Source organism: Coloeus monedula (genome assembly GCF_965178545.1).
Source record: "Coloeus monedula genome assembly, chromosome: 14".
Lineage (NCBI taxonomy): Eukaryota > Metazoa > Chordata > Aves > Passeriformes > Corvidae > Coloeus > Coloeus monedula.
In genome coordinates, this window is record NC_138794.1 from 19,873,236 (window position 1) to 20,997,732 (window position 1,124,497).

At 51.3% G+C, this 1,124,497-nt stretch overlaps 38 protein-coding genes across 73 annotated transcripts in view; 20 read left to right on the forward strand and 18 right to left on the reverse strand.

Moving 5' to 3' along the window:
- Positions 1–105,526: 105,526 nt before the first annotated feature.
- Positions 105,527–115,285, forward strand: ADPGK (ADP dependent glucokinase; the record flags this gene model as incomplete). 2 transcript variants are annotated; one of them, XM_082290698.1, is made up of 7 exons in its annotated part: positions 105,527–105,741; positions 108,370–108,595; positions 109,904–109,966; positions 110,236–110,356; positions 110,632–110,828; positions 111,540–111,638; positions 112,117–115,285. In XM_082290698.1, the coding sequence occupies 7 exons, from the start codon at positions 105,527–105,529 to the stop codon at positions 112,666–112,668; spliced, it is 1,473 nt and encodes a 490-aa protein (XP_082146824.1). In that variant the 3' UTR covers positions 112,669–115,285. The 2 variants fall into 2 exon arrangements, with proteins under 2 accessions (XP_082146824.1, XP_082146825.1); XM_082290699.1 differs by having other exon boundaries at positions 112,120–115,285.
- A 3,644-nt stretch (positions 115,286–118,929) lies between these two features.
- Positions 118,930–152,883, reverse strand: BBS4 (Bardet-Biedl syndrome 4; the record flags this gene model as incomplete). Of its 3 annotated transcripts, XM_082290696.1 has the most annotated exons (16): positions 118,930–119,321; positions 120,819–121,026; positions 121,390–121,531; positions 124,325–124,394; positions 125,034–125,205; positions 125,314–125,466; positions 126,809–126,877; positions 128,347–128,401; positions 129,880–130,007; positions 131,381–131,434; positions 132,925–132,997; positions 133,547–133,658; positions 134,372–134,435; positions 137,077–137,156; positions 150,964–151,015; positions 152,860–152,883. In XM_082290696.1, the coding sequence occupies 16 exons, from the start codon at positions 152,881–152,883 to the stop codon at positions 119,164–119,166; spliced, it is 1,614 nt and encodes a 537-aa protein (XP_082146822.1). In that variant the 3' UTR covers positions 118,930–119,163. The 3 variants fall into 3 exon arrangements, with proteins under 3 accessions (XP_082146822.1, XP_082146821.1, XP_082146823.1); XM_082290695.1 differs by lacking the exon at positions 152,860–152,883 and having other exon boundaries at positions 150,964–151,123; XM_082290697.1 differs by lacking the exons at positions 131,381–131,434; positions 132,925–132,997; positions 133,547–133,658; ... (2 more) ...; positions 150,964–151,015; positions 152,860–152,883 and adding an exon at positions 131,255–131,376.
- A 1,878-nt stretch (positions 152,884–154,761) lies between these two features.
- On the reverse strand, positions 154,762–204,490 carry ARIH1 (ariadne RBR E3 ubiquitin protein ligase 1). Its single transcript, XM_082290918.1, has 14 exons — positions 203,969–204,490; positions 182,406–182,473; positions 176,513–176,657; positions 172,406–172,498; positions 171,994–172,049; positions 168,998–169,064; positions 168,196–168,302; positions 167,660–167,702; positions 166,513–166,584; positions 159,848–159,978; positions 159,692–159,749; positions 158,676–158,936; positions 158,118–158,230; positions 154,762–155,545 (listed from the first exon to the last, which is right to left on the reverse strand). Exons 1-14 carry the CDS (start codon positions 204,329–204,331, stop codon positions 155,461–155,463), a joined length of 1,662 nt encoding a protein of 553 aa, XP_082147044.1. The 5' UTR covers positions 204,332–204,490; the 3' UTR covers positions 154,762–155,460.
- Positions 204,491–213,250: 8,760 nt separating this feature from the next.
- HEXA (hexosaminidase subunit alpha) lies at positions 213,251–223,704 on the forward strand (the record flags this gene model as incomplete). Of its 3 annotated transcripts, none has more annotated exons than XR_014226822.1 (15): positions 213,251–213,518; positions 216,253–216,351; positions 216,650–216,715; positions 216,874–216,920; positions 217,246–217,356; positions 217,836–217,937; positions 218,033–218,165; positions 218,802–218,982; positions 219,292–219,378; positions 219,706–219,778; positions 220,215–220,395; positions 220,486–220,576; positions 220,974–221,078; positions 221,564–222,385; positions 222,639–223,704. XR_014226822.1 is itself a non-coding variant. In XM_082290865.1 (14 exons), 14 exons carry the CDS (start codon positions 213,251–213,253, stop codon positions 221,625–221,627), a joined length of 1,608 nt encoding a protein of 535 aa, XP_082146991.1. In that variant the 3' UTR covers positions 221,628–222,577. The 3 variants fall into 3 exon arrangements, 1 of the variants encoding a protein (XP_082146991.1); XR_014226823.1 differs by lacking the exon at positions 222,639–223,704 and having other exon boundaries at positions 221,564–221,884; positions 222,290–222,577; XM_082290865.1 differs by lacking the exon at positions 222,639–223,704 and having other exon boundaries at positions 221,564–222,577.
- A 2,306-nt stretch (positions 223,705–226,010) lies between these two features.
- On the forward strand, positions 226,011–243,934 carry CELF6 (CUGBP Elav-like family member 6; the record flags this gene model as incomplete). The annotated part of the gene is made up of 13 exons (XM_082290919.1): positions 226,011–226,254; positions 230,255–230,337; positions 238,022–238,070; positions 239,405–239,533; positions 239,618–239,697; positions 240,159–240,302; positions 240,647–240,791; positions 240,873–241,022; positions 241,283–241,345; positions 242,135–242,215; positions 242,321–242,464; positions 243,515–243,664; positions 243,843–243,934. 12 exons carry the CDS (start codon positions 226,011–226,013, stop codon positions 243,640–243,642), a joined length of 1,440 nt encoding a protein of 479 aa, XP_082147045.1. The 3' UTR covers positions 243,643–243,664; positions 243,843–243,934.
- Positions 243,935–246,555: 2,621 nt separating this feature from the next.
- PARP6 (poly(ADP-ribose) polymerase family member 6) lies at positions 246,556–254,192 on the reverse strand. 5 transcript variants are annotated; one of them, XM_082291075.1, is made up of 22 exons: positions 254,129–254,192; positions 253,189–253,266; positions 252,964–253,058; positions 252,139–252,199; positions 251,918–252,008; positions 251,760–251,826; positions 251,382–251,531; positions 251,000–251,153; positions 250,270–250,323; positions 249,871–249,966; positions 249,693–249,785; positions 249,494–249,619; positions 249,349–249,414; positions 249,131–249,198; positions 248,865–248,913; positions 248,318–248,427; positions 248,153–248,225; positions 247,913–247,982; positions 247,470–247,549; positions 247,307–247,370; positions 247,081–247,165; positions 246,556–247,003 (listed from the first exon to the last, which is right to left on the reverse strand). In XM_082291075.1, exons 1-22 carry the CDS (start codon positions 254,129–254,131, stop codon positions 246,901–246,903), a joined length of 1,836 nt encoding a protein of 611 aa, XP_082147201.1. In that variant the 5' UTR covers positions 254,132–254,192; the 3' UTR covers positions 246,556–246,900. The 5 variants fall into 5 exon arrangements, 4 of the variants coding, with proteins under 4 accessions (XP_082147201.1, XP_082147200.1, XP_082147199.1 ...); XM_082291074.1 differs by having other exon boundaries at positions 248,318–248,430; XM_082291073.1 differs by having other exon boundaries at positions 250,973–251,153.
- A 1,471-nt stretch (positions 254,193–255,663) lies between these two features.
- PKM (pyruvate kinase M1/2) lies at positions 255,664–275,556 on the forward strand. Its single transcript, XM_082290692.1, has 11 exons — positions 255,664–255,818; positions 261,226–261,395; positions 261,764–261,855; positions 264,783–264,914; positions 265,106–265,292; positions 266,078–266,348; positions 266,609–266,759; positions 268,040–268,192; positions 271,227–271,393; positions 274,032–274,213; positions 274,778–275,556. The coding sequence occupies exons 2-11, from the start codon at positions 261,245–261,247 to the stop codon at positions 274,882–274,884; spliced, it is 1,593 nt and encodes a 530-aa protein (XP_082146818.1). The 5' UTR covers positions 255,664–255,818; positions 261,226–261,244; the 3' UTR covers positions 274,885–275,556.
- An 809-nt stretch (positions 275,557–276,365) lies between these two features.
- GRAMD2A (GRAM domain containing 2A) lies at positions 276,366–288,106 on the forward strand (the record flags this gene model as incomplete). 5 transcript variants are annotated; one of them, XM_082290535.1, is made up of 12 exons in its annotated part: positions 276,366–276,433; positions 277,067–277,393; positions 279,771–279,884; positions 280,598–280,655; positions 282,001–282,073; positions 282,155–282,258; positions 282,829–282,927; positions 283,849–283,920; positions 284,766–284,828; positions 285,888–286,044; positions 286,317–286,416; positions 286,509–286,620. In XM_082290535.1, exons 3-12 carry the CDS (start codon positions 279,781–279,783, stop codon positions 286,618–286,620), a joined length of 942 nt encoding a protein of 313 aa, XP_082146661.1. In that variant the 5' UTR covers positions 276,366–276,433; positions 277,067–277,393; positions 279,771–279,780. The 5 variants fall into 5 exon arrangements, with proteins under 5 accessions (XP_082146661.1, XP_082146660.1, XP_082146662.1 ...); XM_082290536.1 differs by lacking the exon at positions 276,366–276,433 and adding an exon at positions 276,807–276,899; XM_082290533.1 differs by lacking the exons at positions 276,366–276,433; positions 277,067–277,393 and adding exons at positions 278,698–279,086; positions 287,091–288,106 and having other exon boundaries at positions 286,509–286,616.
- Positions 288,107–289,547: 1,441 nt separating this feature from the next.
- Positions 289,548–297,301, reverse strand: SENP8 (SUMO peptidase family member, NEDD8 specific). Of its 5 annotated transcripts, none has more exons than XM_082290765.1 (3): positions 297,056–297,301; positions 295,341–295,418; positions 289,548–291,807 (listed from the first exon to the last, which is right to left on the reverse strand). In XM_082290765.1, exon 3 carries the CDS (start codon positions 291,777–291,779, stop codon positions 291,141–291,143), a length of 639 nt encoding a protein of 212 aa, XP_082146891.1. In that variant the 5' UTR covers positions 291,780–291,807; positions 295,341–295,418; positions 297,056–297,301; the 3' UTR covers positions 289,548–291,140. The 5 variants fall into 5 exon arrangements, with proteins under 5 accessions (XP_082146891.1, XP_082146890.1, XP_082146892.1 ...); XM_082290764.1 differs by lacking the exon at positions 297,056–297,301 and adding an exon at positions 295,940–295,999; XM_082290766.1 differs by lacking the exon at positions 297,056–297,301 and adding an exon at positions 295,734–295,770.
- Positions 296,233–472,981, forward strand: MYO9A (myosin IXA). Of its 5 annotated transcripts, none has more exons than XM_082290759.1 (42): positions 296,233–296,469; positions 327,625–328,546; positions 358,127–358,221; positions 362,447–362,509; positions 364,161–364,260; positions 370,739–370,836; positions 372,844–372,970; positions 380,121–380,210; positions 402,374–402,490; positions 410,710–410,844; positions 423,661–423,782; positions 424,790–424,931; positions 425,639–425,834; positions 430,128–430,247; positions 434,693–434,768; positions 439,176–439,319; positions 439,972–440,011; positions 440,901–441,023; positions 444,232–444,312; positions 445,151–445,261; positions 446,245–446,367; positions 446,872–447,021; positions 447,252–447,562; positions 448,492–450,105; positions 451,703–451,781; positions 452,278–452,493; positions 457,016–457,128; positions 457,524–457,681; positions 458,066–458,289; positions 458,562–458,678; positions 459,157–459,345; positions 460,243–460,290; positions 460,954–461,065; positions 461,945–462,006; positions 463,786–463,978; positions 464,471–464,599; positions 464,928–465,033; positions 465,464–465,595; positions 466,748–466,871; positions 469,732–469,934; positions 470,109–470,251; positions 470,685–472,981. In XM_082290759.1, the coding sequence occupies exons 2-42, from the start codon at positions 327,704–327,706 to the stop codon at positions 471,170–471,172; spliced, it is 7,857 nt and encodes a 2,618-aa protein (XP_082146885.1). In that variant the 5' UTR covers positions 296,233–296,469; positions 327,625–327,703; the 3' UTR covers positions 471,173–472,981. The 5 variants fall into 5 exon arrangements, with proteins under 5 accessions (XP_082146885.1, XP_082146886.1, XP_082146887.1 ...); XM_082290760.1 differs by having other exon boundaries at positions 452,281–452,493; XM_082290761.1 differs by having other exon boundaries at positions 447,339–447,562.
- Positions 472,982–475,720: 2,739 nt separating this feature from the next.
- On the reverse strand, positions 475,721–479,252 carry NR2E3 (nuclear receptor subfamily 2 group E member 3; the record flags this gene model as incomplete). Its single annotated transcript, XM_082290570.1, has 8 exons — positions 475,721–475,853; positions 475,929–476,034; positions 476,110–476,341; positions 476,557–476,738; positions 476,823–477,077; positions 477,160–477,263; positions 477,979–478,129; positions 479,195–479,252. The coding sequence occupies 8 exons, from the start codon at positions 479,250–479,252 to the stop codon at positions 475,721–475,723; spliced, it is 1,221 nt and encodes a 406-aa protein (XP_082146696.1).
- A 3,492-nt stretch (positions 479,253–482,744) lies between these two features.
- On the forward strand, positions 482,745–485,130 carry LOC309578225 (uncharacterized protein; the record flags this gene model as incomplete). The annotated part of the gene is made up of 6 exons (XM_082290647.1): positions 482,745–482,762; positions 483,588–483,605; positions 483,836–483,910; positions 484,332–484,533; positions 484,636–484,844; positions 485,101–485,130. 6 exons carry the CDS (start codon positions 482,745–482,747, stop codon positions 485,128–485,130), a joined length of 552 nt encoding a protein of 183 aa, XP_082146773.1.
- Positions 485,131–487,208: 2,078 nt separating this feature from the next.
- On the forward strand, positions 487,209–498,571 carry AP3B2 (adaptor related protein complex 3 subunit beta 2; the record flags this gene model as incomplete). Of its 5 annotated transcripts, XM_082290410.1 has the most annotated exons (28): positions 487,209–487,321; positions 490,169–490,244; positions 490,356–490,430; positions 490,549–490,644; positions 490,732–490,892; positions 491,013–491,079; positions 491,514–491,696; positions 491,811–491,987; positions 492,221–492,318; positions 492,593–492,647; positions 492,796–492,867; positions 493,033–493,095; positions 493,316–493,448; positions 493,531–493,640; positions 493,714–493,890; positions 493,975–494,161; positions 494,263–494,381; positions 494,601–494,712; positions 495,014–495,209; positions 495,287–495,452; positions 495,538–495,592; positions 496,219–496,325; positions 496,455–496,686; positions 496,782–496,866; positions 497,303–497,400; positions 497,501–497,524; positions 498,065–498,203; positions 498,421–498,571. In XM_082290410.1, the coding sequence occupies 28 exons, from the start codon at positions 487,209–487,211 to the stop codon at positions 498,569–498,571; spliced, it is 3,327 nt and encodes a 1,108-aa protein (XP_082146536.1). The 5 variants fall into 5 exon arrangements, with proteins under 5 accessions (XP_082146536.1, XP_082146537.1, XP_082146538.1 ...); XM_082290411.1 differs by lacking the exon at positions 497,501–497,524 and having other exon boundaries at positions 491,808–491,987; positions 495,281–495,452; XM_082290412.1 differs by lacking the exon at positions 497,501–497,524 and having other exon boundaries at positions 495,281–495,452.
- Positions 498,572–499,437: 866 nt separating this feature from the next.
- CPEB1 (cytoplasmic polyadenylation element binding protein 1) lies at positions 499,438–539,862 on the forward strand (the record flags this gene model as incomplete). 3 transcript variants are annotated; one of them, XM_082290528.1, is made up of 12 exons in its annotated part: positions 499,438–499,497; positions 508,188–508,365; positions 517,789–517,977; positions 532,694–532,908; positions 534,239–534,488; positions 534,762–534,875; positions 534,972–535,076; positions 535,862–535,998; positions 536,972–537,170; positions 538,616–538,710; positions 538,937–539,017; positions 539,752–539,862. In XM_082290528.1, the coding sequence occupies 12 exons, from the start codon at positions 499,438–499,440 to the stop codon at positions 539,860–539,862; spliced, it is 1,734 nt and encodes a 577-aa protein (XP_082146654.1). The 3 variants fall into 3 exon arrangements, with proteins under 3 accessions (XP_082146654.1, XP_082146655.1, XP_082146656.1); XM_082290529.1 differs by lacking the exon at positions 499,438–499,497 and having other exon boundaries at positions 508,290–508,365; positions 534,972–535,061; XM_082290530.1 differs by lacking the exons at positions 499,438–499,497; positions 508,188–508,365 and having other exon boundaries at positions 517,824–517,977; positions 534,972–535,025.
- A 2,081-nt stretch (positions 539,863–541,943) lies between these two features.
- On the forward strand, positions 541,944–544,579 carry RPS17 (ribosomal protein S17). The gene is made up of 5 exons (XM_082290544.1): positions 541,944–542,006; positions 542,214–542,365; positions 542,887–542,992; positions 544,000–544,065; positions 544,453–544,579. The coding sequence occupies exons 1-5, from the start codon at positions 542,004–542,006 to the stop codon at positions 544,531–544,533; spliced, it is 408 nt and encodes a 135-aa protein (XP_082146670.1). The 5' UTR covers positions 541,944–542,003; the 3' UTR covers positions 544,534–544,579.
- A 661-nt stretch (positions 544,580–545,240) lies between these two features.
- Positions 545,241–550,853, reverse strand: TERB2 (telomere repeat binding bouquet formation protein 2; the record flags this gene model as incomplete). The annotated part of the gene is made up of 4 exons (XM_082290648.1): positions 545,241–545,383; positions 548,916–549,061; positions 550,281–550,362; positions 550,790–550,853. 4 exons carry the CDS (start codon positions 550,851–550,853, stop codon positions 545,241–545,243), a joined length of 435 nt encoding a protein of 144 aa, XP_082146774.1.
- Positions 550,854–552,844: 1,991 nt separating this feature from the next.
- Positions 552,845–555,605, reverse strand: B2M (beta-2-microglobulin). The gene is made up of 4 exons (XM_082290487.1): positions 555,510–555,605; positions 555,073–555,351; positions 554,439–554,492; positions 552,845–553,287 (listed from the first exon to the last, which is right to left on the reverse strand). The coding sequence occupies exons 1-3, from the start codon at positions 555,577–555,579 to the stop codon at positions 554,479–554,481; spliced, it is 363 nt and encodes a 120-aa protein (XP_082146613.1). The 5' UTR covers positions 555,580–555,605; the 3' UTR covers positions 552,845–553,287; positions 554,439–554,478.
- Positions 555,606–557,923: 2,318 nt separating this feature from the next.
- PATL2 (PAT1 homolog 2) lies at positions 557,924–563,306 on the forward strand (the record flags this gene model as incomplete). Its single annotated transcript, XM_082291106.1, has 19 exons — positions 557,924–557,947; positions 558,422–558,515; positions 558,641–558,942; positions 559,063–559,131; positions 559,241–559,306; positions 559,666–559,833; positions 559,951–560,037; positions 560,223–560,377; positions 560,495–560,572; positions 560,653–560,791; positions 560,906–561,020; positions 561,101–561,201; positions 561,503–561,547; positions 561,705–561,853; positions 562,099–562,258; positions 562,520–562,660; positions 562,739–562,836; positions 562,911–563,063; positions 563,267–563,306. The coding sequence occupies 19 exons, from the start codon at positions 557,924–557,926 to the stop codon at positions 563,304–563,306; spliced, it is 2,184 nt and encodes a 727-aa protein (XP_082147232.1).
- A 3,360-nt stretch (positions 563,307–566,666) lies between these two features.
- On the forward strand, positions 566,667–578,963 carry SNX1 (sorting nexin 1). Its single transcript, XM_082290360.1, has 15 exons — positions 566,667–566,822; positions 569,919–570,021; positions 570,889–571,022; positions 571,542–571,608; positions 572,648–572,691; positions 573,627–573,768; positions 574,242–574,320; positions 574,572–574,647; positions 575,338–575,451; positions 575,579–575,672; positions 576,600–576,805; positions 577,447–577,590; positions 577,970–578,050; positions 578,361–578,432; positions 578,556–578,963. The coding sequence occupies exons 1-15, from the start codon at positions 566,691–566,693 to the stop codon at positions 578,604–578,606; spliced, it is 1,539 nt and encodes a 512-aa protein (XP_082146486.1). The 5' UTR covers positions 566,667–566,690; the 3' UTR covers positions 578,607–578,963.
- A 451-nt stretch (positions 578,964–579,414) lies between these two features.
- On the forward strand, positions 579,415–583,267 carry SNX22 (sorting nexin 22). 2 transcript variants are annotated; one of them, XM_082291113.1, is made up of 6 exons: positions 579,415–579,571; positions 582,106–582,189; positions 582,279–582,383; positions 582,490–582,584; positions 582,725–582,801; positions 582,929–583,267. In XM_082291113.1, exons 1-6 carry the CDS (start codon positions 579,503–579,505, stop codon positions 583,066–583,068), a joined length of 570 nt encoding a protein of 189 aa, XP_082147239.1. In that variant the 5' UTR covers positions 579,415–579,502; the 3' UTR covers positions 583,069–583,267. The 2 variants fall into 2 exon arrangements, with proteins under 2 accessions (XP_082147239.1, XP_082147240.1); XM_082291114.1 differs by having other exon boundaries at positions 582,728–582,801.
- Positions 583,268–583,430: 163 nt separating this feature from the next.
- PPIB (peptidylprolyl isomerase B) lies at positions 583,431–585,534 on the reverse strand. The gene is made up of 5 exons (XM_082290446.1): positions 585,291–585,534; positions 584,691–584,804; positions 584,463–584,556; positions 583,876–584,060; positions 583,431–583,762 (listed from the first exon to the last, which is right to left on the reverse strand). Exons 1-5 carry the CDS (start codon positions 585,444–585,446, stop codon positions 583,640–583,642), a joined length of 672 nt encoding a protein of 223 aa, XP_082146572.1. The 5' UTR covers positions 585,447–585,534; the 3' UTR covers positions 583,431–583,639.
- Positions 585,535–587,862: 2,328 nt separating this feature from the next.
- Positions 587,863–692,538, reverse strand: CSNK1G1 (casein kinase 1 gamma 1). 4 transcript variants are annotated; one of them, XM_082290510.1, is made up of 15 exons: positions 692,425–692,538; positions 672,351–672,458; positions 648,820–649,236; positions 640,698–640,738; positions 636,316–636,385; positions 618,690–618,841; positions 612,777–613,011; positions 610,409–610,494; positions 608,330–608,414; positions 606,375–606,523; positions 604,684–604,788; positions 599,944–600,051; positions 595,357–595,463; positions 593,161–593,184; positions 587,863–590,319 (listed from the first exon to the last, which is right to left on the reverse strand). In XM_082290510.1, exons 3-15 carry the CDS (start codon positions 648,995–648,997, stop codon positions 590,265–590,267), a joined length of 1,395 nt encoding a protein of 464 aa, XP_082146636.1. In that variant the 5' UTR covers positions 648,998–649,236; positions 672,351–672,458; positions 692,425–692,538; the 3' UTR covers positions 587,863–590,264. The 4 variants fall into 4 exon arrangements, with proteins under 4 accessions (XP_082146636.1, XP_082146637.1, XP_082146638.1 ...); XM_082290511.1 differs by lacking the exon at positions 672,351–672,458 and adding an exon at positions 683,228–683,290 and having other exon boundaries at positions 692,425–692,513; XM_082290512.1 differs by lacking the exon at positions 593,161–593,184.
- Positions 692,539–699,133: 6,595 nt separating this feature from the next.
- PCLAF (PCNA clamp associated factor) lies at positions 699,134–701,384 on the reverse strand. The gene is made up of 4 exons (XM_082290573.1): positions 701,330–701,384; positions 701,084–701,161; positions 700,627–700,768; positions 699,134–699,540 (listed from the first exon to the last, which is right to left on the reverse strand). Exons 1-4 carry the CDS (start codon positions 701,373–701,375, stop codon positions 699,483–699,485), a joined length of 324 nt encoding a protein of 107 aa, XP_082146699.1. The 5' UTR covers positions 701,376–701,384; the 3' UTR covers positions 699,134–699,482.
- A 280-nt stretch (positions 701,385–701,664) lies between these two features.
- TRIP4 (thyroid hormone receptor interactor 4) lies at positions 701,665–729,289 on the forward strand. The gene is made up of 13 exons (XM_082290974.1): positions 701,665–701,921; positions 702,326–702,492; positions 702,695–702,822; positions 704,856–705,089; positions 705,861–705,939; positions 707,907–708,036; positions 708,337–708,552; positions 708,891–709,017; positions 709,709–709,896; positions 710,866–710,990; positions 711,294–711,385; positions 725,212–725,314; positions 729,058–729,289. The coding sequence occupies exons 1-13, from the start codon at positions 701,836–701,838 to the stop codon at positions 729,123–729,125; spliced, it is 1,743 nt and encodes a 580-aa protein (XP_082147100.1). The 5' UTR covers positions 701,665–701,835; the 3' UTR covers positions 729,126–729,289.
- A 3,322-nt stretch (positions 729,290–732,611) lies between these two features.
- ZNF609 (zinc finger protein 609) lies at positions 732,612–797,114 on the forward strand. Of its 3 annotated transcripts, none has more exons than XM_082290508.1 (10): positions 732,612–732,728; positions 746,383–747,249; positions 782,517–782,742; positions 790,385–790,472; positions 790,832–793,187; positions 793,611–793,977; positions 794,129–794,304; positions 794,801–795,017; positions 795,140–795,218; positions 795,369–797,114. In XM_082290508.1, the coding sequence occupies exons 2-9, from the start codon at positions 746,503–746,505 to the stop codon at positions 795,211–795,213; spliced, it is 4,251 nt and encodes a 1,416-aa protein (XP_082146634.1). In that variant the 5' UTR covers positions 732,612–732,728; positions 746,383–746,502; the 3' UTR covers positions 795,214–795,218; positions 795,369–797,114. The 3 variants fall into 3 exon arrangements, with proteins under 3 accessions (XP_082146634.1, XP_082146632.1, XP_082146633.1); XM_082290506.1 differs by having other exon boundaries at positions 795,140–795,209; XM_082290507.1 differs by having other exon boundaries at positions 732,618–732,728; positions 746,386–747,249; positions 795,140–795,209.
- Positions 797,115–799,087: 1,973 nt separating this feature from the next.
- Positions 799,088–811,760, reverse strand: OAZ2 (ornithine decarboxylase antizyme 2; the record flags this gene model as incomplete). The annotated part of the gene is given in 6 exon segments (XM_082290527.1): positions 799,088–799,839; positions 801,627–801,712; positions 803,542–803,717; positions 808,388–808,468; positions 808,470–808,542; positions 811,741–811,760. Coding segments are annotated over 6 exon segments (570 nt in total). The 3' UTR covers positions 799,088–799,705.
- Positions 811,761–838,018: 26,258 nt separating this feature from the next.
- Positions 838,019–862,264, forward strand: RBPMS2 (RNA binding protein, mRNA processing factor 2). Of its 2 annotated transcripts, XM_082290656.1 has the most exons (8): positions 838,019–838,084; positions 849,752–849,829; positions 850,461–850,499; positions 850,995–851,057; positions 851,866–852,016; positions 852,610–852,758; positions 861,356–861,425; positions 861,665–862,264. In XM_082290656.1, the coding sequence occupies exons 1-7, from the start codon at positions 838,025–838,027 to the stop codon at positions 861,416–861,418; spliced, it is 603 nt and encodes a 200-aa protein (XP_082146782.1). In that variant the 5' UTR covers positions 838,019–838,024; the 3' UTR covers positions 861,419–861,425; positions 861,665–862,264. The 2 variants fall into 2 exon arrangements, with proteins under 2 accessions (XP_082146782.1, XP_082146783.1); XM_082290657.1 differs by lacking the exons at positions 861,356–861,425; positions 861,665–862,264 and adding an exon at positions 855,463–855,679.
- Positions 862,265–875,440: 13,176 nt separating this feature from the next.
- On the forward strand, positions 875,441–894,577 carry SORD (sorbitol dehydrogenase). The gene is made up of 9 exons (XM_082291055.1): positions 875,441–875,524; positions 878,762–878,795; positions 879,523–879,687; positions 882,295–882,454; positions 884,988–885,106; positions 885,341–885,406; positions 891,725–891,900; positions 892,684–892,805; positions 893,570–894,577. The coding sequence occupies exons 1-9, from the start codon at positions 875,465–875,467 to the stop codon at positions 893,733–893,735; spliced, it is 1,068 nt and encodes a 355-aa protein (XP_082147181.1). The 5' UTR covers positions 875,441–875,464; the 3' UTR covers positions 893,736–894,577.
- A 1,494-nt stretch (positions 894,578–896,071) lies between these two features.
- DUOX2 (dual oxidase 2) lies at positions 896,072–913,734 on the reverse strand (the record flags this gene model as incomplete). Its single annotated transcript, XM_082290461.1, has 33 exons — positions 896,072–896,194; positions 896,635–896,763; positions 896,878–897,033; positions 897,245–897,403; positions 897,557–897,789; positions 897,914–898,067; positions 898,273–898,400; positions 898,531–898,580; positions 898,698–898,797; positions 899,013–899,243; positions 900,050–900,228; positions 900,952–901,047; positions 901,498–901,567; positions 901,816–901,991; positions 902,202–902,295; positions 902,897–903,122; positions 903,547–903,732; positions 903,927–904,129; positions 904,737–904,850; positions 905,067–905,204; positions 905,949–906,067; positions 906,227–906,393; positions 906,854–907,017; positions 907,318–907,420; positions 907,773–907,860; positions 908,060–908,156; positions 908,278–908,338; positions 908,423–908,589; positions 909,132–909,333; positions 910,353–910,540; positions 911,171–911,335; positions 912,848–912,931; positions 913,671–913,734. 33 exons carry the CDS (start codon positions 913,732–913,734, stop codon positions 896,072–896,074), a joined length of 4,614 nt encoding a protein of 1,537 aa, XP_082146587.1.
- Positions 913,735–920,020: 6,286 nt separating this feature from the next.
- DUOXA2 (dual oxidase maturation factor 2) lies at positions 920,021–924,950 on the forward strand (the record flags this gene model as incomplete). The annotated part of the gene is made up of 6 exons (XM_082290650.1): positions 920,021–920,167; positions 920,301–920,358; positions 922,546–922,680; positions 922,858–923,071; positions 924,134–924,348; positions 924,757–924,950. 6 exons carry the CDS (start codon positions 920,021–920,023, stop codon positions 924,948–924,950), a joined length of 963 nt encoding a protein of 320 aa, XP_082146776.1.
- A 3,698-nt stretch (positions 924,951–928,648) lies between these two features.
- Positions 928,649–934,399, reverse strand: DUOXA1 (dual oxidase maturation factor 1; the record flags this gene model as incomplete). The annotated part of the gene is made up of 6 exons (XM_082290462.1): positions 928,649–928,857; positions 929,488–929,702; positions 932,230–932,443; positions 932,621–932,755; positions 933,304–933,361; positions 934,253–934,399. The coding sequence occupies 6 exons, from the start codon at positions 934,397–934,399 to the stop codon at positions 928,649–928,651; spliced, it is 978 nt and encodes a 325-aa protein (XP_082146588.1).
- A 12,258-nt stretch (positions 934,400–946,657) lies between these two features.
- On the reverse strand, positions 946,658–950,538 carry NMB (neuromedin B; the record flags this gene model as incomplete). The annotated part of the gene is made up of 3 exons (XM_082290574.1): positions 946,658–946,873; positions 949,684–949,886; positions 950,406–950,538. 3 exons carry the CDS (start codon positions 950,536–950,538, stop codon positions 946,826–946,828), a joined length of 384 nt encoding a protein of 127 aa, XP_082146700.1. The 3' UTR covers positions 946,658–946,825.
- Positions 950,539–960,323: 9,785 nt separating this feature from the next.
- Positions 960,324–967,111, reverse strand: SEC11A (SEC11 homolog A, signal peptidase complex subunit). The gene is made up of 6 exons (XM_082290727.1): positions 967,026–967,111; positions 966,807–966,916; positions 965,056–965,205; positions 961,281–961,400; positions 960,755–960,812; positions 960,324–960,610 (listed from the first exon to the last, which is right to left on the reverse strand). The coding sequence occupies exons 1-6, from the start codon at positions 967,077–967,079 to the stop codon at positions 960,560–960,562; spliced, it is 543 nt and encodes a 180-aa protein (XP_082146853.1). The 5' UTR covers positions 967,080–967,111; the 3' UTR covers positions 960,324–960,559.
- Positions 967,112–967,933: 822 nt separating this feature from the next.
- Positions 967,934–1,003,965, reverse strand: ZNF592 (zinc finger protein 592). The gene is made up of 9 exons (XM_082291023.1): positions 1,003,892–1,003,965; positions 997,831–1,000,151; positions 983,963–984,141; positions 979,435–979,611; positions 978,508–978,667; positions 975,578–975,856; positions 974,409–974,521; positions 970,868–971,003; positions 967,934–969,665 (listed from the first exon to the last, which is right to left on the reverse strand). Exons 2-9 carry the CDS (start codon positions 1,000,141–1,000,143, stop codon positions 969,150–969,152), a joined length of 3,873 nt encoding a protein of 1,290 aa, XP_082147149.1. The 5' UTR covers positions 1,000,144–1,000,151; positions 1,003,892–1,003,965; the 3' UTR covers positions 967,934–969,149.
- A 15,361-nt stretch (positions 1,003,966–1,019,326) lies between these two features.
- Positions 1,019,327–1,044,936, reverse strand: LOC309578303 (mucosa-associated lymphoid tissue lymphoma translocation protein 1-like). The gene is made up of 14 exons (XM_082290833.1): positions 1,044,712–1,044,936; positions 1,044,253–1,044,371; positions 1,043,917–1,044,070; positions 1,042,635–1,042,813; positions 1,041,592–1,041,688; positions 1,039,942–1,039,968; positions 1,038,939–1,039,142; positions 1,034,480–1,034,657; positions 1,030,426–1,030,500; positions 1,029,696–1,029,823; positions 1,029,329–1,029,460; positions 1,029,031–1,029,203; positions 1,023,608–1,023,733; positions 1,019,327–1,021,545 (listed from the first exon to the last, which is right to left on the reverse strand). Exons 1-14 carry the CDS (start codon positions 1,044,719–1,044,721, stop codon positions 1,021,195–1,021,197), a joined length of 1,953 nt encoding a protein of 650 aa, XP_082146959.1. The 5' UTR covers positions 1,044,722–1,044,936; the 3' UTR covers positions 1,019,327–1,021,194.
- A 5,499-nt stretch (positions 1,044,937–1,050,435) lies between these two features.
- On the forward strand, positions 1,050,436–1,083,704 carry ALPK3 (alpha kinase 3). Its single transcript, XM_082290920.1, has 13 exons — positions 1,050,436–1,050,624; positions 1,064,036–1,064,157; positions 1,070,663–1,070,780; positions 1,071,996–1,073,019; positions 1,076,112–1,077,948; positions 1,078,824–1,078,971; positions 1,080,020–1,080,147; positions 1,080,409–1,080,444; positions 1,080,565–1,080,839; positions 1,081,172–1,081,260; positions 1,081,491–1,081,708; positions 1,081,905–1,081,953; positions 1,082,114–1,083,704. Exons 1-13 carry the CDS (start codon positions 1,050,482–1,050,484, stop codon positions 1,082,433–1,082,435), a joined length of 4,509 nt encoding a protein of 1,502 aa, XP_082147046.1. The 5' UTR covers positions 1,050,436–1,050,481; the 3' UTR covers positions 1,082,436–1,083,704.
- A 468-nt stretch (positions 1,083,705–1,084,172) lies between these two features.
- On the reverse strand, positions 1,084,173–1,092,424 carry LOC309578229 (sodium/nucleoside cotransporter 2-like; the record flags this gene model as incomplete). Its single annotated transcript, XM_082290651.1, has 17 exons — positions 1,084,173–1,084,296; positions 1,084,390–1,084,501; positions 1,084,954–1,085,052; positions 1,085,532–1,085,613; positions 1,086,078–1,086,275; positions 1,086,471–1,086,639; positions 1,086,848–1,086,978; positions 1,088,183–1,088,308; positions 1,088,448–1,088,528; positions 1,088,869–1,088,949; positions 1,089,282–1,089,359; positions 1,089,740–1,089,853; positions 1,090,625–1,090,766; positions 1,091,123–1,091,312; positions 1,091,724–1,091,815; positions 1,092,157–1,092,251; positions 1,092,356–1,092,424. 17 exons carry the CDS (start codon positions 1,092,422–1,092,424, stop codon positions 1,084,173–1,084,175), a joined length of 1,983 nt encoding a protein of 660 aa, XP_082146777.1.
- Positions 1,092,425–1,106,588: 14,164 nt separating this feature from the next.
- Positions 1,106,589–1,124,497, forward strand: part of LOC309578078 (SH2 domain-containing adapter protein F-like) — a gene marked incomplete at its 5' end in the record, with an annotated part of 19,163 nt that continues 1,254 nt past the window's right edge. The window contains 7 exons of one of the 2 annotated variants that reach the window (XM_082290442.1): positions 1,106,589–1,107,062; positions 1,114,000–1,114,129; positions 1,115,105–1,115,314; positions 1,116,832–1,116,969; positions 1,119,789–1,119,960; positions 1,120,264–1,120,383; positions 1,123,502–1,124,497. The exon at positions 1,123,502–1,124,497 is cut by the window's right edge and continues 1,254 nt beyond it. In XM_082290442.1, coding sequence (XP_082146568.1) covers positions 1,106,589–1,107,062; positions 1,114,000–1,114,129; positions 1,115,105–1,115,314; positions 1,116,832–1,116,969; positions 1,119,789–1,119,960; positions 1,120,264–1,120,383; positions 1,123,502–1,123,688 — 1,431 coding nt within the window. In that variant the 3' untranslated portion in view covers positions 1,123,689–1,124,497. The remainder of the gene's footprint in view (positions 1,107,063–1,113,999; positions 1,114,130–1,115,104; positions 1,115,315–1,116,831; positions 1,116,970–1,119,788; positions 1,119,961–1,120,263; positions 1,120,384–1,123,501) is intronic. The other variant, XM_082290443.1, reaches the window with a different exon arrangement.

The following is a 1,124,497-nucleotide window of genomic DNA, read 5'->3' on the forward strand; positions in this document are numbered from 1 at the left end:
ATAAATATACATTCCTCCTTCATTTTTCATATGGAGTGTACCCTGATATTTTTTCCATCTCAGCTTGTTACCCACTAAATTATATTTTTACAACGCACACGGTGTCCTTGCTCATTTTATTATTGACTAATTGAATTGTCTCTTTCAGGACGTAAATTACATGGCAGCGGGGCTAGAGGTATCCGGGAGACAACTGGACTCCCTGGGGCACTGCACAACGTGAAACACGGGTACATACCCCGCAAAACATGTAGCAAAATGTTTTAAAACTAATTTTAAATCATTTGTTCCAAAAAACCCAGGCTTTTACGCTGGTTGTGAGATTCTCATTGAGGAAAGTTTCCCTTGATAACCTCGGTGTGTGTGGCAAGGGTGTCCCTCTTGTTGCAGGCAGCTCTATATTCCCGTGAAATTCTCCCTGATCCAGCGGGATTTGCAGATTTGTTTATGGAGAGGGTTTTCTGCGAGGCAGACGCTGGCAGAGTGTGCAGTGCCCCAAACGCAGGTGTGGATTTTGCCGTACAGGGATGCAGGGATGCGCAAAGCGAATTAAACGCTGACGTGACTGCAAAGCACCAGCTAATACAGGTGTCTGAGGCGTCTCTCCTTGTGAAACTTGCTTCATTATTTTATGCTTCTGTCAGGAAACAGGGGGTTTGGCCACTAAAAATATCCCGGGGCATTTTCACAATGGAATAATTACCTCCTCAGAAGGATGTTTGGGTTTCTCCAGCTTGCCCTTGCCGAGTTACGCTGCTATCTGATATGTCACAAGGATTACCAGCAACCAGCTGCGATTTATCCTGAAAATGGAAGTGGTGATTAAAAGGCAGGACTGGTAGTGTAATTCCTATTAAAGCTGGTTAGCAATTCCCATCATAAAATCCTGCCCTCAGTCGTGTTTAATAGGGCCAGACTAACCACTGTGCTGAAATATAAGCATCTGAAGTTCATACCTCGGGTTAAATTATAAACGTTTGTCCTTCTCTTCCTTCTGTCAGGGCTTTTCTAGTCTGAAAATGAGAATGGTCACTTTGTCAGAGGTGTTCCCTCGAACCCCACCACGAAAACCCTCCTGAAAGTCCTGCTGGTGCTCAGCAAGGGCCTCCTGGTACTTCCGCTTCCCAGCAGCTCCGTCCTCATCACAACCCAGGGCCGTGAGATCAGAGCTGGACCTGCAGCTCCAGTTCCTGGCTGCTCTGGACCATGCCATGTCTGCAGGTAGGAAGGGCGAACAGGGAACCTGTCCTTCCAGTCCTCTTGGGAAACACGGAGCAGGAAGCTCCTTGAAAAACACACAGTGGGGATGGGAACTGGGTCCGGGACAGATAAGTTGGCAGACACAGAGGTTCTGGAGAGAGACAGGTTCTGCAGCATGGTGGAAAGGAATGGGGAGCCAGAAGGAAAAACAGGTCTGCCTGAAGGGAGGGATAAAGCAAAGCTGATAAGAAAGAATCTGGAAGCCAGGCTGCTGGGAGAAGACTTTAAACCAGAGTGGGAATGGGAGAAGTTTCTGGGAGGAGGATGTGCAGCCTGAGAGGACTGGGAGCTGTCCCTCTGGTCTGGTCAAGGGCTGAAGGAGAGCTTGCTGGGCAAAGGGGATCAGATGGAAGAGCTGGAGCGGGGCAAGGCAGGAGGACCCCGAGGCTGGGTACAGGATGCAGCAGAGCCTATGGGAAGAGGGAACTCACTAGAGACAGTGATGTAGGAGCAGGAATGACAGAAACTGGGGGAGGGAGGCAGAGCAGAAAGGTGAGGATTTAGGAAGGGGAATGAAGACCACCTGGAAAACAGTCAGCAGCAGGTACCTGAAATACACTGAGAATGTACCTCACCCCCTTGGAGTGCTGGAGCTTGTGCCAACCACGACATCCCTCACGGGGCAATTTCCACATTGCTGATGGCCTGCATCGGTGCCAACCCAGGATTACATTGCTGGCGTTATCTCTACATGGGAAAGAAGTACATATTCAATAAAACAACAGTACTCAGGCTGCACAGTAACACACTACCCAGTTACCAAACATCACCATAAAGGTGGCCAGTGCAGAAGGATAAGCCAGGCTCAGACACTAAACCAAGGTCAGGGAACCCAGGCAAGTGCCTCAACAACTTCCACCTCATTTACTGTAAAAATCAGATGTAGGTGTTTTATGCACCACGTGAGGAACTGAGGGGCGAGCAAGCACAGCACTGTGGGTGGGGCAGGTGACTGCTGCTCCCAGAAAGGATTTTTAGCCTCGGGAATCTGTGGGATGCAAAGCACAGTCCCTAAGCAGAGCCTGCCCTGCGCTGCACTAATTGTGTACTCAGTGCTGCCCAGGTGCCTAGCCTGACATTTTGAAGCCTGACTTGCAGAAGTGAAGAGCTCTTGCAGATAAATCTGCAATAACTGAGAATTTATACAACTTCTGACTCTGTTAGATGGTTGGCCATGTTCTATTTTCTGACAAAATCGGGGCATTTAGTATTTCTAATTGGATCTCTGAAATGAAAAGATATTTTTTACTATTTTGTCTGTATGGCCGAGTTCCTCGTCTGTAAAATAAGGACAACACCCGTTTTCGCTCCAGTGTTGAGAAAATGAATTCAAGTTTGTGAAGCACTTGGATACCATAGTGATGAGTCCCATGGAAAAGCTCAGGAGGAAATGAATAAATCTGTCTTCAGAACAATATTTGAATAGTCTGCTGTAAATAAAGCATGGGCCACACAGTGAACAGCGAGGAGAAAATAAAATGATTACTGAGTGAGCACAGTCTATTCTGTACAATGAGTGAGGCCAGGAACCTGTTGAAAGAACAGTGTGTGATCTAATTACAATTAAATACTTTATCATAATGCAGATGCATGGAAGGGACAAATTACAGTTGCACAGGCCACCTTAGTGTTGGTATTTCTAAACTTTTAGACTCTTGAATTTAAAAAAAACCACCACTGTTAGGTGCAAAGGTGTAATACACATGTATAAATGATTTCCTTGCCCTTTAATAGTGGGAGACAATATATTTACCTCCTCTACCTCAGCCACTTAAGTGGAAAAAATGTTTTTCTCGGAGATATCTCAGCCTTACAGCCAAGACTTAACGCTGTCATTCACACACTGACGTAGAGATTTAAATCCAAAATTTACCTTCTTTGGAAGTCTGTGCATGATCAGCAGAGACAGACTATTCTCCAGAGAGGGAGCCAGAGGAGGACCTTCATTTCGGTGATTAAAATTTTGTGTTTTGCTTGGAGTGCTTCCCATTCCAAGCCAGCCCCCTGGTTTTGATGCAGAGGCAAGGTTATGGAACAACAACTCCCCTGATCTTTATGACTCCTCAGTCCCGAGGCTACGCTGAGCTTTCCCGACTCCTGCTGAGACTTGGAGCCGCTTCAGAGCGGCTGTAAATTGCACTGGGTTATCTGTCGCCCACAAGAAGGGTGATGGAATTAGGATTGCACTGTTCAGTGCCACTCTGGTCGTGCCTATTTTTCTCACCGTGATTTCTCTATTGCTTAGTGGGATGTGAGGTGACACTGAATCGTTACACCAATTTATTGTTATCCAGAGAATTTTTCGTTACCGGGCATCCTCTGGCAGCTCGTTAAGGCAATTTGGGCTAAGAAGGGGCTGCAGCACAAATAAAGACGTGGCTCATTAAGTTTAAGACTTAGAGCTATGAGATACCTTCAGTTTCACCTTCTGTGCTGCCTCCCTCGTGTGAGGCATCAGCTCCATCCACGGACAACTTCTGGCAACATGACCTCTCCAGTTATTCCTGATCTCCATCCTGATTCCAGCACCAGTGCCCAGCAAGGTGTGCTGTCTTTCATCCTTCAATAGGGGATAGATTTATTTTTTTCATTTATTTTTCACATGTATTGATCACAGATGTGGTTTTGCAAACTGCTCTGAGGTTAAAAGTCATCCTCTGGACTTTGCCGAGCAAATTCTAGGTTAACAGGTCATGTGCCAGAAACCCTCCAACCCCAGCACGCACTTCTGTCATTCCTGATGTCAACAGCAGTTCCAGCTCCTCAGTGGAGTCAGGGAGGGTCATAAATGGAGGCAGACCTTCCAATCACTGAGGTGAGTTTCCCAGGACGTCTGAGAGGAAGGTGGAGCTCCTTGAGTCCTAGATTGACAGAGTCTGAAACACAAGCAGGACAGTTGGTGTAAAATGCTTTTAAAGGCTTCCATCGCTGAGCAAGGGAGCTGCTGAGTTCTAATCCAGTGTTTGTTTATTTAAGGTTTTCAGAGGTAGGTGGAGGAAACCTAGAATCCAAAATGCAGTGTTTACTGGAATCTGATCCACAGTTTAAAAGAAAAGGGTAATGCATTTGTTATCAGGAAGTGCATAATGATGTGGGATGTGGCTCTCTGGGCATCCAGAAGGACAGAAATGCAGGTAACCCCCAAGGGGAAAGCCTGATGTTATTGCAGTGAACGGGATTTTTGCCGTCCGTATCAGCAGAGTGAGATTTCATGTCTGGACGCCTGTCGTGGGATGACACCGTGCCACAGGTGCTCACAGCATTCTCAGTGACTGTGTTTTCCTGGTTTGGTGGCTGTCACTAGTTGTTGATCTCAGATGAGATCATTACTGGCAACACACTGACCACTGAGTCTCCATTCCTCTTTCCCACTGTCCATGGGAACACTTTCCCAGTGTCCCACTTCTCCCTGAGTTACTGCAACTCATCTTTGGACTGAAAGAGTCCCTGCACACCCAGTAAGAGAGGAGACAGATGGTCCATGCCCTCTCGTGCGAACAGGATCAGTCTCCTCTGCATCTTAAAAACCACATAAACCAGGCCAGGATTCCAGGTGGTGTTTATCCCAAAGCATTTCCAACAATCCCACAAGAATGTTAATTACTGACACCAACAATCTTGTTCTCATTCATATAATGGGAATGCCTAAAGGTCTTACCTGAGGTTGGGCAGACACTGTAGGATCACACAGGAAAAGCCCAGAGGGGTTTTAGTCCAGGTTATCCTGACAGGAAGTCAGAAAGCAGAACCACAGAGAGGTGTTGGAGGTAGAGCAGCAGGGCCACCTTTCACATCTCCTGAGTCCCAGTGCTTCTGCTCTGTAAACACCATCACGTTTTCTCCTGTGCCAGGGGAAGTGAGACTGCAGTGTTCTGAGAGAATTCAAAGCGAGAGGAAAACCATGGAGAGGAGAAAGGATAAGAACAAAAGGACAAGAATTGATGCTTAGCACATAGAAACAGTCATTTGCCTCTGGGCTTGGGAAATCAAAGAAACAACCTTAGACCGACAGCAGAGGATGCCTGAAAAACACACAGCCCGTCGCTCCCAGGGATCCCAGCACACCTTACAGACCTCCCCTCTGCCCGTGGCAGGAATCAACAGCAGCACAGCCCGGCCCTTTCTGTGTGTTACCTGAAAGGGTCAGCTGGGGTGTTCGGTCATATGGCTGGAATAGGATGTGTTGGGGAACTCCTGGAAATGGAAAGAAAAGGACACATTACTTGTGAGGGATACAAACAGATCAGCCAGAGTTAGATGAGCAAGTCCACACAAAACCTGAGACCAAAGAGACTTGACTGGTTTGTCAACACCAACAACTACCACAGGTGTCCTTCCTTTTGGTCTGTATCTCAGACTATGATTTTAGGTGTTTAAAACTGAATATACAGAAACAATTATTCCAGGAGTCATTGTTTGGATATAGTGGCTGAAGTGTCCCTCTGCTTTAAGTGGCAGGAACTGGAGGCACAGAGTGCTATTAAAACCTTGTGACAGAATAGTAAATATGAACAAATGACCTCAGTCCACTAATTCAACAGTTCAAAACCAGTCATTGCTATGACGTGGTGAAGACAGGGACAATGAGCCACAGAAACAGGAAGGAATAAAGACATTGGACAATAGGTTGGGACAGGGATAGAGTCCTGTTTGCTGTAATGATCTTGTTCATGTGCTCTCAGATAGCCCTTTACAGTCAGAGTTTTGGCTTTGCTTCCTCCAACTGGAATGCTCAGACAAACCTCATCACCCTTTCAGATGCTGTGAAGGAATTTCCTATAAATATAATGGATTTTTCATGGAGGAAATATTGGACTTCTTCATTTTAACCACGTTGTCTGACAAATGGACAAACTCAAACTGTTGTAAAATTAAACTGTTCAGAACAAGACCTGGTTTACAAAGGGCTTCTGTTCCCCAGGCTCGTAGTGTGCCACTGAAGGATGCCTGGAGTCCTGGGGGAATTCTTTTGCCATGGGGTCTGTGTACTGTGGTCGTGGTGCCTCCCAAAGCACCTTCCTGCCGGGAAAGGTTGTGCTGCAGACCCTGGGAATGCTGCAAAAGTCCGGACAAGGCCTTGGTGATGTAGTTCTCAGAGGAGAGCATGGAGGTCTCTTCCCAGAGAGCAATAGCAGGGGTACAGCCCTGATTTACTAAGGAGAGAAACAAGCTTCTGTTCCCAGCAGTTCCTGGTTTAAAAGCAGGGATATGTCTTGACTCGTTCTGCATAAATTTTATTTTTAAATCATTTCTAACCTCTTGCAATTTTTAAGCAACTCTAAAACCAGGGTAAATTAGCCAACATTCCTCCTAGTGTTACCAGTCCACCCTCTTACCCCCATCAGCACAGTCTGAGTCTTTCTCAGCTGCAGGACTGAGCAATGTGGGGACACAAGGACAGTTTAAAAAGCAAAGAACACGCTTTGTGCCAAGGAATGGTGCTGCACTGAGAGCTCTGGCAGGGAAAATGTGGGCAGCCTTCAGACAGGTGAAGAGTCTGACTCCTCAAGCTCCAACCTGACACTTCTCACAGACATTCATTTCACTTTTTTGTTGTTGTTTAAACGTCCCTTCAGGCCAACACTTCTGCAAAAACATCATCATTCTCCCACCTTTCTATGCTCGTCCCAGGGGATCGGTGATCAAAGCCAGGAGAGCAGACCAGGAGCTCCGAAGGGATGTGGAACGTGGGTGAAGGAGCCGTGAGCCTTCGGCTCTCCCTGACAGGTCTGGGCACTCGGCACGTCAGGATCGCTGGGTCTGCTGCCACACAGGGGTCTGCTGCCACTGCTGTTATTCCCTCAGCACCTAATGGCAGCTCTAAAATCAAATTACATGAGTGCTACAGGCTGCAGCCCCTGGCTGAGCCCTGAAGTCAGACGAATTGAAATAACAAATGTGCCCGGATAGCAGTTCCCTAAGAAATGTCATCCTTACGCTGCTCCGCTTTTCCTCCTAACGGAACCTGACGGGACTTATCGACTGCCCGGTATTCCTGCAACTGCATCGGAAGTTATTGATCCTGAGAAATATGAAATGTGTCTCAGAGGTCAGAATGTGACTCTGTCCAAGTGAGACACAAAGGTGTTCAGAGATGCTGAACGGAACAGGGGGAGCAGCAGAAAACCACAGGCTGGGAGTTGACTCCAGCAGGGATTGGTGGGGTTTGAACACCACTGCTCCAAGATGAGGTGAAGGTGCTGATCCCAGCTCCTTGTGACCAGGAACCACCACACAGTAAATGTTGCCCAGGCTGTTGCTCCACCTGCTTCCCTGCCCACTAATACACATTTTTTGAGGGATGCTCTTAGAAGGACCAGAAGTTGAAATGCATTTCTTCCTCCTCCCATAGTGGAAGGCACATGCTGGCAGGGGAATCTGGGAGGAAAATGCTCTTATGCTATACAGCCAGTGGACGTTTTGTGCACAAGCAAGATGCCTTCACATTCCCAAAGGAATTCAGCTAAGAAGCATCACTGCCAAAAACTGGAGAGAATTTAGATGCTTGGAACAAACTTACACTGCTGAAAGTGGGGAACTGGTAGAGAAAGATGTTCAGGCTATCAGAAGTTGTTATCAGAAGTGCCCTTCGTTTCTGAAAGCACAGAAGTGTAGGTTTTCAACAAAAATCAATTTCTCAAAAAGACTCTCCTTCTGTGACCAAAAACCTTTGGTGAGGGCTGAGAAGAAATTGAGGTTTATGTCTGTATCATGTGGACATTTAGATTCCACGAAGCAAAGCAATGGTATTTTTCAGCCGTGAGCCCTCTGAGGCAGGTAACAAATAACAGAGATTTGACAGAGGAAGAAAAGCTTTCTCACAAATCTCCTGTTTTCCCAGTCCCAGAGGGCTGCAATCTGCCTCTGACCCCTCTTTCAGGCTGGCGTTTGCTCTGTGATCTGTTGGGTTTGTGTTTTCAGACGGGAGTCCAGCGTTTTCCTGCCAACCTCCAGCAATCACTAGCACTCAGCTGCTCCTTCTGGGGTGTCATCGCGGTGTCCACCACTCCTGAGGCTGCCAGGATATTCTGGGAAGCACTGCCTTTGGAGAAGGCAGCACAGGGGACCACAAGGAATAGTATGGCTGACATTTTTTTTATGTTTACTGCTACTACTGCTGTTAACATGTGTTTTTACTAAAGAGCAGAGTTCATGAATTATGCTCAGCTTAAAAACAAAGCTGTAAAAAAGTACCAGTGAAAGACATCAGGAAGAAAATCCTCAAAACCACTCCTATTCTCTTACTCTCTCTCTTTTTTTTTTTAAGTTCTGCCTCCAATTTCAGGCAAATGCAGCAGTGCCTGGGGTGTGGTGCCTACAGAAGGCTCCTGAAGAAGCACCTGCTGTGCACAGGCTCCTGCTATGGGATGGGAGCAGTGGGAACTCAGACCCAAGAGCAGGTACCTCGCTGTGAGCAGTTTCCACACCAGGAAGAGGAAGAATTTGGTCTTGTTCCTGGCTACAGGTGGCTGAGACACGTGAGAGGTTTCACTAATTCTCAGTTGAGCCAAGTGAATGATGCCTGTCCCATTAGAAGTGACAAAGGTAAGGTATCTTGCACTTCACCTAAAATGGACACCAGAAGAGGGGTGGGTTTAGATGGGATATTGGGAAGAAATTCTTGGCTGTGTTTGGTGCTGAGGCCCTGGCACAGGTGCCCAGAGCAGCTGTGGCTGCCCCTGCATCCCTGGCAGTGTCCAAGGCCAGGTTGGATGGGGCTTGGAGCACCCTGGGCTAGTGGAAGGTGTCCCTGCCCATGGCAGGGGGTGGAACAAGATGGTTTTTAAGGTCCCTTCCAACCCAAACCATTCTGGGATTCTATGATCAAGAATGTGGGAATGCCAACACAGCCTGGAGCGTGGACAGAATCCCTGCTTGGAGTTCCTGGTCCCAGGGTGGGTAGGGTGACACTGCAGCAGGAGGGTCCAAACCACAAAGATAAGTGCACATTAAAGTTGTACACCAACTTATGAACTTCTAGGAACTTAATTAACCCCAACCAAAAGCCACAAGCAGACTTTGGGAATTGAGCAGTGACGCTGCTCTATGTCATCTCCCACAGCGGGGATTTTCCCTCTGACCAAAGGGATCCCTTTTTCAATGTATGGGGAAACACAGGCAGCAAAAGAGATGGTGTGAAAAATTAGCAGCATTTACAGTTGTGTTGGAAAGCCTTGTTCACATCAGAACACCTTCCCCAGGTACTTGAACAAGAGAATGGGGACTTTAAAAAACAGGGAAACCTGCACAGGGTGCTCAGTAAATCTGAGTGGAGCACACCCACCTTAAAGCTCAACTCCTATATGGAATTTTTACCTGGAGTCCAGCTGACACCAGAGGAAGGGGTGAAAAGGCTCCCAGCTCTGTGAGAGGTAAGAGGAAATGACAGAGCTGACAGCACTGGACACTGCTGGGTCACCAGAGAAAGGGGAAAAATGCAACCCTGTGTGATTACAGTCAAACACAAATAAATATGTTGGAAAAGAACATTTTCTATTTCCTGCAAGCAGTAAAGTTTGGGGGGAAATGGCCTATGACAAATATTTTTCTCTGCTGGAGGCAGCAGCAGGGCTCTGACAGGCACGTTGGAAAACAGACCATACGTTTGTGCATATTCAACAGCCCCACTGGGAGACATCATTTCTCAGGCTGCCGTTGGGGTTGTGTTTGGCACTTGAACTGTTTCGGGGGCTTTGATAGCCCAGGATCTGTGTAGAGGATGTTTTGTTCTGAGGGAAAAGAGCACGAGCACATGACCAGAAGCTCTGATCAGCTATTGAAAGACCCAGACCAGCAGAGCTCAACAACACAATTCCTTTGTAATGGAAATGCCATACCTAGGCATGAAATTAGGAAAGCAACGTGTACGAGCAGATTCCAAGAAGATCGAAGTCATCCCGGTATTCCTGCCCCAGTAGAGAAGGATGCAAAGTTAAGACACCTCTGAGTAGTGAAGTGTCGACCTGATTTAGCTGCCCAAGCAATCAATGACGGATCTTTATGAGTGTTCAGGAGCCCTAACACACAGATCTTCCCAGGGAAACTGAAAAGAGCTAATTAATAGCCCAGACAAACAGAATGAAATGCAAAGCTGGACATAGATCTTTACAGCCCGGTGCTGACTGCGCTGAATTCTTTCCTTGCACTCCCAGCTGACCCCAGTGAGGCATCAAGATTAATGCTTGTACAAAAAGCTTTTGCTTTCCACTTTTTGTAAAGCACTTTCAGGCTTTACACTCGAGTGTTTCGCCTGGCTGCAATCAGAGACAGTTTAGTCTAGATTTAGAGAGCTGGATTTTGCTGTCCCTTGTCCTGCTTCAGGCAACCTGAAGTGATACCTCTCTCTGTCCTTACTGCTCTGGCCACTGGGAAGTGAATGCCCTGATAACTGAGGCTGTTTAAGTGCAGGTTGCTCAGCTCCATTCGTGTCCCCTGTTTGCAGGGCAGTTTGGGACCTTCTAGTGCCCCGAACTCCAGCGAGGTGATGATGTCACTGAGAGTTAACACACAAACCCCTGGGCAGGGGTTTTAGAAAAGTCATGGAACTCCTCCTTGTTCCCAAGAGGTGCAGCATGAGGGCCCTCAAAGGAGCTTCAGGAGGAGTTCCAAGGGTGGCCTTGAACATGGACTACTTCCCGGGCAACATACTCAGGGTATTTGGCCTTTTCCAGATCAGGTAAGGAGACATGAGTCTGTGGGACACATGGCCAGCCCAGCAGAAGCAGCTCCTGCCCTCCTCCACCAGACCACGGCCATTTTGATCCAAGTATTTTAGGTAGAAATGCCGGTCAGTCTTGTCAGCAGGAAAGGTCTGTCTGGGAAGACATCCCCTCAAGTGCCTTGAGATGGCAGAGGAAGAAGTTAAACACCGAGGGTTAAGAGTCTGCCTTGCCCAGGCAGCTCCTGCAGCAGGGAAAGCCAAGAGCAGGTTTTCCAGGATCATGATTTTGGACTGAGGTGCCTAAATTTTGTGTAAATTTCACTTCAGACTCTGCTTGGATGCAGCCTTACATGTCCTTGTTTTCCCAGTGGAAAGAAGCAATACTTCCATGGTGTTTCCCAGTGTCACTGTTAAACTAGTGATCCCTCTTCAAGAGCCATGGTGCAAGGTACGGCACAAAAAAGCTTTATTTTTAAATTAAAATAAGGTGGAAGAGGACATCAAATAACAGGGTCCGCCTGAGGGCACTGAGAGGGTTCACAGAATCACAGAATGGTTTGGGTGGAAGGGACCTTAAATCCCATCCCATTCCACCCCCTGCCGTGGGCAGGGACACCTTCCACTATCCCAAGGTGCTCCAAGCCCCGTCCAGCCTGGCCTTGGACACTGCCAGGGATCCAGGGGCAGCCACAGAATTCCTGCACAACCTGTGCCAGGGCCTCCCCACCCTCAGAAGGAAGAATTCCTTCCCAACATCCCATCTAACTCTGGGATCCAGAGAGATGTAAGATGCTTGAGAAGGGTAAATCTTGGGCTCGAGGGCTGCAGCTGACCTTGATTTTGCTCCTTGGGTGAGAGCTCTCCTGGTTCCAGAAGGAGCCTTTCTGTATGGAAGCTAAAGATCATTAAAACCTTCCAGAGGACAACATGAGATCCAGACAACATTCCCCTTTCTCCCAGCTCCCACTTCCTCACACACTCCCTCGGCTGAGGAGGAGGAGCAGGTTCTGCTTGGCCTGATATGGAAGGGAGACACAAACCCCACTGGCCAGGATCTGGAGTGATCCAGCTGCACCTCAGTCTTTCCTGTCCCATCATTCCTGTGACCCAGAAGTCCTGGAAAATAAATAATATTTGGAATTGTTGGGTTATTCATCTACACAAATGTCTTGCTGTCAATGCTATGCATAAGGATATGCAGAGAAACCAGGAACATTCTTGGGATTGGAGACCAGTGGGCAGAACATTTTCTGCAGGCCCACACAGAACTGTTGGGTTGTCCCAAGCCAATGTCCCCGAAGGACATCAGAGTCAGCACTTTCACTGCTGAAATTACCCACAACCAAGATAAATACATGAAATATTAGTGGGAATATTGAGAAATAATGAACACTAGTGCAGAAACCACGGTGGAATGTGCTCGCAGGGACATGCACAGGCACAGCCTGTCCAACGGACTTGTGGTCAGCCACGATCCTGGCTCACAACATACATCCAGTCCCTGAAACCTTCCACCAGCCTGAATTCCTTCTGTACAAAGGGAGTCTCGTGGCCTGTTTTAAAGCTCTAACAGCGTCATTTTGGTTTGAGCTCAGCTTCTCTCCTGGAGTAACAGGTGTTTGGGAAGCTGTGAAGATCACACAGTCATTGTGGGAGAGAAAATTGTTCCCCCCTGACATCCACCTGTGCTCTGTGCCCACAAACCTGAGGGTCCATCACATAGCCTGGAGTCTGAGAGATGAGCAGGGCATGGAAGAGCCAGCTGGAACCTCTGGAAACCTGAATGCTCATGGGATTGAGGAAGGGGGAGAGCACGAGCACTGGCCCCTTCTCCAAAAGCTGCACACCGAGATCCCAAATCACTTCTTACTCCAGCACCCAGGAGCTGACTGGAGTCAGAACTTTGGGATTTAACTGCTGCTGGAAAAGGAGGAAACTCCTATTTGCATGCACAAAGATTGGGAGTGTTCTTCTTCCACTCCAGTGGAAGTTGCTGTGTGTCCAGTGGCCTGGTCACCACTGCCTCAGGTGAGCACAAATCCAGTGGACTGACGTGGGAAAGCAACCTGGGCTGGAGATGTGCTCACATAGCTTCATTTAGATCTTTCCTGATGGGAGAACCAAAGACGTTCCCACCAAACCTACTCATCCAATTACTGGAGCACTTTGAAAATGTGATACGGATCAGTGGAGCAGCCTGCGCTTTTCCCAGGACAGAGCAGGAGTGTGCAGACACTGCACTTTTGGGAAGCATGGAGAACCAGACACAGGAGCTTTGTGGCTTTTCTCCATTGGTTCTGACTTGCTCTGATTCCTTGCCTGCTCACCATTAGCACCCCGTGGTGCAGTTGTGTTTGACATCCCTGTAACAGCCCCTGATTTATATGGCCTTGCACAATCCCTCCTCCTCTCTGCGGCCTTGGGAACAGCAGAACAGACATCCTGAAACGGAACTCCTTTGAATAAGTCACTGCCAAAGGAGCAGACACCTTCAAAGACCATTATCTTCATGAATTAAACTTCACCCTTCCCAAATGATCTCTTTTTTTTCATGAAACAGAGCTTTTGGGGTTTGGCAGAAGCAGACAAATACTCCAGTTGGGAGACTTAAAAAAAAAAACGGGTGAAAGCATGACTGAGATTCACAGAGTCACAGAATAAAGGAGAGAAAGGATCCAGAGAGAAATCCAATGTGCTACATTCATCACTCACTCATTCAATTACAAGGATCTGAGCAACTGTCCAGTGAAGGGAATTCAAGCTCCCCATTTGATGGTGTATCTCTGATGCTTTTCCACATGGCACTGCAGGAGATGAGCCGTGCTCCTTTCTACACCCATTCCCCACAGAAAATCTGCAAACCATCACCACCGATGTTCCCTAAGTTAGGATCCATGTCCTAACATTCTCTGCCTCCAAAGCATGGCCACCACTTAATGCCCTGCTTGCTTTAGGAATGTGGTTTTCCTTCGGTCCGATGGGAACACCACGATTATGTGCTGCACGTGCCAGAGAGGCAGGGCTGGCTGGGGAAGGAGAAGGGAGGCTTCAGCTCAGAAATGATAGTACCTATTTTTGGCTCCCGGAGCCAGGCTGTGCTGCTCCCACTCTGTTTTGATGCTCCAACACGTTTTGCTGGAGATGTCACCAATCCCAGGCAGTCACGACAGTCTGGGGTGCTGGGATTCAGCCTCATGGGGGAGGGAAGACAAGCAGCAATTTTTCTGAAGTCTGAGGCAGGAACAAATGGATTTGTGGTGACTGTTATTTGAATATTAATATTTAGATGAGGCTATTTTTCGGTCTGAACATATCATTAGAATACAGGAGATCTGTACCTGGCTCTCCCTTCCACTTGGCTGCAGTGGGACATCCCCTCTTTCTAAATATCCGCCCTTGTGCAGCCATGGTGAGGTTTTCTGATCTGGTTAGACATCTTGCAGAACCAAATGTCCTCTTGCTCCTCACTGCCTGGGACACACAAAATACAAAATAGAGTCTCCTGGAGTAAATTCATGTCCCAAGTGTGTTTATGTAACTACAGTGCCTACTGGGGGTGCACAGGATTTTCCTAGCACTCCAAGTGCTACAGTTCCCACTTCCATTAAGTGACAACTTATTTACATCCCAGAGTCCTGAGGCAGCACAAGCCAAAGGCTCTGCTCACATCACCTGCAGGTACCTCCAGGAGGTTGTGAGAGCCTCCTCTCCATGGCTGTGCTGCAGGGCAGCCCTGCCAAGGAGGCAGCCCAGAAACTCTCTTGAAACCCAACCCTCGACCTGGGCACCTCAGTCCATGCTGAAGGGGCTCCCCACAGCCCTGTGCCTCCTGCCCCCAGCAGCCTGTTCCTGCCTGGCACTGGCCCCTCAGTCCTGCAGCACTGAGTGAGGAGGGGAGACAAAGTGGTGGCTGCCCCTGGATCCCTGGCAGTGTCCAAGGCCAGGTTGGACGGGGCTTGGAGCAGCCTGGGACAGTGGAAGGTGTCCCTGCCCAGGGCAGGGGGTGGAACAAGATGAGCTGGAAGGTCCCTTCCACCCAAACCATGCTGTGATTCCAAATCCAGCAGGATCCAAGGGAAGACAAGGCAGAGGGTGGGGAGCTTGGGCATCTCTGATGCCAGGCCAGCACTCTGGGAAAGCAGGGAACCAAAAGCCAACACTTGTGGGCCTGCTGCTCACCCACCACAGGATCAGCTTTCCTTTCTTCAGCTGCTTTTCTTCATTCTGTTCTCCGGCAGCACCCTGTGCTATGGAGTGATAGAAACATGTAACAGCTTCTCCAAACACAGTTATCTTTAGAAATGGAACAGCGGAAGAAAATGACACTGAGTAGACACTGCAAAAAGAAAGCCTTCACTACATTAAAAAAGAAAAGTTACATTCTTGATCAAGGAACAAACTGGTCTGAATAGTCCCAATCACATTTACAGCCATGTAACTCTTTTTATCTTTTTCTCTCCCAACATCTGAAGAAGATGAACATCTGATTCCTTTATGTGGGAATTGCTTAAACTAGCACTGGGAGAAAATATACAGTTGAACATTGATCGGAAAAGATGGAGGGAGTTCAGCCCTGAGTTAACAGCCCTGGATTTTGGACAGGAGCTGGCAGAGCTCAGCCCCTCTCAGGATCAGCCCCATCCTGGTTCCTGCCAGCCCTACAGCCCGAGGCTCCTGCAGCTCCATTCTTTTCAGCAAAGGTTGGCTGAAGGAGCAAAGCACTATTTTATTTAATCATGGTTGGAGTTCTGGTATCCACAGGAAAAAAATCCTGGGAGCAGAGCGTATTTTCATGATCGGTGCATACAGAGTGGTATAAAATGTCTGCACCGCTTCTTTCCACTCCAGCCTGTGCCTTTGAAGTCATGGTAACAGCTTTTGGATCCCAATCCTCTGGTGAGACTCCTTGATTTATTAGGTAAAACATCTGGAAAAAATGAGGACTTGCGGCAGTGCAAATCCTCCAGAAGGAGCGGAGAGAGGTTTCATCTGAGCAGCCCTCCTGTCAAAACGCAGGAAACCTGAGCCCCAGCCGCTGGCTTGAGGGTGCTCCGAGGCTGGAAAGCTCCAGCCGGGCCGTTCCCGTTTCACCCAGTGGCCAGAAAGCAGCTGGGAGCAGTGGAATGTCCAGCAGCCCGGGGAGCTGGGACCACGCCAGGCCCCTGGAATGGTTTGTGGACACTCGGGTGTCAGCAGCAGTGCTGCCCTTGACAGCACCAAGGAGCCGCTGGTGCAAATCCCGGCGCTCTGGGAGCTCTCGGGGATGTAAATACCTGTGAATACCTGCCTGTCACCCTCACAGGAACAGGCACCAGCCAAACCCACTGCCCGGGCCCCGTGAGAGCGGCCTTGGGGTGACTTTTCCATGCCACAGTTACAACAGGAATGCTGGAGAAGAAAATGGTTTGGAAGGAATGAAGTCCGTGCAAGTAACAAACAAGGCGACGGGCATTGTGTGAGCCAGATTCCTTCTTTTATTTGGAATCAGCCCTGAGGTAGGGGAAGAAAGAGAGGGGAGAGGAAGCAGCAGGAGCAGCTGGCTGTGCGCCGGAGCTCCGTGCAGTGTGTGTGGTGGGCAGACACGTGTGAGCCCGTGCTCGTGCGTGTGCATCCGGGCCGGGCGTTTGTTACACGGGGGCAAAGGTACAAATCACCCAGGTACTTGCCTCAGAATTATTTACTCTCTGCCTCCTCCACACAACAGCCCAGGTTCCAAATTTCAGTGCCGACGCTCTGGGGAAAATCCCCCGAGAACCATCCTCTGCCTGTTATTTTCCCATCTAAATCGCCCTCCCAGCAATTTGAATAACACAGTTCAAACACCAGCCCTGGTGCCAATGGTGCTTTTTGGAGGGGGCGTAGGACGGGCGGAGGAGGGGGAGTTTGGGGAGTATTTTTTTAATCAGATAAATTATTGCTGAGAAACCAGCCACTTCTCTCCATTCAATTTATACTCTATGGGGAATCCATCTAATACCCCTGCTCGGAGTGCAAGGCAGGACCAGCGAGATGCTGCATCAGACCAGGGAGGGAGGCAAAAGATGGGATGGAGCGCAGGAACGAACAAATAACGGGAAGAAAGGCCTCTGGAAAAGCCTGCGGAGAAGAGGGAAAGCCAAGGGATGTGTCTGCAGCTCCTCAGACAAGGGAGGAGGGGAGAAAATTGGAGCAGGCTGGAGCGTGGGCAGAGCGGGATGGGGTGGAATGGGATGGGATGAGATGGGATAGGATGGGATGGCTCAGAACCGCAAGGAGCTTTTCACCTGCGGGGAGGTGGCACAGCTCCAGGAAGGATGGAGGATCCGATCCGGCTCTGCCTGACTTTGCAAAGTGAGCTTAGTGATTTCCCCTGGGAAGGTGCCAGTTCACCTCACCGCTGTAACTGGAAGTGGTGAACGCTTTGCTGGCCGCCGGAGAGAGGCCAGAGCGAGGCCAGAGCCTGGGAACAGAGACAGCTCGCAGCACCCGGGCTCCAGCCGTGCTCGTAGGGCAGCGTGTCTGGGAGCCTTGCCGGGCTGTCTGGGCGTTCCTCTCATCCCTGGCTGTGTTGCCGGCTCACCTCAGGCTCCAGTGCAGCTCCACGTGTGGGGGACGGGCTGTGTCCCGAGGAGCTCCTCGTCCAAACGGGCACAGCTGGAGCTGGGCACTGCCAGCAGGGGCACAGGCAGGCAATGACTGCCCCGAGCCCACTGCCGCACGCGGGACTGGTTCTCTTTCATGTGTGAACACCAATTTAGTCCAGAGGCTTCCCACTCCAGCACTTCCCAGTCACTATAAATGCACACGGAGTTTTTAAAGAATTATAGGGTAATGGCACCTGAATGGGTGTCGAGGTGCACTTTGCTGGCCTTTTATTCTTCTTTATAACAAAGAATTCAAAGCTTTAGTGGGAGAGTTGGCAGTAAGCTCAGGAGATGGGGAGACTTCTGAGGATGATTTCCCAGATTCTGGGAGTGACTACAGTACAAATAATGTTGGAAAATAAAGGAATTGACTCAGCAGGAGGCAAAAGAGAACAAGTGGAAGAGTAACTCTGCTCTGGAAAGCTGCGAGGAGAATATGACACAAAGCAGAGAAGAGAAATAAGGCCCAAAAAAAGAAATCCATCGTGTATTTCAGAGGGATTCCTTCTGACAGCCTGACTGTCCAAAAGCTGCTGAGTGCCATTCTCAGGGAACTGGGCCTTACATGAAGTCCAGGGAATCCTGGCCCAAAACAGCAAAGGGATGCTTTTACTCAGAGCTCATTCCCATCCTCCCCAACAGTCCACGGGCTCTCTCCAGTCCCTCCGGTTGTGCCCCAGTCTAAGCAGTGTGGAAGTGTCACTCCTGACATGACACCCTCCTTTCCCAGGCAAAATTAATGCTTGAAGCAACACTGATCCAAACATGTAATTAAACCCCCTCTAGCCCACCTACCAAATAAACTCATTTCCCAATGCCAATTAACCTCCAAGGTTATTACTGGGGATTACAGATCTCCCTAGAATGGCTCGTGTCAGGATGCAGGGACCCCACTTGTTCTGCAAGTGTCAGGTCATGGGGATCACCTTAACCTTGCATTCTTGTCCAGCTACCACAGCCCTGGGAATAAAATTAATAACTTTCTGTCATTTTCTCCCTCTCTAAGAAATGGAGAAAGTGTTATCTCTTCCTCCTCATAATTTTTCCTTGTATTTTGCATCCCCAGACATCTGTACTTTGTTAAAGCACTGCCCGTTTCAGAGGCTTTTTCCAGGACTGGATGAACTCTGGTGATAGGTATCCAAGCTGCTTTGTACATTTAGTAGTCCCTAAATGTCTGGTTTGGAATCTGTTCCAGAATCTAATCATTTCACATTAAGACTCAGGGATTCAGTAACCTCTCCCCTCCCAATCCCCAAGAAAAACAGAAACAACAGCCTTCAGCCCTAGATCAAGCACAAACCTCTCCAAACTCCCAGCTCGGAACCATCTTTCATCAGTCTCTGTTCCCCATGACTCCCAGAGCCCACAGGATGTGCAGAGTCTCCCTGTCCAAGGAAAGAACACCCATGACATGACTCAGGACTTTCTCCTGACAGGAACAAGGTGGAGGGGCTGCTCTTGGCCAGCATGTTCACATTAAGGGGCTGTTTGGGCCTCTCCAACATTTCTGGAGCCTCACTGGGCTGTGGGAGTTTTGGGCTGCTCTGCTGTTCCACACTGGTTTTCATCCCTCATTTCTTTGACACCTGATGCCATGTGGTTTGTAGAAATCCCTCTGGGCTCAATAAACTATGGAACTGAGCCTCCTTATCCTGCTTTTTTCTTCCACCCATGAGGACTCTGCTCTGGTTTTCTTTTTCCTCTGTCCAGCTGCAAACTTTCAGGTAACTTGTGGGAATTTTGTATCAGTGAAGTTACTCCCAACTCTGCCCACTGACACTTTCAGAAGGAATTCAAGGGGAGGGAAGAATGGCAGGAAAACAGGAGGACACCTCTTTAGAAACCAAGACTAGTGCGAAAGGGCTGCTGGAAATCTTGTTTTCATCACCTGCAAATTCCCTGATGCTGGAAAACGTCCCCCACTTTCCCATCTTCTCCCATTTGCTGCAAGTTCTGACAGGAACAGCTTCTGCTGGGAAGAGCTGACTGTGCCAGAATGGGAGAGCTGCTGTTCCTACACCGCCCTCCCCTCCCCAGATCCCCACATTTCAGCCCAGAAAATGGAAATTGCTCCGTGTTTACCAACCCTCCTGCTCCTTCCCGCGCTGCCAGGACCTCTGTGCCCGAGCCAGGTCTCTGCTGTTTACAAGCCCATCTGCTGCTGTTGCTTTTCCTCACCTGAAGTTTGAATGCTCCGTTCAGGATTTCGCTCGCCGTTGTGTTGGGAACTGCAAAGAGCAGCCAAGGATTTCAGGTGGGAAGTGAGCAGCAGGGAGACAGGAATACAAATCTGTTCTCATCTAAAGAGCCCTCAAAATAATTAAAAAAAAAGAAGAAAGAACCAGATGAAAGAGGAAATTCCAAATGTTTTGAGCAGCACAGTCATTCCAAGGAGAGTGTGTCTCATATTTTTGTGAGAATTTGAACATTTAGAACCAGAAGAGAAAAAGCACACGTGTTCCAGTGGCTGCTTCCCTGAAATTACCCTGGTCCCTCTGGTCTCTGCAGTTTAGTGTCTATAGGAGCTTGAAAGTGAGTCGAGAGCTCTCCATGCAGTGTAACTCAAGGCCACATCTTTCCAGGAGTAAGGGGAGACCCTTGGGATTCAGAAAGAGGCTGGAAATGTCTGTGTCTGCCCTGAGGCCTTCAGTGGGGTGCCCAGAGACTCCCCTGAGCAGCAGAGCTGCTGCCTGCCTGCCCGAGCCTGCAGGAGGGGTTCTCTCTCTGGAGGCTGATGGATTCAAGCTCTCTCCTATCCTTCCCCTTGCCAGCAGGGAAGCACAGTGTGGAACAAGCCTGGGCAGGTGCTCAGACACCACCAGGCTCCTGCCAGGAGCAGGGAGGGGAAGCAGCCAGGCTGTGGATCAGCGCTGTGCTCCCGGACACGGCGTGGCTGCAGTGGGAACCAGTGACCCCCCAGCTCTGCTGGGTCTGGGTTCTGTCTGCTCCCACTTGCAGCCTCCCAGTCCCTGTTGGTGCCTGGCTTGGGAGGGAAAACAGAAATTGTTCTCCTGGACCCTTCCCAGCGTCAGTGAGAATCAGGAGAACCCAAAGAGCTGAACTGCCCCGGACAGAAAACATCGGTGGCTGAAGTGTCTTTGCTCCCACCCTTCCTATGCTTTACACCTGGAGCTGTGAACTCAGCCAAGAGCTGGCTGAAGGGAGCAGCGTTTGCAACGGGCTCTGCTGTGCCCTGAGCTTGGGGAGGCCCAGCCTAGCCAGACACACCTGCCATTCCATGTGGGACAGCAGACGGGCGGGTTACAGAGCAAACATCCATGGGAAGTTCCCACTCCGTGTGTGGACAGGGACTGAGAAGGAGCAGGAAGAACTGGAAGGTGGAGAGGATGGATTCTCAGGAAGGAAAAGCCCACCAGACATTCCCTCTGACTGTGCCTCTGTGCCACTGGACCACAGTGGATCAGCTGCACCAGTTCCCAGCCAGGAATCTGCCTGCTTTAGGGAGGAACATGCTGTCCCACCTGGCAGCTTCCTGGCCCTGCCCTACCAGCTCAGCACCATGCACAGATCCTGTCCCAAGGCTGGAGGCTGTTGGGAAAGGAGGCTCCCAGGAGGGCAGGAGCTGGCTGAGGCCTCCACTGTGGCCAGGGCAGCTGCTCTGCTCCGACCTGGAACCCGGGGTAACATTCTCTTCCCTCTGCAACGCCAGCGGCCCTTCCCCAAAGGATGTGTGTGTTTGGATTATCTCTCTTTGAGGACTTCACAGTGCAGAGCAATGTCTGAAGAGCCCAGAACTGCTCAGAGGTGCTGAGTGAGTGCTGGTTCAGCTTCCCCAGCCCCAGAGCACTCAAGGAAACTGCTGGATTTACAGACACACTCCCAGTGGAGCCAGCAAGGTGCTGGGATGCCCTGGAAATGCAGCGCTCAGCAGGTGAGGGCAGAAAGACTGAAATTAGACTTTGCAAAAAGTTCCTGCCTCGTTCACTCCCAGAAATGTCCTCCTTGAGCCCAACTGTTCCTGGGAATAGCTGTGTCTAACACCAGGCAGTGCTGCAGCTCCCGGGGCCCGGAGCAGGACCTCTGGAGCACACATGCTCGTCATGAATGCTAATCCAGGAGCGGGAGCGACCCGAGAGCAGAACCTCGGAGGGGATTAAGCACACACTGCCTCACGGAGCTGCGCTGCAGGGCGGGATCCAAGCTGAGCGTCCTCCGAAACACGCACTCAGATCTGGCTGCTCCGGTGTGGCCTGACTCCGGCAGGATGGAAAGAAAGAGCTCAGGGAGATGGTGAGAGAGCGGAGAAGGGAGAAAGGAAAACAGTCTGCTCCCTGTGCCCCCCAAAAACCAGCATTTCACTGCTGGGGCTCTCAGCGTGCACAACAAACTTGTCTCCCTTCCCTCGGCCCGCTTACATTGTTCACTTTCCTGCAAATTGTTTCCACATTCTGTATAAATAACCCCGGTGCCAGCGAGGGGGAGGGGAGCCGCGGGGAAGGGGTGGGAGGAAATCCAATGGCTTTGTTACTTTGGAAAAAGAAGGTGGAGGATGAAGAGGAGCGGTTGGAGCTGCAGCCCTGGCAGACGGAGCAGAGAGTTGCCATCAAGCTTGCGTTCAGACCTGGAGGAAGAAGAGTAAACAAGGAGATTATATATAATTACAGACAATCATGTTGCCGGGGATAAACAGGAATCAAAAGCACGGAGGCACTGGAGTCTGGCACATCCCCAAGCACAGAACAGAAGCCAGCCAGCGAGAGGCACTGCGGCTGGAACGCGCTTCCCTTTGGGCCTGCTTTCACTTAGCTCAGGGGCTGGGGGGTTTTGCCTCTCTTTTTGGCTAGAGGCATTCCCCCATAAAGAGAGGAGCCCATCCAATGGGGAGCAGAAGCCAAACTGAAGTCAGCAGAATTCTTGTCTGTGACATTCACAGATTACCCTGTGAGAAACGTCAGAAACATTTGGAAAAGATACAGCCCACTGAGGTCAGCAGGAACAACAACAGGAATTTCTGAACAAAAATGGCTTGAGAGACACTCCAGAAGCTGTGCCTGAGTGTCCTGTGGGCAGTTCCTCTTTGGCAGGTCGCAGAGGGGGAGCTGCAGCTCAGGGTGGCACTCGGGTCCTGCTCGTGGCTCCCAAGGATCCAGGGCTTGCTCAACAGGGAAATGATGAACAAAGCCATGGAGCAAACCTGAAACAACAGCAGATGGACCATAAGGGCTGTGCTGTGGGTTTTTAAATGAGGGCTTGGGGGAATTTAACAAAGAAAAAAGAAAAGGAGCCTCCTTTGTCCTTCTTTTTCCTTCCTTGAAGGCTCTGGAGAGTCAGAGGGAAGGTGACAAACAAAGGACAGCAGCCTCCGATGGTGACAGGAGGATATTGTTTAGCAAGGCAGTGTGAAGAACTCTCTCCCAGGCACTGTTTTCAATCCAAATAGCTCACAGCCTGCTGAATTCTTAAGCCATTTTCCTGATCTCTCAGCTGTTCTTCATTGAGAACACAGACAGATACTTCAAAGCAAAAAAGCAGAGAGGAAAAATATATATATATAGGAAACAACCAGACCCGTGTTTAGAATCTGCATAAGAGCAGAGGAGGCAGGAAATGCTCACAGGCTCCTTCACCTTCTCCCTTTCAGTACAGGTGCTCTAAGTGTCCTTTCTCCTAAGGAAAGAAAATGGATTTTTAAAGGGAAATGACGTTTACTCTCTGAGAACAGTGTCACAGTTGGTGGATGATATTACCTGCCTATCTGGGCGTAGGATTGTGTATTTTCTGTGAATTCATCATGATGGGCATTTTTGCTCTGCGATTTCTTCTGCTGACAAATCCTTCCCCAGAGGATATACCTGTGTGTGTGCACATGCAGGGACGAGTGAAAGATCTCTCTGCTGGCCATGTAGAAAGTGTTGGGGCATCACAGACAAGTGATAAAACAGGAGTCATGTTCCTCTCAAAACTGCTGTAAGAGCTCAGAAAGAGCAGAGGGAATGAGCTTGGAAAAGACAGTAAAGGGTTAAAAAAGGTATTTGGGGTCCAAGTCTTATCTACTCTAAATTTACATCGACTCTGTGAGGTAATATTTAAGCAATCTACTCCCATGCCAAGTTACAACAGCTCCTTCCAAATACCCCAGACAGTGAACAGAACCAAGAATAAAAACAAGATAAGACAACGATAGCAAAAATAGCCGAGCGCGTCCTTTCCCACGTGCCCCTGCGCAACGTGGGGCACAAAGAGAGCTCGAGCCATATGGTGAGAGGGTAGGTCTGGACAGGCTACAGCCTCTTGACTTTCTCTTTCATTTGTACCTGGCCAAGAAGGGAGAAGGACACAGAGCTCTTGTGCTGATGATCTGGCAAAACTGAAATAAGGTTACTGATCTCCTGCAAGCACAAATGAACATCAATCACCAAACACTCATCAAGGCGCAAAACACAGTCCCTCGGTGTTATTAGACAGCAAGAATTAAGAGTTTATCAAACTGGAAAGAGCAGATCCTCGAGGGAGAATGGATTTCATAAGCAAGCAGCAAATCCTTCTCCAGGCACCTCGGTGCGACTTCGGCAGCGAGAAAATCAAAAGAGCTCCCACCTAAAGAGAAACACACAGGCGTGTTCCCAGCAGGCGTCTTAGGAAAAGCCCTCGGCGGGAGAAAGTGTCAATCCTGCCTCGCCTCCTCCTGCTTTCCTGAAGCAAAGAGCGAAAGAAGACAGGGGGAAATAAAACAGAGTATGATATTTGCATTGCTGCTTATTTTTGCCCTGCAAAGCCAATCTGTGTGTGCTGGAGGAACGGCTTGCGGTGGCTTGTCACAAAATCTCTGCAGCTGGGTCAGGCAGGGGACACCCTGGCTTAGGACAGGCTGGAGGCAGCGGTACCAGCCAGACACATCCCACGGAGGGGCACCCCCAGAGCTCTCCAGGGCTGCAGTGGAAGCTGCAGGAGGTTGGCAGAGGTGAAACTCAGCTGCATCTCACCCTGGTAATCCCATTTTGGAGATAGGAACTTGGCCATGGGGAATGAAAATATGACTGAAGCATTTCTTTATTCCAAGTTTGCCTGGCTGCCTTGGAAACCCAACGATAAAGGGACAGAGTAATTAGGGTTTTCCCCATCTCCTTGCTGGTGGTGCTGGAAATCCTTGTATTCCCAGCCCTAGGACACTGTCATGTCCTAAAGTGTCCAAGTGCACAGCAACTGCACAGAGATGGGGGACTTCTCTGAGGTCAGGGACCACAGGCTGGGGGGACCAGGGGATGAGCTGCAGCATCACCCACCGCACCTTTCATCACCAGTGACCTCTCCACGGCCCCACTTCCCTACCCAGGTGCTCAGGAGGCAGATGTTTAAACCTGCCAGCCAGAATACTGCTTCCCTGTCACTGTTCACGTGCCGACATCCCTTACGAAGCCACTTTGGAAATGAATATTCCCATTTTTATGCAAACGGGCAGGGAGGAGCTCAGCCCTCCAGGCGAAAGCTGCTGGGCACAGGCACCTTCCAACACGTGCCTGTAACAGAGGCAGCAGGGGAACCCAACATTGTGTTTAATGAAAAAAAGCCCTGCTTCAAGCTTCTGAAGGGTTATTATAAGCTGTGGCGAGATGAAACTCAAGACATAAGTCTCTTTGTATTTAATAATACATGGGATCGATTTTTTTCCTGTGGAGAAACTTCAATGAACACCTTTTTTTTTGTTGTTTAAATCTTTTGTTGCAGGTATTGATTATTCATTGAAAATCTAAACCCCAAAGATGTGACCAAATGATTTCACAAAAAAGGTCTGATTTCTGCACCAAAGCAGGCATTTCCAAGCAGTGACAACCCTTTTGCTGTACAGACATTGCAGCGCTGATGGTGAGTTTATAATTAGCCTGTACAAATGTGTATGCAAACGTACATAACTGCATTTCAGGGGAAACTACTCACCCCCCAAAGCAAAAATGCAGCTACAATGGGAGCCAGAGAAATGCAGCAAGCGTTCTGATCTTAGCAGGTAACTAAAGCAGATTAATAAAAGTCAATTTATGACCAAACTGTCCCCAGAAAGGCTCCCACAAAGCCCGCTTGGAGAGCTGTGACATCCAAGCCACCCGTGTCTGCTGAAGAGGCACCACTCGCTGGCTTTACTATGAAATCACTTTCTCACAGAGAAGGTCCAGCAGCCAATGACACCTGTGTTTCTGTACCTGCTGCAACGCGAGGGTGCCATCCTTTTAAACACGTATTTATGCTTTCTTAACACCCCAGATCTCCTCCTGAACGCTGGCTGTACTGCGGGTCTGCTGGGATTTATTCTCCGAGCTGGAGGGGGGCTGGAGCAGCCGTCAGGAGATGGGGATTGAGACGCACGTGAGACAGGAGGAGGCAGGGGGAGAGAAAGAAAGGACGAAGATCAATTAGCGATCTGATCCCGGGGACAAAACAGCACAAATGTGGTCCCTAAAGTTCCCTCAAGTCGGTCGTGGACGTAAGGGCTGGGGAGGGACGCGGTGCTCTGTGACAGAGCCCAGTTACAGCGGCCGGGCACGAGTCCCCAGATCACAATAAGGCAGCTTGAAGGTGACAGATTTCATTGTTGAAGGTGATAAAATTCCGCGTGGCGCGCTGCAAAACAAGGGCTGGAGCTGCGCCCGGAGAGGGAGCAGCGCCGCAGGCAGCGCGACGGGAGGGAGCGCTCTCTGCTCCGCTGCTCCGCCGGCCTGCAAAGCCCTGGAGAAGTGCCCGGGGGGGGACGGGTTTGCTCTCGCCTGGCACAGGGCAGGGGAGCTGCTGGGAGGCATTGCCACCTGTGCCGTGGGAGCGCCGTCTGCCGTGGGTGGGCACCCGGGAATGGGAAGGGAAGGGAAGGGAAGGGAAGGGAAGGGAAGGGAAGGGAAGGGAAGGGAAGGGAAGGGAAGGGAAGGGAAGGGAAGGGAAGGGAAGGGAAGGGAAGGGAAGGGAAGGGAAGGGAAGGGAAGGGAAGGGAAGGGAAGGGAAGGGAAGGGAAGGGAAGATCCTGCAGGATGCACACCGGCCACTGCACCTGCTCCTGCCCGTGCTCCGTGCAGCTGCTCTCCCCCAAGTCCCTCCCATCTCCTGTGAGGGTTACACCCGCATAGGCTCGCCATGAACAAGGTGTCCCAAAAGCTTCAGGCTTTGCTTTCTAGAATAACCCCCGATGCTGTTACACAGGTAAAACACCCACCCAGCAAAAGCCTGACCTTTGCTGCCCTTAACACGTGCCCACTTTGCTGCAGTCTCTGTGGAAGGGCTGGGCAAGGACAGGTACTGACTCTCAGTCACACAGAGGTGCAGCTCAGGCTGGACACTGCCCCAGCCAAGCTGCTTGAAATGCAGGAAAGACTCAGTGGCAGAGATGTGAAAACAACAGGAAAATCAAAGCCTGAGACTAAAGGAGCAATTAGACCAGCCTCGGAATATATTTGAGTCAAATCAATCCATACAAGAATTGCAGTCACGGTGTGCCGGTGCCCACACTTCTCCCTCCCTCCCTCCCTTCCTTCCTCCCTCCCTCCCTCTTCATCTCCCTCCCTCCCTCTCTCCCTCCCTCCCTCCCTCCCCACCCCAGGCTGAGCTCCAGCCTCACTGTCTGCTTCATCAGAGTATGCACAAAGTGCAGTGACAACACGTCTCCTAAGATGCTTTATCAGTTTTGCAAAGTCCCAGTTCATCCTCCTCTTGTGGATCCATTTACATATTGATGCATTTATTCCCCTCTCTCCAGGCAGGGCCCATGAGATTAAACTATTTTATTTACAAAGACATTGAGGTTGCAGCTCCTAACAATTAAGTCAGCCAAGATGGAACTTTGCTGGTGCTCTCAGATTGATGTGTGAACAGAGGAATCGGCCTCGTCAGCGATTTGGGAGCAGCCGGGGGGACTGGCTCAACCCCATCTCTATAAACCACTCAATAGCTGCTGCAACTGGGAAAAATGAATTGGGGTGGTGGGAGGCACCAGTGAGCAGAAGGGAGAGATAATGAGGCAGCAGAAGGAGTGATGGATAAAACCAGGAGGAGAAACTTTCCCAGCAGGGCTCACCTTCAAAGGTTGGTGCTCCAGAGTGGGTTGTGCCTCCTGGGAACTCACAGGCTCCTGGGAGCTGCCCCTGCTCCGTCTCCCCCATCCAAGCCAGGCACACAAGGCTCCAGCACGTGTTCCCGTTGGATCCTGTGCCTCCCACCAGGTGAAATACGTCCATCAGAGCACCTCAGGCTCCTTAAACACCAAGCTGAAAAGTCACCTGCCTATTCAGGCCGGTATAAATCTGGCACACTATTGCCTCTCCCTGACAGCAACCTCATCCAGTGCCAGCGCTCTTCCCAGCATCTCTGACATTTCAGAATTATATTTAGAGGCCTGGATGGGAATTTAATTTTGAAGTTTTCCACGGCACCCTGTCATATAAATATTCTGCAGTGCCTGCCGTCGGGGGTGTTGGTGCAGAGCGAGCCCGTGCCGCTGCCTCTAATTAAACAGGCCCAAGGAAGGGCACTAAAGAGTGCTGGAACCATCTTAAAAGTCAGCACGTGTCTCCCTATTAATTCTCACCCTGATCTTTTGCATAGCGCTATCGCCAGGCTAATTAATCACCGGTGTGAGCTCGAGCATTAATTGGAACAATGAATCATTTTTTTTGTCTGTTCCTGGCCACTTCTAGCCTATAGGAATGCAACTACTGCCATTACTTTAATAATTATTATAAATATAAAGCCAGCAGCACGCACTACATTGGGTAGGCATTAAAAAAGACGTGGTATTTGGCCTGGAGCATTAACAATCTGGTGCATGTTCAGGGGAGTGATGGATGCAGCCCACTGACAGACTGGAAATGTGCTCCCTGAATCACTTTAACTCAGGACACTTTATGAAGGTGCTGGGGAAAGCACAGGTTTCAGGGATCCAGTGTCTGGAGCAACACGCTTCAGCAGGTCCCGGCCACTCGTGGCTTGTTGGGACTTCCAGGGCGCCCAGGCATGGAAACATCTCCATGAACTGCACGAGGGGAGGAGAAGCTGCTGACGGAGCTGTTCCGAGGGATCAGATCATAAATGCAGGGAATGACTCAGGTGCACCCTGCGTCCTGCCCGGGAGAAGCACCTGCATGCACAATGCCCAGCTGGGACGTGGCAGGGACAGCGCAGGCACTGGGGCCCGGACTCACCGCCGGTGCCAGGCTGGCAGAGGCACTCCGGGCTTCGGATGCTGGGAAACACAAAGCCACAGGATGAAAACAGAGCTTTTTAGGGAGGAAACAAAAGCTAAAATGTGAACAGCTATAAAGCCCCAGTTTGTCACCCAGAGGACAGCAAGTATTTCCTTTCCTTGCCAGCCTGGAGGCTGGGGAGAAGCAGAAGTGGGTGAAGGAGAGCTCAAGGTGAGGCCCATTATTTACTGCTGCTGATGAATAAGCAAACCCCCACATCATGTTTTCCTCCAGGACAAGAAAACTCTGGAGTGTTTAGCAGGCTGGGCAGTTGTTCTTTTCCCCCTCTTGGCGTGTGTTTTACATGCTCTTCCAGTGAGACACAGGCCCACTATTAATTGTTCACACAAAAAACACAGGGAATTCTCCTCCGCCCCCACTCAGACCCGGCAGACCGAGTGGGGGAGGGCTGGAAAAGTCACCTACTGAGACAGAGGTGGGGGGAATAATGTAAGAAAGATCTAAAAGGATTTGTGTTGGTTTTTAAAAAAATGTAATATACTTCTCTGCGCCAGTTTAAAAGCACAGGCTTGTTTGAACTTCCTAGGGAAGGCGGGAGCGTGGGGCAGGAATTGGCAGGCTCCAATCTGGCTGCTTTCCTCGTTATGAGAAAATCCACTCTGGTCTTGTGCGAGGGTATGAATTCTTCATCTCATATTGTGTTTGCACAGAAGCGTGAAATACATCCCGAGCACTGGTGCCCGTCCCCAGAGCACAATGCGAGAACAACGAGGGCACTGACAATGGGTGAGAACGGGGCTGCTGCTCCTCCAGGGCCCGGGCTCTGCACGGCAGTCCCCACATCCGTGGCGCTGAGAAGGAGAACCCGAGGCACGTATTTCCTCCCCAGTGCTCGGGGGCCCTGGGCTCTGAGCTGCCGTCCCTGTGGGAAGCTCCCGCCTTCCCTTCCGTAAACGTTCCCCCCGCTGCCGCTGAATCACCAAATAATCGGGAGACCCGTGGGAAGGGAATTAAAGGGTGGTTATCACGCTGCCGTGTTCTGCTCACTTTATTTGTTTTAAATGACCATGAAAGCAAAGGGGGGGAAAAGAAAACACACAAGTGGAAACTTAATTGAGCTGCTGAAATGTCTTTAAAGGAGCATTCTGGGCTGGATTGCGATGCCTCGGCTCCCACTGGTGGCATTTGCTCACATGAGTGGGCAGCTGATGAGGCAGCTCGGGACCTTTCTCTGAGTGATCTGTGTCTCCTGCTGCGTGTTTGGAGCAGAGGATGGGCACAGACATCCAGCTCTGGGGGCCTGGAGACACTGCACGTCCCAGAAAGGGGCAGGATGGGAGCGGGCTGCAGGTACCCAGCATTGCTTCGGGCTACACAGGTCAGAGTCCTTGTTTCACGGCAGGGTTTGCTACTCCGAGGGGAATATCCATGTTGAGGTACAGCTTTTCCCTCCTGGAGCCAAAGACCATCTGCCCTGGCTCCATTTCTGGGCAGGAGGAAAGGCGAACCCGTTCTCCTCACAGGCACCAAAGTGCAGGCACGAGGTGACAAAACCACCTGAAGCCACAAAGTGGCCTTGGTTAGATGCTGTCTCAGGGTGGAGGTTTGGGAAGGGCATCCAGAGGGGCTGCAGAGCCCATGGAGGATTTATGGGGCAGGAGAGTACATCAAGGAGCTGGGCAGCAGCTGGTCCAGGACAGGAGCCCGATCGGAGGGACAGGAACGGTGCCACAGGAACAGGAGGGAACTTCCCAGCAGAAAAGGACCAAAATATGGGGAGAAGACTCTGGCAGAGAAGAGGGAGGAACTGCCCTGACCAACTGGCTGGAGCTGGAATGTAGGAGAGGGGGCAAAGAAAAGCCAAGATGTGGAAAGGCAGGTCCCACAATCCAGCACAAACCAAGCCACCCACACCTGAGGGAGAAGACAGGGCGGGACCATGTGGGAAAAGGGGGCTCAGGGGATCCAGTGTGGGAGCCCAGGGACCTGACAGGGAACCTGCTGGACCTGCTGGAGCAGCCACACTCCGGCTAATCTCCGAGTGGAACAGAACTTGCCTCTGGCTTGTTACACCCCATTTTATTATGAGTCCAATATGCACCCAAGTAAATAAAAATGTGTTTCTCTCTATTCAATCTTCTGCTGGATCTTAAAATCCTTTAACGTGCAGGCAACTCTATCAAAGACCCTTGGGAAGGATCCCTGCATTTTCATGCCTGAGTTCCGAGTCCTGTGCAAATCCAAACAATGGGAGGAGGGAGAGCTGAGCTGCTCTGCCCTGCTGTGTGCATCCCTTACACTGACCCAGCACTGCTCAAAGGAATGGACCAGCTCCTTTCTGACCCAGTTGTCCAGTCTCCTCCCTATGCATGGGCCAACTCCAGCCCAGGAGCAGTTTTTGGGATGCCCTGTCTCCTGCTCAGTTCCTCCTCCCCATAACTCCATGGCCCAGGCGTTTTGCCAGGTGCCTTCCAACCCCAGGATCTCCCAGAAGCCTGGTGCTCTGAAATCCAGTGAGGTGGGGTACACATCCCACTTGGGCTGGGAAGATAATGAAAAGGGCAGCCAGGGATGGGAAGGGGGATGGAGACCTTCCTGCACACCTCCTGCTCCACTGGCTCTCACTAGGTCAGCACTTTCTGGGAATTGCTGTGTTGCCAGATGTTGATTGGGCATCTGACAGGAGATGAATAAAGCCAATAAAGCTCTTATTTCTGGCTATAAAAACAATAATGAAAAGCAGACGGGGTGGGGGATAGGCTGCCCAAGGCCTTCCCAGGCCACACTGAGCTGACTGTAGCAGGACCTACCTTCAGCTGCCTTCCCTTCCTGTTCCCTCCTGCCTGTGTGCCATGAGCAACAGCCCTGAGCTGGAGCACTTGGACGACGCTGTGTACAGTCAGAATTCCTCCATTCCTGTCCAAGGCACTCCCTTTGGTTTACTTTGCCCTGCCAAGCTCCCCAGCCCCAGCCCTCCTCCAGAGCCGTCAGTGCAGAGCCAACCCCACAGTGGGATCAGGGCTGTGCACGGCGGGGCAGCTCCGGCGTCCCCGCACGGGCCAGGTCACCTCCTTTACAGGACGGCTCCTCTGCCTCCCGCGCGGCACGGGAGAGCTCTGTTCCCGTGCCAAAGGCTGCCCAGGCCTCTCTCCCCGAGGCACAGCCCTGCCTGTGCTTCCAGCTGCTGCACAGCTAAAGACCAAGGTCTGAATATCAGGCACTTCCTTCGTGCTCTGCTGTACCAGCCTGGGGATATTTGGCCAGTTCTGAGGAGTTCTGAGATTCTATTTCTGCAGGGAGAGTTGCTACACAGCTGCCAGCAGAAGAGCTGCCTTTGTGCCTCCCTCCAACAGTGACACCTCTGCTCTTGGGAAATGCTGCAAAAGGGGCAGATCATAGAAAATCACAGGATCCCAGACTGGTTTGGGTTGGATGGGACCTTGAAGGTCATCTCATCCCACCCCCTGCCATGGGCAGGGACACCTTCCACTGTCCCAGGCTGCTCCAAGCCCCAATGTCCAGCCTGGCCTTGGACACTGCCAGGGATCCAGGGGCAGCCCCAGCTGCTCTGGGCACCCTGTGCCAGGGCCTCCCCACCTTCACAAGGAAGACTTTCTCCCTAATATCCCATCTAACCCTGCCCTCTGGAAGTGGGGAGCCAGATCCTACCACGCCCACACCTCCCAAAGCCAGGTGACAGCTGCAGATTTGGAGGGTGAAGGGGTATTTATAAACAACTCCCTGGGTTTATAACCTCATAACCAGGGATCTAAATGAGCTCCTGGGCTGCCCCATGAGAGGTCTCGAAGAACCCACAAACCTGAGGGTTGGTGGCAAAGGTCTCATCCTGCCACTCTGCCAACCTGGGAATGCTGGCACTGCCCCATGCACACCTGGCTCTGGATAAACCTGCAGCTCCAGCTCAGTCCATGGCAATCAGAGCAGCCCTGTTCCCTGCTGGGATCCAGGCTGGCAGCTGAAAGGAAACATTCAAACTGTGCATTAACACCATTTTAGGGGGTGGCCACCACCACAGGGACAATGTCCAGCACCACAGGGACAGCATCCAGCCTGGCTGACACACGGTGGCACAAAGCAGAGTTGTGTGACTGTGGTAAGCTGCAGCTCAGGCCTAGCTCTGACTCCTAAGGCCGGGAACAGGAGTTCTTCCCAAACAACAGCACCTTCAGCCCAGAAACTGCTGCAATCCATGTGGGAAAACTTCCTGCTGGACCTCGGAAGGCCAAGGAGTCAATTCCTGATGCACAGGCTGGTGAGCTGCCTCAACACCACAGGTGACAGCTGTGCAAACACCTGCACCAGCAGTGACACACACACCTATGCATTTAACATCTCTGTTTTCCCAGGCCTCCATTGCCAGCATAATGGATTGGGAATGCACATTTAAGGTGGAAAGCATTCCTGGAAACTGGCTGTTCTTCAAAGGCATATTTACTGGATGTTCCAATAGCCACGACTCCATAAACATGCAGTAATATTAGACTGGCTAAAACTATCTGGGATAAAAGAAGAGTGAAACTCCCATTGCCATTTTATTTAATATTTTTATCAATTATCTAAATGACTCTACATAAATCCTTGTCACGGGGAAGTTTGCAGATGCCAACGAGATTGGTGGGAGGGGAACAAGAACCAGGATCAGACTATCAATACGCTGGGATCTGACACGAGTGAGAGCTGGCCACATGCCAGTGAAACGTGATTTAAACAGTCAGGTGCAAGGTAAGAAATCTGAAACCAGAAACACAGGTTACACTCACACAATGCTGCCTTGGGAAGGAATAGTTTGGAAAAGGACTTGGAGGACACTGGAGATTTGCCGTAGCCCTAAAGCTGCCATAAAGGGGGACTGTGATCCCTCAGTGCTTAGAAGGGACAATGGATGATCCCAGCAGGAAGGGCTCCTCCAGGCACACATCTCCAGGAACCTGCTGGAAGGCCATGTTCAGGCTCTGTTCCTTCCTTAATGGAGAAAGGGAAAATACAGGAGCGGCTCTGCAAAGCCAAACAGCGACCCTGGGGCTGGGGAACGGGAGCTGCCCAGCGTTCTCCTGAAGGAGCCCAAGGGTCAGCTTGTCAAGGGTGTGACTGAGACAGGAGCTGGCCACTGCTCCAGGCACTGACTGGGATGGCAGTTGGTGGGGAGGGCTTTTGGGAACAATGATACCTCTTCTGAGACAGCTGCAAATTTAACCTTGAAGTAAAACCTAACAGAAACAGCCATGGACCATGTCCAGCACTGGAAGAGCTTCCCAGGGCACCAGGTGGAGTGATGAGGTCACGTGTTTTCCAGAAGGGGTTCTTTACCTCACCTCTGGGAGGAATTATACAGGGGGTTGGCTACACGACATGTGGCTGTGGGAATCCCTGGATTACTATACTGGAGCCTAGTCCTCGCACAAACTGTTTGGAGCAGGCATCTCTTTGTATGTGGAGGAATGGAGGAAGCCTGTGGAATGGCCCAGGCAGCCTGAAGGACTTTTCCTGGCTGCCTCAAACTCTACACAAGGGGATACTTCTGCTTAAGCTTTACATACTGTAAGTTATAGGGCTGTCTCTTCCCAAATTAAGCAAACAGAGACTCCCTCCTGCCGAGCTGAAAATCTCAGTATCAGTTTCTCCAGTCCTCACCAAATCCTCACCAGTCTGGCTCTGGAGAAAATGTATAAAGAACCCCCGTCTGCTCCGAGTTCCAGCTGGGGAGCTGCACGGATATCAGCGAGGTTTCAGGGTGTAACAGAGCAGAAACCAGCTCAGCATGCTCATCTTCTCAAGCTAAGTCTGTCCTTCTGTTTCCATAGATTAGCTCTTCCCTGCACTCCCCCTGCACAGGATGCCAGCCTGGCCACGGCAGCAGTGAGCCGTGAACAGCGGGAGGTCCCTCTTCATCCAGCACCAGCTCCCACATCCCCAACACTGGCGGCTTTTGTTCTCCTCGTTCCTGTCTGATCTCTCCAGCCCCGTCTTACATTCCTCCTTCAGGGCCCCCTCTAAAAGTTACTCCACAAAACAGGATCCTGCTTTTCTATTTCAAATCCAGGCCTGGCATCGGAGCAAAAATAAAAAGCAATCCATTGTAACATCGAGGCACAAGGGTCTTTCTCCATCCCTCCCTTGGTTTGCGCAAGCTCAACTGTCCCAAGTGAAAATTCAGCTGTTTGGATACACAGGGAATACATGGACTCGGGCAGTGGGATACAAGGAGTGTATTTCCTGGATAAAAAAGTGAATCCATTGAATAAACTGATCTTACCTGAACAGTTTCCTGCCAAAGCCAGCTGGGAGCTCGTGTCAGTCACTGGGTGAACTCCCCTTCCCACTGCTCCCATTCAGTGCTGCGTCCCACACAGCACAGCATCTCTTGGCTCCTAAATCCCACCTCAGCAGCAGCAACTTTTCCACCATAGACCAGATCCTTGGTGGAGTACCAGGCACAAGTGCTCTCGGCAGAGCCAGGTCTGCCCAGACAGTGCCATCCCTTCCCTTGGGAGCTGCAGCGATTCTAATCATGAAACAAGCAGCTTCCTGACTGCGAGCTATTGCTTCCCTGGAACAACAGCATTTCAGAGGGAATGTGTTATTGAGACAATAAACCAGGCTGTGCATGTCCAGATTAACTTTCATCTGCTGTTTCCGGGAAGGAGCAGCTGCTCTGACAGCTCCCTGCGCCTCCCGTGCCTGTGTTGGTGTTTGCTTTATCTGGAGCAGGGCAGCCCCTTTGAGGGGACTCTCCTGACCTTCCCAATTGCTACAGGCAGGTCCAGGCTGCAGAACTGGAGTCCTTTCAGCCGCGGGAGGAGCCCTAAAGACCCACAGAGCCCACGCTGCTATTGAATGTTCCAAGCCATGGGGCCAGACCAGAGCTATCCCAAGTAATTCCTCCCAAAACACAGAGTGGACCAGCACTGGACATCTCACTCCCCAGGTCTGTTTCTATTGCACCTTCCTGCTTCCTAGTGCAGGTGGGACCTCTAGGAAGCCTCTCTGCCCCTGCTTGTCTCCCTGCAGGACCTCATGGTGTTTCCCAGACAGCTTACACAGCCCAGTTAGCTAAATCCCCTCCCATTCCATTCTGTTCTGGTTCAGCTAAACAAGATTCCCACTAGCAGGAGAGGGAAGGTGGTATGATTGGAGCTCACAGGTTATCCACAGCTGTCAAGAGCAGCTGTGGCTGCCTCATCCCTGGAAGTGTTCCAGGCCAGGTTGGAACAACCTGGTCTAGTGTAAAGTGTCCCTGCCCATAGCAGTGGTTGGGACTGGACAGTCTTTAAGGTCCCTCCAAACCTCACCAGTCTGTAATTCCCTGATTATCCTCTCATCTGTGAGTGCAGCCCTCAGAGGTCCATGCCCTGGGAGCTTGGCTTGGACCAGCAAACCCTCAGACTTCTCCAACTCACTGTCAGGCTGTGGAGAAAAGAAAATCCAGAGCTGAGGTTCAGGAAGGGAACCATGTGGAGGCCCTGAAGGAAACGGAGGTGAATTCCCATAAAGAAATTACCAGGATCATTAAGGATTAATAATTATCTTTGCATCTGATAAGCTATTGGAGCATTAATTTCCTGCGAGTTTTCTGTGAGCAGTTGCGTGTACAACAAATTGTGTGTGAGCTCAGCCCGGCGTTCCGGGCTCTGAGGACAGCCGGGGTAAGATGTGCTCAGCCACCAGCTATTTTCCAATTAACGTGGAGCTGTGGTGTGATGAGTAATCGTGCACAGAGAGAGAGAATCTTAATTTGCCTGCCCTTAGAACATGTTACTGGGATTTCTAATGGGTGACAAACAATTGCAAATCCTCACCAACCAAAATAACAGGGCCCTGGCCAGTGTCAAGTCTAATTTCACCGAACACCAGGGTCATTACATTCTCCTGTGGTGGTTGCTGTGGAACTGGCACCAGGAATGAGTTATTCCCAGTCCACGGGGATTTCAGATTTCATCTTTGCTTCTAGCTTTGATTTACTGAACAGATTTACTTTCTGGGTCACATGTTAATATTTTTGCCCTTCTGCTAATGATAAGGTTTGCAGTTCAGTGTCTCATTGGTGAAGGAATCAGGAGTGTGGCATCTGAGTGTGCTGGAAATGCAGCTGGCCACCTTTAGACGCTTCCACTGGCTCTGAAACACTGGTGTTCTCCCGCTTTGCAGAAATCTCAGTTCCAAAGCATCACTCTTCTCCCAGAAATGAATTCTGCCTCAGGAGCTGATTTAAATCAGAGACCAAAATAGAGGAAAAACCACTCTCCTGTTATTTTCACTCTTCCCCTGCTCAGAATCTCATGCAACAAATCAGCTGCTACTTACGGAACATCTTCCCAAGACTGAGCATTTTTCCTGGAGAGGCTGGAAGAGGAGGGCACGTCCCACCGCCGCTGGAGCAGCACAGTCAGCACATCACCCTGCAAGCTGCTCCCAGCTACTTTCCATCAAACACTGCTGGGCAAATGTTTATGGTGAGAGGTTCTTAAGGCCCCAAAAAATTTTAAAAATGAAGGAAAACTCTCTCCGTGTCCTGCAGGTGACTTGTCTCCCCCCACACCCCCAGTAAAACCTCCCCATCTCCACCCTAAAAACCCCAGTTTGTACCTCCAGCTCTACAACTGCCACGGAGCACCCTCGTCCAGTCAGGGTCATGTTTCCAGCCTCCCTACAGAATTTATCAAGATTTTACTGCCAGAAAGTAATTTCTCTGCAAAGAAAGACCAGTAAGTCTTGCCTGATCCCTTTAGCTCTGTATAACTCCAAATTTAATGACCCTACACGCTGCCGTGTCCCGTAAATCTTTAATAAAAATATTAAAGAGCCCCAGCAGAGGATCTGCTGCTCAGCCCCCCTCATCACTGACACTCACCTTGAGCTCCAAGCCTTCTTCCCAGTATTTTGCCCTTTTCAATAATAGATTATTTTAACCTACATTTAGGGAGTTTGGGCCATAATCCATCAGGCAAAATTTTCTTAAAGCCTTGTGGACAATCAGATAGATTTATACTATCTAGCCTGATAGTTATTTCATTAGCATAAGTGATCATATTAGCCTGACATGATTTACCTGCAATACATCCATGCTGACTCACTCCTATTACAGTAAATTTATTCATCCTAAAAAAAAAAAAAAAAATGAGCTACAAACTAACTGTAAATGAACATTTTAGAAGAACAACATTCCTCTGGAATCTCTGCCTCCTGTCCTCATTTCTGTTGGGATGGAGCACAGGCATTTTGGGGTTGTTTTGGGAACGGGCCAGACTAAAAGCGAGCCAGAAGGCACAGGAACAAGTGGACACATGAAAGAATTATCACTGCAGAGAGGGCAGCCACAGTCGAGGACACTTGACTCCTTTCACAGAGAGACACAGCACCAGGAATTAAGCCTGGCACGAGACACTCAAAATGGGATTTATCTGATCTGATTTCCTACAGACCCTGAGGAAGGCCCTTGGGCAGGAGAGAGAGGAGCAGGTCCACCTCGGAGCTTCCAACCACAGACCCACCATTGCCTTCTACTCCTAATGGGACTACTAAAGCCCACCCCCCAAAGGTAAGAAAGCTGTGGGGTGGTGGCCCGACGATCTGCTTCTCACGGCTCCTTCCCCACCTGGCGGGCAATCATGTTCTTCCCTAAAGGAAGCTGAATGCAGCTGCCAGGCCCCGGGAGCAGCCCCAGCCTGCAGGGATTGCTGCGGGCACAGCTCACAGGCGCTCCCTGGGGCCTGGGGTGCAATTCCAGCTCTGCTCCTGTCCTCTTGTGCCACCTTTAGGCACAGCACCTTCCTCCCGGAGCTGGCTTCCCCTCCCACCTCGAGCCTGCCTTGGTTAAACCCTGAACTCTCCGGATATCTCCCAGAGTCCGCTGGGAAAAGATGTCTAAATCTGCTTCCAACTCTTTCAGTCAAAGCAGAGACTTTTCTTTCATTTTGCTGTTGGCTGAATGTTCAGTTGAGATTCCTCACACGGCATTTAAAGATGGGAGAGGAGGGAGAGACTTTTTATATGGGCAGGTAGTGACAGGGCAAGGGGCAAGTGGTTTTGAACTGCCAGAGGGCAGGGCTGGATGGGAAATTGGGAAGGAATTGTTCCCTGGCAGGGTGGGCAGGCCCTGGCACAGGGTGCCCAGAGCAGCTGTGGCTGCCCCTGGATCCCTGGCAGTGCCCAAGGCCAGGCTGGACATTGGGGCTTGGAGCAGCCTGGGACAGTGGAAGGTGTCCCTGCCCATGGCAGGGGGTGGAATGGGATGAGCTTTAAGGTCCCATCCAACCCAAACCATTTTGGGATTCCATGACTTGGGAACTTAACCACATAAATTAAAAGTTTTGTAATTTACATAAATTAAATTTTGTCTAGGGAAGCATTTTGATATGAAAGGATGCTCACGAAGGCCCCCTCCACAGGCAGCTCTTGGATAATCATGTTACCACCTGTATCATTAAAGTACATTTTAATTTCAACCCTGCTCTCCAAGTCAATGAAGCCACATTCAACACCATGCTGAGGGCAAAGTCAGTCAAGTAGTTATTAAATGGTCACAGTTGAGAGGTAGAACAAAGGTCCAGTCATTAAAGCATTGGAAAACTGGGCCTTTTCCACTGTATAATCCTCTGTCAAGCCTCCCCACTGGTTGGCACAGTAAAATAATATAGCCAGAGATGATATTTTTTCCCTCCTACATAAACTCTCATTTAGTTTCTCGGGGAAAAGAAAAACCTTTTCAAGCTCTTAAGAGTTTGAAGAGAAAAAAAGTTAAGTGTGACAGTCACTGAGGCGTTTCCAGGCTGCTGTGCTGGATCAAGGGATGAGTTGTGTCCTTGAGGAGGAACAGGCACCAGTGAGGATTCACCCCTGACCAACCAGCACAATTCAGTGGAACTGAGGCTGGTCCTTTAGCACCATTGACTTCAAAAGGTTTTAAGCACATGTTTAAAATTATGGGAGGCTTTGATAGCCTGGGATCTTGGTCAAATCCAAGGATCTCTCTAGGAAAGGAGGAGACACTGTCCCCAAGCACAGGACACACATGGCACTCCACATAACCCCTCAATCAGCACATCATCTGTGCCCTACCAGGGAATCTGAGTCTCTTCTCGATGAGCACCATCAGCGTCATGGCAGTGCTGCAGGAACCTTCTCCTGAATTACACGGGACCGCTGGAGCAAACACGCGCTGTGTAATTAGTCCCAAAATGAAGTATTTCAGTAACTTGCATTTACCAAGTGGTGCTGCCATCCTGATTGCCAGCCACCATAAAAAGATGTTCTTCTTACACAGGAAAACAGATTTTTCCTGCTTCTAGGATGCTGCAGATTGGAGAAATTTTCCAGGCTTTTCAAACATCGAGTCCTGTGTCCTTACAGATCTCAGGGTCAGCACTGACAAGGGAGCTTATCAGGCACAATGATCTCTGGAGCAGGTTCCCAGCTGGATTAAGCACTGCTGTGAAGGGAGGAAATCAACCCAAAAACTAACAGGGAAAATGACAGCCTTTCTGCCGTTTGACAGAGATCTTGCTTTTCCCTCTTTTTTCCCTCGTACACGTTCATAATTTTGTAGACAGGTAATTACATGTCTGATGTAAAGACCACCCCTCCTAGTTCAGGCTTCAAAGCTGGCAGAATTCAGCTGCAATTTCATCCCAGCAATCACAGATCCAGCAGAAATGCAGCTGGGATGGAGGTGGAAGAGCTCACTTCCAGTCGAGGTATTCAAGTGGGAGACATGGAATCAGCCACGGAGCTGCTGCTCCTGCCTTTACCTTCATCCTCCAAGCACAGGGGAGACCTGAAGGAATGCAGAGCTGAGCTCAGTTCTCCCACAAGATGGGTATCCAGGCCCCCCTGCCCCCACCTGAGCAGGACTGCACCCAACCTGCTCTCTCAGGAAGGGAATTAAGCGGGGTGAACCAAGATACCCCTAAACCCGAGCCTGTTTCCTACAGCCAGCTCAGCATCCCAGCCCTGCCGTTCCCATCTCTCCCACCCCGGCCGTGGCAGGGCCAGAGCCAGCTCAGTCTGCCCGGCCTCCCTGCCCAGGCGTGCCCTTCCTTCCCCACGGAGCCCCACAGCCACATTCCCTGGGACTGCGAAACTCCCGGCAGGCGATGGCTGGCAGCCACATGGGCCAGTGAGCACACGTTATGTGGGGAGGGCAGGAGCGAGGAACACCTCGGGATTTAGGGCATGGTAGCCCAATCTTCCAGCTTCCTCTGAAGCACGGAGTGGACTCTGCTCAGGAGAGGAGCTGGTGTAGAACTCAGAATCACAGAACATTCTGAGCTGGAAGGGACCCACAAGGATCATCGAGTCCCACTCTTAAGTGAATGGTCCATACAGGGGTCAAACCCACAAGCCTGGCATTATTAGCACCACGCTCTGACCAACTGAGCTAATCCCAGTGAAGAACTACAGGGAATTTTCACAAGGACACTGGCCCAGAGACTCTGCTCCTTTGTCAGGAGCTGGTCTGGGGGGGTGAGAGCGAGAGCTGCACTGCCAAGGCTGCCAAGATCAGGCATAAATGTACATATCAAACAACCAGAGAAAAAAGCAGGAGGGGAGTGAACAAACATTTGCTTTAACAGCAGCTTCCACTCACCTGGATCTTGTCAAAACACCTTTATCTCATCACCAGCATCAGCATCAGCGCAGTGCCATCCTTGTAGGGCAAGCAAACCTTCCCACAAGATGTGAAGATGAAGAGTGAAAACAGCTTCACTGGTTTTCTAGTGACAGGATGGCCAGTGGAGAAAACTGATATTCCCTGAAAAAAACCAAAGACTGGGTAGGAAATGAGCCCTGAAATTACCATCAGACATTTCCCTGTCTAACAGACGTTGTTCTGGAGGTCTTCAGTCATTGTTATCTCAGGGCTGTGCCTGGCATCACTTCTGTCTGACACATACACATGGAACAAGCCAGAAATGTATCCAAAGTGCTCCTGAGAAGCTCCAGCCCTGGGGACTGTCCCTCTCCAGCCCAGGAGATCTGCTCACACCATTACTATTCTTACCGCTTTCCCAGCACCTACATTGAATATCCCTTGTTGCTAAGTCCATTCTTGCCCTCCCAGCACTGACCCATCCCTCCCTCTTTGCCAGAGCATCATCCCCAGGTGCTCTCTTGCCCAAACACTCCCAGCTCCCTCTGTCTGCTCCCCAGGCAAACGTTCCCTGGATCTATGATCGCTCCAACTTGCTGCTCATCTCTGTCACTGTGTGCACCTCCTGTCTCCCCACTGAGGTAGGGACTGCTTTACACATCTTTCAGGTGCAATTTCTATTTTATGAATAAAAGAAAAGATCTGGTCAATCAGAGACGTGGGAAAAAAGACACAGGAGCCCTGCCTCTGCTCAAAGACGCCCGAAGAGCAAAAGCCTAAAATACGCTGCGGATGAGAAGATAAAATCGGGAGCATCACAACTAAATTGGGATGTCTGGTCACTTTAGCTCTGTCACAGCTGTACCCTGCCGGTGCTATTGAAGCCTCTCAGCTGCCCTTTAGCAGCACGTCCCTTTCTGAAGCTGCCAGGCCTTTGTTCCTCCCCAGAATAGTGTCCCACTCGTGCACACAGGGGCAGGGCAAGGTTGGACACTGTGCACTGCATTGTACTGTCAGCCTAAATAGAAGCTGATGGGATAATAATTAATTGCAGTCTCCCTGTAATAAAAGACAAGACAAAGCCAGAGATATAAATAAAATCATCAAAGGGACTCACAGAATAGGAGCTGTGTCTGCATTTTGTGGGCAATTTACAAGCCAAAGGAAGGTTGGGAACCCAAGGACTGAAAAGCAATAAAAATCTATGGAGCCCTCACAAAACCGTGACAGCTTCTCGCTGATCTGTCTTGTTACCAGGCAGAGGTATAAATTCCCTCAACACCTCTGTTGTTTAAGGAGCTGGAAAGGGAAGGGAAAACCACGGCTTGAAGTGAGAGTGACCCCCAGCTCACTCAGCCCCGCACAGCGGGGAGGTGCCCTCGGAAGAATAGAGGAGACAGAAGGCACCCAGCTCTGCTCCGGGGGCAGCCGGCTGCCAGCAAAGCACCAGCCTGGAAACGGGGCTGCAGAGCTCCGGCAGCCCCAGGGCTTTCATGGAGGCGTTTTTAACTCTCTTTGTGCCACGAGGGCTCCTTTCCTTATGGCCTGCACAAAAGCAAACCCCTGCCCTGACCTGCAACTTGCCAGGGCCAGCTGCGTGTCCCTGCTCCCCGGCTGTCGCCACCTTCCAGCTCAGGGGCGAGAAGTGGTGACGAGGCACAGCCAGGGCTCAGAGGGCCCCGACACTGCCCCGGCCTCGGGCAGCTGCAACCTGCAGGCACGGGAGGGAGGACAGAGGGGAATCCTCCCCCTGCTCCCTCCCCATGAGGCCGTGAGAGAGGAAAATGGACAGAAAAGAGGGTGGACATGAAGGGAGGGGAGGGCAAGATCCTCTGTCCCGTTTAATGCCTCATTCTCACTGAAGTCGGACAAACAGGTTCCTAAACACCCTCAAAGCTGGTGACGTGACACATCCCTCTGCTCAGCAGCCTGCCCTGATCCCCAGATCTTCCCACTCAGCCTCAAGGACAGAAGGACTGAAAGAAGATGACCAGGTGCTCTCATAAAAGGGGGATAGGTACAGCCCTCCCAGACATCTGGGCCAAACAGCTGCTGGTCCAGGCCCCTTCTCCTGGGAAACGGGCCATTGTACATTCAGCTCATCTCCATATGGCCGTGAGTCCCACCACAGAGACACACAGGCTTCCCTCATTCATCCCTGAAGTGGATGGAGAGGGCAGGAACAGTGGGAAAGCAAGGAGGAACGCCCTCAGCCTCTGTGGTAAAAGCTTTTCTTGCTAAGCGTGTGCATAGCAGGGACAAGCTGGAAGCACAGATCCCAAGCCCCAGCCCCACATCTGAGCTTTGTTTTGTGTTTCTATTTCCTTCCCCTGACTTTTTTTTTTTTTTTTTTTTTTTAATTCTCCTTTTAGAATCTTCTTCTCTGGCTAAACCAAGCCAAGGTAAAGAAACAACAACTGATTGAAAGGAACTGACATTGCACAATGTCCCGCTCCCCCCGAAGGCAAACACGATCCTCTTCCCAAAGAACAAATAAGTCCTCAACTAAACAGTGGCTTCCTTAATGGAGCCGGCAAAGTCTTTCTTCCACCCGACCCCTAAACAACAAACAAAGCAACCAGAGAGGAAAGTCACCTCCCTTTCCCCTCTCCTGCCTTGCCAGGACTTTTCATCCCCGCAGCAGCGATGCCAGTGGGAAAGGGGCTCTGCCTTGCTGGGGAGCTGCTGGGCGGTCCCCAGAGCAGGGACCATCACGGACCAGCCGCTGCCCCGTGCAGCCCGGCCTCCTCAGCAAGGAGAGGGGATATGGCCCCAGCCAGCCCCGGGGCAGCACAGCTCTGGCCAGCCCAGGAGCTCAGGCTACAACTTTTGCCTTTGCTTCCAAGCAGGACACAGAACCAGAGCTGGCTTGGTTGGATTTAGGGACCAAGTCTTGGATCTAAAAGGAGCAGCCTGTCTGAGCTGAGGGTCAGCCACACCTTACCAGTCTGAGCAGCTCTCTCTGTGAGCCCTTCTCTATGCACAGAAGTTGGATTGATTATTTTAAAGGTCTTTTCCAACCTGGTTGATTTTATGATTGTGTGACACTATCCAAGGACTTGGAGGGACGATGCCCAGAGCAAACTCAGCAGTGCAGCTTCCCCAGCCTGGCTGCAGGGAAGGGAACTCAAAACGGATCAATCAGAGAAGTCTCCTGTCACCTGGCAGGTATCCTGATAAAGCCCATCCTTGTCTGGGTGCAGAGCTGGAGCTGATGCGTGGTGTGGGGGAGAGAAAGGCAGACTGAGAGTTAATCTGTGTCCTTGAATCTAAGCAAGTTGAGAGCTGCTACAGAGAGTGGGAGAGATCTGGAAAGCACCCAAACGTTTGTGGGGCCTGCCACCAGATTCTCCCTCTAGTTTACAAGCAGTCCTGTGAGTAGGGAGGAGGGATGGAGGCTCCAAGTGCTGCCGAGGTAAGAGCACACTGTGGGCACACGAGCAGGAAAATCAGAGCCCAGCTGCAGCTTTGCCAGCTCTGTCACTGCCCACTCCTGGGGACCACCCTTGTGCCATCTGCCAGCTGGGGTGGCGTCTCACTGCTCCCTAATCTGGCTCAGCCAACACAAGCTGTCTTTTTCCATACCCTACACGTGCATGAGCACTCCCCTTCTGCCTCCTTGTCCCTCCGTGGGAGGGATGGATGGATTGGGAATGTACATGAGGAATTATCAGCACACTGCTGGTGTGCCACATTTCACATCCAAAGTTTCCTGAGGTTTTAAAAGACCACAGCCCAGCTTGCTCCTCAGGAGCCCTCCCAATGCAGACCCATGTCACACATCCCTTAGCCAAGGCCATTTTTGGAGGGATTCGCTTTGTGCTCTTTAGGGCAGCCTTGTACTGCCAGACACCACAATGGAGCCACGGGACACAGGGATTCTGGACCCATAAAGTCTCCACAGACTGCAGCTTGATAAGGAAGGCGGTGACAATCCCTATTCCCTCACCCCAAGAGCTCTCAAGGCTGAATTCAGTCACCATGAAGCTCAGAACTGGGGAACAGCATCTGGCCAAGGTCTTTGGTGGGTGAGAGCCATTAAAATGCTGTGTGCAGCCTGCCCTCTGTGCTAGGAGGACACAGGCCTGGTGAGATGAGCCCCACAGTCCCAACACCAAACATTTCTTAGAGCACTCAGCCAGGAAGAGCCTCCTTGCCCAGCTGGTTCAGAAGTTTCTTCTGCCAAGGGCACAGTCCTGGTTGTGCTCCTGACCTGAGAACCAACATTGTTCCTGAGTTTCAAATCCAGGGCTCACCCCCAACCCCCCCCAACCGCATCCTTTCCCGCAGCTCCAGTGGGCTGGATGGCCACCAGTGCCTGCTGGGGGGGAGTGTCCCGGGGCCGCTGCGGCGACCCAGGGCAGGCACTGCAGAGCCGGAGGTCAGATCCCGACAGCGCCGGACTCGGCACAAGAAGAGCGCTGTCAGCAGCCGTGTGTGACCCTGCCCTGCACAGAACACACACACGAACAGAGCCACTTCCCTGAGCTGCAGGAGCAGCCCTGGCACAGAGGGGCCGTAACCTTTTGCTGAAATACAGGAACTTCAAAACATCACGTTCTGGGGATGGAACAGACGCTCATCTATCACACCTTCAGCTGTAAGATATCCCCTTCCTACCAGCAGGCTTTTTTTAACCTGCATCCAGGCAACGGGAACTGCTCTCGCTGATGGAGTCGTTACTGCACGCACTGGCACAGCCAGCCCGAGGTAATTCCTGCTCACGGGCAGGGGAGGGACAGCTTGGGAACGGCTCCTGCTCAATCGTCCAGAAGGTGATTAAACACTGCGCTGCTCAGATCCACACTGGCAGCCAGGCAGGAACAGGTCAGAGGTGAGGAGGGAGGATCTCACCATGTGAATATCGAGTTTAAAGAGAAGCCTCTCCCTCTGATCCCATTTCCAGCCTCGTGTGCAGCGTGAGCGGGAGGAACAGGTTGGAGGAGAGGCTGCCTGTGCTGTGCTGTCACAGCAGCACCCAGAGAGGGGGGGACTTGGGCCCAAGCTTAGAAACTACTCCAAGCTGTGCACGGAAGGAGGGGAAGGGTGCAGGCACCTCCTCTGCCCACCCTCCGCACGGATCCTGGGTTATTGCTCCTTCAACCTCGGCAGGCTGATCGGCCTGTCCTGTTCCTGAGCCCTCCTGCCTGCTGTGCAATTTAGGAAGAGCGGCACGGGCTCTGCAGGGTGTGAGCACACCCACACGCTGAACCAAACGCAGTTCAAGTTTTTTCATCAGGAAATGATAACACCTGGACTTTGGGTATCTATTCAGACTAGTTTAGCAGTTAGTAGTTAATACTCTCGGTGATAGCATGTGTGAAATGCAAGCAGGAGCTCTTTTGATCTTCTGTCCTCGTGCTCCTGGATCCTGACTCCACGGCAGGAGGAAACACATCACTACAGCCGTGGGAGGGGGGTGCTCATGTCCCACAAAGAACATTGCAGTGTCCTCTCCTGCTCTGCACTCCAAGATCCGCTGTCCTGTTACAGCCTGCTGGGATTGTTGGAAGGAGGCAGCTGGGTGAGAAACCATGGATTTTAAATAAAAACAGAGGGATCCTGATGGATATGGCATATGTACACAGGGGCTCAGCTTTCGCCAGGGCTGGACAGGTTCTTGAGCCTTGTGAGAAGTCAAAGATGGTGATACCAGATGCTCATGGTGCTCCAAGGCACCATTCCCCTCTCCTCAGAAGCTGCCCAGGTGTCTGCACCTGCAGGCCCATCAGAGGAAGGCAGAGCAAGAGCAGAGCACACAGGATGGCCATGACCATCTAATCAAGGTGTGTTGCTAATGCCATGAGGAAAGAAACGCCATACCTGGCAGTTTATTTATTATTCTGTGTGCCCCAAGAGCAAAACCAGACACCAGCAGCTCTCCCTGCTGTAGGATTCTTGGAGAGAGCACTCCATCCAGCTGAGCTCCCACAGATGAGTGAGGGCTGGATCAGGACTAAGCAGGTGTGTTAAACTCTCCCTCTAACAGAATTTTTACAGCCCCTGAGGTGTTGCAGCCTGACATTAATGCTGCACTTGACTTTGCAGGCTCTGTCCTTCACTCGCAGCCTCATGACACCGAGGTGAATCCGACAGAGCCATTTTCCTGAGCTCACCCTCCCAGGCACATCAGAGTCACCTGCCACAGCTGTGAAGCAGCTCAGAGGCAGCAGCAGCATCCCGAGAGGCTGTTGAGGGCAGGAGGGCAAAGCTGCCAAGTCCTGAGGGGACCTGTCAGCCTTAACTTTATCTGCTGGAGACCTGCAGGCCTTGAGCTCACACTTGCGGAGCCCTGCGCTCACAGAAGAGCCCTGCAGTGCTACAGCAGTTCCTCTGTTCTTTACAAGAGTTTTCTTCCTCCACAAAAGTGTTGTTTTACAGGCATTTCCTTCTCATGCCGTGTCCCCCACAGCGTGTCTGGGTGGTGCAGAGCTGCTGGGGGGACATGATGTGACTTCCTGACCACAGTTCTGTGAACTGGGCAAGAACAGGCAGGCCCTGAACCCAAGGGACCTCCCACCCTGGGCTTATCATTCCAAGGCCTGGTTGCTCCATAGACCTGGTGCATGGTGGTGTGGCCATGGAGCCATGAGGATCAGAGCTGTGTGGGAGGCACTGGACTGCCATGGAGGGCTGTGGGAGCAGAGCTACTTGGGTCACTTGGCGAAGACTTAAACTACACTGACCATAGCGTACTCCAGGGTTTAGGACAAACCCCTTCTTAGGGGTGAGCACAGGGGTGACAGCCAGGGGCTGGCTGCTGGCTGCTGGCATGGCACAAGGCACAGCTCCAGCTCAGCGAGGCCGTTTGTTCTCTGACTTCATCTTCATCCCTGGGCTGTTCTGAAGGGAAGTTTGTGTGAGACAAATGTGTATGGCACACAATGCCAGCTTCAGAGCAAGCTGTGAGGAAGCAGATTGAGCTCTCTGTGCAAACCAACAGCGAAGCCATTCCTTGGTGGCTTCTCTTGTGGGACACTTCAAAGGCACCACGCAGCCACAACGCCGCTGCGGCCCTGGGGAAGGACTCGCTGAATACCCTCCGTGAATGAGAAGTAAAAATTAAGCAGTTCCATTTGGCACGTGCAGCCCAATAAAGATCCCTGAATGCTCAGCTTCTCATTGAACCCAAGGCAGGCTGTTAATTCGTTATTCACTTCCCAGCCTGGAAGGAAAAGCATGTTATACCCGAGGGCCAGAACTGATGAACGGAGCCATAAATCAAGCAGTTTACAAGACCAGCAATTAGGAAACAAGCCGACAGAAGGGAGAACTCTGTCAGTAATAAAGCAGACACACCACAGGATCTGCTGAGTGCTCAAAGCAACGGGGGACACACAGTCCTTTCCACACTCCATCTCTAATTCTTCCAATCATTTGCTGCTTTTTCCCTCTCTCTTCTACTTCCTTTTATTTCCTCCTGCCCTCCCTCCAATTTTTCCTCTGTTCTCTCCCCCCTCTCTTCCAAAAAGCCTATTCTCTCAGTGAATGCAAGAACACACCTGCTGAGCAAATGGATTTGGCAGCTGCTGCCCGGGAGCAGAGGCACGTGCTGGGCACCAGCAGGCACAGGAGAATGGATACGGGCAGTCCACAGGTGCAGGGTGCTATGGGGGGAGCTGGGTGCTGCTGTCCAGCCCAAGGACTTCACAGTGAGGAGCCCCTGGGCAGGGCACAGGTCCTGGGATGGTGGTGCTGGGGGAGCAAGTGGCAGTGGCAGAGTAAGAAAGGGATGGGGTGGCTCTAAACCACCTTGCTTGTCTCCTGCCCTACTCATATGCTGGATCCAGCACCAGTCAGATCCAGCTCCCTTGACTTTGACAGCAACTTCCAACACCCTCCCAATGTGTCCTGCTCTCTTCCTACTTCCTTGTCCTTTGACATTCCTCCAAATGATCTTCTGGAGTGGGGTTACTGGGTGGCCAAGGGGGTTTAGTGGGTTTAGACCCACTGCTGGTCCTGGTCCCACAGGCAGCTCTGCACCATGTTGCCCCCATAGAACCCCCCAGAGAAGGGAGGCAGTGCCTGGGGCTGGCTGGGCACTCCTTCCCAGATGCTGCATTCCTGTGGAGCAGCACTCAGGCAGAGTCAGCCCCAAGCAGCTGTTCCTGCACACAGCACAGGCACACACTCATGAAATCCCAGTGCAGGACATGGGCTTGAACCACCTCTCACATCCCCCCCTGCTCCGTGCACTGCCACAGCTCCTGGACATGGCAGATTTGGGAAATCACAGCCAGAGGTGAGAGATTTTGCCTGTACTAGCCTTTGGCACCAATCTCCCTGACACAGGAGGAATATGGCTATTTATGAGCCTCCTTTTATCAAGGAACAAGGGAGACCAGGCACTGCTCCAGTCATCCCAAGACCAAACGGATCAAATATGCCAAGAATTAAGTGTGTGATATTCCAGTGCAGCCTGGAGAGACCTTATGTTAAGAATAAGCATCACTCCAGTGCCCTCCCAGCAGCTGATCTTGAGTGGAAAGGCCAAAGATTTGTCTGGAAGAGTTGTCCATGAGAGGAGGAAACATGTCCTCTAACCTTGAGCAGAGAGAGGTTAATAATCCAGCTCCCCCAGCGCTGGGGCTGCGAGGCTTTGATGAGCTCTTTGGCAAGCGCTGTAGGAAGAGGCTGCAATGCAAAGTTAAATAATTAGGTCACTGCAGAGCACAAGGAAAGAAAGTAGCAATATTCTCTGATTCCAGAGAAGGAGCAAACAGCTGGATTTCTGGAGGCAGGCTGCATCAAGCTCCACGAGGAGTTGGGGAGGGGAATGGGTTTCAAGGTCTTGGGAAACGCAAATCCCAGACACGAGGCCATGACAACAAAGCACACTCAGCAGCTGGGACTCCTTGGGACAAGATGGGAAATCCTCTTCCAAGGAAGGTTTTTCCCACTCAGATCTTGGCAAGCCACAGTGAGCATTTACATTTCACTTATCCAAGGTCTCTCTCAGGCCAGCCAGCCATGGATTTCACTCCCAGAACAGCCGGACAGTTCTGAACTACCATGACTCACCCCAAATGTGTTTGTGTTGGTGTTTGATGACAGGGGAGATCCCAACAGATGTGGGTGGCATTTGCCTCAGGTATCCCAATCCACGTTCTTGCAGCCCCTGGGATTCCCAGAGCCATGCAGGGAGCACCCACGGAACTGTGCTGCTGTTCATCACCTCTGAGCACAGAACCCACAGGGAAGTCACAGGTGGTGATTCCTTCCTCCTGCACCAGCCCAAGTCTCTCAGCTGTCCATGGTGCACAGGAAGGAAGAACATGAGGGAATAGCAACTGCTGGCACTTGGGCCAAGGGTTTGTTTTCCCAGGAATGTCACAGAGGATTTCCACAGCATCAGGTAAGCTTTGAGTGGCACTTGAAGAGAATTCCAGCCGCTCGGCTCTGCCCCGCTCCGGGAAGGTCAGAGCTCCACAGTGAGCCATATGCTCAGCCTTGGCTTCCCCTCTCAGTGCCAGGACATGTCTGTGAGGAAGGAAGCCAGAGGGAATGTTGACGGATCGCCTCCGAGACGGAGCCTCTCCTTGGCTCCCACCCTAATTAACCATCGGAAGGGCCCTGCCTTGCCAATAAAGAGTGTGGGGTTGGTAATTAATTAGTGGCCTATTGGGATCCCGGCACCTCTTGCCCAAGCCCAGCTCCTGGATTGATACAGACAGGATTTAATGGAAACACAGTGGATTTCCCATTCTGGCCTTGAGCTCAATAGAACTGGTTTTTGAAGGAACCTCATTTACAGTCCTGTCCTGCAACTGATTCTTGGCTCCTCACCCTGCAGGTACAGGAGGGACTGCCTGTGGAATGCAGGAATGACGGCGAGAGAGCCCCTGAGCTGATTTGTGAGCTATTTATGTTCTCCATCCTCCCTGCATAGGAAACCAGCAAGAGCAGAAGGACACCACAATCCTTTCCCACAATGAGAAGCTGGAGGTGGAAGGTGTCCAGGAGCTGGAACAGGGACAGCAAACCAAGGCTCAGGCTGTTCTTTTCCTCTCCTGTGACCAGGGGTGACACTGAAGCACCAAGGTGGCACGCCCAGGGGAAAGGGCAAGGGCAGAAAGCGCATCAGGAAATCAATCAGGGCAGCCCAAAATATCTTTTAAAGTTGCTCAGAAGACGAGGAGCAGCTGCCAGAGGTCAAGGGATGATCTCTCTGGCCTGGGATGGAATAAGACTTTTCTAAGGGTACTGAGGGTCTGGCACCATGTATGATACCCACTCTGCCACATCCCACCCAGAGATCCAAACCAGAGCCAACTGCAGCATCCTGCAGATGCACAGAAGGTGCACAGCAGTGAGACAAAGCCACGCCGTTGGGTGTCAGGGCTGGGTTTGTGGGCCCAACCAGTGACAGAGCTCTCGAGGGCAAAGAGTACAGAAAAGGAGGTCACCCTGCTGAGAACAAGGTGCTCAGAGCCAGACATAGCCCAGTATCAGCAGTGGGATGGGCCAGAACAGCCCTGCACACCAGGAGAAAGGAGCCAGAGCAGGGGCAGACGGGATAAAGAGGAAACCACTCTGCCTTGTGAAGGGAAAAGATGCTCCTTACCCAGCCAAAAGGTGCCAGAACCACATCAACAGTTCCCCAGATGACAGTTTTATTCCCTTATCCTAAAAATGAGAACAGGCCACGTGCGGGTTCTCACCTCCTGGTCTTCCTGTAGCCACTGTTCCTGCAGACTCCTGCCCTCAGATTCAGCCACGTTTATCCTACACCCCAAATACACCGGCTTTAAGCCCATCCTTCTCACCCACCAAATGCTCGGTTTTCTTCCCTGCTCTCACCTTCCATCTTCCCTCTTGAACTGGGTGAGGAGGACCATCTGATCCACAAGCTTAACTTCACAGAATCATGGAATATCCTGAGTTGGAAGGGACCCACAGGTTGTCCAAATGCTTCTGGGGCTGTGGTGGCCTTGGGGCCCTGCCCACTCCCTGGGGAGCCTGGTCAGTGCCCCACCACCCTCTGGGGGAGGAACCTTTTCCTGATTTCCTACCTAACCCTCCCTGACACAGCTCCAGCCGTTCCCCCCGTGTGCAAGTGAACTGTGAGGGGTAGCCTGGGATGCTGCTGCTCTTGCTGGGCACCCCAGTTCACTGCAACCCCCGGATGTAACCCCCCCCAAATGCTGCTGGACATCCTCTGCCCAAACTTGCAGTTGTCCTCCCTTCCTAACAAGCTCTCTGGCTCATTAACCTTGTTTTGCTTTTCTTAATCTCCTTTATTGCAGCTGGAGCCTTTCCAGCTCCCTCTCCTGGCCTGATGTCCCTGTCCCTTGCAGCCCTGCTCCAGGGGTACGTGTGCCATGCTGCTCTTATCTATCTATCCCCAAGTCACAGCATCGTCCCAACACCAGCAGCTGCACACTGGCCTCTCCCAGGTGACATCCATGCTGGGAGCTATTGTAACCTCTCCTTTCAGAGTCCTCTGATAGCCCTTGTCCAAATAAACTCATCTTGAAAAGATCAGGATTTTTCTTTCCAACAGACACCGTTTTCATTCCTCTCAGCCCTCATTTTTCCACATAAAGCTGTCAGTTCCATGAAAATGTCAGCTCAAGGCTCAGCAACCATCGAGAAACAGATCAAGTGGAATGAATCATTTGGAAAGCAAAGAACAGAACAGACAAATCTATGATTCATCCACACCTTGGGTACTGTGGGCACTCGTGGTCCCTTCATCTCTAAAGGGGATATCAGAACTGAAACAGATTCTGAAAAGAGCACAACAGATGGTGGTAGACACACAGCATAATTAAAAGCACAATTACCGAGGCACAATGAAGTAGGCTCAGACTCGTTAGTGTGCAAGAGAAAAGGCTCGTGGGGAAAAAGTCAGGGTGTGAAGTCATTACTGCTGTGAAGAGGGCTTGGCTCCTCACCTCCTCCTCCAAGCCAAGGGCTCAGGGCTGTGGATTAAGCTTGGAGAAGCACCCCAGGAGGTGCAGCCCACCCCCCCAAGACCAGGGAATCCATCCTCTCCGTCTGCTCCTGAAGCTGGCACAGAGGCTTTGCTTCAAGTGTCTCAGGAACAGAGGGACAACCACATTCACCTCTACGATTCCCATTATCTCCTTACTCTCAGTCAAACATCCTCTCTTTTCTCTATCATGTTAGGAGAAAAGCCCATCCCAGTGTTCTCAGGAGTAAGTTAATTATACCAGTGCTGAAGGCCTTTCCTTGCCTCTCCCCATCTGTCCTCTTTCATTCATTATGAAGGAACGAGCCCCCACCTTCTATCAGCTCATAGCACCCAGCCACCCACCAGATTTCCAAGGAAGCACTGTCGTGCTTTTCTTTATTCATGCTTCTAGCAGGGAAAAACACCCACAGAGCTCCTCACTTGTCTTCAAAACCTCCTTCTGCTGTGACTCTACAGCAAGTTTGGCAGCACAGCACCAGGATCACAGTCAGGATCCCCTCACTGCTCCTCTGTTCACCTCCACCAGTCTCGCACTTCAGCAGGAGCTCTCCGGGACAAGCCTCCTCCTTTTCCCTGGTACAATTCCACACCACAAAGCTCGGTGTTGCAGCTCTCATGCTGAGGATCTACCACAGGAGCTCCCCCAGGTGCACCCATCACTGGTTCAGTATCTTCCTCTTCTGATCCATTTCTTCCTGAAGGACCATGGGCGGGACATTCGGGCCCCTCGCTGTACTGGTCCCACTCTCTTCCTAGACTGGTTGAGCTGGGACAGGGCATGCAGTGGTCTAGGCTGGCCCCAAGTCCTCTGAAATGGTCTGCAGGGAAGGAAAGGTCCTGGAACCAGATTTGTACATGGAATTAGCTGGAGTCCCACCAAAACTCTGCGACACTTCATCTCCTCAGCAAAACATCGGAGATGCTGCACATTTATTTACTGTGATGTTCCAAGTTATAAAGTGCCTTTCTAAACCACCCTGGATACACACTGGGATGGGAGCCGGCATCATCCCTTCTGCACTTGGAAAAGCCCACGAAGAGGCTGGAGGAGCTCTAGGAGCACAGGGGAAGCCTGGTGGGTGTTCAGCCAGTGATAAACCTGCTATGAAAGCAGAATCTCTGCTAGCATAGGAAAGGGCCAAGATTTTGGAAAAGATTTCACACTCAGTACTGAGCCCTGTGCTCCAGGAAAAACCAATTATCCGGGACAGCAGACCAGAGAGGCAGAACAATCCCTGTCCTTGAAGACACACAAAAGCTGACTGGATGATGTCCAGAACAACTGGACCTCACTTTGAAGCTGGCTCTGGAGACTCCCTGAGTGTCCTTTCACCCCATTATCCTCTGCCTGTGGAACTACACATCCCTGACACCACAGGCAAGTCTCAGTCGCACAGGGAACAGCAGGGCTCTGCCAGCCAGCCCCAGAGCACTCCCTGGAGCTCAGCTCTCCTCCTCGGCTCCCTGGCATGAGATACCCACAGCACAGACCCTTCTGGCCCACTCCCTGAGCTGGGTGCCTTTCACACACAGGAGAATGGCTCCTGTCTTGACAGCATTCCCACAGTCTTGCAGATAAACCAGAGGGTACCCCTGGAAAAACAATCTGCAGGAAAGCTGAAGTGTTGGAGTGAAAGGCCGGCTGGTTTGCATTTGAATTTCAGTAAGAATGCACTTAGATCAATGTTTGGCTCCAAAAAACCCTTCCAGATTTGAAAGCAGTTCCTAAGAGCCTTGCTAAAGCCGTTCTTGGCAGTAGGGTGGTGCCTGCAGGAGAAACACCAGTTCCCACTGACGGACACAGCATGGCAACTGCCCCTCCCTTACACCCAGAGACACCTCGGGACTGGCATCCTGGGAGGAGGGATTTTACACCTTCACCTGGGGATCATCATGGAAAACAAGGGCTTATAAATCCACTTTATAACTTGGAACATCCCAGTAAATAAATAAATGTGCAGCATCTCAGATGTTCTGCTGAAGAGATGAGGCGTCGTGGGCTTTTGATGGGATTCCAACTAATTCCACATACAAGCCTGGCTCCAAGGCCTTTCCTTCCAAGCAGACTGCTACTGAGCCCTTCCACCAAAAGGCTGAATGCAGTGACTGACTGCATTCCTCCTGGCCAGGACCTTCTCTGGCCTCTTCTCCCTTGCTGCAAAGCTTGGCCCTCCCTAACATTGTGGCACCTTGCTGCAGGACATGGGTTGAAGGGTGTTGGGTTTTGCTGCTTGCAGATGTTTTCAGGGACCTGTTATGAACTGAGATCACTTGGATTTGCTTGGACATTTGTAGCCCCACACCCCCAAGAGTCTGCAGTAGCACAAGGGAGGGTAGTTCTGCCACCAGGGAGCTCAGCCCCTAAGTCCTTGTTCAGGGCTATGTATTCCAGGACTGGCAGGAAAATAGGGAGGAGCAGAGGCAGCATCACAAGGGGAAACATGAGAGACTTCCCTTGGAATAACCCCTTCCACAGAGATGGGTTCAAGCAGCTGTAGGCTCTTCCAGGTTACACCTTCCAAATCCCTGGGATCAGTCAGAAAGAGGCTGAGTTGTTGTTTCCACAGCCTGAGTCTGGAAACTACACCCAGTAACATTTACAGAGATGGTTCAGCACTGGCCCTGCTCCTGTTCCCCAGACATGCAGTTAAAGGGTGTGCTGGCAGCTCAGAGAATCCCCCACGGCATGTTCAGTTGTGGCTGGTGTCCTTTAAAATAATCAGCGCATCCTCCAAAACACTGCCTGCATTCCCTGCTCTTGAAAACTGCCTGCTGGAAGTGCTAATGTGCTGTTAGACTCTGTGTGATGATTATAGATGATAAACATAATTATTTTGGGTCCTGATTGCCTCTGCTGTCTCCATTCTGTTGCTGATGTGTAAAGCAATCTCAGTGCTACCAGTTTTATGGGCAGAGCGTGGAGGTACAGATTTATTCCTGAAGCCAAACCTTCAGGGAACAACTCCCTCGAGGCACAGAGCTGTGCTGTGACAGATTCCTGCCTCTTGGAACGTGGAGTCTGTAAAGTGCACCTGAACATTGCCCAGCCCAGGACAGAGAGTGATGGGGATGGGTTTCCTCACCCAGCTGTAAATCCCGAGGGGAGGAAAGCACTGGTGATGGAGTGGGAGTGGTTTGACTGACCTCTGCCCAAAGCAGTGCTGTCAGGCAGGTACCACACAACTCAGGATTCCGTGGAGATGAAGAAAACAAAATCTCCTAAAGCAGCACAGTGGTACCATGCTGGGGGTACCGTGTGTGAAGCTGGGGTGGGGGAGCCCTTCAGATTAGGACCAGCAGATGCCTCAGGTTAGGATCCAGAGCACAAACCTCTGACTTTTGTTTCAAACTCCTGACTAATCCATCCTCCAAAAGAGTGTGCTTGCTTCCCGGCCATGGGAATAAAGACAACACTGCTAAGTCCTTGGGGGGAGGATACCACTGTCCCCTATAGAAGAGCGTGAGAGACCAGAGGCACGTGCTGTGACAGCTGCAGGGATCTGCACAGGAGAAATAACCAAAGGAAGGCCCACTCCTTGTGTTCCAGCATCTTCTCTTTACTGTCATATCGTCCTGTTTGTAGCCTTGGGCTCTGAACTCCCTCTTCTGCTATCCCTGCCACATCCTGAGAGAGATGGAAGTGGCAAGGTCTGGACAGCCTGCACAGCATCATAAACTTTCCTGCCAGTGCAGGAGGAAGGGGTTACTGGGAGAAGGCTGAGGGGCAGAAGGAATAGTGGGATTGGCAGATTTTAAGCTCCCCAAGCGGCCCTGCTTCCCTCCACACTAACCGCATCATGACCTGGCTCCACAGAGACAGCCACTGCCTGGAAAACAACCCCCTCTTTAAGTTTTATTATTAAATAAATAGATCCAGCCAGCTATCACGAGGCCCTGCAGCCAGAGCAGCCAAGGAAAGGATTGGAGAAGCCAGAAAAGCTCCAGTGAGAGCAGGTAACCGGAGACGTGTTGAGCACAGAGCAGAGACAAGGCTCCTCACACGAGCAGGCTGTGGCCCCACAGACATCCCCCCTGGCCTGGCCTGGCTGTGCAGGGTATTTACACGTACAGGCAGGGCGACGCCGAGCCCTGGCTGCTCAACAATCAACTTTTATTCTCTGCAGGCTGGCAAAGCCAAGATTTCAGTAAACACGCAACCCCAAAAATGCGCCTGCGGATTGGGTAGAGCAGAGCCTGTGCTCTGCCTGCCAAACTACAAAGCCCTGCTCCGGTGGGCGGTTTCACGGTGAGGTTTCTGTGGGGAGGAAGTGTTTCCAGTGGTCAGGGCAGGGAGCGGGGCTCCGGGAGACCTGGATCTCATCCCTGGCTCTAGGAATCTGGAAAGCTCTGATTGCAGGAAATCTCACACACGCTCAGGAGCCGCTCTCCCTCTGCCCATCCCTCCTTGCAGAGGCACAAAACGCTGCTCCGAGGGGGAGGCTGATAACGCTGCCTGACCTTGCAGGGGTCGTGCGGCGCTGGGTGATTGATGCCTGAAAGGCTGTCAGAGCTCTCTGGATTAAAATCTCTCTGGAAGGCACTGGGAGACGTGCACATACGGGTGCAGGCACGTGAGAGGGAGACATGCAACTCACACACACTCTGCTCTCCTCCCTGCCAGCAAATCCCCACCCAGACTTGCTGGGCCCGCTATTCCTGCATTTAAATATTTACAAGATGGGCCTGCAGAAAACCTGGGGTTTGGAGCAGAACAGCCAACACTCGCCTCAAAGCTGCCCTCACACACCCAGCTCAGGCTGCCCAGGCTCAGCCCCAGCTCTCTGCTTTTACTCACAAAACCAGGCCAGTGTGAGCCTGAGCCCACGGCAGACACAGCCCAGCCCTGCTCAGTTTGGCCAGGCTGGAACCTGGGACCTCCCCTGGCCCTTGGCATGGCTCCCTCTTCCTTTCACTCTCCACGTCATTCACATGCTGCTTACCCCATCTTTTGCCTCATTGATGAAGACACTAAAAAGGCTGGACCGAGCCCTGATCCCTGTGGCATGCCTTTGGAAAAGTACCTCCTTGAGCAGCTCCCATCACCTGCTCCATAGGAAGGACCTTGCCTGGAGGTGTGCAGAGCTCCTAGAGCAGTTCCTTTGCCCCCCACCAACTGCACCAATAGTTTCCATAACAAATAAAAAAGGAAGCAGGAAGGAACATCACACTCTCAGAGGATGGCTCTGTGTTGAGCAGCCGTGCTGGGCTTGGCTCTTTACAGTATTTTATCCATCTTTTGGGCTCCCTTCCTGTCCTAAATGGATCTGGACACTGTTAACTTTTCTAAATCTTCTCTTACCTTGTTGGCTGTGTTTCAGAAATAGGTGGCATGAGTCAATCACAGAGGACCAGTTTAAAACATTGTAAGCTACTTCCCTCAAGTGGAGGGAATAAAAATCACTCAGCTGTGTGTTACAGGCTCTGTACGTACCTCAGGTAGGAGGAAGATAATGGGAGATGGATACCTGCATGAGGTAGAAGCTACCAACCTGTCTGAGAGGTGTCAGGAGAATAGAAACATTGCCAGTGATAGTGCAGAATAAACTTGCCAACTGCACAGACCTCAGGGCACACTGGGGGCACCCTTTGTGTCAGACCCCAAAGGGGCAGGTGGTCTAAGAGCCCAGCAAGTTCCCACATGGACAGCTCATCTACATCCATGCCCAGGTTCTGGGAACATGCTGGAACAAGCTGAGGTGAGTGACAAGGGCTCCTACACAGCACTTCAGCACGAATGGAAGAGACTGCTTAGAAGCAGCTTGAGGGGTGAAAGACCCGAGTCCTGTGGAACAAAGCTTTCCTGCCTCCCAGAGCTGGGGCTGAGAGGCAGGATGGGATGGAAGGAACCAGGCCCAGCTGCAGGGAGCTGGCAGAACTGGGTGGTGGGACCTACACTCACCCCGAGGCTCTGTCTGATCTCGTGGTCGCTGTTTTCCCCAAAGAAGCCAATGAAACACAAAGAATCCCCATTTCACCACAGTTCTCCAGTTGTGGAAAAAGCAGCCCAGCTCCAGCCTCTTCTCTGTGCTCTGAGCAGGAGGACATTTCCTCTCCTGCAAATGGAAAGAGGTAAGAGGGGTTTAGCACGAGGCAGGATTTGTCTCTGATCAGTCCGACAAAGAGACACACAACCCGTTTATTACTGGAAATTAATTGTGCCATCAAGGCAGATGCCTGCAATTACTTCTGTTAAATATTATCTTTAATTAACTGTAAAATATATAATTAATAAACTTGCCCCCTCATTTTTGTTAAGTTTCACCGCAAAGACCTTATTACGGAAATAAATCTTCCTAGCAGCACACGTTGACAGAACAGAGGAAGGTGCACGCCTCTAGCACAGGATAATTTCCTCTTGGGTAAGTGGAATTAGGAGGGAGGAATAATCACCTCTCTTCATGGCTAGGACTGCAGAGACACCCCACTCTGCCACCAGTTGTTTCAGCTCGTGCTGCTTGGAAGCAAGCACGGAGAATCTGCTTTGGCTGGCAGGGATGGCTCGCTCTGAAAGCTGTCGGGCAGACGCACGCTCGTCTTTCAAGCCTGGAGAAACAAAAAATAAATTTCCTTTTTTGATTTACAGTCCATTAAAGAAGTTTTCTGACTATAAAGCAGAAAGACCTCGGTGGTTAGGCTGGTTCTTTTAGAAGCCCCATGTTGCTCCAGCTCTCAGTGCTGTGCTGGAGCTGCATGACTGATTTGCTTCCCACGTACATCAGAACTGTTTGGATTCAGGGAGGTTTGGGCATGGCTCTTAAACCATCCCAATTAGAAACGCTTCAAAAACATTGCTGAAATTTGACTCCAAGCATAAAATTCCCCTTAGACTTTGTCTCCACTTGTGATCTTTATCTCAGAGAAGTTCGTTGATTGCCAGATCAACCAGGGGTAATTAAAATATTTCCAAAGGCTGTTCTGGGCAACACTTTTTGCCTTGCTGCAGGTGACAAATGTTCATGGTTTGCCTGAGGCTGATGTTCCCTCCTGCCTGAGCTGAGCATGCCAAACCCAGAGGAATGCCTGCTCCATCACCATCCTCCCTGCCTGGGGAAGGTGGCACAGGGACCCGGGGATCACTGGCACAAGGGAGGAGTGTACAAGCACAGAGATCCAACTCCTGGGTATGGGGAGACACAAAGGGGCACACAGGAGGAGAAGGGCTGGGTGGCTTTTAGGGAAACCCTATGATTTCCCTGCTTTTGGAGGTGCCTGCATGGCCCCCAGCAGAGCCCACAGGTTGCAGAGCCATTTGCCCACAGCCTGGCAGTGTCAGTGCAGGTGAACTTCAGAAACAGAAGCACAGAACCACCGAGGCTGGGAGAGACCTCTGGGATCACCAGGTCCAACGCTCCACCCAGCACCACCACCCCAGTCACCACTAAGCCGTGTCCTCAAGTGCCACATGCACGTATTTTTGAACACTTCCGGGGATGGTGGCTCCACCACTTTCCTGGACAGCCTCTTCCAATGCCTGACCACCCTTTCTCCTAAAAATTATGAGAAATTTTTCCTAATACCTGGTCTAAACCTCCCCCGGCACAATTTTCCCTTCAAGGCCCTGGTTTGGTCCCATTTGGGGCTATTTCACAGAATCACTGAGGTTGGAAAAGCCCTCCAAGACAATCAAGTCCCAGCTGGGACTGATCCCCACCTTGTCGCCAGCCCAGAGCACTGAGTGCCACGTCCAGTCATTCCTTGGACACCTCCAGGGATGGGGACTCCACCACCTCCCTGGGCAGCCCATTCCAATGTCTGACCAACCTTTCCAAAAAGAAATTCCTCCTGGTGTCCAACCTGAAGCTCCCCTGGCACAGCCTGAAGCCTTTTCCTCTCATCCTTGGTAGAGAAGGAGAAGGGTTCTCACCTTAACCTCTGTACCAAGGTTTTGGCAACGAGATGAGCGTGGAGAGACAGAGGGTGTCAGCTCCTGGCCATCTACTACCACTTTGTCACCCCATTTTGCAGCTATGGGCAGACTAAAAAGGGCTCTGTGGTTGTGAGTGCTGGAAATGCACAACCCCTGACACAGAGCAGGTCCTGTCTCAAAAAACCATACCAGAGATCCTCACCCTGCTACGGCCCTGAGTCTGAAGAAAGGACTCCATTCTCCACTTCATTTAACTACCACTTAAAAATGGTGTTGGACAAATGTTAAAACAGCCAGCCAATTTGATTACACAAAAATTTTAGAGTCAGCAAATTATCTAGTGAAATGATGCATATAGAAATGTTAATTCAATAGCAACCGAAACCTTCCACATCCCTTAACATCTAGAGATGATAATTCTACACAAAGAAAAGAGAGGGCTGAGCATACTGTCCTTGCTGGGAAATTACAGGAATATTCTAGCTCTCACCTACACTGTACCCTATATGCAGTGACATAAATAGCAGGGGCTGAGGGAGAGTTTAGGAGTGGGTTTGGGCTGGAAGCTCTGAAATCATATTATTTGCCCTGGGTTTGCTGGGGGAGAGGCTCCTATATCAGCTCGTTCCCACCATGTGCCTCTCTGCAGAATCTTTCTGTGTCAAAGTCTAATTTTGCTGTTCTGTACAAAGCATGAGGGTACTTTCCTGTGACACACACACACTCCCACCCTCGGGAGTGAGGACCCTTCGTGCACATGCCCGGCTCTGCCCACTCCCAGGCATTTCGTTCCTCAGGATCCCCGCTGGGTCAGACCAGGAACACTGGAGAGGGAGAATGGAAGAGTTAAGCAACTTAACTCTCTGGCTCTCGGGCCGCAGAAGGGGAGGGAGCGGGGAGGCAAAGCATCTGGCTTCCCTGCTTCCCTAACAGCCTGGCGGGAAGGCTGCTGTCAATTCCGCCTTCTGCCTTGTTGGAAGAAAGTAGAAGTGACAAGAGGCCCTCCAGGCAGGCAGCCAGGAACCAGAAATTCAATTGAGCTACCTCCTGAAACTGGACCTTTTTTTGGAGACCCTTTCCCTGAAATTGTTTTGACTTAAAAAAAAAAGGACTGTCATCGCGGTTCAGGGCCAATTCATCAGCCCTGCTCTCCTGGCTCTCCTTGCCTCCATGCAAGCGGATTTGCACAAAAGGATTTCCATTTTCTGGGCTGCTCTACAACCAGCCTCACCCACAATAAATACACAGACACATAAATATGCACACACACACACAAACACTGTTATTTATAGGTACAGGCTCTGCCACAGACAGACGCACGCCCGGGTGTGCTCCTTCGCTGTGTAACACGAGGGCTGCAAGTGCTACGGCAGCTGAATTTACTCCACACTCACAGCTTAGGAAGCAGAGTGTGGGCCATACGGTCTGTCCCAGGGGCTTAGACCAACTGGTTATTGGCTGGTGCTGTTGTTCCTCTAACAAGCCCCTGGATATATGGCAGGGGCTGCAGAGAAATGCAGCTGGAGGAGCCTCTCCCTGTCAGCAGCAATCTGTCACTGCGCGCTCGCACCCGCCCCGTGCAGCACAAAAGCTGCACGGCAGTGTCAGCACAAAGGTCAGGCTGCAGGTAGGCTGGGGGGGTTCTTCATTTCTGGGAACGTGCAGCCAGCTTGAGGCACCGTCTGGATGCTGCAGCAGGAATTTCAGCCTCACAGATGCCTGGCTATAATTTAAAACGAGGCAGCATTTCCATTACAAACCCCATTTTTCCCTGTGGATTTATACCTCAGCTATTCAGCTCCACTTTGGGGTGGACCTTCTTCACATTTTTCCTGCACAACATTTAAATGCAGCTCAGCCTCTGTTGGTTGTGAGATGGAGAAGGAAATTACATATGCACACTAACACTCACGAGCACACACAAAAAGCTTACACAAACATATGCCCACAGAGAGATCTGTCACAAAAAACCAGACAAGCCAATGCAAATAAGCTCGATTTTAAGAGTGAATTAATTTTACTTGATTATTCTAAATTATTAACAAGTTCCAGCAACCTTAGAATGCAATAACCCCACTCGGGCTGTCATCTAGGTTAAATGGAAACAGATAACTTACACTGATAGAGATGATATCAGTATAAATCTGTGACAGCAAAGTTGGAGGCACAAACCCAACCCACTCGGAGCCCCTCTCCTTGCAGCAGTGTGTTAACAGCTCCTGGATGCTTCCCCTCCCCTGAAATATTCCAGGGCAATGAATCACCCCTGACAGAGCCAGAACCCCCCTGTTTCCTGGGCTGCCAGGTGAAACCTGACCTGCACAACACTCCTGTCTGTTTATGACTCGCTCTGCCTTAGAAAGCCCATTTTGTTAGGGGTTTTTTTAACTCTCTATCGATTCTACTTTGATGTAGTCCAATAAAGCACATTGACAGAAGCAATTTATGCTGGCTAGTGCCTCCAGTTCCAAGAAAGCCTCCCTGGCATATGAAGAGGGGTTAAGCACCTGGCAAGTACCATACAGGTTATCCAGTTATCCCAGATTACCAGGTTCATTCAATCCAAACCCAGGACTGAGATGAGGAATGGCCTCCTGTTTCTCCCACTCCCAAGCAGAAATAGGTATGATTTTCTCTATGATCACTTCCTCACACCACACAGAAACGTTAGGAAATGTAACAAGGATTTTCTCAGTCTTAAAAGGAAAAAGCTCAAAGTGGCCACTGGAAGGAGATGAGCATTTCCTCACCTCTGATGGCACAGAAACCAATCCTGGGGCACCAGAGCTGGCACTGGTACCACCAGGGCTGAAGCACCTGGAACTTTTAAGATGCTCCTATACACATTTCTGCACAGGTGTGCAAATGTAAGATGTTCCAGTGGCACAAAGATCTCGATTGGGCAGTTAGGAATACCATGGATTTATCCTGTCAGCTGGAGACGTTGCTGGTATCCATGTGACGTGCTGTATTCCCCCTTCCTTTCCTGGTTTCACACCCAGACCTTGCCCCTGATGCTGGGGAAGCACTGACCAAGAGCATCACTCAGGGAAGACATTTAGTAGATGTTTAGGTGGCTCCTAAGCACAACCTAATAGTTTCCTTGCCTCTTGCTAAGAGGGCAGAGGAGGAGAGCTGAGAGCTGCAGGGATTGGAAAACAGAGCTCAATTTAGCCACGGGGCAGTTTAAAGTGCCTGTTGCATTTTTCACCTAAGTACAGCAAATCCCCTCACTAAGCACCAGCCCCGGTGGCCATAACTCCTGGAATGCTAACTGGGGAGCAGCAGCAGGTATTGGACAGGCCGTGCAGCAGGCAGAGCAGGGAGCAGCTGGAGAGGAACACTGTCCTTCCAGGGAGGAGATGCCACCTGTCAGCAGCACCCGCCGCTCCGGAGGCATCCGGCCATGCTGGATTCTCATTCATCCGAAGCTTCCCTCGGTCACCCAGCATGGATAGGGTTTCACTCCTCACCAGCTGGAGCTCCAGGAAAGGGAAGCCTCTCCGCAGGGATGAAGATGGGGGGAACAGAGAGGCTGCACTCGTGCACAGCAGAGATGGCCATCGGGCACCTCCTGTGCCAATGGGAACCTTGGGTGCTGAAAATGCAGCTCAGCACTTACCAAAGGAAAAGAACACAAAGAAAACGTGGCCTTTAAACCCACCTGGACCTGCTGCCTCTGTGCCAGGCTCCCGAGGAGCCCCTGCTGCAAGAAGAGGGAGAGCAGGGGACAAGGCACATTAATTTGCCACGAGGCTATGAGCACCTAACTGAGGGCTCTTCATTTATCAGAGGAAGAGCTGCAAAGCCTCCTGTGTCCTCTCAGAGAGCCCTGCCCAGCACCAACAGGAGGTTTCCTCCCCCATCCAATCCATCTCCCTGAGCTCCATGGGCAGCTGGCAGTGCCCAGGGCTGAGGACGGATGGCTGAGTGTGGCAGCCAGGCTGGAGCACAGGCAGGCAGAACAGGGAGAGGAGCTGCAGCAGCCCCGGGTGAGCCGTGATGGACACGGGGGCTGCCCCGTGACCCCCAGCGTGCGGCTGCCCCGGGATCCCCCACAGCTCCCACATGGCAGCTCCCGAGTGCTCGGGACCGCTGGGGCTGGCAGGACAAACACGCGGCGCTCGCTGGCATCCCACCCAGGAGTTATGAAGCTGTCACTCGCTCAGGCTGTCCCCAGACAGTGCCAGCAGGCCTCAGAGCACCGCCTGCTCTCACCTGATTGGCATTTTTGGATGCTATTACTGAGAGGCAGTTTTAGAGCTTTGGGACCTGCCGAGGAGAATGAGGCCAAATTCCCAGCCTGTCTGCCTGCCCACTTCTGCCCTGCTTTCTCTTTTCTGGAAAGTTTTCCCGTGCTAAGTATAGTTCCTAACAGGTGCATGACCAGAGGGGACTGTCAGGGACGCAGCTGTCCCCACAGAGGCCTGGATCCATCTCCATCTGTCTCACTGGAGCTGTCCGTGCTGCCTAGCCGAGCCCTTCGGACACAGGATGGGGGAGCATCAGGGATGCAGGCAGGAAATCCACGTACACGCACACAGAGGGAGGAGGATGATTCCAGGGATCGCCACAAACAAAGCCTCTGACATCAAACTAATGCATCCTTTGAGGCTTTAAAGGCCCCTTGGCACACACAGGCAGGCTGCCAACTAACTCATCTCTCTTCCTTGCCATGCTACCAGCCTGATGCCAAGGTCAAGCTTTAAAGGAGAGCTGGCTGCTCTGTAATCCCCTGTGCCTCATTTGGGGATGCCACAAGACTCGTAAGGATCAGTGACAGAAAATATTTGACTGGGGCCAAGGCCAGTGTGATGTCTGAAGTGGTTCCCTTGCCCAGCCAGATGCCAGTCCTGGCTCCCATCCTGCCAGCCCCACACCAGCCCCTTCCAGCTGGGAGGCAGGGCTGGGGCTGCAGGTGATGCAAGGCAGTGACACAGGGAGCTGGGATCCCTGTAACACGCCCCAGAGTGGACAGTGGACATCAGGAGGCACCTCCACATGCACAGTGGTGACAAGGTGTCCCAAGTTTGTAGGGGACAGGTGCTGGGATGACCATCCTGGCTCATCACTGTGTAGGAGATATAAAAATATGAGCAACAGGGATAAGCAACAACCCTGCTCACAAACTAAAGGTGCTTCTTACCCCTAAGGTGCCCTGGAAGAATTCCAGGCTGATAGGACATGAGGAAATAAGCATTTGCAAGGGGTGCTGCAGCAGGAACAGCTGATCTGGTTCACAAATCTGGGTCCTGGGACATGTGCTGTGCTAACAGGCTGGCTTGGCTTAATGGGAGGGTGATGAAAACCATCTGCGGGGAATAGGATGGCACCATGACATCAGCACCACTGGAGGAACAAAGGAGGAGGTTTCTGCAGCCACACTGGGCCCCCACAGAACGTGCTCCACACCATGCTTCAGCCACAGAGTCCCACGCCTGGACTTGGGGAACCCAGAGCCCAACTCCCTGCTCAAGCTGCAGGAAACTGAGCCACACCAGCCCTCAAAACTCTGCCTGGGGCTCAGTGAAGTGGTGGGAGGGGCTGGGTGAGAGGGATGTGTATAAATCGTTGGCAGGAGGAAAAATCCATTCTCTTCTTTACTTCTCTGTTCAAATGAATGTTAAAGTGAAACCACACTGCTGGCAGCAATCCAGTCACACCCACCCAAAGGAAGAACCCTGTGTCCTGGGATCTGGGGTGACTTTCCTTCACCCTTTCACAACAACTCTTTTCAGGCAGATGTGCTGACTGAAGCTCTTTGGGTCTCCAAAGACCATTCCATCAGCCTGGTGCTGCTGGGGCTGCCAGGCTGAGTTATCACAGGTCCTGCCCTCCCCTGCCATTAATACCTGCTCACCAAGGGAGCCCTGGCCAGCCCAGGCAGAGAAGGGCAACCCCAAGCTGCAGCAGTCTCCCACAGTAAGGGAAGAGGCATCAAAGGGAAAAAAGAGGAAAATAAATATACCCCGGGCATCTCTGGATAGTCTTAATGGAGCTCAGACAGCCCCAGGAAAGGAATGAATTACTGGGAGTCACAAACTTTCCAGCTCGCGTTCCCCAAGGAGCTCCAGCCACACCTCATGCCCCTGACCTGGTATCCCACAGTCTGGGATCTTCTGTCCCAATCCAACCCTTTCCTGCCAGGCTGAGGGTCTCATTCCTATCCTGCTGTCATCTATGTGACTGTGCCAGGTAACACCTGTAAATCATCTTCCTACCAAAGGCCAGAGTAAACCAAGACAGAAGCAACACCCAGCACTTCAGCAGCACAGCTGGAACACCTGCAGTGTTATGCAATCTCCTGCCTGGCCAGACATCGGACTGAGAAAGGGTTTTCTGCTGAAAAACCCAAGAGATGGGTAAAATTCTCTTTGCTTTTGGCTTTAATCCCAGACCCCGAGGGCTTTAGCCCCAGGACTCAGGCCAGCACCCCAGCAATGAGCACAGTCAGCCCCTGAACACTCCAGAACTGAACAGGACCTGTAACCAACCATGGGAGCAGGGCTTTGTCCCTGGCCAGGGACACCCAGCACCACAAACTCAGCTCAGGGATCTGAGCAGCCTTGGTCAAACCTCCTGCCTGCACTTTACCATCCAAACAACAATCCGGGGGGGGGTCTGATGTGCTCCATGGATTAGAGCTGGTGAATTAAGAACTTATAAAGATATTATCCAGGATCAGCCCTGGGAGCCCCAAAGCACCCAGAGCCACAACTTTACTACAAAGCCTTCAGAAACAGGGTGTTCTTCAGTCCCCAGCTCCTGGGGCCCTGTGTCTGCATGCAAAATTCCACCTTTGTTACTGCAAAAATGGCATTCTGGGCTCCCACAGCTGAAGAGTCTGAGAATGCAGCTAAAGGATTAAACCCCTCCTTCCCAGACCTACAGTAAATAAAGAGAGTTAAAACAGTTCTGCAAACTAGAAGGATTTGCAGCCAATTTTGTGACTGTATCAGGCAGTTCTGGCATTCTTTGTACTCAGGAGAAGCAGGGCAGAATAAAGGGGGCTTGACCAGAGGGCTGGGACGGCTCCCCCTGATGTGGAGATTTCTGGAGGTGGAAGGGTTGGCAGAGAGTAGGCAGAGGCAGCAGGAGCAGATATTTGAGAGACATTCACAAATGGATTTCTGAGCCAAAATTTCCCCTCAGTCGTGCCTGCACATCTCTGCAAACATACCTGGCCTCTGCACTGTGGGGTGAGGACAATTTAACCTGCAGTCTGAACAATGGGATTAAGCACTGGATCAGCAGAAAAATGGTTGCAGATAGCTAGGATTGCTATTGGAGAGTGATTGTTTCCCTGAGCCACGCTGTGTAAGTGTCGGTGCCTTTGTGAGATTTAATGGTCCAATTATCCCAGGCGGTGTCACCTCCTCCCCGCTCTGCACGCCCAGACCTGCTCTCCTGCCTCCATTCCCCCTCCTGTTCTGCCAGCAGGCAAACACACCTTTGCTGCTCCTTCATGGGTAGTCCTCGACTTAACTTCTCCCATGCCCAGGGATGGGGGGCTGGGGATGTCAGACCAGCAGAAGAGGTGGTCTCTGGGATGGGTATCTCATCCTAAAGGTGGCTACTTGGGAGCTGGTCTTTTCCATGGGTGAAAATCTAAGTTTCTACTTAATTAGCAAAAATCGAATGAAGAAATTCTCATTAAAGTCATGTCAAGCTCTCCTCCCAAACATCACAGGGAGCCACCATCCTGGTCTCCAGCAGCTCCAGCCTCTGTCACACAGCGCCTGCTTCAGCATCCCAGCAGCTCCACCTGGCACTCACAGCAACAGGCTTGGTTGGGATGTCCAAGGAAAGGAGGATTGAGAGGGCCCTGCCAGACTACAAAGTGCTTCTATCACCCAAAGATTGAGGTTACATCCGGCCACAGATCAACCAGTCTCCTATTAGCCCCAGAATCCCTCTCTAAGGAATATCCAGGAAACACTCCATAGGCAAAGAAACCTACCTTTGGTACATGGCTGCTTATGGAGCAGCTCCTGAGCCAAAAGCCCACAGAGGTATGGCAATGGGCAAGCTGCTCCTCCCAGCATGGCAGGGTCAGGCCACAGGGAGAGTTCATCACAAATCCCACAATGGTTGGGTTGGAAGGGACCTTAGAGCTCATCCAGTCCCACCCCTGCCATGAGCAGGGACACCTTCCACTGTCCCAGGGTGCTCCAGGTCTCATCCAACCTGGCCTTGGACACTTTTAAACTAATTCCAGAGTTCAAGAAGGGGCAGGCACTGGCATGGGGAAGGGGCAAAGCTCCTCTTCTGCTCTCCTCAGAGCAGCCTGCAGCAGGTCATCCAGCACTATCAGCTCCTCACCAGGGTATCAGAAAAGCACTGTAACAACCAGAATTAGAGAGCTTCACCACAGGATTGGACATTTATGTGCACAAGAACAGCATCTGCAGGGACTCCAGCTCCAGACAACCAGAGCAGCTCCTGCCTCTCCTGCTCTGGGGTAGGAGCTGCTGCCAGCTGGGGTCAGAGGGGAATCTCCCTTCACAGGGTAGTATTGCACAATTATGGGCATTATGGGATTTTTATGCCTTCCTTTAAGGCATCCGGCTTGGCTTCTGGTGGAGACAGGACACAGGGCTGGAAGGACTATTGGTCTGTTCAGCTCAAACAGTTTTTATGTCCTAATACAAAATTAATGGTTCTCTCACTGAGACTCCATGAGGCAAAGCTGCCTGCTCCGGGCATTCCAACTGCCAGAGCAAAAGTGGGGCTGAAAACTCATTCCTTCCCAATGCTCCTGGGTGGAATCCATCCCTCAGCCCCCACCCAGGCTCCCTGACTCACCTACCCCAGTGCAGTGCCCCCAGACTCTCTGGAGCAACATGTTGATGCTGGACCCTGATGGGTGCAGTTTGGGGCTCCCACGCTCGAGGGACCCCACAGCCCCCTGTGCCAGGGATACCAGGGATACCAGGGATACCAGATCCACAGATCCCTGCAGCACCAGCTGCAATGCAGGTGGGTTGCAGGCACTTTAAACCTGACTGTGCCACCTCTTCAGCAGCCTCTCCTGCCGACTAAAGGGCTGCCTGTCAGGTTAGGCAGGAACAGCTGTCTCAAAAACTGTATTTCAGGATTCACACAGAGGTTCCTTCTGATTGTATGAAACAACACCTCATTCATCATTCAGAGAGCCAGACAGAGCCACTCATCTTCACTCGATGACACCTTTTATCTACAAACACCTAGACTGACTCGCAGCCAGCCTGTGAACCCGTCAGGATCTTTTTACCATGCCAGGGGCATGTTCTCCTGGCTCACATCCAGCACAGAGCTGGAGGCTGGAAGAACTGCTGGCTCCCATGTGGACTTTTTCAGGGTTTTTCTGAGCAGACACCGTACCCCCAGTGACTGGAGCAGGCTGGTTTTGTGGAGCTGATTATTCTGGTATCCAAGTGGAAGCCAAGCTCTGCAATTGCCATGTGTGTGGTGGCTTGTGGCTTGCCGTGAGGGAATCCATGGCACTGCTGGGAATTCTGACCCCAGAATCCTGACTCAGGCATTCTGCAAAACCACAGGGCCTGCTGCTTCCAGGCCCGTCTTTGTGCTCCTGTGTCTCTGCTGGGGCCAGCTCAGGGATGGAAAAGGCAGGATTTGAGCTGCTGGACCCTGTCAGAGCCTGAAAATAGCTCATGCCTCAAACATTGATATAAAGTTTTGCTCATTATAAAGAAGCTACAACCACAGAAGCCTCCCTGAAGAGTGGGACTTTGAACTGAAAGTCAAACTGTTGATTAGATAAAGGGAAACACATTGTTCAGTCATCTCAGGCTGAGGGAAAGGTGTGCAAAAGGCCAAAGCCACCAGCTGCAACTATCCCCAGCTGAGTTTGGGGTGGGGGGCAGAGCACAGCTCACAGAAGCCAGGTTTACACAGACTCTGCCCAGCCGAGGGGGGAGGAGGAGGAGGTTTTGGGTACGTGGTGCAGCCTCTGGTGAGAGGCAATAAACACCCATCCTCCAATTACACAAACTGGCCCAGCTGTGGAACCCCCAACCCCACAGGGCACATCCACAGGACTTTCCTGTGAGAGGCTTGGCCCCACAGGACTGCACGTGGCGCAACAGACCCAGAGCCTGCTGTGAGAGACTGACCCCCACCTCCAGGGGACATGCTTACCTAGCCTGAGCATATACACCCATGGGACTCTGTGCCTTCTGGGGGACCTTCACCACCAAGAGACCAGCTGCAGAGGATCAACAGACTGGTGATATTTTCCTTATTCTGTCCCTGTCACTCTTTCTGTCCCCCCCACCTATTTTCTACTTCTTTCTTTCTTTCTTACTCTCTCTCTTGCTCTCATATTTACCATCAAATAAAACTCTTACTATTGTCACTGGCATATGGTCTCATTTGCACCTTAATTCGGGCAGAGGCATTTCTAAGAACCTTAAAACTGGATCATAACAGACCCACAGCAAGGAGAGATGTGAGCAGCAGTCATCTCCCACAGTGCAGCTCCAGAAGCCTCTTCCCTTTGGCTTTGTGTCCAGCTGTAAAACTGCAACAACTTCCACCATCCTCATCTTCCTACTTCCACCTGATCCTCTCCAACACCTCTCCACCTCACTGAAGGCTGCCACGGAGCTCCTCTGCCTTCTCCAAGCCACTGCCATAAAGCAAGTAATTGTGCACTGGTACTTATGGGGGAGCTTTCACACACGCAGCTTAATTCACTGGGAAAGAGGACTAAAATATTAGGCCCTGACTCTGAAATAGGGAATTTCTCTTGGTGGCCCTTAGACCTCAGAGACAAACTGACCACACAGAACGATGAGGCAGCGGACCAGAGCCCCTGAGCCCATCCTGTGACACCAAACACTCCTCCTGTGCCCCGCTCTGATCACAGCACTGTGCTGAACCCTTCCTTCACCCCCAGCTCTGTCTGTCTAGGGAAACAATGTCCTTATTCCTAGAGGGATGTTGACCAAATCATAAAGATGTAATGACATTGTCTGGGCTGACACGCTGATCAATGCCTTTCATGCAAAATTATGCTTTCTGCAACTAATAAATATTGATCCTTTTTGTTCCTGTGCAGCACTGCAATCAAGAGTGACTTAAATGTCTGCCAGCACTGAGTTTCCTCCATCGTTTTCCGGCCCCCAGCTCCCTGGCAGCATCCCTCTGCATTTCCTACTGACACTGATGCCAGTGCCTGATCCCAAGGAGGGCACAGCACTTCCATGAACATCCACCCCCCTCTGTTTTTCTGTCCTTTGAATGGTACTTGTGTTACAGGGGTTCATGGGAAGCGGTGGAAAATAAATGGAATTGGAGGGAGCGCTGGAGAAGGGGAGCAGGGTCATGATCTGGGCACATTTGGGATAATAAACAGGAGGAGCCAGGCCAAGTGCAGAACAAATAGAAACATTTACAACTGCTTGGCACGGGAATACATAAGTGCTAATGCGCTTGGTTCAGACTCCTTAAATCAAAGCTCTGGGCTCTGCAGCCAGCGCCTGCTGACAAACTTTGCTGGACACAGGGGTCCATTCAGCCATCAGGAAAGGCTGGGCTCCATGTGGCAGCAGTCCTGCTCTACTTGCTCCTCTTCTGGAGAGGGGTCAAGCAGGACCCTGCCCTTCACACCCACTTGGCTCCCTCAGCTTCACACCACAGTGCCCAGCAGCTGCCGCCCCGGCCGCTCCTGCCCGCACACGGGATCCCAGAGTGATGTGATGGCACCCCTCGGGTTGGGTTCCAGGACCCTCTTTTCTCCAGGTCTCACTCCATTGCCTCTTGTCCTCCCAACTCCCCACCCCCAACGGGAAGAAGAGCCTTTCCCTGTGTCCCAGCAGCGCAGAAAAGGGAGCTGCAGTGGAGAGCACGAGGTGTGAACTCAGAGCCGGGGCTGCAAATGGATTGATGATGACAGGCAGAGGCCTGGCTTCAGTCACTACTGCCTGGCAGCCAGGCACTGACTGGATCTGTGCACTACACATATTTTGGGAGTACACTGCCTTCCTTTGCTGAAGGATTCAAACCCATCATGAGCAGAGTTCAGCTGCAACAGTGAACCACAAAGCAGGAAGGGCCAAAGGTCCACAGTGCCCTGTACAACCTCAGTGAAAGGTGTCCTGCTCTCTTTCCCTTCCCCACGCAGACAGCAGAGTGCTGAGAAGGCTTTTAAGGCAAAAAACCTACAGATAAATACATTGCCTCTGGATTATAGAGCTTAAAATATGATGGCATCTCCCCCAGATTGTGAATAGGTTCCCCAAAGAGCTCCCTCAGTCCTGAGACCCTCGCTTCCCCATTCCCCTCCTGGGAGAATTGGAGAGGCAAAGGGCTGCTGTTCCAGCAGATTTGCAGGAGTGGGAGTTGAAGAATCAATGAAGCTCTGAAAGCCAGTGGGGAAAGTCATTCTGCACCCTCCTGACACCAGGAATAAATGATTCAGCGGGAAAGGAAAAAAAATACAACAACCCTCAAATGAGGCTGGAATTACCCTCTGGAGAGATATTTCATCTTGAGGAATTGTGTTTGCTGCAGTGTTCATCTCACTGAGCCACAGCAAGGCTTTAATATCCAGCAAAAGGTCAAACCTAAACGGGAATTGCCAGAGCCTACCGGAGCTCCTGCCTGCACACACGCTCCCAACCCTCACACGGAGCAGCTACGCCCAAGCCGAGGCCTGAAACTGGGAATGGAGCTGAGCTGGACCACGTACAGATATCTCCCTTCCTGACAGGATCCCAGACACAGCTCAGCCCTGCACTCAATCCCTTTGGATGGGTACAAAAGGAACAGACCTGCCTGCCTGCCTGGGTGTCTTGAGCAGGGGGGATTTGGGGAGAATGCTTCCAGATGTTTCCGCCCAAGGGATCTAAGTGTCTGTAAAGGAAGGTGGGGTTTCAAGGCACCTGAGGGCTGCAGGGGCAGCTGTCAGCTGTTCCTCAGCAGGAACATCAATGCTTGAGACACTGCCAGGACCCTCCGAGTCCAGCGTGGTCTGCAGGGCTGTGGGAGCTCTCTCCTCATGCCCAGCAGCTCCCCATGGACAGACAGTTCTTCCCACTTTTCCCACTTCTGCTCTGGTACTGCTGCTGTCTCACTCCACCCACATATCTGCTCAGCCTCTCCTTGGTGATTTGTACTCTTCTTCCTTCCCTCCGACTCAGCCCTGCCCTCTGGGAGTCTGGTGTCGCTATCCCAGGCTGTAGCAGAGTTCCAGGGATGAATTAGGCAGACAAGAGGTGAAGGCAGAGGTTCCCAGGGAGCTTCCTGTCTCCTCTACACCCTGACAAAGGTGAGTATCCAAGAGAAGGAGGGAACTGAGCCCTTCCTGTAACATCCACCCTCCTCCCAAGAGGGCACAACACCCGTCAGTGAGCTGAGCTGAGCTGAACAGAGGGGGGCTTTACCTAAAGCAGGGCTGAAAAATCTGCTTGAGCTTTGAGATTTATAGCAGAACTGGTCCCATGCTACAGGCTAAATCCAGACCCTGCAAGGAAACTGAAAGATTTTGGGAACAATCCTGACAGCCCTGAGCCTTCCACCAGCCACCTCAGTCTTCCCACACGAGCTGGAGCTCTCCTGCTTTCCTGTTCAGGACCGTATCAACATCTACCAATGCATCTTCATCCTGCCCAGCAATTCCAGCTGTCCTTTCAGCCCTTCCTGACGAGCAAGGTGCCATCCATGCTGGGCAACGCGCTGGTTTCTGCGCCAGTCTGGGTGACCATCCACTGGGGATGAAACTACCACTCTCACTTCCACTTGTGACTCCAGCCAGATTTCACTATGTACAGAGAGATTAAATTTCCCTAAGGTTAACACAAGATAATTTTTTGTACAAATATTTACAGTTAGAGCTCACCAGAAAATCAACAGGATTCTGCTGGACAACACTCAACTATCCACATCTCCCAAAGGCAAACAGGGTTTTTATGTGGTATTTAAAGCATCCTGAGCCATCCAGAATGAAGCCCTCACAATTGTTCCTGGGCCAGGCTGGGTCTGTGCCATACATCCATGCCTCTGAGGGAAGCAGGAAAAACTTGCTGGCCTTTTCTTCCTAATAATATGCCCACATGGACACAGCCAGAGCAGGTCACCAGCCTCTCACATGGTCACACAAACAGAGGAGGTGGAGACCATTCCAAACTGCATCCAGCAGCCACATACTTGGGAAGCCCATGCTGTGGAAAATGGGGTCAGATTGCTTCTCCCCGTGTTTGGCTTCGTGGAGCTGTTTGTGTCTCCTGGATGCAAGACTTCCCTGGCAACAAACCGGAGCTGTCATTTGGAGATCTTGTCCTTTCTACCCAGGATGTTTAAATTCAAGCCTCAAACTTGTGGTTGGCAGGGAACGGGGGCAAACAAAGAGCCAAACAATCTGCTGTCAGCTCCTGCCTGCCCGGCCTGCAGCAGTTATCCCTCCTGTCCATGGGGAATGCCAGAGTACAGAGGCAGTGGCTCGAGGGCCTGTCACAGATTTAAGCTGCTCAGACTTACAAGACAAAATTTAAAAAACCCAGCAGACAGTAAGTGTACTGAAACATTTGGGCTTTGCTCCCTCATCTACAGGGTCTGTTGTTTCACAAGCAGAGGGAAGGTGGAACTCACCTAGGGCTGCACTAAACATCTGGGGCTACAGGAACATCCCCTGACTGCTTCTAAACCTTTTTTGCTGCTCTCCCAACCCCGACCCTCTTTTTAACATGTCAGCCTCTACTTGAGGCTCCCTCCTGAGACTGCTCCTGTCTGCTGTGTGCACACCTGAGGTTTAATGAGTTTCTGTTTGGGAAGTTTTCTGGGAGGGAAGTTTGACAGAGCTGCTGTGGCAGGTGCAGAAGCTCAGGTGGAAATTGCCCCCTCCCTCCTCTGCTCCTTTCCAAGGGCTAAGAGGGAAGCCAGGTACAGGCTGGATCTCTGCATGAAGAGCCCTGAAGGGAGCACAGGCATCCTCAGATGTTACTCCCACCAAGCTGATTTAACAGCCTCCTTTCCCTAGGTGGACAATCAGCTTTCCGAGGGAGCCAACGACTTTCTGAGGCTTTTCTAACAGGCAGTGCTTTTCTGGGATGAAGCTCCTGCCTTTGAAGATGTCTGATCTCTCCCAGTGCCCTGGGGCTTTCTGCTCACTCTGTTCTCCCACACAACCACGTCCTGCAAAGGGCATCCCATGCCAGCTTCCCTCTCTGCTGGATGCAGAAACATTTCCATGCAGCCACAATGTTTGTGTATGGTCCCCTCAACCCACCAGGCTCACAGGGAGCTCAGGAGTGCACACAACTCCTTCCTCTTGGTTGTCACCGCCGTCCCCTCTGGCCAGGCAAGCTCCAGCCCTACAGCTGGCAGGTCAGCCCTCCCTGTGCTGCTAAAAAAGAGAGCACAGAGGCGAGGGGAATGCAGACAATATCCTAAACAAATCTGCTGTTTACAAAGTCCCCTGTAAACTGTTTACATTGCTGGGCAGAAAGCATGGAGGAACAGCAGCTGGAGCGTGCTCTTCCCAGTGGGAAGAACTCCACTCCTGTTTGCTCCACTGCTGCGGGAGGGAGTGGAGCTGATGCACATCTGGAAAGGGTGCAAAGGCATGAGAGAAAAGAAGAGGCAGCAAAACCCCAGCACCAGCCACTCCTCCAGCCTGCCAGGAGCTCTGGCTACCTCAGCACTGCCTCCCAGAACACACTCTGAGGCAGGTGGCCTGTCCCTGGGGTGCAAGGGGACAGCGGACAGCCAACCTCAGGCTCCAAGCAGTGCCTGTGGTGGTGAGGCTGAGCTATTCCCTGCTGCCAGAGGAAGCATCCTGAAGGAGCCAGTCCTGAAGCTCCTCTGGAACCTCTTGGCTCTTGGGCTGCATGAAGAGCCTTGTGACTCTCATCCCTCAGAAATGTGGTGCGTAGTGCCTCCTGCTCTATTCTATCCATGGTTAAACATGGGGCCTCAGGAATACCAGCAAGAGCATTGCAAAGTGCTGGCATAAAACAAAAGCCTCAGTGTGCCTCTAATCTCCCTGTTTCCTGGCCATGGAAAGTTCTTTGAAGTGCCTGTGCAGTGCTGGAAGCCCCATGACCCAGCTGACCAGTACAACATGGGCCAGTGGCACAGCATGACTGAGCCCTGGCTCTGAGGGAAGACATGGAAGAGTTAAACCTCAAACACCCTGGATCAGTCCCCTTCACACTGGAAGGTTGGTTTTGTTACTTGAGCAGGATGTGAGAAAACACAGCCTGCACTCAAGGAAGGTGGTAAGTGCTGTGAGCCCAGAAACAGTCCCAGAGGGCAGCTGGAGCAGCAAGGATGGGGAAACATCCTCCCTACACATGATATGGCAAACCCTGACCTGCTGGTTGGAAAGGAATACAGGTACAATGATTAAACAAGCATAAAGAAAGTGGGCAAACTCAGGCTGCCCAGAGCAGCTGTGGCTGCCCCTGGATTCCTGCCAGTGTCCAAGGCCAGGCTGGACGGGGCTTGGAGCACCCTGGGCTAGTAGAAGGTGTCCCTGCCCGTGGCAAGGTCTGGAATGAGATGATCTTTAAGGTCCCTTCCAACCAAAACCAGCCTGTGATTCTACGAACACAGGTACAATGATTTTTAAAATAAAGGAAGTGGTCAAGCTCACCCATTTGGTGTGAAGGGCAGGCAGGGACACCACAGTGCTCCATCAGCAAGGGGTAAGGGATGTTCATCCACATTTACTCTCAAACACAGAACAACTCCACTCTCAGCACTTCACCCTCCACCCAGCTGGTCTTCCAGGGCCCAATTGTGTCCCTTTGCTGAGCAGGAAGAGGATGGAGGGGTCTCCCAGCAGAGCCGAACACCTCAGCCAGCAGCAATGTCAGTGGCACCTGCAGGACCTTTCAAGGACTGAGCTAAAAGAAAAACAACAGAGGAAAAAAATACCCAAACTTCGTCAGGCCAAGCCATCACCAAAGACCATCAAGTTCCTTTGCTGAAGTGAAAAAACTCAAATCCAAAAACATTTTTCGGAGCCGACCCCGAACAAATTTCACTTGGTTTTGGTTTCAGAAGCTTTTGAGCAGCTACAAAAATGTCAGCCAGCTGCACTTCTGAATGAAATGGCTCCTCAAGATGGAACCTTGAGCAATTTCTTTTTAAACTAAGGCAGAAAGGACTGGAGCTGTAATCCCACAGGAGTGCTGGGTGTGTTTCCTTGGCTCAAAATGACTTGCCGAGTTTGCCCTGAATTTTGCAGATATTTTTGCTTGACCCCACATGGCTCAGGCACAGTGACAAAGCACCTTCAGATTCCAGTCCTTGCAGAGGAGCAGTGACCTGCAGGGATATCCCAGCGCTCCCTAAGCCTTGAGAAACCCCCTGTGGAGGTGGGCAGGCACAGTTTGGAATAGGTGTTAGGGCCTTTTGGTGAGTGAGAAGCATTTCCCACTTCTATTTTAATGGCTGGTTCGGAGGGTCACTTCTCTTCATACAACCAGCACAGCCGGGGGAAGAGATTCCTGCACGCAGCACCTCCAGTGTGAGCACCTTGCCCAAAAATCCCACAGGCAAAGACAGAGGGACAGCACAGCAAATTCATCTGTCATACATTCCCTCGTGCCTGCTGTGACAGGCTGGCCAGCACCTGTGTCCTGCTAATGGCAAAGGCATCATCTCTTCCCTTCCTCTTCCCAGGGGTTTTATTAGTACAAACCTTCAAAACACGGCCAAATGGCCAGGAATTAACCCACACATTTTCTCAGCGTGAAGCCCCAGACCCACATGTCGGGCAGTGTCCCAAAATCATCTGCTGGAATGCTGTCCCAGACATCTACCTAGAGCAGCCCTACACTCTCAGCCTTCTCCTGTGCCTTCCAGGGGCATCCCCATCCCTCCCTGTCGATTTAGAGGACGGCTGGGATACAGTCTGTGCTCCTGGGAGCTGTGTGGGAAAGGGAAAAGCAGAGCTGGGAGGTTGCAGTGGTTTGGAGTGAGGATCCATGCTTCCCATGCTTGCCCAAGGTCAGGGAGGAGTGGGAGCTGCCCTCCCCCCCATCTCCTCACCCCTGTTTCTAGACAACCCTCCCCGCTGGGATGCCGAGGGCCCTTGCACGCACGGAAGTATTCAGGAATTCTTGCAATTAATTCCCTGCCATCCCCATGATAGCTCTGCTGTGTGGAGGAGTGCCACAGACCAGCAATTAGGGGGCAAAGACAGACTGCCAAGGGAGGCACTGAGGTCACACCTGTGCTGCTCCGGAGCTGCGCCGGGAGAAAGCCCTGACCAAGCTCCGGAGGGAATGGCAGCTCCTAAGTCAAACCCAAGTAATAAGCTGGTCTTGTAGGGGGAAAGATTAATCATTATTGGCAGCCAAGAATGTGCAAGTCTAACAAAAGCTAAAGGTTTTTTTATTACAGTCCAACTGCAGCTGGGAAGACAATGTTAGCTAAGAATCATTAAATCTATTGCAAGAATAAATCTTCTTTGATCCAAACCATAAAATGGGAGTGAAATCCTCTTAAGCCAGTGGCAGCTCCTAATGGAACACATATTATTATTTTTTTGCAAACCAAAAATTTAAAAAAAAAGAAAGGGTTAGATTATTAAGTGAATAGATTAGGCTCCCAAATGGTAAATATTTACTCAAGCAAAACCTGCCTAATTTAATACCTGCCTTAATTAATTTTTCAGTTTGGAATTATAAGTGAAGGGAATAATGACATTTTCTGACTGTACAAACAGGGATTCGTGAGCCCTGTTTGCCCAGAATTCAGGCAGGAGAAGAAGGACCTAGGAAAATTTCCCTCGCTAACCCCCAGGTAACATCAGTGCTGCTGCAGGTGCCAGTGATGAGCTGGCAGCTTCTGCAAGCCAGGAAGATGGAAGGTGAAGCCAAGGTCCCCTCTCACAGCTGGTCATTAAATTTCCTGAAACATCTGACCAGGACGTCACTCCTGATATTATCAAATACAAAAAATATTACAGAAAAATGGAAGTCATTTCTTACTGCAGTCTGATTTAGTCCCTGCTTTCAGGGCAAGCTGGGGGTACTCCTCCCTCAGTGCTTTTCCCTCTCTGCCAGACACAGGAGATGTGGGAAGGGAGTGGAACTCTGAGCTCCAACATTCACACGGGCTCTGTAGACCCAGGTGGGAAAATTCACCTGCCCGATCCTTTCTCTGGGGCAAGTGCTGCAAGGAGAGTGTGTCCTGTGCCCAGGGAGCCTTTTCCATTCCAGACACTCCTCCTCTATGCTCTGGACAATGTCTTCTTCAGCCTTCATGGGCTGTGCTCCCTTCCCGCCCTCCAGAGGGTATCCTTGGATGCTCAGACCTTTCAGGCCTCTCAAAAGTTACCTGATCTAGACACAGCCTCTGCACAGGGGAGCTTTGCACCAGCAAGTCAAGGGAGGGGATTCTGCCCCACTCAGGTGAGCCCCCACCTGCAGAGCTGCCCCAGCCCTGGGGCCAGCACAGGGAGGACGTGGAGCTGCTGGAGAGAGCCCAGAGGAGGCCCCGGAGCTGCTCCAGGGCTGGAGCCCCTCTGCTCTGGAGCCAGGCTGGGAGAGCTGGGGGTGCTCACCTGGAGAGGAGAAGGCTCCAGGGAGAGCTCAGAGCCCCTTGCAGGGCCTGAAGGGGCTCCAGGAGAGCTGGAGAGGGACTGGGGACAAGGGCTGGAGGGACAGGACACAGGGAATGGCTTCCCACTGCCAGAGGGCAGGGTTAGGCAGGATATTGGGATGGAATTCTCCCCTGTGAGGGTGGGGAGGCCCTGGCACAGGGTGCCCAGAGCAGCTGTGGCTGCCCCTGCATCCCTGGCAGTGTCCAAGGCCAGGTTGGATGGGGCTTGGAGCAGCCTGGGACAGTGGAAGGTGTCCCTACCTGTGGCAGGGGGTGGCAGTGGATGAGCTTTAAGGTCCCTTCCAGCCCAAACCAGGCTGGGATTCTCTGATTCTATGATTGTTACAGCTCATATCCACAGAACACGCTGCCGTGCTCAGTAACAGCCACCCACAAGCACTCGCTATCCCCATCCCTTGCACAACAGTTCTACAGATGAGGATTCCTGGAGCAGTTCCACACCCCACTAGCAAGGGGCTATCTCACCATTAGCTCTGCCCTGGAAAGAACCACACGGCCATTGGCTTGCAGCTGGCAACCAGCACTGATATCCTGCTCCTGGAAGCACACACTGCAGTAAGTGGGAAGAAGGGAACTATTTGAGTACAAACCTTCCTGCCTGCAAGCATTTCTGATCCTGGCTTGACCAGCTCAAACTCAGCTCCAGGAGTGTAAACTTCGGTGCATGTCTGAAGTCTTTTGGGGAGGAAGATGAGAAAGCACATGGGTTTATCTGATACAGACCTTGCTGGCATGTCAGAGCACTGTTGCTTTTCCAGACAGGAACCTTGCTGGCAAGTGCTGGTGAGTGCTGCAGGCTCGTGCAGGCTCTCCACACAAATTCCTGGTGCAGGTCTGGTTGTGTGTTGTACACAAGGGTCAGTGGGGACAAAAATGAGAGAGAGAGAGAGAAATGGATTGAATAATGAAATCTTGAAGTGAAAATGTGGATGGTCAGATGACAGAGAAGGTCAGGAGTACTTTAGACCCAAACAGCTCTTAAACCCAGGTAAGAAATGGGACATCTGTGGCAACAGCAGAATCATCAGAATAAATCAGTTAATCCCAAACTGGGAGCAAGTAAGTCCAGAGCTTGCCAGGGAACAACATGTCAACAGGATTATGGGCAAACCTTACAGGGCAGCTGTGATTCTGAAGGCCTGAGAAGCAAATTGTGATCAAAGAGCCATGCAGGCACAAGAGAAAACAGCATGGAACCCAGAATCCTTCTCCTAAAGGCAGATGGAGGTGAGTGACAGCCCAGCAGATCCTTTCCAAATCACCCCCCGGGTCCCAGGAGCAATGGATGGGGACTGCTCACGTGATGCTGACTGACACGCTGCGAGATTGTCTGTGGGAAAGGAATGAGAGGGGTAATTTTATTGTCATGTCCCGCAGGGGGGTGTAAGGAAAATCACAGCATGAGAAAATGACAGTGTATCTGTCTGAGGTCATTTGCATGCCCAGATAATCTGTGGGAGGAGAGCCAGAGTTGCTGTGTTTGACAGAGGCAACACCACGACAATGGGCCTGGGAATCGGGAGGTTTGCAAGCCCTGAAACCAGCCTGGTGTTTGCTGCTCTCAGAAACCAAAATGATCAGACTTCATCATTTAGGCTTCCAGTGATTCCACTTTCCTCCCTCATTATGGGCTGTACGATGGTCTCATCTTGCTGATGGCACAGAGGGACAGTCCCACATTCAGAAGTGTGCCCGCATCCCAAGGACACGCTTAGGAGACACAAAAAGACCATACACAGGCAAAGGAGCACAAACATGAAGGCAGACACTGGGTAGCAGGAGCTGTGGGCAGCCAGTGCAGCCCAGCAGATTTTAGCAGGGATCTAGAAGAAGGAAAAAAGGCTTTGTCGGTGTTTACAGGTTGCTCCTCTGCTGCAGAGGGAGTAACCTGGGAGAAACACGTGGTGGCAGATGGGAACTGGTATGGCTGGCAGGACAACTTGGTATCTCTGCAGTGGAAAATCCAGCTGATGGTTGGATGGAGCAGGGCCAGGAGGACAGGCTGCCTGCAGACAGCACAGGCACTTCACAGGGAGTGTGAGGGAGAAGGTGACAGGTTGGGTGAGACTCGCTCACACAACCCTTTAACACTGCACTGCCAGAGGCTCCCAGGAAAATCCCGATGATAAGGTGTGTGGGACTCTGCACAGCACTGATAAGTGTAGCAGATATCTGATTGCTTCGAAAACCTGGGCATTCCAAAGGGATTTCAGCTGGGTGCACAGGGAGGACGAGTTGGATTTTAGAGATAACCTTTGGGCAGAACCATCCAGCTTTCAGCAGTGCCCAGATATGGGTATTTAGAGAAAGGTCAAGTCAAAGAGGATGGAGGGGGTGAGTGGATGGTGAGAAAGAGACATCAAGAAAGGAGCAGGGAAAAGCAAGCATGAGGAGATTTAAAACCCCTGAGCTGAAGGCAGGAGGTAGGTGTCCAGGAAGGGCTGTCAGAAAGCAGACTGTGAATTAATTTAGACAGTGCAGGACGGTTTAGGAGGAAAGTGATCGCTCTGTGAGTCATCAGCAGGACATTAAATATGCAAAATTTGTAAATAAGGTCACCCCAAGAGGGAACGCAGAGGAGGAAGAGAGGAGGGCTGGGCGAGTGGCCAAGGATGGAGCAGGTGAAGTAGCTGACAGTACCTGAGAACTGTCAGGCAGGGCAGGCACAGCCTCCGATCCATCAAGGCAGGGGCAACCATGTCCTCCTCGGGCAGAGGGGAATAACAAACAAACCTCCCCCTCCACCAACACTTGTCACTACCAAACCCAAAGAAAAAGCAAACTGCGATGTCAGTGTGCTAGTGGTAGCCATAGATTGGAAAAGACAAGCCCACAGCTGCAGCTGGCAGGGAGTCATGTGGGAAGCTGAGCCTACCCAGAATTATTCAGCTGCTTTCCAGGTGCTGGAAGAGCCAGACTCGTGGCTGTGATTGCAGGGGCAGGAGCAGTGGGATCCTGAAAGGCACAATTGACCCCAGGTTACAGAGCCAGCTGGGCAGACGCCAGGGCTGAGCTCACCCACTCACCTGGAGCTGGCTGGGAAGCAGAAGGCAGCACGAAGGGAATGCCAGGTTACCTTGTCGCTGGCAATGGCCTCTCATTTGTCAGCGAGGGACGACGGCAATTTACACAGGGATGTGGGAGTGTTGCAGGTGTTAGGCAGTTACCCTGAGAGCTCAAGACAAAGCTCAAGACAAAACAAAGAGATCCCGAAAAAAAGCAGATCCATTTCTAGCCACAGAGAGGCTCTTAGCAAGTCCAGCAAGCCCCAGGCTGAGCAAGGGGAAGGGGGGCTGGGAACAGACCACTGGGACAATGGTCCAAGAACAAAAGGGCTGCATTAAAGGGCCTATTCTGACAATTAAGACGGGTTTAAGCAGTGTTGCTGCTGCCTAATCTGAGGCTAATGAGTCAGTCTTACAACCTGGAAATGCCTGGCCAAGTCAGTGGAGAAGAGAGGGTGAGGCACTTAAGTGGTCTAAACATTATGTTTCTGTCTGCATGTTCACGACAAAGACAAACCACTCAGGTTTGAAGTACACAATGCCTGATAGAAGCAAGATATTATACAGACCTGATGTGGTGCAGTGATGGGGTGAGGAGCCTTAACATCTCTGTCTGGTACAAACCCCAGAGGCAAAGCTCAGTCAGCTGGTGCCAGGATGAGTGGCAGAGGTTATCCAAAAGCCAGGCTCCATAAAATGCAGTTAGTCAGGACAAGGTGGCTTGGTCTCTGCAGGCTGCCTGCTTTCCTGTTTACCTGACCCAGCAGTCCAGAGTTTCTTTTACACAGCTTCATTTATAAAAGAATCCAGTCTGCAAAGCACAGCTTAGCCCAAATTCCCACTACCAGACTTCATCAGATCACTCCAGGCTCCGAGACCACTGTCTCCACACAGTAATAGACACTATCCCCAGGCTTTGTGTGTGTTTATGTTACCCTTCCATTTCCCCTTCAGATATGACATGCAATTCCTAGAAAATATGTTATAAACTCTTCTGCTCTGGAGTTCTGCCACCTCTGATTGCACTCATTTGAGCCAAGGATGTCGTTTCAAAGTAAATCAATAAACAAGGCTTAAAAGGGTCCTACAGACAGAGGCTTGGGGCAGCACCACAGCCCTAGCCCTCCCCAGTTATCGCTGCTGTGCTTCAACCTAACCAAGTAAATGGGTGAAATCCGAACAGGAAAACACTGCCCAAAGCTCCCAGTGCTGCTTTACAGTATGGGAGTAGGGGCCAGGGCCCGCCTTGCAGCTGGAATGGCACCTCCAGTGTTCCAAGTCCCAGGAGTCACCAAAAGAGCATGAGTGGGTGTCACAGCACAATCAGGGCTGGTGGGAGGGTCTCCCAGGGGCCATCGGCAGGGATACCCCTCACTGCCAGCCTGTGGTACCCACAGGGGCTGCACCCAGGGTCTCCCGGTTGCTGTAGGTGGTCCTGGAGGTACCCAAGGAAACATCTCAACCTCAGTGAGGGACTGGAATGGCAAAACTGGAAAGCCTGGATTCAGAAAGGAGCCAGGCACCTCCCTCTCTTACTGAAGACATTTAGGGCCCCTCAGGCTTGCTGTCACATGGAGAGTAACACATCCAAGTAGAGCACAGCTAGATTTATTTGGGAATCCCAGGGAAGCACTTGTTCACCCCTAATCCTCCTTTTACACTGCTTGTGGCTCTCCAGACTTCCCTGCACACCAACAGCCATACAGGCACAGGATCTGATCTTTGGGAGTCTCCCAAGAAGCTCCAACAAGGTTGTACCTCCTCGAGCAGCTCCTCCAAGGTGAATCATAATGGACCCCATGAGCACAGTATGGACTGCTGGCTAAGCACTTCCCTAGGGAAGAGCTGAGACGTGGGTTATTCATCACCAGGAGCTGTCCCGCTCTCCAGGATCAATCACACACGGGCAAGGGAGCTACCAGAGAAACCTCTGACACAAAGCCTGCTTGGATGCACTCACAGCAGGATTTACAGAGCAAATTAACTCCACTGGTTGAATTATTTGGATTTTTTTTTCTTTCAAAATCTCCAAAAGCTGCATAGACACAATGCTGACAACTCAGCCAGAGAGGAGGGCTGCTGTTGCCCACAATGAGAATGAAGACCCTCTCACTCTGCCACCACCGTTGGGTTTTTGCCTGGCTGCATCTGCAGTTGAGATCTCCATTACCCGTGTGCTGATGGTTGTATTGGTGTGTCTGCCTGGGCTGCCTCTGGCCGGCTCAGGACATCTGCTGTTCCCAGCTCTGCTGCTTTTGCTCACTGTAAAACAGAATGAATCACTCAGGTAGAAGTGATCTCTTGTTTTGGTTGTCTTCATGGGCTGGTCTCTGTTCAGTGCTCTGTGCTCTGTTTCCAAACCCAGCACTGTGTGTGCAGAATCTGATTAGGAGACTTTACACTACCAGAATATACATCCAGTGCAGCAGTTACACACGGCTCTGGAAGAGCCTCCCACACAACATTCTGGCACAGTGAAGCTCCTACTAGAGACACGTGGGATGAGCAGCCCACACGTCTCCTGCACAACCAGATTACTCAGCCCCGGAGTGCTCTCGAAGCAACATTTTCTTGGGATTCAGGGAGTGATCCCACAGAACTGCTGCTCTTTTTTGTGGGGTCTGTCCTCATTCACAGAACTATTACTCATTGCCTGTAAGGCTGGATGCCACCAAGGAGCTCTGAGCTATGCCAGCCTGCAAAGAAGGTTCCTGTGAGCTGCACTAGTGACACAACTGCTGGAGGCCATATCCATGACCATATCCATGACACTCCCGTGTGTCCGGATCCTCCCCTGCACAGCACCAGCCATCTGAACTGCACACACTGCTGTGGTGCCTCAGTTTCTCTCTGTGCCCCCAGCACAGGCTTCCCTGCCCAGACAAACCCCAAATTCAAAAGGCCAAATTCTTCCCTGTGTCCATGCAAAGCATGCACCATGTCTCCTCTGCAGGGCAAGGGGAACCCTCCCACCCTGCCCAGCACTGCAGAGTTCTGTTATGTGGCCCCAGTGCCACGCTTCCAACCACAGAGCCCCTTTTCCTGCTGGGAACCATCCTCTGCTCTGGGCACCTGCAGCACTGAGCAGCTTTAGGGGTGCTCAGTCACAGGGTAATGAATGAACACAAGTGATCACTTCTCTTATCTGCAACTTGAAGGCAACTCTTATCAAGGCAGAGCTGGAGCTGAGCTCACGCAGGGCACAGCCACATCTGGGGCTCAGGACCTTTGCTCGCTCACTCTCCCTGGCTGCTCAGGGAGTCAGGTGGTGCCGTTCCTAGAAGGTGAATAAATTATTACTGCAAATTACTCTGATGAAGTGGCTTTTATTAGAAAGCCAGACACAAAGGGAGCTTGCTGATTGGCTCCCAGTGATGTCATACCCAGCACGGCACTCAAACGCAGAGATACGAATTTTCTCGTCTATATTTTGCATATAATTTTCATTTTCTCCTGGCAATAAAGACACCAGCAGAGCCTTTCACTCGGGGAGGGTGGTGGGGGGTCTGGATTGCTCAAGTGGCTGATGAAAGAAAAGTGGCCTTTGTTCCTCTGTCTTGCAGGGAACCTCAGGCTAACAGTTTGCACCCACAAAGGCACTGTGGTTTATTGCTCTACTACAAACCCATCACTCCATTTTCTTAGGTGGATAGCAGAGAAATTGGCATTTTTTTGGCTTCATTGTACCTAAAATCATTCTGATCACAGAGATTTTGCTATTTACAAGCTGAAGCTTAAAGTGCAGATAAAGCAACAGCTTTCTGATCCTCATCAGAAGGTGGGAACCAGGGCTTTGGGAAAAGACAGGCAGCAAAATCCCAACTAATTATTTATTTTCCAAGTTTCACATGGTGGTTGTTCCTCCCTACAAAGCCACTGTGAGTTCTCAGTGAGGTCTGTCAGAGAGGCAGGCTCAGCTCCCAGCACACTGCGTGCTCTCATTCCTCTTCCCTAATTGAATGTCCTATCGAACTTACAGAATTTGCCTAGGAAACGTTCAGGCTTTAATCATTTCTGGATGCAACAGGCTTGTTGGTGCAGCTCAAACAGCAGAGCCCTGTGTGGAGAGCAGGCATGGAAATATCCCTTGCCTCACTGAACTGGAATGAACTCCCAAATTCAAGTGAAGGCTGTGGTTTGCTCGGCAGCTCCCTCACGCAAGGCTGCCGCAGTTCTGGGCCCCTGCTGTCCCTGCTGACCCTGGACATGGGCAGAGGGAAAGGTTTTCCATACCTTTCTGCCTCCATTATGTACCACCGAGGTGTAAATTTTGCTGGGACGGCCAAGTGTAACATTTCCAGCCCTGGAAACAGGCTCCTGCTTGTTCTGTGCAAACACTGGGCTCTCCTCCAACAGAGCCAGCACAAATCCCGAGCTGACCTACAGCGCCTGCCTATTCCCCTTTGATTATGGCTCCGAAGTCATTTGTCCTACAAGGGCAGAAAACAAAACACATCTGTCATTTGGAAGATGTCCTGGAAACCCCCAGACAGTTGCACTGATGAAACTGGACACTGAGGGCTACTGGAGAGCTCAAACATAGTTAGATTTGCTGTTCCCAGTCCTGGGGTCACGACTCCCTGCAACATCATCAACTCCACTTTATTCCAGGTGGCTCAAAGTTGGAAATCATTCTCTCTTATCGTCTGAAGATTTGCTGAGCTGCCTGCCCTTTGTGGATAACAGGAGCTGCCCCCAGGCTCCTGGATGTTGGATCTGAGGCTTTTGAAGTCCTAAGGGTGAAGGTGCAAGGAACAGGCATCAGGGAAGGAGAGCGCCTGACTCTGAATCAGAGTAAAAAGGAATGTGAAGGCTGCAGTCCTAGGAGAGGATGCTGGCTGAGACACATGGCCAGCATCAGCAAAAAGGGAATGGGCTCTCAGGTTTAAGACCTGGAATAGATTCAAATCACCGCTTTTAAGCCTGACCTCCTTGCCTATCTGAGGGAGACAGCAGATAGGGGAGGGAGCCATGAATCTTGGATCCAATCCCTCTGTGGCTTGGCCCTACATCCCTCTTTGCTTTTACCACTCTGTGTGTAGAACAGAGGGTTATTAAAAGCACCAGAAGAATCTCAAGAAAAACAATTTTACTGTTTTTAAGAGCTTTGTTATAGCATCTCTGGAGCTCTGGCTTAGACCACCACAGACCATTGTCGGGAAGCTCTAAACAGCCTTTGGATATTGAATTACTGTTCAAAAATGTATCAAATTCCAAAATCCCAACCACTGTCCGAAAAAAGACGCCTCTGTAGAACAGAACACACTCACACAGACAGCACGGACAGCAAAACCATCATGCTGGTCTAACTCAGCTTCCCTTCCCCACCCAGAGCAACAGCCTTGCCCCAGCCTCATTCCAGCAGCATTATACCCCTGGGAAGCAGCAGGGCTCTAGAGGAGAATACAGTCCCACCTACTCATCACTCACCTCACAACGAGAGCCCTTCTATCACTCGGCTTTTAATGAAATTGGGGGTTGATATCTCAGTCAGTCCCTCCCTTCCACTTGAGGACAGCATTAGCATCAGTCTGGATTATAATACCCAGTAAGCTGTTCTGGAGCGATATGAATCAAAGCCCTGGAAGTGGGATTGTGTTTAATTAATTGTGGCTGACAGATGAAGGTATTGATCGTAGATTGAGAGGTTCAGGATTGGCCCGGGGGATAATTATTGTAGGGCACACTGTGTTAGGGTGATATTTTTTTAATTTCTGGCGATGTAGGAGGGAAGCAGGGGGGAAATAAGTGAATAATTGCAGCTAATTAGAACTTGTGTGTGCATCCCAAATTAATTTGTTTGAATAATCAACCACCAACAGCAGTCTGATCCAAAAGGAAAAGGAAGCAAGTGCTCAGAAAGATCTCAATTCCTCCCATAAATTGCGCAGTCCCGTGTCTGGGATAAATGTTTTACGGAATTGAGGCCCTAAATACAGAAGGGGAATTGGACAAGATTATTGAGTGGAAACACTTGCTTTTGCTTAAGATCTACGATAAATCAAAGGGGCTGGGTGAGGCTGTGGGATGGCAGGGTGTGGACAGCAGATGATGCTCTGGCCGTCGCCTCCACCCTATCCCTATCCATGTGCAACAGGACCCCCGCCGGCCCCCACCCCCTTTCCGGGCGGGACACGGGAGGTGCGGGATGGCCACGGGGGGATCAGACACACAACTGCTGTCGCCGCGGGGACTATGAGAGGTGTCTCGGGCGAGGCGGGGGCAGATGGAGGCGAGGCTGCGGCAGCAATCTGTGTCCCGGTGCCCGGCCCCTCGCTCCGGTCCGCGGGATCCCCGTAATCCCCCCCGGCAGCCCTGCTGCTACAAACACTCTCATCACCATCGCAGCGGGGGCAGCTCAGCACAGACAGCGAATGATCTAGCGGGGGGTTAATAAAAGGACTGGCGCAGAACAAAAAGCCTGTCAGCCGCCACAAGATGTGCTCTCCACCCCTTGTGCCCCCCAGGAAATTAAAAACCGGAGCCTGTGGTGTGCAGTGCTCTCTGCGGGACTGGACGGGGCACTGGGATGCGGAAGGGCAGGGTGGGAAGGGGGAAGTAGGGAGTTAAATATTTGTCGCAGCTGTCGTTTCTGATGCGATCTCTCGAGTGCTGTTACTCTAAAGGACCAGACTACCTGGGCTTTCCAAACCTGAAGAGACCAAGGCACATTTCTGTGTGCTGCTGCCAGCAGGCCTTCCTGGAGAGAGTCCACTACATCCTGCCGGGATGCTCTGCCTGACATCACCGAAGTCCACGTTTCCATGGAAATGGGAAGAGAACGGATGCCTGTGACACGACATACCTTTTCTGATGTAGATTCGGACCACTTTTAACATCCCTTTCTAGTGACAGCCTTCAGGACTGGATATATTGCGGGCACAACCAAAACAGAACAAGAAGGGGGAAAAGATATCTGATGGTACGAATCAAACCCCACCATCCTTTCTGGTGAGCAGCAGCTGAACTCGAAAGTGCAATAATCCATTAAAACACCCTTCAAGGCAGAGACACCCCTGCACTAAATACAATATAATTCACACGCGGATAGTGAGGATCTGCCCCTCCCCTCCCCGGGCTGGGTTGGGTGAAGTTTCCAGCAGCATTTCCCTGCCGAGGGCTGCGATCGCAGCGCTCGGAGGTTCCCCGGCGCTTCCCCGTGCCCAGCCCGGGCTGCGCAGCGCGGGCCCGCAGCGCCCTCTCCCGCGGCACCGGGGCACCCCCGCCGCCGGCACCCGCAGCGCTCCGGGGCTGCCCTGTCCGGCCCTGTCCGGCCCTGCCCGGCGGGCCCGGCCCCCGGACAGGCACACGGGCGGTCAGGTATCGCCCAGCAAGGGCTAACCCCGGCACCACCCAAACCAGCAGCGACTTCTCTGCGCCTTGAGGGATTCTGGTGAGCAGAGAGAGGCAGAAGTCTTTGCCTACCGCTTTCCAGCAACGCTGGGCACTTCACATAAAGGTGAGGAGGTTCACAGAGGCTTTGCTGAGGGCCTGAGTTTGCCATCTGCCAGAGGAGTGTGGAATAAAGCCGTTATCCCTCTCTTGGACACGGTCTCTGCTCATCACGTGAGGTCTGGCTGCACCTTTTGGCGTCGAGCAGCTAAAAACTCCCTGGTTTGTTCCCTTACCACCATCCCAGAGGTTTTGTACAGCCTCTCACAGCAGCTGCTCCTGTCCCACGCTGCCCTGGGCACTGTGCTCCGGGCATCTCCATGCTCACACTGCAGACCTCACACCAGACCCATCAGCGCAGCACATTAGGAGGAGAAACACGAGATACTTGCAAAGCCAAAGGCAAAGCAATGACAAGTTTTGTCTCTGTAGGGAGTTTGCTTGGGACTATTATCATTTTAAAGGACAAGTTACTGCTCCTAGCACTGGGAGCCAAGGATCTGAATAAAGGAGCTTCATGAATGCAGATACATTGCACAGACAGAACAAATAAACCTGATCCACAGTTGCCATTTTCCTTTCCAAGTGGGTGAAAATGAGATGTCCCATCCCCAGGAGATCCAGAAAGGGCTTCAGCCCCTTCACTAGATACAGAGAAGAGATGATGCCAGGCCTGGCTGAGTGCTTCCACCCTGTCAGGAGAGCAATGTGCTGGAGAAGTCAACCTTCCCCCAGGGAACACCACTCCCAGGAAGCAAAGGCTTCCTGGCTGCCATGAAAATTGGAAACACTCCTGCCCTTCCTCAGTGCAAGGGACTGCAGGAGGCTCCAGTGTCAGAGCCAGACCCAGCTACACCCACAAGACATTCAGCACCACACTGCAGTTCCTGGAATAAAGTCAGCAGAAAAAATGACAAACGAAATAAAATGGGATTTCAATTGACCAGAACATTTCATTTGGCCCAAAAGCAAATGAGAAGCCCAGGGCTCCCTCTGAGCAAGAAGTAGCAGCACTGTGCTGTGTTCCAGACCTGCTCTCCCCAGTGTGGGCACTCGCAGCATCTGGCCAGATGTGTCCTCAGGCCCTACCCTGGCTCATGCACCAGCACCTGCTGCTGGGAAGTGGGTTTTTGCAAAATTCCTTCCTGCCACATCCATCTGAGACAGCAGAAATAAACGTCATGTCTCTCACATCGCATTACATGTCCTCACAGATCTGCCCAGCCAAGACATCCCTTGCAACACCAGCCTTCATTTGCCCTGACCTCAGTGGGTTTGGCACCAAAGGGATTTTCTCCAGGCTTGGGAAGGTTCTTCCTTCTTTTGGTGCCATTGTGAAAACTCCTGTGCGTGCTGTGTGGGAGGTCAGATGGGGTGAGTGCAAGCAGCCCTGTGGTGACAGGAGGGTGGCTCACATGGGGTTGTAACAGGGCTGGGACTCTGCTCCATGCTCCATGGCAGGCAGCAGGTCTGTGTTCCTCCTGCTGCTGCTGAGCACATCCCTGCACATATCCCTGTGCTCCAAGTCTCATTTGTCCCACACCTGCAGTGAGTGTGTGTATTTTTGGTGTCAGCAAAACATATGAGCAAGAATTTAACTGCTCAGTGGATTCTGCTGTCCACAAAGAGCAGTGTAACACTGGCAGGATCTCCTGGTGGTAGTTCCACATGCTCTTTTGTGTGCTGGTGATAGAGGATTTGGGTTCTCTTAGTGCTTCTCTGCTTTGTCTTGGGTCTTCCACCACTGCTGGCTGTGGTAACATCGAGAGCACCAGCTTCAGGGTGTGCAGACACCAATGTGAGGAAATGCCCCTTTTGGTGCTCTAGGTAAGGAACAGATCGAATCCAAAGCAGACATGGGCAAGGTCCCCATGCCCCTGACTCCATCACTGACCATATACACCCACCCTGGCATCAAACATTGTGCCAGGGTGCCACATCCAGCTCTGCGAGCCCCGAAGATTCCCCTCTGTTCACTCTGTCTCCACTTTATTTGTGATCACCCCAGCTGCTGGACTGGCACCACAGCATTAACCTCAGGGGGGTGACAGTGACACTGTCCTGACAGAGCTCTCCTGGTTGAAGCCCTGTCTGTGCTCACAGCTCCCCACTCACTTTGACCCTGGCAGGCTCCAACCCCACCGCACTGCCCACGGCTCCCTCCCGAGCTCACACCGCCTGTTACTCCAGCAAAGAAGTGAATCCCACGAATGTGAGGGCACTTGCAGAGCCCCAGCTTTGCAGGGACTGAAGTTTGTAGTTCATGCCTCCAGGGCAACCTTGCAGATGAAAATCAAAATGCCAGAACTGACAAAAGGAATCTTTAAAAAGCATTTTCTGCTTTTAGGCAGCTGAGGGACGAACAGATCTGGATTCACTGGGCTTAGGTCAGTCTTGTCTGAGATACACAGATCCTTCTCCTTGCTTTGTCCTTCCAACCTTCCCAGAAACACCTCATCTGAGTCTCCCACTGTGCAACTCCCAGGCCAGTCTTTCCAGGGGCTGCAGTAGCTTGTTTAAATCTCCGCAGGCACTGAGACTTCTCAGGAACCCTCAATCTTGACAGAGCAGCAAATATTCACAACTGTGTGTCTTGCACAATTTGTTCTCAGATTCCTGCTAACTGCACACAAAGTTTGGCTGATGCCCTCTTCTTCTGCATTTTCTTTTATGCAGAATAAAGATCTCGTTTTGCCATTAGCTTGTGGTATTTATGATGTGTGAGGTTGCCCAGGGTCCCAGCTCTGTACCCTTGTGTCCTTTCCTCATCACACAAACACAAGCTGCAGCGTGTCACTTCAGCAGAACGTGCTGAAGGCATTTGGGGGGCACTCACAGTGGCATTTTCCAACTGCTCCTTGGGGATTTGATCTCTTCCTTCCTAGAAGACCTTCTGTCCTTGAAATACAGCTTGAACTTTTCACATGAGACCACAATTGTTAAACATTCCTGTGCTATTTAGAGACATCTTTGCTCTGCTGATAGCAGCGACATGCACAGGAAAGCCACTGTTCTGCTGCCACTCCATTGACTGGCACCAGGTGACACGGTCACCTCTATCTCTGAGGGATAAGACCTGCTGTGGGTGTGTCAATGTCTCCCTAATGGTTGTCTCTTTGGTAGGGCTGGCTCAAGGCTTGCAAATATTTGGAAGGAATCTGGCATTTTTACATCCCAACAGCCCCTGAACAGGCAGCACACACCTTTCCTGGGCCAAGTCCCAGCCTCAGGAATCCAGCAGGTATCTGCTGTGTGCTGTTACAAACTAGGATTTCATTTGAGGTTTCATACTCCCCCAGCTCTTGTTAGCAGACTGGTGGCTTTGTGATTATGATTTCCTTCAGCTTCTGTCTTGAAGATGTCTCTGTGTCTGTCTGAGAATGTCACTGGGCACTGCACTGACTCCCACTCCTCCCTGCTTGCTGTGCTGCTGAGACACTGAATAACCCATGTGGAAAATCCTTCCCGTGGGGTGAAGGACAGTGTCATTCCCCCCCTTTCACACCAAGGTCAAGAGCAGAATCCCTGAAACCTGCTAGCCTAGGAAACAAACTAAAATCCCTGCTCAGAGGGATTCATGTTCAGCTCCTGCTCATGGCATCTGCCAAACAGGCCATGCAGCACCAACCAGCCCTGCGTGGAACAGGGCAGAACCTTGTCCTACCTCCCTTACCTGTTACCCATGAGCAGCACAGGGCTCACAACTGTTACTCTCTGCCCTGCCAAGCAAAAATTGTTATTTCAGTCAGAACGTTGGAGGCTGATGGAAATCTGACAGTCCATGGCTAAGCTGCCAGCTGGGAAGTGGGTGGAAATGAATCTTTTGTCAAATAGTTAAACTGCCTTTTCTCCAGATTAATTAATTCACAAAGAACATATCCCTTCCTGGGTTTCACAGCTGAAAACAAAGCCAGTCTCGCCTCCCCTGCACTATCTGTCAGTCGTACCACAAAGTGCGGAAGCACTCGCTCCATTGTTCCTCATGTGATCAAATCCTGGGGAAAAAAGAAAATCCCTGCACTGGCTTCCAATTCACCTGAGGTTCTGAGCTGCCCCACATCAATTTTTCCACAGTTACACCCAAGCAGCTGGTTCTGCCTTGAGCTGATCCACAGGGCCACGACCCCAGCCAGAAGCCCCAGCACAGACTTCAAAGCACTCAAGGCACTGCCCAGTTCTACTTTCAGCCCCAATTTCCCTCAGTTTGTATTAAATGCCAGGTGTCTGTTTGATAATCTCCACTGCAGTGGCAACCCTCAGATCAGATTTGGTTTCCCATGGACCAGATCCAAGGAGTGATGGATGGCTGGACGGGTGCCCAGCTGAAAGCTCAAGAGCCCAGCAGTGAGAAGCATCTCAGCACCTGTGTCTCAACAGAGACAGGAGCAGGCTGCAAATGCAGCTGTCCACGGGCTCCTGCTCCTCATCTGGTAGCACAGTTCCTTGGATAATCTCAAAGCCTGCTCATCAGGTGCTCAGGGCATAGCTGTGCCCTTTCCCAGCCCCATGTCCTGTGCAGCTGCCCAGACCTGTCTTTCTCACCTTCAACTGCCAGCTAAGTGCTAAATCCACAGCAGACTCCAAAGATTATCAGCTCTTTTCCTGTAAGGGAGCTTTGTTTGGGAAAGGCTTCCTCACACACCTCCATATTTGGCACCTCAGCACTCCACGTGAAGTGAAAGCCAAGCTCAGTAACACCTCTCCCTTCCAGAGCAGGACACAAGACAGTCACAGCATGTGCAGACTCCCACGGGCCACTATCCCACCTCTGGAACAGTGAGATACCTGGGAAAGGGAGAGCCATCCCTCCCTGCTCACCCTCTAGATGTGAAGGAATTCACAGCCCTCTACAGCAATGCTCTGGAGCTGAAGGGTTCCTTTTTAGTCAACTCTTCCTTGTACAGAGTCTGGTCCAGATCAACAGATTGTTCTTTCCTGGTTATTTTTTATACTGTATAGTTTTTGAGGTTAACGAGCAACTAAAACTGTCCTTGTAAGCCTGAGTTTGGCTAAGGACAATGTTCTGTCAGCGGCTGATTCCTCAGGAGGAATCACTGAAAGTCTGTTGTTCCCTTTGGAGATGAATGACCTCCTCCAGACAGCAGATGGAGCAGTCACTCGCTGCTGAGGTCTTCTGCAGTGGGATGTTTCAGCTAGAGGAAAAGGGGAAGGAATAAAGTGATGGTCTGTCTTGGCCTCTTCTGAGACGGAAAATGCCACAGCAGTCCTTTCTGAAATCCAGAGAGCAGCAGAAGTAGAGAAGCATTGGTTTGTTTCCTTCTGTACAAGATGATGGAGGAGGAGTCTTTCTCAGTATGTCCACCATGGAGAGGCTTCCAGTGCCTTCTCTCTTCTCTTTAGCCCCTTGTCTTCCAGAGCACAAGGCCGTGGTCCATCAGTGCCCACCAGCCATTTCTACAGGAGATGTGCTGTGCTCTGAGGCAGGGAGATCAACCACCTCCTCACCCCAAGTAGCCTGAGGACGCTGCAGAGAAGCAGCACTAGTAGCTGTGCAGCACTAACAAAGCACAGTCTGAGCTCAGGGAATGAAGACAGAGTAAATCACATGCACACTTGCAAAAGGCAGTCTCTGGAGCCTGAGCTGGTTGATCACCCAGCAATTTCCCTGGGAATCCACCTGGGTTTCCCTTTGATCTCTTTTGGTTAGTACTTGTCATGCGTGATGCCCAGCCTAGAGGCAAGACATCCTCACAAGATTTAGAAGTGCCACAGAACTACAAAGGAAAAAGGAATTTCATGCTCACAAAGCCTCAGCAATATCTATACATTCACATAAGAAAAAACAGACCTCAAATACTTATAAAAGGACCTATTGTCTTCTGGATTTCTGTGGTTTTCCATTGTCTTATAGCCTCATTTCAAGATCATAAGATACTTTCTTTGAGATGTATTCAAGCCCTTCCCCACACAACCGGTTTTAGCACCCCTTTACTTCTCTACCCCCTCTTTATTTTATAAAACATATTCTGGTTGTTCTGACTGTGCATCACTTTTCTCAACCACGTTTCTATATCTCTGCTTGTTGTCTCTTTATGGAAGAGGTTAGAGACTTCTTTTACCAACTTAGACAAATCTGGTTCCACGTGCAGCCACAACCACTAGCTCTGGTCTCATTTAACACCAAGCATTCCATGTCCTATGCTTCCTGCATTCACACAGAAAATACCAGGGACACCTTTTTCACAGCAAATTCCGTGGCCCAAACCTCTGTGGACAGATCTAGAGCTGACAGCTTTGCCAGGCAGTGCTATTTATGAGCTGTGTCTGTTAATGCACAACCCGGGGGGTGTGTGAGCAGTTTACAGTATGAGCTATGAAATACACAAATAGGTTTGGCAGTCTCAGCGGTGACATTCTCAAACAACTGCCTCTCAGAACACCAATACACACATTCACTGCAAAGCCTGATTCAGGGCTTCAGCTGGCATGTTAAAATACACCCAGCTTACAGTATTGCCTAAGGCACATCCTATCCAGATCAGCCGCCCCCGAGAGAGCAGGACTGTGCACCTGGCTGCACATTCTGCAGCTCCTGGAGCTGTGGCACAGCCTAGAAGGTGCTAAGGAAGAGACAGGGATCAGGAGGTGGAGCAGAGGTGGCCCTGCTGCTGCTCTGTGGGAAGTGACGTGATCTGTACGGCAGGATCCCCGAGGATGAGCAGCTGATGTCACCTCACGCTGTCCCCACCCTGAGCGATTCTCCCACACTGTTGTGGGTGAAGGAGAGGCAAAATGGCAGCTGAGCCAGTGGGAGAGAATCACTCCCCACAGACACACACCCCCGTGCCCACGACCCAGACTGGCTATTCCAGATGTTACAAACATATATTGTAATGTTGGCTTCTCGCAAACTATTAAGGTAGATATTATATAATGTTAGAAATGCTTTTTGCTGTGTGGATGTAGTTTTCTCTCGTTTTAGCAAGAATGTTAGCAAGTGTGAGCAAGTAAGAGAACCTCCAAGCGAGCAGAGGATGAGGCCCGAGGAGCTGCTGATCAACACTTTGTCCAGGGAACAAAAGGGCCCAAAGGCTGCTCCGCCCGGAGAACGGGCGGCCAGGAGAGCCCGGAGCCGCTATCACCGCTCTGCCCGGGGGGCAAAGAGGCCAAAGCTGCAATCAGCCCTGACTGTCTGGGGAATTGAGAGAGCCACCCTACCATCGACTCTTACCTAGCGGGCCCAACCCCAAGAATCAAAAGAAATAAAACCACAAGGCAGAAGAATACGCATGCTCTAAAAAGGCGGAACCAAGGAGTGGCCATGCAGAACAGCTCCGGGAAAAGTTTGAATATGAATAGAGAACAGACAGTAAAAATGGTATAAAAAGGACTCACCTCGAGCATCAGGTGTGCTCTTGGCACAGCGCCAAGGCACCCGGCCGTTATCCCTTTGCTTTATTTTATGTGTCTCTTATTGTCTTTCTATTAAACTCTTTAAATTCCAACAGGAGAGCGAACCTCGTTTTTCACACAGACATGCATGGGACACACACTAAGGGAGAACAGGAACAGGTTATGCTCACGCTGAGAGCTCCAGTGCATTTTTGCTGGTAAAACTGTGGGGCTCCTGTCAGCCATAAAGCCTTTTCCCTCTCCCCGCTCACGGAAATCTGACCTGAGGCTGTCCTGTCCCTTGCAAAGTCCCCTCAGAAGCTCCCACATACAGCTCTGCAAGCTGACAGACCCTACAGCACAGCAAACACTTGGCTTCTCTAGTCTCACCTCTCCGGGCCTGCCTAAATCCTTCTTCCATAGTCCTCTGCCACAGCAAGGGCTTCAACTCCAGCCTTAAAGGCTGCAAATCAGAGGTTTCTCCAGGATCCAGCTTTTGGGAGCTTTCTGCAACAGTAACAGTGATGCCTTGAGTGGCTACCTAAAAACCTTGTTATGTCTAACCAGCATGAGAGAACAGCTAACAGGCCACACGAACTTCAGTTACCCACTAGGCAGTACAGGATTTCAAAAATATAAAAGTTAAAACCTAAGGTATCAACAGAAATAAAGGTTGCCCTGTGGGCATGTAATTTTGCTGGTGGGGTTGTACTACACCAGTTTGTTAGTTTGAGGTAATGATGAGGTTTTAGCAATGCCTTTTGTATCACAGGAATTAGGTCAGGTTCAGTAGGCACCAAACATTTCAAGGCACATTCACTCCCAACAACGCTGGCACTGCCGTTAGTGCTGAAATGATGTGAATATAAATAATAGCAACTATAATATGGAATCCAAAGTATTTACAATGAGATACAACCCACAGAACACTCACCAATGGGTATGCAAATTGGATGGATGGAGGGGACTGCAGAATAATTTGAGTTTGGATTTCAGAGTTCCTTCCCAGAGATAAGATTGAGCATCTGTCATCCATCTTCTACCTTGCCAAGCTGAAAACACTTCGAGCATTGCTCTGCTCACATACACCCATCCTTTCTTCTGAACAGCAGGCAACACACCCCTAACATATCTAATCACTCTCATGTTTACAGGGCCACACCCTACAGATAAACAGGGAGCTGCAGCTCTCAGCACCTGACAGTGCTGCAGCTGGAGTCCCACAGGAGCCAGACTGGAAATGCAGTCAAAACACCTTCCTACCAAAGTTTCTCACTTCCTGAGGATAATTTCCTAACCTGTCTTCTTCCCACAAATTTTAGTTGTTCCATCTCTATTGATCTGGACCATTTTGCTCCAGAAACAAGCAGCTCAGCAGTCACTGCCACCACCTCTGATTGCTCGGGGTGTTCACCAGCACAGGTGGTGGCTCACGCCTGCTCCAGTTCCTGTGGATTTTCTGGAAGCCAGGCTGGGCACCACAGGGTGCTGAGCAACCAGCACTGCAAAATCCAGCAATTTGGCTCCAATTGAAAGAAATGCATAAATTTGGACATGGATGATGCCAGCTCAAGCCCTGGTGTCTCAGGCAAGATGGAAACAGTTCTACCTCCCACTGCTGAGCTCTCAAAAGCTGGGAGGTGGCAAGGTCTCCAAGAAAGGCAGATTCATAACCTGGGAGGGAGGGAGGGAGAGAGATTCTCTGTGCAGAAACACTTCTGCAACGGCAAATCTCTCCAACGTGGTTCAGATTCTGCAGAACATCCACACGACTGGCATCTGGCAGCTTCAGACTCTTCCCAACTCTCATTCTGGGAAGAGAGTTGCCAGAGAAGCTGATACTAATTATTTAAAACTGGGACTTGCATATTTCCCGTGTGATTCTACTTCTGAAGTACTGCACTACTGAGGAGAGGTTTGCAACTGCCAAGACATGAAAGAGTGTTTGTTATTAACACATCACTATATAATCAGGGGCTTAGCAGGAGGCTGGGCACGCACATGATTCTTCCTCTGTTGCTGACAGCGTAGATGGAAGTCCCCAGGTATCCCATTAGGTGACAAGTGAGAATGAGTTCTGCAGCCAAAACTAAGCAATTTGGCACAATTTAGTAGAGAGATGGCATTTTCTGCTCCAAAAGGGCCCAGAATTGGAACAGCATGAGATGTTTCAGATAGAGATTGAGCTGTGCTGGCCAAGCTGAGTGGGTGTCTCACGGAGCAGAGCAGCAGTGGGTGCTGAAGTCCAGGACTGAGATCTGCTGGCAGAACTCAGATGGGGAATGTTGCCCAGTTTCTGAGAACAACACAGGGTCTGTATTTTAATTAGAGCTCCTCTGCTCATCTGCATGGCTCAGCAGAAACTTTCTGAATTCTCCAGACCTTTATTAGGATCCATCCAAAAAGCCTACCTTCAGTTTTTTTCTTCTCCTGCCCCAGAGAAGCCACACCAGTAGCAACCACCCAGCCCACGTGCCCTGCCGTTGGCTCCCGTGGAATGTCAGGGGTAGGCACTGATTCCATGGGCATGGAGTGATGTGTGGTTCTGGAAAGAGTGCCCAGCTCGGATTACATGAGGCCTGTGAGGAAAGGCAGCCTGACAGCAAGGTATATGACACACAGATAGGTGAGCTGGACACACAAAACCCGAGTAACTGATCCAGGCTGCTCGGGGAGGCAGAGATAAGGGACAATACGTTGGGAGTGCTGGACAGGACAGGAGCTGAGAGGGCTGCAAGGACCTGCCATCCAAACCGTGCCCTGGGTCCTGCCCAGTGTTCATTAGCTCCAGCTACAGGGTCCATCCCAGGCACTGCAGACACACACAGGACCGATCCTCACAACAATAAAGGAATTCATACTTTGGGAAGGCTCCTCCCCTCCCTGCATTGTGCACTGGCCTAGAGTTTAACTGGCCAAAGTAGGTCAAAGGGAATGAGCTCATTTGAATATGGAAATTCAACTTAATAAGGAGTAAAGACAATTGCTTCAAGCTTGTGAGTTCAAAGTAAGAAAAACAGGTTTCCAGAGCTCCTTTGGGAACTAGAAGCTTTGGTTTTCACCCCTCCCTGCTGTTTCCTCCCCTTGCCCACCCTTGTTCCCTTCCCTCTTGCCTCCTGCCTAATGAGGGTCTGGCAAACCCTCATTTCTCCAAACCAAGCCCATGGTCTGAAAAGCAAATTCTGTGAGGTGAAAAGCTCACACATACAGGTCTGTCAGCTCCAAGTGGCCTGAGAACAGGGGCCACATGTGCAACTCTCCATAACTAATCTTCAAACAAGGAAAAAACACATCCTTTGTCTGCTTCCTGCAGAAAAAGGGGGGTTTTCCACCTTTTCTCTTTTTTTCTCACCTTTTCTCTTTCTTTTTTCCTAAAGGGAACAAGTTCCTTCCAACAACTGAACACTGATTAAAATCACTGTCCCTCTACCACCCCCCCAAGTCACAAGCAGCTTATACCAAAAAACTGTCAAGAAAAAGATTTCTTATACAAGGACTTCATAACACCAGGGAAAAGAAAAGAAGGAAAACTGTTAACATTGAATTTTAACTCTTTCCATTCTAAAAAAATCTCTTAACTCTTATCCTTTTCTTCCCATGCTTTTAATAAAAGTCTCCCAGTGAAAACTCATGGAGATCAGTTTCAGCTCTTTGAAATGACACACAGCAGCGACCCAGAAGCGATCAGCTTGCTAGTTCCATAATTAAACAGGTGTTTAATTAATACTTTTTATTCAGTCTGAGTTAGCTCCTGTGAATCCAACAGCCCTGGGTCCCTCTCTGTTACCTCTAACTGGAATTCATGGGGTGGCTCAAGGGCAGGCAATACGGAGCTGGACTTCAGTTTTCAGCTGACAGTTTCAGCTCTAATTTTGCTGTTTGAGACAAATCTAGATCTCCATTGGCTTAAAAAATAAATGTTGACCAAGAAATGGGTGTGTTTAGCTCTTTAACTGAACAGGTTCTCTGAGGGAACTTGTCTTTTTATAAACCTCTCATTTTTGTTGGCAGATTGCAAAACGAATCTTACGATTATCTTTGCAGCCTTGTTCGAGTGCACTGACAGAACTGTCCATGGGGGCTGAACACCAGCAGCTTACAAAGATCAAACCGAGATGGTTCCTCCTCAGCAGCTTCGGTTCCGTTGATGTGGAAGCTGCACCTGTTGTTAAAAAAAAAAAAAAAAACAATTTCAGTCTTCAGGGCAACAACTGCATCAGCATCAGGTGACAAACTAATCACCCGAAAGAGGAATTGTGCCTTAATTCCCCAAGGTGTTGCTGTGTCAGATTGCTGCTCACAGCCACACCCAGACACGGGACTAATACCAGGGTCCCCGAGCGGTGACAATGCTCTGGGTTGAGGCTGCCCCGTGGGCACATCTAATTATGATGTTCTCTGACAAGGCTATAAATACCCCGGTCCCACAGGTGAAGCCCTCATTGCAGCAGGGTTTTTGGGCAGGTATTTACTCTGTTCTCTCCGCCCGCCTGGGCTGGAGGGCTGTTTGTAACCATGAGAGCCTCGCAGGCGTGTCCCCCAGGGAGATTTCATAATCACAGACAGATCAAACATCAGCCAGAAAAGCACCGAAGGGGAAACGATTAAATTTGTTCAAATGAAAAAGCTACTGACAAAACCCAAAGACCACCTGAGCAAAGGAAAAGGGGGGTTACACATTAACAGAGCAACTCTGGTGGGCTGAACAGGGTCAGAGAGGAGAAGATGATCGTTCTCTCAGAAGTGAAGGGGCACTACAGCAGTGTGAAAAACGAGGTTCGCTCTCCTGTGAGAATTTAAAGGGTTTAATAGAAAGACAATAAGAGACACATAAAATAAAGCAAAGGGATAACGGCCGGGTGCCTTGGCGCTGTGCCAAAAGCACACCTGATGCTCGAGGTGAGTCCTTTTTATACCATTTTTACTGTCTGTTCTCTATTCATATTCAAACTTTTCCCGGAGCTGTTCTGCATGGCCACTCCTTGGTTCCGCCTTTTTAGAGCATGAGTATTCTTCGGCCTTGTGGTTTTATTTCTTTTGATTCTTGGGCTTGGGCCCGCTAGGTAAGAGTCGATGGTGGGGTGGATCTCTCAATTCCCCAGACAGTCAGGGCTGATTGCAGCTTTGGCCTCTTTGCCCCCCGGGCAGAGCGGTGATAGCGGCTCCGGGCTCTCCTGGCCGCCCGTTCTCCGGGCGGAGCAGCCTTTGGGCCCTTTTGTTCCCTGGACAAAGTGTTGATCAGCAGCTCCTCGGGCCTCATCCTCTGCTCGCTTGGAGGTTCTCTTACTTGCTCACACTTGCTAACATTCTTGCTAAAACGAGAGAAAACTACATCCACACAGCAAAAAGCATTTCTAACATTATATAATATCTACCTTAATAGTTTGCGAGAAGCCAATATTATATGTTTATAACAGCAGGAAGGTATTCGAGCATGAAGAACAGTTTGAAGGATCTGCTGAAGAACAGGGAAGGCAGAAAGGCCTCCAGTTTGTTTTCAGGATTCTGTCCTTAAAGATCATCACATTTTCATAACGCTTAGGCTCACAAACTCAGTCAGTGCCCCTGGTCACCATCAGCTGCCAGGTGAGGAAGGTTTTTTCTCACTCTCTCCTTCACCAGCAATTCCAGCCTCCATCATCCGCCTGTCCTGCCCACCTTTGTACCCTCAAAGCTCTGAGGAATAACTTCAGAGGGAGAGAATACATAAATAAATGAGGAAGTCCTTTATGGCAATGCCTAGTAAGAAAGGGAACCTGATGGGCAGCCAATGAGCCCTGAGGGCCAGTCATGAATTCATGACAATGGCTGCTGACTAAATACCATCCTAAAAAGAAAGAGAAATCAACAAAAAAGCCTTCCACTATTCTATCTCCTTTACTGCTTACTTTGTCAGAGTCTGAGGAGATGACAATCACTCAAAACACAGAACTGAGTAAGAAAATTATCGGCTGCCTCAGCCAACGCGCTGTGGCACATAGTTGTCAAACTCTTGCAAATTTTGTCAGAAGTCTCTGAGTGAACGTTGCTGTGATTTCTAAAGAAGCCCAGAAAAACTCCCTTTCATTAAAAAGGGAAATCTCCCTTGCTCACTACAGCCCCTCTGTGATGGATGCACCGGGCAGCAAAGGGGGTCCCAGCCCTGCTCCCAGCACGCGCAGCCTCAGGGCTGCGGGTGGGTCTGATGAGGACACCTCACTCTGGGAATGGCGTGGAACACGGCGAGACCAGGAACTTTTCCACCAAAAAGAAAGAATAACCAACCCTACTAGGGTTGGTTACTAGCTTCGGACAGTGACTGCATTGCTGGACGTGAGCCTTTAGAGAAACTTTGGTGTGAGGCAGGGCAGAGGAGCTGTGGGACCACAGGTACTGTCCTGTTGGGGCAGAGTGGAAACACAACGCAGACCCACACGGGTGTTGCGAAACAAAGAAACAACGGCACCGTGAGGAGGAACCCCGAGGAGGGCATGGAGCAGCAGTACCACGTACATGGACGGTGCAGACACGATGCCCAGCCGGACATCAGCTCAGCGCTACTGAAGGCCCCGGCACCAGGGCAGTGCTCACCGCGGGCTCCTCACCGCGGGCTCCTCGCCCCGGCTCCCCGCTGCCCGAGGGCCTGGCTGCCTCGGTCCGGCCCGTTCCCGGAGGCCTCGGCCCGGCGGTGCCGTGAGGGAACCGCTGCCCCGCCATCTCCCCTCACGACGCACCGCCCCGCGCCGCTACGGTATTCTCGTACCGAGTTACGCAAGTGGCGCAGCCGCACCGCCGGGCCGCACGCAGATTGCGCAGAAGGAGCGCCATTCTCGTACCGAGTTACGCAGGTGACGCAGCGGTGTGGCCGGGCCGCACGCAAGTTGGGCAGGGGGAGCGCTGTTCCCATACCGAGTTACGCAAGTGGCGCAACCGCACGGCCGGGCCGCACGCAGGTTGTGCAGGAAGCGCGGCGCGCCGCGATTCCCGAAGCGGTTTACGCCGTCCGGCAGCCAGCGGGGGCGGGGCGCTACGGAGGCGGCGTAAGGAGGCCCCCGCCGGCGGCGCCCCGCCTCAGCCGCGGCGGCGGGGGAGGAGGAGGAGGAGCGGAGCGCGTCCGGCGCGATGTGGCAGCGGTCTGTGTTCGTGGGCCTGCTGGCCCTGGCCCTAGGCTACCTGTGCGTGCTGGGCCCCGAGCTGCCCCCCGCGGCCCTGCGGCAGCTCTCGGCCTCGCTGCTGGGGACGCTGCGCCGCGCCCGCTCGCTGGAGGCGCGCACGGTGGCGGCCTGGCAGGCGGCCATTGTCCGCCCCGCGCGCGGCTGGGCGCGCGTCGCCGTCGGGTAGGTGCGGGAGCGCGCGGGGAGCGCCCCTGGCGGCGGGGCGGGGAGCGCGCCTGGGCCGGGATGCGCGTCCCGGTGTCCACGTGCGTGGGTGTGGAATGTGCGGGTACGGATGTGCTGCGGCCCGGCGTGCGTAGCCATGTACCTGGGATGTGTCCGCCCCGCCCGGGTGAGGCCCCACCTGCAGAGCTGCCTCCAGCCATGGGGTCCCGACATCAGAAGGACCTGGAGCTGCTGGAGAGAGTCCAGAGGAGACCACGGGGATACTCCAAGGGCTGGGAGAGCTGGGGGTGCTCACCTGGAGAGGAGAAGGCTCCAGGGAGAGCTCAGAGCCCCTTGCAGGGCCTGAAGGGGCTCCAGGAGAGCTGGAGAGGGACTTGGGCCAGGGAATGGAGGGACAGGGCAAGGGGGAATGGCTTCCCACTGCCAGAGGGCAAGATTAGGTGAGATATTGGGAAGGAATTGTTCCCTGTGAGGGTGGGGAGGCCCTGGCACAGGGTGCCCAGAGCAGCTGTGATTGCCCCTGGATCCCTGGCAGCACCCAAGGCCAGGTTGGATGGGGCTTGGAGCATCCTGGGATAGTGGAAGGTGTCCCTGCCTGGGATAGGGGATGGAGCCAGATGATCTTGGAGGTCCCTTCCAACCCAGACCATGCCGTGATTCCATGAAAAGAGCCAGACGTGAGTGCAGCACCTCCCTTAATGCTGCTTGGTCTGAGTTGGACATCGGCCAAGGCAATCAATGATCCAGAACACTCCTGTGGTGGGGATTTAAGCTGGGCTCAGGCCCTATTGACAGCCCTTCTCCAGAGACATTATTCCCAGCTTGCTTGTCTTTAAAACAAATTCATGTGCAGCATCTGAGGGTTGGGGTTGGGGTCGGTTGGAGCTGCTGGTCCATCCAGCACAGGCTGGCAATAAACAGGTACCAGAGACAAGTTTATAAAGTGGAGAAGGGAGCAAAGCCTTCACCTTTGGGAAGAGGTAACTGAGTCCAGGCAGAGCTGGAGAGAGGTGTGGAGGGAAGGGAGAGGGAAGGCAATGGCTGTTGAGCACAGGGAAATTCAACCCACTCTCTTTAAACTGGGAAGAGAACAAGGGGAAAGTTCAGGAATGTAACATTGATCTTAAATGCTGGGTTTAAGTCTGACCATTAATCCAGACGTTATATTTAGTGCTTGACTCACTTTCTTTTAAATATATGGACATGGCAGGATTACTTGCCTTTGACTGGAGGATTCAGCCTTTGGGTGTTGGAAGGAGTTACCCACTTCCATGGCTGTGTAGCTCTGTGTTAGCAGAGGAATGTGACTTAGTTTCATCCCCTTGGATCTGTAATGATTCATTAAAACATAAAATTGGGGCTAAAATGCTGCTTGAACTTGTGGTTTCTTTTCTCTGCCATGCGAGGAAATTTCTCTGTCCTCGGTGCAGGAGGTGATGCACATCCAGAGGATTTCTGGGCTGGTTACCTCGTGGAGTGGAAAGCCTCAGGGTTTTTCATGTCCTTCGTTTCGTTTGATGCAGCTTTGCCGTGTTGCAGCCCAAATCTGAGTCCTGAGAGGTCACTGCCAAGGGAGTGCTGAGTGCTGAGCACTCCACACTGACAGGGAGCAGGAACTGGCCCTTGGAGTGTCGTGGGGGGAGATGTGGAGAAAGTCAGGGATCCTGCACGAGTTTCATGGATGGTTTGGATCCCTGTCAGGGACATGTGGGGCAGAGGAGAAGAAATGGAACTTGACAGCAGCTTCAGAAGATGCTTAAATAATTGCTGGTGTAATCTCAGGAAGTATTTGCTGTATGTTGTTATCTGTCTGAAACCATGGAGTGAGACAAGGGCAAATGTTTATAAATTGTCTTCCCGGGGTCCTGGTTCCAGCTAGAAACTTTCCTGTCCTCTAGTCTGAATTAGACTGTGATTAAATCAATGAGAAATGGGCACTGGAAGTTAGACTTTCAGTAAAGCCTGGATCTGCTGAAATGGTTCTTCTCCTTCCCTTACTGTCACAGGATTTTTCTCCTGTTCCCACTGCATGCTGTTTCTTTAAGTTTGGGACAGTCCTTCAGAAACTGCCATTTTCAAATACTTCAGCTGACAGATTGCTCTCTTGTCTTCTCGTAAACAGAACCAGCCGGTGTGGGGAGTTATGTGTGGCTTTGGGTATTATTAGGAATAGTTGAAACTCCAGAGGTTGATCTAGCTGACTTAAACACTTTCAGTTTTGCTTTTAACAGTTTTGAATCACATGCACATTTGAAACCCAAAATTCATAAATTTTTAAAAGCTTCTAGGAATTTAAAATGCTACTGTTACTGTGCCTGGTCTTTTCGAGTGAGCCCAAGGCAGGAAATGAAGTAGGACCTGTATTGTGACATACTCAACCACCTTTGGATCACGCAGCTTTCCTTGTTTTCATTCAGCAGGAAGTTAGAAATCCCTCTCTGGGCATGATAAAAGCTAGTCAAATGGAGAAAGCTTTAGGAGAGAATTTCAGGAAATTCCTGTGCCCTTTTTCCCTTTGGTTGGTTGTTCTCCCCCTGCACAGTCAGGGGTGTGACCTCACTGCACTCCCAGGTGCCCTGAGGTCTGTCTGCTTTTCCCAGGAGGCCTTTTCCTTCTCTCTCCCAGCGTCAATGCCTGCGTGGATGTGGTTCTGTCCGGGGTGAAGCTGCTGGAGGCCCTGGGCCTGGAGCCCGGCGAAGGGAAGAACCACGCGGTCCTGAGCTCCAGGCAGGACCTGAGGGAGGCTTTTGCCCACTTCATGGAGAGAGGGGCGGCTGCCGAGCGCTTCTTCAGCGACGCCGAGGCGTTCCAGGCCATCGCGCGGACAGCCTCGGAGCACCCCGCGGCACAGGTGGGTCTGCACCCGCAGCGGAGCCCTGGCACTCCCTTACTCCCTGAGCACTGCTGGCTTCCACTCTCCCTCTAGAGACAAAACCATTTAGGAAGAAACTTGTGGTGTAGCTTGAGTTGCGTTCATGGTTTTCCGTGGGATTCTGCCCCTGCTGTAAATGGGAGGGGTTGCAATGGTCTCTCCCCTGCTGACATTCCCAAACTGAAATGTCAGAGATGCCTCTTGGGAGCCAGATGGGGCTGAGGCTGTGGAAGAGCTTCCAACACCCTGGGATGAGGCTGGGAGTGAGGAATCTCCTGATTTTCAGCTGTATGTATGTTTTCTGTGAGAGAAGCCAGGGGTGGTTTGGGTTGGAAGGGTCCTTAAAGCTCATCCAGTGCCACCCCCTGCCATGGGCAGGGACACCTTCCACTGTCCCAGGCTGCTCCAAGCCCCGTCCAGCCTGGCCTTGGACACTGCCAGGGATGCAGGGGCAGCCACAGCTGCTCTGGGCACCCTGTGCCAGGGCCTGCCCACCCTCACAGCCAGGAATTCCTTCCCAATCTCCCATCCAGCCCTGCCCTCTGGCAGTGGGAAGCCATTCCCTGTGTCCTGTCCCTCCATGCCTTGTCCCCAGTCCCTCTCCAGCTCTCCTGGAGCCCCTTTAGGCCCTGCAAGGGGCTCTGAGCTCTCCCTGGAGCCTTCTCCTCTCCAGGTGAGCACCCCCAGCTCTCTCAGCCTGGCTCCAGAGCAGCCCTTGGAGCATCTCTGTGGCCTCCTCTGAGCACCTTTGACCCTCAGGACAATCCATACTCACTGCTTTTCAAGCTCAAATCATAGTTTTACTGGAAAGTTTGACCTTTTTTACTGAAGCAACTTCCACAGTTCCTTTCACTTCAGGTGGGCACAGGCAGCAGGTTTCATCTCAACCTCAAACTGGTGGAAGAATTGCTGCAGTATTTAAATGACTCCTTGTCAGCCTTGCTGAAAACCCACAGGGCTTTAGCCACAGAGAGGTTGCTCAGGAGTAAGGGCTGTTTATGTGCTGATGAGTTGGTTTTTACAGCACTGTCACTGTTATGAATGAATTTACAGGGCCGCTACCTGAAGGTGAATATTTAGATTAAAAATAAAGAATGCTCAACTTGTTGAGACCTCACAGAGAATTGTAAAATCGTTTTGCCTTCAGCCCCAATAACCTTTAGTAACTTGGGTACTGCTGAACCCTGTTTTAAAAAGCCAAAATCTCCAGCCTGTACTGAGGACTAAAATGTGTTTAAAGGTCCCAAAGCCAGGGGATGCCCACACCCAGCTCTGTTTGTTTTACAGCTTTACGTGGGAGGAAATGCTGCTCTCATCGGGCAGAAGCTCGCGACAAATCCAGACCTGAAGGTACACACATGTTCCAAACATTTCATGCCATTTGCTTGTCTTCTTTGCTTTGCTTGTCTCATGTCACTTCTGTCTAGGTTTTGGGGATCTGGCAGTTATTTCTTAGGTTCTGCTGGTGGGACATATGGTTGGACTTCCAAGCTGATTTTTAAAAATTGAATTATTAACTTTTTAAAATCAGTTGTCTAATTCAAGCATCAGTTGTGATGCTTAAATTTTGGCAAGGGACATGGCAAGAGAAACCTTGTTCGTTTTTCCTTGTTTTCTAGATCCTCCTTTGTGGCCCAGTTGGTCCCAAACTCCACGAACTGCTCGATGACAATGTGGTTGTGCCGCCAGAATCCATGCAGGAAAGAGATGAATTCCATCTTATCTTGGAATATCAAGCAGGTACCTTGCCAAAGGCTGAGTGTTCAGTGGAGCCCCTGAACATCTCTAAGATTGGTGCACAGCCTGAGGGGTGTCATTCTGAAGCTCCATAAACACTAAAATGCTCCCTGAAAACACAGATTTAACCACGTGCTGATGAAACTCAGGGTAACCTTCATGTAATGGCTCAAACAACTCCAGGGCTTTTCTTGCCGCTGATGGAGCCCATTGAATTTGTGATCTTGCCCAGGAATAAACCACTTCACACACACTTGGTCCTGTTTGCTCCACCCCAGGTGAGCAGTGGGGCCGAGTGAGGGCACCCGCTGCCAACCGCTTCATCTTCTCCCACGACCTGTCCAACGGCGCCCTGAACATGCTGGAAGTGTTTGTGTCCAGCCTGGATGAATTCCAGCCAGACCTGGTGGTGCTTTCAGGACTCCACATGATGGAAGGGCAGAGCAAGGAGATGCGACAGAGACGACTCATGGAGGTGAGATACTGAATCTCCTTAATTTCCACTCCAAGTGTTTCGTGGCAAGGCCTTGTTTTCCCAGGTTTGAAGGAGCAGGAAGGCTGTGCCTTAGAGCTCCCACAGGTCTCAGTATTCAATGCCAAAAGCAGAGTGGGAGCTGCAGGCATGGCCGAAGTCTAATTCTGTAACACTGGTTTTTCTTAGATTCAGTGGCCTGTCCAGGGAAAAGAAGGGCTGGTTGCCTGGCTGGAGGGTGTTGATCTGGTTACTGGGCTTGTCTAGCAGCTAAACCACACTGTTTCTATCCTGGATACTGAGGTGATCCAGGTTGTAATCAACACCTGCATTCCTTAAGCAGCATCTGTCTTGTACCACCTGTTCTACAGCTGAGGGCTCGTCCTACCGTGAGGCACTGGCCTTTTTCCTGTTCTAGGATCAGCTCTTCTGCAGCTGCTTCAGGTTTGTGAGGTTTTTGGAATTAATCCATTAGAAGGTGCTGAGCTGGGAGGAGATTAAGGTTAGATACAGTTTTCCTGCCCTGGGATTCTGCAAACTAGAAGTTGCTTTATTTCCTCTCCTTAGTAGTACACACACAGGTCATCCCATTGAAATTGTTTATATCCACACACAGGAAGATTAAAGGATGTGTATCTTGAGTCCAAACCCTTTTTCTCCTTCTGTTCCTTAATAAATACATATTCTAGGGTTGTTTTTTCCATTTTCTTGTAGGCTGTGGCCTCCATCTCTGATATCCCAACAGACATTCCCATACACCTGGAGCTGGCCAGTATGACTGATCAGGATTTTATGAGCAACATTATGCATCAGGTAAGGAAAATGAAAGGATGTGCTCTTTTGATCGGGTTCAGTATCACGGTGTACACCCTAGTGCATGAATACAGAAACCAAAACTCAACATTTGGACCATACATTCAAAGATAAATTGAGGATTGAATTTGAGCTGAGTTTATAATTTTAAAAATCCCTCGGTTTCTTTGCAGAATTTCTTTCCTGGTGGTTCCTTGTTTAGCATGACGTGGCTCTGATCTCAGTGTTATGTTTTAGGTGGAGTTGATGTGTTGTTACTCTTTACTGTCAAAGTGTGTGTCCGGAAAATTAATTGCATCAAATGGAATATTTTCTTGGCTAAGTAATTCTTGCCAACTTGTGGAAGTGCAGCGACTGGGAAACTGGGTGCTGCTTCTGCTGAGCCAGCAGCAGGGTGCTGCAAAAACCACAGCCCGGGGGGAATCCCAGGTCTGACTCTGCCCCTGAGGGCAAACCCGCTGTTCCCTGTTTCTGTTAGCAGGTCTTTCCCCTGGTGAACTCCATCGGGCTGAACGAGCAGGAGCTGCTGTTCCTCACCCAGTCTGCCTCTGGTCCCCACGCCTCTCTGGCCTCCTGGAGCGGCATTCCCGACGTGGGGGTGGTCAGTGACATCCTCTTCTGGATCCTGAAGGAGCACGGCAAGACAGCGGAGCGCGCCTCGGACCTGACGCGGATCCACTTCCACACCCTGGCCTACCACATCCTGGTCACCGTGGACGGGCACTGGGGCAACCAGGCGGCGGCGGTGGCGGCCGGGGCCAGGGCTGCCGGCACCCAGGCCTGTGCCACCGACACCATCGACACCAGCAAGGTCTTCCTCAAAGCTCCTCTGGAGTTTGTCACCTCCCACACAGAGGAACCGTCCAAAATCTCCCTCAATCCAGACGAGCCCGTGGTGCACTGGCACAGGGAAGGCATCTCCTTCCACTTCACCCCCGTGCTGGTGTGCAAGGATCCCGTCCGGACCGTGGGACTCGGGGATGCCATTTCAGCCGAGGGACTGCTCTATTCCGAAGTGTACCCTCAGTAGGAAAGCAGGACCCTCCTTCTTCTCCAACACTGCACGGTGTCTGAGACCCGTGGATTGGGATTTGAAGCAGTGGTGGTATAGGAACAGAACCAGGGTGTGGTGTGTTTTCTGGGTATAACTGAAAAAGAGCCAAAGAATAATTCCAGGTATAAACTGTCGGCTACATTCCAGTCACTCGGCAGTGACTCGAGCGCTTCACGTGCAGGTGCAGATGTTTTAGTATTTAATGTGAAAACTGGCTTTGTCTTAAGGGGGAGGGACACAAAGACCAAAATCCCTGGCTGGCAAAGTTTGCTGTTCTTAGCTCAGAAAGGATCTTTTCTGGTGGTGCTGGGAAGTGCAGCAGCAGGAGAATTTCCTGCCCCTGGATCCCAGGGAGAGCATAGCAGTGCCTGGCCCTGCCTTGCCTCTGGTAAATTCAAAATAAAAGGCTTGTGGGTTATCTCCTCCCAGCACACTGCAAACCTTGCTTGGGGTGAGGATGGAATTACTGCCTGGTGCAATCACCTTTCCGTGTGCCCAGCCCCAGAGGGAGCCATGGTCCCAAAATGTGACACAGACTGAACCTACCCCAGGCTGCACAGGTGATTCTGGATATCTGTGACTAAAGGTGTTCAACTGAGCCCCAGCAGCCTGTGCTTAGTTTTTTGGGAACTAGGAGTGAAGATAATCAGGGTTTCTGTTTGGGGGACAGCTCTGTTTCCCTGCCAGGGAACCCCCAAACCATTCCCTGTGTTTGCTGTACGCTAAATACTCTGCTAACAGTTGGTGTGTTACAGAAAAGCTCTTGAGTGCTGGGACTCCTTTCTGGTTGGTTGAGAATGGTTGTGCCAAATTCTTCGGTCTCCCTGGCCTCTATTAGGAAAGGTTAATATATTAGGGAAGGCCCCTCTGGAAGCTCAAAAGCTGCAACAGTGTTTCCCAGGTAAGACTGAAGTGAGGAGGCCTTTCTAGGGTTTGCTGTTGGGGTTTTTCTGACTAGGTCACTGATAGTTTCTTTGCTCTGTCCTTTGGAATTAAAAAAGCAGAACCATGTGTCCTTGTTAAATACTTTGCTTCTCTTTTTTTTACCTCTTCATAGTTGCACACTAAGAATTGCAGAGCACCAGCATGGTTTTGTGTCTGGCCACTTCAGGAACCTGGAGTGTATGTGCACAGCTCTCAAGACACTTTTCAGTAGAAGTGGGTTAAGTGCAATCAGCATGTCTGGGCAAGCCTGTGCCTCACTAGAGCTTGGGGGAGGTTGTTCCAGGTCAGTCTTCGCACCTGAATGGAGGGAGGAGAGTCTGTGTCACTCAGGGTGGAGTGATCTGTTGCAATAACGCTGTCAGGCTGCTGTCAGTGGTGTTCTCTGGTGGGAAAAGCCATCCTGACTGCTCTGCAAGGATGAAAACTGGCAGCTGTTGTACGTGCACTGACTCAGCACACATTGCTGTCACGTACATTCAGCTTTCCCCCTGAGCAAAGTCTTCTGCATTGTACAGAGCAGAAGGACAGCAATGCTGTGTTTTCCTGCAGCTCATCCCACCCTGAGCTTCCCTTGAGTGTCAGCATTTTATCCAGGTGCAGGATCTTCTTAAGACTGGAAGCATTTCTACCCTATTATTTTTTTATGATGTTGATGATTGTTATTACTATTATCATTGATAAACTGTAGCACCGGACTTGGAGTTCTGGTTTAGTCTTCCTAAACTGAAAATAAATGAAAAGAACCTCTCCTTTTGGCTGTCTTAGAAGTCCAAGGCCATTAGCAAGGCTGTTTTGCAGCCTGGGATGGTGGCCTTTTGGCTCTGCACTCCTAGGGCCACCAAAGGCCGTGGATCTGCCAGCTGGAAAGTGATCCTTAGCTTACACTGGGTCCCACTTTCCTGATACTGGGCCAAGCTCTGTGGCTTCTTGAGCTGGAAATAAAACTGCACCCACTCAAGCTGTCACCAGCAATGCCCCTGCTGCTGTATTTCACTTCTTTCTTCCCAAAACACTTTCAGGGATGTGAGGCTGATGGGGCTGACATTCCTTATGGCCACCTAAAACCACATGTCTGCACCTACAGACCTTGTCCCAGGGTCAATTGTGCTTGCATTGAACAGGAACATGACAAGCCAAAATAACCTTTTTTTAATCAGAGTAAATAACTGCTGTAAACAATCATTTAAAAGGAGCTTGCTGCTTAGAAATCATCTGGGCCAAAAATCTAAACTGGTAATTACTGTTACCTCCTTCCTGCTGCTCCTCACGGGTAACATTTCTGCTGTGGCCCATTCTGGGTGTGCTGGGAACGCCTGGCACAGAAGTCCCAGCTCAAATCCCAGCACCTTGAGATGGCCAGGCTGCTGCTCTACCCAAATTGGCTTTAGCAGGTACCCAGAGCTCACTTGCCCCCCAAGTCACTTCCCAAGGAGAATCCGTAACCACCCTGAGCCGTTCATCAGCTGTGCCAGTGGGACCCTGATTAAGTTGAGGAACAATCTATATGGTAATAAATGTGAATTGAATGGAGGGGCCCAGCAGCCTTTGCTTTGTTTCACATGCTGTGAACATGATGTGCTTAACTTCCTCCTGCCTTCCCAAATTAATGACAGGGAGGCAGAGCTCCAGAAATCCTGAATTGCCCTGCACCTGTAGTCTCACACCTGCACAGCTCCAGTAGTGACAACAAAGAAAAGCTGCTTCAACAGCTGCAAAAATACCAAAGCTTCAAAACCAGGCTTGAGCTGACCCTGCTCCCCCTCATCCTCTGTCTCTACAAATCCTGTTTGTTCTCCTGTGTTACTTGTACCTTGAAATCCAGTGCTGGATGACTCAACCCTCAGCCAGCCTCACTCCCGAGGCAGGGTTTGCACTGGAAATGTTTATTCACACAGATCCTGCTGGAGATGCAGCAGCTGAGCTCAGCACTGTGACAGCTCTCCATGGTAAAACCTGTGCACATTGGTATTTTTACTTGTGTGTCCCTGCAGCCACCTTGGCTTGGGTTTGTCTTATCCATGATCCAAAATGAGCATTCTTCCCCTGTTTCCTGTGCATGGCATTTACTCAGGGTCAAGTGCTGGATGATTTGGGAGGTGTGAATCACAGGGGCCTGGCAGAGTCTCAAAGGACACGTTCCTTCTCCACTGTGCCCTTGGTGCCGTGGCATGGAAGAGCCAATCCCAAATCCAGCTCTTGCCAGTTTAAAGGCTCTTTACCTTTGTTCCTCTCCAGGGGAGTTTCACAGAATTACTAAAGAATTGCTTGATTTTATTGTGTTTCCTGGTTATCTCCTGCTGGGATGTGTGAGATCCAGTCAAGTTTGCCCTCCCCTCCCAAGTTCATTTTACAGAACTGGTGCTGAATGTTCTTCCTAAGCCTTTGGCAAAGACCTCATTAACTGCTTTGTGCTGGATGGTTTAGAGCTCAGCTCCACTCCTTAGCCACTGGAATCCAAAGCTTGGAAAGCAGCAGAGCACTAAATCCATTCCAAAACCCAATGGAAAACTGTCAGCAGTTGTGCTTGGCTTTTTGTTTTACTCTTTATTCTGTAATGATACACTGAATTATCAGGAGTTCTGTGCCACAGGGTGACCTTTCCAGCCATGTCCTGAGCAAAGAGTTGAATAATGGGACACTTCTGTGACGTGGTACAACAGAACTCAATTTCCAGTTATCCTAAAATGTTGGTTTGGGGGTTCTTTTGGAGCTTGCAGCTTAGGTGAAAGCTGAGGGTTGTGAGAGAGTGAACAGCTGAAGTGTCTGTGTGCAACCTGTTCCAGAGCAGCGCTGGCATGACTTGTGTCACACAATTGCTGCCTTGCTATTCCTGGCCTAAGGAACCTCAGAGTTTAGGGGACAACAGCAGAAAACCAGAGGAAAATACTGGATCTGAGTAACCTCTGCAGTAGAACTTGGATCTCAGAGCCCAGAATGCTGGTTCTGCCTGTTGGAGATGTTGGATGAAGCTCTCCTCTGTCACTCCAGAGCAGTTTCTCGTGTGGTATCTCAGGTGGCTCCAGGCTGAATTCCCAGGGAGTCACTGATCCAGACTCTGGTGGGAGGATGTTCCCTCAGCAAAGGAAAGGTGCAGGTTGGAAATGGCACAGGGCCAGGAGCTCTGTTCCCAACAGCCTGGGACCAGCCTGTGCTCAGCAGATCTCACAGCAGCTGAGGAACACAAATGCTGGCAGGAATTATCCCATCAAAATGCAATGGGGCGAGGGCAATGGAAAAAACACCCTGAAAACCTCCCCTGTGAACTTCTCAGGAAAGCTGCCCCTTGGTGCAGACTGGGTTCAGAACTCACCTGTGTCTTCCACGAAAAACATGGACTTCTTAGAGCAGTGTGGTTTGAGAGAGTGGTAAAGCTTTCCTTGTAGCAGAACTGGATTTTCTCTTACAGAAAAGTCTTGGCAGATGGAGCACTTGTTATAACATGGGCCCTTTTTGAATGCATTTATGTGTGGAGCTTATTATTTTAGTAAAGTTTTCCCCCATTCAGCACTGAGGCTTGTCTGTCTCTGCAGAAGAGGCTTTGCCAACTGAAACCCACTTCCCATCTAAATCTAAATTCTGAACAGCTTTAAGGCCCCCACATCCACCTTGCTCAGTCACAACTGAGCAAACAAGCACAGGAGCACAGCACGTACCCACTAATACTGCCTGTACCATAAATCAGCATCCAGTTGTCTCAGGGACCTCAACACTACATTTTTTGGGCTGAACACATGTTGCTGGATGGACAGATCATTACTCTTGGCTGGAACAAGGTCTCGCTGCCCAGGCATTGATGTTTGAATGTCTTTTAGTTTGTTTCCTGTGCAGAAGCCAAGATGCAAAGTACCTTGTGAGCTCTGTGATTTACCCTGGTTCATCGCAGACCTTTCCCTAAAAAGGGGAAGAAAAGTCCTAAAGCAGATGGTTTCTGCTTCCCTAGAAATTAGGCTCATGATTCTTTTCCGTTGAGGGGGGAAAAGAGGGGATTAGAATCATGGCTGATGCCAGAAACAGGTTTTGGAACATAAGGTGTGATTTCCAAAATCCCTAAATGCCTCAGTGCAGTCCTGCTGAAGAGTCCCTTGCTTAATTCCAGCTGAAAGAGCAGTCCAGCCTCATTACCATTAGCACAAAAATGCTCTCCAGAAAGATCCCAGGAATTTACTGCATGCAAATGCCACCATTGCCATGCCCAGGGGAGGAGAGGGGACAGGATGAGGAATTGCAGTTCTATTTATTATTCAACTGGAATTATGTATTTAAAAATGCTCCCTTAAACATGAAGCTCCCAGGAAGTAAGAAGGTGCTACTGCTTCATTTCATGGAAGAATTGGTTCCTTGTTGCATAAGCTTTTCACAAAGTATGTATTTAAAATAAATCCCTTCACAGTAACTCCAAGTGCAGTATGTGCTCCCTGTGTGACATTTATCCCATCAAAGCATCCTAGCACAAAAATCTGCCTTGAATTAAAGTTTTGGGGCTGAGGTGAAGAATTCCCAGCCCCTGCCCACCCCTGCTCTGCAATCCTCACCTCTCCTTCCCAGGCACTCTGTTAGGCTGCAGGAACTTTCAGTGTAAGAAGTTAAATGTGAATAAAAATCTCTGCACTGTACCTGACTGACACTGCTCTTTGTCTGGTTTGTTTCAATTTGCCAGTGCTCTACCAAACAATTCTGTTTTCTTTAACTCCTGGCAGGAGGGAATCCTTACAGGAGTGCTACCCCAGAGCTGACCTGACACAAAACCCAGCAGAAAGGGCAGCTGGGGGGAAAAAAAGCCACATTTAAGATAAGCAGTCAGTTTGGGTTATCAGAACCCAGGGGAAAGTGAGGGGTCCTACTCCTTCAGTGTTCTCCAGGGAGCAGGAGAGCACTTCAGCTCCTGGCTGGGCTCTGAAGATGCATTAATGTTGTTCTGGATAAGAGCAGCAAACCACAAAGCACAGCTGAAGGCTGGGATGTACCCAGAGCCCTGCTCATGCTGCCTGCACACTGAGAATGTTCCCATTACTAACCTTCCTCTCCTGGACTCTAACTATGGAGGGATTCAGTCCAACAGTGCAGAACTAAAAGCAGGAAATACATTTCAAACAGCTGGGGAGCTTCACCAGCAAACACAGAGCCCTGAAGCTTCAGTTTACCGGTTCTTTATGCAAAATCAGCTGCTCACCAGTTCAACCACTGGAAGGGTTTGATCCTCCTCAGGGTGCAGGATCCTAAATAACTACTGCTGGCTTTGCTAAATGTCCTTTTGGAGGACTCACACCCAACCTGTGGAGGGCTCGACGCTCCAGTTGTGTGGGGAGCTGTGGCCGCACTAAGAGCAGCTACACAGAAACCTCTGGTCACTGCCACGACTCCTTGGGACAAGGCAGAGCCCTCGAGCTAAAGTCACTGACGGAACACAGCTGCATCCAGACTGACCCTGGGGAGAAGCCAGCGCGGGGCAGGGCGGGGCAGGTGCCTTCTCCAGTCCCAGGCAGCCCTGGGGAGGCTCCTGCACAGCCTGTGCTGCCCAGAGCTGCCCTACTCCGCTGCCTCCTGGCTCTGGGGCTTCTCCTTCCTCTGCTCCTTGTCCCCTGGGGGAGCTGAGTTCTCCTCAGGGCTCGTCTCCGAGTCCTGCTCCTGTTCTGGTTCCAGAGGCAGGGAGGGAGGCTTTTTTGGCAGAGCTGGTGTTGCAGCACCTGCAGAGAGAGCACAGTTAGAGTTACTCTACGGCTACGTGTGTTTTGTCACAGCTTTTAATTACCCTCAGATGCCTTCTGCCTAACATTAGTTTATTGACACGGAGCTATCCAGACCTTACGGTGCCCAAAGCACTGCTGAAAGGAAGCTCAGGTACAGTCTCTCAGCTGTCAGAATTCAGTACAAATGGAGGAATTAACTCATGCTCTGGAAGGGAAAACATTTTCTAGAATCTCAGAATGGTTTGGGTTGGAGGAACCTTAAAGCTCACCTCATCCCACCCCACGCCATGGGCAGGGACACCTTCCACTAGCCCAGGTTGTTTCAAGCCCTGCCCAGCCTGGCCTTGGCCTTTTCCAGGGATCCAGGGGCAGCCACAGCTTCTCTGGGCACCCTGTGCCAGGGCCTCCCCCCCTCACAGGGACGTGCCACTTCCAGCTCCACTGAAGCTGGTTTGTGCTCAAGCTGGAGCCCCAACCAAAGTGTTGTTTTCAGTTCACAGCTTTAGCAAATGTGGGGAGGGCTTCCAGGCAGTTAAAGTAGCTACTTACAGAATTAAATCACAACAGGACACAAGTTGTCTCTACACTTAAATTTAGGGTGCCAGCTGATGCTATGAACCAGCTCCCTTCTCTGATCTGGATAATAAAGTCCTTCAGGTACACCCTAAACCCTTGGTGAGTTTTATTTTTCAGATCTTCTGGCTAAGTCCGCCCTGCATGGAAAGTTTACTCCATGTGTGAGAAATGGAACATGTCCTTAGGGATGCCAAAGAAAGAGGCCTGGATTACACAACCACTCTCCTGGTTCAGTCCACAGGCAACAAGACCAAGAGTGACAGAAAATCACCACGATGAGCAACATCTCCAGTGCATTCCTCCTCGGAAGCTGAGGGGTGAGAGGAGGTCATGCTTGGAATGGCTCAGGAGATGCTCCCACCCAGCCCCGGCACACAGAATCATGGGATGAGCCTCCAAAGGCTCACACCACATCCTGAGAACCCTCAGTCCCTCTAAACCCAGCAGCATCTGCAAGGCTGGGCAGCTTCAGAGTAATCCAGCTGTAGTTATTGCTGTCAGAGAAATGATGAAAGTGCTTTGGAAAATTGTCTGTCCTTTCCCTTCTCTGCAGCAGCCTGTCTGTGCACACCAGCTCCTGGGCCCTTCCAAAGAAAGGCAAGAGGTCTGGTTGCTGAAAATGCCTCCTTTCCACAGCAAGATCACAATCCCATGCTAATGGAATCTTTGTGGCTCAGACAGGAAGGGAAATTTTCCCAGCCTCCCACATCCCTGCAAAAGCAGGAGAGTGAAGTACACTACACAGAGCATCTTCCTGAACTCAGAAATCTGGGAAAGCTATCACCAAACATTGCTCTCACTGCTGTATGAGCAAGTCAGTCCCTTCCTGAAGATGTGCTGTAACTCTTCCCAAGGGAAGAGACATTTCTCTGCTTTCCTCCCACATCTCCACTTGAAAGAACAGCAGAGGAGACATACCTGGGGGGAGCTGCATGGCTTTCCCATATCCTGCAGCAGAGGACATGGCTTGACCCAGGGCCTGGTTGGAGCCCAAAGGCTGCTGAGAGCTGGATTTCCCCGACACAGCAGCTTTCTGCTTGGATTTGGACTCTTTGGAGGGCTTGGTCCAGACCAGGCTCTCCCCGACCTGCAGAGCAGCTCCCATCTTCTGGGCCATCTCCACCATCTTCTCGAGAAGTAAAAAGAGAAGAGCACTGTAAGCAGTGACACGTCAGACAACAATAAAGTCAACACCACCACCAAAAAAACCTACAATAAAAGAGCTGTGCAGAGCTGGCTGCAGCTTGGTGCTTGGGGGAAACATCTCTGCTAATTCAGTCCCTTAATTAAGAGGGAATCTTGTCTCGCTCTGTATTGATTGAAGAACTGAGCTTCAAAGAGCAGAAAGGAAGCGAGCAGCTCTCAGCAGGCGCCCGCTCCGCTCGGAAAATCTCATAAGCAGAATTTCTTCCTAATAACTGGACTCAAAGTCAAACCTCCTCCTCGTTTGCTGCCAGCCCTGGGGTGGCTCCTGAGCTCAGGCACAAACCTCAGGGTCGAAGTCGGGCGTGCTGCTCTCCCTGGCCACGGTGACCTTCCTCTCCATCTCCTGGTACTGGCTCAGGGCCCCCTGCTTGTCGCCCTGGTTGTAGAGCAGGACAGCGTAGTTCAGGTTGATGAGAGGGTTGCACCTGCAGCAGACACGTGGGAGGCATCACATTCCCTGTGGGAACACTTATCCTGGCTGGAATAATGCTAAGATGTGCCCAAGCAGCAAAGCTGGACACACCTCCCTGTCTGGCACTGACAGAGAGGCTACAGCCAAAGCCCTGTGGGAGCATGGCTGAGACCCTTGCCCTGATGACAGACCCAGTGCTGGGCTCTGCAAAGTCCCCCCGTGTCAGTGACAACGTAAATCCCTCCCCTGGCTGCCTCCCTCTCTGCAACAGCCAGTTCTGTGCACCTGGGGGCCATCCCGGGGCTCTCCTGGTATCCCAGCCCCTTCCTCCCAGGACAGGCAGAGCAGTGACAGGGGCTTTTGTCACACTGAGACAGATGATCTTTGATTTACCTTGACTCTCCCAGCATTCCCAGTCTGCAGGAGAGCAGCTCACCATGGGACAGGCAGTGGAACAGAGCCCTGCTCTTGGGTTTTGTTTTAAAACCTGACACACCACAGAATGTGCTGTTCATATTTCATTTCTTCACCTCTTCTCTCTCCTTCCCCCAGCAAAACCACACACAACTGCAGGTACTGCAACAGGTGAACACAGGCACCTGCACGCTCCTGCCTCCCCTCCTGAATGCAGTTTCACAAGGCAGAGCTGCTCCAACCACTCTCGTTTTCCAAACCATCCGCTTCCTTCACTGGGATACATTAACCCTCCCCATCTGGCCCGCCCAGGAGTGCCAGGGCAGGGGTGGAGGAGCTCTGCCTGCCCACAGCTCCCCGTGTGGGCCCCACAGCAGCATCCCTGCACACAGGCCAGGCAGGGACGCTCCAATGCTCCGTGGGTTCACAAGAAATGTGAGTGAGGAACTGGTGCCCTCTCCTGGAGCGTGGCTGGGATAACTGGAACCACCCACGGCCAAGGCAGAGGCAGCATCCTCTGGAGCAATGCAGAAGGGGAGGACCCTGCTGGCACTGGGCAATAAATGAAGTGTAACCTGCAGGCTCTGACTCGCCAGTCCTGGTGACTCTCCATCCCAGTGCAAGGAAGGCAACTCTTAGAAGAAATCTGACTGCATTTATAACCATGGCTTCTCCTTTAACTAGGAAACTGGAATGCTGAGCCCACCACAAAAGAAACATTTTGCCAAAACACTGAGGAGATCAGACAGTCCTGGGAACAGCCAGTTTTAAATTTAATTGAACCTGATGGAGCTGTTTCACTGCCTTCAAGAGCTGAGAAGCAATATGACAGCCAGAGAAAAATCAATAGCTGAATACCCACAGAAAGGACAGTCACAAGCCAGAACCAGGAGTGGAACACCTTTTTCTAAACAGTGTTCCAAGCTATTTCCATTCCAGCCCCCAGCGTGGCACCCAGGCCACTACACAAGCATTCCTGATGACAGACCCAGTGCTGGGCTCTGCAAAGACCCCCCATGTCAGTGACAATGTAAATCCCTCCCCTGGCTGCCTCCCTCTCTGCAAACCAACCACCTTCATCCCAAAGAGCTCCAAACACGCCGGCAAAGGAAACTTGTGGGGACACAGGTTCAGCCACACCACAACTGGCTAAAATCCACAGCGTGTCAGCTGAACCAGCCTCACAGTCTGCATGTTCCTCCCAGCAGGCCCTGGCAGTTGGAATTCATTTCTGCTTTGCTGAGGGTTTATTTTGCTGGTTGGACTGTAGAGCTGGAGCACTGCCCGAGTGCCAAATACTTGGGCAAAGTTGTAGAGCCAATTGACTGCTCCTCCTCTTTGAGCAGAGGACACAACCCCCGACTAAAGAGCCTGTGCTGCCTTTAAGGTCCTGTCCTGCCTTGCCAGGCATGGAAAGCTGATTAGAACAGAACCATAGAATGGTTTGGGTGGGAAAAGACCTTAAAGCCCATCCAGTGCCACCCCTGCCATGGGCAGGAACACCTCCCACTGTGCCAGGCTGCTCCAAGCCCCAATGTCCAGCCTGGCCTTGGACACTGCCAGGGATCCAGGGGCAGCCCCAGCTGCTCTGGGCACCCTGTGCCAGGGCCTGCCCACCCTCCCAGGGAAGGGTTTATCCCTTGTATCTCATCTATCACCACCTTGTGTGGCCCCTGCAGGTGGAAGTGCTTTTGGCACCGCTCTGTCACCTGCAGACAGACTCTGGGTTCAGGAGGGCTGGTAGGTCTAAGTGTGCAAATATTCACGGTAAACTGGGGACAGAAACAAAACTATTAATAAATCTGAGATAATTTTGATTTTGTGCCTGAAATAATGACTTACTCTGAGGTTCAGCTTAACATTTCTGAAACCAAGTGCTCTGATTTTAAGACTCGGACTGCAAGCATAGATGTTCTTAATGAAGGAGCTGCCCTTTTATTTGCTCTATACAAACTTCTTGCACATTCTCCCAGCTAAAATCTTCCCTCTGCCCAATTCAGAACAGACTCTACCCCAGGCATCTCGCTGCTCTACACTGTGCTCAAACTTCGGGTTAAAAAGTATGTTTTCTTCTATTCAATCTGCTCCACTGTGTATAAATATTCACCAAAAGGAGGGCTGGCATCCAAAGTCATCACCACTGACTCACTAACCAAACAGCAAAACAAAAAACAGCTTTGGGTTGCTCTGAAATAAAATCCTCTCTCAGTTTTCAGAGCTAACTTGAATTTAAAAAAAAATGGTTTTAACACTGTCACTTGCACAGCTACAAGAATGAAAGTGTCTCCCTACTGCAAACCATTTAGTGTCGAGGCACAGTGAGAGGCAAAGGAAATGAGGTGCAAGGAGGCAAAGCAAGACCAAACAAGTGACAGCTCTGACAAAGACTTACTTGTCCAAGGCCACAGCTTGTTCATAAGAACATTTGGCGTTCTCGATGTCTTCAAGGTTGGTCAGAGCAACTGCACCAAAGCAAAACATACACACACGAGGAGAAGTTTCACGAGCAGCTCATTTTTAGGACAATTCTGAATGCCATAAAACAGGTGCCAGCAGGGTTGTCTGGAGCACTGCCAGGATTAACCCCACTGAAAGGAATGGTCCGGGTTGGAGTGACCTTAAAGCCCAGCCAGTCCCAACCCTGCCATGGGCAGGGACACCTTCCACTAGCCCAGGTTGTTTCAAGCCCTGCTCAGCCTGGCCTTGGACACTTCCAGGGATCCAGGGGCAGCCACAGCTTCTCTGGGCACCCTGTACCAGGGCCTTGCCACCCTCACAAGGAAAGATTCCTCCTCAATATCCCATCTAACCCTGCCATGTCACTTCTGACATGTTTATCTAATTTCACCCCAAAAACATCCAGTGCTGGAAACCCACACCCACTCCTTAGGCAACCCAACCCCAGTCTCACATGTGTCAAGTCTTGTCCCACGTTTAATCTGGATCTGACTGCAAGTTTCCCTTCTATTCCCCCAGAGAGAAGAGATTGGGCAACAGCTCCTCAGTAATGCTGTGCTTCCTTTAATTCATCACACAGCTCCTGCCTGTGCCGTGGCATTCCCAGGTGGGATGCACAGGCAGCTGCACAGAGCATCCCCCACCTGCCAGGAGCATGTAGAGCTCTGCCATCTTGGGCTGGAAGTTGATGGCAGCGCTGAGGAAGTGGAAGGCTGAGGCGTACTGCTGCATCGTCAGGTGCACCAAGCCCAGGTTGTACAGGATCTTCCAGTCAAAGGGAGCCAGGTAGTTTGCCCTCTTCAGGCAGCTGATAGCCTTGAAAAAAGAGGGATAAATGTGCTAGAACAGCCTTCTCATGACAGGAATCTTGTGCTTGCATGGAATTTGATGCAGATGGGAGAAAAATGGAAACTGGGTTCTTACTGCCACGTATTTCTTCTTCCCAAAGAAGCACATGCCAATGTTGTTCCAGAGAGGGGGGCTCTCAGGAACACTGCTGGCCACCACCTTGTACTTGGAGAGGGCGACATCGAAATCCCCGTGGGCCTGCATCATGCTGCCAGCAGCCAGGGTGGCCTGGGGACGAGACAACAGTGAGCCACTCACAGCCCCGTTTGCTCAGACACAGCAAGAACTCCAGAGGACAAAATGATTAAACTGAAACCATCTCAGGAACAACCCTTTCACTTCTAAGGGCTGCCAAGACCAACAGTGGGAGCAGATGGGGACTCTGGAATCTCCCACCACAGAGCAGAACACAGGGTGAAGAACAAACCTGAGTCTGCTTCTTCCTGCACTATTTTGATCATAACTGTCTCAGAAATGAGTTTGCCCAGAGCAGCTGTGGCTGCCCCATCCTTGGCAGTGTCCAAGGCCATGCTGATGGGGCTTGGAGCAACCTGGGCTAGTGGAAGGTGTCCCTGCCCATGGCAGGGGGTGGAACAGGATGGGCTTTAAGGTCCCTTTCAACTCAAACCATTCTGTGAGTCTGTGATTCCATAAACATTGCAACATGACATTGCAAATGTTTAGGGTATTTTTTGGGGTGACAGAAGTACTTCTTAGAGTCTGAGGCTCTGAAAAGATCTCTGCACTAATAGATTGTTTTTACAACCAAGCACAGATAGAAATAGTTCTGGTGCAAGTTAAGTGGGGAGTAAAATGCACTCAAGCAAGACATATGCAGCAAAGCTCTCCTAGTTCACACTGACTGGCTGATACTGCAAATTAATGGGAATATGCATGGGGGAAAAAATGGAAGTGAGTACAACACACTATATTTAAACCACACTAGTTAAGTCCTTTAGAAGATTTCACAGTGACAAGTAAAATCCGTAAGTGTAAAGGTGTTTTCACAACAACTCATGTTTGTCAACCACACATTTCAATGCTCTGCATCGTTAACAGGGAAAAAAGGAGAGAAATGAAGTAACAGCCCTAAAAAGGGAAGCAGTTCCACAACGAGGAGTGAAACCTAGATACCAAGCTCAGCTTTCCAGGCCAGAGCCAAGGAAATACACACAGCAGCTGGAAGCACAGGGTATCAGCAGATGGGAGAATAATAAAATGCAGTATCACTTGGATCACAAGGGACCTGGCACCGCTCTTCTGGGATTTTTAAAACCCAGAAGACCTTCCTTCCAAAGTAAATTCCACCTGGCTTTGGTGCAACTTCAGATTAAAAACCAAAGGGATCAATTTAACATCCCACATTCTGCCTCCTCCCCTTTCCCTACCTCCACACACACCCAACTCCCTACCCAGGGAAACATCCCAGAAATGTATTTCACCAAAAGCTTTCTGGGCAGGGTCCTTTCCAGCCTCTCCAGGCCCCAGATGCAGATGGCAGAGCTCTGGGATTAGCTTTAGGAGGTGTCCCCTCAGGGTTCACTTAGTTCATTTCCACTCCTCACCGTACCTTGTAGTTGCCTGGGTCATAGGTAAGTGCATTTCCAAGGTGTTCAAAAGCCTTCTGGTAATCCCCAGTCTGGCAAAAGAAGTACATAAGCATCAGAAATTCAGGAGTAAGGGGAGTTAAGAAGGAGAATACAGGTTTTGTGGGCACCAGAATTTCTGGTTCAGTTATACAGTGAGAAGAGTGAGTTTTATGGTGCTCCCATCACACACGTGTTCCTGTTTGACAATCCACAGAACAGATTCTAAGAATTTATTTGACTTGGCTGGATTCACTGTTCTGACCCAACCAAAGGTTTCCAGACAGTTTGTACTCTGACTTTTTCACACACAAATGAGCTCTGGGTTCACAGGTCTCTGCTCCTTTATCCCAGAAAAGAGGCTACAAACTGCTACTCTGCACATCCCCAATTCCCTCACCACAAATTCCTCACTCCCCAGGGCTCTCCTGTTCAGGTGACAAACCCTTCCCTTGTCTTCTCATGGACTGCAGGTGTTAGTGGGCATCACTGTGGCCATATATGAGCATGTGAAAGCCTGGAATTGCTTAAATCCTATGGATCAGAACCAGAGGAGCTCCAAGGTCCCTTCCAAACCAAGCCATCCTGTGATTCTGTGGTTTCACCTGAATTCACCTAAAGCTCATCTCGTTCCACCCCCTGCCATGGGCAGGGACACCTCCCACTGTCCCAGGGTGCTCCAAGCCCCAATGTCCAGCCTGGCCTTGGGCACTGCCAGGGATGCAGGGGCAGCCCCAGCTGCTCTGGGCACCCTGTGCCAGGGCCTCCCCACCCTCACAGCCAGGAATTCCTTCCCAATATCCCATCCCTCCCTGCCCTCTGGCAGTGGGAAGCCATTCCCTGTGTCCTGTCCCTCCAGCCCTTGTCCCCAGTCCCTCTCCAGCTCTCCTGGAGCCCCTTTAGGCCCTGCAAGGGGCTCTGAGCTCTCCCTGGAGCCTTCTCCTCTCCAGGTGAGCACCCCCAGCTCTCCCAGCCTGGCTCCAGAGCAGAGGGGCTCCAGCCCTGGGAGCAGCTCCAGGGCCTCCTCCTCCTTTCAGGCACTACTGCCTATTCTTCTTTGCTTGTTCCCTCTTTGGGAAGATTACTTCTGGAATAATCCAGCCCTTCCCATCCATTTCACAGACACAAGGAATGCACACCTTTGTTATTTAAATTGATTCTGATTTTCCTGTATGGTGCATTAACACTCACAATTTCATGGCTGCTTTTTTAGGATAACTTGCAAAACTCCTGCTTCAGAAACAAGGTAATGCCTAGTCATGTTTTGTTATACTTGGAGGATTTATAACAGAGTTAGGGTGGTTGCCAGACAGAATTCCTGCTCTGGCTCTGGTCCAGGGAATCAGCTTGCTTTTAGCAGCAATGAGAAGATACAGAAAAGCAAGTTCTGCCCTGTTAAATTCAGTCCGTAGAGAAGCATGTGCAAGTCACGGGAAGGTGGACAGAAATTAACTCTGTAAAAAACCCAACATGTTTCTATTGAAAATAATTAAGTTTTTGTAACAGTAACAGCATTTAGTACCTGCAGGTACAGTAGGCCCAGGGCTGTGAGGAGGTCTGTGTTTTCTGGAGAGAGCCTGGAACACAAAAGCCAAAGGGCTGGGTTTGCTTTTCAGCCCTTCCAGAACAGGGTAAACACAGAACATGGAATTCTGATGCTACATTACTGTGGTATCACTTCAGGAAATTAAACTGTTATTATTAAAAACAAATATTAGAACAACTGCCATCACGGGGACTTCCTTTGAATAACATCACACCTCAGCTTCCCAAATATCTTCTGGGTATCAGTGGGAAGGCAGCAAGGCTCTGTGAAATAGATCTGGACACATAATAAGATAATGTGGTTTTGTTAAGCTTCAAAGTGAGTCTGAATCAGTGACCTGGAAATACAAAATGGGATTTTCCATCATCTCTCATAAACCACCCTGTAAATCCATCCCTCCTAAGCCTCTTGGGCCACGTAGGACAGGCAATCCTCAGCATTCCTGATGGATCCTACACACTCCTCATCAGAATTTTAATTCACCTTATAAAGAGATCCCAAATAAATAGGATGGAAACTACAACAAAAAAGGAGAAAGCAGAGAGAGACACTTTGTGGTCTCACTCACCTCAACAGGCGTCAGCTTTTAATTCCCTGCTACCAAGACTTAAAAAAATCTCATCTGCACACTTACACTGGCACCTCTACACCTCAACCAGAACAAAACCACCTGTGCCTGGTGGAACATAAACACGGAAGAACAGACTATCCTGGAGCTGGAAACAGCAAGAAAAATGTAATAGGCAGATGAGAACAAAAAAAAAACCCAGGAATAAACAGGAATGAAGAAGAAAGGAGGGCAGGGGAGCACCAGGATAAGAATATAAACCTGGTAAGATGCTTAGCAAGGATTATTTATGTAATAGACATTCTAGATTAGTCCAAATGTCTGCTCAACCCCACCCGCTGTCAGGCAGCAGCCGAGGGCAGACATGTGAGCAGACACTACATGGCTACTCCAGTGGCTCCCAACACGCTCCTGATTTTCTTTCCAGTGTTGGCCTCCATGGCAAAGCTACATTTGACAGCACTGGTAATGCTTGGGAATGCCCTAAAGCAAGGACAGGTGGGCACTGAGGAGCACTGAAGGGGTGGGAGAAATTCCCTGTGCACCAGCACATCTCCCTCAGCCACAAAGTGCTCTGAGGGAAAGCAGCAAGTGACAGCCAGCCAGTGACTGTGGAGGGACAGTCAGGGTTACATCGTTCTGGGAGATAAACCTTTGGGATGGAGGAAGTCAGTTTTGGATCACTTTGCTCCCAGGCATCTCCGTCCATTTGTTATTCCACTTTTTTTTCTGGCAGCCCTTCCAACAGCTCCCTTCTTCCCTGCCACACTGTCAGCAGGAGCAGAGACAGCTCAAGTGCTTGGAAGCGCCAGCTTTGCTCAGAGCCTCCGTAATTACCATTAGCTTTTTAATCATGGCCTCAATTCAGATCTGGGACACCAATCAATTTTCTCCTGGCATAGGATGGGAATGGGCAGATGGAAAAAAGGGATATTTCTTACTCTACAGCTTTCTTATATATTTCAATGGCTTTATCCATCTCCCCCTCCAAGAGGTGAATTTTGCCCAGCATCATGTAGGTCAGGTCGTGTCTGTTGAGCTCCAGGGCATTGTTGAGTTGGTCTCGTGCCTAAAAACACAACCACAGAGAGTAAAAAACCAATAAATGATTACAGAGCCCTCAGCAAAGCAACAGCCCACGAGTAATCCCCAACAGCCAGGGAAGGAGGACAGCCAACAAACACCCCCTGAGCCTGGGGAACACAACCTCCAGCCCAGGCTAATCCTTGGAACAAGCTCTGCACTGGCAGCCACCTGCTTTTAGGGGCAGCAAAAGGCAACACCTTCAAGGCAAGCAAGAGGCAATGGCCTCCCAAGGAGGAGATGAGCACAGGCCTGTTCCTGGATTTGAGTTTGTTTGGCTTGAGGGATGCTCTGGATTCGTTGGGTGAACTGATACTTTTTCTTCCTTCAAATGCTTATTCCAGCAGTGAGCAAGTGAAAATCTGAGTGGAGATGTCAGCAGGTCCCAGTTGGGAAGGTGTTAGTGCATCCAACAAACACCAAGTGTGAACCCACACTCCAGAGGTTGTTTTTTTACAGGGATGCCTCAAACAGGGAGCACAGCTGGGGTTTGCTGCAAGGGCCACAGCACCCCACCAGCAAGAGCAGCAGGGAGGAGCTGGGCCAAATTGGGAACAAAAAGGGTCTAAATGCTGTTTTTTCCCTTACAAAGTAGCTGGATTAGAGACAGCTCAGTGCTCACCAGCAGCACTCAGGGGATGGTTAAGTAAGGAACTGGGAATGGCGTGCTCAGACCTGGGAATAAAACTGCATTTGAACCTCCAGAACTCCTTTACTAACTCCAGATTTAGTTCAAAAGGAGCTTCAGACGCAGGAGCAAAACCTTCCCATGGAGGCAAAAAAGACCTGCTGCACCTCCAGCAAACAATCCCCTAACTCCTTCCCTCTGAATCCTGCCAGCCCCAAGGAGCTGAGGCTTCCTTCAGGAACTCTCTGCATGGGGTGCAGGAGTTTGTGCTGGGGAAATGGTTTGGGGTTTTACCACCATCCTTCTCTTGCTTCAAGAGGATGGACCTGGATTGCTGCTCCTACAAAGCCAGCAGTGTGCCTGGGTCTGACTTTAAACGGCTCAGAGACAGAAGCAGCTCTCGTTGGAGCACAGCCCATTTTCTGTCTAGTTTGACGTTTCTCAAGCATTCCCTTTAAAAACAGCAATGTTCTCTGAAAAATCTTAAATTTCAGAAAAAGCCTCTGGCCCTGCCACAAGCTGATCTCCCTTTATCCAACCTCACTGACTTGCAGCTGACTCAAAGTAATTCAGCACACAAATGGAAACAGAGACAGCTCACAAACCTTTGCTCCCAGAAACAAACACTGAAGCAAAAAACTTCCTTGATACCTCTTGCTGCAAATGATCCATTTCAAGCTACCAAAGACAGTGACATTTCTGGGATGCTTCCTGCTTCCCACTGGCATTACCTTGTTGAAGTGTTTCAGGTACATGTAGCACACACCCAGGTTGTGGCTGATCTCCTGCATGGGAAAAAAAAAACCAAACCAAAAAACCAAAACAGCACAAGGTAAGAAATATAAAATCTGACAACACTGACCCAGAGCAGGAGAGCCCTATGCCTGCCCACACCCTTCTTGCTTTGTAGAGCAAGTAAACCTATAAATTCCAGTTACTTCAGGCACCTACAGAGCTTAAGTGGAGTTGTACACAAAACATTACAGGCCACTGAGACAAAAACCACAGAAATGACAAATCGCTTTTAAGAGAGACCAGACATTTCTCTTCAGAGAACAAGGAGCACAGATCGGTTTCTTCACCATGGTGTCACTCTCTAAAATCAGGAAAGCTGCCCTCATGGGTGACTCAGTCTGGCTGTACATCAGTAGGATATGCACAGTGTCCAACCCAGCTGGACAAAACTGGAAGATGTGCCTCATTTTCCAAAACACAACTTGAGCACTGGAGTATCTGATATCCCTCTGGCATCCTACACAGTTTTGCACAGGGAGGAAGATCCCTTAGGGATCCTAAACACACTGGTGACACTGTAGGGATCGTCCGTGCCCCTAATTCCTCACCCACAGTTTAATACACAAGGCACCTTCCCCACCCCAGCACATCCCTGAAAGGCAAGGTCCTCCCATTCCTGATTTTATTCTGGTGAGCATTTCACTGATTCACCATCTTAGACAGCCTTGACCTTTCACAGGAAACTCTCTTATTTCCCCATTAACCTGTTTTCCTCCACGCAGCCTCTGCAGCTGTGCAGAACTGAATCAGAGACTCTGGGCTGCTGTGGATTGCAGAACGAGGGAAGAGCACAGCCTGGCTGTGCTTCCAGTGCTGAGCCAGGAACTGGGAATAACTAATCCAAATACCCACTGGCACCTGCCTGCCAGGCTGTAAACAGGGTTACAGGCATGCCAAGCACTGGGAATGCAGGTGGGGAAAAGACTCATGATACAAAAGGTTTCTGAGTTGTCTGGCACAGGGTAAGTCGAATTAACACCAAAGTTATCCTTGTATCCTGAATTTTAGATGTACTGAGAAACAAAGGAATGAGCTCACATATTGCAAACCTACTTTAGAAACACTTCTGCAGGCAAAACAGGCAGCTGCAGAAGGCTGCAAGGCATGGCCTCTCCCTCACCCACTGTCCCACCTTTCCCTTTGCAATGCTTTTGTCCTTTTATACATAAGAGTTAATTTAATCACTGCTCCTGTGTATGGTGTTTTGCATTATGAAAGCTTTCCCAATTACTCAAGCAAGTTTTAATAACCGACATTTCCAAATTCTCCCCATACTTCCCTTAAAGTACAGATGTGGTTATGTTAAAATGATCCTTTGCAAAGCTCAAACACGTTGCTCAATTCTCCGTGCCCCGAGCCAACACGTGGGATTTGGCTCCTGTGATCCAAACCGGGCTCAGACCACAGGCAGTGTGAGCTCACCTTGGCTTGGGACAAGTTTGCAGCTATTACAAGGACCTGCAACTCCCTGAACACTCACCCAGTCCTTTGCATCGAGTTTTGCTGCTTCATTGTACACTTCGATGGCTGCCTTGTGCTTCCCCAGGAGAAACCTGCAGAAGGATTGCAATGCTTATGTTTTTCCTGTGTTCAGACCCTGCTGTGCAGCCACTATCACCTTTACCAGTGAGAAATGATCCTATCTGCTGCTTCTCCAGACATCTGCAGGAGAAGTTTACAACCTCAGCACTGCTCCCCCTCAGGACCAAGGTCATCCATCCTGGCACTGGTGGGGATGTAAGGAATGAATGCCCAGGCTCTGCAGCCTGCTTTTGTCTCCAAGGAAAGAGACAGGTGCCCTAACACAACATCCAGAGACAGAAAAGGGTCTGAAGGGCAAGTCTGCCCAGCTCAGGTCAGCACCTGTAGCTCTGGACCTTGAAATCAGTATCACCTTTCTGCTTGAAGCCCAAAGGAAAACACAACAGCAGCCAGGCAGATAACAGAGATTCTGCTTAAAGAACAACCCACGCTTCTGGAAGCCAAGCCAAGTGTTGATAAGGAGGAAACATGTCTGGAATCAAGCAGCCTAAGAGAAAAACAAAGCATGGAAGGTCCTGGGTGGCACATCCAAGAGAAACAACAAATAAAACACCACTCACAGGGATCGTGCCACCTGCTTGAGGTTGTCAGCGCTTCGAGGGTTCAGAATGGAACATGTCTGGAAAAGTTCAAGAGATTCTTGAATTTTCCCCTCCAAGCGAAATATCAAAGCTGTAAGACAACATACAGCAGGCAAATGAATCCATTCTCAGCAGGAAAAACGTGCCTCTGAGAGCAGGGAAAGAAGGGGGAGTACAGACACCAATGCTCCTCTGGCGCTTCCCCCTCCTGCAGCACCCGCAGTTTGTGTCTGCAGGCAGGACTCTGTGTGCCCGGAGAAATTTGGGGGTCAGAACAAAACCTTTAAGCATTAAACCTTGGGCAGTTCCTTGTACAGATGCAGTCTGGATTTCTCCCCTCCCCAGCCTCTCCAGGCTGCAGTATGTCCCTGCCAGCAAATCTCCACTGTCTGCCACCATGGCACTTGGAACTGGAATGCCACATTTGGGGGGACATTTTTTAGGGGCCAGAGGGCAGGGCAGGAAGAGGAATACCATCCTTGGAGCAAGGAGTGAGACAACAACCACCCGGGGTGGGTAACGAACCAAAAACATGCATCTGTAACACAATCAAACACACACCAATGCACTGAAGGCCAGGAGCCCGTAATCCAAGGAGGAACTGGTGACAAATACAGAGAAAACAGGACATTTAATGTGCCCATTTCATGTGGAAATCCCAAACTTCAAAACTAAATGGGGCGAGCAGGGGAAAAAAATTTATTTTTTACATAATTCTGTTTCCCTCATCTATCCCCTGTATTGTTCTCTGTATCTCAAATCAAGGGTGACCTGCTTTAGCAAAAAGAAGATTTTCGGACATACCTTGAACGTAGACAGCGTATTCACAGAGCCCTTGGGACTCCTGGAGCTGCTCTTTGATGACAGCCTGGAAGGACAAAATTGTAAACTCACATCCTTTTAACACAGCTGATTCCAGAGATTTGGTTCCAGTCACAAAAACCACAACCCCACCTGTAACAAGGGCACTGGACCATGACTGGGCCAACCACACAGTGCACAGGACAGGGCTCTGTGCCAGGAACACTATGGCTCTTTAGTATTCCTCTGTTCATTCCTATTCCCCAAGATAATTAGATACTACCTGGGGAAAACGCCACGAGGCATCTCTGAAAGCATCCTCTGCTGATAAGGCTATCTACTCCAGGCCCTTTGTGAAGAAATAAATTGAACTGGAGCAACTGCAGCTGAGTCAATGAAAGCCAAAAGAACAAACGAGGAGTGCACGGGGGGAAAAACCTGATGAAAATGCAAATTCTTGCTGGCTGCATCCATGCAGCTCCCAGTTTGGGGTGGGATCGGTGCAGCTTGGATATATTCCATAGGCACAGCTGGTCCCACCTTTGGGAGGATGAACACCCTGAGTAAGAACCAAGAGCATTATCTGTGCTATGAGACTCCTCTTTTATGCAGAAGTGGAAGAGATACAGGGGGTAAGAATAATTTCTGGGTGAGCAGCGACCTGGTGTTCATCTGGCATTCCAGATGTGTATGGTCAGTACCAGCATCCCCTCCCTCCAAGAGGAACAGAAATGAAGGACCTGAAAACTGAACCTCAAATACAGCACATGGGAGGAAAACTATTATTGAGAAAGTGATTCTTGAGAAGGTATTAACTGAGAAGTTGTTATTGAGAAGAAGGAACGTTCTTATTGACACTCCTCACTTGTAAAGAGAGGAAGGAAAAGGAAGAACAGGACTTCTGCTGCTCTTCCCTCACCTGTACCTGCTAATTTATACAGATAACTCATTACAAAGTGCACTATTATAAACCATTGGACTCAGAAATACCCAACATCTCCTCAGTTCAGATAGTCTGGATTGTTCCATCTACATAAACCCAGATTCTCAGAGCAAGAGAGGGCAATAGAGAGCTATCTTTTAGAGAAATCTGATTCATTCTATAAACCCTAAGAAGTCCCACAGCAAAAGGCCCACAGCTGAGGAATATGATCTGTAATCCCAGATTTCCCCCCCCAAGTTTATTTAAGGTGCTGATGACAGAATTTAGACACAACTGGCAGGAGACCAGCCAGTCTCTCTGTCATCCCTGAGGATGCTGCAGCTGCAGACTCTCGGGGATGTCTGCCTGGCACCTTGCTGGAGTGGCACTGAAAGGGTCAAAATCACTTCAATGCCTTCACTTTGGGGAGTTGATGCCAATAAATAAATAGCTTTTTAACGGGCTTTTAGTTCATTGAAAACTATGGGAGATTTTAAAACCATTAGAGAGGGAGCATTTCAAAGCACTGAGTGGGAAAGACCAAAATGAATTAACACCACAGGTCCCTTGTTTCTTAGTGAGACTAAACTAATGGATTTTAACAATGCCCAAACTGTCCTGGAATCTTTGATTTTTACTGCAGAAACACTGCTTTGTGAGCTCTGAGGAAAAGCAAAGCTGGCCTGCCAAGCAGAGGAGTATTTATTAGCTGTCTTCTCTCGATTTTTCCCCGCTATTTCCTTGCTTCCATGACTGATGAAGACATGGAGACGTCAGTGTTGCCCTTATATCATCTTGTTATTTTCTCTGGTTTCCTAAGATGCACATATTTTTCTTTTCTGTACTCTGCGATTCCACATCCCACCACAGAAACAACTGACACATGGATGTACACCAAAGAACTCCAGTCAGACAACAAAAAAGGGAAACAATTTTCTGTTTTGAGGGCTAGTCCCACTTGTGTTTCTATCTGTGCAAACCAACACCTGAGAGGAAATCACTGCACTGATGATACAACGCCCTGGCTCTGCTAATTAGGAGCTAAATGAATTTCCTCCAGCCTGCTCGTTTCCTAAGCACTCTCAGGACCTCTCCAGCAGAGGCAAGTCCTGACCAACCTGGTGTTTCAGAAGCCAAAAAGTCTTTTCAGATCTTGGTTGCACATGCCAGAATCAGAAAGGCAACTCTTGTCCCCCGCTCCTGCCCCTGGGTGCACCCTCTTCTCGTGTTCATTTTATCAGGAAAACACACTGTTCAATAACTATTTGCCATTTCCTTAGTCCACTTACCATTATAATCCCAAACAAACAACCAGTTCCAAACTACTCACCAAGCCCAAGATGAATTAAAGCGTGTCATGGATCATGTGTAAATTGAAAGAATTTTGCTCAAGAGTAACCAGGATATTTTTTATTTATGCTTGGTAGTAATGCTTCCCTCAGCTGAAGTGTTTTCATAGCGTCTCTGAAGTACCACTGAGAAACCTGCACTGTGGAACTGTGTTATTATCAGTTTGGAAAACCCCATCCATCCCTTGGAACAACAGAGGTTTGCAGTTCTTTCCACTTTTCCCCTCCCAGTGACATCCTGAGCTCCAGAGAGCTGCACCCTCAGATCCTGAAGGTAGCCAAGGACTGGAGAACACTGAAGTAATTTTGCTTGGGTTTTCTCTTGGTCCCCTTATTTCAAAAGAAGTCAGGAAAGAGAGTGGTTTGGAAATTGTCAAGAAAACTGTTTTTTCATTACATCAGTAAAATAATTCCCAGGTTCTAGAGGCAGCTCTTACCTTACACTCCTCGTAGTCTCTGCGGACATAGAGCAGATAAATCAACCAGTTCTTCCTCTCTAGGACTGGCAGCTCCGGTGCTGTAGATGGAAAATATTCACAGAACACAGGGAATCAGACTGAGCAGCAGAGAACCTGGGAGAGATATTCCCAACCACCCCAACTGCCAGCACAAGGCAAGTAATTCAAGAACTGGAATTGCAATTAATGATTTGACTTGAAGGCTGGAGTGTGGACTTCTAACCAGGGTCTGATTTTATTCTACTTCTCAAACTGGTGGATAAAACACTGTGTTCAGGATAGACACTAAATAAAAGCTCTGAGCAGAAACCTTCCACCTGGTCTAGTGGAAGGTGTCCCTGCCCACAGCAGGAGGGCTGGAACAAGATGGGTTTTAAGGTCCCTTCCAACTCAAACTAGTCTGGGATTCTAAAGGACCTGAGGCATCGGCTCCTTCTGGAGCGGCTCCTGGAGTAAACAGCTCCACACACACATTTTAATTCAACACCAACACTGGCTGGAGGAATTTGATTTTTTCAAATGCACAAGAAGCAGCTTGGAGGAAATGAGTTGGATTCACATCTTGAAAGTAGGGCAGAAGAATCAAAGGTCTTTAAGATAAATTTCTGGGAGTGAATGAACAGGAAACGGGCGATACACACAAAAGGAGATTGGGGAGAAGAGGTCTGAAGGTGTGAATAATTCAAAGAGGTCCGCCGTAGTTCTTTGAAACTGTGAAGGGACTATGAAACATCACAGGTCTGAGAGACTGCGAAGCTACTGCAGAAAAACACTTGATGCAGTGGAGGAAGAGGAAGCCTTGTGCTCCAGCATTTCAGTGGTGCGGAGCTCGCAGCAGTAATTATGGCAAATCACGGATGGATGTTGCTTAGCGATATCCACGTCGGGTTTACAAGTTGAACACGCTGCTGTGCATTTCATTAAGGCTGGGAATGTACTGCCTGGGACTGGAGTCTCCATTCCGAGGGGTAACCATAGCAACTGGCCCAAAAGCTCCGTGTTTGCAAGTCAATATTGTGACACGAGTGCAGAGGCAAAGCCAGGCGAGGGCTGGGGCAGAGCTGGGGGACGCGGCACAAGGACACCTTCTGCAGCCCTTGGGGCACGGCACGGAGCCCAGCGCCCCACGGATGCTCGGGCTCAGGAGCTGACACTGGGAGCCCGTGCTCCCCTCTGCCAGCAGAGGTGAGCAAGAAGAAACCCTGCAGGGGGAAGGGCTGGATCACGTCGGGAGGCAGGTGCCAAGAGTAATTATCTTTTGGAATGGCTGAGCTTTAAGCACTTCTGGAGCACACCAGGCCCCCCCAACCCACATCACGTCCAGTTTCACTGAGAGCTCCTAAAACCAACATCCTTCAGCTGTTGAATTTGGAAAACATTTCACAAAGCCGTTCTCATTTTCTTGGTTTTTCTTTCTTGAATTCCAGAATATCCATCTAGATTTATATTAGAGCTGAGAATTAAGTGTGCGCACTAGCAATTTAAGGTCAAATACCTTCTAAAGAAGGTTCAACTACCCTAAAACAAATAGAAAGCTTGCAGTCCAAACAAAAAAGTAATCCAAACAAACAAAAGAGTAATCCAAACAAAGAAGTAATCCAAACAAAAGAGTAATGCAAACAGGCTAAGCTTACAGAAATGCACACATCAGGGATCCAGATGTTCCCAAATTCTGCTCTGCTGTGGAGTACCTAGATCTTTGTAAGTAAGGCATTTTAATAAGCGTGTTCCCAGATCAGATTAATTGATTTCTGATGGCTTTACGTTTTCCATTTGTCCTTAGAGTGAAAGGATGAAGAGAAGAGTCAAGAGGCTGCCTAAATAACCACAAATGGATTGAAACCCCACTATTTCACATCTGAACCCCATTCAGGGGCTACCTAATTCAGTGACACTCTGTAACTACTCCCCTGTGTAAAGTTATTACGGGTGCCAGGGTGTGACAGAAACACAGCACTTGGGGGTGCTGGCAATGCACTGCCCCTGTCTAAGGCCAGGTTGGACGGGGCTTGGAGCACCCTGGTCCAGTGGAAGGTGTCCCAGCCCATGGCAGGGGGTGGGATGAGATGGGCTTTAAGGTCCCTTCCCACCCAAACCAGTCTGGGATTCTATAAAAGCAGCTGGACTTGTGTGCCCTTCGTGCCTGGCATCTCCTGGTGCCACTATCTGATGTAAAACACCAAACCTGACACACCTGGGCACTTCTCACCTTCTTTTCTAAGTATGGATTTAAGGACAGACATTGCAAACTCTGTGTACCCATCAACATTCCACTGACAGTCTCAAATTAGAAAATCCTGCAGCTGTCTGAAATAGGGAATAATCAAAAGCTCTCCAGACACACCCCACCGGGTCTCCAACCATCTGTTCATGCCTTACTGGGAGGTTAAAAAGAAAAAGTACCATTTAAGGTTAAAATATACACCAATGTTGTGGGCTAAGATAAGAGGCCAGTAAACCAGAGAGGGGATAGAGGATTGGTTGTTTAATTCCTGAAGGAAAGAGCTTTTTCACACTTCTGAGACAAGAAGGATGTTATACTCCACTCCCACGCCATGGAAACGCCTACTGGGAACAGGGATGGGAAGGAAGAAATGCTGAACGTCAGAGTGAGGGCTGAGCAGAGCATCAGGCTGCAAAGGGAAAGGGGAAAACCCATGGAGTTGCCTAAAAGTGCTGGGATGGAGAGAAATGGAACAATCAAAAGCCACCGTGGGCCCCAGGAGTGAGCACTGCTCACATCTGCAGAGATAAAGCAGCTCTGCTTCCCCCAGTGATACACGGAGCTAAGGATAACTGTGTGGGACTGGGAAAACATAGGGAGATTTTATGCTCCTAAATCTCATTTGAAAATAGCAACAAGGCTGACTGAGGAGACACGACTCGCTTTTTTTCTTCTTTCTCCCTAAGACAAGCAAATTGAAAGCAGGCAAACAATTCTGATGTTTTCCAAAATCTATGTCTAAATTCATGATTAAATTTGACACAGGAACATATCTGATCCCCCCCCAAAGGATTATTACCAGGCTCCATGCTCTATTCAGATGCAGAAAGAATGAATGGAAATTATTTACACACCTATCCAGAGCCGCAACCATCTTAATCTGCATTTCTGCTTTCCCACAAAGCAGTGGATACCTGCTCCTGGTGCATTTATCTCCCTCAGGTTTGCTCCCCCAGCCTGCTGATAAGGGCTGTCGCAGTGCCACGGGTCACTGCATTCTCCTGAAGAAAATGGAAATACAAATCCCTGGCTATTTGGGTTTCTAGCTCCAGAGAAAGGGAATAAAACACTTTCTTCAACAGATGGACCTTCAGGAGTTTCTCCCATGTCACTGCTATATGAAGACACACTTTTCTTTGTCACCTCTAGCAATAATCCAGGCACAGGTTGGAAAAGCGTAGTTTAGATCCTTCTAGCAGTGAAGAAACAAAAAGCCATTATTTTCTGTAAATCAATCTGCCCAAGGGCCAGTCCAGGAAAACAGAGTTATCAAAAAACTTGGTATCTACAGCAAAAAGAGTTTATAACTTGTATAATTGTCTTTTGGCCTCACTTTTGTGGGACTACAAAAGTCCTGCACCAGGGAGTCAGGCACCAAATATATGATTAAATGCCTTAGAAGTGTGTTTTGATTGAATTCAAAAGGGAATCCATCTGATTCCCTACCTCCTTGCTGGCCAGTGATTGATTGCACGAGCCACTTCCAGCAATGTGATTTTTCTTTCTGACAATGCTCCTTTAAGGAAGCCACTGGAGCGGAAACCCTGACAGAATCAGAGTAAGATCATCAGGTTTGTATCTATGCTGCTCCATCATCACTCTTCCCTTTATTCATCCTCTTATAGATTTTCTCAAACGACTGAAAAAAATAATATGAGTTATTCCCTTTTGTGTAAATCTCCCTAGGAAATTATTTTGTGCTTGCATTTTCATATTGGGTAATTACAGCTTAGAGATGAACTATCAAACAGTAGGGTTTAGATTTAATAAAAGGGCTTTAAATTGCTGTAAAAAGAAGAGGGGGAAAAAAAAACCCAGAAGCTCTTAAGAGATTTCATAGGGGAAATGATTGCTAAAGCACCAGCAGTAAGAAGTGGCTCAAGAACACGTTTTAGTCATCTCAGAGGAAAAAAACAGTTCAGAGCCCAGCCCTCCTTCCAATCCAGATTATTGGAAAGGGTCCAAGCCCCAGTTCACCCCTTCCAACTCTGAACCCAACCTGCAGCAACCTGGGCAAGAGCAGCAAAAGGGCAAAAGACTCAAGAAGACACAAAGAAGAACTTGTTATTGCCCAAAATCCACAATAACCTAAAGCACACATAACATACAGCACAGAAGAACTTGTTATTGCCCAAAATCCACAATAACCTAAAGCACACATAACATACAGCACAAAGAGAGGGCAGAAAAGCTTTTGAAAGGCAATAAAATAGAAGTATTTTTAAATTTTTTATTCTGCAGTAGCTTCATGAGCCACAGTCTGGATCCATCACGGTAGGTACCACGTACGTGAAAGAGGTGTTCCAAAAGGACTCAGCTATCCCTTTCCAAATTCTAATTCAAAATTCCATGTTGCAAAACAGCATCATCCAAGCACAGAGATACTTTCAAAACTAACAAACACACAGGCAGCTCCTCAAGTCTCTATTTGTGACATTTTGATATTGAGGCAGCAGAAGCCCAAAAGAATTTCTTGAAGTGAATCTTAAAATCACAGGATGCTTTGGGTTGGAAGGACCTTAAAGATAATCGAGTCCCAGCCCCTGCCATGGGCAGTGACACCCTCCACTAGCCCAGGGTGCTCCAGGCCCTGTCCAACCTGGCCCTGGACACTGCCAGGGATCCAGGGGCAGCCACAGCTGCTCTGGGCACCCTGTGCCAGGGCCTCCCCACCCTCACAGCCAGGAATTTCTTCCCAATATCCCATCTAACCCTGCCCTCTGGCAGTTTAAAACCACTGCACCTTGCTCTGAAGAAATCAAAGCAAGAAGCTGGGCTAGGGCAAAGCCAGAAGGATGGAGGTTATCAGCTCCCACCATCAGGCAAGGCTTGTTGGACACACAGCAGCACTGGACTGGATTGCACTGGATTGGATCGGATTGGAGATTCAATCCCCACTTCCGAGTAGCTCTGGTCATTGCCTTAAGGGCAGACTCCCAATGGCATAAAGCCACTTCACCTGGCACTGCAGGAGAGCATCCCCATGTGAGGGGCAATGCAGGGAATTCTCTGCGGAGCGCCGCCCGCCCCATCCCGCGCTCCCAGCCCAGCCTCCTGCGGACGTGTGCTGACATTATTGCCAGGGTTACCATTATTTCCACTCCCAGAGCTTGGGGAAGGTTCAGGCATAGCTGCTGTTACAGCCCAAACGCAGCTCTGTGCTCTCATATCCATGTTAAATAAACATGGCTTGGGAGGATGAGCCCATCTGTGCCTGTCTCCTTTTTGCCTTGAGCTTCACAAGCTGCCAATGCCAGGAATTCCACTACCGTTTGTAAATCCAGTGTCAGGGAGGGAATGGGCATCTTCTGGGCAAAAATAACATTAAAATAATAGGGCACACACTCAAACAGCTTCTACAGAATAGAACAGCACAGCACTGCAGAGAACTGGATTTTCCAAAACAAGGTATGATAATGGATAGAAAGCATTTGTAAGCTCTAACATCAACCTTTTAATCAAGATTTAAAACTAACAGCCTGCCTTGGTGTGAGAGGAGCATCCTACAAATTTCTAGCAGAGCCAAATTTAACAAGAAATCCTCTTCCTTCCTCAGACTCTTTTACTGAGACTGTGGCAGTATAAATACATTAGAGCTTTGAAAGAAAACTAGCACAGGAACATTGCTCTTCCTACGCCCAGATCCATCCTTGGAGTTTGAAAATGGAGCCGTTAATGTATTCAAAACTCAGTAATAATGAAAAATAACCCCAAAACCCAGCACTCAGAAGAGCCTCTACGAGCTGTATTTCACTCACCATGTGTGAGTGAATATATGTGAGAATAGAGGTGTTTGTGTGCACAAATCCCTCTAAAATGGATATAAACAACAACAAAAAAGGAGCAGCTTTCTGTTGCAGCCATTCTCTGTTTAATCCCTTTTCCCTCTGTTTTCCCGTTTGCAAATTGTAGCTGGAACACCTTTAAATCAAGCCCTAAAGCCGTGTGGTTGCTCGTTATTTACAGTCAGCTGGGGTTAATAAAACTCATCACACAGAACCCGGCGCTGGCGAGGAGCCGTAACTCATCCCCAGAGCTGCCTCCCGTGGTTTAATGGCTCCACGAGGTGCAGGGAAAGCTGGAAGGAGGCTGGAAAACAGTGGTTTAAACAACAAAAAAAGCAACGTTTCTGACTCTCCACCTCCCCCTGCAGGAAAATTAGCCAAGGATAGATGAAAGAGTTCAAAATTGTATCTTAAATCTGATTTATACTCTAGGGCATGGGGAAATAAAGGCATTTTCTCTTGCTACTTTGCACTGCATAAATCTCACAGAGTTGCTTGCTCAGATTTGTGTTTTTTCTGATTTAAGACATTTACAGTTCTGAGTTACTCCAAAGAGAGATGGTTTCATTTATGAGACAAATACACTGATTATTCAATTCATTTGCCTTATAAATAGAATTAATTTATTCAATTATTTGTCTTCTACTGTGTGCTGCTCAAGTTCAACCTCAAGGTGAAGTGGGTTGATCTGTAAATAAACATACGCTTGTCATCCCCTGGACCTCCCAGTGCCAGTGAGGTTCCCAGGGGCAGAACCAGTTTGGTTACTGGGAAATCTCTGTTAGTGGTGAGATACCACTGTGCAGTCCTGAATCCATTGGGGGGGGATGAGATTTACACACGTTAACCCAAGTACATGATCCTGATCATTACTGCATAAAAAGTTTAATTCAGGCCTGATAATGCTCAATTCAAGGCTACAATTTGATTCAAACAAATAACACTGGAGAGAAATTTAGTAACAAATACCCTTAAAAAGAAACTTGAAAAAGTATGGTCTTTCTGAAAAATAAGAATTGAAAGTCTGTTTGCTCTGCACGAGCCAATTTTGACCATCGGCACTGACTACTGAGCAGAAATGTGCTCAGAACAGAGGAAAACCAAAAAATAGGGAAAAAACCCCAAAACCCAGGCTACTTTACATGTTAGTTCTTAAGTCCCTGAGAATACAGACACCACACTTGGAGATACCCAAGGATCCAAGCCCTGGCATGACGTCCCAGCTCTCGTCTTCTCTGTTTAAACCATGTCCTGCTTGATGCCTTGTGCTTTTGTAGGCAGGGTGGAGTCTGAGCTCTCTCCGGGTGTCTGTTTGCCAACGCTGTTCCCAGATTTGGGAAGCAGAGCACACCACTGCAAAGGCTTGGCAATAAAATGCCTTATGAACAGCAGAGGTGGTCTGAGATACTTACTGCTGGCTCCTCACTGTCTCCTCCCACAGCAACGCTGGGATGGGAGATATTTCCCTCACGAAGTGGCTGCAGGCATTCCCAAAATAACCAGCTTCTCATTAATTCCAGCATCAGGAGCACAGTAGTTTGGGGATTTCCACTCTAATCCTTCCTTTGGCTTTAATTCCTATGCTTAGTCTTTTTCTGTCTACAGCATGAGGTATTTTACATGGAAATTGAAACGAAAGTTGTTCTAAGGCATTTGTAAGAAAAGCTTTTCCTTTAGAAAGCAAAATAAAATTCCAACAGGGAGAGGACCACAATCCAGCCATGACAGTCTTTAAAACTTCCCACTCCATAAGGAACAGCACCTAGAACCTGTCCTCGCTTCATCCACTGCCAAAGAATGTTATACTGGAGGAACATTACAAGAATATATATATATACAAAAAAATAGAGAAGCTGGTCTTGCAAACATTTCAATACTCCATACCACAAGACCTTATAGTTTGAGTTCTTCCAGCCTCATTGCCTCAGGATGAAGTTTTCCAGGTGGGAAATCCGAGTCTATCCCAGAATGAACATCTGCCTGTGCACCTTCACTCTTCCCTACTGCACAAATGTGTTAGTGACACAGTCTTTAATTACACAGCCACAGAAGCACACCCCTGCCTCCTTCTAATTATGAGTATAAAAATGAATCACAGTGAGGCAGGGAACTAAATTGTTGAGAATTATGAATAAACCAGTGACTAAATCCCAGGACTTGCAGCGTGTGTAACGCAGCTGGAAGCATCAGCAGCAGAGGGGACAGGCCCTGGAAGGAGTGAATGGAGATGGTTTTTATTCAAAAAGCTCTCGGTGAGCTGCTCCATGCTCAGCAAGTCCCATCATTCCTGTGCCACAGATGCTGTTGGAGAGCTGGGCTAAATCCAACAGGTCATTATGTCACAAAGACTCAGATGCTCAAATTCCAGCTGCACAGACAACGGGAATTCTGACTCTTGAGTGAGCTGCATCTCCTTCAAGTGTCTGAAAATGAAGATATGAGTGACTTGCTTTGGGCTGTCTCCAAGGTAAAGGAGAGGAACAGGCATCCTTAGGAAGGGATTCATCCCAGCACAGGTGGCTAGGAAAGGTCAGGGAATGGCACAGATGCCCTTTCCACTGACTAAACATGGAGCACGGGTGATCTGCTGAGACTTGTTCTGCATCAGAGAGATCTCAATGCAGAAAGATGGATCCCACCCTTCCTAAATTTGTCACTTACTATTTTTACAGAATTATTTTTAAATTCCCATCAGGAGATGCCATTTTATCTGTATGCAGCACGCCAACAAACTGGAGCTGAAGGCTTTAAAATCAAAAGAAACTTGCCTGGCACCAAGGACTTTCAAAGAATCTTCAAAAAATGAATTTACCTGTTTTAAAAGCTGGCACTAAAATGTTCCCTGCTGTGCTGCCTGCAAAGGATTCCCTGCTCCCGTCAGCACAGATATTAATGTACACACACAAGAGGGCAGAGCTGTGCTAGCACATTCCAATTTAAATATTACCAGCTCTTTGCAGTGCAGGGATTACTGGGCTGTTATTTTGGGGAGAAGAGGATGAAGCGAAGGATATTACAGAATTTAATTACCCAGAAATGATAATCCATTTTTTTAATCTCACTACTCAAAACTAGCAGCTGCATCAGATCCTGAGCATCACACACAGCACTCACTGCTCCCCACTTATCGGCGAGATGGAAATACCCAAGTCTCTTACATAAAACAATGATGTAATTACCAACTAATCTAGCTTATTTAGGAACCAATTTCTTCCCACAAGGTTGGGGGTTTAAATGGACTAAAAGATCTTGTCTTGCATGTGGCCAAATAGAAGCGAATGGGTATGGACAGATAAGGGCTGGATTGGCTCCCCCTGACCACAACATTCCCACTAAGGCCTTTTCTTTCTGACACACTTAGAAGTATTAATTAATTTAACTCAAGGGGGTTGTTTTTATCTGGATTTCTCAGGCAGCTTCACTCTTACAAGTTCAAAGGCAGCTTTGAAGCCAGCTCAAAGAATGGATTTATATTGATTTAAGAAAATGTATCAGGAATTCAGAAATGATCGGCACTGCAAGTGCATGGAACCGACTCCTCGGGGTAGAGAGTTCCTGCTCTTCAGATTAAGTACTCACAGAATCCCTTAAAACATCTGCAGGAGCAGGAGGGATCCCCACTGGTTCATCTGGGCGAGCAGGAGCCACCCGCAGAGAGACAGGACAGCTCATCAAAAGCCACTTATCTATTTCTGCATAATCTGAGCATTATTTATTATCTAAGAGCCACATTTTGAGACTGTTTCTTGTCACTGGCACTTCCTAACCAGAGTCACCACCCAACAGGCCAAGCAGTGCATTGCAATATATCCATTTATACGAGACTTTTCATTTCATGTCTCCAAATGTTTTGTTAACCAAAAGCCTGCAGCATCCAAAACCTGTCACTGGGTATTAGGCCAAGCTTGTGGTTGATAAATGGAAAGCAACAAAAGCCAAAGAACTTTGCCAAAGGTGACAGTTAATTCCTTGCTTCAAACCCTAGAAAAAACATACCTACAAAGGATCCAAAAAATACCCCAGTGCCCAGCCCTGGAAGAACACTTGATCCCTGCTAATACTTTTACAGGGTTTTCATTTTGAAAATTATCTACCTGACCCTTCCTGTGGTAAGTGTAGAGGAGGTTGATGACAATTCAGAATTCTCATTCTTGACAGATTAATGGATTTTTAGGACAAGTTCTTCCCAGTGATTCAAATGAAATCCATTTTGCTTCAGTGAATTTATTATACCATGTACATATTTAGGACTCTACCTTATCATTAAAACACCATCAGTGCATCTCAGAAAGTCTGAGGTCTCATACTCATGTAGCAATCCAAATGCATTTAAAATTGTCCCATTAACCTCTGAACTGCTATTAGACAAGCAAGAGCTCAGAACTTACTTTCTAAACATTTTTTCCACAATAAAGGGAAATAAATTCAAGTTATGCTCCATAAAAATCAACAATACAAGCTGGCAAAAGCACTTCTCCACTCCAGTGCTATCTGATCCTATAAAATGACTTGATTTGCCCGTGTGGGAAAATGAAAGTGGGAAGATGGGAGACAGCCTATCTCAATTCCGAAGCAGTAAAGCATTTAGGAAAATATCTGATTAATTTAGAATGCAGGAGGGAGATTACAACCCCACCTCAGCAAGCTGACATTAACTCCTTATCGCTTCAAGGAACAGAGCTCCCTTTATTCCACCCTCAGTTGCTTGGGGATCAGCACAGGGAGGGTTATGGATCTTGATGGAGCAACAAAGGGAATTGATTTTCGGAGCAGCTCTCCCCGCAGGGGGTAAAGGACAATACAATGAATGGTTTTGCTACTCCTGGGTCAGCCGCTGAGGAACCATTGTCACCAAGAGGCCACAAGGTCCTCGGAGGGAGTCGCCTCCACCCATGCTGTTAATTCGGATCTCTGGATGCAGAGATTCGAACCCGATGCCACCAGCACCACCTGCTCCAGAACCTTCAGACCTCCTCCACCCTCGTGGAACGCCCATCCTCTTCCCTGAGGGCTGGCCTGCTGACAAGCCAGACTCGCCCAAATCCCGACTTTTGGTCTTTTGCAGCCCATCATGCATCCACATGATGGATCAGCCACGTCACGAGCAAATTCTGCCTCCCAACTCGGCGTTACCGCTTCAAGAGCCATAAAATCAGGCTGCTAAACACTGGTTGTAGGTTTCCACTTTTTCTTGGCTCACAGGCAGGATCATAGGAGGAAAGCAAGGAACAGTGAGGGGAAGCTACTCAATTCAGGTTCAAAATATCCAATGTATTCACACCTGCATCACCGAAAACGTGGTCTTCTGGTTAAAGCTACAAACCTCACATGTGGATTTTGTCATTCCGATGATTTTTGGCAAATTTGAGACTCCATTCTCAGAAACACACATTTAATACCTCGCTCCTGCCCAGTACAAACACAGACAAGCTGTTACAGGCTGAATGTGATGGTTAAAATAGGGCCTCAGCAATGACTTTGTCCCACTCTGCTACATCTGAGTGCAACCACATCATCCATTATTGCTCTATTTGGGCACGGATTTTGCCCACACCAAACTGTTCATATGGTCTCTGCATTTCACAGACCTCTTTGTGCTAATGTTGAGTTCAGGATCTCTCCTGCCTAACAAAACACTGCTACCGAAGCTTTATCCTGCTTGAAAATACAATGCAAATATAAAAAGGCAATTTGCTGCAACAGAAAGTGGCCATTCAGTGTTTAAAATGTCAGTTTAAAATAAGTTTAGCAGCAGTCTTCTGTTCGAACAGCACTGGCATAGCCCGGCTCCTAAAGTTCAGCGTAATTCTCCTCAGCCAAACTAAAACGGGATGCGATAATTAATTAAGATGTTCTACAAATATTCTATTAAAAAAACTCCAGCTGTCATGGGAAAAAAGATGCTGCTCTTTCCTGCCAAATTCCACAAAAACATATCCAACATCCCTTCGTTCTCCCTCCTCCTCTTTTCCATGCCCCTAGTCCCCCACCCACATGCAGAGGACACAGTTACATCATTCCAAGTACAAATCTTTTTGCTGCCCTCATTTCCCAGAGATTAACGATCAGACAGCTCAAATCAGCTTTCCCTGCTGCACTGAAGTCAAACATTAAATGGCAAAGCCCAAAGGCTTCCAAGGCATTTCAGTCAGAACAACCCGAGGTGTGCCAGGCACTGGAGATGCCTCAATTTACCTTAAGGGACAGAGCAGAGAATTACAAAAGTCACAGGCTAGAGGATTTTTTTTTAGCCATCATAGTTTACTTGGAGTCAAGGGTTGTGTCAGTATAAAAGGGAGATCCAGAGCCACAAATAAATGGGACTGCACAACGAGGCAGAGCAGGCTGGGGGTTATGGAGGATGAGGAGATGGGAGTCATAACCTTTATGGGAATAAAGGATGGAGATGAACCTCTCACCAGGGAGCCCATCAGTGCCTCCATGGAAGTCACACTAATTGCTTCAAAGTAACCAATTTAGAGTAATTTAGAGTAATTCTTGCTCCGAAAGAGTTGAGGATCAAGATAACAGTAAATGTGGGAGTTATTTTTACTTGCATGCAGGCCTGAAGCAGTAGCAATCTTCTCCTCAGCTCTGGGCAAGCTACCAAAGAGGCCTGGGCTTGTGCTGAGACCTCAAGCCCCATCTCCAGGACAGCCATACTCTGCTCAAGGGCTGGAATTCTACCAGGAATTGGGACTATGTGAGGTTGGCCCAAGCTCCCCAAAAGCAAAGTGGCTCTTCCAGCTTCCCAAGGCCAAGGCCTACATGCACGACAAAGAACATTCCCCAGTTAGTCAGAATGTCAGTGCAGTGCCCAATTACCAACCCTACTCCTTTTTAGTGCCAGCATTATCCCAAGGCAGTCTCTATCCCAAGGAATACTACTCTGACAGGCACATCAGGGCAGAAAACGGCCAGAGGGCTGTGTTCACCAGCTGAGCTTCCCTGAATGCAAAGGCAAGGGAAAAGGAGGACTGCTTCTGGCACTGGGAGGAAATACTCTCAATTATAATCTGAACTGATGGGGCCCTCTGCATACTTGAGAAAGGAGAGTCCATTAAAAACCATCCCAAAAGCTCAGCTCAGGTAAGCATAAAAGCTGGGCAGTGACCAGATCTGTGCCGGAAGGGGAGCAGTGCCACAGGGAGAGACACTCATCACACGTTTGAGACAAGTCCTGCCTCAAGAACAAGGGAAAGGGGCAAAGGAGAGGCAGAAGAATTTACCAGATCCCTCAAAAACCAGCAGGATTTGGTAAAACATTTTGAACCAACAACAGAAATCGTACCTGTTCCAGTTCAGATTCAACCAAGACTTCAAAACAACAATTTGCACTGAGTGAATTAACACATTTTCAGTATTAAAAAGAAACAACAAACAAAAGCAAAGAAACAATAATTAAATCAGTCACAACCTGACTGATTTGATACCACTTTTACTTCAAAAATTGGAACACATGACATAAAAAACACCCACAAGACATGATGTTTGCCTCTCGAGATTATTTCCGGAGCAAGCCATCATTCTGAAGAACCCAAAACAAACCTATTTATTATCTGAGAGGATAAATGAGGCTCAAACTCATTAACAGCCCCATAAGTAAGTACACAATAAAATAAACAGTCTCACAGATGATAAGCAAACATGATACAGGCTGTGGCTACGGTAAGTCAGCCAGGGACAGCACTGAGCTCACAGAGACCCTGGAAAAATACTGGTACTCAGCAAATTACGGTCTAGACAGTCTCCTCTTTTCCCAGAGGACATTTATTTCCTCCTAGACAGCTGCACACACTATAGAAGAAACCTTAAAACCAACCTGCCCAAGAAACACAATCTTATCTTCAAACAAACCTTTTTTAGGACGGGGTTTTGTTGGTTCTGTAGCCGCTGGCGATGAAGAAACCTGAAAAGACAGAAACCAGGAGTAGTAAATATACCAGGCAAGGTTTCTTGAAGCTCTGTTCCAGAAAATAATCAGAAAGGACAACTGGCAAATCCCAAAGGAGGGCATAAAAATAGCAGCATTGCTGCTGGACAAACTCTGGCCTGCCAAGCAAGGCAGAGATTTCTGTTCCACAGCTCGATTAAATAAACACCCTCATTGTACAGCACATCCCTGCTCGTGGGGTCACTCCTGATCAGCAGCATCCTGGGAAGTGATCTTTACCTTGCAAAAAACCAATACTGGAGCATTTAAGAAGCTCATTAGAGATCACACAGAAAATAAGTCAAAAACATTTATTATAAAGTATTTATGAAGTTAATTAGGGCAAAGCTGTTCCCAGGGAAGCATCTGAGTGGGCAGGATGTGAGCACAGGGATGTCCCACCACATGGAGGGCAGGGAACCTCCCCCTGCAAACACTCTCCAGAGCTCCCAGTCCGTGGAAAATAAATCAATTTTCTATGATTTTCTTACTTTGCATCAACCATCAAACCTTCACAGAAGAGAAACAGGTTTACACAGGGAAGTATTTTTATTTTTCACTTTGCTTTTTGAGAAGACACAACACAGGATTTTATACCTGTGTCACCTCCCCTCTCCTTAAAAAAATAATTTTTAAAATCAGAGATTCAGCCAAGCTTTGTTCATTGCAATGTTTTGGGGACATTTTCTAGTTGCATCTTTTTTTCTGGAGATGGGGTGGATCAGAGATGCTGTGACATGAAAAATAACCCAAGAAAGGCTCTTCCTTTTTTTTTCTTACTGTTTACTTTTTTGTTTCTTAACAGTTTCTAAAATTTTATTGACTTTTCTGATTCCTATTGTAAAAAACTGAGTTGCTATTTTCACAGAATTCCCAAACTCTGAGCACTCCATCCTCAGCAGGAATAAGCAGCACAAACACCTCATTTTTTAATATATTGCAATCTTTTATAATCTGCATATACATCATTACAACTCTGAGTCCTCTCACTCAGCTCCGTTAAGACTTTTCCTGGAGTTTCTCCTATTTCCTCCTCACCTGAGTAACTTTCTACTCATCCTTTTGTCCAGATCATTTCTAACTACACTGAACAACCCAGGCCTGGTACTGAGCCCTGCAGGGCTTCACAGCAACCACCCTCCAGCACAAAAAACGTATGGAATTATGGAGTCAGTTGGGTTGGAAGGAACCTTAAAGCTCATCCAGTGCCACCCCTGCCATGGACAGGGACACCTTCCACTGTCCCAGGCTGCTCCAAGCCCCAATGTCCAACCTGGCCTTGGGCACTGCCAGGGATCCAGGGGCAGCCACAGCTGCTCTGGGAGTTCCATCCCAGCCCCTCCCCACCCTCACAGCCAGGAATTCCTTCCCAATCTCCCATCCAGCCCTGCCCTCTGGCAGTGGGAAGCCATTCCCTGTGTCCTGTCCCTCCATGCCTTGTTCCCAGTCCCTCTCCAGCTCTCCTGGAGCCCCTTTAGGCCCTGGAGGGGCTCTGAGCTCTCCCTGAGCCTCCTTTTACTCCAGGCTGCACACCCCCAACTCCCCCAGCCACTCCTTGTGCTGCAGTCCCTTCTCCATCTCCATTACTCTTCCCCTATTCCAGCACCTAATAATCGCTTATTAATGTTAACTACTTTAGCAAAGGCTGAATTTCCCTCACGTTTTCTATACCAAGTGTGCAGATTAAAAACTCGCTCTTCAAAAGAACTTGCCGCCGCCTCCACCCTTCACTTCCTTTCCCCTCCGCTCATCTCCCCTCCCGTCCCTCGCCCCTCCGGTCCCTCTCGGTCCCCTCAGCCCGGGCGGCTCTCGCCCCTCACCGTAGCGTCCTGCAGCTCCGCCATGGCCGCGGCGGGCCGGGGTTGCCATGGCGACCGCCCGCCACTTCCGGCGCGGCCATGGCGCGCGGGGCACGGCGGGAAGGTGGCGGTGGTGACAGGAGGACCCCGGCCTCCCCCCCCCGGCCCCCGTTTAATGTGGAAAAACACCCGAATAACCACAGAAATAATAAAAGGTCCGGATTTTGGAAGGTTTTATTGGGGACTCCGCGGCGTAGAGGGAAATGAGGCCGCCAGTGAGGAGGGACGGCCCGGGAAGCGCTGAGCAGCCGTGGCCCCGCTCCCTCCCCGCCCCACAGCAGCAGCAGGGAGGGAGGCTGGGATGGCAGAGTTTGTTTATTTTCCTTTGTATTTCCACAGTGTCTGTGGGGACGGTGTCCAGCCAGCCAGGTAATTCACGTGCGAACGCCTGAAACGCGGAGGAGAGGAAGAGCAGCAGGTTCTCCCACAGCACAGGGCTGTAACACTGTCTTTAGGCTTGCCAGCAGCCAGCGGGACGGAGGACGCCACAGACCGCGGTTCCTTTGGGGTGGAGTGCCCACATCCTTGGCGTATTCCTCTGGGAAACACGGAGTGAAAACCGACCGCCTCTGTGCTTGCACCTCCCCAGCCCACCTTGCTGCGGCTTTCACGTGTTTCAACGCAAGGACGGAGAATTCCCAGCGGGAATGGCAGGGACGGACACGGGCAGGGCCGCTCCCACGCAGCCCTGCGCCATCCCACCCCTCCAGCAGCGCCAGGAAAAGCACCGGGAAAGCGGCTGCACTCCCTCACGTCTGATTTCCAGGGCAAATAAAGGGAAAAGCAGGCACAGAGGGACAAAAACACATCCCTGGAACGTCGGTAGGAGCGGTGAGGGAGCCGAAGTGACTCCACTGCCAGCTGGAAAGAGCATCCCGCGTTGCAGCCCTGCCTGGGATCTGCTTTTTTTTTTTTTCATTTGATCCCTTCACAGCTTCCATAGCCCCTGGAAGCTGGCAGAGGGGCAGGAGGCTCGGAGAACACTTGCCTGGCGAAAAATACCACAGAAGGAATTCCTATACAGGAGTAAATTTAATAAAACCACCACCAATTGTTTACTTTAACATAGCTCTTGTTACAGAAATCATAAAAATGGACTCAGTAGCTAAACTCATTAGTTCTTTCCCCTTTTAATTGAAAAATACTCCACTGATTTCAGCTTCTAGTGCACTAGATGGAGTGTTAAATAGTTGCCAGGACAGGACGCCCAGTGATTGAGCCCAAAGCAAACACAAAGACAATTCCATCAGCTTTCCTTTTCAATGTTACGACTCGTTATAATGAAGTGAAAATTAAAACAGCAAGAAAGGGTCCATTTGACAGATGAAAGGGGGAGGGAGAGAAGATCCACAGCCGAAATCTCGCCGGAAGTCTTTGGAGAAGTGGTGCAGAACACCCCTCCTTGTCCTGCCTCGGGATCCAACACAAACCTCTAAACACACACACAGACACACACACAGACACACACACGCCTCCTCTGGGATCAGAGCACGTGTCCTGCGTGCACGGCTGGGAACAGAGAGCTGCATTTGGGCAGGTAAAGATCTGGGGCCGAAAATAAACCGAGAAAAAGGCAAGGCATCCTGAACCAGAGCTCCAGGAGCTGCAAGGGGCCGCGTCCGGCGCCAGCAATGGATACACACACACACACAAACACACACCCACACACACCTGGGGGAGGCCCTGGACAGAAAGGAACTGCAGGAAGAGGAGAAACCCAACTGCTCTGGAAAAAGCTTTCCAAAAAGAAAAAAAAATAATAAAATATATATAGATATATTCAACTACACCAGCACACGCTTCCCCCTCCCCAGCCCAGGGAAAAAAACCAAAACCAAACAAAAGAATCGAACTGAAAGAAAATGCACAGCAAATAGACATAATCTTGAAGATTTTTAAAGAATAAATATTTTTTTGTAATTAAACATTATGCAAACACGTGCCACGCTTGCTCTTTGTCCATGCATATGCGCTATATACAACTTTGAAAAATACTGTGTTGTCCTCTTTTTGTTTTAAAAGTCATATACAAAGGTTGGGTTTTTTTTTTCCTTGCTGTGTACCCCCCTCCTTCCCTCCCCAAAAATCCTCTTTACAACGAACCAATCCACATTCATCCGTGTACTTGGGTGGCAGAGAGGAGGAGGGGGGCGGGAGAGCCACCCCCCTTACCAAAGTCCATCAAAATGGCTGGTTTGGACATGAAAAGCAGTGTCAAGAAACTGGTTTAAGTTTCATCTGTACTACACACAGGAAAAGAAAGAGAGAAAAGAAAAAGGAGTCGGCTTGGAGGATGAAGCTACGTTACAAGTTAAAGTTGGAGGGTTTTTTAGTGCGTCTGTCACACTCTTGGCCGCCTAGAATACTGTTGTACAATGGTTTATCTACCTTTTTTTTTTATTACAATATAATTTACTTAATTTTTCTGTTAACAAAACAGAATCCCGGTACTACAGACCAGCAGTGTAAGAGGCGGAGCAGCGCCCTGGGTGGGTTTTATTGGAATTGCATGAGCACTCTAGGATGGGAAAGGGTTCAGAGTTCATTGCTGCGGGGCCGGGCTCAGTCCTCGATGTACTCCCACAGGTCCTTCTCGTAGCCTTCATGCACGTGCTGCAACAAAACCCTCCGCCGGCTCTCGCAGTATCTGCAGGGGACAGGGACAGCATGGAAAAGGCACGTCAGGAATCACACAGCATCCCTGGCACCGAGTTATCCAAACCTACTGCACGCCTCACTTCCCAAAGAGGAGATCCCCCGAGATGGGAGTTTGTATTTACAGCCCGTTAACAGCACTAATTAAGACTTTGGTTGCTCCAGTCGTTCAGCTCTAGGTCCCTGGCTGGAAAACCAGTGTGCAAATTGGGAGTTCTTCAGGCAAAAGTATCCCCAGAGCCCCTACAGCTGAGAAACCTTCAGGAATAACTGGAAGAGAAGGAAGCAGCAGCTGTGGTTGGAAAAAGCCTGAGCACAGGTTGGTGGTGACACACGGAATGGGATGAGTTCTCCTCAAACGTGGCCTGGTGCCTGCTCTGAGCCCCATCAGGACAACAAAAATCCATGAGTTAGCTGGGAAAAACTAGCTGGAAGTGTTCAAGGCCAGGTGGGAGGGAGCCACCTGGTCTAGTGGAAAGTGTCCCTGCCCATGGCAGGAGGTGGAATAAGATTTACTTTAAGATCCCTTCCAACCCAAACCAGTCCCTGCTGAAAACCTCAGGAGTACTGAGAGTTCTGCTTCCCAGGGGAGATGGAAGCAGTCCAAAGGGTTACTGGCCTGGATGGAGAGCAGGTTTCACCTCACATCCCAACACGTGGCTCTCAGAGGGACACTACACCCTTGGAGTATTTCCACCTATGCTGACTGAAAACTGCTGCACATAAAACTGATCCCGGAGTCCAGGATCACTGATCCTGAGGAAAAGGGGTATCACAGAACACAGCAAAGGATGCCATGGTCATTTCAGGTGTGTCAGAAGACAAAAAGCACAGAAACATTTAAAGAATTCAGGTTCCAAGAGCAAAGTCTAAACAAGCATCTGAGAGGCTCTGGCTGCTGGGAAGCCAGCTTGCTCAGCAGTGGTCAGACATCCCTCAGGAGGAATCTCCCAGTAGGAAGCCATCCCTGACCACAACACACACTAACACCTGGCAGGAATTCCTCACCTACCGCTCAGGACCTGATCAGAGTGACTGATTTATCCACCAGAGCAGCTGTGGCTCCCCTCACTGCTGGCAGCTGGTGTGAGACAAACCCCCATACACAGAGTCCCATTGATTTTCAGGAGCATGTGATGGCAAACACGTGGTCTCTGCTCTCCCAACTTTAGTTATTTTTCTGCTGGGGGGAGGGTTAATCCTGTTTTCTAGAAATGTCTTTGCAAGCAAAGAGATCCAAACAGCTGAAACCAAACCAGCCTGGAGGGCAGTTCCTGCAGCTTCCCAGAGCTCTTTAAACCCACCTCAGTGACATCCTGCTCCCAGTCTTGCATCAAAGGGCACCGTGCAGGACATGATTGAGACATGACTGAACTGGTTAATTAGGGACCTGCACGGGCTTGACAGATGGAATTCTCTCTTCCCAGAAATGTGAAGGCAAGTTTGGGATACTGTTTCCAAGCAATTCAAGCTATATTAGCTTTTCATTTCATCCCTACAAAAGCATCGAGGTTCAGAGGACTGAAGTAAACAAGCAGCTTCATCTGAAATACCGAATTAATGGTGGCCTTAAAGGGTAAATTATAAAATGTCTTCAAAAAGAAGGTCAGGAAGTCATGTCCAGCCCCAGCTGTGCTGCCAAAGTTGGGCAGGATGAGCCACAGGCACACCAGAGCTTAACAGCTCCTGCCACGTCCATTGAGTCCTACAGCTCACCCTACTTCAGATATTTTCTTCCCCCTAAGCCAGGCATAACAAATTCAGTGATTTTGGCAAAATGCCTCAGAAATGCAAGCCCTAATCCTGTGACTCATCCGCATTTTCAGCTTTGTACTTTTCCACTGTGCAGAAATTATTCCCCTGGGACTGAACAAAGCACTGGCATCTGTGTCACCTGGACCCCAGTCCCCTGCTCCCCCTCCCAGCTGGGCAGGCTGCTCTCTCCCTCTTCCTTAGGGACAGCTTTTCTACACCCCCGTTTTGCACAAATGGACCCAGAAGACAATTAAAAGAGCCAATTGCTCTCTGCTGGCAGCTCATCCTAGGCCAGAGCTGGCAGCTTGGAACAACCAAGTCACTCCTTGTTCTTTGGCCCTCGCTCTGCAGATTCCATCCTGGTGCTGGCCATTCCCACATGCTCCTTCTGTGCAGGAACAGAAGTGTACTGAGAGCCACTGCTTCTGGACACAGGATTTCTCCCATTCAGGGGCTGGATCTTCCAGCTCCTGCTCTGCAAAGCAGATGGGAGGCAGAGCTGGGAGCCTCTGCCCGCAGGCTGTCACCTCCCCCGAGAGCTGGTCCCAGCAGGGACACAAAAACCCACTGCCAGCATCTGCGTGAGGGCTTCTCCAGGAGGATCCGGGGCTGGCACGGGACAGCGCTGCTGCTCTCGGATATCCAGGGACTGGCTGATCACAATGGGTGGCACAAAGCCAAGAGCAAACAGCTTCCCAGGGATGTGGCTCTGGAGAAACCGTATCTTGGCAAGTGCTCAGGTCACTACCTGACACAGGGAATGGCAACACTCAGGCAGCTTGGAGAGAAAGGAGTATTCCAACACAAACCTGTACTTATCCTGTACTTTCTGCTTTATGTCTTGCAGCGAATCTTGGGATATATCTCGCTCCAGGTACCCAGAAAGCACCTCTGTAGCATTCTCTAAGTCTGCTTGGTTATTCTGTAAAGACAAAAGAAAAAAAGTGTTTGAGATGGGGTAAAGGAAAGGGGATTTTTATTTCAGCATAACTGGAATCAGTACCAAAATACAAAAGGAGGATTAGACATCACAGAATCCCAGACTGATTTTGGGTGAGAAGGGACATAAAAACTCATCCAGTTCCACACCCTGCCACAGGCCACCTTCCACTAGACCAGGTTGCTCCAAGCCCCATCCAACATGGCCTTGAACACTTCCAGGGATCCAGGGGCAGCCACAGCTTTGTGATTCTGCGACTCCTCCAGCAGCCGATCCTACACAATGCCCAGGGAGCCTCTAACTTTTGCATGACGGAATATCAAACCAGACTAACTTGGGTAAAAGTGGGGACAAGAGGCCTCCAAGCATTAAATCTTATTTCCTCAGCTTTGCAATCTGAATTCCTGACAACCCCATTTTCTCCTACCTCAAAGATAATGGACTGATTATTCTTTTTGAGGTAGAAGGCAAAGACGTAAGTGTACATGAGTGTGGCACGACACTGGCAGAGGACGTCGACTGCTTTCTTCAGGAACTGCACCTCGATCCACGACATGTTGTGCTGCTGCATCTCCTCCATCTTCTGCTTCACCTGAGCGTAGAGCTTGTGCTCGAAGCGCAGGCTCTGCATGTGGTTCATGTAGCGGTTGCAGTAGAACAGGTACCTCTGCAGGGCTGCTCGGGATCGCTGTGTTAATTCCCATTAGGGAGAAAGAGAACAAATTATTAAAACAAAGTAACGGCTGCAAGAGAAGTAAACCCTTCACAAGGCTCTTCCTGACCCAGAGAATGAGCTTCCTTTCCAAAGGAGCCTCCTCTCCTGTCACGTTGGGCAGACGGCTCAGTGTGGCCCCGCTAACCCTGGGAAGTGCCCTGGGCACTTCCCAGCACAGCTCTGACATCCTCACTCCCAACCTTGGAAGCAATTACAATCACACTGCTCAAGCCTCATCACTTTTGTATTTCAGCTTCTCGACTCAAGGTACAGCATTCAAATGCTCCCAGTGTCATGACAAAAGTGAAAAGATGATGTTTTGGTGGTGGTGGTGGTTTTTTTTTTTTGCTAATGAGGAATTCTAGTTACTGTGCTCGTGCTAAGAGGGCAATCTCAGGTTGATTACAGAGCAGGGGAAAAGCACCATGTGCTAAATAGTGCAAGACAACCAAGATGACTCAATACACAGTCATTAATCTTACTTTCTTCACACTGACAGACCAGCTGTAAAAAAATAACACCACGGGCATGGTTCAACTCGTGTACTGTGGATGTACAAAGGTAGCACGTACCAGGCAAAGCCATCCCTATCTTAAAAGTCAAAAGACTTAACTGTCCCTTGGATTTGTGCCCAAATCCGTGAATTCCTTTAGGGCGGATGTGTAGGTTTACAGAAAGCACACCACAGGGCTGGTGATCTCCCTCATCACCAAAGGTTATGGACTCACCTCCTGTGCATCCCTTGCTGCCTTTGCATCATCCTCATTGTAGCGATTACAGTTGTACCTGTAACAGGGACACCGATTCCACAGATTTCAGTCCAAATCCGTGCCGTTTGCACCACGACCTCCTCGCCTTCCAGCAAGGCACGCTCCCGAACTCACCAGGCAGATCCGTGGGGCTCCCAGGGGCCCAGACACACCCAGCAGAACTCCGCCTTGCAGTTCTGGTTCCGACAGACCATGTGGTTGCAGCCCCCGTCCTTCTCGATGGTGACGTGGCATTTCGGGCATTCCTGTCCACAGGACAGAGAGCACCGTTAGCAGGGCAAGCACGGAACCCCAAAAGCCTGGGGAACTTGGAAGGGTTCCCACGGCAGTCAGACAGAGCACATCAAGTGAAATACATGATTTAATTCTTCCCTTTGGACATCAAGATCCTCTTCAGAGTCAGGCCTTAAAATACTTCCAAACCTGGAGCAGTTAGATAGAAAAAACTTAAGGAGTAACACATTTTATCTATGCTGCTCTCACAGAGGGACACTGGGTGAGTCACTTCATGACCTTCCCCAAAATCCCAGCAGAGGGGTGGTCTGTAAGAGCCTGGGAAGCATCTGGCTTTCCTCACCACCAAGTGTCTGGTCCACTCTGGGTCTGAGACTGAGCCGGAATCACGCTGTTACCAATCCGAGACACCTGCAGCTGTAACACGCCATCCAGAAAGGAGCTGAAAACATGCAGCAAGACTCTAGTGTGCTTCAAAGAAGCTGCTGTCAGCTAAAAAGACACTTCTCTTCCTGAGATGTTTCCACGTTTCCCATCAGGTCCCTTTTTTCCCTTCATGTGACACCTCACTGAAGACTTTTCCATAAAAGCTCACATGGGGTTTCCCTTTCAGGAGTAAGGCTTTTGACAAATGTGAGTATCTCAAAGGGCAGCTCTGCACAGGGAAATAACTGGGGAATATAACACCAATATCATGGTCTCCATGAACTTAGAAATCAACAAATCAACAAAGCAAGTACAGAGAAAAAAACTGCATAAATGAAACCAAAGCCATTTTTAGGCTGAATCAGCTCCTCATCCAACTCATCCCATAACCACACCAGCCTTCATGGAGTTTCTGCACAAACCAGTTTTTATATACAAGACAATTACAAACATATCCAAGCCAGTGATACACACACCTGTAAAATCAGCTGCAGCTTTTGGGTCAGAAGCACGCAAAATCCCCTCCCTAGTCTGGAGCATGTCTTTGCTAACCAAAGCGAGCAGTTCCTACCCTGGCATTCAGATAAACTCTCAGCAAAGGAAGAAACCAACATGCACAATCACTCCATAACTGCTACTTGTACACAGGACACATCCAACAGGTTCTTGTACACCCACTCTGAGTGTCCCAACTACTACTGCATTTTATATGAGTTTACCAGTTTGTATTGTCAGGGACAGGAGAATTTGCACATCAAACCAATGGGATCAAGCAGCAACCAAGCACAGAAGAGGAATTTTCCAGACCTGCCTTCTTCCCAGTCACCTGTGTTTGTCCTTCAAACTCAGTACCTGTACTACAAACAGAGTAAGTGAAGCACAATGGTTCCTGTGCTGGTCCCCTCAGGGGCACACCACCAAGATGTCCCCCAGGACTATCCACAGGATGGATACTCAGCCAGGGGAGCTTGTTCCCAGTTAGCCTGTGCAGTTCTGTGAACTTTGGAGTCAAAAATGGTCTCTCCTTCGAGCAGAGCACTCAGTGCACCATCTATTTCCCTCTTCCAGGCAGCCCTCCTCCCTCTTCCAAACCTGCACCAACAAGTCAAGACTCAAATTTAGCTTTATGCCAGCAATGTCCTTCCCAACTGTGCAGATCCCTGCTCAGTCTGCTCATCAGCCAGGGTGCCTGTAAGTACAGACAGTGGCCCTGTTCCTGTCACACCACGGTGACCACAGGGCACACAGCCAGAGTGGTTTTTCAGAGGAGGTTGTGGAGCTGTGCAGTTCTTCCAGACACATCTCCTGCCATCAGGTGCCAACAACACCCGTGGGAGATGCAGCCGATCCACGCAGCTGTGCTGATTCCTCCTGCTGAGCAAAATCCTACAGCTGCAAGAGAGGGAGAACAGTTCCCAGGTGACCTGCCAAGCTGGAGAGGTGCCACGGGCACATCCCACCACAGGGATGTGGGGCCATCTCACCCCCAGTGAGACTCCATCAGGAGGATGGAAATTCTGCCCTCCTGTCTTTGCGGTGGGACCAAGCTCTCCAGTGTGTCCACAGTGCTCAGGGCTTCAAGCTCTGGGATGCAAACTAGGACAAGAAGACCCTTCCAGTGCCTGAAGGGGCTCCAGGAGAGCTGAAGAGGAACTTGGGACAAGGGGGAATGGCTTCCCACTGCCAGAGGGCAGGGCTGGATGGGATGTTGGGAAGGAATTGTTCCCTGTGAGGGTGGGCAGGCCCTGGCACAGGGTGCCCAGAGCAGCTGGGGCTGCCCCTGGATCCCTGGCAGTGTCCAAGGCCAGGCTGGACATTGGGGCTTGGAGCAGCCTGGGACAGTGGGAGGTGTCCATGCCCATGGCAGGGCTGGAACTTGATTATCTTTAAGGTCCTTCCAACAAAACCATTCCATGATTCTACCATCTCATTGGAGCCCTTTTCTCACAGGAAATGCCATCCTTTCCAAGCCTTTATGCTCCTCTCTAGCAGAGCACAAGAAAGAGGTGACACAGTATCTGCGCAGATCCCTGAAGCTGTGCAAAAGTGTAAAGTTGAATATTTTAAAAAATTAAAGCCATGAAAAGTACATACTAAAGAAATGCTGGACACCAGCAGAAAAAGAAGCAGTAACTACTCAAGTCACCAACACAACAAGTGGGAGAGATTTATAGATTAAGGAGGATAGGGAAGGAAGATCTCCCTGAGAATTACAGCTATGCAACAACCCAACAGGCAGCAAATCAAGTTACTAAACCTGCAGATTATTGTGCACGTTATCAGTCACAGCACAACGCAGAAGTGACCTCATTAACATTGTTGCACTCCAAACAATTCCGTGCTGGGCTTGGAAACAAAAGCCTGGGCAAACCTGGCAAAGGAGAACAATCCTGATTTTGTTGTAAAAGTCCATGCATACATAAAGAACCATAAACCTCAGCTGCTCTTTTATGAACAGGAAGCTAAAGAGAAACACGTTTCTTATTTCAGGGCAGGCGAAAGAGATTAGCTCTTTCCAGAGTTCCCAGAGGAACTGGTGGACATCAGCCTCCCACAGCCACATTCACAGTAATGCCTTCACCTCTAACCCATCCTATAAGAAGGATCCTCAAAAACCACAGGGATTTCTTAATGAATTTCAACAAAACCCAAAAACTTAATTATGGCTAGCACAAAACAGTACACTGTTCCAACACCTAGAGTCACAGAGCAAAGCTTTTTAAAACATATTTTAAACACCAGTTCATCTGAAAGAAGGAGATGACACTTGGGACACCTTTGGAAAAACACTGACCACGGCTCTGGTGTGGTGGGAAATGAAGGAGCACAGTTTGGTGCAGGTGCCCAAGAGGATCCTGTGTCCTGCCAGAAATTCCACATGTTAGAACAAATGCAGGATCTCCAGAAAGTACAGAAGGAGCACTTGTTCAGCCATTAAAAAGTGACCTGAAAAGGGAGAGATGTGTGCTCATGCCATTTTATCTCGTGCAGGAGAGAAAAACAGCCAATGTTTTTTTTAGAGAAGAATATGTGCCTGGTTTATCCATCAGCCCTTCAAGCTCTGTCTGGTCTGGGAGGGAAGGATGGGGATGTGCCAGGAGCCAGAAGAAGCAAGGCTGGGGTGTTTTTAGTATCAGATGAACAACTTTCATTAACACCAATTTCAGTCCCACAGTAAAAAGCAGTGCCTTGAGTCAAGGCCGGCACCATTACTGCCTTTATTCCTCTCCCTTTGGTATTCCAGGAGACAGAGATTAACATCGCTGACACTCAGGTTCCAAACAGGTTTCCCCTCCTCCTTTTAGACCACTTCCAGATAGTCTTGGTACACCTTAAGAGCCCAAAATAAATGCACAAATCCAAGTTTTTCTCTTTTCTCGTTCCTTTGAATGTCCACATAACAAAAGCAATGGATCTCAGTGGTTTCTTTATTCCCAAATACCTGAAACCTGCCTAGTTTAACTCAAGAAAGGAACTACTGAAGCACCAAGTTCGTCAAGCAAACTGAAAAAGGAAGAAATATGCAAATCCTTGGACTATTCAACCCCGTTCCTCAAGAAGACTGAGGACTACAGGCTTGATAAAGAACTTGTATTGCCTTATCTCAACTTTAAATTAATCTAGTTAAGCAGAACTCATGTGAAAGTAGCTCATTTTAAGAAAAAAGCCATCTACTCCAGCACACTCTGCTGCAAGGGCTGTATCTTTTGTAGAAGGAATTTAGGTCGCCTAAGTGCAAGTAAATGAATGCAAAAGAATAAAAAAATCATATCAGAAACCACAGAACTCACTACTCAAATCTCCTCGTTTTTCATTCAGACCACTCTACATAATTCATCAAAAAATGCATCGCATCATTCCAGTTTGGGAACAGAACCCAATTCAGCTGGGTTTCACTTTTTTATTCTCTCACACAATTGCCTAATTTTCCTTTCCAATTCCATCTCCCAGGACAAGCCGGAACAAATGTATCTCACATTCTCCCATTGCAAAGGATTATCCAGATTTCAAGCCCACATTCCAGAGGATTGGTATTTTGCTCTTACACCTTCATCTTGGTATGACAGGAAGTCTCCTTCCCTGAGAGGAGCCCACATGGGACAGGACTCACGCCTGGATGGCTCCAGAAAGTGCTTTCCAAAAGCCAGAAACAGCAACAGAGCCCGCAGGCACAACTGAATTCCTTGGAGAGCTGTTCCCACTGAAAATGGGGATTTTTGCATCTCATGGTACCCGATTCCTTTCTAGGTTCTTCAAAATGAAATTCAACACAGAATTTAGGCTGTGAAGCCAACAGTGCAGGCACAAGTTGTGCCTCACCAAACACGGCTGCCCTGCTTTCCTGCTAGGAACCGTAGAGAGAGAAAGGAGGGATGGATACACACTCCAACTGCACAATTCCCATCCCAGTCCATTGCTACAGCCCCACATCCAGACAGCACTTGGGTTTCTCCACGCCTCTGGTCAGGGACCAGCAGGGAACTGGGGCACGAGGGAGGTGGCTGCAGCCCCACGATCCCAGGCTGACCAGGCTCTCCAGAGGCTGCGAAGCTCCCAGGGCACACACCCCAGCAGCCAAAGCTGGAGGTTCCCACCTTCCCCAAGGCAGAGATCAGCATGAGGGTGGGTTCCTCTCCCTCCCAACTTTCCCCTCAATTGAAGCCAGCGTCAGCTCTGAGAGAAGAATGCCATATTGTCCTTCAGCTAATTCAATGGATACGGATGCCACAAGACTCCAGGACAGTTGGATTGCTCAAATGTCTGGAGTGATTACCCTGGTGGCAATTATTCTCCCTGTTGCAGCCTGGGCTCCTAAGTATTTCCCTGTAGGAGTGTCTGGGACAGTATTAGAGGAAGTAGCTTAGACAGTGATGTCCAAGGACAGCTCTGCTGCTCCCACCAGACCACAGGTACCAACAGAGATGCAGGGCTGGTGGCAGATGCCACTCTCCAGATGGGTGCTCCCCACCCCCAAAAATCATCTTATTCCCAAGGCAGGGGGAGGTACAAGATGGGGAACCCCAAGATCAGCCTCCTGAGGGCTTTAACTGGAAAAACAGGGCTGTGGCTGTTCCAGTGTCCCAAATATGTGAGACCCAAGGCTAGCAGTGTTACACTCTGCCTTTTCCAAGCTATTGGGTGCTCTTCCTCAGGTTTAATAGGAGCAGTCCCTGAAGAGCCAGCAAACTCCAAACAAACCTGGTTCAGTCCCCGAGCCATGTTGGAACACACTGAGACAAAGCCAAAGCCCCTTTGGTGACACCGTGAGCTCCAAGCAGGGCCCCCACGGCCCCACTCCAGCCTGATCTGAGCTGCACAGTGGGTGTTTCTCTGCCACCATAACACAACATTCCAGCTCGATGAAAACCAGGCAGCCAGCCCCGGAAAGCAGCGAGGCTGCTGCAAACAATGCCATTAACCACTTACATAACAGAACCAAGAAAACAAAGCAGCCATTTCCTCACTCCCTCCCCACCTTCCTCCTTCAGCTGGGAGCCCCAGAGCTGCTCCTCACCCCCCACAGGATCTGCTGCTTTTGTGTCCTTGCCACCATGACAACCTTGGTTTTAATTTGTCCCAAAGTGATCAAATGCTAAAGTTTCAGGCGAAGGTGGGCTAAGTAGAAGGAATCATTAACATAATGAAATCCCAAACAGCTGTTCTGCCTGTCTCCACCTGGAATGCTGCCCAGCGGAAATGAAGGCTCCTCTGGAGGCCAGTCCCACGGATTTGAAGGCAGATGTAAATGATCCCAGCCAAACGGAGCCATTGGTGGTGGTAACATGTTCCACACATGGAATGGGGCATGGATTTGCTCAGGGAAGCCACCGGTGCCAGACAGAAGCCCAAAGACTTAAATCTTGAGCTTCCTTTGGGTCTCCAATTAACTGGTTTTTTCCAAGCACTTTCCTTCACTGAACTTGAAGAAACTCACCTTATTCCAGGCATTAACACCTGTTTGCTCTTCAAACAAGAGCACTTCAGTATACTGTGGATTTTAAGGCTTGCTCTTAACACGGAACAGAAAAAACAATCCTAATGCAAGGAAGTAGATTGATGTCCTTTTCACCTGACAAATCTATATAAAATCTCTATATAAAATATGAAAAACCTCTCACCTTTGTGTTGGCTGCAATCCAATTGGAGGTTTCACTGTCATCATCACACTTCTTAATCCATTTCTTTAACCACTGTCAGAAAAATGATTGAAGAAGAGCGTTAAATCTAACTGGAGGAACTACAAATGTTCCCAAGACACCTGCTCACATTAAGGAAAGGTACACCCAACCACATGGGAATAGTGGGGTGTTGGTGCTGGAAAACTGTGCAGCCACAATCTAGTGGCAGACAATTCCTGCAGCTCCATTCTCATCCATCAAGCACAAGCACCCAGCACAAACACTCCTGCAACGAGTTTGCAGCTCTTAAGCTCAATCAAGACAAACTTCATGTTGGACCCTTAAATAATAAGGACATTTTGGCTTTGGGGTGACTAACTGTGGCCTTCCAGCACCTGAAAGGAGCTTACAAGAAAGATGGAGAGAGACTGTTCACAAGGGCCTGGAGTGACAGGACATGGGGGAATGGCTTCCCACTACAAGAGGGCAGGGTTAGATGGGATATTGGGAAGGAAGTGTTTCCTGGGAGGGTGGTGAGGCCCTGGCACAGGGTGCCCAGAGAAGCTGTGCATGCCCCATCCCTGGAAGTGTTCAAGGATGGGGCTTGGAGCAACCTGGGCTAGTGGAAGGTATCCCTGCCCATGGCATGGTGTGGGACTAGATAATCTCTAGTGTCCCTTCAAACCCAAACCAGCAAAACCAAATTGGTTCCTTCAGTACAATGGATCACGCCGGACAAAGCACCAGACACCTACAGGGACACCTCATACAGGAATGCTCCTTGTCCAAAAAGCACCTTCACTCCTCTGCAGGAGGTCGCAGGTCTCACAACCTCCTCTTCCAGACAATTCCCACCTGGATGAGGCACTGTTCCCTCACAAGGTCCAACTGTGAGGCAGCCAGTAAAGGCACCCAGTAGGATTTCACTGCAGGTTCTCACGCTGTGATTTAAACAGATGAGCTACTCTGCTCCCTGGTGGGAACAACAGCTGGGCTCAGTGATCCCTGGGGGCCCCTTCCAGCTCAGGATAGTCTATGATTCTATGGACAGCCACAAAAACTTGGGCTTCAGTGCTAAGTCTTGCACATAAATTGATTTAAAACTTTTTCAAAACACAGATTTGGGAAAGAACCTTGATGTGCTCACCTTGCATTTAACAGGATCATGCCAGTTTTCACCGCAGTTAAAGCTGTAAGGGAAAGAAAAGGGGAAATAAGCAAACAGGGCAGATGATTGTACTAGTAATTAAAACAGGGGAGGTTTTCTTCTGGGCTGTTCAAAACCAGTCCTAAGGAAACTCAACACACCCCTCTTCAATCCTGAAATCCCTCAAGGGCCACTTCAAAACAGTGGCAGAACAAGGGGAAATGGCTTCCCACTGTCAGAGGGCAGGGTTAGATGGGATTATTAGGGAGAAATTCTTTACTGTGAGGGTTGTGAGACACTGAAACTGGTTTCTAGAGAAGTCACCCCTGGATCCCTGGCAGTGCCCAAGGCCAGGTTGGATGGGGCTTGGAGCAGCCTGGGATAGTGGAAGGTGTCCCTGCCATGGCAGAGGGTGGAACTCGATCGCCTCTAAGGTGCCTCCCAAGGCAGAGCAGTGTGGGACTCCATGAACACACACAACACTTCAGGGCAGTGCACACAAAGCAGTACCAGCAGCTTTCCCTGGTGGCTCTTACCAGAACTGACGGCCACATTTGCAGCGCACGGGTTTAGCATCCGGGTATTGGACTTTAACGACGTGGTGGCAGTCGGGGGCAGGACACCACTTTAACAGTCGATTACACTGCGAAACAAAGCACAAACCCCACATCACACAGGAAGGAGGTGCTCAAGGACAGCTCCTGCCCTGCATCCCTTTGCCGTGGCTGCCAACAGCTAAGGAATTAAAACCAAACCCACTGCACCCATCACTTCTGGCAAGGACTGAAAGCTTGATCCCGTAACAACTTCCTCCATGGGCTCTACAGGACAGCCGAACCCACACAACTGGGAAACTGAGACAGTGCAAACATCTTGCAAAGCACCTTTCTCCAAGTTTATTTTGAGGCTACAAAACTATCAGTATTTTGCTAAAGTATTTTTGCAGTTTTACTTCAACTCGCAGAATGTTTAATGAGTGGTGTTGTTCACAGCATTTCCTGCTTTCCAATCTGAAGTATCTCAGGTAACATTCAAGAGTTATTTATAACTATTATATAACTGTTATAACTGTGTAATTCTGCTTCTCAGAACCCAGATAATAAGCAACAGCTCTTGCATTCTCTTTAGGTCTTTTGTCCTGAAGTTTTTCTAATATTTTCCTACAACTGTCTCTGTAAGGCAAAGGACTATAAAACAACCCCTGCATTCACACTTGATTAGAGACTATGCAAAGAAACCCTGCTCTGCAGTTCTAAACAAGCCTCCAGTATCTGGCTGGGTACGTGTGTGAGACAAAAACAACCTACAAACAATTAAAAATTTCTAATAAAAACTCACCTCTACAAAACTATTGGTTATTAAATGCTGGTACTTTAATTTAACCTTGGAATCTGTGATCAGACGCCTGTGGGAAGGGAAGAAACAGAAAAATTGTAGCAGAAATCTCGTTTATCCCATACCCAGCCATAAGTTAGGACAAATAGGTTTGATTCGTCCTTCTGCACTTGCAGATACTTTTTGTACTCACCTGTTCGCTATTTATTTGTTAGACCATTTATTATTATGAAAACTACATTCATTGTATTCAATATTTAAATACACATATAAATATATTAGCTTCAGAAACAGAAAGCTCACACAGTTCAAGAGAACTGAACCTCTTGGTGTGAGGATTTTTATTTTAAAACACTTTCCTGAAGAGCCCAAGAAACAAAGCAAGTAATTTAATCAGTTCATTTACATAAAACACGCACATTGTGTGGCAAATCCCTTTAAAAAGCTCCAGAACAACCCTTGTGTGGTTAATAACTCTGGGAAGCCTAATGTTAGCTGGGTTCCAGTGGAATGCTACAGCTTCAGCTTAAAGGTGTTAGAATCTATTTACCATAAAAACAAAGTTGATTTGAATTCAACATCACTAGGGGTGTACACAACATGGACTTTAAATTAATTCCAGTCTGCTTGGAACTGGGAGAGCAGAGGAAAACTGACTGATGGGAACCCTTGACAAGCATGGTGACCACTCTTCTCCTGGGCACACCATCCCAGCTGGCATTTGCAGACTGTCCAGCCAAAATACATCCAAAGTAACTTAGTTATGGATTGCTGAGCACTTCCAAAAATGTCTTTTAGCTATAACTGAAGTTATATACACTGAAGTGTCTTCCCAATATATCTAAATATAAAGCTGGACTAACACACCCTGTGTAGCATTCCTGGTTTAAATCCTTCTGTGGAATGCAGCTTTATACAGGCCATATCATGGATAAATATTGGAATTAATGGATTTTCCTTTCCAGCTGCAGCCAAAACTAAGTGTACTCCTGCATGTTATCCTTACAACACTCCCTGAGGAGCGGCGTGTGCCCATGGGATGAGCACAAATCCCAGCCCTGGACAGCTGGGGAGCTCCTCACTCAAGCACATGCTGGTTATTACATAAATCACAGCACGTGGCAGCTCAATTCCCAGGGCTAAAATAAAACAAATCAGCTGACAAAGCATCTCTCCTGCAATTCTGGAGTCGAACTTACTGAAGTATGAGAAAACAATCTGAATTTAGTATGAATTATAAATTTCTTTTTTTTACCCCATACTTGGGCTTCAAGACATACTAATTATCAACTTTGGAAATGTACTGAATTATAACAATATATCAGGTACTGGAATTTAAATTAATAGTCATGCCATGACTAACCCGAGCACATAATCCACTGGTTTTTTGCTTATCAAAATGCTTTGATTGCCCCGATCAACATCACCAGGTCAAGACCTTCAAGAATTTAGCTTTGAATATTATTGTCTTTTGGCAAATCATAAATGAAACTAGACAAATTAAGAGATGAAACCCATGCTCAGAGCCCATAAATCATATTAATTTTGTGTTCATATCACTTGGAAACTGAGAGCTGGAGACTCTGTAAACAGGAAAAGACCTAAAAAGTAGTAATTAAGGACACAGAAGTGGGTGCAGGTTCCAGTTGAGATCATTTACATTTTTGTCATATATATTGACATATTCTAAGACTGCCACAGTTGTCCATTCTGGCTTTTAAAAGAAAGTTTTTCAAAAAATGCACCTTCCTCCCCACAGAAATGCAGGCAAGAACAGGGAAAGGTGGATTTTTACCTCTAGAAACAGTTTCTAGTTTTACTCAGACAAAGGGGACCTGTTTGCTTTAGCACCCAGCTGCCACTGCCCTATCCCAGGCCTCATCCCTGCCCTCTCCAGCCAACGGGAATCCCACAGCACTGCCCTCCTTTTCTTCCATCCTTTCCTTGCTGCTGCTGCCACTGCAGCCTCCAATGGTTTCAGCTACTCAATTTCACATGCACCGTTTGAACAGCTCATTCCAACTGTTGCAATCAAGAAAACACTCAAAAAAGTCCTGCTGAGAGCATTTGACTCCACAAATTGAAGTTCAACCTCTGGTAAACAAAAATCTCAATCAGGATACTCAAGATATGCCAACTTCAGCTCAGTTTCCACCCACTGGCCTCTACAAACCACCCCTCAACAGGGCAGGAAAGCACTTCAGCTACTTCCATCCAGCCTACACTCCATGAGTAACAGAGAGCCAAAATTGGGGAAATCACTACTCTGAAAGCAACTGATAATAAAAACCAGCAAATTAATATCAATGAGTGAGTCAGGCTTCAGGAAGGAAAGAATAAGGTAACAGAATAAGCCTCTATTGAGATGCTTTTTAGCAAGAAGAATTAAAATGAACTTGAACAAAGTTTAGGATTATGAAGGATATTGCTCATGCAACAGCTTCCCCCAGTACAACAGAGAAGGAAGCTCATGGAATTCACTGCTCCACCACGAACTAACAGTCATTCTACAGCTGGACAACTCAATAACTCCAAGGACACAGGCTGACACACCAGCTTAATCAAATCTTCTGTTTGAGGGTCAACTGCTTCCTATCAGAGGGCAAAAAACACACCCTGAATCAGCCCTTAGGACTCCTGTCCTCTGACTCACCTATTAACCACAGCTATAGGGCTTGGGGAACCAGTGGGTTGACCTGGGTAGAAGTCCTGAATTCTGACATAAATCGAAGGAAACAAAATGCACAAAGCACTAAAACAGGGTTTGGAAACCCTGGTGTCACACTGACCAAACTGGTCAGGGACTCTTTCCTCCCAGTGCTGTCACATGGGGTTGTCACACCTAAACAGGAAGTTAAGAGACATTGTGGGATCAAAACAAACAGTTCAGGACAGGCTTGTCTGCTGCCTACAAGCCTCTGTGCAGTTTGTTATAAGCATTTGAATAGCACACGAGTAACACAATGGAAAGAGAGAGCAAAGCCAAGAGCATTACTTACATAACTGTATTGTCGTCCACTAAGATATCACAGCCATGGGCAGGGCATGAAATGGTCTGAAAAACACAAAAAGGTCATAGGAGGAACAGTGCTTATCCTGGTTTTGCATCACAAAGAATTCCAAGGCAACAGACTTTATTACAATCCACAGCCAAAGGAGCGCCTTGCCTCTCCCACCACATCCCAGGTGTGCCACTGGTTCCTCCTTCCCCAGCCCAGATACCTGCACCAACTCCACAGAATTCCCTCCAGATTCACCTGTAGCAGAGGCTGCAGCCCCCAAACCTTTGGGGTTTGGGTTTTCTCTGTCATTCTTTTGGATGTCTTTAAACTTCAGCAGGGGACACTCTCCCCCATCTCTCCAATACACAGAATTTCCAGAAATAAGCCATGAGGTGAGTTGAGATTTTACCTGTCCCATGCCTTCCTCCATTATTTTGGTAGTTAAATATTCACTCCAGCACTGCATACAGAACTTGTGTCCACACTCTAGGCCAGTGAAGTACTGCAATGACAAAGAACACGAGACATTGCCTCATTTTATCACTGGATTCGCTCCATAATTTCGTCCTTCTTGGTGCTGTGCAGTTCATCCATCCCATCCCTCATTCCCCACACCACACTCGAGACACTGCTAATCGTTTTGCATCATCACCCTACAGAACATTGCCAAAGCAGCCTTAGTCACTCTTCCAAAGCGAGACTTTAATCCCCAACCCCAGCAGCAAGAAAAGGTGTGGCCTGTGTTTCCATCCTGGCCCATTTAAATTTATCCTTGTTTAAGGAGTGTATATGGAGCACAGCACGGCTCTCTCCCATGTAACTTTGAACATCAGTCAAATAAATACAACACCAAACAGGTCACAGTGATAAGGATACAGAGTCTTCATTCCTCCTATTTTTTCCCCTTGGCACATGTGGGTGCTGCCCAAAAGTCCTAGACCTCCTCGGGGAACTTCCCCCTGAAACCCAGATGCCCATCAGATGAGGACACTAAAGATCCTGATTGGCAGGTGTAAATTGCTAAATAAAATTCAATAATGATCAGCTGTCACAGACAGCAGCAGGGACAACTTCATCCTTGTCTGCATCATCTGCACAGAGCTGTCAAGATATCATCTGGAACTGAGCGGTTACACAAGGGGTGGAGAAGCAAACACTGCTGAGGAAAGACTGGAATTAAAGTACTTTTCTCTGGTCAACTTACAGCTATTTTATACCCAGAGTCAGCACCAAGGAAAACTGTACTTAGAACACTTCACTTGTACCACTATAGAGGTAGTATTTGCTGGCTCAGCTTTGCAAACCAACTTCTCAGCCAGTGAGATAAAACCAGAACTCCACCCTCAGATACCATCAAACTATGAAACTCCACAGAGGAAAGAACCCAGAATCCTCTGTGGAACAGCCCAAAACAACAGTAGGATGGTGGTAATTGAGGAAAGGAGAATCCACTTGAGGACAATGTTCTTCCCAAACCGCCTCCTCAGCCATCATCCCACAGAGGTGCAGCAGCTGTGCTGTGCTGTCTCTGGATGCTCTGGCACGGGATTGCCCAGGGAAGGTGCCTGTCAGCACCCTCTTCCCCCGGGCTGGCAGGCTGTGATTACACTGCTCTGACACTCCTGCCACCAGCACAGGCTGCACCCTGTGAGCACCAACACGGGTGACTCTGACCTGAGCATCTGACTCGGTTCCAGGTAAAAATAGAGACATCCACCCCAAAAAAACCAACGAAGAGATCAGAGAGGAGGCTGACACCTATGTGGTGCCAGGTACACCGGCTCCAAGAGTGAAAAAAGACACCTTCCAATTTCTGAACCCTTATTGAGCCAGATAACAAAGGTACCTGATGCTCCACAGAGGCTGCTGTGGCCAAGTGACGTCTCCTGGAGATGCAGAGTTAAGAGTAAAATCACTTTAACATCTGTAACTTTTGGGATGCCACAGTACGAAACCATCCCAAAGACAGCACTGACTTTTCCCTGAATTTTGGCTTCTCCACATGTGATGGGAAGCAAGCACAGACAAGGGAATCATCCCTTACCAAACCCAAATACTCCTGCAGCAGGCACACACAAGGAACCACCACAGAACACATCTTCATGCAAGACCTGTTTTGGTTATTTCAGGCAGGGAAAAGGTTTGCTAAATGCCCACAGAAAGGCAGCCACCACCACACTTCCTCCCAGGCTGCAAGGAATGCAGAGAATCTCTCAGCTCTTTTCTTTACTTTGAGGGAGTTCCCAATTATTTTTGGCTCAGCTGACAGTAGATGTCAAGGGAGCAAGTAAAAAGGCCAACATAAAACCACCAAGGACGGGGGGAGCAGTGACTCCTTAGGCAGCTTGTTAGCCCAGGGGAAAGTTCTGCTGTCACCACATCTGTGCTCAACATCTACAGTCTGGACAAAGCAGGATGTTCCCAAAAACACGCCAAGCCCACTCTCCAAGGAACCTGAGGGTGGGAGGCAAGAGAGAAGGAAGGCAAAGCCATGACCCTCCCAGTTCCTGTCTTACCAATAAAGGTGTCGCCCAAAATAACTGCTGGGACCTGACACTGCTTGACAGGGACACAGAGCAGGTAAAACATCTCCCTTAAGTCCTCAAACTTGCTGGGTGAGAGCTTCCAATGCCTCGTTTGGCAGGTGCTTCCCAAAACCTCAAACCACAGTTCTTTGGAGGTGACTGAAGAGCTACAGAGACTTTGTGGACAGAGGAGAGGGGATATTCAAGACTAACATTCCTGCAACAACTACACACTGGAAAACTTCTTAACACTCCCAAGCTCTCTAGCTTTCCACAGGCTGAAAGGGGCTCACAGGGCAAACCCCCCACCCCCCAGCTTTCAAGTGGAAAAAAAATTAGCTGATCATTGCAAGGGGATTTTCAAAGCTGAGATTTCAGGTTGGGCACTGAACATAAAAATAATCCTAGAATTTATCATTCACATCGACTAAAACAGCTTCAAAACAGATTTCAATCACCTTAGACACAGAAACTAAAGCCTTTTACAGAAGAAATAATAAATATTAGTTTTCCTATAGGCTCCAGCTTTTTTGTAGGGCAAAGAAACAGAGGTTCCCCTCTGATGTCTTTTAACTTAATGAACACCAACAACAGAGACAGCCCTGCTCACTTGCAACATCTCTCTGCTCCAGCTAAAAATCTGCTCTTCTAGCAACTGGGCCACTGCTATTTGAGCTACAAAATCAAGAAGTATTAGTGTGCTTTGTGCTGTTCTTTCCAGTTTCAAAACTCTGGACAATGCTGTGGTGTGATTTTGGGGGTTGTCCTGTGCAGGGCCTCGATGATCCTTGCAGGCCTGTTCCAGCTCACGGTATTCCATGACTCTATGATTCTGCTTCCCAGGCAGCACAGTACCCCCAGGCAGAGGACAGGCCTGGCACTTGTGAGTTTTACCCCCACCCAGCACAGCAACTACGTTAAAAAGGAGAGAACAGTGTATTAGGATATACTGCCTTTCTTTTTCAAAGCACCTCATCATACAAAGCAGGAATTTGCCTTTTCAGCTCCTCTCCAAGAAGGAAGTCAGGGCACACAAGACTGAAGAGGAGACACGTGAAGCCTTGTGGTTTCTGGCTCAAGAGGAACAGGGACCTTAATGCTGAGAATGGGAGGACTGAAGCCGACCTTTGCTCAGCTCTGCCCACTCCAGGGAGGGAAGATCCAGAGCAAGGAAGAGGCTGCAATCAGGGAACTTCACCCCAGGCTACTCCTGAAGCCCAAAGCTCATCATGTTTCCTCGCTGAAAACACACCCAGAGCCAAGAGCAAAGCCTTTTGTCAGGGTAGCTTTGCTTGCAAAGCCCCAGCACATGTTTTAGGGTGTTCTGGAGGGGCAGCTCCCCCAGGAAGAGCAGGTTCCAATAAAGGAAGAATTCCTTACTGTCAGCACTTTGCCTTTTGACGAACTCTCCTGTTTGAGCTTTTCCACTCATCTCCTTTTCTCCCAGACCTCCCACCAGTATGTCCTGCCCCTGGGAGCCCCAGCAGAGCCTGGACCTCTGAGCAGTGTGTGGGAATGCTTCAGTTTGGTCAACAGCCACAAAAAAGCAGCACTATCACCCAGGACATTGGTGCACAGCCCCAGCAAGTACTGCATAACACACTCTCATGTCTGACCAAGAAGGTATTGTCCAAACATGATAAAGATCCAAAGATATCCACATTTTGCTTCTACTCACTTTTATTCCAGATTTCCTAGTTTGACTACTTTGTAGCATTATTTACTGCTTTTAAAAGCCGTTTCCTGCCTTGCCTTTTTATTTCAGAAAATATGCCTTTGCCCATCATGCTTTTCACAGATTTTTAATTGCACATATCATTTATCTGTACATCTCAGTTGTAAACATCACGTGCTTGCTTCTTCCTGAACTTTGCTACACCGCTGTCCAGGCCCCAGCACTCTCAGAGGTGTTTTGCAGGAAAATGTGAAGTTTCAGGTAGGAAATCTGGGGAGTTGATGGTCAGGTAGCACCGAGGCCACCGGGTACTCACCGAGTTTGGGTAGTTCAGATAGCAGATCTGACAGGACATGTCCTGGGCTGATGACCTGGTGTTCATCTGGCGCGTTCGAGACTTTTTACTTGGATTAATTACGTGACACTCAGCAAAGAGCTTCTCCAAGTTGCCATCGAAGTACCTGCACAACACAGGAGAGAATGAAAATTTAACCAAAATAATTTTTCCATTCTACTTGGCAGCTAAGTGTACAAAGATGTTTTCAATATTTCAAAACTCACACACACACACACACACTACTTCCAACAAACTCTTCCCTAACACAACACAGAGGTGGATATTAGACAACTACATAATTTCAGAGACTCTCACTTGAATTACACACCTGAACTTCAGGTATCTTCAGTTCTTCAGCTGCATTTCAAGTAATTCATGATTCTCCCCAGTGATTGCTTTGCATTAGAATTCCAGGATAGGAAACTAGAGCATGAACACCTGAGTTCACAGTCCGGGCATTGGAACACCTTCCTAAAGCACAGGTTTGAGTCCTCCAAGCTCAATTCTTTTCAATTGAAGCCTTCCATTTTTCCTACTATTCTGATCAGTAGCCATTCAAGCAGCTTTTCTCTTCAGCCAACCTGAGGTAATTTAACAACCTCCTAAAAAATACAGTTCCAGGTTTACAATGCTTCCAAAGATTAGGTACCTATTGGAAAGGAGGATGCAAAATTGCTTGGGGGGAGAAAAAAGATCACTTCCTTTCTATTTCCTATTCCCTTAAGGAAAACAGGTATGGTTTGCTTTCAAGGCTTATAAAAAGCTCTTCCTTGGAGAGGAGGACCAAAGTGGAGAGAATCATTATCAGGAAGCTCAACCTCTTCCCAGAATCCTTCACACACCTCTCTCCAGCCTGCAGCAGCTGCAAAGAACTAATTAAACCAGACAATTAACCAGCCCCATCACCTGCACACATCCCCCAGCCAAACCCACTAAGTTGTTCCCCCACTCCCTTACAGCTCTACCTACCAACAGGGCTTGATTTATAATTTTAAAAATATCCATTTTCCTGCTGTTTCGTATGTTTCTCAGTGCAGTTCACATATTTTAGATCTTAATTTTCAAAACACTGAATCTGGAAGGAAGTGGTGAATTCTGGCATCACAGCATCCACAAGGCTTTGCCACTGTTCTTCAGTGTTAGCTCAGGATTTAACTCAACCAAGTTCTTTTGTTTGCTTAGAGGATTATATTTAGAAATTTTTATGCTATATTTAAATATATAAAATTATATCTTTAGATAATTTTAGCAAGTGAATTCAGTGCAGTCCCATTATAGGCAGTACTTGTTTATTAAGAATCACGGATAAATATTAAGTCCACAGAAGTTTTCCAGCCTTACAACTGCCCTTAGAGGCAGCAGGAGCAGCACAGGATGTGCTCTGAAGAGAGCAGACACACAGATGGGTTTGAAGCTTGCAAGGAAAATAGTTTTGTATACAAATGCTATGATGCAACTTGAACCCTGGTCCTCATGGACAGCTAAATGCTTATGGAAATACCAAAGGTTTTTGTAGTGGTGGGCTGGTTCTAAGGGTGAATATCCATGTCAAGAACTTGAATTTTTTCTCCTGGAATTACCTATCCCCTTTAAATACCTATGGATAGTATTCCTACTTCTCCATGCTGTTTTCTTCTCGTGCATTTTCTTTCTGAGTAAGTAATTTCCACATTTGTTTTCATTAATGTCTCTCAGACTCAAACTCATGCTGCCACTGAGCTGTAAGAACTCCAGAAAACGCAGAGGAAAATGTGGATCTCCTTGAAAACATGCAGTTCCAATGGATACTCCAAAGTCCAACAGCTCCACCACTCCTTATGCAAACATGCCAAGGGCTCCATCAGGAGACTCTTGCAGTTCCTTCAGTGGTTAGGAACAACTCCTAATTCCAGTGACCATCCCTTTTTCCCACTTGTTCCAGCATCACTACAGCCCATCCATGCAGGCAGATCTCCCTCTGCCCTTCCCATGTTCTTTGGTCAAAGGATTCCCAGGCAGCAGCTCTAACACCCTTCCCTCCCACAGCAGGTGAGCTCCATGTGACATTCACTGACTTCCCTGGCCAGCAAACCTTCTCCACCACCAATTCCCATTTCCATTCATCCTCCTTGAATCTAAGAAGCCAAAACACATGCAATCCCAGTCCAGATCTGACCCTGATCTCATACAATTTCACCAGAGTTCTCCTGCAAATCTCACCTAATGCATTGCAAAAGATAGCTACATTTCTCCAGAGCTCCTCCATGTCAGCATCCCTCCTCACTTCCTTCACAACTCCAAGAATTCTGATTTTTCCTCAAATACACTCTATTGAAGGGTTGGTTCTTGGTACCTCCATCCTTATTTTCATCCTAGGGAGGAGCACAGCACCTTACACAGCCCTTGAAATCCTCTGCCCTCCTTTCCCTTCACAATGCAGATATTGAGTAATTCTAGCACTTCTGGCACATGAGAATTTCTTCTATTAATTCTTCAAAGTTCCTTTGCTTCACCACAAAGTTGGGGGCTTTTCTGCTATTTTAAAATGAATGGACAAACCAGTGTTTGTCCATTGTTTTCAAGTGTTTCTACTTACCAAGACCAAACCTATTACAGTACCAAGTCTTTTTGGCAGAGGGATCAAGCTGTCAGCTCCTTTATCTCCTCAAAATTCCCTCCTGCTGTCTGTAACTGCTCAATCCCCATTTCCCAGACATAATCAAATCCTACCCATGGGAGTATCAAAGATAAAAAGCCTTTTTACTGAAAAAAATTGCTTCCAGTACACACTTTGGGATATTTACTTCCATGGAAGAGCATTTGTGAGTGTCAGTACAGCAATATACTCGCAGTAAAAGATATCTCCACATCAGAACTCCTGCCATGCACCATTTTTCACCTGTTCAACCTCTGCTAAGGAGTGTAAAGCATTATTTGTTCCAAGGAAAGCAGGCAGCCAGGTCCTGCAGAAGAGGCAATCTGGGCATCCCTGACATCCCTCCTTCGCTCAGAGGAACAGGGACATGTGGCCACCAAGATAAGCAGCTACAAGGGACTGCTGTACCTCTGGCTGCGCCTCCAGGGATTAAATCGGGCTTGGGGACGTGCTGAGACACATTTCTCTTAACAAAATGACCAGGGGAAGGCACATAAAGCAGGAGAGCTGCATTTTAACCTCTTTATCACACAGAGGTTCCTCCCCAAACTCCCCTCAGGAGAGGACACCATCAGCCATAGTACAATTGCAAGATTATCAAGATTAAGTTCAAGCTAAAGCACTTTCTTCACTTGTTTCTGAGGTGATGTGGTCATTCTGCACCTGCTGCTCTCCTGTCCCTTTGAATCAAGCTTACAAGACACAGGAAAATAACACCTGACATCTTTATTCTCCTAAACACATGCAGCATATATCAGAGGCTGAACTAGCACTTCCTCCACTCCCCACTTCCATCCTACAAACAAATCCACCCCAAACCCCCAATTTTGCTTTTGCACACAAACAATTAAGTGTTTCACCAGTGGGAGAGGGCAGTTTTTCAATTGTGGCTGTTATTACTTTACTGTAAGAGGAATAAATACCGCAGCACATCTGCCCTCTCAACGCCACTGTGCAATTACTCCATGACAAAGCTGGCACAGACAGTAACAAGCTGCTCATTAACAACAGGCATAGCAAGGCTAAAAGTGGGAAAACAGAGAAACTTTCATGTCACAAGCTTAGACCTCCCCACTTATCAAAAAAAGAGAAGCCCCTTGGTTAAAGTGCTTTCCTCCAGGCCAGGTCTGATAAGGCTGCTGGGAGGTCGTGCTGACTCACCATGAGCTAAGGGAAAACAGGCACTGATTAGGAACTGCAAACATACACCATGAAACAACAGGAACTTCCAAACAAAATGTATATTTTGGGGTTTTTCCCCCTTAATCCTCACCTATCACCACAGCAATGACCAAACCCTCTTGAACACAAAGAGCCTGCTCTCAGCCTCCTTCCCAGCTTCCTGCTCCTGCTTTAATACAGCTGAGCACTCCAAAGGATTTCATGGAAGTTATTTGGTGCAGAAGTGACAGAAGGCAGCACCAGGCACTTGAGAGACGATGTTCTGGTGTTTTTCTAATACACCAGGACATCAATAAGCACCAAAACTGGGACCAGTGTGCAACAGGCCTGCCTAAGCAAGTTACATATTCTATTACTCACAGGGGTAATCCTGCTGAGTTAAGTATTTTAATGAACATGTTTACCTGTGGATTTGTAAATATAACATGTACTTAAACTGCAAAAGCCTTAACAATAATACCTCACATTGACCTGGCTGGCACCTCCCTTGGGAAAAAAAAACAAAAACAGAACCACAGCCCAATTTTTATTTTTAAATTGATGGCAGCCCTAAAAAAAGCTTTTGACAACAAGGGACAAAACCTACTCTACAAAGGGGTGACTTTTCAGTGCACTTGTGTAGAGGTATCTCACAGGGAGACAGAGGCAGCCAAGGAGAGTGAACTTGACCCTGACCAAGAGAACCAGCCCAAGAAACTCAAATACCAAGTGAACAGACATGTTGCAGAGCAGGAATTAAATCAGAATGCTTAACAGCTGTAGTCAGTGTTAAATAGTGGCTATATTTGTAACACCAAGCTTTCACACTTCCAACATTAACTAAAAGAGGTCAATCTCAGGAAAATAAGGACTAAAGCTGTAAAAGAACACAATCACTTCAGAAAAAAAATCTAGGTTAAACAAAACATAAGAGATACCTGAGCACCATCACTAACCAAAAATATTACAAAAAGGGGACTGAAGATGTCTTAAATCCAGTAACCAAGGATAGCAGAAATATTTGTACTCCAAAATAATTACTAGCAGTGTGAAAACCTTGGATCCTCTTTCCTTGGGTGACAGAGTACCAAACTACAGGGGCTCACCCCCCCCCAGCTCAGGGAAGGGACATTTATCAATTCACAGGAGCACCAACAACTGCTCCTGGTTTACCAAGCACATCCCATCTTCCCATCTTTCCCTGATCATCCGGCAAAGGAAATGGTAATTAAGAGAAAGTCTAACTAATGATCCCACCAGGCCCTCCACACCCACCCACTGGTCACTTCACACTTTTAAGACCAGTAGAGACCCCAACAAACAGCAAGTCCCTGTACAGCCTTTACTGCTCCTTTTGGTCAAGATTAATTCTCCTCATTTTCTAAAGTAAATTAAATTCTCCAGCTCCCTCAACTCTCTTCAACACCAAATTTGGCATTGGAATGAACCAAATGCAGCTGGTTTTGGTCTCCACTGTACAACAACAAACTGAAAAGTACCTTTTCCAAGCAACATTCCAAGAGCTGGGAATCAAAGATGGGAAATAACCATAGAACACTCTGCTCTGAGGGGGAGGGAGAGGCAAAATTCAAGCCATTATTTACACACACTGAAGGAAACCTGGAGCTGTGGGCATGAAGACAAGGCAGGACCATTATCAGTCAGGAACAATTTAGCCTTGGCCAGACCAGCAAATAAACATGTCAGGAATACACATGCCAGCATGACAGGCAAGAGCAGCTAAACCCAAATCCAAAACAGTTGCTAGATAACAAGAACCTGTTCCTGCTTGCTTTTTTCCAAAGCCTGTCCAAATGCTGTGCCTGTACGTGTTCAAACTGGAAATCCCTCTTTCCAGTGGGCAACTTAACTTCCACAGCTTCTAACAGGCATCAATAATATTAAAACAAGGAGCCATGAGTCACCCTTAGCTGGGAAAGGGGGAACATTTAGAGCTTACACAAAAGATTCTTCTGCCACACACTGTGCATTCATCCATCCTCAATTAATCCAGGAACAAACATTTTTTTCCAGCTCTCGGGCACAAGGTGGTTGCATGCCAAGGTGGCTGCTTACCTCTCCATCAGCTTCTCCTTATCCCAGTTGAAATGGCTAAGCAGTATTCTAGTGATAGTCGCTGGATTCTGGAGAAAGAAGAGAAAAAACAATCAATAATTGAGTAACTAAGCCAGAGTGAGAACACCAAGCAGAGCTTTGAATAGGCAAAGGGAAAATCAGAGTTTCTGGTAACATCATCTGTTCAGACCGTACATGTTTACCGGCATGGACTGGGAAACAGTTGGACTTGACAGATAGACAAATTTAAAAGGAAAAAAAAAACCCACTCTCTAAATCCAAGCATCTATATAAAACGAGGATTTGGTTGAAGATTTAAGGACCAGACTAATTACAGCTACCACAGTGCCAACATCTCCATATCCAGCATGCCCACACAATGCAATTCCAGGATGTCTGTAAAATGCAGGAAGGGCTGATTTCCACCCATCATACCCATTTTTGCCACAACCTCCACACCACCTGCAGAGCAAGAATATTCCAGCCCTGACCATCAAAACACTTGGGCTGAAAACTCTCCCAGAATACAGCTGGCTGCCAGTGTAAGACGACAGAGTCCTTGGGAGACCCCAGATGTTCCTGAAGCACCATGGCATCCAGAAAACACTCATGGAGCCATACAGCTAAGTAAAGAAATACAGCCTGGAAAGGTCAATAAGAAGATGTAACATAGGAGCTGATCTTCACTCGTGTACACGTTTTTCTTCCAGTTAAATCTGTATCATCAGCCAAGAGTTTGATTATATGAGAAACACACCAGCCCATATGGCTTCTGTTACACCCCAGAAGCACATTTTAGCTCCCCAAATCCACTCTCTGGGCTCAGCTTTAGGATCATTTACATGCAAAGGAGACAAGAGCAGCGCCCCGAGAGCGAGAGCGCTGTGTGTACTTTGCCATTTGACACCAAAATGGAAGTTTGCCTCAGGGCCAATGTTCAATGGACGCTCTGAAGCTGTTGAAAAGTAGGACATAAACCAGCAATGTGATTTCCTGAGCCCTGGAGCTACAGCCACAACTTGATGCTGCCAAAAGCCAATGCTGTCACCCACAGCAGCGATCCCACCCCATCCCTGCATGTCCTGCCCTCACCAGTCCGTACCACTACAGCCATTTTATGCTGCAAATACTGCCTCAGAAACTGATCTTCTCTTTTCCTTTCGGTTGTTTTTTTCACTGAATCAGTTCTCCAATCTATTTGATTGCCTGACCACACAAACAGCTGCATTAGCACAAGGGGAAAGCAGGACAGCCTCTTTCACCACCACCACCAACAAAACAGTCACTGAAATAAAGCCCTCGGGTGACAGTGTAATAAGCACAAAGAACCAGTCTTGTGGTTTATGCTATAAAAAGTGACACTCCACTCCTTCTCCAGCGTGTTCTGACTCTTATTAATGCCAGCACAGATTGTTTAAGGCCAAACTAATATCTTTTTTTCCAGCTTACAAAGCCCATGCGAACAAAAGCAGCTTTAGAAAGGTTAGACCAGATCCCTGATCCAGTCCCCGTGGAGCCCCATAAACAGCTGGGACAGCAGATCTGGACAGCAGTATGGGGCAGAAGATACCAGAAATGGGTATTGCCTAACACTGCAAGGTGACAGTGTGGTTCTGGTCCATACCTCAACCAGTCTCCCAGTGACAGGGATCCAAGCTCTTCCCTGCAGCAACACAAGGTGCCTGGCTGACAACCACATGTCACCAGCCCTCCGACAGTGCCCCTCCCTCATCCAGCCCTGCAGAGGGGAGCCAACAGCTCAACTCTTTCAAGTCAGTCCTGCCAACAAGAAGCTCTATGGGAATTTAAGGGTCTCCTTCATCAAAAGGCTCCTCCAGCAGCCCCTTTCAGAGTCTAGTTTCTGATCTTTCCAGGTTATTTTGTATTTGGGTCTCCACAACATCCTTTTCTGTAACTCTATCTGTACTATGTAGCAGTACCTAAAGGAGTTCTTAAAAGCTCACTTAGACAATTCCTAGAGCAATTTAATCAAAGATGAAAATGTACCTCAGTAAATAAACCCATCTTATCTCTAGATTATCTTGGTTATGATACCAGCCCCTGTAATTCTCCAGTTATGAGTTTCAGACAGCAAAGCACACAGCTCTTCAACACAAGGAGTCTTCACTCAGCCCAGAGATCTGCCAGATGTACAGAAAAACAGTTTTCTTCATTTCTCAAGCAAAGGCATTGAGAGAGCTTTAATTAAAATCAGCCTGAAGTCTTGTCCTACCTTCTGCCACAGCAGCCCACTTGGCCACTTATTAAGACTTCTGGGAATACCTATTAATCGCTTAATAGGCTAAGAGGCAGTGGAGGTAGTGGTCTCTGGCTGACTTTTTAAAAAGCCAGCAGGTTTCCCCTGCACTGAAGGAGAAGTTACAGTACATGGATAAGAAACACGAACGGTCTGCAGTGATTATTAAGTAGAACAAGGCTGATCCAGCAAATACCACTCCCCAAAGGACATGTGGTTGGAAAGGACAAGAGGGTTTCATCTGTGGCTTCTCCATTTTCCCAACGCACAGGTACTGCAGTATTCCGAAAGTTTCCCTAGGTCAGAGCCCCCAGGTATCCCAGCACTGCGAGGTCAGGGCACAGAACTGGACGTTATTTAGGATTATACTGTTGACTCTGGGTGCTATCATCTTCTCCTGGCTTGCTGGGCTCCAGCTTCCTCCAGCACTGTTGGCTGAACATGTAAAAAAGAAAGGAAACGCCAGCAGCATGACAAGCTCCCACCAGAAATAGCTGGGCTGCCTGCTTTCGCTGCCTGCCACATCCCAGATGTAGCATTCAAACCTCCCCTGGCTGTTTCCCGGATACAGAAGGCAAGGATTAACACAGCCCTGCCCTAGCTCATCCCTGGACAGGGATACGATCAGAGCTGGCAGGGCACAAGGGAGCACAGGAGACTGGGAGGGAGGCAGCTAAGGGGCAAACCAGAGTTAAATACAAATGCTGGAAGTTCTGGCATGAAGGATTGATTGTTCCAACCTCAGACCAGGCACACCATCATGGAACAGCTGTTCCATGGGAATAGCTCACGTGCACAGGCTTCCCACACAATTATTCCGGAGTGGTGCTGGAGGAGTCAACCACAGCATCCACCCCAGCAAGAGCTGCGTCCTGTACCTTGGGCACACAGGGTTACACCACCACCAAAATAACGTGGTATTTCAACACCAGTTCTACTCCAGCCCTTACCAATCCTCAGCCATTGCTTTGGACACTCATGCTGCAAAAATTAATGCAATATCCAAATACTGGGTTGCACAGCACTGGGAAGTTACAGGCTCTGTTCTGCCTCCTCGTTTGGCACACAGGATTATTTCCTACGAGTGACACCACGCAGATCAGTTATGAACAGGCTCCGCTGCCGCTCAGACGGGATTACTCCCGCGGCTGCGAGAGCGCGCTCCTACGAAGGCTGTTCTCTGTTTACAAAGACGAATTTTCCTACGGAAAGCAGCCAGGGACGGGCGGCGAGCAAGGAAACGGCCAACACGTTCTCCTCCAAACGTGGTCTGATGAAAGCTGAAACAGCAGATCTCACTTACAGCAGCCTCCTATTAAATTTTACATGTCGGAGCTGAGGCGGATTGCCTGGAGCCGAGGGCAGTGAGCCTGTTGATATCCAGATAGGAACAAACCCGAGGAAAGCAGCCATTTTGTTGAAATTCTCCAGGCACTTCAAAAGATTCTCTAACAAAACATTCCAAATAAAGCTCTGCCCAGAGTGAAACACCCTCAGTCCTTCAGCAGGGATTTTTTTTTTTTTTTTTTTTTTGGGGGGGGGAGGTGGTGCTAACAAAGCAACTAAGTCCCACATATGCTTCAAACAAATTCCACTCCACCACAGCTTTTCACTAGAGGTATTTACATTTACTGCCCTTATCTGTTGCCATGCTCCAGCACACCAATGCAAGCAGGAGATACAGCAATAGGAAGCCCTACAAAGGTCTGGACTTCACCAAAGAAGCATTATTAATTCAAATAAAACTCCTTAATTTAATAGAATTTAATTCAACTGGAAGCTTCATCAGTGATAAGAGTTAGAATTCTTTCTGCTGTCAAAATAAGAAAGTATGAATCGGAAGGAAGAATCTGGATGCACTTAAATGCCTAAATGAATTATAAATTAAATATTATTAGAACATTAGCTTGAATCAGAATTTCCAAGCAGCACAATTTGCTGAATGACAGTTGGGAGCACTTGATCCATTCATGTTTCCATCCATCAAGACGAGCTGCATGGTTAATTCCTGATGTTATTACCGAGAAAAGCACATTTTACAGTTCACCTTCTCCTCACACGCTGGGAGTCAGCTCCTGGTTCAGTTTCAGCATTTACTGCAAATAAAAATCATTTAAGAACAACTTAAGCTCAGTTCTCCAGCAAAATCCTTTCCCACCTCCTGGAGACATGATATTGATAAATTCTTTGTTTCTTTCCATGCCATGGCTGGTTTTGTTTTCTACCCATGGCAGCTTCTGCATTCCAACAGTTTTCAGCCCAACTGCAGCATCTCCATCCCAATAACAGAGGCTTGGGTTTTCTACACAACTGCTTTGCACCTGTGAATCCAAGCAGATGCTCCAGAAACCCTGGCTTTGCCCAAGCCTCAGAACTCTGTACAGGGTTCAAACCTCAGCAATGTCCACTGCTGTATTCCATGGGGACACAAGACTGGGTTTACATTCCCCAGCAGAAGGAAACCAATGGTTTCACATCAGCCGACAAGACTGAGGGTTTGGCTTGGTGGAGGAGCAAAGAGCCATCACAAGCTAATGCTGGTCTGAAGCCAAGCAGCACAAACATCTGCTCCAGTGAAGTGGCACCTGGGGACAGCCGTCACACCACCACTATAAATATTTAACCAGCCAAACCCCCAGGCTTTGCAAGAGTAGAGCACGGAGTGGAAATGCCCACTGCCCAGCATCTCCAAGGCTTGTCACGCGCACACCGTGCCACGGGAGAAGCGCTGATAAATCACCCACAGGTCACATTTTACGGCAGCAGGGAGAGGAGGAGCAACCCCATCAGGAGGGACTGTGATCAACACCACACACCAGGCACCAAAGAGCTGCTTCATCACGTAATAACCAAGGGGCACCAGCCCAAAATTCTTCAATGACCTGGTATATGCTCCACCTGAACCCTCTGCTCTTTACCTGCATCTCTCCCAGCCCCACACAGATAATCTCAGATATAGTTAGTGTCTCAACTCAGCTTTTAACCTGCTAAAACACACCACAATACAACTGTCAGCAAAACGTTTGCACTGTTCTGCAAGTGCACTGAGTGACCTTCATTTGTGGAGATCCATTCACATTCATTCTTCCAGGAGACAATTACAGGAAATCTTACAAGCACAAAACCTCATTTCTAGCAGCTTAATAAAATTCCCAGGAAGCCAGCACAGAAGATGAGATCCAAGTGTTGAGTACTTCCAGGACATGATCTCAAACTTGCTAGTTTTTAACCACCACCAACTGAGCACTCCAAGAAGCTGCTGGAAAACTTCCGTGTAATCTAATATTCCCTGGCTTGATTACAGCCAGAACATGAGAGGGCTGCTGCGAGAAGAGGACAGCAGCTAAATGGATCAATCTGCCAACCCATCCATGCTCTCTCCCTCTGCCATTCCCTGGGGTCTGGGAGAGAATCACACCACGGGACGTTTCTGCCATTGCCATCTCAGGGTTCAGAGGGACAGCACAACACGCTGGTGGATCTGATACTGCTCATCTTCCCATTAGTGATAATAACACCATCAGTACTGCTCATTCTCTGTACCCTACTGAGGGGATGCTCTTTGCATCTCACATACTTCTGAAGCCATATTTGAAGATTGAGTTAGAACTCTAAACCACCTGCAAATGTACCAGTTTCCTGCCATTTCTGAACAACTCCACAAGAAGCCAGGCTGCTCCCTGTGACTACTGTCATCTGCTGTCCTCTATCTGGGATTTGCCACCTCATCATAACTCCCCATTAACACATACAGAGCCTTTGACTTCGACACCGATCATCTCCTCAGTTCCCTACATCTTTCTCCATCTCATTAACTTCCCTTCACACATCATCTCCTAATTCTGAAAATTAAGTTTTACAGAGCTACTGAATTAGGACCATTACGTGATGGCACCAAATGGCAGCTTGATCTGATGATCTGAGTTTGTAGTAACTTACCTGCACTCTACTGACTGTTTCCAGCTCTGATGAACATACATTCTTCTAGCAGGGGAAGATAATAAAAAGCAACTTCGGCGAAAACTCTATTACTTCAGTTAATTGGTTCAAGAGGCAGAAATGAAGCAGTCAGCTGCTTTACATTTTCTCAGAGCCTTTTGGAAAGCTTTCAGGTTAATGATTAGGAGCTGCAATGAAGAGCCATTGTCTAACAGAGCTTTTAAAATCAGAAAAAAACCACTAAAGCAACAATTCCAGGATGAATTAGCAGATTTGGAAATGCAAAAACTGAATTCACACTGTAATACTTTAAATAAAAGAAGATGGCACGGATTCACCCTGTTGCTCTCATAAGACTGCAGAAGCTCTACCACCAACCCAACATGAATTAAAAACGACCAGGGAAGGTCTCTTCCAGCATTTCAGCTATGCGAAAGGAGAGCTAGGGTTTGATGGCAGGACACAGAGAGATGTTAACCCTTATTTTATACATTTAAACTGAAGAACACTTTGGATTCTATTTCGTTTTTCTATAGTTCTGGAGTATAAACTCCATCCTTTAAAGACGAAGGACCCACAGGTCCTGAGCTGATGTTTCACTGCTCACAACAGCAGTTATCGCCCAAAGGATTTCTCTCTTACTGGTGTCTCCCAGCACAAGAAATCCCAACATATGAACAGAAGCTCAGCAAAGCTGGGTAGGCAACGTGAGCCCCAGCTCTGGTTTCCGGAGTCTCCGCTGAGCGACTGCAGCTGCCGTGCTGAGCACCGGAGTGGGAGCACATGGGTGCTGGAGTACGCTGCACAACGGCTTTATTCAACCTAGTGCCTCCCACTCAAGGATTTGCAAAGACTTGCCTTAAAAGAGTAGGAGAAGGTGATGGCATCATTTCCATATAATTCTTCCAGTTTACTATTTCAGCAGCTCCGTAATATCTCCCCTCCCGCTGTGGAGGAAGCAAACAGCCCCCAGCGCTGCAGCCAGGCTGGGCACGAGGTGAGAGCAAAAACCCTGCAAGTTTTGGCTACCATGGATGTAAAGGGCCTGTGGGTTCATCCAGGTAAACTCCAAGTCCCCGGTAATCACCAATTTCGCCCTCAAGTCAAACCTTCAGTCAACATTTAGCGCCACAGAGTTGCTCTGATAGGATGACAGTCCACAAAATACAAATGGATATTTAGGAAATCAGTACCTCTGTGTCCCCATCACAAATGACATACAGTCACCTTCCCTGCTTGTCAACAGAACACCACTCCCACAACCAGCATCCACAACACATATCTGAGCCCCCTTCCCTCTTGGTATCACTGCTCTTCCAGACCTCCAGGCTCCATTTTTCCTCTTCTATCCAACATGACCCCAATCCTATTGAAATTCTCACCCCACCACACTTCAGTTTGGACCCAACACACAGTTACTGCACTGATCTCATATATGGATCACAAATGTATCCAGCACCATCAGACAGAAAAGTTGGGTTTTCTCCAGATCACAAGCATTCCTAAGGCAGAAAGAACATCCTTAGATACCTTCAGTTCTACATAGTCTCTGGAAGACTACACACGGCGGCAGTTTCAATTCTTATCTCAGACAGATATAACAATGCCTGGCTTGAATAAAATACACAGTGTTGCTTCAAGAGGAAAGCAAAAGCACATTTTGCCACAGAAAGAAACGATACTGAATGAAGGAAGTGACTGACAAAAAGTACCAAAACACCATGGCTTGGCCCAAGAGCACAGGTCAGAAATTTCTCCCCCTGCACAAGATTCCAGAGAGGCCGAGGAAGGCTCTAGACACCCAGAACATCTTAGCTGTGCACCAGCTCTATTTTTGCCTATGAGATGAAGTGACAGCTACTTGGATTATGATTTTAATCTGAAATAGGGCAATAACTGGGCAAGACCAGACCAGCTCAGAAAGTATTTATTCAGCAGCAACACAAGTTCACACAAGCACTGGCTCCTAGACTTCCCACCGGCCCGTCAGTGATGGGAACACAAGTGACCAAACACAGGAACTGACTGGGTGAAGGGGGTCACTGGTTTATTTTAACACAGACAGGATCACTGTGTCACCAGACAGCTGAGCTGGCACAACCTGGACAACAGGGACTTGCTTCCAAGAAATCTGTTTGTCTCAGTCTGCCAAGAGCCACGTGTCAGGCATGTTAAAACTGGGTCTTCCCGTATCAACAGACCCCCAAATCTTTTTGTCCCAAAGACTGTAAAGTATATTGGGACATACTTTGATGCCAGGCACAGCCAGAGGTCCCACTTTTTTTCTCCATTATCCCACCAGCTGCAAAGGGCAGGCCCTCAACCTCTTCACCCGTGTCTGGGGGCTGTATTCACCTGGGCTACCAAATACCAGATTTTGATAGTAAACTGTGGGAATACTGCCAAGAACTACTACCAAGTGTCCTCCAAGTAACCACGTGAGCCTGACAGAAATGCACTTTTTTTTAAGGTCTTTCATTAGTCAATGTTGGAAAGACTGGAAGCAGCATATATCAGGTCAGCTACCCATCAAGCCGATAAAAGGAAACAACCCAAAGCACCACATTTGGGTTTCATGGGAATGTTGTCGTCAGTGACTCAACTCCTGAATGAACTGTGTATTTCTGGGAAAGTACAGGTCTGCTGATGTGAGCTCCAGAAACTGTCCTGTTTGCAGGCAGAAATGGATGCTAAAGGAATAAAGCTGAATGATGAACTGTACATCTGCTTTCTTCCTTTAAATCACTTTGTACCAGTCTTCTGGAGTCTCAAAAAAGCTCTCCCTGCTCTTTTCCCTCACTCCAGTATGTACTGGTACATTGACTTGGCTCTTTCACTGCGCTGTGCACTGCCAGGGTCTGGCCCAGAGCCAGAGGCACCCAAAGGGCTGTACCCACATCCTGGGATTTATAAATCCGTAGGAGACTGGCTCTGTTCCTCCACACCAGGGAGGAAAACTGCTGGCTCTGCTGGCTCCTGCTTCCAGCAGCTCATGCAGCATAAGGAACAGGCACCTCAGCTCTGGCCAGTGAATCATTTCCCAGTTAACAGTATCCAGCACCTCATGGATTTTGCACACCTTTAGGACAACAGAACTTTGCTTTTGCTGCTTTAAGCACATTCAAAGGCACCATCCAGTCCAGGGCAGTGTTAGGAGGCTGCTATGAGCAGATCAGTGGAAGAAGTATCAGAAGCAACTTGAAGAAATAATGGTGCCATGGCATACTTGAAATGTTTAGAAGAAATCAGACAAACTCTGGGAGGATGAAGGTATTTTTCTAATACTCAGCATCACAGTTATACTGGGAAAGGTAAATTCTTAATTTGTGCATTTTTTTTTCCAGAGACTGTTTCCACAGCAGGTCTGTCTGTAGGCTCAAACACGTGCCTTGAAAACAACTAACTGATTTTCTGGGTTAACTTCTGTAAATTCTCAGCACAGGGCTCTCCAACTGTCCTTCCAGATGATGATTTAAGGGTGTCCCCTCCTTAGACAGTGTGCAAGCAGAGGATCAGCCCCCAGGTATGTTCGACATGAAGGTGTCTCTCAAACACTGCTGGTTAAGTCTCAGGTTTCGGGTGATCTGCCTCCCGCCTGCTTTTGTTACTGGGCACTGCTGGAGAACACCTATCACAGGGTGCTTGGGCACAGAGACATGAGCTGTTTAATACAGAAGATATAATCCAGCCAAACTCTGTATCACCTCAAGATAAGCACTGTTGATTCCTAAAAATCTCAAGATAACCTGACCATGAACAGAGCTTTATCCCCAGAAATTAGAGCCCTCAGACTCACAGATACTTGGGGGAAATAACTCATTACATAAAAATCTCACGGTAACATGCCTGTGCAGCCTGTCCTGAATCTTGACTTCCAGTTCAGAACATTATAATTAACATTTTCCAACAAATATACAGACAGGAAGAAGAAAATGGCAAGGGATGATAACTGCTTCCATGAGCACAATGAAGTGGCACCCACAAACCCCTGCAAGTTAAAGATCTACCAGGGTAAGTAAACAAAAGCCATCCCGATGAATAACTTCTCTCCTGGCAACAGCCAGGTTACTTCAAAAACATTTGGATACATAGCCACTGGTGGCATGAAAGTGTTAACCCCTTCAGCGACAGCATGACTGATGAGAGACATGGGCTTGGCACAAGAATTTTTAGCCAGGGGCGATTTACATGAGCATTTTTGGAGAAAAAAAAAATCCTTAACATTCTTCTATCTTCTCTGTCTCCTCCAGGCCCCAGTGAGGTGAGCACTTGGTACTTTTCTTCAATTCTGTCCCTCATTGCTTCTGATTTTGTCCCTTCTTCAAAGGAACACTTCATGATCCATTCCCTCTTCACTTGGGCAAAGAGGAAGTTTTCCCATCGCAGTGAAGCATCACCACACTCCACAGTATTTTAGGAAAGAAAAAAACCACATTCCTTAGGGTGATTTCATCTCTCCATCACAGGCAAAATATGTTTTAAACACCCAATGTCATCCTGACAAACAGGCAGGAAATCCATTCTGGTGATGCCTATGCCTTAGTCTACAACTCTCAGTCAAGGAAAAAAATAATAATTTAGCCATCTTAAGAAACTCTCTAGGCCCAGGAAACCACTGCCAATGCAGCAGTGGCTTGGGGATGTAATCTTTGGCAACATCTTGACGCTGGCAGCAGCCCCAGCGCAGATGTGGTTGTGGCTTGTACCGCTTCCCTGCAAAAAGCAGCTTTACCTGCAAAAGCACTTTGTTCTGCTGGCACAACCTGCATCTGCACTTGGAAAACCTGCCAGCATCCTTTTCCCAACAAGCCTCCTCTAGCTCGGATCATTTTTTAATGATGACTTTGCAGTTTATTTACCACACTCTGCTCATTTATTCTTACTTAGTTTTACAGCCAACAAAACACAGCCCTGGCAACACGTTATTTTGTAAGCCGGGATTTCCGCTACAAGAAGCAATTTTGCCTGTTTACACCCCAAAACTTTTTCCTCTGAGGCCTCTGCAGAAGCCACCTTTGAAGAAAGGATATTCTGGAGGCATAAGGAGTTTAGCAATCGCTTGTTCACTCTTGCTCCCAACAAGATATACCTCAAAGTCTAACTGCAGTCTCTAATTGCTGCAGGTATTTTTAACCAGCTACCTGAGCTCCCCCGAGTTAAGAGAAAATAGTCTGGTGGGATCTGATACAGAAATAGCAGAACACAAGTCCTACAGCAGTGGGGGAGAACAGGAAACCTCCAGTGTTTTCACCATTTTCTCATTTAAGGGCTTTGAAGACTTGCCTCTACACAGACTTGCACTCATTTAATCAGAAGTGTTTCTACATCTGTTGAGTCAAACTAGGAAGTAAGTGCAGATTCCCCATCTCTATTCCATATTGGTAGAGAATGGGAAACAAACCTGGATGTGCAGTTTTGTATTTGATGGACTGTGCACTAGCTGACAAGGATATCCCTTGTTCCTCTCCCATTAAAATATTACCATCATCAAGACACTGGGCTTCTGCAAGAGGAAAAACCCACCTAATCAGCCCTGCCTTTGCAACTGCTGTGCAGGGCAACAAGAGGAATAATTACACTAATGACTGGTGAATAATTGAGTGCACTGAATAGGCTGGCACCCAGCCTCCTCCAAATCCCAGTGCTGCCTGCAGAGACACCCTGGCAAGGGACAGCAGGGAATTACATCACGGCACACTAGAGTGACAGAGATCCCAAACACCCTCCCTCCAGAGAGTTTCACTATCCATCACCCCTAAAGAGAACTCCAAGTCCTTGCACTGTTCCCCTCCTAGAAGCTGTCACCCCAGCCAGAAATAGTTTTGTGCACATTTTCAAGCATCAATTTCAGCTCTATTAACAATACAAATAAGGATATTTCAAGCATGTCATATTACCACATAAAATAAAGAGACTGGTTATTACAGAACAAGCTAACACATATCCAAAATGTGTATAAATCAGAGAGTATCACCTCAATTTGCTCAGATGGCCTTTCAGTCATTGCAGAAGTATTACAAACTATAAAAAAAAAGACATCTGACACATTATCTCATCAGATCTTCATAGTGCGCAGAAATTGTTAATTTTTTATTGAATTTTTATTTTGTGTTATAGTTATTTTCCTCTATGCATACTAGGTGAGATTTTACTCCAAGGACCTTCCACTTTACACTGCTGCTCCAACAAGAAAAATTATGCTGCTAACTAAGAGTCAAAATGTTGCTCTTCCTCCTTTTTTATTAAAAAGCTGCTGTTCAGCCCAGTTTTAATACACATTGGTCAATAAAGCTCTTTCACTTCCAAGCTCCTGCTCTGGAATCCAAACTCAAGACATGGCTCTCCCACACTCTTCTTTCCACACCATTCCTTTCACTCCCTATTTCTCAGATCCTAGATGACTAGGATGAAGATTACTAGGAGTTAACTTAGTTTTAAGTTTTTCTTAACCACACAGGAAAGCTCATTGCAAGGGAGACTGTTTATTCAGGTGAGTCCTCCTGGTTTCCTCTAATCCCTCTCCACATTTCTATCTGCCAGACAAAGGAATGCTGATTGCATTTGGGTTTGTTGCACAAGAACACACGAAGCCCAAAGTTACCAGCTGCAGAGGGGATCAAAATTTTGAAAAACTCCCCAGAGCTCTTTCCAAAGTTAAATATGCACCTCTAACTAGGTGTGCACACAAAACAGGCCACAGAAATGTTGAGGTGTGGATGCACATCCATTTGTTTGGCTGACAGAGCTAACAAGTCAAACACCACCACTTCTGGCAACTGGAGCAAAGTAGCTCCTCATGGGGTCAGAGGGCTGAGCAAAAAGAGCAGAGGAGACACTTTTAACTGGAGAGTTTCCTGATTCCCTACATTCTATGGCCCTGCAAACAGCTGTATCCAGGCAGTCAGGGAATGGGAACTGCCCAAGTGCAATATCCACACAACCTCTGTGGTGGGTGCACGTCTGTATATCCCAAAAAGCACTACTGGGGATGAGTGTCAGGCACTCAAACATCACAATGGTTTGAGTGTGTTGGTGTTTCAAGCCAACCAAGCCCACCCCAACTAAGAAAACCAAAGGCAAACCCCAAAGAAGTGACCCAGAGCAAAGCACTGCACTGTCACTACAGCACCAGGTCCACACACACATCAAAGCAGCACAGGAGAGTAAAAACAGCCATGTCCTGCTGGGATTTTTACACAAGGGTGTTTGTTGGTCAAATACCAGCTCCTTCATCTGTGGCTCCGGAAGAGTTTTGCTGAAAAAAACAGCAAAGAAACATCCTTTGCAGGGCAGCACCCAACACGCTCCTTCAGAGGCTGACCCAGCCACGGACACCAGACAGGAAGTGGGAACCTTCAGAACCACTTCAAATTTTCATTTCTTTACCTTGGAACAAAGTCTCTTCAGGCTTTCTCCTTAACAGGAACAGCAAATATTAGTTTAAAATCTTTGAACTAACACCCAAAGAAGTCAGTTATTTTGCCATTTGACTACTTTCAGGTGCAATTATATGGATTCTTCTGGTTCTACTAAGTTTTTACTGTGTGTTCTCCACTTTGAGAGGACTTTAACTGTGCCCATGTAGAATCCTTTAGAGCAGGAACTCCTACTCTATCCTGATTATCTGCTGGGAAACAGAGTTTAGAGTCTGCATCCCTCATCTGGTGAAATTACTGTAACAATCACAGACAATTTTTCTGAAGGGCTGCAAAAGAAATAAGCAAATATCCAACCTTTTAGTTTCAAACATTAGGATTATCTCCCTCCAGCTCCCAAATTTCTTAAATCACAAAGCAATGAAAGCTTCATCTGTTGTGAATTAAAATGCACCTAAAAAGGCCTATTTGTGGTGACACAGTACATGGAGAGTCCCTCCCCTCAGACCAGGAAGCCTTTCACACCTTCATGTTTCAGACACAAGTACTCTCCCACAAGACCTAATTTTGAAGCAGATGGCCAAGACATGATCCTTGCACTGCTTGTCCCTGGAAACAAGAGGTGCCACACGGTGCTCTAGGATGTAAGTTTTTAACCAGGAAGATACAAAACCAGGAATGTTTTAGAAAGATTGGGAAGAAGGGTCTTAATATGCCAACATCAGTAAGTGGGCACCAGTGGAAACCATCAGGAGAAGACCAAGAAGCCCAATTTCAGGTAGGTTGTACACTCAATTACAACCAGATTAGAGCCAAGAGTCACCTGCTCACAGGGCTCTCAGTTACTGCCCTGTCCCCAGCAGCTGTATTTGGCTCCTCTCCCAGACACATCTGCAGAGGACCACAACCTTTTGCCATCACACAGACATGCTGGAGCCTGGCAACAAGGACAGGCACCGTAACACGGCCATGGAGAAGCTGTGTGCTCCTCTCCAGATGTCTGCGCTCCATGCTTCTCCAGAGGGAGGACACCAAGGGGGAGACACGTGTCCCTACAAAGTCACTTCTTTGTTTCTCCCTTTTTACTAGGCAGTGGCAATGCCTACCAGCTTTGCGCTCCACCAGCTCCCAAAAGTTGCCCAAAACTCAAGGCAAGACAGCTGGCAATGCCAAAATGCACCACAACCATCCAAGACGGTTTCACAAGGGCTTACTCACTTCTTCCAAGCAACTTTGATGCTGTTGAAAGCTATCTACGTCAGGTTTTGGATCTGAAACAATTCCCAGCATGTGGAAAAAGTTCTCAGTCTCTAAAAACAAGGAAAAGACTCAATGCTGACGGTTCTGTTTGAGCGCTGTATATGTAGAGTGGCTCAAACCCTCACCATAGTGAGCTGCTCTGAGTACCAGAAATAATGACCTGGCATTGCTACACCGTGTAAACAAGGGATCGCTCCTGCAAGAGCCTCTGAGCTTACACAGGCATTCCAAACTCAGGAAAGGCACAGACTTGTGAAGTATAAACTCGGTTACACCTGAAGCAACTACTGAGGGAAGCCTTGGGTGGTAGTTTTCAAAGCATTTATTTAAACAGTGTTTCCATCACAGGTCAAGATCAAAAGCCAAGAGAGAGGTAAGGAATTCTATACAGGCCAAGTTCAGGATTTCCAACACTCCAAACACCTGGGATGGTGAAGATACTTAAATATTATCACCATTTCCATTATCAAATCACTAATGATTTTTCTCCCAGCTGACTGCCTCGTCCCCTCAGAGCCTCCTGCACCAATGTCCCACACAAAGCCAGCAGCCCTCTCCCAAACCTCAGGCATCTGTATTCCGGGCTGTGCTCAAATGCACCATTTGGCATTACTGAGCAACTACGAACCCTCCCAAGGTGTTTTACAACAAACGAGGCTGCAATTTCCTTGCAGTTGCTGCAGCTACTAAAAGACTTGATGAAATTCAGCAGCATTATGTGCTTGTATGCACCCAAAAGCCTCCAAACATCCTTTGTGGCTGTCAGGGATCCAGTGTAGCCAGCCACGAAGAGAAAACATCACTTACAATACTCAGATCCCAATAATTCCAGAAGTACCAGAAATCTGGAGGACCCTGAACAGGTGAGTTCAGGACTGAGCTATGTGGAGAGGACTTCCGGCCTTCACAGCTACTGACAAACTCCTGAAAATTTTCCCAGTTAACCAGCTTCCCTAAGTGGAGGAATGAGTTGCTACCTTCTCCAGGAAAAAAAAAGGCTCCTACAAAGAAATTCTGGATGAAACCCTTGACTCGCTGTTAAAACAAACACAGTGTGGAGATTTCAACCATCACTTCCTTCAACGATCACACTTGACACTAACAGCAGAACCACATTCTTGTTTGTCTCATTCATTGAGTAAAGGGGAAGAGAAATGAGTTTCAAAATAGAAAACTGAAAACTATTTAACAGGACTGCCCTACATTTCCAAAGGGCATTGGAGCTTTGGGGTTTATTTGCTGTTAGGGACTTGAACTCGTGCAAGGTTAAAACTAAAGGTCAGAGCTTGGGACAAGTATAAAAGGGGAACCTGTGTTTTCATTTTCAGTGATGCTTCAACACTCAGAAATAGCTCTTGTTTCGCATCAACTGCAGTCTCAACTCTGACTTCTCGGTGGCACAGCTTCCAATTTATAGCAGAAACAACCCTTCTACTTTGCATAGCAGGAATGGTCCTGCTCACTGAAATTAAACCCACAGGGAACAGCAACAACTGTATTTACTATTTAGTTTCAGCTTTCCGGAAAGAAACGTTTTAAAGTAGCTAAAAAACAATGAGTGTTTTCAGTTTCACTTTGAAAACATCCCAGTACACGCCTGTCCCCATGTGCACCCCAAGGCCGCTGAGAAAAAGGCTGCCTTGCTGTGATTTTGGGAAAATTATGTTGAGACAAAAGCAACCAGTATCAAATGTTTTCACACATGGCCAACCATGAGATTTGCATTTGGCCTAACAGAAACATAAAGCACAAAGCAAATGGGTCATATTTAAGTATGAAGTTGAAATTCCTCTGGAGACTTAACAAGACTTTTCTACCTGGTAATGCTGAAATTTAAAGTAATATTTAAAAAATTCTATTATACTCAGAATTACATGTCTTGACAGTCAGGAACAGACACCATGTCATTTCCAAAAGTTTTGGAGTGATTGCTTATACAAGATTCCAGGAATGCTTTGTCACAATGAAGTTTATTCCATTCCTTGGAAATATTAAATGCATTCCTGCTATAATGAAACACCTTATAAACACCACGTGACAGAAACATGGGGTTTTAACAAAGCATTTCCTCCCAGCATCATAACATTTAGGCCCAACATGAATTTTGTTATAAAGTAAGTAACCACACGAGGAGGTTTGCAAATGCACCTCTCGCTGCGAGCGGACCCGGATGGAAGCAGCACCAGCCTCGAGTGCTTCCACCCACAGACTCCCACCTAATGCTTGTCAGGCAGATCCAAGCACTTTGAATTTCCAAGATGTCATCTCTAACATTAAGCACAGTTTTAAGCACGACCCTGAGCAACAAGCAGCAATTCCTGTTGCTCACTGGCAAGTCATCCCTGCTCTGGACAATACCTTTGGAATGTACTGCCCACAGTACGCTGAATTACACCAGTACTGGGAAGATTTCCTAAGTTCCACCTGGAAATCGGGATGTTTTGTCCAAGCAAGTGAAGCTACTGTTTAACAAGACCCCTCCTGTAACAATGGGTTTGCACTTGCCGTGACAGAGCTCTACTTAAGCAGGGTTGTGGAACTCCAGGGGCCTTTGGGAAAAGCCATTCCTCAACAAACATGGGTTTTTAACTTTGGAGTGGCCTGGGGTTTGGGCTTCTTTTAATGGCAAAGCTTCTACCAGCAAGGACCTAACCTTGCTTCCAAAGAAGGAACCCAGCTCCATCACGTAAATAAGAAACCTGTACTTGCTGCAAATGCTCTGATGTTACACCTGACCTGGTCTGCTCTAAAAAATCTCATGTAAAGCCTTTAATCAAAAGAAAAGATATTTTTGAGCTAGACTAAGTTTTGCTGGATCCAGTAATGCCACGTCCTTCCAGAGAAAGCTGAGGTTTGAAGCTCAACATGCTCACAATCGCACAACAGGCCAGGCACAAAACCCAGCCACATCCAGGATCCTGATCCCCGCTGTGGGGTGGGGAAAGAAAACAAGAGGCTCAGCTCCTTTTTCTGCCACCTCAGAGCTTCGCCCCAGTATTTTCAACACCTCACCATTACAAAGTCCAGGAAGAATGAATACGGTCAGTGACATCACAACAACGTCATTGGAACGCTCCAGAAAAAGGCAGGCAAAAAGGGGGAATTAATTCAACCTGGAAGTACTGGAATTGCACAAGGTTGCAACAAGGCAAGGAGAACACTGGGCCAAGCCAGGCTACAGAGACACATCATGTGCTCTACTCAGAGCAGAAATAAATATGCCATTCTAAACATTTTTCAAGTTTATTTTCAGAAAAAATCTAGAGCAAAAATGGAAATAGCAATCTGATATTAAAAAAAGAAGTGGCAGTGGCTTATTTGGACAAAAGTCCAGAGAGGAAGAATATGGGGAAGACATTCAACTGTGGGAAAATGCCTTTGGGAGGAGGAAGCCTTTTGTTCCACAGCACCTCTGTGTCTAGGTTTTTACAGTCCTTTGCTAACTTATTCTGCCAGCGGGTGGAAAACCACCAGAAATCCGCCTGTTTACTTAGACAACTAAAATTCCAAACACCATGGCAAACTGCTTTCTGCTCCGCCTAATCACAGGGACAGGACAGGAGGAATACTCTGAGGTTTACAAATCTCAGCCAACCAACAGCACAAGGTTAAGGGGTTATTCATATCCCTATTTTTGCATTCACAGAGCAAGGGGAATTCTTGTCATGCGACACAGACAAATCAGATTATGAGCATAAGTGCCAAATACAGTGCAAAAACCACCATTAAACACCTGAAATCCTGCTTATGCTCAGACAAGAAAGAGCAAGTGTAAAATATTCAGAATATTTGAGACATTCTGAAACCTGCCTGGTTCACTGTAGGTTCAGTGGTCTTAGGGAGGCCAAGTGATAGCAGAGTTTGGCACTGAGCAGATGTCTCCAAAAGCCCATTCCACACAACCAGGTGAACCACAGTCTCTATGAGCAGCAACTTAGTCACAGGTTAGCTCCTACTTCTGCAAAGTCTCCATCAGATAAATCCCTGCCCAGAAAAGTTCATGTTTTTTCTTACACAGCTTCTATTTGGAAATGACCAAATGGATGGGAGAATAATTTAGTCACTTCAACTGTAGCCCTGTCAGCTAATAACTGCTTGAATTGAGTGTTTTAATATAGAGTTACACCTGCCATGGCTCAGATACCTCCTTGCAAATACTCTGTGGCTCCCTGTTCCATTTTCCTTAAGCTACAGCTACAAAACAAAATCCCATTTATACCTTGCACATGATTATTAAAAAAATCACTCATTAGAGAGCACAAGACCTACAGCTGAAGTTTTCAGGCTGTACATTACATCCTCCCTTGGACAAGTAAGTTCAAAGCACTCAAAAATGTAACCACAACCATCACTACTTGCTACCAAGAGCCCATGGCAGAGACACAGGGACCGAAGCTATCCAGTACTTGACTGGAACAAGTGAATCACAGCTCAGCAACCGAGGATCCGCAGCAGCATCCCGAGCCAATGTGACTCCAGAAAAGGTTTACTGAACCAGAAAAGCAGCAGCAGCAATCCTGGTTGGGCGCCAAACACAAGGAAATAAACAGAACAGAGCGCTGGAAGATTTCACCAGCAGCCACAGGAGTGGGAATGAGCAAATCCCGAAGCATCAGCCGAAGTCGGGCCACTTATCCCAGAACAGCCCAGAAATCTGATGGCAGGAAGCTGGCATTTAATAGCCATTCACGGCAACTGAGTGTTTTCCTACCCTCTTCTGATGCATTCCAGGGCCTAAGCTGGTTTTGGGTCCCAAGTTTACCCATGACATTCTGAACAGACTGGCTTTGTGCACCCTGCTCTGCGAAACCAGGAGGAATACTGCAAACCCCAGGCAGCAACTGGAGCACAAGAGCAGCCATGGGAGGGTCCGGGGGGTGGTTCTGCAGAGCCCAGCATAGTGTCAGGCCTCCTGCTGCCACCCCGGGGACAGGGGCAGAACAAGGGGCTCATCACCTAAATCCATTTCTCTGCACTAGTTCTGCAACTCACAAGTCGAGCACACAGTCAAACAGCTTCAAGGGCAGTGTAAGAGGGGGGCAAATCCGCTCAGACCACCAATCAGGACCTTCTCTAACAAATTAGTTCACGAAGGACATGCAGGTGAGTTCACCAGTCGGGTCTGGAAAATGCAGGAGCAGGAACACTCTCAATTCCTCACTGGCAGCAACTTTTCCACCACTTGTCTTATACAAAGATAAGGAATATGTCAGAATCAGTTCAATACAAACAGTTTGGGCCATGACTTCTGCAATCTTAATCATTAAACACAGACTCACGATCTTAATGGCTATTTTAAAGAGTAAAAACCTGAAGTTCCCAACTGTTTGCATGTCTGCCTCCCAATTGTTTCCCTCCCTGTATCAGGATCAATACCTGGGAGCAAAGAAACATCCCTGTTTAACTATGAGATCTTCTTTAACTGCAGGGTAATCAGCTAATCCGGGCAGACTCCTTTATTCAGCTTTACATGGGCAGTGCTATCATTAAAGTAATAAACTTTAATTTGACTCAAGGAATGCCATGTACTAATTTTGCACGCAAATACTTTTACAGCTGTTTGCATCAAGCTCCATATAAACTACAGGGGATTTATAGCACATAAAGCAACATTTTAAAGCTGCTGTCCCAGCCACTGCAGAGCACAGGACAGTTGGAGAAAAAAGATACACTGAAGCATCTCGTGTATAAAGCGATTTACGAACACACACAACCAGCAAAACAACTGCTTTCTGGGCACTGGATCCCTCAATATTTAGTATCCACAGATTTCTCACAGTATTCCGGTTGGCATACTGGAAAAAGGGTAGCACCTCCTATTTACTCTGAATAATGGTAAGTAAACGGGAACTAAAGAAAACCCATCACCTGAAGAAAAGTGAACTGTATCAGAAACTTGATGGTGAGCTGGAGCCAAACCCTGCCACGAATATTTAGAAAGGGATGCTGAATCATTTCAGCGGCTTGAATTTTTTCCCCAAAAGCTCAGGAGCCAAGAGATAAGACTTAGATTATTCGATCTAAAGAGGATAAATGTTATTTCAAACTCTATTTCAGTTTTAAAGAGACGCGCTTAAAAACTGAGGGTAAAAAAAGTTACGGTTGTGAAGGGATTGCTTGTACCCCTCCTGGTCTGTGCTGGAAATAAACACAAGGTTCAACCTCTGTGTGTGGCGGGGGGAAGGGGAGACGGCAACAAAACCAGAGCGGTGCCTCTCCTGGAATTCCAGGGCTTGCCACGGACTCCGCGGGGTTACCGAAGGAGCTGGAGGAGCTACACCCCGCCGAACACCATGAGGACGGAGAAGAATAAGGGAAAAAACATAGATTACGGCCCGCAGCTCGCAAACACACAAAGAAAGAAGAGCCCTTTCAGTGCCAAAGGCCTCGCTCCCGACGCTTCCACGGCAGGAAGCGAGATCCTGGCCAGGCCCGAGGAGCCTCCCGGGAGAATGGGGTGACGAGCAGTCCCCTTCACCCCCACGGTGTACCGAGAAGAGCCCCCCCCCCCCACCTCCAGCGGCGGGGGATACCGAGTTGAGTCCCCTCCAGCCCCGGGAGGTACCGAGGAGCCCCTTCCAGCCTCGGGGTGTGCCGACAGGTGTGTGTGAGGCCCTGGCCCGTGGACGGGCCGGCTCCGGTGCCCCTCAGGAGGCCGCTGACCCGTCCCGCCACCCCCCACGCCCCTTCCCCGGTGTGTCCCCCCCAGTCCCGGTGCCGGGGGGCCGCACCTGGATGACCTCGTTGACCTCGCGGATGCACTCCACCATGTGCTGCAGGATCTGCTCGGCCGTCAGCACCTCGTAGCGATAATCCTCCTCCTGCTCGGGGCCGCCGCCGGGGCCCGGCCCGCCGCCCAGGCCGCCGCCGCCGCCGCCACCGCCGGGGCCCAGCCCGCCCGTCTCGCTGCCCAACAGCCCGTCGCGCTCCCCGCCGACGCGCAGCCCGGGCTCCACCAGCTCCACTTCGCCCAGGTCCAGGTTATCGTCGGGCTCGTCTTCCTCCTCGTCCTCCTCGTCCTCCTCCGCGCCGCTGTCCTCGCTGCACTCCTCGTCCTCGTCGAACTCGTAGTTGTACCCCTCGTCCGAGTCCATGGCGAGGCGCTGAGGGAGCGGCGGCGGCTCCCGCGGCCTCCCCGCGTCCGGCCCCGCCGCCGCCGCCGTTGGCCCCGGCCCGGCCCGGCCCCGCCGCGCCTCAACCGCCGCCAACAAAGGGCCGCGGCCGCCGCGCTCCGTCACCGCGCGCCCCGCGCGTCACCGCCACCCGCCCGCGCCTGCGCGCCCGCCGCCATCTCACCCCGCCCGCCGCCGCCGCCATCTTGGGTGCGCGACACGCCCCCGCCCAGCCCCCGCCCGCCTCACGCTGATGCCGCCATGTTGAGTGTGGCGCGGCGCCAGGCTGGGTGCGGCGGGGAACCATCGCGGAATCACCCTACCACTGGGGTGGAAGAGAGCCCCGAGACCATCGAGGCCAACCTGAGACCCAACACCATCCTGTCAACCAGACCAGAGCACTGAGTGCCACGTCCAGTCCTTCCTTGGACGCCTCCACGGATGGGGACTCCACCATCTCCCCGAGCAGCCCCTTCCAATGCCTGACAATCCTTTCCATGAAGAAATTCCTCCTGATGTCCAACCTGAGCCTTCCCCTGGCACAGCCTGAGGACGTTTCCTCTTGTCCTGTTCTTTGTGCCCTGGGAGCAGAGCCCGACCCTCCCCAGCTGCCCCCTCCTGTCAGGGAGATGGGCAGAGCCAGAAGATCCCCCCTGAGCCTCCTTTTCTCCAGGCTGAGCCCCCTTCCCAGCTCCCTCAGCTGCTCCTGGTGCTACCCAATATTAACTGGTTGGAATGGACCTTAAAGCTCATCCCATTCCACCCCCTGCCATGGGCAGGGACACCTTCCACTAGCCGACATTGCTCCAAGCCCCATCCAACCTGGCCTTGGACACTTCCAGGGATCCAGGGGCAGCCACAGCTTCTCTGGGCAACCTGTGCCAGGGCCTCGTGACCCTCACAGGGAAGAATTTCTTCCCAATATATAACCTAAATTTTCCCTTTTTCAGTTTGTACCCGTTACTCTGTCCTATCCCTACAGTTCCTGAGGAAGCTGGGTGTGGGGGGCAGTGGAAGGTTTGGGGGGTTTACCAACTTCTCCTCCTTCCCACCCAGTGACGGGACATGAGGTGAAGCTGGGGCATGGAGCCCTCCTGAAGTGTTCTGTGGGGCCAAGTGTGGAGAAGACTCCCAGTGCCACCGTTTAATAGAGCAGTGTGGGGTCTGTTGCAAGCGACTTGTAAGGGCAATGTGATGCGAATGTAAGGGGAATGTGAGGGAAAGGTATAGGAAAATAGGTTGCTCTGCCTCAAAATCAGAATAAAATTGCAATGAGACCCTCCAGGCAGAAATTCCCAATCATTCCACGGGATAAATGTGAGCCCACCGTCTCTGGGGGAACCCTGACTGTGCCAGGTGGCATCTCCAAGCTCCAGCGTTACCTTCTGGTCCGTGAAGATGGTACTACCTGGGATTTCCTTGGTGCCAGGCTTGATTCCCTTTTTTCTCTGTTAATTTGGCATTTTGCAGGGGGAAGAACACACAAGTGGTTTCATCCCCAGACCAGGGATAGACTTTTTTACCTCCTGGTGTTGACAAGTGCCCTGGGCAGGTCAGGAATGCTGTGCCCAGGTGGTCTCATCCCTGCCAGAGCCTCTCACCTGGACACTGAGCTGCCAGCGAAGGGCAGGATGGACACTGAGGTGGTGCAGGGGCTGAGCACCCTTTGCCTCAGCTTTCCCTGCCTCCAGCATCAGCTGCACTCAGCCTGATACGGGGGAGGCTCGCTGGGCTCATTGTCTGCAGCCGTTCAGGGAGCTCACGGAACTCTGGTTGGCTTGGAAACAAGGCTGCAGTCTGGCCCAGAGGAGAACCAGCTGCTCCCCCCTCCACCACTGTTCACCGTGGATGTGAGAGCCCAGCACAGCCCCGGGAGGGCTCCAAGGCCACCATCTCCCAGTGGTGCTCACCTTCCACTTCCTCGTGCCCTGGGGAATCATTTCTTCCCGGGGTGAAGTGGGGCCGTGCGGATGTGGTGATGTTATTCACCCACTCTGCCCGGATGAAGATGAGACTCAGCAGGGCAGTATGTGGTGTAGGTGTGACAAGTTTCATCAGCTCTTTGGGACAGGAGTCATCCGGTGCAGCGGGATCCTGCTTCCTGCTTCTGTCTCATACAAATCCCTTGTGAAACAGGAAGAAAATTAGAAGCCACATTCAAAAGCCTGTTTATTTCCTGCTGGAACACAGAAAGCATAATGATGGCTGCAGCGACAGGGGTTTACACATGCAGGTGCCCTCAGGGATCCAGGGAGATTACGTGTCCAATGGCCTGGCAGGTGTCACTAGAACCCTCACTGGGTACCCAGCTGCATCTTCAGAAACACAGGCAGCTCCCTGCACTCTGCTCTGCCTGGGTCAGGAGCACACAGGGGGTGTGGTCTGGGCACGCACATTGCCTCATGCGATGCTACCTAGTCAATAAAGCCAGTTCTCTAATTACCCTACTTACGTGGAATTGCAAAGGCCGGAGCTTTAATCATCCTGCCCTACATTAATCTAAGTAGCCCTGACTTGGTTCAGCTCCAGATGCACCATCTGGACATCTGCCAGGCTGGTCCCACGTCACACGTCAAGCCACGGGGGCTCAGGTGGTTGCTCCAGGTCCTCACCCCACGTTTTATCCCCAAGGGGGACTGTGTGTCACCTCCTGGGATGCTGAGCTAGTTCTGCCCAGCTGGTGACATGCCCAGCTCCTGGCCAACAATAACAAGGCACAAGCCATTTTGGGGCTGCTCACCTGCCCACAGGATCCCAAGAAAGGCACTGACCAAACAGTGGGGTTTTGCTTCTTTGGATTTTGGCAGCTCTGGACACAAAAACCTTTGGCCGAGGTGACCTTCCCCTCAGGGACAGACTCAGGAGCGTGTTTGGGAAGCAGCTGTTCCTGGGAGCAGGGACTGGCCATCTCCAGGTGCTCCAAGAACCTCCCCATGTCCTGGCCCTGGCAAGGCTGCAGAGTTCAGCTCAGAGCCTTGCATGGAGCCCTGAGAGAGGAGGTTCTCTGGATCCAGGCTGGGAGAGCTGGGGGTGTTCACCTGGAGAAGAGGAGGCTCCAGGGAGACCTCAGAGCGCCTTGCAGGGCCTAAAGGGGCTCCAGGAGAGCTGGAGAGGGACTGGGGACAAGGCATGGAGGGACAGGACACAGGGAATGGCTTCCCACTGCCAGAGAACAGGGCTGGATGGGATCCTGGGGAGGAATTGTTCCCTGTGAGGGTGGGGAGGCCCTGGCACAGGGTGCCCAGAGCAGCTGTGGCTGCCCCTACATCCCTGGAAGTGTCCAAGGCCAGGCTGGACAGGGCTTGGAGCAGCCTGGGACAGTGGAAGGTGTCCCTGCCTGTGGCATGGGGTGGAACAAGATGATCTGTAAAGGTAGGGACCTACCTTACTACCCAAACCATGCCATGATTCTGTGATGTTTCTATGATTCCAGTAATAAATACTTATAAACACTGATGGGATCTTCCCAATGACATCCCACAGATACAGGAAACCAGTTCGCCTTCTGCAGTCCCAGCCTTATCTTTCCCAACTGCAAGACAGGGATCAGCACTTTGCAGCCGGTTACTCCAGCAACAGTTACACTAATACATCTCAAAAATACTCTTTGGAATGAAATTTTAGCCACGCCCTTTGCAAGAGGTCTTTCTTTATTTTGAAGTTCCCAACCAATAGTCATGTACGAAGCCCTGGTCACCCACCAGCTTCTTGTAGGTGGTTGGCAAAAGGTACCTGAGAAAAACAGGGCTGCTGTCTTCAGCTCATTCCGAGGGGATCTGTGCTGCCTCTGGGGATTTTAGGACTCCAGCTACTGAGGAAAGCCAAAAACTGTTCTTCTGCCCACTCTGAAAAATGATTTAGATCTCCATAGACACCTGGTGCCTTTTCACTTTATTCTTGCAAGAGCTTAATTACCCAAGTGATTTTGGTAACTGTTAACACTGAAGCTGACAAGAATAAAATATTGCCTTGCAATCACCTTGCTCCCCAAAGTTAAGCACATGCTTACAGGATTTATGGGAGCATCGCCTCTGGGCACAGGGAGTTTGTCACGGCACATCCACAGGCTCTAATTGATTCCAGCTCAGCCCCACAGCCGTGACTGGGAGCAGCCAGGGACAGCAGCCACATGTACTCAGCCTCCGCAAGAACTTGCAGCATCTCCTCGTGACAAGCCCTGATTCGTGATACCAAAATGCTGTGAAAGTGCTGGTGTCCCACACCACAATCCGCCTGCAGATTCGGGGTGAACCTCCCATCCCACCCAGCCTCCTTCCTGATCCCGCATTCCTTGAGGCAGGCAGGATCTCTGGAAAAAGCCTTTCTTCTCCATCACCGGAGACACACGGAGCTCCCACGCTGGGAGAAAGGAAATCCAGAAGATTTCTCAATGCCTAGGGTTTGATTTTGGGTGTCTGCACACTCCTTAACAACCTCAACCATAAGCATGGGCTGAGCAGCCCCTTGGATCACCACCCCAAAGCTGTGCGAGCTGGAGATAACCCAGAAGAAAAAAGTCTCTGTGATAACATCAACAGTGGAAACACCACCAGGCTGAGCTCGAGTCAGGACCCCAAATCCTACACTGATTAACACATCTCACTTCAAGCTTTTTGCTTTAAACTCCACTCTCAAGCTCGTAACTGTTGAAATACTTCTCCTCGCTGCTGCCTGCTCAATCCAAGCCTCCCAGGCCTCACTCCCCTCACGCGTGCTCTCCCAGCTGAAGAGGTCCCTTCTGTTAAACCCCATCTTTGCTGAAAAATTTGTTCACCACGTGCACCTGCTAAACCATTTGATGGCAGCATTGATAAGTGGTGGTCTAGGTGGGAAGGTAGGGATATGGAAATGAGTTATCCTGTGCTTTGAAAAGCATTTGGATGCATCCTTGTGGCTCCAAAAGCATCCTGCCATACACCAGCCTGCTTTGGCCCCCCAAAATATCAAGGTTCTTCATGGGCTGAGTTGTTGGAGCTGGTGAAAATACCCTGGATGTGGATTTAGGAGCATCTCATGTTTAGGATCTTCATTGTGCACATCCTAAAGCTCCACCAAATGTCTCTGGGCACTCCTGTTGGGTGTTTAAATGTGAGCATCCCCTGCTTGATGACAAGCAATATCATCCCTGAAATACAAAGACGTGCAACAGGAGGGTCCGTACCTGAAAAGACCTGGCATATGCTGATCACATTCCCTCCAGACCACCACCACAAGTAAGGACACTTCAACCCTGCAACCCTTGTGGTTGCAGTCCAAATCCCATCATTATTTTACCAAGAATTAAAGGGAAGGTAAATAAGCAAATGGAGATGGTAGTTTTGCCCAGAGATGCCAAAATTCAAGTTAGAGGTCTACAGGTATTTGCAGGAGATGATCTGTGTTTTCCAAAGCCCTCTTCCAGCCATACCACCAGCAGGTCCCTTGAGCTTCTTCAGCTCAAGTTGCTTCATTCAGGAGCAATTTTCCTAGATAGTGCTGGCTCGAAGAGCAAAGCAAATAGAAAACTCATGCCCTGTGAAGGCGTTCATGAATGACTTCCTCCGTTCCCACTTCACTGGCTCAGACGCTTCTCACCAGTGGAAGAATCTGTGTGCAAAGCACCCTTCTGGTTAAATGCAGAAACAGCCAACACTATAGGGAGTTAGGCAGCAGAATAAATTGATTTATATCTTTTAAAAATGCTGTGGTACAACTGCACAGCCCACAGGCCACCTTCATGCCCCAAAGGCAAACAAACCAGAAAGACTCAAGTGTGACACCAGCCAGGTTTTGTAACAATTCATATCAGAATAATTAATTTGGATTGCTACCAAATTCATTGTTGGTAGCAAGCAGGTAATCCAGCAGTGTCCTGGGGCAGCAGTTTTCTGCAGTCCTCCAGCAAGTCCAAACTTTTGCATCAGAGAGATGACAAGAGGGATTTGTAGGTACCCCCAACGTGGGTCTCAGCCTCTGCAAGAACTTGCAGCATCTCCTCGTCACAGGTACAGCCCTGCCTCAGGTTCACTCCCTGTGTGTTCCTTGCTGAACTGACTTGGAAAAGGCCTCCCAGGTGGATATATCACCCTGGAGATATGCTCCAAGCCCCCGAGCTGGTCTATTGAAGGGCTACTGAAGAGCATCAGCAGCTTCTGGCTGCTGGTGCTCTGTGCCCGCTGCAGGACAGAGTGTAATCCAGGTTTTTTCAGCCAAGCTCCACAGTTAAACACATGCTTAAGTAGTTTTCTTATGTAAAGAAACATTCACAAATCAGACTGTTAGTCTGGATTAATGCCGGCCAGCTACAGATGAACTTCAATGAGTCATCCCCCAGAGACATCAGGTCCCCTAAAATAGCATCAGCAACTGAATCTGTAGAAAGGCTGGAATATTTGGACTGAAAGCTCTGATCACAATGCTTTACATAAGCTGCCACCCTCCCCAGGATGAAATGAGAATTCGCCTCAAGCCAGGGCACTCCCACAGTTCTGTCTCATGCGCTGGGAAGTGCAGTCCTCACATTGCCTGATGCAAGACAGCAACAAACTGGCTTGCTTGGGGTGGTTTTCCTTCCACTGAAATTTTAATACAGTGAAACAACTTGAGGACAAGTCCAGAGATAGTGGAATCTATCAAATATAGTCAGAAAATGGTGGCAACAGCTGGTGCTCCAGAAGTTTGCACAGGGAAAAGCAACAAACCCAGCTCAAGACCACGGAGGTTTTATGTAGACTGGCAGCAGGAAACTTGAACATAAGGAATGACAGGGGTGACCTTCCCAGAGGTCTGACACAGGCTGTAATACAGGTGTTCTCACTTCCTGCTGTGTGATGAGGACAGAGATAGAGAAGGGCCACAAAAATCCTGGAAGAATAGTGAGGAAGCAGCCTGGCATGTGCCATTGCGTTGAATTTGGGTCCTGCCACTTCTGTAGGGAAAACAAGGGAGGATTTTCAGGAGCCTGAGGGAACTGACAGGCTTTAGTTGCCCCAGTCAGACTCTCCCGAGACCTCCACCCATGAACTCCATAAGCTCCATTCAATCTGACAGTCAGGCAACCAATTCTTCCTGATCTCTCCTGTGAGTGTACCTGCTCCTAGGTATTCCTAGATGAACGTTGGACTTCACTTGGTGCCTTTAACTCTCTGGGTGATACCTGGGCTGTTGGTCCACCCCTGTGCTCTGTTAGCCTGGCTGTGGAGGTACACCCACCTGGTAATGCTGTGCCTGTCCTTGGCTCCTGGCTCACCTTCCCATTACGTGGACTTTGCTGTTCTACAGGGCTGGAAAAGAAGGATGCAGTGCTGTGCAGGTGTTCAGCTCATGGCAACACCATCTGCCTCTCTTTGACCCCATTCCTGATGGAGCCCAGCTTCTCTGTCTCTAGCAGGCCCTTAGTCCCCTCCCTGCCTTCCCCCCACATGAGCCCCCTATTAATTTTCACTAACCTCATTAAATTCCCACAATCCCATTTAGACCCAAACCCAGCTGTGATCTTCTCCTGGTGCCCAGCCTTCCCACAACTTTTTCACCTCCAAAAGCTTCACTGGAACCTCACAGCCTCCTTCAGTGTTGGAGAGCACCTTCCTCCATCTCTCTCCAGCCCCACTGAAACCGTTCCATGTCCTCCCAGCTCTTTTACTTTCACCATCTGTCCCTAGCTTTGTGCTGGTGCTATTGTAACCTTTGACAAGTTTCTTGAGGTTTTTCCCTACAAAATGGTTTTTTCCTGTTGGTCCTGTTCTCTCTACACTGCTCCCGTGAGGGACAATCCCTTACATTCCCCACCAGACCTTTCACACAGGGTGGTTTTTCCTCTTGTGTGATGGGGCTATTTCCCTTGTCACACTTTCTCCTGTGCCATTTATTTAATTTCCTGCTTGCTCCCATGCCTCTGGCTTGTCTCCCAGCACTCCTTGGAGTTTTCTGGGACAATAGGTTTTTAACAATTTGATGGAGTGGATTCCCTTTGTAGGTTTGTGCTGGCAATTAGATGGGTAAGACCTGGGCTTAAGGCCCTTATTTGAGTTGGGGATTGCGAAGGAAAGCAGAGCTGGAGGGAGGAAGCAAAATTAAATAGAGTTCATCTGAGGTTAAGGCTTTACTTAGAAAAGCCAAGCACTGCATGGAAAGCATCCCTGCAACACTTCATTGTGAGGATCCACCATGGGATAAAGCCCCTTTATTTTTGTACAACCCAATCAATATTTCACTGGTCACATATAAAATATCCTTGGAAACCTGTGCAAGGGGTGATTTATATACAGTATTGCTCATAAAAATACACAGCACCAACAGAAGAAGCCCAGACTCAAGGTGGATCCAAAGCATGGGCAAGGCGTGCTGGTTTCAAACTGAGAGGTCTAGTTAGGTTAGATATAAGGAAGAATTTATTTACAATGAGGGTGGGGAGGCCCTGGCACAGGGTGCCCAGAGAAGCTGTGGCTGCCCCTGGATCCCTGGAAGTGTCCAAGGCCAGGTTGGACATGGGGCTTGGAGCAACCTGGTCTAGTGGAAAGTGACCCTGTTAATGGCAGAGGATGGAATTAAATGCTCTTTAAGATCCCTTCCAACCCAAAACACTACATGATTCCACGAAAGCAGCACGGGTGAAATAACGTGTTTTAAACCATTAATCTCCTCAAATCCCGAGGCAGGCTGCTGAGGCTCCCTTACGGCAGGAAGCATAGACGGGAGGGGCTGTAAAGCCTGAGGGCTGGGGCAGAAATGACCCTTGCTGGGGAGCCGGAAGGGTTTGGGGGCTTTATTTGAACAGAACGAGGCGACTGCAGACTACTGGGTAGGCTGTGGGGCGAGGGGGCAGCGCGGGGGAGGCCGTGAGGGCGGGCCCAAGCTGCCATTTCGCGGCCGCCCGGCCCCCCGCTGTCGGGCGGTGCCGCCTCCTTCAGGCTCGGGCGCGACATGGCGGCGGCGCGGGCGCTGCGGCTGTCGCTGCTCCCGCCGCTGCTGCTGCTCCCGCCGCTGCTGCTGGCGCTGCTGCCGGGCCCGGCGGGGGCCGTGTGGCCGCAGCCCCAGGCTCAGAGCTTCCCGCCCGGTGCCGGCCGCTGCCTGGTGCCGGCCCGCCGGTTCCGCTTCGCCGCGGCGGACGGCTCGGCCGTGGGGCCGGGCTGCGCCGTGCTGGACGCCGCCTTCCAGCGGTACTGGCCGCTGCTCTTCGGCCGTCCCACCGGTGAGGGCCGCGGCGGGCGCTGACCCTTCCCTCCGTGGCTTTGAGCTTAACACCCCCCCACACCTTCGCTAATTTTGGGGTCAAACCACGGGGTTTGGTGGCCGTCTGCCTCCCCTCAGTTCGGTGGGGTGGGAGGTGTGGGTGGAATGGAGTCTGGAGGCAAGGGCAGCTAAGCGTTGGGATTTGGAGGGCAATGCTTATGGCTTGTATAGAATAAATCTAACCGAGTTTGGCACAGCACTAGTCGTCTTCCTGCCAGGATTTAGGCTCTTGCTATCAAGGGTTTCCGCCATCTCATTTTGTACTTCCTCCGGATAGTGTTAAGCTCCCCATTGCTTCGTTTCGCTTCCTTCTCTTGTGGCTGCAGGGAGAGCCACTCTCGGTCTCACAACCGTTCCTGCTCCAGGGTTACTGCTAAGTCTTGGCTGTTCCCGTTCCTAGCAGCTCTCGGTGTCCTGTGTGAGGTCTCACCTTGAGGAAAGACTTGCTGCTTCCTGTGTGTTCTTCCAAGTACATACTTGTGCTGCGGGGCACCTCTGCCAAAGTGGAGCTGCTAGGAGTCCCAAAGCAGCATGGCTTTTCTGCCAGGGAGGGATTAGCTCCTGGATTCATCCTGAAATTGTAGGGTAAGATGAGGAAAGGCAAAGGCATTGAGAGTCTGGATTTGCTTTGGGACAGGTTCTAAAGGTTTCTTGAACCCAGACTTCTTCATGATAGCACCCATTGCTTGTCTGGGATGAGCTGCAGGAAATCTCTTGGCTGTGGAGCCGACGTGCAGAGATGCTCAGTGGCTGCGTGGGTCTGCTGCAGCCTGAAGTGCTATATCCAGGACATATGAAGCACTTCATTCATCAAAAAGAGCTAGTAACTCTGCTCCTGAGTATTTTAAATGTCAGTGTGAACTCTGTCGCCGCTGATCAAAGCGGAGAAGGGTGGCAGCGTTGGAAGCCACTTGGCTTTGTCTTGAGTACATCATACTTTGAAAAAAGCAGGTTTGAAACAGAGAACCCTTCGGCTTATTTTATTTCTTCAACTCTTGTGAGTAGCAGTAGAAATAAATTTCGATTTGGGAGCCAAGAAGACTCCTCTTGGTTCTCTTTCGCTGCTAGGAACTAAAAACAGCTGATCTAATTATTCACGCTCTCCTGTTCCACTCAGAGGGGAAATGTGACCATCAAATCACTTGGAGCAACGTTGTGATCACAAGATCCAGCTCACACTCATCATTTTCCATATGCCCTGCTTTATGGTGCTCAAACTACACAAATTATTTTAAGGCCTTTTTTCCCCTCTTTGCCTTCATTTTGTTTTGGTCTTTTTTTTCCACATGGGTGGTTAGTACGAGCAGGCAGTGGAAACCCTGGATGAAAGGAAATAATTTCTATTAATAGAGGAAATAAATGGCAGAAACCTTTTCTGGCTGTGCTGCCTTTTGGGTACCTGTCTGCACCTTGGCCTAGGAGGCCGTGTTTGGGCTGGGAAGCGTCTCCCTGGGCAGGTCCAAACACAGTATGTGATGGTGGGACCAATTCTGTCGAGACTCCTCAGCAGGATGAGTGTTCCCTGTGTCCCCAGGCCTGAGAGCGGCTGTTCCCGGTGAACTGCCGCCTTCCCGAGCGGAGGGAGCAGGTCTTGCTGTGCTGCTTGCACATCTGCGAGGTTGCCTTGGCTACCAGCTTGTCTGCAACTGAGAGGAAGGCTCAAAACAGGGCTGGCTTCAAGCTGTTTTCCTTCTTTCCGCAGAGGTTTCGTCATCCCTTCATGGAGAAATCGGGGGATTCTGGCTCCTGTGAGCGGTGGAGCAGGGGCTCTCTGCATTTCTCTGAAATGCTGGCAGTGCCACAGTCTCTCTGGAAACTTCTTGGTGCTCTTGGCTCATTCAAAGCCAAGTTCTTTATTTTCAGTGACCACATTGAGCATTGGCTGTTCTTGGGAATGCTGTGGGGGTGTAGGCATGGACTTGGGCTGGGATGAGCAGGGTCCCACCCCGCTACCCTATACTTCTCCTGGCAGCTGACTGCTGTGAGTAGTCCCTTCCGTTTCAGCAGAGGTTGAATATCCCTTTGGAGTGGGGGAGTGACTCAAGTGGGGATTCAGGCCTGTGCATCCTTGGGAGTGCTCTTCAGTTAGGGAAGTGTGCCCAGAGCTCCTACCTGAGGTCTAAATGTGACTGGGTTCAATTCTCTGGTTGCTACACCTGGGACCTGCTCTGCGGAAGGTGAAGTCGGTCGGGAGCTTTTCTGAGCTGGGTGAGACCTTTTGATCGCCTCAAACTCAGCCCAGTTTAGCAGATTCATTCTCCACCCCTTTTTACAGGTTTTCTTTGCCCTTTCCAAGAAGCGTGGGTAGGGCAGAGCTCTTAGGCTTGTACTTTCTTCCAGTGCTGGGGGAGCTTAGAAACAAGAAGCTCTTCACCCTCATGGAGAAGCTTTGACTAGTCATGGCTGTAGCTTAAGAGCCAGGGCTGGTGTCCAGGAAGCCTCGGGGGCTGCTGCTACTCCATATTCTGATGTCTCTCCTCTCTTGTGTGCTCCTTTTAAGCTTCCTCACAGGTTGGGATCAGCTCATGTTCTCCTGTTTGGCTGTGTTGAAATTAGCCCCTGCTGAACACCCTGGTGTCTGTTTCGGGGTGCAGGAAGGGGTGCCTGTTTCTGGCTGGGAGGATGGTGGTGGGCTTGGAAGCAGGGAAAAGAGCTGGGATGGGGTTGATGTGCGTGATCTGTGTCCTTTGCAGAGAATGAGCCATCCTGGGAAACACCCTGCTCTGAGCTTCTCGTCTATGTTTCCACTCCAGGCTGCGATGGGTTTCCCAGCCTAGACTCCAAGGAGAGCTGTAAGTGTTGGGGTTGGGAGCAGGAGGGAATGTGGCTGTTTCTGTGCCTGTCACTGGGAAGAAGCGCTGTGTGGTTACCCTTGGTTTTTGGGAGGGCACCAGTCCCCCATTACTGAGACACTGGGGCAGCACAGGAGGAGATGTACCTGAGGGTGCTGATGAAGCAGTGGGGAGAGGTTTAAAACAGCAAGAGCGGCCCAAAATTCAGTTCTTCGGGGTCTCAGGGTGCAGTTCAGTACCTGAGCCCTGCCAGTGCTGTCATGGCCATGTGGGACAGCCCCCTGATGCTGTGTTTCAGATAAACTGTCCATCTCCAAAGGCTCCATGCTGCTCTCTGCAGAGACCATCTGGGGAGCTCTCCGAGGTGAGCTGTGCTTTCCGCAGGGCATTCCTGCTCTGCCTGCCTCGGGCCTGTGGGGATGTCTCACAGTGCCTCTCTCTTTCCATATACTTCTTTGTTAATTGAGCTCTGCTCCTTTGGGGGTGTCTGTGCTGAGAAAGGGGCTGTGTGTTTTCCTGCAGGCCTGGAAACATTCAGCCAGCTCGTTGGGAGAGATGAGAATGGCACGGTGAGTTCTGGCCTCGTCTCCTGGGGGCATCAGCTCTCCATAATGCCCCTGCCTCCATGGGGACAGGCTGAGGGTTGCTGGGATGCTTGGGATGAGTGGGCACAGCCTTGCCAAGAGCCAAGTGGAGATTCGTGGATCCAGCCAGATCCCTGCCTTCTGAGCGGGTAAAGAAGTGCTGCAGCTCCTTCTGGCCAGTTTGCACTCTGGGCAGTGAGGGTACCCCTGTCCTGCCAGCCCTGGGGACAGTGGTGACCCTCAGTGTCTCTTGCTAATGGCCATTTTCCCAACATCCTGCTCATGTCTTCCTCATGTCTTCTGTGTGCAGTACTACATCAATGAGACAGAAATCGTGGACTTTCCCCGCTTCCCTCACCGGGGACTGTTGCTGGACACCTCTCGTCACTACCTGCCTCTGAGAGCCATCCTGGAAACTCTGGTAGGGCACCCGTGCTGTGAGATGAGGTTTAATTGGGTGCCCCTTCCCCTGTGACAACTGAGCTCCCTTGTTTGGGTGATTTCTCAGCTGCCTTTGTTAAAAAGAAATCCTTGAGGTATCTTGGATTCCTGCGGTCCAGGTTACTCTCCAAGGCTGAGTTGTTTCTAAGGCAAGGGAAGACACTGGTAAAGGTGGCTGGTGGTTCTGTGTTCATCCCAAGCAGAATTAAACTTGCAGGTTTCCACCAGTGGCTCAGTTACAGGGAGAGCAGGGATTTTACTGAGCAGAAGTATTCCTGGCCCTGTGCAGCTTTTTGTGTTTACAGGGAGGTGTCTGAATCCCTCTTGGATCTTGGGGAGCATTTAGAGACTCTGCCTTGTCCTTCTGGAGCAGGAGGGCCTTGTCCCCTATCTGTGGCAAGCTGGATGACTTTTCAGGAGGGATGAGGCACGTTCATCTTTGTCCCTGTTCCTTCCCAGGACGTCATGGCTTACAACAAGTTCAACGTGTTTCACTGGCACATTGTGGATGACCCATCTTTCCCCTATGAAAGCTCCACGTTCCCAGAGCTCAGCAAGCAGGTAATGCTCCTTGATCCCCACGTAGTGCCCAGCTCAGGTGAGCAGATCCTTGCCTCTGCTCCTGAGCAGGGCACTGAGCTTTCCCATGTTCCCAGGGAGCCTTCAATGCCATGACCCACGTGTACACAGCCAGCGACGTGCGCACTGTGATCGAGTACGCCCGCCTGCGCGGCATCAGAGTCATCGCTGAGTTCGATACCCCCGGCCACACCCTCTCCTGGGGGCCAGGTGAGGAGCAGACCCTGCCTGCTGCTGCTGCTCTGAGGAGAGTTGGAGTTGTCCCAGGGGCAGGAATGGGAGCTGCAGTCTGGACCCTAAAAGCTGGGTGTGGGCAGCAGTGTCCCACAGGCTGGCTTTGAGGAGGAGCAAGCCATTATTTGGGGGATGTGGGACCCAGTGGTCCAACTTCTAGAGCAAAATCCGAAGGGAAACATTTCCATCTTTTCTTGGGTCCAAGCTGGGTGATTTTTTTGTGGGAACATCTGCTCTTCCAAAACTATTATCATGGCTATTGCAAGGATCTTGTGTTTAACTCAGGGTACAGCTGGCCAAGCTTCCTTGCTCTACTCAGCTGTGTCCCAGTCCTGACACACTGCTCTCTGCTCCAAGAACTGCATCTCCTCTTCCATGTCTGGAAGTGCAAGAAGCTCCAGGAAAACATTCCATTGTCTTTTTCTTCCCTTCCCCTGCCTCCAAATGCCAAGGCCCGTGTTAGAATTCACCACGTGTGTGGTCACAATGGGAACTGTGGCTGTCCCTCCTTCCCTGTCCCCTGATGGCCCTGTGTTGTGCTGAGGGGCACTGTAGAGGATGACATGGTCACACTTCGCCCCTTCCTCACCATCCTGCATTTGTTCTCATCAGGTGCTCCAGGCCTCCTTACTCCCTGCTATATGGGCAAGGCTCCTTCTGGAGTCTATGGGCCCATCAACCCCATCGTTAACAGCACCTACCAGTTTGTGACCAGTTTGTTCCAGGAGGTCAGTGCTGTGTTCCCAGACTTCTTTCTCCACCTCGGTGGCGATGAGGTGGATTTCACGTGCTGGTGAGTCTGTGATCAGTCTGAATGGGGACTAGGGGAAAGTATTTGGGATTGGAGTCCCAGCCCATCGCTTCTTGGTCATCATCTTTGGTGCCCTGCTCTCCCAGGCCAGGGGTAGCACTGATGCTTGGGATTTTTGGTATTTCTGTGATCATGGTGATGCTGGATGTAGGGAGCTGCTGGTGCTGGTCCAGACACAGCTCTGGAATGCCTGGGCAAGCCTTGGACTGATGTGGGAGGGGCTTGACCATGCCTTGGCTTTATTCCAGAGGTCAGGTTGCAATGGTTTTGTTCCTTCTCTTTGGTGCACAGGAAATCCAATCCAGAAATCCGTGCTTTCATGAAGGAGATGGGCTTTGGTGAAGATTACAAAAAATTAGAGTCTTTCTACATCCAGAGGTAAGGACAGGGCATCCAGGGCCTGCAGCTGCACTGTGTGACTGGCACAAATGTCTTCTGTCTTGGGGACACCAGATCTCCTTTTCAGGAGCATCCCCATTGGTCTTGTCTCCCTGACCCCAAAAGGGAACATTTTAGTGGGAGATTGGCCACAAAAAAGCCTGGGGCTGATGAGAAAGGGGCTGTGCTCTCTCCCTTCTCCTTCAGAAGTACCTCCACATCCCACTGAGGATGTTGGGAATATCTGTGATGCTCCTTTGACTCTATGTAACCACCAAAGAGGGCATCAGTGGGATCACCCAAAACTCGGTGCTTTTCCCACTCCAGGCTTCTGCACATTGTCTCTTCCCTTGGAAAAGGTTATATTGTGTGGCAGGAGGTGTTTGACAACGACGTGAAGGTGAGAGCTGCATGTGCTGGGGTGAACGGTGCCCGCAGCCCAGCCTGGTGCACTGGTGTGCTCTGGGGGGGCCATGCTGGGGCTGGTGGGGGTTACTCTGTAATGGGACTGGGGTCGATCTCCAGATGGTGCTGCCAGTGAGCTGCCCTCATGGTGGCTTTGTCACACTGCTGCCAATGCTTCGTTCCCTCCAGGTTCTTGTATATTCGTCTGCAAGATGCAGGTTTTAACCCTGCCCGGGACACTCTGCAAACAGCCTTATCCCTCCTTCTGTTGCTCCTGCAAACTAGATGGGAAGTGGCTCAAAAATCGAGCCCAAGTCTGCCTCAGCTTCCTTTTGGGGGTGTGGAGGGGTCAGGGCACTCTACTCGGGGGAGCAGGTGATGCTTCTGTCACCGCAGCGATCCCCTGCACCGTGTTCACCTGTGCTCCTCAGCTGAGGCCCGACACCATCATCCACGTGTGGAAGGAGAACTCCATGCAGTACATGAACGAGATGGCCAACGTCACCAGGGCTGGCTACCGGGCTCTGCTCTCTGCACCCTGGTACCTCAACCGCATCTCCTACGGGCAGGACTGGATAGCAGCCTATAAGGTGGAGCCCTTGAGCTTTGCAGGTGTGTTCCTTGTGTCCCCTGACTGCATGGCAGCTGGCTTGGCGCTCAGACGTAGCGTCAGAACTGGCTGTCTTGCTGTCCCCTCCACAGGCAGCCCTGAGCAGAAGGCCCTGGTGATGGGTGGTGAGGCCTGCATGTGGGGTGAATATGTGGATGTCACCAACCTGACCCCCAGGCTCTGGTAAGAGAGGCCACTGGGAGGTCACTTGGGTCATGTGGGGCCAGGCTTGTGTCCCTTTTCTTTGCCACTGAGCATCATGTGCTGAACTTGTGGGTTTGGTCTGCACATGGTGCCTATCCCTATCCCCTCTATGCCGGTAACAGCTTCACTGAGGCTGAAATGAGGCTTTGCAAGGCTGTAACAACCTGCTGCTGCAACCAGGCTGTGTTTAACACCTGTCTGTCCTGTCACCCTGGTCTGCTGCTGGTGGGCATGTGTCCAGCAATGGATCTTGGGATACTCTGAAGCCTTTGTGTGTGGAAGGACTCTGGGCAGGAAAGCGTTTGGGAGCTCAGAGCTTCAATGTGAGAAGCTTTTGAGCTCCCCCTGTCCTGACTGCCTGTCCCTTGTCCTCAAGGCCAAGAGCTGGGGCCGTAGCTGAAAGACTCTGGAGCAATGAGACCGTCAGGGACGTGGAAGACGCGTACTCCCGGCTGGCGGAGTTCCGCTGCACCTTGCTTGGGTAACCATCCTGGGACAACTCCCCCTGGCACAACTGCTCTGGGCTCAGCCCTGGGAGGGCAGCGAGGGAGGGAGAAGGGCTTGCCCTGCTGCAAAATGACCCTTGTTCCTCTGGAAAGCCCTGGTTTCCCTGGTGCCTGTGCCGTGGGCAGAGCTTGCTTTGTGCAGTGCTGGAAGAGCTCTCCTGCTGCCGGCGTGGGCTGGTGGCTTTGGCGAGGAGAGGGCTTTGTGCTGAGGAAGGAGGGGACTTGTCAGCTCTTGCCACTCCTCCTGCAGCACCAGCTTCCCTGGGAAACCTGTCCTCACCCTGTGCTCCCACACATGAGCAAAACACTGAGTTTATAAGTACAGTATGAAAACCACTCCCTCCTTGTCACTCCTGGAACGGGGCACCCATGGCCACCCTGTGCCGCTGGAACCCATCAAACCCAGTGGTGGCTCTACCTGTGCCCTCTCCCTGATGCCATCCTTCTGTTCTCTTCCCAGGCGTGGTGTCCAAGCACAGCCTCTCTACATCGGATACTGTGACCGTGAATTCAGCGGGCTTTGAAGGGAGAGCCCTGCTGCCCTCAGTCTCTGTGCACGGAGGAGGAATGTCCCTCCCTCAGAAGGGCAGAGGGACCCCTTCCCACCCCATCTTCTGCTCTGGCTTCATTGCAAGGAACATTTTTTTGCCTCGGCATGCACTCTTTGCCTCTTTTTCTATTTTTATTTCTTCAGATCTGTAAATAAATGACCCCAAAGAGGAAAAAGGTGCCTATTCCTGCTCAGCTGGGGCTTGGGAGACCGTGCAAGGGTTAGCAGGAGGTGGGTAGGGCTTGCTCCAGAGATGCTGGTGAAGAAGCATCATCCTGGTGGCTCTGGAGCTTGCAGGGTGCCTGCTCAGCTGGATAAACTGGGCTTAGCCTCTGCTGCTGTTGCAGGGTTTGCTTCTGCAGTCATGTTGTGCTGTGGGGTCCTGTCCTTGTCCCTCCTCTCTCCTCTGATGGCCAGGCCTGCAAGCCACCATGTGTGCTGCCCTAAACCCTGGCTGCTGCCACCTCCTCTGGCTTCTCCTCAGCAGATGACACCCTGGAGCCGCTTTGAGGAGCCCTTGCAAATCTGCTGAGTGGTGCATGGATATTATGAAATCTTTGCTCAGCTCTTCAGGCTGTCACCTCTCCCTGGGATTTGGCCAACTGACCCATCCTCCTCCTGCTCTGTTACTCTCAGGATAATTCTCCAGGTCTCTTCCAGAGGAGTTGGTTTCAATGGTGTTTTCCTTGCAGAAGAAACCAGTGGTGCTGCTGTCCCACAGAACTGGAACAGGTGTGATTGTTGTCCCTCAATGGTTGGGGTTGCCGTGCTGGAAACGGCATTCACCTGAAAGCAGAGAATCTCTTGGGGAGAAATCCTAGCTGGATGGGACTGTTGTATGTGTATCTTGGTCTTAAGTGAGTGAGATGCCCTGTTATGGCTGGAAACCTTTTATGATTGAACTTTAAATTAAAAATAGTGAATTATCAGTTATTGCTGCCTCCTGGTTTTATAAGTTGGATTTTTTCCTTTTTTTTTTCCCCAGTGTGCTGTAAAGTGGTACCTTGGCCATGTGCTTTTGTCACTGCAGGGAGCTGCTGCCAGCAAGGCTGGGGTAAGAGGGACCCTGGCTCTGGGAAGGGTGCTCTGCTCCCAGGAACGATGCTCTGTTCCCAAAGATGATGCTCTGCAAGAGAGACTCTTCACCACGCTATCCCAGTTCCCTGCCCTCATTCCACCTGCCCTTCCACCTTGCTGGGCTCTCTCCCCCGTAGGCAGGTGTGAGACCCCCCCCTAGGGCTTGGGATGCCCATGGAGGACCCCCCCAACACAGCACCTTCCGCTGAAGCCTGGTATTGTGATCCAGGTTAAACATCACACCCATGATCCCATTTTCCAGGGTGTCTGCGCCAGCATCTTCCCAAAACCACCATCATGGAGGTGGCTCAGTGACGTTTCCACCCTTGCAAGGGCCGGGATCCCGGGAGCACCCCGCTTTCCCCGCCGCGGCTTTGCCGGGTGGCCCGTTCCTTCCAGAACATCTATTTTGGTCGTGTAAAACTTGCCGGGGAGCAGGGAACAGGGAACAGGCAGCGTGTGAATCACTCGGGGCCAACGGGTTTAAAAATAAACCCAAGCGGCGGCGAGGAGCAGCCGCCAAGCCCCCGGATTCCGGCAGGAGTGTGCTCCACACGTCCCAAACCCACCCGTGGGCACTGGCACCAGCCAGGGGAGTTTATTGGGACACGCTTGCAGTGGCGGGCACGTGTGTGCATTGCGTGTGTGCTTGTAAATACTTGTGTGTGTTATGGGTGTGCTTGTAAACACGTGTGTGCTTGTAAACGTGTGTGCATTGTGTGTGTGTGCTTGTAAACACGTGTGTTTGTAAACGTGTGCATTGTGTGTGTGTGTGCTTGTAAACGTGTGTGCATTGCGTGTGTGCTTGTAAATACTTGTGTGTGTTAAGGGTGTGCTTGTAAACGTGTGCATGGTGTGTGCTTGTAAACGTGTGTGCACTGTGTGTGCTTGTTAGCACGTGTGCATTGTGTGCATTGCGTGTGCGTGTAAACACGTGTGTGCTTGTGAACACGTGCACGCGCTCGCACACACGTGGCTGTGGGTCCTCACACGTACCCTCGTGCACACACGTGCACAGGGGTTGTTGAGCACACATGCATTTGGGTACACACTTGCACGCGTGCATTAAGGGCCCTTGCACGTGTGCACTTGCACACATGCACTTGCTCACACATGCGTGTGGGCCCTTGCACACGTGCGCTTATGCACAAACTTGCACACATGTGCATATAGGTCCTTGCAGACATACACTTGTGTACATGCCTGCACACATGTCCATATGGATCCTTGCACACATGTGCATGGGTGTCCGTGCACTCGTGCACATGCTTGCACGCACGTGTGCACACACACACTTGCACTCGTGCTAAGGAGTCCTAGCACTCGTGTGCATATAGGTCATTGCACACGTGTGCCTATGGGTCCTTGCAAGCCTGCACATTCCAGTAACACATTTGCACACACGTGCACACATGTGCAAATGCCCCCACGTGTCATTGCCCAGACTCACACGCTGGCCTGAAGCCACATGTGCTGTGCTTAGACACACGTGTGCACTCTTGCAGCACCTGTATGTGCTTGCACACGCTTGAACACACGTGCACCTGTTTGTGTAGCCTTGCACATGCTTGCACACGCACTCACACACACGGGCACACAGCTCCACACGCTCACACACTTCCCCACGCTCACACGCCCCTGCGCACATGAGGCAGCGCGCCGGGGAAGCCAGGCCTCCCCCCACCTGGCTGCTGCTTTGGGACTAATTAATTAATTAACGGCAACACCAGGTATTGAAGCTGCTCAGTCTAATTACAGATCTTTTGGGGTGACGTGGGGTGCAGGAGGGAGGTGCTCCCCTCCTCCCCCTTCTGGGGCAGCCCCAGGGGGGCAACAGGGGCAGCGTGGGGTCCTTGGAGGTGGAAAAACTCAACAAAGTGTCTAAACTGACCATTTTTGAGCCTCTTCTGTGGATTTAACCCCTGCTCTGAGGTGGGGAACAGAGAGGGGTGAAGTCTGGAGGCTCCTAAAGGGCTGTAAGGTGAAGGTGGGAGGTTGCTCAGCCCCTTGGCCAGCCTTGACTGGAGTTGGGGGGATGATGGGGGTCAAAAAGGGGATGGAGGGGGGTGAGGGAGGGAAGGTGGGATGGAGGTGGTGAGGGAGAATGGGGGTGATGGGGAGACAGGGGGAAAGGCAGTGACATAGGAGGTGATGGGGGGATGAGGGGAAAGGGGATACATGGGGAGTGATGGGGTGGATAGGAGGTGGCGGGGCATGACGGGGGGTGATGGAGGTGACAGGAAGTTATGGGAGGGATGTGGAGGGGGGGACCGGGGGTGATGGGGAGGACGGGGGTGATGGGGGGTGATGGGCATGATGGAGATGATGGGGGAGGGTGATGAAGGTGATGAGGGGTGAGGAAGATGATGGTCGTCATGGGGGTGATGGTGGTGATAGGGGTAATGGGGATGATAGGGGTGATGGGGATGCCGGGGGGTGATAGGGGGTGACAAGGATTCTGGTGGGGGGAGGATGATGGTAATGACGGGGGCTGATTGGGGATGGCAGGGGTGATGGGGATGGTGGGGGTGATGGGGGTGATGGGGGTGACGGGGGTGATGGGGGTGATGGGGATGACGGGGGCTGATGGGGATGACGGGGGCTGATGGGGGTGATGGGGATGGCGGGGGTGATGGGGGTGATGGGGATGATGGGGCTGATGGGGGTGATGGGGATGGCGGGGGTGATGGGGGTGACGGGGGTGATGGGGGTGACGGGGATGGCGGGGGTGATGGGGGTGATGGGGATGGCGGGGGTGATGGGGGTGATGGGGCTGATGGGGGTGATGGGGATGGCGGGGGTGATGGGGGTGATGGGGGTGACGGGGATGGCGGGGGTGATGGGGGTGATGGGGGTGATGGGGATGGCGGGGGTGATGGGGGTGATGGGGATGGCGGGGGTGATGGGGGTGACGGGGGCCGAAAGGGGAGACACGGGGGGCGCCGGGCGCGGGAGGGTGACGGCGCGGGGGGGTTCGGGGTCGGCCCGGCAGGGGGCAGCAGTGGGCGGAGCCGGGCCGCCCCCCGCCCCTCTTTCCGCCCCCCGCTTCTGATTGGCCACCGCCCCCTCATTATGCTAATACGGCACTCCTGGGCGGGGCCGTCCGGCTGACGTCACGGGCCCGCTGGCGGGCGCGGGCCGAGCCGAGCCGAGCCGAGAGGTGCCGAGCGGGGCGGTGCCGAGCGGTGCCGAGGCGAGCCGAGCGGTGCCGAGCGGTGCCGAGCGGTGCCGGGCGGTGCCGAGCGGTGCCGGTCGGGCGGGGCGGGGCGCGGAACGGGCCATGGCGGCGGCGGCGGCGGGCGAGGCGGCGGGGGCGGCGTTCAGCACCGCGAACAGCGGCCGGGTGAACGGGCTGAGCCGCCCGCCCGGCGCCATCGCCATGAAGGACCACGACGCCATCAAGCTGTTCGTGGGGCAGATTCCGCGCAACCTGGAGGAGAGCGACCTCAAGCCGCTCTTCGAGGAGTTCGGCCGCATCTACGAGCTCACCGTGCTCAAGGATCGCTTCACCGGCATGCACAAAGGTGCGGGGGCGGCGGGCCGAGGGACCCCCCCGGGTGGGGCGCCCTGACATGGGACACCCGGGTGTGGGGCTATCCTGAGGTGAGGTGGGACACCCTGGGGTGGGGCGACCCTCAATACACTCAGTGAGGTACTGCTCTGGTGGGATGCCCTGAGGTGGGGCAGGACCCTCAGTGAGGTACGGCTCTGGTGGGATGCCCTGAGGTGGGGCAGGACCCTCAGTGAGGTACGGCTCTGGTGGGATGCCCTGAGGTGGGGCAGGACCCTCAGTGAGGTACGGCTCTGGTGGGACAGCCTGAGGTGGGGCAGGACCCTCAGCGAGGTACGGCTCTGGTGGGATGCCCTGAGGTGGGGGGGACCCTCAGCGAGGTACGGCTCTGGTGGGACAGCCTGAGGTGGGGCAGGACCCTCAGTGAGGTACGGCTCTGGTGGGATGCCCTGAGGTGGGGCAGGACCCTCAGCGAGGTGCTGCTCTGGTGGGATGCTCTGAGGTGGGGCAGGACCCTTAGTGAGGTACGGCTCTGGTGGGATGCCCTGAGGTGGGGGGGACCCTCAGTGAGGTACGGCTCTGGTGGGATGCCCTGAGGTGGGGGGGACCCTCAGTGAGGTACGGCTCTGGTGGGATGCCCTGAGGTGGGGGGGACCCTCAGTGAGGTATGGCTCTGGTGGGATGCCCTGAGGTGGGGCAGGACCCTTAGTGAGGTACGGCTCTGGTGGGATGCTCTGAGGTGGGGCAGGACCCTTAGTGAGGTACGGCTCTGGTGGGATGCTCTGAGGTGGGGCAGGACCCTTAGTGAGGTACGGCTCTGGTGGGATGCCCTGAGGTGGGGGGGACCCTCAGTGAGGTACTGCTCTGGTGGGATGCCCTGAGGTGGGGGCCCCCCTCAGGTGGGACACCACCGAGATGTGGCACCTAAGTATGGGCCACCCGTGAGGCAGGACAACCTGAGGTGCGGGGAACCTCTCAGGTGAGGGGTCTTGTCCCTCAGGCAGGATACCTCTGAGGTGAGGTACCCCTCAGGTGGGACAGCCTAAGATGGAGCATCCTGATAAAGGAATACCCCTCAGGTGGGATGCCCTGAGGTGGGATGCCCTGAGAGCGGGGATCCCTCAGTTGTGGTACCCCAGTGGTGGGGTAAACTGAGATGGAGCACCCTGGTATATAGGGGGACCCCTGGGGTGAAGACACCCCTGAAGTGGGACACCCTGAGGCAAAGGTACCCAAGTGTGAGGCACCTCTGATACGGGACAGCCTGAGGTAGGATATCCCTGAGTTGAAGGCACCCCTGAAAGGAGGTTCCCCATCAGATGGGACAACCTGGTGTTTGGTATGTAAGTGTGGAGCACCACTGAGGTGGGATGCCGTGAGATGAGGGTACTCCTCGTGTGGGACATCCTGAGATGGAGCATCCCAAGACAGGGGTACCTCTAAGGTGGGACATCCCTTAGGTGGAGGCATCCCTGAGGTGGGATAACCTGAGGGGGAACACCCTGAGATACAAATGGGATGCTTTGAGAGGGGGCACCATGGTATGGAGGTACCCCTGAGGGGGCACACACTGGTATGGGGCACCTCTGAGATGGGGGTACCCGTGAGGTGATGTACCCCTGAAATGGAGGTACCCCTGAGGTGGGACACTCTGAGGTGTGGCACCCAAATATGGGGCACCCCTCTGTTGAGTTACACCTGAGGTGGAGGTACCCTTGATCTGCAGGCTACCCATAACGATGGGGTACCCCAAGGAGGGGAAACTGCTGGGGTGAAGGTATCCCTGAGTTGGAGGCAACCTTGAGGTAGAGCACCCTGAAATGGGAACATCCCAGTATGCAGCATTTGGATATATGGCCCCTCCTAAGACTGGGGTACCCCTGAGTAAGAGGGGGGCACCCACCTGGGGTCAGGATGCTGCTGTCTGGCTTGGGGGCACCTGTCTGGCTTCAGCACACCCACGTGAGTTGTGTGCACCCCTGGAATTGGAGCATGCCTGGGATACGACACCCAGTGTGGATGGGAACACCCCGTGTCTGCGCTGTGTCCCAAGTGCTGTGGCACTGTGACATGGCATGTGGAGCACTGGCACTCGGAGCAGTGACGCACCAAGGGGGTCACATAGGCATAGCCGGGGTCTCCACGGAACCCCCCACCCAAGAGCCGGGGTGTGCAGTGCCAGAGCAGGGTCAAGGCACCCCAGGTGTCACCCAAACAGGAGCCACAAGCTGTCACCGAGCCCCCATGCCACGGGCAGCACCTGCTTCACTGGCATGCCAAAACTTGGAGCTTTTGGATGCTGCCTCGTCGATGCCTTTCAGCCATGGGGCAGCCGCCTGGACTCTGTCATTCTTGGCACTGTGGCCTCCAACATTTCTCCAGGTGTCTCTGAAGCTGCTTGTGTGCCTGGATCAATGGGATTTGCACCCTTCCAGGCCCCCTCGGCGCTTCCTCCAGCGCAGGCTTCAACGTCTGCGGCCCAGCCGCGTGATTTAATTGCGGACGCTCCTCTAATTTGAACGGCATCCTCCCTCCCGGCGAGCCTCCGGAGCAGGACCACTCCTGCGCCAGCCCTCCGAACTTCTCCAGAATGCCCAGGCACCGTTTACATTGTCGCCTGCAGGAAAAACACGGAAAAAAAAAGAGAAGGAAGAGCAGAGAGCAGGAAGCCAACATGATTACAGATGGTAAACACTGGAAATGGCACCGGGACTGAGGCGAGCTGCTGTGCTGATCTCCCCTTCCCACCCGCAGCGGGAGAATATTGACCCAGGGGGATCTCTTCTTGGCACCGCGAGGGCAGATGTCCCCAGCTCCCCAAGGCGGGTGAGGGACCCCATCCCGCAGCATCCTCCGCCCTGCCGCCATGCTCCCTCTCCTCCCAGGCACGCTGATTGTACTTATTAAGAGTTATTAATACTTAATCAGCTGGCGGATTTAATTGTGCCAATATTAAAAATGCATCAATGTCAATTTTATTCATTAAATATTTACTTTGTTGAAGGGAAACTGTTTTGCTGCTGTTTTAATATCACTTTCAGATGCTTTTGGATGTGACCCCAGCAAATTGGGGGGGAGCCCTCAGGGAGGGAGCAGCGCAGTGGTGGCACAGGGACCAGGAATGCTCCAGGAGAGATGGAGGGAAGAGGACCGGACCCTGTCCCTAGGGCTCGCTCGTCGCTGCCAGCTCTGTGAAAGCAAGTGGCTCGGCAGTGAGTCAGCGTGGGAAAACCTCACCCCAGGCGTATTCCCGATTTCCAAAGCGCCATGATGTCGAAGGAGACGGAGCGCCTTCGCCACATGAATCTCATCCCAAGGAGGGTGCTCAGGGCTGGGAGAAGCCTGGTGGCAAGACAGGGTGCACAGCCTCAATGCCTGGAGATCTGCTTCCTGGAGGACTTGGGCTGTGACTTTCCCAGGGCTGGGGCCGGAGTGCTGCTGCCCGTGTGCTGCCTGCTCCTCCCTGGCTCCTTCCTTCATCCTGCTGCTCCATCTCCTACCCTGTTCTGGGGGTGAGCTCTGACACTGCGTGTGCCCATCTTGGTGTGGAGTACCAGGGTACCAGGATGCTGGATACTGGATGTCATGGTGCCAGGGTGTCAGTGTGATGGGATGGTGAGTGCCACGGTGCTGAGCTGCTGGATGCCACAGTGCCAGGGTGCTGGATGCCACCATGCCAGGGTGCCAGACCCCAGGTTGTAGACTGCCAGGGTGCCATAATGCTGAATGCCAGGATGTCAGGGTGCTGGGATGCTGGATGCTGTGGTGCTGAGGTGCTGAATGCCACCATGCCAGGTTGCTGGGGTGCTGGCTGCCACCGTGCCAAGGTGCCAGACTGCTGGGTTGCCAGATGCCACAGTACCAGGGGGCTGGGATGCTGGGTATCACTGTGCTGGATGCCAGGATGCTGAAACACCACAGTGCCATGTCAGCTGTGCCATCGGCTCCCTGCGTGCCCGGGGCTCTGTGGTGATACCAGGCCACACACTGACCCCGTCTCCCTGTCTCCACAGGCTGTGCCTTCCTCACCTACTGCGCCCGCGACTCCGCACTGAAGGCACAGAGTGCCCTGCACGAGCAGAAGACTCTGCCAGGGGTAAGTGACACCAGGGAGTCGGGGCGAGTTGGGACAGGGGCTGGTGGCACCTCCCTGAAGCACAGGAGAATTAAGTGATGCTGAGGTGGTCGAGGTGAGCTGGAACAGCGGCTGATGACGCCTCCCCAAGGCATGGGAGCCTTAAGTGACACCGGGGGATCGGGGTGAGCCAGGGTGGGGGCCGGTGACACCTCCCCGAGGCGCGGGAGCCGCTTCCAGCGGCCGCAAACCGAGGCATCGATTTTCCAGCCGCCCGCGTGCTGTTGCACTTTCTGTGGGCTCCGACCTCCCGAGCTTAACAAAGTGAAAATAAATATTTAATTATTCGCCTAAATAAAAATCAATAGGCCCGCGGGTTGGCTGGGGAAAGAGCCGGGGCCCGTGAATATCAATCCCTGCTGCGTGTGCGTGGAGCTGGCAGAGGGGGATGAGGTTTGCGGGGATGTGACTTCCTGAGCCGTGCTCTCACCGGCCAGGCCACATGTCAGTAGGTTCAAGAGTTAATGACCCACCTGGGCAGCCTAAAGGAGGGGGTTTCTTATCAGGCACACACGTGTGTGTAAGGCTGCTGCCAAGGCCGCTCGCTGGGGGTGTGGGTGTGTGTGTGTGAGCACATGTGTGCACGTGGGCGTGTGGGCACAGGCCCCACAGGGGCTCAGGGCTGTGTGTGCCCCATGGCACGGCGGTGCAGAGCACTGTGTGCTTGTGCTCACACTCCTGTGCCCATGCAGGTGCTCACACCTGTGTGTGCTCACACCTATCTGTGCCTGAGCACACCCTGTGAAGGTGCTCACACCCGCGTGTGCTCACACCTATCTGTGCCTGAGCACCCCTTCTGTGCTTGTGCACACCCATGTGTATGCACTTGTGTACGCTTGGGTACACACCTGTGTGTACCTGTGAACACACCTCTGTGGCTGTGCACACCTCTCTGTTCTGCACACAAGCACACCCATGTGTGCTTATGTACAACCCCTCTGCCTGTGCACACCCCTCTATACTTGTGCATCCCTCCTGTACCTGCTCACTCCCTGTACCTGTACTCACACACCTATACCTGTGCTCACACACCCTGTACCTGTACTCACACACCCTGTACCTGCTCGTACCCCTTGTACCTGTACTCACACACCTATACCTGTACTCACACACCCTGTACCTGCTCATACCACCTGTACCTGCTCGTACCACTTGTACCTGTACTCACACACCTATACCTGTACTCACACACCCTGTACCTGCTCATACCACCTGTACCTGCTCGTACCACTTGTACCTGTACTCACACACCTATACCTGTGCTCACACACTCTGTACCTGCTCATACCACCTGTACCTATGCTCACCCCCTGTATCTACGCACCCCCTGTACGTGTATTCACACACCTGTACCTGCTCACACACATATACCTGTGCTCACACATGTCCTTGCTCATACCCTGTACCTGCACGCCCCCTGTACCTGTGCTCACATCCTGTACCTGCTCACCCCTGTGCCTGTGCTCACACCCCTGTACCTGCTCACCCCTGTACCTGTGCTCACATCCTGTACCTGCTCACCCCTGTGCCTGTGCTCACACCCCTGTACCTGCTCACCCCTGTGCCTGTGCTCACACCCCTGTACCTGCTCACCCCTGTGCCTGTGCTCACACCCCTGTGCCTGTGCTCACACCCCTGTGCCTGTGCTCACACCCCTGTACCTGCTCACCCCTGTGCCTGTGCTCACACCCCTGTGCCTGTGCTCACACCCCTGTGCCTGCTCACCCCTGTGCCTGTGCTCACACCACTGTACCTGTGCTCACCCCCCTGTGCCTGTGCTCACCCCCTGTGCCTGTGCTCACACCCCTGTGCCTGCTCACCCCTGTGCCTGTGCTCACACCCCTGTGCCTGCTCACCCCTGTGCCTGTGCTCACACCCCCTGTGCCTGTGCTCACACCCCTGTACCTGCTCACCCCTGTGCCTGTGCTCACACCCCTGTACCTGCTCACCCCTGTGCCTGTGCTCACACCCCCTGTGCCTGTGCTCACACCCCTGTACCTGCTCACCCCCCTGTACCTGCTCACCCCTGTGCCTGTGCTCACACCCCCTGTGCCTGTGCTCACCCCCTGTGCCTGTGCTCACACCCCTGTGCCTGCTCACCCCTGTACCTGTGCTCACATCCTGTGCCTGCTCACCCCTGTACCTGTGCTCACATCCTGTACCTGCTCACCCCTGTGCCTGTGCTCACACCCCCTGTACCTGCTCACCCCTGTACCTGTGCTCACATCCTGTACCTGCTCACCCCTGTACCTGTGCTCACATCCTGTACCTGCTCACCCCTGTGCCTGTGCTCACACCCCCTGTACCTGCTCACCCCTGTGCCTGTGCTCACACCCCTGTGCCTGTGCTCACACCCCTGTGCCTGTGCTCACACCCCCTGTACCTGCTCACCCCTGTGCCTGTGCTCACACCCCCTGTACCTGCTCACCCCCTGTGCCTGTGCTCACACCCCTGTACCTGCTGACCCCCCGTGCCTGCGCACCCCCCGTGTTCCCACCCTCGCCCCCTCCCCGGCCCGGCCCCGCCCCCGGGGTGTCGGGGGTCCGGGGGCGTGTCCAGGCGGCGGTGGGCGTGTCCCCAGCGAGGCCCCGCCCCCTCCCGGCCCGGCCCGGCTCGGCTCGGCGGGGCTGCGGCCGCCCCGCCCTCTGCTCCGCCCCCCGCGCGCCGCTGCGCGAGCCCAGCCGAATCCAGCCGAGCCGAGCCGAACCCAGCCCAGCCGAGCCCGGCCTTGCCGAGCCGAGCCGAGCTAAGCCGAGCCCGGCCGAGCCGCCTCGGGTGGAGCCGAGCGCAGCCGAACCGCCTCGGTGAAGCCGGCGGTCCGGCCGGTCCGGCCATGCAGCTGCCGCAGGTGCCGGCGCCCGGGCCGCGGCCGCCCGTGCTGTGGGTGCCCGCCGGGTCCAAGATCCTCTGCATCGAGGTAGGGCCCCGCCTTTGTCTGCCGCCGCCTCCGCCCGGCCCGGCACGGCACGGCCCGGCACGGCCCGGCACCGCCCGGCAGCCTCCGCCCGCGCCGGGGTGGGGAGGGCTGCACCGGGGGGGAGCTGCAGGAGGGATGTGGGGTGATGGCGAAGGGGTGTATCTGCTCCCGGGGATGCTGTGTGGGAGTGGGGGTGATGGCGAGGGTGTGGATCCTTGCTCCCGGGGATGGGCATGGAGGGGTGTTGACGGGGGGGTGATGGTGAGCAGGGCGTATCTGCACACTGGGATGAGGATGGAGGGGTGTTGGTGAGGGGGTGCATCTGCTCCCAGGGATGGGCTGGGGATACAGCAGTGTTTGTGATCAGGGTGCATTTGCACACAGGGATGGTGGGTGTGAGTGTGGGTGTTGGTGATGGAGTGTATCTCAACCCAGGGATGGGGATGGGAATGAGGATGGAGCAGTGTTGGGAAGGGGATGTATCTGCTCCCAGGCATAGGATGGGGATGGAGCAGTGTTGGTGATCTGGGTGTATTTGCACACAGGGATGGGGATGGAGGGGTGTCATGAGCAGGGTGAATGTGCACACAGGGTTGGAGTGTGAGTGGGCATGTTGCAGGGTGTATCTGCACCCAGGGATGAGGATGGAGGAGTGTTGGTGACAGGGTGTATCTGCACAGAGAAATGGGGTAGGAGGGGTGTTGGTGAGGGGATGTATCTGCACCCACAGATGGGCTGTGTGGGTGTGAGTGTTGCTGAGCAGGGTGTATCTGCACCGAGGGATGGAGTGCATGTGTTGGCAGGGTGGTTGTTGGTGATGAGGGTGTATTTGCACTCAGGGAAGGGGGGGTGTGTGTGTGTGTGTGTGTTGCCGAGAGGGTGTATCCGCACCCAGGGAAGGGGAGGGTGTCGGCAGAGGGGTGTTGGTGGTGTACCTTGTATCACCCAGGGGGGCTTTGTGTGGTGTGGGTGGCGGTGAGGAGGGTGTTCTGGCACCCGGGAATGGGGTGTTTGCTGTGGGGGATGTGTTTGCAAGCAGGGATGGAGGATGATGGTGAGGTGGTGTATCTGCCCCCAGGGATGGGTTTGGTGTGTGTGTTGGCTGGAGGGTGTATTTTTCCACCGCAGGTTTGTGTGTGTGTGGTGCAGGTGTGCAAGGGGCAGCGCTTGGTGGGTGTTGCACCCGCAGGCAGTGCGGGAAGGGGTGCGTGCATAGGCAGGGGTACTGCTTTGCCCCCCGGGTGTGCGCAGGTGGGTGTTGGTGGGTGTGCAAGCGCGTGGGTGTTTGTGTGAGGAGAGGAGCTGAGGGTGTCTTTGCCCCCCAGTGATGGTGACAGGGTGTGGGTGCACATGGCTGGGGGAGTGGCAGCAGTGGGGGTGTGTAGGCACACTGCATGTGACAGGGAGTGCAGGTGTCCGCAGGTGTCTGCAGGTGTTGCGCTGGGCTCAGGTGTGCATGGTGGCCATGGGGATGGGATGTGGGTGCTGCTGGGGGTGCCATGAGCCCGCCCAAGGTGTCCGTGTGTCCACAGAGGGTTCCAGGGGGTCCCACTGTTGGTCTTCCTGCCACAAAGGGGAAACTGAGGCAAGGGGCATTGTGTTCTCAGCGTCAGCTGTGCATCCCAGGGTGCGTGCCCAGGGTTGTGTGGGATCCATGGCAGCAGGGAGGGTTCTGTGGGTGTTGCGTGGGCGTGCGGACCGGGGCTGTCCAGGTGCCTGCAGGGCTGGGTGCGGTGGTGCGTGGCCGCACGTGGATGCACAGCACTGCGTGGGCACAGGTGCGTGGCTGCGGAGGTGTACGGCTGTGCCGGGGGGATTGGGGATGGGTGTGCTTGGAGGCTGCTGGGGATCTGTGGTTGTGCTCAGAGGTGTGTGGGTGTGTGCAGGGTGTGCCAGGGTGGTCATACACATGCAGGGTTGTGTGGTGGTGTGGTTGTCCCCAGACCGGCTGTGTGCCCTCTCTGTGGGTCACCCCCAGGGCTCTGGCATGGTGTTCCCATAGCGAGTGGCTGCCAGTACCCCGGTTCCTGTCTCCCTGCACTGAGTACAGAGGGGCCTGGGGACCCTGGGGATGACATGGACACCAGGCTCCCACAGGCACCTGCTGCTCCACTGTCACCCACCACCTCCGTCTCATTTGGACGCATGATGGCCTGCTGGATCCTCTGGCTGTTGGCTGTGAGGACAAGGAGGAGGAGAGTGATGCCAAGGAAGGAACAAAGGCCAGAAGTGACCCTGTCCCACTGGGCACATCCCTCAGCAGTGATTCACTATGGGCTGGCTCTCCCTGGTACCCAGGCTCTTGGGGGTCTCTGAATTTGGGTGGGGGACAGTGCCTGAGCAGGTCAGGAGGTGGTTTAGCAGCTGCTGGTGACCCCCTGTGCTGTGGAACATCAATGGTTTGGCCATGGGGCAGCTGGTGGACTGCATGTGGACTGCTGGTGATGGTGGGTGCTGGAACATCCCAAGCAGGGTGTCACTATGTCCTTGAGCTGTGGGAGGTGACTGGGAGTTGGGGATGGATGGATGGATGGATGGATGAACGGACGGATGCTGTGGGGGTGGAAAGGTGGGTGGTGGCCAGATGGGAGATGGATGGGCGGGTAGTACAGGGATGTTGGGGATATGGATGGGTGCTGTGGGGATGGATGGGTGTTGGGGGGTGGATGGAGGGTGTTGGCAATATAAATAGATGCTATGGGAATGGATGGGTGTTTGGGGATTCATGTTGGGGACATGGATGGATGCTATGGGGATGGATGGGCATTCGGGGGTGGATGGATGGGTGTTGGCGATACAGATGGATGCTATGGGAACGAATGGGTGTTATGAGGATGGGTGTTGGGGATGGATGAGTGTTATGAGGATGGGTGTTGGGGATATGGATGGGTTCTATGGGGATGGATGGATGCTATGAGGATGGGTGTTGGGGATATGGATGGGTTCTATGGGGATGGATGGATGCTATGGGAATGGGTGTTGGAGTATGGCTGGATGAATCCTGGGGAAAGATGGGTGTGTGGGTGATTGTGTGGGTGATTGTGTGGGTGTCCAGGATGGATGAATGGATGGATGGGTGTTGCAGGGTGGGCAGGTGGGTGTCAGGAGCAGGGGGAAATGCCTGGGTGGCTGTTTAGTGTGGGAGGATGGATAGAGGGCTGTGGTTGGTGGCTGTGTGGACATGGTGCAGGGGTGCTGTGGGGACAACCAGGAGGTGTGGGTGCCACAGGGGTCACTGAGCACCCTGTGGTGGGCATGTGGTGATGCCAAGGGTGCCAAAACCCCCTTCTGGGGGTGTCTAGAGGCCAGGGCGATTTCTCCCCGGTGCAGTGTGGCAGCCCTGGGGTAGGTTAGCTGGTCCCTGAGGCCTGACATTTATAAACATCAGCTGCTCCCGGGGAATCAATACAGTTTAATAACCGCCGAGCGGAGACGGGAGACACATCAAAATGACACTCTGCGGCTCCGTAAATGTTATTCTAAATCATCCTCACTGGGTTTATTACATTAAGCATACAGCAGCGGGCATGGGAAATTTATTCCATCAAAGGCCATCGCGCTGGTAAATGGGGCTGGCGGGTCAGTGAGGGGGGCAGCCCCTCCCAAAATGGGGTTCCCTCCTCCCAGCCGTGGCAGGGATGTGAGGAACAGCAGGGTGCTGGGTTTAGAGTCTCGGTGCTGTCACAGCCTCCTGAGTTTGGGGTGAGCCAAATCCTGCCCCAGCAAAAGGTGGATATTTGGGGGACTGGTGACATGATGGGTGACACTGTGAGGTCTCCCTCGGTGCCACCCTGTGCCACCTCATGACTCCTGGGGACTCAATCCCTTCCCTGGACCATCCCCAGCTCTGCGCTGACATTTCTCTCCACGTTTCCCTGGAGACGAGGCGGTTGCTGTGGAAACCTCCCTCCTCTTCTCTCTTACCCATCCTCTTCCTCACCCTGATGTGGGGGGACCTGGCTCTGCCCCCGCCCAGCCCCAAAATTTAGGGACCCCCTCCAGGGGTGCAGCGGGGGGCACCTGGGATGGGGGTGCACACGCACATGGGGGTGACTGTCCCCGTGTGTGCTCAAGGCGTGCTCGTGTGCGCACCCCCGCGCCGTCATGTGTGACATCTCGCCGTTGCCGTGGCGACCCCATCGAGCACATGGCTCAGGCTCCGCAGCATCGCGGGGGAAGCATGCTTGTTGCCATGGAAACGGCCATAATTGTAGCATTTTTCGGCTAAAAGAGGGGAAAAAGGAGGGGGAGAGAGGAGGAGAAATGGCTCCATGGGGCAGCAGGCCAGGGGTGTGCCTGCCAGCCCGGCATGTCCTGCTGCACACGGGTGCCACGCTCGTGGGTGCACACGGCGCTAACAAGGAGGAGGCCAAATCTGGGTGAGGTTTGGGAAAAGGAGGGCAGTGGTGCCAGAGGGGCTGGGGCCGGCGGGGTGCTGCTGCTGCCTCTGCAGTCCTTTGCAGTCGAGGAAAGCGGGCAGACAGCCAAGCCTGGCACTGGCGGCCCCGCGGGCGCCTGCAGCACCGGGTGCCCATCGCCAGGGCTGGAGCATTGCCCTCTGCACATGGCACCCCCAGGTCGCTGTGGCCACGAGCCCCGGATCTGTTCTTGCAGGTCCCTCCCCTTTTCCCCGGCTCCCAGTGCCAGTTGTTGGCCAAATCCTGATGATCCCCATGGAAAGGATTCAGGGGGCACCACACTGACCACCCGCTCTCGCTTGTGTTGCAGATGAACCGCCCCATCCAGGTGAAGCCGGCCGACAGTGAGGGCCGAGGAGGTAGGTCCCCAATTCCCCAGCTGCCTGGCACGGGCAGGGGGACACAGGGTCACCCAGGGGGTGATGGGGGACGTGGCGGCATCGCGGGGGTTGCTGTGGGGGGGTTGGTTTGCAGAGAAATCTGGGAAAGGAGCTGCCTTTGCTGGTGGCATCCAAACCCGAGTGCAGAGCAAATGCCATGTTCTCTCTCCCTGTCTGGTCAGCTGGGGGGAACATCCTGGCGTTATCCTGGGAATGTCCTGACATTCCAGGGAGCATCCCAACATCCTGGGGGGCAGAGCACCAGCCAGCCCCTCTCAAACTACCACGCCCCCCCAAATTCTTTGTGAGCATCTGCTGCTCATGGGGCTGTGGCATTGCCAGGCTGAGGTGATCATTTGGGCACAGTCTCAGGAATTGGATCAAAATCCCACATCCGTTGTGTTACTGGGCAGGTAGGTGCTATCAGACATGCAGGATGCTCTCGTGGGGCTGCCTGCCCTTGGCAGGATGGCTGGGGTAGATCCCCCCCCCATCCAAACCCTGTTATTAAACACACCGGGAGCTGGTCCCAGCATGTCCCAGAGGGATCTGGCAAATAAATTACCCACTTACCGAGCGTAATTGGTGAAGGATTAAAAATCAATGGGTGAGCTGGGGCTCCCAGTCCAGCCCCCTCACCCAGGAGGCAACGCTGGGCTGCCCAGCCCACTCCCCCTGGGAGATGGTTTATGTTTAACTAGACAACACACCAGCCCTATTCCCTTAACTAATTTTCCTGGTACCTTAACGGACGAAGCATTCATCGTCTCCTGCCATTATTTATTTATTTCCCCGGCAACACTCTTGACAGGGCACCTTATTTTCTTTGTCAAATGCCATTAGCGTGCGGCGGGAGCGCACGGCCGCACAAGACAGATGCTGGTAATAATCATGAAATTCTCATTATTTACTATCCCTTCTCTTGTGTTTGGGTTATTGATGTCCCCTGGGCACGGCCGGAGGCTGCGGGTTGTTCTGCGAGTCGATCATACGAGGGTGATCACCACTGGTTTGTGGGTTCTCTTTGTTCCCACCACATCCCTCCCCAGTGCTGGGGTAGCCAGCCCCCCCATCCCTGGGAAAAGCCCCAGCTCCACTCCCTAAAGCAATGGCTCTTCCAGGATTCACTCCTCAGCAATTTCCCCACAGAAGAGGTTTTCCTGCCCTGAGTGTTCTGTAGGATGGAGATGATAAGCCCAGCACCTTCTCCGTGGGATCGGTGTCGCTCCCTCCCTCTGATGTCACCATTTGTGATGAGGGGTTGGGATGGTGAGTGACCTCCCACTCTCTGATGGGCTTGGTTTTGTTTTTAGAAGACAGGAAGCTCTTTGTGGGCATGCTGGGGAAGCAGCAGAGCGAGGACGACGTCCGCCGCCTCTTTGAGCCCTTTGGCCAGATTGAGGAGTGCACCATCCTCCGAGGGCCTGATGGAGCCAGCAAAGGTGGGCTTTGGGGCACCGGGTGGCCACCCTATGGACCTGCAATGGCCAAATCCAACCTGTCCCATGTTCTCTCTGTTCCTTTAGGTTGTGCCTTTGTGAAATACGGCAGCCACGCCGAGGCACAGGCTGCCATCAACAGCCTGCACGGCAGCCAAACCATGCCGGTAAGTGCCAGGCTTGCACCCTGCCCCAGCTGACCCCACGCTGCCTGCCTAATCCAATCACCCACTAATTTGATCCTGAGTCTAATTGGATCAAAATCCTACAGACTGGCAATTTGTTGGCCACATCACCCCAGGTTCCTCCTTGCCAGGGCACTGAGCCCCAGAGGTGGGAATGTGGGGCTAATTCTCTTCATGCCAGAGAAAGGGGCAGTTTAATTAACGCTGAAGGTCAGAATTGTGAACAAGGAAGGGGAAAGGAGGCAGAGGTCAGGGAGCTGCCACCAGGGAGAAAAACTGGCTATAATTAAACCTCACATCGATCGTTGGTTGCTGCTGCCAAGCTGGGCAGTGTCTCCAGGGCTGAGGATGCTGCGGATGCTGTGAGCCAGCACCCACAGCGGGTACACAGTTTGGGGGCTTTGCTGTGGTCCCACCATCAGCCCCATCTTCCCCCACCGCAGGGCGCCTCGTCCAGCCTGGTGGTGAAGTTTGCAGACACAGACAAGGAGAGGACCCTGCGGCGGATGCATCAGATGGCGGGGCAGCTGGGCATCTTCAACCCCATGACCATCCAGTTCGGTGCCTACGGGGCCTACACGCAAGCGGTAGGAGCTGGTGCAGACCGGGGGCTTTGGGGGAGCCCCGTGGGTGTGGGGGGTGGTTTGGCCCATAAAAGCTCCAGTGCCAGGGGGTGTGGACGCCTGGCAGGGCTGGTGTATCCCTGTTTAGGGCCACGCGCAGGGCTTCCTCCCCACAGCTGAGGGTGGCTGTAGGGTGCAGTGATCCCATATTTAGTGTCACCAAGACCTCCTCCTGTCCCCAGGTCTGGCAGCAGGTGGAATTTATCCCTCTGAATCCATCCAAAGCAGAGATGGTGATTTACCCTCCCCTCTCCCTCCTTCTCTCTGCCTCTCGCTCTCTGTCCCCTCTCCCCCTTTCTTTCCCAAAGATCATGCAGCAGCAGGCAGCCCTGATGGCGGCTGCGCAGGGCACCTGCCTCAACCCCATGGCTGCCATCGCCGCTGCCCAGATGCAACAAATGGCCGCCTTCAACGTCAGCGGGCTGGTGGCTGCCCCCCTCACCCCCTCTTCAGGTAGGACCCCCGCGTTTGCCACTTGGCACCCTCGGGGGGCACTCTCGGGGCGATGCCGGCGCTGACGCCGCGCTCCCGCAGGTACAAGCACCCCTCCGGGGATCAGCACGGCGCCGGTGCCCAGCATCGCCACGCCCATCGGGGTGAACGGCTTCAGCCCGCTGCCGCCCCAGACCAACGGGCAGCCCGCCTCCGAGACCATCTACACCAACGGCATCCACCCCTACCCAGGTACACCCCTCCCCGGGGCTGGGGCTGTGTGCTTGGCTCCGCCGGGGTGCTCCAGGCGTGCTCCCCACCCCTGGAACGTGGTGAGCCAGCCGCGTGCTCCCGTGGCATCACTGCAGGGAGGAGGGAATTCAGGCAGGGAGCAGCTCTGCCCCTCCACGGCGGCGCGTGGCCAGGAGCCCTTTCCTGCGGGAGCTGCGCATGCATCCCTGGCTTTTCTCTGGCTTACTCTATCTTCCTTCTCCTTTCTCTTCTCTTCCCAGCTCAAAGCCCCACGGTGGCAGACCCCCTCCAGCAGGCCTACGCCGGCATGCAGCACTATGCAGGTCTCAAACTTCGCTTCCCACTCCTTCCCTCTCTCCCCTCTTTGCTCCTCATCCTTATTTTTGGGAGGTGAACATCACCCTGGGGTTGAACATTGGATTGGGACAGCATATTTGGGCACGGATTGATGAGGGGGGCATCACGTGCTGTGCCCTGGCAGGACCTCCGGGGCGGCAATGTCAGTGAAAGCAGCATCCCCTCATCCCACTGGCTCCTGTCATGCCCCCCCCTGCAAATTTTGGGTGGTGCAAAGTGAATTTTAATACCATGGGGCTGAGAGAGCTCCATGGGGGAGCCCTGGCAGTGGTATCAAGGAGGCGAGATTTGGGAGGTGACAGAGGGCCAGCTCCACACCAAGACACCAGAAGTCTTTGGATGTTCATGACGTGACCAAATCTGATGGCCAAGGACATGGGCCACGGAGGGAAGGGAGTCAGAGCCTCCCGTGGAAGTACATCAAGCCCAGCAGCCATTTCATTAGGAGCATTGACAGCAACATCCAGATTTGCAACGAAAATCAAGCTTTGGACCCCAAATTTTTGGGGGTTTTCAGCCAAAAGTACCATCTTTCCTCAGCCTTGAGGCCATATTACTGCTATCACCAGGATCCCTCCTAGGAGAGCTGTTCCCACATCCCTGGTGTGCCGGGAGGAGTGGGAAAGGCAGAGCCAGCAGCCATGGGGCAGGAGAGGCCCTTCCATCGCAGGTGGCAGCAGGGGACATGCCTGTCCCAGCCCTTTCCGTGGCTGGGGCAGGTGCCGTGGCCTCAGCTTCTTGTTTCTCTCTTCCAGCAGCATATCCCACTGCCTACGCTCCCATCAGCCAAGCCTTCCCCCAGCAAGCACCCCTCATCCCGCAGCAGCAGCGAGAAGGTGAGGGGTGGGGGTCACCCCGCGTGGGGCCGGTGGCTCCTCAGTGTCCCCCCAGGGTGACCCCACCTCGTGGCTGACGTGTCCTGTCCTTTGTGTGTCACCCAGGTCCCGAGGGCTGTAACCTGTTTATTTATCACCTGCCCCAGGAGTTCGGGGATGCGGAGCTCACGCAGATGTTTCTGCCTTTCGGCAACGTCATCTCTGCCAAAGTCTTTGTGGACCGTGCCACCAACCAGAGTAAATGCTTTGGTAAGTCCTGGAGTGCGGCTCTCCCTGGTGTCCCAGCTCAGGGCTCCAGCTCCTCCCACTCCCCAGCTCAAGGTTCCAGTCATCCTTAACATCGCAGCTTGGAGCTCTGGCTCTTTCTCAACATCCCAGCTCAGGGGTCTGGCTCTCTTCAGCGTCTCAGTTTAAGGATCTGAATCTCCTCGACATCCCAGCTCTCACCAGTCTCCATCTCCAGAGTCCCATTCTCCTTGCTCTCCAGCCTGGGGATCCAGCTCTCCTACTATCCCCGCTCAGGGGGGTCTGTCTCTCCCCAAATCCCAGCTCAAGGGCTTGGCTCTCCCCAGTGTTCCCAGCTCAGGCGTGTGGCTCTTCCCAACAACCCAGCTCAGAGCATCTCCATCTCAGGGGTCCATCTCTCCCTGAGGTCCCTGCTTGGGAGTTTGTCTCTCCAACATCTCATCTTGGGGATCTGTCTTTCCCTGGTCTCCAGCTCGGATGTCCATGTCTCCCTGCTGTCCCCTGCTTGGGGGTCCTGTTCTTCCCAGTGTCCCCAGCTCAGGGACCTGTATCTCCCTCTCACAGACCTCAGTGTCCCCACAGACTCTTTGGTGTCCCCACAGACTCTTTCTTTGCAGTGTCTTTGGAGGCTCTATCACCTCAGGGTCTCTGCAGACCTGGCCTCCAGATGTTCCCCGAGCCCACACATCTCATCCTGGTGTCCCCACAGACCCCATCACCTCAGTGTCCCTGCAGCCCCTATCACTTTAACACACCCTGTCACCCCAGTGACCCCACGAATCCCATCCCGTAGTGTCCCTGCAGACCACTCCAGTGTCCTGCTGTCCTCACAGCTCTGTCACCTCAGTGTCCTCCAGAGCAGACCTCGGCGTCCCTGCAGGTGCCATCACCTGTCACCCAGTCCCCTGCCATCTGGGGCTCTGATGCTACCCCAGGACCCCTCTCCCAGCACTCCCAGACCAGGAGCATCCCACGGGATTTCAGTGCCTGGGTTGAGGCGAGGCAGCCGCCTGCGCTGTGTGTGGTGACAGCCCCGTGTCCCCTTGCCGCCAGGTTTCGTCAGTTTTGACAATCCGACGAGCGCTCAGGCGGCCATTCAGGCCATGAATGGCTTCCAGATCGGCATGAAGAGGCTAAAAGTGCAGCTAAAGCGGCCGAAAGACGCCAACAGACCCTACTGACCCCAGCTCAGCCTGCGGAGAGGTGAGGGGGCCTGGCCCTCGGGACGTGGCGGTCGTGGAGCATCCCCGTGCTACATCCCTGAGTGTGTGCAGGGATCTCTGCCTGGCACCACCCACCCCATGGACCTGGGTCCCTCCCTCCGTCCTTCCCTCCCTCCATCCCCCAGGAGCAGGCTGACGGCCCTTTCCTCCTGTTTCAGGTCGGACGTCCCGCGGTGTCTGACGACTTTCCCCTTCCCCAAGTGCAGTATCCAAACCCGTAACTCTCTTTCTTTGCAACACATCCCGGAGGAGGAGGAGGAGGAGGAGGAGGAAGTGAAGGAGGAAGTGAAGGAGAAAACGGCGAAGAAGAGAGTGTTTTGGTCGTAGCTTTTCCTTTTTGAATTTTTTCCCAAACTGGTCTTGTTTGTTGTTTAACGGGAACGAGAGGAAGACAAGGAAGGAGGGGAGCGATGCGGCGCCGGGGCTGCGATTCGCCGCCGGCCGCTCGCCGGGACTCACCGGATCCCTCGCCGGGAGCAAGGCCGATGGCTCCGGGCAGCCGGGCCACGATCTACCTTTGTTTTTTGGGGTTTTTTTTTAAAGCACTCATTTGCTGCTACCGATTTCCCAGGAGAAACGAGGAAAAGAGGCTCCAAATGGATTCTTAAACCAAAGCCGGTGGGACGGGACCAGCCTCGGGCGCTTCACCTGGAGGATGCTTGTTTGGAAAATAAAGAAAAACGGCAAGATTTTCCTTTTTCCCTGCATTGGGGGAAAAAAAGAAGGATCAAAGTATGTTGGACTTATAGAAGATATATATAAATAAGTATATATATATATATATCCCATGGAGCAGGGTGGCGGGACACGCGCTTCCCCTGCTTGTCACTGGCACAGGGACATAGGATTACTTGTTTCAGAGTCATATCATTCCTTAGAGTTTAGGGACCAAAGGACTATTGCTTTTTTTAAATATATCTATAAATAAATTAATTTAAAAAAAAAAAACAACAAAACACACAAAAAAACGTCGGGAAAGGAGGAGAAAATCCAACAAAAATTAAGAAGGTTGAGTAAAACCCTCGGGCATTCAGAGCCACGAGCGTTTCCTACAGGGCTCAGATTTGGGGGGTTCAAGGGCTCGGTTTCGGGGGCCAATTCGTGGCTGGGGACTGGGGGGATGCAGAGGGAATTTTGGGGGGGGGCTGCAGTGGCTCCCCCAGCTCCATGGCCCAGGGGGACTCGGAGCCCCTCGGTCGCCTCTGGCAGAGGGTGGAGTGATGTGGTTCTTTGCATTTTGGGTTGGTTTGGGGGGATTTTTGGGTTGGGTTTTTTTTTCAGCCAAAAAAACTTAAAAAAAAAAAGAAAAATGTGAGGTTTCGGCCGAAATGAAGCGAAGCGAAATAAACTTATTTTGTCAAAATCGTCACCTTGGTTGGTTCTTTGGAGCAATCGCTGCCGCGTCCACCACCCAAACACGACACCAGGGCCCCCTTTAGGGCCACCTCGGCTCCAGCTGGGCCGGAGCATCAGCCAGGAATTGGTGAAGCTGGGAGAGGACCATAGGCCTCTCTTTTTATTTGCTTTTTCCCAGGAATTGCTGTTTTTTGGAGGAACTCACCCTGGCTGCAGAGGGAATCAGGACACAGCCCTGTGGTTTCACTGACTTTCCCAGTGACAGACGAGGTTCAGGGGGATGTGGCCGTGTCCCACGGGATGTCCCTTCCTGCCTGTGGGTACAGCCGAGCGACTGCTGTGATCCCGGGAAAAACCCCAAACCCCACCAATTTAAGCAAAACCCCCCCAAGGGGTGGATGGCAGGGCCAGGGGATGAGGGAATGGCCACCAGCCCAGGTTTGGGTGGCCCTTGGGAACATGGAGCAGCCAGCATGGGATGAGTGGGGAGGGACAGACGTTGGGATCCATCCAGGGGGGTCAGAGGGCAGGGACATGACAGAAGCGACCCTGAGTGCACCCATTGGTGTAATGAGCCTGTCAGGACTCAGGTGGTGCCTGTACCAAAACCAGGATAATTCTTACACTGATTCTTAAATTCCATCATAAATCCTGGCTGACATCATGGCCTCGCGCTGCTGTGACCGACCCGCAGAGCCCCTGGCCTGTGGGCACCCGCAGTGCCCAGCCCCCTCTGCCCGCCCTGAGCCCTGGCAGCCTCTGGGCTGTCTCTGCTGGGTTTCCATCCAGGTTTGGGTGTAGCAGGATGCAGCTGTGCTGGCACTGCCTCCATGTCTGTGGAGATTGGCTTGGGCTGACATAAAATGCCGTCCCTGGGAGGTTCCTTCTCGTTTGAGCCTGCTGCAGCACCAGTGCCCTCTCTGTGGGGTCCCATGTCCCCATCCCTGAGGCACAATCCCTTCTCCGTTGCGTTCCGCCTCCACAGCACCATCCCTTTGCCATGGTGTGATGGGGGAGTGGTTCCCTCCCAAAGCTGCATCAATTCCCTATGACACTTCCCCACCATCCCATCCCTTCCCCTCAATCCTATCCCTCCCCATGAACCTATCCTTTCTGCATGACCTCCCTTCCTCTCAATCCCATCCCATCCCTTCCCCAAGATACCATCCCTTCTGTTTCCTGTCCCTTCTCCACAATCCTATCCCTTTCTCATGATCCCATCCCTTCCCTGTGCCCCCATCCCTTCCCCAGGTTCCAGTGCCTTCCCTGTGCCCCTATTCCTCCCCCACACTCCCACCTTCCCCTGAATCCCATTCCTTCCCTGTGACACCATCCCATCCCTTTCCTGTGATCCCATCCCACCCCTTTCCTGTGCTCCATCCTTTCCTCACAATCCCATTCCCTGTGCCCCCATCCCTTCCCCAGCATCCCCTTCCCATACCCCACACTTTAATCCCAGTTAAATCCACGAACACTGATTCCTTTTCTCTTTTTTTTTCCTGTTTTTGGGTTTGCTCTGGTTGGTTTTTTTTTTTTGCTTCGGTTTCTCATCATCGATAAAAACGCCGTCGCTGCCAATGCCAGGAGGGGCGGCCCCCGGCCACGCCGGATCCGCGGCTCCTTCTCCACGCTGCCACAGGGTCGGGGACAGTGGGAAGGGGACAGGGAGGGGATAAGGGACCGCTGAACCCGCCTGGTGCTCACAGGGTGCCCGACGCCTGTGTACAGGTGGAGCCGCCGGCGTTGCCCCAGCTCTGCCCTGCCCAGGGGGCTCAAAACCCGCTCGGCCCCTGCCCAGCCTTGCCCGGGGGCTCGCTCGGTGCCCGGGGGGTCCCGGGGTCCCACCGCCACCGCCGCCACTCAGTTTGTGTACACCTGAGTCCCGATCACACGCATGATCTCCTTCTGGATTTTGGGGTCCTGAGTATTGATATTGGCATCTCCCACTTGGCCGTCTTCGTACCTGGAAGGGGAGGAGGGGGTGAGGGGGGTCCCGTGGGGGCCCCGCAGGTGCTGCAGGGTGGGCGCAGCTGGACTCACACAAAGAAGAAGCGTGTGCAGACGTGGTCCGAGACAGGGCAGACCCAGATGTTGCCGTGTTTCTGCAGGTCCTTGGAGGTGATCACTGCAGGGAAAGGGGCTGTTGGACACGGAGAGGGGGACGGAGGGCCCATTTGGGGACAGCCCATTGCGGGGACCCTCCATCCCTCCACCCACCCAGTGACCCCATGGGTGCTGCCTATCCCTCCCCACTACATCCCCATACCTTCGCAAAGCGCGATGCAGTTCAGATTGCGGCTCTGGAGGAAGCGGGACTGGATGGAGCGGGTCTGTGGGAACAGCAGCCAGTGTTGTTACCATCCTGTCCTGGCACCCATGGGTGCCATGTCCCTGTTCCCATCCTACCCCGTTGTCCCCTGGCCCATCACCTGGGGGATGGTGTTCATCCGGTTGTACCGCTGCACCAGCTCATCCTTCGATGGCATCCGGTGCTGCCCTTTCCCCATTCCTGCGTAAGAAGCAAGGCAGTGGCTGTCACTCCCTCAGGGAACACCCTGGGGTGATGTGGGGACGCATGCCACAGACAGGGATGGCCACCCTCAGCGCTCCCACCCTGTCGCTGAGCCCTGAGAACCCCCCAAAAGTGTGCACAGCAGCTTTTGAAGCCTAGGAAATGTTAGGAGTTTGATTCTTTGGCGTGTGGGAAAGCCCCAACCTGGCTGGGAAGAGGCTGGTGTGGATGAGATGGATATGGGATGCTGCCACTCATGTGAGGCTTCTCCAGCCAGCATGATGCTGAACCTCCCTGGGCCCATGCAGGGAATGGGAACGGAAGCACAGGCAGGACCGGGCAGCGCAGGCAGCCTCTTACCTGAGTATCCAAAGGAAATACTGGAGATGGGGCTCAGATAGATGCCCTTGCCATAGGCTGCTCCATGCAGCTTGCGGGAAAATACCAGGGTGAGCGTGGTGGGATCACCCCAACAGCTCGGGCACGGTGGTAGTGGAGGAAGCCTGGCACTTCCCAATGTCTGCCCCCTCCCTACCTTCCTGCCCCCTCCCTGCCCGCCTGCTGCCCGGGGTGTGCTGGGCGCAGGCAGCGGAGCGGTACCTGCAGTTTGGTGTAGGAGGCGTTGACCAGCCCATTGCGGAGGATGGAATGCCAGTTCTCAATGTGAGAGCCACTGGAAAGAGCCAGCCCCACGTCAGCCCCCCGTCCATCACCCCCACGGCGCCCACCCAGGGGGCTCCCACCGTGCCCCCCTTGGCAACTCACTGGAAAGCGAAGGTGCTGCCATAGAGTTTCTTGGCTGTGCGGAACCGGGCTTCCTTGGCTGGGGGGCTGCTGAGCAGGAGGAACTGGTGGGAGGTGTGCATGAACTTCAGCTGCTACCAGGAGAACAGCAAGAGCAACGGCAGTGCCAGCAGGAGAGAGGACAGACAGACAGACAGACAGAGATCATGCACGGCCGCCCGGCCCCGGGTCCAGCCCAGCCCAGCTTTGGCCACTCCAAGTTTGACAAAAGGGTCCTTGGCATCCCCGTCTGGTCCCCACCCCACAGCCCATGACAAACATCCCCCTTCCTATATCCCATGTCCTGCCTCCCGCATCTCCCAGGCTCAAACCCCACCCAGAAGGATCCACCCTATATCCCAAACCCTTCCATCGCCCATCCCATATCCTTACATGCCTCATCCTGCATCCCACAGCCCATAGCCTACATCCCATCTGCTGCACCCTCCATCCCACCTCCTATATCCCACATCCCACATTCCACACCCTCCATCCTGCACCCCACCTGGAGCCTGGCCTGGTCCCTTACCCTGCTGAGAGGCAGCTTGACAATGTGGGATCTGTTGCTGGAGATTATCCTTGGGAAAAGGAGGAGGAAAAGGAGGAGGGTCAGAAAGGGTGGTCCCAGTTTGCCCTGAGACTGTTGGATGCTCGTGACCCCCCCGGACAAAGGAGATGAGAGGGCTGTTCCACGGATGCCTGGCTGCCCCCCACCCCATCCCATGTCCCGGGGAATGTGGGGCAGTGGGAGGGACAAGGGGCAGTGGGAGAGGGCCACAGCACCCTCAGCCTTACCACTGCAGGAGGGGATGCGCCAGGGGGTCCAGCTTGTCCATCTGCTTCTTGATCTCCAGGTAGGACCCCTGGCAGAGGCAAGAGGGGGTGCAGGTGGGTCCCCCAGCACCCACCCAGCCACGGGCAGATGGAGATCAGCACCAAAATGTCACTCCCGGCTTGGATCCCACACCGGGGAGGTCACACGTGGCCGGGGGGTGTGGGGCCATGCCACATACCTGGGTCATCTCCCGGATGGACATCACACTGTCCAGGGCCTTCTGCAGCCGCTCGTAGTTCTTCTTCTGCACATGGGGCAAGAGAGGGGTGGCCATCAGAGGAGTCCTTGGGGCTCCCAGTCACCCCCTGGTGTGACACACTTACCTTGGGGTTAAAGGCCAGAGTTTTGGGGTCGTTGGGGTCCACCACGGAGGGGTAAGGCTCGAAGATGATGCTCTTGCGAGGGGACTCGAGGGCAGCACGGCACATGGCCACCAGCAGGTCCACCACCTTGGGGCAGAGCAGGGACTGAAGGGGCAACGCCCCATGGGGCTGGTGGGGTCACCACTGTGCCCATCCCTACCTCAGCACCCGTGGCCACCTCCTCGGCCGCGCCGGACATGACGCCCAGGGTGTAGAAGGAGAAGACGCAGAGCTCCCGGGTGCACACAGCCGGCTGTGGAGGGGACAGGAGCGTGGTGAGGCTCAGGGATGGTGGCACGGGGGCACAGCCCGCACCCAACCCGGCCCTGCCACCCCACCTTGAGCATGGAGCCGTTCTGGAAGACGTGCTGCTCGTCACACACCACGCAGTACTCATTGAGCGTCGGGATCCGCTGCTCTGCGTACTTCATGATCTGAGGGGCAGGACAGAGGGAGTCAGTCCTGCCGTGGACATGGAGCTTGGGGGGATGCTCCAGGTGGCGGGACAGGGATCAGCGGGATGAGGAACAGAGAGAAGGATACTCTGGGTATCAGGATAAGGACGAGCAGGACATGGGGGAGCGGGGAGAATGCTCTGCATAGAAGGATGTGGATAAGTGGGAAGTGGGACAGGGGGGAGGATGCTCTGGGCAGCAGGATGCGGGTACATGGGATGTGGAGCAGTGGGGAGGACGCTCCACAGCAGGCTGAGGCTGGGTGGGATGCAGGACTCTCACCTGGACGAGGAAGCCGTACTCCAGCGTGGGGATGTTCTTGCAGTGGCCGCCGACCTGTGACAGAGCCGGAGCAGAGCCAGCTGCGTTATCCCCTTTCCCACACGCAGCCCCAGCTCTGCATGGCACAGGCAGCCCCCAGCTCCCCTCAGCACAGCAGGACCCCCGACATTCCAACCCCTCCTGGCACAGCAGGACCCCCAGCATGCCAAACCCCTTCAAACACAGCAGGACCCCCAACATCCCCAGCACAGTGGGACCCTTGAAATGCCAACACCCCCTGGCACAGTGAGACCCCCAACATCCCAACACCCCCTGGTATAGGGGAGCCCCAACATGCCAAACCCCTCCCAGCAGAGTGGGATTCACAAGATCCAACCTTCCCCTGGCACAGCGGAACCATGGATATCCCAACGCTCCCTGGCACAGCAGGACCCCCAGCATGCCAACATCCCCTGGCACAGCAGGACCCCCAACACGCCAGCATCCCCTGGCACAGCAGGGATGCAGCACCAAGAGTGGGGTAAAACCCCACAGCCAGGCCCCAGCTCCCTGAGAGCACCCAAGAGTGGGGACAAGAAACCCCACAGGGGCTCCCCCCATCCCATGGGAATCCCAGCACCTCCCAACAAATGATCTGACCCCAGAGGAGCCCCTGGGAAGGGGAAGAAGAGGAAAGCAAACCCCAAGGCGGGGTGGCACCCACCAGGATGTTGAAGGGGGCAACACCTGCCTGGGTGCTGGCGGGTGGGTAGCCAAAAACTTCCACCTTGGGATTCTTCACCATGCAGGACACGGAGCGGTTCATCAGGCGGTTCACACGAGGCTCGGGGATGCCCAGTTTGCCCTTCAGCACTGAATCCTGGATAACAGGGAAGCTGGGAGACCTGCGGGCACAGAATCCCCCTGAGCACCTGTTTGTCACCGTTCCCTGCTCCTCCATCACCCAGCGCCAGATTCACCCGCCGGCTACTTTTTGGGAGCAACCGCCACCTCCTTGGGATGTGGCAGGGAGCAGCAGCATCCAAGTGGGGAAACTGAGGCACAGTGCCAGGCCTCACCCAGGATGAGGGGACGGAGGGCTGGTCCCCTGGGGGACAGGGTCGGGACCTTACTTGGGGATGGGTGAGAAGATGCTGAGGCCAGCACGGAACTTCTTGATGGTGCCGCTCGTCTTGAACCAACTGTGCCGCTTCTCCTGCTGGGTCTTGAGGAAATCGTTGCTGAGGTGTTTCCATTGCTGGGATGTGAACATGCCCAGGATCCTGACAGACAGGGGGGACAGCACCCGTGGGTGCTGGGTGGTCCGTGACAACCCCAGCCCCTCCTCCTCCCCACACACAGATGGTGGTGAGTCCATCACGGGGTTGTGTGGTGCATAAAAGGTGGTGGCTCAGCGACATGTGGCACGTGGCCAGTTTCGGGGCAGAACAGTGACTCTGTGTGCCACCCCACCCACCACCCTCGGGTGCCCACCACGTTTGAGCTCTTACTTCTTCAGCTGCAGACCCAGCCCGAAGCCCTCCTTGTTGGACGGCTGGAAAACCTCGATGGACGGTTCTGCGGGGACACAGGAGGACGAGCCGTCGGTGCCACCCCTGCGCCTGTCCCGAGGGCACAGGGACACCACATCCTGCCCGGCCCCACTCACCGGGGCCATCGAGGTACTGGGAGAGGGAGAAACGCAGGCGGAGGACGATGGGCTCCGTCCGCAGCACCTTCCACGCCGTCGCCACCTCCTCCTGCCGAGGGAGAGCCGCGTTTCGGCACAGCCACGGCACCTCCACGCGGGCAGGGGAAACTGGGCACCCCCCGGGCGCATGTGCCCACCCTCCCCATGCCAGCGCTGCCGGGGGCACCCCGGGCACTCACATCGAGGAAGCTGATGTTCACGTGGAGGTCGATGTCCACGTCATCGATGGTCCCGTACTCCCTGTGAAAACACGTGGTGCCGTGGCACGGGGGGCTGGCACGGTGCTGGAAGAGTGGCCCGGTGCCCACCGTGCCAGGGTGGGCAGGCTCATGGGACAGTGACACTGGCACGTGTGGCTCCCCACGTATCAAGCGTGAGCACAGGGGGAGTGCCCAGAATGTGGATGTGAACCTGGGAATGGCACAGCCAGGCGCTCAGGGGATGGCATGGCCAGGTGTCCTGGGGTGCCACGGTGGAGTGCCCTGGCAATGGCACAGCTGGGTGCCTGGAGATGAGCCCGGTGCCTTGGCAATGCCATAGTCAGGTGCCACGAGGATGGCACAGCTGGTTATGCAGGGGTGCCACTACTGGGTGCTCCATGATGGCATGGTCAGGTGCCTGGGAATGGCATGCCCAGGTGTGCTGGGGATGGCACTGCTGGGTGTCTGAAGATGGCACAGATGAGTGCCTGGGGCTGCCACAGCTGGACACTCCAGGAATGCCACGTCTGGCTGCCCAAGGACAGCACAGCCAAGTGCCCAGGGGACACTGTGGCCAGTGTCCTGAGGAGGGTGTGTCTGAGGGATGGCTCAGCCAGGTGCCTGGGGACGCCATGGCCAGGTGTCCCAGAGATGGCATGGCTGGGTGCCTGGGCATGGCACAGTTGGGTACCCAGGGACAGCACAGCTGGATGCCTGGGGATAGCACAGCTGGGCTCCTGGCGTGGCCCAGCTGTGCTCCCGGGGCTGGCACTGCCCAGGGCAGGGGGCAGCAGACGGACCCACCTGACGGCCACGGCATTCTCGCTGTAGATCTCCTTCACCGCCTCGATGTCGGCATCCAGCTGTGGGTGCCGGTACAGGTCGGCGGCGCAGGTCCCCTGCGGCACAGCGCCCACGGCTCCGTCACACCCGGAGCCCCCAGCAGCCCCCAGCAGCCCCAGGCCTGGGATCAGGCTCAGGTTTGGGGTTCCCGAGCTCCCCATGGCACCCGTGGGACCCAGCACCCACCTGGACGCCATAGAGGAACTCCTCAGACTCATTGTCCCCATCGGAGTCATCGTCCGTCCAGTACTGGCCCTTGAGGTCCTGGGGGCAGAGGGTTGGGAGGCAGCAGGGATGGGGGAGAGGGTTGGGAAGTGGATTGGGGGAGCACATTAACAGGGAGGGAATTAGGGGGGAGCAAACTGGGGGAGGTGGTTCTGGGGAGAGGGTTGGGGGCGGTGGATTGAGGGAATGATTTGGGGAAGCAGTTTGGGGGGAGCAGTAGGACAGAGAGAATGAGGCGGGCTGGGGGCAGTGTTTGGGGGCAGCAGGACGGGGATGTGGGATGTGGGCAGAGGGATCGGGGGAGCAGGATGGGAGGAATAATTTGGGGGCCAGTGGGATGGAGGAGCAGGTTGGGAGAGGGAGCATGGGGGGAGCAGATTAGAGGGGAGCAGGGTGGGGACAGTGGGATGGAGATAGTGGGATGGGAGTGCAGGATTGGGGAACAGGATGGGACAGCGGGATGGGGGAGAGAGATGGGGGAGCAAGATGGAGACAGGAGGATGGACCAGCAGGATGAGGACACTGCCATGGGGGACCAGGATGAGAACAACAGGATGGGGGAGCAAGATGGGAACAGCGGGATGGAGAACCACCGTGGGGGAACAGGATGGGACGGCCGGACTGGGAAGCAGGATGCGAACAGCAGGATGGAGGACCAGGATGGAGGCCCAGGCCGGGGGCTACGCACGGAGCTGCCGGCGGGGGGCCCGGCCGATCGCCACGGGGGGGTCCCTGCAGCCCCATCCCCGCCCCGAGCCGGGGGACCCCGGGACACGGGGGCACCCCGGGGGCCGCTGCCCCTCCCCCGCCCCGCGGCTCCGCAGGCCCGTCCCGCCCCCTCGGCCGGGCGCGCTCCCCCCGCGGCCGTCCCCGCGTCCCCTCCCGCGTCCCGGCCCCTCACCATGTCAGCGCGGGCCGGGCGGCGCGGGCACGGCCGCCATGCTGCCGGGGGGCCGCGCCTGACGTCAGAGCCGCCGCACCGCGTCACCCAGCGGCGCCGCCGTGACGTCACCGCCGGGGACCCCCGGAAGCGCCGGGGGCGGGGCAGCGGCTCGGCGGGCGCGCAGCAATGGCGGGGACCCCGGTGACCGCAGAGTCCCCGGTGTAGGGTCCCCCCGTCGCAGCTTGGGGTCACTGCAGTCCCCAGCACAGGGCGCCCCATGGCGTGCCCGTGTCGGGTGTCCCCCACAATGTCCCCATGGCCCATCACGGGTCCCGTGTCCCCAGCACAGGGTGACCGGTTTGGGTCCCCGCCGTGTCTGTCACAGTGTCCCCACAGCCCAGCCCAGTGTTCCCAGTGCCCTCAGTACAGGGTGCACAGTGTTGCCAGCACGGCATCCCCAGTGTCCCCAGTATCCCCAGTACAGGGTGGCTATTTTGGGTCCCCTCCATGGCTGTCACGGTGTCCCCACAGCCCAGCACAGGGTTCCCAATATCCCCAGTACACAGTCCACGGTGTCCCCAGTACAGGGCCCCCAGCCCCCAGTATGGGATGACCATTTTTGGTCCCTTCCATGGACCACAGGGTCCCCAGTGTACCCAGTACAGCATCCCTCTGTGGTCCCAGCACACAGTGACCATTTTGGGTCCCCAGATGGCTGTCACAGAGTCCCTACAGTCCAGCACGGGGTCTGTGTGGCAGATCCCTGTGTCAGTGGCATGTCCCCAGTGTCAGCACAGTCCCAGTGTGGAGCCACTGTCATGGGTCACCAGCACAAGGTCCCCATGGTTCTGGCACCATGTCCCCAATATCTCCAGCATGAGGTCCCCACTATTCCCAGCCAAGGGCCTTCATGGATCTGGCATACGGTGTCCATGTTGGGTCCCCACACAGCTGGGACAGTGGTCCCAGTGGGCCCAGCACAGTGTCCCCTGTGTCCCCAGCACCTCCAGCCTGGTCTCTCCTTGACCCCAGCACAGTGTCCTCAGCGTCCCCATCACCATGTCCCCATCACCATGTCCCCATCACCATGTCCCCATCATCTCCAGCCTCGTGTCCCCAGTGTCCCCAGCACGGTGCCCTCGTGGCCCCACTACGGAGCACCCACATTCGTTCCCAGTGTCCCCACTGGAGGGTCTCGGGACCTTCCAAAGCACCCCAAAACACCCAGAGCCGCTGCCTCCAGAGTGAGGGACCCCTGAGGTGTGAGCTGGGGGCTTGATGTGAGTTGGGGCTGTCCGTGTGAGCCGGGGGGGCGCGGTGAGAGTTGGGTGGGGTCAGTATGAATTGGAGAGCTCGGTATGAGTTGGGGGCCGCGGCCCCTTTAAGAGCATCGCGCCGGGCTGCGGTCCCTTTAAGGCGGCGACCACTCACCGTCCGCGCGCGCGACGGCTACGCCGCCTCCTCATTGGCCGGCCGGGCGCGTGCTGTGACTCAGCGCCTCCCCCCTCCGCTTTGTGCGTCCGCCCGTGAAAGTAGCCCCGGCGCCCCGCCCCTTGTGGTCCTCGGCGGAGCGGGCGGCGGAGGGATCCGCGGGAGGCGGTGGTGCGGCCGGCCGGGATCACCTTGGCGGGGCGTGGGGGCGGTGCGCAGAGCGGCGGCGGCGCTCGGAGGGAGAGGACGTGCCAGGGGCGTGACTGAGCAGCGGCAGGTAACGGCGGCCTGAGGGGCGGCGAGCGGCGGGGCTGGCCGCGCTGGTACCGCCGCTTTCCCCGTGTTTCCGCCGCCGGGAGACGGTCCGCCCAGGCGGCGGCTGAGGGGAGGGGGCGCGCGCCCTACGGGACGGTTGAGGAGGGGGCGCGCGGGGGGCTCGCGGCGCCGAGCACGTGGCCGCCGGCGGCCCCAGCCCCGCGTCCCAGCCTCTGCCTCCCCGAGCATCCCCCCGGGACTCCGCACCGGGCACCGCCCGTTCTGAGCATCCCCCCCGTGACCCAGCGGTGGGGAACGCCCGCTCCGAGCATCCCTTCCGATCCCGCGCCGGGGAACGCCCGCTCCGGGCATCTCCCCACGGCCTATTCCGGGAAAGAGCCGCTCCGGGCACGGGGAGGCGGCGGGGGTCCGGTCTGTGGTGCGGGGGCCCGGGTGTAGGAAGGGGAACACGCAGGAGCGGGGAGCCCCGCGTGTGCGGCCGTGCCGTTTAACGGAGCGCAGGGCCCCGCTGCGGCTGCCGCCCGGTTCCTGCTGGCCGGGCAGTGCCGGAGCAGCTGCTGCGAGGCTGAGTCAGAGGCAGACGGAGTGAGGCGCTGGGCCGCCCCCCCGCCCTGTGCCTGCACTCGCCTAAGAGCCGGCAGTTCCCCGAAGGGCATCAGCTCAAATCAGCGTCCGGCTCACTGCACCCACCACTGATGCTGCAGCCTCTTCCCGGCCCCCCCAGCAACAGAAGGCCCCTTCTGAATTAATCTTCTCCCGTAATTGTGCCTACTTAAACACGTCCAATTGATTTGGACAGTCTCTCGAACTGTGAAAACCTTTGAAACGTGTTTAAACCCTCTTTACAGGGCTACCAGGGCATGAATAGCGCTTTTGTCGGTGGACAATGGCAACCTCCCGAGTGTCTCCTCAGACTACTAAAAGTAGACGGCAATCTCTAAAAACCTGCTTTGTTCTGATAAAGCAACTCGGTATCGGTGAGGCCCAGGTTAAGAAAAAAAAAAAAAATCAGTGTTCTATGGAGGTTTTTGTCATGTTAAAGTGTTAACTTTGCTGCTGCTCATCGTGACTTGCCTTGGCTCAAAGGTGCGATGAGAAAGAGGTTTTTGGTTACTCAGACACGTCCGGGGTCTTGTGCAATTAGGAGTGCTTAATTAAAAAAAAAAAAAAAAAAAAAAAAAAAAAAAAAACCCAACAAAACTCTGAGGAGTAGAATTTCATGCCCGACATTTCATTTATAGAGCAGAATTCTGGCTAATATAAAGGAGATCGATGGGTTAATGGGCCGGGCTGGTGCCAGCGGTTTCCAGCCCATCAGCGGATTAAGCAGAAGGTTTTTGTGCGAGGCAGGAAGCACTGCTGCGAGCCACGTGCTTGAACCGGGGACTTCTGCCTGTGAAACCCTTCCGAGAAACTTCGCTTTTACTAGATAAAAAGCTTGGGGAGTCTGCAGCAGCCTGCGTTTTTTTATGACCTACTCCTTTATCCATCTGAAGCTACTAAAACCTGTATTTATTGCTGTTAGCTGGAGCGATCTACCACCGGCCTTAATTCCCTTTCCACCCAACAAGTTGCTAATTTAATTTGATGGGAACAGGACGTTTCCCAGGCCGGCTGGAGCACGTGCTGGTCCTTTATCTCCTGCCTGGCCGTTGTTCTCCCGGGGGAAGATGGAGCCGCAGCGGGTGGTGATGGATGGCACGTAGGGAATGGGGCTGCAGTACCGGGGCGCTGCCACGTGCAGCCATCTCCGTCCTGGAGTGGGGATGCAGCACAGTGGTCTACACTTCTGCCTAGTTAAATGTAAAAAGAAAACCCCCAAGCTTTCTTTTATCGTGTAAAGCAGGCTTTTACAGCTTGCCTGAAGGCAGCCAGGTGCTTTTTGCCGGGCCAAAAGGCTCCTTGTCCTCTGCAAGGTTAAGCCTGTAGGTGTGTCCTACAAATTACCTCGAGATAAGTCTTTCTCGTCACCAAACATCCGATGCTTATCACCTCCTCTTTATTTTTTTAGTTAAGCCTTCCAGGGAGGGCAGCTCAGCTGAGCCAGCCTGACCTTCCTGTTCCCCATTGCCAAAAAGCTGGAGAGGCATCTCGGTTGTGGGTCTCCTCCCGTGGATCCTCAGCTCAATGCCGGGGAGAGCATCGTCCAGCCGGGAGCAGGTGGTGTCTCCTGGGTTCCATCCAGGCTTGCAGAAAAGGGGTGGAATTTTGGGGTGGCCATTTTGTCCTTGCGTAACGGCGAGACACCACCTCCGGCACCGTCTGCCTGGCAGGACTGTGCTGTCCTGCCTCCCTGGGAGAGGGGATGCCAGGCCAGGGTAAAATCCTGTTTTTCTGCAGAGCTGCATTTCTCTGTTGTTGAGTGCCTTTAGCTTCTGGAATGAGCAAAGCTGATGTTTTCCTAGGCTTTTTTTTGGGAATCTGAAGGCCTGCCTCGTTTCATAACCCTGCCCTGAGCACTAACTCAAACCATTTCTGCCTTTGGGCAGGGACACTGGGCATGAGCAGTCTTGTTCTGCAGTGTCCATGAGGTTGTGTAAGTGAGGCTGACCAGTAAATTCCGAATCATCACCCCCTGGGAGCCTCCTGGCTGGAATTCCTGCAGGCAGTGACACAGCTCTGCAGCCGTGGCCTGGGGACAGCCCCTGCTGCAGTTTCCACTTCCCTTTGTCACCGATAACAGCAAAGACTTGGCCCTGGGTGGGGATTGCCTGGGTGGGGATTGCTGCTCCCTCCCCTTTCTCCATCCCCAAGGGGCATATCCGGAGAAACCGTGATTTTAGGCTTTCTCTCATCTGACCCATGGGATGAGCTGGCTGGAATTAGTTGCCTGGCTGCAGTAAAACCAGTCCTGACCTTAGCTGGCTTTGTCTGAAATATTCAGGAGCTGGGGAGATACCAGACATCATTGGGACACCCTGCCTGAGGCATGGGCAGGCCAAGTAATAAATTTGGTGATTTAATCGTTATTCCTTGAGGAATGAATTCAGGTTTATTCAGTGCTGGAAACATTCAGGCACTGTAGGGTAGTGCTCACCCCCACTTCCTCACTCTGCCCAGACTGAGTGCTCCGTGTTTTCTGGTGTCCTTGAAGTCCTTACTCCTCTGTTTGATTTTAAAAAAAAGCGGAGTAGTGGGAAATGCCAGACATTCCTGTTATAAATACGAGACTGGTCATTCCAGTAGAATTCAATCGACACCTTGTAAATGCACAGCGATGGAAGGCAGGAGGGAGTATTAAAGAGTGACTCTTGGTGGTCGTGGGCACGGTGCTGTGGACAGATGGGTGTTTGGGATACTTTCTGGGTCCTGCGTTTCTGCTCTCGCCCCTGGACAAGGTCACTGTGTCTGCGGTTGATTTTTCTGAGCCCTCTGAACTGCTGGAAAATCTTGTGAAGGGGATTCTGGCTGGGAAGTGAACTTTTCCTTTCTCTATAAAGACTTCAAGGGTGTTAAAATTACATTTGCAAATGACTTGAGTGGGTGGGGGATTTCCATGAGGCAGGGAGAATTCACCTGACTATTTTTTATAAGCTTCCAAGTCATGCTCTGGCTGCAGTTTCCATGTCGGGATACGGTTGTTCCGTATTCCTCTTGTTCCTAGAAGCTGTGCAAACCTGATTCCCTGTGCGTGGAGGTGATTTCCCAGCAAAGGCTTGTTTTTTTTGGCATCTAAGGAAGCTGATGCTGCTCTGCAGGTGTCGGAGAGTGCAGCAGCAAGTGTTAGAGGGCTGAAACACAATGTTTTAGGACTGACCAGAGGGTTTTCCTGTAATAATAAGACTCTGTTGGGCTTTTTATGTGGGCAGACCTTCTTGTAGTGACTCCAGTGAATCAGCAGCTTCTGGCAGGGCTGAGGGAAAAGAGGCTTTGCCAGGTCAAATTATGGTTTTTGCTGGCCTGGCTGCTCTGTGGCGCATGGCAGTGCGGCGAGAGTGAGTCAGGGCTGCCTGCGCGAGGATCTGCACGTACGTGAGGAAGGGCTGCGGAGCAGGGGAGGAGCATCGGGCCAGGCAGCGGGGCCGCTGCGGCACCGGGACGGCACCGGGCAGGCTGGCAGGACATGGCCTGCCTGCCCTTCACTGGACTCAGTCGTGCCAGCTCTGGCAGAGTTTTTGGGTCTATTGGTGCCTCTGTGTCAAAGCTGGATGTGCTGAGCTGGCTGGTGTGTGCCCCTCACACCGTTCCGTGGTTTATTGGTGTGCTTTGTCTGCCTGGGGTGGGCAGAACAAAAGCCCAGCTCTATTCCTGCTCTGTCCCAGCTTTTAGCTGAGCCCCAGCTCACGTTTCTATAAGCACATCTTGGAGATGAAGGCAGCTCATGTGTGCTCTGAATATTGCCTTTGTGCCCAGGGCATGGAGTTCGAAGTCAAACCAATCTTGAAAGGCAAAATGAGTGCTCTGCCCATGCCAATAGCCACCACCTTGCATCACTCTTTTACCGGAGGCTTTTGTGATACTGGGATTCTAGCCTGGGCAGGCCCAAGAGACAAAAAGCTTTTAGCTGCCACTGCTACCTGAGAACAAAATTATTGCAATTAGAAATGCCTGGGGCACTGGTACTCTTGTGAAATGAATGTCCTCCCATCCCTGTGGACTGTTAAGCTTCAGCTTCCTCTTGGGATTACAGGCCGGTCCTGCTGTTGTGGGGACTCTCTAGTCTGGAGGAGACAAACAGCCTGAGTTCAGAGAGGTTTTTTAATCCAAAAAACAAAAAATACAACAGGCTTTAAACCTTGTGATAGATTTCTGCTGCTATGGGTGAAGGGGAGTGCAGGGGGCGGGGGAGACCCATAGCATCTTCAGTCAAAGAGGGACTTTGAGTGTATTAAATTTTCAATCTTCTATGTGTTCTCTGCCAAGGTGTTGTGTTTAATCAACTCAAGTCTGCTTTGTTGTCCGGGCTTAAAGGATGGGGTTTAGGCTTAGGTGGACTTTGCCGTGATTAGGTGCTCCTGGGCAGAAGGTTGCCCGTGTCTGGGTGTGCCGCAGTCACGCCAGTGCCGAGCTGCCCCGGTCCCAAGTGGGATGGGAAGTGCAGTTGAGGCCTGTAGGAGAAATGAGTGACGAGCTGGGAGGGAGGAGGCAGAACCTCTGCCTGCGCACTCAAGTGCTTGAATTTTGTTGCGTTGTGTAGCTCCAAGGGAAGACTGGCAATGAAGAGAAGCTATGAAGGGAACATCTGCATAGAAGGCAGGTGAGCTTTGGGCGGTCCACGTGGGGGATGACATGGAAATAGAAATGTCTTGCCTGTTAAGACTCTCAAGTAGGAACATAAAGATAGTTGGATCCAGTAGCAGCTTTCTTGTTACCTCCATATTCATCACGTGGGTGTGTTGGTGTCTCTGCTTGGTGGGCAAGTTGGGGTGGGTGATTCCCAAACCTGGCACCGCTTTCTTCCCTTCCAGACACAGGAATCGAGTGACCATGTCGAAGCACCACGATGCAGGGACTGCTTTCATCCAGACCCAGCAGCTGCACGCTGCCATGGCAGACACCTTCCTGGAGCACATGTGCCGCCTGGACATCGACTCGGAGCCAACCATTGCCAGAAACACCGGCATCATCTGCACCATTGGTAGGCCATTCCTAGATAGGAGAGAATTGCAGCTAGGAGCCCACACCTTGGTGAAACTTGTTAGGGAAATTGTGAGAGGAATCTGGCTTTCATCCCTTGCCAGGGCTAAACTTGTGTGGTGAAGGAACATGACTTTCCCATGTTTGCCTAACCTGTGTTACTGCTGGGAGTGAATGCAGTATCCAAGGAAATGGGAATTGCTTTGGTTCTGCTGCACTCAGTGGGCAAGTTAAAACAATATTTATTGCTGCAGCGCTGAGTAATGCTGTATCCATTTACCTTTTCTCTTCCACATGAAACAGCCTGGTCTGTGTGGGTTACCTCATTATTTTTCCAAAGTTAATGTTCAAACTGTTTCTTCCTCCTAGGCCCGGCCTCCCGCTCTGTGGAGAAGCTGAAGGAAATGATTAAATCTGGAATGAACGTTGCCCGACTCAACTTCTCTCACGGCACTCATGAGGTAAGGGTGGGGTCTGAGCTGCTATGGTCCCTGTGTGTCTGCTGATGCTGTCCTTCAGGGAAAAGGAAAATGCAGCTTCATCCAGACCATCCTTGGTTTGGGAAGGTCAAATAGCTGCCTTTGGGGAAAGCACGCTGGTTGTACATACCTAGCCTGCGTCATTGTTGATAACGTTGAAGTGTTTTCTGAGCCATTTTTGAAAGCAGTTCAGTTCCACACCCTGCCCTGGAGCGGGTAGCCAGGTAACTGGTATTTGACACTGTGTGCCACCTGCTTGCTGTGAAATCCTTCAGTTCTTCCTCACATCCTGCTGTTCCCAGAGCTGCTGCTTCCCAGTTAGCAGCAGAAGCCGAGAAGAACTGTCCCTGTTTTGCACCTCTGCAGGAGGTCACACTATCAGTTCATCTCACTCCTTGTTCCATTGCTGGGGGTTTTGCAGGCAGGCAATCAATGAATAACCCTGATCAAAAGGCATCTGTTATTAGTGATCTGATGTAATTACTTCCCAGTGGGAAGAATGGGCTCCTGGGTTTTCTGGCTAACTGGCTGCTATGGGTGCATTCCTGGCACTCTGAAAGGCCCTACCATGGAGCTTGGGACGTGGTGTGGTGAGCTTAGAAGAATAAGGTCAAAAGAAATCAACGCTGTGACAGTCAAGCCCTTATTGCTATAGATAGCTGAGATCCTCAGTGATACTGGAGGAGCTGAGGATCCCATTCTGTGTTGCCTGAAATGCCACCCTGAGCCTTTCTGCTGAGGTTTTGTTTATTGGGTTTTTTTTAACCCTGGCTGCTTTCCAGCTTTCAAAATGTCACCCAGTAGCAGCTGTAGGTGGCTTTACTTAGTGACCCATGAGCCTCGTGGTGTGTAACAGCTTGGCCTCTCACCCTCGTGGCCTTTAATGGGCACAGGGCAGTGTCAGGATCGAAAGGGCTGATACTTAACTGTGGGCAACCATCAGACCTTGACTAACCACCCTGGGATAGTGTGATAGCATGCCTTGCAGTTGGGAAATCAGCCTGGAGAAAGGGTAGTGTGGAGTAACTCCTGCCTCCCAGGAGTCAAGTCCTGCGGCCAGGTGGCTCTTGGGCTGGGTTACACATCAGGGAGTAGGTGGCCAGGCTGAAGCTGGGAATTCTCACACCGTTATTGCCCAGGTGCTGCGGTCTCTGAGCTCAGCTGAGGTTGAGGACGGGGAGTGTGGCCTTCTGCTTTGTGTGAGGTCTAGGTGCACATTTCACACCAACAAGGCTGACTGCAGGCTCTGGTCTGGCTGTGGCCTGCAGAGTGTGACCATCAACCAGAGCCAGTCCTAAGTTTTTGTCCTGTCCTGGCTCCTCCAAAACGCTCCAGTTTCCAGTGAAGCCCCAAAGAGTTTCCATCTGTCACAAGTGCTTCAGTTCTCATGTCCACCCCAAAGCATTACCAGGGCTTGAGCTTTAACAGAGGTGCTTTGGCACCTGCCTGGCTCCTTTTTATGGAATGAAAATGGCTTTTACCTCTGGCTCTGCCTGCATGCCCGTTCTGCATATGTAGCTTTTCAGGAAGTCAGGCTTCCTAGGAGCCAGTTAGTCCTTGGTAGGAAACTAAAATGGAAAAATCCCAGATGATTGGGTTCAAGTAAGTGTAGTAGCAGTGTTGGGGCATGTTCTCTGTGCTGCATCCACTCCAGCTGCAGTGCCTGGAAAGGTCGAGGCCATCTCAGTCCCAGCTTGCACACTCAGTCAATAAACTGACTCATGTTCTGCTCTAAAAAACTGACTCATGTTGTGCTCTAAAGAGTAATCAGCTCTTGGGTATCTCTGGCCAAGGGCACACATGTGAACTTCAGCATGGCTTTTTCCAGCCTCACCTTCCTGGTGCTGGCTTGTCATCCCCGAGATACCCAAGTCGGCGTGCAGGGCTCGTGCTGGGGTGGGTGAGTGGCATGGGGAACCAGGTGTGCCAGGTGAGTCAGGTCAAACTCCATCAGCCCATATGACACAGAGGGGAAAGGGTATGTCTTATCTACTAAAGTCTGTCAAGCGTTGCACAACTCTCACTAGTTGTAAGTAGGTAAGGTTATCTCTTAATGTTGTTTAAACAAGTAAAGTAAACTGATTTGCTGGCCATCTGTAGCATATTTGAGGGAGCTGGGATGGGTTTTCTCACAAAACTGTCTTGAAACTGGCAGCGTTTAGCAAAATGCTCTCACAAACAAGGTGTGGAAGGCAGGCGTGTGGTGCTGGAGTATTGAAGTCCTGTCTTTTTGGGTCCTGACTGCTTTGGGTCTGGAAATAAACTATATATTTACATGGATAACATTCTTTTAGCAAATCCTTTATCTCTGGGAATTTAAGCCGAAAAGCCTGTCCACCTGCAGGACTGATAGTGGGTCAGGCTGGAAGTGTGTGTGGGAGCTGGCAGTGTACAGAGGCATCTTCCCTTGCTCTGATGGGAGGAGGAGCACAGCTGTGTGTGGCACTGTGACATTTTTCTGCTGTTGGGTGTCCTTCAATGCATACAATTATCCAGCTGCTGGTGCTGTGAATACTCTGCTGTGTTGAATAGGCAGGTGTTCAGGAAAGCCTTTAGAAAAGTGACTCCTAAAGGCCTTCAATTGTGAGCTGCCTTCAATTGGCAGATGTGCGTCCTCATGGAAAAATCACTCCAGCCAGGCCTTGGGACTGTGTCCTTGAGTTGTCCTTCTGGAATTAGAGCTGAGGGCACAGCCAGATAACTTCCAGACTCCACCTTCATGGCAGGAAGGCCTTGTATCCTTGCACTCTGCTATACTGGAAGCTTTGTGTGGGTTAAATTTTGAAGGTAGAACTGAAGCTGAGAGCAGAGCTGTCAGCCTGGGCAGCCTCTGGGGTGCACGGGGATCTTTTCTGTAAGCAGCAGAGTAGAACCAGCTTTAACATTTCCATCTTTTTTCCTTTTGCCAGTATCACGAGGGCACAATCAAGAATGTGCGAGAAGCCACAGAGAGCTTTGCCTCTGATCCCATCACCTACAGACCAGTGGCTATTGCACTGGACACCAAGGGACCTGAGATCCGAACTGGACTCATTAAGGGAGTAAGTTGGGGTTTTTTTATCCCACTTATTTCACCACATAGATTCGATACCATGTTAAGCCTGTGGCCTTTTCCAAACAAATAATATCCTAGGAAATGAGGTAACAAACCACCTCCCAAAAGTTTGGACAAACTGCTGTTTGTCTGGGAGGTGGTGATGCGCTGGTTTTTACTGGTTTTGTTGTCACACAGAGTGGCACAGCAGAAGTGGAGCTGAAGAAGGGCTCACAGCTCAAAGTGACCCTGGACGATGCCTTCATGGAGAACTGCGATGAGAACACGCTCTGGGTGGACTACAAGAATCTCACCAAGGTTGTAGAAATTGGCAGCAAAATCTATGTGGATGATGGTCTGATTTCTTTGCTGGTTAAGGAGAAAGGTGAGTAACAGCCATTCCAGCTCTGCCTGTTTGGTTTTTCCTTAGGAGGTATTTGTGCTTTCCCTCTGGTAACTTTCTTAGCTCGCAGTTGTGTGTTAAAGAAAGGAGAACATGGTTCTTGATGTTACAGTGTGACTTTGAGCTAAATTTCTCTACCTCAAGTGTAGGAACTTTCCAAAAACTTAACTTCAGCTGGGTTTCACTGGGCAGACATTTAAACCCCATCTTGAAAGGGGAATGTTTGGTAGGGCCATACCAGTGCTCATGATCAGCCAGGCTAATTCATGCTCTTAACACAGGATTTAACTAGTTTTATAGCCCAGAGCCTGGGTTTTGTAGTTAGAGACAGAACTAGTTTTAACTGGTAATGTAGAGGCAAGGTTACTTCCATGATACTCCCTTTATAGTGCTGCCTAAACTGCTCTAGCCTCAAGCCTCTAATCAGTGAGCATGTAGGGAGTGGGAGGTGAGGCTTTGGAGTGCTCTGTTTGGTGTTGCAGAGCTTTGTGTGCAGAACTGCAACCCACTAGCTTTTCTTGGGGGAGGCAATCCCAACCTCCTGCAGGCAACAGCTGGTATCTTATTCAGGAACAGCCTAGAAGTTGTTTTAGACCAATCTATTGTGTTCCCAAGGGTAAACTGCAAGCTCGTGTGGTACTGAAATGCTCTGAGGAGATGGGATGTGCTTTTTATCGCGTGTGCCGCTGTTGGCAGTGCAGTTCCCAGGCAGGGAGGTGGTGTGGGAGCTGTGCCGTAAACACTGACCGTGGGAACGCGTGTTTCAGGGAAGGACTATGTCATGACGGAGGTCGAGAACGGCGGCATGCTCGGCAGCAAGAAGGGCGTGAACCTGCCCGGCGCCGCCGTTGACCTGCCCGCCGTCTCCGAAAAGGACATTCAGGACCTAAAATTCGGTGTGGAGCAGAACGTGGATATGGTGTTCGCTTCCTTCATCCGCAAGGCTTCCGATGTCCATGCTGTCAGGAAGGTGCTGGGGGAAAAGGGAAAGAACATCAAGATCATCAGCAAGATCGAGAACCATGAGGGTGTGCGCAGGTGAGCTTTGTGCAGGGGGCACTTTGGGTTTGTCACACCGAAATAAAGCATCTCGCACTCCCTCTTTATGGCTTCAGACAGTTCTGTGTAGCACTGGATATGTGCTGTGCCTTGCTCCTGGTTTTCTTCCTCCTTCCTTGGCACTGCAGGAACCCAAGCAGCCCATGGAAAGCCTGTGTGCTCCTTTCAGAGGAGGACAAACAGATGGGAAGGTGCTTTGCAGAGCAAATGGGCTAACACAGCTCTTTTCTCGCTTTCAGGTTTGATGAGATCATGGAGGCCAGCGATGGCATTATGGTGGCCCGTGGTGACCTGGGAATTGAGATCCCGGCTGAAAAAGTCTTCCTTGCCCAGAAGATGATGATTGGGCGTTGCAACAGGGCTGGCAAACCCATCATCTGTGCCACTCAGGTACTGGAAGTGCACCATTGGCTCCTCACTGCCAGAGTCTGGCCTGGAGGCAGTGTTGGGGGCAGCCATGGCTTGATGGCATTGGTGAAAGAGTGAGATGCAGAGAGGTTTTGCTCATAGCTGAAAAGCTCATATTTAGGCATTTCTGCGTTTGGGATCTTTTCCAGTTAGGTTATAGGACCTCTTGCCAAAGGTTATACACCTCCAAACATGATGTGGTAATGAGCCTTTGGGGCTGACTTTGCAAATTCATGGGGAAAAATGGCACGTGCTTTTCCTTGGCGCCTTGTGGCAGCGCGTCTGTGCCTGACAGGGAAGGTTTGCTGGGGTTCCCAGGTATCTTAGGAAATACCACCCACACTGCAGCTTCAGAAGGAACTAAGTAAAGGATCCATCTTCTTTTCCCAGGAGTTGTAGGGATCATGTGTGCAGTCCTTGGGCACTGGGAGGACTGGTTTTTCCTGGCTGTCCTTGCTCTGCACACAGGCTGTGGAAGTGAAAACTGTCTTTAGACAGCAGTCACTGAACAAGGTTCTGGATTTACAGTGGCATATGCTCCTTTTTCCTGTATTGCTACAGAAATGCAGCTGGAACACAGCCTCAGGCAATGTCTCATGGGTGAAGCAAGTGGTGAGCTCCAGCTGGGGGAACCTGAGCACCTGAGGAAGACAAGAGAGCTGGCCAGACTTGGGGGTGCAGAAAGGGATTAGGAAGTACTAAAGCTGTCCTGTTTTCCACTCTCTTAAGTGGGGATGCTTAGGAAGCTGGTGGAGTTAACTGTTCTGAGTTTACTACCTTGTACATATTGTCCAAAGCATTTGAAATCTTGTGTTGGATGAAGCTGACTTCATTGATGCAGGCCCTGCTCTTAATGATTTCTAGACGATAAAATCCCCGAATTTGAGAACGTATGACTGGCTGTGAGCTTTCCATAAATGTCTAAAGCCACACTCTGCTCTAAAGAGCTCTGAGTTCCTTAGGCTGAGCCTCGTGCTGAGAAGTTGAATTGGAAGGTTGGAGTATTGTGGCTGGGATGTTGTGTGGCTGGAAAAGGAGTACATGTGGAATGGGTATAAAATAAAATGGGTTGGTTTCCTCACTGGTGGAGGCTTTAAATCAAAGCTGGTTTAGGGACCAGACCCCCTCTCTGTTCCATACCTGTGGAGAACTCTTGGAGTCCTTAGGTTGCACCCCACTTTCTGCCAGAGCCATAAGGAGTATTGAAGTGCAGCTGCTTCCTCTGGCAGTGTGTTGATGCCCATGGGTTTGTTCTCTCCCAGATGCTGGAAAGCATGATCAAGAAGCCTCGCCCGACACGTGCCGAGGGCAGCGACGTCGCCAACGCCGTCCTGGATGGAGCAGACTGCATCATGCTGTCCGGGGAAACAGCCAAGGGAGACTATCCCCTGGAGGCTGTGCGCATGCAGCACGCTGTGAGTACTGCCCTGCCCTGCCCTGCCTGCTGGGGACAGGGACACCACCTTGCTGTCAGCCAGCCACCTGAGCTGGCCACTCAAAGGCCTCGACGGACCCGGCTGCCCAAAGTAGCCGTTTCTTTACTCGCACTCTGCTGTGGGTGATTTTTTTTTTTTTGAACAAGCATGGTCCTGAGGGCCTGGCATCTCACTTTGTGTGCTCCAAACTTGCCAAGCAGAGCTGAGAGCTGCTCTGCAATGCTGAGATACAAAACTTCCCATTTCTTTTTGCTGTTATCTCGACAGAGATTTAATCCAATGTCCCGTTGCAGTGGCTTTAAACTTCTGCAAGGTCAAGGAGCTGCTTAAGCAGTTTATCTATAGATAATGAAAGGTTTTGGCTGAGTCCTGCATGGGAGGGGGTGGGGAGGTTCCTGAGGGTGATTTACAGCACTGTTGCATTCAACACCTGCTGTGTGCTGGGGGTTGGGGGGGGGGTTGTTGCATGAGTACTGACAGCACCATATTTTTACATGCCTGAACTGCCAGAAACCTCTGCTCTGCTTCAAGTTCGTGTTTCATCTGATAAAAGCCTGATGTCAAGTACCTATGAGCGTTGCTGCTCCCCAGTTACTGGTGCTGTGAATCACAGCAGCGGTAACTCACACGTTCTAACTCTTACCAGTTTTATTTGCAATTCAGGTTCTATAGATTAATCAACTCAGCCAGTGTTGGTTTGCAGTGTGCTACCTAAACATATTTTACCTCAGTATGGAGTGGTGTTTTTTGCACGAGGCAAATGCAAAATATGACTTACGGTCACTGGGCAGTGGTGCTCCTTTACAGGCCAAATGATAACAGTGCACCTTAAAGCTTCTCCCTCCTTTTCCAACCCCTAAATCACAAGGATCGACTTCCTACCGAGACTTGGGAACTTGCTGCAGCAAAGTTGTGCCTGGGTTTCCATCCTGGCATTAATTCTTTGGCCTGGGCAGGTTGTGTTGTACCTGTAGCTTGATTTGAGGATCTGTTGCATGTGCTTCCGTGTTCTACAGACCTGGGCATGTGGTGGTGTTCATTCCACCAGGGCCCCTGGGGAAACACTGGAGGCTTTAACACTCTGCAGAAATTGAAATACAGATTGACTAAATGTAAGATGTTCCAGGCAGCAAGGTGCCAACTCTTACGGTAGGAGCACATGCCAGTACAGTGAGGCTCTTTCCTCTGAGTGAATTCACTTGTTGTTAGTTGAGCCCAGCAACAGTGCCCTGAGTAACCACGGTCTGGAGATCTGCAGCATGGCTGGAGCAGGTGGATGTTTCCATCTGAAGTGGGCAGTAGCAAACTTCCAGGTACTGGGCAGGCTGATTGCTGCAGGTGGGAGTGGGCTTTCTTCCCATTCCACTCCAGGATCCACACTTCAGAGCCCAGCCTGGCCATGCTATGCTGCCTGATGGGACCAAGGTTTAAACAGCCTCTCCATTTTCCTTTCTCCCACCTCCCCAGAATCTCCACCCATTCACCAACTGGAAACCCTCTATAGCCATTCCTGTCTGAGCAGATCAGCTGTGGGGTGAAGTTAAGGATTGCTGTGCCCCTCTGCAGCCACTGTCAAAGCAGACACCTGTATTCCCATGTTCCATTACACCTGGGCAGTGCAGACTTCCCTCTAAAATCAGGTTTGCTCTCTATGTTACATGGAGCTGCTGCCTTTGTACCAGGAGCTGAAAATAAACTGCCTGGCTTCCAGCTCCTGCATTTGCAGTAAGTGTTGTGATGCAAATACTCCCATTTTATCTAAATCCAGCAGTAACAAAATGCTTTAGGACAAGTTGGCACTGGCCTGCTGTTCCGGCCTGCCGCCTGTGTCCTGTTATTTTTAGACATAAGATACTTAACTACTTTGGCTTAAACTGATAACTGTGGAAGGGATAATTCCCAGCATCACATAAAATAATTCATTAACACTAGAGTAGCAAAGTTCTGACTTTGCTAACTCCAGAGCTTTCACAGTAATGGCACATCAGTCTCTAATTTAACATGAACTTGTCATGCTTTGTGTAGTAGCTGCTCACTTTGTGGAGTAACTGGGTGAAGTTGTCCTTGAGAAGATCATGAACCTTTGCATGCTTTTCTAGTCTCTGCAAGCCTTCTTTATCGGGTTGTCAGGCCTTCCGAGATGATTAAACGTGATGATTCCCAGGATTCTGGGATGAACAGGTGAACCTGTTGCCAATGCTCAGCCAGAACACAAAGCCCTTAGTTGTGCTTCTGTCCCTTTCATCTGTCCATATCTGGCACTGCACAAACAGCCCAACATATACACAGTGACAACCCTATAAGGAAGGCTTGTTCCTCTTTATTTCCCTATTACCAAAGGGAAGTTGGTATCCCACTTGGATGTGAAGCTTTATTGGCTCTCAGATGAAATCTTTATTGGCTCCTAAGGTAAGCCAAATCTTCCTTGACCCTGAACTTAAACTAAATCTTAACAGGGCTGAGAGAACAGTCTCCCACCTTCAGGGATGACATTCAAAATGTGTTGCTTGCATGTTGGCTCCATGAAAACTGTTCCAGCAGCACTCTGTGCTGTTGGGAGTCTGGGAAAGGAAGCCAGAGATTCCTTCTTACAGAATTGCAAGCAGGACCATGGGCAGGCAGGTAGGTGGCACAAGAGTCTCTCAAGGAGGTCATAAGCAGACATGATAAAGCACCATCTGGCTCTGAGCTGGCTTGTTCTGGCCCTCAAAAAGTAATTTGTGGGTGCCTGCTCTGCTGGAGCTCCCAAATAAAACAAAAATGCCATGTTTGGAATCCCTGCCCAGTGACTGGGGCCTGCCGGTTCCGTGGTATGGTGAATCTTAGACTGGGTTGCATTTAGCAAAGTCAAAACCTGAGAGCCAAAAAGCTTCACAGCTTCATCTTAATACCCTCTTGCATGCATTACTATGACAATTAAGCAAGTTAATGTGATCTCATGTTCCTCTGGTATCTTTCCTCTGTTTCCTTTTCTTTCTCCTGTTCTCCTCTTCCCTCCCACTCGGGCCTGCAGATCGCCCGCGAGGCTGAGGCCGCAATGTTTCATCGTCAGCTGTTCGAAGAAATTTTACGCCTCAATGTTAACACCAGGGACCCTGCCGATGCCATGGCGGCGGGCGCGGTGGAGGCCTCTTTTAAGTGCTTAGCTGCAGCCCTGCTAGTCCTGACTGAGTCCGGCAGGTAGGGCTCAGAGATGGGGCTTGGGCCAGCCCTTTCCGTGGCAAAAACACACTCCACCCTAACACTGCAGTCTTTGGCCAGCGGCTTGCTGCCCGTGCCAACCTTGCATAACCGCTGCCATGTGAGCTGACCCTGTGCCAGGGAGGGACCCCAGCAGGCAGGAGCAGAGCGAGAGTGCCTGGCAGTTGGCATGAGTGTCACCTGAGTGTGGGCTTGGCAGGGCGAGGTGCCACTATTCCAAAAAGAACTCTTGGGAATCGAGTGGTTCCTCTGCAGAGATGTGCCATTGGGGCGAGCTTAGTCTGGGCTCGCTGATTAATGCCAGTGTCAAAGGCTGGCAGTACCGATGTGGCACCCTGTGCTGGAGCACCTCGCCCTGCCCCGTGCCCGAGCGCCTGCCGTGAGTGTTGTCTCCGAACGCGTGTTGCTCTTGTAGATTGCCCGGGAGGCCGAAGCCGCCATCTTTCACAGGCAGTTGTTTGAGGAACTGCGTCGTCTGACCCCCCTCAACTGCGACCCCACCGAGGCTGCTGCAGTTGGCGCTGTGGAAGCGTCCTTCAAGTGCTGCAGCGGGGCCATTATTGTCCTCACCAAGTCTGGAAGGTAGGAGGGGACAGGTGCCCCCAGGTCAAGCCTGCTATGTGACAGGGTGGGGGAAGGAGAACCCCAAAAACACGGCTTTGAGAGACCGGTGGAGTCAGGTTCTGGCAGTGCTGGTTCCTTGGGAGATGGACACACATCCCTACGCTCCTGAGTCCTCGGCCTGCCTCTGCCTGCGTGGCACCAGCTCCGAGCCCGGCCTCCTCTCACTGCTGCAAGTGGCAGCGGCGCCAGCTGGAAGAGCCAAGGGAAAATAAGTGTTGCAGCTTCAATTCAAACTTCTTGGCAAGAAATCATCGATGTAACAGTGAGGCAGAAGTTCACTGGATGCAGAATCATGTTGGTTTTTTTTTTTTTTAATCATGGCTTTGGCCTTTTGTAGCAGCATCCAAATTATCGTTCCCTTGCTGGACTTTGCAGTCATCAGCCCTGCTCGCCTGAGCCCGAGGGGCAAAGAGGGACTGCGCAGCTTGGGATTGGTAGGCAGGGAAGTTGGAAATTTCCTCTTCCAGGATTTCTTGTGCCTGCAGGTAATCTCTCTGCACAGGCAGGCATCTGGCAGGCACCAGCTGAGCTCAGTGGCTGCAGGTGAGATGCGCTGGAACAATGTAGTTTGGAATTTCTGTCCAGCAACAGCTGCCAAGCAGAGACTTGTTCTTCCACTTGTGGAAAGGGCACTGGAGCCTCATGGATCAGCTCTTCCATCTAGAGGAACTGGGCTGCCTGCTCCCAAAGCACGTCCGACCATAAGTCTCAGACTGCTTTCTGGAAGGAAATCAGGATTTCTCACACTGGATTCACACTAGAACAGTAGTGCAGCAGCAGAGGTGTGGTTGTGTGTGCTGGGCATCACCTACCTGAAGATCTGGACCATTGGTGAAACCTTCACCAAAATGTACAGCTTAAAATGATTTTGAGCAGCCACTTTCTGCAGAGATGAGGAGGGAACTATAAGCACCGAGTTCTGGATACCCTCGTGCTTCTATGTTTGTCAAATGTTCTAACCTTACACTTGACCTTTTTAAAGAGATTTGAACTCTGATATTTGAATATTTTTAGCTGTGGATTTGGTTAACTCTTGTGAGTACCTGGATCTCTTGGGAGGTGGCTTGGACAGTATGGGAAGGATTGTCTGAGAGCTGGCACGTGTGGTTGGGTGCTTGGAGCAGGCTGCTGGCCCCTGCTTTAAGCAGCAGACTTTGCATCTGAGTGTTGCTGAGCTTGGCTCCACTAAACGAGGCTGCAAAAGCAAATGGAGACACCGGCATGTCCATTGGAAAGATGGAGCTGCAGATGCCACAGCCTTGCAGTTTGAATCTGTCTGTTTGCAGATGCTCTCCCTCAGCAGTCCCCGGAGAAAGGGAAGCTGTAGTCTAGCCCCCACTCAGGCTGTGCTGCTGCTATTTTAAAGCATTTTAAGGATTCTGTGCCCAACTTCCCAGTATAAATTCTGGCCTCTGTTTCATTTGCTTCCCGTTGGGTGCAGGAGCAGAGCTCTGTGTGGAGGAACTGGCCTGTTTGCTGGCTTCAGCAGGTGGCTGGGAGGCAGACGGCTTCCTCCTTGGCATGCTTTGGGCAGCGCTGCTGGCACCGGCTCTTTTGACCCTGTAAACCAGGAGCTCCTCTAAACAGGGAACTTTCAGGGACCCCTGTTGAGATGCCAAGGCCTGCTTGCAGAGGCCGGAATAAATGGCACCTCGCCACCCTAACATAGCAACAGAGACAAGTAAAGGCTTGTTCGGGGATCAAAACACCCTGATGGCACTTGCTAAACTGGGAGGTGAGGAGATTGTCACCACCAGTGGGGACAGCCAGTGGTGGTCTGCCCAGTTGCCTAACTGGGAATCCAGCAGAGCATCAAGCTGGTTGGTGAGTGACTCTTGTGGAGACCAGTCATGTCCCTCCAGGGGTTTTGGGGAGCCCTCGTGGCTGACACACAGACCTTGGCGCTGCTGTGCTCCCCCGGGCCGTTCCCAGGGGTCCTCTCCGGAGGCTGTGCCGGGTGTGTGGAGCCCCAGCGTGGCTGTTTTCCCCGCAGGTCGGCACACCTGGTGTCGCGGTACCGCCCGCGGGCCCCCATCATCGCCATCACCCGCAATGAGCAGACGGCGCGCCAGGCCCACCTGTACCGCGGCATCTTCCCCGTGCTCTGCAAAGACCCCGCGCAGGACGCCTGGGCTGAGGACGTGGACCTGCGCGTCAACCTGGGCATGAATGTCGGTGAGTGGCACCGCTCCCCCTGCCCCGGGATGTGGCTCTGGTGGGACGTGGTGGCCCTGAGCGCCTGGTGGTACTTTGGGGACGCTGATGGGGAGAGAGGAACTGGCTGCCTGTGTGGTAACCGGATCCGGACAGGAAACGGGTGGTGGTTGCATGAGCACAACCACATGCGATTGGGAAATGAGGTGGTGGGCTTGGCACAGCTGCCTTTAAAGAGGTTGCAACAGAAGACCAGGTTGGGTTTATGGTGATGAGCGATGGAACTGTGACACTCACCACTCCTGAGGGGCAAGGGAAACCTGGAGTGGGGTTGACTCTGTCCTGCAGCACCTCCAAATCCTGTGCTTTGGAATTCCAAGCTGTGCTGCAGAGAACCCCAAAGCAGAGGCCAAGGGTCTCAGATGGGTGGGCAGCAGGAAGGTGGGGTTTTGATAACTTCCTGGAGCCCTGACTGCCATGGCACAGGCAGCCTTGGTGGCTTAGGGAGCAGGCAACGAGCACTGTTGCCCCATGGCAAGGAGCCAGGATGGGAATGGGCTCTGACACCTCCCTCTTCTCTTGCAGGCAAGGCTCGTGGCTTCTTCAAGAGCGGCGACCTGGTGATCGTGCTGACAGGCTGGCGCCCCGGCTCCGGCTACACCAACACCATGCGTGTGGTGCCCGTACCCTGAGCGCCCGCTGGGCCTTCCTTCCCCCGCCCCACTCCCCTCCCACTGCCCCCTCTCCCCTTGCATTAGACCAGCCATCGCTTGCGCTGTTCTCCTTGTCCCTAGAGTGGATGTAGGTTGCTAAATACCACCCAGTGCAGCAGCAGCAGGGGCAAGAGACCTTAAATCACTAAAAAAAAATATACTTGAAGTGTTTAGTTTTTTAAAAAACCTCTCCTGTAGTTAAAGTCCTGCCTTGATACGTGTTGGAGTCGGTGTAGGAGGTTCCTGTGTGCTGCTGGGACTCCTCTTTCCTGGTGACTGTCCTCAGGGTGTGAAATGTTCCTTTCCATGGCCCTGGTGTGGGGTTTTGGGGAAGGGGAGAGGCAGTGTGTGGTTAATCCTGGGACCCCTCCTCGCTCGAGGCAAGCTGCTACTCCTCCCTCCTGTATGGCCACACGCCTCCCCAGACCCAATCCAAGGCAGATCCAGCCTTTCTCAGCTGGCTGTTTCTGGGATGGGGGCAGGAGAAGGGTGTTGGCTCCACGCGAAGAGGTTCCTGTGCTCCCCTTGCAGCGTTGTCTCCTGTGTTAGTCGTGTCCCCCCACCGCCCCAGAGCCTCCCCTTCACCCAGCACTCCGATGGGCCCTGGGGTGGGAGAGCACAACTGTCCATCAATAAAGAGAAGCTGAAGCACCTGCCGGCCTGAGCTGCTCCTTGGGGGTGGTGAGGGGGCTGCAGGGGTCGGGGGAGATCTGGTGGAGATGGGCTACAGGAGCTGGAGAGGTCTGCGAGGTTCGGGAAGTGCTTAAGGTTTGGGGTAGGGCGCTGGTGCAGGAGGCTGTAGGGCTTGGGAGGGCTGTTGTGGGATCTGCGGGCAGGGGGGTTTGCTGTGAGGGTCTGCAGGTGGTGGGGGGATGTGCTGCAGTTTGAGGGGGTGACAGTGGAGGAGTGTGCTAGGGTTAGGGGTGCTTGCGGGGGCTCTGGTGGAGGGGCTCTACAGGGGTTAGGGGGCCAAGGGAGCGCTCTGCAGGGTTGGAGGCCCTGTTGGAGTCGGCAGGGGACCAAAGGAGGAGGCTGCAGGGCTGGGGCCTCCGCAGGGATTGGTGGGGGGGTCTGTGGGCGTTGGGGTTTCCATGCCTGGGGGAGAGAGAGCCAGGAGGGGCCCTGGGGCCCGGCTGTTCCAGGCCGGGTTCCACCGGGAGCACAGGGCCTGAGGGGGGCCTGAGACCCGCCCGGCTGTGGGACTCGCCCCGAGCTGCGCCCGCCGCGCGGCCCCTTTAAGAGGCTGTTCCGCGGCCCCTTTAAGGGCCGGGACCCCGCCAGGCTCCGGCCCCTCACAGCGGTGGGCGGGGCCTGTGGGGGCGGGAGCTGGTACTTAGTGATGGGGGGCGGGGCTGCGAGGCGGGCGGCCAATGGGCGGGCGGGAGGGGGCGGTGCTCGGCTGTGCGCGGCCAATGGGCGGGGGAAGGGGGCGGGGCTCGGCGACGAACGGCCAATGGGCGGGCGCCGTGGCGGCGCGAGGAGGCTGGGGCGCGCGGGGTATGACGGCGACGCGCGGGGCCGCGCGCAGGTACCGGGGGGCCTCGGGGGGCTCCGGGACTGAGGGGGGACCCGGGACTGAGGGGCGGTTGGGACCGGGGAGGGCTTCGGGGCCAGAGGGTGCCGGGGGCGCGTCCCTCCCGCTGCCGCCGCGGAGCCGGTGCTGCCCCTCGGCCTGTCCCGGCCGGCGGCGCCCCGCTGAGGGGAGCGCGGAAACACCGACAGCTCCTCGCCCCTTCCCTGAAGAGACGGACCGGACCGGGCCGGGCCGGCCGGGGCCGGAGAGGAATCCCGCCGCTGCCCGCGAGGACCCGCCGGTTTTGCCTGAGGGTCTCCGAGCGCGGGCGGGGATGCGACCGGCGCCGGGGCTGCCCCGGGCGCGGCCCCGGCGGTGGCCGAGACCCCCCCGTCCCACCGTGCCCCGCACAGCCCCGCAGGCCCGGGGGCACCTCCCGCCGTGCTCCCTCCGTGCCGCGGGGCGCTCGGAGCGGCTCCCGGTGAGACCCCGCGCCGCGGGCGCTGTGGACATCCTGGGACCGGGGGCTCGGCTTTGTCCCGTCCGTGACCCCCCCGGTTCCCGGGGCGGGGAACACCGGAGACATCGCGGGAGGGACACGCGGGGCTCCCTCCGGCCTTGACGTCGCGCCTCATTCTCTCCTGCCAGCGCCGCTCGGCTCCGGCCGTTCCCCTCCAGCATCCCGGGGTGGCTCCGCTCCAGCTCCGACACGCGGGACTGAAATGACCTTGGACGCCGGGACCAAGGGCAGCTCGCCGCATCCCGCCCGGGCTCGTTCGGGCCGCGGCCGCCCGCCCGCCGGTGCCTCCCTCCGCCTCTGAGCCTCCTGGGGGTTTTTGGGAGGCGGGATCCCTGCCTGGCTCGCTCCGGCCTCCGCCGCGCTCTTCCCCGGCAGCGGGGAAGGGATCCAGTGAAAATCGCTCGCCGACGGAGGGGCTCGCGCCGGACCTTTTCCAGGCTGGATCCCAGCGCCGCGTAAGGGAAGGGAGACGGCGATCCCGTGGGAGGGAGAAGCACCGGCGTTCTCGTGGCAAAGCCTGGGGCTTCGGGGAGCCGGTGTGGGCGGGGAGGGGGTGTCAGGAGTGGGCAGAGGGGCACCAGGTCGCTGGGTTATTTTTGCTTTGCTGGGAACTTCTCCACCCACCCTCTCTGCCTCCCCTCAGGAGCTCTGAACTCCGACTGTTTTTGTTCCACTGTTTTGTTACGGGACACTTGGGATGGTGAGTTTATCTCAGGAGCAGCTTCCCACTGAACAAATTCCTTGAGGAGGGTGACACTATGAGCTGCTAGAAAGTGCTTTTCTCACTGTGCTGTCACTGGAAGCACTTCTTGGAAGGGAAACCTCCCTGTGCCTGGAGCCCCACCTTATCCTGTGCTCCCAAACCCTGGATGTGCATCCCTGATGCATGTGGGAGCCGGGATGGAGCAAGGTCTGGAGAGAGGAGACAAAGCAGCTCCTGTGATGTCCCTGCTGGGGCTGAGGATGCTCCTCACAGCCGCCAGACTCTCCCTGGAGCATCCCACTGCCAGCGCTGTGTCCAGGATCATCTTACCCAGGAGTTGTCCCTGGTGGTGGCCATGAGAGGGAGAGAAAACAAGGATGCAGTGCTTCCAAGTGCTCTCCAGCCTGTGTTTTTTCTCATTTTAGGGGATTTCTGTGTGTTTGATGACCTCGGGGGGGTTCTGATGCCTTTGCCTCTCCCCGATCCCTGTGTGGTGCCCCTCGGTGTCAGCCCCAGTTAGGGATAAATCGGCTCACCCGGATTAAGCAGTTCAAGCACTTGGGGATTTAAGGGATGACGTGAGGGAAGCCGAAGCGTGCTGAGCTCTGGGCAAGGAGGCTCCAGATCGGGTCAGAGCCCCTTTTCCAGGGAGAAGGGCAGATGAAGGCTTTGGTGCCTCCGTGGTGGGAGTTTCAGCTTCAGGGCAGCATGATATCCCCTGGCAGAGAGTGCTTGAGAAATCAGGCAGGGAAAACACCTTTTGGTGCCATGCCAAGGGATGTTATTTTGGTGCTTCTTGTCAGTAAGGTCTCCTTTCCCCTCCTGACACATCCTTTGACCTGAGCTCCTAAAAACCCACAACCTCGGCATGTCCATCCCATCCCTGCAGTGCTCGGACTCCAGGGCTGTGCAGGCAGGTCTTTGCCAACACTGGCTGTGGGGATCCAGGAGCTATTTTCCGGTCACACAGCACCAGTGACTTCTGTTTGGTTCTGCACCCCCTTGTATGTGTTGCCTGTTGTGGGAGCATTCCTTGTGTCTCCAGCCAGTATTCAGCCGGGCTCCATTGCCTCCAGACAGCGTTTTGGTCAGGGCCCTGAGGCTGTGGGAGCTCATGTGACTTCAGCCTTCAGCCCATTTGGGCACGGCTGTTGGGATCCAGCACCCCTATCCTGGCTCTCCCCGAGTCAGGGGGGATTATTTCCATAGGTTGTCCTTCAGATGAGCCCCCCGGAGCAGGAGCAGGATGTGTCTAGGGAAGTACAGGTGGCGAAGGAGCTGCTCTCGGAGCATAGGAAGTTTGGTACGGCTCCTCTGCTTGCCGCACTGCTGCGGCACCATCCTCGCGGGCACCGGGATGCGCTCCAGCTCCGCGCTCGTCCCGCCTGCTGGCGCTCATCCTGTCCTGCCGGCGCCCCACCTGCTCCGGCATCACCCCCTGCATGGTGAGCCGAGTGCTTTCCCTGGAATAATTTCCTCTCCGTGGGTCTGTGACTCTGTTTGCTGGCTCTGCCGTGCCGCCGGTCCCCTGGGATCGTGCTCTGCTTGGCTGCCGGTGCCGCAGCAATCTCCGGTGGTGGTTTGCCGAGGGTGGAAGTGTCACCTTTGTGGCCTGCCAGGTGATAACCTGCCCGCAGCTGCTGGGGCTGTGTTTACTTTGCCTGCCGTGGCTGATAAGCACCTCTGATAACATTCCCAATGGTAAATAACCGGCTCTAACGTGCCTGGCCGTGGCTCTGCCCCGGGAAGATGGTGTTTTGCTGACCAAGAGGAGCAGGCCCTGGCGAAATCCATCCCCCCAAGGAGTTTCGTAGACCTGTGGTTTTTGCCATCCCAACCTCCAGCCCTTAAGGAGGAGAGGCTCTGCTTTGGAGGGTGTTATCCCAGGGAGCCGCAGCAATTTGGCTGCTCTGTTGTGAGCGCTGGGGAGTCCCTGGCAGAAAAATGGCTTTTTTTTTTTTTTTTTTTCTTTTCTCTCCACGTGACTTGAGAAATAGCAGAAATATTCTTGCTGTCCTTGAGCGGCAGATTCTGACGTCTCTGTGCAGGCTGGGATTGAAGGGAACAGATTTACAGCTCCAGACCCCTGTTCCCCTTTCCGTAGGGGGCTGACAGGTGTCTCCTTGCAGTGCCACGCCGATGCACGAGAAGGCAGCTCCCCTGAAGAGCCCCGAGCCCAGGCACGGCCGTGAGAAGCTGGAGGTGTCCCACAAGCAGAAGAGTTTGGATTCCCTCGACAGCAGGTGAGGAGCAGCATCCCAGGATCTGCCTGTGGTTGAGTGTTCTCTCTTTTCCTTCCTGCTCTGGCATTCCTGCTGCCTTCAAGCCCTGAATACTGCCTGCCAACTGGCACAGGGCACAGGGAGGGCCCAGCTTTGTATTCTCCCTAAAATATTGTGGGTATAAAAGTAGGGAAGTGAGAGGGGTTTGGGGAAGTGGTCGGTATTCCCACTGCTGAGGTTGTTGGGAGGATATTGGTCTCTTCGTGGTTTGTCTCTTCATCTGTCTGTGGGATGGACGTGGATGGATGTCCCTGTGCACGGCCAAAGCTGAGTCCACCCTCCTGCTCAGGCACGTTCCCAAATTCCTGTGTCTGCTTTCCCTCAGGAATCCTTGCCCCAGCCAAAGCTGCACATTTGCAGCTCCTAACCTGTCCCAAGCTGCTGCCGGGTTAGCTCCGGGCTCCTAACCCAGGAGCTGGGGTATGTGTGGGGTACCTTGGCCCTGGTGCCTCCACGGGCTCCCATCAGAGATCAGCCCTCAACAGCCAGTAGTGAGCCTCAGCAATGCCCAATGTCACGATAAATCATGGAGACACCCAAAATGTGGCTTTCTGAGGTCTCTCTTTGGTCCTTTACATTTTTCCATGTCTCATATTGCAGCAGACGTGTTTTAGGGAGCGGGTGAGAGACCTGTGGCTCTTTGCCTACCTGGTGATTATCCTTTTCCCTTCCAGCCTCCGCCTGAACGAAGCCCTCAAGGATGAGGACATCAAGAAATGCCACCAGGAAGTGGTAAGCCTTTGGCTTTGGGAATGACCAGGCTGGCGTGTTGGAGCCTGTTGCCCCAGGAGGAGCCCACCTGGGGTCTCAGGTGTGGGCTGAGGGAGCCAGAGGTGGCTCCTGGTGTGGGGCAGAGCCTCCTGCATTTAATTTCGGAGGACCTGTGATGGTTTTGTGTGGCCCATGCTCTGCCTTGCAAACACTTCCAGGATTTTCCATCCAGAGCAAAGGAGACAGTGGAAATGTTGACTGAGAGCAGTTAAATTTCTGTCCGTTTGAACCTTTTTGGTTGGTCAGATCATGCCCAAATTAGATGGTTTTGGTCCATCTACAGACAAGAGATGCCCTGGAAGAGGAAGGAGTGACAGGAAGTGGCATTTTGCCTTTCCCCATGAAGGAAATGGAGGAGAAGAACATTTTTCCAGTTCCTCAGAGGCATCTGTGAGGGTGACAGGGGCAGCAGTGGATTTGTGCTGGGACCAGGGGGTGTTTCTTGGTGGAATTGCCCTTCGTGTTCTCCTGGAACACTCCCACTGGCACCCCTACTATCCCGGCATCCCTCCGGGAGGTGTCTGAGCCAACTCCAGGTGCTGCTGAGCCTTGATCCTCTTAGGGCCCAGCTCATCCGGTGACAAGGTGCGCAGAGCAAAGGTGACCTTGTCCCCGTGGGCAGGAGGGCTCTGCCTGTGCGGCTGCCACAAACCAGCCTTGCTGTGCCAGCCTTCTTTGCATCCTGGCAAAGCAGCTCCTCCTTGGAATTCGGGGGGCAGCTGTCACTGCTGCAGGACAGCCATATCCCTGGGGAGCATCCCGAGGGCAGGGGGCACGAAGCTGCCTTGCAGGACCAGTTGAGCGGATTTATGGAAGGCGTTGAAGTGCTTCGGAGCTTTGCCTTCGCCACAGGAGCATTTCAGGGCCGAGCCTCCCGCCGCGGCTGCCAGCAGGCTTTGAAGCGGCGCTGGGAATATAAATAGCTGGATGGCGCGGCGCGATGGGCGCAAAGCAAGTGTTGTCACCGTGTCCCGGATAAGGGAAGAGGAGGAGGAGGAGGAGAGAAACCGCTGGGCAAAACAAACTGCCTGCGGATGAGCCCGGCAGAAAACCGGCTCCTCGCCGAGGCTCAGCAGCCTCCGTAGATATTAAGGGAAATGTTCATCTGGGAGGATGGCACAGGCTTCGCCGGGTGCTGGATCATCCAACCTGCCTCTAATCCGTCGGGGCTTCCGTCCCCAGCCCGGTGGGACCCCCCTGCGCCGGTCCCGGGTGCGGGCAGAGGGAGGTTTTCTTGCAGCAGAGGGATTTTTGGGTCGCCTTCTCGGCAAGGTCACCGGATAACTTTGTTCTGCTTTGCTTTCAGGCCGCTAGCAAGTACAACTCCCAGTACCACAAACTGTTCAAGGACATCCCGACGGAGGAGAGCGTGCTGAAAGGTGGGTGGTAGGGTGAGGGATGGGCATGGAGGCGGCAGGATCCGGCACAGGGATTGCCATGGTGCTCTCTCTGCCTTGCAGTTTGCTCCTGTGCGCTCCAGAGAGACATCCTCATCCAGGGAAGGCTTTACATCTCCCCCAACTGGCTCTGCTTCTACGCAAACCTTTTTGGGAAGGACATTAAGGTAATGGGGGCACCGGCTCACCCTGGTCCCTCAGGGCTTGTAACCGCAGCTCATCCCCTCCTGCACCCAAATACCACTAAAACGCCCAACAGAAGCCTCCAGTGGGAAGGGGAGCACGGCCATGCCCTCCCTTCTGATGACCTGTGGCATTGGCCTGGGGAAACCAAATATTGGTTTGGTTTAAAATTCCCTGATGCAAAACCTCCTTCCAGCCACAACAGCACTTGAAGGAAGATCAAAGGTTTTAGGGGGGGTGAGATTTGAATCTCTCTTGGCTTTTTTTCTTGATTTACAATCTGATGTTTCCCCATTAGTCTTGTAGCTGACGGGGATCTTGGGGAGAGACGACTTCCTTTAAAACTGGGCTGAAGGACTGAATTATTTATATGTGATGCTTTAAACAAATACCTGAAGGAGGCTCGAGGTTTCAGCAAAAACCCTGCCAAAAATAACATCCTGCCTTATTTTTCACCCTCCCAAGGCTTGCAGGGGGGGCTGTCCTGGTGGATCTTAGGGAGGCTGGCTGGATGATGCATGTGCCGTGTCCATCCCCGTGTTCCTGCCCCACAGGTTGTGATCCCGGTGGTGTCCGTACAGCTGATAAAGAAGCACAAGACAGCTCGGCTGCTGCCCAACGGCCTGGCCATCACCACCACTGCCAGCAGAAAGGTAACACCAGCACCCAGCAGATGCCCAGGTCTGAGCTGGATGTGGTTTGAGAGCAGGGAACGAAGTGATTCCCATCCCTGGTTGGGAAGTGAGCACTGCTCTCTGTGCTGGCTGCCAGCCAGGGCAAACACCACAGCTTTCCTTTTGTTCCTGAATTTCACTTTGTTCCTGGACGAAGCAAAGCCCAAGTGAAACTCGGCTGAGCCTGACAAATCCCTGCCAGGCTCACGTAAAACCTTTAAACTCCTTAAACACAAGCAGGGAAAGGGTTTGGGCTGGCATTCAGCCAGAGCTGGCGGAAAACTTGGATATGGGGCTGCGTTTCCAGCTTTTAAATCCCGTTGGATGTTGTTGGCTGCAGTGAGCTGATGTAGTGTGTCCAAGTCCTCGCCTGCCTGGGTGCTGCTGCCAAGCACTCTGTGTTGCCTGTCCCTGCCAGGGAGGGGGTTGTTCCTGCAGGATTTTGGGAGGCAGTTATTCCTGCGGAATTTTGGGAGGTGGGCTTTAGCAGGGAGTGGCACAGGGCAGGATTTGGGCGTTCAAAGCTACATGTGGCTGCCCTGCACACCACCCAGGGGCTCTCTGTCAGGCACGGTGAGTGTGGCCCTGGGTCCCTTCCATCCCTGGGGATGTTTTCCATCGGTTCCAGCCCCATTTGCTGCCATGTCCCTCTGGGTTGAGCATGGAAAAGCCGTAGGAACAGCAACTGAGTGAGACTGGCCCCAAAAAAATCTGGTCCAGGTTTTAGCAAGCTGCAAAAATAACAGCAGGGAAACTCCGCAGGGAAATGCCTGCGGGGGAGACGTGGCTCCCGAAAATGGGGAGATTCAAGGGCAGGACGTCTCTGCCTGTTCCTCCCTGTGGAGAGCTGGACTCGGGATGGGGGAATCTCTCCCAACAGCACATCTCTTTCTCTTGCAGTACATCTTCGTGTCCCTCATCTCTCGTGACAGCGTCTATGATGTCCTGAGGAGAGTCTGCACGCACCTGCAGGTACCCCCACTCTGTGTCCCACCGTGTGTCCATGGCCCTAGGACTCTGCACCTGCCTTTGGGCTGAGCACAGCTCTTCATCACTGCCTCCAAGGCTTTGAACTGCTCCCAAAGCCCTCTCCAATTCCCAGCATCCTCACTCCGCAGCAAGGGATGGGAAGAGGGGCAGGAGCCATGCCTTGGGCACGTCCTGTCCCCGTGGGCTTTTCTGGGTCATGGATGAGGCAGAGCCCTGAGTTTCTGCTCTCTCTCAGGGCGTGGGTATGAATTATTTATAATCTGGTGGTAATACTAGTTCTCCCACTCTGCACATTTATGCCTTTTGCCCAGATCTAAAGTTTTAAGGGGAGGAAAAACGGTACAAAGTTAAAAAAGAATTTAAATTAAGTGGGGGAAGACATCCATCAGCCCTCAAGCTGGAGAGGAGGACTGTGGGGACCTCTTCTCCCTGCCTTTGAAGCACGTGGGAAGCCGTGCAGGAGCCCTGCCCTGCCCAGGAGGGTGTGTGCCAGCTGTGCCAGGGCAGCGACTTGGGTAATTCAGCGCCATTGCCAAACTGGGGGATTTATTCTTTGAAATGTGCTGGGCTCTGCCCAGATATTCCCTTCTTTTTTTTTACCCCCTGATGTTTTATCCTGCCCTTGGCTCAACCACGGCCCCACCAGGTTTTTGGTGAGGGGAATCAGTGACGCAGTGCCCTTTCCTCATCCCCCAAATCCCCGTGATTTTAAGTTCTAGCAGCTGCTCTTCACAGTCTCAGCAGAAAAGCCCAAATTCCATTTTGTGGCTGAGGCTGAAGCTGGGAGAGGTGGCACCATAATGCCCGATCCTTTCCATCCCTTCCAGGTTTCCAGTAAGAAGAGTTTGAGTCTGAAGGAGCTGTCGGAGGAGCCGGACTCCGTGTCACTGGTGAGGGTCAGGGCAGCTCTGGGAGAGGAGAGACCCCTGACCTCATGCTGTGGGTGGAGAGGGCCCGCCTGGCCCCCCCTGGTGGGTTTGACACTGTCTGGTGGCTGCTCAGAGAGTCGGGAGAGAGTCGGTTCTCCTGTCGGTGTGCAAAGGTTGTGCAAGGACGCGCCTGTCGCCATCATAGCTCATCCTCTGGGACCCTCATCCCCAGACTTGGCAGGAGCAGATGGGTCAAGAGGTCCCGGCTGAGCACAGCCAGTGACTCTGTCTGTTTACAGATGGAAAAACTTGAGTGATGTGGAAAATGCTGCCACTCTGCTCCCCAGTGGCTGATGCTCTTCACAGCTGGGAATGTGGATAACAGGCTGGGAATGGGGTTGAGTTATCCAAAAATCTGTGGGGATGAGTAGGATGGCTGGAGAGGGAAACACCTGCTGAACCGTGGTGTGATCCAGGGAGCACGGGGGGCCACGTCCTGCACCTTTGGAGAAGGGTGTCCTCTGTGGCTGGTGGTCCTGAGCCTTGGGCTGGGTGCAGGAGGTCAGTTGAGGTGCACCAGAGGGTGACAGGTGGGATGTCACCCATGGTCTGGTGATATCCCAGGGGTTAAAGGTTCATTTCAAGGGCTGAATCGGGTGTGATTCAGGCTGATCTGGCAGCATCTCCTGGTGCTTCAGTGGGATGCAGCCCTTTGGCAGCTCCAGCCCTGGGAACTCTCCGTTGGGGGAGCCCCTCTCTGTGCCAGCTGCCACCCTGCTTGATTTGCTGCCTTTTTGGGGCATGCTGGAGAATTCCAGGGGACCGCCCTGAGCTTCAAGGTGTGGAGGAGGCAGCAGTTGGTATTTGGGGCAGGTGTGGAGTATGTGGGCAGGTCCTTCTGTGGCAGTGGGAACCTGCATTCCCATGGAGCCATCATGGAAGACCAGCTCTCCCTCAGGATGATGTTTTGAATGTGGTGGTGCTCCATGGAGATGCTGTAAGGTTTGAGTTTGAATCTGGCCCCACCATATCCTTGGCACTGCTGGTTTCATTCACGGCTCACCGGGACTGTTCCCACAGGAGGTGATTGTCCCCGAGGGCAAGTGGAGGAAGGTGTCACCTACCTCACTGTCACTGTCACTGCCAGATGCCAACTACCAGTGCATCCACCGGACCTCTGTCAGCAGCCTGAGCGCCAAGGAGAGCTCCTTCACCTCTGAGGAGCCGCTGGTTTCGGGTGAGAGACACGGGTCTGTGCCCTGCTCCACATGGTACTGGGTGATAACATCCATAAAAGTGTGTTCATCCATCCTCTGCTCTCATGCAGGGGAGTTCTGCCTTGCAGATTAGGCTGGGAGTCAGCAATGAGAGTCCTGGGGATTGGCTGGGGTCACCTGGCTGCAGGGTCTGAGCCCATGAGGGAGGAATATTTGATGTTTCCCAGTTGCTGGAGGAGCAGGAGCATCAACGAAGTGTGGCTGTGCCGCTGACTCTGGGTTTGCTTTTCAGAAAGTGCAATAAACACCGAGGAGGAGCTGGAGGTGGAGCAGAACTGTGTGGCAGAACTGAGACCCTCCGACTACCAGCTCCTGAAGATCTTCATCGTGCTGTAAGTGTGCCGAGGGCGTGAGGAAGCTGGGGGGCACTGGGAATGTCGGTCTCAGTCTCAACTGAGCGTTTGGCTTGTTCCTCTGCTCCCAGCATCTGCCTCCTGGTCGTGTCCTCCTCGTACCTGGCGTTCCGCATCTTCCGTCTGGAGCAGCAGCTCTGCTCTCTGAACCGGGATTACCTCTCCCGCGGGCACAGGAGGTGAGGGACTCTCAAGGACATTTTAGGACACACAGGTCGTGCCATGAGTGGAGGGTTTGAGGGAATGTGGATGCAAAGAGGAATGGCTCCACTCTGTGATGTGCCTAAGGGAGGCTTTGTCCCTTCTCGTGGGCCTGCTGTTGGGCTGGCCAGTGACAGAACCCACAGTGCCATCTCCACACCGGAGGTGATCCCATCAACTGCTGGTTTGAGTGACTGGGAAGCTCTGCTGTCCCTGAGACTCTGGATCTTGGGAAGAGGTTTCCTCATTGGTTTGGAGCTGGTTCTCCACTTGCAGGAAGCACCAGGACATCTTGTTGGAGTGGGGCTGTGCCCAGGGGTTGAGGCCATGGGCATCAGCATGGGATGGACAGGAATGGGATCTCCTTGGGCTGAGGACATCAGAAGGCACCGGAATGGGATACGGAGCCTCTGCAGTCACTCATTCCATCTTACCCCACTCCCTGCTTGCAGGTGACCGTTCCCTGGTGCTGGCTGAAGATGGACACTGAGGTGGTGACACCCTGCCCATGGATCCCGGTGCCATGTCCTCCCAACCGTGGCTGTTACACATGGCCCAGCTTTCCCTCGGCTGGTAAAATGGGACCAAGTATTTTCTCTCTTCCTTCTGGCACTCGCTCCTGGTGGGACTTTCCAGCCAGGTTCTGGCCACCAGTGCCAACTCCCCATCCCACTGGAAACTTGTTTTCTCCCTGGGACACTGCCGTGCTGTAGCACCGGACGATGGCTCGGGGCTGCCGAGTGCTTGGACCTTCCCTTAGGACTTGCTGCTAAAATGGAGGCTGGTTTTTATTTCAGGCTTGGTTTTTTCTTGTTAAATGATGACCTTGGGCTCAACAGGAACCCCCAAAAATGTGGATGAGTCGCCGCTGCTGCTCTGGGAGAACCCACCTGTTTGTCCCTGTCTCAGTATCCCTGGGAATGTGCCTGGAGGAATGGCCCCAAACACAGGGATCTGTGGGGATGGGGAGAAAGGGCCCACTAGCCCTGTGGGGCATCATCTATCCCACACCCAAGGATGGGGGTACAATCCAGGGCCCCCCAGCCCTTCTCTCCTGGAGCACCGGGCTCAGAGGGGGGGTGTGTGTTTGTGTGTGTCCCTTGCAAAGCACTTTAGGGTCCCCCAGACCAGGTGTCCTCGCTGGGGTCCACACCTGGCCCCGGTGGACTTGGTTAGTCCCACTCGTGCTGTTAAGACGTTGGAAAGGAGCCCATGGCTGGCACTGGGGAATGTCCCGGAGTGCAGCGTCTGTGCCCTGGTTCGTGTTGACACCGCATGGAGCTGAGTGCTGCAGGATTTGTCCCGCTGGATTTGTCCCACAGCCCACCTGGGAGCGCACCGGGGTGCCAGGTGATACCTGTGTGATTCCTTTGGGTTTTCTTTCCTGTTTTTTTGGGAGCTATAAGTGCTGACGGGGCCAAATCCCTGTGCCCTGGGGAAGAGCTCGCTGCTCGCTCCAGGCTTGGAACGGCTTTTAAATGACATGAAAATAAACGCAGGATTTTCTAGCACATCGCTGTTTCTCACCAGCATCCTCCACAGCGGTGCCAGGCTGTGAGCCCCGACACCAGGCACCCCAAAATCTGTGCTGTCCCAGTTCCCCTTCAGGACGTGGGTGACATGGGGACAGCCCATCCTCTAGTGGGGACAAGGGGACAGGGATGCTCCCGACGGGGGGGCCAAGGAGGTTATTGCACTAGATGGCAGCAGAGACTGCGGGATGTGACGAGCCGGTGACAGGGCCACCCTGGGGACAGCGGTGCCGGGGCAGGGAGCTGAGTTGCAGCCCCACCATGCTGGGGTGGGCAGGGTGAGCCTTCCTCTTTCTTCTCCTCCTCCTCCCTGCACATCCACAACCCAATTCCACTCCTTCCCCCGGCCTGGCCTATGCAACAAAATGCATGAAAATGGCCCACCTTGAAAACCACAGTGGCACTGGCTAAATGGGGTTAGGGGTGGTGTCACCCATTTTGGGGGGGATTTAACACCCAGGGGTGCCCGGGGGGGGATGGTCTGGTTCCTTCAAAGCCCCGGTGTTACAGGGCTGTTGAAGCCTTTGATTCCGTGGGTGACCTGGAGGAAGGATGAAAGGCGCCGTGCCGTCCCTGCCAGGGACTCACCCAGCTCGTTTACCCGGTGGAAATGGGTTTGGCGTTGTTTTTCCAACAGACAGGTTGGTGTTCAGTGGGTCCAACCTCAACATGGGGCTCTTGGCCGCAAAAAAGAGGTTTTGAGGACTGGGGGTGGGGAGCTTGGTCTGATGTGCCCAGCCTGGTGTTTGCTGGGTGCTCCAACAGCAGGTGCGTGGGGTCCCTGTGCTGAGCCCGAGCCAGGAATGTGGTCTCCTCTCGGAACTCTGGTTAAAGCCAGTGGTGGGACAAGCCATGGGTGCAGTGATGTGGAGGAGGTTTGGAGGAGCACTGGGATGAGCCCCCAGCGTGCTTTGGGGGGGTCCCTGCTGCCAGGATGTGGTTCAAGGCTCTGGTTTTGTTTCCCAGTTGGTGTCTGCCCGCCCGTTCGGTGCATGTTGGCTCTCCCAGTAACGCCCTGCTTGAGCCTATTTGCTTTTCTTTGTGCAAAGAAATGCCATGTAAACGCCTCGGGTGCACGGAACGTCCCTGGATGCTCACCTTGCTGGCCTGGAAACAGGGATGAGGAGCACAGGGTGGTGCTGGATGAGCACAGCCCCTGCCCTCAAATCCCCCTGCTGTTTCCCGTGCCCCACCCACCGTCCTGTCTTCCTCTCTCCCCAGCCGAAGCCAACCTCTAAAAATAGGACTGGGAGATTAAATCAGCCAAGAAGGCACTGTCAAGACGCATGAGTCAGAGCCATCATGCTGTGACACTGTGGGGCAGCAGGAGCCACAGCATGAGCAGGGACACCAAGGACGGGATGACACCGGGAAGCGCACGGTTTGGTCTGAGTTTTATTCGGGATTTGGGAGTGGCAGTGACGTCGCTCTGGCAAAGCCCCTCGGAGTCCAAAGTGAATCAATCTCCTTCAGCGAGCAGCTCGATCCCATTCCAGCTCCAGCTGAGCGGGTTTTCCAGGGAGGGCTGGTGCTGGAGGCTGCTCTCCTGTCCAGGCAGTGTTAGGAAGGAGGGGAATGACCCCAACCCTTTTCAGGCCCCAGTGCTGCCATGAGGGTGTTTTGGGGCAGCCTGGGCTGGTTTCTTGCCTTTCACTGGGAGCAAGGGAAGGTGAGGCCCTCCATCCCCTCAGTGGTGTGCTGCTGCACACACCGGTGGTGAAGAGCTCCAGGTTAAAAACAATCCTTCCCCAAGGGTTGTATTTAACCCGGATTTCCCTGCTCGGGTTGGGGTGTGGTTGCTCTGCTAGACACCACCTGAGCAACCTGATCCTTGCTTCTCATCAGGTGAGAGATTATTCCTTATCCTGCAATGACATCTCAGTTTAATTTTTATTTTCCACACTGCTAAGCCTGTCTTTAAGGAGAGGATCCACTCTGGGATCCCAGCCATCATCCAGCACGGGAGGGGAAGTCTTTCAGTTTTCTGAAGTGCATTAAGGACTTCAAGGAGCCCACAGTTATCTTTGGCTTTTATACCTCAAACTCTGTCCTTTTGTTCTCCCTGGTGTGGTTTTTTTTCTCTCCAGTAACAGAACTGGTTTTGTGTTAGAGCAGCGACCGCTGTGTGCAGTGACGCTAACGAGGGTTGGGGAGCGCTGACGAACCCTCCCCACACAGAGACGACCTAAAATCCTAATGAAAAACCCCAAACTTCAAAGAGTGAGTGTCGCTTTTCATCTCAATTAAGTTTCCTTTCCTAGGATTGGCTTTCTCAGCTTTCTACTAATCTTCCAGCAGTTTAGAGTTGGGTTTTAATTTGCAGTAAGAACAAGCAGGGGCAGGGGACCAAAAAAAGCCATTGCTGTGTGGCCTAGGAGCACCTGGCTGATGAAAACTGACTGTTTTTCTTAAATTAATTGTAGCATTTCCTTTGGAGTCTCATATTTTTGCAGTGACACCTCAATGTCAGGTTTTCAGAAGTACAAAATCCTGGCTGCTAAATCCCAGATTGCTCCAATACCATTAGCAGGAGGCACAAACTAGAACTGTCCATGATAAAGCACTCGGGGGCTTGGGTTTAAAGGGCATTTGCTAAACCTGGCTTGGAAGGACAATGCCTGGAGCCAACTAAAGCCACCTAATGAGGGTGTGTTGCCTGCTGGGCACAGGTGGAGAAGTCTCTTTAGCAACCTGTTTTGCCACAGCCATTACTGTAAAAATGTACCATGGAGAGGGTTTCTTTGAAAGCAAAGTGACTCTTGTTATTAGAAGTTGAAAGGCCGGTGATTTCCAGAGGAGAATAAGGCTTTTCCTGGAGGGAATGGGGTGTTTGGGGGGTGTAGCCATGCTAGAGGGGTTACATTCTTTTTCTTTGGGACAATCCTGTGCATGGGCATCTCCCTCAGGCACTGGGGGTGCTGCCTCTTGGACCGGGAAGGCAGTTTTTGGGGGGCTGGAGGTGCATCCCCATCACTTCTGTGCCAGTTTTGTGATGAGAGCTTTCCACTCTGACCTCTTCTGTGTGATGTAGGAGGGGGTGAGGAGCTGCAGCAGAGGCTCCATCCGGCCCTGGAAGTACCCGTGGCACAGAGCCTCGGCGTTGCAGATCACGTACATCCCACAGTCGTAGCTGTTCTGCTGTGCCGGCGCCTTCTCCTCCACAAAGGTGGCTTTGCCCCCTCTTTTTCCCAGAAAGGCCTCCAGCTTCCCTGCCACTTGCTTGGCGTGGACAGAGTTGCATTTACTGTGGGAATCGTAATGGGCAAAGCACTTCTTGTCCCTGAAATAGACCAGTAAGCTCCAGTGGGTGCCCCCAGCGGCCTGGCTGGAGTTGTCATTGATAGGCAGGAACACCAGCTCCTTGCGGAGAAGGTCCAGTGGCTGGAGGAATATGGCTATTTCTTCCTGACTAAGGGCACACTTGATGAACTGAGCCACCTCGGGGCTGATGAAACAAACGCGGTGGCTGAACTCCTGGAACTGCTGGTTGGCGAAGTACTCGAAGGCGAAGCCGATGATGTGGTCATTGAGCCAGTTCGGGGGCTCCAGCAGGGCCACGTCCGACTGCCTCAGCAGGCTGTCCATGTAGCTGAGAACCACGGGATCCATCCTGCGCCGCTCCAGGGACCCGCCAGAGCTGCAACGGAGAAAAGGAACGCAGGTTAGGAATTGATCACGCCTGGGACATGATACAGCCCAACAAACACCTTGAGTTCCTTCTCAGCAGCAGTGAGCGAGAGCCCAGGATGCCCAGATGGATATTTGAAGGACCATGAGAGATGGAGAACATACGGTGTCAGGCTGAGCAGCAACCTACTGTAGCTCCAGTGAGATCAACCTTCCATCCTGAGGATCTGAACCTCACAGCAAAGGAGTTTCAGAGCAGTTCCTGCACAGAAACCAGGAGTGATCCAGGAGAAGTCAGGTGGTGTTTGGGTGTCTCAGTGTTTTACCTGTGCAGTGACAATCACCGGAGTTCTTCGCATCGTTGGTATTCCCTAAGTAAAATCCTTTTTGGGCTGTCTGACAGACATATGGTCCCTTTCTCTGAGCACAGAGTGCCCCAGCTCTGTGCCAGAGGCATGACCTGTTCCAGGAGAACCTGCTGGGCCGCCAGCACAGGAGGCACAGCCATGAGTAAGGAGTAACAAAGCAAGACGAGATCACAAAGAAACCAGTTCCTGACCGTGGGAATCCTTAGGACAACTCTCTACGTAGCCAGAGTAGGATTTAGGAGATTTTCCACAGGGAAATTTGATTTAAAGCCCCTATATCCACCCTGGTTTTCCTTTAGCTCTCACACCCCGCAGCCCTTCCAGGCTCCTCAGTGCTGTGATGCATCCTCAGCCTCCAGCTCCTTTCCTGGCCAGGACAGGGCTGGAAATGCCACAGCTTGTGACAGGGGTGACATGGAGCTGGTTTGGCCTCACCATTCCCTCCTCTGTCCCAAAGGCAGCACAAAAACATCTTCAGATTTCTGAAAGCCTCATGTGAAAGCTCAGAATGATAAGATCACTTTAATATGATTCACTATAAATCACTAATTTTCCATCATGATAAGGAGGAAGGAAGCAAATGGAGTGTTCTTTTAGGAAGACGTAGATTCACGCTCCTTACTGTGACATGAATCATGAAGAATAACCCTTCCTGGCCTGGGATGCATAAATTAAGGGATTTATCTCTCAAAAATCTTGGCAAGGTCCCCTGGCACGTGACAGGCAAGGAACAGAATGGATGAGCCATGGCCCATGTGGAACACGTGGGAAGGAAGGGCCGAGGTGAGTGTTTGGGGCATGAAACAGCCAGCGAGCGTTTGTGTGTGGCTGGTGCATCCCGGAGATGCCGAGCAGCAGGAGTCACCGGAGGAAGGGAGCAGCCCCTGTTTATGCTGAGCCAAACACAATGGTATTTGGACACGCTTCCGACCTTAACGAGCTCCAACTATTTCCAAGCTCGTGGTGCAAACCCTTGTAGTATAAAAATAAGAAATCCAAACGGAATCCCAGTAACTCCTCAGCCTGCCCGAATATAGCCTGGTTTAAAGATCTGGACGTCCTCCAAACATCCTGTTTGGGGGTTTAACATGGGCACTGCTGAAATACTTCTTATATGTCCCCATAAAATGCCCCAAATTTTCCTTTACATTGTGTTCTTTCTGCTTCATCTTCTCCTGGACATGGAAAAGTCCAGCCAATAGCCTTCCACTCCAGTCCAAATGGGATAGAAGGCAAGGGAAGCGTGCATCCCGTGCTCTGTTAATTTTCCACTCTGCAGAAACATCGCTGGGTTGTTTTTTTTTTTTTCTTCCTGTCAGGACATTTGGCAGGTTCCTCCAGTCAGGAAGGAGAATGGTTCTAGCAAGTGCTCAATTGCCACTAGCTACTAGTTTTAATTTTATTGCCATCTGGTATTTGTGAAACTGCCTGTGAGTTCTGTGGGATGACTCACCACATGCAGCTCCAAGGAAAACCCTCAGAGCCAGGTCAGGTAAGCAGCGAGGACCAAAACAAAGTGGTGGGGCTGTGAAAAGCCACTGGTGAGGTGGCTTTGTTTGGGAGAACCTCCCATTAGAGCTAAAGATGGATCTGCAGAGGAGCCAGGACGTGGATCCGAGCCTCTGAGGAGCGTTGAAATCCCGACGTGGACTGGGAGCAGCTCTGCTCAGCCACAGCCAGGACTCTCTTCCTGCAGGCTCAGGCACACTCTGTTCAGTTTTCATAAAAATAGGAATAAATACTGGCAGAAGCCTGGAACATTTGCTGGAGGTTGCCAACAAGTGTCTTGCTGGTTCGTTTTGTTTGCATATTAATAGTTGGAATTTGTGCAAACTCCCTGGAATCCTCAGCTCCCCCAAGGGGATTTCAGCTGCCCCATTTCCAGTGCTGAGATGAGGAAAGCGGGGAGAAAGGAAGGAGCATTTCAATACAAACACCATCCTTTCATTTACAGATTTGAAAACGGTGCTGTGTTGCATCAATAGGGCGAGAGGTCAAGTTTCCCTCACTGAAGTTATAGTAATTTAACAAATTAGCTGCTGACATGAGTGCGAGTTCAATCCATAAACGGATGGGGCTCCTTCGTGTCCAAACACAAAGCAAAGCCTCTGTTTTCCACCACTTGACCAAAAAACACCCCAAACCTGTCATTTTCACACCATTACACACAACAACTCTATGCAGGTAATTGTTGAAGGCACTTGAGAGCCAAGGAATGAGACTCCTCAGTACCTGGGTGTAAAAAGGCAGTGACAGAGCAAAGGAAGCGTGAACTAAGGATAGATCAAATTCCTGAAGTCTATTTTAATAAATTAAAGGTGCTAAGAATCTCCAGAGTGAATAGTTTAAGGTGACACATCACTAGAGTCCTGTTCCTAATTTAAAGAACACGGAGGTAAAAAGGAAAATTGTCACCTGGAAGGCAAAAAATCCAGATTTTACCAGGGAATAGGAGGAGGGACAGAGAAGGTTTTGTCTTTTAAAGATGAAGAGTAAAAGACCCTAGGGTTTAACCCCCAGACTATTCACTTTTCCTGGAAATATGGGATTTAGATACCATGTCTGGATAGTTGTTAATGGAGCAAGAGCAGACAAGGAACATTAATTTCTATTTACCAGCAGGAGCCGGGCTGGGTGACGCCTGAATCTCTGGACTTCTGTGTTTCCTGACAGAGCCAGAGGAGAAACTCAAGGAAAATTAAACAACTCAACCAGAACGGAAGCGCAGTTGTCTCCTTTTTTGTTAAATATAAATAATCTCTCTGTAGCTGTAGGTTATAATTCCTGTATGATACAAGAACATCCCACTTACGCAGGTTCAACAGGCCATGAGTGCTGAAATCAGAGGAAAATATTCCAATCTCTGTACTCACTATGTCCAGACTTCTCCGTTCTGGACAAATTCCCCAAACCAGAGACTCTGCAACCAAACTCAGAACCTTTCTTGGTGTCACAGCATCTCCCAGGGCACGAAACCAAGAGCCACAGGAACAACACCCAATGGTTTTTGCTCCCCAGGATGGAGCAAAACCTGGAGTTTAACAGGAAAAAACCCCTCAGCAACCAGAACGCCTGAGGATGAGCGATGGCACCGGGAATGTCCCAGAGGTACCGGTGGGGTCGGTACCGATGGGATCGCAGCTCAGATCCTTAACCCGAACGCCGATGGACTCACCTCTCACCTCCCGCAGAAAGGGTCTAATCCAGGGAGCAGCAGCAAGCACGGGGAGGGAATGTAACCTGCCTGAAAGACCTGGAGGTCACAGGAATTTGGTCAGGAGTGGGAATTCGGTCAGAGGAAGCGATTCGGGGTGTCCCACGCCCCACGGGAGGAGGAGCGACGTGCTGACCCCGAGGCTGACCCCGAGGCTGACCCCGAGCGTGTCCCGGCGCTCCGGTGCCGGGGTCAGAGCCCGTCAGCAGCCCCGGGAAGGGCTCCCTCGTCCCAGCGCTGCTTCTGCGGGAATAAACGGGAATTACGGGGCCAGAGGGGGTGCACCCGGGCCGGGCGCAGGGCCGGGGCCTGGCTGGGGTGGGAGCAGGGACCACCCACAGCACCGTAACACACCTCCACTCCTCCTTTACCCGTTTTCCCCTTTTTTCCCCTTAAAACGCGGGCTGAAGCTTCCGGGCCTGGGGCCGACCAGCACCGACCCCCGACGGCTGCGGCCCTGCGCGACCCCCGGGCATGGCGCCCAGCGGCGGGGCCTCACCGGCGCCGTGTCCCGCCGTGTCCCGCCGTGTCCCCTCCCGTTTCCCCGCCCCGGCTCTCACCCTCCGCCTCATCGCCGGCCGCCGCCGCCGCCGCCGCCCGGTTGCCGCGCGCTGCCGTAAAGCGGCCGCGGCCGCGTCGTAACGTCAGAGGGCGCGTCCAGGGGGCGTGGCCACGGCGGGGCGGGGCGGGGCGGGGCGGTGCGCGCGCCTCCCGCCGCCTCCCTCCCTCCCTCCGTCCGTCCGTCCGTCCGTCCCTGCCTCCGCCGGGCGGGCGCGTGAGGGCGGCGCGCGCGCGCGGGCAGTCGGGCAGCGCCCGGGCGGCGGCGGAGGCGGCGGGAGCGCCCGTCCGCACCTCCCCTCCCCTCCCTTCCCCGGGACCCTTCTGAGCACCGATCCCCGGGACCCCCGGACCTCCTTTAGCACCGATCCCCCTCAGCACCGAGCCTCGGGACAGTCCTCAGCACCGACCCTCCTCAGCACAGACCCCCGGGATCTCTTTTCAGAACCGACCTCCCTCAGCCAGCGACCCGCGGGATCCCCCTCAGCGGCTGCGGCTGCGGGCGAGGGATGCGCCGCGCCCCGACACCCAGGTGAGCGGTGGCGGCGGCAGCGGGGAGCGGAGCGGGGCGGGGGCCTCCGGTGCGCGCGTGAGGTGGGAGCGGCGGGGCGGGGGTCGTGGGGCAAACCCTGCCGGAGCATCGCGGGCCCGGCGGGAGCCTTTGTTCGGCGGAGGAGGGCGAGTCCCCCCGGCACCGTGGGGTCTCCCCGGTGTCGCGGAGTCCCCTCGGTGGTGTGGGATCCTCCCCGCATGAGCCGCCCCCGGTGGGTGCGCGGTTGCGGGGCAGCCCCGCGGCACCCCCCCCCCCCCCCCTCAAGCGCGGGGTTTCACCGCCCGGTGCCGCTCACCCCCATCGCGGGTGGGTTGGACACGCAGAACATGGAAAAACCAGCCTGGGGGGGAGGAGGTTTACCTCAGTGGCGTCCCCAGTGTCACCAGTGCGCCCGTGGGCTGTCTCCCTGAGTGTGGCAGTAGCCTGAGGCCACGGCGATGGGCATCGCGACGGGAGCAGGTCGCGATCGCCCGCGGTCTCCCCGCGGCTCCGGCAGCCCTGCGCGCCGCGCAGAACCATTCCCGGGTACCCATCAGCCATTCCCACCCGTCGGAATGAGGTATACCTGGATTTGCTTAGCGCAGTGTTGGACTTCACGGCAGTTCCCCTCTGGCACTCCGGACCCCTCTGGGAGCACTGCTCCTCCGAAGGTTAAAACAGTCGATATTTCTGTCTGGAATTTTCCCAAATGTAGCCAAAAGGGCCTTTGCTTTATCCCAAAAAAATAAACCCCCTCCGACGTGACCTGCGCTAGGACCTGCCGTGAGTTCGGAGCCGGGCGTTTTGCCGCCCTTCTGCTTCTCGATCGGCTTCCTCCTCCTCCATTTACGTTTTCCTATCCCCAAATCAAGCCGAGGTTGATAAAGTGGGGAGCGTGAGCTCAGCAGAAATCATGGCTTTCCTATCCCTCGCTGCAGCGCGGTCCCTGCCCATCGGCGGATCAAAAAAATAATCACGTAGCGGCAGAGAAAGATTTGCTGCTACGGGAGGAAAACCGGCGCGGTGTCTCGCTCAGTCGATAACCAAGCGCTGTAATAAATCGCTCTGTAAATAGATTGCTAGGTGGAGAATTGGGTTTCTGGCCGGCTCAAGTGCTTTCCTGACGCTTTTCCCATGGGACTGCTAGGAAATGACAGGGGAGCGTTGTGTTCCCGTGGAGAGGTCCGTGGATGCTGCGGTGATGGGCTGTGAATCCTTAAGCACGACCTTACAGATCTGAGCTTATCCATAAACTCCGGCTGGGTCAGAGCCTGCGTTATCCCTGAAGAGCATCATCTTTTCAGCCCCTCATCCTGCAGTCACACGATTTCCCCTATGTCCTTGAGTAAACTCACCCATTTCAATGGCTTTTCTCACTGTTACATTTTATTTAGTTAAAATGAGAGGGTTTTCTATGCCTTTTTTCCCTCATGAAGGCTCTCCCAGCTGTTGCCCTTCTTCTTGGCTGTGATTTTTGATCCCCAAGACCATTTTGCAAGCTGTCAGTCAGGCTGCTGATGGCAGGGAGGGTAATTCAGCAGCCCTGGAACACAACTAATAAGCTTTTGTTTCCTGGCCTATTGATGATGATGCAACTTCTTATTTACTTATTTATTTATTTATTGCAATTGATGCATGAATCAGGGTGGCTTTAGAGATTTTTCCTCTGTGTTGAAAGGCCTGGTGTCCATCAGCAGCACTTGGAAAAAGCTTTATTTGAGTTCATCATGTATTTAAAATGTAGATCTGTTTTGTGAAGTCATTTGTTCTGTGCATCTGTTGCTCCTGTTATGATTTATAAACTCCACATTTAGCCATTTTTTTCCTTCTTATTTTGGGTGGGGAAGCTGCATTTTAAGATTCGGTATCAAATGCCTGAGATGACGTCTGCTGTTACAGCATCTTTCACAAACACTGGTACTAAACCACTCAGACAGTCAAACCTTTGGGATCCTTTGCTAGGCAAATCTGAATGCTTTATGCCTAAATTATTTTTATCCAGGATGTTTATGATGAGTTTTGTGAGCATTGATCAGGTTTGCAGGAAAACCCCTGAGAATGTGAAGCACCCGAGGTTGGGCACTTGGGAAACATGAAAACCAAGTTATCTGTGCAAGCTTAATTTAGCTCAAGGTATGGCTGGACTTGAAATCCTCATCCCCTGCTTGGTTTCTGGGAGAACAGTATTCTGCTCCGGATGGAAGAACAGATCAGACCGCTCCTTCACATGCCCGCAAGTCAACAGGGGGAGTACTGGGAGCACAGGGACAGGGCTGGTCCCTCCACTGGTTTTGCAGCTTGGCACCACTGAGCTGACAAGGAAGACCAGGATTCACCATCACAGCCTTGGGACCACGTGTGTCCTGTAGTCCTGGAGCTTAAATACCTCGAGTCTAGGGAAACCGGGAGCAAACTTCCAGTGTCTGAAGGGAGTGTACAAGGAAGCTGGAGAGGGACTCTTCATCAGGAACTGTAGTGCCAGGACCAGGGGGAATGGCTTCCCACTGCCAGAGAGCAGGGTTAGATGGGATATTGGGAAGAAATGGTTGGCTGAGAGGGTGCTGAAGCCCTGGCACAGGGTGCCCAGAGCAGCTGTGGCTGCCTTATCCCTGGAAGTGTTCCAGGCCAGGTTGGATGGGGCTTGGAGCAACCTGGGATAGTGGAAGGTGTCCCTGCCCATGGCAGGATTGGAACAAGATCAGCTTTTAAGGTCCCGTCTAGCCCAAACCAGTCTGGGATTCTGTCATTCAAGCATGACCGGAGAGTTTCTAAAGTCATTCAGGGTGGTTGGTTTTGGTGAGCGTAGTGCGGCTGTTTTCTGCCCAATTCTAGTTCTCGCTCTAAACCGTGCAACTTTTGAACTCAATTCCTTTAAAAGTACATTTATGAGGGAGCAAACAAGGTCGTTGAACCACTGGAAGCATCTTAGCCGGTCAAACTTGATTTCAGAAATTCCTGCATCCTCTTGGTTTGTAAATAAAAGGGAATTTGTGTTCCTGCTTGCACGTGAAACAGCGGGGTTGAAGGCATGTTTGTTGTGTCGTTTGATGAAGCTCCCAGCCTGGTCCTGGACTCTGGCTCCCTGGGACAGGCTGGGTGCAGGTTTCAGCTTTGGAACGTGGTGATTTTTTTGTGTTGAGGTTTAAAAGAGCATCTGAATTTCTCAGGCTTTGTCCTGCATGCCAATGTTTGCTTCACTTCCTCTCGAGTGAACGGGATTTCTCCCCTCTCGACAAAGTAAACATGAGCATAAATATTTAAAGGATCACGGCTCAAGTTTGCAAATTGGAGACTTTCTCTAGGATTCCTTTGGACAGAAGCAGTAGCGTCGGAGGTTTGGGATGTGTCTGGGTGCTTCCCTGCTCTGGGGAGAAGCTTGGTAATTCTTTGGGCTTCATGCTGCAAAAATACTCTGCCATGTTTTCAGGTTAGATGGCTGGAATTATCACAAAGCTTGGGTTTCTTATGGAATTTTAAGGACAAAATGCTGCTGATGGGATGTCTATGGATCATTGGAATTGAGATTGGTTTCTCTGGAATTTTATTTTTCTTTTACACAGGCCCAATTTTTCCGTAAGTTTTGGGTATACGTGTGAGGGCACAGGTGTTCAGAGTTGAGACTATAGAAACCAAACATGTGATACTCTTGCCAGATAATGGATGAAAGCAGGAAATAGGAATAATCTTTGTTTTCTTTGAGTGACTCTTTAATATTAAATCTTGTGCTGTGTTTGACAGGTTGAACACCCTCGTGACATGTACGTCTCGCTCCTGTGATTGTGTCGATGTCTTAACCTCTGTGTCTTGGAATTAAACTTTTAAAAGTGGACCTCAACAAACCACTTGACCTCAGAAAATATGAAAATTCAGGAGGGAAGGCTATTGAACAGGGATTTTTAGAGTTGATCTAATTGTTGTGTCTGTTTTTAAACCATTATTAAGAGTTACAGTTTTGTTAGACCTTGTGTTAGAGTTGTTCTGTCTGTGAGGAGGAATCTGTGGATCGCTTTTTCACAGGTACCTGTGGAAAAATCTTATAGGTGAGGTGAGAGTTCCATGTCTTTGCCACAAATGCTTTTTATTCCTAACAAAAGCCCCATGATCTTAATGCTATCTCTGATGGAGGAATGTAGGCTCGCCTGGCTCAGAAGGGAACGCAAGAGGTCACTTGGTCCAAAATCCTGCTGCCAGCAGGATCGTCTGAGTTCCTCGTGGCTTTAGGTGTCTCATGTTGGTTGTCTTCTACCTGTGGGCTGCAGGAGGAAAAGCGAAAGGAAGTGGTTTGAGCTGCATTGGGTGGGAAGTGTCCGCAGAGAATGAGATTATCTGTGGTCTTCACCTTGCAGCCTGTTAAACTGCTGCCTTTCCATGAGTTTACTGTCCTACTGCCTTTCCATGAGTTCATTAAGCTGCTCACAGGCTCCAGTTGAAAGAGGATCTGGCCTGGCTGAAGTCAGTCTTGGGAGGGGAGCAGGGATAGTCCGGGTCCATTTGCTGATAATCAGCATGAAGCTGGCAAGCAGCTCCACAGCGCTTTGGTGGAAACTCCTCAGAGTTTTTCTAGGTAAAACAAAATAAATAAATACCTGTGATTTAAGGATTATTGTTACTCTTGTGATTACTTTCTGCTGCTAAGTCTTGCATTGCAGTTTCTCATTAGGCACGGATGGGCATCCCTTTGGAGAGGGATGAGACATGTCTTTATGCAGCGTTCTCATATGCCTTTGGCTGTTCACACTGTGCCAGACTGTGGTGAGACAAAGCCATGGGTCATAGTTTTGGGCTCCGTTGGTGTTTTTTTGTCAGCCCTTCTTTAGAGTTTTGCTAAGAGCCTCATGAAAAGACAGAGCGAGGTCTTCAGCCAGGCAGATTCTTTGCCAAGGGAGATGGGGCTCAGGAGTGGAAAGGCCATGGTGCACTGAGGATGCTCGGGGTAGGACGGCAGTGAGCCTGGGTCGATGCCATCATGGAAAACAAAGAAGATAGGAGCTACAGGGGCTGCTGAGGCAGCCAGTTATCCTGGGCAGACATACAGTGTGTCCAGGTTTGGGTATAGATACTTGTGCTGTCTCTGCATTAAGCACCCAGATTCAAGCTTGAAGTTTGCTTGGACCCTTTGAGATCCATCACTCCATCCTCCCAAGGAATATTGATATTCCTTAGTTGGATCCTCTCTCTGTTGATGTGAGATCATCACGGGGGGAGCTCAGCCAGCTGTGTCTCATCCAAGCTCTCGTCTCACACACCTACAGAGTTATGTTGCTTTTTTTGCAGCTACATGCCTGACTTAAAACAAGATGCAGGCATAGCTCTGCTGTGCTCTCTTGTCATCTCTCTGTTGGGTTCTAGTGTGCCTTTAAAGATCTCTTCCAGGTCATGGAGGAAGTTTGTGAAATCCCTGTTGGTGTTAAGGGCCCTAGGGATAGGCTGGTTCTATGTGTAGGTGATCCCCTTTGAGGGGAGGGCTGGACTGGACCCTTTCAACCCTGGTAGTTTTGGTGGTTCCAACTGTCTGCTCAGCTTCTCTTGGAAAAATCATCTTGGTTTCCATTCCTGTGACTCGTAGGAGTTACTGCAAATCCCTGTTAGGAGCAGTGGGGAGCGGAGCAGGGGACTGTCCTGCTTGGATGCTGCATGAAGTAGCAAAGGAAAAATATAGTTTAAAATAAACAAATGCCTTGGTTACCCCCTTTAAATGTAAAAATAGCCAAAATATGTAGTTTTCAATATAATTTTTGAGTCTTATTTGCTGGTCTCTTCACCTTGAATCACTTCTGGCATCCCCCAGATGACCCTGAGTCCTAGAGTTACTCTTCGGATGCCCGTTCCAGGTCTTGGCTTTTATCCATCATGCACAGATAATCTGACAGCCTCTGTGCTGTTATTTAATCAAAATTCTTTGGACTGTCTTCTATTTCTTGAAAAGCATGACCTTTAAAAAGGTTGAGGATCCTGGATATGCTGTATCATGGATGAGCATTGGTGGAAGAGGAGTGTTTAATCCAGATAGATCCATCTTTGGAAAACCTGAGCTTTAAAACCAGCCCAGACTACGAATGTTTTTGATAAACCGCCAAGAATTCTTTTATTGTATTCAGCATCTACGTGGTTGGTTTTGAGGGATGAACTTAAAACAAGTTAACTGAAAATATTTACTTTAGTAGACTTCCGTAACTCTACTGTCTTTTCATACTTCACGTAAATACGTAGACCAAAATAAAAATTCTCCTAAATGTTGCCATTTAAACTTTCATGGCACTTGTCTATGAACTGTTAGGTTGGTTTGTGCTTGTTGGGTGCACAGGACAGCTCCCCGGGGAGGAATTAGTAAATGATTTAATTGTTAAGGAATGTGGTCCCATTAGGCAAAAAAAAAAAAAAAGGACCGCAGTGGATCATTAGAAACGTTGTGCTTGATGAAAACAATGCTGAGCAATTTGTAACGACTTTTTTGAAATAAATGGGTTTTTTGGAAGAGCGAGGTTATGTGGGTAAATACCCCTTCTGGGGGTTTCTTCGAGTGCAGGAGAGCCGGTCTCTGCTCCTTAATCCACCAATTGCTTCGTAAACAGGGCATCGTTATGTGGAATTTGTTGCTGCTGGTGGTGGCAAGGATGGCTGAACCACTCCAGCTCAACAAAGGGATTTGGAGAGATGCTTAAAAGCAGAGCCACTGTTTCTTTTGCTTCTTTGCATCCGAAAATAAAGATCCAGCCCTGCTGCCAAGGGATGCGGCGGCCCAGGCGCCTCCCTTGGGATTCAGGCCCCGTGTTTGCGGAGCGCAGCGAAGCGTCTGGCTGAGCAAGGAGGGCACACTCTGGGTTTCCTGCTTCCCGGCCAGACCGTGGCACAAATAACCTGCACAGGCAGGCGCCGGCGCTCCCTGTCAGGAGAGCTGGGGCGGCCATCGGCGCAGATAATCTTATCCGGAGGCGCTTCACCGTGCCTGGCAGGTAGGCAAGGAGATAGGAGGACAATGCGGAGCAGAGGTCAGGTTTGAGGTGCCTGCAGCAGATAATGAGGAATCTTAAGAGTTTTCCTCAGCTATGAAGAGAATGAACTTTACCAAAAGCAACTGAGGAGTCTGCAGGGAGGATTGGATAAACCCACAAATCCTTTTGCTGCTCGCTGCTTAACCTTGCTCGACTCCAGGGGTTGCCAAGTGCACCTTGACTTGTCAGAGCACTTGTTTCAAAGCGTAGTTCCCTTCTCCAAATGCATCTCTGATCTCACTGCAATCCACAGGGATTTGATTAAGGAATTTATTAGCATTGATAAACATTAGCAGCAATATTTCTTCTTCTATCTTTAAGGAATAACTTGCCAAGAAAGATGACATGGCTGCTGTTGCCTGTTCCTTGCCCCACCAATTTTGTGGAAAAGACATGGACTCGTGTATTGTTCCAGGCTCCAGTCTCTTTGTAATTCCAGGTGGGAGCTGCTGCCTTCCAATGTTTTGTTTCTGAGTTCAGCTGTCCTGTGCTGTGTTTCTTAATTTATGTGATTGAAATACCCCTTCAGAGCCATTGACATTCATCTGGGGTGAACAATACAATAAATATGAGGAGAAAAAGATATTCAAAAAAAAGCGCTTTCAGCACATAGAGTAAGGAGAAAAAAATGAGCACAAAGGTCCATGTCTGAGGGACTGAGAATTCATTCTCCCACCTAAAAGTCTTTGCTGAAACAAGGGAAAAAAAATCCCTGCCTGAGTATTTTCCTGTTCCCACAGAGGGAAGGTGTGAATCTCACCCAGCGTTTGCTGGCTGGGTTTTAGCAACATCAGGAGTTTCCTCCTGTGTTTTTTCTCTGCAACTCAGCTGCTTGAAGGCTGCTTTCATTTTTGTTGTGTCGGGGAAGATGTGAAACCTGAGGAGCAAAAGCTAAATGAGATGTTTTATGCAGTTGTTGCAGTCTAAGGAGTGGCCCTGCATGAAACTTTTTCAATTGCACGTAAAACTCGTTTAAAAACTCAGTCTGAAAGTAGCTCGGTCTGATATTCGTGGTTCAGACTGTGTGGTGGGGACATTGTGATCTTCGGTCTTGTGTTGAGTCTATTTTTAATAAAAGTGGAATCCTCGAGAGAATATCTCAGAAAAATAATTGGAAATTAAAACCTATAGACATGGATTTACAATGGTTTGGGTACAGTTTTTTGTGTATTTTGAAGGTCTTTTCTATGAGCATGGACTACCCTCTGCACTGAGAAAGGTGTTGGGGTTTTTATCTCTTCTTGTAGGACTGGATCAACTTTCTTTTCTGTTTTGGGAGCATTAATCTACATACTTTCCTTTCAGGTATGCTCTTCAGGGGCTGCGAGGGGACAGGTATTCAAAAAACTTGAACAATTTTCCTTAGGTGAAGGATCATTACAGGTTCAGGTGCTGCCATTATTAGCGAGACTCCCGCCAGCTGCAGTTTAATTTTCTAAATGTCTAAACGTTGAAATTCCGGATTGTTACACAAGTATGTGTGTTGGTGTGCTTTGGGAGGCTGGAACTCTGGACTGCTGGGATAATTCAATTACCTAATGGCATTGATGGATTTGAAGAGAATGTCAGTCTGGGAAATTAATCACCAAGATCATAAATTCAACCTGTTTGGTTTCTAATGTAATGTGGCTCCATGTAATGTGGGGTGCAAAATGACTGTAAAAGCTGCGAAGTCAAGTGGAAGTTAGTGAGTTAGGAGACCTTGAGATGCTTCTCCTGGTGGGCATCTTCTTCAGGAGCAGCCCGCTGAGATGGGTGTCCTTGGAACCTTGGGGATGGGAGAAGCAACAGTGGATGGAAGAAGACAAAGCTCAAAACTCCGGTTTAGTTTTGGATTGTGCTAGCTGGAGTATCATCCTTTAGGGAAGACTGAGACAGAAGCTGCTGGGCTGGCACTGAGGACCTGGGTTAGGCCATGTTAGACCTGAGACCATCCCATGGTTTTTTGCTGGTATTGCTGGGATCTTCTGCTTCATCCTGCAATTCCTGGTGCTCAGCAGCTCTGAAATGTGGACCTGAACTGGGTTTTGGGGGGGTTGTTTTGGCTTTAGGGTTTTTTTTTGGTGCTGTTGTGGTGGGTTTTTTTGTTGCTTCCTTTTTCTCCCCTAAATGCCTAAAAATACCCCCAGCTCCAGTCACCTGGTAGGAATCACCACCTATTGTAGTGGCAAGTAGGGACGTAAAATCTCTGTGGTGGCATTTGCTCTTTGATAAGAAATTTTTTTAATGCATTTCCTTTCCTCATTCTCAACATGCCTTTTAATTCCTCAAGAAACAAGGTGTGGGGCCTTCTGGTGCCTTAGTGGAGATCGGAATCCTCTGTGTTTGGTGCATGTATTGAGATCCCCGGGGAAGTCTTGGGCGGGTGAATTTGGGGTGGGCAGCTGTGCAACTCCGCGTTATTTTGAGGAAAACAAGTATTTTGCTCATGTTACAAAGTACTGCTGAGGGATTCAGGTGAAATTTTGGGTTACCTGCTTCACTCACCGTAATTTGCTGAAAAATTATCAATACACATTTGATCTTGCCTTTTTTTTTTTTTTTTCCAATTTTTAAACCTTTTGTTGTCCTAAAGCTGTTGATTTCTGGGCAAAAACAATACAAGGCAGTTGCTGTGGTCTGCAGGGTGGGGCTCAGAAAGGTCTTGTTGCTGATTCCCTTCGCTGGGAAGGGCTAATTATAGAGACAAACTGGGGAAGGAAGAGAACGGGGTCAATTAGAGCATCCAGCACAGTTTCCTTTAAATTAGAGGTTGGGCTGGAGAGATAAAAAAAACCAAACCCCAACGTTAAAGAGGCACAGAGTGAGACTTGAAATACTCTGGTGCACAGTGAGCTCGGCAGCTACAGCAGATGTCCTGCAGTTTCAATTTTAAGTAAAGAACATGTTGAATTAGGAGTTTTATTGCCAGAATTGCCAAATCGAGCTGAAAAGACAGAGGAGATGTTGCTACTGCTTTTATTCTTTAATATGCTTTTGGCTTGCAGTAGGTTGAGATAGTGAATGAAACAAAGAAATACCTTGTCCCCATCGTTGAGTAAAATGGATTTTGTGGGAAAAAGGAATTAATTTTAAGTCTTTAATGTGCAGAATGTTATGTTTTCATAAAAAAACTACCTGTACCTGTACCGTTTGTACACGTAACATGGATCAGTTTTGTACGTGTTTTATCCCCTGTTGAAGAGGCCACTAGGGCTAAACTTCTTTTTCTTGGAGCTGTCTCATGGGTTTGAAAGTTTTTTCCCTGGATTTATGTATAAGATAACTCGGATTAGAGGATACAGTATTTGAAGATATGCTGCAGACACAGTACGAGCTCTGGGCTCAGAGCTCTGCAGGTGTGGAAAGCAATAAACCCCAATGCCAACTGGAATTTGTGGAAGTCAGTGAAAATCCAGAAGAGCTTTTATGGTGCTCTTCCCAAATGATCCTCTCAGTCCATTAACACCCTCCTGCCTCAGTTTTTAGGACAAGGCCATGGTTGGCAGACCCTCCCTGTGTCTGCCGGGTATTTTTGCTTCCCCTTTGCCAGACTGCCTGCCTGGCAGCGTGCAATTACTGGGAGTTGCTGTGCACAAAGGGAGATGGCAGAGCAGGGAGAAAAATCCCATAGTTTCATCTGAACGTTTCAATCCAGACTGGCAAGTTCCTTCTGCCGGTGGCGTGACTCATCCCGGGCTTCCTCACTGGAGGCCACTTCTGGCAGGCCATCAAAGGAGCAGCCCGTGCTTCCAGACCGGAGCTGAACCAGGACCTTCCTGGAGCAAGGGCTGTTTTTCTGGTCCTGGGATCTCTCGAAGTACAGAAGGTGGTGAGATGCTCCCAAATCTCAAGGGAATTGGTGATGAATTTGATGAACTCATCCTGAGGGTGAGAAGGATTTCTTCTTGCTGCTTTGAGCAAGGCACGTGCCTGTCCAGAGGGTCCTGCCCTACTGGGGATGGGCTGGGAAAGGCCCTTTGAGGTCAATGACACAATCAGCAGAACAGTTTGTTCACTTCTGGTTTCTCGGGTAGAGCTGATTTGCAGGGGTTTAGTGTGGCAGTTAGGAAATTCTTCAGCCAGGAAGGAAATTTTTAGTTTTATTTTTCCTGAGGGCATAGGTAGAGGTGCTCCTTGCTCAGGGCTATGGTGCAGCAGAGACTCCTGCCCTCCTCTCCTTCGTTCTCCTGGTAAAAGTGACAATATAAATGCTTCTCCCTTGGTTTTGGTTCAACCAACTTGGCTCTAAATCTTTGAAAGACCAATTTTGTTTTTCATTTGGAGCAAAGAGTTTGAGCTGCTCCACCAGGAATTTAGGATCGTGCCATTGGGACCCAGGAGAGCCTGCAGGATGTCACTGGTGATTTGATGTGATAATATCCTCATGAGCTCTACTCTTATTTTTAGGGATTTTTTTTCCAGTTGAAGTGCATTGTCGAATGTTTTGTAGGTTTCTAATATTATTTTATAAATTATTTACAGTGTTAAATAGTATTTTTAGGCTTTTCCTACCTTTTTATTGTATCGCCATGTGCCCAAATTACCGTCCCAGGTCTCTTGTGAAGTTGTGAACACTTTTATTGTTTGAGATGGATCTGTAGGGTCTATCAAGGAGAAATGTAGGTCTTGGCACACCTACAGCCTTGGCTGTGGGATATTCCTCACTGTAGGTGTCATGTAAGGGAGAGAAAAGCTGCAGAGAATATGAAAGGGAAGTATAAATATTTAGAGGCTGTTTCTTTCAAATATGTGGCAGGAGAGTCTTGGAATATCATGAAAAGTGGTGGTTTTCCTATTTTTTTCATTCCTGAATGGGTTGGAACTGGAGATCAGCATCCTGAGCTGGCAGAGGAGTCAACCTCTTGATAGTGATCTAGAGTTCCACATGAGGAAGAGCCTCAGAGTACAGATTAAAAATGCGGAGTTAATGCAGTGAGGATCTATTGGGACACAAGTGAAAAGCAACAAAGTCATGTAAAACAGTGACTTTTGCTGCAATGTCCTGGCAGGTTGGGGCAGGGCAAGATTGCCTTTCTCAGATCAGAGGGAAGCTGCTCTGCTGGCTGGGATAAGGGCTTGGAAAAGGGAGCTTTAACTCTTCTCTTTTTTAGGAGGGATTTATCCCCCTCAACTTTTAATTTATACAGTGACATTCTAAATACCAGATTGCTCTGATTCGTCTTTTGCTTCCGTTTCACGTACACATACCTGTCCTTGCGGTTGTTCCGTGTGTGTGACGGCGTCCGCAGCACACGGGTGGGGTTATGGTTTTCATATCACCTCCTTGTTCTGCATCTGTCTCCTGCAGTCCCTGGAGTTTTGGAGGGCTGGTACAATACTTACATTTCAGCAATTTTTCTCGTTTTTTCACCTGCTGTCTACGTGTTCACTCTGTGCTTTCCGGAACTCCTTTGCGTTGTGCAACATTTTGCCACAATTTAGGACATTTTAAAACCAAGCTCCCTGCTTTGTTTGGTATTGACATTTTTATTTCAGATTGTTTCCCGCAGAGCCCTGAGTTGATTTTTTGCCTGAGTCTGTTCAGTCAGCACAACTGTTGAGCACGTGAAGCTTCGCTGATTGCCAAGTTCTGTTTTGCTGCTCTGTTTTTGAGTTAGTCCTTTAGCTGAGAGCACTTAAATGCAAAGTATTGCAATTTGTGATGCGCTTGGTGGATCTCAGCGCTGAGTTGGGTTTATTTCCAATTAAGATTTTTAGATGGTCACCGGTAGGTGGTTTTGTGTGAAAGCTGCCTAGACTGGGTACGATGTGCTGAAGGAGGTAATTCTTTGTTAGGTCTGTGGTTTTTAAGAGTCTCATTAAATTTTGCATGGATTCAGGTGTCTGAACATGCTCAGTGCTGCTGCTGCTGTATTTTTTTCCCTCCTCAGCCGAGTCAAGATGTTAGACCCAGCTTTAATTTTCTCTGTTTCCTATGATTCTCAGTTAACCCTCTTTTCAGGAAATCAGTGGCTTCCTGCAGGCTATTTGTAGTTGCTGCTGGCCGACTGAAGCGAGGTGATGTCTGCGCACTGAAATATGATGAAACCCTTGGAAAGATTTGCTTGGAGCTACCAGGATGAGGATTTTTTTGTTTTTTAAGGCATTGTGGAGGTGAAAGCCCATGGCAGCAGCACTTCATTAATCTTATTTACTGGTGTTTGAAGAATATCTGATGTTATTGTCCGTTCCTCCATACGGGAAATCTAATCTCCACTTGAATTAGCCTATGTAATAAGGCTCCTGCTTGATAAGCGAGTAGACAAATATTGGGGCCTTGCCACCGAGGGCTTTATCCTTCCCTGAGATAAAGTGGTTGTGCTTGAACGTAGGTTATTTATGCACAGAAAACAGACTTATCAGCATTCCTGAATTGCCCCTGTTGCAGAGATGGGGCACTCCTGCCCCTAAACAAAGCCGCATTTAGCTCGATGGCTTCTTCCCTAGCCCAGGAATAAAATATTTTCCTGTTTTCCCACGTGACCAGTATTTCTGGCACTGCCTATGGTGTGCATGCAGAAAATGCGTAAAGAATCCGGTGTCTGTGGGCAGATCCCACGTCAGGCCAGGCCTTCCAGCCCCATGGCTGAAATAAGTGCAGCCTGTTCCCTTGGCGCCTACATGATCTGGCAGCCTGGCAAGGAGGAGCAGGGGGATGGCAAGGGTCAGAAGCAAATTGCTGCCCTTGCAAATAAAACCTCTCGTCCGTCCTGCAATCCTGGAGGGAATCCTGGAGGTCCAGCACTTTCTGCCTTGGAACAGAATGAGTGAGTCAGGCTGCCCCAAGCCTCAAAGCTTCAGTGACGTATGGGGTCGGTGTCAGAAGGTGGCTGGTGTTGGAAAGAGGGAGGATAAAAATTATTTTAAGTTGGGTACTTCTGAAGTGTCTTTATGAGTTTCCAGAGTGTTGGTCGTTATGATGTAGATTTTTTGGCTTTCTGGGTGAAAAAAGTGGAGGGAAAACTGCTTCTGGAGGTGGTCTTGCAGCTGATGGCAGGGAGCACTAGAATAGAGATGGCAGTAGAGTTAGTAGATGCAGGTGGTTTCTCCCTGTCCTTTTACAAAATTCCTGTTGAGGCATTGTGTTATGGGGGAATTCTTTGCAAAATAACACCAGGACACCCCTTGGAGATCTCCCCTTGGTTCACCTCTTGCAAAGCCAGCCCATGACATGGCCATGCTCAAGATGAATCTGAAAAAACCCTTTGAAGTTCATCATATTACTGGAGATGAAGTATCTATTCTCACTTCATCCTATTTCTATGTAAACTCATTAACTGACCTTCTCTGCTTTATATTTCTCATAATTCATATTTTCAATGCCCTAGTGGGCCATTTGGTGGCTGCGATGCTCATCTGATTGAATCATTCTTCGTGTTGGTTTATAACAGTGCTTCCGTTTGCTCTGGTTGTGGTGTGGAATGAAGGGAAGCCTCAGGGACATAATGGGGTGTCGAGAGACAGGGGAGGGGGATGGAGGAGGCTGTAGTTGGACAAAATCAGTCCTGATCAGCATTTGCAGTCATGTGGGACATACGAAGTAGTCATCAACTTGTGTAATTTTGGTGGAGACAATTCAAAATTCGATTTGAATGCATCGTAAAGTATCCGTATGTTAATTTTGAAAGCTTCTGTGTGTCTGGGTCTTGCTTGGTTTTTCCTCTCATTTGTGCTCCTGTGAATGTTTGCCAGCAGAACTCATGGGACTAAAACTTCCTAACACCTGGTTGGTCTTGGTCCAGTATTTATCTGCCTGGGTCGTTCACCTTAAACCTGAACTGGTGAGCAGAGTCCTTAGGCATGGAGAATATGAATGCTCTCCTTTGGAAATTTCCCCAAGCCTTGATGTCGAATGCTTTGTAGGTGTCTCAGCCTGACAGGATTTCTGGTGGTTGGTGTGATGGACCTCCACTTGACTCATTTGGACAAGTTAACAACTTTTCTACCAGCCTGATCCAAAGTCAGAGTCCCACCATGGTCACGTTCAGCCAGAGTTTTGGCCAGCTGCTCGTGCTCTTGGCACATGAAGTGTGAAAAATACTTGCCATCCCTAGAAAGGTTTTGAGTTGGCTGGTTGTCTCCATGGTAAGCCCACCTCACTTTTGGCTTTCCTCATTCCCAAACATAGAAAGCAGTGACCAGATGATCACAGGGAAGGAGTGTTGGAGGATGTGACCTCCTCTGCAGGAACGTGCTGTTCCTGTTACTTTTTTTGGCTCAATCCAGTGCTTCTCATTTTCTTCTGAAAAACCAGCTGGTTTAACTTCCCGTAGCAACACCACCCAAAAAAACCCTGAACCCGGCAGTAAAGGACAACCTGAAAGGAGATGTCATGGAGGGCTGTGGCAAGGACCTGCTGGGATGCAGTTAATTTATTTCTAAAATCAAATTAAAAGCACGTTTGCCACAGCTGCTCGTCAGAGGAGCTGTTTTGATTTATGTTCTTGCATCTTTTGCTTCCGAGATGAGACCCAGCGTTGGCTGAATGATGAGTTCAGGAGAATACGAGCCAAACAGATGCACTTCAGAAAATGAAACTTCAATCTTGGATTTACTTAGCTCATTTCCTGGTGTCATTACCTTATCTGGATGATGAATGTGCCTAGTTGTGGGATCCTACACTGAATACATTTTGAAACGTTTTTTTTTCACGCTCCCTTCTGTGGATCTCATCACGCAGCCGAGTTAATCCATTTCAGGCAGTTTCATTTCCATACCATATGTTGTTCAAGGCGTTCTGGAGGGATAATTATGTGGACATAATTTGCTTTCCTGTGTGATGCCAAGATGTGCTCTGCTTTTCAGGTACAGGCGGAGGCACACGTGTCCTCTGAGAGGCTCTGAGGTGACTTGGGAAGTCATTGAAGTCTTGATGACTTTCTGAAGGTTCCGTCTCCTGTTGTCTTTTAGAGGAGTCAGGAAGGACGAACGTGAGGACAAGGCAATCATGTACTCACTCTGGAATGTTTATTAGACTTACTTAACCCCCCACCCTGCTAGTGGGATGTTTTCCTTAAAGAGCAACCATCATTTCCATAACATTAATTATTGGGAAAGGTAGGAATGTAAATATTGTGGTGAATTTAACGGATTGAGGATCTTTCCTGCTCAAATCCCCCTAGCTAAGTGTTAATGTAAATTCTAAAACTGAATTATGTACTTGGAGAAAGCCCAATCCCTTTCTGGGTTTTTTCCTACGTAACTAATTTTTCCTATCTAACAAACTGTGAAGAACAAACTCAGATGCAATTGTGAATGGCTGCCAAGGCTTCACTAATTTACCTAAGTTACTGGAGCAATGCACTGAAGTTGGCAAATTTAGCAGCATCTGGATGGTACTAAAAAAGTTGAAACCTTCATTCTTTAAACAAATCTGTTTTACGACTGTCTTTGAGCAAAGTTCATTTCAATTGGTTTGTGTTAGAGGTGAACAGGTTGTCCTTGGACTAAAGACGTGACTGAAATTTGGAGGAAAAAATACTCAGTTGGATTATTTCGTAATTTAGGCTAGGAAATCTCTTCCTTGCACACACTTCCATAGTGTTTGGGTTTTTTTAAACTAAAACTTGGTTTTTTTACTGATGAATGGAGCCAGGATGAATGCAAACCAGAACGCCAGTGTATTTTTTAACTTGACAAAACAGTGCAGCAAGAACATCCATTTCCCACACAGGACTTATTTTTACTGCTTTTGTAGAAATTAATGTCCTTTAATATAAATTATGAATTCATGGTCTTAGTAGAGAAGAAATTTTTTGAAAATATGTCTGCTGATAATTGGCGTTGTAAAAGAGATTGGACAATTAAAAAGGGATGGTGTGTAATGGATGGTGCCCCTGCCCATGATGGGGTTGGAACAAGATGATCTCTAAGGTCCCTTCCAACCCAAAGAATTCTGGGATTCTCTAATCACTTGGAGCAGCTTTATTCCATCAAATCTATTGCTGTATTTCACACTGTTGATGCTGAAACCTCTACCTAGTTGATTTCAGGGCTGTAGCTGGGATCTAAGTGATACAGGGATAAAAGTGATAAGGGAGACTTGCAGGGAGGGATGTCAATGGTTGGATGATAAATCATCAAATCCCTTCAGTGGAAGCAGTTTGGAAGATGGAGATGCAGGATGTACTTTCCTCGTGGCAACATGAGAACCTGGGGTGACTTTTGATGGGGGGAATCCCAAACCAGCAGGCTATGGAATGTGAGGACAAGGAACTTGGTCTTGTTTTTTACTCTTCATTAAAATAAATAAGATTTTAAAAAAACCCCAAACTTCTATTTCAGAGAAACATGTTTTAATACAGGCAACAACCAAAAGCCCTCATCCATTAAAAAATTACCCTTCAAACCTGATCATCCTTTAAAGGTCAGGGTTAAGGATGTTTGTTTAAGTCAAATTGCTGATGAGTTTTACCACAGACTTCATTGGGAAGGCTCAAGGAAAGTGGAAAATCCCTGAGGCTCAGGTGTAAAGTCAGCAAGGACAAGCAGGAGAAGAATGATTAGGTTCCTCTGTGTCTGTCAGACCCCAAGCACTGACAGCACAAACACATTTATGCCTTTAAATCTCTGGGAAGATTTGGATTGCTTTCTGCCTGCAGCCAGGGTATAGACAAGGATAACAATCCTAGGCTGGTTTTCTGCAGAAAGGGACTTTTGACTGAGGATGAAAGGGTAGAAAACAAGTTTTCTGTCCTGAAAAGTCAGTTAAATCTCAGGTTTCTGGTCTGAACTGTGCTCACAATATAGGTGGACTTGGTGTATTGGGGACAGAATTTTATAGGGAGGTACATGAGGATGGGCCTGTTGTGAACAGAAGGAACTTTTCCTATCATTTTATGTCTCAAAAAACCCCCAAACGAATACAGACACTGTGAAAATATCAGAGATGGTAAAGAAATCAGGTCTGTTTTGGTCCTGTCTGAACAACGAGCAATAACCTGGCATTCATCCAAACCAAGACAAGTCCTCCAAACCCTTCTGCTGAGATCCCTGTGTCATAAATCCCTTTTTAGGGCACTTGGAATTTTTCCTTAGTGTATTTTGAAGTTTACAGGGGTGACACACCTGCACATTCTTCCCACCGTGCTCATGCTGGCAGCTAATCCCAGGAGCTCTGGGCACGTCGGGCCCACGCTGTGTCTTCCCGTGGCTGATGAGAGCTGAGAGGTGGCATCTGCTCCGGACACTGCGATGGCTGCGGGGCGAAGGGAGAGGGGATGGATTGTTGGATGTCATGGCCCCGGGCACCTGCCTGTTGTGGCAGCGCTGCTGTCCTAATGTTTCTAATTCTGCTGGTGAAATGGAGTGGAAGCAATTCCAAAACCCAATAGGTTGAATATTCTGGGGTTTTTTTATTATTTTATTGCTGAATCTCCTTTTCATCCCCCACCTGTCCCTGTTCCATAATGACCTTACTTTGCCTCCAGTGAGAAAATTGAACTAATTTTGTTGACTTGTCTTTTTAAATACTCGTTATTGGATTTGCCTGACCTCTTTTTCTGCTGTGGAGAGTTGTGCTGGCCCTGTGCCAGTTGAATAATTTGTCGTAATCTGAAAGCGTTTGGTTAAAAGGATTTACTGTCCCCCTCCCCAAACTTCTGCTCTACATGAAACAATTCCCGGGGAACTTTGAGGTGTGTTGGTAGTTGGGGAGATGAAAGTTTTGAAATAAATCCTTTGAGTATGAAAAAGATAAGACACATGCACAGGACTAGAAATATTTCACCTGGAGTATTTGCAATGTGGTGAATATGAATTAAAGATTTAATAGCTTGAGAAAAGTTAATTGTGTAATATTTTTAGGCGGGATTTTGGAAGGTGCTTGTGAACTTTAGGGAGAGGTTTGTGATATAACATCGTATTTTAGTGTGGCAGAAAAGCATGGGTTCTCTTTTATGATCGATGTTGGATTCTCCTAAACATATTAGAGAAATCCATATATTTTTCAAGTGAAGATGTGCTTGTGGAAAACCACCGAGATCTGAAGATCTGGAGGGTCTGTCATTCCCATCTCAATTGTCCTTCATGTAAATAAAAGGTGGAAATGAAGCCAGTAGTGTCACCTGAGCCTGTTCCACCAGGATCAGCATCGCGTTTCAGTTTCTCCAGATAACGCACAGCTGACCTTGGCTGTGCCCTGTCCCTTCCCAAGGGTGGTGATGCCAGGTTTAGGAATTGTTTCAAGCTTGTGGAAGCTAATTGCTCATAATAATTTTTAAAGAGCTTCAAGAAACTTAAGGATTATGTTTATAACCAATTCTTCACTGTGAGTTTGCTCAATGCAGAATTGTCTTTTTCTGTACTGATGGCACAAAAAGTATCTAAAATATACTTAATATTTTTTATTAAGGAAGAGGCTTAAAACCCAAGTGTACTGCAGTTTTTAGAGGGATCTCACCTCCTGTCAGGTGTAATCAGTGGTTTTCTCCGCTAAGATAGGGACCTCTCTGTGTGTTTTGTGGGAAGGAGGTGCCTCTGCTTTCGCTTGAACATGGAAGGGAAAAATTGGGATGGACAGGTTGGCTCATGGTGAAAAGTAAAAGGTGAGAGGGCCCGATGACTTTCTCTGGGAATAACCCAGCAGCCACAGCTTATACTCCTTCAATAATTATAGAATCACCTCAGACGTGTTCAAAGCCAAGGTATCCCACGGGAGGCTTTAGATTTAGAGCAGGTTTTGTGGGAAATGAGCACAGGAGTCGGAAAGGAGATGTTTCCACGCTGCACTGGGCACCCCGTTTCGGGATAAGGGCGATTATCCACCGCCTGCAATTAGGGCAAATCTGTCACCGGAGCCGCTTTGGGAGTGGCCGGCGGAAAATGCAGGAACAGATGTTGGAGAAGCACCCTGGCAGACCTGGCTTAGAGGAGCTTCTCTTTCTCCCCGAGATGGTTCAGCTTGGGATGGGGACTTATCTTGGAGCTGTTTAATACTGGGCTGCTGCAATCTGTCATCTAATTTCTTCAGCCGTCTGAGGATGCCTGACCTCTCTCCGTGCTCTATGCTCTGGGGCTGTTTGTTTTCCCTTTGTTTTAATCTTCCCTTTCTGAGGATGGATCCGGTCAGAATTTCTTTTTCATAGCAGTGCTCTATCCTAATGAAAAATCATGCCTGCCAATGGAAAAAAATTGAAAATCTCATCCCCCACATCATACTCTGGATGGAAAAGTAGTCCTAAAGACAAGAGAGGACACATGAGAAAAAGCAAATCCACTGTGCTAGTTTGAATATGTTCAGGTTTAACTTGTGCTCACTGAAGCACTGAAATCATTCCACTGCCAGTCCGGTGAATATTTCGATTTTTGCTGCTTGATCTCCCAAGAAGCCAGATCTTCAGCTTCCAGATGAGATGGGTTGGTTTTTTTTCTGGAGAATATAATGAGATACAGACTGTTATCTCAATCGACTTAATTGCTGCCTTATTGGATAAATGCGGTGATTTATAAAATAATTTTATTTTCCAAAATGCGCTTTTGAATTTTATTTTCTCCACAGACACATTTCTCTGCTCCCCAAGTTTGTGTTGAGCTGTAGTTTGTCTGGGAGAGGTAGAAGCTCTTACCCAAGTGCAGAATGAAATCCTGATCCCAGCTGTGATGTTGTTCCAGCTTTTGCCCCAAACTGGGAAGATTCAAATGAAATGCAAAGTCTCCATATGTCTTTGTTCCTCACTGTCATCTTAGTCCTTATTTGTAGGTTCTGTCTGTCCTTATTTGTGTTCGGTGGCTGTAGGGATGTACCTGCTTCCCAGGTTTGGAAATCAGGGATGCTTTCCTCCTAATCCTGTCAGTGATGTACAATTAGCACAAGGTGTGGGAACCCCCATAAACAGCTTTAAATAACCCAGAGGCACCATAAAATACATGTTTATTACAGCAAAATGCTGGGTCAGAGCATCTGCTGTAGATCCTCGATTATTTACTGCTTATTTAATTTTAAAAAGGTGAATGATGACATTCCTAATGGATGTATTGATTCCCTGATGCCGATCATCAAACATCTCTGAATTTCTGCAGCCTCCAGTCAGTGTATCTGATCCATCAGGAAAAGCAATAACCCGAGGACCTTAAGGAGGAACTGAATTTTGCTTGTCCAGGGCTTCAAGTTATGCTCAGGTGAGACCCCACCTGCAGAGCTGCCTCCAGCATCAGAAGGACGTGGAGCTGCTGGAGAGAATCCAGAGGAAGCCATGGAGATGCTGCCAGGGCTGGAGCCCCTCTGCTCTGGGGCCAGGCTGGGAGAGCTGGGGGTGCTCACCTGGAGAGGAGGAGGCTCCAGGGAGAGCTCAGAGCCCCTTGCAGGGCCTAAAGGGGCTCCAGGGGAGGGACTTGGGACAAGGGAAATATTTCAATTAAATACTTCATTAGCTCCTGCTTTTTTTGGTTTGTTTTTTTTGCTTCTCTGTTTGATACCAATGTTTTCAAAGAACTAGAAAGCCTAACTTTCAGGTAGCTGCCAAGAACTATTTTTAGTGGAGCTGTCAGCTCTAATTCAAGGGATTTTTCAGTACTTCTTGCATTGTGAGAAGGCTTTTGTTTTTTGGTTTCATGTCCTGATGCTTTCAGAACACTCCTTCCTCAAGTTTAAAAGCCATTCTTGTGTTGTGGCATTTGCCTGACAGTTTAATTTTCAGATAGAATATATTGGTTTGTGGTTGATTTAAATCTAAGATCCTATTCCTCCTGTTGCTTGTAAATTATCATGATCTGTGGGCTGAATATTTTTTATAAATATGGCCTTTAGAGGAAAAATACTATTTTTTTTTCTGTGAACTCGTTGCTGAAAGTCTTGTTTAAACTATGACTAATCCTGTTTGGTGTTTGTTTTGGTTTTGGGGTTTTTTTGTTTTTTTTTTTTTCCTTTGTAAGGTAACTAGGCAAGATCTGGCAGTACAGTTTTAATATTCTTTTCCCTTTGATCTTCCACAGCACAATTCCGAGTGCTCTAAGATCTATTCCTTGTGCTGTATGGGCTGTGCAGAGAATCTATAGGTTGCTACCAGCCTTAAATCAGTCTCTGGATAATAGAATCCTGCTCCTGCATGGACCAGGGGGCAGAAGGATGCTTTCATGTTGGTGCTACAGGATTTTCAGTAGTTCTGCATTGAAAAGAAACACTAATTTTGGAGTATTTTGAGCTGCTTGGTTTAAAGGAGTGGAAGGTACCTGTATGGACTGGCTACTGAGATCAAATCCCTAAAATATATCAATTATTTATAAGTTACTTATATTATTCTGCTAAAATCTGTAGGTTATTAAATATCACTAAGCTGTTTGAGACACTGAACGTGGAGAGGAGACAGATAACAAATGGCATCACCTCTTACTTAACATGAAACTAAATCCAGTCAGGAGCAGTCTCTTGATTTCCTGACGAGGCTGCAGCTCTTGCTGCTGAGGGCTGACCTCCATTGAGTGCAGAGAAGATGATTCTCTGTGGGGAAATGATTTCATCGCCCATGGAAAACGGGAAGGAGGTGCAAGGACGAGAGGCAGCCGAAGGGTGAAGTTAGTTGAAGGTTGCCTTCGTTTCAGGAGGGTTTAAAAGAATGAGGATGGGCTGGAGGGGAAGCTTCGGTTATTTTGTTTGGAAAATCAGACTTGTAGCAGGAGAAACCAGCAGCTGCAGGGGCACATGGCACTGTGAGATGAGGGACTCCCCAAAATAACTTTATTCCTATTCAGATGCTTGAGAAAAGCTGGATTGTAATCTTGCTTAAGAAGTAGGAGATGGAGCTGAAATACTGGAGAATCAGCCTTCTAAACTCTTGTTCGTTAGCAGGTGTGTTCTACCTAAAATGGGAAAAATTGGGATTTGGCTGCTGCCCAGCCAGAGTTAATTTTTATTGTTCATTTTGATCTTGAGTAGTGAATGTCCAATCAGGAGGAAAGTTGGAATCATCTTGGCAGAAGAGAAAGGTCATGGATTTGTGTTGGTGGGTCACAGGTAATAATTCTTGTGAAATGCAATAAAATTGTGCAGGGAACACTGGAAAATTTTCTTTGAAATGGACTGTTTGCCAAAATGAGTTTTCTGTGAGAAGGCTTTAAAACCATCCCTTCCTCGCTATCCGTCATGGTCCATAATCCTCCGTAAAATGAGGAAAGGGAGAACATCAGTAACTACATTATTACATCTTCTCCTGACGCTATTGCACTTAAATTTGACTTTGCTCCTAAGCTGAATTATCTTCTTCATAGTAACTTCAAGGCTCCTAAGACTACAGGAAAAAATCTGAAATTATTAATTATTATTTGACCCAGTATTCAGAAATAATGTAGTGACATTCAGTTATGTAAATTGTCCCTAATTTTCTATTTTTAGGGAAATACAGCACAGGTATTGTCACTTCCATTGTGATTTAATGTTTATTTTCCTGTGTCCGTGGGCTCCACAGTAAGCAAGGCTGAGAGGTGTCAGTGTTTGTCTTGGCTTGTGGTGGAAGTGGGCTGAGTTTCCCAAGGACAGAGAATGTTGAGGAAGGATCTATGTTGAGGATCTATGGGAGGATATGATTCTTTAACCCAACAAAATCCTTTGGCATGGATCTGTATATTGATATATGGAGTTGATATAGATGAATATATATTTATAGGGCAATATTCAAAATACCCTGCCATTCTTGGTGATAACATATATTTTTTTGTTTAATGAGCTGCCCTTTATTGCTGTTATCTTTGGAAACTTCCTATCTCTGCGATTCGGTGGCATTTAGGTGCCAGCACAATGTGTTTGTGCAATCCTTGGTGCTTCTGGAAACGCTTCTGCCTTTTGCTCAGCTGTTATTTCAAGTGTGGTGCTTGTTGGAGCTGGAAGTGGTCCTGGAGTGCCTCCACATCCTTCAGCGAGCTTCCTTTTCAGCACGACAGTCCTCAGGCTGCTCCCAGCACCTGCAGGACTGTGTTAGGAGGAGAGGGATCCCTTGATTTCCCCAGGTTTTGTTCTCTGAAGCTCTTGAGCTCCTCTAGGATAGAAGTACCTTGTCCTGAACGCTGGTGTAATTCCTGAGCTCTCAAAAGGTATTTTCTGCAGCTATTTTGGGGGTGGAAGACGCTCCTTGGTGTGAATTCCTTTAGTCCTTGGCAGTGTCGCTCTGCTCTTACACTTCATATCCTTCATTTTTAACGGCTTTCAAAAATGTTTTGATTGTAAGTGCTGCTGGTTTTCAGGCTCTATATGTGAATTTTTAGCTGCAAACTAAAATATAAATAGCTGGGCACATGCTTGTAGAGCTAAAAGGGAGATCCCGAGTCCATGTACAGTTTCTGCAGCTGTCTCCGTGCTCGCTGGCTCTGCTCTGCACCTGCATCAGTGTGGGATTTGACAGTGATCTGTGGTTTTGGGATATCAACTCCAGATTTATTTCCAGAGGCTGAACTGCTCTGTGTCCACCCGTGAGGAGCAAATCCAACCAGTCAGGTCGGAAAATCTGATATTTTGGCTGTTCATGTGAACAGAATTGCTGTGTTGGTGAGGGATGCTCTGTCTGATGATGATGCTGGAGCCTGGAGTTAATCCAGGAAAACCTGAAGGGGCTATAAATGTAATCCTATCATTTTTATAAATGACAGATTTGTCTTGGTGTTTGGAACAGGGTTATCCCACCTCTGGCCACTGACTACTTCATTAGCCATTAGAAGCAGCAAAACAACATGTAGCAAGGATTTGTTCCCCTGGAGGACTCAAAACACTTGGGATACACCAGACTCTTCCTTAATTTCTGCCTTTTTGTTAATCCCTGCCATTCACTGACAGTTCTCATTAGTCATATAGGGAATGTGGGAGCAGCACATGAAGTTAAACAGGTGCCACCATTGCAGTCAGAAAGAGGAACCAGCAATTCCTTTTGTTTCTTTAAATTTTAAGGTTTATATTACTATTTGGTTGGTTTCTGGCAGTGAAAGCCAAGGGAGCAGCTGGAGGATCCCATTCTCTGTGTAGGGGCATGCTTTGGGGGAACAGAAGTGCTTCCAGAAGTCAAGATTCAGTGGCTCAAATCTGAAGCTCAAGGAGGAGGAACGATCCGGGGCAGGATTTCTTTGCACCCTTTTTTTGGGTTTCCCAGCATCACACTGAGATGCTGTGACTGAAGCAAAGTCATTTCTCCTATGCAGCTGCCTCAGTTGAGACCTCATCAAGCCTTCTTGTAGTTCTTTATTTAATTTTCATTTCTTTGGCACCTGTCTGTGCCTTTGGTAGCATCTCCAGCCGGTGAGGCAGGAGTCATGCAGGCAGGAGCTTCGTTCACTGCATAGCCCAGATTAATTCCTTGGATGCTGATTCATTGCCTGCACAGAAAGTGCTTTGACCTCAAGGGAAAGCATAAGTGATCGTGTTGTTATTCACGTCCTAATTCAGTTCCTCCTTCATCAGAAACGTTAGTAGCATTTTAGGAGTAACTCATTTCACAACAGCTTTTCTTGTAATTTTTTTTTAGTTGTGCTTGGTTTTTTTTTATTTCCGTTTTCATTTTGTCTCAGCTAAAAGGTCTGGTAGAAGCTGAGAGATTTCCACAGGAGATGCGTCACCAGGAATGTGATGGATAGCAACATCCTCACCCACCTCCCAGTTTTCAGAAGAAGAGGAACCACTGAGTGGTTGTCATACCATAGGGGAATACCAAACCCTCAAGACAAGGTGATTCCAGGCTCTGGAAAGGATTATCGTCCACTGAGGTGCTTTATGTATCCATGAACTTCATAATACCAGTGTCTGATTAAAGAATGGGGCAACCAAGCCCATCTCTGAAAGAGAGGGAGAAACACCTCCAGTGCCCAGCAAGGAGCTCCCAGGTGCCAAAGCGAAGCTCGGGAGTCATCCTCCACTGTAGAAGTGAACAGACAAGGAGGTGACAGAGTTGCTTGAAATGCTGAATAAAGCGGAAAGACACAGGGGAAAACCAGCCCAGTACGACTTGTCTCAAATTTTTCAGGCCGTGGAAGAAGCTGTTGAGCTCAGGAACAACTTAGAGAACACTTGCAACCTATTTTAGTTCCAGTGTGGGCAACTGTAGGTCTTTGGGAATGATTTACATAGGGTGAGCTGTGTCACTGCTTCTTTTATGTTCTGGGAATCCCCCTCAGAGGCTGACTAGGCATCTCTGGCTGTACAGGCATCTTTACTTCCAGAAGTATTCCCTTCTGCTTGAGGCAGGATGGGTGACACTGACCAAGGGTTTACACTCCTTTTATTATGGCTCTTGATAATAACAGCCAAACCCCAGTTTATGAATCTGTCTTGGACTGGGGACATTGAGAAGGTTTAACTCAAAATCACTTGGGTTTGCAGGAAGTGAAAGGACACCAAATTTTTAGGTTCACCCACATTTGCCTTGAACTCTGAGCAAGACAAAGCAGGTTTAGCAAAGAAGAAGAATTTCTTTCAAAGCAATTGGGACCAAACGGAGAATTTTTAAGGGGAGAGGAAAGAAGCCCCTGAAGCAGTCAGATGTGTGGTTGGGATGTTGCTGCCGTCGCCTGCATGTCCTCGCTGTTGGTGCCTGCAGGCCTTGGTTTTGGCTCAGTGCCGGGTCCAGCAGGGTCCTGTGTTGCTGCAGAGCCTCTGGGAATGTGTCTCCACTTCTGCTTTCATTTTCTGTTCTAATTTAAGTTGTCTCACTGCTTTGGCATCTTACTTAGGTGCCTCAGTCCAAATAAACTGCTCTGAAATTCAGCCAAAAGACCTTTCTTCTGTATGTGGACAATCCTGGAGTGCTAATGGGTATTTGTTTCCCCCATCCAAGCTTATCATGCCTTAAGAAGTAAATTTGAGTTGTGATTATAAATCAAGTTGAAGACATCCCTGCTCATTGCAGGAGGGTTTGACTAGATGACCTTTACAGGTCTCTTCCAAAACAAACCATTCCAAGATCTCTGTAACACTTCCAAATCTCACTTTTCCTGTGATAGAACTTTCATTCTTTTGGATGAAAATAATTTTAGAGACATTTTGCACCTCACACCTTCCCCACACCAATACCTGGGTGCATAAATCTGTGTTTTGGGTACCACCACCTCCTGCACTTGCACACAAGGTTCTTGGAGAGGGGCCCACGTAGGTGATTAAGTGACAATAATAATGTTTCTCTCCCATCAGCAAACAGTGGGAAGAGAAAAACACGGTGAGCATGGAAAAGGAAGATGATAAAAGGAGAGGGTTAAGCATTATGCAGATTCTGAAAGGAACTGACGTGTGAAACGGTGCAGTGATAACCAAGATGTTGAGCTTCCACCTGGGTATTCCTCCTGTGTGTAGCTGTCACAGATGTGTCAGTCTGGTGTCAGTTTTGATGTCACCAAGGTGTTACTTCGGGTACCAGCAGCACGAGGCTGTTGGCTGCTGCAGGAGAAACATCCGGAGAGCTCTTGTGCCCATAGATTCAGATTAAGCAGTGAAGTGTTTTTAGATTGGCAGCTACTTTATCAGATTTTATAAGTTTATCTATACCAGGAACTACTGCCCTGCACAGTGTGTGTTGGGATGTGCTGGTGGATGGATAAATCCAGGCTGTCCTAAGAACTGAACCCTGAGGACTGGGAATGGGGAGAAAGTTTCCCCGTTTCTGTAGTCCCTTGCCAGCTTAGGGGATGTTATAATAAACCCAGTGAACTTTGCTTCCAGAATTGCCCCTTTCGCAGCCTCAACACTGACACTGATCCCTGTTTTTTCCAAATCATTCGGTATTTGGCAAACTCTGCCCATGATTTCAGGCTTTAGCTGTCACAGATTATTTATGCCGGCTTCGGATGCTTCCAGTGGACAGTTTGTTTTGGATTTTTGCCACATGTTGCTAACGCTGTCCCTGAAAATGAACACACTGAGGCTGATCTTTCTGAATGGGTATTAAACTGTGGTCAAATAGCAAATGATCACACAGAATGTAAAAATCAACCAGTATTTACGTGTTTAGTGTCTGTACAAAGCCTAATTTGCAATCAAAGTTTTAGTCTTTTTCTGTCAACCTGCCAATAATCAGATGATTATTGTCGGTGTTATCAGGACCTCTGAGCCTTCCCCTTGGAAATAGTAATTTATTTTGTTATGTCGGAGAGCCCAAGTAATAGAATTAATTTATAACCATGTTTGGAGGTTGTGCTTTTTTTATGTTGGAAATAAAACTATGTTAGTGTTGTAAAATTGAGCAAAATCAGAATTCAGGGTTAATTTGAGAAGAATCTTCATTAAAGCATAGAAAATGGAAAAGGATATAGAAAATATTAGGCTGAAAGTATATGGTCAGAGGGCTGGAGCCCCTCTGCTCTGGAGCCAGGCTGGGAGAGCTGGGGGTGCTCACCTGGAGAGGAGAAGGCTCCAGGGAGAGCTCAGAGCCCCCTGCAGGGCCTAAAGGGGCTCCAGGAGAGCTGGAGAGGGACTGGGGACAAGGCATGAAGGGACAGGACACAGGGAATGGCTTCCCACTGCCAGAGGGCAGGGCTGGATGGGATATTGAGAAGGAATTGTTCCCTGGGAGGGTGGGCAGGCCCTGGCACAGGGTGCCCAGAGCAGCTGTGGCTGCCCCTGGATCCCTGGCAGTGCCCAAGGCCAGGCTGGACATTGGGGCTTGGAGCAGCCTGGGACAGTGGAAGGTGTCCCTGCCCATGGCAGGGGCTGGAATGAGATGAGCTCTAAAACCTCTTCCAACTCACACTATTCCATGATTTTATATTGACTTAAAAGGCCATAAATGTTTCCTTTCATAGGTGTGCAGAGTCCATGAATTTTTGGCTAGAGTGTTCCCAGGAGTTTGCAGTAGGCAAAATGTATAAATGACTGAAGTGTAGCATCATTTTTTCACGTTCACCTGTAAATGTAAGCATGCAGAGACTCGAAAGGCCTTTAATTAAAACAGTGCACAGAGCAAATATTAATGGGTATCAAAATACAAACTTTGTGTCATTCTTTTCATGTTCCTGTTTAATTTTTTATGTCTAAACGCAAAAATATTACTAATTTTTCAAGTCATGTAATAGCTAATACAACAGCCTGCTGGAATGGTTGTTGTTAGGAGAGCCTTTCTCCCTGGCATATGCTAATTACCTCAGGATGGATATTTCATTGCATTATTTTCTCCAAAGTGCTTCGGAAAAGCCGGCTGCATGCACGAGGCGTGTTGGATGCCGAGTAGGACCAGGCTCATGAGCGTGGGAGACCACAACCAATTAACTTCATTAGCGTTGCTTTGACCTCCAGTAACACTCTGAGCCATGTTTGGGGTTGTTACCAGTAAACCCCGTGGCATCCCTGGGATTTACAAGGCTCGAATTAACACCCCTTTGCTTTCTGATCTCGGAAGCTTCTGGTCTTTGAGTGGTTTTGTGGGGGGGACTTGGCTCTTCTGCATCCCCAGAGCTGCTGAGGCTTTTAGCATCTCTGTGGGGTTCACGCTTGGCTCGCGATCCTGCTGGATTCAAGTTGTTTGGATACAGAAGGCACAGCTGTTTGTTGTTACACCAATTCCATGCAGAATGAACATCTCTAGAGATGTTTGGGTGGGTGGGGTGGAGTGGCCTGATGCTTTATAGCCTACTTACTGAGTGTGCAGGAGGGAGGAGGCAAGGTCAGTTTGCTCAAGGTAACCAACTTAAAGTCGTGTTTGCACTTCTCATGTGAGTCAGCAATCTTGAATACGCTCTGATAACATCAATAAAAATAGCCAGCCCTCTTGGCCTGAGCTTTGAAGTAAAATCTGGGTGAGGAATTATTGAGCTTAAGTATGGTGGGGGATTTGTTCCCCATTTCTTGATGAAAAGCTGATGCTGGGGTTGCAGAGCTACACAAAGCAAGCCCAACCCAGCACTTCCCTGACATCATCCGTGTTGCATCTGTGCCTGTAGTAAAGGCATAGGAAAGCAGCTGGAACACTTCCTGGTGTATAATGTATGTCCTGCTACCAAGCAATGCGCCGTGAATCCCTGCCAGATGTATTTCACTGGGACATATTAATTTCTGTGCTTTGAAGTGCGCGTGGCTGGGGATAATATCCTTAATGAAATATTGGAGCAAGAAACAATACAGCGTAAAATAGTGCTGTTCATTTGAGGGCCTCAGAAATGAAACAATTCTCCAAATCCCAGCCTTGGAGTGGATGTGGAAAATGAGGGTGGCTGTACTTGGACTGAAGGTTCTGGATCTGGGAACGTGGGGGAGACTGCAAGGACAGGGTGACCAGTGCTGACTACTCTTTCCAGCATCAAATATCTGAAGTTCCCTAAACCTCTTGTGGGTTTTGACTTCAGGTTTTTTGACCCTTCTTGAGCATTTTGTTGATGCCGTGAGGGACCTGTCATAGTTGTGAGGTCTTGCTCCAGTGGGGCAGTGCTCAACGGAGAGCTTAACATTACACACCACCTTAGGATGTGCATCCTGCAGACTTTAATCTGTATAAAGTGTCACTGCCACCTGATAGCCCAGGTCCTGGTTCTGAGGGTCCTGCTTTTCTCCCTAGTTCCCTTTTGTCTTTGTATTGGAGTAACTCCTGACATCTTCCAGGGCAGTTTGGAGTTTGTTAGAACTGGCAGAGAACCGATGCCCTTTAACTCTGCATTTGCTTTAATTTGGGGCTGCTGGTGGTGTGTTATCTTCTTGTAGTGGTGAAGTTCGAAAAATCAGCTGCATTTGATGTTTCAGTGCCAAAGATTTGTGTTTGGTTTTAAGCAGTACAAGAGAAATAAAAAGTGCGATGTATGAGGGAGTTGCTTGCAATAACTCATACCCAGTGTGAGATATGGACATCTCTGAAAAAGAGTGACTTGGTAGGGGCAAAAGTGCTGCTGATTAAATCTTCATGGGTTCAAAATCTCCTGGACAGGAAGGAAAGGAGTTTATCTACTCTTCACTGGCACAGGACCATAGAAAAATGTATCTGGGGCAAGAGCCAGGTGTGCAGGGAAAGGTGATGGTCATTTTGTTTAAGCAGCTAAAATTTGTGGGTGCTGAATACCACGCACCCATGAGATTGATTCGGGAGATTGTCTGGCGTATTGCTCACAAAATTTTCACTGAAAATTTGAGGGTCTTTCTGATACCTCAGATTGAGGGCAAAATTAGCAAAAGCTCGAGGTGCTGTGGGAGTTACATATGAGGAGGGGGAGCCTGTGTTGTGTGCACAGTATTATCTGCTACAGCTTTGGGGTATTTGGAGGATAACACCTAACCTGGTTTTATTTTGGTTTCTTTCAGCCTTGCTAACATGATGACCTGACAAGATACAGCACGGTCCTGACTATGCAGTGCAGGGACTGATGGGAAAGGATCCAATATGAGTGTGAATGATGTTGGAGGCAGACGACGCTTTGAGGATAGCGAGTACACGCTGCACATCTACCCTGGGAGCATCGCAGAGGGGACAATCTACTGCCCCATCACCGCCAGGAAAACGTCCACGGCCGCCGAGGTGATCGATTCGCTCATCAACAAACTCCAGCTCGAGAAAACAAAATGTTACGTGTTGGCCGAAGTGAAGGAGTTTGGAGGGGAGGAGTGGATCCTCAACCCCACGGACTGCCCGGTGCAGCGCATGATGCTGTGGCCGCGCATGGCGCTGGAGAACCGCACCAGCGGCGAGGATTATCGCTTCCTGCTGCGGGAGAAGAACCTGGATGGCTCCATCCACTACGGGAGCCTCCAGTCCTGGCTGCGGGTGACGGAGGAGCGGCGCAGGATGGTGGAGCGGGGCTTCCTCCCCCAGCCCCCGCAGAAGGACTACGATGACTTGTGCGGTCTGCCGGACCTGAACGAGAAAACACTCCTGGAAAATCTCAGAAACCGCTTCAAGCAGGAAAAAATCTACACCTACGTGGGCAGCATCCTCATTGTTATTAATCCCTTCAAGTTCCTACCTATTTATAACCCCAAGTATGTCAAGATGTACGATAACCATCAGCTGGGGAAGCTGGAGCCCCACATTTACGCTGTGGCAGACGTGGCTTACCACGCTATGCTCCAGAGGAAGAAGAACCAGTGCATCGTGATTTCAGGAGAGAGCGGCTCGGGAAAGACACAGAGCACCAACTTTCTGATTCATCACCTCACCGCCCTCAGCCAGAAGGGATTTGCCAGCGGAGTAGAACAGATTATTCTTGGAGCTGGCCCAGTGCTTGAGGTAAGATGGAAGCGATAGTAGTGTGGAAATGTTTTAACGCTGAAAAAAACCCAAACCCGAGTAGTTGGGATTTTATTATGACACTACTCTGGGGTAATCTGCTAAATACTGATAATAAAGTGACAACAGCATTAGCAATGAGAGAAAGTTGTGTTTCCACCTATAGAATCCTACCTGCTTCCATAAAAAAGGATAAAAATAAAAGTACAGCAAATGGCTTGTTGCCAAATTTGTTAATGCTTTGTTTTCACTCAAGTGTTTCTTAATGCTGGTTTATCTCGGTGGTTTCTCAGTGGGAAAATGGCAATGAGGATTATCAGTAGCCATTTTCTAGTACATTGAAAAGAGAATTCATTGCACACAGTGTATTGATAATGTTGTATTTATGGAGTTTCTGTGCACTCAGCTTCTTTGAGCTGGGGAAGAAATCAAAGGTAACTTTCTAGGTCAAAATTGGGTTTTCTAACCATGACTGCTTGATTTGGCCACATTTTACTTACTTTATGAGGACTCTTTATGTGTATTAGAGATTAGATGAACTGGGCCATCAATTTTCAGGTATGAAACTCTGAAGATACTCTGGGATACCAGCTTAGTTAATTAATTTGTCTTGAGTTTGCTCCATAGTCTTTGAGATGGTTTTTCTTGGAATTGCCAGCTTTGCTGGTTAGAAATTTTTTGGTTAAAGCCCATCTGCACATGGGTGATGTGTCAGCTTCAGCCATGCCATTGTCCTTGTGCTGAGGTGGTTTGGTGCCTCCTCCCCTCCCCTCCCCCCGTATTCTTGGTGATCTGTTTTCTATTTTGAAAGGGATGCTTTGGCAGCTGTAGACAAAGGTACCTACTCTCTGTGCCTCTATTCCATTAACGAGTCTGAGGACTTGGGTCAGCCTCAGCTACCAGCAGAAAACTGGGAATCAGAGGAAGGACTAGTGCTTGAACAAAGGATGAGCAAACAGCTTCATTTTGCAAAGCCAAAAGGTTTTTATTTGTGTTTCACATCAGGTGGAATGGGCTGAGCTAATTTAGTCTGGAGTTAGCCAATGATTATAGTACTTTGGGATGGGCTTTGCCCTGACAAGCAGCAAAGCTGTGGGACAAACTGAAGGTAAAGAAATTAAAAGGTCTTTTTATTTGGGACAGTGTGCAGGAAGCTGTTAATTTTCTTAAAGCACACGGGCAGGTGGACTCCCTGTCCTGACACTCACCACTGTTTCTCCTGTTGTTATCCAAGAGATTATGGACCTGTTTCTTGCTGAGGTTGAGAAAACATCAGACCAGGCTCCTGTAGTCTGCAATTAATGGTGGTTACTGCGGTGACCCATGTTGGTGACCACATTAATTTCAGAAAACCAGTATGAAAACTATTGCATTCCACCTCCGATCCTGTTATTCCACCTGCAGTCCTGTTACTTATTTGAAACACCTCCGTGCTGTTTAGTTTTTGGTATGTTGCTTAATGTGTCATGTTGGACCGAGGTCATTTTATAATTCTCTTTAGCAGTGTCAGAGGGAGCATCTCTGTCTAGGTTAGATTTGCAGAGGTGGAGAGAAAGATCTTCATGAAAGGGAAGGTAGAAGGAAGTTTGAGGAATTGTTTTTTTTCGATAGATTCTACTTTTCTCAGGAATAGGTTCTCTACTTGCTTGGCTCTTGAATGGAGAGAGGCAGCACAAATGGTTTACTGGGAATCCTGACCTGGTGGTGGCCACTCACTTCTTCTGGGGACCATTCACAGAATGGTTTGGGTTGGGAGGGACCATCCCATTCCACCCCTGCCATGGGCAGGGACACCTTCCTCTGTCCCAGGTTGCTCCAAGCCCCACTGTCCAGCCTGGCCTGGAACACTTCCGGGGATCCTGGGGCAGCCACAACTTCTCTGGGCACCTGTGCCAGGGCCTCACCACCCTCACAGGGAACAATTCCTTCCTAATTTTCAATCTTTTTTTCCTTTAAAAAGCACCTTTGTAGTTTCTCTCCTTGGTTCCCTTTCCACTAGATGAGGTTGCTCAAAGCCCCGGTGTCCTGGCAAGTTGTGTGTGTTGGGATGAGGTGAAGGGCAGAGATGCACTCCAGCCTTTTGTTTTCCTTTCGCAAGATCTGCAGCTGTTTTTGAGGGGAAAAAAATCCTGAATCATATCTGTTATATTTTTTTTGCTGTTGGAACAGAAGTTTGCATTCCTTCTCTCCAGCAGCTGGACGGCTGCTGTTGTGCTTTGTCTGCTTCCAGGCCTCTTGGAGAAAGTGGGGTAATCCAGAATTTCTTCTGCTCTGCCAGCACCGGTCCCAAATAGTCACAAATCAGGCTGAAAGATAAAGATAAAGATAAAGATAAAGATGAGTTTAATTTTTTAATGTAGTATATTTCTGCTTTTCCTTCTCTTCCTAGAATTTCCCAAGAAAGGGATCTTCAGAGCAGAGCTTTGGGTAGTGTTACCCTGCAAACTGTTTGCAGATTTGACCTTTTGGGTTGTGGTTGGAATAAACTGTATAAACTCTGGAAGTTTAGATGCCAAACTTTTGGGGTTTTTTTTTCTTCTTTTCCTTTGTTCTTCTTCTCTCCTCCGGACACCTTCTGCAATCCCTTTGCTTTCCCTTTGCATATTTAAGATCAGACTGTGTTCAGCTCAGGTTTGTCTTTCAGAGGCAGCGACACAGCTCTTTGTGCTGCGACTTCTGACTTAGGGAACGGAGCAACCAACAGTTCACTTGGACCCGTTGATCTCTTTCTCTGCTTGAAAAGTGTCTCTGGCAGGACAAGTGCATGGAACCTCCTGTTCCTGGGAATGCCTTTGCTGTCATGCTCACATGGCAGGAGAGGAAGCAGAGCAAAATTAAGATTTTTTTTTTTTCCTGCAGCTTCTCTGTTTTCCTAATTTACCTTTCTTGAACAGCTTCAGGCTATTGTTTGGGATTTTTTTTTGTGGCATGAGATTCCTGAGTCTTGTCCAAATTGGACTTTTGGGGACGGCTGTCAAGACAAGCTGTTACTGCCCTCTAAACACGGTGACATCATCCACTAGTTGCACATAGTTTGAGACGTGTACTGAGACCAGGCATGTCCTTTTAAAGTGTTTTTGATGTAAATCCTATGGATTTTCTTTTTTCTCCACTGGGATTTAATAGGAAAATTTTGCTGTAGTGGTGCTCCTTGGAATGGTTGCAATATGCTTCTTTTGGTGATAAATGATATTTTAAAATATTTGCATATTCATATATTATTTGTCATAAATTATATTCCTTAAATACCATACTGATTTTTCCAATAACAAGATTCCAATTGTTTTAAAACCAGGTGATTTTCTTTATATTTTTCCTCTATTTCCCCCCATTTTCTTATAAAGCACATTTTTCCCTGTAAGAACTTGCACTCTGGCTCTTTAATTTCAAGACTGAGCTTCTCAAAATCCATAATTTTGTGTAGTTAATTGAGGAAGAGTTCCACGTGCTGCAGTTCCATTCTGGTTCTGACTGACTCCATGCAATACCTGAGGTGAAAACTTCTGCTCAGCTTGGTGCTTCATCAGGAACCCAGAGTGCCACACCTCAACAAGATATTGAGGGGCTGGAGGGTGTCCAGGGAACGGTCTGGAGCAGCAGGAGTAGCTGAGGGAGCTGGGAAAGGGGCTCAGCCTGGAGCAAAGGAGGCTCAGGGGGGACCTTGTGGCTCTGCACAAGTCCCTGACAGGAGGGGGCAGCCGGGGGGGTCGGGCTCTGCTCGCAGGGAACAGGGACAGGAGGAGAGGGAACGGCCTCAGGCTGGGCCAGGGGAAGTTTAGGTTGGAAAAATTTCTTCACGCTGGAAAAGATGTGGGTGCCCTATCCCTGGAGGCATTCAAGGTAGCTTGGAGAGGTTGCACAACCAGGTCTAGTGGAAGGTGTTCCTGCCCAGGGCAGGGGCTTGGATTAGATGACCTTTGAAGTTCCCTTCCGATCCAAGTCATGCCGTGTTTCAATTCATGCTCTACCTGGAGAACTGTGCTTTATCCCTGCAGGGATATTTTATCCCTCATCTAGGGAACTTGTTGATGTGAACTTGGAACGGTGTTTTAAAACCCTCTTTTCTCTTTAATTAGATTAGCTAGAAACATCCAGATGAACTTTATGTTGGAATCCCAGCTCGTTTTCATAGGCTGTAACCCTTAGAGGTGGGATGCGGATGGGATCATCACCCTGTGCCGGTGCATGGTGCAGCCTGTGAGCATCCTTCTCCATCCTCCTGAACCATGCCTCAGCCTTCTGGGGAGCTCTGAATGCAAGTTAATTTATTACACCTTGCTAATTTCTTTTTCAGTTCTCCATAAAACTGCAAAAGTAGGAAATTCCTCCCTGGCTCAGGCATGCCCAAAGGTCCTCAGACAGGTACTGGATGAGCCTTGGTCTAAAGGAGTCTGCACCAGATGATTTTATCATCAGTCTCTTTCTCAGCATCTCGTTCGTCACAGGAATACAGCCATGGCAGCTACACACAGCAGATGTGGTGTCTGAGCAGCTGTTTATTTGCCTTTTCAAACATCCCAGTGGGGATCTCTCAGTTGCTTTAAAAAAAATAAAAGCCAAGAGCTGTGTTCCTGGGAGAGGCCTCGGAGTACAGGCGGTGGCCAAGGGGAGCTGCTGCTGCCCTTCACAGCTGATGTGCATCTGCAGCATCTCTGCCAGAAAAAAAAAAGGAATTGATTGCTTGAATTGCTTTGGAAAGAAATGCAGAGAGCTTTCTGTAGAGATGGCCCCGCTATTTGCATTCCCAGTGGTGGTGGTTTGCACAGGAACCTTAGGAACAGCAGCTGGAGTTGCTTTTTGGTTTCTGGAGCAATATTGCACAATGTGTGTGCTTTGCTTGTGTGGGGAAGTCAGAGTTGCCACCTGAAGGTCTGGGAAGCTGAAAGCCTTTATTTTTTCTTGTTTCTTTAATCCTGATGATGGGGTTGTTAGAGGAAAATGCAGGCAGCATCTAGAAGATATTGAAGGTTATTTTCCAGGACTATGTGCTAATGCCCAGCATCCTCCCAGCTGAATTCAGCCCTGGCAGCAGCAGCTGGAGCTGTGGCCCTGCGAGGTGTGAGCAGAACGACTCCACACTGCCAGAATTGCAGGGGATGCTGCTGAATGTTTCCAGAGCCAAACAAAGAGCCATTGAGTCGAGTTAAAAAAATCAATTAACTGGAATGATCAGGCATGTCCTGGACTTCCAGTAGGTTCGGGCAGCGTTGGACAACACGGAGGGGCCAAAGCTCCCTGTGCACACAGCCTCCACTGCTTCCCCTGCATGTGCCAGACCTGGAGTTATCCCAGGTAGGACCCAGCTCCTCTGGCAGATCCCACCCTCTTCACTCCTGTACTGTGGAGCCAGGATAAGGGGATACTCCGTTCCTATAGGAATTAGGGTGCCATTATTTGCCTGTGAGAAACGACATTTGCAAACAGGCCATATTCATATTTTTACCTGGAACAGTGCTAATGGGATGTAAACTTTGACAATATTCCCTTTTTTTCCCCTATTCCTGCTTGAAACAGTATTAATGGGGGATAAAATTTAAGTATATTTACATTTTTACCCCCTGCTTGGAACAGTATTATTGGGAGGCAACCAAATTCCATTAAAATAGACTTTACAAAAGAAATAGATTCTCTGATTACAATGTTCACAATGTTCAGTTTCCAGTACACTGATTTTTGAGTAATTGGGTTGTATTTTGTGGCTCTAGAAGTTTTATATTAAAAAAACCAGATTTATATGAAGGGGAGAGGGAAGATTTATTCTTCTGCTCATTACTCACTTTTGATTATTTTTAACCTATGATATGTGCAATTGCCGCTGCTCTGCCATCTCAATTTGGTGTAGGTGTGAACGCAGCAGCCAGGGTTTTTTCCCTTTGCATTCTTGCCTCCCTAGTGCCTGGAAAGGTTAGAGAGGGAGCAGCACACAGAGATTATCCAGCTGATGCCTAATGTGGGAAGAATTCGTGCAGGCCTGACACAAAGGACTCCCACAGCAAGGCTCAGGCACCAACTGCTTTTCACCAGCGCTTGCAAAATGCTGGGATTCTTCAGCTGGGGAGGTTTTACAGTTTCAGGCTCTGTATCAAATAGCGTCTTGTTCATCCCTTTTTCTGACGCTGAATTATTCAATATTTTCACTGTGGAGTCTTCCTGCCATATCCAGATGGGCTGTATCAGTGCCTGGGTCTAATATTGTTATTATTTTTCATTACTTGCTATCTTCAGCAAATATTTCATTACTCCAAAGTCCAGATTATTGCACTTGAATGACAAAAATTGATGTTTCTACCCTGAGAGGAGAGTGGGGAGATGGATTTGTTATTAAAGCAGGTTTACGTGAAGCTGCTTTTCCTCCCCCCTTAAGAATTACGAGCTATTTTGTTTCCAGGAGGGAAATGCCAAATAAACCCTGCCCTTGCTGGGTGGAGTGCTCACCTTGCAAGATAGCCTGACTTTATGGACCCCTAGATAGCCAGACTTTATGGACCCCTACATATCAGGATCTCTGGCTATCCAGATCCTATAAATATTTATGTGTCTATACAATATAACCCCGAGTCTGACCCTGGCAGGGACCACGTGTTCATGCAAACCCAGATGATGCTCAGCATTATATGGTATTAGAGAACAATTTACTTTCTTAATACCATTTTTAAAATACCTTTCTCTGTCTTATTCCACCAGTGTGTCTGTTATTTGGGTTTGTATTCAGCTTTTTTGGTAAAACTTGAATATCAAGGTGCACATTTAACAAAACGTGAAGGAAGGGCCCATTTTCTGACACCTTATTTTTCCCTTTTTCTCTCTATTTATCAAATGCTGTAACTATAATGTAGCACTTTGACAAACAATGTTTTCGATGGAAGATCGTGTTGCTACTGTTCAGTAAGGCTTCCATGAAGACTTAATAACCAAGACAAGGACTTTTTATCCCTAATGTGCATAGTTAATACAGCACCATGTTTTTCTAGTCATGGAGTGAGAAGTTAATGCCTTAGTAGGGATTTTGTTTCTTTCCCCCTTTCCCCCTTCTCCCAGTCAAAATACAGATTTTTTTGGTTTTCAGGAGCATTTACTGAGACCCTTTTGACTTTTCTCATGGCTGGGGAGCCTGTATTGGATTTGACACGCTGGGCTGGGTGCTGGGTGGGTGCCAGGTGGGTGCTGTGCTGCAGCCCTTGGTGGGGAACAGAAGAACCTGGGAACAAGGAGCCTTTGTAGGACAGGGACTACACCCAGCTCCGGAGGTAGCAGCTGGCAAATTCGGGCTTTTTAACAGTTTCTGCCATCCCTGTGGCTTTTCCAGGCCCGGAATGTGAGTGCTGTCCCCTGAACACCTTTGGAAAAGCATTTGGGTTTGCCACGCCGGGAGCAAATCCCTCTCCTGACTGCTCGGTGAGGAGGTGTCCTACAGAGCTCAGAAATTGTATCCCAAGGGAGCAGATACAATTTTCTGACTGTGTCCTCCGTGTCTTCAAGGGAGAGAGGTTCCCCCCTTCTTATTTATAGGGCAGGAATTGCTATTTGTAACAAGAAATTGTTATTGTCACTTATTTTCTAAAGTGGGGAGACAGAGAAAGTGTTGTTAGTTATGGGAGGGACCGCAGTGGTCACCTGGTCCTGCCTCCCTGCTCAGGCAGGGCCATCCCAGAGCACAAGGCACAGGATTGTGTCCAGGCAGCTCTGGAATATCTCCAGTGAGGGAGACTCCACACCCTCTCTGGACAATCTGTTCCAGTGCTCAATCACTGCACAGTGAAAAAGTTCTTCCTCATGTCCAGGTGGAACTTCCTGGGCTCAGGCCCTGCCCGTGGCTCTGGTGCCGCTGCTGGGCCCCAGAGCAGAGCCCGGGCCCTGCCCTGAGCCCTCCCTGCAGCCAGGGACATCCAGGGCTGGGGGCCCCTCTCAGCTGGGGCTCCTCTCGAGGCTGAGCAGCCCCGGCTCCCTCAGCCTGTGCTGGGCACGGGGATGCTCCAGGCCCTTCCTCGTCTCCACAGCCTCTGCTGGACCTGCTCCACTCTCCACAACTCCCTGACAGGAGGGTGGAGCTGGGTGGGTGTTGGGCTGTACTCCCAGGAAACAAGGGACAGGACAAGAGGACACTGCCTTAAGCTGCCTCAGGGGAGGTTCAGGTTGGACATCAGGAAGAATTTCTTCACAGAAGGGGTGATTAGGCACTGGAATGGGTTGCCCAGGAAGGGGGTGGAGTCCCCAACCCTGAAGGTGTTTAAGGAATGACGGGACATGGCACTCTGTGCTCTGCTCTGGTTGACAAGGTGGTGATCGGTCACAGGTTGGATTTGATGATCTCAGAGGTCTTTTCCAACCTCAGTGATTCCATGATTCTGTGATAGCTACAGCTCTGCAGTCATGCAATGTGTACATCTGCTTTCCCCATATGATTCCTGTGGGAATAGAGAAGTCAATGCATTCACTGAGGAGTGTGACGATGGTCATCGTTTAGGGTCGTGTCACTGAAAATGCCTCAACCCAGGAATTGCTGGGATGGGCGTTGTTGTCCACCGCTTCTACAACATGTGGATTGTGTTTCATTGTTTCAACATCTGATGGATATGAAGAAGTTTAGCCAAGTGCCTCCTGATTTGCCCCAGTGGCTTTGCCAAATCCAAGAGGAATCAGTTAAAAGAAGTAAGGCACTTCAGGGAGGCAGAGGCAGGGAGCTGCTCCGATGCGTTTGCTGTTTAAGGTTAAATATTACATAGAGGTTAAGTTAAAGCTCAGCGGAGGGTGGTGGAACGATCCTCTCCCAACCCCACGTTGCACAAGTCTCGTGGGGCTCATGGCAGCAATTCAGGGTAGGCAAATAAAATCATTGTTTGCCATGTTTGCAGAAGGGATCTGCCTTAACGGCAGCAGCAGATTGCAGCTCCCCTCTATTCCCTTAATTGAGATGGATGAGGGATAAACGTCGTGCCAGACAGTTGAGCCTTTTGCTTTGTCACCGTGATTGGGGATTTAGACTTCTCCAGGCAGAGGCTGCGATAGGGAAGATGAAAGGACAAGAAGAATCTGAAGAGTTTAAAACAGTGGAGACCTTTTGCAGATCATTTATTTTAACATATAAGGTATAAAATCCAAGTTATGTTGCATCAGCGAGTTAACAAAGCTTTCTCTCCCTGGGCGGTTGGTGTCCCACCAGAGCTCCCTGCTCCTGTGCAGCCTTGCACTGAAGGGGAGCCCCTCCTGTTTTGTAGTGAAGAGCCTTGGAGAGCGAGGTCTTCCTCCTGTCCCACAAGGATCTCTGCGCTGCAAGAGATGAAGGCTTCGCCTCAGCCCAGCCCTGCGAGGACACGAGGCAGGGCAGGATGAGACTTGCCTGCTAGACCCACCTCTTGCAGGCAGCTGTAGCTCAGGGATCTCCTAGACTGGCACAATCTTCATCTGATAAGTCTGACTGGGTGTTTTTGGGGTCATCTTGACTACCTACGGCCATAAGGAAAGCCTGAATAGAGGAAAAGATGTTGCAATATTGATTGAGTCAAAATAATTAAAAATTTAGCACAGCACAAGATGAATCAGGATTGTTGGCTGTTATGAAAAACATTATTTATAGTTATGGAACATATATATGTATATATATGTTAAAAAAAGGAAAAGTTGAGCAATTTCTGCCCATAATGTAATTTAAAAAGTCTAAGGTTTTTTTTTGCCAGTGTTGTCCAGATCCACACTATTCTCATTTGAAAGGAGGAAATAAGAGCAAAAGAACACAATTCTTGGGTCACTGTGCAGTGACTTTGGGGTAGAGACCAAAGATTTACTGATTGTCCCAAAACAGGCAGATTTACTTAAGGTTTTTTATTGGGAGAAAAATCTTGGCCAAGGATCCCTGTGAAGGATACCAAAGGAGAATGAAAGCCTCCGGGTAAAAATGCTCACATCCAACACAAGGATGAAATGTTTATACTTAATTTGGTTTATCATCGAAGAAATCAAAACATTTTTTTGAGAAACAACAGGTTGGGGAGCAAAGTTTTGGTGTGGTGGGATGGGTGGGAGCTGTCTCCTAAATATTTGTTGCTTGAGTGCTTTCCAAAGCAGAGCAGATCCAGATTTCAGCAAAACATCTGATATGCTTGGAGAAGAAATAGAAAAGAAATAAATGAAGAATCAAAAGAAAAAGAGACAAAGCAGATTTTATAACACAAAATCCTTTTTTGAAGAATTGGTGCTTTCTCAGGATTCCAAATATTCTCCATACAGGCTGATAGGTGTAAGGAGTAGTCCTGAGTCTCTCCTGTGGGAGATTGTGGGGTTCAGTTGAGAGTTTTCTTTTTATATCTACAAATTGAATTATCCTTCAGTCAAGGTGATTCGGAAAATAGTCCTGAAGAGCAGAACATACAATATTTTTTTGTTGTTCAGCAAATACAGGTAGAGTGGTTTCCAGCTGATGGAGATGGGGAAGATTTGGTGTTGTCTCCTTAAAACAACCTTCTCTACAAGGCTCATATCCACTTCTTCATCGAAAGGGAACTTTGCAAACTTTGGAAATACACTTTTCTGGTTTAGTTTAAGGCTCTGAAAAATGCGGAGTTGGAAGCATTGGAGTTTGTCTGTATCTCCAAGGCTACGGCCGCGGAGCTGGCGATGCTCGGAGGAATGTGTTTGAATTATTAGGCTGAACTCTGCATTTCTGGGCCAGAGTGTTCCTGGTATTTGGAGGCCTCTGGGATAGAGGTAACCTTGCCAGCAGGTCATAAATTTGAGCCAGGCTTTTTTACCTTAGTCAGGAAATTCATGCTGGAGCTTTCCTTAAGCCAGGATTCACAGTGATCTAATCCCAGCCTGCTGCCAAACCCGACCTGGGAGTTGTTTTCTGGCGTTTCGCTGCTGTCTCTTTGTTTTGTCCGTCGCGTTCCGGATCGCTCGATTTCCCCTGCTCCGCGCTTTTCCCCGGAGCCGATAATCGAGAGTGGATGAATGCACACAATCAGCCTGCAAAAGCCTCGCTGCTCGTCGGGGGCCATGGCCAGCACCAGCATGTGCTATCCAGGGAGAATTATCATGAGCAGCTCATTTAAGTTTCTCCAAGTAAGAGTGAGAGGAAAACGTGCCATGGGATTTTGGAAGTTTTGGGACACTTCATACACAAGCAGGTAGAAATCTGCATTGCAGGTGTCATATCAAAATCAAATCAATAGATAACTAACAACAACTCATATAATAATATACATTAATATCTCCTGTAGTAATAATAATGAAATATGCTAGTATCCCCTCTAATAATAATATATGTAATATAATATTAATTATATGAATACACACACAAATCTGCATTGCAAGTGTCACATACAAGTGCAAAATAATATATGTATATTATAATATCTGCCATAATATATATGTAATAGTAATGTAATTACATATATATACACACCCCAACCTGCACTGCAGGTGTCAGAGAAGTTCAAAATAACATCTATAATAATATTTGTTATATAAGTATATCTAATGTAATAATAGTATAATAATATATACACACAAAGGAAAACCTGCTTTGCAGGTGACACAAAGAAGTCCAGATTTGTATATATTTATATGTCCTGTAATAATCTATGTAATAGCAATATATCTATATGCATATATTCAAAAACAGATCTGCATTGCTGGTGTTATAGATGTTCATAATTACATATAATAATAAACTATTGTTGGGGTTTTTTGTTGTTTTGGGTTTTTTTGTTTGTTTGTTTTTTAATATATTTTTATTATTACATCTCAGGTGTCATACAGAATCCCCAGACAATTACTCAGGTAAAACCCTGCTGCCTTCTCTGGGTCATGGCTTAATGTGAATGTAAAAAGCTTTATTTTAACCTAATTCTCAAGCTATAACACAAACCCTTTATGCTATGGAAAAGCAGAGCTGTGATGGACAGTTAAAATATTTTGGAGAGTATTTAGCACTGGAAATTTGTCCGATATGTTAATTATTGCATCTGTTAATGAAAGGTGAGGTCTGTTGCATGTTGGGTACCAGTGGAGATCCTGCTCCAGTATGTGGCTACATCGCTGGGAAGTGAAACTCATACAAATTAAGCCAGTTTTAAAGGAATTTCAGTGAATTCCTTGGAAGAGCAGCTGCTCTACACTGGGATGCTGATGATGTGTAATTCCCAGCAGTGCTGTCAGTGTTGCTGAGCGGTGATTTTTGTGTAGCAAATCCAGCACAAGGCTCATTTTCCCCCTTCCTTCTTTTTTTTTTCCTGCAAATTGAAGCACGGAAAGACCTGCTCCTATGTCCTGTCCAGATTGCCACTGGATGTTTGCTTGAAGTCAGAATATTCTATTGCTAGACATGTTAACATTAACATTAAATGGTTAAAAAATGATACTGTGGAGAGAGAAAGCCCTTCAAAGTCATTTCTGGCTTGGGAAATATGTCTAAAAATTCAGCACAGTCACCTGCCGTTTCCATTGCCGGTGCATATAGCCGGTCAGTCTAAATTCACCCATAATTCACTAATGCTCCCCATTTTTGCATCATGTGGCTGCTTAAAATGACAAATAACCCAACTCCTGCTCCTCCACTTGTGCTGCAAATCAGGGGAATGGGGACGCACCTTCAATCTTGCACAGTGAAACTTCCTAAATTGCCTTGTGTCCATACACACAAACTCCTTGCCTTCTTGAATATTCTCAGTGTAACAAGTGGGCATCCAAGAGCTGTTAAGCCTGGATTAATCGTGGGCTTGGGCTGCTCCAGGAGGGATTACAAAGCACAGTATTGGCATTAAGGCTGGGAGATGGGAGCTAGGCTTTCCAAAATGCTTATGCAGCACAAAGAAGCTCTGCCGGCGCCTTTCAGCTCGCGTGCGGCCCTGGGCTGCGAGGGACGACCCGGGGCTTTCTAGAGTTACATCACAATTATAATATTTGTAATCACAGAGATGCAATAGAAATAACCTCCTGGCAGAAGGGAAATATGTGGGTAATGAATGGGTGCGACCTGCCTCTTGCCGTCCTGGCTTTTCATGCTGGCTCACGCAGCCCTTCCCGCTCTGCAACATCTGGTTTTCATCTGCTGCAGGAAAGCCAAATAATTTCAATGAAACTGGGAGAAAACATAGTGCTTAAAAAAAAGAGACAACGTATTGATGTTAGCCTGGTTTTCAGCTGGCGTTAATTAGATTTATCAGCAGGGTTTATCGACAGAGTGGACACTCGCTTGGATGCTTGAGTTAATGCATCATCCAACGGGCAGTGCGATTAACGAGGGCCAAGCACCACGTTTTTCCTTGGAAGAGCTTGAAATGATAAATAACATATGTTGAGATTACTCTGATTTTTGGTGCATCCCCCAGGTGACATGTCAGCAGAGCACTGGGGCACAGAGGGGATTTTACGGATGGGAACAGCCTTGGTTCAGTGGGACTGGCCATGGTTGCTCCAGGATTAACGATGTGGGAATACCTGCCTCATGTTAGCCTACAATAAAAACGCATTCCCTAAATTGTCAAGTATTAGATATATTGAAAGAAAATAAATATACCATAGGTATACAGGATACTTTAATAAAAATATAACATATGAGATATAAAAATATAAAATAGATATCATATATACATGAGATGTAGAAATATGAAATAAAAATGCATTATTTTCTTCCTATCTGTCCCTCTAGATCAGAATAAAGTTGTCATTTAGGTCCATTTCCAAGTTTAGACCAGCGTGGGTCAGCGTCTGCTTAATCCCCATCATGTTGAGCCCCCCTGGACTAAGCTTTTTGCCTGCACTTTATTGATTGCTGGGCTTTTAAAGACGTCCCTGAGCTCTCAGCAAATGGAGCATTTGTCCTGCTCCACGCAGATTGACCCCGTTGGGCGGGGGGTATTTGAGGAATAGGCAGGCTTTTTTTTCATGGAGGCTGCAAAACTCTTGTGGGTTGTTAGATCGTCTCCCCTCAGTGGGTTTTGGTGCTGGGAAAGCTTCATTAAGATAGAATTATGAGTAAGCAAAATATTTCTGGTTTTCCGTGTTAATCGTGTCTGTTCGGCAAGAGAAGTGGAGCTGGGAGAAGCTTTTTGAGTAAGTAGGATGTCTCACCTCCTGGCTTAAGGCATGAGGATCTGTGAGAGCAAATACTGAAGGAGCCATAAGTCTATATTTTGATTTAATGGTTGTAATTTTTAAATTGCTTTATGGTTATCGTGTCATAATATCTTAACCACTAATTTTTCCAAAGAGTTTAATTAAATTTCAAGCTTTCAACTGGAAATTAGAAATAGAAAATAGGTTTGAGCTTACTATTAAGTTTCTGGCTTTGAGAAAAGTCACTGCATTTAGTAGAACCATGGAATGGGCTGGGTTAAAAGGACTTTCATTTATTTGGCTTGATTTAAACCACAGTTAATTCAACTTCACCCCTGATCACCAGGTCCACACTTCAGTTTCTTAGGAGCCAAATTTCTCTGGACAAGGATGTAGCTGGAGCAGGGAACCTGCAATTGCTCAGAGTGTTTTCCGGAAAAATCAAGGCCTTTTATTTTTTTCTCCCAATACCTGTCTTTGCCATGGAATCTGCTCAGTTTAATTTTGTGCATCTTGCTGGGATTGGTGCCAGGGATGGGGTTAAGGTGATGCAGAAGGTGAACAGTTCAGTGAGTCAGGACGTTAATGTGTGGATAATTCAACACAGGTATTTCCCTCCCTCTTTCTACCTCTTACATGAGTTACCTTTGATGCATTTGTTTCCTAAAGTGGCAGTGGAAGGATTGCAAATGCAGTAGCAACCCCTAAGCCATATGTTTGTAGGCTGGATCAGGATCTTGATACGGTTGGGAATAGGGTCCCCCATATATTTGTGCCATATGTCCCAGGGAACAGCAGAGTACAGGTGGGAACCTCTGAAGGTGATGTTGATTCTCAGCATCACTTACCCTCAAACTTAGATTTTAGAGTTCCTTAGCACCAATTCCCTCCTTTCCCCCCCTTTTTTTTTGTCCGATCCCTGATACTGTGGGATTGTTTTTCCATGCCTTGTTTCAATTCCCACCTGGGTTTTAATTATTATAGTGACTTTAGCCTGGGCAGCTGGTGAGTTATCAGTAGCTCCCCTATCCTGGATGCCATCCGAAGGGGGAGACAGGGAAGAAAGAGCAGTAAAAAGGAGGGATGGCCAGGGAGAGGCCTCGCTATCGGATGCCGGAGGCTGGGTGAGCGAAGCCTTCCTGCTGAAATCCGGCCAGCACGAGGTAGGACAATCGTGCTGCTGTTCTCCTTGGGAGTTATAAACAAGAGGATGAGGCTCAGCAAGAGAAAGAAAGGTTTCTTTCTGTGGTTTTCCTTTCTGTCAGTGTTTTAGTTTCCTTTTCCACCCTCCTCCTGAACTGCAGGCAGATCTATTTAGAGAAGAAATGCTGTTTTCACATAAGTTTAATTTTTTAATGTCGTATTTTACTTGCTGATTAAGGTCAATAAAGAAATACATTTAATACTCTCTTGAAAGATGCAAACAAATCCCTCCTTAGTTAGCACTGATGGTGTTTTTGTTGGGGTTTATAAAGCTGCTTTGAGTGAACCAGCAGGAGCAGCATCCCCGTCTCCCCCAGTTGGGATAAACAGATGCCATCCAGTGATTCCTGCTACATCCTGCAAGCGTTTTTTAATGCAAAAAGGAAAGAATAATAAACAGGTTGAAATACTCATAAATTCACGTCATTCCAAATGCAGCCCGAGTGGTTGAGCTCCTTGCTTTAATCCCACTTTCAGGATGAGGTGTACGTTGTTATTTATGGGGGGATCTTTCCAAATCCCTCCAGGAGATATTTGTGGAGATATTTTGACCACTTGAGTGATCGTGTCCTTGTTGTTTTCATCATCTTGAGAAGTGGGTGGTGTATGAGGAGGTTGTTGCCTCTCATCAGTGACTTTATAGCTCTGTGTATGGAATAAAGGTTTTGGAAGTGGATAATAGGTGCTGGGAAAAGTGAGACCTGGATCTAAGACACCCTCCAGTCTGTTTTTCATGGGCAGGTCTGCTTCCTCTGCATACACTTGACTGAGCTTGACTAAAATCCTGTAAACCATCACCTCCGTTGTTCTGCTGTATGAAGGGACACCCAGGACGTCAAAACATTGGGTTTGGATGTGTTCTTATGTTTTTTATTGAGAACACAAAATTATGTCTTGGATCAGTCATCGTGATCCAAGACGTTCACCCTCTGGAGACACTCTATCATGTAAGGGGGATATTTGTCCTGGGTGGGAGCTGGGCTTGTGCCTCTGGGCATCGTTCTGCCCTTGGCCCTGCAGGGAGGGATGCTCCAGCATTCCAGCCTTGCTCCTGGAGCAAGTGCCAGAGTGCCAACAGCTCCTTGCCTTGCAAAGAAACACTGGTTCTCCGTTCATTTTTACAAACCAAGTGTAGTTAGAAACAGCCCACTCTTCATTCTGCTGTGCTGCTGCCTTTTAGGTCACCAATTGCTTCCAAATAATAGATGGAAATGTGGTTTTATTTGGGTTATAAATTATGTATTGCTGCTCAGCACAGGGAGTGCTTGTTTTTCCTCTGCCTTTTCACATCCCTGTGCTCCTCTGGTTAAGGATCCTTTTCTCCCATTAAGTTCAACCAATGAATCTCTTGCTAAATTAAGAAAAAATACTCTGAATTTGTACTTGAGCTTTGCATTTTGTCTCAGCCTGGCAGAAGACCTGTACTCAAACCCTGCTTGAGTTTTCCAGCTATTCCAGTCACGTTGGTTAAAGATACTCTTACATCTGTCTACAGAATTTCCCACCTCTTTCTGTGTCCTATCACAGCTACTTTGATACCAACATCAGGTTGTGATTTTAGTTTATTCACTGTATATTTAATTACAGAAGGTTTACTAAAAGGCTTAAACACACGAAGTGATCCTTCAAAGGTTGAACAAAGAAGTGCTGGTCTGAATGTTACTGTTGTAAAGGCTGCAAATTTCTATAAGGGGGGTTGTAAACCTTTTGTTTAATTACCCCATGATGGGGAGGGACTGAGTATCGTCAGAGTAGGGAACAGTCAGGGAGGGTTTGTCAGGCTGTGTGGTGGCAAGGAAGCAGAAAAGGTGTTAAAAGAAACGAGAAGTACAGTACCTGTGTACTAGAAACCAGCGCTTCAGGAAATCAGGAGAGGGAAGTTAATGAGCTCTAACGAAGCCTTGCATATTCACATGAAATTAATTGGATAACGAAGTCTGGTTTGCCGTTTGCTCCAGCAAGCAAAGCCCCTGTGGGTTTTCCAAGTGTATGTGCTGTGCTTCTCCTGCTGGCAGCTGTAGTGGAAAACAGTCATGCAGAGCTCCCAAGGCAGCAGGTCACCGGCACTTCATCCAGCACACCTTTCTTTGGAATAGTTGTACTTCCAATGCATTTTTGCATTTACACGTTTTCCTGTGTTCTTCTGGAGGGCAGGAAGGTTTGAAAAGCTGGTGTTCCCCAAAATATTATGCCCAAAGACTAAGGAGATGGCAAAATTAAATGCTGTTAAATGCCTTTGGAGACTTAATTTGTTCTAAGACGTTCTCAGTGACACGGCATCCTCCTCCCACTTCCCTTCCCTGCCCTCCTCACATCTGGAAAGATCTCAGCAGCTGGTAGGGGGAGATCCCAGAAGGAGCTTCAGTGGCACTTGGATGCTGCTGTAAAAATTGGGACTGCGTTCCTTCCTCTGGTTTGCTCCATTTTGGGTCAAATCAATGCAAAATGGGTGGTTTGGGCTGTCTCTTTGCTCCTGGAAGTCTTGCAGCGAGATTGGATGTGTGGCTGCTGTGAAAATGAATACTTGAAGTGATGTTAAAAATCCTGCCTCTCCATGGAATATACAACCTCAAACTACATTTCTTAATCCATATATGAAAACATAGAATTGAAGGAAGGTGCTTTTGAGTCCCCACTTCATGATCTCTCCTGCTTGGCCGAGGTGGATGATGAAGAGCTGCTGCTCATCTTGGTGCAGAGAGGAGGAGCAGCGAGGGCTCTGCATCCTTGGCATGCTGGCAGCTCATCTGCCCTGGCACACCAGGTCTGGGCTCGGTTTGACTCCTGCCCTTTTGAAAAAGGAAAAGGAAAACACGCTCCAACATCCATCCCAACCGCTTGGCATTTTGCAGAGCCAGGCCAGTAAGAGTTTGACAGCAGAAAAACATCCGTGTTGGTTTTGAAACGTTTTCTGTGATGTGGAAAGTTGGAATATAAAATCTCACCACATTTCCCTTAATTTCATTAATTCAGGGCTTTCTTTTTTTCGGTTGGATTTTCTTGTCCTTTAAACCCCAAAGCGCTGTTCTCAGAAATACCAGCCTTGGCAGTGTTGAGGAACATTGCACAAAGCTAAATAGGTGGTTTTGGCAGGATAACCTTGGAAGTGAAAACTCCTTTCCTGCCTGGAGACCTCTCCTGTGTCAAACGGAATTGCAGCACCGTGCCCATCTCGTGCCACGGGGCATCGGCTGCTCCACACTCGCCTCGCAGCTGTTGCTCCTCTGCAGGGAATGGATGGAGCAGTGTCAGATTTATCCCCAGCTCAGGAACCTGGTTCAGGTCATAGGAAACCTCTCCATGGTGGCCTCAAGGAAACCCCCAGTTAATTCCTCTGGGAAGGTGACAGGCGGTGCCTGTTGAATTGTCCTGTTTTGCTTTACCTAACAGCTGAAAATAGACACCCTCTCGTAACACAGATAGCTGATAGGAACACATTGATTTCTGAGGCTTCTCTTTTGCTCCCTAAAAACAACCAGTGCCAGCTGTTGTTTTTCCTGGTGCTTATCGAATATTCTGGTCCCTGATAAGACAATTATTTTTCAATGTTTCCCATCAATCCAATGAGATAATAATTTTTTCAGTGCTATGCCTCAGTCTGACTCCTGCAGGTGTTATGGTCCATCCCAACACATACTGATAAGTATTTTTAAGCTCTTATTTCACTGTTTGAGCTGTGGAAATAAGGGAAAAGGTGTTTTTATGGATCATCCAGACATCTGAAGCTGCCTATGGCTACTGAAACATTACAAAAGCTGGAAAACACGAGCCCGGCAGCGCTGCCGTGGTGGAAGCGACTCATCCAAGCTGCGTACGAGGCACGGAAATTTGATGCTGCTGCTCAATGGTGCTTGAAATTTGGAATTGCGTCAATAAGAGTTGTAGATTATTTATATAATCCCACAGAAAAGCAGAGAAGGGCTGGAGACGTGTGGATTCACATTTAACCTTCTCCTTGCTCAAGAGATTTTTTACGTGGCAGAAAACAAATGTAGTTGTTATTGTGTTGATTTAATGGCAGAGCTCTGATTTGGTTGGTGTTTGTTTGTTGGAGGGGAAGGTGTGGATGATTTTTTGTCAGTGAGAAGCAGAAAGTGGCTGAAGTCTGAGAGGAAGGACAGCAGGGGCGGGAGCCAGGCCGAGGCTCGGGTTACACTGGTATGTTTTGGTTGCTGCCTAACGTGTTTTTGTTTTTCTTCATTACACATATTTCTCTTGGGAAAAGCAGGAAAAACTGTGTGTGTCAAATATACATCAGGGCTCTGTGCCTCTGCTAAGAGCTTCCAGATGGGGAGCATTACAATAGGGACACTTTCTCCTGCCTTTCGCTTTGTGGCATTAATTTTGGTGACAAACTGCAGGAAAACTTACATCAAGCCCAGAGTGTGCAGTGAATGCTTCTTCATTTTTTTTCTTTTGAGCATTTTTTGGGCTATCCAAGTACGCAGTAGGAAGTTGGAACTTCATTTCATTTATGGCCTCATGTCAAATCATATTAAAAATATAGGGAAAAAACTAGAGTTTTGAAGGGACTTTGAGAGGCTGGAGAGTGTCCGGGGCTTGTCCACCAGACTGCATCCTTCTCCCTAAATTTGGGGCTGATGCCTGGGAAGGAGGGGTTGGAAGCTGGTGAAGATGCCTCTGCAGGGGATGAGTCTGTTGCCCACAGGCAATGTTTCCTTTCTGTGGTGGGCAGGGGCTGTGGCTCCAGCTGGATTGGCATTGTGTCTTCTTCAAGATGACCTCCCAGGACTCTGATGGATTGTTTGCAGACCTGCCCTCAGGCTGAGGGTCCACAGCTCCTCCACCTGAAGTGAGCAGTATGGCAGTGGGAGCCGCAGCTGGGCTCAGGTGATGCTGACCTGTCATCAGCAGCTCCTAAAATCAGTGAGCCACAGCTTCAGCAAGTGCCTCTGAGTGCTACGAGAGCTGTCAGCAGGTGACAACGGCGACAAGAGCTCGGGAAAACGTTGTCCTACAGCGTTCTTGGGATGGAGTTTCCCGTGTGGATGTTTTTGCATAATAAAATCGTGTCTTAAGAAGTAGCACTTGGCTTGTGTATTGTGTCACTTGAAACATCAATGTTTCCAAGACAACAGGCCAAAAAGAACCAGCCTTTGTTACTTTGGGAAGGTTGTGAAGCCACGGGTGAGGGGTGGCTTTCTACAGCTGGATGGAATGCTCCATGAGCTAAAAACTGGGAGATGCTTTGGAGACAGGAATTTACCCCTGTCTTCAGCAGAGCACTGAAATGTGTGGTGATTGACTGTCTGAAAATGGAAGAGTCATATTTGCTTCATCAGGGACTTCAGGGCACATGAGACACAAGTGATCAAGAGCTCTGGAGGCTCAAAAGCCTCCACCTTGAGCAGACAAACACAAACGTGGTGCTGAGAATGTTGTTACCCGTTCAGCTCAAAGGATGTAACATCACGGAATTACAGCATGGTTGGGGTTGGAAGGACCTTAAGACCCATCTTGTTCCAACCCCAGCTATCAGCAAGGACATTTCCACTGTCCCAGGCTGCTCCAAGCCCCAGTGTCCAACCTGGCCTGGAACACTTCCAGGGATCCAGGGGCAGCCCCAGCTGCTCTGGGCACCCTGTGCCAGGGCCTCCCCACCCTCACAGGGAACAATTCCTTCCCAATATCCCATCCAGCCCTGCCCTCTGGCCGTGGGAAGCCATTCCCTGTGTCCTGTCCCTCCATGCCTTGTCCCCAGTCCCTCTCCAGCTCTCCTGGAGCCCCTTTAGGCCCTGCAAGGGGCTCTGAGGTCTCCCTGGAGCCTTCTCCTCTCCAGGTGAGCACCCCCAGCTCTCCCAGCCTGGCTCCAGAGCAGAGGGGCTCCAGCCCTGGGAGCATCTCCATGGCCTCCTCTGGACTCTCTCCAGCAGTTCCAGGTCCTTCTGCTGTTGGACCCCAGGGCTGGGGCAGCTCTGCAGGTGGGGGCTCACCTGAGTGGGGCAGAGGGGCAGAATTCCCCCTTTTCCTGCTGCCCATGCTGTGGGTTCAGCCCAGGCCATGGGGGGTTTGGGGCTGCCGGGGCAGGTCTGTCTTCTCCTGCACCAACATCCCAAAGTTCTCCCCGGGGCTGCTCTCACTCCATTCTTTGCAGTATGACTTTATTTAAAATAAAGGGAGCCAGCAGTGCTCCTGGCACTGTGTGAGGCTGTTTCTAGCAATGGCAGACAAGTTTTATTGGCAGCAGCTGCAGTTTGTGCTGCATCACTGCACTGCATCCAGCTCTGCATAAGGCGATTATGACAGGTGAGGAGGAGATCATGATATGGCTTGATGTTGCAATACATAATATAACCTGTTCTATAGGTTATACCCTCCTCAGTCATCACTTGAAATATACACATTAATGGGGTTTTATCTGTCATCGTTCTATCGGTGCTGCTTTGTTCCCACTGCAGTGCTTGTTTACTGTTCTTGTATTGCTGACTGGGGGAGTGTAAAACCTTCTCCTTTAGGCGTGACTTGTTTCCAGCTGGTCACTTTATTGCTATTGCTGTTTTATTGTGATTATTTTATATCTTTATCCTATGAAAAAATAGTTTGAAGCCCCAGTTAAGGAGATTTTGCTCAGTCCTGGCACCTGTTGGACACTTGGCTGTCTGCATTTGACAGAGTAAAGTTTGTTCTTTGGCTGCAGAATATGAATACTGGGAGTTGGAGAGACACTGTAATAACACCAAGCTTCCCAACTTCATTTTGGGATGCTTCTGTAAATCCAAAGCTCAACCTGGGATGAAGATTTTTTCCACCCAAACGTTTGCTGACCAATGTGTGCGAGTTTGCTGGAAAACATGAGCCTTTGGCTGTTCTTCCCAGGGTTGTCCACCCTGCTCCCAAAAACACGAATGTCTGAGCAGAGGAGCAGGAATGTTGGCCAGACCGTAGGGATTTGGCAGCCTCTGCCTCCAGGATCCGTTGTACTGTTTGCTGGTGACTGCCAGCTCAGCCGGGGTTTTTTTCCCATTCCTGCACTTGCGTAGGAAAACTGTCCCTGTTCGGGAAGAGGACTTAAGTTGGAGGCTTTGGTGGGGTTTTGGGGTTTTGTTTTCTTGCATTGTGGTTTCGTGGCAATTGGTTTTTTTTTTTTCCAGAGCATCACTTGAAAGGAAGAAGCTGCAGTGGTCTGATCCTGTGCTTAAATATGGGAAAAGAAGGAATATTCTGCCAGCACTGAAGGGTTTGCCAGGAATGCAGACACTGAATCCTATTTCTTACGTAGCTGATAGAGCCCCTGCATCAGCAGAGTTTTGTATCTCCCAAACAAGGGTGTGTTGTAGTGACGCTTACAGGGTTTATCTCAGGTATTTTGCCCCATAGTGGTGCTCTGGATATTTCCATTACACTGGCACTTCAACTAAATTGTCTCCTAAACCTTCTCCAAGTCGCTGCTCTCCCATTCTCCTTCTCTTCCATATTTGTATTGCAGAGTGTGAACTTGATGTGCACAAAGACACGTGGTCATAACTGAGCCTGTATTTTAAGACAAGTTGTTGCCAAAAATTTGTTGTTTGATTTCTCCAGGCACTGAGCTCCTCTGTGATGACCAGGGACAGGACCTGAGGGAACGGCTGGAGCTGTGTCAGGGAGGGTTAGATTGGATCTCAGGGAAAGGCTCTTCCCCCAGAGGGTGCTGGGCACTGCCCAGGCTCCCCAGGGAATGGTCGCAGCCCCAAGGCTGCCAGAGCTGCAGGAGCGTTTGGACAATGCTCTCAAGGGACATGGGATTGTTGGGGTGTCGGTGCAGGGCCAGCAGTTGGACTTAATGGGTTCCAACTCAGGGTCCTCCATGATTCTATGATTCTCCATTCCAGGATGTTGGCATGATTCCCCAGAGAGGGAAGGCGCTGTCCTTGAATAACCTCAGTTTTCTCCCCGGGTAGGGTCAGTGTGAATGTCTTACCAAGACAAGACATTTTTAGTTGGCATAAACTCTCTGTAATGAGAAAAAAAATGATTGAAAAAGATGTTTTATAGTTTGTATCATGAGAGTCGTATTTTACACATCAGTTTAATTACAAGAGGGTTTGTCTGTCAATGGGTAGAACTCACTTGGCTGCTGTTCAGTAATTGTAATTATGGAACGAAGGATTTGCTGTGCTTTTTATTGGAAGAATCCTGCCGAGTTTAATTCCATTTAGTGGTGTCATTGACAGTAAAGTGTCAGTGAAGGGATGAAGAGCATTTAAAACTTGATAAACGCAACAAATGGTATGTTTGGTTGGTGTGGGGAGGCCCCTTAAATAAGCTCTTGGCCCTTTGGGCAGTCTTTGCAAGCCTGTCCATATGGACCTGTTTTCCATGTGCTCCAGAGGGCCAGGAGGGAGAGGAAGGGTCTCATCAGGACTTCCCAGGTGTCTTTATCCTCTGGACTTCCCCCATCTGAAGTATTTGTAGGTCATGTATTTGAAAGGTTCTTTTGTGGGTAGCAAAGAGCAGGGACAGGACAGGGGTGCACCTTTTGTTTGCTGCACCTGCTTAAAAATTGAGTATTGATGTTATGGGAAGAAACAGGAAACTCCATAGGTTTGAGAAGCTCATCAGCAAAACATCAGGCAGTGGGAGCTACCACAGGAATCAAACACCACCAAGGAGATGTTCTGCTGTGTTGGCTGTCAAAGACTGGTGTAGGATTAGAGCCTGTTCATGTCCACAGCCTGGAAAAGTTTTCTCTAAAATGTTGGAGACAAATATCACCAGTTTTTAAACAAAAAAAAGGTATTTTGTCATTAGAGACCTTGAATTTAAGTTGCTTTGTCATGTTGTGTTTCGAGGGCTCAGAGGAGGCCCCAGAGCTGCTCCAGGGCTGGAGCCCCTCTGCTCTGGAGCCAGGCTGGGAGAGCTGGGAGTGCTCACCTGGAGAGGAGAAGGCTCCAGGGAGAGCTCAGAGCCCCTTGCAGGGCCTAAAGGGGCTCCAGGAGAGCTGGAGAGGGACTGGGGACAAGGGATGGAGGGACTGGGGGGGGGAATGGTTTAAAACTAAAAAGGAGAGATTTAGATTGGATGTTAGGAAGAAGTTCTTTCCTGGGAGGGTGGGGAGGCCCTGGCACAGGGTGCCCAGAGCAGCTGTGGCTGCCCCTGGATCCCTGGAAGTGTTCCAGGCCAGGTTGGACACTGGGGCTTGGAGCAGCCTGGGTCAGAGGAAGGTGTCCCTGCCCGTGGCAGGGGCTGGCACTGGATGATGTTCCACGTCCTTTCCAACCCCAGGCACTCTGTGGTTCTGTGAAATGGAGAACCTGGGTTTGCTCTGCAAGGTGCTGCAATGGCCCCTTGAAGAAAAGAACAGCGAGATAGGAACGTTTGCAGGTCTTTAAAGGTCAGTGTGTGGCAGTTCAGGGCTGCAGGGCAGGCTCAGCCCTGCTCAGGCATTGCAGAATGAACACTATAAATAATCTGTGGTTTGTGCTTTTGACCACAAAAGCACCGCTGGCTTCATCCGGCAGCGTGGGACACGGAGCCACAACCAAGAGAGCCAAACCCTGAGGTGTCGGTGCTGCAAGTCGTATTTAGCTGCTATAAATTAGATTTTCAGTATTACTGTTGAACCACAGCTTGAGGGGTTCCCATAAAAGCTGTTTTTCTTCGCAGGAATTCAAGTTGCAGCTCATACCTTTCGACTTTGGTGCTTCCTTAGGGGTCGTGGTCTCTCTGCCTCGAGGTGGCTCCTCATGGAAACCAAAAGTGTGAGAGATCCATCAGAGTGGGGTTGTTTTAGCAGAGCAATTTGGGCTGGAAGGTTTTATCACGAGGTGGGAGCTGCAAGTTTAAAAGCTTTTCCCTGGGCAGGAGCAATAATGGGAAGGGATTTAGCACAGCTCTAACTTAAGTAGTGTACATGCATTTTATGTTCTGACCATAATTCAATGTATTTCTGTTAAAAAGCAGTATAACAGGGCAAGAAGAGTGCTGGGAGCTTGGTTGCAGGTGGAATGAAAACTAGGCAAAATGATATTTATCATCCTGCTGTTTATATTTCAGGAGGAGGAAAGAATTTGTGAATGCCCTGGACACATAAAAAAGACATTGAATTTCAAGAATTCCAATATGCTATTTTTCTTCCCTGTGTGTTTTTTTCATTTGGAGTGAAGGTCTTTATGGATTTTTTTTTTCACATGTGACATATAGAATATTGGGATAAACAGCCCTCAGATCTGGAAGTCAATCACAAGGGATGTTTGAAGCATCACTCTCTGTGGATGCACACACTGGCTTTCTCCCACAGAAGCTGTAGGTGAAGCGTGGGAATGCACAGCTGATGTGCATCATGGAATTATGGGGGGGTTAAAGTGGGAAAAGGCCTTTAAGATCTTCAGTACAGCCATCACCCAGCACCACCACCACGTTTGTCACCAAACCATGTCCTCAAGTGCCCCATCCAGTCTTTTTTTGAACACTTCCAGGGATGGGGACCCTACCACATCCCTGGGCAGCCTGTCCCAATGCTTGACAACCCTTTATGTGGAAATTTTTCCCTGATATCCAGCTTAAACTTCCCTCACAACTTGAGGCCGTTTCCTCTCCTCCTGTCCCTGTTCCCTGCGAGCAGAGCCCGACCCCCCCGGCTGCCCCCTCCTGTCAGGGACTTGTGCAGAGCCACAAGGTCCCCCTGAGCCTCCTTTGCTCCAGGCTGTGCCCCTTTCCCAGCTCTCTCAGCTGCTCCTGGTGCCCCAGCCCCTTCTGTATTTATGTTATTTGGTGGGAAATAGGTTCCAGCAAAGCTGTTCCCAATGTGCTCACACAGTTACAAGTCATTCATACTTTACGAAAACATTTGATTAATGAACTCCAAATTTCACAGTAAATCAGGGAATACGAATCTTCCAGCACTGCCTTCTCTGATATTAACCTATTTCGTCTCCCTGGCATTCATGAGCTTGATGGAATCTTGCTCCCAGTCCCTTCCGTGCCCCTCCATGGAATATAACTATTAATATAAGTATTCCACAATGGAGATTTAGCAGTTGTCTTGCTTTTCTCCTGGTATATTCATGGTATGGCTTTCTAAAAAATTCAATTTACATTTCATGTTAATGGGGAACCATTTACAAACTCTTGTCTATTAATATAGTTCTTACTCAATACAGCAAAGAGAAGATGATGTTTTTATTTTTCCCTCTACGAGCGAGTGCTAAAGGCTCCTCTGAGGGCTGGGGACCTAAAATATGCTGGCAAAGGCCACTATTTCCACTTGTTCTTTCACCACAGAAGCTGTTATTCCACAGGGGAATGCAGCTCTTATTCTGTAGGAGAATATTGCTGTTATTCTCTGGAGGAATAACATTCAGTTTGGATTATCTATAGAACAGCTTTTTATTGCCAGATAAGATTACCACAGTGTTTTCCCAGATGCAGAGGTTTGGAAAATAACCTTTTTTCAGGAAAGACATTAAAATAATCTTTATTCTGACTGTAATCTGGAATTAATCCAGATTGCATCAATATTGAGGCGAGAAGGAGGAGGCTGCAAGCCTCTGGGATCAGGAGGAACGTGGAGCATTTAGCCAGGAAACTGTTAATCCCTTTTTTCCCTCCCCATAGGCATCTCTTTGTGCAGGAGGGCTGGAGGAGGAGGAGTGGAGCTGCTCACTCCTGCCTTCTCCAAACTGCTGGATCACCCTCCGGCTCCGGAGGGACGCCCGGCTCCTACAGAGGAACGTATTGAATTTTGTTTCCTTCCAAATGTTGAGCCCTGGCCAGTAAAAGCTTTGGTCTCCCCAAGAATCCTCGGAATGCTGTTACGGAGTTCTGTGCGTTGAGCTGCTCAGCAGCCTCGAATCAATGAGTCAGTAAAGGGCAATCATATGAACAGAAGATAATTTGTTTTAGAGAAGTTGTAACTCCTTTTCTGAGGCTGAACTATTATATTCTGCCCCGCTTGCAGGGGACGGGGTGTCCCGGTCGGGTCTGTGTGGATTAGACACGTATAAATTGAATTAATAGCACTTTTTTACAGCCCAACAGTCCTGCTAAAGAAACCCTGTGAGTAAAGCAAACAAAAATGTATTAAGTTGTCTCAACTCAAACACCAGACGTTTCTCCAGCTACTTGTTGGCCCGTTCCCAGCGTGCTGGGCCTGGAGAGTCACCCGAAGTTTGCACAAGAAGGGATCCAAAGACCTTTCTCGTTTATATCAGCACGAAAGAAAAATGCATGAAAGAGGGACATTATGGGCTGTGATTTCTGGAGGCATTTGGGTTATAACATAACATGTGGTCTGGCACATTCATCCCCAAAAAAGCTCATAAAAAAAGACGAATCTCGCTGTTCCCCGCTCCTATATTTGAAATGTTTTCTCCTAAATTTCCTTGCTACAGAATAAGAAAGATTGATTCTTGAGCAAGGCTCTTCTGAAAGAAATCCTAATAAATATACCTTGTTTGTCTCTGAGCAATTATTTAGGGTATAAATACAGGGAATCAAACTAGAAAATCATCTTAATATTGTTCTTTGCTGACATTCTTTGTTAGATTTTATGAAAATTTATTGTATGAGATGATATAAAACTGTGCTGCTTCCTGTTTGGTCTGTTCAGGTTCATCGTGCTGCTTCTCTAACAAGCAATGTTAATTAGGTGTATAGAAAATGTATCTCATTGCCTTAAGATGTTTTCTTAGAACATGAGTGATCCTCTAGCAGAGAAATGCTCATAATCTAATTAATACAATTTAAAACTAATACCTAAATATAAGGTGATGCACTTGCATGTCTTGAATATTCTGCTTAAAAGCTTCTTGCTGTGTCTCTGCTCACTGAAATACCTGGAGGTAAATCCTTTGGAAATCTTAAACACCATCCTGTCTTTTAATACCAAAATTCCAGGTTAGGGGAGAGGATGCCTGGATTTTCATCTCCAGGAGAGGTTTGGGGCTTCAAGGGAGGCATGAGCACCTTCGATGTCCTCTGGAGGGTGGGTTGAGGGGAGATACTGGGTACAGGGAGGATTTTTGGGATGAATAAGCAAGAAAAAAGTGTGAACAGCCTGAAAAGACGTGAATCCTCTCCAGGGTTCCTGAGCTGCAGCTCCGGAATCATCCCTCCAGAATAACCTGTTTGCTCGGCGAGTTTCAGCTTTCCCAGAACCTGCTTTAGTCAACTAAAGCAGATTCATATGCAATAGTTTGAATTTAAACAAATCCCTGTATTCAAATAGGGGGGAAAATCCCATTGTTATTCAGTGGCAAACCTCCATGGGTTCTTAAATCATTAAATCTGAGCAGATTGGGAAATAAATCATCCTGGGAAGGGAACCGGATCATGCACGGACAGGACGTGTCCGATTGCCTTCCTCCAAGGCCTCATTTCACTTGGCCTTTATATTCTGCTTTTAGTTGGGAGGTTAAATCCACAAAGGTCATTTGAAAAGCTTCAGATTATAGATGGAAAGCCCTTTTAATCTTTTCTAATAAATGGCTGAGCAGGGAATAAATCTATTGGGAGCTGAGCTCTGATGTTAAGCCTCAGCACAAAATATCCATACATGAGCAACACTTGGAAATTATCTCAGAAATTATAATTACCTTAAATAAATTGGACTTAGAAGAAAAGGTGTGTGATTAAACCACGAGAAGTGGTTTAATAAATGAAGCATTAATTGGACATGGTTGCTTGGCAGATTCTGTCACCATGGTCTGGATGATTATTAAAGTGATTTAGGCACAACTGAGAACAGCAGTTTCAGTTCAGAGATTTCTTTTAAATGGCAATAAATTACTCTCTCCAGTCAGTGCTTTGGTAAGGCTGGGTTGGAATAAAAGCTTTGCATAATAAAGACTTAAAAGCATTTTGATTTTGGAAAAGCAAGAGCAGCAAATGGAAACGAGGGTGTCTGAAATGCTGAAAATACTCTGGGTTATGCCAGTGCTGTGTATGACATTGTCTAACGTCTGAGTAGCCTTCAAAGCATTTTTCTCCCCTAATTCCACATATAATTAAAAAGCAGCTTCCTCTAGCTCATTAAAATGCAGGGTCCTGTTGGAGCAGTGTACTTGTATATTTATTTAAATTAATAAAGCACAGCTTTAATGCAGACTGTAATAACTACAAACACTAAATCTCTTCTGTGCAGCTCACACTTTATTTTTAAGCAGTGTTCAGCTTCTCTTCATGAACACCAGCTTTCAAAGGAACACGGTCCCCAGCAGCTCGTTGGATTATTTTGTGAACCACTTAACAAACTTTCCTCATCCCCTTTTTTTTGAAGTGAAATGATAGGAAAATCCCCCAAGTTCAGTTGCGAGTGACGCCCATGGAAATCAGGCAGGGCGGTGGCTTTTCCAGCCTAACGACGGCATCTCCCTCTTTTCACAGGCGTTTGGAAACGCAAAAACAGCCCATAACAACAACTCCAGTCGCTTTGGGAAATTCATCCAAGTGAATTACCAGGAGACGGGCACCGTGCGAGGGTAAGTGGGAGCCGGGGGAGGGAGCTGGGTGTTCCCAAACCTGAACAGGCTGCAGCAGGGGGTTAATTGCTTTGGCCAGTGTCTTTCCCAAAATGGAGACAGGAAAAGAAAAATACATGGGTTTTAGCATTTTAAAATCTGCTGGTATGGAAATGTTGGTGCATCCAAGGTGGATGCACCAGAGCTGGCTTCAAGCCAGCTGAGCTCTCCTTAATCCTGATGTCAAATTTATAATGAACCTGAAAAGCAACTTCTCCTCCTGAGAAAGGAGTTAAGGCAGGAAAGGGGAATGTTTTAGCTGTGATGGAGTGGGGGCTGGAGCAGTAGATGTGGAGTGAAAGCTTTGGCTTAGGCTCAGGAAGAGAAAGCCAAGGGCAGGATTCCATCTCTGGCTGGGAATTCTGGAGGCCATTGAGCCACACTCTTCTTGCTCACTGCCTGATTCCCCCCAGGCTCTCCCTGCAAGTGTCTCCTTAACCTAGCCCTTGACCAGTGAAGGCTTCTTTCTCCTCCCAGGCCATTGCAAGGAGATCTTTGTCTCCACTATGGTTCTCCCGGGTTTATTTCAGCATTGGAAATTTGAGAGCAGCCCTGAGGAGAAGAATTTTGGGGTGGTGGTTGATGAGAAGCTCATGGACGTGTGCGCTGGGAACCCCGAAACCCCCCATGGCCTGGGCTGATCCCTCTGCATGGGCAGCAGGAAAAGGGGGAATTCTGCCACCTGCCCCACTCAGGTGAGGCCCCACATGCAGAGCTGCCCCAGCCATGGGACCAGCAGCAGAAGGACCTGGAGCTGCTGGAGAGAGCCCAGAGGAGGCCATGGAGATGCTCCCAGGGCTGGAGCCCCTCTGCTCTGGAGCCAGGCTGGGAGAGCTGGGGGTGCTCACCTGGAGAGGAGAAGGCTCCAGGGAGAGCTCAGAGCCCCTTGCAGGGCCTGAAGGGGCTCCAGGAGAGCTGGAGAGGGACTGGGGACAAGGCATGGAGGGACAGGACACAGGGAATGGCTTCCCAGTGCCAGAGGGCAGGGCTGGATGGGATATTGGGCTGGAGAGGCCCTGGCACAGGGTGCCCAGAGCAGCTGTGGCTGCCCCTGGATCCCTGGCAGTGCCCAAGGCCAGGTTGGACGGGGCTTGGAGCAGCCTGGGGCAGTGGAAGGTGTCCTGCCCATGGCAGGGGCTGGAGCTGTCTAAACCCAGCTTTCTCTCTGGCTTTAGATAATTTCCATGGCATCAGATCATCACCAAGGAGCTGTAAATGAGCAGGGCTTCGTTAACTCCCCTTTTTGTCCAGGTTAGCTGAGTCAGTTGGAAAAATGGGGAAGTAGAAGCAGCATTCCAGGGGCTGTATAACTTCTGCAGCTGGCTAAGAGACCTCTTGCTGGGACTCTTGTTATTTTAGAGAATTGCTTTTAAATTTTTTTTGCTTTCTTATTTTCCAGCAGAACAGTATCACACAAAGAGCTGCCATTAATTTTTTAGTGAGCTCGGGTACTCCGCGTCCCTTCCCGCTGCTTTTGCATCCTACGTAAAACCTGATGTTCTTTTTTTCCCCCCTTATTTAACAGTGGTGCACAGTTCTCTTAAAAGGATAAAACTATTTTTTTTAATACCTCCTGGGTAACAAGAATTCAACAAATGCCTTAACTATGTATTATCTTGGCATGATGTGTCAGTGCTGTGGTTGTGGCCCCTATTTTTACTTGGCAGAGATGTGAAAATAACATTATATTAATATATTTTAGCTCATAAAATAGGAGGAATTTTCTTTGCCTTTTAAAAAATGAGCTTTCTTGGTCTTTGGTTGCACAGTGTGCTGTGACTGTACTCTGCTATGAGCTTGCACTGCTCCCCCAGTGAAAATAAAAGATGTTTAAAGAAAAATATAGGCATTTTAAAACCAAAAAGCATATGTGGCATTCAAGACCACATTTTTTTTTTCCAGTGAAAAGATTTTTGTAAAAACTTAGCCTAGATTTTTTTAGCACAACCCAAATCAATTATCACCCTGTGTTCTGCATATCAGTAGCTTTGGTAATGGAACTATAATTTGCAGCCCCGAATCAGAGTTCTCCTCTCTTCAGAGTAGAAAATAGCAGTTGGCTATTTGCTTACAAGCCCTCTGAGTATCATCACCCAAAACTTGAAGAGATGGAACAGGCAGGAGGCTGAGCAGGACCCAAGCCCACCCCATGAGGTGAAGCCTTGGAAGGTCTCTCAGGCTGATGGAACAGGAGCAGTGCTGCCATTCAGGGCATTCCCAGGGGGCCTCCTGAATTTCGGATGTCCTGGTCCATGATAAGCCAGGCCTGGAGGAACCTGCTCAGTCCCCACGGGATGATCAAAAGCCTTGACACCTGACAGGCTCCATGGAAAGGCAGAGGAGCCAGATAGGAGAGGTTTTAGAGCCAGATAGGAGAGGTTTAAATCCAAGCCCTGTGAAATACAGGCTCTCTGTGCTTAAATCAGTGTTTTACACAAGATCATCCCCTCAGAGCTTCTTTTGCTCTTAAAGGTAGAACTGACATAGTTGACAATGGTAAAGAAAAATAAATTTGAAGACATCAACTTTTTAAGACCTGAGTTGGTTTTCCTGTTCACTGTCTTGTTACAAGAGGGGACAGATGTTGTTCTTGGGACAGGGATTCATTGTGACCTTTGCACTAAGCAGGGAGCATTTTACCAAAATAGCATTGTAGTTGCATCTATTAAAAAAAAATTAAAAACTAAATATAAAATAAATTTAAAAAGCAGAAACTTTCTAAAATAAAATTTTTAAAGTGAAACGAAAATTTAAAAATAAATAAATAAATAAAATTCCCCTGATTTTAATAGTGGCTGGGACCAGATGACCTCCACAAGACCTTTCCAATCTAAATTATTGCCTAAGAATGATTTTTGGGGTGGTTTATAATAAGAGCAGAAATGACTGGGGTGGGGATGAATGCCAAGGGTGGGGTGCAGGTCGTTGTACAGCCGTGTCTGAGCCATTATCCAGTGGGATCCCATCAGTGGGATCCCATCAGCGGGATCTGGGATGCTCTCATTCATGTGTTCCCCAACCCTGCAGTGAATTCATTGCTTGGGAAGGAAAAACTGGGTTCAGGTTAGAAAGGGAGCATAAAAACCCCATCAACCTGTCAGTGAGGAATATTCACTGACCATTTCCAGCTTTCTCCCAGGGAATAACAGGAATACAGCTTTGCTGTCCGTCTTCCTTTACTCCTCCTGTCCAGCAAGATCACCCCATGGGGAGTTGGATTTGCCACTTCCAGTAGCCTCTCCCAAGAGTTGCCATAAGAATTTTCACAAAACCTTTGCAGCGTGCCCAAGTGATTTGTATTTCATTTTTCATGGAAGGAAGGGAGAAAGTTGTGCTGGAGGTAATAATTAGATCTGGCTTTCCCATCTGTGGTGGAGGAGCGAGTGTGGAAGCACCTCCTTGTCCCACCATGCCCGAGGTTCGCTGGGTTTCCCGAGTCCTACGTAGCTCCGACTGTCGGTGCCACGTCACCGGGCATCTGTCACGGGAAAAGCACAGCTCCATCATCCAAACTGCCACTTAGAGCTCCGGCTTCTAAATCCCTGTCATTACTGGTTAGCTTTGTTTGGAAGAAAAAACCTGTGGAAGCTTTGTTTAACTCGACAGACTTGAAAAAAATATTTAATATGTAGATTGAGCGTGTTTGTTGTGGAGGCTCTTAGGAGAAAATGTAAACTGCGATGAGGAGCTTTCGCAATTATTTTTTTTGACTGGAGCCACAAGTGAATAACCCAAATTTTTGGTGAGAAGTGGCTCTTTGGGAGGAGGGAATGGGGATTTGGGGACCGATTCTGCAGCTGAATGGCATCTTGCACACTTCAGCATGCAGATGTATTTCCGTGTGCACGGCTCCTGGGCTGCAGGCAATGGGATTTTGCTGGCTTTGGATGAAATAGGGATCCGAGCTCCTTCCTTGCTCTCAACATTTCTCCTGCCCATAGGCTGACACATCTGAGATCATTCTTTTTGGATCCAAGTTAGCGTTGGCTTGGTATCAAACCAAAAAAACCGCAGAAGCCAAACATAATATTGGGCTTGTTCTGCCGAGGAGGAAATTTATATAACTAAGTGAAACAAGGCTGAAACTTCTTTGTGTGGGTACCAAGGCTGAAGCCCCCGGTAAAGCTGCCTTCGTTGGAGCTCAGTATCAGGTCAATGAATGATGCTTTGACTTTTTTCCTTGCAGAGCTTATGTTGAAAAATACCTCCTGGAGAAGTCCCGGCTGGTCTATCAGGAGCACAATGAGCGGTGGGTGCCTCTGTCTTGCCCAAGGCTTGGGTTTAACTCCTGTACATGGCACAGATAACTTAAATCCCTGGTGGAGCTGGCACGGGGGATCACGTTTTTCATGCACCTAACCCCATGCTGCAAAGATTAATGATGCATTTTATGTTTGAATATTTTGTTGTTTAGGGAGAAATGTGCTCGTGGAGGGAATAAACTCCATTATTTTATCGACAGTCTTTGACTTACCGTAGAATCATAGAATGGGTTGGGTTGGAAGGGACCCTTAAAGACCATCTCGTTCTAACCCCTGCCATGAGCAAGGGACCTTCCACTACAATATTGTCACGTTTCATTTAATTTTCATTGTCTTTATGGCATATGGATTATTATGTACCACTTCATTCTTGTGCAGCTTGGGAACTATTTAATGTGTCATTTTAGGAGAGACATGTGGTATTTTCATTCTTCTTTGCAGTTCACTGAAGCCTTCAGAAGGGCCTCTAGAAAGATCCAAAATTATATAGAGAAGGAACTTAAGTGAAGTGTTCTTTCCTAATTGCAGCATTTGCTGCATATTCCTCTCCTCTCTCAGTAATTATTATTCCACTTCTAAATAATTTTGCTGCCTTTAGTTGTCTTTCAACTCTTGGCACTTCTGGCTGTGTTTCCCTTTGGAGACAGATGTGTGAGTTTTCTGGAATGCTCCAGGGCTGTTCCTGGAGTTAAAAAACATCTACAGCCTTGACAAACGTCCTCTTGAGTGTTGCAAGATGATTAAACTGGGATCCTCTTGGAAAACATCCAACATAAAAGCAGAGTTTTAATATTAGAAAGAAATGGCGTTAATCTGTGTTAGAGTCGTCTGGAAGCAGAACAGATGAGTGTCCCTTGGGGTGGGTTTAGCATTAGTGATATTCAGGAATTTTGAATATTTGGGTTTTTAAATACCTGAAGATTTTTCAGTCGTGTCTCATGGAACTGCAACTGCAAAGTCATTGCTTTTTTAATGGTAATAAGGTATTAAAAATTATAATTTCTGCATTGCAAGGAAATATGTTGTGATTCTAATAAAGGAGGGGGCAGCCAGGGGGAGGGTTGGGCTCTGCTCCCAGGGAACAAGGGACAGGACAAGGGGAAACAGCCTCAAGCTGTGCCAGGGGAGGCTCAGGCTGGACATCAGGAGGAATTTCCCCATGGAAAGGGTGGTCAGAAATTGGAAGGGGCTGCCCAGGGATGTTTGGAGTCCCCATCCCTGGAGGTGTTCCAGGAATTCCTGTGTGTGGCACTCAGTGCTCTGGATTGGGGACAAGGTGGGGTTTGGGTGCCGGTTGGACTCGATGGTCTGGGAGGTCTTTTCCCACCTAAATGATTGTGGGATTCTGTGAAATATGTAGGCATTGCACATGCTTCTGAAGGAAAACCTGATCATCCCAGCCAGAAATTCCCCAAGTAGGTTCTAGGGCAGTGGCTGTCCTTGGAGAAGAGGGATCTCATTCTCCATGGCATAATTGAATCTGTTCCATCCCTGCACAGCAGGTATGGACCAGCTCTAAACGGTGTCAGGCCTGAGCCTGGGAGCTGGAAAATCAGGTTGGGAGGTTTCCATGTGCCTCTGCTCGGTGCTGCTGCTCATTTTCGAGTCTAACAGCTTTTGTTTCTCATTTGTCACCAGGAACTACCATGTATTTTATTACCTCCTGGCAGGAGCGAGCGAGGAGGAGAGATCAGCATTTCACCTGAAGCAGCCGGAGGAATATCATTACCTCAACCAGGTGGGAATTCTATACGGGAATACAATCCGTGCTCTTGCCTTTTCTTCTGCTGATATTTAATGCTAATAAAGACAAGGTGTGGAGTAGTAAAAGTGAGGCTTTTTAAAGGTGTGGAGTAATAAAAGTGGGGTTTAATAGTTTATAGGAAGTCTTCCGTCATTGGAATAATTCTGCATTAGCAATCTGAACACCTGGCAGTGTTTCAGGGAAAAATAATCAGTGTTTTCTGTACCTGGGATATGTTAAATGTATTGAGTTTTTGATTGCTGGAGGGAGACACAGTCAGAATTTCTCTGCTCTCTGTGTGAATGTCATTTACTCATTAACATCTGTCCCCTGAGAAAAGGGGAAAATGTGGCATCCTGGGATATAACATCTTGCATGAGGAAGTCCTAATTCTGTAGCTTCTGGCTGGCTTTTAACATGACCCTTTGAGTTTAACAGTAGAACAAGTCTAATATAACTAAAACCACAGCAACCATTGAAAACCTGGGAATTAATGATGGATGAGGTGTTACCAACAGCCAAATAGATTCAGTTTACATGATGATAATTCTATAATAAACTGATTTACTTCAGGTAGTTAAGCAGTTATCCAGTGACTCTCGAGAATAGGGACTTCAAAAAGACCAAAAATAGGAGGAATATGTGGAAGAGGAGTTAAATTACATGTTGATTTTAACTAATTGCAGTTTTCATGGTGCTGAAACGTGAGGAGCCATAAAGAGTGATTTAGCCCCTAAACTGGAAAGAAGCTTGGACCCATAGCCCAACCCAAATAGCCTTTATTCTTTTTAGAAATATAACTTCACTCAGGAATCACTCTCAATTACCAGGGACTTTTTAAGGATGTTTTTAAAGCTGGCAATCAACACCAAAATCCGATGTGTATTAATGGCTCCCACCCTCCCATCACAGGATTGGGAAATATTCCCAAGTGAGGAACACTCTGAGGGCTGGAGGCTCTTTGCTGGAGTCTCTGTGCCTCAGGCGTTGGTTGGGGAACGTGGTGTGATCTCCAGCACCATCTGTGCCTCAGTGTTGCAGCAGGAAGGTGCCAAGATGGAATGTTTTGTCAGATTCCCAGGTTTTGTTGGGCCATCCGGTCGCTTTCTGTTAGTTGAAAACATTACTTTTAATTACAGGTCTTTTTTTTACATAGCAGTTTAAGAGCATTTGTGTTGAAAGGAAAATTAGAAATCTAATGGCACCGAGTGTGGGGAACCAGTAGGAATGCTATAATGTAGGGTGAAATGTTTATTTTAATCTGAATTAGGGTGCTGTGAGGCAAGTAAGCTGGGGAAGGCTGCTGAGATCAGTCCAGTGGATCAGGGAAGCAGACTCTGGACTTCTCTGAACACAGTGTATGGACAGTAGTGACACTGAGTTTGTGGGAGGTTTTTGAATAATTTTTTAAAAATTAGGATTAGATTTAACACTGACAACTATGGGAAAACAGCACCCTTAGATGTGGTCAGGGCATGGTTTCACATGAAGACCATCTGACAGTGCAGAAGCAGCCTTTCCCCACCCTGTAGAAGAAAGGAAAAGGAAAACAAGGAGAAAAAGGAAGAAAGAGGTAGTGGAGAAATGGAAAAAGAAATTTGGGAGACGTTCAAGGGAAAAATTATAAAATTACTCTTGAACATTTGCAGTCTCTTCTTAAGTGTGTCCTGGGGAAGACCCTGCCTTTTTAAAAGGGAAAAGAGCCAGCTCAGAAATGAACTGAAGTGTTTTACTGAAAATTAAATATTCATATAGAGAAGCCATAAAATATTGAACCAGGCCCCTGAAGTGAAGGAGTGACTCAGTCCTGAGTCAGGCTTTACTTTCCTCCTCCCAGGTTCCTCGGCTCTTGTTCTGTTACACAAAATAAATGGGGAGTTTGCTTTGCAGATAAGAAATAATCTATTCAGATTGAAAATAAAGATTTCAATTTATTTTTAAATGCAAATTTACTCAAAGTGTCCCCTGAGTATGGGGGCTTTTCCATCTCTCCCCCAATGGCAGGTGCACCCACCCCTGCACACCCTGCAACTCACTGAATATTTTCTGTGCTGGTTGTTAACTTTCACCCATTTTGAAATCAGTCATTTTCAGGTTTAGATCCTTATTTTCAGCTCCCCAGGAGCTCCAGTGCCGTCTGTCTCCCTCTTGGGACTGGTCACTGATGCATGCTTTGACTTCTCTCAACTCCATCTCTGTCTGATTGGAAAAAGACAGAAATTCTTAAAAAGCTTTGGAGTGTTCCTTGGAAGAATCTCACTTTTGCTGCATTTGTATGTGTCTGGAGCAGAGGTTGAGAGTAGAAACAAACCAAATCTGCTCTTCAGTGGGATTTTGGCATCAGTGGCTCTTCAGGTGAACTAAGGGTTTCCCCAACTCTGGAGAAGAAGAAAAGGTTTTAGTATCCATTAGGATTATTGATGAGAGGGCCTCGCTGATACACTGTGAGCAGGAAGCAGCACCAAGAATGCAAAAGCATCATAAATCTTCCCTTAAAACCAATAAAACTAGGGAATGACTCTGCAGAATAACAGCAATCACTTTCCTGGTTAAGGGAGCAGGTCGTGGGGGTGATTTGGGGTGGGAACACCACTTAACCCGCTCTGCCTTGCTTTCAGATGACAAAGAAACCCCTCAGACAGAGCTGGGATGATTATTGCTATGACTCGGAGCCGGTCAGTACAAGAACCCTCCTCTTCCGTGTTGCTGGTGCAGGGCTGCTCTCACCTGAGTGTTTTAGGGACACCAAGAAAGCCAAATCCAACGAAGTTTAACCCATTAACCACCCTTTGCCCTGCCGTGGTGTTGCTTGTGACAGTACAGATGTTTTGTTCCCTTGCCCTTTTTTGGTTCCTTCCATCTGGAAAGCTTCTTCAGCAGTTGGAGATGGTCAGGTCTCTACAATCATCTCAGTTTTGGAAAACTAAGGGGGGTTTTCATTCCTTCCTGATGGAATACGTGATGGTTTATGGAAATTGTGATGTGGCAGTGATGCAAAAATTGAAATTCCATTCCAATAAAACAGCAAATCAGTGTCTTGAAGCCCCAAGAGATGCATCAGTTCATGCTGGTTGTAGTGATGTATCTGCTCTCCAGCTTCCAGGAAAAAACAGACAAATCCAAAAACATCCCCCTAGCCATCTGTGAGAAAATCAAATCCTGATATTGTTCAGAGTGCAGAAACAATTGCTTCTCCTAAAATACTTCTGCTGACATGATCATCCTTTCCAAATGGATCACCCCAAAAAAGGGAATGGTGAAGCTTCTCTCCGTTCCCTGGCTCCTCCTGCGCCACCGACGTGCTCTGGGTGTCTGTGTGTCCCGTGGTGCTCCCCGTGGGTGTGTCCTGCATGTGGAAGCATGTTTGGCATCCCCTGCATGTCCTTCCTGCTAGTTCTCCCATGTGCTTGATGGTTGCCAAAGTCTTGCTGATGCATCTGGAAGAGTAAGAGGTGATCTGGGAAGGAGCTGGGATTCACTCGGGCTAAACAAGTGTCTTAACAGCAACATTTCCCTGCAAATCCTTAGGAGGGGAGGAAGGAACTTCTCTCACAAGGTTAAAAATACTGAATATTGGGTCAGCATCCTTAATCCATCAGCATCCTCAGGGGTCCTGCAGGAGCAGGGAGTGATGAGTAGACGCTGTTCTAGACCTTAATACCCTTTATAAGTTGGAAAGTCTTTTGTTGCTTTAGGAATGGGCTGGGACAATTTGCTGAAGGAATTAAAATTAAAACAACCCCGAAATTTGGTACATTTTCCTGGTGTGACCAGGAGCACCCTGCCAGCCTGGGGGCTGCCATGTCTGTGTCCTTATTCTGCACAACAAAACCACATGTCATTACCGTTTGGCTGTTCATTTGCTGATTTATTTAGGATAATTTTGTTTGGGATCATTTTCTGTGATATTCCTGGTAAATCACATCTTGGCTTCTGTTGATGATTCATTCCTAAGCCTACCCTGGGCTTCTCCCCATACCCATGGACTCAACCTGCTGCAGACACCAAGTTTACAAAGAAACTCTGTTCTCTCCTCTTTAAATTTTCCATGGAAATCCATGGATCACTTCGATGTGACTGTAGGAAGCAGGGGACTCACTTTTGCTGGGAAACTAATTGCTCTGGCAGGACATTAGCGGCAAGTTAGGTCTGTGGGGATGGATTTAGTGATGCTTGTCTGCTCTAATATCAAGGACACTCCTCTATTTTATAATTATCCTCCATTTATCATCCATTAGGAAGCAGTCCCGTGCTGGAGCACTGCAGAGAGCATCCTCTTTTAAGCAGAGATTTTGCTAAAAGCCTTTCCATGCGGATTAATGAGTCGAGCAATTGTTATGTAAATCATTAATTAAATTGCCTTCAGCACAGATTGTGCTACTTCGGAGTTGTCCAGGGTATTTTGCTGTTGACTCGTGACTTAATTTTGGAGGAATGCTGCCAGAAAATGAAAATGTCTCCTGGAATGTGGAGTGCCACTAAAAGCACCACTTGGTGTCTTTAAAAAAAGCTTTAAATCAGCCTAATTTGCAGGATTTGTGGCTGTGTTGTTGTCCTGCCAAGTCCACGTCCTGCCGGAACAAGGGTGGGAGGTTCTGCTGAGTTCTCAGTGTAAGTGCAGTGGCTGAGGAAGCCAAGGTTGGAGTTTAGGAGGGACAAGGTCTTATCCCGAGGTTTTATTGTGTAAATAACCAGTGCTGGTGCCTGTGGTGTCCCTGCTCGTGGTGGAGATGTCGATGCTGGGTTCCTCTGGACAGCGCTGGAACAGGGTCGTTTCCAGTCACCTCCTAACGGAAGGTGAAAATGCCCTTTTCTAGTGGCTGTTTCCTGAAACAGGCTGGTATTTTCTCCTGGAAGTTCAATCCCCACCTTCATCGATGTTGTGTGTGGTTTTAAATGGTTTTACTGTTCAACAGCTCCAAATTCACTTTGTCCATGGAGCATTAACTTGTCCCTGAGGACAATTGATAAAAAAATTTCGATTTTCTTGTCCAATTGCACTTCTCTGGCTTTTAGTGCAGTTGTGTGGGAGTCTCCTATGTTGCAATAAAGATTTAAAATATGTAAACAATATAATAAATAACAATATTGACATTTAAATATATCAATAATATAAATAAATATCTTAAATAAGGATTTTCCACTCTAATAATAACTATGGCTGTAATGATGCTCTGGATCAAGATGATCTGGGACGAAGAACTTCATTGATATGGTTGGGAGGCTTTAAATGCTCTAAAACAGAAAGCTGATGCTATAAAATAACTTCATTCTCTGTATTCTGTATTTATGATCTATTTTCTGTACTATCAGTGACTACAAGTGGCTTTTCAATGATTTACATAACCCTGTTTAATCCAGACTTCCCTAGTTATTTGTGCAAAATTTTTTGCCCATTTGCTTGTGTGATAAATACAGGAAATTTACAGGAAATGATCAAAATAAACGATCTGCATTCAGCTGCTTAATTAATTCCAAATGCAGCTACAATTTTTATTTGTATTCTTTTAATAGACTTTTTGTAGAATTTTATAGAATTTTTATTTATATTGACTTACACTTGGACTAACTTGTTGAAAGTCTCTAATGACTTGTAGAAAGTCTTGATTTAAGTGTTAGTAAAATATTCTGAGGTTTAAAATAACACGATATTGTGTGATAAACGATAAACTAAATTTTGATTCATAGATGGGTAATTTTTATAGGCAGCAATGGGTAAAATATTAAATATAGGCTACGAAGGCAGAGAGAAGAATAAATAATCCGTGGCAGACCTATAGTGAGCCAAAGCAGAAGGAATTTGGCATTAATGGTCTATATATTCATTTAAAGAGCATTTCTGTTCCCTAAATATTGGTGCAGGACAGCTTTGGTTGGGTCTGGAATGTCACTGGATTTTTCTGAAAATGTCAGTGACTGATATCAAGGGAAAATGAAACAGTTGAGGCACGTGAACCTCCAAGAGGTATAAAATACCCTGGATTTCAAATTCTCCCAATTTTGAAATAACTTCTTGGTAGTTCAAATAAAGTTACTGGAAAAGATATTTAAAGCTTTGCCTTTCCCACACAGGATTTAATGCACTCATCATTTACATGAAGTTATCTGAATTCTATTCAAAAACTGAATTTTCCTCTTTAGTTAAGGGACTGAATGTGGAATAAACTGCCTGTAAATGTGGAACAGATTTCATCCCGTCGTTATTTCCCATCCTTTTTGTGTGTGAGTTGTCCCACACTGACCAGCTCTCACCATACTGTTGGAATGGGGTGACTCACCTCTTTCCTTAGAGATTAAACCTGGGAAACAAGGATGTATCTCCAGAAAATATTAGCCAACAATGTTATATTTCCAGTGCCAGGTTGGAAATGTTGCTGATAAAGGACCTGGAGATCACTCAGTGATATTTACGGAGCCCTGGCTTGGCCACCTGGCCCTGATCTGGTGTTAATTTGTGTGTTTGATCCAACAGGATTGTTTCTCCGTGGAAGGGGAGGACCTGAAGCACGACTTTGAGCGGCTGCAGCTCGCCATGGAGATGGTGGGGTTTCTGCCCAAGACACGCAGACAGTGAGTTTATTTTCCATATTAATGGCTTGGAGATTATCCTGGTGAACATCACCTCCGTTGGCAGGACATTGTCCAGAGAGGATGTGGCTGCCCCATCCCTGGAGATGTCCCAGGCCAGGCTGGATGGGGTTGGAGCAACCTGGGCTAGTGGAAGGTGTCCCTGCCCATGGCAGGATGGAGCCAGATGAGTTTAAGGTCCCTTCCAACCCAAACCATTCCGTGATTCCATGATCATTGCTGTGCTTAAGGATTCTCTTCATGCAAATGGAGCGTTGGCAGAAGCTGACATCTTGAAGTATTTCTCAAGTGTTCATGAATAATCACGCCTCACTCTGCATGTCATGAATCCAGAGCCTGGTTTAATCAGAAATCCTCTTTTTCCCTCATCAAACTTAACCCTTTGCATGCAATTCTGGGTCCGTAGGCTCATTTCCAGCTGGCCTTTTTCACTAATTCACTGGACGTGCTCGTTTGAAAACTGGACTTTAGCTGGGTTGCAACACCACTGACACCATGGAATTAGAGTGTTCATAAAGGGTCATCTCCAACCAAATCACAAAATAATCCCTTCTGAGTTGATTCTTGGCTTGAAAGGCTTGAGTAGGTTGGGAAGAACTTGATGTAAAAAATTGCTTCAAAGGCATTTTCACCCAACTGAGAATTTTCGGAAGCTCATCCTTTATCCCTCACTTGTAACAAATCAATTATGAAATTAAAACCACTTTTTCTCTATCTTTCCCACACACATGGACAAAGCCAAGGATCCAAACTTGTGTGAATGTGTTCTGTGTCAGACGCTGCTTTATCAGGTTTCAGGATGAGGTTTGTCTAAAGCCTGTTGAGGGGTTTAATTGCCGGAGCAAAGCAATCAGGAAGTGTCAGGACTGAGCAGAGTCGGGTGATGCAGTAGATTCACACTTCTAATTTACTGTGCAGTGATTTTTCTTGGCACACAAGTTGCTCCTGGTGAATTTTGCTTGTCAAAAATAAAGTGGAGTCTTCACTACACGAGCAGATTTATTTTGCTTGGCGTTGTACAAGTGCAGCACAAATAAAGAACCACCTTCAGCTGAGATACAGGAAGGATGTTTTAAATACTACTATACTTTTAACATTAATTTCTTTATAGCAAAACATGGAGTTTCACCTTTGTGGAAACAGAGAAGAGAAATTTTTGTAATTGCATCCTGAAATTCACAACAAGGAGTCAGTATCCCTGTTTTGGAGATAAGGGAGGACTTGGAGAGGTGAAGGTGTGTTGTCCAGACAAGCTGGTGGCATAGCTAGGAGTCACATTTGGGTTTATTCATTTTTAGCTCCCAAGGGAGTATAGAAATAAGGACCAACAGGGTTTATAGCTGAAGTCAACCATGGCTCAGGAGCTGGGCTGGATGAACCTTGTGGGTCCCTTCCAACTCAGGATATTCTCTGAGTGTCTGATCCTATTTTTTTTGGAGGCGAGAAAACTTAAAAATGACCAAATTCCCTCCAAAACAGAAAAATTGGTTGGATAAATTTACTTGAAGTGTAACATCTTTTCTTTGTCTCGGTTGCTTATATATTATCAAAGCATTTATGCTGTTTTGTACAGTCTTTTGTATGGTTCCTGGCTGGGACTGGATCCAAAATGGTGACAGAAACATGTGTGCCAGGGACTAAGAGGGATCACCTGCATGGCCGAGCCCACTCTCCCCCTTAATTTAGACAACTGCATGATAAATATTTCATCTGGATATCAAGATTACTGGATTTCTATTTTTCTTACAACATGGGCTGTCATTTTGTAACCGTGGGCTTGATGTGTTCAAGAATTTTCAAGGAAACCGTACGGATGCAAGTTTGGTGCTTGACTAAGTGAAAATCTTTTTGACATGAGGCAAAGTGGGTACTTTGGATTGAAAATTAGAGGGATGGGCCGAAGAGGGAGAAGGCCCTTGGGAGTGAAATTTGCTTCTTCGTTCACTTTATGGAAAACCAACCGAGTGAAAATGAATTCTCTCCATTTAGGATTTTCTCTCTGCTGTCAGCAATCCTGCACCTGGGGAACATCCGGTACAAAAAGAAGACCTACCGGGATGACTCCATCGATATCTGCAACCCTGAAATACTTCCTGTCGTGTCAGAGCTGCTGGAGGTAAGGCTCTGCTTTCCCCTGAAGCTTTCACACCAAACAAGCCACCTCTGGTTTAGGACACAAAACACACACAATTTATTTGCAGTTTCACCAAAGAGAAAGTTCTTGTGTGTTTCCATTCCTATGAGCTGTTCGTGTTTGCCAGGGAAAAGGTACAGGAACTTTTTTAATGAGGTTTTTCCTGTAGGTTTTTGACCCAACTCTTCAGCTGCAAGGTTTCATTGACTGAAAATCCTCTTTCTGGGATTAAATGTGAAAGGTTGCAAAGCAACCCTGCTGCCCAACAGGGCAGTGTCTTCAATTGCCAGCCTTCAGCTCCCTCGCCCTCACCTGGTGCTCCTCAAGTCTGTTCCAAAGTCTGTCTGAGGAGCTCAAGCAGTTGTAGAACCACAGCCCCATGTTGTGGTTCCACAGGAAGCTGTAGGAGGTGCTGAGCTCCCTCACCGTGTTTTTTGTCTCTTACTACCTGTCAGCATCCACAGGGGTTGGGTTTGAGATGCTGGAGGCCCATCTCATCCCTCTAGTCCCTGTTTATGGGCCTGTTGTGGATTTCTTTGGTGCATCTATTGGTTATCTGCTGTTTAGGACCTGACACCTTGTTCTCTGAGCCACCGCTGTGCTGGTGTCCCTTGGGAAGGGTTTGTAGGTGTCAGCCTGGCTGGCCCAGGCCATGTCCAGCTCTGTAAATCAGTGCAAAAGCAGTGAGTAAGTTCTTAGGAGATCTGCTCTGTCAGCCCAAGCAGGTTATGAAGATGTGGCACTACTTTTCTTGAGAAAACTCTTGAATGAGCCAACTTGTCCTGCTGGCCTTCAGCCTTCAAGAGCTGAGCTCAAACACCTCCCATGGATTGAGGTGGCCAGAAGCTCCCCTTGCTGTCTCACTTCACTTGAAATGCTCTAAACCTCTTGCAACTGAAATGTTTTTCTTGTAGCTGGTTATAGCAACAATTATCTTTACCTTTTGTGCTCCCTGGATGGTCTGGAAGGTGAATTTGTGCTGATTTTGCAGTAGAATCAGAAGGTGACTTGTCCTTTTGTGTACATGTGGTGCTCTTCCCATTCATTCCATTAAATAACAGTTGTGTTATCTCCCTACCTAAAGAACTTCGAAATTGGCTCTCAGGGACTTCCAGAGCACTTCATTAATGCTTTGAGTTTAGGGAGGGGAAAGCTTCTGTAAAATACAGTCTGAGCAGCTGGATGCTCTTTGCATCTTGGCCTTGGAGATTGCAGAAATAAACAGAAGGAAAATATGAGTTGGGAGGAGAATGTTGTTGATTTTACCCTGTTCAGTGTGGCCAAGTCAGTTAAGTAATTGTTTTTTAAAAAAGTTTTGAGTAAGAGAGCGACTTAGAGATCTGAAAAGGTTCCAGGCTTTGGGTCTTTGCCTTTGCAAACAAACCCTTCTGCAACATCTGCACGTGGGGAGGTCGCGGGGTGGTTTTTACACGTGATTATGTGAAATGAGGCATTGGCTGAGCTGTGTCAATCCAACAGTGCCTCAATGCTGTGGGCTGCAACAGCACCCCCAGGCAGTGTCAACATAGATGTAAAAATAAATATTTCTTTTTCACCATTTGGAAAAAAAAAAACCCAAAACACTGATCTGGTGTAGATCTGATGTAGCTGAGCAAAGTGATAGATTTCTGTTCATCTTGGTCATTCTTTTGCAAGTTAAATGGCCATCTAGAAATAAAATGCTTGCTAGTTAGATCAGGACAATGCATGCTGCACTGAGGTGGGATCTGATGAGGTACATCACTGGGTTTGGGTAAGTGGTGGTGTTTGTCCCTTCAGTTGCATTTCGGTGATAATTGATCCTGGAACTGGAAATGTTTGCTGCCTCCAGGTGTAAACCTTTCAACAGACCCACTGAAATCAGCTGAAAAAAGCCAATGATCTCATTTTCAGACTTGATTTCCCTTTCTGAAATGCCACATTTCTCTTTGCAGACCTCAACAGATGCTGCTGCTTATTCAGGTTTGACTCAAAGTGAGAACCAAAGGGTTCAAACATCATTACAAAGAGCAGCCACCACTCTTTATTCATTAGTTGGCTACTTACAACTCTCCACATTGAGTGTAATGAATTCTTCTCAGCCAGAGACCTAAAATACTCGTTAAAACATTTAACTTTTTTTTTTTTTGTGGTCACTGAACACTTTTGCTTTTCCCATTGTTTCTAAAGTTATGAATTGGCTTGAAAAAGTTGATAATCCCCTCTCCAGATCTTGGCATTGGACACTAATAGCTGAAAAATCATGTCAGAATAAAAGTAATATGAGGTGACAAGGAGTTGAACTTCCTTTCCTGTGGTCACCAACTGCTTGGTGGGACCATCCTGAGCACAGCAAATGGATGGAAGAAACTGTGTTGTTCTGATACTTCCTTATCTTGGGGGAACTTCTGGTTCCCCAAGAAATCAAGATTTGATTTTTATACTCAAATGACTCATTGGATTTGTTCAGTCAAGGATTTGACATGGAGAAGAGAAGGAAAAAATCCAGCTGGAGCTGGGTTGGCAATCTCTGAGAGCAGCCAAGAGGGGATGCAGAGGTGCTCCGGCATGGCTCCGGTGGGGATGTAGCCTCCGAGGGCAGGAGGGGAACCACCAGCCTGGCTGAAATTAAAAACTTAGGCAAAACTAAGGTCTTCTCCCACAGCAAAGGGAAATCTGGTCCAAGTTCTTGTGAGCTGGTTGGTTTGTGTTGGAAGCTCTAAGGACAACTGGGGGAATTTGCCTGCTGCACCAGTTATGCAACACCCTGCTCAACTATCCTCCCTCTGTGTAGTGAGATCTGTGTCCCTATCAAATGAAGCTAAACCAGGGATTTTTGAAGGAATCTGGGAGGAGATGATGATCTGTGATGGATTTGCTTTTTCTTAGATACCAGCAACCCCGTCCAATATGTTTTTGCTTTATTAAACCATCCAGAGCAGCATTTGTTGAAACAGCAAACTGCAATATAGAATTTTGGCCAGACTCTGCAGATCATTGTTTCATTTACAGTAAAACCCTGATTCCATTTTTTTTTTCAGGAATAGACATAGCGTGTGGATTATGTGATGCTTTTGGCAGGTTTTTCAGGGCCTTTGTTTAAACTCTGCTGAAATGCTGTGCCGGGGAGTGATGTCAAGGCTGCCTGATGGATCAAGCAGACGTGGAGTCCTGTGCAAGCGCTGCAAATATCCCAGGGCCTGGGCAGAAATCATAGAGGGTTGTGTAAAACTGAGTGAAACCTTTGTGTTTCTGGGGGAAAAGATTGGAAAAGCTCATTTGTGGTCTTATTAACGAAAATAATATATTAGAGATTATTTAGTTAACCTTAAAAGAGACTTTTTGTTTTCCATTGGAAGAGCAGGAACATTTTAATTGTGTGGGCTTACTAATATGGGAAATTATTTCCATGGATGGAGCATTGAGAAAGGAGATAAATTCTGGCTTTGCTCAGTGGAGCAGTTTTCTATTCAGTTTTTAGGTCTAGGTAACCAGCCTCAATGCAAATAAAGGTAAATACAAGTTATCAAGTGCCCTAAAGTAGTTTTGCCAGATCTCCCAGTGCACATTTGTGTTTGGAACTAAAGTTGGCCTCTGCAAGAGATTTATGTTCTCAAGTTCTTCTTCCACTAAAGAATGGCCTTCGGCTTCCCAGAGGGATCCCACAGGCACTGGGGCTCCTCCTGTGATAAATGTCTTGCAAATTAACTGGGGAGGGGGTGAGGATTATGAAGCAGACAGTGCTCGCTTCCAGCTTTTTCTTCTGGATCTGTTTTCCGGATGATGTTTGGTAGAATTACAGAATAATTGGGGTTGGAAGTGACCTCCGAAGTTCATCTGGTCCAACACTGTCCCCTGCAATGAGCAGGGACATCTTCATCGGATGCAAAGTTTTGAGCCAGAACTAGAGTCAGAAAACTTCAGAGAATGACAGAATATGCTGAGTTGGAAGGGATCCACAAGTACCATTGAGTGCAGCTCCAGGCCCTTCACAGACACAGGCCCTGCACAGACACCCCAACAATCCCACCCTGTCCCTGGCAGCGTTGTCCAAACGCTCCTGGAGCTCTGGCAGCCTCGGGGGCCGTGCCCATTCCCTGGGGAGCCTGGGCAGTGCCCAGCACCCTCTGGGGGAAGAACCTTTTCCCAATATCCAGCCTAAACCTCCCTGACACAGCTCCAGCCATTCCCTCACATCCTTTCTAACTCTCTGGTTATTTGAAGGAAAGTCTGAGGAAAAGGTTCAGCTCTTTTCCAAGAAGAGCTGATAGAAATCTGAACTTATTTTCTGTTACTCCACATGAGGCATCTTTAGAGCGAGCACTCAGCGCTGTAATCCCTTTCTCGAATATGGGAGGAGAGACAAAACCTGATGTTTTCTTGCTCTCCAGTTGGAAATGTTCATTTTCCTTCAGCTGCTCTAACATAATACCCAGCATTCCTGGAGGAGCAGTCTCTGCCTGCCTTGGCTCCAGCCCAGCCCTTGCCGGCTCCCTGCTCCCGCCATGCTCCGCTGACATTCCCAGCCGTGGCACTGCCGGTCACCCTTCACTGGCTCCTGGAGCCCTCTCTGGGCCCACTTGTGGCAATGAAGTCTTAAATCTGTGTTTTGTCCCTGTAATTAAGATCTAAACTCCTGCAGGCCATGTTTAGGAGGGAGAGCAGGCCATGCCCTTTAGCACCAGGAAGGAAAAATCCGTGAAATGTGACCTAAGAGTGAAACTCCCAGGGCACAAAGTAAAGGAGTTAGTGGTGTTCTCCTCTTTGCTACTCTGCACCAAGGGGTGTCCCTGTTTTAGTGTTTCACGCTTACTGGAGGAGGAAGTGTAGGATGTGGGGAAGCTGTAAGTATCTCCATGTCCTTAGTCATCGGCATGTGCTGAGTTTATCTTTAGAAAGCTCCAGTGGCTCCTCCCTGGCAGCAGGAGTCAGCTACCTCCACGCTGTGACCTTGAGTGAAAATTAGGATGATTTGGCTGCACCCGTGGAGTTCATCAGAGGCGATGAAGGAATCAAGATCAAGCTCCACTGGGTGGTAATTGCAGGCAGAGGCCTGGGGAGATGCAGGGATTGCATTCCCATCCTTGCCAAGAGTGTTTTTGTGCAAGAAGATGCTTTGATGGGATCTCCCTGGGTCAGGAAATGAAGGATGCACATCCACAGGTTCCCTCCATCCAGACGGCATGTGGAGAAGGAACCAGAGTGACCATGAGATGGGGATGGTGAGGGGTGGCATGGGTAGTTGTTTAAATTGCTTAAAATCCCTGTGTTTGCTGACAAATCTGGGACTTGGAAGCGTTTATGTTGTTGAGGAATATTTCTTTGGACTGTTTTGATTAGGAACCATCTGACAGCCCTCTGCCTTGTTGCCTTGGATAATTAAGAAAAGCCAGCGTGCCGGCTGCGGGTTTGCAGCACCCCTGAAGTGGGATAATGGATGGTGTGAAATTCACTCTTGTTCCAAGTGGTGCGAGGGAGAGCAGCCGATGGTCCCGCCGTCGAGAGCTGCTGGAAAATTACAAAAATCACATCCTTTGGTGAATGTAGAGGAATAGAAACCAAATGTGAAATCTTGCTGTGGATCTCTGCATGAACCAGGAGATTCTTTTTTTCCCTGCTTGATTTTGGAAGGTAAAATCAGATTGTAGGAACTGGGGGCTCCTGAGTGGTGCGGAGCACAAAAGAAATGAACCTTGAAGTGTCATTTCCAATGACAGAGACCTTGCTGACATCATATACAGGTGACTTGATGGGTTCTGATTTCCACAGCAACAAGTTCTTGTTGCAGGAAGAATCAGTTACATAAAAACGCCCTGGATTTTGTCAGGGAGACTCTCACGATAGTAGCTTTGGCAGAAGGAGATTTTTGTACAGAAGGGCATCATTATTGCAATGGTTTGTGAGATTTCTGACCTTCCACTGGCTTGTTTGCTTTCCTCTTCATACTAATTCCTGGATTAAACCATTAAGTCAAAGTGCATACAATCATAGAATTGTTTTGGTTGGAAAAGACCTCTAAGATCATTGAGTCCAATTGTAAGACCACCACGTTTCCCATTTTCCATATCAAATCATAAATGGTTTCCCTGTGATAAAAATATGGCCTGGGATGGCTTCAGGAATGTGGATTTCGGTCTCCATCAGAGATGTCCAGAGGAGGTCTGGTGTCTGCATGGAGTCCTTTGGGTGGGATAAGCAGTTTGTAGGGACTTCAGTGCAGCATCTCTCTATCAACCCACATCCATTAATTCTGGGCTCCACGATTTTCACCCAGACTCGTGGTGTCTTTTTTGAGTTGGAAATTTAGTGAAGATCAGTCAATGACTCAAAGTCTTTAGGTCTGTCTGACGTATTCTGGGAGAGAGGACACCTTCTGAATTCCTCCAGGGCACCTCAAAGCAAAAAGGTCTTGAAACTGATTGCAAAAGTGGCTTTTTCCCAACAGTTGCAGGTACCACTTAATTTGTCAGCACCGTTTTCCTCTTTGCTGAAGTGTCTGTGTTTGCACAACTGATTTTTGTTCTGCAAACCTGTGAGGGCTGATTGGAGACTGTCACCCTGCCAGGAACTGGGGCTTTAGGGAGTAAACATCAAATGCCAATAGCAAAGTAAATATCAGGTGCTTTTCCAAGGGTTTCTTCCTCCTTCTGACTCCTCCCCACCCTGAAAAGCACCAAAAAAACCTCCTTCACTTGGATAGCTCTGAAACTGATGACACTGCTTGGCTTATTCTGGAGTAATTTGTATGATTTCATCTTGACAACACTAGAAAGTTGACTTATTTTGCCAAGAAAAAGTGTGGGAGGGAGGAGCACCACCGGGAATAAGGAAACCAATGGGAAATTGCTGCAACTGGGAAACCTGAATGCAGAAAATCAGGTTCTTTTGAACACCCTGGTGTTGGGTTTCTGATGCTGGATTTATGTGCTGAGTTGGCTCCTCCCAATGGCGTGTTTTTACCCATTGAACTTAACTCTGCAAGGGCTGGCAAAAGTGGTTTAATTATTTCTTTTTAATTAAATTTTGAAATTTGAATGTGTTTACACCGAATTTTAGGGGTTTTTTAAGTTTAAATGTTAGCGTTTTTTTAAACTAGATTTAAAATTAAAAAAGATTCCTAGAATAATCATTAACATCAGTACTTTTGTTTTAGGTGAAAGAAGAGATGCTGTTTGAGGCCCTGGTGACCAGAAAGACAGTGACAGTGGGAGAGAAGCTGATCTTACCATACAAATTGGCAGAGGTCAGTACATGATGTTTATTATTAAAAGGCAGCTCTTGCAATGGTTTTCAATACTTTGAGATGCACACTCAGAGTTTCTTTCAGTTTTTATTTATTAAGTCAAAATAACATAGGAGAAGCTAATGGGTGTCCTAATCTAGGAAATGATTGACTTTTCTTCTATGCCATTCCTGGGAGGCAGGTTTGTGCTTTATTCTGATGGTTTGTAAGGGCTTTCATTACTTGTGGTTGTGTGAGAGCTGTCCAAAGCAGAGCTGTGCATTGCTCTGTGTGTGTGCTCCAGGTGTTTGTCTCCAGATGCCATTCCTTGAGCTGGAGCACCGATTCATCCACAGCAGAGTGCTGACCCAAGACTCCAGGAGGTTTTTACTGCCTTCTGGAGTGCCTGTGTTAGTGGTGGTTCTTGTGTGGCAGGAGCTGCAGATTCCAGAGGAGATTCCCACTAGCTTTTCCTCAGACCCCTCACAACCTGGGCCCTTGTGTGATGCTTTGGAGCACCCACAGCTCCATCAGCTGCCCTCAGACTCCAGTGTAGTTATATGGGGTCTAAATGTGATTTTCAGGAATTCTGAATTCTGTTCTGTGTCTGGTAAAGAGAAAAAATTTTTTTCCTCTTACATTATTCAAAATACTTAAGTTCTGTTCTGCTGAACTACTTGTTTTGGCTGTTTCTGCCTGTAATCTTCTTGTATCCCCCAGATTAGGAACACTGAGCATCCCACCGCGCTTGGTCCCTCCATTTCCTCTTGTTGTAGGGTTGTGTGAGAATTTACAGCACCTTGAGTAGCATCTCAAGAGCAGCCTGTTGTGTCACAAATAAGTAAACACATTGTGTTGTCACTGGGGTCAGCTGGAGATATTGTGACTCCTTTTTCCAAGAGGGAAAAAAAAGTATATTTTCTCCCACTCTGAGGGTATGTTTAAGCTCAGAAACTGTTACTGAGCTTTCATCTTTAGAAGTGAAGTGTTGTGTTTGTGCAAAAGAGGAATGTCCCCTAACAAAGGGCACACAAGGGCTCTCACTGGGTCTTTGTGATGGAGTGGTGTTTCTACTTTCTTCCTGTATTTTGGGCACAGACTTTAAAAAAATGGCTAGGAAAGTTCAGAACTGAGCTAAAAGCACCCTTCTGCTGGAGGGTCCTTAGAATCATGGTATCACAGAGTGGTCTGGTTTGGAAGGGACCCTAAAGATGATCTTTTTCCAGGCTCCTGCCATGGGCAGGGACACCTGCCAGTGGACCAGGCTGCTCCAAGCCCTGTCCAGCCTGGCCTGGAACACTGCGAGGGATGGGGCAGCCGCAGCTTCTCTGGGCACCCTGTGCCAGGGCCTGCCCACCCTCAGAGGGAACAATTTCTTCCCTATATCCCATCTAATCCTACTCTCTGTCAGTCTGAAGCCATTCCCTCTTGTCCAAAGTCCCTCCAGGCCCTTGTCCTCAGTCCCTCTCCAGCTCCCTTGGAGCCCCTTCAGGCCCTGGAGCCTTCTCCGGGCTGAACAATCCCAGTTCTCTCAGCCTTTCCTCACACAAGAGCTGCTCCATTCCTCTGGTCACCCTGGTGCCTCCTCTGGCCTCTCTCCAGCAGCTCCACGTCCTCCCTGTGCTGGCCCCAGGGCTGGGGCAGCTCTGCAGGTGGGATCTCACCTGAGCACAGGGGCACAGGAGCAGAATCCCCTCCCTTGACCTGCTGCCCAACACCTGTAGTGTACTGACACAGCTGGGGACAGTCTCACCTTGATGCTCTTTCTGTTGAGCTGGAAGAAACCTCTTTAAACCTAGAGTGGCTCAGCATGAGTTCCTCAAGTGCTTTCCAAAATGTTTTTGGTGATATGGCTGCTCCCAAATCTCAGGTGTCTCCTTAGAAAGGTTTGTGACCAATATCAGTAGAAGAAAGGATCAGGATGTGGTGGCAGTGGGGGAACACAAAGGAGCACAAGGCTCCTTTGGGAATGATTGATGCGATCTCTGTGACAAAATCGTTTTGGAAGAAGCTGTGAATTGTGTTAAGATGAGCACCTCCCAATGAGCTTTTTGTTCACCTCCTTACATCATCAGCATCCTGACCACCGAATTTTATCCAGCAGTGACCTCACTCTGGGAGCAGGTTCACTGCTCACAGAGCAGAATTTGAGATGCTCCAACTGGAACCTCCCCGTGGTAAGAGGCCTTCTCCTGGTCTTCCTCTGGCTCAGGGAGCAGGAGGAGTGACTTAAATTCAGATCTGTCTGAATCAGGAAGGAAGAATGGGATTCATTTGACATTTTGGGACTTCACAAAGGCTATTGATGTCTGATAATCCGCACTCATGACTCACTGGACTCCTGGGAACCCACAGGCTGGTTATTCCTGTGTATTTAACAAAGGAGCATTATAGTTGGCTCCAATGGATGGAGCCATTGAGGGTTTCAGGATTTGCAGACATGGCTCTCCCACCACGACCTCTGTAGCTCACAGGCAGCTGCCTTTCCTGATGGATACAGCAGCTACTTTATTCTTCAGATGCCTGAGGGGTTTTTCACAGGTTGGTACGCTGAAAGTTTCAGTGGAATTTGTGTGGAAAAGACTCTGCTCTAATGGCTCTCAAAAAAAGGATTGGATAATGTCATTTTGGCATGTCCTTGCTTCTTTACACCATTAAGAAGAGTAGGTCAGATCTACCAACCTTCAGGTTGCAAGAGAGGTGGTAGATGCCACCACTTGGAAATGTCCAAGGCCAGGGTGGATGGGGCTTGGAGCAGCCTGGTCTAGTGGAAGGTGCCCCTGCCCATGGCAGGGGGTGGATTGAGATGAGCTTTAAGGTCCCTTCCAGTCCAAACCAGTCTGGGATTCCACATAAAAAGCTTTGAGATCTTAAGTTCGGGGTGGGTTTTGAACTTTGATGAGGTTCCCTGGGGCATCTGCTCCATTCTGCAGTGTTCCATTTTCCATGCTCGGCACAGGGGCTGATGTTTGCCAATCCTTTTCATCAGTGCTGGAGGATGTGGAGATGACAACTCCACGCAGAAATGCTTTTCATGGAAAGCGAGTGTGATCATTCCGTGATCCCAGCCTGGCTCCCGAGAGATCTGTGCCCTCAGGGTCCTGCTGTGACAGCTGTCATCCCCCTTAACAGTCTCCAATGGGCAGAGTTGGCCCAAAGGGATCCTTGCCTTTGGTGTTCTGGAGGCGTAGGGGCTGAGGTTGGAGGCTGATTGTCCGAGCCAAGCCTTTTCTCCTCCCCTTCCCGAGCTGCAGTCCCGAAGCTCACGGAGAGGCCGCCCTTGCTGGATTTGCAGTGATGTCACATTCCTGGCTGTCTGTGCGCTCCTGCCTTCTTGTTGTGTGCTGATTGGAAACACAGTCCTGTGGTTTGGGGCTTTTTTTTTTAGAAACAGTGGTTTGAACGCTTGGCAGCTTGCTTGAAGCATTCTCCTTCAGTTGTGAATTGATACCAGGCTGACTCTTCCTGATTCTGTTCATCCTTGCAGTAATTTGGGTAAACTACATCTTTTATTCTGGCATGTTTTGGGTAAAAGGTGCTGCAAAGTGGGGACAACTCGTGGATGGACATCATGGAATCACAGACGGGTTTGAGTTAGGAGGGACCATAAAGCTCATCCCATTCCACCCCCTGCCATGGGCAGTGACACCCTCCACTAGCCCAGGGTGCTCCAAGCACTGTCCAACCTGGCCTTGGACACTGCCAGGGATCCAGGGGCAGCCACAGCTGCTCTGGGCACCCTGTGCCAGGGTCTCCCCACCCTCCCAGGGAACAATTCCTCCCCATTATCCCATCCATCCCTGCCCTCTGGCAGTGGGAAGCCATTCCCTGTGTCCTGTCCCTCCATGCCTTGTCCCCAGTCCCTCTCCAGTTCTCCTGGAGCCCCTTTAGGTCCTGCCAGGGGCTCTGAGCTCTCCCTGGATCCTCCTCTTCTCCCAGCAGCTCTCCCAGCCTGCAGTGTTGAAGGAGAAGCTGCAACTGGCAACCACCTCCTCTCTGTTTGTTCATATCGTACTTCCTCTCTTAGGACTTCTCTTGATGGCTTTGCCCCAGGAGCTGAGTTGAGTGTTTCCCTCAGGAATAATGTGCCTTTTTAAAGTTAGGCAGAAATACTGACTTCATCAACTCTGTGATTCTTTTAATAAAGTCAAGACTATTTGATTCTTGCCCACAAATAATTATTCTGCTGGATGATCTTGAAGGATCCAAGGACTGGATTCCAATGCCTAAAGGGGGCCTACAAGAAGGCTCCAGAGTGACTTTTTACAAGGGCCTGGAGTAACAGGACATGGGGAAATGGCTTCCCACGGCCAGAGGGCAGGGTTAGATGGGATCCTGGGGAGGAATTCCTCCCTGTGAGGATGGGGAGGCCCTGGCACAGGGTGCCCAGAGCAGCTGTGGCTGCCCCTGGATCCCTGGCAGTGTCCAAGGCCAGGTTGGACGGGGCTTGGAGCAGCTTGGGCTAGTGGAAGGTGTCCCTGCCCATGGCAGGGGGTTGCATGGGATGAGCTTTAAGATCCCTCCCAACTCAAGCCAGTCTGTGGGTCTTTGATCTAAATCAGGTTAAATGTAATGCTGAAGTCCAGAGAGGAGGTAGGATTCCAGCAGTTACAGTCGGTGCCTCCTGTGCGCCGGCAGTTGCTGGCACCATCGTCTTCAGCTGAGCAAATTCTTCCCAGAACAGAGGAGATTTCATTTTACTTTATTTTACCCAGGAGCGTTCAAGGTGTGTGGCAGCAGCACCTGCTCGAGCAGGGCCATAGGAGCAAATAAATAGTTGTGAACCAAACTCCAGGGTGGGATCCATTGATTCTTGGTGTGTAATCAGTGCCCATCCTTGGGATGTTACAGGGATTATGGGATGAGCATGTGGTTCTTCAGGAAGAACCTACAAAGCATAATGTGCCATCAGCTTTTCTCATCAAGCAGTACCTCATGGTTTATTGAGAAGAGCTTGTGTCTGACCATGCTATTAACATTCGAGTACATCCCTGTGTCACTGGAGCTGCAGCTCTTTCTGAAATTAAGGACAGGGCAGTCCAGGAGAGATCTGGTTTTGCAGGGAAAAATCAACACTGCTTTGTTCTGCCTCTCATGGCTGTGGCACTGATGGCAAACATGGGCTTGATCTGAGAGCCTGCAGGGGAGCTGCCATCCTCCCTGGCTGCACCTCCGACACCTCTGGAAATCAACCACACCACATCCATAAATAATGCTTATATTCATCTCTGGCAGCTGCCTCTTATCTCCTGAGCCACACTGGCTCATCTGCCACGGAGCTGCCTCCTGGAACCATCCATTTTTCCTTTTATAGCACTGGATGGTGTTTTAATGCAGTGTTTGAAATGACTGCGCAGTTCGGGCGAGCGCAAAGGTTTGGAAGCTTTAGGCCATAGATAAACTTAGGAAAAAAGCTGCACCGACATGAAAGGCTGCACTTGTGTGCTGAGGTCTTGGGCTGTTGTGCAAAACAGCTGCCAAAGACTTTATCAGGAGCGAGATGGTGCATTAATGGAGCCAGCAGCACTTCATGGGTTTCCAGAGAAATCACAGTGCAGTGTTTGGTAACAGCGAGCTGGAGAATTCCACTTCATTTAGCAATGGGAAGGACCCTTGGAAAAGGCTATGGGAGCAACAGAACCATCAGTGGTGGTAGGGGTGATTGGACTATTTTGATTCAGATCTGTCCTGAACATTGGGCATCTCTGTAGCCACAGCCATCTTCTCCTTGAGAAGGTAAAATACAGTAGGCACGTAGCTGAAACAGGGAAAAATGGGGTTTTAATGGCAGCAAAGTAGCATGCTGTGGGTTGCTGTTGTCTTCCCCAAAGTGCCCCTCAACTCCAGACTCTGGGGTATTTTTTCATATATTATTATGTGCATTTTTGCAGTTACACTGAGGTAGGAAAGTTTCACAAGCCACAGTTCAGGTATTTAAAAGAAAAAAACCAGATGAGCTAAATATCAAGTGACCTAACTGGTGCATGCGGGAGCAGAGCACTTCAGTCACATCTTTGGGGAGAGCTTGAGGGTTGTTAAAAATCTTTCTCTGTTTGTAATCTGAGTATCATCTTAATCCATGCGAGGAATTGCCCTCCTGGGCCACATCTGTCTTCCTGCTTCTATCTAAATAATCCAAGGAATTCAGGTTTTGTCCATCTCTGCTCACTGCAGGGCTCCAAGGCCATTAGAGTGTGCCTTGACTCATCCACTCATTTACCTCGCTCAAATCCATCTTGGTTGGTGGTTCCATCCCCTTTCCATCGTGCTGGAGATGAGCCTGTGGCCGAGCTCCCCAGCCATCCCTGCCCGGTCTCCATCCCATCTGTTCTGTTTGTCAGGCTGGTGTCCAGCACCTGCTTGTCTGTTTTTCACCAGCCTCTGCATTTTTTTCCCTGTTCTTTATCCAATGAGGAAAAACTCATTATCAAAGTAAATACGTCTGTTAGTGACCTTTTCCTTTACATTACTCCAGGAAAAAAAATGTCCATGCTGTTTTCAATTCATTTAACTCGGCTGGTATTTCTTAAGCAAGTGACTTTGCTAATAGACATCATTTTAACAGATCTTTGTAATTTTAAGCCATTTGTGATCAAGGACATTTTACCCTAAGGGTTAGAAAGTGAATTAATTCACACTTCCGGGAGAAATCTGATGTGAAACTGTGCAGCAGAAGGGAAATAAAAGATGTGATACAAGTTCTTGGGCAACAACTGACCTGATTCTTGCTTTTTTTTAGTTCTAGAGAGCTGTTGGGAGCTGGTTGTTTGATGTGATGAGTGTCACTATAAACATGCCCTGTATTTAACTGATTGTGTGTTCAGAATTGTAAGTGGGAAATGGGTGTCTGAAAACTCAGAGAACTGAAAGGGACTGAGTTGTCCCTCCAGCAAGGCAGTGCAAGCAGGCGTTGGGGGGCAGATGTTGGGCCAGCAGCCCCGAACTGCCCCCATAACCTGGGCAGCAGGGGGAGGGGGGAATTCTGCCCCTCTGCTTTGCTCTCGTGAGGCCCCACCTGCAGAGCTGTCCCAGCCCTGGGGTCCAACAGCAGAAGGACCTGGAGCTGCTGGAGAGAGCCCAGAGGAGGCCACAGAGATGCTTTGAGGGCTGGAGCCCCTCTGCTCTGGAGCCAGGCTGGGAGAGCTGGGGGTGCTCACCTGGAGAGGAGAAGGCTCCAGGGAGAGCTCAGAGCCCCTTGCAGGGCCTGAAGGGGCTCCAGGAGAGCTGGAGAGGGACTGGGGACAAGGCATGGAGGGACAGGACACAGGGAATGGCTTCCCACTGCCAGAGGGCAGGGGTAGATGGGATATTGAGAAGAAATTCCTGGCTGTGAGGGTGGGGAGGCCCTGGCACAGGGTGCCCAGAGCAGCTGTGGCTGTCCCTGGATCCCTGGCAGTGTCCAAGGCCAGGTTGGACAGTGCTTGGAGCAGCCTGGGCACAGTGGAAGGTGTCCCTGCCCACGGCATGGGGTGGCACTGAATGACCTTGAAGGTCCCTTCCAGCTCAAACCTGCCTGGCATTCCATGATCATGTCCTTGTTCAATGGCCAGATGCTCTTCAGCAGCCAGGTGCTCCGTGCTGTTGTTACGTGGCCATGGAAGGTCACCATGGAACTGTCCTAGGACTGTGTCCAGAGCACCCAAATTACAACTGAATCTGTGAAATGCTTTTTATTCTGCATAAACAGGTGCAGCTGTAAGTCCATGTGAAGTCGGCTCAGGATTAGTTAGAAAAGCAGTGATGCAATTCAGGTCAGATTTACAAACCAAAATATTCAGTCTCCTGAATCTGAGATGTGCAGGGTTAGGCAGGGGGTGACAATCATTGAACCTTGTGGTTTGGGTGACAACAAAGCAGGACAGGAAAGTCCAGGTCTTCTGGCAGCATTTGCTGAGGGCTCCACAGCTTTGCTTTCTTTGTCCTTTCATCCTCTCATGTTCATTGTCCCTGGGTCTGTGCTGGCTCAGCAGAGCCAGAGAGACTTCTTGGAGTGGGAGCAGAGTTGGATTTGTGTCCTTTGGGAGAAGGGGAGAGGAGAGAACCTTTGCCCAGGAGTGGTGGAGCAGGCACATCTTTCTCTTCTGGTGCCACAAAACCATTAGATGTTATTTTTCCATGTCACCAAGTGTCACTTTGCCTGGACCTTCTTTACCTGGGATGAATTTTTGCTGAGGAATACAAGACACTTGGAATGACCACCACAGGAGGGTTATTTGGGATGATAAACTCTGCTGTGTTAGGGACTTTAAATCAGGGAGAACATTTCATTTTCAGCACAAACACCTAATTTTCAGCCCAGTAACAGTTAATTGGCAGAGACACAAGGTAGAGAAGCCTTGTGGAGTGAACTGTAATGAGAGGAAAAAAGTATTTCATTACAGCAAGGAACCGAGTGATGGGTCATTCTCTATATCCTTGTAGTGGGACTGGCTGATGCCTTTTCCAGCCCATTATAAAGGAGAAGGAATGGAGTTCCAGGGCCAAATGGCAGAACATTACCTAAGATGTTAAAAAAAAAACAACAAAGGAAAGATCATAACTGCAATTAATCACGAGCTTGAAAATATTCAAGGAGAAAAAGTGGGACAGAGACAAAATAATTAATAGCATAAAGAAATGAAAATTTCCTGAGGTATGAGGACAGGGACACTTAATGGAATAGAAAGCAGCAGAACTGCTGGAAGCACCTACTTATCCCAAAGCCCATTAGCTGAGGAGACTCGTTGTCACCAGGGTTATTAACGTGAGGAGCTCAGCAGGAGCCCTTTGAAGAGCTGCTACGTTGATGAGTGAATTCAGAATCCACAGAAAAATATTAATGGAATAAAACTGGAACCCCACAAAGCTTTTAAGAGCCAAGCAAGTGTCTCTGCTTCAGGACATGAGGGCAACCTGGGAGAGTAGAACTTCAAAAGAAACCGATTTGTGGGATGAGGTTTCTCACGTTTCCCTTGGAATTGCGAGGAGCATCTGTGCCTGGTGACAGAGTAGGGGTTAGGTAAGCAGTGGTTTTATCAGATTGGTGAATTCCTTCATGGGCTGCAGCATCCTTCCTTTTCTGCAAAGACTGAGTTCATCAGCACTGGGGGTTTTTAACCTGTTTTCATGATGTTTCCGTGTTATGGTGTGATTCTGTCCCTCCCATCCTCACAGAGGGGTGGGGAGGGGATGGTCTGGGATCTGGCTGAACAGTTTGTGTCTGTAAGGATCTTCCCAACCTGCTGAACTTCGTAGAATCCCAGAACAGTTTGAGTTGGAAGGGACCTGAAAGATCATCTTTAAAGGCATGTTTTTGGGGGGTCCTGGGCAGGGCCAGGAGTTGGACCTTGATATCCTTGCGGGTCTCTTCCAGCTCAGGATATTCTGTAATTCTCCATTCTCATCCCACCCCATGGGCAGGGACACCTTCCACTATCCCAGGCTGCTCCAGGTCGCCTTCAACCTGGCCTTGGACACTGCCAGGGATGGGGCAGCCCCATCCTCATGTGCAAAAGCTGCTGCAGTCACTTTTCTGCTCTGTGCCACCATGGAAATTCCTGTCTGTTAAATGCGTTCCTTCTGTTTATTTGGCACTGATGTCTGGAAAAACAAGGAAGACATTGGGATCCCAAGATTCCTGAACAAAGTCTAAAATCAGGACTTCAGGAAGGGAAATGCTGACTTTCCATGGACTGCTCTGCCTATAGCCCACTGCAGCTGCCCTTTCTGTCATCAAAACCATTCTCAGCTCTTTAAAGGATTCTTTAAATTACATCTGGTTACTCAAAAGATGCTTTCATTTCACAGAGTCCTTTTAGTTACTTAAATTATGTGAAAAGTTTTCAAGGATTGCAAACAAACCATTCCTGGGCTAGTAAGTGAGCTTTTCCCACACAGGATGTCATTTTGGTACAGTTTCTTGGAATATGGGATTTCCATGTGTAAACCCAATCTGAATAAATTCAGGTTGATTTTTTTCCTCAGCCCAGGGCTGTTGGTCAGTGGCTGAAGGAGGAGGAGGTGTAGAAGCTCTGTGGCTGGACAAGGTCTGTTGCACAAACTTTGCATCTACAGCGGTAACAGCTGAGGTGTGATGAGAAATAACTTCTCTTTGGGGAACCGTGCCCAAAAAAATGGTAAAAATAACCTGGAATGTTGATGATGGTGCACTGGCAGAACGAGTTTGCTATACTTGCCCTTGGGAAGGACCAGTTGAAAGGCAGAATTTGGATTTTAAAGGCTTGAGGGCTGGTTTTGGTGATGGATCAGACTCCTTGATGAGGATCCTGGTATGTTGTGCCTGTAAATGCTGAGCAAATTTCCCTAAATGTGGCCTCCTCACATCAGGTCACACAACTTCTTCTCGTGCCACTAAGTAATTTGTTAATTGGTTTTTGCACTGGTTTCACCATGAAAACACAGGTGGAGTGGGAGTTCATGAAAGTGAGTGGAAAGCTCAGTTCATGCTGTTGGCAGAACAGACTCTGAATGCACCAAGGCAGAGGAAAACACATTTTGTCATCACTGGACCCTTCAACCTTTGCTGCCTGGTGGCTCTGTTCTCCTGTAGCTCCATAGTGGGCTCAGGATGGGTCTGTGAGCCCCTTTCCCTAAGGGATGTTCCACATGTCTCATTTCATCATCTCCTCCACAGAAGCGAGAACTGCAGCCTTGTTTTCTGGAAGGGTTTAATTTCAGGAAGAGAGAGAGGTTTTTTTTCCTTTCTTTTCAGTTTTGATTTGTTACAGATGACATTTTCTAACCACACCACCCAAATCCAAAGGCTCTGAGTGAAATCTTTTTAGGAAGATGATGCTCGCAACCGCCTGACTCTGCAGTCGGGACTCGGAGAAAATCTCTGACAAGATTTGCGTTGGTTTCCTTTGCTCCTGGCTGTACTTGGGGCTGTTTCTGAAAAGCGTAACCACAGCATGTTCCAGTCATCAGCTGCAAAGTGACAGCATCAGAGACAGGACTTGAAATCATCTCTAAAAATAAACAGCAGGCAGGCTCTGGCCTGGGATGGGGATGGGAATGGGAATGATGGGTCTCCCATCTTTCTTTTCCCAGACCTGCCCGCCTCCAGTGGGGACACAGCACTGTGTCTTCAGCACACCCACAAAAGATGTTCTTATTGTTCTTATTTGAAGTTTTCCACTTCGTTTTGCATGTTTGCATCCATCTAATGACAGCAAGGATGAGTAAGGAGAGGGCAGTTGCAGGAGCACTGGTACCTCCCACGTTACTTCTCAGGAACCACATTAGCACACAAATGACACCAACAGTGGGAATGTGTGTGAGATAGTGTGAGGATCACGGAATCACAGGGTGGTGTGGGTTGAAAGGGACCTTAAGGATCATCTCATTCCAACCCCTGCCGTGGGCAGGGACACCTTCCACTGTGCCAGGCTGCTCCAAGCCCTGTCCAACCTGGCCTTGGACGCTGCCAGGGATGCAGGGGCAGCCCCAGCTGCTCTGGGCACCCTGTGCCAGGGCCTCCCCACCCTCACAGGGAACAATTCCTTCCCAATATCCCATCCAGCCCTGCCCTCTGGCAGTGGGAAGCCATTCCCTGTGTCCTGTCCCTCCAGGCCTTGTCCCCAGTCCCTCTGCAGCTCTCCTGGAGCCCCTTTAGGCCCTGCAAGGGGCTCTGAGCTCTCCCTGGATCCTTCTCCTCTCCAGGTGAGCACCCCCAGCTCTCCCAGCCTGGCTCCAGAGCAGAGGGGCTCCAGCCCTCAAAGCATCTCCGTGGCCTCCTCTGGGCTCTCTCCAGCAGCTCCAGGTCCTTCTGCTGCTGGCCCCAGGGCTGGGACAGCTCTGCAGTTGGGGCTCACCTGAGCTGGGCAGAGGGGCAGAATCCCCCTCCCTGCTGCCCATGCTGTGGGATCAGCCCAGGGCAGGGGGCAGTTCGGGGCTCCCAGAGCACACGGACGGCTCACACTGAGCTTTTCATGACCCAGAACTGATCTACCACCACGTTCAGCCCATTGAGTGGGTCCCAAGTCACCCACGTGTGTGTGGGGAGTTGGGATCTCCCGCTGTTCCGCTCACTTCCCAGTTGTGCCCCAACGTCTCTGGTTTCCATCTGCATCCGTGTCCTGTGGCTGGGATGGATCGAGCAGCCTTTGGGGTTCCCCCTTGGCTCACGGGACATGGGCTGAGACAAGCAGGATTAGGAGTTTTTCTAAAACAGAGGCTTAACACCCAGAGGAAAGTACTCTTGCAGGATATCAGACTCAAGCTTAATCCCTGAGTTGGCATCCAGGAGTGTTATATCATGCTCAGGCTGGAGAAGTATGATGTCATTTTCCATACTCGTATTTTATCTGAACATCTTATTAAAATCCTGTCATTCTCCCGTGTGCTTTCCCTAAGAGAGCTCGGATTGTCAGTGCACCACGCTGGCTTCAGCTTGCAAGAAAGGTTTTTAAATGATTTTTATGTACAATTAAGGAGGAGGAAAAATATCTTTCAAGGCATCATTGAAAGAAAAGGAGTGAAAAATGCATTTTTTCATTTTTGATTACAACAAAAAAGAGGAAAGGTTGGCTTAAAAGTAGTATAAACATTCCTGTAAAGGCTTATTTTTTTGCTTTAATTCTATAAATGTACCTGCAAAGTAAATGCTTTAAAAAACAACAAAGCACTGAAGCCTTGCACTATCGCAGGCTCCCACCCTCCTGGCTGGCTGCCACATGCTGGCAGAAACCTTGATCTATCACCCTGGAGCTGGGAGGCAGCGGGGTGTCCTGCCAGTGGATTTTATCCGAGCGATGCAAGTGTCAATGACGTTCTCCAGAACTTATGGGTGGATTTTCCAATGAGAGAAAATAGCCTGGAGTGTCATTACCATACAATGCTGCGTCGTGCCCCAACGTAACGCTCAAACACAAAGGCACTTCAGGGTTTTGTCCCTAAATCAGGTGTAGAGTTCTCATGTTCAGAGGGGGGGTTTAGGTATTAGTTTCAAATTTTACATGACACCTTTTTTCTAATTCTTCTTGTGCTCTCACTCCTCTTGTTCCACTTTCCCAGTACCTTCCATGACCACCTTGGGCCAATTGGTACCTTCCCAACCACCTTCCTGGGACAAAGGTCCTTCTCCAGCCTGCCATCTGTATTAGTCAGAGGCATTTTAAGGGGATTTCCCAAACCCACTAACACCCTTCCCAAAAATCCCAATGGGACAAGTCAATTCGACAAGTTTATCCAGAGAGAGAGTTTTCCAGTGTCAGCATACCATCAGGTTGATAAGGAAGTCCTTCAAAGCTAATTGCTTACTTGCAATTCTAGGAAATGATAAACTACTAGTAATTCATTATTTTTTAAAAAATATATTTAGAAAAATAATTACAAATATTTTAATATCACAGTGTTTTCATCCTGGGTTAGTGTGTTCATCCTGGCCATGAATGAATAGGACACATGGCATGGGAAGGGATTCTGCCCCTCTACTCTGCCCTCATGAGACCCCACATGCAGAGCTGCCTTCAGCCATGGGATCCAACAGCAGAAGGACCTGGAGCTGCTGGAGAGAGCCCAGAGGAGGTCATGGAGATGCTCCCAGGGCTGGAGCCCCTCTGCTCTGGAGCCAGGCTGGGAGAGCTGGGGGTGCTCACCTGGAGAGGAGAAGGCTCCAGGGAGAGCTCAGAGCCCCTTGCAGGGCCTGAAGGGGCTCCAGGAGAGCTGGAGAGGGACTGGGGACAAGGGCTGGAGGGACAGGACACAGGGAATGGCTTCCCACTGCCAGAGGGCAGGGGTAGATGGGATATTGGGAAGGAATTCCTGGCTGTGAGGGTGGGGAGGCCCTGGCACAGGGTGCCCAGAGCAGCTGTGGCTGCCCCTGGATCCCTGGCAGTGTCCAAGGCCAGGCTGGACGGTGCTTGGAGCACCCTGGGCTAGTGGAGGGTGTCACTGCCCATGGCAGGGGTTGGAACTGGATGATCCTGAAGGTTTTTGCCAACCCAAACCATTCTGGGGTTCTATAAACAAGGCACTAAAACCTGCATTTGGACCAGAAGAGGAGTTTAGTCCTTGTCTGATTCCACCAACTGAGAGGTTTCTGTCTGTTTTCTTCAAACCCAGAAGTGTTCTCCCAGTTTCGGTGACGAGCCCTAGATGCTCCAGCAGGTTCTGTGTGTGCTGCTGCTCCCCTTCCTCACCATCCTCCTCACTTTCTGCTCTTTCCCTAATTTAGCTCTCACAGCTACGTCTCTCCCTTCCTTTGTCGCTGCTCTGTCTCAGAACAGGAATGTCAGACCCAACAAACCTCCCTCAGCAGTTCTCTCCCTACAACCACGAACCCAAGCTGCAGCCACTTTCCATGTGGGTTTTGTCAGCCCTCATGGAGCAGTAACAGTGTCAGAGATGAAAACTGGATTTTTGTAGTATTTTAGTACATGTGGTTGCTACTCCTGTGACACGAGCACTCTGAGTAGTATCTGGCACCCCTAAGCCCTATTCAAATAAAAGTGTATTTTTAGTTTGCTTTTTTTAATCACTTCATTAGTGATTGCTGCAGATCATCATCTCTGGGATGCCCACGTGGGCTGTTTTCAATTGTCTGCACATCCAAGGCTCACTGAGAATGGGGGGGTTGGCTTCTGTTCTGGTCATTAGATCCCTTTAGGTGATCCAAATCAAGTGCATTAGGAGAGCTTGAATTCCTCCTGCTTTTGCTTGTTCTAATCTTGGATAAATCCTATCCCTGTTCACAGTGGCCAAGCATTGTTAATACATGTGGGTTTTTTAAAAAGCAAGCATAATTTTTGAGTATTTTTTTTTGAGTAGAAACTGATTTCTTTAACCATTTACTCGCATGCAGCATGAGTTTGTTGAATAGGTACTTTGAAGCAAATAGGAAAACAAGTACACTGTTTTCCTGATTTTTCCCCTACTTGGAAATTAAACACATCATTTAAACACACAGAAGTGATTGAAGGAGGGAGATTTTCATGTGAAAATCTTAGGTGAATACCATGGGGCAAAATTCAGTAGGTGCTAACATATGTTTTTTTCCTCTGAGTCATATTGGAATGAGACATTTGTGTTACAGTAAGTACAAATGTAATTATGAAGCCAAATTTCACCTTCGAGAATAAATGGGGGGGAAATGGAAATGGCTGATAAGGATTTCCAATCAAACATCAAATGATAATGAAAATCAAATCCTGTGTATGATAATAGCTCACTGAATCATTTCTGTGGTAGGATATCAGCAGGTTCCTGGGATTTAGTGCCAAATCCCTGTGAGCAGAAACACCAATTGATTAATCAGAGAATGTGCTGAAAATTTATTCCACATATTAAAAGAAAAGCAAACAAACAAAGCTCCCAGAGAACCACCAAAAACACATATCCAGATTTGATTTTTGGAGGGATTTCCTGAAGAGGAAGAATTCTACTGCTGGTTTTTTTTTCCTGATCATTTCATTGGAAGCACCTTTCATCCTTGTATAGAAATTATAGGAAGCCCATCAAAGGCTCTAAGGGAAAAGGGGATATTTCCTCTCTTCCTGTGTTTGGATCTGATTTCCTGAAGAGAAGAGGAATTTCTGTTTCTTCTCTCCACCAGAAGAAAATGTATTTTGTGTTGCCCAACTTTCTTAAATAATTGAATTCCTGTTCTTTATGTTTTACACCAAATCCTGCAAACTTCACACCTGGAGAGAAACATTTCTTATCACCTTGGAATTACTGTAATTGTTCAGTGTTTGTTGGTAAGAGTCTGAAAGGGGAATGTGTTGCTTGTTTTCTTCCCGGAGGGCAGGAAACAGCCGCACACGTGTCCTCGTGTTCCGGAAGAGCTGGGGCGTCACCAGGAGAGCAAGAATCCATAGGTAGTTCCTATGGCTGTATCAACATCACTCCTATTTTAACAAATGAATTTTTGGAGGTTCTTGGGAAAATTACAAGGAGGGTTGCTTGGAAAGCCGGATTTTTGGGGATGAGTGGGAGTTCTGCATTTGTAGGGAATGCTGGCGCTGGCAACGGGTTTATCCAGTGTGAACAAAGAGCGTTGATAATATCCATCGTGGGATACACACACACAGTACCCCAGGAAAATGCTGGAAAAGTGGAGGAAAAAACCACCATGATCAACAACACAACAAGTCTTGTGGAGTGAACAGCAAAGCACCAAGTTGCCTTCAGGGCTAGCAAGTCAGGCTGCCTTCTAACAAGTCTTCTCTTCTAGATGCAAGGACTTTTCCAGAGTTGTGCTGGAAAAATGGCTTTTAAATACCACCTTTTCAAGTTCTCAGAGCCTGTAGAAAATCTGGAGTAGGTGCACTGACCTGGCCCCCACGTCTGTGATGTCCCCAATGAAAAACTGGGATTTAAAAGTGTTGTGTTGACCAGAATTGCTGCAATGATGTTGCGTTGACCAACTGAGTCTGTCAGTGCGTCTTTATGGATGCTCCCTAGATTTGAATAATGCTGAGAGATGGGATAAGGGTTGTCACAGTTAATAAACTCCACGGGTGTTTAATCCTCATTAGGGCTTTAAGTCGTTTTGGTGCTCGCACTCGCTTTCCAGTTGTGCTTAAATCCACTTCTCATTAACTGAGTCTGTGCTCAGGGATTGGGGTCTAAACCCCTGCTCTGAGCACTGCGCCCTTCCTAAGGTGCATTTGTCATAGTAATGACCCAAAATAGATTGTGTTGTCCAATGTGTGTGTGTGTAAAAAAGGACATCTTTTTCTATGAAAAACGGTTTTGGGGTTTTCTGTCTTGCTTTTCTAGAGAGCAGTGTGTGGTGCCAGCTGCACTCCGGAGGCTGCAGTGATGGAGTGAGGCTCAGAAACCCTCCTGGGCAGACTCAGATCTATAAATGGCTGTGCAAATGTAACATTAGCTTGGGTTTTGATGGTCATAATAGCTGCCCAAACCCAAGTATCCATCTCCTACCTTTCTCCTCTGTCCTTGGTCAGTCTATGCTGTTCTCCACATTAGTTATGAGGGAAGATGGACAAACCTCTCAATGAGCTGAGATGTTCAAAGCCTTTAGAGACCCACTTTGGAATGATTCTTACTTGGAATTGCTCAGTGCACCAATACCTTGCTCTTCCTAAGAGTTGCAAAAGTGATGAGCTTTGCTTTGTTTCGGTCTTCTGATTTTCTGAGTGTCCATGTCAAGTGATGCCCTGAACAGAAACAGTTCTTCATTTTAGACTGGCTCTTTTGAAACAGAATGTTAGGGGAAGTATTTATTGGCTACAAGAGCCTTCATACCATGGATTTGTTTGGGTCAAGAATGCTTAAAGCTGATCACCAGGGGCTAGTTGCTGTTCCAGATACGCTCTGTGGTTGGGTGGGTCTGATGGAGTCATCAAGGAGAGGGTCTGTCTCTCGTATTTCAGTCCCACTGTGGATCTCACTGTGGTTCCTGGGGTCCACACTCCAGAAAATTGTCCTCTTGGCTAAGGAAGGGTGTGACTGAAACCACGGAGCTTCCAGCAGCATCTTGATGGCTTTTTCCTCAGAGAATATCCTGAGCTGAAGGAGGCCCACAAGGATCATCAAGTCCAACTCAGCGGGATCTTTTTGCCTTCTGCTCCCTGGGACATCAGGTCACTGGAATATTGCTGCAATTTTTGCTCTTTGCCTTTCAAAGCCCTTCAGCTCTTGCTTCCACCCATCTTCTGTTCTCTGGGCTTTGTTTATTCTCCTTAGACTGAAAAATGTATAAATATTTGAGGGTTTGTTGTTTGAATTGAGCTATTGCTTCAATCTTGCATGGGGGGAACTTCCAGCAAAATCAGGTGAAAATGTCTGTAAAAGGTTAGCTCAACATCTTGGAATCATGGAATCAATTAGGTTGGAAAAGACCTCTAAGATCATCGAGTCCAACTGTTCCCCAGCACTGCCAAGGCCACCACTGACCCATGTCCCCAAGTGCCACATCCACACAGCTGTTAAATCTCTGCAGGGGTGGAGACTTCACCATTTCCCTGAGCATCCTGTGCCAGTGCCTGACCAACTTTTCCATGAGGAAATTTTTTCCCTAATATCCAACCTGAGCCTCCCCTGACACAGATTGAGGCCATTCCTTCTTGTCCTGTCCCCGTCCCCTGGGAGCAGAGCCCAACCCTGCCCCAGCTGCCCCCTCCTGTCAGGGACTTGTGCAGAGCCACAAGGTCCCCCCTGAGCCTCCTTTGCTCCAGGCTGAGCCCCTTTCCAGCTCCCTCAGCCGCTCCTGGGGCTCCAGACCCTTCCCAGCTCCCTTCCCTTCTCTGGCTCCAGCCCCTCAATGTCTCTCTTGTCGTTTTCAATGTATAAGCTTGCTGGGGATTTTAACCCACCTGCTTTCCCTAGATTTTCTGGGTACCAACAAATATTTTGAATAATTCCAGCTTGAAATTTCAGCCCTCTGCTGAGTGCAGAAGGGCAGGAGTGAGGGATCCTGCCTGGAGCAGGGGGTGCTGTGGGATGGCAGCAGGCAGAAGATTTGCTTAAATATATTTAGTGACTTTGTAATCTCAGTTCTTAAGAATCTCCTGTACATGTACAAATGTGTTTACAGAGGCTTTTAATTTGAGCAAATTTGGGTTCCTGAGATTACATCTTTTCCAGCCTCTAAAACACAGGCTGCTGCTGCTGGAACTGTAAGTCCTTGTTCCAAAGCACTTCAAAAGTAGATTTTAGTTCTTAAGTCTGTCTTCCCTTTGTTCCCTTTGACAGAAGATGTTTCCAGAAGTTTATCTATTTTTAAGGTGGCCTGAATCCGATGCTGATCATGACAACTTTCAGACCAATTAATTTGGCAATGAAATCTTACAAAAAACCTCAAATATGCTATATCAGGATCTTAAAAAAATTGGCCAACCCAACAAGTGGAGTTTCTGGCACATAATAAATAATACAGAGATCCTTTCTAGCTTGATAAGCAGGAAACTATTGATTAAAACCTTGTCTGTGGCTTATTTCCTGACTCGCTGAGCCAAAGCACGTTTGATCTGTCTCCGGTTGGAATCAGCAATATTTTTGTGTGGGTGCAACATGTCCTGCTCCCTTTGATCCCCTGAGATTTGTTTTGGCATTGCAGCAGCTATTTTTATTTTGCTTTGTGAGGGAAATAAAAATGGTTTGATGAGCATCACCATGTTTCAGATCTGCCTACATGTCACGTAAGGAGACTTGTGGAAGAGACCAGAAGCTGTAGGTGATGACCTGAAGACAAGTTGTATGTGATATGTGGGATGTAGTTCAGAGACTAAAATGAATTTAAAATATGTAGGATGATACAGGAATAAACAACTACTCAATAAATACAGCATAAAACCTCATTTTAAATGCTCTGCTTCAGCTCCTGAATTTGAAAAGAAATAATATTTCCTGATGGTCTTTAGATTGGGTAGTTTGGTATCTGTTTAGGATAGTGAGGGGCTTTATTTATAATGTGACCTCACCCAAGATCTATTCTAAATAGTAAATACTTCATCTAAATGAAAGAAAAAAATTCAAACAAAGAAAGAAGGAAAGCCCCCCACCCCCCCAGAACCCTGAGTCATTTAAAATAGGTTCATTTCAGTGCAGGTATTTTTTAAATGGATGAAGGCAAAGTGCTCCATCCACCCTATGTTCTCCGTATGCTTTTCCAGGAGTTTCCTGCCAGCTCTTAGGATTAAGCCATCGCTTCTAAGAGTAGCTATTGAACACTTTGGGATCTGGGCCACCAACTGTGGGACCCAAGCACAGCAAGGAAATCACCTCTCCATGGGCTTCCCAGCTTTCCGTGTAGCTGAGCCTACCTTGGGAAGAAGAGCAGTGGCTCATCCCCCACGCTGCACGTCCTGGAGGAAGCTGGGCAGTGCTGGTGTCAGGGAAACATCCCAGTCTGACCATTCACAAGACTCATGGCAGTCACACTCCCAGCATTCCTCAGCACTGGAGTGGTGCAGGCTTAATGAAATCTTCATTTGTTTTGAAAAAAAACCCCAGGAAATTCAGGGGTGAAGTCCTGCACATCCCTGTAGGCTCTAATAAAAGGGGGAACGAAAAGTATTGCAATATAAACCTACATGTGAAGCTGTAGAGGAAACGACGACGTTCTTTTTGGCTTTAAATAGGAATGGAGTTTGTTTTTAATTGCACGTTGGAGCAATTAATTGGGCTGGTTTATGCCAGGATGAAGCATTAGGACAATGAGAAGCATTCCTGGGTCTTGGCCTTCGTCTTTCCCCAGAGACTGATTTTTCTGGTGTGACAGTGACACTGATTGTCTTTCAGCTTAATCAAAGAAGTGTAGGTAGAGCGTAGGGATAGAAAATTGGCCTTGAATTTTCTATTAATCACTGAAACAGTCTCTCACATTTGAGGAAAATTTAAAAAAAAACTTAGACAGCAAAAAGCCCCCATGTTGCTTTTAATAAAAACAGCCAAAAACCCCTCCCCAAACCCTTTTCATCAGTAGAGGGAAGAAAATGCAGTTAGTGGGAACTAGAGCTCTTTGTGTTCGAAATGCCGGCTGCTTTCCAGCCCTTGCTGGAGAACTCGGGCATTTCAAGAGCTCACTCTTGAAAAGTGCTGCTTTGGTCTGAGCTACACCAGAATCCTCTTGGTCTTGTTGCTCACCTATTTTCATCACACTCTTGCTTTCGGTTGTTTTTTGGGTGAGGAATTCCTTGCTAATTCTGGCCAGATTTTGTAGTTACCTAGCGATGTCACTTTTTATTGCCTCCAAGTTATGCTTAGCAGCATACAGAGGCTGTGAGCATTCTCAGCCACAGAACCATGGAGTTGTTCAGGTTGGAAAAGCCCTCTGAGCCTGTAGACTCCAACCATCCCCCAGCAGTGCTAAGGCCACCCCTAACCCCTGTCCCCAAGTGTCACATCCACACGTCTGTTAAATCCTTCCAGGGATGGGGACTCCACCCCTGCCGTGGACAGCTGTTCCAATGCCTGACAACCCTTCCCATGAATAAATTTTTCCTAATATCCAACCTAAACCTCCCCTGCCATGGACTGTGTTACTCCCTTCTCCTATTCCAGCTGGACAGGGAGAGGAAGTGAGACCATGTACTTAATTGCATTTTAAGAGCAAAACATTGGCAGAACAGCTTGTGGTCACACTGAATGCTGCTATCTCCAAAAATCAAGGAAAAAAAGAGGTGGGAACAAGCTGATAGAAGATAAATGATGCTTCGTGAGCTTTATTCCTTCACTTGGGGTCAGTAACATGAAGCAGCTCAGATGATGTTCCTCAAAGGGAGGGCTGGTGAGAAGGATTTCAGGGCAATGTGTCACAAGCCACTGATTCGTTACAGTTCAGGGTTGAACTGAAATAATTATGTGGGGACCTTCTGGTTCCTTTTTTATTCCTCTGCAGTGGCTAAAATGAACCCAAATGTAGCAGTCGTGGCTGATACCATAAGTTTTTAGGTGATTAATATGTACCAAAGCTCTGCTTGAGGTGATAATTGAAACCAAGGAAGAATCCCAGGCAGCAAGAACAAAGATAACCTTTAAATAGGAATTCCTCCTTTCTGGGTCTCTATGTAGGTGCCTGTCCGAAAGCCCAGGGACCCTCCTTTGATCTCAGCTTTCATCCCATCAAGCAGAATCTCTTTGATCCTGGCTGTGGTGGGGATGGCCCTTCCTCAGCACTGTTGTTCCTCTCTCTGGGAGAGCTGCTGGAGCAGTGCTGAACCTGCCTGCTGTGATTTGTAGCTCCTGCTGGCAGTACCTGGAAAACTTCAAGTTTTCAGGAACCCTCAGATTTACTAGAGGGGTTTTAGGCTCCCCTTTTGTAGCCCTTCTGCTGGTGCCAGGCGCTGCCTGTCCTGGCCTGTGCTTTCCCATTGCTTGCTGTCACTCCTGTGCAATATCCACCCTCCTCTTTCCTTCACCCCCAGGAAACCTTTCAAGCATCTTGGTGAATTTATTATTTGTATATTTAATATGTGTATTTATTTTCTTTCCTTTTGCCACCAGTGGTGGGACTTTTGGTGTGATCTCATGTATCATCCGCTCGAACACACAAAGGAGACCAAGCCAAAGTCAGGGGCACATCCCAGAGCCCTGGGACTACACCCAGTTCCCAGGGCCATCGGGACCACTGGCGTACGTGGCATAAATTAAAACAGCAGACAAAAGCTTTGGCGAGGGAGAAATACGAACGTTGGATGTGGGAGCTTGAGAAGCAAAAGCCATTTTAGAGCAGAGCAGGAATCATTTCCAATCACCTTTTTTCTTCTCTCTTTCAGGCTGTGACCGTGCGGAATTCCATGGCCAAGTCGTTGTACAGTGCCCTGTTCGACTGGATCGTGTTCAGGATCAACCACGCGCTCCTCAACTCCAAGGACATGGAGGAAAGCACCAAGGTAACATCTCACCAGCTCTTTTGGCTCCTCTCTTGGGTTTTTAAAATAGGTAACTGCACAATGAAACATTACCCAGGTGTGCTGCTTAACATGAAGTTAATTTTTCCTCAGATCGTAACTGAGTACATCTTTATTCTAAGTGGTGCTTGCTGAGCTGAGAAGGGTGAAACACCTCAAGTATTATAAGCTCAAAGCAACCAGGGAAGAGATTTTGTTGTAGCCACAGAAGCCAGTTTCCCCAACCCCTCCAGGAGCAATGGAAATAATTTTCCTCCTTGTGTGTAAAACTAGAGGTCCCTGTATAACTGAGGGAAAAAAAGGGAATTCTTGCTACCTCGTGTTGGTGAAGTTGCTCCATGATGAAATGATGAACGAGCTGGGTGTCTGTAGGTACTGAGGTAGCACAGTAGAAAAATGGAATTAAAGAAAAAAAGCCATGGTGGGAAGAGTGGAGCTGGTGCGGTGCCCTACCACCTTCCCAAAGGATTGATGGAAGGAATGATGTGAAGTTTCCTGCCATAGCAGGGTCTGGGTGCTGTGAGCCAGGACATCCTCCCCAGCCCTCTCGTGTATTCACCCACACTCCTCATGGCTGGGGGATACTGACCCCAAAATCCATGTCCACGCACACACGCACTTCCAGCTCTCCAGCTGCCCTTGGCTTGGGAATCTGGGACATGGTCCAGCAGCATGTGGGGCTTTTTGGGGGATTGTGCATCCAAACTAAAGTCACAGCTGCCAAAAGGAGGATTTTTGCTAAGCACTGACATTTGGATTGTGTCGGAGGATTGAAGTTGCAGAGACTCTCGGCATGGTCACTCCTTTCTTTAATTCCAAAAATGGCTTGTGGAACGTAATTATGGACTGGAAATAAAAACATGCCTATGAAATCTGGTTCTATGCTTTTCTGACAAAGAAGGGTTGTCACAGTGATAACATCCAGCGAGCCTTCTGACTGCACATGCTGCCTCTCCCTCTGTTTAATATTTTACCAGAAATGTTGTATTCTTTCCTGATTTTTTTTCCAAGTCATCAGGAGTTTTGTCTGGGCTGTCAGGAAAAAACAAACCACACTGTTTACATATTTGGCAAAGCAGAAAAGGGGATTTGTTTTGACAAGGAAGTGCATCTCAAATGCTAATTATTTTTTTGTTAATGACCTAATGATTGTTTTAAATTATTATCTGTTCTGTAATATTTAAATACAAAACAGTCTAGGACACTCTTGTGCTTAGTCAGCGTGGCTATGAAAGTGAGGCACCACAGTAGGTGTTTATGGGCCATTAAACTTTGCTTCCCAGCCTCAAATCTCAGCAGGTAAGAGCCAGAACAGCCCAAATTCCTGCTTTTTTCCAGCATTGCTGCTGCACATTAACCCTCTGCTTCCGCCCCTCAAGACTCCCATGGAGTGTAACCACCTTCCCCCTTGCCCATCTCCCTGTGCCATCTCATGAATTCCCAATTCCCAGGTTTCTGACCCTTTTTTTTGCTCCAAATTGTAACAGTAATATCCAGGTCAGGCAGCAGGCGCCGGGAGCTGGGAGCAGAGTTGCCCCTGTGCCAGAGCAGATCCACCCACGCTGGCAAATGCCCAGGAGCTGCAGGAACGTGCTCATACCCAGATCCAGGGGGGCAATCCGGGGCTGTACTTGGCGAGAGTTTCTGAAGCAGAAAGGCAGTGCACAAAATACCGGGGAATATCTGCTGCTCTAGGCAGGAGTGTAGTTCAGTTTATCTTCAGAATCCTCTGTGAATTGGATTGATTCCCACAAATCTCCCAGAAATCAGGAAAATGCACAAACCCTCCCCATTTCAGGGGTGGAGAGTGTGGAGAAGAGATTTATGTGCATTTCAGAGCAGCTTTGTTAAACATTGACCAGCCAATTTTCCCTTGAGTGCTTCTACCATGTCACCTCCTCAGCCCTATTTTTAGCCCCCAACTTGGGTCATTCCAGCACAGAGGGAGGAGAAATGTCTCTGTGGACTGGGCAGGGCTGGGAATAGCTGCACCTTTGCCCTCGAGGAATAACGTTGCTGCCAACAAGTGTCGGAGGGATCCCGGGCTCTGCAGCTGCCCTTGAGGCACCAACCAAGAATCACCACCCTGAGAAACGGAGCCAATGCCCACTAATCTGGTTTTTCCTACCACTTCCCAATCCTCTTGAAATCCTTTTCAGTTCACGCTTGGAGAAACCCCAGATGAGGATGCAGGTTCTTCTTAGCCTCCCATATGTTGTTTTGAGGTTGGGCAACACCAATGAGTAACTGGGAGGTGGACTGGGAGCAGTGGCATCTCCAAACCTTGGGAATAGCTCCTTGCTGTGAGGCAAGACCTTGGCACTTGGATGACATCTCCTTGCTGGCATCTACCAGCCAAAAAAATCTCTTAAACACACCAAGTCTCTGATTTATGAGAGCAAAATACAGCCTTGCACCTCAGAAACTCCTGAGTGTGCAGTGGGTGAACGGTGTGTGACTCACCCTGCGGCAAATGGCCCGGATTGATCCCAGCCCACGCTTGCCGCTGCTATTCCTCTGACTTTTAAGATATATTTTGAAACAATCCTGCAGGTTGGGAAGGTTCAGAAAGTGTCAGATGATGGATTTGGGGCACAGAGCTTTCTTTTATGATAATCACATGGTGCAGAGGTAAAACAAGACTCAAAAGCATCTCAATTCAGAGTGTGTTTGGGAGAAGTTGATGAGAAAAATTAATACAGAAGTTTCTCTCTTCATGAGTGTAGATTTGATTGCAGTGGGGCAATGGGAACCGAGGTCATTTTCAGATCCCAGTATGTGTTTATTTGATGTCAGCAGTAAGGAGAAGATCAAAAGATGAAGCTGGGCAAAGAAAAATAAACAGTCGGCCGTTGTTCTTCCATATTGTCCAGCAAATATTTGGAAGATGTAAATCAGACCTTTGATATCCAAATTTAGTTAAATGTACAGTGAAATATTTTGGGAAAACATAGTGGGATTTGGCTTATCTTGCTTGGTGACAGGATTTGGAGCATATTATTTCTGACCCGAGTTGTGAATAAGTTATTTGATACCTCCTGGTTTATGGCAGTGGCAGAGCTGCCGTGGGTTGGATTTGCTCCGACTCCCTTTTCCTTCATCTTCTCTCAAGTGCTTTTAGTTCCTTTTATGTTCTCATGATTCCCTACAAACTGTCTGAAATTTGACCTTTATTAATGAGGTCAGAGACTTTTCCTTCTCTTGAGAATGAGATTACTAAACCTCCCAGAGCCTCTTATTGAATTCCCCTTCCATAAATCAGGTTGGGAATTGCTAGAAGTTCATCTCACTGCTTAAAACGATGATAGAGTGGAGATCGTGGTGGATCAAAAGGCATTTCCAAGGGTGCTTTTAATCTTTTCCCATTTGGTTCTTGTGAAGTGTCTTAATTTCTTTGTAAATCACCCTGCTGCCATTTTCGGATGACGTGCCGCATACGTGGGGATGATGGTGAACTCATGGCTGTGAAGAAAATTAAAATTAATGGCCATGAAGAAAAATTCGTGGTTGAACTCATGAAGAACTCAGGGCCATGAAGAAAATTCATTAAAATTAATGGCCATGAAGAAAAATTCGTGGTTGAATTCATGAAGGACTCATGGCCATGAAGAAAATTCATTTAAATTCAACCAACCAGTTAATTCTTGGCTTTTTGACCTGAAGCAGAGGAAGAATTGCTGAACATGCAGTGTGTTTAATGTGCATCAGTTCATTAATTTTAGGTCCCAACTTCCAAGTTTGTAGCAAATCACTGCCTCTCACTTTATATAATAGGTCATCGTGTATATTGGGGTGATGTAGTTTGGAGTGGTCCTTTTAGATGAAGTGGTGATGGATTTTTGGATTGTTTTGGGGAGGGATTTCTTGCAGTGTCAGCTTTGGAATATTGTAAAAGAAAAGAAATTACAACGATGAAGAGAGATAAAAAAATTAAAAATAGTAATAAACAAGATTTTTCCCCCAAATTTGAAGCCCACCTATTTGTGATTGCCAGAATGTACCTCCATGGTGGAATGACATCACCAGCGTGCATTTGGGGCATCATACATCAGCTCCAACAATCCCTATTTATTGGCACTTTGGGAATTGGAGAGCACGGAGCTTCAAGGCCATCATTTGCCAAAAGCCCTTAAAACTCTTGCTCTGTGTTTAAATGTCATGGCTGAGACATTTTAAGAAAAGCATGAGGTCATTTTTCATCATCTCAAGCAGAAAGTGCTCATTGACCCAGGGTTCACCCAAATTTTAAAAATCCTCATGGACATGCACTTTTGATCACAGGAATTTTGATATGTTAATTAATACAGTCACACTTTTAAATTTTAAATGTTAGTTTTGATAAAGAAACAGCATTAATCCACAAACTAGACTTGGCAAGTCAAGGTCTAAATTATCTTTGTGTGGTTTCCTCATGGCACCTGTTCAAAGGATGGATTTGAAACTGAAGACTCATAAGATTTGTAAATTTAAAGCTCCTTTGATTATTTTTTTTAAACTATTGGGCTGCAAATTAAGTCCTAAACCCACCCAGATTACACTCTTTTTACAGGCCGTTCACCAAAATTAATTCCTGTATATGTCAATGGAAATGGTGTTTTTTCACCTTGCTACAAGAATTGACTCCGTGTTAGTACATTTGTGCTGCTTTGTCAGGGACAGAGAGCAGAAAAAGAGCCATAAATTCCAAATTTCTCAGGATTTAAAGTTTTCCCAAGTGGCACCCGTTGGCCTCGTTCTTTCGGGAGCGTCGTAGCAGGGGACAAACGACTGTTTCACCACAGAGCTCTGCCCGGATTTCTCTGGCGTGAAACTCTGCAAAAAGCTACACTCCTTAAAATCTGTATTCTGGAGGAGTTTGGGAGTTGTGAACACAGGGATGTGAGAAAAATTGCTGTTTTATTCTGTATAACAACCATGGCAGAATTAACCATCCTCCTCCTGGATGTGTGGTTTGATACCTGCAGTGGTTTTGTGAAATACAGATTTCTTTGTAGGTCTATACGTGTTTCATTGTGGGTGTCAGCAAAAAAATTATAAAAATACAGCTTTAAAATATAATATTTTCATGAGATTCTTTTATAACTGACATGGCTATTTTTTCCTCTATATGACTCTTCTGGTTTGCTTTATAAGTGTATTTCCACACCCACATTTGGTAGCAGCTTCAACACAGTAAATGAACCAGATTTGGAAAAAAAGGCAGAGGGTTTTTGTGCTCAGTTATTTCATATTAAATTAAGTTTGTGAGAGCTTAAAGATCCTGTTCAGCTTAAAGTCTTCACTCATGACAGGGGCTTAACTATTTCCACAGAGCATCAATGCAGTGCTTTTGAAAGCTGGTGTCAGTAAATCCATAAATAGTCTGGAAATGTGAGTGTTTTATCTTCCAAGTCTTGTTTGTATGTGGTGGAAAAGAGACTTTTATGTAGGGGAATTTTAGGGAACTCTTGTGGATTGTAGAGATGAGCTTGAAGAGCAGTGGGGTGGTTGGGATTGGGATTTGCAAGGGTGATGTGAAAGGAGATGAAAAGAAGTCACTTTGTCCTATTTCCATCATCCATTTTTCCATGGATAATGTAGATAAAATAAGAACCATTAATCACACAGAGAGTTTAAGAAGAATTCCTCCTGAGATGTATTTAAAAAAGAGGTGAGGCAGATTTCAGCCTGGTTAATGAACATAGCTCTGAACAAAAGGGTTGCCACATCCGTTGGGACAAGCAGGAGAAGGTGCTGGACCTCGGGAAGCAGTGGGTGAGAGTGAATCCCTCTGCCAGGCTCAGTCCTTGGTCCAGCGGTTCCCAGTTTCCATCTTCTGGTCCAAGGGCTGTTTCTCATGGGTGTTTCGCCAAGTGATGCAAACTTCTGGGAAAATGGCCAAGGGCCTTCATCCTTGTCATGGCATCGGGGAGGTAGAGCCTGTCTGGCCCTGGAATAGGGAGAAAAGCCTGGACAAAAGGTGAAGTAGCCAATGAGCTCTTGGGAAAATGGGTAAGAGAGTTATCTTTGTGCTTAAATGCTTTTCTTGTTGTGTTTTTTTCTTGTCCCAGTGGCCAGAGTCCAGGTCAGACAAAGCTCCAACTCACAGCCGAGTGGCCACTCTGCCCACGGCAGCCGTGCCTGCTCCAGCCGTAGGTGGTTCCCTGGTCAGGAGTCGGGCACAGAAGGAATATTTTCCTCCCACGTTGTGTGATCCGTTGAAAATGGACAAAAGGCAGTGTGGAGAGCCTTGTGGACAGTCTGGTTTATATTCCTGGCAGTGGCGTTAAGCCGGTCTCAGCAAGGAAGTCTTAGAAAATCCAGAGTGCAGGTAGCACCAATAGAACTAAAACCAGGGCACCTGGCAGCTCTCAGGACCTTTGAGGTAGAGGAGAGGGGATGTTACTCCTCCCTACTCGAGGTTTGGCTCATTTGACCAATGCTAATGCTTTTATGGCTCTTATTAATTATTTAATTAATTGTAATGGGTAAGCGGAGTGTTTGTGTGAGGTGGCTTTGGTTGGACCCCAGGGCATGGTGCTCTAATGAGCTGCTGGTGGAGCTCTCCCTGCACGTGTCCTTCAGGCTCTTCACCCTTTTTCTGATGACAGCAGCCTTGCTGGGTGGGCACAGTCCGAGTTTTATTTATTACTCATTATTAATTAGGTTTTTGACACAACAGTCAGGTACAGGCTTGGAAGCTGCAGCAGAAATTGTATCTTGAGCTTGTTTTTCACCCCGGCTCCCTGTGCGGATGAGGTTTATCTGCTGACAAATCCCCCTGTCCCTCTTCCTCTGGGTTTCCCAGATCCGTCTGACAGGCAGAAGGCTCAAGTATTTTGAAAACCAGTGCCTACTCAAAGGAGAAAGTTGCACATTTCTACTCCCATCAAGGGTAGGAAGAGCAGTCTGAGCCAGGAGGTGGTGGGTTGCACTCACTCGTGGGCCAGCATGCACCTAGCCAGAGGTCTACTGCCTCTGGTTGCCTGGCTGGTGTGGAGGGAGTGGGATTGGTTGTGGAAAGAGGAGGGGGCCAGGAGGATGCAAAGCAAGCTGGGAATTCACTGCAGCATTGACCTCCCTTTGCCACCATAGGAAGCCTTGGGGCACCCACATCTTAATGAGCATCTCAAGAGGTCATTGTAGATTAGAGACCAAACAGGCATTGGCTCTTCAGTTTGGGGGAAAAGCCTGGCATGAGATACAGCTGAGGTTCACAAAATCATCTAAGTGATGGGGAAAAAAGGCGATTTAGAACTGTAACTCACCAAATCCTGCAATTTATATTATGGGTTATGGATTTAATAAAAGAAAAAACTTCCCTGTTGTGACCTTCTGGAAATTCATCAGAGAATGTAGGGCTCGTAGTCCCAATGGGTTCAAAAAAAATAGGGTGGTTCCCTCTTTACACTTCTCTTGCCCATGAGCTGAAGGAGCACAGAGGTGTCTCTCCATATCCCTCATCCCAAACTGGGGGGAGCTGGTGGGAAAAGGTGCCAGAGTGCAGAAGAGCCACATGGACACAGCCAGGGCTGGGCCAGCAGTTAGGGCTGAGTGTTAGTCAGGACTTTGGACTCCCTTTTCAGCAGCATTATTATTTTTGTGTTAATTCCCCCCTTTCGGTGAGGCAGGAGCGGCTCGGTGCTCCCAAACATCAGTCCACCATCTGATCCACCTGACAAACAAGGCACATGCTTTATTTGTGATACTATTTTAGTGCTCAGAGGAGAACTAAAGATTATTTCCATGGGAAGCCCTGATGTGAAGGAGCTTCTTCTTGAGGTTTGCAGCGGGAGCGGGTTTGCTTGGACACATCCCTCACCTTGGAGGTCCTTTCCTGTGGATTGTCTTCACAGTGCAAGCCTTTGCTTCCCAAGCCCATGCCCATTTTTCCTCTCTGAAGATCAATACTCTTAAATCCAATGGAATAACTTGGAATGGGGATCAGGTTTCTTCAGAGATGGCCATTTGTTTGTAAATGAGAAAAAATTCACCTCTCAAAGGGCTTTTCTCTTAGAACAAGCCCTTCTGTCCAGATATCTAAAGTTACATGTTGTCTCTCTGATTTGGAGTCTTCCAGATGGTGCAATATCAACAATTCCAGTAAAATTCCTGCTGTTAAGTATATTTAATTCTGCCTGTGGGCTTTTGATTATGCACTGTGTACAAATATTCCACTTTATGTGATTTTATTCTAACCCTCACTCTTACTTTTCTTGCAGACTTTATCCATTGGAGTGCTTGATATTTTTGGGTTTGAAGACTATGAAAACAATAGCTTTGAACAATTCTGCATTAACTTTGCCAACGAGCGCTTGCAGCACTACTTTAACCAACACATCTTTAAACTGGAACAGGTAAGTGTTGGCATGACTTTGTAGCCCTGATAATGTTCTTAAATTGTCCCTTTAATTCTGTTTTGTTAAGGAGTGTACACTGAATTATTCAAATTAACTTCTAACTGACTGTATGACAAACTTCCACCTGTAAAATAAAATCCAACCAGACATTTGCTGGTTTAAAAGAAATATTTTGGGTTCCATAAAATCATGAAGACCTTAGAGACTGCTCTGTTGTCCCCTTCATATGTGCTTGAGGGCTCATCCATGAGCAATTCCTTCCTTGCCTTTGCCTGGACTTGCTGCCATGTCATTTGATATCACATAAAAGGGTTTTTTGGTATCTAGTGAAAAAGCCACCCCTATCTTCCAGTGGTTTTTGCCTTCCAGTGTTGATTTGTGGGGAGGGAGGAGAAATGTCTCTCTCACGTGTTCTCCAAGGTCAGACTTGACAGCGTTATGACCTTCAGTAGCCCTGGCAGATTAGGAAAGGCTGAACTTTAGGCTTTGCTTTAGGTTTGTTAAGACAAGGTGTTGCTTTGCCGCCTCAAATTAATGCACTTGAGAGAGATAACAAAAACACAGGCTGCAATCCAGGTAACACACACAAGATGGCTTAGATGGGTGGGAGGAGGCTTCTCCATTTGTTACCCCACAACAAGCAGGACAAGAAAACTGAAAGTACGTGTTTCACAGATGGACAATTGTTATTGGGCTGTATAATACAGAAATATGTTAGAGACCTTCACAATACCTTTTTTTGACATGCCAGTCTGCATGTCCTCCCTCCAGGTGAAAGCTTTCTTGGGGATGCCAAGGGGACCCCTCCTTATCATCATTACAGCTCAGCCCTTCCCAAAAACCCCAGTAGTTTCATTTTGGGCCTCTTCAGTGTTCTCAGAGATTGGAAAATTCAGAAGAAAAAGTTGCTGTGAATATGAGGATGTTCAAAAAACAAGTGATCTATCCCTGTGTGGGTCACTTAAGGAGTGTTTGCTGATGAGTTTGATGGTTTCTGTTACATCTCTTTGCTTTTGATCAATAAGGTGGAGCAGAGCTGCTCAAACCCATTTAATCTCAGTTTTTTAAGTGGCCTTTGTATGCAGGTGCACCCTACTCAATAGACGCTCCAAGAATGGGAAAACCTGTCTATTCCTAGGAACAGGTTTCTTTTCCCATTGTCCACCATAAAAATGGAAGTTTTGATACTAGCACAAAGCCAAACCAGCTGGATTTTTCATAAATGCTACCATACACTTCCTAGAAGAGACTCAGGGAGGGAGCACTCTTCCTGAAAGCTGGAGACTGATGATTCCTCAGTGAGGTGGGGTTTCAGCAGCCTCCTCCAAGATGCTGTCATCCATGAGGGAATTCCTATTATTGGGCTGGGATTTCCTAGCAGGTCAGTGCTCCCCCCACGCCTGGGGGATGCACAGAGGTCCTGAGCGCAGCAATCCGTAATTCTTGGAGCAGCTTCAGGGCTAATTAGCTTTCTCCTGGACATCTGTCAAGCATGTGAAGTCAGTGGAGTCAGTGTTTGCTGTATGGATATGAGGAGCAGTTGTGGAGCCATCAAACTGCAAAGGGCCCATTCCAATTTTTAATGCCAGAGCACGTCATCCTCCTGGATCCTTGCTGGAGCGCTGCAAGCTCTGCTGCTGGAAAATTCAGGCATCTCGGCATAGCTTGGGTCTATAAATACAAATAATCTGTGCAGCTGCAGGAGTGCTGATTCTTGGGTGAATGAATTGGATGGTTTAACCATTTACTTTCCCTGGAATTCCAGCTGCATGTGAAGGATTGGATTTGATGGAAAGAAAACTCAAGGATGCATATTCAGGTCTTGGATCTTCAGCATGTCCTTCCTTCCTCACTGGCCCAAAGGTTTTTTAATGAAAGTCACGAGTCTACAAATGAAGACCAAGAAATTAATATTGTGTTTCTAGGGAGCAAAGTAGTTCTGTTTCTTCAAAATGTGAATTTATCTGAGGTATTTGTGGCTTTATAAGTGTTTCTGTGATGTCTTGGTAATGGGCACCTGAAATGGATAGATCCTTCTCTGAATCCTCAGCTCTCCAAAGCTTGGAGGAGGCTGAGGAGAGATTGCTGAGATACCCAGACACTTCTGCTAAAACATAAGTGACAAAATTAAACAGTCACTAAGGATTTTTCTTGAAATCCTAATAGAATTTGTCTGCCAGAATGGCATTTAGCCGTGGTGGAATTGTTGCCATGACATGCTGTTGATGTTACAGAAAGCAAAATACCCACCACAATCCTCTAGGAGAACCATGGGGTTATTTTAATCTTTATTCCCTTCTTTTTTTCCATGGTGAAATCTAATACAGTGTGTCTGGTGAATCTTTTTTTAAACCTTCTGTCTGAAGATGACGCTATTTCCAGTGGTTTGCAAACAACCACCGAGGCGTCCTCAGTCTTCAGCCTGGTGCCTCCCAAAAATACAGTGGCTCTTGTGCTGTGACTGAGGGGCTGCAAAGGTCTTTGCAGGAGCAACCTCCTCTCTTGCAGCCAACCACGGGGGAAGGGTAAAGGCTTTATAAATCCTGGCCTACTCTCGGATCCGGATCGGTGATGATCTATTTATTAATGTAGAAAGGTGGCTGTGGCAGGCGTTGTGACCTTGCCCCGTCACGGAGCAAAGGTGGTGTTCTCCTCCCCGGGTATCTCGCAGGTTCCTGGGAGGAGGTTGGCTGAGGGGCTGTAGCTGGTGGCTTCAGCTGCTGCCTCATGTGGGGAGCACGAGGCAGGGGGTCCTTCACCATCCCTCCCTCAGGCTGGTGGCTTCGGGTGACGCGTCCCTGTCGCTCCTGGACTCACTGGGTGCTGTCAGAGCATCACCTCAACAGTGATTGTCTGTTCCCTGGCCCTGCTCCATCTCTGTGCCCTCATCAAGTGGCCTCCTGTGCAGAGCAGGTAAGCCCAGAGCTGCCCTGCAAATCAGGGAACACCCAGGTGCTTCTGGGAGAGGAAAACAGCGTTTTTGCATTGCACCTTGCCTTTTGTTTGGGTTTCTTTAGGGCACTGCACTAAATAATTGCTGTGGATGAAGATGTAGTTTGGAGATCACCAGTACCATACCACCCATGATCTGAGTTTCCCCCCAGTTTCCAGGTCTTTGGCAGTTTAAGGGCCAGGAGTACAAGTTTTTATTTCTTTATGTATCCCATTCTCCAAACTTTGTCATCTTTGTCCTCACCAGTCTTCCCCCATCCCTGCTGGGGCTCATCTGGTTCTCTCCACCTCACCCACCTTTCCCCATTTCAGCTAATGCTTTGCAAAGGTTGAGGACTCATCCTGTAGCTTTCCATCCCACAGGTCTTGCTATTTAAGTTCTTTTCTGCCTATTTTTCCAGCTTTTGTTTACCCACCAAACCTCAGTTTCAAGGACATGCTTTTATTGTTTAAAAAAATTGATAAATAACCAAGGTTGAGGCTGAAAAAATTACATAATTTGGAGCACAATCAACTGGCAGGAGCTCAGGTGTTCAGTGAAGCCTGTTTTCTGGTGGGGTCCCTGGTGAGCTTGATGTCCCAGCCAGCAAATCTTAGGCTGCTCAGACTGAAAAACTGAATTTCATCAGGATAACGCATCCTCTGGAATGTTTGCTCAGCCATCCAAAGCTCCATAAATATTTAGGGAGGTTGTGTGGTTTACTGGTCCTGTGCAATAGGTGGAGAGCTCCAACAGTCTGGACTAAATCATGAGGGTGTTCGGTTGAAGGTGTGATTTGATGGTCCTGGAGGTCTGGTCACTCCCTCCAACCATCTCTGAGTTTTATCTCATGATTTTGAGGAGCAACAGCCCCCAGGGAACATGACACTAGAATGGGTTTAGGTATCTTACTTAAATATCCCATTTAGAAATGATATTTAGATACCATATTTAAATAAGTGTGAGTTTAATCATTAACGTTTTCCAGCCTTGATTCTATGGTTCTGTGAACGTTACAACAGGTTGTTCATCACGGTGGGAGTGAATTAATTTAAAAAGCATCAATCTAAAATACTTAAATTTAAAATAAATTACAAAAAAGGGTCTCTCTCCCGCTGCTCGGAACAGTCTTCCTTTCCTTCCTGCCAGGATTTTTTCTGTATCTCATCACTGGTTAGGCGTTAATGCCTCTTTATTGCCTCTGAAGACAAAAGCCAACCATCAGAAGTCAACCATTGAGGCCTGGGAGGCTCCGTTAAGTTTGTGTTTTCCTTGGAGATGGGAGAGCAGCTGCCCTCCGAGAACGCTGCCGTCAGCTGCGGGCCACATGACCCGTGGAGAAGGAATGAGCTGCACGAGCTATTGATTTATTATTTGGCAGAGTGCCATCGAATGCAACTCACATTTGGGGGAAGAGGAGGATGCTTAGAGCACATAAATCGTGCTAATAAAAATCAGGATGCTGAGAGCTGTTTAAATGGGATCTGCAGGGTAGGACGACTTCAAAGCACATGAGTGAAGTGAGGGACAGCTCTAGTCAGAGCTGTGCCAGGGCGGGTTCAGGTGGGACATCAGGAGGAATTTCTTCATGGAAAGGGTGCTGAGGCATTGGAACTTCCCAGGAGGTGGTGGAGCCCCTGGCCCTGGAGGTGTCCAAGGAGGGACTGGACGTGGCACTCACGTCCCCCAGCTCTGGGCTGGGGACGAGGTGGGAATCAGGCACAAGTTGGACTCTGTGGTCTGGGAGGTCTTTTCCAAGCTCGGTGATTTTGGGATCCATTGTCAGTCTCCCAGAGCTTTGTCTTGGGTCCTTCCAGCATCCTTAAGTCCATGGATGTTGCATCGCTGGGACTGGGGCTGGGGGGCTTCACTTGCCACCCCTTTGTTTCTGGGTTTCTCCAGATAATGAGTAATCATTACAGGCAAATATAACATATAATGTATAACGTGTAATAGGATATATCCTCATCTGTTATATTATTTATATATCCTCTGGTAGCATAGATTAGATTGAGTTGGAAGGGACCTGAAAGATCATCTGGTTCCAGCTCTCCCCATGTGGAATTTCCTGACCTTTAATTGAATCCCGGTGCTGCATTTGGCCAGCCTGTCCCTCATTCCATGCTCCTTGCTGTAACTCTCCAAGTCACAGGTGCTTGCTCCCAGTGCCCTTATCCCTCTCCCAAGTCACCATGATCTCTTGAGCTTTTTTCCTCTCCTCGGAGCTGGTTCCTTCCTTTCTCCAGGTAGATGATGTTTTCTGCTGATTGTGGTTCCTACTCAGATGTATTGGCAAAGACTGTTCCAGGGATACCAGTTTTTATTTATCAATGGTACAAAAAGGGTTTGGAGTGCCAGGACAAGGGGAAATGGCTTCCCACTGCCAGAGGGAAGGGACAGATGGGATACTGGGAAGGAATTGTTCCCTGGGAGGGTGGGCAGGCCCTGGCACAGGGTGCCCAGAGCAGCTGTGGCTGCCTCTGGATCCCTGGAAATGTTCTAGGTCAGATGGGGCTTGGAGCAGCCTGGGACAGTGGGAGAGTCCATAAGATCTTGGAACCAGAAGATCTTTAAGGTCTCTTCCAACACAAGCATTCTGTGTTTCTGTTGGTGGATTTTCATAGGGCAGAGTTGTGCAATGTGACCTCTCCTCTTAAGCAAGATGACAAGCAAGGAATCTCTAAAAGCCTGTAAAATACTTCAGCCAATGTAAAAATTGTCCTGCTGTGGCAGGACTGGAATCAGGAGTGTGTTAATGGACAGAAATGGGGAGTGGGACTGGAAGGGGGACGAGATTTTCAGCCTCAAAGACCCATCTGGTGCTCACCATGACCACGGTGGAGGTTTCTTCACGTCTCCTAACTCTGATCCATCTTTTAAGGTGTCAGTAGATGCAGATACTGATATTTCTTTTCCTCTTCAATTTTGATCAGAAGAAATTAAAGGAATCGATCCACCAGCAGATCACACAGAAGTGTTAAGCTCGTGCTTCTCGTGGCTGTGTAAGGGCAGCTTGGGAAGATGTTCCCGCAGAGGGAGCCTGTGGGATCGTGGCAATGTGTGCTCTGCCAGCTGAACCATGCAAACCCAATTCTGCCTATTTTGAGAGCAAAATATAATTTATGACTGAAACCCTGTTGCCACTGAAGCTCAGGGAGCTGATTTGAGCTCAGAGATGGATGGTGTGGAGCTGGCACATGGTTTTCTGGGCTGAACCTGCTGGTTTAAAACGCTTTCATGATGGAGAGTGCAAATTCCAATAAATTCAAATCTGCCTATGTACAGCAGGGGGGAGTCATCAGTGAGTGAAGCATCAGCCTCAGAATAAGTCCAAATTCACTTGGCATTTGCTGAGGAGCTGCTGAAATAGTCACCTGGAAGGAGACCATCTCTAGGAGGACCTTGGCTGCAAGGGAAGGCTCATCAGCTCCCCTGCACTGCGCCATGTTATCATGGACAGAGGGGGCCTTAAAAACCTGTTTATAGACCATATATTCATAGAGAACATGGCTAAGTATTTATATTTGTTGTGTCTGTGAGCACATGGTTAAAATATATACGTTATATCTTTATATTTATATTTATGTCTGTGTCTATAAATTCCTTTTCTACTGAAATTGAGAACAAACATAAAAATCCTCATTCCTAAATGAAACCTTCAGCCTCAGCATCTTTTCCTGGAGGGATGTCAGGAACTCAAGGCATCCACCCCGTCTGCAGCACAAGCAGACCAAGGACCAGACACTGGTCTCACTCATTTAGGAACTTTCCACATCCCATGGATTTATCATATCAAACTCATTTTAATCATCAATTTATGCCGGGAGGATTCTGCTGGGCCCATCTGCTGTACCAGCAATTAATCCTCCATGGGATGGGTTCATTCCTGGACAGATGAATCCTTAGGGGAAAGATTCCCCCATACCTTGCTGGCCATTTCCAGCTGTGCACAAATTTTCCCAAGCTCCCCAGGATGGATTTTAGGATGCAAATGTGTCCATATGTAGCCAGAAAAGAGCTTTTATGAGGTTTAGCTCCTCTAATTTTTCACATAACAACGACCGTTTTTAACATACGATACAAAAATATTTGGGGATTATTTTAAACTGGGGAGTTCAGCTGGGAATGGAGAGAGATGTGGAAGGGGATTAATTCCTAGTTTCTCACTTTGCAAAGAAGACTGAAGCTGAAGCAGATAGTGTTCAAGGCAAGAAGAGAGGAATTTCACACCCTTCTGTTTAGTCGGGAATTTTTATGCCAGATATATACATTTAGATATCCAAAAGTAGCTGCCTGTTGATCGTGTGGCTCTGGATTACACGAGCTTTTATGACAGGAGCACGATGGGAATTGTTCCCACGTGGAGTTATGCTGGAAAAAGGGATTTTTCAGTTGATTTCTCACTTTAATCTGGGAGTTTTCATCGTGTAAACAAGGTTTTCCTATGCCCCAGTAAGGAAAGGCTGGAGTAGATAAACTCCTGGATCTGGTCTGGCTCTGCCTGGGAGGAGGTGAATGAGCTGGTGGGGGGTTCTGCTGCTCTCGGGGTTTCTAAATGTTATTTTTGGGGCTGTTTCTCAGTTCTCACTGTGACTAATGGCAATATGCCTGTGGGATAAGACATCTGCCTCCAGGGCACTGAAACACTGAGGGATTTTCAGGGCTTTTGGCTTGCAGGATGTGTGGATGGATGCCCAAAGCCCTCTGGACCTCTTTAAATCATGAGAAAATTTGTATCTTTGATATCCCATGATAGGGCAATTTCATATATCATGGTAAAACCTTTATCTTTAGGTGGGACTTTTCACCACCTTTTGATTTGAATTTCCTAAACCCTGAGTTTTGTGCTTTTAGACAGATGGGGAATTTATGATGGTTTTTATTTTGAATTTTTATCATGTCTCCTGTGTCATTTCATCTCTGCATTTCCTCTTCTCTGAAGTTTTTCAAGCCCCTGGTCCCTCCCTCCCCACCTCTGAATTTTACCACATGATTTTGGGGAGCAGCAGCACCCAGGGACCATGATACTCCAAAGAGAGCATAGATATCTTATTTAGATACCATATTTATCACAGTTAGATATCATATCTAGGTAAGTGTGAGCTTAAAAATCATATTTAACTTTTTCTCCCCTAATTGTGCTTTTTAGCATTTGGTTTTATTTACTGAGGGCTGTGGCTGGATGCAGAGTAATTGATGATCATCTATGGAGGTGTAAAGACATTTTCCAGCATCTCCAAGATTTTGTTGAGCTTGTCGGTGTTTTCTTCCACTTAGGATAAAGAAGTCTTTAATTCCACCCTGGATTAGAGTGTTTTGGTTTGGTCTGGCACCAAAATAAAGTCCTGATAACAGAACTGCTCCAACGCTCCTGTAAAGATAACGGGACTTGGTTCTCAACAACTCCAACTATAAAATTACATGATTTTTCTGTTCCTAGCAGGAGGGTTTCCATCAGGCCTTGCAGCCCAGTTGGGAAGGTTTTCCTGATGCTCAGCATGTTTGTTTTAATTTTAAATTCATTATTCTATGCCATGGGCAGTGTCTGTGCTCTGGGACAGTGCAGGCAGGCAGAGTTTCTCCTTAACAGAGCTTTAGCAGCTCTCCCTTTCCTAGATTTCCTGTAATTTTCCTGCTTAAAAATGTTGGATATTCTCCCTATTCTCTTTGTTTGGTACCCCAATTTTTACAAGCTGCTTTGCCTCAGGTAACACTGTGTGAGAGTAAACATTTATTCTCATATTCCATGTGCATTCCAAGATCTGTGTCCCCATTTTATATCTTTTTTTAATGAATTTGAGCATCATAAACTGTGCTTTATTCAGATCCCTTCAGTGACCCCACACTGACAAACTCCACGCTCAGGGCAGCAAAGCTGTTTCTGAATTCCCACTTGAGAAGTGGGAATCTCCTTGTGGAGTCCATAGAGGTCACTTGGAGAACAATCTGTAGCATCTCACCCAATAATTAAATAAAAATATGGAGCTAGTGGACTCTAAAAAAACCCCAAATGTCTTTTTTCGTTCTTTGCTCCATTTCTTTTGCCAAGTCTGGGAGCTCAGTGCTCTTCTCTCCAGTGAACTTGCATTGCTCCACTTTCCATCAGACCAGGTTTCAGGTATCCAGGGATGGGAGGAGTAAATCCTCACGTTTTTACTGCGAGTAAGGATGCCAAAACTGAGGCTCTGTGGACTTCACTGCAGTAGAAACTTTTGCAGATCGTGGGAATGTCAACAATTCGGTTCTTAATGTAAAGATGATCTCCCAGGAACAGGACATTTGAATGTGCCCCTAAACATAACTTAGTTTTAAATCAAGGTATAAATTTAAGCTGATTTTTAATCAACCTCCAGCTTGAGGGGTTTTTGTTTGAATGGACTGAAAGTGCTTCATGTTGTTTTTGTCTTGTTAAACAAAAACCTCATATTGTTTAAATGGAATTCCCAAATATTCCAGTGCTCCAGGACCCTGCATCCATCCAAGGATGGCAGAGGCTTTGTTGTCATACTCAGAGATGAAGGAATATTTTGGAGGTAGCCTTTAAGGATATCTCCTGAATTCTGCAGGAAGATGGTCTTTAGAAGATGAATATAGGAATCATATGGAATATTAACAGCTGCAATTTAATTAAGTTTAGTGGACAGCAGTGATCTTATCCTAAATCTTCTGCCTTTCTGTGGACAATCTCCAGGGTGTTCTGCAGACCAGCAAACGCCCCAGAAATTGCATCAGCCCATCCCAAATCCATAGTTGTATCTCTTGAGCTGAGATCCTGAAGGCAACCAAACCAAGAACTGGAAAAATGCTAGGAAAAAAAGAGTAAGGGGAATTTATTTCCATTTAGGCTTTGTAGCAGTTGCTCTGGAATAGTTCCTGCTGCCTGTCTTGAAATGAGAGCAAATCTCTGAGTTATTGTGGAAAAGGTTGTTCTTTGAGGACCTGAATCTCTCTTCTCACTTGGCCAGAGTGGGAACAGGTTGTGCTGGGGGTGGAAGGGAGGGAAGGACCCAGAGCCTGGGAGTGAGTGTTTCTGACCCAGCCCAGAGGAAAAAGGAGCAGAGGAGGGAGAATTAGCCAAAATCCTGCAGCTGAAGGAAGCGAGGCCAGGAGGGACCTGATCACTGACCACCAGGTCTGTGGAACAGCTGAAAATGAGCCTAGAGAAGTGAACTCTGGTCTTTCATGGTCATTTACTGGACTATTTTAAAAACCTCCCTGTCTGGCATTGCTGATTGGTGCTTTTGTACTGATCTCAGGAGCAGTGCAAGTTTTTAGTGTGGCCAGAGGAGTCTCACAGCACATTTGCTGCTCAGCTGCCCAACGTCCCATGTGGAATTATGGATGTCTAGAGGCCTTCTAGAGCAGGGCAACAGTTTTTCACTTTAGGTGTGTGGAGACATAAAACTCTACATGATTTAGGGGGTTTGGAGGGGCAAAAAAATATAAAGCCCCTCAACAAGTACTTCAACAAAGAGTCATGATAATAAATATGTCGGTCCAGTAACACCCACCCATCACCACTGCAATGTTGCTGCTCTTGGCTCATCACACCCAGGTTTTATTGCTCTCCCCGTGCTCCTGACCAGTCTCGAGCTGGCAAAGCTGGCCCTAATGGACCCTGCACTCCATTAAGGGGCTGTTGGAAGTGGGCAGTTGATGGATGGTGCTGACTCTGAGAAATCCCTTGGGAGCAGCTCACGCCTGCTCCGAAATACGCAGCCTGCAATTGCTGGATAGAAGCTTTTTCCTGGCTTGCACTGAAAATGCCATGAGTTTTAATCAAATCTGTGATTTTTTTATTGCCTACCGTTCAGCAGGGACTTGGGAATGTTGTTGTGAGGTTCTGTTGTGTCCTGGTTGCTCGGCAAGAGCTGAAGGAAAAAGATTAAAAAACGAAAAGAGAAAACAAAATTCATAATGCAGAGTCATTCCTTACTTTCAGGATGTTTTTACCAAGGGGATGTTGTATATTTTGAATCCCAAAGGCTTTAGGGATGCTAAAAACTCCTTCTAAGGCAGCACACGTCTGTATCCATCTGCGTTGTTGTTGTAAGATTATACAACGTCTCCTATACTGAATTCAGAACCTTGTAGGGGTTGTTTTAGGAAGAATTTCCTTGTGAAATGTCTCAAAGCTCTTCATGCTCTTTAATTCTGAGAATGTCTGTAGAGTTCATGTTAATTTTGGATGAGGAGTCTTGGATGGACATACTTCTTTTAAAGTTGTTTGCTCATATTACAAATAAAGTCAGAGGCAGCAATAACAATGAATCTGATTGTTCGAAAGATGGATCCTCTTAGGATTTTGAAACCTGTTTCCTTTTCATCTTCAATTCTGCCATCAAAATGTCCCGTGATAGAGAAGTAAAAAGGCAGCTGGATCAGTAGGTCTTTGTCCAACACGTGGAGTAAGGTGCGCATTCCAGTATCTCTGTTTAGACAGTGAGTCACAAGTCTTAAAACATATGATAAAAATTATGATGTTTAAACTCCACTTTCATCCAGATGTGCTAAAATAATTTCTGCATAAGACTTCTTGAAGTAATTCAGTTGCAAGTATATCTCAGAGGACATAACCTTTATACGAGAGAAGGGGTTAGAACTATTTTGATGGAAAATGTTTTCATTTTGAGGCTTTTTTCTTTGAGGCTTTTTTGCCTCAGCTTGAATTTGGGGGCAGATCCTCGCTTTTACTGTAGAGGGTGGTGGTTCTGCTGCTCCTGGAGCAGTGGCTTTGTATGGCTGGAGGTCTCTTTGTTCACCCATGGAGCACTGGCCATTAATAGTGGAAGATGTGGAAGAGCAGAGCCCAGGGAAGCAGGGATGGGAAGTTTACTGCTTTTTCTGTGTAATTAATATGTTGTACCACAATTTCCTTCCAGCAACTGAATACTAAATATTCATTGATGCAAGTTGTGTGTCCCTTTGATGGGTGGGAAGCTCTGCATGCCCCAGCCACATGCGCTGGGAACCCCAAACCCCCCAGGTCCCAAAGCGTGGGAAGTGGGAGAATCTGCCCATCTGCCCCACTCAGGTGAGCCCCCACCTGCAGAGCTGCCCCAGCCCTGGGGCCAGCAGCAGAAGGACCTGGAGCTGCTGGAGAGAGCCCAGAGGAGGCCATGGAGATGCTCCCAGGGCTGGAGCCCCTCTGCTCTGGAGCCAGGCTGGGAGAGCTGGGGGTGCTCACCTGGAGAGGAGAAGGCTCCAGGGAGAGCTCAGAGCCCCTTGCAGGGCCTGAAGGGGCTCCAGGAGAGCTGGAGAGGGACTGGGGACAAGGCATGGAGGGACAGGACACAGGGAATGGCTTCCCACTGCCAGAGGGCAGGGCTGGATTGGATACTGGGAAGGAATTGTTCCCTGGGAGGGTGGGCAGGCCCTGGCACAGGGTGCCCAGAGCAGCTGGGGCTGCCCCTGGATCCCTGGCAGTGCCCAAGGCCAGGTTGGATGGGGCAGCCTGGCGTGGTGGAAGTTGTTGCTGCTCATGGCAGGGGGTGGAATGAGATGAGCTTTAAGGCTTCTTCCAGCCCAGACTGTGCTGTGGTTTAGAAGCAATCCAGGAAAAGGAAAGTGGCAGTCCACACGTGCTGGGTTGTCCTTGGACTCCCACACAGCCACCCTGTGTCCGAACAAACCTCTAGTGCATCTGAAATTGTGAAATGCTCTGTGGTTCCCTTTGTTTCAAGTTGTTCCAGAGGTTCTTTATCCTTTTCTTTAGAATCAAAGAAGGCATTGATGGAATATCAGGAGTAAGGATAGACAGAATAAGGAGAGATGTTTGTTTTGGTAAACAGTGTATCAGTTTCCACAAAACCTTTTGGATTTTGTCTTTTATTTTTGCTTGCACCAAATCATCATTATGTCATCTGTGGGGGTTTTTTCAGGAGGAATATAGAGCAGAAGGAATTAGCTGGCACAACATCGACTACATAGACAACTCCAGCTGCATCAACCTGATCAGCAAGAAGCCAACGGGGCTGCTCCATCTGCTGGACGAGGAAAGCAAGTGAGTAGGAAAATGCTGGCTTTGGAAATGAGATTTGTTTTTTCAGCTAAAACGTGTTTATCCTGCAGTTTTCTGGAAAAAGAAAAACAAAAACCAACTTCCCAGAAAGGTGCTAATAGCTCACTGGGCTCATTGGTGTTTCTAGTGTTGCTTTCGAGGTGGCAACACACAGAGTGGAGAATCAGCCAGCTGAGCAAAAAGCCTTAAAAAATAATTACTGAAATTCCTTTCCAGAATTTCTTCCATTAAAGGGAAGGGAAAAGGAAAAGGTTTCCCTTGCTTCTCTCTTCATTTCTTTCCCTGTCTCTTGGGGTGTGACCATGTGAAGGTGCTGAACCCAAGTGCATGAGCTAAAGCAGGATGTGTGGGTTCTGTTGTTGAGAAATAAGGTGGATTTATCAATTTACTGTTCAATTAAATTGAACCCGAATAAAGTGAGGGCACTTGTCCATAGGGGCTGCATTTCCACAGGGTGTCATGGGCATCAGGGACTTACCTCAGATTTGCATCCTTGGTTGCATCCATCCATCGTCCTGGGAGAAGTTCTTGGGTGAACATGCGGCTTCCGGGGCTGCTTTGGTGTGGAAACTTCAGAGCAGAACAGTTCTCCCATCAACTGCTTGTGCCAGTTCCCTCCATGTGAAAGGCAGGGAAAGGCCAGGTGGTTTTACTGAGGTCACCTCAGATCCACGTGGCCCAGGGCACGAGGTCTGCTCCCACCATTTGAGGTCTCTCCCCTACTTCTTGTCTCGTTGACAAGAAACCAGCAGTGATGGTCTCCCAGTGATACTGTAATTGGGTAAAGTTGTGAAATACACCTCCATGCTGCAGATTTCCATGGAGCTTGAGGATGGAGGGTTGGCTTTCTCTTACCCAGAGGCTCTGCTGAAACAGACACAGAAGTGGAAGCTCAGAAGGTCTCTGCTTTCCCTTTTGTGGCCAAGAAAGAAGTGGAAAAGTTTTCCCGCTGGGTTTACAGCTTCTTCCTTTCAATTCTCTCCACTCAGTTTTCCTCAAGCCACAAACCAGACACTGCTGGACAAATTCAAGCGTCAACACGAGGGGAACTCCTACATCGAATTCCCGGCGGTGATGGAGCCGGCTTTCATCATCAAACATTACGCGGGCAAAGTGAAGTACGGCGTCAAGGTCTGTCACCCAGCTGTTCCCCGGCAGCTGCTTTCATCTAAATCTGGGATAGGGAAGGAGAGCCCCAGAGGCTCCACAGAGATGTTTTGGAGAGGACTTGTCTCAAGAAGATGGGAGAGTCAGGAGAGAAGTGTTCGGGGAGATGAAAAGGTGGTAGGGGACTGGGTCATCCTGCTCTACTCCACGTGGGCATTTCAGGAAGAGTTTAGGGATGCGCACTGAGTTCAGTGCTATGCCCCAATGACGAGTTGAAATCGGGTGTCTGGTGGCCTCTCTGGCCTTTGTTTGTGTAGAAAACCCAGTGTTTTACTCATCATTAGCCACCTTTACTACAGGTCATGTGTGCTTAGGTCTCAGCATCCCACTGCCACAGGTACTTTCTGGAATCCCCTGTGAACGATTCCAAAGTTGGCCCTATTTCTATTCATGCCAGCTATTAGCAGAAGGAATTCTGGTGGGCAGATGAGACTCTGTGAGAAACAGCCTCAGGATTTGCGGCTGCAAATCTCTCATCATGTTTCTGATGCAATAAACGCACGTGATAAGCATCACAGATGATGGTCATGAAGAGGTATCTGATACGGGAGCCGGAGAGAAAGACAGAAACAGGATTCAATAGTTGTGCTGGCCCAGAGATAGCCTGGAAGATCCCACCTGGAGCATCTTGTGGGCATTGTTTATTTTCCTCTTTTCTCCTCCTTCCCTAGGATTTCCGAGAGAAGAACACGGATCACATGCGCCCGGACATCGTGGCTCTCCTGCGGAGCAGCAGGAACGCCTTTATCTGCGGCATGATCGGGATTGATCCCGTGGCTGTTTTCCGCTGGGCTGTCCTGAGGGCCTTTTTCAGGGCCATGGTCGCGTTTAGGGAGGCTGGAAAACGATATGTGGAGAAGAAAACTGGTACGTGTGCCCATCAGCTGGTCCTGGAGCTGTTTTCCAGTGGCAGTTCGGGTCTAGTATGTTATTACACTGTTTTAAGTAGCCTGACTTACTAGGAGTTTTTAATCTATTAGAAAACTCATTAAAATAACAGGTAGATTTTTTGCAGAAGTCACATTTCAAGGTACATTTGGATTTTAACATGTCATAAGGAAGTATTTTCGTTTTACTGCTGCTTTAATTTTTCCTTTTTGTAGGATGCATGGATAGAGAAACCCAAATCATTCAAACAGAGACATACAAATTATCCAGCAAAAAATGCAAATTATTTTTGTAATAGTTCTTGAGCCTTTATTTAGATCTGGAAACAAAAAAAGGCAATAAATCTTCCTATCATTTTCCAAGCTGTTCACCCTTTCAGCTGCAGGAGAGCATGTCTCTTGTCTAGCAAAATTCATGGCTTTGCAGTCATCCAGAACCACGGATCACAGGGGCATTAAATTAAAGGGAAGTGATGGTGCATCATCATGCTGTGGCAGGCAAGACCTGGCTGTGCTTTTAGACCATTTCTCTGCATAAAACAATTTCGGGAAGATGAGTACAAGCTATTACTATTCATTTCTGGGCACAAGAGGGCTTGAAATCCATGATGGAATTAGAGCCTCAGCAGGGAAAATGTCAGCTGGGTTAAAATGAAGTGCGGAGCCACACCATGAATTATTTTGCAATCAGTGAGGTTTGCATTGTGGAGAGCGAGGGAGCCTGGGACAAGGAGTGCAGGGATGGAAGCTCTTCAAGCAGAAAGAATCATTTTCTTGGGAGAGAATCCCAAGAAGAGCAGAATGCAAAAAATCCTCTTTCAGCTCTGGAAGTTCTTCCTCTGACACCTGTCAGATGCAGCATAAGAGAGGAGCTGATTCTCATGAGCCTGAGTCTGTCTGGCACATCAAGGCCGTGGTTTTGGACAGACTAACCAAAGAGGGAGATGGCAAAGATGTTTGGCATTGGAAGAAAGGCCACTTCAAAGAGGTGGCTTCCAAAATCCACCTTTGCATTTTCATCTTGCATAAACCCCAGGCTGAACTCAAATGAGCTGATCCAAGAGATAAGAGAAGTTCATTGAACTCAGGAAGTAAGAGCTGATTTCAAGCCCTGCTTCGCTTTCTGTGTCTCTGACAGCTGGTCCTGCTCACTGCCATGCTCATCTCCTCGCTCCTGCTTTTCAGTCCAGAGTTTGTAGCAGTATCTTGCTTATATCTCTCTCTCTATATATCTATATCAATACCTAGATATGATTATAGATATATAAATAACTGGGTGAGTCCAGGAGGTCTTGAGACAATTCTGAGACTCGATTCTTGTATCGCCTTCTCTTTCCATACCAGCATTAACTAATGCATGGTGATGGCTGAATTTCTGAACCTTTTCATGGTGCTGCTCTTGTATCTGTCCATGTCCTTCAGCCTGTATTCAAATGGCTTTGTGCTTTGTACCCTCTGGGTTTTGAGTCAAAGAAAAAACAAACAAACCCCTCAGAAAGCCAGGTAAGGTTTGTCTTAAACTTCCCAACAATCCTCCGATCATTTATACCCTGATCTTCTGTGTGCTCCAAACTGGGAAAAGGTCATGAGAAAGTCTCCATTATACAGGCAGCACTACTGGGAGGAGATGACCTAAATCTAAATTCCGTACTGAGGTACACCTCATCTGTGGGAAAACCTCAGCCTACAAGCAGTGGCAGAGCTGGGATCACTGTCCTTGCCCTCTTTGGAGAGCTACCCACCATGTCCAAGCATGACCATCCAGGCTGGACAGGCCTTGGAGCAGCTGGGTCTAGTGGAAGGTGGCAGGGGGTGGGACTGGATGATTTTTAAGGTCCCTTCTAACTCAAAACCATTCTGGGATTCTAACTTTGCCCAGGTCACACTTAGCAAGGTGAGATCAGTAACAGTGTTTCCATCATGTTTTTGCTGGTGTGACCTCACACTCATCTCCTGTTCCCTTGTCGTCCTCCAAAATCCTGTCACCAAAGCAGGTGGCTGTGGAAGAGGTGGGCGTGGACAGAAGGCTCAGCCAGTGTCAGGACAGTGCCATGGGCTGGTGTAGCATGATGCTACATGGTGCTGGAAGTCCCTTCTTCTCTCCAAAATAATGCAGAAAAGCCCCAAATTGATGCTTCACCTCCATGGCAGAAAACATTTGTGAGTTATCAAAGTATCACTAAAATTCTCCCATCTTGATAGATAGAAGCAGAGAACCAAAGACAGCACATATTTGAGGTTTATTTTGGTTTTTATAAAAAAAAAACCCCTTGATGGCTTTCATTAGCCTGATTTGGGCATCTACCTGCCCACTGATGTGAGCTTCTGATAAAATGATGGTAGAGTAAGAAAAGCCTCTCTCACACGTTCATCCACATGCACACACTTAATATTTGTACAGATATTTTTTCAAGACATGCTGCCCGTTCTTGGTTTTTGAGGTCCTTTCCCCATCCATCAGGCAGGTGAAGTGAGGGAGCAGGGAAATATCCAAAAGGTGCTTCTTTTAATTAAAGGCTCTTTGCACTCTTTGTCTGAATCCCAGCTGCATCTCTCGTGCTGGTACGCTTGCAATACCCAGTGGGGATTTTCTGGAAGAATCCCTGGCTTATGTCTAAGCAGCTCTGCAAATTTTTGCTCTGCCTCCTTTCCACATCATCCTTTTGGTTGTCTCCTTCATGCCAAGCAGATGCTTCTGGAAGGATAATCAGCATTTTTTCTTGCTGGCTTTGGGGACTCTTCTTTTTTTGTGCTCCTGATACCCTCCTAGTGCAGCTTTTGGTGATTGTGTGATTGTCCTCGTTAACTTGAAGGTGAAGAGCAGCAAAGTGAAATTTTGTTTGGTACTTTTGTGTTCTGCCCAAGTGATGCTTCTTACGGTGCTGCCAACGCTCCTCAAGTCAAAGATGCCAGGTTCGAGCGAGCTGCACTTAGCTGAAGGGTGTAACTCTTCAATAATTTGATTTTTAATTATTTTTATTACTGAGTTTATCAATGCGGATTTAAGTGGTTCAATAGAACTGCGTGTTAGACCTGGATTTGTTAGTGAACTTGGATTAAAGGAACACTATCAAGCTTTTTAGGAAAGAAAATTGGCTGATTGGCTTTTTTTGCCGTCATCAATACACATTTATTATGCAAAACCCTCTAATTCTCTGTTAGCAAAAATTTAATGGAAAAAATGGTGCTGTTCATACAAAGGCGAGGCTGTGGAGATTTGGTTTTGCTGGACCTAAATCCTTGCTCTGATGAAAGTTTTGTGGTCCTGAGGCTGTGCCTGCCCTCGATGGGCTCTGCAGTTGGATTTGGGCAACAAGGGTTGCTCCCTGGCTTCTGCAGATTTATTCCTGAAGCTGGTCACCAAAAAAACCACTGCCCCCAAAAATAATCAATAAAAAATGCAAGTAAAGGTGCCAGCAACCAAAAACTCGGTGTCTGAGGTCTCACTGGTGTTAAGGTGAGGAAGACAGCCCTTGACAGTGTTCCTGTGCAAGATTCAGGTCAGCCCTTTCCGATGGTTTGATGCGTTGCTGTGAAATGCTCCCATAGGTGCTGGCACAAGGCGACTTCGTGGTGACCTCCCCACGCCTTGCTGGGAGTGTGGCACATCCTGGACTTGGCCAACCATGACAGAGAGGCTCTGCCTGTTGGCACATTGTCACTGGTGTCACCTCTCCTCCACCCTGTGCTCACAGCTGGGCCATCAGAAGTCCCCTTGGCCACACATTGGTTGTTTCTTCCAACTCAAGCCTATCGTGCCAACCTCCAGACTCTGTGTTCTCTGCCCTCAGGGAATATGGGAACTGTGCTTAATGCAAATAATTTACATTTTTCCTTTTAATTGCCAAAATCTGAGCAAAATGTGGCACTAGGATGCAAGATGAGAATTCCAGGTGGTTGCATCACAGAACATCTGGACAGGGATTTGCAGGTAACACCAGGCAGAGGCACAGAAAAGATTTAAAAAATAAGTTAATAAAAATAAAGATTTATCTAATAATCCTCTTTTTGCCCAAATAATCTTGGAGTGATTATTAAGTGATTATGCTCTGTCTAATGAGGATTATAATTGGGACTGGGACGTGGTCCAGCCCATTGCTCCCGTGCCACGGTGCCGTGCGGAGGAAACCGCAGTTCAATTGTGTCGAGCACGAAAATCGTGTGACCCTCGAGCTCTTTCGGGCTTGTTCCTTCCCCTCTCCTGATTTCTGCTTATAAAATCTTTCTCTTCTCTCCATTTGTTTTTTTGTTTGTTTTTATTTTGCTTCCCAAGGGCATGATGATGCAGTGCCATGTGCGGTTTTGAAAAGTGTGGATAGTTTTAGCTTTCTCCACCACCCAGTGCATCAGAGGAGCTTAGAGATCCTGCAGAGGTGCAAGGAGGAGAAGTACAGTAAGGCTGCACCACCCGCCCTCCCCTCTGATATCACACTCACACGTCCAGAAATGGAAACCAGGTGCATTCCATGTAGAAAGGGTAAAAGAGTGCCTGAGGAGCCTTCCCTGCTCAAACCAGCTGCCTCAGAGCAGTGTTCAGCCTATTGGGAAATGATTAGGCAGGGTTGGAAGAGTCAAATTAAAAGCAAACCCACATCTCTTGAGATCCCGCAAAAATCATTTTGTTGGCAATTTCCCCATTTACTCACTGACAATAATAAAGAATATTCCTGATACAAGGCTGGTACAGCTGTAATTCAACTCAATTTGGATTTCACTGGACTTCCGAAATATCTTCATCTTGTGAAAATGTTGTTTCCCAGGGCTTCTACTTAAAACAGAGGCATTGTCAGTGTTATTTTACAGAATGATGCACTTGGTCTCCATTTCTTCATCTTCACTCCTCTGTCACGTAATAAACTCATCCTGCATGACAACATGGACACTCTTGCCTGCACTACTCTATTTTATTTTTATATTTAAATAGATATTTGGTGCTCTCATGTTTAGATATATTACTTTCCTACCATTATTCTCTTCCTTCATGTGGTGTGTGAAAGCTGAAAGAAATAGAGCTGCTCTGCATGGGCACAGCCTCAGCCCAGCTTGCTTAAACTTCATGAAATTTAGGTGTAAGTGCAAACGGCCTTTTTTTCTGCAGAGCTGAGCATGGTAAGTACAGTAGGTGCATGTTAAATCTTCACAAATCTGGTTTTCCTGTTAGAAACCTTCTGTCAGATGCCTGTGCTTCCTGCAGCATGTGAGGTTGGGGGACCAGAGGTGATTTAGGCCTTAATTTAGGCTTTCATTCTTAATTTAACTACGTTATTTTCCCCTACAAGTTCCCAACACTGCTATCAGAAAACAAAAAGGAGTGATACTAAATTTTACTTGATTTTAGATTTTTTTAAGTGGTGTTGTGCCAGGTGGCCTTACTGATACTACTAAGAAACTATTGGAAAGGAAGATGATTATCAGCAGAGTAATTTTACTTGCAATTAATGAGTCAATTTAACTTAAATTTTTAAGTTGGCTCAGCAGTATGGGAGATTTTGGGGGGTTTAGTTTGCAATTCCTTAGGTGGGAAAAAGGAAATTCATAAAACTCAAGAGATGCTTAGACTTTTAATTTAGTGGGAAGCAGGAAGTTGAGCTCATTGTTGACCTCAACACTTAAAAGCCTCACTTAGGTAGACTGGTCCACACAATTTGGGGTCTCTTAGGATAAATCCAACGAGTGGGTCTAAGAAGAACATTGCCGTAGTTTGTGAATTGGCATCTGCCCAGGCAAACGAGTAATTCTTGTTCTGCATTCAGAGATCATTCCCATCTTCCCACAGGGTGTGCTCCTGCTTCCCCAGGCTCCCAGCCTTGGCAAGCTGAAGTGGGCTTGGAGCATGTGTAACACTGGGGTTCAGAACCCAGCAGGTTTTGGGCCCCACAGGCGAGCTTGGGCTTGGGGACTCGGCTTTTCCCACAAGTCAGATGAGGTTATTCATCCATGTCATCCTTGAGAGAGGAGCCAAGGTCATCTCCTTGTCTTGAGTTGTGCAATTAGTTCTGAACAGAGGGAAAACAAATTGGTTTGATGAGTTTATTGAGATTCCCTGTAGGTGCCTTGGTATTCAGCTTCTGGAGCCAACTGGTCGCCCTTCCCTTACCATTGGCTGCTTCCCTGGAGTCCACCAGGTCCTCTGGAGCAAGGCACTGAGTTTAGACACCTCTGATTCAAGACTGGAGCTCTGCTGGTAGACATTCATCCATAGGGAGTAGATGGGGATTATCCAAAACTCTCCTTAACAAGAGCAAAGACCTGATAGGCAAATCAGTCCATCTTTCCAAAAAACTCCGGCTGAAGGAAAGGGAATATGTTTGAAAAATCAGAATAATTTTCTGCCTGAAGTGTAAACCAGATCAGGCTGTGTTTGAGCTGGATGAAGGGAGTGAGAGGTTGTTGCCACTCACACACTGTTCTTTCCTGCTGAGTATCAATTCCTACAATTTAATAGCCCATATTCACCGTACACAATCTCACGGCCACGTGCCACTCACCAGCTGAAACCTAAGACCCTTTTACCTTCTATTTGTAAGAATCCCCCTTATTTCCCAGAAAAGAGGCTACAGCAACGTGACAGCTTTTTTTGGCTGTATTCTTTCTTTAAAGAGCCAAGTGATGGCACAATGTAGAAAAGTCTTTGTATTTGGTGTATCTAAAGCAGTTCTCTTTAACCCAACTTGTGCACTGTGACCTTTATTAATCAACAAGTCACTTAAGGTGCCGAGCTGGCACAATGCAGTTTAAAGGCAGCTGTTACCTGGAAGCCTGAAATAGAAATTCCCTTTTCCTGAGCAATGCAAGGTGTGGATGCAGGGATAATTTGATACAACCTTGTCTTCATCACTTCAGCTCGACTTGCTGGGTTGGAAGGTGCTTTGGGCCTTTGGTTTCTTTGGTGGGGAGTGCAGGGAAGGGTAGGAAGACAGATTTTGCTCCAAAAAGAAGGGCATGGATTAAAAAACTCTTGGAAATACCAGTGAAATCTCATTTTTCATGGACTGCTTTAGGCTAGAAAAGCCTTTTGGGCCTTAATGGGGAAGTATCCAGGCATATTAAAAATATTAATTCAATCTATATTCAAAATAGATCCAGCTACACGTTAGGTGCTTTCTTAGTGTAAAACTAGCTACACACAGTACTAATGCAACATTTTAAGCAGATTCCTGATTATTCCCATTTTTTCCCTCTTTACAAAAGGGTTTCTTTGTGCTCTAAATCATCAGAACTTTGGGCACAGAAATGCCAGTCTTGAAAGAGACACAAGAACATTCCTAGGACAAGAAATGTAACCAAAAAAAGGCTTAAGTGGCAAAAAGAGAGTTTTGAGCTGTGGGTATTGTTAAGTGCTCAGATGCATTACCCACCTTGCTTTCCAAAAACCTCCAGTGCTGGAGATGCCAAACCTTCTCAGCAGGAGTGATTTGGTTGGTCCTGCTTTGGAGCACAGGAGGGTTCAAAGGTGATCTGGGGCAGCACACCCTCAAATTTTCTTTTGCTGATGTTTCCAGGATATTTGGGCACCTTTAGATGCAAAAACTTAACCAAGTGGACCATCAACCTTTTCAGGGATCTCCTGTGCAGTGTTCAGCTTCAAGATGAGCTGTTACAACATCTCAACAGGGCAAGGAGGGCAGTAAATGTCCTGTCAGAGGGACGTCACCGCTGACTTTGGTAGGGATTCATCTTCTCCTCAGGAACTGCAGGCTCAGAAGAGCAGGATGGGCTCAGGTCTCAGCGTATTTGCTTTGTGTTCATCTTTGGGAATAAAAAATCTTTTAGCTCAGCACCTGGGCTGCATGAGACAGTGGAATTATAAATATGGGGAAGATGCCATTGCTCCCTCCCATCCTGCTACAAACTATAGCTTAGACTTCTTTCTTTTTAGAAAGCTTTTTTCCCCCTTTTTTTTCCACTGTAGGTGTATCAGGGTAGAATAAAACACATTTTCCCCATGCTGAGGTGAGAGCTGTGATTTTTCCTGTCTCACAGCAGCGATTTTGAGACAGTTATAAAATTGCTCAGCTGTTTCCATGTCAAACTCCACATTATCAGATCTTCACATTTCTATGGTTTGGTGACTTGAAAAGTGTTTTGTTGTCTACAGAAATTGTCTCCTGTCTTCCTAAGTGCTTGGTTACAAAACATTTCCACTTTGGGGAAGATAACAGCTGCTACTGTAACCATGTGTGGCAGCTTCCTTGGCTGAATACAAAATAGATACTTTATTTAATATTTTCTTTTATTAGATATATTTTATTACAAATAAATTATTCTAGGTATCAAAGGATATAGGCTCAATAGGCAGTCAAGCCTTTATAAAACAGTATATAAGGTATTTCCTACTTGCTGCACATGTCCATCTGTGGAAGGAGGGAGAGAAGAAGTGCCTAAGGAATAAATGACCATTTTTCCAAGCATTCTAATTATGTCCAGGTGTTTTGCCCATGCCAGCTGGGTTGCCCCATGCACAGTGGAAAGCTTGGGAATCTCTTGGACATGGAGAACATGGGTGGCTGCTCCCCCCCATCAGCCCCTTCCCTCACCCCATTGACTGGCCAGGGCAGTATGTCCCTAAAATACCCCATGCGTGTGTGGGAGGGGAATTAGAGGCTGGAGCAAACAGTGTTACTCAGAGGGTGATGACTCTGGCAGGGAGGTGGGACTGGGGAGTGATGGCATCCCTGGCACCTGGCTGTGCCCGGCATGTGCCAGGACACGTCCGAGCTGCTCCGCGCCGGAGTCAGGGCTCAGCTATGGCTCTGCTGATTGTCTGTGGGGATGGCTCTGCTAATTGTCTGTTGGATATGAGCCAGCTGGAAACGTCTTCTTCATGTGCTGCTGCAGGTATCACTCGGAAGAGCCCGCGGACGCCGCTCTCAGACCTCCAGGGAGTCAACACCATCAACGAGAGGAGCCCACGGTAAGGCTGCCGCTGTTACCTTGGCATGGCCAGGGACCTGGGGTGGGAGAGCACTGTCTGTACCTAAAACCAGCTGTATTGACATTTCTGTATTGACAGTTAGATTCACTGTCTCGCCTGTCAACCTCATCTTCTCTTCGTTCTTTCTCTGCCGTGTGGTTGGATCTAAACACCTTTCCTGACTAAACAGCAGCCAGGGAAAGCAACTTCCCTGTGTCAAAGGCAGCAGCTGTCAGTGGGGGGTGTACGAGGGGGTAAGAAGCATAAGAAAATGAGTGAGTGTGCCAGTATCAAGGAAACAGTCATTTAAGGAGGACAGGTCTGGGTGCAGAACTGCATACCGCTTGTGCTGGCTCCAGGTGCCCTGGAATGTGGAAAACCTGGAAGTTACAGGGTTTGGGATTGGGATTGGAGTTTAAAAACCTACTTTGCCAAATGCTTGCTTGTTTTCAGGGGGAGAAAAGCACACTTGCTTCAAAGTTGATTGATTTTTGCAGATTTTTTGTATAGTTTTATTTTTAAGTCCTTGCTTGAAGTTTCCGACCATTTAAGCAGCTACTGAATGAGATTCAGGTCTACACCTGAGATATAGATCTGTTCCTCTCCTGAAAAGCCTTCTTCATCCCCATTTCGGAATTAAGTTACTTGTGAGGCCAAAGTCTTCATTTCCAAGGGATGTCTGGGCACTGATCCTTTTCCCAGCTATTCTTGTGCTACCCCTCAGCACATCCCAGGAAGTCTGATTTTCCCAGTGCCCCACCAAAGGGGTATGGTGCCTCTCTGCCTCCCTCTGAGCAGGTGTGTGCTGGGGAAGGTGATAGGAGCATCCTCAGCTCCTACAACTGCTGCTTGGAGCATCCAGGTGTGTCTTTATGGCTGCTCTGAGGTTAATGAGAAGCCCAGAACAAGCCAAGAGGAGTCTGAGTCTGTCTCCTGAAATGTGTCCATCAAATCAGTCCTTGCAGCTCAGTGGCTTCCCTTCCACACAAAATTAAATATCCTTCAAGGATATTATGAAGGCTCATTTTTAGTGGCTTTAATGCCAAGCGGCCGCAACAAAAATTGGATACATGTCGTTCCTTTTTTTGCTAGGGGAGGAAAAGTGGCTTCTTCTGCCTGGTTTTGTTCACCATGAAGGCTAGAATGTCCTTATTCTTCTGAATAATTCCTCCCCTTTGAGAAAGGCAGCAGCACCCTACTGAAGGAGAGTGGAATGTTCTCACATCATGACAAGTCCATTTCAGTGGTTAGAGAGGATGGGATTTCCTTAAAATGGTTGGATTGAATTCATAAATTTGTGCCACTTCTCAAGTTTGAGCAGAAATCCAGATGGTACAAGCAACACCACCCTATCCTGGGAAGGTGACACAGCCCTGGCTGTCCTCAGCTCAGTCTTTGCCACCTCCTTCCCTTTCTCATGATGCTGCAGCTGCTGGGGCTCTGGTGGGTTGGGTTGTGACGACAGTCGGTCCTTGGTAACACTTGAGGCAGGGAAGGTTGGTGTCTCCAGAGGTGACGTTCCCTGTTTCCAGCAGCTCTGATTGTGCAAGTTTCCCTCAAGATAACGTAATGTGAAACTTTGTCCCTTTGGAGATCTTCCCTTGTAGATAAGAGGATTCCTGCAGTTTCTCTATCCAGCCTTTGGCATGTGAGGAACATCCGTGAACTGGAACAGGGCTTTTCTTGACTGCCCAACTCCAGCTTTAGAGGCACTTTAGTGGGGGAGCTTGGACTGCCAACATTTTCATAGTCCAAAATATTTCAATTGTCTCAGCAAGGGGATGCTGTAAAGGCAGGGAAACTCCTCCTGACCCAGGCAAGGAGGGGGATGTGTTTATTTACTGTGGAGAGAAGTGTGTGGTCAGCTCTGGTTATGTGGCTTAACCCATGCCAGCGCAGCAGACAAGTCATCCTAAACAGCCAGAATTGAGGAACTGTGTGTTCCTTCCTCATCCTCAGCAGCTGTGACCTACCAGCAGCCTCAATCTGAGCCTTTATTTGCAGAAAAAGTGCTTTTGGAGCCATCCTAACTCCTGTGTTCCTCCTCCTGTGGTGCCTCGATAGCATGGTCCATGATCTTCACTTCCCTTGGGCATCATCAGTGATGGGTTTCCATATGTCACCTGTGCCCCTTCCTTCTGTAAGCACAAACAGGGTGTCTCATAAGAACTCCAAGGTCCAGCCTGTGCTTCCAGAGTAGGCAGGTGATTTTGATCCCTTTCATTGCAGCTGCTTTTGATCTGGAGAGTCGTGTGACACTTGATAAATGTTGGTATTCCAGGTAAATGGCACTCGTTGAGCAAGAGGAGGTGAGCACAGGGGTGCAGGTAACATGTCTGGAAGAGAGATTGGCTTTAGCAGCTTCCCAGCAGATTGACTGGCAAGCAATTTACAGCTCCAAATTAAACAGGAATTGCTTTCAAAGCCATCTCATGATCATGCGGTCGCTGATAAGTCTGGTTGTGCATCCAACCCACGGGATAGCCCGGGGCCTGTTTCTAAAAGCAGTTTTGAGGCATGACATCACTCAGGAAGTCACTGTGGAGGGTTTAGGGAGCCAAGTGCTCTCCTCTGATCTCAGAAGAAAGTGGACAGGTGGTTTGCACATGCTGGGAGGGAAACCAGTCTTCAGTGGAGTGCCTTCCCTGGCTGCTGAGAAATGAAAGCCAGGCCGTGCCTAACCCAAACCACTTGGGCTGGTTGGGATCCTGCTGGTTTGTGCTCACTGGTGACACTTTTAAGTGCAGGGATGTCTGAGCAGGTGTTGGTCTGGAAACAGCTGTCTGGGTTCAGTGAGATGCTTGACACCAAAGCACCAAAAGCCTGCATCTGTCACCATGTGAGCATATCCCTCCTAAAGTGTCCATAACAAACAGAGCTGTCACTTTATCTCTTGGGTTTTTCAAAGCTACGTGGGAATTTCTAGGGTTTTCCAGAGAGGTTGGGCAGGATTAATGATGTGTTGTACATCCCAGAAGTGGCTATTGAGTTTTGGTGGTTCCTGTCAGCTGGTGATTTTTTCCCCTACCTGCAAACAAGAGGGTTTTGGTGGATGGTACCTGAGATGTAGAGAAGAAAGGTGGACAGGAGGATATCGCCTGGATATTCAATCTTCTCACTAACAATCCTTGAATGGAATGCTTAAGAAAGCAGCTCCTGGAGCATTTAGCCAGGGGTTTTACTTTGCTGTGATTCATCCCTGCTTTTAACAGTGGTCTGTGTCAAAATGCTGATTTAATGGGGCCAGGAAGGAATTTGGGAAGTGCTCAGATGAGGCAGGGAGGTGAGGTTGCTCCGAGGATCCGGCTCCAGGCTTTGAGCTGACTGAACAAACAGCTTTACATCCTTTATTTTTTAATTTCCATGCAGCACTTGAGATTTGCCTTTCCTCCAAATCAAGGCTTTAAGGCAAAGGGCTGCCTTGTTGTCAGACCTCAGAAGTGGCTGGTGCCTGAGGCCACGTTTAAACCACCGTGTCCTTCAGCATCCTCATGACCTGGTGCAGCCTGGAGTCTCCTCCTGTTCTTTTCCTCCTGTCTGAGATAACTTGGGGGGGGGGGGGTTGCAGCCCCCACATCATTCCTTCTATTGCTTCTATTTCGTGTGATGATTTCTGCAAGGCTGATAAAAAATTTAGAATTTAAAAACCCCAACAAACCACCACCAACCCACCAAGCCAAAAATATCGTGGTTGGGTGCTGCCCATGAGAGGCTTCATGTCCCCCAGACACCACTGAAAGTCTCCTCAGCTCTGGAAATGACTTGCCCTGATGTGTAGTTTGGTCAAGTATCCATTTCTGTCCCTCCAAGAGGGGATTTTGGCTCCTCTCCTCATTCCCTTCAGCCCTTCTGAAGCCAGGTGAGAATTTCTGGAGACCACAGCAGTTCTGCTCCATGGCAGAAAGGACCCAGTCGGGTGACTGATTTGTGATCAGGTCCCAGAGAGTGATTCTGGGTCGACCCATCAGTCCAACTGGGGCTGACATCCATCTTTGTGGCAAATAATGAGTTTATCGTGAATTAGATTTGCTTTTTCTTTCCCTAATGGAATGATTGTGTAAATTCGAGGAGACAGAGTTGGCACCAGAGCTCATGGCCTCGTATCCTTCAGACCACCAAAGGTATCTAGTGGTATCTGTAGACTCAAGGTTTCTGTATGGAAGAGCTGGAAGCTGTTAGTGTCCTGCTGATAATTTGTTCTTTTTGTGAATATTTGATCTTTGAGAGGTGCTTTAGTGGCCCATGGCTTCATGTGCTGTCTGGCACCAGGGACTCATCCCATGGGAGCGAATGAACAGTGGAGAGAGAAAAGCAGCAGCTCTTTTTCCACCAAAGGGTTGTTTTAAGATGTATTTTTATCATAGAAGCGTGGTTTTGATCTCTTCCTAACGGTGTTTGGTGTTTCAGGGATGCCTACGCAGTTGGCTGGAATGGCCGCATGGGGATGAGGCACAACAGGCTCGCCAGCCCCGGCGCCTTCCTGGACAAAGATGGGATATTCGTCAACGCTACCAACAGCAAACTGCTGGAGAGGGCCCACGGCATCCTCATGTCAGTACCCAGGAGGGGATCTGGGCCTTACTCCTGGAGCACAATGAGCAGCATGGGGAGTTAGGGGAATGTGAACAGCCAGGGTATAAAACTCTCAGGGTGCCAAGTAGACTTGGAGGTGTTTCCCAGTTGGGTCAAAGAGATGTTTGACACGTCTGATTTAACTCTTCTCCTTCATTGAGAATGACAGACAAAGGGAAGAAAGAGAAGGGACAAACCTGCTGGTCACACCAGTCTGAAGATACAGCAGCAGTGTAATGCAGTCACACTTCTAGCATGATATCAAAGTTTCCATTCTACATTGTCTGGGCAGATGATGTTGATGATTCACACTGCAGCCTCCTCAGAAGGTTCAGGGAACACCCCAGGGTGACTGGAATGAACATGGGGTTTGGAAAGCAGGCAGCTGGTCAATCATTTTGTGACACGGCTTCTTTGCTCTTCCCAGGTTCCCTGCATCCCATCATTCCCAGTGCAACCATTGCCATTAACTGGATACATTCCTCTCAGTCTGCAATATGCAGGGGCAGCCCCATTTCAGTGCTGGCTGTGGGCAGCAGCTGCTCAGGGGGATTTGAGGGGCTGGTTTCATAAACTCCTTCGTTCCACAATTGCACTGTGCATTAACCTGAGCCGTTTATTATCTCCCCAGGCGAAATAAGAACTTCAAAGCCAAACCCAGTCTCCCAAAGGTGAGTGAGAAGCAGCATTTTCCCCCTGGTGGGGCTGTGGGTTAAGGCTGTAGCACAGTGATGCAATGCTGCTGGATATGAAGAAGACCATTGTGTCTACACCAAGACCTTGGTCAACTCAGCTTTGTTCAGGGCTCTTTAACTCCTATAAACCCAAAGGATTTCAGCCCTGATTTCTGCTGGAAGAGAGAGATATGAGCACTTGCATCCTCCTTGGAGCTGCTCTGGCTCCTTTTTCCCCTCTTTCTGGGAAGAGGTATTTACATGCTGGTGAAATTTAGTAATTAGATCTCTAAACTAAAATGAGCAGGTGAATGATGCAGGAGAGCTGGTACCTGATAGACAACGACCTTGTTACTGTCCCTCCATCTTGGCTGCATTTATTATATTTTAAGAGATGCCACGAGGTCTGTTGTTCCGAGAAGAATAATGCTTTTTGTGGTCCTCGCTGGTGCTGTGTCTGTGAACAGAGCACCAGGAGGAGCAAACATTGTTTTTACTACTCTCCATGTCCATCTTGCACCTGGAGAGGCACTGATGCAATTAATCAATGAACTGCTCATTAACAGTGAGGAGAATCATGGAATGGTTTGTGTTGAAAGGGTCATCCAGTTCTACCCCTACCACGGGCTGGAACAACTTCCTCTGTCCCAGGCTGCTCCAGGTCCCATCCAGCCTGGCCTTGGACACTGCCAGGGATCCAGGAGCAGCTGCAGCTTCTCTGGGCACCCTGTGCCAGGGCCTCCCCACCCTCACAGGGAAGCCATCCCTCAGTGTTCCCTCTTGAGATTACATCACCTAAGGAAGCCCTGTGAGGGTAAAGGAGGGATATAGCAGATGGTGTGATGATAACATCTGGATTTTCTCTGGATTCTCTCTTTTTCTGTAGCACTTGCTGGATGTGAAGTCCCTCAAGCACCTCACGAACCTGACGTTGCACGACCGCATCACCAAATCTCTCCTCCACCTCCATAAGAAGAAAAAACCACCCAGCATCAGTGCCCAGTTCCAGGTGAGCCCTTTCCTTTGATGGAGAGAGGGGAATCACCTGCTCCAGGCACAGTCCTGCCCCATCCCCAGCAGCATTTAGGCCGTGAATCCCACTGAGGGCTTGAGGGAGCTGGGAGATGCTGCAGGTATTAAAAGGGTGCAAGTGGAGAGAAATAAGAGTGAGGATGGCTGTCGTGGGGGATGACATGGCAGAGCAAGGTGGGACCTGAGGATGAGCTGCAGAGGGAGGTGTTGGTGCATCCCTGTCCTCTGGTACCTCACATTCCAAGCCATTGCATTGTGGTGCTTTCTCCCCCCAAATCCAGAAACCCCAAAATCCCCAAATCACGCTTTCTGCAGTCCTTTATCCAGCATAATCTCTGCTGAGCCAGAATGGAAATTTTAATAGGGACAGAAAGGTCAGAATCCTGCTGCATTTTCTCCAGGCAGGCAGAGGAATTCAGAGCAGGGATCGATCTTGTGTTGTCAGTGCTGTGTGCCAGTCTGCAGTCCCTGGGGTTTGCTGCAGGGAAAATAATCTTCCAAGGACTTGGCAGTGCTGGGCTCACAGTTGGACTCAATGATCTTTAAAGGTCTTTACCAACCTGAGTGAGTCTGTGATTGTTCTGTATGTGCATCACGGCTTGGAAACTGCTACAAGACATGTGCACGAGCAGGTGGTAATAATAGAAGGCAGCTTTTCACGTAAAATTTGGGTTCTAAGCAAGTCTGGGTTGGTTTTGACTTGTAATTTTGACTGCTTTGGAGTTTTTTGGAGATGTGGTTTATATTTAGAAATTCTCCATGTGTAGGTGTGGGTAAGATTAAAGAATTAAAAATATGCATGCGCACACACATATATATATATCTCTATAATTTGCAGAATGCACATCTGTATATTTATATATTTAGCCTTGTCTGATCTAATGGTATTCTGGTCAAAATTCAATCCTGCAGAGTTTAATTCATATCCGTGGAGGGGTTGAAACAGGGATATCTTGGAGTGAAAGGCCTTCTCAAAACCTATTTATGCTCCCAACAAAACTCTGGAAAGCCCCAGGGGGGCACAACTGATATTTTTTGGTATATTTTCACAGCACATTCAAATCAAAGAGCCCTCATTTCATGGAGCACTTGTTAAGGAGAAGCATTTTGAGGGACAAAGCAGCAGCATTGCTTTTATAATCAAGAGCAAACTAATAAAATTGTGGTGCATGGAACTGGGTCACGGGCAGGAAACACAAATGTTTCCTATCATGTTTTTTTTGAGGATAAATGCTGCTTTGTGGCTAATGCCTCAACACCGGGCTTGCAGCTGCTCCGTCTCCTATGGATTTCCACTATCCCTATACTTAGGGTAATCTGTAGGGGAAATAGCTGCCTCGGAGCGGGGGCCAGGAGCAGGGATGGCTTTCACGACGGAAAACTAAGCCACCCCTACCTAAAACTGTAGAGCTCCCCTTTAAGCCACATGCAGGTGGTGCCCTAGAGACAGGGATGGAACGGTTCCTGAAAGGCCAAGTACAGGTGGTGAAGGAGTGGGTGGCTGGAAAGTTTTGCTGGCAGAGGGACAAAGGAGACGGGTACGGGGTTAATCCGGCGACCTCGCGCGTCCTTTGTGGATTCCCGAGGGCCAGATGGCAGAGGGTGCCTGGCCCATCTGCCACACACAGGATGGCGCTGAGGGAGAGGAAATGTCCCCTCCTCCGGGTCCGGCACATCCCATTCCCATCATTTCCAGCACTGGGAGCACTCTGCTTGCTGGGCTTTCAGTGAAGGGGTTGTGTCCCTTGAGTACCCCCTTTGCCTCCCACCAGCCTGGTTGGGCACAGTGGGATGCTGCAGCATCGCTGATGATTGAAAGCTCCCAATAGGCTGCTTTTGTGAAAAAAAGAGTAGTTTCAGATTTGAAGAAAACCAGGAGCGTGCCAGCAGAGGTTTGCCACGTCATGGCATTCCTGCTGCTCCCTGGGACAGGAACAGGGATATTTGCATGAAGTTAATGTACATAACACAGCTGCATCACATGTGCCTGGGTTCCATCCCTTGCTCCTTCCAAAATCCTGAATGTGAATGAATTTTTCTAAACATGAAAGGCTTCCCAATAAAGATGTCTTTGAAATTATCAGAAGGAAAAAAAGGCTTCCTGTGAGCAGATCTGTGGGCAAAACGCTTCTTTGTAATACCACGCCAGTTTATTAACTCCTGTATTCCAAAATTTATAACTCTGCTTATAGTGAATGTGGCAGAATATCCTTTACACGACTGAGTTTTAAACTCTATTAAAATCAGGACTAATCAACTGTGGAGCATGTTACCAATGCCACGTTTGTGATGTGCTCAGCAATTCGAGATGCCCAAAGTATTTATAGGACACAACAAAAAAAACGTGGCTGAGGAGCCTGGCCAGCACCAATGGACTCGGCACACTCTGGTATTCAGCCTGGTTTTATTCCAAGAGCTTGTGATTCATCCCAAAAAGTCAAAGGTTTGCAAGGTGAAGGGATAACTCAGCATTGAGATCCCACTGGAGCAGCTGGCTGTAAAGTGATGCTAATGTAAATTCATTGTTATGGGAGAGACTTTTAATGGTGATGAATAAATAAGGAGAAATAGAAAAATGGAACCAGGAAATCCCTTGATTCTCAGTGAGCCTTCAGTCAGGAACATGCCAACATTGGAGCTCTTCTCTAGAAACAACCTCTGAAGTGTTCAGGGTTGCAGGCTTCAGAAATTATTGTGAATTCCCAATTTTCCTTTGGCAAAACTGTCATTTAAAAAAAATTATTTTTAGGTCAACAGTAACATTTTGACGATTAAAAATCAGGAGTAGATCCTGCCTGGAGTCACTTTTGGTAAAGGCAAATTTGATTTGTGTCTAAAAAACATTAGTGGTTGTTTGGTGCCAGGTGTAAATTCTTGTCTTGGAGCTCTCATTCATGGCTGGAAGAGGCTTGTGGTATGGAGTGGGATGGGAGTTTGGGCTCCAGGGGAGCCAGAGATCTGAAAATCCAGCCCAGCAATTATATTCATCTTTGGTTTCTTTGTTGGGGGCAAAGACAAGATCAGCCAAGTTGCTTGTGCTAAAACACTCATTTGGGGAAATAATTTCACATGTGCCTCATTTACTCATAATTAATTCCAATTTATACTGGTTTATGATCTAAGCATTTGGATTTTCATTATCCACTGTGGTCTCCTCTCCCTTCCCTTTGTCTCCTCTGTTGCAGGCATCCCTCAACAAGCTGATGGAGACCCTTGGCCAAGCAGAGCCGTATTTTGTCAAGTGCATCCGATCCAACGCCGAGAAGGTAAATCCCATCCTGTGAAAGTGGTCCTGCTGGAAATCAGCTTGGGACTCTTCTGTCCGTTTTTGCAGGCAGTTAGACAGGAAACAAAGCCTCAGATGGAGCTGGATGTAGAAGATTTGAGCAAGGGGAAGCATGGATTTATCACTTGGGTGCTGCCCTTGATAAACTGCACTGGCTCTTCTCATATTTGTAGAAACACATATATGCAAATATATTATTTTAATTTATATGAAAAATATATTGGCTTTAATAAATGAATTTGACTGCAAACTTTGAAGCTCCTGACCAGCCATAAGAGAGATTTATAGAACAGTGAATTCACTTGTGCTGGATCTGAGCCCTAAAGCTTCCTTAAAATAAAGTTTCCATAAGTAAAAGCAGATACTTTTAGAATAAGCTACATTGATCACACTGACTCATATTTCTTGAATTTGACTTTACATAATTATGTCGTGGACTGAGGACCCTCAGTTCAAAATGTAGGGATGCTTTGTGGATTAATCCTTCAGAGTTTTACCCAGGCATTTTTGCCTGGGAGATTATTTGGTTGCTCGCAATGTCACCCATTAACTGTACCCTTGGGAGGTCTTATTCAACTCAAATCCAAAAAAATCTTTTTTATGGCTTTATTTATCTAGTTAGCTGTTTGAAAGTCTCAGAAGCAAACAGGATTCAATCCCAGTGGGATTAGTGTGGTTCCTGGGGACCCACATTCCCTCCCTCCCGTGTGTGTCATGCAGATGTGCTACGTCTGCTGAACCCTTTACCCGTCCACGCACTTAAAAGCTTCAGTGAAAGGAAATTCTTGCTCATCCTTGGTCTGGTTTTCCCCTTCCAGCTGCCCCTGCGGTTCAGCGACAGCCTGGTGCTGCGGCAGCTGCGCTACACGGGGATGCTGGAGACCGTGCGCATTCGCCAGTCAGGATACAGCTGCAAATACTCCTTCCAGGTTGAGTACAGCGGGCTTTGTCTTCCATCACCTTTAGCATCCTTAGCACCGTTGTCTGAGTGCTGCTGGCTCGTTTTTTATCAGGGTAGTTAATTTCTAGCTCCTGGAAGGCAGTGGATGTAACAGGCTGTTCTCTGCCTATGAGCCACTCTAGACCTCGGGGAGGGCTGCGAGCCCCCTGCACCATGATTTTTGAACAAAAACCAGTATTTTTTTTTGCAACATGGACTCCCTTTTGGAAAAGAAGTGTCTGATCTGCACGTTCTCTTCTGCATCTGGAATTACTGGGAGTAGTGTTTGCCCTATCGTGTCGGTGTTAGCTGTGTCCCATCAGGAGGGTGGTCGGCATCCTCTGAACCGCTGGAGTTAGCCAGCTTTTCCTGTTTTCTTCTTTTCCATGTGTTTGCCAGGTTTTGTGCACATGTCAATCCTTTCATGCTTTGCTGGTGCCGATTGGCTTCCTGCTTGCGGCTGCTTTGGGGCAGACGTCGTGTCCTGCACAGCAGCTGTTTAGAAAAAGAAAAATGCTCAATGTTTTTTTTGCCAGGAGCAAGGATCCCAACCTTGCTTGGGAGGATCTCTCCTCTTGTACCTCCTTCACTCTTTGAATCCTCACAGCGGTAACGGCTGGAGCATCTCAGAGATGTTTTGCAGATGTTGGTATTCGCCTTCCGTAGTGGCCCTTGCTGGGGATTTGCAGCGTTTTTTTGCTTGGGGTGACTCTGTGGCTCCTGCAGAACCTCTCCTCCCATGCTGAAAAACATTTGAACCTTGCTGGCTCCCTGCTTTGATGTGTTTCCCATCAAACCACAAATGATGGATGAAACTTGGTGTTCCCCAGTGCATAAAATGTTATCTGTTCTTCTGCTCACTCCAGAGATCCTGTTTCATGTGGCCGGTGGAGCAAATCTGTTATTTATGGGAGAAAGAAGCAGCAGGACCCAACTAACCAAATCTTGGTGTTCCTTTTTTTTCCTTCTCAGGATTTTGTGAACCATTTCCATGTCCTTTTGCCACAAGGGATCAGCCCGTCTAAGCACAATATCCATGATTTCTTCCGGAAGATAAAACTTGATCCAGACAATTACCAAGTTGGAAGAACAATGGTAAATGTTCATCCTCAGCTCAGCCTTTAAGACACAAATATAACATTTGCCTGCATTTCTGTCTGGTAAATTAGTATGTATATATGGTTTTAATTAATGAAACTGTTTTTCCTCTGTTTGCCAAAAATCAGTGATTTAAATGAAACTTAAAATATTATTAACATAAAAGAGTAAGGAATAATATTGTTTTGTTACTGGTTGTAATGAGGCAGCCTGAAAAAACGCACGTCCTCCAAAAAAACTCCGTGTGTGTGTAGGCTTAGATCGATACAATGGTTCTCATTTTGCCTCCCCGATGGGAAAGCAGAGACTCTGTAATTCAGAGCTTAGACAGTCACAGGCTGTTGTGAAACTGCTGCAACCTGTTAGAAGTGCCTTCACAAAATTCAGCTCCTCAACTTTCCTGGGAGCATCCAGGACACAGCAACCAGGAGGATTAAATCATTTGACTCATGGTCTGGGAAGCTTTCCACGCTTTTGGTTTTTTTGGGTTGTTTTGGCCAGGTTTTCATGAAGGAACGGGAGCGGCAGCTTCTGCAGGACCTGCTGCACCAGGAGGTGCTGCGGAGGATCACACTGCTGCAGCGCTGGTTCCGCAGCCTGCTCTGCAGGAGGCAGTTCCTGAGCCTGCGGCATGCAGCCATCAGCATACAGGTGGGCGCTGCTGCTGGATTCCAGAGCAAATTACCGTCCCCAAATCCTACAGACAGAGCCCATGGAAAAAATCAGGTCTCCTTTCCAAGGAAGGAGCTTGCAGTCAGGATTTGACTCCTACTGCCATAACGGGTTGGGAATGGTGGGGAGCTGGAGAGGGTGCGTGAAGGCAGGTGCTATCCCATCTTCACACAACACCCGTTACAAAGAACCCCCTGCTGTGTTCGCAGAGATTTTGGCGTAGCTACCAGAGCAGAAAAAAAGGCAAACCATCCCCAGACCCTCTGGTCCTCAGCAAAGCCGCTGTCGTCCTGCAGACCCACTGGCGAGGCTTCGTGGAGCGGCGGAGGTTCCTGCAGATGCAGTTTGCAGCCCATCTCATCCAGAGCTGCTGGCGGGAGCACGCCAGGCGCCGGCACGCCGCGGCCACCAGCATCCAGGCGGCCTGGCGGGGACACCGCACCCGGCGGGCGTACGCAGCCCGCAGGAGCAGAGCCGTGTGCCTGCAGGCAGCGTGCCGGGGGTATTTGGCACGGCAAAGGTAATGCCGTTGGCCTCGGGTGAAGAGGAGCATGTTTTTTGGGGATGCTCACAGGGGAGGGAGGTGTGAATCAGGGCACTACAGTGACTTACGCCGGGCAGTGTTCCCTGGTGGCATCCATGACCCTCTCCCGACCTGCCCTGGTCCTTCGTTTGCCCACGCTTTCGAACAATTTAGCTGCATGTCCTGCTCTTGGAATAAGCAGAGCCTATTTCAGGTTGGAGCACGTAGGCAGTGCAAAGCCAAGGCCGTAAATACTCACAAGGGGTTTTTTTTCCTCTTGGCAGCAGCACCAGTTTAAGTAGCCTATTTTTAGCTCAGATTGCCTCATCAATCTGGTTGCTGCGCTGGCTCACAAGGACAAGGGATACTGGAGCCAGCCGCTGTGGAGGGCACAGACTTTCCAGCCATGCCTTTGCACGCTGGCCACGGAGCAAGTCACGATTCACTCTCCAGAGGTGCTGCCTGCAAGGTGTGGAGCATCTTAACGTAGCGTGGAACATTTGGGAGCTGCAAAGAGCTCTTGGTGCCGGGCACAAGTCCCTGCTGGTTGTTCCAGACGCAGCCTGGGCAGGATGGCGAAGATGGAGACGCCAAGGGGGTGTGATAGGTTAAGCTTTTCTGGCTCCGACAGCTTATGAAGGAGCTAGACCAGGGATGGAGGCTGGACCCACTGCCGTCGGCACGAGGGGAGCTTTCAGGTGCGTTGGGGCAGCCCTTGGGTGGTAGCAGAGATGGCAGAGGAGGAGGAGGTTTAAAACCAAATGTGCCTCGCCTTGCCTTGCACCAGATGTGCAAGGAGAGTTGCTTGAGATGCTGGTGGTGGTGAGATGATGGTGGTGGTGGTGATAAGACACCACTGGTGCAGTGCCTTAAAGGGTCCTGAGTGGGCACAGAGCTGAACATCCTGGTTTTCTGCTTTTTTCCAGGTTTAGAGCTTTGAAAGAGCAGCAATTAAAAGAGATGCAGCTGGAGAATGGCCTGGCAGGTAGAGAAGAGGATGGACTGGAAGCAGATGATGTTTTGGAAATTAAGGGCTCTGACCCATCCAAGTGGGAGGACGGCTCATTTGAAGAGCGAGTGAGAGCTGTAGAACAACATAAATCGCTGATGGAGAATAATCGGGTGAATCACATGGACCCACTGGATACTTCCCTGTACAAAAGGCATGAGAGAGCCAGCAGCCAGAGCGGGATGGACACCGAGGAGGAGGTCATCGTGAGAGAGAGGCCCAAGTCGCTGGAGGATCTCAACCAGAAAAAAGTGGTTCGTGCAAAGAGGGAAAGCCGGAGGATGCGGGAACTGGAACAGGCGAAATTCAGCTTGGAGCTGCTCAAGGTGCGCTCCACGGGCGGGCTGTCGCCTTCAGAAGAGCAGCGCTGGTCCACCGAGCTGGTGTCCGAGGCGTTGCATTCCCCTCAGGGAACCCCAGAGAGCGAGAGCTCTCAAGGGAGCTTTGAGTTGTTAAGCTGTGAAGATACCCCAAGTAGTAAACTCGTTTCCTTAGTCTTGGATGAGCACGACACTCAGTCGTTCTCCATGGACTCCCTGCCCAGCAGTCCCCAGGCCCAGCTGCAGGAGAAGGATGGGAGCAGCAATTTGCTGGGCTGCAGACAGACCCCAGCAGATGCGGAGCTGCCCAATAACCTCACCAGGAAGGAGCGTGGGGTCGGCGACCCCCAGAATGTTATAAAGGCTCACCCAAGAGAAACCCTCCTTTCCAGCAACCTCCCGACTTTCTACGTTCCACCGCAAGACAATGTGAAGGTGAAGCTGGTGGAGAATAACCTGAGGAATAAAGCAGTGGAAAGAGAGGAGAGGACAGTTACCTTCTCTGAGGTCAGGAAGGACTCTGAGCCAGACCAGAGCAAAGCCTTGGGAGAAGCAGAGGGAGAGGAGAAACCCTCTACCAAGAGAGAGGAATGTGGGACAGGGACAGCAGCACGGGCCCTTTCTCCAGATTCTGTCATCAAGAGACTGGAAAAGCTCAACGTGGAGAAGGAAGAACGCCAAAAGCAGCTTCAGCTGCAAAATGAGAGGGAGATGATGGAGCAGATCCGCCAGCAGAAGGAAATTCTGGAGAGGCAACGCAAAGCCTTCGAGCAGCAAGGGAGGGTAGAGGCTTTGCAGAGGACAGAGCAGAGCAGAGTGAAGGACCCTTCCCTCAAACCAGCCAAAAAAGCAGACAGCCGGCCTCAGTCAGTCCTCATCCTGCACCCCCAGAGCAGAGGGGAGCACAGCCCCACCCCAGGCATGGCTCCAACCTCAGCAGTGGACATCAAGGGTCTCACTGTTGGGACCAGGGGAAGCTCTCCAGCCCACAGCGCTCCCAAAGACCGACCTGTCAGCATGTTCGTGGAGCGAAGAGAAGGCCTGGAACCCCGCTGCCATTCCAAACCAGCTCTGGACCCCAAGGACCACCCGGGCAGCCATTTCTCAAGGACAGAGCGCCTCCGGCAACCTCGGATGCCCAACCAGGGCACTGAGGAGACAAGGGCAAGCTCCATGTTCTTCACGCCAAAAGACAATCCCTTCGGCCTCCAGTGAGTAAAGAGATGGTGGGCTTTCTCCTAGGCTTTCTCCATAGCCTGTCTCCATAGGCTGTCTCCACAGGCTTTCTCCATAGGCTGTCTCGTAGGCTTTCTCCATAGGCTTTCTCCATAGGCTTTCTCCATAGCCTGTCTCCCTAGGCTGTCTCTGTAGGCTTTCTCCATAGCCTGTCTCCATAGCCTGTCTCCATAGGCTGTCTCCATAGGCTTTCTCCCTAGGCTTTCTCCCTAGGCTTTCTCCATAGTCTGTCTCCATAGCCTGTCTCCATAGGCTTTCTCCATAGGCTTTCTCCACAGGCTTTCTCCATAGGCTTTCTCCATAGCCTGTCTCCATAGCCTGTCTCCATAGGCTTTCTCCATAGGCTTTCTCCACAGGCTTTCTCCATAGGCTGTCTCCATAGGCTCTTTCTTCTGCTAGGGACCTTTTTAGACCAAGGGTTCGGAACGTTGTTTCTGGAGTCTGCACAAACCCCATAGTTAAACAATACATTCTTGATCTTCTGGCAACAAGGAGGCCAGAGGGAAAGGAAAAAGACCTGGAATATGATTTCTCTGTCTCTTATAACATTATATAATCCAGGGGAGATAGTCACGGATATTAGCAGGTGAAGGGAGTCAATGAACAGGCTCAATACTGGTTTTATTTACCCTACATGAATGGTGCTAGGAGTTTATTTCTCAAGGTGAAAGATGATGAATAAGTTTCTTAGGATTTTTGGGTGGTTGGAATAGAAATTACTCGATGAGGAAAAAAATTCCAGGATTTTCCTTGTTTACCATATAATTAATACATCCAGCAAAGCCATGCGGACACTCTGGCCATTGCAGATGAAAAAACACCATCTCTCCAGAGAGAGTTTGGGAGTGAATGCGCTTTGGAGACCATATCACTCACATATGTAATTAACTACACCTGTAATGGGCTTAGCAGTTGCTCAGCTCCATCACGTTGCTTCACCTTGGGCTGCTCCAGGATCTGGAGATGGCAGCAAGGTTTTGAGACAACATTTGCTCCCACTCTGTTGTTTTTCTTAAAGTGCCTTGCCTAATTTGGGGGTGGTTTTGGCCATGTAGCTTAAAAAGGACATAAACCACCCCCGTCCTAACTCCTGCTATACCCTTTCCAAGGCAAAAGCTCCCAGTGAATGACTGTTGGTAACTCAGAGTACCTCCAAATGTTGCAGTCTTGTGGGTTTTGTGCCATTTGTGATGAGAGAAGGTTCCTGTTTAAAATTTCTTTTCCTGGTTCATGAGCAACACGAACAAGCAACAGGGAGGAAAAAACATTAAGAATTGCTGTATTTTAATTTCTGCTCTGCAGCAGAATAGTCACATTTGAGAATCCCAAAGTACAAAGGTACAATCCATAACCACCTTGCTGGATAAAGTTGACAGGCAGAATGTTTTCTCTTCTTGTCTTGTGGTATTAAGTCCAATCCTGAAGAATTCCAAGCAATTCCGAAACCCGACGACCTCAGACTTGCAATTTGGTCTTCACTGCTTGGACTGTGTGCTCCTGGGAGCTGGGCTGGCATGGTGGGAAGGCTTTTGGGAGAGGATGAAAGATCTCTGTTCTGTTGTGTTTCAGCAGAGAGGCAAATCATCAGTGCCTTTCCAAAGGTGAACTAGCACGGAAGCCGTTTAAGATGCCGGGGTCTGGCAGAGGCGAGGTGAGTTGTGACTTGTTTATTTTCTCTTTCCATTGAAAAGGCGGAAAATAACTTATTCTGCCAGTTTTCCCTCAAAAGCTTCAAAGAAGTGAACTCTGAAGTGCAAGGGCTGCTAGACATGGATAGGGAAGGGGGATATGATAGCATGGTAACCTCCACACCTTCTCTTAAAATAAAAAGCCCTGTAGGAATAATTTGTAGCAGCTCTGGATAAAAGGATCCTGTGATCCTGATGGCAAACACTGTCCAGCACCGTCTTGTCCTGGTTTGGTTTAACGTCCGTTTGAGTAACACCCATGATTGTCCATTTCCACCGTCCTGTCCTGGTTTTTGTTCTTCCTGGTCCTTTGCTGTTGTCACTAGACATAATACTGCATCCCCTCAGTGGGGTGCGGCATCACTCAGAGATGTCTTAAGGCTACGTGGCTAGAGTCTCCTTTTTACTTTAAAACCCTTCTTTTCGTTTTGTTTTGTTTTGTTTTATCCTTTGGTCAAGCAGGTGCCCAGACCGAGCCATAAAAAGAAAGCCCGCATGGCGCGGACGCGCTCCGATTTCTTGACTAGAGGTACTTTTGCTGATGGGGAGGGGGATACGGAGGAAGAGGATTACGATGGCAGTTTTGAGTTCCTTCTCTCCTCTGAGCACCCTCCTCACGCCGAGGCGGTGCCTGCAGCCCGCCTGGGGCAGGCCTGTTACAGTGACTCCGAAATGGTAATTGTGTCCAACGTGGCGGGGAAATGAAACTGAGGGAGCGAGCGGAGCTGCGGGAGCCTTTCTTTGCTAACCTTAGCTGCACTGATCCCTCCACCGCTTCTTTTCCCACTCCCAAGGATGCTGTAGATGGGTAAATTTGGCAAACACAGCATAAACAGAGGCAACACCATGGAATCACAGAATCACAGAATGGTTTGGATTGGAAGGGACTTCAAATCTCATCTAATTCCAAACCCCTACCATGGGCAGAGACACCTTCCACTAGACCAGGGTGTTCAGAGCTCCATCCAAACTCTGTTTCTTGCTCCTGGGTTGATAGATGTCCACCACAGTTCCCACAGTTTCCTGGAGCATTACAACTTGTATTGCACAACTACCTGTTTTAGGGGCTTTAACCTCAATCCTCCCTTTGGAACCTTTTGATCTAAAAATGGTCTACACACATCTGTAACAAAAACAAAAGTAAATATGTCCAAAAAGCAACAGGCCACAAATGATATAAATCGTGCACCTTCATTTACTTCTGATTTTTTATCCTTAGCCACGATATCCGATGATTATTCGGTCCTCAGTTATCAGAGTGATGCTGGCAGACAGCAGCTCAGAGAAAGCAAAAACCATGGAAATTGGGCACTGAAAACATAGTGAGGGTGAAATGGTGGGTTTAAAACAAAGACAACCAACCTGAGTGGTTTTTCCAAGCACAGTGACGAGTATCCCTTGGCAGGTCCGACATGAGCCAGCGCAGTGGAGCTTTTGCATCTCAGGCTTAATCTCCCAGCCACATAAGCTGCTTTTGGAAAATCACAAACCGAGAGGAAGAGGCCAACAGATTCCAACCCGCTCATGATTTTTTTCCTGAGGAGTGTGGAGATGTTCCTGTAGGAGTGTGGATAAACAAGAATCATCTCCTGCTGGGAGAGTTTGGGTGGAGCACTGGGTAGGGCTGCCATGTTCCTCTCCTCCAGCTGCGGTACAGGATGTGGAGCTGAGTATTAAACCAAAGAAAAGCATGAAACCCAAAGCCAGTGATTTATTTTGTGCCACAGCATTGCTGTGGGTCCAGCAAACATCCCATGCAATCCTGAAAGCTGCTTTTCCTAGAAAAGCAGGTGGTCAAGGAGGGCTTTTCATGACTTTTCTTTTAGCAGCTCTTATTATAAAGGATAATTTTTCCCAGGATAATTTCCTCACTGAAAGAGGGCAGAGATTTACAAATTCCATAAATTTTTAGGCCTGCTCTTGATAAATTTGCTGGGGGGTTGAGACAGGAATACTCAAAACCTAATTGAAAGACACATCTCTATGGACTGAGATAAGCTGGCTGCAGCTTCATGCAAATCCCCGCTTGTGGATTGGGAAAGGGAGAATTTTATGTAGTAAAATGGACTTTTTTTACATAGAATCATAGGAACATTTAGGTTAGAAAAGATCCCTAAGATTGTTGAGTCGAACCACAAACCCAGCACCGCCTTGCTCACCACCAAACCATGGCACCCTGTGCCATACCTGGAGTGCTTTGCTGTGCTCCTGGAGGCTGCCCACATGCAAAGGGGAATTGTAGCTGTAGAAATCATTCCCTCTGGGGTGTGAAAAGTGCTGTGCTGGTGCTTGGCAAGCTCCATCCTTGGGAGCATCCTGGGTCACTGCACTCCTTGGAAGTGCTCTTTGGGACTCTGCTCACCTGGTTTAACAGCTCTCAGTGCATGTGAGTAGCAGTAGGTACCACCTCTCTCCTGTCTCTGCTGTGTCCCTCTTCTCCTCTGCTCTCCAGCACTGGTTCTAACTGGTGCTCAGGACTTTCACCCCTCATGTGGTTAAGTTCTGCTTTCTAGGCCAATGCTACCCCTGACATCGTGTGCTGCGCGCTACCCTCCATCTGTGTGTCCTGACAATGTGTCCAGTGTTTCCATCTGTATTCTGTATTGCAGGTTTGGGATCAGCCCTTTGGCGTGGGGCTTTTTTGGGTCAGGATCATCACAAGTAGCAAGATTTTGGGACTGTTTATTCGTATTTATTAGCAGAGCCCAGTTGGGTGTTGCAGATGGTGGAGCAGCCTGTGATAAAGCTGGACTGGTGCCTGTGGGGGTGGTTTGGGTACAAACACAGGAGGTTGATGTCTGTGCAGACACATCGGTTGTGCCTTGTGATGGTCACATGAAGGCGAGTCCAGCAGCCGCCATGTGCGGGCTGGGTCCCGTGCCAGTGAATAGCTCCTTCATACAGCTCCTGCCTCCAGCTGCAACCTTCCAAAACAGCATCTTCCCATGTCCTGCTCAGCAGCCCAGGCTGCTGGATGGATGAGTGAGAGATCACGTGCGGCCCCATGGAGCTGAGCATGTGATGGGTCACCAGCTGCACCGCCTGGTTTGCCCGTTCTTTTCTTGGCCATCAAGTCACTGATTGTGTTCCCCACCTGGTGAGTAGAGGCCCACTGGAATCCAGTGCTCCCAACCCATGTCCAGGGTATCCCAGAGCATCGAACACCCAGAGCATCTGCAGCCCATGGGGCACCAGTACTTGAGGTAGCTGCTGCAGGTACAGTTGACTCCGAGGTTCTTTAAGGATTAAGGGCCTTCTGACAAGACCAAGATTCAAGTTTTTGGCTGGTGAATAGCCAAGAACTAACCTACCTTGCAGTGAGACACAAGTGGGAGGAGCAGCTCCTGGCTGTGGTCAGCACATGTTAACACCACTTTTGTTTGGCACCTACGCCTGGAGAGCTTTCCTGCAGCAGCTGCATAAGTGGAAAGCCATGGCTAGAGGAACCACTCCAGAAATACCCTCTGCAAACATCCTTAGGGAGAGGGACCTGCATAATGAACCAGTCGTTTTGCTCCACCCTCCACACTAAAGCCATGAATTGACAAAGATGAGTCCAAGTACTTGCCACTAGCTGATCCCAAGCACAGCTGAAGAGCCAGCAGTGAAAGAAGATCTCTTGTCCTACGCCATTCAGAGGGAGCTTGAGGAAGTTCTTCCATGCAGCATTCACTGAGCTTCAGGAAGTTTTTCCATGCAGCACACAGCACTGCTGCCTGCTGGGACGAGCCCCTTGGCCATAGTTACCTTATGGGTGGGTGAAACACAGGTTGCTCTGTCAGAGGAAAAATACTTGGTCCCTTCCTCATCCAGGAGACAACTTCAGAGCCCCAGTTATTGCCATTTGCCCTCTTGGTGCTTTGTTGTGTTCCCTAGGAGGGGATTTTCTGGTGCAGATGCTCATCTTGACATCTGAGAAGGTTTCCTGTCCTTTCCCTTCAGAGTTTCCTGGCAGAGAACCTCAGACAGAAGGATCTCATGCAAAAAATGCCTTTTAGTCTTTGTTTATTAAAGCTGGAAACTCAAAAAATTGAAATTACTCAAGAACAAAACCATGTTGTAGGGGCAAATATTTAACAGATCATTTTTAAAACAAGTAGTAGGTTTGGGCTGGATGGAGTCACTTTTACAGGTTTTGAATTGCTTTTTTCCTAGTGTCCACCCACAATTTCTGTGTGATCATCACCTAAATGTAAGAATGACAGGAACAAAATCTCTTTCATGGTTTAGGCAGTTCCTTACTTTCCCAGTGGTAATTTTGCCTTACATGCTGCCATCTCCTGGCTGGAAGAGAGGTTAGTCAGGGGGGAGAAATAAAACATGGAAAAGGAGTAAATATGGCAAATGTGCCCTCCCCCCCCCCCCCCCTATTTTTTATAGAATTTTATTTAAAATCTTTTTAATAGAAGTAAAATAAGTGCTTTAAAACATAGAGCATTCAGTTGAGACATTGAGGTGATAGGAAAGCTACAGGAGGTATTTGACCATCAGCTCCCAAATCATAGCTGCAATCAGAAAATAGAACAAAAATTTTTATATTTTTTAAATATGGCAATTCTGCTTCTGGGCTACTTCATGGGATCCTGTTAGGCTGAATTATTGTAAATTCATCCCACCCTTAAAAATTATCCAAGGGCACATTAAATGGTGGCAAAGATGGAGATATTTTCTATTGAAGCTGAAAAATTTCTTCATTAAAGGGTTCATTTTGGTTTGTCTTTGGCACAAAGACTTTGGTCTTTTTTTCTGTAAAGTGCTCAACAAGAGTTGGAGGAGGAACCTCTGCTGGGACAGATGCAGGTGGTTGAAGGTTCCCTTGGGGAATCACTTCTTTGTGGCTAACAGGACACTCTGGGTGGAGAGCTGGAGTGTCTGGGTGAAGATGGTGGAAGAGCTGTGCAGGCTGAGCAATAAGGACCCGTGGCTTGGTGCAAACTGATTCTCATCACTGACTGCTCAAGGAAAAAGAAAGTTGTACCTGGTTGGAGAGTTGGAGCAGGGGAAATGCCTCTCTTTATTAGGAGTCATTAAAATATTTCTCTAGGGGCTCACCAGGACTGTAGGTTTTCACTTGTAGGCAAGTAGAAATAAAGATGTAGGAGATGAAATAGCTGATTTTTGATAGGGAAAAAAAAAATCATCTGATATCCCAAGAGCTGTCTTGTTTTTAAATGCTCCGTGCTTGGAATCGTTACAGACCGTGCAGCGATTCACCTCTGGGGAAGGCCAGGCCAAACTGCACAAAACCATGTCCCAGGGGGAGATTGGGAATCTGGCAGCCACGCAGAAGAGTCTGACTCCAGATGGGAGGTAGGAATCATGGCTGGAGATGGCAGACAAGTCCCTCCCGTGTCCCTCTTGCTCTCCATCACCCTGTTGAGCCACCCAGGCTCCTTTGGAGCTGCGAAGGCCAGCACGAGTTACCCTTCCCACCTTTCCTACATGATTATTTAAATGAGATGTCTGGCTCACGGCACAATTAAGTTTTGGTGACATGGGCCACACGTCCTGTCCCAAACCACCCAATCCCATCCACGAAACTGAAGTTTCTCGCCTTTGCTGAGGACGAGTAGCCATGTTTCCCTGGTAGAAATTGCGTGGATTTATCTCCTCAAGCACCAGGAAGGTCCAGGAGATTGGGGTAGTTTTGGGTAGAAGGACATTTCCTAGTGAAGGCAGTTCCTCTTTCCATGATTTATTTCCAGGCCTCAAAGAGCCAAGATGAGGTTCTGGGTGAAGGGAAAGCAGGGGGAGAAGAAGACCCCCCGGGAGAAGCTCGCTACCCAGTCTGAGCTGCTGGAGCTGTACGCGGAGCAGGAAGCCCCTGGCAGGGAGGCCATTCCTGGCTTGCAGCTTGGCGAAGGTACGTGGTGGGGGGACACGGGACCAGTTGTAAGGAGAGAGAAACTGGGTTGGGAAACGGGGATGTGTCCATGCTGGTTCATGTCTCTTAATTCATGGATGGTGTCAACCCAGAGCGATGGCAAGCAGGTTAGAGGGTGGGATCCATAGTGGATCTCAAGGAATTCCATGTCACTAATCCTTCCAGCCACCATCTGGACATGGACAGATGTTTCCTCTCTTGAGGGAGGAAATAACCAAAGCAGAAATGACATTTAATCTTCCTGTGAGTTCTACACTGTGCTTTTCTCCTCCACAGCTTTATTCCGATGCCCATCTCCCTGTTTCAGTGTCGCAATTATTTTTCATCTGCTCATCAATCTCTTTTCTCATTTATCACCAGCAGAGTTGGGTCCTCATCACCTGACGCCCCCGCGGAGTCCTGAGCTGTCGGGCATCTACCGGCGGGAGTTCAAGGAGAACAAGGAACCCTCTCCCAAAGTGAAGCGCAAGCGCAGCGTCAAGATCAGCAACGTGGCTCTGGAGCCCGTGCAGTGGCAGAACGACTCCCTGCAGATCATAACCAGCGCCAGCGACCTGAAGAGCATGGATGAGTTTCTCCTGAAAAAGGTAACTGCTGCCTTCACTGCTCCATAAATCAGCACAGAGATCCAGGAGCAGATGGAGGCAGTGAAGTCAAAATGGTCCTGTGGGCAACTGTAGTCATGCTAATAATTCATCTAAGGGTGCCAGGGCAGGTCTGGGAGAAGTTTCTGGTTTTCGTGCAGTAGAAACCACCTGGTGATCATGGTGGAGCAGCTGCTTCTTAGTGCTGCTTCATCTCACGCCAGCTCTGCTGCAGCAAAAGGGCCGTGAGTTCCAAAACCCCCTTGTTTTCCCAGATGAATGAACTGGACAACGAGGATAGCAAGAAGGACACACTGGTGGATGTCGTGTTCAAGAAAGCACTGAAGGAATTCCGACAAAACATCTTCAGTTTTTACTCCTCGGCGTTGGCGGTAAGCAAACAGATGGAACTTCCATTTCCAGGAGAAAAGGGATATTCTGATTGTCCTGGTGGTACAGGTGTTGCCAAGCCCTCCATTGCTGGTCTGCTCATCCCAAAGGATGGATATGCTTCCTTTGCATTCAGTCCCATGATCTAAATTTGGACTAACTCTTCCTCATGAGCCAGCTCTCAGGATACATTGGGTGTAGATTCCTGATCCTCATTACAGCTTTGCTCCCAGCCAAAGTGGAGATGACAGAAAGTCAATAAACTCCAATTTGCCCCCCAAAGTGCCTGGAAACCTTTGTGTTACCTTTGCGAGTGATGGAGATGTCTGATCCTTTTTTCTTCTCTTTATCATACTTGGACTTTCCCCAAGCAGCTGGAAGCTGGTGAGGCTGAAATAATTGTCTGGAGAAGAAAAAGTCTCCAGAAAAAGCTGGGCTGTATAAAAATCACTTTTCTTTTTGCTTCTGTTTCCTTAAAAGATGGACGATGGGAAAAGCATCCGCTACAAGGACCTCTATGCCTTATTCGAGCAGATTCTGGAGAAGACCATGAGGCTTGAGCAGAGGGACTGGAGTGAGTCTCCGGTTAAAGTCTGGGTCAATACCTTCAAAGTCTTCCTGGATGAATATATGATAGAGTACAAACCCCTGGACTACACCGCAGGGAAGGTACTTGGCACTTTTCTTAAACTCCCTTGAAGGCTTGGGAACTGTCTTTCCATGGGGTTGTGCCTCTGTAGACACCTGGGACCCTCTGTTGTCTTCTCTGCTTTAAGCTGAGCTGGACAAGGCAAGGTGTGACTCACTGGTTGTGTGTCACTGGGCTCAGCCAAGCCCAGATCACATCTGGGCTGAGCGGAGCTTGGCCAACGCCAAGGATTAAATGTTATCTCCTGGTCAAAGCTGCAACCAGCTGTGGATGGTTGGAAAGGCAGCTCCTGGTTCTTCTTCTTTAGTTCTGGGGGGTTTGTTCAAACTTTGAGGGACAGTGAAAGAGATACACCCTCTCACATCTCCTGATCACTTCCCAAGTGACCACACACATCACCATGGGTTGGGTTGCAGGAGAAGGGGCAGTGGCTCAGGTCTAGGTACGGTTCTTAGAGCAGTAAGAGCCTGCACTGTGTCCCAGACCTGATCTCACTTCCTGCTCCATATTGTCTGCAAGGCTGACCACGGGATCTGAGGCTGGGCTTGGGAGATGGTGTCTATTGTGCAAATATCCCATCTCCTGGCTCTTCTGCTCCGAGTCCTGTCCAGCCTCCTCTCCAGGCAGGTTTTCCTCAGAGCAGGCTGAGCATCATGTTCCCCGTGGGTCGCTGCTGGTGGGGTCAGAGCTGGAGCAGCAGCTACTCCCAGCTCCAAGATGAAGATGGAAAGAGCTGTCCAGGGAAATTCCAAAAATGGAGTGATCCATAGGAGATTTATTTAGAGTGACTCTCCTGGGGCTTCAGGTGCATCGGAGAATGGTGCTGGAAGGCACTGGACAATGTTAGATATGAACCCTCTGTACTCTTTACCTGGCAAAATTGCCCGAAAATTGACTTAAATCTCTTTCCTCACCAGGTGCCAAAAACAGAACGAAAAAAGAGAAGGAAAAAGGAAACAGATGTGGTGAGTTAAGCCTGCACATTAAAAAATCAGTGTCCTTGGGGCCAGAATGACAATAGACCAGCTTGTGACAGGTCCTGGGCTGAGATCTGAATGTCAGCCCTGAAAGGACATGTTAGAAAGACATTCGAGATGGATCTGCTTTGCTTGATCAAGGATCACTTGGGTTGGCTCTGAAAACACATCCCTCATCAGCCAAAACATAAATGTAATGTCAAGGGTTGTTAGAGAAGGGCTGAAAGCAAAACAAAGTCTTGCTCCGGGTTTCTGCATAAATTTATAGTGTGTGTTTTACATCTCTGGGATCAGACATGTAGGACATTACATCTCCTGTTTTCCTAAGGGATATGATGGTACTAGGGAGGGTGTAGGTGCAGAGCCAAAAAAAGGGGCCACAGATGCATAGGAAACCTTCTTAACGTGAAGAAGTTGACCTGGCAAGCTCAGTCAAAGAGTTTCCAACCTGCTTCCATGATGGTTCGGTTCCCCTATAAGATGGATGTTGGTTTGGGTTGTCTGTGGGGTTGTTGGGCTGAAAAGGAAACAAAAATACCAAATAAAAGCAAGTAAGAGCTGAAGTTGGACAGCTGACTGTGTTCATCTTCCCATTTTGCAGCAGGCTGAGCACCAGCTCCCTTTTCTCACCACCCAACCTTTATCCTCCAGGTGGAAGAGCACAATGGTCACATTTTCAAGGCAACCCAATACAGCATCCCCACGTATTGTGAATATTGTTCCTCCTTGATCTGGATCATGGACAGGGCTTCTGTTTGTAAATGTAAGCACCCTTTCTTTGGTCCTTTTCTTGTGCTTCTATCACAGTGATGAGTTTGGGGATTTTGAAGTGTTTGCTGCTGTTTCCTCCAACCCCACGCTCAAGTAATTTTGATTTTTGTAACACCTGAAGAGCTTTAGGAACTTAGTTCTTAAGGTTTCTGAAGTCAACTAGTAAGTCCACGCCAGCAGTCCTTCCTGGCACAGGTGGAGCTTTGTGTTACACATGCTATCCCATCAGGTTATGTGGCCATCCCATAAGGTCAGACGCACTGAAGTATCACGGTAGGAAGGACAGTAAAGTCAGGTATGGAAATGTGCCCTGAGGATGCCTGTGGGGATCCTGACCTTGACAAACTCATTTGGCTTTGCCTTTTTGACTTTCAGGCATGTAAATTTTTGGGGAGATCAGGAAAATGGAAGAGGGATGGTGGAAAAGGTTGATCCGTCTCTTTTTGGAAAAGCCCAAGAGATGGATCAACCTTTTCCGTCATCCCTCCTCCATTTTTGTGATTAGGTTGGCAGCATCAGCCCTGGAGCATTTGAGGCCCAGTGCAGGAAGAATACAAATGAGGTGCCATTTCCAATCTCTGAGGGTATCTGTGTCTGATAGCTCGGAGTCACTCATGGATTATAGTCTGAGTTGATCTGTCGGAGGGGGAGGGTTTAATGTTTCATGGACTTAAATATGGCACCTTTAATTTTGAAGGCTTCATTATTTTTTTTTTGAGTGGATCTAATACAGACTTGGCCCCTGGAAACTGTAAATCCAGCATGCTTTTGACCTGGTAGTTCTGAGGAGAGCTGCTCAATTCATATGAATTCCTGTTTCTCCAGCAATGTGACCTTTGGGATAATTAAACACTCCTTTTCTCCATTGCAGTATGTAAATATGCTTGTCACAAGAAGTGCTGTCTTAAAACCACGACCAAGTGCTCCAAAAAGGTAAATGTCTCTCATTGCTTTGCTTTCATTAAATATCTTGAGACAGTGATCCCAAGTTTGTATAAAAATTGTTGGAGGTGCAAAACTTGATAGAATGCTGGCAATAACCCTCCTTTGAGCAGGAGCTTGGACCAGAGATCCCCAGAGGTCTCTCCAGCTGGAGTTTTGTAGGTATTTTGGGAATTACGCAGCGATGAGTCACTGTAGATCTGCCCAGTCATGCAGCAGATATTGCAGTGTCATTCCCTGACTTGTAACCACACAGAATAATAGGAATTTCCCTCACTTTGTAGCTTTTAAGGATTTGGAAATGTGGGGTTATTCTTGGAAATACAGGTTATTTCTCACGCCAACGGTTCCTGCTTGCTACGGCTGTGCGAAGAAGGGCAGGTGGAGGATGTTCACTGCCCTCTTTAGCGGGGAATTAAATATTGTTTACTGGATTTAAGGTTGTGGGGAACAGGGAATGAGTGCAGCAGGTCATCCTGGCTAACAATGACTCATCAAGCTTTGGTGGGGTTTTTTTAAAATAGCTTATTTTGTGCCCAAAAGAAGGAAATAGAGTCAGGATAATAATGAGTGGAAAGTTTTATCAGCTTCCTGGGAGGCTGTTCAGGGGAGAACTACCTCCATAATACACAGCCCCCAGAAAGCTGCATGAGTCCATTTGTATCTTGAATATATATAGGATTTTTGCTGCACTCTTTCCCCTTCTGGCACTATTTCTGCAAGAGCTGGGAACACCTTGTAAGAGTTTGTGCTCTAAAATCTGGGAGGTTCATTGAGATCTCTGATTAATTTTTTCAGACATTCTTGGAGCCAACTTCTTTGTTGTGATGTCTCTGCACAAGGAAGTTTTTGTGCTGCACCCAAGGAAGCAAGTTCACTGTGTCTTCATGGGTAGCTTTGCACTGGGCAGTTAGAAGTTCTCTAGGAAGGCTCCAGTTTCTCTGTGCTTGGTGAATTTGTGGTTTCAGGGTTGTTCTCAGTGACAGGGAGCTACAAACCATCAGTCATGAGAAAGAAACAACATGGGGACCTTCTGCACATCTGCTCCTAAAGTTTGCAGGATCAATGAAAGACGACATTGAGTGGGAAAAAGAAAAATGCAGGAAGAATTGTAAGGGGAGCCACTGCCTTGCTGAAGGTGGAGTTGCATCTCAGCTTCCTTTGGCTAGGGCTTAGAATTTATGTCAATATTTTATTGGATTCTTTGACTTTTTCCCATCTGGAATCTCCTGTGCAGGAGGACTTTCTCCACATTTCAATTTGCCAGATATCAACTCTCCAGTGAGTGCTTGCAGCTGGCAAAAGGTTCCTTCCTGACAGGTGTAGATGGGTCTTCTCGTGTTCTTTTTTTTGGCATCTTGTTTGTTCACTGGTTTTTTGTAACTGTCAATGCTTCAAATTGATCTAAACACCCAAGATTCAGATTTGCCTGTTCTGCTTTGTGCATCTTTGGGGGGTGAAATCATCCCTGGAGATGGTGCCAGAGAGGCAGGATGTAAAGGAGGACCATGCCCAGCTGCATTGGCTCTGCCAGGCTGGGAATATAACTACAGTGGGGTGGTTAAAGAAAGAAAATCCACACTTTTTTGCCTTCGGGTGCATGTCCGGAGACCAGGTTAGCACTGCAAGACCTGTGTCCTGTCCTGTCCTTCTTCATTAGACTCACACATCTCCTAGATCAGCTGAAGGACTCTGAATAATCGGATCCAAAGCTGCACCAGCATTGCTTCCCAGAGAGATTTTAATCCCTTTTTCCCTTTTCCTGTGCAGCACGACCCCGAGCTCTCACCGCGGCAGTTCGGCGTGGAGCTGTCGCGGCTGACCAGCGAGGAGCGGGCGGTGCCGCTGCTGGTGGAGAAGCTCATCAACTACATCGAAATGCACGGGCTGTACACGGAGGGCATCTACAGGAAATCAGGATCCACCAACAAGATCAAGGAGCTGCGGCAAGGCCTCGATACAGGTGAGGCGGGATAAAATCCTACATGGGCAGGAAAATCTCCGCAGCGGCAAAGTTGGATGGGAAGAGAGTGGGATGGTTCGGCATTCCTGACACTGGGATGTGCAGGGGATGATTTCACATCAGCGGCCGTAACTCAGGTCACCAACTCATGGGGTTTTTGGGAGCAATCCATGAAAAAAAGTCATTCTATTTGAGGGAAAATGCTGCCTTACTGACACCCTAGCAATCAGTGAGAAGAGAAATCCTGGTCCCACCTGAAGTTATTTACCCTGGAAAATGTATTGTTCTCTAATTTTACCATGTGGAGCTGAAATTGAGTGCTGGATTTGTTGCCATTAAAGGCACGTAAACATTTTTTATTTTAGAGTACTTTATCATAGAACAGTTTGGGTTGGAAGGGACCTTCAAAGGTCACCTTGTCCAGCCTTGGGCTTCATATTGATCATTGTCTCTTGTTCTTTCCCTTCTTGCTTCATCTGGTGCCAAACCCAGACATCGATAACGTGAATTTAGACGACTACAACATCCACGTCATTGCCAGTGTGTTCAAGCAGTGGCTCCGAGATCTGCCCAACCCCCTCATGACCTTTGAGCTCTACGAGGAGTTCCTGCGGGTGATGGGTGAGGAGCCTCCCTCACTATCCCATTCCCTTGGTGGAGGGAAATGGTGGCCACTTTTAGTGCCAAACTTTTGATTCACTCTTCGGGCCCAAACCAGCTGGTTTTGCCAAATTGTATTTACCTGGTTTCAAAGTCTGATTTTTTGGCTATAAAGGGGTTTTTATGCAAAACCTCAGGCAATTTGGTCTCAATTTGGTGGCTTTTGCATCACAGTTCAGCTAATTTCAGCCCCAGCATTGTATCTTTTAAGTAGGAAAATTGAGTGTTAAGAAGTAAAATAGGACGAAGAAGTAGAAGCTGCCCCTAAACACCGGTGGTTTCTCCACAGGCCTCCAGGAGAGGAAGGAGACGGTGCATGGGGTGTACTCAGTCATCGACCAGCTCTCCCGCACCCACCTCAGCACCCTGGAGCGCCTCATCTTCCACCTGGTCAGGTATGCTGGGCCTGCGCAGCTCTAGGCAAAAGCAGGATGGTCAGGCATCCTTCCCAGTGGAATAGCTGAGGCCAGAGGCAGGTGGCAGGGGACAGGGAAGAGCTTTTGAATGTGCTGTGTCTTCCAGGAGGTGGCTGTGGAGCTGTTCCTCCAAGGCATGTTGTGTTGATGAGTGACCTCTGCAGTGTTCTGGTCACTTGTGGTTCCTACAGCTCTGTGGTGCTGCCCACCACTGCAGGGACATGTTTTTGGGTGGAAAGGGATGGTTGTTGCCTGGGAATATCTGAGATGTCTTGAGGTTTGGCTTTCTCCCTCAAAGCAAGGTTGCACCATAGAAATATCATCTCCTCTCTTCATCCATGACCATGTGCAAGGGGTGCAGTGGAGGTGCCTCCACCTCTGACTTCTCGCTTAATCCCTGTTTTTTCAGGATTGCTCTCCAAGAGGAGACCAACCGCATGTCAGCCAACGCCTTGGCCATCGTGTTTGCTCCCTGCATCCTCCGCTGCCCCGACACAACAGACCCACTGCAGAGCGTTCAGGACATCAGCAAAACCACCACGTAAGAGCCTGGGGCTGGGTCAGCCAGCTCCACCACCGCACCACCTAGGATGGTCAGATGGCTCAAAAATTGAGAGCTTTGGCATGAAGTAATAAACACATAGCATCTAAATGCAAATAAATGCATCTGCATGAAGGTATTTCCAATTCTCTCAATCCCCGAGAAGTAGTTTAACAAGGATTTTTAAGTGATGGAGGATCCCCAAGAGTGGATAAGCTTCTGCTCCTGCCTGGCACATCTCAGCAGGAAAAGGTGGAGCTTGTGCTGACATGGTGTTATAGTTAATGTAGTTCATTCTTGGCAAGCAAATCTTGATTCTTACCTAATTTTGGCTTTTTTATTGAAGTGAGTTGCTTGGTCTGCAGCAATATTAATATATTTAGATTTATTTATGGTGTTTGCCATAATTGCAGAGGTTTTACAGTGAAAACGTGAAGCACTTGACCAGATTCAGTTTGGCTCATATGAAATAGATTTTAAAATAGATACTGGAGTCAATTACTATAATGAAAACCCTCCAGTGAAGGGCTGGGCTTCTGAAGGAGACGGTTTTACCTCCAGTAAGTATTACAATTGTTGAAGACCAGAACATGTTTGGAGACCCAGCTGGCAGGAACACCTGTCCTTTAACAGGATTTCATTGTAGCTTCTCCCCCACACTTCAGCTCCTGCACATCCTCTCGTTTGATTGCAAGGAAAGGACTATTTTTTTCCCCAAATACCTTCCTGACAGCATTACACAGTCGGCTCAGTTACACAAGCTGCTGCAGAGTTACTGCTTGCAAGTGAGTTGGAATCGGCCTGCCTTCTCCAGGTTTGTATTCCACTACTCCCTCTTCCAGGTTGGGTCCTTGGCGATCTTTAATACCTCTAGGCTGTTCCTCAATCCATCCATAGCCCATGATCACTCTTCCTAGGAGAATTCTCACCACCCTCTGGCTTCCAGCTGGAGCTTTTCTTCTCCATGCTCTTCCATCAGGGCAGATCTTCAAAATAATCCTTTCCTTGTAATAAAATGAGAGGATGTGCTGTAACTAAGGGAGAAGCTACCAGGAAATCCTGTTGAAGGACAAGCCAAGACAAGACAGAGCAGCTCAGATCAAATGTCTTCCTCCTCCTATTTTGCCTTCTTTTGGGTTTTTTCTCCCTTAGTTGTGTGGAATTAATTGTCATCGAGCAGATGAACAAGTACAAGGCTCGTCTCAAGGACATCAACAGCCTGGAGTTTGCAGAGAACAAAGCCAAGAGCCGCCTCTCCTTGATCCGCAGATCTATGGTGAGATGCCAAAGCCCTCTCTGTCCCCTCCTGTCCTCTCCTTGCCCCTGAAGCCACCCTACCTTATCTTCTCCTGCTTATCCCAGCCTCCCAAACCCCTCGCAAACTCACACACCATCTCCACCAGGACAGGGACCCTCAGCCCCATGGTGGCCCCTCACCTTCACAGGGAGTCATACCAAAGCACGAGGAGGTGGGAACTGTGCACGGAAATGTTGTCACTCCTGCTCAGACGTTCCTGATCAGCATTTCCACCTTCATTTGAGCTTGTTTGGTCCTGAGTTGAGTCAAGCCTTTCATTGACCAGCTCAACATCACCCCATGGGTGACCTGGACCATCATTTTTTGTGCTCAGTCACATTATCTAAACCCAAAGGCTCTCCCTGCTCCCGCACTGCCTTTTTGGGAGCCTCAAACCCATCTCATTGAGCTTCCACGCTTGCGGGGGGCCGGCAGGCTGCGGATGCACTTGTGCTTGGCTTGTTGGGCTGCGGGAGAGGGACGGACTCAGCGCGGCACCATCGGCACAGGCTTGGGCTGAGGAGCTGAGCAGGCCCTCTGCTTGGACCTGTCCCCAGTGATCCTCAGGGACACATTGCTTCTGCTTTTTGGGGATGAAATCCAAGCAGGGGCTGCCCAAGATTGTGGAGCTGGTGCTGCAGAGCTGCCCCACTCATCTCAGTGAACTGAAAAAACCTCAAACTGAGCAAAGCGGGTTTTTGGAGGGGCGGCGGCATGTGCACTCTAACCTTCTGCTTTCCTTTTCATCTCCTCTCTAATCCAGAAGCCCGTACTAATTGCAGTTAGATTTATGAGCATAACCCGCAGTTCAATCCCGGTATGTATCAGCGGCGGCTGCCGCGACCCTCGCTGTGTGTCACCGTCGCTCATTCCAGCTCTGTCCCACCGGCCATTGTCCGTGACCCGTCCGGTCCCGCCGCTCCTCGGAGCCGCCGTTCCTCCCGCAGGTCCCCCGGGCACAGGAGTTTGGGGCTGGCGCTCGGCCATCCCTGCACGCAGCTCCTCAGAAATCCGCTTCCCACCCCTTTTCCCTTCCTACTTACTTTATTTTCTATTTTATTTTCTTTTTCCATCCTGTGCTTCCCTCTTTCTTACTTTGCTTGATTCATCCCTTCCCTCCTCACCTCAATTTCTCCTCGTTTAGGATGCGTTTCAGCATCAAGTTCCTTTCACAGCACTGCTGTTTCTGAAGATGGTGGATAAAAACCTCAGTTTGGATGCCTTGGAGACCATGAGGCATCCAAAGGTCTCCTCCACCTTCTTGGAGGAGGAGTACTACCACCCTGAACACAAGGTCAGGACACCCAGGTTTGAATGAGGAGTAGTCCAGTAAGCCCTGTATTCCCCAACTCCATCCCAGCTTGAGTTTGAGTTCTGTGAGACTGTGACAGGCAAGAAAAGCACCTGCAGGATTTTGGGAATGCTCATAGGGCTGTTTCCTTTCCTTGTAGGCACAGCCCATGATGAAAGTTCCTTCAAGTTCCCCCCATTCTTCCACATCCATGAGTGTCAGGAGGTGGAGAAGAGTAAAATTCGAGCTCTGCTCCCCTGGTGCATTTCTCTGGGGCTTAAGTCCACAAGCCAGTGGGATCTTTGGGATCTTGGGGCTTTTGGCTAATAGGATTCAGGGAGCTGTGCTTCAGCTCAGGAGCCCACGTGAAAGGTGTCATCAGAAGAACACCAGGGCACAGGAACGGCTTTGCTGACAAAGATCTCTGAGATGTGGTGTTAAAAGATGAAAGGGCTAAAATGGAGGAAATCCAGCTTTTAAAGGGAAAAAGGGAGGATCCTTTATCCTGAAAACCTGCTCTGGGCACATGAGTTGTCAGGAAGACCTGGGGATGCAGGGCTTAAATACGGGGAGGAAAGTTGAGCTGCAACAAGCTCTTCCACCCCAGGGAGACACAGATTCTTCCTGGGTGATTGTTGTCAGGGGAGGGCAGCAAGTGATGGACCTCTCTTAGTCCTGGTCACATCAGTTCTGGAATGTAGAAGATGAGATGTCTGGTCATGATAATGTTAAGATAAAAGCTGTTTAATCTCTGCCATGTCCCTCATCTCCAAGAATCCTTCTGCTCTGTGGAGCAGATCTGTAGAGCTGGTCCTCAGAAGATCAAAACAGCTGCATATATGTCTCTCCATCTGTACCACTCTTGTTTGAGTCCTTTTTCGTTGCCAGTTTCAGTATTTAAAAAATGAGGTGGTTCTTCAGAGCTGCATTAAATCAGAGCCAGTTCAGCTGTGGGCACAAAGATCCACATTGGTTGTCTTGCAACGGACCACTGGAGGTGGTCCTGGTTTCTGGATCTCCTGTACGTGAGATCAGGGCATGGACAACATGATTAGATGGGAGTTCCTGTTTGCTGAAGGGGTCAGTGAGACCCTTGTGATGCTCAGGTAATACCAAAGGTGGATAGGGGAAGGATGTGAGACTTGATCCAAGGATAAAGCAGGAGCCAGGTGCCCTGAAATCAAAGCCTTTGTGATGCTCCCACCTAAAGCCACTGTCAAGCTTCCCATCACACAGGCTGTGGGCTTTGTGGGAACCCATCCTGCTGCTAGCTGGGCTTGCTTGGAGTCCAAGCTGCACTTGGTCCACCAGCATCATCCTCCCTGCTGCCTTCCTCACCACCTCCATCCCCGGCCCCTCCAATGTGTTGAGTCCTTCTCCCAGCCTGAAGAGAGGTTTTGGAGGGTCTGGGGTGCATCCGGCAGCAGCACACTGAGGACCAGTGTCTGGGCCCTTCTTCTTCACTCCTTGGGAGAGCAGTGTGGTTGGCACCTGAGTGTTTGCCACATCACCTCGGCTGGTGGTGGTGACACCATTGTCTCTCTTCAGGGCAAAGGACGCGTGCGGCGCGGCGCCTACCCCAGCCCCGCGTCCCCTGTCACCGGGCGCTTGCCCTCAGTGACGGACGTCCCCGAGGAGACCATGAGCAGCGAGGAGGCCATGGAGATGGAGGTGACAGAGCAGCAGCAGGTGGCCATGCAGCAGGAGGAGAAGGTGCTGACCGAGCAGATCGAGAGCCTGCAGAAGGAAAAGTGAGTCTGGCCAAGGGTTCGAGCCACGTCCCGAACCTGTGGATGTTGTTTGACATCATGTGGTTGATAACTGGAGGGCTCCATCCCTCCATGATCTCTTGGTGCATGTGCATCCCTTTCTCCTCTCCACCTTTTTGGTCCTGTTGGGTCAATGGGGCTGTGTTGGCTTTGCAGGGAGGAGCTGACATTCGAGATGCTGACACTGGAGCCCCGCGCCTCCGACGACGAAACCCTCGAGTCCGAAGCCTCCATCGGCACCGCTGACAGCTCAGAAAATTTGAACTTTGACTCCGAAGGAGCCATCTCCGATCGCTCGGGTAAACCCAGGTGTTCTTAGGTTTATGATGCAGTGGTTTGGGTTGGAAGGGACTTTCAAAGGTCCTGAAGTCCATCTCCCTGCCATGGGCAGTCCCCCCCAAACTTGAGGGCACCATGTCTTTCTGTCACTTTGGGAAGGATTATTATTATTTGGGATTTTCAAGTTTATTGAAAGTCAGTGGTTTAAATGGGTGCAGAGAGGGGGGTTAAGGGTTCAATCACATGGCCCTGGGGGGATGGATGGGAGCAGCCAGGGTTGGTGGGGAGGTGAACATTCTTCCAGTGCTGCTGCTTCATCTGGGGTGACGCTGCCCCCACCAAGATGCTGGGAACGTTGTCCTGGCTTCAATGGCACGTGTCCCCAGGGAGGGGGTGGTTGGGTACTGGGTGGTGTCCGGGTGTTGACCGTCCGTGGTCCTTCTGCCCCTGCAGAGAGAAGTGTAGCACTTACCTCCCTGCGCCCTGCCAAGGCCGAGGGGCCGAGCCGGCTGCGACGGCACCCCAGGATGCGGCTGGACCCGGCGGAGCCGACCGACACCCCCGTCTCCTCCTCTTCCTCCTCCTCCTCCCAGTCGTCCACCTCCTGCTTGCCCCACCTGCCCCGGAAGCGCTTCCAGATGTACTCCAAATCTCCTTTCTACCGAGCGGGGGGACACGGCGAGGCCCCCGAAACCCGGGCGAGCGCTGAGGGCCTGGCGGGGCCGCTCCGTTGTCCCGAGGACCGGCCGCAGTTCACCACACGCGGGACCTTCAACCCGGAGAAAGGCAAACAGAAACTGAAGAGTGTGAAAACTTCCCCCCCAAAAACCAAAGAGCCCCCGGATGGGGGGCCTGGAGGGGGACGCAAGAGGAACCCCGAGGCCGATTGCGCTGCCGCCCAACCCCTTGTCCTCCTGGGGAGCAACGAGTTCATGGTCTGAGATGCTCCACCCCAGGGCTGCATTCGTGCCGGGGCATCCTCCCCATCAGCAGTGCTCTGATGGTTTCCTCGTTAATGCCAGGGGGATGAATTCTTAATTAAAAAGGCCGGGAGGGGACGGTTTTAATGGTGGCCTTAATGGTTTGGGGGGGTTGAGACCTTCGGGTGGCCGGGGGGTGGACCGGGATGGGAGGCCCTGGCCGGCTCCTGGTCCTTCCCCTCGGAGCATCCCACGGAGCATCCGCCGCCAGATCCTTGTGCCGAATCGCCGTTGGTAGGAGCAAACCAAGCCTGGAACTCCCATGGGAGCACCCCGAGCTGGCTCCACTGCAGCCAAGCCCTCCGCGCTTTAACCGCCTCATCCACGCCAACGCTGAGCGCATGGAAAAGTGTTAAAACCTGCCAAAAATAACCTTTTCCCTTTGGTTTTTTATTTTTTAATGAGACCTAACCACCTTTCCTCTTTTTTTTTCTTTTTTTTTTTCTTTTTTGAGACCATCAGTATTAAAAAATAATAATAATTAATAATAATCGAGGACTACTTGAAGCGATATTTGTTTATATACCGGTTCCTGGAGTTACATGTAAATATATATATTTTTATTAATTTTTTTTAACGTTTTTCCCCAGACAGATTTTTTTTTTTTTTAATTATTATTATTATTTTTGGGCCAGAGAGGAGGGGAGCAATAGGCTGAGCCATCCTTGCTGTCACCACTGGTGTCACCGGCCATCACTCAATAAAACACGGAGTTTTATTTTCAGCAAGAAATCCCTGGAGGTGTGATTAGCCCATCATAGCCCATCATAGGACTAATTAACGATGCTAGTTAATGACTCAGCTCATAATCCCTCCCCAATCGTCTCATCATCATCCTCAGTGGCACCTGGAGAAGCTCCGGGTGCCGGAACACCTCTGGAAAGGCAAAATTAGGAGCCCTGGCTCACTAATTAGATTTATAAAGGCTGAATCTGTCCTTCCAACTGGGCTGGAGCTCATCCTTTCCTGAAGTGCCATCAAAAATGGGGAAAATAGCAAAAAATTGAGTTTTCCTGAGTATTTTGTCTTTTCCTGGCATGCCTGGGTTTGGCCGAGCTGCCCCTCGGTCCCCTCTCCCCCTGCCCATTCCAGGGATGGTTTATTTATTTGGGTTATTTTTTATTTGCTATTTGAAATTTGACACTTTTTTTCATGTTAATTTTTTTTCCTACGGGAGAAGCGACAGATGCCGCAGGGAGAGTGGGAACAGCATCGGCCTTGGCACTGCATCCCGGGAGTGGAGCCAGACCGAGTCAGTCACCCCCATCCGGGGGGGAAATGGGATTTTCCCAGCCCCAGAGGGACAAACAGGGCTTTGGGGACCGACCCGGATGCACAGGGAAGGCGGAGTGTGACCACAACAGTGGAAACTCCTGGGGAGCCACCCCAAATTCTCTGGGAACTGGGATTGTTGGGAGCATCCGAGTGCTTGGTGCCAAACCAGCATTTTGAGCCACTTGAACTAAAAACCCCAGAACTGCCCTTAAAATGGCTATGGGGGAGGAGATCCTGGGGACGAGTGAAGGGTCCAGCCTCATCCTCAGGTTCCTCATCCCAGCGGGATGAGAGCAGGGATGTCAGATCTGCCTCGGGCAAACATACTGATATAAATATATATATATATATATATATGTACCTAATTTCTTTTGGAATATATTTATTTTCCTTATATATGTTTAATTTCTATATAAGGAAAATATATTTGATATTTATATATATGAAGAACATATATAATAATATATATATTCTATATATAAAGAAAATATACACACAAACAAATAAATATTCTCCATACAATTAAAAAATACATAAAAGAATATAAAGGCTAAATACATTTATGTATTTTCTATTGCATATATAGTACATATTTATATATAAATATATAAGGTATTCTATATATAAAGAATGCATATTTCTTTATGTATATATGTTTATATATTTATATATAAAGAAGTATAGAAAGGAAATTAATTATATATTTCCTTATGTATATATTTTACATATTTCTATATATAAGGAAGTATATATATATAAAGGAAATATGTACTATATATAGAATATTTATTACTTTATATATATTTTAATGTATTTCTTTATGTAGAAACATATTTAATGTTATATGATTTAAGCATATATTTAATATATGTTTAATATGTTTATGTATGTTTCTTTACATATATTTATATATTTCTTTATATAAAGAGTATTTCTCTGTAAAGAAATATATAAAGGAAATATATAGTATATATAAAGAAATCTATTTTCTCTCTATTTCTTCATATGTATAAAAATGTATGGAATATAGGGAAAATATATAAAGAAAATAGACTTCTTGATATACATAAGTGTATGGAATATATATAGAATATATTGAAAATATATTTCTTTATATATATAATATACTTGTGGTTATATGTATAAAGAAAAACACATGTAAAAGAAATATATACATACATATACATATATATATATATATATATAAAATCCAGTTCTGGCAGGAGCTGAGCAGGACTGGAGGGATAATGGGCTGTTCCAGGGTCCCCTTCCTCCGGCATCTCCCTGCTCCTTCCCAGCCCTTCCCTGGCAGGATTTGGGGTCCCAGAGGGTTTTCCGGAGGGCTGAATGTACTGACTACTGGAGGGCTGCGAGGGGAATTGTTGTTATTTTTCATGGAAAGTTTTCTAAGTAATTTATAAAGTCGCTGCGTGTAAATTAAACAAAGTCTGTATGTAAGAGGATATATTATCCCGCGTCGCCCGCGCTCGGAATCGTGTACAAACCGACACAAACGGACAAATAAAAGTGTCAGTCTGCAAAGGCCAAGAATTCCCAGTGGGACACTGTTCCTGCTGCCCACGCCCCAGGGGTCTGGGGGTTGTTTGTTTCCCCCATTTGTTCCATGGGGTTATGGAGTTGTGGATTTTCCCCATCCCCGTGTGGATGGAGGAGCTGGGAGGGGGAGCCGGGGCTCGGGATCCCTTCCCTTCGGACTGTTCAGTGCTGGTTATTCACATTCTCATTATTTATGGTCAGAGAATTTCTGTTTCTCTTACTTGATATTCACATTCTTTTTATTTATGTATATGCCGATTATTTACATACAAATTATTTTAATCAGATAATTTCTATTTCATTCTATTTAGGTAATTTGTTTTCAATTTATTTCTATTCAGATTATTTCCGATTACTTTTAGGTAGACTGTTTACATTCAGACAATTTATTTTCAGTTTATTTCTATTCAGATTATTTCATTTTATTTCTCTCCACACAATTTAATTCAGATTATTTCCAATGAGATTCATTATGTTTCTCCTATTTATATGCAGTTTGTTTATTTTCAATTTATTTCTATTCAGATTATTTCAGATTATTTAGTTTTATTTTCTTTCTATTCAGATTATTTAGTGAAGGATATTTCAAAGCAGATATTTATGTTCCAATAATTTACGTGCATTTTATTTCTATTCAGATTATTTAATTTCATTTTATTTCTATTTGTGTTATTTAATTCCCATTTTATCCAGTCAGATTATTCATATTCATCTCACTTATATTAAGATAGTTTATTTTCAATTAATTTCTATTCAGACTATTTCAGTTTATTTAGTTGCATTATATTTCTATTCAAATTATTTCATTATTTCCAACGGATTATTTCCAGACATATTATTTATACTTATCTTTTTTATATTCAGATAATTTCCAGTTATTTTCATTTTATTTTTATTCATATTTTTCTGTTAATCTTACTTATATTGATTATTTAATTCAGATTATTTATACTAATTTTACTTCTATTTAGTTTATTTCCACTCAGATAATTTATTTTCAAGGTATTTATATTCAGGTTACTGATTTCTATTTATTCCTATTCAGGTTATTAACATTCAGCTGGTCCCCCCAGTCCCCCATCCAAGGGGACCCAAGTCATCAGCACAGGGACTCGGGCTGCAAAACCCTCTTTATTCCGAGTATGAAAGGGGGACACGAGTGGGAGACCCCAGGACGCGGGACAAGGGTCTGGCCCTGGGACAGCAGCACCCCCAGCCAGTGTCACCCCGGGCTGGGATCAAGCCGAGGATGTGCTGGGCTGGTGTCACCCCCAGGTGGCACCACCCTTGGCCGTTGTCATCCCTGGCTGATGTCACTCCCCAGGTTGGCGTCATCCCTGGGTAAGTGTCCCCCAGGCTGGTGGTCCCTGGGTGGCAGCGGGTCCTCATGGTGCCAAGGTGCCTTTGCCTGGGTTCCTCCAGCGTTTGGGACACCATCAAGACCGGCCCCAAGGAGGTGCTGCCACTGCACTGGGCACTCACTTGGGAACATCCCCCTTCCGCCCCCAGGGAAGCTGGTCCCACCTCCCAGCTGCCAGCAGCATTCCGCGGTCCTGGACATCGCCCCGGAGATGGGACCACAGGCACCTTCACACCCCAGGGTGAGGAGACCCAGGGTGGGGGTGACAGGGTGCCAGCGCAGGGTGACAAACACGCCGGTGACAGCAGGAAGGGGGTTCAGTTCTTGAACATGTCACACAGCAGCTTCTCCATGGGGGTGTTGCCGATGGTGCGGCGGAAGAAGAGCAGCTCCACGCGCTCCGAGGAGATGAAGCGCAGCGCCGGGAGGAGCAGCAGCAGCTTCCCGAACCTGGGGGACAGAGCCGTGGCCATGGGTGGGTGTCCCACCCTGGTGTCACCCATGAGGACGTGGGGACAGCGGTACCTGACGGGTTGCCCGGGGTAGTGGGATCGGTTGTGCTGGCCCAGCATCACCTGCGACTGGTCCTGCAGGTTCTCCACCTGCTCAGGGTCCTTCAGGCCACGGGTCTCTGCAGGGACAAGTGGGTGACAGGCTGGGGAGGGGCACAGGGATGGCCAGTGGTGGGTGCTGGGAGTGGCCTCACCTGGTTTGAAGAGCACCACGGCCTTCATGCAGGCAAATTCCGTGGGGTCGACAGCCAATGCCTTGAAGCGGCCAAGGGTCTCCTGCAGCGCCCGCACATCCAGGGCGGCCGGCAGCAGCTTCCCAGGGGCCGGCTCAGGGACAGCCAGCAGCGGGCAGCTCTCCAGGGGCATGGACCACTGGATGGCACAGAGCAGGAACAGCTCGCTCCATGCTTCCTCCAACAGGATCACCTGGGGAGAGCAGGGGGAACCCCAAAGTCCCTGTCAACCCCAAAGCCTCCAGGACCTGCAGCCACCACAGCTGGTTGGGCTGAGGAGCATCTGTGAGGGAACCCTAAGAATGTTGTGGAGATGCTCCAGCCATCCTGACTGGCTGCTACTCTTTTTGGGGTTCCTGTTGCCACATAGGCAGATCCCCAATTCCTCACGGAAATTCCCAGCCCCACCTGGTCGCGGAAGGGCAGGTTGGAGAAGACGGGCAGGTTCTTGGCCCACTTCACAGCCATGAAGAGGAGACGTGCTGAGGTCTCGTAGATGTTTTCGGGGCTGGCTGCCGGGTACGGCGCCACCTGGTACTCGCCGGTCGCCCGCTCTGGCTCACTGCCCGTCACATCCACTGTCTCATCAGCTGCAGGAAGAGGACACTGGTTGTCACCACACCACGGGGACATCGACCACCCGCCCACCCCTTGCTACACTGGCAGCCACCCACCGTCCTCGGGCTCCAGCTTGGCGCAGGTCTCGGCCGTCATCAGGCTGGCCATGAAGCGATGGTTGGTGGGTGGTGTGGGTGCTCGGGGACCCGGGGTGACAGCGACAGTGGCACTGGGACCACGAGGAGCCGGACAGGGTGATGGGGGGACCTCACGTGTGGTGGCCACGTGCTCAGGGGGCAGCTCAGCATCCAGCTCGATGCTGTCCAGCCGGACCTGGGCCGTGCTGCGGGGCTGGCGCTCGTTCTGCACAGCTGGGAGGACAAGGTGGCATCAGCAGCGGCCACCCCGCTGTCACCCCCTGCTTCTCGTCACTGTGTGTCCCCCCCATCTCACCATCCTTGTTCATGCCGGCCTGCAGGCACTTCTTGAGCCGGCAGGCCTGGCACTGGTTGCGGTGAGCCTTGTCCACTGGGCACAGCCCCGTCCCCGCCTGGCACCTATGGGGAGAGGTGGCACCTGGCTGCAGCCCCTGGGGTGGCCCCTGTCCCCGAGGAGGGTCCTGCCCCCATGGGTGCCATATCTCCCCGCCATGGGTTCCCTCCACCCAACAAGTGCCCCACCGCTGTGGGCACACTGTTCCCAGCAGGTGCCCTGTCCCCACTCTAAGGGTGCCCTGTCCCAGTGAATGCTCTGCCTTGATGGGTGTTTTGGCCCCATCAGGGAGCTCTGGACACCCTCTCCACAGGTGCCTCTCCGCCTGCGTGCCTGTCCCCTGCACGGCTTTAAGTCCCCCATTGCCCATGCCCTGAGGTGTCTGGCTTGCTGAGTGTCCATCCCGGGGGACCCCACCCCACTGGGTCCCTGTTGCCAAACTCCCTGTCCTGCTGGGTGTCCATCTCCAAGATCCCAATCCCACAGGGTGTCCATCCCTTCCCTGTTGGGTGCCCCATCCCATGAGGTCCCTGCTCTGCTGGGTGTCCCTACCTTGCTAGGTCCCTGTTCCCCCCACTCCCGCCCCACTGTGTCCATCCTCTGACTCCCTGGGTGGCCATTCCTAGGGTCCCTGCCCTGCGGGCTGTTCTTTCCTCCATGCTGTCTGTCCATGGGACCCTGGTTCTTACCCCCCTGGATGCCCATCTGCAGGGTCACTGCCCCTCTGGCTGCCCATCCCCCCATTCCCTGCCCTGTGGGGACCCCCACGCCTGTTCCCACCTGTAGATGAGCTTCCTGCGGACACTGCGCTTGAAGAAGCCGCTGCAGCCGTTGCAGGCGTAGATGCCGTAGTGCTTCCCGCTGCTCGTGTCCCCGCACACCTTGCACAGCAGCACCGGGCTCAGCGCCTTCCCGGGGGCCGGGCTCAGCCCTGCGGGAGTGGAGCCGTCGTATCTGGGGCTCCTCTGGGCATCCCGATGTCCCTCGTCCTTCCCACCAGTCCCTGCTGCCTCCCAGCATCCTGGAGATGGGGTGGCTCCTGCCTCTGCTGGTTCAGCCCGGGGACGTGAATGGGGACACCTCAGGGACTCCACACGGGGTTCACCTTTTTCCCACACCCCAGCACAGAGTGATGCAGGATGAACTCTCACAGGAATTTTGCAAAATAAAAAAGGATGAAACGGTGTTCTTAGGGATGGGGACACCAGGCGTCCCAGGAGGGGGACTGAGCATGCCAGAGAAGGGCTGCAATCAAGGATGGGCGGTGTCCTGGAGAAGGGACAGCTCTGGGGACATGGGGCACCCCAGACAAGGGTCACAGCAGGGAACTGTGGGAACCCTGGTGGAGGGCCAGGGACCAAGGGCATCCAGGAGAGGGTTATGACTAGGGACCCCAGGAATCCTGGAGAAGGGGCATAGCTGGGGACCTCATGGGTCCTGGAGAAGGAACAGAGATGAGAACCATGGACACCATGGAGAGGTTCGGGCACTGCAGGCATCCTGGCCTAGGGAAGGACCATGATGGGGACTCAGCATCTTGGAGGAGGATGACAGCTGAAGACCCCAGGCATCTCAGCGGACCATGATGGGGACCCTGGGCACGCAGGATAAGGACCATGAGGAGAAGCCCAGCCATTCTGGGGAAGGTTGGCAATGGAGAGCCCAAACAACCCAAACAATTATGATGGGGACACTGGGTGTCTTGGAGATGAACCATAATAGGGACACCCAGATATCTCAGAGAAGGCCCACGATGAGGACCAAAGGCATCCAGAAGAAGGCCATGATGATCTCAGGCATCTCAGAGAAAAACTGCCACGGGGGACCCCAAGTATCTCGGTGATTGACCATGAAGGGGGTTCCAAGTATCCCAGAGGAGAACCACGAAGACGACCCCCAGGCATCTTGGGGAATGACCACAGCGGGAGCCTGGCCATCCCAGAGAAAAACCCGTGTCCCGCCGTGTCGCACCCACTCCAGCAGAACCACCTCTTACCCGTGGGGCTCTCATCCAGCCCGGCGCTCACCACTGACCCCGCCGGGGACGCAGCCATCCCTCACCCGGCGTTCCCGACCTGTCCCTGTCCTGTCCCTCTGGATCCCCGCGGAGGGTCTGGCCAGGCGCTGGGTGCTCCGGCAGCTCTGCGGCCAGCGGGGCTCTTGCCTTGCTCTCTTCAAGGCGGCTTAGCGGCGGGCGCTGTGTAAGCAGCCGCCTCTTTGTCACCCTCTTAATCTTTAGTGTCTGCGCGGGGCGGGGGGGATCAATCAGCCACGCGATGAAGAATTAAAAAGGTGCTGAGCCCCAGCCCTGTAACCCTAAACCCCGCGACACCCAAGCCACCCCCCCGCGCGCCGCCGCGGGCCACCGTGGAGGTGTCACCCTGCCAGCACCCCCAGCCCCGCACTGCCAGGCCGAGATTCTGCAGAGGTGGCAGGTGGGGCTCGGGCTGGGGACCCCCCATATGTGTCGTCTTCCCCTTGGGACCCACCAGGTCCTGTAAGCGCATAAGCCCTTCACTAAGGCGGTTAGAGGGGAATAACGAAAAGTGGTAATTAAGGGGGGTAATTTCCCTGCCCCCAAGTAATTAATTACCGGCCCTGATGGCGAGGGGAGGGGGGGATGCTCGGTAGGGGCCCCACTGTGCCTCAGCATCCCCTCCTGGGGTCGGGGGCCCCCGTGGATGTTGGGGCTGCTGACACCGCAGAGGGTGGGGGCCAGGTGGCCCCCGGGTTACGCAACCACGGCTAAACCCTCGCGGTGACAGGGCAGCACAATTTGGGATTTGTGGGCTTTAGCCGCTAAACCCCCCCCCCGCCCCGCTCAGGGGGGTGGCGGGTGGCCACTGTCACGGGCCCGGGCTGTCCCCAGCGATGGGCCAGGCTGAGGACAGGGGTTCCCGGCCTGCTGTGCCCCTTCCAGACGGGGCTCGGGGATGTTGATGCCCTGAAGGTGTCCTGGGGACAGGCACTGGCAGCAAGTCCCTGCTGAGGGCTGGCAGCAGTGACTCCAGTGGATCCAGGGGCTGGGGGTCACCCTTCCGGCATCCCTGACTTCTGTGTGGCTCCATCCTCGCTGCCTGCAGCATTCCTGCATCCCTCCTGCCTGCAGCATTCCTGCATCCCCCTGCCTACAACCTCCTTCCATCCCTTTTGCCTGAAGCATTTCTCCCTCTTCACTGTCTGCACTGTGACTCCATCAGCCTTGCCTGCACCATGGCTCCATGTTCCCACGTGCAGCAACATTCCATCACCCTTCCTGACTCTACACGGCTCCACCATCTTTCTTGCCTTCACCATGACCCGTCCCTGCCTGCACCATGGCCCCATCCCTGCCTGCACCATGGCCCATCCCTGCCTGCACCATGGCCCATCCCTGCCTGCACCATGGCCCATCCCTGCCTTCACCATGGCCCCATCCCTGCCTTCACCATGGCCCCATCCCTGCCTTCACCATGGCCCCATCCCTGCCTTCACCATGGCCCCATCCCTGCCTGCACCACGGCCCATCCCTGCCTGCACCACGGCCCATCCCTGGCTGCACCATGGCCCATCCCTGCCTTCACCATGGCCCCATCCCTGCCTGCACCACGGCCCATCCCTGCCTGCACCACGGCCCATCCCTGGCTGCACCATGGCCCATCCCTGCCTGCACCATGGCCCCATCCCTTCCTTCACCACGGCCCCATCCCTGCCTGCACCACGGCCCCATCCCTGCCTGCACCATGGCCCATCCCTGGCTGCACCATGGCCCATCCCTTCCTTCACCATGGCCCCATCCCTGCCTGCACCATGGCCCATCCCTGCCTGCACCATGGCCCATCCCTTCCTTCACCATGGCCCCATCCCTTCCTTCACCATGACCCATCCCTGCCTGCACCATGACCCATCCCTGCCTGCACCATGGCTCCATGCCCCCTCCCACCCTGGGACCCCCTGCTTCCCCAGGGTGCCTGTCCCACCCACAGCCCCTGTCCTGACCCAGATCTCTGACCGCCGCCATCTGCGGCAGTGGCCGCCTCCTCCCGCAGCAGAATTATGACGCTGGGCTAATGCGGCGGGAGCAAGCTGTCACCTCCCTGCCCGGCCCTTGGGTGCCTCCACACCTCTCACCCAGGGGTGAAACACCCCCCAGTGCCCGATCCAGGGGTGCAGGGAACAGCTGCATCCCGGTGTGCCGGCCCACCCATGGGGACAGGGGCGGCCAGTGCCAGGGTCAGCGGGGAGCGGCCAGCGTGGCGATACAGCTGAGTCGGCTAATTTGCCCGTCCCCTCCTTGCCGTCGGGTAAAAGCCAGCTCCGGAGCAGGGATTTGGGAGTGGGATTAGCTGGGCCAACCATCTGCTGCCAGCCAATCATTAGCACCCCCAGGAAAGCCAATAATTACAAAAATATGGTTTCCCACCCTGTTTCTCCATTACACCCAGATGGGTGCCGTCCCCAGGGTGGGCTCCCCGTGGAGCAGCACCCTGTCCTCTTCCCGGGGATGAGGGCTCCATGAGCACCCAACTGGGCACTCTTGGGAGCCCAACCCAGCCCTTTTTGGGTGCAGCATGAGCAGGCCTGACGCCACGGCCGAGGGGCTGTGGGTGGTGGGTGGGGGTGAAGGAGCAAATGTTAAAGCCCGAGGCAGGGTCGTGACTCGGCTCGGTGACAGATGCTGGGGCAGATGCCACGGGATTACCCAGCCTAAAACCTTGGGATCTGCCCCCCTTCGCCCCAGCAGGCAGAGAGCGTTTAATTACTAATTTACTAATTACCCAAAGATGCTGGCGATGGGCTTGAGACCTGCGGTCAGGAGCAGCCCCAAGGCTCCAGCCACCCTAATCCCACTCGCTGTGGGGAGCTGGTGGATGCACCCTGGCCAGGGACAGCTTGGCTGGGGACATTGAGTGACCCAGGGAAGCACCACTGTCCTGGCAGTCCTGCTCCTGTTGGTGACGGCATGGAGTGGTGGGGAAAGGGACAGGACAGTGAGAACAAGGAGGAGACAATGGGGACATTGATGGGAATCAAGAGAAGATATTGGGAACCAAGGGGAGACAGTGAGGACCAGAAGGGGATGATGGAGACCAAGAGGAGCTGATGGGGGGGAGGGAAGATGATGGGGACCAAGAGGTGACAACAAGGATCAGGAGGGGGTGATGGGAACAAGGAGGAGGTGATGAGGACTGGGAGGCGATAATGAGGATCAGAGGGGACAATGGGAACCTGGATGTTTTGATGGTGACCCAGTGACAATGACAAATGTGGCGAGCAGGAGGTGACAGCAGTGATGGGGAAGGGATGATGGAGACCAGGACATGACAACAGGGACCATGTGAGGATGATGGGGACCAGGAAGCTGCGAAGGAGATCATGAGGGGGCAGTGGGATGCAATAGGGGTGGATGGAGATCACGGGGGATAGTAAGGGTTGAGATGGGATGATGGGGGCTGGGAGGGGAGCATGGGAATGAGAAGGGTGTGATGTGTACATGTGGACAAGACAACAGAGACCAGGAGAGGATGGTGGAGACCAGAAGGAGACAAGACCAACAAGAAGGCGACATGAAGTTCCTGGAGGTGGTGTGGGACTGGAGGTGGCTGGGAAGGGTTAATGTGGCCGCCTGCACTGAGCCAGGTCCAGGCCAGGCTCAGGTTTCACCTGTAATTAGCTCTTGTTTATTGGAGGCTCCTTGATAAATGATTCTTTGGAGGTTGCCCGATGACAGAGGGTGACAGTGACCCACCTGAGCCCTGCCAAAGCCTTCACTGACCCCCAGCAGCAGGATTAAAGTTTAATGTGACTCCAGAGCTGACCCCGGGCATGCACCACTCTGGGGCCACAGGGCTGGAGATAGGCTGGTGGCCACCTCTAGGACATGGGGCCGGGTACAGGCTGATGGGCCTCCCAGGGCCAGAGGGTTTTGGCACTGAGAAGTGATTTGTCACCAGCCTGGTGGTCACTGGTTACCAGGGCATTGTGGCCACAGGGCTGTTTCATGACTCCTTTGGGGTCACCCACGAGGTTTGTGGATGAAATGTCACACCAGGTTGGGTTTGTCCCCCTGGGACTGGCCCTACAGGATGGGCACAGTGCCACGGTGCAGCCGGTCCGGGCACATTCCCAGGCACCGGTGGGGCCACGTGCGAGTGCCAAGAGCCACCGCGGTGCTCCCGGGGCGGGCTGAGGTCCTGTCCTGCAGCCACTTTTGGAGCAGCGGCAGCTTGGGAAACACGGTGGAGTGAGAGGACCTTGGAGGTGACCCCAAGGTGAGGCAGCAGGGCACAGAACGAGCACCGAGGCCGCAGCTTGGGTTTCAGCAGGGTGACAACTGCGGGGACAGAGGAGTCCCTGAGGTACGGGGTACCTGTCCCCAGCTCTCAGGACATCGTGTTTTCTCCTTGCAGATGAATCTCCTCGCCCAGGTAAAGGAGGAGCTGGCAGAGAGGACACCTGCATCCGGGTGATCCCACCCCTCTGCCATAGCACCCAGTGCCCCTGGACCCCACAGCTGGGACCTGCCTGGTGCTGGGTCTGGGTTGGGGGGAGGGGATGTGTGGCCTGGGAGGCTGGGCTGAGCTGGGCTGGGTGCTGGCAGGGGAAGGGTGTCAGCAGGGAACAGGTCCCTGTCTTGCCCTGCACCCTCTCCCCACAGGTGAGCTCCCTCCTTCAGACCCTGCAAGCCCCAGACTGGCTGTTCCTCCAGTCCTGGCACTGGCTGGGCTCCTGGGTGAGGCAGGTTTGGGGGTGCTGGCATGGGAACCCCAGCCATGTGCTTGGGCAGGGGGTGGCAGCAGCCCAGGCCTGGGCTGAGCCATGACACTGGTGCCAGCGGGGCTGATGCAAGGTGTTTGTCCCTCCAGGTGAGCAGCTCCAGGCAGGTAAGTGCTGGCATTGCCCCTGTGCCCTGCACTGCCTGTCTCACCCCCGGCACAACTGGGTCGATTCCTGCACACCCTGCCTTCTCCTCGGCACCCATGGGTGCTTCAGCACTTAGAGGAGGCAGTCCCTTCCCAGGGGGTTTCCATCCATGGAGACCCAAGACCTAAGCTGTGCTTAAGCCACCAAGGATGTGGGATGAGCCAGCAGGACAGTGATGCAGCTGGTGTCCCCAGGGCACCGGTGGCCCTGAAACACGGCTGGGTCCCCAGGCAGTGACTGGGGCAGTGACCACGGCAGGGTTCTTCCTCTGCGAGGGGCTGCTGGGACAACACTTCGACATGGTCCCCAACGGGGTGGCCGAGCCCCAGCCCGGGGACCTCTTCCTCTTCCCGCTGGCCTCTGGGGGCCCTGGCTGGTGGGGCGCCCACGCTGGCATCTACTGCGGTGACGGGGAGATCATCCACCTGGAAGGTGAGCCCCAAGAGGTGTCACGGCATGGGGACATCCCCACGGAAGGGACATGGGGTACAGAGCCCACTTTGCCCGCAGGCAGCTCAGGGACATCGCCATCAGGCATCGTGGCCAAGCATGGCAAGAGCCACCTCCTGCGGACACGGGGCCCGGCCAAGGTGCTCCGGAGGAGGAGAGAGCTGGACGTGGCTGCCCTGCAGCGGCGGATCCGGGCGGCCATGGACCAGCCGGTGGAGTACGATACCATCACCTGCAACTGCATCCACTTTGCCCTCGCCCTCCTGGGGCTGGGCCACCTTGCTGGTGCCATGGTGGGTGCTACCACCAGATCAGATCAGGTGCCACCACGCTGGGACACCCTGGCACCTGCTCCAGCCAAGTGTCACCAAACCTTTTTTCCCAGGTGTCTCCAGCGCTGCAGTGATGGAGGTGACAGAGCTCCTGGGGAACGTGTGGGGCTGGAGCATCCTTCCCTGGGGATCAGAACTTCACCAATGTGGCAATAAACAGATGCATGGAAACCCTGTGCCAGCCCTGTTTGATTTGTTGTTTTCTCACTTTTCCCAGAAGCTGCTGTCAAGTGATGTCCCACCTTGACACACCTTGAGGGGAGAGGCTGCTCTTTGCTCTCCATGGCCTCCTGAGACAACATCTGCCTCTTTCATTGCTGGCATTTAATTTTGAGCATAAAAATGAATATTCTGTGGGCTTCTCGGCCGAAAGGCTGGATCAGGTCTGGCTGGAGGTTGGTCGTGAACCCCAGGGGTCAACTCTGTGTCCAGTCCTGGTCAACATCTTCATTTTTGGTCCTGTTGATGGGTAGAGTGTGGCTGCAGTGAGGGGGGAGTGTCACCAACCCATGGTGATCCTGGCATCCCTGGAGGGCTGGGTCCTGTGCTGGCCTCTCCAGTATGAGAGACAGGGACATACTGGAGAGACACCACAAAGGGCCACCAAGGGTCTGGAGCATTTCCCATAGGAAGGGAAGCTGAAAGAGCTGGGGCAGTTCAGCAGAGAGAAGGGAATGTCCAGTGGGATTTTATCAGTGTTTATGGGGGGGAAAGAAGGTGGAGTCTGGCTCTTCTCTGTGTCTCCTGAGGATTGGTGTCTCCAGGAGAGCAGCAGGGCCTTCAGGGAAGTTCTGAGACCCAAGCAGGGTTGAGGTCCCTGGGAGGGCTGGAGTGGGTGTGTCCCCTTTCTCTGTGCTGGAGATTAATTGCTGTCCATTAATTAGATGCTTTACTCAATTCTGCTACTTGAACCACGGCCATTTTCCCTTGCTGCCTCAGTGCTGTGGGATGGGGTGAGTGCCACCCTATCCACACCAGCTCCGGGGTTGGTCAGCTGCCTGGAGAAATAATAGCAGGAATATCTGCCAATAGTATAAAGCACCTGGGAAAAATCAAATAAATGCAAACAAAATCTCAACTATAATAATATCAATAATGATATCTGTAATAGCTATAATTTATAGTAATATGTTATATAAAAATATCTATGAAACACCATCATATGTATAGTCATATCTGTAGTAATATCTAATATATACATTTGTTTTTATTAACATCTGTAGTATAGTTAATATATGATAATATATCTAGTATATGGTAATACCTATCATGTTATTGATAATAATGTATAATATAAACTATGGTATCTATAAAAATATCTATAAGAACAGTATAAATTAATATGATAGCTAATATATAATACATAATAATTCAGATATCATACAGCACATATACTATTGTGTGGAATATAGATAATAAAAGATTGAATTTTATAATACAGTAGATAATATACAATACACAATATGTAATATATACTACATTATATACTAGATAATACAATTAATCTAATCTGCAATATAATATAACATAGTATAACATGTTGCATCTATAACATATAGCATATATAACATATTGCATATATTACATTGTATATAAACTTTAGAATATAGAATTATGGATTAACTATAATACAGTATGATTGAATATGGCAAATGTATAGTATTGCATAATTAATGCAATCTGTAATATATTATAATGTAATGTAGTAAATAACATGCAATATATGGTATACAGTATGCAGCATGCAATAGAATACATAAATTATATATGATATATAATATATTAAGTGTATATTATGTATACTGCACACAGTACTATGTATAAAACAATAACATATAAAATAATAATGTAACGTAATATAGTATGATAAAATAATACATATTATAACACCAGAACATATAGCATTATTCAGTATAATGTAATCTATTTTAAGTATGTCTGATTATAATCACACACAATAATTCCTATTAGTGTAATTGTAGATTTTCATGATTCTGGACTGGTGCGATGTGTGCGGCTGTGAGCTCAGTGACAGCCACTATATCACAGCCATGTCCCCACATTGCTCCTCCTAAAATCACCCGTGTCCCGCTCCCAAACGTGAGCAGGAGCGGGGCTGCGGGGCTGCGGGGCTGCGGGGCTGCGGGGCTGCGGGGCAGGGACCCTCTGGGGGTGCAGAGCCCCCCGCGCTCCCGCTCCCGATGTCGGCGGGGGTCGATCCCGGCGGGCGCTGCCCCCGGCCCGGGGCCGGGCCCGTCCCCGCCCGCGCTGACATCAGTTCCCGCGTCCCCCCCGCATCCCGCATCCCGCATCCCTCCCGCCGCCATGGCCGCCAGCCCGGCCTACGGCGAGGAGAAGGGCGGCTCCTCCAGCCTGGGCGAGCCCGAGTACGGCCACGACCCCGCCAGCGGCGGCATCTTCTCCTCCGACTACAAGAGGTGGGGACAATGCGGGCACAGGGGACAAGGACGAGCCTGCCCGTGTGGCCGCCACCGCAGGCCTTCGCCGCCGTTCTCGGCGGGGACGTGGTACCGGAGCAGCGGCTGGAGCGGCCCCCGGCGTGGGGACGGGGATGGGGATGGGGATGAGGATGAGGATGGTGATGGGGATGTGGATAGGGATAAGGATGGGGATGGGGTCAGGGATGGGGACAGGGGATGCGGTCACGTCGCCGCCACCGTCATTGCAGGTTGCAAAGGCCGGAGAGGGTTTTGTGGGAACACCGCGGGATTTTGGAGCTGGTGTGGTTGAGGGAGACCTGCGGGGACCCCCTTTGAACCTCCCGCCCTCACGCTGGGGCATCCCGGGCACGGTGTTCCCCCCAACGGGATCTGCTGGCTCCTGTGGCTCTCCTGAGCTGACACCCCCCCACCGCATCGAGGTTCCAAACGTGGGGGGGGGGGGGGTGTTGAGGAATGTCACCCCTGCGTGGGAGAGGCTGCTGGGGGGGCAGGGGTGAAGAGGGATAGGGGGGATGTGTGCTCCTGGAGCTGCAGGAATGTCTCATTGCCCTCCCTACCGTGTCAGTGTCCCCCAGTCTGGCAGTGTCCCCCCCTCTGATGCCCCAGCAGGAAATCACTGTCTGACAGTGTCACTCTCTCTCCCCCTGGCCATGTCCCCCCGTCCAGCAGTGTCCCCTCCATCCCTGGCCCTGTGGTATTATCCCCCGTTATGACAGTGTCCCTCCAGTCCTGATTCCCTGGCAGTGTCCCCCACTTTGAATGTGTACCCCATCTTGACCTCTTGTCAGTGTCCCCAGTCTGGGAGTGTCCCCTCTCCCTCTATTCCTCCCTAATGCTAAAGAGTGCCCCCCATTGTGGATGTGTCCCTGATTTGTGACGTGCTGGCAGTGTCCCCATATCACTGGGTCCCCCCTTCCCTGAACTCCTGGCAGTGTCCCCTTCTCTCTGATACCCTGGCAATGTCCCCCAGCACGACAGTGTCCACCCAGTCCTGAGCCCCTGGCACTGTCCCCCACTCTGGATGTGCCCTCCATCCATGACCTGCTAGCAGTATCTCCATCTCATAGTGTCCCCTCCTTTCCTGACCGATGGGCAGTGTCCTTTGCCCTGTCTGGCACTGTCACACTCCCTACCCCTGGCTGTGTCCCCCGGTATGACAGTTTCCCCCAACCCTGATCCACTGGCAGTGTCCTGTCTGGCAGTGCCCTCCATCCATGACCCACTGGCAGTGTCCTGATCTCAGAGTGTGTGCCCCTTCCATGAGCCCCTGGCAGTGTCCCCCAGTTTGGTCAAGTCTCCCCCTCTCTGACCCCTCCTTGGCAATGTCTTCTGGCCTGGAAGTGCTCCCCTGCTCCCCACATCTGCCAGTGTTCCCTGACTCCCACAGGCAGTGTCCCCCACTCTGGCAGCCTCCCCCAGCCCTGACACCCTGGCTGTGTCCCCCAGTCTGTCCAGGCTACCTCAGTGATCTGCCATCAGTGTCTCCCACTCCGGCAGTGTCACCACCCTCACGGCAGTGTCCTCTTACTCCTGACCTCCTGGCAGTGTCCCCCACACCCACAGGGTCCCTATAATCTGCATGCTGCCCTTCACCAGAGCCACACCAGGTCTGCCACCACTCCTGCGAGCCATCCATGGCATCCATGGCACATGGGACAAATGCACCAAGTGTGACCCCACCACCCAGGTGGGACACCCACAGGTGCCCCATCATGCCGCCCTACCACCTAGGTGGGTGTCCCACCATGATGTGCGTTCCCTGCCCAGGACTGAGCCACTCAGCACTGGGGAAGGAGCTCCCTGCAGTGTCCCCAAGTCCCAGCTGCAGGTCAGATGTCACTTCGGATGTGACATCGCAAGTTGGCCTCATCCACTGGGAAGGGCGTCCTGATCGAGGCTGCAACCCAACCCCAACCACAGCATCAGGTTTCAGCCGGCTGTGCTGGGCAGAGGAGCGGGGCCACAGCCCTGTCACCATCCCCAGGGCCACTACCCCCAGCCAAAGCCATGATGTCCTTGCTGCCAGTGCAGAAGCTGCTGCGGCAGCTACCAGTGGGGCCGGCTGGCTGGCCGAAAACACCAGAGGGTGGTGATGTGGCTGAGGAGGTGACAAGCCCGGTGCTGGCCACCGAGGCTGGACAACCCACCTGCTACAGCGCCCTGCGAGCCGATGAGCTGCGGCCACTCGCCGGCACCGAGCCCGCAGTGGACACTGGCACCGGGCCACCACCGCGGTAAGACTCCCCTGAGGAGCCCCCCTGGACCCTCTGGTGATGGTGGCTCTGGCCAAGCATCATCCCATGGGTGTCACCCTCAGCTGCTGCAGGTAGACACAGCCTTGCAGGTGCCCCCAGTTTGGGGGGGACCAGTGTCCCTGAGAAAAGAGGACAGTGGTGACAACTTTACAAAAGGCTGGTGGCATTTTCCCAGTCCTGGGAGGGGACAGGGAAAGGGCTTTTCGTCAGGGCATGCTGGCACATCCATGCCACTATGTCCATGAGGGGACAAGGGACACCCACCCAAGCCAGGATGAAGCTGGTGATGGGCACCTGTGATTTAGTGACAATGTAGGGTGACAACCACAGCCAGGATGGGACGGGGTTCTTGTCCCAGTGCCTGGGATGGGGATGGCGCTGGGTGCCAGCACCATGCCAGTCGCTCTGGTTCCTCTTTCATCTGGCTGTAACCCAACTCCTGTCCCCATAAATATTTCATGGCGAAGGGTAGGATTGCCGGCCTGATGGCAGGCTGGGAGCAAAAAAAAGGACTAAAACCAGGTAAAAATGTGAAAATGGGAATTTTTTTCCCCTTGGTGTGGTTCAGGCATGATGACCTCAAGGAGATGCTTGACAGCAACAAGGATTCACTCAAGCTGGAGGCCATGAAGAGGATTGTGGCGGTGGGTGTTGCTGTCACTGGTGGGGACCACTGCTGGTGCCGAGCTGTGTCACGTTGTACCAGCCCCTGCCATGCCAGCTGCCCAGTGTCACACCACTTCTTTTCCCCCTAGATGATTGCCCGGGGTAAAAACGCCTCTGATCTCTTCCCAGCTGTGGTGAAAAATGTTGCCTGCAAGAACATTGAGGTGAGGAAGATCTTGGGTGGCCCTGGCAGCATCCCAGGGTCTGGGACTTTCCCTGTAGGAGAGTTTTGGGGATTGCCTGGGTTTTGGGGGGCTCTGAGGTGGCACCTTCACCCTGCAGGTGAAAAAGCTGGTGTACGTGTACCTGGTGCGCTATGCAGAGGAGCAGCAGGATCTGGCCCTGCTCTCCATCTCCACCTTCCAGCGAGGACTCAAGGTGAGCTGGTTTGGGGACCCAGGGGAGGTCTGGGGGAGCACTGAGCCCTCCCCAGATGCACTGCAGCTCCCCATATGTCCCCCACAGGACCCCAACCAGCTGATCCGCGCCAGCGCCCTGCGGGTCCTGTCCAGCATCCGCGTACCCATCATCGTGCCCATCATGATGTTGGCCATCAAGGAGGCTGCCTCGGACATGTCTCCGTACGTGCGCAAGACGGCTGCCCACGCCATCCCCAAGCTGTACAGGTAATGGGGGGGGTCAGCTGCTAAATGTAGGGTATACCAATAAGGGTCTTGGCTGCTTGGTACAGGCAGGGATGGGGAGGAGTTTGGTCCAGCATCACCTGCCCTGCTCCTCCCTCACAGCCTCGACTCAGACCAGAAGGACCAGCTCATTGAAGTGATCGAGAAGCTGCTGGCGGACAAGACCACGGTGAGCAGGCTGCTGTGTCTCCCCCACCTCGAAATCTGGGAACATCACTGGCCTGGTGTCCTCATGGGGATGGAGATGTTCCCACCAAATTGGTGTCATCTTGGGGATCCCCAAAGGGCTGGCATCCTCATGGGGATGCCACTGTCCCCACTGATCCAGCATCCTCACAGGAACGCAGATGTTCCCACTAAATTAGTGACCTTGTGAGGATGAAGCCATCCCTGGAGAGCTGGCAGCCTTGTGGGAGTGCTGCTGTCCCTAACGGGCCAACATCCTCATGGGGAATCCACCAACTCCACTGAGCTGGCATGCCTACAAGGAAGGGTTTCCCACTAAACCAGCACCCTCACGGAGATGCCACCATCCCCACCAAACCAGCATCTTGTTGATGATGCCACCACTCCAGTGAGTCACCTCGGGCTTTCCCTCCACAGCTGGTGGCTGGCAGCGTGGTAATGGCATTCGAGGAGGTGTGCCCAGAGCGCATAGACCTCATCCACAAGAACTACCGCAAGCTCTGCAACCTGCTCATCGATGTGGAGGAGTGGGGGCAGGTGGTCATCATCAACATGCTGACCCGCTATGCCCGCACCCAGTTCCTCAGTCCCAACCAGAACGTGAGTTCAGAGTACAGGATGCCCTGAGAGCCTTGGGGTGTCCTGGGAGCCCCGAGGGAGGGGGGGTGAAGGGGGACTGCTCTTGGGGATGCAAAGAGTCCTACCTGCCAGCAGGAGTCCTTGCTGGAGGAGAACACTGAGAAGGCTTTCTATGGCTCAGAGGAGGAGGACACCAAGGACGCCAAGGCAGAGGCAGCCTCGTTGGCTAAGCGCAAGCCCTACGTCATGGACCCCGACCACCGCCTGCTCCTGCGCAACACCAAGCCCCTGCTGCAGAGCCGCAACGCCGCGGTGAGACCCTCACTCCCACCCTGTTTGTCCCCCAGGGCACCGGTGGTGTCAATCAGCCTGGGCTTCTGATGTTCCCACGGCCAAGGACTCACTGGGGTGCTTGAGGGACACCCAGGGATGGGTGTCCGCAGGGTCAGGCTACCTCCAGGTGCTGAGGGTGGGACTGGGGGACACGGCCATTCTTCAGGGTGTCCCCCATTCCCACCAGGTGACATTTAGGTTTGTGTCCATAGGTGGTGATGGCTGTGGCACAGCTCTACTTCCACCTGGCACCCAAGGCGGAGGTTGGAGTCATTGCCAAGGCGCTGGTACGGCTCCTGCGGAGTCACAGGTCTGTGACACTGGGGTTGTGGTGGTCTCCTACCCCTCCACCCTAGTTGTTGAAACACATGGGGAGCTCTAAGACCCTGTGAGAGACCCCCAAAAAGCCCATCCCTGGAGGGACATCAGGTTGGAGGCCTTTTTGGGCTGGCCCAGTCCAGACATGGGGTGACAACATCTTGGTAGTACCAGCCTGGTGGTGGGTCCTGACCCGTATTCACAGGGACTTGCTGAGGCTGTCTGGTCCTGCCCCACTGATGGTGGTCCCCTCTTTGTCCCCGCAGCGAGGTGCAGTATGTTGTGCTGCAGAATGTGGCCACCATGTCCATCAAGCGGCGGGTGAGTCTCAGACTTGGTGTGCGAGGAGTTGACCCTGTTGACTCTGGAGCGAGATGAGGATTAGACAGCAAGGTCACCAGAGCTTGGAGGTGGCTTTGGCAAGGTGGGGGGACAGAGATGGCACTAATGTCTCTGGCTGTGCATGCAGGGGATGTTTGAGCCCTATCTGAAGAGTTTCTACATCCGCTCCACGGACCCCACACAGATCAAGATCCTCAAGGTGAGCTGGAAACACCCAGCAGAACCTGTCAGGGGTGGCTTTGGGGCTTCATGAAGCCTTTTCCTTGGGTCAGGTGTCCTTATGCCCTGGGGGCAGGAGAACAGCCAGGCCCCTGTGCCCTGTCACCATGCCCCTATGCTGCCCATCTCGTCCTCTTTCCCACAGCTGGAGGTCCTCACCAACCTGGCCAATGAGACCAATATCTCCACCATCCTGCGGGAGTTCCAGGTATGCCACCGCCATACTGAGGCTGCCACCCTGGCATGGCTCTTGGTGCCAAACCACCACCATGGAGGGGGCAGAGGAGAGCCCCTCCAGGAGGAGTGGGCTGAGGCCATGCCAACCCCATCAGTGGTTCCAAAGGGCCCCAATGTGTGACAACCACCAGGGGGATGCCTGTCACTGGCACATGGGTGACATGTCATGTGTGCCCTTCATGCCTGTGCAGACCTACATCCGCAGCATGGACAAGGACTTTGTGGCGGCCACCATCCAAGCCATCGGGCGCTGTGCTACCAACATCGGGAAGGTGCGGGACACCTGCCTCAATGGCCTGGTCCAGCTCCTCTCCAACAGGGATGGTAAGTGCGCACAGCAGGGGTGAAACAGGAGCTCCGTTGCTCTCAGGGCAAGGCCTCGCTGAGGCCGGGTGTCTGCCCGCAGAGCTGGTGGTGGCTGAATCCGTGGTGGTCATCAAAAAGCTGCTGCAGATGCAGCCCGCCCAGCACAGTGAGATCATCAAGCACATGGCCAAGCTCACGGACAACATCCAGGTGGGTTGGGGTGTTGCTGACCCACAGGAGCAGGGGATGGCAGCAGTGCCACATGTCCGAGGGCATTTCACAGGTGCCAATGGCGCGGGCCAGCATCTTGTGGCTCATCGGTGAGTACTGCGAGCACGTGCCCAAGATCGCGCCTGATGTGCTGCGCAAGATGGCCAAGTCCTTCACCAACGAGGAGGACATTGTCAAGCTGCAGGTCATCAATCTGGCAGCTAAGCTCTACCTGACCAACTCCAAGCAGGTACCGGGGGTGTGATCCTATGGTGTGCCTCAGTTTCCCTGTCAGGGAGGGAGAGGCCAGCCCTGAGCATGTTCTCTGCCACAGAGCAAGCTGCTGACCCAGTACGTCCTCAACTTGGCCAAGTATGATCAGAATTACGACATCCGTGACCGGGCTCGCTTCATCCGCCAGCTCATCGTGCCCACCGAGAAGAGCGGGGCCCTCAATAAGTATGCCAAGAAGCTTTTCCTGGCCCAAAAACCAGCTCCCATCTTGGAGTCCTCCTTCAAAGGTACCCATCCCTGGTCACGGGGCATTGGGACACGGGGCCAGCTGTCACCACAATGCTGCATAGCTGTCCCTGAGCTGCTGCCTCCTCTCACCTTGTTGTAGATCGGGACCACTTCCAACTGGGCTCCCTGTCCCATCTGCTCAACGCTAAGGCTGTGGGCTACCAGGAGCTGCCCGACTGGCCAGACGAGGCCCCTGATCCCTCCGTGAGGAACGTGGAGGTGCGTGGAGCACCCTGGGTGCATGGGGGAGGAGGGGCCAAGGTGGGGACACTGTCTCAAGTTCTTGGAAGAGCCCCAGAAGGTGCCCAGGTACTGCTCACCTGCCCCTGTTCCCTCCCTAGTGCTCACACATCTGCTTGGGGATGGGGGGACAAGGGTGGCTGTTTGGATCCCCCAGTCATGGGTGATGGCTCTGCTCCATCAACCCTGTGCCAGCAGGTTCCTGAGTGGACCAAGTGCACCAGCCGGGAGAAGAGGAAGGAGAAGGTGGAGAAGCCTTTCTACTCTGACTCAGAGGGCGAGTCAGGGCCCACAGAGTCGGCAGACAGTGGTGAGGACCTGATGGCATGAGACATTGGGCAGTGGTCACTGTGGCCATCAGGCAGGTGCCACAATGGTGGGGCATTGGACAGGGGACACCCCATCAAGGGAGGGACATGGCAGGAGATGTGGAGGGATGCAGTGGTAGGCAGTGGGGATGCAGTGGAATGCAGTGGGACTATGCAGGGATGCAGTGGAGAGGCAGCAGCAGGTGTGGGGATGCAGTGGAGGATGGAGGATGTAGTGGGATGAAGTGGGAGATGGGGGAATGTGGGGGGGCACAGCAGCAGGGCTGAGCTGTGCCCCCACAGAGCCTGAGTCCAGCAGTGAAGAGAGTGGCAGCAGCAGCTCTGGCAGCTCCAGCTCTGGCAGCGAGGAGGAGGAGGAAGAAGAAGAGGAGGAAGATAGCGGGGAGCAGTCAGAGGACAAGGAGGAGGAAGAGGAGAAGAGGCCGAAGAGGAAGGACAAGGAAGGTTCCCATAAAGCAGTCTCAGGGAGCGCGGGCAGGTACCCCCTGGGAAGGCGGGGGGGTGCTCCCAGTGAAACCCCCAGCCCCCTGAGCTGGGCTCTCCCCGCAGCCCCAGCGAGGAAGAGGAGGAGGAGGAAGGGGCAAAGAAGGCCAAGAAGAAGAAGGCCTCTCAGGGGAGGAAGGGCCGTGCAGAAACCTCATCAGAGGAGGCCAGCACCTCTGAGAGCAGCTCCTCCGGCTCCAACTCGGGCTCCGAGGCAGAGGCCAAGCGGAGGAAGGCGGTGAGGGCTGGGATGGGCTGGGATGGGGGGCAGCACAGGGATACCTGGACCCCCTATTGAACCCCCCACCTCTGCCCTCCTGCAGCCCCCCAGCAGCAAGGCCGGCCCCAAGGAGATCTCCCTGCTTGACCTGGATGACTGTGAGTGGCTGCCCGGAACATGCAAATGGCCGTGGTGGTGCTGCTGGGGAAACTGAGGCATGAGCATGCACCCCAGTGTGATCAGGACTCCATGGGTCCTTTGGGAGCTGCAGAGTTGGGACAAGGACAGGTGTGGTGAGGGGTCCTTGTCCCCAGAGGATGGCTGTGGGACAGGCTGTGCCCATGGGATTGTCCCCATGTGGCTGTGCACAGGGACAGCCTACAGGGTTGTGTCTAGACCAATGGAACTCTGCCACTGGGCTGTCCTTGTGTGGCTCTCCCCATGGCACTATGCCACCAGGGCTGTCCCCACATGGCTGTCCCCATGAGGCTGTCCCCATGGAGTTGTGCCCATGGCGCTATGCCACCAGGGCTGTCCCCACAGGGCTGTCCCCATGTGGTTGTCCCCATGGGACAATGCCACCAGGGCTGTCCCCACATGGCTGTCCCCATGTGGTTGTTCCCATGGAGCTGTGCCACCAGGGCTGTCCCGATGCCATTGTCCCCATGGAGCTGAGCCATTAGAACTGTCCCTGTGGGTGTCCCCATGGGGCTATGCCACCAGGTCTGTCCCCATGGGACTGTGAGCTCTGTTAACCCTTTCCTCCCCCCTCCCCACCCTGCAGTCACACCCCCTCCTCCCCAGCCCATCCCCTCCAGCAGCATCGTCTCCACCAGCCTGGTGACCGACCTGGAGGGCCTCACTCTCACTGACACCTCCCTGACGCCCACCGTAAGTGTCCCTCATGCCCTCCCTGGGGGGGTCCCAGGCCCTCTGTCACCTGTGGGGGTCTCCTGGGCCCCCTGCCACCTACAGGGGTTGCAGGGAGCGCTTAGCAGCCCCTGCTGTCCCCTGGTGCAGCTGCTGAGCCCAGCGTTCAGTGCGGTGAAGACCTACGAGCTGCTGCACCGCATGGCAGGCGAGGGGCTCGCAGTTGAGTACTGCTTCAGCCGCCGGCCCTTCCCGGGAGACCCCCACATGGTGGCTGTCCAGATCCAGATCTCCAACAACACTGACACCGAGGTGAAGAACCTGCGAGTCAATGAACCCAAGCCCCTCTCCGGCATGCGGATACAGGAGTTCCCTGAGATCGGTATGGCATGGCACGGCATGGCCGTAACGCTGTGGGAGAATGGGGACAGGGGTTGGGTGGGAACGTGGGATATAATGGCAGCTCTGTGGTTCCAGAGCGCCTGGCACCAGGGGACACAGCCAGCGTGGTGATGGGCATCGACTTCTGTGACTCCACCCAGGCAGCAAACTTCCAGCTGTGGTGAGCATCTCGCACCGGGCAGGGCAGGATGGGTGTCCCCAGGGATCAGGGCGTCAGGTGCTCCAGAGATGGGGAAAGTGGGATAGGTACCAACATCCCTCCAAGTAGCAGGGGATAGGGGACAGCAGAAACAGGGCACGGGGTATCCCAGGGGATGGAGGACAGCAGGACAGGCACCAGGGTCCCTCCAGGGGAGAGGAGACACTTGGATGGATGTGGGGTGGTCGGGAGACAGCAAGAAATGCACAGGGATTCCTGCAGGGGACAAGGAGGCAGCAGCAGCTTCAGGTCCAGCCTGACAGGTTCCCCCCATTCCTGAGCCCTTTTGTGTCACAGTTTCCCCTGGCCACCCCTGCCCAGGGCAGAGATGGGAAGCAGGAGGTGGAGAGAGGACATATTCTGAGCACGTGCCCCTCTCACCCGCCTGTCTCCCCAGCACTCACACACGCCAGTTCTACGTCTCCATCCAGCCGCCTGTGGGGGAGCTCATGGCCCCTGTCTTCATGAGTGAGAACGAGTTCAAGAAGGAGCAGGGTGAGTGGGGTCAGGGATGGGGACAGGGCGCTGCACAGGCACCCACCACTGACACTCACCCCCAATTTTGTCCCCTCTGCTGCCCTCGCTGTGGCCCTAGAGCACCTGGCACGGCCGGGTGAGGGTAAGTGGCCGCTCAGCCAGCCCCTAGACTAGCTCTGCTCCCCTCACTCCCTCCTGCACCCCCAGCCTGAGGGCTGGGGTGAGCACCCTGGTGCCGGGGTGGCCTTGTTGGGTCCCCCCAAAGCGTGAAGGGCTCGTTCCACCCCTGGTGCTCCCAGAACTGTGTCCGGTGAGTGACGCCCTGTGTCCCTGTGCTCCTGGATCAGCACATCCCCACCCTGCCCACACAGATGGGGGCTGTGTTGGGGGGGGGTGCACGGTTCCCTGCAGCACCTGGCCCCATTGCTGTCACTGTCCAGAGGAGCCCATCCCCAGGGATGTAGCTGCTGCCACCAGGCAGAGATATGGGGATGAGCCCAGGAAGGGTCATGAAGGATTTTCCCAAATCCACTGACTCCTGAACCAAGAGCAAGCAGAGCAGCCAGCTCAGGATGTCATAGGGAACGCAGGGAGCTGGAGGGGCTTGCTTTGGGCATGTCAAAGCAGGGCCCAGTAGGGTGTGTGGCCAGAGACAGGCAGGTGCCTCTGTTATCTGCTCTAGGGAAGCTGATGGGCATGAGCGAGATCACAGAGAAGCTGACGCTGCCTGAGAAATGCCGGAGTGACCACACCATTGTCCAGCAAGTGACCTCAGCTGCCAATGTGGGCCGCGTGCCCTGTGGTGCCAGCAACGAGTACAGGTAGCTGGACCCCCACACCTGGATCAGTTCCCACCCAAATCACAGTGGGGACACTCACGGCTTCCTTTAGGACAAGGAGCCTGCATGAACCCAAACGTGACAGTGTGACAGTGGCCGTGGGTGGCAGGCACCTGCTTGTCCCCACCGGAGCATCCCATGGGACCAGAGGGTGACAGGGGACAGCTTACCTTGAAGCCCTGTGTTCACCACCCAACAGGTTTGCGGCCAAGACGGTGACAAGCGGGAGCCTGGTGCTCATCACCCTGGAGCGGCGGGAGGGCTCCACGGCCCAGCTGACCATCAACAGCGAGAAGATGGTCATCGGCACCATGCTGGTGAAGGACATCATCCAGGCCCTGGCACAGTGACAGCCGGGCCCTTCTGCACCCACGGCCCTGCCCTCCCACCCCTTCTGCCCCATGCCACTCCCCAAAACACTCCCTGCCCCCGTTTCTGCCAGGTTATTCCCTGACCCAATCCCAAAAGGGGCGGCAGGCAGCGACCCCCGGGCCGACTTTGCTGCTGGGCGGAAGGAGCAGAATGCGGCAGATGGGATGCAGGGAGATGTCCTACTCGGAAGGGCAGAAGCGGTTCCAGCCCCCACGGAGCACAGTGTGCCCCCAGTCCCTCACCATCATCTCCCAATGTAACCCTTATTTATTATGTCCAGGATCTCCCAATAAAGCTCTTCTCCAACCTGCTCCCTTTCCCTCCTCTGCTCTGTGTGCACATCAACCCCAGATTCCCCCCATGTCAGGCTCTGCCAGCCTCCCCAGAGAAGCCACGGGGGACATCAGGGGACCAGCCATCCCTTAGGTGACTGGAAACATGCAGAGTCTCCCAGGGGTGGGTGGCTGCTGGAGAAAACCAGGCACATGGCGTCAGGGTGAAGCCCTTGGGGCAGGAGGTGCTCAGTTGGACCAGAGATCTGAGGAGTCCTGGGAGGGTTCCAGCTATTTATTCAAGGCAGAATTGCTCATGCTTCAACCGCAGAAATACCTGCTACGTCAGGGCTGGGTCTGTTCTGCAGTGTCACTGGAGGGATTCCTGGGGCCAGCTCTGGGAGGCTTTTCATCTCCAAACCGGGATTACAGAAAAAAAGGAAGGAAATCTGACTCTTTATTAAGATCTCTCCTCCCAGCACCCTCCCAGGGTGGGATTTCAGAGAGCGCTGGCTCTCTCCATCCAAAGCTGCAGCCCAGCGCAGAGCCAGGCCTGGCACCAGAGGCAGAGGATGAGCAAAGGACGTGCAGGAAGGTCTGAACCCCGAACCGCCTCCGCTGCCACAAAAAGGGTGAGGGGCTTTCTGCTTTTTCTGGGTAAGAGATGGAAAAAACACCTTTATGTTTTCTGATGGGTGAGGAATCCCTGGCTGGAGCAGCAGCACCAACCACTGGGTGTCAAGATCCACAGGGAAAAGCCCATTCCCACAAGGACAGGGACTGGAGCCGCAGCTGCCTCGCACTTGAGGGGGGAGGATGCAGCTGGGAGCCACAGTGATGCCACCAAGCTATTTCCCTTAGGGAGGCTGATTTAACCCTTGGGGTCCCATCCCCTCATGGGCTCAGCGAGCATCACAGCCTGTGTGTGGAGAGATTCCAGCACACTGAGGCTGCCCTTGGGGACCCCACTTTAAGCCCCTGGGAGTCCCATTCCCTCATGGGGGCTCGGTGAGCACACAGCCTGTGTGTGGGAGCTGCCAGCACTGAGGTGTCCCTACGAGGGAGGCTGCAGCCAGGCATCCCAGTGCCACCACCCCATTCCCCTTAGGGGGACTGAATTAAGCCCTTGGGGGTCTCATTCCCCCCTGGGGAGCCCCGAGCGTGCTGAGCCTGTGTATGGAGAGCTGCTGGAGCCAAGGGAGCTCTGGAAGGGCTAAAGCCAGGCACCACAGCACTGCCACCACCCCATTTCCCTTGGAGAACCCATTCTAACCCCTTTGGGTCCCATTCCCCTCAGAGCGGGCTCACTGAGCGCCCAGCCTGTGTGTGGCAAGTGGCTGGCATTGAGGTGGCCCTGGGGGTGCTGAAGCTGAGAGCCACAGCACTGTCACCATTCCAGTACTTCAGAGGAGCTGATTTAAGTCCTTAGGGGTCACGATTTTAGCCCTTGGGAATCCCATTCCCCTCAGAGTGGGCTTAGCGAGCACCACCGTCTGTGTGTGGGAGCTGACAGCGCTGAGGTGTCCCTGTGAAGGCTCCAGATGGACACTGCAGTGCCACCACCACCCCATTCCCCTTACGGGGACTGATTTAACTCCTCCGAGGGTCCCATTCCCCCATGGGGTGCTCAGTGAGCGCCACAGCCAGTGAGTGGAGAGCTACTGGCCCTGAGGTGTCCCTCAGAGGGCTCCATGCAGGCACCACCATGCCATCACCCCATTCCCTTTAGAGGGGCTCGTTTAACCCCTTGGGGGTCCCATCCCTTCACAGGGGTTACAGTGAGTGCCACAGCCCATGTGTAGGAGCTGCCAGCACTGAGGATGCCCTTGGAGAACCCCATCTTTAGCCATGGGGTGTCCCATCCCCTCAGAGGGGGCTCAGCGAGTGCCACAACCTGTGTGTGGAGAGATGCTGGTGCTGAGGCACTGCCACCAACATATTGCCCTCATGGAGGGGTTCATTTAAGAGACCTTTGGGGGTCTCACCCCCTCAGAAGCAGCACAGTGAGCGCCACAGCCCATGCATAGAGAGCTGCTGGCACTAAGACGTCCTCAGAGGGGCTCCAGCCAGGCAGTGCCACCATTGCATTCCCATAAGGGGGACTGATTTAAGCCCTTGGAGATCCAATCCTCTCACAGGGGGCTCAGTGAGCATCACAGTGCTTGTGTGGGGGCTGCCAGCACTGAGGCTGCTCTTGGGGAACCCCATTCCCCTTGATAGGAAAGATGTCTGCTCATGTCTTTACAAACAATTCCATGGCTGAGGGTACGGGTGTTAAGGTCTTTGAAATGGCTCTTAATGTCTCTACCAACTTCAAGCCGCCGGTTTGTTACAGAACCCAGACAGTTTGACTCCTGAAACAGACAAAGGGTCTGCAGAAGCCTGAGTTTCTGAGATTTGAGGAGAAAATGACATGGCTAAGGCTGGGGGGGGGGAGGGGGGGAATATGCGGTAGGCAGCTCGGCAAGGCTGTACCTTCCTAGTACCTCAGCCGATGGGGAAAGCAAGAGGGCAACGTGCGGCCGGGAGTTTAGGCTAAGAGGAGGCGGCGCCCTGCGAGACCTGGAGAGAGAAAACCCCACGGGCGTGTGCCCCAGTGCACTCTCTCCCTTTATTCGAATAAAGTTGCAGGACTCCTCTGTCTCCTTTATGGACACTGGCTTTTCACGGCGTGATTTCCTGCACACCCTCACAGGGCACTCTGTCAGCACCCAGCCTATGTGCGGTGAGTGGCCCCGGAGGTGCTGAAGCCAAGAGTCAGCACTGCCACCATCCCAGACCCCTCAGAAGGGCTGATTTAAGTCCTTAAGTCCTAACGTTGGCCCTTGGAGTCCCATTCCCCTCAGAGGAATGCGGAGTACTGCCAGCGCTGAGATGTCCCCGAGGGGCTCCGCTGGGCAGTGCCACCACTATCAGCCCCTTAGAGAGGGGCTCCCTCAGGAGTCCCCATTCCCTCAAGGCGTGTTCAGTGAGCGCCACAGCCCATGAGTGGAGAGCTGCTGGTACTGAGGTGTGCCTGGGGGCCTACAGCCGGGCTCTACAGTGCCACCACCACCCCATTCCACTCAGAGGGGCTGATTTAACCCCTCGGGGGTCCCATCCCCTCTGAGGGGACTGAGTGAGTACCACAGCCCACGTGTGAAGAAATGACGACACTAAGCCTGCCCTTGGGGACCCCAATTTAACGCCAGGGGGATCCCATTCCCCTCACGGCGGGGGCACAGAGAATGCCACACCCTGAGCATGGGAGCAGCCAGCGCTGAGGTGTCCCTGGAAGGGCGGCTGAAGCCGGACAACGCAGTGCCGCCGTCGCCGCCCCATCCGCCAGGGGGACTGACTGAATCGCTCGGGTGACCCCACGTTAACCCGTGGGTGCCCCGTCCCCTCAGGGTGCCCGGGCCGAGGCGGCTCCGCGGGGCGGCGGCGGGAACCGCCCGATGGCGGCGGGCAGACACCACGCGGCCGGCGCGCGCCGCGCGCATGCGCCGCAGCCCCGCCCCTCAGCGGCGCCCCCTCCCCTCCCTCCGTGCCCCCGCGCCCCCGCCCACGGCCCGGCCCGGCCCATAAAAGCCGCGGGCCGGGCAAGAGCCCCCGCCGCTCCCGGTACCCTCGCTATCCTCGTCGCTCGCCTCTGCCGCCTCCCGGGACCGCCCGCCCACCCGCAGTGCTGCCCATGGCCTTCCCGCCGGTGAGTGCGAGCACGTGCCGCCTCTCGAGGCCGCCCCGCCACGTGGTTCCACGCGGTGGTGCTGGGGGGGTGTGGGGGGTGTTCCCGCCTGTTTTACCTGTGTGAAGAGGGGATGGGAACCGCCAGCTCTCAGGACAGCCGCGGATGGAGCTCCTCCGCTTCCTCTCGGAGCGCTGTTACGGGATCCCCGTTAACCCTTTGGACCGGCCTCGAGGGGGTCGTGCTGCGGAGGTACCCCCGGGGAATAGCGGGCTCTGACGGAGCTCAGGGAACCCATCGACTGACACGAGCTGCCTTCAGGGAAACGCTTGAGGAGACCGGGTCCTAGCCTAGCAACCTATTGTTCTGCTCTTCCCGGGTTTTTAGGGGGATGAATCTGGGCTGGCGGTGCTGAGCTCAGGTTTGGATGGTGGGGCATGTTTTGGCTGGAGTGGGCACTTGTACTCCTGCAAGTGGTATTTTTACGCACTTCTAAACTGCCTTTTTTAGTGTATAAGGTGACCAGTGTTGCTGTTTTATTCTTAAACCATGTTCTGAAAGCTCGATGTAGTGTCTGGCTGGGGGGGGAGGGGGGGTGACACAGGAGACGCAGTTCAGAGCTGAGTATGGACAAAGGTGACTCTTCTGAGCAGACACGTCTGCTGAAAAACAAGTTCTTTTTTTCCCTTCATTATTCCCCAGCTGAAACCAATTAATGCTCGTTACAGGTGCCTGAGTGATGGGCTAACAAGGTGTGCTGGCACCTGGAGCGCTGGTGAAGGGGTACAGCTGTGCACAGGGTGGGAGCTGGGCTCCGGGAAGAGCTCCAGGACCCCGTTGCTTTGCTGCAGTTTGTCTCAACTGGAACAGTCTCCCTAAACCAATTAAAACCTTACTCAGCTTTGACAATCTGCTGCAACAGGCAGCTGTGGGTATTGCTCGTGTACAAAACTGCTTGTGAGTGGTGGCTTCAAAATGTTTTGTTCCATAAAAAATACCAAATAATAGCTGCCTTGATGGGGAAATGCCTTTAAAAACAGGGATTTGTCAAAATTGATGTGGTTCTGAAGTCAGTGCTCCCCTGTGAATTAAGACCATCAAAGTCCCTTCTAGTCTTAATTCCAACCAGGTGTATTCAAGATGTCTCTAATTAATAAACCCCGGGACAGCTGCTTAAGCTTAGCCTTGCTGATGGTGGGAGAGCTGGTGCAGCCTTGCCTAACCCTTTTTTTGGGGTGAGCTGGGGGTGGGAGTGTCTTGCTTGGTGGAAACAGTTACACCAATGTTGTGTTTTGCGTGGGTGTAGCTGACTTCAACTTGGGAAGCAAAGTGTACTCACAGAAAAGGATTTTCTGAGTTGCCTTTCACTGAAGTATGGGGCCATCTTGACTTGGCTATGTTGACATAGGCATTATTTTAACAGCATCTTAAATTTTGTCTTGGGATTCAAGAACCTCTTGGCTGTAGCTACAGCTCCAAGAACCCCTCTGGGCATCAGCATGGTGCTGCCTGGGTGATACTTCTGTGGAAGGTGTAAAAAGCAAAGGCTGGATTGTAGTGGAGGTGGATGAGCCTTGCCTGCTCCACAGCATCCCCAGGAGTTAATGCACATCTTGGCCATACTGGCAGCCAAGCTGTGTTTAATGACTTCCCTAAGGATTAGGCTATCCTAATCCTGTGCTAGTGCTGTTGTGATGCTGCAGGTTCTGCCTAGCCCTGGGATTTCATTATCTCTAGGTTTCCTGCAGGTGTGTGTGCCTCGGGGCTGTGGAGGTTCCCCATTTCTTTACCTTGGACAGCTGCGGGGTGTTTTGCTGACAGTCAGTGTGTGTTGTGCCACTGACTGGTTGTGCCTGGAGTGGGCCCTCCTGCAGGTAAACTCTGCAGGCTGGGGGGGGGGGTCTGCTTGGGGCTGGTGGGATGGGAACTCCAGGGACCTGCCAGCTTCCTGATGCACAGCTGGTAAACAAGAGCTCTGTGCCATGCTGGTAAGGCTTGTTGGTGCTCTGTTACTCTGAGAGAGGGGCAACTCCTCTCTCTTTCTTGGCACTCCTTTTCTCAATTCTGTGTGTTTGTTTGGGGTGCGAGAGGGGTCTGGAGCCATACAGTACCCTCCTTGAAACCTCAGCGTTCAGGGAATGAATTTTCCTGCTTGGACGTAAGTTCTTAGTTGAGCCAGGATGCGGAGGACTGCCCTCCTGCCTGAGCTTCATCTTGTTGTGTCTGTGTATGATGCTGCTTGGGTCTATGTTTGTGACTTAACCTACAGTCTCAGAATAATTTGTGCTGTGGCACTGTGTGCCTGCTGCAGAGAACTGATCTTTAAGAGACTGGGTGTCTTACCAGGTGTTAGGAAGTGGTGTTTGACTCCTGCTGGCTTTAAAGAACCTGTCAGCTGGGTCAGCTTCTCCATTGACTTGTTCATCCCCTGATAAAACACTGTCTGCACCTCTGCATTGGGGTTGTGAGGTGTAGCGGGATGGAATGGCTGAGAATGGCTGTTGGGTCACTGGTTGGTGAGACCCAGGGTGTCTCTCACGGTCCCAGGAGGACCCACCGGTGCTGCTGAACTGGTGCCTCTGGAAGCAGAGGGGATCTGTAGTTTGTAGCTGCAGTGTGGAGGGCTTCCAGGGAAGCCTCGAGAGGCAGGACGTTGAATTTGCCAAATCCTTCCAGGTGGGGCAGGGAAAGCGAATCCTACCTGGGCTCTGGGGTGCTGCATTGCTCGTCTTGGGTGAGGAGGTGAGAGCGGCGCCGGCTCTGGGGATGCAGCCTCAGGCGTGGTGTTTCCCTGTGCTTTGGTATTGACTCCGAGACGGAAGGATTTGGGTGGATTCTTCAGTTTGCAAACTTTCCACCATCCTTTCCAGGCTGGTTGGGGGTGGTTTGGGCTCTGCGTGCTCTGGAGATCTGCAGAGCTCTTCTCAAAGGAGTATCTTTTTTTTTAGGATTGGGGGAGGAGGGTGAGCCACGACCCCCTTCCTACAAGGGGTTGCAGTGCTGCAAGGTCCCCCCTACCCTGTGTCCAGGATGATTCAGTATCCCAAGGATATCCTTCACAGTCTGGGGTTAAAGCTCTCTAGCAGAAGGGATTTTTGTGGAAAGGCTTGGCTGTGTTCTCGCTGGTTTCTGTTCCTGTTTGGAGCAGGACTGGTGCTGCCAGTTGTGGAGGCTAAATGAGAAGGAACGGGTGGGGCGTTCGGCTGGCTGCTCCGGGTTATTTTGTCTCGCTAGAGGAGACTCCTAGGGAAAAGCTTTGCCTCACGATTTAAGTGGTTCTTTTACAGGAACAGGAGTAGAATGCGGAGTTTCATGCTTGTGCCAAGGCAGCCTGATGCGGCACTCCTTTTTATTAAAGATGACTGGCAATACTTCTGTAATTTGAGCTTCTGTACTCCAGCTGCTCTTTATAAAGATGGCTTAAAGCTCGCTCTGCCTGTTCTCTCAGCCTGCAGCTCGCTTTTAGCCTTACCTGTTCCACGCTTGTAAATGTTCCAGAGTCCCGGCGGTGGGCTCTTATGGGAAAGATGCGTGCTCATGTCTTTACAAACAATTCCATGGCTGAGGGTACGGGTGTTAAGGTCTTTGAAATGGCTCTTAATGTCTCTACCAACTTCAAGCCGCCGGTTTGTTACAGAACCCAGACAGTTTGACTCCTGAAACGGATAAAGGGTCTGCAGAAGCCTGAGTTTCTGAGATTTGAGGAGAAAATGACATGGCTAAGGCTGGGGGGGGGGAGGGGGGGAATATGCGGTAGGCAGCTCGGCAAGGCTGTACCTTCCTAGTACCTCAGCCGATGGGGAAAGCAAGAGGGCAACGTGCGGCCGGGAGTTTAGGCTAAGAGGAGGCTGCGCCCTGCGAGACCTGGAGAGAGAAAACCCCACGGGCGTGTGCCCCAGTGCACTCTCTCCCTTTATTCGAATAAAGTTGCAGGACTCCTCTGTCTCCTTTATGGACACTGGCTTTTCACAGCGTGAAAAGCACAGGTCTGAGCATTTCAACAGCCCAAGATGCCAGCCCCCAGCGCTGAAGAGATGCTAATAGCCCTAAATGGGCTGGAGTTCGCCGGTAATTGCTCAGGTCCCGCCTGAAGGCACCGTGCGAGTTGACCGCTCGGTAGCTTATTCCTGCTGCTTCCCGGACTGAGTTTCCTTTGCTTTTTTAGCTAAGTGGTGGCGAGTTGGGGAAAACGATCAAGTCGTGCGTGTCTAATGACGAGGTGGGGGGGTGGAAGGTAAGTGCCAGACATGGGCTGGGCTAATATTCCCGTCTCCACGTGAAGTTCAGTTTAGACCAGTCTCCTTGATAGATCAGCGAGGGGTCATTTGAAAGTAAAACCAGCGCGGCGCTTCAGACCTGTTTGCAAGTGAAGCAGGACTGGAGGGTAGGTGCGGCCTGAAACTTGCAGAAGCACATCCAAGAGGTGCCTGTATTAAATGTCTTCTCGACAAGTACAAATAGCCCAACTTAGAGCTTCGGTGTGTGTTGGAAGCGCAGGGGCTCGTTTGCCAGACTTGATGCTATTCAGTTCTTTGGATTTGGATTTAACTTGATTTGCTTAATGGCCAGTATTCTGCTCCGGAGGCCAGGATTGGCGGGGTTGTGCCTCCCTGCTCCTCTCTTTAATGCGGGTTTTAATTGCCGGCGATACCGATTGCTCAGCATGCTCGGGAGCAGAATTTTGCAGTGGCTTTTGGGTTGCGGGCAGACCTGTCCTCGGCCCCAAAACGTTGGTCGAGATGAAGCTTAGCGGCTTCTAAACTGGCCGAGGCTTGAGTGTGGTGCAGCTGCTCCCGAACGAGCCTGCATGTCAGTGGCTTGTGAGCAGAGCTGGGAAAGCAGCTGTTCTTTCCCGGTTCTCTGGACCGGCACCAGGGTGCAGGAGGGGTTTGATCTTTCCCAGGCAGAAGCTTTTACAAGAGGTAATGCTTATTAAGGATGGTCCCAAAACTTTGATGCTGGTGGATCCGTGCCCGTGGAGGGTTGTGCTGAAGCAGAGCTGGTTTGGGGTAACCACCTTTGTGGTCAGGAGCTGCTGCCTGAAGGGAAGATGAGGATTTTATCTTCTGCCTTTCCTCAGGATTTGGGGCTGCTTGATTAGCTGGGAAGCAGTGTTGTTTGGGGTTTTTTCTGCGAGCCTGAAGTGATTGCTGCTGACTTGGATCATTCCAAGATACTGTTCAGAACCCCAGGATGGGTAGTGAGGTGAGCCTTGCACTCCTCTGCCGTGCATAAGAGGAGCTGCTGTGGTTCCTTGTGTCAGCCTGGACTGTGAACATCCCACTTATCCATTGGTGTCGGGAGACTGATTTTGGGGGAGAAGGTGTGTGCCCCGTTAATCAGATCTGTGCTAGTGTTGTGATGTGCTGGAGAAAAGCAGCAGGGAGCTGTGTTCATAACCCAGCTGGTTTGGTGTGGCTGTCAGTCTAAAGTCCATGGAACTGTGTGTGGTGGGCAGTCTGCTCTGGTGTGCTGTGCTGACAAATTGCTGACCCGTTTGCTTAACTGCTTCTTTAATGCCAAGAATTGGGCTTGAGTGTTGCTAAGACCTAGCTAATGTGAGTATTGGAGGCAGTCCAGGCGTTCCACAGCGTGTTGAAAGCTCAGTGCTGAGTACTTGCCTATTTGACACAAATACTGGTTCTTTTTCACCAGAAAGAAGATCCTGTGAGGAGCATAAAAGACTGCTGGGATAGCCCGAATGCCCCTGCACTTTCCAGCTGCAGCAATGCGGATATATTCCGCCGGATAAATGCCATGTTGGACAACTCTCTGGATTTCAGTGGGGTCTGCACCACGCCTGTCACAAAAAGCAAATGTGACACCCTGCCAGGTAATGGAGGGGGGGCTGCTGGAGTGGGGAGGCACTTGGTGGGGCCTGCTGAACAGGTGATGGTGGCAATCCTCAGTGGTGTGGGTGTCAGCATGTTTGGTACTGGGAGGGCTTTGCTTGTGTGCCTGAAGTGGATAATCCATGTATTCCCTGGCAGTGTGGAGATGCCTGGAAGGCTTGCTTGCCTCCCTCTGGTGCTGTGGGTCACTGTGGGCAGGGTGTGAGTGCTCCCTGCCTGATCTGCCAACTCCTGGTGTGAATACCTCCAGCAGACTCCTGTAGTCTGCCTCTCCTGGAGGCGGGGATTCATCTGCTCTCAGGGTTAGGGAGGCTGAGTTGCTGCATACATTGAAATTGCAACAGAATTTTGAAAAACCGTGTTTGCCACAGGTCACTTAACCTGCATGTAAGAGCACAGGTGGGTGCAGACTTCCCTGCAAAGCAAGCTTGGTGTGATGAAATCAGTGCTGTGAGCTTCTGTTTCCTCCAGGCTGAGGGGAGTGGGCATATTCTGCTGCCTCAAGACAGAAGTTCTGTGCCAAAGCAGAGAGTGTTTGGTCTGGTCTTATTTTTATCCAAGTCAAGGACATGCTTTTGTCCTTTTGCAGCAGCCCAGCTCTGCCACTAAATGTACCTGTGCCTGATACTCCTTTTGCCAGCACACCTCTGAGCAGCAGTGCTTGTGCCAAGGATTTGGGCACTTGAAAGGGATTGCGCTTGCCTCTCCAGCCCCCTGGATTATAGGGCCAATAAACACTTGGGCTATTATGGGAAACAAACTGGCCCCTCTGGATATATCGTAAAATGAAGTGGGAAGTATAGGGCTGAACCTCCCCAGCTGGTGACCTTGCAGGGTGCCCTGGGCAGAGCAGCTTTCTCTGAAGTCATGTGGAGACAGGGTTGCCTTAGCCCCATGGGTAACCAGTTTTAATCAAATGGGTGTGGAAAAAAAAAAAGCTCCAAATAAGTGTCTGGGCACCCTGTGGGTCTGTTTGATGCCTGCGCAGTGCAACTTTGTTCTGGGCTAGTGAAATGACTGCTACCAGATGACTTCCAGTGCAGCTTAATCTCCTGGGTATTTGAGGACTTAGCAGTGTGGACTGGGGCTGATCTGGCCATGTGATCCCGTGCTGGCGCTGCAGAAATAGCAGAGGAAGTGAATTGTTTGCTTCGAGGCCTGGATCCATGGCCAGCATTGCTTGAAACCTGCCTGGTAAAGTGGCATTGGCAGCTATGCTGGCTACTCCTGAGAAATGGTGTAGTGAATATTAACCAATTCAGGTTAGTGGTGCATTTTTAGACATTTGCTGTTGGACTGAGTTGGTTTGGCTGGTTTTTTTGTCCCCTGGCATAGTGGTAGCTAGGGCTGCATCTGATCTGGATGCACTGGAAGCATAAAGGAGAAATAAACAGAAATATTTTCCTTTATCTCCTTGCAGTGGGTTCATGAAAGAGTTGTTTCTGGCTTCCCTGTTGAAATCTTAGCTATAGCTGTTCCTGCTCCATTTGGAATGGGAATATTGCATAGAATCTTAAAACATGTTCATGGTATTTCCTAATTAAGTTTCAGCTTGCCAAAGTTAACCTGGTTTATAAAGGAGCTGTCTCTGCCTGTTAGAGCAGATTGATCCTGTGAAGTTGTGGGTTAATTCTGGTTTTAGGTCTGGGCTTAGCAGCTGGCACAGCAATTTTGACTTTCAGTGCTGTATTTGATTTTGAAAACTCTTCTCTGAGGGATGGGGGTGTTTGCCTGGCACTGAAATAGGACTTCTTACTGACTTCTTAGTGCTTGCAAATCTCTGCTTGTTCCATCATTTACTCTGGTTTTTCCTAGGGGCATCTGGACCAGAGGGTTTTACTGGAGATGCTTAGAGGTGATGTCTTGTCTGGAAAGTCCTGAGTTTTCCAGTGGTGTTAAACTGCTTGTTTCAGGTTCTCAGTAAGTCTTGTGAAAGACCTCTCACAGGGCAAGTACACTGGGACTTGGATGTCAGAAAGGGTGCCTTCTTCTAGCAAATGTTATTTTTGCTGCAGGGAAACCAAGGTTGTGCTTTGGGGACACCCTAACCTGCTTTCTTTCTGCTGTGGCAGCTGAGGCCAGCCTCACCAGTGAGGGGTGGGGGCCCTGCTCAGCAGTAGTTACCCAGACAGGAGGGCTTTAGCTTGTATCAAATCCCTTGTACTGTGACACAAATGCTTATGGTGGTGTGAAGAAAGAATTCCTCACTTCCCAAAAGATACTGAGCCAGGCTGGAAGAGGGTTGCCTTGGGTGCCCTCACTGTTTGGGCTAATGGAAATGTGAAGGTACTGATAAGAGAACAACCTGGGCCAGCAGTTTTCAGCTGTAAATTTGTGGATGAGTCAGCATCTGCCAGTGTGTCGGCAGCTCAGAGTTATTGGTCTCCTTGCACTCCCAGCCTCATTTCCTTAATGTGGGAGCTGGGACCTCTGGGTAGGTAAGGAGGGCCTGAATGCGGCAGCTCTGCAAGCTTTGTCCTGTCTTTGGAGCTGAAAAGTGCAGGAGCTGCTCATAATGTTTGATAGGTTGCTAATGAGAGTCTTCTCCATGAAAAACTTGGCACTGTCAGCAAGGATGTGGGTCCTGGGGTATCTGTGATTTATAAATGGGGGAGGTACTTTGGCACCTGGACCCTGGCCTGGGTTGTGCAGAAATTCACACCTGATGGCTGTAAGGCTGAGCAGCTGTTGGCTAAAATTCAGAATATAGTGCAGGTACCTGGGCAGGTGGTTAAGCCTGGAACAGGTTGTTGGAGCTGTTTGCCTTGCCCTTGAGTGAACTTCTGGGTAGGTGACCAATGGAGCAGAGACCCTTGAGCTCATGTGGTGTCTTGTCATTGCTCCAAGTCGCTTCTGAACAATTCCTGAGCCTGTGGTGCTTTTACTTTGTTCAGGAACAACTGGTGTACTGTAGTTAGACTGGATTATCATGGAACTCCTTGCTTGGGCAGGCTTACTGAACCTGGAGATCAACCATGAATGTGTAGTAGCTATAACAGGTGAAAGGACTGTCTTTTTACAACTTAAACTTCTTTAATGGCAGAGCTTGGGGAAGAGCCTTTTTTCTAGCAGTAAATGCTTGGATCTTAATCTAGTCATGGTCCCTCAAGCTTTTCAGTTGTCATCTTCAGGTCAAACTAGATTTATCCTGGCTTGCACTTGGGTTGAAGAAGCCCCTTTGAGCACTAAGAGGATTACACGTGGTGGAGAAGGGATGGCAGAAGTTCATGACCTTTCACTAATGCTATTGGGGAAGCACGTGTGGAGACACTTTACTGGGCTCAGAGTGAGGCCGTGCTGGGATCAGTCCAGCAGCAGCCTGAGCAATGTGAGAGGGACAGGCTGATTCAGCACTCCTGGATCCACGCAGTCAGAGTGTTATCCCCTTCTGGGCAGAGCTGGGACTGCTGCTGCAGGTTCAGCTTGTCACACCTAAAGTTGGATCTCTGTCGAGATCAGTTTGCAGCTGATGATAATCCTTGGTGAACTTGGTTGACTTGTCAAAGCCAGCTGTGTTGGGATGCCCAGGGTGACCACCTGAGGTTTGTGGGTAGCTGCTCCCCAAGCACCAGGCTCAGGATGTTCTCCCAAACTGTGGGGTACAGTGCAGCAGTGTGAGGAGAGCTGTCATTGTAGAACCTGTCTGGTTGCTTCTGGGACAGGGTGATGGTGCTTCACAACAGCTGCCTGTCAAGACTGCCTCAGTCCTCTCTGGAGAAAGGCAGAACCTCCTCAGTGCAGGCCTTAACCTTTAGTGGCTTTTACTGTGGTGCTGGAGATGAGGGAGACAGCATGGCCTTGACAGAGGCAAGAATCAACATCTCCTGCCAGTGCTGCTGAAGCAGCCCCCTGTCCTTGAGCAGCTGCTTTGCAAGGAATGTGCTTTTAAAGCTGTTCTGTATGTTCATCACCCCTCTGAGTAAGAACGTGAGCAAGGCCAGTTTTAACTGGCTGGTGGTTTGTTTACCAGGCTTTAAAGCTGGGCCTTGTTGGGTGGAAGGTGCTGTTACCTATAGCAGCTTTTGAAATTACCCTGTTCTTTCTGTAGGCACAACTTCCAGCTTAAGTGTAACTGGGAGTAAAGCTCCCACTGGAGCTCTTGCATGCCTGTTGCTGGTTTCAGCTGAAGGCAGTGTGTGCTTAAAAGAAACTTGAAAGACATGTAGGTACCCCAAATGTCCGAGCAACACTGATCTTTTCATTAGGCTCTGATCATTTAACTGCGACAAAGCAGCCATTACTTTGCTCCAACTTGACAGTCTGTTGTGTGAAGAAATGGGAGATGCTTAAATGACTTCCTTTGGATGGGAGATGCTTCAGGTGCCAAGTTCAGTGTAAAGGCTGTTAGTTGTGGCCCATCAGGCTTTAATGACTCTGTGGCTGCCTTATTTAAGGAAAACTGAAGGACAAATGCAAACCCAGACTAGCTGATGACTAAATCAGCTTCCTGTTTGCTCTTAACTGCAGTCAGTTAATGACCTATCACTTGTTTAGCTGTCCAAAAAGTGTCTTGATACTGTAATGTAAATTCCTCTGCTCTTCCCTGGCTTGCAGCCCCAAGGAAATATTCCAGACAGCGCTGGATGCAGCTGACCTGATGTGCTTGGTCTTGGATCAGGGAACAAAATGTTGTAGGATGCAGAGACCCAAAAGGTAACTCTGCTTACCTGGAGGTCCTGAGGCAGAGACCATCAGCAGGAGCTAGCCTGAAGCTGGCAGAACCATTCTGCCTGCCCTGAAGAAGTGCTGGATGCCAGGTACACATCCAGAATAGGGGAATTCCACACCTGTGCCCCAGAAGAGGAGCACACTTACTGCCCTTGCTCTTGGCCTTTGGATTTAAAGTGTCACATTACCAGGGCTTTCCCTACATAAGCATGATGCTTCTCTGTACTGGAAAGTGGCTCTAGTAATTGGGTTTTGTATCAGAAATGCAGGTCAGTGTTCTGCAGAACAGGGACTTGGCCTAGAGCTGTTGTACTCTGCAGTGGTCACAGACTGGTGTTCTGAATATGCAGCAGTTTTCTGATGTGTACTGAGCTCTGTCACTCAGGTTTTGGTGCTGTAATTCTGTGACAGTCTCTGTTACTCTTGGAAGAAGGAGGTAGAGCAGCAAGACTGTTGCAGTGCCTCTTCCTTGGTTTCTGAAGTAGCTGTTTGCCAGCTGCTCAAGTGTTTGTGGTTACGGAATAAGGCAGATTTTTTCATCTGGCTGTGAAACAGGTCATGCAGCAGTGTCTCCACTTCAGGAACGTCTCAGATTACAAGGGAGATGCTTAGTTGTGTTTCAGAAAAACCTCTTGTAACTAGTAGGTTTATGCCTAACAAGTGCTTTTCTAAGTCCCTGATGATCTCCACTGCACTTTGGGAATACAATTGGCTCATCTGAAAGCTTTCACTTTGGTATTTGTTTGTCTGGTGTGCAAAAGGCAATTGAGAGGCTTAATTTTCAGGGATGCAATTCCCAGCCTTTACAATTGGAGGTGTAGAGAGGTGTGAAAGGCAAGCAGTGCTGCTGCTGGCAGCTGCCTTCCTATTTGTGATCTGAAGGCTTTTCCCCCTGCCTCTGGCTTCTCCAGATTTAGTTTGGAAGTTCAGCATTGATGAGAGCTCTACTCCATGGGGTGAATCTGGTTTTGCCAGTGAATGGAACTTACAGCTGAGCTGGGATTTATCCTTCCCTTGCCCTCAAAACTTGGGGCCCTCATTCATGGAGGGGCTTCATCTGTATTCAGGCTCTGGTGGAAACCAGCATGTGGGAGCAAAGGGAGAGCTCTCCTGGCTGTGGAGGTGGTCAGAGTGGGATCTGACTTGGGTTCATGTTTGCTTAACCATTCTGAGAAAACCCGGAGGAAGAAAAACCCCATTTGCTGGATTGTTAGCTGGCCTTCCCAGATCTGGAAGGCTCAAGTGTCTGAACATCTTTGTGCTAGGTTGAGGCACCACCTTTACAGACTGATGGCACAGAGATGCTGCTGCTATGGGCTGGGAACTGAATCATGCTCCCTGCTCCTCCTGCTGCCTTAGCCCACAACCTGCCTGTGGATCGCAGCTCCTGTTGCCAGGCCTTGTGGATCCTTCCCACACAGGCTTAGGCTGTAATTTCCTTAATATTTTCTTGTTTGAAGTGCCTGGTTGGTGCACCCATGCTGCATACCAGATCAGGGGAGTGAGCCAGGCTTAAAACTAACTCCCTGTGGCTTGGTTTTAACCAGATGAGCTCCCCAGCCCAGCTTCCTGTGTGGAAACTCACCTGCCTAAAGTGGTGTGAGGGGGGAGGATGGGGACAGGGGCTGGGGCTGTGGGAGCTGTCCTTGCCTGCAGGTGAGAGCTGAGCTCTGGGGATCCTTACCTTTAAGAGTCTTTGGAATGCCTTAAATCCTGGGCTGTGACAGTTAAAGTCTGGAAAATGCAGCTTTCCATGCGGGCAGTGGTGTGGAAAGCTGTCTGGCCTGTGCTGCGGTGCAGCCTGGCTCCAGGGATCTCCTGGACAGGCAAGAGGGAGTCACCCAGGAGAGACACTTGCTTCAAGGCCAGCGAGGGAGTGTTTTATTAAGGACTTTGTTCTCATGATGCTGTTGAAATCAAACCCAACCGGCTTGGGAGGCAGGAGCTCAGTTTCTCCCAGACGCTCGGGCACGAGCGCAGCGCTGCTCCTCTGCCAGGATGGTTGGCTTCCAGTGGCAACTCCAGGGAAGAATCCAGGTTGGGAGGGCTTGTGCTGGTGATTGGTGCTTGGAAAAATCTGCAGTAAAGCATTTGAGTTGGGCTGTGTCAGGTTGCAAAGTTAAGTTATTTAGTATTTGGTAGACATTTAGTTATGAATAACTTGAGGTTGTGACTCTTTAGACTGAACTTTTGTTGGAGATTTAATTCTTCCTGCTCTAGTATCTGATTAGTTTTGTCTGCCTGCAGCAATTGATTGCTTTGTAACAAAGCTCCAGACTCTTTGACTTTTAAAAATAACTAGTCCAAAGATCTTTTTAAGTTGATGTTTTGCCTGGATGACCTGTATCTAGCTTTTAGCCCGGCTTGGAGTGTTAAAGGGGAAGCAGCTTGGGCTGGCTGTTGGCTTCTGATGGGAGAAGGTCTAATTAAAAACTGCTGGTTATCTGAGTGGATTCTGCTCTGTGCTTCTGCAGTTAGAGCTGTAACTGGATTGCAGGGAGTTTGTTTTTAAATGTGGATTGAAGTCATCAGAGGGAATCATGGATCTTTTACTTGAATCTGATTTTGTTCGATTAAACAAAACAGCTTATTTCCTGAAAAATGGGGATAGCGAGGGGAAATGTGGCTGGATGCTGCGGAGTGAGCGCTTCCTGCCGCAGATAAATTTGTTCCTTGTTTTCCTTATTTCTTCAGTCATAGGTTTCATCCAAGCTGTTGGGATTCAAGTTGTGCTGTGTGTCACTACTCTGTCCATGCTTCCCAGAAGATGAAGCTTGGTGGGAATTAATTCTTTTGAGACCTAGCAAGATCCCTGGTCCCCAGAGGGAAGGGAGTCTCCTGCTGCCAGGGATCTGTGCACAGCACTTGTGCCTTTTCATAAAGGCAGGAATGTTACATATTCATATGGACAAGTTATGGTTGCTGTGGGAACTGAGTTGGCTGAGCACTGTGCCTTGATCCTCTCCTCCCTATGTTAGAGATGTCCAAAACAAGCAATCAGAAAACTATCTGGTAAGAATTCATGTGGTGAAATACCGCGCTGGAGATGCAGCGTGATGCTGTCGGAGGAGTAGATGCTGTTACAGGTGTTTGGTAGTAATGTGACTAAATTGGCACTACAGCTTGTACTAGTACTACTAGGAGTAGGAAACACCCTGGTGGATGCTATCCTGGTGGAGTGCTGTGGAGGAGGCTGCAGCTGGGAGGGGGGAAGGTGATGTGTTGCCAGCAGGTTATGTTTTAGCTGCTCTGATCCTGCCTGTGGTGCCACAGTCCCCTCACTGGGGTCTGGGGATGCTGGTGCTCCCAAATTGCCGTGGGCTGAAGGCAAGGGTCCCTCCTCTGGTGGCAGCAGTGGCCTGTGTCACACATAGGTTACCCAGCTGCCACCAGCCTTTGCCTGGGCTTTGCTCACGGGCATCCGAGTGGCACGGGATGTGGATGTGGAAAAGGAGGCCAGGAACGCTGTCGGGCTGCCTGGGATGGCTGGGGCTGCACGTGAGGGATAACGTGACAGGCTGGAGCGACTGCAGTGCCCGTGGAAGAGCTGGGAGCAGTGTGTGGAGCAAGGTGTACATCTGATGGCACAGTGGGAGGCTGTGGGGGCAGGGGGAGGAGGAGGAGACAGCTGCTGCTTCTTGGGAGTTGGCTTATAAATGCCCTCTGACTCAGATTTCGGGTAGCACAGCTGAGCATCTTGTGGTTTCACCAGCCCCCAGATCCCTGCGTTAAACTGGAATTCTCAGACTATGAACCTGCTGTGTTTCCTTAGGCTGTTGGCACGGGCTTAAACCAAGGCGAGAATCCGGCGTCTCCAGTACCGTAGGCTTGTGAACACCCTGCAAGGGAGGGGGAGGGCTGGGAAAGGGGGGACCAGGCAGGCGGAAGGTAAACAGGCCATGAAAAATTCCTGATGTGAAATGGGTCTGCTCGGTTCTGTTCCTCCTGTACCAGTGGGATGTGCCCGCTCCAGCTGGACCAGAGATAATGGGTTGCTCTCTGGGTAGTGGGGGTTGAAGGTTATCCTTGTTACTCAGGGGTAAACAATGCCGAGTCAGTGAGAGGCACAGTGGCCAGGCTCAACCAAACAGATTATGCCAGCAGAATTGCGAAGCTTTGCATCGGCTCTGAATCGGAGCCAGCAGCTGGAGGCTGGCCAGGACTAAAGTGTTTTTGGGTTTTGTGGGTGGAGGGAGGCGGGGACAGGAGAGCTGGGTAGCACTAAAACTAACTGTGCTCTGTCGCTGCTGCTCTCGTCGTTGCTGGGGGGTTTGCTGCCTCCAGCCTGGTGTCTGCTGTGCTGACGAGCCCTGCTTTGTGCTGCCTGCCTCCCCTGATTTACTGGAACTGCTCCTCTTTCCTCCTGCTACCGTCTTGTCTGTCAGGGGAAATCTTACCCTTTCTTCTTACCTTTATTTTGTAAGAGCTGATGCAGTTCTCTTGCATGGCTGAGTGACGTCACTGTCAGCACAGTAAGCATCAGCAGCCTGGTCACATGCTGACCCAGTCAGTAATGCAGACGGGATAGGAAGGTGGAGGGGCCGAGGGGGGTGGGGGGCTGGATTCTGGACATATGGTAGCCCTCCCTTTTGGGGTGCAACTGCTGGTTGCAGGAGCTGTGGCTTCAGAGCGGCGCGAGACCTGGCTCGGGGCTTAAAGCTTTGGAAAACTCCCGCTTTAAAAAGAAAAAAGCAGCCCTGAACTCTCAAGCTTCTGTTTGTTCTCCATCTGAGCAGACATCCAGGACTCTGAAGAAGCAGTGGCAAGCAGGATGCTCTTCCCTACATCCACGCAAGAGTCTTCCCGTGGCCTCCCAGACACCAACGATCTGTGCCTTGGCCTGCAGTCCCTCAACCTGACAGGGTGGGACAGACCCTGGAGCACCCAGGACTCTGACGCTGCAGCACAAACCAGCACACAGTCCGGTGAGTCTGCTGACACACGCAGCAACAGTTGTTGGATTGTGTATGTTTTTGGCTGGTTTCAAGCTAACAGGGAGCGATGTGCTTGTGTAACAGGGTGCTGGTTGGGGCTAACAGGGGCTTCTCGACCTGTGGTGCTTGTGTAATGTGACAGCTGAGTTGGGGAGGCTGTGGCTGCCTCTGCCACAGCCCCCTCTGCTCTGCTGTCAGCTCACTGCAGATGAGAAGTGCCTGGGGTTGTTTTGCTCGGAGCTGTAATGCTGCTGGGGGAATAACCTCACCAGGAGAGGAGAAATCCTCTTGCTGTGTTTGGAGGGAGTGGGTGGGGGGTGTGGTGTCAGGAGGCTGAACACGCTGGGTAGGAGTGAGGCTGAACTTCGCTCTGGCAGCCTGAGGAAATCCCTGGTGGCAGGCAGCTCTGCAGGTGGGGGGGAGGGTGTGCTTGCAGAGGGCCCCCCCATGCCCGACTGCCAAAGTCCTGGCAGCCGTGCTCGCCCAACTCTGCTGTGGGGTGTGGTACAGCCAGCACCCGACAACTTCAGCCGGCAGCTCGCTGGCTGGGTGGGAGACTTGGAGGGATCCTTCTCCACTCCCACGCTCAACTAGAAATAGCGGGCTGTGCCTGGCAGTGGGCTGCAGGAGATGCAGTGGAATGGCTTCTTGTTTTAACTCTTCTGGTCCAGCACAAACCTACGTGATGGGCAGGGTGTGGGCTTGCAGCCATGCACTGCTGGCTGGTGTGCCCTTCCCCCTCGATCCTCTCCAGTCTGCTTTTGCAGCTGAGATTGGCTGGGGAATTCCTGGGGTGCTGGGTGCCTCCCCTGGAGTGATGTGGGGTCCAGTTAACTGTTTGAGACACCCAGCCTTCCCTGTAAAATCACAGGAGAGAGGGATGCTGTATGTACAAACTTAAAGCATCCTCTCAGCCTGGTGTTGGAGCAGAGGGGTAAAACAGGGGAGAGTTCACTTGCTAGCCTTTGAGGTGTGTAAAAACCACAAATGGTGGTGTGTTCGTTCAAGTATCAGTCCGTGGAAAGATCTAGTGCTTTGGCAGAGTTTGTACAAGTACAGCCTGGTTGCTACAGAAACTCATCCCTTTATAGCAGCATGCTGCTGCTTTGTTAAAAGGAGAGTGCATCGCTGTGCAGACTTGGGTGACACAGAGGCCCCAGGCATGGAGTTGGTGCTGACAGGAATATAGATAGCTTCTGGGGGGGGCTGGGCAGCAGGGTTTGCCCATGTAGATGTTTGGAGGGGCAAGGGGATGCTGTCCTGAGCATAGGAAGAGCTGTTGGGACACAGCCCTGAGTTGCTGTGTGAGTTGTAAAACAGCAGAAAAAAAAGCACTAGTGGGGTAGCAGAGTTTGAACAGCTTGATCTGCACAGCTCACTTGAGTTTCTGCACCTAATTTCCATGAGACTTGGTGTGTGGGCCCTGGCATGGGCACTTGGGGTCTGCCTGCAACCCGGCTGCGGTAGCTTTATTAAGCCTCGCTCTGCTCCAGTGAGCAAACCTCCACACGGTCCTGTGGGCTTCCCCTAATGAACCAGGGAATACCACACACTCCTGCCTGTACTTTCATTGCCAGCTGAGACTTTGAAAGAGGAAGGAGAAACAAGTTGCTAGTGTGCAGTGGGCTGGCCAGGTGCCTCAGAGCTCTGCTCTGAGCCCCTTCTGGCTGTTGGCAGACTGGGGCCCTGCTGGTCCCCGTGTCACAGGATCTTTAATGGATGAAGAGCACACTTGGAGCAGGTGACATCCCCTGGCGTGACCCTGCTGCTCGCAGCCCTGGCGCTGGGCTCGGCGCACAGCGCGCTGCGGAACGAGGCTGTCGCACATGGAGGCGGCCGCTCGGTGCGGATGTCCCAGCTCCACCTGCTCCTCTGTAGCCATCTCCAGAGCTCTCTTGGTCGGCTTCCTGCCAGCCTGCCTTGGCAGAGGCACGGATGTCTCTGCAGCGCTCCGGCAGGCAGGCGAGCAGTGCTGGCATGAGCCCGGGGCGGGCTCTGCGCCTCACAGGTTGGGTGGTGGGGCTGGCACGGCCAGGCTGGTGGTGGGAATCTACTGCCAAGGGGGTGGAAAGGCTGCTGGTTTCAGGAGGGAGGTTGAGTTGAAGAAGATTTGAAGGTGCTCTGGTGACCTCCCTGCTCACAGAGGGTGTATCTGGTGTCAGGTGCCCCCACTGACTGCAGTGCATCGTGCTGGAGCTCCTGCCTGCCACAGAGGCCTGGGAAGAGCTGTGGAAAAGGATCTTGCCTCAGGCACAGCCCTGGGCTCTGATGATCTGTGCCCACTAGGTGGTTGTGACAAGTGTGGTAACAGCTGGTGGAAGATGGCACCCAGTGCTGTCTGGAGAGGCCTGTTTCCTCACTTCTCACTCCTGGTATTCCCATTGGTATACAGAGAGAGGATGGCTGGGATGTGGGACCTGCCCAAGCGCAGCTGTACTGCTTGTACAGAGCAGTCTCTGGCTTTCAGTGGCTGTGTGGAGGGTCCAGTGCCCTGTGGCTGGGGGTGTTGTGATCCTGAGACAATATTCTCCCTCTCGCTCCCACACTCCCTTCCCAGGTGAGCAGCAGCTGGGCCAGGGGTGCTCCATGTTCTGGGCTGCTGTTACTCTCCTGCTCTGAGAGCTGTGAGGATGGTGTGTGCTGGCTGGGGAGGTGAAAGGCTGATCCTATGCACAGCTTTGTGTTGCTTCAGCCACCCACACCTCCCATGTCTGTGGTGCCTTAGCCCTTCCTCAGGGCCCCGGAGTGGCAGTGGAACTCCTTGGGAACAGAGAGCCTGTAGTTCAGGATCATCCTCTGCAAGGTTGTGGAACACTCTGGGTGGCAGAGAATTGTCCTGTGTCTGAAAGCTGTGTGTCTGAGGAGCTGACAGATTCTGGTCCTTCCAGGTGGCCTGTCTGTGCTGTGATGGAAAGAGGGAGGATATGGAGAGGATGCTGCTGAGGCCTAGGAGGCTGCAGCTGGCCCAGCCCACAGGGCTGGGGTCTCCATTGGGGTGTCCTGTGGGCAGGTGAGGCTGCAGCAGCGCTGGGCTGTGGCTGGGCATGGGGGAGGGCTGGCACTGCCAAGCGAAGCTGTTGTGCCGCTGGCACCCAAGCGTTTGGAAGGTTCCAGCAGTGACTCAGCTGTGCGGACCCACAGGGAGGTGGCTGGAAGGGTAGAAATGCAACAAAAAAAGCTAACAATCAGGCTAAAAATATTGCTGATGTGGTCCCCTGCAGTGCTGTGCTTGAGTACTGATGAGCTGGGACCTCCTCTCCTCTGCGTACTCCCTGCCAGCACGGAGCTTCCTCAGCCTGGGAAGGACCTTTGGCTGCAAAGCCTTCTGGTGTCACCTTGTGCTCCCAGGGCGTTGCCACCACGCAGCTTGGTGCAGTAGGAGCAGATGCCCGCTGGTTATAGGTTGGAGAGCAGTGGGGCTGGTTTGTGTGCCCCAATCCTGCCTACATCCCCTGTTCCTGAAGGGCCACTGAGCCCCTTGCACCCAGACAGGGTTATTTGTGAGGAGCTTTCCTTCTGCACCCGGCCTATAATGCACTGAGGGCATGTGCTGAGCCCTAGGCAGTGTGGCAGAGGTGCTGCTGGTGCCTGGAGAAGCTCTCTGGAGGCAGTGGCTGCTGCAGGCTCGAGCTGCTGGCACTTCCTGACTGTAGGATTGAACTGCTGTCTCACAGCAGGCAAAGCGTCTGAAACCCTCTGCTGCCACTAGATCTGTCAGGCTGGAAATACTTCAGCAAGTCCCAGCAACCTGCTCTGTGGCCTGGGGAGGGACTTCTGCAGGAAACTGGCCTTGAACACTTCCAGTCCTGCCATTCCTGGCTGTATACCTTGAGGCAGTGTTTCCCTGTCTTCAGTCTCAGAGTAGGTGACACATGTGTAGAGATCTCAGAGTTCAGAGGCAAGGAGGGGTTAAGAGCCAGTGAGGTGGGACTGTCCTTGATGGTATCCTTTACCTTCACTGCTCTGTTTCTCAAGGGGCGCAAGCAAATGGGGTCTTGATCCAATTTTTGCCTGGAGAACAGCAGTGCACAGCAGATCCGTGTGCAGATTTTGGGTCTCCCTGCCTGGCTCTCAGCCTGTGTGCCAGCTGCTTGGTCTGGCTGGTCTGTCCTGCCCTACATTGGGAGATGTCCCTATGTGGGACAGCAGACTTGCCCGCTGGGATATCATCCTAAAAGCAGTCTGTTATCATGAAGTCTGCAAGGCTAACCTGAGAGTGTTTTTAGCAGGATCAGGTCTTCTGGAGAGGATGTTGGCCTCTCTAGGTGAGCCCAGCAGGTGAGCTCTTCCTGATGGTGTCTGGTGGAGCACCTTGCTACATCTGTCTCTCTGCTTTGCTGTGTGACCCTAAAGCTGCTGGTGCAGCAACAGATTTGAGCTTTTCTTTGGATTTGCTCTTGAGACTGCAGCTCCAGCCTCATCTGTGCCCTCTGCGGGGTGGCTGCTGCTGCTGTCTCATTCTCCAGCCTGCAAGGTTGCAGCTCCTGTCACTCTGGTTCTGGGGAAATGGCCCGTGGTAGGAAAACACTGCTGAATCTTCCCAGCCCTTGGCTCTTCTGCTTCCCAGCGCACAGCAACTCATTTTTGTGATAAGCTTACTTATCTGTAGTTGCTTAAAATCTGCCAGGCTGGAGCTGCGGGCAGTCTGTTGTGCGTTGCCTGGCAGATAGCGGAGGCCTCGGAGCACGAATCTCTCTGAAGTCTTCAAGGCAAAACCCTGTCTGAAGGATGAAAGAAAAGACCTGTTGCACAGGAAGAACAGTTGTTGTCATGGATTCCTTGCCTTTCTTATTGATAACAGCAGGAGGGATTCATAAGTTACTCCCTGAGGTCAGGCTGTTTACAGAGTGTCCTCAAATGCTGTGTGTGGTGGAGGGCACCTGAGCCCCCGAGGGGAGAGTTGCTGCAGCCTGGGGTGGCTGTTAATAAATACAGCATGGCGCTCACTGGCTTTCCTTGAGCTGCTGGTCTGAGTGCTTGGATGCAGAGCTTGGGGCAGAGGATTTGGGTTCCCAGTTTTCCATCTGTTTAATTTGCTGCTTGGCTAACCCATACCAAGTTCCATAGAGCTCTCTCTTGTGCATGTCCAGGTCTTTCCCTCCTGCTTTTCCTGCTGTCTTTTGGACGAGTGGCTTCAGAAGACCTAGGTGTGCCCTCAGCTCCTGTGTATTCCTGCTTGGCTGTGTGTAAATCCTTTTCCTTACGTTAGAGGAAGATTTCAGAGGCTCATCCTGATGGAGAGCTCAATGTCTGGACAACACTAGGTTGGCATCAGAGTATCCAAGGATGGTTTTTCCTGCTCTGTAGTGAAAGGGAGGGATGTTTTGGGTGTGGGGGGGAGAGCACTTCACCTGAGTGAGGCTTGCTCCCATCTAAGCTCAAGTATGCCTAGAAAACTCAGTAAAAGGTTCCTTTGTGCTGCTGGTGGTGTGGCTGCTGGGATGAGGAGGGAAGGGCCGCTCCTGCTGACCTTGGACCTGTGCTTGGTTCAGGAAAATAAGTATATCCAGAGTTTTGGTGGTGGTCCTGAATTACATGTTCTTGGTGTCCTTTGTTCCCTAAAGGAGGACTTTCCCAGCAGCCTGGTTTCTTGGGAGCAGCTTGCTGATGTTCAGAGCATAGTAATGGAAGCACAGATGTGGTGGTGCTTCGTGTGTGAAGGTTGTGGGTGATAATGGTGTAAGGGCACAAAGCTGGGAGCTGGTTTGACTCTCCTGGTCTCTTGCTTGGTGCTGGTATTCCAGGAGTACGTGAGACAGCCTTACTAAAAGCTTGCCCCATGCTATCCTAGTGTTTGTAGGGCTTTTCTAAGGACTTACTTGATGTGGGTACTTAATGGGCACTTGTTCCTTCAATGTGTTTCCATAAGAGCTGCTCATGCTCTGTGGGCTGATTCCTCAGTGCTTGGCTCCAGCCAGCTGTGGTGGGGAGTGGGAAGCAGGGAAGCACTTAACAGCTGCACACTGCTCATGTGGCAGCGGTGTTTGATCCTTACCAGAATAAAATATGTATCAAATAAGTAAAAAAAGTATCAAACCTGAGCTGGCAATTGTTTTCTAATGGAAGTTGCTCTTAATACAACTCCTAAAGCTTCCATTTGAGCAGCTTCTCCTAAAGCAGATTTATTTTTATCTGCGCTGATGCTGTAAAACAGAAGATGCAAATAGAGGAGTAACTGGAACAGGAACCCAACCAGCATCTCTGCTTGTATCCAGCCAGAACTGAAGTGGGTCAGGGCAGCTCCAGTGCTGTGCTGGAGGCAGCTTGTGGGAGCAGGCATGTACCACCCAAAACCCTCCCCCTTGGCTTCTGTTAGGGAGGGTGTTTGATTGTGGCCTCTGGAGCAGCCCTGTGGCAGTGTCCAGGGGTGGTTTGGAGAACATTCCTCTTGGCTCATTCAGGAAGTGAGCCTCAACAGGCATGTTCCCTGCCAAGGGGAGAGCATTGGAGCTGCTGTTTGGTGGGTCTGAATTGCCCCAGGAAATTCGTGGCTTAGTCTTTCCTGTGATTGATATTGGAGGTAGCAGCAGGGAGGGTGGTTTAGTGTGTGCAAGCCCTGGCCTGGTGTAAGATTCATCCCCAAAATTGCACCAGTCAGATGAGAGATGAGGAGGTTTTCTTCCAGCCCTTGCACTGCTGTGTGTCTAAGCAGTGGATGTGATGATTCCTTGCTGGGCAGAGCTGACCCAAAAAGCTCTGCTGCTGCTCCATCAGGAGCACGGGACCTCTCTAGGAGAGGCCTGGAATGTGTCTTTGACTCAGTGCCTTCACTGCAAACTCCCCGGCACATGCAGGCCTGAGTGCTTGCACAGGGAGCTGGGTAGGGAACAGCTTTTTGGACCTGCTGTCCCAGTGTGCCTGTAGCAGAGGGGGTGCCCACTGCTCCCCTTCCCCAGCTCTGGTGGGACAGGCCCAGAATTCTTCATCTCCTGCTGCCTTGGGCCTGAGTTTGTCCCTGGTGCTGTGTGGTACCTGGGCACAGTGATAACCAGGCCATGCTATGTGACATGTGGGGTGACCTGTCACTCCACTGTCACCAGGGCCAGGCCAAGGAGCTAGTGGAGAGCATCTGGCCTGTTAGCACAGCTGAAGTCCCTCCAGCTGACTTTCATTGGGGACTGTGTGTGGAGCTGCTGTAAGAGGGCTTGTGAGCCCTCTGCAGTACTCTTGGCAGGCTGGGGTTTTTAGGGTGACTCCAGTTGGAAGGGACCTCTTGAGGGTATCCAGTCCTACCATCGCTCAGAACAGGAAAGCTTCTGGACGGTGGTGGAAATAATGTAGCCTGAGGGGGTTCCAGAAACTAATTCTGCCTTGGTGTTCCCACAAAAAACACCCCTTTAAGTGGGCACCTCCCCTGAGCTGGCTCGGAAATGATCTCCTTCCCAGGGATGCTGTGGTCCTTGAGCTGTCACTGCACAGAGGCTGAGTGGTGCTGCTGTAGGGCTGGGGCACTGGGCAGGGCATCTCCAGCCAGGGTTGCACCTTCGATCCACATCTCCAAGCTCACTCCCTCTGTGCCTGGTCCCTCAGGCGATGGCAAACCAGCTGAATCACAGGTGCTGTCTGTGCTGCTGCCAGTGCAGAGGCTGCTCTCGGGCAAGGCAGCTGCTGCCACGCATTTGAGATGGCCGTGGGGATGTGCTGGCTCCCTTCTTGCCCCTCTGCCTGGTTTTCTCCCTGAGAGTGTGGAGGGAAGGTGAGGCAAACTCCCAAGCTGTGATGCTAAGGGGTGCAGACCTCTGGAAGGTAGCTGGGAGTCTTGCAGGCATCACTGGTGGGGTTTGGGAGTGCTGGTCTAGCAGTGGCTCTATGCTGGTTGAAGGCCACAGTGAGGCTTGTGTGCCATTTCCCAAAGAAAATTGAGTTTGGGACTGAAGTCTCTTTTTTTTTTTCCGTTGTTCTTCCTTCACTGCAGCCTGCAGAGGGGTCTGGCTGACAGCTTGCCCCCCTCCAGAGAGCCCCCCTTCTAAAGGTGTTATCCTGGCCTTGGCACCCCCAAACTGTGATGCAGCTGAGGATGAGTCACTCACCCTTGTTATCACGTCAGGTAACACACACAGCAGAGTTTGCACCCTAGATGTTGCAGCAGATAATTGAGAGGAGTTTGGTACTTAAATATAGAAGTGTTTGTTCTTGAGGCTTGCAGAGCTGAAGCTTGTTGTGCAGAATTTGACCCGAATATGTTGGCTTTTAAATCTCCCTGGGACTGATACATGTTAAAACCTGCTGTACTTCAGTGTTCTGATCTTTTTAAAGACCACTGTGGTTGTGGCAGCCTGCTTAGCGATTGCAATTACCTGGGCACTTGTAATCCTGAATTGCATTTTAGCTGTCTTTTCTGATTTTTATACTTACCTTGGGCAGCTGTTTTCCCTTCCTAGAAATGCACAGGAGTAAATTCCCTGCCTCGGGAAGCTGTGAGCCTCATTGTCAGCCGGGTCCTGCTCTCAGTGCCGGCGGAGGACCAGTGCTCTCAGATGTTAATGCAATAATCTTCTGCGTGTTCCCAGTTATGCTGCTGTTTCCATTTTTCAGGGCAAGTGACTTACCATGTTGGTGCCAGAACCAAGAATAGACCTCAGGTGTCCTGACTCTAATTCTGTGGTTCAGCTGTGGGATCATGCTGCCTTTTTTTATTCCCCTGCCCCCTTCTTAGCAAACCAGAAATAGCTGCCCGAATATCCTCAGTTCTTCTTCGCCCCAAATGAAGAATCTGTGAGGGCAGAGGTGCCTCTTTTGTAGTTCAGAAAAAAAGTGGGCTGTGCTGTAGGTCCTATTTAGATGGTGTTTGCTGCTGGTTTGATTACATCTGCAGTTCTGGGAGCTGCTTTTCTCCAGAGCTGGTAGTTGGCTCAAGATGATTGGGGCTTCTGTGGTGATACAGCCTGGAGAGGATTGCATGCCTTGGACTTTGTGTGGCTCCTCTCATAACAGCAGTAACAGTTTTTTTCAGTGGACTAATGGGAATATAATGGAATTGGGAAGATTTGAGCTAGCTAGATCCTCTGGAGGTACCCAATGTGCTGCTCAGGTGAGCTCCATGGGTCTAAGGGCACAGTTCTTCTTCAGCTCTGGGCCTTGTCCCATGGCTGCTCCACCTAAAAGGAAGAAATTCCTGTGCCACTGCTCTTGTTGCAGCTTTTCCTTGGGTTTTTTTGGTGTCCCTGTAAGAGTTTGGTAAATAGGGAGAATCAGTGTCTGCCTTCCCTGTGCCAAGCAAAGCCTGTCCCTGCCCTGTGCCCCAGCCCCACATCTGCCAGTGCAGCTGCTGCTGGCCATGGTTCAGGCAGTGTCCCTGTGCTGTGCCTGTGTGGGCTCCTTGCAGGCAGCTCCAGGTCCCACAGCTGCAGGCGGGAAGTGCTAAAATTCAGAATTGGGCTGGAATGTTGGTCACCCCTTCCTGCCATGAGCTTTGAGCTGTGTGGTGCTTGTGTGTGAGGAGGGTAAGCTCACCCTGGCAGCCCTGTGTCACTGCTGAGCTACAGCTGTAGGAGGTGGTTGAGGTGCCCATTTGCTTTTCAGGCGTGCAGATGTTTCTCTTGCCACAGAGTTTCTCAGTGTCTGTAGGAGGTGCTGCTTTTTGGCTGACTAAAACATTCAGCTTGCTCCCACCCCACCAGAGCAGAGCTTGGCTGGGTGGTAAAAACTGCAGGCGAGCTGTTTTTCTGGAATTGCAGCAGGCTATTGTTTAGGACATTAGCTTTTTTTTTTAACTTTACAAGCTTATTTGATGCATGACAAAAGAAAGTGCACTGTATTCAGTCTCCAGGGCCTCAGTCACACTGCTTCTCTCCTCTGCTGCCCTGTCCCAAATGTGTAGATGGTGCTGCAGCCCCTGGGCATGGCAGGTGTCACTGAAACCTGGCTCTCCCACCTTATTTCTCCTGGTGAGAGCATTCCTGTTGATCTCTGCGGGGAGATCCAAGCAGAAGGGTGGACTTTAGCCTATGTAGTAGTTGGTGGATGCAGGGGAGGCCTTAACAGCTTGCCATCCTTCTTGTACTGAGTAATCTCCAAGCAGATAAACTTCTGGAGATGGCAGTGTCCCTCTGCCCATCCTTGCTGGGGTGCCAGCCTGCAGAAGTGACCCTCTGAAGGCCTTGCTCAGACAAGTCCTGAACTCCTCAAAGTATGCTTTTTCCAGCCCTGCAGTGAGTACATCTCTAGAGCATAACTTCCAAAGGTGTGTGTGCTCCCCTGGCCCTGGGGCTGCGGCCTGTGCGGTGTCGAGCTGCCTGGGCATGGACCTGTGGACATGGCTGGCAGCTCAAGGACCAGGCCTGGCATGCTGCTCCTGCAGCAGGGGTTCTTGGCCCCCTCTCCATGTGTCCCCAGGCTCTGAGGGGTGCAGCCCTGTGGCAAATGCTGTTCTCAGCCATGGGGAAGCTCCCACTGATGTTCTGAATGTGGAGAAGGAACTTGAGTGGAAGGACCTGGGCAGCTGCTGGATGAGAGCGATTTTTGTGTGGGACTCACTTTCTGGATAATTTAACTAAACTGATGCACCAGGGAGTGAAGAGCATCAGCACTGATCTCATGCTGTTGGCTGGGTGGTCTCCTGCTGAGCTGAAGCATTTTTTTCAAAGGGCAGTGTGGAGGTGGCTGAGGTTCTGGTCAGCTCTGTCCGTCAGGAGTAAACTCAGTGGATGTGCCATGTGAAATGTCTGGATGTGGCATTTGGTGCTCTGGTCTAGCTGGTAAGGTGGTGATTGGTCAAAGGTTGAACTCTATACTGGAGGTCTTTTCCAACCAAAATGATGCTGTTGCTCTTAAGGTGTTATCCAAGGCGATAAAGTGTCATTTGTCATCAGCATAGTGGTTATTTTCCCAGAGCCTGTCTTTCCCTGAGCTGCCAGCACCAGCAATCCTTGGGGTTCATCTTTACATTCATCTCTTACAGAATGGGTGTGAGCAAAGCTACCAGGAAGGTCTACACATCAAATGTCTGTAAGTTACAGTGTGTAGGGAAGAGCTGTGTGCTCCAAGGTCCTGGGCAGCTGCTGGAAGTCTTAAATTGCGTGTCTTGACTGGTGGATGGAATAGTAAGAGCTGTTCTCAGTGCTTGGTTTGGACATCTTGCTGTTGGGGCACTTTCCCAAAGTGTGCTATGAATTGCAGCTTGTGCTGGTGGAGGGATCTGCTTGAGACAGGGTAAACTCACAATAAATGTGGCAGTTCAGTGGTTGGTAACAGGATTTAAAGGATAATTTGGGGTCTGTAGGTAGAGTTGACCTCAAGAGTTGAAACCACCTCTGTGGGCTCAGTGTAGCTGCTTGTTTCTGTCAGGTGTCTGCCTCGGGTATGGTGAGTCTTGTGTGTGCTCCCTTGGGCATCTTTAGGGGCCCTGGGATGATGCAGGAATAAAGGTGTATCCAAACAGCCGTTACTAGGGAAAGCTCAGCTAATGAGGAGGAGTTGTTTGAAAAAAATGCTCCTGTTCCAGGGAGTGGCCTGCTTGGCCAGGACCTGGCAGTGCCGTGCGGTGTCACGGCTGTTCCACAGAGCTCAAACCTGCCAGTGCTGGGCTGCCGTGCCCGGAGATGGAGCGGAGCGCGCTGGCTCCGTGTCAGGCGTCGGAGCTGCAGCAGTGAGTCAAAAGTCAGTGCTGAGCTTCTATTAAAAGCTCCTGTTCTGCTGTCCCCTGCAGAGGAGCATTGCCGTGTGCTTCCCGTGCCGCACTGAGCGGAGGCAGGAGAAGTTCCAGAAGCTCTTGGTGTGCGAGTGGTGAACGGGAGTCGTGTTGACCCCTCAGTTAAAATTTTCCCTCTAGGTGTGAAATGTACTTCTTTGCACTTGTGCTCTTTTCTTACCCTGAGTAGTTCCATGATACTTGCTTTTTCATTTTGGGAATTTCGTGGATGCTCTTGACTTCAGGAGTTGCTGATGCATCTTGCATGTGCATTGGGAATGATTTTTCCCTTATGTGAGCTGTCTGCTTGGGAGGGGAGGCAAGGCCAGCTTCTCAGGAAGAACTGTGGCCCCAAGGCCTTGAAGGGCTTTTTTTAGGTGGGTAGCCTGTGTTGGGCTCTTGTGCCCCATTCCCCAGGAGGGGTTTGGTGGGTTGGAGCAGGGAGTTAGAGCAGGATGCCTTTGGGGTGGTGCTGAGAAATGAGATCTGGGTGTCTCATGCTGGTGTTTCCTAGGCTACCTGGCGTCAGGGCACACAGCCTGGTCGCTGAGCAAGGAAAAAAGAGGAAATGCGGAGTTTGTTTTGTGGCTTTTCCTCCCAATGTCCCTGCGAGCAGCTGTGGGTACCAGGTGATGCTGAGTCAGGCCCACTGGCATGATGTGGGGTCTCCCATAAGCTCAGTGTGTCCTGCAGAGTGTGTCCTGCTGCCTGTGCAGAGCTGTCAAAGCTGCTGGAGAGGAATCCATCTGTGTGAACAGCAGGATGTCAGTGCTTCCAGGGCATGAGGTTAGGACTGGGGCAGTTGGAGCCAGCAGGACTCTGTGTGGTGGTAAATGCCCAGACAGTGGATCTGTTTGAAGGCCGGTAATCCTGACACTTGAATGTGCTCCTACTGGCCTTACTGGTTTTGTAGCTGCTGTGAGAGCTGAGAAATCCTGGGAGAAATGTGTACATGGTGGCAGAGATGAGGGTGACATAAATGGGGCAGAGCACCTGTGGGCCCTGTAATGCCACTGGGAGCTCCTGATGAGCCCCAAACGCTTGCTGCTGCATCCCAAATGGAGTTCTGGTCCCGCATCTGCTAACCAGGAGATGGGGGGCAGGACAGCATTGTCTGGTAGCAGTCTGCCTGGCAGTAGCTGCTGCAGGTCTCTGGAATGCCGTGCAGCTGGGGTCAGCACAGGGCTGCCGGCGTTCCGAACCCACGGTCCTCACTGGCTGGGGAGGAGGAGGAGGGTGTCAGCGCGGGAGCATTTGTTGGCAGCAAGGCTTGGGCTGTGGGATCAGCTGCTTTGCTTTGCCTCTTGTGCTGTTTAGTGACTAATCAGATTTTGGAGGCTGTCGGACAGATTCAGCTGTCTCCCCGGAACAATATGCCGGCTGTATTTTTAAACACATCACGTGGCTTCAGAGAAGTCGGCAGAGCAGAGAGTGCAGCTTGCCGGGGCTGGGAGATGCTGTGCCCTGCTCGGAGCTGTGACTAGGAGGGAACATCTCCTCCCCAGCTGTGCCACATTCCCTCTGTCCTGGGGCTGCTGCTGCCTGGGCTCTGCCCAGGTAAGGACTGCTGGGCTGGCCAGTATTTTCCTGTGGCTGCAGGGCTGGGTGTGAGCACAGGTGCTGCTGTTGGGGAGAGCCAAGGGCAGGAGGTCCCTTTCTCAGTGCGGTCAGAGGTGAGTTCTTAGTCCTGTGATGTAGCCAAAATAGGGGAATCTCTGAGGGATAAGGCTCTGCAAGGGTGGGAGGATGTTGTGACTCTTGCTGAGGGCTCTGCCTTGAGTTGAGGGAGATGCTTCAAGTAAAGGACCCACCTGTACCTGTGTGAAGTCTCTGTTGGTGTGGTGAGGTTTTTCCCCAAGTGTGAGGCTGGAGATGCCAGCTTCATGGCAGCTGTGTCATTGGATGATGCAGCTTGGGATGGGTACATCCCAGCATCTTGCCTCAGTCGTGCTCAACAGCACCGTCCTGGTGTCTGACCACGGTGCTCTTGAGCACGATGGTGTTGTCGCTCTCCTGGTTTGGGTGGTGGTTTGGATTATTAATCCTCATTGGCACAGGAGCTGCTGAAAATCTGGGTTGAAATCTTGTGGTTCAGCTTGCTGTATCAGGTGGGGCTTGGAGGATCTCAAGTGGATCCCAAATTTGCTTTGCTGAAATCTGAAAGCTTCAGGGCAAGCTGCCTTGTTTTGCAGCCTCTGAATAATTAAAACCATTTCTGAATGCTTTGCTCTTTTCACTGGGTTTGGGTACACATTCAGCTTGCTGAGACTTGCTCCTTTTGAATAGACTGGCTTGTGTTGTGCCCCTGTGGGATCCCTGCCCTGCGTTCCTTCTCCTTCTGGGTGGCAGCTGCCCCCACATCACTGACCAGGATGTGACTTTTTGACCTTTGGGTAGCCTGGTCCTGTGCTCAGAAGTAGCTCTGTTTGTAGGGAGGAATTTTCCTGGATTCTCCTCAGTGGGAGGAAAACCTGCAGTGTGAGGGAAGCAGTCTGGCACATCCTTGTCTGCAGGCTCTGGGGCAGAGGCCTGACCAGGCAGGCTTGCTGTGAACACACACTGGGGACAGCGAAGCCTCTCTGTCAGCAGCCCAGGCTGGCACCTTCCTGTCTGCCCACAGCCAGCTCCTGGCAGGGCTGATGGGAGCAGTGTCCCTGAGCCTGAAAATTCCTGCTGGTGGACCAGGTGTGCCTGCCACGGGTGTGTGCCTCCATAGCTGAGGAGCTTGCTGAGCCCCAGCTTGCTCCAGCACAAGTGACAGGGAGTGGCATGGACTGGGCAGAGGGCCCTGTCCCAGTGCACCTCTGAGGCCGATAATCTGGGATGCAGGGTCTCTGAACTTCTCCCAGATGAAGTGGGTTCTCCTGGGCAGTCTGTCTCATAACCCTTCATATTTGTCAGCCACACCAGGCTGCTGCGGGTTCTTTGCAGCACCATGGCCCAACTGATGGCAAACACCAGAGGTGCCACCAGCCAGTCGTGCCATTTATGGGCTGACAGGAGCCTGGTGGCCTCCTGGGCCACAGGAGGAAGGAGCAGTGTTAATGCTGCAGCACTGACAGACTCTCTCTCTTGCAGTTCTCAGCATGCTGAGTAACCCTCTTGGGAACGTCCTGGGGAAGCCCCCGCTGGGTTTTCTGCCTTTAGACCCCATTGGTTCAGACCTGCCAGAAAAGTTTTCCACACCATCGCTGAGGAACTCCCGCTCCCTCCTGGACTCCCGCTCCAGCAGCCCCTCGGACTCGGACACCAGTGGGTTCAGCTCTGGTTCTGACCACCTCTCAGACTTGATTGTAAGTTTGCCTCTGGGGTCTCGCCGTGTTTTTGGGGGAGCACGGAATAGCTGAGTGGAGCTGCCAGCCAGAGCCCTGCCTGCTCAGGAATGGGAGGGAGTGCTGGGGGAGCTGTTGTGCCCACACTGGCACAGCCCCTGGGGTTTGGGAGAAAGGCTGCTTGTGCAGTCCTTCAGCACGAGCAAGCAGTATCCTCATATATTTTTCTTCTAAGCTAATATTTTGGCCTTCTGGGTCTGTGCTTGTAGCCCTACTGGGTTACAGTAGCTCCCAGAGGGATCTTGAGTGCTTGAGCTGGTGTGTGGCAGGGGAGTGTCTGTGCCCTGATCCCAGCAGGGTGGCTGATCCAGCCTGGACTTTACAGGAGCTGCTGTCCCTTCTCATTTGCTGACTGCACTTCTCCATCTCAGGGCGGTTTCTTCTAGAGCAAACTGGGTCTAGCCTGCTCCCGTTCCCTAAAGCACAGCTAAATTTGGAAGGCAGGGAGCAAGTGAGTGTCTGTCTGGCTGCACCAGTCTGCTCTGCCGGGGCTGTGGCGGGCGCAAGTGGCAGCTCTGGGTGCCAGCAGGACAGCCTGGCTCTGGCCAGTTCCAGGGTGGTGCTGCATGGCCTGACCTTGGCACAGGAGGATAAAGCCAGGAGCTGCTCCAGGCTCTGCTGTGGTGGCCTTGACCCCTGTGTTGGGCTGGGTGTGAAGGACAGAGCTGACTGGATGTGGGGTTGATTCTGCTGGGCTCTACCCTGGAGAACCAGGATGTGCTGAGTGGCTGCAGCAGCTGGGCAGTGATGGTGGCAGGCGGCACAGGGCTCTGTGCTGGCCTTGTTTGTGAAGGACAGGACTGGCAGCACGGCCCCGGCGTGGGCGGCTGGCACCGAGCTGTGCCGCGTCTCACCTCCCTGCTGTTCCATTAATCCAAGCTTTCCCTCCTCCTGCCCTGTGCTCCCTGGAGCTGGGCTGTGAGGATGAGATCCAGCTGGTGCCTGCAGAGCCCGTGGGCACTTCCAGGGAGCCCTGCTCACTGTGGGCACAGCACAGAGCCCACAGCCTGAGGCTCCTTCTGGGGTGGCTGGTGCTGCCCAGGGGTGACACTGCCCTTGAGGCTCCACAGCCAGGGGTAGCTGTTGGCTTGGTGGTCTGTGAAGTGCCTCCTGCTTAATGATCCCCGCTGCTGATCACGAGCATGGGCCAGGCCTCAGAGGGTCTCAAGAGATCCCTGAGAGCTCCCTCTCCTGCCAAGGGGCAAGGGCAGGGCCCCAGAGCGGTACCTCACTTCTGATATTACATACTCTTTACTCAGAGCTGGATTTCAGTGTAGTCTTTCTCTTGCAGTCAAGCCTTCGCATCTCCCCTCCTCTGCCCTTCTTGCCTCTCAGTGGGGTATCAAGAGACCCCCTGAAGATGGGAGTGGGATCCCAGCTGGATCAAGATCAAGCTGCCCTGGCTGCAGTAACTTCCTCCCCAGCCAGTGCATCGAAAAGATGGCCTGGAGCATCTGCGTGGCCTTCCTGGGATCTTCTGGACTCTCCAGAAGACCCCTTCAGTATTGAAAGAGAAGCCCGGCTTCATCGGCAGGCGGCAGGTGAGTCGGGAGCAGTGTCCAGGGAATGGTCCCACACCTGGGGGAGGGCAGGTTGCCTCTGTGCAGACACTGGCTGGGCATGGAGTTTGCAGCAGAGCTTGCTCCAGGCCCAAGCCTGGCTCTGGTTCTACCTGTTGAGAGAGGAGGTGGGTGTGGGCAGCTGCCTGTGGCTGTGCTGCTCTGCTCAGCCTGTAGTTGGGGAATGTGGGGAGACCTGTGGGAGAGGGGGAAGGAAATGATCCTGTACTGAGTAGTACTGGTGTCTTCTCCAAGCTGTGAACGAAGCAACCTGCACCTGGAGCGGGCAGCTGCCTCCCCGAAACTACAAGAACCCCGTCTACTCCTGCAAAGTGTTCCTGGGAGGAGTCCCGTGGGACATTACAGAAGGTGAGGCCCCATGCCAAGGCCTTGGGTGTTGACATTGGGAGGATGCAGGATGGAGCTTTTTGTGGGGGAGACTGACCTCTCTCCTTCTGTTTCTAGCTGGGCTGATCAACACTTTCCGTGTTTTTGGCTCCCTGAGTGTGGAGTGGCCCGGTAAGGATGGCAAACACCCACGCTGTCCTCCCAAAGGTAATATGCCTAAAGGTAATAGCGACACGGTAGGGTTACTTTTTTCCCATGCTATGTTACAGCACGGATGCTGGGATGGTACAGCTGCATGCTGGTGACTGGATGGTACAGAGCACCTGGGGTAATGTCCTGCCCTCACTTGGGTCTGCACCTGGGCTGCAGAGCACTGGCACCCCAAACCCAGCATCCCCACCCATCTGTAGCAGGGTTGGACAGAACTGTGGGCTGGGGGAACCCTCTCTGGGTGTGTCTGGAACCCCGTGTAGGGCTGTGGCTCCGCGGCCACTGCTGGTCCCACTGCCAGCATGTGCAGCTGGGCTGACATACTGTGTAAGCAGGAATTAGTTACAGGGTAGGAGATGGGTGGTTTGGAGGCCCTGTAGTGCCTGATGGCCTCATTCAGTCACTGGAGCAATGTGAGCTGGAATACTGGCATCCATGGAAGGGACTTTAAAACCCTGGATGTTATTTGAGCCAGGCCATCCTAAATATGAAGCAGGGTCTATTTTCCCGGCAGACCTCACTGCGGCCAGGCTGGTGGTGCTCACCTGGCATGTCCAGGTGTGGCTTGTGTAACACTGTGGTCCCAGACCTGGGCATCCTGCCCCTTGTGCTGTGCTTGGGTTTGGGCTCTGCCCAGTTTAGCTTAGGCATAAGAGTGTGCTGGGAACAGCAGGAGCTGCCACACAGATACTTCAGGTGGCACCCAAGAATGATTTTGAGGATGTCTGCAAACTGGGAGGTTCTGTTCCTCCTCCACCACAGCTCTAACAGCTGCTTCTTTCCCTTCCCCTCTGAAGGATACGTCTACCTGGTGTTTGAGTCAGAGAAGTCGGTGCGTGCCCTGCTCCAGGCGTGCTCCCAGGACCTGCTGAGCCCTGACGGGCTCAGTGAGTACTACTTCAAGATGTCCAGCCGCAGGATGCGCTGCAAAGAGGTGAGCAGAGCTGTGAGAGCAGCCTGACATGGCAGCAGGAGATGCAGAGGTGATCCCTGAAGGAAAGCAAAGCGGGGCTGGAAGAGCAGCCGAAAGCATGCTGGCTTTGACTGCTCTGTGCCTGTGACAGGGATGTGTCAGCTCAGTGTTTGTCCTTCATAACAGCTTGTGTCAACCCAACCTGGAGCTCCTGGGTTGGTGGCAGACCCTGCCTTCAGGCTTCAGTTAGCTGGGACAAAGCATGGAAACAGGGATTTGACTGCTCTGTATTGCTTCCATCACACCTTTGCTCACAGAGACAGGCTGGGATCCCTCAGGTGCTTTGTCAGGCCTCCTCTGCTTGCAGAGCAAGTGGCTTGCACACTCAGCAGGCCAATGTTCTGGATCCCAGGCTGCTCTCCAGCATGGCCTTGGCTGGCTGACCTGTACTCTGGGGGTGCTGGGGCTTACAGGAAAGGGGGACCTCAGATTAGGGACAACTGCCTGTGTTCAGGGAGTTACAGGAGGGAGATGCAGCTCTTAATCGAGACAGGCACAAACTAACTGTGCTCCAGACAGCTTTCCCGGTGTCTGGCAACTGGCAGTGCTTCTGTGCTCACTGATTTAGTTCTGCCAGAAGCTTCTCCTTTCCAGAGCCTGCCATCAGCTGCAGCGCAGATGGGAGCTCCTGATGGAGCTGGCAGTGGGTGGTTATTGCAGGGGTTGCCTCCAACATCAGGCTCCTGTGCTGGGAGGTACCTGCCTGGGCCTTAAATGCAGGTGGAGGGGTGGGGATTGTCCTCTGGCTGCCACCCCAAGGGACTGCTGGCTTGGGTTCCAGTTTGGCTGGAAGCAGAGTTGGTTTTATCCCCTTGTGGGCTCTCTGGAGGTGCCTGGAGCTCTAGATGGGTGTGGACCCTGAGCAGTAGTAGATAACAAATGACATTTGCGGCTCAGGGCAGAGTCTGAGGTCTGGGGGTGCTCCTGGTTGCAGGTGCAGGTGATCCCATGGGTGCTGGCTGACAGCAACTTCGTGCGCAGCCCCTCTCAGCGGCTGGACCCCAGCAAGACGGTGTTTGTGGGGGCCCTGCACGGGATGCTCAACGCAGAGGCCCTGGCAGCTGTCATGTATGACCTGTTTGGAGGGGTGGTCTATGCTGGCATCGACACTGACAAGCACAAGTATCCCATAGGTAAGTGATGATTCCACTGGGATTGGTGGTCACCCCACCACGCTCTGAGGAGGCTGCGGTGTGCCCTTGGCTTGTCCTTCTGTTGGAAGACTGCCCAGGTGCCAGGCCTGGGGGGCAGATGCTGTCCAACCTCTTCTGCAGTCTGTGCTTCTCATCTGCTGGCCCTGGGGAGGGCTGATAGAGCTGATGTGCCTGGGATTGGAAGGTCCAGGATCATTCCTGAGCAGCCTGAAATTTTGAATATCCCTGTAGGCATTGCTGAAGGTTTCTCTGTCCTTGTTCAATGCTGTTAGTGGTTGTTGGATGCTGCTGTAGCTGCTTTTCCGTTCCCAGAGCAGAGACAGCTGTGGGTCTTCTCACTCTTGGGCTCTTGTCACCAGAGCTGAAACATGGCGTGTCATGGTGTGTGTACCTCCCTGGAGGTACAGGCCAGGGGAGACAGCACTGAGGTGGCTGGTCTGTTGGAAAAACCCCACAGCCTGTGCCTGAGGAGCAGCTTTCCAGGCTCAGGCTGCAGCAAGTCACGAACTTGGAGAGACACTGAATCTCCTGGTGTTGCCAGGCAGTAACAGTGTCAGAGCTTGGTAGCGCAGAGCTGTCTCTGCTTGTCACTGTCCTTGGACAGCAGTCAGGCTTTTCTGGGCAAGGCTCAGGTTTAGGATATGCCTGTGGTGCTGCAGAGCCCCTGAAGTGCCTTTAGGGGGGACAGTCTCACAGGGGTGGGAATGGGAGTATGAGACTAAGCAAATTCTCAGTGTGACTGTGGATGAGGTGTCCCAGAACCTCCCTGTGCTGGCCCTGTGAGATCCCCAGCCCCCTGTGGCTCATGCAGAGCCCCAGCTTGCTCCAAGTAGGCAAGATCCATCTCCCAGCAGCTCAGTGGCACGTCCACCCTTGGAGCTGTCCTAAAGTTGCAGCAGTCAGAGCTCAGTTTTGGTAACTGAGCTGTGCCCTGCTTGGTTGTGCTGATGGAGGCATCTCCTGTAACCCCAGATTGGATCCAGGCCCTCCTGCCTGTGTCCTGTTCGATGCTTTTCAGGAGGAGAATGGATGGGGGTTTGTGTGGCACCTTGTGCTGTGGCTGAGCTGTAGGGATCTGCCAGTGTCAGTCCAGGAGCTTGGCTGGGAGCGAGTGGTGCAGGAATGCTGCTGACTGGCAGTGAGGCTGCAAAACACCAGGCTCTGGGGTGAGGGGGAGGCTGGGAATAAAAGCTGCTGAGCTGTCTCGGCACCGGTGTATTTCAGGTGCAGCATGAAGCACTCCTGCTGCTCCTAGGAATGTGGTGCCTGGAGAAGGAGGCAGGAAGAGCCCCCAGACCCTGGATACCATCTCCTGCCAAAGCTGCTTCCCTGGCTGAGCAGCACTGGGGAAGGGGTGGTGCTGGCAGCAGTTCCCTCTCCATCTCTGTGTTCCTCTCTAACAGTTGTGGTCTGGCTCATTCCAGGGTCGGGCCGTGTCACCTTCAACAACCAGCGCAGTTACCTGAAGGCCGTGACCGCTGCGTTCGTGGAGATCAAAACCACCAAGTTCACCAAGAAGGTGAGTGGGGCTGGTGGGGCAGCCCAGGGAGGGGTCTGCGTGAGGGGTGGTACTGCTGGGAGCACCAGTGCTCGTGGAGCCTGCCCCATGTTCCTGCTCCAGCAGAGGGACGTGTGGCTGCTGCTCTGCCAGCCCCAGGGGTGCTGCTGGGGATGGATTTGGGGTACCCAGGCAGAGGGCAGTCAGCCTGGTGCTGCTCCATGCCCACTGCCCGGTTCCCCTGCAGGTTCAGATTGACCCGTACCTGGAGGACTCCATGTGCCAAGTGTGCAATGCCCAGCCTGGCCCATTCTTCTGCAGAGACCAGGTACGGCGAGTTCTCCTGCAGCCTGTGTTCAGGGGTTTCCTCGAGGAGGAGCAGGCCCTGCTGCTGGGTTTTGGGGATATATTCACTGACTCTTCCCCAGTGGGCAAGGTGAGCCCTAGCTGGGAGGGTGGCCTTGTTTTGGAGAAGGTGTGGCCCTCCTGGGGAGGGCAGCTCAGGTACTTGCCAGGAGGCCCAGGCAGGCAATGTCCACCTGGCTTGAGCCAGGGGTGCTGCAGTTCACTGGTGCTGTGCCAGCTCCGGGGCCTTGTGTGGGATGGACTGGTGGCCCTGAGGGGAGGGGAGGTTGCTGCTCTGTGAGCCGTGATGAGCTGGGGTCGGGGTGCATTCCCCTGGGGCTGGACCTGGGGCTGGCTGAGGCACAAGGAACTCTGGCTGACCTCACCTCACTGCAGGCAAAGGAGCTTGGCTGGGCTCAGGCAACTTCCTGCAGAGTTGGGATGGGGTATGAGCAGGAGGCAGGAATGCCATGGGAGTGATGGGAGCACTGGCAGAGCCCAGCTGCTGCCCCAGTGCCCGGGCCCTGACTTTGAAACCTGTTCAAAAGACGCAAGCTGGGCCCAAGAGGCCCTGCACAGCATGGCTGGCATTCCCTCTCTCCAGCCCATGGGTGCACTGTGCTGGCGGGGGCTGCAGGCAGGGAGGGGAGCAGCGGCTCTGCCGGTGTCCCTTTGCTGCGGGAGCCGCCCCAGCGTTGCCCTGTGCTCTGCCCACAGATCTGCTTCAAGTACTTCTGCCGCTCGTGCTGGCACTGGCAGCACTCCATGGAGGTCCTGCGCCACCACCGCCCGCTGATGCGCAACCAGAAGAACCGGGACTCCAGCTAAGGGGCCGCGGGGCTGCCGCGGGCAGAGTCCTGGGAGAACCTGCCCCGAGGAGAGCGCAGCAGCGCCTGCCGGAGCCAGGCCCGGCTGGGAACGTTCTTCCTGAGGACTGACGGGGAAAAAACAAAAATCTTACATTCATGTTTGCACTTGCTGGTCTTTTTGTTTCTGCACTAATGCACAGTGAGTTTTGTTGGGGTTTGTTTGGGGGTGTTTTGAGGGGGGGAGTGCCCCTCAAGCCATTCTGCAGTTCCCAGACTTTGGTTCCTGGTTTGCTGACGAGAAGCAAAAATTGAAAATGAATAAACCCAACCAACCAAGGGCCACGTGTCGCGGAGGCGTCGCCGCAGGCGCCTCCGCCCTGGTTTTTTTATTTTTTAAAGGCGCTTTTTTACATTCCTTGCAATACTGGTGGAGAGAGCGCAGGTCTCATTGGTCATTGTTTTGCCGTTGCCATACAGTGCCTTTCCATTCATTTACCCCCACCTGGATGGTGTGACCTGGGTGTTCAGCTGGCGTTTTTTACTGTAACAACAAGGAGACTTTGCTCTTCATTTAAACCAAATCATATTTCATATTTTACGCTCGAGGGTTTTTACGAGTTCCTTTTTACACTCTTAAAAACAGTTTTTAAGTCGTTTGAAACGAGAGATTTTTTTCTTTCCTGGCAGCTTTTAACATTATTGCAATTTGTGTCTGGGGGCTGCTGGCAGGACGTTGTAAATCCAGGGGTTTGCAACGGGACAGGCCGGGCTTTGTTTTTGTTTTTGGATTTGAAACTGGACGGGATGAGGATCTCTGAGCTGCTGTATATAGTTTTAAATAGTTTGTTGCACTTTTTTAAGTTGCACTTATGGGGGGTTGATAGAGGTTTTTAATCACACAAAGTCACAGGACTTACCTTTTCTTTTGTAACAAGCTAAAAAAGGGCTGCGTTTTGGTGGACGATGAAGGTTCCTGGGAGCCCTTTCTCTTAGAGGGGACAAGTAATTTTCCTTTCCTTCCCGAGATGTTTGGAGTATCAGTGCAGTCGACCGAAATGCTGCTGCTGGGATTTGAGACCTTTAATTATGCCGATTACTATTCTTTTGTTACTTTCCCCTCTATCGGAAGCTGTGTGCCAAAGAACCAGTGTCATAATTTCTCCCTCTTTACTATGATTATTTTTTTTTTCTTTCCTGCTGAGCTGATGTTGCATTGTTGCATATCCCAGCTGCTCTTTGTGGGGTTTTGTGAAGCTGTGTGTGAAGTCTCTACCTCATTGTAGTATATGCAGGCAAGACTGCACTCTCCTACAGACGCGTGGAGTAAGCTGTGGTGTAGTTTTTGGCACATAATAAACACGTTGCAGCAAAAAAAACTTTCTTGGGCCTTGTGTGCTTCGTGGGGGATCTCTACAGCTCGGAGGGCTCTGGTGTCACTTCCTGGAGGATGTGGGGGGAAGGGATGGATGGAGCTATGAAGTGTGGATGCTGTAGGTGACTCGGTTGGGAGGGAGCTCTCTCTGCTGGGCAATGCCTTTTTAGATCCTGCTTACCCGAGGTGCCTGTGAGGCCCTAGGCTCCAGCTGGAGCTCCCCTAATTGCAACAAGAAGTTAATGAGGTTGAGTGAAGGGGCCTGTGTTGCTGTGCTTTCTCCCTCTGTGGCAGTGGGGGAGGGGGTGACACCCTGCAGGGCTGTGAGGGGAGAGGGATCCCAGGGCTCCTCTCTGTGACGCTGGGGAGAGCTCGGTTGGACTTAGGCTGCCACAGTGGACACCTATTGTGCCCCATGCTCCCGGAGCAGGGAAGGCTTTGGGCTGCTCCCACGTCCCACAGTGGTAACTCTGCAGCAGCCTTGTTGCGCTCACCCCTCCTCCTCTGGGGCTGGGTGCTGCGTCCATGGGTGGTGTGAGTTTGTGGGTGCTCAGTGTCGTCTCTCAGGGCCTGGGCCTCTCACTGGTCCCGCAGGCTCCCGTCCCGGGCTGCTCTCTGCACTGCGGAGCGCTCGGGATGCGGCCCCGGGAGCGCGCGAGCCCCGCCCCCGCTCGGCCCCGCCCACCGAGCGCCGCTGAACCCTCCGAGCCGCCAGGGGGCGCGGTGGGCGTCGCGGGCTTCCGCCGCCTCCCGCCACCTTCCGCTCTCTTTCCGCGGCCGCCGCCGACATGGTGGGTCCGGGTCCCGCCATCCGCCGCCATCCGCGGGCGGGCCCGCGCCCCCGCGGCGGGGAGCGGCGGTGGGGAGCGGGGGGGAGCGGGGCCGGGGGCTTGGGGGGGCGGTGGGGGCAGGGATGGCTGGGGAAAGGGGGGGACCGGGGCGTGGGGCCTGGGCTCGGCGGAGCCTGACCGGCGGCTCTCCCGCCCGCCCCCGCGTAGGGACGCGTCCGGACGAAGACGGTGAAGAAAGCGGCGCGGGTGATCATCGAGAAATACTATACGCGCCTGGGGAATGACTTCCACACCAACAAGCGCGTGTGCGAGGAGATCGCCATCATCCCCAGCAAGAAGCTGCGCAACAAGATCGCGGGGTGAGGGACTGAGGGCCCCGGGGGGTTCGGGCACGAGAGGAGTCCCGGCTGCGCTTTGGGCACTGGAGAGTCCTGGATGGGCTTTGGGCACCGGAGCGTCGCGGGGAGTTTGGGCACCGTGGGGGCCCGGGTGAGCTCTGGGCAGCTGGGGGTGTCCCGAGGTGTTTGGGCATTGGAAGGTCCTGGGGGGTTCAGGCGCGGCGTGGGGGTTCCTGCTGGGCCCTGCATTCGAAAGTGATCACGGTCCCGCCCGTGGCCGGGTCATTGATAGTGCAGGAAGAGGAGTGCGAGAGTTTTCCCGTGTTTGGAGGGGTCTGTGTCCCCCCCAGACCCTGTTGCTGTCGGACATTTTGTCTCTGATGTTCCCTGGAGGTGGTGGGATGATGCTGGTGTCAGTGGTGGGACATAGCCGGGGTAGGTGGTGGCAGCTGTCCTCATCGTGCTGCAGTTCCAGGATGTGGGGTGTGGGGAAGGGTGACGTGAGCCCTGGGAAAGCCCTGGACACCCCCGTGTCCCTGCAGGTACGTCACCCACTTGATGAAGCGAATCCAGAGGGGCCCCGTCCGCGGCATCTCCATCAAACTGCAGGAAGAGGAGAGGGAGAGGAGGGACAATTACGTCCCAGAGGTGAGGCTCCAACTTCCCCATCGCTCCGTCCTGCCTCACCGTATCTCCATAATTGATCCCAATTTTTTTAAAATAAACCCTCAGCCCCTCAGCCAGGAGGAGCTGAGGAGGGTTTGGATCAAGGGGGCTGAGGTGGATGCCTCCAAAACTGCTACCTGGGACAGGAAGGGCAGCTGGCTTCTCGTGGTTTGATTTTCCTAACTTAAAATGGGGGGAAAAAATAATTTGATGTGAGGCAGGAGGATATTTCAGAGTGGCTGAAAACCTGCCCTGCAGCCAGTGTCCCTAGAGGGAGGGTTTTGGTGAAACCCCATTGCCTTTGTTTGGATGGGATCAAGATCTCACCTGTCACCTGGGTGAGGTGCTCCAGGAGTGCTTCCCTCATTCCAGGAACATGATCCCGTTGCTTCTGAATCCTGTAGCTGTCAGGCACAGCACATACTGCCCCTTTCCCAGATCTTCCCCATTGGCTCCTGGCAGAGCTGCTGGTTTTGGTGCTGGTTCCGGGTGTGATTGCAGGGAAGGAGTGAGTGTGAGCACACAGACCTGTACTGTTAGTGGTTTCTTAGAAAAATCCTGATGTTAGGTAGCTCTTGGGGAAGGAAACCTGTGGAGGTTTGGGGTCTGGAGAGCGCTGGAGGAAGTTTCTCTGGGAGCAGGAAAGCACAGGTCCTGGAGGTGGGACAGCCTTTGCTGGTGGACTTGTGTCTCAAGGCAGCTATGAGTGTCACTGATGACTGCCAGGACTGGTGCAGTTGAGGGTTCCACGCCAGCCCCTCAGCAGCCTTGGCCTGGAGCAGGTTGGGCCTCAGTTTCCAAAGATTGCCATAAAATAGGCTCTTCCCTCTATTGCCAGTGGTCTCTCACAGTGTTCCATCAGGATGCTCCCGGCTCTGCTGCTGGAACTGTTCCCCACAGTGGTGGGATGAGACCGGAGTGGCTGTGGGGACACCCTGGCAGCTGTGGGGCTTTATCAGTCATATCTTTCCTCTCCCCTCCGTCCCCAGGTCTCTGCCCTCGACCAGGAGATCATTGAAGTGGACCCAGACACCAAGGAAATGCTGAAGCTCCTGGTGAGTGGCTGCAGCTGTTCCCTGCCAGCTGCTGGCGTATCCCCGGCACAGCTCCTGCTGCCCTGAGTGGCTGGATGGTGTGGAGGGGGTCCCTCCGCCCTGGGTGCTGTGGGGGGATTCATTTCCATATGGCTTTTGGGAGGGCAGAGGCACAGGGGCTTTGCCACTAGCACGGTGGCTGTGCTCCTTGCCCTCTATTCTGGTGATTCCCTCACCAAGGAGTCAACCTCCAGAGCAGGGTGGCCTCCCCTTCTTAGGAGAACTGTGTCCACCTTTTGTGCTGCCACAGCACCTTCCCATTTCCCACACCTTCCCAGAGGAACTTGCCCCCACTGTCAGTGGGCAGGGTTCTGTGACTGATCCCATTGTTCCCACGCTGTTTTCCAGGACTTTGGCAGCCTGTCCAACCTGCAGGTGACACAGCCCACAGTGGGAATGAACTTCAAGACGCCCCGAGGAGCGCTCTGAGTCTGTCCCTGTGTGTCGCTTTTCCAATAAACGTGAGGAAACCATCTCAGCCTGCCTGGTCTTTGGACACCCAAGGGGTGAGGGAGGGTGGGTTCTTGGGGTGCTGCATTGGAGCATGCAGAAGATTCAACACCTTCATGTGTACCAGCATCTCTTTGGGTTCTTTTGTGGCAGTTTGGGGTGTGAGGGCCAAAGCTGTTATTTTAGAGGCTCTCCTGCCTTTGAGGCAGTGGGAGAGGACAACCATGGTGGCTCCTTGGAGCTTGTGGGAGCCTGTCCTGGGTTTGCCTGTGCTTCCTCCAAGTGGACAGCATGGGGGTCAGGCTGTGCCACAATAAAAGTTGCTTTTTATAACCCTCTTGATCACTTTGAAGTGCTTAAATGAAAGGGAAAAGTCTTAAAATTCCTTGATTGAATGAAAATAAGGAGACCTACGTGTATCCCTCCAAGGAAAACTTGCTTAAACTATATAAACACAGCTTAAACTGTCCCCCTCAGACTAAAAAGAAAATACTGGGTTTTGGGGAGAAATGTCCATGTTTCTGTTTGTTGTGACATTGGGTTTAAGTAGTTACTTAAAGAAGCAAATACTGCAATAACTAGCCAGTAATGAAATAACACACTGAACACTGATCTGCAGTTGGATAATGTATAAACCATCTGGCAGCTCTTACACTGAAGTTGTTGCTGCTCCAGCCACCTGTTCCTTACAATTTCCTCTTCATTTTGGTCTTCTCGCAGTAAATGCTACATTTGCTTTGAACCCAGTACACTGCATAGCCCGAGGTGCCGGGGATGAAGTCGTGGAGTTCCCCCTCATATTTCTTCATGTCCCGTGCAGAGGGATAGCCTGCAGAGGGAGAATGGGCTCACTGAGTCCCTGCTCCACCTGCCCCATCCGCAGCCCTTTCCAGGGGTATTTACCTGTCACCATGTTATTTATTGGGTATTCCTGGAGGGCACGGCATGGAAATTCTCCCTGGGCAAGTGCTTCAGAGCCTGTTTCTTCACTGCTATATCAGGAGGGAAAAAAATCTGTGTTAGTTCCTGTGTGTTAGGATTGCTTGGAATCGGGGGTGCATCCAAATCCCACCACCCAAGGTAGGAAAATACCTCTCGTCCAGGTCTAGCACTTCCTCCTCTGGTTCTTCCTCACAGGCATTTCTTGCCGCTTCTGGTTCCTCTGTTGGATTTTCATTTGGCTGTGACTGTCAGCACAAGGATGTTACAGTTGTGCCCTGAGTCACTACAGAGCACCTGGGACACGCTCCGAGTGCACGGAATTTTTAGGGCTCGTGATTGTCAAGTGTAATTCAGAGTTAAATTTTTAATCTAAGGCCATTCCTGCTTCAGAAGTGCTGGGAAGTTGCTTTGAGAGGAGAGTGGGCAGTGACATGGAGAAGGAAAACACAGCAAAGGGCTGAGCTCAGCCTCTGGCAGTTGGAATCCCTGAACAGCACACTGCTGGGAGACTGGATACATCTGGGCAAGGGAGACAGTCCTTCCAGTGCTGTCCCCTTTGGGATGTCATGCTGGGAGGGACACCCAGCACAGCAATCCCAAGGAATCGGAATCATTTAGGTTGGAAAAGACCATCGAGTCCACCCAGTGACCAATCACCACCTTGTCAACCAGACCAGAGCACAGAGTGCCATGTCCCATCATTCCTTAAACACCTTCAGGGATGGGGACTCCACCCCATTCCTGGGCAGCCCATTCCAGTGCCTAATCTCCCCTTCTGTGAAGAAATTCCATCCTGCAACCTAAACCTCTCCTGGTGCAGTGTCCTCTCATCCTGTCCCTTATTCCCTGGAAGCAGTGCCTGACCCCCACTTAGCTCCATCCTCCTGTCAGGGAGTTGTGCAGAGCCACAAGGTCCCCTCTAAGCCTCCTTTTTTCCAGGCTGAGCCGTCCCAGCTCCCTCAGCTACTCCTGGTGCTCCACCCCTTCCCCAGCTGTGTTCCCTTCTCTGGACCTGCTCCAGCACCAAAATGTCCTTCCTGAATTGAATCGAGGGGTCCAGAACTGGACAAAGCACTTGAACTGGGGCCTCAGCAGTGCCCAGTACAGGGGAAAAATCACTTCCTGGTTCTGCTGGACACACTACTCCTGACACAGGCCAGGTGCCATCGGCACTCTTGGCCACCTGGGCTCATGTTCAGCTGCTGCTGATCAGCACTCCCAGGGCCTTTCTTGCTGTGCCACTTTCCAGCCACTCATCTCAGCTCTGCAGGGGTTATTGTGGCCAAGTGCAGGACCCAGCGCTTGGCCTTGTTGACCCTCATACAAGTGACCTTGGCCCATCGATCCAGCCTGTCTGGGTCCCTCAGCAGAGCCTTCCTAGCCTCCAGTAGATCCACACTCCCACTCAGCTTGGTGTCATCTGTGTATCTGATAATGGTGGACTCAATCCCCTCATTCAGATCATCAGTAAAGCCACTGAACAGGACTGGGTCCAACACTGATCCCTGGGGGATACCACTGGTGACCGGACACCAGCTGTCCAAGCTGTGGGCTGCAGTTTTCCAGGAGATGCTGTGGGAAATGGTGTCAAAGGCTTTGCTGACGTCCAGGTAGGCACATCCACAGCCTTGCCTTCATCCACCTGGCAGGTCCCCTCGTCATGAAAGGAGATCAGGTTGGTCAGGCAGGACCTGCCTCTCCTAAATTCATGCTGCCTGGGTCTGATCCCTTGGTTTTCCCATATGTGCCGTGTGATGGCATTCAGGGTGATCTGCTCCATAACCTTCCCTGGCAGACAGGTCACACTGACAGGCCTGTAGTTCCCCAGATCCTCCTTCCAGCCCTTCTTGTGGGTGGGTGTCACATCGATACCTCATCATCTGGGACCTCTCCAGTGAGCCAGGACTAAGGATAAATGATGGAGCGGGGCTTGGCAAGCTCTTCTTCCAGTTCCCTCATCACCCTGGGATGGTTCCCATCCAGGCCCATGGACTTGTGAGCATTTAAGTGGCACAGCAGGTCACTGACTGCCTCCTCCTGGATTTCTGGGGGTCCATTCTGCCTCCTCCTGGATTTCTGGGGGTCCATTCTGCTCCCCGTCCCTGTTTACCAGCTCAGGGGGCCGTTTGTCCTGATATAATCAGTGTTGAAGACTGAGGCAAAGAACGTGTTAAGTACCTCAGCCTTTTCCTTGTCTTTGGTGATGGACAATCCAATAAAGAATGGAGGTTTTCTTTGGCCCTCCTTTTGTTAATATTTATAAACACATTATCCTTTACAGAGGTGGCCAGATTAAATTCTGAGCTTTCACCTCTCTAATTTTCTTCTTTCTGCATCACCTAAGGACATCCTTAAACACTTCCTGAGTTGCTGGCCCCTTTTCCCAAAGGTGATATGTGCTCTTTTTTCCCTGAATTCCTGTGAAAGCTCCCTGCTCAGTGCAAGCTCGTCCTTCAGCACACACACGTGTAGTACAAATTTTTCATCTTACCTGTTCCTCAAGGGCATCTGCCTTCTCCCAAATAAACCGGCCAATTTTCCTTCTGATTTCTACCAAGAACAACAAAACCAGTGACTGTGAGAGCATCAAAGAACAGGACTGTGGCAGTCGCTGCCAGTGCAATGCCCTGCAGGTGCCTCCGGAGGCAAGCCCCAATGCAAGGTCCCGCCCCTGGGCCAGGGCAATCCCAAGCACAAATTCGGGGGGGCAAGAATGGATTGAAAGCAGCTCTGAGGAGAAGGACTTGGGGATGCTGGTGGATGAGAAACCCATGAATATGACCTGGCCACGTGTCCTGGGCTCATGCCACAGTGTGGGCAGCAGGGGAGGGGAGGATTCTGCCCCTCAGGCCTGCTCAGGAACAGCAGTGCTCCCCCAGCTCTGGGGTTCCCAATATCAGAAGGACAGGGATAGATGGAGAGAGTCCAGAGAAGGCCATGGAGATGCTCCGAAGACTGGAGCCCTTCTGCTCTGGAGCCAGGCTGGGAGAGCTGGGGAGGTTCAGTTGGAGAAGTGAAGGCTCCAGGGAGAGCTCAGAGCCCCTTGCAGTGCCTAAAGGGGCTCCAGGAGAGCTGGAGAGGGACTGGGGACAAGGCATGGAGGGACAGGACACAGGGAATGGCTTCAAACCGCCAGGGGACAGGGATGGATGGGATATTGGGAAGAGATTCTTCCCTGTGAGGGTGGGGAGGCCCTGGTGTAGGTTTCCCAGAGCAGCTGTGGCTGCCCCATCCCTGGGAATGTTCAAGGTGATATGTTCTGTGATAGTAGATAGATCATACTCCCACAAGAGCCACTCCCAGGCAGAAGGAAAAGTCCCTCCCTGCAGACAAGTAACTGCCGGTTCTGGTTTGCACCAAGCCTGCACTCCTGGGGGATTTCCCTGGGAAAAAATCCCCGGACGATTTTTTTGCCTGACCTTCTTGCAGGCAGGCAGGGGGCAGGACGAAGTGGCCCAGAACCACCGAGGGCTTCTCTCCCGCGCTGGTGCCCGCCCACAGCGAGAGGTAACGGGAGTGAAAGACCGTGGCTCTGCCCTCCAAGTAACTGAGGCTCTCGTGTATGCTGGAAGAGAGAAAGAGAGCTGGTTTCCAGAGAACCTGGAAGCAAACCATAACCAAAACGTTTAGAGGGGTGTTGTCATTAAACCTGCTCTGATATTTTTGCCAAAAGCACCTAATTTTCTGTGATTTTCTAACTGTGAGACTCTACCAGTCACACCCGGTCACAGTCCCTGCTGCCGGCACCTCCCAGGGGAAGCCTGGAGGAAGGACAAGGGTAAACGTACTTTTAGGGATTACACGGTCCCACTCTGCTCTTGAGGCGAAACTGCTTCTTCAGGGAGGGCGAAGCCAGGATTTTTTTTTTAATTACCCTTCACCACGCTGCTCCCTGCTCACACAGCTGAACAAGGAAGCGGAAGTGGAGGGTGCTCCAGCCCTCAGTGTTCTCCTTAGGGGGGAATTAAATATTGTTTGCTGGGTTTAAGGATGCATATAATGATTACATTTTTTCACAAGAAACTATCTAACTATATACATTGAATATATATTAAAAATTATCCAGAATTCCCCTGGGGGAACAGCCCAATCCGGCAGGATGTTGTTGTGAAAGGAAAGTTGTTATTGCATGTTTCCTGGAATTCCCCTCCCTTAGCTGGAGGTGGTGACTGAAAGATTCCAAAATTCTAAGCCAGTTTTAAGCACTGGTGTGTTAAAAAGAAACTGCTTAGTCCAGCCTAGCAAAGCCTAAAAGAAACATTGCAGCTTCCTTTCCCATAAATATACTTACATGACTAAATAATGAATAAATACAAATATTCACTGATATTGAGGAAGTGAGGAAGATCCTAAAGACTTTCTTATATTTGTACAAATGTTCTGTAGCCCTTTAATTTTTTATATTAAGCATTTCACCCCTTTTCCACCCATTTTTATCCCAGTGCTTCCTTTTAGCATTAATTCACACTGGATTTTTAGCACCAGGTTCTTTCCTTGTGGATTGTTTTAGATGCTGATTTTCCAGAAGGTAATTCACAGCCAGCAAGAAACCAGCACAATTAATTTAATTTGTATCACAGCAAATCCCTTCTCAACACATGGATAGTTTTTCTCTATTCTGTCTATCTACAGCTTAGTGTGGGTGTGAGTTTCCCTGACCCCACTGGGCAAGAAGATCCTGGCAGATCCATGCCATGACTTTAAAAACACCCCCTTGACTTTTACGGGATGTCAGTATCCATGAAATACTTTCCACTAAAGACATTAAAGCCTCCTTTACCCACCTGCGGGTGTCGGGGTGGGCAGCATCGCTGCTGAAGAGGTAGTCAGCGTCCAGCCAGTGGGTGATCGTCCCACCACCGTCCGCTGCAGGGGACATGGGGTGAGGTGAGGGTGGGCATCCAGGGGCTTCCCACCTCGGGGTGACCTGGGATGGGGACAGCTGGTGGTGAGGCCGCAGGGATGGGCCCTGAAGTGAAAGCTGTGATAGCTCCCCATGGCTGTGGGACTCCCACTGCTCCCCTGTGGGCTGTTCCGGGCTTTTCCTCAGTGTGGGGGCACCTTGGACTGGCCAAACCCATGCTCTGCCCTATTGTGTGGGTCTCAGACCCATGAAGGGGTGACAAGACTGTGCCCTCACTGCTGTGCCCTGCTGAGGAACGATGGGGCTGTGCTCCCCTCCTAATTCCCCCTGAGTGGCCACATGGCTGTGCCCCCCTCAATTCCCCGCGGATTCCTGACAGCTCGGTGCCCCGGGACTCCCCTGGACTTCGCCGTCGCCGGGCCCCCTCACCCCAGAGACCCCGCGGGCCCGGGCTGACGCTCTGCGAGAACCAAGCGCGGTGTCCGCGGAACATGGCGGCGGGAACGGCCGTGAGGGGCTGGGGAGAGGCGGGAACCGCCCTGAGGGGAGACGATGGCGGGAACGGCCGTGAGGGGCTGGGGGGAGGCGGGAACCGCCCTGAGGGGAGACGATGGCGGGAACGGCCGTGAGGGGCTGGGGGGAGGCGGGAACCGCCCTGAGGGGAGACGATGGCGGGAACGGCCGTGAGGGGCTGGGGAGAGGCGGGAACCGCCCTGAGGGGAAGCGGTGGTGGCAAACCCCGGCGAGAGCGAGAACGGCTGGAGCTGTGTCGAGGAGCTTTAGGCTGGATGTTAGGGAAAGGTTCTTCCCCCCCCCCCCCCCCCAGTGTGGCCGGGCACTGGAACATGCTCCCCAGGGCAGCCCCAAGCCTGAGAGAACTCAAAGGGCACTTGGACAACGCTCTGAGGCACAGAGTGGGGGTTTGGGGTGTCCTTTGCAGGGTTAGGAGTTGGACTCAATCCTTGTTCTCCTAGAAGTTTTTCTCAAAAAAACCCTTGCATTTGGCTGACTCAGGAAACTGCTTGCAGAAAAATTGCTTGTGTTTCATAAAGCACAAATGAGGCTTGTTCCATACTTCAAGCTTCCCAAGATATCCCTCAGGATACCCCATCCCCTGGGAACTGTCTCCAGCAGCAGCAGCGCAGCAACATCCCGGGTATCTCAGAACCCCAGGGATGCTGGATAAAACAGAGAAGGGATTTCTGGACATGGTCCTGAAATCCAGCTGTTAAAGAAAATCAGCCTCTGGTGTGGCCATGTGTTGTTCTCCCACAGACAGGGGATTTTTGAGTAAACTATCAAAATATTTAAGAACAGAAAAATCCCACAGATGCAATCAGAGCAGACTTCCCCAGTGTGGGAAGATGATGATGTGTCCTTTGGAGACAGGGTTGTTTCACATATCCTCCACAGAATCTTCAGTTTCTGCAGTCGACTCAACCCCTGACCTAATTAGGATGAAGCTCTCCTGGTGGAGTGGTGACCCAGCCATTACTCTGGTGCTCCTGAGGATAGGAAAGGTGGAGCTGAGGTGGTGGAGAGCACTTTGATGGCCCTTCGTAATCCACGGGAGGAGGCCAGGACATGGTCCACAGCTCCTTGGGCTCACACAGCAGTTGGTGCTGCTCCACTGGGGTCTCTGGGAGAGAAGCTGAAACCTTCTCCCCTCTCCCAGGCCACCTTCTCCCACACAGGGACCACTGCTGGGGCTGCCTGGTCCCCAGAGTGCATCTGGTGCTGCAGGCAGAGCTGTGTGGTGTGTCCTGCTGTTCCATGCTGAGTGATGGGCACTGTGCAACCACCCTGGCACCTGTCCTGCCTTGAACACCCCTCTGATGAACCCAAAGGGATCCCCATAATGGGGCCCTGCCCCTCAGCAACCTCCCACATGGGTGTTGGAACTGCAACAGCCTGGATTTTCCTAATCCCTAACAAAAAAAAAATTGGTTATAATGAAAATAGCTACGGAACAAGATAATATCCCTCAAAAATCTCAAGTGGGTGTTCTGTGGCACAATCACAGCAAATCTGAATATACCCTAGAAGAGACATGGGATCCCCTGAGTCACCAGGAACCCTTGATCCCATACATGTGATCCTGGTTAAATCCATTTTGATCCAGTATTCCTCAAGTGATCATTCTGATTTCTTCATAAAATAAGAGTGAGCTGATGGGAGTAGTACGGGTTTAGGTAGTGTCATCAATCCCCCACGGTACAACAGAGGACTGGCTCCAACTGTGCTTCTCCACGGGGTCAGGCACAGAGAGAAAACCAGAACTGATACTCACCAACACACACACCTGCTTCCCCCAGGCTCAGCTTTACACCACACACTCCAAGATGCATCAGCTGGAGCTCTCCCCCTTGGAGTGGGCACCATTCCCTGCCATCACTCCTTCTGTGCCCCCAAGGTTCTTGATCCCTTTTTTAAACCTTGTGCCTTCCCTTCAGAGCCACAGAGGAGCCTCCAGCCAGGCAGATACCACATCAGCAAAAACAGTCTTTAATTTTCTTTTTATTGATGGAAAAGCGCTCTTCCGTCTTCTCAGTGGGATAAAAAAGCACAACTGACCATCATGCCCCCAAGGCTATGTATCCACCCACAACCCATCAGAGCCTGTGAAATCAGCTTGGGCTGTCAAATTACTCTGAAGAAACATGTTAAGGACTAGCAGTTTATTAAAGTATAAACATCCTGCAAAATTTGGAGCAGTGAAGAGCTACCATTGTTTTTTAAGCAGTAATGTGGGCATTTATAGCTACATGCTCAAAAAGCCTGCAGAGCTCCCTTGACGCTGTGGCTAAGTGAGATTTAACAAGGCTTATTAGTGAATTTCTGAAAGGAAGTTGATCATTCTTGTGGATATGATGAAGAATGGACAGAAGCTTGAGAAGACTTTGACTTGCAAGCAGACTTTCTCAGACCTGCATGGAGAGAGTGGATTGACATCAGTCACTCTACTGACACCTTCAACTGCAATTATTTTAGGACTAAAAACCAGTTTCCTCAGAGCATTCTGACTGCAGCACCCCTGCAGAACCACCTTCCAGTGAGATTCAGGTAAAAATCCTGCAGAAACTGCTTTTTTGTCTCCTCCTTGGTGGAGTTCAGAGTTCAACAAGTCAAGAGGATCCTTGTTCTCCACCCCAGGGACCTTGTCCTGCTCTCAACTCTTTCCATGCCAGCTCAGTAAATCCTTGTTCCCAGACCACAGTGAAGTCACCCACATCCCACTTGCAGCCAGACTTGGCATCCCTCACCACAGGTGACGATGTCCCACCAACTGAAGCCATGGTGCTGCATGGGCACAGCACATTCCAAACCCTGCCTTGGAGCCAGGTTCACAACCCCACTGCCCAAAGGTGAGTGACAAACCAGATGAGTGACTGTGTACAACTTCTTAGAGCTGTGCAGGAACTGGGGCATTTCACATAAGGTCCTGTCAATGCTTGTCCCAGGCACAGTTAATCATTATCCTCTAACAGGGCATGTAACTAAGATGTTTCAACCAGGGTGACATCAGCTAGGCCACAGAGTTTCTTTTCCCTATCAAGTGTTAAACTAGAATTTCCCTGTTGCTACCTCCAGATCAGTTACATGCAGACAGTTTGAAGAACTTGGTGCCCTCAGACTCCTAGACACCACTGAATTAACCCCGAAGTGCTGGTTTGTGACTCATGGAGCGGCCCTGCCACAGGGTTAACCAGCCTGGCACCGAGCCTGAGGCACGGGGATCTCTGGTACAGCAACTTCCTCCTCCTCCCCTGACAGGAAACAGCACTGCAAGGCCTGAGGAGGCTTTAGGGGACCTGTGACAACTCTCTGCAGTATCTAGCTGACACAGAAACGACATGCACGGAAGGTTTTCTCCAAAGTTCTCCCTTTTTTGGAGCAAATGACTCTTGTAGGCAAGGGACAGCCAAAACCAGACCAAAACAGTGGGCAGAAAGTGTGTGGAGAGAGTTCTGTGGCCCAAATCAGCACTAATACGATCTGCTTTTTGGGTGTGGTTGCTTCTGTTACCCAGCTTTTCAAACCCTCCCCCCCTACAGAAATGGGTCGATGTTTCCCTTACCAGCATGGCACACAGCACCACGGATTATCCCAGACACGGCTCAGAAGTCTGGTTCTGCAGGAAAAAAGGGCAGAGCGTTAGACTTGGGGGCAGAGGGCACCCCCTCTCCCCTGTCCCCACAAGGTTCCCCCCCAGAAACAGCCCCAGTGAGGTAACCAGAGAGCTGCCCTCAGCGGTAGCTGAGGCTGGGTCACCACCATCAGCCCCGACTGCTGCATCCTTCTTTATATTCGCACAACATAAAGCCAAAATTCACTGCATGACCCATCACCTTCTAGGTAAGTTCACCAAGGCAGAGATTGCATGACATGGCATCACCAAATCCCTATGAATTAACACCAACGCGTGTCCTCCCTGAATCCTTCATAGGTACATATAACAGACTTTTCAGCTAAAACCAAATTAATTTTCCATCTCTAACACAAGACCTTCAAACCCCACTCTGTTACAACATCCTACTTCCCAGGAAAAGGAACAGAGACAGCATGGATATAAAGGAACAGAGAGAGCATGGATATAAAGGAACAGAGACAGCATGGATATAAAGGAACAGAGACAGCATGGATATAAAGGAACAGAGACAGCATGGATATAAAGGAACAGAGACAGCATGGAGGAGGAAGGCGCAGCGTACCCCATCGGTAAATCCGTGGCTCCGTCATAGTGGAATGCACCACCTTGCAAGCGAAGGTGTCACCCCTTGTGGGGGTGAAGGGCACATAGACCAGGCGCTGGAACTGCCACTTCTCGTTGAAAGACAAGTCCCCGTACATGACGCCGGAAATGGGCTCCCCGTTCTTCAGGAGCTCGATGTCAATCTTGGGTGGGTGAAAGCCGGTGACGAAGCAGTGCAGGGTGTTCTGCTTTCCCTCCTCGGCGCGGGAACGGGCGTAGACTTCGACCTTCGGCGCCTCTGGAGAGAGGGGAGAGGGCACGTGAGAAACGGGGCTGCGGTGGGCATCGCCTCGATGCCAACGCTCGCCCGCCTCCCCGGGCACAGTGACCCGGACCCGCCGGAAGCCCGCAGCCCTCAACCCCGTCAGAACCCTCCGCGCCACCCCAGGCACTCACCAGCGGCCGCCCCCAGGCCGAGCAGCGCCAGCAGCGCCAGCACGCCGAGCGCCAGCACCCCCCGCGCCATTATCGCTGCTCGCTCTGCCACTGTTTCCCGGAATGTCCCACCCCTGCCCGCGCTCCGCCTTTTATACCCCCCGGAGCCACCGCCAATCGCGGCGGGGAGCGTCAGCCGCATCATCAGTCTCAGGGCAGAACGGGAGCTCCGGGGTTGTGCGAGCCAGAGCGGCGCTTTCGCTTTCGGTTCCCCTCTGAGTGAGGGGAGAGACCCGAGTAGAGGCCGCGGCGCGTCGGGCAACAGCGGCTGGACGTCAGCCCAGGTGGCAACGGCACCTGGTTTGGACCAGCTCCCGTGTGGCCACAGGCCCAGGGCAGCGCCCGTCCCCTGTGCTGCTGCGCCCGCACCCTCCACCACAAGAAGGACACTGAGGGGCTGGAGCGTGTCCAGGGATGGGAACGGAGCTGGGGAAGGGGCTGGAGCGCCAGGAGCAGCTGAGGGAGCTGGGGGGCACTCGGTCTGGAGAAAAGGAGGCTCGGGGGAACCTTCTTTCTCTGTAACTCCCTGACAGGAGGGTGCAGCCAGGTGGAGTTGGGCTCTGCTCCCAGGGAACAAAGGACAGGACAAGAGGAAACAGCTTCAAGTAGCACCAAGGGAGGTTTAAGTTAGATCTTAGGGAAAATTTCTTCTCTGAAAGGGCTGTCCAGCCTTGCCACAGGCTGCCAGGGCAGTGGTGGAGTCCCCATCCCTAAAGGGATTTAAAAGCCGTGTGGATGTGGCACTTGGGGATATGGGTTAGTGGTGGCCTTGGCAGTGCCAGAGGAATGATTGGACTTGATGGTCACAAAGAGCTTTTCCAACCTAAATGGGGGTAAAAGCCACCTCTTGCTGAAGGTTTTGCATCCAGGGGCAGTATTACACTAACAGCCTACGGTGGAGCAAGCTGTCCACCTTCCTTTATGAACCTCTTTCAAAACCTGTGTGGAATGTCTCATTCCAGTAGCTGTGGGCTGAAAAATTGGCTGTTGTTCGAGCATAGCACAGACTCCCTGACATAAAACATGAGAATTCCAACACCAAAAAGCCAGGTTTTCTGGTGCCTCCTCCAGAAGAACTGTGAGCACCAAAACCCAGCTAGGCTGGGAATGCCACTGAGTGTCCCAGTAATGCTGCTTGGAAGGAAAATAAAGGGAAAAGAAAGGAAAGTCACTACTAGTGGGGAGAAAACAGCAGCACGGTATAAGTACAAAAACACTGAGTCCCTTTAGGACCTGCTTTCTTAATACAACTCGTAAAAACACAAATTAAATTAACAAAGCATGTATGGAGAACATCCCAAAGGCAGCAGGTAAATCAGGAGAGGCCAAACAAAGGAAAACCCTGAAAACACTGTTATCAGTTCCCACTGGCCCAGCTCCTGCTGGGTTTGCTGGCTGCCCAGAGAGTGGTGCCGGGCACGCAGCTGAAAACACGCAGTGTTTTTCCAGGGTGAGATAAACAGATGCAGCTGTGGCCAGAGCCTTATCAGGGATCGCAGGGCTCTGGCAGAAATAATCCCTGAGTGCTCCATCGGTGGCGGAGTTGCTACAGGGTCACCACATCGGGAGTCACCACCCCGGTCCAGCTGACCCACGAGAGAATCTGGCTCTGCCCAAGTGGACTCTGCCCTCGGCTTGGGGAGAGGATGGCAGGACATGGATCCTTTCCGTGCCCTTTGGGATGTGAATCCCTGGCAATGACTCTGCTGTAATCCACCACCTGTCAGAATTTCCCTGTAAAGAGAAGCACAACTCTTACAAAGGATGTTTTTAAAAAGCCACAATGAATTGGTTAGAGTAGCCAAATATTCCACTTTGGGGATATTTCTGCTTTTATTAACAGAATACTGGGAGAATTATTTGGGAGTAGGTGACATGACCAAGGTGCTCCTGGTATTCAAGGGGATAAGGGCAGCCCACTATGCTTTGTGAGATGTAGAAATTTACAGCGTTAGTGTTGTCACCTGTGCCCGATGTCATCTACGAGAATATTCCATCCCGACAGACCACATCCCACCACTTTTCCGTAACTCCTCAGAAGGATATCAGCTCCGAGAACACCATGGCAGTCAAGGAGCGACCCGAGCAGTGGGGAGAGCCGGGCTGGGGTGTTCTGTGCTCCGAGAGCCGCGGGCGGGGTCACTGACCCTCCTCATCCTCACTCCCTGGCTGCGGGGGGTCCGAGCGCGGGGGCACGGCGAGCCGAGTGCGCAGGCGCAGGGCGCCGCTGGGAGCCGCCATGCTGTACGGCAGGCGCATGCCGGGGCGGCGGGGGCGGCCCGTAAAAGGGGCGGCGGGGGCAGCGTGGCCCCGTAGAGGGACCCGGGACGGACGGAGGGTGGGTGAGCGGGAGGAGGCGGAGGCGGCACCGCGGGATGGCGGAGGGCGGCGAGCGCATAGTGAGTGCCTGTCCTGCTCCGCTACACCCTGCCCGCTGCCGCCTCCTGGCGTCCCGCTCCCTCCGCGGTGCTCGTTCTCCGGAGCTGGCGCTCCCCGGAACGGTCGGTCCCGGAGCAGACGCTGCCCTGGAGGTGCTGGTGGGATACTCTTCCCTGCCTTGTGCTCGCGTGCCGCTCGTGCCCTCGTAGCGGGTGTTCACTCCGAAGCCTCATGGTGTCTCAGCCCAGGCGCGCTGGTGCCGTTCCGTGCCGGCATTCGCCGGTGCCGGCAGCTTCCGCGGGCTGAGCCTGCGGGTCCTGCCCTCGCTGGCAGTGCCGCTGGCTCCCAATTTTACCTTTTCCATCTGTGAGCCCTATGGGCTGCCTGGCACCACCAGTAGAGTGCGGAAGAGGTTGGATGCCCCCCCCCCCCACTTTGGGAGCATGTTAGGGTTACCTCTCCCTTAGCGAGGACTCTGCTGCTTCCAAATCCAGATTCTCGAGGACTTCCTGCTGGTGGAAGATGCGATTCTGCTGGAAGAGGAGGATGAGGAGCTCGACCTATACAACGAGATGACTTTTGGGTTAGGTAAGACCTCAGGGGAGCCCTGGTGTTGGAGAGACCTGCCAGCACCCAGTGGGGGGAGCAGACACCCTGGTGGGCACTGCCCAAGCATTCACTCACCCTGCTGTACTCTCCTTCCCCCCTCCAAGACCGAGACTCCACAGAGGAGGATGTCCCAAAAGTCCTGGTGCCACCGGAGATAAGCCCTGAGGTGGCCAAAGCATTGGCAGAGGCGACTGGAAGAACAGCTGAGCAACTAGAGGAGCTGGGAGAGCCCCAGGAGGAAGGTGGGATAGAGCCAGAGGTGGAGCAGGTTAACTCTCAGTTGGAGGAAGAGGTAGAGGAGCTGGGGACTGAGGAACAGGAGGAAGAGCAGGAGTGCTTTGAGGAGCCCAACGAGCTGGGAGACCCAGCAGTGATGAGAGCTGTGCGGCGCAAACCCACGCTGGAGGTGATGTGTGAGCAGAGAGGGGGGTCCTACTGCTCCCCCTCCATCCCCACACCTGTGGGTCCTGCCCCACAGAGGGCACTGGGGGAGGGAGGTAGATCTTTAACTCCCCTTTCCTTGCAGAGCCAGGACTCGGCAGTGCTGGACAGCAGGATTGGTACTTGCTGGGGAGAGTTTAGCAAGGAGGACACGGTAAAAATGTCCCCTCCCATTTGGTGATAAGGCTGAGTGGCCCCTATGGTGTCCCCTGCCCTCTCCCCCTGCTCACTTGCCTCATGCCAACCATCTCCCTGTTTTCCAGCTGGTGATGGATCCCACAGCATGGGGCTCCTGCCCTGGCAGTATCCCACGTCACTTCATGCTGGAGGTGGGTACCCCCAGCCAGGCCTTCAGGGAGCGGCCAAGGGATTCCCACTGCTCTAGGACAAGGGTCACACAGGAATTTGGGACAACTGGGGCATCTCCAAATGGCTCTGAAGGTGTACAGATTTGTCATGGGTGCCCACCCAAAGCAGAGCCTGGGTTTGAAGGCAAAGTTGTTGAGTTTGGGGTGACTGGGTGTTGCTATGCATCCCAGCTGCTCCACACTACCAGAGTGGGAGCTCAGCTGGTGCATGGTCCTGGTTGAGCAATGACCAAAGGTTTTGGCGAGCTGCCTGTTACTGAGGGAACTAAACTGTTCCCAGCTGTGCCCCGTTCCCACCTGCTGCTGCCTCCTCCCTGTAGGATAAAGCCGTCCTCCAGGTCATGGAGAGACCCCCACCATCCACCAATATGGCCCTTGACTTCCTTGGCTCTCCTGTGCAGAGGGGCTATGGGGGCTCTCCCCGGCTTAAGCACCCTGACTTAAGACTGATGTCCCCCAAGCCTTTCCCCCGGTGCTTTCTCCAGCAGGTAATAGGTTGGGGGGGGGCTCTTGCATCCCTTCTTTCTCTGCCTCCCCTCCCTGGAGGTGCAGCCTTGAGGACAGGCTTGTCCCAGTGACACCTCCTGTCTCCTGTTCTGTAGCAGGCACCCCTGATGTCTCCTCGCTCCCCATGCTCTCCTCGGCCCTTCCTGCCAGCTTGCAGACCCCCTCCACTCTTCACTCCCAACCAGGTAATGTGGTGGGCTTTGAGCCACTGAGGTGGCCCTGGAGTGGCAGGGGATAGGGAGAGTGGCAGTGTCTGGGGGTAGCACTTTGCCTGAGGGATGGAAGCCAGAGGCCAGCACAGAGCTGGCTGACCCCTCTGGGATGCTCAGATGGGAAGGCTCAGACTCTTGATCTCCTCTCTCACTCTCAGACTGCAGGGTATGCACCTCCGACCCCTTTCCAGCCTGGGTCCCCCACCGTGGGCAGCCCACCGCGGCCCCTGGGCATGCACTTTGGGTCCGTGTCCTCCTCTTTGGACCCTGCTCTCTTCTTCAGCCCCTCAGCCATGGGCCAGCTGAACCTCAGGTAGCAGGAGTGGGGTGTTGGGGTGGGACTGGAGGGGCCCTACAAAGCAGCTGGGGGCCACCTCATTCTGGGGGTGTTCCAAAACCCTCCTTGACCCCTGTCTGGTGTCCCCTGCAGCCCACCCAGCCACATGACCCAACTGCACCCCCAGCACCAGCGCATCCTAATGCAGCAGCAGGGCAGGCAGGCACAGAGGTATGGGGGTCTGTGGGGTGCTGTGGGATGCAGGGGGGCTCTGGGTGGTCCCAGTGGGCTGAGGTCTTCTCCTGTGCCAGTGTCTCCCCCAAGAAGCTGTGGTCTCGTAAAGTGGACCCTTATGCTGGGCTGATGACTTCCAAGGAGAAGGACTGGGTCATCAAGGTGGAGATGATGCAGCTACAGAGTGAGAACATGGATGATGACTATTACTACCAGGTGGGCTCCTGCTGGCAGCACCTGCAGCTTGTTCTCCTCAGGGTGGGGCTTTGGGAGCCAGAGAAACTCTCCAGGACTGGTGGAGGGAACTCCTGGCTTTGCCTGTTGTTACAGACCTACTACCACCGGTTGGAGCGCAAACAGGCAGAGGAGGAGCTGCTAGGCAGGCGCAACAAGCCCCCCAAGCTGGTCACGCCGTTCATCCAAAAAGTGGAGACCTATGACTCTGGTGAGGGGCTGGGGCAGGTGGTGAGGGGCTGGGCAAGGAGTTCTGGCACGTGGTGTCACCATGTTCCCCCTCTCCTGCAGTTGTGCGCATCGCTGGCTCGCTGGGCCAGGTCACGGTGTCTACCTGCTACAGCCCTCGCCGGGCCATCGATGCTGTGCACCATGCCCTCATGGAGGAGGAGGTAGGTGAAGAGAAGCTGGGCTGGTTGTGGCCCTGAGTTGCCAGGAGTGCTGCTTTAGGAGCTGCCCTGAGCAGTGGGATGGGGCACACAGTTGGAGGAGGTGCCACCTCAGCAGCAGCAGCTTGTGCCCAGCCAAGGGGTGGGATCGGGCTCTTTGTAGCTGGCCGTGATTTCCCCATGGGACTGCTCTGTGTCCTGAAGCCACCTCCGATCCCCAGGTAGCAGCTGGCCCAGCACTGGGCTGGTGGCAGTGTCTGGGGATGGCTGTAACCCTTGTGCCTTCCCTTCTCCCCTCCGAAAGGCTGCAGGGACCTACCGGCTGCGGGCGCTGCACAGGATTGAGAAGGTGAGTGGGTGGTGATTTGGGGCTGGGCAGGATGGCCCAGGTGTTCTGTTTTCATCCAGGGATTTCTCTAAGGGGACATCTACCTAGGCAGGGTCCTGGATAGCCAGTGGGTAGAAGATGCTCCAAGCTTCCTCCTTACCCTGTACTGTTTCTCCAGCTCTTCCTGCAGCTGATGGAAGTGGAGGACGTGCAACAGAAAGTGTCCCTGGCCCTGGGGGAGCAACAGCCCCCCAGGCAGGAGCAGAAGAGCCAAAAAGTGGACAGTATCTACCAAGTCTTGAAAATCAGGGCTTGCAGCAGTGAAGAGTGAGTCTGTGCCATGGGGAGAGGGGAGCAGGCAGCATGTTCTGGTCCTCGTGGATCTGAGATGCTCATTGATTAGCAGGTCTGGCTCATGGGAGGGTTGGGTCCTTCCCTCCATGTGTCACTGCAGCCTATGCTGACCCTGCCTGTGAACCTTGTCCTCCAGTGGAGCTGATGCTGGTCCTTTTGGATGGACAGAGATGCTCCAGGTCCCTTGGGATCTGTGCCAATGGAGCCTTTGTTCTCAGGGAGGCAGAAGATGAATTCCTGCAACTGCTGTGTGTGCGGAAGGGCAAGAAGCTTGTGGCCCGGCTGCTGCCCCACCTGACCCAAGAGCAAAGGGAGAAGATCCTGCTGACCATCACCCACCACCTGCCCTTCCTCATGAAGAAGGACATGCTGGATGAGGCAAGCACCTCCAGCCAGGGCAGGGATGGCCCAGGCTGTCTCCCTCCTCCTCTGTTCTTGCTGGGGCAGGGGGCACCCTGGGCAATGAGGGGGATCCTGTCTTGTGGGGTTAGCGTGAGACAGGAGCCTCTTCCTATCCTTGGGGAGGAGAAGGTCTCTAGCAGTCCTGGTGGCACTGACCCTCCCCACCAAGTGCTGCGAGCTGTACCTGTGACAGGTCACAGCATCTCAGATTCCTGCTCTCCCCTCTGCCCTGCCCAGTCTCTCTCCCTGCTCTACAGCCCGTTAAATGAGGTGGTGGGTGGGATGACCTTCAGCAAACTCATCGAGCTCCTGCAGGAGCTGACCCGGCCTCTACCTGAGTTTTCAGAGCTTCCCCTCACCATGGCCTTGAAGAACCAGGTATGTGGCCCTGAGCCTCGCTGTGTCCCTGGGGGTGCCACTGCTGCTGGCTGTGACACTCCTGGTGCTTTCCTGCAGTTTGGCATCTCCTTGCTCTACTCCCTGCTGAGCCATGGAGAGAGGCTGCTGTCCTTACGTGCACCACTGAAGCCATGCAGAGGGGACTTCGAGGCATGGTGAGGGACTGTGTGAGCCTGGGGGGTTTGTCACCGCTCCATGGGGTGCTCACCCCCTGTGTTGGTGCCCTCAGGATGGACACGGTGTACCTGGTGTCTCGGGAGCTGTCGCGGCTGCCTACGGCCTCGCTGGCAGAGCCTCTCTTCTTGCCCAGCAACCTTGTCTTGCTCTTCTGTCGCTACCTGGACAAGCAGACTGTCCACCACCTGGCAGCCAAGATGGGGGAGTAAGTACTGCCTGGAATGGCTCCCTGCCTCTCCTGGGGATCCCTTGGGCGAGGAGCAGACAGCACTGGGGGCTCACTGCTTCCATCCCGCCTTGGAATTATCTCCAGACCTCTACTGGGCTGAGCTGCTCCTGGTGCCTTTGCTCCCAGTTCTTTGGGACAGGTCAGCAACTTGATGCTCCAACCTCATCCTTTCCCTGCAGGTGCTCCCCGCTGCCCACGGAGGCTGACGTGTTATGCTGAGCCCTGGGAGCTGGGGATGGGTTCCGGAGCCGGCGGTGCCGGGAACGGGCAGGGCCCGATGCCGTGGCTTTGGAAGTGAACGCTTACCCTGGTGCGGGGCACTCTGGGTGACACGGGCAGCGGCGGGGCTGGTGCCGCCCTGTCCCGGTGCCCGGGAGCACGGGGGTGGGTGGGTGTAACTTATTTTGGCCTCGCCTCCGGCAGTGGTGGGTGCTGGGTCACGGCGGGGGCGAGGCGGGGCACAGGGGCGCTGGGAGCACCTGGGTGGGGTGGGGGATTTTGTCTACAGCACATTCTGTACAGCATTTGAAGTAAAATAAAAAGCTGATTAATGAGCTACTCTCGCTCCTGGGGGGTAGCTTGTGGTTGGATGCACAGTGGTCACACGAGCGTGGAGACCCCTGGCCTGGGATGGGGATCTGGTAAAGAGCAAGGAGAAGAAGGGGAGGGATGCTCAGAGCATCGAGGAGGAAAGAAAGGAGTGCTTGGAGAGGGGATCAGAGCTCCCACACGCCTGAGCAGCCAGGGAGGGGAATGGGCTGGAAAAGAAGGGGTGTGGTGGGGAAGAAAAGTCAGAGCTTGTCCTGATAGGGCAGTAAAGATTTGTACAGGCATCTGGCAGCACATGGGAAGGATATGGTGGCAAGGTGGGGTGAGGGGGTCTTAAACATATGTGGGAGGGTAATAAAGCACCTCCTGTCTTTGATGAGCTCCCAAAGGCTATTCAGTCTGAAGTTTTCCAGCTATGCTCACAATGAAGTACCTTGAGCCATCTTTCTGAGCAATTCTGACTACCCCAAACTGATCCTCACTTTTCTATCTGAGGCTGAGTGGTTGCAATGTCTGCTCCCACTGTGGGAATCTTTGTAGCTCCTGCCTGGTTTTGTGGTGGGATTTCCCCTACTCCTGTGGGACAGCTGGGACCAGGCCACCTCCACCCAACCAGAGGTCTAAACCTGACACCCAAAGCCTGGTGTTCATTCAAAAAGGGTTTGCAGCAGAAAGGTGTCTCATCCTCAGACTGCCCAAGCTCCAAGCCTGAGTGGATGAAATCCCTTTAAAAGGGCATCCTTCAGGGGCCAAAGGGAGAATTTACAGAGAGTAAGGCTGTGATGAGGGCTGGGGTGGGATTTATCTCCACTGCCTATCAAGGCAGCTCAGTTTCCTCTGCTTCAGAGTGCAAAGTCCAGCTGGCAGGACCTCCTGCTCCTTCTGGCAGCTGTATCTCCTCCTGCTGCCTCTCCTGCTCATCTTAAAGGATGTGTGTGCTCCTCATGCTTTATCCTTAGGGAGTTTTCTGGGATAGTTGTGTTCATTGCTAGCCATCCTCTTCAAAAGAGTGACACTGGCAGCTTCTCCATGGGATGAACCCCTAGTTCCAAACCCACTGAGGTGATCTGGGAGGATTCCAGCGTGGGCTCTCACCTGCCAGTGAAAGAACAAACCTTGCTGTTACAAATCCCAGGGAGAATTTCAGGCAGGAGGGAAGTAGCAGCTGCTCATTGATAGCAGGAACTGGGGAGGACACCGGCAAGTCCTTCAGATAAGGATAAGCCGTGTTCTGTTTTCTGTTTGCTCCTTGCCTGGGAGCCAGAGTGGCTGAAGGATGAAAGCGTGACCTAGCTGCAGCCATGTACTAGACCAAGTTCTCTAGCATGGAAGGTGGAGATCTCTGCTGGATTTTGTGGCTTCATTACAGGAGACAGCTGAGGAAAAAGAAGGAAAACCCATCTCTTTGTTACTCTCCCACAGCCAAGGGGCCCGCAGCACCTGGTGCTTCCCAGCTGGAGACACAGACCCTCTCCACGGCCAGCAGCCAGGAATGAATCCAGCTGAGTGGTGTCTTGCAGGTCAGGGACCCCCCCCCAGATCATTCACCTGCAGCTGGATGTTCTCCCTTGATCCAGAGCTGATGGAAGTCCAGGGTGTCTCACCTGGCTCTACCTGTCCTGCTGCCCAGCCCAGCTCCTCCTGGTGCGCCCCTGAGAGGGTCATTGGCCCCACAGGATGGTGGTGACCCATGACCGTGGGTGGGGTGTCACTGTCATGGGGTGTGGGCTCATCCTGGGATGTTTTGGGGTGGATGGAGCTCATCCAGGGAATGTCTTGGGTGTTGTATGGGGTTCATCCTGGAACACCGTCAAGGTGTGTCTCATCCTGGGATATCGTGGAGGGTATAGAGCTTATCCTGGGATGTCTTGGGGGGTGTGTATGGGGCTCATCCTGGGATGGTTTGTGGTAGTATGGAGGAAATCTTGGGGTGTCTCAAGGGTATAGGGCTTATCCTGAGATGGTTAGGGGCATTATAGGGCTCATCCTGGGGCCTTTTCAGGTTATGAGGCTCCTTCTGGGGTGTCTTGGGGTTATAGGGCTCATCATGGGGGGTCTTGGTGGGTGTATGGGGTTCATCCTGGGCCATGAGGGTATGAGGCTTATTCTGGGATGTTTTAGGTGGTATAGGATTTATCCTGAGAAGTCTTGAGGGGTATGGCAGTCATCTTGGGGTGTATTGGAGATTGTATAGGGTTAATCCTGAGATATCTTCAAGGTCTGTGGCTTATCCTGAGATGTCTTGGGGGGAGTATGAGGCTCATCCTGAGATTTTCTGGGGGTTATAGGGCTCATCCTGGGATGTCTTGGAGGTTGTGTGGGGTTTATCCTGGGGCATCTTCAGGGTATAGGGCTCATCCTGGGATGTTCTGGGGGCTTATAGGGCTTATCCTGGTCCACCTCCAGGGTATGAGGCATATCCTGGGATGGTTTTGGTGGTATAGGACTTATCCTGAGATGTTTTGAGGGGTGTGGGTCTCATCCTGGGATGTCTTGGTGAATGTGTGGGGTTCATCCTGTGACATCGTCAGGGTCTGGGACTTATCCTGGAACATCTTAGTGGGGGGGATGTGGCTCATCCTGGGATGTCTGGAGTGGTATAGGGCTCACTCTGCGGTGCCTTGGAGCTTGTATGGGGTTCATTCTGGGACATCTACAGGTTATGTAGCTCATCCTGGGATGTTTTACTGGGGGAAGGGACCACTCCGCGGGGTATCGAGAGGACACGGGCTCAGCCCCCGGGCTGTCGAGGGAGCGCGGCCACCTCAGTCGGGGCGCTGAGGGGACACGGCGCCCTGGGCTCACCCACTTCTCCCGGGGGGAGGGGACACGCTCCCCTCTCCGCCGGCACAATGGTACAGCCGGTGCACCCCATTTCCATGGTGACAGCGCGACGCCTGGGAGCGGCGGCGCTCATTGGCTGTCGCTGCCGGCGGGGGCGGGGCGGGAAGAGGCATTGTCCAATCCGAAGCCCGCCCGCAGCCGAGGCCCCGCCCCGCGGGTTAAGGCGCGGCGGGCGCTTCCGGCGGGGCGGCGCGGGCGGAAGCGGCGGCGATGGCGTCGGGCGGCGGCCGCGGGTCCCGCTCACCCTCCCCGGCCGAGCGCCGCCCGCCGCCGTTCCCCGAGCCCTGCGGGCCGGGGGCCCCCGACAGCGACTCGGAGGGCGAGGACATCTTCACTGGCAGCGTGAGTGCGGCCGCGGGCGGCGCGCCGCCCCGGGGGCGCTGCGGGGCCGGGCCCGTGTGCTAGGGATTGCCCGGGGCGTCCTCCGGGCTTGGTGAAAATAGTGGGGAACACCCCCAAATCCCCCAGAATAAAGGGAGGGGCGATGCCTCTGGACTCCTGTCCCTTCAGGGGGAACCTCGTTGGGGGGCTGCGGAGAGGGAGCCGCGGGGCCGGGTGGGGGTCACAGAGCGGCTCCCGTGGCTGTGGGATTAAGAAAAGGCTTGTGCTCGGCTGCTCCCTCTTTCCCCGGGGTTGTAACCTCTCCATTCCTGCAGAACTACTGCCTAAGGCCACGTTGGATGGGGCTTGGAGCAGCCTGCTCTGGTGGAAGGTGTCCCTGCCCGTGGCAGGTGGCGGAACGAGGTGGGCTTCAGGGTCCCTCACGATCATCCTGCAGTGGCAGCCACAGCTCAGCCTCTTTGCTGTGCAGCTTGTGAGGGGGAGAAGCCCCATCTGCCTTCCCCCAGCATCATCAGCTCTGGTCCCCTCAACATCCAGAGGGTTCTGGCGTGACTGCCATGCCATGAAATCTCTTCAGTTTGAGACTGAGGATGGTGTGAGGCATGAGGTGACAGGAGGCATCCAGTGTCCCCTGCTCGCTAGTACTTTGTGCTGGGCTGCAGTGGGGTGGTACTTGTTCAGCAATCCAGGTGCTGCTGCACAAATCCATGCTGAAGGTGGAGGTGGGAAGGGTGTCAGTGTCTTTCCTGGTTTCCAACAGCCTCCTGTGCAGGAAGTCTAGGTTGCTGAAGGCTGTTGGCATTAACTTGTGCTGGCATTGTCCCAGGTTTGCTCCAGGCACTGACTAGCAGGCAGGAGGGGAGTTAAAACACCGACTGGTGCTTTCCTAAGCTGAATCCCTCCCTAGTCAGCCACTGGCCTCTGGTCCTTGGGATCAGTGTCTTCGTGGAGCGAGGATCTCAGCTAGAGGGGCTGCAGAAGCTCTTCCAGCAGCCTGGAGGCTGGAATGCTGTGGGGTTGATTCCCTGAGCTCTGGGAGCCTTTGCCCACCTCACCCAGACTTTTTCCAGCCTGCCTGATCCAGCTGGCAGCGCAGGAGGAGTTGGTGTCTGTGGCAGGAAGTTTTCCAGGAACATTCTGCAGTTTTCCAGCCTAGGGAGGCCTCGAGCAGGAGGTTGTGGCCATGACCAAATGAACCTGCTGGGAATGGCCTGGCCAAGCTTCTCCTGCCACTGACACAAAGCCGGAGCTGTCTCTGCCCTGCTTCTGGTGCAGCTCCTGCCTGGTGTCTGTGAGCTGTGCTTGTGTTTCCAGTGGCTTTGTAGCAGGGAAGAAGGTAGATTTGGGGGAATGTGGATAGATTGTGACATTGTGAGGGTGAAACTCTCCCACTGCTCTGGGCAAAGCAGCAGCTGGGTTGTATGTTTGGAAACCTGGGGAAGTTCAACCCTGGGCCGTGCAAGAGGAAGGTGCTGGTACCTATGGCAGGCACCAAGTCATGGAGATGGTCTGGAACTTCTCAGGACCTTTCTTTGGTGACAAACTGGAGGATGTCGTAGGTGGCTCGAGGGTTTGTGGCCCACCAAGTGCCGTGGGATTTCACAGGAATCACGCGTCCCTGTGCTGGAAGGGGAGGCTGGTGAGCCACAGCAGCTTATCAGGTGTTTGGTTTTGTTGTGGAAGCCACTGTCATAGCTGATACTTGGCTGTTCTTGTGACCTGGTGGCTTTGCTTGTCTCTGCCCTTGAACGTTAGGAAAACACTTTCTGGGAAGCAAGGGAGGCAGATCTGCCCGGCTGCCGGCCTTCAGGTGGCTCAGCCACACCTGGGCATCGCCAGCAAGGAAGCATTTGGGTCAGACCTGAACAGAACCGAGCTGGACCTCACCTGTCTGTTGACAGAGGTTGGGTTCCTGTGTGACCATGGCCCTTTCTAGGGATGGCCCCAAGGATCAGCTCTTCCCAAACAAGTTCTGCTTCCCCGTGGCGAGCGTCAGGCTGGCGTGGCGGGACCTCTTCCCGCACATGTGATGTTGGGGGGTGCTGCATCCGGCCCCAGGGACGGCTGCTGTCACGTCATGGGCTGATCTAACGAGGCCACGGCTCCTCTGTGGCAGCAGATGGAGAAGTAGGAACAGGGTGTGGTGCTTTCATGTCTGAGGAACTAAATCTAAGGGAAACTGGGAAGCAGTTGTGGTAGAAAACCACTTTGTCCATGCGTGATGGGGTTCTCTGTGAGCCTGAAGATTTCCTGGGGGAGCAGAGGAGCTGTGTGAGCCCTTTACTCATAGGTCACCACTGGTAGCAGTCCTCTTGTTGGCTTGGACACTAGTCTGAAGGACCCTGGGGGTCTGGGGGGATGTTTGGCATGGAGGGTCTCTGCTCCCTGCTCTCCATCACTGACAAGCAGAGCTCGTGCCTCTGACTGCTCTGATCCAAGCTGGGAGCAGTCCCTCCTCTAGGAAAACATCCTAAAATACAGGAGGTCTCGCCATCAAGTGAGTGTTTCGATGGCTGTTTTGTTTTTACCACCCAAAGACATGAGCCCACCTCCAAGAAGAGCTGCCTCAGCACAGCTTCACTCCTTCAGGAGCGACGGGATCCGATGGTGCTTCCTTGCTGGAGAGAGTGCCAAGGAGCTGTTGGTTCAGAGTCTCTAATAGAGCTCCATTTACTGCCCATCAAAGACCTGCTCTGTTCTCTGCTGGGACCTACAGAATAGCACTTGCTGTCCCCTTGTTCCTTGGAATATCTGTCTGCCTGCAAAATGAGGGATGATTTGGGATGCAGGCATCCATAACAGGAATGCCAAAGCAGCTCTGCCTTCTGGTGGGGAGGACTGGTTGGCATAAAAGCTCTCGGGTGGGCTGTCCCCTTGTCCCCAAGCCTGCTCCTAGCAGCCAGGATGGTCCTTTCTGGGTGGAAACTGGCTCTGGAGTTTGCTGTGACACTTGTTGTCCTTAAAAGTGGCAGAGAGCGTGATGCTGAAGGGTGGGTGGAAAGGCACAGGGTGGGGTGATGAGGAGGGTGACATGTTTGCTCCTCTATCTCTCAGTGTAAATGACCTTGTGTCTTTGTCCTTTTAATCCTCTCACAGAGCAATTCCCCAGCCCCCAAAGCAGAATCTCCTCTCCCTGTGAGCAGCTCCTCCAAAGAGAACGGGGTTCATGTGGAGCAGGACGATCAGGACCTATTTGCAGGTGAGTCTGTGTGTGCTGGGCCTCTCTCAGCTCCAGGCCTGGAGTGGTAGTCCTACAATATCCATAACCAAAAGCAGGTCATAAGTCCTTATCTCAAACTCATGTTCAAGTCTGCTTGCTCTGGTGTTGTATTTGGGAAGGTCGGAGCAGCCTCCTCCAGGTCTCTGGGATAATCCTGCCACAGGACTAACTGTTTGGGAGCTGAAGAGGATTAAAATGGGGGTTGCTTTTGTTGTCTTAAGCCCTGAGGTGGTGAGTGTCTCCTCAGAGGTAAAGGATTTTTCTTCTCCACCTTCTCCTGACTCTGTGCCAGTGAAGGAAGCATCTCTAGTAGAGACCTGGCTGTTCCCAAGGAACAGGAAACACAACCCCCCTCAGCAGGGGAAAATGAGGAGGGTCAGACATTCCCCAGCCCTGGCATGGTGGGCTGAGAGTCGATTCTGGATACATCTGCTAAGAGGTGGAAGTTTTTACATCCTCCAGGTGGAGAAGTGGCCCAGGAAGGAGCCTTCCTTCCAGGCTAGCCTGTGTGCCAGGTAAAATCCACCTTGGCTTTAGCTGCTGCAGGGTGCAACTCCTCTAGCACACAGCAAGGAGGTGATCAGCGAGAGGTGATGCCTGGCTCCTTCTGGCGTAAGAAGTTCATTGGATTAACATAATGTTCTCCAGCAGGATCAATCAAATGCTCTTACTGCGGTGCCGATGCTTTGTTGTGCTCTTCCCAGTGCTTACAGGTGTCCTCCCTATGGATTTCTTTGCTAATTAAGACTGCTGTTACTCCCCAGATCCCATGAACCAGAGAATATTGCAATTGCCTTTCCAGAAACCCCAAGAGAGAGGCTGACCCTTGCAAACTTCTCTTGACAGATGCCACTGTGGAGCTGTCCCTTGACAACACTCAGAACAACCAGAAAAAGGAGGTGGCCAAAGCATCCAATCCTTCACCCTCATTAGATGTAGCTGCAAGTTCTTCTAGAAACCTTTCAAAGAGCTATGAGGAGGTGAGCATTGCTCTTCCAAATTGTCCTGCAGGTTTCGAACTGTCTTTGGCAGGAATATGTCCATGAATCTTAAATGATGTCATTAATATGTAATCGCCTTATTGAATGCCCTGATTTGTATCTCGGGCCATCCATCTGAGACTGATACCACTGGAGTGGGGCTCAGGTCAGCTTGGTGGCCTTCCTGCTCGTGTGAGGGTCCAGATTGCTTCCAGAGCTGTAACAGTGGTGGATCTGGTCCTCAGGGTCCAAGCTGCGAATTGGAGCTCTGCAGTTTCATCTTGGGGCTGAGCAGTTTATGCATCAGTCTGGGCAGATAGTGGGGTAGGAGCAACAAACCAGTTTGGGATCCTTGCCTGGACACGATGAGAAGCTGGAAGGCTTTATAGAATGGCCCTGGCCAGACTGAGGTGCTAGAGGTGCCCTGGCAGGGGGACAAGCTCACTGTAATGGTTTGGGGGGGTTGAACCCTGGTTTCCTGGCTTTGACTTGCTGTCCCTGTGTGCTGTCTCCAAACAGCTGGAAGAAGAGGAGCGGGAAGACAAATTTGACCTGACTGTGGGAGTGAGTGACCCGGAGAAAGTTGGTGAGTTACTGTCCTGCACGGTGAACAGGGTTAGAGGAGCCAGACTTGGCCCTGCAGCTCTGGCCTATCTCTAAGCACAAACCTGATCCCAGAGCAGTGTCCAAGGCTTCCTCCAGCATCCTAAAGAAATGATGCTGCACAAAGCCCAGGGTGAGAAGAAGCAAGGCAGAGGCAGGTTCTGGAAAGCCCCAAGCTGGGTTTTTGGGATTCTTGGTGCCTGACACTGTGGTGATCAGCACTGCCCTGTGTGGAGCTGGCACAGGGTAGGCAAAATTCCCTTGACCTGAAACTAAGTGCATTATTCCATGCTCTGGCACATTCCCTGGAAGCTGTGCTTGCCAGAAGAGCTACTCTGGCTTCAAAATGAGAAGCAAGAGGGTTTCTGTCTACTGAAAGTGGGGTCCGAGTGTCATGACCAGCCACGTGGAAGTTCCTGGGGTGCAGAAAACCCAAGATGACATCTGATCCCAGCCAGCAGAGCAGCCTCACGAGTGGCAGCTTGTTCCCACTCCATGCCTCGTGATCTCTGGAGCTGGGAGATGTAAATCAGACGTATCTTAGGGGTAGCACCAGAGCTTGGAGGATGCCCTGCAGATGAACTGCCAGGTGAACAAGGGGATTTCTGTGTGAGCTGGAGCAAACTGCCTGTGGTGTTCCAGGATCCAGCCCCATCCAGCCTGACTTGCATCCCGTGAATAGACTGTTTCATGTGCCCCACAGCCTCCGAATTGTTGGGGTCTGAGCAGATGTGTGGAGCCAGCCCAGACGCTGCTGGCACAACAAGCGCCCGATTGTCAGCGCTGGCTCCCATAGGAAGCCTGGGGAGGGATAAGCAGGTTGGGAAGTGGCTGCTGGGCAGGAGTCCAGGGCCACGCAGCAGGATGCTGCCTCTGGTTCTGCAGGAGGATCCATGCTCCATCAGACCCAAAATCAGGATCACTGAGGTAGGAAAAGGTCAGGAGCCTTGTGCTTTGTGTTCAGGGAATAGTGGAAAGTGCTGATGTTGTGATCCCCAACACCTCGTTTCTGTTTTCCACAGGGGATGGCATGAATGCCTACGTAGCCTACAAAGTGTCAACACAGGTATGTCTTACCCCTCTGTGTCCAATTCTCCATTATTTTTCCATGCTTAAAGGCAGCTGGACTGTCTACCCTTAGCCAAGTCAGCAGTGACCTAAATAAACAGGAGGCCTGAATGCCTTGTTCTGTGGATTCAGGAGTTATAATCCACAAAGGATGAGCCTCACTGAAGAATAGGGTTGGGATCTCTTTGAAAGGAGACTGGCTTTATTTTCACAACCAGTTACCTCTTTGCAGTCCTGGCTGGTAGGGATGCTCAGCATTGGAGGGAGCAGCGGGAATGAGATCCATTGGGAGAGTCCCTGAGCCGGGGCTGCTGCTGAAGGTTCTGTGCCAGTGCCAGCATCAGATTGAGCTGACCTGAGCTCAGCACTCGCTGCAGAGCTGCTGCTGTGATTGCATTCATGTCAGGACCTGTTCCCCTCAGTTTCCATGAGAAATGCAGCTCCTGGAGTGCTTTGGAGTCCTGCTCTGGGCTCTGGAAAGTCGCTCCAGCTGCCTGTACTACGGCTGCTGGGCTACAGGCACCCTGTGCTCTGAAGAAGAGACTAGAGGACTTGTTATCCTTAATTCCTGCTCTGCAAACTCACTCCGAAGCACTGGTGGCCCCTGTAGTCCTTAGGTGATGTGAGGGGTGTGTCCCTGTTCCCATGTGGAGCAGGGATGATGGGATTAGGCAGCGGGCAGGCCTTACTAAGCAGCCCATGGCTGCAGGAGCAGCTGCTTGTTACTTAGTGCCATTAATGCTGCTGCTGGCTCCAAGGAGAACCCAGCTGGGAGGGAAACTCTGGAAAACCTGGGCCAAAACTTGCTCTGTTCACTGGTCACCTCTTGCAGAGCTGGTGCTGTCCCACTTCACCCCAGAGGTGCCAGCAGGCAGAGCTGGCAGGGCCAGGCTTTGCTGGGGGAGTGTGACCCAAGTGTCATCTCTCCCCCAGACCAGCATGCCGATGTTCAGGAGCAAGCAGTTCTCAGTCAAAAGGAGGTTCAGTGACTTCCTGGGGCTCTATGAGAAGCTGTCAGAGAAGCATGCCCAGAATGGGTTCATTGTCCCTCCACCGCCTGAGAAGAGCCTCATAGGTGAGTGAGGAGCTGCACAGCTCCAGTGCTGGTCCTTCACAGCTCTTGTGGGTCCTTCTGATGGTGAGCTCTGAGCCTGAGGACAGGCCTGCAGCAGTCTCAGAGCTGACAGGGAAGCTGCAGAGCACCCAGGGAAAATAATCTGGGTTTTGTGGCACAGACAAAGCTTTGGCTCCATACTTGGAGCTCTGGACTTAAATCCTTGATGGAGTTCACAGCCTCCACACCTGCTTGGTGAAGAGTAAAACCTCTGGGGTGTCACTGAATTGCTGTTCACTTGAGTCCAGCCCATTGTTTTGCCTCTTTCCTGCATGTCAGTTCCTTGGGTATAAGCAGATTTCAAATTTCCAAAGTCTAATTCCTGTTGTAAGATTCCTCTCCTCCACTGTCACCTTGATAGTCTGTAATAAACCACTTTATCTTGCATGTGGAGTTTAGAGCAGCTCATTAATCACATCTTCCTTCTGTGCTAGGCATGACCAAAGTGAAAGTTGGGAAAGAAGATTCCTCCTCTGCAGAGTTCCTAGAAAAACGTCGGGCTGCTCTAGAGAGGTACGACCCCACTGGCTGTCCCTGAACTGAGGGACCTCAGAGAGGTCTGGCAGGTCTGGTCTTCATGGTGGCATCACCAAATTGCCCAGGGAGGTAGGAAAACTGGTGGGTGAATTAGAACAGTGGTTGGCTTTGATTTCCAGCTTTCCAACTGCTGTTCTGGAGTAAATACCAAGCTGTGATGTGGCTGTGATGGCTCAGAGCCAGCTTTGCTACAGCCAAAGTAAATCCTGGAGTTGTTTCTCCCACAGGTACCTACGGAGAGTGGTCAGCCATCCAACCATGCTGCAGGACCCGGATGTCAGGGAGTTCTTGGAGAAGGAGGAGGTGAGTGGTGTGGAGTAAGGTGTCCTTGGAAGTGGTGAAGGAAGTGGTACTTGAGCAGTTAATGGGGCAGGCAGTGGGAAGTGGCAGAACCCTCTAAGAGTGGGAATGGGAGTGGGAACTGGTGTTGACTCCAGGTGCCCACCAAAGCTGCTAAAGCATCCCCTCCTCTGGATGGGAGGGAGAAAATAAGCAAAAGGCTCGTGGGTCGATGTAAGGGCAAGGAGAGATCACTCAGCAGTTGCCTCATGGGCAAAACAGAGTCATGGAATGGCTTGGGCTGGAAGGGACTTTAAGGCCTGTCTCATTCCACCCCCTGCCATGGACAGGAACACCTTCTGCTACACCAGGTTGCTCCAAACGTCATCCAGTTTGGCCTGGAACACTTCCAGGGATGGGGCAGCCACAGCTTCTCTGGGCAACCTGTTCCAGGGCCTCCCCACCCTCACAGGAAAGTAGTTCTTCCCAATATCCCATCTAATCCTGCCCTCTGGCAGTGGGAGGCCATTTCCCTTTGTCTGGTACTGCAGGCCCTTGTCCCCAGTCCCTCTCCAGCTCTGCTGGGGCCCCTTCAGGCCCTGGCAGGGGCTCTGAGCTCTCCCTGGAGCCTTCCCTTCTCCAGGTGAACACCTCCAGCTCTCCGAGCCTGGCTCCATCTCCTATGGCAAAGCAAACTTTTCCATTCCTTTCCAGCTCCCAAGAGCCGTAAGCACCCAGACCTTGAGTGGAGCAGGAATAATGAAGATGTTCAACAAGGCCACGGATGCTGTCAGTAAAATGACCATCAAGATGAACGAATCGGACATCGTAAGTGTCAGGGCACCTCTGGGCTGTCCCTGCCCTTGCTCCGGAGCCCTGTGCTCTCCCCTGCTCCGGCTTTGGGTGCAGAGAAAACCCCACGTGTGGGAATCAGCTCTGGCTTTCCCCGCTGCAGTGGTTCGAGGAGAAGCTGCAGGAGGTGGAGTGCGAGGACCAGCGGCTGCGGAAGCTGCACGCCGTGGTGGAGACGCTGGTGAACCACCGCAAAGGTGAGCGCGGGGACGGCCACACCTGCGCCGTGCCCGGTGGGACACCAGGGCCACGTGTCCCAGGGACACTTCCAAGGAGGTGGACAGTGCTATGAAGGACTTTCTGTCCCTTCCTCCTGAGAGACAGATGTAAAATGGTCACCCCAGTTCTGTCCAGCTCCACAAGCTTGGGGTGGTAGCGTGGAAGGGAACCTGTGTCCTGTGGGATCATAGAATCCCAGGATGGCTTGGGGCTAAAGGGACCTTAAAGTCCATCTTTTTCCAACCCCCGCTGCCATGGGCAGGGACACCTTCCACTGTCCCAGGTTGCTCCAAGCCCCATCCAACCTGGCCTTGGACACTTCCAGGGATCCAGGGGCAGCCACAGCTGCTCTGGGCACCCTGTGCCAGGGCCTGCCCACCCTCACAGGGAACAATTCCTTCCCAATATCCCATCCAGCCCTGCCCTCTGGCAGTGGGAAGCCATTCCCTGTGTCCTGTCCCTCCATCCCTTGTTCCCAGTCCCTCTCCTGCTCTCCTGGAGCCCCTTTAGGCACTGGAAGGGGCTCTGAGCTCTCCCTGGAGCCTTCTTTTCTCCAAGCTGATCAATCCCAATTCCCTCAGCCTTTCCTCATGAGAATGAAGGCTCTGTAGCAAACCTGAGCAGAGCTGACCTTATTTATTCCTTCTGAGACATCCTCTGGGAGTGGAAATGTTTTCCTTCCTCTGGATGTTTTGACTGACTTCTGCAAAGCCCTGCCTGTCCTCCCACTCGGCTGCTCCCCTTCTCCTCGTGGCTGGAAGCTGCTGGCTCGGACTGAGCCAGTGCTGGCTCTTCCAGCTGATATCTCCTGGAGCTGTGGAAAGGCAGCTGCCTGGGCTGATCTCTGTGCTGGGGAGCACCTGGTGCAGCCAGGCCCATCTCCTGACCCTCATCCCGTTCCCCAGAGCTGGCACTGAACACAGCCCAGTTTGCCAAGAGTCTGGCCATGCTGGGAAGCTCGGAGGACAACACGGCCCTATCCCGGGCGTTGTCCCAGCTGGCTGAGGTGGAGGAGAAGATCGAGCAGCTGCACCATGAACAGGCTAACAACGACTTCTTCCTCCTGGCTGAGCTCCTGGGGGACTACATCCGCCTGCTCTCGGTTGTAAGGGTAAGGAGTCCTTTGCTCTTTCTCCTTGTACCCATCTTAGGCTTAGGGATGCCAGGAGATCTTCCAGACTCAAGCACAGGACATGGCAGAGGGCACACAGGGCATGGCCTCTTCAGGCAGAGGGAAAACTTGCTGGTTGTCCAGGTGTGCACTGCTTAGGTTGGAAGATGGTTGTAGGCGAGGCCTGGCTGTGCTGCTGTTCTCCAGAGAGGATGAGGAGCAAGTTAATGACCCCAGCCCTTCAGAGGTGAAGGCTGAAGCTGTGAGCTGGTAACCTGTGATGCAGGTGGTGAAAACGGACCTGCCAAGTGCCTGCTGGGACAGAGCCTGAGTCCTGATGCTCCTGAACTTGGGCATCAAATCCACACAGCCCATCTGGTGCACTGGGAAGAAGCAATCCCATGGGAGCAGCGAGTCTGGCAGGCTGACCCCTTCCTGCCCCCAACACACCCTGCCTCAGAGGCCAGAGCACCATATCCTTGGTGCACTGGTCCTTATGGGATGCTCCAGAGCAGGACCCAATGTCTGTTCTGGCTCAGCTTTGGTCCAGGACCCCCAGTGTCCCCTTGTCAGGAGAGCCCCTTGGAGCCGCTTGGTGCAGCGGTAGCGCAGAGCTCGACTCTGCCCCTCCTGCCCTCCAGGGAGCCTTCGACCAGCGCATGAAGACCTGGCAGCGGTGGCAGGATGCCCAGACCATGCTCCAGAAGAAGAGGGAGATGGAAGCCAGGCTGCTGTGGGCCAACAAACCCGACAAGCTGCAGCAGGCCAAGGATGAGATCTCAGAGGTAGGGAATGGAGCGTGGGGTCTGTGCTCTGCTCCTGCCCTCCGTGCTCCAGTGGGGGACCTTCTGGGCTGGGGAAGGAACCTTCTGGGCTGGGGAAGGAACCTTCTGGGCCAGGGAGCACCTCCTGGGCGGGAGGGACGGGTGTCTTGTGGCCAAGTTGCACCAAGGGCTTAGGCAGCCTCGAGCAAAGCTGCAGGAGGGGCCGCTCGTGGTCCCACCTGCCGTGGCTTCCATGCCAAGGTGGTGACAAGGGCTGGAAGCACCAGGCTCTGCTCCAGTAACACCTCTCCCATGTACAGTCGTGGCTCCAAACCCCCGTGGAGAAGGGGGCAGGAGTTCCTTCCCCTGCCCCGAAACAGTGCACTTCCTGTCTCCGCAGTGGGAGTCCCGGGTGACACAGTACGAAAGGGACTTTGAGCGCATTTCTGCTGTCATCCGCAAGGAAGTGATACGGTTTGAGGTACGTTTAGGGCAGCCCTCGGCACCTTGGGGCTGACCAGGCCTCCTGCCCCTGCTCCTGGCACAGCAGCATCCCTAAATCCCGACCTGTGGGAGCTGGGGCATCAGTGAGGACTTTTGTCTGAGAGGGGGCTTCCCCTCAGGGGCTCCGTTAAAAGGAAGGTGGGTGGGCAGAGATCCTCTGTGTCCCTTGTGCTGGTCTCCTCATGGGACCCCAGGAGGAACAGGAAAATCCCGGTGGTTTCTCCTTCCCCCTCCCAAAATCTGGAGGGTTTTGGTGGTTGGTCCAGCCTCATGCCCATCTGTTGCAGAGAGAGAAATCTAAGGACTTCAGAAACCACGTCACGAAATACCTTGAGACGTTGTTGAACTCTCAGCAGCAGGTGAGTGGTCCCTGATGTGGTTTTACCTCCAAGTTCAGGCCGAGCTTGTGAACCTCTCAAGCACGACCCCCCACTGCAGCTCCATCCTGAAGGCTCCTGACTCTCTCCCTCTCCTCCCTGCAGCTGGTGAAGTACTGGGAAGCGTTCCTGCCCGAAGCCAAGGCCATTTCTTAATTGGACCGAGCAAACAAACCTGAATTTTGCCTTTTTTTGGTTGTTTTTTTTTTATATACACTATACCTCCTCCTCTTTTCCACGTGAATGACCCCTCGTTCCACATGCTGGAGCTGGTAGAGGTGTCACCCCCAGACGAGCAGCTTGCGAGCCAGTAACTCTTCTAACTGTATATTTTTCATTTAGCAACATATATTTTCTTACTGAAGAGAAACTAGTTTCCTGCTTCCAGACCAGACCCGCAGCCAGGGGGTTAATGAGATCTGGCAAATATCTATTTTTCAGGCTGGGTTTTAAGGCTCTAATGAATTATCTTACTCCTGCAGTGCCATTAAAATTCTGTAATAAAACTTCTATCAGGGCAAACAGGCTCTGGGTGTTCGGGGTGGGAGCAGGGAGGGGTAAGGGCACATCCCGTGGATGGTGAGGGAGGCAGTGGAGCCTCCCCCGTGTTGTGACGGGACAGAGGTGACCTTGGACACTGCTCTGGCCACCTGTCCCCGCTCTTGATTAGGCTTTGGCTCTCTGCCTTTCTCCCAGCGGGAGCCGTTTTTAGGATCTGAGCTCAGCGGGGTTCTGTAGCAATCCCACTTCGGCGTGTGGTGCTCCTACCCCCCTTACCCGCCGTGGGTTTGCGCCTTTTCCCCGTCCCCAGCCTGGCGTGGGGATTGTATCAAAACCGATACCCTTCCTGCCGTAAAAAAGAGAAAAGGCAGCTTGGGCTGACTTCCCACTTTCCTTTCCCCTTATCCCTGTAAGCCGGGTCCCTGCGGCGTCTCCGCTGCCCCCTCCCCCTGTGCTGGCCTGGGGCCGTCCCCGGGCTCTCCGGGGACCGTGTCCCTGCCGTGGGCGCCCGGGGCGGTCCCGCCCCGCCCGCGGCCCGCCCGCCCCGGGCCATGATCGCCGTCTCCATCCCCGCGGCGGAGCCCCCGGCGGCTGCGCGCAGCCCCGAGCGGGCGCACACGGTGAGCGCCGGGGCCGTGCGGGGCTCGGGGTCCCCCCGCCGCGGGGTGCGGGCTCGGCTGCCCCCAGGGACGGGTGGGTGGCGGTGTCTCCCTCTGCCCCGGGCGCTGGAGGTCTCCCCGCTGTCCCCAAGCGTCCCCCGGCTGGCCCGGGGGTGCGGGTCCCCGCCTTCCGCCGGGGGTCCCTGCCGGGGGAGGTGTCCCTGGTCTGGGGGTGCCCAGGTTCCCGCGGGGGAGTCAGGCCGTGCTCCCGGGGGGATTTGGTGTCCTGCGTGCTCTGGGAGCGGAGGTTGCTGCCTGTCCCCGCGGAGTGCTGCCGGCGGCGCACACTGACCCTCTGCTTTAAAGGAGGTCGTCCCTGCTCCGGGGGTCCCCTCTGGGCCCGGCTGTGCGGGATGATCCTGCCTGCCCCCACCCCCGTGGCTGCGGAGATGGGGGTGTGACGGTGGTTCCCCTTTTCCAGAGGGATTGGGGGGCTCTGCCTCCACCCTGACCCAGGGGGGTGGAGGTCTCTGCCTGTCCCGGGGTGTCCCGGCCGGTGGGAGCACAGACCCTCTACCTTTGGAAGGGGGAGAGGTGCCTGTAGCCCCCATGGTTGGGGGTTCCCTTCCTTCCCCGGGATGCCCCACCTGCCCTGGGACTGGAGGTCCCCTGGTTCCCCCAGGCGACCCTGAAATGTCCCAGCCTCAAGGGTTGGAGGTCCCCAAGTACCCCTGGAGGGTCCCCACTTGCACCAGGGGTCTCTGCCTGCCCTGGGTCCTTGCCGGGGGCACCCTCTGCCCTTGCAATCGGGAGTGTTCCTGTCCTGCGGGTCCCCTCTCAGCCCGGGGGTGCAGGGTCCCGCCTTGTCCCCGGGGGTCCCCACATCCCAGGAGTGCCTCCACCTGCCCCAGGGGTTAGAGGCTCCTCCTGCCTGCCCTGGGATCCTGTTCTGGGGTCCTGTCGCTCCCACGGGGTCCCCATCTGCCCGGGAGGGTATCTCCATGTGCGTCAGGGATTGGGGGTCCCCAAGTGTCGCTGGGGAGCCTCACTTGTCCCAGGGGTATCCCAGGGGCCACCCTCTGTCCCTGATACTGGGGATGTTCCTCTACCCTGGGAATCCCCTCTGACCCCAGAGGGATACGGGGTCCCTGCATATCCCTGGGTACCCCCATCTGCCCCAGGGTTGTGTGTCCCACATCTGCCCCGGGGGTGGCATGTCCCCAAGTGTCCCCAAATGCCCGGGAGTGGCTGTCCCTGCCTGCATCCAGGGGATCCTGGGGTGAGAGGGAGGGAAAGACAGTGACCCTCTACCCCTGGAAGGGGTAGGAAAGGGGAATAGCTGGCGAGGGTGTCCCCTCTGTTCCCGGGGGTCTTTGTCATACCCCTGTGCCCCCAGGATGGGGATGTGTCCTTCCCCCAGGAGTGCAGGATCCAAGTGCCCCTGAGGGGTCCCTGTCAGAGCACTCTTTACACCTGGAACCCTCTGGCCTCAGGGTGTTGGTGGGTCCCTGTCTGTCTCTGGGTGCCTCCTCTGCCCCAGGCATGACGGTGCCTGCTTGCCCTGGATGGTGGAGGGTGTGGGGCTCCTAACGTGACCACCGGGGTGTCCCCACATCGTCCAAGTGCTTTGGGGATTCCCAGCAGTCCTACCTGCTCCCAGGGGTCCCAGCTATCCAGGTGAGTGAGGAGGCAGGGGGAGAGAAGGGCAGATAGAACCATCTGCCCTGAGGAGGAGAGGTCCTTATGGATCCCTTTCTGGGGAGGGGGACACAAAGCCCTTGAAGGGGAGGGGATGGGGCTCCCTGGCCCAGGGGGTGATGGGCAGAGGTCCCCACAGGGTTCCTTTCTGGGGTGGCTCCTCTACCCTTCTACTTTGGGGGGTTCCCTGTGGCACTGTAGGCTGGAGATCCCTGTCTGTCCTCAGGGGTCCACCCTTGAAAGCAGGGGGTGTCCCTGCCCTGGGGGATCCCCACTGGCCCTGGGGAGTGGAGTGGGGGGACCTCTGGTCTGGGTGTTCCCTCTGGCCCTGTGGGGAAAGAAGGGGTTCTCCTGCCTTCCCCAGGAGGGATCTATCCCTAGGTAGGGGGCCTCACCTGCCTTGGGGAAAGATGAGTTGTCTCCCTCTGTCCCAGTGGTTTGAGGTCCCCATGTGCGCTTCCTGGTGTCCCTGCGTACCCCAAGGTGTTGGGGGTCCCTGCCAGCCCCGGGGTCCCAACTGTCTGGCGGGGTTTGGTGGGGGTTGGGATGTCACACCTTGCTGTGTTCCCCTCAGGAGGGGAGAAGGGTGTCCCATCTGCTTTTGGGGCTTGGCCTGGTCCCATAGTACCCCCATTGGCCATAGGGTGTTGGGGGGTCTGCCCTGGAGGTTGGGGGACTCTGCCTGTCCTGGACAAGTGGGGGTGGAGGGTCCCAAGTGTCCTCCCCAGGTGTGTGTTAGAGGCTCCTACCTCCCCTGGGAGACTGATGAGGATGGTGAGGGTGGAGAGGATGGTGAGAACAACGAGGATGGTGAGGCTGGGGCTGATGACAGGACGCAGTGTCTGTCCCTGTCGCAGGTGTTCCGGGTGGAGGTGCTGTGCAATGGCCGGCGGCACACGGTGACCAAGCGCTACAGCGAGTTCCAGGCGCTGCACAAGCGGGTGAGACCCCCCAGCTCCACAGGAAGGGGACATGGGAGGCCTGGCCTCGTCTTCTGTGGCCTGCCCTGATGCCCCACACTCTTCCCCAGATCAAGAAGACCTGCAAGGTCCCCGACTTCCCCCCACGCCATGTCCCCAACTGGATGCCCAAAGTGCTGGAGCAGCGCCGGCAGGGCCTGGAGCTCTACCTGCAGGTGAGGAGCATACGGCAGGTTTGGGGTGGTTTTTTTGGGGTGAGGAACGCATGCTGGTGGGTTTGGGATGGGTTTTTGGGGTGCTGACCCCCTTGGAGCACTGCAGGGCGTACTGTACCACAACAAGGAGCTGCCCCAGGATGTCCTGGACTTCCTGAAGGTGCGGCGATGCCAGCAGATCCCCAAGGCCAGCAGCCCCCCGTGAGTAGATGAGTCCTGCCGGCACCATGGTTATCCCTCATGGCACCGGGATTGTTCCCCTGGCCTGTGTTAGGCACCCCAAGTCCACGGGGCTGGGGACAGTGGGGACAGGCTGAGGGCTGATGTCCCCTCTTCCACAGCAGCACCAGACTCCGGCCCTCCCAGCGCCCCATCGTCGGCTTCTGCTCCGATCCCTACGTGCGGCCACACGGCACTGGTAAGGAGCAGGGCCGTGGAGCAGGTCTCCAAAACCTCCAGAAGTCTCTTCTGGGCCCCACAAAGGTGCTTCTCCTTTAATGGGGCCCAGGAGGGAACAAGTTGTTCCAGCTGTTCTTTCCTCACAGACCTGCTCCCCAACACCGTCCTCATTGGGGTCCTGCAGGGCCTCTACCTCGCCCCGAGCTGTCTCCCCGGCCAGGCAGCGCCCCGAGCCTCTGGAATGAGTTCCCAGACACCCACCCAGCACCCAGGGACGCAGTGGTGAGGAAAAGATCCTTGTGGTGAAAACTCACTGCTCTCCCACCACCATGCAAAGTGCCTTTGTTGGGAGAGCAGGAGCTCTGCCTTCCCCCCTGCTGTTTTGGGCTTGCAGTATGAGCCTTTGGATGCTGAACGGTGCTGGAAAACCTCTCTGTGTCCAGGCTTTGGTGCAATAAATCTCTTGGATTTGACTGACTGGCAAAGTGCTGTGCTGTGGAATTTTGCAAAGCAAACCCAGGGCCAACTGTGGCACTGCTCCCAGCTGGATGAGAGGTGGAAGAAGGACGGCTGGAAGGCTGAGGGGCACATCTAGGAGAGGGATGCAGAGTGATCTGCAGCCCTCTGAAGGCAGGAGAGAGGCAGCTCTTTAAAAAAACACATTGGTCACATTTATTGGTGCATGTGCTTCTTACAAAAGTGATGGAAGAGCAGCTTGTGCCCCGTCCCGCTGGCTGGGAGGCAGCAGGAAGAGAGGCCGGGCACTGGGACACAGCAGGACCCAGTGGCGCCGGGGCAGGGGGAGCACGGCAGCCCCCGTCCCACAGCCCCTCACAGCCTGGCAGGGCCTGGTCCCGTCACTCTTTGGCGATGGCGAACGGCTTCTCCACCTCGATGGTGCCACAGTCGACGATGGTGACGTCCTTGAGGGGCTTGTCCCGGCTGTCCGTCTTTGTGCTCTCCACCTTCCGCACCACGTCCTGGGTGGAGCAGAGTGTCAGAGTGGGACACAGGGGCAGAGCCAGCTCGGCCAATCCTCGCCCGGTCCCGCTCTCCCCGGAGCACCGACCCCTTTCCCTCTCCCATCCCTCACCATGCCCTCCAGCACTTTGCCGAACACCACGTGCTTCCCGTCCAGCCACGGCGTCTTCACAGTGGTGATGAAGAACTGGGAGCCGTTGGTGTCCTTGCCGGCATTGGCCATGCTCACCCAGCCCGGCCCGTAGTGCTTCAGCTTGAAGTTCTCATCAGGGAAGCGGTCTCCATAGATGCTTTTTCCTAAAGGTGGGGACAAAAAGGCCACAGTGGTCTCACGGAATATGTCGGGATAGGGGTGTGATGGTGGTGGTAGCTCCAAAACAAGTTGGCTGGCTCTGCAATTGCAGAGTAGGGAGTAGCACTGATGCCACAGGGACACATGAGACATGGGCTGCTGGAGGGAGCTGGAAGCACCCCAGGAGCTGGGCAGGGGCATCACACCCCTGAGGGGCTGGAGCGGGAGGCTCCCAGCACCACAGTTACTCCAGCCCTCAGCTCTGCTCCGAGGCCACGTCTCTGTGAGCTCCATGCCCACAAGTTCCCAAGCTCCAGCTCTATATTGGTCCCAGGGACAGCCCTGCAGTGGTTGGAATCGTGGCTGCTGTCTCACTCTGAGACAGTGGTTTGGATCCACAAAGTTACCTCCAGTGCCATCACCGCGGGTGAAGTCTCCTCCCTGGATCATGAAGTCCTTGATCACACGGTGGAACTTGCTGCCCTTGAAGCCAAATCCTTTCTGGATGTGTGGAGGGAGAACATGGAGTGAGGCAAAGGGACAGACCAGAGCTCCATGGCCCCAGCACTGCCCCAGGGCACCGAGCAGGAACCGAGCAGGGGCAGGTGAGGCCCAGGGTCCCACACACCCCTCACCTCTCCGGTGGCCAAGGCCATGAAGTTCTCCACTGTCTTGGGCACCGTCTTGCCAAAGAGCCCGATGACGACGCGGCCCACATCCTCCTCTCCGATCCGCAGGTCAAAGAACACCTTGTGGGGGGCAGAGGAAGGTTGGGGGGATCAGGGGAGCCGGACTCACCTTGCTGGGCCAATCCACCCCCTGGAGTCCAACTCACCAGCTCCAACCAGGCCCCAAACCTCACTGGGTGAGGTTGGTTGTGCCCCACCCCGCCGGCTGCATCCCCCCTACCAGCCTCACCGCTCACCCCAGCTGGGTCCGCCCCCAGCCCAGGCCCCCCCACCTCAGCTTCCCCAGAGTTGGGCCCAGCTGTTCCCAGGTCTCCTCCCCCCTTTCGGGTGCTACCCCCGACCCCCCCCGCGCTGAACCCTTCCTCCCTCACGGCCTTACCCCTCTCTCCCCGTCCGGGCCCCCTCAATCCCAGATCCCTCCAGCCCATCCAGGGCCCCTCACTCCACCCTCCCCCCTCCCCCGGGCTCCCCCGCCCCATGAGGGCTCCCCCCACCCGAAGTCTTTCCCAATCTCCCCCCGGCGGCCCCGCCTCGGCCCCCCCCGACCTTGGCGGTGACCTTGGGTCCCTTCTTGCGCTCGTCGGCGCGGGAGGCCGCGGGCAGCAGGAGCAGGAGGGCCGCGCCCAGCGCCGCCGCCGCCACCAGCACCTTCATCCTGCGCCGCTCGCAGCCCGGCCACAGCGCCCGCCGCGCCGCCGGCATCCGGCCACGCCCGCCGCACACCCCCGCCCGCGCCGCGTCGTGGTACCGCCCGAGCTGCGCGCCCGCCCGCTCCGCCCGCCCGGGCGCGACCAACCGCGGCCACAGGGGGGGAACGTGGCACCTTCCGGCCGGGCGGAGCGCGGGCGTCTGCCACGTTGCCCCTCGCTGGGCGGCCGCGGCGCTGTCAATCAGAAGCGGAACGCGAGATGATTGGTCGCTGAGGGGGAGGAGGCGGGAGAGGGGCGGGATCGAGGGTGGCGATGGCCAATGGCCGCGGCCGGAGGGCGGGAGCTGTCCCGGCGCGTCCCTGGTGTGTCCCGGTGTGTGCCTGGTGTGTCCCGGTGTGTGCTCCGGGCCGCTGTCCCGGCGTGTCCCTGGTGTGTCCCGGTGTGTGCCCCGGGCCGCTGTCCCCGGGCCCGGCGTGTCCCTGGTGTGTCCCGGTGTGTGCTCCGGGCCGCTGTCCCGGCGTGTCCCTGGTGTGTCCCGGTGTGTGCTCCGGGCCGCTGTCCCTGGGCCCGGCGTGTCCCTGGTGTGTCCCGGTGTGTGCCCCGGGCTGGTGTCCCCGGGCTGGTGTCCCCGGGCCCGGTGCGTCCCCGGTAGCAGCAGCGGCGGCCCACCGGGCAGAGGGACATGGAGCGGCCAAAGGCGGTGACCGCTCGGTGCCCGTGCCCGCGGCGGGAGGACGAGCCGAGCCCCCGGCGAGCCAAATGGCTGCGGGTCAGTCTGAGCAGTCGCGTTAAAGAGATGCCACCCGAGGGCCAAACCACCTTTGAGAGCAGCTGGCACTGCCCCACACAAAGACACCCGCACCGGAACCGAGGTGTTCCCATGCTTGGAACCTGCTCCACAGTGATCTCTCGTGTGTGACATTTTGTCCCTTAATTCCCAGCCTTAAATGTCCAATTTTTAGCATGAGCTTTCATTTCCCGTTCCCAAAAATTTGTCTTGGGACATGTGACAAGGAGATGAACCTCAATGTTCCCTCCCTGAACCTTGGAACCAGCATCTCCACCTTTGAGATTTATCTTTTTGGGGCTTGACACTGACCCAGACCTGATGAAAACCTAATTCCCACATGTTCAACTAACACCAGGATTTGCAATCTCAGACTGATTTGGGTTGGAAGAGATCTTCACAGGTCCAATCTCTGCCATGCGCAGTGACACATTCAGTGATGGTGCTAAGCTGAACGTGGGCACCTGCAACACCACAGACAATCCTGTGTACTTCCAGCCTGACCTCTCCTAGTATTTAAGAGGAATTTGGGCTTCTCTCACTCCTTCCTGCAGTTTTTATCCCACAGCCTTGCCAGGGGGGCAGGTCCCAGTACCCCTCTCCCTGTGGTGCCTCTCAAGGGCTGCCTCAGGACAAGGCATCCTGCATTCCAGGACACAGCTGAGGTGGGAATGTGCTGGCCCAGGGAGAAGGGAAATCAGTGCCACTGCACCTTGGCCGAGCTCCGTGGGGCTGAACTGCCCATGGCTGTAAAGCACAAAGTGTTGAGGTCCTCTACAAGGTCTCACCCATGCACTGCCCCCTCCAAGGGGAGCAGAGGGTGACACAAGTGCCCAGGAGAGCCAAAGGACAACAAAACACAAGTGCCGTGGTCAGGCTGAGGTAATAAATACATCTATTAATGGAGAACAATGCAGCAGTGCAATGTTTTATTGAAAAAAAATAATAATCATCTCACTTGATACCTCAGAAGACTGCATCGCAACGTTGGTAGGCCAAGAGCGGTGTCGGGGGCACCCGCGCAGGGAGCCCCCGAGAGCCCTCCCCTTGCCCGGGGTCTCCCGGCTGCTGACCACTCCCGGCAAGGAGAGGAGGGATTGCCCAGGTTAATGCCCTACGTTCTTCCACAGCATGGCTGGCTCTCCTCGTCACCTCCAAGCTCCCTGGGGACAGTGGTTCCCTCAAGCACAGGACCTGCTGTTAACCTGCTTTATTTTCTTTTTTTTTTGATTTTTTTTTTGTTAAAAAGCCACCCCACATCTTTGCCCTTTTTTGAAGAGTCCAACGTACGATTATAGTGCAAGAGGGCTTGGTACAAGTGAGCATTACCAGCATGCCGTGGGGGGACAGTCCTCCCCTACAAACACATCATTGTAGGATTAAAAGAACACCGTATCTCCGGAGAGAAGCTGTAGTGGGTCACCATGAAACAGCTTTCAAACCAACCCACTTAAAAACAAGGTCAGGAAAGTTTCTAAACAATCAAATACATTCACTTAAAAATTAACAAAAAAAACCAAAACAAAAAAATAAACCGAAACAAAAGAAACCAAAAAACATTTAAGAACAAAACCTGTTGAGATGGCCCCTTTCCCCCCCACCCTCCCTCACCCTGCAAACACTTACATATGCTGCAACTACAAGCTGCTCCTTGAGCGGAGGCAGCGAGGAATGACCAAACACGGCAGGAGATGCAGAAGGAATCGAGTTCTGGTGACAGGCACTTAGTGGGGCTTGGGAGGGCAGCAACAGAAGTGTCTCAGGGCCCGGCTCCGTCGGCAGCGGGCAGGGCAGCTCCCCGGGGAGCGCCTGTGCCCCTGGACCCCCCTCCCAAGATGCCAAACCATGGTTTCCTACAGCAGAGAGGGGAATGCCTGTGCCAGAGACACGGCTTCTGGGAGCCACTGGCAGCGGAGGAGTTTGGGAAGAGGAAGGTGGAATGTGACCATGGCCACGTCCTCCCTGTGGCAGGAGGGGACCGGGCCGCACGCCTGGCACATGCCTGCGGGAGGTGAGCGGTGCCCTTCCTGCCCCGTTCCCACCCCGGCCCACAGCCCGGCTGGAGGAAAAGTGCTTTGCTAAGGGGAAGGAGGTGCACGCGTGAGCCGAGGGCTCCGCGCCTCCATTGCGCTTGTTGGGATAAGGCATGGAGAGAACGCGGCAGAGAATGGAGAACAGATGCCCTGCGGGGATCCCAGCCAGGAGCGAGGCTTTTCCACCCTGGCACCACACCAGTGTCTGCCTGACTCAGGAATGCGTGAGGAGCAAGCCCAGAGCTTGCTGCCCAGGCTGATCTCCTGCCCTCTAAGCCTGCTCCAACCCAGCCAGGGAAACTGAACCTCCTGGCAATGCCACTCTGTGAACTCCAAGCTACATAGATTATCATTAAACTGAATAAATGATAATGAGATCTAGTCTCTCCACTTCCTCCCTTCATGCTCTCTAGGATTTTGGGGTAAGCCAGGCCCAACTTTATGACAAGTGAGCAGTTCCAGCCTGGTCTGGTGTCACACATGGAAAGACAAAGTCGAAGGAACCTATTCACAACCTCCCCAAAGCTGCCTGAGTTCTCTCACAGCCCTGCCACCTCTCCAGTAACCCCTGGCAGCCTCATCTCCTCCAATTTGGGCAACGCTGCAGTTGGATGCAAGACTTCACTGTTTTTCTGGGTGTGAAAAGCACCCCAAGCCCTTTCCTTGCTATTGGTTTGGCTCGAAGTGGTGCAGGAGAACCGTGGCTGCTCCCGGGGCGCAGAACTTGCGCCTGCCCCATGCTCACAGAGAGGATGTGAAGACGATTCCAGTCAAACCTATCTGACCATTGGGAGATGGCAACAGTGTTAAGGCATGAAGTATCCTCTCCCCTGCTGGGGAAACTTTGCTCCCACTAATGTGTTCTTGCAGAAGGTTCCCAATCACTCCAAGGAGGGATTTGGGAAGGCTGCCTGGCTGCCCACACCGAGAAACGCCCAGGCTTCAGGAAATGGCTGTTTCTCAGGAACCTCAATCCTGATCTACCTCTTAAACCAGCACAAATTCATCAGGATCAGCAAAGCCAGTGCTGTTCCCTCTGGCCCACGCTGGGTGACAGCCTAGCGTCTCCCGGCCCGCTGGGTCAGGCACGGTGTAGGAAACCATGGAAAGGACATTCACTGGCAGCTAGGAAGGGTGATTGGAAATTCAAGTATGCTTTCCTCAGCGCACGGCCCAGGGTGGGTGTTGAGAGCCCCAGACTGGCACGAGGGTCCTGGGCATCCCCACTCAGGGGCATTCCATGCACCCCACCGTCCTCCCCGCTGGATGTCTGCCTGCGCTGGCGCGGCCACGCAGAGATCCACAGATACAATGTGCATCTGTAAATGCTAAAAATAATAAAAAGTGCAACGACGTCAGCTTCTTTAAAACAATCCACACTGCTCTGTTACTGTCAGAGGAGGGAGGTGTCAAGGGAGCCGGAAAAAAAACCCTAACTGGAACAGTAGATTGCAAATTTCTCACAGCTTGCACATTACAGTGTAACTGTTCCCAAGGAGCCATAGAGGGAACCTGTCTCTTCCTGCTGCAGCAGTCAGGCCCTTCTCCCAGCAACTCTCCTGCCTGCCCCACATCCTCCTGCCCTCTCCACAGCCAATCGAGCCTATGGGATTTCTTCACTTAAATTAAGGAGGGAGGAGGACAGAGGAGCAGAGTGCAGGGGAGGGAGGGGAGGAAAGTGAGCAGGAACTAAGCACAGTCCTCAGGTTTGTGTGAACGATGCCTTCGCCGTAAACAACAGGAAGGAGGGTCAGCCAGCCAGCCCCCCTCCCAGGGCGACCAAGACCTGAGCCAGCCACAGTCCTGGTCCCAAAAGGAGCTTCAGGCTTGGAGTGAACGAGGGAGACCATTCAGCAGATCCACCCCAGAGTGGTTTGTTTTGGAACGTTTTCTTCTCTTTTTGGTTTAAAATGTCACTTTTTTTTTTTTTTTTCTCTCTTCCTCCTATGCCTCCTCCTCCTCATCCTCCCTCCTAAAGAGAAGCCCCTTGCAGTGAGACAGGGCAGGAGCTGCAGGCATGGTGGTTCCTGCAAGGCCCAGGAGGCACCGGTCACTTGTGACGCTGAGCCGTCTTCTTCCGTTTCCTCTTAAAGAAGCAGCAGCACCTGGGGCACAAAGGACAAGGAGAGTCAGCCCCGCGCCTGGCACCCTGCGATGTCCCCGCCATGTGCCCACCATCCCCCCGCCTGTCCTCATGCAACAGCACCTCTGCCCGCCCGGCCCAGGCCCCACCACGTTGCCGGTACGGGGGGCAGGTGCTGGTGGGTGGATGACACCACCAGCCCGGACTGGGAGACCAGCCACGGCCAGCTGGGGTGTCCCACTGCCAGGCCCCACAGTGCTGGCCGGGCTTCTCCCTCCCAGGCTCCACTGGAGCAGCAACACAAGGAGCCATCTGGGAAAGCAGTAAAACAGGGACCCAGGTGCTCCACTCCCCCTGTCACACCCCAGAGGAAGTGGACTGGGATGGCGAGCCCTGGCTGCTCTTCCCAGCCATGAGAAGTTTAGTTTTCACCACCGTTCACTAAAAAAACAAGTTCCAAAGAGACCTCGGCTCAGGGACCAGGTTTCTTTACTGAACCTTTCACGATAACCAGAGCTTCCACCTCGGATCAATCACTCAGTGCTGGGATGCAGAACCCCTGCTTCTTCCCCCATCCGATGCGAGGGAGGTGCACAGGATGTGGGGAAGCAAGAAGGATGGAGAGTGGAGGCTGAGGTGGGGAGAGGAACGCCCAACGCAGCTGAACCGTAAGGAGCGGTGGGTTCCCTGTGGGATACACTGGGAGCAGTTGGCCAGATCCTATACTCCTGCTGGCTTCCTACAAGATTCCTTGGTGTTCAACATATATCTACCTTTCTACCCTCAGCCCACGGTCAGGAATTCTCTGCACCTCTGTGAGAGTTCTCCATCTGCTGGGACAGCTGTCCCTGGAGAAGCCCGGGTGATCCTGGAAGACTGCTCTTCCAGGCTGCTGGAAAGGATGCCAGGATAAGCAACCAGAGTAGACCACTAAATCATAGAAGATCCTGAGTCAGAAGAGACCCACAAGGATCATCGAGTCCAACTCCTGGCTCTGTACAATACAGCCCCAAGAATCCAACCATGTGCCTGAGAGTGTTGTTCAAACATGAGGATGCAAAGACCTTTTTTTCCTACAACCATCTGTTGCAGGCTAAAAACATTCCAAACCACTCTAACATCTTCTCCATACTATTTTTCACTGGGTCCTTCATGGAATGTCAGCATTATATCCCTGTCCTCTCAGAGCTGGAGGAACTCTCATCCAGGTGCTTGTCCCTGGGTGCAGGAGCCTCACTCCAGGGTGCAAAAGCGATGGGTGAGCACCACCTGCTGTGAACTCCCCCTGCAACATGGAGAGCTCCCATAGCCCCCCAAGAGGAGGCACCCCTCCCACTGCATGGACTGATGTCCATGATTTGTCTCTAGGCTCCTGAACAGGCCCGGTTTGGATGTGGGATGAGGAGAAATGCAAAGCCCTTGACCTTGCAGGGCAAGTGATGCCTCCATTGCTGCCCACCCACCCTGAGGTGTTTGTGTGCCACCTCAGCACCCCCAGCCAAGGCTGGAACCCCACCCCAGGACGGCATTGCTCTGGCATTTTGTTGTCCTGGGCCATCTGCCCCCATCTCCTGCTTTAGCCTGTCACAGTATTTCTCTCCCACAGTAGCCACCACCTTCCTTCATGGCTTGGGCGATGGTGAGTAAGGGGGACGTCACAGGGAGAGGATGGAGGATGCATGAGTGATGGTTTTGCATGCAGCGGGTAAGGGAAGAAGGGGCTGAGCAGCACTTGACTCCTTGGGCACTGAACAAAGGGAGCTGACTGACTGCTGGCTGGTTTTCCTTGTGACTGTCTTTTTAGGCTCTTACTCAGAGGTCCAGGGAAGGGTTCAGGAAAGGAAGTCCTGGCAGTTCAGACAGGCAGAGGCAAAACACCAAAATAAAAGGATAAGGCAGGCTGACAATTACAGAACGTGATCTCTCTGCATGCAGACGATGCCCAAGAGAACAGCCCCAGACTATGACATACAGAGAAGCCAGAGATGCCAGAGGTATTGGAGGCGATGCCTATGGAGAGCAGGGCAGAGTCAGTCTCCCATCCAACAAGGACATTCCTCGCCACACACGGGCTTGGTCCCCTCACTCTGTGGCAATTCCCACCCATCAGTCCTCCCTGGCGCCTACAAACTCATCTGAGTATCTGCTTGGTCCTCCACTTACTGGGTACGTGGTTTCCCCAAGGGGCTCCTCCTGGTTCAACCTGAAACACTACAGCTGCAGCTTCAAAACCCCGATAAAGCCCCAAGCTGGGCTTGGACCAGTGCTAACCCCAACCTTTCCACCCCTTCTTTCCTGGAGAAGCCCATTCACCTGCACCTCAGCTGGGTGGAAAGGAGCCACCTCCCACCTACCCTCTCTGAGTAGGGGCTCTGTTACTAATGAGGACTCCCTGGCCTTGTCCTTCCATGCTCTCTGGCCTGTGCTTCTCCAAGAGGAGACTTTCCAAGGAAGTGGCTGGCTCCTCTCCTCGTTACCCAGTGCAGGGTTTTCCCTTTGTAACCGTCTGCGTGAGGAATTCCTGCAAGAGGCTCAGCCAGCTTAGGCCCGACTCTGCCCAACTCCATCAGGCATCATCTGCTCACGGACATAAACGTTTGGGGGAGATGGAAAGCCAAATAGGAAAGAATTAAAATCCGATTTTGCATCCATCCATTCAGAGATCAGCTGAATCCCTCAGCCTAGTGTGGCTGGTTGGACACAGCCCATGCCCTCCCCAATATTGCACGTGGTCCTAAAATCAAAACAGCTCTGGGTTGGCTTTGACTTTGTGCCTTTTTAGCGTTTGGTGGGTTTGGTTTTGCCAACCCCAGTCTAGTCTGGTCCGCTCCCCCTTGCATGTGGACTGGAGAGAGGGACTCACCACAAGTTGAGCATTTTCAGGCAGCTACAGAGAGTGTAGAGAAAAAACACAGAAAGGAAGAAAGAGCGATTAGTTCACAGAGGTGGGATGGAAGCGAGTCACCGCAGCCATGCAAACATGCAGTGCAGAGTGGCAGACACACACCAGGCCTGCCCGCCGCCCGCCCCAGCACTCACACCACTCTGTCCTCGCCACCTCTTCCGTGGGCGTGAGGCCTCTGACAAACACCCGTTCTCCACAGAGGCACCAGCCCCGTCAGGTTCTTATCTGGGGCTGGGATCAGAAAGGGACTCCGGGCCACCATCTGCTCTTGTCCCCTGCAGCTCCAGCAGCAGAAGGGCCTGATGATGGATCCACACCTGGGACCTGCCCTCCAGCGAAACCCACAAGCTGGAATCCAGAGCTTTTCTCCAGCACACTCCAAGCAGAAGCATTTGCATTTGCTCTGCCTGTGGAGTGCCAGGGAAAGCCCATCTCAAAACACAGAGCCCAGCCCCAGCTCCAGCTCCTGCCAGCTCTCTCTGGCACCCTGTTCTGCAGAGCAGAATCCCAAAATCCTTTGCTCTTCTTGTGTGCCTGAGGGGATTTGTGATGAGAGATGTGAGGAAAGACAAAGTCCTCCCTGTGGCAAGCAGAATGAAGTGATCTATGCTTGGGAATTACAAGAGACCCCAAACCTGTCAGTGCAAAGCAGCTTATGCTCTGCTTCCCAGCACCTCCAAAACCAATCTGGGAGCCCACAAACAAGGGTTGGAGAGAGACAGGACAGCTCCATGTGCTGTGGGACAGGGCCTGGGTGGCACAGCTCCTTCCCACTTGCCTTGACGTCTCCCCCGTACACAGAGAGTGAGCTGGACCTGGCCTCACTGTACGAACACGGGCTGGAGACGTTCCTGGTTCTTCCTTGCACTGGGCTGTTGGATCAGAACTGTTGAGGGTGACAGTCTGCCCCATCCTAGGAGCTGCATGTCTGGGGCGACCCCCTTCAGAGCCCATGACGCCAAACTGATGGTCTCTGCCAGCCACACAACCCATATCTAAGAGGAATGTTGACCACTCTGGAAGCTGCTCCTCAAGATCTCCCCCTCCCTGCCACCTTGATGAGGAGCCTGCACCAAATCCGAGGCTTCTTGGGCTGCGAGGAGAAGGTTTCTCTGTGGCTTCTACCAGTGAGCAAGATCCCACACAGGCACTTCCCAAGGGACTGGGGAATAGAGAGCGAAGACCTTCAGGACAACCAGCACAGATGACACATACCTAGGGACCTTTTCCATCCAATACACCCTTCCTCGCACCCGCCACTTTTCCTCTTCACCCAGAAGTGCCAGCAAAGGCTGAGGGAAACAGTGGGGGACAAGTGGCACCACTATCACCCAGTGAAATAATAACCAGGCAGCTGGGCCACGTCTCAGCACCAACCTGTTCAAAGTCAGCCCTGGGCCTATTGGCCCCTCGCTTGGAGAGCGCCAGAACTCTGTGCGGACCCTGCAGTGACAGGTCCTGGTTTAGTTCAGAGGCAGCGAGAAGGTGCAGAAGGTGACACGATGGTGCTGGATGCAGGACAGGAGCCAAAATGGTCAACGCAGCAGCTCTGACAGCAGCTCTCACTTCTGACCACAGGCTACAGGAGAGGTCAGCTTAGAGGGAGCACTTCCTCCTCCACAAGCTGCTTCTGGTTCCTTTCACTCAGGTTTTACAGGGCTGGACCAAGAGAACCCCAGGGAGAACTACCCATCTCTGCAGGAGTCACTTCCAGACTGGATACCTGGCACCCATCTCTCACAGCCAGAAATGAAGTGACAGCTCTCAGACCACTGATCTCTTTGCTGAGCTGTCTCGAGCTACTCCTACACTCACAGCAGGAGAGCACAGTGCGTTCTCCCTCTGCAATGGGGGACACTCACTGGGATTCCTGAGATCAGCTCCTGGTATTTTGGTATCTGTGCTCCTGAAATGTCTATCTGGCAATACATGCTCTGAGTAAAAGTTATGTTCTCCAGGCATGACAAGTGTCAAAGAGAAGCAGCAGCAGCAGCAGCAGCACTGAAGGCACCATGCACAAAAGCAGCAATATGCAAGGAAAAGGGCATGGGACACGAGCATTGAGGACTTTGCCACACAAAAACGTCCCCACTCGCTTCCCAGGAGAAGGATTAATGACCAACCAGTGGAAAGCCTGTTGTAAAGGAAACTTACTTAGCTTCCTCCACCACCTCCACCTCCGCCTGCGCTGTGATGGGCGCGTTGGAGTGTGCTCCTGTTGGGTCATCCACATTCAGCTCCCCGTTGGTTGAGCTCACCACCTGCAACACAAAGGAACACCCCATTCATGAGGCTCCCTGGCAAGAGCTGCTGTGGGAATGGGAAATCTGACGACTATCTGTTTGCTCCTGTCTCTTTGCACACTCTCAGGAGGCTCCTGGGCTTCATGGGTGCCTTGGAGTCTCCAGGCTGGAGCAGCCAAAGCAGAGCAGCAGGCAGGGGGCTATGTGTGGGTTCCCTAGCTCACATTCCTGTGCCCAGCACATGACTTGGCATCGAGAGGCCCCTCTGGGAGCGCAGGCACTGGTGTGAGCACTGACTGCCAGCCCTACCTACACACATGAGCTGTATGATGCTGATTGTTTTCTCCTGACATTTTTACAGGTGAGCAGCTCAGTCCCATTGCCTGACAGTACTGTGGGCAGAAGCCTCATTCCTCACACAGCCAATCTTGGGAATTATGTCCTCGCCCCAAAGCTACCGACACATTCCCTCATCTCTTTTTGCCTCACACCTTCGATGATGGCTCACTCCAGCTTTTCCATTACAGGGATAACCATCCAGCTCCCCAGCTCCCAGCAGCTCCACTGTTGAAGATTAGGATTACTGGTTTTTTTCTTTCTCTCAGGGAATTTTGTCCCATCTGTTGCCTAAGAGTGGCACAAGAAGTGGCCACAAAAGAAGTGGCCAAGGAGGGGGAAGGGTGCTGGCTACTCTCTTAGATGGGGGGTTTTCTCTTGGGAAGGGCAGAGATACCTCCAGATTTTGGCTGGGGGGTGAGGGGCTGGGCTCAACTCCTCGCTCACTCTCTCACTCTCGGATTGGAGGGGAATGGTCGAGTTGCTGCTACTGTGGGGGAAAATTCACTACCACTGCGGAGTCCAGCCTTGTACTGCTTTTTCCTTACTGTGGGTCAGCCTTTGCTCGTAAGAGCAGCTTTTGAACTGGGACCTCATCAACACCCTACCTAACTGGAAAGGACCCTCACCATTTGTTCAGGTGCCTCAAGGGAAAAACCCGGGACTCTGACCCCCTCTCGCCTTCCTGGAGGGTACCTGTGCAGCAGCTGCCGGTACCCAGCACCACTGCTTTCTCTGCTACTGCTTCGGGCTTTTTTGATACACATTAACCCAGCACCCTGCGCCAACCCTGACACCCCACAGCTGCTCCTACAGCTGCGGAGTTTGTGATACATTTCGTTCGCCACCCCAGGGTGTGTGTCGGTGTGACCCAGCCCACTGTGGGGCTGGGGCTGTGTAATGCCAATCAATCCCAGCCCATCCCCTGGATCGAGTTCCCCAAGAGGCAGACTCAGAGGGTGGGTCGATGGGCGGCTCAGAAGCCTAAGCCGCACCCCCTGGGCGGTGCCCGGGTCCAAGCCGCCTCCCCCGCTTCGGGAAAATTCCCGGTTACTCGGTTGTTCATTGGTTCTCTGTTATAACTCCCGCCTCTCGGTTTACCCCCAGTGGTTCTTGTTAAATTGTATCCTCCCCCTGGCTTGTAACTCATTGGTTGTTTTCCCTTTTGCCACGGTTTTCAAATTCCCTATAAAACTGAGGACAAGCCTCGGGGGGCGATCCCATCACATTCCATCCCTTCCGAGCTTGTTTGGGTTGTGAAACTTCTAACAATAAACCTGTTAGGAGTCAGACCCGAACAGCCTCTCTCTTCCTTTGTCTCCGAGCTAATGTGAGCCCATACCATCGGCTCCTGCCGTGTTTCCTCTGCAAAGAAGCCAGCTAGCGAGCTCAGCCAGCAGCTCTTTTCCTGATGCCAAAGTTGCTTCAGCGACGCACAGAAGAATGCAGCTGGACTCTCTCTGACCGGGGGCTTGCCAGAGCTCATGCCTCGAGTACAAGTACTGCGTTAGGTGTGCACATCCCTGCCATTCCAGCCTGCTGCTCCGAGGATCCTGCTGCAGTCCATTTCACCATCCAGAGGGGAACCAGGACCGGCTGCCCCTGGGGGTTTGTACAGGAAGCCTCTTCTCCATCTCTCCTGCCGGCTCTCCCGCCATCACCGCGTGAGGGAGAGAGGCGGCCGAGCTGGCGGCACAGCGCCCCCTGCAGGCGCGGGGAATCCCCGCAGCCGCCCTGCCCGGCCGGGAGCCACCAGCGCCCCTGGCGGCCGCGAGCGGAGCTGCAGCGAGGGGAAAGGGCTGCGGCCGGGAGAGGCCGGCCCTGGGCTCTGCTGCTGCTCCTTGGTGCTGCCGGTGTTGGTGCTTGTTTGTCTTGTTACCCACACACATACTAGTAAAGAACTGCTATTCCTTTTCCCTTAATTTCAAAGTTATATAATTCAGAGGGAAGGGGGTCATACTCTCCATTCCAAGGCAGGTTCCCACCTTCCTTGGCAGACACCTGTCTTTCGAACCAAGGCATCCACATAATTTTCTGGATAACTAATCACTGCTTCATTACCACAACAACCCCCAAAGCAACCTGCATGGGATGAAAGTTTGCCCGGCCCTTCCATGCTTCACCTGGATGTCAGCACAAGCTCCGGCACCTTGCTGTGAAAACCAGGAGCTGCTCTTGGCTCCAGAGCTGTAAGGATGCCCGGTTTCCATCCCCCGCTTCTCCTCTTCACCCTTCTATATGGTAAAAGGAGGCATCTCCCATGGGGTGGAGGTAGGGGTGGTACCCAGAACTCCTGGTGGCTCTGGATGATCTGACCACCAGGGATAAAGGGAAGGAAGCCCTTGGTGCAGACGTCCCCTAGTCAGCACGCTACCTTAATTTCGAACACTTCAGTCCTACCAGGAGCTGCTCTTTCTGCCAACCAGGCCCCTCGGGCTCTGCCAGGACAGGTCAGGACTTGGCTCACGGTGCTCAGAGCTCTCCTTGAGTGACAACTCCTTGGTCCTCACCCCTTCCCTGACTCATCACGCCTGGGCTGTCCCAGGTTCTCCAGACCCCCACGCCTCCCATGCAGCTCTGCAGAGCGCTGGCACTTAATCGCGCTGTTCCCAGGGCTCTTCCCACACTTTGTTCAGCTACTTGTTAAATTCCATTTTACAAAAGGCTTTGATTTTCCTCCTCACTTTTCATGTGCCGCCACTTCATTTTCATGTGGCAAATTCCACCTTAAAGGGAATGGCAGCTCGAAGCTGCTGACCTGCCAAGGTCCAGCACGAGCTGGGGCGTCTGCTGAGGAACAATTCCAGCCTCTGCAGTTTAGTAGCCACACACAGCTCATTTCCTGTTCTCAACTGCAGATAAGCAGGATTTTAGTGCTTACAGTGGCACAAGGAGCTCATAAACTGCTCAGGTTGGCAACTCTTCCCATCTGATTCCTAGGGCTGCTTCAGTCCTGCTGTCACAAGGAAACATTCCCCTCACATAAAAAAATACGAATAAAAACATCTACTCTGTTCTGAGTGCTGAAGTTGCACAATCACAGAATGGTTTGGGTCAGAAAGCACCTTTTACAGTTCATCTAATCCAACCCCCTGACATGGGCAGGGACACCTCCACTAGAACAGGTTGCTCTAAGCCCCATCTGGCCTGACCTGGGACACTTCTCTGGGTCACTCTCTGATCACATCTGAGAGCAGAGCTACACATTCATCAGGTCCACCTTATCTTTGTTTCTCTGCTACCCAGTAAAATATCTTTAAATTAAGAGGACCCTGGCTAATCAAGCCAAAAACGCATTGAACCCAACTCAGTATCAGGAATAAGTAAAAATGTCAACCTAATCTGCATTTTCCTCAGGGACATCCTGCACTACCTGTTTCCTTGACTCAGCTCTGTCCTGCCCCAGGCACTAATTTCCATTTCACCAGAGCCAGTGTTCAGGGTGTTGTGTCTGACAGCAGACCCAGCTCTCACAGCAAAGCTCTGCCAAAGAGGCAGCAGTATCAGAGTTCTGGTTTGCTTGGATGACTCCTGCACCTTCTCTCCACCTTGTCCAGCCAGCTCACTCTGGCTTTAGTGCCAGAAGGTCCCTCAGTGAGCCTGAGTGACAACCAGGACAGGTAGGGCTTCACGAACAGGAATTTTTCAGGAATTTTCCAGGAATTTAAAAAGACTGGTAGTGCTGGCTCCAACATTGTCTGTTGCACATCCTCAGCTCATCTCCTTCCAGTGGAACCCTCTGGAGATCCACCTTGTGCCCACCGTGCCCTCAGACTGGTGGTAGTCTTCCTTGGAACAGCTCAACTCTTTTCCCAACATTAATGGGGATAATGTCCAACAAATCCTACTTCAGCTTCCTGTACTGCCCTAGAGCACCTCCAACATAAGGTAGAGGGTGCTTTATAGACCAGACCTACTAATACCACTCCTTTCTGTCTTCAGTTTAACAAATTTGAATTCAAAACAGCTTAAAAAATTTTGTTAAAACAGTAAAAGCCACGGTGCTGGACATCACAGCTCGGGTCCCTCCCAAACCACAGCTTGAGCATGACATACGGGACAGGACCAGTGAAATCGCTCTCCTGACCGCAACATTGCCGCAATTTGAGGAGAATTCAGGGGGTTTAACACAAAGGCTGCACACAACAGGAGGAAGAGGTACCTGCACTGATCCTCCATGTCGATCTGCAGCCAAATGAGATGTCAAGTACGAGGTATTTGTCTGCCGGCTCGGCTGGATTTCCCACTCCCCTCGGCGATCGGATGATGCCTGCTCAGGAGTTCAGGAGCATGAGAGAAAGAGAAGAGAGGGCAAAAGGTGAATGAGAAGAAATAAAGGTGTGTTGGTTAGTGAGTTAGTTTCTTTGCAGAAAGCAAGGTATTTGCACTTTTAGCTGGTCTAAAATTCCCCTTTACCAAGTGCACTCATTATTTACCTCCATGGTGGCTGCAGTGATCCACTGTGTGAGTGGATTTCATCTCTTCTAGCTGCTGAATGAAGGGAAAGATCTATTCTGGAATTAATTTCTTTAGACAACTTCACTTCCATGGATTTCAGCACAGCCACAATCACACCGACAGTATTTAACTACGTCTGTCAGGCCACACACACCAGAGCACTTGGCATGGCAGCAAGATGAGATTCACAAGCTCAACCTCCCTCAAATACATCTTTTAAAACTAAAATTTGCAACATAAACCAAAGCCAAACATTTCATTTCACCCAAAGGCAGTTCCACACACTGATTCACCTGCGCAGTGCAGAAGGAAACATCCACCACACCTGCTTGACTGGAGAGAGGGTTGGGGGCTTTTTGGGTTTCTGCAGAAAAGTAGATAAGAAACTTTGGCTAACAAGTTTCCTCTTTGTTCCCAACAGATGTAAAGGTCAGGTGATTTAAATTACTAGAATTTCATCTGTTTTATTAGAAGAATCACTTTGCACTTGCACATGAAGCTCTGGTGGGTCACTACTGGAGGTTAGGATTTTTCCTTTTGTTTCTTTCTCTCTTGGAATTTTGTCCTATCTGTTGCTAAGAAACAACAACTACCCATACTTAAGAGAATAAAAGACGTGGCTGGGAGGAGGAGGGGGAAGGGTGCAGCTGGCTACTCTCTTACCTGAGGGATTTTCACTTGGGAAGGGCAGAGCTACCACGAGATTTTAGGCTGAGGAAAGGGGATGGGGCCAAGCTCCTAGCTCCCTTTCTCTGTCGACATCGGAGGAGGACGGTCAAGCTGTTGCTTATGCGGGGAGAATTCACTGCCACAGCCAGAGCCCAGCCCTGTATTGCTTCTTCCTTACTGTGGGTGAGCCTTTGCTCATAAAAGCAGGCGTTGGACTGGGACCTTGTTTTCACCCTACCTCACTGGAAAGGACCCTCACCATCTACTTGGGTGCCTCAGGGGAAAACCTGGGACCCTGAGCTCTGAGCCCCTCCGAGGGAGCCTCTCCTGGCCGGGTTCGGGATCCGGGCTGCCGCTGCCCAGCCCCACTGCTTCTCTGCTACTGCTCCGCTACTGCTACACTCTAGCCCCGCACCCCCTGCCCCCAGCTCCTGCTACAGGTGGGGAGTTTCATTTGCTACTCCGGAGTCTGCTCATCCCTGCTGTCCCGGCTGCCACGCCGAGGCTCCTGCTGCAGCCCATTTCGCCATTCAGCTCTCCCGCCATCACCGCGTGAGGGAGAGAGGCGGCCGAGCTGGCGCCACAGCGCCCCCTGCAGGCGCGGGGAATCCCCGCAGCCGCCCTGCCCGGCCGGGAGCCACCAGCGCCCCTGGCGGCCGCGAGCGGAGCTGCAGCGAGGGGAAAGGGCTGCGGCCGGGAGAGGCCGGCCCTGGGCTCTGCTGCTGCTCCTTGGTGCTGCCGGTGTTGGTGCTTGTTTGTCTTGTTACCCACACACATACTAGTAAAGAACTGCTATTCCTTTTCCCATAGCTTTGCCTGAAAGCCCCTTAATTTCAAAGTTATAATAATTCAGAGGGAAGAGGGTCATGTTCTCCATTCCAAGGGAGGTTCCTGCCTTCCTTGGCAGACACCTGTCTTTAAAACCAAGGCAGTCACCCAGCTTTGATGATAGCACATCCAGCACTCACCTAAGACCCAGGAGGATCTCAGCACACCTGAACCCAACTGACCACTGGGAAGAACGGTTCCCAAGACTGGGAAGTGTGGGACAAACAGATCTGTGCTGGCCTCAGGCCTCAGCTGAATGAGACACCACAGATCTGGCCAAGAAACAAGAGGATCCAGTGAATAAACCCAGGTTTTGAGCAGTGAAGGCTCCAGACACCTTAGAATAAACTTCAACAATCACTAGCAAGTTGTCATTCAATTAGAACAGGAACACATACAAAAAGTAGGAGAATTAAAAGAGAAGTCTTCATAAAACATCCATTGTTGCTCCCTTTGCTCTGACTGCCTCATGGAGTGACCCACGGGGCTGCTCTTCCAAACAGGCACCAAAACCAAGAGCTATTTCCCTAGAGGTGGTTTTGTCATAGGATCATAGAATGGTGTGGGTTGGAAGGGACCTTAAGGTCATCTCGTTTATCAAATCTTCTCACTACACGTTCCTCCTGTCAGCCTGAGATGCTGCTCACACCTTTTGTCCTTGGTGACATCCAAAGGAGAAGCATCTCCCTTGGAATATTTTTTTTTAATGGCTGTAATTCACAAGATTAGGAACAATTGGAGAATTTAAATGCAGGTTTTATGAGCTAGTGGAAAGCACATATTGAGTGCTATTCTTCCACAGCATCAGGTGGCTTGACTAGCCCAGGGAATGAAGCTACATCAGCACTGGGAGAAGCCTGGGAGCCTGGAAGCAATTTCCAGGAAAGGCTCCCAGTAGCCACAAGAGCCAGATTTGTCTGTTTTAGCTCTACATCCAAGTACGTGACAAACTGGGTTTGAAGTTAGCTTGAGCTGAGCCCAACACAACCTAAGGAGCGACACCAAGGAAGTGATGCCATTAAATTCAGAATAGAATAGAACAGAATAGAATAAAATATTCTGAGCTGGAAGGGACCCAGAAGGACCATCAGTCCGACTCCTGGCCCTGCACAGACACCCCAACAATCCTACCCTGTGCCTGAGAGTGTTGTCCAAACACTCCTGGAGCTCTGGCAGCCTTGGGCCATGACCATTGCCTGGGGAGCCTGCTCAGTGCCCCAGCACCCTCTGGGGGAAGAACCTTTTCCTAATACCCAACCAAAACATCCCCTGACACAGCATGGGAGCATCAAGTTCCCATTAACACTCATCACCCTCCTACCAGCTTCCATGGCAAGACTAAAGACTAAAGAGGAGGAAGAGCTCACTCACCTTTGATTAAAACCCTTCACTTTCCAGAGGAAAAGGCTACAAAGAGGAGATCCCACCTTAGCTCTTTACAGGGAGCCAAATATTGTAAGAGAGAATCTGCAGTTATTATACCCAAGAAGAAAAATTAGGCCATTAAATCTGGAGGCCCAAACCCACGCCTCCAATTCACTGCTCGAGATGTTTATATTATTTTGCCTTTTTCCTTTAGAGAAATGCTTTGCTCAAGACTTTAAAGGAAAATCCCTCGGAAGAGAGTTGTTTGTGTTTTGGTGAGAAGAACCTGATTTCCCCCATGTTATATTAAATAATTCATCATCCTAAGTAATGTTTAAGTGAAAATATGACAAAAGCTGCTGTGCAATCCAGCATCTGGACTACCCGTGCGGCTCAGGAGAACGAGGCCTGCAGGCTGCCTGCATATTTTGGGATTTCTTTGGGTCTTTGTGAACTAAAATGCCTGAAAACGAAGCCAGGTGTCACTGTGCTGTCAAGGCAACACGATGCCTCACACATACACAGCGTGAAGGTCTGTGGTCAAGGTGGACAATGGGAAACTGGCTGGAAAATCCTCCCCAAACCAAGGGGTTACTACATCCATCAGGGAATTTATTAAAGCAGATGACTGTATCAGGGCTCACACTCCAGCCCACACTGATCACACATGCTGCAAACAACCCGGCTTCCTACAGCAACACCCCAAGGAGGGGCCATCTCGAGTGTAGCTGATGGACTGGGATGTATCCTACCTTATGTGAGCTGTGTGACCCTTCAGAGCCCAGGAAGGCTGAGCCCAGGTTGGTTGTTACACCTCATGCTCGGTTCTGCACCCACAACCCCTAGCTCAAGAAACCAAGCAGAACATGGAGGTGGGAGGAGCAGAATAAGCCCAGAACCACTCCCTGGGAATAAGAGCAGCAACAGCTCCAGCTGGGAGCTGCAGTTGGAGACCTACTGAACGTCTGAGAATTCTGTTACCACAGAAAATCCAAACTCTCAACGCCAACAAAACAGTACAATGAGAAAGGAGAAAATGGGGAATTCAGCTTCTCTGTGGCAGCTCATCCAGACCATGATGCCTTCCTGAGGGTTCTGCCCTGCCTGTCCTTCGTGCTCTGCAACACTCACACTATGAACTGGACGCTCTGAGAAGGACATATGGATGTTCTTGGGACACACATCCCTATCGCAACCACACGCTCCGTGGGCAGAGGGCACCTGGGAACAGGCTGCCAACAGCACAACTCTCAGTCTGCTCCACTGTCCATGTGCTATGAGTAAAAGCACCCCAAAAAATGTGGTAGTCAGGGAGTCTGACCAGGCTGGATCATCAACTTTAACCTGTGTTAGCCCATTTCAAACTGGACTCTGGCTGGCTCACGATCCCGAGGAATTCCACTGGTTGATACCTTATTTCAACAACGTGTTGCTTTGACAAAATTCTCCTCAAATCATAATCTCTAAATTAAGCAGAAATTGTCCGTGCCATGACCAAGAATCAGCCCCAGCCATCTATAGTGCCATGTGGCTTCTGCTTCTCCAGTGCCAGAGGAGTTGGGAGAGGAGCCAAGCGATGCACCTGATTGCGAAGGGCCTGTTGCGATGGTCGGTCCCGGTGGATGTGGCTGTCTCTTGTCACTGCAGACGTCCCAGAATCTACATGGACAGATCCCACGGGAGTAGGCTGGAAAACAAGGTGTTGGTCAGGGTGAGGACTCTCACATGTGGAAACCCACCTTGTCAAGCTGGTAGGAAGCAGAAAAACATCAAAACACTGCCCAAAGGAACCAAGGAGAATTACAGCCAGGGCTATAAATTCTCTGTGATTTACAGACATGAGATTTGATGGTGGACACCAGCACCACGTGTCTCTTATAAAAATTAATTAAGAAGATACAGTTAGGTGCCTGTTTCAGTGTCAGATCACACCTAGTGCGTCTCACACAGAATTATTACGACTGAAAATATACAGACTTGTTTTCCTCATCCCATCGTCTCACCACTTGTAAAAATCACGCTTGCATAGAAACAGGACGTGTTAAAATTAAAGCTTCATCTGCTCTCTTCTCACCAAAGTCATAATCCCTGCTCCCAACATCGAGATCTCCATGGCAACCACCGCAGTTGTCAGCAATAGCACACTTGTCTTACAAGGTGCTCTTTATCAATTGCCTTTGTAATTAAAGAAAAATGAAGAGAAAATCTTGATTCACAAAGGGAATGATTTCTTAGGAACTCTGCTAAGCACGGTAAGCATTGGGAATGCTAAATATAGTTGTGACAGTAAAGCACTGGCAGTGGTACCAAGTTTAGCACTGATGGCATTTGATCTGGCACCAGTGACAATTCATTTACAGATGTCATTACTGGTTTTTGGGGTGGGTCGTGAGCAGAATGACCCAAAACAAAGAGCTTTAGATTCTTCTGCCATATTTCCCCATAACACATCCTTTGCCCAAGGTCTTTCTGAGTTTAACTGGCTTTTGATGATAAAGGTGATGCAACGAGATCAGGGTCATGGTCCACATGGAGTCATGGAACTGCTAAATGGAGGTTGGTTACTCCCACATTTCCTTGCCATGTGCTGTACAGAGCTGGTTTGGCCACTGAGTGTCCTCCAAGATATTCTGAGTTCAGGAGAAAAAGTTTAGATTAGATATTTGGGAGAAATTCCTTCCTGTGAGGGTGGCAAGGTTGCCCAGAGAAGCTGTGTCTGCCCTTGGATCCCTGTCAGTGTCCAAGGCCAGGTTGGACGGGGCTTGAAGCACCCTGGTCTAGTGGAAGGTGTCCCTGTCCGTGGCAGGGGGTTGGAACAAAGTGGGCTTTAAGATCCCTTCCAACCCAAACCATTCTGGGATTCTGCTATTCACTGAACATCCATCAGAGCCATGCCTGGAGCTCCCAGACCTTTCCAATGGGCACATGACCATTATAGGGGGTTTCTACAATTCTCCTGCTTTGAGATGGATTTTAGACTCTGGTCTCCAATCCTGTGCTAGACTAGAGGGAATTCAGTCTCATCGTGTTCATTGTCACAAGTGGGAAAATGAGGCTTGAATGTTCAGAGAGGTGGGATGGGGCCTCTGTCCCTCAGGAAAACTTCCAGGCACTGCAAGAACCCCCTGAACACAATGTCAGGACATCTCACTGTGTTGAGAGATGAAAGATTTGATCCTAAACTCACTGGCATTAATTGGGATTACTGGGAACAAAAAGGTGGGGAAGCAGCACCTGGAAGGCAAGGCATGGGATTTTGCAGGGACAACTCACAATTGGCCTGCCGACCCAGTCGTAGGCGTAGTCAAAGGTGTAGCCTTTCTTTTCAAACAGCTCTGTGAAGATGGTCCGTAGGTAATCGTAGTCTGGTCTCTCAAAGAAGTCTAATCGCCGGACATAGCGGAGGTACGTGGCCATCTCCTCTGCCAGAAAAGGGGAAAAAGCAGCAGCTTTTATCCAGAATCTTCCAAAGGAGTTGTTAGAAACCAATGTCTGGGCTGCCAGCGCTGCCTCTGGCTTTTCCCCTACAAGTCATGGTTTTTAGTAACGTTGAAAACAATTCAAACACTTCTCAAGCAAAGATGGAAGTCCCACCCCTGCTCAAATCTCACTTCCACACCTTGATTTATTCTGTACATTTGTATAAAAATAAACAGAGTGAGAAATAAACTCCCTGAACCTGATGACAGGCTGCTCACAGGCACTTAGAATGCTGCTGCCTGGAGGAGCTGGGGCTGCCCCATCCCTGAAAGTGTCCAAGGCCAGGTTGGATGGGGCTTGGAGCAATCTGGGACAGTGGAAGGTGTCCCTGTCCATGGCAGGGGGTGGGACTGGATGAGCTTTAAGGTCCCTTCCAACCCAAACAAGTCTGGGATTCTGTGATGCCATGTTTCTATAAAACAGCCACAGACATTCATCTGGGAAAGGAAAGCAGGAGATATTGGTGGGTTCCCGAGGCATCCCAGAGCTCCAGCAGCAACCAGGGTCTGTTTGCCCAGAGCAAGGCAGTGCCCAACCTCATGACACCTCTGAATATTCAAAATTAGACTAGAGGGGGAGGGTCCAAGGTTAATTTACCTGAAGAGGGTTAATTTACAGACCAGGGTTTGGTGTTAAGCTAATGAGTTGCTTTCCTGCAGCTGGGTCGCAGTTTGCATGCACAGAATATTGAGCCCTAGGAACTCATGTCCTGCCCCTTCCTGGCTCTCCCTTGGCTCATGGCCTTGCCTTCAGCTGACAAAAATAAGAACAGAACTTCTCATTGACACTTAACTCTGTCTGTGGCTTGCGACTTCCATGGAGGTAAAAGAGGGGAAAAAAAAGGAGAAGAAAGAATCCCCTCTTTTAAGTACCTCCAGAAGGTGGAGAACAACTGGTTTCAGGCAAGGAAGTAACAGAACTCAGTTCTCTCATCTCCCATCAGCCCAGACCTGAAAGAGCTGTGAGGAGGAGTACTGGGAAAAAGATGAGAACAGCCAACCTGAAGCCATTCTGCTTGGAATCAGGTGGATTTTGGAAGCACACATCTGGGGAATTACAGTGACTTGAGTGAACAACGAGCCCGTTCCAGGCTTGCTGCTGTTGTTGCACAACAGTTCTTACAGGAATGAGATTAATTGTGGGTGCTCTCCCTGGTGTCAGGACTTCAGAAACCTCCCCAAAACCTCCCAGGGCCACTCTGTGGCCAAGGGACCTTGGGGAAGGCTCTAACTCTGAACCCTGCTCTCCCAGCTCCAGGGTGTGTTTAACTGGAGATCAAGGTGTTGGGCTTGGCTAGAAGCACGTCCTTAGTAACACTCTCCTTAAAACTGCTCCCAGAAGGTGGAATTCATGGCCAGACACACCATCCCATCTTCCAAGCTGGCCACCTACGCCTGCAACACCTGTAAAACCTTCCATTTGGAAAAGAATTATCTCGGTTGTTACAACACTGTCATTTGGGAGAGGGAAAATAATGAGGAGCTCTTTTGGAAGGAAGCCAAGAAGCACAGCAGGCACACGAGGCCCTTGAGCACTGTCCAGTCTCCTTCATGAAAAGAGGTTTGTTCGTTTTAAGACCTCAGGCCCTGTTAATTTATAGCAGCAGCTCCAGTTGTTTGCCAGCTGGAGGAACGACATGATGGATACACGTCATCCAAATCCTTCCTGCCAGAGGAGTGCAGGCCCATCCTGTTTAACAAGGTATGGCCACCTCCAGCTGCACTCACACGCTCCCACCAGGGCTTTACCTGGAAAGTTCTCACAGAGAACTTCAACTGGAGTGTTTCTCTTTGTGTCCCCAATCTTCTGATACCTCTCTTTTAAGGTGTCAGCCTGCAGCGCACAAAGACAAAACAGTTGTGGAGAAAGAGTTCAACCATGTAAGAAAGGACATGCTGTATGGGAAGAAAAACAAGGTATTTACTGCCCATTCTGGTTGCCATCAGGAGATGTTACTTGTAACTGAACTGCATCCTGGCCTACACCAGTAGGAACATTTCACAGGCTATTGGCAGGGAACATCCAAGGATGTTCAAAACATCTTCATCAATGAAAGGCATGACCCTTATTAGTGTCTTACAAGGCTCATTTCTCACAGCCCAGTCCTGAGGACTGTGCAGGGAAGGTTTAATGGGAGAAGGAAATAAAGGTGCATGAACTGTGATGGCACATCAGGACCTCCCCAGGCTTAGGGCCGTCAAGCTGCCTTCACAAACAACTGCAAAACAAACCCATTACACAGCAGTTTGGGTCTTCCTCTGTGCAACAGGATGTCACCACATTGATACTGACTCTACATCTGTCACACTTCTCCCAAATCCCAGGCTGCTCCCACACAGCCTCTCCTTTCACCCCCAAACCATCATCACTCAGCACTGGTTTAATATCTGCTCAACAAGGAAATGAAACCATTTGCAGTTGGATTTCCCACCTAAATCACCCTGAGGCAGAGAACTCTGCTGCAGTTGGCACCCTAAAAGTGGGGTTTCTTGCCTCTATTTCAAAATATGCCAATTAGACCTGGCAGCAGCACAATTAGCACTGTAAGATATTCTCTGCAGACACAGCCCTGACAATACAGACCAGAAGTGTAAGCTGAGGAAACCTAGAAGAGCAAAGATGCCACATTCTAAATCCAGCTGGGGAGTCTGTGTTTGCCCTGGACTCAGAAAGGAGTCAACTAATTCTATAGGAGTCAACTAATTCTTATGAAGTTCAGCACTGAACTGAGGAACTTTAGTAGAGCCTTGTATAAACTTGGAATTATTTTAGAAAAATTTACAGGATTAATTTAAAGCAGATGAGTTCAACTAAGCCAGAAAGGAAACATGTACTAGAAAAACACACAGAGAGGCGTGGACATAAAATCAGAGAGTCAGATTTCTTTCACAATCCCTTTCATGCTTGAAAAGCCCTTCTTTGCTTTTATGAGCTGTTGCCAACATTTCTGGCATGTGCCTGATGAGGCTGAGCTGAGACTAACTCTGGATAGGTGGTGACAAACAGCTGAACAAGGTCTATGCCCCCAGCTGGGTCTATAACCCACTGACCATTGCAGAGCTCTGAACCCAAAGCCTCGACTCCTTTTTCCAACAGGAGCTCTTGTCTCCCCTGATAAACCTAACCTGATCACATTCAGTCCCTTCACTCCCTGCAATTCCAAAGCTGAACACAGTAGCTTAATCATCAGGGAGGTGATGGAGAAGTGAAGATGCAGCTTCCAACAGCTCTGGAGCCAGCAAATGACTTACTCCTGGTTAGCTCAGCTGATGGATGTTGGCGGCAGTTGCTAACTCAATTACTTGCAGCTCTCCACATTGTACACAGCATCTCATAAACTCCCCAGCACTGAGCGTCCAGTGCGTCTGGAGGGAAGCCAAGCCCAAGACTTGTGCCAGAAAACCAGTTTTTCAAGCTGAAGTCCATCTGTGCATCTAAACCCATCAAACTGCTCCCATTATAAACACAGATCACAGATGCAGCTGGGGGATTGTGTGCTGTAACTTGAATTTCATAAACAACCACTGTGTCCCAGTCATTCTCCAGCTTGGGGCAGCTTCCAATCACAGCTCTCTCATTGTTTCTGTCTCTCTGTTCAACCTTCTCTCCAAAATTCTACCAATTCCGCAACTTGAAGTGCCAGGTAATGTATTTCTATCTTAAAATCTTCCCTGTAGCTAAACTTAATGCCTTGGTGTTAGGCTTCAAGGACACAAAGGAGAGGACAGTGTTTCTGACTGGATTTTGCCAATGTTTCCCCAGCGGATTCTCCTTTGGGTAGAGACTAGCCAAAGTTTTAAAGGACAAAACCTAAAGCTCAAACCTACCTTCAATCCTTGCCAGGGCAGGCTGCCTCGGAGGAAATACATGAACATATGGCCAAGGGCTTCCAAGTCGTCTCGACGACTTTGCTCTAGAAGAGAAGAGATGACAAATTATTGCTGCAGAGGCAGAAATGGCTCTGAGATCTCAGCAGCAGCCACACCTGTATCTGAGATAAAGGTACCACAGGGACGTCCACTCGCTGTCTGCAGCTCAGATCTTGTGCAAAACCACCTAGAAGCTGTTTCAGAAAGTCAGAAAATGTGTAAAATCAGCCAGAAGCCATGAGATAACATGGGAGCTGCACGACACACAGCTCAACCTGAGGTAGAACGGACAACTCTTAACTGCAGAGGAATAAAGCAGTGCCCCAATTCTTCCCTGACCTGCCAGTGTCAATGGTGCCATCTGGTGCTGGATCGTTTCCTCTGGACTAAATGGGAACAGGGGGTACTCACGACCAGCTGCAGGGATCTCCCCTTGCACAGTGCCAACCCCTTCCCAATTGCCCCTGCTGCTCATCAGAGCAGATCAAAAATAGCTCCTTCCAGCGCTGCCGTGGGACACTTGCTGCTGTTGCCATGCAGATGTTATAATGATAAATGAAGGGGGGAAAAGGGGCATGGAGCCAAAGGAAAAAGTATCCTTAAAACAAGCTGCCAAAATGTATCCAAAACCCCAGAGGAGGATAGGAAAGAACAAAAGATGTGCCAGCATTGCTGGGCTGGGCTGAGCTGTATCCTTGGGTTCACTGAGCTCATGGACTCATGTGGTGCAACCTCCTCTCCTGTGAACCCCACCTGCTCCAAACAATGTCCTCCACGATCTGGAGCAGATCCAGCCCACGACACTGCGGCCACTTAACCTGCAGGAGATGCTGGGAGTGGGAACACTGGGGACATGGGAACTGAAACAACAGTTCCTGAAGTTATCCTGATAAAAAGGGGGAAAAAAGAGGATGCCCTGGGTCATTTAGAGCAGTGATGCAGATGGACTTCCAGGAAGATGGCTGAGTGCACTTGTCTCTCAGAAAAACTGCAGTCAGACCCCCGAGTCTGAAATGTGAAAGCTTGGGCTGGTCTCATCAGCTCCTCACAATCCCTCTGGGCAGAGACAGCCCCCTCAAATACACCCCCAGAACTGATTTGGACCCTTCCTCTGCATGAGCCATGGCAGGAGCTGACATCCTGTGGGAAACAGGTCCTCAGGAAGGCACACGGTGCACCTCAACCACAAACACATCTTCCCTCCGCATCGCCCGCACCAGCAGCTTCCCAGCCCCACTGCGCCCTCCTGTTCCTCCAGCCCTGCCTGACTCTTCACTTTCCAAAATTAGAAGCTAGGCTCATCCCTCCTGACTCCCCAAAGAGAGTGAGCTCTCCAAGTGGGAGCCAACATGCCGGGAGGCCTCCCAGAGAATATTCCATTATCTCACTGCTTGTACGGATTTAAGAGAATATAAACATTTAATACGGTTTTTTTTGCCTTTCAGCCACAGAAATGTAATCTTCTGTTAGGAAAGAAAGCAGCGAGGAGAGGAGATGAAAGCCAGGATTAAAGTTATTTAAATCATTCATTTTCTCCAACCAATTACTAGGTCAGGGAACATCCAACTCTAACACCTGGAACTGCAAGGCATTGGGACAGTACTGTGCTATAAAAATCTATTTGTCCATCATCCAGTGCAGCAATCACCGCCTGCCTGATTGTCTTTTATCAGTGCAGGGCTGCTCCCAGTTACTTAGTTCCTAATAAAAACTATAATTATGAGGCTTCTAACATTTCAGCTGGCTCGATTCCTCAAAAGAGGGGAGGAAAAAAAAGCCTCACAACTGTAAACAGCATTGGAAGGTTCACAAATAGCTCCAAGGGTGCGAGAGAGCTGTGAGCCAAGATGCTGTGGGAGGTCTGTAGGAATCAAACAGCAAGCTGGAACGTGTCCAGGGAAGGGAACGGAGCTGGGGAAGGGGCTGGAGCCCCAGGAGCAGCTGAAGGAACTGGGGAGGCTCAGACTGGAGAAAAGGAGGCTGAGGGGGCATCTTCTGGCTCTGCACAACTCCCTGACAGGAGGTGCAGCCAGGGAAGGTCGGGCTCTGCTCCCAGGGAATGGGGACAGGATGAGAGGAAACGGCCTCAAGTTGTGCCAGGGGAAGTTTAGGTTGGCTATCAGGGAAAATAATTCACTTGTCAAGGATTGAACAGGCTTCCCAGGGCAGTGGTGGAGCTGCCACGCCTGGAAGTGCTCGAAAGGTGTGTGAATGTGGCACGTGGGGACACGGTTTAGTGGTGAACATGGCAGTGCTCGTCAGTTGTTGGACTCAGTGACCTTGGAGAGCTTTTCCAGCCTAAAGGACTCCCCCCCTGCAGACAGACCTTTGCCAAGGTGTGTGTTGATGGACATGTATCTCGCCGTTCCAGTGAGGCTCTTGTGCTCCCTGTAGGGAATGTGTTTTTTGGTTTCCGGGTCAATGTACTCCTTGGCCAATCCAAAGTCTATGATGTGAATGACGTGCTCCTTCTTATTGCCCTGCCGGCCAATGAGGAAGTTCTCCGGCTTCACGTCGCGGTAGATGAGGTTCTTCGAGTGCACGTACTCCATCCGAGAGATCTGCAAAACGACCAGGGAAACGTTATTTGTGAGCAGGGCTCCGGCTCCCAGCAGAGCTGCAAGAGGGATTTGTCATCCCCTCCTTTCCAAGGCCATCGTGCCGTGCTCCCTGCTTTATTCCCACGGAAATGGCAAAGGCTGCTTCTGAGGCGTTACCGCTGGGATGCAGCTCTTGGCAGGATGCCACGGGGAGCTGCAGCAGCCTTTTTGTATTGATTTTAAACATACTAAACTGCTTACCAAGAGCTCTTCCCTTGCCCACCGCCTTCCCCTGTTGCTCTGTGTCTTACCACCTTCCTCCCTCGACCCATATGTTGTCTTAGACACGCCAGATTCTTCATGGAGGGGGATTTTTGGGCAGGCAGAATCTTTACGATCTTCAAAGCTGACTAAAATAACAATTAATCTCATTGCTGTCAACTAGGAATAGCTGGAATACTTCTCAGCTTTTGACTAATGTTTTTCTGGAAGTTTGACTGAAAGGGAAGGTGAAAGGGCGGGAATCCCACTCTGAGGTGATGGAGGGCCTCTAACAACACACCTTATTCAGAAGTTCATTGAAATTGCTTTTGAAACTGAACATCTGATACTGCAGATGATGTCTGAACAGGCTGTCAAGCGGTTCTCCTTTGGGTCCCAAACTTAAGAGATGATTCCAACTGGAAATAATTCTCAATTTCACTTCATTTATTACCTTTAATTGCCTTTTTAGGTTTCAAATGAACACACATGAAACCCCCATTTATGGCTGTCCTGGTCGCAGCTGCCCTACATGCCAGAGGGCACAGTGGCTTTGTTAAACAAGATGCTTCTTTGTAAAGGCCACTGGGATTGACCAGGGTATTTGTGGGCTGGCAATGCTACGAAACCTCTGCAAAGCTCCACCAACTCCTGGTTTTGCACTAACGAGCCTCAGTCCCCAGAGGTCACTGCCACACCGCTGCGAGGGACAGCGCAGTGCCAGAACACCTGGGGACATCCAGGGTGAGGGCCACCAGCTGGTCACCCCCGCTGGGTGAATCCTGGTGGGAAAGCTCTGCAGGCTGGAGTTCTGGGTCACTGAGCCAGCTCTCCCCCAGCCAAGCAGCAGGGACACCCTGTCAGCCCTTCCAACCCCCCTGCTCACTCTGTTGGGCTGACAGATCCTGACTGCTCCTTCATTTCTCACCGAACCCAGACACATTCCCAGCTGGCAAACTCAGAGCACTCTTTCTCTTTACAGATCTTGGACCCACACCTGGCTTTAGAAGTCCATATGCATGTGATCCTCCATCCCACTCCCTTACCATGCACCCGATTCTAAAGGAAAATCTGCAGCATTTCCACCTCTCAGAAAGAAGTAGCAGGCAGGAGGGGCAGCCCTCCTTATAAAATAAACAGCTGTTCAGGGAGGGCAGCAGACAGGAAAAAATTGGCTGCAGGTGAATCAGGCTTAAAAAATAGAGCTTGCTCAAAGACTCTTCAAAGAAGGGAACAGCACGTGCTGCCGCTCCCTCCCCTCGACGCAGTGATTGATTCCAATGTGCCGAGAAAATGGGTTTCACGGCTAACAGCCATTATTTCCAATCAATTACAGGCTGGTGCAGAGCAGAGCAGATGCTCTTCAGTCATTCTTCACACTTTGAATCACCTACAGGACACAGCAGCAGGTTGGGAGACAAAAAGCTACGTTGGGAGGCAATTCAAATGAAGATGCAACCCTTGAAAGTGGAACAAAGAGCTTCCTTGCCTCTCCACACATAACAAGCTTCCAAGCAGAGCCTGACTGGCTCATTTGATTTGTTCCTGCTACCAGAGCAGCTCAGTTGTTGAAATCCCAACAGCAATTAGAGAACCTGAAAAGAGCCCATTTTTTTCTTCTTTAAAAACTCTCGGCAAATTGCAGCAAGCAGGACAACAACCTGGACAGCTGAGGTGTCAGATGAGCCAATACAATATCCTCCAGCAGCACTCAAGGGTACTTGTTTTCCTGCCTTTTTTCCTCCCACCTGCTTTTTTTGCTTCCACCACACACAGCTGCTGTGGGGTCTTTCATATTCCTTCTTTATTTCCACCTGCCTGGACGCTTCATGCTGAAGAGCTTTGCTCAGCCATGGCAGCCGAAAGACGCTCCCCGAAAGATGTTTCCTGGAGTAGCTTTATTTACCCTGACAAGACACTCTCGCTGCTCGTGGTTGCTGTGATGTGGAGTGTCTGTGCTGCATCTCCCTTCCAGACTCTGCCTGAGCACACACAAGCAGCAGTGCTGCAGCACAACCTCGGCATCAAACCCCTCTTCATAGTGGTTGAAGGAGAGGGGAAGTGGAATTCCCACTCCAGAAATGTGCTGGATGCAGAGGTGCAGTGCCCACTCCTTTGGGTTTGAACTACAGGCTCAAACATTCTGAATTCATTCTTTTATGGGCAGAGAAACCACTCAAGGAACTGGGACTAACTTGGAATTGCTCTAACACTGGAAAAACAGCAAGCACAGGAGCACCAGGATAGATGGAAGGCTTTGAATTACAGAGGGATTTCCATGGCCACGGCCGGCTGAGTCCATCCTTGGAGCCATAAATCTCCATTTCAGATGTCAGAGAAACCCTTAGGAGGGGGGAGAATCCCTTGGCACACAGCAAGACCCCTGCGCTGCGGTGGAGAAATGAGAGGATATTGTGACATTTAGCAGGTGCCAAAGACACCCGTGCTTTCATTTGCCTTCCTCCTGCCAAGGCAGCAAGTGTAACAAACCCTCTTCTCCCAGAAAGGTAACTCTGAAGGGGCTGATCTTGGCAGCAGTTCCATCTCTAGACCTTCCTGACGAATTTGAGCCCTTTCACACATCACCTGTTTGAATATAGACCAGATCAGCAGAGAATGAAATTAATCTCATTCAAAGGCAATTTTGATGGTCACCAGTAGAAAAACCTCTCGCCACGATTTGGTCCAGATCACATCCAGAATATTTTTCCAGTGCCTGGTGGCACAATAGAGCTTGTTGTGAGCTGTCAGTGAGCGTCATAAAGGCTGGACCTGGCCAAGAGTGAGAAACAGAAGCCTGACTAAAAAAACATTCTCCCCCAATTTATGGGCTGTAGGGACTGACGTAGTGAGCGCGTTTTAATTGCCAAGCTTGGCTTTGTTCAGGAGCTTCACCCACTGGATCTGATCCACCGGATGTCTTCAGCTGCACGTGGAGTACGGAGGAAGCAGTTCCAGTCTGAACAATTGCCAAACAGGCTGGGTTTCTTGAAGACTCATTACCATCCAGTCTCTGTCTCCCTCAGCCAGGAGAGCCTTCCTGATGTAAAACCATGTTTGAATTCGCCCTTAATCCCACTTGGTACTTCTTAAAATGACACTGCCCTTGTTTTTCCTAGAGAAACTCCTCTTTCTTCTAACATCTGTAAAGGATCCACCCCAGTCCTGAGATGCCACAACCTGTCAAGCTCATTCACACCAGCCAACCAGAAATAAGTATTAAAAAATATCTTTCCAGGATGTCTCTGGTTAAAAACTGACCATGGAACACAAAGGGAAGGGACTGGATGCTCCTACAGACATGGGGATCACCCTAAGTATGAGGAGAAAGATCAGGGGACAAATGTCCAGGGTTAGAATCGCAGCAGCTTAAGCAGACCTGGCCAGTCAGAAGCAAGAACAAAACGTAATTCACGGGCGTGAACCCACGGAGTCTGAGAGTCCAGCTTTCCCTTCTGATGGGTCTCACACTGGAGCGTGACTCAGTGACTGTAATCATTCAGTGTGGGAGAAAGATAAAGACAACTATCCCTAAAGCCTTGTGGCTGGAGCAAAGGGCTTTCATTTCAGCTGAGCAGGAAGTGCCAGCCCCTTTGGAAAACACTTCTCCCAGGGCCAGGTGATGGGGCACACCTGAGGATGCAGAATCTGTCTCCTTAAATGTGCACACTCCAAGCTGGCAACTCATGTAACCTCCCTGAGGAGACTGAGAAGGTCCTACAACATCTCCCCATGGCCAAAGGAGCGCCTGACCCTGTGAGAGAACATCAGCTCCTCCATTTCTGACTGCTTTGGGTGTCCCCCTGCATCAGCCCCAGCACGTGTTTTCCAGCTGGCACCAGGGCCCCAGCGAGCTGCAGCCTGGCCACAAAATCAACAGGTGATGCCAGTGAAGAACATCCAAGCCCAGAGCTGAGCTGCAGCCCTGGGACTTGGCAAAAGGCAGCAGCCATGGCTGTGACAGTCTTGATTTCCCCAGCAGTCCCTTGGGAATGAATTTACATCTTTACATTTTCCCTCCAAAGGTCACACAAACGGTATCTGAGGTTTTGCCAGCTGTTGCCACTTGATTTAATCAAAACCAACACTATAAATTAGTTTTCCATTGACGAGGAAACACCCAAAACCAAGAGAACCCAACTGCTCTGCTGTGGGAGGCCTCAGTACCAGGCAGGTGCTGCTCAAACTTCTGCAGTTCTGACCTCAATTTTCCATTTGAGATTCTGCTGTGTCAAACTTCAGTTTATCTGAAGGATTGTGTTCCTCATGTTGCATCTCCTCTTCCCTACCATGCTTCTATCCACGGAGCTATTAATGTGAATATACAATCCCAACTCTGCTGTGGGGTATCCAGGTGACCCCAAGGTGCAGGTACCCAAGATCTGGATATCTGCAGGTGCCCAGACACTTGGCAATCTGCAAACCAGTCTGAAAACCAAAAAAGCCAAACTGACTGGCTGGCCCCACTGACTTGTGGAAGTTTCCTCACCACATTCAGTACGTTCAGCTTTCATGGTGTCCACTTTTAACACAAACCCAAATCCAAACTTGGATCCCTTCCAGCTTGATTTCCTTTCATTTTCAGGTACATTAAAGGCTCTGTGATGCTGCCCATAGAACTATTACTTTCCACGTGACAGTAATTTAAACCCATTGGCCAATTTGGATGAAATTTGACTAAGGCAGAGCCCTCAAATGCTGGTATTTTGGCTAAGGAAGGCTCAGCTCCCATTGCCCCACAGGGTTTCAGTCTACGGGCAGCCCAGTAGCACTAAACCAGTAGAACTGGTAGGAGTGTGGGAGGGTGCTGTGCTCCGTGTGTGCCGTGGAGTGGGTGAGAAATGAGATATTCCTGGGATGTCCAAACAGAGGGAGGGAGCTGGGGCAGGTACCGGGGCAGGGGCGTGTAGGGGACAGGGGATGCAGGTCCGTAGGAATCCAGCTTCACTGGTTCTGCTGCGCAGGGAGCCAGTTTCTCACAAGCACACTCTGACCTTCCCTTCATAGGCAGGAGTCCTTCTCACCCGAAAAGCTTTCTTTGTAAGAAAGATGGAGAGGGACTTTGCACAAGGGACCGGAGTGACAGGACAAGGGGCAATTGCTTCCTGCTGCCAGAACACAGGGTTAGATGGGACAGTGGGAAGAATGTGAGGGTGGGGAGGCCCTGGCACAGGGTGCCCAGAGCAGCTGGGGCTGCCCCTGGGTCCCTGGAAAGGTTCAAGGCCAGGATGGATTGGGCTTGGAGCAACCTGGGCTAGTGGAAGGTGTCCCTGCCCATGGCAGCGAGGGTGGGATTGAGATCTTTGAAGGTTCCTTCCACCCCAAACCACCCGGTGATTCTATGATGGAAGAAGATTCTCTCAGCCCTGAACTGTGCCGACCCTAGGATGTTTGGGCACCCAAGGAAACCCCAGGGCAGGGCCCTGCCTGGCACTCACCAGCTGGATGGCGATCATTAACACCGTCTTCAGAGTGAATGTCCTGTCACAGAGGTCAAACAGATCTTCCAAGCTCGGGCCAAGCAGCTCCAGTACCATGGCGTTGTACTTTCCACACGGTCCGAAGTAATACACCTGGGGGAGCCCTTCAGCTGGAAGAATAGGAAAAGAACTGGAATCAGTCAATGGGACAAGGCTAATTCCCCTCCTCCTGCGTGCATGCCTTTCATTAGGCAGAGCTTTATTGTCACTTCTTGAGTATTCTCTCTGATGCTGCCCAGCAAGGAAATAAGTTCCAGCACACACTGTGACTGAACTGAAGGCCAAACTAGTGCAGGCTCTGCTCAGCTACACCCTTGGACAGACAAATAGATTTCAGAGCAATAAAAAGACTGTCTGAAAGCATCGAGCTTTGACAGCTTAAAGGCTTGGATTTAGGGAACAAGACATGGAGTTCCCTGTGTTCCACTAAACATCAGGCAGAGAACAGCCCCAGATGGGGGCTGGCACTTGTTGGAGCAGTTAGGAAGATGATAGTCCTTGGAGAACATGAGGCATGGGCAAAAAAGGGCTGCTTTGTCACCAAAGATAACACCCAGCCCCTGTTTTTCAGCACAACCTTAAATGAAGTCTACACTCAGAAAAAAGGAAAAAATCCTTTTCCTTTAAAATAGGGAAAAGTTTTAAATTTCGACCAATCACCACATAGGAAGAGGTGATCACGGTCATTCGCATATGTGCACACACACAACTATCAACATCGAACTGGTAGGAGCCAGAGCCCATCTTCCCACCCAACAGATTGCTCTGTAGGAGTACAGTGTTGATATTCAGCTGGCAGGGGATTTTTGGGTGGATCAGCTTTCTGAAAGGCATCAGAAGGAAAGGGAAAAAAACAGCTTTGGTGTTGGAAGACTCACGGAGCTGCACAGCACTCCTGGAATTACCTTTGAGTCAAAAAGGAAACCAGAGCAGCCCATACAGGAGGAATTCAGGGCAGGCCCAACTGCTCATTTTGCTAATCAGCACCTGTAGCAGCACTCGGCATCCTGGCACCAACGTCAGGCTGGGTAACACATTTAAATATCCATCTACTTCCAGTCTACACCTCAGAAGCAGCTCCAAAACACAATGGGAGGGTTTTGTTTTGAAATACGGGGCTTTGTCTTATGTCACAACGTGGTATCTGCTTGAATGCCCAAAGATCTGGCATCCTGCTATTCAGCGTAAAGGCTGAGCACGGGCAGCACTGCCACGTGTGCAGCCTTTTTTCCCCCAGAGATCCATAAATTACAGAGCATGGGACCTGAAAGCACTGTGATTATTAATTTTATGGCATGTTTTAAGCAAGTGCAGGCACACACCTGGATTTGTATAAGTGATCAATATTAGATACAGCAAAATACTCGGCTAATTAAGTGCAGGGTTTGGTGTCGGCTCTGTGAGGTGCTCAGGCAGGGAAGCATTTCAGGCAGCAGCACAACAAGTGCATGTCCTACTCCAGATTTAGGGAAGCCCTGTTAATCCACCCGATGGCACTGGGAACTCTGCAACCTGCCAACAATGTAACAAATGCAGCACTGAGATTACTAGAGCTGAAATATCACAGAACTTGTACTCCCAAGTACTGCCCCAAAAGAACAAAATGCAGCTTGACAAAGATTAGCCGAGGAGGGCTTTAATCTCGTTAACTCACATGCTCAGGGAATCTGTCATCAGGATGCATTAATGGGATATTACAGAGTATTGCAGGAATTCCCTGTCTAACCAGAGTTTTGTGTCCCATCTAAACATTGACCCAACCAGGGTTTGGGAGGCTGCTGCTCCTAAAAGAGCTCCATGCTTCAGGAAGCAGCATCAGTCATTAAATCCTCTAGGAAGACAGGATGTTTTGATGCAGAAGCAATTCAGAAAGCCAAACAATGATGGGATACAATCCAGGCAGCTCTGAGATGCTTTCAAATACCCCCAAATTGACACAAATGGCAATTTAATGTCATCAGCTTAGTGTTGAAGGCAGGAACAATTGCAATAGCTCTTGAAGTGACTCATGGTGAGCCACTGGGCTTTCAGTAAGGTCTGATGAGGACTTACCTACATAATCACCTCTAACACCAAGATCAGCATCTCTACTTTTTAGAGAATAATAGAAGAATAATAGAGAATAAGAGAGTAACAGAGTATTTCATGCAAGTTTAAACCTGAGCCCATTATAGATTCTAGATACAGCTAGACAATGAGTACCTCTACCACAATTTCTACAAGTCTCAAACAGTGGAACTGAGGAAGGAATCAGGATTAGGACTCTGCTAATTAAGGTATGCAGGAGAATAAAATTGCACAAAGACTCTTAAGGAAGGTGAAGGATCCCATTCCCAGAGAAGGGGAAGATGAGAACATTTACAGCCTCCCTTGGTGAGCATTGCAATTAAAATGGAACTCCTACTGGGCATAAGAACCAGGTAGACAGACTGCAGCAAGACCCAAAAGGTGGGGATTTCATGTAGGGAAGGAAGCAACACTACCTAGTGCTCTCTGGGATCCCGATTCCTTCAGCTTTACCTACTCAGAGCTTATAGCCAAGACCTTGAGTATCCTCTAAAACCCTCAGGAAGGCTCTGCTTTCTGTGGGAGCTCTGACAAGGTGAGGCCTTAGTGAAGAACATAAAAAAAGCATCCTAAATGTCAGAATACAGGAGACATCATTGGCTTCAGGCGTATTTTTAGGGTTCGATTTTTCCCTGAGGGTTTTCAGCAGTGCTGCCAGCTCTGCAGTCAAGGACTTCCCTCTTGCCTTTGCCAGGATAAAGCTGCTGTAACATCTCTCTGATTTCCAGAGCCAGGCTGCACTGCCGTGTCCTGGATCCAAAGGAGCAGCTTTGCTGAGCCCTGTGGAACTCCCAGCCCAAGCCAAGGATCTTCAGCTCCACACTGGTTATGGAATAAAGTTGGGAAGGACTCAGGGTAACACGTCCTCAGCTCACTCAAACTCAACATTCACTGTCTTTTTGGGAAGGAGAAAAACTCGACAGATGAACTTGATGTACACATTGCAGTGTGTTGGCAGATAAGACTGGATGAAAACTTGAGATACAGGCAGCTCCAGAGCCATTCTGAGCAGTAAAAAAGGTCAGCCTAAGAAAATCTGCATAAAATTTGATGTTGTCACAGACCATCTGCATAATTTATGACGTAGCTTGGCTCTATTTCAGTGACAAGCATCGTGTCCTGGTGCCGAGTCCATTGTCACAGTGAACCACAGGAACTCCATAAATATCACCAGCAGATCCGTAAATACCTAAGAAGGATGTTGCCAACTAAAGAGACTGATGGAGGAAAAAGGACTTTTTTGCCTGGGCAGTTGGAATTGAGGTTTTTAATGGCAAGTCATTGCATTGGGAGAGGACTGGAAAGGTCACACAAAGCCACGGTGTCGTGCTGTAGGTGAGCAGCTCTGGATTCAGAGACTGTGGCATGAAAAGTCACCAGCAGAGCAGAGTCTCATATTGAGGATTCAAAGGTACAACTCAACGCTTGAAGTACAGACCATGATCTGTTTAATGCAGTTAATGCATGAAATCACATCAGAACTAGGAATTTCTCCATGGCATCAAACAAGAGAAATACACTAAAGGAAGAAAATACAGGCGCAGGTTCTCCTTTGGAGGAAAACCAGTTTATTACAGCAGAGACTGATGTGAGCAGAAATCATCTCAATTTGCTTAACGGCTTTGGTCTCGCTGCTGAGTGATTTGGCTCAGCTACATGGAAAAGGCCCCACTCCACCCTCACTCTCACAGGAAGTTTATCACCCCAATAAACACAGACTGATCGCTGCACTGGAATCCACAGGCAAATTCTGCTATTTCAGCAGAGCGATGTCTTGGAAGAAATTCAAGCTGAGCACAGCGAAAACCGAGCAAAGCATTTTGTAGATTAAAGCATCACCGCTGGAACGAGAGCAAATGCAGACATCAAAGCCAAAAACTCAAGACTTTGATTCCCCCACACTCCCGAGACTGGCCCTGGCTTTCTGGGGATGCTAAACTCTCGCTGCTTCTGGCCTGCCACCAAAAGGGACTTTCCCATCCTTCCTCATGCTCTGTGGCTGAGCAATACATTGGATCAACCCAAAAAACCCTTGGCTTGAGCTTGAACACAAGAACGGGAACAGTAACAAACAGCAGGATCACTGCTCTTCCAGAGAGCTTCATCTGAGCCAGACTAACACTTGGAACAACACCTTTCAGAAAGTTCCATCACACAATGAAGTGTCCTGGACGATTTGAGTAATGTTCTCTTGCTGCCATATGTTTTACAGCATGACTAATGGCCCCACAACTCCTCAGACATCCAACATACTCCAAAAAACCACATTAGTTCAGGCACACAGACATTCCAAAGCCATTTCCAGGACTGGTTTTGAAACAGCGATGGGCAGAGATGCCAATCGAAGGTTACGCCCGAGGGAAATCGGAGTTTGCAGCACCTGCCCCGCATGGAAGGCATGGGAGGCAGAACCCAGCTGCTCCAGAAGAGCACCTGGCTTGAGGCTTTGTGTGGGCATCACAAGAGGCTCTGAATAAACCTCATAAAGAGCAAGTAAAATACACCCAAGGATGGACGAGGGAGCAAGTGCAGGAAGCTGCGCGTGGCATCTACATCAATGGAAGGGCAAGCGCCACATCCCCAAACAGCAAATCACCAGGAAACATCCAGAGCCTGTGATCAGTATCTGTAGTTTCTGAACCACCCATGGTTTTTGCTCCCATGGGGAGTTGGTTTCCACGGCCCTTCGATGAGGTGTGGCCAAACAGAGAAGCTGATGTCTTCAATTTCAAGAATTAAAGAAGAATTCAGACCCTCTCTTCGTGCAGGTTTTGACACTGAGCTCTATTGCAGAGGGGAGACACTCCTGAACTCTTTCCCATGCTGAAAAAGATGCAGACACACACCAGCAGCCTCAGTGTACAGAAGGTTCTGTGTGGTTTTAAAGAGGCTCTGATGAATGGACCGTAGATTGTCACAGAATTCTCATTCAGAGCAGAAAGTTTATTTTTACAAATCACAGAACACAAAATTACACGATGAACAGCATAAATAGCAACTGTGAGAGGGCTGAATATCTATAGCTAAAATTAAACATGTTCCAAACAAATTAAACAAATTGCTTTAGAGTAGTCAACCCATTTAAGCTGATTACACTAATGAGGATCTACCCTTCTCTTAATTTTCAAATCGGAATAAAATCCTGGCTGAAAGAGAAGATTTGTGATCAACATGGACTGGGCCAAGATCTCAGCTTCTAACCTCTTCAAACATGCCCCATGTAAATCTACCTAAGCATGTTAGTTAACAGGTTATATCTGTGAGCTGGAAGTAAAAAGACTCATCCTGCCCTTCAGGGTTTGGAATAGTGTCTGCTTCAAAAACAGAAAGATGGGAGAAAAGTTGAGATTGGGCTTGTTACTGGGAATAAAGTTGGCCTAAGGGTCTTTCAGGTGTTTGACTGGATGCCTTTCAGAGATACCTTCCTTCAAAGTACGGCTGCAAAAGCTTTATGATACAGTCCTTCACCTTCAATCTTACCTGGAGGAGCTTAGAGAAGGACAGAGATTTTGGGTGATTGAGAGCATTTTCTCTTGTTTGAGAAACAGCAGTTGAGATGCGAAGGAAGACAAGCAGAAAATGCAATTTGTGACTCCAGCACCAGCTCACTTGCAGGTGGAAAAAGAGGTGGTGGAAAAGATCTGCCACAATCTCACCAGCCACTCCAAGGCTTCGCAAACCTTGAGCTGGCAAAAGATCAGGGAAAGAACCTAAAAACAGTGATCTGATCCAACAACCACAGACAGAAATATGCACGTGGAGAAGCAGGGTTGGAGGAGCCGGAGCACGGCCGGCACTGCGGCAGCTCCGATGGTGATCACAGAGACGACCACCATGCTGCGAGTGCTGCCAGCCTGAAACGCTCCTGAACAACTTCCTCGCTCTTGAGCTGTGATACCGTGGTTTGAGAGCCCACAATTTACCTTTAGTTCTTCTCACTCACCTGAAGAGGGTGAAGAGCAGCCAGACCTATCCAGAGCCCCTGGCACATCTCCTGCCCCCAAACATCCTCCAGCTCCGTTGGCTCCAGCTGCTGCCAGACACTTGGCTCTCTGCTGCCAGCTTTTCACAGTGTCTTTTCCCTGCTTTGACTGGGCAATAAATCATTTCTCCTAGAAAATACTGAACGCTCTGGCACCACTGCCTAGCAGGAATTTCTGCAGCAGGACTTTCCCCTTTAGCCCATGGGTGGGGGAGGAGGAAGAGAGGCAGAGCAAGGCCCTGTTCCCAGCCTTGGATGTGGAAAAGGTGCAGCTCAAACACTCTCTGAACTCAAGAAGAAATAACTCAAGGGAGAACATCAGAAGCTGGAAGGGACCTCAAAGCTGCCATGGGTGGGGACACCTTCCACTAGACCAGGTTGCTCCAAGACCCAACCAACCTGGCTTTGAACACCTCCAGGGATGGGGAAACCTCAGGAAGGTATTGGATCAACACCTTCTCCCCAGATGATGGCAGAGAAAGCTGAGCTTTTCATGGGAAGAGACGACACTGGGCCCATAACAGCGCAACAGTTGTGTATGAGCTGTGAGGAGACAGAGCTACTGTCATCTCCAAGGAGTTCCACGTGGGCTCCAAGACTCCAGCCTCACTCCAGCTTATCTCAGGAGATGCAGGATGTATTTTATCCCTGCTGTGTTTTGTTTCGTTTTGGTAGTATTTGAATCTACAGAAAGAAAAGAGACAGGAAAAGGAACAGAAGAAAAACAGACCTGGGAAGGACAGAAGGAAGAACATATTTGTTCTTGCTGCTGGTAAAAATCCAAATGATTTGATTTTTACTTCAGTTGCAGAAAAACACATCTCAGGATCGCTGTGTTAGTAGAACAGGGTGGCATTTCATCTTCCTTGAGTGGTACAAGCTGCTTTCCTGACATCATGGCTTCACTTTATTAAACAACTCTCCACATCCACAAAGCAAGAAGCACTTGCAGAAGGGGTACCAAGGAGACAACCACATTTATATTCATAAAGATAAAAAAAGATAGGGAGGAGAATCAGCCCTAGCTGGAAAGGTCGAATGCAGGAAAACTTTCAAAATCTGGGAAACTCACCTAGAAATACCCATTTACAGGCAGTTTTTTAGCTCTGAGAACTAAATTAGTCAAATGAAATTGTTTCAGTTCTTGACAAACACAAAAGAATAAAGCACAGCACAATAAATTGCTTTTTTGGCTAGTTTCAAAAGACTGAATTCACATTTCTAGGGCTCGGGGGAAACGACTGCACTCAAATCTCCATGTTACTGTTGGATTTTATATCCAACATGTCTTGTTACAGTGATGATAGCAGCTGGCACATAGAACACCACCTTAAGAGAAGGACAAAACCAGTGAAGAATTTTAGAAGAGTTATTTTAAACCACACAAAAAAGGTCTAGCTTAAGTTCTGTCTTAATTACCTTTTCCCACACACCTGCAATACAAGGACAAGGATGAAAGAAAACCATTGGAACAGCTGCCCAGGGCAGTGGTGGAGTCACTCAACAACATCCCTGGAGGGACTTAAAAGCCATGTGGATGTGGCACCTGGGGACACGGGTTCCTGGGTTCCTGGTGGCCTTGATGGTCTGAGGGGGGCTTCTTTTCCAACCTAAACGATTCCATGATTCTGCTCCACTGCAGGTCACACAGCCATGTGAGCTCTGCCAGGCACACCACATCTGTGTGGCCAACTGGGTTCTGCTGATCAAGAACACCCACAAAAACCCAACCAAAAAGAAAAAAAGAAAGAAACAAGTTCCACTCCACCTCCCCCCCCCCCCCCAAAAAAAAAAAAAAAAAAAAAAAAAAAAAAATCTAAGGAGCAATTATTCCTGATCAGTTTTCCTTTGCTGTGCAATTCCCTAGCCCTACCTGCTGAGAGGGAGTTAAGTGGCAGGTTTGGGCCACTTCATCTGAACCAGGTAACAGAGAAGTTGAGATGAAATCACAGGTCCTTGATAATTTTCTTTTCTTTTGAGAACAAGTTCACAGAATCATGGAGTATCCTGAGCTGGAAGGGACTTACAAGGACCAATGAGTCCAACTTCTGTCCCTGCACAGACACCCCAACAATCCCACCCTGTCCCTGGCAGTGCTGTCCAAACGCTCCTGGAGCTCTGGCAGCCTCGGGGGCTGTGCCCATTCCTTGGGGAGCCTGGGCAGTGCCCAGCACCCTCTGGGGGAAGAGCCTTTTCCCAATATCCAGCCTAAACCTCCCTGACACAGCTCCAGCCATTCCCTCAGGTGCTGTTCCTGGTCACAGGGGGCAGAGATCAGAGCTGCTCCTCAGGAGCACGTTATGCACATGAAGTGATGCGTGTTTATGACATTACAGGCATAATCTTAAGAAAAATCAACAACAGAAGTTCTTGGTTGCTCAGCAGCACCCAAATTGAACTCCAGAAGCAGTTCCAGGGAAGAGGCTACTTCTAGGCAGATGAAAAATGCCACGAAAGCAGCAAAAACAAATTGCTTGTGCTGAATTGCTCCTCTGCTGCCCAGAGAACCATTTCGGTTTGATCACACCAAGTCCCAGGTGGCCCCTGCCCTTCCACAGCTTGTCTCCATTGGAGACTGCTGGCTGGAGGCAGAGCTCTTCCCTGCTTCCTCCCAGCTGGTGGCACTGCCACGATGACAATGCAGGGAGGGTCTGACAGCCACAGCGCTGAGCCCTGGCCACAGTCACTCTCACCAGGATGGCGTGAGGCAAAACTGGCAAGCACCAGGCAGGATTCGTCCTGGATCCAACAGCATTTTTAACTGGGATGGCAGATTTGTGGGTCAGATCCAGGTGGACAAAGCAGACAGTGGTATCGGACACGCACCTTTGGGTGCTCGGGAGGAAGATGATGCTCGGCCTTGCTCAGGCAGCTGAAGGGCAGATTCCCACCAGACTGTGGGGGGACAATCCGGTGCCATTTCTGGCAGCACAGCCCTATGTGTGATCCCACAGCTGTGCTGGGATCTGCCTGCAAAGCTGTGGTGCAGCTCGGGCCCCCAGTACCCATACTGGTCCCACTGGGAGGGTGGATTTTTGCAGGTTTGCCCCTGCGGCGGCATCAAACTAGAAAGTGATGATGAGAATCAAAGGCACATAAACTCTCCACAAGAAGCCAAGAGACTGGCATCCATCCGTCCCATCACTACTGTAGGACTGGAGGGAAAAAGAGATTTTTCACATGAGTAGGAAAGTGTTACCCACACAGTTCTTCCAGCCTGAGGGAAAACCTCCCACTCCCTCTTATCGCAGGAGAACCTGCTGCCAAACAGAAGTTCAGAGGCGCTAAATCAGATCCTACCTCCAGATATCATCTCTATTTCACCTTAAGAGAGCCGAGTAGGAGCAGGTAGGAATGGAATTTTAAGGGGAAAACTGCCACATTCAGACAGAAAAATTATTACAAAATTTCAGAACTCCAGCCTGACCCATCACAGACTCAGGGGCAGAGCCTGTGGCTTATCTTTTAGCAATGGGAGGAGGTTTTTCAATAGCAGGCAGGGCACAGCTCCAAAACACAAATTCCAAACCCACTGGAGAGCCAGTCAGGGAGGTGGGCAGCCCTCCATCGCAGGACTTCACTGGTGTCAAACCTCCCTGGCACAGCTCAGTGTTTCACCTTAAAAACCTCCAGTGTGTGCAGGATGCCTCTGCTGTGTTGGAACGGATCCCACTAAATCAGGCACCCACCTTCCAAAAGGGAAAGAGCTTTGTTTGGATCAAGGCAGTGCTCAACACCTGACACAGCAGCCCCTCTGAAAACTGATTTTATAGCTTTAGACCTCAATTAGTTTCTAAGTGCAGCATTCCCATGGCTTGAAGAATGTTCATAGAAGGGGTAGGAAAAGGGGACAAGCAGAACAGCCAACCAACTCCTACATCCTTATTAATTATCCTGGCCCTCATAGACAAACTGGATTTATCATTCAATAATACAATATAAATATAAACTCCAGAATTTATCTTCAAACATCACGTGTCATATGAACTCCCCATTACTGGAAATATTCAAGTCCAGATTGGACAGGGCTTGGAGCAACCTGGGATAGTGGAAGGTGTCCCTGCCCACGGCAGGGGGTGGAATGAGATGAGCATTAAGGTGCCTCCCAACCCAAACCAATCTGTGGTTCTTGTGGTCTTCACCTCCCCACTCCGACAGCTGAGGCACTCCAGTTTCCAAGCACAGCCTGGGCGACAGCCAGCAGGAGATATTTTGACTCCAGGTTTGCTAGAAAGTACCAGAAGCAGCACAGAGATCTTCATGACTAAATATCTGTCCCTCTCCTTGAGCCCTGCTGGATCCTCAGAGCAGCAGTGCATCCCACAGCCCACAGCCGGCTCCCAGCGGACATCGCTGACTACAAGGAGAGCCCAGTGAGGCATCTGGGATGACTTGGATGACTCCAGATGCTACAGGTTTATGGCCATGACGTGCTCCAAGGAAAAGTGTCTGCAGGAAAGGCATTTTCCAGCTTCCCAGCATCCTGCTGTTCCCCTCCACGCGCTGCCTGGAGTCGCTGGCGTTTGATTTGTGATTACTGCCACGAATACCGGAAGAGTATGAGATGTATCAGGACTTTTCAGAATATAAAAAGGAAACTGCCTTACTCTCGTATTCAAATATTAATGGCCTTGCTTTAAAAGCATCTGATAGCTTCCAATTGACAAAACCTAAATTTAGCCCAAGGAAGTCAAAACTTCTGATGCTGAGATGCTGAAATGTGCACATTCAGGAAGCCCTTCCTAACAAGGGAACGGCCACATGAAGAAAAAGCCAAGTATTGTTAAACAGTAAAATGCAATTCTCTGGAGATCAACAGCAAGCCAGCTCTGAAAGCAGCAGGCTGTAACTGAGCACTTTACAGTAATCCACTACATTTCATTCTGCAATTCAAAAGCTTGGAAGTCTGGGATCCCTCAAGTTCAAGCTCTTGACTTTACAATGAAGCCACTGATCACAATTCCTTAAGATGCAGCTCAGTGTGAGGGTCTCCACTTTTCAGGAGAATTGCTGAGCATCTCCACCTAATGCCAAGGGCACATTTCTGTGCACGATTCGAGAATGAAGAAGTTTTTCCTCGCTGGTAGAAAATTAACCCAACATCTTAAAACCTTCGGGTCTATTGAAGGCATCTGAGGTAGAGAATGACTGACATGAGATGTGTCCCAAAGTTGTTTCCCTTGCAAATGGATGTCAGTTTTGTATCACCTTGCACAGATGAGTCAATTATTAAATACTCAGAGTCACTGAACACTGGCAATCTGAAACATTTCCAGTATTTCAAAGGAGGAGGCTGCAGTGCTTATCCGGAGCGTTGCAGTGTGACAGGTATGAACAAACCCTTCCACACAACATGCAAGACACAAAATACCTCAGGTGACAGCCACGTGTTGCTCCACACCACTCCAAACCCACCTTGGGGTGCAGAAGGGCAATTCCTGGAAGTGTTCAAGGCCAGGCTGGACAGAGCTCTGAGCAAGCCAGTCTAGTGGAAGGTGTCCCTGCCCATATGGCCACAAGATGGCCTTTAAGGTCCCTTCCAACCCAAACCACTCTATGATTTTATGATCATCCCCACCCAGCAGCTCCATCCCCCCGCCAAACCAGCCCCCTGCTGAGGGGTGACCTGGCTCAGCTCCCGGCCACAGCAATGTTTCCATCCAGGTGGCAAATACAAGTGGGAATTCTGCAGATTAAAGTCACTGTGGCCCCGGTTAATGGATATGTTCACACTTCTTAATTAAAGAAGGGTGGGGACCTCTTGCACTAACCCTCCTTCACATGGCCTCGAGGTGCTCCCGCTCCCTTGGGGAAGAGTGCTGTGCACAACGACCTCCCTGTGAAATCGTGGTGTTGGCAGCTCCACCAAGGCGACTTGTTTACATCCATCCTGTAACGAGCTTTACCAAAATGACCCATGATTGCCATGTGAAAGACAGCATTGTGCAACTGGCATGGAAAGAATTTCTTCACGAAGCACAGCCATACGTACAAAGTGTGTGTGGGTAAAGCAAGAGCAACACAGAAAAACGTGCTCAAGGCGGGCAATCCCGACAGGAGAACTCCATAGGCAGCACGGATAGCAGACAGCTCAGCCTCACTGAGGAATATATATGCAAATACTGACTAGACTATGCAAAGGCTCGGTTATTTATACCCCCTTCATTTCCCTCGGTCCTACCTCCTGACAAGTAAACAGACTGCTTCGCTCTGGCGAGTTGTGCAACACAGAGAGGTCCCAAAGTAAACACACAGACTCCATACTTCATTAGAGGTGAACTTGTTTACAGAGCAGGAATTAAAACAAACCCAGAGAATCCGTCAATATTCTATATGTACTGACACAGCCCTCCCTGACTCAGAACATTCTGCTCCTACACTGTGACTCATCCACTGCGTGGGCTTGGGACAGCAGAGATCTCGGTTTCCTGGGATTCTCCAGCGTATCAGACTCCTCTTCTGCTCCCCACTACGCCACTGTGGAGGCTCATGACGTCCAACATCCACCTGCCAGTGTCACCTGCCTGTGCTGGGGATGACCATTGGCTACAGAGGCACGGCACAGAACTGAACGCGCGGTGCCACATGTCCGAATGAATCACATGTGCCAAGGTGGGACTGCGAAGGGTGGGGGCAGGTGTGACTCATCTGCCAGCTGATATAAAAATAAACTACTACTGAATCAAAAATGCATGACTTCTGCACACGATGTGCACAGGCAGAAGCTGTCACTATGTGGAAACTTGAGCATCAGCTCCATGCAGCCAAAAGAAAGCCGGAAGCACGCAGTGCTCCATTTTACCTTCCAGAGGTGATGCTCACAGGGAAGGCACTACACATGGCCTCAGCAGGGAGAGATGCCAGAGGTGCTTTGAAATGTGGTAACAAATCCCAGAATGGTTTGGGTTGGAAGGGACCTTAAAGTCCACCTCATTTCATCCCCTGCCATGGGCAGTGACACCTTTCACTAGACCCATCCAACCTGGCCTTGGACACTTCTAGGAATGGGGCACCCTGTGCCAGGGCCTCACCACCCTCACAGCCAGGAATTCCTTCCCAATCTCATCCAGCCCTGCCCTCTGGCACTGGGAAGCCATTCCCTGTGTCCTGTCCCTCCACCCCTTGTCCCCAGTCCCTCTCCAGCTCTCCTGGAGCCCCTTCAGGCCCTGCAAGGGGCTCTGAGCTCTCCCTGGAGCCTTCTCCTCTCCAGGTGAGCACCCCCAGCTCTCCCAGCCTGGCTCCAGAGCAGAGGGGCTCCAGCCCTGGGAGCATCTCCATGACCTCCTCTGGACTTGTTCCTGAAGAGAAGATTAGATTTTTCTAACCTGGAATCAGCCTTAAAACAGAAAGACCATTCCTGTTATCCACAAGCAAACAGAGCCCACAGGACAGAGCCAATGGAATCATGGAGACCTTGGTGTGCCACCAGCAGGACCCAGCTGCTGCAGGACTCCTGCAAGCCGTGGGAAAAGCAGTTGCTTTTATTCATCCCAAACCAAGCAGGAGCGTCCTGGGATGCTGCTGGGTGAGCAGGGGGCAGTTCAAGCAAAGTCAAAGCTTTGTCCTTTGGTAACTGCCCAGGAAGTGGAACCATTCCAGGAGCCAGGAGCAGTCTGTTTGACCATGGACAAATAACTCAGTTTATTCCACAAACTTCAAGTACAGGGGACAAATGACACGTTCAAGTGACTTATCCAATACTGGAAACACATCGGAGACTTGAACTTCTTCTGGCAGCACTTGGAGATGCAAAAGCATTGGGTCAAGTCAGAGGGGGAGCTCCTCTTGTCCCCAAGGTATGGAAGCAGTGGATTCAAGCAGCTGTACAAAGCCTCAGAGCAAGGAGAAGCCCAGGAACTGAGGAACCAGCCTTGGGGAGGAGGGAATACCTGGAACAGCCAATCCTCAAGGAGGGTCACAGAGCAAGAGCGTAATTTTGGGGAACAACTACCACACTTGGATTGTGCTGCTCATGTTCATGCTCAGGTAGGTGCTGCCACCAGGACTGACTGTGCCACCACCAGTAAAGTGAGATCCTGGGCATAGCCCAGGACGACTCCAGTCAGGATGCTGGTGGCAAGCTCCTGTGGATTTTAGGACAAAGAACAACTATGAAACGGTTCAGTACAACACTGGCATTAGAGGACTGATGAGAGCAACGCAACTAGTTTGCACAGAGATTGTTAAAACTGCTTCAGGTACCTTGGGGAGCAAATGGATCATATCCCAGACTACCTAAAACCTGAAGGAATTACATTTCCTAAAGGAAAGATGTCCTTTCCTGAGACACCCTACGGACTGACCATCAGGTCTCTGACTCCGTGCCCACGCTTTGCTGTTTTGTTTTGCTGCTCACACGAAGGTAAAGCACTCAGACACTATTTTAGGTTATTAAATATTTAATTCCACAGCGAGAAAGAAAAAGCCAGCAGATGGTCAGTGTGCAGTAGGGCCTTGCTTGACTTCTGGGGGGAGAAAAGTTCAAGGAAGAATCACGAAAATCTGTTTCTGTGTGCAAACATTCCTCCAGTTAGAGGAAGAGGAAGGGAATTACAGGGCAGCTGTTAGTTTCCCTAAAACAGGGAGGCACTAAAACATCAGAGACAGCATCAAATATCCAAAGCAGCACATCAGAGATGTCTGTCAGTTGGTTACTCCTGACCCAGGACTTTCTCTGAATCCACTGGATCCATCCACCAGTATTGAGCTGTTCTGAGAAGGACCAAGAAGAGCCACATTCCTACAGTTTTGATCCCTTTGACAAACTTCTCCCTGCTCCACCACCTAATCTAGTGTGAAGCATCTTAGGATGTCTGAGACATATGAAATCCAGTCTGTTCCTTGGCTAATCCAAGGTGACTAGGGATCCTCATCGGAGCCACGTGGCAGGCAGAGAAACTGGTGCTGCTGGGAGGGAACAGATGCAACTTCAGTGCCCTGTCAGAAAGTCTTGGAACATCAAAGCTGATGGAGCACGTGGCACAGGGAGCCACAGAGTCACTGTGAAAGGAAGAGGCAGTTACTGCATCCTCTGTTCATGTGGAAACATCTCACATGGAAGCTCATCTCAGGATTCAGCTTCTGAATTACTACTATAGCTATTTGCTACTCTGTCCAACCGCACCAAAGGAAATGCAAAACTTGACTAAATAGCTTAGAAAAAGGAAAAAAATACTATTTTCACTAGTTTTTGATGATGACAAGTGAAGCAGGTATTGATACCTGCATACATCCTTCAGGCACTGGCCAAGTAGGTTGCTCCCTTCCAACCAAAGTTTTCCTCTGACTACTACCAAAGAGTAATACATTTAAAAATGTTTATTCTGAACATCCAAGAAGGAAATCACCATTAAAACTCTTCTTATTAGGAAAAAAAAAAACATTTCTCTCCCAAAGCTGCCGGTGATCACAACTTTGACGTCTCAGAGCTCACTGGGACCATCTGGCTGCACACGCAGCTGAGCGCGGCCGCCGCGCTGCCGCGGGGACGAGGCGGCTCCCGCAGCGTCACCGCCAGGCTCCCTCTGCTCTCCCTCCTTCAGCTAACGGTGGGAGCTTCAGCCAGCCACGTCATTTGGCAGGATTAATTGGCTAATTTATTGAGCAGAATGTCACATGCAACGCTACTGTTGTTCTCTCTGAGTCATGCACACCATGGGTTCGGACACCTCTAGTCTTGGTTCGGCAAGCGTACGACAATTCCAAGTAACCAGACATCTCTACTGGAAGTTCAAGCCTGGCTGTTCGAGCAGTTTCAGAGCAAGGACCATTAAGGGGAGCCTGGCACTAGCAACATCACTGAGAACAGACCCCTCTATTTCCCCAAAGCTGGCACTCAGTTCTGATCTGTTTTCCCAGCCAGACACTCTTCCCCTAATTGCTGGTGCAGGCACCAAGTCAAGCCTCCCTGCTCCTGGCAGGCTGACTCCACCAAAATTTGTTTTGTTCAGATTCCAGGTTTCATGGTGAGACCAGAACTGTAGTTCACATCCTCCACTCGAGTCTTGGCCGATTTCCAATTGTTCTAGCAAACTGCAGCACAAGAGCTTCTAATGGCATCCAACAGCTCCTCAGAGCTGGGTGTGCGGCACCCGTGGGACCACACAGAGAGAGAAACAGAGTCAGGTTGTTCAGGCAGCTTCTCAACAGTCCCTTGACAAATGCTCTGAGACAGTAAATTAGAGACTAGGAAGGAATTCCTCCCTGTGAGGGTGGGCAGGCCCTGGCACAGGGTGCCCAGAGCAGCTGTGGCTGCCCCTGGATCCCTGGCAGTGTCCAAGGCCAGGCTGGACGGGGCTTGGAGCACCCTGGTCTAGTGGAAGGTGTCCCTGTCCATGCAGAGGGTGAAATGAGATGGGCTTTAAGGTCCTTCCCACCCAAACCAGTCCATGATTCCATGAATGCTCTGAGTGGTTAAGTATTACAGGATGGAAAGCTTAAATTCTTTAGGAACAGGAGAAAACCTAAAAATATTTAATCTAACCAAAATAAAGCCATTCCTTCAAATTTTCATCAGTTTTATAATTCCTTAATAACATCTTTAAAGAGTGGAAGGAAGCCAAGTGGTGTAGAAAAAGCAGACTGGGATTCATTCATGTGTCACAAGACATGTGGGCTGGGGTATCCCAGAAATCACAAGCACCAACAGAGCTCCAGCAGGAAGTTCAACTTAGTGTTTTGGTAATATATTATTACCAAAGTATTTCTGGGTGTCCATCAGACATCCTCTGCAATTGGAAGCTGGGTCCATTCAGGGAAAACAGGAAAAATAAAATCAGAAGTGTAAAAAAACTACAGTCATGTAAGAAATTTGTCAAAACCCGAAGTCAATACATGATCAAGGCACAGAAGGAGCAGAGATGTTGTTGCTTCACAGAGACTTCCTTGAGCAGTGGAACACCCTGTACGAGGCTGTGGAAATCCTTGGCATGGGAAACTGCATGTGCTAAAAGGCTCTTCAGGTTTAAAAAACAACCATAAATTCAGGGAAGAAAAATCCAAACACTGTTAGACACAACTCCAGCTCTGTATCAGGGAAATCAGAGAGTGCCAGAAAAAAATGTATAAAAAATTCCACCTTTGGCTGATCCTGCTCTATTTTTCTCCTGTTTGCTGTAGACCATGGTTGCACAGAGGAGCCCAGGGGCTTTTGGATACTCTTATGATTTAACAAGTAAAAATGAGAACAATTTCCTAGGTTTAAAGACTTTAGATCACCTGCTTAAGCTGTGTTGTTCTATACACAAATAACGTTCCCCCCCCCCCGGATGATTCCTATGTTTTACAAACACACTTACAGGGGTATTTCCTTATCAGCAAATCCTCAAGAACTCGAGGGTCTAGGTCCACATAATTACCCAATATCATCATTACGATCTCATTCTCACCAAATCCCTTCCAAAACTTGTGTGAGGCTAAAAGGAATTGGCCCAGATGCCTAAGTTCAAGTCAGAGTTACAGAACGAATACTATGGTGTTGTTTGATTTAATAAAGAAATCCCAAACTTTTGACAAGTTTAAGGTGGGTTTACTCACCTGCACTTCCAAGTTGTTTATAAAATCTGTATTCTAAATGAAGCTGTGGTGCCCGGGATTTAATTGGTTCCTAGAACAGAAATAAATAAATTGGTTAAAATCAGTTTGACTGAAAGAAGTTCCATCCTATACTTGAAGATTTATGCATATTGAAAACACCCCAGACTGAAATTCTAACAACAGACTTCACTTTTAAAAAAGTCATTTAAAAAAGCAGTAAGATTTACTCTCTGGAGGAGAAATAACCTCCTCATTTAAATACAAAGCTCCCTCATTGCAGTAAAATTCAAGAATCATTCCACAAAGCTCCTGGTCCTTGAAGAATGACCCTGGACATTGGCAGAGGGAAGTCAAGGTTTTGAAAGCTCAAGCCCCAAGTTCACTCTGTGGGCACTGTGATTACCCACAGGGTTTTTGTTGGTCTCTGTATTTTTGAAAAATGTTGAGTCATACAAGTGTGTTTTAGATCAGACCACAGTCGCTCACAGCGAGCAACCAGAGTGAAGCCAGACAGCTGGGAAAAAGGAAGAAGTCTCTCCCTTCTTGTGGCAGGTGTCACTCAAACATCTTGAAGCACTCAAGAATATTCTATTTTATCCACAAAACACAAAAAAAAATAAAATGGGTACGTCTGTAATGCACCCCAACCATCCCATTTGTCAACTGTTCCTCAGGCGCACTTTACGCACAAGACTTAATGCCAACGATCCATCAAGGCATTAACGTGCAAGATTACAGAGCTTCTAAAAATACAAAGTTAATATGGAGAGGATTAAGAGACTGGAGTAATTACATCTGCAATGAAACTGTGCACTTGGGATGGGCATGGATGTGGCTTCACCGCCTGCCCAGGCAGCCTGGAGATAGAAGTTAATACTGGCCTCTGTTTTCGATGACCTCTAGTCTGCACTGTAAGACTGATGTCCACACTGGGTGTGAACTCCACAGTCAAGGCTCCTTTTTAACTGTGGAGAAGGAATTCTGTATGGGAATTCAGGCAATTTGACTTGCAGCTGAGCTGTTCCTCACCAGCTCAAGTCATCCCATCCATTTCCCAGCAAGGGGAACAAGTGCTCCTGGTTACTTCTCAACTTAATCACAGAATCATTGAGGTAGGAAAAGGCCTCCAAGATCACCAAATTCCCAATGTTTTAAAGCTCCAGAAGGCCAATATGACCAAATACTCAGCAAACAATGAGAAAAAATTTTCTGGAGGCCAAACTGAACCTGCACCGAAGGCAAACACAAAGCAACACACAAACAAGTTTGTTCTATAAGTCACATTTAAATTAAGGTAATTGTTGCTCATGGCTTGAGGGAGAGTCTACAGGTACCTGCAGAGCACAGGGACTCAGGGCAACAGGAACTCAGCCTGTTCAGGGAGCAGTTTATTTATCCAAACATTTAAAGGGGAAGGATTGATGTAGCAGGACATGATGGTGCTTGTGGGATCAGGGGAGGTAGCCCTGAGCCACTTCTGCATCAGGAGCTCCTGGAGCCGGAGCTCTGGACACCTGCCAGAGTCATGGCAGCTTCTGAGAAGATCATACCAGCACAGATGGTTGTCCTGTAGGCCAAGGGCTTAGGGATGATGGCAGATGTTGTGTTTGTAGCAAAAATAACTGAATTGCTACTGCCCAACAGAGCAAATCCACAGCTGGAGCCAACGGCATCATAACTGCTGCGAGGGGGTGGCCTGGTACCTGTGCTCTGACTGCAGCTGGGTGGCACCAGGCTGGCTTCTCCCAGGGAAGAAATTCTTCCTGTGGGCAATGGGGCTTTGAAAACCCCCAGAAGAATAAACCAGATGCCCCTGACCAAGTAAGGCAGCTGAAGAGCAGGACCAGGAGCTACATGGTGACGCCACACAAATCAACACAGGGACCAATCTCCACTGCCAGCAGTTTTCTATGGTGTAGCCTCAGTCCCAAAAAGAAACCATGAGGCATTAGCATGGAATTTCACAGCACTTTCTGGTGGGCTCTTGGTATCCATCACACAATTCCCTCATTTTCCAGCTCTAACGTTGTGATAGAAGGCAGGAACAGCTGAGACAGCAGGGCTGCAGTGGTGGGAGACGATCTCACAACTTCAAGGACTTGGAGCAGTGCTTTGACTCGGTCCAACAATGCAGATAGAAGAAAATGCTGCCTGTGAGTACATCAAAAGCAGCTACTCCACCACTAATCCACAAATTATTCGAGGGATAAAGAAAATAGCAGTTAAGTCCACATGTAAGAGAAGTGTATTTGCTGCTGAGGAGGCTGAGTAATTCTTATTCCTGTGGAATTCTGTCTAAGATTAGAAGACCAAGAAACCCCCATTTCTCCTACTGTTCCCTCCTTAAACTTCTCCAAAACGGAGCAGGTATATGGACACCTGGATGGCCCTCAGATGGCAATTCCAGCCCTTCACACGAGAAGGACCTGAGATTTTTAAGCCTGGATCACAACAGGAAATGAAACTGGAGTGGGTTGCAGAGTAACTGTTTTAACACTCAGTTATTCAGGAAAAAAAAAAAATAGCAGAAAAAAGGAAGAAAGAATGTGACCAGAAAAACAGGTCAGACTGAGGCAGCCATGAGGCAATGCCATTGAGTCCTGCCATATGGAAAAGCTTCAGGTTACTGAGAGGTGTCACTGCAGCCACTTGTTTGAGAGAAAAAAGCACCCTTTGGACTAGTACAGCTGTGTTTTACCTGGGTTATGACTTCCTTACGGTTTCCAATGCAACATCTTTGTGGGATTATCTTTGGAAGCAAATTAGAAGCATCACTGCCTCAATAAAACGCCTCCTCTGTGTACACAGCACATTTTCTAGGGCCTAAAATCAACAATTCTTCTTTCTGATGCAGATCCACATCAAGGGCATCTCCTATGGAACCAGGCTGGGAGAGCTGGGGGTGCTCACCTGGAGAAGAAAAGGCTCCAGGGAGACCTCAGAGCCCCTTGCAGGGCCTAAAGGGGCTCCAGGAGAGCTGGAGAGGGACTGGGGACAAGGGCTGGAGGGACAGGACACAGGGAATGGCTTCCCACTGCCAGAGGGCAGGGATGGATGGGAGATTGGGAAGGAATTGTTCCCTGGGAGGGTGGGGAGGCCCTGGCACAGGGTGCCCAGAGCAGCTGTGGCTGCCCCTGGATCCCTGGAAGTGCCCAAGGCCAGGCTGGACAGGGCTTGGAGCAGCCTGGGACAGTGGAAAGTGTCCTTGGTGTTCCACCATGGCAGGGGGTGAAATGAGATGAGCTTTAAGATCCCTTCCAGGAAACTCAAACCCATCTGGGATTCTGTGTTCCTGAATCCCTCTGCAGGCATTCATTTATTTACTTTAGGGAACATCGTCTGACATTTGCCAACAGGTGTGAAAACAAGTCCCTCCTGCAAAGCTGTAATTATTTTTCATCTACTACACATCATAAGGGGAATGCCAGAGTTATGGAATCTGGGGCACTCGAACATGATCACAGTTAATGCACCAAGTCCATCCTGATTTTCTGTCACCAGAGTGATCCCTGTCATTTTGCCAGACAGCATCGACTGGACAAACCGGAGGGTTTGCTGCAGTATCAAATTAGCACCACAACTTTAACTTCAGATTTTAGGGTTTGGATCATGTTAAAAGAGTGTTTGCATGAGAACTCAGCACATCAGCTGAAGACATCGAATCTGAAACCCCAAGGGACTTATGAAAGTCTGAGTTTACAGATAGGAAAAGTTAAGGCCTAAACACAAACTAGCAGGCTGTGAGTTTATAAATGAGGAAGAGCTGCAAGGTAGGGAGTTCCCCATCCCCCAGATTCCACAGATGATGAGACTGTATCTTCTCTGAAACCCAAGGCAGCCAGAGGGAAGACTGACCTTCCGCAAATTGCATCTTGTTTTGCCTGTTGCCTCTGCAGTCTCTCAGCATCGCACCAGACCAAGCTTTGCTCTGCTTGCCCAGGGAATTTCAACCATAGGAACACCCTCTTTTCTGCCTCTTGACTCCAAAAACATGGACCACCAGGCTGCACAGTGCCATGCTCTTAACCAAACACTCTGACAACTGGAAAGTTCATGGAGTTCTGAACAGAAAGGCTCGAGCCATGGAGCAGCAGGAGATGGCAAAGCCACTACCTGTGCCCTTCACTGGGACCTGGGCAGAGAACAAGGCTCTCACTGCTCTAAAACAGCTACAGACCCTCTAGGTACTAAAAACCTTCAGCAGGTGGAAGGATGGGTTCTTTCCCTGCTTTTAGTGCTTTTAAGAACTTATCTTAGTTTTAATAAGTCATTCCCAGCTGAGTGTGAGAGCAGCACTGAGCTCAAAGTGAAAAACCTGCTTTTGGTCTGAATTTTTAACAAGAAGTAAAAGTCATTTAAGGACACCTGAAGCTTTTACTTACCAGTTTGATCGCTACATATTCATTGGTGTAGAGATTTTTACCTGCAAAGGGAGAAGAAAAAAAATCTTTTAGTTCCACATTCAACACTTGCAGCTCGAGGCACAATGAGAAAGAGTGACACTGATGCTGAAGGGCTGTTTTCCCAATTCCCCCTGAAGTTCCTGCCTTTAACAAAGAATAAGCCTGAAAATAATCAGAATAATGAGCAGTTTGCAGCAGTTTAGCAGGGCACGCAAATAACACCTTCCACTCAGCACAAGGTAATTGTATTTTGTGGCAGCACTTTCACTCCACGTGTTACAGGAGGTATCCCAGACACACTAGGTTTCGTTACCCACATCATGCCAAAAATGTCTGGGGAACAAAAAATGAAGAGTGAGAGTGTCATTGCTTTTGGAAATGTCTTGGATCTGCTGGACACTGAACAACTTCATGCTGGGCTGTACAGGGAGTTTCACTAGGCTGATCATGCTCTGGGAAGCACGAAGGGCAGGAGTGTCAGATGAGCACTAGTCAAGCTCAAATCCAGCTCCTGGTGCACCGAGCCGGAGCTGGGACCCACGTGTGCTACAGCTGGAGGGGAATTTTTCTCCAGGAGCCTGTCTGGTGTTCGAAGCAAGCCCTGGGCCTCCTCAGTGATGCGAGGCAGTGATGCACAGCTCCGTGTCACGGAGCAGCTCTCCCTGTGTTCTGACACTGCCCGTTACCGAATCACTCAACGTCCTCTGCTTCCTCTGCCAGGGAATTGGAGCAATCACTCCCCCACCACCTCCACATGGCTCAGGCCTGACAGCAAACTCTCCTGGAAGAGATACCACTGCGAAGGATGCTTGGGCAGTCCCTGGGCCCTCTCTGTCCCACCATCCTGACACCCTCCTGACGTCCTCTAGTCCCGCCGTCCCCTTGGAGGAGGGAAGCCCCCACCACAAAAGCTCCCTATGGATTTATGCAGGGAAGCGTTGACCTCTGCTCATCAGTGTCACAGCACAAGTCATGCTTTTACTGAGCAACCCCAAAATTCAGGAGCAATCCAGGATGGAAGTCATCAGGGTTTATTTGTAGCACCAGCTTTTCCCAGCTCTCTTACTCATTTATTTTCCAATTCCTGTAACAGATATTGATGCTTGGACAGTCCAGCTCTTGAGAGAGCCCAGGACAGGGAGTGACATCATTCAGAGCAGGCAGGAGCTGGAGCAGCTCTTCCATATCCACATGGCAGCATTAAAAAACATGCCATGTCCTCCTCAGCACACGGATACAACAGCCCTGGGAGACTCAATAAAATTAGAGGTATTATGAACATGGGAGAAGACACACAGTCATCTTTAAATCCTGAAACATCAGGGGAAATTTAGTTTACTTTATAACAGCTCGTGTTTTCTGCATTTAACCTCTTTTGATGCTTTCCCCACTGTATCACTCAGGGTACTTCTGGCCTCTACATCTGTGATTGGGTGTTCCTAGGCCCAGTCTGCACCAAGCAGATTGTTTTTACATCCCTCAGGAATGGAATATGTCATAGCTCCAACCTGTTTTGGTACCTGCTGATGGTCTGTAACATAGGACAGGGATTTATATGTGAGGTTAAATATCCTCAGAGGGGGTGTTTTCTGCCAGCAGAGCTGAAAGCTGAGCCCCAGCATTAACCCCTGACACACAGGGGGGTTTCCATGTATTTCTTTCCATCTTTAGAAAAAGACATAGTATTATGCCCAGACTGGAAACTAAGGGTAGAAAGGAGGTTTCATCAGGAACCCTCTGACACCAGAAAGCACCGAAAGAGCTCACAGGCCAAATCCATGGTAAAGCAGGTGGCAGATAAACCCCTCCACCCTCTGAGACAGACTGGGATTCCAGCCAACAGCAGGGGGGAGAAGACCTGAAGACATTAAGGGAAGGAAACCTAAATGCACCTGGATTATCTGCTCTGTATTAGCTACCAGCAAATGAGCCCCATTGGCAGCTCCAGCTGTATCCTGTTCCCTGAAACTGCCTTTTCCCCTCCTCGGATAAGGACATGGCTCCTACCAAAATCCCAGAATGGCTTGGATTGGAAGGGACCTTAAAGCTCATCTCATTCCACCCTCTGCCATGGGCAGAGATACCTTCCACTGTCCCAGGGTGCTTCCAGCCCCATCCAACCTGGCCTTGGACACTGCCAGGGGCAGCCACAGCTGCTCTGTGCCAGGGCCTCAGCACCCTCACAGGGAACAATTCCTTCCCAATATTCCATTCTGGCAGTGGGAAGCCATTCCCCCTTGTCCTGTTCCCTCCATGCCTTGTCCCCAGTCCCTCTCCAGCTCTCCTGGAGCCCCTTTAGGCCCTGCAAGGGGCTCTGAGCTCTCCCTGGAGCCTCCTCCTCTCCAGGTGAGCACCCCCAGCTCTCCCAGCCTGGCTCCAGAGCAGAGGGGCTCCAGCTCTCAGAGCATCTCTGTGGCCTCCTCTGGACTCTCTCCAGCAGCTCCAGGTCCTTCTGATGTTGGATCCCATGGCTGGAGGTGGCTCTGCAGGTGGGGGCTCACGAGAGCAAGGCAGAGGGGCAGAATCCTCCCCTCCCCTGCTGCCCATGCTGGGGAATCAGCCCAGGACATGGTGGAGACACTCAGTTTGAGCACACTGGGGAAGGGAAGCTCCAGCCCAAATTCCTGAGGAAGTCAGATGCTTTGAAGAGCAAAATAAAACCCCAAGGAGGGAGGCATGAGAACTCCACTCCCTATGGATCCCGTGACCCCCATCACAGCCTTGGAAATCCACCTCCACCCAGGGAATGATGCCCCACAGATCTTCCATCAACACGTGTGCTCTCCCACCAAGGCAGGGTAACAGCACTCGGGAAGCAGTGCTCTTCCAAACTTGTTCCAAGGCAAGGAAGGACATGGCCAACACCCTCCACGTATGTGGAGCCATAATCCAGTCTATTATGGTCTGTTGCATGAGGCTGAGGACTAGACAGAAGATACTTTTGGTAATGAAATTGCTCAGTTAAATAACTGGGGTTAGCATCAGGCCAGCAGCCAAAGGTAAATGAACCAATTCATCCTCCAGTTCATCCCCTTTGGAGCACGTGCTATGGGGAGATCCTCAACATAAATGGGTCCAGCCTCTGAGCTTCAAACCTTTCCCAAAGCTGCAGCCCAAGATGCTTGCTTTGCCAGCTGCTCTAGGGAAGTAAATCCCAAAAATCTCTCTGCTGGCTTGCTCCAGACTGAGATCTCCCCCTTGATTTTGCCATCACACTGTCCAAGCTGCAGTGGTTTACTCTCCCTCCTCCTCCTCCTGGGCAGCACAGGGTGTGTGGAAGAGCAAAGGCTTACAGGACACAGTGACCTGCCCACTGAAACAAGCCCTGAGCAGCAGCTGCACCTTCATTTAGCACGACCAAAGATCCGCAGCACAGCGAGGGGATGTGACTGTGCTGGCAAAAGCCCTTCAAGCTGAGTCAGCACTTTTGATGGAGCAGTTAAGTCCAAGCCTCAGTTTTGGGTAGTTCCACTGACAATTATGAACTCCATATTCCAAAGGAGAAGAGATGCATTATGTCAGCAGCACTCACGTGGGAAACTTCCCCCTGTGGATTTCTCAAGGCCTTGGCAGTGAGATGTCCTGAACGTACGGATGGACTGGAGACAGCAGAGAAGCCCCAAAGGATCCAAAGTGATGCATCTGCACAGACACCAGATCATCGGGCACTTGGGACATGCCTGACTTGCTGTCCCCTCTAGAGCAGGTTTCCAACTAACAGCTCCTGGTGTAGGTGCTTCCCAGGATCTACTCCTACTCTGCCCTCCACATCTAACCTTATTCCAGTCACACCATGACTTGGTATTTTGGAGTTACAGCCCCAGGATCAGACGGTATTACCACCTTGAAGCATTTATTTTGCTGGTTTACTTGTTTTGAAGCAGAGCTCCTGGCTTCAAACTGCAGCGTGGGAGGCAGCTGAGTGGTTCTCACTTCTGGGAGTACCTTCCCAGTTCCAATCGAACTCCTCTGACCTGGCAACCTGCAGAGAAGCAGCTTTTCTGCTGGTTTGGGGCTTGCTGCTCTTCTAACATTTTTTACAGTTTCAGGCAGGGTGAAAAATGGTGTTCACTGCCATTTTTAACTGACACCTGAACACACTGTTTTGAAAATGCCAGATAATGTTTCAATTAGATCAAAAAGATTTTGGCTCCAGTCTACAGCCCTGGGGCCCCCAACAACCAGAAGGACCTGGAGCTGCTGGAACAAGCTCAGAGGAGGCCCCAGAGCTGCTCCAGGGCTGGAGCCCCTCTGCTCTGGGGCCAGGCTGGGAGAGCTGGGGGTGCTCACCTGGAGAGGAGAAGGCTCCAGGGAGAGCTCAGAGCCCCTTGCAGGGCCTAAAGGGGCTCCAGGAGAGCTGGAGAGGGACTGGGGACAAGGCATGGAGGGACAGGACACAGGGGGAATGGCTTCCCACTGCCAGAGAACAGGGCTGGATGGGATATTGGGAAGGAATTGTTCCCTGGGAGGGTGGGGAGGCCCTGGCACAGGGTGCCCAGAGCAGCTGGGGCTGCCCCTGGATCCCTGGCAGTGCCCAAGGCCAGGCTGGACATTGGGGCTTGGAGCAGCCTGGGACAGTGGAAGGTGTCCCTGCCCATGGCAGAGGGTGGACAAAGACGAGTTTGAAGCCAAACTCCTCTGTGATTCTCTGATTAAAAGAAATGCCCGCTGTAACAAGAACTTAACATTTATCTTAGAAATCCCTCCAACCTACCAAAAACACAATAATAATTTTACATTAGTACCTATTTAATTGCTTTACTTAAACAAGAATGCCAAACACTGGGAAAAAAAGAGACTTTTGAAGAGCCATATTAATCCCTACCATGGCTCATGGTTCAGGACTTTGGGAGAATACCAGGAACATCTCCTGGGTAAGCTCTTGAGCCAGTTTAAGGGGGCGGCTCACATGCCTGGCTGGAGAGGTCTCTGGTGGAGTTCACAGCCATGGCTGAGCACAGCACTCCATACAACAGGTTAAATCCCCATGAACCCCCAAATCCATGCAGGGTCTGGGGTGGGGACTGGCACTATATTCCTGCTAGTGGGTTGAGCCACTTTGGAAACCAAAGCTCTTGCAGACCCCCTACTCTGCAGCCTGTCTGAAGAAACAGCCACTGCCTAACCCCGTTTCAGCTCATTACTCTGGGCCAGATCACAGAATCATTAAGACCTCCAAGATCATCAAGGCCAACATTCGAACAAATCCCACCATTCCCACTAAACCACACTGTGCAGTGGCACGTCTTCTCCTTTTCTGAACACTTCCAGGGATGGTGACTCCACTGCTTCCCTGAGGAGCCTGTTCCAATGCTCAGCCACCCTCTCAGCCAGGAAATTTTTCCTAATATTCAGCCTGAATCTCCCCTGGTAGAACTTGTGGCCATCTCCCCTGTCCTATCCAATGCTAAATTTTGTGTTCATCTCCCCGTCTCAGCTCCTCAAGGGCTGGAATCCAACTGTGCTGCTCCCACATGCTACAAAAAAAGTCATATCCTTGGGTGATCTTCAGGAAGAAAGATCAACCCTGAGCAGTGAGCTGGATATTTACAGCAAACAGCTTCATTAGGTAAGTGCCATCTCCACCCCAAACAATCAGTCCTTGATACAAGACTGGCTTAAACTGAAAACACAACACCTCAAAAGAGAGAAATTCTTCAGGGAATTGGAAAAGCCTATTTTCCCTTTGCTTATCAGTGCGTGACTTTGTTCTGCCTGTGATACTGGTGCTTAACTGCTCTGAAACCATGTAAAAAACAGGCAAAAAGCAGAGGGCACATCATTCATCTTCGCAGGACAAAACGTTATCAGAGACTCGTGCACTCGGATTTGAGCCGCTGCTTCTCCTTCCCCCCAGCAATAATTACCATGGGCTGTGCAAGAGCAAGAGCTGCTGTTCGAGCAAACAGGAGCTCTTAAAGTGATGGTGACTGGCAAAAAGCAAGAGAAATGAAAAAAAAAAAGAGTCATACAGCATCTGTAAGAACCTTACAATGATGCGTTATCAATTTGTTACAACAAGTTGTTGTTATCAGTACGTGTGGCTCATTGCTTAAATTTTTAGTAAACCAGCATTAACAATAGATGCATTATTGGAAAAAGAGCCACGTAATTAGCAGGTGTTGCATATCCATACTTTAACTGAATTTCTCTCTAAATTAACTTCTTCAGAAGTGAAATCTCATCTGTAAAGTCCATGCCATGAAACTATACATGAATCACAAAACCAACACCTCTAAAATTTTGAGAAATGTGAAAAAGAATCATGGAAATGGGAGCTGCTTCCCCCCGTGTGGGCAGCAGGGGAGGAGAGGATTCTGCACCTCTGCCCCACTCAGGTGAGCCCCCACCTGCAGAGCTGCCCCAGCCCTGGGGTCCAACAGCAGAAGGACCTGGAGCTGCTGGAGAGAGTCCAGAGGAAGCCACAGAGATGCTCCCAGGGCTGGAGCCCCTCTGCTCTGGAGCCAGGCTGGGAGAGCTGGGGGTGCTCACCTGGAGAAGAAAAGGCTCCAGGGAGACCTCAGAGCCCCTTGCAGGGCCTAAAGGGGCTCCAGGAGAGCTGGAGAGGGACTGGAGACAAGGCATGGAGGGACAGGACACAGGGAATGGCTTCCCACTGCCAGAGGGCAGGGCTGGATGGGAGATTGGGAAGGAATTGTTCCCTGGGAGGGTGGTGAGGCCCTGGCACAGGGTGCCCAGAGCAGCTGGGGCTGTCCCTGGATCCCTGGCAGTGCCCAAGGCCAGGCTGGACAGGGCTTGGAGCAGTCTGGGATAGTGGAGGGTGTCACTGCCCATGGCAGGGGGTGGGATGGGATGAGCTTTAAGGTGCCTTTCAACCCAAATCCATCTGTGATTTTGTGGTTCTGTGATTTGGGCACCAGCTGAATAAACTCAAGAGCCTTATACCCAGAGGGATCCACTACAGCTGCTGAACCTCAGAGCAGAGCTTGGATTACAGAGCAATTCAACATCTCCCTGGGGATCCTGAGATCGTGAGGTTTGCTCTTGGGGGGGGCTTTGAGATGCAATAGAGCAATTCATGTTATGTCACTGTAAGGATCCAAATTTATCTTTAGCTGCCAATTATACTCATGTGCAGGAAGGTGGGAGTTTCCATCCTTGTCCTTGGTTTCTCTCCACCTTAGGAGTGTTATCTCTGCTCAGGTGAATCAGTAAAACTTCTCTGATGCAATGCTGAAACCAAAATACCCATTTACTGAGACACACCAGCAGTGAGCTGGTTGATCTTCACAGCATGGAGCAGCAGCACATGTATGGATGTGATAACCAAACCTCAGAGTGGGAGATTACACAGATTCACTTAAGATGAGTAGGAATCTACATAGGCACTATCAGTAGTGTTATGACCCTTGAGTTATGTGGGGGTGCTTCCCCCACCTCATTTAAAACACAATCATTGTTTTTTTAGGATGACTTAAGAACCCAGTGCCCTGCTGTGCACTGGTCTCCTCAGTAGTCCTAAACAAACAATGCATTAGTGGAACCATCTGTTTGGGCAACCAGCTGCAAGACGTGGTTAGGAGACCAACAGACCATGAACAAATGTCGGGCTGCTGGGTCGGCTGAGGGAGCCAGATGGCCACTTGGCACATCCTCTGCTCCCCAGCAAGTCCAACACAGGCACAGGGCAGGGAGAGGGTGATGGGGCTGAAATTAGTGAGGTTAGAGAAGGACGTGGAATCAAGTCTGAGTGCTGGGAAAGAGTCTCACCCATCCCTTTAAATGGGCGTTCTAGCTTATAAACAAAAAATTGAGAGCAAGATTTAGCAATTCACAGTTAAGAAGGTTTTTTTTCACCTCAGGCAAGACATTCAGCGCTGTGAACAGTCTTCATTTGTTGGGATTGTTCAAAATTTGCATCTTTGGCCTCTCCAGTGTATTCCCTTTGACTTTATGCAAATCAAAATCATGCTAAGAGTTACATCTTCTGAGTCAGAAGCTTCGGGTAAGGCAGCTCGACACTTGGGAAACAAGACAAGCGCATGTGTTTCTCGAGCCGGGGTAAATTTTTATGTATTTATATTCCAGTGGTGAAACGCTAATTTGCATAAGGCAGGCCACTAAAACGCTTACTTCTTACCTAGTCTGAGTTCTCCAAAGTTCCCACACCCAATCTTCTTGCCCACTCTGAAGTTGGGTCCCACCATGAGAACGCCGGAAGACGCCGATGAGCTCGGCCGAGAACCGTGCCCACTCCTTCCCGGCATTCCTTTCGTCGTCCGCTGCCTTTCATCCTTATCCCTATTAGGATGGTCCATGATCTTAGTGAAAAACCTCTGCCAGCAAGCTGGCAGAAAGGACTTGGAGTACACACTCTTCTCCTTAGAACAGAAATTTATATCCAAAAGTATCTGTGTTGGAGTTCAAGAGAGTCATGGAAACTCATGGAGTTCTTTTGGCACCAGATCCAGTTTCCTAATGCATCTTGATAAATGTCCCAAAGGGTCGACTCTGTTCTTGAGAATTCAGTAAAGGCAGGCTGCTTTTGGTTTCTTACCTGGGGAAAAGAGGAGATATATGAAATAAAGATCATTATTTTAAAATACCAGGTGAGAAAGGTACAACAGGGCCAATGCCCAGAACTTTCCTGGCCTCAAGGAATTTAACAGCTATATGAAAACTTTATCATTTTCTTAACAATTTTCTGATAAAAAGCCCTGATGTCATGAAGAAATGTTAAGTGCTGCCCATCCACTGTTGCTACTTGTCCCATTTTTGGAAGTGTCTCAGATCAGGCTGGACGGGGCTTGGAGCAACCTGGTCTAGTGGAAAGTGTCCCTGCCCATGGCAGTGGGTGGATCCAGCTGAGCTTTAAGGTCCCTTCCAACCCAAACCAGTCTGTAATGGTTCCACTGGAGCTATCAGGACTGACACCACATGCAGTAACCGAAGCCATTCCGACTACCCCAGCGTGTCAGGTGGACACTGCAAGGAAACCCCACCTTTTAGTCCCTGTGAAGTGTAGGTTTGGTTTCTCCTCACTTCACACATTAATAAAGCACTACACAAATGCCAGACAAAAAATACAAAGGGGCCAATGAAAGGTGCCAAGAGAAGAAAATTTCGTAGCACTTAAATAAAATTCTCCATTCTTTTACCTCTTTTCAAGTTGATCTACATTATCCCGAACAACCTAAGTTGGAAGGGACCCTCAAGGATCACTGAAGTCCAACTCCAAATCAACCTCAGATATATTTGCTAATTCAAACTGCTGTCCTACAGAGATGACCAAAATGAGGAGCCAAAACATGATTAATTATTTTTTAAAAGCTGATAACACAGTCAAAAAGGGACAAAACATAGATGCTTCTCAACCCCTTGCAGGCCAAGTGGTTCTTCCGTGCTCAAGAACAAGACCAAGGGCGACTCGCGGGAGCTGCAAGGACCCAGAAGGTCCTGCCCCACAAGCGCAGCCCAGAGGTACCATCATGGTGGTTGAGCTTCCCCTCACTTCCCAAGAAATCAGCATGATAAAGGGAAAGGTTGCAGGATGTCTTGTCTGCACAGGTGCTGCATCCGGAGATGGTATCAGGCACTCTCGGGGTGCAGCTCTCAGGCAAGAATTAGAATGAACACCCCTGGAACTACCCCCCACATCCCAGGATATAGAGGTACTGGATTGTAGCCCTACAGGAACACTGCTGCATTCAGATTTTCCAGATGTGAATGGAACAGTTCCTGAAAAATTTTACCAACAAGGTTTGTGTCCTCCAAAACAATCCCACAAGTGCTCAATGAGACCACCCAACCAAAAGTCCTGTGGAAGGACACCCAGAAACACAACCACGTAAATGAGAGCTCAGAAGTTACTCGGGCAACTGGCTCAGTTCTCCTGCAGCAATACCTCTGTAGAGGGCTTAGCAAGAGATCCTTGTGCTCATTTTGCCATGAAATCATTAAGGTTGGAAAAGGCCTCCAAGATGATCGAGTCCAACCATTAACCCGGCACTGGCCCAGTCAGTGATGATCCTCTGGTCCACCAGATGAAGCTATGCTACCTACTTCCAGTTATTCAAAAATAAAATACAAGGATTATTACCCATCCACACAGAACAGAAGCATAAGCCCTCCTGAAATCTGACTGCTTTCCCTGACCTCCAGCTGTGGAACACCCCTATTTCTGGAGACTTTTGGTTTGACCTAAGGCACCTGGATAGAAGGCAGAAGTCACCATGCTGGATCCAGAAAATGCAGGGAACTACCAGCTGGAAATTCCAGGTTTTGAGTATTTATAGAATCCCAGAATCGTTTGGTTGGAAGGCACCTTAAAGCCCATCTCATCTCATTCCTCCCCCTGCCATGGGCAGGGACACCTTCCACCAGCCCAGGCTGCTCCAAGCCCCATCCAACCTGGCCTTGGGCACTGCCAGGGATCCAGGGGCAGCCACAGCTTCTCTGGCAAATCTGTGCCAGGGCCTCACCACCCTCACAGAGAAGAATTTCTCCCTAATATTCAATCTAAACATACCCTTTCAGCTTAAAGCCCCCTTGACCTATCACTTCTTGCTCTTGCAACAAGTCCCTCTTCAGCCTTCCTGTAGGTCCCCTTTAGGTACTGGAATTCTCCTTGTCACTTGGGACTGTTGTGGATCCCTGCAGAGAATGTCACACAGCATGTCTGCAGCATATCCAGGAGGTCTGACAACCACTGGGTCACCTGAGAACCTCATGTGTTTCAGCCACACCACCGGTTTGACCATAAACCCAAGTGACAAGCTCCCAGCGTGCTCCCCAGCAATGTGTGAAACACCATTTGCCATTCAGCACCTCTGGCCTAGACAAAAGAGCTGGAGATGTTCATGTACAAGAAATTGTTTAGCATCACCAAGCTTTACTCATCCCTCAATTTAATTCCAGATTTAATACTCAGAACTGAATATGGATAAGCAGGAAGCATCCGTTACCGGTGAACCGGCTGAACTGGTTTCTCATCACAGACATCTCCACACACTCTCAGCTGCTGTGCTTGGCACAGACACAGCACAGTTGTGTTTGCCCTGTGAAACCAGTCTGCAGGAGCAGTGATGAGGCTCTATCAGATATCAGGAAATCACCTTGACTGGACCCCACCCCAGGCTGTCCCGGGAGGAGAGACTGGCTTCAAAACAAACAACATGAAAAAGAACCATCAGTGAAACTACAGAGTTTTACTGCTGAACTCAAACCAAAAGTGAGAATGACTTCTAGTAATTGGTGGATTTACTCACACTGGTATTTCTGATAAAATTCTGGAAAGATAAAACTGAAGCATGGGAAGTTTTGGTCTATCTGCCTATTTGGTCTATCTCTGCTATGGCGAGAGAAGTAGCCACAGAACATTCCAGCCAAGTGTTGTTTTATTTCTAGTTAAAGCCATCATCTTCCATGTAATAAAACATATGGGTCTGGCACTTGGGGACATGGCTTAGTGATGGGCTTGGCAGGGCTGGGAAAATGGTTGGACTCAGTGATCTCAGAGGGCTTTTCCCACCTAAATGATTCCGTGATGCTGGGGTGTTCCTAGGGTTGGATCACTAAGAAAGATGAGCAGGACACAGGAATTCTATGAGTAAAAAACCAGTAACACTTTGGAAAACACACTAGATCCCATCAAAGCCAGAGAAGAATTTTTTCCCCCTGGAGACCAAAGTCATTATTTTAATCAAGGCTGAATAATTTAAGACCAAGAACTACCTACAACCTCAGAAACTGAAACAGAAAGAAATCTCCAGCAAGAGCACAAACCCTGCCCAGTTTATACCTTGCTCAGCACTTCTCAGATGGGACAAGCAACTCCATTATCCTCAGGCAAATTAAGCACGAGTCCCACCACACATTTTCTGGCTCGCAAAATAAGATGTTAACGGTTCTGAGCTCCTACGCCTCCATCCTTCCCCCGCTCCCCATCTGGATCTGGAGAGACCTCTCCAGGGAGAAGGAGGGAAAGGTCACGCCTGACAGTCTGCAAACACTAAACATCCCCTCTCAGCTGAAAGCCTCCTGCAAACAGGAATTCGGAGCAGCGAAGGATGAGTGAAGGGTGCCTCTGGGAAGCTCTTTATCACGGCTAAGCCGAGGAGCAGAGCCCAGCTGCCAGCACACCAGCTCACACACAGATCTTACGCCGTCATTACCACCTATTAAAAACACGAGTCGTAAATACAGCATCAAATATGGCCTTTGAGGACCAGCACAGCACTCAGCTTTGGAGGGGAAGCGGCAGAGGAATGAAGACCAGACTGTCAGTCACATTAATACTTAAAGGCTGCTCAGAACACCAGGATGACTTCCTGCCATGATTCAAACTTTTTTATGATGATTCCTTCCTACCTTTCCACCCACTCAGCAAGACTGCTCCTCAAAGTTACTTCCATTCGAACAGAGCTGCATGAAGACATTTCCCTAATGGTGAATCAGCCCAATTCCAGGATTGATTTCACTACAATACAGTTGGAGACACAGGAACAGTTACTTAATGAAAGACACAGGCTTGAAAGGAAATTACTTGCAGCACAGTTAGCTATGTAAAAACCAGCAGCACTGTATCCTACATGCTTCTAAACACTTAGACCCAAATCTGTGTCACAACCTCTCCTCCATCAATAAACCTGCAGCACTACAGCTAGAAACCAGCTTCCAGATGGTGTTAAATCATGGAATGGTCTAGGCTGGAAGGGACCTTAAAGCTCATCTTGTCCCACCCCCTGCCATGGGCAGGGACACCTTCCACTATCCCAGGTTGCTCCAAGCCTGGTCCAACCTGGCCTTGGACACTTCCAGGCAGCCCTGGAAGGCAGCTGCTGTTTGTGTTGATATCCATAATCCAGTGTAAAGGAGTGTTTAATGCATGGCACAGAGACACTGCTCACAGCCACAGAGTTTTTCAGGGGAGCCCTTCAGACACAGGAAAGGACATTGCAAATGAGAGGTTGGTGTAAAGAAGCCAAAGCCATCCTTGTTCCCCCTTTTCAAAAGAAAAGCTCGCTTCCCTTGGACTCAAAACTTCTTTGACCTCCTTGAGTTACTCTGGAGACCCTTCCATGATAGGAACAAGTTTTGTCAAAGACTTGGTTTGTGGCACTATTTCAGAAATCTGTCCAAACTGAAATAGCCAATGAAGCGCCCTGCTTCAAATCGAAGCAAGCAGGCCTGGTCCAGGTCTGCGTGTGGTTTTGATCCCTGAAGGAGTCACTACATGCCAGAAATAAAACTGCAAATGCCCGGTGAATGAAGTAACACCCAAAAAAGCAGGAATTCAGCCCCATAATTCCTTTAAAATTATTTTAAGAAGAGACCCCCAAGAATACCCCATTTTGTGTTGGGATGGGTGAGCTCACCCCGCTCTCTACAGACACAGGACCACAATTCCTCAAAGCAGCTCCAAGATCATTCCTTTAGGACAAGGCACATGCCTTCCCACTGGGTTTTCCAACATCCACCCCACGTGCCTGTGTAATATGTCTGGTAAGTCTCCTGATCTGGAGAGCGCTTTCCAGACAAGATCTGCTACTTCCCACATGACTTCAAAGACTAGAAAATCCTCCAGGGCTCTCAACTGACATGTTATAAACACACAGATATGAGCTCACCAGCTTCCACCCTCACACTGTGTAAAATGTAGAGCCTTCAGCAGCAGAAAACTTCACTGGCTTTGCCACAGACTGGGACAAAGGGCTCACCCTCTGGAAAAGGGAGAGCAGCCAGGCTGTGGGTAAGGAGGAACAGTGTGAAACCAGGACATACATGATGTGTTTGCTCACGTTTTCAGCATCTGCCAACTCATTTCATGAGCTTACACCCCTAAATTTAGAGGATCAAGCTGGCTTTGTATGCTCTGCCTCACTGTGTGCATTAACAGCTTCCAAGGTGACAGGGCTCTGCCTTCATTAAAGCACAATTAGCAAAGCCTTCGTTTACAGCCCTGCTCTCCTCTGCATGGACACGCATCTCCACTGGCTTCATGTCCCTTCAAGCCTTCTCATCCCACTGCCTTTATCTCCCCACCTTCATGGCTCTGCATTTCTTATCCTGCTTCTGTCCTTCCAACTGGACACAACAAAATTTTCTTCTTCTGCAGCCATCTGGTTACTTACTCCTGGCAGAGTCACTGTTCTAATAACGAGGAAATAAGCAAGTTTTGAGATTTGCCCTGCTCCTGAGGAGACAAATGAACAGATTACCAAATATCCTATCTTAGAATCACAGAATCCTTAAGGTTGGAAAAGCTCTCTAAGGTTATCGAGTCCAGCCATTAACCATGTCCCCAAGTGCCACATCTACGCATCTTCTGAACACGTCCAGGGATAGTGACTCCACCATGGCACTGGGCAGCCTGTTCCAATCCTTGACAACCTTTTCTATGAAGAACTTTTCCCCAGTATCAAAACTAACCCTCTCCTGGCACAGCTTGAGGCCATTTCCTCTCATCCTGTCCTTTGTGCCCTCGGAGCAGAGCCCGACCCCCCCGGCTGCCCCCTCCTGTCAGGGACTTGTGCAGAGCCACAAGGTCCCCCCTGAGCCTCCTTTGCTCCAGGCTGAGCCCCTTTCCCAGCTCCCTCAGCCGCTCCTGGGGCTCCAGCCCCTTCCCCAGCTCGGTTCCCTTCCTTGGACACCTTCCAGCCCCTCAATGTTTTTCTTGCTTTGAGGGGTCCAAAACTGACCCTGGGATTCCAGGTGTGACCTCAGCAGCACCCAGTACAGGGGGACAATCCTTACCCTGGTCCTGCTGGTCCCACTATTGCTGACACAAGCCAGAACACTGCTGGTTTTTTGGCCACCTGGGCACACCTGGGCTCATGTTGACCAGCACCCCCAGGTCCTTTCTGACCAGGCAGCCTCCCAGACATTCAACTCCAAGCCTGGAGTGTTCCACAGGCTTGTTGTGACTCAAGTGCTGGACCCGGCCCTCAGCCCTATTGATCCCTCACACGGCTGGCCCTGTCCCATGGATCCAGCCTGTCCAGATCCCTCTGCAGAGCCTCCTGCCCTCCAGCAGATCCACACTCCTGGCATTACCTGGAAGAGGGCCCTGCTCTGGTGCTTGGCTATTACCCAAGCCAAGGAACGGAGGATGATGGAAGGTCAAATGCTTTCCCCACTCAGACATGACAAATACCCTTTTTGGGATTTTTTTTTGCCTTCTGTCTCCCACTCAAGAGCTTTTTGGTTACTTCAGGGATCTTCCACTGGATGTATTCCAACTCTCCCCCTGTACCCCAGCAGCACCTCCACACAGAGATCAGCATTTATCTGTGCTTCCCCAACCAGCACTACGGTGACCTGGTTTCAGTGTCCTCAATGTTGTGCAAAACAACAGAAAAACTGAAAAAGTAGGTCAAAATTCTCTGTTGCAATTTACAGCTGGGAACAGCAGTGACAAAGCTGGCTGCCAACTACAGCAAGCAGGTGCACGTCATGTCGGATGCCCCTCACTTGGGAGATTCTTCCCAACCTTGGAGGCTGCAGATGCCTTTTAAACATTGTGAATTGCTTCCCTTGAATCATTTGACCCAACCATTTAATCTTCAGCTTGTGCAGTTAGTTTTGTTCAGTGCTTCACAGGCGGAAAATAAGGAGGCACACAAACAGTATTTAAGTCTAAATTGCTGGGAAGGGAGAAGGATGGACAACTGTGGATCACTACACTCATTCATTACTCATGAATGCCCAGGATTGTCAAGTTTGCATCCTCCAATTAGAGTTTTTACAGACAGGGATGAACCCAAACGAACTCGTGGCTTTTTCCATCTGAGGGGAAGTGAACTTCCAAGAGCTCTTTTCCTTGAAGACCTTGTGAACATGCTAAAACACATTAATTGTATAATCCCCAACTAAATACATTGGCAAGTTACTTTTCCAAGTGATCGCCGTTGATCATTTCACTGGGAGTGATCCAAGCACCCATTCTCTAAGTTCATTCCTGAACTTTGCTCCCAATCCCCTTGATGGAAGCTCAGCACAGAAGCCAGGAATGTTAGGAAGGGAAAATCTAATTTAGTTGGTAATTTAGTTCTTCCACACAAGCAGAGTCAAAACAAAGCATAGAGCATTTTCCAGGGAAGTGGTTTGTGTGATGTGAGATCAATTCATCGACTTCTCTCCCTCAACTGAGTCCCAGCCAAACGTGTGCCAGCAGCCATGGATGCACATTCCTATAGATGTAAAAAGGACTAGAGACCATAATCTGTCAGTAAAGGAGGGTTAGTACAGTTTATGAAGAGGTGGATTATGCTGGAACAGCTAAAGGAACAGTTGAATGATGGAATAAAATTTTAAAAATCCCCTCATGAAACCCGAGCTCTACATATTTTTGGATTTTCTTTTTAGGCTGGGCAGAGAAAAAGCTGAAGCACAACTGCCAGCTCAGCTCCCCTGTATCTTCTGGGGCTTGAGCAGACGTCAGACTCACACCCTTCTGCAGAAATCCCATCCGAGTGCCAAAGCCTGGCTGTGAGCAGCACATCCCTGTGATCCGTGCAGGTGCTCAGCCCACACAGCCCACCAGCCCCAGGGCTGCATTCCCTGCATCCTGCAGGTCCTGCATCCTGCAGCCCCTGCCTGGAGGGGACCCTCCCACCGACAGCACTTCTGGGATCTACCTCCTGACAGTACAGCAACTGAGCCCAGCTTTACGATCCAGTGTTTAGAATCACTAGGGGCAGAAAAGACCTCCAAGATCATCAAGTCCAACCTTTGAAAAGCTTCCCAAAGAGCCTGGTGCTCGGGATAGCATCTCTGCTCCCAAAACAGGCTGTGTAAGGCCACGTAAGATCAAGTTCCAGCAGAAATATGCATTTATGGGGATGCTACAGAGGAAATGAGGAAAAACCTGCCAGCAGCAAGAGGTCTACAACAGACCCTGCAGAAGTTCTTTTCTCTGATATCCAGGCATCATAAACCTGTAGTTTTATTTTTCCTCTTAAAATGCTGGGTTGTTTAACAGCAAAAAGACAGGCAGATGTTCCTATACCATCCCCTTCCTTCCAGGCAATGGCTTTGAAGAAAAAACGGGCAAAGATGTCTTCTAGACAGCCATGTGCATCCACCATCAAAGAATAACCCACAGCACATGGATTCAGGTGCATCCATGGTGGCTGATGGATGTAGTTTGCAGTTAATGGTATCAAAGTCCTCGACAAGACCACCACGGGAGCTTAGGCTCTGGAGCAGCCTTGGATCACTGGCAGCAACATCACTTTTACAGATCTCCAGCCTAATTTAACCCACATGCGCCTCAATCATCTACAACTGTTTTATCTGCACTCAGTCTGGCAAGGAAAAGCAGCCCAGAGGATGAATTGCAGACAGGCTCAGACAGTTTGAAAAGACTGGTGAACTTGGCAGCCAAACACAACTTCCCCCTGCCCCCAAAAACCCTGGTAGTATCCAAACCATGAAGTGCTTTTTTCTGCTTCAGAAAGGAATGCAAGTAACAAGTTCAGAGCCAAGGCAGCGTTCACAGTGTGTGTGGGGTGGGGAGAAGCCTCTGACCAGAAGAAAAGTCCTTGTGAAGTTGAGGAGATGGGCCAAAGGAAACTGAAGACAGCCTGATGGCGAGGGTGGGTAGAGCTATGCTAGTGGAACCCAGCTCGAGATAACAGGGAGCCCTGAGGTGCTGAGAGGCTTTTGGCCCTGTCCCAAGGTGAATCCAGCACCCAACAGGGATGTGTTTCCCCTGTGGAAGGACATATTCCTATTGAGAGCCATCCAGTACCCACAAAAAGTGTCGTAACAGAAGAGCAGTGAGGTGGGATTCAGATGCAGGGTGTTTGTACCCCAATTTGAGAAAGCTGGGATACAAGACCGCAGGCTTGGCTTATGGTTACCTGATGGGAACAGGTTGTCCCCTCTCTGTCCCACCAGAGCACCTCCAAAAGCTGAGGACAAACAAGCAGAACTGTTTCTTTGTTGCCTCAGCTCAAAATGACACCAAACTTCTGCTTAGTCTCATATCAGCACCTAAAATGAGCTTCAGACAGTACTGGTCAGATTCAGGATCAGGCTCCTGGTGCTCAGTGTTTGTACCTGATGGCTCAGGAGACAGGAAAACATCTGGACTCTCACAGCATTGAGATCTAAACATGGGTGTAAGGGCTCTCCCAGTGTCCAAGTGTCCACCACAGAGCAGCAAACCCTTGGAGAAAATTCCACTTCCATGCAACAGGAATGAAGTTATGAAAGTACACCAGAAGCAGGTGCCTTCAGAAAGGGGTTTTCATGCAACTACCTAATTCAGTGAGAGGATTTAGCCACCGAGTGCCAAACGCACTGTGACCTGGGCATGGCTGAGCCTGGCTCAGGTGTGTCCTGCAGGGATGAACAGCAGCCACCAGCCAAAGCTCGTGTGGCTGGAGAGACCATGCATCCACGTCCTTCTGTGATTCCAAGTACGAGCCCACAGTAACTCAAGCAGCTGTTCTTCATCACCACACAGCCTCACATGCAGAGAGGATGAACAGATAAGAAGGGAACATGCCCAAGAACAGCGGAGGTGGGTAAAAGTCTCAAGTACACTCTGTGCAGCTGAACTTTAAGACCTGGCCTGGCAGATCAAGGCCAAATGCTCCACAGCAAATGGGCAAGAGGAGAACTCTGCCAAGTCTGCGCCACTCCATCCCACAGACTCTTGACTGTGCCCAACAGACTTCACTCGAGGCTGCTCATCACTAAAACCTCCATGTAAGAGCTGGGTAATAAACTGGAAACACAGTGATGTAAGAGATGGTGAGCTGGAACAGCAGCACTTCTTAAAAACACAGTTAGTAATGGTGATGCCAACAGGAGAGAGATGGAGTATGTTAAGGGAAAACACAAGAGAACCTGATAGTCCATGATTTAATGTACATGTTTTTTCCTTTTAATGCCTGAACTTCACCTTCTCCTTAAGTGAAGATACTGCCTTTTCCAGCAGTCATGGAGAGAGGATCAGACCACGCTGTCTCGTCATATAATGAGACATTTGGCAGGAATTCAACTGATATCACCTACATATTTTGTTTGCAACTAAAGCATGTCTCAAAGAGGAAACTATGTACCTGAGACCTACACAGGGAGAGAAATCTGCCCCAGCTTTTAATGGGCTGCTTTTCTGGAGGCAAATTGCTGTCAGACAGGGGTGACTGACCACTCACCTGCTTACAAGGGTTAGAGCACAAGGGAGCTGGAAAGGTAAGAACTACAACCCCTGAGTCCTGCTCATCTGGGCTTAAAAAAACCCAGTGCTTCAGCCTAAGCAACCCAACAATGTTGCCAGCATCCAGACTGCCTGCCAGCTCTGTTTTGGGAGAGGAAGGTTTTTATTGGGATAGATCACATACATTAAAAACTGCTAGAGTTTGATATTTAAGGCACTGTTGTGCTCAACGCCTGAAACCTTCTGCAGCTATTTGTCTCCCCTTCCCGGTATGGGGTTACAAAAACTCCATGCTGTCAACACTGCAGCCCCAAAACAAGCTGTCCCACCCCAAAACCCACCTAGCCCACAAGGCAGCATCCTCATGGCACATAAAGAGCCACCCTTTCCTTCCTCTCTGAGATGTAGGACTCCTTAAATCTCCCAGATCTCCCAACTGTGTGTCCTGACGAAGCAGTTCAGCTGTCAGAAGGACCTAGATTACTGAAAGGTGCCAGGAATTACATCCAGACCCAGCAAAATACCCTCTGGAGAAGCACAACCCCCTTGCAGGCGGGCCAGAGGATGTTTAGAGCCTGTCTCTTGCCTTTTAAATTTTCATTTACTGTATTTTATTTTTCTTTATTTATTTCTAAATGAAGCAAAGGTCACTCCATTTGCTGGCAGTTGAGCCGCCTCCTCCCCAGTGCAAGGTCCAGTCTTGGTTACTGGTCTAACTCTGTGCTGGTGGCTACACCCATACCATCAGCTCCATAAAAATCTGCACTTCCTCAGTAGGGCAATTAGGCACCATAATCCCAAGATACACAGTCAGACAGTTGCATTTGTTCACAGAAAGTAAATGTTTGTGCCGAGCTCCTTCCTCAATCTGGCAAGGAAGTGGCCCGTGGCACGCGCCCGCAGGGGGAAGCCAAGCAGGAGCCACCAACACTCCAAGAGCAGCCACATGGCTTTAAAAAATTGTAATACTTGAAGATCTGTGCTGTTGGTTGGTTTTATGGGTTTTTTCTTCCTCAATTTTGAAGTTGCCAGCTCCTCAAAAGTCTTCACACCCTGGATGGATATTTTAGCTTCCTCCAGCTGTATTAGGAAGCACCATCCACATCTGTCATTTTTCTACCTGTGCTTTCACAGGTGCAGCTTCTTTGTAAAATGAGCCCAAGATGAGGTCCATGTGCTCCATCCAGGAGCATCCAGCATCAGTCTCTGCACTGGCATTCCTGTAAAGCATCCTACACACCAGAACACGCCTGGGTGGCACATGCAGCACCAGAGATGGCAACAAACACTCTCTGGTTTCCCACAGCGACAGTCTGGAGAAGCTTCAGAGATGTCTTCTGCCAGTACCCTTCCAGCTTTCACATGGGCATCACCAAGGTCATCAAATTTCCCCCCTCAAGCTCACAGTAAAGGGACAAATGTAAATTTGTGAAGGATCAGCCTGGTGGAGACATCACCATCCTTTCCTGGCTTTTCTGAACATGGGTTGTCAAGCAGGCGTGGTCAGACATCACCTGCCTTTGCACCAGGTGATGGACAGTGTGCCCAAGAGGCTGTTAATGCCTACAGGGACACCTGCAATCCCCCAAATCCCTGCAGACCAAGAAAAACACCATGGGTGGGTTAAGTTGTATATTAGGAAAAAGTTCTTCTCTCAGAGGGTGGTCGGGCACTGCCCAGGCTCCCCAGGGAATGGTCACGGCCCCAAGGCTGCTACAGCTCCAGAAGTGTTTGGACAACTCTCAGGGACATGGGATTGTTGGGGTGTCTGTGCAGGGCCAGGAGCTGGACTCGATGATCCTTGTGAGTCCCTTCCAACTCAGGATATTCCACAAGATTTTTCAAGCCACAAGCAGTAATTCCAAAGCCATATCCAGCATCACGTTCATTTTCATTATTAAGCCAGATATTTGGAAATGCTGCTGTGTTAAGGTTGTGGCAGTGGATTTAATTAATGTCAGCCTCTGCCACCACCGCTGATAACCCTTTATGTCCATCTCAGCACTGCATCACCACCTGATGCTTACCTGACAGGTCAATCAAAGGCACTCCAACAGTGAATGAACACCTGAGCTCCCTTTCTGAGGTCACCTTGCTGTTTTGGTTCCTTCCATTACAATTTGTGCCAGAAGAGCATCACCATTGGAGCTACTCCATGGCCTAGAGGAGAGATACTGGATTCCCAACCCACGGCACATCCAGTGAGGGCAAGTGGCAGGAACAGGCAGCGCTGACACAAACACTCAAGCTCACGGTGCATCCAATGGAGCAATGTCAGCTTAAGGAAGCAGCCTGTAAAGCAGCAGGGAAATGAGCTGAAGAGATGGCTCAGTTTTGGAGAGCTAATTTTACGTGACAACTCTTCCTGCTTCTCTCCTTTCCCTCGTGTTAAGGACTTTGCACAGTTCACGGCCTGGCTCCGTTTGCTGTAAACTCCAGACGTGCCTATGTAAAGGGAATATTGTGCCAAAACAAACAAATCTGCCACCCACTTGTGGTGGCAATCCATTAGGAAGGAAAGGCAAGGCACCCACCACTAAAACTATAAATATCCCCTAGCATGGACAAGAGGGAAGGCTTGTGGTTACCAAAAAGAAGGATTTTGCTGCATTCCTCAAGGAATTAAGACTCATGTATTGACATTCCTGTTTCAGAAGTTTCTAACCCTTTCCTGTGTTTATAGACTGGTTTGGGTTGGAAGCTCATCTTGTTCCATCCCTGCCATGGGCAGGGACACCTGCCACTGTGCCAGGCTGCTCCAAGCCCCGTCCAACCTGGCCTTAGACACTGCCAGGGATGCAGGGGCAGCCACAGCTGCTCTGGGCACCCTGTGCCAGGGCCTGCCCACCCTCCCAGGGAACAATTCCTTCCCAATATCCCATCCAGCCCTGCCCTCTGGCACTGGGAAGCCATTCCCTGTGTCCTGTCCCTCCATGCCTTGTCCCCAGTCCCTCTCCAGCTCTCCTGGAGCCCCTTCAGGCCCTGCAAGGGGCTCTGAGCTCTCCCTGGAGCCTTCTCCTCTCCAGGTGAGCACCCCCAGCTCTCCCAGCGTGGCTCCAGAGCAGAGGGGCTCCAGCCCTGGGAGCATCTCCGTGGCCTCCTCTGGACTCTCTCCAGCAGTTCCAGGTCCTTCTGCTGTTGGACCCCATGGCTGGGGCAGCTCTGCAGGTGGGGGCTCACCTGAGTGGGGCAGAGGTGCAGAATCCCCCCCTGCCCTGCTGCCCAAGCTGGGGAATCAGCCCAGGGCACTGGGGCTTTGGGGCTGCCAGGGCTGTGCTCGATCCCTTCTCCACCCAGCCTGTGTTTGTGCTCGGCATGGCCCTGGCCCAGGGGCAGGACCTTGCATGTGGCCTTGTTGAGCTCCGTGAGTTTCCCACAGTCCCGCCTCTCCAGGTCCCTCTGCATGCCATCCCTTCCCACCAGCCTGCTGACCACAACACAAAGTTGGCATCAATCCCACTTAACAAAGAATTCAAAGGCCTTGAATTTATGATAAATTCATAGGAGACCGATCAACACATTACCTCAGTGAGGAAAATAATGAAGCACCAGCTCAGTTATGCAGCATAACACAAAGGAATCCACATGGGAGTGGAGTCACTCAGCCCTGTTCACAGAAGAAGCCTCAGAACTTGGGCCTTATTAGGTACTGGATTATCCAAACAGAAACCATGTTTCCTAAGACATCCTTGAATGCACTTACTCCAGCAGCAGAATCTACAGGAAGTGTGTGCAGCTCCATGAAACCGTATTTCCCATCCTAGAATGACTTACAAATTAGTGACACTGCAGAGAGAAGCCTAAAGGTTCCTCAAGAACCAAATCTGTGATATAGCAACAGTTTGGTGCAGAAAGGTTAGAAATCACCTTATGGACTCCCTGGATTAGCAGTGGGAGAAACTGAAGCCAATGCCCTGCAAGGAAACAATGAACAAGGAGTGGTGATCAGAGGAGGTCCCTGGAGCTGAAGGAGAAAGCTGTTTATTCTACCCCTCACACTCATCTGGACTTCTGAGTCAAGTTTCTTTCTTAAAACAAAGCAGAGATGCCACACAGGTGCTCACAGAGATCTGTAGCCAAGGGAAGCACATCCTGATGATAATATTCCTTTATCCTGCACTGCATGGCCCTGGACTAATCACAGCTGGCACATTTCTTCACGTTGAGCTTCAACATTTATTTCACAAGCAGTAACCTCACTGAGCAGAGACACAACACCTTTTTCCACCCTATTAGTTTTAATACCATCATCTAAAACAAGAAGTGGGGGTTTGTCCCATGCAAGATTTGCCTCCAAACCACAGGAGAAATCGGAGATGCCACCAAGCCTCTTTGTCCTCTGAGAGGCACCAACTTCCTGTCCAAATCCTCCCTCACCACCAAATCTTCACTTAAATACAGGCTGAGCTCTAAGAATCCTTTGCTGGAACCCTGCCTCCCTCAACCACAGATCCCCTTTAGGTGCTATCTTAAACTGTATTTCCAAGATTAATTACTCCATTACAGCACCTGTTCCCCAACCCATGCCAACAACACGACCTTGAGAAAGCTGGAAAAGCAAGCCCAATTCTTCTGCCTACAAGGCAGTTCTTCCACAAGGAAAGACAGCACCTCTTGATTGCATCTCTAGACAACAGCCCAGTACTTCAGGCACTTTTTCAAACATCATCCTTTGTGGTTTGAAACCCAGAAATGGCTCTGTACTCAGCCACAAAGTACGCTTTCGAATCACCGCATGCGGAAGAAAATTCAGGCTATTTCTAGCTGAGTCTTCTCAGACAGATCATGAAAACAGGCAGGTGGCACAAGGGCATTTCAGATTATTCAGAGAAATGCCACAACAGTGCAGGTGTGATGGACAAACACCAGCCAGCCAAGCCCCTGGGAGCACAGGAAGAGCACAGCAATGCTCCGTGTTGGAGCCAAGGACTTGCAGACCACCTCAGGACCTGTGATATCATCAATGCAACCGTGCTGGACTGGCTCTCCTCCCTGACTGAACTCGCCCTGCTCTGGGTGTATCTGTGCAGCCTCTTGTTCCCACAGCTCATGGAACAGTGCCCTGCAGCTTGGGCCACACGAGGTAGCTCATCCCTTCTTGAACCTGTGACCTTCGGAGCTCATTTGAGGGCAACCACCGTCCTTGTTCACAGGAGCAGCTGCATGCCCCCAAAGATGGCATCCCAGAAAATGAAAAGCTTGATACAATTTCACCATGGCCAATTTAGAAATCTGCATCAGAAAGGTCTTTTTAACCCATTTTCCATTTCCATTGATAAGTGAGAGACCAAGAATTGGAAGAATACCGTTTTGTCACAAGAACTGCCCAGATTTGATTCTCATTCACCTGGAGAAGAAAGTTTAGGTGAGAAGGAAACTGAGGGCCATCTGCCTCCTGATACAGGAAATGTTAAAAATTAGATCTCCCAGCAGCTGAGGGCAATATTAAAATGAAAATAAACTCTCAACCATGCTTGTCTGGCCATCATCCCTCACAGGCTGCGTCTGAAGCTGCACAAGGGACCTGGCTTCATTACCTGCACTCTCTGAAGTGATTTACAGCCCTGCAAACCTCTGCTGCTGCTTGAGGAAGAGAAGATGACAACAACCATGTATTTGCCTGTAGAAATCACATCACCTGCCAGCTGGCCAGGAAGGAGGTCAGATAGGCCCTGTCTGCAGCTGATCTCTCCCACAGGCCACATGTGCAAATGCTGCACAGCACAACCTGGGAGAGCTCACACCAAAGGACTTCTGACAGGAAACAGGAGATGCCACTTCCAGAGGCCAGCTCTTCTGGTGTCCCTTGAAACACTACCAGATACAGGTGATGATGCCCAAGTATCTCCTGACATTCCTTACACACTTGTATGCTGAGAAATGAAAGAATTATGATTTTATAGTCTTTTCCAGGGATTACTCCCTGGTTTACTGTGATAGGTGCACGTTAGCAGTGGGGTTTGTTTGTTCCAAGGAAAGGTCAGAGGTACTGTATGACAATTTTCCCAATTCATGTACAAACACAAAAAAGCAGCTCATACCTGATCTAGGCAGTGATCAGGTACAAAACTCAGCAATCAAGCTTTAGTTTTCCTGGTAGTGGGTTTTTTCCCAGGAAAGCAGTCAGTGAAACCAAGTCTTCAGCATGGCTCAAAACCAGCCCTCCTGGCTCTGTTTACAACAGCACAGCCACAGAGTCTGGGTGAGAGTCAAAGATCTGCATGTACAGCAATCCACACACTCGTGGAATCATGGAATGGTTTGGGTGGGAAGGGCCCTTAAAGCCCACCTTATTCCAATGCCCTGCCATGGGCAGGGATGCTGCTCACTAAGACAGGTCCCTTTCAGATTCGATCTTAGTCTCTCAGACACACAGGGAAGTGTTTCATACTCAATCATCTGCAACTGCTGAAGCTCAGAAATGGGGGGTTGAGGTGATGAGAAAAATCTCCCAATTCTTAGAATTGAAACAATTAAGTGTTTACCTCCAGATTCATGACCCAAAGGAAGCAAGCAGCAAGGAAACCTTCCCAGACAAAAATCAGTTTATCCCAGCAACATCTATCCGATCTACAAGCACTTCCCAGCAGCTGCCTGCAGGTGAACCCCCAAATGGCCCCACAGCACTCCATGGGCCTGAAACGTTGCTTCCACAGCACAGAGCAGCTCAGGCTCCTCCAGCCCATTCCAGGGATGTAACAGACCATGAGCAGAGCATTAGCAGTTCAGCAGCCAGGCTGAGACAGGCTAAAAGCTGAAATTAGGCAAAGACAAGGCAACTCCAGCACAGCAGAGCCTCCCAGCACTGGCAGCCATGGGTCAGGGTCACACCTCCCACGCTGCCGGGAGGGACAGAGCGGCTCCACGAGCAGTGAGAGCCCCACACTGGCACAGTTACAAGGAGGAAGGACAGAGTAGGAGGCAAAGCCAGGCTTTCTTTAGGTGTCTCGGGGCTGAGGGAGCGACAGGATGAGAGGACATGGCCCCAAGCTGTGCGAGGATAGGGTTCAGGTTGGACATCAGGAGGAATTTCTTCTCTGATGGAGTTGTGAAGCATCAGAATGGGCTGCTCAGGGAGGTGGTGGAGTCACCATCACTGGAGGTGTTCAAGAAACGACTGATGGTAGACTTAGTGCTCTGTTCTGGCTGAAAAGGTGGTGATTGGTCAAAAGTTGGACTTGATCTTAAAGGTCTTTTCCAACCTAAATGATTCTGTAATTCTGGGACAAGGTAATTCTGACTGAAGAGCTGAGCAGCCCCCAGGCTACCACACAGGCATGCCTGGTACACACACACCAGACGTGTACCCCAGTTAACATCCAGCTACTCCAAAAGGCACCTTCCTGCTCCTCCATCCATTAGACACCCTTTCCACCAGCTCTGGAACTTGTTTGACCTCTCAGTGAGTCAACTCCAGAACTGCAGGGCTGGCTGCCAGCCAAATCTCAGGCTGGATCGGGTTGGAAGGGACCTTAAAGCTCACCCAGTGCCATCCCCCTTCCACTATCCCAGGTTGCTCCAGGCCCCATCCAACCTGGCCTTGGACACTTCCACAGCTTCTCTGGGCAACCTGTGTCAGGGCCTCACCATCCTCCTGAGAGGTTAAAGAAGCCTCAGAACCAGCACAAGGAAAGGCATCGGTCGGTGCCCCCATCTCTCCCAGCAGGAACAGGTTGTCACACACTGTTGCTCCATTAACTGGACAGAGAAGGAACTTGGGAACAATTGGACATTCATGATTCCTCTAACACCCCACAATAAACACACGAACTCGAGGAGTTCTGCTTCCCCCATTCTGCAGTAACTTTCAGCAGCTCTGTGTAACAACGCCAGAACATAAAGGCTCTTGTTCGTGTTATGCTTAACACATTGGTTGTGCTAAGCAGCAACAGCTTTCCCTCAAACTGCAGCCACATTTTCCACCCTCACAGGTTTCTGGAACGCTGGGATGTAGCACAGCCCCCCTCCACCATCCCATCAGGAGAAAACAAGACAGAAAACGCTGAATTTCAAAACTGGAAGAAGCAGCACAAGGGAAAGAGTTCAGGATGCTACTTCAAGTACCAGTCACACATCTTACTACAAGAAAAGGACATTCAAGTTACCTCTGGCTTAAGTGGTGCCAAAATTTTGTGGCAGACACCTAGAACATCTGAAAAATCACCAAAAAAAAAGTCCAATACATACCAAAATCCCTAATTTTGAAGACTGGAGCAGAGCATCCACACTGTGTCCTGAAGCATTTCCAGCACTGGAAAAGGTGCAGAAGCACCTTTAGCCTAAACCAGCAGATACTTTAATCTCCAAAACCTTGAAAACATCTGCAGAGCTGAACTCCTCTACCCAATCATTACTTCTCAGGTACAGCGCTATCACCAGTACCTCCAGTTACAGACCAGTAAATTTCCTCTTGGAGATCACTGCACACCTCCATGTCCAAACTGCACAAGAAGCAGCACAATGGGAGCAAGATATCCTCATGGGGGAGAGAAATGGCACAGCTCTGCCTTGATTTATGTAGTCTCTGCAGACCTGGACAAGGAAACAACAGACCCAAAAATCCAGTTCATGGATCATTCACCCCCAGCAAAGAATCCCTGTGCAATCTTCTCCCACACAAAGTGGTCCTGGATGGACAGGACAAACCCCCAGAACAGGGATGTTTCAGAGACAAGAGCTGCTGGGAACTTCTTGCAGTGACCACCAGGACCACTTGCCCCATGTCCCCCAGTAAAACACCGGATCACCTCTTCCCCCAGCTGGAAAACTGAGGTAGGAGTTGGTTTCCCATGGAAATATGAAATAGAGAAATAGGAAATAGTCTAGCAAAGCACAAGGGTGATCACAGAAGACCTACAGACAGCAGGATTCCCACGGTGGCATATCCACCAAACAGAATTAATCCATACAGTGCTAATTGCCCAAGTAACACTAATTGTTGTGAGACAGCTCAATCCCATCCCCCTGCTCCCAGCACCGCACTTATGGAAGCACTAAAAACCACGGAAAAGGCCTCATAGTATACCACAAAAATCAGGATCCATCGCTGCTGGAATCAAACTGCAAGGCTTGCAGTGGGATTTCAGCAAGGAAATGGAAATCACGCTGACATACAATTGTTCCACCTCCCTGTTCGCCTTCACACATTTCTCACAGGTCAATTTTAAAGAATTAAGTCTTGTTCAGTGAAACATCTGGTGGCTGTTGCTAGAGGAAACCGACTATCTGCAACATTTGAGCAAAAATAATGAGTTACATAAAAGCCAGACTGCATAAGCAAGGACAAGTGTTTTGCCAGTCTGTGAATCTCAGAACCTTACATGAAAGCTCACGTTTAATTTCTGGGTTAGAATGCAATGAAGTCAACTCACACACATTACAAACCTCATCAAGATTTGAGTTTTCTCTAAGTTTATGGGGATATAATCGTGCTGTATTGGAATTAACTTTCTAGCTACCAACTGTCCTAAAGATTTTCTGCAAACAGCACAGACAGACAACTTACAGCTTAGAAACGGGCCAGCTCAGCTCTAGGCACTTTCAGACTTAATTCAAGCCAGGACAAGTTCAAGAGTTAGAGAAGAGGGTTTTGGTCTTTCACTATTTGAGTCAGGAGTTCTCCCATGCCTAATGGAAGAGTATTTTCCCTTAATGCTACAGATCATCTTTTCCTCAAGGTTTCTCAGTGTCTGCAGACCAACACCCACCAGCTGAGGCTGCACTGGGCTGAACAGGAGGAGTGATTTTGTGGGAGAAGTTGAGAGGAGCTCTAATGTATCACCATTCACATCCACAAGACCAACCAGAAGCCTTTATGATTTTGGATCTGTGGTAGAGGCTCTCCAGCTCCTGAAGGCCCACAACTGGAGGGGCAGCATTTCCAAGAACATCTCCAGCAGGCAGCTCTAATATACGGGAACTGCACTTCACATGATGTACCTTTCTACAAATAGATATTGCTGTTTTTTGAGGAGAGCTGAAGCACTTAAATAATCCAGAAGCCTGATGGATGACTAATACAACTAGAAAGCTCCATGTACGAGAAGAAATTTTGGCTTCCCCACATTACCAGGGCCGCTCTCAGGATGCAAGCAGGGTACAGAGGAGGCACCTGCAGCCCTCCCTGCTGTCTCCCTGGTTCTGGACATCAGCTTGAGGCTGCAGCTGCTCTTGCTCTTGCTCATTTATGCCATCCAGGGAAAAAAATTTGCACCTAAGGCCAAATTCCTCAAGCTGGACGCGGCTGACCAAGCACACCGAGGTCACCACAGCAGTGCCAAGAGCCAGCTCCTCACTCACATGGGCAACATCTGGCTCTGCAGCACAAATGTGGGAGGGAAGCATCTGGCACTGGTTTCACTGGAGCTGGGAAGAAGTCAGGCCAGCACACCTCGGGGATCCTGAGGCAGGGAACACACAGGTGAGGACACACACAGACAAGTAATGGCATGAGGCAGAGTGCTGGCTCACAGGAGCACCTGTGGAAGCCATGGAATGGGAAAAGCAGCACTTCTTTAAATATTAAATTAAAATATACGGAGAGATAAAAGGAGGCAGGAACAGGAAACCAGCTTCACCCAAGTGAAAAAGCATGCTACGAACCCAAACCTCAGGAAACAGGTTTATCTGAGTCAAAAAAACTTCCCAAGATCCCAGACATCTTACAGGCAGCATACAGAAAAACAAGCCAGTGACTTCAGTTCCAAAAGAAACCCTCCACAACATCACAACAGCAAAGCTTTAGACTGCAGGGGTTTCTCTTTGAGAAAAAAAAATAATGTGAAACAAGGCCCAGGCAGATGACACAGCCTCTGCTGGGCTCATAGAAGATATTAAAGCATAGAACCAGCCTGAATTGCTCAAACTGAACACTTTTCAACAATTAATGACACTCCTACTACTGTCACCAAAAATAGACAAATTGGTTTTAGGGAATGAAGCTGCAAAAATAATTTGAGATACAATATCAAGCAAAAGTGGAACCAGATTTCTCCTCCAGGCTGGAAGATGCTGAGAGGATGAAACTGTGGCCCATCCATCACACACCCCTCACCCCCAGCTGAAATTACCAAAAGGCAAGAAGCTCATGAAGCTTTCTACAGAGAAAATTCTAAATGGAAATGACAATTTTAAAAGAATTTATTTTGTCACATCACTTTGGCCAAAAATAGAAACAACATTCCCAAAGGATGCTGCACAATTATGGCCCTAAACAAAACACCCCAATGACTTAATCAGGATCACTCAGTCTGCACAGGAAAAAATAGTTTGTCACTACATAAATGCTTTTTCAGAAGTCCAGAAAGGGAATTCTAGTGCCAGTTTCAGCCTTTATGTACACCCCAAAAACCCCTTGTGCCAAGCAGGGACTGGCACTCCCTCAAGGTCACCATCCTCACCAAACCAGAACACTCGCTGGTTTATTTTCATGAAGTCCAGGGATCTATCCCCACTGGAATCAGTCCAACACTCTCACCTACAAATGCTATTTCCTTTTGATTTCTGGAGAGGAAAATTTTCCCAACAACTTCAGTTTCGAGTTTTGTGCTCATTCCATAGGTCAGCTGCTATAGAACAGGTAACCTGGCCCTTATTTTATTTGTCACTCAAACACTTGGATGCAGAACACAACAACTCAGCTCCCAGTTCACCACAAAAGACTCTGGACTCTCCCTGCCTTTAGTCCTGCCCAATTTCCTTGTTCGTCACTGACAAGCAGCACTGCAGCTACCTACTTCTCAGCTCTACATGTGTCGTTCTAAAAATAAAACCAGGGAAAGGAAATCAGGGATGTAAGTTCCCAGATAAGTTACTTCAGATGAAAAATGCTGACAAAACTGAGAGGGGGAAAAAAAAATAAAATGGAAATAAGGAATAAGAATTGAACAACTTGCATTTGGGTCTCTAAGCGTCCTTCCACAGGCTTGGCAGATACTTCATTGGTAATCCAGACACCATACTGGATTTTTAGTGTCTTGCCTTATTTGGAGAATCAAAGAATCACAGAATGGTTTGGGTCGGATGGGACCTGAAAGCTCAGCTTGTTGCACCCCCTGCCATGAGCAGGGACACCCTCCACTATCCCAGGTTGCTCCAAGCCATGTCCTGGCCTTGGACACTTACAGGGATCCAGGAGCAGCCCCAGCTGCTCTGGGCACCCTGTGCCAGGGCCTCCCCACCCTCACAGGGAGCAATTCCTTCCTTGTATTTAACCTAAACTTCCCTTATTTCAGTTTGAAGTCATTCTCCCCTGTCCTGCCACTACAGTTCTGGATGAATGGTCCCTCTCCGGCTTCCCTGCAGCCCCTTCAGATCCTGGAAGGTGCTCTGAGTTGTCCACACAACCTTCCCTTCTCCAGATGGAACAGCCTCAGTTCTCCCTGTTTCCATAGGGGAGGTGCCTCTTATCAAATACAGGCGAGTTTGGGTTTTTTAGGAAGGAATATTTGAATATCTCCAAGCTAAGACACTCCAGAATATCAAAGGCATGTGACACTCACCACACGAGGTGCAACTCACTTCTTAGGCTTGTTATCCAAAATCACAGGGCAGCGAGCGCTGGGGCGCGGGAGCAGCAGAGCAGCCAGGCACTCATATCTGTACTGAACCTGGCAAGGAAGAAAGCACATTTCAGGAAGTCTCCATGCGACAGTTCACACCAGTGACTTCCAATCTTACTGTATGCTGCTTAAAAACAAAAAAGGCATTGTTTGTTTTCAGCTGGATATGGCAGCTTCCAAGTACTGGGGATGAAATGGAGCCAAACCCCACTGCTCATAGGAAAATCATTCTCCTTACCCTCTATCAGGGCAAACTCATAGCTTTCCATGCAATAAATAATGTGAACTTTAGTTCAGAAGACAGAGTTTTCTTAAAAAATAGATGTTTCCGTCTCTTCAGTAATTGGAGGTTTGGTTTTTGGTAAGCTGTGTTTCCCCACCTTGGGAAACAGGTTCCCAAACCTGAACTCCTTTGATGCAGTATCCCTGGGCTGGCTCCATCTCCTGCTGTGCTCCAGGCACTTTGGTCAGAAGGAAGAGTAAGGGGATTTTTTTTTGTTTGTTTGTGACTTTTTTTCCTTAAAAAACACCCTCCAGAGCACAGGGCCCAAGTAGCAATTTCTGAGGGGGAGTGCACTGTAACAGGGGGTGTGGAAGTCAAACCAAAATGAAACTACTTCTGGGTAACTCTGCCCAAGGCAACCAGAGACAGCCTGTTCTGTACTCAAAACTTGGGCCTGTAACGTCCTTTGGACGAAAACACATGGATAGTTCTAACAAAAATGAAAATTTTAAAAAGCAAGTCTAAGTTCTGAGAAGCTCTGTCATCTAAAGAAGGTTCTTCTAAAACACCACAGGAGACTCCCTTACACAGGCTACAAGCAACCAGCTCCCCAATGGATACTCCAAGTTAAGTCAGCACTTTATCCTTCTTTTTCCAACTGCTACAGCAATGTAACAGTAAAGGTCCATATTAGCATCTTAAACCAGAGAGCATTTTTACTTTCTCCAACATGAAGTGCAAGACAGACCGAAGCCACTGTGGCTGTGCTGCTGAGTGACACCACTGTGACTGAAGCACACAGGAATTTGGTGTCCACCTCTGCCCTGTCCTTTCAGAAGCTTGTGGTCAGTCCAGTCCAGGTCACATCCATGCTCTTCTGATGTTGTTCACAGTTTCTGTCCTCAAGAAGCCTGGAGGATTGCTCACTGGGGCTGGAGCAGACTTCGAAAGCCCTCACGGCCCAACAGCTATCATTAATTAACCCTCCTCTACAATTATCCAGCACCAGCTCCAGAATGAAGCCAACCACCAGTGCAAGGAACATATGCCACCACTCCAGTGTGCAAGCAGTGGCGCTCATTCCTCTCAAATGAAAAGGCATTAGGGAGCTGAACGTAGCCCTCAATATTAAATTTGTTGTGAAGCATTTAAGGCCAACTTTTGTTCTACTTGGTACTAAAGTCATTCCAAGTTATTTGACCAGGTCAGAGGCTGCAGCAAGGAAGAACCAGCCAAACTTGTACCAAACCAAGACCTACAAGAAAGGAAAAACACAAGCACCCATTCACAGGAAAACAGGGATTGCAGCTTTATTTAGTCACTTGTCATCCACTCCTGGGCAAAGAACTGGAGCATCCCATTAACATGACAGTCCACATATTTAAATGCTGAACACCCTTTCAGCTCTTCTCTCTTGTCACTTGGAACACACCCTACTTAAACTTAGAAAGAAAACCAAAAGCTGTGCATAAAAATTCCAGATGGGGTTCATTGGCCAGAAACTTACTCAGTTTCCTTCCACCAATCCCAGCATTTGGTTATGACTCCAAACAAGGAAGCGAAACAGAAGCCTATTTATAACACACTCCATGGTACAATGATTCACTTTAGGAATAAAGGTAAGGAAGTCATCTCATGCCATTCTGAGGTTCAGGTTGGAACCAGGGGGTTAGGCATTATTCATGTTCTGCTCAAAGTACAAGACGACCAGCATGTTACAGAGGATCAAGTGTAACGTGGGAAAATCCCCACGCTGGTCAGACTCTGCCACTTCCTACTGGCAAGGCCAAGTGACAAAACCTATCCCCACCTCATTCAAGACCTTTTTTAACAGAGCTTTTGACCTGAAGCACAGCAAACATGACTCCCACATTCACACAGATGTGACTCCAGCATCTGGAGAGAACCCAAGGTTCAAAATGAGGAGCTTGGTCTCCATCCTTTCCCTGGCCATGCATCCAGGAATCCTGCCCATGTTAAACATGGCTGGGAAGGCAGGAACCTCGTTCAGCTGCAAGCATGGCATGGAGCAGAAAGGCACCTCTGGCAGCAGCAGAAAGCAGTGGCTAGCAAGTGAGAATATGTGGACAGCCCGGTCAGAGCACCAGTTTATCATGGTAATGAGCTCCAGCCTCTCCCTTTCCATCCAGCCTTGATGCCCAAAGCCTGACATTATGGGGAATCCAGGGACCAGGTCCCTGGGTGAAGGGAAGAATGACAGTGAAAGAGGAAGTGTGAAACTATGAATAGCAAGAGGGATCCTTTCTAGCTCTGGACAAATAATTAACTCTTTTTGCGCTTCATTAGCAGCTCCAGACACTGAGCCCATTTCCTGTGACATGTCCTAGCCTGGATGGTTCCAGCAAGGCCTCAGGCCTGGAGAGACACCTGGAGCTGAACAGGCCTTGACGTTGTACAACCATGCAGGGGTTGTGCAGGATCCTTCCACAAGGATGCTCTGCTTCGTACCAGGCACTTCAGCAAGAAGAGTTACTTATTTTCCAGAGTGCCAAAGGCAGGAGGACATGAAGCATTCAGGGGTGTGGAGCTGGGCACGGGTCCCACACACCTGTATTCAGGACAAGCCCCTCTGCACCAGTCAACAGAACCACAGCAAAGCCGTCTCTTCCCAGCACATGGCCAGCAAGCAGCATGTTGGTCAGCCCTCAAAGGCCACCTTAGGAAGAAGTTCTTTACTTCTTCCAGGTGAGGCACTGGAACAGAGAGATTGTGGACTCCCCATCCCTGGAAGTATTCAAGACCAGGCTGGACAGGGCTCTCGTCTAGTGAAAAGTGTCCGTGCCCATGGTAGGAGTCAGAATGAGATGAGCTTTGCGGTCCCTTCCAACCTAAACCATTATCTGGGTATCACAGAATCACAGAAACACCACTACACTGGCTGGAGAAGCCACAAAGACCCCCACAACCTCTTTGAGCTGTCAGTGTGAGAGAACAAGTCTTCACCAGAAGCTTGAAGCCTTGCAGGTTGTTTTCCCCATTAATTTTCAAAGGAAGGAGCACATGAGAAGTTTGTTTCAGTTTCAGAGTAAAAACTAACGTCCTTGGAGGCATCGTGTGAAAAGCAATATTTGCTACCTGGGGTACACAACCAGGTCTTTCATCTCCTCCAGGGGCTGGGGAAATATGTGCCAGCCTGACCCAGGAGCTGTGACTTCTGTGGCACAGTGCTTCCAAGGTGGGGGTAGAGCACAGCCCCTTTTTGGCTCCCCGAGGAAGACATGGCTTCTGCCACAGCAGGGAAGGTGACTCTACAAATCCACTTCTCCGTAGTTCTCTCAGGAAGCTGGTACACAGACAGTTCTTGGATCTTTTGTACTTCAGCTCATTATTATTTTATTACCAGTTAGCAGCACAAAACTCTGGGTAACACTTTAAAAAAGCTTCTCATCTTTAGGCTCGAGGTGTTTGTACTCTTCCCAAATTAAAGCACAAGAATAATATTCAAATTCCAACCTAATGGGCACTGCCCTACTCCAAAGTGTTCACACCATCAAGCACAGCAGAAAAGGTACAATGGCTCCCACCAGCATTAGATGCTGGAAAGCAGCCTCAAGAGCCAGCGTGATGCTCCAGCACTTGTGTTGAGCTCAGTGAGAACCTAGCTTAGCAGTGCCCAGGATTGTGTAATTCTCTGGGATGTGTAATTCTCCAAAAACAAGTGACTTATCTCAAAAGCAACCCATCGGTCCTTGATCAGTGGGGGGTTCACATGAGCAGACTCTCAAAAAAAGCATTCCACACCCATATGGAAAAATATCAGGTCTCTGCAGACCATTAAAGCACCTTCAGGACACCTCAACTCTGCCAGACAGCTTCAGCACAAACCTTTAAATATATGAAACTGAAGCTGTGCCAGGGCAGGGTTAGGTTGGATATTAGGAAAAGGTTCTTCCCCCAGAGGGGGAACTCAGTGAGGCACTGCCCAGGCTCCCCAGGCAATGGTCACGGCCCCAAGGCTGCCAGAGCTCCAGGAGCTTTTGGACAACCTCTCAGGCACAGGGTGGGATTGCAGGGGTGTCTGTGCAGCGCCAGGAGTTGGATTTGATGATCCAGTTCAGAGGTGAAACACCTCACGTCACGTCCTCCAAGAGGCACAGAGGTGAATCGAAGGATAGGGCACAGCTAGCTTAACCTCCAATTTGGAACAGCAGCTGTGCAGAGATGTTTGGGAAGGAAAGGAAGAGAGTAAGAATACTGAACTTCTCCGTGCATTTTTCCACCTCCAGTGGCTTGTATTTCTGGGCCTCCCCAAGTCAGTTTGGGCATCTGAGTGCTCTGGGTGTGATTGCTGGGGTTGTCCTGTGCAAGGTGAGGAGCCGGACTTCACTGATCCTTGTGGGTCCCTTCCAACTCAGGCCATTCTACAATTCTGTGAAGAACACCCAGGGCAGCCTCTTCACGAGCTTGTGTCCAGTTCTTCTCCAGACTCACCCAAAGTTTTTGTAGCCACTAGAGTCCCTGGCTACCTGAACAACATCTGAGCCCACCTCCTGTCAGCTCCATTTAACCCTCTCTGGACCTTAGGGCAGCAGGAGTGGACTGTCCTGCCACTAGCACCACTGATGGCTTTGTGACCTGACTTACCCCCTGCTGACCCTTCAACATCACACAGGTGTAAATAACCACTTCTTGGCAGGAGGGGAAGAGACACAAACTTTGACAGCACAGACTCAATAAACAGCATTTTGCTGTGAGTAAATCAGCAACGTTATCTGCCGATTATCAGTAGATATCAAAACCAGCAGGGCAGCAGTGAAGCAGAAAGGACCTCAGTGACACATTAAGGCTGTCTGCCCTTAAAACATGGAAAGTAGCAGGGTCAAAGGGGGAAAAGTCATACACTGTTGAGTAGATTTTGCTGTCTTTTTGCCAAAACCAAACACATTCAATGCCTGAGGAAGAGCCGGACAGAAAGATGAATGCCTTCATAACTGCACTTGAAGCAAAGCTCCTGCTTGGACTCAGTAATTTGCAAATTCCTCCCTGCATACACCTTAAAGCTGACATCTACATTCATTCTGCTCAGCTGAAGAAAGAGTCAGCCTTTATCCCACACTGTACTTGGGCACTGCTCAGAACAGCCTTCATCAGCTCACACCAAGGTAAAAAACCAGAATTATACAAACCTGTGGCTTACAAAACCCATTTGACATCTCTCTCCCAACTCCCTTAACTCATGAGTAGCCCACATACTTCCAACACAGCAAGGGAATGCTGTGAACAGGTGTAGATCTCAATTCTGTCTTTACAAAAGGAAAACAGCAAATATTTTTTGGAGTTACCTAATGCCATGCCCAATGCAATCCCAGCATATGAAGCTTCGATATTCCCAGTAAACTGCCTGTCCCTAACACACAACAGGAGCCTACACTTTATTAACAGCAAAATATTAAAGGCTTCAAAACTGATGCCAGCCGTCTTCGTGATGAAAGGGAACAGAACAGTGCCTCAAATAACACAAGAATACAAAATTTAGAGAAAACGTGAAGGCAAGTTCAGGTAGAGCCTACTTGCAACACAGGAGTATCATGGAATGAAATTCTTTAAATCTTTTGACTCATCAGGAATAGAGTCCTGCTTATTCTAAATTAAATTTCAGGAGATGTTTTCCCTGACTGTACCTGAGGTGTTCCCAGCATGGAGCTGCACTACGTGCTTTCAGCAGCAATCATTCCATATGATGTGGTTTGGTGACACCTCGGCCTGGAAGCACAGAGATGTGACAGCTCGGCTGAGGACGCTCACAAAGAGAACTCTATTTTATCCATTCAACGTGAGCCTCTGCTCCCAAACCCTGACCTGCCTGGTACAGCTTCCAGAGCTTGAAACTCAAACAGGGAAAGCCCACCCAAGGAGTACTTTACTTGTTCACTTTGAGATGATTTAACCTTTTCCCCTGCAGCAGCTGCAGATACTGTGCAATGAACAGTAGCCTGGAAGAAAGAGAGCGTGTGGCTCAGGGAAAAACAAGCACGTTATCTTAATATGAAACATCTGCTTTTTACTCTCTTTTTACTGGAAAGAAATAGTTTTCTCCCTTTTGGCTTCCCCTGCAGCAAGAGCAGAGTGCCCAGTAAGGGTCTGGGTGCCCTGAGTTCAGGGAGAAGGGCTGAAACAGAGCATCCACCTCGACTAAACACTGAGTTATGAAAATTATTTAGAAGTGGGATTTTGAACTCTCATTATTGTATGGAAAAAGGCTTTGAGGAAGACTCTGATCACAATCTGCCCCAAGTGCCTCTAGCCAGCACTCACTCACCTTATACTCCCCTCTGAAGCGCACAGTATGTGCCTCACATGCTCCCTATTACCATGATCACCGTGCACTTTGCTCATATTTTGTATTATTATTTTCTTCTTTTCCAAGGATCCCTTTACAGGTTACATGAATCACACAGTTAATATCTGTCTAGCATCTGCACAAGAAATGTTCCCACTCCCAGTGCCTCTGGGAGGAAGGATAAAGCCCTCCTAAGTTAAGTTTAAAGTCGTGCTAAATGGCATTTGCTGTCAGACATGGCCGAGTTCACACTCCAGATGTCAATCTCAACCCAGACCATCACGCAGTAATACTTAATAAAAAAAAAATTTAAAAATAATTTCCCATCTAGTCTAAGGAGTTTTCTTCCAAGATCCCTTTGATTCACATCTGAAGGTGAACTGCTTCAGTTCTTCACGTTCTTTTGAAGAAAGGATAACAGAGCTGTTGGAGCACTCGCTGCTCCTAACCTGAGCAGCAACAATGATTTGCTCCACATTTCCCCCTTACTACATGGGCTTACTCAATCATTAACAGACTCTTGATTTAATGCTCTTTCAAACAGCCAGCTCAGCTCATACCCCTCCTCAGACCTAAGCACAAGTCAGTAACCCAAATGCAGATATTTAAAATCCTTTTTCCCTACTCGAGAGATTCAGAAAGTTCATCACATGCTCAGGTGACACCACAGCTCTCTAAACAGAGGGAGCAACACTAAGTTAAGCTGAGTAGTCTCCGTTCCTCAGGGCCTCTGCTGCTCCTCAAGAGTTTTAGGAGACCTCAGGTTTTTTGCTGCTTCTGGTTCTCCTCTGCCATGTGTGAACCCCACAACAATCCACACGTGCCCCAAAGGTTGGGAAGATGTTGGCAGTCTAGAACTGACACCAGGATGAAACAGCATCTCTGAAGGAAAACTTAACATGTGCTCTTCATAACATGAAGCAACCAAAGAGCTGCAGGAACCCCCAGCAGGAATTCCTGGTAGTTTCTCCCCTTATCAGACCCACTGCTGAGCAAGGCTAACTAATTACAGCAACAGGAGAAAACCGACCCAACAATACCTGGAGAGCTCTGTGCCAGGTTAGAAACTCAGAGCAGCTCAGGAACAGGTTTGACGAGCAGTATATGGGAAAGGCAGGACAAAATCTCCCCTTTTGGGCACAGCAGGTACCTCTGCGGAGGTAACAAACAAGCCTTCAAGCTGTGAACATTCCACAACAGGATGTTTCAATCCCAGGGAAAGTATTGAAATACCAAGTTTCATGTTTAGGTATGAAACTACATTAATGGCTCCTCAGCCGTGCTTAAAATCACTGGTTTAATAGGTCAGTCTGATTAAAACTAGATTTTTAGCAGGCACAGAGCAGGAAGCTAAAAAAGCAACCCACAGTTAGTCAGCCATGACACGAACACAAGCAAAACAGCCCCAGGGACACATCAGGATCATCCCTACGTGTATATACACTGCATGTAATTAGTATGACACACAGTAGGACATCAACATGTGCTGCTTCACTCCTGGCTGTCCCTGCTCCATTCTGGGCTAGCAGCTGATTGCCAGCCCAGCTGCCTGCTGGATCCCACACTGGGAAAGCTGAAGAGAGGCATTATGACCACCTCCTCCCACTTTCTGCACAGAAAGGTGGAATTTCAAGAATTTTTCCCTTTTAAAGGGACCAAGAACTTTATGTTCAATTCCTTTCTTCATCCCTAATTTCTGATTTTATTTCCCTCCTTTCCGTTTCTACCTATCCCCCCTGGAATGTTTTTACTCATAAGCCACAGTACATTGTACAGCAAATCTCCTTTGAACAGCACAGCATGGGAGTCCTGTAGGTATGGACAGTATCCTGGAAACAGCTGGAGATTTCCCCTCCTGTAAGAATCCCTAAGGCATCCTCCAGAGCTCTTCAGAAATACCACCTCCTCATGCTGCCCCAGGATTCTGGAAAGGCAGGAGGTTCATAAAGGCGGGATTAATAGCAGCAGAACACTTGTGTCAGTTCTGTCCACGACAATTGAGGATGATCGAGGGAGCAGCAAATTCTGCTGGCTGCTCCAGGATCTGCCACCGCTGGATTACAGATGTTGGCATGGACTCAACTGCCCAGTCCTACCAACACTCATTTTATGGACATGCTGATCCTGGGTTTGTCCAAACACTTTTTTGTTTGTCCAACCTTCTAAACCAGCAGCTTCTACACAGCTCCAGAACAACATTCAGAAGTTTGCTGCCTGCTTTTTAAAGAGATCCTCCCAATCGTCTCAGGCATTTCAGACTCCCCAGGATAGGCAGCTGCTCATCTGCCTTCAACTCTATTTCCCTTCCCCATATGTTTTCCAACCCTGGTGAAGATGCAATGACCAGAAATGCACAACACAATAGGAGGAGTCACACACTCACCCACTGCAGTTCACTCAGTGTATCACTCAGCAACCCTAATTCTTAATCAGATTAGTATTTCAGCCTTCCGAAAAATAAAACCATGTGTTCTATCTGTAGCAAGCAAGAGACCAGCACGCCAACAACAACCAAGTCAACACCAGGGAGATGAGTCCCAGCAGCTCCAAGCCATGCCCATGCCAACCAAAAGGGTTTTGCCCAGTCACCTGCAAAAGAGTTTCTTTCACAAGGCAAAAAACCCACACCACTCTCTGTGCTCCTGAACAGCGCGGCAGACACCTGAAAATCCTGTTCAACTTCCCAGCAACTTCTCCCATTCAGCTGGCAGCATGTTGCCAACTTCAGAGGAGTCTGGCATTTTTTGAGGATGGCAGAAGAGCTCCAGAGGCTGAGTACACACTGAAGGCATCTTCTTCATTATGCTCGTAGGTTGAATTATGTATTTAATTAGAAGCAGCTTCAACGAGAAGTTGCCAAAGTTGAACATGGAGGATGTCTCACTTCACACAAGGAGGCAAACCCACGCAAGGAAGCAGATGCCAGAACTGGCCACCTCTGTGCACCATCTCACACACACTACAAACTTCTCCCAGAAGCTGAAGTAAAGTGCTATTTTGCACAGATAAGCTTCATGTTACCTCAAAGGCAAACATTACCTTTCCCACAGTTAGGAAATTGCATCTGTATGAAGTAGCTTTGATTCAACTTCTCCTTTCAAGCCCTAATCTTCAGCGTAGCTGTCAATTAGAAATGTTTGTTAGCAAGTAATCTGCTCTACACACCACATCATGTCTGTCTCCTTTGAAGCCCTAATACCCACCAGTGAGGATGGCTTTGTACCTGTAGATCACTTGTGGACCTTTCGCCCTGCACTCAGATCTGGAATTAATTCCTGCTAACAGCCACACTGGAAGCGCTGGCCAGTGACAAACACTAAAAGCTGCTTGGCATCGTCGAGCCTCAAAGCTCCGTCCACCGCACAAAAGCGGCGTTTACGTGTTGAGAGAGACACAAGCAGAAAAAGTCCTTGCAGCACAAGGTCACACCAAGCTCGCCGGAAGACTAAATTTAGCCACCTGTGCCTCAGGCAAGTCTGTTAGTTGTGGGAAGCTTGGATACTGGTGTGGAGCACTGGTCCCAGGGTAAATCCCATGGAAGATCGACTCCATTTAATTCTGAATGATCTAGAAGCTATTAACGGGGAGCCCAAACCCAATCCATCAAAGAGGAGATGTCTCTGAGAACCCCACAAACTCGGCACCAGGACACGGCAGTCCCGTTTGGGCTGCTTTGCTCCAATGTGTAAACTACTACATTCAGAGTCGGCAGGAGGAGCTCAAGAAGATTTAACAGATGGGGTTTCAGCACAAATGTATTTTAGAACACCTCCTTAGCAAGCACATTTCCTCCTCTACCACACCTCACACTACAGTTCTAACAGCTACACAAGAGTGGATCGACAGGAACTCGGGGATTATTCCAAGGTTTTGTAAATGTTAGCAGAGGCTGATTGAACAGTTTGTGAAGACGAGCCCCAGGTTACCAAAAGCCAACAGCTTTGTCTAACATTTAATAATTTTCCAAGCCAAAAAGGCAGGGGTGACTCAGCTGCTTCAACTGTGTTAGGTCTCAGGATCAGTATCAACCACGAGCCCATGGAAGGACCACAGCACGCAACTGAGGTTTGATGTCCAGGATCACTGCAAGAATCTACCCATAGGAAAAAACAAGTTAAAAAATCTAGTTTCAGGACACCACTGGGGAATTTCTGAACTATCTGCCTCAGCCCCACAGGCCTTCAGAGATGCTCAAGAACCTGTTTTGGTGCCAGAAACCCAAACAGAAGCATTAGCTCAAGAACACAAAGCCAGGATTACGAAGATGACCACACCAGGCACAAGGTTTCTCACATTAAATGTTGAGTGTCTACGGTCCAAAAGGCATCTGAAGTCACGCTCCATCCCCTGATGCCTCTGCAAACAGATGGTGACACAGAAGGCTCCCTGAACATCCAACAGTCACCCTGCACATCGCTGCTCTTACCAAACCTGCCCCTGCAGTGGCCCCAGCCAAGAGGACGCCATGACCCCCAGGTGCCCCAGCCAAAACCTGTAGCTATCACCACAGCAGCCAAGTTCCCCCCAAACCCCTGCCTTCAATCTCATTGTCTCCTTAAAGCTGAAGAACCAGGAAGAACAGAACAAGTGGTTCCAAAACATCCCACTCCCCGTTGTGGATCTTGACAAGGCAAAGGCATTTTGGCACGTGCAGTAACTCCTAACATTTAGAAAGGATAAAAAACACTAAGTACCAGTGCTGTACCCAGCAAATCCACACAAAAACAAAGGGTTGTGAATTGCTTTGGAGCCTAATATCAGTTTCGGATTTTAATCACAGAATACCAGGGATCTGAGCAGAGATATTCCCCCCAGAGACGCAAAGCACAGCCCAGCGATGATTTACCACACTGGTGTTGCATCTATCACAAGTCAAACTGAAGCCTCAGCGCTGCCAACACTGCACAGAGCTGCTTCAGAGCAGGAAACCTGTCAAAACCTTTCCAAACAGAGGACAGTTGGGAAGCAGTATCAGATGCCAAAGTGGCTACAGGCCTGATGTCAGCTGCAGGATGATAATTTTGAGAACCCGAGGGCCTCCGAAGCATCCAACCTGGCAGTGAAGGCAAGCCAGCTGGGGTAGGCCATGGCTAGAAAAATGTGAGAGCAACCAGGGAGTGAAAATTACTCAGGGTGGGGAAGAACTACAAAATCATAGACTGATTTGGATTGGAATGGCCATTAAAGATCACCTTGTTCCACCTCCTGCCATGGGCAGGGACACCTTCCACTAGGCCAGGTTGCTCCAAGCCCCATCCAACCTGGCCTTGAACACTTTCAAGAACCTCACTAGCTGGAAGAATGACACAGTAGGTATGCTGGAAGTGTTTCTTTCCGTCTAAGAAGTTACTTAAAGCACGTGTTGCCCCAGTCTCTCCCCCAGCACACACCAGAGTGCTGTGACCTGCCAAAAAGCGACAGCAAGAACGAGTCAGTGTGAAACTCCTGAAGGCGAGACCTTTGAAGTCTAACCCGGACTTGAAAAGAGACAACTACAAAGCCTGTGGCCTCTGCTTCATTAAAATAAGACGTTAAAGGTTCTTAAGTTTCATTTGCTCATTGAAACTTGTTCTTCTAAGATCTAGGAAATAAAAACAAGCTGCAGAAACTAAACTGGCCTTGTGCATTACAAAGGAAGACAGTTACAAGGTAACTAAGGACAGCCAAGATCAGGCGGGATGGGATTGCTGCACAATGAAGCAGCTTGTTCCAGTCTTGAGAAGAGTCAAACCCTTCCATTACACTTGGCAGAATTGCCACTGTCAATGAACAATATTAAAGTAGTATTTTAGAGAACTTCCTCTCATTTGCTGTAATAGACCCAAACAAACAGCAGTCAGATCTGGAAGGAATTTTGAGTGATGAGGAATGAAAGCTTGAAGATCCAGCAAGTCTGAGAGGCTTCAAATTGCTGCTCTTCCAAAACCCACCTAAAGGATTTTAGCTAAGAGACGTAACGTTAATGGTTGGGCTCAATGATCTTAAAGGCCATCCCAACCTGAACAAGTCAATGAGTCTATGGTCAATTTATACATCCCTCCTGGCTGAGAGCAAGACTAGCCAGATGCAGACAGATTTCCTGTGTTTGTTTTCCCTGTTGTGAGCCCTCCATTAACGTGAAGGATGACAACTGAAACGATCTGAATCTATCCTCTGACTTGTAACTCAGAAATGAATGTGCAAAACAAAGGAACACTGAGTTTGGCTTATTTCTACAAGAAAGATGATACCTGTGCCAGGGCCTCACCACCCTCACAGGGAACAATTCCTTCCCAGTATCAAATCTATCCCTGCCCTCCGGCAGTTTGAAGCCTTTCCCCCTTGTCCAAAGTGCCTCCAGCCCTTGTCCCCAGTCCCTCTCCAGCTCTCCTGGAGCCCCTTCAGGCCCTGCAAGGGGCTCTGAGCTCTCCCTGGAGCCTTCTCCTCTCCAGGTGAGCACCCCCAGCTCTCCCAGCCTGGCTCCAGAGCAGAGGGGCTCCAGCCCTGGAGCAGCCCCGGGGCCTCCTCTGGATTCTCTCCAGCAGCTCCATGTTCTTCTGATGTCAGGACCCAGTGTCTGGAGGCAGCTCTGCAGGTGGGGGTCTCACCTGAGTGGGGCAGAGGGGCAGAATCCCCCCTCCTCTGCTGCCCACACTGGGGGATCGGCCCAGGGCACAGCAGGGGTTAAATCCTGAACTGAGCTCTGCAGCAAATTGGTACCATGGAAGTGACTGTGTTTTCCAGCATAAAGTAAATAGCTCCAGGAAACACATCAGACAGGTTGGTTTCACACAGTTCAAATAGGTTTCTCCTACAACTTCATTTAACTACCTTTGGCACTGATGCACAGCGATTCCTTGTGGGCTGGGAAAAAGGAGCAGCTCTATAGGAAGCAGGTATTCCAGAGTTTTCTTAACCTCAACACAGACTGCATGAACTCCCCAGGCTTTATCCCGAGACATTAAAACACGTATATAGGACAGCAGCTACTCAGGATATTTAATAAATGATGTGGCTCCTCTAATGCACCCCACACAACGTGGCCAACTCATCTTAGAGAGCTACAGAGACACGATGGCTTCAGGAAAAAGATTTGGAACTGCAGAGAAACCTTCACATCTTTGTAAACAGCCACAATATTCCCAGCCTAAAGGAATGTCATAATATAATTATAAGAAGAAAAAAGAAAAAAAAAAAGGGAGCAGGAGAGCAGAGGCAGACAGGAAAACAGTTTTCCCATCTCCCCAGTGAATATCCCCAATTCCTGCATTAAATGCTCAGAGTAGCAAATCCAAGCTATTCAATTGTCTTCCACAACACAGAAACTGTCAGGCTGATCTTGAGGGTGGAATCACTGTCAACTCTTCAGGCTATTAAGCTGCTCTCCAGAAGAGATTTGCTCACAGATGAGCAAAGCAAACCAGAAGATTGAGACAGGTAAGAGACACCTATCCATTGCAGGAGATGGGCTGCTCCAAATGGATCCGACAATAAGGAAGAACATATGAAAAGCCAGGAGAAAATGGTGGTAATTTCACCCCGACTGAGTTTCATTGTTGCTTTTGCTAATTTCTAGAAAAAAAAAAAAGGGATTGTTTAAAAAGTAGGGAGTGTCTGATGAACCAGAAATCAAATGGGCCATTTAACAAGGAGTTCAAATACCGACTCCCTCAAGTAAAAATCAAAGGTCGGGGGGTGGAGGGTGTTAATGTGGAACACAGAGATGAAGTAGGTACAACAATTCTGAGATTTCACAGAATCCCAGAATGGGTTGGGTTGGAAGGATCTTAAGCCCATCCCATTCAACCCCTCTGCCATGGGCAGGGACACCTTCCACTAGCCCAGGTTGCTCCAAGCCCCATCCAACCTGGCCTTGGACACTTACAGGGATCCAGGGGCAGCCCCAGCTGCTCTGGGCACCCTGTGCCAGGGCCTCCCCACCCTCACAGGGAGGAACTTCTTCCCAGTAACTCATCTATCCCTGCCCTCTGGCAGTGGGAAGCCATTCCCCCTTGTCCTGTCCCTCCAGGCCCTTGGCTGCAAGGGTACAGCCAGCAAGGAATGGAGGGAAGCTGTCCGGAGGCAAAATTCAGGCTGAGAATAGGAAGGCAATGTGAAAGAGCTGTGTGACAGCACCTCAAAGAACGGCTCCCACACTCAGGCTTGGATTCATTAGGATCTGAGAAGGTTTTGGGACAACTGGAAGCCTGTACAAGAACAAGGACTGAATGGATCAAAACAGCACCACGACAGTGGTCCCTGCAATCACAATCAAAGGCTCCTCTCACCCTGCAGAAGAGGAGTAGAGAAAGCCAGTAGATCCAGAGAAGAGTATATTTGAGGAGGATGCAGTTGGGGGGGGTGGGGGGGGGAAAGGTGATTCATAAGAACCTCATCTCCTCAAGAACTCCTACAGATGGGACAAGAATTAGCCATGTGAAAATCCACAGCTAGAAAAAAATCAACACAGTACAAGTCAGATGGAAAGACAAAACCAAGGGTCAGGTGTGTTTGTTCACAAACGCTGGAAGTCTAAAAGTATGATGGAAAAACTCAAATGTCTGGTTTGCAAGTGGACATAGCAAAACCACTCAAATTCAAAACACAGTGAAAAGTAGAGGAGCCACTGGACATTAAAAAACCCACAAGGACTAAGCAAACATTTAGAGGACCTAAGCTGACACCACTATTTGAGCAATTCAAGTTTTTTGTGTCAGCAAGAAATCCTCTGTAAATCAGAATTCCAAGTTTAAGCCAGAAAACCAGAGCCTCAGACACCGGAGCAGCGACAGCAGCCGTCACACTGCCAGCAGCCGGCGGTAGCCAGGCTCCACGTGCCTCCGTGTCACCAGAGCAAATGCCAGGACAGTGTGACACTGGTTCTTAAACAGCAAAAAGTGATTCCTCTCCAGGGGTGGATGAGAGAAGCAGAAACTCATAGAACCATGGAATGTTTGGATGGGAAGGGACCTTAAAGCTCATCCAGTTCCACCCCCTGCCACGGGCAGGGACACCTTCCACTAGGCCAGGGTGCTCCAAGCCCCGTCCAACCTGGCCTGGGACACTGCCAGGGAATGGGGCAGCCACAGCTGCTCTGGGAAACCTGTGCCAGGGCCTCACCACCCTCACAGTAAAGAATTTCATCTTAACATCGAATCAAAACTAATTCCTGCCTTCACCTTGGATGGCAGTTGGAATATTGGTGTGAGCCCTATGGTGTGATCTGACCAAGTAATCAAAGCCAACCCATCTGTACAGCAAGGCTAAATGTCCAAGAACGAAACAAAATCTAAATTTACAAGCTTTTAGTAAGAAAAAACGGTTAGAAGCCACAGGATCTATTATTGTGTTAATGAATCATCAGACAATGTCTCCCAAAAATTAAAATTGTGTTTTACACGCACTGTGCTGAGCTTGGCCATCTCCTCCCTCCCCGCTTGACCCCAGAAATCAGGCTTTTGGTGGCAAAGGATGATGAGGTGACAGCAACAGCCTCACTTTACCCCAAAGTCACACAGGAGGAGATGGGGAAGTTATTGGTTAAAGCTGGTACCTGAAAGTCTCTTGGCCCAGCTTTCACAGAACGATGCAGCAGCATCTGGGCAACCCCAGCGATGCTGGGCAAACCAGAGCTGGCCCAAAGACCAGCCTAAATTGCTGCAGGGCTAATTATAATGTACAAAATGAAGCTGTGTCTCAGCAGTCAGGGGCTGCTGTCTTTTTTCACCCTTTTCCTTCTTCCTTTTGCAGTGGACAGAGCACATCAACAAGGGAAAAGCAGCTGATATACTCCATTGAAAAAAGCAATACTAGATGGCAGAATCCATCAAACTTCTCTAGAGAGAAAAGCCCTACAGGATAAAAGGAAAATGTACATGTACATAAATAACATGTACATAAATAACTGGTAAAGAAGGGTAAGGAAGGGGGAAGAACGTATCACTGGTCCCTTTTGCAGCAGAAGGGACTCACCAAAGGATTCTGCTCAACGACACCGAGCCGTGTTACTAAGATGACAACATTTGCTACTCTGAATAATTCAGGATGAGAAGTAAATAAGAGCCATGACTCCAAGGAATTGCAGTAAAATCTCGTGATCTGAGTGGGTGATACAATTCACAGTGCAGCACATCAGGAACAACCACCCTAACGTCAACTTCAAGAAACACCACAGACTGAACTCAGGCTAACCATAGGAAGCAGGACTACAGCAGAGTATTCCACAAAAACCATGGCTCCATGGGTTTAAGATCACTAATGAACAAGCACAACATCTGTAATTACAGAGACAATAATATAGGATAAAATACCTCTAAAATACCTCTGAAGAGGAACCCGCACCATAAATATCACCCAGCACCTCTGTCAACATCCCCTGTTGTCCTGTGCTCCACCCCTCGTGCCTTACCTGTCTCAAGGAGGCTGGAGCAGAGCTGTCAATGACACGAAAAACAAGAAGAGCCACAGAAAGTCTAAATATATGAGGACAATTCAGCCAAGAGACTACTAGGAATGGAAGAAGTATTTTCCTAAAATCACAAATATCATGAAGAGAAGTGTGAAGTCTCCTAAATTCAACACCTGGCTCAGGGAGGTCATGAACTGCCGGAGAGAGAAAAATAAAGTGCTATTTCCCTGGATTAGATCTGCCATGTTTGTGTTCTCCCCTCCCCAAGCATCTGCTCCTGGTTACCAGTGAGCAGGATACCAGGCCAGATGGATTCCTGGTCTCATCTGGTAGCACTTTTTAAGGCATTACACAGGATTTCATCTGTTAACCTGAAAATACACAGTGGCTGATTGCTTCCAAAGAGCTGGAAAAGGGGGCAGTGTCAGGGCAGGGAAAGCAGCAAGTGGCTGTGGACTAGGATGGACTCAGGATCCTGCCCAGCTCACAACTCCCCTCACAGTGGAGCTCTGAGCCTGCCTGAATATTTTCCACCGGTGACTCCGGCACAGCAAACCAGTACAGAGAACTGGAACAGCATGAAAAAAACTCCTATGGAAGAGCACGATAGATGGGCTGGAATGAGGCAAGGTCACACACTTCAGACTTCACAAGAAACACTTCTACGAACTGGAAAGCTCTTTAATCCAAGGAAAAAGAAAGAGACGGGATATTAGCTTGCTGCCATGACCCGTGAGCCACCAACCTGTCTCAGACATGAAGGGTACCAGCACAAAGGAATCCTCCATGGCACGGCACAGCATCCCAGAGAGCCCTCCCCTGCCCCGCTCCCCGCGGGGCTTAGCTTTGAGCAAACACGTGCAGCGAAGAGAGCGACACAGAACATGGAAAAGAGTGACTGTGTGGTTCTGAAAATAAGGAGCCAACATTCAGGCCAAGCTTTCCGAAAGCACCAAGGGAGAGAAGAGCTGATTTACAGGAAGGAACTCTGGCAAAAACACAGGCAGGTATGTACCAGCCACGGATAAATTTATTGTAAGAATCCAGTGCGAGTTTCCAGCCCTCATGGCCAGAAAACTGCGCTTACACAGAACACAGCAAGGAGCCCAAATTGGCCCAAACTTGCAAGGACTTTTGGCCAGCAGTTGAAAACACAGAGTTATAGACTTGCAGAGGAAAGCAGAGAGCTACGCCTCCTCTTCCTCACCACCCAACAGTTCTTAAAAAATAAAAAAGGCACCAGCCAAGTCCAGAAAAAGTGATTTCAGGGTAGGAACTGTTTAAAGAAACACTTGTATCTGAAAAAAGCTTAGGTGTGAGCATAAAGCCCTGATTTTATCAAGCCAATAGTCTAAAATTTCACTGGAGTCGGCAAGATTTTTGCCAGAAGGCTGGAGTATCAGCGGTGCCGGGGTGCCGCTACACCGGCGGCCAGAACTTCAACATGGAAGCTGAGATTTCCCTGGCAGCTCTCACCTCCATGCTCCACTCTTCCTAAGTACATCTGCGGGTTTTTTTGCTAAGAATGAATTTTTTTTTTTTTTATTCCACACCACAGTGTTCAAATTCTTTTCTTATCTGGTCACACCTTGCCAGCGGTCACCTTTCCCGCACAAGAGCTCCTGGTGATTTTTATCATTGGCAGCACCCCCAGCTCATCTCTGACTCCAAGAGCTCCAGTGTGAGCCCAGCTTCACGTGGAAATAACCAATGTGTGCATCCCTCTACAACAGCAATGTCATGAAACCCAAATTCTCTCATCAGTAACACTTCACCACCCAGGCGCTTCCAAAACTTGAGCCACTGGCAAGCAGTGAGGAATCCTTCACAGATTTTGCAGCCTGAATCTCCACAAACTCATAACTCAAAGGCACTCTTTGTGTTTTTTGGAATGTGTCTGTGGGAAAATGCTGCTAATATTTGATAAGAGCTTCTCAACAGAAACAAAGCTCGTGATTCCCAGTTCACCCATCATCCTCTCCCAGCAGACACTGAGTTACCAACAAAGCACCGAACCAGGGATGTAGAGATGGTTTATCTGGGTAAATCACAGCCGGCAGCTGGGGAGCTGAGGGAAGGAAAAGGCAAGTCCTGAAGAACTTGGGGAGTGGCTGCACAAGCTGACAGGCATTAGGTCACTGATAAAAAAAAAAAAAAATCAAGTCTGAGGTCACACCCATGACAGTGGGACTTTAGGCAGGTCAGGGTGAGCCCCCAGAAATGAGGAAGGTAGAAAATGTCACACGAACTCGGGGCAGGGGAGGCAGCTCAACAGAGCTTGGGCTCTGCTCAGAAGACTTCCCACAAACTGAGAAGTCACTGTCGAAAAAGCCTAAAGGGGACTGTTGGCAGCAGTGAAACCTTTGGAAGGGAAGATGTCACCCTCCTGAGGCAGTTGAGGCTGCCCCATCCTCGAAGTGTCCAAGGCCAACTTGGACGTGGTTTGGAGCAGCCTGGTCTAGTGAAAGGCGTCCCGGCCCATGGCAGGGGGTGGGATGAGATGAGCTTTAAGATCTTTCCAACCCCAACCATCCTGATTCTATTGGACAAGACAACAAACCCCAAACCTTAAGAGTTCCACACTGTACCAAACAACATATGGAAATACTTCCCAGACACAGAGGGGATATATAACTTCTTCACACATATAAGTTGCTGATACACCTCCAGTTACACAGAACACTTCTCCTCCTTAGACTGGGAACACCACCAGGCTCGGCAGTTCCCAAGGCACCTCCAGCTCCTTCCCCGGCAGGTCCCTTCCCCGCACTCCCGGGACAGCCCCTCAGCGAGGGCTGCCACGTTCCCCCGACCCAAATCCCGCCGTTCCGCCCCGCCGGGCGGCACCAGCCCAGCACCCCGAACCCGCCCCGGTTCCCCTCGCCCACGCCCCCGGGGGGAGCTGCGACCCCCGCCCGCCGCCGCCGCCGCCCTCCGCGGGGTCCCTCGGCCGCCCCACGGCGGCTGCTCCGCCCGGTCGGCCGGAGCCGCTCCCGCCGCACCGGGAGGGCTGGAGCGCCGAGCCCGGCGGAGCCTCCGCCGCGGGCGGGCCGCGAGAACCGCCCCCCGCCCGGGCCCCGCCGCCCGCGCCCCGCGGCCGTACCTGCTCCGCCGGCGCTGCGCTCCCCGGGCGGGCCGGGCCGGGCTGGGCCGGGCCGGAGCCGCCGCTGCTCTCCCCGCGCCCGCCGCGGCTCCTCCCTCACGGCGCTCGACGGGCACAGCCCGACCCGGCAGCGCTCGGCGCCGGCACCGCCCCGCACGGCTCCGCCCTATGGCCGCGCCGCGCCCGCGCCGCTTCCGGGGCACCGCGGGCCCTGGAAACCGCGTGGCGTTGCCAGGAGGAAGCGGCGGGCCGGGAGTGCGGCGGCACAGCGGGCACGGGGCTCCGCTCCCGGCGGGGCTCAGCATCCTCCGGGGCTCCGCTCCCGGCGGAGCTCAGCGTCAGCCGGGCTCAGCATCAGCCGGGGCTCAGCGTCAGCCGGGGCTCAGCATCAGCCGGGGCTCAGCACCAGCCGGGCTCAGCATCAACCAGGCTCAGCATCAACCGGGGCTCAGCATCAACCGGGGCTCAGCACCTGCTGGGGTTCAGCACCAGCCGGGGCTCAGCACCAGCCGGGCTCAGCATCAACCAGGCTCAGCATCAACCAGGCTCAGCATCAGCCGGGGCTCAGCACCTGCTGGGGTTCAGCATCAACCGGGGCTCAGCGTCAGCCGGGCTCAGCATCAACCAGGCTCAGCACCCACCGGTGCTCAGCAGCAGCCGGCCTCAGCACAAGCCTGGCTCAGCATCTGCCGGGGCTCAGCATCCTCTGGAGTTCAGCACCCACAGGGGCTTAACATCAGCCGTGCTCAGCACCCGCCGGGGCTTGGCATCTTCTGGGGCTGAGCACCCACCAGGGCTCAGCTTGGCATTCCATTGGGATTCAGCATCCTCCAGGGTTCATCACCCACCAGAGTTCAGCACAAACCTGGGCTCAGCACCTGACAGGGCTCTGCATCCTCTGGGGCTCAGCTCAGCACCCCGTTGGGGCTCAGCATCCTCTGAGGTTCAGCACCCACTGGGGTGGTCCCTTCCAACCCAAACCATTCCTTGATTCTATGGAAGAGGGGCAGAAACCCCCTGGGGTTGTCACCTGGACGTTCTCAGGCTGATTCTGGTGAAACTTGGCATTTTCCAGTTTTAAACAGATGTTTTAAACTGACATAGAATCATGGAATCACGGACTGCTTTGGGTTGGAAGGGACCTTAAAGACCAACTCATTCCCCCCCTGCCATGGGCAGGGACACCTTCCACCAGACCAGGTTGCTCATTCCTTGAAAATGGTTAAAAACACCATGAGGAAAACCTCCCTCCCTGGTGGGCAGGCCTCCAGCCTGGGGACAATCCCATTATCCAGCCACACACGTAACAGCTTGCCAGCATATGGGCCCCACCAAGGATGAACCACAGGTTTATTTGGAAATATCACTCGGAAAATGTGTTCAGATCCAGAATTTAGGCATTAAAATTATTTATTTCCCTTACTACCTCATAATCCTGAGGCTGAGCTTGGAAATTTTTCCCTGGTACCATAATTAACCTGAAAACAAAGCCCAGTTCTAATAAAAACGGATATTTCACTTTAGATTTTTTCCTTTCTCTTTTAAAACATATGTGCAGTTGGCCGACTCAGTATAGGTTTAATAAAGGCTTAATATTTCTTATCAAACCTTTTGTGTTGTCAATATCAAAAGTAGAATGTCTCAATCCACCCACCTGAAAAGCCTGTCCTGGCAGCATCCTGTCTGCTCCAGAATGAGTTTATTTTGCTTATTCTTTGTGCTATTATCTGTGGAAAATAATAATAATGTGGATATCACAATACTGACAATATCTTTGATCAAAGGGAGAGGCACTTTTGCAATTCGGCTCCCATTTTTTCTAGGCACTCCCAAGGAGCATCTTAATTCTGCAAAATTATTTATCATCAGTTTTAGTCCAAGTAGTTCTTTTGCTACATCCTGTTCAACGTGTGGATTCTCATTAGCCCTGTGATAATCCCCTAGGAGTTTATCCCAACGCCAGCCTGTGTGTTGGATGAAGGGGGGGGGGTCAAACCTGACCCAAAAACGTTTGGGGGGGATGAGGAGCACCCCAGCAGAGGTTCTACTTGCCTCCTCGTCCTCAGCCCAGGCAGGTGAGGTTCCAGCCCGATTCCCAAACGCCGTATTATGAACAGAAAGGAAACATCCTGCCTTTCTTCTTGCATCTCCGGTCGGGATGAAGCGGCTTGTGGCCGCAGGGCGGCTGGAGCTGGTGGGCAGGACAATTCCCCTTTGTCCGGAGCAGCGGGAAGGACAATGAAGCTCCTGTTGAGGATCAGGCACAGGGAGGCACCACCCCGACACAGCAGCGTGGGCAGGGGGGACCCTGCAGACACGGACCTCAGACCCTTCTGGGTAATGTGCAGAGGGGGAGAAAACAGAGCCAAAGTAAGAACAAAGCTTGAAAGTGCCTGTTTTGGCAGAGAGGTGAGGGCAGAGGAGCGACTGCTCAGAGCGAGAAGGTACCAGGGTCTCACCCTTCTCTCTTCCAATGGAAACAGCCCTGTAACCACTCAATCCAGAGCAGGAATATGCATTTTGGAATTTACCGAAATTAATAATGCTCTAGAAGGAGTCGAGTGTAACTCCCTTAACATAAGCAGGCAACACCTGAACTCCAAACCACAGTGTCTGCAGCAGGGAGGCTGCACCCCAAAGAGAGGGAAGTCAACAATCATGGCTGTAAATTGGACATGGTCTGGCAACAGATTATTTTTTAGGAAAAGCCTTGAAAATCAGAAAAAACGATGAAAACCCCTCATCTGGGGATGAGGTCCCTGAGATTTGTCGCTGGATTTCCCGTGGTGGGGTGAGAGGTCGGCAGCCTGACAGCTGATGGCCCTGTTCCCCTCCCCTCCGTCTGCATCTCCGTGGCCCGGACATCTGCTGTCCCCGCCGAGCAGCTGCCCCCCTGCACAGCCCCGGCTGTGGGACAGCAGCAGGAGATCCTTCCTTCCAGCTAAATCCAACAGAAATGTGCCGTCTGTCCTGTTCCGGACACGAGGGGAGAAGGGGTCTGCCGGGAAAAGCTCAGAAGTGCTCTGGAGCAGCAGCAATTTGTAATTATCCCTATGTGAAGAGGGAAAAGCCTGAGGCTATGGGGACGGGATAGGATGGCGTCTGTTCCATCACTCTCTCTTGCCCAAAGATCATTTTGCCCCGTAAGATTTAAAATTCAACATATTAGACCCTCAGGAAATCTTATTTCCTGAACACTTCCATCTCCTCTCCTAAAAACTTCATGTGCTCACTTTGCAGCTGCTTTTGGAGCATCCAAGAGCTCCTGTTGAAACACACGTCCAGTTGTACCAGCAGTGTATCCCGAGCTCTCATTTGTGGTGTGATCCAATGTCCCCTGGGGAAAAGTGTGGGTGCCCCAGCCTGGGTCAAAAGGAGCTTTTGAACCTTCAGGCATGAATGGGGGGCTCAGCTGAGAGCAGTTTATTGCTCATTTGTGCTCTCAGGGCTGTGATGTTCTCAAGGTCGGGGGTCAGAAAAATAATTTGGACTATTGGAAGAAAATTCCACGTGTTGGGATGGGAATAAAATCTGCTGGGGGGAGTGGGTTGCCATCACTGCCCATCCCTGTCCCTGCAGCACCGCTGGGTTTGAGGAAGCCACGGGGATTCAGCCGGTGGCACGGTGGGTGATTTTGTTGAAGCCATTTCCTTACCTGGCAAAATAACACAGACTCTCAGGAAATGAGCAGCTCCAGTCTCTCATTCATACATTTATATATTCTCTTCGCGTTTCCTAAATAAACTGGTCCAAGGCAGAAGGAGCCTTGCCCGGTCCCTGGCACAGCCCAGCGTTTGTAGCTGAAGATGCTGCTGACACCTACGGTCAGCACGGGGTACTGGTGTTTAACAGTGTTGGAAGCACAGGCTGGATTGGGTTGGAAAACATCTTGAAGTTCCTCTCAATCCACTCCCTGCCAAGGGCAGGAACACTTTCCACTGTCCCAGGGTGCTCCAAGCCCCATCCAGCCTGGCCTTGGGCACTGCCAGGGATCCAGGGGTAGCCACAGCTGCTCTGGGCACCCTGTGCCAAGGCCTCCCCACCCTCACAGCCGGGAATTCCTTCCCAATCTCCCATCCAGCCCTGCCCTCTGGCAGTGGGAAGCCATTCCCTGTGTCCTGTCCCTCCATGCCTTGTCCCCAGTCCCTCTCCAGCTCTCCTGGAGCCCCTTTAGGCCCTGCCAGGGGCTGTCTGTGAGCTGTGGTGTTCATATGGACTTAACCAAAATATCATCCATCATTATGGAATAATCTCTGAAAATTACAAGAAATTACCTCAGAAGTGAAAACTACTCTGAAGATATAAAAGTAATACTGACTGGATTTCCAGCTGATTGTTCCTCCTAGGAGGTTCTCTGGACCACACCTCTTGCCCTAAGGCTGCAGAAATCCCCTTTCACAGGGAAAGCCTCTGTTAGGTGCTGTAACATTACATCCAGTACAGTGATGCAGACAATTTATCCGTAAATTAATTTTCAACACTGTGCATGACCCCTCTTTGCCACGTTAAACTTCACTATTAATTATGTTGTTGAATTGAAGCACTTCTTGAGATTGATGGAAGTCCTTCAGCACAGGTGTCAGCACAGGTGCAGCTCCCTCAGCATTCTAAGACCCACACAGTGCCATTTTTAGGAGATTTTTATTGGAATAACAATAGCTGTGAAAAAAAAACCCCAAACAAACCAAAAAAAACAACCAGGCAAGCTTTTGAACATGGAAACCTCCTTCAAGTCTGGTCTTACCTATAAATTTTATTTTGGGTTGTCTGAAGCTCCTGAGCTTTAGCACTCTCTCCCTCTCTGATTTTCCCCCTCATTTTCAGGAGAGCTGGGTGCTGTTCCTGTTTCTCTGTAGACTCACAGATTAGCAGCAGGGGCACAGCTGGAGCTAAAGCAGCTCCAGCCCCAGCGAGCATGGCTTGAAGGTCACCCTCCCATATTCCCATGGGGGCAGGAAGGCAGCCCAGTAAACACCTTCTCCTGCATTTTGTTCCTGTTAAAATCTCAGCTGTAAGACTGCAGCTCCTGATGTAAACATTTGGATTTAATCTGTGCAGAGGGAGCACATTTATTTGTTTATTAGAGGCAAAAGCAGTTTAGTTGCTCCTGAATACCAAGTGCTGCTCTTTCCTGAGGCTGCCGGCAGGGTGGGTGTGTACCACAGAGGCACATACTTGATCCCAAGCTCCTTCTGTGCACCTCACATCCCTCCGCAGCCTCCTGTGTTCCTGCTCCATCCGATTTTATCTGTTTAACGATGTGTGAGAGCAATCCAGCACAGGAAGGACATGGAGCTGTTGGAGCGAGTCCAGAGGATGCACCAAGATGTTCAGAGGATGGAGCAGCTCTGCTGGCAGGAAAGGCTGGGAAAATTGGGACTGTTCAGCCTGGAGAAGAGAAGCTTCAGGGTGACCTGATTGTGGCCTTCCAGTGCCTGAAGGAGCCGGCAAGAAACATGGAGAGAGACTATTTACAAGGGCCTGGAGTGCCAGGACAAGGGGGAATGGCTTCCCACTGCCAGAGGGCAGGGATAGATGGGTTACTGGGAAGAAGTTCCTCCCTGTGAGGGTGGGGAGGCCCTGGCACAGGGTGCCCAGAGCAGCTGTGGCTGCCCCTGGATCCCTGGCAGTGTCCAAGGCCAGGTTGGATGGGGCTTGAAGCACTCTGGGCTAGTGGAAGGTGTCCCTGCCCATGGCAGAGGGGTGGAATGGGATGAGCTTTGAGGTCCCTTCCAACCCAAACCCTTCTGGGATCTGTGATCCAGGTCTCCATGAGCCATTGCTCTTTGATGAGCAGCCTGGATTTCACTGTCACGAGCAGCTCCTCATCCTCCCCCCTTCCCACCTGGCAGCTGCACAGCCCTCATGGAGCAGCTGAGCACGGATAACAGCTGAGGGGATGCAGGTGATGAGCAGATCAGATCAGAGCCCAGAGGTTTTTGCTGTCTCCCAGGCATTTTTAGAGGAGAAATGGAACTGAGGATATGCTGGTTTGGCAGGTCAAAGGGAGGGGAAAGAGCTGCCAGTAGTGCCACTGTGGGAGCTGTCACTGTGATGTTGTGTGGTGTCAGGGCAAGGAAGTTGGTGGCTTGTTCAGATTTTCCCCCTTAATTTACATAATCTTAAAAAAAATTCTGTTAAGGAGAAATCAATTGCTACTTCTCCTTCAAACTTGAACTGCTTTTCTGTAACAACTCTCCTTTTTAGCTGTAGACTTTTTGGGAGGAGGTTTTTACAGCACTCACCGCTTTCCCCACCAGGCTGCCTACAAGAGCTGGAGAGCTAAACTCTCCTCATGTGCTGAATTTAAATTTTAATCTCCTCCTAAATTCCCCTTTTCATCTGCTCAACAGCACTCTGATCTTTCAGGGAGCTCCTGAGCAGAAGCAGAACCTCTGATACTAAGACCCATCACAAGGCCCCACTTGCTTTTTTCCTTATGAATTACCCCAAAAGTTATGTGACAACATTGTAACAGCCACTATAACGAGTTTTATTTCATTTTAACCGTTTATTGCTCCCCCAGCTTTCAGGGTTCTGATTCTTTAGAAGAACCAGTTTGTTTTAATCAAGCTTCACCTCTAATCACAGGAAGTTGCCCACCCACCTCTCCAGTGTCTTTCCAAATCCAGTTTCCCGTCTTTGGACAAAGAAATCTTCATTTACAGCTTTTACTACCATAAAGACACAACACAGGTTTGTGGTCAGAAGGCCTCAGTTTATTAAAAAAAAAGAGGATCTGCTTCTGAGAAACAGAACAACTGCAATCATGCAAATCTTGGATGAGCACAAGGCAGTCAGAAGATGAAAGACAAAAGCTGCCCAACACGCAGAAAGAACTCAAGCAAACATTAAACCAGTGGTTTACACTGAACATTAAGTGCCAAATAGTAAAAAGTAATTAATTTCTCCAGTGTTCATGCTGTCTCTCAGACTTTTTGTCTTGTACAAAAGCTGAAAGAGAGCCATAAAAAAATTGTAAAAAAACTATAGAAATGTACAAAACCCAGCTCCAGTAGGAAAAGCATTTTAACATGAAAATTGAGGTCAGATCACATCTACTCTTCCTCCAAGCACTCTCCATCTTCAGCAGGATCCAGTGGCAGGGGCCTAGCTCTGTAAGGAGAATTATTTCAGAAGCATTAGCAGAACCCAGCTCTGGTTTGAAAGGCTAACCAAGACCTCTTCCCAAAGCCCATGTGACCCAAATGACTTTAATTAGCCTCATCCAGCACCTTGAGGCATCAGGACTGACAGGGGCTACTTTATCCCATGTGCTCGCAGCCCAGATGCAGCTGCAGAGACACTTCCTCCAAACAATCCCACAGCAAGACATCCCTGGATGGTCCCTGTGTGTCCTGGACCCCAAGGGCCACACACAGGTTCCACACCTTTCTTTGGAAGCTGTGTAACTCCATCTCACACCCGAGTTTCCACCCGACTAACTTATGGAACAAAAAGCTTGTGCAGTTCCTGCTGCTTCCAGAACACACTGGGAAGCTGCAAATTGTTTTGGATGGGGACACTCTGCATCCTCTTCTCACCACCTGGTTCTTACTCAGCCCAACGAACTCCAAATTAAAGGGATGAAGGTTTTCCTGTGCTACAGCAAACGTTTTCTGTTTCACCAACAGGTGGGATGCACTCAAAAGCCTTTGTCTGCTTGTCCTGCAGGACAGTTTGGGGCTGATTCTTATGGGCTCCCCCTGGCAGTTTAGGAATATCTATATTTGGTGGAGAAATGGAGGTTCAACCCAGAATTCTCTATGGAAAACAGAGTGTCTGTAAGACAATATTTTACATTGCTGCCTTTTTAGTCAGTAGCACAGCCCACAGGTCAAGCTCTGAGGTTTCAGCTTGGAAAAGCCGTCCAATTTCTGGCACAGGGAAGTTGTTAGTGGTCTCCTAAGCTTTTCCAGAACTTTGCTCTGCTGGCAAAGTTATGTCTGAGCACTGAGAACTTGCCTCAACTACCAGTTACTCCACCCATTTTCAGGAACCTCCACGAGGTCCCTGGGAACTTTGCCAGACTTTGCTGAGAAACATCATTTCCATGAGGATACACAGGTCAGGAGACACACTGCCAACTTTTCAGCAGTCGCTTGCTCCTTCAAAGACAAACTGGAGTTTCACAGAGCCACGGAGGAGAAATAATCACAACTTGCTTCCCCAACTTGTGCCTCCCCTTGCCCCAGTACCCACTCCAGGCCGCTGGTGCTGGGCGTGTCTCCGTCGGGTGCCCCGTTGTCCTTGGGTGGGAGCTTCAGGAAGTCGCTGATGCCCCTTTGCCAGGCGGGCACCGGCCTCACACAGACCCGGTTCAGCCCCACAGGGTGCCTGTCACCTGCGGGGGGTGAGATGTCAGTGCTGGGGAGGGAGGGGGGAAGGAAGGAGGTGAAGAAGAAGGGAGGGAGGGAGGAAAAGAGGGGGAAGAGAGAGGTGAAATGAGGGAGGGGAGAAGGAAGAAAGGAGGGAAGAAGGGAAGGAAGGAAGGAGAGAGGGGGAAGTAAAGAAGAAAGGAAGGATATAGTGAGGGAGGGAAGGAGGGAGGGAAGGAAGGGAGAAGGAAGGAAAGAGAGAGGGAAGTAAAGAAGAAAGAAAGGATATAGCGAGGGAGGGAAGGAAGGGAGGAGGAAGGGCCGAGCCCCGCCGCGCTCACCTCTCCTTCTGGGCAGCGGCGGCCCCGCGCTGATGCTGCTGGAGCCCAGCGCCTTCCGGGGAGCGCGGGCGACCAACACTGCGGACACAGGGGCACAGCGCGGGGTCAGCGCGGCACTCGGACCCGGCTCGGCCCTGCCCGCCGCCCCCCGCCCATCCCGTCCCTTTCCCCTTCCCCATCCCCATCCCCATCCCCATCCCCATCCCCATCCCCATCCCACTCCATCCCACCCCCGCGGCCCCGCACCCTTGCGAAAGACGCGGCCACCCTGCGCCGCCTTGGTCCGCGCCATCCCGGCCTGGCCCGGCCCAGCCCCGCCCCGGCAGTGCCATTGGCCTCAGCCCGCCAATGCAGCGCGGGCCCGCCCCCGTCCCGCTCCCGTTCCCGCTCCCGTTCCTGCTCCCCTTCCTGCTCCCCTGTGCCCAGGCGGGTTATTGGGAAGGAATTCCCTGGGAGGGTGGGGACGTCCTGGCATAGGGTGCCCAGAGCAGCTGTGGCTGCCCCTGGATGATCCCTAGAAGTGTTCCAGGCCAGGCTGGATGGGGCTTGGGTAACCTGGGCTGGTGGGAGGTGTCCCTGCCTGTGCCGGGGGTTGGAGTGGATGGGATTTACGGCCCCTTCCATCCCAAACTATTCCCGGACTCTGTGAGCCGCTTACGGAACGGTCCCTCCGCGGCCGCGTTCCCGGGGGGAAGGGAAGGGAAGCGGAGGGTGTCGGGCGGTGCGGCGCCGTTTCCCGTCCCCCGCGGAAGATGGCAGCGCCCAGCGCGCTGCTGGCCTGGTGCGTCCAACACCTGCGCGGCGACTTCGGGCTGGACGTGGGCGAGGAGGTGGTGAGGTGAGCGGGGTCGGGGCCGGGCGGGGCCCTTCTGCCCTCTGGCAGGGGCTCCTCGGTCCAGCACGGAGGAAACGGGGTGTGTCAGAGCAGCTGTCGGGAGTCTGTGCCCGGGGTTGTCGCTCGGGTGAAGATTTGGGGAGGGGAAGTGGCGGGGCGGGGATGTGGGGTCACAGAATCACAGATTGCTCTTAGTTGGGAGGGACCTTAAAGCTGACACCGTTCCACCCCGTGCCACGGTCTTACCACGGTCTCCACAGAAACCTGATCCGAAAACGAGAGATAAATGACATACTGTGGATAAATGACACACTGTGCATAAATGACACACCTGTGCGATGAGACCACTGGACTAGACCTCGGGACATCCGCCCCTCACTCCTTTTTATCCACCCGGCCCCCCGTAGGTACATCTTGTCGATCACAAACGAGGATGAGATCCGGGAGTACGTTGTTGACCTCGTTCAGGGCACTGAAGGGAAGAAGAGCTGGTTTGTGGAAGAGCTGCTGGCCAGGTGGAGGAAATCTGCCCAGCTGCCCTCCGAGCCTTTCCCCGTGTATCGGAAAAAGGACGGTGAGTGGTGCAGCGTGGAAAGCTCTCCGATCAACCTGCTTATTGTGGTTAAAACCATGCCGTGCATCCCTCTTTGGACACTGCTCCCATTCCTGATTGTCGGGACAGTTTAAAGCCCCTTTTCAGTCACCAAGTGGAGTCCAGGGACATCTTTCTCTTGCTGGCACTGAGCCATCCTCTCTGTGCTTGCTCACACTTCCAGAAGTGCTGCAGGCTGGGGACCAAGGGAAGAAGGGGAAGCGCAAAGGGCGGAACAAGCAGGAGATGCCGGCGTACACCGAGCCCAGTGTTCACGGGGAGGAGGTGAAAACCCCTCTGGACCTGGCCAAAGTGAGTGTGGGGGTGTACCACGGAGGCTGGGGGTCACTGGAAAGGCTTGGAACCTGGGGCCTGGGTAAAGGGGATGTCAGAGACTGGTAAAGATGTGACTGGAAAGTGGGAATGAGTGTCCAGGACATGTCAGACTGGGATGTGCTGGTGGGCACTGGTGAGGCCACACCTCAAATCCTGGGGTCAGTTTTGGGCCCCTCACAAGAAAGACAGTGATGTGCTGGGGCAGGTCCAGAGAAGGGAACAGGGCTGGGGAAGGGGCTGGAGCCCCAGGAGGGGCTGAGGGAGCTGGGAAAGGGGCTCAGCCTGGAGAACAGGAGGTACAGGGGGGACCTTGTGGCTCTGCACAAGTCCCTGACAGGAGGGGGCAGCTGGGGGGGGGGGGGGGGGTCGGGCTCTGCTCCCAGGGAACAGGGACAGGATGAGAGGAAATGGCCTCAAGTTGTGCCAGGGGATGTTTAGGTTGGATACTGGGGAAAAAAATTTTCCTGGAAATGGTGGTCAAATACTGTAATGGGCTGTCTAGGACAGTGGTGGAGTCACCATCCCTGGAAATGTTCAAAAAACCTGTGGATGGGGCACTTGGGGAGGGAGGAAGGGAGGAGGAAGGAAAGAAGGGAAGGAGGAAGAGGGAAAAGGAGGGAGGGAGAGAGAGAGGAAAAAGAGAGAGAGTTAATGATGGGCCTCTGTGATCTTGGAGGGCCTTTCCAACCTAGCCATTTCCATGTTTCTATGATATCCAGGCTGGGGAGAAAGGTTGTGTCTGTTGTGTCTATAACTGGGAGTAAAATAATCATCAGGTAGCAAATATGCCAGCATAGATTTTTCTTCCCCCAGAAAGCCTGAAGGGAGACAGCAGGTGAAGGAAGTCGAGGCTGTACTTAGAAATAAAAGGGATTTCTTTAAGTCAGATATGAGGGTGGGGAATTGAAGCCACCGAGTGGTTAGAGCATCCTTTCCTGCTGTATTTAAACATTCCCAGTCATGCTGATTAAAGCATCACTTGGCAAGTGAAATACTTCAGAAAGAAACTGTGGAATGAGAGCATAGAAACACTGAACCCCGAGAAATGCTGCTATTCCTGAGTAAGGAGTGGAACTTGAATCCATGTTTTTGAATGGAACTTTTTGGAGCAGGGAGGCTGCAGAGGCTGAAAGTGTTTGTAGAAGTGTTTATAGGATAAAATGCCACATTTTTGAACTGGAGGGTTAAAAATGGACAGTGATGTTCCATTTCCTTGTAGTTACCTTCTAACTTAATTAAAATTTAAAAAAACAAGTGAGAAAGATCTGCCAAAGTCCCTTTATCTCGTTTTGGGTTTCTTGCGTGGTGGCAGTGTTTGGATCTGGCAGTGGCACTAAGACTGGGGGGACTGGAAATGCTGCATCTGCTTGTCACTAAACCAGACTGAAACTCAGAGGTGGATCATGAAATCACTGAGGCCAGATCATAGAAGGAGGAGCAGAATTTATTTTACAGCTCAGTACTTGAACCTTCCTGCGTGGGAAACCTCTGCTGAGGTGGCTGTGCCAGGTGGGGAAGCTGCTGGGAGGTGACATGGCTGTGAATGCAGCAGCCCTGGTGCCACCACCAGCTGTGTCTGGGGACAGACACGCACAGGGTGCACAGCTACAAACAAGGAGTTTAAATAATCCTTGGAAATGAACCTTGGGAGTGGCTGAGCTGCTGTTTGGAGCTGTTAAGGAGGTGTGTGAGGCTCTCCTGCAGGTGTGGAGCGTGGACAGCAGCGCTGGCTGCCCAAATCCCAGCAGCTCCAGCTGGCACGGGTGGCAAACTTCGAGTGCATCCTGGTGTCCTTGCTTTGTTTGGATTCCTTGGGGCTTTTTTGGCAGCCCTGAGCTTGTCTTTCTGCTCGGTCTGGGGTCTGGTCCAAGTTTCATTCCAGTGAGGCAGCAGAACACTTGTCTGAGCCTCCCGGCCTGCCCAGGGGTCAGCACTCGCTCTCTGCTGCCAGTGCTGCACTGGGAGCACAGTTTGTTTGTTTGTTTGTTTGTTTGTTTTTCCCTTCCCAGGCCCAGGAGAGCAGCAGTGGAGTCGGCAGCAGTAGCATTTCCTCCAAGAAGAAGCCCAAGTTCGTCAGCCTGTACACGAGGGAGGGGCAGGACAGGCTGGCCGTGCTCATCCCGGGCCGCCACGCCTGCGAGTGCCTGGGCCAGAAGCACAGGCTCATCAACAACTGCCTGGAGTGCGGGCGCATCGTCTGCGAGCAGGAGGGCTCGGGGCCCTGCCTGTTCTGCGGGGCCCTGGTGAGTAACCAGGGACTCACTGCCCCCTTGGACCTGGAGAAGGTGGCTGAAGCAGCCCTTGAGGTGGAAGTTCCTCTTGCAGAGCTCCAAAGTAGGGGAGGAAAGAACCTCTTGGGAGGTTTCCCTCATAATTTACATGGCTTTGGAGCTTGTCTGGTTTCTGGCAGTCTGCTGTGGGTCACACCAGTGTCCAAAATCTCTGCAAGGCTTCAGCCCCATCCCGGGCACTTGCCCTGTCAGGAGCAGTGTCCTGCCTTTCCTTCAACTCTTGTGCAGTGTGGATCCTTTGGGATACCTGTTAACACCCAGATTCAGTTCAAAGGGCACCTTCTGGAGAAAGAGGGCAAGTTACTGATGGCAGGTGAGAGGAAATTCCTCTTCATGTGTGAGGAAAATACTGGTTGGGTAGAACAAAATGTTTTAGAGCAGGTTGGTTGCTATTTTGAATGATCAGTTTAACTGCCAGTGGCCAAGAAGGAGAGAAAACCTCCAAGTTAAGGATTGTGTTTCTGCCTGGGATGGTTCTGAGCTCATCTCTTGTCCTTTGAGCTCAGTCAGCAACGTGTCCACCCACAGAACAGGGAGAAACCAAACTCTGCACTTCTCTTTTAGTAAACAACGAGTTTCCAGGGTTCTCCCCGTGTCAGTGGGGAAGAAAAGGAGGTGTGGATTGTCACTGCCACTTTAAACAGCCTGAACTGTTGTCCAGGGCTCTGAAACTGGTCAAGCTGTGACATCCTTCCCAAGCCTTCATTTCCTTCTTTTCCTCAGGTGTGCACTAAAGAAGAGCAGGACATTCTTCAGCGGGACTCCAGCAAGAGCCAGAAGCTGCTGAAGAAGCTCATGGCAGGTCAGTAGCAATTCCATACCTGGAACAGAATGATTCTGAATGGTTTGTGTGCATTATTTCCTTCAGGCTTCACTGAGCCTCTTGCCTCATTGCTGCCCTGTGTCTGTGGTAGGCGTTGAAGGGATGGATTGAAGCTGCCTCCTTGGATTCTCCTGCAAGCCCTCGGCAGCATTCCCGGGCTTCAGCAGAGGTGGCAGTGGCGAGTGTCAAATGGCAGCGTGTGCTGTCCTTTCCCTGAGGCCCCAAGGCTGCTCGTTCAGCATTCCAGAATCAATCACATGAACCGGATCGTTGTAGCAGTCCTTGAAAATTAGGATAAGTCTCCTCTGGAATGTGTGCTGTGGAAGATGAAGTGCTGCTGTCTGATTTGCTGGGATTAGAGAGGTGGTGGTTAATATTTCCTAATGGCTCTTCTTGTCTCACACTTATCGTGGGAGCTAAAAATAGGAACAGAGCTAAGGAAAGCAAGAGGAAATACTACCCGGTGTCCCAGCGAAGACCTGTGCATTGTGGGGATGTTTGTCTGAGTTTAGCTGAACTACAGCCAAGGTCATGGTGTTCCTGGTTGGAAAATACACTCTGCTGAAGAACTGGGAGGTAGTTACTCCAGGTGTGGGGGAGAAATATTTACTGCAGGTCTGGGCTTTTCCTTAGAGCTGTGGCGATAGCATGAGGATGGAAGTCCTTGAGAGCACCAGCCAGGCTGTTCTGTCCTTCCCATACACATGCTGGTGTACTTCAGGATCCCTTTTCTTACTTGTTTTATCTCTCTTCCCTCCTGCCCCTGCCAGCTCTTGCTTTGTTATCTGTGTAAAAATGCTGGAATGTGGTTTGCTGTTTGTCTTGGGAATAACAATTACGGATCAGCGACCAAAGGGAAATACAGGCAATTGTTTCCCTGAAACAAAGGCATTTCCCAGTATGGTGAAATACACTGGTTTGTTCCATCATGGCTCTGGTTCAAACCTTTTGTGGGTTTTTTTGGTTGTTCCCTGTTGTTTGTTTGGTTGGGTTTGGGCCCCTTGCCAGGAGGGGTAAGAAGGAAGAGCATATGCTGGGAATAGATTTCTCCATCTCTGGAAACAGCTGGTTTGGGGAACCTGGTGTGGTGTGTCAGGATAGAATATTGTATGTGGGGGCCACAAACAGCAGCAGAAGGCTCTGGGTCTCTCTGGAATCTGTCCTGGGCAAGAGGCTCTTTCTGGGGGTAACAACATGTGGGGAGGGTTTGGCTTTTAGGAGGGGACTCCTAAAAAAGCAGGGGTTGTTGCTGAAGAAGAAAAGCCTCCAGACCTTAGAGTCCCTCCCAGTGCCTAGAGGGGCTTATGAAAAGGAGGGAGAGGGACTATTTAAATGGGCAGATAGTGATAGGACAAGAAGGAATGTTTTTAAACTAAAAGATGAGAAATTTAGTTAGATATTGGGAAGAAATCCCTCTTTGTGAGGGTGGTGAGGCCCGGGCACAGGGTGCCCAGAGCAGCTGTGGCTGCCCCATCCCTGGAAGTGTTCCAGGCCAGGTTGGACGGGGCTTGGAGCACTCTGGGCTAGTGGCAGGTGTCCCTGCCCATGGCAGGGGGTGGAACTGGATGAGCTTTAAGGTGCCTTTCAAACCATTCCATGATTCTGTGACCCGAGGCCTGTGGTTGGCGATGGGAGGAATTTTGACCGCCCGAATTGTTAGGGAAGGGTGAAAGAGAACCAAAGAGCAAGAGCTTCTCCCTAAACTCTACCCAGACTTTGTCACTGTGATATTCAAGTGATTCCTCCGCTTTGGAGGAAGGAGTCTGTGAAATGGGCTTGAGAGAAAATTGTGGCTTCAACCTCCCTGGAAAGATGCTGATCTTGCTACAAAGCTGTACTTTTAGTTCCTGGGATGGCATTTGGTTTAGGGGGCATTTCTGCAGCCTGGCCCACCCAAATGGCTTTAACCCACTGGCTGCTTAGCTGTGGTTTGTTTTGTGTCTTAGGTGCTGAAAATTCAGGGAATTTGGATGCCATAAGCAAAGGCTTGCTGCCTCGCCAGGAAGCGAGACTTAAATCAGGCCTGGAGATGGCTGTGAAGCACAAAGACAAGTTATTGGAATTTGACAGAACAAGGTAGGATACCAGGTGGGAGAGTGTCACGAATAGCATAAGTGACCTGGCAGGTGAGGTGCCTTTAGCCAAAACATTGGGAATTCCTTCTAAAGTCCAGACTGCAGCCACAGACACCTGAACTATGGCATTTGGTGGGACAAGAGTGAGTCTCTGGAATGGATCCTGTTTGGGTGTCCTTGCTTTTTGTCCCGACAGTCCGGCTCTCCAGAGAGATGGGAAAGGAGCAGATTGGAGGGTGGGTTTGGGGCTCTGCCATGCTCCCACTGTGCTCATCTTCTCCTGTGGGGGTTGTTCTCCCAGCGTGCGTCGCACCCAGGTCATTGATGACGAGTCGGATTACTTTGCCACAGACTCCAACCAGTGGCTCTCCAAGCAGGAAAGGGAAGCGCTCCAGAAGAGGGAGCAGGAGCTGCGGGAGCTGCGCCACGCCTCTCGGCTTGCCAAGAAAATCACCATCGACTTCGCTGGCAGGCAGATCCTGGAGGAGGACAACAACATGGCTGAGTACCACAGCAAGTGCGTGAGGGCTGGCAGCGTGCCCGAGAGCAAGGAGGTGCAAATCCTTCTGGAGAGTGGTCTGATATGCCTGTTAAAGCTGCCTGGGAAAGAGGCGTTGCAGTAGGCCTGTCTCAACAGAACCCATTCAGCTCAAATGCACACCAAGCTGAGTTTCTGCAGTAGAGAGCTCAAATGACTTGAGCAGTTGACTGCTCAAACTGGAAATCAGACCAAGCAAGGAAATAATTTAGCTGGGGGGAATGGGGCAAAAAATGCTTTGGGTCAGAGTGTGTGGGGAGAAGGGAGATGTTCCAGGGGAAGCAGGGAATGTTCACTCCTCTCATTTGTGCTTGCAGACTGGATGAGACCATCGAGGCCATGAGCTGTGGTGCACTGAGCGAGCCAGCCGGGAGCCCCATGGCAGAGATGACACCAAACTCTGGGGTTTTGGTGAATCCCCGTCTCCTCCAGCCTGCTCCTTTGGTCAGTGGGGCTTCAGGGGTTTATTCCAGAGTAGTGACTAGTTTTGGGAGAGTTGAGCTGAAGAATTGTCACTTCCAGCACGTCTGTAGTGCCCCAAAGGGTCACAGGATGGTTTGAGCTGAAAGGGACTTTAAAGACCATCTCATTCCATCCCCTACCATGGGCAGGGACCCCTTCAACTAGACCAGGTTCCTCCAAGCCCTGTCCAGCCTGGCCAAGAACACTTTCAGAGATGGGGTGATTTCCCTAGACAACCTGTTTCAGCATCTCACAACTCCCACAGTAAAGAATTTCTTCCTAATATCCAATCTAACCCTGCCCTCTGCCAGTGGGAAGCCATTCCCCCTGCTTCCCCTTGTTTTTCACCCCCTCTTTCCTCCCCTGTGTCCCTCACTGACCATCCCACTTTGGGATAGAGAAGGTTTGCCAATGCCCTGCTCCTGGTGGGCTGGTTTGTTGGAGTTTTAGCTTCCCACCTGCTTTTCAGGAAAGCAGAAGAGTTTTTGAGAGTCAGCCTAAGGCTGTGTCACCCTTTCAGCTCTATTTTATGAGGCCTTTTCTGCCAGATTCCCATTTTCGAAAGGGCATAAAGGTCATAAACGAAGGAAAACTTCAAATAGGATTTGCACTTGATACACATTATTCCTGGAGAGGTGCTAACCTTTTCCCTGTTTTCTTTTGAACACTCAAGTGGGTGGACCAAACTGGTTTGCTCCCACAAAGGAAAAGCATTCATTCCATGGAGGCTGGAAGTGAGTCTGGCTTGGAGCGGAGCAGGCTGCGGATTCAGGACCGAGAGCTGCAGGAGATCTCGGATGATGGTTGGTGCCTCAGCCTGCACCAGCCTTGGGCTTCCTTGCTTGTGAGAGGAATCAAAAGGTGAAGGTATCCCAGGCAGCTCCTGCTCCACAGGGAAGGTGGGAAGTTGTGTTCCTCAGAGGGTCTCTGTGGACCCACTGGCTCTGTGCAACAGCTGATACCTGTGATAGCTCCAGGTGTGCAAGCTTTGCTTCCTCTTCCAGTGTAATGATGGCTTGAGGAGCTGGAGAACCTCTTTTTTTTTTTTTTTTGGGATAGTACCTCACCTGTAAGGGACAAGTTTCTTCACAGTGAATGTAGAGAGAGGCTGAGATTTCACTGCTATAGTTGGGGCGTTCCTGTGTGGAATTTGAAAAGCAAATAAGGTAATCACTTGAAGTATGTTCTGGGTTTTTGTTCAGGATAAAGAAGGCAACAGTGGCACCAGGCTTTGTTTAAAAGAAACCCAACCCTTGCCACTACCTTCCCCCTCTGGGCTGGGAATTGGGTTACAAAAAGAAGCTCCTACTGTTAATAGTGAACAAAAAATCTTCTTCAGCCTTTTTTTCCCTTCACCACATTTCTTATTTTGGAGAGTGGAGCTTTTTCACTTCCAAAGCTAAAGATGCTGTAAATCTTAGTGTGCCCCAATCCTGCATCCAGGTGTTCTGGGGATGCTCCAGCCACTCTGGTACAGCTGCAGAATCCCAGGATCTCTGCTCCATGCAGAGACCTAGTGCCTTATTGCTCCTTTGATTGTGTGACTTTGGGAGCTTGTAAGGGACTTTTGTGAGACATTGTCCTGCATATGTGTTCTGCTGGCCCTGCTGGGGATTGATGTCCTCTAAAGCCCTGAGGACATGCTCTGCTTTATTTGTGACATTATTTTTTGCCTATCTCGGCTTTTCTTTGTGGTCCTGACACGTTGCTTGAGTTGGGATAATCAGGGCAAAGCTTAGCAGCAGGAATTGACTATGTTTGAGTGAAAAATCTGTCCAGGTAGGCGATTTCTGCTGGAATTTTAGTCCTAAATTTTCCTCTGTTCTTTAGGGTGGAGGGCAGGACCTGGTACACCTCTCATCGAGGGAGGTTATGGGTTGCAGCTACTGCTAAAAGACCTTCCCCTCAGGAAATCTGTGAACTGGAGGCCACCTACAGAATGCTGCTCCGGAAAGGTGAACTCCTCTCCCTGGTTCTTGGAATGCTTTGGTACACTGAGCTACGTAATGAGAGTGTCAGAAATCCCTCTCCGCTGAGCAGGGAAAGCTAGATATAAAATTAAATTTCCCAGCCTTAGTCCTTCATGGGGAAGATCCTGACCCGGAAAAGGCACACAAAAGTGTTGAAATTGCTGTATGTGTTCTTGTGCCTCAGAAAGTAGAGGTGCCTGGAGGAGAGGGAAGGGCACCTGGGGATTGGAAGATCCCAGCTGTGTGTGGGAATATGGGCTCCCTGAAGAGATGTTTCTTTTGCTGCAGATGTGGAATTTCCAAGTGATTATCCCTCAGGATGCCTCCTGGGCTGTGTGGACGTGACTGATTGTTTATCACAAGAGCAATTTCAGGAGCAGGTGAGTGCAGAAATGAACCTTTCCAGGCTTGCATTACCAGCGGGTTTTTAAAGTGGTGGAACTCACCTCTGGAGAAGACACTGAGTGGAAATTTTAGATGGTGTTGAGAAGACACAAGTTGTTGCAGGGATTTGTGTGGCAGAGGACACGAAGGGGCCTGGCAACTCAGGACAGCATGGAAAACTCTGCAGCAGTGGTGGTGCTGTGCCATGGGACCTTGTCCCTGCCCTGTGGTGCCGGCAGCACTGACTGCCCTGCTATAGGAGAGGGGGCTTGGCCCCTGCAGAGGGATCGTGGTCTGTAGCTGCTGGATCTGCCTGGTGCTTCTTCCAGGAGCTGGAGGTCACAGTGGCCTCACTGGTGGTGTCACACTGGCATAGCTGGTGAGTGTTGTGCCCTGGTTGGGGCACTGAGTGACCTGGAGGAGGAGCTGTGGGAGGAGGTAAACTCTTTCCCAGCAGGGAGGATGGACAGGAGAGCCACAGGACTAGCTGTAGAGAAGCAAGGCTAGAAGCAGGAGTCTTTTGAGAAATCTCAACCCATGCAAGTCCATGGGTGATGATGGTGTGTGTCCAGATGTGCTGAGAGCATTGGCAAGTGGCCTTGTGAGGTCACTCTTGCCTTGGGAAGGTTATGGAAACCAGGAGAGGACCCTTGGTAACTGTTGCACCTGTGGTTAGAAAGAGAAGGAAGGATGATCTGGACACTTCAGGCCAGTCAGCTTCACCTTGGTCTCTGGGAACCTCGTAGAGAGATTACTCTGGGAAGCCAGTTTTGGGCACGTGGAGGAGGAGGACATTAGGAATAGCCAGTGTGGATTTTCCTAAGGATAAACTTATGCTTGACTAACCTGATGACCTTCTTGGATCCAAAAGTTAGAGTGGAGAGTATCTGTTAACCTGCTGTCCTGGAGCAGGCACGAATCCCAGAGGAGTCGTAGCCAGTAGAAGTGATTATTCCTCTTTGCATTGGTTAAACCACATCTGCAATGCTTGGGTCACCATAAAATTGTTGATAAACTGGAGCGAATCCCATGGAGACTCCAGGGGTGGTTAGGGGCTGGAGCCCTGTCGGGAGAGGCAGGAGACAGAGAGATCTTCACTTCCTGCAGGAGATTATTGGGAGACAGAGCTGCGTGCTGACATACACGGTGGGAGGGTCATAAATTGATAGGGGAGGGTTCAGTGTGGCTTAAGAACACAAATTACCATGAGGATGGCCCAGTAGTGGGGCAGGCATTGCCCAAGGGGTTGGACAGTCTTCACCTGGGAAGATTTTCAAGACCCAAGAAGACAAAGTTGTGGGCAGCCTCACCTGAATTCAGTGTTGGCCCTGCTTTGGTTGGGAGACCTCCTGAGGCCTGAGTCTGATGCTGTGACTGACTCCATGCCCAAAATCTGGAGCAGGAGCTTTCCTCAGGGTGTGGTTCATGGACTTAAAAACCTGCACTTAGCAGCAAGCACAGCACAGCTGCTCCTGATCCCATTTCATCCTTGTTCACTCCACTGCCCCTTGTGTATGTCAGGTTTGGTCTGGTGGGAATCACCAAACCATGTAGGGCTTGATAGTGAACCATGACCATCTGGTGAGGTGGAATAGATGGATTCTTTGGGAAGGAATCCACCAGGGTGATCTTGCTGTGGTGAGCTGGAGAGGCAGCAGGAGTGCTCCTCTGGCTTTCCCAGACCCTGTGAGGTTTTTAGCAGGGAGAGATGCCTGGAAAGACAGAGACTGTATTTCTGGTGAGGTTGTGTCTGTTAGTCACAGGAGGAAGGCAGAGAGGTTGGAGTATGAGCAGCAGAGGGAGCTTTGGGACTGGAATACCATGAAACCTACAGGAGTATTTGGCATTGTATGGGAACAAGCCGTGGGAGAGAGAGAGGAAGGGACACCGAGGCCACTGTAGGGATTTTCTTTTGTAGCATCCACTGATTTGCAGTTTGGGCTTCAGTGGAGATTCCTGTCCATCTTCTGCTGTCTGTAACAGTGGTGGAAAAACAGATCCTGGTCTCTTACAAGCACTTTTCTGTCTGTCACAATCCCTCCTCTTCCTTTGTGGATGTGTTCTTCAGGCACTGGTAGAATGGCTGTGACAGCATCTCCGATCTGGGAATTGTGCTGTAGGTAGCTAGCTTTAATCTTCCCATGGAGGACCCTCACAATTAGCCACGTTCTCTGGAAATCCCTCCCAGTTTGCTGGCACTGCTTGGCTGCAGAAGCACTGGAGACAGAGCAGTGTATTCCAGGAGCACCATTATCCAACCTGTTAATGACAGATTTCCCTTTCTCCTCAATGCTCTGGCATTTCCTGGGTTGCATTTCTCTGGCTTTTTGCTGTTTCTGTATTGCAAACTACTTATAATTCCTAATTTCCTGCCTTTTTACAGTGGTTTTGTCCGTTTTTCCCAGGATTCCTTTAAGCAGCGTTAATTTCCCTTGCTTGTGAGCTTAAATCCAGAGATCTGAGCCTTTCTGAGGAAATGTCTGGTTTTGTGGGTTCTCAGGAGCAGCAAGTGCATCTGAAGGAAGCTGAGCTGAGTTTAATTGCAAATGTCAGCAAGATGACAAAGTGTGCAGCACCAGCTCAGAAATCTGAGTTGGGTCTCGCTGGGAATAAGAAATTCCTGTTGCTCACGTGGGTGTTTCAGCCCGGGTTCATCAGCAGCGTCAGCACTGTGATCCAGCCATTTCCCGGTGTGCAAAGATTCCCTGTAGCTCAGGGACAGAGGCAAGGAAACATGATGCTTTTTCACCACTTAGGGCGTGCAGAAACATTGGATATTTTCAAGGAATGTGTGAGCAGGCGAGGGGAGGTGATGCAGAGCAGAGACCTCTCGGGGACTGAGCCGCTGTGGAGCTTTTCCAGGCGCTGTGCTTTGACTCACACCTCTCCTCCTCACCACCTCCTGTTTGAGGCTCCTGCATGTTCCAGAAGAAATCATTTCACAAGTGCAGGGCGAGCCTTGCTTGCAGGTTATACCAACCTCCCGAGGATGAAATAGTTCCTGGCTTGCTCATGGTGTTTTGGTGGTGTTCCAGTGTTTTTTGGCAGCCACAGAAGCTTGGTTTGACTCTTGTGACTATTTGTTCCCATAGGCAAGGGAGACTCTTCCTGGTCTTGGACCTGTTTTTCTTCGTCCTGGGGGTGCTCACCTGGAGAAGAGAAGGCTCTGAGGAGGCCTCAGAGCCCCTTGCAGGGCCTAAAGGGGCTCCAGGAGAGCTGGAGAGGGACTGGGGACAAGGAGTGCCAGGACATGGGGGAATGGCTTCCCACTGCCAGAGGGCAGGGTTAGATGGGATATTGGGAAGGAATTCTTCTCTGTGAGGGCAGGCCCTGGCACAGGGTGCCCAGAGCAGCTGTGGCTGCCCCTGGATCCCTGGCAGTGTCCAAGTCCAGTCTGCTTGGAGCAGCCTGGGCTAGTGGAAGGTGTCCCTGCCCATGGCAGGGGGTGGAATGGGATGAGCTTTAAGGTTGTTGCAACCCAATCCAATCTGTGATTCCATGGTTTTGTGGTCTGTCCCCACTGTGACTCTTCCATTATCTCTCAGCCCTTTCACTGCTGTCACCCACTCCCTGTTTAGCACTGTCTGCAGATTTAATTTCCCTGCTGTTTGCATCCTCTCTCGGGTTGCTAATGAAGATGTTGCAGCACCCTGCTGGTATTTTTCTATCATTACCCTCATTTAATTTAATTTTTTTTTACACTTGTACTCAAAAAACCAAAATTAAGCAATGCTGCCCCAGCAGAGTCAGGCCCATTCCCTGCCAGAGCTCTTGCATTATGACCAGGGAGGGGTTTTTTATCCACATTTTTACTGCACATGTAAGCCTGGCCTTTCATCATCGCTCAGAGGGGGCAGCCCTACCTTCCTCTGACCTACCTGCGGCATTTGAGGCCCAAATGACGTTGTTGAGATGGTTTGCAGATCCTGAGGACATGTGGGAAGTGATGATGGAACAAGATCTGGAGTGCTGGAGGTGGCAGGGAGCAGAGGAAGAGTAGAGATGTCCTTGGGGTTAGGATCAGTGGCACGTCAGGTACCCTAATCCCAGCTGTGCTGCCTATTGCATGAACTAGTTAAATCTGCTCCTCTGGGCCTCTTTCCCACATGGAAAATAAAGCGGTTCTTCCAGTCAGAGGTTATTTACACCACATTTTACTGCTCAGAGCTGTGATCTTTGGCTTGAAGCTGCTCTGGCAGCAGAAGTTGTGTTCAGGTAGGAGGGTCCAGCCCAGGTGTCCAGTGTCACCTGCTTTGTTTGCAGGGAAGTGAAGCAGGAGCTGCTTCCTGAACTCAGCCCTGCTTGCCGGGTGCCTGGAGATCCCTCTGAAAATCTCAGGATTTCCAGTTGAGCTTTGCACATCTTGCCTCTCCTCAGAGTACATTCTGGGCTCATTTCCTTCTCTCCCTGGCAGCAGCCCAAAAAGCCCTGCTCAAGATCAGAATGATCCCTTTGTTACACTTTTCAGCTAGAGGTGACCTGGAAACTTTTTTTCCCCCTTGGAGATCCAAGCGTTCGCTACGGCTTTTCCCTGCTCCGGGGCTGACGTCACCGACACCTTGGGCAGAGCAAGGAGCTGCCCTTGTTTTCCTGCACGAGGTGTCAGTGACTTCAGCAGCGCCCACTTGGGATCTGTGGGATGGGGCAGGCAGGGCTTGGCACAGGACTAAAGCCAGCAGGGAAGTGTTTACACTGATGCCATTTCCATGTGCTCTGAAGTCCATGTTCATTTTGCTAATGACTTTGATCTGAGAGACTATTTAACTGAAAAAAGAGCGTTTCCTGCTGCTGTTTTGGTGGTTGATAGGTGTGTTTGGCTTATTTTGAGTGCAGACACACACTCATGCCAATATCTGGATGGAGCTATTATGCTGGGCTGAAATATTGGTTAATTATGTTTGATGGGAGTTAAGTGTTTATTTTTCATTTCTAGGTGATCACTTAGTGTCCTAAATCTGCACAGGGGAACACGTAGAAGTTATTTTTGTGCCATGAGATTGCAACTATTATTTAAATAGGCTCCAGCTTTCTCACTCAGGAAATTTGGGTTTAAACTCTTGGCCTCCTCTTCCCTCCCTAGTGAAAAGAACAACAAAAAAAATGAGACTCAGGTGCCCAGTGTACAGGACTCACTTTAGATTCTCAAACAGGAGTGAAGGGTAGAGGCTTTCTATATTTAGACTCCAGAAGGTGCCTGTTTAGATTATCTCCAAATAAAGGAACAATAGCCCTCTGGGAATATTCTCCTAAGGAGTTAATGAGAGGGAGAAACACAAACACAGACATTGATGTGTACTTCTAAGAACAGTATAAATGCATAGAGACTTTTTATGAGGACCCAGTCCCTGAAGGAAAGGTTTCCTAGCGCAGGCTCCGAGTGAGACAAATGCCTGTTTGTGTGGTGCTGTGGCTGTCCTGGCACCTTCCTCGCCTCCACCACCGGGATGTTTGCCTTCTCATTCCTGAGGCACGTCTCCCAGTGAAGGATTTTTAGCTAGGTCAGATATCCTTCCTTCTGCAGCAGTCTACGTGGCCGTTAATGATTGCAATCCATGAAAGGCCTTTGAACTTCACAGGTCCCTGCGTTCTCCTGAGCTGAATTTTTCTTTTCTGTGTAGCCAGATGCCAGATCCAGTGGTGTCAGGCATTAAGCTGGCTCACAGGGTGATGCATCTCTTTAATTCAGGTTCTCACCCCACAAAATCCCCTGATTCGTGGTTCTGGGAGCAGAGCAGGAATGCAGCTGGTTTGGATTAGAGACGGTAAGAGATGGGGGAGTTTTTCCATATGGGAAGTGCTTTGGTTTTCATCAGAGGCTCTTCTGAGGCTCCAGCTGCCTTGCATAAGCCAGCAGGTTTGCTCAGGCCACTGCTCAGGCTGTTAAGATGAAGGAGAGATTGTCACTTGATGATGATTAATTTAGGAATGCATTAGCATGCCAAAGAAATCGAATGATAGAGGCCTGCTTGCCCTCTCCTCTGGTTTCCTAGACCCAAGGGAGAAAGCGAAGCCAAGGCTGAAGCATATGACTTAATTAATGATGACTGTGGACTTCGCCTCTGCTACCATTTCAGCAAACTACTCACGAGCTGGCAGGGCCTTTTCCCTCTCTCAGATGTGGTCACTGATAGTTGCTGTCTTCTCAGTGTTTGGGTTTTATTTAGTCCTGAAACTGAGGGTTAGATTAAACTGACCTGGAGCCCCAGGTCAGGTGCCCCACTGCCTCCCAGTCCAGGTTGAGCCGTGACCACCCTTTCCATGGTGACCCCAAATGATGTGTCAGCTGCAAAATACAACCTCCACAGTACATGTAGAGTGCCCAAGGACTCTGCTTGCTTAAGCTTTTGTTGGTGTGTCATTGATTTCCTAACCCTGAACAGACCGGTTGCTCCGATGCGTTTCCTGGTCCTGTGAGAAATCCCATCCCGTTTGAGGGGTTGAATCAATCCTGGGAGCAGCTGCTGGCATCACACCTCCTTTGGGAGCAGCAGCAAGGGTCAGCATGAGGAGAGGCAGCTGCCCTCGGGAACCAGGGCAGGGACACAGGTGTGCAGGGCCTGTGCCCAAAGTTTGGGTTCTCCAGCTTGGTTGCGTGTCCTACCCCTGTGCTTCCCAGCTCTGGTTATGAAAGGACTTTGTGAAGCTGCTTGAAGTCTGACTGCCTCTCGCCAGGTGCAGATCCACGAGGTGCCCTGGTTCCCCTTGTCTCCTCCTCCCCATTGCTTTTCCCTTCTCTTTGCCGGCTCTGTCCGATGGTGCGGGCGGCGGGGCCGCGTTGGAGCTGAGCTTAGCCCTGCCCCTGCTGTCCCTTGGCACAGGGGGGATGAAAACAGCTCTTTCAGCTAGTACCTTCCCAAATATTTTTCCAAGTCCACCCAGTTTCTCCTGAACCGGTCGTCAGGCGCTCTATAAACATGTCCAGCCCTTCCAGGGTTTACCATGGGCGGGTGTTGTCCTGGGCTGGGATTTAGGAGGGTGTTGGTGGCTGTAGGTCCTGCGACGCCGGTTCAGGGAGAGCTGGGGGATGCAGCGGCTGTTGCTGGCACCGCTGGGCCCTCTGGGTCTCCTGGAGCCCTGGCAGACTGCTCCGAGTGCACCAGCGCAAGTTTAAATTTTAAATCTACATTTCAAAGTCCTGTTATTAGTTACTGTGTTTTAATTGCTTCCCCTGCCCTTCAAATCAAAGTACAGCCTGTGGTGTAGGAACACCACGATGAGAGCCGGGCTCCGGGCTGGGGGTGGAGAACACCCACCGGATGGATCCGCCCGGCCAGGGAAGGATCCCGCGGCGATCCCAGCCTGCTGTGCCTGGATCTGGTTGCGTACCAGCCAGGCGTGCGAGGGGCAGAGCAGCCGAGGGCTGCCAGGCATTGTGGTGGGAAGAAGGGGAAAGGAAGGCAGGCTCGCAAAATTCCTTGTGCATCCTGGTGCAGGGAGCATGTGCCAGCACACGAGCTGCCAGCAGCAGCTGTAAGCGCTCAGGAACAGCAGGGAGGATGTTGACTGCAACAATGCATCAAGGCTGCGGTTTGTAACCTCAATAGTCAGGCAGTTAACTTTTTTTCTCTTTTTTTTAACAAAGACATTTTGATTGCCAAATCCATAACCATTAGCAGCTGTGGTTTCGAGCTGTTCCTTCCTCACACGTTGCAGTCTAGACCTGACAGGCTTTCAAACAAAAGTTTGGCTGACGGCTTTTGTTTGGATTTCTTTGTGATCCTGCTTTTTTTCCTTCTTTTCGCGTTCTGTTGATCTGGATTGTGTATCCCTTTGCTAACGCAGCCTCTGTGTGGAGCAGCTCTGCTGCATCCCCGAGCTCTTCCATGGCCAAGGACAGCTTGTAGTGTTCCTTGGGTGCGTGTTCTGGATGTTTCTGCCTCAAGCTAGAAAATTTGGCATTTCTAGAAACTTGGATCTGCTTTCGGGTTTCTGTTTAGGAAAATGTTACATTTCTCATGGGCCAAAGGCTGGTTGGCCTATGACCTTAGAAGATCGTACTTGAGAACGTGCTTAGAGTTGGAAGTGTGATGCAAGACTGTGTCATGAGGGGGATCAAAGCTCGGAGCGAAGCTTTGAGGTGCTCTGCAGGTGCTTTCCAGGACTGGAGGGCTGAGTCAGGAGGTGACACAGCAGTGGTAAGCCTGGATCTGCTGTTTGCAGTTGGGCGTCACCTTCGGGTGAATGTGCCCTGGAGCACTCGGGGTGAAGGCTGTGTTGGGAAAATTGGCTGGATAATTCTCCAAAGGGAATGTCCTTGTAAAGAGATGATGGAGACTGCTGCTGTCAGAACAACAGACAGGGAACTGATGCTCCTAAACCCCTCTCCTTGGAAAAGTGACAAGCCAGACGTGGCTTGGGCACAGTGGCACCCACATCCAGTTAAGCATCGTCTCTCATTTTTGATGGCTTCTTTTCTCCTGGATCCATGTGTTCATGGTGCAGGAATTGCTGCAAGTGCCCCTGTTTGGCCGCAGCACCCCCGTCACTCCCAAAAAGCTGCCCGTTTTCTTTTTGCTCTTGCAAACCACTGAAGAAATATTTTCTAGCTGGATGGTGAGCAATTTCCCTCCGGAGAGAACGAGAAAATGGCTGTTTAGTAGTTAATTACCTGTTACGTTGCTCTGACAGCAGTGGAGCTTATGAGGCATGAAAGAAGAGCGGATCCGCCTGTCCCACAAATCACCAAGAAAACGGGGTGAAGGAAGTTGGGCTCCCAGGGGATCCCTTGCATCCCACTTCTCTTTTTGCACGTGGCCAAGGGGTGTCTCCAACACCCAGGAAGAACCCAGTGTGTGTTTCTGCCTGCTGGGAGGAGCCGATTTATTGCCACTGCTGGCTCCAGCAGCCCCGCTCTTTCAGAGGGGATGCTGCCTCCACCAGGATGATTTTTCCCCCTTTGAATGCATTTTATGGTGAACTCTGTTGCCAACACATGGGCTCTGCTTGCTTTTATTCTTTCCAGACAGCGTTGCTTTCCAGTGCTGCCTCTTTTATTCTGAAGCTCTTGGAAAGCAGCAGGGAAATGAAGGCTGGAGCGGGTGTCCTGGCCCGGCGCTGCCTGGCAGAGCGAGCCGTGTTTTCCCTGTTGTTCACTGAGGAGCCACGCCAGGAAAATGATTCACCCCTTTCCATTATGAACCTTGCAAGCATCTCCTCGCTGCTGGTGCCCCCGGCAGCTGTAAGATGGAGAGAGTGGCAGTGACCAGGGGAAGGACCACAGGTTCCAGCGTGCAATTCTCCACCACACTCCAGCTAACCGGGATGTGCGCTCCGTGGCAAGGAAAGCAGAGAGCTCAGGCTGCATTTCGGGGCTCTGTAGGCTGCTGTGTGTGAAACTGGGGCTATTCCCACCCCTTTGTGTCCCGAGGCCTTAATGAGAGCAAGAATGCTCCTGGAGGGTCGCTAAAGAAGCTGCCGGGAGCGCTCGGGCTTTGTGCTGTGCAGAGCCGCTGCTCCGTGCACGCGGTGCCTTTGTTCCTGCCTCAGATGCACCAGAGCAGAGCTCATCTCGTTAGTGACGGTTTGGCTTCCCCCCAGGACGTTTTCCTTCTGCTCTTTCCATTCCTCTGCCTTTGGGTCACGGCAGTTGGGTTCAAGCCAGCGCAGCTTATTGGGGAGGGGTGCAGCAGTCGAGGGGTTTGGGATGGCCCTTCTCCATGTTTTTTTCTCCTGTGGAGATGGAATCAGGATGAGCAAAGGGTCCCAAATGCTGCATTGGTACCAGCGATGCTGGGTGATCCTGCATGGCCCTGGCATCCTGCTGCAGGCTTTACCTAAATTGGGGAAAAAAAAATTTAACAGATTGGTGTGTGTGGGGGGGGAATATAGCAGGAATTTTTTTTCTCAGATGTCAGAGAAGGTGGGTTCGTGTCTCTGCTGGCTCTGAGCTGGCTCGTCCCCTCCTTTGCTCTTTTGCTGTGGGCTGTGGAGCGGGAGGCTGGCAGCCCTGCTGCTATTCCTGGTGGTGACAAGCTGGTGATGGGAGACGAGGGATGGCGAAAACAAAGTGTAGGGAACATTCATTAGCAATTATCCCTGCTTGCAGATTGAGCTGGGTGGCTATTGGGGACATCTGATAGCCACTTAATACACGTTCAAAGCGCTGGCTCTGGTGTGAGGGTGAGTCTGGTGGCCGGTTTTCAGAGGAGCCCAGTGCTCAGCTCCCTTTTCCTGCTTCATGTAACCTCGAGCTCTTCCTGCTGGTGTTAAGCTGCCTTGAGCTCTGCTTTTCTCTTCCCTCCCACCTAATCTCCTCACAGCCGGGATCTTCCAAACCTGTTAGCAGCAAGCTGAAGCCCAGCTGGAGAGGTGGGACGAGCAGGGGGGGCAGTGGTTGCGTGGAGGCCGTGTGTGGAGCGCGTCTGTGGGGTATTGGTGCGAAGCAGTGGGAGGAGCAGCTCTTGGTGAGCCATGTCGGCTGCTTGCAGCCCACAGAGCCCACTGGCCTCCCACCTGCCTTGTCACCAGCCGGCTACAAGATGGCAGAAGGTCTGAAAGGAGGCTGAATCATTTTTTTCACACTGTAGTTGCATTGCATAACCCCTCTCTTTCGAGCTTCCCTGCTCATCTGCAGGATTGGAGGAGGGTGGGTTTGCTCCTTCTTGAGGGATAATCTGGCCTCTGCACTGTGTCTGTTGTATCCACCTTCCCCTAAATGCCAAGTTGCTTCCAGGTAGAGGCAGTGTAAAGCCTGGAGTACCAGCACCTGTCTTAGGAACACTCCAAGATGAGAACGATGTGTGTTGTTGAATTCAAGAAGGGACATCCCCCATCGGACTCCTGGCTGGGTTTGATTCTTGGTCTCTGGAAGAGAGGGAGCATGGCTTCCCTCTGAATTCACCTCTTAATTGAAAAACTGCTCTTGAAGATTGTCTTTACTGGGGATCACAGAATCCCAGACTGGTTTGGGTTGGGAGCGACCTTTAAGTTCATCTCATTTCACCCCCTGCCATGGGGTGAAACACACCTGCCACTAGACCAGGTTGCTCCAAGCCCCATCCAACCTGACCAGTATGACAGGATATGCTCTGTCTTCTCACTCTGCCACACCAGCTGTGGGGTTTGGGCTTTTATTCCAAGCTCAGATTTGCTGAAGCGATGATGGGCTGCCTGTGGGGTGGAGTAGTTGGGAATAAATTTGTTCTCCGTCTCCTACACTTCCTGCGTTGCAGACACAGTAGAGTGACTTGACTGACCTTTCGCAGCAGAAACAGTGAGAAATGAAGTTTTGGTACATAAACTTGGGCAGCTTTGGAAAATGTGACGGAGGCAGACCTGTTTGGTGTCTTGGTGGCGTCGTCTCCGCTGAGAGTGGAGCTTCCTAAATTCTGTGGGATGAATGAATGGAATGTCCTCATGGAAGGGACTGGGGGAAGAAGGGAGCCTTAAATGTAGTGGCTGGACGAGGGGCTCCTCCCCTACCTCCTGGGAGTGAGATGCCAGAGGGAAGGACCAAAGCTTTTTAAAATGTGGGACATGAAGGGATTTGGCTCACGGACAGAAAGGCACCCTGGGAGCAAAGATGAAAGGCTGTGGTGTGGCAGCAGGAATCCAAGTCACAGCTGTGGCATCCACCTTGGCCTTGGGATCAGACTGAGCTGGAACTGTTGGAGCCGTAGGCTTGATCCTGGTTTTGGATGAAAGCTGTCTGTGGAGAAACCGACCTGGCTATTGCTTTCACTGCTGATGCCTGTTTGGGAGATGTTCCCTGGATGAGGGTGTGAGGGGGACATGGTGTCCAGGTCCACCTGGGAGGTGGTGGCTGAGGGGATTTGGGAAGCAGCTGTATTCCAGCAGCAGGACCTCTGCAACACACCCGTCCTGGCTGCCCCACCTGGCTGAAGAAGCCATGGGCTGAACCAGGTGTAGGGGAGCAGGGATGGATCACCTCTGCAGCCAGGTTTGGGTGGCCTTTGGAGGCCGTGCTTGTCCTTAGGTCCTCCAGCCATGGAGGTGCCACCAGTCACCCGTGTGATGCCGAGAGCGACAAAGCGGTGCCAGCATTTCACACTCTGCAGGTGTTGGCCGGGGATATTCACGTTGGCTCTTCCTAACCTTCCAAGATCCTCCTTCCCTGCAGATGGGAAATGAAAATCCTTGGCATGGGCATGCAGCAGTGGAAGCAAGTCAAGTGAGGTGACTCAGCCAAAAAAAAACGGAGAGGAAGAAGCCTGTCCAAGCCCAGGTCGGTGCAGCGGGGCATCGGCGCGCGATGCGGATCGGCGCGGCTCCTCCTCCCCGGCACGGAGCTGCGTGGAGCAGCTGAGTGCTTGTACATCTCTCTTACTCAGTGCACAGCTCTTACATGCTGTTGTGAAATGAGAGGGCTTGGAAATGCTGATTGATCCAATCCCATCATTGGGCTTCTGTAAGTCTCCCTGAACTGCTGGCAGTGCTGCCAAACCCTGCTGCAGTGTGGGGAGAGCGGGTTGCTCCCTGCTTCCCTCGCTGTGCCCAGCTGTTCCAGGGCAAATCCAAACTCATCTTGGCAGGTTGGTGAGAGCTTTTCAAACACTCGGCCTAGGAGTCATTTGTTAGTAACAAATGGAGGATTTGCCAGGACACGCAGCTCCATCTGGTCTGGCATCCTGTCCCCTCCAGCAGCCTTGATGGATCTGCTCGAGGAAGGCAGGGGAGCAGGAAAAAAAAGAAGGCAGTTTTCCCATGGAAGGAAAACCACTTCTGCAGTCTGTTTGAGCAGGGTTTCCTGGGCTGGAGCACTCTCGTGGCATGCGCTGGCCTCAGCGCCTGTCAGCACCAGCTCTGCAGCTCATGGACAATCTGAGGTGAGAGCTGAGATATACATTTTTTATGACTGTTTTGCATTTCACCTCTGAATGCCAGAGAGGCTGAGCTGCAGCCAGCCAGGATCTTGGTGTGCTTCCCACATGGAGTGGGTTTTTTCTCCTTTTTCCCCACATGGTTAATGAGAGAAAAAATTTTAGAGGTCTTTTTCCAACCTAAATGCTTCTGTGATTCTATAATCTGTTTATTCTCTTTCTATAAAATTCCCCCATGTCTTCAATGTGGTAAAATCCCTCCATTGACTGGCCCTGAGCTGGCCTCTCTGAGCCATTGCCTGGGTGTGTAGCAGGTGTGTTGCTCACCCTTTAGGTGCAAGTGAATGTCAAAGGATGTGTGTCCCGCAGCAGGACAGAGGACACGCTCTCCAAATCTCAAATCCTTGTGTTCGGGATTGAGCTTTGTGGGGAACATTTGGGGATGTGTCCGTAGCTGGGACAGCTGATGGTGGCCACCCTTCTGGTGGTCATTTCAGGCTGGGTTTGGCAGGTTGTTCTGGTTGAGGTGCTGGTGTGCTGTCCATGACTAGTTAGGGATTGGTGGGAAGACCCACATTTCTGGTCAGCTGAGTCTTGGATGCATCAGGCTGAAAATCTGTCCCTTGCTTGTCCCAGTGAACAGGTGGGCTGGTGATGGCAGGGCCCCGACCGCCTCCCTGTCAACACCCCAGGGTTCTGATCATCCTAAATCAAGTGTGAAACCACAGGGGTAACACAGGTCAGTGCTAAAGGGGGCTGAGGGGGTTTTGGGAACACCCAGGGTGAGCGGATCCAAAGAGGCAGCAAGCACCAGCAGAGGTGCGGTGGGAAGAGGCTGAGCAAGGGGCTTGCAGAGTAAGACCCAAACCTGAAGTTGTTTGGGTTTTTTCATTAAAAGTTCTTGAAGTGGTTTAGTCTGAGCTGGTATAGCCTCCATATAACCCATGTTTTGGCTAAGATCCCTCTCTTCTTGCCCACTGAGCTCTTTCTGCACCCACACAGCTGCTCTGACTCTGCTCTCTGTGTCTCTCCGTGTTTCACAGTATCCGGACCTGAGCCAGGAGTCTGGGTCTCCATTTGTCTTTATCTGCGCTAATCCCCAGGAGATGGTTCTGAAGTTTCCCATCAAAGGAAAACACAAAATCTGTAAGTAGTAAAGTTTCCCCAGATGCCCCCCTGGCCCTCGGAGCCGGCTCCCCTCGCCACCCCAGCTTGCCGTTGCCAGATGAGTTCCCAACCTTTGCCCTCTGCTCTTTGATCTGGAGGTGTTTGTTTAATGGCTCGAATACATCTGTAATATTTTTTTTGTCTTCGGTTCCCCTTTCCCCAGATGTTGCTTCCTTCCAAATGCGTGCCTCTTCCTGCCTCTGCAGACACTGGGGGAGTCAAAGAGCATTCGTGTCGGTGGCCGATCCGCTGCCGGCATCGGCCTGGGTCAGGATAGGAGTCGGTGCAGCGATGCCCAGGCAGATCCTGGCAACCTCCGTGTCCTGTAGTTCCAAATCACCCTCTTGCTCCTGAGGACAGTGAGGGTTTGAACAGCAAGAGCTGCAGGGCCAGATGGATGTTCCCCATCCGCAGGCCAGTGGGATGGGATGCCCTGGCAGAGCGCACGGGGAAGCGCCTCAGCATCTGTCCGCGCTCCACTTGCCAGCGTCGTTAGTCCCTTTTACGAGCCACCAGCCCCTCCGCAGGCTGCCAGTTATTCCTGCCCGCTGCTATAAAAAGGATGGAGGAGGGATGCGGCAGCTGGGGAGCCCGCAGTCAGCTCCGTCCTTATTAGCAGCCTCCCCACCACACAGCCCGGGGAAGGCACCGCACGCGCTTGCAGGGGATGTGAAAAATTAATTTGACGGGCTAAAAGCAGCAGAAGCAGGAAGAGTCTTGGCTGTTTATTCAGCAGAACTGACAACTGGGCGATCTCCCTCCTTTGCACATGGATCCTTGGGACTAGTACCTGGGGCTCAGAAGTGTTGGGATTTCTCAGGACTGGTTAATAAGGGCTTTGTGAAGCACAGCAGAGGGCTATTTTTGTTGGCTTTGAGGCTGCTCAAGAAGCACCTTTCTCCCACAGTTGGGTGTTAGGGTGTATCCTGCAAAACTGTTTGGTTTCTTCCTTGCCTTTTTGAGCAGCACCTGGGAGGTGCATTCAGCCAGTGGAGACCAGGGCTTGGAGAGCTGCAAGTGCTCAGATCTTGCTTGTGGCACAGTCCTCCCCATGGATGGGTTATTCCCAGTGCCAGTGAGCAGGCAGGAGTTACTGAGGATGCAAACGTCTTGGCTGTGGGAGAACAGCCTTGTGGCCATTGCGTGCTGGTGCAGCCACTGCATCTTTTTTTCCCCTTGTTTTAACCTCTCCTTTGCTCTTGCCAGGCTCACTCGTGCCCCTTCACTCCCGCCTCTGCCTCTGTCCAGCCGTGGGTGGGAGAGGGCGAAGCTGCTGTGCGGCTCCTGCGCGTCTGCCTCGTCGGGTGCAGGTGCTGCCGGTCCCCTCCCCATCTGTCACTTCATCTCCTTTGTGTTGTGACACTTTCCTGCTTGGAGAAGGATCAGTCTAACAGCCTGGAAGGAAGCCGGCTGTGCTGGCGGCTGCCTGTGCTCCCACTCCCGCTGCTGGCCCTGCCTTCCCTGCCCTCCATCCCGATAGGAGCTGTCACGGGAGCAGCGCGGGGGGGCTGTGGAGCTGCACGTTCACCTCCCGGAAGGGACATGGTCCGTCTGGGTGATATTTGTGACAGCCTAGGGAAGGAGCAGGGAAGCCTTTGACCTTTCATCGGCGCAAGGCGCTGTGTTAATAGAAGCTGGCATTGCATCTCAGGCAGTGAGAAGCTTAATTCTCCCAGCTGGAAGCAGAGCAGAGGGAAGGTGCCGGCTCACATCCCCACCTGGCCTTGCTGGCTGCCCTGGTCTCCTTGAAACCTGGCTCAAACCATGACAAAATGCCAGTTTGTCCTGTTGGGAAACCAAGCCAGAGCAGTTTTCCTTGCCAGATAGCAGCATGGACCTCGCCACAATGACATCCGGATGCTTCTCTGTTGCAAATTAGTTGTTTCTAGCAGCCTGGGGATGGGAAAAAAACCCTAACGTGGCTTGATTTTTGCTGCCAGGGTCATTGTTCATGTGGAAGGGATGGGCACAGTGTTGCATCTGGGAGCACAGCTCTCCCCAAACATGTCCCCACGTAGTTTTAGTGAGGACAAAGCTCAGTGGCCTTTCTCCTGGGAGATTTCCCTGAATCCAGGCAAAGCTTCCCTGAAGCATCACTTAAAACCCGGCCTCCAACAGCCAGCGGCTGGAAGAGTGCAGAGGAGCAGAGGACATGGTGTGAGATGAGAGGCCTTGAATCATTGATCAGAAAGAGCAAGGGACCCTGGGGCTTTGCCCTATTTTTATCCTTTTCTTAAAGGTTACCTGTGTGCTGTTTGCCAGCTGGAAGAGCAGAGGAGCCTTGCAGTGTTTTTGGGGTCCAGGAGAAGCAGGCAGGCATGTGAAATGTAACAGCCCTGGTGACAGTAGCAGTGGTGGGGGACCAGAGCATGGAGAGAGTGTGAACTTGCTCCCTTTCTCCTGCCAAAACCACCCCGGCATGGGGACAGGGTGGTCTCACATACTGCTTCTGGGTGGGCTGGCTCAGCCTCCTTGGGTGCCAATGACTGGAAATAGCCATTACAAGGAGGGGGCTTCTTCCCCATCCTTAGGCGGTGGGGAGAAGTCTTCTCTGAGGTGGCTGAGGGGATGGAGGATCTCCCAGATTGTCTTCCAAGCCGTGTTTCAGTTTGTGGATCTGTGGCATGGTGACCTGCAAACCCTCTTTGTTGAGCTAGCAGAGAAGGTGATGGTCACTGGCTGGTTAGGAGCCATTTTCTCTGGAGAAGCACTTGCTTCTTATGGCACACGGGCATTTACCAGCAGATTCCAGCGCAGTGGCCAAAGTAGAACTTTGGAACCTGGTGTATCTTGCCCTGTCTCTGTTCCCAGCTATGGAGACAGGACGATGCTGGCATTTAGAGGATGGGAAGATGCAGGGGAGCAGCAGGAAGGCAAGTCCTGGAGAGATGTGGCATAGAGGAGCTGGCTGCTGGCAGAGTCTCTCTGGGAGCTGGGAGAGCTGGAGCATCCTTGCGTTTTTACGGGCAGGAAGAAGAGGACAGGGACGCTCCTCTGAAGCAGCACATCACCATGCCTGGCTTCTGTCTTCTTCAGCAGGAGTTTCCCAAAATCCCATGTTTTGGTGTCCTGCTCCTGTCCCAGGTGGGAAAGCTGAGCTGGCAGTGAAGCCACCAAGGGCTGTGAAGGACAAGGGGAGGCAGTGTTTTCTCCAGGTCCCACTGGAGCTGCTGGCTGAGGTTTTCCCTGGTGGTAAAGGCAGCAGGTGGCCTTGGAGACCACCAACCTGGCACTTGGCCATGTGGAGCAGGTGTCCCCATCACACTGGGTGCCCATTGTACCATCATCCCAAGCTGAGGGTTTGTTGTCCCCAGTCCTGGCTTCTCCTCGCACCGTGGAGAAACGTGTCCCCGACACGTTGTTCCCTCGGAACGTGTCGACGTGCATCCCGCGGGCAGGCGCAGGGATCGGTTTCCCCCCTGGTAGTGGCAGGCGAGTGCTGGATGTTAATTTACTCTCCTCCTCGCTGAGTTTCCCCCTCTCCGGTGTCTCTTGGCCGCATCGGACACGCTTGCCCCTGGCTCCCCGGTGTCGCGCCTGCGGAGGGAGGCCGTGGCGGCTGGAAACGCCTGGCTCCTCAAGCAGGATAATTGGATGTGACAGGAACACACTAACTAGGAGACCTTGCTGCCTCCAGCTCATTTGCATTGCAAATAGCATTTAAAAATAAAGAGTGATGAGGGTTTGTTGTGGTTTTTTTTTCTTTAATCCCCTCTTTACAGGGAAGCTGGATGCGAAGATCCATCAGGGAGCAAAGAAGGGGTTAATGAAGCAGAAAGCTGTGGGGTGAGCGCCGGGGAGCAGCACTGGTTCCCATGAAGCACCCAACTGCCTCTGAAGGGTGCCAGGATGGTCCTCACTCTGGAAAGCTGGTGCAAGATGGATCCCTGATCTCAGATTGTTTTTAGGTATTGCTTTATCTCTTGTATTCCAAAAGTATTAAAAGAGACATGTTTCCACCAAGACTGGCCCCACAGCCCTGTGCTTCCGCACTGCAGACAAGGGTGGGTGGGAGATGGAGCTTGACAGGATGGGGTTCAACAATCACTGGTCCCCCCAGGAGCAGCGGGTCCCAGAATGAGCATGGGGAGCTCACCGGCAGCGGCCAGCCCAGCTCCGTCCTGGCTTTGGCAGGATCTCCCTTTCCAAAGAGTGCCTTGAGGCATTTTTGGCTGGATGGGGTCAGGCACACGGAGAAGAAGGGCAAGAAGCTGAGAGGATGAGGGGAATGGCTCCCAACAGCCAGAGATCCTGAGCCCTGCCAAGTGGGGATGGGAGGTTTGGGGTTAGAGGTGGGCTCTGTGCCTGCTCACAGGTGCTCTTCCAGCCCTTTGGGATCACTGCTGAGTGCCCAACCCTACATCCTTCTGCTGATGTGTACCAAGGTAGCAGCCACCCAAGACCTGGCCCCCAGCAGCTGTGTAGAACACCTTTGGAATAAGCTGAATTTTGCCTTTTTTTCTACTCCCTCACACTGAGCCTTTCCACATGTTGCCATGTCCGTGCTCATCATGCACTGGGCTGTGATCCCTTCGTGCTGCAGGGCTCCAGGCCTTGCCATGGTCTAAGAGTTCCTCCTCATTACCCTGAGCCCACCCTGCTCTGGGGGGGGATGGAGTGACCCCCCAGCACTCCCAGCATCCCTTCTCCTCCTCTTTCCCAGGAATGTGGTGGGAGCTGCCAGCTCGACTGCTTGCCACAGTCCCTGGGTGTCGGTTGTCCCAGCCCTCTGCCCCATGGGACAGGAGGAGGAGGGTGCGAAGCCTTCGTGCTGCAGCACTGGAAATCATCCCATGCCATTTGCCCTGGGAGTTGTCTTCTGGCTCCATTTGCTGCCTGTGGGATCTCTGAGGTGCTGAAAAGGGTGGGGCTGGATCCAAGCCCACCCACATTATTCCTCGGTGGGAAAATTCTCGCGGGTGTTTCAGCCCTGAGCTGCCCGCGATCAGCACAGAGTTTATGGTGGGGGAGCTGCTGTTCGGTGTGGCCAAGGGCAGTGGGATTCTCCTGCTTCCTTCCTCCTCTGGCTCCATCCCCCCATCCGCTCTGTCCCTTGTGTCCCACCACTATGGTCCAGTCAGCTGTGCTGGGATTCCTGGAGACTTCCCTGCACTCTTGTTACATGGAGATCCTACTGTCTTGGTGGATGTCCCTTGAGAGTGATGGGGAATATCTACAGTGCCAATAGGAGCAGAGCTGGAAAGGGATGGGGGGCTTGGGGAGTCATCCTGGGGTCCTGGTGCCTTGGGGAGAAGGAGGCAGGAGAGGCCTTCCTCGTGGGCTGTGTGGGAGAGGCAGGACACAGAGGGTTGCAAGTCTGAGCAGCCAGGGAGGAGGTGCCAGGCTGGTTCCAGGTGGTGCAGCCGCAGCTCCTGCTTCTGTCCCAGGAATGCAGCACCATCAGACAAGACCATGGCAAAGTGGGATCTTGTACCAGCTCTGTCATCCCATAAAATCCCACCTGCTCATCACACCTAGTGCTTGTTAACATCCCTATCCTGAGGTGCTGCTTCCCCAGATGGGTCACCCATCCCATGCCTGAGCCAGGCTTTAATATGAGCCCATGATTTGGCTCCATATTAAGCCAGATCCATCTCCTGCATCCACCTCCTAGAGTGGCAGCTGCCTTGTCACCTCCCTGTCCTTTGTCACTTACAGCTCATATCTACCTGGTGCCTGCAGGTTTCAATCCCTAAGGGTTTCACATCCACCGTTGTCTGTGGGATTCCGTGGGATCCCTGCTGGATCACAGGCCCTGCTCGTGTCACTGCAGCAAAGCCGAGATCATTCCCAATGGAACTGCCTTGCCTGGCAGGGGTTTTATTTTCCTCCTGTGTTAGTGGCATCACAATTTTGCCAGGAAAGATGCACTGACCCATCCCTGGTTTGTCCTGCGTTCCTGTCTGATGCTGGTTTTTCCACCCTTGGAAGCACCATTCCTGGTCTGAGATTTGCTGAACATCAACACCAAATGCCCAGAAAACCTTTTACCCAATCCTTGAAAATACTTCAGTAGAAACTGACCTGGTTTTATTAATACAAGTTGTCTTGGAGCCTGTCAGCACTGACTCTCTGGTGTGCGAGAACAGTTTTTCCTCTTCATCAGGATATGGAAGCATTTCTCCTCTTTCTCTCTTTTGGGCTGTAAGAATTCTCTTCTCATCCCTCTTCTCCTGTTGCTTTAAACATCTGCTGGCTCCCTCCCACCTGCCCCAGCCCCAAAAGCCAGAGAAACACCCAAACCTCTGGCCTTCTTGGCATCACCTCCTTTGCCAGGGATTTGGGTCTTGTGTTGTCCTTGTTTGGGACAAAAAGCATCAGAAAAAATCGGCATCTCCTTCGGTGCCCTCCTGAAACCACACTGGATGGTGGCACACTCAAGAAATGGTGGCACCTCTCTGGGCTGGAATACCCACAGCAGCCCCTGGGTGGGTGGATGGAGTTGGTGCTCCCCTCTCCATCTGCAGGACTCGGAGAATTCCTGCATGTTCCTGCTCCAGGCACTGACATATCCAGCTTGGATCCTGCATCCCATCTCCCATTGGCACAGCTCGCTGCACCAGTTCACCTTCCTGCTTTTGGGGTGTCCTGGAGCCAGGACTGGGGCATCCCCACTGAGGTGAACCGAAATTTCCTCACCGAACAGGGGGGCTGATGCTGAGGCTTTGGGAGGCTTTGGGGTGTCCAGGGGCCAGGGTTGAGATGAGCTGGAATTTTCTCCCTGATCAGCAGGGCCAGGGTTGAGATGAGCTGGAATTTTCTCCCTGGACAGCAGGGCCAGTGCTGAGACTTTGGGTGGGAAGCAGAGGGTTTAGGGGACATGTCACCTCCAGGGCATGAAAACGGCTGGGGACCCAGGTGCTCTTTCCAGGAGAGTGTTTGGAAGGGGAAAGTGGCAGCGTGGGGCACGATGTGGTGGGTTTGGGGTAGGTGTGGATGGCCCGGAGTGGTGATGACCCCTGCCCCCCGCCCTTCTGTGCTGGCTCAGGGAGCTAAAAGCATGGCCTTGGGGGGACTGTGCCGGGCTGAGGTCTCACAAGACACCGCTCAGAGCGTGAAACACCCCCAAAAGATCCCCCCCGCCATTTCCGAGGTGGCACCACGGGGGCTCCGCCTCCTAGAGCAGGGAATGTGCCGCTCCGGGCTTTGTCTCGCTCCGGCTCCCGATCCTCCGGGCGGCGAATCCGCTCCGTGTTTTCCCGCCGCCCGGGGACGCCGCTCCACGTTCCGCCCTCCGCGTTTTGCGCCGCGCCCGCCCCGCCCCGCCCGGCGGACCCGGCGCGGCCTGCGCGGCGCGGCCTCAGCGCGTGGCGGCCCCGGCCGGCCCGGCCCGGCCCCGGCCCCGGCCCCGGCCCGCATGGAGCGCACCTAGGGCGGACACCCCAGCGACCGGGTGAGTGCGCGCCGAGCCGGCCCCGCGCCACGCCGCCCCGCCTCGGGGGGGTGGGGGTGAGGGGGGCGGCAGTTGGGGCTCGCCTCGGGCACCCCCCCCCCCCCCCCCGCCCCTTCCGCACGGGCTGGGCCCGGGCCGCAGCCGTGAGCCGTGACCGCCGGGACGACGATATGTGCCCTCCCCCCTTCTTCCCTGTGACCCCCGGGAACGCGGCTGTGCCTCCCCCCCTCCCCCCTCCCCGTGACCCTTGGGACGGGCCTCTGGGTACCCGTTCTCTGGGACCATTGGGAACGGGGGTTTCAGTGCCCCTCCTCCGCCCCCCTCCCCCCCCCCGTGACCCCCGGGAATGGGGCTGTGCCCCCCCCCGGGACCCTTGGGGACGGGGGTCTGTGTGCCCCCCCCCCACCCCTGCGACCATTGGGGACGGGGATGTGTGCCTCCCCCTCCCTCACCTCTGGCCGTGGGGATGGAGCTCCGGGTGCCTCCCCCCGGGACCACGGGGGCGGTTGCGGGTCCCTCCCGTGGCCGTTGGGAAGGAGCCCCCGCGGGTGTCGTGGCCGTTGGGGGTCGGGTCCCCCCGAGAGATGCGGGGCCCGGCTTTGGCATCGCGAGGGTCGCGCTCAGGGTCCCGGGGTCCCCACGGCTGAAGGGAGGGGGTGTCCCCTGCGTGGGGTCACCGCCGTGCCAGCTTTTGCGGGGAGGATCGGGGTTGGGGGGGTGATGCAGGCGGGGAGGGGGGTCCCGAGGGGATAGCGGTGTTCCTGGGCGGAGGGGGGGGTCACCTCTCTTGACCCCCGTCTCTGTGCAGGGAGGGTTTGGGGGGTACAGGAGCAGAGGGACCGCGGGACCGGAGGTTCCCTGGACCCCAGCTCTTTTGTAGTGCCGGCAGGGGCTTCTCGGCACAAATCCCGGGAAGATTAAATGTTCCCCAATGGATTTAGCGAGTTCCTGTGAGTTTGTGGGGGGGTCAGACCTCGGGAGCGGAGCCCCTCCGGGCATCACCCCTGGGGCCGAGCCGTGTGCCGGCGGCCCGGTGCCGCAGGACGAGCCGCCCTCTTTCATGTCCTTCGAGCCCCCGTTGGCCAGCGGGGCCGATCCGGAGGTGACCCCGCCGGTGACAACGTGGCCGGGTGTCCCGCGAGGGCTGGGGCGGCCGGCGGGGCAAGCGCTCCTGCCGTGCGCTCTCCCGCCCGTTGTGTACACGGGGAAGGTCACAGGTTCAGGTCTGGTCTGCGAGATTTGGCTCCCCTCCATCTCCCAGCAGCCTTCCTTTTGCCTTTCCTTTTTCCCTCCTTTCTGGGAAGGCCCTTTCCCTTGGAGGAGGCGTTAGACACTCATTTTCCAAAGCGTGCACCGAAAAGCCCCGTGGGCTCTTTCCCCCTCCTTCAGAATATCCAAGGATGCTGGTGTCGGGGGTGGCTTTTGGGCTCTATCGTGCGCAGGCAGTTCCTCGCCTGGACATCCTCAGGAAAACCTATTTCCATGCTTTGTGCAGTGACTCCAGCATCGGATTATGCTGCACATTTCTAGCTCTTTGTTGGCAGTACGCGACCGCACATGCATGGCAGTCAGAAAATCCAGGCAGCTGATTTTATTGATTAACTCTTGACCAGAAATAATTTATAATTTATTATTTTGAAGCTGTTTCAGTCGCAAAACACAAATCCTTGCCCTTTTATGCCCTCATTCATCCAGTGAGGTTTTCTCCTCTCCTGTGAGGAGGAGAAGGGAGACGTGTGCAGCACCGGGAGCGCGGCGTCTCTGTGGTGGAAAAGGACAAGGATTTAATGTTTCACCTGGGCTGGCCTGGTGTGCAGGGCAAGGGCTGCCTCTCGTTAGAGCCACTGGAGGAAATTAATTATCAAGCAAGTTGTAATGACCTGTAATTGAGTATGGCCAGAGCACGGCGAGGGGGTTTTATTCCTTTCTCCAAGCCAGGCACTCGGTCTGTGTGTTTGGTGAGTCGCCATTAGGCTGCTTGTTAGCCTCAGGGGCCGGTGTGTGTGTGCATGGAGGTATCTCTTAACACACTTGTTATCTCTGTGCCTGCTGAAAGCGGCCTGAGTTTTTGGGGGGATCCATCTGTCCGTCTGTAGCCCTGTGCTGGGTGGTAGCCCCAAATAATCCCTCCCTTGCCTCAGTTGCAAAGTCCCCTCACGCTTCCTTGCACCCGGTTTGTCGGATGTCGGTGGTGACGGCATTGCTTCTGCTGCCTCAAAAGCTTTTTCCCTGTAAATTGAGCTGAAAAGGTGCATTTCTGGGAAGAAAGGGCTCGCAGAGGCGGTTGAGGTGTTCTCACATGGTATTGGAGCTACCCGACAGCTTGTGTGTCTTTATTTTGAATTAACAAGAAGGATGGACCAGAGTTCGCTCCGTCTGGTTTATTCTCTTGGAGAACAGGGCTGCCTTGAATCAAAAATTGCCTCCAGGTTATATTTACAGTGTATTCTTAATTGTGATTGCATACATTAAAAAAAAAACAGGACCTGCCTGTCTTTGTAGCACTTCCATGTGGGCTTCATTCCCCAGACAAAGTCGTTGTCTGTGTGTTGTGTCCAGGCCACGACAGGGTGGAGACCCACATCTGGGACCCCACTCCTGGGCTCAGCTGATGGTGGTTGAGGACCAAAGTCACGTGTCGTGCCTGATTTAATTGGCATTTCCATGGTGTAGGGATCTTTCTCTGCATTCTTGTGGTGGGAAGAGGAAAAGTCTTGAGCTCGACCTTGGCCGGGCTGGGAGTGGGGATGCACCTCGGCACTGTCCCGAGGCCACTGCACGGCACGGCTCCGACTGGGATTAGGGCCTGTGGGTGCTGATGCAATACTAGTCCCAGATGTAATGCAATAAGCCTCTTTGTCCCCTTTATCCAGAGCATTATGTAAATAAGATGGTATTTATGGTCCCAGGTATGTTGTTCCGGGGCTGTGTGACATCCTGCGTGCGCAGCGATGCCCTTTGAGTGTTGGCTCTGTTGCTGGTGTTCCTGGCCAGAGACAGGGACCCTCTGGGGGCAGATGCTCCTGGGGAGTGCGTCAGATGCTGGCTCCCTGCGGAGAGGAGGTGAGGCTGCAGATGACCTTGCCAGGAGCTGGTGACAGTTTAACCCTGCTTGGTTGCTTGTATACGGTGAAGGCAGCGAGTGGATCAGTGCTGGAGTCTGTGGGGTGGTTGCCCACTGAGGTCATGGAGAAGTCCATGGTTATCCTAGCAGGCTTCCTGCAGCATACAGACTGCTGGTTCCCCAGCCTTGGGTTTGGGAGAGTCACGTGTCTGTTCCCAAACCTGTATTCCATTGCAACTGATGGTGGTTTGTGGAGACATTTTTTGGGAAGTACCAAAGTCTCTGAAGCACCTGGAGATGGCCCAGGCTGTCTGCAGTTCTCCCGTGATGCCTCTTCTGGTGCTTCATGGGCTCTCTGGACATGGGGAGAGCTTGTCCTTTTCCCTTGGGTCTTGCTTGCTTACTTGGGAACATCCTAATTTGGGTGCTTGTGACAGTGGGTGGAGGAATGAGGATGCCATTGCATGGGGTTGCCTGACTTCATCAGGGTTTGGGGTTGGGGTGGGTGTGTGTTGAGGAGCCTGTGTGGGTGTGAAGGACCTTTGCTAAGATCAGGGGTAGGTAGATGAACTGGCTTAGAGCATGCAACTGTCCTGGGAGCTCATTGGTGGCCACATGCGGCTCCTGAACCAGAGCTTTGGCCACCCTGGCAGCAACTGGTCTGCTCTGTGTTCCCATGCTGGGTTGACTTGGATGAGGAAGGGTGTTGCTTTGTGTTGGGAAAGGGCAGGAAAAGAGATCCCGCTGGGATATGGCTTATTTTGCCATGCAGATGCACTTTCCTGCTACCGAGGGTCGGTGCCTTGAGGTATGACGTGATGTCAGAGGAAGGAGTGAGGCTGAGCTTGAACAATCTTACAGTAAGAAAATAGGGAATGGCTGCCTGACCAGGAAACTTGCTCTGGGACTCAAGTTGCTCTTGTGATTGATTTTTTTCTTCAAAGGAAACCAATTCCCATCTGCATTTGGGTGAAAAATCAGTTTTTGAGACGAGCCCAAGAGGTTGTTTTGTTTTCTCCGCAGCTGAGTGTCCTTCACATTCACAAAACCCACTGACGTAGCTGCTGAGCGTCAGCTCAGATGTGGTGTGAGGGGTATGAAAGGATGCAAGTGCAATTTTTTGTGGATGAATAAGGATAATTTCAGGACAACCTTGATATTTTGTATTGAAACATTAAATGCCCAACTTTTACAATTCATTGCCTTGTTCATGGCGTAAGAAAAGGAAGGATGACGTTGCTTTATGCTGCTCTTTCCCCAAGCACAGAAAGGTTTTGTGGCATTGGATTTCCCCTCTAAGCTGTTCTTGGGCCGCTCATTCTTCCAGTGGCTGGAATGATGAGATCTCTACAGTGCTCCATCATGTGCAATGGGGCTATGCTGATTTATTGATAACAAAATTGATTTTAATGAATTTGCTGAGCCCATTTGTGGTTTGGATTAAACAGAGTATTGTTGGTTCAAGTGGGTCCAAAGATTTGACTTGGAGTTTTCCTGGTGCTCCTCCAAGGGGATGAAGGGCGGATCAGGAGGAGTGTGCTGTGCAGCTTTAAAGGAGTGAAAATGAGGTGTGTAATGACTTCACTAACAGAAACCACCGTGAATCCAATAGGAGAGGACGAATCTTGCTCATCTCTGGGAGAATTACTTCTCCTTCCCCGAAGGCTTAGTAGCCTTGTTGAAATTTCTCCTTGTCCTGAGGATTTCTTGTTTATTTTTGAGGGGGTTTCACATCTAATCTGCACCTTCCCTCTGCATCCATTGCCACAAATAATTCCAAGTGCACTAGGACTCCCCAAATAAGCCCAGCCCGCTTTGATGCATGGTTTTCGTTGGGTTTTATTGTATTCCTGTGCGCTGGCTAATTCACAAAATTCAGCAATTTGCAATGGGTCATTAGCACGAATTAGCAACTTTCTGATAGATATCAGAGCTCCACAAATGCGCTGTATTAATCTAGGAGATACACCTATTTATTATCCCTCCCAGGGAAAAAAAAAAGGGATTTCTCGGCATGGTACTTGCTCTGCTTGCATTTGTCCCTGTCTGCATCTGCCTTCCCTCCTCCTTTACTTCACAGTCTGGTTGTTTTTTTCCCAAAGTGTTCCCAGGCTGATGATGTGACAGGAAGAGGGATTACAGCCGTGCGCACTGGCCTTGCTACAAACGGAGCCTCAGCTTTGGGAGCCAAGGTGCCCTAATTGGTTATCGAATGAAGGGAATTAAAGGCATTAATAGGTGAAGTGGCAGCTCCTTTGGTTTTGGAGTGGTGGAGAGATGTTCATCCTCTTCAGAAGGCTGGGAAACAGCCAAGGCTGGCTGCATGCTCTGCTCCTAAAAGGAAAGATAAAGGAAATAAAGCCCAGAAGCTCTCCCTTCCCTGGGAGCAAGCAAGCCAGCAGCTGTCGGTCCTCTCCAACCAGTGCTGCTGTGCCCCTCTCCTGTTAAGGGACACTGCTCAGCTGGGATCACTGCAGTGCTCGTCCTTTGGATGAAGAAGATGGAAAAGAGATGTTGACTTTGCTGCAGAGTGGCAGTGCAGCCAGTGGTTTGCTGTTCCTGCTGTACCTCTGTGAAGGGTGATCCTTGTTGGATACCTGCATCTCTTGTGACCATGAGAACCCAGTTTGGATTCATGATGGGGCTGGGGGCTAGCAGGGAGACCAGGAGCAAGGTGAGGAGCCAGGCTGCCTCCAGAGCCTTGTAGGGAAAGGGAGCTGGTGACTGGTTCAGTAGCGCCCACCCTGCTCCCACCAATACCCTGAGCTCGGGATGCTGCCGGCACCCGGCTGCCTTTCTGCATCCCTGCTGACACCATTGGGTGAGCAGGGGAAAAGGGCAAGCTCCCTTTTCTGGCACTTACTCCAGTGGTTATTTATGCCTGTTGGTTGTCTTTGGTCTTTGCCAGGTCTTCTTTCTTCCCATCTCCGTGACTAATGCTTTGAGGATCTTTCCTGGTCACATCCATCTTGCTGCTTCCTCTTGCTGCTGGCCATCTTCCAGCCTGCATGGAGTGCTGAAGTTTGGGAACCTCTTGGGTTATTTTTATGTGCCCTCTACGTGCTTCTAGGCTGCGTGAAAGGACAGGCCACCAGTTCAGATACCTTTAAGCCTCTCATAAATCAGTTCACTTCTGTGTTGGGGTTAGCAAGAATGTAACTGCACTGGTTTTAAATCCACACAGCTCTTCCGCTTTCCCAGTGGAAACCAGCTCTCTGTTCAAGGGACAGTCATTCCCCAGGTTTATCCCTATGGGAAGCATTGCAGTGCCAAGCAGATTGGCTCAGATATCTCGTTTTGAGTGTTTAATGTTATTTTTGGCACCAGCCAGCAGTGACACGGCTGGCTGGGCTCAACAAGAATGATTCGCCTTTGTGGTGTTAAAGGAACACCAGGGCCGTGTCAGGTGCTGCCGGAACGCACTGGCTTGTCTGGGTTAGACTCACCCAAAGGGCTTCCAGGTTAGTCCTGGCTGGTTGTTGCTCATGGTGTTGCTCTGCTTTTGCCACTGGGTAGCTGCCAATGGCCCGTGTGTCAGCCTTCGACAGCTGGACCCTGTGGCGCTGCCGCTCTACTCCTGTGGCACTGCCAGTGCCTGCTGGGCACCTGCTGGGTGCCAGTGAAGCTATGACACCAAAGGGCAGCACATGAGGATCACGGGGCGAGCAGGGGATGCAGATTTTGGGTGAAGATGGAGCTGTGTTTCTGGTTATTGATAAACCATTGTGTGCAGGTCTGGGCATGGCAGTTCCACATGGGTATCTTCCAGCATGCAGACCCAACAGTGAGGGGTAAATCCTTGTTGGGCAGCCTTGATGCAGGGTAGATCTGAGAGTTGAGCTTGCAGGAGGGAAGCTGCTCTGTCATTTTACCTATTGAATACTTTTTCTCCCACACATGTGGGTTTTTCAATTCCTCTTTCCCTATACAGCCGGAAGTTTAGATACTGGGCACCAGTTTGTGCTTGTGAATGTGTGTGCTGAGAAAGATCTCAGCCATATTCAGCTGCCTGAGATTTTAGAGTGTGCAAGGTCATGCTTGCTGGAAGATGTCTATCGTGGCATTTTTGATGAGCAGGCTGTGATCCAGAGCCTGAGCCTTGCTACTCCCTGCTCATCTCCATGGCAGAGGCTTGGGAAGGGAACACGGCTCACTCAGGACAGTGCTGTCAGAGCTGTAACAAAGCACTGGCATGACTCTTGCCCCTGCTCGTGCTGTGCTTGATGCCCCTCGAGTCTGTACCACTGTGTTATCCTAGCACTGCGGCCTTTCCTGCAAACCTGACTCCTGCCTGGCAGGAGGTCTGTCAGCTCTCTGCAGGGGTGCTGTGTGTGCAGAACATTGCTGGACTTAAGGGCAGCTACAAAGGTGAGCCATATGGAGAAGTCGAGGGGCAGCAGATAAAAATTGTACTGGGAGAGGTTTCATCTCAACATAAGAAAGAAATTTTTTACAGCCATTCCTGAAACAACTCCCTCTGGGACACAGTAAGAGTCCATGCCAGTGGAGGTTGTCAAGATGTGACTGGACAGAGTGGTGGATAATCTCACCTGATCTCCCTTTTCCACAAAAGGTTGGAGCAGGTGACTTTTCAAGGTCTCTTCCAACTGCTCTGCTCTACGGCTCTATGACCCAAGTCATGTAGACATGTACGTTTCAGGCTTGTGTGTAACGATGGTGCTTGCTCAGCTTCCCACCGGCGAAGTGACTCCAGCAGTGCAATTTGGCAGAGAGTGAGCAGATGTTCCAGAAAGGTGCTGTTTGCCAGCCGTCCTTCACAGGAATGGAATTGAGGGTTTGGTGCCTTCACGTGGGTCTGTAGGTATCAGTATGCCTCCTGCTTGACCTGAGGACCATGTGCTGAGGACCACATGATGGTTCTCTTGCTGGTAGTTTTCTTGAAATATGAAGCTCTTGGACTTTGTTATGAGTTGGTGGGGGAAATGTGAGCTGTGTTTTATTCAGTACAGAAGTAGTACCTTGAAAAGAATGCATAAGTTGAGAGACATCAAAAATCAAATAACTAAATCTGAAGAACTGCAGGCTCTCGAAGCACGAATAGACAAAAAGTTTGGACTGTGGTGATGACACTTGCAAGACTGATGGGAGGATTAAAGAGGTCCTTGTTTCAGTTTTCCCTGTTTCACGATACAAAGGAAAGCCTGAAACTCTTGGTCCTCTTTGTGTTCTCCTTTTCTGTGTGCCTTGTGTATCAGGGCTGCGTGTAGTCTGTTGGGAGTTGAGGAAAGTGAGGGGTTCTCACGATGGTGGCTTTGCTAGTCAGACATATTCAAGAACCCTGGGTTTTTCAGCCCTAGATCAAGTTGATCCTCGTGGTGTTTGGGTTATAGAAGTGTCAAGAAGAAGCAAACGCTAGGTTTTAGCTATTCTGGTATTTTCTTCAAACACACAGGCACCGTGTGCCTGTCTTTTGTATTGACAGCTTTGCTGGACATTGTCACGTGCTGCAGTTGTGTGGAGTGTTGCTATAAAAGTAATGTTTTAAAGTAATGAGTGAATGGGAGTGGGTGTGAGGTTGAATTTTGATCCCAGGAGCATCTTTTGCCTGATGATGAATGTGAAGTTGAGGTCTGAGTGTGTATTTGGGAGCAGATGGGTGTTGTGGCTAAGTCTCTGGAGCTTTGCTTCAGGTAGGGTGACTGCCTGGCTGCCCTGCACCAAAGTGGTCTCTGCTCACCTCTCCACTTTCCTCCATCTCCAGCCTCTTCCAGTGACCTTGTCTGTCCTGCTTTTGTCATGCCTGGACTGAAGTATTTCAAGCTTTTCTCAAGAATGCCAACAAATGACTCATCGCTCGAGTGCTGCCCTGTCTCAGGTTCATCTCCAGTGTCAAGGCTCAGCCTTCGGAAACTTGGGAGTCCTGGCCTAAGTTTGTCGGTGTCTCTCCGGGTGCTCTGGCTGCAGTGCATGCTGGAAGATGTAGTCTTGATGGGGTGCACCTCCATGTTAAAAAAAGAAGGGTGGCTCCATTTTATTCAAATTGGGTTCAGCCTTCCTCCCTCCTGGCAGCTTGCTGGTGCCGTCCCGCTCAGCCTTGAGAGCCACTGAAGTTCTCCCAGCACCTTGTGTGAGCGCAGAGGCGGGAGCACAGCTCCTCCATTCAAAATCTTGCTTAATTCCACATTGAACAGCTTGTTTTGAAGCCCTGCGCCTTGGTGTGTTTTGCAACAGCTCGGACTCCCGCGGGGTGCAGGCGGTGGAGGGATCCTGCCCCTGTTGGGTGGCAGTTCTGGAGGGTGTCATGGCAAATCTCCTTTGTCTGCTACGGCCTGACTGATGTCTGGGGGAGAGCGAACTCTCCTCCCCTGCGTGATTTCTTGAGCTGAAAGCAGCAAGTGAGTGAGGAAGCTCCTTTGTGCAGATTTCTCCGTCTCCTCTTGTTCGTGCCAGCTGGCTCGCGTTCAACATTTCTCTTTTTTTCTCTCTTTTTTTTCCTCTTCTCTTCTCTTCTCTCTCCCCCAGCTCTAGAGAGAGGGGGTGGGGAGAAAGGGAACATCTTAAAAAGAAATCTGCAGAAAAGACATGGGAGTTACTTAACAAAAATCCAACCCAAACAAGCCCAGCTGGGGGATTACAGGCACGGCGGTAGGAGCTGAGTGGGGAGTGAGCGCGGCAGCGCGGGTTAGGCAGTGTGTTCCCCCCCGCTGCCCTGAGTTTCTTTAGTCGTAAAAGGAAACAAAAAGGGATCTTGTGCAGAGGCAGCGGATGGGGAGAGCAGCCGGCTGGCTGCCAGCGGCTGGAGGAATGGCCTCGGCACTGCAGCCCCTAGTGCTGCTGCTGCCTCAGCTGGGGGCTTGTGGGGAGCCCTTTGGGGGTTTGGCAAGCTGGGAGGGCAGCATCCCTTCCACGCCGCTGCCTTTGGCTCTTTCGGGAGGGAGCGGAGGGCTCTGCTCTCCAGGGTTGCTGCTGGCTGGAGCAACCATCTCACCAAACCCTCGGCTCCCTGCCTTGTGCCCGCCGGAGGAAATGCTGCGTCCTGCAGATTTCCCCCCCGCCTTCCCTGTCCTCTTTGCCGCTCCTTCTTGCAGGCATTCCTGAGAGTTAATCAGGGTGAAAATTGCAGTCGGTCATGTCTGGAAGCCACCAGAGGCTGATCCTGGAGCGCTGCAGGCTGGAGCACATGGCTATGAGACAGTCTCCCTATGTGTGGGCTGGCTGCTGCCAGAAGAGCTTTCTCCTACGTCTCACCACCCTTGGACAGTCAATCCTTCCCAGCTTTGGTCTCCTGGCCTCTGGTAACTGGCAGAGAAGGCCGGAGTGGCACGGGCTTGGTGGGTTCTGAGCATTCTGTACCGGTTTTAGCACATAGAGCCAGGGGCTGGTGCGGTTTCCTTGCTACCTTTTGGAAGTGGAGCTGTTCTGGTGGAAGAACTGTCTCTAGGTGTGTGTGCAGCCCTGAAAGTGAACTTTCAGGTTTGTCTCCGAATACGGTTTGGCTCAGTCCCAGCCCGTAGATGTGGATTATAGAGGTCTCAGCACCTAATGGAGCTGAATTATTCATGTCTGGTGCTGTGTGTGTGCAGCATTCCCAAGCAGAAAGCTGTCTCCTTGTAGGATCTGCGCTCCAGGACTGCTCTTAAAACGCTTTGTTGGCAGGTCTCCAGGCCAACAAGTGAGCACATGCCTTTCATGTTGTGCGGGGATCAATCCTGCGATGGCAGGAGGTAAGGGGAAGGACACGTTTACAGCTGAATCAATCTCCTCGCTCTGTTTTCTGAGATGCTGTGATTTGTGGCAGCATTACTCCCCCGGCAGGAGAGTGGGGAGGATCTGGATACCACCCGGTGCTTCTCCAGCTTGGGCAAAGCAGGCGGTGGGAAAGGCACTTCTTTCTCTGGGCCGTGGGATGTGGTGGCCAGGGGTTCCTATGCACCCAAAATAACAATGGTGTGGCAGGTTGGGGTCCCTGGGGCTTTGACTTGGGAGAGGGACCCCAAATGCTCCTCTGGCTGCAGAGGCTGAGCCCGTGATAGTGGAGTAGAGAAATGGGGAACTGGGATGGGAGTTTTGGGGAGGGAAAAAGCTGTGGAAAATGCTTTGTAGCCACATGCAATGGAGAATGTTCAGGAGATCCCCCCCCGATCGCATTCCAGGGTCCCAGCCTTCAGCTCTGGTCTGGAAAGGGCTGATCCCTGCCCCAGTCCCTCTTCCTGTGGTGGCATGTCTGGAGTTCCCTGCCCCACTCTCGTTAGGACGTGCCTTTCCCCTGCTCTTGCCAATCCAGCATGTTCCTGTCCGTCCTGTTTGTGGTTCCCTTCCGTCTGCGTTAGCAGAGCCTGTGCTCCCTCGGCGCCTCCTCCGTAGGGTGAGGGTTTTTGCTCCTCTTGTTTTCTAACCCTTTGATTGTTCCTGTCTCTCTAATTGCCGGGGACCCAGTGGACTTCTGGGCTCCTTCTTCCTTTTGTTGTGGTAGGAGTTGGCAAAAGCTGCTGCTGTTTGCAGAGTTTCAGACCCAAGTCCCGCTCATCTGCTCTCCTTATTGCACATGTATAAATAATATTTACAGAGATGTGTGTGCCTGTGTATGTGCACGTTTGGAGCAGCAAGGTGAATTCCCTGGTGGGAGTGGAGAGCTGGCTAAGCTGGCGTCGTGCAGGTGTTGATGGAGCAGGTGATAATATGCGTGTTGCAGTACAACCCTGCAGATTGTCTGTCTTTTTCCTGCCACTGCAAGGTCAGATCCTTTTCTGTTTTTCCCTCTGACCCGAGCCTGCCATGGCTCTTTGCGTGCTCCGACTTTGGGTTGGCACCTCTTGGATTTGGAGATTGAACTTCATCTTCTGCTGTCAGCTCCTGTGGGTTGTTCCTGCGCATCAGTGGTCATCAGTGGTCCACCACCTCATTGGGATTGTTCCTGAATTCCATGCCTCAGCTTAGGGCTGGGAAGGGACTGGTACCAGCCAAAAATCTGGTTCATCCAGCTCGTTACCATCTTTGCCCACCTGCACAAAGGAATTGCTCTGGATCCGTGACACAAAGAGTATTGCGCAGGGGTGAGGTGCTCGCTGCCAATCGCTGGCCCCATCGGTGATTTGGAGAGAGGCTCTGGAGAGGCAGGTTGATGGGGTTGGTTTGGACACACCAGCTTGGAACTGGGGAGCAGGTGCTGGGGCAGGAGTAGGAAGGGGAGGAGGAGGCGGCCATAGAAACACGCAGGGCAGCTTTGGGAAGCCGTTAGCGACACCGGTGCACAAAGTGATCTCCTGATTCGGCATTTTCCCTGCTGCTGAAATGAGAGGTCAGTGCTTTTCATTTCTAGCTTGCATGCAAGCCCCCAGTTCCTGGGGTTAAAAATCTCCGTAATGACCTGTCAGAGAGCGGATTATTAGCTGTACAGAGCCGAGGATGCTGTGGGGAGCAGATGGAAAATGGTCTGGCTGCGGCAGCCTGGCTGATGAAAGAATCCCTGGCATTTTTACAGTGTTTGCATCTCTGGAAATGCACCATGAAGCTGCTTTCCAGGCTCCTGCCTGCTGGGGTTTGAAGAAATTTGTATGTGTGTGGTGTGTGTTGGTTTTTTTTTTTTTTTTTTTTTTTACCTCTCATTTCTCTTTAAGTCACCTGTTTTTGAAGTGTCACTTGTAAATAGTACCAGGAGCAGGCAGGCCTGCAGCTTGGCAGGGAAGGGGATGACAGTGCTGCTCGAGAGCAGCCTCATCCAAATGGGTGGTCAAGGATTTCTTAAGGATTCTGGAGAGCAGGCGGCCTGGCTGGGCGGTGCTGGGAAGAAGCTGTTACATGTGTTAATTATGTCTCGTCAGGGTAATTGCCAAGACTCGGGTGCTGTGTCAGGTTGTGCGTGGGTGTCTTTCTTGTTTCTCTCCCTGGGAGAGAGGCTGGGAAGCAGGGAGGAGGTATTTTGTGCTCTCTGGGGTCAGCTGTGGTGTGGGCAGGTAGGGCTGAACGCCTGCTTCCCAGTTAAGACTGGGTACTTGTACAATTGCGTCTCTGCTTCCCGCTGGAAGCTTATCATGGCCAGAGGCGATGGTGGTAAACACCCCAAATCAGGGTGCTGTGTTGCTCTGCCCAGAGGTGCAGATGGGATGGGAACTCTCATGCTTCCCGTTGCGATTTGGCCTTTGGTGACTGCTCTGACGCGTCCCAAGTGTCACAGGCACTCTGAAGCCTGGGATTTATTTCCCACCAAGGCACTTGACTTCCCTGGCGAGCAGCTCTTGTCCCTTGCAGCAAGGCTGGTGTGGAGAGGAGCCCTCCCTCCGGGTGGCATTGGCAGGAGAGGAATCAATCCTCCCTCCCAGGGGCAGCGCTCGATAATTCAGAGGGAAATGGCGAGCGGGGAAATGTGTGAGTAATGTCTTGTTGGAGCCGAGAGCCGTGACCTGCCAGGGCTGGTATTGATCGAGGACTGGTGCCAGATGGCCGCTGCTGCGGGGGCGGCTGTGGAGCAGCCCCAGCCCAGGGGGTGGCAGAAGGATGCTGCGAGGGAGATTTGGGAGGTTGGGGGTTTCACCCTGCCCAGATCTCTCCTGCCTGCAGGTGTGGCTGTCAGTGATCTGCCTGCCCATGGTTCTTTGTGTGTAACCCTGTTCTCTTTGCTCTCCCTTCCAGCAGCGATGCCGTCACCTGGGCAGACCCTGACCACTGGAAGCCCCCCAAGGACGTAGGTGACCCCCAGGGCATAGAGGCAGAGGGAAGAGCCTTGAACCGTGAGGGGCTGTTAACTCTAAGATGTCCTTGAGCAGCGGAGCTTCCGGAGGGAAAGGAATTGATGCGAACCCGGTTGAAACGTATGACAGCGGGGATGAGTGGGACATTGGTGTAGGGAATCTCATCATTGACCTGGACGCTGATTTGGAGAAGGATCAGCAGAAATTGGAAATGTCGGGCTCCAAGGAGGTGGGGCTCCCGGCACCCAACGCAGTGGCGACGCTACCGGATAACATCAAGTTTGTGAGCCCAGTGCCGGGCCCGCAGGGCAAGGAGGGCAAATCCAAGTCGAAAAGGAGCAAGACTGGCAAGGACAGTGGGAAGCCGACCTCAGGGTCGTCCCTGTTCACTCCCGGTGAGGGAGCTGGTGGCAAGAAGGAGGCTCAAGGACGCTCTGGGGATGGTGCGAACTCGGGTGGTTTGGTGCCCGCCGTCACCCCGAAGGGCTCGGAGAAGTCGGCCAAGGCGTCTCGCAGTGTGGCTGGCTCCAAGAAGGAGAAGGAGGGCAGCTCATCCAAAAGCAAGAAGGAAAGGATTGAGGGTGCGGGGGCTGCGGCAGAGAAGGAGCCCAGCGTGCTGCAGCCCCTGGCCCTGGCAGTGAGGGTGGGACAGTATGATGGGGGCCAGGGGACAGAGCCTGCTACTACTGAGCAGCTTGGGAGTATAGCTATTGACACGGGAGCTGCGCTCAATCCTTTGGGAGTAAAGTCGGAGCTGGAGGATGGAGAAAGTGAGTGCCGGCAGCTGAAAAAGGTGAAGTCAGAGAAGGTAAGAAAGGTGTTGGGGCATGGGTGCTGTTGCTGCTGCTCACATGGCGTTGCTGGGACATGGCGTTGTGGGTGACAAGGGAGCAGGACCGTGTGTCTTGTACTGCTGGGGCCAGCACTGATGTGTGGCCATTGCCTCCTGGTTTTGGCATGAAGGTGGTTTGGCCGTGTGATGTGCTGGTGTCTGGACATGGTGATGGAGTGACATCGGTCAAGCCTGGCTGCTGGGAACCATGTGTGAGCAAATCACCTGCAGACACTGTGCTCCAGGTACCATGCTGCTGTACCCTCTGAGATTTGATTTTTCTCGGCACTGTGGCTGTGCTGAGTGAGTCCTCTCTGGCCTCTGTCACTCTGAAGTCAGGGTGATGTCCTGGTGCTTTGCCTGCTCCATCTCCCAAGGGGACGCAGAGTCTGTGCTGTGCTCTGCATCCCACTGGCTTCACCTTGTGTGTCAAGGCTCCCTGCAGCTCCTGAAGGAATTTATTTCTCGCTGGTTGCATCATGTGCAGAGAAGGATCCCTTAACGTGTTAGTGGATGTGGGATCTGCATGGGCATGCAGGTGAGCACAAAGAGCAGGGCTGGCAGGAGTCAGCGCCTCATTCCTGGGTCTGCCGATGGTACATGGGCTCTGTCCCACTTGTGGTGGTGATCTAGGGCTGGTGGGTGGCTATGGGTGATGTTTGACGTGTCACTCCTCTACTAACACGTGGCAGTGATGCTGAGCTGGCCAAGCTGCTCTTCCAGGTCACCAGGGGCACGAAAAGCCCTGCCAGTGGCAGACGGCCAACAGGATGAGCGGCCTCCTGTCCATCTGGGCGCTGCTGGGCTCTGGGTGGCTTCATGGCTGTGTCTGCATGTGGCCGTTTTTCAGGACTCTCTGCTGGTTTCTAAACAATCACAGTGGCTGATGCAATTTCTGGTTCAGGTGGGGAAGACTTTGAGCACATGGAGGTCTATGCTTTCCTCTGTGCCAGCTGCACACGAGGTGTCACTGGCATGTGGGCACGTGCCTGTGAAGCCCTGTGTTTGTCACGCACAGGGTGAGCCTCACAAACACGTGCGTTCAGGTCGGCTTGGCCCTGTTGCCGTCGGCATGTGCTGGTGTGTCAGGAGAGTGGCTGGCGAGTATGAGAAGCAGTGTCACCATGTTTGCAGCCACAGGTTCCCTTGGGAGGATTTCTGCTTCGGTATGGGGATCACAATGGGGGCACTGGGGTGGGTGGGGAGGGCACAGTGGCATTGGGAGAGGTGCTGAGACCAGAGATTTGTTGGGGAGCATATACGGAGAAAAGGGTGGTGGGGATGGTCAGCCGTGGGATGGCTCTGGGACAAGGGCTGCTAAATAGATTGGTGTTTCCTCCACTTGAGAGGAAGACTCCTGGGGCAGATGATTGAAGCCTGTAAAATTCAGGTGTGGAGACATGTTCCTTTGTTCTGGCAGTGGAACCAAAGTGAATGAAACCAGGAAGAGCAGCAGATGCTCTTTTGCATGATGGACGGGAATGCTGCTTCTAAAAGCAGTGGATGCTGGAAGTCCACCTATGATTTGGGGCACCTGGGTGGGCTTCTGGAGGAGAAACTCATTGAGGGGGTGTACAGGGCAATGTGTTTTGGCTTGGGAAAAGCCTGAAGAGGACAGAAGCCTGGGAATTGGTTTGGGAAATACCTCAACATGCTTGGCTGTTATGTTCCCTTGTAGCCATCTGTGCTGGCTGCTGTGACAGCCAGCACTGGAGCCGCAGGACCTTGGGTCGTACCCTGCATGGCTTTGCTGTGTTGTTACTATTAAAGATTTATTTTTTTCATTGATACAGCTGCAGAAACTCTTTGCAGTTGGAGAGACCAACGTGAGGTGTGGTGTTGGTGGACGAGAAGCTCCACACACCCTGGTCATGTGTGTTGGCACCTGGAAATCCCTCCGTGTCCTGGGCTTGTCACCCAGCATGGGCAGCAGGGGAGGGGGGGATTCTGTGCCTCTGCCCCACTCAGGTGAGACCCCACCTGCAGAGCTGCCTCCAGCCACGGGGTCCTGACATCAGAAGAACATGGAGCTGCTGGAGAGAGTCCAGAGGAAGCCATGGAGATGCTCTGAGGACTGGAGCCCCTCTGCCCTGGAGCCAGGCTGGGAGAGCTGGGGGTGCTCACCTGGAGAGGAGAAGGCTCCAGGGAGAGCTCAGAGCCCCTTGCAGGGCCTAAAGGGGCTCCAGGAGAGCTGGAGAGGGACTGGGGATGAAGAGTGCCAGGACAAGGGGGAATGCCTTCCTACTTGTAGAAGAGAGGGTTAGATGGGATATTGAGAAGAAATTCTTCCCTGTGAGAGTGGGGAGGCCCTGGCACAGGTTTCCCAGGGAAGCTGTGGCTGCCCCTGGATCCCTGGAAGTGTTCCAGGCCAGGTTGGATGGGGCTTGAAGCAATCTGGTCTAGTGGAAGGAAGGTGTCCCTGCCCATGGCAGGAGGTGGAAAAACATGGACATTAAGGTCCCTTTCTAACGCAAATGATTCTATCTTCTTCGTGCCGACACCTGGTGAGGACAGTTCTGCCATTTTACTTGTCCACGTTGAGGCACAACCCCCTCGGTGAAGGCTCAGGCTGGAGGGCTGATCCCTGTCTTGAGAAGGGATTTGATGTCTGGATCTGCAGGAACATGTGTCACTTAGGAGGAAGCATTGTCTTGTGTTTCGTCAGCCTCCTGGGGGCAGCTGGATGGCTTCCTTTGGGTCGGGAAAGCCGTGGGCGAGAAGAAAGGTGTCTGCATGGTAAGGGGTGGGAAAGCAGTTCTGTGTCTCGAGGAAGAGCCTGAGGCTGGGCGGATGCCTGGGGCAGGGTGGAGGACCAGTGGGATGCAGTGGGGGATGTGGCGTTGGGCCCGTCCTGTCTCCTGAAAGCTGCAGCAATGGCCCAAAAACTGCATGTGGAGTTCAAAGGACAAGCCAAGCGCAGAGGTAAATGCTGGCTGTGGGAGGGAAGGCAACTCCTCCAGGCAGTGCATTGAGAGGATTAAGGCAGCAGGTTCACTCTGGCCTGGGGACAAACCCCGCCTGGGAAGAGAAACTTGCTCAGACTGAAACAGGAACGGCCACAACGTGACTCAGCCCAACCTTTGGTCTCCCTTAGCTTGTCCTTTGCTTAACCCTGTGCTGCTCCCGCTTCCGTTTCGGGCAGGGAAGCTGGTCTCCATCTGTGGATGAAGAAAGGGAGACTGTCTGTCCCTCCGCTGCCTTCAGCCTGGGGTAGGCAACCTCCCCGTAGGAGATGTGTGCTGAGCCGGCAGCCGCCAGCCAGGAGGCTCTGTTGTATCTCCATGGCTGGAATAACGAGCGCTTTAGCAGGGAGTATTTTTCCTTGATGAGGTGCTTCAATGCCGCAGCCAGCTCTTGCCCCAGCCAGCTCACCCCACTTGCCTCTACTTCTGCTTTTGTGTTCTTCCAATATCTTGCTGTAGGGTTTGGCAGCCGTCGAGTCCTTGTTGGGTGTAGGAAGGAGTTTTGCTTTGGGTTTTGCCAGACACTTTTCCGTGTCAGCCGGTGCTCCATGGCTCTGTGTCCATGGGCGAGTTCAACCTCTCTCCATGTCTGACACAGCAGTGATGGAGCCTGTGGACATGGCCCTTGGGCTCTATGGGACGTGTTTTGCCAGAGTGGCCCCATGGCTCTGGTTGCTGCTTTCTGGGGTGAAGCCTTCGGAACTGAATATCCCAAATATCCTTTTTTTTGGTGTGGATCTTGGCCGTGTCCTGGCTTGTTGTGCGCTCTCCTCGAACCCAATGCCATCAGTGTGTTGGGACACAGGCAATAACTTCTCCAGGGATGGGGCTGATCTGAAACCCACTGGTGATAACCCTGCTGAGACCTTCCAAGGTCTCTGGGATGGGCCGAGCACCTCAAGAAGGCTTGCCTTTGGCTATGGTCAGTGCCTGAGCGGCTCCCTGGAGCCCCAAAACATATGTGGAGGGGCAGAAGTGGGAGCTTAAAATACTTGCAGCAGGGAGAGAAAAGAGCTTGTGCTGGTGGACCCACGAGCATGGCGACCAGTGGCTGGGTCAGTCCCTGGGTCACTGGGGGTGGCTGGAGCCGAGTTGGCGTTTGGTTTGGTTTGGTTTGGGGGACACTGGTGCTGGGAGGGAATGGCAGCTCTCGGCAAGCAGCCGAGCTCAGCAAAATGGCCGTGCACAGAGGAGCAGCGCTGGTTTTGCCCCACCGGCCGCCGTCACGTGGCTGAGCTGGCCCTGGGGCTGGTGGTCGAGCTGGCCCCTTCCTCACCAGCCCTGCACCCACCACACTGCCCACACTGGGCCCCTGCACCCGCTCCTGGCACTCCGGGGCGTGCTGGCCTGGCCGGGGGATGTTGAGCATTAAACAAAAGAGCCTCCCAGCTCTTGGCTGCCGCTCCGGCTTTGTTTTGATTGAGAGGTTGTTCAGCAGGAGGAGGGAGGGGGTTTTTTTTTTTTCCTTCTCTTCTGACGAGCGTCCAGATGCGACGCTGCTGCAGACAAGGGAAAGGCAAACAGAAGCCGCTGGAGACTCGGCTCTTCTGAAAAGCCTCTCTGGGTCACGTGTGCTGCGGTTTTGGGCAGCCAGGAGGGTGGATTCATCCGTGTCCCTCTGCGGGAGAGGGGGTGGAAGCCGCCGGTGCAGTTTTTCTCCTGAACTTCTCCCAAGACACAGTGTGGTGATGCCCTGTGCGTGCTCAGAGCAGACATCCCTGCTGTGGGTGACCTGATAGAGAGGGGCTCTTGTAAGATGGGGGACACTGCAGTGTGTTCACACCAAAATTGGTGGTTCCGTGGGAGGACAGCGTGGCAGCAGAGGGGTGCTCGGCGTCAGGTGGCCATGGAAGCAGTGGGGTGGTGACCCCACACCAGTGGCAGCTGCCAAAAAAGAAATACACCCAAACAATGCTGTGCACTATCCCTGCTGCTGCTGGCTTACTCAGCAGTTTGCAGGGTGGCTTTGGTGTCAGCTTTGCGGACCTTCATGCCCTAATCCAGGGGTGCAGACCTGCGTGGTGTCTCCAGTGCTGGTCCTACAGCCTCAGTGGGATGTGGGATGGACCCCCAGGTGCCAGATGTCCTTGAGCATTAATCCTTTACCTGGAGTGAAAGCGTGGTTGCCTTTTTTTAGCCATTTTTCTATTTTTGGGGGGAGGGATGAAGCTTGGTTGTGGGTGCAGCAGCAAGGATTGGGGTGAGGGATTTCTGTGAGACTCCAGCTTGAAGAGGTGAGATCTCCCAGTCCCTCTGCTGGGTCCAAGCCCAACAGGAGATGGCCATAGACTGTCTTGGGAACATTTCTTGATGTGGGGGAGAACCAGGATGAGATGCGGGCTGGTCCCAGCCTTGTGCTTTGACGATGTGCTTGGGATTTTGACTGGTGTGGGGTTCCTTGTCTTGGGGCCAGAATTTGGGTGGAGCAACTCCCAGTAGAGCTGTTTTGGTGAAAACAATTGTTGCTTTACAGACCCTCCAAAGCTGGCTTTGGAGCTGGTGTTCACCCTGTGCTTCATTTTCCCCGGGGATCTTTAGGGCGTATGGGAAGCCCAGTGCTTGGGTAGGGACCTGCTCATGCCCGAAACCCTGGGGAGAAGTTGTTTCCCAGCCCTTGCTCTGCAGGGCTTGTCTCTTTCCGGGGAATTGGCAGCTCAGGGAGGTGGCAGGGGCGTGCAGGCAGCTACCGGCTCCTGCCTGATCTGCTCGCTGTGGTTCTTTTTCTCCAGCCATGCTGGAATCGGCCGCCTCCAGAGCTGCTGACAGGGCTGTGTTGGGAGTCCTTGGGAATGACACCACTCGTTTCCTTATCGTCCCCAGCCCCGCCGCCTGGAGCCTTCTGCTCTAGGAACAAGGCAAGAAGGGGGCATGCAGCCAACATGTGTCAAGAGCTACAAAGGAGGAAATTGGCCTCGTTCACTTCAAACCATGGGGTTAGTGCTGGAGTTTTGGCTCCTGCTGAGAGGTTATTTATATGTGGGCTTTTTTTTATAACCACTGGATGTAGCAGGCTGGGAGTTCCAGCTGATCCCACCTCTGAAGGCTTTACAAAGGGAAAATTGCATCTCTCCCTGGTTGCTTTCCCAGATGGCAGTATTAGGAAGGACTAAAGGGCTGAGTTAGCTTTGATGCCCGACCCATCAGCGTTGCCGTATCCCAGTGAGCTGCCTGTCATGCTGAAACATGGCCTGATCTCTGCCAGAACGGGCGGCAGGACATGTGGCTCCCTGTCAAGGACATGGTGGTAGGAAATGGAGCAGCGCTGGGAAAGAAGAGGAAAAACATCCCCACTCCTGAAGTGTGAGAGTGGAACGACACCGTGGTAACAAGGGGGCTGATAGAGGGGGGACAGAGGAGGAACAGCCCCTTCTCCGCTTCCTTGGTGCAAGCGACCTGCGAATCGGCTCCCCCAGTGCTTTGATGAGAGATTTTGATGGGAAGGCTGACAGGTGATTGATCCTGCTGATTCATGGGCCTGATTCCTCCCCTGAGAGCAACGGGAACTGCTGGAGATGGGTCAGATTTTGAGGCTAACGGGCTCTGGTAGACTCTGTGGTGTTTTTTGCTTTGCTTCCAGGCTGGCTGTAGCTGCTCATTAGCCTAATGACCCCAGTTACCCAGCACCATTTATCTGCCGAGGGAGATTTCTTTAAAGGAAGATTTTCGCCTCTGGAGTGCTGTGCGACCCTGAAAGCTTCAAAACTCTGCGAGCTGCTCCTGAAGCCCTGCCGGGGAGCTGATGCAGGGGGAGTGTGCCAGGAATAACCCGCTAATGAGCAAAGCTGCTCCTCCACCCGGCAGCCAGGGAGGCCACGGGAAAGGGCTGCAGAGCACAGGCTGCCTGCTTTTCCCCTCCTATGCTTTTAAAGGCTGCTTGGTTGGGGATTCACTGCCTTTTCCCTGTTTTCTGCAGGCACAGCATCCTCTGTGCCACTGCTTTCACAGTGCTGCATTGCTCTGCTGCTACTCTCGAGGCTGCTTTGGTCTGGAGCTGTGAAATCCATCTTCCCTGTGAATCCTCGTGTGCAGGCAACCCTGGAGATGTGTTGGGCAAGAGGGCACTTAAATCCCCAGAGCTGAAGGTGGGCAGGAGAAAAAGCAGTGGTGATTGCTGTGGACTTTCTGGGGTGGTTTTGTGATGTTCCTGCCTCGTGGTGATCAGTGCCTGGAGCTCAAGCACTCAGTGGGTGCAAGAGGAGCCACCCCAGGGCTCAGAGCTGTTGAGCTGCAGCTGGGAGAGCAGCCCAGGGCTGGGAAGCAACTGCCGGGCTCTGGAATGATTTAAAGCCACCAGCAGCCTGACGATATGTTGTATTTGGTGACAACATCTGCTCGAGATATTCCTGTCCCTGTTACTCATTCCTGCCCACGGACCAGATCAGGGAGCTGATCTGATGTAAATAAACGTGCTCAGGGTTTTCTGGGGTGAGCTCAGGCTGTGGGCTGGCATGGACGGGTGAGCTGGGATGGATGGGGCATGGACAGCCATGATGGCACTGGGGCTGGAGATGGGGGCATGGCAGTGATGGTGGCACCTGGGGTGGGGGCACAGCAGTTGTAGTAGCACCTGGGGCTGGAGATGGGGGCTTTGCTGGGCCCATGCTGTGGTATAAAGGTTTTAGGGTCTCACTGGCCTCTCACAGGGCTCACAGTGGTTTTGATGAGCTCTGCTCAATCCAGGAGAGCACATGGTGCCTGTGCTCCCATCCTTCCTCCTCCTGTGCTCCCAGCCTTGCTAGCTGAATGGTGCTGGCTCCATCCCAGTGTTCTGTGGGCAGGATAAATCCCTGTGCAGGAAGATGCTACCACAGAGCTTTTGTACGGTGTGGTGATGGCATGTACTCATATCTGCTGACTTTTCCTGTCCTTGACACTGAAGTGGCTTTAAAACTTGGTATCTAGATTTATTTTAAGATACTGTCTGGCCCTCATTCGCTTGGGGTGTCTTGGAATGTGTTGTGATGAATAGTGTGGAGAGCATGCCTGCTCTGCAGCCTGAGCTGGAATTCTGGTTGGGATGTGGAGGTCACCATGTTTTATGTCTTGTTGAGGGGATGAGGTGTGATAAAGCTCAAAAGTGGATTTTGTCTGGTGCTGAGGGAGTAAGAGCACCCCCTGGGCTGCCCTCCCTTAATGCAGATGCAGGAGCCTGCGTGTCTCAATTTCCCCTGTCCATTGCAGGGATTGGTTTCTCCTCTTAGGCTTGAGCATGGGGTTTGCTGGGGGGAGCACGAGGGTGCTCTGGGTAGAGAAGGCATCGTTGAAGCTACAGATCCTGTGGTTGTGGCGCTGTGTTCTTGGTTTTTTTCCCAAGCCAGAAAGTAGTTTCATTCCAGGAAGCTCGCTCACTCCCCCAATTAGCCATGGAAATGCAGCGTTGTGATATTTTCCCCAGGTACTATGCAAATGAACGCTGTTCCCAGACTTCCCCCTGCTTGCTCCCCCACCCCTCCCTGCACTCGTCGGGGTGCAGGTACGCTGCCTCCCGTGCTGGGAATGGCCCTCTCATCTGTTTAACAGATGGCTGTGCCATGTTCCAGAGTGAACTGCGTGCCGTGTGGCTGGTGGTCGCCATCCTAGGATCGGCCCTCAGAAAAGGGACCCTGGAGCTGGGTCTTGGTCCTGTGTTCGAGCTGGGCTGGAGGAGGGAGAGCTGCACCCTTCCAGTGGGTCCTATGTGGGTAGTGGCAAGTAGAGTCTTGGGGTGTATTGTCTGAAAGGGGAGGCCATCCCAAAAATCATCGGTACCACTGCAGCTGGGATGCTCCATCACTGCTGCGGCGCAGCAGAGAGGCTGCTGTGTCCGTGTGGTCCCACACCAGACATGGTGCACGCCGAGAGCCACGGCTACTGTGACTGCACCAGCTCCAAGCAAGTATTTCCAGCTGGTGCTGCCCTGCCAGCTTGGGATGCTGACCTGCCTTCCCCACAGGACACCAAGCCCCAGGTCTGCACTTCTGTGTCCCTCTGACCCACCGTGGTATAAAGAATGGATGCCCCTTTGCGAGGAGAAGGGAACAAAGAAAGGGTTCACTGAAAGGGTGGCAAGGAATTGGAACAGGCTGCCCAAGGAAGTGGTGGAATCACCATCCCTGGAAGTGTTTGAAAAGTGTGTGGATGTGGCACTTGGAGTATGGTGGTGACCATGGTGGTGCTGGGTTAATGGCTGGACTAGAGGTCCAGCCATTGGAGGTGTTCTTCAGCCTTTATGAGTCTATGAAAGCTGGAGCCGAGTTCCGGGAATCGAATGGCTAAGAGGGGCTTGAAAGAACAGCAGAGCGCTGGGTCTGGGCTCCATGTGCTCAGGGGCCAGGGGAAATTCCTTCCAAGGCTGAAAGGGGAGGATGGCTGGGCACCAGGCAGCTCTTTGAGGTGGTGACAAAGTCATCAAACAGAGCTGGCCCATGCTGGTGAAGCCTCTCCTGCCTGGGCACAGGTGGGAGCAGTGGATCTGTGGGGTACCTTGTACACAGAGCGAAGTTTCAGCATTTCCAGGACTGTTTGCTGTTCTGTGGCTTGGAGGGGAGGAAGGTGACTGTGTCTGTATATCACGGACCTGGTTTGCTGACAGGAAGGTTTCTTTCTTTGCTCAGCATTAACATTTCAAGGTGCAGGAACTCTCTGGGTATTAGTGTTTTATGGTCTCACAGGCTGGCTATTAATGCTCTGCTTTGTGGGTAGGGTGAGGGAGCTGGAGGAGCTGAGTGGTGAATGTCCCTTTGAAGGAAACCAGCCTTTTGGTCAAACCCCTACAGCCAGGAGCAGAGCTGCCCTGGCCTGGGGGAAGAGTCGAAGCCCCTTGGGAGTGGGGAGAGCAGGTGGTTCAGCTCTCGGGCTGGGTCTGGATCTTGATCTTGCATCCAAAAAGACAAAGTTGCATGTGAAGCCACGCCCAAATGTGACCAAATGTGCCGTGGCTTTGCCAGATCCCTGCCAGGCTTGTGGAGGAGCCACCTCCCAGGAAAAGGCCCTGCTTTATAGGGGCTTACAGCCTGTGCTCCTCCCTGTTGCTTCCTCCAGACCTAGAAAACAGGAGCTGTTGGTGTTCCCTGTGACAGATCCCTCAGTGGCAGCTTGGACCAGCGTGTGTCCTGTCCTCCTGGTCTCTCAGTAGGGTCGGTGTTTTCCTGTTCCCCCAGGGGCCATGAGGAGGTTCATGGCATTAAAAACTGGAAGTGTTGGGATTTCCAGGCTGTGTACTCATCAGTAAGGCCTTGGCTCTGGCAGGAGCAGCTCCCCGTGTAGGGCCCTGCAAAGGAGGAAGACGCAGCAGATAGGGCAGCAGCACATCTGGTTCTGGTTTTTCTTGTATGAACAGAGGCTGTTTTGGGGTTCCCTTGCATTACCCCTGTACAGTGCTCTTGGTGTGCTTGAGCCCCGGGACCAAATTCATGTGCCTTCCTGCAGGGAAGGGGCTCTCCTCAGCTATTCTTGGCTGGGAGGGCAGGAGCCATCTTGGTGGTGTCCCGATGGCCTCCAGCCTTCGGCCGCAGGAATGAGTGACTAGACTTGCAGGTGCCTGTTGTTTCTGGGCAAGAAACCAAAGGCCACCAAAGCAGCCAGAATTTTCTGGGCAAAGAGGGGATCCAGTTTGGTGCAGATCCCAAGCCGGTAGCACAAGGAGCCTGTGGTGAGAGGTTACCTTCTCTTTTGAAGCCACCATGATGAACCAGAGCATGTTGAGTGGGGGTGAGAGACTGGGGTTTTGGTAAATAGGATGTTTCTGGGCATGGAGACATGTTACAGTGCAGTGCTTTGCTCCTTCCCCACTGCTCCACTGTTGTGTGTTGTCCAAAAGCCTTTGGGAATGTTCCTCCCTGGTAGACGTGTTTCAAACATGACACTGAAGCAGGTGAGGTGCCTCGGCAGCTCCTGTCGGCTGAGCAATCCCAGCCTCCTGCCAGTGAACGTGGCCATTAAAACCCAGTCTCCGCTGGGAGCTGATGGTCTGATACGAGAGATGGGAAGAGCATTGCTTTCAATTTCCCACTGATCCGAATGAGCTGGTGTGGGAGACTCGGATGGCCTGGCTGAGTTGGGGGCTGTTAGCTCCAGCACTCAGAGCTGCTCTCAGGTCCGCATTGCTTCTCAGTTCTAGGAAATGGAATAAAGAGAAAACCACTTAGGAGGATTTTAATCAGAACTTGGCAGGAGAACTTAAGGAAACCCAAGAAATCTTCTGACAGCCGCATTCACGCAGGGATTGCCAATGAATGGAAAGGGCAAAGGCAGGGCCTTGGCTCGGGTGGGTTGGGTTTCTTCTGGCTTGTTTAAATGGGATGCCATTAGCATTCCTGCCCTCCCTGGCTGGGAGGGGAGGGGGGGAAATAAGCCTTCTTCGATATGCTGGAGACTTGTCATCTGGAAATGAGGCTGAGTCCCCTGGGAGTAGATGATGAAAATCATCCCAGACCTGCTGGAGATGGCCAGCATGGCTCAGGAGGAGGAGATTGCATAATTTTTACTAATAGTGGCATTAGAGTTTGGGACTGTCTTGTCGTATGGTTGGATTTCTTCAAGAGGTTGATCTTGGCAGGCTGGAGAGGTGGGTCTGTGGGAACCTCATGAAGTTCAGCAAGGTCCCTGTGCCGGGGCCATGCCTTGCACAAACACAGACTGGGTGGAGAACAGATTGAGCACAGCCCCAGGGGAAGGACCTGGGGATGCTGGTAGCTGACAAATCGGATGTGACCTGGCAGTGTCTGCTTGCAGCCCAGAAAGCCAACCTGGGCTGCATCCAGAGGAGTGGAGCTGGCAAGTGGAGGGAGGGGACTCTGCCCCACTCAGGTGCAGAGCTGCCTCTAGTCTGAGGGTCCAACATCAGAAGCTGCTGGAGAGAGTCCAGAGAATGTCATGGAGATGCTATGAGACTCGGAGTGCCTCTGCTCTGGAGCCAGGCTGGGAGAGCTGGAGGTGTGCACCTGGACTAGAGAAGGCTCCAGGGAGGCCTCAGAGCCCCTTCCAGTGCCTAAAGGGGCTCCAGGAGAGCTGGAGAGGGACTGGGGACAAGGGCCTGGAGTGCGAGGCCAGGGGGAAATGCCTTCCCACTGCCAGAGGGCAGGGATAGGTGGGATATTGGGAAGGAATTGTTTCCTGTGAGGATGGTGAGGCCCTGGCACAGGTTGCCCAGAGAAGCTGTGGCTGCATCGTCCCTGAAGTGTTCCAGGCCAGGTTGTATGGGGATTGGAGGAACCTGATGTAGTGGGAGGTGTTCCAGTCCATGGCAGGGGACTGGAATGAGATGAGTTTGAAGATCCCTTCCAACCCAAAGTGTTCACTGGTTCAGTGGTGCTGAGTTGTTGTTGGTGAGTACTGTTGGGAGTGAGAAATGCTGCTATGAGTTTCAAAGCCCTTGTAGATGATGTCTGGTTTCAAACTAAGACGTGTGAGGAGTGGACAAACCTGTTGCTGTGATGGGAGATTTCATCAGCTTTCCACATCCTCACTTAGAGCTGATGGCGAGTTTCTCATAACATCTTCTTAGCTCAAGTTTCTTGGCTCGGCTGTAACTCCTTTTGTAAATTGTTATTTTGGAAAATTTGATTAAAAATCCATGGAGTGGTATGAGGAGCTTGACCATTTAGGGGTAGGAGAGCTGCAAGAGCAGTTCTTGCGTGTGTGTCCTGCAGCTGGGTAACCCAAACCAGCTTTTGTTTTCCGATTCCTGGGGAGGGGAGCATGTAGTTCTGGTTTATGAGTGCAGGCCTGGCGTTGCTGAGCAGAAACCCCCCCAAGTTGTGTTTATTTGTAAAGGGCTCTTCAAGACTGCGTTGTACCACAGCTTTTTGTTTTATTGATATTCCAACATCTGGACGGTTTCCTAAACGTGCTTTCATCCAAGGAGAGATTAAGGGAGTGGGAACTGTTCTGATAAAGCTGCCAAAAATAATCTTTGCTTGAGACTAAGTGCCGCTCTCGGGACTTTGTCTTGTAAAACAATTTGTGGGTGAGCGTGAAGAACCATCCTAGGAAGCCCCAAATGCTCCAGATGGTCGTTCCTGCTGGGGGGTTGGAGGACTATAAATTCTCCACAAGAGTGTTTGAATTTGTCGCGTGCTGCCTGAGGTGATCTAATAGCAGTCAGGGAAGTTTCAGGAGTTTGTGGCTGAGGTGACTGAATCCCTGAGAGGAGGGATCTGCATGCAACATGGTTGGATTGACGGGTGCACTGCTGATGCACATCCATCTTCCTCACACCCCACAGTGGATTGCTCATGGATGGGTTGTCATCTCCTGTGACGAGCTGATGTAATGAGGGTGATAGCTGGTGTAGTGTTACAGTGCAGTAAAAAGCTGTAAGTATACTTCCTTAGTGTAGCTTTAGGTGTTGAGGATGTGATGGTGGCAGTGGGATACAGATGATCCGTGAGGTTTTGTATGAAGATCCATCTGAAAGTAGGTTGGTGCCGCATTGGAGTTGTTTGGCTGTCAGCACCTGGGAGGTGCCGAGCTCAGCGGAGCACAGCAGCCTTAATGCTGCCCCCTTTGTCATCCTCCTTCTGGCAGTGTTTTTGCTAAAAATCACGTCCGTATGCTGTGACTTTGTTTGACAACTTGTGCAGTGACAGGGAGCTGAACTTCTTCCTTGACGAGATGTGTAGGTATACACGACATGTGCTCTCCAAACTTGCATGGCCCTGAAGCAAAATATGGTTTGGATGCCATCTGCTTCCTGAGGGGCAGAATCAGAGCTGCTGGAGGAAGCTTAACACGCTTCTGTGGGATGTGTGTTGCCCCATGCCTCTCCCAAAGGACCTGGGATTGGCTGCTCTGGGTCAGTTCAGTTAATTCACAATTAACGAGGTGCTATTTAAAGCATGCATGCTCATAGGAGGACTTTCTCTGAGGCTCTTGGCTAGTGGCTCGTGTATCCCGCCTGGGAATCACACCATGGCCCGTGAGCAGAGGATTGAAATTAAAACCCATTGAGTATCCTGAGTCGGAAGGGACCCACAAGGATCATCAAGTCCAACTCCTGGTAGGTTTGACTCCATAAACAGTTATTATCATAACTTGGAGGAGGTTGTGTTGGTAGGACAGAGTCTTCCTACTCAGGGGTTTCTCTTGGCTCTAGAAACAGGAACTCTGGAAAGCACCATCAGAAAGCATTGCCAGAAACCACCTTGGTGGCTCTGCCTGCAGAGCTCCTCAAATTCCCAGGATGGCTGAACGCATCCGTGCTGGCTGGGAGCTGTTCTGGCTCCTGCCTGGGGTCATAGGGCAGCCTGGGGGGCCTGGCTCTGGAGACTCACTGGAGAACTCCAGCTGGCTTGTGACCCAACAAGGCTGAAAGCAGCCGCTCTTCCGTCTGGGCCAAGAATTAGTAGGGGTTTAATCATCCTGTCCTGGCATTAGGCTGGAATGTTCTTCCAGTGTCAGATTTACTGCTGTTGGCCCCCAGATGCCCAGTGCAGCTTCTTCAGCTGGTGTGTTCCCAGTGGGGCAAACCCTGCTTGGTTTTATGGGACCGAAGCTAACATCTCAGTGTAGTTGGACTTTTTTAGTATCATTTGAATGTCCAACAGGTGCAGGTCTTCAGCTTGTTTCTTGTGTTGAGGTGATTGTACTGTGAAGGTTTTGGTCTTCTCTCTTACTCAGATCCTCTCTGCAGAGGGGAAAGGAGTCTTTTCTCTGGGTGTATTTTTTGCGGCCAGGGCTCCACATTTCTTCGTGAGCCGTGTGTAGCCTGGTAGTGTTTTGGAGGGAAGAAACTAATGGCTGAAGCAGCTGCCTGGGCTTCAGAGGAGATGGTTTGGGGGGAGTGGGGATGAATGGGGGGGACTGCCTTGGGCTTGTGACTAGATCTGAAGTTTCATCCCTGAATCACTGCGGGGTGTGGGACATTGGCATGTGGATGTGGTACCTGGGGAAGATGGAAGGTGTCCCTGCCCATGGCAGGGGTTTGGAACTGGATAAGCTTTAAGGTCCCCAACAACCCAAACTTTTTTGTGGTTCTGTAAGCTAAGTTTGGCTCTGGAAGGTGATCGTTTCAGATCAGTGATGTCCTTCTCTGCAGGTCTTTGGCCCAAAATTGCCTGCCTTCTTGTTGCTGACAGCTTCAGTGCCTCTGCCATTCCCTTCTGTTATCCTGGTGGGAGAAGCAAGAAAGCTGGAGGAGCCAGGTTTGGTTCCATCTTTGTGTTTCATAGACTCAGAGGCTGGTTTGGGTTGGAAGGGACTTTGAAACTCACCTCATTCCACCCTGTGCCATGGGCTGGGACACCTTGTACTAGACCAGATTGCTCCAAGCCATGGCCAGCCTGACCTCAGATGGGGCAGACACAACTTCTCTGGGCAATCTTCACCTGGGCAAAATGTGTTTTCTTCCGTGTCCTTTGAGAGTCTGGCTCTCCTGGATGACAGGCTGGGATGTGAGGTCCTGCTGTCCAGGAGAAGATGATGGCCATGGTCTTCCTTATTACTGGCTCCTGCTTGGAGAAGGGAGCAGAATACATGTCGATGGGAGGCAGGACTCGGGAATTGTTCTACTGTGGGATCTCTCATCTTGCCATTGTCCTGAACCACTTTCAGCCCAGCCACGTTTCAGGACCAAGCTTTCTGGACACAGCTGATGTTTGGAGATGATCTCTTGGAAGATGGGAGATCTCAGAGGAGAGCTTCCTCAGGTTTGTGTTCAGCCTAAACGTGGGCACAGGAACCTTCCTGCCTCCTTGTGCAGTCATCGGAGCTTTGCTGCTCCCCAGGAGGTGTCCTGCCTGCTCCTGGCCACCCCTTCCCACATGGATGCTCAAGGGTTTGTGCAGCCATGTGGGGAATTGGGTCAGGGACATGATCCAATTAAAAGCTGTGCTGAGCGACATTGAAAGCAGGTTTTAACCAGGCAGTTTCCCGACAGTCCACAAATGCCTGTGTTGGGGAAAGAGGGCTTTGGGCTGCAGCAGGAATAAGCAGCCAAGGATGGATTGTGGTGGGATGGTTTCTTTGGGTGGTGATGCTGGTCCATGAAGGCTTGCTGTGTTGGTAGGCAACAGTAGGGACAATGAACCCGACTCCCACTTGGATTCTGGCTGGTGGGTCTTTGTTTTCTTCCCAGAGAGCCCAATCTCTCTCCCTTGCATCTGTTTCATGGCTGCCATTGCTCATGGAGGGCCTCTCATCAGGCGTTTCTCAGGCTCCTTCTCTCCAAGGGTGCAGCCAAGGGCTGTGGTCGCAGGGGAGGACTGGAATTGCACCGCACCCATGCCCATCCTCACTGCCTGGGCGAGGGGGGGTTGCCTTCAGTAATCCTGACTAATCCTTTAATCTGTATCAACACTGATAGGTATTAAAGCAGCAGATAAGGTTCAGACCATGGCTTGGAGCTCAGCGATATCCCCACCCTCTTCCAGCTAAATCTGGGCTGATTGTGCTTTCTCTTAAGGGGACCGTGCTTGTTTGCTGAGCAGCTGCATTGGGTTGAGAGGGTGGATTAGCTGTTCCCAGCTGGAACATGCCCTTGTTGCTGGGCTCCATCTTGCCAGACAAGTCCATTGATCTGTCTGTGTGTGTTCCTGGTGACCAGCATCCCGTGCTTGCAGGAGCAAACCCCTCCAGGTTAGCGTTCCTCTGCCAGTCTGCAGCAGATCTGTAGCCTCCTGCTTTTTATCTGTGTTATTCACCTGGATATAAGCCTGATTCAGCTGTAGACACTTCACAGAGTTCTTAGGCAACAACACGAAGCTTTTGGTGCGGCAACCAGTGCTGCGGATCTGCGGTTCCTTGCTGCCTGCGGCTCACAGCAGGATTTCCCTCCTGCCCCACCTCCAGAGCAGGACTCCCACCACCATGTCCTTTCACTCCAGGCCTTCCACACTCTTCTTTTTGGGTGCCTTTCCTCATGGCTAAGGTCTGCGATGTTCTCCCTTGTACGGCTTCAGGGCACCTCCGGTTACCCCAATGATCCAGCACTGTGAAAGGTGGGACTCCAGAGCTGGCTGTCCCATGTTTGGTGGGCAGCAAACCAAGGTTGTTAATGTTGTTAATGCTGGGAAGAGCTGCTCCTGGTCAAGTCACTGTGCAAAACAAACTGTCCCTGTTGTTTATGCTGTCATAGGCTCGTCCGCCCTTTCCCTGTCCTCTTCCAGCTTCTCCCCATGCTCATGGGATTGCTCCAAGTTTGCCACTGGTTCCTTCATCAGCAAAGCCATGGTTAATCCTTCCCATAAATCCTTTAAGCTGTCAGCAAACAACCCCCTTCTTAAAATTCTAGCACGCAAGTTCGGCTGGGATGGAGCCTGGCTCACAACCCCAAGGTTTCATTTTTGTTCCCAGATTATCACCTCCTGGTCCTTCCTGGTCCCAGTTCTGGATGGCGCTGCAGGCTCCCCGCCATGGCTGTGGAGCAGTGGATGGCTCACGCTCGCGTGTGGCCTTCTGTGATATATCTGAGGTGTAAAAACATTCAGGTTCTGGATTACCTAATGAGGGGTTCCAGGTGTGTCAGGTGGTTTGAAGTCACAGGTGAGAATTTGTTCCTTAGATTCCATGTGGATGAGGTCTCACCTCCCTGAAGAGCCACCTGTCCTGTGGGGACAGAGTGTGTTGGCCCTGTTTCTTGTCTACATGAGCTGGGCATGCAGCTGATGTGGCAAAAATGGGCTAAATAATGAGAGTAAAGCTTTTTTGTGGTCATGCTCGCCTGTCTGCACCTAAATTCTCACATCTTTGCTGTTTTGGTCTCAGCCATGACCGTTTGGCTCTTTCAGGCTTGCTTATTCCTGTAAGAGCACAAGGTTGGGTCACTGTTTTGGGCTGTATTTTCATTGGTGGTTAGGTTAGGAGCTTCAAGTGTTGTACATCATCTTTTGGAGGATCTCTGACTATCCCTTGCTTCGAAAGTTGACATCCTCCAAGGCATTTGGCAGAATCCAAGAGAACAAAAAATTGGTTTCTCAAAGTCTCAACCCACATCTTGAGTTTCTCTCCTGTGAAATTTGGTTTCTCCCTTAAAACTCCTGATGAAATACACTTTGGAATTTATGGGATTCTCATTACAGGACTGACATACAAGAACCACAAACCTTTTTCCACTGTTGATCCCAGAGGGAGGAAAGACTCTTAGACTCCCCAAGGAATATTGAATGGCATCTTGCTGCTGAGTGGCTGCATCTGGGGATTACTCACTAAAACAGAAGGAAGGGGAAAAAAAGGTTAATGCAGTGTTGGCAGCCGGCAGCTCCAGAAGCTCGTGTCCTTCAGGCTGCCGTGATTCAGCTCGGTGACTTGAGTGCAGGTGGTTCTCAGCTTATCCCTCAGGTCTGCCAGAGGAAAAGGGATTTGGAGGAAATACCATATTAAATCTAAATTTCTGAAAAATTGATTTCTTAAAATTGATTTTTTTGAAGAAAAGTGCATTTGTCAGCAGGGGCTAATCGTAAAAGGCACGTGGCTTGTGCTCGCGGCCCTGTGAGCACCCTTTTTGCACAGGCTGTTTTCCTGCTTTCCTAGCTCTGCACCAGCATCAGGATTCAAGGAGCAGCCAGCTCTATCCCGACGCCTGTAGCACCACGAAAACCCTAGGGCCAAATTTGGGGTGAGTCGAGGTGGGAGAACACCCACGGGCAGATGCCAGGCAGCTGCAGAGCTGCTCCCATGAGCGCTGCTCCTGCTGCCAGCTGCCATCGCACTTTCCAGGAGCTCCGGGGAGGATCAGCCTCCAGGCATTACATGCTTTCTTGCAGGCTGCTGTGCTTGCTCACCTACCACCGGCAAGCACAGGCTTGAACAAAAGCCGGTCGCCTGGATCTACAGGGTTTTATTTATTATTTTTTTTTGCAAACAAGCTGGGTGATCTGGGCTTGGCTGTTGGCACTGCATCCTGCAGCATATGACAGATAATCGGCCTGGCTGCTGGCCCGCGGAGGAGGCGAGGCTCCCATCGATGTGTGACCTGGGAAGTCACGTCAGCTCCATAAATCACTGCCTGCTGCTGCTGCCGGTGCCTCGCGCCGCTCTTCAGCTTCTTGGCAAATTCGATATCCGCAGCGAGGCTCCGGATGGCTCCTCGCCGCTGGGCGAGCGTGCCATCAGCGCCTGTGCGGGGCGAGGAGACAGGGCAGGCTTCTGTCCAGTCCCCTTGCCCCTTTTATTGTCATTCCTCAGCCAGAGAAAATAACTTGGATAAACTGCTGGCTTGCCCTTCTAGCCTTGTGCTGGGGAGCACAGCTCCTTATGGACATCAGGACTCCTGCCTAATCCTACTGATGATAGCCTGAGTCTTTAAAAGCCAAGGTTTGGTGATAAAGGGTGGATTTTCTGGGTGTTGAGTAGTTACCTGGCGCTCAGTCATGGCGTGCATCAGGATTCTATTTCATGATGGTTAAACTTACCCAAGTCTCCACTGTTCTGCTGTGCTCATTCCTGGACTGTCCTGGGAGCAGCCACGTGTGGGGAATAGAGTCTGCACTGCTGAGCCTTTTTCTAGAAGCAGTGAAATCACCCTTTGGGGGTGCCAAACGGGCCATTCCTGGAGGTATCCTCAGAGAGAAGTCACTGCTGCCAGCACCCTGCTCCAGCCGGCAGCTTTCTGGCATGGAGCGCCTCATGCCTCTCCTCTAAGCACACGTGAATTCACGAGTCCAGCTCCTTGGACTTCGGAGGTTTACTCCTGAGCAGGAGGAGGACTTGGGATCTGGCCAAGGGCTTTGTTGGATCCATGCTTGGGATTATCACTACTGAGTTTTGGGGTGCTTGAGATTGTAGGGAGCAGGGGGGATGAATCCCCTAATCTCAGCATAGACTTGTTAATGATCCAAAAGCTGTTTTCCATTGTGGTGAAGTGCCCAGGGTGTGCTCGGAGGGAGCACAGCCAGGCCCTGAGCCTTTTGAGCACTGGTCGTCCTGGCACTCGCTAAACAGAGCAAAAACTTCCTGTAGTGTGTTACTCCAACAGCGGGAGCAGAGGCGAGCAGAGCTGCCAGGGGAGGCTGCCCCTGCCAGGCTTTGCCATCCCAGAGCGGGCTGGGTTGCCAGCGGGACAAAGAGTAGGGTTAGGTGAGACTGCTGCAAGCCATTGGTGGACTATTCCCGTGCATGCTTTCCTCATTTGTCTGCCTTCCTTTCAGAGCCAAGTTTTCCAGCTGGGGATCAGGCCAGCATCTCCTTGATTTCCCCTTCCGGGAAGGTTTTTTATCCACCTTTTGGTGCTCCTGTGTTCAGGCTATTTCTTAAGCTCTGCTTCCCATGCCTAAAGATGTGGCAAAGGTGGTCATGGATCCTGGCGCTTGGTTTACTGCTTTTTGACAGCAATGCTTTCCTGGCATCCCAGCGCCTCCCCTTTCCAGGTTGTGTTTGGGGAGCTGCGATCTCCGGGATCAAGCGTGGAGGCTTTGCAGGGTGACAACTCCCAGGAATGAGTGTCTCTCTCCTGCTGCAGTTGTTGGGACAGGCAGGGGCAGTGATGGGGCCTGGGCTGTGCTTTGGGTGGGAGCGGCAGAGCTCCAGGGTGGTGGTGCAAGGCTCTGTCTCCAGTCCCTATTTGCCCTTGGCATGGGCGCTTGCCTGGCTTGTGGCTCTTGGGAAGCATGTGGAAGGGCTTGTGGGTCTGGAGGGATTGGAGATCTCTGTTTGGGGCTGAGCTGACTGGTTAAGGGACTTCAGGGCTTAAAGCACAAAACAAGGCATGGTAGTGATCTGGGTACAGCACAAGAGATGCTCCAGGAGTGGGATGCAGCCAGTGAGGCCGCTGCAGCTGTAAATGGTGCCCCTCTGCTTAGGGAAGGAGTAAATGGTTTCCTTTGCTTGCTGCACCCCTTTCTCTCTTCCAGTGCCCCGTTCCTCCTCCTCTTCCTCCCTGCCATTAATTGCTTAGGGTTTGCTGATGCAATTAAAACAAGATGTGTCTGCAGCCACGGCGCTTGCCTCTGTTCTCCAAGGTATTCCTCTGCCTGCGTGCGAGGAGGTGGGAGCTGCTGGCTCAGGAAAGGGCAGGTCTCCACGTTGGCTGGCTCATGCCCATAGCGGTGGTCCCCAGAGAGGGGAAGTGGCTGAGCCAGGGCTGTCACAGGGCTGTATCTCCCAGCCTGAGGAGGTGGCTGGCTGACTCCTGGCGCTCCCAAGGTTGTGAACAGGCTGGAGCAGGGACCGTCTGGCTTCCTGCAGCTGATGTGTAGCAGCAATAGCTGCCAGGCTGAGTTGGTGATGACTGATGGGCAGGACATCTTGCTGGGCTGGGGGTCATTTGCACAGCAACTAAAGCCAGCTGAGCGATGAATTATGGTCTCTGGACTTTCAAGGGAATAGAATGACAGTCATGGACCATGGGAGATGCTCAGCTACAGGAACAGGACCCTGGCTCAGCAATCTCCGAGGATGGCAGCTGGGGAGGCTGCCGGCGGAGAGGGCACTTGCTCCTCTCTGGGTGGGAAGGGAAGTTGCTGATGTGATTTCTCCCTCTGCCAAGCTGCCTCCCACGTCTCTCCCTGGCTGCATAGCACTGCCCAAGGCAGCGTCCCCGGCGTGACTCCAGCTGTGTGCCAGCTCTGTCTTTGGTCTTGTCACTTGCTCCTCTGGGTTGTCAGTACTCTACCATCACTGACCCTTGGCTTTGGTGTGTCCCCTTGGCTGTTCCCGTGCTTATTTGTTACTTATTTGCCTGGCTTGTGTTACTGTATCCAGGAATGTTCTTCAGGTGCCCTTCTTCATCCTGGCTGTTGATGTTCCTCCATGTGAAGGGAGTGATTTTCAGGCTTTTTGCCAAGTTTTAACTCTTTAATCCTGTTGAGCCCCTCCCAGCCCCAGGTCCTTTCCTAGTGCCCATGCAGCTTTTCTCAGGCTTTCATCCCTGCCGCCATCAACTTCCTTCTCTGAGGCACTGCCCTTCAAATGCCAGTCAGTGTTTGGTTCTTAGTCTCCATGGCCAAGAAGCATCTCTGGGATCTGCCATATCAGCTGTGCCTCTCTCCTTTCCCAGCAGCCTCTTGGAGGCCCTTGGGAAGCTCTTTGGTTGTCCCCACATGAGCTATGTATGTATATGAGATATGTATGTTTAGGGACATTGCCATGGTCTCTGCTGTAGAGAAGACCTGGGTGGTGTTCAGACAGGCACCAGTCACCTGCTTTGGCTTGGTAAAAATCGCCATCAGGTCAGATGTTGGCAGAAATCCCAAATTATGGGAACGGTGAGCAAGGAGGGCTTTTGCTTCCCACACCACTCTGAGCACAGGGGTTACACAAATATCCATCCATCCATCCATCCATCCATCCATCCATCCATCCATCCATCCATCCATCCATCCATCCAATCTTGTCTTCATATGCAGTTTCCTGCCTGCTCCTTGGTGTTGTAGAGCTCCACAAAGCCCTGGTGCTCCCTGGCCAGTGCCTGCTTTCCTAGCCCCAACCTGCAGACCTGCAGCTCATTAGCACGTCCTGGCCATCCTGGAGCTGCTGGTTGGCACGATGGGAACCTTCCCCTTCTGTCCAAACAATGTCTGGTGTGATTATTATCAATAAAAAGCTGTTGCTCCTTTCCCTCAGGTATGAGCAGGAGTAGATGATGTGTATGGACATGCTGCCTCTGTGTTTTCAGGAGAGATGGTGTGATTAAAGGTCAGATGGGTTTGTTACAGACAGAAGTGCATTTTGGCTGCTTCAGGCTGGAGCAGAGGTATCAAAAGCTGTTGGACAAGCATTGCCGGGGTCCTGGAACTTCCAGAGTAGGCTCTGGAAGACTGTCCCACTGATAATGAGGAATCGTCTCTTACAGGGTTCCATTAGATCATGACACTGATCTAGTGGCATTCCTGGGAGGGACTCTGGTATCCTGCTTGTCCTACTTGCCTTGACTAAGTATTTTTGTCGTTCTTTTTTTCTTCTAACTCTCCAGGATCCTAGACTATAAAAAAGAGATACATCACGAACTAAGAATTAAATGCTAAGAAACACTGAGGGACCGTCTTCCCAAAGAACCTGGAAATGTGGAGCTGTGGGGTGGTGGCTTCCCCTGTGCTGAGGACATCCTTTTTATGGATGTGACCCCAAACCCTCAGCATTTCTTGGTCAAAGTGACTCTTCTATTGTCCCTTGAAGCCAACTGTTGGGTATGGAAAGCCCGGGCGAGGAGATGTGGAGCTCTCTGATCACCAGGAGGTGAGGTGGAGGAGGTGGAAACATGCAGCCAGCTGTTGAGCCCAGTGCTGGCTCCTTGTTGACTTTTCTTGCCTTGGAAGAGCTCTCTGCAGCTGGGGCCCTCCGCATGCAGGCATGGGGGTGTTTAATGACAACCCTAGGCTAATCCATTGCTGAGCTCATGGCTGCTTTCCCAGGCCAGCTGGGATGCCCAGGATGCAGCATTGGCACTCCCCATTCCTGCCAAGGGCTCCCTTTATTTATGCCCCCCTTGCTGGGCATAAAAACCCTCCAGGCTCTGACTTACAACTGTGTTGTGTCTTTCCAAACAGGACTTGTGTTATCCTCCATGGGCTGCCTGTCTGAGCTGAGACCACCATGGTCCCTCTGGCCCCCAGAGGAAGAGTTGAATTGTAATGGTGTGTGGCCAGGTTCAGGTGTGCGGTGGCCAGCAAACCCCAATACTCGAGCATGGCATCCTTGGAGATAAAACTCCCTTATTTATTATTATTCCACTCTTCCTCATGCCATTAGGATTTCTCTGCCATAGCTGGCTGGTAATTTGAAGAATCAAAGACATTTCAGCAGGTCAAGAAATTAAATTTATGAACATCTGGGCTTGTTTATGATGGGTCTAACTCCAACAGTACCTTTGCCTTATTTTTGGGATGCCAGCTAAAAATCCAGTGTTGATTGAATATAAACTTGGCCCTGCTTCTCCCCTGATCTGTGTGCCCACCAGCCCCTGGCATCTCATTCTTACATGTCTGTGTGCTGTCTGAGGTGCTGCTGGGTGGAAGGAGGCATAGCAACTGCTGGCATCAGATGGTGTTTTTTCAGTGGTGACTGTTTTCTGTCTCATTTTGCTTTGTTTTGTGGCAAAGGGGAATGATTTCTCATTAGCTGGAATTCAGTGACCCGTGGGTATCCCTGCATGTAGCCTGAGAATCGCAAGGTTAGAGGCTAAAAACCTTCCTGGAGCTTAATTGGGCTAGCAGAAGGCTTCAGCTGTGGGTGGTGTCAGCATCCGTCCCTGTCTGGTGGGGGCTGATTTGGATTTCAGATCCAAGCTCTTCCCCTTGCTATGGTCCAGAGGAGCTGATGAAGCAGCTCCTTGAAGCTATTTTTCTATTTTTACACGGAGTGCTCTCAAGGAGGAGCATGGCTGCGGGCAGCACAGTCCTGTGATGCGAATAATGAAGCTCCCTCCGCTCCCGGAGGTGTGCTGAAAGCCCCAGTGTGGTTCCACCGCTCCCTGGCTGTAGGTGGCCTGCAGGTGATGAGTTATGGTCTGGCTTGGTTCTGGCTCAGCTCTCTTCTCCCTGGCTGCTCAGCTTCCCTGCAGGGTGCGATCGATCCTCCCCAGCCTTGCTGCTCGACCGCTGGCGGCTGCTGGTCGTCAGCACAAAACCTGCCAGGTGAGACCTTCAGGCATCACAGCCCTGCTGTGTCCAGCAGCCAGGCATTGGCTCCCACAGGAGCATCGGCTCTGCCTCCTCCTGGCAAATATCCCTGCCTGCAGTGGGGGCTTGGATCTAGATGAGCTTTAAGATCCCTTTCAACCCAAACCAGTCTGTGATTGTGTGATCAGAGCAGAGGCACCAAGAGGCATTTGAGCCAAAGACAGGAAAACTGCTTTTCAACCCCGAGGAATTAAAAGTCTGGAGTGAGGGTAGGTGATGGGAGCCTGTGGGTTCATGTGGAAAGCTTGTTCCTCCTTCTCTTGCAGCTCATCTAGAGATTTCACGGCAATATGAGCATGTGTTGTGCTGCTTTGGGGTTAGTGCCCGGGCACTGTTCTGCTCAGGGATAGTGAGGCAGCAGCAGCTTGATTTCAATAATTAATAAAACCTTGGGAATTTGCTTGAAAAACTTCCTATGGCAATTGCTGTGTGTCCTGCAGGCACTGATTCCTGCACGTTCCCAATGGGAGCTGATGGACACGGGTGCAAACTTGTTGCTTGAAGGATTGGGGTGAGCCCAGCGTTTATCAGCCAGAATGGGAATACCGGCTTGTGCCATTTTAAAAGTAGCATGATTGAAAGAATTTGCTGGAAAACTGGGGTTTGTGGAGTGAGGAGTGATGCAGTCATGGGACGCAGCACATTTGTCATTTCCGTGTTAGCATGAGGTTTCCATCTTGTGTGCTGGGACACAGAGGCACATTCCAGACACGAGTCCCCTCTCTGTGGCCACTGTTGTGAGACACATGTGGTGACACTGTCTTCCTCACCCACATCCTCATGCATCACGTGATTGGGCTCATTTCTTGCTCTCTCTTCTCCTGTAACCTCCCCATCAGGCTGTGGAACAGAGCTGGCTTTGTGTCTGGAAAGCACCAGGATCTCTCCTGGCAACTGGAGCAAAACCTACAAAGAAGAGGAGATGAGAGCCAAGTGGGCGGCTTCCTAAACGTGCAGCCTGTGGGGGCTGGGACGTGCACATCATACCAAAGCAGGTTTTTAATATTAAATAGATGGAAGGAAGATGTCTCCTTTTGCCTGAGGGATAAATAGATCTGAAACTCCTCCTAGACTTTGCTGCTTGTTGCATCCGAAATATGTATGTCTCGCCCTGGAATTGAGCCTCTCCAAGAGCTGCCAATACCTGGCTACAACCCATGTGTAAAAATGCTCCGGTGTTCGTCGTGTATGTGGGATGTGATGGAAAGTCTCTGGGAGAAGCATCCAATGAATGGATTTGCCTCTTTTTCCCCCAGTCCATAGCTACGTGCACCCCATGGTCTGGACGTGACGCTTCTCACAGTGCCACCAAGGCAAGTGTCACAGCTGTGGTCCTCTGGTGCCCTCCCAGTGCTAGACCTCCTCCAGGAGCTGTGTGGGTGCCTCAGGAGGTGCACCCTGCTTTTCAGGGACGGAGTGTTGCCTCCTTCCCTCCCACCCCTTCCCCAAACAAATTTTGCAGGTGTGAGCCCTGAGCACATGGCTTGGCTTCTTGTCCACAATCCACAAGACCTTCAGGATCAAATGCTGTTTGTAACTGTGGGCAGATGGCTTCTTGTGCAGGAGAACTGCTTAAAAAACTCTCCATCTTGCCACTGCCATTTGTTGGGAGATGGATGGGAGAAGAGAAGGATTTTTTTTTCTTATCTGCTTGGCCATGGATCTCATGGTCCAGCCATGGGAGGAGGACCACAGAGCTGAAGCTGCTCTCTCATCAGAGATGCTTCTTATCATGGCTGCAGTGTGGAAGAACATCAAGAAAAGATAACCCTGCCAAAATTTAAGTAAAACCCTGCCAAGACCTGGCAAATCTGATCTGAACTTGGGCAGCTCCAAACTGCTGGATGTTGGCTCTCTCAAAGGAGAAGGACTGCTGCCATGTGTTGGGAAAACCTTGATTGTGGCTTGTTGGCGATTCAGAGCCTGGCATGGGGTGGATCTGGGGTGTCAGCAGCACTTAGGGGGTGCTGTGGGGAGTGATGTATGTTGTATGGTATTAATGGAGTGTTGTAGGAAAAAAAGAGGAAAGGAGCAGAGCAATGGAAGGGTGAAGGATTTTCTCACTTGGAAAATACTGGTGTGCTTAGGAACAATTTCCCTGCCAGAAAGCTGTGGCCAATGTCTGTCTTAAACGTTCCTATCCTTGATTCATCCCATTTTCTCCTTGCTCCTCTGTATCATCCTCTGAGTAATTCCTCTCTCTCCTTTGATGTTTTCATCCCCCATGTGTTTGTAGATTATGGCTGTGTCCCCACATAGCTGTCACTGAACCAAGCTATCCATATTTAGCTCTTCTAATCTCCTCTTCCAAACCAATCCCCTCAGCCTTGTTATTTTTGTGCCTCTTCTCTGAACTTCCTTCAGTTTGTCTTTTGTGTCCTTTTCTGTCATGAATGGACTAGTGAAAGGTGTCTGTGCCCATGGCAGGGGGGTGGAATGAGATAAGCTTTAAGGTCCCTTCCAACCCAAACCATTCTGGGATGTTAAGATGGCAGCTTGGAGATGATCCCCTCTAGGTCACTGAAAGGATCACCTGGGGTGGTGCTTGTTTTATGTGTGTCTGTTAGTCCGTATTCTCCCAGGTTTCTTGCACAGTGACTCCGAATGTGAGCGACACTTGCTTTTGGCCCCATTTAAGGCCTTTCAGGCACAACCCAATGCCACAGCTTTGGCTGTTGTGGAAGGTCCAGCTGTCCCCACACCACATTCACAGCTTGGTTGATCAAAACACCCCCAAACGAAACCCATCTTTAACCCCCACTCTATCTCTTCCTTCTCAGTTCTGCTCTGAAAACACCAGGGCCTTTACCACATCATCTCTTGTGCTTTACGAGTGTAAAAGTTGGTTTCTTGGTGGTGTCATGAAACCACATCCATGCACGTGGCTGTGTTGTCCACTGTGGGTGCACAATGACAGAGTGGTTGTGGTGGCTTTGTCCATTCTCACCTGGAAGTGGGCACTGGATATTGGGATGGATGTGGACAAAGCTGGTCCCTGCACTGTGCACCGAGCAAGCAGAGGAACCTCATCCTAGATGAGACAGGTCTGAGCCTAGCTCATTTTTACTTCAAGGCTGGGATCCATCTTCTCCCTTCTACATTTACAAGAATCCAATTTTGTACTGAAATGGTTTGTAAATCCCAAGCTGTCTCCCCTCTGATTGACTCCTATGTACTGCAGCTTTCCAAAGGTAAGGACTTCATGCCTAGAAAAGCATTAATTAAAAGTGATTGAATTATTAATGCTCTGAGTTTCCATGTGGGGGGGGGGGGTGTGCGCGTGTGGCCGTGCCCTGGCATGAATTGCTGGAGGCCCAGCAGCTACAGTGTCCATGTTTTGAAGGTTTAGAGGTTTAGATTTGTGAGACTGAGGTAGAGGAAAAAAATGAAGGAAAAAAAAAGAAAAATTGAAGGAAAGGTTGAGGCAGGTGGAGCCGTGCCATTCCCTAACAGAGAGCTGAGCTGCTGTGCCAGCTTCTTGTGCTCAGCGCTGACCTACCAAGTGTCAGCTTTGGCTTGCAGTCCTTGCTTGGTGATCCTGGCCAAGGTTTGTTGGTAACTTTTGTGTTCTTGCTGTCTCCAGGAGCCTGTTTTTCCACCTCTTTCAGGCTGATCTCTTGATCTGTTGAAATGGAGATGCCAAGCTCTGCAATATGTTCTTCATCCCTCCTTGGGTGGTGGGGCCTGTGCTTGGTGCTCAGGATCCCGGCCAGGGTGCTGTGTAGCACAAGGCAGACCCTGTAGGCAGATTAAAGCCACTTGCCACAAAAATGCTGCTTTTTCCTGTGATTTCTCTTGTCTGCCTTGCAGATTCAGCTTTTAGGGATGTCTCTAGCTTGGCCGTTTTAACCTCAGAGTCGTTTGGCCAGGTTTGTGGAGCTGGTGGTTATCAGACAGCTTTTAACAGTGGCTGGAGCTGCCAGTGGCTTGTGAAAGGTCTCATGGATTTATGTCCTCCTTCTGGGAGATTGATGCGCTGAGGCGCTCGTGAAACCTTTTATGTTCTCCTTGAATGTGCTGGTCAGCGAGTGCTGGTGTTACTGGCAGCAGCTGAGCACTGCTCAGATCCTTGGGTGCAGCTTCCTGGTTGTTTTGGTGGAAAGAAAAGAAGTAAAAGCAAGACTTTCCCTCACAGTGGCTCTTCCACGTAGAAACGTGGCTTGCAGGACACGTGGCTGGTGTCAGCAGTGCAGGGGATGCTGGAGGATGGAGACGCAGGAAGCAGCAAAGTGAGATGCCAGCCACACATCTGCAATGGTGTTGGCACAAGGGTGGGTGCAGGTTGTGGGGCTTAATGGGAGACCTGGGTTCCCAGTGGGAAGTCACTTGCTGTCATCAGAGCTTTCTTGCTCAGGCAGCGCTGCCAGGGGTGAGGGTGACTGGTGGCTATGGCAGCAGTGGTGCTGAAGAAGGGGCCGGAGGCTGGGTTGGTCATTGTGAAGGATGCTTGTAGCCGTCCATGGTCAGGCTCTATGTTTCCAACCATCTCTGCTCTCCCATGACCCAGATGCATCTCCAGTGCTTTTCCACATGGGATCTTCCCCCTTTTCCCCACCAACTGAGCTGCTTTGCATTTTAATTCAATAAATGAGGAGACCCCCTGCCAATCTGTGGGATATCAGTGGTTGATGGTGGCTGAGCAGAGACCCAATGACGTGTCTTGGGACCGATTCACAGAGGTCCCAGCCTGGATTTCTTTCCCATGTCTCTCACTCATGTCACCTGTCCCCTTTCAACACTGCTCTTCACTACCTCTCTCCTGCTGGAGACACCTTTTTTTCCCTTCCAAGTGCAGATCTGATAGTCTTGTAAGTGGTTGGAGCAGGTGACTTGGTGCCAGCACGTCTGCCTTGGATACTATTCCTGGCTTTATTGAAGACACGGTAATATGCAAGGCTGCCTCTGTGGTGTCTGCCTCCTCTTGATCTCAAAACGCTGCAAGCACTGAGATAAGACCGGCTGTGTTCAAGCAGGGATTTTATTCCCCTCTCCTCTGCAGAGAGAAAGCAGCTCGTCGTAGGTCACGCTGGGTTGTATTTGCATTTCTCCAGCAGCATGGCTGAGGTTGATAGCATCCGGCTGTCTGCGTCACCTGGGTGTTTGGATCAGTCCCCCATCACTGGCACGGTGGGAGGTTGTACCTCCAGCATCACTGGGTGGGATGTCTCATCCCGGTATTCCCATTAACTGTGGCCAGGTCTGGTTTTGGTGGTGCTGGTGGTGGGGTTGTGAGCTTTATGCAGAAATCCTCTTCCAGGCTTTGATTCCTGTGGCCCACTCACCTGCGGCCAGAACAGACTTCCTCAGCCAGGTCCGCCGCAAGTGCCCAGATAAAGATGAATCTGAGTTGGGAATGTGCTGCCAACCCCAGCTTTGTGCCATTGCTGCATTGTGCCATCCTTTTGGCCACCATCTCCTCTGGCCATTCTGCAGGGACTTGCTGGCCAGGGAAGGTGTTTGCATGGATGGAGGCAAACCCCCTTCTGGATCTCAGAGCTGGAGCACAGGTGCTTGGCATGGGCAGGAGAGGTCACTGAGGCACCTTTTGTTGGTAGAGCATTCCCATTACACCTTGGCATCGACAACCCCGCAACCGGGAGATGCCGTGAATCCCAAATCTGAGGGGTGGGAGCAGAGGATGAGGAGCACTGGGAACAAGTTGTGAAGGAGAGTGGTGGGGAATTGGCCTCTCCTGGCTTGTTTTTAGGAGGATGCTAATAGCCCTGGAGCTGGGAATTTGGGACCTCTGCTCCTTAAGAATCCTTATGTCCCATCCCAATTGCCTGGCTCTTTGATGGTGGTGCTGGCCAGGAGGTCCCACGCTCGCTTGTCTTCTCTGTGGAGTGAACTCTGGGAGTGCGATGCCAAGCCCACTCCATTCTGCACATGTGGAAGCACATGGAAGCATTAATCCTTCCTTGTGGTGTTTACTGCTTCTTGGTAGGGGGGGCTGTCGCAAATGTCAATCCTTTTCTCTTGGAGCAGCTGCCCTGTTGCCCTGTGGGCTCAGATTTGCCAACTAAGGAACCCAATATATTCCCCAAGCGTTCCCGTGGTCTGTAGAAATAACTGGCTTTGTTTATTTGAGCTTGTGTTTATCCAGGGAAGGAAGACTTTCATCTAGAACAGAATCCTTTTTTCACGGCTTGATGTCAGCAACCTCAACCTCCTGCTATAGCAAGAGGGAAGAGCAATGGGCAACAGCAATGGGATCAGTGCCCCAGACCACACTCCTGGCTCCGTCCTTGGGCCTGACGCTTGTGCCACCATTATTTCCTGCATGTGGGTGTTTGTTGGAAACTCTTGTTGGCTGCTTTGTTGCTGGAGAAATCCAGCCAGCAAACAGTCAGTGTTGAGTGGCACCTGCACTGTTTGGGGAGGGGGTCTTCTGTAGCCTGCTGCACATGGCCTGAGGTTGAGTACCTCCAGTGTGTTGGGATGATGTTGCTGGGGGATGTGTCTGGGAGCTCTGCTTTCAGGTGGATTTATGATGGAATTGTAGGCATTGTGGGCACCAGAGCCATCAAAGGGATTTTTGTCTTCAGGCTCTGCATACCCGGCTTTGGGGGTCAGGTTGGAGAAGACTCTGAAATCCCTGCTGACGTCAGCGGAGGGGAAGAGACACTGTGGGTGCTGCGGTTTTGGGGTCTAGAGATGCCCACCAAGCGTGCTTGTCAGCTGGATGGAGCTACTCCCTGGGGATCTCTCTCCGAGGAGCTGCAAGCTAATGTTCCCAGCTCCTACTCTGAAAAAGCAAAGCTGTGGGGGATGTGGTGGCAGACCAGGACAGGAGTGAGAACATCAAAGCTCCCAAAGGTTGGGCTGAGCTGGTTGGTGACGTGGGATGTGTTCACTGCAGCCTTGAGCAATGCTCCTGTAATAGAGCAGTTTTGGTCCACTTTCTGTCTCCTGACACACACAGTCATGAGTTTGTGACCAGTAGCGAGGCTTCCTCTTGGATTTTCTTGTCTCTGTGTCTGCAGGAGTGGAAGGACCTTGTAGGTGAGAAAAGTGGCCGACGTGCTGCATAGCTTCTTCATACGGGGGTACACTGGAGCCTAGAACCATCTTGGATGCTTCGGTGGTCTCACCCTGAGCCCTGCAGACAGATGGGGTGCAGCTCCTGGGGGTGCCCTACACTTTCACACCTTCTCTGCCCTTGGAGATGCACCACAGACACCTCTGCTGGTTGCTCTTCTCAGGGGTTTTGGCATTGCTTTTGGCTTTTATCGCTCCAAAATGTGCTTTTCTTGCCTGACTTAGATTATTTGCGACAAACCAAAATTCTCATAAATACAGATGGGTGGTCTGAATGGTCCACAGCGTGGCATTAAAATCAGTGGGGTGTTTTTATTTCTGGTTTGCCCTCTTCTCATTCTCTCACTAATAGCTGCTGCTGTGATGTCCCCTTGAGGGCGGTTGATGCTAAGGAACCAGTGCTGCTAAGATGGCAGGAGCTCCTTTGTGTGCATCTCCCCACGGCAGCACCCACTGCCGCGCTTCCCTTCATGTGGGACCCTGTCCCACCTTCCAGGGGGGCTGCAAGGAGGGGGTAGGTTTTAATTAGCCCCTGGAGCCTGGCATCCCCCGGCGCCATTGGCATCACCCTGGACTCTCAGTGGATTTGCTTTTCCCCCATCGAGCAGAGCTTGTGCTGGCCGCTGCCGCCCAGGCTTGGCTCCGTTCCACTTCTGTCCTCGGCGGTGGTGAAAGCACGTTCCTCGTGATGGGAAAGCCTCCGCCAGAAACACAAAGGGCTTTCATTAGGGGAGGCAGCGGCGGGCGGACACGGACGGCCAGCGCCGGCACGGGGAAGCTTCACCCCATGTAACTCCCACAGGGGTGGCTGGAGACACACCAGGTTCCTCCAGCAGTGTAGCTGGTATTTAGTCTTAGAGCCTACCCAGCATGGAAAGAGAAATAAATTTTATTTCTGCAAAGGGGATTTAGGGCCCAGAAGTGGTATGGGGGGTGGCCAGAAGGTGCAGGGCTCGCTTTTGGAGCTGGGGATCTCAGCTAGCACAGCCCCGAAGGCTATGAGAAACCCACTGCTGAGGGGTGTGAGTGCTGCCCACCATCCCCAGGCCAGCATCGGCCTGGGCTCCCTTTCTCCCTCTGAGGGGAAGAGTGGCCAGCAGAGCTTCCCCATGGTATGTAGGGTTCTCCCAGCCATCCTGCATCTCCTGACCTTGCTCAGAAAGCAGGAGGGTGAGAAGATCATGGCACCGGGAGATAAGGCACACGTAGAGGGGGAGGTGAATTTCAGGGATTGATCCATATGTCTTTTCCTCCAGCATGGCTTTCAGCTTTTTTTGGTTTTGTCCCAGTGGGGAACCTCTGTTCCTGCCCTCTCCCCTGAAGAAGCATCCTGGGCCTTTTTATTTTGTTCTGGAGCTTTGGGCAAGGGAGCAGGAGAGCCGCCTTGTCTCCCCACGGCTGCTGAAAGAGGCTGTTTGTTCCAGAGCAGGGTGAGATATGAAATCCCATCAAGCCGCCTTGCTTATTAGAGAGATCTCAGCGAGCTGCTTATTATGCACTGTGGCATAATGCAGATTACGAATGTGACCGGGCGATAATTAGCAGAGCTGGAACTGTAATTAAACGCTCCTGTGCTGCGCTGTGGTTTGTGTTGCAGAGTGGAAGGAAGCTGAACGGTCTCAGAACCCGCAGGTCCCCAACGTGCACAGGCAGCCACCAGTCCCCAGGCAATGGGGGCGAGTGATCCCTGCCACCCCCTGAGCTGTTCTGCTGCCCACCCAAGCCAGGCAGCCCTGCCCTGCCTGGTTCCTCCCTGGCTCTTCCTTTGCTGGACACTGACTTGTGGTTTGCAGAATGTGGCGTTGAGGAGCCCCTTCAAAGGAGCCTCATGCTTCCTTGGAGCATCTTGCCTTGGATCTGCTGATGAGGTTGCTGTGTTCTGGGGGGGTGATTTTCCTGTGGGAGTCCTATGGAAGCTCCTCTGGCAGCCTTCTGGGGTGATTTTATGCCCAAACCACCCGTCTTGAAACCCGTGGGGTGCAGTTGGGCCACTGGCCATGGGGCAGCCTTGGAGGTGGGTGGTCTGGAGATGGGCTCCTGGGGGAGAGCTGGTCCCGTTGCTGGGAGATTGGAGGTAGTTATGGATCACAAGCTGTGCTGCTGGAGAGAGGACTGTGGGGTCCAGCCACTGCTGTTCAAGACCTCCAGGCCATCTTTAGTGCCGAGTGGTCTGCATGTTGCTCTGATGAGCTGTCTAGAGAGAGGATGGATGCAGGGCAAGGAGAGGACTGCAGACAGAAAGTGCTTTGTGTTCTGCCGGAAGAGCAAATCCACCTGCCCTATCAGAGCCAGGATGTGATACCCTCCTCTCTGCTCCTCTGCCTAGAGATTTGTGTCACCAGGGATGTGGAGAGGATCTGTGGGTCAGGAGGTGGTGGGGAGGTGGGGTTCTCCAGGCACTTGCTGTGGTTGTGGGCACCCTACTGGGTGGGGCCAGGGAGGTTGGACATGCAAGGTTCTGCTGGAGTTGTTTCCCTTGCTTTAAGGATGGAGATGTGTGAGCAAGAGAGGGAGCAGGTGAATTTGGCAGCTGGTCAGGACCAGGATGGGAGTCAGCAGCAAGGCTGGAAGTGATCATGGGCTGGTGCCCATGTCCACACTTGGTAACCACAAACTTGGGCTCTCCACATCTATCGTGTTTTCCCTCAGCAGAGATTTAGGGGGTCTGGGAGTAGCACTGGATGGATGCTCTAGAGGAATCTTCGCCTGCTTGAAACTGGAACCCAGGTCAGCACTTGCTGCTGATGTGATGAGTTTCCTCAGTCTGCTTCTCTTCTGAGGTAGCCCAGTGTCTAAAGATCCCAAAAGGTGAAGAGGGGAGGTCTGAGCTGAAGGAGGAGTGGCTTGCTCCAGAGCCGCTGCAGGTCCTCGCAAGCCAAGGCGCGGGGGTGGCTGGCTGTGGCTGGCTTGGCTGATGAACCCCGAAGGACGGGAAGGTCTCCACCCTGCCCTTGCCTTGGACAGCCGCAGAATCAGCCTGTCAGCCATCCTCCTCCTGACACTGCTGTAATCTGCTTGCGTGGCAGAGCGGCCAAAGACCTTGGCTTCTCAGCAGCAGGGTGGCTTGGCCGGGCTTCCACTTGGCAAATTGGCTTGTTGGCTTTCCAAGCCCGGCTCTGGCTGTGGGATCTGGTTTCCATGTGCAAAGAGAGCACAATGCCTGGATCAGGCTCTGAAGCAGATACTTGCATAGGGAAGAGGGATATGATCCAGGTGCCTGTGTCTTCGGGTGGTCATAGGGTAGATCTAGAAGGAGAAGGTTTTCATGGGTGCTGGAGGGAGTCTGCTACTCATTTGTCCTGTCCTGCCGGTTGAGCTGAAGCTCTTCTAGTGAGCCATCGGGTTCAAAGTCATTGACTGCATTAACATCTGAGCCATAGCCAAGAGGCATCCTCACCAGGGATGATTACAGAAGCCGGCAGGGAAGGCACTTGGCACAGGCTCTTTCAAGCAGGAGCACAGATATCTTCTGCACTAGGACTTCTGGGTGTGATCTCTGTGACTGCAGAGCTCCCTGGGGTTACATGGGCACGGGAATGCCAGCGTGGGGGAGCCCTGCAAGATCCTTGTCCTCTGCTGAGGTGTGGGATGTGAACTGAAGGTGGCAGCCCTGAGCTTGAGGTTCTCCAGGAACGTAAATGTCTGTTGATACTTGTTCTCCCTTCTGTGTTCCTGACAGTATCCCTGACCACATGTCTCTTCTTCCCCACAGATGGAATCTCCCGTCTCTACGCCTGCAGTGTTGCCCTTGCACCTCCTTGTCCCCGTCGTCAACAACGACATCTCGTCGCCGTGCGAGCAGATCATGGTACGCACCCGCTCCGTGGGGGTGAACACCTGCGACGTGGCCCTGGCCACCGAGCCCGAGTGCCTGGGCCCCTGCGAGCCTGGGACCAGCGTGAACCTGGAGGGCATCGTCTGGCAGGAGACAGAGGACGGTGAGTGTCACAGAGCTTCTCGCTCTCTGACAGCATCACAAGGGAGTTATGGCAGTCCCTTCCTTCCCATGTCCCTGCTGTGTCGTTCTTTGGCACATCGTGGGCTTTCCTGCCACCAGCTGGGTGGTCAGGACAGAGGAGCCGTGTGGGAGCAGCCCGTAATCCGTCCAGCAAAGGGAGTAACGGGCCAATACTTGCGTCAGCCCCATGTGTTGCGTTCCCCCTTTGCCCAGACAGCGGGCGAAAATCTAAGCTGCCATTTCTCTGCCCTTCGACAAGAGCTGACTTGTTCCGGAGGTGCCAGGGGAAAGGCCGTGCCAGCCGGCATGGGAATTCGACAGAGTTGACTTCATTTTTGCTTGGCAACCCGCAGGTCTGTCACAAAAACGCTCAAACCCTGGGAGGCAGCAGAAATCTCCTGCTGGATTAAAAAACCCCAGCAGAGCTCTCAAAATCGACTCGGCGGGAGATCAGCTTCTCGGCTCTCTTGCCAAGCCAATCCAATCTTTCTTTTCCGCTGGAGCTCATCTCATCCGTGCACAGCTTGGTTTGCTTTCCCAGGTCCTTTGATGGGTTTTCGTTGCTCTTGGGGCTCTGCCAAGGAACGCAGGGATGAATAGGTGGCTCAGCGGCCCATGGCGAGCGCTGGAACTTGGCCTTCCCTCTAGCCTCAGTAGGATGCTGGAGGTTTCTGCCTTGGGAGGCACGGGGTGAGCTCCTTGTATTTGTGTCTGGAAGCAGAAACAGTCCAGAAGCACAAAGGTGAGAGAGAGCAGCGGCAGTGGAGGCTGGCTGGTGGATCATCTCAGCTAGGTATCCACGTGCTCCTCTTGGACATCTGCTCCCACTCTTCTGTTGCTGTTCCCTGCGGAGAATGAAGCTGTTGGCCTTTATCCCAACCACTCCTCACTGAGACTCTTTATTATCTACGATGGAAGCTGAGCTGAAATCTCCATTCCCATCAGCTGCTTCCAGTGAGGTTCTCTTCTTGTCCCATGCTTTGGGAAGGTGGGGGTGGGCCCAGTTTGCCTTTTCTCTCTTCCTACTGGGAAACTGGTTTTGAAACCATGGTTGGCACAGGACCGACCAAGTGCTGCAGTGGCCCCCGATGTGAGCCCTGAAGTTGTTCCCCTTGGAAAGAGCATGTTGAGAAACAGCACCTGAGATGTTTGGGAAGAGAGCAGTGGATAGACCATGCTGGGGAAGACTGGGATGTCTAGCTTGGGATGGGACCTCCACACTCCTCTGCCCTCTGCTTTACTGTCCATTCCATATGGAAAAAATTCACCCTGATTGAGGCATCTGGGAGCTGTAAGTGTGTTTTCTCTGCTGCTCCAAGGCAGAAGGATGTCACACGTTGTAAAATCTGTGAGAAGGAAACACAAAGCAGGAGCTTTGCGTTCAGGAGCTCTGCTATGCGCATCCCAGGGCCAGGGGATCTGCAGGGTGGATCTGCTCCAAAGAAACCTGTGGAAGGTCTGCACTGATCTACCACCTCCCCAGCACTGCATGATTGGTGTCTCCAAGAGCCTGGTCACTTTATAGGATGTAACACCTTCAGCTGGGGAAACTGAGGCACAGCTGGACTGGGTTTTGGGACACATAGCAGTACAGAGGAGTACTGGCACCCTCCACTTGTGGGGCTGCCCCATCTCCCCAGCCCCATCAGCCTGCTCTCCTGGTGTGACTTCTCTCAACCCAAAAGCCCTGGAGCTGCAGAGTTCCCTGAAAATCCCCACAGGCAGTGGCAAAGCTGATGAGAGCTTGGACCTTGTATGCTGGTTTTGGGTGGAAATCAGGAGAGGGTCACGATGGCCATGCCAGGATGGATGAACTGATCATCCCTGAGGCAGGGAGCACAAAAACATCCCTCCCTGCCAGTTCCTGGTTGAGAGGCCTTGCCATGGGAGCGGTTGCTGTTCTCCCTTCCCTTTTCTCCTGCTCCTCACCCCACCGTGGGGCTCCGTGCCCGTCTGCCTGTCTGTCCGCATTACCCCTCGCTTCCGCAGCCACCATTTCGGAGTGTGCCTTGGAGGCGTCCTGTGACTTCCCACAGCCCGGATATTTTTAGTCTGTGGTAATTCAGTGAACTTGTGCAGAGATCCTTCTCTGCCAGCTGCTGATGGTTGCCACCGTTGGGAGCAAGGATTTCGCATCCAGCCCTGCACAAGGCGAGCCCTGATGTTGCCTTTGGTCACTTCTGGCCTGCTGCGTGCCTTGGCTCCAGTCACACGCCATCTCTCGTCCTTGAGTGAAAAGGCAGAGGGGAACCATCCCTGTTTTTTGCCTGGCATCTCTCCCCTGCCTTCCCATTGTCAAAGATGGAGTCAAGGGCAGTGCTGGATCTGGCTGTTGGAAGCTGGAGCTTGTGAAATGTTCAGGTATGCAGTGAGCATCACCCCTTGCCCAAAGGATGCAGAGGAGAAAGCTACACCAAGGGCATGTCTGCAAAGCCAGATGAGGTGCTTCCAGCATCTGGAGACATTCCTCAAGATCTCCAGAGGGATCTCAGCACCTCACCCAGAGTGATCCATCTCTCCCCTTGCTCCTTGGGATGTAGCAGCCTCATTGGACTGTTTGGAAGGACCCCAGGGCAGCAGAGCAGCTCTTGGCCTGCAAGTTTAGAATCACAGAACTGAGGAGTGGTTTGGTTTGGAAGGGACCTTAAATCCCAATTCATTTCACCCCCTGACATGGGTGGGGACACCTTCCACTAGGTCAGGTTGCTCCAAGTCTCATCCAACCTAGCCCTGAACACTTCTAGGGATGGGGCATCCAGAGCTTCTCTGGGAAACTTGTGCCAGGGCCTCATTACCCAGACAGGGAGGAATTTTTTTCCTAATATCCAATCTAAATCTCCCCTCTTTCAGCTTAAAGCCATTACCCTTTGGTTTGTCAATTCTTGGCCTTGCAAAAAGTCCCTCTTCAGCCTTCCTTTAGCTCTGCTTTAGGCACTGGAAAAGACTCTAAGGTCTCCGTGAAGCCAGCCTCCTCCACTCTGTGTGGGGCTGCAAAATCATGGAGAAAAGCTTCTAAAGCCAAAGCCTGGCAATGCTTGGAAGGATAAGTTGGACAAGGACAAGTCCATCTGAGATGGGGGCATGAAACTCCAAGGAACCTGATGATGTCCTTCCTGCCCTAAACACCAACTTTGTCCTCATCCCCCACTAGAAAACCTGCCATGAGTCCATGATCCCTGCCAAAGGCATCCCAGAGGGCTCCCACTACCAACCATCTGGCTCAGGGCTTTTGGTCCACTTTCTCCTCCACCATTTCAGGTCACTGTTGGCCCAAGGTCTGCTCTCGCCGGTGGTGGACGCTGTTCATGCTCTCCTGTGGCTGTGCTGGTGACACCGTCCCTTTGCTGAGCCTGGCTTGCACAGGGATGTGTTTTATCAGGACACTTCTGGTGGGGAGCAGCTGTCATGGCAGCTCCCCTAGTGTGGCTATCTGTGATTCTGGTCTACAGGAACTATTAACTGATCTGATCACACCAGGAAGCATCGCTCTCTTTGCTGCCTCATGAGCTGACAGGTCTCCTTCATCCCCCTTGGTGAAGCTGGTGTCACCTGGCTTGGACCATGTCACCTTCTCACCTCCCCATGATGCCACACCAGTGCTGATCGCAGCAAAAGAAACACAAACCCTCTGAGCAACGAGGATCATGGTGTGGCAGCACCTGGCAAACATCAGCACACTGCACATCCCTTCCTCCAGCTCCTTGCTGGGACGTTAGTGGCAGGTTACCCGTGGCTCAGATTTCTGTACTGCAGACATTTGGATTGTCCTTTTGCAAACTTCTCGTGAGGGTATGATGGAGCACGAGCATGCCCAGGGTTGGCAGATGCCAGCATGGACATGTCCTTGCTTAGAGCAGGAGGGAAATGGAATAGATGGGGACAGAATGGAGAAGATGGGAGGGTGAGAGCAAAGACTTCTCAAATAGAATGGATAGTGGCATAGAGACTTCCTCTGCCAGTTCCCGTGGGACCCGTGAATGCATCTCATCAGGTGTCATGGACTTATGCACCTTGAAGTTCTCCTACAGGTGGTTCTTCCTTCTCCCAGTCCCTGTCTTTGCCTCCTGCATCTCAGGTGGTGTGGCTGGAGCACTTGCTGATGAGGATCAAGGCAAACAAGTCATTGAGCCCCTCAGCTGTGGGCTACCCCGACTGCAGGCTTCCTTTGTGTGTTTGAGTTTCTCCAGGAGTTCGTTGTTAATCCATCAGGCTTCCTGGCATTTCTGCCTGACTTCTCTTTGTTGGCATGCATTGCTCCTGAATTCAGAGATGATCCTTGAACATCAGCCGGCTTCCTTGGGTCCCATTGCCCTCCAGGGCTCTATCCCATGGCACCCTGTCAAAACAGGTCTCTGAAGAGGCCAAAGTTTTCTCTCCTGGAGTCCAGGGCAGTGATCCCTCTGTGTGCTGCAGTCCCTGGGTAGCAGCTGGATGGCCAGGGACAGTCATGCACCATCTGAGCATGCATTCCTGCACGGGATGATGGGATGATCCTGTCTCCCTCTGGCCCTGCTGGGCAAACTGTGTTCATGTTGCCTGGCAGGGTTTGATAGAGGGGACTTCTCTGTGAGGAGACACCAGAAACTTCCCCCATGTTGGACCAGGTCAGCCAAGGCTGAGCCTATCAGCAATGAGGGCAGCACCTCTGGGATAATGTATTTAGGAAGGGGAGAAAAAGCAGCCCCCGTTCCCCATCCCCCTGTGCTGTTTGGGGGCAGAGATGAAGTTGAGTGAAGTTGAGCCTGGGAAGAAGCCAGAGGAAAGTATTTTAAGATTTGGTTTTATTTCTCATTACCCTTCTCTGATTTGATTTGCAGTAAATTAAATTAATTTTCCCAGGGTGAGTGATTTCTCCTCACTGGGTGAGGTGACAATTGTGCTGGCCATCCCCAGCCCCATGGTGTCCCCTGTCTCCTGGCAGGAGCATGGTGGCCATGAACAGCTTTGGGTGTTGTGTCCCAAAGCCTGGGCACTACAGGTCAGGCAGGATCTCTGCATGTGGGCAGGGTTTATGGAAAAGCTGGAGCATCCTGAAAGTGATGCAGCTGGAGGGGAAATGACAGAGGTCATCTCAAAGATGATGCAGTTGGGGAAGAAATTATTGGAAGAAGGGGCATCCCAAAGTCAGGGCGGCCTGGAAAGTGATGCAGGTGGAGGAGGAATTCATGGAGATGTTCTTGGTTGGGCTTGGGGGATTCATCTTTGAAAAGGGGGGACATGTGCCCCGATACAACGGCTCCTGGCGCCCACAGCAGTGTTGTCCTCCATCCCACATAGTCCCAGGATTTTCTCAAACATTGCCTTCCTGAGTGGCAACTTGGCACCATCACCAGTCCTTAATTTTTCCAGCCAGGCTATGACTCTGATGTGAGCACTTGGTGACCAGGATGCTGAGTGGTTTGCACCCAGGTTTGGGTGGTATTGATTCCTTAAGAGCTTCAAAGATGTCACCTTCCCATGAAACCAGGTGGGATGGGAGTTACCCAAGTGGGATTCCTTCTTTTCAAGAGCATCTCCGTTCTTGGAGATGCAAGGGCATTGCCTCCTCCCTGCCGCCCTTGTCATGCCTGTGCCTGCTCATCATCCTGCCGTGGGAGGGGGACGCAGCGGGTGAAAAAAGCTGCTTAGGATCTATCCCGGGGTTTAAATTGTCCTGGGTTATTGTTGGAGGATTAGGAGGGGATTTGGTATGATTGGTTGCAGCGGGTTAAATATAGGCTGGTGTGTGTTGGAGGGCTGACATTCCAACAGGGAAGGAGGGATGGTGCCGGCTCGCTTTTGCCCCTTCCTCTTTCATCTCTCTTGTGACTGTGGTGGTAGGGAGGAAAAATGCCAGCACCTCCTTTCTAATATCACACGCTGGCCCCAGGATGCACAAGAGACTCCAGTGGTTTGTCGTGCAATTAACTTCCAGCGGCACACGTGGTCTTCTTTGGCTTCAAAGGTGGGGAGAGCAGAGGGACCGGGAGGGGTGGGGGCTGGGTTAGTGCTGCTTGTCTCTCAGTGGCTCCCAGGTCCTTGGGCAGCTCCTGGGAGCATCCCACAGCAGCTCCCCAGAGGTGTCCTGGGAATGGTGGGGCTGGGTTGGGGTGCAGGATGCAGCCAGGAGCTTCCTTGGGTTTTAAGGAAAGGGGGACAGGCTCCTGCCTGCCAACAACTGCTGCATTAGGAAGAACAGAAGGCCACACTCCATGTGTCCTCTTTGGGATGCCTGGAACCAGCATCCCCCTGTTCCCATCGATCTTTCCATGTGTGAGGCTGTGGGCTCCCAGCAGTTGGTTTCTCCCTCAGGTTGTCTCTATCATCACATCCTGGCCACGTCTTTGTTAAGGCAGGTCCCCATCACCTTTCTCTGAAGGCAGAACCCAGCGTCTCTTGCTCACTGGGATGAGCTGGTTGTGGCTCTTGGCCGTGTGCTGGCACCATGTCTTCCCATGACCTGCTCCTGACATTTTTCAGGAGGAAAAGGAGAAAGAGAAGATCTGCATTTCATTTCTCTTTCTGAAGGAGCCCCACGTGTCGGGCCTTGGCTCCACGTATTATCCATGCTGAAGCCTGCAGCTGGCTGCTGGCACAGCACAACGGGGGATGGGGGCTGAGATTTATAAACATGCTTCAGGCACAGCTGCTCCAGGCTCCCTTGGCTCCATCCATCTCCCGGGGCCGTATATCTCACTGCGCTCATCAACCCCTGCAAACGCGTTTCTTATTTCCTGAGTTTTACCTTGCTGGGATAAATGTGCCTGGCACAGCAGACTCTGCTCCAGTTGTGTGGAAATTAGAGGCAGGGAGGAGACACCACAATGCTGTGGAAGACCCCTCTGCCTCCCAAAAGAGGTGCTGAGAGTCCTTGGCCTTGGCATGAGTATGAGCCAGGAAGTTCCTCTTTTGAGTTAGCGTGGAAAAGCTGAAACTCCAAGGTTTTCTGAATACCCAGTGGCTTTGCTCCATGATGGGAGGATGTGGCCCCATGGATGGTTCTCCAGATGGAAATACAGGACAGAGGGATGTCCCTGGAGGTGCTGGAGCAAAGTGGCACAGGGCAACGAGGGTTATTCCACCAGGATTGGGTTTTCCTGCCAGGGACAGTCGCCTGAACAGGAATGCTGGACTCAGCTTGCCATCTAGTGGCAATAGCAGCCTTCTCCAGAGGGTCATGAGGTTCATGGCCATGCTGGTTCATAGCCCTGCTGGGGGGTGTGCAGCTCTGCTTTGGGTTCCACAGCCTTGCTGGGGGCTTTCTGCATTTCCCCCAGGGGCTTCCCAGCTCTTCCTCCCTGGAGACCACCTTCCCTACCCTACCTAAGCACACATGGAGCCAATGTGGATCTTCAGGTCCCCCCCGCCCTTTGGGTGTCACTGGGTTTTAACATCCCATGAAAATAGGGAAGAGGAAGAGGGGGCAGGTGAGACATGCCAAGGAAAGGGATGAGCTGGGAGTTTCCAGCTCCCATCTTGGTGCCCCTCCAGCCCTGAGCCTCATGTCTCACCTCTTCTGAGAGCCCAAGACCCCTTGTCCACCTTCCTTCAGCCCTAGAGCTAAGCTCTTCCTCCTGCCTGTCTCGAGGGGCAGGTTCCTGGCACCGTGGGATCACACCTGGCCCTTTCCCCTTGCCTTGCAGGGATGCTGGTGGTCAACGTCACCTGGAGGAACAAGACGTACGTGGGGACGCTGCTGGACTGCACGCAGCATGACTGGGCACCTCCCCGGTAAGAGGGTGGGGGCCTCCAGTGGGCTCCCAGCACGAGGGCAAATCCAGCCCTGTACGGCCCCCACGGCACCCAGGACTCTCTGCCATGTGCCCACGGGGCTGCCACAGGGGTTGGAATCTCCTCCTTGCCCGACCCAACTGCTCCTGTGACTCTCTGCCCCTGCAGTCACACGTCCCTTGTCCTGGGGGCTGGAGATGGTTTAGCACATCCCGGGGACCGCTCTGGTTCCTCTTTATCGGTCAGCGGGGGGAGAAGTCTATGGGATCGGTAGTGAGGGGAGTAAGGGGATCCTCACTGTGCCTTGGGGACAGCACAGCCATCTCTCTGTTAAGACCTCTGTGTCCTCCTCCCTGCAGGTTCTGTGACTCTCCCACCAGTGACCTGGAGATGCGCAATGGCCGGGGCAGGGGCAAGCGCATGCGCCCCAACAGCAACACGCCGGTGAACGAGACGGCCGCTGCCTCGGACAGCAAGGGGACCAGCAACAGCAGCAAGACCCGGGCGGGAGCCAACAGCAAGGGGCGCCGGGGCAGCCAGAACTCCTCGGACCACCGCACCCCGCCTGGTGGCACCGCCGAGGACGTGAAGGCCAGTCCCTCCTCCGTCACCAAGCGGAAGAGCAAACCCCTCTCTGACATGGAGCTGAACTCCAGCTCAGAGGACTCCAAGGGCAGTAAACGCATCCGCACAAACTCAATGGGCTCGGCCACGGTGCCGCCTGCCGCGGTCAAGGTGGAGCCGACTGTCCTGGAGCGCAACTGCCCTTCTCCCATCCTCATCGACTGTCCCCACCCCAACTGTAACAAGAAGTACAAGCATATCAATGGGCTGAAGTACCACCAGGCCCACGCACACACGGATGATGACAGCAAGCTGGAGGCAGATGTGGACAGTGAGTATGGTGAGGAGCCCTCCCTGCATGCTGACGTCGGGAGCTGCAACGGTGCCGCTGGGACACAGAAGGGCTCCCTCTCACCCGCTCGCTCGGCCACCCCCAAGGTGCGTTTGATGGAGCCCCACAGCCCCTCCCCATCCAGCAAGTTCAGCGCCAAGGTCCCCTGCAAGAAGAAGGTAGGTGGGGAAGGGGACACAGACCCAGGTGCTCTGTCCAATGATGGCTCTGAGGATGGTCCCTCAGTGGCCGATGAGACGAGTAACGATGACTTTGATTCTCTGGAGAAGCGATGCATTGATAAGGACAAGTCAAAGAAGGCCTCTGGTGCTAAACAGGAGAAGATCCCTTCCAAAAGCTTGAAGTCCGCCAGACCCATTGCACCGGCCATTCCCCCGCAGCCAATTTACACCTTCCAGACTGCCACGCTCACCACAGCCAGCCCCGGCTCCTCCGCTGGCCTCACCACAACCGTGGTCCAGACCATGCCCAACAGCCCCCAGCTCAAACCCATCCAGCCTAAGCCAACGGTGATGGGAGAGCCCTTCGCCGTCAACCCTGCCCTCACCCCTTCCAAGGAGAAGAAGAAGAAAGACAAGAAGAAGAAAGAGCCCAAAGAGGTGGAAAACCCTTTGACTCCTGGCAAAGCCTGCAGAGCAGAGGAAGGTAAGAGCCCTTTCCGGGGGGAATCCAGCGAGCTGGGAATGAAAGGCGAGGGGCTGCTGAACGGTTCATCCGACCCCCACCAGAGCCGGCTCGCCAGCATCAAGGCCGAGGCGGATAAAATTTACAGCTTCACCGACAACGCACCCAGTCCCTCCATCGGCGGGGCCAGCAGGTTGGAGAGCACCAACCCAGCCCAGCCCCTGACCCCACTGCACGTTGTCACCCAGAACGGGGCAGAGGCCAGCTCAGTGAAAACCAACAGCCCGGCTTACTCGGACATCTCCGACGCTGGGGAGGATGGGGAGGGCAAGCTGGAGAGCGTGAAGGCAAAGGATCCGGAGCAGCTGGTCAAGGAAGGCGCCAAAAAAGCGCTTTTCCCACCACAACCGCAGAGCAAAGAGTCTCCCTACTACCAAGGCTTTGAAACCTACTATTCCCCTGGCTACCCCCAGGCCAGCCCAGGACCCCTGAACCCTGGCGGGCAGTCTGCAGCCGAGACACAGGCCTTGAAGCTGAAGAAGGACGAGGAGCAGGAGAACCCGGAGGTGAAGGTGAAGAGTGAAGGCTGTGAAGAGAAGAAGGCAGAGCTCGGCAGTGGCTCCAGCCAGCAGCCCTCAGTCATCCAGCAGCGCCCCAACATGTACATGCAGTCCCTCTACTACAACCAGTACGCCTACGTGCCGCCCTATGGCTACAACGAGCAGGGCTACCATGCTCACCTGCTGAGCACCAACCCTGCCTACCGCCAGCAGTACGAGGAACAGCAAAAGCAGCGGCAGAGCCTGGAGCAGCAGCAGCAGCGAGGGCTGGAGAAGAAGGTGGAGCTGGGCTTGAAAGAGAGGGAGGCGGCTCTCAAAGAGGAATGGAAGCAGAAGCCACCCATGCCCCCAACGCTGACCAAAGCCCCGAGCCTCACGGACCTCGTCAAGTCGGGGCTGAGCAAGCCCAAGGAGCAGGGAGGTCCTGATATGGCCAAATCCGTCATCATCCCCAAGCTGGAAGACTCGTCCAAGCTGTCCAGCAGCCAGGTTGCCGAGGGGCTCAAGGTGAAGCTGAGTGAGGCTGGTCACCTAGGGAAGGAGACAGCTGAGATGAAGCCTGGCTCCGAGTGTGGCCGGCAAGCGGAGGTGGACCCTGTTCTCTGGTACAGACAGGTAATGCCCTGCCCTGTCTGCCAGCCCAGCCACGGGTTTGCTCCTGCAGGAAGCTGCTCGCTGGGCTTTGCTGGGGCCATCACCTCGGAGAACACGTGTTGTCCTCTGCTTGTGGTGGCACTCCATGGGATTCCCTTGGGACCAGAAAAAGGGTGGGGCTGTGAGGCCATGGATAAGCTAGGGAGAGTCTGGGGAAGGGGGCTGGTGTTTGCTGGTCTCCTCCAAACACAGCTTGGGACGGATGGGGCTGTGGGGAGGCATCTGCTCTGGTGGTTGGCTGTTCTTGCAGGAAGTGGAGGCCACGGATGGGCCAAGGAGAGCCCTGGGGAGTGGGATTCACCAGTCTCCTCCAAACGCAGGCTGGTTTTGGGACAGGCAGGGCCAGGGCGAGGCAGCTGTTCTGATGGTTGGCTGTTCTTGCAGGAAGCTGAGCCGCGGATGTGGACCTACGTGTACCCGGCAAAGTACTCAGACATCAAGACGGAGGATGAGCGGTGGAAAGAGGAGAGGGACCGAAAGTTGAAGGAAGAAAGAAGTCGAAGCAAAGAAGCTTCGTCCAAGGAGGACGGGAAGGAGAGCACCAGCTCCGAGTGCAAGCTGACCCCCACTGAGGAGGCTCGCATGGTGGGGAAGGACCCCAGGCCCAGTGTCCACGTCCCCGTGTCCTCACCCCTCACGCAGCATCAGTCCTACATCCCCTACATGCACGGCTACTCCTACAGCCAGTCGTATGACCCCAACCACCCCAGCTACCGCGCCATGCCCACCGTCATGATGCAGAATTACCCAGGTAGGGAGCCAGGCCCTTCAAGGGGTGTCCGTTCCCGGCTGTCCCTGCTCCCAGGGTGGGGGATGGCTGTGGGACATCCTCTCACACACATACAGAGCCCCATGCTCCCACTGTGCTGCCCGAACTGCCCTGACTGCTCTTCTCCCCCCAGGGTCATACCTACCCTCCAGCTATTCCTTCTCTCCGTACGGGAGCAAGGCGTCCAGCAGCGATGACAGCGACAAGTCCCGAGCCAGCCCCAGTGTGAGCTGTAAATCCAGCTCGGAGTCCAAGGCCCTGGACATCCTGCAGCAGCACGCCAGCCACTACAAGAGCAAATCACCCACGGTGAGGATCAGAGGGTGCTGGCTTTGCCCAGCTCTGTGGGATAGTCCCTGGATCCTGTAATGAGGTGGGAGCAGCTCCGCTTGCCGTGTGGTTTTGCTTTTTCTGCTGCTGTGGGGGACCTGCAGCTGTGGAGTATCCCAACATTACAAAGCCTTTGGGATGGACCAGCCAAACCTGTGCCCCAGCACTGGGGCGTCTCCAGGCCCTGCAGCAACCAGGTGACACTTGTCCTCAGCCCTGGAGCTGGCAGGTGGGATGTGGGGGCTGTCTCCATCCCATGGCTCCTCCTGGGCTGACCTGGGAGACAGAGCTTGGACACAGTGAGGAAAGAGTTGTCCTCAAACAGGCCCTGTGTTCTCCACAGGCTCTTGGCTGTCCCACCACTTCCCATCAGTATCATGGGAGCCTTTTGGGCAAAGGCAGAGGGAATATCCTGGTGTGTGCCCCGGGGTAGCTGGTCATGTCCCTCAGCATGTGTCTGCTTTCCCCTCTCCAGATAAGCGAGAAGACGTCTCAGGAGCGGGACCGCGGCGGCTGTGGGGTGGTGGGGGGCAGCGGGAGCTGCAGCAGCGTCGGGGGAGCCGGCGCGGGGGAGAGGAGCGGTGACCGGCCCCGCACGTCGCCCTCCCAGCGCCTGCTCTCCACGCATCACCACCACCACCACCTCGGGTACTCGCTGCTGCCAGCACAGTACAACCTGCCCTATGCAACAGGTGAGAGCGGGGCTGGGCTGGGGGGGAGCTGCACCTGCCCTTGGGCTGTGGGACCCTCACACTGTCCCCAGCGAGGTGCCCGGCCCTGTCTGCCAGCTCCTGACACCTCTTCTCCCCCCCAGGTCTCTCCTCCACAGCCATCGTTGCCAGCCAGCAAGGCTCCACTCCCTCCCTATACCCACCTCCCCGGAGGTGAGAACGGTAAGGCTCTGCTCCCGCCGCACCTCCGCGTGGGCGGCTGGGCTGGGCCGCAGGTGGCTGGGCCGGGTGCTCACGGGTGCCCTCGAGGGTTTAGGGTTTGCCCGTGGCCTCGGGGCTCGCGGGAGCTGACTTGCCCTTGGGTCGTGGCAGGATGTGACACGCCAGGATTCCTGGGCTGTACAAGACGTGTGACTGGCTCACATGGGGAAGCGCTGGAGACTCCTTTAGACATCAGTTGAATGGTGTTAATTTGTACTGCTTGACGTTCCTGCCGTGATCCGAGGCAGACTCTGTCTTCTCCCCCATCGGACACACACTGACTCCCCACCACACCCCTCTCTGGTGAGTGGATGAGCTGGTACCTGCGGATATATTTATTCTACTGGGCACCAGCGCTCAGGTTGGAGGTGACTCACCTGCCTGGTGCATATGAAGAGGAAACAGAAGCACTGAGGTTTCTCGATGAATTTGGGACCCTGCCGTGTCTCTGCGAGCTGCTGCTTCACGACAGGACTGGGGGCAGGCGGGGACTTGGAACACGGGGCTGAGCCTGCCGTGTGGCCACAGTCTCAGGAAAGGAAGCAAGGACTGGCTCACGGAGCCTCGGCAGGTGTCGGGGGGCTGGTGCAAGCTGGGCGGGCGGGTGGCAGCCTGGCTGGAGGCAGCTGTGGGGCTCTCCCAGTCACTCATCTGGTCCTGCACCCCACAGCACCCACAACTCTGTGCCTGATCTGTCAACACATGGTCGATGGCCAGAGTGGGGGTGGGGAAGCTCTTGGCTCTGGCAAAGCAGCCTCTGCCCATAGGGCCTGGGGCTCTGTGGGGCTGGGGGCAGCAGGGCACAGGCTGCCAGGGCCCCCCAGGCCATGCATGGTCCAGACCTGCCCGTGGCTTTTGCTTTGGTTTCTGAGCTGCAACTCTGCAAATCCCAGCCTCTCCTCTGCCCCACTACCATGGCAAGTGCCCCCCAAACCCTGGGGCAACACATCCTGCTGTGGGGGGCTGTGGCTCCCCTTTTCATCCACCTTTTGCTTTTAGGGCGGCTTCCCCAGGTCGCAGGCAGGGCGCAGTGAGGAACAAGCACACTTAGGTTCTGCCAGAGGCATGTGGGGCCATGCTGGTCCCCACTCCAGCCTCGTGCCAGGGCTGGGGGCACCAGGTCCTGGAGGAAGATGGTCCCCACTCCTGGCTGCTCCCCAGCTCCGAGGACAGGGGCTTTCTGGTCCTCTGCCCCCGCCCCAGAGCGGCTCTCTCTCCCCAGGCCGACACTCTACCTCGGCCCCGCAGCGGCCGGGCCGCCCCTGCTGCCCCCGCCTCTCCCGCTGCCCAGCCGGGGGACATGGGGGCCATCGGTCTCGGTTGTGTGTGTCCGTGTCGCACCCGGCCCCGAGGGCCGCTGTACGGGGATGCTCTGCCCGCTGGGCTCTGTACATACTGTAAAAAGCAATTGTTTGAAAGCTGTTGTTTTGGGTTTTGTTTTCTTTCCCCGTTTCTTCCCCCATCCCACTGTACCCAGTTGGAAAGGAGGCACTGGCTGCTCTCGGCCCCAGTTCAGGTGCTGGCAGCATGGTGGCCCCGGCCTGCTCTTGTTGTTTGACTCATTTTTCTGCCACTCTTCGTTGTCTTTGGAAGGAGATGGGGCCGCGTGGCCCGGCACACTCCGCAGGGACAGGGTGGGTGACGGACCCACCCCGCACCCGTCACAGAGCCACGTGCAGCCACGGGGCTGGGGACTGGCGGGGCCAGAGTGCTTTGGACAGCCCCACATCCCACCCGTGGAGGAGCGTCCCACTGGCTGCTCCTACCTCCAGCCTCGGCCGGCCCGGCACAGCCTGGCTCCCAGCACGGCCGGGGCCCACAGCGGCTCCAGCGGCGCAGAGGAAGTGCCTGGGGGTGTTGGGGGGTGCCACAGGCTTTGCTGGCAGTCGGAGGGGGTCGGGGGGCTGCTCCCCACCTTCCCAGTTGGGTCCCAGTTGAGTCTCCCTTTAGGTGTTAAATGAAACAACAGTTGATGCAGAATAGGTTTGAGGTTTGACATTTCCTGGGTTCTCTGGGCCACTTGTTGCCCACGGGGCCACCCCCAGCCCCGGTGTCAGACCGTTGGTGTTTATAGCTCGTTTCCATTGGCGTTGCTGTGTTGGGTTTCATTTCAGTCTTCCTGACTCTGCCCTTCTGTAAAGTGTACATTATTACCAAGTTCCTTGTTTTTTTATATATATATATATAAATATATATATATACAAACTGTACTCTTCTTGCCTTTGTACATTTGGGCAAGGAGGGAGAATAAATCTTTTTAAGAGACAATCACAAACCTGTGAGGGTGGCTTTTTCTTCCTGTTCCCCCAAGTCTGGTCCTTTATCCCCAAAAACTGTGGCCAGTGACTTTTGGGGGTGGGAGGGGGGGTTCCCCCATCTTGGGCATCTGAGAAGGCTCCTGGTGCTCACTGATCCAAGGCCCTGCGCCCCTGGATCCAGCTCTGCCCCACCACTTAGGGCTCTGGCGGGGCCTGCAGCTGAACTCAGACCTGGCAAAACCCCCCAGGCTTGAACCCCTGGGCACCAAGGCCCTGCCCTACACCACGGCCCCAGGGCAGAGGAGGTACTGGGCGCACAGGGCGGTCACAGGGCAGGGCTTGGTTCCTCCAGCTTTGCCACGGAGGTGATCTGTGTGGGAGGCAGCACCCAGGGACGTAAGAGGCACCTTCCAGATTTTCCAGAGGGTGTTTTGGAATGCATTTGGTGATCTGAGAAATCCACATTTGCCCACCTTTACTTGAGGCAGGGCAGGAGAGGATTTGGGACTGTCAGAGAAGCAGATGCAGTGGCACAGTCCCGCATCTCCAGCACAATAAAGAGCTCAGATCAGCCTCACCCCAGCTCCTGTGACCAGAATCCTGCACTTTTCCAGTCAATTTTACCAGTGAGAAGGAGCAAAGTGGTTCCCATCCCCTCAGGTGCGATGTGCCAGCCTGGAGCACCATGGGGTGGCAGCAGGCTGCCGGCACATGCAGAGATGCCCAGGAGGCACCGGCCAGTCCTGGGCCAGAGCCGGGGCAGCTCCAGCTACAAGAAGGGATGAAACTGCACCCTTCTCAAGCCAGAAGCAGCACTCAGCAGTTTTAGCCAGGGAACACCCATTCCCGAGGGCTCCTCTTTCAGGGGACAGCCCAGTTGATTTTAAACTGATGTAGGGTCTAATACCCTGCTGGAGGGAGCAGAGCTCCTTTTGGCCCCTTGGTTTCATGGAGGGGAAGGAGGGCAAAAGAGACCCAAATTTTAAGATGATTTATTCACACACATTCATATCCCAGCCCCACCTCTCCCAAACCAAACACTGACCATGGTGGATATGGAATGACTCAGGTCCAGCTTCCAACAGAATCCTCGTCGGAGGGCGAGAGCACAACAGGAGCAATCCCACAACAAGGAGCCAGGCCAGGAAGAGCCGCGGGCACGGCCCTGGGGCACATCCCCCTTCCCTGGGGCCTGTCAGACAGAGCCAGCCAGGATACAGTGCCACAGCACAGGGACAGGGCACCTCCTTCTCTGGCATGGGACAGGGCTGGGCTGAGCCACGACTGACTGCTGGCACCATGGCCCCTTCCCAGAAAAGCTCCTGGATGGGGAGAGCATCCCAGCACCTGCCCCCACACAGCCCTTTGGATACAGCCACTGGTGGCATCTCGAGCCTCGAGCTCATCCCTGTGGGAAGGTGGACAAGAGCAGAGGTGAGGGCTTGGGGTTGCTCCGGCCCCATCCCGGCTCAGAGGGTAAAGGCAGGAGCTTTTCTTGGCTCTTTGGACCATTGCAACCATCACCCTGCAGCTCAGGAAACTGCTCCTCCCAAATAAGCAGCCCCAGGTGTGTGAAGTTCATCTGAATGCCCCTTTTATTGAATGCCGTGATAGTGCAGTGGGAACATGGAACAGGGTTAAGACTGCGTAAAACAAAAGCTGGAAGAGCAAGAAGTTTTCAAAAAAGGGAAAAATAAAGGTTAGACCAGTTAAACCAGCATTGGAGTGGAGACACATGGGGGGGTTTAATGTAGTGTTAAAGGATAAACTCGAGCGTCTCCTGCACGTGCCCCACACCAAGCCAGGCCGTTTTTAAGGTCTTGAGTGGGAAATGAACAGGTGTCCCAGCTGAGCCCACGCCGGGCGGGCAGGAGGCACCGACGCAGGTTGGGAGGAGTCCCGAAGGTGGTACCGACCCCAGGGCTCCCACACCACGCAGCTGCATGGGAAGAGCTCCTATGCCAGTTCATGAACATCTTCCTTTTCCTAGTGATGATTACATGTGTGATAGATAGTTCTCTAGGCAACACGCTTCGATGAGAGTCAACTCTGGGGATACACAGCCCAATCTAACAATGAGAAATGCGCTTGCAGTCCAACAGAAGCTTGGCTTCCCTTTCCTCAGGAAAGGAGGTGGTCCCCTCTCCCCTCCACAGCAAATTGGGGTCCTGCTGGAGTCCCCCTCTGCAGCTATTCTTCATCGGAGGAAGAGCTCTGATCCAGGGGGTACACCATGAACATCACGTCCGGCCGTGACGGGACAGCGGGATGGCCAGGCCGCACGATCTCAAAGCCCAAGAAGCTGAATGTCTTCAGGAGTGGAGCTACCAAAGAGAAGGAAATCTGTTACCACCAGGAATAATCCTCTTTACCTCTCCCTTGAGCCATGAATATCCATCCAAGTGCATGGGACACCCTCTATGAGTGCATCCAGAGCCTCCAATGCAGAGAAGCACAGCCCTCTCCAGCAAGGCTTTTTGTCTCCTCCTGTGCTCATCGCAGCTGCTCCTAAGTGTGAAGGGATTTCAGCTGTGCAGCTGAGCAGCTTTGTCCATATTTCTCCTGCAATGTTTCTTTTATCCCCCGTGAGAAACAGCAGTGGTTGGTGGTCTGCCTGCACCAGGTGCACATCCCCGCTTTCCCAGGACGCATGTGGCCATCCCACACGTTTTGTCCTGCCCCAGCATCCCCAGAGTGCTGAGAGAGGACAGAGAGCAGCAAAGAGGAATCTGCTTAGGGATGAGGCATTTGCTGTCTCCATAAAGAGGTCCTGGAGCTCAGTGGAAACTCCAGACAGCTCTGCACAGCCCGGGGTGGGACCTCAGGAAAGCCACTTTGGGTTACATGTGGGGATTCCGAGCGGGGCCAGCCCAGAAGCCCCCAGACCTCGGGGCTGTCAGATGTGGTTCTGTGATGCTGTGCCTGTGTCACTGGAGCAATGGCTTCCCGTGACCTGTGGCACTCACCCTGGTGCAGTGTCCCACTCCTGTGGCACCCTCGGGCGATCAGCTCCAGGACACTGAATGACCATGTAGAGGAGCTCCTGAAGGTATTTTCTGGCAGCACTGAATTTCAGCTGCATAGACAAGGACCCAGGATCTGGAGCCCTCCAGAATTCCTACAACAACCCCTGGCATTGGCTGTCCCCTGTCCCCAGCCTCTGCGAGGGCCACCTACGCAAACCAGTGCTGGTGGTGACATAACAGCCAGGACTTGATTTGGAAATTATTCCTGGCATGGTAATATGGGATGATGACATCTTCCTAGGCTCAGCTCAGCTTAGCTCTACTAAGGGCCTTCATTTCAGAGAAGCCGGGGCAGCTCATGAAGCTGCAGAGTAAAATTAGAACTGGGGTTGGAGTTACTCGCTAGGATACAGCCCGAGTCTGGTGGGATTTAGAGTGACATGTCCCCAGCCCCCCGGCTGTAATCCCTCACCCAACACGTCTATCTTTAGATCCTAATGCAGCCCCCAAAGCCATAAGCATCTCGAGCCAGGGCCAGGATTACCTGTAAGCCTGGAAAGGACAGAAGTGCCAGGAGATCTTTAAAAAGCTGATGAATTTCAGGGCAACAGGGTCTAAGTGCTTATTTTCCATCTAATAACTCCTCCCTGGTTTCACCTTCCAGGTCAGAGCAGCCTGGTGCCAAACAGAGACTTCACTGCTCACCAAAAGGGGAATATTAACTGACTTTGGATGAGAAAACCCCCCAAATCATTCAGGAGCAGCTTTTTGCACCAGAGTATTTAATGGCAGGGCACCAAACCAGGTCTTATCATGGAATCCCAGATTGGTTTGGGCTGGAAGGGACTTAAAGCTCATGGAGTTCCACCCCACTGCCATGGGCAGGGACAACTTCCACTAGACCAGGTGCTCCAAGCCCTACCCAGCAGACCTGCTGGAGAAACCACAACACGCCCTTCACCCTTACCCTCCAAAAAGGGCTTATTTCCTCCACAGGAAACTATTCCTCTAAGAATTAGGCACATAACAACCCCTGCACTAGGAGGGTCCTGTGGGTCTTGCCCTGGGATTACCAAGTTTCTTTACAGGTTCAGCAGCACCGTGTGGGATGTCAGGAGCAAACCCGAGCGCGGGCCAGCCCTCACCTCGATCTTCTCTGCTTTTTCTGAAGCAGATGAAGACATAGTTGACTTTCATTTTTTCTTCAGCAAACTCCAGCAGTGCTGACAACCTGCCAAGGAGGGGGAAGACAAACGGACATCAGCTCTGGGAAGTCCTGTCCTGAGGAAGCCTCTGAGCATTATCGAATTATCAACTGTTTGGATGTTTTCAGACACAAAGATTGTTTACAGCCCCCTTCCAGCGAACAATGGGTGCTGAAACAATGGGCTTCCTGCCCTGCACATTCAAGAGCTGTCCTTGCTCCGAGTCACGACAAGTCCCTGTCCTCACAGCCACAAACACCCTCCCCACCCGTGGTGCTTTGGGACTGAAGCCTTCGTAGGCAGGAAGCGGAATATCGCAGCTGCTCCCAGGCCAGGCTGCATTCCCTGACAATGCACAGGGGGGATCTGGGAGTTCTGTGCTTTTTGGGAAGGAAAACCGCCCAGAACCGAGCTCATGGCAGGCAGAAAAGGAGAGCCAACCATCCCCAGAGAATGTGTGCGCAGGCAAAGCCATTTCCTGAGCGCATCGGCTGCCTGGCACAGCTGCTGCCCCCTGAATCCTCGCTTCCTGCCTTTCCAGCTGGATTATTTCTGCCACCTCTTGATGGAAGCGGTGCTGCAGTAACCCCTCTGCGAGCCTCCGGGGTGGCACACGGAGCAACTGCTGTCACTTGTAACCACTGGCGCTGCCAGAGCAGTGACAAACAGGCCTTCACTCCACATCTCATTAACCAGCCGTCAGCACAGCAGCACAGGAGATTAAATTTGCAAGGGTTCTGTTAATATGTTAATGAACTACTTTAATTATGGCCTCTCCTCGGCTGTTTCACCCAGCTAAAAATAACCTGACAAAATTGTGCTTTAAGTCACAATGACACTGGCAAATAAATCCCCTCCCAGAAGGACCCATTCCCGGGAGAGCCCAGAGATTTACGGGCCAACCGCAGAAATTACACAAACATATATCTGCACTCAGAGTCAAACGAGACAAGTGCGAGACAGCAGCAACACTGCCACTTCCTGAAGGTGCACACCAGTGGGTTTTTCCTTAATTAGCTCGTGTCACCGAGGGCTGAAGCCTGCTTGGAGATTTAGGCGGAGCGGATTGCCCCACAGAGGAATCCAGCAAAGCCACATCTACGCTGCAGTGGAGACCTCTGGCACAGCACTTGGCAGGAGGAGCTGCTCTGGAAGCTGCGTTTACCCAAACTTCCCAGAGCAGAGCTGTCTGGACAGAACACGAGCAGATTCTGCCAAGAGAAAAATCAGAGCTGCTGGCAGAGCCCGGCGCCAGCGCGGCAGCGCTCCAAGAGCAGATCCACCTACTGACGAGGAGAGCATCAATAGGATGGAGGGGTTTTTTCTTCCCTGGAAAAGAGGAAAACCAGCCAAGATAGGCTTGCCAAGTGGCCAGCGGAAAAATAAAATGAAAAAATAATAAAATATCAGAGAGAATCTTGTTGGCTTTCTATAGCAGAGTATACAAAGATTCACTCTGCTCATTTATTGCTTGTTTTTCATTAGTGTTGGGACTCAAAAAATGGCAGCTCATCTGGAATTACCACTGGGGGGGAAAATGTTCCCATGGGGGGACTCTGCAGACAAGGGAGCAGAATGTGCACAAACCATGAACAGAGCTGCCATTGCACAGCCCATTCTCCCTGCACACAGCTTGGAATCCCAGGACGGTTTGGGTTGGAAGGGACCTTAAAACTCATCTCGTTCCAACCCCTGCTATGGGCAGGGACACCTTCCACTAGACCACACTGCTCCAAGCCCCATCCAGCCTGGCCTGGAACACTTCCAGGGATGGGGTGTCTGTCCACCATCACCCATGTAAGCCAAGTCCTGCCCCACAGGAGCCACAGCTGCACCTTTGGGATCCAGAACTTACCCTTCTTTGCTTCCATCAGCTAATAAACCATCAGGGATTTCCACAAAGAGGCTCTGGTTTGAGAGCACTGCATCCCAGGAGGAGGTCTTCACCTCTGTGACCTTGTACTGGAAGTGGACAATGTGAGGCTTCCCTTCGTGCACTGGGACATCTTGGCTAACAGTGATCTTCTCATCCTGGGAAAATAAAAAATGTAAAGTCCTGCACAGCCAGGGGACAACTGGAGACAGCAAATGCAAAGGAAGGATCTTAGGGTTTTACTGAGAAGAGGATTATGATTTTCCCTTCCCTTTTTGCTGGCTCAGGGACACACCACACAGTTCTCAGCCCTCAGAGTGATTTATAGCTGTGTTCTCCTATTAAGGGAATGTAGTGTTACATATTGACATAATATTAAATTTCAGAGTAGAAGACTCCACTCCCTCACTGCCTCCTCAGCCACATCTGGTGGTGCTTCATGAACTGCCCTTCCAGGAACACAACTGGACCCAACACACTGGCAGAGCTTCTGCTGCCACAGCCCAACCAGTTTTGGTGCCTCCCCATTCCCCACCACAGCCTTTCTGTTCCAGGAGTGACCACAAATTGCTTTCCCAGATTTTATAACCAATGGTTTGCCTCCTGGTGTAAGGGAGGGAAACACAGAGCGCAGGGAGATTCCAGAGCCGATGTGAAGCTTGTGAGGAGGTCTTCTCCAGAGACCACAAACACACACGTCCCTCCCCAGCCCTGCCCCATGAGAATACCAAGCATGCAGATCACTTGGGATCAGCTCAGCAGTTCCTAGAAAACAATTCCGTGGTTAAAGCTCCATTCCTTCAGACAATTCCTGCAGGCACTTGGCTTGCCCAGTAATGATTTCCATGTTCCAGTGCAAAGAGCCCCAGCAAAAGCAGCAGAGCCCTGAGTTAATGCTGTTAACTGCAGTGAAGCTGAACCGTCCCCTGTGCCTGGTGACAGCTCGTGTGTCCCTGTCCCTCACATTCACAGGCATCTGCACAGCTTTGAAGGGCAGAAGTAAAGCAGATACTCGAGGTCGTGAGAGCACCTGCAGGGCCCTGTGTCCCTCCCTCCTCAGCAGGTGGGTGGGCAGTGGTTCGCTCCACTGGGTCACTGGGTGAGCAACTGTCCAACCTCCAAGTATTTTATTTTAACAGGGTGATTAATTCAGCAGCTCCTTACAAGCCTTTCCAGGCTCCTCCAGCCACTGTCCCAGTGCTTTAATTCCTATTACCTCGTGTCTTAAAATAGATGCCCCTTGGTTTGACTATTGTATGACAGAGAAGCCGCCGAGGACATTCACACTGGTGACAAAGTAACACCATGTGCAAAGTGGGAGCTGCCTGGCCTCGGAAAGCAGAGCAGAGGAAGCTGCCATTCATTGAAAGCCCACAAAGCTGAGCTGAAAAACAAGTTTACACTTCATCAGAATAAATATCCTGTAGGAAATAAGTTTATTCACAGAGTTTGAAGGAAGTCTGAGTGGCTGAATGCACCAGAAATGCACTGAGAGCTGCTCTGGTGAGGTCAGGCTGTGGCTGTGATGAAGCCAGCAGAGAGAGGCAGGGCTGAGTACAGAGGTACTTAAAAAAACCCCAAATCCAAGGGACTTATGTACATATCCTTCAGCAGTGACTTCACAGGAGCCTTTATAGCTGTTGTTTTAGTGTAGAAGGTGTTTCTGTTCCAGAAAACATCCTTCTCTCCAGAAAAGCTCACAGATCGTGCTTTTCCCATGCTCACAAGACTGAAACCGGGTGAGGAAGGTAAGGAAAGCAGGCTGGGATTGACATGGGAGGTGTGCCTTTGGGTGGGAAGACTGGCACTGCCACAGGAAGGGAAAAGCATTCTGAGCCATTTGGTTCAGAAGCTCCTTGTCACCAGAAATTATGTCCAGTGCTCTAAACCCAGTGAGGTTGTTCCACTGAAACCCCCCTGTGACAGCCTAGGAGCCAAAGACAGCATGACCACAGGGATTAACAGAACCAGTTCCCCCGGTTCAGTGGGAATTACATTTACACAGCCTGGCTGGGGCAGCTGACACTTTATTTCTAGGCATCCTAACAAGAGATGCCGGGGAAGAGAAGGGCTCTGTGGGCTGCTCCTGTGAAGCAGCAGCAGCAGCCCAGAATTCTTTGGAAGCTGCTCAAAGCAAAATCCTGTTTACACATCAAGCACTCGGTTTTAGTTCACCCTGGAAAAATCCCCACACAGAATCCCCCTGCCATGTTCCTGTGGACAAAATCCCCTGCCACCAGACTGAATTTTACCCAGCTGCCCAAACCCTGGCTCCCCAGCCCTCCGGCTCCGTTTCAGCAACACAAAGTCGCGAGGACCAACTTCCACTTGCTTCCAATTCACTGAGCCCAAGATTCTCCAGCTCTGCTCCGCTCCTCAGATGTCCCAGGAAGGACAGGAGGAGGCCCTGGCGTGTTGGCAGGGTCAGAAGGAAGGATGTTATGATCCACCCTGGCCAAGTGAAAGGCGTGGAAGCACCGGCTGCTGGCATGTGCTACACCTGCAGCCTCCTGCCAAGTCTGCCAGCCAGGGCATGTCTCGGCTGCTCACTGGGCACTGTGGCATTCCCAGCTCCAGCAGAGCTCCCCGGATGGAGGGCTGAGCTTTAAGTCTCTTAACACAAAAATGCCAGCACTTACAGGGAGCCCCGATTTATAGCAGCGATGTACCCGAGTGCTGCGTGCGCCAGCAGAGGCAGGCGTGCTCGGAAAGGTCATCCCTGGGACTGGAACAGCTGATACAGCTGGAAAAAGGACTTAAGCTTCTGGATCCAGATGCCTTTCCAGGTCATGCTGGTGGCTGCTGGCTGGAAAGCTCAGGCTGCTGTAACTACAGCACTGCCAGACTGAGTGGGTGACCGAGGGGGCAGACAGAGCCCTGTAACCCCTCTGAGGTCTGACACACCTCAAATCCTGGGGTCAGTTCTGTGCCCCTCATTCCAAGACAGATGTTGAGGGGCTGGAGCATGTCCAGAGAAGGGAAGAGAGTTGGGGAAGGGTCTGGAGCACAGGTCTGATGAGGAGCAGCAGGGGGGGCTCAGCCTGGAGAAAAGAAGGTTCATGGGGGATGTTCTTGCTCTCTACAACTCCCTGACAGGAGGGTGCAGCCAGGTGGGAGCTGTGCTCTGTTCCCAGGGAACAAGGGATGGGATGAGAGGAAATGACCTCAACCATTTCCAGGCCAGGGGAGGTCGCATCTTAGGGAGAATGTTTTCTCCAAAAGAACTGTCCAGCCCTGGCACAGGCTGCCCAGAGAAATGCTGGAGTCACCATCCCTGGAGGGATTTAAAAGCCCTGTGGATTCGGCACCTGGGGACATGGGTTAGTGGTGAACATGGCAGTGCTGGTGGAACAGTTGGACTCAATGACCTTAGAGGGTTTTTCCAACCCAAACAATTCCATGATCCTTTGTTACAGCAGGGGCTGATTTTCTGATAGATTCTGCTAGTTTTGTCAAGCAATAAATCCAGGAAGAATTCCATCCGTATTTCTGAGATGCAGTTATCTGGAAGACATGCCCCTTGCCTACACACCACTGCCAAAATCTGTGCAAGTTCAAGGCTGTACTGGAATCAAAGACTCCAAAGTCACCAAACCATGATTCCTCCCACCCTCCTCCTCCATGCTGAGCCCATTTTCTGCCTCTGGGCCTTGCCTGGTGCTCACATGAGGCTTGGCAAAGCTGGCTGGCAGGAGTTCCCATTTCCCACCCAGAGGGGAATTAACTACTTGTCCTGAGCCCTCTTGAAGCTATTTTTGTACCTTCTTTCTGTGACAGGAAGCCCACTGTACTGCTTCTCTGGAGTCTGTACCCCTCTGTACCCCCCAAACATCTGTGACAGTTCACCTCAAGCATTAAACTGATGGGATCTTGTCACCGGAGGCTCAGAGGTTGACATTTTGAAAGGCAAGTGGGTGAGAAAAGTGCTGAAAATTCACCAAAGGTAACTCTGAAAGCAACCATGAGGTCTGTGATTCTCTCAGAAACTCCAAGAGGAGACTCTGGAGCTGTGGCCCAAAAGAGTCTGTATCTTTTCATCATGTAACATCTGTGTGCCACCCACGGGTTAATTAAAAATCAGGTCTAACGCCTGTGACAACACCCCTGGCTCAACAGCCAAATTTGCAAGATGAGCATAAATTCAGGCTGCCTCATCTAAATGGAAGAGCAGCCCTTGTCCCAGAAAGGAGACAGATGTGAGCCAAGTCACACAAGTGCCAATTACTCTACAGGAAGGAGCAGCCAGGTCTCCTCATTCGAAAGGAAAGGTCCCGTGGAATGAAGAGGAACACAAAATGAGAGAGCTGCAAGCCTGCAGACACAAAGCCTTCCTGATCTTGCCCTGCCTGTGCTCATGTTCTAGAGGCACCCCTGCCTGGGAGCTGCATGGCTGCCTCTCCCATCTGCACCTCGGTTCAGGCAGCTCCCAGGCCCCGGCAGCTTCACCTTCCGGACCAGGGCGCAGGAAGGCGCTTATCAGCCCTACCCTGCCCGCGTTTCACCTTTCTGCTTCCCGCTTCCTCTCTCTGCCAGACATTTCCGAAGCCCTTTCATGTTATGATAATGCGGGCTCTGTGTACAATAGCTGCAGCAGGGCCCAGGGGACAGGCTGGTGAATGATCTGCTGCACAATGGTCTCTCATTTCTTAATAAACAGGTGATATTTAAGCAGGAGAGAGCTGCTTGCAGCTCAGTCCCTGAAAAATTACCTATTCTCCCACTTATTATCTTGGAGTTCTTTGCATTTACTCCCATCAGACTCCGAAAGAAACTGAGCACAGTTGTAACACAGGTACAAGTCAATGTAGAGATGTTAAATCTTTCTCACCTTATATATCAGAGCTGAAAGAGAAGGATCCCTGCCACCCCCTCGCCCACCGGGGATCTTCGACAGTGGGTGAGGGGCATCAGGAGCACCACAGAGGCCCTGGAACGATGTGCCTGCAGCACTGCAGCTGGGGACAGTTACTCAAAGGTAAAATACTACTGCAAGAAAAAGAGAGAGCACCAGGTTACATTAGCAGGGATCACATTTCAGAGGCTCCAGCTTCTCAAACCCCCAAATCATTTGTATCCCTGCTCCTCCACAGCACCCAGACGGCAACATCGAAACCACCCCCTGCCCCAGTGGCACTAGAACCCAGCGTGTTTTGTTAGGAATGGAGGAGGGGCTGGAGCCAGGAACCCAGAGAGAGTGCTGAGCAACCTCATGCTAATAAGGGAGGCCTGGAAGGCTGCCAGGAGCAGATGGCTGGGAACACATGACCAGATGAGCACACATTTTCTAGAGACAAATATCTACAAATAGATCAACAGGGCCCAGGAGGAGAAGGTTTAAGTTTCACACTTTCAGACCCAGGAGGAGTGAAAGGATTGGTTCTTCAAACGCCTTCAACACGCTCCACAATGTCCACGGCGATGTTTTCACACACACACGAAATGTCATGCAAGCATCCTCCACCCCAACCCTAAAAACTACCAATTCACCCCACAGAGCTACTTTGAACAGCAAGAAAACACATTTCCCTTGCAGTTTCCAAGTTTGTTTGGAAGTCTTACCCACGGTCTTCCAGGATCGCTTTGGACACAGGCTTTAATACCTGCTCCAGCTTTTAGGAAGCTCATCAAAGCAAATTATTTTACTTCTGGAGCCTTGGTTCCTCTCTCAGCACCACAAAAGCTCTGTGCTGAGGCTCAGCAATGTTCCTCTAGCACAGCCTGCAAAAGCCATGCAGGGAAACCAGTCCTTCCCCAGTGCTCCCGTTATGAAACACGCCGGCACAAAGCTATGGAAGCACCACCAAAACAACGGGGTGAGGGAGGGTTTTCATGAGCACAGAGCGAGGAATGAGGCTAAAGTGGATAAATTCTGCAGCTGTACTGACAACTCACTGTCTGCCCTGAAACTTCTCACTCGAGCTGTTCTCAATGCAGTGTTTTTCCACTCTAATCCCTCTCCACGAGGCAGACAGGCTTAAGTATCCAAACACCAAGTAAAGATCTGCACTGTCAGAACCACCTGAGATGCCTAAAAACACGGAATCAGACTGGTTTGGGCTGAGAGGGACCTTAAAGCCCATCCAGTTCCACCCCCTGCCATGGGCAGGGACATCTTCCACTACACCAGGTTGCTCCAAGCCCCATCCACCGGCCTTGTAGCTTGCCTGTGCCAGCTGCAAACAAACTACTAAAATTTGGCATTTCTGAGTGCCAAAAACCTAACTCACGAACGCTCAAGGCAGAATTCGCCACGGATCTCTGCTCACCACCTACCACCAAAACCATCTTTCTACAGGAAACACTAATACTCTTCCTCCACATATTCCCTCCCCCAGGTTCGATAGACAAGGCTCTGGGGCAGCATTCCCATGTGCTAGAGCAGGGACCTCTTGAAGAAAAGGCAGTTTAAATACACCAGGAGACGTCTGGGGGCAAAGCCGGTGTTCTGTGCTGCCTGGTGTGCCTCGGGCTATCAATGGGCCAGTGTGTGTTCAGTAGTAGTGGATGTCGAGAGGATGACAAAGCACTTTGTGCCGTCCCCACCCCCAGAAAGCTGTTGGCAGCTTTGTTATTCCCTTCCCTCCTCCCTCTACCCTCCAGCCAACAATGTACTATTGATAGCTCTTTCCAACTTGCGGCCAAGGCATCGAGAAGCTGGATAATGAAGTGGAGTTGTGGGAAAAAAAAAAAAAAATTAAACAGAGAGGCAGTTTTCATGCAAAGCAGCCCAAGACACTTCCCAGTTTCACTTCCTCTGGCACATGCAGAAGTCAAAACACCAGCCCCCTTCAGCTGCTGCCTGCACGTCCTGGCCCAAATCCGCACACCTCCACTCTCCCCCTCCAAAATCAGGGTCCCTGCATGCCACCACTATCCCCCCCAGGATAAGGGCTCTGAGAGCAGCACCCTCAGGGGAGAGAGTGCGTGTGGGGCACAGATTAAAAGGGCTTTTGCTTTCTCCAGCTGTGCTTCAGCTCCCTGGGAAGAAATTCATGCAAACACCCGACAGCGTCTGATCCCTTCATGCATTCTTGTGCAAACGGCAACTCTCCCTGCGGCCTGCTTATTGCTTGCAAGTTAGGTTTGTGCTCCCTTCTGATGTCTCTCCTCCTCGGAGAAGCTGCTTTCCTGCAGCTTGGTTGAAATTAAGATGCATTTAGATCACCAAGGCCTTTCCCCGGAGAGACTCCTCAGTAAAAGCTGCTCGGCTGAGCCCTGCCCGAAAGGGGAGCTGGAGGCCGGTGTTACGCTCTCATCCCGCGGGTGTAATTTTAACTCCCTAAACTCCCAGCGATCCCAACCCCGTGCCCTGTCCCTGGGAAGTGCAAAGGGCAGCTCGGCAACTTCAAAACCCCATCACAGCTGTTCCTAGGCAGCCCCGGCACCCGGAGCCAGGCTGGGATTACCACCAGCACATCGGGGGTCAAAATCGGCACATTTCCTTGTGTTTTGGGGATTTTATTTGTTTTGAACACTTAGACCAGATGGAAGAATCGACAGGCCTCCCCTGACGTTGAAGAAATGACTGTTTTGTTTGTTTTCCTTTCTGCCCCTTCCCAAAACAGGCACTGGAGATGCAGCTGCATAACAATAATAATAATAATAATAATGCTAGACACATATCCAGGAGCCCGATTTGAGGAGTAAATTGTAAACAACCATCTGATGAACACAGCACAGCTCAAGCATCTCCCACACAGACAGCGGCCAAGAACCAAGGCTGCTTCATACGCATCCTCTGGGCTCTTATCGGCGACAGAGGCGCAGGAAATGACACTCTGGGGACTCTAAACAAGGAACAGACACACGACATAAATCGGTCAGCTGAGAAAAATACAGAGATCCCGCAAGTTCGTGCCTGCTGGCACCCAACCTGCCCGGAAAAGGCACCTTTCTGCAGGCAGAGAGAGATGCGGGGGGTGCGGGGAGGGAGCGCTCGGACCCCGCCGCGGCGAGGGCTGCTCAGAGAGAGGTGCTCAGGCCCCGGCGAGCCCAGACCCAGCCACGGGAGGTTCCTCAATGGGGAAGCGACGCCCCGATGAGGATTTTAAACGGAGAAAGCCGGAGCGGCCTCCCCACGTCCCGCGGCCTCCCCGTCGCCTCAGCGCCCGCCCGCGCCCCCGGGCCCGCCCGCCGCCGCCGCGCTGAGGAGCGAGGGAGAGCAGGGGGCGCGCCGCGCACCTGTCCTGGGTGTTTATCATCCTGGGCTCGCTCCGGTGCGGCTGCGGTCGCTGCTGGCGCTGGTGCCCGGCTGTGCCCCCACTCCGCTCCGCTCCGCTCGGCGCCGCGCTCCGACTGACCCCGCGGGCCCGCGCGCGGACACGCCCCCCACGCCGCGCGCGCCCGGCCCCGCCCTCGCCCCCGCCCCGCGGCGCGCGGGCAGCCCGGGCACGCGCCGCCCCAAACAAAAGCGCGCGCCCGGCCACGCCCCCGCCTCGCACCGCCCCCCGCGTGTGACGTCACCGAGCCGTGCGGGCGCGCGCCCCCTGCGGCCCTGGAGGGGGGTGAGGGGAGCGCGCCTGAGGCTCCCGGTGATCCCCGGGCTCCCGGTTACCCACAGGGTCCCGGTCATCCCCTCAGGCTCCCGGTGATCCCCGGGCTCCCGGTTATCTCCAGGGTCCCTCTTCTCCCCACGGGCTCCCGGCTCTCCTCGGGCTCCCGGTTATCTCCAGGGTCCCTCTTCTCCCCACGGGCTCCCGGCTCTCCTCGGGCTCCCGGTTATCTCCAGGGTCCCGGTTCTCCCCACGGGCTCCCGGTCCTCCCCTCAGGCTCTCAATTCTTCTCGGGTTCCCCATTTTCCCCCACACCCCTGTGGGGCAGGTCGCAGGTAGCCCCAGGCCGGTGGCCTGGGCTGTGGGAAGTGACAAGGCCCAGGCAGGAACACGGGAGGAGGTGGTGGGAGACGAGGTTTGGGAATAGGGCCGAGGAATGAGCAGCCGAGCACTGGTGGAGCCACACAGAAGAAGCCACTGGTGCAGAGGTAAGAGATTGGGAAGAGATTCCTCCCTGTGAGGCTGGGCAGACCCTGGCACAGGGTGCCCAGAGCAGCTGTGGCTTCCCCTGGATCCCTGGCAGTGTCCAAGGCCAGGTTGGACGGGGCTTGGAGCAGCCTGGGATAGCGGAAGGTGTCCCTGCCCATGGCAGAGGGGTTGCAGCTAGATGGGGTTTAAGGTCCCTTCCAACCCAAACCGTTCCCTGACACAATGATTCTGTATCCTGCTTGAAGTATGTTGCTGGTGCATAAAGTGTGGCTTGGGATGCAACAGGCTTATAACCCAGATAAGTAGGAGCCAGAGTATGGAATGAACACACGGATAACAGAATGTGGAGCTGCCCATGGCAGGGTTCTGCAGGGGCTTTTGGTGAGCGGTGTATCCATAAGAGAAAAACAGTCACACGGCCAAAGATGAGGCTCCTGGAGAACCAGGCAGACTGAAGAACTTGTGGGGTTCAGTCCTGCAGGGAGCTTGGTGGGTGCTGAGCCTTCACATGGGGTCAGGGACTGAGCAGCCCTCTGGAAGTGAAGCTCTGGAGTCCCTGTGGATGCCAGCCCCCAGGGTTGGAGCCCTGCATAATCTCACGCTGACCCACCTGGTCTCACACCTGGCATGGCAGAGGCAGCTTCTGAGTGACAGTGCAGGCTCCTGAGTGACACATGGGCAGCCTGAGGTATGATGCCCCCGTAGCCTCCGGGGCTCTGGGTTCTGACAAGCAGCCCTGGGCTGGGGCTTCCCAGTTCCCAGTGCAGCGGCACTGCCCCTTGCTCGGCAGGAAGGGACCAGCTGTTCTGCAGAAAGCTGGACATCAGCCAGGGCCCAAGTTCAAACAGAGCCCATTAAATGGCCTTTTCCCCCTTCCTCCACATTTCCAGCCCTGCTTGTAGCCCTGATTCTATTTATAATGCTTAGGAAAAGCGAACTGAGACTTTCCCACAGTGCCGGCTTCTCAAGCAATTGTTGTTTGGGAAGTTGGAATGTACATAGTATTATTTTTGCATCCCCCTGGGAAGGTTTTTTTTTTTTATTGCGTGTCCCCATCTGTGCTGAGGAGGAGAGTGTGTGAAGCACAAGGTGTCTGGTGCTGCTTACAGCTCTCCAATGCTTTGCCACTGCTGGTTTGGGGGTCTGTTCCCATGAGCCCCTTTCCGGAAGGGTGCTGGGTGCTCTTAGAGGTGTCCTGACAAGCCATGGGGATGGAGTCGAAAGAGGGGGTTGGCCTGGAGATGCAGCCCCTGTCTCAGTGCCAAACCCTAGGAGCACCCCTCATGTCACTTGCTCTGTGCCTCAGTGTCCCCTGAGAGCAGAGGAGGGGACACCAAGAACCCTGCTGGGAGCAATGGGCTCATCATTCCTGCTCTGCCTGGGGTTTGGCATTGAGACATGCCCTTGCGCCACAGTTTTGGGGTGGCAGAGCTGCCACGTGAGGCTGGGCCTGACAGCCAGGCCGTGGGGTCACTGTTTGTGTGGAGCCGGTGCCAGCAGAGCCCGGCGGGTTCTTTACTTGCCATTCTTGGCCATGTGAGGCTGTTCCCTGCATGGAGCTGCTGTGGGATATTCTGGGCACAGCTGGGCTGTGGCAGCTCTGTGCTGCCCCTGAGCTCCCAGGCAGGTATTTCACAGAGCAAAACCACCTTGCTTGGACTCAGGTCCTGCCTGTCCTCTCCCTTGTCACTGTCACCTGCCTGCACTGCCTGCAGTGCTCCTGGCTCTCTTTCCCTGCCCCACAAGGTCCTGCATCGCTCCATTCCCTCTGTGCCACCAGGCCTTCCTTCTGTCCCTGGGTTTTATCCCCCTGCCCAGGATTTCGGCAGTGAGAAATGCTGTTGCACCATATTTTTTGGCAGTTTCTTTTTGCCACAGCCAGTCTGATGAAGGATGGGCACCACCAAATAGCTTTACTCTGTCACACTGGGTTCTGGGGTTGGCTATCCCAAATTTTTGATGTAAAACAGATGCAATCTGCAACCTTTCTGTTTTAGAAGCTTGCAAACACTACTTGAGCATCTCCTTAATTATCGTGATTAAATATATGGACTGTGTAGCTCTTAAAAATACTTTCCATGAGGACAAACTATGGAAAGAAGTGATTAGTTTTTCCCCAGCTAGGGAATACAGACTCAGAGCCCCTCTGTGCCTGGAGCTGGTGACACTCGTGGGCTGGGGCTGGGCAGGTGGCTCCAGCCTCTCGGAACTGCCTGACGCCGGGACAGAAGCTCCTGGATGGGAGAGAGGCGAGATCGCTCGGTCGCAGCCGCCTTGTGCACAGGGCTGACAGCAGAGACACTGCCCAGATGTTCGGGGCCACGGAGATAAGTGGGGTTGCTGCAGGACAGGCTGTCCCTCCAACACTCGCTCTGGGCTCTTCCTTGGCCACAGTCCTGACTCTGCCTGTGTGTGAGAAAGCGCCAGGAGTGAGTTCACCGGCTCGGCGGCTCTGTGACCGCACAGTCACAGCGGCTCTTGCCGACCTCGCGGTGACGCGGCCACTCAGATAAGGGAAAGAGCCCTGCTGCAGAGGGGGTTGTACCAGGGGAGCAGTGGGGTGCAGCCTTTCCCTGTGTCTGTTCCCCCAGGGAGCACTGCACGTGTCCCTCCGCAGTGTCCTGCCCGTGCAGCGGAGTGCGGGCGGCGTTGGGGTGTGCGATGGGCATCACATCAGACAGTTCCTCAGTACCTGCAGGAGCGCTGCATAGCTGGCTGTGCTTAAAAGTGTTGCCTCATGGAAAAACACTTCCAAAGGTTTCCAGACAGAGGGAAAAAGGTTTGGTAGCTTTAAGTGTAATTAATACCCTGTAGTTATTTAAAAACATCGTTAGAAATGTGTCATTCAGAACTTTCTAGGGCTGGACATGTATCTGGGGATGTAATTAAGTTTTCAACAGTGCCTTTTCATCCCCCTTCTGCTTTTTTTTTTTTTTGTTCTTTACGTGAGGATCTTGTTTTCCTAACGAAAAAACAAAAGTGAACACTGCCAGGGAATTTTGTTTTCATACCTCAGTCCCAGCCCTTCTGCCAGCTCGGTCTCCCTGTGCTGACATGTCTGTGTCTGTTACAACCACAACAGCACCAGGAGCATTCCTGGGATTTTGACTCCCTGTGTTTTGAGGTGAGCTGTGCATAAATTCCCTGAAGCTGGCCCATCTGTATATCTGGAATTGTGTCTTGAGTGCCCATCTGCAAAGGTGGGTTTTAATAGTTTGAATGGTCATATTGGTTGGTGTCACTCACCTGTGTCTTCGATCTGCTTCACATCTGTAACAACAAATGAGGTTCCTTCCAAACCACACTGATAGTTTTCTGCTCTCCCTTTATATTTCCAGCAGGATGACTTGACTCCTTGGCAGACCTGCCTAGAGCTGAGGGTCAGATTTAAGGCACGTTGCTGACATCAGTGGCTTTCTTTTTTAATGAGCTTTGTCAGAATTCGTTCTTTAGCCATTAAGCGGTGCCAGCGCGGAGTTCATGCATGAGCTGAGCTGAAACCTGCTTGGTGTGAATTAGTGATGAGGGAAAAGGAGGTCAAGGAATGTCTTGTTTCAGAGAATGGCGATAACTGGTGTGTCCCAGGCCTGGAACCAGGGAACAGGCAGAAGATAACTTAGAAATCATGATGAGGGATGAATTCCCACCGCTGTGCTCTGAGGAGGCCTTGTCCCTCCTCATGCCAGTGGGATGTGCATCAGTACCAAGCAAAGGTGTTCCCGTGTAGCCTGAATTTGGGTGGTATTGGGGTGGGCTGAGGAGCTGGATGGTGTCAGGGGGATGAGCTGGTGATGTGACATGGTGGCCCACCATGAGAGGGGTCTGTCACAAACTTGTGTCATTGATGAGCCCTGTGCTCCAGGAGGATGCTGTGGGCCAGTGTCAGTGCCTTTGGAGAGGGCTCTGCTGGGATGATGAGATGGCTGTGCAGAAGACATGCCAGAGCAAGTCCCTGACTGTCCCTCCAAGCACTGAGTGTCGGGATGGGTTGCCCTGAAGAGGCAGAGGGGTTTTACTGGCAAACACTGGGAAGAAAAGGCAATTCCTCCACCTGTGGTGATCTGGCGCAACAGAAGCTGGGAATGGGGTGTGATGGAGAAAGTAATCCATGGAGTACAGAGCCTCCAGCAAGCCAGGAACATGTAGATGCGAGGTTCAGGCATGCAGCTCCCGGCTCTGGACTGCGTCAGCCGAGCTGGCAGTGAGGAGTATCTGTGGGAGCCGGGGTTCACTCCGGAGGTCACTTCTTCCTTGGCCAAAATAAATACTTCTGTGATTCCCTGGCCCTGTTTCCACAGCCTCTAGCTTCTCTGCATCATCCCTGCTGCTCTGTGCCTGAAGCTCTTTTCCTTGGCTGCTTGTGGAGTAGGACACACTCCAGGATACTCAGTGCAGGGTCTGGTGGGTGGCACAAAGAGACAAAAAAGGGATAAAATCAAGGACAAATTGATAAAAAGGAGCATACAGGAAAGCCCTTGGGTGATGGGGAGGTGCCTTGCTGCTGGCATTTGCACTTCTGAATCCAGCCAGGGCTTTGTATTGATTCCTTTAAAAGCTCTTTCAATTATTTTTACAATGAGCTCATCTTTCCTGGCACATCCTTGCTCCCTGTTCATTCCATACTGGCATGGCAGGCATTGTTCACCTCTCTGTAGTCATCCACATGTAAGCTGGGAACAGCAGCTCTGCTGCTTGTCCCTGGAGAAAAAGAGGCCTTGTCTTGGCTCCTTGTAGGCGCTGTGTGAAGGTGGGATGGATGGAGCTGGAGGTGTTTCTGATGGAGCTGCCTGAACTTAGCCAAAGCGGGGCCTGTGTGCTGCCCCTGTGCAGTGGGACTTGCACAAAAGCTGGTTTTCTGTGGTCAGTACTTGGGGAAACGTTCCCTAAGTTCCCGTGAACAGAGACGGAGTTGTGGAAAGGACTGAGTGGTGTGTTGGTACGTGGTGATGAGCCACTGCTATTCCAGCCAAAAATCCAAAAGGCCTCTTGGAGTTGCACTTTTAAGACCACCAGCTGACTGCACACTGCAAGGACAGTAAAAAAAATTAAAGCCTTGTGTCTGCCTATGGCATTCACAGTACCTGAGTGAGGCTTCTTAGAAATTTCACATGGCAAGAACTCAGAACTGTGTCTTGAGGGAGCTTGTTTTGTATCATTCATCTTAACCTATGGCTGTACCATAAAATAGGAAATCTTGGAAATCCCAAATCTGGAAATCTGGAGTCCCTGCAGATGTGGAATCCTTAAAGTGCTGCCCCAAAGCTCCCTGAGCAGAGGGTGCTCCCTGGTGAGGTGACAGCAGCAGCACCCTAAGCCTCGCTCTCCCCACGTGTTTGATTTAAGCTGACTGAGCTAAGGAGTGGATCCCATGGATCCAACACCAGGGTTGGTCCCATCCTCCAGAGGGACTTGTGTCAAGTCTTGGGGATGCTGCAAGGCAGCGCCAGTGGTTCAGGGCCGAGGATTCAGCCCTGGCTGTAGAGCTCCTGTCTGCTGACACCTCCTGTGCTGGCAGTGAAGCTGTTGGAAACAAAGAGCCAAGAAGCTTGAGGACCTGTCCAGGCAAAACACCTCCTTTTGCTTTAATAATTTTGTTTTCCTCAATTCTACACCCCCATAATAATGTGTCCAGGCCTGTTTCACTGCACTGGATCACTCAGAGGATTCATTCTGAGATCCAGATATTTCTAGAACATGATCATGACTCCGTCCCGTCCTCTGGAAAAAAGGTAGTGTTGTTTCTCTCTTTCCATGTCACACATGCAAACATGGATTTTGCCAGCTGGGTTTGGGGATGCACTCCCTGCAAAGCACCCAGATCTGTGTGGATTCTTCTCTTCCGTGGCTCTGTGTGTGTGAGATGTCTGCTGGGCACGTTTCTGTTCCGGTGCAGTCGGATTCATAAAGCTCCTGTTTTTGCCGCCCCACAGGAATTTGCAGGCTCAGTGAAATCGCTGGGGGCTCCCTGCAGAGGCTGGCTGGGTGTTAGCCCTCTGCATCATTTGCAAGCAGAGGCAAGGGGCTGATGGAAGAAAACTTTTCTGCAAAGCTGCCTGCCCTGCTCTGGCTTTCGGCTCCTGTCAGCAGCTGCAGTGTGTTAACCACGAGCCAGGGTGCTGCTGTTCCTCAGGTTGCTCATTTTCTGGAGATGAGCTCCTTTATAATATCCAAATACTGTTAAAATTATCTTCTGGGTAGTTTTATTATGAATGTCTGTGTATGTAGGTACTTGTCTCCTTGAATTTTGTGCTTTATGGTCTAATGGATATTTTTCCAAGTGATGCAGGCCACTAATTTGTTCACAATATGCTTAATTCCTTCATCTGATATAAACTTAGGATCTTTTCCTGTTTCAAACCCACCAAATATTCCTTTCCCTTGTGATTCAAAGTTACTGTGTTTTTGGGGTTTTTAAGATGCAATTAATTTACTCTTATAAAATTACATTCTTTATTTGAATCTCTCCAAGAAATCACTGCTCGGGCACACAGAGGGAGAGAAAAAGCTTGGGTTCTGGAGCAGCTGAAAGTTTAATTTGGGAAGGGCAGTTTGGGAGAAGAATGCGAAAAATGCCATGAGCTCTTTGTAAAAGATCTACACTACCATCATAGAAGACTCAAGAGCTCAAAACTCCCATCACCTGGAACTCTTGGGGCAGACTGATAAAAAGAAAGTAAAATCAGGGTTCCTCATGCAGTTTCCTGCTACAATAGATGATGAATGGTTCAGTTTTTACCTTGCAAAAATGACTGCAGACCTTTTGGGGGTTGTTGGCACATATCCACAGCAAGCTGAGTGGGTGTGTGTCTGCCTGGGAGCGGGGAACACACCTGGGAAGGTTTTGTGCCACCATGGGGTGGGAGAGGGTGAGTGTTTGTGGGTGCCTGCAGTGACATTCTGTGCTCCTCTGTCTGCTGGGCAGCCCTGGGGGCTCGTGGCAGGGGTGTGTTCTGAGTGTAGTTTTCCAGTATTATTATAACTGCAGTGGAAAACAGGGTGAGGGTTTGTCAGCTCTGAACATGGCCAGGTGCCAAACCTTTTCATCCCAATTACCTTGCAGTTCTCCTTGTTCCACGGAAGTGTTATTTGAACACAGCTTTGCTCAAAGAATGGAGAGGAAAGAAACAAGAGGGAGACAGGAAAAGGGCCTCCTGGGCTCTGCATGGCTTTGCCTGCGATTTGGGACAGGAACACCTTTGAGTTGCAGGTGACTCCAGCTGGATTCATCCTGGTGAGTTGACCATCAGGAGGAGTCCCTCAGAAACCAAATGCCTTTGTCTTCAGGAGCCCACAGCTTAAGAGATTTCCAGAGACCTCTCTCTGTTCAGGAGACCCAAACCAGGTGCAGGCTGGGCTGTGGTCGTTGTCACCGTGTGCAGGGACAGCCTGCTGTTCTGGAGCTCCAGTTCCAACCTCCAAGTGATCCTAAGCTCCAGAAAAGTCTAAGTGTTTTGCAAGAAGAAACTTGGGAACAGCCCATCAAACATGAGCTGCCATCTGTAGTGCTCTGGAACACTGATAAAAAGCTGCCCAAGACACATATGTGGAGGGCATTCCCAAATTCAGTTTTTGGATAGCTTTGCCCTGCCATGTGTGTGATGGGTAGGTGTGGAATGTACCTAAGATAGATGCCTCTGTGAGCTCTGGTGCCCAGCCTGAGCAGGGAAGCACTGCTGCTCCCTGCCTCCTCCTGCACATCTCTGGAAGAAGGGATGGGAACCACTGCAAGGCCAGGAGCACCGACACCTGTCTCCCGGAGTGCCCCCTTTCAGCCCGTCCGGAGCAAGGGGAAGTGATTTTGGGCTGGAGCCAACCCTGGGCATTTTCCAAACTCATGTAATGGCTCTGCTCAGGGTGCAGCCTTCTGCTGGACATGGAGCAGAAATCACTTGGGACCAAGTTTCCCAAGACCTGCTCTCCCAGGGCATCCACAGACCCGCTGGAGGCAGGCAGAGCGGTTCCTGGCCGCCAGCGGATCCCAGCCCGGGTGTCACGGCCGTGGGGAACACCACATGGAGGCTGTTCCCAGGCTGAGGCCAGCTCTCGGCCTCTCCTTCCCCCCGAACTGCAGCGCTTCCGCCACCACGTCCCAGAGCCCTCCAGCAGCCGCCAGCCACAGGAAGTGCAGCAGGTCGTGGGAACTGGCCCGAGGAGCGGAGGCTGAGCCGCCCCAGGAGCCAAGAGCAGCGCCCGGCACGCTGCCTCCGCTCTCCTGGGCGAGGAGGCGCGGAACGCCGCAGGGAGCTGGGCAGCACAGGGCACACACACCTCCAGCTCAGGCCCCTCGCCGCCATCGTGTTCCCACCATCGCACCCCACGTGCTCCTCACCAAAGGATGGGTGCCCAGCACCCCCTTCACCCTGATCCCTCCTCAGCCATCACTCCCCCGCTGTACACCTGTCTGAGTGGGCGCCGGGTGCTGCGTGAAGCTGGGCAGGTTGTTATGGGCCAGATGAAATACCTCGTGTGCCTTTTAGTGTTTTCCTTCTTTTTATTAAGTGAGGAGCCTCCTCTGAACACCAAAACCTCTGAGTGCTTGGGAATCATTAAAGTGTCACTTTTAGCCCTGACAGCATTTTTGTTAAAGCATTTAAAAAACTATTTCCCAAGTTTTCCTTTCAATTGATCAAAAAGGGCTGTTTTTTAGAGTTCCTTGTCCTCCAGATCTCTCCCAGGACTTGCTGGGGCCATTATCCTGCAGGAAGAGCCCCGGAAACATGAGTGCTGCAGTGCCCTGTCCTTGTCCCCGAGCACAGCCTTGCTAGGCCTGCTTGCCCTGTGGGGCTTTTATGGGATATTCACCTCAGCCACCATCTTCCAGCTGTTTTCTCCATGCATTTCCAGGGCACTCTCTTGCAACAGGGCTGGATGCATGTGAAGAAGGTGTTTTATTTGGGACAGGAATATGGGATTGCTTGGAAGTCAAAAGGGAGCAACAACAGAGTGGGGAAGCGATGGCAAGATGCAGACAGTTTTTCCTGTAGAAATTTCTATTTGTGTCGGTGAAAAAATTCCAGCCCAAAGCTGTGATTGCCCTTTTCATTGGTCCCTGGGACACGGGGCAATGATCACAGCCTCTGGGAGGTGTGGGATGGATTTCCAGGCAGTTGGTGGGTTATGTTCTGCAGTGTTCCCAGGCTGGTCCGTGTTTCCCTGGCTGGTGTCAGTTGTTGAGGGTGTCCTGGGATGTGATGGAGTGAATCCAGGTGTGAGAGTGATGCTGTGGGGGCTGTACCCCATCTGCCCTGCAGCTGGAGGGGAGCACTGTGGGGTGATGGGTCCTTGAGACCAAACCCAGGCTTCATCTTCACCCCACAGCCACCCTGTTCCTGCTGCACCACATCTCCAGGCAGCCCCTGCCAGTGTCACTTGTCACCTCATCCATTACCTGGTCTTTTTTCCCCTCCCTTGGTCCTCTGTCCCCTACATTCCCACTAGTGACTGTATTCTCCTCCGTTTTGGGGTTCATATCAACTCCTGTGGCTTGGTAGGGGCACAGGTGGCCAGTGTGGGCCAGGAGGGTTCCCGGTCCCAGGAAGCTGACACCAGGAACAGTGCTGTGTCTCAGTGCTGCTGGCAGTGAAAATGGAGAGCTCAGTGCATTTAAATCCCAGCTGAACTTTTGGGACTCAAATACATTTTCCAATGTTTTAATGACAAACCAGGTTCTCACCAGCCTGCTTTACTCCCCCGGCAGCAAACTTCTGCTGGAGAAGTCCCCTGCGAGAGCCTGTAACTTCTGTCCTTGTCTTGTGTCTCCCCGCAGTGGTTTCACGCTTTGCCCTGGAGATGTCGGCTCTCGCTGTCTGGCATCGCACGGCTGAGCGGCAGCAGAGGTTCCCAGCTGCGCTTTCCAGCAGAGGTTTCCTTCCACCGCGTCAGTTGGGGTCACTCTTTCACAGCGAGTGTTTTCCTCCTGAGCTGCAGTTGCGCTTTCCAATAGGACGAGCTCCGAGCATTGCATCCTGTGCTGGCTGGGATTTCAAGCTCCCGGGACTCTTCACTGGACAAACGCAGGGTCAGCAATATCTCTGATTTTCGTACTGCAGCCATGCAGGAATAAACTTTTTCTGTGGTCTTGGAAGCTTGATAAATTAGCGTTCAAGCTCCCTGGGCTTCTCTGGGTGTGGATCCAGCAAGGGAGCTGGGGTCTGCTCTTCCTCTGGCCATTCCCAGCTGTCACTCGTGGGGAGGGAGTGATGTGGCTTAAGCTCACAGTGTCATCCCCAGGTCTGGCATGTGAACACACGCCATGGCATTCGTTGCAGCTGCCTTAGCACCCCAAACCCTCCATGCTTCCATGATGGGGAGTGTGAGGTGATGTCAGGGCCCTGCTAGGCTTCCTGTGGGGAGGTCTTATCCCATGTTTGGTTTTCCCCTCTTCTTGGTGTGAGCAGGGCACCGACTCACCGAAGCCATGCCTGGTCTGCCAGCACACACCCTGCGGCAACCTGCCCAGCCAGGGAGAGGAGCTGATGCTGTGGTGGTGCATGGGGCTGGCTTGTGGGGGGCACAACAAGGTCCCCCCGGTGCTGGGCTGAAGCCTGCGGGCTCTTCCCTGGTGGTCAGGCTGGAGCATCCTCAGGGGGTCCAGCCCCACTGCTGTCCCGTGTGAACACGGCTGCTCCCAGCCCAGCCAGCTCATGCGCGACCACGTGGGAACGTCCTGTCCTGGGGGAGGAGGTGGGGCGGTCGGTGGGGAACTGCGGGGGTGGGAGCGAAGCATCACCCGGTGATGGGAACTGATTGTACCGGGGAGGGGGTCTTCAGGGATAAATTTACTGGTGGTGAAAGAGCCCAGCTGGCTCTGCCTGATGTGTGATGAGCCAAGTGTGCCAGGAGTGTCTGTGGTTCCTGCTGTCATTGGGTGGCAAAGCCCTGGACACCCGATGAGGACAGGAAGACAGGGTGGGAAGGGGGTAGCAGTGACCCAAAGCAGCAATCCCAGCCAGCCCCTTTGCCGATCCTCCCTGGTGGCTCTGTTGTCACTTAAGGAAGAGGAGCGTGGAGAAGACATGCCAGGGCTGACTCGGGAAGCAGGTCACCCAAGTGCAGGGTACTTTGCAATTCCAGGATAGTGGCTTTGTGGTGTCACGCCAGGGCCTGGCCATGCTGGTCCTTGAAGGATGTGCCCAGTGCTGGGAGCCAGCCCCAGCCTGGCACACCAAGGGGGGCTGAGGAGATCATTTGCTGTGTTAACAGCGAGGGTGGGGATCCCATCTGCTAAGCATGGGGACCAGCCAGGTCTGGTGACACCCTGCTGCCACCTCACAGGGGACATGGTGACAGCAATGTCCCAGGCCTCGATGAGTGGCCAATCTGTTGTGTGGCAGGGAGGTGTAAAGGGCCATATTTGCATGGGCAAATGTGTTTCCTTCTCTGGGCTTGATCCAAGGTCAGGCTGGATGGAGTTTGGAGCGACCTGGTCTAGTGTAAAGTGTCTCAGCCAATGGCACAGGGGTGGAATGAGATGATCTTGAAGGTCCCTTCCAAGCTAAACTGTGATTCTATGATTGTCACACAGGACCAGCCCTACATGGTGCTCCCTTGGGAAATGGTGCTGGCAGGGAGCCTTTCTAGCTCCTTTTATGTTTCCCTTTGCTCCCTCTTGTGTCAATCCTGGAAATCCCATTCCCTGGCTTTTCCTTTGGCACTTACCTCCCTGGCCCACATTAGGTGATGTCTCACATGCTGCTGCAGTGTTTATCCCATCTCTTTTCCCACCATCCTGTCCTTATGTCTCGCTTCCTGTGAAGATGTTCAAAAGGACACCCAAACATCTTCCAGAGAGGCAGCCAGGCTCAGATGTCAAGCCATGCCACCTTCTCACACCCATCCCGGGAAGTGTCCAAGGCCAGGCTGGACAGGGCTCTGAGCAACCTGGTCCAGTGGAAGGTGTCCCTGCCCATGGCAGGGGGTTGGAACGAGGTGGGCTTTAAGGTCCCTCCCAACCCAAACCAGTCTATGGTTCTCCTTGTACCCAGCATGTTGGATTGGCTGTGGCAAACCAGCCTTTTCCAACAGAGCTGGGCATCTCTCCTTCCCACTGCCTGGGGTTTTCACAGGTGACTTTCCACCAGCCCCTTTGTACCAGGCAGAATCATTTTGTGCTTCTTTGCTGCGTCAGGCAACAGTCGCCATGTTATTAATTAACCTGGTTACTCACATAACTGTAGTGCCGGACTCACTATTGTTTAAACTGGTGAACCTGAGCCTCAATTCACTCCCTTCTCTCTGGTCCGAGGTACTGCAGCTCCAAGGAGGGGGAAGTTTGCACTGTCAGCTGCCCTGGGGAGAGCTGAAATGCAGAAGGCAGCGAGGCATTTGCAGGAAGGGCAGGAACCCTTGCCTGGTGCGAGCTCTCCGGGGCTGCAGGGCTCTGGGTGCTCCTGAAGCCTGGGCTGGGTTTGGGTCTGAACGCAGTCGGCTGTGGGGCCGTGCCTCTGCTGCTGCACGTGCCAGCAACGCCGCTGTTCCTTCCGCCTCGCCGAACAGCAGCCAGCCCAAGCAGGGCCTGTTTAATTCAGCAAGTCATAAATTCATAATGCTTATTTACCACACAGTGCCATCAATATTTGATAGCGGCCACCGGCCCGCTGCAGCGTGGCCTGCAGAGGAAGGGGATGGGGCTGGCACGGGGCTGTGGGGGGCTGACAATGGGGTTGGCATGCAGTGGGGCTGCTCAGGTCAGTGTGGTGCTGCCGAGATGGGGCTGGAGAGATGTGGGCTCCTCCTCCACCCCCGCAAACCTGCCAGTGGTGGGCTGAAGCTGTGAGGGCTCTGCAGAGGGATGCGTGGGGGCCGGGCCGGCAGCTGGAGGCTGTCAGGTCGAGGGAGGAATGAAGCAGGGAGCTGGGTGCAGGGAGGGGACCTGGCAGTCGGTGGTGAGGAGGGGAATTTGCAGACCTCGGGGGGACACACACAAATTGGTTGTCCCCAGAGTGTCCCAGGACGACCATGGGGGCTGCCCTGTATGTGCCGCTTGGTGCTGGCTTTGCTCGGCAGCGCTTCGGAGATAAGTGCCGTGAACTCGGGAAGCCCCTTGACCCCCGACCCCAGCTCACTAATTGACTGTGGGGAGGAACCCTGCCCTTCGCGGAGGGGTGAGCAGGAAGGAACCTTCTCCCCGAGAGCTGCCGAGGCCTCAAGGAGAAGGCGCAAGCGGGGGAGTTTAGCTGTGCAAAGACAATATTTTGCAGTTCACTCCAAAAGAGCCTCTTCCTGCTTATGGATCTTGAGTGTTTTGCTCATCGTAAGCAATAGTTGCTGCAGCCGGTGGCTTCCCCGCCAGCTCCTGCTGGATATGCTCTGCACTGTGAGTGCTGAGGGTCTCATCTCTTACTCCTTTGGAGGGGGCTGCTCTCTCCTGCCTTCCCTTTGTCTGAGCTCCATCTCCCTTGCGTGCAGAGGGTGATGGAGGGAACCAAGCATGGCTGTACCCCTGGAAACCCTGGGCTCACCCAGGAGCCATCCTAACTTCCCACTGAACAGCTGCAGTGGCACGGGAACGGTGCGCGGATCAGGCGGCCAGCGGAGCTTGATGGGCTGCGATGGCTCCAGCCGCACATCAGGCTGCAGGCTACCATCACAGGGGGCGGAGCTGAGGCTGCTCAGAGGTGCCTGGTGAGCTGGTGCCCTCCCTGGCATCACTCAGCAATCCCTGGGCGCCCGGGCTGTGGCATGCAGCCGATAAGGTGGCCCTCGGGCCCTGGAGCTGCAGTGCACCCGCTCGCTGAGTGGTGCTCCACTCTCCCCGCTGTGCTGAGACAAGCCAGGCCAGCCTGAGTGACAGGTCTCCCCTTTTACGGTAGCTTTTATCTGTCTCTGGGGAATGCGGCCCCAGTGCTGGCTGAGTCTGTGGCGGCAGTGCCGACAGCCATGCTGCCTTCCCTCCTGCTATCCCAAAGTTTCCCATTAGCCAGCCATGTCCCTGCTCTGCTGGCTCCTGGACGTGCTGCTGCCATTCCCGGGGGATGTAGCAGGAGTTAAACCCCCTTCCCAGCACACTGGAGCCCTGTCCTGTGCTGACTCCACTGGGAGCAAAGAGGGCATGTGTCCGATGGTGGCTTGCAGCTCCGTGCCAGATAGGGGACAGCAGGGTGCCAGCACATCCTTTGGCAGTGCATCCTAAACCCCGCAGCCTTTACCCCAGAGGCTTTCCTGGCTCGGACCTGAACTTCTCACCCAGGATATGACTCCCCACACTCCCCTGATCATTGCAAAACCAGTGCCAGTGGGGCTGCTCTCAGGACTGTGGCTTAGGGAATTTGTGAGAGTGGCAGATATGGGCAGCTCTGCTTTAATTTACAGTGGCAAGTGTTTATGGGCCTTATGTAGAGCCCACATTTCAGTGTCCATGTAGTCAGATCCCTCCTCATACCACCTGGAAAGGACCAGATTGTGTGGACTGGGGTGAGGAGAGGGATTTCCCATGATGGAATGAATGTCCTCTGTACCCACTGCTGTCACCTTCCCCCTACAGTGAGCCCAGCATGTGGGGTGACAGTGTGGGAGCACAGTGACCACGCTGCTTGGAGGGGATGAGTGAGATGGGGGGAGCTGGAGGAACTGGGAAGATGGGGTCTGCCTTGGTGCTTGCCAGGAAGCCACTCTACAGTGACATGGGATACCTAATGGATGGCTGTCATGGATATGTGCATGGGAACAAGCCCTCACTGCTGGTGCATCCCTGGGGGCAGAGCAGAAGACATGGGACACCTCCAGAAGAGGTGTCCTCCCTGGCCAACAGGCTGCTTTGAGTCGATATCCAGCAGCATCCCTGCCAGACCACACCGTGGTCACTGTGGTGACTGGGTGGCTGTTTGCTGGGATGCTCAGCTGGCTCCCAGCCCTCCTTTGGATGCCCATTCCTCTGAAATATTCATCAGTGCTTCATGGGAGACACTGAATTGCTTTAAACCTCTCTGAATATCTCATCCCCCACCCTGCAAATGGTTCTGCTGGGGCTGGTGATGTCCTGGCCTCAGTTCCATCTGAGACAAGCTCCAAAAAAAGTCAGGTTAGTGTCCCACAAGCCTGCCTGTTAGCTGGGGCCATGACACCAGCGGGCCCCACCACATAGCTCCTTGTCCTCCTTGTCACCATCTTCATGGCACCTCCCAAACGCAATGTTTTTCACTCATGCTGATCCCACAAGCCACTGCTGGCATTCAAGGATCTGGCAGGTGGATCCAATGGGTACCCTGGGAGCAGACATCACAGCTCCTTGAGGTGCAGGGATCAGAGAGGTTCAGGGATGGGCAAGGTTGCCAGGGTTAGGGATTAGCAGATGCTGATGTGGGTGCTAACATTAGCATGTGCTAACAGTGGGTGCAGAACTTTGGGGTGCAGGATGGGCAGGAGGAACAGGAATTTTGTGGGATACAGGCATTTGCAGCGATGCAGGGAAAGGCCTAGCAAAGGGTGCCAGGCTTGGCTCAACAGTTCAGCCTTTCAGCAGTCAACCCTTGCTGCTGATCGTGTTGAGGCACCCAAGTTACTCATTATTCTGCTTAATTCATCAGCAGTTTTGACCAAATAAGTCAAGAAAGTGGAAAAATATCTGAAGAGCTTCTTACCCGTTGCCGTCCTGCCTGGGGTGGGGCTGGGAGCTCTCTCTGTGGTGCCAAGGCCAGTTGCTGGCCCCTCAGCTGGTTTTACTGGTCTTGGGGATGTTACTGAGGTTACCCACCCTGGGGACACAGTGAAACATGTCTGGCCTCATCCCACTGCCTCACCCCACTCCTTGGAGGGCTCTTTCTCCACGCCCCTGCTCTAGGAGTTAAAACCTTCCCTCCAGTGTGGCGTTGCTCATGGAAAGTTTATATATAGCATTTTGTTTTTGCCAGCGTCCCCCTTGAGTTTAAATAGCTCTTCCCCGTCCCTGGTGTTGACCCCGGATGTATTTATAGAGAGCAATCAGATCTGTGCTCAGCACCAAGCAGACCGAGCTCATGTCAGTCCCCCGAGGGAGGCCCTTCCAGCAGCATGGCCTCACACTGAGCCTGGCCCTGAGGAGGAGGCCTCGAAAGCTGGCAGGAGCTGCCCAGAGGGTTCGGAGCTGGGGCTGTGCCAGGCTGTGCATGGCTTCCTTTGGGATGACTGTGCCAATTCTGGCTGTGGAGCAGCTTTTTGGATTGCCATCGCTAGGGTTCAGAGTGTTGCGAGACCAGTGCCGTTTCTCCTCTGAGACTGTTTCACGTTGTGGAGGTGAACCATGTCCCTGGTGCCATAGGCCACTCAAAGTCAGGGCTGCGAGGATGCTTTAAGTGCCCAGGGTTAAACACGAGGCTTCTGCCACCTCTCCTGCAGCCAGCCAGCTCCCCCCGCGGGTGCCAGCTCCGCTCCCATCCCGGAGGTCCGTGCTGCTGGGCGGCCTCCCCTCCAACTTCAGCTCTTGACTATTTAAGGCAAATCTCCTCGCCGGACTTTTAAACAAAACCCGGGCTCCTCTCGCTCTCCTCGTTTTAAATAACTTGCCTGGCGTAAACAGAACGAGGCATAACACTATAAATCAGGCATTCCCGGGATCTGCCTGGCAGGCTGCATGCAGGGGCTCACCAGGCCCCTGAGCTTCCCCGGGAGCTCTTTTCGGGGCCTGGGGGGAGCGATAAGAGGGGCTCTGGTGGGGCAGGCGTTCCCAAGGAGACTAATGCGATTACAGGCTGCCAGCCTTTGGGGTAAAATAATTAAGGTTGCAAAATAGTTTCCATCACAGCCCCTTGCTTGTTGTTCCCCACCGAGGCTGGAATTTTCCAAGCTGTATTCCTTGCATGAAAATGGATTTTTCCAGGGAAGTTTGCACTGGTGATGGTCAGTGATGCAACAGGTGTTTCATAGGGATCTGGGGGGAAATGCCTAGACTGCAGGTGAGAGTCCAGCATGTTCCTTGGAGCAACATGGGCACTTTGCACCCCAGCTTGTCCCATCAGCCGAAGGGATCAGCTCTGGAAAATCGGCCCTTGTGCCATCAGTCCATGGTGTTTACGCACTGTGGTCAAAGCAGGACAGAAATAATTACAGCTCCTCTCAGGGACCAGTGCTTCCCATGATAAAACTCTCTGTTTTCCCTGGTTTTAGGGCTTTGCCAAATTTTCTTCATGAGCTGAATCTTTCAGGCTGGATGTCCAACATACACCAAGTCATCTAAATAACCCAGTTTAAACAAGTCTGGTCTTGCTGGGATTGAAAACTGGGAAGATGTACTGTGTTGGTTTGCTGCCAAGGCTGGAAACTCCAAGGGGTGAGACTTGGGGTGGCCTGAGGATGGAAGTGGGCCACTAACTGTGCCCATTGGGAACTCTGGGCTGTGCCCAAGCTGAGGAGTCTGTGAAAACCCCGCAGGTGGTGCAGGAGCGTTGGCTGTGGTGCATCCCCCATGTGGGAACAGCACTGGGAAGGGTGTTGCTGTGGCACATTGGCTTTCATTGTACCCCCAGCTCCAGGAGGGCAGGAGGGGCAGTGGAGCCGTGCTGGCATCCCTGGCCTGCCCCAGTGCTGCCCTCCACCTTCCCTTCTCTGCCCAAAGACGAGCAGGATGGATGGAGCAGCCTCTTGCAAGGCAATACTTTAGCTCTCATCATCCCCTGACTTGCTAATCCCTCTTGTTATTCACATGACTGAGGAGCAGCCTTCAGAGTTCTGGCAGCAGCTTTTACACAGCAGGTTGCACCCTTGGATGGGCGGTGTCATCTCCAGGAGGAGAGCATGGCTCCTGCTTGGCCAGAGGAGATGGGAGGCTGCAGTCAGCAGGAAGTCTCCTCTGTGCCACATCCATGCTGGGATCTCCCCCATGCTGGGCACTGTCACACAGGGTGTCTGACAATGGAGGTGTCCCAGGCTGTCCTCCGCAGTGCTCAGCACCTGGAGAACAGCAGGGAGGAGGAAGGAAGCTGCAAGGAGACTTCTTCCCTACCCCCGAGGGCACCCATGGGCACATACCCCGGGGTGGATGTGCAGAGGGCTGCCTGAGGGGAACCCATGAGAGCTGGGAATGTCCTGGGGAAGGACATGATAAATGAGCTGATAAAGGGCTTTTCCAAGCTTGCAGCTGCCACAGAGAAAGTGCCACATCCAGGCTGGAGCGATGCTCATCCCACATGCCCCCTCTTGCTCTCTGGCGTGCTCCAGGAGGCTTTGGGACTTGCAGCGGCGGCAGGGGAGCTGAGCCGTGCCGTATGTGGCAGGATCGCTTGCTTGGGTTTTTGACAATCTGTTTTCCAAGTCGGAAGGTCATGTGTATGTTGGTCGTGTTGCCAAGGATTCCTCCACAACAAGTCCTTTTGTTTTGTTTGACAAGGTCTCCAGTGTGCAGAGGGGCTGGACATTAATAACCGTGGTGAAAATGGGATGCCTTTCTCTCGGGGAGTTCGGGTTGGTGCGTTCTGCTGTGACCAGGGGTTGTATCCCATGGCACAGCTCAAAGCTGCCCACCTCCTCCCTTACAGAGGTGGCCCTCTTTGGCTGTCCAGATACTTAATGGCAGACTTTGGGAGCATTTCTCCCCTCCATATGATCCATAATGTCTGTTCATTAGGGATGAAGATGATGTAGCAGAGGATGAGGCCTGCAGAGCCCTGTTGATGGTCAGAGGTGGCTCTGGAGAGCAGGATGGGACATGGTCCTCTACTTGGTAGCACCTGGCTGAGGGATCTGCTGACACCCTGAGGGGCCTGGGCCAGATCCTGGGGGTAGGACCACACATGAGGGCTCAGGACACCAATAACACTGATTGTCTCTTGGTAGTCTGGGTCAAGCCACGTGCCATCCCTGCTGCTCCACATCCCTGTTGGCACTGAAGCCGATGCTCTCACTGAGCACCCGGTCAAAACCTCACTCAAATGACTGCAGAGTAGGGAAGGGGCAGGATCTTGGCAGGACTTGCCAGAGGTGCTGTGCCTCCTCCCTGCTGCTGGGACAGGTCTGGAGACCCACTGGTGCCACTTCGTTAATGCTGAGTGCCAGGTGCCGGAGCAGAGCTGTGCCTGCTGCTGGCGGTGGTGACAGCGGGGCTGGGGAGCCTTGAGCCTGTCCCTCTGCCAGCGGGGCAGCTCCTGACATGGCTCCAGTGAGGAGGGACAGATCCAACTGCAGAAATCCCTCCATTACAGCTGGCATGGGACTACGGCAAGCTGGGCAGCTCCCAGCTCCTCTGTGGATGAGGCAATGGAATGATCCTGTCGTTGGTGAGGTCCAGCTGCACTATGAGAGTTTTGGCCCACAAGAGCACCATGGTGGTGGCTTCAGCTGCTCTCATGGCTGAACAATGGTGGAAGGAGCTGCAGGGGATGGACACAGAGGGAGAGCCCTGATGCTCCAACATGTCCGCCAGGTCTGGGCACATCTTCTGGACCTGGAGCTGAGACAGCCTGCACCCCACACTTCAAAAAGTCCTCGTTAATGATCAGCCATGGAGGCACCTTGGGCAGCAGTTTAGTGCAGGCTAGAGCCAGGTGCAGGCTAGAGCCAGGTGTGTGGCCATCCCATGCCCAGGGCTGAGCTGGCTTTGGGGCCTTTAGTTAACACATTCTCTGCTAAGGATTCCCCCTGGTTCATCCCCTCATATTTGATATGCCTGGCAGTGCAAATGACACATTAATTATGAAACTAAAGAGATAACAGTGCACTGTTTCAGTGCTGCACAAGCAAGGAGGAGCATTGCCCTCTTTCTTCTCTGTATTTCTTCTTCTAGGCAAAAAAAGTATGAGTTTTGGGGCAGACTAAAGTCCTGTCTTCATTTCCTAGGTGACTAAGTGACAGATCCCGCCATGCAGCCATGCTTTTTCCACCAGATCACCGGCAATGCTGCATCTGCAACCCATCAGAGAAAGTGTTTGGGTTTATTGTTCCTGCTCCTGGCTCCAAGCAGGCTTTTCTGTTTGGCGCTATCTTTTTATTCAAATTGTGTAAACAGAAGCTCTCCTCACCCGTTTTTGGTCGGAAGCCCACTTGGTGGGTTCACGTCATGGGGCACCGCAGCGTCCGCGGAGCTCAGCTTGTGCGGCGCTGCCAGGAGCTGCTCCGAAATGCCCATAAAAGCAGCTTTGCAGCGATCCAACACGTCTGAGCAAACATTTGCGCACACCTCCGAGCCCTTGTCTCTCTCAGTTAGCTTCAGCTTGTCCTCCTGGGGGAAGGCGGAGCTGGAGGAGACAAGCGGTGACGTACGGAAAGGAATTAAAGTTTGAAAGTGCTTGCTGCCGTCCTCAAAGCAGCTACTCCAGGCATGTGATGCTGGATGAGCCCTGCAATTCCACTGCTGCTTGTCTCTGCCCTGCACCCACTGGGCCACTCCAAGTCCTGCACAGCTCCCAGGATGGGGCTAACTGCATCCTGTGATTCAGTACCCAAATATCAGGGGTCCCTGGTACGAATTTTCCTGCCACACCTTTTATCCTCTGCCCTTTGTGGTGCTTAGCGCCGTTGTAGTGACATTGTAGGCGTTTGGTGCAGTGGAAGGACCAAATCCATGGAAGGGGTTGGGAGCATCTCTTCAGCTTGGCCTTGAACAAGTGCCATCCCTGCTGTTTTGAGACAGATAGACCAAAGGAGGCTGCAGGGTGGGAGGAATGGCTGGGTAGGCTCTGTGTCAGGCAGAGATGCAGACTGGGAGAGGGGGAAGCACAGAAGGTGCTGGTGAGGGGTCAGCAAGGAACTGGGCTGGATTAGTCTGGCCAAAAGAGGTTGAACAGGGGTCTACCTGCAGCGTACACCTCCCTAGGGGGGTAGTTATGAAGATGGTGGAGTTACACTTTCCTTGATAGTGGCAGCAGATGATGTTACGTGGGGCAGCAGCCACACATGGTGGCTTGAGAGGGTCAGGATAGGTGTTAGGGAAGACTTCTTCCCTGCTGGATGGTGCAGCCTTGGGATGGACACCTGGAGAGGTGGGGTTGGTCCATCCTTAGGGGTTTTCAAGGCAGGACCAACCTGACCCAGTGCTAGTGACAGTCCTGCCGGATATTGGATGGGAGAGTTCTGAGGTCCCTTCCCACCTTTGCTATAACAAGTCTCCAGATGTTTGGATGCTGATCCTTACCAAAAGCAGCCCCAAAGCCTTCACCTGCCTGTGGCCAGAAAGTTCTCTGAGAACTCATCTGAGGCCCTGTAAAGAGCTTTTGGTGACACCAGCACTCGGCTTGGACGTGCCCGTCACTGGTCTGAGCAGTGACAGAGTGTTGTCTGGCCTCACTGCTTGTTTGAAATCAGGGTTCCTCCATGTCTCGTGGTTGGTGGCCCCTTTCCAGTCAGCATAGCAAAATGCCAGTCCAGAATAATTAACCAGAAAGACTAAGAGCATGAGTCAAGAGCTGGAATAGGCAGAGGATGGAGGAGAGCAGCAGAGCAGTCTGGGGAGATGTGGGACCTCCTAGACAAGGACAGGAGGAGGAGGAGAAATTGGTGCCAGTGGCAAGCAGAGGAAATCCTCCCTTCACCGTACCTCAGAAATGTTGGAAGTGGCATGGGAGCATCCTCTCTGCCCTGGGACAAGGGCCAAGGCTCAGTTGTTGTCCCAGATAAGCACTGAGAAACAGCAAAAACAATCCAGCACCTCAGACAGTGTGGCACTGCCTGTGATGGGCTTGGCAGGAACAGGGGCCTAAGGTACTCCCTATGACAACCACCATGATGCCCAAAATAACATTCATCGCCTCTCTACAGGTGGGTGAAGGAGGTCTGGGATCCCAGAATGAGTGGGCAGGATGCAGGAGCCCAGCTGGAGAGAGACATCCCTCGTCACCACCTTAACCAGTGTCCTAAGCTGGTCACCTGCTTGTTCAAGAGTGAGAATTGGATAATGCAAAGCTGGGTGAAAACACAAGATTGTCCACAGCTGGCTGTCATTCCAAGTCCCACCTTGATGTCTCAGCTGATTCCAATCTGTTTCTATCTCAAGTACTTTGTTAACCCCCTTTCTAGGACCTGCTTGTTGGCTGTGAACACCTCACAGCTTTTACTCCTTTTCCCTGGTGAGGCTCTGTAGTTCCTATCGTTTGCAGGGCAGCATGGTTGGAGCTGCTTGTGGGGGATATGGTCACAGGGTTCACTGTCAGCTTGTCCACCCTGATGAGGAATTGATGTGGGAGAGGTAAGAGGATGTTGGATGGCTCACAGCATCACCTCTGCTCTTCTAACCGTCACATCTTGGTGGACATGGTATGGCAAGGACAAGGCTCTGGTGCAGCCCTTGGCCAGACTGCAGAGCCAGATGCTGTTGAGTGGAAGATACTTTAGGAGGAAAAGTGTTGGTGTAAAAATACAGCACTGCAAGACATGGGTAAGCAAGGTCCAAACTGAAGTGTTGCCTGGTCCTGCACTGGTTCAGCTGGTGTGGCCTTGGATCGCACACTTAAAGCTGAGCATCTCCACGTGGAAGTGGAATCCTCAGCCAAAATCTCTGCAGAGCCATCACCGTTTTCTGGTGGACCGGCTCACCTGCACAAGCTGGTAGCAGTGATGGCTTCATTTGTCCCACCTTCTGTCCATCCCTTTAAGTTCCTGGGGGGAGAAAACATCCCCTCTGTGCACAGCTGGTTGGACCATCAAGGGCTCCACGTGTTGAAGCACATGCTGCAGTGCTTTGGGAGGGGAGAGGCTGCCTGGGTGTGATGTTTATGAAGATATCAAAGGCACTATGAGCCACAAGATACTGGGATGTAGGGATGCTGCCACCACATACAGCTCTGAGGGGTGGGTGTGCAAGGAGGATACTTATCACCAGCCTAATGCCATGGATTTGCCTACAAAATAAACCCCAGGTTGTGGCCATCAGTGTGGCAGTGATGTGGTAGACCCACTGATATTGCCCCAGAGTGATGGATACAGAAACTCTTCTGATTGTGGCCAGGGTTTTCCTGCTCTGGAAGAGGGAGAATGTCTCCTCTGCATGTGCGTGCAGCATGGCTTCCTTGGGGGTCTGATGAAAACCTGCTGCTGCTCCTGACTTCCACCCTTTCATGCCCTCCTCCACTTGCCTCAGGCTCCTCACTCCAAGTCTGTAGAAAGTGAAGCACCAAACCTAAGCACAGAGAAAGCGCTGTGAGCTTACGCTGGTTTTTGCTCCATTGGCACAGGAGGCAAATATTCCTGGTCTTTGTCACGATGGGCTTGCTTCGAGTCTTTGAGGAATGGCAGGCAACACTATTCCTGGGAGTTATGCCTGCACAGCCTTATGGGGCTGTCACCCAGCCTTGGGGACAAAGTTTTGGTGAAGGGCAGGGTCCCTGAAGACTGGAGAAAGTGCTTGCTCTGATCTGGATCTGTCCACGCCAAACTCCATGGGTGGATTGGGGAGACTCTTGCTGTGGTGCTCAGAGCTGGTGTGTGAAAAGTCTCTCCAAAACCATTCTGTAGGATAGCATTTTGAATGAATAAATTGGGTTTTTTAGTCAAAAAGTGGGAGTTTTCTCCCCTCATGCAGGACCTGGCAGGGATCAGGCTCTCTGGCTTAGCAGCTCATTACAAAGCCTTGGAAAAAGAAGTGGTCGCTTTGCTGCTGTCTGTGTGAGGACTCTGTCCACAGACCCCCTGTGCTGCATGCAAACAGCTGCTGCTGCTAAAAGCCAGAACCTAGAAAGCAGGGAAGCATAAGGCCCATGCTCCCAGGAGGATGCTTCATTCCCTCCAACACACCTCCTGTGAGGAATTACTTGGCCCCACATGCACTTACTTGGCTGGGGGCACCACCTTGGTGATGGTGTTTCCTGTATTGCCTCTCTGGTGCCAGACTCGGAGTGCCATGGGTTGTGTGGGACGATGCTTGTGCAGGGGGATGGCTGAATTTAGGGTTACGTTTTCACAGGGAGCCTCTGTGTATCCAGGTGGCAAATGGAGTTAGAGGCTGGGGCTTGAATAGGGCAGTGGACCCAGGTGTGGTGGGAAATCAGCTGTGGTTACCCCCAGCCAGGCTCATACCTCTTCACGACACGCACATGAGGCAAAACCTGAGCTCCTGCTGGAACGAAATGGTCACTCAGAGCAAGGTGTGGACTCAGTTTGCCTCTGAAGTGACATGCAGTGCCATGGGGACAGCACAGGTGTCTCCAGCCAGGGCCAGTGGAGGACAGGGAGCACACAGGGACCTCCAGGGCAGGGCAGGGCTGATGTTTCCCCTCTTTCACCTGGCCTCGGCGCTGGGGAAGAAGCACAGACTGGGCACAAGAAACGCTGGTTAAAATAACGGGGCTCAGATCCCTGGACATGTCCCACTTGTCAGGTTGACCCAAGCTCTTGGGGTTTTACACCTTTGCCTTGCAGAGGAACCAAGCTGTGGGATGCAGTGTGCAGGAATTGGCTATGTATTCCATTTTCTGCTTATGTTTTCCAACTGTGGGCTGTGCTTTAGGATGTGGCCAGTTGGGCACCCTATTGGGCAGGGAGAAAGGAAAGGAGATGGATAATGAGGGTGGTGAGGCCCTGGCTCAAGTTGCCCAGAAAAGTTGTGGCTGCCCCATCCCTGGAAATGTCCAAGGCCAGGTTGGATGGGGCTTGTAGCAACCTGGTCTAATGGAAGGTGTCCCTGCCCATGGCAGGGGGGTTGAACGAGATGAAATTTAAGGTCCCTTCCCACCCAAACCACTATGGGATTCCATGGTTCTGTGCCTCAACCCGGCTCCTCCTCCCGGGCCCAAGAACAGGGCTTTGCACGGGGCGCAGATCGGTGTCCGTGAGGATGGATGTGGGGCTGCCCTGGCAGGAGGAACCAGGCTGTTGTCCCCAGGCGACCGAGGGTGCTGTCGGGGCAGATTTGGGGCTGCTTTCCTGAGGCTCAGGGCCGCTGTCTCGGAGTTATAGGATCCTCGTCCTGAGCCCTCAGGGCTGCTGTTCTTGGGGCTTGGGGCTCTCATCGGGGGTCACAAAGGTGCCGTCCTGGGGCTCTCGGAACCCCGCGGGGCTGAGTCACGTCTCCCCGCCCCGGGGATGAGCGGAGGGAACGGCCCGGCGACACCGCGGGCTAAGAGCCTGGCGGGCCCTTTAAGAAAGTCGAAACCCGAAAGTTCATCAAAGTTGACAAAGTTTTTCGTGGAAAGGAGGGGAAAAAATAATTAAAATAACTCGAGCCCAACAACAAAAAAAACCTCCCCGCGGTCCCGGAGGGCCGTGCCGGGCCGGGATTGGCGGCGGCTGCGGCCGGGGGCGGCCCCGGGCGGGGCAGGCGGGCGGGTCCCGGCCCCGCTGCTCGGTGCGCGGCGGCGGCACCGGGAGCGGCGGCGGGGGCTGGGGCGCGTCGGCCCCGCAGCTGCGGCTCGTTGCGCTCCGCTCGGCCCCGCTCCGCCTGGCCCGGCCCGGCCCGGCCCGGCCCGGCCCTTGACAGCGGCGCCGTCCCGGGACGCCGCATGTGAGCCGAGAGGGCAGCGCCGCACCGCCCCGCACCGCCCCGCACCGCACCGCCCCCGCGCACCGGCACCACACCGGCCCCGGCACCCCGGCTCGGCCCCGCGGAGCTCCGGAGCAGCCGGCACCACCCCCCGCCCCGGCACCCCACCATGAGCAACCTCAACAAGGACACCGAGCACACCAACGGCGGCGGCACCGTCGAGGAGGAGGTGGGCGCCGGGGAACTGGGAGCGGCTCCGATGCTGGGACATCGGGGTGGCTGGGGCTGGGTCGCGACGGCGGCGGAGAACTGGGAGCGGCGGTGGGACCAGGGACGGGGCGACGGGAATGGAGCGCCGGGGTGTCGGGGGACGGCGGATGGAGCGCGGTGGCGTCGGGGAACCGCGGCTGGAGTACTGGGGATGGAGCAGAGCGGCACCGGGGACTGCGGAGGCGGCACCGGGGCGTCGGGGAAGCCGGGAAGGAGCAGAGGACCTGGCGTCAGGGCTGGACCCCCGGGTCGTCGGGGAACCGGAGCCCAGATGCCGGGGCTGCTGCGGGCTGGGAAGCTGGGGCCGGGCTGTGGGAGCCAGAGTACGGAGGTGTCGGGGAGCCGGCGCTGGAGTCCCTGGGCCGTCTCGAGGAGGGGCTGGGGCCGGGCAGGGCGAGTTCCCTGCTCAGCCCAGTGTCCCTGTAGCCCTGCGGGGCAGCGGGCTGGCATGTCCCTGCTCCGTCCAGCGCAGCCGGTGCCCGTGGGCATGATTTCCTGTTGCCAAGTCCCTGCAGCTGGAGGGCTCCTGGATCCAGTACCGTTCTGCTCGTGTGGGCTGCAAGGGACCCACTTGGACAATAGTGGAGGAGCCCCTGCCCTGCTCCCTGTGTGCTGGCAGCCTGGCTGGGGCTCGAGGACTGCGAGCTGACCTGCCGGCAGCCCCTTCCCCCAGATGCCACTGCAAGCCAGAGCCTGAATGCTGCTGGACTCGGGGCCCAGAAGGCTAGTAAGGGTCAGTTGTCTGTAGCCACATGCCAGAGCTGAGCTTGCAGCCCTCCACATTCGCGCTTTGGCTGTTGGTGCCGTTGGCTGATGTCATCACTGCACCCCTTGAGCAGGTACTGGCACAGTGGGTTACCAGCTGCTCTCCATCTTGGAGAGGGCTCTAGAAAATGCCCGGCCTTGGAAACGTTTTGCTGCAGTCCTCCGCGCCTGGCCCTCAGGACTGGGGAGGTGCTCAGTCCCCTCCCCTCGCTGTCCTCCGTGCGCTCGCGCCGCCGCAACATGGCGCCTGGCTTGCTCCACCACCCACCGGGCTGCTGCGCGGGCCCCGTGCACCAGCTGACTTGGGGCCATCGTGTCCCCCGGGCTTCAACCCCGGCAAGGGTGACCTGAGTAATGGGGTGGAATGGATTGGCAGGTGGTGGCTTTAGCGATTCCGTCCCCAGCCTGGAGCAGGGCGTAGGTGATGCGATGGTGCAATGGGATGTGGATGCTGCTGGTGAGATGTCCCAGCGTCACTGGGTGGCACTGGTGTGGGTGGGCTGAGAGCCAGAGCACCTGGGGCCCTGTGCCGCTCCCAGTGGAGGGAGGTTTGGTACCTGGGGGTTTCATGGGCTGTGCACGCGTGCGCAGAAGACTCAATGCGGCTCCTTGATCCAATTATTCACCGGCCTGCAAAGCTCCCCGAGGTCGATGTCACTTGGTGCATCCCATCCCCGTGGTGTTGTTCCAGCTGGGCTGGTGCCTCACAGGTGGTGGTCAGGTGAGCTCCTGGTGCTGGGGCAGATCCAGTCTTTTCCCCACTGCTGGGTGGTTGTTTGGCAAAGCGGGTGCTGGAGCATTTCAGGAGCCTGGAAATCCTCACCCTCTGGAGAGGCTGGTCCTCTCAGGAGTGGAGCTTGATGGCTGGAAAACTGAGTTAAAGATGGCATGCAGTGGGCAGGGGTTGGATGGAAGCAGCTCCTGCTCTCCACTGTGTAGCCTCCAGGAGCGTGTGGGGAGGGGGATGGTCTGTCCACCTTTTTGGATGGTCTGTGGCCTCGCTGGCTGTGTCTGTTACCCTACACCCAGGGCTGCAGCAAAGGACCCACCACCTTGGTTAGGCTAGGATTGGTGGGGGGTTAACGTCCCAATCCCCGGTGGGATTGCTGCTGGAAAGTCCTCTCTCCACCAGAATCTAGCGGAAATAATGCTGCGGGTGGTGAGCACAGTTTGGGCTCCATGGTGGCTACCCTGAGCATACTCTGAATGCTTGTTTTTCCAGTGCCTCTTCCTGGATGACCAGGAGCTGTTCCTCACTGCAGAAGCTAATGGAGGCATAAGGAGTGACCTTGTGCTCAAGATCCCAGCATGGTCTGGGGGTCCAAATTCTTGCCCAGAGCTCCGCTTGATAGAGAGTGATAAATACATTCAGTGCAAAGTGGAATCCTTCAGTCCCAACATATGCAGGAGGGTGTGCTGGAATATTTTCCCACACTGTACGGATAACACTGCCAGATCCTGGTGCTGCGGACACTCCTCCGTCCCCCCCGCCGTGCGCCTCTTTTGCTGCCTCCCCGAGCACTCGCAGAAGGGCGCCGTGTGCCCCAGATACAGCGGGGCGAAGCTCCCAAATTCAGCCTTTCCCTTTATCTTATCTGCGAGCCCCTGGATCTCGCAGCCGCTTCCTGGCCGGTGACATGCAGAGGACAGGAATGCCTCTCGCTCCTCTCGAGGTCGTTAACGGGAATGTTAAACAAACAGGGCCTAATGTCAGTCCCTGCTGTTCCTCACCAGACACCTCCCCAAACGCGATCTCTCCCCACTTGCTGCTATCTTCTGTTTAATTTTCCAGGCAGCCGCCAATCTGCGTGGCAGCATCTGTCCTGGCAGTCCTGAAGGGTAGTGTGGGATGGGCAGCTGCCTAGGTGCTGCACTCCCACCCCTGTGGCAGGCAGAGCTTTTTCCAGCAGCTGGAGGAGCTTTCATGCTTCCCATGGTCACTGTGTGTTGTGTCCACGGCTGTATTGCAATAAAACCCTCTGTGTTCACCCTGCTTTCTGGAGTGCCTGATGCGGACGTGTTGGTTCTACTCTAGAAATTTGTCCTTGTTCTCCCGGGAAGTTGTAGGTCTACTGGGAGCAGGAGAAATGTGGAGCTGGCTGTGTAGGTGCCTAAGCTGGCAGTTGAAGTCTGTGGTTATCCTGTGTGTCCTCTTGGCTGGCCTCAAGGGCCTGTTTGCAGCTCCATGGGCGGTGGCTGCTGCTCTTGAGGTAGAGCTTGGGCATCCTGGACTGCTGAAGGTGGAAAGCATTAAATGTGAGGTTGTGCTGGGAGAGCCCAGATGAGGACCTGGCTAAGCTCTGCCAGAGAGAATCATCTTAGGAAGAAATACTTCCATGTGATAGGGTGAAGCCCTGGCACAGGGTGCCCAGAGAAGCTGTGGCTGCCCTAATCCTGGAAGTGTCCAAGGCCAGGTTGAATGGGGCTTGCGGCAAGCTACTCTAGTGGAAGGTGTCCCTGCCCATGGCAGGGGGTTGAACGAGATGGATTTTTAAGGCCCCTTTTAACCCAGACCATTCTGTAATTCTGTGATCTTCCCTGTTGGTCCATGGAAGGCTGTGGGCCAGAAAACTCTTGTGTTGGGGAGGCAAGAAGGCTCTTGGCTTCCAGACAGCCTCCTGAGTAGCAAGTCCTTCATCCCTTTTTCCTTAGCTGCTGCACTCCAGGGCTGCTGGAACTGCCTGGGAATGCTGCTGGTGAGTGGGCTGTGTTATGTGCTGGATGTCTGTAGCACTTCATGGACTGGTGCCAGGCATCTCTTGACTTCTGTAATCTCTGCTTGAGTGGACCTAGATACCTCGTGCATGTGTGGATTCCAGCTCTGTGGCTGCAAACAAATAAGGTTAGTGTAAGTTCTGGAGTCAAATGTCTCCTCTGATGCTGCTCTTCGCTATGAAGAACAGTAGGCTGTAGTAGTTACAGTCACCACTCGCTAATCCTCTTGCACTTGGCCTGGCTGAAGCAGGATGGTGCCTCAGAGCTGTTTTCATGCATCCTAAAAGTCCCTTAAGTGTTAGATGCAGCTTTCTGTCAGTGACAGATTGTTGGCTGAGCAGATACCCTGGAGTCACCACGCACACAGAGGTTCTGGGAACTGGTGTGTTCCCAGACATCCTCTTGGTCTTGAGCTGAGCACTGAGTTGCTCTGACAGGAGGAGGGATGTGGCAATCTCCCCATTATCTCCTTGTGTCCTGGTGCCTGTGAATACCCTCGGAAAGAGTGTCCTCCTCCTTTCTCACTCTTTCAAGTCCAAATTTCTTAGACATGAGTCTGAGCGTCGACATCCCAACTCAACTAGTCCCCGTTATGGGGTAACTTCTTTCTCCTGCCACCTGGGCTACTAAATGAGACCCGGCTTCAGAAATGAGTCTTCCTCCTCTGCTAATCTGAGGAGCTGCTGAGCAGAGCTTTCCCTACTTAGCTTCAGAATTAAGGAGTTTTTGGTGGTGCCTGTGAAAGTTAGGAAGGGCCAAACTCAAAGGTTCCCTTGCTAGGTCTCTGCTTTCCCCTCACCAAAGTAGGAAGTGCCCTTTGAGATGTCTGGGAGGTAGCTAAGAGTAGTTCAGGCTTTGCTGTCCTTCCTCATAGCTCTGCTTGAAAATCTGGGAATTCGAGAGTGACTCTTGCTGGAACTGATGTGCGAGGTTGTGGAGTGAAAGATCCTTTGAGGTTGCTGGTCTTGGCCATGCCAAATCATGGAGACTTTGCTGCTTGGATCACAGAGCAATGAGCAGTGCTGCTGCCTGCTCTGGAGCTCTGCCTGAAATAAAGGCTTCAGCTTGAAGCTTCACTGCGGCATGAGTGTAGAAGTGAGGTGCTCAGACCTCACTACAATATTCAGCATCTTCCTGCACCATGTGGGATGGTGGAAACCATCCCAAGTTCCTCCTCTGTGCCCGGCCCGGTGAAGCTGGACCTGATGAGGGGCAGGGCAGTGGGGGGACAGCCCCGGCACTGGAGTTGCTGAACCTGGCCCATACTGAGGTGTGATCCTGAGCCAGCCCAGCACATCTGATGAGAAGGGAGTAGTGTCACCAGGTGACCATGCCCTTGGCATGGCAGAAGTGGGTGCTACAGGCTTGGCCAGGGTGCTCTGACCACTGCCCCATAGGGTCATGGTGTGCTGGGGTGGCTGGAAACCCGAGGGCCCAGTGGGTGGTTTTACCCTTGTGGAGGTTCTCCAGCCCTTCTGCACAGCCCAGGAGAAGCTGTGGAAATGTTTGACCTCCCAGTCTGGGATAGTGCCTTCCCTCCTGTGCTGCCTGTGGTGACAGGTCCTTGCACTGCTGTGGGGTCAGTCTTGGTATGTGTCCGTGGGTCAGAAGCTGTTGGCCTGGGGATGTGTGTCCTTCCCATCTACTTCCAAGGACAGGAGGCCCATGTCTCCCTCAAGGTGTAACTGCCCTGGCTCACCTGTAGCAATGGCTTGAAGTGCAGCATGAGCTATGGATTGGGAGAGAGCAGCCAGAGGGCCTGTTGTGGGTTAGGGTTGGCACTTTTGGTCCATGTTTTGGTAGCACAGCCCTTCCCTAGCGGCCCTGTCTTGATAAGAGCTGGACTGATGCAATGTTAGCTTAGTCCTGTGGGTGGTTGTCATCCTCCTGGTGTCCCCAAAGGTTTCCCTGTGTTGGGGTGACACTCCAATAACTGCTGTCCACAGTGAAGAGCTGCTGTGAGCTTTCAGCTCTCCATCACCTGGGTTCTATAGAATCCTTGCTTGTTGGGCTGTGGAAGTACCTGACGTGCTACATGGGGCTGGGGCGTGGCCATTGATGTGCTGCCCCAAATTGGGTTGATTTGAGGAGAGATTCCTCTGTCTCTGGATGTGTCTGCGGAGGCACAGGACTGAAACATGCCCAGGAATCATCGTGTGGTGGGGTGAAGCAGATACAGGTGTACTGAAAGATCTGAGGTGAGAATGTTTCTTGTGAGGGTCCTGCTTCCAGATGCATGTCTCCTGCCAGCCTCTACCCTGGGGAGGAACTCATTTCACCACTGTCTCCTGCCAGGAGAGCAGGTGCTTGTGTGTGGGCAGGAAGAGCTGCCCATAGCAGGTAAAGTCCATGGCTCCAGCCGGTGGTGACAGGTGTCTGCAGGTCCCCAGCACCAGAGAGTGGCAGGTGAGGGTCTCTGGAGCCCAGGGCTTAGTGTGGTGGCTAGGTAGGGCCAGTGTGGATGTGAGTGTCCTTCAGCACATTGGCTGTGGCACTTGTGCCTATCACCTCTGGCTTAGTGGACCTATTGGCAAGGTGAAAGGTGATGATGGCAACCTGAGGGTGCTCAGCCAGCACCTCTCTGTGCTGGGCAGCTGCCCCGTTGGACAGTAGTCTCTTGGGAATTGTGGGGCTGACCTTTCCAAATGTTTCATCAGCTTTGAGCCCCTGTTGTGGTCCAAGCCCATCTGGGTGCCGTCCTTCTCATGAGATGCTGCAGAGACACAGGTGATGGGTCTTGATAGCAGGAGGAAGCATCCATGGCAAAGCCACACCAGCAGTGCTTCCTCTGGCCAGGGCCAAGGTCTATTCTTGGGTGCTGTCCTGTTGTGCCTGGACTTATCAGCTCCCATGTGCTTCCTGCTCCCCCGGAGAGGGGCTGGTGCCTCTCCCTGCTTCCCCCTTGTTGGAGTGTCTTCCTGCCCTGACCACAGGCGTGGCTGAGCCCCGTTGACATCCCCTGCCTGATGTGGGGAAAGAGCAGTGCTGGGGACGGACTGCTCCAGCTGTGAGCAGTGTGGAACACTGCAGCTTTGGGGACAAAATGCTGGTGCACTTGGGCTGCCTCGTGGTCAGCCTTCTTCCCTCTGAGCCAGTGGGACATGGGTCCTCGTGTGCCTTTTGTGCAAAAGGCTGGTTTTGGAGGGAAATGCCTGAAGCCCATCTTGCTTCAAGCGCTGGGGGAGGTTCAAGGCCCTCTTTCTGCTCTGGGGATGGGTGAATAGCTTTCCAGAGGGTGGGAAGTTCTGTGCCTGCCTGGGGCTTCCTGGTTGGAGTGGCTCCTGGCCTGAAACTGCCTGAGGACACCGGAGCTCTGCTAGGGCTGAAATGGCAGCATGCCCCTGGCTCTTGCCACCTCTCTTATTAGTGGAGGGGAAACTGAGGCACGGAGCAGTGAAGTAGCCTGTTACAAGCCCCTTCTCTCAGGATTCTTGTCCCGTGGTGTGGAGGCTGCCCTGCTTGCCTGCCGAGCTGTCCCTCGCACAGACCACACATCTCTCTCTCTCCCAGTTTCCTCCTCCCTTGTGGTTCCTGGGACTTTGTGCTGAGGGCCAAAGCAGCCCCGGGCTGCAGTGGCAGGACTCTGCAGCCCTGCGGCCCGTGTGAGACACCGAGAGGAGGATGCTGCCCCATTTTTCAGCCCCGCCACTGCACTCTGTGCGTTCCCCTCCCCGCAGCCCTGTTGTGCAAGCTCGCCGCCCCATTCCCCTCCCGTGCCTTATAAGTCCCGGCTCCGGGAGCAGCCGCAGCCTCGACGCATTCCAGCGCTCTCGCGTCAAGTGGCCCAGGCTGTATCGCGGTGGCCGGGTCCGGGGCTCTGTGTCCCCCTCTGGCCTCGCTGGTGACCCCGGATGCCAGGGCGGCACCCCACTGAGATGCTCTCCCACGGGAAAAGCTGTAGTCCATGTCCCTGAGCCCCTGGCACCTCAGGGTGGCTGCCAGGAGTGGGGAGTGCCCTTGGGGTGCTGTGGCAGAGCTCGTCCCTGTCCTCAGCAGGATGGCGTGAGGCTGGTGGCATAGGAAGAAGGCTCAGTGGACATATTTCACATAGTGTGAACTAGTGGGCAATGGCTCATTTCTAGGAAAAACTGGCATGCAACTGGGGATTCCTGGAGAGGGGGAATGTGCAACGGCACAGTGTGGGGGAGGCATCAGAGCAGGCTCTTGCTGTACCTGTCCTCAGGTGTCTCTGGACCATAGCTGGTAAAGGCTTGTGTGCTCTGGGTGCTGGAATGGATCCAGGACCAGGCCAGTTTTGGGGGCTGGAGTAGCCCAAGCTGTGCTGTGGGTGATGTAGTTAAAGGGCTTATCCCTCCAAAGGGGAGGGAGGGTCAGCCTTGCTGGCTCTGAGAGGGGAATTCAGAGCAGTCTTCTAACAAAAAAACACCAATTTCTGCCGCCTCAGGGGGTGGGTACCTGTGCCCTTGCATCGGACACTTCTGATATAACTCTTCCCTTTTTGGGCTGCAGGGCAGCTCAGAACTCCCTTTTGAGAGCTCTTGTTCCAAAGCAGCTGTGGCCAGGAGCTGTGGATGCTGTGGGGGCTGTGCTGGTCTCCGGGTGGTGCTGGGGCTGTGGTAGCATAAGGCAGGCGCTGCTGCTTGGCTCCCTTGCAGCCTTGGTATGAAGCTCCTGGCTGTGCTGCCACAAGGTGGGTGTCTCTTTGGGGGGATGCAGCTGTGCAAAGACTGACACTGGGAACTTGAGGGCTAAGTGGTTTGTCCTTGTCCCTCCCTCCTCCTGCGTGGGAAGCTGTGTTGGGATCCTCCCTCTCTTAAGAGATGGCCTAGATGGTCTTGTCCCTCCTGGCATGAATCCTGTTTTCCATGGCTCTCCTCCATCTCTGTCAGGTGTTTGGACTAGGGACATCCCCAGAGGGGCAGGGATGGGGAAGGGAGAATGTTTTCTGCAGGGCCTGCAGCGGTGTGACCCTACTGGGCTGTCCTAGGTGAGAGCTGCCTTGCTTCCCCCCATGCCCGTGTGTCCAGTTCAGATCAGTCCTGGGTGGGATGAGGCTGCTCTCACCTGGCATCTCTTTTCGAGTGGCTGGCAGCAGCACCTAAGAACGAGCAGAAGAACATGGTATTCCTGGAGATCTGGACATGTAGTTTGGCCCAGGCAGTTCCTGATCCAGCCCTGGATGGATATTTTTGATGGTGTTTTTGTGTGTTTTGGTTTGGTGTTTTTTGTCCTGTGCCTTTTCTGGATGCACTGTTGGGAGGCTGGATTTGGTGTTTGGTGGCAGGGACTTGAAGTAGGGCAAATATATTTTATCAGAAGCTATCCTGTCGTGGCAGGTTGAGTATAAGGGCTGGATGCCTGGATTTGTCAGCCTTGGGTGGAACTACTGGGCTCTCAAAGCCTGCAGGACTTGTGTTTGGTTAGTCCACTGGAAGACGCTAGACCCTGTTGCCCTCATCCACAGTTTCCTCTTTTTGGGAGCAGGGGAAGAGGCTGGACCAGGTTGCCCACAGTGCACAGGATGCTCAGACTGGTGAGCTGCCTCCTGTTTTTCTCCTGTGGGATAACCCATATCTCCTTTGCTTTATGCCTGGTATTAGAAGTGAGCTCCCTCTGGCTTAGCTCACTCTGTCCCTTGAAAATACTGCTCAGGTCTCTCACCAGCCTCACCCTCCACTGCATAACTTGGTCTCCCTTTTTTTCTTACCCTTCCCTGTATCACTTATGGATGAGTTGAATTGCAGAGATCTTGTAAAACCAACCACTTGGTCTTGTCGCTTCCAACAAGCTCTTCTGCGCAGGGGCTTCCTTAGTTTGTCTTGAGACCCTCTTTTAAAAGGTTGGCTGGTGGCATTTGGAATTTCCCAGGCTTTGGAGCAATGGCAGCCCTTGCTGGGTGCTGTGGCTTGGCTTTCCAATGCTGTGGATGGTGACAAACAGCACTTGGCGGCCAGTGAGAGAAGGTTTCTTGCTCCTGTCCTTGGCAGCAGCTTATGGGGCTGGCACTGGGAGCACGTTACCCCTGACAAAGAGCTTTCCTGGGCACCTGCCTTGCTCTGTTCAGGCTGATGTGAGGGCTCCAGCTCTGACTCCCCCTTCCCTGAGCCACCACGCATCTTCCATCCTGTCATGCCTGTCGCAAGGACTTACCAAGTGACGCATCACGGGACCATTTAGAGACCCAGCAGGGATGCAGATTTCTATCTGCTCGGAAGAAACATCCATTCTGAGGGCTGAGCACACTCGGATCCTGAAATATTGAAAAGGAACAGTGCTTTCACATGGCTGAGGCACATGTGTGCCACCACACTCTGCAGTCCTCCCCTGCAAGAGATGGCCGTGGGTCTTCTGGGAATGCACTGCAGGCACTCTGTGGAGCTCATGCTGAAGTGCAAGCGCTGAGGTCTTTGAGGCAGCCAGCAAGCCAAGAAACAGTGGCATTGTCCCCTCTGTCCGGGCATGGGGTGGCCTTGGAGTGGTGCCTTAAAGCATCAGATGAGCTGCAGGGTGGTTGGGAAGCCTGTCAGACCAAGCCTGGGCTTGGAAAGTGTTCCTGGAGGGCTCCACATAGCATCCTGCTTCCCCAGGCAGGGCAAAGCAAGAGTGTATGGTAGAGCCATCCATGTTGAGGCGTCAGGGGAGGGGATGGGAAGGATGCTCTGGTTCTGCTCTTGAGATGTGCTGGGCCCAAGAAGGGCTCCTCACACTAGTCGGGGACAGTGGCAGCCCTTAGTCTCAGCATGAGCAAGGGAGCAGGAGCACCCCAAGCCTTTTGCAATCACTGTCCATCCTGGAGGGCTTTAGCCTGGGAAGGGCATTTGTCTGCATTGGCAGGACTGTCCTGGGCACAGGAGCTCAAGGAGGTGAGTTTTCATCCATAAATGAGAGAAACTTCCCTTTGTGAAGGAGTCTGTGTCTGGCTGCCCCCAAAGAATTACAGAGGCAGAGGCTCCTGTGTTTCCAGCCCAGGAGCAGGGCAAGTGTGTGCTGCTTAGTTTGGTGGTTAAAGAGGTTTTGGATACAGCCTACTCTGTCTGGGGAAGGGGAAATGGCTGAGCAAAACCAGAAATGTGGGAGCAGAGTCCTTCTGCCCTGCAAATGTAGTGGGGTCACTCCATGCTGGAAGAAGGCCAGGAGATGAGTTCTGGCTTGGGGCTGCTGCTCCTTGTTAATAATGACAAGTGTCTTCATGACCTCTGTTGTGCATAACTTCCCTTTCCAGCTCTGTGCTGATTTACAAGAGGTCTCTGCAGCTTCATCATGCTGCTTCCTATGGAAATAGTCTGCCAGCCAGTGTGCAGGGAGAAGGTGTTCATCGTGAGTCTGACTGTTGAGCAGAATTCTCCCAGGCCATGAGCCTTCAGCACTTTCTTCTTCCTGGTTATTCAAGTGAACTATTATCTATAATTTTAATGGATTATCTATTGAAATCCTCCCCTGGCACTGTATTTTTTGCTTTGACATGAGTGTTTGGACTTGGTCCATGACTTGAACAGCCTGGGAAGAGCAGACGCCTGCAGGGGTTTGGCCTAGCACAGCTACTCTTGGCTGGGAACAACAGAACAACTGCTCTGAAAGTGGATTTGGGAGCAGATTCTGAAGGGTCTGAGGTATGCTGGGGAAGGAGCTGGGATGGACCCAAAAATCTTCCTGCTGTGATGTTCTGGGGCTGTTGCAGAAGTCAACAGCTACGAGTGGGGCAGTGAGGTGTTTCTCAAAATTGAGGGATGTTTTTGAATCGGTGATGTAATTAAAGTCCCAGGGTAGGTTGAGGAGAGGAGATCTAGTATGTGGTCTGTAGAAAGAGCTGGAGGGAACTGGGATTTGTACTGGTCCCTTCTGGACCTTTGGGATGCGTCAAACTTAGTTCTTGTGGCAGTGTATGGTCTTTTCCAGTTTAGCCACCAAGGTCCTGTCAGGCTGTGGGGCTGGTGTTCATGCCTTGATCAACCCAGGCCATGATGCCAGGGACTGAATTTTTGTAAAGGCCTCAGTCCTTTGAGGCAGGGGCCAAAGGGCTGGGTGTGTTTTATCCTGGAAAACGCCCCTCTAATGCAGGGAAGGGTTAGTGGACCTTTGAGCCAAGGTGTCCTGTTCTTACTGCACCAATCTTCTGAGCTGTGCTCTGTGCTCCTGCTTGGGCACCAGAGCTCCTTTCAGTACAGCTGCTTGGCCTCTCCCCTAGGTACGGACGCTGTTTGTCAGTGGCCTTCCTGTGGATATCAAACCCAGAGAGCTCTACCTTCTCTTCCGACCATTCAAGGTAAGAAGGTCTTCAGATCTGGTTTTTGGTGGGAAAGATGCTGTTTTGTGGATGACCTGGCAGCAAAGGTCTGTCAGGGGAAGTAGGAATGACATGGGAACCTGAAGCCAGCACGGGATCCCAGGACTTGTGCTTAACTGGGAAACCTCCCCGGGAGCCTGCCATTGGAATCGTGCTGTCTCTAAGCTTGATGAAACTTGCTTGGTCAGCCCTGCTCCTCAGCTGGACCAGCCCTTCCTTGAGGATGTGTCCTCATCCCCTGAACTCCATCTTTGTCTAATAACCACTCAGGCTGTCTCTGGGGAAGCGGGGTTCCCTTGTCTGCACAGGGTGGGTGCTCTGCTTTCTCTAGGCACTAACCAGGGCAGGGTGCTCATCTTTGTAGCTGGATGAAGAGCTAGAAAATGGGATTCCTTCCCAAAGGGCCAGGATGGAACAGCTAAAATACCTGCTCTGCCCCCAGTCTTCTCCACTGGTGGAAAAGAGGTGTTATTGTCCCTGTTCCTGCTGCAGCCCCTGCCTTATGGAGGGCTTGGAGCTACAGGAGCTCCTGGAGCTGTCGTGTTGTGTCTTGGTTGTAGCGTGGCCTCTTCAGGAGCTTGACACTGACTTGCTTTCTTCCTTCCTGCAGGGTTATGAAGGGTCACTGATCAAGCTGACTTCAAAGCAGGTACCTCCTTCCAGCCTGTGCATTTTGGGCTTTTGCTAGAAAACTGGACACGCCAGGAGGGGAGAGGGGAAAAATCCCATTTCACTGTCTAAAGCACTGTCTGGGCCAGCACCAGCTACACAGCAGGGTTCTACTGACCCAGCATGTTCTGAATGTCTCCATGTCTTGTCTTGCTGCCCTGGGTGAGACCTGAGGCTTCAGCCTCAAACCTTGTGCTGCCATCAGCCTTCCCCACTCCCCTGCTGATCAAGGCAGGGGTGCCCATGCTGGAGGCTGACAGGGTGAGCGGTGTCCCCACTCACAGGAGTGCCAAAGCATTTGTGGTGGGAGCAGGTGCAGAGCAGGAACCTTGGGCCAGTGACCCAAGCTCTGCTTGAAGCCCCTGTACAGCTTAGGATGGTCTCCTCTGCTGGTTGTCTGGGGCAGAGAGGGTGGCAGGGCAGCCTGAGGAGCTGGAGGAAGCTTCCAAGCTGAAATTGGTGTTGTTTCTTTTAGCCAGTGGGTTTTGTGACCTTCGACAGCCGGGCTGGCGCTGAAGCAGCAAAGAATGCCTTGAATGTGAGTACCCAAAGTGCTGGGGGGCTGGGGGCCACATGCCTTGCTGGAGCCAGAGCTGAGGGCAGGGAAGGGGCAGGGTCTCCCAGCTGTGCCCTTGACTAGGGAAGTGAAATGGTCCTGAAGCATCCCACCAGGGAAGTGGGAGAGCTGTTCCAGGCTGACATCAGCCTGGGCAAATGGATGCAAGCTGTCTCAATGTAGTTTTTGACCACTGGAAGACAGCTCCAGGGCCTCTGTGGGTGTGGGGAACTACTGTGACTCAAGAAAGTATCTTGAGGATGGTCAACATGGAAGTGACACCCAAAATGATCCCCATCCTGAAGGAGTGTTGGTGGGATCTGGTCAGCAAGACATGGTCCTGCTGTGCTGTAGACCTTGCCTTGGGCTTTGCGGCACCTGCTAGTGCCTCTGTTCAGGCTGGCAGAAGTTGTAGTGGCACCACAGATGGGAGCTCCCGCACAGATGGGGGTTATTCCAGCTCCAGTGTAGACAGAGTTATCCCAGCTCCAGCAGACAGACCTTTCCTGACCCGCATTGGTAGCCATACCTGCTACAGTGGTTGGTGAACTTCACATAAGGAGCAGAACTGCGTCCCTCATGTTGGAAGCAGTGGTCCTGGGCCAGCTAAACGTAAAGATAAAACCACATGGGAGCTTGAGTGTTGCAGTGAGGTCACAAAAATCTGGGCATGTGACTGTAGTGGGGTGGCCTTGGTTCCTCAGTTGGGCTTTGGTCCATGAATAACCACAGCCTGTTCTTGGACTGGAGCTTCACCTCTGAGAAACTCCTGTGCTCTCTCCTGTGACAGGGCATCCGCTTTGACCCTGAGAACCCCCAGACCTTGCGGTTAGAATTCGCTAAAGCCAACACAAAGATGGCCAAGAGCAAGCTGATGGCCACACCAAACCCCACCAACATCCACCCTGCCTTGGGCGCACATTTCATTGCACGGGACCCCTGTGAGTATGCTGGGAGGGGCTTGGAGGTCATGGCTCCAACGTGAGAGATGCCCAACTCTGGGAATGCTGCCAGGGTGGAAGGGAACCCAGACCCACCTCTGCTCTGCCTGAAATCTGCCTGGGGCAGGGAGGCCAGCAGGATGTTGGAGCCACAGGCGAATAACAGGCATCTGGCCAACACAGAACTGTTGAGACGTGAAAGTTGGATTTGGGTAGCTCAAGGGATGCCATAAATTCTTTAAATCATCCCTAATTGTGAAGCATAAAGGATGAGTCCTGTACCATCACCCTCTGTGTAGCCTGGTGGGGTCTGAGGCTCATGGGTGACCTGTAACGTGGCTCTGAGCCCCCTGTCCCCCGTCCTGCATCCTGTGGCACCAGCCCTGTGCTGCCTGTGAGGACCAGTCTGTCCAAAGCCCGTGTGGGGCTATAATGCAGCACATTCCTGGAGCAGCTGTGCACACACGTTTTATACCTCACCACGAGGGCAGTGCCAAGCTTTAGCCTGGGGTGGGGAATCCGGAGCCTGTCCCAAAGCAGGCTGTTGGGGCCAGCTACTGAGATGCTGTCCCTTGTCTCCTCCTCCTGTCTAGATGACCTGACTGGAGCGGCTCTCATCCCAGCGTCCCCGGAAGCGTGGGCTCCCTACCCACTGTACACCACGGAGCTGACCCCTGCCATCCCCCACGCCGCCTTCACGTACCCGGCGGCCGCTGCTGCGGCCGCTGCTCTTCACGCTCAGGTGAGTCGAGCCCCGCCTCCCGTGCCAGGGCTGGGCCCTCCTCTCTCCCCGCCCCGCTGCTCTCATTGCCGCGGTCTCCGCTTGGCCGGTTTGACCCTGGCCTCTGCCCCTTGGCTCCCGGGCAGAGCCTGCTCCCGGCTGCAGGGCAGGGGCGCCCAGCCCCAAGGGGGGGCTCCGTGTGGCCGAGAGCAGGCAGAGCTGGGTGATGATTTCTGACCTTGCAGGTCCAGCCCCCTTTCCCACAAGGGGCAGGTGGGTGGGAGGAAGTCGGGGCTCGATTTCTGGCTGGCCCTGTTGCTCCCCATGGCCGGAGAACTACACTGAGGGACTGCTGGGAGGAAACACTCCCTGCCAGCAAGTAACATAGCTATGAAATGTCATCCCAAGTCACAGCAAAAGCAATGGGCTTAGCTCCATGCTGAATTGAGGGGCTCAGCTGGGACCCTGTGGGCCAAATGACTCAAACACTTCCAAAGCGGGAGGAGAGTGTCCTGCAGGAGATGAGTGACTAGAGCCTTGCCAGAGCGAGAAACTGTGATGGAACAGGGTGTTAGCCCCCCTGGGTACAGGCTAGTGAGAAGGGTCATTCCATGCATGAACCTCTGGAAGTGCAGGTGGTGGTGCAACCAGCCGCCTGGTGTCCCAGGGTTTGCTTGCTGACAGCTGGGGATGTAGCAATGCCTGTACTGGTCTGACACTGGGATGCTTTCGTGTACAGTGACCACGTAAAGTCCTTGAAACCATGAATATGCAAAGGGAAAGCCAAACAGAGTAGCAGTGTCCTAATTCCAAGTTAAGGTGCTTGGCTTGAAGCACTTGTCCAGGAGAAGCTGGAGCCCCTGTCCCTGCCCTGCTCAGTGTGACCAGCCAGCTGTGCTCTGCCTGCTTCCGTCTCTGCTCCTGTAGCGGTGCCATGGGCGACTGGGGCAGTGGGACTGAGCATTGGGGCTTAACCTCTGCTCTCTGCCCTGCCAAGCAGGGTGTTGACTCCTACTCTTCCCTGCTTAAATGGAGAGGAAGAGGAGCTGTGTCCTCTCACCTTGCTGTCCTGGCTGGCAGTGAGCTATGTTGGCCCTTGGGCATCCTGTTGCTTCCTGCAAGCTTTGTGGTGGTAACTGCCCAGCTTCAAGCCAAGCTTGCTTCCCAAATGCCACATGGAGTAGATGCCAACTCCCATCCTCTGTCCTGCCCCGCTCACACCTGTAGACCTCTCCTGCTTCTGCCCTTCTACAGGTGAGCTGGTGTTGGGCTGAAGCTCCTGTGGGGTAGGGAGAAGTACATTGGGGTTCAGGACAGGACCGGGTACTGGGATGTTCTTCCAAGGACCTCCAGAGCCAGGCTGATTCTTCACTGGGAAGGTTGTGCTTGCTGGTGTTTTCCAAAAGTTGGTGGTGGTGCCCACAACTACAGGGCTGTGCTGTGCTTCCCAGTGGCCCAGGAGAGAGGCATCTTCCTGCCCCTTGTGTGTGTAGGGTGATGGTCAAGGCTGAATTGTCCCTGGAAGGGAAGACCAAGAAAAAACAACCTCTCTGGCCTGTCTGAGGTGGCTGAGGGAGGTGAAACTTTTGCTGCAGTTTCTTCCAGGATGGTCACTGGTGTCTGTATAGGAACCCTGAGTGTGAGGGCTAGACATCAAAACTTTATGGTGCATGGTGGGGGAGAAAACTCTGCTCTCGTAGAGTGGAGAGTATTAAGGAGGCCTCCAGCTACATCTTTTCCCTCTGGGGTCTTAGTTCCTGCCCTCCAGCTGGTGAGCTCCTGGTTTCCAAAGAGGTTGTCTGGCCTCACCATAAAACCCTGAGCAGCTCCCCGTGTAGGTAGAGCTCCCTGCACAAGGGGGTCCATGGGTGGTGATGGCTCTCTAAGCCTTAGGGAGCCAGTGCAGCCCCTCCAGGCTGTGGCTGCACCCAGCTCTTTCCCAAAGAGGCCACTGGGCAGTCCCAGCCGTTCCTGGCTGTGCTGAGCTGGTGCTGACCCCGCAGGGGCACGTCCTGGCACAGGATATGTTACCAATAAAATTTAGCGGGGTTAAACATTACTCGTGCTGGCAGCTCTGGGCTGGAGCCCTGTCCTTTGCAGAGCTGAGGGTGGAGCACAACAGGGAGATGACTTTTGCTCACAAACTGGGCAAAAAGCTGTGCCCTTAGTCCCAGTGTGCTGAGCCTCTGCCCTCACTGGGAGGGGCTGGCTCACTGATGTGGTGGGCTCAGAACAGTCACAGTTCTTCCTCCTGGTGGACTGGTGTTGGCTGGAGGGCATCCGTGGGGATGGCCAGAGCTTTAGCAGCTCTGTAGTGATCAGCCTTGAGGCAGGCAAGAAGTTGGAGGCTGTAGCTAAACCAAGATCTTGTCACAAGAGATTTAAACCTGAAGGGCTCATGCAGTGCTGAGTTCAGCAAGGGGGAGAGGAGGTGGCCTGGCCAGGCCTCCTGAAGAGCTGCCCAGAGGGCTGGCAGGAGGGATGAGGGGCAAGAGGTGCTGAGAGGCTGGCTTGGCCTCGGGAACCCTTGGTAAGCCATTCCCAGCCAAGACTGATGGCTGCTGCTCCTGGCACGTCCCTGCCTCGGTGATATTCTGGGCAGGCACCAGGCTGCTGTGGCTGTGGCCTGACCCTGCCCCACTGGGGACTCTGCTGACTTTAAGATTGTCCCATCTGCCTTCCCTCCCTCCCACCCTCTCTCAAATCCCTCCTTTGATGTCCCTAGTGAACTCCAGCCATGATGCCAGCGCAGGCTAGCCCCGAAGCTCAGAGCTGTCCCTGGAGATGGGACGCCCTAGTGATGCCTTATTGCAGCTAGTGGAGTGGCTGTACTACAGCTCCATTCCTAGAAGTGTTAAGCATGATGGCAGCCACGTCTGGAAAGACTGGTAAGGTAACCATCTCTCCTCCAAGGTGCACCGTGGGATTTGCAAGCTTCTGCCCATCTCTGTAGCCCGTATCTCCTTGGCAACCCAGTGCATGGGCCTCACGCTACCCACCCACCAGAGCCTGGGGAATGAGATGCCAGGCCTTCTTTCTAACCCACATCTCCAACTTCGCAGCACATGACATGGCGCACACAGCATGGCACCATCTTACATCAGCTCCTCCCAGCTCAGCCAGGCTTGGCCAGGCCCCGCCGGTGGGAGGTTGAGCCGGGGCAGAGACCACCCTGCCACTCGGCCTGAAAGAAACCTGGTCTCTCCCCAACTTTGACCCTTCGAGGGCAACCAGAAATACACCTTGACCTCACTCCTGGCACACGGTGGGGGAGGTGAGTGACGTGGTAGTGATAGCACACAACTAAATTTTAGCGGGCACCTTAGACAACATCACTTGCCGGTCACTTTGTTCCAGAATCGCATACCGGGACAGACCCTGCCCTTAATCATGGGTCTAATCTCACCTCTTTCCTCTCCAGTAATGGAAACGGAGCCAGTTCCTACCTGGAGCTTGGCTTCTCTCTTGCAACCTGAAATCACAGGCAGGACACAGGTCGTGTGAGCCGTAATGGAGGGAATCGGCAGCCTGGGAGAGAGCGGAGCGGTGTAGGAGACTGGGAGCTTGGGAAGAGGGAAGGGCCTGTGACTGGTTGGCAGGGGGATGGTTGATGTTTGACTGAAGGAAACGAGCCCTGGTTCAGTTCTCCCTGCAGTGGTTCTGAGCAGACTTTTTTTCTTCTCTCTGTAGAAGTGATGATGGGAAAAGAAGCCACCAAAGATGAGGGCCCAGGCCTGCCTTTGCCTTTGGAAAGCTGTGAGGTGCAGAGATGTGCAGAGCTGGCCTCCTGGGAGGATGGGAAGAGCTTGACACAGGCTTAGAGACAGTGATACAGCTTGTCTTGTTCTGCTTAGTCCTGGTAGACAGGCCCATCCATTGCTGGTGGGATGGAGTTGGGCTGCATTATGTCTCTGAGGTGGAACCACTGTTTTTGGGGGGCCTCTAAGCCAGGCTCTGAGTGGGCAGCAGAGGATGCCAGGGCTATCCACGCTCCTTGAGCTCTTCTGCAAAGAGATGCTTCCAGCTGTGGCAGCACCCATGAGGACAGGGCTCTGCTCTGGGCAGGACTTGCCCTGGGAAGCAGGGGCTGGGTGCAGGATTGGCTCATAAGAACATGGCCACATGGTGCTGCTGGGGACACAGCTGATGTGTTGGGTACCTGGAGCCCTGGAGATCCTGGTAGGTGCTTCCAAGGCAGGCAGCCAGGGCAAGGCCTGAGAGCACAGAGATGCCAGTCTTTTTGGGAGTGGGCTGCCCAAGGTTCCCTCGAAGCATCCACTGGAGAGACCTTGAGGAGATAGCAGAGATGGGTCTCTGGTTCTTGGGCCTGTCCCAGTGAGTGGTGGGTGGAGGGAGCAGTCCTGGATCATGGCCATGTGGTTGTGCAAGAGCCTGGAAGGACCTTGGGGCTTCCTAGTGCTGGGTTGAGGCTGATCCCATTGATGAAAGCAGAGGTCAGTACTCCAAACCCCCTTTCCCTTGCAGGTAAGCTGACAGACCCTCCCTAGACTGGAGACAGTGATGAATTTTCTGTCTCTAATAACTTGTTGCCTGATTGTTGGTGCTGTTGTGTAGGGACTTGCCAGGATTATTTCTCTCTGGGCAAGCTCCGTGCTTCCCAGAGATGTGAAGCCTCTTCAAGATGTTCATGGTTGTGGTAACATCCTAAACTACAGTGACTTAGTGGTGGCATAGCTGGCCAAGCAGCCCCAAGCCAGCAGTTCCCTCCTAGCCAGGGAAAAGCAGGCAGGAGATGCTCTGAGCATCCTCCAAGCAGAGGATGCTGCTGAGCAGCTGTCCTCACTAAGTGGTGGGTGAACGGGACTGAGATGCCATCAGAAGAGACTTGTGGCCAACAGTGGCTCTCCGGGGCTGGCTCAATCCAAAAGAAAGCAGCACAACTTGCTGGGAAAGCGGAAGTGCTTGTTTGCTGCAGTCTGAGAGAGGGGGGTGTGTCTCCGTTGGATTGGTGGATGGATGAATGCCTGTTGGAACGTTCCTAAGCAAGAGGAGGGATCAGCGCCTGTCTTTCCCCACGTGCTCCTCGCCCTGGTGTGGGATGTTGTGCTGATCCTCCAGCTCTCCCTCACCAGAGCTGCCTGGGGAGATGCACACGCTCGATCCCACTGCATCTCCTTTTCCTGGTGGTGGGCCGGGCTGCTCTGGTCCCACACCTCATTGTCCCCCCTGAGGGGCCCTTGAGCAGGTGGCCTGGGTGCAGTGCCCGCTGCTGGGGCAGGCGTGTGTCCAGCCCACACGAGTGGGTGAGGTGGTGCCTGTGCTGCCTGTCCTGCCCTGTCCTGTCCTTGCCTGCCTGGGTCACATTCCCACGGGCTGCCTTTCCAGCTGGAGCAGAGCAGCTCTCGCCGGCTGCCAGCGGGGGCTGCCCAGGGCTCACACCCGGTGACCTCCAGTGCTGCCTGCGAGGTGCTCGTGGCTTGCCAGGCTGAGGATCTGAGGATCTCAGCAGCACCAGTGAAGATGCTGCTCTGCAATCCAGCAGCTTGGCAGCAAGATGTGGCTCTTGGACGTGTTAGTTGGATCCTACCAGCTTCTGGAGCACAAGGAGTGCTTTGTCCCTGCCTGCACTGAGAGCCTTTCTGATCCCTGGGGACCATTCCAGCCGTAGAGATAGATCAGAGCTCCAAGGGTTGCTGAGGCTGGCTGCAGACCTAGAGGTAACTAAGGAGGAAAGGCAGGTCCTCCAAGCCAAAGGTGGTCTGAGGAGGGACCTGCATACTTGGTCCTTGCTTCCCCTTTTTCCTTCTGAAGGGCTTGCTCTCCATGAGGGTGGTGGGCAATCGGATACTTAAATTCTGAGGGCAATTGGGAGAGGCAAAGGAGGCTTTGACAAAGGAGAGTGAACCTCTGATGGGGTGTTTCTCTGTCCCATTTATAATTCCGTTGTGATTTTTAGGTAGCTGCTGGTGTTGTGCTGCAGAAAGGGAAAGGTTCCTGGCCTCTGGGAGGTGGCAGGCAGAGGCACACATTTCTCCTCTCCAGCTGTTTCCTGGGACAGATGTTGAAGGCAGCAGCACGAGGCCGCTGCAGTTGGCCGGCAGTGGCTGCCTCGTCCCTGTGAGCAGGAGATGTTTTGGTGGTGGGACCAGATTCCTTTCCAACTGTGAGCTAATGCCTCTCCAGAAACAACTGTGTCTCTTCCAGTAAAAGCCTCTCTTGCTCTGCTTTCTTCACCCAGTGCTGGACATCTCCATTAGTTCTCAGCTTCCTCCCTGATGGATGTAGTATTTTGAGGTGTGTGAAGAGAAAACTGCCTTGGCACTTAGAGAGTGTCCTCTTGGCTATCTGCTGCCTCCAATCCACTGCTTCCAGTGCTTTCTGCTGGCTTCAGGAACATCCCTCCTACTGAGTTCGTGCCTCATCCCATCAAACCCTTAATCCTGTGGGCTGAAGACCTGGCAGGTCATTCCCTCACCCTGCCAGCATGTCAGAGCCTTGGATTGTACCCAGGATTGTCATGTCTGTAGAAGCTCCTGTTGGGCTCCAGGCTGAGCCCCTCTGAATGCAGGGCTGGGCTAGTGGTCTGTGGGGTCACGGTGGGTCAGGCTGGGTGGGTTTGGTGGCTGAGCACTGGAGACATGCAGGAGGAAGGCAAGGAGGGGTGGTCCATTGCAGTGATGGTTTATTAGCACCAGAGGTAGGAACAGGGCATGTTTTAAGAGAAAACTGGAATTTCTGTTGGAAGTGGAGGTGCTGAGGCTCGGCAGGTGAGCCACAAGGTGGCTCTGAGGACAGGGTGGAGGGGCCAGCAGGCTGGGCTGTACTGGCTCCTGTATGGCTTGGCCGAGCTCGCGTGGGATGGAGGCAGCTCTCAGGGTTAAGCACTCACAGCCTTGTGAACGAAGGGGGAGTTTCCTGTTGCTGCCGGGCAGGAGGAAACTGCTTCCAGCTGTCGAGGGGAGGGGTGTGGAGTGGGAGACACAGGCCAGGGAGGATGGCTGCAGACTAGATGTGGCTCTGCTGAGCAAACACCTCCTGGTGACAGGGCTTGGGGGGAGCAAGAAGCCCCTGTCCTTGCTCTGGCAGCTGCTGTGGTGGCCCTGTAAGTTGTCAGTGATGCTTCTGCCCATTCCAAGCCTTCCTGGGCAGTGTCTATGCACAGTGTGGTGGCCCTGGCTGGGCAGCAAAGGTCCCTCTCCCAGGCTAAAGGAGACATGAAAACACGCTGTGTGTGGCACTTGCTCCTGGCACTGGATGGGACCCCTCACTGGGGAAGGAGGGTGTTGGTAACATCCATCCCCTTGATTCCCACAGGTGGACTGGCTGGGATGCTGTGCCATGAAGTGAGGTATGGGGCCAGCTGGGAGCTGATTTAGTGGCACCCACTTGCCTTGTGAAGGTGTCTGGCAAGAGTCCAGCAGATTACGGAACCATGGAATGGTTGGAGTTGGAAGGGACCTTAAACCCTTAAAGGGTGTCTCATTCTACCCCCATGCCATGTGCACGGACATCTTCCACTAGTCCAGGTTGTTCCAAGTCTTGTCCAAACTGGCCTTGTTCTGAGCTGATGAGAGGCTCCTGTGAGGACAGAGCTTCTGCAGACTGGCAGGGCTCCTTCAGGAGCCACCTCCTGGAGAAGGACTCAAGGCCCACAGCTCGTGTGGCTGCAGTTCCTGGCATCGCAGCCCTCATGCCTGTGGGGGGAGGACTTGGCAACTGCAGGCAGCAGTGCTGAGGTTGTGGCAGTTCCCTGCACATCTCTGCACATCCTTGGGAGAGGAGCATCTAGCCAGGCTTGTTTGGGTGAGGGGTCAGCTGTGCCAGAATGAATGGGACACAGAGAGTGGCTCACATGGGGCTCCAGGGGGTTTTCTGCCACTTTTCTCCCCATCTGAGAGCCAAGTCCATCGTTGTGCTGGTTCCCAGAGCCCTGAACGTACTGAGGCTGTGCTTCTCTCCTGGCAGCTGGGGAGGGAGGAGCAGGGGGTGGCTGCTGTGCTCCAGCAGCAGGACCGAGCTCCAGTCGCTGCTCCAGCTGCTGGATCCATGCTCAGTCAAGTGGCACGGGCTCGTCTCCTGCTGCTCTCAGGCATGGAGCTGCTGATGCAGCCCAGCTGGACACACTGGAGGTCCGAGGCTGTGGGGCTGGACATTGCCAGCTCACTGTGTCTCCTACGGGGCTGGAAAGTGTCTGTTCAGTTACTGTCCCTTGTTAGGTCCCCATCCAGCCCCTTCCTTGGCATTGAGCAGCTCTGAGAAATAGATGTGGCAGCAAGCACCTGCCAGGGAAGCCTCCAAGTCTTGCTGGTTTGCAGTTCTACCGAGTTCTTCCCATGGTGTGGTTTGCCTGGAGCCATTCCTGGCAGCAGGGTTGGTGCTTGGAGAACTCCGTGGGCCTCTGCTGTAGTGGATGAGCCACTTCTTCACCCATACATGTCCTGTAGAGGTTGTCTAGTTTTAATGTGTGGTCTTGAGATGCCTCCTTTGGCTAGCTGAGCTACTCAAGTAGTATTTGGAGCTCACCCTGGAGCCTCCTTTCCCATGCTGGAGACATCTTTGCTCCATGGACCTTGCACATGGCTTGAAGGAGCTGAAGGTTTGTGCTCTGGTTGAGGTAATGCTGGGTCATGGACTTCTGCCGTGGCTTTCTTTTCCAGATGCGCTGGTATCCTCCCTCTGAAGCTACCCAGCAAGGATGGAAGTCTCGTCAGTTTTGTTAGTTCGTTAGTAAGTAATTAATTACTCTTGGAGTCAGGTCTTTGTCTTGCTCTTCCTTGGACTCTTGTGGGGAGGAGGGATGGGAGCTTGGGCTCAGCCCCACACACCCACCCAAGGATGGTTGGGTTTCCCAGGTGGGTGATGGGAGCTCGGGAGCCCCCCCCGAGCCCTGGGGTGGGGAGGGGGCCGTGGGACACACTCAGGACGCAGGTCCAGCTGGCCCTGCTGACCGTGCTCCTCTCCCACAGTGTCTTTCCTCGGCTTGTGTTCCTCCTCCCTGCCTCTCCGCAGAGGGACGTGCCAGGGACGATTGCTCCGACTCCTCTGGGTTTGGTTTGCAGCCGGCAGACAACGCGCCCGGCCCCGCCACGCTGCCCCTGGGGCTGCCAGCACCCCCTTCCCCGGACTGTGAAGCCGCCGCGGCCCCAGCCGTGGGCTGTGCGCTGCCTCTGTCCCTCTCTCCATCCATCCATCCATCCCTCCATCCCTCCCTCAAGCCAGCCCCAGGACCTCTCCCTGACCGAGCTTGGCCGTCCGGCTGCGCTGAAACCCAGCCGCGGGCTAGGTCCTGGGCTTCCCCGGGCTCGCCCTGCCCTGGGGGCAGCTCGGCTGAAGGAATCGAAAGGCAAAATGGGTTTTGCATGTTTTCTGGCATGAATTAAAACACTTAACTTGTGTCTGTGTGAGTGTAAGTTTGTTTGTTCTAGCGTTTGTGTAACCGTTAGCAACAGGTCTTGGCCCAACGGATTGATCCATCAAGGTTTTCCTCTTGCTTCGGTGAAGACTTGGCTTTGAGAAATACTAACTGTCCTTGTCTCACCCCTTCTCCCACCTCACCCTCCCCCCTCCCCAGGACGACCAGAAAAATTTGAAAAATGCTTTTTTTTTCCTTTTTTTTTTTTTTTCAAAGTACGATGCACTGGGTTTTTGTTCTCATCCATTCTGCTCTGGTTTTAAAGTCAGGGTTATTATGTTATTTTTTTCCTTCTTCAGACTTCTATATATAGAACAGCTGTAAAATATCTAATCTCTTTTTTTTTTTTTTCCCCCCCCACATCCTTCTGATTGGAGAGCATCCAGTCCTGCCAAAAAATCATCCATCCTTATGGGAATACCGAACAAAAAGAATAAAAAGTATGAGTATTTTTGTACCATGTGTAATAAGGAAATATTTATGCATCATAAAGAATTTCTTGTGTGTTTGTGTGCAATTAATTATTATTATTATTATTAAAGAGAAATTGTAATCCTGTAAGATAAGTTAATGTTTAGTTAAAAGCTTGAAAAAGAAGGGTTGTCTTCTGTACCAATGATTGAGTCAGGCATAGTAAACAAGAACTTGTGCAATTTTTGTTTTAGCATCTTATTGCTTGGTATTGAAGTGCTTTAAGTATTATCTGATCATGGCTGTCTCGCTTGTATTAAAAGATTTGAGAATAAGTTGCTCTATAATTGCTGATCCTATGAGAATGTGAAACTGGATAATATATGAAATGCAACAAAAAAAAAAAAAACCAAAAAAACCAACAAACCCAGAGGCTGCTGTGACTTCTTCTGTGGTCTTGGGTGTTTTCTTGTGGGAATGGTGTGGGATGCTTCAGGCCTAGCCTGGCCCCTGCCTTGTCCCGTTTCCCAGGCTGGGAGGATGCAGGCTGGTTTGGGATACAGCTGAGGCCAGGAGCTGGGCTCTTCCTCAGCCTGCTGGGAGAAGGGCAAGTCCTTGCCTCTGTGGGTACGTGGAGGGGGGTTGGTGGTGCTTGAGCTCTGCTGGAGGCCTCTGCGAGGGCAGCCCTGAGCTTTTTTGGGTGTTTCTGTTCCCCCTCCCAGTGTCTGTGGAGGCTGAGGGCCTCTCCTCCGTGCCAGCAGTGCAGAAGGAGATCTCCATAGAAGGCAAATGTTCTCTGTGGCTGGAGCATTGCCTCACGCCCGCCCAGCTCCTGCTCCGGTGCCTGGGCTGCCCAAACCTTTCTGTGCCCTTATCTGTACCTGCTCAAGCAGCTCTGGGAACGGCAGTCCTGGGGCAGGGGCTGATTGTCCCAGTGGGAATCTCCATGCGGGGCCAGGGGCTCTCCCTGCTTTGCCTCAGGAGTCCCCATGGCTCCCTCGCCCCTGCGCTGGGGCACTCCAGGGCCCTCCCACGCATCGTCCTGCCCCGGGGATCAGTGTTTTCCTCTCTCCCCAGGGCTTCGAGGGCAGCACTGAACGAAAGCAAGGAAAAAAATTAGAAAAATAAAAAGGCAGGTCTAAAAATAGCCCCGCTGGCCACCGTGCCTGGGAATGGACTCGAGCGAGCGCTGCTGCTTGGGGCCGTGACTCGCTGTGGGCTGCCCGCACCAGAGCAGGCCTGCCAGCCCCTTCCCATGGGATTCCCCCCCCCTGCTGCCCAGGCTCTTGCCTGCATCCCGGCTCCAGCCCCAGCTCCAGTGGGCCGGCTCTTCCCTGCTGGGTCTGTCCACATCTCGCAGCTCTGCTCACCTGAGCAGAAACACCCGGGAGAGCAGTGGGGCCTGGTGATGGGAGTGTGCAAGGCTTTAATTATAGAGCAGACTTTTTCCTGTTCTTCTTCTCTATTTTTTTTTTTTTTAAAGCCTTTAGCACATGCATTAACATGGCCAGGCCATGAATAATTGACGCCTGGCTCTATTAAGCTCTTACACTGGGACCCACTCGCCTCGGAGCTAAAGTAGGTCACGTCTGCTCCGAGGGTCCCCGGGCGTCCCTTGCCCGGCCGGAGCGAGGCCGGTGCCGGCGTGTGGACACATGTGTGTGCCCGGCCCGGCTGCGTGCGCGCTGCTCCGGCTGCTCCCGATGGGGTCCTGCTCAAAGGGACGCTCTGGGAGGTGATTTGGGGACAGCCAGTGCCCCCAGAATACCCCCAGCCCCAGACAGGATGAAGCTCTAGGTGCAGGGAAGCTCTGGGTGGGGCACGAGCTGTTGGCATCAGCAGGGAAAGGATGCAGTTCACGGCACCTTTGGTCCTTGTGCTGCCTGGGCGTGTCAGCCAATAGCCAAAGGACAAACCTACCAGGGAATAGAGAAGACAACAGTGAGGCTGGAAAAAATACAGGGGAAAGAGGCTGCTTTTGTCATGCTTTCATTTTACTCTTTACTGGAAACTCCCCCTATTTTCCTTGTTTTGAAGGTGGGACAAAGGATACATTTTGGAGCTTTGGACTCTTCTCTCCCGAACACGCTGTGCTCTGCCACGGCGTGTGGTCTGGGCGCTGAGGCAAGGTACACTTTGGGAATAGAAAATGCAGCTGTTGTGATGCAAAAGGGCCTCTCGACACGGCTGTGCCGGATAAGCTGCTCCTATTGGAGGTGATTAGACACAGTCACAGCCAGCCAGGGGGGCAGATCCAAAACTGTCCCTGCTGCAACCAGAGAGTTAGGAAGGGGTTCAGGTTATCTCACACCAGCGTTCATCCAGGGATGTACGGTCACAGGAGCTCCTGTCTCTGAGTCAGGAGCATCCCGCAGCGCTGATGCTCCCCTCACGTCCCACACACCTCTGCTGATGGTTAAGGGTCCCCAGATGCAGCTCAGTCACGTGGGTGACGATCAGTGCTTTCCTCCCATTTCTCTGGGAAATGCAGTGAAGAACAATTCAAAGGGCTTTTGTAAAGGATCAAAGCCCAGCGATTCCCATGGTCTGTGCCAGCACCGCTGCCACTGTCCCCTTTCCTGTCCTGTCTCAGGCCGAAGCCTGTCATGGCTAGAGAGCATTTTGGACATCACTGATGACCTGCCCGTTGTTTGGCCATCAGGCAGAGAACAATGGCCACAGCTGTGAGGAAATGTCTCAGAGAGCCCCAGCTCCTTTCTGCAGCAGGATTTAGCAGCTACTGCTCCCTGCTGATTTCCACAAATCATAGAATCACAGAATATTTTAGGTTGGAAAAGCCCTCTAAGACCATTGAGTTCATCCATTCCCCAGCACTGCCAGGTCCACCACTGAACCAACATTCCCAAGCACCACATCTTTGAACAGTTCCAGGGATGAGGACTCCACCACTGCCCTGGGCAGCCCCTTCCAATGCCTGACCACCCCTTCAGGGAACAAATTTTCCCCAACACTCAACCTAAACATCCCCTGGCACAGCTTGGGGTCTTTTGCTCTCATCCTGTCCCTGTTCCCTGGGAGCAGAGCCCGACCCTCCCTGGCTGCCCCCTCCTGTCAGGGACTTGTGCAGAGCCACAAGGTCCCCCCTGAGCCTCCTTTGCTCCAGGCTGAGCCATCCCAGCTCCCTCAGCTGCTCCTGGTGCTCCACCCCTTCCCCAGCCCCGTTCCCTTCTCTGGACCTGCTCCAGCACCAAAATGTCATGAAGGGCCCAAAGCAGAACACAGGATGTGAGCTGTGGCAAAAAGCTGCATCTCATGCAGTGTTGCTGGGATTCCCCTGGCAAATATTTGTAGTCCACCCCCACGAGGGTGAGGAGCAGGTCTCCTGTGGTCAGGGAGCATCACATGCCTGTGGGGCTCCAGTTCATGGCATGTGGCCAGATAAAATGACTGGCTGAGATGTATAATGATGGATGAACTCGGTAGCCCCTCTGGAAGAGGCAGGTTGGGCTGGCAGGTGTACAAGCAGGCTCAGCCAGGCCTGAAATACCACCAGGAGGGCAGGAAGAGGTAGAGAATGATGGACACCAAGCAGGAAGGAGACAACATTCTGGCTGCCTCATGATTCCTTATTACACAGGGCTCCCTCTCAGGAGTTTTGCTTGGATATAACCACACTCTCACAGCTCCAAAAATCCCTCTGCTCTTCCCCTGCCAAACACCTACTTGTTGAATTATTCCCTAACCCAGTAGCAAGTCTGTAGTGACTTGGAATTGGCATCCCAATCCCCCATGGAAAGACACAGGTGATAAACAACGGATGGCACAGGGATCACGTAACAAAATACATCCCAAAAATAACTTAGGGAGAGGTGAGGGGTGCCGGGTCCCACCCCCAAAGTGACAGATGATGTCCCAGAGGGGCCTTGGGAGTCAACGGGGCCTTGTGCTGCTGCGATGGGATCCTGAGGGTTATTAATTACAGGAGGTACCTCCAGCGCAATTCAGGAATACAGGGTATCGGGTCAGATCCGCAAAGAACAAAAGCTGCTCTGAGCCAGTCCGGCTTTAACGGCGCTGTTATCTGGGATAGTGCGATGAGAAATGTGCTCCCGGTCTGCGCTGCCACGACATGCACAGTTCAGCTGGAAAGCCAGGAGGTGGCATCCGAGACCTGAGCACGGGCAACAAGGTCACCGCCAGCAGGAGCTCACCAGCAGCTCGGGACAGTGAGGGAACACGCATGCATTTTGTCATGCACCTTCTTCTTGGGATGGGGAGAGTGGAGATATTTTGGGAAAAGAATCTCTGGATTAAGTTAATAGAGGAAAATGTTTTAATTTTTTCTGGTCAGCTACAGCGTTGTTATGAAAAATACACTGAATTTGAGCTGGGATGGGACGGGTGGGGGGAGTTGTTCACAGTCCACCCGGGCTGAGGTGGGACTATCACCACTTAGGCTGGTCCTGGCTTGTTCCAGCTGAGCCTGGGAATGCCCTGAGGCTGGAGCTGTCCCTCTTCTGGGTGCCTCTCCCATGCATAGCTCCTGGTATTACTCATTTAACTCAAAAAGAAGAAGCAATGTGCTGCCTTCTGTGATGACACAGCTGTGACGTATTAGGCTCTCTACCCGTGCGGGCAGCGGGAGCCACCCGGGGGCACTGGGCAACCTGTGCGGCTCCTTTGGCGAGGGAGCCTGAGAGGGGCAGGGGCATCACTGTCACCCGCGGTGTGTCGGGACAGACGGCAGATGGCACCGGGAGATTAGCCCGGGACAAGCTGGGATGCCCGCAGGGAGAAGAGGCCACTGCTGCACTTGCGGGTCTCCGCCCAGCGCAGGCAGGAGACCAAGAAGAACCAGCTGCAGCAGCCCCTGGAACACCGGAACACCAGAGCCTGATAAAAACATGGAAGGATCTCCAAATGCATCAGTATGTCCTGCTCTCCTGGTCTGGGGCGCTCAGATCAGGAGAAATCCCAGCTTTTCCTCTGGGATGCAGATGGGTTGGAGTCTCTAGAGTGTTTGTCCTGCTATGGGAACCCAGAGCTCTCCCGTTCCCTCTGGTTCCCATGCTCCCTAGGCATGGCAGAGCATGCCTCATCTCCTGGGCTTCTTCAGGTGGGATTCAGCCGGTGGGCTTCATCCATTGGGCATCATCCCTGGGCTTTGTCCACTGGGCTTCACCTGCTGGGCTTAATTACGGCTGACACATTCCTTTCGTGCTCCTCTGGGTGCCAGGAGTGAGTGAGACCTCCTGAATCTCTCCTGGGTCTCCATGCTGCTCACCCAGGAGAGGAGTTTCAGCAGGCAAAGGGAGACTGCCAGCTTGTGCCAGCGTGTTAAAGCTGATGGCTGCTGCAGCACTTGCTGACTGTCAGGGCAGGCTGACACTGATGTGTTTCCATCACTTCCTCCCGCTGTCCTTGGCATCATGCTGAGGGCTGAGTCGGTTGCTCAGCGGTCTGTGGGTGACAACACGGTCCCCCTCACGGGACAGCTACAAGTGCTCTTCCCTCTCTGGTGGCAAAGACAGCAAGACCTGCCCACCCCCAACTGGAGTCACTCAGAATGTGCTGGAGTCTCCTGGGGATCTGTCACCCTTAAGGATCATGAGCGAGGTTTTGGCAGACGAGCCTGATCCTTGCAAACGTCCGGGAAAGGCTGTCAGCTGCTCTGTGTCCCCAGTGCCTCCGGTGTCAGCCTGAGCTGGATCATTCTTCCCTCAGTAAGAAGCGTTATGGCTGCCCAGCTCCAAATATCTGCCGCCTCCTCCCTGCCAGGGGTTGGCTCATCTCTGCCAATGCCCCCAGGAGGTCTCTGCACCAGTGGGTGACCCCGTGTGGCGTTTCCGAAAGTGGATGCCGACTGACTGATCCCGGCACCTTTCCTCGGGAACAAGTTCTGCCAGAGCAGACAGTCTGAGCCTTCCGTGTCACTTCCTCGTGCTCAGCTCAGCAGGGCCCCTGATGGGCTGAGAAACGCCTGATAACACCCCGCACATCACAAAGCCACCCACAGCTTCTCCTGCCCTCCTGCCAGACCTGCAGCTGTACCTCTGCTTCCCAAATCCCACCTGGATGTAACGAGGAAATATGGGGAAGGGGCTGGAGCAGCTGAGGGAGCTGGGAAAGGGGCTCAGCCTGGAGCAAAGGAGGCTGAGGGGGGACCTTGTGGCTCTGCACAAGTCCCTGACAGGAGGGGGCAGCCGGGGGGGGTCGGGCTCTGCTCGCAGGGAACAGGGACAGGAGGAGAGGAAATGGCCTCAAGTCATACCAGGAGAGGCTTAGATTGGATATTAAGGAAAAATTTCTTCACTGAAAGGATGGTCAAGCCCAGGAACAGGATGCCCAGGGCAGTACTGGAGTCCCCATGCCTGGAACTGTTCAAAGTTCTGTGTGGTGGTGGCACCTGGGTTTAATGGTGAACACGGCAGTGCTGGGGGAATGCTTGGACTTGATCATCTCCGAGGCTTTTCCCAGCCTAAATGATTCCGTAATTCTGTGATCCTGTTCCAGCCTTGCCTTTGTGCCCTGAGCACATTAAAATGCTGATGGACCAAACAGGGTAAAATTTGATTGAAGTTTAATTAAATACCCCTATTTTAGGTTGCCCCTCTGGTGTAGCACTTTGATGTGGGCTGGGAATCAGCAAGGAAATATTGCTTTTCCATGGAATTTGACACTTGTAGGTAGTTGCCTCTTCAGGTGCAATTTTTGGGAATTGAAGAGAAATTTTTTCTCATGTGGATCAGCCTGGCTGTGCCAGTATCCTCCTGAAACCCAGTAAATGGCTTTGAACAGAGCATTTTGACATGGACCTACTTCCTTAATATTTACCAAGGAAAGGTTTACCTGGAAATCCAAGGGACCACCGTGCTTGTTGTCTTGGTTTCTTTTCAAAAAAAAAAAAAAGCCAATTCTGAAAAATTTGTCCTTGCCACAGACCCCCAAAGTTCCAAGGTATCTCTTGGGAAGATGTGCTGAGTTCCTGGGATGGATCTGGCTTTATTAAACTCACATGGAAAGCTTATATCCTATATATGTACAATAAAATGTGGTGGTGGAACCTTAAAAATGATGTTAGCATTTAATGAAGGCTAAAAATCCTCTCTTTGCATTTAACAGTTTGAAATTATTATTTTTCATTTCTGATGGAGAGGGCTTGTGGCTGGGGAGCAGCCTTGTTGGGAAATGGGAGGAATTCCAGTTGGATACAAGGGCAAAAATTTACATTGAGAGAGGGGGAGTGACTGGAGAGGATATGGAGCAGTGAAGAGGGGATGTCTTCATCCTTGGAGACCTCCAGAATTGCCTCCACCTCAAACTTTCCCTGTTTCTTGCCATTTAGGGGATGTTGCATGGGAGAGAGGTAACTCTGGCTAAGCTGGTCTCAGGCCACAGTCAGTAGTCATTTATCACTCAATAAATGAGGATTAACAGATATTTTTCCTTAAAAAAAAATGGTTTCTAGCTAGAATGAAAAATATCTATTGTTTTAGGGATTCAGTGTATGACACTGAATGCAGACAATGTTTTCCAGAACGTTTAAACCTTTCTGGAGTGTGTGAGCACTTCTTGGTGTTCTCTTCTCTTCATGCTTGCCCTTAAAAAAAGCATTATATAAAACAAAACAGGAAGACAACTTTTTTTTAATCTGTATTCTTAAAAGAGGTTATTACAAACAGACACACAAATCCCAAGCCATTAAGCAAACCCTGGGTTTCTAAAGCAAGTATGTTGTGGTGAAGAGAAAGGTGCTTTCCCAGCAGTGCATGTTTGTGTATGGGATCAGAGCAAAGCTGCCAGGCACAGAAGGTTCTTGAGCCAGAAACTGGAAGCAAATGCTGGTGACACTCACAGAAGCTGCTTTGGGGTGAACACTGGAAAAACAAGAGGTTTTCTCATGTTTTTCGCAGTGGAAATAATCAGAACAATGGGCTTTTCCTTTCTGGGCAAAGTTTTAGGCATGAATGTCAGACCTTGCAGCTCCAAGGACGGAGAGGGGCTGATCAAAGCCAATGTCAGGATGAGGAAGGGGAGAGCTGGGCTGAGCTGTTCAGGGTAAAAGCATCCCTGAGCCACCACATCGAGTGCTTTGTGCAGTGGACTGTGGAAAATAGTATTTTTATAACTACTTCCATTTAATTTCATGTCTCTTCCTCCCAGCATAGCCTTCCATGAACGAGGCAGGATGCAAGGCAGCATTTTGGGACAGTCCCAGAAGAAAAGCCAAATGGTGGAGCACTGCTAGGGGTAGTGAGGAACAGCATCTCCAGAGTCTGTGATGAGAGAGAGATGCAAGGAGAGGAGACATCTCCTCCCTGAGATAAAGGAGCAGGGATGGACACCTTTCCTTGGACAAGCTGTTCCACAAAACCATCCCAGAAAGAACAGAGGACTTGACTGGGGTGAACCAGCTCCATGTCAGCCCAGCAAACCATGTGGGGCCTGAGTTGTGCCCAGTAACTGATCTCAAGGATTGACACTCCTCAGAAATGCCACTGGTGTCAAGGAAGCATTCGACAGTCTTTGTTTTGTGCTTGGAGAGATGTGCCTTGAGGTGCCCTGGCTTGCCCAGGGAAATCCCACTGCTGCTCAAAGCAGAGCCTTTGGGCAAACCTAACCTGCTCAGTGGAAGTTCTGGGGCCAGAGGGACACACACGCTCATGCCCAGAGAGTGCTCCTGAGTACACCTTCCTTTTATCCCACGGATCCCAAAATCCTCCCAAAATCCTCCCATAGATTTTGGACTGATTTACATATATCCCTTCTCTCTGTCACTTGCATCCTGCTCTTTTATTCCTTTTCTAGGATCTTCTGCTACTCTGATATTTGTGGTCACTATTAAAACATGTGGGAGAAATGGGTCAGCTGGTTTGGATAATTTTGCAGATATTCTTCCAGGGAAGAGCAAATACAGACTTTACACCAGCTGTTTGTGGGCACACAGAGCAGGAGTTAGTCACAAAACAAAGCAGAGATTCTGTGGGTTATGACCGTGGCCCTGAACTCCACCAAATTCCTGGGTGACTCTTGTGTTCTGCACCCTGCCCTGGCATAGCCTGTCAGTCTCCAACGTGACTCACACACCTATGGGATTTTCCAGGAAAGCACACACAAAAAATTAGGTGGACACATTGCCCCAGTGCCAACACCAACCCCTGTCCCAGATCTGCCACTGCCATTCAGATAAAGCTCGTTTGCAGAGGAGTTTGATTGTGAGCTCTGTATTTCTGGGGACAAACACGCAGTGCAGAGGGACTGTCAGCCACTGTGCTCCTGTCCCACCTCGGGCTTGGGGACAGGGTGGTTGTCCTGCAGGGAACAGCCACCTCTCCCAGGAGGGGGGAACACACACACCTTCATGCTCTTCAAAATCTAGCACTTGGTCCCTAAACATTTGTCTCACAAGGACATTTCAAATGATTTCCTGAGTGGTGTTTTCCTTGGGACAGTTGTGTTAGTGTGTTACCATATTAATTGATGGGATGATATGAGGTGTCATGCCTTATCATCAGGCAGACGTGAGAGCAGGGGTGGACAAGGAAGTCAGGGCTGAGGATGGCTTCTGTGGAAATCACAAATCTGAGTAGGCAAATAACTCCACGTTTAGTAAATACCTGACTGATGGAGTCATGGCATTTGTAGAAGAGGTGGAGGGAGCAGCGGCACGTACATGAAGGGATGGATGAAAGTCTTGATCCAGAACAGAACAATAATGCAAGAACTGATAATCAGTGGCCACAAAGGCTCCCAGGGCCTTCTCCTGCCACTGGATCCTTTGATTATTATTTCAGAATCTAATCATTCCACTTGGAGCTATCCCATAGCATTACTGAGCTTCATTCTAGGCTGGGTGGCAGGTCACTGCCTTACACAGCCCTACCACTCAAGGTCTCTTTGGCTCAGAGGGGAGATAAGGCTGTCACAGGATGGTGGCTTTACAGCTGAGGTACAGTTGCCACAGTTAGTACTGTAATAGCTGACTTACATTTCCAACTCTGTTAAAGGTGATGGTAGATCTTAGACAGGCACCTTAGAATTTTCTGCATCGGGAGAAAACACTTTGACCTAGTAGGTCAGAAATAGAATTGTGGCGTTGGGATGTGTAAGAAGAAGCTCCAGAGCGACCCTGTTGAGAGTCACAACACCTCCTAGGCAAACACAAGAGTCCTTTACAAGGTAACTAAGGGGAGGGGAATAGGAGCATCTGCCTCCAATGTGAATGCTGCTTGAGCTCTGCGTGGAGATGGAGAGCTCATGCAGATGGAGAGATTTAGCCCAGGCTACAGAGAATTCAGCCCTTTGGGTGCATTTTGGACCAGGCAGAGCCTTACCCTGACATCTGAACTTACAGCAGCTATTTGGCCACTCCACACAGGGTCCCCAGGACAACATCATCCTGAGGCTGCCCCAGGTGTGGGACTGCTGAAGGGTCACTGCAGGGAGCCCATGGACCCAAGCATCGTCCTCCCCCTCCATGGGGGCTGGTGGGTGTGTGACCTGCAACACTGCTCTTTATTTTGGGGAGTTCATCCTCCAAGACATGGGGATGCATCTCCCTGAGGTCATGCCCCCCTTCCTCACTGAGTTAGTTCTGAGGTGTTTCATAACTTGCACACAGGGAAAATACACACTGAGTTTGACCGCTGCACGTGAACTGAGCTCTTTTCATGCCAACAAAGCACCCACCTCCTTACCTAGTGAGGCCACAACGATCCTGATCATTGACTAAACAGGTAAACATTTATTGTGGTTGAGTTAAAGCAAAGTGAAATGGTTCTGGTAATAAGGATTATTGTGCAAGGTCACACCATAGCTGTGACAATCCCACAGCACTGCTCTTTTGTGCCTGGAGGAACGTGGATGGCCTCCCTGCCAGTAAAAGGTGGACACCCACACATGTAGGTGAAAGATAAAGGAATTAGGACTATGTGATAAGTGTGGTTTGTCTTTGGTTGGCAGTCAAAAGGGGTTGTCAGGCAATGCTGAAGGCAAACAAAGAGAAATGGACCATGGCAAGGTCTTCAAAACGTCTTTTAAAGGAGGATCTTGGAGGGTTTGTAGTAGCTAAGGAAGTCCTCGTGGTCCTGAAGGAAGAGCAGGTCCAGCAGGCACAGGCAGCAAACTCTGGCAGAGAAAACATGGAAGTGTGAAGTGAATCTGGTTCAGAAAGGAAGCAGGAAAGAGAACGGGAGAAAACTGAAGGCAAAGTGCTGACAGTCATGGCAGGGAGGAGCAGAAGAGCTGAAGGAACCAGTTCCTGCGCTCCAACAAGAAGACACTTTTTGCCCAAAGGCTGGCAAGAAACCAACATGAGAGCCCAAAGGACTTGTATCATAGCAAGAGCCCTGAGCTCCCAGTGGAGCTCCCAGTCCATGCCTCCAGCATTTTTTCAGAGTCAGGGAACCCAGGCATCAGGCTGCACTGTACTGGTAGAGCTGTGGGATTTCATGGTGAATCCCATGCAGAGAATTTGAGCGGCAAGTCAAGTGTGGAGGCAAATACACCCTGAAAAGGAAAGGCACAAGCAGGTGCCTTGAGAAAACAAGCACATCCAGGAAGACATAGCTGTTCCCCACCTTTCCATAAAATGCAAATATTCCTGCTTCCATGCATGTGGTAAGAATTACACTGCTGTGTAAGCACTGAGTAAGGTGTTTTAAAAGAATGCATCAGTCTTCATGTGCATGGGAGGTGAAACATTTTTAGGGAAACTAAATTCATAAATACATCTATTCATGCAAGGAGGAGGACACAATAATATTAGAAACACAAGCTATTTTTAGCTGGTTCTGGCAATTTTACACAATAAATCCTGTATATTTTCTATTTTTCCAAGGAAGTCAACCTTGGAAAGCTTTCAGCTACAGAATGTTCTTAGAATGCTCTTCCCTCTGGTGACCAATGACAGGACCCAGGGAACAGCTGGAGCTGTGTCAGGGGAGGGTTAGGTTGGATATGAGGAAAAGGTTCTTCCCCCAGAGGATGGTCGGGCACTGAACAGGCTCGCCAGGGAATGGTCCCGGCCCCAAGGCTGCCAGAGCTCCAGGAGTGTCTGGACAACACTCTCAGGCACAGGCTGGGATTTTGGGGTGTTCCTGTGCAGGGACAGGACTTGGACTCGATGGTCCTTGTGGGTACCTTAAACCCAGGATATTCCATGATTCCATGATTCAGTGACACTGGAGGGGATAATCTATTTGAGATGTTTGTCAACTCCATTTGAGCAGAAAACCTCTTTTCCCCAAAACCCAGAATCCCTGAAATTTCCATTTTCCCCCCCACCAATAAGCTATTTCTGCAGCTGAGATAACCACATTCCAATGGTGCCATGTCCAGGCAAGCCTCTTACTGAATGTTAGTCGAAGTGCAGGCTGCAGTGTTGTCATCAGCATGGCCTGGAGCTGGGGCTGAGGCCCTGACTGGGCCTGGAAGCAGTGGCAAGGGCTGGAGCTGGGGCTGGAGCAGGGATGGGACTGGAACTAGAGCCGGGGCTGGAGCAGGGGCTGGAGCAGGGATGGGACTGGAACTAGAGCTGGGGCTGGGGCTGGGGCTGGAGCAGGGATGGGACTGGAACTAGAGCCGGGGCTGGGGCTGGGGCTGGAGCTGGGGCTGGACCCAGGGCGTGAAGCTGGGGCTGGGGGAGCGGTGGCTTCAGCTGGGGCTGGAACTGGAGCTGGGGCCGGGCCTGGAGCTGGAGCTGGGCCTGGCGCCGGGGTCGGGGCTGAGGCTGGAACTGGAGCAGGGGCTGAGGCCTGGAATGGGAACTGGAGATGGGGCCTGGAACTGGAGCTGGGGCCTTGGGCCCAGCAGAGAGCCTGGAGCTGGAGCTGGGCCTGGCGCTGGGATCGGGGCTGGAGCCGTGCCTGCCGCCGGCCGTACCCGCTCGGTGCCCGGGGGCGGTGCCGGGCCCGGCGGGCGGGCGGGGGCGGCCCCCCCGGCGGCGGCGGCCCTCGGACCCGGGTCCGCGCCGAGCTGAGCCATGGCGGCACCGGGGCAGAACGTGGCCGTGGTGGTTCACCGAGCCGGGGACCTGCGGCTGGTACGGCCGGGAGGAGCCGGGGCCGGGCGGGGGCCGCGCTCGGAAGGCGGCGGGGCGGGGGCGGCTCCCGGGGCCTGGGGCTGAGCCCGCGGCACTGGGGGCGTCCGGCAGCCCCGGTTCCTCCCGGCACCGGGTGACCGTGAACCGGCCCCCGGCTGGGAGCGGGGACGGGCCGCGGCTGCCCCATGGCAGGGGGGTGACCAAATTCGGGGGTGTCCCGTGGCTGGGGGGTGGCCTGGGGGGCGCGGGGGCCCGAATTCGGGGGTGTGCCGTGCATGGCTGGGCCCCCCCATCCCCTCTGTGGGGAAGCCTGTGACCGCTCCGGGCTCTTCACAACGTTACGGGGAATGACCCGGACAAGGAAAAAAAAAACGCACCAGCCCTCGTGTGCCTGGGAGGTGTAACATTTTTACAAGGAAACAAATTCATACATACGCTCATTCCCGCAAACGGAAAGGATGCAACAGTATCAGAAGCATGGTCTATTTTTAGCTGGTTCTGGCAACTTTGCATGTCCTGTCCTGTACATTTTTTGCTTTTCCAGTCTTGGAAAGGTTTCAGGTGCAGAATGCTCTTAGGGGACACAGGAGGGGATAATCTTAAGATCTTTGCCAGCTCCATTTGGGTGGAAAACCTTTAAACCCTGAAACCCTGAATCCCCCCCCCCATTTCCCCCCCACCCCTGCGATTAGTCATTCTCACACCTGAGATAGGCGCTCCCAGGGAGCAGGGGTGGAGGGTGGTTGTTGCTTCTCTGGGCTGTCAGAGCCCAGGTGAGCAGCAGGACAGAGGGTTTAGGGGGAGCAGGTGCTGGAGGACCCTCCTGGACGGAGGGAACTTTTATTTTCTACTTTTTTAGTACTTTAGGCTCATTCTGCTTCTCTGGCTGCTAATGCTTGGCTCTTCCTGGATGCTGAATCACCATGGCACTGCTGGAGAGCCGTGTCTTCCAGTTTGGCAAGTGCCAAAGGGAGGAAGGAAGATTTCCATGGGCAAACACTGGCAGGCACCAATGTTCTGTACACAGAGTCCTGGCAGGAGGGCTCTTAGGAACACAGACTTTGGATACATGCCTTGTTTGGGGGTGACTACCAGGGAAGCGGTTGATTTTTTACCATTCCCGCCCAGCTCAAGCGACACGTGCGACATCTGTGTTGCTGGGCTCTAAACTGGCTTAGACCCAGATGTGTGAGTTTTCCTTGGATATTTGTACTGCTGGAGACCTTCGAGCTGGTCGCCAGTGCCCTCCTGCATCACTGGCAGCACCCTGTGTGATCCTCCTGGGCTTCCCTGAAGTTCCTTTCCACAATGTGGATGGTGCTCGCTGTATTGACCCACTGGTCACAGTAATCTCAGCACTGGACTCTGAACTTGTTATCTGTTATTGATACCCAAGGTTGGGTGACACCATCTTCCCGTAATTCCCGCACCTTTCTTGATTCCTGGACATGTTTCTCATGGGCAGAGTCGCTGTGATCCCTGTGCCATGTGAAAATGTGTTTGCTTTGTTTTTGTTGACTCTCCTCTTGTCCTTAGGTAGTTGCACAGGTTCCTCTTTGCTGCCCATTGAGGGTTTATTTGTTTTATACTTGTACTATGGCCTCCCTTTCCATGTCTGCATTCACTGAAAATGCTTGCTGTGTTTACTTTACCACCATTTCTGAACTTCGCAGTGAACAACAGAGAACAAGCAGAACTTGTGTCTTTGGTGTTCTCCACTTTGGTCACTCCTATTTTCTCCAATTCAGGCTGGAGGATTCACTTCCCACCAAGATGTCTGGGTTTTTTGGGCACAGTTGTTATTGCCAGAAAAAAAAAAAAAAGTGTTTTTGGTTTTTTTTCACACACACACACTCTTTTCAGCTGGAAGTTGGCTTTGTCTCTCACCGTGGACTTTCTGTTTGGTCTGAGGTGGTCTGTACCTCTGGTGTGTCACCAGATCCTGTGATTATCACATTTTCTATAGAAAAGGTTACATCTAGATTGACCTCTTTTAGAAATAATGCTCTGGGCTGTGTCCTCAGTGGAACAAAACAAAGCCCCCACATAGAAAAATTGCAGATACAGGCCTGAACATGGAAAATTTCAGTTGGTTGAGTTGTATGAAAACATGTTTCCAGAGTTTGTCTTTCCTTGTTTAGAAGATTGACATACAAAATAGCAATTGTGGAATATGCTGGGATTTAAAATGCAGAACAGAACTCCTCAAAGACTGAGCAGCAAATGAATTTTTAAGAGTTTATTGTTGGTACTACTCTGGGGGGCTTTTCTTAGAGACATGATCCTCGGGGTGGGTATTGTATTGTCCTGATGTTGTAAAACCCAACAAAATTATTCCTTTGGCTTTTGAGGCAGCTGAGGGAGCTTGGTGAAGGCAAAAGCTCTGTGGACCTTTTGGGTGGAAGGGTAATATGGGCCACTTTTCTAACTCTGGTTTCCTCATTCATCCTGTAAAGAGGTGCCATGGCAATTACAAGAGAATGTGAGTGTTTACCTTATTAGGTATAAATCATTATGTATAAATTATTATGTAAAAATATTATGTATAAATTATGTATTACTGGTACAGGTTGGGGAGGCCCTGGCACAGGTTACCCAGAGAAGCTGTGGCTGCCCCATCCCTGGAAGTGTTCAAGGATGGGGCTTGGAGCAACCTGGCCTAGTGGAAGATACCCCTGCCCATGGCAGGGTACAGAATGAGATGAGCTTTAAGGTCCTTTCCTTCTATGATTCAGTTATTCTATGATTATGTAGTAAAAAAGTTTTGTATTATTTAAGATAATAATGAAAGCTTTACATAATAATAATAATAATAATAATAATAATTAAGGCTTTACAGAACAGGTGGTTCAGAATCTTCCCAGAAGATTACAGAAGGGGATTTTTTTTGTCAGCCAGTGTGATGGATGAAGGATTCACCTGAAACTTGGGGCTGCTCCAATGCAGGGAAATTCAGTATGTGCCTCTTGTCTGGGCAGGGAAAGGGAATTCACTGCAAAATAATTTGGCGAGTGGATTCACAAGCTGGCAGTGTGCCCGTGTTACTGCACTGGGCATGGAAAATGAGGGCAGCCTAGGAGCAGGCTCCATGTGGCACAGCCGTGTCTTATGGAGCAGACAGAACCAAAAACCCTGCCTGCTTATGGATTTACCTGAGCTAACCCGGGCTAAGTTTCCACAGATATTTCCAGAGATATGAACAAGCAGCTAAATGCTTTTTTTTCCTTTTGTCCATAGGAAAACCGTCCAATCCCAGAACCAGGTCCCAATGGTAGGTCTACAGATGACTGATTCTGTCTGCTTTCTTTACTTCTCTTTGTTTTCTCATTCTCTTTTGCTGCTCCTAGATAATATAAAGTATTTCTGAGAAAGAAAATTATCCAAAAAAAGATTGTGTGACTGAAACAGATAATGCTGCTTTTCCAGCTGAAAAGAAGAGCTGAAGCAGTCACAGATAAACCCCTTTATCTGGCTTTTTTGCTTCCTGTTCCATCAGTTTGGGTATGTCACAGTAAGTGGCTCTTGGGACATGTCAGATGATCTTATGCAGGACTCAATATTAATAGGATGGGCATATGGGCTGATAGAAATTTGATTCACTAACTCTCCAGGGCTGAAATCATAGCTTAGGGAGAAGGAAAAATTAAATGGACTTGTTCTTTTATTCCTGCTTCAGCAATAATAACGTCCCTCTTAAATTGTATTATTTTGTTGACCATATTTTTTATTGACATTAGCTTTTGTCTTACTCTATTTTAAGCCTTCTTGCTTTGTGAATCATTGCATGGTTTTGTAGTTCAGCAGGTGGCTCATGAATGTGCCACTCTTCTAACGTGTGCACACACAATTCTGGTGTGTTGATTGAGTGCCAGTAAATTTGAATGTGTCAATACTGGCTTGGCCTTTGCCCTGGGGTCCAGGGACAGCCCACGTGCTACTGTCCCAGTGCCTAAGATGGTCAGTTTTTCTACAAGGAACCTTCCCTCCTTTTCTGGCAGAGGTCCTGCTGCGCATGCATTCCGTTGGCATCTGTGGCTCTGACGTTCACTACTGGCAGCACGGTCGAATTGGGGATTTTGTTGTCAAGGATCCCATGGTGTTGGGCCATGAAGCTTCCGGGACTGTCGTAAAAGTGGGCTCAGGGGTGACTCATCTGAAACCAGGTATCTGGAACCAAAACCATCTGTTCCTCTTCCTCCTAATCAGTTCCCAAGGAAGTGTTGATAATAATTTTGTTCTGTTTCGTAAGTTTATCTGAGGTTCTGAACTCACAGCATGACCTTCTCCTTCAAAAAGTGTCACTGCACTGCTGTTAGTCACCCATCTTGGCCACTAGATTATGGTAGCCTTGTCCTGGGATATCTTGAGCTGGTCTGGCTGTATTTTAATGCAGAGCAGAGTGTATACTGGTACAAGGTGCCTTTTAAGGAAACTTGATAAAGCTTCAGAAACCACATCTGTAGCTCTTTCCAGTGACTTGCTGTGAGTGTTTCTTTTCTGTGTGTGTTCTTGAAGGAGCAAATGGCCTCCTACAGTGCAGAGGTCACTAGAGCAACTGCTCCAGGCCCTGTGGTGGGACCTCCACAACTAGCTGTGCTCATGCATGTCCTAGAAAATGGACTGAGCAGGGAATTTTGCAAACTTTGCTGATGAGAGCAATTTAGGCAAGGTGGAGAGGATGTGGGGGAGAGCCAGCAAGAGTTACAGAGAGACCCAAGGGGTGCCAATGAGATGCAGGTGAGATTCAACACAGACAAACACAAAGTGATGTTCACGGCAGAAGAAACAAAACCAGCTTCATATCTAAAATGCTCTGCTGACCATCCCTGCTGAAGGGTGATGGCTCTGGCACTGTGCATAGGAGCATTGGCTCAGCAGCAGTGGAAATGCAAATCACTGGTAGGAAGGTGACAGAGACTCAGAGGATGTCAGTGCACATCTGGAACTCTGCATGCAGTTCTGGTCTCCTCCTTTCCAAAAGGATGTAAGACAAGTGAGAAAGGTTCAGAGGAGGACAAGGAGATAACGAGATGTGGAACAGCATCTCTGACGAATGTCCAAGTCAGGAACTTCAGCTGGGAGCTAGAGAGACAACTCAAGGATGTGAGGACTCATGGAGGGCTGGGAGAACAGGTTGCCCATTCTCTGGTTGCTCTGATGACTTGTAAGGCCACCTAAAATCAGAGACTAGACAGGAGTAAGGGAATAAAGGTAGGTATTTATTTGAAAGGCCTTCAAAGGTACCCCCTGGGGAGTCCAGAGGCTACTGCTGAGATGGACCCCAAGATGGACAGCAGGTCACAAGTTCTTCACACTTTTATAGGTTTGGTTCATTTGCATATGAGGGTTAATTCTCCAATTAAAGTTTCAGTTAATGATGTAGTTTCCCCAAGCTTGCCCCCCCTTTTAGAGGCTTTGGTTTACATTTTGGGCCTAGGACGGTCTGAGTGTCCTTGGAGAGCAGGTCTGGAGAGGCTTTGTCTACCTAGCATGAGAGAGCAGAAGAGCTGCAAGAAACTTCAGAGTTACACACCAGGCAGTGCAGAATTTGAAAAATATGAAAGTTCAAACCTAAAGCATCAGCTCCAGCACCAGAGCAAGGCACAGTGAGGTGCAGCATTCACCTGAGATGTAGCAGACCATGTAGTTTACATGGTGGAAGGAGGAGAAGCTGTTGAGTGTTACTGAAGACAAAAAAACCACTTGCAACTTGGGAGGCCTCACAGCTGCGTATCATATGAGGCTGGGAGAGTATTCAGTATGTGCTTGTCTGCCTCTGTCCTGTCAGACACCTGTTGTTGGCCAGCTCAGAGGGGATGCAGTGGCCTAGATGGCTCTTCCATGCTGCTTATCCCCATGTCTGCCTGAAAGCCTGTTGGTGGAGAGCTTGGCTCAGAGGTTTGGCTCTGATTGGCTTCCTCTGCCAAATAAATGTGAGGCTTTGTGTCCCCTTGTGTACTTGCAAGTTGTACTGTGCTCACACTGTTTTCTCTAGTCCATCCTGCTTTGTGACTGCAATGAAATAATTGCTCTTTGTCCTGCAGTGTGTGTCCTTCCAGCACCCTGAGCTATTCTGTTGTAGCATCAAGCTGTCTCTGTTCCCAGATACATCAAGCCAGGCTCCTGGGTGTTCTGCACCTTAAGCTTCCTTCCCTGGGAGGGTGGGGAGGCCCTGGCACAGGGTGCCCAGAGAAGCTGTGGCTGCCCCATTCCTGGAAGTGTCCAAGGCCGGGTTGGACAAGGCTTAGAGCACCCTGGGATAGTGGAAGGTGTCCCTGCCCATGGCAAGGAGTGGAACAAGCTGAGCTTTAAGGTGCCTTCCAACACAAGTACTTCCATGACTCTATGATTCCCAAGGAACAGCTCTTTCCAGCTGGGAGCGTGGTGGCTAGCTGAGCTCACCTGCCCTATCCTCAGTATTTCCTCTTCTGATTACTACAGATTCAGCAAAATATCTGGCCACAGTGTGATTGCCTGGGGGCTGCCCTTTCATCTGCTGAGGTTGTCTGCAAGGCAGCTGGAGGGAGGTGTGTGTGTGGCTGAGCTTCCATCTGTGCCTCCGAAACACCTCCTCTTTCCAAGTACCTGGGAAGATCTGGATGATGAGGCTGCTGTGGAGGGAGCACTGGGAACCAGCCTGGTGTATGCAGCAAGACCTTCCTCATGTCCCTCCTGCCTCTATGGTGCCAGTGTTCCTGTGGTTTTTGATGCTCCTCCTACCTGTGTGCCACCCTGTCCCTGACCCACTCTGTTTGCTTTCACCCTGGCAGGTGACCGTGTGGCCATCGAGCCGGGTGTCCCAAGGGAAGTGGATGAGTTCTGCAAAACCGGGCGCTACAACCTGTCCCCGACCATCTTCTTCTGTGCCACACCGCCCGACGACGGGAACCTGTGCCACTACTACAAGCACAGTGCCAGCTACTGCTACAAGTCAGTCCATGTTCTCTCCACAGGGAAATATACACTCCCCGGGGGGAGATTAGCTGCAGCAATCACCTCTTGGCCCTTTGGAGACCTCTTTATGTGATCCCAACAGGTTTTATTGCTTTCTGGTCCATAAATAACATGCCTAAGCTTGAATGGCAGCCACTTTGCAAAGGGTTTGTCAGGCAGGCGTAGTTTATCCCCTCTGGTGCCAGACATAAACATTTCTTGCATGTCTCCTGGGATGTCACCAATGGTTTACCCTTTAATTATTTTCCTTTTCCCATTTGCTCCCTGTTCTTGGGTTTTTTCCTGTCTCTTTTTATATCCTTGCCTTCCTAGGCCAGTGCCTGAAGGTCTTTGTCTGGTTCTTTGAGCTGAGTTTTGCTGCTGCTTTTCAGGAAACACCAGGGTGACTGCTGACATCTCGCTCTGTCGTTTGAGACAAAGTCATCCCGCTTTGAGCAGAGCAGGAACAGAAAGCAGGGGCCCTGCTGAGCTGTTTTCTTGTGTGACTCTGAGTGTCCCCACTAAGCTACCAGCATTACACATCTGTTTTCATGTCCAGTTCAGCAAACTTGAGTATGTTACCAATTGTGGCAGCACTGACACATTTGCTTAGAAGCAAATCTGTGCTTAAACACTCTGGCAAATCATAGAATCCCAAAAGGGTTTGGTTTGGAAGGGACCTTAAAGATCATCCCATTCCACCCCCTGCCATGGGCGGGGACACCTTCCACTAAACCAGGTTGCTCCAAGTGTCATTCAGCCTGGCCATGGACACTTCCAGGGATGGGGCAGCTGCTCTGGGCACCCTGTGCCAGGGCCTCAAATACTCCAAGACTTGAAAACCCCTGTGCAACGTTATACCCACTTAAGTGCCTTTAACAAGGAGTTAAAAACAGCCCAAGTAGTGTCCCCCTGAGGCTGCTCTACCTGTAGAGCTTATTCTTTTTTAGTGTGTGCAGAGCTGGTACTTCCATGAGCAGGAACACCCTTGGGATTGATCTTTGGTGTCTGCAGGGAAAGCGTTCAGGATTGCATCAGTCAGAAGGAGGCACTCTCCTGAGAGTCCTCTGGCAGGAAGCTTTCAAAACAGATACCAAGCAGCTGCTGGTCTGGATGGGATTAACATCTCACTGGCCAGACCCACTGTCATCGATTTCCTGTGTATCAAAATAACATTTTCTGACAGCATCACACGTTTTCGCTTGACAGGAAGTGGTTGGTTTGTAGCTGGCTTCTTCCAGGCTTTTCCTTTTTCTCTCCAATTTGAGAAAATATTACTTTGGCTATTTCTTTTTATTTTTAAGCCTTGGGGTATAGAGCCTGGACATGATGCTCCCAGTTTCAGATCAGCAGTGCTGTGGCTGGCTCATGTAGAGCTGATTCCCTGGCATGCAGTCACTCTGCCAGCCCAGATTTGCTGAGAACAGATGATGACTGAGCTCAGTGAGCTTTCTCACATTTGGGCAGTCATTGTGTGTCCTGCTGGTGGACAGACTCTGTGTTGGGTGCTCTGAGTAACTTGGTCATGCTGTGAAGCTGCCCTCCCCACTGACAGGGCGGTGCCCAAACCCAGCAGTAGCAAACGTGATGCCAAACTCTTTGACAACTGAACTCTTGGAGTCAGACCTTTAAAGCCTCCTGGAAATAAGGGACATGCAGATATGGTACAGCAGTCCTCCCTTAACCATCATTTCCATTTTTTTGGCTGCCCATTGGCCTGAGTGAGATCTGACCTTGAGCTTCCCAGTGCTGTCACAGAGACCCTCCTGGCAGGCACAGCTCCCAGAGCTGTGTGAGAGCCCACACTGGTGGCTTGCTGGTGGGCAGCGTTGTGGAGCTGAGATTTATTTCTTCCAGCAGTTCAGAAGGGTTTCACGTCCTCTCCTTTTGTCTGTCACTTATGTTGGCTGCGTTACAGGGCTGTTTTTGTCCAAAAGGTGTTTGATACCCACTGCACACATTGTCTCTGACTGCTGGGAGGGCTCATGCTGGGACCAGGCCACTTGTTGAAACACTTGGTGCCTCAGGAGAGGAGGTCCTGGATGTTACAGGGAGACATGGATCTGGCTGCCTTTCCTGGTGGCATCACCTTTTGCAGCAGGATGTTTTCTAAAAGCTGATTCAACCCTGGTGAGGGGCCTGGGAACTTGCTGGTGGGTGAGGCATAGGGCAGCTTCAGGGTGGTACATATGTAACTGAGGGAATCCAAAGGGAATGAGTGGCAACCAAGTCCTTGTTGACTCACCAAGTACCAGAGAGTTGATGTGGGGAAGTTTGTGGGTCCCTGAGTGTGGTGCTTGGGGAAACCTCACTGATAAATGGTTCAGGTGTACTTGATGCTGCTTCAGAGGAGAGAGAGAAGCAATGGAACCTCTTGAAGCATGTTCCAGCCTGGTGTTTCTCTGATCACAGGTGGCAGTGTGTTTTGCCACTGTGATTTACACCCATGTTTGGTCTTCGAGTGTCATGGTTTTCCTCATCACCCTCACAAACTACATTGCTAAGTGTTCATTGTGTCCCATTCTTGCAGGCTTCCAGATAATGTCACCTTTGAGGAAGGAGCCCTTATCGAGCCCCTCTCAGTGGGAATCCATGCCTGCAAAAGAGCGGGAGTCACTCTGGGAAGCAAAGTCTTCGTGTCTGGCTCTGGTACAGTGATCGTAGTCAGTCCTTGGGTTCCCTGCCTGCTGGGAGGGGATGGACAGCCTCAGGCTCTGTTTCTGGGCTCTGCTGTAAGGGTGGGTCATGCTGGAGCCACAGGCATGGTGAGGGGCTGCCAAAGTCTCCTTGGGCCAGGAACACGCTGAGCTCTGGGCATGTTCCGAGGTGGGGCTGATGCTGCCTGGCAGTGGTCCATGTTGTCTTTCTCCCCTTTGTACCCAGGACCAATTGGGCTCGTGAATGTGATTGTTGCTAAGATGATGGGTGCAGCAGCCGTGGTAGTTACAGGTAAGTCCTTTTAGCCCTTTCAGAGTGTGCCTGTTTCCCACCAGACAGAATCATAGAATCATTAAGGTTGGAAAAAACCTCTTAGATCATCAAGCCCAACCATTAACCCAGCACTGCCCAGCCTAACCATGTCCGTAAGTGCCACATCCACATGTTTTTTTAACAGTTCCAAGGACGGTGATTCCACCACTTCCCTGGACAGCCTGTTCCAGTGCCTGACCACTCTTTCAGGGAGGTTTGATCTTAGCAGGTTATTTTCCCCTCTGGTAGTGCTGGGTGATGGCCTGGACAGTGTTTGCACACTGTTTTCTGCATGCAGCCACACTGTGCTTCTCCACTTGTCTTTCTCTGCCCTTCTGTCTGCTCCTGCTGGGGATTTCATTTTCCACTGGTTATCCACAGTGACTGAAGTGGCCTTTTCAGAGTCTCTGCATTTCAGAAATGGGCCTTCCTTGCGTAACTCTATCCTAGACATTTCTAGTCCAGCTGCTGCTTGCAGGAATGTCTTTTTCCAGCTGTGTCTGGGAAAGGCTCTGAGGAAGGAGATCCCATTTTTCTAGATACCTTCTCCAGGTTTGCATCTCTTAATGATGAAGCTTTTTCTGGGGTCCACTCACAAACTGTCATTTATGGAGATTTCCCCTTGATGCAAGAACTGAAATGAGTCTTCATCACCTTTGCAGCTGCCCTTCAGGTTATTGAGACAGCCATTGCCACCTTTTTTTGCTGTGCTAACCTAGCCCAGCTCCCCCTAGCTCTCCTCTAAGGTTCAGGCCCTCTCTCTCTGTAGCATGCCCAGAAGGATGGAGAACTGGAGTAACTGCAGGATGTTCTGTGGTTGAAATTTCCACCTGGGGGTTGAACAGGGCCTGGAAGTGGTGCTTCCAGCTCCCACCATGACTCTGGGATCTTTCTGAGTGCTGATGGCCAGGAGGAGCAGTTAGAGGTGCCACTGGACATTGAGCACAGACTGCTGCCATTTGTATGTCAAAGCCCTAAAAGGATCTGGACCTCTCAGGAGGCTGTTACTCACCTCCCATACTTTGAGCCAGGTGTATTTTTGACCCTTCTGTTACTGTGTTTCCATCTTTGGGTTGAGAGATAAAATTCAGGTCCCACCCTCTTGCCTTTACGGAAACATCCTTCTGTAGTAGCTCAGGTCAAAACACGAGGCACGTATTGCCTTCTCCCTTAATCCTTTTCCTGCGAAGTCCAGGGCATTTTTAGCTGTGCTGGCCTCACCCTGCAGGTGTGTGTGCTTGATGGACGTGATCAATCCACACCTCAGATTTTGTGAAGTGTTGTCATTTGAGGATGTTGTTTGCTGTAGGAAGAAAAACATCTCTGCCTCCTGAATCACACACGGGGAACCTTGTGCCCAGCTGGGCTGGTGCAGGGGCTGGGGGTGGCCTGCTCCCTGGGTGGGGAAGGCTTGGTGAGCTGGGGTTGGTGGGGCTGAGGCAGCTGGCTCAGCCTGCCCCCCATTCCCACTCCAGCCTGGGTGTATCTCCATAGCACCAGGAGCTGCTGCTGCTGGGGGCCTTTGGTAAGCTGAGCTGGCTATCATGTGCCACAGGAGGTTCCCGGTGCTTGGTTTGTAGAATCAGCAGGCTTGGATACATGGAATTACCCCTTCTTACCTTTATGTGCTGGCCTAGGTACTGATTCTGACTTACAGATGTCTCTTCCGCATGAGAGGGTTTTGGCTGAGGTGCTGAGACACCCTTGAAGGTGCTGTCCCAAGTCAAATATTTGTGTGTGACATGAGCTGAGGAATGGGTTTGGTTTGGCTCATTGCCGCTGGAGATTTTGCTGCCTGTCTCAAGGAATTGCTTTTTGTTTCGGCTTTAGGAGCCAACACCTGTGAGGCGCCTGCCTGCCCACAGAGGCCCTCTTGCACTTTGCTACCAGATTATTTGAATACACTGCCCTGAGTTTTTATCATTTGTTTGTCTGTGAGGAACTTTGTCTGTGCAGCACTTATGGCTTTAAATGTTTGTGTTTGTTTTGACAAGCTTCTCACAGGTATAGAAATATTTAGAAAGGCTTTTCTGCAAGAACTCACCTCCTACAGCTTCTGTCTTTGGCTGGCCTGGAGTGTTTGATGTATTTAGTGGACTCCAGTTGGGTGAGAAGATCAGTGTGTTTCATGGGTCCTCATCTACTCTTCCCAAAGGTCTGTGTCTTTCTCCACTCCACTCCTGAGTGGGTGTGATTGGTATTTATGGGCAGCCTTCTCCAGTCCTTCTGCCTTGCTGTTGCTCTAAAAAGCTGCTTTTCTCCTTAGATACATGTAAAAGATCAGCCTTCCTCACCAGTAAGTGAAGGGACAGTTTAGGTGTTTAGGGCTGTCTTGCTTTGCTCTGTTAGTCACTGAAGGTGCACTTAATAATTCCTACTTAAGGCAAATTATTCCCCTTGTTCTATCTGAATCTGAAATTCTGGGTGTCAGTGCCTCCAGAAACCCTGGCATTCGAGGTAAGGGGAGGTGAGTAACTGTACAGAGCTCAACTCCTTTGAGAAAGAAGATCAACATAGAAAATCTGAGAAAAATCAAGAGTATTTATTTGTCTGTTAAGCTGGCTCATAAACCATCATGAGAAGTTAAGGGTAATCTGATAACTTCTCTGGAAGCAATCAAAACTTTAATTAGCTCCAGGGCTGGGAAGTAAAAACAAATTTCTGACTAGAGGCAGGATACAAGCCTTTAATTTTACAATTGACCAGTTTCCCAAGAGCTGTGTGGCGTTCAGCCACAGTATGGTTTAAAGCCCAAACGATTTGATCCGTCCCAAGACTCTCAAGTGTCTGGAGCTCTGAACAATCCAGTGGCTTGCAGATCTGTCTGCTTCAGTAAGTGCTTCCTGGTGATTCAGGTGTACTGAGGTTATTGCAGCCCTGGCCAGGGCTGACAGTGTTGCTGCTGCATTCCATGTGCTGCTTGGAGCCAGGGCTTCCTTCCTGAGCAGGTCAGCAAAACAGAGGCCAGCTGCAGGAAAGGTGTTGGGTGTTTTCCTGCCTGAGAATGATTTTGTGGCCACTTTGAAATGCACTGGCTGCCCTGTTACTCTAGGGCACTGCCTGAGGATTATTTCTGCCAGAGAGACAGTATAAAATATATAAAAATATGTAAAATATAGAATAGAATTTCTATTATATTTTATATGTTTATATATACAATACATATTATATATATATATATTTATAATTTAAAATATATTAGTGACTGAGCAGATGTTAAAAATGGCAGAATCCAGCTGTGTCTGCCGTGAGCTGGTGTTGTGAGACCAAACTTCACAGGGAGTTGAGTCATTATTTGAGAGCACTGTTGAACCCCTGTGGTCTCCTTGCCATACACTGAGGTTTGGGAGATGCCAGCCATGCTGGGCAAAACTGTTTCATAGCACTTGAAGTGCCTCAAAAAGCCCCTGGCCATGCAATTGGTGCATGGAAGGTGTCTGAGTGCAGCTCAGCTGGGGTCAAGCATGACCCCCCACACAGCCTGGAGCCCAATGCCCAGAGCTTGGGAGGGACAGACGTGACTCCTGCAGCCACAGGAACGAGCCCATGTTGGGGCTTCCAGGGTGATGCTGCCTTTTCTTTTCAGCCTTGGCTTTTCCTCTTTCCTTCTGCATTTTATTATCCTTTGTTATCCCTTCTTGAAATGCCCTCCACAGCTCTCCTGGGTGCTCAGCTTGGTAGGTGTGCCCACACTTGGCATCCTGAGCCTTCCAGCTGCCCGTGGGGGCTTGTCTGTCATCTGCCCTGCCTGTGAGTGCCTGTCCATCCTCTGCCCTGCCTGTGAGTGCCTGTCCATCCCCTGCCCTGCCTGTGAGTGCCTGTCCATCCCCTGCCCTGCCTGTGAGTGCCTGTCCATCCTCTGCCCTGCCTGTGAGTGCCTGTCCATCCCCTGCCCTGCCTGTGAGTGCCATCATTTTCGCTGTGGGATGGGCAGGGTACAGCCTCTGCCTGGCTCACTCCCAGAACTGCAGCTGAGTCAGAGCAGCTCATGTTGGAGAACTGGCCTTATCCTCCTCCTCTTTCCCTTGATATTTTCACCCCACCCTACCTCTGACTTCTTTGAAGACTGTGCCCTGCCTCTTGCCCATGTGTGTCCCTAGCACAGACATCTTTTTCTGAGTCTTCAAGCCCAGGACCTCTGAGAGGAGCCCACCCCTCAATTTTGGGTCCAGGAAATCTTGGCTGTTACATCTTTTCCAGTGCCAGCATGCAGACCCCTGTAGACCACTGCTTTAGTGCAGGGAAAAGAGGTGATTCCTTCCTGGGAAATGCCACTCTTCTCCTCAGCTGTCCCTGTCCTTATCTCCAGAGGTGGCCTGGTTACCAGTGGTGCCTGGAGAGGAATAGGTGGCTTTCTTCCAGGGGATGTCCCAGCAGGACAGCTTGCTCCATGGTACAAACCCCCTCTGGATCTTCAGGTGATATTTACAGCCCTGTCAAGATCCCTCAGGACAGAGTACAGGAGTACAGCCATGCCCTCACAGATGTTTATCATCACCAGCTTTGTTGCTCTGTGTTAATGGGGTGTCTCAGGTCCTCCTTATTACCAGATCCACTCCCTTTTTTCTTCATGGGCTTGCCTGCTCATTCATGTGTGACAGAAACTGTCTGAGAGATGCTCAGCAGCCTCCAGAGCTGCTACAAGGAGGGTGAAGAGCGGGACAGGTCTGTGACAGTGTGAACACACTAAGTGCTTACAACTAATGCATTCTGCAGTTTGCTCAGCTGAAAGCACATGCTGGGGGCTCCTTGAGAAAGCCCTTGGAGACCTCATGGTCTGTTCTCATCATGAAGTGAAATGGCCACATTAATAATCCTCTGAGCCTGTTGTCTCCTGTTGGAAAGATTTCTTGGTGCTGTCCATAGCCAGGTGATTGATGCCATCAAGGAGCAGGGTCAGAGCAACTTTGCCCCTGGCTCTTGCTCTTTGAGAGGTGTCCTTGAGGGTGGGAGTAAATAATGTGGACAGCCAAGAAGGAAAAATACAAGAGTGGTGCGGTTTTGCCTCATTGTAGGCTCTTCCCCAGGCTAACTCGCTGAGTGTGTGCAATGGGGTTTCCTACAGTCCATTCTCACTAGAGGATGAAGGTCCTGTGGGAATTAATGAAGCTGCTTCATCAGAGTCATTGCCAGAGAGACACTGGGCAGAGCAGCTGCAGCCAGAGGCAGCTTTAGGTAGGACACAGCTGACTCTGGAGTAGGTGCCCTGTCAGCCCTGGCCTCCTGCTGCCTTTTGCCTTTGCCTGCACTGAGGTTCCTCTGCTCTGCTATGTCAGGACAGCGACCAGTACAACCACAACAGCTTGGCCATGGCTGTTCCTGATCTGGTTCCTTCTTGTGGTGTCCCTGAAGTGCCCTTTGGAGTTAAGCTTGGCCTTGGTTTGTCTTGACACACTCTCAGTGTTTCTGGCAGTGCCAAAGAGAAATTGGGCCATCTACAAACTGATGGTCTTAGAAGACACTTCTCCAGTCTAGTGGTGGTGGCTGTTCCTTCACTCAGACATGGTTCTGCATGGTGTGGGTTTCATCTGTGGGTTTGTGCTTCAGTCTCTTTGAAGCACACCCTCTTCTGCAGCTGGGGAGCCTTTGGCATCTCCTCTGTCATTAAGTTGTCCTTGTCACTCACCCTTCATCATCCTCATCATCTGGAGCCCCCAGCACATGAAAGATGTGGATCTGTTAGAGCAGGTCCAAAGGAGGGGCATGAAGAAAATAAAGGGGGAGAGCTGGAGCCCCTCTGCTCTGGAGCCAGGCTGGAAGAGCTGGGGGTGTCCAGCCTGGAGAAGAGAAGGCTCCAGGAAGAGCTCAGAGCCCCTTCCAGTGCCTAAAGGGGCTCCAGGAGAGCTGGAGAGGGACTTGGATCAAGGGCCTGGAGGGTCAGGACACAGGGAATGGCTTCCCATGCCAGAAGACAGGGATGGATGGGATATTGGGAAGGAGTTGTTACCTGTGAGGGTGGTGAGGGCCTGGCACAGGGTGCCCAGAGCAGCTGTGGCTGCCCCATCCCTGGAAGCATTCAAGGCTGGACAGGGGTTGGAGCAACCTGGTCTAGTGGAAGGTGTCCCTGCCCATGGCAGGGAGTGGAACTTTAAAGTGGAGTGGAGTCTTGAAGTCCCTTCCAACCCAAACTATTCCAATATTTTATGATCATTCTCTGCCTGCCAAGAAGGAATGAACTCTCACATCTTCTGGTTGTGCACTGTCCTGTACACACACGTAGTGAGCATTTGCCAGGTTCAGGTTCTTCCTCTTCTTTCACATAATACTCCAGTTTTTGACTTGATTTTCTTTCCACAGACTTATCTGCCACTCGCCTGCAAAAAGCCAAGGAGGTGGGGGCAGATTTCACCATTCAGGTGAAGAATGAGACCCCGAAGGAGGTGGCCTCCAAAGTGGAAAGTGTGCTTGGCTGCATGCCTGAGATAACTGTGGAGTGCACAGGAGTGCAAACCTGTATCCAGACTGGAATTTATGTGAGTACCACTTGTTCCCAAGGCAGACCAGTGATGGCATTGGTTTGTGTTTTCTGGGATGGTGCAATGAATGAGCTATTTCACTCCCACAGTGCTTAATTTAAGTGGGCTTGGTGTGGGGAGAGAAGGTGCTCATTAGACAGTAAACAAAGAGAGACAAAGTGTTAACATCAGCATGGGGATAATTGATAACTGATTTGATGCTTGGGTGCTTAACCACTTACCAAGGAGACCCCAGTAAAGACCCCGAAACCCAGGGAGAAGGACAGCACCTTCCACTGAAGTTATGTCCAAATAAGAAGAATAATCAAGAAAATTAATTCCAGAAGCAATGAAAGGAGCAATTAAGAAAGGGATGTTTTGCTGCCATGAGCATCCTAACAGGAGGATGGGGGAAGGTTAATGTGGAGTTTCACAGTGAAAGGACGGGAGGGGAATGGGACAAACTGCAAAAAGAGTAATGCCAGTAGAGCATCAAGCTCTTAGTTTTAGATCTCTCCCATTGAAATCCCAAAGTACTCTTTGTAGTCCTAAATGCCAGCCATTTTTCAGAATGGGATTTGGATACCAAAATCCTTCAGAGATTTTCAAAAGATTGCACTTTTAGCTTTGATTACCATGTGTTTCACTCTTACAGACTCCTGACAGCATCCTGCCTCTCCCCAGCTTCTCTGCTGTGCCCCAGTCAGTGCATTGCAGCCACAAAGGGGGGCTTTATTTTTTACAGACCCTGCACATGCTGTGTTCTCCAAAACGTAGCCTGTTTGTGTGTTTGCTCTCCAGGCCACTCGTTCTGGTGGGACCTTGGTGCTGGTGGGGCTGGGGCCTGAGATGGTGACGGTGCCCATTGTGAATGCTGCCGTGCGGGAAGTGGATATCCGTGGGATATTCCGCTACTGCAACACGTGAGTCTTGTGCAGGGGGTCCGACGTGTCTCCAAATTTAAATTCTTCAGAGTCGTACTTTCTTGCTAATGGAGCAAGTATCTTTGCTTGATCTGTAGCTCTCCAGGAAGGATTCATGGGATGTTGTCAAGCTCCTTCTTAAAATGAGAAGTATTATTAAGTAGGCAGTTTGAAAATTAGATGAGCTGCTGCATTCCTTTGTATCCCTATTGCTCTAACTTGGCCCGTTCATGGTTGTGCTTGATGGTCTTGGAGGCCTTTCTCCACTGCAATGTTTCTATGATTCTAAATGGAGTTGCAACGCAATCCATTCGAGAGACTCTGTGCCAGAGAAGAAGCTGGGGGCTGACTGAGGCTTTTCCTTTTTTCTCCCTGCACTGAGTCCGTGAGTTTGAGCTCTGCCATGGTCAGTGTGGGGGCAAGGAGGCCGGGCAAGGGGAGAGCAGAGCACAGCAGTTTTGGTTTTCATTCAGGGCTCCAAACTGGTACTTTCCTGTGATTTTCACTGTCTTCCTGTGATTTCACTTACGCTCCCAACTGTCTGTGTAGCAGTGCCTGTCTTCTCAAAGCTTGACAGCCCAGAGCAGTTGGCTTGTCCCATCTCCCATACCAGACACTTGAGGTTCCCTCCCCAGAAGATTCTTTGCAGGCAAAACTTCCCTGGGCTAAGGAAATAACTGTCATGATCCAGGCTGCTCCGTGCTCTTTCCTTGGACTCCAGACTAGTGGCTGCTCTCATCCCTTGCTCTCTGCTTCCCTTGCAGGTGGCCTGTGGCCATCGCTCTGCTCGCATCCAAGCGGATCAACATCAAGCCCTTGGTTACGCACCGTTTTCCCCTGGAGAGGGCTCTAGAGGCCTTCGAGACCACCAAGAGGGGTGAGGGGGTCAAAGTCATGCTGAAGTGTGACCCCACTGATCAGGGCCCCTGAGCTGTCCCAGTGCCCAGCTCTCATCCTTGCTGCTTGTAACTAGAAAATCACGTGTAATGAGGGTGAGTGGCCCTGGGATACAGAATTAGAGCATTAACAGGTAACTACAAATGAACATCCAATAGTTTGAATCAAAATGCTGAATTAGAGATGATGGTTTGGACAGTTGGTGGCTGTTCTCTGCAGACCACACATGCAGGAGAGCCTGGCCAGGTTCCTCTGTGCCCCGGAGGGTGTCACCAGCACGTGGCACAACCAGGATGGAGGTGCTGGCACTCCCGCTTCCCACCCCGCACTGCCCTCGCTGCAGCATTCCCTGCGTGGATGCAAGATAGCCCTATGTGAATATCCCCCCTTCCCGTGGCACCTTCCCTCGTGCATGCTCAGGGACTGTTCAGCCTGTGGAACAAAACCTGGCCATCCCCACTCCACGGGAAGCACTGGCACATTCAGGTCATTCCCTCCATGCTCTTCACAAAGCTCACAACCTGGGGTTTTTGTGGAAGCTGGAGGCCAGCTGGGGCCACATTTGCTCTGTCATTCCCCAGCAGCTCGTGGGACCATTGCAGGCAGGAAAACTGGAATTGCTGAGAGCCCTGTCCTTATGTGGCTCCCATAAATGAGCTGTTGGGGAGCACAGGTGAGACATGAGGGGACAGCATCACTCAAAGGTTTTGCCACTGTAAACAAATCATTATTATTTGGGAATATCAAGCCTTCCTGCTGTTTGTGAGCCACAAAAATGGTACTAATAAGGTAAAAAAAATCTAATCTTTAATTACTGTTTAATTAATGTTAATTTTAGTACTGAAAGATCAGTTCCTTCCTTGGGCTGATACTGAACTTTCCTCAATAAATTCTGGCTACCTGAGACCTTCCAGATGTGTCCATTAAAGTGTGGGGTGGTGGGTTGGAGGGGTTTGCAGGGGACTGTGCAGACCTAGGCCTTGCCAGCGTGCACGTTGAGCTCAGTGTTAGAAGGACTGTGAAAGCTCAAATGACCCAACTACTTGGAAATCAAATCTCATGGTTATTCCAGATGTGGCCAAGTTAATTCTGGCAGAGATGGAAGGCCCCAAGTCCATGCTGAATTTTACAGGGATGAGACATATCCCAGAGGAGTTTTCTGTAGCTGGAAGAAGTGGTCAGAATACGTGTGCTCAGCACATTCCCATGCTGGGAGGAACCCTGTTGGCACAGCTGGGGATTCACTGGCCACTGCAAGACTCTTCTTACTGGGAAATGGAAACTTACTCCCTGTAGTCTTAGGGGGCTGTTTAGCATCCTGAGGGCTGGAGTTATTCCCACAGCTCAGCCTGGTTGGGCTCCTTGTCTGATCTGCTCCCTCATCAGGTCTTGCTGGGGACATTGGCACTGTGGGAGCGTTGCTGGGGGCCACAGTCAGTGGGGCTGTGCCTGTAATCCCCGACCCCACCTACATCACCAGTGCAGGGGAAACTCACTCCAACATAGCCCATTTCCCAGGGGGCTGGAGTTAATGCTCTGTGCCAGGAGCAAGGCCAGCACTGTGCCACAAGTATTACAAGTCTGCAGGTGACCAAGACCCAACTACAGGAGGCAAAAAAGTGTTTTAAAACTCCAATCAGCTTTATTTAAGCTCAACCATCAGCCTGCAAAAGCAGCTGTGATGCAAAGCCAGGCGTTCCTTAAACAAGCACAACTGATCCCTGATTGAAGGATGGTGACACTGCTGGAAGAAGCCAATGCAAACAAAACTAAGGCCCTATGCAAACCCAGGGAAGGCTCGGAGAGTTAACAAGCAGGCACTGAAGAGTGTGCGAGGAAAGCTGTTTCAAGAGGAGGGATAGTGGGGAGCTCTCTGGCTCCTCACCCCATCTGTTCACCACACGGGTCTTGAAACAAAGTGCTGTGAATTCAGGTTGTGTGGGCACCAAGCTGTTTCCCAAAGCTGGTCAGAGACATTCCCTGAGTCCCCCAGCAGAGCACAAGCTCTGTCTTGTGGGAATAAGGTTGCAGAGCTGGGTTTAACTCAGAGAGTGAATTTTCTGGATTGGGGCACACCAGCCTGACCCTGGGCATAGGGCTGCAGGAATGTGTGGATGGTAGCAGGATGCCCTGGGCTCAGGAGTTCGCACTGGGGCCATGTGGGGCAATGCTGGGATGTCAAGGCTTTACTGGCACAGCGGTCTCAGCTCTGTGGGTCTCAGCATCCCTGCTCTCAGCTGTGGATGGCTTTCCCCTGGGGAGGGTGGTGGGTGGGAGCCTGGGCCCATGGCCACCTGAAGCATCGCTGCTAGGTGCTGGGGTGTAACAATGCAGGCTGCAGCCAGAGGGTGAAACAGTGTGGGGTAGGGTCAGAAATTCTCATAGTGATGTGCAAAGTAGGTCTGGTCTTTCTTGTTCATCTGCCGGCAAGCCTGTTCCACGCTCTTTGTCATCCCGGGCGGGCCACAACTGAACACCCCGATCTTCTGCACCTGGAAAAGGAGGGAGCCAAAGGGGTCAGACTGCAGCACCAGTTCTCCCCACAGTCCAGCCCCCCTTGATCCCTTGCTCTCTGACAGCTTGGGGCATGGATGCTGACTGAGCAGTCTGTCTCAGCCTCCAGAGGCTTTTGGAGAGGTTGTCACCTCCCCATGGATCTGCCAGGGCCGTGGAGGAAGGATGGGAGCCCTCCAGCTCTGGTCAGTGGTTGCAGCTGGGGTCCCGCAAAAGCAGGGGGTGTTTAGCTGGTACGGGGCACTGCTGACTCTTGCAGCTCAGCCTGGCACCAGAGGGAAAGCAGGATTAATTCCCCTTCTGCCCTGTTCTTGGTGCAGATGCCACTGAGGTCTCCAGGACCTTGGGGACAGGCTGGGACCAGTCCTCCACACTGGCCAGTGGGTGCACCTCCTCCTGTTCCCAGCTGGACACTGACCTCAGGGTGCACCTCCTGCAGCGAGCTGAAAAAGGGTACAAAGGGAGGGCGCCCAAAGTGGGTGATGGAGCGCAGCCCTGTGAACAGGCTCTTGTTTAGCACCTTCTGGAAATGTCGTTCACAGATGTACTGAAAGAGAGATTGGTGCACGTCAGATGGCCCAGCACAGCCCAACGTGGCCCTGCACAGCCTGGCATGGCGTGGCATGGCCTGGCATCCTTCCCATTGGATGTCCAGGCTCACCAGCATGGTGGTGCGCAGATCGAACTTCTCGGCCAGCTGTGTGATGTAGATGTGCACGGAGACCAAGCTGTTCTTGTCTAACTCTTCCACCTCCCGGATGATGTCCGTCAGCCACTCAAACTGCCGCTGAGTGCGTGTCACCCAGATGAAGTAGATCTGTGGCACATTGGGACGAGGCTCAGAGTGGGGCCAGCATCCTTGTGAATGTCCATGGACTCCACAGAGGATTTTACCCCCAAAGAGGCCAGCAGCAGCAGGAGGCATCTCAGAATCACGGAATCACAGAATCAGTTAGGTTGGAAAAGATCTCTGAGATCATCAAGTCCAACCTTTCAGGAGGGCTCATCTTTCAGATACTTTCTCTTACCTTCTTACACAGCAGCTTGGAGTTTATGGATGACTTGAAGACCAGGTCTTTGAGAATGGATGCGAAGGGTGTCACCCCGATGCCTCCTCCCACCAACACCGACACCTCAAACTTGTTCCACTCCTGGTGGCCCTCCCCGAAGGGCCCGTCCAGGTAGAGCTGGAAGGGAGTCAGCCGTTAGCAGAAGTCTCTGCTTGCCAAGGTCTTGGCTGCCCTCAGGACTGGAGAAGAGCCTCAGGCTTGGCACAACCCATTGCTGAGATGCTCTTGGGCTCAGATGTCCCCATGGGTGAGATCCTGTTCAGGGCTCACCTTGGGCAGTGTGCCGAGGAGGCCCAGGTTCTCAGGAGAGTAGAGCTCCCGCAGACGGGTGGTCCAGGGCCCCACGGCGCGGATGTGCAGGCTCAGCGTGTCGTCGTGCGGCGCCGAGGTCAGCGTGAAGGGGTGGTACTCGGTGGTGCCCAGGGCCACACAGGCAATGCGCACCCACTGCCCGGACTTGTAGTCAAAGTCCTGTGGCCGCTGGAACTGCAGGTGGGTGACACCTGTGGGGAGATGGGGAAGGTGGAGCTGTTGAGGAGGTGATGTTCCTGCATTGCTGCAGCCCCTGATGCTCTTGCAGGGAGCCTGGGCTGGGCTGCTGCTGTGTGGCCAGGGATGTTGTGGTACCTGAGGGCAGGAGCTCCGCTTTCACCACACTGATCTCCACCTTCTTCCTGCTCAGGCTGTACAGCTTGTCTGCACTGTAGATAAGAGCCGGGATGATGAAGTAGATATAGAAACGTGGCTGCTGGATCAGTGCGTAGCTGCCATGGATGATGACCTGGGCAGGGAGCAGAACCCTTTAGCAAGGTGATCGTCACCCCAGGGATAATTTGGTGTAAGCTCAACAGCATGGGGAGCCAGGACTGGGGCCACCATCTCCCTTGGGACCACCCCAGCTATTCCATCTCATCAGCTGCACTGACTTGACCTACAGGCTTGCAGTGTGTTGGCACCATCCCTCCCTTCCAGCCCAAATCCTTTACCAGGATGTAGAGCAGCACATAGAGGTGGTGAGTGATCCAAAAGCCCTGGAAGCTGACGCGTCGGAAGTGGTGGGTGGCAAACACGTACATCACAGCAAGGACCACGAGAAGCAGTACTCCTGTCATGCCTGTGAGAGGAAGAGTGGGGAGGCCCTGTGGGCGGGAACAGGGCAGCCCCACAGGGGCTCTACCTGGGCTGGGCAGAGGGCTGTCCATCCTGGGCACAGGTGTGCAGGTCTGTCTGTTAGGTGTTCTCACCTGGAATAGTCTGGAAGAACCACCAGTAATACTTCTGTGGGAGCTGTGACCTGGAGAAAGACAAGAGATTGCACTATGGAGTGACCAGAATCAAGTAATGGTTTCCATTTTCATTTCTGTCCATGCCCAGGACACCTGATCTGGACTCTGCTTTAAATTCCACCTACCCATCATTTGTAAAGACACTGGAGAAGAGGCAGGACAGCACACTGAGAGGTGTGACTGAGAAGATGTAGACATTCACTACGTGGCCTGCAGTGTGAAGCACTGTAAGAGAAAAAAACACAGAGAAAGCATCACTTGATGTGGATGGAGATATGTCAGACTGTGCTGATGTCCCCAGGGACCCAGAGATGCCTCCTCTTCTGTAGTGCAAGGCATCTGTGTCTCTGCAAAGTCTTTAGGCTTCTGCCTGGTCCTGCCATGGCGTGATGAGCTGCTCCTCTGCTTGTGGGTGGCACATCCCCCAGCAGCCCACCTACCTGAGAAAATCAGGGCTGCCATGGCAATCCAGCGGTGGAAGTCGACGGCGGCATCAAAGGGGATGTAGTGATTGAGGAAGGTCTCCCGCAGGACGGTGATGAGGTTGCGGCACATGGTAAGCAGGATGTAGGAGTACATGAAGGAGATGGAGGCAGCTGCTCCCCGGGAGATGATGATCCCCACGAAGGTGGTCTGTGCAATTCCAGTGCTGGGGGATGCAAAGGCGTAGTCTGGGGGGAGAGAGCGGAGGGCGTGTCACGTGCCTGGCGCTGAGGGCCATGAGCCTTCCGGCAACAAGGGGATGGCCACTCGTGTGGCTCCACCAAAAAGAGGACACCAGGGATGGTTTGTGTGGGGAAAGGGGCACAACGACCCAGAACTGCCGGGTGACAGGGTGACCTTGGAGATCCAGGGAGGAGAATATCCAACAGGGAATCTGCACCTTGGGACTGTGGCCTCAGTTGAGGAATCCAATATAAGAGGTGTCCATAAACTGGAACGAGTCCAGTGGAGGCCACTAGGATGGGTGGGAGCTGGATGACATCATGTAAGGGAAAGGCTGAGGGAAATGGGCTTGTTCAGGCTGGAGGAGATGGGTCAGGGAAGTTGGCTGTCTGCAGCCATTACATGGAGGCACAGAGCAAGTCTTTCTCAGGGATGCACAATGGAAGGATGTGAGGCAGGAGCACAAGTTTCACTGTAGAAAATTCAGGTTTGATGTAAAATAAAAAGTCTCCACAGGGAGGATGGTCAAAAACTAGCAGAGGCCCAGCAAAGTGGTGAAATCACCAGCCTTGGAACTCTTCACACCTTCTCTAGACAAGGCCTTCATCAGTCTTGTTCAGCTTTGGAAAAGGGTTTGCTCTGAGCAGGGCACTAGACCAGACCCTTCCAGAGATCCCTTCCAACCTCAGTGATCCCTTGGTCATCCCAGGGGAAGACTGACACTGTTGCCCAAAGCTGTGCTGGACAGCTCCCCATCGTGCCCCAGGCAGCCCCAGCTTTGAGCCCACGGTGGGGCTTGGGGGGCACTCACAGTAGGCTCTCTCTGCGAAGACGCCGGCGGTGATGGCGGAGAAGAGGACGACACAGACGATGTGGCGCCGGTAATTCTCAACGAAGCGCTTGAACTCCTGGATCTTTTGCTGAACTCTGTTCCTCTCGTACTTCTTCCGTTGTGCTTCTGTGTACGGATGCAGCTGGTACTGGTTTGCCCTGGCAAATACAGGAGTGCTGGTGTCACCGTGAGGTTTTCCCAGCAAGGAATGGCTCAGGGCCCAAGCTTGGGTTTCCTCCCAAAGCACCATGATCTCCCCTGCACTGCATCAGTGACAGGGATGACCTGCAGCGCACACCATGAGAGAGTGATCTCAGGTCAGCCTGCTCTACAGTGCCTTCAAAAGCTGATAACAAAGGTGGAGAGAGTGACTCACAAATGAAACTGTAGATAAGAACTGTAAAAGAAAATTTCATAGTAATATTCAACTGTCAAAAATTATGACGCAAAGGGGGAATTTCCTTAATTGGTGCAATTACGGCAAACCAAGATATCCTGGCCATCAATAACAACAGCTGAGCTACTTCCTTGAAGAAATACTTGCTTCTGCCCCAGCAGGCAGGACCAAATTCTCTCCTGCAGCTCTTGTAGGCAGCCCAGGAAACCAGCAGCATCCCAAGGGGCAGAGGAGCACAGGCAGGAACTGTCAGACAAGACCCCACTATCCCAACCTCTGGAGTTGGCCACTTCATTTGTTTGTTTTTTTTGTAGAGGTTCATCACCCAGGCCCAGATACGGCACTGTCCTGCCAAGATGGGACTGTTTCTGTAGTTCCTTGGCCAATGGAGTTCCTTGGAGTAGTGTCATTTGACATGGAGATGTGAGAAACAGCAAACAGGCTGAGCCCAAGCCCCAGAGACACAGCCAGTGAGGGGACTCACTTTCTTCCTGGTCTCTTCCTCAGTTCTTGGCCTTTTCGCTCCGTGTAGTGACTCACAGTGTCCGGATTTGAGTCTTTGTTCTCCTCTGAGATGGTTCTGTGGAAATAGAGCTATGTCTAGCCCAAAGCTCTATTTGCCAGAAGTGCTTGCCAAAATCTTCCCCTTTTCTCCACTTCTCGTCTCGGGCTCAGCTGGGAATGTGTCCAGCTTTTACCCACAAGCCTGCTTGCATTAACTTTAATTGCACATGGTCCGGATTCAGTCCAAGATAACCCCTCCCTCTGACAAGCAAGGCAGGACTCCCATCTCCACACAGAGGATGCAACAGGGCTCTACAGGAGGCAATTCCTCCCCTCTGGCTGTGCCCAGGGAGGAGGATGGCAGCTCCACTGCAGCGCCCAGCATGCACCTCCCACCCCTTCCCCAGCGCTGGGAGTTCCAACATCTGGTGGGAGCAAGTGTTGGAAGGCCTGGGCTGAAGGATAGATGTAAGCCAGGGCAGAAGGAGAAGGAATAGAAACAGTGACACTAAGGAAGGGAGCTTACCCTTTCGGCTCTTTCTTTTTTATGAAGGAGACACAGTTTTGCAGATTTTGCTTGAACACTTCAGGGACACCTTTGAGGAGACAAAAGGACAAATAGCCATTCAGAAGGTGCAAGACAAAGGTTAGGAATCTCCTGTGGGCAGGGAAAAGCTCGGAACTGGCCCAAACATGTCACACATGAAGCAACAGCTGATGCCCCATTACTGCGGTTGGGTTGGGGGAGATGGATGAACCAGGATTTGAGAGTTCCATATTGGGTGCTGCCCACTGCCTCCAGCCTTGCAGGGCCAGGAGTGTCCCAGTGCTCGTGCCCACTGACCTTTGACACAGAGCTGGGTGAGCCGAAGCTCGCTGTCGTGGTCCCGCAGCATGTAATGGAAATTCTCCCATGTCAGCTCATCCCTGTCCTGGAACCCCGAGGCCCGAAACATGGACTCGGTCACCTGCTCTGCCTGTTCTCTTGACAGGCAGTTGTTGGAGATCTCGATGAAGGACCTGGAGCAAGGAGGCAAGATGGGAACACCAGCTGAGTCCCTCAAATAACACAGGGCAGAGTCCCAGACCAGTTTCAGGGGAGAAATGGGCTCTTGGTTGCAAGTGTTGAGCCCATGGTCTTCATGGGGCCTGAAGCACAGAAACTGGGAGCTGCTTCTGAAGACATGCCTATAAACATTGTGAAACATTAGGAGAGAGGAGGAAGAGTACCTGAGCATCCTCAGAAACTCCTCCTTGGAGAGGAACCCATTCTCATCAATGTCATACATCCTGAACATCACCTTGGATTTCTCCTCTGGGGACCCTGGTGGGGAGGGGGAGAGGCAAAGTAAGAACAAGATCCTATTTTCATCAACAAAGATACTTTCATATGTTGTTTTTGAATGTCTGGACCTGCAGCAGTGAAGCCTCACCCTTCCACTTGACTTTCTCAAGTGCAAGGTGAAATATTGATCACATATTCTTTCTTGCACATTATTTTTCAAAGACAAGGTGTGCTTTTGCACAGCAATGATTTCTCTGGGAGTTGTTTTGATTGAATCTGGCATTCAACACCTCCACCTATGAATCCACCTTTCCAGTGGTCATTTAGGGAGAATCAGATTGCAGACACGGTTGCTATGATCTCTCAAGTACAGGATACACAGCCCTTTCAGGAGAAGGGCAGACATGTCTGTGGTGCTGGAAGACAGCTCCCCTTGTGAGCCATCTTCCAGAAAACACAATTACATTGTCATGCCCATAACTCAAGCTGAAGCTGTCCTGAGTGAAGGGAATTTAAATCTGTAGCAGGTTCAAATGCCTATAGGTTGATCTGCTGGGTGAATCTTGTCCTCCACTCTGACAGAGCCTAGAAATGGGACCCAGGGCTGCAGATGGAGGCATTAACCAGCTGCAGCTCCCACCTTTCATGAAGACCACCAAGATGTCCAGGAATTCCCGGAAGGAGATGTAGCCATTGCCATCTTTGTCAGCCAGGGAGAACATGGAGTCCACAAACATGGAGTGGTCTTTGAGCCCCAGGGCTTCAGCAAACTCAGCCCTGGTCAGCTCACACGTTAGAGCCTCCTTTGCCTTCTGTGAAGATTCAAGGCTGAGCTCCCCGGCATCGGATCTGTCAATTTCCAGCACCTGCAGGTTGTGTCCCACAAAAGAAATCCTGTGAGTGATGGCAGAGCACAAGGCTGCTGTTTCCTTTCTGACCTATTGCACAAAGACTGGTGGCTCCCTGGCACAAAACTCGTGGCAGATACCATGGGGAAAGTCCCGTGTCTTTCCTACATGGTGTGACTTTTCACACTCCACATGACTGACCACTCTGGAGACCTGATACACCACCCAAAAGTCTCTTTGCCACTTTAGGCACTTGTATCACTGCAGCAGATCTCCCTTTGTCTTCTGCAAAGGAAAATGTCCCTCGGTCCTGGAAGTATTGGCAGCTTCCTTGTGTGTGGCTTACCAGCTCTTAGAGAGAGCACCAGCCCCAACTTTCTTTGCTTAATCAATACAGAAATACCTTCCCCCACGCATCAGGGCTTGCTACACCTCTACACACCTGAGCAAACAGGTGCCTGAAGAAAGTCTCCAGAATTTGTTTTCTCTGCTCCTGGGTGACTGCCCGTTTCATCAGGCTCTGCTCCTTCATCTCAGACAGATGCAGGTCAAATCTGCTCTCCTTCAAGTAGTCTCCTAGCTTCCCGATGAAGATGCTCCTCTCAGCCTCCTCACTGAAGAGCAGCACCTGCAAAGGACCCACCAACTGGCCGTGATCATCAGAGGCTCAGCTCCATGGTATTTTCTGGACCTGGTGGTTCTCAGGAGGCCACAACCTCCCTTCAAGGACTTACACTGCTCCTAGTGTCCCCAGCTGAGTGGTGCAGAGGACTGTGGAGGGTCCAGGAGAAGGTGTCATACCCCACGCACCATGGTACTTACCAGGTCGTAGTCCTTGGGGCTCTTCAGGAGCAGAGCTTTGTTCCCTTTGTTGTTGGAGAGGATCACCTCCACTCTTTGGTGGGCTTTCAGGTTGATGCTGCGGAGCACAGACCCTCTGCTATCCAGCACTTTGAGCACTTTGTCAGCTTGGAGCTGAATGTAGACAGGAGAGCTGTCTGTCTTGGGCCCGTGCCACTCCAAGGCTGGTGGGAGAGAGCACAGGACTAAGCTGGAAAGGCTCCTACTAATCCCAGAACCTCCTTCACTGAGAGGCAGTTTGGGAGTGATTTCATAAGCAGGCACATCTTAAAGGAATAATGATGATCTCCTAAGTGCAGAGCTCAAGCACATGGACACAGGAGGAGTACAGACTGTGGAGCAGGGAGGCAGGATTTTTCCAGTGTGCAGAGCAAGCAGATACAGTCCCTCTCCTGGATCTACTGGTGAAATTGCTCTGCACAGGTTTCCTTCAGGCATGGTGTGATCTGGGGAGGATTGGAATCAGAGTGGCACAGGATGACTCAGGTTGGAAGGGACTCAGGCTGGAAGGGTATCTTGCCCAACCTCCTGCCCAAAGCAGGACCAGCCACAGGTCAGTCTGCTCAATGCTTTATCGGGTCAAGTCTTGGATAGGATGGGCTACCAAGCTCTCTGGGCTCCCTGTTCCACTGCTTGACTATGCTCCTGGAGAAACAGTTTCTCCTTACATCCCATCTGGGTATAAGCCCCAGGCCCAGCCCGGCCTCAGTGTGTGCCCTGACTGCAGCAGCATCACCAGGTGCCATCGCAGGGTTGAAAGTGCCCCCTCACCGTGTATGGCCTCGCTGGACACCTCCCTGCGCACGCTGGTGCCCTGCTTCCTCTGCAGCTTCTTGAAATCTCTCTTGCGGAAAGCGGCAACAACCCAGGCAACAAACAGAGTCACTGGGGACACACGGGAGAAGGAGGCATGAGAGATCACGCAGCTCCTTCCCAGTTTCGGCTCCCTCCTGGTGCCCAAGGACCCTGCCATCTCAAGGACCTCAGGAGTGACCGTGACTCCGCAGCTCCTGCTGGGAGGTGCTTTGTCCATGGGCACCCAGCCCCTTTCTCTGGTGGAGAGGTGAAAGAGGAGAAGGGTTAAGAAACAGAGTGACAAACCCAGGGGCAGACAGCAGAGGACGACGATGATGATCCCGAAGCCTGGGCCGCTGCCTGCAAAGTAGTCCAGCACCATCATGGGCGTGCAGTTGGCCAGGTGTTGAGCTGTCAGCTGCTGGGGCTGGGGGCATGGGTCCCCTGCAAGGGGGAAACAAGCTGTGAGTGTCATTGACCTTGTACCCAGCTCACCTGCATCGCCCCTAGGAACTTCTGCATTAAGATGTTGATGGGGTTTGTGGCTGAGTGACTCAGGGAGCACTGCAAAACTGGGGTGCTTGAGTCAAACTCCAGATCTTGGGGACAGCCTTTGGGTTTCAGTTCAACCTTTGCCTGCCACAGCAAACCAAGCACAGAACTGGACTCTAGTGCTCTGGAGCCCATCTCCTGATGGGATGGGCTGGCCAAGGGGCACCCTGAGCCACAGCAAACTGGGGCTCAGAGCCTCTGCTCATCTGGATGCTGCAAATCCAGGGAGACCTCCTGGTGTGATTACAGGGAATACACACCAAGGGAACAAGGGCTGGAATGTGACACAGATGAAGTGCTTACAGTAAATGGAAAGAGTGTGGCAAGATTCCAAGAGGAAAAGGCATATTGCCAAACACAGTAGTAGGGATTTTCCCCTTGGGATCATGCCTGCACTTCAGCTCTCTTTCAACACCTGCATCATGCATCAACGTCTTGCTCACAAGCAACCCTTGCATTTTGTGCCCATTTTGCTGGTTTAGGGTCATAGCAAGTGTGAGGCTTGAGAAACTCCAAACCTGATGTGTTTCCTGTGTCACTGAGTCGCTGGCTGTGTCACTGGGATGACTCTGCTTTTCTTGCTGCCTTGCTGCAGCCATTCCCTCCCTGCTCCCTCCCAGTGCACAGTGCACTCACCCTCTCTCCAGACGAACACGTGGGGCTGGAGGTCTGTGGATTTGGCATAGGTGACAGCAGTCAGGACACTGTGAAAGGTGGTGTTACGGATCTCCCTGACTTCCTCCTCCGTGAACAGCCTGAGGAAAAGGAGGTGGAGACAAGTGGTGGCCCCAGGTGTCACTGACCAGCAACAGGAGGGAACTGAGGAAGCTGGAGGATGCTTTTTCCTCCAGCCCCAGTTTCCATGTGTTACTGGGGTTTGGAGAGCAGCTACCAGATAGGGACAAGGCCATTACCCATTCTTGGTGTTTTCGAACCAAAACCTGTCGCTATCACGCAGGCGCACAAACTGGTCCAAGATGATGGTAGAGAAGAGGGAACCATTAGCCTCCAGCATGCCTCCAGGGAGCAGCTCCAGCGCAGCCGTGTTGTTGGCATACAGGGCAGCGACGTTCTGCAGGACCTGGTGAGAAACCCCCACCACACGTGAGGGAATTCTGCCAGGGCATCAGAAAGTCCGGGCAAGCCTTAGGAGGTGTGAGGAATGTGCATTTCCCAGGCATCACACACTTCTGTGGCCTGGGAGGATGCTGAGCCTCACAATGCCTCAAGCTCATGGCTTGAACTCGAGCGACTGAGCATCGCTCCCAGAGCATCTCAGCTTCAGGAGGAGCAGAGTGCCTGGGGGCACGGGAGTTTAGCACTGGGGCAGGATGGGTTATTCATGCCATGTAATTACACAGTTACCCCAATGCAAGAATGAAAATTACACAGCTACCCCCCTGCAGGCATGAAAATCAGCCAGGGCAGGACATGCACGGATCTCCCTCTTCCTATGATGCTGCAGAATTCAGTTCCTGCCTGGAATGTCCCATCAGCCTTTGGCCCACATACATTCCTTGCCCAGACCAATTCGCTGTTACCTGTGGCTCCAGGTGTGAGGCAAGGTTTGACCAGTTTTGGAGAGGTTTCAACCCAAATCGCTCCCGGACTTGGTTATAGGTTGGCAGGCCAAGGTCTCGCCCACGCTGAACCCAGCTGGCCACGTAGTCGGTGCGGGAGTACTTTAGGGGCCCATACCAGTAATCTGTGGGTGGATTTGAAGCCATGGTGATGGCAAGGCAGAGCCAGAGGAGCTGCCCCAACTGCCACAGCTGCTGGCCCGGCCTTGCCCTCTGCCAAGGGCTGTGCCAAACATGGAGATACCTCCATGCCCTTGCCAGAATGGTCCCACGGACAATGCACCTCCATTAACAAGGCTGAAGCTGAAGCTGAAGCATGTGGTTGGGTGCTGCTGGAGGAGGCAATGGGACCTGCCTCCCCACCTTGGCCCCGGCACAGCCTCAGGCGTAGGGGTCCCCCACTAAGGCACAGCTGCAGTACAGACCTCGGAGATCTTCCACCACAACATTGTCCTCCCGCTCTGCGATCTGTGAGCTCATCCCCAGCAGGAGGTTGTCCACATCTTCTGCCTGCTGCAGCCCAGGCCTCTGAGAGGTATGGGAAGAGCAAGTGATTCCTCTTGCATGAGGGAGGACAGACAGTAGCCCCACAACCCTGAACTGGTGTTGCCAGGGGTGCAGACCCATGGTGCAGGGGAATCAGGGACTTCTTCCAGGCTCATTTTCTCCACATCAGCTCAGCCTTGAGGTCTGAGCCTGACACAGCTGAAGGCTGGGGATACTGGATGGGGAGGATCTCTCACCCCTTGTCTGGCTGTCATACTCTGCACCTAATTTCCCTTTCAGACCCCTGTGAGATCCCCCACAACACAGAGCAAGACATGAAGCCCCCTGGCCAGCCTGCCACATCCTCAGGACCCCCGTGCTCCCTCCCCTGTACCTCTCTGCTCCAGTAGCTGTTGCAGAGCCGCACTGCTGGGAACGAGCCACTGGAGACAGACACGTTCTGGAACCGGCACTTGGTGTCTCTGGAACAACAGAGAAGAATTGGACCCTCCCAGGGCTGCCTGGAGCTGACAGGGCTTGGCTGTCTCAGCCGAGGGCAGGACATAGGGAAGGGACAAAGACCATCCCAACAAAGACCATTCCCAGCCACCAACCCAGCTCGGGTATTCCCTCCCCTGACACAGGCACTGCAGTCCCATAATCCTGCCGGGCTGCTCCTACCTCTTGTAAACACCTGGAGGCACCATGGTGGCCAGGAATTGCCCCGCAGCCGCCACGAACTCTGGAGAGAGGCTGGGGTCCAGGTGCTGCTGGTAACCTGTTGGGCAGCAGCCAAGCTGGAGGGAAAAGGGGCCAAACTCTCTCTCCTTCCCCACCCACCAGCTCCCCTGGTCCCCCTACCCCTGCTTCCAATACTCCTTTGTCTGCCTACCCCTCACCTTGGTACTCCGGGACCTTTGTGCCCAGCAGGGTCGGCAGCCACTCATACAGAACAATGCTCTAGGGAACAGGGAAGCTGGGTCAGGGCCAGAGCCATGCAGGATGTTGGGGGTCCCAGCAGAGCTGGGGGGTCCCATCCCTCACCTGGAAAGTGGCGATGACTCTCTTGCGAGTGTGCTGGAAGAGATCCTCATCGGACCAGGCAGGATGCTGCTGGGCCAGTGTTTTGGCCAGCTGGTTGTGGTACCGAAACCAGGCGATGCTCTCAGCCTGCAGGAAGGGGTTCTCGTTCCCCCAGGCACTCCCCAGGTCTGCAAGAGCCACCATGACCATCAGCAGGGGATGTCACCACTGGGTCTAGCTGTGCCCATGGCTGGAGGAGCACACCTAGCCCTGTGGATGCAGCCCAGTGTCCCCTTGCCCCCTTGCCCTTCCTTCCTCCCCAGGCAGACCAGCAACCTGAGCAAGTGAGAAGCAGCACGAGGCCCCCAGCATGGATGAAGGGTTCGGCAGGTGAGGAATTCAAAGCAAGCTGAGCGAGTTTGTATCAGCAGCAGCCCTTTCTCCCAGAGGAGTTCACCTGGGGTCAGAGCTGGTCTCTGACATTGCCTCCTGGGCATGTGGCCTCTGGAGTTTCTGGTGTGTCCTTGCTGGGATGTCTTCACGGGGGCTCAAATCTTCCTCCCCCTGGGGAAGCTGCTGCTCTCCCACAGCCTCCTGACCCATGTGTCCTGCCTCCCTGCATCTCCTGCCCTTTCCCTTTCCTGGGGACCCCTCTGGGCTCAGCTCCAGGGACCTCCTGCTCCCCCTGCTCCCAATCAGGCATGAAAAACTATTTAAATGCCACCATTACCGTAGATCCCTTGGGGACCACCCTGTCCCGTGGATGGATCCAGTGCCTTCCACATGGGAACCTTCCCGTCCGTCTGCCTCGGGAGGCCCCTGTTGGAACCCGATGCCAGCTGCCCCCCCGAGAAGCTCCTCAGGGCATCGCTCCAGGAGTGCAAGGAGCCGTAGATGGAGCTGCCGTCCAGCCAGCCTGTCACCTCGTTGGTCTAGGGCAGGCACAGGGAATAGACATTAAGAGGTGCCAGGATTACCCTGGAAAGGTGTAAAAAAGAGGTCTGGAAAGCCCTAGTCTGTCTCTGGTTTTGCAAAGCAGCCTGTTTTAACCCTGTTTTAACAAGAGCTCTCAGGAAGCAGACAAATACACAGACAATCTCTGTGCAAGCTTTGGGAATTAGTGCCAGGCAGAGGAAAAGACCAGGTCCAGGCTTTTCAAAAGTACATTTGGGGTTGTTTTTTCCCCAATTACTTTGACTATGCCCAGAAGCAGACATCTGTGAGTCCCTGTGTAGGCTGGAAGGAGACAAAACCCATCTCTTGGGAAGCTGGGAACACCAGAGCTGACCTCGCAGCAGGAAGTCCCACTGTCCTGGCAGCAGGTTGAGTATATCCCCTGCCAAATGTTTGCATGGAGACATCCTTTTCATTCTGAAAACATGCTGGAGCTTCCATTTTTTAAAGCTTTTAAATGCTGATAAAAACATGACTTGATAAACTGGTCTCTTCAGGATTTGTCACGTGAAAGGTTTGGGGGGATATTTCACTTTGGTGAGTTTGGCTGGGAAGATCTCCAGCATGAAAGGAATCTGGGGAACACAAGCAGAACAGCAAAATCCAGAGAAATTGGGGGGAAACCTGTGTTTCTTTTCCAAAATGACTGAAATTCAGGGAAGCATTACAACTTTATGGTAGTGCCAGCTCAGCTTTGTGGTACATTATTAAAGATAGAGCTTGGTGCCTAGAACAGTGTGCAATAATTAACTGACCTAATTACCTTTTCTTTGTCCAGGAAATGCTTTGACTTTGAGCAACCACCAGTGTTGCTCAGTGTGTAACTTGGAGGTTGACTGGGTTCGTTTCATTGGTTCAAACACTAGAGTTGCATCTTTTTAGGGAAATAGTGGTGGTCTCATTTTACTTTTGCAAATTATCTTGGCTGCTACAGACCCCGATGGTGGGTGAAGAAGAATTTAGACGAAAGGCAAAGAGCAGAGGAGACCACACCTACCTGCTCCCTGGGATTGTTGGGGCTCTGCCCTGTCTCTGCTGCCCAGCGCACGCGCTGGAAGGGCAGGACCACATGTCCAGTGCCAGCAGGGTCAAACACTGGGTCTCCAGATGGGATGTAGATGTTGAGGAACTCAGCAGGGCAGCCAGGTTTCTCCATCTCCAGGATGTCCAAGAGCACATGGAAACCTGGCAGAGACCAAAGCATGGTCAGCAGCTGCGAGGACTGTCCACCTGAAGCAGGACATCAGTGTGGGCAGCTGTAGGTGGGCTGAGGGGACCACCATGTGCAGCAAGGGTGATCAAAGCCAGGTTGAACAGCGCTTGGAGACACCTGGCCTAGTGGAAAAGGATGACCATTGAGGTCCCTTCCAACCCAAACATTCTGGGATTTTATGATCTCCCAGAGATAGACATCTCTGGGCCTGGAGACCTAAGACCCCACTGAGCTCCTGGGAGACAGAAGAAACTGCTCCAACTTAGAGCAGTTCAGCCCAGCATGGCTCTTATCGGTCCTGTCCGGTGTTTTTGCCATGGGGCAACTCCACTGCTAAAACAAATGAGGAAGTTCCCAACAGACAAATATCAGCACTTGGGTCAGCTGGCAAAGGTCACCGAAAATCCACACAAACTCTCCTGGCTGGACAGTGCTGTGGTACGGTGGTACCCAAGGCTTTGTGGGGCTGATCTCCACGTGTGGGTCTGCTATGGAGGGCTGGGTGAGGAGCGCTCTGATGCATGGCCTTGGGTGTGTGAGAAACCAACACTTTTCCACCCAAACCACCATTTTTCCAGCCAGTGTCAGGCCCCAGGTCTCACCAAAGAAGACAGCCAGGACAGTTGTGTTCCTGCGGGAGGGCAGCCCCGAGGGTCCCTGTGCCACCGCGTTGCTGAGCTGGCGAGCGTTGGGCACGTGGGGCTCCTGCAGGGCCTGGTAGACGCCGTCTGCGTAGTTGGCTGGCAGGACACGCAGCAGCCTGGCCCCTGCAGTGCCAAAAACATGGAATGGGTTCTGTGGTACCCGGTGGGAGGCACAGCCATAGTGGGATACACAGATACGTGTGCAGGTCCCAGAAGAGGGTCAGAGGATAGCATAGGTTCTCGGAGTGGCCAAGAACACGCAAGTTTTGGTGTCATCACCCAAAACTTGCAACACTGGGATCAGTCATCTTAAAACCAGGAGGGATCCTCCATCCTCCATCTTCCTCTCTTCCACTTGTCCTTCTCTTGTCTATGTGCGTCCCTGTTGCCTCCTGGAGGTCAGGGGTGGTGCTCCAGTGGGTAACTGGAGCGATGCTGATGTCCCATGTTGACTGTGCAATCCTACACACCTGTGGTGTTTGCCAGCATGGCAGGAAATAGGAGAGGGAACAGCCAGAGAGGCAGCAAGGCAAGTGCAAAGATGAGAGAGAAACACCCTGACCTTGCATGCACTGCTGGTGCCAAAACTGAAAAGCCCAGAGGCAGGAGGTCATTTCTCACTGGTTTGTCACCAGTGTGGTGGGCTCCGTTTGCTGGTGCTCCCCAGAGCTGGGGGGAATCCTGAATTCCTGCCTCAGTTTGTGGCTTAGTTTCTGTATGTTGGTTTCCAAAAGATAAGGTCTGACCTGTTTTCTCTAGAAGAGGAAGACCTGATCTGCCAGGGCTGGTTTTCCCTGGCAGGCTTTGGTGTTACCAAAGGGCTGGTGACACACGTCATGTGGGAGAGCCCTTTGGACTCGGAGGAAGCTGTGCAGCTGCTGTTCCACCTTGTGCCACTGTGTCACCAGAGCAGTGGCCGACCTGGGCTGCCAGGAATGAGGATTCAGAAACTTCAGTGTTCCAGATCCTGCCTGATCCGTCCTGGTCCCTGACTCAGGGATATCTGGAGCTGAGCCCATGGGCTGGCTGTAGGCATGAGGAAGCAGTTCACCTCTGGCAGAGGGAAATCCCAAATGCCTCTCCCAGTACCAACCAGTACATGGTATCCACTCTGTGCAGGGCAGAAAATCAATAGGTTCAGCATTCCCGGACCATGAACTCTTCCTTCCACCTTGTGTTGAATCCTGGTTGAACTGCATGCTGATTTTGGCTAAAGATGGTTTTTTGCAGCACTGGGATCCCTGACCATCGCAGAAACACCTGCTGGAAAGAGCTGGGTCCTCCCTGCCTTGGATATTCTGAGTGATCCCACAAAGGCACAGCTTTGCTCTGGGACAGATCCAACACCAGCATGACCTGCAGGTTGTGCCTGGGCAGCAGCTAAAGGTGGCAATGCCCGGACACGGGCTGCCTGGCCCCTCCACACTTCTCTATCAGGGCTCTCAGGTGCTTCTGGGGTCTAGAGGTCTAGCTTCAGTGGTCTGAGGGCCGTGGGAGGTGGCGTTGTCTGCTCACCTGCCTGGTTCAGGCTCAGGTCAGAAAGGTTTCTGTCTCAGCCACAAAGCAAGCCAGATGGGCAAGGGGCAGCTCGCCTCACCCCATCCCACCATTCCTGTCCCCAGGCCTGGCACTCACCCACAGAGCCATGGCTGTGGTGCAGCAGGTTGTTGTACCAGCCGTCGTAGCGCTGGACCTCCCAGGAGATGCTGTTCTGGGCTCCTGGAAGAGACAGGACCCACTTGATGAGCAGCAAGAAAAAAGCATGAAAAAAGCACCACCACTAGAGAATTATATTTATATTGTGATCTTTTCCCATAGTCTTTCTGCAACTTCCCAAATATGCATTTTCTTAGACAAGTTTTGCAGTCCATTTGAGGGACAATAGCTAAAATTAGAAATTTGTGTTTGTGATCCTGATGTCCCCAGATCGATTTGTGGCCACCACCAGTCTAATCCCAAAAGACATTCCTCTTCTCTTTCTCTCTCACTGGATCAGAAACCTCTCCTTACTTCTGACTCCTACAATGTCCACATGAGCCAAGGAAAGATCTTGGCTCTGGAGCTGCGCTCTTGTGTCAGCATCAGCCTTATTTCCTTCATGTTAATTTTGATTGCTTTTACTTTTACTTTTTACTTTGCTAATACTAGCAAAGACTTCCAGTTCCTGCTTACAAGCTGTGTACTCATCTCAGCTGCAGTAGTGCAGTCTCTCAACCTGCACTTGGCTCCAACTTTTTCTTATCTCCTCACAAACTGCATCACAGAATCATATAATCATAGAATTTGGGTTGGAAGGCACCATAAACACCTGGTTCCATTCACCCTGCCATGCCATTCACACCTTCCACTAGATCAAGTTGCTCTGATATGATGCCCTATGGGTCAGAGGAAATTCCCCAGAGGAGCATCAGCTACCCAGGATCTCCCCTTGGGTTCCCTTCCCCAAAATTGCACTTACTCCCCAAGGTCCACGTCCCCACCAGAACCACAACCAAACTCAACATCGTTGCTGCAGGTTGCATCAGCCACTGGGTCCTTGGAAGCAGCGACCTGCAAATGGAGAGGAGAGGGAGGGAGGTGGAGCTGGAGGTGGGCTGCTCCCCGAGCCAGGAAACATGCACAGACCAAAACCTCACCTCCTTTTTGTGGTTTCTGCTGCTGGGTAAAACCCCACTGCTGCCACCATCTGTCAGCAGTGTCTCCTGATTTGGGCTGTGGGAAGTTGGCGGGGCTCATGTGAGACCCTGTCACCCTGGGAAAGTTCTGTCAGGATGTGTCAGCTGAGCTGGGAACACCTTCCTGCTGCAGCAGGACCAGTGGCCCTGCCTCGGGGTATCCCAGGTACAGACTCACAGCTCATCATCCCGTTGTGCCTGCTGTTACACAGAGCCCTTCATTACAGAAACAGGCACATTTCAGCTGGAAATTTTTCTGGCATTGACCCATCCAGCTGTGAACATGATGGAAAAGCCTCAGCACATGGACAGACGTCCCAAAGTATGCGACTACTGCAGACAAGACAGCTTGATCCCTTCTGAGCTAACCTGATTGCCATCCCTCCTGACCAGCCTTTCTCATGATGCTTTACCACCTCCCTTTCCACAAAAGCCCTGGATCCAGAGCAGATTTCACCACTGGGAGCTGAACCTTTAAAATCCCAGGCAGCACCTGGCAGAAGAGAGGGATTCCCAGCCCTGAACTGTGAAGTGATTTAGAGCCACAAATGTGACAATGCTATGCATAGAAATGCCAGACCTGAATTTAACTCCAAGATGGGGTTTTCCACTAAATACGGCTCTTTGCCCCTTCTCAGTGTGAATCCAAAGATCAGCACTATTTCAGAAGAGCTGTGCTGCCAAAAGATGCAGCAATGCACAGGTTTCAGCTTTTCCTACACCACTCTGTCACATCCAAAGTGATCCTTTTAATTTTTTTTTCATTATTTTAATTAAAACTTGAAGAAAATCTGGGTTTGGAAAGGCTTTACACAATTACCAGCAACTCTGCAGGTTTTATTTTGGGTTTACTGAGAGTTGCAGTGGGGATGTTTCACCTGTATCTCCCAGTGGTGCAAACCACAAAACATGTGTTCATGTCTCACTGTCTGCTTGGAAACAAAGTGGTCTGAGACTTAAATATTATCATTTGCACTCACATTAATTATGTTCATCAATTTAAACACTCATCACCAGGCTGTGAGCAGAGCGTGTAAGCCTTGGTCACTCCTTCTGCCAGAGATCCCTGTACTTCTGGTTTTTTACATTAGAAAACTTATGTCTAAAGAAGTGGCATTTCCACGCTCCTTCACCATCACAACAGCTCTTCCACCCCACATCCTTTCCATCCCACAGCCCTGTGCTTAGCGTAGTCTGGTGGATGTGAGATTTGCACCGTGCAGCTGCTGGGATCTAGAGGCTCCGTGGACCCCATCCTGTACAAAGAACGTGAGTTTGGCTTCTGGTGACACATGGAGATGCCTGTGACCTCTGGCAGGAGTGGCAGAGCCCTGTCACCATCATCACATGGGACTCTCCTGCCTGAAAGCTCTCCCTGTTGAAACAGCCCCTTCCCTGAGCATCGGCAGCACTTGTGGTTGACTTGTGCACAGAGGTCCACGTGGCCTCCTGTGCTGTGGGAAGGGACACCCCAGAGGCACAGCTGGCTCAAAATGGACAGAGTTGCAACCCCCATCCAGAGGGAGGTCGGAAGGTGCCACAGAAGTGGCTCAGGAGACACAGAGCAAAGCCAAGGCTCAAAGCACATCACCACAGCCACGGCACAGATTGTGTCCCCCTTCCCCTGGGTCTTCTCATAGAGCTCCAGCAGAACAAGTGTTTTAAAATTCCTTCTGTCACTGAGCACACCTCTCTTTTCCTCAGGTATGGGAATTGCTCTTGTCCCAAGCCATGAGATGAGATGCCTTTATCTCTCCGTGCCCCAGAAACCAAAATTCACTTATTGCCTTATCAATCCAAGACTCTGAAGCTTTTCTAGTCTGAGTCATGGCCAGTGTGATACAGTAACAGTGGTGATCTTGCAGACTGACCTTGGAAGCCCATGGTGCAGCTTGCTGAGGGAAAGCTTACCAAATGTGGATTATTTCCACAGCCTTGTCAAGTTTTCCAGGAATATTGCAATGATGAGCCATCAAGACTCTTCCACAGATTCCCTGTGCCACCTTTGGAAACTCATTCCCTCCCTCTGCATATAGTGAAATTAAGCTTGTCATCCTTGTCTTCTCCCATCAGAGAGGATCCCTGTGCCCTGTCAAAGCCTGGAGTTTGGAGTTTCACCGCCCTCCAAAAACTGTATGTCAGATAGTGCAAACACACAGCTTCCCACAGAGCAAGGATCTCTTGTTCCACCTGATCCCAGCAGATTTGGCTCCCCTAAAGTTAGGGTTTCAGCCTCCAAAAGTCTCCTGGGCTCTCCCCAGGGCCACAGGTCAGCCGGGGTTGTGGAAAACACCATCATCCTGAGACAGCATCAGCCCCACGGCAGAACCTAAGTGTGGTCACACAGAGGACAGCAGATCCAAGGCATTCCAGAAGCCTGGAGCCTGATCCCTATGGTCCTTGTGAGTGCCAGCTAATTTCTATCTCTGGTGGGACACGCTTGGGGGCTGTCGCCTTACCCCACCCACCAGTCAGTCTTAGGATTTCAGAACAGGCTACATCTCCCCAGCCTTGGATCCCAGAGTATCCTGGACACGTGCACACCCCATGGACAATGTGCACACAGGGACGAGTGGTGTCTCCAGCTTCCCCCTAGGGCGGGGTGCCCCGGTGCCCCCGAGCACAGCAGAGACTCCGTCCCCTGGAGGAACACGAGGGGTCTCTCTCTGCCTGTGCCTGCGGCAGGGACACGCTCTGTCCCATGCCTGCTCCCTCACCGGCAGGGATGTGCGTGGCTCCACCGCACCCTGCAGGTGAGGACACGCACGGCCCCGTCTCACCGTCCTCACACATCACCCAGAGCCCTCCAGCCCTGAGGACGGGCAGTGACACGGGGACACGACCCGAGCCCTTCCATGCCCCGGGCACGGCCCCATCCCAACGTGTCCCCACAGCAGGAGAAAGCGGGAGCAGCACGGGCCCCTGTCCCCTCCCGAAGTGACAACAGACCCCCCGCCCCCGGTGACAGCGTGCACGGCCCTGGCCACCGCGTCCCCGGGCGGGGCAGGGGGGTCACGCGCGCTCGCGGTCCCGCAGCTCCCACGCAAGCGGGAACACGCGCGGCCCCGATCCCGAGGAGCCACCCCACCCACGCAGGCAGGGACACGCGTGGCCTCGGTCCCCCAGACATCTTTCCAAGCGTGGACACTCGTGGCCCTCAAACACACCCCCAACGGGGAACGCGAGTGTCCCTGATCCCTCAGTCCCCCCCGCGCAAGCAAGGACACGCGCATCCCCAGCCCTTCTGTCTCCCTTTTCTCCACGCAAGCGGGGACACGCGTGTCCCGATCCCCGTCCCAGGCAGTGACCCGCGTGTCCCCGGTCCCCCGTGGGCGCTGAGGTGGCGGTGGCCTCACCTGCGTGCGGCGCGGCCGGAGTGCGGCGGGCGGGCGGGCGGTGCCGCGGGTTACATACGGCCCGCGCCGCCGCCGCCGCCTATAAGAGCGCTGCGGGACGGAGCCGCCCGAGCCGCCGCCTGCAGCAGCGGCAGCAGCAGCAGCAGGTAGGTGGTGTGAGGTGTGAGGTGTGAGGTGTGAGGTGTGAGGTGTGAGGTGTGAGGTGTGAGGTGTGAGGTGTGAGGTGTGAGGGACGGGCCCCCCCCGCCGCCCGCCCCGGCCCCTCTCTTTGCGAGCGGCCCCCGGCGCTGCCCGCCGTGCTCCGGGGGTCCCGGCTCGCAGGGACCGCGAGGGGAGGGTGCTCCCCGTCTGGAGCTAACCCTCGGTTTCTTCTATTCCACCCTGCTACAGGGTCGGGAAAGTGCAGTGAGGTTGGCCCCTCGCCCCTCCTTCTCCACCTGCCAATTGCAGCTCTGATGATTCAGTTTCCAGGGGACAGGATTTCTCTTTTTCCTACGGAGAATACCGATCTGCAGCCCTGAGCAGCCCAGCTAGGATTGCTTCTGGCTCTGCCACCGGGAGTTTTTGGCTGAGCACTTAAAAAAAATCCTTTTGTCTCGATTCATTCTGGAGCAGGGAAATGGAGTTTCTGTAAGGAGAAACTTCTGGGGTTTGGGCAAACTTTCTGCCTCCTTTGTCTTTCTCTCCAAGTCCAGAATATTTTAAAACATAAGATAAATCGTCTATTTCTGCCGAATTGCTGACCCTTCCTTGAAGATGTTTCCAGTCTTCCCCCCCTCCATACACTGTGGCAGAGGGAACCACAGGGGCTCTGAGGTCACAGCAATGCTTCAGTGTGGAGGATGCTTTCCAAGGTGCAACAAGTTCAGTTTCTCCTGCCATGAACTGTAGGCAAAACTTTTCCACTTGAAAGCTGCAAAAATGCCAAAGAGCTGGTCTTCTGTGAAGGGCAATCAAGGGAGAAAGATGGGCAGGCAGCAAAAGAGTTGTTTCCCTGGAAATTCTCTATAAAACAAGTCCCAGAAATTGCAAAGTGTACAGAAATACAGATATCCCTTGGTGTTGGTTGAAAATTAAATTTAGATTTAACAAGGCAGCATTCTCCTTGTTATGTTCTGGTTTCTCATTTCTTAAGCTGTGAAGAGTTGCATTTTAGTGAATATGGACTTGGAAATCTTTCTTTACTCCATTGTATCTCGTAGGAAATTTGGGCAAAGATACCAGGAAACAAGTGGAATTCAAGTCAGTAAGATTTAGTCTGTCCTAGGTTAAACTGCTCATTTATTTCTTTTCTTGCAGCAGCTCTGACTGTTCTGTGGGCACTTTTGCTGGATTTCGGTAGCATTGGGAATCAGCTACAGCTCCTGCTTGCCAGGTAATCATAGCACCTTCTCCGGGTTTGGCTTTCCAAGGAAAAAACCCAAAGTTCTTGCAGCAAAATAGCCCCAAAGAAGATTCGTAAGACCACATGACAGCTCTGCTAGTCTGGAGCAGAGACAAGATAAATTCAGGTCCAGATCTGTTGTAAAATCCCAGTCTCCATTAAACTCTTGGCTGTTATTATCTGGGTTACTGGACAGAAAATTATTCTCAAATCAAATACCGCTTTATGTATTGAAAAGCAATGCCGCTGTCCAAGCAAACTGTTTTATGATAGCTGTCGTGATCCCCACTCCCTTCTAGGGATTTGGGACCATTTTTTTTGTGGCTGAATTGCTCTGGGTTGGATCTTACCTAAAAATATGAGTAATACTGTTCTCGGAAAATGAGAATAAAATCACCTCCTCCGTACAGGGAGAGAATAAAACGCTGTTTGGCCAGGAATCAAATCAGCTCTGGCATTGCTGAGGTGGTTACATGCAGAGAGGCTATTAAATCAGCAAAACAGGAGGACTAAGCATGTTATCAATTTTATTAGAAAAGATCCAACTCAGGCACAGGAAGAAGGTGTGTAATTGCTGGAACTGGAGTGTCAGAGGAAGTTCAAAGTCATCTGTGGGATTGACACACCTTTTCAACTCATGTAATTCAGCTTCCTTTAGCATTGAGATGTGCTCCCGAAGTTTGTATGTTCTTTGGACTCTCATCCTGGGACTAGGGGCTGCTTCTGGCCCCTCTGGACCAAGTGCAGGACCAATCCTCCCTCTTCCTCTTCCTCCTTCACCAGACCAGCAGCTCTTGGGGAAAAGCTTCTTGGAGGAAACGGGCAGGAGTGGGAGTAGTGGGCTTTGTTCCACTTGGCACTGCTGGCCCTTGGCTGGAAATAATTTTGCTATTGTAAAATCCATGTTTTCAGTGGTTCCTTGTAATTTTGAAGGAAAACACTTCTGCAGGGGTCACTGGCTTGGGCACTTCCCCTAAGGGTTCACCCGAAAGCGGAAAGCCCTGGCTGCACCTGCTGGAGGGAAAGACCCGGCGCTGTCTGGGCAAGAGCTGCTCAACAGGTTCCTGCTCTGGGGCTGCTCCTCACCCTGCAGCAGCTCAGGGGCTCGTGGTTCCTTGGGCTGCCACAGTCCCTCGGGCTGCTGGAGCCCTGCCCCAGGCACCTCCTCTTCTCCACGGAGGGCTTTTGGGTGGCATGCTCTCTGCTGGGGAGTATTCCACCCTCCTGCTTGCTTGCAGCGTCACATTTCCTTGTCCCTCTGGGACTCTTTAGGCGAACCTCCCTCAGCTGGTTACTCCAGAGCTGAGCCATCACGGGCTGGAGGCATCCGGGCAGGGCAGTGCAGGGTCCCTGCTGTGACCACTCCTCTCCCACAGGCTTCTGGAGGTGCACGATGACTCTCTTTGATGGCGTCTACCCCTTCTACCCGCAGCAGAGGAAGGCTGCTGTGTTCGACATCAGGACCATCATAGTCATCGTGGTCTTCGGGACGCTGGCTTGCAGCTTTCTGCTCATCATCCCGGGCATCCGCGGACGGGCGGTGCGTGGCCCCGGGCACGGGCAACTGCTCCCCTTGTTCTGGCTGCTGGGACCCTCCGGGGTGGTTCAGGGTGAGGCAGGAGGAGAGCCGGGGTTGTTCGTCCCTGCCTGATGTCCCACCTCTCTCCCTGCAGAGGCTGTACTGGACTCTCCGTGTTCTCCTCAGCCTCTTCGTGGGAGTGGTGATTGTTGGTAAGTGCTGCGCAGCCCTCGGGGATGGGTCTGGGGGCGGGATTAAACCCTGGGGCAGGGTCTGTGTCTGGGAAATGGGAGCTGGGGTTGTGGGGTCTACCTCACTCACCCCTGCTCTGCAAAGCAGTTGCGTATCTTCCCAAAATGGCTTTCCCTTCCCTGGTACGGGGGCTGAAGGCGCTCGGAGGTGCCCATGGTTACTTCTGGGAGCTTTGCTGGCTGTAACTCAACCCGCCCCAGCTCGATCAGGCTGCACAGCCCCACATTCCTCTGACAGCGTCTGTGACCTGACACAGACAGGGTGCAGAAACAACCACAAAAGCGAGGATGAAATGCAAAGAGCAGATTTATTTTCATTACCTCACCCTCGGGAGGATCCCCAAAGCAGCACTGGGCAGGGACAAGGAGGGGACCGGCACCACGGAGCTCAGTCCATGCCAGAGGATCACCGAACCTGCTGTTTTCACCTGTATTTCAGGGATTTGTGCAGGTATAGTTCACTGATGTACTTTGATCTTTCCTGTAGCAGGGTAGGATCTCAAGCCTGTTCAATAGGTGCTTCTGAGCTGCCTAAGAGATGCTCTGCTTCTCCAACACACAAGGCTAGACAGTGGTTACTGTGATCTATGGGTTTTTCTACACCCCAGCTGCACCTCGGTTGAGTGTGTTTACAATCCTCCTCACCAATTTTCCATTATTTCCCTCACTGTGTGAGCCCTCTTGTGCTGCCTGGGGCTGCAGCCAGGATGCTTGGAGGATGTGAGGAGCCTTGCAGGGATGTGGAGGGAGCAGGTTGGAATAAAACACAGGCAGGGCAGAGGTTGCAGCAGTGGGGTAAAGACCTCCCAAGGAGCAAGGTCAGAGGAGAGGAAGGAGAGGACTTAATTTAGTAAAACCCAGGAAATCTTCTGTAGTAACTGGTAGTGGAAACCAGGCAGTGGGATTTCCAACTTGGACAGGGCAACAGGATGGGCAAGAAAAGGTGCACTGAGGGGACAGAAGACAACAGGTGGCGAGAGAAACCAACCCTGACCCTAAATCAAAGAATCCCTCCTGCTGTGAAGGACAAGTTGGATTACAGGACTGCTCGGAGAGGGATGATGAAGGGAGAGGGATAATGATAACCTAAAAGATTCAGCCCTGATTTGGCCAGGCACTGGAAGCAGGTAGCCAGACTGGGACCAGCTGCAGGATTCATGGACCATCCCGGCACGCTGTTGCCATCCTGGGGATGTCCAGGTTCTGGGAGATGCCACCAGAGCTGCCTGGGAGCATGGTGCCAGGCTGGAGGTGGCAGAGGGGTGGAGGCCAGGGCTGACTCCACAGCCCCCTGTCCGGGTCAGCCCTGGAGAGCCATCCAGCCCCGCTCTGTGACACGGCTGCAGCCGGGCTCTGCTGGGGCACATGGGAGGAACGAATTGTTCTGAAGCCAGAGTCAGAGTTTCTGTCTGGCAGCAGCAGGGCACACTGCAGCCAAAAAGCATTCCTGTGGAGCTCCCACTGCATCAGTGCCCTCACAAGTTGACTCAACAACTGAACATTTTCTCAGGAAAGTTTTGTTCACCCTGACATCAAATCATCGGCTTTACTTTCCACACCCACTGCAAAGTGGAAGTGCTTCAGGAGAGGATACCTTGTGCCAAAAAAAATATACCAGAAACGCTTCAAATTTTTCTTTTTCTCCCAGCTGGAAGGACTGTCTGAGCTGTGATGACACTTCCCACCCCTCTCCACTGCCTCCATTTGACAGTGACCTTTACTATTCACTAACAGTGCAATTTAGGGAGCTGAATGTGTGAAATGAGACTCACCCCTGTTCCTGTGGCTGACAAACAGGCTCATCTCTGAGCCTGGTCCCTGGGTGCTGTGGTGCTTGCCATGGCGGGGAGCTTGCAGGGAAGTTCTGGAGAGGATGTCCAAGGAGAAATCAGGTCATGATGTTCATCCCTGGGGATCTGAGCTCTGCTGCTCCCGGATCCAGGGAGTGGATGCTTAGCAAGGGGAGGTCCTGAGCTCTGCAGGGTGTGGGAGCTGGTTGGGGCACATCCTGGTGGCTGAGTCAGCACTCCTAACACTCCCTTGCAGTGCCATGGTGGGAATGCTGCCACTCGCCTGTGATTCTCCCCTTGAGCACAGCAAGGCCTGAAACTGGCCCTGCTTTAACCCCGCTTTAATTCTTCCTGGCAGTTGTCCAGTTCACAGGAGACTGGGAGACAGGCTGGGTGCAGGCAAACACCTCCTACAAGTCCTTCAGCCGTGCCCAGGTGGACGTGGACATTGGGCTGCACATCGGCCTGGCGGGGGTGAACGTCACACTCAGGGGTGAGTCTGACGTCTCCATCTGGAGCTCTGGAGTGGCCATGGCCCCAGGAGGTCTCCAGCTGCTCTGGAGGGGCCCTTGGTCTGTCTGGAGGCTCCTGGGACCCTGCTGTGCCCATGCTCCTGGCTGGCAGTGCCCAGGTGCTGGCACAGCAGGAGCTCAGCTCACCCCTCCTGCAGGAAACCCAGTGCACCAGATCAACGAGACCATCAACTACAACGAGCACTTTCCCTGGAACTTCGGAGCGGATTACGACCGCAGCTACAGCGAGGGGCTGGAGAAGGGGCTGCCCAGCCCCATCCTCTACGTGGCAGAGAAGTTCAGCAGTCAGAGCCCGTGTGCCGTGCACAGGCAGTACCGCATCGCCGGCCACTACGCCTCAGCCATGCTCTGGTGAGCCCTGTCCCATCCTGCTGCAGGCACGGGAGGTGCAGGGATGTGAAGGGCTTGGCTGCCTTTCCCCCAGCCTTTGGGATGGGTGGGATTGCCTCCTTCCGAGAGGGACGCTGTGTGCATGGAGGGGTCCCTGCCAGGCACTGTAGACACTTTGGGATGAGCGTAGAGGAAGTCCTGGTTCTCTCTGCTGGATAAACCCAGCAGGACTGAGCACAGGAGAGAGGAACGTGGTGCAGGTCCTTGCTGTGATGTGGTGATGATGGCAGAAGTCCATCCCCATGGATGGAGTTGAAGCTGCTGTACTTAGTAGCCCAGAGAGGCCCATGGACACATGAAGAACTCCCCCAACCTCCCCTGTGAGTGTATTTTGTACCTAAGATTGGGATCAGGTGAGGAAAAGATGCTGCTGCTGTTTCTGTGGAGTTGATCTGGACTCCTTGGCAAGGTCAGAGATATGCCACTGCCCACCTGGGCTGGGTGAGAACTGATCCCCAGCTGGCAGGGGATGGTCCCTTCTCCCACATTGTTGGCCATCAAGAGCCATTGCAGTGCTGTTCTCCCTGCTTGATGTTTGACAGCAGGGACACAGAAACTAGGGAAGGATGCCATGGAACGAGACCTCCTGGTCTATAGCTGAGGGCTTCCTCTGTAGCCCAACTCCTCAGCAAGTGCAGAGCTTTGCCTGCTCCTGCATTTATCCCAGCCCTGGTGCTGCTCTCAGGGTCTGTGCTGCCCCGCATGTGGAAGGGCAGGGAACTGGCATGGTCCAGATACACCGAGTGGGCTGCCACAGCCTCCTTGAGGCTGGTCCTGTCTGTGGGCTGAGCAACAGGAAGAGGAAATCTGTGTTTCTGCCCTTTGGGTGCAGCAGTGTGAGCCTTGCATGTGTGCTTGCTCAGCGTGGGGATTAGGGATCGTTCCTGCCTGCCCACAGAGCTTCTCCACCTGTACAGTGCACTCTGGAGCCCAGATTCCTCCTCCCTCTTGGAAATCCTCACACACAGCATCCTAATCCGTGGCACTCGCACCATTCATCTGTTGGTCTTCTCTTGTCTCCAGGGTAGCCTTTTGCACATGGATCATCTCCAACATTCTTTTCTCCATGCCTGTCCTTGTTTATGGAGGATACATGCTCCTGGTCACAGGGGCCTTCACCATCTTCTCTCTGCTCTCGTTCTCCACCGTGAGGAACTCCCCGATGTGTCTGATCCAGATTGGGACCGGGACCCTGCACGTAGCTTACGGGGGATCTTTCTGGCTCATGCTAGCAATTGGTAAGAACATCAGGGTGCCCCAGGTCACATCACTGTGTCCCTCTGGATGTACAAGAGTCCCATTGCTTCCCTCCCAGGTGGGAAGTGCAGCTCCCCAGAGCCCCAGCCTGTGCCTTGGCAAAGCAGATCCTGGCAGAGATGTGGAGAGGGATAGGAAAAGGGGAAACACCATCTCAAGGGCGGTGGAGGCGTTTTTAGCTCCTGAGGTGCAAAGACATTGGAATCACTTGCCTGGGTTTTCAGACCTGTGCCTGGGCTTTAAGATGCTCAGAACAGCTCACACAATAGAAGGTGACCTTCCATAAGCAAAGGCATTGTCCTCTGGCAGGGGACCATCCGAGAAGAGCTGTTGGGTGGGGACAGTGCTGGAATGACAGGAACCCAATCAGAGAGCGTGTTTGTTTCCAGGCCTGCTCTGTTTTGTGGCTGGGATCACCATCGTGGCGATGCACCACCTCAATCTGGACCTGCTGAAAGCCTTCTTTGATCTCCGTGAGGACAAAGCAGAGGAGTACCAGGAAATGCCCGAGGTGTTCATCAACCCTCATTTTGTGGACAAGGGCCCGTCTCCTTCTCAACCCTCTGAAATCAACAGCATCTAGAAGAAAGTTCTCACTCCTTCCCTGAAGATGGACCCAAAAGGGCAGATCACAGACTCTTCTTGATGTCCCCAGAGACGCATTATCCCATCCAACTGCCTTTGAAGTCCACGTTGGGATAGGTCCTTGCTGGCAAGTGCCTTCACAGACTGTATCTCCCTGGCAGTGCCCTCTGGAAGGGGCAGGCGGTGCTGGCAGGCTCCCAGCAGAGCAGCTCACAGCTCCAGAAACTTGAGCTGCACAGCCACCTGGGGATCCCTGTCCCAGGAGGAATGCCCTTCCTGCTCCGTGCCCTGCTACAGCACAGTGCAGGGATTCTCCAATGGTCTGTTCCTGCTGAAAATGAGAAGCAGCTCATGGGTGACATTTCTCCCTGGGAGCACCTGCCACTCCAAAAGCCAGGGATTACACCTGCTCATTTCTTTCCCAAACATGAAATTTCGTGGTTTAGGTGCGTCCAGGAAAGCCAGGCATGGATCCAGCTTCTGCAGGCTGGATGCTACAGGAGCTGGAATAAAAAAAACTGCTCCAGAAACAAAGACTGAGTAAATGTGCCACAGAGTTTGTTGTGGGGGATGTGGTGATGTGATCCCTTTCACTTCCAAATTTGGCCTTTATTAGACAAAACTTGTAGCTTAGTGTAGGCCAAAAAGGTGCCATAGGAAAGGAAGGAGAGAGAAGAATGAAGTTATCCCTGTCCAGCTGGAGCAGCAGGGGAGGGAGGGGAACCTGTCCCTCTGCCCCACTCAGGTGAGACCCCACCTGCAGAGAAGGACCTGGAGCTGCTGGAGAGAGTCCAGAGGAGGCCACAGAGATGCTTTGAGGACTGGAGCCCCTCTGCTCTGGAGCCAGGCTGGGAGAGCTGGGGGTGCTCACCTGGAGAGGAGAAGGCTCCAGGGAGAGCTCAGAGCCCCTTGCAGGGCCTGAAGGGGCTCCAGGAGAGCTGGAGAGGGACTGGGGACAAGGCATGGAGGGACAGGACACAGGGAATGGCTTCCCACTGCCAGAGGGCAGGGCTGGATGGGATATTGGGAAGGAATTGTTCCCTGGCAGGGTGGGCAGGCCCTGGCACAGGGTGCCCAGAGCAGCTGGGGCTGCCCCTGGATTCCTGGCAGTGCCCAAGGCCAGGCTGGACACTGGGGCTTGGAGCAGCCTGGGACAGTGGTAGGTGTCCCTGCCCATGGCATGGGGTGGAATGAGATGAGCTTTTTCAAACTATTCTGGGATTCTATATCTGAATGCTGGAAGCCTGGGCACCTTCATTCCAATTAATTGTAAAGTACAAAATTTCCGTATTTTGAGTTTTCTTTCTGAGAAAAGACCCTTGCTGGTAAGTTACTTATTTCTGTCAGATGGTATTGTGTGTCACTAGCGTGGTTTGTTCTGCACAGGAATTATTTTCAATAAAACTTTACTAAAACCCCTGTCCTTTGAAACACTCTGGGCATTTGGGGGGCTGGTTTCTCAAGGAGGGGCCATGGGGCACAGCTGAAGCTCTTGCACTTCTGGCAAGCCTCCAGCAGCAGCATCCTTCCCATGGGGACAAAAGTCTCCCTGGCACATTTCAGGGTCAGCCACTAAGAAATCTTTGTCATGAGGAGCTGTGAAGCGATGGGAGAGCCTCCAAAGGACTTTAACGAGCTGAGGGCTGGGACCAGAGCTGTGAGATTAAACACGGGACGGCCGGGATTTCTGCAGCAGGTCTTGCACGGGGCCAGCAGAGCTGTGACAGCGACAGTGACGCGATGGGGGATGCAGAGACCCTTCACGCACTGCAGGGGCGGGTCAGGACGGACGGGGCTGGCTGTGCCAGGGGACTGGCCACCTGCAAGAACATGTGGAGGCGGGCGGCTTCTTCCCTTGGCTCCACACGGACGGGCACAGCCAGGGCCGCTGCTCGGGGGTGATTATTGTGCCTCACCAGGTCGCAGCAGCTTCTGCAGTTGCCCTGTAAGAGCCGTGGTTGAGCAGCCCCTGCTTTGTGCTGCTGCAGGTCCCACCTCCTCCCTCCACCACAGCTCCCAGCTCAGTTTCCTGGCTGGACTGAGGTGGTGTTGGACAACAAGAGGTAAAATGATCACCACTAAATCCCCGGCTCTTGGCCCATGTGGACTCTGGCCCCCCAGTGTCCAGGGAATCTGGCATCCAGCCAGAGTCAGTGCCAGCAATGGAAAAAGCACTGTGAGCATCTCAGGGAGCGCAGCCTGGGGCTCTGCGAGGACCGTGGCACCCTGGTGGCACTCACTGCAACCACCACGGCATCTGGCAGGTGGCCACTGCCCTGCTCCCCAGGCAGGAACACACCAGGGAAAGGTTTTTGAGGCCTGAATTTCGACTGACTAAATCAAAGGCATTTGTTGCACCTTGGATTTGGCCCATCTGCAGGCTGGAGCATCTCCTGATAGGTGTCCTTGGAAACATCCCAGCTGAGATCTCCCAAGCCGAAGGAGTTCAGCTCCAAACCCTGTTGGGTCCTCTAGGTTCTCATTGAAGGCTCTTCCCACTGGAATGGGATGGGAGAGGATGCCGTGGCTGAGCTCCTCCTCCCCAGAGGGCCTGGTCCATGGTGGTTCCTCTGCAAACCTCTCTGCAGGGCTGGATATCGCTCCCATCAAACCTCCCACACACTCAGGGGCATGCCAGGAACTAAAGTCCTCCCATATTCCCCCTGCTTGTTTGCTGGGGATATTCCAATACCCTCTTTAGGGTGCACTGACTTGGCTTCATTGCCCCACACTGGCTGGCCCTGGTTAGGTGCCCCATTCAGGACCACAAAAGGTCTCTGCCTTTTCTTTATCCCTTCCCTGTGGCTGCCACATCACAGCAACAGCCCTCAGAGGGACACCTCTATCAACAGGCAAGTGAAAGGCCAGGTCAAACACTTTATGGAGATAGAGGGGAAAATAAACCAGCACAAAACAGAAAAAAAGTAGTGAAACCCTGAGAGAGGCAAAGGGGGGCAAAGCTGAAGCGTGCACCCTCCCTGCCAGCGTGGCCAAGGGTCCTGCTGGCTGCCCAAAGCCCAGAGTGGCTTGGACAATTCTGCCTTGGAAGTGCAGAATTTCAGCGTCTCTTGCCCCTGACATGAGGATTTCCACAGCTGGGCAGGAGGAACCCAGACTGCAGGCACTGCTCCCCTCTCCCTAATTGGTTATAGCTGGTCTCCAAGGCACTGCTGCACCTCCCTTCCCACCTCCTCCTCTCCTTCCCTCCACCCAGCCTGGTACCTCCAGCATCCTACTAAATCATATTCCTCTTTGCCATCCTGCTCTTCACCCCATACCAAGAGATGTTGGGTACAGGGCACCCTGGGCAGCGCAGCTCCATCTGCACCTCCTGGCTGCTGATGGGAAGAGCATCCAAGGGCAGGGGGACTTTTCGAGGGTTTTCAGGGTGAGGGGGCTCTTGTGGGGGCTCTACTTCTCTTTGGTTCGTATCTATGAGTCTGCAGTTACTTACTTTCCTCCCAGTTTATTCTGGTTTAATCTCTGTGTCCTGGGGAAGACACAGGAATGGACAGAGGGGAAGGGCAGAAAAACAGAACAACAAAAAAAAAGGCAAACTGTTGTATTTGAGACATCTTTTCAGATCTGGATATTCTCATCACTTGGCTCTTGTCATGTCTCTTCCCACCTGGCCTCTTGATGGATTTGGTGAATTCAGGAGCAGCATCTCCAGGCCTTGCCCTGCCTCCCTGTGCCTCAGAGCTGGGTGGCTGTCACCTGGCAGAGCTCACCCAGGGGGACCATGAGCACATCCTGTGCAGAGCAGCTGGGCTCAGCTGGCAGGCAGGACTTGTCCCACACCTCCTCTTTGCTGCTCTTGTCCAGGCTAAAGATGAGCTTCAGCTTCTCTGGCTGCACGGAGTTGAGGATGATGATGGCCAGCCCCAGGAGCAGGCACAGCAGCCCTGCAATGCACGGTGACACACAGTGACACCACTGCAGGAGTCCTGCTGGCTCCCAGCTCCATCCAGACCCAGCTGGGCACCAGGGACATGTGCCATCACCTGGCATGTCAGGGGAAGGTGCTGATTTCTCTTTCCCCATCTTGATTTTAGCATCGCTTTGGGCTCCCCAGTACAAAAGAGAGGTCCATAAACTGGGGCAGAGAGTTGGGGATGGAGCCCACTGTGCACAGGGAAAGGCTGGAGGACCTGGGCTTGTTTAGCCTGAAAAAGAGGATTATCCAGGGGGAATTCATTACTCTCTGCTACTGGAAAAGGGCTGGTCTCCCTGGAGTTGGATGTTGTAGCATGGAAAATTCTGGTTTGATTAAAGGAAACAATTGCTGTCCGGATGTGGGGCAGGTCCTGAAAGGCAGAGGGAATCTCTATCCAGCAGGGAACTTCAGACATTCAAATCTCTTGACTGCTCTTCTCTTTTTCTCCCCAACCTTGATAATTCTAATCTAAAATCTTCTAACCCAAAATTATCGTTTTCTGTGACCAGCCATGGAGAAAGAAGGGATGAGGTGCTGTTGGGGCATCATCTCTGCAGGGAGGGACAAGAAAAGCCCCAGAAGCAAGCTGAGCACTCACCTGTCGCTAATGTGAGCCAAAAGGATTCGCCATAGTCTGTTCTCAAGGAAACTGGGCCGAACTGGATGGGGCACTTCGGGGTGTTTCTCATGGTGAAGAAGAAGAGCAGTGAGAAGAGGATCAGAGCAGCAGTCAGCAGAAGCATGTGGCCACCATAGAGCAGGATGGACATGGAGAAGAGCAGGATGGAAATGAGCCATGTGCAAAAGGCCAGCCTGCAAAAGGACCACAAAACCGAGCAGAAAACATCAGGCTTAGAATATCTACTCAGGATCTCCTCTCCATGTTCCAATGGAGGGATAAAGCCCTGGGCAACCTGGTCTAGCTGGCCTTGCTTCAGCAGATAGCTGGACAGCCTGATCTGAAGAGGTCCCTCACAACCCAAGCAGTTCTGTAATGACACGAGTGCTGGAGCTGTGGGACAGATCCCTCAGCGGTGCAGAGCCATCTCCACACCTGGGAACATTCAGTGTTGAACTCCCTGAAGCCCCCAAGCACCTTGGTATGGCTTTGGCATCAGCCCTGCTCTGAGTATGGGACTGGAGGAGAAATCTCTGGAGGTTCCTGTGAGGGACTGAAATGTTAATATTTAATAGCACAAACATTTGGCCATTTGCAGAGGCAGCAGATGCTTTGCTGGGCCTGGGTTTGCATCCCACGAGAGGGAAGGAGGGGTTTTGGGTGTGTGGTGGCATACCCTCCAATGGGTGTCAGACAGAGGACCCAGCCCAGAAGCTCTGGGTTTTGAGCCAGGTGAGGGAGAAGGCTGATAAAAAGCAGACCCTGGAGAGGCAGGGTGGTGTTTATTATCGTGCCAATGTCCCGTTACACAACTGGCTCAGCTGGAAAACTTGCCCTCCCTTCCGGGGAAGGTCCCGTTCACACGGGATGGGAAGTTGTTCCCGCTCACACCTCGGCCTGAGGGCTTGCATCCCTTCTGAAGGGGCAGAACCGGTTCAACGCTGGTGTGAGAGGCAGGGTCATGTCTTAGAAGGGATAATGAACCATTGAAGACCCCTGAAGCACCTCCAGGGTCTGAGCCCTTCCACCATAAAAATACACCTGATCCACAGCGTTGCAAAGGGTAGGAGTCACCCTGCAGGGAAGGAACCTGGGCGTTCCCACCTGAACCTGAACCTGCACTGAACTCTGAGTTTGGTGGGACCCCCACCACTGAGAAGACCAGAAGAAGAGGATCAATGGGACACCGTCTGGTTCCATGGGTGGTCATATTTTTCACTTAATCTGTCTCTCTCTCACTCTTTCTCCTCCCCCCTTTCCTTTTCTATTTCTTTCTGTCTTTGTCTACCTCATATTTACCGTGACATAAAATCCATACTGTCGATGTCAGCATATGGTCTCGTTTGCACCTTAATTTGGGCGAGGTGTCTCTCTAACAATCAGATCTTAACAGTCCCTCCAAAGTAACTTTTTTCTGATTCTTGTGATTGTCCACAACGGGCCACCCCCAGGCAGTTCCCACGTGTTCAGAGGAACAATGGCATCGAGGGACACCTTTGTTTGGAGAACTGCACCATGAGCCGTGCCCACACCTGATTCAGCACCTGGAGTGTACCCAGCTGCCAGCCCTACCCTGTAGGTTCAGCACCCTGGGGGGTGAGCCTAACAAATTTTTCTGATCCCAAGGAAAAAACCAAAAAATAAGGTTTTTGTGAACATTTCTGCTTTGAAGTACAGGAATGTTTGGGTGGGGATAATTATTTTTCCTGAAAATAAAAAAGGAGATGGGTAGAGGGACCTGGAACCTCCATTCACGGGGGAATTGCAAGGCTCGCTCTTCCCTGCGGTGCCTTTCCCACAACCTCTGAGACTTCACAATCACAACACACACAAAGGGCTCTCAGCTTCATACCAACAGATGAGCTCTGAGCACCCTCTTGATGGTCCCTCCTGCTCCCCTTGGGCAGGTCTGTGACCACTTGGATGTGCAAAAGAAGACCCTTCACAGCCTGTCTTAACTGGGACTCTCTATCTTGGTCCTTGGGAGAGATCTCGAACCATGAGCCCCACAGCTGCGTCTGTTTTCCCTTAAATGAAGAATAATTTTTCTCAGACTACAGTTCTGTACATCAAGGCAGGGAACACATAAGAGGAGTCTGGAGCCATCGACAAAAGATGCTCCAAGGGTGGAGCCCCTCTGCTCTGGAGCCAGGCTGGGAGAGCTGGGGGTGCTCACCTGGAGAGGAGAAGGATCCAGGGAGAGCTCAGAGCCCCTTGCAGGGCCTAAAGGGGCTCCAGGAGAGCTGGAGAGGGACTGGGGACAAGGCATGGAGGGACAGGGCAAGGGGGAAAGGCTTCAAACTGCCAGAGAACAGGGATGGATGGGATATTGGGAAAGAATTGTTCCCTGTGAGGGTGGTGAGGCCCTGGCACAGGGTGCCCAGAGCAGCTGTGGCTGCTCCATCCCTGGAATTGTCCAAGGCCAGGTTGGACAGGTCTTGGAGCAACCTGGAATAGTGGCAGGTGTCCCTGTCCATGGCAGGGGGTTGGAGCAACATAAGCTTTAAGATCCCTTCCGACCCAAATCACTCTGCGATTCACAATTCTATGGATCTGTGACAGGCCAGGAAGCACGAGAACCCCAGATTCTGCAGAAAGCCAAGGCTTTGGCACGGCCTTACAGCGATGAGGGTGGCTCAGTAAAACTCCCTGTGCTGTCCCTGGCTCTTTCCAGCTCCCCCTCCCTGCAGGGGACAGGGCTGACCCCTCGCCGTAACTCACCACAGTGCGAGGGCCGCGTAGTGGCCGGCGATGCGGTACTGCCTGTGCACGGCACACGGGCTCTGACTGCTGAACTTCTCTGCCACGTAGAGGATGGGGCTGGGCAGCCCCTTCTCCAGCCCCTCGCTGTAGCTGCGGTCGTAATCCGCTCCGAAGTTCCAGGGAAAGTGCTCGTTGTAGTTGATGGTCTCGTTGATCTGGTGCACTGGGTTTCCTGCAGGAGGGGTGAGCTGAGCTCCTGCTGTGCCAGCACCTGGGCACTGCCAGCCAGGAGCATGGGCACAGCAGGGTCCCAGGAGCCTCCAGACAGACCAAGGGCCCCTCCAGAGCAGCTGGAGACCTCCTGGGGCCATGGCCACTCCAGAGCTCCAGATGGAGACGTCAGACTCACCCCTGAGTGTGACGTTCACCCCCGCCAGGCCGATGTGCAGCCCGATGTCCACGTCTACCTGGGCACGGCTGAAGGACTTGTAGGAGGTGTTTGCCTGCACTGAGCCCGTCTCCCAGTCTCTGGTGAACTGGACAGCTGTGAAGACTCCAGGGGTTAGTTACAGCCTGGCAGCAAGATGTCTGGTGCTGGAAGCACCTGCCAGGACAGTCACCATTGTCTGAGCATCCCCTACCTCACCCCAAGGTCATGACTGGGCTGGGGCAAAGTCCTGTATGTCCTTCCTCAATATCAACCCTGGTCCATGACCCTGAAAGCCCCATTTGGGTTGGTTTCTCCCCAGCCCTGGTGCAGATCCTAACCCTGGGGCTGATGTGTGGGCACTGTCTGGGCACTGCTTCTCATCTAAGCCCCTGCCAATTTGCCTGAACCCCTGGAAGCTGGTGGTGGGCTTTTGGTGACTGCCCTGGACATGACCACCAGTCTTCAGCCTGGAGACAGATGGGTGCTTGCACCTTCCACCAGTTGCTGGAACCAGGCCCCAGACAAAAGACATGTGTCCATCTTCCCCATGAACTCACCCTACAGGCTGGTCTTAGGCCTTGGCTGGTCTCTTCACCCTCCCCCACCTTTGCCTTCCATGTCTTGGGCATCCACGAGCTTCCCCCCAGGACCCCAGTACTCACTGAGCACCACTGCTCCCATGAAGAGTCCCAACACCAAGCGCAGGAACCAGAAGAGTCGCTGTAAGGGGTGAGCAGAGTGCAGGGACCGGTATCAGTCAGATTTTGCCGTGGACACCTCAGGCACCAAGCGTGGAATTCACCAGATGGTGAGAAATAGACCTGTTCCTCCCCTGGGGAGTCACCCCATGTGCTTTGTGGGTGGGTGGCATGGGGGATACATGTGGCCAGGGCATCCCTGCCATGGTGGGGGGGAGGCAGCAGGGAGATCCAGATAGAGACAGAAGATCAAAAGGACCCACTGGAGAAAGCTGTGACGTCCCCTTTTTTGGGAAGGAGGGTGGAGACATTCCTCCTAACAGTCTTCAGCTGGAATTTCCACACTTATCCAAACCTCATGTGTTTGGGCCTGTTGACAGCTGGCCACAGCTTTAGACAAAAGGAGTGACTGAGCATTTGTAGAGTGTCCCCTGGGGGACAGAAGCCCCTCAGCCAGCCCTGCTGCAAAACTGGGCACACAACAAGCACCCAATGTGGCTCACAGCGGGGTCTGTTGGCCACGCAGAGCCCAGCGAGCAGTGCTGGGACATGCCTGGTACACACCTCCTGTTTTTACTGAGGTTTCTGGGAAGGTGGGGTGAGATCTTTGAGCCTCACCCTGCTGCTCCACTCTGGTGAAATCATTCAGGCTTGTTCACAGAGAAATCCAGACAAGATAGATCTGGCTTCCTCAGAAATCTGGGGTGGTGGTGTTTGGTGTCTCTGGGATGGGTGTGCCTGCTTGGACGGGCTAGAGCTCAGCCCCATGGCTCTCTAGAGATCCCAGAGCCCTGGCCCTGAACCTGTGGGCAGGTTTGCTTGCCAAGTCTGTTATCGAGGCTGGGAAGGAAGAGGAATGTGGGATGCAGAGGCAGGGACCAGAGGTCTGAACTGCCCCTGCCCCTCCACTTACCCCCCTGCCCCGGATCCCTGGCAGGATGATGATGAACATCAACAACATGGAGAGGAAGACGGTGACGATGACAGCCCGGGTGGTGTCAAAGGGGAAGCAGGCATTGGCTCCAGGGTAGAAGGGGTAGGAGCCATCCCACAGCGTCATCTTGCTGCCTGGAAGGACTGGAAATTGGCACCCAGATGAGAGAAAATCATCTCCACACTTCCACTCCACCCAGCCTTCTCCACGGAACCACCTCCTGCCCCCTTGCCAGCACTCTGCTGGTCCCGGACACGGCTGTGCGTGCACCTCAGTGCCCCTTGGACTCTGCAATCCCGCACCGGGCATGCACTCAAGCATCTCCTGCGGGAGCCCTCCATCTTCCCGGCGTACAGGGTTGGAGCCACCAGGGCATCAGGTTGTCCCCAAAGAGGGACAGCAAAACACGCAAACACCTCTGGGCTGCTCACTCCCCTCCTCTGCCTGTTCTCCATCCCCAAAATCTTCCCTGTGCTCCCACCCTCCCTAGTTCAGCTCTTTATCCAGCAGCCTGGCTCCCTCTGTGCCCGGAGCTCTGGGTGAATCGCTGCAGGATGAGCCCCGCCGGGCTGCTCCTCGCTGGCCCGGCAGTGTCAGCTCCTCATCGTCCGAGGAAGCGGCAGGAACCCGGAGGGGACAGAGAAACTGCCCGTCCCTGCTGCGCTGTGCCGCCCACCCGGGACCCGCCTGGGGGAACGCTGGGACGCTGCTTGGGGGCGAAATGTTGTTTTCACCGCAGCACTCGACCAGCTCACTTTCCCGCTGGGAAAGGGCTGCCATTCCTCCCCGGGAATGGAGGCTATCCCTGCAGCAGCAGCAGAAACACCCACATCCCCTTCCCCACCCCGAGCCTACCTCCGCTGCGGCCGGTCCCGGGCTGGGAGCTGGGGCGTGCGCCGGGAAGCACCGAGACGAGCCGGGAAGCGCCGGGAAGCTCCGGGATGAGCCGGGATGCTGCCTGCCCGCCTCCCAGCGCTTCCTGCCAGGGCTGCGGGCGAGGAGCCAGCCTAGCGTGGAGTCACGGCTGTGTTTCTCCCGGTGCTTTTCAGGGTGCCCTCCTCCAAAGGCTGTTAGATCATCCAGCCGCTCCGGCCCTCCTGCTGAGCCCCAGGGCACACAGGGAAGCTACGGGCTGGCACAGTCCTGAGAGCGGTTTGCCTTCTTCTCCTTTACTTTTCTTGCAGAACAGTGCAAAGTCCAGTTCCACACGGCAGGAAGACCCTGGAGCTGCCAAGCCCCTGTGGATCCTTGTCCGAGACAGCAGAGGTCTTCAAAGCCCTCCCCTGCACCGCCTGGCGAAGGTTCCCAGCTGAGATCATCGAGCACGGGCTGTGGCTGCGTGGCCTCCTTGATGACCCTGCTCCTGGCCCCATCCTTGAGGGAGTTTCCCTGGGAAGGTCCTGGTTGGGCTGTTGGTCACCGGGCAAGGTGACACAGTGACTGGCACAGGGGACCAGCACAAAGGAATGGGTCTAGAGGTGCTCCCAGCTCCATGATGCAGAAGATGCTCAGCTTTGTAACCTGGCCACGGCATGGAGACCATGGAAATTCAAGCTTTTGTGGTTTGCTCTTGTACTTTGGCATTTTGGTTGGCTGAAGAAGGTTGTATTGATACTGAGAGGGACCAGCGTGGCAGAAACACTCTCCTGACCCATGTTTGGGGTCTTCCCTCTGAAATTGGCACAGCCATCCCCTGGCTATTTCTTTTTGTATCCCAGTGAATGGGCTGGCTGGACGCCCACCCCCTTGGCAGAGGGAGGCCACAACAAGTTTCCACTCATGCCCGACAGGAAATAAAGGCATTTTTTGGGCAAGGATTTTGCCATTTCCCCTCAAGTCTCCAAATGGTCCTACCCAGTCTGAACACTGAATCCCTCCCCGAGAGTTGTTTGAAAAAATTACATAAAGGGTGGCAAGGGTGACGTGGCTGGGGAATGCATGTGCAGAGATGTGCTGTCTGGTGGGGATGTGGCACCAGCTCCAGCTCTGTCGGCCTCTGCAAAGAAGAGGGAGTTGTGAACTTCACAGCAAACAGAGCAAATCCTTAGGAGTGATCACATGGATGCCCGTGGGGCTTTGGACCTGTTGGAAAGGTGGAAACACATCTCCCTCCGTCTGTGGGAGAGGACAACTGAGGAGGTGGGTGGTAACTGGCAGGATGAAATTAATCAGGATGGGGAGGTGAAGTGACTCACGGGATGAGGGTCTAAACCATCCCTCGTTGCACTCCCTGGAGCTGGAAGAGGCAGCAGAGAGATGAGCCCTGCACTGGCTTGGATAGACCAAATGTGGAGTTTGCCTTTGGAAGGGATTGAGGCCCGGCAGGTTTGGGGCTGTTCAGGTGAGCATCACAAACCTGTCCTTTGGGGAGATACCCTATTGCCAGAAATGAAAACAAGGGGGAGGGAGTTCCCCTTCTTCTCAGCAACACAGGGTTTGTGTGCAAGGATGTCAGGGGGGAGCTCCCCGAGCTGCTCTGGTTCCCTCATCTGTCCCCAGCAGTGATGGAAATGGGGCGTGATGGTGACAGTGGGATTCTCCTCTTCCCTGGACTGCTGATGAGATCATATCCTGGGAAGTGTGAAAAAACTGCTTGATTTACCCCTCACCCAGCACTCTGCATATAGGAAGAGGCCATCATTAAACATGGTGTTTTTTCCACCTTTTCAAATGTTAAATTTCCTGGCTATTTCTGCAGGTAGTAAAGGAGTGTGTTTCATCACACAGTTTCGAGGGAATATTACGCGTTTTCCAGGGAGTTTCTTCTCCCGCTGTCAGCACCCTGCCCTTGCTGGGGCAGTCCTCTTCCTTGGGCAGCTTCTGCTTCACTCCCTCTGGAGAGATGGATCCCTGGATTAGGGATGAGTCATTTGATCCAGGTCACCGGAGGGAGGTGGGGGCGAGGGGAGCAGCACCCATCACCGCTTGTGCAAGCAGACGTTTAGTGCTGGATCAGCCGCCTCTCTCCGTGCTGGGAAGTGCAGTGAGGAAAGAGTGGGTACATGCCTGGGCAGGGAGATGATTTTGGGGATGGACCAGGAAGATTTCTGACCCACTGGAGCCAGAAAAACAGATGCCCAGGTGTCACTCTGCCCCATAGCTGTCCCCATCACCCCTCTGTCTTCTTCCCTGACAGGGACAAAGCTGCAGCTGGGGTCGAGCTGGGACTCTGTTGTGATGAAGCCCGTCCCGTGGGTCCTTGCCCAGGAATCTTTGTCACAGCTGAATGGCCCATGATTGAGCAGCTTGAAGGAAAGGACAGGAGGAAGGAAGGAGGGACTCCCTCTCATCAGTTCCACCTTGGTGAGCAGAGAGGCTGCCGTGGCCTTGGTTTGACTCTAGATATATTTGCAAGAAGGATCCATTTTCCAGCTCTATTTGGAAGTTACACATTTTGAGAGAGGGAGAAGGTGTTGCTACCCACTACACTGACCAGTGGGTTTCCTATCTTATGATGAAGACAGGTCAGGGTCACGTGAAAGGACTGCCAGGAGATGGAGGCAGAGCTCAGCAGGAGCCACACATCATCCTGGTGGGAACTGAAACAGGAGGGGTTTCAGCTGCACTTTGAGGAAATCCTCATCCAGAAATTTTGTTGAGTGTTCAGCCCTCTGCCCCTTCCAAGAGCCATCGTGCAGGAGAGGAACAAGTCTCTGGACACAGCCTGGACCTTCTGTGGCACATGACAGGAAGAGCATCTTGCTTTGGGTACTTGATCATCTCTACTTCCAGTCCCAAACAGCTGCTGTCAGCTCCTGCCAGTGTTACAGGTTTCCATGTGTTCTCAGAGATCCAGGGGACAGAAGCATAGCTGTCCCATTGCCCTCCCAAATATCTCCATCCCACCCACAGACTCCATGTTTGATCCCATGGGCACTACAACCCGTGCCTGGGTGGGGAACGGGCTGGGCCTGGTCCCGTTCCTTCCCTTGCCTTCCTGGGGCTACTCAGCTTGGATGAGGGGCTGCAGGTCCGGCCCTTCTCTGCTGTCCACGGACCCCAAGTGCCCCTTCCAGGCTGCCCTAATCCCAGCCTGCAACAGGGATATGGGGAGGGATCATGTGAGGATCTAAGCAGGTACCCTGATACCCTGGGGGGTGGGAGGAGAGGGGAAAGACGTCGCTTCCCATCTTGCATCTGTTACAGGTGTTTCTTCTCCATCAGAGTGCAAATGGATTTGCCTGTTCCCAAACTGCTCCTCCAGCCTCATCCCAGAGTGTCTCCCTCATCTGACAGAGCTCCTCTGCCCTGGGATGAGTCTCAGAGAAGTGCATAAGCTTTGGGATGCATCTCATCAGGGATTTTACTGTCCCGGTGTGGGGAACCTTGATAACAGATAACAGCCCTTCCCGCCAGCTCGATGTAACCATCAGGGAGTCAAACTTTTCCCAGCTTTGCTGGGGCTTGTTAATGATGCACTGTGTGGTAATTAGCACTTTCATCCCTGCCTGCAGCTTAGAGAGAAGCTTTCTCTTGTAATCCCTGGCATTAGAGGCCAATTTTAAGCAATAAACATTTTTCCATGGAAACTCCTCTGTCTTATATCTCCCTGCCAGCCTTGGAATCCCTTCACACCACCTCCTGAGGGGTGTGAGCTTCCAGATCTCGGATCAGCAGAGTGAACATTGTGGTGGAAGATATCCAAGGCAGATTTGGGGTTGGCCAGGTCTCCCATGCATGTTGTCTACCAGCTCTGGGTGTCACAAGAGCTTTGATGGACAATGTTCAGAGCTCTTCCCACCCAGTGCTCCTGTCCCACCAAACATCACCCTGGGATGGTGTCTTGCAGTTGGTGACAGTCCTGCTGTGAGTGAAGGGTTGAACCAGAGGCCCTCAGCAGTCACCCACCAGAATTTACACGAGACTGAAGGCCCTGTTCCTCCCACCATAGCCTCACAGACCTCCCAGCAGAGCTGGTTCCCTAAAACCTTTCAGGGTATGTGTCTCCCATCCTTCCAGGGAAAAGACACATGGCAGGGAGCTAGGAAGCTGGCCCTTCATGAAAGGACGTGGTCTTCTGAGGTCTAGGCCTGCCACCCAAATGTTCCCAGGCAAGAGGAACAGAGTCCCTTGTTGTCCCAAGTCCCAGGTAAGTATTCCCACAAGTCTCCTGCCCTGCCAGGAGCTCCCTTATCCCTTCCTGTGGCACTTGGATCCAGGTTCTGGAGCAGGTTGCTGCTTCCCACACCAGCAGCAGGGCCAGGCTGGAGCTGCTTCCTGAGGCCATGCTGGAGGCTGGTGGCTCCCTTATCAGTGCCACCACCCTGGACCAGTTTTTGCTGGTTTTGGCCTGAAAACACTTGGAACAGGCACAGATTCCCTCCTGAAGGCAAAGGTGTCCTTGGCACGTGAGGGGGTGGGGGATGTCAACAAGGCTGTGGGAACAGCGAGAGAAGGAAATGGAAAGAAAGGAGTGTCCTAAGTTTCTGTATCCCACCTGGACTAGGAAAGGGTCTTACTGTATTCACCTCTGCCTACTCCTTCAGGAAGCAGATTTGCCAGAATTACTGCTTGGCTTGTCTGCCACAATAGGAAAACACCTCAGTGTGGCAGTACTGACCTACACATATTTTATAAAATCCCTAAATTCCATGGAAATTCTTGCACCTCTACAATTCCTGGCATAGTCTCAACATTGTGCAAGGAGTTCAAAGGTTGGCTGGTGGCCATGGTAGGAGGTGGTTTATGGCACCTTCCTTTGCAGCACAGTGGGACCGTGAGTGCCACGAGCTGTAACTGGTGCAATTTCCCAGTGCTACCTCAGGTGCATCCTGCTCACTGTATTTTATGCTCCACGAGCCTGAAGAACCAATAAATATATGAACACCTTATTCCTATTGGAGTCCTTGGCTCCTTCTCAGCCCCATACAGAGGTTAAAATGAATAGAAATGAATAGAAAATGGCAGCAAGATTGTGTTGTGTTCTCTCACTGCACTCCAGCACCCTGATGATTTTGGGAGTCCTGTGGCAGGAGGGCTCTCATCCAACCCCATGGCTGGTTTTGTCCCTACTGCTCTGGAGCTGTTTTCATCCCATACAAAAGCCCATAAAAGAAGACTTTGTGGGTCTGTAGCTGGGATGGTCCCTGGCTCCAATCTGGTGCACACACACTGTAACAGCATCTCCTGAGCGGGGTCATATAGAGGGCTTTGGCTCAGACACAGCCCTGAGACCTCCCAGACTGGGCAGGCAGGGGACTGTGATTCTGCTGACACAGCCAAGCACCTGTGCCTCTTCCCTTGGGTTATTCACAGCAGGAGAACACTCAGGATTTCAAGGCTCCATGTTCTGTGATGTCCATGCTGTAGTTTCTGAAGCACAGCCCATCCTAGTCCAGAGCAAGGCATTTCCTTGGGGCCAGGGTGAACACATCCCTTGGGGGAAGATTTGGCTTGGAACCAGCAACACTGGAGTCATTTCATATCCCAGAAGGCTGGGATTTCTCCTGGGCTGAGAAAGAGGGTCAGGAGAAGAGTTTCCTCTAAAGACCAGAGCAGTGAGAACAGACTGGTGTGTCCAGGGAGTTTGGCCCCTTCTCATTTCCAAGTGAAACTGGAGAACTGTTGTTCCAATGTGAAATGGGTCCCAAACTGCTGGGGCTCCTACAGAAGTACCAGATCTCTGTCAGGCCTCTTGCTGTCTACCATCTTTAGTTGAATCTCTTCAAGAGCCAAGGACCTGATGTAACGAAAGGCTTCACCACAAGAAAAAGGAAGAAGATTCTGTGGATTGAGATAAGAACAGTTTGATAATTGAAAGATCACAAAAATGTAAAAATACTAATAATACTAGTGATACTCCATACTACTACTGCTAATGATAATAGCTGTAATTAAAAAAAAATGTTAAAAGAACACACAAGAAAAACAAGGGATGCACGATTCATGCTCACCATCTGCTGACCAATGCCCAGGCTGCCCCTGAGGGCAACTGGAGGCTCCTCCCAGTTTATATACTGAATATGATGTTCTGTATTATGGAATATCCCTCAGCTGTCCTGGCCATGATTCCCTCAACTTCCTGGGCAACTCCTCACTGGCAGAGCATGGGACACTGAAAAGTCCTTGACTTAGAGTAAGCTCAGCAACAGCCCAAACATCCCTGTGTTGTCAACATTATTCTGGTCCTGCATCCAAACCACACCTCTGGACCAGCTATTGAGACAAAAATTAACTCTATCCCAGTAAAACCAGGGCAGTAGCCACCCCTTACCCACACCACTGACGGTATGCCAGGTTCCACACTTCCCAGGACCCTGTGACCTTCCTTGTGTTCTGATGGATACACACAGAGATCATTCCCACAGTTGATGGACTGTGCCTGTAAAAGTCCACTGAGTTCATTTTGACCATGACCTTGGGTTCCAGCTGTCTTTCAGGGCAGCAAAAGTTTGTTCCATGCTAAAGCCAGTTCTTATTCCATCACCACTGCACTTGTCCAGTTTCATCAAAGTTCATCCCTTGTTAATGTGATGATCAGAGGGGAGTCAGGTTCAGATCCCCAAATCCAGACCGTGCTGTGAAGTGCCTGGTGGGATGAGGAGTGTGTAGAAGTGCCATAGAAGTGATAATGCACAGCATTATGTACCAACTGACTTCATACAATTGAATTTATCAGCTGTTCTCACCCGAGATCAAATTGCCTTGAGGCACAGTTGGTCTTTCCCATCCTCCAGCACCCACAAAGTGGACTCAAGTCCTTGAGCAAAAGGAATCCCATAGATTGGGTTTGCCTTTGCCTGAGGCAGGAATAACCCAGATTGTTTTCTCCAGCATATACTTTATGTGCACTGCAGGAACTTTATCCCATTCTGCTGTACCTAAAGGTTTGGATTGGGCAGGGCCAGCCCAACAGGCAGATCCCTTGATGTTGACTGAGTGGTTGTTGGCCTCTGTTAAACGCATATCTCAATGTTTGAAGGTCCTATCACCCTCTCAGTGTCATCTTCACCAGTCTGATTTTTCCAGAGGCTGGTGCATGATAGGAAAAAGTGAGCTGGTGGGTTATATCATAAGGAAAAGGCCTTTGTATCCCTTAGCACAGAATCACAGGATCTCTGAGGTTGGAAAAGACCTCCAAGACCACTGAGTCCAACCAGTGACCAATCCCCACGTTGCCAACCAGCCCAGAGCACTGAGTGCCCTGTCAAGTCATTCCTTAGACACCTCCAGGATGGGGACTCCCTCTCCCTGAGCAGCCCCTTTCAATACCTGACCACCATTTCTGTGAAAAAATTTCTCCTGATGTCCAAACTGAACATCCCCTGGCACAGCTTGAGGCTCTTTCCTCTCCTCCTGTCCCTGTTCTCTGGCAGCAGAGCCCGACCCTCCCTGCCTGCCCCCTCCTGTCAGGGACTTGTGTAGAGCCACAAGGTCCCCCCTGAGCCTCCTTTGCTCCAGCCTGAGCCCCTTTCCAGCTCCCTCAGCCGCTCCTGGGGCTCCAGCCCCTTCCCAGCTCGGTTCTCTTCTCTGGACCTGCTCCAGCCCCTCAATGTTCTTCTTGGAGTGAGGGGCCCAGAGCTCCCCCGCAGGACTGGAGGTGCTTCAGCAGTGCCCAGCACAGGCGATGGGCACTGCCCTGGGCTGTGGCCACACTAGTTTTGCTACAAGCCAGGTGCTGTTGGCCTTTTTGGCCACTTGGAATCTCTATAAGCTTTGAGATCGTACACTACATTTAACGTCCCCTCCTCTGCACTAGGATGCCCTGCTCCCTGGAAATCATTTGGATACAGTGCCAAGCTCTGGAAACCCACTTCCTCGGGCTGTCCTGGCCTCTGTCCTGGCCGGGTTTACCTTGGTCAGGTCAGGGTTTCACGCCCATATCAGGATATGAAGAGCTTTCCCTGGAGGAGCGTGGGGGGTGGCAATGGAATTTAGGAGACGGTTTTGCTCCCTGATGGCAGCCTGCTTCCCTTTCTGCCTCTTTCCCTCCCTTCCTCACTGTCTGGCTTGTTGGTCTCCTGTGGAAGAGGTCTCCAAGCACCTCAGAGGAGGGAGCACCCCACCCCGGGGCCTGATGTCTTTGCGAGAACACAGCAGGAGAGTGTCCTCTGTCAGTGAGCACGGCAGGGAGCACTTCACCAAGCCTGGGACAACAATGACACCAAGTGGTGGCAGTGGGCTTTCACTGGCACCCCCTGAGCCAGCTCCTGCTCTGAGCCACCCCACAACCAAAGACGCAAATGTCAATGGTGAAGGTGGCTTGCGTCCATTTATCTCACTTCACGTTCTTTGCCCATCCCTGGGGTCGTGCCATGGCAGGCTGGGGGGGAAGCCGAGGAGCAGCAATGCTCACAGCTGTCTGTCCAGGAGCCCTCAGGGCTTCCAAGGAAATGTGTCACAGGTCTGAGCAGCCCAGGAAAGTCATCCCAGTGACCCTGAGGGGTCTCCTTGCATCTCTGCTTGTGGTGTGCAGAAACAGCAAGTTCTGCTGTGAGCAAGGACTTGAACCCCAGCAGCAGTGTGGAGGGTCATCCTCAAACCAGAGGAGCAATGGGAACAAACCAGAGCCGGGAAAAACACTAGAGTGAAGAATTTACTAATTTTCTAAGCTAGGGCACAAAGCTTTGGTCCTGGAACTTTCCAAAGAACATGACCTGGTGAGTGATAGGACATTGTGCTAAGCCTGAGCGTGCTGTGGGCCAGCAGGTAAATGTCAGAAAGGTGGATGACAGGGCAGAGCTGGCAAACTGCCAAAAATGATGAGCTTCTTCAAAAGCTTTCTTGACCTTCTCAGTTTGTAATCTAAATTCAAGAGGGAATAGGGGTTTAGTTGTTTGCCTGTGAGGGAGAAATAGAAACACTGAAACAGCCGAGCAGCAGACCCAGTCTCCACACGTGGAGGTTTTCAAGCCCTGAGTAACCCAGTCTGAGCTCAGGGCTCACGCTGCTTTGGGCAGATGGCTGGACTAGAGATCTGCTGAGATTTTCTCCAGCCTGAGTCATCCTGTGCTTGTAGGATGGTGTCCAAGGGAGGTGCAGGACACTCAGGGCTCGGGGGACCAGCATTGCTCCAGTCTGTGCAGCAGTTCAGAGGAGGAGGATGAAGAGATGCTCCACGGTGGAAAATGCACTCCTTGAATGGACCACAGCCACGGAAGGCACTGCCTGTGGAAGGCTCATCCATGACAGAGCAGGTACATCCCTCCTGCCTGCAGCTGTTGCTCCCACAAGAGGACTGAGTGTCACCTGCAGTGACAACAGGGAGGAGGAGAGGTGCTGGAAGTGAGTCTGGCAAAGGGGAGGGGAGGCACCTTCCCCAGGTGTGAAAATGCTTGGGGGGTTTGTTTTTTTCCAAAACCTGAATCAAATACTTATATTAAATTAATTGACAATAAATTAACTTATATTCCCCAAGGTGAGCCTGTTCCAGCCATGGCAGCAGTCACCAAGTGACCTCCCCCTTCTTTATTTCAATCCAGAGGAGAGTGACGGGGGGCTGGGGACAGACAGACAGAGAGGCAGCTGGACAGGTTCTGGCTCAGTCAGTGGGAGAATGAGGATCTCACCTGGGTGTCTCATGGCCAGGAACCTGCTCCTCCTCCAGTGAGCTTGACAGGGTGGTCCCATGACACATCAAGTCAGGAACCCCATTAGGCTGTCAGTCCCTCACACTGCTGGCTGAGTGGCATCTGGTTTCCTCCAGTGTCAAACACAATCCACAGTGTCATTATTTTTCTTGCTAATAATTAGTTTTAAGCCAATTAGCTTAGTTCTAGCTAATGAAAAGGTGATCTGGGGGTCACCCACATCCCAGAACACAACAACCAGTCTGGGCAAAAAGTAGACAGAAGTCAGATTCCTGTGTGAACAACTGCAGGACAGTGAGAAACCTCTTGAGCAAAGCTGGTGGGTAGGAGACCATGAAGGGCTCACAAAAGGAATAACTACAGGTGGTGCTACAGGTGGGCTGTTCACCAGCAGGATGTAGAACCTGGGAGGCTCAAGGTGATGCTCTTCCCTGGGGCTGCAGCCAAGCAAATGCTCCAGTGAGGAAGAGGAGGCTTCACAGGATCTGAACTATCTTTGAAGGGATAGGGAGCATGGTGGGAAGGTCTCTTAGCATGGCTTTGACCCCTTTACTAGTTACCAGCATCTTCAGATGCTGGATCATCCTTGGCTTGGTGTGATGTGGCTCTGAGGTTCCTGTTCCTGGGAGAATGGCTCTCGTCCTGTGGGATCAGAGGATCAGGCTGAATGGGGAGCAGAGTGTGAAAGTTCATGGTTTCATTTATGGCATCATTCTGGGCTCTGCTGCCAGGTTTTGCCCTTCTGGGGGACAGCCCCAGGGCCATGGAGATATTCCAAGGAAAGGCTGACACAGTAGCAATTGCTCAGCTGGGAGGAGAGAAGGCTCAGGAGAGACCTCAGAGCTCCTACTAGTGCCTAAAGGGGCTCCAGGAGAGCTGGAGAGGGACTGGGGATGAGGGACTGGGGACAAGGGCCTGGAGTGCGAGGACAAGGACAAATACCTTCCCACTGCCAGAGGGCAGGGACAGACAGGATATTGGGAAAGAATTTCTCCCTCTGAGGGTGGGGAGGCCCTGGCACAGGGTACCCAGAGCAGCTGTGGCTGCCCCTGCATCCCTGGAAGTGCCCAGGGTCAGGCTGGACGGGGCTTGGAGCAACCTGGGATAGTGGAAGGTGTCCCTGCCCATGGAACATGGCTACAAGATGATCTTCAATGTCCCTTCTAACCCAACCCATTCTCTGATCCCATGACCCCAAGGAGGGGCTGGCAGCCCTGGGGTGCACCTGTGAGCAGCACTTTCAGAAGGTATAGAACCAGAGTCTGCTCATGGGACTGTTCCATCACTCATTCCAGCCAGGTCGCAGCTCCCTTCCCCAGCCATCCTGCACAACAAAGGGCCTCAGGGCTGTACCTCTGCCCCTGGGTGTGCTTAGCTACATGCACGAGGTGAGGGTGCACCAAGCCATCCTCACAAAGCAGCCTCATCATCACACTGTTTGATGCCAAGGCCAACGAGCCTGCAGTTAACCCTGGGGTGCCACAAGGCTGCGACTCTGACTGAGCCAGAAATCCCACCACTGCCAGGACAAGACTTTGCTGGTAATATTCCCAGCAAGGAGGGTCACAAATATGCTCCAGTGGTGAGTGGCGTGATCAGCTCACCCAAGTGTGCTGTTTTGTCACATCAGGATCTCCTTCAGTGAGCAGAGGCTGCAGGGACTGAATCCAACCCCTCTGAGCTGTTGAGAGCCAGGAACTCCCCTTCACCCTGCCCCAAGGTGCTCCCACTCCCCCTTCTCCCTGCACAGGCCCAGGGGGGTCTGCCCTCCTAGCTCCACAGAAGAGTCTGTTCAAAGAGCCAGTTTTATTCACAGGGGCACATCAGACGTCAAGAAAACACAAAACATACAGGAACTATACAGAGAGGCTCCGCTTTTCACACACACCATCACTATTAACAATATTACACAGAGAGAATAAATAAAAGTGATGTTGCTGTAGAAACCCCCAAGGACGATGCTGTCCTGAGTTCACCACACACAGCCGACCTTGCAGACCTCATCGTCCCCAGCTGCACCTCCTCAGTTTGAAAAGTACTTCTCCAGCACCTTTGTTAAAAGCCCTGTCTCCTACAAAACAAGACACAACAGTGAGACACGGGGTCATGAACACAACCACCACCATCACCACCCATGCTGGGTGCCACGGGGCAGATCAGACAAACATCCCATGCTGGAAGCATGACGGCACTTTCAGGGGTGGCTTGGGACAGCCCATGGGAAGGACACAGCCAGAAGCCTCCCATCTGTGCTCCAACAGCTGAACCATGGCTGTCAGATGTCAGAGGGAAACTTCATCCCAGTGAGGCAGCAGCTCCAGGGGAGAGCCTCATTCAGCAGAGAATGTGAGAAGGCAAAAAGAGAGAAAATACAGCAGGGAAGAGTCACAGAGGGGCTTGTGGGAGTGGCACTACCCACAGGTCCCAGAGCTATGCAAGGCAGCACCTGCCTTCAGGCAGAAGGGCTCTCCCCATACCCCTGGAGCTGTTCCATTCCACGCACACGGTCTCTGCATCCTGGGGAATTAATGCCACACACCCGAGGAGATGACAAAGGATGGGAAGGATCCTCCTCTGCCACCCCAATCCTTGTCACACACAGCAACGTGGCAGCACTGTGAAGCCCCAGCATGCTGAGAGCCAAGCCCTGTCTGCCACACATGGCTGGAAAGTTGAGATGGAAGCGACAGATCCTGAGCAGGGCATGGACAGGGAGTTGCACAGGGCAGAGCTATGAAAAAGCCTGTGAGGAAGGTCAGTTTAGGCTGGGTGCTGACACCCAGTGTCTAACAACAGTCACGCTGAGGGGGAAAGCTGTCAGGGCAGACAAGCTACCCAGACAGCTTTCCCCCTCAAGCCAAGCCAAGCTGGACTGGCACTGTGACAACCACAAGAGCAAGAAAAAGTACGGTCACACAGAACAGTACAACCTGGGCAGCACTCAGAGGCACTGGGGAGAAGCAATTCCGTAATATCCGCAACAGCAGAGAGGTGAGGATGCCCTGGGGATGGGTGGGAGAAAGGAGCAGGAGGGCAGGAGTTGGGGAAGTGAGGTGCTCAGAGGTGCCCAAGGAGCAAAACCAGAAACAGCACCCAGCAAGGTGACCAAGGGAACCAGGGCACTGGCCAAGGAGAGGCTTCAGGCTTTGGGAAGAGAAAGGGAGGGGCAGGAGCCAGCTGTACATCAAGCAGCTCAGCTGTGATGCCACACATGGGCAGGGCATCCCACCCAGAGAGGCACCAGGCACTGAGACAGGCACTGGCCAGCACCTGCATGGCCACAGACAAATTGCCCTCCAGCAGCAGAGCTTTGGCACCCAGTCCCACACCTGGCCAGTGCCCACCTCTGAGCACTGGGAAGGAGCACTGGCAGGGCTGGCAGGGCTCAGGCACTCATATGGAGCCTGTGGCACAGCACCAGTGCTCAGGGCAGCCTCTGCACAGGCACATCTGCAACATGAGCAGCGACCTACGCAGGGGAGAGCCCCAGGGAGCACCTTTACCAAATTCACACCACACACTCAGAAACAAGGCAGGTCAGCACATCTACCAGCTCTGCCATCCTCTCAACAAGTGCCCTCCTGCTCAAAGGTTCCTTGGAGGGGATGGGGAAGGGTCCAGAACCTCCACAGCCCTCATCTTCTTTCCTGCTGCATCTGAGAAGCAAAGACTGCAGCAGCCCAGCACAGCACACTGCACAGGGAGTGGGGTGGGCTGATGCCTTCAGCCATGCCCAGCTGGATCTTCACTGTGAAAAGCCCTCTACTCAATGGGAACGGCTCTTTAGGAAGCCTCAGTTTACCTTAATCTGCTGAAAGTGATTCAAAAAGGTGCTTGAACAATCAGTGGCACTCAGGCTCCCAAGTCTGCAACTCTGCTCCACCTGTGCCTTCCCAAAAAAAGCATAGAGGAGCAAGCCCTGCCTAACCCTGCATAGCAGAAATAGCTTTACCTGTGTGCAGTGCTACTGGACAGCTCCTCAGGCTTCTGGCCCAGTGGGACAGCACAGGTGGGACTGACCTAAGAGAATTTCATCCTTTTTAGACTCCCAGTTACTTCCTGCAGTGAGTGGAAAGGGTGAGGCACCAGGGAAGTGTGCAGGAGGCAACAAACAAGCAGAGCCACACAGACGAATTCCATCTATGGACACAGCAATTCCATCCCTGGACTGAGCAATTGGATCTCCACATCCTGCCTGAGGATCTGTGTCTGTGCACTGCTCCCAGGGGCAGGTTTTCCACGAGGAGCTGAGCGAGCTCCAAGGTAAAAGCCACAGTGAGGAGGCTGAGGATCTGCCGATACACAGTGGGACCAGTGGAGCTCCTGCCCTCTCCCTGCTCCCCAAAACCCACTCTGAAGCAGCAGGACCAGTGCACACCTCCCTTCTGCAAGGCTTTGTGCCCTCAGCACTGAGGAATCCCAACCATCGTGACACAGAGCCAAAGCTCTTTGCTTGACAGATACTTTCCCTTCACACACTCTGTCCCTCTTGGTGTCTCTCTTCAGAAATAAGAGGGAGAAGGGATTTCCCTGTCCTTGGAAAAGGGAACACCATCCTCTTCTGCATCTGGCTGAGGAAGACCCAGATGCTTATTAACAAGCCCTGGAGATCACCACTGTCACAGCTCCATCACAGTGTTACTTGCTCATCCTCACACCCTTCCCAAGCACCTGGGATTGTTACTGCCCAGCTAGACACATGCCTCAGGACACTTCTCCTCTGTCCCTTTATGGTTGGTCTTAAGAAATGGTTTAAGGAGGGTTAAAAGGAGGGTAAAGGGGGGAGTGCACCTCTAGCAGCTGTGCAGGTGCTCCCATCTCCAGCACAGCTCCTCCACCTTCCTGCTCAGAGCATCTCCCTCCATGTAAGTCAGTATTCACCTGGTCAGTGAGGTCGTATTTCCCTTGGTTCTCATCCAATAGTCTTTCTTGCAGGAGGATTTTCAGGAGCTCCCGGGTCAGCAGTTCCATCATGTCCTCCAGCAGGGCTCGTAGAGAGGGACCGAAGACCACTGGCACTGCAGGCTCCTCCGGAGTCTCCAGGTGTGGGGAGCCTGTGACGCTCTTCTTCCCCATGAAGTGACCTGCAACACCACACACGGTGTGTCTGGGGGGACACAGGGCTCCAGCTGGGCTGTCACCGGCCACCCTGCACCGGCACAAACCAGCAAGAAGCACCAAGTGACCTAATGCCCAAACCAGCTGAGTTAAGGGAAACCCAGAAATCCCAGGTCGTCACTCCGCATGGGATTTTTGGGAAACTTCCCACTCGGCTCCCGCTGACAGGCTCTCCGGGGTTACAGAGATGCCACCCGGGGAGGCTGAACCTGATACCCACGGATGCCGGACTGCTCAGTCTGCTGGGGATGTTGGACCTAACACCCGGGGATGCTGTACTCGTCAGTCGCCTGAGGACGCTGGACCTGCCGCCCGGGGATGCAGGTGGAGGTGGCTTCACGCCTGCCCTGGTCTCCCCCTGCCCACCGTGGTCCTGCCAGCATTCCCCTCCCCTCGTGGGAGCGGGGGGCTCCGCACAGGCAGCCACAGGACAGTGCAGGAGCTCGCCGTGCCCCGCACACCCCGCGTGTCCCCCCGCCCGGTACCTGTGGCCCAGAGGTTGCCGCGGGGGTTGACCTTGATCTTGGCGGCCTGGCTGCGGTGCTCGGCGAAGTCGAGGTGGACGGCAGGTCCCAGCGCGGCTCCGCAGAGCAGCAGCAGGAGGCAGCGCAGCGCCATCGCCGCCGCGGGACCCGCGCCCGCCGCCGCCGCCGCCGCCCTTATACCCGCGGGGGCGGGACCTCGCTGAGCCCGCCCCGCCCCGGGCGGGCACACCCCGAGCTCCGCTTGTGCCCCTCGGGTGCCAGCCTGGCGCTCGGGCGGCGCGGGACGCCTTTTTTACTCACTTTCAGCAGAGCCACCACTGGGGCTGAGCCAGTCCCAAAATCTCTCCGTCATGGCCTGTCCGTGCTTCCACCTTCTCCATGCTGCCTTTTTGCGCTGGAGCTCAGCCATGAGCTTCATTTCCAGCTCAGCTCAAAGCCATCTCCCAATACGTGTACTTGCGCACCTGATTATCGCGATGGATAATCCGAGGATCCTGTCCTTAAGGACCTGCCAGCTCTGCCCAGCTCCTTCACTTTCCAGAGGAGCCTCCCAGAGGATCCCACTTACAGCAGAGCGTGAGCACCAGTCCGTGTATCGCTTCTCACCTTTTCCACTCCCTTTGAGGTTTTGCAGACCGCTGTTTCCTCATTACTTATACCCAAACCTTCCATGGATTATTATGTTCCCCAAGAGCTCCTCCTTTTCCATTAAAGGCATGGAGCTGTGCCCAGCCATGCCAGGGATGCAGATAGTGGGGGCCTGGGACACAGACTGTGTGTGCCCAGGGCTCAAGTGAAGTGAATTCCAGGTAAAACTGGAAGCATTTGATCAGAGGGCTCCAAGACACAGGTTCTGCTCTGTTTCTTCTTATCCCTTGCCTGCAGCCAGCAAGGATTCCTCCAGGTTCCATATTTACACAGGGATACTCTCAGAGTCTGGACCTCAGCAGGCTGGGGTGAGGTCTGGTGGGGGTATCCAGGGTCCGACACAGTCCTGGCAGGTCCATAGTGATGAGGAGGGCCTGGGGCCAGGTCAAGCCAGTCACTCAGTCAGACACTGCTGAGCTCCCACAACACAGATCACTGACAGACTACAGGCCCAGGGCTGAGCTCAAAGTGGTTCCTGGGTCCATGTGGATAGAGGAAATTCCCAGGTGAGACATGAAAGTCAATTAGTGTCCTAAAGACCCTGACAGCTTCTGCTGGATTTACAGTTCCACAACTTCGCGAGGAGCTGCTGGTCAGTGGGGATGAGATGACCCAGTTCTGGGAAGTGGCAGAGGGAATTCATTAGCAATGCCCTCCTCAGCATGTGCTACTGTTCAGGAGAACAGGGCTGGAGGGGACACATTCCCTTCAGCAGCAGGGGGTCAGAGTTCAGACTGCAAACTCAGCTCTAAGTTTACGAGAAGAAAAAAAAATCCCAAAGTGTTCCTGTGTTACCAGGCATCCTCCCAGACTGTGTGAGTGTCCCCTCGGGTGGCCAGGTCAGCGTGGGCTCCCTTACTGTTCCAGAGATGTGGCACAGTGATGGACAGGGCCTTCTCCTCCCTCACCCATCAGGTGTGACACCTCTGCCAGCCGTGTGTCCAGCTGTGCTGGAGGTCCTGCACTCCAAAGGGGGATCTCACTCCGCTCTCTCACCACATTCCTTCCCTGTGTTCAGCAGGAGAATGGCTGAGCAGGCAGTGCTGGGCTTGCCACTAGAGGATGGGATCCTTTAGGGGGCCACGAGGTGCACGAATACAGTGCTCACCCCAGATACGGCATTTGCAGCACTGCAGCCCCAACTCTCACATTCACATCATGGCAGCCTCGTCTCCCCCATCGAGCCAGCAGAGACAGGAGACCTGAGGCCCCTGGTGCCAGTGGTGCTGCTGGCTGGGACCACCACTTGGGCTCTGGTGCCCCTGCCAGTGCCCACACGCCAGTGCTGCAGCTGGGCAGACAGAAACACCCCCGGTCCTTCTCTATTTCCTCTCTCAGGCTGTGTCCCCCGCCAGTCCTGCACTGCCATTGCACTGACAAAACACAGCTTGAAATGGATGGACATTATCCCAAGCCTTTTCTTTAAAACGGTTTTAAATTCACTCATGGTGGCCAAAGTGATGGAAATTTGGGGTGTCTGGAGAAGGTGTGGGATGTAGGAAGGGCAGGAGGAGGAGGAGGATGTGAGGTCCAGAGAAGGTTCTGGATGTGGATGAAGCTCCTGGTGCTGCCCAGCACTGGCACAGCTGAGTCTGGCTTCTCCTTACCCTGGGGAAGGAGTGTTTTTTGGGAAGCTGAGCAGCAATCCTCCACTGTGGGGAAGAGCAAGCTGAAGGGTTACCTGTAGGATTAGGGAGGATGAAGCCAGGGATAAAGTGATCCCAATTACAGAGGGCAGAGGAAAGAGCCCCAGGCAATTACGGCACCAGCTGAAGTGTGACGGGGTTTAGTCCCACTCCTTCAGTGCTCCTCACAGGCAGCCCCAGGGACAGGGGTTGAGCAGCGGGAAGCTGCAGGGTTTCAAACAGGATGAAGCCTTTTGCACTGCTCTAATTAAATGCACAACCAAATGGACCCAGATCGTCCTTCTTTTTCAGCTGGTGTTGCCTCAGCCAAGGTAGGAGCAGAGGCGCAGGATTTTCCATCCCAGTGGCACTGCTAAGCAAGCTTGGGAAAGGCTGGGAAAAGGAAATCAGAGAGTTCCTGCCCTTTTGCAGTGTCACCGTAAACCCTCAGAAACGGAGGGAGGTTTCAGATTAATTGCTGAGTATTGAGGCTTGACAACATGATGTCTGTGTGGGAGAGGTGGGCCCATAACCCTGATTTCAAGCCTGGAAAGAGCAATGCAACAGCTACTCAGAGACGTGTTGGAGGCTGGAAGTGGGAGCACAACCCAGGGCAGCCGGTGGGGCTTTATTGGAAAACAACTGGTGAAAGGACACCGAGCTCAGCACTCACTGGGCAGCAGCAGCACCAGTGCTGTGGATCCAGGCAGGGCTCCAGGAACAGCAATTCCTTCCTCCACAGCAGCCTCGGTAAATACCAGCCCCAGACACCAACAGAGAGACCAGATTTTCTCTGGATTTCCCAGTCTTCACAAAGAAGTTGTTCCTAATTTTCAGGAAAATAACTGGCACCCAGGACCTGCTTGGGAAGGGCACCAGGACCTGAGCTCCAGACCCTGGTCACCCACCTGGTGGGTTTGTGGGAGATTTTCTGCCTCTGCCTTTGTCCTGCTTTGGTGGGTCAGAGCACCACATCCAGCCTGGAGCCTGCTGGGACTTGCAGCATTCCAGGTAGGAATTGACACTGCAGTGCTTCACCACTTGCTCTCTCCAGCTCAGCAGAGATTCACCTTCCCAATAGCTACCAGCCTCCACGGGAATCTTCCCAGCTTACATATCAAAAAAAGCTGTGGAAATTCTACTTTATAACTCAATTTTGCTGGCAGAGGTCAGCACATTGACTTCCACAGGTGATGCAGGAGATGCAGAGGTGACTCCTTGGAAAATGGCAGGCTGCTGATGGTTATGTCCTTGAGGCAGAGGAGGGTCAGCACAGAGCTACCCCTCCCCTCCCCGTGGGATTTACCCTCCGGGGCTGGGTGAGAGCAGCCCTGCACAGCCCCACACCCTCCAGGAATGTCCCTTCCCTCCCAAAACACCTCGAAGGTGCAGGGATCCTCAGCTTCCCCGGAAGATCCCTGCAGATGCCTGCAGCCAGAGGGAGCAGGGGTTGTTTTGCTCGGTTTTCCCCCAGCAATCGACACACACCATTTCCTCTGGATGGCTGCTGACCACAGAACTGACATTTTCACAGCACAATTTGTAACAACGCCGACGTTTCAGATAGTAACACTTAACTTGGAACCCATTGTTTTACAAATAGAGTTAAAATTGGTTTTCCCCCCTGTGCACTGTTTTATATTTATGTACATTAAAATTTCATCTTTTTTATTACCCAGTCTCTTCCCTCTTCCCTTCTCCCTTTTGTTCTTTACATTTTAACAAACAATTTTTTCCCTGTAAGGATCTCACCCCCTGTTCCAGGGCTGCCTCCTTCCTTCAGGAGCCTTTGCTGAGGGACCTTGCCAAATACCTGTGGGAATCCAGGTGGATGATCCCTGTGGGTTCACCTTGCCCATAAGCCTCTGAATTCCTTCAACAAGTTCCAAGTCTACTCTTAGGGTGTCCTGTTCCTTATCAAATTCCTGTCCAAGTAGGGATAAGATGAGCAAAAACAGACCTGTGAAACAGGCACTAGTAGCAAATCCTCTAAATGCACCTAAAGATGAAGCAGGATTTCACCAGATAAAGAAAGGAAACCACAACTAAGCAAAATAAATGGATGCAAAAACTGCACAGCCAAGAGGGCCTTGCTAACAAATGTAACACATCAACCTGGAAACACCCTGGTTCAAGGGCTTTAAAGCAAGGTCCATTTAGTTTTTTCTCTGCTTTGCATCCAGGTCTGGAGTCCTCAGCACAAGAAAGACATGGACCAGCTGGAGCAAGTCCAGACATGGCCACAGAGATGCTTTGAGGACTGGAGCCCCTCTGCTCTGGAGCCAGGCTGGGAGAGCTGGGGGTGCTCACCTGGAGAGGAGAAGGATGAAGGATCCAGGGAGAGCTCAGAGCCCCTTGCAGGGCCTGAAGGGGCTCCAGGAGAGCTGGAGAGGGACTGGGGACAAGGGATGGAGGGACAGGACAAGGGGGAAAGGCTTCAAACCGCCAGAGGGCAGGGCTGGATGGGATATTGGGAAGGAATTCCTGGCTGTGAGAGTGGTGAGGCCCTGGCACAGGGTGCCCAGAGCAGCTGTGGCTGCTCCATCCCTGGAAGTGTTCCAGGCCAGGTTGGACATGGCTTGGAGCAATCTGGGCTAGTGGAAGGTGTCTCTGCCCACAGCAGGGAGTGGGACTGGTTGGGCTTTAAGGTTCCTTCCAGCCCGAATCATTCTAAGATTCCACAATTTAGCACCGCTGGCGTTGACTCTGCATCTCCCAGAAAGGTGGCCAGGCTGGCAAGGGAGAGACTCCATGCTGTGGAGTTCAGGCTTCCCAGGCCCTGCAAATATCCATCTGGGCTCAAAACTGATGGCTCTAATAAAAAACAAATACAAGGAGCAAAGGCCTCGAATGCCCCTATTTGTCTCCTTCACAGAGCTCCTGGTGCCAATAAAACTCTTAGTAGCAGTTAAGTTGCTTCAGCCTCTTCTTCATCACTTTTCCAAAGCCAGGTCCTGCCACATGCCTGAAGGGTCTATTCTGATGTACTTTTCTCTTGTTTACAAAGATTAAATCCCTCTGTTACATCCATCTGTCCACAGGCAATAGCTGTTGTTTATAAAAGATAAAAGTTGAAATCTCACACATCTTGTTTTCAACTCATTTTCAATTTTCATTTAAGCTGTAAGTGAGTTGTGGTTTTCCCGGAGGTTTTCCTTTCACTCCATGCCTGCTGGATGTATACAAATAACTGCTCTGCAAGAAGACTTAGAGAAGAAAATCGTGTTTTCTTGCAGGCAAATCCAGGCCCAGCTCAGAAGTGTCCCAGCCAGAATTATACAGCAGAAATCCAACATCCCAGTTTGAGAGAATCAAGGCCCAGAGAAGTTAATTTCCTTCATATTATTTTTCCTTCAGATCTGTTTCTATGGAGAAAGAGGAAGTTGGAAAACAAAGGTGATAACAAAATGTTCAGCAGAGAGAGATGCAGGAATTTTTGAATTATTAAACAGAAGGAGTAAAAATAGACAAAAGATAAGGAACTGGGCAGAAGGAGCAAGAGACTGAGAGCATCTGCTCCATCCTGGAAGACAGATGTTCTGAAAGGGTGATTCTGTGATCTGAATCACAGAGGCTGGATTTCTAGTCCATCCCTATTTAGACTGCTCTTCTCTGTGAAGATGTTTATTTCCCCCCAAGGTTCAGGGAACCCTGCTAGATCAGCCATTCACAGGACCTGCTAGAACTGAACAAGTGTATGAATTTCCCCATGAGCTGAAGCAGGTTTAACACACAATGTGCTCAACCAGCAGGCCAGCACACAGAGGCAGATCCTGCTCCATGGGGAAGCAGGACTGTGTCTGAGGGAGCTGGTGGGTTTTTACAGCAACTGAGGAGTAAGAAGGGATGAGCAAACTTGAAGAGGGGCTCTCACAGCCAGGCAGACTACGAACCTGCAGCAAAGCCACCCAATTAGGGCAAAATAGAGCAGGGTTCTCAGGAAAGCCCCTGTGCCCCATGTGAATCCAACATGCTTGGGCTGGTGGATCTACCCCTGCAGAGACCTGTGGCTCCTGGCAGGTGAGAATCTGGGTGCAGCTGACAAAGGGACAGAAGTGTTATGAGGCTGGGGAGAGGTAAAAGGGGCAGGAGGCTGTTCAACTGGCTCAAAGTGTGGGTGCTGTTTCTCTCCTCCTGGTGATGAGAGGGTCAGATCAGTCACCCACCACACATCAGCTCCCACCCTGAGCTGCTGACACGGTGGGAAGAGGGCAGGCTGGGCCCTTCTGGCATCACCCCAGTGCACCTTCCCGGAGGATGGAACCAGGACACTCCTCATCTGATTCAGCCACTGAGTCACTGGCACTGTGTGGGGCATACAAGCAGCTGCTTTGCACTGCCCCTGCTCTGGCACAGGAGCCATCCCCAAGGCACGTGCTCCAAGCACCTCTCCTCTCTTCCTTCTCTCCTCCTCTGTCTCCTCTCCTTCTCTTGGACAACTTTTGGGACGTCCTGGGAGCTGCATGCTGGGTCTGCGTTGTGCATTTCTCCAGCAGAGAGTGGTCTTCAAACCATGCACGGACCAGGTTTCATCTTGAAGATGCTCCTCGGAAAAAAATACAGTTGACTTGTTCTGATTTTAAGAGCACGAAAATCACCATGAAATCACCCAATCTCATTAAAGACAGTGGGGAACTGACCATCTGACAAACCTGAGCCCTGTGAACCCCTGCAAAGCAATAAGCAGCGACAGATCTGCATGAACCACCGTGATGCTCACTGCTGTTTAACCAACAACCGCGCGTTCAAGCGTCAGAAATACACAAAACCAGCCTCTGTCCCACGGAGCTCCAGCTCGCAGCACGTCACCCCCCACAGCTCACTTCCTGACCATCACACTCTTGCTTATGCATTTAGCTTTGATACAAAAAAAATCACCCACTAGAATTCCAGCAGCCATCAGACAGAGCCCAGCATGGCTTTGCTCCATGAAACAGCTCCTGCCCGTGAAGGAATCTGTGCCCTGAACTGCGGATGTGACTGAACAGTAATTAAGCACTGGAATTGCTACCAGAAAACCTGCCCTGTTTGGCTGTAACCACAACAGAGACAGGAGCAATCAGCCCTGGCAGATTTTTTCCTGCATTTTTTTTCTCCTTTATAAACCAGACCTTTCAACACCCACGTACTTTACAAACAAATCCCATTCCTGTGGTGACACAAAGATTTCTGTCCATTTCCAAAGCCTCCAGTGTCACCGGCTTTGCTGGAGCTGCCCAGACAGTTTCACCTTCAAAAAAAAAGTAGTGTAAAACTGAAATAAAACATGAACACATCAAGCTCTACCACCAACAACCCTGGTTCTGTGGGAGCTCAGCAGTGCTCCCAAACACCTCAGCATTAGCACCCAACCAGTCAGAGATCCTGCTCACTCTGTAGCTTTTCTGCTCAGCAAAGCAGAATAAATCTGGCGGGGATGGAGCCAGCAACAACTCTGTGTCATCCTGCCCCCACATCCCCAGTTTCCAGCCTGTGCAGGCTCATCCCCGGCACTCCCTCATCCCACTATGGCAGGAAAGGTGCTGCTGGAATGCAGGAGGCAATGTGGGAGGTGCCACAGGAGGTGGTGGGTGTTGGAGTTGTGAGGGGGTTGACTGCTCGTTTATTCTCGCCCTAATTAGTCAACTCCTCATTTCATGACTGCAGGTAACAGAACCACATCCTCAGCTGCACAGAGCTGAAAACATGCAGAACAGAGGCTGCAGAGATGAATTCCCAAATGCCATATGGCAGCCCCTGGTTTCGGGCAATTGCTCCTGTTCTTCAAGCACCTGTAGAGCCTGGAGAGGAGCCCCCGAAGCTGGGCTGCAGCGGGCTCCAGTCACCCCTCACTCCACATTTTTTAAGCACTTTCTGTTCAATTCCTTCACACAGCATCAGGCAAGGGCAGGGCACATCCTCTTGCAAGAGCTCATGTTGGCCATGTGTCCCCCAGCCCAGGGACTCCTGACACCAGCTGCCACCCTCTGGACACATCACCCTGCCAAAGAACTGCAGTCTCAGCAGTTTGAGAGCTAATCCTTGCTCTATAATCCTTTGTGTTTTAGCCTTTTTTTTGTTAAATTAACTCGGTCACAGGAACACAACTGCTTTCGCATGCTCAGAATTTTGGAGGTGTGAAAGGGAGAGGACTTGGAGAGCAGCAGCAGCAGCGCTCCCAGCGAGTGCTCATGGGGAGGTGTTGATTAGCAGCTTTCAGACGAGCTCAACTCAGCCCTTTGTGTGAGCCCAAGTCTAAAACCCACTTATGCACAGAAGCTGTTTAGGTTCAAGGCAAAGCAGGGACAGACTCAGGCTCCACACGAGCTGCAGAGGTGGAAATGCTGCTCCAACCCTCAGGAAGGTGCTCTACAGGGGTAGCAGCTCTCAAAGATTCTCTGTTTTCTCACTGCTGCCTGGGTTTGACTTCTGACAGAACATCCCATCCATATCTCAAGAATTACAGAGAAACTCTATCCACATTCTCCACTCAAGGGCTCTAACACTGGGAGCAAGAGATACAGATTTTATTACCATTTTTATTATGAAGTTATGATTACTCAGAGCCACAGGCCCGAGGCCCAGTGTTGGGGGCTGGACCTGTTCATAGACTCTTGCAGTGCCCTACAAGTGATGTTTGCTTATCCTACACAGAGAAAAAAGCACCTGGCAACATCAAAACCAGCAAAACAGCACAATTCACCTCCAGAGATAGGAGAGGCCTGACAAACCCAATGAGGGACATATTCAAGAAACTGCAAACAGCCATAAACACCCCTCTGGGGTTTGTCCTTGCTTTTCCTGACTGCTTTTGCTTTAGACAAGCTGTGTGCGTGGCTGCAGTGACCACCTGCAATGATTCCTGTTGCTCTGGAATCCTGGCGCAGTCATGGAGAAGAGCTGACAAAATGCAGCATCGCTGCCTTGCACCTCCTTCCCTGGGCTCTCTCTGACACCTCCACCAGCAGGATCACTAGCCTGAATGAGAAGCTCAGAAAAAACAGCTGCTGCATGTGCTGACAAGAGGGTTTTTTATTTCAGACCTCAGGGCAGCCTGTAGCTTTCAGGTGAGCTGTGAGATGTGGCCAGCTGGAGACCTGAAACCCTTTTCCAAAATCCAGCAATTTTTATTATTGCATCCTGCTAAATCATCCCTGCCAAACAGCTGTGGGTATTTCCTATCTCAAACCTTCTGTTACCTAGTGCACAAAGCAATTCTTTGCCATCTCCTGCCCCAAACACCTTGCAGTCTTTAAGCAGATCGTTTCAATGTGATTTACAGAAACACAGAAATATTAAACAATCTACAGCTCAGGACAGATTACTCTCCAAAAAGAGATGAGAGCAGCAGCTGCTACTGCTCTGTGAAGAGAGGACAAGTTAGATGGTGGCTCTAGGAGTGAGCGTGCAAGAGCAAAGCCCAGGTATCCCCCAGAACCTGGGCAAGGAGGCTGCTCTCATCAGGGCAATAACAAAGAACCTGGCAAGAGGCAAAATCTTTATTCCAGTTCTGAATTGGAAAAAAACCGTCACGGCCACAGCTCACCATGGGACAGTTCAGTCAGCACAGGGAGGGGGCACCTGGCCCAGCCAGGCACAGACTCAGGACACAGTCCCAGAGGCACTTGGAGAGGAAGCTCAGCTTCAAAGTACAAGCACTAAACAGTTTGGCTCAAACTTTTAATATAAAAATTCACTAAAAAGGCTAAAATATGACAAACCATTGGAAATACTGTGACAAACATTCGCCCTTACGCAGTAAAAACCAAAACAAACCCAAACTGGCAGAAGCTTTGAAATGCATGTTTTCTTCTTTCTCCTGGCACATCAGACCATCAGCTACTTAAAACGTTCGTCTAGAAAAATCCATGGCACCTTCACCTCGTAGCTCAGTGCAAGGGACTACTCTCGATGGACCAGCACAAATAAACCCAGCAAAAAGAGGACTGCATACTGCAAGAGAGAGAAGAGGAGACACAGGAGTGCACACTCACATCTACAGAAGCAAATGCACAGGGCACAGGGTTCTGCCCCTGTTCTCATGAAGGAATTTTAGCTGGGGTGGTAAAAGCAGGCAGGAAATGGAAGAGCTCTTACCTTAAATTTTGGATAATCGTTCATTAAGATAGTCACTATTCCAATATAGGGCACAAATCTACAAGAATAAAGGTTTTCTTAAAACAAACACTATTCCAGGGTGCAGAGGGAGAGTCACTCAAGCATCCCAAGGGTTGCAGTCAACGGGCTGGGGACTTGTTCCTCCTGAGCAGGGTGGCTGTGGCAGTGGGGCTGAGTGACAACCAGCCCCAGAGTGTGTTTCAGCCTCTGCCTGGTTCAGATTTCACCTGCCTGCAAATGCTGAGCCTCCCAGGGTAAATCTGATGACAATTCTGATCAAATCTGAGCCCATGCTACCCTTACATCCGTGTCCATCCAGCAGCAACATCTCAGGATGCAGCTCACAACTTGATGCCTTTGCTTAAGCCAAACTAAGAACTGAACTCTCCACACTCTCAGGCAGGTTAAAAAACCCAACAGGGACAGCTCGACACAAGGGGGATTTACCAGATGGCTTTGGGGGGACAGCAGTGGGAAAAGCCTCATCATTTTCAACTTCACTCACCCTCTCGCTCGTCCTACTACGTCCTTCTTCTCCAGCCAGTGCTGCCCCTGTTTGTAGAGCCCTCTGTCATCTACAGCATTGTTGTCTCCCTTTGTCAGAAATTTGATGTCTCCATTTTGCCTGGTAAAGACAGGACAGCCAGGTAAGGCAGGACAGAAACTTGTTCAAAGCTTCAAAGTTCTACAACAAGCATGGGGAGACCAACACAAGGGCACTAGAAGCAACCATATCCTACAATTCAAGCAGGATAAGAGGGGAATTCTGTCAAATGCAGCAGAAAGCAGATGGTTTGGAAAAACTGCCATGGGAAGAAGGAATTCTGGCCCCAGCCAAGCTTTCCAGCAGAGTTTCAGTACAGAACCAGCAAGACGAGCTGTTTCTAGTGCAGATGCAGCTATTGCCTCTTGGCTTTTGACCCATCTTGTGTTGATGCTTCTCTTGCTTCACACAAATGTTGGGTTCTGGTCTCCCTACTACCACACAAAAGGAGAGGCTGGGATTGAAGCACACAGCTCTACTCAGCAGTGGGCAGAAGCAAGCTGAAACTTAGAACTGATTAGGAAAGGGGGACAGAAAAAAAACAAATAGTACCATGATGACACTGCATGAACTCACGATGTGCCTACATCTGGAATGCTCTGGGCAGTGCTGAGCCCCCCAGATCCTTTTCTGCAATAGAGAGAAGAACTGGCAAAGGTTGAGAAATGATTAACAAGGTCTGGAACCACTTCTACACAAGAAACTAGAGACCAGGACTCTTTAGCCTGGAAAAGGCAGAACTGATGGAAGATATGACATAGTCCACCACAAATGACAGCAACAGTCAAATACCTTTTCATTGTCTCTTCTAATGCAAGAGCCAGAGGGTACCCAAAGGAGCTCAGAAGTAACGGGGTAAAACCAGGCAGAGAAGGTATGCAGAAATAGCCACAGTGCAAACTAAACCACGTCTCTCTGCAAAGGTAGTTTGGTTGGCAAAAAATTACATTGGCTCAAAAATTGACCAGACACTCCATGTAAAAGAGGACATTAGGCTATTCATAAGGAACTAGGACTTTGTGCTTGAAATTGCAACCTGCAGAAAACAGGGAAATTATCACTACATACTCTCTCTAGTCTTTAATTCATCCTGAGATGAATTAATTAGCTTGCCAGAAATGGGATCCTGGAGCAGATGAATCTTTGCTTTGACCAGGAAAAAGCTTTATAGATCCTTTCCCAGCCATTCCCATTCAGATGCTGGACAGCAGCTCATGCCACTACTCAGGGATTGGCCACTGTCACCTTCCTGTGGCACCTGCAGGCAGGTGCTGAGCAGGAGCGTCCTCAGTGCTTGAATCTCAGCTCTCACAGAAATGACAGATAGAATGCAGAACACAAAAGCACGCAGCTCTGTGGAGCTCAGGCTGTTGTCATCATGCCTGAACACCAACAGGTTCCTTGACAAGAGAAGCGTGGAAAGGAAGAAGGGAAAAAACCCACAGCTCTTTCTCCAAAGCACATCTGGCTTGTTGTGTGAGAACAACAAACACTCTGGGAGCTTAGAGACACTGTCTGGGAAAAGATAAAGATCCCCAAAGGTGCAGATAATGTAGTTTAGCTCTGAAGAGTGAAGGTGTAGGAGTGCAGCATCTTACTGAGCAGAGTCAAGGCTCTGTCACGACGTGGCACGAGAAGCCCACGGTGTGCTTCTCTACTGTGTGAGGTGACTGAAGTCTGGTCTGGCTGCCCTGCTCCAAAACCACTAAGTAGATTTGGATGGCAGACTCTGTGTTAGTAATGAAGAATGAATTCAATTTTGGGCTGAAACAAAAAGAAAAGGCCAGCGAGTAACAGACATTTTATCACTGACCCAATACTGATGTGAACTGGGGCCTGAGTTGCCCCAAAATCACAGAGAGCACTGTTTCTATTTTCCTGCATTTTGACACTCCTGTCAGCTTCTGCAGAGACTTTTCACTTCTGAATTGGCACTAGAAAATTATTCTTTAAGTAGTGAAAGAAGCAACTGATACCCAAATCCTGCTTTCAGCTCCCAGGTTCAGGTTGCAGTATGGGTTTTTCATTTTATCACTCCCAGTAAAAAGATCAGGTTTGTGTTTGGTTGCTTCAGTTAAATGAAACCTACAACACTGCAGAATGGTTTCACCTTTCCAGGATTGGCACTACAGCCCTGTTACATTTAAACAAGAAATAGTGCTGGATACCCTAATATCTAGAGATAGAGCCAGGCAAAAAAAGAAGGGTGGGCAACATCTGGAGAGAAAATGCTGCACAGAACAGGGGAGGAGGAAAACTGCATTTCACTTGAAAGAGTTCCCACAACATCACAGAAAGTGCTCGTGCAACATTAGGTATCAAATTCAGAGCATAAACTGACATTATTTTTAAATTAGTGGTATCAAAGAACAGCACTTTGAAAACCTACATTGTTCAAAGTTCTGGGTACAGAATAAATCTGAACAACAAAGAATGTGCTTTGCCTACTGGGAGAGGCACCGTTCCCTCAGAGCCAGGATTCCATCTGTGCATTTATGTGCCGGTCCCCCTTGAGCTGGACCAGACAACTGGCCTGGATGTTCCACAGGGAAAGGGACCCTCTCCATCCCATTGACCTCTCCACTCTGAATCCTCAGATGCCACCTGGTACAGCTCCAGCTCACTTCAGAAAACATTTACTCAGCAGAAACAGATGCTGGGACCCCACCCAGCTGTTGCCTCTCAGAGCTGCCATGAAGAATCAGCGATTCGGCTCAAGATTCAGTTTTCACTCAAACAGCTCACATGGTTGGCTCATATCTCCCCAGACTGGTCTGGAGAGGCCACAGTTCCATCCAGCAAAACAGGAAAGCTCATAACTGCAGTGGAAGCCTTGGTTGGAAAACTAAGCCCTGTTCAGCCATGAAACCAATGCCTGTCCCATTCCTTCACACACACAACCTGCCCAGTGCTGAGAGTGAACAGTATATGAAGACTCCAAGGATAACAACACAACTTTCTAGGGAGATGAAAGGCCCTGAGTCTGCATGACAGCAAAGACCAGGACCATAGAGACAAGCTCTAAAATAACACAAGCTACACACAAAACACCCTTCTGCCACAGCTATGCCCCACAAACAAGAGTCGCTTCACACACAAACGCAGCCACACTACAGCAGGCAGCACAGCAGCTCGGGACAGAGAGGATGGCACAGGAGACAGTAAGTGGTGTCAGCCTTCCAGTGCCTAAATGGGCTCCAAGAGAGCCGGAGAGGAACTTCAAACAAGGGCCCTGAAGTAACAGGACAAGGGGGAATGGCTTCCTACTGCCATGGATAGATGGGCTATTAGGATGAAATTGCTCCCTGTGAGGACAGCGAGGCCCTGGCACAGGGTGCCCAGAGCAGCTGTGGCTGCCCCTGGATCCCTGGAAGTGTCCAAGGCCTGGTTGGACAGGGCTTGGAGCAACCTGGGATGGTGGAAGGTGTCCCTGCCCATGGCAGGGGGTGGAATGAGACTGGCTTTAAGGTCCCTTCCAACCCTAACAATTCCGTGATTCTACAGTTTGGAGTGCCCAGGGCACTGGCACAGGCTCCCAGCTTGTGCCTTCTACTGGATGATCTTTACAAGTAAACCAAGGAGGACAGATTTTGTCTGTCTGAAACTTTGGTGTTACTTCCTACAGCACCTGGATATCTATGATTGACATCCCACCCACTTGTTTACCCAAGATGAGGAAGAATAATACCAGTTAGGGAAACATCAGCAGTAGAACCCCCCCAGATTCTTAACATACTTCTCATGGATTTTCAGGACGCGATGGACTATAGGAATTTCCCTTCCTTCTATCCTAAAGACGACTATTTCTCCCACTCTGATTGGATCTTCAATTCGGTTCGTGAGGAACAGGAGATCTCCTCTGTGGAAAGCAGGCTCCATACTCCCACTGAAAGAGAGGAGAGGAACAATTGAACAATATTTAAACACTCAGTACCAGGTTTCAGAGTTTATGGTCCCTTAAGAATAATCTCACAAGAACCTCAGTGAGAGAGAGAAGCTGTGGATACCCCATTCCTGGGAGTGTTCAAGACCAGGCTGAAACCCTGATGAAGAGCTTCTGATAAAACCACCTTGGAGACTATGCAACCGTGTAACCTCTACTGCAATCAGGTTTTCAATCACCGTGCTGCCAGCAGTTTGGATTTCCTGGGAGAAGAGCACTGGTGTTACAAGCACATCCAAAGGGAAAAGTTTTCTTAATAAGCAAAAAGCTGAAGACAAACACTACCTTTGGATTTCTGAGCTCACCACTGGCAGGGCAATGCTGGCAGCTCTGTAATGCTGGGAAGCTTTTTTAAATTTCATTTATTTTTTGCAGATAGATAGATTATCATCAGAAACAAAGCACTGAAAACATCAGGCTCTTGCATTCCCATCTGAAACAGACACAGGGACTTGCCAAAAATTTGTTACTGTGATTCATTGCTTTGCTTAATGATCTCATTTCAGACACCACGAGTCAAGTTATTTTTCTTCTGTCTTGTAAATGGCAATTGTTACCAACTACTTATCCTTCCTAATTCCACATAAATAATGCAAAACAGAACAATGAACTTTAAGTACTGCATGCATTTGTGTTTCACCTTCACAGAGCACAGCAGCTGCTGTTCAGAACCTCGATCATATCACCGAAGAGGGGATGTGACCTCACAGCCCCGTCTCACTCACTGAGAGAAACAGCAGGAAACATCTGCCCTGTGCTTCACATCAGGAGGGAGTTCTGTAAGTGGCACTTGGTCATGGCATTACAGCATTTTCTACATCATGAACACTGACACAGAAACACACAGGAAAGGCCAGCGTGGCCACAGAGCAGGTGCAATACCCGTGCCAGCATCCAGTGGCAGCCCAGGGAATTTGTCCCAGGCAGCAGCAGCAGCAGGGTGGGAGTAACACCGGTGGTACCACTGTAGGGCACTACTGTAAGGACAATGTGTGACACCCAAAACACCCAGTGACACAGTGACAACCCTTAAGCTCAGGACCACCTCTATAATGGATAGTCATTGAATCATCACAGATGGGTTGGAAGGGACCTTAAAGATCATCCCATTCTACCCCCTGCCATGGGCAGGGACATCTTCTACTAGACCAGGTTGCTCCAAGCCCTGTCCAGCCTGGCCTTGGACACTTCCAGGAATGGGGCAGCCACAGCTGTTCTGGGCACCCTGTGCCCGGGCCTCGCTGTCCTCACAGGGAAAGATTTCTTCACAGTGACCCATCTAACCCTGCCCTCCGGCAGCAGGAAGCCATTGTCCCGTCACACCTGCCCGGGTGTAAAGTCCCTCTCCCTCTTTTTTACCAGCCCTCTTAGCCCAACCCAGCCGGCCGACAGAGCAAGGTGAGATGCTGCTTCTTCCCGCTCCCTCTTCCCTCGCTCTTCCTGAGCCTGGATTCCTAAGGAGCTTCTCGCCTGCTGGGGCTGTGGCCGGAGCCTCCATCTGACCCATCCCTGTGGAGTTTGAGCCCCCGCACCCCGGGACTGACCTCAGCACCACCACGATAGGGCTCTCGCTGCCCGTCACCACCATGAGCCCCTTCCAGATCATGAGGGCGGAGGACACGATCATGCCGAAGTTCAACACCTGGTAGTACAGCTGGGGGGGAAGGGGGTCGGTCAGGCCCCGCCGCCAGCGCACGGCAGGGCGGACCGGCCCCGTCCGCCCGCTCGGTTTTCCCCCCCGGCCCCCCTGGCCCCTCCGGCACCTGCCGCTTGTTCATACGCCGCACATCATCCAGAAAGTCCAGCGACAGCATCATCGCCGCCGCCGCCGCCGCTCGCACGGCCCCGATTCCGCTTCCGCCCGCGCGGATACGTCACCGCCGCTTCCGCCCCGCGCGCGGAGCCCGAGGAGCTCCGGGGGAGGCTCGGGGGGCGGCTCCGGGCGGAGCTCGGGGGGGGCTCCGGGGGCGGGTCCGGGGGAAGGTCCCAGGGGGAGCTCGGGGGGAGGCCCTGGGGGGCGGATCCGGGGGCAGCTCGGGGGGAGCTCCGGGGGGGAGGCTCCGGGAGGAGGCCCCGGGGCGAGGCTCCAGGGTCACCCGGCCGTGGAGCCGCAGCGGGAACGGAGCCGCGGCTCACCCGCACCCGAGAGAGCGCCCCACGCACCCAACACCCGCATCCAGCTCCACACCCCCATCCAGCCGCCGCCCCACATCCAACAAAGCACCCCCTCCAACCAACACCCCACTATCGACAAATCACCCATCCAACTGAAACACCACATCCAAGCGATGCCCCACCCAACCAAAAGCTATCCAACTAATGTCCAATTCCATCGATGTCTCTTCCATCAGTGCCCCATCCAGTGAACACCCCATTTGGCCAACACCCATCGAACCAAACCCCTATCCAACCAACACCCGACACCCATCCACCTGACACCCCGTTCACCCAACATCTCATCTAATCTACACCCCCATCTGACACCCCCCCCACCCAATTCCCCATCCTACCAACACACCACATCCAACCAACACCTCACATCCGAACTCTACTCATCCAACAAACACACGATCCCACATCCAGACAGCCCAAACGGGCTGCATCCAAGCACCGCAAGACCAGATGGTGACAAGCCCAAGCAAGGAGATAAATAGTTCTTAAATTATTTAAACATTGTCAGAGTAAACAATAACGAGTGGAGTTCTGGCTCAACAGAATGAAAAAAATAATGGTATAGAAGGTAATTATATTACACAAAGCATGGGTGTGACAGGAAATGAGGGAGAAAAGAGAGTCAATGTGACTACATGGAAAGAAACATCTCCTAAAGGATGGGTAACGCTGAGCCGCAGCAGGAGAGGAGCTACGGAGCTACTGATGGAGCGCCAGCCCCCGCCGCGCCACAGGACGGTGCCTCCCACCGGTTTCAACGCCTCTGTGGGCTGTGCTCTGCTCCCCTCCCCTCAAAACGAGTTGTCAGGGAGCCCTGGCACTGACACATCAGGAGTTCCAGAATAATTTCACTCCAGTTGACCCCACTGATGGGATGGGGGATGTTATCCCTTTCTGGCGATGGTGCCAATCTGAGCTTCCCACTGGGATGAGCCACTGAGCGCCGGGCCTGGCAGCACCCACCCCGGAATGGCTTCCAGCAGCGCAGCTCCACAGACAGATGGCCAACACGTCCCGGAGGGAACCAGGCCCTCCTAAACACGGTACTCACCAGGAGGACTGGGGCTACAAAATCCTCTTTCGAGGATGATTCAGGTCCAAGACATTTCATTATACTGTGTTTTGGAAAAGAATGTTGTTATTTGGGCAACTAAAGAATAATCAGCACAACTTACAGCTCAAACCCATCCCGTGTAACGCAGATCCCGGATCAGCCAGCACAACCCTGTGCGTTTGGCCGAGCCAGTGTTATGAGTTAAAATGAGTAACACAAAGGCAGGATGGGGAGAGAAAAAAGAAGCCATAAATAGAAGGAGAAAGAAAGGGAGATTGGGAAGGCAAGGCTGGGGCTCTGGGCAGAGGCTGAGGCAGTGCACACTCGAAGGAGGAGAGCTCGTCTGAAGGAAACTACAGCTGCAAAGTGCTCCTGGATCCTCAGGATTTGGCCAAGCTCCACCAAGGATTCTGGCCCTGCTTTCCCTTTTCACCTCTCTGGGCTGGCAGAGAGTTAGTGCTTAGGATGCAATGGCAGGGTTGGTTTTGTTTTTTTGTGTTTTGAATTTCCCTTACAAATAGGAGTTAACGGAAAGCAATGTCCATCCCAAGAAATCAACAGAATATTTCAAAGATTTGCCCCATCCCCACCCTGTAGTTTGAGTAGAAACCCCCTAACAAAAAACTCCCAACCAACCAAAAGGGCTTTTTTTTTCTTGTTTTTAAGTCTTAAGAGACTTTGAGTGATTGTTCTGTGAGGTGCTGTTGGGGCCTTCTACGCCACATGTCTGACTGTGCTCACAAAGAGCTGAGTCACTTTTGCACTCTTTGTATTTGTTTTCCTCTTCCACCGAAGTGTTCAACTCGCCATTGTAGTCCTTGTGTCCATTCTCACCCATCTCCATTTGTAACTTCTGCCTTTCATCTTCCTCCTCCTCCTCCTCCTCCTCCTCTTCCTCCTCATCCTCCTCATCTTTGACTTTATGAACAATGAAGAGGTGTCTGTTCAGAGAGATGTGGGAGGTGTAGCACAGGCCGCAGAACAAGCACTGGAAGGTGGAGCTGTCGGTCTTGTGCCGAGGTATGTGTTCCTGGAACTCAGGCTGCATGTCCGTCGCAAAGCCGCACTTTGCGCATTTCCACGGCGCTTTCAGTTTTTTGGCTGGCGGTGCATCCAAACCTGCAGTGCTCTCTCCCTGACCCAGCTCATCCAGTGCCATCCTCTTTGGAGACTTTGCCTTAAAAAAATAAGATTAAAAAGTTACTTGGTCATTTGAACCCACAGAAGAGTAAGTGCTAAAATCCACATGCATGTCTGAAGATGCCTGAGGGTGAAGTCATGCCTAGGGATTCCTGGGGCATTCCCTTCCCTACCCATACCCAAACACCTCACCCGGTGCACAGGATTTCAACTGCTGTCCTGCAATGCTGGGAGATGCTGGCTGGGCAGAAACATGATGGGGAAATAGTTTAGAATCACGGCATCATGAAATGGTTTGGGTTGGAAAAGACTTTAAAGCCCTTCCAGTTCCACACCCTACCTTCTACTATCCCAGGTTGCTCCAAGCCCTGACCTGGTGCTGGACACTTCCAGGGATGGGGCAGCCACAACCTCTCTGGGTAAAAATTTGGTTTGGTGTGGGAACAAGTTAGACTTGGTGTGGGAAGGAGGGGCCCACAGAAGAGGGACGGCTGGGGGACACAGGGGTCGTCATCAGCCCAGACAACACTTCTCAGATTTAACTCTGAACAGCCTCCCCTCCACTCAGACTTTGTCTTAGTGGCATCCCCCAGTAACTCATCCCCTCTTAGAATCCTCCAGTTTCTTCTCCCATGAGGATGGTTTGCTTGAATATGTCCCTGTGGTAATATGCAAAATGTGTATTTTTAAAATAAATGCAGCAAAGAAGCCCAAACAGCCAACCCTCCACTCCAATCCAAAACAAAATCAGTAGAACAGTTACATACACTATACAAAATTATACATTCCTATTTAAGAAAAATGCAGTTCTCATAGGTTCTCATCTAGCAAGTATTTTAAAACAGAAAATAAATCTTTTATAACTAGCAGAAAAAATAAGGGAGAAAGAAGAAAAATGTGCCATGCTCATGAACGGGGTACCAGGGGAAAACAAGGGTAATAACAAACTTAAATTACAAAGTAGACTGAATAAACACCAGTAAAACACAGCAAGCAAATCTTGAGAAATGCAAGATATGTTGTCCTGGTGCAGCTCAGCTGCGTTCACACTGCTGACCCTGACTCTGCCAGAGGGAATCAGGCTGGATGGAACTGAGTGAGGGAAGGAAATCTGCCATATGGATGGGAGGGCTTGACTGGCACAAGGCCACAGCTTGATGTAACACCCCAAATGAACAGCTACTGGCCAGGTACATTTAATTGCACATTTAATTTTCCATGAAAATAGGTATCAGTTACTTCTGCTCTGTCTCTCTCTGGAGCTTTCGCTTTGGCCATCTGGGATAAGTCTGGGTTTTTGATGCCGTGCATGAGGCTGATGTGGTTCTCCAGCATGAATGGCTGAGGAAATGTCTGATTTTCATCTGTGCAGTACCTTGGAAATAAAAAAAAGAAGACAATTTATTAGAGGACCTGCTCGTTGTACTGTGCCAAACCAAGAGCTGTCATTGGAGACAGACTCTGGTGAGTAATATACCATTAGATTACCAAAATACACAGCAAAGCATCATTTTAATAATAAAACGTTACCCCCAAGAGAAATCTAGAACAGTTTGGAGCTTGTCACAGTGCTCATGAATGAGACTAGGGCATGTCTTCTTTACAGTGCTAAATACATGTAGCGACTAGTGGGGGTCAGGCCCCCTGTGACAAGTGCCAGAGGATAAATGATCAGGATGGAAAACATATGGGAGAAAATCACTCTGACATGAGAGACCTACACAGAGGGAGCTGCTGACTCCAGTGACACCGAGAAGGCCTGTGGCACAACGCAGTCCTGCACTCAGCACTCCCAAGTACCAGGGAGAACCAGCATCCTATCCACCAGACGGTACCAAAACACAGCAAAAATTCTTACTGAACTGCTGAAATTCCAACTTTTATACCAACAACCTAGGCAGAAGCACTCATGAACATGCCACTTATATGTAACTCTTCATGTTCCAACCTGGCAGGACTCCAGAGCTGCCACAGAGCTGGCTGACACCTCAAAAGGAGCTGTGAAGGGGATGCGCCGTCTGTACCTTTGCTCCTGGGTGACTGAGATCTACTGGAATAAGTGCCAGGCCTTGCAGACATCTAAACCAGCCCCCCTGAAGTGCACAGAGGGTTCTGTTAGCAACTGAGAAAGCCAAAACTGAGTATCTGTGCTGTTCTGGTGTCTGCCAGCACAGCATGGTGAAGGTCCATCAGCTACACGTGGACCTGAGCAAGGACAAGTGACACCAGAGTCCCCTGAAGTGCCCTAATTGCATCTGAGACAGAAGCAACACGGGATTAAGGGCAACAGAGAGGAGCTGAAGTGTCTCTGGGTAACAAAGACATCTTCTGAAAGCACAGAAGAAGATTCCTACTGATCTTCCAGTAACTAGAGGGAAATTAAGTAACAGTGAGCAATGATGTGAAAATGCAGACGTGCTCATTGAGTACTTCTGGGTTTTAACAGAAATTGCTCAGAGGATAAATCAATATTTAATGATGACGGAATTTTTCTCCCTTGTGGAGAAAAGCTGAGAGGTTATTAAGTGGTATTTATCAAAAATAAACATGTTGAAAATCAAGTGCTTCAGACAGTTTGTATTTAAGACTTGGAAAAGAAGAACAAGATCTTACAACAATAACCAAGTGAATTATGAAAGAAAATACAAAATACATCACAGTATTTTGCAATTTGCCCTTATTTAGAATTCTTTTCATGTGAGCAGGGAAAGATGCTTTTCTAACCTGAATTACTCCAGTGACAAGCATGGCAGGAGAGTGTTCAAGCAAGTCCTCTAGCACTGGTTTCTCCCTACAAATTTATCCAAAGCCAGAGACCTAAGCAGGGCAGGGGGAGAAAGGGGAAATCACAGCTGGGAATGTTAGAAGCCAGAGGGAGGTCACCTACAAGCAAGCATGCTGGAGTCACAAAAACAGTCAGTAATCAGATCCATGACAGATTTTATTCATATTCCACATGGAAACCCAGGAGAAGAGGGTGACATGAAGTTAAGACACCAAAAGCCCTGAAGAGAATAACAGGTGAGAGTGATACAAAACGCCAAACAGGAAGGAGGAAAAGAGACACCAGAAGCAGAAGAAACAAGGAGCAGCGGATGTGTGATGCCTTACAGAGTGCTGAAAAGAGTCAGGGAGGAATTCAGAGACCGGATGGTAAGATTTTTAGAACAGCACTCTGGACAAGCTAAGAGGGATCAAATGGAAGACAGGACAAGAGACATCAGATCCAAACAAAGAGCAGCTCTTGGAGATGCTGGCACAGTATTCCAAGGAAGAGGTTTCATCTACAGAGTGCTGTGATTTCAGTAAGTCTGCCACTACAATGATTGAGGAGAGCACAACCACTGTGCAATTAAGACTTCATCAACAGAGTTTGAGAAGGAGCAACTACAAGCTGGAGAATTAAATGCAACCACAATTCCCTTGCTTTTCTAGGTGTGTCTTCTCTGCTGGCATGATCATGGCCCCTTGGGTGAACCAGTGGATCCACAGTTGTGTGTTGTTCTGAAAAGTAACAAGATAATGCACAGCAGGCTGGCATATCCTAGGCTGTCAGGAATTCCCACACACAAATCCTCCTTCCCAGTAACATCTTATGCTCATTTTGATCCTGAAACATTTCACTTTAAAAACAACTGATCCAGAGAGAACAGATTTACACAGATCAGGTGAATGTACACCAAAGACTATCGCCCATGAACTTAAAAGCTGAATGAAACACAGTGGGAGCACCCATTTCATCTCCTCCAGATGTTCCAAGTCAGAGCAGTTATAAGAAATGGAAAGTTTAGAAGTCCTGGATGAAAAAATGTTTCAGGAATGTATTCCCAGTGGTAATGCCTATGCTGCATCCATTTACTAAAAGCTATTGTGGCTCACTAGATAGCCCAAAAAAATACAGTACTTGAGGAATGTACTTGTACTCTTCAGATGAGGTTTTAGCAACTTGAGTGCAGTGAAGTGACAACAAATGTCAGAAACTCTTGCATTAAACCAAAATTTTAGATAAATCTGAAATATCCCCCAACCTACATCACTGCAAACTTCTTTTTCTATCCAAATGTGCTTTAATCCCGTCTCAAAAGGATGTCTCGGAATGAGACAGGAAGGAATTTTGCGCGGTTGCTCAGCATACAACTTTCTCTGTAGCAGTTAGAGGCAGATTCATAAGCACTGGGCTTTGTCCTGAACTGAGATTGTATCCACAGTTAAAACATGTTCACCAGCAATGATTTTCATTCACCACTGATTTACATAACTGGTCTGAAGTCTTCAGATCCATTTTCCAACTTTGAGGCGTGACTTCCCAAGCACTTCCAGCAAGATTAATTCTCCATTGCCCTGCAGCCTGTGCAGTCAGTTCTGCCCTTGCAAAGCCACCGCAAGACCTGGTTCATTAGGATTTTACACACCTTTTGCACCCAAGGAGAAGGCACAAGACTGATGCATAACCACACCAACCACAAAGCAGTGAAAGACTGGCCCAGTATTTTATTGGCTGTTTCACAACGATGCACAAAGTAAATCTCATTTTGCACCTGCAGATCTCAAATCACACCTTCCCTTAAGTTTCCAAAGGACATTCACGGAGCAGTCAAAAGCAAGGTCTTATTTTAGCCACTAAGTCTCTCACGTTTAACACATTCCTCTCCTCACTTTCACTCAGTAACTTACAGATTGGAGTAGACAGGAGCAGCAGACACGAGTTATTAAAACTTCCAAACTTGAAGGATTAGACTGCTGCTGAAAAGCAGTTTGCAAAGTGGCCTTGGGTACGTACCAGCAAGTGTAGACTTTCTTTGCTGTGTCGTGGTTATTGCGGATGTGTCTGCGCAGGCTGTTGGAGGCATTGAACGAGCGCTCGCACTGGCGACAGGGGTATCTCTTCACGGACTGGCAGGAAAAGAGGAACAGCTTTGAACAGCAGGGACAGGGAAGGCACTGACTGGATTCTAATTCCCATGCTCTTCACCTGGACATTACTTCTCAGATGCAAAAAAATCCCTTCCATAATAAGTAATTCCACTGATAGAGATCACTGAGATTTTGAGATCCCACTTAGATTCAGCGCAACAGCTGGGTAATACCAGCACTGATCTTATAAAACCAGGACTACTTAAAGCACATGTTTGATTTTATTGATTTTTTTTTATTAGGAATTGCATAGATGCTTCTCCTGTGGGTTCATTTCACTGCAGGACCCCGTGCAGAGTTCACTCAGTGGAAGGTCCCTTTGGCCCCAGAAGGCAGCAGGACTCCAGGGAAGTAAAAATCCACTTACCCTTCTCACTCCTCATAATTCAGCACAAGAAAAGGCCCATCTGCTAAAAAGCATCACACGGGCCCTCCTGTTATCCATGTATGATATCTACATCCCCCTACAAAAGTCTGCCCAGCCTGTTACCAGCCTCCTCCAAAATTTTCCTACAGCCCTTCGTATAACCTGCATGCACATTCCAGTTAAAGTCTTAGACTTGTTTAATTATTATCTGTATGTATTAAACTGAAATATTTGCCCAATTTCCTACTTCTGTGGAATTCAAATGAGAAAAATCAGCATTCTCAGACTGCCCTCATCTTCTTCTGTTGAAGTGAGGACATGATCAAGTGGGACACCCCAGCCCACCCCAAATCAAGTTAGAAGGACTCAAGCACCATGATCCCAATTCCCATTTATGGCTGGGTGACTCAGGGTATCAAACAAGAAGCCCTGATGCCAAAGTACTGAGAAATCTGGCTGCACACAGCATCTTGGCCCATGTTCTGCCAGCGACAAGGATTAGCTTGACAGAAGTAGGTCAAGGCAATGCAAAGCTTGAGCTGGATGAAACCCACAAAAAATTGAGATTTGCAGTTCTCGTACCGACAGCCCTGCAAAGGGGCCTAGAATGCAGGAGCCTGGTGCTCTTCCCCAGTTCCCTAGCTCAAGTGTTTCATCCAAGTCCTTACCCTTCCATGATTTCTCTTCATGTGGGACACATAGGTTTCCCGATCAGGGATCCACTGTGAACATTCCTTGCAAGTCCAACCAGTTCTTCTCAGTCTGGACTTGGATTCAGGATTGTGTCCTTCCACCCTCATGTCTTTCCTCATCAGAGGAGAGTGAGAAGTCCCGTTGGCTACCAAAAGCTCCTTTGGTGAGGTATGAACCTGGTTCCTTGAAGCCTTCTCAGACTTGTGCTGGAAGTTTGAGAGCTCTTCAGGATTTTGGGGGACTCCATGAACACCCTGTATAACAGTAATAGTGGAAACGCACATAACATTTACATACAATTCCTATTTCACACCCTTATTTATTAAGGAACACTATTTACTATTTCAATACCTAATTTAAATCCCCACTGGCCAAACAATGCGTTGTTGTCTTGCTCCTGCATGTTTTCCCATTTCTCCTAGAAGCTGCTGCAGTGCTTTCCCTGACAAGAGATTTTCCCAAGAATCATGAAGCTTCTGTTTCTGTTTCCTACATGACAACAGCCACTCCTTGGTGCTGCCTGTTTAGCATTTTGGATAAGCCCTGGGAACTCTGGTTAAACAGGGAAGATGTAATGGAAGAGAAATTTTAATTGTCATTATTTCAAGAGCCTAAGCTCTAAAAACACAGAGCTTTGGTAAGCTCTGAATGAAATGTTTGCTGGTATCCTGGGGGCTCCAAAGCTGCTTAATCTTTGCTCAAGGGATTGGAAGAGAAAATGTTTAAGTTTCTCCAAGTCTATTTCCTTCAATTCCTCTCCATCTATTGATATTTACATTTTTCACTGTTCAAAACTTTGCTCCTGACATAGAAGACCAAGCATAAAGCCAGGAACCAGCCTTATAAGGAATATGGCTCCAGGCTCTTCGGTTATTCAACACGCCAAAATCCAAAGTCCACCAAAAAGTTATTTTAACAAAGAAAATTGAACAGAAGGAAAATAATCTAAAAATGAAGAGCTGTGGGAAAGCAAAAGCAAGTAAAACAGCAACATACCAAAGAAACCTCAAGAAACTCCCCTAGGAACATCGACAGTTCATCCACACAAAAGGCTAATTTAGAGGTTTAATTGTGCACAGTAATTAATAATGGGTAAAGTTTCAACACACAAAAGCCCCAGGCATTTGGAAGTCTTTCTGTGGGTTAGACACCAAACAAATCTCCAAACACAAGGTCTCAGCTGAGAAGTCTGTGTGCTTTGCACCTGGCCCAGCTGATGACCACAGAAGCCATAGCACTGCCACCTCCTCAGGAACACAGACACATCACCTTTCTCCCCACCTGGAAATCTCTGGAGTGTTTCAGTGCCCATTACTCCACTGTTACACCACCGGGGTAAAACAAATGAGGATTATGGAAAAATGAAGTGATTTCTCTGCAGAATCAATACCAGTGAGCAGAGCTAACTCCTGCTCTGCGACGCTTTAAAGCCAAGGAAGATGAGGAGGCACATGGATTCTTTATTTTGTTTGTAGGCACACACTAGACAGCCCTTCCTAAAAACTCTACTGCATGAAGGTGACTGCAGAGGAGATGGGGGGGGGGGGTTGCAATTACTACCCTGCCACAGCCAAAAAGCCTTCAATTACCTCAGAGGTTAAGAGACAAAGCTTTGTGCTGAAGATCTCGGGGCGCTGGTGGACAAACTGCTGCAGGCAGGTTCCTGGGGTGGGATCTGACAGTGAACCACAGGGTGTGTATCTCAGCTCCAGCTTTTTAGCACTGGGGATGAACACCTCTTTGAAGGTCCCAGCCTTAATCTCAACTCTATTTTCCTAGCTATAATGCACCAATATTAGCAATCATTGACTTCACAGGAGGGCTTCAAATTGTAATTCATTACTGCATGCAAAGCACTTCCAGATTTCCAAGTTAAAGACATGGGAGAGAGAGCAAAGACGGAGTTTTGAATGGGTTTTGCTTTCAGGAATGAGCTAACAAATCTTCTGGCTTTTGCAGTGTAAATATAAAAAAAATAAAGTCACTGATTAAAAAAAAAAAAAGAATCCTTTTTTTTTCCTAATCAAAGGGAAAAAAGACTGCAAGCTCTTTCTTCAGAATGCCACTGAGAAATCTTCCAACAGGATTTCCATGGAGTGCTGTTGAACACTGAACATAAAAATATCCTGAGCAAGATAACAGAAAAACGTGGCACTTTTACATGGATGGGGTAAGCAGACCTGTAAGGCTGGCACCTCCAGGGGAAGCACTTCTGCCTTTGTCAGTCCCCTCATGCAGTCTGGTGTGGTTCAGAGCAGCACGGAATCAGGCTGTTAAATGCCATGTGGCCTCCCTCTGGGGCAGCTGCAAAGGGGCCAAAGCTCTTCAGGTGAGCACCCAAAATGGTAGATGCAGCTTTCACTATATAAATTCAGTAACACTGTGGGCAGAGATTAATTGTTCCTGTCTCCCAACCAAAGATAAAGCTGCCACATGAATTTAATTACTTTCTTTGAGTTTAAGAGGCTGGGGACTCCCCATCCCTGGAAGTGTTCAAGGCCACATTGGACATGGCCTGGAGCAACCTGGGATAGAGGAAGGTGTCCCTGCAGGGGGTAGAATGAAATGGGCTTTAAGGTCCCTTCCAACCCAAACCAGTCTGTGTTTCTGTGGTTCTAGGAAAACAGAAGAGCTAAAAAATCAAACAGATTTACCTGTAAAAACAAGTTTTTGTCATACAGCTAAAATGCATCTAGATGAGAGGAACTGCCTGCATTAAGCCAACTAACACAAACCACTCCACTGACATTTCCAGATCCTGTAAATCACTGTAGTGTATATTTTCCACTAAGATATTCCTCAAGAATCTTCCACTTCTTCAACCACTTGCCTCACATGGTTGATGTAAATTCTCTGTGAACTCAAAACACAGGATCTTGCACCAGTAAGGGAGGGAGTTACCTACCTTAACGTGCTGCATTAGCTGCTGCTTCTGCATATACACCAGCTGACACTGTGGGCACTTAAACACTCCCACTAACGACTTGCTGGTGTTCTGCAGGAAGTGCTCTTGGAGCAGCTTCTTCTTGTTAAAGACCATCTCGCAAGAGCATTTGTAGATCACCCTGAAACAATTAAAGAAAGTAAATTCAGTCTCTCTGCCTCAAGACAATGGAAAAAGTTATCTCAGCAACTCCAGAAAGGGATGGACTTCTGAGGAGGGCTGTGCTCTCCATGTATTGTCAACACACACCCACGTGGGCAGTTGAACCACTAACTCAACTGGGAAGAACAACAAAATGCCTCAGGCACATACCACAGCTTGCTAAAAATAAGTTTACTTCTATGCATATGCATAACTCCAGTGTGTGTGAGCACAGATGGGAGCAAACACAAAGCATACCAGCCAGCTACACACTGCTTTCAATCCCACCTTTCCATAGTTCCTCCCTTAAAGCACAGATTTTTGGCACCAGCTCAAGCCTTGGAGGGAAAAGCTACAGAGTGGAAAAATCAGGAGGCTTCTCTAGTGATTTTTGGGGGCAACACTGCCTGGGATAACTCTCCTCTTCCCTTCGAGTGCCAGATGCAGCAGCTGCCCTGGAGCCATCTACCCAGAGGTGCCACTGTGGGCCTGCTGGACAAAGAGGTGACAATTAAGTTCCTTTTATGGATGTTTAGTTCTTCCCTGCCCAAAGTCCTCTCCTACCCAGGAGACTGTGTTTGTACCAAGGAGAGCATGCTCTGGTTTGGAGCAGACCCCTGCTGGCAGACAAAGCAGTGGATCATCTTATTCAAAGACAGAAGCCAAAACCAGAAAAAAACTGAGTGAAAGGGGGAATCCTGGAGCCACCCAGCGAAGGAGAAGAAGAGATAAAGCCAAAACACTTACTGAGTAGTCTTGTGAGGCTCTGTTGGGTGCTGGCTGGCCATGTGAGCCATGGTGCTGTCGGCAGACTTGAAGGCCTTCGGGCAAAAAGAACACTTGTGGAAGACTTCGCAGTGTTTCTCATGGATGTGCACTTTGAGCATGGCGAGGGTCATGAAGACAACTCCACAATGGATGCACCTGGGGAGGGATGACAAAGAGCTGAGTTACAGCCACAGCATCGCTTCCATCACACCCCTGGAACGGCACAGACGGAAGGACCAGGCTGCAGTGGGTCCTTGGTTCAATCAGTTCAATCTCTTCCATATCAATGTAGAAGAGTCAAGGAGGAATAAGATACAGGAATTTGGGGCAAAACTCACAGCTAAATGTTAGCAACAAGCAAACAAGACCTATAAAAGAAACCTTCAGAGACTAAAACAACCCAAAAAGAATAAAGATGTAGTTCAACAGAATGCCAGCCCTGTACCTGTGAAAGCCAATTCCAGCACAGGCACAAGTGAAGGACTAAAGTAAAAGTACCTGATGAGATCTCCCTGTGGCAGAAAGCAGCACAAACACCAGTTAGTCCCCAGTACAAAATAAAGAGCACGAATATGCAGTCAGAAATCTTCAGCAACTGCTACTCCACTGAGCTCCAGAAAATCACAACAGCAACAGCAAAGATACTGAAAACAGCAACAGAAACACCCGAGGAACTGATAAAGCTCATTAAAATCATTAAGATGCAGGTGCTGCCTGGAAAGTGCTTGTTTGGAAGGGCTGCCTGGGTGCTCAGGGAAGAGAGAGAGAAAGGAGAAAAGGATTCTTCTCGGCAGCTGAAAACAAGGCCAAGAGGAGAGCAGGGCCACCCCTCTGGTCCCAGCCCACCTCTCCTCCAGACACACACCTGATATTCCCACAAGATGGCAACAACCAGCAACCTTACTTCATTTGACTTTAACACTCCTCCCCAGATCTACCTGCTGTGCTCTGAGAGATGCCATGCTCCAACTTAGAAGGGCATGTGAGGATGCAGCCACCTGCCCTCACCTGCCTCGAGCAGAGCAGCTGCAGGGTTTGCCATCCCATAGGTGCACCTCTGCTGATCTGGGACCAGAACAGTCTCTCCCAAGGGTATTCCATCAAAATGACACCAGTGGAACTCTGCTTAAGCCAGCACTGCACGTACAGATGCTAGAGCAGGAGAGCCCAGCCTGGCAATGCAAGGGCCAACCTTGTGCTTGTGGGATGTGAGATGCACAAGGGACAAGCTCCTCACCTTATGAACAGGTTCTCCCTTCATTCTGAGGGAGAATGAACAGGTTCTCCCTTCATTCTGAGGGCCGTGTGCGCCCACGGCGCGTTCGGGGCCGCGCGCTCGGCGCTGCTGCTGCAGATGGACCCCAGCTATCGCGCACTGGAGCAGCTCCAAGCCCGTATCAAAAACAAACAAGCTGCTGGAATATCCTTCCCTCCGAACCAGCCTCCCAACAGCGTTTAGGAAACAAGCCCAGGCTTTGAAGTTACACTTCAAAAGATCATTAGGCAGAAGCCAGCCTAAAGGAGCCAAACCCTCTCCCCCAGACTTTTAAGAAAACACAGAACTGCTGTTTTCTTAAATTTCGAAAGCGAAGCAGTGACAGAAGCTGGTGTCACCTTTGGGGAAGCATGAAAACATTCTGCTGGGGTAGCTCTGCCTTCAAGCCTGATCCTCAAGCACATGAGACAGGGGGAGAGAGGCAATTCTAGTAGAGTAAGACCAGGAACCACGTTATTATGGAAGAATAAATTCCCCAAGTATAAATGGAAGAACAAATACTAACCCTGGCAGTAAGGAATGGCTGGTACATCCAGGAATATCCAATGGGCTTTCTCCACAAACACTCCCAGAACTAACAAGAGATGGTTCTGCCTGACACTTGATCTTGGGAAGTACTTCATTAAGAATGAGGATCGAAACAAGCACTAACTCGGGTCAAATGATCACAGGTTAATTTAATTTACAGTAAATGGAAGCCTAAACAACAGCCACTTTGTAATTAAGAATCCCAGTGCCAGAAGGACAAGGTCTGATAAACTAATTAGCTGAACAAAGTGGATGGAGATGTCAAGAGGCTTGCCATGTAATTCTTGCAAATTGCAAATTCCACTATCATCCCCAGCACTCTTGGATCCCTCAGGGCAAGGAGGGGTGGCTACAAGTCCTGGAAAGCATCCTGTGAGAGGAGATAACAACTACAAGATGTTGTCTTAACCCTCTGAATGCTTCCTATGCCATCACCTTCCAGCCCCTCAATTCTCCAAATGGCACCAAGCAGAAAAATGAGCCCCAAATTGGTGGGGACAGCTGGAAGGGGCTTGGAAAAAGTGGGCAAGGTGACACTTGGAGCCAAGAAGAAAGGAGCATTAAGGACAATCTTGCTGAGTTTCATTTCTAACTGTAGAAGACTATTCTCATTTTCAGTGCAATCACTAGCCATGACTCAACTCCAAATAAAACAACCATACCCCAAATTTAATTGAAAGCATTGGGGTATTAGCAGAAAAGGAGACAGAATAAGCACTTATCACAAGACCAAAACCAAATCTATGCTCCAGAAAATCAAGAAAAACAGGAACATAAAGAGAAGCAGCAAGAGTCATGCTCATCCTGGGGGGATTCAAAGAGTTCCTCAGCTTTTTGGCTCTGCAAGTAAGAAACGTGAAATAAAAGATTAAAGTCACTCTGTGACTACAGGGCAGGTGCCACAGATTATCTAGATATGGCTCTGCAACCAAAATTTATCTCTTCTGTTTTCAACAATGTCAGTGACATCAGCCCTGCAGCAGAGACAGGCAGGATAACAAGGATGGCACAGCCAGACATTCACCTGTCTAGTGGACTCAGCTTTCACAGATGAGCTTCAGCAGATGTGAATTAGAGGAGCAGTTAAAGAAATTCAGCTTTTAGAGAAGCTGGGTAAAGCTAAAAAACCCATAAGTATAATTTGTGAGCTTTGCCTTTGTTTAGATCTTCATTAATGTCCCTGGCACAGCAAGCAGGTATCTGCTAACGACATCTGTAGACAGACTGAAGTTCTCATTGCTGATTCCCAGGTGCCACTGAAGTCCCAAGAACTACACCAAACCCAAGTTAATTTTCTGACATCTACTCCATTCCCATTTTTCCATCTCAGGGAAAACATTTTTCCTCCAGTCTTCCTCCTTCCCAGATTAATTAATTTTCAAACAGCCCCAGTGTCACAGCCATTTAATATGTGATGGAACTAATTCTTTGTTGTGGGCTGGGTCTCCTCAAATCAGATCCCACATTAAAAAACATTATCTGTATATAATTAAACTCAGAATCAGTTTGTTATGTGCCTCTTGTCTTCACGGTTGAAAGAAAAAGCCCTTGAAAACCTCGGTGTGATTCAGACCAAACCACACAGCAGAGCTTCCTGAATCTGCAGACATTTTGAAAGAACAGCTCCAAGAGCAGAAATTGCCCTGTTTGTTTGAAATCTCAGAGTATTTAATGGCAACCAAGAGAAAAAACAGAACTTAAAGCAAACTCAAAAGATACCCAGTCTCATGTCCCAAGCAAATCATCATGTGTTTAGAGCTGTGCTGCAGCTTGGGTGATCCAAACATGCCATGGAGGGAAGGCTTGTAGGGAAAAGTAACATCTAATTAGAGCAAGCAGTTTTATTGGAGATATTGTACCACATCCAGAACCTTGGGAGCCTTCCTCCACCTGTCTCAGCTCATGAGAACTGTTCGGAGAGTTGCAGGGCCATAGAAGGAAATAATCTATGCTTCTTCTCACAGAGGCACACATCCTCAGCCCATTATAACTGACATAAATATAAATTCAAGCCTTAAGGAGATTTAGAGGATTAAGATCTGCAATCTTTTTGCTATAAGTATCAATCCTGAGACACGCAGTTGCAACATGAATTCAATACAAGAGCTTTTCAGCTCAAAGATGCCACAAAATAATGTCTGCTCTCAGAAACCTTCCTTAAATCCAGTTAGTAATTTCCCATTTCAAATGTGTTTTGTCATGCAGAAAACCACGCCAGGCTCCAGATACATCCACTTTCATTTCTGCTGTAAGTAAGACACATTTCACAGTCACATAATGTTTTGGGTTGAGAAGGACTTTAAAGCTCATTCCATCCACTCCCTGCCACGGGCAGGGACACCTTCCACTACACCAGGTTGCTCCAAGCCCCGTTCAACCTGGCCTTGAACACTTCCAGGGATGGGTGTCCCAGTTTCAGCTGGGATAGAGTTAATTTCTTCTCAGTAGCTGCTACAGTGTTGTGTTTTGGAATGAGAATAACATTGATAACACACTGATGTTTTGGTTTTTGCTAAGTCCTTATCCTAAGTCAAGGACTTCTTTGTGTGCGTGTGTTGTCTCCTGCTCTGCCAGTGAGAAGGCACACAAAACAAACTGGGAGGGAGCACAGCCAGGACAGGGACAGCCATAACCTCACAAGCACAACCAAATAGCAGAGGTGTAAATGCCAGCTTCCCAGAGAGCCTGTGGAGCTGCACACACCTGAAGCCAACTTTGCGGGAGTAGTGCAGGCAGTTCTCCTTGACGTGGGTCTGGAAGTAGGCGGAGCGGCACACGGCCCCGCACTCCGGGCAGCAGTACGGGGACTTGTGAGCGTGGATCCTCTGGTGGGCACAGTAACTGCACTGGTTGGGCAGCATCATCTGGCACACTTGGCACGTCTGATGGAAGAAAGGTTTCATTAGTCAGTTATTCTCTGTTGGGGTTTTTTTCCCCCCAAATTCACCCCAGAAAATTTCCAGGTTTAAAAAGCACAGGCATACTGCTCTAGCAGCAGCATCATCTCCACAAAGCTCTTTAACTAATCTCCTTATCATCTTTTCCCAACATTTTCACAATTAACCATTCCAAGTAAAAGCTCCATATTTAAACCACATCCTCTGGTTTATTTCCTTTTTACCCCCTAAAAAAGAAAAGCAAACTCTGTCACCTCTTAGCTCTGAGGATGTTCTGAATGCTCAGCACTTTCATTTCCTGATTTGAGGAGAGCACTTTTCTCAACGAGCCCCCACCCCACACCAAAACATCATAAAAAAGGAGGAAAATTACAGCCCAACTCCAAACCCCTGCTGCTGAAGGCAGTGCAGTCCTGATGTGCACCTTCCCCATCAAAACCACTGCTGTGTGTCTTGCAAAATTTCTTTGTATCAGATGAAATTTGAACTTTCCAAGACCACAAACTATGTGTGTTTCCCTTACAGAAACTTCTTGATGACTAGAAATAATGCAAAGCCTCTTTCTCTCCCTACTTCATCCTTAACGAAAACCATTTTCACACGCACGCTTTCTATCAAAACTGCCTTGCAGAAGCATCACTTACCTGACATGTAAAGTTTTTATGTGGATGTATCATCCCATTTTTAACAGCTGTCAAACCTCTGCTCCCTTTCACAGGTGTCTCAACTCTCTATATTCCTTCAAAGCCCAGGAGCAGCTATTCATCCTCTGTAGGATGCACATCACTGGATGCCTGAGCAGGAGTAGAGCTGGAACAGATCCCAGCCCACCCTGAGACCCTCAGGAGCAAAAACTCTTTTGACAATAATTCCAAGCAAAATCACTCCTCTAACTTAAGAATGAACAACAGCAGGCAGCTAATTATGGATTATCAGATCAGGTAATTTAATTAAATAATTTCTGTGGACTTCACTGCTGGCAGCCAGGGTAGAAACATGGGACAGACGCCCCTAAATCCAAGAAAAAATAGCATAAAATTAATGGCCAACTCCCTTTTCTATATCATTACTATTTCATGCGGCACCTCTCAGATGCTCCACTACATAACATCCATCAGGGAGCTGTCAAAACCCCTGCAGCTAAGAGAAAGCATCACTTATAATAAAATGCAAAGCTATGACAAACCTGAAAGGTTCATGGGGGGGAAGGGAATAAAAAATTAGGCATTCAAAAGTGAAAACCACAGAAATTGCCAAACACATGAAAAGCTTCAGGCACTTGACCCAAGACATGCCACAACTTAAGTTTAGAGGAGAAACGGTTTCTCCAGGAAGGAGAGAAATGAGTGGAAAACCCACGTGGTAGAGAGACCCTCTGTACACACCCATCTGCAATTAAAGGAAACTCAAAGAGCATTTCAAATGCTGCAGAAGTCCCCCAATTTCAGCAAAGAAAAACAGTGCTAATGAGGCACGGGAATGGGAAAATGGGAAATAGAAAAGCCCCCAGGATCTCTCTGCGAGTAGTTGAGCAGGACCCTTAACTATCCAAAGTGCACTCAAATCCCCAGGTAAGAGCTACAAGAAGTAAGTAATTAGCAATAAATTCGTAGTAAGTAAGAGTAGTAAGTAATAAGTAAGTCATAAGTAAAAGCAGTTTTATTGTGGTTAAGACGTTTTTTTCTAACTGGCTTGAGATTTGCAATGGAAAGTTTATCTCCCTGGCATTGTTAAAATAGGACTCTTCTTGCTGTGATCTCAACTAGTATTTAAGGCAGAGTCAGCACAACCACAAGCTGAAAGCACCTTTGCCCTTGTAACTCAGTGAGAAACCCTCCCTCCAGATCCTGCCTTGTCAAAGCCAATTTAGTTTGGATTTTAAATCAGTTTGAGGCTCACCTCTTCCTCCCACGCATGTCATACCCACTGCTCCCAAAATCAATCACCACACATTGAAAACCTGAATTTTCACCACTCTGTGTGTTCCTGTGCTGGATCTAAAATATGCCAAAACCCAGTATTTGATGAGCTACATGCCAGGGTGCTGCTGCCTGGGGATGTCAGAGGAGCAGCAAGCTCCTGTCACCTCCTGTGTTATGTGAAAGGCTCCACAGGGACCAAAACCATGCTAACCATAGGGCAGAAAAGTTTGGGGACTGTGAGCAAGAGGCATCAAAATTGTAGTTATCTACTTCAGGCCTGGCAGGAAGACTGCCAGAAAGTGTGGACACATGATACAGCAATAAAAAGAAGACTCAGTGAGGATGAGGCTAAATGAATTCATTGCTCCTGCAGACACCACGGAAGGAGCTGGAAGGATTCCCACACTGACACCACACACCACAGGGGGGACAAACACCAGCCCAAGGCTCCAAGTTCAGATTGTCTTGTGGGAGAGTCTAGACGTTGGGCAGTAAACAGACAAAGAAGAGTGATGAGACGCAAGGATAAATGAGCAAGAGTAAGGAAACTGTCATTGTTAAGCAGCATGACTTCTGAACTTGGGAGAAGTCAATGGAGCTTCTCCCTTCTAGCCACATGGAGCTATCTGGGCTCTCCAGAGGAGTCAACAACCACATGGGTAAGGAAGATCTGAGCTGCAATGGGTCAGGATACCTGGATTTCCCAAACAGCTTTGCAACATCCTTCACTACAGGATTTTGAGGAAACTAAGGTATCACCACATAAAGAGACGGACTTTGCTTGGATAAGTAAGTGGTTAGAAGAGAACAACCAGCAGTCCTCTGACAGAGCAAGGTCCCCAGGAAGTTCTGCTGGCATTTGGGCTCTTCAAACTGATGATCATAACCCAGTAGCTCAGCACGTTACAGATAAGGGCTGACCACGAGGGCTGGCTGCAAAAAGAACATGCAGGGCTGAGGGTAATAAAATGAACCAAGCAAGGAACATACTAGATCTGAGGAAGGTTCCAGGAAGAGAAAAAAAAACGTAACTGGTATCTTCATGCTCACACTCATCCTTTTCTCAATGCCTGCAGAAGACACGAGGCCAGACATCCTGCCCAGGGGGATTACAGGAGGTTCTGTTCATCCCTTTTGCACCAGGAGCTGCTGCACTTGTCAGGAGCCAATGTGTGGCCACTCTGGGCTCCCCACCAAACGCTAAGTCTTGGACACGGAGTGGTTTTTCCTTTTGCAACTATTCTGCTTCGTATGAGAAATTATAACTCGGTTCCAGATGTCACATTTTTATCTCTCTCCTAGTTTTCCATGACTTTTCAAAGAAGTCTGGCAGCAATTTGAGACATTCATTAGTCAGTTATTTCTAAAGCATGTTACCAGGACAGGATTTTGAGTTGTGTAATGTCTGTGTTTTTCCTATACTCCCATAGCCTATGCTTTAATCAAGAGTTATTTATTACAAGTTTTCTTTAATTCTGGTTTGCCTGACACATTTCATTTGGGCTTTTCTTCCACAAGTCACATTCACACACAGGCAAATGCTCAGAAGCTCAGCCGATTTTGGAATACTTGAGTTGATTCCCATTTTTACTTGTTAGCTTCTTCAAAAGGGAAAAAAAAATTAAATATTCACTGAGATACAGTGAAGATTGAACTACTACTACTCAAAAAAAGTTTGTCTGTTAAACCCAACCCTGTGGCCATAGAGGTGTTTGCAAATCAGGGCATTTACAGTAACACATAGTTTTGCCCCAGACAGTGCCTGTGGACAGGGCTTTAGCATGAGCAAAGAAACATTCCAGCAGTTTTAGTCTCTTTGCTGTTCCAGGGTTAAGTAATGGTGATGAACCTACTTCAGAGCTGCCCCCAAGGCAGACTACAAGGGTCCACCTTCACATGATCATCATGGAGCTTCAGTTAAAAACACTTAGGCACCAACCCTATGGCATGGGACCAGGGCAAGGAAAGAGGAAAAGATTCACAAACCAAATTATCTCTAAACAAAACCAAACAAAAAAAAAAAAAAAAAAAAAAGCAGACCCCAAAAAACAACAACAAAATTACTAAGGACTCAAAGTGAAACAGTCATAGGGGAACAGAAATTATATTTGCAGACTGCTAATGTTTTAAAGAATGCTTGCCCCCAATATATTCAAACCAAAAATCCCCTACCAGTGGTGCCCTAACAGCCCCAGTTCTTCCCAAATCCAGCCTTTTGCAAGCTATAATTTTTCTGCTTAAGGCAGAGCTGCAGGGGCAGCCAAGGGACCACAGACAGAAATTAGCAGGATCCTCTTGCTATTAAAAAAAAATAGTGACCAATTAGTACTTAAAGTTAAAGGTTAACTTCCCATTAGCTCTCCCTTACTGCCTGGCTGGGATCAATGCCAGCAACCCGCAACCCTCAGCAGGGGTGCTTTAACTGTAGTGCTGTGATGTGCTGGCTCTGGGAGCACAGCTGGTCCCAACACCTTCATCTCTGCCCCCTGTGCTCCCCCTCCCGCATCCCCCACTGTTTGTGGGCCACACTACAGTCAAGCTCCAGATGCTTGGAGGGCTATTTTTGACTTCTTTCCACCATCCAGGTTACAGCACTGCTACACAACATTTTACCAATGTGAGGAGAAGCGGTGAGCAGAGAACTGAATCTGCCGTTGCTGTGATAACTGAACTATACTCCTGCCCAGGTTCTCTCTAAATGAACAGGCATCATTGCATTAACATGTTCAATTAATGGATGAAAAAAAACCCTTCAACAGAAACTCAAGATTATTCATTTGAAAAAGAAAAATCTAGAACCAAACTAATATCCTAAAACCAGTGCGTTCAAGTTTCAGTGACAAAGCAGAGGTTAAGGTCAGTCCTAATGTAGAGATTTTATCCTAATTAACACTCCTCTGTTGCCATACCCAAGCAGAGCAGCTATTGTTATTTCCTTAGGTTATAGTTGCCTATTTGTCAGCCTAAGGAGCCAATGCCACTGAGGGAGCCTGCCTGACCTTCAGCCAAAGGACATGATCACAAGACACCCTTTAATCCCAAACTTCTCCCATCCATCCTCTCTTCTACCTTCAGCTCACTCCCCCCTCACATCTATTCATCCTCAGCCTCATTGTTGCATGCCACCTCCTCCCTTAGACCTTTTGTATTTGCATCTCTCAACCTCACTATCTCCCAAATCCAGTGTCCTCCTCAGACCTTCACCAAGACCAACTCCTATACACACATCTCAATCATCCCAACGCAACGATGCTTAAGCTTCAGTAAGGCACTCAAATAAAAATTTATCTTTGGAAACTAAGGCTGTTAAATAAACACAAAATCCATTTTTTTTTGTACCTGGAAAAATCCCTGGTTAAAGCATCAGTGTAAATCTAGAAACTTGACAGCTTAGAGAAGCAAAGTGGAATTGCAATGGAAAAATCCACTAGCATCACAGATCTTAGACAATATTGCATCAAACCAGCTTACTTCTGAATTTGCTAAATCTGTAGCTCTTCTCTCTTTATGATCTCAGCTTTAATTTCAAGAATTTCAGTTTCCACATCTTTTCTTTTGACCCACTGTACCGGGTTTACATGGCAAGGTTTTGATAGGGAGGTACTGCAGGGGTGGCCTCTGTGAGAAGACACCAGAAGCTTCCTCCATGTTGGACAGACTTCTGTGATGGATCTGTCACTGGCCAAGGCCAAACTCTTGAGCAGCACCTCTGGGATAAGGAAAAGGTAAAAGATGCTGTGCAGCAGCTGGGAGAGGGGAATGAGAAGATGTGAGAGAAACAGCCCAGATGCCAGAGCAGGCTCCCCTGCATACCATCATGAATCAATGGTGACACAGGTTGTCCCCCTCAGTGGATGTGCCCTGGAGGACACTGCAGCCCATGGAGAGAGCCCTCACTGGTGCAGGTTTTCTGGCAGGACCTGTGACCCCATGGGAGGCCCATGCTCTTCCAGCCTGTTCCTGAAGGACTGCACCCCACAGAAAGGATTCATCCCAGAGCAGATCCTGGAGAACTGCAGCCTGTGGAAAGGACTTATGCTGAAGCTGTTCGTGAAGGACTGTCTCCCATGGGAAGGACTCCATGATGGAGCAGGGGAAGAATGTGAGGAGTAAGGCTGAGTAGGCACCTGGTTCCAACTAGAAATCGGAACTCCCACTTGCTGAAATGATCACTTAGTGGATTAAATGAGTTTTCACACACACAATTTCAAGTCACCATGTGACCCCATGTGCTACGCGGCACACGTTCCCTCTCTTTTCTTACAATGGTGATGTTAAAGGCTTCTGCTCTTTCCTCCACCCTGCAGGGTTGATTCCTGCCCACCCGTGATGACCATCTCACAGCCTCCCAGCTCTGCCTTTTTCTTCTCACCTTGCACCCCAATTTCTTGTTTTCCTGGCCTGTCCTTCCCAGAAATCCTGTGTCCCTTCATCACAACACTGCAGTCATGCAATACATCCCATCTCTTTCCTGTGATGTCAACATGACCAGAGTCCTGCACATAGATCACAGGATCACAGAATGGTCTGGGTTGAATGGGACCTTGAAGCTCATCTCATTCCACCCCCTGCCATGGGCAGGGACACCTTCCACTAGACCAGGTTGCTCCAAGCCCCATCCAATCTGGCCTTGAACACTTCCAGGGATGCAGCAGCCACGGCTTCTCTGGATTGGAGACTGCGTTTATTGCCCGTGGTGTTTGCATCAGCATTAGACACTTCAGAGGGCACCTTCTCCTCACAGCAGGATTGAGCAGACCATCACTACTACCTGGGCTCTCATTCCCCTGCCTGTCACCCCCAGAGCTCTGCAGCCACTTCTGATATTCTCAGCTGGAAGAAAAATGCAGGAGCAAGACTCTTCCTTTTAGTCCCAGCGAACACCACTTCCATCCTACCCAGGACAGCCCTCCTGTCTCCCTCCAGCTGTCTCCTCCTCGTCACTCTCAGCCATGTCCTGGCCCCCAGTCCCCAGCCCTGCTCTTTATCCCCTTCCCTCCAGCTGCTCTCAGTCCCCCAGGGGCTGCAGGACCACCAGGGCCAGGCATGGGTGGTGAAGGAGAAGAGGGTGGATTGTTGCCTCATGGCAACAGATCACACACTGATTTAAGCAGACCACGGAGCCGCACCCTGGCTTTTCTTCCTCACCAGCCTCTCCTCCTCATCCTGATGCTCTGGTTTGGCCTTGGGTGCAGGCTCTGCTACCCTGCCACTCATCTCTTTGTCTTCACTCCCAGCAATCTCTGCCTGGAGCTCCATTACCCCAACATGCTTTCATCGTAACATCTTCCATATCCCTTTGCTTCTACAAAATCCACAGGGAAAATTTCCATATAAAACAAAATCCATCCTTGCTAGTACCTAAGGACTGCATTAATCACTCTTGGTTTGGGACAGGGAGAAAACAGTGCTTTATGGGGCCAAGGGAATTTTTTGCTGATTTTCAACCCTCTTGTTTTCTAAATTAAAACATGAACTTGGAGGGGGAAGGAAGAGACAAATAGGAAAAATACAGCTGCTGCCTTTCTTTTTTTGCCGCTGGGAAATTACCAGGGCGGCATGTGGTCCGACTAGCTCCTGGCAAGTTTTAGCCAATAAATTATAAAGCACTGATTTAAGAGGAGGAAGGAAGAAGAAAAAGCAGCAATAAAATTGCTTTTAAGTAACTCCAGTGTAGGTGGTATGTAAACAGGACACGTCACAACTCACCGAAAAATTCTTATTGGACAAAAAAAAAAGATAAAAGAACAAGAAAAAGAGTAAGGAGAACAAAAGCATAAAGGTTCAAGAAAATTCAGAGGTCCTGAGTTTATATTTTGTACTTCATTCGAGTTGTTAGCTACCTTGGTGGATTTTGGGTGGTCAAGTCAAAAAAGAAAGGAAAAGAAAAAAGGATTAAACATCTCTGGTTACCAGCAGATGGACAATTGTGCCCAAGAGGGTAAGGAAGTACTTTTAATTCTTGAACATGTTATTGTGCACTGGTCTGTCCCTGCCAAGAAAACAAATAAGCTCCGTCTCAAAACCAGTTTGTGTCTTTTGTTCCGTTACTTCTGCTGCAAAGCTCTTCCAGAAGTCATTCCTCTGATGATTACAGACCATCCTCTAATTTTCTATGTAAATCTATTTCAGTCTGTTCTTGCATCATTATTGTCCCTAAATTTAAAAGCTCCTTTCTACAAAGCTCGCACCAGATACAGGGTGAGAGTGAATACAGAGGACACTAATGAAAAGCACATCCTAAATGCAGGCACCAGGAGCTGCATGGGCTTTGTTCCTCTCCTGTAATTTGAGCCCTGAAAAGGCTACAAAAAACTGTCTGATGCTGATGAACTGCCCAGAGCAATTCCTGTGAGAACAGGAAATACTTCCTATAGGCAGATTTTGTTTCTGGTGGGTAAAAAAGTGCCACTATACCCACCTTTGTCTGCTTCAGTGCTGAAGTAGACCCACCCTCACTTACCAGGCCTTTGCCAAGCTAAACTCATAAAGGTGTTTTAATTTCTCCATAAGAGATCATATTTCCATTTCTGGTCATTCTTTCCTCACTTATTCCAGTCTACCCTGATAAACAAAACAATACACTTCTCTCCAGCTCGGTTATTTCTAGCAAGAGGGAGCATTACCACAGCCCTGACGGGTGCTGCAGATTGACGTAAGTCTCCTGCACAGTTGTGTCACCTCAGTCATTCAAGGACTTCTCAAGACCAAAAATCCTGCCTTTGGTTGCTTTTCATACTATTCCTACCCAGTCTTCAAGATCATCTAGATCCTCCTGTAAAATACTCCCCACTTTCCATGACTTCTTACTTTGTTAGTTCGGTTCAGCAAATTTTTTTACACAGTCATCCTCCAAGGTCTCCTTAACACAAATATTAACTCCAGAGGTACCCGAAACCATCCATCAGATCTCACAAAAACCTGAGCCCAGTTGCAGTTATTTCCTGGATTTTACCTGATTCAGCTCCAACCTCACAATCCAACTTCTCCAGTACATCCATTCTCCGTGCAGCACTGTAACAACCATCTCACTGAACATCAAGGAGATGAGGATACACTCATTTCTCTATTCCAGAAATAAAGATTAATTTGGCATAAACTACAGCTTTCCACCCCTCCAAAAACATCTTGCTCTAGAACACACCACTGTATCAGACCAAATGGACCTGAAGTTACACAAAACATCTGGTACCACCTCTTCAACATCTGGACAAGCATAATGCCTACAATAGAGGTTTGAACAAAATCCAACCTCCCAGCTATTCAAATTCCCATACTGCTTCCTTCTTGCAGTTCAGCAATGGAAATGCAGTACACAGGTGCATTGAGCAACTTAATTCACAAGCAGAAATTGCAGAATTGGCCTCACTAGTTGCCAAAAAAAGGCAAAGTCACTGTGATCCATTAAGGTGATCCACTCAAAACATACATCTAATAAATCCAGTTCTTTCTGTTTCTGAAATGGATTATTCAAGCCTGTATCTTTCCTGCAAGCCATGGAGATCCCATCCCACCATGGTATTCAGCTGGGAGGAACTGCCTACAAATATTCTGTACCAAAATAAACCAGGTAGGATTTCCCTGATGTACTCCGAGCAACTGCAATCATGTACATGTTTAAAATACAACATTAAGGTCAAGCTCTCAATCATTTTTCTAAAGGTCTTTCCTTTAGAAAACCATAGCGCCTTCTCAGCCACATCATCGTCCCCCTCTCTTCCTCCCACTTACTCCAAATCTCCTCCTTTCCCTGCTGTCCAGACCACATCCCTATCTTCCTTCCTTCCTGCAACAGAACTGTGACCCAGCCATGTCATTCTCATTTTGGCCACACCTGTGAAGGTCATTTACCCTTTATCCGTCCTATTAATGTGGGATTTACCCGCAGCCATGTAGGAATGTAACACCAGGTATTTCCCAAGCCACCATCTAGAAGAAAGAGAAAACCCAACAATCCCCTTTCAAGCAGCTCTGAGAAACCTGAAAATGTCAGAGTAATTCACAAAGTCATGGTAAGAAATTCCAATTAAAGTGAAAAGTCTTAAGTATCAACACAGGATGAGTTTTCTCATGGAGCAGAGCCAACTTAGGCTCTTCCCCCTCTCCAATCCAATCATTCCTGCCTCTTATCGCAGGGTGCTCGTCCTTCAGCTTCTGGGTAACCGAAAACATCGTACCGAAAAACAAGTCTCTTTCCTGCTATTTCTTTTCTCCAACAACCTGGATCAACCCTTCCTTCTTAGCAAGGCGCCACACCAAAGCCATGTCCAAAACAGCTTTTGGGTTAAAAGCACCATAACTGAGCACTGCAAAGCCTGTTTGGTTTCTCAAGTTATGGTCACACTGGATGTACATCCACATTTGGTGTCATTTAACAGAAAAGCTTCCAAGAACACTGATCAAAAATCACCTGGCTTATTTTCCACAGGTCTCCACCTTCTAGTACAAACCCAGGTGCTGCAGACAAATTGCTTTTACCTTCTCCCTTCAGCTGAAGTTGCTCTTTCTATTATATTCTATTATATTCATCTACCCTCTCCAAGAATTCTCATTTTTAGGGACAATCTGGTACCAAGCATCTGAATAGTCACAGATTAAAAGCTTTTGGCCATAATACAATGTGGACCTGCCCTGCTACTTCTTGAAGCTCCTTAGAAGGCATAAATTAAGCCATGTCTTCATGTGAAAAGCATCAGTACTTCCTAGTTTCTCAATGAGGCATGGCAAAGAGTTTGTGCCTGAATTCTGGGATTCAGTAAGAAATTTAAAAATACAAAAAATTTCCAAATTATCAGAGTGCAGTTTTTTGCTATCTTTAGGAAACTATGACAATTGCATCCCATACCACCACTTCCAAACCAACATTTCAATACAGTGAGAAAGACATCAGGTATGGAGGAAGAAATACACAGTTTTTGCTCAAATGCACAAAATTATGATCAAACTCTAGATAGTTAGTCTCTTGAGATCTAGGGATGTGGTTCACAGCCAAGCTTGCCCACAACAATTAATACTACTTCTGCATTCTGACAGATTGTCCCACCACTGCAGCACGCTGTGGATCAAGCATGACGACTGGTGTGGACTGTGGTTTTAGTTAGATGTACCAGTATGTAAATCAACACCTTCTGCCCTGTGGACACAGTGGTTTTGAACCACTACTAGGGGCACCTAAATATGTTCACTACAGGTGTTACATCAATGCCTTCTTCAGCAACGCAATTTCAGAGAATCGGAGAATCCCAGACTGGTTTGGGTTGGAAGGGAGCATGAAGATCATCTCGTTCCACCCCCTGCCAGGGGCAGGGACACCTTCCACTAAACCAGGATGCTCCAAGCCCCATCCAACCTGGCCTTGGACATTTATGGGGATGGGGCAGCCACAGCTTCTCTGCACACCCCATGCCAGGGCCTCATCCCATCACAGGGAAGAATTTCTCTACATCCAATTTTCACCACTGCCCCAAAACACAGCTGTCCTGGCACAAATCTGGAGATGAAACCATGTAAGAAAGTGTTTCTAAAATCAGACACTTGATCCTCTCCTGCTCATACCAACATTTCTCTTTTTTCTGACCAAAATAGAAAGAACAACCCAAGGAATTAACTTAATGCAGAGTCAGGGTATCATCTCAGAAAGGGCTGGCCATGTTCTCCTATTCCAGGAGTTTATGACACACATTCCAACAGCTTCACCTGCAACCTTCTCACACCATGATTAATAGTATTACATTCATTAATACCCTATATGCAAAACCTTCAGCTTCTCAGACCTTGATACTGCTGGGAGCTACACTGTGTTATCCCTGTGGGGCATGTGATGTGAAGGTCATCCCTACCTTTTCCTTTGGACTGCTCAGAGAACCAGGGACCCCTATGAGACCACTGAATTTCACACATCCTTTTACCTCTCAGCCCAGTGACACCAAACACCTGGGCTCTGGTAAAAGGCAGCGGGATGGTTTCCATCAGCTACTGCTAAATCCAGACATACAATTACAGGCATGGGGCACAAATGCTTATTTCCTTAGAAATGTAGCAACTTTATTGAAGCAGATGTTCTGGGAACAGCATGGAGCACCAGGCAGACTGGAGGACAGCAGATACAGTGGAAAAGGACTCCCAGAGCACTGCATGCATCCCATGGACTATAAGCATGGGAAGATCAAATGGAGGAACTGGTTTCAGAAGCTCAAAGGTAGCCTCTTTTTTCAATGCTTCTCTTCAGAAATACACTGCAAAAATAATCTCACATCTAGCAGAACTACCTGAAGTGAGAGGCTTAAACTCTATTCTTGGTTAAGTTGCAGAATAAATTATTTGATTAGAAGCTAAAAATACTTACTATCACACATTCTTTTCCTCTTTAAGGAGCTCTTGAATTGATAATCCCACAACAGAAATAGGAAGTACATTTTTAATGCCACTGATTAACATTTTAACTCACTTTGGAGCAGCCACTGTATCCCTTCTCCTGGAATTTTTAATGCCAGACTGCTGACATTTCCTAAAAATGCATTAGACTTGAAAAATAAGTCCAGGTGTTGACAGAGCACAGTGCTCACTGGCCTGCCTCGGGCAAGAAACCTGATTACATGGCCACACTGATTCCTTCTGGCCTCGCCATTTTTTATGACATCAAAACCATTCAGCCATAATCTATTTTTTTTTTTGTTTTGTGGCTGATGAATTTAAGATAACAAAGCATCTAAATGGGACCACAGCAACCTCAATACTCCTGCAAGCCATTCAAGCAGCACAGGGAGGCTCTGGAGAGTGCAGGTGCTCTGACAGCCATGGCAGAGATGTGGTCATCTTCCCAAATGATGGCATGGAGTCCTATTTTGTGAAGCCCTTGCACCGGGAGCCAGCTCTGCTGGCCACCATACCGACCTGGAAAGCTTTCACCTCATCCAAAGACATAAGGAGAAAGGAGTCCTCCTCCTCCTCAACTGCAGGTTGGTTAACACTTAAACAAGACAAACTGTGTCTTCCAAAATAAAAGCCATAAACAAAGTGTATGGTCCTGGTACACAACAATAATCATCTTCTTCTCTTCATCAGGAGAAACCTAATCTGGAGTTTAATTTAAGGGGATTCCAACCAGGTCCATAAAGGCAGTGGAGATCTGAGCAGGGCAGCACAGGAGGAAGGCAGGAAGCCACTAACAAGGATCTTGAACCCCCCTACACAATCATGGTACCCTCTCACCCTGTACCACCCAAAGGGAAAAAAAACCAGAACCACCCTCCCACCCCACATACCACAGCAGGCCTGTCCAATACACACATGACCACGCCAACAGCAACAATAGCACCTGACGTGTTACACGGAAGGTTCTGGCACCAGTTCCAACAAAGGCAACATTAAACTGTATCAGATCTCCTCCAGCCATGCTTACAGCACAAAAACCTGTTTCAGGAAACGCTCCATAGATCCACCCCTACGGCTTTCTTGCACGCCTCATCCAAGCGATCTTTCATCTCCAGCACCTTTCTTTGATGCTCGAGGATCTCCATAGTCTCCTTACTCTGCTCTTTTTACTGGCAAAGGGTAAAAAGAGGGCAAGCAAACACCACCAAACGTCTCTTCACGCACATGCGTCTGGGCTCATGTGCATTCCAAATCCTCCCCACAAGAACGTTTTTAGGCAGAGCAACTCATTTGCCACCACCATGCCTACTTTTCCCCTTGAGGACAATCTCTTTAAACTCAGAGAGATTTAACTAATAACATTAAAATGATGACTTACCAGTCTCTCATTATCTTCTGAGGTCCTCTGGTAATGAGCTGCTAAAGAAGCGTAATCCTGCTCCTGCTTGTTACACTCCAAACACTTAAGTCCATGACGGATTAGCCTCTGAGGGTCCGTGTAGAGAGGCAAGGCTGGCTGAGTGTTCGCAGAAATCCCTACCCCGCCTCCTGAAGCAGCAGTGGACTTAGGTGGAGGAGAGGACGAGAGCAAAGTCTGAGGAGATGGAGAGACTGAAGAGCTTGTAGGAGAAGGTGAAAACATTTGGTCTATGGAAATTGGTTTCATGAGCAGCTGAGAACACTGCATGATAAACCCTTTGCTCTTATGATCCCGTGCATGTTTAAGCAAGCTACACTTATTAAAAAAAAGGAGCATAGTTGAACACTGAGTGCACATGACTTCAATGTGAACGCTTCGCCTACTATAGTGTTGAGTCAGGCTTTTCTCTAAGGCAAATGAGTCCCCACATTCCAGGCAACAATACCCAGAAGCAGGTAAATTAATACTAGTGTCAGGCGGGGGGCTAAGGTTCGGAGTATATATCGGCACTGGATTGGCACTGTGTAGCACTTTATGGAATGCCTCCATGACAACAGGAGCAGCTTTCTTGACTTGGTGCACCAGTGGCACTGACATCTGTGTCACCTGAGGCTGGTTTCGCCTCTGTGCCGATGTCTTCGCTGTAACAGAAGCGGCAACACTGTGGGGGACCAAGTTGAGATTTGCCAAGTGCACAGCTTTGGGAAGAAGACTGGAGGTGGTTGTGTTGGATGGCTGCGTCACAGTACCCTGCTGCTGCCTCTTGACCCCCACTTTTATGGCACCGCTGCCACAGTTTGGCAGTGGAGATAAGGACACAGTACACGTGCTACTTGCAATATCCATTTTCATACTGTCTGAGTAAGGACTCGTTACATTTGACAGCTGGATAGCCACAGCAGCCCCGTTTTTGGTTGAATTCCTGCCAGCCTCACTTTCCATAACTGCACTAGTATCAGGGGATGGGAAAGACTTGATAAACTCTTCGGCAGAAGAGGTTTCTGCAGGTGACTCTTCTGAAGATTTGCCCAATTCATCGTTTTCTGGCAAAATTCTAGTTACAGTCCTTTTAATTTCACCGGAAGATGTCTTGATAGTCTTTATTCTAACTTTGGGAATAGCTGGTGGAGAGCCAGCTGCCATGGAAGGAGAGCCTTTCCCACTGCTGTCACTGCACACACTCCGAGGACTCTCAGGCTGCTTGCTGGCCTTCCTCACCGCCTCCAAGGGGCTTCGGGGACTCTTTGGTGACTTGGGCATTTTTGGACTTCCCTTCATCCCGTCTTTAAAAGGACCAGGTTCCTTGGTAAAATTTGGCTGATCTCCTTTTGGAATACATGCAACCTTTTTGGCCTGAAGAGCTACTAACGCTGCCACGCAGGACGACAACTTGGAATGAGTTGGCTTTAGCCTCTGCCGAGGTGGTATTGACGAAGACATGTTTAGCTCAGGCACAGACCCCTTGCAGTCTCCTAAATTATTGTGAGGGAGGTCTCCAAACACCAAGCCTTCTCCAAGAAAGCTGTTGGTATCTACCAAGTCCTTGCTTGACTCCGCAAACCTCTCCATTGCTTTGTCTTGCTCTCTCCTGCTCATTTCCAGCCTATTCTCCGGCTGGCAGTGGATTTCCATCTTCTGTTCCTTTTTACAGTACTGATCAAACATGCTTAATTCGGGCTCTGGCACCTTCCTAAGATGATCTAGGACTGAAGCCCCTGTTGGTATATATATTGAAGGCGGTGGAAAATAGGGAGTTTGGGCATGTTTGGGTTTATCCCCAATACTGTTCTCTTTGAATGCATCCTCTGGTTCAGGGCTGGAAATGGGGCTAAACTGACTAAATGTTGGCAAAGGCTCTGACTTGCACTGGTCCAGTTTATCAGAGTAACCTCTTGAGCTATCGCCATTAATAAAAGTTGACTCAAACTTGCCATAATTATGGACTAAAGCATGAGCCTCGGCTGGCAGATCGGAGCCACGAAACCCATTGTGTAACAGACCAGGTCCAAGGTGATTCCCCTCCTTTTCTGCCTCAAAAGACTCCTGGCGACTTGTGTTCTTCACTATCACACTCACAACAGGCGCATCAGAGGGAGGCAGAGAGTGGGATAAGGACACACTCTCATCGATGCACATTCCTGATGACTTCAGGTGATTCTCACTCTCCTCCCCAGCTGATGGAATGGTCTCCTTAGCATCCAGGCTAGTCGGATCAGGGATGTCAAAAGCAGCCAAGAGGTCATCAAAGTCGGGGGTTTTCATGTCCCCCATGATGAAAGCTAAAATTAAAAGCAGAAGAAATACTTTGTCAAGTACATTCCCCCCACGGACAATCTTTGTAAGATTCATGTGCATCAACATCTTCTGTTACAAAAATCGCAGCTGCCCAAAGCCCGGGATGTGGGCAGAGCTGCTCCTCGGAGGTGCTTCAAGCAGCATGGTGGGAGACAGCAAACATCCCCTTATCCAGGATCCCCGAGAACAGAGCTGGTACAAGCATGACCTTTGAAACGACACTGAGCTCATGCAGGGGACATCGTTTTGAACTGTCAGGTGCATTACTAATCCAAAGCCAGCCATCATCAACACAAGACTCTGAAGTACATTAGCAGAGGGGCTTTTTTGCTTGGCTGGGGTTTTTGTAGAGATAATAGGCAGCAATTGCTGCTTATTTCTCAACAGATTGTCACATCTGAAGAACTCAGTCCTTCCTCAAGGAAGAAAGGCAGGGGCAAACAGCTGGCCCAAGAGACACAGGCCTGAAAAGTGAGATGGCTCCCTACCCTGAGGAATTTAAATAATAGAAATCTTCAGTAAATATTTCAATACAACAGCTCCAAGAAGCGTTATTTGAAACAGGGGCAATCCTTAATTAGGTAAACACGTGAAGCAAAACCACCCAAAGATAGAATAAAAATCCATATCCAAATCGTAAGAAGAAATCATGTTCCCAGCCAGCTCTCTCTTTCTAAGATCTTCAGAAAGGAAGTGGGGACTTGGAACACTCAACACAGCAACCTACAGCAGGAATAATCAAGCTCTGATGAGATGCATGAAAAACTGACAGCTCAGAATTACTAGAACATTTGTGTTCGCTTCTGTCAGAGATACCGGATTTCCACTGTTAAACCAAAATATTTTCAAGTTGGTACAATATAGAGACTTCACAATTATTTAATGAGCCATTCTTTTAATATGTTTTATTCAAACCTCAAATTTATGTGAGCTGGTGCATGCTGTATGTAGGGGAGGGGGAAAAAAAACAAAGCATGTCAACAGAACTAGCAGGACACCAGTTCCTGCTTGGCAAGGAGCACCCACAGGCAAGGTAAGTCCTGCCACACTCAATTTGGGCTGCAGTAATGCTGCCAAAGCCAGCAGCAAGAGAGGGAGACTGAGAGGGTGGCAGGATTCCAGGACAATGGAGAAGAACTGGGAGCAGAGGTGCAGGCAGAGAGGAGGACAAGGCAGAGGGAGAGAGAGAAGCCATCTGATGCCTTCCCAAAAGGGCCCTGCTTTAAGGCTGCTGTCATTACTGACAGTTGGGTTTAGAAGTTTGTCAAGCATCACACTCAAACCAAACAAAACCCAACCCTTCTGGCCAGGCTGCTGGAATGGGGAACAACTCCTGGGCCAGGAGAAATCACTTCAGAGTGGAGCACAGGGACACAGTGGTCTTTGAGCTTCAGCTCAGCCATTCCTTCAGACAAGTCCCAGAGGTGCTGCTTTGGTTAATCTACTGCAAAACACTGCAGAGATTTACTTGGTCTAAGAGCGGCTTGCTGTGGCTGAGCTTACACTCGTTCTTAAATTAAACCCTAAATATGAAGATGCACAGAGGGCTATGCAATAATTTACAATCATGTCCCTCAAGGAAGTGCAGCTGGGCATGAAGTCCCTGGAAGCCCAAATTATCCATACACTCCACATCCCCAGCACTTGATAAGGACTTTGGAAACAACACAGATTACTGCAGTTGGCAAAGGCACGGACCTGAAACTTCCCATTCCTTTGGGTGGGAAACCTTGTGCCAGCTGGGAGAGAGCTAGGCACCAAAATTTCTGGCACACAAATCCTTCGGAAAGGAAAACACTTCATTCCATAACCTGGCATGCTTGAGTATTGTACAGAGAAAAATGAGCCTGCCAATCACTCTTGACCTTCCCCTTCCCACTCTGGAACACCTCTCTGCACCTGTGTTTTAAAATGCAAGACAAAATAAATCCCAGGTATCTGCAGCATCTCAAAAGATCCTTTTCTTGGGAGAAACCTTGCTTTTTCAGAAAGCATTGGTGTTCATCTTTGAATCTTATAAAATGCGAATTTACTGTCTTTGCAATCATGAGGGCACAAGTCTCTACCCAAGTATTTATCCACAAAATTGCATCTTAAGCTTGTCAAACCCAAAGCTACAGCTTCTCATAATAAAGCAAGTTTTGACCCAGATTCTAGAGAATAAGCACTTTATCGACAGAAGTGATTTTTAATTAACATAAATTTAAACTTTTGACTTAACACTGTTTATCTCTCATCACAGATAACAAACAGGAAAGAGATACTAAGGGAAATTATGTAAACTAGCTTGTGAGGAAAGCTGAAAATAAAGAACTTTGTCCTTACTCCATCATTCTTGTGCAAAGGACTGAGAACCCAAGCTTGGGATCCAACAAAAATGTGGAGGCTGAGATTTGCAAAGCAGTAGAAGAGGTGAATAAAATCAGCAAAGAAGAAGGATTTATGAAGTAAAGAGTATATTTCAGTGTGCAAACTCAGCCCCACTATAGCACATTTCTCCAGGGCTCCGGAAACCTAGAAGGCTCCAAGCCATCCAAAAAAACCCTGGGGAAGGATGTGAAATCCCAGAGCCTTGTGCTATGGATTAGCTTAAAAGTCAAGGAGAGGCACCACAGAACCCGCATCCTGCACCCACTCCACACAAACCTTTTGCTAGCAGTGCTATTCCCAGGGGCTTTTGGAGATCGGAAGTAGATGCTCTGCAGCTTTCAAACCAGGAAGGAGGTTTGAGATTGCCACTTAATAGTGAAGCATGAAAGCATAATTTCCCAGTTACACCAAGAAAATTAATCATAGAACGGCGTGGGGTGGAAGGGACCTTGATGACCATCTAGCTCCAATCCCCTGCTGTGAAGATTGATCACGTACATTGCCAATACTAAACATTGATAATTCTGCAAAACAACAGCGTACAAGGGAAAACATCTGCCAAGGGTTGCTCACACGGCGCTGGTGTCTCCGGGAGGGGATGAAGAGACTGCATGCCACGGGAATCCCTTGGGAAGGCAGGAATAGCAGGCGCCGGGAAGCGCGGGGAGAGCAAGGGATGGGGGAAGCAGCCGCGCAGGGGCTGTCAGGGCTGCGGGGAAGGCACGGGGCAGCCGCAGCTGGCGGAGGACTACACCAGAGGGCGGCTCAGTGGCAGGCGGGACCCGGGGCTGTAACACCCGTGAAAGTTTCATGAGCCCGGTGCGGTTCTCGGTGCGAACGGGGCCGCTGGGCTGGGGACTCGTCCGGCCCGTGGCACCCCTACACACAGAGACACCCACCCACACACACCACCCCCGGCCCACGCCGTCCCCACCCGAGACAAAGGCCGGACCCGCCGCCCCCCGCGCTGACAGCCGAGCCCAGCCCGGCCCGGCCCGGCCCCGCCACACGTGGGCCGCCCGCCGAACTTAGTTTGTCCCGGCACCGCCGGGCCGGGCCGGGCCGAGCCGGGCAGGGCTGGACCGGGCTGGGCCGGGCCGGGCCGCCGCGGGCACCGCAGCAGAGCCGGGGCCGGGAGCCGAGGAACGGGGAGAGGTGGCGGCCTGCGGGCCGGAAGAGCCGGTACGGGCGCGCAGGGCTCGGTGCGCCGGCGGCGGGGCCGCCCGCCCTGCCCGCGGGGCGGCAGCACCGCCCGGCCGCGGGGCCGGCGGGAAGGAGGGAGCGCGGGAGGGCGGAGGGCAGCGGGAGGGGCGGGCCCGGCGCGGCCGGACCCGGGCGGGCGGGCAGGACTCACCCACGCAGGCGGCTCCTCTGGGCCCGCCGGGCCCGCGCGGCCTCACCCCGCACCGGGCACCAACGACCGCAACATGGCGGCGGCGGCGGCGGGCGGGGCCGGGGGCGGGCCGGGGCGGGCCGGGCGCGGCGGAACCGCCCCCCCTTCCCTTCCCTTCCCTTCCCTTCCCTTCCCTTCCCTTCCCTTCCCTTCCCTTCCCTTCCCTTCCCTTCCCTTCCCTTCCCTTCCCTTCCCTTCCCTTCCCTTCCCTTCCCTTCCCTTCCCTTCCCTTCCCTTCCCCAGAGACTCGCCACCCCGGGGCCCCGCTGCCGCTCCCCCTCCGGGAGGCTCCTGACAGAGGCGCCCACGGGCCCGGCCTGGACCCGCCGCCCTCTCGTGCCGCCGTGGCCCCGCGCTCCCGCTGTTCTTGGGTTTCCTCACCAAAACCTCCCCCGAGAACAGCTCCCGCTGCAGTCCCCGCTCCGTGTCTTCAACTCCTTCCTCGCTGTGTCCCACACCCACCGTGATGCAGTTTGCTCACAATTACACTGATCGACCCACTGATCTCCCATAAAAGTGACAGCAAAGATGTGTGGAGCTCCAGGCTGGTGAGCCTCACACTGATCCCTGGGAAGGCAACGGAGCCAATAACCCCTGGAGTCGTTTCCAAACACACCGAGGACAAGGAGATGTCTGGGATCTGTCAGCACAAGTTACAAAGGGCTTCCATCCCTGATAACCTGATGCCTTCTGCATCGAAATTACTAGAATGGTAGATTTAGATTAGAGGTTAGGCAGACATTCTTCCCTGTGAGGGTAGTGAGGCCTTGGGACAGGTTGCCCAGAGAAGCTGTGGCTTCCCCATTCCTGGAAGTGTCCAAGGCCAGGTTGGACACAGGGCTTGGAACAACCTGAGACAGTGGAAAGTGTCCCTGCACATGGCAGGGCCTGGAACAGGATGAACTTTTAAGGCCCTTTCCAAGCCAAACCAATTCTATGGCAAGTTCAGAGGATGAGGAGAGGGCAGTGGATATTGTTTGTTCTCCACCCATGTCCAGTTCTGGGCTCCTCAGCACAAGAGAGACATGGACATTCTGGAGAGAGTCCAGCGAGCTGCCATGGAGATGATGAAGTGGTTGAAGCACCTCCCCTGTAAGGACAGGCTGAGAGGGCTGGGGCTGTCCATCCTATGGAAGAGCAAACTCAGGGAGGGCTCATCAATGTTTGCAAGTACCTGCAGGGAGGGTGCAAAGAGGACAGAGCCAGGTTCTTCCCAGTGGTGCCCAGTGCCAGGACTGGAGGCCATGGGCACGCACTGATACACATCAGGAAATACTTTTTCCCTGTGACGGTAACCACACGCTGGCACAGGTTGCCCAGGGAGGCTGTGGAGTCTCCATCCTTGGAGGGGTTCAAAAGTAGTCTGGATTTTCTGTGCAGCCAGCTTTAGCTGGCCCAGCTTGAGGCTGGACCAGATGACCTCAGGAGCTCTTTTCCACCCTCAGATACTCTGGGATACTGTGAGGCATTTTGTATCCAGGTGTGGGTATGCACACTCCTATCATGATAAATAAACAGTATTTCTTGAGGCTGTCTTCCCATGAACTGACATTTTAACCATCTACCCCCAATACCAGCTGTACAGCATTGCTCATACTGCATTTGTTTCTCATCTAGTTAAATATTAATTTTTTTCTTTGTCATCATGGGCAAAAAAAAATCTTTTTTTTCTAACTGACACATGTAGCTTCACATCCTCGATTTCTGAATCAGTGTCATCACTTTTCTCCTTTTGGAGGCGATAGCCAGTTTCCAAAAATGAGCAAAAGGACAAAGGGAGTCACAAAAAGAAAACATTTTCAAAATTGCAACTGTTACCTGTAATTGTAGCACATGTCTATGAAAACCTCTAAGTTGTATCTAGTAAGAGAGCTGACATTTGTTACACAATTTACTAAGAGCAGTCACAGTCCCAAACAAGCTGTAGCTTGCAGAAAAGCTGTGGTAATTTGCAGGATTGTGATAATTAAGAAATGTAATGCAAATGGGAATTTAGCTCCATCCTGCAGATGGCCAAGGAGGAGAGACAGCCCTGGAGTGGCTGGGTCCCTTCCTCAAGACAGCAGAGACACAAAACACTCTAAGAAGTGTCTATGTCTTCCAGCATGACCTAAAAATCACATTCCTTTTCTTATTTTTAGTCCAATGTGGTTATTTGACAAATCTGGAAGTAAAAAATCTTCCTCCTCTTTGTTTTCCTTTTAAAGTTTAAGTCTGTCTCTTTAGGCTTGTTTTGTAAAGGTTGTGGAATCCGCATCTCTGGAAGTGTCCAAGGCTGGACAGGTTTTGGAGCAACCGGGTCTAGTGGAAGGTGTCCCTGTCCATGGCAGGGGCATGGAACAGGATGAGCTTTAAGGTCCCTTCCAACCCAAACCAGTCTGGAATTCTGTGATTTAATGTGGAAAAGACAAAAGTTGTGGATCTAAGGAGATGATGTACAGAGCAGCCCTCTGCACGTGGGAGGCGCTGAGGCCTGAGCAGGGAACATTGGTGGGACCTGCTGGTGGCACCTCAGAGAGGGAAGCCCCTGGATGAAATACTCTTAAGCTATGTCCAGCTGCATGTGAGACCTTACCTTTAATTCTTAGCCTGCTTGGGGTTGTTGGTGCTTGCTTTTAGCTAGGGGAAATGGTTCTTCCCAGGTGCTAGTGTGTTGAAAAGTGTATGGAGTCAGGCGGGCTGGCAAGAACAGTGAGACACATTTTATTTATAATAACAAACATTACAAAGTCTTGAACATTCATGTCTAAGCAACTGTCAGTTTTCACATCAGCATTCATTTGTTTCTGCCAGAGGTTTGTGTTGTAGGGAATTACCTTGAGCTGGTTGCAAAACTTGCATGTTACAAAACTATAATTAATGTTTCAGAAACTCCAGGGAAGATTTGTTATTGGCAGGGTGAGTACAAATCCCCAGACACAAACATTCCTCTAAGATAACAGTGTAGCCTTTGGCATTATCTACACACACACAAAAAAAGTGGTGTAACTTAAATCAGGGTAATTAATTACACTGATGTCTTCTGTATACGTGTAAAACCATTTACACCTATCACTTTGGCTTTTTGGTCTTCCTCACTCCCTGGACCTGCCCTCTTCATTGCCCCAAAATGTTTTTTTTCTCTTTTTCCTTATTGACACAAATATGGATGAGCCAATGCATCTCTTCAATGAAGATCCCTCTGTACAACCACTGATCCACCATGAACACAACAAAACCCACCTCTACTCCACATCCATGCTCACTCAGCACGACTTGTAGTGGTTGTAATACTCTCTTGCAGTGATGGAGCCCTGACCTTAAATTCCTCAGTCAAATCTAAGAGAACAAAGCCATGTATCCCAGCAAGTTTGGGAACAGGAATAAGAACCATAATGTGGCAACATCCTAATAGAGGAGGACTGTTTCATACCATGACGTGCTTCTGAATCCCATTTGTTGGAATTTGGTAGATTTCCAGTTGGAGACATGATGAGTGTTGGGGTTTTAGGAGTTCTCCTGGTTTTTTTTTTTCTGTTAAAGGAATTTTCCCCATAAGTGTTGCTAAGGGGACAAATTGCTGGGTACTTCAGTAAAACAAAAGAGGTGGCTATGGGATGGGGCGCATCTGGCTACTCTTTCGTTTCACCTGGCTGTGCGGACAGTTGGTTCCCAGCGTATAAACGATTGGACGGAGGGGGAGGCTGCTTCGTCAAGCCCCGGGATCCCAAGCCCACATTCCCTGCCCCGCTGGGAGCCGGGCCATGGCCGCCCTGCCCCGCCGTTGCTTTGAGCCATCGCTACGGTGTAGCCGTGCTCTCCCTGCCTGCCCAGACCTCTGGGGGGGCTCCCCGCTTGGATACACCTCATCTGCCGCCCGGGATTTGTGCTCGTCCCTGCCGTTCCAGCCTGCAGTTCCCGAGGGTCCGGCCGGACACCGGGATCGGCTGCCCAGGGGTTTGTGAAGCCTTTGTCCCATCCCTTCCCGGGATCCCAGGGCACCAGTGCCGCGTGCTCCCCGAGCTCGCTCCGGAGCGCCCCCTGCAGCCGCGGGGGAACCATCGCAGCTGCCCTGCTCACCGGGAGCCGCCAGCGCCCCTGCCGGCTGCGAGCGGAACTGCACCCGAGGGGAAAGGGCCTGACAGCCGAGAAGGCTGGCACTGGGTTTGGGATTGCCAGAGTTATTGTTGTTTGTTTGACTGGTTATACACATACAGATATATAATAGTAAAGAACTGTTATTCCTATTTCCCACATCTTTGCCTAAAAGCCCTTGATTTCAGAATTATAATAACTCGGAGGGAAAGGGATTCACATCTGCCATTCCGAGGAAGGCTCCTGCCTTCCTTAGCAGACACCTGTCTTTCAAACCAAGAGAATGAGTTACATGGATTTCTTGCAGAGAGGTTGCAGCAAACCCTGCTGAAATGCCAAGGATGCACGTTGCCATTATCAGCTTTTTCTGGTGCAATACCAAACCAGTTCTACTACTCGACCAGAAGACTGGGAGAATAACTTCAGACAGCCAGTTTTCTTCACCCATGAGAACTGCAGGCTCCAGTGCAGTACAGACACGCTCCAGGGTCTGGGCAAGCAAAGACCCTTTTTGCAATTCTCCGTGCCAACAGCAGAGCCCTGGGCTCCGTGTTGCTCTGCCTGAATAGAGCTGACGTGACTGTTTGAGGGGTTCCTCATGACCACTGAACATGAGTGCGATTCACAGTGACCCCCTGCTTCTCCAGCTGCCTCCAAACGGAGTCACTCCCACGCTCCAGCCTATGGCAAGAGAACCTTCTCAAGATTCTCTTCTGCTGAAGCAATGTTTCCTGTGGCTGCAGTCTTGGGCCTGGCCCTGGGTCTGCAGTGGCTGGGGAACACCATGGTTTCCCCATACATTTCCCAGAGTGACAAGGCTGGCTTGAGCTGTTCTTGCCTTTGTGCCTCCAGTTGCCCCATGCGGTGTCAGTGGGACAGCTCTGTGAACCAAAGAGAACTGATCCTGGCTTGTAAACCTCTTCACAGAAGAAATTAAGCTTTGAATCATCCCTTGTCATAGAATCATAGACTCATTTAGGCTGGAAAAGCCCTCTAAGATCATTGAGTCCTACCATTAATGCAGCACTGCCGTGTTCACCACTAAATCATGTCCCCAGGTGCCACATCCATTTGTGTTTTAAATCCCTCCAGGAGTGGGGACTCCACTGCTGCCCTGGGCAGCTGTGCCAGTGCCTGAACGTCCTTTCAGTGAAGAAAATTTCCTTAATATCCAACCTAAACCTTCCCTAATGAAACTCAAAGCCATTTCTTCTTGTCATGCTGGCAGCAGAGCCCCATGCCCCCTGGCTGCACCCTCCTGTCAGGGAGTTGTGCAGAGCCACAAGGTCCCCCCTGAGCCTCCTTTGCTCCAGGCTGAGCCCCTTTCCCAGCTCCCTCAGCCACTCCTGGTGCTCCAGCCCCTTCCCCAGCTCCATTCCCTTCTCTGGACCTGCTCCAGCCCCTCAATGTCTTTGTTGTCAAGAGGGGCCCAGAACTGCCCCCAGGATTCAAGTTCAGCTTACACATAGTCCAGCAAGTGGTTGTGTGGGCAAAAATTAAGACCGAGGTACTTGGCTCCCAGGTGGGATCCAGTTGGAGGGAGAGCTGCTGGGGTAGAGGGACCAGCAGCATCAAGCCACATCCCACATTGCTCCTGGAAGCTCTTCTGAACATGGGTAAAAAGTTTAAACAAAGCTTGAGAAAATTGCAGGAAAAATAATTCCGTAAGTGTTCTCTGTCTTAAACTGCCAGTAGCACACTCCAAGCAATATCAGGGAAGTTGTATCTTGAAAAACCTCCCCAAGAAAACTCAAGAAATTGCTTTGCATGCTCACAAAAAGAGAGATGGATGCTGGCACGAGGCCAGCGTGGGTGTAGCTGAGGGGTGAGCAGGATGTTTTTCCCAACAGGAGGAATAGGCAGCCAAAGTGACCATGTTTAAGGTAAGGCAGGAAAAGAAGAGGTGAGTAGATTAAATTCTTCTGCTTCAAATTGTCACACAGAGCTAGGAGAGGCATTTAGGAGAACATAAGAATATGTTTCCAGGTGTCAAACAAGGATTAAGGGCATCATAATCCCAAAACAAGGGGCTCATGTACAGAAGCGAATTCCAGTACTTGAGTAAGGATAAAATAGCTCAGAAATGAGGGCTTCTGGTGGAGCACCCCCCCCCCCCCCAGCCGTGCCACTTCTGCCCCAGCCCTTTACATTCCTGAGCCCCTTTCTTTGTGCTTCTGGTTGTTGAAATGGCCTCTGGCACTTTCCCAGGTGCTCACAGGAGCCCTGCTGATCCTCCCCGGGGCATAATGAAAAGGTCACAGGGACTGTGAGGCATCTGAGCAATTTAATCCGCAGCTGGGCTCGAGTGGGGTGGGTCCAGCCCCAGGCAGGGTGGCACATGTTGAGGCTTTATCCCAAAGCCTGTGCTGAGGAGCTGGATTTTAAACCGTTCCAAATCTCGGGCAGAGGCTTTTCTTCATAACTAGGGACAAGAGGATAACTAGGAACCAGAGGATTTTTCTTCTTGCTCTCCAAACCTTCAAGTTCCTAGGAATCCCACAGGTGAGGTAATAAAATCCCCTGTGTTTGACCTCCATCCTGCTATACTAATGTCATATTAATGTCAGACTAATGGCATACGAATGCATTTGCATCAGGAGCTGGGATCCACCCATATGGTGCCCCAATGCGTGTTCCCTGAGCAAATCAGGGTGTGCTCCAGGGCACTCTGCTGCTCTCATTCCCTGGGTAATCCTTCCACCAAGCTCTCAGTCAAGGGAAAGACCAGCATCTTGGAAAAACTGCTGAATTTTCAATTTGGTCTGGATTTTGTTAACACAAACATCTCGCCTTCAACTTTTTGTCTTGCATTATTTCACACATGAGGGCAGAGCCCCCCATATCTACTGCAGGAGGATAAATGTAGACAAGTCAGTGCAGCTTCAGCCTCCTACATGTCCTGTGCCTCCTGCATCACCCCTGCCTCTACCTATTTCTCCTGCACCTCCTCTTCCTCCTGCATCTCCTGTGCCTCCTGCATCTTCTCTCCCTCCTGTGTTGCCTCTTGTTCCTGCCTTGCCTTTGGCCCTTGTATCACCTTTAGTTCTGCATCCTCTGCCCAATGGGGCAGCCCATACTGGTACCACACAGGACACAGCTCCATGCCCCTGTGAAAGACTTACTTGAGGAAAAGGCTGGAATTAATCAGCAGGAATTACTCCCCTGGAGAGGTCACAGCTGTCAGCCACACGTTGCAGGGCTGCAGCTCCTGAGAAGCAGTATAAGATGCAATATCAATTTCCTAAAAGTTAGAAACTCATAGAATCATGGAATGGTTTGGGTTGGAAGGACCTTAAAGCTCATTTTGCTCCACCCCCCGTCATGGGCAGGGACACCTTCCACTAGACCAGGTTGCTCCAAGCCCCATCAGGGCACAGGGTCTCATGAGAAGTGCAGGGTTCTGAATATTTTTTGTTCAAACCAAGCTTTGAGAGAAAGGAAAAAAGATAGGAAACTATAAGGGGGTGTGACAAATGGGCTTTTCAGGAAAAAAAAAAGACAACAGTTGTAAGATTTGTTAAGAAGAAAATTCTTTTTATGCCTTAAAAACACAAGGGATTGCACTGAGAAAGCACTGTAATAGCACATTCAAAAGTCATCTGAAAATGAAGTTTTCAATTGTGGGCCTCCTTTGACCCCATTAACTGCGGACATTAGAGCATTTTCATGTCCTTTTTTATCCTGTTAGACATCCATGGGGCCCTCAGTTAAGCTGGGCTGTCACTCAGGACACTGAGCTATGGGCTGTGGTGGCTCTGATGTGTCAGCGAAAGATGTTTAACTATAGGACAAACAAATGTCTCTGGCCTTCAAGAAACAATTTTCCAAAGGTTGAACTCGTATTGACTCATGCCAGCACAGCAGAGAAATGTGCTCAGCACTCTCATTGCAGCCTACCAGGAAACAGCAGTGTTTCCTGTGAGGGAAAATAGTGGAGAGGAGCCAGGAATGAATAAGCAGCCTTATTGCATTGTGGATCATAGAACCTCTTCCTATGAAAGGGCTAAGTGGGGCTTGTTAAAGCATTGATGAAGTCAAAGAATAAAATTACAATGAGGTAGACAGGATAAAATTATAACCCCCAGGTAGATAGGTAGGTTAAGGTAGAAAGGAAACAGGTAATAAAAGAATTGGCCCCTTTGGGAGGTAGCATGTGTCATCTTCTCCTGGAGCATCTTGCTATGTCATAAAATGTCCAGTGAAGAAACCTCTCCTAATATCCAACCTAAACCTCCCCTGGTGCAACTTGAGGCCGTTTCCTCTGGTCCTACTGCCCTATATCACATTCCTCAAGAAGGATGCGCATCACACAAGGACCTCAGGAAGAGCTTCTGCATTTCTGCCCGTGACACGGGGACCGTGTGTGTCTGGGACACTCCTTTTGTTCCAACCACTGAAGTGGCCTGAAGGAAGCCCCTGGAGTTTGCTGATGTGCTGGGGGTTTGCGATGTGTTTCTGAATGTCCTGCGGGAGGAGCTGAAATGGGCTGACTGGGCTGGTGCCAAATCATGGCAGTGGATGAGCGTTAAAATAGGGATTTACTTTGTCTCATGGAGTAAAAAGCATCCATGACCCAAGGAATTCCAGAGCCTGACAGACACAGGTGTGCAGACCACTTGGAAGTATTGATCTTATACTTTCAGTTAATCTCTTCTGCCCCAAATCCTTCAATTTTTCCTTCCAGATTGATTGTAATTTTCAGCATGTTTTTTGGTGCTCTCCATTGCATTCTTGGCAGGACTGTCCCAAACCAGTGCAAAGGCTGGACCCTCCCGGTGAGATCTCACTTTTGATGCAAAGTGATTAACTTTGACATTACCATTTCTCAAGCAGCAGATGCTTCATTCAAGAGCTATAGCACAAAAGAGCTGAAAAAGTGTGTGTATCCAAAATTAAGGCCCTGGCACAGGTTTCCCTGTCCCTGGCAGTGTCCAAGGCCAGGTTGGACAGGGCTTGGAGCAACCGGGGATAGTGGAAGGTGTCTCTGTCCATGGCAGGGAGTGGAACAAGATGAGCTTTCCAACCCAAACCATTCTGTGATTGTGATTCACTGAAATTCAAGCCCAGGCTGGGGCTTCTCCCTGCCCACAGTGGAGCTGGACCTTCATCCATGGTTACAGCTGTGGGTCATTCTGTTTCTTCTTGTGATTTTGGCCACCACAGTGGGGCCACAGGGACTCCACGGCTTGCAGGAGAGGGAGACTGAGGGCAGGCAGTGTCAGGGGGAGCCCAGCAGCGATGTCAATATGAGGGTGTGTGCAGGTGGGCACCCACGAGGCTGCAGCAGCTCTCAGCAGGCTCAGGAGGGACTCCAGGGGCTCCATTATGCCAGCAATGCACTGAGAAAAACTATCTCCAAACTGGAAATGGTGTCTTAGTGATTAAATTGCAGATTTTCCCTAATTTACACAGATGCCAGAGAGACGTTTTTAAAAGGATGTGAGAAACTTGGCAGCAGTGGAACTTTGGAAAACAGCACAGAGAGCAAAGGTATTGGTTTAGCAATGCCAGTGGTGTGAGGATGTGACTGGAAAGGGCTGCAGAGAGAGTGCTTAAATCTCATTTAAGAGAGTTCAGCTGAAACTGTTGTGGGAGGAAAGACAAGGTCCCCTGCTGAACCTCCACTGCTTCTCCCACACCACCTTTGACTGGGAGCTCTCCAGAAAAAAATACTCCTCAAATGGCACTTGTAGAGGAAAAGCAAATATCCTCTCAAATCTTTTCACTCTGTGCCCTTCACATGCTCCCAAAGTGACCATCCAAACCAACCTGGCAGGGAGCATGCCAAGCCCAGACCCCCCCCCCCCCCCCAAATCCTGTCTTGCAGACATTGCCAGGATCACTGCCCACCTCATCTGGGTATGACCAATACATGTTGTGTGCACCTCACACTGTGAAATCCCCCAGTCTGGGAGGATTCACATGGTCTCACTGAAACTGGGTGAGAAACCCAAATGTGCTTATGAATTTGCATAGCCAACGTGCATGAAAAAGTCCCATCAGCAAGAGAACACTGTCCTCCCAGAGGAGGTGCTCTGTGCTGTCTCTGACCTCTCAGGCATTGACCCTCCAGGGACACCTGCCAAATAACCTCAAAAAAGAGAATTACAACTTTCAGTAATGGGATATGTCATTTGTATCTCCACCAAACACGAGGAATGCACTACCTTCTCTGCCTCTGCTCTTGGCTAAATGCTTTTGTATTCCACAGGCAGTGACAACCACCTTCTCTTTCTGCAACAGCTGTGAAAGATGTGAACCTGCTGTCCCAGCTAACCTGCCCTCTGCTGTCCAGGAACAATTTCTTCTTCCTTTCTAGTTACTCGACCTATTAACACAATCAAACTATGCTTAGAAGGATTTTTCCTTGTGAGGATGGTGAGGCCCTGGCACAGGTTGCCCAGAGAAGCTGTGGCTGCCCCATCCCTGCAAGTGTTCAAGGCTTGGTTAGATGGGACGTGGGTGGAGTTCCCTGCTGAGAACCAATTCTTTGCTGCTGTTTCTGGTGTTAGAAATGATGACAGGCTGCCCTGGTGCTAAACTGGTGCTCTGCTTTGCTCTGGAAGGCGGGGAGGTTATCAGGCCATCACAAGCTCCCTGCACAACATTGGAGCTGCTTGGGACACAAAGTTTAGCAAAAATCAAAACTTGGGGAAAAGAGCAGTAACAACAAAAAAATTAGAGGAAATCACGGGTTTGGGAGGTCCTTCCCTGAGGACAGAGTGAGTGGAACATTATTTCTGCAGCTTTCTCTGGGTCACGAGCTGTGTTTCTTACGCAGCTTGCCACTCCTGCACGGTGCAGCAAAGGTCCCTCTGGACTGGAGGCTGTGAACGGACGGTGCCACGCACTGAGCTCCTCCCGTGCACAGCCTGGCACAGGCTCCCAGGCAGGGCCCCGAGGGAAGGACACGAGCAGTGTCCCAGGGCTGCACTGGTGCAGGCACTGCTGCACACACAGTGCAGGAACTTGTGGGACCCGGGGGTGCAGCTCCTGACTCTCACACTGCAAAATACACAAGGGCATCAAAACATGCACAGCAAACCCTTGCCAGAATTCCAGAGTGCTCCACCACCCCAGCTCTCCTCCAGACCTCTAAAATCACAGGCACATTTACATTCCCCAGGAAGTTTCCACAAAAAAGCAGTCCAAGGACCCCCCAGAGGATCACCTGAAAAGCTGCAGAGGCCTCAAATACCTGAAGGTAAAAGCAGTCATTAAAAAGGCATAAACAAAGGGCATCGTGATTGTTTTGCCACGTCTCCAGACTTGAAAGGAGGCTGAAATAACCTTTATATAATCCCATTAGCATTTTCCAGTGAAAACAAGGCATTTTAGGAGGCTGAACAATATCTTTTCTTATCATCCAGAAAGGTTAGAGGTATTTATCTGATCTAATATTTTATAATTGATATGAAGTGACACAGAAGCATAAGGCAGGCAGGCAGGAGGTGGCTGCAGTGACACAGCAGAAGCCACTCTCTGCTCTTCCAGCAATGCCCAATGGCCTGGACATGAGCCAGCTCTGGCAGCAACATCCCTTGACCATCAGCTCTACAGGAAAGAGGACTTCGTGTTGTGCCCTGCTGTGGTGAGGACCCCAGATGCCAAGGCCAGCTCCCCCACTCTTAAAACACTGTAAGACCACTTGACTCTTTTTCAGTGTCACATTTGCAGGAGCTGGTGCTCTACCATTGCATTCCCAGGGGATGAAACATCTTATAGAATCATAGGATCATGGAATTACTGAGGCTGGAGAAACCCTCTAAGATCATTGGTCCAGTTGCCAGGTCCACCACTAAACCATGTCCTCAAGTGCCACATCCACGTGGTTTTTTCGAACACTTCCAGGGATGGTGACTCCACCACTGCCCTGGGCAACCTGTGCCAGTCCCTGACCACTTTTTCTGTGAAGAACCTTTCCCCAATATCCAATCTAAACTTCCCCTGGTACAACTTGAGGCAGTTTCCTGTCATTCTGTCCCTTGTTCCCTGAGAGCACCACTCAGTCCCCACCTGGCTGCACCCTCCTGTCAGGGAGTTGTGGAGAGGCAGAAGGTCCCCCCTGAGCCTCCTTTTCTCCAGGCCAAGCTCCCTCAGCTCCCTCAGCTGCTCCTGGCGCTCCAGCCCCTTCCCCAGCTCTGCTCCTGGCTCTGGACACGCTCCAGCCCCTCAATGTCTGCCTTGGAGCGAGGATCTCTTGCAGTGACTGTATCTTCAGCCTGCCCGTCCTCTGTGCTTGTTCTTGGTTGGGAACACAGCCTTGGCCAAACTGCTGCATCCTCCACTGAGGGAAGGGGTGAGATGCCCCTTCTGTGGAAGAGGGAGGGAGAGAGAAGAGGGAGGATATAGGGGTTGGGTGTCAAAAATAGGTCCCAATTCCCAGGAGGACCCAAGGCAGTCAGAGCTCATGTGGTCAGGCGTCAATGCTCTCCACAACGGTGAGTAAGTATTGCCTATTTTTCATCTCTGGTAGGGAATGGAAATGAGGAGGTTATTCTTTGCTGAGACATTCTGGAAAGTCATAGCTGAAATCTCGCACTTGTCTCTTCCATCTGTTTATTTTTACCACTTAATAACACGTCTGTCTCGTCAACTACTCCTGACACTGTGGCAAGAAAATCCAACTCCATGAAGACAGATTTATCAAAGAGACATTAGCTCTTCCTTATTGTGTGACACCGTGTCAGTTCTTCTCCTGCGCACGAAGTCTGGTCTGTAATTTCAAAGTGTGTCTTCTATCTCTTTGTGATATGACAAATACATTTGAAATTGTTGCTTGTTACCCAAAAGGTTATCCAAACTGTGAAGATAAGAAGCAACTTCAAGTGTTTCAAGGAGCCTCCTTTTTTTGATGTGTTTTTCTCCACTGCCACATGATGTTAGAGACCTAATTTCAAGCAATTAGTAACAGTGGCAAAACAGTCATTGAAATAATCTGTGACAGAGGAGAGAACCCTGGGACAACATGAAAAGTCTGTGCTATCAATAATTTCTCACCATTAACAAGAAAATCCTGGTCTGCAAGGCTTCACATGACACCAGACCTGCTCCTGCCTCTGCTTTCCAAAGAGGGGCCCCAGTCTCTGCAGAGGTGCCCAAATGCAGGTCAGCAGTGTGAACCTCCTTGTGAGTCACCTTGGGTTTATCAGCTTGACAGTGGATGGCTTCACTCACCCCTTTTGTTTCAAACTGTGCTCCTGGTTTCACTCCTGAGCCCTCTGCCTGATGGGGGGGCCCTGAAGAACTGAGTCTGAACCATCTGACATTTTCAAATGAACTGATTTACCATTTTTTCCTTATTTTCTAGCCCTGCCATGAACTTTGTTTTTTAAGTTTTGAATCCAGCTAAGCTGAACCAATGTCCTTGTTTGCTTTTTGGACAGGGAGCAGGGATATTTCACTGAAAGAGTCTTAAAACTCCAGTTTGGTGTTCAGAATCACTCGGAACACATGCACTCTTCTGGGTGCATTCTGGTAGCACAACCACAGCGTTGGTTGGGAGGGACAATTCAACTATATTGTTGAATCTTGGAGTTTCCCTGCATGTCCCTCTATATGTTTTATTACACTGCAAGCATATTCTATCAACAGCACCATGTGCTCTGCCCTGTAATGTCGAGTAGGAAATTATCTGGCACGTTCTGTACATCATGGAAAACCTCTTAACAAGTGGAAAATAGGGAGAACCTACTAGTTTTACCAGTTTCTGAAAAGTAAATTCAGATTTACTCCTGTGAGGGAGGATTTGTTCCAAAAAGATGGAAAGAATTAAGTGAGCTGGTAAGTGAAATGACTTCAACATTGCCCCATACTGATTTTTTCCCCCCAGAAATGACTCCTGCAATGAAGGACCTGTCTTGTGTTTCTTTCTCTCGTTGGTTGAGGCTGGAGAGTGGCTGATGTGAGACAAATCCATCTTCTCCTTCCTTTGATCACAAAAACACCAACTGAGAACAAACCTTCAGGAATCTGCTGCCAACAGAAGGGTGCCAGGCTGGGGTGGATCTGCCATGTAACACACACATATAACATAAAATGTGCACATATAACACACCCCCTGACTGCACCTGGGACCACGATTTTCCAGTAACAGACTGAAATGGCATTTCCAAGATTCCCTGATTTCTCTGATTTTCACTGCCTTGTTTTATCAATCCTTTTGGGTACACTTGCCTTGTTGTGTCAGGAACTGCCAAACATCAGCAAATGAGCTGAGAACTGCATCCCAAATGAATTCTATAGCAGAAGAAGAACGTATCAGGCTGTTGTCCAAGGCCTTTCCCTTCAACACATATGCCCTAGCAGAGAAGAAAAGAAGGGCATCTACCTAAAAATAAAATTATTGAATATTTAGGTGCTGCTATTTTCATTATGTATTGTTTTAAAGCTTCAGTTCACTTGGTGCTTTTTAAAGAAAATACAGACTTGGGTGAAGGAAAGCAGCTGTATTACCTACAAAAATGGTTCTAAGCACTGTTTGCAGCCCCTGGGCACAGGCTGGCCCAGAAGCAGGGGAAGTGGAGGGCAGTGGCTGTGGAAGGGAAGGAGGCAGAGAGGGAATGGGAACTGGAGCTGACATCTCGGTCCCGCTTTGCCTGCTGCTGCCTGTGCACTCCCCCCTTCCCACCCTTCCAGGGGGTGTGGAGGCCAAGCTCTACAGAAAGGACATGGCTAAGAGACACACAGTCATCTTGGGATGCCTTGTCTGTCCTGGATGCTGGGAGATGGAAACACAGATTTCCAGAGAATTTACTGGCACTAAGCACCATGAGGGAGTTTGGATTTCATGTGTAAAGGTGGGGATGAAGGATCCACAGTTCCATCCCCTCCTACAATGACTCCAGCTGAGGCCCAAGACACAAAGTTCACCTTTGCAATTCAGCAAGTTCCCAGATGTGACAAACCATCATCTCAGGGAATGAACCACCATGGGAATGTGGTGATTCTCCCCTGGGCTTGGCTGCAGGGGCTCCTTGGAGGAGCAGGAGAACTGATGACAGGGACAAGTGCTGTGGTTGGCACCAGGACAGGAGACCACCTAAGCCATCAGAGCCACACTTAGAAAGCAGAGGGACAAATCACAATGAATGAGGACTTATTTTATCTACACATTTCACCCGACCTCATTTCATCCTATCTAGTAATTTGATCTGCCTTCTAAATCCAAACTTCAGTATTTTTAGTTACCTAAAAAAAGAAACAATGCTCACATAGAAGAGCCCAGAAGCTCAAGATGGAAGCATGAAATCCCAGTAGATCAATATTAAGTTACACCCTGGCAATCAGAGGGAAAATAAACACAGTTAACTCAGAGCCACGTGAAGCTTTGTGCATTAAAAACACCAATAGTGTTTTATTCAGAAAAAATAAACAGCCTCACTTTGAATGAGAAAACATTCACATTAGATGACACCTGGCATGATAATGGGAGTCAGGAACAAGCCTTGCCTCAACAGCACAGGAGGGTGGGAATAATCCTCACAGAGACCCCCCAGCTCCTCCCAAATGCCTGCTGAGCCATTCCCACTGTGCCCTCAGTGGCTGCTAGTATTGAGTTCATCTTTGGTTCTTCCTGAAATTAGTTTATTATTTTCTGGTTTAGTTTTTCTATCAGCCCATCTTATTTAAACTATATCCTCTGAATTTTTTTTTTTTTTTTTAAACTTTAGGTTTTTTCCTAGGAGACTTTCTAGCCTTCAGCCAGCTGGGGCCCCTCTTCTTTCCCTTGGCTCTACTCACTGTGAGAAGAATAAAAGCCTCCTCTGTTCTCTTTGGACAGGTTTCCAGCACTTGTAGAATGGTTTATCTGGAAGCAACTTTTCAGATTTTTCTATGCTGCAACTGACACCACAGACAGAAATGTATCTTCACTGAAGGAGAGCAAAACTGAGAAAATTCTGCCTCCAACCCTTTTAAAGCAAGACAGAGCTCAGGCATTCTCCCCACCCTGCTACCCTTGACCTCTCAAGAAGTTTTGCCCTCCAACCTCTTTCTTCCACAGGACCATAGCAGCCAGAAGGGATCACCAGTGGTCTCTGGTCCAGCCCTCAGCCAGCCTGGATCAGGTCATCAGCACCTTCTGTAGTCCAGAGAGAACTGTTCTCCAAGGATGGAGACTGCACACTTCACTGGGGTCACTGGCCCCTCTGGAACTATTGGATCACCCTCTCAGGCTGTTACTGAGTAATCACCTTTATCAAACATGTATTAGGGAAGCAATCAGGGAGGGGCCTGTGCCCACCCAGGCTGCCCTTTGGGCCCTGCTCACCTGTGGCTTTCCCCAAACAGCTGGTTCTCCATGTAGTGCTTGAGGTTGCCCACAGCACAGACAGGCACACAATCTGCAGAAAAAACAATCTGCACTAATAATAACTTTTTTGAGGTTATCTTTTCTCAATCCCGGTACATTCCATCTCTTCAGTAGGACATTCTGCACCTGAGAGGACCTCGGAACTGCAGAGGGCTGAACACCCTTTAATGCCCCTGTACCAGGCTGGAAGGGGCAGGTGTCAGTGCACCTGCCTGGAGGCTATTCCTGGTGGAACACCAGCCTCCAATGTAAACACACACTGCATAGAACACCTGACCTTCTTTTCCTGGCAAGCGACTGTCTCGCCCCAGTTATAAATACATTCTTCAGAAATACATAAATGCATAACTTAACACCTGCTTTGACACAGACATGGGAAGGAAACCATGCTGGGACCCCAGGGAAAGCCTACACTCTTTCACCTGGTCCTCCTGGTCCAGCCCTGTGTCCCTTGCACAGCTTGGTGAGACCCAGCAGCCATGGCTGGGATTTGAGCCAGAGGGGTCTGTAGTGTTTGTGGGCTTCTCATCACATTCCATGCAGCAACTTTTGTTTTCAGGCAGAAAACATCAACCAGTGCCCTTGTCTTGCAGTGGTGCTGTTTTTGCCTGGCAATGCTGTGACTGGAGGGTGGCCCTGTCCTCTGCCAGACACAATGACTCCCCGCTGGTCCCGATGCTGCCATGGGACAGGGAATATTCCCCGAGGGAATTGAGGCCCTGCACACCACACGGTGCAGATAGGAGAAACCTTTCCAAAAAAGCAGCCTTGGCCTCAGACAGGGCAATGCTGAGGCTGGGAAGCAGCTGGTGGATTCTGACAGATTTAGCACTCAAATTGAGGCCTCAGTTAAAAGAGCAGCTCCCAAGGTTGAGGCTCAGGGCCCGTCCTGCCCCGGGCCAGCCCGAAGCAGTGCCGAGCAGAGCTCGCCCAGCTCGCTCTCATCGTTCTCCTCGGGCTCGCTGCTGAAGTTGGAGGGGCTGCTGCTGGGCAAGCTGTGGCCAGAGCCTGTGCTCAGGGATCCCTGGCCCTTCGGGTCCGTGCTCAGCGCCAGCGCAGCTCGCAGGCACGCGCTGCCGGCGCGGGCAGGAGCTGGCTGGGAGTCATTCCTCTGGCTGAAAAACTGCCCCAGCAGGGATCTCTGGAGGGTCGTTTGGAGGCTTTCACAAGTCCTCTGGTTTGTGCTTGGCCGGGTGTAATGCAAATCCAACTGCAGGACCACGTCTGTCTGGAAGGGGAGAGCAAAGAACACAAAGTGAATGGGAGAATTCGATGGGAAGCAAAGCTCTCCTGCTGCTGCTGCTGCCAGAAAGGAGCCTTGGCTGGCTCTTGTGCAGGCTCACAGCCCCATGCTGTGGCATGATGGAGCAATGCTACTGCCAGAGAAAATGAGCTGTTCATATTCACACAGATCATGACGCTTACAGGCCTCAGCCATGGATTCTGTATTTCAGGACTTCTCCTGAAATCAGGACATGTGGGATCTCATCAGCTCCATCAGGGCACTGTCACTGCAAGCACCACTCTGGCGATGTGGGCACAGGGGAGCAGGAGGGGCTGCACCATGGCCAAGACCAACGCACATGGGAGAGGAAAGCATTAAACACTTTCAACCCTGGCAATGTTCCAGGCCAGGCTGGACGGGGCTTGGAGCACCCTGGTCCAGTGGAAGGTGTCCCTGCCCATGGCAGGGGGTGGAACAAGATGAGCTTTAAGGTCCCTTCCAGCCCAAACCATTCTGGGATTCTATGAACTAAAACACACCTGACACTCTAAAAACCAACAGCTTTAAGCAGCAGTGCTCCACAGGGATCTGCTCACAGCCTAGCACTATTTTAGAATTTTCTAAAAGATGAAGAAATAAGAGAATAACCACATTCATGGCAGTCAAACCCCTGAAAGCAGACCCCAGCACGGCGCGGTGCCTGAAACACCTGTAAAGAGCAGGGAGATGTATAATAGAACAAGAAGATTTTGGCAGGCGATGCCCAGTCCAGGTCTCTGTCTGCACTTAAAAGCAATGCAGAACAACTGGGAAAGGTTCAGAAAAGAGCTCCAGGAACAATCAAGAACTGAAAGCACTGCCATATGCTGAAGCACGTCACGTACTCAGCAAGCAGAAGTTGCTGTAGGCAGATCCAGGCAGCAGCTTGAGAGCAGCACTCAGTGTAAGATCCACTGGCTGTGTGTTAGGAGAGGAAAAAAAGTCCAAGTAGAGACAAAGTGCACACTGCTGTTTGAGGAGAGACAAGCCAGGAGACCAGCAATTCTGCCTCTCTCATGGTCTTTAAATAGTTTGAGGGTGTTTTCAAGTGTGCCAAAGAGGCACAGCTTGGATCAGGCTTGGCAGTGTTACTCTGATGACAGGAGATCCTGGCCAGCCCATGAGCTCATCTCTCAGGCAAGCACACAGCCTCGTGAGACATCCTCCACCTGAAGTAACTGGGCAGGTCTGACCTCCCTGTGGCTGATGGGGCAAAGAGCAGCTTCCCTGGCCAGGCAGCACAGAAAACCAGAACAATCCACGACCGGTGATGCCTGTCTCTGCTCCCAGCACAGGCTGGTGTGGGTCAGCTTTGATAGGAAGGTCAGGCAGGGGAGACAACACAACAGCAAAGAGCATCCACGCTTGGGCTCTGCAGCCTGATTGTAAATCAGAAAGATTATGCTGAAGTGGAAAAGGTGAGGTGAAAGGACAGTGCTCTCCTATGGAGCCAGGCTGGGAGAGCTGGGTGTGTCCAGCCTGGAGAAGAGAAGGATCCAAGATGATTTTAGAGCCCCTTCCAGTTCTTAAAAAGGGGCTCCAAGAGAGCTGGAGAGGGACTTCAAACAAGGGCCCTAAAATAACAGGATAAGGGGAATGGCTTCCCACTGCCAGAGGGCAGAGCTAGGTTGGATATTGGGAAGGAATTCTTCCCTGTGAGGGTGGCGAGGCCCTGGCACAGGTTGCCCAGAGAAGCTGTGGTTGTCCCATCCCTGGAAGTGTCCAAGGCCAGGTTGGATGGGGCTTGGAGCAACCTGGGATAATGGAAGGTGTCCCTGCCCATGGCAGAGGGCGGAACAAGATGAGGTTTAGGATCCCTCCTAACGCAAACCAATCTGTGAGTCTGTAAAAGAGGGCAGCTTTTGTGCCTTGAAGATCAACAAGCTCCTCTAACATCAGTCTGGATGTGACACTGACACAGACACGTGGTCAGAAAGGCATATCCAGCTCCAGCCATGGGGATGGGGACACCAGCTCCATGAGAATGCAGGAGAACTGTGGAAATTTGCACCTGGTTACTCTCTACCTGAATTTTCTGCAGTGCACAGAGCTGGAAGATGCAGTCCAGCTCCTCCCGCTTGTACACGGAGGCGAGCAGACTCTCCACATGGTCCAGATGGCTCTCCCTCTGGATGGCCACGTCATCCGTCTCCTGGGTCAGGAAAACAAGAGGAAATGCAAGGAAATTTTAGCATCAGCATGAAGCATTGAGGCACAACTGCCAATCAAACACGTGCTCAGGGCTTTGATTGACATGCTGCCTGGTGGAAATGCTGTGTATCCTAATATGGAAGTACTACAGAGAGCAAGCAACAGGAATGCAGAGATTTTACACACTTGCCTTGTGCATATCAATGAGAAGACCCCGAGTACATCTTACTATGAAAAATGGGGTATGGTGGGATTTTCAGCAGAGCCTGAAGCAGCACCAGCCAGTATTGTAACCACTGGTACTGCCAGCAGTTTGAAGGCAGCAAGTTTTCCAAGGGCACAGCTGGAAGCTCTGAGTTGTGCTGAGTGCTGAATTAGCCCCTCACCATCTACAGAACTACCAATTCTTGCTGAGTTCCTCAAATTTAGCCAAAAACAGCCCTGTGTCTATGAGATCCTCTTCAGTACTGACTGAATCTTGGAGCCGCTAATACCCCAGGAAGAGACAAGGGAATAAAGGCCTTACGAAATCATAGACCATGGAACATCCTGAGTTGGAAGGAACCCACAAGGGTCACTGAGTTCAACCCCTGGCCCTGCACAGACACCCCAACAATCCCACCCTGTGCCTGAGAGCAGTGTCCAAACGCTCCTGGAGCTCTGGCAGCCTTGGGGCTGTGACCATGTCCCTCTCACTTTGGATTTGAGCCCTCCAGAATGGACCATGGTCCACCAGTCCCTTCCAGAAGGCACTTGCCTCTGCTAGCTGACTCTGGCAACCGTCCCAGTGTGATCCTTAGCAGGAGAAGTTGTGCTGGGCATGCTGATGAAGGAGGCTGTTAGGATATTTGAGGAGGTAGAAGTTGGAGAAGCCCTGGGAGCTCTTCCTGGCCTTCCCTGAACTGCTGCCTGCAAACAGCCAAAGTGATTTGTTTCTGGCCGGGAGAGTATGAGGGAAAACATTGGATCCCAAATGCTGGCTGGGATCTGCAGGCATCAGGATCACCCCTGCATGCAAGGCTGGTGGAACAGGAGTAGCACCATCGCTGATCCAGTAGGTCACTGGAGGCTGAGGAAACACCATTTATCTCTGTGCAAGAGAAAGCCAAATCCATCTCCGCACTTGGCAGCTCATTACTGGAAAGATAAACTGGAGGGAGCTTGGGGAAGATCAGGCCAGTGAATGGAGACTAAACCTGGGGACCAAAGAGGCACAAAGCAGATCAGCCAGATGCTGCTGACACAGGGCTTTGGCAGCACGGCTGCAGAAGGGAGGATGTAGCCCTGCTGTGTCCAGCCAGCTCCATCCTCCAGCACATGCTCCGACCCACAGCGCTGCCTCCAGCCCAGGGGTCCAACAGCACAAGGACCTGGAGCTGCTGGAGCAAGTCCAGAGGAGGCCACAGAGATGCCCTGGGGGCTGAAGCCCCACTGCTCTGATGCCAGGCTGCGAGAGCTGGGTCCAGGGAGACCTCAGAGCCCCTTCCAGTGCCTAAAGGGGCTCCAAGAGCTGGAGAGGAACTTTGGACAAGAGCCTGGAGTGGCAGGACAAGAGGGGGACAGCTTCCTACTGCAGGGGTAGCGTTAGATTAGACGTTAGGGAGAATGCAATCTCCACGTTGGAACTTCCCCCCTGCAATTCAAACCATGACTTACTTCCATGTTGGAAACAACTTTTTATAGATTTGAAGGCCCCGTAAAATCAAAATTTTTGCTTTTCTTGCCTAAACTACGATTGTCTTGCTCTTTCCTTTCATTACTTCATCTGTGCTTTACTTGGCACACTTCTTTTCCATGAAGCATGGACCCAAAACTGGACCCAGTGTTCCAGCAACAGCCAGGAGAGCCAGACAGGATCTCACAAAAATCTCAGAGCTCTTGTTTCCAACCTTGCCATGGTTCTGTGCCCTGTTTTTGTCACCCCAGCTGTTTTGGGCTCTGACCAGAACTGGTTCCCATTCACTGCCCATCCCATGCTTATGCTACTTTTTATTCTTGCTCATGTGCAGGAACTTGCATCTGCTGAATAACAGCCTTGGCCTCGAATTGCACCTTCTGTTTATCCAAATCCTTCTAAAATCTAACCCTGCCTTGTAGCACCTTGCAGAGACACTTGCAGGTGTTACAGGATCTGTGTATTTAATAAGCACATCAGTGAAAATAAAAATCAATCCCACAGCCCTGATTTTCCAAAAAGCCCAAATATATTCAATCACCCTCAAAGGAGAGTTTTCTCTTAGTTTTAAATGGAATTTCCTGTGGATCAGTGTGTGCCCATGGGCTCCAGTCCTGGCACTGGGCACCACTGGGAAGAACCTGGCTCTGTCCTCTTTGCACGCTCCCTGCAGGTATTTGTAGACCTGAATGAGTTCTTTCTAAGCCTGTCCCTCCACAGGATGAACAGCCCCAGTTCTCCCAGCTTTTCCTCACAAGGGAGCTGCTTCAGCCACTTCATCATCTCCATGGCCCTCTGCCAGACTCTCTCCAGAATGTCCATGTCTCTCTTGTGCTGAGGAGCCCAGAACTGGACATGTGTGGAGGACAAACAATATCCACTGCCCTTGCCCTGTCCCCCGAGCTCATCATTTTGATGCATAAGGCATCAGGTTATCAGGCATGGAGGCCCTTTGCAATCTATTGTAACTGCTCCCAGTCACCTCCTTGTCCTTGCTGTGTTTGGGGGTGATTGGCTCTGTCACGTCCTCAGAGATCATGGTGAGGTTGACTCTCCTGGAGCTCCCCAAATCTTCATTCTTGCCCTCCAGGAAGGCAGGACTGACAGGGGCTTTTTTCCAGGCCTCAGGAAGACCATGAGGAGATGGAGAGTGTCCTTGCAGTCTTATCTCCAGCTCCCTCAGCACTTGTGGGTGCACCCATCAGGTCCTGGGGATTTGTGAATGTCCAGCCAGTTCAGTGCTCCCTGACCTGGTCCTGCTCCTCCTCCATGTGTCTCCCTTGCTTCAGACCTTCTCCTTCGTTTCAGGATTCTGGGAGTCCTGAGGTACTTGTAGAAGCCCTTCTTGTTGCCCCCAGATCCAGCTCCACATAGGCTTTGACTTTCTGAGCCCCATTCCTACATGCTTCAACCACATCTCTGTAGTTCTCCTACATTACCTGCCCCTGCTTCCACCTCTTGCACACCTTTTCATGTGTGAGCTCAGTTAGGAGCCCCCAGCAAATCCATGCAGGCCTCCTGATGCCTTTGCTTGACTCCCTGTTCCTCAGGATCCTTGAAAATCCACCAGCTGGGATCCAGGGCTGTATCCCATGGGAACACGGCTCTCCAGCCTAGTGACCTTCAAGACATTCACCTGGGCAAGAAGCAACCTGGTGTGTCTGCTTCAGCAGGAGGGTTCTGATCTGCAGAAATCCCCTCCAACCCCAAACACTCAATGACTCTGTGCTCTTAAGGGATGAATTAAAGCCCTGACACATGAGATTCAAAGCCTGTCAGCTGACAGCAACTCATTATCCACAAGTATCAGCAGTCTGCTAAATTCCCAGCCACCACAGCCTCCTGTTCCACAAACTAATTCCCTTCCACACTCTCCTTTATCATTTCTGGCTGTATAGGAGAAAATGGAGAAAAGCATTTTCTAAATTAATTTTTTTAGACAATTCATAGTTACTTATAAACCTTTCCCCATGGTGGGATGTGTTTTTTAATGAAGATGGTGCCCAGGAATTGGCAAGGCCAGGTTTTAGCTGGCCCTCAAATAGGGATATTCTAAATAAATTGGGGGAAGGTTGACTGGCAAGGCCATTATGTCAAACAGCTCCAGATCAAGTGTCTGGTAAACAAGGAGATCCAACATAAAGGTTTTTAAAAAGTAAGGATTTAAGCAGTATAGAGAAAAAAAAATAGGAATGCCTTGGTTCATGTGCGAGACCAGCCTCTCCCTCTAAAGACAGTGCTTGTCAGGTAGAAATGCAAGTCAGGCAACCCACAGGATGGGAGGGAATATGGGACAACTAAAGAAAATGAATCAATGCCAGAAAATTCCATCATAATTATTCCTGGCAAACCCACAACAAGCCTATTTAAGTCCCTTTGATAACCAGAATGTGGCAAATGGTGGGAACACTCCCATTTCCTACATTCCCCATTTTCACAACAAAACAGCTCTCTGGGATCATTCTAAGGGCTTACAACCTCACATTCAGCCTGGTGTTGTTGGCCTTCAGCCTCTGGCTCCTGCAGCTCAGCCACGCACGTGGGACTTAGGGGGACCCCAGCTGCCCTGAGCATCCCTCAGGTGCTCTGGAAAGATTCTGGAGGGAGCCCGGTGGGCATCTCAGGGACCCCACAGGGGCGTGGTCGTGGCTGTGGTGTCTGAGGTGGGGCAGGTGACAGTCATGGGAGGACACGCTGCTGCCTCTTCAGACGGCACTGGAGCTCAGCATGAGCCAGCTCCGCCGTGCAGTGGGACAGAAGCAGGGATCTGGCTGTACTGGGGTACCTTTTTGACTCTCTGATCCCTCTTGAGACAGCTCCAGAGGCAGGAGCAGGCAGCTGGGTTCCCCTTCCCCCCCAGTCACTGATGTTGGGGGAAGCCCACAAATACATGCTCACACACATAGACACAATTTTCATGCATGATGCTCACAAGAGGAAATGGTGGTGCAGCTTAGGAATGGGCAGGATCAGGCTCCAAACCTCCTGGATACACCACGCTGCATCAGTGACCCCAATGTGCTGAGGAGCAGCGTCCCTCCACGAGCAACAAGGGCCAAAAAATCCACCACAAACGAGCTACGCTTTGGAAGAAGGGCTACAGAAAACAAGGGAGATGGTTACAGAAAGGAGCAGCAAATTAAATCCATAGGGGTGGCCCATGGAGACCACCAGGAAAGCCCACACTGGGCACATGGTCTGTGAGGAAAGGTGTGAGAAAGGGTGCAAGGAAGCTGGTACAGCTCAACTGGGAAGGAATATACTGTTGCATTAAGATATATTAGCATGGCAGACTAAGAAGGCATGAGTCAAAAAGCCAGACCTGCTTTCTAACACAGAAAACAGAATAGCTCTTGGCCTCAATCAGATTAAATGCAATAATTTAATCAGGCAGGACAGAAATCAATCTGAGGGACAACTGATTAAAGGCATCAAACTGCTGCCAAATCTTTTTTGTGATGCATGACGAGCAAGGCAGGGAATCCACAGAGGTGTGGAAGGAACCTCAAAGAGGTGTACGCAGAGGAGGGGATCCATTTTCACCTGGGATCAGCCTTTCCCAGCCCTCAGGACTCAGCCCAACCACCCTCCGACCTCTGAAATGGGGGAAGCAGCCCAGGAACAGAACTGGCCAGAAGACTCACGGCAGGCCAGCGGAGCAGGAGCTGGGGGTCAGTGATGTGGGCCAGGGGTGGCTGTGGCTTGGCACACACGAACATCAGGTTGGAGAAGAGCCGGAGGAAGTGGAGCTCCACCCGTGCCCCGCATGGGAAGGTCACCGTTCTGCTCAGCGGCTCTGGAAGGGAAATTCAAGCAGGATCAACTCCTCAGAGGGTCCTGTCAACACCTCCCTGCAGTGCCGTGTCCCTGAGGGGCACGGGGACCCCCAGATCCCTCCTCCCCACACCCCCCATGGCTCACCTTGGCTGTGTCCCCAGTGCTCAGTGGCTGCTCCCGAGGGACAGATGGGATCCGTCAGGGACCGGGCTTCCTTTAGCGTGTGCTTGATCTCCATCACCTGCTTCCCAGTGACCAGGGGATCATGGCCAATGTCTGCAGGAAAGAGTCGGAGGCACAAGGATCACTCCAGGTTCCTTATTGATCTCCCTGCCTTTCGGGCCCTACACAAATGTCCCCATGCTGCTCCCAGGCTACTGAAAGATCCCATGGGGCACGGCCTGTGATTTGGATTTTAGGGAGGAACGGTTGGCTGGCTGGGATGGGATGGTCTCTGCTCTCTCTTCTCACCCCCTGCACTGAAGCAAGTGGTTTCTAACTCGTCTCTCACCTTCTAACACATCCTCCAGCATATGTGTAACCTTCTTCTCTTGCAGAATGTGTTTCTTCAGGTATTTCATGAAGATCCCAGAGCTGAACTCCCCATCCTGCAATTCATAGGCTTCTGCATCTTCACTCCTGCAAGAATAAGGATACTTCTTCAGAGTCCTCACAGTTCTGCATTGGGCATGAGGTCCAGGGTGAGTCTGGGGTGGCCAACTCCATCCAGACTGTAGTGGCTGGGTCCAAGTGAGCTTCTCAAGGAATAACACAAAGTGCTTGGGTTGTGTCCTGGAGAGGGTGGGCAGGCCACAGGATGGGAAAAAGCAGTGGAACGGAATGGGATAGGACAGCACAGTCTCCTCTGCCAGCCCAGGCAAGTGATGAAGGTGAAAAGCCAGTGGAACTGGCACTGGACCGGGAAATAATACCCAGCATCTCAGAAGGCTTTGGATGGGCTGCTCATGGGACATACACCTGGAGAATCAGGCTGAAGAACAGGTGACAGGAGCTGATGTCACCTTCACACACAACTTGTAACTGAAGCACAGGCTGACAGCAGCAGGAAGGACAGAAGTGCCTGAACAGCAAACCCAGCAGATGGAGGGTGAGAGCCAGAGGGAGCACAAGAGAAGCCCTCTCCAGCCTCCAGAGCCACCATGCATGCAAGGATGAGAGGAGACAGGGCTGTGCCAGAGTGTGGTCCCACGGGAGGGTGTGGGGGTGGTGAAGTCACTTACGTGGAATAGCCATAGACAGTGTTTCCCCACGGCTCCAGGGGCTGCACCTGGGACAAGGCACACCCTGGGTTGTACCTGGAGAGGAGGCAAAGGCACAAGTCAGTGTCGAGGACATCTGCAGCTGGCACGAACAAAGCCCACACACTCCTTGTGTCCATCTCTTAGGGATGGCAGTAGGATCAACCCTCACCTCAGATATAACCAGAGAGACTAAAGCTGGGAGTCCCACCAAGAACCCAAACCACAGGAGAAGGAGTAGGTATGTCCAGCTGTGGCTTAACTGCACTGGTAAGCTGCTCCCTGCCCTGAGCCTGAAGCTGTGGTACAACCTGGAGCTGTGGGTACAACCTGGAGCCATGGGTGCACATTGCCACCTCCCTCCAGAGGCTGGATTTTAACATCTCCAGGCAGAACCACGGTGCAGAGAACACACAGCTTCACCATGGCCCAATGGACAACCGTCCCTCAAGAAGTCAGAGGTGCACAGCACCATGGTTACAGCTCAATTGCCTTTGCTGGAGGTCTGGGACACCCCACAGGGCCCTTCCAGACCACACACACACACTTTTGCCTCAGGGAACCAAAGCAGGCTATGGATGATACACCCCCAGATCTCCCTCAGAGACAGGACCAGGACACACACACAAGTCTCAAAGCTCAAAACTGGTCCTGACACCTCAGTCTAGATGCAGCTGAATGAGCATAGCCCCTGTTATTCCCAAAATCAGGTAGATCCATGGTGACAGGATCTGATTTCCAACAAAAAAAAATATCTTGATTGCATTGAATGGTCAAGCCTTGCCCATCTGACTGAAGCCAGACTGACAGCACACGGACAGGCTGCCTCCAGGTCACACCAGTGACTCGGAGCTGTTTCCAGTCACACAGTGCAAGAGCCAGGCACAGAGGCAGCATTAGTCCATGCAATTCAATCCCAGCACAGTTTCCTGGGGCTGGAGCTGGGACGCTAAGGAGAGCAGAAGGGACAGGGGTATTGCCAGCAGCCAGCACGTCACCTACTGCTGGTGGCACAGTCTGGAGATGTTTAATGGCAGAATTCAACTGACTTGTGTAAGTTGTCTTAAAGACGATCAGAAGAGAAAATGTGAGAACGAAGACATGTTTCTAAATCTGAATATTGAGATTTATCTGCTCCTCAATTGCTCCTAATTTAATGCAGAAATCTTTGGTTCCAGGTCCAAGGATAAATCAGGGAATTCCTGGAAAAGGCAGTCGCATCCACCCAAAATCAGCATATAAATGTATGAGGCTACACACAGGCTCTGTGCTCTGGTTCCTCGCCTGCTAAGGCTGAGCATCTGCTCCCACTTGGCAAAGGATGTGTTTCTCACCACCCTGGCATTTCTGATGCCAACATACGGGGTGAGGAGAAACTCTGGGTGAGCTCCCTCTTAGCGCAGACACAGCTTCATGCATGAGCTGCTGACAGACCTGCAGCATCAGTCTGACCAGGAGGGTGTCAGGAAGGGAGGCCCTGGGAGCCTTGTTTTATACAGAGGTGTAAACACACACAGCTATGAAATCCAGGTGCTTCCTTGAGCTGAAATGGTGATTTCTCGAGAAAAAATGAGCTCAGGAGAGAGCTCCTGCCCCCAAAAGGTCTGGGATAACACCCACTGCATGAAGTACCATGCTTGCTGAGGAAAAGGGGAGGTGTGAACTTTGCAGAAGGAGGGAGAAAACCAGCTGCACAACTTTGCCTAAATATCACAGCAGATCTCACACTGCATCCTCTTCCCAGAGCACCACTGAGACTTCATTGAGCAAAGGAACCGCTGGAAATGCCAAGGAAGGAGACAGCAGCTCAAAGGGAGACAGACAGCAGCTCAAAAGCTGGTTTACAGATTGTTAACATTGGCACTGAGGTCCCTGTGCAGCCCCCACACTGCCTCCCCATCACACACTGCCCTCACATGGAACACCAGCAGCCCAGAGCTGCACTAGTCTGGCTCCAGCAGAGTATCCATGAGAGCCAGGTGTTCCTGCTTGGCTGCAGGCCATTCCCTGCCCGTTATCAAAGTGGGGAGGACAGCCAGGTGCTGCAAGGTGTGCCAGGGAAGCAACACACTCTGCTTTCAGCTGCCAGCAAGGAGGGAGAAAGGGGATGCTCCATTCTGGGGAGTTCAGGGCAGCATCAAGGGACATCAAGCCCCTGCTCCAGAGCTGCAGGACAAGTCCCAGCACAGCCAGCTTTAAGCTACTCAAAGCAAGCAGCCCCACCACGACAGCTAAAAGGCACGAAAAATTTATCATCTCTCCAGGGGCTGGCAGATCTCTCAGGGTATCAAAAGCTCTGTTGTCTTTCCAGTTCTTAGCACAGGAACCACAGCACGAAGAGAGAGACATTCCTACGTTTGCTCTCCAGGTCTTTTCTGACCCGTAAATCTGCCTCAGGAGCCTGAAATAAATGAACTAATGACAGCTTCTACTGCAGCAGTCCACCCACCTCTGCTGAAACTGGACAAGTAGTAATTTTCTGCAGCAGGATAGAAGTCTGCAGGCCAAGTGAGGATGATGGGTTTTCCACAGAAAGAGGAAAAATGCTTATCTCTGACCTCAGCAGCAGCTGCTTCACAACACAACCACTTCAGGAGGATTTAAGGCCAGGAAAAACAGGTAGCAGGGCTTAAAATATTTTCCCTGTCAAGCTGCACTCTTCTCACTGAGATGTTAACAAGATTGCAGCCAGGAGAAGAGAGGTGAACTGAACGCTCCCAGCCTGAGCACGTGGGAAACATGGAGCAGGAAAGCACACAGTCAGCAAGATCAGCTCAGGTGGGTCAGGCTTGAAACACAAGACAAACCCTGTGCTGAGTTTCAGCCAACAATTTATGCCAGGCAGAGCTATCCCTCCACAGGCTTGAGGCAACCTGCCTGTATTTGCCAGGCTTCTTCACCTCAAAAAACCAAGGGAGGGTCTCCAGCCCCTTCTCTCCAGCAGATCTCAGACAAGGTCTGATGCTCTCTGCACTAATACGTGACTGACCTGTGGAGGCCGGTGAGCCTATGGAACAAGGGACAAAGAGAGTCTGCTGGTGGGACAGTCCCTAAGATCAGAGATCCTCCCCAGGTTAGGGTGACAAAAGAGGCTTCCCCAGGATGCATTGCTCTGTTATGTTAATGTACCCCAGTTCTGTTTCCCTGGTTGGCCCATTGGCCTCCCTGCCCCCTGGTACTTTATATGTCCCTGCCCTAGAAGGTTCTCCACTCTCCATTCCCCCATTGGCCCTTGCCCCACTGCCACCCCCTCAGAGCTCCCCACTGTCTCCCTTACCCTAGTCCCGCCTGTGTACCACCCCCGTGCCCTCAGATCACTGGTCCCTGATGCTCCCTCTGCTCCTGTATAACCCTGGACCCTCCTATGTTCTTTGTCTTCGTCCCTGGAACCCTTAACGAGCGTGGCTGCATTAAACTCCTCCCGTGGAACCCCATAGGAGGTTTGTCGTCGATCCATTCCTGGAGCTATCTGTGGTGTGTGGGTGTACATCCATTCCTGGAGCTATCTGTGGTGTGTGGGTGTACATCCATTCCTGCAGCTATCTGTGGTGTGTGGGTGTACATCCATTCCTGCAGCTATCTGTGGTGTGTGGGTGTACATCCATTCCTGCAGCTATCTGTGGTGTGTGGGTGTACATCCATTCCTGCAGCTATCTGTGGTGTGTGGGTGTACATCCATTCCTGCAGCTATCTGTGGTGTGTGGGTGTACATCCATTCCTGCAGCTATCTGTGGTGTGTGGGTGTACGTGTGTGTGTGAGTGTGTGCCGGTCCTGCCGAGCGCCTTCGCCCTGGAGACGCTTTTAGGAAGTTGTGGCCGGACACTGTGACACTGACCCATCCCCAAGGACACCCTGCAGGACCTGACAGTGTGGTTGATTTTATGGCACAGATCAGTAACATCTGACAGAGGCTCAGCAGCACTATGGGGGATGTAGCAATCGCAGGGGCTGCCAAAACCCACAGGTGAGGATGGCCACCCTCCTCCAGCCCTTGGAACGCCCAGCCCAGGTGGGGAAGGGGGAAGAGGACCCTACCACTTCCTGCAGGTGTCCAGCAGGATGATGTTCAGGGCCGTCTTCTGCTGCTGCATTTTCTGGAGGATCCTCTGCACACTGATGCAGTTCTCAGGGGCATAGGGTTGTGGAGCATCAACAGGGACCATGTAGTTCCTCCCCAGATGTTCGTACCCGTGCCCAGCATAGTAGAATAGAGCTGTGAAGAGAGAGAGGAGAGGATGACTCAGGATGCCAACCTGCAGGTCTGTAACCAGCTCCCCATGGCCATGTCCCACCTCATGTCCTGAAGGAATACTGGTGCAGGGCAGACCTAGACCAGTAGCATCTATGGAACTGGAGCTACACTGACCTCACAGTTTCAACTTTTTCCCAACTATTCCCTTAATTAGAGTTGGAAGCAGCCCCAAGAGGCTCTCCCGTACTTGTGGGTTCCTGCACTGTTTGTCTCCTGAAGTCCCTGGGTTTACACGCTTCCAAAACCTCTGTGCTACAACACCCAGGCTCAGCACCTGCCAGGCTGAATTTCACCTTTGTACAATGTCTTGTACAAGAGCTCCTCAGCTCTTTGAAGGAATAAGGCAACAGAAAAGGATTTTACCAGGATGGAAAATACATTAACAGCCATTTAAATGAGAAGCTCCTCAGTTTCCTAGTTTGGGAGAAGAGACTAACAACTCTTCTTAGGTGATCAGCACCAACTTAGGTGATGGGAAACATTCTTGACTTCAAGGGTCTGCCTGTTTTCACACACCTGTAAGCTGGTGAAAAATTAGACACAGAGAGAAGTGAGTTCTTCAGATGTCCAGAACACAAGGATCATGTGCTGCAACAACCTCAAACCAGGCACCAGCCCTGTCAGGCAGGGGAGGAGTCAGACTCATGCAGATGCTGGTGGGAAGTCCAAGACCCAACAAGAATTTTGGGTTTTACACTTAAGCACATGACACTTACTAATGGTTTCTGCCTTCCCAAGAGATGGCAACACAGGACCATCCAGGTGGGAAGCCAGCACTGGGGAGCTTGGGATGGCCTAAGCTGGGGCTCCTCTCCAAGCCCTGTGTTCAGTGCCGGGCTGGCACAGGGATCCCCAAGAAGGCTGGAGCTTCCCAAAAGGAAGCTGCACAGCGGCTGGCTGCCCCTCCCCAGCACCAATGACACTGCTTGGGGGATGCTGGCTGGTGAAAGCCAACTTGGAGAATTGAAATGGGTTAAAAATAGCTCTGCGAGGTGACACAGAGAGTTGTGTTACTGCAACTGAAGGACAGTGAAGAGTGAGAGGTCAGGAATCGGAAAAAGCAGCTAAGAAGCAACAACAGGAGAAATTCTTCACTCAGATTCGCTGCCAAAGCCCACAGTTCAGTGAGTAACCTTTCCTCTATTTTCCCTCCACTGTTCCTGCCCCTGGACTTGGGAGGGCACTCACTTTGGTCTGATTTTGCAAGGATGCAGTAACAGGGGTAGGAGCTGAAGGGCTGAAAGCATGATCTCATCGTGTGGAGGATGGAAAACATGATCTCATAGTCAAAAAGGCCTTGAGTCACCTTTGGTTTCTATTCTCAGGGCACAATGGAAAGTTTCTCAAATGGCCATTTTCACAGGTGCCCGTGAGATTTGTGTTCCTCTTCTTGTGGATTGCCAGCCAGAGACAGTAGGATCTGATTTGCAGAAGCTTTAAACTTTCATAACTTGCAAATCAAACCCACAAAACCCTCCCCTGAGATTAGAAAAGAGAATAAAAAAGGAAGCCTTCTAGAAAAATTAGATGTACGTTGGGCCCCTTGAGCCTTTGAGCACTGGTGGCTTTCATCCCTCTGCCTGTACACACAAGAGAAGTGATGACATCTGTTACCAGGCAGCATCACTGAGGTTTGGAAAAAAATGAAATGTAACAGGAAAGCCCACAAAGAATGATTCAATCCTTAAATCTTCTAACTTTTGAGGTCTTGTTGAGCACCTGAATGTACCATCAAGTGCTCCCCATGCTATATAAACCACAGAGACTCATGTTCAAATCAAAAAGGGTGGGTTTCACATCACCTGAGCAACTTCTCCAGCCTCTTCTGGACTAAATCTCTCCTCCTGAACAGGAAAGTCAACAATTTGCCCAGAGAAGGAAAGGGCTGTTTAATTCTGAGTTCTTTCCACATCGTATGAGTCAGAACTGCCCATCACAGACAAACTTCCGAGTCCCAAATTAAAAAGGGGAAGCTCCAGGCACTGCTTACAATGCAGCATGTGGCTTTACAAAGGCATGACTCCATTTTCCTCGTATTCCACTCACAACTTTCTGCTCTCGTTGCATTTCCAATGTAATTTTTTTGATTTGGGACTTTTTAGGATGCTCGAAATAACATCCACGGGGATTCCCTATTTGCCTGAGGGATGTTTGGGGCCTTCAAAAATCCTCTGCAGCTTTTCTAAGATGAGATCAGGAGGAAAAGCAGCCTGATAACCCACCACCTCCACACAGTGAATTGGAGAAACCTTTGGATCATAGAATCATTAGGGTTGGAAAAGACCTCCAAGATCATCAAGTCCAACCTTGGACTGAACCTCACCATATCATGCAGTGCCACATCCACTTGTTTTTTGAACACTTCAGGATCCAGGCCTGGGAGGAGAGGGAGAAGGAGCTGTGCTGGGGTGGTTGGGAGATGTGGAAGTGGAAGAAAATCTCACAAAAGCCCACAGTTCCTGGAGGGACAGTTACAGAGACCACAAAGCCCAACCGCCCTGTTTGGCACAGACCATACAACAAGGGGCAATGAGCACCAACCCATGGAGGTTCATGTTCACCAGTCAGCCCTCTCCTCCCTCTGTATGTCTACACAAAGCTCTCCTGACTTCAGCTCTGGTGGTTGCTACACAGGAGGTGGCACCTCCAGGTTCCTCAAGAACACCGGGATGCTGCAGGAGCGTGTCCAACACACACATGGATGTACAGGACTGGCTGTCACAGGCACCTCTGGAGTCTTTAACAGGCTGCCTGGGTTGTTCCTGGAGCTGCTGTCTCACCACAACTGGGGCACTCAGCAGGCAGCCTGACCCAATGTCCTACCATTATATTAGGATTCCAGCCAATGTGGCAAGAATCCTGAACTCAATCACTGCTGGACCCAGCTCACACTGGGGTTCACTGCCTCCAAAGAATAGCACACCACTGAGCCTGGAGAGCTGTTAAGAAAACCTCAACCTAAGCAGGCGCTGCCTCACAAACACTCAACACTCAACTCAGCTGTTAGTGTTTTTCCTGACAGCGCACAAAATCAGTTTTGCCAGGAAGGATCAGAGGCCACGAAGGCAGAAAAGCTCTAAAAGTTCAAATAAGGAATGACACTGTGAACGGTTTGCTGTTTCCAAGCATTTTTTCTCTCCAGTGCTTAGGAAGGGCCATGGATAAAATGCCATTTGGTCCTCACATGCCACGGATAGAGGGTAAGACTGGCAGCTGGGATGACTCTGACCTGGGAGAGGAGGTAAAGCTTGGGATACAAGGGGATTTCAGAGAGCAACAACAAAAGGAAGCTGCAAGTGAAGTCATGGGAATACGCTGTCATAGGTGACGTGCTCAGCTGGAGCACCAGGACTGCGCACAGCCCTTCCCACCAGCTCAGCCTCCCCCTCCAGTCAGTGCTTCCCAGAACAAGGTGGCTGTACAGCATTTCCCTCGTGGCCAGGTCCCCATCCATTCCACAACCTCCAAACCTCACACTGAGTGCCAGCCTGGAATCAGCCCATGATGACTTTCACTGTCTGGGTGCCACACAGCTGGCAGGTAAGCCTCACACTGAGGTTCGGAAGCAAAAAAAAACACCTGCAAGGTGTTTTCAGGGTATCTGTCATGCTGGGAGAATCTCAGGGACCCCAAAGATGCTACCTGCACCACCAAATCTGAACATCTGCTTTAAGACCCACAAATCTGCCGGTTGGGTTCATGGCTGAGGAACGCTTCCCACTGAGCAGTGTGCAATAAGCTCAAAGCCCAACCTCAAAGCCACCTGCAGATGGAAATGCTCCTCTGCAAAAGGGTTGTCAAGGGCCCAAATTAGACCTTCAGGAAAGAGAACTAAGAAAATCATGACCAGATTCAGCAGTCAGGGCTCAAAAGGAGCTCCCCTCCTCACACATTACGGGGGAGGACAATCAGTCAGTCTCCCCAATTCTTTCAGCCAAGGAAAAATCAAAGCCCCCTTTCCCATTCACTATCAGAAGCACTGGCTCCCCAAAAACTCAGTTTGAGCCCACACTGTTGGGGTTGGAGGTGAGCCATGTGTTGGAGAAACATCCACTTTGCCTGACTATAACCTGGCCAAAACTGAACTACACTTATCCAGGGGCTCCTGCCAAGCCTGGTACTGATGCAGGTCTCCCTTGAGATAGCAAAGCTCAATTTCTTCTCTTTTAATTCAATAACTGTTCAGAAAATTGCCCAATCTCTACTCAGCATGGGCAGGTGGCTGAGCTGGCTTTGCCTTACCATAGACTCCCTTCCCCAGGAGCTGCAGGAACCGACTGACCGCTGCCACCATCTCAGCCTTGTTCAGATCCAGCAGGGAGACAACCTGGAAGCCCAGATGCTCCAGGAGACGACTCAGCTCAAACACATCCCTCACAGGAGCCATGAGGTTGGGGTGATGCCGGTAGCGGTTGTTGCCCACTAAAAGTGCTATTTTGCCTGTAGCTAAAACAAACACCAAGTGAAAAAGCCAGAAATGCTCAGCAGGAGGCAAGATCACCTCACCTCCTCCTGTTGGAGTGAGGATATGGGCAATCTAAGGAAAAGTTAGGCAGCAAGGATAGACCCTAGGCTGCTGCAAGCCTGGAGCACCCTCCAGAAAGCCCTTGGCTTTCTGAATACTTCAACAAAATACACAATCATTTTGACAGAAAGGCTTGAAAAGTTTTCACTTGACAACCAAAATCCCAGGAATGCAGAGGTTCTGCTCTACCTGCCCTACCATGACCACAGGCCTGGCGTGTCAGTGGTGCATGGGAGAGGGATTTGCTGAGCCAGGCTGAGGGGTCCTCTCCCTCACAGGGCTGAAGGAGAGAAACCCATGGCTCCTGCTTTGATTTTATCCCCACCTCCCACTGTAAAAAAATGGGATTTATGTTGCTCAGTAGTGGTGGGAGTGAGGAACTTTGCCTTGCTCTGAGGAGGTATTTCAAGTAGGGATAAGTTGTCATGTGAACAACACTTTTAAAATCATTTGGCAGGCACAGAGTTTAGGACTCAGTTACTCATTACGAATAATCTTACTCCATTTGCTGAGAAAGATCAGGGCTTGGCAGGGGACGGGACTCATTTTATGCTGTGCAGCTCTAATCCAAGAGCGCAGAGCCTGTGGCAATATGGGCATAAAGGTTTGAAGCGGTCTCTGCAGAAAAAGCACTCCCATTCCTTGTCCTCCCATCCACCCTGGAGCCTGGCTTTTAATTAAAGGAAAAATTGCTCAGGAAGAAAAGATGAAAGTACTCACCAAAAAACTTTCCAGAGCCACATGTACCTGGAAAAGAAAGAGGGAAATGATAAGCCTGGGCCCAGCACCCAGTGCCAGGTCTGAATCCTGCTCCAATATCCCCAACAATGCACAGCTGGATCAAACACACAGAGGATCTGCACAAGCAACGCTCCTCAGGCAACTCCTTCATAGCCTGACTGCTAACTTTAAAGACACTGGTCTGATGTTAGGAGGATTTATGAAATCCAGTTTGATTTATGACACCCTGAGCAGCTGGGATGCAAAGCCTGGAGAAGTGGCAGACCAGGATAGGAGGGTCAACATGGAGAAGCTCGTACCTGATGTGACTCACCTGCTACCCTGCTGCAGCAAAAGCAAAGGGAACACAATGACTCAATAAAAGCTCCAAAACTGAGTGTTTCTCCCCAGAAATGTCCAGAACAGAGAAAGTTTGCCTGTTTGCTTTTGATTGCAATAATATTCCCAGAGTTTTTCATCTCCCTGCTCTGCCTTTCCCTCTTGTTTTAGCACTTCTGGCTCAGAAAAGCTGCCCCAAATGTTACTCACTTTGGTCCACAAGCTCTCCTACCTGAGCACTTCCAGCCTCTTAAAATCATCATTACCCTAACAGCTCCAGCTTTTCCTATTTAAATTAGAAATAAATTTAAAAATTCAGCCCAGGAGAAAATTCCAGAACCCTACATGCTCTAAAAGAAAAAATTAGGGATAAATTGCATAAATCTCATGGGTCTTTGACCCCTGAACCAGTGTTGCTGATGCACCAGAGATGCCTGAAAAGCTTCAGAACAAAAGCACTCATCCTTTTCTGCCTCTGACAGAGGCACCTGTTGCAAGTTAAAGCTCCCCAACAGTAACACATTGAACCCAACCCAATCTGGTGTCCAAATCTCACTATCCTCCTAGGACGTGTTTTGCCAGCTATGAGGAGGCAGGCAGAGTGCTCTCTGGCTACACAAGATCAATTTGTACTTTGGAGAAATTTTAAAGCCAGCCTAAAAGGCAGGATAAGAAGCTTATGGCACAGAAAAATCTCTAGATGGAGTAAAGAGCCAGCAAAGCCAGCCCATGCTATTCCTGCCTCACATAGGGTAAAGGCAGAGGGTCAAAGCAGCCAGAGGTGGAACGTGCCTGGGGGTCTGGGGACACGTCCTCTCCCTGGGATCCATCACTCACACAGCATCAGCCCTGAGCTGCCAGCCCGAGGGGCCCGAACCTTCCCAAATAAACACCATCCTCTCCAGCTCCATGTCTGAGCACATCCCTTAATCTCAGTGAGACTGGAAATGGGTCTGGCCACAGGAGCCTGCCGCGATTTGGCCTGGAGCTGTGAAAGCAGCACATTGGCATGGCAAGAAAATGGCAGGGAGCAGCTGAGAGCACTGAGCCTGCCCTTACACAGCAGGTGTCTGACACACTACAGGGCCCAGCAGCATCCCACCTGTCGGACAGCACATTGCTGCAATTAGGGGGTTTTCCAGCCACTGCTCCTTTTACTCCCTCAGAGCCCCAGTATCAAGGAATCCTATTTATCACAGTCCTTGTTCACCAGCTCAGCACCTCCAGAGAGCACCAAATTCCTCTGTCCCCTGTAATTATGTCTCACATCAGGTGATGTGCAGCAAAGCAACGTGGGCTGGTTCTGCTCACCGATGTGAACGTCCACGGCGTTGGTCCAGTGCTCTCCGTGACTGTTAGAGGCACAGCAGAGGTACGTGCCGGAGTCACTGACCTTGGTATGGGTGATCTAGGCAGATCAAAAGTTAAATCACATTATTTATGGTGAAAGTCTGAAGCTCCCTGCCAGGATCTGCTGAAGGCACTCACGGTCATGGAATAAGAAGTATTTTTCCTGCTGTTCGCAGAGACTTTGCCTCACAAAGAATCAGGATGGGGACAAGACCCAGAGCAGTACTAGCTGGCGAGGACTCTGGTTCTCCAGCCCAGGATCCTGCTCAGAGAGGGACTAAAGCCACCACTGAGTCAGGGCGGCCATAGCTCTGTCTATGCAAGCCCTGAACACCTCCAAGGACAGAGACCTTGCTGCCTTTCTGGCTCCAGCACAGCACCATCCACTTCTGAAAACAACCTCTTCTTAGTGCCCAGACTGAGCTTTCCAATCAGAAGTGCAATCTAAGGCCACCACGTAATACCATCTAAGGCCATCTGTAATACCATTGACCACTACTGAGAAGAGACTGGATGTCTTGTCCTCGTGCCCTTCACGTAATGCCCTGGAAGGAAATCTCCTTTCTTGATTCAAGAAGACAGCACTGATTTACACTCAGCCAGCGACACAAAACAAAGCGAGCCCTTCTGCTGCCTCCCTGACTCTTTCCTGTCAGGGCAAACCACATTTCCTTCTAGATCTCCAGCAGGCACACAGCATTCCCGCAGCTCCATCAATCCCCTGCATGCACAGACAATAACTGTTCTCACGTCTCTGCTGTAAACGGGCACAAGAGATGTGCTGAGAGCCCTTGACGCATCTGTGGATTGGTTTCCTCCTAGAGGAATACCCACAACTTTCAAAGAAGTCCATAAAACATATTCCCCCTTCACACAGAGCCATCCAGCTGGCTATCAAAGCAGTGGGGTGATATGTGGAGGGTTTTCTCACAACTCTGCAATCAGCTTCTCCCATTACCCACCTCAGCAGCAAAAGCTTCTGAACTATCCCCAGAAAACCTTACCCAGAGTTTTTTTCTCTTCTGCCGCTCCAGCAGGTTCCCATTGTGGTACCACTGGTAGCTGGGGGCTGGGACCCCCATGGCAGCGCACTGCAGCTGCAGCGGCTGCCCCACCTCCACCCGCTGCTCGCTGGGGTTGAGGACAATGACTGGTTCTCCTCGCCACAGCCGAGGGGGCAGACCTGCAAGGCAGCAACACAGAATTGGTCCTCCCTCCACAAGGACAGCAAACAACGGCCATTTTCGACTATCACCTTTCTCCTTGGGGAGCAGGGAACCCTTGAGAGCAACGCCTGTGATAGTAAATGCCACACCAAAGCCCTGCCTCTGGCTTCCCAAACCTGATCCTCGCCCTTTCCTTCCAAGGGTGCAGTCAACATTCTAAGGTCAACCACGCCCCAAGTTATTTTGGGTCAGCTTTGAAGTAGGCAGATGGGTTCTTCCAGTCCCAATACCCAGAATAACTCTGGGAAACCCATGGCAAGCATGAGGTGCAGGTGGACGGGGCTTGGAGCAACCTGCTCTAGTGAAAGTGTCTTGGGGTGATTTTATGATACTACTGTATTTCCCTATCGTCTGCTTTATGCCCAGAAATGGGTCCCATAGCTTTAAGCTGGGTCCAGAAGGGGAGGGAGAGAAGCCAGGTGAATTCCTCAGCATGGTTTGTGTTCAAGGACTCACACACACCCCGCATTCTCACCGCTGCAGAGCCGAGGGAGCACCTTTCTGCTTTTAGCCAGCCTCTTAGCTGAGGCAAGAAATTTTCCCATATTGGCATACTGAATTCCTCTGGTAACTTCTTCTTCTTCCTCTTCTTCTGGAACTCTTCTGCCTAGCTGTGATCTGAGAACCAGATCATCGGACCCCGTGGACCAGCAGGGAGGCTGTGGGGATGCCACATCTCAGCCTTGGACATCGGGAGGGGCCGAGCCAGCTACAGAAAAGAACTCTGAATCCGCCAGCTTTCTCCGCATCGAGGAGGTTTATTATCTAACACTACTCATTTGTTTCCTGTGCCTTGTTGGTACTCTGCTTGTTAAATAAATAGGTTTTCTTCACTTTCATCCAAGAAATTCCTTTCATATTGGTGGGGGGGAGTGCTGAAACCTGTCTTCTGGGGAGGAGACGTTCCTTCCAGAGTGTTTCCCCCTAAACTTGTCTCAAACCGAGACAGAAAGGTGTCCCTGCCCATGGCAAGGGGTGGTACAAGATGAGCTTGAAGGTCCCTTCCAACCCGAACCATTCTGTAATTCCATAATACATCAAGAAGGTAAAAGGCTTGTACCTCTGGCAACACACTGATGGACCTCCACCTTCACCCAGTCAGAGAAGACGGCATTTCTGTGGAGGTCATTGACCCTGCAGGTGTAGAGCTGGGTCTGCTCTGCAATGATGGGCAAGTCTTGGTTGGTCGCTCCAGGAATCGGACGGCAGTCAGACTAAAGGGAAAACACAGGCAGTGGGCAGCAATTCCTTCCCCACTGCTGGCAGTAGAAGGCACTAGGAAGCCCCTTGTAAGAGCAGCAAAAATGGAAATCCCTGGTTTCCTCCCCTTCTTCAGCTCCCCCACTGTGTGCAAGGACCCAGCCTGGCGCCATACCCAGGGCCACCCCATCCTTACCTGGTACTGACAAAACCACTGGTACTGCAGTGAGGTGCATCCCTGGGCTCGGCACCGCAGCATGAAGGAGTATCCCACCGGGACAGAGACAGAGACCGGCTGCTCAGTTATGGCAATGGCTGTGGAGAAACAGCATGTGGAGCTGGGAACAACACTGCAGTCACAGCCCAGCATCTCACGCTCACCCAGTGGCCAGGCATGGTGGGCTTCAAGAGGGATACTCATCCCAGCAGGCAGGAAAGACTGGAAGAACAGGGATGCTCCTGTGCCCAGAGACTGGAGAGAAGGATGGATGGATGGATGGATGGATGGATGGATGGATGGATGGATGGATGGGTGTGTACGTGGATGGACAAGAGGATGGGTGGGTGGATGGATGACATGGGGCTCCTCTGGGTACTCTCGCAAGTGCCCGGGGGGTGGCACAGTCACTCTACCCACTGCCCCGTGACCACTCACCTTCCTGCATCGCTTCTCCGGCGGCTCCTCGCCGGCCTGGGCGGCCGCCGGCCGGGCCCGCGGCAGCTCCTCTCCCCGGGACGCGGCGGCGGCACCTGCGGCGACGGACGGCGGCGCTGGGGCGGGTCGGGCTCGGCCGAGGGTCCGCTCACCCGACGCGGCGGCCCATGGCGGGCTGGGGGCTGCGGCGCCGGGCCGGGGCCCGCACTCGGCTGCCGCCGGCCCCGCGGCCCCGGCACTTCCGCGCTCCCGGCCCGCCCCGCGCCCGCCGGCACCGGGGGCGGCGCCGCCACGCGCCGGGGCTGCGGCGGCCCTGCACGGCCCGGCCCCGAACGGACCGGCACGGCACGGACTGGACCGGCTCCGCACGGCCCGGCCCCGAACGGACCGGCTCCGCATGTCTGGCCCGCTCCGACGGGGACGCTGCAGGACGTGTCCCTAGCCCGGGTGCCACTGCCGCCCGCACCTCCCTTCCCACGAGTGACCTTTCCCTCTCCCCAGGGGTGTCCTCACGCCCACCGCCACTGCTGACCTCACCCTCATTCACACGGGTGTCCTTTCCTCCTCCCTACAGTGCCCCCCTTACCTCCCCCCCTCCGTTACAGCTCGACTTGTCCATATCCCACAAGTGTCCTCACCCCCTCCCCACGGGTGTTTTCACCCCCAGCCCCACTGGTGACCTCAACCAATTCCCACAACAGTCCTTGCCCCTTTGCCACAGGTGTCCATGTCCCCATTCTGGTGGCCTCAGCCACTTACCGTGAGTGTCCTCTCCTCCTCCCCACACACCTGCTTATGGGTGTACTTGCCCAAATCCCCACTGGTGTCCTCACCTCCCTCCCCACCAATGTCCTCCGCCCCATCCCCACAGCCGTCTTCACCCATATCCCCACTGGTGTCCTCACCCTGTTCCCACAGGTGTTCTTGCCTCATCCCCACGGGCATCCTTGCCCATGTCCCCATGACCACCCTTGCTTTCATCCCCACAGCCACTCTTGCCCCCTGCCTACATCCCCTGTGCCCACCGCTCTCACCCCCCAGGCTCCACGGCCACGCTCACCTCTCTCCTGGGGACCACAGCCCAAAAGGTTCATGGTGGAGCCAGCACTCCCACGGGTGGGCACATAGAACCCGCTTCCTCCAAGAAGTCCCCGCCAGCTGGGCCGGGCATCACGAGGGCCCCAGGGGAAGTTGTGCCAGGCCAGCCCTCCGGAGGTTGCACAAGCCCTTCTGAGAAAGGAAGGACAGACTGACGACTCCACAGTGCTGTGCCGTAGCTTGCACTTACAAGGTCAGACTCATTAACCCAAAACTCATCACCCTTCCAGAGGCAGCAGGACTACAAGGAAATTACCTGGAAATGGTGAATGTAGAGGAGAGAGTGTGGCCAGGGAGTGACTGAGTGTCACTCCCAAAGAACTTTGAAGTGACTGGGAAGGGAGCGTGACACAAAGCCCATAGGAATTAAGCCGGTCTGGGCTCAGGATGTGGGGTGACAAGGTTCCCATTCCCAGGGCACAGAAATTCGCATCTGGCTGGCTTCTCCCCATGTTCATAATCCTAGGAAGCAGGTTCCCATGGTGCCAGGAGTGACGGGGACCAAGACTTCAGCATGAGGGGGATGATGGACCAGAGAGGAGGCTGTGAGACTCTCACTCTGCTGCTGAAATTTCTCTATGCTGTAGCAGTGGCTATGGGCCGACCAAGGAAAAGCAAGGCCATCAGGGATGTCTCTCCCAGGTGGCAGCATGGAAGGGCACAAATAGGGGCATCAGGATGGCAGAGAGAAGCAGTTGTGGCCGAGTGCTCATGGATCCACGCTCTATGGAACCCAGGGCAGGGCTGAGCTGTGCCATAGGGTTGGAGGGACTAAGCAAGGCTGAGGGCTGCACCTCTACCTGCTGCTTTTCTTTTATAACCACTGGGGAAGAAGGTGGTAGGAAAAAGCCAAACCAAACACACCTGGTGGATCAAGGAAGGATTTTCTCCCTCCACATCCTTTCCTTTGTGCAGAATGGGACAGAATCTAACACTGCAAAGGCAGGAAAACCTGCTACACCTTGTCCATCCAATGTGACCCAGAGCAACCCCTGCTCCAAAAAGGACTGATCCTCTCCTTCCATGGATACAAGAAAAGTGATGCTTAGCATGGGACCTTTCTTTGTGCTCATCTCCCCAGCTATCTGAAATGACACAGACTGTCCTTTTTCCTATTTTCTCAAGGGTCCAGCCAGGCATTTGGAAATACACCCTTGCAGGTTGAAAATCTATGAATGATTGTAAATGAGTATGTGCCAGCAGCTCCATGTCACGCGTATGCTACACAATTATTGTCTATGCAGCACAGGTAGCTAATAAAAATTATCATTAAATAAAGCCCAGAACTTTCCTATGGCTAAAGATAACACTTCTGGTTGATGCAGAATCTCTTCAAATAGCTGGAGGTTGCTGCGTTCCCTGTAGACTGTTTCTCCAGGTTTGGAGAGAGAATCCTCCTCCAAAGACCTCCTCAAAAAGTCCATTGTGCTCGTCCTCTGTCAGAGCCCTTCCCTGGCACCATCTGTGAATATTTGGGGAAGAACCAGAGGTGAGAGCTTGTTGTCAGAGCGCATGAAGAAGCCTGTCATTTTAGAAAGGGAGGAACTTAAGGGTGCAGAATGGGAAAGGGAAGGATAAATTGTGCGAGAGGAGTGAGAAAACATCTGCGATTCTGTGAGTCAGTGCTGGATTTGCAGGCAGAGGAAGAAAGCTTTGCTAATGAGGACTGAAGCCTCGTGCCCAGCTTGCTCAGGCTCCAGCAGCTGAACACGTTTCCCCCAGAGCTGGGAGCAGAGGGCACTGTCACTCTCTGAGCAGACTGACGGGAGAGCAGATGCTGTGAGAGGAAGCTGTCTCAGCAAGTGACGGGCACAACAACCATTCGGAGCTTGCAAGGGCAGAGAAAGAATATAACATAACCCCTGTGCATCTGGGAGGGACGATCAAACACCATAGCAGGCTCTTTCTCATCACATTGGAGCTAAACCTGTGCTCACTATCCAGGCTTCTCTCCACTGACAGGGTGAAACACCAAATCATGGTATGAGCAGGGTGGGAAGGGAGCTCTGGGGGTCTCTGGTCCAGCCCCCCACTCTGAGCAGGACATCAATCAGCTGCTCAGCACCATGTCCCATCCACAGCCAACTGTCTCACAGAGTGGAGATTGCCCACCTCTTGGGTCCCTGTGGTACTGCTTGATTCGCTTCACAGGGCAAGTAATTTTCCTAGTATCTAATCAGAACTTTCCTCCTTGCCATTTGCATTTTCTCCTCTCATTCCATCAGTCTGCACCTCTGAGTCTGTGCCCTCCTGTGAGGTAGTGAAGAAAACAAGGTCTTTCCCTGAAGCCTAAAACCCAGTTTCTCTCATCCTCTTCTCCTATGTCAGGTGTTTGAGCTCCTTCAATCTTTTTGATGGCCTCACTGGACTTGATCCACCATATTAGTATCTTTCCTGTATTGGGGAATCTGAACAGACACAGTTCCAGGCTCAAAGCAGAAACCTACCTGTTCTGGACACGCTTCTTAGATAGTCTGGGCTCTGCTCCATCAGATCAATATGCCAGGAGACTGGGCTCATGGTAAAATAATGTGTAATTCATAGGCTGGGACTTGAATTCAGGTTTCCTGAAGGTGTGGGACCTGAAAGTCCTCTTTCTCCTTCCCGAGAAAGGGACAGGAGCAGGAGAATGTCAGCTTGGGTCCTCCCAGCCCAGCATCCTGCCTCCCACATTTGGGCAGCAGCCAGAGCAGAGCAAAGGGTGTGAGATCACGGCACGCACACACTGAATATTCTTATGCAGCTCAAACATTTCTTGAACTGAAGGTACTATCTTCATCCTGCATAAACCTCAGGAGATTTTCTTTCCACAGATTTGTCCTGTGGATTTTATTAATCCCTGTTGACAGTGAACAGCCACAGCCATGAGTGGGAGTAGCCTAAAGCTAAGGGGAGGGAGGAAGCATCTCCCTTTCACTTATTTTACCTGCTAATTTGACTTTTCTCCTTGTCCTTCTCAGCTGTGTATACCTCAGTCATGGGCACCTCAGTAGTTTCTTCCAGGCTGAAGAGTCCCAGTCGTCATAGGTACCCTTCATGCAGCAGCCAGTCTGGACCTTGGCTCATCCTTGCTGCCCTTCTCTGAGTTCTGCATTTGGGTATTTTGGGGGTCTGCTGTATTCTGGTTGAGATGAATTATTTCTAAGTGACATTAGCTCACACAGAGCGCACTGCTGCCTATTGAAAATAAGTATTGTGGTTTCCCCCGTGGATCATGTTACATTTGTTTTATGCAATTTCATCTCCTATTTCACTGCCTGGTGAAGGTGAAGTCTTCAGTCAGCCCTCTGGGACCACCATTCTCCATATTTCCTAGGACCACATCCAAATGTCTTATGAGGTCCATCTCCTTTGCATTTGCCAAGATCAAGTATCCTCTCTGCTATCACAAATCCTGCACCTGACATGCCTGATAATCTGCCACTGTTGTGTCACCTGTATAGGTGATGAACACACTCTGTGTGTCCGTGCATACCCTGGTGCCAATCCCTATCCAAAGTCACCTTCCAAATCACAGTGTTTGCTGGGGAAAAGGAATCAGGAGTGTCCTGCACCAACTGATCCATCACCTGCCCTGCTGCTTGCCGCCACATCTGCTGCCTCTCCTGCCCAGGGAGGATCAGCTCAAATCATGTTGTATTTCCTGGAAAGGAGCAATTTGCCATCATTTCCCTGCTCCTGCCGCAATCGCTGCTGTGCAGCCATGGGCAGGCAGCTAATCCACTCAGATGAATCTGCTCCATCCATCATTCCAGTGCTGGAGGGATGTGGTGCCACCAGTGACATGTCTGCAGCTCATGATGCAACAGCTTGACAGGCAAGAGAAAGGTAGAACAAGAAAATAATCCAATTTTATTACTCATTATATTTTCATTTGGTATTAAATCACTGCTAGTAATTGTTTGTGACATGTATCCACCTTTTACATCCCTCTTTTTTGCTGTCTTTTTTAATGGAGACTGAATAAATACCATCACAGACTTTCTCTTTGGCATTCTGGGATAAAAAACAGGCTGCCAAGTCATGAGACCCCAATGTGAGGATGTGACTGCCATGACCACACTGAGTGGTGCAGCCAGCCAGGGTGGGAGCCTTGTGCCTGCAAGGAATCGGGGGATGTTGTAGCTGATCCTGAGAGATCACAGAATCATGGAATATCCTGAGCTGGAAGGTACCCACAAGGACCAATGAGTCCAACTTCTGGTTCTGCACAGGACAGCCCAACAATCCAACCCTGTGCCTGAGAGCATTGTCCAAACTCACCTGGAGCTCTGGCAGCCTTGGTGCCATGACCATTCCCTGGGGAGCCTGGGCAGTGCCCGACCATTCTCTGGGGGAAGAGCCTTTTCTTCATATCCAACGTAAACCTGACACAACTTCATGCTGCACCGTCGGGTCCTGGCAGTGGTCACCAGAGACATCTTTGAGGTGTGAGAAATCCCCCGCGGTTGGGAGGTTAGTATAAGAAAAAGTTCACTTCTTCCTCAAAGGCTGGACTCGAGCTGGCAGCGACGGCGGCAGGAGGAGGAGGCCGGGCAGCGGGCCCGGGGAGGCCGGGCAGTGGCCGCTGCGTCACGATTGACAGCGGCATGTGCGGGGCGCCTATAAAGGGCGGTGCTGAGTGACAGGGCGGGCAGCGACGGCCGCGGGGCAGGGCAGCCGCACTCCGGCCATGGGCTCGACCCGCCGGGCCCTCGAGGGCCTCTACGGGCGGGGAACGAGCCACATCGACGGGGCGGAGGAGGCCGAGAGCGCGGCCTGGGCCTCGCGGCCGGACCGGCGGAGTTACCTGCTGGGCATCCGACCCCAGAACAGGTGAGCGCCGGCCCGTGGGAAGGCGCTGCTGTGGGTGTGTCCCCGGGCTGGCCGCTGCCGTGGGTGCGGTGACAGCGGGCGCGGGGCTTGCGGGGGACAGGCGGGGGAGGCGGGCCGGGCCGGGCCGGGCCGGCCGCGGGTGCAGCGGGGAGGGCGGGCTGGCCCTCACCCAAGCCGTGAGGCTACCCCGGCCTCGGAGGGAGCGCGGGGCCGGCCGCCTGGAAGTGGTGTAGCCAATGGGCCTGGCCATCCCCGGGGAGCTGCTCCAGGGGAGAAAACCAAGCGATGGCTCGGGGTCTCCAGAGGAGCTGGTGTGCTGTAGACCAGTCCCTCGCCTCCCCAAAGAGAGCTTGGGGGTGTCACAGCTATTGCAGGGCAGGGCCTGTCAGCATCGCACATTGTGTTTGGCTGGGTGGGTGTGTGAAGTGGTGGCATCATAGAATAGAATCATGGAATATCCTCTCCACAAGGATCATCGAGACCAGCTCCTGGCCCTGCACAGGACACCCCAACAATCCCACGCTGTGCCTGAGCTGGTTGTCCAAACACTCCTGGAGCTCTGGCAGCCTTGGGGCCGGGACTACTGCCCTGTGGAGCCTGTTCTGGTGACCCACCACCTTCTGAGTGAAGAACCCTTTCTTAATATCCAATAATCTATCTTAACCCCCCTTGTACAGCTTAATGCTGGTCCCTCGGGTCTTGTCCCTGGTCACCAGAGACCAGAGATTGATCCGTGCTGCCTCTCCTCTTCCCCTCATGAGAAAGCTGCAGACCCCAGTGACGCCTCAGTCCAAGCTGTAATTGTGAAATCCTGACAAACACGAGTGTCTCCAGTTAAACTCAGGGAACAGCACTGACCTTCCTGCCTTCATTGTAGTAAAGCTGTTCACCAGACAGAGCAAGGGGCCCGCTGGGTTCTGTGCTCGGGTGCCTTATCTTATTGCCAAAAAGGCATTTCTACAATGTAGATAGGGGCTGAGCAGCAATGAGATCAGCATTCCTGGGTCAGGAATGGCCTCCAGCAGAGGATCTGGGGTAGGAATAAGGCTTTGTTCGCAGGGAAAAGGTATGATAAACATGCTGTCAGCTGAGCCTGACTGAGGTTAGGAAACACAAAATTACCGGATGACATGCCAGCAGCACCCAAGGTATCAGTGATTGTGTGAGGCATTCAAAAAAGCCTCGAAATTTCTTTGAATTCACTGGGAATGTTCTTCAGTCTATGAGCTCTCCAAATGAGTGTGCCTCTTCCCTGCTGATGGTTTATAAATAATCCATTTCCAGCATGTCAAGCATTGATGCCTCAGGGAGTCAGACATTCATAAAAATAAACGCAGGACCAAAAGAGATAAAAAAGTGCTGCTTGGAAGTCAGGTGTTAAAACTGGGGTAATGCCAAAGTGAAGTTGCCTAAATTCAGTTTCTTTGTGCTGGTATCATGTCATGCTGGGGTGTGAGCTAATTGCAAACTGGCTGCACACCATGACATCTTCAGCACCATCAAATGCCCATACAGCTTCCACAGCCCGCAGCCTCAGATCATACCATGAACAGGAAATCTCTTAACTGAGCCCAGTGACTCCATTCTGCGGATTACAAGCTGAGAGAGGCTTTAATAAAGATGTTGAGATGTTTGGGTTGCCTGCAGCTTAACTTTTCTTTCCCTTGACTATGCTCAAATTGCAGCTTTAATCAGTTTAACAGTAAAGGAGGGTTCGTCCATCCTGCAAGGAATATCTTCAGCGTTCCCAGCCGGATTCCCAAAGTTAGGTCTGCTGAGGAAGGCATGGAGCAATGTAGAGCCCATGCAGGCAGTGCACCTGGTGTCTTTTGGCTGCACCACCACTTGAGGCTGTGGCTCAGGCGCGGTAAATCTGGCCCATGGCTGCAGAGCTCTGAGCCCTGAACATCTCGAACTTGTCAGTCTAATGCTGCCATGGCTGCACCCCAGTTTCCATCTGTGGGAGCCCAGTGCTGGCAAAGGGACTCTGTGCTGCCCCACTTAAATCAGCAGCACATTCAATTTCCACAAATTCTCCGGTCATTTTTCCAACCGCTTATATACATGATTGTCAAAGCCTGGGGAAGGGCAATTTCATTTTGCCTCGTAACTCTGCTGTCTGCCCCTTCTGTTGTAAGAAGCAGTGACTAAATAATTGCTAAATGGCAAAATTGACCTTTCCTTGAATTCATGGCAACTTCCAGGTTCCCTAATGAGTTAGGGAGGAGGCGTATAAAAGTCTGGTTCCCTGCAGAGCCCTACAAGTGCTGAAGGCTTGAGCCAGGATTTTTGGAAACTGTTGTCTAAGATGCAAGGCAAGGGCTTGAATGAAGTGGGGCTTTTTATGTTGTAATTAAATAATGTATCATAACAGTTCTGGAAGGCAAGTGAGTGGAATAGCAAGGAGACTTTCAGAAAACAATTAGGAGTGTAATTAAATCCAGGAACATCTGGAGAGCTTGCCTAGGAGAACTTGAAAAGCATGATGAGCAACATGCAGAACAGCAGATAACACTGTGCAGCTCTCTTTAACACAGAATGGATTTGGATTTGCTGGGTTTGAAGCTAACAAAGGCAATGGGACAAGTGATGCAGAACAGGATTGCTGTGGGAGGCTGCTCTGGTGGTTAGAAAACAAAAATGGATATTCCAATCCGAAGAAAATGTGGTGGTTTTCTCAGGTTTCTCTCTTTCTGTCTTTATATGTTTATATAGAATATGTTTAACCAAAATATTTGCCTGTTCTCTTCACCACTTCTTAAAGCAATAGAAAGTGTAGTAACATGGTAGAGATACATGAAGACATGGAAAAATCTTCAAGAAAAGAAACTGAGGTTGGAAATCCCTGCTTCTGGGGTGACTTATGAACACATTCTGCTCTGGGATTCCAGCACAGCAATGGAGCTGTTGGAACAAGTCCAGAGGAGGCACCAAGATTGTCAGAGGGATGGAGCACCTCTGCTGTTAGGAAAGGCTGGAACTGTTCATCCTGGAGAAGCTTTTGGGTAACCTAATTGTGGCCTTCCAGTACCTGAAGGCAGCCTAAAAGAAGGATGGAGAGAGACTCTTTACAAGGGCCTGGAGTGACAGGACAAGAGGGAGTGGCTTCAAACTGCCAGAGGGCAGGGTTAGTTGGGCTATTAGGATGAAATTCTTCCCTGTGAGGGCCTGGCACAGGTTGTCCAGAGAAGCTGTGGTTGCCCCATGCCTGGAAGAGTTCCAGGCCAGGTTGGATGGGGTTTGGAGCAACCTGGGCTAGTGGAAGGTGTCTCTGCCCATGGCAGAGGGATGGAACGAGATGAGCTTTAAGGTCCCTTCCAACCCAAACCATTCTGTGATTCTATGTTAAGGGCAGTTTGGATGGTCTTACTTGGTCTCCCTAATCCTGTCAGAGGAAAGGGTTGTCATGTAAATTGAAGGATATGAATTGGGTAACGAGAACATGATTTTTTTGGGTTTTAACTTGTAGAATTTTCCAGAGGTGGTGCTAAGGGGGCCAAAAGAATAGAGATGTTGAAAATGGCCATAGAGAGAACATCATCCTTTTATTAAACAGAGCATGCAGGGTATTTACTCTTTGTGCCCTCAGGAACTAGTCTTTTGGAAGGATTTTCCCTATGAGCAAACAGCTCAGTGTCTTTGCTGGTCTTTTAGCCTATCTGATACTGGACAGTGTGAGGAACAGCTTTTGGCCACAGTGACTTGCCTTCTGCTCTGGCTGCTGACTGGATTTTTTTTTATTTTGGAGTAGCTGTTTTGTTGTGGTTTTTTTTTTTTTTTAAACAAACCTCTTATGTCTCAAAGCACTTGCCTATAATTATTTCACAAAGTGAGAGGAAGAGCTCTCAGTCCTGTCCAGGGTCTGCCTTAGCTGCATTCATGGGCCACAGCTCTCAAGACATCTTTTTAGGTGTCCTTTTTGTAAGAACTAGTGAGTCTGGAGAGTCTATTGTGCAGAGAGATGCAATTTTATATAAAATCTTCATCTGAGTGCTAGGCAAACCTCTCTGCTGGAAGTGATCAGCACCTCTTACCTCATGCAGGTGTCTGCTCCTCAGTCTTGTTAGAGCATTGCTTCCTTGCTCAAATATCTTTCTACTGTCACGGCTGCATCATATGCAGATATTTATAGAGTGTAGTGACATTGCCTCTGATCTTTTCTTGGATGACTGCTCGGGGTGGCAGTTGAGCTCAGGAGAGGGCCTTGCCACTTGTCTCTTCTGGCTGGAAGCCATTCCCGATGTTGTCCCTCTTGCTTTGCACATAATATCAAATGAAGGAGAAAGATCTGTTGCTATAATCAAGTGTGCTGGAAACTCAGGAGCACCTGGTTCCTGAAAAGCAGGTTTAGTTCAGACGAGTTCCCTGTTTAGCAGCTGGGCATCTGTAATGTCTGACAGTGATGCCTGAGATGGCCACCTAAAAACAGAGACTAGACAAGAGTAAGGGAACAAAGGTAGGTATTTATTTGAAGGGCCTTCAAGGTACACCCCGGGGAGTCAAGAGGCAACTCCCAAGATGGACCCCAGGTCACGAGTTCTTCACACTTTTATAAGTTTGGTCCATTTGCATATCAGGATCAATTCTTCAGTTACAACCCCAGTTAATGATGTAACTACCCCAAGTTTGCCCTCCTCTTCAGAGGCCTTAGTTTACATATTTTGGAGCCTGGGACAATCTAGGTGTCCTTGGAGAGCAAACCTAGAGTGTCTTGTTATGTCTGCCTGGCATAAGAGAACAGTAGCTAACAGGCCACAAGAAACTTCAGAGTTACATGCTAGGCAGTACAGGATTTGAAAAATATAAAAGTTAAAACCTAAGGCATCAATGGGACTTTGCTTTTGGCGAGGAGTGGTGTAACCCCCTGGTCAGATGCCAGCTGAGGCACCTGAGAGCACTCAGTCAGTTTGATTTGTGGGATGGAAGTGTCCCAAACTCTGGAAGGAGGGACAGCCAGTACCCACTGGAAAGGCAAAGTTAAAGGCGTCAATGACTCATCTCCACACCCTGTGACCTGTAGGACAGAGGTGTCTGTTTCCCATTGCTATAACTACCTGCACAATGTGGTGTCTGGTTTGAGTGGGGTTTCTTGGCAGTTGTGCACTCTGAATAACAATCCCCAACAATTCCAAAGGGAGATTTTTCAGTTCCCTTTCCATAGCCTCCTGTCCATATGTCCATTTCCCCTAGAAGGCCAAGCAGAGCTGAGTGTGTAGGCTGATGAGCCAATGCCCTTCAGGGCCACTGTTAAAATACAGAGTATATCACATGTGAGAACTGTGCTTCTCTCTGGAAACCTCATAAAAAGAGATGTTTCCCAGGCCAGAGATACCATTGCACGGAGGGGAGAGTGTGGTCATCTCCAAACAAGGCACCTCTCATGCCACAGCAGAGGCAGTTTCCAGGAGATGGAATTAAAGCCTGCTCTACCCTTGCTCTCTTCCGATGAGGGGAAGAAGGTCTTGAGTGAATGAAGTTGTTATCTCTCACTGACTCAGTCTCACCCTTCACAGCATTGCCTGGTCCCAAGAAGAGGAAGATGGAAGGGCTGTTACAGGCAGTTTTATTTTCTTTTTTTTTGGTTTTCTATGTGTAGTGAGCTGCCAGGAGGATGTCACCTTTCTTGGGCATCTCATTGTCCAATATTTACTTTGCTTTTTTTTGCCATTTCTCACTCCTTGATGTCTTTCTAAGTTTAACTCGGGCCATAGAGGCAGCAATAATTCCAAGTTAAAATACACAAATCTGAGCCATCTTCAGAGCATTACAGAGGCTGATACAGGAATGTGTAACTTAATTGATTGTTTTCCACCTTCTCTGTTAATGAAATCTAGCCCTGAATTGTTATACCCAAATCCATGTTTTTCTCAGCAAATAGTAAATTACCTGCAGAAAAAATTGCAATATTTCTGCATCTCTGACACCGATTCGGTCTGTGACCTTGACAAGCAAAGACTCAATACATCTGTTTTCCAGTCAGTGAAATAATAATGTGTCTTGTACAGCAACACAACACTCGGAGCTGCTTTATCACGGGCCTGCTGATAGCTCCTGCCATGGTGTATGAACACCAGCACACTCGTTCTGTGTGTGCAGGGAGTGCTTGATAAGGAGCGGGACATGTGGCAGGAAAGCAGCCGTGAGCACAACCATGCGTACATGAAAGCCTCAGTATTGGCTTTTAAATGTTGAAAAGGGTTCACTGCTGACAGCTGAGGCGGGTTTCGGAGTGCCTTGTATTTGTCTCAAGCAGTATTAACCTTGGAGGCAGACAAGTTCATAGGAAACCTTATACTTGGAAGTCTGCTGGTCCAAAACATGCCCAATAATGTGACGGATCAGAGAGCCAGTGAGGAGGAGTGTCTGTAGGGAATTGCCAGTCCCTCTGTCCAGCTCCTGGGATGGACAGGCTGCCCGGCTCTCCGTGGGCTTCCTGAGTAGCTTTTGTGCAATGCTGGTTCCCTCAAAACATAACTTGGAATTGTCAGGTTTGCTGTCATAGACATATTTTGCTGTTTTTATCCTTCACTGGACAGCTTGTGTAGGTCAATTTTCATGCTGTGGAAGAGCACTGAGGAATATTGATCATTGCTGCAGCTCAAGCAGCTCGAGTCCAGGTGCTTGTCTATATGAGGATGGAGCCACTGTTAAGCCTATTTTAGGGTCTCCTGAGCTCTTGTTCACTTCCATGTGAGGAATGAACTGGAATGAGAAAGATTTCTTTATCTCAGGGTAAAGAAATACCAAAAGAGAGTAATTTCATGGAGTGATTGCAGGAGAGGATTGGAAAAGGTGCCAGACTGAAATCTATGTTTTTCAAGCAGTTAACTTTTCAGTGCCAGTGGGGTGATGTACCAGCCCAGACCATCAACTTGAGTGGTTAAATAAAGTGAGTGGTGTTGACAGTTCTGCATCCTGCCCTTGCAAGACTGAAATTCAGCAAGTGCATGAAAAACGGGGATGGCTGTCTTCACTTCCAAAGAAAATTATGAGTAGTTGAAGGGCTAAAACCTTTAAGAGGATGATAAACAGCCAAAGGAGTTTGAAAGCATATGATAAAATGAAATTTAATGAAGAACTGAGACTGGTAGAGGGGATGTGGTAGAAATGTATAATGCTATGGTCCAGCACTTAAGAACAGCTCTGTATTTTCAGAGATAGCTTATAAAATGCTGAGCTCCTCTTCATGAATGGGAAGGAGGCTTCATCCCATGGGTGCTGGACATGCCTGGAGCAGACCTTTTTGAAGTCCACTTTTCCAATAGAAGGAAAAGTTATACTTGAGCCCTTGATTCACTACTTTAGATGTGTTCCTCAGGATAACACGAGCATTTGCCTTTATCCAGTAACTGTAATGGCCCTGAGCTTGCTCGAGGGAGACACATTCATTGCTGATGCTGCATTTCATTAGCAGAGCCCTGTGCTGTGTGTGCTAGTAAGTCCCTGAGGAACCTGGGGCACAGACAGCCCGGTCCCAGGAGAATCAGACCAGGCACGCTGGAGCATCTGGTGCCCTGCTCAGGAATCCCCTGTTTCCAGCAGGGTAGATTGGGTTCTGATGTAGCTGTGCTGTCGCAGCTCTACATGGATATGCTGGAACGTAATTGAAGTGAAGCGCCAGCTGCCTGCAGGCGGGGTTGTGCTGGCTGTAGCCTCCACAATTTGATCGTGCTCTCTGGGGCTTAAATCTCTAGTCTGAAAAGCAAATTTAGCATATTGAGGTTAAACTTCAGTTAATACATGATGGTCTTTTTCTTCTGATAATATCAAGGCTCCTCAAGAGACCCTCAGTTCAGTGTTCAGCACTGTCTCAGGATGTGCAGTGAATAAAGCCCGTGTTGTCTTAATACTGGGGATTAAAAAAAAAGCGTTGTCAGTGCTTACTGTTTGATCACATCCATGAGCACAAGGGGTTCATGGCACAGGCAACCTTTGTTCTGCCTCTTGCTATTTTCTTTACATCCAAGCCAAGACACATCCCTATTTGTCTTATGCAAGAAATCATGATTAAAACCACACTACTGCCTACACTAGCATTCTAGCCAGCAAGGATTTTGGGAACTTCCCTCAAGAAGGTCTTTAGTATTCCTGGAGGGTAAAAAGATGCTTTTCCCTTTCAGTGATAAGAAAAATGTTTTGAGACAAGTTAAACCTGTGAGTTGTGCTTCCAGACAGAGAGCTGCCTGGGGGAAGCCCAGAGCACAGGGATACAGCTGCCCCTGGGATCAGCCCAAGGGATAGAACCACCCCAGGGATACAGCTGCCACTTAGGGTGGTTGTGCTTGGGAGGAGTGTGGGGAGGAGGAACCTGGATCCCCAGGAGGCCAGGACAGGGTGAGAGCAGCACGAGGTGCAGTGTGAGCTCTGGAAGCTCTGAGGGTGTCTGACAGTGTTGAGGACAAGGTGAGGTGCTGGTCAGTAAGGCAGATAATGCAAAGCTGTGCCTGGCAGTGCCAGAAAGGGCATGGAGCTCACAGGGATGTTGCAGGAGGACACAGCTCGAAGGACACAGCTTCTCTGTCTGGCTTCTCCCATGGACCAGCACAGCATATGAAAGATGGATCAGGTGAGTGAGTGATCCTCAGCCTTTTACTGTGAGCATTTGATTTTCCCAGCTGGATCCCACCCAGCCTGCATATCCTTTGGCTGCATGACCAGCAGTTGGCGCTGGGAACGGACCAGGATCGTGTGGCGGGGGGTGAAGAGGGTGAAGCTGCTGCCAAAAGGCCAGGTGCCACCCATGTTCGTTGGGTTAAAGCTGCTCCTGAGCAACAGTCCTAAACTTCTGCTGTCTTTGCTTTCCTGAAGGAGAAGAGTCAGTGAGCCCTTCAGGTTTTTCTTCTTGATGGAAATTTTTTGTGGAAAGTGTCAGGACTTCAGGCTGAAGTACTTTTTTCGTTATTATTCACATGGAGGTTCTGCCTCCACAGGTGGAATGTACAGTTGGCAGGACCAGTTTTCAGAATCTCTCTGTGGTCATTTTTAGAGCAAGAGTTGGAGTCTTGCTGGCTTCCACATCACTGGGACTCACATGTTTGGGGTAGGAGACCTGAAGAGGTGCACCTTCAGGTGGACTTCCATGTGGTTCTTTCTGCTGTCTTCTGTAGCACCATTCTAGAGCACTGAAGTTTGGTGGTTCACTGGTCTTCAGAACAGAGGCTGAGAAGGTTTGATCTGTCAGCATCTCTGGATGTGGTAGTCTGGCTTGGTGCATCCCAGAGGGGGTGCCTACGCTGCAGTCACTTCCAAGGCTATATGGTGAGGTTGTTGCATAGGCATAACATGCACCTCAGTGCGCTTAAACCACTGAGCTTACATGCTGCTGACTAGCTTGTTCCTGTTAGCTGTAGACTTTTGATTGCCACGTGGGTGAGCTCAAGGCTTGAGGAACTGTTCCTGACTGCAGGTCAATGCACAGAGGTTGTTTCCTACAGCCTGCAAGGGGCTGCTGCCACAGTCCAGCAGTGTGGCCCTTTGGCTAGGGCATGATTCCCTGAAGACACTCCTTTGGGAGAGCTGGTGACCACTGGTAAGTAGCTCATCCAGATGTCTTGTGCAGGACTTGTGTGTTTGATTTCATTCCCTGAATTGGTTAATGCTACTACATGTTCCTGCAAAGAAAGCAAAACCTGTAGATTCTTGTAAAGTCTACTTCTGTTATTTTATTTTGATGTTTTGCCAGACCTTAGTGATTTGGTTGGAAGGCAATGTGTAGTGATCAGAGAGTTTTCAGCTTCTCCCAGGGGCTGTCCTTGGAAACACAGAGGGCACCCAGCTCAGGCCACCTGCTTGCCAGCAGAGAATTGGGATGGTCTCGTCCATACTCCCGCCTGCGTTTAACCAGACGTCTCCCGTGGTGGAGTTGCCTGCTTTGAGCACAATGCTGCAGATGGTGCATGGAAGGCTCAAGGTGCTGCTTCTTGGAAACCTACTTGTATAAATGTCCTGACACTGATTCTGGGCGGTTAACGACCATTTCAGTTTTACAGCCTTCGATTTCAATTCACAGTGTGGCTTGCTCGTCCTGGCAGGCAGCCTAAGGCAGCTGTACCTTCTTTTAATAGGAACTCTGACCTCTGCAAAACGACTCATCATTAATATGTCTCTGTAACGGTTTGTTTATTTCAGCTCCTTTCCATGCTTTTCTCTCTAATGGTTTTTATGCTGTTTTTTGCTTAGCTTATCAAGCAGCAGATTCTCTCCCTCCAGTTTAGGAAGGTAAAACTACATTGCATTAAACTGCTCTGACCAAACACTTTCCTGAATCTGTCTGCACACAATTAACCTGTAATGCTTTGGTACTAATTAATTAATCAGTCGAGAGCCCTGAAGTGATCTAACAGCCTCATTTTGCATGATTTGATCTGTAATACTTGCTTGAACTGCAGAAAGAAAAGTGAATGTTCATCATAATTCCTGTATTAAGGTGCAAGAATTACTCCTCTTTCTTGGCCAAAGGATGGGTGTTCAGCTACTTCTTTATATTAAAGCGAGACTTCCATACAGAGACATTAAAAATTGGATGTGACTGCCCTGAGACATCCAGAGAAAAAATTTTCTTCCCTCCTACCATGGTTGTGAGGATCCTCTTTCACTTGGACTCTGCCCCAAAATGACTTGTACAGCTGTACTTTGCCTTTGGCAAAAGAACACATTTGGAAATCAGTTGGCATTTCTGGTTTGCTGGAGTGGCAGGTGGAAGGATGACTGTGGAGGGAAAGGCCTCTCTGGAACACCTCTATAGCTCTGGGATTTCTAACCAAAAAGTCAGAAAAATAAAATCATGACAAGAAGAATATACTTCTCAAATCTCCTTTTCCAGCAGGCTTTTGTATGGAAATCCCTCTTTAATTGAAAAGGCTACTGAATTGCTGGGGGTCTCTTCTAGGCTCCAGGGCTTTTTCTGCCCCAAAGGTGCAGCTCCAGGAAGGCCCAGAGAAAAAGTGGGTAGTGCTTTGTGTCCAGTTCCTTGAATACTCTGAATTACTGGTTTAGAAAGCAATTTGAATTGGACAAGCCTCCTTGCAGCTGGAGTGAGTCAGCTGAGAGCCCCACAGTGCCAGAGCCTTCAAATCCTGCTGTGACCAACACAATAGTTTCTTTGAAAGACTCAGTAGACCTTCCAGGCTTCCTGCCAAGTGTCATTAGGCAAGTCTCTGATTCATCTGCCAAACCTGTGGAACCCCCAGCTTCTGACCACAGCTGCTTTCCAAAGCCATTCAGTAGCCTTTGGTACATGTATTTCACCTGGTTGTGGGATTTGCACTGAGTGGACCAGACTTATTCCTGGTGCTGCCTGCTGGTGCTGGTGGCGTGGTGCTGGGATTAAACTGGGTCCCGAGTGTCACTATGTGTGCGTGCATCACTTGATTATAGGATGCTGATCCGGTTTCCCTCCTGCTGGGATATGAAATGTTGGTTGATGCTTGGGAAATTCCTTTATGTGGATCTGAAAGGCATTTACTGGTATGAGGTGGGGGATCTGTATTGAAGGGAGCATCTAAACCCTACCGGTAACCGCCTTGTACTGGATTGTCTGCCTTGCTCCATGGAAATGGGCATTTTTTTCCTGGGATTGGAGTTTGGAAAGGTTGCTCTGATTTGAAACAGCTTTTGACTCCCACAGCCCTTTCCTGGCCCCACAGTTGAGTGAAGAGTTGCTTGCCAGGGCCAGTGTCCTAGTAACCATTGATTTCCACAGAAAAGAGTCTGAGCTGTGGAATCTGGTTTTTTTACCCCATCCCACACATGTGTTTGAATACAGACCATGTTTTTAACCCTCATCCAGTAGATGAATCGGGTTTGCAACATCCTGAGCTTCCCCTGTCCTGACCCTCATCCAGCACAGGGTGCCTGGGAGCTGGGTGAGGTTCCTGCTGCATCCCAGGGGGTTGTTACTCAGGGATTCATCTCCCTGCATCTCTTACAAACCCATTCTAGCAAGAAGCCAGAGGGAAAATAATGACACTGCCGCCTCCAGGTAAGTTTTCAGGGTGGATGGAACAGGCAGTCACTGTGGCTGGAGCTCTCCTGACACCTTCAGCCATGCATGCTTAGTCCCTGTCAGTGCACCTACCCTTGCTGGGTCATGCTAAATGTGGGGTTTTTTGGTTTGCCCTGAACCAGTTTGCTTCCTTAGCAGGTAGAGCATTAGTGGCAGCAGCACCAGCATCCTGCCTGCAAGCTGGGGCTGCTTGTGAGGCTGGGGTCCTCCTTATGGAACCCCCACCATTAACTCTGAGCCCTTCTGCTCATGGTGGAGCTTTGTCAGGAGTGGTTTGGGCATTTGTTCCATCCCTTGCATGTTTCTGGAAGCTGATCACTTGTTTAAGGAATGTCTTTCACTGCTGAAAATTATATAAATGAGCTGTCAGCTACCAGTTCTCTTGCAATATTTGCTGTTTCTCCCAATGTCCTTGCACTTGAGACCTTGGGGTCCCCTCTCCTATTGTAAATGTGTAGTGTTTTAATTGCAGAGGGGAAAATGAAATAAGAAGCTCTTCCCTTCCAAGAGCCTCAGCATTATCTGAAGGAAAACCCAATTTGGGATTAAATTTTTTCCCTTTATTTAAGAAAGCCCAGATTTTCTGGGACCTCTCTCAGTGGTGCTGCAGCAGGGTTGGCAGTGCTGGTGGTGATTTATTGCACTCATTGGACAGTGCTGAAATACCTGGAGAATCCATGGTCCACTTTTGAGCATTATAGATTGCACTGTTAGGACAGTGCTGGCTTTTTGGGTGTCCCAGCATGAACTTTGAGGTCAGAGCCTGAACTCCTGGAGTAGGGAGTGTGAGTGCCTACCTGCATCAGTGAGGAGTTAAACAGGGAATTCCCAGCTAGCTCCTGAGCTCAGAAAGCTGCTAGCCAGACTCAGGTCTCCCTCAGTGAGCTGTCCCATGGCTGGCAGCTTTTCTTCATTCTAAGAGGGCTGCTGCATTCAGGAGACATGTTCGATTCCCACTTGACCTGAAATGACACAAATTCTTCACAAACAAAGAAAAATCCCAGTGAGCAGAAGAACTCTTGAAACATTTATGTTTCAGAACTGGGAATTGACTTTGTTAGATGGGGCTCTAAGTTTGCTGGCTGGCCAAAGAGATGTTTTGGTATAATCCAGAGCTAAAATGGGTCTTCATTAATCCAGTGGGTCAACATTCATTGCCCTGATAGCCATAGGGGCTAAGACAAAGGGAATGGCTCCCGAATGACACTTTAAATTGACAGTCGTCTTGGGAGGGAGAAATCAGTCAAATGCCCTGTCACTGGACTGGTCTTGTGAGCAAGTGTAGGGATGATGGGAGGGAAGAGGGCATGGACAACAACAACACAGGCTGCTGAGATGAGACACGAGGTGGACCCTTTGGTTTTTCTGGTGCTTTTATCTCTAAGAAATGCTTCTTGAATCTTCCAGGAGCACCTTCTGCGCAATCATTTCTCAGCTGACGGAGGAAACACAGCCACTATTTGAAACCACTATCAAATCCCGTGCTGTGTCCGAGGACTCTGATGCTAAATTCACGTGCATAGTGACAGGTAACAGTGTCTTCAGTGAATAACGTGGTCCTGCCTCACCTGCTGGACTTATGCCAGTTAAACTGTGCAGCAAGTGATAACAAGGATAACAAGCCCACTGTTGTCAGAATGCCAAGTAGAGGTTCAACAATTGCATGATGATTTTAGCTTTAATTTAAGGGAGGGGGGAAACACCTGAGAATGTAAGGACATAAAGGCATAAGCTAACATCTCAAACAAGGCAAATGAAAGACCAGGAAGTGGGATATGCTGGTTGCTGCTTGGACCAGCTACGTTTTATTGTCCTAATCTCTGCTTCTCTAATCCTGCACTCCATAACTCAGGAATGTGCAGTCTTGAAGATGTCATGCTGGAACCATCTCTGTCTTTGCTGGCTGTAGATGGTTAGAGCACAGCTACATTTGTATCGGTGATAAACTTCTGTGTCTGTCAACATCTGAAATAAAAGCTGGTCACTGCCCAATGAGCTAAAATCTCCCCTTGGGAAGGACGGTGTTAGGTCAAGAAGAAGAGGAGGAGGAAGAGGCCAAAAGAGAGGGCTGGTGCTAAGGCATTGTGGTGATGTGGCATGGCAGCACATTGGTATAGAGGCAAGTAGCTCCTTTGCTGATGAGATTTTGTTCTTTAGATATGGAGACTAAAATCTCTTCTCTCAGTGTACTTGTTAACAACTCCATGATCCTTCCTGACCTCACTAGTATTAATTACTTCCAACAGGTTACTCAGTGAGAGACATGAAACAAGTTTGTAAGTTTTGGAAGGAGGAGAGTATATCCAGTGAGCCTCTTAGGCACAAGGGCCAAAGCTTTCCTAAGGAAATCTTTGGTTTGCTATTAGAAACAGGCTGGAAACAAAGAAGCACAGCCTCAGTCCTTCCGAGAGCTGCCAGCTATGAATTCTTGGATTTTCTCTTCTGGATTCCCTTGTTCTGAAGGCTGAACTTGCAGGGGTACAATTGATGTATTGATTTTATTGAGGCGTAACTTCAGCACACCCCTTCTTGCTGCTTCTAGGGCCAAAGGGGGCTGCTGGGAGGTGCCTCCAAACCACTCTATTTGGGGAGTCATTAGAAGGGCTCTTCCCAGTTTAAGTTTTTTGAAAGCAAAAGCTTGACATGTTGTGCAGTACCATGGAGCGCACCATTCTGCAAGTGTCAGAGGTGAGAAAATGTTTAGGTATTTTGGGAAATCCAGAGCAACAGTCCTGGCTTCTCTCACTGGTTTAAGTCTTCACCAGTTGCAGAAGGTTGATGGTTCCTTCTAACAAATTCCGTCTCTTGCTGGTGTGCTGCACCAGGCAGAAAACTTGACCTGATACTGGCCTCATTTTCTGTGAAGGAAATTGTCAATGAGTCTCTTTCAGCATGTGTCACAGTATTTTTGTGCTTGGTAAACTAGGTTGGGGGACGTCTCTATGCACTTAGAAACGTCCATGGAATTGTTTTTAAAATCAGCCTTGGACTACCTTTGCCAGATGGGCATCTCCCACATGTGGTCCTATGGACTGCTTTAGGAGCTCGGGATCTCTTTGGGAGAGAGGGGCAGGAGGTGGAAAGCATACTCTGACTGCAGAGTCTGGGTGGTAGTTCAGTTATCTCACCCTGCCCTGATGTTTGTGTTCAACTGGGAGGCATTGCTGGGAGCAAGGAAACGGCAGTGACATCCCTGGCCAGTGACCAGAGTGGAACCAGTTCAGTCCCAGCACTGTGGCTGGAGTCCAGGGACACTTGGGTGGAGGCAAAGGGCAGACAGTCACCTGCTCCTGTTTTGACGGTCAAGCCACAAATATGGATACATGACCTACAATAGCATCTTACTTTTTTTTTTTGGCTACTTTTTGACCAGTAATGACAGTTACAGGCTAGTCCCACATCTGGGAATACTTGGACTAGGGCTTGCTGGGCCTGTCCTAGGAACACAGAAAGATGCAAGCGTTTGAAGAACCAATCTCCAGAATGTGCTGAGTGGTGCAGGCAGGGAAAAAGCAGGTCAGGCAGAGGCAGATTCCTGTGTGTGGAGGCACAAACCTTCCTTTCCTCCTGATGCCTAGTTCAGCCTGCTACTGGTGTCCCTTCTATGTCTGATTTGACTTTTTTGGGTCAAATCCTGCATCAGTTATTAGATGTTTTCTTTTTTCAGACAAAATTAGTTTCATCCTTTGTTCTCTAAGAGATGTGAAAAAGGGAACAAGAACATCTCCATTTACTGTGCAGCTTCATCCCACATCTCTGCACCAAGTGCTTTCCTTCGTGGGCCTGTCTGGACTTCAGGATCTCAAGGGTCATCACAGCTCATTCCCAGTGAGTGGATATTGGGCTTCTCTCTTCAGAGTGGCCCTTCGTGGAGGTGCTGCCACAAGGATTTTCCAGCTTTTTAGTCACTTCTGTATAGCATTGGCTGGGAAGGAGAGATGTCAGCTGATGAAATGGGGGGAGTTGGATGAAGGGGCCTAGGTCTCTGGCTGCTTGTTAGGGAATGAGTCCAGCCAGGACAGGTGATGGCTGCATCTAGCCAAGACCACTGTATGTCAGCACCAGCCCACTGTTGTACAGCTGCCTCTTCAGTGCTGTTTCAGCCCTCCTTGGCCACGTTCAACCCCTCTGATCTGGCTTCCCAAATCATCAGCTCAGGAGCTTGATCCCATCCCTGCCTCCATGGTTTTATTGCAGAGTACAGTGTGCAAAGGGGAAGGAGTTGGTGGGGTAGGGTGAGTAGACAGTCACATGCTTAGTGGATGCAGTTTTTAATAAGGTTAAAGGAGTTTAACTTGCTGCATTGGTGGTGACCCTCTGAGCGAAGTGTTTGAAGGATGAGACTGAGGTGCTTGGATGAAGAATGTCTGGAGACATGCAAGGGCTGTGAGAGGGGTTTGGGGATGGGGTAGTGACTACAAGAGCAGAGAGTAGGCTGCTGGGAGATGAGGAGGTTTGGCTTTGGGGCCAAGGACAAAGGAAGGATGGTGGATGAGCGCTGCTCACAGTGGCATGGGGAGCTACTGCTCTTAGTATCTGTCCCTCCTGTCAGTATTGCTAGAAGCTTCCTTGTTCTTGCCTGCTGGAGGGGTTTAAATCCATGAAGCCAGGAAGGGTAAGATCTTGCCATGAATTGTATTCCCAAGACTCTTGAAGCCCCTACTCCATGTAGCTTGTGTAGAGCAGAAACTGTGGAGATTGTTTAATGGTTCTAAATTCTTACCACCTTCCCAAGTTTCAGAAGACTAACTCCCTCTCCTTCCCTGCCCCCAAAAAAATAAAAAAAGAAGAAAGTGACTTGAAATAGTTTCTCTGGGTGATTTTGGATAGGTATATTGAGAACTATTTTAGATGCAGTCACCAAGCTTTGAAGACTTCTCAGATTTTAACATTTTTCAGAAAAAATGTTTGATCTAAACCTGGCAATCTCCATGAAAAAAAAAATCCTTGCTCTGAAAAGTCTTCAGGATCCTGTGGTGGCTGGCCATCACACTGGAGAAATGCTGCTGGAAGACACACTTCCCAAAAAGCTTTTGCTGGGCCCGAAGATAAGGAGCGGATGCCTTCCCTCCTCCCAGGAGCGCCCGGCACCACTCTGTCTGCAGCTGCGGCACTCTGGCTGGGGGCTGCAGGGGCCCAGCTGCCAGCAAATCCCTCTTGGCACCAGCTGCACGGGGGGGCTGCAGCAGTGGAAGGTTTGGAAGGACGTGTGGCTGCTCAGGGTGTCTCCTGCTACGGGTGGCCATCCGGTGCCTGCAGCAATGCCCTCGGTTCCACTTCATCCCACTGGACAAGCTGCGGATGCTGTGCCTGCAGGGGATGTGCTGGGAGTGATGCCTGACCCCTCTTTCCCCCCCTCAGCAGCCCAAAGATGGATGTCAGCAGCATCAGCACCAGCTCCCCTCCCCATGCCGGGGAGACTTGTCCCTGCACAGGCGTCTTTCCATCCCCTGCTTGGCTCTAATTACAGTCCCTGGGGAGGGGTGGATGGTGTTTGGACAGGCAGCTGGGGCCACTGTCCCTGTGTGGGAGGTGGGAAGTCTTTCAGCATCCACCTGCCTGCAGACTTCCAGCCAGCACTTTCCTGCAGCTCCCTTTGGCTGCAGGCTGGAGCGTGCAGTGGGAGCTGGTCGTGGCTTGCGTGGCGGTAGCTGCTCAGAGGGAGCAGGCAGCCTCAAGGACAGAAGTGCTACAGGTCAAAGGGAGTTTAAGCATAGCAGGAAGGCACTGCACAGCTATGGAAATTGCAGCTCTTTCCGGCAGATGTCAGCTGGGAATGGAAGTCAGCTGTGGAGGCCACGGGGGGACATCACAAGGTTTCTCCGAAACTGTCCGCTGACAGTTCCCTGAATGAAGGGCTGTGATTGCTGTTTCTTAGGGTGTCAGGAAAATCCACCTGCCAGCTCCCTGCAGGATGGACCATGGGGGCCTCCTGAAGGTCTTGCTTGCAGAACAGCCCTTGGGAAGGGTTGGATTGCTCTGGGCACAGTGTGAGCTGTGTATGGAAATTGTTGTGTTCGTCATCCCTGGAGCAGAAAGAATTCACCACAGGCTCATTCAGCCCAGGGTCCTGCTTCCAAGTACAGGCAATAGTTAATATTTTATGAAAAATATAAGCAGCAGCATCAATCCCTGATGATCCCGTCACTGGGATGCTCTCAGGGCGTTCTCCAGTTCCCAGTTTAGGGCTTATTTTGTTCAGCCACAAGTACCTGAGGGCTTTGCATGTCTCTAGGAACCTGTTTGGGAGGTCAGAACAACAGCAAGGAACAGGCTGTGACAAGAGTGGGGCAGAGGGGGAGGACAGAAAGCCTTGCAGGAAGGGTGTTGGGAGAAAGTCATGGCTTGGCTTCCTACAGAAGAGGAGAAACGAGACACTACCCAACAGAAAGCCAAAGCTGCTGATGGCAGCAGTGGGAGGGGATTGAAGCAGCAAAGCATGTGGGAGATGTACAGAGAGCGAGGGTGGAGAGGGGGGATGCTGGGACAGTGTAGAGCAAGAGACCTTAGAGGGGGAGGAAGAACAGAGTAAAATCCAGTCTGTGAGGTGTCTGCTGTGGGGATGGATGCTGCTCATAGAGGAGAACAGGAAAGAAAAGCTTCTGAGACTTACTTTCCCAGGTCTGTCTGGTCTCAGTGGACTAAATCCCTTGAGGAGCCAGAGGACACTGAGGAGCCACCACAAGCAAGGGGTGAGCAGGGGAGCCAAAGCAGTACAGGAGATTTGGCATATGCTGCTTTTCTGGGCAAAGGCATGTTGGATTGGCCAAAACCTGGGTGAATTCATGCTGATGAGTCTGCTTCTGGACTCTCAGTCCTGCTCTAGGACCTTCATGAGAGCAGGAGTAAGCTGGGCTCAGGCATTGCTATGGGCTGACAACACCTTTGGCTGGTGCAAGGAGGACATTTGAGGTCCTGGTTAGCCTTGAAACCTGTAGCTTGGTAGCTGGGGTCCAGAGTGCACCTTTTCCCTGCCTTCTCATTACTCCAGAGCCATTGGGTTGGGACATTTTGGATATTCCTGGAAAGCCCTCATCAGCCCCATGTCTGGGATGTCCATGGGAGCTGACCCTTGCTACATTCTGGGGTGCTGTGGGTGATCCTTGGGGTCAGGTAGAGTTGAGGAGCATGCCAGACTGCTTTCTTTGGCCACACAGAAAGCCTGCAGGGACATTTGCAGCAGATAAGCTTCAGGTGTCTGCACTGGGGCTTCAAACAGCTGCTGAGCATATCGACTACAGCCAAGGCATGATGTGATCATTGAAATTTTCATCCCATGCCCTGGGGGTCAGCTTGGCTGGGCAGTGAGCCCTGAGTGAAGTGCAGGAACCCCTGCTGGCTGCATGAAAATTGCTCTTAATCCGAGCTAGAGCTGCTGTCAGTGGGCAGTGTAGGCTGTGGCTAGTGCTGGTCCATGGGGGACCTACATGCTGATCCAACACCTCTGCCAGTGGTGGGGTACATGGCTGCATGCCCAGCTTCCCAGCCAGCCAGTCACACACTTCATGATGTCATTCTACTGAAAAGGCAGGTGACATCTGTTGTCAAGTGACATTTGTAGGACACTGAACTGACTGTGATGCAATCAAGGTTGTTTCTGTTCAATGGAAAGTTTCAGATCAGCTTACAGGCTGTGACACTGTGTGAAATGCTGAGAGCTCCATGGAGGGGTGAGTGCCTGTTCTCCAACCATAGCCTTGGCCTCATCAAAACATCTCTCTTCACATAAAAGTGACGGCATGCTCACCTTCTCCCAGCCAGTGTTACAGGAGACGAGCGTGTGATCCACTCCTCTGTGTTCAGGAATGAAGTGCTGGGATTTTTTTCTCAAAAATAGCGCTATTCCTAGGAGTGATAAAAGTCTGAGATAAGCCCATTAAGTTTCCACTGTTTCTGTTGTGCAATTTAGGAATGTGGTGAGCCCAGAATAGCATCTATCCTGGTGTACCAGATGGTTTTGCTGCTGATACCATGCTGGCTGTGCTCCTGTGTGGAATGTTTCACTCTCTGATATACCCTCCGTGTCCTCCCCAGGGTATCCACAGCCAGAGGTGACGTGGTACAAGGATGATGAGGAGATGGATCGCTATTGTGGCTTACCTAAGTACGAGATATTCCGCCACGGAAACCGCCACACCCTGCAGCTCTACAAGTGAGTAAAGGAGCTGGAGAGTGGCTGGCTTTGGTGATGGGAGCTCTGAGTGTGTTCTCAGTGGCTGGATAAGCTGTCAACAGTGATGTGGTGACAGTACTTGGCTGGCCCTGTCTGCTCCCCACTGTGAGTTCACAGCTGGCTCTTCCCCTCCAGTTGTGGCTCCCCAGTCACACCAGTATGAGGTCCATTACTGCATCCAGCGATAGCTGCCATGCTGGAAGCAAGAGGAAGGGAAGGAGAAATCCCTCCCTCTGGAGCCTTCCAGTGCTGAGCATTAGGGCTGACAAAGGTGAGCAAGGAGAAAGCACTATCTGCCTCCAAGATGATGGGCCAGGGAATCAGGTAGAAACAGTAGGATTGTCCTAAGCAAGGAAGGGGCTGCAGCCGTGGCCCAGGTGGGCCTTTCCTAACTGTCATCATGGAAAGGGCTGCTTTGGCCCTGACTAATGAATCTAAGGGCCTCCTTCATCCAGCCCTGACTACCAACTTCTTTTAACTTTGAGCAAGGACTGTGTTTCTGGAGAGCCAGGCACACCTTGTCCCCAGCAGGCAGAGACCTGTCGCACCTTGAGTCCTGGATTTGGGATGTCACACAGGTGTGGCACTGACTGAAAATGCAGAATATCAGTGTTGCTGATAGTCCTGCCATCCTTGTTCTTCTAGCCTGAGCTTTTCTGCTCCCTCAGCTGTGCTCCAGGTGTCCATCAGAGGCTGGCTCACCTCTTGCAGGAGGGATCTCCGTGGGTCAGGTGTCCTCAAGGGGTGACAGCACGGTTACAGGCAGGTGCTTGTGCTGGTGCCTGTGACATGGGGTGGGAAGACTTTGGTGGTGTGGTAGGGTAGAGGAAGAGCAAGAATGCCATGTGGGCTGTGTAGAGCTGAGAGAAAAAGATCCTGCAGAGGGCTGTGACCAAGAACAGCTGGGAAGCCTGGTGCTGCCTGTTGCTCCTCCATCACAGCCCTCATACCAGAGTTACAGCCCTGGCTGGAGCCAGAAAAAATTTAACATCAAACTTGCTTGTCTGTTAGTGCGGAGAGCAGGCAGAGCCAGGGACGGAGGCCAGCCCAAGGCCTCCAGATGTTCTGTGGCACCTTAGGGGCCACATCTTCTGGACTCTCCGGAGCAAGAAGTGGGAGAGCATGCATGCTTGTGTGTCCAGTGGACATCCTGGGGAGGATGGGTAGGTCTCACACACAGCTTTTGATTTCCAGGTGCCGAGAAGAGGATGCAGGCATTTACCAGGCCTCAGCTAGAAATAACAAAGGCATTGTGTCCTGCTCTGGTGTGCTGGAAGTGGGAACCATGACGGAGTTCAAAATCCATCAGAAGTGGTTTGACAAAATCAAGAGAAAAGCTGAAGAAAAGCTGCAAGAGATAGAACAGGGCAAGAAACGAGGAAAAGAAAATGTGGAAGTGGAGAAGTTGCAAGGAATGAGCCCTGAACGGCTCCAGAGGAAGCGGAGGCTGGCTAGAGATCAGAATCTCCGGTCAGGAGACTCTTCATGGGAGAAGGAAGATGCAGCAAAAGTGCACGTCGCTGATTCACAGTCCAGGTTACACAAGGATATTGCAAAGGAGACAAAGGAGCAGCCACTCAATGCGGTGCCAGGCTTCCCAAACAAACTGGTGGCACCTCTGAAAGCAGAGGTGACCACCAATGGAGATGCCACTTTGGAAAGTGGGGAGGAGAATGGGAACAACTTTCTCACATACATCTACGAGACCGTGGAGGACCTGGCAACTAAGCCAGGGGTGAAAGACTCTGCAGCTAAAAAGAAAAAGAAGGTGGAGGCTCCTTCAGCAGCAAAGCAGGAAGTTTCTAAGCGAGAAGAAAGTGGGAGAGACAGGGCCAATCCGTCTTCAAATCCCAGGTTTGCTCCTCCTGTCCCCTTACGCAGGAATGCACGTTTGAGGGCAGCAAGTGATCAAGAAGTGGAAACCAGTCCAAAGCTCAAAGAGCCTGGGAAAGCTGTGAAACAGGACACTAAAACCAATGATGATGTGTACTTCTCTTTAAAAGACATGTATTTTGATAAGCAAGTGAAGCCAGCAGCAGGGAAGGAGGAGGTGGGAGCCAAAGACAAGGCCGGGAGTGAGGCTGCCCTGTGGCCTGTGGAAGTCAGCAGACAGACAGAGGATGCTCCATTGTCCTCTGAGGTGTTGGAAGCAAAACCTGTGCTGTCCGAGGGCCAGAGAGGCCAGCAGCAAGAACAGAAGTTGGAGGGAGACAAAGAGGTAACTAGGAGAGACAACAGCCAACACAGGGGTGGCAACAAGAAAATATCTGTTCTGCGCATTTGTATTGTGGCACTGGGCCTGGTAGGCTGCCTGTACCCACGGGATCTGCTGCCGAGGCTCTGCAGGTCTCCACTGGTGAAAGCACCCCGGAGAAGGGCTTTCTGGATTTGGTGAGCCCAGACAGCAGAGCTTCCACCCCATCTCCAAACAAATGTCAGCTGAGGTGGTGAGAGATGTAAGTTGGGGCCATTCGAGCAGCTGGTCTCAGTGGCCTGGGGCTCTCCAGTTTAATCGGCAGGCTGACCTCATTCGAAATGTTTTCAGATCAGGTCGGCAGGGAGCACTGAATGGGTATTTATAGCTGGGCTGGGTGCCTTGTGATGGCATCTGTTCAGTTTAGCAAGGGAACTTCAGTTAATGAACCCCCTGGGCAGATGAGTTTGGGGTGCTAGGTCCCATGTGACCCTCAGGGCCTCGAGTTTTGTTTACAGTGCAACATGTATACAGTAGGTCTGGACTATTTTTTTGGCTCATCCCTGTCGGAAAAACTCTGTTGGGAGACTCATTGTGGTGGTGATGAAGTGCCAGGGTACAGCACCTGCTCCTGACCCTCAGAGCATCTTTTAGTCAACCACTATTTTTGTCGCCTAACCTGAAGTATTTGCCATAAAAAATATTAGCCTGGAAGCTACCAGACTATTTTTCCCCCATTTTTCTTTAATGACCCTTTCTGTCATAAAAGGTTCTCTGAATCCAGTTTGCAGGTGCTGTCAGGATTTGGAGTTTGGGCTGTGGTAGGTGCTCACTTCCAGCACAGACAAGGCTCCAGGTGCAGCACCTCTTGCTTGGTAGGTAGTGCACATATTTCAGAATGTGGAAAAATCCACAATGCATAAGGGACTGACGGGTGCTCCAGTGGAAAAAAACAAAAAACAAACCTTTCTTCCTCTTTTAAATTTCTTTAGCCATAGGTGAGTGCAGCTTGCTGGTGAGAACCTGCTGTGTTGGGCAGTGCACACCTGGGTTCTGGCCTTGCTGCTGCACAGTGCCATGAACTTGTCTTCAACCTGACCCACCAGCATCACTTACTGCTGCAGAAATTATTGCTGTTCAGGCCAGCCCATGGCAAAGCCATTTGCTTCTCCCCTGTCTGCTTATTTTAACACCCCTCGCTCTCAAAAACGATGGAAAAATGCTGGTGGGCAGCAGCCAGGCTTGGGCTGTCATCCCTGAGCCTTTGACAGTACATCAAGGTTTTTTTCTCTTTAAAAACCCCACTCACAGAGGGAAACCTGTGACTTGTCAGCTGGTGTGCCTTTGAGGAGACAAAAGGGAATGCTTCTGATTTGAATTTGAATGCTTCAGCTTGTTGGTGCTGCTGGGGAAAGTCCTCAAGCTTTTGTGAGAGCAAATAAGCTGGTTTAAAGCATTTAAAGCTGATTCCAGGCATGTTTCAGGGTATTTTCAACTCCCAGGACAGGCGTTACTTGTCCTTTTCTTTTTTATTCTTTCTCTTTTAAACAATACAGGTCATAGCGTGAGTGTTTTCCTAGCCTTGGGACATCGCTGGGCCTTAATGCTCAGGACTTCTCTTCTGAGCTGGATTTATCTGTAGCAAAAGGCCAGACTGTAGCCAGGCTCTGAACATCCTCCTCTACAAGAGCAGAGAAGAAACTAGATTGGCATGGTGATCACTCTTGCCTCAATTTTAAACTGATGATTTTATTATACTTCTTGAATTTTGTGGGTAGGAATGGCCTCTAATGGTGCTTCCCCCACCCCAGCCCTTCAATACTCATGTTGCCTTAACAATTGGAAAGGGAGTTTGGACAAGGACCTGGAGTAACAGGACAAGGGGGAATAGCTTTCCACTGTCAGACAGCAGGGTTAGATGAGATATTGGGAAGAAATTCTTGGCTGTGAGGGTGGTGAGGCCCTGGCACAGGTTGCCCAGAGAAGCTGTGGCTGCCCCATCCCAGGAAGTGTTCCACGCCAGGTTGGACAGGTCGTGGAGCAGCCTGGTCTAGTGAAAGTTGTCCCTGCCCATGGCAGGGATTGGAATGAGATGGGCTTTAAGGTTCCTTCCAACCCAAACCATTCTATGTTTCCTTTATTTGCTTGGAGAAGGGCTGAGAGACTGGTCTTACCTTTCCTCTTTTCCCCAAGCTACCAAATGAAGCAAAAGCAGCACAAAAAAGAGCCACAGCCCTCCTTTCCCATGCCCTTCATTCTGGTGGGCTTAAAACTCAAGTCAGGGACCTCAGGAGAAAATCCTTAGCAGAGGATCCTCCAGGGTGGAAGGGGGACCCATTGTGTGCATGCCCTGTCCCCGTGCCATTGTCCTGGTGATACTTGCAGAGCATCAGCTGGGCAGAGTGTGTACCACGGTATCGCTGCCTCCCCTACAGAAACAGACCATGCCCCTTGGCTGGAGGATCTCGGCAGCTCTCCTCAGGATGAAGCTTGGCCGTCGCAGCAGGCAGCTTGCTGACACGTCTGCTGGGTGCAGCTGCAGTCGGAAACATTTGAGCTTCCCGAACGTCAGAGCAGCAGAATGGCTGAATAGTGCTGATAACGTCAGGGTGTACAGTTTCACTATAAATCATTTGGGCAGCCTCATCCTGATAGTGTGTGACATGCTGATTGCCCCGTCTCGCAGTGGAGATAGGGGAGCACTGAGTCTTTAAAAACATCAGAGAAATTATACAAGGTCTCAGCAATGGCTGGTGAAAATGGGAAAGTTTTGCTCCTTGGGAAGATGCTGAGTCAGAGGATATTGGATTAAAAGCTGAATTATTTAGAAAGGTAGATCTCTTGCCTCTGTACACCGCAAGGGTGTTGAAATGCAGAAGGGTTGGAGCTGATTAAAAGAAGAAAGATTTTGTGCAGCCTGACAGGTGGGACCCACTCCTGTGGGATGATGGTGAAGCCAGAAGACCCTGGATGACAGAGTAGCACTGGTATCAGGGTAATTCTCATGATTCAAGAAGAAGTTGGGCAGTGCCATATGGTACAGGTGGACCACAAGTATGACTGCACAGACCTGGGCAGTAACATGATGCTAATTTTCTTTTTTTTTTTTTAACTAGGTTGCAGCAAGAGTGGGACAGTTTCCTGGTGACCTAAAGCATCCAGTGTCCAGTCCAACCAAAGAGACCAGTCAGCAAGCCAGTAAGGTAGAGGAGGTCAGGAAAGAAGTGCCTGTTTGCCAGGAGACCAGGGGGGCTGTGGAAAGGACAAATCCTCGGTTTAGGCCTCAGGAGCCACCAAAGCCACCAGCACCTTCTCCAGACCATGTACAGTCTGGCAAGGAGCACCCACCCCCCAGGAAACAGGCAGAAAGACATTCCCATGTTCTTGAGGACAGAGAGACTCAGCAAGGACTGTTAAATCAAGAGGACAAAAGCCAAGGTGGGGAAGAGTCATTGCTAACAAATTTGAGTCCTCCAGAACCTGGAGAAAACACTCCTCTTGAACAAATCCCGTGTCAGACAGTCAAGGATGGGAAGAGCAAAGAGGCAGGAGCAGAGTTGTCTGGGAGCCATCCTGGTGTGAGGACAGCAGGAAGTGATGGAGCAGAGCCGTATCCTGGGACTGTGCCCAGGGAGGCAGGAGGGATACCTTTGGGCCATCAGAACACTGAAATGGCAGCTCCTGCTTCAGTTCCTCTTGCCAAGGAAGAGCTGCCTCCTGCTCCTCCAGTGAGGCCATCAGTGGGTCGAGAGGCACTGCAGGTAGCTCATGGCACCCCAGGGATGGAGGCCACTGCAGGAGAGGTTCTGTCTGGAGCCCAGCTGCTGCCTCCTGCGAGTGGAGAAACAGAAATCACAAAAACAAATGGATCTGCCCCGCGGGAGATGTTTTCAGCCATCATGTTAGAGGAGAAGAATGCCAAACCAGTGCCTGTGGGACCTCAGGGGAAGGAGGGAGGACTCCTGACAGCCACAGCTCCATGCCAGGAACCAGCAGCATCTTCAGGGACTTGGGAAGGAGTCTCTGAGGTTCAGCCACAGGTACCACTGGTCCTGCCTGGCTCTGAGAGATCTCAGGAGATGTCTTTTGAGGAGAAAATGCAGCACAAAAACCTGGTTTCCTCCTTAAAGAACTACCTGCTACTACTTCTAAAAATGTCAGATAGCAGTAAGGATGCCACAAAAGGAGACATTGACTCGGGGGACAAGGAGCAGCCAAATGCAGGTGAAGGCATAATCCCAGAGATAGGCATTGCTGGCCTTAGCCCTCGCACCTCAAGGAAAGTTTTGGAAAAAGTACAAAACAACCAGCTCTTTCAGACAGCAGAGAACTTGCCTCTGACCCCCAGGACATCCAGACGGATCACAGGCATGATTAACGAGGAATTTGTTACCAGCAAGGAGATGCTGGCTGGCAGGCCTGTGCCACCGAAGAGACGCGCCTGGGGGGCTCCTGAGGCCGAGGGGCTGCCTCCACTCTCAGTGCCCTCCATTGTGGTGGGCAGCATGCCCACAGCAGGAGTGGCTCCTCATCTTTCTGATTCGCCTCCAGTGAGCTCTGAAGAGAGCCCTGCTGACCCTCTGGCAGTACTACCTTGTGCCACACCAGAAGAGCTCGCTTTGGGGGCCCGGCGCAAAATATACCTGCCAAAACCCAAACAGGTGGGGGTGGAAGAGGAGGCAACCCCGGAGAGCCTGGAGCACACAAGAAGTCCGACTGTTTCACCACGGCAATCCAGGAAGAATGCATCCCTTTTGCATTCTCCTGCCCTGGCTCCATCCTCTCCCTCAGAGCAGTGCTCTCCAACCCTCATGAGGAAGATGGCCACGCTGGAGGTTCCTAAGCTGTACGAGGAGCCTGCAGGTGACACCAGTGGTGACCAGGAGGTCCCTGGAGATGATAAGCCAGAAGCACAGCCAGCAGAGTCTCAGAAAACAAATAACCCATTTAAAGGTGAGGGAAGAGAGAATCCCCACGAAGCACATTCCCTTGTTGCCTACAAAGGGAGTCAGCTGGGGCCACATGAGTTTTGTGCATTTGCAGGGTTTTCAGCATCAGCCTTTGGCTGTGTGAAAGCCAAAAGTCTCTCCCAAGACTTCTGCCCCAGTGCAGGGAGGGATGAGGAATGAAAGAGGCAGCAGCTCTGACACTGGCTATCTCCACAGCCTGGGCTTCCCCAGCCCAAGGGATCACAGAATCCTCTTGATTATGGTCTCTGTGTTCTGGTCCTCATCAAGCCTGATGCTGGTAGGGGATCCTGAGCTACCTGCTCAAGTGGAAAGTGTCCCTTCTCATGGCAAGAGGGTTGGAACGAGATGGTCTTTAAAGTTCCTTCAAACCCAAACCATGATTCCATGATTCAGTGGGCATCACAGGGTACACACTCCTCTTCCACGTCTGTGGTCAATGCTAATTTGATTCCTTGTGGCATCAACTGTAAAAAGGGAGAATCCTGGGGTTGAAGGAGCTAGGTGATACGGGAATCAGGTCTCTTGCAAAGTAAGGGTAACCTCGATAAATCCCTACTTCAGTAGATGAATGTTTCCTCCAATAGTCCAGTGTTTTTCTGCATTTCCTCTGGCCAGGCCTCACTGGGTATTGCAGTGCTGCACTGTTGAAGGAATTTGTTGTACTGCTTGTATCCCACCCTGTTTGTCCCAATGGAGCTCTGAGACCTTCCCTGGGAAGGCAGTGTTACACCAGGCTGTGCTGACATACACGTGATACCCAAAGCCCTGAGCAGCAGCGTGGGCGTAGGCTGGCCTGTCCCCAGAGCTGTGGCCAGCACTCTGTGTCTCACCACCCATCTCTTTGCACCCTGTCCTTAGCTCCACAGGTGGTCCGTAAGATCAGGGCAGAACAATTTTCCGATGCATCAGGAAACCTGAAACTTTGGTGCCAGTTCTTCAATATATTGAGCGACTCTAAGCTGACGTGGTACAAGGACGAGATCCCTGTAGCTGAAGCCCAAAGGAGGTAACCTGTCGGCTCCACGGCAGCACAGTCCATGTTGTCACCTGTCACATCCCACTCCTTGCCTTGACCAGGGTGAAGGTGCCCCTCTTGCTAAGGCAGCGTGGGAAGCTCAGTGCATGGCACAGTACATTGTGAATTTCATCATCTCAGTGCCCCACAAAGGGAAGGATCGCCCAGATGGGGAATTGCTGCCAAATTGATCCTATTGATGCTCCATCTGGAGTGTCTGCTTGGAGTACCCAAACCGTGGGGAGGGCAGAGAAGGTGTTACGCCCATCACAGAAATCAAGAGCTGGATGTGAGCTGCAAAACTGGGACCCCAAAGAATCCATGTGAGGGTGGCAGCCGTGCTGGGAGGGTCTTCTATGCAACCAGTGCTGGGAGAAAGCAGCTCTGGTTATGCCCTCCCTATCCCTTGGCACTGCCCTTGCGCAGGGAGAGCATGTTCAGATAGCTGGGGGGCTGGTTTTATCCTTTGGGTCTACTATGGAGAGCAACTTGTTCTCAAGCCCAGAGGATTTGTGTAGGAACATCATCCACATCATTTCGGGTTTGCCTGATGCCTTTGGTGTCCCCCAAGTTCCCTTTACAGTGAGTAGATGGAAAGAGGTGATTCTCGGGCAGAATTTGTCTCCTGGGGCAGATATTTGAGCTGGGGCGGATGGGCAGGAGTGGCCATTACCTTCCAGCAGACCAGAACAGAGCCTTCTCAGCCAATGGGTTTCAGGATGAGGGTCCCACCTCTTCCCTCTGTGAAGCCCTCACTCAGGGGCAAGTACCTTTATCAGTCTGTAGCCTAATCCCGGTCAGATTTTGCAGGGTTTGCCTGGAGGATGAGCATGTCTGTTAGTACAAACCACAGGGCAGGACTCCTGGTGCCATGACATGCTGGGGGAGCAGCTGAGCTGCCCTTGGGATGGCTTCCTTTGTAGCTTTCTTCCATTCTGCCAAGGGCAGTACGGTGCCCACCCAGAGTGCCTGTCACAGGGCTCCCATGTGCCCCCCCCCCACCACATGGGGATGTGGCCATGCTCCATTTTTTTTCCAGTGCTGGCGATGAGGGCCAGGCAGCTTTGGCTGTTGTGCAGGCGTCCCAGAAGGATTGCGGGGTCTATCGGTGCGTGATCAGCAACGAGTATGGCACCGACTCCACAGATTTCCTGCTCAGCCCAGAAGGTGAGGAGCCCTCAGCAGCCTCTCACAGCTGCCTGGGTGTGCCATGGGTGGTATAGCCAACTGCGGAGAGGGCTTGGTGCCAGGCTGCAGCGGGGGAGCCTTGGCACGTTCCTTAACACCACCTCTGAGGTGCTTCTGCCTCCGTGTGCCAATTTATGAGTGATTCCCACCATCCTGCCTGCCATCCCTAACTGCAAGTGCATGGGGCAAGGTGGGATCCTGGCAGGACCTTGACACCTCTTCGCTTTCTGTCTCCTCTAGTGTTGTCAGGATTTATCCTGCGGGAAGAGGTTGAAGGTAAGGGCCACATGTGATGAGCTGCGACTCTGCCCCTTGCTGAGTGGGGCAGGCAGCTCTGGGGCAGACGCAGGACGTGCCCATGTTGTCCCCACCTCACCAGCTCTTCCCCCCCACCAGTTGGAGAGGAGATCGAGATGACGCCCATGGTGTTTGCCAAGGGTTTGGCTGACGCAGGCTATTGGGGGGATAAGCTCTTCGGGCGCGTGGTGAGTGAGGACATGGAAGTGGGTGCTGGTTTCCTGCGCAAAGCCTGCCGTGCCAGAGCCATCTACGGCCTGGAGCCTGTCTTTGAGTCCGGCCACACCTGTGTCATCAAAGTGCACAATTTCATCGTCTTTGGGACCAAGAATGAGAACAGCCTTATTGAGAAGAACTATGATATCACCATCCAGGTGGGCATCCTTGTGGGCCACCATCTACCTTTCTCCCTCCCACCTTCCCCATCTGCGTGTGAGTTGGTCCCCAGAGAGTCCCCAGTTCTGTGCCCACTTTTGCTATTTCCTTCCACTTTTGGAATGCTCTGGAGAGGTCTAGCCATGTTCCAGGGGGCTGGACATGTCCTTGCCATTTCTTGGCTTCAGCTCTTCCCTCTGATTAACATGGAACTGCTCAGGACTTTCCCATCACCCTTTGACCACCAGGACAGGGAAAAAACTGGCAGTGGTCCCACGGAGGCATTGGTGCAAGATGGGACAGGTTCTTGACTCTTCGTTTGCTCCTCCAGGAATGTAAAGTCCAAAACTCCAGCCGTGAGTACTGCAAGATCTTTGCTGCTGAGGCACGAGCCATCCCTGATTTTGGAGCAGTGCCTGAGTAAGTGATGTGCTGCAGCTCCACTGGCTTGATGCCCTGGCAGGGGATGGTGGGAAGATTTCCTGTGGGTGATGGGACATCCCAAAGGGCAGTGCACTCTACTCCCACACACAAATGGAAGGGATATTGGGAGGAAGGCAAAAGCCAGGGTTGCAGACGGTGGTGTGAATCTCCACTTGCAGAGGAGGGAGAGGTCACCATGCTGACATTGTCTGTGAATTCCCACACAGGATAATTCCTCTGTACCTGATTTATCGACCGGCCAACAACATCCCTTATGCCACAATGGAGGAGGACCTCGGCAGGCCCTGTGAGCAGTACTGTGTCACCGAGAGAGATGGCAGCTTGGTGGCACGAGGCTCCTCGGAGATTGTGCTCAAATGCTGCACCTTCCAGCATTGGGTCTACCAGTGGACAAATGGAAACATCCTCGTGACTGACATGGAAGGTAAAGGGATCTCCTGTGTGAGTCCCATGGCCTGTCACCACCCTCCAGCCTGGGAAAGGAGGAAAAGCCCCGGGCTTGCCCTCCTGCCTTTCTCTTCCCCCATGCCATGGAGCCCTCTATCCAGGGCAATGACCTGCCCTTGGTGCTGGTGCCTGTCCTTCTCTGGACAGAGACTGGTTGTCCTCTTAAATTACAGGAGTGGGCTGGAAGTTGACCAATGTGCGGATCGCTACCAACCTGAAAGGGTGAGTGACCTCCAGCTGCTGGAGCAGGGTGGCCCTGGCTGTCCCCAGCTCTGCCGCTCACCTGGCGAGGGCCATGGTGGTCAGGCTCCATCCTTGCCTCCCTGCTCTGCTGGGACATCTCCTGGTGCAAAGCAGGAGCTGAGGATGGCTGTGTTGGCAGGTACCAGGGGCTGAAGGAGAGCTGCTTCCCCTCTCTGCTGGAGCAATTCCCGGCCACTCACAGGTGCAATCATTACTGCAGCATCCTGGGCCTGAAGATGCTGGAGCCAGCCAAGCCCAAGGGCTCCAAGAGTCCCTGCCTGGGCAGGAAATCTGCCCAGTCCAGCCCCCAGCTCCAGAAGAAGGTGTTGACAAGTCCTCAGGGCACCCGCAAGGCTGCTGTGAGCCCCAAGAGCTCCCGGAGAGCTGCAGAAACAGGGGAGGCCCCAACAGCCTCCAAACCCAGGTCAGGAGAGAGCAACAGAGCTGGCTGCCCGCAGTAGTCAGAGCTGCTGCAGCTGGGACCCCCACACGACTATTGTGGGAAGGGGAAGACCCTGGCAGTGGCCTTCTCTGTGGGGCTCCTGCCCAGCCTGCAGCGCTTGCATTGTGTGGTGTGTGCTAATTTGTGAGCAGCTGGGCCAGGGCTGCAGGAGCTGTGAGCCATGGGCCACCTCCCCAGTACCTCTACTGCTGCTGCTGTGGGGAGCCTATGGGGCCGTGTGCCTCTCCACGCTCGGACTCGCTTTCCTCTCTCAATTTTCCGTAGGCCTTCCTTAAGGCAGGGGCAGAGCTGCTTGCTCGGGCTTGGCAGGCACCATGTCCCTGCCTGGCTCCCCAGCAAACTGGGAGTCCTGGACACCCTCCTGGCTCCCAGCACCTCATGTCCCTCTCTGTGTCCCCATAAAGCGACCGGGCCAAGCCTTGCCAGCACTGTCAAGGATGAGAATCCCACCAGTGCCCAGGCTGTCCGCTGTGCCCTGGCACCCCCTTTTTCCTGCAGAGGGCTCCAGCAGTCACTGCAGGGCTCCTCTGCTATGGTGCGGGGCTCTGGAGTGTTGGCTGGTCCCAGGGCGGGGTGCTTGCAGTGGTACCAGCTGCTGCATAGGGATGGGGTTTTGCACTCCTGCCCTCCCCTGCATCCCAGGGAAGTCTCCCACCCTGTTGCTGGGTGGCTGCTGAGGGCAGCCGTGCTGCTCTGGATGGTGGCCAGTGCTATGGTAAGGATGCTCTACCTCACATGGGATACCTGGGAGCAGGACAAAGGAGCGACTTCCCCTCCATACCAGGATCTGCCGTGGCACATGGGGGTGTGTAGCCCACAGGACACGCTCCTCCTTGCCTCCGTGCCATACATAGATCCTGTATGCCCCAGCCCCACAGCACAATCTGGTGCTTAGCATCACCCCTCCTTGGCACAGGCTGGACTCCAGTGACAGCTGGCGGTACCCACTCCAAATCCTGCTACCCCTGGCTCAAGGCAGTGATGGACAGGCACAGGAACTGTCTGCTCCATCACTGTGCAGAGCATCCCCTTCCTTGGGGCATTGCAGGAGGGTGCTGGGTGCCAGTGACACTACCCTGCAGGGTGGGGTCCCAAGTGGTGGCTCGGTGCAGCCTGATGGAGGGAAGGGGCCGGGCTGGGAGCGTGGTGTGCTCTGGACTCCTGGTCCTTCATCGTTGGGTGACTGTAAAATACCAGTGTACATAATGTGGCTGCCTTGGCGCCTGGGTGCTCTCGAGTGCAATAAAGCGAGAAGGACTGGCCTGTTCCCTGGCGCTGTGGTCCCTCTGGGAAAGGTGCACCCAAGTACAGTGGGATGGGTTGGCTTTGTGTTTGGGGGAAGAAAACATCTTCAAGCACTGGCTTTACCCCATCCATGCCCCGTGGGGGAAAAGATAGTGGCTGGGTCCAGAGCCTAAGGCTGGCAGCAGACAGGGGCTCAGCTTGCGAGGTCTGCAGCGGGCACGGGATGCAGCCACAGCAAAGGACCTTGTGCTGTGTGGGACAGCCACAGTCAGGGGCCAGAAGGGGTCTGAGGGCAAGCACACAAGGGTTGCCATAATTTATTTGGGAGCTGCTCCCTTGTGTCCACGGGGCCAGCAGCTAAGGGTGCAGGCTGCAAGGTGCACACAGCTGTCTGCCAGCACTGGAGTGGAGAAGACCAAATGCTCAGGTTTCTTTGGGGTTTCTTCTACCTTTGGGGATAGGCCTTGCAGGTCCTGGTGTTCCCCCACCTCTAGGTTGTCCATGCACAGGACGTGTGGTTGTAGTGCCTGCAGCACTCTGTGAGCCAAAGAATGCTCTCTGCCTGCTCAGTCCAGGATCCAGTGAAGGAGAGTGTCCCGTTCTGGAGCACCGAGCTGGAAGGAGAGACACAGGGTCAGGACAAGCTGCTGCCTCACCACCTGGGTCCTTGAGCAGGACCAGATGGCTCTGGGGCCCTTCACACCCACCTGGCAGAGAGCTGCTTACAGCAGGTGTACATGGTGTAGCTGGTCGAGCTGAAGTTGGTGGTGCTGAAGAACATTGCGCAGTCACCCACCTCTGTTGGCACGTGGAGGAGACCTGGGGGGCAAGGTCTTCTACTGGGACTTAAGTGTGACCATGGATCCAAATCCCACACCCCAAGCAAGCTGTGAGTCCTGTACCCCATGCCTGCTCACAAATCCCACACCCTGACTATACCTGCTTGCAAATCCTGTACCTGGGGCTGTGCAGGTCCCATGAGCCATCCCACATCACCCCCCAAGACTTCAGGGAGCTCCTTGAAATACTCCAGAAGTTGCCCTTGAAATGTTCCAGCCCAGAGGAGGATGAGGGGCCCCAGAAGAGCTGTTGGGCTTGGGCAGCCCTTGGCAGAGCCACGAGGGGAGAGCAGGGTTTGGAGGCTCTGGCAGAGCCTTGGGGGGACAGGCCATCCACCTCCATCCCTGAACCCTGCACTTACGGGGTCTTCAGCCCTGTGCCTGTCCCTCCCTGGATCTCTCTGGCCCCACTGGCAGTGGGCAGAGACCTACCTGCCAGGCAGGCATTGAGCATGGAGACGCAGATGCCAGTGAGCAGGGCCCGCAGCACCACGGAGGCAAGGTCACTCTTGCGCTGGGGCACCATGGAGGCTGTGGGGGCAAAACAGACAGTGGGGTGAGTCAGACCCTTGCTCTGGCTTTACACTGGGCTGGGGACAGATGGGGACATGTCCTCAGTCCCAAGCTGGCTCTGCCACATAGTGCCCTGTCCAGCCCAATTCCTGCTGTCTAGAGGATGTGGTGATCCCAGCTAGCACCCAGTGCATTATCTGCCCGTCCTGGCAGAGCACTGTGCCCACGCTGCACCTGTGGGTGATCCACCAGAGCCCTGAGCACTCCCAGCACTGGAGTCTTTCTGCTCTTTGCCCTGTGGCTGGGTGACACCCAGGCTTGGGGTAACATGCATGTGCTCTTGCACATGGGTGCAGAGCAAAATCATCCCGGTTACCTCATGCAAATCCTGTTTCTTATCTGGCAGACACCAAACATGGAGGCTTGAGGGCAACAAATTCCTGGCCCAGGATCCCCCTCACTTGTGCCCAGGCACCCAGGACACGGGTCACACTCACCCAGGCCTCCCAGAGTGATGCCAATCGAGCTGAAGTTGGCGAATCCACAGAGGGCAAAGGTGGTGATGCTCTCGGCTCGCTCCTGGAAGGCACAGCAGCAGGGGATGGTCACCTCTGCCCAAGAGCAACCCCAGAGTTGAGCACCATATTGGAGCTTCCAGACAGACGTGATAGAGGAGAAGTCCCCCACCCCAACCCCTTCTCCTTCAGCTATTTTTGGGAGCAGGGGTGAACAGCTGGGGGGACAAGGGGCCCTGTAGCACCATGATCCATCCCATCAAGGAGCAGGATAAATGGGAAAGGGCTTCACTGACTCCTTTCTCCCACAGCCAGCCATTAGCAAACATCCAAGTCTAGCTGGCCATAGGTGCCCCTCCACTCCCAGCACCATCAGCCTGATTCAATGATCTTAGAGGACTTTTCCAAACTAAATGGTTCTATGGTCCTCTGCCTGCCCACCCCCCATCTGCCTAGCCAGGTCCCATGCCCCATTCCAGCTGGCTCCATCCCTGCCCTGTGTCTGGCAGGGTGGGAGGTGTCCCTCACAGATATCCACTGCTTCCGGTTCCCATCCCACTCCTCCAGGCCCATCAGACGGTTCTTCTTGTATGTGGCCAGCTGCTGGTATGCCACAAACTCATTCAGGAAGATCTTGATCCCCAGGAGCTCAGCCACCAGCGGTGAGTCTGCCCAGTCTGCCCCCATGAGAAAGGCCACAGGCATGAGGATGTAGGAGCAGATCACCTGGGAAAAGCATCCCAGAAGGGAATGACTCAGAGCTGACCTTCTGCACAGCCCCCGGATTGGACATCCGCTGCCAGCACTTGCCAAAAACCCAGCAAGGGTCTCAGCAGCCCACTGAGGCAGCAGGCAAAGGTGGGGATGGGTGGGGGATGCAGGATCTGGCAGCCCAGACCATGGGTCTGCTCCTAGGAATACCTGGAAGGTAAGACCTTCAATGTCTACCATCTCCCCTAACCAGCGGAGGGTAGCGTTGATAAACTCCAGCACGGCCAAGAAGGCAATGAGGTTGGCCGCAATGTTGGCCACGAGACCCACGGAGGCGGCAGCCCCATTGCTAGCAGCTTCCAGGATGTTCTGCTCTTCCCTGCATGGAAAAAGACCCCAATGTACTCATCTGGCTGGGCATCCCCCATGCCAGGTCAGCGCTCACTCCATGGATGTGTGCACACAACAGGCTCTCCCAGCCTTGGGCCACCTGCAGTGTCCACTTGTGCCCCAAAGTGCCCCCGTGGCTTCCCTGCACTGGAAGGACACATGCAGCCCCACTCCACTGCCCCTCTCCTCACACTCACCCACTGGAGAGGCGGATGCTTGCTTTGCCCTTGAACTTGGACTCCTCCACTTCAGGGTAGACAAGTTTGGCCATGGCGAGGGCGCAGGGCGCAGCCATCACAGAAGCTGCGATCAGGGACGCTGCATCGATCTGCAACGTGCAGACCAGGGGCATAGGCACCTCTGCACAAGGCTGCACCCCGTGACCTGCCACCCCAGGGCATCCCAGTATGTGGCTGAGGGCATCCCAGCACGTGCCTGGTGTCAGCCAGTGACACTCAGAGCAGTTCAGGGCTCTCCACTTGCTCAGGGTGGGAAAATTGGCTGGTTTTCCCATCTAAGCAGCCATGCACATGGGGCAGCTCGCCTGCATGGAAGCATTGCTGGAGCTGCAGTGATCGTACCCTTGGTGATGTTAATCTCTCCTGCTATTTGATTTAATCATAATGGCTCTTGCCCCTTCCTTGTCCCTTTTTACTGGTATCAGAGCAATAGGTTGTGTAACACTGCGAACTTCTACCTGCTGACAAAGGGCCAAGCTCCTAGCCTCACCCCTACCCTGGCAATGTCTCATTTCTCTGACCTTCCACCCTTGGTTCCCCATTTAAGGAGACTAATTAATGTTTAAATAGCAGGAGCTCAGGCAGCAGGTTAAGGGGAAGGTTTATTTAGAGCACTGATGAACTGGAGAGGCATCAGTGCTCTGGACCCTGGGGGGTTGGGGCCAGAAGTGCCCAGGGGATGCTGGAGGAGCAGGGATTGTTCAGTTGGGCAAAAAGAGGGAGGGGGGTGGGTATTGCTGGTTCTGTTTAAAAAGGGGTTGGAGGGAAGACACTGCTCAGTGATACTTAGTGAAAAGGTGAGAATCACAGGCACAGTTTGAGTTGGATATAAGGAAAATTTGCTTCTTGTGACTGAGGCACCTGTGGGGGAAACCAGAGAGGCTGGGAGAGATCTCCATCCATGGGATGCTCACCACCAACCTGGACAAGGCCCCAGGCATCCCCTCAGTTGCCATGATCTCAGTTGGCAGGAGGCCGGACCAGAGACCTTCCCAGAGGGTCTTTCCAGGCTATATTATCCCATGATTCTGTGCAGGGACACACGGTAGGGGTCCCATAGCACTGCCTTCTACCTGGCAGGGCTCTGGGGTTCTGGCCAGGACAGCAAAGGTGAGGCTGGATGGGGTGTCTTTGGGACAAGGTGAGTCTAGACATCCTGCTCTCATCCTGCTTATGGAAGGGGACCATGGAGCACCTGCTGGGGGTCTTCTCTCATCCTCAAGTCCAGGGCAGTTCTTGCATGTCAGGACCCTGTAGCAGTGAGCATGTGGATCCAACTGCTCGTGCACTCACCCCAAAGGATATGTAGGCACCCATCACGCTGCCCGCGATGGTGGAAAAGCCTCCGGTCATCACAGCATGGATTTCGGACAGGGTCATGTCTGCGAGGTATGGGCGGATGAGCAGCGGGGCTTCGGTCTGTGGAAGAGAAAACCCTGCTGTCCTTGGGATGGGGCCACACAGGGACACAGATCTCATAGGGAGGGAGAAGACCCTTTCTCCAGGGTAGGCTCAGCTGCAAGCACTGAGGAGCTGGATCTGCTGCCCAGGACCTTACCTGTCCCACGAAAATGTTCCCTGCCACACTGAGAGTCTCGGTGGGAGTGGTGCCCATTGAGACTTGAAGCAGCCAGGAGATCTGGGGAAAGACACGGGCACTGTGTTGACAGAGGCTCCTGGCACCCTGCCACCATACCCATGAAGCCAGGCACTGTTTGGCCCCTGCACGGAGGTGATCCTGGGAAGCACCCCCAGACTTGGTAGAAACGTCAGCTCTAGGGTTCTGGTTTTTCGGCTTTCTGAGAAGGACACGCTAGAAAGAGGGGGTTTGTGCCTATTCTTTTAAGCAGGACAAATCACCCCAAATTAGTACCATGACAAATTTCCTGGGACATCTCTCAGCTGACCGTAGTAGACAGAGAACCCAACAGGTTCCTCTCCTTTCCACTCCCATCTCAGATCTAGGAGTGAGGCCCTACCTTGAGAATAAGCCACTGCATGACACCGAGGTAGTAGAGGATGGACATCACACAACTGAAGAAAACAATGATGGGCAGGGTCTGCAGGCAAGGCAAAGGGTTAAAGGAGAGCTGAGCCACACATCCCGGCACCCATGGGCACCAGGCTGGGCAGGATGTGGTACTGCACAGCCAGCCAACACTACTGGGTGCCACAATGCCCAGCTGGGCTGGTAGGAGGGACAGGGACCAGTGAAAATCCTCCATGGCACTGAGGAAGTCCACAGGTGGATAACACAGCTGAGGAAGATCCGTCTCTGAGATGGTTGAGCTCTACTGCAGCAGATCTGGCTGCATTTAGCTCTCCGCTCTCCAGGACCCAGCAAAGAGCCAGACCAGAAGAAAACCTCCCCACGCCCCATTCCCTGGCTGACCTGGAAGGCAAAGACTTCTTCAATCAGTGTGTTCCCAAAGACAAAGCTGGAGCCAGCTGTGGTGTAGCCCAGGAAGTACTGCAAGGGAAGAAGTTACACAGTAGGACAGAGATCTACATCAGGTCCTTCCCTGGTATCTCATTCTGCCTAGTGAGGGGCCGTGCCCCCAGTCCCACACCTCCCTTCACTGCACACTGGAGAATGACTCTCTGAGACCTCAGATGGGGATACTGTTGGGCTTTCCCAAAGCCACAGGGCTCTGCTATAGCCTGCAAGTGAGAGCACACCGAGGGCTCTGGGCTGCTGCAGAAAACCAGGGAAGAGTTGGCTTCCCTCCAGTCCCGAACAAAAGTGTCTGTGAGCGTGCAATCCCTGCCATGTCCCCTCCTGATACCACACTCAGCTTTTCCTGTTAATCGCAGGGTGCAAGCACAGGATGGGATGAGTAGATGCAGTACCTGGATCTGGTCTCCCAGCCATTGGAAAGCTTGAGTGCCGGGAGTCGTTCGGAGGATGAATAGTCCAAGTAAGAACTCTAAACCAAGACCCCAGAAAACGGCTCTCCAGGACACCTGGGGACAAAAAGCAGAACAGGAGCTGAAATGTTGTCAAGGCCTACAGGCTTCCCTCTCTGGTTTCCAGCTGCTGCAACAGCAGCACATGGCAAACACCACACAGTGCCCTGGGTGAAGGTCATGGGGAGACTGATAAAGTATCACAAAAACTGGCAAACATGGGTTGGTGACAGAGCCAGAAATGAGTTGGTGGGACTCTGGAACTGGCTGGAACATAACCTTCTAGGCTGACCCAGGAGACAAGCACAAAGACTTTATGATGACTGGTAGCACAGACCTGCTAGACTGAAACTGGCTGTTCAATAACCCTTTGGAGGAGCAGGATGAAGGGACTGCCAAAGCATTGCAGCAGTTTGGGCTGGAAACCACTGGGACTTCAATCATTTCTGACCATTTCAGGCCCCCAAGGCACCTGAAACTCAGGCCCACCCTCCACCCACAGCACCTGAAGCTCAGGCGTGGGTCTGGTGCTGGGTTTCTAGGTCTGACCCACCATGAGGGACATGGCAGAAAACAGGGCAGAGGCAACGTAGGGGAGCCCTGGGTTGGGAAGGAGAGCAATGCAAAGAAGAGCAGTGAGGTGGCTTTGGGGTCCACCCACCCAACCAGTTCAGCTCCCCAGGCTGTGCCCAGCTCGGCTCAGCTCTGCTGGGCTTCTGCTTCCTCCAGAGAAGGGGATGCCAGGGGGAATGAAGTGCTTGTTCTCCAGTGCTGGGTGGCCACCTCCTGCAAGGGGACCAATGGCCAAGTCACACCTGAAACACGTACCGCACTGTGGTGCTTGGAGCAGGCGAACAGGAACAGCACCAAAAAGCAGAAGCCACCTAATGAGATGAGCTGCTCTGGGTTTCTGCCAGGGTCCAAAGCCAGCCACACAATCAGGCCTGCCAGGAGGGCCACCCACAGGAGCCTGCAGAGGAAACCCCAGACTGTCAGCAAGACTGTGTCCCCATGGGGAGAGCAGCTCACAAAGGGCAGGAGCCGATTGTGATGGAATTGCCACTGTAAGGTCCATGTATCTGAAGAAACCTGGGGCTCAGGCACAAGCGAGGGGTGTGAACAGCCATCACACTACTGAGGCAGAGCAGCAAGACATCTCTGCCATGGCTTTTAAGTGGTTCCCAGACTGGGCCATACTCGCCACTTGTGAGGTGCCAGCATGGCACTAGAGCACATGCCTGATCCCATCAGCTGTGGTTGTGCTGGCAAGGGCCATGGGAGGGGACCCAGCTGCTGGGAGGGATCTGGCCCTGCCTTCTGACTCACCATTTCAGCCACTGCCAGGACTTTTGGAAACACTTCCCAATGGGGCGGAGGAGCAGCAGAACCTTTGCCCCACAGTGCTTCTTGAAGATGTCCCAGCAGATGAAGACGACGACCACAGCAGTCATGACCACCAAGGCAAGGGCTCGCTGGAAGTTGAGGTAACAGGCCGCAATGAAGTAGCACAGGTAGGCTGGAGAAGGCACATTGGGGGTCAGAAACATCAGGGCTGTAGGATCCTGGGTTCATAACTAACTGTAGGATCCTGGGTTCATAACTAACCAACCACGAGGTTTATTTCCTCCAAATGTCCTTCCCTGACCACCCTTGAGGATCCCATCTTTGCATGAGGAGACCTTAAGAGCACCACCCCAGCAGGGAGCAGAAGGGGCACAGTAAACCCTTTGGGCAGGTAGAGAAAGGCCAGGGGGACAGTGAGGAGAAGATAGAACTGGACAGGAGTGATGGGGTTAAGAGGGGGCAGTGAGGCTGCTGGGAGTGGATACAACCTGCACACACATGACCACATTCAGTACATGGAGTCTGGAGGTGCAGCCAGCCAAAGGGGTGGGGATGTGGAGTCTCAGTGCTGGGAAGTCCTCACCTACTCCAAGGAGCCCCAGGACAACTCTTCTCAACACCTTGGCATGAGCCTTGCAGAAATGTTTTGCCGTGGATGCTGGCTGCAGGGCCTTCCTGGGGAGAATCACATACCAGAGACATGAGAGACACAGAAGATGGATGTGGAAGATCAGCCCAAGCCAAGCCAAACCACCCCAACTGCAGCTGGCAGTTGACCATGGCTCCCACCAGGCACTTCCAGCAGCAGGAGGTGGTACAGGTGGGCCATAGTGACAAACCCCAGCACCCCCATCATCACCTGCTACAGGGACAGAGACCCGCCACTGGCACCCTACAAGACCACATGGAGCCATCAGACATTGTCCCGTCCCCCCATGTGCTCAATATCACCCTACTCTACTCCCAAATCAGGTTTGTCTCTGGCAGAGCTCACAAATCTGTGCAGATTATCCCACCTGCAGTAGGAGGAGAACTTCCCTTTCCCTTCTCTTCTCTCCTCCTGGCTCTCACTACATGGACCACCACAATCCTCATAGTGTTTCTTCTCTCCCTGGAAAACATCATTAACTGGAGCACCCTGTGCAGGGAAGGGAAGGGAAGGGAAGGGAAGGGAAGGGAAGGGAAGGGAAGGGAAGGGAAGGGAAGAGAACTTACTTCTAAGGTGAAAGCTGGGTTATCTGTCCCCTTCTCAAGGCTGGCCAGGGTTATCTGATTTCCTTCCATCTCCAGAAGTTCCTTTGCTTCAGTGCATTAGGGAAACAGCACTGGGAGGGCCCAGTGCTGGCTAGGGAGAGAAAGATGGGATCACCTCGGGGAAGCTCAAACGTCCCACTCTGCTTTTGAGTTTTGGGTGTCTGAGAGGAGAATGCCCCTTGCAGTCAGTATTCAGAGCAGGTCCTGCCCCAGCGCATCAAGGGACCATCCTATGGGGTCCTCAGGTGATGGTGCTGGTGTGCTGAATTCCTTGTAACTTTGGAGAGGTCTTTTATGTGCTTCTAAGGAATTATAGGAGAAGACTGAATGCAGCAGGGAGTGCTGGTACTCCTCATCCAAGTTGGTGACAGTGTCCACCAGCCTCTGTGAGCCTCTTCGCAAGATGGATTTTTCAAAAAGTATCCTTCCTCATCGAAAGGTCTTGGTGCAACCAAGTAAGAGGAAGAAGGTCCTTTCATGCTGATAATTAACACAGTGAAGGAATGAGGGGTAGGAATGAATGGTAATTTGCATAGGGACTGGTCCTAAAGAAGAATCATATGGGGAGAACTGGTCCAGCAAACCCAGAAGGACCAGTGTTGTGCCAGGGCAGGAACCCTTGGAGCATCATCCCATTTGGACACCCTCCCGGTTCCTCTACCTGGAGAAGGATGAAGGAAGAGCAGAGACTTGCAGGCAAGGCAGTGATCAACTGCAGAAGCACTTCTGTGTGGGGACAGGGGCAGTAAGAGGTTGTCTTTGCTCTGAGGAGAGTTGTGGAGGTCTGTGTGGAGGAGATTACAGGGTCATCGCCAGTTTCTCGCAGTGTCCACTGAAGGGAAAGACTCAGCCCCAAATGAAACAGGTGAAAGTGGGGGAGTTTTGGAGAACATCCCCCTTGTCATGGGACCTCATGGCAGCTGAAGGTGGTGTGGCCAGGGCTCCACAGGCTGACAGAGCCGCCATGGGGAACCACTGGGGCGTGCTGGCCCCCATGCGTCCCTGGGTTCATGGCTCCTCGGCAGCAGGGCAGGACCCAGGCCCATGGTGGGAACCCAGGACCTCACACCCCCCTCAGAGGCCTGCAACATCGCTGGTGCTCCTGGTGCTCAGGGATGTCTCCCCAGGACTCTGGCAGAGATCAGGAGGGCCCCCCTCCCGAAGTCCACCACCACTTCAAGGACACTCCCCAGGATCCATCTGTTCTCAGTGACCCCTCCAGGACCTCACGGAGTTCCAGGACCACCCCGGGTTCCTGGCTGTGACCCGGTCCCAGGCTCGGTGCCTCCCAGCACTCCTGGGCTGCTGCCACCTCCTCGTCCCCGCGCCAGCCCCAAAACCTCTTGTTTTGGTGCAGGTTCATTGGCTGCCGTCCCCTCAGGGGCGGGACCACATGGACAGGCAGATAATGAGGGAGGGAGGGAGCGGAGGGCTGCCCCCACTGCCCCCTGTGTCCCGGCGCCCCGCGCACTCCTGTCCCGTGTCCCCCGCAGCCCCTGGAGCACCGTGGCCACGGGACCCTCTGCCCTGTGTCCCTGCACCCCACGCCCTCACACTCACGGTGGCCTCATCCCCCGCGTCCTCACATCCCCGGTAGCCTCGTGCCTTCCCTGTCCCCACGGCTCCCCCGCCCTGGCACCCGCCGTCCCCCCGCACTCACCCGCCAGTCCCGCCAGCCCCGCAGCTCCCGGTCCAATGCCTCGGTTACCCATTAACAGCTCGGTCCAAAGAGCTGGGCTGGGCACTGCGGCGCCGGGGCCGCCCCGGCTCCTCCCGGGGCTCACACCGGGGCGCTCTGGAGGGCGTGCGGGGGAGCCCAGCGCCTTGGCCGCGCAGGGCACCGTGCCACCCAAAGAAAGGTCAGCCGGGAGACTTTCCCCCCAGGCAAAATGAGCCTTGAGGAGAGATACTGAAGGTAGAAACCAAACTTTTACCCCACCCTAGGAAATGTTTCCCAAAGAAATCCGGGGTGCGGCACACGTGGCCTCCAAAGCTTCAGTGGCGTGAAGTCACGTCACCTGGTTCCTGAGAAGGACGGGGTGGAAGCCAAGAAAAAATGTCCCCCCTTGCACCGTGCGCTCGAAACCACCTTTTCACGCGGGATGGTGGGAATCGCATCCCCAGGTTTGTGCACCCCACTGGTACCTCCCGCTCTCTGTTTGCACAGGGAGCGGTGAAGGGCTGGGGCTGGCAGGGCTCAGTTCAGACATAGGTGATTAATGACACCACCGGGCACTCAGGGCACTCAGTGCCACGCGCTGCCCGTAAACAAACGCTCTCCGAGCCACTTCCGCGCCTTCTCCCTGTGGATTTCCACCAATCCCGCCGCTAAAGCTGCCCAGGGTTGGGGAGGGGCGAGGGCGCGATGGCACAGATCAGTATGTGGGTGACAAAGGGGGAAACCCCAACAGGTTCGGCCCCGCCGCGCGTCAGCGGCGCAGCACCAAGAGCCGCCGCGCCGCCACGCCCGCCCAGAGCCCCGGTAGCGCGCCGTGATCGTATAGTGGTTAGTACTCTGCGTTGTGGCCGCAGCAACCTCGGTTCGAATCCGAGTCACGGCATCGCCCGGCGGTACCACGGCACACGGGCTCTGCTTTTGCCGGGGCTGTTTCTGCTTTGGTTTATTTCATAATTTAATATCGTTGTTCTCTGTTAGGATTTTGAACTTGTTTTAATTATTTTTCATTTATTTTAATTTTTTTATTTAGTTACTTTATGTTCATTTATTTATTTTTTTCTGTTTAATATAACTTAAAATTTTCATTTTAGTTTTTTGGTTTTACTTTATGTTTTATTCTTATCCTTAATAGTATTTTCTTTAATTTATTCTATTTTTAAATTTTATTCATTTATTTACCTTTATGTCATCGAATGTTACTTACAGTTTAGTTTTTTCTATTATATTTTATTTTTATATTTAATTTTATTTTAATAGTTCATTTTATATAATTTTTCAATTTAATTATTTATTTTATTTACTTTTATTTTACCTAGTCTAATTTTATATTTTCTATTATATTTTATATTTATTTATTTTTTTGGCTTAATTTTTAACTCTATTTTATTCCAATTTTACTCTTAGTTTGTACCTCATTCTCTCCTCTCATCTCCTCTCCTCTTATTTTAAAAATACTACTTTAAAATTTAATTTTATGATTTTGTTTACTATTTCTACTTTTATGTTATTTTCTTCATCTTACGTTGTTTTATTGTTCTCTGTCCCTCCACTCCTTCTCTCTCGGCGCCCGCGGACCCCCCGCGCTGGGCGAGCCCGGCCCGGCCCGGCCCCCAAGCCCCGCCGGCAATCGGCAAAAAAAAAAGAAAGAAAAATGAAGAAAAATGAAGAAAAATGAAATATCGGCGCGACGTGACCAAAATCCGGCAGGCGCGGTGGGCGAGCGAAAAACGGCAAAAGCAGAGCCCGTGTGCCGTGGTACCGCCGGGCGATGCCGTGACTCGGATTCGAACCGAGGTTGCTGCGGCCACAACGCAGAGTACTAACCACTATACGATCACGGCGCGCTACCGGGGCTCTGGGCGGGCGTGGCGGCGCGGCGGCTCTTGGTGCTGCGCCGCTGACGCGCGGCGGGGCCGGCCCCGCTCCGCGCCCCTCGCTCCGCCCCCGCGGGCGTTCCCCCGCGGCAGCTTTAGCGGCTGCGTCCCGTGTTCCCCGCGCGCGGCCGGGCGCTGGTGGGGGGCCCCGGGCCGGGACACTCTCTCTGCCGTGGTCCCGGTGCTCTCACGGCCCTCACCCGCTCCCTGGCCCCAGCCCCGAGTCTCGCCCCGTGTCTGACCCCAGCTGCGGCGTTCACCCCTTCACCCTCTGCCCTGGGCCCAGCTCCCTGCTCTGACCCTGATCCTGACCCCTCCCCTCAACCCAGCCCTGTGTATCCCAGGGCAACCCCGTTCCCCCAGCTGTAACCTCACCTCTCGGTCCCCTTCGTGTTTCTCAGAGAGTAAAATTTTTCCCAGCCACAGGACTAATGAACGACTGGGCACAGAGGTATGGGAGAGGAAGAGAGGGACTAAGGATTTTATGCCCCTGAAACAGTACCAGGGATCAGTCTGTGCCAGACTCCTTGTTTCTCCTGCTGAAGCACATATCAATAGCTAATGACTGCTCTCACCACTGCTGCTGCTTTCCTGCTCCCAGTACTAAAGGTCCTTTCATTTTCACAGATATGCAAAGAATTCCAAACACCTGGGATCAAAAAGATTTTTTGACATAAAATATTTTAGAGTCGTCACAGTATGACTCATTCTCTCAGAAGAGCTGGTCGCAAAAACATCATCTCTTTCGCATGGGATGAGCTCATCGCTTGTCATACATACACACTTCCCATGGGAGGGGGTGCAGGGAGAGGCAGGGGTCCCCTACAACCGTGCTGGGCATGTCCCTGCACCCCATCCATCCTGGTGTATCTGCTGCAGCTGGCAAGTCCTAAATCTAAATCAGTCTTCCTGAGGCTTGGGGGAAACCAGAGAAATGCCCTGTGCACCTTGATTACTCTGTGAAGTAATTGCTCCAGCCACCTTGAGCTCATCTTGCTCATAACCAGCCCAAAAGAGCGAGCTCAGAGTGGTGGAGGAAGACAGAATGGGTTTTTGTGTCCTCCATTTGGCTATGCCCACCTCGTCCTGTCCTCAGCAGTTTGCTGCTGTGCACCGGTGGTCCTTCAGCAATGGTGGGAGCCTTTGCAGTGGGAGATGCTCTCCCACATCAAACTGGCTGACCAGCAGACAGTGAAGGGGGTCTCTTTGGTGGTATTTGAATGACCTGGGTGTCCGTGTGCTACTGTCCTGCCAGTGTCACCTTTCTCCCTCTCTTGTCCACGCACCAAGATCCCAGTCCATGCCTCTTATGGGGCTGCAGGGATACTGCTTTTGTTCATCTGTGTCCAACCCTGTCACCATCTGTGTCCTTATGCTGGAAAAAAATGGATACAGCGACACTGGAAGGAGATACGTGGTTCTCCTCCCATGCCCAAGGAGTTTGACACCATCATCATCCTCTTGACTGCACCAAGGAGACAAATCCAGCCACCAGACACCTGCAGGACAGGTGTAGCTGAGTCGTAGAGGTGGGATCACTGCAAGCTCTGAATCCCAGGGCATGAGTTTGTGAAGGGAAAAGGTCCTTGTGCTGCCCTGTGCCTAGTCTCTTGTGCCTCCCTCCCCGCTGGTACAATGCCATGAGTTGGACCATGTCACTGGTCAAGGGATAAGCCCAGCTCCATGTTGGCCTGGACAGGTGCTGTGTTGAGTCAGGACGGTGTGGTGGGACCCATGGGAGATGGTGGGGCATGCTCTGGCAGGACATGCTGTCCGGGACTGGTGGGGACAGAGAACCTACAGTGACACACAGGATGACCAGGGGATTCCTCCTCGGGGACTTGCATGGGCAGGCAGCGTGGGACCCCTGAGGCTGGTATCACCACGGCCTTTATCCCAAACTCCTGGCCTGGCAGGATGCAGAGCTCATGTTTGGGCGGGTGGGAGGATGCTGGGCACTGGGCACAGTGGGCTCCTTGATGGCATGGAGGAGGTAGCAGGGCTCGTGCTTTGGATGCTTGGCAGATGTTTCTAGAATGTGGAAGTTGGCAGAATTACAATGACCTCAACTGCTGGAACAGGCATGGCTGAGATAACACTGCAGCAATACAGGGGAGTCGGCCAAACATGGAAGTAAGCAGGGAGGTGTGAGAGGACACAGATAAGTTACCGGCTGTGGATGAGAAGAAGGGAGCAAGAAGCTGCTGCCACCCATCGCTGGTGGTGGCCTGTCCCAGCTCAACTTTCTGCCATAGGCTGCCCTCCCAACAGAACTGGGATCCTAAGGAAACCGTGCCAGGTTGTCAGGGCCCCAACCGCCCTTTGCCATGTGCTTTTTTGTCCGGGTGGTTTGGACCTGCCAGGATGTGCTTGCACAGCATGGAGGAAAAGAGACGAGCTTGTGGGAACATTGAGGGACCCATCTGTCTACTGGGTAACCTGATCCCTTCAGGCTGCTCAGTGCCCGGGCAGGATGGCTGCTCCAGGCAGGCTCCTCTGCTCTTCCCACCCTGCTCTGTCCCTCAATGTTTTTTCTCTGAGCCCTCTGATGCCTGTGGGTTGCATTCAGAGGGATTTGAAAGGTGCCTGGAATGTCAAAACACTGGTGCAGCCAGGCAGAGAGTGCTGCTGCACCCAGACGTTGCCACTCTGTGGCACAAATATAAATCTTGCAGCTGGCACAGGGACAAGAGCAATTCATCACTGCATGGCTGCCTCGGCTGCTCTGCCCCTTGAGTGGCCTCTCCAGCTGTTCCCTCATGGAGGCAGCCCCTGGCCTCCTTTCCCAGTCTCAGGAAGGCAGATGGGAGGTAGAGGGATCCCCACCACCTCCTCTTTTTCTCGTGGATTGCTAAAGCAGCCCTGGTGCTGGGGAGGCAGGATGGATGCCAGTGCTGTGAGGAGGCGCTCTGTGTTTTACTGGTGATGAAAAAGCAGCAGTGCAGGTCAATGCTGTCCTCTCTGGCTGTTCAGAGGCCAATAAATCCAACTCAGAAATTGCTCTACTGCTGAAATCCCACCTTCCTTCCTAAGGAAATCAGAGCAACTCTACCATCGAGCCCAACATCCCATATTCCCATACCCATAGGCACTGCTGGGGCAGAGCTGGATGCTGGAGCAAGAGCAGGGAAAGGTTCTGGGGCTGTGATGATTTGAAGGTGAAGGTCTGGGTGGGTTTTAGGAGTGAAGGACAAAACACCTGAACTGGGAAACAATTGCAATCAACCTGACCTCATACTGTCCCCACCATCCTCTTCTAGGGCCACAGATGCTCCAAGGGCTGGAGCCCTTCTGCTCTGGAGCCAGGCTGGGAGAAGTAGGGACCTCAACCTGGAGAAGAGAAGGCTCCAGTGAGACCTCAGAGCCCCTTCCAGTGCCTAAAGGGGCACCAAGAGAGCTGGAGAGGGACTTTGGACAAGGGCCTGGAGTAACAGGACAAGGGGGAACGGCTGCAACCTGACAGAGGACAAGGTTAGATGGGATATTGGAAAAAAATTCCTGGCCATGAGGGAGGTGAGACCCTGGCACAGGTTGCCCAGAGAAGCTGTGGCTGCCCCATCCCAGGAAGTGTTCCAGGCCAGGCTGGACAGGTCTTGGAGCAACCTGGGACAGTGGAAGGTGTCCCTGCCCATGGCAGGGAGTGGATCGAGATAAGCTTTAAGGTTCCTTCCAACCCAAACCATTCCATGGTTGTACCTCATGAGACATGCACCAAGGACTGAAAGAGAAGGACTTGAGCATTTCTTGACATGAGTGTTCAGCTGTGATGCTCTCCAGAGGCTTTATGAGCCCACAACAGCACATGAGGTGGGTCCTGGTTCTTCCAAAGCCTGAACTTCAAAGGACATTTTACAGTCTGCTAGTGAGAAAATGGGAAGGGAAGACAAACAGGATATAACAGACTGATTTTCTGCGTGGTTATATTTTGGGATCCCCTTGCCTGGCTCCAATGCTCAGAAATCAAAGAAAATGGTACCCAAAATGTGTGGAGCAAGGATTTACCAAAGCTGTCCTGTCCAAAACCCAGGGAGCACAGCGCACAGCAGCCTCTGGAGCCCTTTCCTTGTGTGTCCAGCATCCTGCTGAAGATGGAACAGAGGAAAGTGCCCCAGGGGAGAACCATCCTGCAGCCCTAAATAAATGCTGCCACATGCTGCCCTGACTGATTCCAGCTTCCAGCTCCAGCTCTCACTCTGCCTTTGTCTGTGCACAGCAGGAGCCTCCTCCTGCTGCAGGGATTTATGGCCTGCACATAGCCACCTCTTAACCCGGCTTTGTGCTGCTGAATGGGCAGAAAACAGGCCACCATGAGCTGCCAGGCAGCCTGCCAGCCCTCACCTCTCCACCTCTTGCACTTGTCTCTGAATTCACCTTCATTTTCTGCCTCTCAGCCCCTTCAGAGAAACTGGACTGGTGGCAACTGCAATTGATCCCCTCTCTGTGGGAGGAATGGCCACTGTTTTACCCTTGTCCACTGAGCCCATCTTCCTGATGGCTGATGACAGCCCAATTAAGAGATATAAGGGGATATCAGGAGTGGTTCACACCCCACAGGCAATGTAAAGCTAGTGTGAGTCTGCCTGGAGAAGGACGCAGCTGTGTGATCGTGGCTGTTGCAGCTGGATTAATCAAACCCACCATTAACCCCTTCCTGGGGCACTCAGGTCCCCTGCCAGCCCCACAGCACAGGCCCCCACCCGTATGTTGCTCTGATTGAGCTGCAAATGCTCCAGCTCCTTAGTTTGCTCAGCCTCAGATCGATGAGTGCAGGCGGCTCCAATCAATTCCACTTTACCACTTGCTATTGAGTTCAGATGCATGCTCTCCCAGCTGGTCCCGCTTCCTTTGTTCACTCAGAAGAGGGATTCAGGCATTTTATCCCAGCTGGACACTGCTTTGCCCTTGCAGGGTCAAACCCTTTGGTAGAAGCAAATAAAACCCCATGGAGGGCCAGCAATGAAGGGACAGAATTTGTGCTACAGTTGAAGCCCTAAGAGCATCCACCTGGCCGGCAGTGTGGAAGCAGGTGGCTGGGTGAGGCGATGCAATTTGCATGATATAATAGAGCTGTTGCCACCAAGCCAGCATCTGTCATGAGGTTCCCCTGCCATGATCCTTGTTTTGCTGCAGGAAAGCTCCTGTGTCTCAGTTTCCCTGTCCCCATGGGAGCTGAGTGGGGAGAATTCAGCTCACTGGGACTTGAGCCCACACAAATGATCTTGCAGGAAAAAAAGAATAACATCAAAGAGTTTACATAACGGCTGCTTGGAAATTTCCCTCAGACCTGGCATTTGTCAGTGAAAGAAGTGTTTCTTACCCTCTGGGTGTCAGACCTACAGTCATTTTTCCCTCATCTCTTGTCACCCAGCTTTCTTACTGGCCTGTCTCCAGGGTGCTGCACCTGAACCTGTGGAAATTAAGTTCCCCACGGCTCTCTACACCTCATCAAAGTGTTAATGACATAACGGATCACACCACAGAGCAGTTGTGACACTTGGGGTTGTGATGTGCAGAGGGCTGTCAGCACCAAGAGCAGAGGCAGGGACCAGGATTGGCATGGCTGAGGGGATGACCGATGGATCTGGCTCCAAGCTGGCAGATGTCTTTCAGCAAGTTGTCATCTCTTCTTTTGGTCAATTAGCATTGCTTCAATTATACTATCAACTGCATAGTGACTTTTTTTTTACAGAAAGGTTGGGGAGCTGCAAAAAGTGCCTGCAGAAATTCACTCCATTTGGTAAAGACACATGCTTTGGGCATATCCTGCCCAGGCTTTGATGGTTTCCTGGTGCAAATGTGTAGCAACACTTCCCCTGGACATGATCCCTGCCTCTAAAGACTCACAAGGCTCCTTGAGCCAGTCCTTGTATTTAATATGTATTCATGGATTTTTTTCTGTGGATTTGTCTGGTCTTGTTCCTAAACTATGTAGCATCTGCAGCAGCTCCTGGCAGGGAGGGCTGCTGTGTGCTGAGTCTCCTCCTTGTGTTATCCTTGTTATTGCAGCCTCTCCCACCTCCCCCAGCTGTGCAGATCTCTGCTCTGTGACCCTGGCTGTCTCTTTGCTGTGCCAAAAAGCCCTGGTCCTTCATGGACCCCATGTGCAGAGACCTTGGATCATCCTATTGCCCTTCTCTGCACATTTTCCAGCTCTGCTGCATCCTTGGAATATGGGGACCAGGAATGCATGTAGACTGGGACTGGCTAGGGAATAGTGGCACCTCTGATTTCATCTCTCCTTTTTCCTGACCCTTCCTATCAGCTTGACAGAGAGTCTTTGAGGTTTTGACCTCTACTGAGTGCTAAGGGGACGGTTTCACAGACTGTCAGAGCTCCCAGTCTCAGAGCCCATCACTTTAGACAAGAGCCTGGGCTTGGTTTCCCCATGTGTGTCGCTTCCCTAACACTGGCTTTTGTCTTATTTCATTGCCAAGTTCCTCAGCCTCTCAAAGTCCTCCTGCAATTCCTAGCACGCATCCGCAATTTCCAGAATAATTCCGTATTCTTGCAGATTTTGCCGTTGACTTCATCTTGTCAAAAGATCTGTGTGTGGAAACGCAGGGACCTCTGCTGGATCATCCTCAGGGGCCTGCTGGCTTTTTCCAAGAAAGTCACTAGCTTTGGAAAAGAGAAATTCACTGCAAGAGAGATGTGTTGACTCTTCCCCAATATGTCATATTTACCCATCTGTCCCCTAACGATGCCAGTTTCCTCCTCCGTATGCCAATTTTTGTTCATTTGCAGAGAACAGATGTGTCATTTATCAGTCTGGGACTCCCTGGCTGCCTCCCAGGAAGCATTTTTGGTGTCACAGTTGCCACCTTCCAGTCCTCATGTCTCCTGCTCTACCCAGACCCCGGGGGAGGTCTGGGTGTCACCCAGCAGATGTGACATCCTCCTGGTCCCTGCTGTGCTGCACAATGGGGTGTGTGTGGGTTGCTCCTGGGGAGGAAAGGAGCAGGAATCACCACAGCTCCTGCGAATGGCTTTTATTTGAAGCTGTGGAAGAAGTACCTGAAGATTCAAGGAGCTGCAGGCTTCCCTGCAAGCCGGGGGAGATGCTGGCGTCAGGGGAAAGAGCCGACCCAGCACCTGATTAAGGTGACACATTGGCAAGAGTCAGATTCAGCCCCCACATTAACGGGGGGGTGAGTCACCAGGGAGTGTGCAAGGGCAGAGACCTTCTCCTCTGAGTCACCGGAAGCTGCTGCTTGGGGGACGCTGGGCTGTGTCCGCACCACCCAAGGTTAAACTGGAGGGGAAGGTTTACCAGGAAGATGTGCCACAATCCCTCCTCAGCCCAAGGAAGGTCCTGTGTCCTGTTCTTGGCCCGGCTGCCATACAGGGCTCTTGTCTCCCGCTGGGGGTGAGCACCAGGAGCACTTAGGGCGGCTGAAACAGCTCCTCAGGCCCCGGAGGATGGATGAGGGCTGAGGATGCACAAAGCTCTCTGCTGGGCTGGCAGGAGCCCAGAAGACATTGCCTGGCTTTTTTTTCCTGGTGCGTGCTCTGACCTGTCTAGATATACCCAGACAAGCAGCTCCTTTGGTGAGAGGAAGGGTGATGCTGTGAGCACCAGCCTGGAGATCTCAGCAAAGAGCTCCTGGACCCTTCAGAAGTGGAGAAGAGGGTGGGAGCAGAGATTCCAGTGCAGAGGACCAGCTCGGCATCCTTGCACACAACTGCAGAAAGCCCTTCTGCCTTCCCTATTCCTGTGGTCCCTCAGAGTGAACCACAAATCACTTCTGCACAGCCATGGGTTGTTCTCTTCCTATTGAAGGACAGTGTGTGAAAGGCTTCGTCACCATCTTTCCCTCCCTCCTGGGGGCTCCATGGGCTGCAGGTACTGCCAGGCAGCCTCCAGCACTGCACATCCTACCTGGGGATGCTTCCCGCTGCGGCTGTGTGAGAGAGAAGCTAAAATGTGGAGTCTGACACACAAGTGGTGCGGCGTGTGCTCCCTGATCCTCCCCTCCCGCGTCCCCTGCCAGTCCCTACACCCGTGGCACTCCATGACAGCCATCTGTCATGGTGAGCTGTGGTGACTCGCAGGCAGAGTGGCATCACAGCCACCGTTGTGGTATCGGGGTCAGTCTCCACAATGCAGGCATCAAACCTGGGTCACAACGTGCATCAGATATGGAGCATGTAAACAGTTGGGATTGGAGCAGCGCCAGGTGCAGCTTGAGCTGCAGACAGAGCCTGCCACTGCTCCTCCAAACCTGAATTGAACCACTGTGAGCAGAGGGATGTCACCAGCATCTTGTCATGGCTACAGAAAAAAAATATGAGCAGCCTGTGCCTGTGCCAAGCCATGCAGGTGGTAAGGAGGTCATTTGGTCTCCTTCTGGAAGGCCATTAAAGCCCCCCAAGAAAAAGGAGTCTCCCAAGAGGGCTCTCACCTCAGATGTGTTCTCTTCACCTGCTGCTTGTGTTGCTGCCTGGGTGGTTTGGCCAGGGGGAAGCCAATAACCAGGGGAAGCTCAAATCTGAGGGCTCAGGTGCATCCAGGGATTTTGATGCCCCTCCAAGCTCTGCTGAAGCCTGAGGTGAGAAGGTGATGCCTCAGGAGCACAGATCAGAGAACGGGGCTACATCGGGCCACTCTGGACGAGAAACAGGCCTGACAAATGGTGAGGAGGTGCTGGGGTCCTACATGGGCGTGGACCACAGACCTTTGTCAAATCCCAGCATAGCCCCAGCATAGCTGCCTCTCCAAGGAGGGAGCGATGTGAGGGATGTGCTAGGACTGGATGGGAAGGAAGAACCTCTGCAATTCCTCTAGTACAGTAGTATTAAAAAAAACCAAACACCACTACAAGCTAGATGCCTCCTCCGTCCCCTCTCTGGAGACGCTGAGCGTGTGTTTTCCAGACCTGAGGATTTAACAAGATCCATCTCCAACAGCTGTTGCTGAACATCCTCCTTGGTTACTGACAGAGGGTGGAACTGCTTTCACTCTCAAGTGCCATTAGCCCTGCTTCCTTCCAAATGCTGGACAGGCAGATTTATTGAGAATCTCTGTCTTTTCTGCATTTCAATGAGTCTCATCATCTCCATCTGCCAGGAGCAAGGTCTGCTGCTAGACCTCAAACACTGCCTGGTGATCACTTTGTTCCTCGCAGATGCTTTTTCTCCTGATGCCTTTTGCATTTTGGAATCCCTATGCTTTGAAATTTCCAGTGTTGTTTTCTGGGTTCCATGTTTTCTTCTTCCTGTGGAGGAAGCTCCCTTGGTGTCTGGTTGGACCTGGGGAATCTGGATGGGTCTCTCAAGCAGGAGTGTGCTCAATGAATCAGCAAATCTGGGACTCAGTGGGCTCCCTGGGCACATGTTGGGTGTGTACAGCGCCAGGATGGCACAAGAGGCTCCATTCCTTGGCAGCCCCATCCTTACTCTCCTCCTGCACAGGGCTGGTAGGAAGGAGGTCACCACAAGAAACTTCTCTCCCCAGCTAGGCACCCTGACAGAGATAGCCCAGCACCTGTCCCCACACTGTGCAGGACCATGGCTCATGGTGTGAGGACATGCAGGAACCCATTGTGGCATCTGTCCCTGCTCACTGGATGCCTCTGCACAGCTTCAGCTCTGTGGGGGTCCTGCTCTTGGAGCATCCTGTCTCTGGCCCTTTTCTTTCTTCATGGCCTTCAGGGGATTCAGCCTGTGAGCCTGGAAGCAGATTTGGGTGAAGGTGTGGTATTTCGGAAGGGATGTGAAGGATTTGGGGGCATAGCTCTGGAGACAGGGCTGCTGGGGCATTGGAGAGCCCAGGGAAGCAGTCTCCATGGTGGGTGAGCTGAGGGGGGTGGTCAGGCTGGTGATGGCTGTGTGTCCGGGGGGAGCAGTCAGAACGTGTGTTAGCATGTTCTTTGCTGCTGCAGCGGCCTCGGGCTCTGCTGCCATGCTCCAACACACTGCTCCCAGTGCCACATTCCCACTGCATCCCAGGGGATGTCCTCCAGCCCGTGTGCTGGGGATCAGCCCTGCACACTCGCCCCAATGTCTCTGCACATCCAGCTTGAATTCAGCCTTCTTCCCGAGCACTTCTCTGCCTTGTCCCTGCTCACCCCTTCCTGCAGTGTTTCTTGTGGGGGTCCACAGCACCAGCCTTGTGTTTCAGTCTCTGTCTGGAGTGAACTGCTCCCACCAAATACCTCCCAGGCAGGGGGTTTGCACCGAGGTGTTGGACTCGATGGCCCTCGTGGGCTCCTTCCAGCTCAGGACATTCTGTGACCCCACGAGGGACCTTTATCGCCCCTGCCTCGCCGGCTGCCTCCCCGTTGGCCCTTGCCCCGGTGCCGGAGGACGCTCCGGCGTGGCTGGGAGCAGCACCGGGGCCGGATCGGGCCCAAGGCCGCCGAGAGCGAGCCGAGAGCCCGCAGCCGCCCGAGCGCGAGAGGCGGCCCGGAGTGCCGGGGAGGGCCGCGCCGGGCGCAGCGGAAGGCGGCGGGGAGCGGGGCGGGCCCCGGGAGAGGCGGGCCGGGGAGGCCGTGCCGGGGGGAGCGGGCGCGGGGCCGCGGCGCGGGCGGGGCGGGGGAGGCCCCGCACCCGGCGCTCCGGCAGGTGGCACTGGCTGCCTCCCCCGGCCGCCTCCCCCGCGCCCCCCCCCGGCCCCGCCGCCGCGCTCAGTCCGCCGGCGCCGATGCTGCTGAGCGGAGCGGCCGGCTCGGAGCGCGGCGGCGGCGGCGGCGGGGCGGGGGCCGGCGGAGCCCCGCAGTGCGTGGGCACCATGGCCCGCTGGCTCCGCGAGCACCTGGGCTTCCGCAGCGCCCGGCCCGCACCACCCGCGCCGCCCAAGCCCGACTACCGCGCCGGGCCGCCGCCGCAGCCGCCCCTACCGCCCGGGGGCGCGGCCGAGCCGCTGGCCGCCGCCCAGCCCGACATCGTGGCGGCCTACCGGCTGCAGAAGGAGCGCGACTTCGAGGACCCCTACAGCGGCCCGCCGCCCGCCGCCGCCCCCGACGGGCCCCGCTATGTCTCGCCTAAGCACCGGCTCATCAAGGTGGAGGCGGTGGAAAAGGTGCCCGCCAGCCCCCCGCCGCCGCCGCCGCTGGTGCCCGCCCCCCCCAGCTCGCCCCCGGCCGGCCCCGAGCCGCCCGACGAGCCGCCGCAGGAGGTGAGTGACCGGGCACGGGGCTCCGCTGCTCTCCCCGCGGTATCCCGGCACTTGGGATGCCCCGAGTGACCACGCCGGACCCTCGGCCCCTGCCGTGACGAGCAGGGCCAGGACCCCAGGGGCAGGTGGAGCCTGAGCGCCTCGGTCACGGAGATGCCCTCGGTAGTTCCGCCAGACCGTTGGCATCCACAGTAAGGAGCAGGGCTAGGATCCTCGAGCACCGAGAGGGGGCCACGGCCAGGCTTCACGGGGCTCTCGTGTCGCGTCCCCCCCTGTGCCCTGGTAGCACCGACATGCCGGGCACACGTCAGCGGGAACGGGGGCGGCCCCGGCTTCCCCTCCGGCTCCCGCGGGAGGCAGGTATGATCCCCAGCGGGAAGCGCGCTCGCAGAGGAGTACAGGATCGTCTGCGGTGCCCTCCGACGCTGGGGCCGGTGACCCTGGGCCTCCCACCGCTCCATGCCCGGCGGATCTCTCTCTGCCCGCTTGCCCGGGCTGCCCGTGCCAGCGGCGGCGGCCGGACCCCCGGAGATGCCGTGCTGCTTTGTCAGGGAGCCTCAGCGCCTCTTTGTCTGCCGCCCCCCCGCCGGCTTCTCCAGGGTGAGAGCAGAGCTTGGCGCTCCCGGTGCTGGCAAGGAGGCGAGAAACATCCCCGGTGAGAGGTAGGAGCTGGGCAGAAGCTCCCCATGGGGAGACGGGCTCTGAGTGGCACAAAGGCCTGGTGGAGGATAAACCCAACCGGGGCTGCGGGCCTCCCTCTTGGCGGAGAGTCTGATGCGGGGACTGCGCAAATAAAGGCAGGAGGGGGTAATTAGTGCCCGCTAGCGCTGCCGCCTGCAAGACGGAGCTTGTCAGGCGAACTCGACGGGATTGCAGATCTGGCTGGCGGAGGGAGTCGTGGATCCAGTCAGTGATCACATCCGTGGTCCTGGGACTGCCAGGTGGCACCATGAAATAAGCACCGGGAAAAATCTGCTAGAGAATGTTTTAAGCAGATAGAAAAACTTGTTGCGGTGGATCTTGGGAAGTTGCTTGTACTGACTAATTGCTTTTTGGAGATTTCCAGAGTGGCCCAGAGCTCCCCTTTTGAGCTGGGTAAACTGGCTGCTGCAGGCAGCAGAGGAGGATGAGGAGGATGGCACTGGTAGCAGGGACCAGAGGTGCCACCACGGTGCTGTGGTTTGCTGAGGCAGTCTGGATGGTTTTTTCCTCTGGAGCATGCGTTGCGGGATCAGAGCAGGAGCAGGAGCGTGTGGACTCAGGCTGTGATGTGCAAAGGGCTGAGCCAGAGTTGTGGGAAGCAGGGACTGCTGACAGATACAGCCAGGCTGCTTGGGGGTCCAAAGGCTGGGGAGAATCTGGGAAGTTTAGAGAAAAGTCAGAAGCTGGAATACGTTTGGGGAAACTGTGCTAACAGCGCTAGGCTGAAGAAGACCCTTCATTTATCCAAGATAGGCGGTGATTAGATTACTGCTAGTCTCCTGCGTACTACTGTAGGGAGGAGGCTTCTAATTCTTTAGGGCTCTGGTACATGATGGACACAGACAGAGCTCCAGAGCCTGGGTGAAACTGGAATAAAAGTGGAAATATTGGATAGTGCTTGCAGCTGTCCATTAATACAGTTTTCCTAGAGGAGCCAGGGAGCATCCACCATGTGGAGCAACTCTGTTGGGCTGAAATGCCCTTTGCAGCTCTCATCTGCTAGCCTTGGCACTGGGCTGAGCAGTGGGTTCCCCAGCTGCTCCAACATCATGGTGGCACTTCCTGGAGGTGGTACAGGAGGATGGAAGTGCCTGGTGGGGGTTTCCTGCTGCTTGTGACCCTTGCTCTTGGTGATGTCAAGCTGTCCTGGAACAGGGAAGGGATGCTGGAGCTGGGCTGGAGCCTCTGCTGAGATTATGGTTGTGCAGGGGACTCAGTGCTCACACACTTAGGAAGAGGCTCTGGGCACTGTTCCCTACCTGCTGCAGGGACTGGGACTGCAGACCCCTTGGATTGTGTTGATGCTGGAGATAAAGGAGAAATACAATTCTGTGTACAGACAAAGCTGCTGGAGCAGAGAGGGTTTTTGTTAATGACTGATGGGGAAAATCACTCTTAATAAAATGTGCAGTCCTTCCAAGTGGGGACAATGAGGATGGAGAGAAGTGGAAAAAGCAGTCACTGGTTCCTGATTGTGTGGTTTGGCTGAGACCGTGTCATTTGTTGTGGTTGGGGGCTGACTATGTTCCCTGGGAGCCCTCTGCCTGCTGTAGCTGTCCTGCGAGTTCTGGAGAATGGAATGGGCAGGAACATCTTGGCACAGGAATCCTTCCTGCCTGGGCTGCACGATGCCTTGCTGCTGTAGCATGAGCCATCTCATCTTTGTGCCTTCTGTGGGATCTGCAGCATCTTGTGGGGTTGCATTAGAGTGAGCTCTGCAGTGACTCGTGCTGCTTTCCAAACTCTGCTGGAAATGGTGCGGACAGCACAGGCCCTTCTCGATCTGCTTGGTCTGACAGGCCTTTCCCTACAGCAGTGGACAATGGACTGGCCCTGTGTGGTTCACCTGAGCCAGGTGGATACCCTGGAGATGTCTTCCCTGCCGTGTTTGGATTAGGCACAAGGAGCAACGCCACTGGGATGCAGCGGGGAGAGATGCGATGAGGGACCTTCTGCTGCCTGCACCCCAGGTGTGCTTGAGGATGGGCTTGGGGATCTGCCTGAGGACATCTTTGTCCTGTGCCCACCGGGACCAGTCTCTGCTGTTCTTGCTGGGAGTGCAGGGTCAGTGCTGCAGGGTGTGGGAACAGCCTGTCAGGAAGCTCTTGGGTGTGTGTCTTTCCTGTGAGAGCCTCCTCGAACTGAGTCATCTTATGCGATGCTGATGCTGTGCTGTCCGTCCCCCTCCTCCTGTGCCACGGGTGCAGCCCTAGGCTCCCTGCCTGGGCATGCCGTGCCCCATGTGGCTGTGGACCAGACCCTTCTGGGAAGGTCAGTGTTGTATTTGGTTTTGGGTTTGGCTTCAGTGTCTGCCAAAAGCCAAGCTGCCAGATGTGTAAAACTGGAGGAATTTTGCACCTGACAGAATGAAATGAGTTTGCTCAGTTTAACCAATCTGCTGAGGAGACCCCAAATGCACTTTATCTCCAGGGTGAGAAACTTGTTTTTAAGGCGGAGGATCTCCCCAGGAATGCTCTGCAAACCTCTGTGTAGAGTGGAACATCTTGTTGTGACATAAGGTGGTGGCAGGTAGAATGTTTCTGGGCAAGATGGGACAAAGAACCCAGCTCTGCCCTGGGACTTTGGTGTCGGAACTGTGAATGCTCTTGAAGAGCTGTGATCTGTCACCTTCACTAGTGGGCAGCATAAAAGCTGTTTGATTGCGAGAACCCAGTGATGGTCTGGTTCTTTGCATTAATTTTGTTTTGACTTTCTTTTTTTTCCCTTACAGTTGGCATGTATAATAGAGTGAGACAAGCTTTGGTGCTGCAGCAGGGATTTGGGATTTGCATTGCCATGGCAGATAAATACATGAAAAACAGTCATGCTCAAGCAGGATATGTGTCCAGGTGCCAGTGGTGCTTGGCTGCTCCCTGAAGGAATGGTCTGCACCAAGAGCTGCCCTGGGATGGTGGCTTTGCATGTCAGGCTTTGCTTTGCACCCAAATTATTTCAAGTCTAGCAAAGCTTGTGCTGTGTATGAGCAGGAGATGCCTCCATAGCCATGTGGTGGGATCAGCAGGTGGTGAGCAGCTCCCTCAGCAACATGGAACATGAGCAAAGCATGGAAATGCCTGGCCTTTGACCAGAGTGTGGGGGCTTAGGCAACCCCTGGGAGCTGCCCTGCCAGCGGCTGTGGCCCTCTCCTGCTCTGGGGAGCAGCCGTTTGCCCTGTGGCTGCTGCTGAGAGCCCTGCATGGCTCATCAAGTCCAGTACTCAGATTAGGAAATGTCAGAGATGCAGTTTCCTGAGCAACTGTAATATGGCCTCATGTTCGAGGGCATTAGGATGTGCCCGGTAATTGCATGATCTCTGCTGTTTGCCCCATTCCAGGCACTGGCTGGAGCCTCCAGTCCCTCAGTCAAGCACATTTTTGTGTGCTTGCTTGTGCACCCTGAGGTTGTGATGCTCCTGGAGGCTGTAATTACCTCCCCACCTTTTCCGCGGCTCTCTGCTGTAATATCTAACCATTTAAAAAACAAATGGGTTTGTGTTCTCATCACCCTACAGTTGGGAGATTGAGGCAGAGGAGAAGCAAACTAGTGTGGCAAATTCCCCCCAAACTCAAGGAGCTTGCCTCTAATCCAAGGCCTTTTCTCTGCATCCAAGCTGAGCCCAGCAAACCACATTCTCTGTCAACAATCTCTGCTGAGTGCCACTGCACCCTTCTGCAGGCAAAATACCCAGTTTTATGGGTCTTGACAGTGACCTGTTAGGATTCTCCACTATCTTCTGCTTTCTAGACCTGGAGGCTTCTGAGTGGAGGCCACTCTGTGAGCCTGCTGGAGCTTGTGTGTTCCCCCCTGGGATGCCAGACCTAAACACGAGGAAATACAGTTGGAAATAAGGTTGGGCTTGATGATCTTGGAGGTCTTTTCCAGCCTTAATTATTCTATGACAGTGACCACTGCATGCAGGGAAGCCTCTCGGCCCTGTCTGAAGCTGCTATGTGTGTATGGGGCAGAGGGAGGGTCCAGGACTGGGTCTGCGCTTGTCTAGGAAATGTGGTTTGTGGCAGGTCTAAATGTGGTCAGGTTGGGCTTGGGGCCAGAGGAACAGACAGCTAACCCCAGGAGGGTCAGCAGACTGCATTTCACAGCTCCCCAGCATGCTTGGAGCCATGAGAGCTCTGCACAGGGTGAGCATTGGACATGGCACTGCCCGTCCACCCACCCTGCCTGTCAAGCCAGTGCATTTGTGTGTGTGGGGACACTGCCAGCATGCCCATGCCTCTATTGTCACGAGCACGTGTGTGAAGATGCTGCTGCTGTCACAGGACTGTCACAGATGTGGAGGTGCAGCAGGAGCTCTGTGCAGCTTTCGAGGCATGGGAGAGGCCGTGGGATCTCCCGGCTGTTTGGAGCGGCTTCACTGAGATCTCGCAGACAGCAAGTGGGAAGCAGGTCCTGGTTGACCAAGCAGCTGTAAAGGTCACCAGCGACTTGCATTTGCCCTGGGGAATTTTGCCCTGGTGGTGGCAAGCAAAGGGCTGCAGACCCCTGGGCTCAGCCCTGCCTCTTCATGTCCCCAGTGCCTGACAGGGCCTGAGCAATGCCATGTCACCCCTTGGATGATGGAGGTAAGAGCAGATTGCAAAGCCAGGGGCTGGCTGCTCCTGCTGCCCTGTCCTGGCTCTCTGCCCCATGCCTGGGGTGGAGACAGTACTCTGACACTGTCTGTCCTCTGCTGCCTTGCCAAGGAGTGAGAGCATCTGCAGCTCCCATGTTTGAACCCTATTTTACTCTGGGGCGGTTGGGATTTGGTCTGAGGATGATCAGCTACTCGCTCATGCCCTGGCATGGAGGGACCAGGCTTGGAGGGCTGACCCAGTTCCCCATGCATTGGCTGCCCATGGAAGTGGGACATTTAGGGAGGAGGTGGTGAGCCAGGTGCAGAGAGCAATGTGCCTCCTGTAGCTCATAGGGATGCCAAGTCTTGGGACTGCACGGAGGTGTTTACAGTTCCAGTTCCTGTTCCCTTTTCCTGCTGGGTTTTGCTGTTACAGGCCATTGTTGGGCGTTTTGCACAGGAAGGAGGGAGAAGTGTTTTTGTTTTAAGCCGGTTATTGGAGCTGCAGAGGAATGTGTGAGCAGCCGTGGTCTCTGTGGCTGGCCAGGAGCAGGGGCAGTGTGTAGTGGTGATGATGGAGCCTGACACTGGGTGGGATTAGACAGCTGCCACACCATGCTTGGGACATTTGGTCCTTGCTGTGGGACATCTCCATAGCCCATGTTGTGGTAGCAAACCCCCCCAAGCCAGGGGTTTGCATCCTGGTAGGTGAGCAGACCCTGGTAAGGTGCTTGGGTACACTTAATTGCTGCTGGAAATATTGCCTGGCCCTACTTTGGGAGCAGGCTGTGTGGCTGGAGGGTGGGATGTACAGCTCCAGGCTTCCTGGGGACTGCAGTGTTGTGTGATGGAGTGCTCTGGCTGGGAAGCTGCTGAGGTGCTAGAGCAGGCATGTGGTTCCAGTGCTGGAGGGGATTGAGCTCTGGGACATGCCCCATATCCTACTGCAGGATCCTCTCCTTCTCACTAGTAAGTGCAAATCTCAGGAATTTAGTGCTGACCCTGTGACATGGCACTTGAGAAGCTCCTGGTTCTGCTTCCTGGAGGAAGGCTCTATCTTGTCTTACTTAACTTAGGATGTGTCTGGGGATGCTGTGGAGGCCTGGGAAGGAGTGGAGAGGAAGCCATAGGCTGTTCTTAGCCCTTTTGTTAGAAAATATCTTCAAATGAGTGCACAGGAGCCCTGGAAAATAACCAGCAAGTTCCTAGTCATGCCAGTGCCAGCTGACACCCCTCTTTTGGGATCTGTGCCCCTTCTCCACCTTGGGAAAGGAAATGTGGCTGTGTGCAGGAGAGCATCTGTGTGCCATGGAGGGTATGGCACTGCTGGCAGCCCTGCGCCGCAGTGGGGACCCGGCCAGGACATGTGTGTGGGTGCTGACAGTGCTGAGCCTGATGGTGAGGGAGGGGCAGGTCTGCCTTCTGCTCTGCTTGGCTCCATCCCAGCTTTTGGGACAAAGGCTGGAGCGTTTCCATGGCTGAGTGCCGGTGCCTGGAAAGCTGTCAGCTGCCAGCACCTGCTCTGCAGGGCTGCCATGATGCAGGTTTGGGCTGTCAGTGGCCGCTCTGGCTGCTGCTGGAAGAGCTCGTGGGGAGCTCTGCCTTCCACCTCCCAGTAAAGGCAGAGAATGCCCTAACCCTTTTCCTAATCTTCCCCTCTTCCAGCTGGCTGTCCTGGAGGACTACGCAGATCCCTTTGATGCGGCACAGGTGGCAGGAAGCCAGGCAGGGCTGGAGAAGGTGATGGAGAATGACGGATATATGGAGCCGTATGAAGCCCAGAAGATGATGGCTGGTAAGGTGGAAGGCTTCATGCAAAGGCCACTCTTTACACCTCTGGTCCCCAAGTTTGGTGGCCGCTGTACTCTGTTCCTTGCAGCCTGTGACAGCATTGGCTCCCCCAGAAAAGGCAAACCATGGCAATGGCTGTGGTGGGGACAGCCATTTTACAGGCAAATTTTCCCAGCTTCAGCCTTGTGCTCTGGGTTTGCCAGAGCACTCAAAGACTGTCTGAGCACTACAGGCACATCTCTCCCTGCGATGCTGTCCCCCAGGACTCCCAGTTGCCAGGCTGAGCCAGGAGGGACCTGACATTGCATGCATCTGGCTTAAAAGTAAGATGGATGTGGGACCTATTTAATTCAATTAGGACTGGGCCAGAACATGCTGTGTCTGCTGCAGCAGCAGGGTCCCCTGTGGGCCTGTCTGGGGCTGGAAAACTGGCAAGCTGGGAGCATGTGCTCCTGAAGGCAGTGCTCAGAGTCACCATGGTGGCTTGTGTGCTCCAGGCTCTGGCTCTGCTTTGTGGTTTTCATGGAGCGAGTGGTTTCTGGAAAGCTCATGTGGCTTTTTGAAGTAGACCATTATATTTCTTGGAAAAACCAGCAAACAGTGGAGACGCTGCTTGTGCCTGTGGGAGAGACTGTGTTTTTGCTTGAGGGAAGGGCGTTTTATTAAACTGGCCACTCTGGGTCTCCAGGGGAGAAACCCAGCCTCACTGCTTGCAGGAAATCAGGCTTGGGGGGTACTCTGTCCCCACTGACCCCGTTTTGCCGGGCTGCCCAGGAGGGGGGGTGTGGTACTGTGGGGATCTTGGTGCTGCCGAGCAGCTCTCCCACTTCTGGCAGCTGCTTGCTGTCTCCTCCTCTGCTGATGCTCCCTATCCCATTTTACCCATGGGTGACATTGAGCCCTGTCATCTACCACGGTTTTGGGGACCATGGCTGTGTTGGGCAGCAGGCTCATGGTCTTTTCCCTCTTCTCCTGCTAGAGATCCGCCAGAAGGGCTTACGGGAGGCTCCCGCCCGGCCGCTGCACCTCTACGACACTCCTTATGAGCCTGTGCTGGACATGGACAGTGACTGCCCAGCTTGCCCCCGGCCCAGGGAGTCCCGGCTGCCCGAGGATGATGAGCGGCCGCCAGAGGAATATGACCAGCCCTGGGAGTGGAAGAAGGAGCGGATCTCCAAAGCCTTTGCAGGTAAGTGATGGGAGCAGCCATAAAGCAAACAACACTTTTTGTGAAACTGGATCCTTGGGGTCAGTAATGTTGGCCTCTGCATTTCCATGGCTCAGGGAGCGCTTGTGTTCTTGCAAAAGCTGTTTGTCTGAGCAGGGAGCCAGGCTGGACAGAGTGATGGATAGAGCTGCCTTGGTCATCTGTCCAACACCTGTCTCCTGTTGCCTCTTCCCTGCTCTGACCAATCACAGCCTCTGGTGCAAATTAGCACCCCCAACCTTGGGTTACTGGGGTCGGTTCAACCCTGGGCTCAAGCAGATACCTCCATCCTCAGGGCAGGAGGATGCCCAAGGAGCCTTCGTCCAGGCTTCGTCCAGCCCCCTGACCTATTTATCTGTGCTGCGAGATCGATTGTGTTTGTGTTTGGTAATGAGGAAATCCATGCTGTGCATTAGCGCTGGCTCCTTGCCAGTGCTGGCTAATTGCCACGCTCTTATCTAGGATGCATTTTAATTGCAGCATTGTGTGTCTGTGCTGCAGTTGGCACTGAGGGTGCTCAGGCTGGTGGCACTGTGTGGAGATGATGGCAGAGAGAGATGTGAAAATTTGAGGTTGGAGAGTGGTTCACCTTTTGGGTTTGGGCACTGCGAGCTGGAGATGGGTGTGCTGGGCTCAGCGCCACAGTGCCTACTTGTGCTTGGGGCCACCAGGTCCCCCAGCACCCTGTTCTGAGGATTCGGCATGTCGGGCTCCATCTTGGAACAGTGTGTACTGCTGGGCTGGGTTTGTGTTTCAGTGTCCGTGCTCTGGATGAGCCACCTTGCTTGATATCCCTGGGTGGAGGTGGTGTGTTCACAGGTCTGGCTCACATGTGGATGCATGTGAGCACTGCCCAGTGTGCTTCAGGCCTGTTCCAAGTCCCAAGGGAGTCAGGCTGCTGTTCCCTGGGCCACGCTGGGACCTGCTGCCTGTTTTTTTCTGAAGCCAGAGCAGGTCCTGCTGTGTCTCGTGGGGTGTTTTTTCTCTCCAGTGATGCCAAAATATCTCTGCTGTCCCATTCCCCCTTTGGGGGTCCATGGGACCCCTGCTGATGGGCAGCTGGTACTGGCACAAGGCTGCAGCCCACTGCTGCGTGGCAGGGGAATGTGGACGCTGTGGGTGGCTGGGAGACACCTAGGGCAAGACAGGCAGGACAGATGGCAATGGAATGTTCGGCCAAGGCCCCCAGACAAGTATGTGGAATAGGGTGATTGCAGGCTCCCCCATACTCTAGAGAGGGTTGGCTGGAAAACCTGATGGAGGAGCAGGGTCTCTCCATTGGGAATGTGCCCCACCTCAGGCCTGTCCTTGCTTGGTGCTATGGAGGGGATGAGATGGCCAAGCTGGTGTAGGGCTCCTGGGAATTTAGTCCTCAGGTCTTTCCCCCCACAACTGCTCTCCTTCTCCATGGACCTCTGGTGTTGCTGATGGTTTTTTCTAAGCCCTTTCTTTCTGTCTCTTTCTCTCTCTTTCCCACACCCTCCCCACCCCCCATCCAGTTGAAATCAAGGTCATTAAAGACCTGCCATGGCCCCCACCGGTGGGACAGCTCGACAGCGGTGAAAGCCCCCCGGATGGGGAGGCTGGTGCCCCCATCCCTCTGCAGCACGGCCAGCACAGCTACGAAGACGCCAATGGTGGGTCTCGCGTGACAGCGGTGTGTCCAGGGGGGCTGTGGCCAGTGCTTGCTGTGACCCTGGCCCACTGCGATGCCTCGGAGCTTGCCCAGTGCACTGCCAGACACGACCCTCCTCCTCTGCCCTCCTGCAGCTCCTCCTGGCCCCCTCAGTTGTCATGTGCTGGACACCAGGTGTTTGTCCTGCTGCACCTTCCTGCTACGAACAGGCACCAGCTCTTTGCAGCAGTGGAGCTGCTGCGGGGGATTATTCTGTGGCGGAGTCATTACTGTCCCTTTTGTTCTCTCCTCTTTGCCTCCAAATTCCCAACATTTGATGGCTGCTTTTAAGGTCTTCTTGACAATTGCACTGAGTATTTAGCTGATGTTTTCTTGCGACTTTTAATACCCAGGTCCCTTACAGGTGTGCTAGCAGCTAATTCAGATCCCAGTGCTGAAGATGGGGCTGATTTTTTCCCCTCTTCATCATTTAGCACTGCTCCATTTCCTCTGCTGTTTTATTACCTTGCTGTTAGTGTCAGGAGGTCCCTGTGGATTCTCCACTCTTGCTTTTGCTATCCTGAGCAGCCAAATCTCCCAGGTACACTTTGTCATCTCAGGTTTGCCTTGTTGTGAAGCCTTTTTTGTGTGTGCTGAGCACAGAGCCCCTGGGTAAATCCCCTTTGGATGTTGCTGGCAGTCTCACTTATGAAAGCCAAATATTGCTGCTTCTCTTTTAACCCTTTATTGATATTTTAAGGACCTTGCTCTTATGCTGTGGTGAATTAGGATTTTGCCAAGAGCAGTAGGTGGGGGGATTTTGTGGAGAGCCATGACTGAGTTGTTAGCAGTGGGGAACTGGGATGCAAGCTGTGCCCTTTCTTGTGCAGTGGCATGCCGTGCCTTCCCCACTAACACTGCCCAGGTGGGCACTGCAACATGCCAGGTACAGATACCTGATTTCCTTATCTGCAGTTACCCAGATCCCTGCAGAGCTTCATAAGATAAAGCCAGAGTGGCCTTTGCTGCTTCCCGGGTGGGTTTGAGCACAGGCTGCAGGTGATGGCTTGTTTTGGTGCTGATGGTGGGGGCACTTGAGAATGAAGTGGCTGCTCTGAGGGCTTTGTTGGGGACTTCCCAAAACCGAAGGGATGCTGCAGGCTGAGATCAGTTCTCAAGAAGAAAGGTCTTGACAGGTGGGAACTTTCTGATCCTCTTCCTGCAATGAATGCACGTGTCAAGAAAAATTAATCTCTTTGCTATGCAGCCTCTTCTTTTCCCCCATCATTTATTATGCCCACAGTCACTCTGACATGCATCTTGCTCCTGATGAATACATCAGTTTGTCATTTTTCCTGGATTTAGCAACACAGAGTCTCTTTTTTCTCTCTGACTTGCCTTGCTTTGTTATGTTAAGTTTATCTTGCCAGAGTTTTGTCTCATTTTCTACTTCCCGTGTCTTGGGGTGACTTGAACGTCTTGAAGGATGTCTTCTTCCTCCTAAGGGCTTGTTTTTAATATCCTGTTTAATCATGCACATGCCTCTGCCTCCCTCTTGACAGGTGCAATGCATTACTTTTGAGCCTGTAACGCAATGACTTTGTGCCGCCAGCAAACACTTGGGCTGTTTGATTGTCTAGCTTTTAACAATTGCCCCAATTTTTTAAGGTGATGAGTTGAAATTGAAGCCTGGGCGTGATGTACAAAGGCGAGCATGGTTAGTGAAAAGCCAGAGCACCGCAGAGGCAGGGCTTGTCAAGTCGTAGTGCTGAGTACCTCCTCCCTGAGCTGCTGCTTATGGTGGTTTAAGCCATGCTAAGCTGCAGAGGGTTTTGGCTGGGTTTGCTTTTGGCTGCCTTCCCCTCCTTGCAGTGCTGGGGGAGCTGGAGTCCTGCTCACCTGCATAGCGTGTGGACAAGGTGTCACTCAAACATCCTGCCTTAGAGGATGCCCTGCTAGAGAGGAAAACATCCCTCTGGCTATTTTTTGCCTCCCCCTCCAGCAGCCAGGAAGCATAGAGAGAAGTTGTCCTGTCTGGGGCATTCCAGTAGTCCTGGGAGCTGTGATTCCTGGGCTCGGCCACCTCTGGGGTGACTGTGCTGCCATGGTATCAGCCCCTGGCAGCCCCACACTGTGGCAGCTCTGCCTGATCGATAAGTAATTTGTGCAAGGGGGTTGGCAGTACAGGGAGCAATAATGAACTCTTGGGAGGAGGGAGAAACAATATTGTTAATGCTGAAATCATCCTGCATGGAAATAACAGGCGGTGGGAGGCCAGGTCCCCAGGGCATGGCTTGGTCAATCACCCATGCTCGTGGCCATGGCTGGGCTGGTGACAGGCAAGTGGCAGTGCCCGGGGAGGTGTCTGCAGTCAAAATATCCCCTTCCCACCTCAGGGAATTGTTTTTTCGCCCCATGTTTATTTGTGCCAGCAGAAATGTGTCCATTGGTTCCAAACTGACTGCTTCCTTTAGCTCCATCTATCCCCTCTTCTTTTTTTTAAATCTAATTTTTTCCTCTGAGATTCGGGAACCTCTTCTTGCTGCATCTCACTTAACTCTCTACCACAGCCACCGAATGTGTTTTTGCATTAGCAAAACCTCCTGAGCTTTTGAAACCTCCCTGGAAATATCTTCCATGGGTTCAGCTACTGGCTCCAGGCCTGGCATGTGGGGACCCAGCCTGGGCACTGCAGTGATCAGCAGCCCAAGAGCTGCCCTGCTCTTGCTTAGAGCAGGGGGATGGGGCACTGTGAGGGGACCCAGCGTGATGTAAGTGGCTCTGGCTCTTCCTGCTGGAGAAAGTTAGGATCCCAGCCTGTGATGCATGTCTGTTTTGCAGGTCCAACGGAGGGGCTGGGGTATGGCCGCACCTCGCCCTGCAGGGAGGAGAAGGCCAGGGCTGCCCTCAGGCATGGCTCCAGCAGCCTCAAGAGCACAAAGACGCTGACCACTGAGCCTGGCCCCTTTGTTGGGGAGAGGATTGACCCTGCCCTGCCCCTGGAGAGCCAATGGTGAGTCCTGCCTGCCCAGAGTGGCTGCCCAACCCCTCCACCTGCACTAGGAAGCCCTGTGGTCACACCATGAGGAGCCCTGGGGCAGACTTGCTTCTTTCTTTCTTCCTTGTCCCCACACTTCAGCCTGTTTGTCCCTGCCCCTTGTCTCCCAGCCCCAGTGGTGCCACCCTCTTCCCTCTTCCTGAATGTGGCTGCAGTCCCCGGGGAGGTGCCGGGGCTGGCACTGCTGCTGCCCCAGGGCACAGCCCTTCCTATGGTGTCTGCTCTGTGCCCAGCACAGCCCATCCCTCTCCCCTCCAGCTGGTACCACGGAGCCATCAGCCGGACAGACGCAGAGACACTGCTGAGGCTGTGCAAGGAGGCCAGTTACCTGGTGCGCAACAGCGAGACCAGCAAGAATGACTTCTCCCTCTCCTTGAAGTGAGTGAACCTGGTGGGGCTGGGGGGGTGTGGACCCACAGCAGAGGTGACCCGGTGCCATAGGTGGGTGCCCCAAGTGAATTGTGCCCATGCTAATTGGGTAATTATGAGATCACCATGGGTGGTCAGAAATGGCTGCAGTATGAAGTCCACACTTTTCTGTGGTGTGGCACAGGTTTCTGGTTTGATGTCTGGCAAAAACATCTCTCAGGAAGGCTTGGAGATCTGGAGGCCCACTGCTCTTCCTTGGCAGTGCTAACAATCCCTTAGATGGATCAAATGATGTGCCTCAGTGCCCAGTCAAATGTGTCTGGTTACAGCTTCCAGCTCTGCCTTCTTGTTCCCCCTTTTTTTGTAGCTTAGTTTCATGGGAAAAGAAAGTTGGTGCGAGCCCATTGTTGATGGAAATGGGGGTACCCATCCTTGCCTCCCCAGCCCACAGATCCATTGCTCAGCTGTAGAGAGGGCTTTACCCTGCTCTGATTTGCCAGTAGGGAAACCTCATCCCCACAGCACAGCTTGGTTTATGCTTGGGGTTTTTTGGGGAATCTTTACATACTCCCCAGTTTTCCAGATTCCCTGAATGCCAAAATTGCATGAAGCATCTTTGCATGTGTTCTGACAGGGGGGAACTGCCCACAGCTCCTCATCCAGCTCTTTCCTGGCTCTTGGGGCAGTGTGAAAATCAAAGCTGTTACTTTCTGAAGATGATGATGGATGAGCAAATACCTTCTTGCTCTTCTGCTGGACAGCTATATTAGCTCTGTTCCTGCCAGATGGGAAACAAGTATTTATGGAGCACTTCAGCTGTCTCTGCCCAACAACAGGCCCTGTAACCCTACACTTTTCACAGTACAGTTTGGGTTTCCCCAGTGGTCTCTCTACCTGCACTGCTCCCTGCAGATTTCAGCCTTCTGTTTATTTCCCAGTGGCACAATTGTGAATTAGATTGCTCTGTCTCTCTCCATATTTTTTTTCACTCTTTTTGTTGCCTTCAGCACCAAACCAGGGCAGGAGTTCCGCTGAAAATACTCTTTCTTCCTTCTCCACATAGAGATTTCAGATCATCCAACAAACCCTTCTGGAAGAGTTCCCTCCTTTCCCTTTTTTTTTTTTGTCAGAATTTTTACTGATGCTTTAGTTTTCTCAGTGCTTTTTCCTTGCCCTAGCTTGTGAGCCGTTTTGGAGCAACAGCTTATTCTGGTTGGTGAGCTGCATTTGAGGCTGTGAGAGGTCTCACCATCACTTTGTGAGTGGCATTAGTCAGCACGTGTGTTGGAGAGCCTGGGAGGTGCCATTCCATCACCAAAGGTGGCTTTCCATCACCTCTCCACAAGCCAGTCACCTGTTTCTTAGTGTTTTTTCCCTTACTTCTTGCCACCATCCTTAGCTTTATGGCAAAATCCTCCTCTCAGATGGCACGGTGTGCAGCAGTCACACCCACCTTCTCCAGTCCATCCAGGAGTTGCTCGGGCATTGCCTTCCTTGCAGAGTTTGCGGAGAACTCACAGCCCTGAGAGCAGGATTTTTACTCCATTGCCTTTCTCTGTAGAGCCTGTTCAAGGAAAAATCCTCTGGGATGCTTTTTATAGAGCTGTAAGCTGGCTGTCTGCAGCTCTCTCTATTATTTTTTTTTAACTTTGGTTTTTTTTTTTCCTTGAGGAAGGAGGCACAGCCAAGGAGATGGTCTGAAAAGCATTCCAATGCTGACCTGAAGTTCTTTGGTGTTTCTTTAAAGGAAAATATGCACAAGAGAGAGCAGCCAGGAGGAGGTCAGGTAGCTGGAAGGATTTAACCTTGCCGTGACAGTCCTGGCTGGTCCCCCACTGCCTGTCATGGACAGGGTCATGTCATTGCCTCAGATGCTTGGAGAGTGGGTCCCTCCTAGTTTGTGCCTCCATGAGAGTGGCTGAGGCCACACTGCAAAGCTTTGGGTCCTTCCTTGTGCCTGTAAAGGTGCTCAGCAGGAGCACCACCCACCCCTTGTCCTGGCTGCTGGTGTTTGCAGCCTGTTCCCTCAGTCATCGCTCCAGGGATGCGATCTCATTGCATCCCTGAGCTTGTGACAAAGACCTGTGGAGCAATTTGGGCAAAACACAACCAGTATCATCTCTCCATGGTCCCATGTGGCAGTGCTCCGGTTCCCTGCCACAGGGACACAGGACACGGCCAAGCTATTGCTTTTCCTCGGCCCCTGGTGGGGGGCTGTAGCTGACTCTCAGGACAGCTGGCTCTTTGCTTCTGTCTCTAAATGGATTTCAAACCCATTCTAGTAATGCAGCTGGGCTGTCCATTATGGCCCATCTCCAGCTGGGGGGATGGGGCCAGGCTGTGCAGCACTAGAAGCGGCTCAGCATCACTGATGAGGTCCTGTCTGCTTTTAAGTCATCAATATTTTGCCGTAATGTGCATTCCAGACGCTGCAGACAGGCTGTGGCTCTCCTCGGAGACGCAAATTAATAGCAACAGGGCCATTAGTCCGCCACTTGGAATCAGCATTTGTGGCAGGATCTGCCTGCACAGCTTGGCGTGGCTTGGTGCCCGTGCTGTGCTGGGAAATGGCCTCACTACGCTGAGTGGATTTTATGGAGCCTGCAGCGGTGGAGTGGGGAGAGGGGGAAGGAGAAAATCCTTCGGCTGTGGGCCACAGGAAAAAAACCTGGTTTGCCATGGCAAGGCTGGAGATCTGGGAGCTGAAGTCCTGGGAGCTGAGGGGCTCCTGTGAGAGCCAGTGGTTGCAAAAGGGGCATTGTCACATGCAAGGAGCAAAAGCCACTACCCCTCCATGACCCTACAGCAAGTGCCCCTGCTGCCCTTGCCTCTGTGATGTCTTTCCTGCCCACACACACCCCAGATGGGTCCTGCACACCCCGTTGCATGGCCGTGCTCCCCAAAGGGTCACAGTGCAGTGTGGTTGGCCATGTCCCTCCTTTGCTCTGTGGGCTTTGTTGGAGTCAGCCAGGAGCAGGATGGTGCAGGCAGGGCCATGGCTGCAGAGAGGAGCCAGCAGTGTCCCCCTCAGCTGCAGAGGCAAACTGCCTGTTGTCGGGGGGTCAGGAGCTGAGGGGAGGCTGGGGCCAACTGTACCCCCTAACCCTGTCTTGATCTGTCCTTGCAGGAGCAGCCAGGGCTTCATGCACATGAAACTGTCCCGGACGCAGGAAAACAAGTACGTGCTGGGTCAGCACAGCCCGCCCTTCGACAGCGTGCCGGAGATCATCCATCACTACGCCAGCCGCAAGCTGCCCATCAAGGGGGCTGAGCACATGTCCTTGCTTTACCCAGTGGCCATCCGTACCCTATAGTACTCACCCCCACGAGCCAGGCTTAAGGCTGGGTGCACCCAAAACTGGCCCATCTGCAGGGCTGAGCGCCACCGTGATGAGGATGGGCTCCAGACCGTCAGCCCACAAGCAGCTCGCTGGGCACGGCCAGTGCTGTTGGGGATTGCTGCAGCCAGGCCCCTTGTCCTGCTCTTCTAGGGGCTCCCATGCACTGGTTTGCCTGCTGGCACGGCACTGGAAGGACCCCCTATGCGAAGAGCTGAGCGGGGCTCGCCGGCTGTCCACACCTGCCTCCAGGCAGAGCTTGGGATGCCAGGACTGGGGCTGGGACCTTGGAGAGTCCAGGGAGGAGGGGCAGTGTATGTGAGTACGGGGATAAATCATCTGGTAGCAGGCCTGAGGTGCCTCCATGAGGGTGCCCATGAGAGACAAAATGGCTGTGCCCACAGGTAAGAAGGCTGGCAGGGGTGAGCAGAACCTCCCTGGGGCCAGCGAGGCACGCAGGGGCCCAGGCAGGCTGCCCTCACCTGCACCGGTGCTCAGTACTCACTGCCATCCTTTGCCAAATGTAAATAGTGACCAGCCTCGGCTGTGTGTGCAGCACCACTGCCTAATAAAGCGGTGCATGGTTGCCTCCTGCTCCATGGGACTGTGTGCCCACATCCCACCGCAGGTGGGGGATCAGTGTGGCAGAACAGCCGGAAGCTTTTAAGTGAATTGATTTTCCCTGCTCCCTTGTGTACACTGACATCAGCATGCCCGTCCAGCCAGTTCACTCCTCTGAGACACAGGGGACAAAGGATGCTGGTGGTCATGTCCTTGCCATATCT

Bases quoted from the DNA above. Each gene is read 5' to 3' on its own strand.
- SENP8 (XM_082290765.1), bottom strand. From the start codon at position 291,779: ATGGATCCCGTGGTTCTCAGCTACATGGACAGCCTGCTGAGGCAGTCG.
- ZNF609 (XM_082290506.1), top strand. From the start codon at position 746,503: ATGTCCTTGAGCAGCGGAGCTTCCGGAGGGAAAGGAATTGATGCGAAC. The intron at 747,250-782,516 runs GTAAGAAAGGTG...TCTTCCCCACAG, and splicing joins AAAAGGTGAAGTCAGAGAAG to ATGGAATCTCCCGTCTCTAC. The intron at 790,473-790,831 runs GTAAGAGGGTGG...TCCTCCCTGCAG, and splicing joins CATGACTGGGCACCTCCCCG to GTTCTGTGACTCTCCCACCA.
- PCLAF (XM_082290573.1), bottom strand. From the start codon at position 701,375: ATGGCGCGGACCAAGGCGGCGCAGGGTGGCCGCGTCTTTCGCAAGG. The intron at 701,162-701,329 runs GTGCGGGGCCGC...CTGTGTCCGCAG, and splicing joins TGGCCGCGTCTTTCGCAAGG to TGTTGGTCGCCCGCGCTCCC. The intron at 700,769-701,083 runs GTGAGCGCGGCG...CACCCCCCGCAG, and splicing joins GCCGCTGCCCAGAAGGAGAG to GTGACAGGCACCCTGTGGGG.
- PARP6 (XM_082291072.1), bottom strand. From the start codon at position 253,593: ATGCTCCCTCTCCCAACCTGCTCCTCCATCCCACTGGCCCCCAAATTA. The intron at 253,059-253,188 runs GTGGGTGCTGGG...GCTGTGCCGCAG, and splicing joins AGTTCCTCTATGGCGTCCAG to GGGACCTGCGCCGCCGACCT. The intron at 249,967-250,269 runs GTGAGAGTCCTG...CCTGCCCCTCAG, and splicing joins AGTACGGCTTCCTCGTCCAG to ATCATGAAGTACGCAGAGCA.
- RBPMS2 (XM_082290656.1), top strand. From the start codon at position 838,025: ATGAGCAACCTCAACAAGGACACCGAGCACACCAACGGCGGCGGCACC. The intron at 851,058-851,865 runs GTGAGTACCCAA...CTCCTGTGACAG, and splicing joins CAGCAAAGAATGCCTTGAAT to GGCATCCGCTTTGACCCTGA. The intron at 852,017-852,609 runs GTGAGTATGCTG...CCTCCTGTCTAG, and splicing joins TTTCATTGCACGGGACCCCT to ATGACCTGACTGGAGCGGCT.
- SNX22 (XM_082291113.1), top strand. From the start codon at position 579,503: ATGATCGCCGTCTCCATCCCCGCGGCGGAGCCCCCGGCGGCTGCGCGC. The intron at 582,190-582,278 runs GTGAGACCCCCC...ACTCTTCCCCAG, and splicing joins TCCAGGCGCTGCACAAGCGG to ATCAAGAAGACCTGCAAGGT. The intron at 582,802-582,928 runs GTAAGGAGCAGG...CTTTCCTCACAG, and splicing joins CGTGCGGCCACACGGCACTG to ACCTGCTCCCCAACACCGTC.
- SEC11A (XM_082290727.1), bottom strand. From the start codon at position 967,079: ATGATGCTGTCGCTGGACTTTCTGGATGATGTGCGGCGTATGAACAAG. The intron at 966,917-967,025 runs GTGCCGGAGGGG...CTTCCCCCCCAG, and splicing joins GGCGTATGAACAAGCGGCAG to CTGTACTACCAGGTGTTGAA. The intron at 960,611-960,754 runs GTAAGAGCTCTT...TCTCTCTTGCAG, and splicing joins ACGATTATCCAAAATTTAAG to TATGCAGTCCTCTTTTTGCT.
- ALPK3 (XM_082290920.1), top strand. From the start codon at position 1,050,482: ATGGGCTCGACCCGCCGGGCCCTCGAGGGCCTCTACGGGCGGGGAACG. The intron at 1,064,158-1,070,662 runs GTAACAGTGTCT...TGTCCTCCCCAG, and splicing joins ATTCACGTGCATAGTGACAG to GGTATCCACAGCCAGAGGTG. The intron at 1,081,709-1,081,904 runs GTAAAGGGATCT...CTTAAATTACAG, and splicing joins CCTCGTGACTGACATGGAAG to GAGTGGGCTGGAAGTTGACC.
- CSNK1G1 (XM_082290510.1), bottom strand. From the start codon at position 648,997: ATGGACCATCCTAATAGGGATAAGGATGAAAGGCAGCGGACGACGAAA. The intron at 608,415-610,408 runs GTAGGTTTGAGC...TGTGCGCTGCAG, and splicing joins TGCCCTGGCAAGGATTGAAG to GCTGACACCTTAAAAGAGAG. The intron at 606,524-608,329 runs GTAAAGCCCTGG...CTTTTCTGGCAG, and splicing joins TCTCTGTGAGAACTTTCCAG to AGGAGATGGCCACGTACCTC.
- ZNF592 (XM_082291023.1), bottom strand. From the start codon at position 1,000,143: ATGGGGGACATGAAAACCCCCGACTTTGATGACCTCTTGGCTGCTTTT. The intron at 984,142-997,830 runs GTAAGTCATCAT...TTCTTCCATCAG, and splicing joins CAGAAGATAATGAGAGACTG to ACGTGCCAAGTGTGCCAGAT. The intron at 978,668-979,434 runs GTAAGTGTTTTG...TAATTGTTTCAG, and splicing joins GAGCCTCACAAGACTACTCA to GGTGATCTACAAATGCTCTT.
- ARIH1 (XM_082290918.1), bottom strand. From the start codon at position 204,331: ATGGACTCGGACGAGGGGTACAACTACGAGTTCGACGAGGACGAGGAG. The intron at 176,658-182,405 runs GTAAGCAGCCAC...TGTGTTGTGCAG, and splicing joins AAGGAGAAGCTGATGGAGAG to GTACTTCGATGGCAACTTGG. The intron at 155,546-158,117 runs GTTTGTGTTGGA...TGTCCCCTGCAG, and splicing joins AAAGTACAGGATAAGTACAG to ATACTGCGAGAGCCGGCGGA.
- MYO9A (XM_082290759.1), top strand. From the start codon at position 327,704: ATGAGTGTGAATGATGTTGGAGGCAGACGACGCTTTGAGGATAGCGAG. The intron at 451,782-452,277 runs GTGAGTTGTGAC...CCTTTGGTCAAG, and splicing joins CGGGGTCTGGCAGAGGCGAG to CAGGTGCCCAGACCGAGCCA. The intron at 458,679-459,156 runs GTAAGCAAACAG...TTTCCTTAAAAG, and splicing joins TTTACTCCTCGGCGTTGGCG to ATGGACGATGGGAAAAGCAT.
- B2M (XM_082290487.1), bottom strand. From the start codon at position 555,579: ATGGCGCGGGGGGTGCTGGCGCTCGGCGTGCTGGCGCTGCTGGCGCTG. The intron at 555,352-555,509 runs GTGAGTGCCTGG...CCCTCTCTCCAG, and splicing joins CGGCCTGGGGGCGGCCGCTG to AGGCGCCGAAGGTCGAAGTC.
- TRIP4 (XM_082290974.1), top strand. From the start codon at position 701,836: ATGGCAGCGCCCAGCGCGCTGCTGGCCTGGTGCGTCCAACACCTGCGC. The intron at 705,090-705,860 runs GTGAGTAACCAG...TCTTTTCCTCAG, and splicing joins GCCTGTTCTGCGGGGCCCTG to GTGTGCACTAAAGAAGAGCA. The intron at 708,553-708,890 runs GTGCGTGAGGGC...TTGTGCTTGCAG, and splicing joins ATGGCTGAGTACCACAGCAA to ACTGGATGAGACCATCGAGG.
- SORD (XM_082291055.1), top strand. From the start codon at position 875,465: ATGGCGGCACCGGGGCAGAACGTGGCCGTGGTGGTTCACCGAGCCGGG. The intron at 875,525-878,761 runs GTACGGCCGGGA...TTTTGTCCATAG, and splicing joins GAGCCGGGGACCTGCGGCTG to GAAAACCGTCCAATCCCAGA. The intron at 891,901-892,683 runs GTGAGTACCACT...TTTGCTCTCCAG, and splicing joins GTATCCAGACTGGAATTTAT to GCCACTCGTTCTGGTGGGAC.
- PPIB (XM_082290446.1), bottom strand. From the start codon at position 585,446: ATGCCGGCGGCGCGGCGGGCGCTGTGGCCGGGCTGCGAGCGGCGCAGG. The intron at 584,805-585,290 runs GTCGGGGGGGGC...GCCCCCCACAAG, and splicing joins GACCCAAGGTCACCGCCAAG to GTGTTCTTTGACCTGCGGAT. The intron at 584,061-584,462 runs GTAACTTTGTGG...CCCCACCTTTAG, and splicing joins CCGCGGTGATGGCACTGGAG to GAAAAAGCATCTATGGAGAC.
- RPS17 (XM_082290544.1), top strand. The intron at 542,366-542,886 runs GTGAGGGACTGA...GTGTCCCTGCAG, and splicing joins CTGCGCAACAAGATCGCGGG to GTACGTCACCCACTTGATGA. The intron at 544,066-544,452 runs GTGAGTGGCTGC...GCTGTTTTCCAG, and splicing joins AGGAAATGCTGAAGCTCCTG to GACTTTGGCAGCCTGTCCAA.
- PKM (XM_082290692.1), top strand. From the start codon at position 261,245: ATGTCGAAGCACCACGATGCAGGGACTGCTTTCATCCAGACCCAGCAG. The intron at 261,396-261,763 runs GTAGGCCATTCC...TCTTCCTCCTAG, and splicing joins CGGCATCATCTGCACCATTG to GCCCGGCCTCCCGCTCTGTG. The intron at 266,349-266,608 runs GTGAGCTTTGTG...TCTCGCTTTCAG, and splicing joins AACCATGAGGGTGTGCGCAG to GTTTGATGAGATCATGGAGG.
- LOC309578303 (XM_082290833.1), bottom strand. The intron at 1,029,461-1,029,695 runs GTGAGAGACGAG...TCTTTCCTGCAG, and splicing joins GCTGGAGGATGTGTTAGAAG to ACATTGGCCATGATCCCCTG. The intron at 1,021,546-1,023,607 runs GTAGAGAGTAAC...CTCCCCTTCCAG, and splicing joins GTGCACTGCAGAAAATTCAG to ACAGACGTGGTCCTGCAGTT.
- SNX1 (XM_082290360.1), top strand. From the start codon at position 566,691: ATGGCGTCGGGCGGCGGCCGCGGGTCCCGCTCACCCTCCCCGGCCGAG. The intron at 572,692-573,626 runs GTATGTCTTACC...TCTCTCCCCCAG, and splicing joins CCTACAAAGTGTCAACACAG to ACCAGCATGCCGATGTTCAG. The intron at 575,673-576,599 runs GTGAGCGCGGGG...CCCGTTCCCCAG, and splicing joins GCTGGTGAACCACCGCAAAG to AGCTGGCACTGAACACAGCC.